This window comes from Amphiura filiformis, chromosome 17, assembly GCF_039555335.1.
Source record: "Amphiura filiformis chromosome 17, Afil_fr2py, whole genome shotgun sequence".
Classification (NCBI taxonomy): domain Eukaryota; kingdom Metazoa; phylum Echinodermata; class Ophiuroidea; order Amphilepidida; family Amphiuridae; genus Amphiura; species Amphiura filiformis.
Window position 1 is genome coordinate 7,316,938 of NC_092644.1, and position 996,210 is coordinate 8,313,147.

At 36.2% G+C, this 996,210-nt stretch overlaps 12 protein-coding genes, 2 long non-coding RNA genes and 1 other non-coding gene across 24 annotated transcripts in view; 7 read left to right on the forward strand and 8 right to left on the reverse strand.

The window, feature by feature from the left end:
• Nucleotides 1-174,804: 174,804 nt before the first annotated feature.
• LOC140136874 (high affinity copper uptake protein 1-like) lies at nt 174,805-195,896 on the forward strand. 2 transcript variants are annotated; one of them, XM_072158478.1, is made up of 5 exons: nt 174,805-174,823; nt 185,751-185,861; nt 190,247-190,351; nt 190,950-191,118; nt 194,214-195,896. In XM_072158478.1, the coding sequence occupies exons 3-5, from the start codon at nt 190,270-190,272 to the stop codon at nt 194,410-194,412; spliced, it is 450 nt and encodes a 149-aa protein (XP_072014579.1). In that variant the 5' UTR covers nt 174,805-174,823; nt 185,751-185,861; nt 190,247-190,269; the 3' UTR covers nt 194,413-195,896. The 2 variants fall into 2 exon arrangements, with proteins under 2 accessions (XP_072014579.1, XP_072014578.1); XM_072158477.1 differs by lacking the exon at nt 174,805-174,823 and having other exon boundaries at nt 185,628-185,861.
• Nucleotides 195,897-209,999: 14,103 nt separating this feature from the next.
• On the forward strand, nt 210,000-223,985 carry LOC140136875 (uncharacterized). The gene is made up of 2 exons (XM_072158479.1): nt 210,000-210,091; nt 220,991-223,985. The coding sequence occupies exon 2, from the start codon at nt 221,049-221,051 to the stop codon at nt 221,658-221,660; it is 612 nt and encodes a 203-aa protein (XP_072014580.1). The 5' UTR covers nt 210,000-210,091; nt 220,991-221,048; the 3' UTR covers nt 221,661-223,985.
• A 23,861-nt stretch (nt 223,986-247,846) lies between these two features.
• On the reverse strand, nt 247,847-253,926 carry LOC140138178 (uncharacterized). Its single transcript, XR_011856958.1, has 3 exons — nt 253,543-253,926; nt 248,362-248,467; nt 247,847-247,961 (listed from the first exon to the last, which is right to left on the reverse strand). It is a non-coding gene; the product is annotated as an uncharacterized lncRNA (long non-coding RNA).
• A 74,615-nt stretch (nt 253,927-328,541) lies between these two features.
• On the reverse strand, nt 328,542-755,324 carry LOC140136885 (uncharacterized). Of its 6 annotated transcripts, none has more exons than XM_072158502.1 (4): nt 754,588-755,324; nt 339,049-339,106; nt 335,029-335,061; nt 328,542-329,281 (listed from the first exon to the last, which is right to left on the reverse strand). In XM_072158502.1, exons 1-4 carry the CDS (start codon nt 754,617-754,619, stop codon nt 328,793-328,795), a joined length of 612 nt encoding a protein of 203 aa, XP_072014603.1. In that variant the 5' UTR covers nt 754,620-755,324; the 3' UTR covers nt 328,542-328,792. The 6 variants fall into 6 exon arrangements, with proteins under 6 accessions (XP_072014603.1, XP_072014602.1, XP_072014606.1 ...); XM_072158501.1 differs by lacking the exon at nt 754,588-755,324 and adding an exon at nt 488,504-488,728; XM_072158505.1 differs by lacking the exon at nt 754,588-755,324 and adding an exon at nt 488,177-488,728.
• Nucleotides 755,325-755,458: 134 nt separating this feature from the next.
• Nucleotides 755,459-783,800, forward strand: LOC140136881 (L-proline trans-4-hydroxylase-like). Of its 4 annotated transcripts, none has more exons than XM_072158494.1 (9): nt 755,459-755,579; nt 771,265-771,343; nt 772,614-772,806; nt 773,035-773,126; nt 775,371-775,461; nt 776,655-776,806; nt 778,033-778,162; nt 779,871-780,082; nt 781,516-781,630. In XM_072158494.1, exons 2-8 carry the CDS (start codon nt 771,303-771,305, stop codon nt 780,033-780,035), a joined length of 864 nt encoding a protein of 287 aa, XP_072014595.1. In that variant the 5' UTR covers nt 755,459-755,579; nt 771,265-771,302; the 3' UTR covers nt 780,036-780,082; nt 781,516-781,630. The 4 variants fall into 4 exon arrangements, with proteins under 4 accessions (XP_072014595.1, XP_072014596.1, XP_072014594.1 ...); XM_072158495.1 differs by lacking the exon at nt 755,459-755,579 and adding an exon at nt 761,303-761,334; XM_072158492.1 differs by lacking the exon at nt 755,459-755,579 and adding an exon at nt 769,182-769,349.
• Nucleotides 783,801-787,676: 3,876 nt separating this feature from the next.
• Nucleotides 787,677-906,424, reverse strand: LOC140138358 (uncharacterized). Its single transcript, XM_072160261.1, is given in 70 exon segments — nt 787,677-790,435; nt 791,512-791,678; nt 794,649-794,854; nt 795,350-795,491; nt 796,540-796,704; nt 798,755-798,916; nt 799,344-799,508; nt 801,003-801,212; nt 802,145-802,376; nt 802,733-802,878; nt 803,655-803,864; nt 804,307-804,488; nt 806,149-806,290; nt 807,267-807,467; nt 809,847-810,034; nt 810,536-810,677; nt 817,917-818,120; nt 818,446-818,636; nt 819,656-819,797; nt 820,952-821,149; nt 822,868-823,058; nt 824,021-824,162; nt 824,543-824,686; nt 825,834-826,021; nt 827,860-828,004; nt 830,269-830,466; nt 831,727-831,914; nt 832,982-833,123; nt 833,779-833,973; nt 834,657-834,841; nt 835,216-835,338; nt 835,550-835,583; nt 836,330-836,530; nt 837,490-837,689; nt 839,140-839,281; nt 840,620-840,814; nt 841,792-841,979; nt 842,794-842,935; nt 843,234-843,440; nt 844,958-845,136; nt 845,904-846,072; nt 847,762-847,946; nt 848,529-848,676; nt 849,410-849,607; nt 850,576-850,974; nt 852,160-852,370; nt 853,056-853,210; nt 856,018-856,231; nt 856,863-857,008; nt 857,096-857,117; nt 857,831-857,973; nt 858,510-858,698; nt 859,295-859,477; nt 860,366-860,554; nt 864,602-864,793; nt 865,491-865,704; nt 868,244-868,399; nt 868,961-869,031; nt 870,496-870,603; nt 871,534-871,693; nt 875,752-875,886; nt 876,751-876,900; nt 878,305-878,402; nt 879,044-879,127; nt 879,574-879,728; nt 882,951-883,095; nt 884,926-885,080; nt 885,083-885,196; nt 892,445-892,502; nt 906,250-906,424. Coding segments are annotated over 69 exon segments (11,361 nt in total). The 5' UTR covers nt 906,346-906,424; the 3' UTR covers nt 787,677-790,435; nt 791,512-791,516.
• An 11,697-nt stretch (nt 906,425-918,121) lies between these two features.
• On the reverse strand, nt 918,122-918,193 carry Trnad-guc (transfer RNA aspartic acid (anticodon GUC)). The gene has a single exon. It is a non-coding gene; the product is annotated as a tRNA-Asp (tRNA).
• Nucleotides 918,194-918,402: 209 nt separating this feature from the next.
• On the reverse strand, nt 918,403-926,279 carry LOC140136888 (peroxisomal sarcosine oxidase-like). Its single transcript, XM_072158509.1, has 5 exons — nt 926,145-926,279; nt 925,715-925,850; nt 922,260-922,841; nt 921,732-921,869; nt 918,403-921,017 (listed from the first exon to the last, which is right to left on the reverse strand). The coding sequence occupies exons 1-5, from the start codon at nt 926,277-926,279 to the stop codon at nt 920,728-920,730; spliced, it is 1,281 nt and encodes a 426-aa protein (XP_072014610.1). The 3' UTR covers nt 918,403-920,727.
• Nucleotides 926,280-928,589: 2,310 nt separating this feature from the next.
• Nucleotides 928,590-933,553, forward strand: LOC140138359 (monomeric sarcosine oxidase-like). The gene is made up of 5 exons (XM_072160262.1): nt 928,590-928,721; nt 929,231-929,366; nt 930,126-930,707; nt 931,339-931,476; nt 933,215-933,553. Exons 1-5 carry the CDS (start codon nt 928,590-928,592, stop codon nt 933,463-933,465), a joined length of 1,239 nt encoding a protein of 412 aa, XP_072016363.1. The 3' UTR covers nt 933,466-933,553.
• Nucleotides 933,554-939,617: 6,064 nt separating this feature from the next.
• On the forward strand, nt 939,618-943,105 carry LOC140136889 (monomeric sarcosine oxidase-like). The gene is made up of 3 exons (XM_072158510.1): nt 939,618-940,170; nt 941,319-941,456; nt 942,304-943,105. The coding sequence occupies exons 1-3, from the start codon at nt 939,633-939,635 to the stop codon at nt 942,552-942,554; spliced, it is 927 nt and encodes a 308-aa protein (XP_072014611.1). The 5' UTR covers nt 939,618-939,632; the 3' UTR covers nt 942,555-943,105.
• A 66-nt stretch (nt 943,106-943,171) lies between these two features.
• Nucleotides 943,172-949,780, reverse strand: LOC140136890 (uncharacterized). Its single transcript, XM_072158511.1, has 3 exons — nt 949,707-949,780; nt 946,300-946,453; nt 943,172-945,309 (listed from the first exon to the last, which is right to left on the reverse strand). Exons 2-3 carry the CDS (start codon nt 946,404-946,406, stop codon nt 944,166-944,168), a joined length of 1,251 nt encoding a protein of 416 aa, XP_072014612.1. The 5' UTR covers nt 946,407-946,453; nt 949,707-949,780; the 3' UTR covers nt 943,172-944,165.
• A 5,543-nt stretch (nt 949,781-955,323) lies between these two features.
• On the reverse strand, nt 955,324-962,857 carry LOC140136891 (uncharacterized). Its single transcript, XM_072158512.1, has 3 exons — nt 962,770-962,857; nt 959,728-959,864; nt 955,324-958,174 (listed from the first exon to the last, which is right to left on the reverse strand). The coding sequence occupies exons 2-3, from the start codon at nt 959,838-959,840 to the stop codon at nt 957,013-957,015; spliced, it is 1,275 nt and encodes a 424-aa protein (XP_072014613.1). The 5' UTR covers nt 959,841-959,864; nt 962,770-962,857; the 3' UTR covers nt 955,324-957,012.
• Nucleotides 962,858-966,147: 3,290 nt separating this feature from the next.
• On the reverse strand, nt 966,148-968,161 carry LOC140138179 (uncharacterized). Its single transcript, XM_072160105.1, has 2 exons — nt 968,030-968,161; nt 966,148-967,308 (listed from the first exon to the last, which is right to left on the reverse strand). The coding sequence occupies exons 1-2, from the start codon at nt 968,140-968,142 to the stop codon at nt 966,606-966,608; spliced, it is 816 nt and encodes a 271-aa protein (XP_072016206.1). The 5' UTR covers nt 968,143-968,161; the 3' UTR covers nt 966,148-966,605.
• A 24,081-nt stretch (nt 968,162-992,242) lies between these two features.
• LOC140138180 (uncharacterized) lies at nt 992,243-994,400 on the forward strand. Its single transcript, XR_011856959.1, has 3 exons — nt 992,243-992,429; nt 993,347-993,459; nt 994,263-994,400. It is a non-coding gene; the product is annotated as an uncharacterized lncRNA (long non-coding RNA).
• Nucleotides 994,401-995,172: 772 nt separating this feature from the next.
• The window catches only part of LOC140136894 (uncharacterized), a 5,814-nt gene continuing 4,776 nt past the window's right edge, over nt 995,173-996,210 (forward strand). The window contains exon 1 of the mRNA XM_072158514.1: nt 995,173-995,285. Within this exon, the coding sequence (XP_072014615.1) occupies nt 995,192-995,285 (94 nt within the window). The 5' untranslated portion in view covers nt 995,173-995,191. The remainder of the gene's footprint in view (nt 995,286-996,210) is intronic.

Genomic DNA, 996,210 nt, shown 5'->3' on the forward strand with positions numbered 1-996,210 from the left:
CATTACATATCGCACAATACGGATTTTTGTAAATCTGCGTGTTTCCACGTCCACATAGTTTGAGTACATATGATTTACATCCTGCGGACATTGATAAATTTGAAGATGTTGGACAATCATCATCGAAACACAAACGAATGTGTTTCCCGACTTTGAACGCAATCTGTGAGTTCGCTTGTGGTGTACGCCTACTCCTAAGTAATGTTCCTCCGGTATCGAGAGCTGATTTGATGCACTCATCAGAGTCTGCCGGTAACTCATTCCAAGGATGAATTTTCCTAAGCTCACGATAATGGCAGATGGCGCAGAATATATTGAGAAAGTTGTAGCCAAATTCGTCATAAACAGGCATTCCATTATCAAGTCGACCGCATTCCGATTTGATAAAGTTTTCTTTCCATGAATATGGACATGAAGCTACCAGTTGGACTTGTACAGATTCCTGTATTGTCATGATTGTATAACACGCATGTGACTTTGGGTCTACCCAATATGTCGATGTACTATTACTGTCAGGTATCGTTAAGGCACAAGAAGACTTGTAATCTATGCAACAGTCTCCAAACTGTAGGCATTCTACGTCACATCGACACGTGGTATAATCTTTATGATTGCATCGCCCTTCACAACTCTCTGTGAGGGAAATAGATATGTTCATCTCTAAGTCAGCCAGTTGTAAAGCTGAAAAATAAATCATTGTAAATCAGTATCCCTCACAAATTATTAACAAAGAATTTTTAATGTATTTAAGACATTTACACACTTTTAAGTCACGGTTTATGTGTGCTAATCATACCCACCCCACCCCACCCCACACTGTGGAATGCTATATTTTTCATACCACTAATTATCTATTACACGTTTTAAAAATTTTGGGGAAAATGGTTAATTTCAGGCGGAATTTTCTCATATTCAGAACTCTCACAGTTCACCAATATAAGGTGAAATTAGATGATTTAGATGACAACTGATAAAAAACCTCAACATAAGTTGACCTGAGACTTTCCTTGTTTGAACGCACTGAACCGTAAACACCTTGAGATGGCAGTGCGCCCTGGAAGCTGAAAGGTACGGTAGGGCGAATATTTACTAAAAACCGATGGCGTGTGGATGAATTTTGCTAATATTACATCAAAAATGAGTGACAATATACCATTTCGAAGCATCAAAACCTAAAATGCATATTTTTCTAAATATAGCTTAAATTTTTTCAGATGCCACACAAACAAATAGTTCAACGTCGTAATTCCATTCATCGCCTAGGCTTATTACTGGTATTTAACGTACTGGATACTTCATACCTTTTCTGCAATAGTGATGACTTTGAACCAATCCATAAGTGGCGCAGGTGCCGCTTACAAAACCGATCTGCGGGTTCGTATAGGAAGCATCAAGTAAAATTGCAACTTTCGTCGTATTCGATGAAGATTGAATAGTATGCTTTCTCGTTGTCTCGCACGTAATTTGATGCCGATGAGAAGATTTGAAGGGATGGGCCTCTTTCGAACATAACTTGTACCATTCCGTGATGTTCGGTAGACTACGGACATAAATGGTGAATAGATTGGTAGTGAATTCATTCACTGGTACTAGACTGTCATTCCATGCTGTTACAAGTACGGTGTCCGTGTCTGAAATTGTATTTAAACGTGAAAGTGATTGTAGCAATTAGTGTTAATAATTATATATAATGATGACGGCGGCAACGATGGCATTTGTTACACTGGCTGACGCAGTGATTTCTGCAGGAGCCTTCTTCCCAGTTTTATAGCACTCGGACTTAAAGGGGCATTTCGTGATCCACAGCCTCATCCCCCACTTTTCTCAAAAAAAGTTGAGATTTTTATATCACTGGAAACCTCTGGCTACATAATGTTTATGTACAAAATATTTCTTGCAGATTAATTCGTTTTGCAAAGATATCGTGAAATTTGAATTTCGTTCTGGTGCACCAGACGAAATTACAACGCATTGTCTATGGAGCAGTGTAATACACATAATCATGCATAACTCGCAAACGCAAAATCGGAATCAACTGAAATTTTAAGAATAGGCTTTTTTCGTGGATATGTACTGAAAATGTCATAAAAAGAGGATGCTGGGATCACGAAACACTCCTTTAATAGTATGCACATACTTATTTTTTTCATCGAGGAGACCACGAAAGAAAAAAATGTCACCAGGATTTGGACCCTTGTGCATCTCAGACCAGTGCTCTTACCTCTGATAAGTCGAATGTTCCAAATTATATATCTCTCGCTTCTCGCGACAAGAATCAATGATCAAGCTTATAAGAAGAAATAATATTTGATCAATCCTGGTAAAGGATAAATAAAAATGTACCGGCAAAAGGATGAATTACAATGAGTAACATCAGATTTTCTTACGTCATTTGGATTCTACATATTGTATTTTTTATGGTCTTTACGTTGTTACATACATTTGAAATAAGATGAAATAAATTCCAAACATTGTTACATTAATTTGAAATAAGATTGTCTTCTTTGGCCTCATCGAAGGAAAGAATAAATTATGTGGATCCCATTAACCTATTGTATTAAATTGATGATGCTATGAATGTTCATCGATAATGATAACTGATGATGATGATGATGATGATGATGATGATGATGATGATGAAGATGATGACGATGACGATGATGATGATGATGATGATGATGATGATGATGATGATGATGATGATAAATGATCATCTATAGAATGATATTAAAGTTTTCTTAATTCCTACTACATATTACTCCTGCGTTATCATTCCTGCATTCACAATTAGCTGTTATCTCGCCCTTCAGGCACGAATTAAAGTTCCATTTACATCCAAAAGATCTAAGTGCCCCGAATACCTCCTTAGGTTTGTTTTCTGACCCATTATTTGGAATAGTAAGCGTAGCTAAGGCCCCATTGTATCCAAACTGACGACACAAAATATGGGCACGGTGGAGGTCCCAATTGTCGGTACAGATCCTACCCCATGATATACCATTGGAGACCTCCACAATAGCCGTTTTAGTTGGATTTCCTATAAGTCGAAGAGGTATGGTATCATCTACAAAAGAAACATAATTCAGAAAACATAACGTAAAGGTATAACCACATTGACAAAACAATGAAGGAAGTATAAGGTCTAACCCAATGCTACTGTGTCTTAACCCCATGAGAACTACCTGCCGATTGGTCAAAAATAAGTTTTCATTATCAATTAGACCAATCAGCTACATTGTTTGAATAATTTCGCCACACAAAAAAATTGGGGTTAATTATTTGCAAAGCTCCATTCTGATTGGTGTTTAAAGTGAAGATATCATGCAATTGACCAATCAGAGGCAATGTTACATCGGCAGGTAGTGCCCAAGGGGTTAAAACACAGATATCATACTTTTAAGTATTAAAATGAAGTAATCTTTTCATTCATTCATCTTTATTTCATTCAAATATAAAATATAACAGCACAACAATTCTCGCTATTCGCAATAAGGGCGCCGCCAGCGGTTTGCGATGTAATCGTGATGTATCATGGGAAAATCGTGATGTATCATGGGAAAAGGTCGACATCCAAGTCCGCGCAATACGAATATTACCATGCTATTACATAGGAACACGTGACAATATTTTTTAGTTTGTCAATATAACGGTATTACACGCAAAGCGATAGAGAAAAATTAATTGTGCACATTTCAAATCACATTATTAAGTATTATTGAGTATCGATTCGCGTGTAACACCTTTATTTTGACAAACTAAAAAATATTGTCACGTGTTCCTATGTAATAGCATGGTAATATTCGTATTGCGCGGACTTGGATGTCGACCTTTTCCCATGATACATCACGATTACATCGCAAAACCGCTGGCGGCGCCCTTATTGCGAATAGCGAGAATTAAACACATACATTGAATGAGGAGGTTCTCGGAAGGCCGGATGGCCTGTATTAAGAACCCCCTGTCCTGACAACAACAAAAGTTTCAAAATAACAACAACAGCAAAATATACCGCAAATTGTCAAAACACCCCCCCCCCCTCATTTACCCTAACAAAAACCAAAAGAGCCTGTTTTGTCTTTCTCCCGCCCTTTTTTTTTTTTTTTCAGACGATCAATAATTCAAACAAGTTCCAACTGCAATCGGAGGTTCCGGGTCCAACCATCTCTAAATTCCACCAACTGATTGCTCTTTCATACTCTCATCGGGTCGTTACTTAACCCATGAACAAGACAAATCAGTTAAGGGGGTACTACACCCCTGTGGTAAATTTGGGACTATTTTTGATTTTTTCTCAAAAATAATAACACACTGGTAACAAAAGTTATGTATATTATTGGGGCAAGGAATCCAATTACTACACTGAAATTTCAGTGACTCAAGACAAGCGGTCCAGTATAATATGATAGGAAATGAGGTACATCCTAGCGGTACCTTATTTCTTATCATAAATAACGAACTGCTTGTCTTGGGTCACTGAAATTCCAGTGTAGTAATTGGATTCCTTGCCCCTATAATATACATAACTTTTTGTTACCACTGTGTTATTAGTTTTTGAGAAAATGCAAAAAATATACACAAATTTATCGAGGGGTGTAGTACCCCCTTAAAGCAATAATGTGTGATTTGCATAAAGAATAGATTCCTATTTAAATGTTTGTTTTCACTGATGACATTATCCCCTTTGAGCCAAACAAATGAGGTATAACGAAGAAAATTGCGATTTCATTCCAGCGCCTACAATGCGTGTACTACGCTCGCCAACCGTATTACATGTAATACTGCACGGAGCATCGCGCTCGACGTGTGTACACATAAGCTGACATCCACGGGACATGTTAGCAAGCACTCGATCCGTGAACACTGAATAAAACCGAGTTTCCCCGGTTTTAATATAAAAAGTTAAATTTTACTGTTATTAAAGCACTTCAGGCTTAGTCTTTTTATTATAATTATGCAAAAAGTGGAAATCCGAGTAAAATTGAGAGCGTCGCTGTGAAGCAAATCACACATTATGGCTTTAATAGAAGTGGTTAAATGTTTTTATGCCACCGACTCGAAAACTTCTCGCCATCTCTTACATCATCTGTATATTTGCAGTTGTGTATCCATTGTCTCGAAAAGTGACTACGTCGCGAACAAAGAGTGGATTTTATCTTCAAAATTAAATATTTTAAGGCATCATGATGTTTTGGCCGAGGAAACTTGGAGGAAAACTTTGTCAAGGAAAAGAAATGTTAAAAACTGTTTTAATGTATGACAACATCCAAAATACAGGTTAAAAACGGCAAAGCGACCTACGTTTCGGGAGCCTAAAACATCCTTTTCAGAAGGTAAAAATAACAAGTGTAAGCAAGCACTAGTGTTACTAACTGTCTAATGAAGAAGACCAAAGAAAGATTTAACGATGACGGATCCAATGCATGGATACGTTGGTAGGCTACATCATGAGTGTCCCAACCTAGGCGAGCTGTACAGTTTCGGCAGATGTTAGGCCTTTGGCTTTTCAAATTTTCCATTCCTTTATATTTTCTGTTTTGTTTTCTTTGGACTAGAATGGCTGACTATAGATTTATATTTGCCCTTTTGGGATATCGAGGGCTTAGAGCCAGAACTAGCTATGTCCATTTGTTTTCTCAATTACATGTTACTCATTTCGGTAACAAATGAACGGTTAATTCTGCCCTCCATAAGAAAATGTAAATGACTTTGGGGTATATGTATGGCCACTTGCGTCTAACTAACTGTTCAAGTGACCATGCATATACCCCAAAGTCACTTGCATTTATTATGGAGGGCATAATTATTTTGTTGCCGAAATGAGTAACATGTAATTGAGAAAACAGATGGACATAGCTAGTTATGGCTCTAAGCCCTCGATATTTGGCTTTTTACACTTGCTCGGGATTATTTTTTTTCACGTAAATAATTTTTCACTTGTATGCCTTAAAAAAATACTTGTTGTTTTTCAAAGTAGCTCGGACTCCGCACTTGCTGTCACGAGGTTCTTCTTCTTGACTCTGCCAAAAGGCTTAAAATACTGATTAAATGCTTAAAATACTGAAGAAATAATGAAACCTTACTCGGTGAGCATCGAATGTTCAAAATACGATCGTACGAATTAATTTTTACATGTGCACCAATGTTATATAGGAGCTCCTCATCAGGTTTGGTACCGGTACGTGTGTATCCCAAAACTGACGAAAACCCGAGGCCCATACAAATATGATGCAAGTAGTCAATGACTTTATTTTCAACATGATCAGAATCCAGATATGTAGCTCTCCATTCATCGTTGTCATCAAATCTGTATTCAAGGCGCCCGTCGTACGGAGTGGTGCCATTCACAAGACGCCATCTGCCAATGGTTTGATTTCCTGTGATATAATGTAAAACAATAATATTATGATAAAGGGAGATAGAATAGCGCCAAGCTAGCCGCTTACGTACCGTTGCTTGCTTGCTTGCCAGCGGCGGCGGAACTATTTTGAAAGTATGGGGCCAGTCAGTCAGGCCATAGCGTCGCAGGAGGGTGTATGAGGAGAATGAGCCCCCCTGAGAAGTGAAAAAGTTTGCAAAATGAAGGCCCAATTGAAGTCATTTGGTGGATCATTTTAGTATTATTATTGTGTACAATTTTAGTTTGAAAAAGCCGAAATGGATAAAATGAAGGCCGAATTAACGCCATTCGTATAAAGGCATTGTATATTAAGTGTTGCTTGTCCAAAGCAGAAACGAAAAGGATAACTTGTTTATGCATACGCTGGATGTGTCTGAGGGGGCATACCCCTTGAGAAGTGAGAAACCTTGTAAACTGAAGGCCCAACTGCAGCCATTTAGCGGGCCATTTTGGTACTATTACGAGTATTTTGTACAATTTTAATTATTGCTTTAAACATATAGTGTTGGGTGTCCAAAAGCGAATAGAGGTATTTATTTATGCATACATGGGGTTGGAAAATTTTGCAAAATGAAGGTGCAGTTGAAGCCATTTGATGCATCATATTTTCACTTTCGTTCCGGGTCTAGAATAGAGAATCGATATCTATGTTCAGACAGTTATGTGACACACATGACATTATGGGTTTGATTAAAGTGGGGGCCCCGGTCGATAGAGTGGAGGAAGTGGGTCAATTGCCCCTTCCCCCTCCCACGTCCCTTCCCCCCGATTTGGCCGCCAATATTGCTTGCCCGCACACTTGTAACTCTAGCAGCGAACCCAAAGCAATTACAAGAAAGACGAGCAAAGAATCACATGGTCAGTATGGGTGATCAAAAGATGGGAGAGAGATATTCAAGCCCCGGGATTCAAGCTTACCTGGATCGCAGGCGATGTGAACAACGCGATTGTTAACACAACGCACATTTTTCCAGCTAAGAGAGAAATCGGGTAAATGTAATTCATTCCAGATAGCTGCGCTTGGACTGTTATCTCCCCACATATATATTATCGGATTATTCGATTTATACCCAAGGGAAGTGCAAATGGAACGCACGTCATATTCTAGGCCATTACGAAGACAGACAGATCCCCACGACTCAGTATTTCTACGTATTTCAAGTCTTCCTTTATAAGAGGGTTCAGAATATTCATTCACGATTCTCCACTGAAAAGTATCTTCCTCTGTGAAGAAAAAACAAAGAAACAAATCAAAACGACAGGAAAGGTAAAAAAGTAGTCGCCCAGATAAGTTGTTGATCATGATGGACTGAAGACGTCAAACAACGACGATGACATCCATGATGATAATGATGATGATGATAATGATGATGATGATGATGATGATGATGATGATTATGATGATGATGATGTTGCAAGTCATTCTCTAGCTAGATGTTACAAATCGTGAACACGTAATTTTGTTTATATGATACATTTTAAGGCATGCGCTATAGAAAGATTAAAATGTAAATATATTACATTTTAAGAAAAACCTGACTTCTGCGCATTTCACTGAAGTGATGATGGTGCTTATTTTGTATATTTAGCACGGCAGTAATTAGCGCCCTCTGTGTTACATTAGGGTTGCTGTTGGGCAAATTTATACATTAAGGTTACTGTTGGTCAATGTTACATTAAGGTTAGGGTTAGGATTAGTGGGTTAGGGTTAGGGTTAGTGGGTTAGGGTTAGTGGGTTAGGGTTAGGGTTAGGGTTAGTGGGTTAGGGTTAGGGTTAGTGGGTTAGGGTTAGGGTTAGGGTTAGTGGGTTAGGGTTAGGGTTAGTGGGTTAGGGTTAGTGGGTTAGGGTTAGGGTTAGGGTTAGGGTTAGGTTTAGGGTTAGTAGGTTAGGGTTAGGGTTAGTGGGTTAGGGTCCCAGTATCAACAAAAACATCAATACAGCAGGGCCGGTATGCCTGAGGATTAGGGTTAGGGATAGCGTAACCTTAAGGGTGACTGGTATTCTGTTATCGACGGCCCGTCCATACTTAGAGACAGCCCGTCACCCATTTCATATTTTCAACTTTTTTTTACTTTTTACCCCATAATTTCCCTCATTCTTCAGGCCCTGCCCTCTATCGGTGGCTAATTTACAGTTTAAGCTTGTTTGCTATTGTATTGGGAGCAACATTGTTTCTTTGTAGGCCTGCGGCGCATCCTTGAACAATATTGGCTTTGAGCTAACGCTTTGATCTACAGAGGGCGCTATTTACTGCCGTATAATTTGATGATGATGATGAAGATGATCCTTGACTACTGCGCATCCATTCTTGCGCATGGTCTAATTTGTATCATACATTTTAACTTCTTTGACCATTTGTATTATATGTACAGAATGAGAATGGGTTGGATGATGATAATGATGATGATGATGATGATGATGATGATGATGATGATGATGATGATGATAATTTTAATGATATGATGATAATGATGATGATGATGATGATGATGATGATAACCCTAGCAGAAATTCTATACAGCAAGAAGTGTATCAAAAGTGTATCAAAGTGTATTAAAACTGTATCAAACAGCAAGTTGATACAGTTTTGATATACAAAGGGTGTATTGAAAATGTATCAACTGAAAATATAGGGTATCAAAACTGTATCAAATACCACCTAACTGTATCAAAAATGTATCAAAAGTGTATCGAATTTGAACTTGGTTAATTTTGGCCATGTTTGTGGTGTATCAAAAGTGTATCAAATTGGACTTTGCAGTTTTTAGTGTATGTAAAGTGTATCAAAATGAACTTTTTGGTGCTAGATGAATATCAAAAGTGTATCAAATTGGACTTAGTCAAATTCTGGCTGCATACAGTGTATCAAAAGCTGAGACCATAATACCTATAGGTATTATGGTCTCAGATCAAAAGTGTATTAAATTGGACTTTGCCTGTTTTTTAGTGTATGTAAAGTGTATCAAATTGGACTTAGTCAAATTCTGGCTGCCTACAGTGTATCAAAAGCGTATTAAATTGGACTTGGTTTATTTTGGGTGGCTAGAGGTATATCAAAAGTGTATCAAATTGGGCTTTCATAAACTGACCTTTTTGTAGTGTATCAAAACTGTATCAATAACTGATCACATGACTAGATAATGACTCATCATTTTCAAATTTGCCCATGTGGCATGCATGCAGTTAACTCCAGGATTTGCATTTGGAAATGTACTGTATTTTAGAGCAAATTATGGTGTTTTATTTATCATGATGAAGATACAAACATGCTTGTAGACTGCACATTAGGTTACAATGTAGTTGTAATCAGGGACTGTGATTAAAGAGGATATTTTATTGACTTTGTTCTGATAAGGTAAGCTTACTATATATTATATATAGGGCCTCTATGTATATGTATTAAGCATGAATATAGCACATGCCTGTATAGTAAAAAAACCCTGCTGAATCTTTTTGTTATTGGTAGCCTTTTTGTCTCTTTATTGAGGGTAACAACTTCAGTGACAAGCACTGCTTTCCAAGCAGGCCCTCTGATGTATGTATGTTCCATTTTTTGGTTGCTTCTTTTTTGCAATACTTTCTCACACATTTGTCCTATTGCGTTGTAATTTAGAATGTTGATAGGGGAAAGTGCATTGAGCTGCTCCGTGATGGGGGAAAGTGCTAGAGGTCAGCATTGGCAGTAGAGGGCAGTGTTGAATTTGAGCTTGATTAGACTAATTTCAAAATTCTTGTTGAATTTGAGCTTGATTGGACCAATTTTGAAATTTGAAAAACTGTATCAAAAGTGTATAAAAAACTGTATCAAAAGTGTATAAAAACTGTATCAAAAGTGTATAAAAACTGTATCAAGTGTATCAAAACTGTATCAAAAGTGTATAAAAAACTGTATCGAAAGTGTATCAAAACAACTATCAAAAGTGTATCAAAAAACTATGAAAAGTGTATCAAAAAACTGTATCAAAAAACTATACCAAAAGTGTATCAAATGGCATGTATCAAAATAGGGCGGTCCTGCTGGCCAGCATTAGAATTGGAACGCTGATTTGATACAGTGACATATTTGATACACTTTTGATATAATTATGTATAAAATGTGTATAAAATGAAAGGATAAGAATTTCAATGCTAATTTGATACAGTTTAAATTGGAACGCTGATTTCATACAGTGACATATTTGATACACTTTTGATATTATGTATGAAATGTGTATGAAATGAAAGGATAAAAATTTCAACGCTAATTTGATACAGTTTAAATTGGAACCCTGATTTGATACAGTTACATATTTCATACACTTTCGATATAATTATGTATGAAATGTGTATGAAATGAAAGGATAAAATTTGAATGCTAATTTGATACAGTTTAAATTGGAACCCTGATTTGATACAGTTACATATTTCATACACTTTTGATATAATTATGTATGAAATGAAAGGATAAAAATTTCAATGCTAATTTGATACAATTTAAATTTGAATGCTGATTTGATACAGTAACATATTCGATACACTTTTGATATAAATTATGTATGAAATGTGTATGAAATGAAAGGATAAAAATTTCAATGCTAATTTAATACAGTTTAAATTGGAACCGATTTGATACAGTTACATATTTCATACACTTTTGATATAATTATGTATGAAATGTGTATGAAATGAAAGGATAAAATTTGAACGTCAATTTGATACAGTTTAAATTGGAACCCTGATTTGATACAGTTACATATTTCATACACTTTTGATATAATTATGTATGAAATGTGTATGAAATGAAAGGATAAAATTTCAATGCTAATTTGATACAGTTTAAATTGGAACCCTGATTTGATACAGTTACATATTTCATACACTTTTGATATAATTATGTATGAAATATGTATGAAATAAAAGGATAAAAATTTCAATGCTAATTTGATACAAGTTAAATTTGAATGCTGATTTGATACAGTAACATATTCGATACACTTTTAATATAAATTATGTATGAAATGTGTATGAAATGAAAGGATACAAATTTCAATGCTAATTTAATACAGTTTAAATTGGAACCCTGATTTGATACAGTTACATATTTCATACACTTTTTATATAATTATGTATGAAATGTGTATGAAATGAAAGGATACAATTTGAACGTCAATTTGATACAGTTTAAATTGGAACCCTGATTTGATACATATACATATTTCATACACTTTTGATATAATTATGTATGAAATATGTATGAAATGAAAGGATAAAAATTTCAATGCTAATTTGATACAATTTAAATTGGAACGTTGATTTGATACAGTAACATATTCGATACACTTTTGATATAAATTATGTATGAAATGTGTATGAAATGAAAGGATAAAAATTTTAACACTAATTTGATACAGTTTAAATTGGAACCCTGATTTGATACAGTTACATATTTGATACACTTTTGATATAATTATGTATCAAATATGTATGAAATGAAAGGATACATTTCATTTGATACTTTTTGATACATTATCTTGGCATTTGATACACTTTTGATATGTATAAAATGTGTATGCAATGTTAATTTGATACAGTTTTGATACATAAAAGTGTATGAAATGAGGGTTCCAATTCAAATACTTTTTATTTCATACATTTTTCATACGTATCAAAAGTGGTGTATCAAAAGTGTATCAAATTTCAGCCAGGGAATGATGCTGCTGCTGCTGCTGCTGCTGCTGATGATGATGATAAGGTTGCATGATAATGATGATGATGATGATGATGATGATTATGATGATGATGATGATGTCAGATGATGATGATACATTGAACTGAATAAATAAATTCAATAACTACCGGTGTAGCAAGAAAGATACAAATTATTTGATGAACCACACGACGGCTGTGACCAATTACTAACACCGAAGTCATAGAGTGATGTATAAGGCCACCTATAGACATGGGATGCCAATTCTAATTGGACTTCAGATAGAGAATCATTTTGAGATGTGGTTGTGTTCAAATGATTACTGTAGGAGAGAACACCTCTGTACCCGAGAAATAGGCACAAATCATGCATCGTTCGAAGTAGGTCTGTATCATCATAAGTGACTATTCCTGGCTCGGCATCACATAAGTTAGAGCAGCAAACTGTTCCCCAATCACCATGTTGTCGACGTACTTCCAGTCTGCTAAGATTTTGCTGGTTTGTCGATTCCGCTAATCGTACTTCAAGATATGATTCTACATGTACATTCAATAAATAAGGTAACAGTTTATAAATCATACACTCTTAAACGATCTACTCATTTTTGAATAGAAACTTGTCAAATTTGACAAGAGAAACTATTCATATGGGAACATAACACATTTCTCTTCAAAATGAATCGGATATCTCTTCAAAATGAATCGGATATCTCTTCAAAATGAATCGGATATCTCTTCAAAATGAATCGGATATCTCTTCAAAATGAATCGGATATCTCTTCAAAATGAATCGGATATCTCTTCAAAATGAATCGGATATCTCTTCAAAATGAATCGGATATCTCTTCAAAATGAATCGGATATCTCTTCAAAATGAATCGGATATCTCTTCAAAATGAATCGGATATCTCTTCAAAATGAATCGGATATCTCTTCAAAATGAATCGGATATCTCTTCAAAATGAATCGGATATCTCTTCAAAATGAATCGGATATCTCTTCAAAATGAATCGGATATCTCTTCAAAATGAATCGGATAACATGGAAAAACAGTGGCACGACGGGAAATAAATAAAATAAACATAGTTTTGAAACCAGGTTCGCATTCACAAAGAATAAAGGAGACAAGTATAAAAGTGATCCTGCCAGGGAATCGAACTTAGAGCCTCAAGTTTACCATGTTTACGAGACCTGTACTTCAACCACTCGGCCGCGCACAGTGTCATCGCCCCGATATCTTCACGGCAGAAATCGCCATGGTAGGTTGAATCCACCGCCACGCATGGCCATTTTGTTCCGACCTGTTTAATAGTTTTAAGACGCATAATGGGCCGAAGGACATTTGACTAAGGCTACTGACAATAGCCCGGTGACTGTCCCGGTGACTGACCTCGCTGTGTGTAAGCGAGCGTGGTATCAGAGAGTTGATATTCTTGAGAGGGCACTCTATTCACGTGGTTTCTTTTCCAACGCTAAAAGATCACGAAGTTTGGTGGTTTGCAAATGAAAAGTGTCCGCACTATCGATTGATTACGTAACTGTTATGAATAATTTATTAGGTTTTTCAATGCAATCGCCTCGACCCATTAATACATATTATCTGTATTATCAAAGTACTTGGAATAGCAATCCGGTGAGTTCACTGAACTACGCCCTAATACTGATGGAGTTTTAATGGCGCTAATCCTCTCCATACACAGATGAACAAATACAATAGTATTCAATTCAAGTATGATAGTATAGGCCTAATAATACGCATCTTTTTTAAACACCCCCTAAAACGAGTTTTACCCTACCAGCAAATTTAGGATCAATAAGCTAACTTAATACAGCAGAGGAAGTTTTGGATGAGAAAACGGACATTTTGATGAGAAACAGCCAAAATGGTGAGAATTTAAATTTTCTCATTCTTTTGGATGAGAAACTTCCTGGTGTGTGTGTCAATCATTATTGTCTTATTAAAACTGGTGAGAATTGCTAATCCCCGCTGAGCTCAAAATAAACATTATTATTTTGTCATCCAAAAGAATGAGAAAATTAAATTCTTATCATTTTGGCCGTTTCTCATCAAAATGTCCCTTTTCTCATCCAAAACTTCCTCTAGTGATAGGCCTAGAATTTACCCCCTAAAGAGTTTTTGCCTAGTAAAAATGCAACAAATGTTAATGACGCAAAGACAGTTGTGGTAACACCATGGTCGCAGACCTGCAAAAAAGCTCAAAAACAGATAGTAATGAAACCAGTTTTTATTTTCCTTGCTCTAGCGAGTTCACAGAGAAGGTATTTCTAGTACAATGCAGCGTCGGACTCTAGCTGAAAGCGTAGCCTAAGTCCAAACGGACTCCAAGAAGGGCTCTCCATACACAAATGAACAAACACAAAGGAAGGTAGTCTCCTCCGTGACCAGCTTGATTTCGATGGAGCGAAACCAAATTGGCTGCAGAGGAGACGGGTAATTTTGCCATGCAAATGAGGTGAGTGTCATCCCCCTGGTGGTATACGCCATAGTTCATCTGCCTACACTGCACTATAGTTCGGCACATATAAAATCAGAATTTTTGTCACGTTTTTGAGTCAAGACGCAAGCTTCTTTCTCAAGACGCTAGCTAACGACTATCATATCGGTTGAACATATATATTCAAGTGCAAGGAACCAAATCTGGTTTCTTTTAGACGAAATGATTTACGGGAGATATTCATCATTTTCTACCCCGGTATCCAAAGATTTTCGTCTAAATATCAAATCGTGCATAGCACATTCACGTGTATCGATCCCGGGTATTGATTTTAGTATCTCTGCAGTAATTATTAGCCAGGCGATGTCGGTGTGCCACGGGAGCTTCATGATTAGGCTGGTTGAAACCAAAAATGAAATGGGCAATCTAATCAAATAATGAGTAATTTGTTAAAATAAAACAGAAACTATTCATTTTGATAAGATTGTCGATTCAAAGTGATTATACCCAATCAAAAGAGTGGTTTCCGAGCGATTTTCAAGCCAGATTTTTAAAAAAATCCCCAGGAATAGCCGATCATCACTGAATGACACTCATACCGACACACGTGATGTCTACCCAAGCATAGGCCTTCAAGCATCATATTCCGAGGAGCGGAAAGACACCAAATTGGTGTTTTATGACCTTTGACATTCTTTTATGGCGAGTGACATGGTCTTTCAATACGCCGCAGAAGTGACGTCATAATCGGATTAACTACCATAGCAATAGATTAATACAATTTTTGAATATATAGCCCTTCACTACAAGCAGGTTGCACTAATCACCTGTGTATGTCAGCAACAGCAAACATAGATTGAATACAATACCGCTCTTTTCAAAGATACTTATCTTACAGGTGCGAGTGATCAGCCTTTCATTGACATCTATGGTTCAATGCATCGGTACCGCGTGAACGTTGTAGTGCAGGGCGGTATAGTCAAAATTGTATTCATCTATTACTATGGTAGTTAATCCGATTAACTACGTCACTTCTACGGCCTCACTGCATGACCATGATGTGTGGTTTAGGAGTGACACTCAACCACGGGGGTGACACTAAATTCACGGTTATTCTATTACGCACGCAAACCTATGACAAATCCCGCTGGTTTGCTTGGTAGAAAATGAGTCCAGTTATCGATCGGTTATGGATATTAGCATGTTCGACCCCTTGATTATGTTAATTACGGTTGACAAATAAAGCCGCCATTCAGTTTGCGAACTTTGTCTGTTCAATGCGAGTACCAAGCTTGAAAGTGCGCCCCCTCTGAGAGCTGAGACCACTGACCTCCACTGACCTCGTTTGTTTTTGGGCGAAAAATGCAAAGCATTTTTCGTCCTTATTGCGATGGGTTTTGGCATACTTATTTCCTCACAGCGTTGCAGAATAAAAATAAAATAATCGTGCTGTCTATGTAATCAGGAAACTACAGAGGCGATAGTGTACATTTAAATTTGTCATTACTACTTCATGTTGATATTCAAACAGTGCTATAAAGTTGTCTTACCAAGGAATGTGTTTGTATTAAAAAAAATAATTGTTTTACAACTTGGATGAACTAGAATTACTTTTATGCAAATCCGAAAATTGCAACAGATATTTTTCATTGCTTTAAGATTTAGCGGTATTGCCAGATTGTACGTACAGTTGGGCTACATTAATAGCCTCATTATAGTTTTATTGATACTGGCAAAATACTTGCCTGTATGTGCTTGTTGTTCTGCTTTTAATGATACTTTAAGCACACAGTCAATTAATTTATGTCAACATGACCTTTTTCATGAGGCTGTGTTTATATAACTGAATTCATTTATACAAACACAACCTTGAGTAAATTAAAGAGAGTACTTAAGGGATTTGGAATGGGCGTTTCGATAGTATTTTTTGTGGGACATGAGAGCACATCAGACATTATGGAATTGCATTCCTAATACGAAAAATGTCTTTCTGATATCAAATAATTTTAATTTTTTGAAAATCACGATGTAATAGGCCTACAAATTTTATGACAAATTATTAAAATTTGATATTTTTGATATATAACAGTCTTCGAAGTAAATTTTATAAATCTAATGACATATTCTTAAAGTGTATGTAGCTGCGAGGAAAAGCCGATCAATTGACAAATTTTGACCTTTCATATTGAAAATATGGACTTTTTCCCCAAAATTACCTAATTTTTTTTGTGTTTTGGGAAAAAGATCCATATCTTCAATACGAAAGGTCAAAATTTTCAATTGATCGTCGGCTTTTTCATCCCACCTACATACACTTTAAGTAAAAATCATCATTTGCGAATTTCAAAAAATCAAAATTATTTTATATCAAAAGGAAATTCTTCGTATTCAGAATGCAATTCAACATGTCTGATGTGCTCTAATGTCCCACAATAAATACTGTCCGAACGTTCATACCCCATCCCTTAAATGGGGAAACTTAGGCAGGCGATAAAGAGAAAATATATTTACTTTACCACTTATGGATCCTGTCAATTGAGACTTAATGTCTGTTAAGTGAGGGCTGTTATTTGAACAGTTATGGGATTACTTACGTTTATGAACATAGAGGATGTTACGCTTATGAACATGATTTTCAACATTAGTTAGGTACTACACCCTGTCAATTTGTGCCTATTTTTGCATTTTTCTCAAAATTGTAGCACATTGGTAACAAGTAAGATATGTATATTATAGGGGCAAGGACTACAACTACTGTACTGAAAATTCAGCAACTCAAAGCAAGTAGTTATTGATTTATTGATCAAATATTGGTTTCTCCACAACTGTTGTCTGTGCTGAAATAAAATTTCCAGTGCAGTAGTTGTAGTCATTGCCCCTATAATATACATATCTTACTTGTCCCCAATGCGCTATCATTTTTGAGAAAAATGCAAAAATGGGCACAAAATTGGGCAGGGGTGTAGTACCCCCTTAACAATATTGCTAGTATGTCAACAAATGAAAGTTCTGTAATTTGTTGAAATTCTTTAATACTAAATTATTTTGAATGTCATCAAATTGTAAATCTCTAGTCACATTTTCGATGTATTAACAACTAGCTATGTAGCAAAGACGTTAACTTCATGTACAAAACATTAACGCTCTTATTTTGTAAACATTGTATACCCATAGCTACATTAATCAACAATAAATGTTCTGTATTATTGTTCCTTATTCGTTTGTAAACACTTTATTTCATAAACATAGGATACCCAAAGCTACTTATTATGCTAACAATGAACGTTCATTGACTGTTAGGCTAAGTAAACGTTACAGGATAATATGTATTCAAATTCTGCCTCAAGGTTCCTGCTTAAATTGTGTTCAAGAATCAACTAAGATTTATTTGGCCCACCTTTTGCCAGTAAATAGGCTGTCATGAATTATCCAGTGTATTTTTATTATACGTGCCCGGTCTTATCACTTGGTACACAATAGCTCACCAATCTGAAAGCCTGTTTTAATCACAATGGTCAGAATTAAATAGCCAAAATGATTAGACAAATAGGCTACACTGTCCATACACTGAGTACAGTCTCTAGGCAAAATCATAGGCTAAGTACCGTAGTCCTTGTCATTTGAGGTACGTAAAAACATATTCATTATGATCGATGCGAATTATAGAAACAGTTCAAACAATAAAATAACTACACCTTTATCTTGACACTTCCTCATTTGTTCGCCCTGTTCCTTTTTAAAGGAATTTTTATTGTTTCCTCGTGTGATGAAAATATCATTCAATCTATAGTTATCGGACGTACACGTTGTATTACCGCCCTAAGCAGTTTGTTTTTAAAAACAAGTAAATAATCATTACTCGCCGTTCTATTTGATCTTGTGCATTTCCCAAATCACGTAATAAATTGAAACGCCCTCAATTCAGTATCGAAGTTACGTAATGTTACTATGTCAACGGGATCACGCGCTAGAGTAATGAACCACGATCGAAATGATCACCACATAAAGTATATGGCACTCGAAGGCATACCAAAATAGCGTGATCCGGTAACCAAGAGAATTACGTAACCACTTTGATGCTGAATTGAGCTGAGGCCACTGATTATGTAATCACCCGAGTGTTTTGAATTTTGATTTATACACTACAGCGTGTGAGCCGGTTAGTAATATTAATGAAGTGACACACTGATGCACGGCGTTTATAGCACTTGTACATGTCACTTGCTCAATACGTATAGGCCTACTCATAGTATTTAAAATCTATGGCCTACTAGAAGAGTTTAGGTCTATCAAAAGAATGATTGAATGATTTTGGAGATTATCCCCGGAGATTATCAAGGGCTGTGTAATAATTCTGAGCCGGGGGTGGAAGGGTTTTTTTGCACATATGCCCTATTCATGGTAGGCCTACGCCTATTAAATAAAATGCTCTAAAAAGGCTTAGGATAACAGTGCGTTACCGGGGGTAAAATTTCCCCCTCTCGGTCCGCCAAAAATCTTAGCCCCCCCTCTTGCACATGGCAATGATTTGCGGGTATCATGCGGTATGGCTTATTATGTTGCGAGCGCGGCGAGCAGGAAAATTTGCATATTAAAGCGTTTCCGTACTGTATTTCGAAGCCTTTTTAGAGCGTTTTATTTAAAACGCACCCATGGATGTGTGCCAAAAATCGCTTTCCCCCCTCTCAGATAGCCAAAAATTGCTTGTCCCCCCTTGCGGCTCGCCAAAAATTCTTGCCCCCCAATTTTACCCTCCCCAGGGATCATAACTATTGCACAGCCCCTAATGATTTCAAAAGAGAAATAGGCCTACAGCAATTTTATGAAAACAAAACAAATATACAGATAGATAGCCGTAAACGAAATGGGACATCTATTGCATTGATTTTTCTTGCATAACTTTTATTAATTCATCTAATAATTAATTAGTTAATTAATGAATGAATGTATGAATTAATTACTTAATAAATTAATAAATTAATAAATTAATTAATAAATTAATAAATTTATAAATTTATAAATAAATAAAATAAAAAAATAAATTAATTAATTAATTAATTAATTAATTAATTAATTAATTAATTTTATTAATTTATTAATTTATTAATTTATTAATTAATTAATTTATTTATTTATTTATTCATTTATTCATTTATTCATTTATTCATTTATTCATTTATTTATTTATTTATTTGCTTGTTTATTTATTTATTTAATTTAGGCCTATTGAAGTAACTCAGCTCTTAAACATTTCACGTACTCACTTGCAACGGCTCAACGAATTAATTGATACATCAATTCTTCAAGTTATCAATCAATCAAACAATAACAATATTAATAATTATATAATAGTCAATTTCGATCAATAGACTTATCAAACCATCAAACAATGAAACAATGAACTGATCGACCAATCAAGTTGTCGATCAATTTTAATTTTATGACTTGTGATGACGTGAGACTAAATGACTGACAGATTGACTGATTGATATGTTGATGTATGGGTTGATTGATTGATGAATTGATTGATTGATTGATTGATTGATGATTGATTGTTGGAATAAAGTGTGAAGGTATAACAGGTAAATGAATGAATGCAAGAGTAATTGAGAGGAGGGAGTTGATTGGTTGATTGATTTACTGACCATATATTATTTCACACAATATTATTTTGTAAGATGGATGATTACTGAATCTGTCATTATGGTAAAATAGACAGTGGTGACGGTAGATTTCTTGGCATTGGTGGATGAATTAATTTTTCTGAAATAAATGCGAGCAATAAATTGCCATTTTGAAATTAAAGTGAGACAGGTGTCAAGAGAAATCAAAAATCATCATTATATCAATGTGTTTTTCATTATTAGACACATTAACATAATGCACTTTTGATAATACATTAAACAAACTTTCAAAAGTTATGCAAATCGGATAAAAACATTTAAAAACAACGTTTTTTTAAATTTTCAAACGCGTTTTTTACACATTTCATTTTTTTCACCATATTTCGACCTGAAATAAAATGTAGCTCCAAAAGTATACCCACCATAAAAGGCCTTAAACTTTGCATATATTGTCTTTAGACTATTTTCTACTGCATGCACCTACAATCAAATTAATCTTTCTGGGACAATTATAAAAATATTTGGTCAAATTTACAAAATTTTAATAATTTAAATAATATTGTTCATGATATAATTAATTGGGTTGTTTTGTCATCAGAATGAGATTAATTTTAAGTGAGTGAGTGATGAAGTGAGTATAAATGTTAGTGATTATTACTGATTAATAATAAATAAATAAATAAATTAATTAATTAATTAATTAAGTAAGTAAGTAAGTAATTAATAATAATATAAATAATAAATTATAGTACACACAAGTTATTGTAATATATTTTTTTCCAATAGAGGCATAACATTCTGTTTCAAAATATTTATTTAAATTTATTTGATTATTTTCTAACTTAAATATTTTCTTTAGAGCAAAGACAAATATTTTCCCTTTTCTCTAGTAGAGCTGTCTCCAATTTGAGCCCAAAATAAAACTCTGCTTCTTTTATTATTGATTTAATTTCACGATTTATTCCATTGAGCAATATCAAGGATTAAAATCACACGTCTCACAGCAGATAGTTACTTGGCGTAGTGGTCGTACGCTGTGCCTTTCAACCGAGAGGTACCGAGATCGATTACCGCCTCCGCCTACTATTTTGTTCAAGACTGGAAAGAATGAAGCTTATTTGACTTTACAACACTAAATTATTCATGGCTTACCCTACCTGGTGGTGTAAAGTGCTACTGGTAAACATGAATATGAATTTATAACACAATGGCTAATTTAAATAAGAATGCGGCCTCATGCTAATTAGGGAGTGCCTCTTCCTATCAATTATTCCATGACTCAACGCTCTGCAGGGTCTATTGTTCTATTGTTTCCGATTAGAGCGCTGACATATTGGAAAATGTTGCCAATCAATATTCATGAGAGTGTACATTCAACGTCCAGTTTTCGAAATTGGGTGACTTGTGTTTGGCAGGTGTGAAATACAACTGACTGGGCGTTTTAATTACGTAACGAATAAAGGCATTGACATCATCGAATGGCTGCCCAGTGCTGTTATGTGTTTAGTTATTATATAGACCTAATAATTATTATTAAATGTATTCATCATTCCTTTCTTTTCCCTTCTCTATACTTATTCTTTCCTAGGCCTACACTTTATCACTCCCTCGCTCTCCTTGTCCCCGCTCACCCTCCCTCTCTCATTCCCATCATTTTCCTTTATATTTCTATTTATCTACTTGTCTTTATTATATCTTTTCATTTCTCCCTTCCTCCAGCCCTCTCATATCCCTCCTCCCCGCCCTACTCCTCCCTCCTCCCTCCCAAGACTTCTCACAGGGGTGAATCTACCCCCTTCCCAACCACCATCCCCTCTTTGGGTACGGCACTATTTCTATACCAATCTCCTTCTTAAAATAAAATTAAATGGAAATTTCTTATAGGCCTATACTTATACTTACATGTATACGTATAGCGATTACCATTATAGTGTAATATAAATATGTGGAAATGGCAGCCTTCATACATTCTAATGTGTAATCGATCAGCAAGAGCATTCAATTTATTTAAATGAAGCGCCTAAATTAAGGTGGGTGGTAAAGATGATTGCATCGACAGCTAAAGCCTCCTTTATAGACTTCAGACCCACACAAGCACACATTTGGGATACGTGGGAACAATGGTACCACTTTACACATGACTGCCCTTACACATGACTGTATTGTGGTCACTTATTGATACTCGCCTGTTGTGTAGAGCGTTAATATGATGCCGGATCAGTGACCAATTTAATGGCGGAACCCCTTTGTTCAAAACAAGGGTACCACTTTTATGAATAGCCTGTCGCAACTTCTAATCGGCATCAAACGAACAAAGCATTATATAATCTATTGCGACTCTATTTCTATTAAAAGCTCTTTGGTGACACTAGTCAAGGGGGGAGGGGTTTAAATACCAGTAATTGGGCCCGTAATTGGGGTAGATTTAGTGGCTTTGGTTTCTTTTGGTAGAGCAACTGGACAGTTAGTAGTCCTAGCAATATAATTAATACATTCAGAAAATAAAGATTGGATTGAGTAATCAGTCTTTTTGATTATAATGTGTTTGTAACTATCAGTAAAGTATACATTGCGAATAAATATATTTTTTAATAAAATGCCATGCTTTTAAGGGATTACAGGAGCCATGCCATATTATTTCAGTTTTTGCTATTTAATTAAAAAACTGTTGTGTTCTAAATATTGGTCCATGTTAAGACAGAAAAGGCAAAAAGACATAAGTTTGGAGTATGAATGAGAGAGTTGACAGGAGGTTGAAGGAGTTAGATTATTATAGTGTGATGTGCCCTGAGTAATTTAATTTGATTATTTATCTTTGTTTACAAAATTAGAGTTATTTCATGAGTGATGACATGTCTGGGAATTCCCCTCTGCATCAACTTGATCAAAAACAAATTGAATCATATCTAACTTTGGATCATATGGGAATCCCCTCAGGAAATGATGTCATGTGAAAGGTTAATGTTATGATTGGGACTTGGGAATTTCCCAGATTACATCCTTGTGTGAAGGTAGCAATCGGCTATTAATAGAATGAGTTTTTTTCTATGCTTGGTATATAGGAAAATGTCAAACATAATTCTTCACAGTTGAATGTTGTTCTGGGCTAACTAATGTGCTTACAGTCCAATTCCTTTAAAGAAAGGAAATTGCGAACCAGAAGTATTTTATGTAGTCAATGTACTACTACCTGCCAGTCATACTGCAGTTACTGTCCGTTTTCCTATACACAATACACAGTGCTCTCACCATTGACGCGCGACCTTTACAAATAGCGCATGTTAGAAGTATATGCATTTGCCTAGTTAACATCACTGTGTGAAAAATAACCGGCCAATATTTAAAGTATTCTCCAAACTTCTAGCAAATATATTTCTTTAACATGACCTAAAATTACAGCTAGGTTAGATGTTCAGAAATAGTCGCACTTTTGTAAAATATGAGTGAGGGCAAGGCATGATCTAGCCAACTCCCCATGTTAATTGAATGGAGATTTGACCGAAAATATTGGTAACGGACCGCTCACTTCTGAAGGATGCTACAAAAAAAACGGTACAGGCTACATTTAAAGTATTCTCTGAAATTCTAGAAAATATAGTTTTGTAACATGTCCTAACTTTTTAGCTAATTTAGGTGTTTGGAAGTATTCGTACTTTTGTGTTTTAGGAAGGATATGTAAACGACAGATAACACCAAAAAATATGAAGAAATTATTTCCAAACCGTGTTAAGGGGGTATAATACCCTGATTTTTATCAGTACCCATCTTCTTTTTTTTGTTGCAAATTTATTAAGTATATAAATATGTTCATCACCTCGTATCCTGAACTTATAAAATATCTCTACATACAAAGTGCTTTTAAACCATTTTAGAAAATCATTTTAGCCCTATATATTTTTTGTTTACTGTATCCTAGTAACTCAGATGTGTGTTTCATAACAAACCATAATTTATTCTATTCAACATGTCCAAGTAGAATACATGAATAGAATACATAATAAATCCTTTGTTATACTATCTATAGAAATGTACTCACTGATTATAACACTGAATAAATTAAATAGGCCTAATCTCTTCCACATAGACAATTTAATACTACACCATATATGTATCTTCTATTATGTGTTGTTAGGAAAAGAGATTAAAAAAGGCTATAAGGTCATCAAAGGTCAGGTTATAGGTCAATTGGTTCAGGTCAAATTCTGGCATCAATTTTTAATACATGTGATAGTCTGTGATATCATACATGTCATAATGAGGCATCAATTTTGATATTTTGTCTGTTACGGATATATAATGGAAATGTGTGAGGTGGATATACTAAAATACCTTGGGATGTAAATGGTGAGTACAATTTAGATTGCCTAGTTGAGATGGTTTGGGCAAATAAATATAAAATAGTTACCAAAATCACAAAAATGAAGCTTACTGAAAACTACCTAATATGGTGGTATAGGTGACAAGAAATACAATCATTTTCAACATTGCTGTAGTGTGGTTGTGGTAACCTGTTACCTATGGCTTAATTAAGTTTCAGTGAAATAATGTCGCAAGTTCAAAATACAAAATATAGCTCAACATTGAAAATAGAAGCATTTTAACCGGTTCGTTTTTTGATAGTTGTGGAGCACCAAGTTCATGAAGTCATAAAAGAAATCAGGAACCACTTATTCCCATTTTACATATCAACCGAGGTGAATTGAGTATAGATTTTCATAATTTGGTGTCAAAATTGTTAAAGGTCGTTATTTTGAGGTCGACTAAGGCCAAATAAAGTTTGTTTCCCGAAGCGCGCGCATTTCATTTTTGACGACTTATTTGCGCATTAGAATTTTTTTTTCATTCTTTCAAAGAAAAAAACAAGAAAAACCGGGAAAATCACCAAAAATAATGTAAAACACCACAGGGTAAACATTAAATGTTACACATTACAACAAACGAGCGTTGTGAAAAACAAAACGGATGGTGTTGCTTATGTATATGCAAGCCCAAACCCATGTGTGTGAATTGTGCATCATTTGTGTCAGTACTGCATTGAACTGAATTCCTCTGCCGGCTGAAAAACCCCTGTAAAAACATGCATCGGCGCTGTGCTCGCGGGCTTCGTGGGTAATTTTGTTGCGGTAGTGGCCGGTGTATGTAAAATAGTATAGCAACACAGCAAGAAATATGGCGAAGTTTTAATGTTAAAAACACACACAAATTCTCAAATTCAGGCGCGTAGCAAGCGGGGGGACAGGGTGGACGAAGTCCATGGGCCCCGAGGGGTCAGGGGGCCCCGAGCACAAAAGCGAAAAAGGGCTGACAATGGAGAGCAGGGCCGGATTTACCATTGGGCCAGATGGTACCGGGTCCAGGGCCACCAAAATTTTGGGCCCCCAAAATTGCCCTATGCATCTTTCTTTTAATCCCAATAACAGCATGTTTTTTGGCCAAAATAGGGCAAAATTGTAAAATTTTCCGCGCTTCGCGCGCATTCAAGTAGCAAAGTTCATGTTGATCTGAGGCTAAAAATAGTCTAAAATTGAATTTTTTCGCGTGCTTTGCGCGCAAATATCCTGGAAACATCGGAGCAAAATATGTTAGTCCCCCTCTATAATACGTAAACCAAAACTTGACCACTGACTTGAGTGCACATGACTTCCTCGGCACGTGAGTTCGGGGCCTCCAAATTTTGGCCTGGCCCAGGGCCCGCAAAAGGTAAATCCCGCCCTGGTTAAAAGGGCCCGTACTGCTCCTTGTCCATTGGCCCCTGATGCTCTTGCTACGCCCCTGCTCAAATTTATTGATATGTATTTTTATTTGCAAAACCGCATCTCGCATTTGACTTTTTAGACCTGCTACAGGAAACAAACATTTTTTTTTGTTACTGTTTAAAATATCACTGTTGTTAAACAATAACATGTTTAATAACCCTTATAAGTATGAATAAAATGTAGACCTATTTAGCACATATTTTTCATTTAATGACGTTCAATTGTTTTACTGTTTTAAACAGTAACATGTTTAATAACCCTTAGTAACGTAAGTAAAACACATGGGCATTATTGAAATTGATGTAAAAATAAAAGTTCACAAGATATGATCGTCATATTTTCAAGAATGAAACTTAGAAGGACTGCCTTTGATTTATGAATAAAAAGGAGTGATACTTTAATTTAGCCGATTTGTCAATTCCAAGTACTGCCGATTTATCGGTTTTGACCCATTATAGCCTTCGATGGCCCAAGGTGATCACTCGATATGAGCTTCAGGCAGACTGCTCTTCGGTTTTAACCTGTGATTATGTGCGAATTGAAATCTACTTCTGTCAACTTCCTTAAAATCAACCAATCTGTATCTTGAGTGTAGAAGTCAAATTCTTTATTAACAGAGTTAGCCATTACAAGAGCATGAAGCACCATCAAAGTGTCTGCTTCTTCTTGCGTGCTTACCCCTGCAATACATTCAAGATCTGGTTTCGAAGAGTTTTATTGTATGTTGTTAAACTCAAAAGATGTATCTGCTATGAGTGAAATTTCCTCTGTGCAGTGGACGTCGAACTAATATGCGGTACCATCCCTTTCTTGTTAGTATTTATAATAGCTTACCAGTAGCGTGGCGGGGGGGGAGGTGGATCTCCCCTGAAAAAAATTACAGAAAAAGTGCCCTCCGACAAAAAAAATAAAAGAGAACAAATATGGAGAGCAAAGAAAAGAAAAAGGGCAAGGAGCCCCATTTCCACCAAAATTCACCCCGATCATGAGCCAAAATAGTGTAAAATGCAATTTTGTTTGCGCGCTACACATGCGACACTCGCACATCGTCCAAATAAAGCCTTTTTGGAAGCCCGAAGCCATGTACAGTCTCTCTCAAAAACGAACGAAACAGGTATATGTATTGTATGATGTAACTGCATTTTGTTTTTCGTCTGTGCCACAAAAATTTTATTTTGCCCCACCAAGAAAGCTGGCCAAGCCCCTGTGTAGCTTACCTTCTGGATTCCTTTGGGCTGCACTCAATTGCAAACGATGCCACCAAAGAATTAAAAACATCAACATCTGCGACACGCAGGTTATAGTTGTCATCTTTGACAATCCGTGCTTCTGATTGATAGTATTAGTGTCTCTATGACGATTGAAGCATTAAATAGCAAATTGAGTTTACATTGCAATGCATTTGTATCTGCCACGCATTGAAAATAATCTGTAAGTTTCTGTGCAGTAAAACTAAAAACCTATCCGAAGATGACTATTTTGTTTTGTAAATGGCAACATGGCATAACAATACAACATAAGTATCCTCAAGATATATTGAATTTATTTTTTTCTTCAACGGCGACTTTTTTTTTTATATCGAATTCACTAGGATCCACAACATGCTCATCTATCAGGGGCACAGTTTTTTTAAACCCAATACATTTGCACATTCATTGAATGAACTTTGACAATTTGGGTACAAAAAACTCATACTCAGTAACTTGAGGTCAAATTTTGCACTATGATTGTTTAATTGAGGTTATTGGACTATGCCATAGGTATGAGGCCATAGTGGTCCATAGTGATTAACACTATCTCAAACATACTCATCTGTCAGGCCGCAGTTCTCTAAGCCATATGTAGGGACATTCGTAACAACGACTTTAGAATGAATAATTGGGTACATAATGCTCGCTCTCCACAACTTTAGTAATGCCTGCAACACTAAGATGGTAAAAGCTTTTTTCTCTTTTGGTTTAATTGAAGAGTAAATGTTTTAAAATCTCAGTATATAAATATTGTGAATACGCCTAATACTCAAGAACTCAGTGACAGCACAACGGAATTGAAAATGTCAGTATAAAGTTGTAAATACGTGTGATTGCTGATCAAGACATAGTGATAGCTAGTCTACTGTAGTAGACCATTTAAATTTATCATCACTCTAACAATAGAAAATCCACCAATCATCTTCTGATCCAACAGCTAGCTATCCATGAGAAAAATGTAGTCTACTGTAGTAGACCATTTATCAGCCCTCTAACCATAGAAAATCCACCAGTCCTGTTCTGATCCATGAGAAAAATGTGTTCTCTGGGTCTCTGGGCGAGGCAGTCACTGGGGATATGTTTTGTTTTATGCATGGAATGGTATGAATTGTTTAGAAAAGGAATGCAAAGCAGCCTAAGTGACAGCACTCTATGTAACAACAACGCAGGGTACTTGGACAGATCTACCACTTCGTTGCAAACGGAATTTAAAATGGCAGTATTATTGTAAATACGCGTGATTTCTGATGAAGTGACAGCACTCACAACAACGCCAGGGTACTTAAAAAGATCCACCATTTCATTGCAAACGGAATTGGAAATGTCAGTATTTTATTTGTTAATACGTGTGGGTTAAGGTGCGTGATTGTAACTATCCAAATTATCCTGAGAAATATCTAATTAGCTTTATATATTAAGCTATTTAGGATATTTGGATATTATTAAAGAACACTGAATTCTTTCATATTGGATGTAATTATATCCACTTTTTTTTTAACTTTAAAGAATTTCACTTTGTGTGGCAAATATGATTTTGAATTTCCAAATCATTATCCAAATAGATACAATGTTTTAGGACAGACTTGTTGCAGTCTAAAAAGTTTTTTTTATTGTTGTTATCAGTATTATAACATGGTAGACTTGGAACAAATCTTTACTTAGCATACGGGTGTATTACACCAAACCAAATTAATTTCTATTGTCAGAAAAACTCTTTTACACCTAAAATAAGCATTAAAATGAGCAGAAATTTGCATTATTATGGCTAAATTTGGATTGGTCATGATTAGTAATATTACATCCTGCAAGTGTACCACAGATGGGAGAGATCAAGAAGTTTTTAATGATTTTAAGCAGCATTTTCTATAGAGAAACTGGCATCCTTTTCAAAGATGAAGAGCTAATTTGGTGATCTGCGCCCAGGTGGTATGCGCCGTGCATTCTCTAAATTCAGTCAATTTTCATCGTCAACCGTGTAATTGAATGGGATCGATTATTTTGACATTTTAAAACGCTTGAAATATCACAAACAAAAATACCTATGTTAATAAATAATATAAATACAAGCTAAAACCGTTGGGGTTCGATAATGAACCCCACAAAACTAACCGAGTATATGGAAAATGCCATACGGCCGAGCGGTTTTGCCGGCTCTCTCCGACCATCATTCCACTCGCCGCCTGCTGCGCCCTTATGTTTGCTCATGCATGAATGTCGAATTCAGCACCGCCGTGGAAGAGCTGGCGTTTGAACTTGAAAAATCAAGGTACTATGAAAGCCGGTTAAATTTCATGATAGAATTTGAATGTCTGTGATACTAGTGATGTGAGTAATTATGATTGTAAGGGTATCTGCATAGGCATGTATGTTCAGTAGTTAAGCTTATAGATTTCATGCACGTGAAAATGAAGGCTGTTGATAATGCACTTGTCAATTGAAACCCTGACTCACTCCAGCCTCTGCCTGCAGAGTACCCGGAAAAAAATAGTCGGGCAGTTCATAACAGACGGGCATTGACACAAATCTTGTCCCTGTAGGGCCGGCCACGTGTCGAACCCCGTCGGTCGGGGACTTGGCCGGGAGTTTTAACATTTTCAAAATTTAGCCCTGGTATAAGTCCCAGCCACCCTCCCCTGGTACCCTGGCCATGAGGAGGGGGGGCTGGAAATTGACAGCTGCATATAGCCATATCTTTGATAACATGGACAAGTATAGTGATAGTGTACATTATAGCTGCATGATGAATTTATCTTCTAAATAGGCACAATTTCACGGCTTTATCAGACGCGTAATGGTGCGAGTCAATTAAACGTCATTTTGTGCGTAGGAAGTTAAAAAGTTAAAAAACAGCGATAATTGAAAATGACTGCAATTTTGCAATGAAAAGCAAATCCACCAAAAATTTATCATATGTAGATCTATAATACATTGGTAAGCATATAGCCTGTGGCATTGAGCCAATTTGTCCTTGTACTATATACACCACACTCTGCATCATATGCCATATTAACATGTACCTGTACAGACACACACACACACCAATGATAACAATTTTTGTTAAAAAAAACAACTGTATTTTATCCGAGGTAATTGCAGACCCCAGTCCTCCCATACGGTACCCTATAATTATTATTATTATTTATTATAACCATAAACCCTAAACCTGGGCCATAACACTAACCGTAATTCTAACCCTAATCCTAACCTAACCATAATCCCAACCCTAACCCTAACATACCCTTAACAGGCAAACCATAATCCTAACCTTAGACCAAACCCTAATCATATAGCCTAAGGGGGTGCTCCTTTTGAATGGATAATGATTTGGACATTCAAAATCATATTTGCCACACAAGGTGAATTTACTTTCAAGTTGGACTTAATAAAATCCAAAATGAAAATACACTCTGTTAAAGGATAATTTGGATAATAGCTGCAAATTTAAGATTCATTTCATTTCATTCGGCTGCGAAGCAGGCGACTACAAAGTTTTTCCATGTACTACGATTTGAAGCCAAGGTGGCAATGGCATCTGGCAGTAAAACGTTGTCGAAATCCCAGAACAGTTTTTGCACATAAGACAAGTAGGATGTTCTTTGCGTTCCAGGTCTTCTTTCACCATGTAATGGGGTGTAGAGAACATATCATTTGCATGGTTCATCTTCCTACATCCTCAGGATGTGTCCCAGGAATCGTAGTTATCGTGATCTGACAGAGTTGATAAGAGGCATATGCATATTTAAGATATTTGGTTATTTAAGGCATCTGGGATGAGCGTTTTGCGCGTTTCGACATTATTTTTTGTGGGACATGAGAGCACATATCGAATTGCATTCTGAATACGAAGAATGTCTTTCTGATATCAAATAATTTTCATTTTTGAAATTCACGATATAATACAAATTTTATGACAAATTATTAAAATTTGATATTTTTCACATTTTGATATAACAGTCCTCGAAGTAAATTTTACAAATCTAATGATATATTCTTAAAGTGTATGTAGCTGGGAGGAAAAGCCGACGATCAATTGAACATTTTGACCTTTTAAATTGAAGATATGAATTTTTTTGGTGTTCTGGTTTTGGTGAAAAATTCCATATCTTCAATACGAAAGGTCAAATTTTTCAATTGACCGTCGGCTTTTCATCCCACATCAGATTTATAAATTTTACTTCGAGTACTGTTAAATATCAAAAATATCAATTTTACTCATTTGCCATAAAATGTGTATTACATTGCGATATTTGATATCATCAGGACATTCTTCGTATTCAGAATGCAATTCGATATGTCTGATGTGCTCTAATGTCCCACAATAAATACTGTCCAAACGCTCGTACCCCATCCCTTAAGATAATTTGGATATTATCAAGGCTATGATGGATATTTATATATTTCAGATATTCGGATATTTTAGATATCATTGTGGCTAATCAGGATCATTTGGATATTTTAGATAATTTGGATATTAATATTATTAGAAAAGTTAACCGAGTTAACTATTAATTTCAACTATTCAACTAAGTTAACTATTATTTCAATCAACTATAATCTATCACAATATCATAGTATATATATGCAGTGTTTTCATTTTTTTTCAATGAACTATCATAGCACTGAAGTTGTAAAAAATGAGTATCCAAATGTCGTTAGTGCCTAATTGCTTCTTCGTCAAAATATCAATGAGTTTCACATCACTTTGTGTCATTTACATTGTATAACACTCGCTGGCGTTTAAAGTTACGAATGCGCAATCAAGAACCGGGTTATTCTTCAAGACCACATACTACAGTCATTTTTGTATCAATTGCAGTTTTCAATCATATTAAGAACAGGTTTATTGTTTTGGAGTAGTGCTCAGTTGAATTTAATTGAAAGATACAAATGTCATTTGATGTTTACATCACACGGTTTGTCAATTAAGCAAAGAATTACCTGAGGAAGCGCATTACAATGGAAGGATCACAGAATTGCAACACTTTTTGGCGGATTCTTTGTGTCACAAAATGAGATTAAAGACACTAGCAAACTTAATTGTTTAAACAAAACTTAAACTCTCACTGTAACATGTTTAAATAAGTCTCTTGCTTGAGAAAACACAACTCTATATTAGGTGTGTCCACCCCTTGCCAGCTCAAGGTCACATAGGCGACGTGGCATTCCCTCGACCAGGTTTTCCGAGATTCCTTGTGGAATATCTCGCCAGTAAGCAATGAGGGTGTGTCTAAGTTCCGACAGGGCGATTGGTTGGTTGTCCATGTTACCTAACCTGCGGGATACTTCTGCCCATAAGTTCTCTATAGGGTTCATATCCTGCCTCAAAGCCGACCAGTCCAGGTGTTCTAAATTCTCATTTTCAAGGAATTCCTTCGCGCGTCGGACTCTGTGAACCGTGGTGTTGTCATCTTAGATCACGAAATTGTTCCACGAAGTCCCTTCTTGCAAACGGCTGAAGCATAATTGCATCAAGAACATGCAGGTATTGGTCCTGGTTCCTGTGCCCTTCTAGCATGTAGAGGTGTGATATTGACTTACCGTGAAATACTCCCCATTATGTGATTTCACAACCATCTCCCTGAACTCTAGGCAGAACACAATCGGGGGCCTAGTCATTGAAGATCACATTAAGCCAGTGGCCTACTGTCAAATTCCTTTATCTCTGTGACCAACGCAAGCGCGCATGCCGATGTCTTTGCAGAAGTATCGGCTTTCTTATTGGTCGTTTTGCGCGAAAACCTGCACTAACCAGTATATTGTTCACAAGTTTCCTGGTAACAGGCGAGTTTATCATGTTTATGGACCTCAGCCATTCTGTTCGTAGCCGTGATGCCGTGGGGACATTCCAGCAAAGTCTCAGGAGAGCTCGGTCTTCCCTGGCGGTTGTCTGTCGGGCCGACCTGACCTTGGTCTAAATGACACAGTTCCGGTCTCTCGACGTCTCTTCAAAATTTTAGAAACTGTACCGTGTATAATTCATAAAGCGGCCCTTCTGTTTGTAGCCGCGATTTCGTAAGTCAATCTCGCGGTCGTATAAATCTGCGCTCAACTCGTCACCCCATGATCAGAAATATCGTATACAACAGACAGATGCAACAAATTAAAGCTGATTTCTTCACACGGTAATACAAAAGCCAATGTAACCTTATGTATCATATCGCTAAAATAACTGCAAAAAGGATGCGAGATGGTGCATTGGTCAGGCATAAGAAGCCATTGTCCTACATTACGTAATATGTTATATGGAATGGTACCCAACATCTTGATAGACACCCGTGATCCATTTTGCATGGCTGACGGGTCATTGATGGTAAGAAATCTGCACTTAAAAACAGGGCTATGCTAAAAAATAAAAATATTCCAAACTTTTGTCCATGACTGTATGTTGATGTGATCTACTGGGGGACTCCAACATGTACTTTGCATACTAAATCATATGTACAAGATTGGCGCAGGAACAACGCCCAACTGTGAATGTGGTAAAATTTAGCTACTTTTGGCTCTAAGCCCTTGCAATACTTCAAAATGCTTCTCCTCCTACATGTTACACCCTTAATGTATCCACTATATCCAGTGCCCATAGATTCTAAACAGAATTGGGGTCAAAGGTCAAAAGTAACATCCACTTTTAATTTTTGAACATGATTGCCCTTTTTTATTTCTTTTTAGCTTTTTATTATATTAAGTGCCATTCTCGGGTCGTGTGGTTTGGGTCCATGCCCAGATCACGTGTCCCGAGTAGCGGCACGTCTCCCAGTACTACGCCAACTTTTTTTACAAATTTACAATTGCTTGCCAGTGTGTGAATCAGTTTTAAATTGTTCTACATTATTATGTGCCATTCTTTGTCAAGCTTTATTTTCACTCAAAATATAGCATCCGTCGAAAGCATTTCACTATATAGTCATAAGGCAAATTATATCGAATTACATAATACATAGCCTATACTTTAAAATTACGATACGCCTACAATTGCAATTTACAATATACAAGTCTAAATCATCCTAGTTTTAAAAGTGCGCTGAATCGAATATTATTCATGCATGGTTACCTGGAATTTCTCCTAATTTGAAGTACTGTATCTTAATAGTTGATCCGTACATATATTGGAGATAACTATAATCTTAGGCTCTAACAGGTTTAGCGTGTGTGAACTATGAACTGCAGGCTTTTTTCCAAAGTATTCTTAAGTGAGAACAATAATTATTTGTCTACTATTGCTAAACAAGATTTACATATAGTTACTAGTTAGACCACATTCTAGAAGATATCTAAAGCTTTCGTTGCGTTTCGTCTATGAGTTTTTCCACATCTGACGAGCCTTTTTATTCAATCCAAACGAGAAGAATACGTGGACACCCTGAAGAGACGAAATCACGATAGCAATCCACCATATTACATCCACATCAGCAGCGCTGGCTAACAATATCAGAATCCAACACAGACCCAGATCAGAGGAAACCTAGGCAATAAAAATAATGAAAATGATGATTAGTGAAAATTATGATAAAGTATATAGTTTATATGGCAAAAGGTTTCTATGCAAAGGGTTTTTTTTTATACCCATTGGCACCATCCCTGTGAATTTAAAGCTTTCCTAATCATCCCGTTGGACGATTCGTAGATGCTCCCTCTCACGTGATCGTGGCGATTGGTCGGCCTTGGCCAAGGTTAGATCTTGATAGTCACCACCACAAAAGCCAATTTCTTTTATGTTCAAATGAGCGTAACATTTACGATGGTTTCGTTGTAGACATAAGTGGTTTCATTCTTGAGTCATTAGCAAGACACGAGGAAAGGCAAGAACTGCAACAACCCATCCCTCTCCCTTTGCAGGCAGACGTAAGCTTACCTTGGCAAACAGAATACATTCTTTCCATCCATTTTCATTGCGAGATTTTTGCTGCAGCGTGTTTGATCGGTATCTTGCCTTTCGTAGCTTAATAAGCGTCACAGTGACAAGGATGATGTTAATAATAAGACAAAGGGCTACGGGCATCCCAAATGCAAACAGGGCCGTAGGTCCAGAGCGAAGCCAACATGAGTTTGCGTCATATACAGGGATCAAACTTGAATGAAGACACTCGCATAAATGCAGGGACACGGTTGTGAGGACAATTGGCAAAGGTAACCCCCAACCCACAAGTTGTAGCAAGAAGTTAATCTTAAAACTGTCATTAAATTTCTGCGTCACTTGCCATGCAAATCTATAGAAGAGAATGCCCGCCAAAATAGATGTCCACGTGAACATAGCCAGCCAATAGTAATGAGATATAATGGAAAAAATAATGCATGGTGTTTCTGAAAGTGGGACCACGTTGGACAAAATTGTAAACAACTGAGCGGAAAAGAGCGAAATTGAAAGTGAGATGATTCCGTTGCCATAGATATTGCGAAGCTTTTTAAATTTAATGTACGTAGTAAGTGTTCCAAGCGATCCAATGAGAGAGAAAGAGGATGTTACAATACTGACAATATCACTGGGGTTGAGAAAACCAGAATTTGATGTTTCTTCTTCGTTATTTCCGAATAACGAATTAATGCAAACCTGCGCCTTGCCGTCAAATAAAAGTACGAAGTCATTGTTCTCAATTTCCAGACCTTTGTAGATCAGAATCGTTTCATTTATATTGGTAGTATACGCATTGGCGTTTAAAGTTACGAATGCGCATTCCAGATTCGGGTTATCAACTTTATGACCACATACTAGTACTGTCACGGTACGTTGACCGGATACATCGGGGGAATCCAACATGCGCTTTTCATAGTAAACCATATATTTCGTGGTTATATAGATATTATCGGTTACGTAAAACACCATATTCTCCTGTAGGAGAGACGGAACATGCAGAAATTCAAATGGGCTTCCAGAGTACCAGGTTTCCTTACAAAGGGTATTCATTGATTTGTTCCGTGATCTCTGTTCGCATGACATGAAGGCGTCAATGTTAGTTACACCACAGAGATACTGATTATGTCTGTCCAACTGTGCTTTATTTTCAATCATCCGAAATAGTTCAAACCCGTACTCCGGACCAAATTCAAAAGCTGTCCACTCCTTTTGATGATCTTTCATCATCATTATTTGGCTATAATCATGTTCATTTATTTTTCCATTCCATGGTTTGCCCAGTGTTTCTTTCAGACATTGAGTTGTTTCGAACTGCGATGATCCACTTCCCACATGCCCAAAGAAAAACATACTTTTTTTCTGAGTACAATTCCAATTGTTAATAACATGTAAATGTGACTGGTTATTTATAACACAATGACCAGAAAGTGAAACGGAATATCCAGGTCTACAAGTAATCTTGCGGCATAATTTTGTCACCGGATCAAGAATTTCTCCAGATGAGCATTGAACTTCAGTTGGGGCAGTTGTCTCTGCTCTGCGGAACTCCCACATATTTCGATACAATTTTGGTGAGATATAACATGCTAAATTTGGTTTAAAAGTCATGTGAGGTATGATATCATTACATGTCGCACAGTGCGGGTTTTTGTACACCAACTGTGTGCTGGGGTCACATCGTTTGAGTACATACGATTTACAAGCTGCGGATATTGATGAATTTGAAGATGTTGGACAATCATCGATAAAACACAGACGAATGCGTTTTCCGACTTTGAAATCCTTGTGATACATTAATGTACTAAGAAATGTTTCCTCGGTATCAAGAGCTGATTTGATGCACTCAGCAGAATCTGCAGGATGCACATTCCAAGGATGAACTTTCCTAAGCTCACGATAATGACAAATGGCGCAGAATATATTACGAAAGTTGTAGCCAAAATCGTCAAAAACAGGCATTCCATTATTTAAAAGACTACTGCATTCTGATTTGATAAAACTTTCTTTCCAGGAATATGGACATGAAGCTACCAGTTGGACTTGTACAGATTCCCGTATTGTATGACACACATGTGACTTTGGATCTACCCGATACCTCCATGTAATATTGTCGGTTATCGTTAAGTCACAAGCAGATTTGTAATCTATGCAACAGTCTCCAAACTGTAGGCATTCTACGTCACATCGACAGGTGGTATGATCGTTATGATTGCATCGCCCTTCGCAACTCTCGTCATGGGAAATAGATGTGTTCATCTCTAAGTCAGCAAGTTGTAAGACTGAAAAATAAATCGTTGTAAATCAGTACAATTTTACATCTTTTTAATATCGCTCACAGTCTCAGAGTACAAAGAATCCTTCTTTACATCTAACACACCATATCACACTCACACACATACCCCGAGCAATGCTAGTGGACACTTCGTACCTTTTTTACAGTAGTGATAACTTTGAACCAATCCATAAGTGGCGCAGGTGCCGCTTACAAAACCGATTTGCGGGTTCGTATAACTTCCAAGTAAAATTGCAACTTGTGTCGAATTCGATGAATATTGACTAGTGGGGTTTCTCGTTGTCTCGCACGTAATTTGATGAAAACCAATTTCGAAGGGATGGGCGTCTTTCGAGCATAACTTGTACCATTCCGTAATGTTCGGTAGACTTTGCACATCAATCGTGAATAGATTTGTGGTGAAATCGTTCACTGGTACCAGACTGACATTCCATGCTGTTACAGTTACGATATTTGCGTCTGAAATTTAATTAAACGTGAACTGAAAGTGATGGTGACAACTAGTGGTGTGGTGACTACATAAGCCGAAGGTTCCTAATTATATTTCTTCCGCTTCTCTAGCAACAAGCATCAAACTTGATATAATATTCAATCCTGATCAAGCTATTGGCTACTATTATAGATATGCATCGATAAAAATGCTGATGATGATGATGACAAATGAAGCCTATAGACGAGTTGACCTCAACGTTTATCACAAAGGCAAGGGACCGATATGTCGATATGCTTGAGTGAACCCTATGCAACCATTACACTGTTTAATAGCCTTATTGTGATGTGGCGGGAGTTTTAAAAACACGAGCCCTGAACAAAATATGATGCCGGCGCATGCTGCCAGGCAAAATACAATGGAAACTGTGTTGATGCGTGCGCATACTGCCAGGCATTGACGTCAGAAGTCAACTCATCTATAGAATGGTACGTTTTCCTACTACATATTACTCCTGCGTTATCATTCCTGCATTCACAATTAGCTGTTATCTCGCCCTTCAGACACCAATCAAAGTTCCATTTACATCCAAAAGATCTAATTGTCCCGAATATCTCCTTTGGTTCATTTTCTGACCCATTATTTGGAATAGTAAGCGCAGCTAAGGCCCCATTGTATCCAAACTGACGACATAAAATGTGAGCACTATGAAGGTTCCAATTGTCGGTACAGATCCTACCCCATGATATGCCATTGGAGATTTCCAAAATAGCCGTTTTAGTTGGATTCCCGATAAGTCGAAGAGGTGTGGTATCACTAAAAGAAGAAATATAATTCAGTTTCCATTTTGGATAAGACTTCTAATTTGTAAACAAGAGCTAACCCAATGCTACTTAAAGTACAGATATCATATTCATTGAATGAAGTAATCTACCCTTTCTCCCGCCCTTTCTGCATATGATCCTGTGTCATATACTGGGGTACCCAAAAAGGTGGTTTTGTTACCATTTGATGTGCAGCTTGGACTTCAAAACAGTGTCGCTTGAGTATTCCTTCACTTAGAAGATTCAATTAGGTCTTAAATTGAGGCTAATTTATTCTATATTACTCATGTTTTTATCCTGTTTTAAAATAATTTTTAATTATTTTCTTATGACGTTTGGCATGAAATGTGCCAAGGGTGGTTGAGGATTAGGAGGAGGAGGAGGATTAGGAGGAGGTATTCGTATCGTAAATTTGATCTAAAACCCCCATTAAAAATTTGAATCTAGTAAAAAAATGTCTAAATGAACTCCCAGACATCTAAACCAAGTAATACAGAAGGTCATTTAAAATACTAATACTTGCTCAGAATGATTGTAAATGTGGAAAAAAGAGGTGGGGTTAAATCCCACCTACTTTGTGATTGTTTTTGCCCGCACTCTCTCATTTTTTAACCGATTTCCATAAAAAAAAGGGTGTCAAAATGCTCAGAAGGATGAACCACTTCAAATGAGACGTGAAGGTAAAATGGTTGAAACATTTCATTTTTTACTATGTAACACAAAGGTACCCCAGGTTGTGACACAGGACCATATACGATCAATTCAAAAACTTCCAACTGCAATCGGAGGTTCAACCATGTATAAATTCACCAACTGATTGCTCCTTCAAACTCTTATAACCATATTTTGTTCAAAAATTAATAGGAAGGGACTGTTTTCAGCTAAAATGTTGGTTATCAGCAGATGCTTAATGATACCGGGAAGTGTTGCAGAAAGGTAAGCGTACTCTTTATTTATTCAAAATATCACATATCAATGAATTTAAATTGGAATCCAAAAAGGAAATGTCAGGTCAAAATTCTCACCTTAGAATTATTGTGAAATAAAATCAAACCAAATTTAGGCTCCGCAAACAACTTCCAATTATTCCCATTGGTGTTTGCTACACGTGCATATAATAAATTATGATTTGGGGCTAATTTGAGAAGAGTTAATGTCTCGAGTTTCAAAATACACCGAGTGATGTTTTTTGATCAAAAACATCGACAATTCAAGACTCTGTAAAAACAAATCAAGAATTTTCTGGGATAATTGCAACTAAGTATAATGAAAGTTATGATCTAAGCTACCAGATGCATCATTAATTTCCTGACCATGATATTTAGTTGTGGGAAAAGATTACTTTAATGTTTTGGCGGGATTATTTCCCGCGAAAAATTTCAACCAAAAAGAGTATGTAGCCTTAATTCTTTCTTTGGTCAGTTATTCTGATAATGCCTTATTGTTTTGCTTTTATCATTCGCCTTTGTGCAATTTCGGACCACCTTGGCATTTCTGGCACCTCGCTGTATGGCCAGGGAGGCGGAGCCAAAGCATGAATACGTTGGTACGTCATGGGTCACAGTGACATCGCCCCGATATCTTCATAGTAGAAATCGCCATGGTAGGTTGAATCCACAGCCACCCATGACCATTTTATTCGGACCTTATGAGATGCATATTATTAGCGAAGTGACCTGACTAAGGCTACTAACATAGACGGGGTAATTGATTTCTCGCTCTGTGAGCAAGCTTGTATACGACATTGCGGTCAATGGTTATACTCTCTCCACTTGAGTGAGTGCCGCTATAGCCTGCTGCGCGCTGTAGTCCATACAAGACAACGCAATATAAAATTGAGAGTCTTGGTCAAATTTGGAGTTCAAAGCGCACGGCCAATTTTCAAAGCGCACGCTAACGACTATAATATCTGTTCAACACGTATTTTCAAGTGTATGAGACCACATCTGGTTTCTTGAGAAAAATTCATTTACGGGAGATATTCATCATTTTCTAACTCAGTATCCGAAGATTTTCGTCTGATATCAAAATCGTGCATAGCAATTCACGTGTATCGATCCCGTGTATTCATTTTAATGTCACTGCTGCACCAAATAATTATTAGCCAGGCGATGTCGGTGTGTGGGTGTCCCCACCTAGGCGGGCTGTACAGTTTCGGCGGATGTCTGGGGGCACTATTAACAGTGGTCCATCGTTTTTTGTTAAATTTATTTCTCCTTCCTGATATATTTTATTTTTGTTCATCTTTTGACCAGAATGGCTGACTATAATTATATTTGCCCTTTTTGGTCTATTTCTGCTATTTGACCTTTTTTATACTTGCGCATGACTATTTTTCTCACCCAATAGATTTTCCCCTGTATGCTTAGATCATGAAAAATGCAGTCCTATAATTGAAGACCGAATTAAAAAAGACTAGTTTGCGTATGACGTCCTGTCAACCAGACCAAAAATGTCGTACTGCGCAGGTCAGCAACCAATCACGACGCGGCTTTGCCTTGACGTCAGACGCAAACTAGTCTTTTTAATTCGGTCTTCAATTATAGTGCTTGTTTAACCTTGTTGTTTTAGAAAAACATAAAATACTGAAGAAATATCGAAAGCTTACTCGGTGAACATCGAATGTTCAAAATTCGATCTTGACTGTACGAATTCATTTTTTTATAGGCACCAAGTTTATATACGAGTTCCTCATCAGGGTTGATACTGGTACGTGTGTAATATCCCAAAAGTGACGGAAACCCGAGGCCTATACAAATACGATGTAAGTAGTCAATGACGGTATTTTCAGCCTGATCAGGTTCCAGATATGTACCGCTCCATTCATCGTTTTCATCAAATCTGTATTCAAGGCGTCCGTCGTACGGAGTGGTGCCATTCACAAGACGCCATCTGCCAATGGTTTGATTTCCTGGGATATAACGTAATAAAAAAAACCCTTTTAAAGAGTTAAGCAGCGCCAAGGATTTATCATTTAAATATTGGTCCAATGCACTTAAAACCCACCCATAATCATATACCAAAATCGATGAAAAGGTACGGTACCCTAAAAAACCGTGCCACATCCCCGTATACCTCCAATCACCCCCCCCCCCACGAATATTTTGTATCGTGTATGATCAGAAGAATAATTGAATATTTCCGATAACTTTGCTTTTCCTTGTGTATAACACTTTTTAATCAAAGTTTTTACTCCCGTCCTCTATCAAAGTATAATCATGACATGACATTAACTGGCGGCACGATAAAATAACATTTTCAACCTAGTTTTTGACCCCATCGTCTCCATCAAACTACAATCATGAGACCCGTCATGCGCACCACTATACATCAATCATCCGAAGATTGAAGAATGTTTTGCCAATCGATTTGGCGCTCAATCGCTAACATGCATGACCACATTATTGCATGATGCACTTATGGTCCATGGCAAGCCCGATTCGACCTTTGTGGCATTAAACCCAGTTAACAGGATATTAATCCAGTAAATCGATTCAGTAAAGCAAATAAGCTCATGCATTCGATCACTAACGACAACCAGCTTCGGTCGATTACCCCAGCTGCAGCGTGTGTAAACTCTAATTTGCATAGAGGCTGTACGTGAAATTATTGATTGGCTCCAAACAAAGGATTTGAACCGGTGCACCGTAATCATGTCGCAGTGCAGTCCATTCAATCAAATGTTGTCATCAACCTATTTGATCGCAGTGCATTGTTATGTGTGTGAGACGAACTGTCGCGGTTGATTGCACTTTGTTCCGTGATTAAAATCGTGATGTTTTATTTAATCACTCTCGAAAAAAGTATTTCTTTTGTAGGCCTATTACTTTGTTTTGTGATGAAAATCGTGATGTTTTATTTCATCACGCTCTAAAACAAACGATTTCTTATGTATTACTTTGTTTCGTGATGAAAACCGTGATGTTTTATTTCATCATCACGCTCTAAAACAAACGATTTCTTATGCATTATATTTGTTTTGTGATGAAAATCGTGATGTTTTATTTCACCACGCTCTAAACAATAATTATAGTTAAATGCATTTTAAGAAAAAATCTTATTAAAACAGTATGTTGTTTAGAAAAATGTAGAAAGTGATGATGATGATGATGATGATGATGATGATGATGATGATGATGATGATGTCTGCAAAAGTGTCCCGGTTTTTTTTGCCCTAAATCGTGCGTATCTATTAATAAGGCACTTCAATAATCAATAATCAGTCCCGTGACGGCCTCCACTAACTAGCTACTAACTTGGGTTATGGGCGCTGAATTTCATGTTCACTGTCACTTACTCATCAGCGAAGTACGACCCTTTGTCAACCACCTACAGTACCCAATTTCGGCATACTATGTAAGAAACTCATCATGATGATCGAACAGAGAGTACTTTAAATGTAGCTTGTACCGTTTTCGTGTGGCATTCTTCAGAAGTGAGCGGTCCGTTTACCAAAATTTTCGGTCAAATCTCCATTCAATTAACACTGGACGTTGGCTAGCTATGTCTTGCCCTCACTCACTATTTTACCAAAGTACGAATATTTCTGAGCATCTAACCTAGCTGTAATTTTAGGTCATGTTAGAGGAATATATTTGCTAGAAGTTTTTGAGAGTACTTTTAATATTGGCCGGTTATTTTCACACATTGACGTTAACTAGACAAATGCCTATTCTTCTAACATGGCACGTACAGGTCACAGCTCAATGGTGAGAGCACTGTGTATTGTGTATAGGAAAACGGACAGTAACTGCAGTATGGTCGACTTGATTCGTTCATTCCACTGAATACTGTGTGAACTACATCTATAGGCCTATACTCACACGCAAAGTACTGTTTATATCAACTAACCATGCTGACGACTAACATTAAAATGATGACGTAACAGATGTTGTTCAGTCGCTAGTATGCTTGACTCGCAATGCATTATGGGGGTTTCACTCTCATGTAATTTCTTTCTCAGTCAGTTACTAACATATGTAAAACAAACCCATGACAAATGACTGTTAAAAAGACCAATATGTTTGATCTCTTTCTCAGTCATGTACTGCCATACAAAACAAACTCATAGCAAATACAGAATGTGCATGCGCTTAACCTACAATTTTCGATCTCATTTGAGCTCGATTATCGTATGTATTTTGAATGGTGCATCAACAGAAGTTGAGGCATATCACCTATCGTATGCAAGTCATTTCGGTGAAATTAAATAGGGAAGCATCGCCTGCGGGCGCTGCTTCAAAAAGCCGAATAATTAGTATTATAAAGGGGGAGAGAATAACGCGTGTTATTGTTAAAGGGGGAGAATTATAAAATAATGAAGAAAAATTGTGAATGTGAATTTTTTTTGCTCTTCACTTTTTCAAACCATGCAAATAAATTTTGGGTCAACAAATCACAACTTCCGTCGGCAAAAAATATTTCCGTCGGTACATTTACAAGTTGTGCCCCCTCGGTTCCATAATCCTGGCTACGCCACTGCAAGAGCTATATCTCAAGAACCAATAAACCAATACTAGGCTTGTTTGTACTACTTTTCATTCATTTTTCATGCTGATTCCAAATATGGTCATGAAAATTTACATTTCTGTAACTTTTGAATTTTTAAAACAAATGTTGAAACTAATTATCGTTTATCGACACCCGCATGGAGAGAGTTGAACTTACCTGGATCGCAGGCGATGTGAACAACGCGATTGTTGACACAACGAGCATTTTTCCAGGAAACCGTAAAACTGGGTAAATATAATTGATTCCAGATAGCTGAGGTCGGACTGTTACCTTCCCAAATATATATTATCGGATTATTTGATGCATAACCAAGGGAAGTGCAAATGCGGCGCACTTCACCTTCCAAGCTAATATGAACACAGACAGATCCCCACGGTTCAGTATTTCTACGTATTTCAAGTCTTCCTTTATAAAAGGGTTCAGAATATTCATTTACGATTCTCCACTGAAAAGTATCTTCCTCTGCGAAGAAAAAACAAGGAAACTAATCAAAACGACAGGAAAGTAAAGATAACTGTTATTATGAAGGACTAAAGACGTCAACAACGACGACGACGATGATGATGATGATGATAATGATGACGATGACGACGACGACGATGATGATGATGATGATGATGATGATGATGATGATGATGATGATGATGATGATGATGATGATGATTATCATAAAGGGGTTAAAACAAGTCAATAATTACCGGTGAGGCAAGAAAGATACAAATTATTTGATGAACCACACGACGGCTGTGACCAATTACTAACACCGAAATCATAGAGTGATGACTTATTCCATCCATTAACATTGTGTGTCAATTCTAAGTGGACTTCAGAAAGAGAATCATTTTGAGATCTGGTTGCGCCCAAACGATTACTGTATGAGAGAACACTTTTGTACCCGAGAAGATTGCACAAATGACGCATCGTTAAAGGTAGGCATAGGTCTGTATCATAAGTGACTATTTCCGGGTAGACGTCACAGAATTGTAAGCAGCAAACTGTTCCCCAATCACCATGTTGTCGACGCACTTCCAGTCTGCTAAGATTTTGCTGGTTTGTCGATTCCGCTAATCGTACTTCAAGATGTGATTCTACATACAGTCAATGAATAAGGTGGCAGCTTATGAATCATTCCTTAGAGTAAAAATGAGGGTATATTAAGGTGACCGTAATGTGCACAAGGATGTTTTCTTTAATTTGAGATATCAGTGACGGCCAAAATAAGCAGTGCATCATGGGAAATATCGACATCCAAAGCCGGCGTTATACGAATACAACACAGCTCATAGTCCGGCTGTCAAACACAAGTTTGCCACAAAAGCTTGTTTTGGTATCTATTGTTTGTTTTTTGATGGATATTGCTTCTCAAGACCACCAAATTCAAAAATAAGTTTACTGGCCCTCTGTCAGCGTTGAGCATTTTGAGGTACGACGGCTCAAAGTTCATAACGAGGTCAAAATTCAAACTGCTCAAAATTAATGCTGTAGACGAGTTCCCAAAATTATATATAGAGCCATTCCATGTCAACTCCAGGGATGTGCACCGCAGCACCTCTTCAATTTTTTCCTTTTTCTGTGTGGTGGTAGATATTGATGAGAACTTGAGAGAGCAAAAAGTGGGGTTCTGGGCCAAATTTTGACAAGCCATATCTCCAAAACCGCTTGGAGTTGAGCATTCATTTTTGTCCATGTGTTCATTATGCTCATAGAGGTATGCTAGAAATGATTTTCAGCAAAATTTGAGGGGATGACCACTGACCAACCAACCCATTTTGTTGATGTGGTTGGAATGACATATATGTTAGTAGGCAAACCTAACTGATGTTTTTAAAGCAAAGTCATCGAGTCCCAAAGCCAATATCTCTCAGAAATGTTGTCCAAGAACATATTTTCAACACAGAAGTTGATGGTGGGGCAAAATGTCTGACATTGGTTTTCAGGGGGGTCAAAATGTACAAAAAATGTACAATTGGAGTTTTGCATGGGTAATATCTCAGCTAAAAGTATTCTAATAGGCTGAATATGTGATAAGAGTAATGTCCTACCAAAGGGCTCTGACTGGCAAAAAAATGGACAATAAAATTATATTTACTTATGGAGTTCTGACCCCCCGAAATTGGTCCTGGATGGACGAAGTTGCATTTTGAGGGCCCTATATCTTAGTAAAGAAGTTTTTAAAGAACTTTTTCTGATGCCAGATTTGAATTCTACACAAAAAAGTACGCCAGGATACATACTTTTCAAAGTTGTTGGGGGTTCCCTTTATACATTTATGGACCTCCAAACATCGTCTTTCGCGTTGCGACACATTTTTACGCTGACCCCTAAATTTCAAATTGATGCCACGGGAAAACGAAATGGAGTATGAAGCTCAAATTTTCAGGATTTTACTTTCTCATCAATATCTACCACCACACTGAAAAAGAAATAAATTGAAGAGGTGCTGCGGTGCACATCCCAGGAGTTGACATGGAATGGCTCTATAATAATAATAAAAAAAAAAAAATAAAAATAATAATAATAATAATAATAATAATAATAATAATAATAATAATAATAATAATAACACTAATAATAACCCAACTAATAATAAAAGACGTTATTAATTTCAAGGTATCTTTTCTTTGCTTTTTACGTGACCCGCTCAAGGTCTGTCTTAATGATTTACGGGCCCATTAAGGTATGTTTTCTTTAGTTTTTACGGGCCCCATGCCCCCAGGCCCGGGTGTAACCCAACCCCTTAACCCCCTTGTCGGCGGCACTGGTCATTATGATCTAGCGCGGTATGTTGTGTACCTGCCTGCACAACAAACACATTTTGCGACGAATTTTTTACAGTAACATTCAAATTAATATTCATTCATTCATTCATATTCATTCATATTTTATTTTGCCAATCACCAATCAATAATACAATGTACAAATGTAATTCAATAATGATAAGCAGAAGCAATAATAGTGATAATGATAATAAAATCATGGTGATAAATAACTAATATAATAACAATAGTAACATTGAATCAACCTGAAAAAATAGGGTTAATTCAGGTGATTGACGAGGACCCTGCTAAACGCGGAGCGTGGGGGTGCAGGGCCCTCTTAAATAGTTACCAAACAGACAGATACACAGACAGACAGACAAACACAAAACAGATGATCCGATTTAACACGAGGATGATTGTTAAGATAGAAGGAATGAAGTTGAAGTAAAAATATTAATAGTAGTCGTTCGTACCATAAGCGGCGAATGCAGGTGCCTAAATTTTTGCAAGAGGGACGTCCTCTAAAAATCGCAACAAAAGAAAACATGTAGCAATAATTCTTTTGGGCCCAAATAGGGTAAAATTGCAAAATAGGGTAAAATTTATTGTAAAATTGGCGCACTAGCGCAAAATAAAATAAAATCCCAGATAAACTGTAACAAAGTGTGCTCGTCCCCGACCCCTCCTAAATTATAATGCTTCCGCCGCCACGCCACTGTTTCGTATACTACAAGTAGTAGCTTACCACAGCAGCATTCGCTAAGTGTTTTTAAAATGTATTAAAAAACAACTTGATTTTAATGCTAATTTATTGCACATTTCAAGGAAGTCTGATTACCTTTTTGAAATAGCCGAGTGGGCGAGTTTTCGATGAAATATCCTATGTAAAACTACTCTATGAATATTAACTGCACAACAAATATAACGATTCGTGATACCCAATTGTGGTACAGTTGATGTCGTTTAGGAGGCAGAGATTTTATTTCAAATTTATATACGCCAAAATGTGGGGTTTTTTTATTTGGTGAAAATTCAGACTGAAAAGATTGTGAAAAATTTATGTTAAAAATTACATAGAACCCCGATAAAGACTACTGTTTCGTTTTATGGTAATCTAATCTTCCATTTTCTTAAAATAGGTATATACAAGAAATATGGCAGGCTCCCTATACTAATTGCTCTGACCACCGGTACCATTCAAAATCGATATAGACGAATCCATCGAGCCAAGTGATGGTCAGAATTCACTGGGTCCCGTCTGCACTATACTGGTGTTGTTATTGCCCAATTAGAATTAGGTGGATTAAATTCGCTTAAAAATTGTCTACGCGTAACACGGGTGATAGAATGCAGTATGATATCCCCGCCAAGGCCACATCATTTCACATTTTAGGTGGGATAGACCTAAGGGGGGCCTAGCTATGGCTGCCATTGAGGTGTAGGAATGCGTATATTGTCGTATTTCTATTCTATACCCGATATGTCATAAGTCATGTGGTCCAATGAATTGGCGCGCTGGGCTGCAGTATACCATGTACCACGAATCCAACGAGCCAAGTCATGGTCAGGATTTGGTCGGCCATTGTTGGGTCCCCGCAGCACCTAACTGGTGTTGTGACTGCCCAATTGGGTGGATTAAAGCCGCTTAAAAATCGATATTAGGTTCTTTTGTGTTGTAAACTGTCATCTTTCTTTTGTCTGACGTGTAACACAGTTGATAGAGTGCAGTTTAAAATACCCTCCAAGGCCGCATCATTTCACATTTTAGCCGACGGGGACCCAGCTAATGGCTGCCATTGAGGTGTAGGAATGCGTGAAATTGGATTAGTCTACAGCGGCTAGTTGCGGCGTGGGTTCGAGGCCCACCTCCGCCGAACTAAAATTCCCTTTTTTTTTATTCATATTAATTTTATATGGTAGCTTACCTTCTGTATTACTTTGTGCTGCACTCAGTTGCCAACAAACAATTAACAGCGTCAACACCTGCGACACACAAGTTATAGTTGTCATCTTGAACATCCCTTTTTCTGATTTCGCGATTGAAGATTAAGAAGATCAATAACATTGAGGTTTTACATTGTACTGCATTTGTGGTCGTGATGTATCGATAGTTATCATCTAAAACAAGCGCGTTTTCTTGTGTAATAAAAAAATCCCAACTTATCCTTAGTTGAACCTTGGATAAATGTGAATTTAGCAAAACTATGCAAAATAATTGACATCCAAAAGACAATATAACAGCAATTATTTCGATATCATCAATATAGCCTAATAGAGACAAGTAAAATTATTATGGTAGATAGACATGATGGGCTGTTGATGCGTGTCGCGTGTAAAATAGCTTTTAACATGTGCAACGCCGAAAGCAACTTGCAACTAAAAACAATCTTTTCTAGCCTGATGTTGCCGTGAGGTTTTTTGTCGGTTCGAGTAATTAAAGGATGTCTCCGGCAATCACAACATTATGCCTTATATGATAGAAAAATTTTATTATCAAGCACGAATCACGTGGTTTAATTTGAAACTCATATTGACCATAAAAACGAATTAATACAGCCGTCTCTCAACACGCGATATTCAAAATTCCCGGGCGCCGAAATTGTCCAGTGCAATGACGTCCTAGTAATACAATGAAGGCTGACAACAATTGAGCACAAATAACCATGACATCATCACAATTATTTCGGCGCCGGGAATTTTGAATATCGCGTGTTGAGAGCCAGCTGTTTTTATTAGTTTTTATGGTCAATAGGAGTTTGTTTCAAATAAAACCACGTGATTCGTGTTTGATAATTGTTTTTCTAACATAATGACATACTGTTGTGATTGCCGGAGTCATCCTTTAACACGTGTAACACCGAAAGCATACCATCATTTACTTTTCACCTTCTCTTTCTTGCTGTGTCAATCATAGTGTTTAGTGTAGAACTTTGGATACATATGTTTTTCAATAACATCATTCAGGGGGCGCTGCTGAGACCCCAGTATAACAGCAAGAGCTGACTTCAAGACCTCCCCTTTTTCAACTCGGAGCTCATCCAGCCTCAGAGGATGATTTAAGGAAGCCCCATCATGCACTGTAAAAGTGTTATCACTAGAGTTTCAACTGCCACTTTATTTTTCAAATCCCATTGAACTCTGTGCAAAAGATGTTGTTTTAGAACTGCCCGTGTGTCATTATTACTTGGTAGATTTCAGATCTAAAGTGATGTATGCATGAAGGATAATTCACACCTTCTGTAGATAACATAAAATGTGAAATCGACCAACTTTTTGAAGGTGTTTTTATTGTAAATATATCTGTCCAAATTCAAATTTAACCATGCACGTGTGTATGCAGTGGGCGGGCAGTGGTGTCATGTTCACTCACACAGCTGTGCTAACCGCTAATCATCCTCTGATCCAGCCTCTACCATTTCACCTCGCCAGTGCGGTACACACCGACATCGCCCGGTTAATAATTACATTATACAGCCAGAGACACTGAAATGAATACCCGGGATCGATCCACGTAAATGTGCTATGCACGATTGATAGTCAGACGATAAATCTTTGGATACCGGGGTAGAAAATGATTAATATCTCCCGTAAATGATTTCGTATAAAGAAACCAGATCTGGTTCCTTGCACTTGAACATATATGTTCAACGGATATGATAGTCGTTAGCTTGCGTCTTGAGAAAGAAGCGTGCGTCTTGAACTCATAAACTGACAAAAATATTCTGATTTTCTGATGTGAGCACTCACTCACATGGCGTATACATGTTCACTCACACACAGCGTAGTGTGAGCACTCACTCACATGGCGTATACAAGCTCACTTACACACTAGAGAAGTCAATTACCGAGGTATTGACAGTAGCCTTAGTCGGGGTGTCCCTCGGCTCATTATGCGTCTTAAAGGTCGGAACAAAATGGTCATGCGTGGCTGTGGATTCAACCTACCATGGCGATTTCTGCCATGAAGATATCGGGGCGATGACACTGTACTAGGCAGAAGAAAGGGAGCCTTTGTTGCAGAGCAATGTCGAAGAAGCAGATAATGACCTTTGCCCGCACAGACAACCTTGTTTGTGGAGATGCAGTGTAATCGTGCTGTATATCTTGTGCTGGTTTTCCCATAGGGTGCTTCTTTACAACTTCCTTTAAGGGCTGACATCCTTATTTATGCATAGTTTGTCGCTAAACGATTATAAGGATAAGCCTCGAAACGGAACGGATTCAACGACGCCGAATTCTGGAAACGTCCAACGACAACAATTAAGGAATGTGAATTTATGGCTGTTAAACAGAGGTCTAAGATCAAGGATCCACCTCACTCCACCTTCTTCAAAGCCAGATCTAATCATGAAACTTTACAGCTCTGTGCCAGGCTAGATGACAGCTCACATAAATGGCTTTCATTTAAATCAAACACGAAAGCACTGTACAAATGTTCAGGGTAAGATAAAAAGTTCCATCGGCGAGGCTCGGTACCTCTTCGGGCACCGATAGCGCTATAGGACCAAAAATCCAGACAAAGTGTATATTTAATGGCTATTCTCACATGCGTAGAACAGGCGTGATGACAGTGGTTGGGCACGTTGTCTTATCTATTACAAAAAAATGACTTTCCTATAGTGAGAGTGTGATGTGCCCTGAGTAATTTGATTTAATTTAATTATTTAACTTTGTTTACAAGCTGAAAGTATTCCATGAGATGGGAAACCCCCTTGTACGTGTAAGATAATGGTGTGGAAAGTCATTTTGGAATTCCCCCAAATTATTGTAAACAAAGTCAGATCTATGTTTGGAACTTGGAAATCCCCAGTTCAGTATTTTGCACCATAGTCAGAAAAAAAAACCAGGAAGTGATGTAATGTGAAAGGTGAATGTGTATAATTAATCTTGGGAAATCCCAAGATTGCAGCAATGTTGTGAAAGTGTGATTGAAGTAATGGTTTATTAATAGATGATGGGTTTTTTGCATGAGTACTGATATAAAAAGCTGGATGCTTTTGTGGGACTTTACAGAATGCCATGGGAGATTGAGATACTCCACATGTGTGTGATGGTCTTCGTGCTTCAAAAAAGAAGTACATTTTAACCAGTTTATATAGCGAATAATTGAGCTAATTTTAATACAGCAACGAAGGAGATAGCGAGCAAACAAATGTGCTCTTCCTCATCGAAGGATTAAAGTTCTTCTGTCGAATTGCTGGAATTTGCTGGTATTTTGAAGACAACGCATCTGTCAAAAACAGCGGAGCTGTGTTAAAGAAACCTGTTCCCTGGAGAAAGAGAGAATGGTGAAAGAAACACCATTTTTGGAGAAAGCAGCGCAAGGAGATATATTTGTGGAGAAAGCAGCGCAAGGAGATATATTTGTGGAGAAAGCAGCGCAAAGGAGATTGGAGAAAGCATCATCATTTTTGTGTGAGGATTTCATACACAAGGATAATTATAACCGCAAGTGTACACTGGACTTCGCTGGTTTTCGCAGGACAAGTGAATAAGGATATATTACATCAGTTGTCCAGAACATTGCAAGAACTCTAGAATCACCAACAAGAAGACCGCTGGTTAAGTACCGATAGAATAAAATGATTGTGTGATTTTAGTGTATATTGTTGTTATATGTACCAAGCATACTTTGTTTTCAATTAAAGACTTCGATTGTGTTAGCTTAATCAAACAGTGTATTTGTGTTGTGCATTCGTGTGAGTTCGGGTAAAAGGTGATTTTGGCCTTGAGTCAAGTACGACTCGTAATCACAAGGTGCACTAGAAAGGTTCCACCAAACATTGAAAAACATGATCAGGACATATTGTTTGGAATTTCAGAGGGACTGGGATGAGGGAGTACACTTGTTGTTGTTTGCTGCTAGGGAAGCTGTTCAGGAAACTGTAGGATTTAGTCCTTTTGAGTTAGTGTTTGGACACACAGTGCGCGGGCCCTTAAAGTTGTTGAAAGAAAAGTGGCTCAATGAGAAATCAGATATCAATTTGTTGGATTATGTCTCCAATTTTAAGCATAGGCTTAACAGAGTAACTGATATTGCCAAAGAAAACTTGAAACAGGGTCAGGCCAAAATGAAGCAATGGTATGATAAATATGCCAAAGAGAGAGTGTTCAAAGCAGGTGACAAAGTTCTAGTACTGTTTCCAATTCCAGGACACCCATTACAAGCCAGATATCATGGCCCATGTGAGGTAGAGTCAAAAGTGGGTGAAGTAAATTATATTATCAAGACTCCTGGTAGACGCAAGAGCAGGCAGTTATGCCACATAAATATGCTCAAAGAGTATGTTGAAAGAAGTGACAATGGCATTCCAAAACCTGTGTGTACAGTAAAACATGCTGATAATGTAGACAAACATGCCGATGTAGACAAAATCGCCAATGTAGACAAGAGTAAAGATGATAATTCTGATGTCACATTTGACCAGGATAAAGAGCTGGAGCACAAAGAGTATAATGTAAAATTGAACAATTCTGATGTGCTCACTAATTTGGACTCAAAGTTAGGTCATCTTTCTCAAGATCAACAAAGTCAAATTGCAAATTTGATTCACAAATTTGACAATATATTTCCTGATACGCCAAGTAGAACAAATGCTGCATTTCATGATGTAGATGTTGGTGATACAAAACCAATCAAGCAGCATCCTTACAGAGTCAATCCATTGAAAATGGAACATCTCAAAAATGAGATCAATTATATGCTAGACAATGATATCATAGAACCAAGTAGTAGTGAATGGAGTTCACCGTGTATACTTGTTCCCAAGCCTGATCCCAGTGGGCACAGGTTAGGATTTCGACGTTGTATCAACGTTGATACAACGTTGAAATCTTAACCTGATTTCAACCCGATTTCAACCTAGAGATTGGTTGAAATCAGGTTGAAATTTCAACGTCGATACAACGTTGAAATTTCAACCTGATTTCAACCATGTTTCAACCAACTTTCAATGCAAAAATTAAGGAGGTTGAAATCAGGTTGAAATTTCAACGTTGATATAACGTTGAAATTTCAACCTGATTTCAACCAATGCTTCAATGCACAACTTAATGACCTTACATAAAATATTATTAGGACGAAATATGCATATGCTTAGTATAATACATGTTTAAAGGTCGATAGCATTGAAATTTTACCCAAGTTTTTCTATATATCCAGGCCGCATGATCTAACGATTTAAACCGAACTTCCGTTCCCTTCTTCAAGTGGCGCGCGCGGCGTGCACTACCTCAAATACTTACGCGAAAACACCGGGTGGTATGGGGTATGCTATACGGCCCCGTCGCCGCTCAATTGGCGGGCTGATGTTGATATGGGAATTCCTACAACATGGTGAAGTTGGTGCAAGAGACGTTCACAAACACTTGTTAGGGGGGCTGATGCAAAAAAAGGGGCTTTAGTTTTGACCCTCCTAGGGGTAGAGGAGGGGCCTTGAAAAAATGACCCAAAATTTTCCCAGGAAAACTTTCGCGATGATTTTTTGCATCAGCCCCCCTAACAAGTGTTTGTGATCGGTCCCTAATATGCCTATTCGCATATCTTCTAACTATTTTACTAACCCGATCATATCGCCCGGGTATTGCCCGAGTATCGCCGCGGCGGCATAGCCGGCGTCAGTAGCTACCCCAGACAAACAAGAACCTAGACCTATGACTTTGGTTCGCGTAGTGAAGTCAACACTGCTTAGCAACAACTTTGACAAGGACGCATACCCGGACGCAAGCAAGCAGATATATTCGCGTCTACGGAACATGTCGCATTTGACGCGGGCGATAACGGCGCAGCAATCACGCAAACGAACGCGTCAGACATGTATGCGATATTCTCCGCGCCTAGTAACCCCGTCAATCCGTCAATATCACCTTGGATACGGGGCTTCACCTCCCGCTGTGGTAAGGGATGGGCAGTAATAGGTCTAGGTGGTATGTCTATGGTAGCTACGAGGTCGGCAGATCGAGGTCGGCACCCATACGCGAGACGCAACCGGGTGCGGGAGTGAATGGGCCGGTCGCATCATAGGCCTATGTTGTCGATCATAGTCGGAGAAAGCAGGCCGGAGAGTTAGGGGGGGGGGGGCACGCCCTCTCTAATTTTTTTCATGGGGGATGGCAAGTGTTTATAGGTAGATATTGTGGGTGGGTAGGCCTACGTACACGCGTGCACAATTGTGTTAACAAGCGTTCGCAAATGTTTGCGAGTACGCACTCATGTTTACAAGTATTCATGGGTACGCTTGCGTACATTGCCGGTACGCACACACGTTCGCAAGTGTTTGCGAATACGCATGCGTGTGCGCAATTGTGTATGGGTACCCATGCACATGTTCAAGTCTTTATAGGTACGCACATGCGTTTGCAAGTTATTGCGGGTACGCACGCGCGTTCGCAAGTGTTTGCAAATATACGTTCCCAAGTGTTTGGGAGTATACGCACGCACGTTCGCAAGTGTTTGCGTGAATACACTCGTTCTCAAATGTGTTTGCGTACGCATGCACGTTCGCAAGTGTTTGCAAGTACGCAAGCGTATGCGCAAGTGCTTATGGGTACGCACACGCATGCGCAAGTGTTTATGGGTACGCACTTGTGTTCGAAAGTTATTGCGGGTACGCACTCGCGTACGTTACGCAATCGAGTTTGCATGTGTTTTCGAGTACGCATGCCCGTTCGCAAGTGTTTATGCGTACGCGAAAGTTATTACGGGTACGCATGCGAGTTCGCAAGTGTTTGCAAGTGCACACTCGCGTTCACAAGTGTTTATAGGTACGCACGCACATTTGCAAATTATTGAAGGTATACGTACGCGCGTGCACAAGTGTTTGTGAGTACGCACACGTGTTTATGGGTAGGCCTACACACACGCGAGTGCAAAACTAATGCCACTGCCACGAGCGCGAGCGGGATGGCGCATCAATCAATGACATAATGCCTTGGATGTGTCCGTTTGTTTGAACTTGATGTAGGATCTGGATTTGGATCTGGATAGGCAAGCAGTGAATTCTGCATCACGCTAGGCTAGTCGGCCTAGGCCTATATCTGAAACATGTTGAAAAACAATTTCAAATTTTTGGATATTCGTTAGTTCTGGTCGCATTTTGACCTATAAACATGTTTCTAATCTTAGATCACCTTGTTTGGACATTCAAAAGTTAAAAACATTTTGGATTAAAATTGTAGTAGTATCGCTTTCGCCCAACACTTTTCCAGAACGGATATTGCCCAATGTACATCAGTAAGCAAAAGGAGTTGTACGCGTACGTGTGACGAACATGAACTTGAGGCCTAAATTTGCAAATAAAACAGGTTAGTAAACATTTAAATTTTCTTTAAAGGTCTACTTGACTTTTGGACACATTGCTGGATGTATATTTCAACTTGGTTTTCCATTTTGTATCATCAGGATATGTTAAAATAGTTAAGCTTACTGAGCAGTTAAATTACATGCCTGCTGCACATGACATGCATGCTGTACAATCATGAATGCACCATTCGACAGACACGAAACAGTGCCTTGAAGTTGACATGCTTAACGACTTGTATTTGTACAAGACCCAGTCATGCCAGTTTGGAATATTTGCTGGGGGCAATCAGGCCCGTAGTCACTCTGGATTAATTGGGGGGGGGGTATTGATTTTGAAAAAGTGGACTTTTTTCAAAATTTGGAACTTTTTGGACTGGGCGGATTTGGACATTTTTGGACGGACCAAGATTACAGAAGGCATAAAAAACCTCTATTTTCGCTCGCTGCGCTCGCAAATGGGACTTTTGGGGTTTAAAAAAAGGGGGGAACTTTTGGGCCTTTGCATTGGGGGGGGTGCTGGCTACGGGCCTAGGGGAAATGCAAATGTGTATTGTATAATTAAGAAACTAGGCCCCTAGGCCTAGCCCTAGTCATATCGTGCAGCAATGCAGCAATTTTCAATTTGCGATTGTACTGTTTTTGGTCAGTTCTTCTTTACACAGCCGTGACGTTAGTCACGGCTGTGTCTTTTTTCTTACAGGATCTTCTTACACAGCCGTGACGTTAGTCACGGCTGTGTCTTTTTTCTTACAGGTTCTTTCTTTCTTTCTTCTTTCTTCTTTACACAGCCGTGACGTTAGTCACGGCTGTGTCTTTTTTCTTACAGGTTCTTCTTACACAGCCGTGACGTTAGTCACGGCTGTGTCTTTTTTCTTACAGGTTCTTCTTTCTTTCTTTCTTTCTTCTTTCTTCTTTCTTCTTTCTGTCAACCATTACATTTGCTCTAGCACTCACATGCTTACATCGATTTTGACCTAACTTGGTCACAATGATCATTGACCGTGCCCCTACATGTCACATGAAACTTGTGGGGTCAAAGGTCACGCAGGGTCATAGGGGTCAAAAACGTGATTTCGACTCAAAATGCATCTTCTCCTACAAATTACGTAGAACAGTGACGCCACTTGCACACATGCATTGTAATTACCCAGTGTCTATAAGGTGTACACAGATTTGGGGTCAAAGGTCATTAAGGGGTCACTTCCGGTATAAAACGGAATACCTTCAATTTTTTTTATTATCTAAGGAAAACATAGGACAATAACGGTATGTTCACATATGAGTTACAGTTATCCAATGTATATGTGGTATTTTTTTATTTGGGGTCAAAGGTCATTAAGGGGTCACTTCTGGTATAAAACGAAATACCTTTAAAATGCATCTTCTCCCACAAATTACGTAGGACAGTGACACCACTTGCACACATGCATTGTTATTACCCAGTGTCAATATGGTGTACACAGATTTGGGGTCAAAGGTCATTAAGGGGTCACTTCCGGTATAAATCGAAATATTTTCAAAAAAATTTATTAGCTAAGAAAAACATAGGAGAGTGATGGTATGTTCACACATGAATTGTGCTTACCCAATGTATTTATGGTATTTTTTTATTTGGGGTCATAGGTCATTAAGGGTCATTTCGGTTTGACACAAAAACTTTCAAAATGCCCTTCTGCCACAAATAACATGGCAAAGTGATGCCACGTACACACATACATTGACATTAGCCAATGTCTATGGGGTTTTCATATATTTTGTGGTCAAAGGTCCTTAAGGGGTAACAACACGGCTGTGTTCGTGGTCTTAGACCACAGCTAAGTCTAGTTTCTTTCTTTCTTCTTTCTTCTTTCTTCTTTCTTCTTTCTGTCAACCATTACATTTGCTCTAGCACTCACATGCTTACATCGATTTTGACCTAACTTGGTCACAATGATCATTGACCGTGCCCCTACATGTCACATGAAACTTGTGGGGTCAAAGGTCACGCAGGGTCATAGGGGTCAAAAACGTGATTTCGACTCAAAATGCATCTTCTCCTACAAATTACGTAGAACAGTGACGCCACTAGCACACATGCATTGTAATTACCCAGTGTCTATAAGGTGTACACAGATTTGGGGTCAAAGGTCATTAAGGGGTCACTTCCGGTATAAAACGGAATACCTTCAAATTGTTTTATTATCTAAGGAAAACATAGGACAATAACGGTATGTTCACATATGAGTTATAGTTATCCAATGTATATGTGGTATTTTTTTATTTGGGGTCAAAGGTCATTAAGGGGTCACTTTCGGTATAAAACGAAATACCTTTAAAATGCATCTTCTCCCACAAATTACGTAGGACAGTGACACCACTTGCACACATGCATTGTTATTACCCAGTGTCAATGTGGTGTACACAGATTTGGGGTCAAAGGTCATTAAGGGGTCACTTCCGGTATAAATCGAAATATTTTCAAAACATTTTATTAGCTAAGAAAAACATAGGAGAGTGATGGTATGTTCACACATGAATTGTGTTTTTCCAAATTATGGTATTTTTTTATTTGGGGTCATAGTTCATTAAGGGGTCATTTCCGGTTTGACACAAAAAACTTTCAAAATGCCCCTTCTGCCACAAATAACATGGCAAAGTGATGCCACGTACACACATACATTGACATTAGCCAATGTCTATGGGGTTTTCATATATTTTGTGGTCAAAGGTCATTAAGGGGTAACAACACGGCTGTGTTCGTGGTCTTAGACCACAGCTAAGTCTAGTTCTTCTTTCTTTCTTCTGTCAACCATTACATTTGCTCTAGCACTCACATGCTTACATCGATTTTAACCTAACTTGGTCACAATGATCATTGACCATGCCCCTACATGTCACATGAAACTCGCGGGGTCAAAGGTCACGCAGGGGTCACAGGGGTCAAAAACGTGATTTCAACTAAAATGCATCTTCTCCCACAGCTTACGTAGGACAGCAACCCCACTTGCACACATATATTGCTATTACCCAGTGTCTATGTGGTGTACACAGATTTGGGGTCAAAGGTCATTAAGGGGTCACTTCCGGTATAAAACGAAAAACCTTCAAAAATTTTTATTAGCTAAATAAAACATAGCACAGTAACGGTATGTTCACATATGATCTGCAGTCACCCAATGTATATGTGGTATTTTTTTATTTGGGGTCAAAGCTCATTAAGGGGTCACTTCCGGTATAAAAAGAAATACCTTTAAAATGCATCTTCTTCCACAAATTATGTGGGACAGAGACGCCACTTGCACACATGCATTGTTATTACCCAGTGTCTATAAGTTGTACACAGATTTGGGGTCAAAGGTCATTAAGGGGTCACTTCCGGTATAAAACGAAATACCTTCAAAAATTTTTATTAGCTAAGTAAAACATGGGACAGTAACGGTATGTTCACACATGATCTGCAGTCACCCAATGTATATGTGGTATTTTTTTTATTTGGGGTCAAATCTCATTAAGGGGTCACTTCCGGTATAAAACGAAATACCTTTAAAATGCATCTTCTTCCACAGATTCTGTAGGACAGAGACGCCACTTGCACACATGCATTGTTATTACCCAGTGTCTATGGGGTGTACACAGATTTGGGGTCAAAGGTCATTAAGGGGTCACTTCCGGTATAAAACGAAAACCTTCAAAATGCCCTTCTGCCACAAAAGCATAGCAAAGTGATGCCAAGTGGACACGTGCATTGACATTAGCCAATGTCTATGGGGTTTTCATATATTTTAGGGTCAAAGGTGATTAAGGGGTCACCACACGGCTGTGTTCGTGGTCTTAGACCACAGCTAATTCTTTCTTCTTTCTGTCAACCATTACATTTGCTCTAGCACTCACATGCTCACATCAATTTTGACCTAACTTGGTCACAATGATCATTGACCAAGCCCCTATATGTCACATGAAACTTGCGGGGTCAAAGGTCACGCAGGGGTCACAGGGGCCAAAAACGTGATTTCAACTAAAAATGCATCTTCTCCCACAACTTGCGTAGGACAGCAACCCCACTTGCACACATGTATTGCTATTACCTGGTGTCTATGTGGTGTACACATATTTGGGGTCAAAGGTCATTAAGGGGTCACTTCCGGTATAAAACGAAAAACCTTCAAAAAATTGTATTAGCTAAATAAAACATAGCACAGTAACGGTATGTTCACATATGATCTGTAGTCACCAAATGTATATGTGGTATTTTTTTATTTGGGGTCAAAGCTCATTAAGGGGTCACTTCCGGTATAAAAAGAAATACCTTTAAAATGCATCTTCTTCCACAAATTATGTGGGACAGAGACGCCACTTGCACACATGCATTGTTATTACCCAGTGTCTATGGGGTGTACACAGATTTGGGGTCAAAGGTCATTAAGGGGTCACTTCCGGTATAAAACGAAATACCTTCAAAAAATTTTATTAGATAAGTAAAACATGGGACAGTAACATTATGTTCACACATGGTCTGCAGTCACCCAATGTATATGTGGTATTTTTTTATTTCGGGTCAAATCTCATTAAGGGGTCACTTCCGGTATAAAACGAAATACCTTTAAAATGTATCTTCTTCCACAGATTCTGTAGGACAGAGACGCCACTTGCACACATGCATTGTCATTATCCAGTGTCTACAGGGTGTACACAGATTTGGGGTCAAAGGTCATTAAGGGGTCACTTCCGGTATAAAACGAAAAACCTTCAAAAATTTTTATTTGCTAAGAAAAAAACATAGGACAGTAACGGTATGTTCACACATGAATTATGGTTACCCAGTTTATATGTGGTATTATTTTATTTGGGGTCAAAGGTCATTAAGGGGTCACTTCCGGTATAAAACGAAAAACCTTTAAAATGCTTCTTCTTCCACAAATTACGTAGGACAGTGACGCCACTTGCACACATGCATTGTTATAACACAGTGTCTATATGGTGTACACACATTTGGGGTCAATGGTCAGTAAGGGGTCACTTCCGGTATAAAACGATATACCTTCAAAATGCCCCTTCTGCCACAAAAAGCATAGCAAAGTGATGCCACGTGGACACGTGCATTGACATTAGCCAATGTCTATGGGGTTTTCATATATTTTGGGGTCAAAGGTGATTAAGGGGTCACCACACGGCTGTGTTCGTGGTCTTAGACCACAGCTGTCTAGTTACACAGCCGTGTCACGGCTGTGTCTTTTTCTTACAGGTTCTTCTTTCTTCTTTCTTTCTTCTTTCTGTCAACCTTTACATTTGCTCTAGCACTCACATGCTTACATCGATTTTGACCTAACTTGGTCACAATGATCATTGACCATGCCCCTACATGTCACATGAAACTCGTGGGGTCAAAGGTCACGCAGGGGTCACAGGGGTCAAAAACGTGATTTCAACTAAAATGCATCTTCTCCCACAATTAACGTAGGACAAAGGACCCCACTTGCACACATGCATTGTCATTACCCAGTGTCTATGTGGTGTATACAGATTTGGGGTTAAAGGTCATTAAGGGGTCACTTCCGGTATAAAATGAAAACCTTCAAAAATTGTATTAGCTAAGTAAAACATAGCACAGTAACGGTATGTTCATATATGATCTGCAGTCCCCAATGTATATGTGGTATTTTTTTTATTTGGGGTCAAATCTCATTAAGGGGTCACTTCCGGTATAAAATGAAATACCTTTAAAATGCATCTTCTTCCACAGATTCTGTAGGACAGTGACGCCACTTGCACACATGCATTGTTATTACCCAGTGTCTATGGGGTGTACACAGATTTGGGGTCAAAGTTCATTAAGGGGTCACTTCCGGTATAAAACGATATACCTTCAAAATGCCCTTCTGCCACAAAAAGCATAGCAAAGTGATGCCACGTGGACACGTGCATTGACATTAGCCAATGTCTATGGGGTTTTCATATATTTTGGGGTCAAAGGTGATTAAGGGGTGAAAACACGGCTGTGTTTGTGGTCTTAGACCACAGCTAAGTCTAGTTACACAGCCGTGACGTTAGTCACGGCTGTGTCTTTTTTCTTACAGGTTCTTTCTTTCTTTCTTCTTTCTTCTTCTTTCTTCTGTCAACCATTACATTTGCTCTAGCACTCACATGCTTACATCGATTTTGACCTAACTTTGTCACAATGATCATTGACCGTGTCCCTACATGTCACATGAAACTTGTGGGGTCAAAGGTCACGCAGGGGTCACAGGGGTCAAAAACGTGATTTCAACTCAAAATGCATCTTCTCCTACAAATTACGTAGGACAGTGACGCCACTTGCACACATGCATTGTAATTATCCAGTGTCTATGTTGTGTACACAGATTTGGGGTCAAAGGTCATTAAGGGGTCACTTCCGGTATAAAACGAAAAACCTTCAAAAATTTTATTAGCTAAGTAAAACATAGCACAGTAACTGTATGTTCACATATGATCTGCAGTCACCCAATGTATATGTGGTATTTTTTTTATTTGGGGTCAAAGCTCATTAAGGGGTCACTTCCGGTATAAAACAAAATACCTTTAAAATGCATCTTCTTCCACAGATTCTGTAGGACAGTGACGCCACTTGCACACATGTATTGTCATTACCCAGTGTCTATGGGGTGTACACAGATTTGGGGTCAAAGGTCATTAAGGGGTCACTTCCGGTATAAAATGAAAAACCTTCAAAAAATTTTATTTGCTAAGAAAAACATAGGACAGTAACCGTATGTTCACACATGAATTGTGGTTACCCAGTTTATATGTAGTATTATTTTATTTGGGGTCAAAGGTCATTAAGGGTCACTTCCGGTATAAAACGAAATACCTTTAAAATGCTTCTTCTTCCACAAATTACGTAGGACATTGACGCCACTTGCACACATGCATTGTTATAACACAGTGTCTATATGGTGTACACACATTTGGGGTCAAAGGTCAGTAAGGGGTCACTTCCGGTATAAAAACGATATACCTTCAAAATGCCCCTTCTGCCACAAAAAGCATAGCAAAGTGATGCCATTAGCAAATGTCTATGGGGTTTTCATATATTTTGGGGTCAAAGGTGATTAAAGGGTCATAACACGGCTGTGTTCGTGGTCTTAGACCACAGCTAAGTCTAGTTACACAGCCGTGACGTTACCAGCCGTGACGTTAGTCACGGCTGTGTCTTTTTTCTTACAGGTTCTTTCTTTCTTCTTTCTTCTTCTGTCAACCATTACATTTGCTCTAGCACTCACATGCTTACATCGATTTTAACCTAACTTGGTCACAATGGTCATTGACCATGCCCCTACATGTCACATGGGACTCGCGAGGTCAAAGGTCACGCAGGGGTCACGGGGGTCAAAAACGTGATTTCAACTAAAAATGCATCTTCTCCCACAACTTACGTAGGACACCAACCCCACTTGCACACATGTATTGCTATTACCCAGTGTCTATGTGGTGTACACAGATTTGGGGTCAAAGGTCATTAAAGGGTCACTTCCGGTATAAAACGAAAAACCTTCAAAAATTTTTATTAGCTAAATAAAACATAGCACAGTAACGGTATGTTCACATATGATCTGCAGTTACCCAATGTATATGTGGTATTTTTCTTATTTGGGGTCAAAGCTCATTAAGGGGTCACTTCCGGTATAAAAAGAAATACCTTTAAAATGCATCTTCTTCCACAAATTTGGTGGGACAGAGACGCCACTTGCACACATGCATTGTTATTACCCAGTGTCTATGGGGTGTACACAGATTTGGGGTCAAAGGTCATTAAGGGGTCACTTCCGGTATAAAACGAAATACCTTCAAAACATTTTATTAGCTAAGTAAAACATGGGACAGTAACGGTATGTTCACACATGATCTGCAGTCACCCAATGTATATGTGGTATTTTTTTATTTGGGGTCAAATCTCATTAAGAGGTCACTTCCGGTATAAAACGAAAAAACCTTCAAAATTTTTTATTTGCTAAGAAAAACATAGGACAGTAACGGTATGTTCACACATGAATTGTGGTTACCCAGTTTATATGTGGTATTATTTTATTTGGGGTCAAAGGTCATTAAGTGGTCACTTCCGGTATAAAACGAAATACCTTTAAAATGCTTTTTCTTCCACAAATTACGTAGGACAGTAACGCCACTTGCACACATGCATTGTTATAACACAGTGTCTATATGGTGTACACACATTTGGGGTCAATGGTCAGTAAGGGGTCACTTCCGGTATAAAACGATATACCTTCAAAATGCCCCTTCTGCCACAAAAAGCATAGCAAAGTGATGCCATGTGGACACGTGCATTGACATTAGCCAATGTCTATGGGGTTTTCATATAGTTTGGGGTCAAAGGTGGTTAAGGGGTCACCACACGGCTGTGTTCGTGGTCTTAGACCACAGCTTAGTCTAGTTCTTCTTCTTTCTTCTGTCAACCATTACATTTGCTCTAGCACTCACATGCTTACATCGATTTTGACCTAACTTGGTCACAATGATCATTGACCGTGCCCCTACATGTCACATGAAACTTGTGGGGTCAAAGGTCACGCAGGGGTCACAGGGGTCAAAAACGTGATTTCAACTCAAAATGCATCTTCTCCTACAAATTACGTAGGACAGTGACGCCACTTGCACACATGCATTGTAATTATCCAGTGTCTATGTTGTGTACACAGATTTGGAGTCAAAGGTCATTAAGGGGTCACTTCCGGTTTAAAACGAAAAACCTTCAAAATTTTTTATTAGCTAAATAAAACATAGCACAGTAACGGTATGTTCACATATGATCTGCAGTCACCCAATGTATATGTGGTATTTTTTTTATTTGTGGTCAAAGCTCATTAAGGGGTCACTTCCGGTATAAAACAAAATACCTTTAAAATGCATCTTCTTCCACAGATTCTGTAGGACAGTGACGCCACTTGCACACATGCATTGTCATTACCCAGTGTCTATGGGGTGTACACAGATTTGGGGTCAAAGGTCATTAAGGGGTCACTTCCGGTATAAAATGAAAAACCTTCAAACATTTTTATTTGCTAAGAAAAACATAGGACAGTAACCGTATGTTCACACATGAATTGTGGTTACCCAGTTTATATGTAGTATTATTTTATTTGGGGTCAAAGGTCATTAAGGGTCACTTCCGGTATAAAACGAAATACCTTTAAAATGCTTCTTCTTCCACAAATTACGTAGGACAGTGACGCCACTTGCACACATGCATTGTTATAACACAGTGTCTATATGGTGTACACACATTTGGGGTCAAAGGTCAGTAAGGGGTCACTTCCGGTATAAAACGATATACCTTCAAAATGCCCTTCTGTCACAAAAAGCATAGCAAAGTGATGCCACATGGACACGTGCATTGACATTAGCAAATGTCTATGGGGTTTTCATATATTTTGGGGTCAAAGGTGATTAAAGGGTCATAACACGGCTGTGTTCGTGGTCTTAGACCACAGCTAAGTCTAGTTCTTTCTGTCAACCATTACATTTGCTCTAGCACTCACATGCTTACATCGATTTTGACCTAACTTGGTCACAATGATCAATGACCATGCCCCTACATGTCACATGAAACTCGCGGGGTCAAAGGTCACGCAGGGGTCAAAAAACTAAAAATGCATCTTCTCCTACAACTTACGTAGGACAGCGACCCCACTTGCACACATGCATTGTTATTACCCAGTGTCTATGTGGTGTACACATATTTGTGGTCAAAGGTCATTAAGGGGTCACTTCCGGTATAAAACGAAAAACCTTCAAAATGTTTTATTAGCTAAGTAAAACATAGCACAGTAACGGTATGTTCACATATGATCTGCAGTTACCCAATGTATATGTGGTATTTTTTTTTATTTGGGGTCAAAGCTCATTAAGGGGTCACTTCCGGTATAACAAGAAAACCCTTCAAAATGCAACATCTGCCACAAATCATGTGGGACAGAGACGCCACTTGCACACATGCATTGTTATTACCCAGTGTATATGGGGTGTACACAGATTTGGGGTCAAAGGTCATTAAGGGGTCACTTCCGGTATAAAACGAAAAACCTTCAAAAATTTTTATTTGCTAAGAAAAACATAGGACAGTAACGGTATGTTCACACATGAATTATGGTTACCCAGTTTATATGTGGTATTATTTTATTTGGGGTCAAAGGTCATTAAGGGGTCACTTCCGGTATAAAACGAAAAACCTTTAAAATGCTTCTTCTTCCACAAATTACGTAGGACAGTGACGCCACTTGCACACATGCATTGTTATAACACAGTGTCTATATGGTGTACACACATTTGGGGTCAATGGTCAGTAAGGGGTCACTTCCGGTATAAAACGATATACCTTCAAAATGCCCCTTCTGCCACAAAAAGCATAGCAAAGTGATGCCACGTGGACACGTGCATTGACATTAGCCAATGTCTATGGGGTTTTCATATATTTTGGGGTCAAAGGTGATTAAGGGGTCACCACACGGCTGTGTTCGTGGTCTTAGACCACAGCTAAGTCTAGTTACACAGCCGTGTCACGGCTGTGTCTTTTTTCTTACAGGTTCTTCTTTCTTCTTTCTTTCTTCTTTCTGTCAACCTTTACATTTGCTCTAGCACTCACATGCTTACATCGATTTTGACCTAACTTGGTCACAATGATCATTGACCATGCCCCTACATGTCACATGAAACTCGTGGGGTCAAAGGTCACGCAGGGGTCACAGGGGTCAAAAACGTGATTTCAACTAAAAATGCATCTTCTCCCACAATTAACGTAGGACAGCGACCCCACTTGCACACATGCATTGTCATTACCCAGTGTCTATGTGGTGTATACAGATTTGGGGTTAAAGGTCATTAAGGGGTCACTTCCGGTATAAAATGAAAAACCTTCAAAAAATTGTATTAGCTAAGTAAAACATAGCACAGTAACGGTATGTTCATATATGATCTGCAGTCCCCAATGTATATGTGGTATTTTTTTTTATTTGGGGTCAAATCTCATTAAGGGTCACTTCCGGTAAAAAATGAAATACCTTTAAAATGCATCTTCTTCCACAGATTCTGTAGGACAGTGACGCCACTTGCACACATGCATTGTTATTACCCAGTGTCTATGGGGTGTACACAGATTTGGGGTCAAAGTTCATTAAGGGGTCACTTCCGGTATAAAACGATATACCTTCAAAATGCCCCTTCTGCCACAAAAAGCATAGCAAAGTGATGCCACGTGGACACGTGCATTGACATTAGCCAATGTCTATGGGGTTTTCATATATTTTGGGGTCAAAGGTGATTAAGGGGTGAAAACACGGCTGTGTTTGTGGTCTTAGACCACAGCTAAGTCTAGTTACACAGCCGTGACGTTAGTCACGGCTGTGTCTTTTTTCTTACAGGTTCTTTCTTCTTCTGTCAACCATTACATTTGCTCTAGCACTCACATGCTTACATCGATTTTGACCTAACTTGGTCACAATGATCATTGACCATGCCCTACATGTCATATGAAACTCGCGGGGTCAAAGGTCACGCAGGGGTCACAAACGTGATTTCAACTAAAATGCATCTTCTCCTACAACTTACGTAGGACAGCGACCCCACTTGCACACATGCATTGTTATTACCCAGTGTCTATGTGGTGTACACAGATTTGGGGTCAAAGGTCATTAAGGGGTCACTTCCGGTATAAAACGAAAAACCTTCAAAATTTTTATTAGCTAAATAAAACATAGCACAGTAACGGTATGTTCACATATGATCTGCAGTCACCCAATGTATATGTGGTATTTTTTTATTTGGGGTCAAAGCTCATTAAGGGGTCACTTCCGGTATAAAAAGAAATACCTTTAAAATGCATCTTCTTCCACAAATTATGTGGGACAGAGACGCCACTTGCACACATGCATTGTTATTACCCAGTGTCTATGGGGTGTACACAGATTTGGGGTCAAAGGTCATTAAGGGGTCACTTCCGGTATAAAACGAAATACCTTCAAACATTTTTATTAGCTAAGTAAAACATGGGACAGTAACGGTATGTTCACACATGATCTGCAGTTACCCAATGTATATGTGGTATTTTTTATTTGGGGTCAAATCTCATTAAGGGGTCACTTCCGGTATAAAACGAAATACCTTTAAAATGCATCTTCTTCCACAGATTCTGTAGGACAGAGACGCCACTTGCACACATGCATTGTTATTACCCAGTGTCTATGGGGTGTACACAGATTTGGGGTCAAAGGTCATTAAGGGGTCACTTCCGGTATAAAACGAAAAACCTTAAAAAATTTTATTTGCTAAGAAAAACATAGGACTGTAACGGTATGTTCACACATGAATTGTGGTTACCCAGTTTATATGTGGTATTATTTTATTTGGGGTCAAAGGTCATTAAGGGGTCACTTCCGGTATAAAACGAAATACCTTTAAAATGCTTCTTCCACAAATTACGTAGGACAGTGACGCCACTTGCACACATGCATTGTTATAACACAGTGTCTATATGGTGTACACACATTTGGGGTCAATGGTCAGTAAGGGGTCACTTCCGGTATAAAACGATATACCTTCAAAATGCCCCTTCTGCCACAAAAAGCATAGCAAAGTGATGCCACGTGGACACGTGTATTGACATTAGCCAATGTATATGGGGTTTTCATATATTTTGGGGTCAAAGGTGATTAAGGGGTCACCACACGGCTGTGTTCGTGGTCTTAGACCACAGCTAAGTCTAGTTCTTCTTCTTTCTTCTGTCAACCATTACATTTGCTCTAGCACTCACATGCTTACATCGATTTTGACCTAACTTGGTCACAATGATCATTGACCGTGCCCTACATGTCACATGAAACTTGTGGGGTCAAAGGTCACGCAGGGGTCACAGGGGTCAAAAACGTGATTTCAACTCAAAATGCATCTTCTCCTACAAATTACGTAGGACAGTGACGCCACTTGCACACATGCATTGTAATTATCCAGTGTCTATGTTGTGTACACAGATTTGGAGTCAAAGGTCATTAAGGGGTCACTTCCGGTTTAAAACGAAAAAACCTTCAAAATTTTTTATTAGCTAAATAAAACATAGCACAGTAACGGTATGTTCACATATGATCTGCAGTCACCCAATGTATATGTGGTATTTTTTTATTTGGGGTCAAAGCTCATTAAGGGGTCACTTCCGGTATAAAACAAAATACCTTTGAAATGCATCTTCTTCCACAGATTCTGTAGGACAGTGACGCCACTTGCACACATGCATTGTCATTACCCAGTGTCTATGGGGTGTACACAGATTTGGGGTCAAAGGTCATTAAGGGGTCACTTCCGGTATAAAATGAAAAACCTTCAAACATTTTTATTTGCTAAGAAAAACATAGGACAGTAACCGTATGTTCACACATGAATTGTGGTTACCCAGTTTATATGTAGTATTATTTTATTTGGGGTCAAAGGTCATTAAGGGTCACTTCCGGTATAAAACGAAATACCTTTAAAATGCTTCTTCTTCCACAAATTACGTAGGACAGTGACGCCACTTGCACACATGCATTGTTATAACACAGTGTCTATATGGTGTACACACATTTGGGGTCAAAGGTCAGTAAGGGGTCACTTCCGGTATAAAACGATATACCTTCAAAATGCCCCTTCTGCCACAAAAAGCATAGCAAAGTGATGCCACATGGACACGTGCATTGACATTAGCAAATGTCTATGGGGTTTTCATATATTTTGGGGTCAAAGGTGATTAAAGGGTCATAACACGGCTGTGTTCGTGGTCTTAGACCACAGCTAAGTCTAGTTCTTTCTGTCAACCATTACATTTGCTCTAGCACTCACATGCTTACATCGATTTTGACCTAACTTGGTCACAATGATCAATGACCATGCCCCTACATGTCACATGAAACTCATGGGTCAAAGGTCACGCAGGGGTCAAAAAACAAAAAATGCATCTTCTCCTACAACTTACGTAGGACAGCGACCCCACTTGCACACATGCATTGTTATTACCCAGTGTCTATGTGGTGTACACATATTTGTGGTCAAAGGTCATTAAGGGGTCACTTCCGGTATAAAACGAAAAACCTTCAAAATGTTTTATTAGCTAAGTAAAACATAGCACAGTAACGGTATGTTCACATATGATCTGCAGTTACCCAATGTATATGTGGTATTTTTTTTATTTGGGGTCAAAGCTCATTAAGGGGTCACTTCCGGTATAAAAAGAAATACCTTTAAAATGCATCTTCTTCCACAAATTATGTGGGACAGAGACGCCACTTGCACACATGCATTGTTATTACCCAGTGTATATGGGGTGTACACAGATTTGGGGTCAAAGGTCATTAAGGGGTCACTTCCGGTATAAAACGAAATACCTTCAAAATTTTTTATTAGCTAAGTAAAACATTGGACAGTAACGGTATGTTCACACATGATCTGCAGTCACCCAAAGTATATGTGGTATTTTTTTATTTGGGGTCAAATCTCATTAAGGGGTCACTTCCGGTATAAAACGAAATACTTTTAAAATGCATCTTCTTCCATAGATTATGTAGGACAGTGACGCCACTCGCACACATGCATTGTTATTACCCAGTGTCTATGGGGTGTACACAGATTTGGGGTCAAAGGTCATTAAGGGTCACTTTCGGTATAAAACGAAAAACCTTCAAAATTTTTTATTTGCTAAGAAAAACATAGGACAGTAACGGTATGTTCACACATGAATTGTGGTTACCCAGTTTATATGTGGTATTATTTTATTTGGGGTCAAAGGTCATTAAGGGGTCACTTCCGGTATAAAACGAAATACCTTTAAAATGCTTCTTCCACAAATTACGTAGGACAGTGACGCTACTTGCACACATGCATTGTTATAACACAGTGTCTACATGGTGTGCACACATTTGGGGTCAAAGGTCAGTAAGGGGTCACTTCCGGTATAAAACGATATACCTTCAAAATGCACCTTCTGCCACAAAAGCATAGCAAAGTGATGCCACGTGGACACGTGCATTGACATTAGCCAATGTCTATGGGGTTTTCATATATTTTGAGGTCAAAGGTGATTAAGGGGTCACAACACGGCTGTGTTTGTGGTCTTAGACCACAGCTAAGTCTAGTCTTTCTTTCTTTCTTCTGTCAAACCTATAACGAGCCATCGTAGCCATATGCCATATCGTAGGCCAGTGTCCAACTCGGGGGGTCAAAGGTCATAGGTCATTTATGGCCAAAATGTGATTTTCACTAAAAATGCTTCATCTTCCACAAATTACATAATACAATGACGTCACTTGCATACCTGCATCGCCTTAGCCAGTGTCTAAAAGTTGTACAAAGAATTTGGGTCAAAGGTCATTAAGGGGGTAAAATCTCACAATTGCATCTCAACATCCGTAATGGGTATGGGGCTCAAACTCGGTGACAACAAATCTCATGACCAGGGGAACATTTTACAGGGGTCAGGTCAAAGGTCAAATTTTAGAAATGCATTTCTGTACATCTGTAAGGGGTACGGGACTCAAACTCTGTGACAACAAACTTAATGACCAGGGGAATATATTGAACACTTTGCAGGTGTCAGGTCAAAGGTTATCTTGGGTCAAATCTTATAATTTCTTCTGGACTCAAACTCAGTGACAGCAAATCTCATGACCAGGGGAAAATTTTGCAGGGGTCAGTGAGTTCAAAGGTCATGCAGAGGTCAAATTTTTTGGACATCTGTTAGGGGTACGAGGCTCAAACTCGGTGACAACAAAATTAATGACCTGGGGGGATATGTTGGAACACTTTGCAGGGGTCAGGTCAAAGGTTAACTGGGGTCAAATCTTATACCGTAATTGCATTTTCTGTAATGGATATGGGGGCTCAATTTCGGTGACAACAAATCTCGTGACCCGGGAAACATTAAGGTCAAAGGTCAGGTCAAATGGTCATTAAAGAGTTACATGCCTTGCGATTGTCTGCGTTCTGTGAGCGCAAATCATTATCTCTAGTGTATTTTTTTTAGACATTAAGTTACTGGTAGGGTAGACTAGATGTGTCTTTGATGATTTGACATGAATTTCAATGTCAAAATGACAATTATTTAAAAAAATAATATACTGAGTGATAGTGATACCAAGTTTGTGGAAGTCCACATCCCACTGACAAAATGATATTTTAATAAGCGCAGAATTATGAAGAATACAGGCCCCAGGAGCCTATAAATATGGCTAGACGTAAATAGTAGTACCAGTAATATTTAGTTAGTAATCTTAGGACTAGGCTAGTGGAATTTGTGGAATAAAGTTCTTTTCAAAGAGATAGATAGCAACGTTTTTACGTATTGGGCTATTCCAGATAAAACATGCACCCCCCCTATAGAGGGCAACGGAAATCCAGATTTTTTGGTGGTCTTTGGGGCTCGGAATTCCAGCCTATTCTACTTATGCTGTTCCAAATTCCAGCCTATTTTGCCTATGCTTGGCGCAAAATTTCCAGATTTTTCCACCGTTTTGTTAGTCTGAAGGCATAGAGGGTGTTGGAATTCCAGGTTTATTGTGTTTATCCTTGGTTGGATTTCCAGACTTTTTGCCTCTGGTCAACAAAATTTCCAGATTTTTCCACCATTTTGTTAGTCTGAAGGCATAGAGGGTTTTGGAATTCCAGGTTTATTGTGTTTATCCTTGGTTGGATTTCCAGACTTTTTTGGGTTGCTCCTTCATGTAATTATACACGAAATCTATACACACACACCCTATACATAACACATAAGACCCATACAAATTCGACTATACACGAAATGTACGCACACGAATTTTATATATACAATTAGACTATACACGAAATGTACGTACACGAATTTTATATATATAATTAGACTATACACGAAATGTACGTACAAAAGTAATATACATTAATCAACATTATTCTCAAACTTGTTCCAATGTTCCACGTTCCAAAAGTCCAATAGATCTTTACACACATGATACAACATATATATAGACCATTACTTGTAAACTTGTTCCAATGTTCCACGTTCCAAAATTCCAATAATACTTTATATACATGAAACAACATATATAGACCATTACTCTCAAACTTGTTCCAACGTTCCACGTTCCAAAAGTTCAAGAGATCTTTATACACATGATACAACATATATACCATTACTCTCAAACCTGTTCCAAAGTTCCACGTTCCAAAAGTCCAATAGATCTTTATACACATGATACAACATATATAGACCATTACTTTTAAACTTGTTCCAATGTTCCACGTTCCAAAAGTCCAATAGATCTTTATACACATGATACAACATATATAGACCATTACTTTTAAACTTGTTCCAATGTTCCACGTTCCAAAATTCAAATAATACTTTATACACATGATACAACATATATAGACCATTACTTTTAAACTTGTTCCAATGTTCCACGTTCCAAAAGTTCAAGAGATCTTTACATACATGATACAACATATATACCATTACTCTCAAACTTGTTCCAATGTTCCACGTTCCAAAATTCAAATAATACTTTATACACATTATACAACATATATAGACCATTACTTTTAAACTTGTTCCAATGTTCCACGTTCCAAAATTTCAATAGATCTTTATATACATGAAACAACATCTATAGACCATTACTCTCAAACTTGTTCCAATGTTCCACGTTCCAAAAGTCCAATAGATCTTTACACACATGATACAACATATATAGACCATTACTTGTAAACTTGTTCCAATGTTCCACGTTCCAAAATTCCAATAATACTTTATACACATGAAACAACACATATAGACCATTACTCTCAAACTTGTTCCAATGTTCCACGTTCCAAAAGTCCAATAGATCTTTACACACATGATACAACATATATATAGACCATTACTTTTAAACTTGTTCCAATGTTCCACGTTCCAAAAGTTCAAGAGATCTTTACACACATGATACAACATATATACCATTACTCTCAAACCTGTTCCAAAGTTCCACGTTCCAAAAGTCCAATAGATCTTTATACACATGATACAACATATATAGACCATTACTTTTAAACTTGTTCCAATGTTCCACGTTCCAAAATTCAAATAATACTTTATACACATGATACAACATATATAGACCATTACTTTTAAACTTGTTCCAATGTTCCACGTTCCAAAAGTTCAAGAGATCTTTACATACATGATACAACATATATACCATTACTCTCAAACTTGTTCCAATGTTCCACGTTCCAAAATTCAAATAATACTTTATACACATTATACAACATATATAGACCATTACTTTTAAACTTGTTCCAATGTTCCACGTTCCAAAATTTCAATAGATCTTTATATACATGAAACAACATCTATAGACCATTACTCTCAAACTTGTTCCAATGTTCCACGTTCCAAAAGTCCAATAGATCTTTACACACATGATACAACATATATAGACCATTACTTGTAAACTTGTTCCAATGTTCCACGTTCCAAAATTCCAATAATACTTTATACACATGAAACAACACAATAGACCATTACTCTCAAACTTGTTCCAATGTTCCACGTTCCAAAAGTCCAATAGATCTTTACACACATGATACAACATATATATAGACCATTACTTTTAAACTTGTTCCAATGTTCTACGTTCCAAAATTCCAATAATACTTTATATACATGAAACAACATATATAGACCATTACTCTCAAACTTGTTCCAACGTTCCACGTTCCAAAAGTTCAAGAGATCTTTATACACACGATACAACATATATACCATTACTCTCAAACCTGTTCCAAAGTTCCACGTTCCAAAAGTCCAATAGATCTTTATACACATGATACAACATATATAGACCATTACTTTTAAACTTGTTCCAATGTTCCACGTTCCAAAATTCAAATAATACTTTATACACATGATACAACATATATAGACCATTACTTTTAAACTTGTTCCAATGTTCCACGTTCCAAAAGTTCAAGAGATCTTTACATACATGATACAACATATATACCATTACTCTCAAACTTGTTCCAATGTTCCACGTTCCAAAATTCAAATAATACTTTATACACATTATACAACATATATAGACCATTACTTTTAAACTTGTTCCAATGTTCCACGTTCCAAAATTTCAATAGATCTTTATATACATGAAACAACATCTATAGACCATTACTCTCAAACTTGTTCCAATGTTCCACGTTCCAAAAGTCCAATAGATCTTTACACACATGATACAACATATATAGACCATTACTTGTAAACTTGTTCCAATGTTCCACGTTCCAAAATTCCAATAATACTTTATACACATGAAACAACACATATAGACCATTACTCTCAAACTTGTTCCAATGTTCCACGTTCCAAAAGTCCAATAGATCTTTACACACATGATACAACATATATATAGACCATTACTTTTAAACTTGTTCCAATGTTCCACGTTCCAAAAGTTCAAGAGATCTTTACACACATGATACAACATATATACCATTACTCTCAAACCTGTTCCAAAGTTCCACGTTCCAAAAGTCCAATAGATCTTTATACACATGATACAACATATATAGACCATTACTTTTAAACTTGTTCCAATGTTCCACGTTCCAAAATTCAAATAATACTTTATACACATGATACAACATATATAGACCATTACTTTTAAACTTGTTCCAATGTTCCACGTTCCAAAAGTTCAAGAGATCTTAACATACATGATACAACATATATACCATTACTCTCAAACTTGTTCCAATGTTCCACGTTCCAAAATTCAAATAATACTTTATACACATTATACAACATATATAGACCATTACTTTTAAACTTGTTCCAATGTTCCACGTTCCAAAATTTCAATAGATCTTTATATACATGAAACAACATCTATAGACCATTACTCTCAAACTTGTTCCAATGTTCCACGTTCCAAAAGTCCAATAGATCTTTACACACATGATACAACATAATTATATAGACCATTACTTGTAAACTTGTTCCAATGTTCCACGTTCCAAAATTCCAATAATACTTTATACACATGAAACAACACAATAGACCATTACTCTCAAACTTGTTCCAATGTTCCACGTTCCAAAAGTCCAATAGATCTTTACACACATGATACAACATATATATAGACCATTACTTTTAAACTTGTTCCAATGTTCCACGTTCCAAAATTCCAATAATACTTTATATACATGAAACAACATATATAGACCATTACTCTCAAACTTGTTCCAACGTTCCACGTTCCAAAAGTTCAAGAGATCTTTATACACACGATACAACATATATACCATTACTCTCAAACCTGTTCCAAAGTTCCACGTTCCAAAAGTCCAATAGATCTTTATACACATGATACAACATATATAGACCATTACTTTTAAACTTGTTCCAATGTTCCACGTTCCAAAATTCAAATAATACTTTATACACATGATACAACATATATAGACCATTACTTTTAAACTTGTTCCAATGTTCCACGTTCCAAAAGTTCAAGAGATCTTTACACACATGATACAACATATATACCATTACTCTCAAACTTGTTCCAATGTTCCACGTTCCAAAATTCAAATAATACTTTATACACATTATACAACATATATAGACCATTACTTTTAAACTTGTTCCAATGTTCCACGTTCCAAAATTTCAATATTACTTTATATATAAGAAACAACATAATATAGACCATTACTCTCAAACTTGTTCCAATGTTCCACGTTCCAAAAGTCCAATAGATCTTTACACACATGATACAACATATATATAGACCATTACTTGTAAACTTGTTCCAATGTTCCACGTTCCAAAATTCCAATAATACTTTATATACATGAAACAACATATATAGACCATTACTCTCAAACTTGTTCCAACGTTCCACGTTCCAAAAGTTCAAGAGATCTTTATACACATGATACAACATATATACCATTACTCTCAAACCTGTTCCAAAGTTCCACGTTCCAAAAGTCCAATAGATCTTTATACACATGATACAACATAGACCATTACTTTTAAACTTGTTCCAATGTTCCACGTTCCAAAATTCAAATAATACTTTATACACATGATACAACATATATAGACCATTACTTTTAAACTTGTTCCAATGTTCCACGTTCCAAAATTCCAATAATACTTTATATACATGAAACAACATATATAGACCATTACTCTCAAACTTGTTCCAACGTTCCACGTTCCAAAAGTTCAAGAGATCTTTATACACACGATACAACATATATACCATTACTCTCAAACCTGTTCCAAAGTTCCACGTTCCAAAAGTCCAATAGATCTTTATACACATGATACAACATATATAGACCATTACTTTTAAACTTGTTCCAATGTTCCACGTTCCAAAATTCAAATAATACTTTATACACATGATACAACATATATAGACCATTACTTTTAAACTTGTTCCAATGTTCCACGTTCCAAAAGTTCAAGAGATCTTTACACACATGATACAACATATATACCATTACTCTCAAACTTGTTCCAATGTTCCACGTTCCAAAATTCAAATAATACTTTATACACATTATACAACATATATAGACCATTACTTTTAAACTTGTTCCAATGTTCCACGTTCCAAAATTTCAATATTACTTTATATATAAGAAACAACATAATATAGACCATTACTCTCAAACTTGTTCCAATGTTCCACGTTTCAAAAGTCCAATAGATCTTTACACACATGATACAACATATATAGACCATTACTTGTAAACTTGTTCCAATGTTCCACGTTCCAAAATTCCAATAATACTTTATTCACTTGAAACAACATATATAGACCATTACTCTCAAACTTGTTCCAATGTTCCAAGTTCCAAAATTCAAATAATACTTTATACACATGATACAACATATATAGACCATTACTTTTAAACTTGTTCCAATGTTCCACGTTCCAAAAGTTCAAGAGATCTTTACACACATGATACAACATATATACCATTACTCTAAAACTTGTTCCAATGTTCCACGTTCCAAAATTCAAATAATACTTTATACACATTATACAACATATATAGACCATTACTTTTAAACTTGTTCCAATGTTCCACGTTCCAAAATTTCAATATTACTTTATATATAAGAAACAACATAATATAGACCATTACTCTCAAACTTGTTCCAATGTTCCACGTTCCAAAAGTCCAATAGATCTTTACACACATGATACAACATATATACCATTACTCTCAAACCTGTTCCAAAGTTCCACGTTCCAAAAGTCCAATAGATCTTTATACACATGATACAACATATATAGACCATTACTTTTAAACTTGTTCCAATGTTCCACGTTCCAAAATTCAAATAATACTTTATACACATGATACAACATATATAGACCATTACTTTTAAACTTGTTCCAATGTTCCACGTTCCAAAAGTTCAAGAGATCTTTACATACATGATACAACATATATACCATTACTCTCAAACTTGTTCCAATGTTCCACGTTCCAAAATTCAAATAATACTTTATACACATTATACAACATATATAGACCATTACTTTTAAACTTGTTCCAATGTTCCACGTTCCAAAATTCCAATAATACTTTATATACATGAAACAACATATATAGACCATTACTCTCAAACTTGTTCCAACGTTCCACGTTCCAAAAGTTCAAGAGATCTTTATACACACGATACAACATATATACCATTACTCTCAAACCTGTTCCAAAGTTCCACGTTCCAAAAGTCCAATAGATCTTTATACACATGATACAACATATATAGACCATTACTTTTAAACTTGTTCCAATGTTCCACGTTCCAAAATTCAAATAATACTTTATACACATGATACAACATATATAGACCATTACTTTTAAACTTGTTCCAATGTTCCACGTTCCAAAAGTTCAAGAGATCTTTACACACATGATACAACATATATACCATTACTCTCAAACTTGTTCCAATGTTCCACGTTCCAAAATTCAAATAATACTTTATACACATTATACAACATATATAGACCATTACTTTTAAACTTGTTCCAATGTTCCACGTTCCAAAATTTCAATATTACTTTATATATAAGAAACAACATAATATAGACCATTACTCTCAAACTTGTTCCAATGTTCCACGTTCCAAAAGTCCAATAGATCTTTACACATGATACAACATATATATAGACCATTACTTGTAAACTTGTTCCAATGTTCCACGTTCCAAAATTCCAATAATACTTTATATACATGAAACAACATAGACCATTACTCTCAAACTTGTTCCAACGTTCCACGTTCCAAAAGTTCAAGAGATCTTTATACACATGATACAACATATATACCATTACTCTCAAACCTGTTCCAAAGTTCCACGTTCCAAAAGTCCAATAGATCTTTATACACATGATACAACATAGACCATTACTTTTAAACTTGTTCCAATGTTCCACGTTCCAAAATTCAAATAATACTTTATACACATGATACAACATATATAGACCATTACTTTTAAACTTGTTCCAATGTTCCACGTTCCAAAAGTTCAAGAGATCTTTACATACATGATACAACATATATACCATTACTCTCAAACTTGTTCCAATGTTCCACGTTCCAAAATTCAAATAATACTTTATACACATTATACAACATATATAGACCATTACTTTTAAACTTGTTCCAATGTTCCACGTTCCAAAATTCCAATAATACTTTATATACATGAAACAACATATATAGACCATTACTCTCAAACTTGTTCCAACGTTCCACGTTCCAAAAGTTCAAGAGATCTTTATACACACGATACAACATATATACCATTACTCTCAAACCTGTTCCAAAGTTCCACGTTCCAAAAGTCCAATAGATCTTTATACACATGATACAACATATATAGACCATTACTTTTAAACTTGTTCCAATGTTCCACGTTCCAAAATTCAAATAATACTTTATACACATGATACAACATATATAGACCATTACTTTTAAACTTGTTCCAATGTTCCACGTTCCAAAAGTTCAAGAGATCTTTACACACATGATACAACATATATACCATTACTCTCAAACTTGTTCCAATGTTCCACGTTCCAAAATTCAAATAATACTTTATACACATTATACAACATATATAGACCATTACTTTTAAACTTGTTCCAATGTTCCACGTTCCAAAATTTCAATATTACTTTATATATAAGAAACAACATAATATAGACCATTACTCTCAAACTTGTTCCAATGTTCCACGTTCCAAAAGTCCAATAGATCTTTACACACATGATACAACATATATAGACCATTACTTTTAAACTTGTTCCAATGTTCCACGTTCCAAAAGTTCAAGAGATCTTTACACACATGATACAACATATATACCATTACTCTCAAACTTGTTCCAATGTTCCACGTTCCAAAATTCAAATAATACTTTATACACATTAAACAACATATATAGACCATTACTTTTAAACTTGTTCCAATGTTCCACGTTCCAAAATTTCAATATTACTTTATATATAAGAAACAACATAATATAGACCATTACTCTCAAACTTGTTCCAATGTTCCACGTTCCAAAAGTCCAATAGATCTTTACACACATGATACAACATATATATAGACCATTACTTGTAAACTTGTTCCAATGTTCCACGTTCCAAAATTCCAATAATACTTTATATACATGAAACAACATATATAGACCATTACTCTCAAACTTGTTCCAACGTTCCACGTTCCAAAAGTTCAAGAGATCTTTATACACATGATACAACATATATACCATTACTCTCAAACCTGTTCCAAAGTTCCACGTTCCAAAAGTCCAATAGATCTTTATACACATGATACAACATAGACCATTACTTTTAAACTTGTTCCAATGTTCCACGTTCCAAAATTCAAATAATACTTTATACACATGATACAACATATATAGACCATTACTTTTAAACTTGTTCCAATGTTCCACGTTCCAAAATTTCAATATTACTTTATATACATGAAACAACATATAGACCATTACTCTCAAACTTGTTCCAATGTTCCACGTTCCAAAATTTCAATATTACTTTATATAGTTATATGAAACAACATATATAGACCATTACTCTCAAACCTGTTCCAATGTTCCACATTCCAAAATTTCAATATTACTTTATACACATGATATAACATACATAGACCATTACTTTTAAACCTGTTCCAATGTTCCAGGTTCCAAAATTTCAATATTACTTTATATGCATGATATAACATACATAGACCATTGCTTTTAAACTTGTCTCAATGTTCCAGGTTCCAAAAGTCCAATAGATCTTAATACACATGATACAACATATATAGACCATTACTTTTAAACTTGTTCCAATGTTCCACGTTCCAAAATTTCAATATTACTTTACATATACATGAAACAACATATATAGACCATTACTCTCAAACTTGTTCCAATGTTCCAAGTTCCAAAAGTCCAATAGATCTTTATACACATGATACAACATTATATAGACCATTACTTTTAAACTTGTTCCAATGTTCCACGTTCCAAAATTTCAATATTACTTTATAAACATGAAGCAACACATATAGACCATTACTCTCAAACTTGTTCCAATGTTCCACGTTCCAAAATTTCAATATTACTTTATATATGAAACAACATATATAGACCATTACTCTCAAACTTGTTCCAATGTTCCACGTTCCAAAAGTCCAATAGATCTTTATACACATGATACAACATTATATAGACCATTACTTTTAAACTTGTTGCAATGTTCCACGTTCCAAAATTTCAATATTACTTTATATACATAAAACAACACATATAGACCATTACCCTCAAACTTGTTCCAATGTTCCACGTTCCAAAATTTCAATAGATCTTTATATACATGAACCAACATATATGGACCATTACTCTCAAACTTGTTCCAATGTTCCACGTTCCAAAATTTCAATATTACTTTATATATATGAAACAACATATATAGACCATTACTCTCAAACCTGTTCCAATGTTCCACGTTCCAAAAGTCCAATAGATCTTTATACACATGATACAACATATATAGACCATTACTTTTAAACTTGTTCCAACGTTCCACGTTCCAAAATTTCACGAGATCTTTATACACATGATACAACATATATACCATTGCTCTCAAACCTGTTCCAAAGTTCCACGTTCCAAAATTTCAATATTACTTTATATACATGAAACAACACATATAGACCATTACTCCCAAACTTGTTCCAATGTTCCACGTTCCAAAATTTCAATATTACTTTATATGAAACAACATATATAGACCATTACTCTCAAACCTGTTCCAATGTTCCACGTTCCAAAGGTCTAATAGATCTTTATACACATGATACAACATATATAGACCATTACTTTTAAACTTGTTCCAATGTTCCACGTTCCAAAATTCCAATAATACTTTATATACATGAAACAACATATGGGCAATTCCAAGCAAAAGTGGACATGACTCAAAAAATGAAATTGCCAATATATATTTCTTTTAACTTTTATATTATTCCAAACAGATGTAAGGTTCAAGTTATAAACTTTTTTCAGCATTTTTCTAACATTTTGGTGGTTTTTTTAAAGTTTCTTTGGAGAGTGTATTTTAAGTGAAAACTCCTGTTCAACTTAGATATTTTCCAAGTGGGCCTATTTTATTAAACATGGGCACTTTTCTTTTAAATTTGATACATTTTACTAATTTTTTTCTTTCATTGCGTTTTCATAGCACTAAATATGGCGTAGCACGAGTTACCGAAAGATGCATTTTTTATATATTTTCAAAATGTTGGCAATTTAATTGATGCCACTTATTATTTTCCTTCTACTAGTAGTGCCTTGAGTAAAAATAAGAAATTAATATACAAAACACTATCCATCACATAATAATGATCCCATTTAAAACTGTAGCACGAGTTACCAGTAGAACAAGTTACCGATGTAGTACGAGTTACCATAGCCCACTTCCCCCTGTACCAGCAAAGGTCATGCAAATAGAGGATCTCCCAACTTCATGAATATGCATTTATATGTGACCATGATATTGGTAACAGCTTTCTAGCAGCAGTGTAGCCAGTGTGGGGGGGAAGGGGGCAGCCTGCCCCATGACAAACTAGAATTATGCAGTTCGTAATTAAGGTGCCCATACACACACACACAAAAGTGTGTAAATAACAAAGGTTTGTAAATAAAAATAATATGCAATATGCAAATAAGCTCATTAATATTCATAAATATGCAAATAACATGACACAAAATTATACAGCACATCAGGCCACCATATCCAACCAAACCAAGTTTGAAGTTGATTGGTTATTGTGTTTATAATGCTGCAAAGTGGATTAATGAAAATGTAGGCAAAATTTGTAAATAAGCTCATTAATATTCATAAATATGCAAATAACATAACACAAAACTACACAGCACATCAAGCCACCATTATTCTATCACCATACCGGTACCAAGTTTGTAGTTATTGTGTTGGAGCTGTACAGTGGATTAATGAATTTGCTTCCGCCCGGACAGCCACACAAAGAAAGAAACAAACAAACAACAGGCAACCACACATGTGTGGGGGGCAAAAATTAAAGAGAAAAGTGACCTCCTGTCGCAGGAAAATTAAAGTAAAAATATGGAAGGCAAAGATAGAGATAAGATTCAAGGAGCCAGTTTCCACCCCGATCATGTGCCAAAATAGTGTAAATTTATTTATACCAAATGTTTGCACACACCAATAAAGTCCTTTTTTTTAAAAAGCTCAAAGACTTTACATTGTACAGTCTCTCTAAAAAAACATGCTGTTTAGCATATATCCCACTATCAATACCTGGTCAAAATGATGCAACCAAAATTTTTATTTTTTTTTCCCCTAGGATCTAGCCTAAGAACCAATCAATTAATATGGGCCTCATGGAAGAACAGAGGATACCTTAAAACATCCACTGAATGAGTAACCGAGGCAAAAGAAGAAATAAAACAAACAAAAATAGATACTGGAAATCCTGAGATTAACAGCCACAGTGACATTGTTGATACTGAGATTTGTATAGTTCTGAGATTTGTTTTGGAAATTGGTTTGTTACTTTATATATATGAAACAACATATATAGACCTTTACTCTCAAACCTGTTCCAATGTTCCACGTTCCAAAGGTCCAATAGATCTTTATACACATGATACAACATTATATGGACCATTACTTTTAAACTTGTTCCAATGTTCCACGTTCCAAAATTTCAATATTACTATATCTACATGAAACAACACATATAGACCATTACTCTCAAACTTGTTCCAATGTTCCACGTTCCAAAATTTCAATATTACTTTATATACATGAAACAACATATATAGACCATTACTCTCAAACTTGTTCCAATGTTCCACGTTCCAAAATTTCAATATTACTTTATATATGAAACAACATATATAGACCATTACTCTCAAACCTGTTCCAATGTTCCACGTTCCAAAAGTCCAATAGATCTTTATACACATGATACAACATTATATAGACCATTACTTTTAAACTTGTTCCAATGTTCCACGTTCCAAAATTTCAATATTACTTTATATACATGAAACAACACATATAGACCATTACTCTCAAACTTGTTCCACGTTCCAAAATTCCAATAATACTTTATATACATGAAACAACATATATAGACCATTACTCTCAAACTTGTTCCAATGTTCCACGTTCCAAAAGTGCAATATTACTTTATATATATGAAACAACATATATAGACCATTACTCTCAAGCCTGTTCCAATGTTCCACGTTCCAAAAGTCCAATAGATCTTTATACACATGATACAACAGTATATAGACCATTACTTTTAAACTTGTTCCAATGTTCCACGTTCCAATATTTCAATATTACTTTATATACATGAAACCAACACATATAGACCATTACTCTCAAACTTGTTCCAATGTTCCACGTTCCAAAATTTCAATATTACTTTATATAGTTATATGAAACAACATAATATAGACCATTACTCTCAAACCTGTTCCAATGTTCCACATTCCAAAATTTCAATATTACTTTATATACATGATATAACATACATAGACCATTACTTTTAAACCTGTTCCAATGTTCCAGGTTCCAAAATTTCAATATTACTTTATACACATGATATAACATACAAAGACCATTGCTTTTAAACTTGTTCCAATGTTCCAGGTTCCAAAAGACCAATAGATCTTAATACACATGATACAACATATATAGACCATTACTTTTAAACTTGTTCCAATGTTCCACGTTCCAAAATTTCAATATTACTTTATATACATGAAACAACATATAAAGACCATTACTCTCAAACTTGTTCCAATGTTCCACGTTCCAAAATTTCAATATTACTTTATATATATGAAACAACATATATAGACCATTACTCTCAAACCTGTTCCAATGTTCCACGTTCCAAAAGTCCAATAGATCTTTATACACATGATACAACATTATATAGACCATTACTTTTAAACTTGTTCCAATGTTCCACGTACCAAAATTTCAATATTACTTTATATACATGAAACAACACATATAGACCATTACTCTCAAACTTGTTCCAATGTTCCACGTTCCAAAATTCCAATAATACTTTATATACATGAAACAACATATATAGACCATTACTCTCAAACTTGTTCCAATGTTCCACGTTCCAAAAGTGCAATATTACTTTATATATATGAAACAACATATATAGACCATTACACTCAAACCTGTTCCAATGTTCCAGGTTCCAAAAGTCCAATAGATCTTTATACACATGATACAACAGTATATAGACCATTACTTTTAAACTTGTTCCAATGTTCCACGTTCCAAAATTTCAATATTACTTTATATACATGAAACAACACATATAGACCATTACTCTCAAACTTGTTCCAATGTTCCACGTTCCAAAATTTCAATATTACTTTATATAGTTATATGAAACAACATATATAGACCATTACTCTCAAACCTGTTCCAATGTTCCACATTCCAAAATTTCAATATTACTTTATACACATGATATAACATACATAGACCATTACTTTTAAACCTGTTCGAATGTTCCAGGTTCCAAAATTTCAATATTACTTTATACACATGATATAACATACATAGACCATTGCTTTTAAACTTGTTCCAATGTTCCAGGTTCCAAAAGTCCAATAGATCTTAATACACATGATACAACATATATAGACCATTACTTTTAAACTTGTTCCAATGTTCCACGTTCCAAAATTTCAATATTACTTTATATACATGAAACAACATATAAAGACCATTACTCTCAAACTTGTTCCAATGTTCCACGTTCCAAAATTTCAATATTACTTTATATATATGAAACAACATATATAGACCATTACTCTCAAACCTGTTCCAATGTTCCACGTTCCAAAAGTCCAATAGATCTTTATACACATGATACAACATTATATAGACCATTACTTTTAAACTTGTTCCAATGTTCCACGTTCCAAAATTTCAATATTACTTTATATACATGAAACAACACATATAAACCATTACTCTCAAACTTGTTCCAATGTTCCACGTTCCAAAATTTCAATATTACTTTATATACATAAAACAACACATATAGACCATTACCCTCAAACTTGTTCCAATGTTCCACGTTCCAAAATTTCAATATTACTTTAGATACATGAAACAACATATATAGACCATTACTCTCAAACTTGTTCCAATGTTCCATGTTCCAAAATTTCAATATTACTTTATATACATGAAACAACACATATAGACCATTACTCTCAAACTTGTTCCAATGTTCCACGTTCCAAAATTGCAATATTACTTTATATATATGAAACAACATATATAGACCATTACTGTCAAACCTGTTCCAATGTTCCACGTTCCAAAAGTCCAATATTACTTTATATACATGAAACAACATATGAAGAGCTTTGTTGCAAAACCCCTTACATCCACTTTTGACTTTTTGAGAAAAACAGCTTTTTTTAATTGTGCAAGTATTACTTGTTCGATTTGATTCAATTTGGGATTGGATAAAGTGTTGATGAATAGAAACTAAAAGAATAGGTTTGGGACAATTTTCAAGGCTTCCTATTTATTTTATTATTTATTTCATATCGCACCTTTTGTGGATGTAAGGGGTTTTGCAACATAATAAATTTACCCCTTTTCTAGAAACCACCTTTGCAATCAAATTTGAGCCCATTTGTTTGGACTACATTATGTAACTTGACTAATGCTTTGAAAATCAAAAAGAAAAATTTAAATATCTCATTTACTTTTTTAATTATGAATTTTTTATTAAATTCGGGAAAATGGCATTTTTTTGGTATTTCCGAAGCTACACCTTTTTTTAATTAAAATGATTTTTTTTCAAACATAGTGACCCAAAAACAGTTCCTTTTGGTTTTAATAGGTAAAGAACATTCCAGGCTACCATTATACATCAAAAAATTTAAAACAAAACAATTCTATATTCATTTTAAGTTCAGATTTCCGGAAATTCCTAAGATTTCCCAAACGGAAATATGCGATAACTCCTGAAGGGAAGGTAGTATGAAGGTCAAACAACTACCAAAATGTGTATTTTTACCCACACTATAATATTATGCCAATAACTCAATTTGGCCAAAAGTGGATGTATGGGGTTTTGAAACAAAGCTCTTCATATATGGTCGAATCCAACCAAAAGTGTTCACGGGCCAAAATAAAAGTCCGAAATAAAAATGTCTCCACAATTTTTTCCTTTTGCCCATTGATTGATGACATATTGGCCTTATAGGAACCAAAAGTGCCATTACTAATCTTGAAAAATAAATCCAGGACGTGTGATAGTAAATGTGATATCAAAACCCAATGTTACCTACGAATACCACTAGGATGCTTTCACTATCGCAATACTAATCAACCTAAAACAAATGGAATATTCCCATTAACGCTTTTTTCGTGTAATGTAGACCACAGGGTGTCAGGAAAATGCTAGCTCAACCAGAAAATATTTGTTTTATTTTTATAACGCGATCAATATGATCTTAGTCAATTTATGCTAGTTTATTTTTGAAAATGAAGTTTAGGTCAGTTTCTGTATTTTATTTATCAAATGAGTATGAATCAATTTACACATTGTATAAGAACGAGTATGATATATGTTTTCAAGAATATTAGGAATTATACGCATACACCTAACGCTTTATACAATGAAAAGGTGAAGAAACCCGGGTATTCGTAGGTAACATGAGCGATTTAACAATATCTATATTGAGTTTATAGGTTTAAATTTTGCTATTATGGTAATGAATTAATAAAATGGTAGTCTTTAGATCTCTTTTAGATGGTACGTCCAAATGAATAAATGCTATTACCTTAGATCAAAAAAATTTTGATGCTTTTAGCAAGATTTTGACCACTTCATTTTGATATACAAGTAGTTAATCAGCAATTTTACATAATAAATAATTGTTGAATGAATCCGTATATGGGTAATAATAGTGTCCTGGGGTACCGCTTAAAGTTTTTGGCAATTAATTTCCATTGGTAGGGACACTTCATTACACATGTCATATATTATGCTGTATTCGTAAGTAACATTTTAGTATTTGTAGGTAAGAATTAGACTTTTGGTGGATATCGCAATCAAAACTTCATTTTATAAAGCACTTTGAATGCATTATTTTCTTTATGTGCGTTTATTGGTACTGTAGACCCTATCATGTATTAATAATGTCGGTTCACAGCGGTTGAAAAAGGATTGAAGTAAGAAACAAAGGCACTAAAGTGACTTTAATTTGCTTAATTGCACACAAATCGCTTAAAGCCGTTATTGCAGACTTGTGAAGTCCATCTTGGAGTCAGTTACGTCTTGTGGCCTTTCGTTTGAGGACAACTACAATTAGCTTTATACCAGGGTCCATCAATGTGTTGTCTAGATCATTAGACAATGAGAACAGTCGTTTTTTCCATGGTATTCGTAGGTAACCTTAGCGAAAACGTCAAAAGTTACCTTCGAATAAATCAATTTGGACACAAATTACTCAGAAACCAGAAGGTCGGTAAACATTTAAAATGAAGCACACATGACAGCTGACAAATCCAAGTATTTATCCCCTTCTAATCTTCTTTGAATCTGATTTTTCTTTCAAATGAGCAGACCGTCGTCTATTTCAGTACATATTTTTCACCAATTAAGCCGTATTCAGTTTTGCATGGTGGGCATGTATGTGAATTCGCAACTTTCATTGACATATGATTTGATAGCAAACATACAGGCCTTCGTTATGTACCAATATGGGCATTGGCATGAATGGCGGTGTTTCACAATACTGTCATGATGTCCAGTGTATTCGTAGGTAACATTCGGTTACCGAAATTTACCTACGAATACTTGCTTTTATTGTTGACATCTCAGAAATATTTAAACGCAGGTTATTGAAACTTGGTAGAAATAAAGAGTGTATTACCCTGCACCTATTGCTTAACTATTGTTTACTATTCTCTCACTTTGTGAAAATGGCACAGCTTTTAACATGTATTCGGAGGCAATGCATATTTTTTACCAAACCTACCTTTGTGCCATTTAGAATTTCTGGCAGCTAAACACAATCATAAAGATGTCCGAATGCAATGCATTTCAGTATTGGACATATCAAAGCTTGTATCAATTGCGCATTTATTAGTGATTTCCATTTTTAAAGATATATCTAGTGCTATGAAAAATTGTATTCGTAGGTAATGTAAAAAAATACCACTCAAAAATTATCACAAAAATTCATAATTATGTACAAATATGTGAAAAATTGAACAGGCAATCTTTGAATACACACCTTTCAGGAAATCAATTTAGATTCAATCCAATGACTTCTTTTCATAACTGATTTAGATGTTTTTAAAATACTTTAAGAAATATTTTGAAAAAATGGGTAAAAATATAGCATGTTTTGGGGTCTCTGTGTCTAAGTTTTTCACAGAAGGTGGTCTTATTATATATGGCGCGAAGCGTATGATCAAGGCGAATAAACACAATACAAAAACGAATGCCAATTGATTAATACTTTTAAGTTATGGGCCTGAACATGCCGTGTACACTTTTCGTTGGATTCGACCATATAGACCATTACTCTCAAACTTGTTCCAATGTTCCACGTTCCAAAATTTCAATATTACTTTATATACATGAAACAACACATATAGACCATTACTCTCAAACTTGTTCCAATGTTCCACGTTCCAAAATTTCAATAGATCTTTATACACATGATACAACATATATAGACCATTACTCTCAAACTTGTTCCAATGTTCCACGTTCCAAAATTTCAATATTCCTTTATATACATGAAACAACACATATAGACCATTACTCTCAAACTTGTTCCAATGTTCCACGTTCCAAAATTTCAATATTCCTTTATATACATGAAACAACACAAATAGACCATTACTCTCAAACTTGTTCCAATGTTCCACGTTCCAAAATTTCAATATTACTTTATATATATGAAACAACATATATAGACCATTACTCTCAAACCTGTTATAATGTTCCACGTTCCAAAAGTCCAATAGATCTTTATACATATGTTACAACATAATATAGACAATTACTTTTAAACTTGTTCCAACGTTCCACGTTCCAAAAGTTCACGAGATCTTTATACACATGATACAACATATATACCATTACTCTCAAACCTGTTCCAAAGTTCCACGTTCCAAAAGTCCAATAGATCTTTATACACATGATACAACATATATAGACCATTACTCTCAAACTTGTTCCAATGTTCCACGTTCCAAAATTTCAATATTACTTTATATACATGAAACAACATATATAGACCATTACTCTCAAACTTGTTCCAATGTTCCATGTTCCAAAATTTCAATATTACTTTATATACATGAAACAACACATATAGACCATTACTCTCAAACTTGTTCCAATGTTCCACGTTCCAAAATTGCAATATTACTTTATATATATGAAACAACATATATAGACCATTACTCTCAAACCTGTTCCAATGTTCCACGTTCCAAAAGTCCAATATTACTTTATATACATGAAACAACATTATATAGACCATTACTCTCAAACTTGTTCCAATGTTCCACGTTCCAAAATTTCAATATTACTTTATATACATGAAACAACACAGACCATTACTCTCAAACTTGTTCCAATGTTCCACGTTCCAAAATTTCAATATTACTTTATACATATGAAACAACATATATAAACCATTACTCTCAAACCTGTTCCAATGTTCCACGTTCCAAAAGTCCAATAGATCTTTATACACATGATACAACATAATAGACCATTACTTTTAAACTTGTTTTAATGTTCCACGTTCCAAAAGTTCACGAGATCTTTATACACATGATACAACATATATACCATTACTCTCAAACCTGTTCCAAAGTTCCACGTTCCAAAATTTCAATATTGCTTTATATACATGAAACAACACATATAGACCATTACTCCCAAACTTGTTCCAATGTTCCACGTTCCAAAATTTCAATATTACTTCATATATATATGAAACAACATATATAGACCATTACTCTCAAACCTGTTCCAATGTTCCACGTTCCAAATGTCTAATAGATCTTTATAGACCATTACTTTTAAACTTGTTCCAATGTTCCACGTTCCAAAATTCCAATAATACTTTATATACATGAAACAACATATATAGACTATTACTCTCAAACTTGTTCCAATGTTCCACGTTCCAAAATTTCAATATTACTTTATATACATGAAACAACGCATATAGACCATTACTCTCAAACTTGTTCCAATGTTCCACGTTCCAAAATTTCAATATTACTTTATATATATGAAACAACATATATAGACCATTACTCTCAAACCTGTTCCAATGTTCCACGTTCCAAAAGTCCAATAGATCTTTATACACATGATACAACATTATATGGACCATTACTTTTAAACTTGTTCCAATGTTCCACGTTCCAAAATTTCAATATTACTATATATACATGAAACAACACATATAGACCATTACTCTCAAACTTGTTCCAATGTTCCACGTTCCAACATTTCAATATTACTTTATATACATGAAACAACATAATTATATAGACCATTACTCTCAAACTTGTTCCAATGTTCCACGTTCCAAAATGTCAATAGATCTTTATATACATGAAACAACATATATAGACCATTACTCTCAAATCTGTTCCAATGTTCCACGTTCCAAAATTTCAATAGATCTTTATACACATGATACAACATATATATAGACCATTACTCTCAAACCTGTTCCACGGTTCCACGTTCCAAAATTTCAATAGATCTTTATATACATGAAACAATATTATTATATAGACCATTACTTCAAACTGGTTCCAATGTTCCACGTTCCAAAATGTCAATAGATCTGTGTACACGTGATACAACATACAGACTTGACATTTAATATGGAATATTTTTTCGCAAAATTCCAGGACTGGTCTGGTAGAGGTCTGCATAAACAGCACGGGCTAAATATTAATTGGGGTGTGTCGGGAGCTGGTGTAAAATAATTGTTTGACAGATAACGTGCTTTCCATTAGTTTACATTATGGCGCTCATAATGTAGTGAATTAGCCTGAAATGGCGGATTTAAGGAGATTGAATTTGAATTTTGTGGGGGCAAAATTTTTGAATTTAAGCAACATTATTCTGACATTATCAAATTTATTGAGGTTTGAGGCAATTTTAATCAACCTAAATACCAATAAGTGTTCGTCAGAACTGAAATGCACCTGTGATCTACCAGTTTTGAAAGTGGGAGGAGCTTTAAAAAATATGGCTCTATAAAGTGGTATGCACTCGGAAAATTTGAATGGTCCCCTGGGGCCTAATGTTATAAACTTACTGTACACAAAGAAACAGTGTGAGGTCATTGGACAACCAGGAATCAGCTTAGTTGTTTTTGTACCGTAAGTTTATAACATTTGACCCCAGGGGGCCATTCAAACTTTCTGAGTGTGTACAGCTTTTAAGAACCCTATTTTTAAGCTCCTCCCCTGTTCAAAAACTTGATACATCGTAAGTGTATTTCAGTTGTAATGAATGCCAGTTGCTGACGAGGTCTAAGAAATATCACCTCAAACCCCTATAAATTTGATAATAACAGAACCACGTTGCATAATGTCCGAAATTGTGTCCCCCGCAAAGCTCACATTCAGCCTCCCTAAATCCGCCATTTTAGGCAAATTCGCTACATTATGAGCACCATAATGTAAACATATCGAAAGCCCATTTTCTATCAAACAATTATTTTACACCATCTCCCGACACACCCCAATTAATATTTAGCCCGTGCAGTCTATGCAGACTCCGTCCAGACCAGTCTCGGAACTTTGCGAAAAATATTCCATATTAAATGTCAAGTCTGTATATAGACCATTACTCTCAAACCTGTTCCAATGTTCCACGTTCCAAAATTTCAATAGATCTTTTTATACATAAAACATCATTATTATATAGACCATTACTTTCAAACTGGTTCCACGTTCCTAAATTTCAATAGATCTTTATATACATGAAACAACATTATATAGATCATTACTTTCAAACCTGTTTCAATGTTCCATGTTCCAAAATTTCAATAGATCTTTATAGACATGATACAACGTATATGGTCAATTCCAGCCAAACCGGGACAAAATTCTCTCTGGGGCCATTTTGAAAATGTTTTCCTTTTCAATTCTAGACTTATCAAATGAGACGATCATATCTAGTGAATCATCAGGTGGAAGTGCCATCGGATTGAAAAATAACTTTTCTTGCCAGACCAAATAAAATGTTAAATGCGCATATGCATGTTACCCACGAATTCAAGCCTTTTTCACCTGTTGTACGCCATAAAATTTCACTTTCTTTAATATCTTTCAATGTTTCATGTGTGGCTCATATACACTAGAAATCGGTGAAGACTTTGAAGGTAAAATAGAATTTTATTACATATATCTACAAAGAAATATTTTGGTTATTACAAATTTTAAGAAAGAACCAGGTGTACAGTTAAGATTGTGTCAATTCTTCGAACTCTTTCCAAAGTGGCTGTCATTTAACATTACTGTATTATTTCGAAAGATTAGAATGAATGCTTCATATAAATATAAAGTTAGATTTTGTATCTCGTCGCAGGATGAGGATCTCGGATGGATTCGTGGGTAACAGCGTCTGGAAAATAGCAATTCCTATTAATTTTTTTAAATAAAAATAAAAAATACTTTTCCGTATGTTAATAATTCAGGCTGCAATGGCACTAAAATGAATTTTAATCAAAATACAAACTACATGGAATATTTAGAATGGATCATAATGGCATTTTGGGTATAAAAATTTTGAGAATAATGAAGTTGCCAAATTCAAATAGACAGAGCAAACAGTTTTATATTATTATTTTAGTAAAATAATTCCATATTTTCATGCAGCAATATTCTATTAACTCGTGTTTGACAGTTCCTATGAACTAAAACACTATCAATACATTGTTAACTATAATTTAAGTAGGGATTCGTTGGTAACCAAAATGTTCGTGGGTAACACATATTTGAAGGTATGTATTGGTAACCCAGCAAACACAAAAACGTTTTAAATACGTTATATTTTGGCTTTTGGTTTAGGTAAAAACGTTTTAAAAACATTAAAATGTTGGGTTATATAAAGGTCATGATAACGTTTTAAAACGTTTTGTATGAAAACACACTACAACAATATTTTTAAATGTTTTCAAAAAATGTTATTGTAAACTATTTTTGCAAACATATTTGCCAAATATTGTGTCAATACTTAAATAACATTATGTTCAAATATTTGAACCCAGCAAACACAGAAATGTTCTTAAAATGTTCTTTTCAAAACCTTTTAATAACATTTAAATGTCGGGTTATATAAAGGTCATGAAAACGTTTCTAAAACGTTATTGAAAATATTTTGGGCAAACATTGTTCGCAAAATATTTTTTCAACCCCAAAATAACATTCTGTTTAGAATGTTTTGTATCAAGTTTTCAAGAATGTTTAGCGCAATAATAGTTTTATAATAATTGCAATATTTAGTTCTAAATCGTGCTAATTTCAAAATGTGGTTAAGGGATCTGGAATGAGCGTCTTGAGCGCTTCTACAGTATTTTTTGTGGGAGATGAGAGCACATCAGACATATCGAATTGCATTCTGAATACGAAGAATGTCCTTCTGATATCAAATAATTTTGATTTTTTGAAATTCACAATATAATACAAATTTTATGACAAATTATTAAAATATGATGTGCTCTAATGTCCCACAATAAATACTGTCCAAATGTTCAATAAATTGCGCTAATTTCAACAAGTTACTATCATAATTGTGCTATTTTCATTGAGCATTTTGAATGTTTCATAATTGCAATGTATTGTTCATAATTGTGCTAATTTCAAATTGTGTTTGATAATTGCGCTAATTTCAACAAGTTATTATCATAATATTGTGCTATTTTCATTGAGCACTTTGAAAGTTTCATAATTGCAACATTTAGTTTTGCACATATTTCCAAGCCTAACATTGATAATTGCAGATTAGCAGTCAGTGTTGCTATTCTTATGGCTATTGTCAGTTCCATCGCCTTTATGGCATTTTCCATCATTTTTTCTCTCTTCCCTTTTGGTATGTCGAGTGCTACTGGGCATTTTGGCAGGGGTGTATTATTGAAGGCACATCTTTATATTTCAATTGAGAAGTATTGAATGGTCAAAGAGCAGATCTCACATTTAGCTACAAGTACTATTGTGCAGCTACAAGTACTACTATGCTGAAAATATTAGTAAAAGCTGAACATGTTTCATCCAAGCATTAAATTTTCAAAAAATCTTCAGTAATATAAAAACTATTCATACATATTGAAATCAGTAAGAGCAACATCAAAATGATAGTCATTCAACTGACATTATATAGGTACACTTTAATCTTTGCCATAAAAAGACATGTATGTATTGTAAATTCATATGATATTAAGAGTTGCTAAATTAGGTGGTATGTGTAGATTTGTGGAAAATTTGGCTGGTTTTGATAGTCAATTTTGCCGGTTTTAGTCTCATTGTTGCACATAGCAGCATTACAAAAAATAAATAAGATATGACTATTTGACAGCAATGTCCTCACCGTACATGTATGTCAGCAGATCATGTGCCCTAGAAAATAATCCAAATCTGTTATCATGTGACTGTTTATTTTCTGGTCAGGTCAGCGCTATCTTATTACCATATCTAATTTACTTTTTTTTTGGTACTGATATATCTCTGCAATAAGGCGTGATAAGATGGAAAATGTGGCATTAATCTCCACAATGCTACCCATACCCCTTACACAGCTGTCTGTTGCATTTTTTGAACCCAGTAATGGCTACTTATTTGAGACAATTGACTACTATGTAGTACCTGATGATGTTGTAGATCAAACTATGAACAATGTGGCTCTGAACGATAATATTTGGGTAATTTCATTTCACCAGGTTGGGGTACAGTGTGTTAATCAGTGTTAATGATATCATTAAAAGTATCATTACATTTGAATCCATTGTTTAATATAGCATTCATCTAAGGATGTGCAAGTGTTTGAGAACGTTTGAAATTATGCAAGTTATAATTTAACAAAAATATATATGATCAAAAATGTCTCATTTTGACATGACATTGACACGATGCCAATGTTACACCTGCATTTCTCTTTTTTACATTTAGATAAATAAATATGCAAATTAATAATGTGTACTAAATTGCAATACCCACAGTGCAACTAGAAAAACCTTTATAATGGTAGTCAGTGCCCAAATTACAGCAGAAATAGCAAGAAAATAGACGTAACATTGACATCACGACCACACTCCCGTTTTTAATTTTGGATGTTTCTGCTGTATTTTGAGACTGACTACCACATTTTAAGCATTTCTTGTTGCAGTGTGTATGTTGTGCATTGTAACACCATGTCAATATTAAATATTACGTCAGACTTCCTTACTTTGCAGCACTTAAATAAGTAATTAATGTGAAATAACTATATGTACTATGACAACACAAAAAAAAATAATTGTTACGGTAGTCGGTATTCAAATACAGCAGAAACAGCAATAATAGAAAAGTGAATGCAGACATACCATTGACACAGTGTCAATGTTACATCTGCACTCACACTTTTCTATTTCTTGATGTTTCTGTTGTATTTAAGCAATGACTGTAATTGTAATGGTGTTTCTAGTTGCATTGTGTGTATTGCAATTAAGTGCACATCATTAATTTGCATATATTTATAGATGTAAGTGTTGGAATAATGTAAAAAAGTGAACTGCAGACGTACATGTAACATTGACACCGTGTCAATGTTACGGCAAAATGAGACATTTTTGATCATATTTTTGGTAAATTATGACTTTGGTAAATTTAAAATCTTCTAAAAAACTTGTACACACTCAAAATAATGTTACATTTTACAATTGATTCAATTGTAATGATAGGCCTACTTTTAATGATATGGTCCATGTAACACACTGTGTCCCAACCTGGTGGAATGAGCCATTTACAATGTTGCTCTTACTGATTTCTCTATGTAGTGTTATAAGCATAGTAATAATGAACTTTGGATTTTGTCAGAATTTAGATGTAAGAGAAACATGCATGATCAAAACCTACTGATATTTCAGCACAATAGTATTTTGTACCTCAGTTAACTTCTCAAATTCCAAGTCAATTAGAGAAAAAAGAAGCCAAGACATGTTTATGTTGTATGCCTTATGACGAAAAGCATATAAAATGCATATTTTAAGATCAAAGATCGTTAAGGGCTTATTCAGTGATCCCAGCACAAGTGTAAAATAATTAAAATTGTTTATAAATTGCTTAAAAGTGAAAGATCAGTCATTCAAATTGTCATTTGGTATTTTCGAAATAAAACAATTTGGCCAATAACAAAGAAAACAGTAGTATTGACGAAGTTGAAGCCCCATTCAAATACATGTAGCTAAATTACAGATTCATGTAAAAGCCTTATTTTGTCTATACTGAACCACTAATAGGTTATGTTAGCACATCTATGGCAATAACAAAAGAACCCAAATCTGAATTTTGATGATTTTTACGATCGACTGGATGAGCAAATCACTGAATACACCTTAAAGGAAATTTTTTATACTATGCATAATTTTGTACCGGTTAGGATGGGTGATTGATAAGTTTGTAGCCTTATTGAATGATAACACAAAAAGTGTCAAGTTGTATCTTTTCTTGTTTTTGTGTTATAGATAATTGAATCTTGTAACTCTCAGGTTTCTATAGATGTGTTGAGAATCAGCCATTGGAAATTGAAAAAATAATAATAAAAAATCAGCTATTGTGTGGTAATCGACTGGTACAAACGGGCAACTTCCCAAGTGTTTTCATCATGTTCTCAAAAAATGGGTATGTTTGAATGATTCCATAACTACGAAGGTCTGGTGCCCAAACCAAAAACCCAAAAAGTAGCGTCCGCACAATGTTTTTTTCTTGTTTCTATATCACCAAGACCTACTGATTCAGAAACTGACTGATGCCACCTCAGCACCCTTGGGCATTTTGAGATATCCAAGATGGCCGCCAAAATGGCTGCCATCACATTTAAATAGCCATATATCAGCTATATAAACAGGTATGGTGATGATTTTAGGGTCTTTGAATGGGTTTTAGAGGTCAACGAATTCATATTAGTCCTTATCTAAACCACAGAAGTCTTTATTCACGCTGAAATCCAATATGGCCGCCAAAATGACCGTCGCCACATATAAATAGCCATATATCAGCTGTATAAACAGGTATGGTGAGGATTTTAGTGTCATGAAATGGGTTTTAGGGGTCAACCAATTCATATTTGGCCTTATCAAAGCCACATAAGTTTTTATTCACACCGAAATCCAATATGGCCGCCAAAATGACCGCTGCCATATATAAATAGCTATATATCAGCTATCTAAGCAGGTATGGTTATGATGTTAGTGTCTTGAAATGGGTTATTCATTCACATTGAAATCCAATATGGCCGCCAAAATGGCCACCATCACATAAAAATGGCTTATATGTACAGCTATGGTGATGATGTTAGTGTCATTAAATAGGATTTAGGGGTCAACGAATTTCATATTTGAATTGTTACATCTGAGTGCTGAATGTGCTTTGCTATAGCAGTGATATAAAGAGCTTTGATTACATTGAAGGGGATTATGCGGTCACTTATTCAACAGGTACAACTACATTATCTGGTAATGTCACAGGTGTCAGAGGCTTGTTTTCCTCTTTCAGCCACCCCAACTGACATGTATCCAGATCAGGTGGATGATCGGGGGGAAAGAAAATGCTCGCTTCCATGCAAATGAGCTCGTTTTACATTTTCAACAAAAGCCTCAGTTGTTTGTGGCAAGTTATTCAACTTTGGTGTGGTTGACAGTCACTTTTCGTTTGCAACTTTTGACAACTAAATGCTGTACCGAACCTCTGACTTTGTCCCAGTTGGCTGGAACAAATTTGGTAGCCTCTGCAATTGTGTCATCCACTGCTTGCTCTATATCACCCAACTTATCTAGCTGTGGTCCTTTAGAAACACTAGCTTTGATAACAATTGTCTTACCAATTCTTCAAAGATATGCCATAGTGTCACAACCAGAGAGGGCATGAGGAGCCAGAAGTCGTGGTACAATATATACATGCTTCTTTGTGGTTGCAGAAATATTTATTATTGTATGCTTGGAAATACCTTCCCATCCATAGAAAGGTTACAGGTAAGATTGCTATGATGTATCATGTAGCTATATGTGAGCAACAGGAACGCATTCATGTCATCACATATCTTCATAATATCCATTGGCTGGCAATGAAGACAAATTGCTGGTACATAATAACATCAGCTTCGCATGATTTATTTTCATATCAGTCCGCTGGATCACAATACCCAAATTGACTTCTTGTGGGACAGAATAAGATCTTGCACAACAAGTCGATGTGTTACAGTGTTTGTTTTTCACACTATAAAAAAACCCATTGTGTGGATTAAGACGATATTTTGGGTTTCGGCACTATTTATGAGAAAGAATTTTTACAAATCAGTGTACACAAGCCGAGATGTTGATGCATATAATACTACATTGCAGTGGCAAGCATTTTGTGAGCATTCAGCAAAAGTGCTGGAAAACAAGCCAGTATTCAACATCAGCTTGGCCTTAATAGCTCCCTGCTACAGAAGCAAGTCACACTTAATGGCATTAAGAACAATGTTCAGATCATCGACATCATTTGTCAACAGCTCTGGAATCGTGTGAAAGATCTGGGTATTTGGGTATTATAATCCAGAAGACTGTTTATATGAAAACGAACCATGCGAACCTAATGTTACTATGACCCAACAGGTTGTCTTTTTTGCCAACCAAGGGATTGAGAATATCAAAGTCATGAGTGATGACACATGTTGCCTACATATTACTACCTGTAACCTTTCTATGGAAGGCATATTACTATCTGTAACCTTTTTATGGAAGGTACAAACATTAAAGTATTGCATCAAACGCAAAGAAGCATGTAGATATTGTACCACAACTTCTGGTTGCTCATATCCTCCCTGGCTGTGACATTGTGGCATATTGTTGGGAAAATGGAAAGGCAACTGTTATCAAAGTGCTTCTAAAAGGCCATTGTTAGAAGTTGGGTGATATGGAGCAAGCCGTGGATGACATAATTGCAGAGGCTGCAGCATGATGCAGCATACGATGCAAGCAGTCAACTGGAACAACGTTAGCATCTAGAGCCAGTTTTAAACCAGGATCCACCTGATCCATGTCAGTTGGGTTGGCTGAAAGATGAACCAAACAAGTGACATTGCCCAATATTGTGCAACCAACACCTTCAAAAAATATTCAGAATGACATGCGGTGGTTGTCAGATAGAAACTGTCATGAGCAAAGTGATCATGTGGATGATGCTGACGAATCTGATGAATAAGTGACTACATCTTCCCATTAAACATAATCAAAGCTGTTTATATCATTGTTATACCTCTTAAGCACACACAGATGTAGCCATTCATGTAAGATGGTGGCCTCCTTGGATTTCAATGTGAATAAAGACTTCAATGTTTTAAATAAGGACAAACCCTATGACCTATTTAAACGCATTAACATCAGCACCGTACCTGCTTAGATAGCTGATTATAGCTATTCATATGTAGGTGTGACGGTCATTATGGCAGCCATATTGGATTTCAATGTGAATGAAGAATTCAGTGGTTTATATATGGACATATATGAATGCATTGACCCCTAAAACCTATTGAAAGGTGCCAAAATCATCACCGTACCTGCTGATATATGGCTATTTATATGTGACAATAGCCATATTGGCGGCCATCTTGGATATCTCGAAATGCCCAAGGGTGCTGAGGTGGCATCAGTCAGTTTCTGAATCACTAGGTCTTGACGACATAGAAACAACGAAAAAAAACCATTGTGCGGACGCTACTTTTGAGTTAAGACGATATTTTGGGTTTCGGCACCAGACAGAGTTTCAATAGTGAATTGCCATCTGACACACATTAAAGGGTGAATCAACATGATTCCAGATAAGATATCTTACACTTATCATTGCATGCCTCCATTTCAATTTTCTGTACTGTTTTGGTACCCAGTGCACAAGGGTCGAAAGTAACCAAAGGTACCTCAATGATCAGAGCACATCCAGATCTGTACAAAAGAGCTATATACCCAAGTTTAGCCAATCTATTCTCAACTCAAACTATGCAGAAATTGGTTCAGCAAACATATCCAAAATTAAATGTTTCTGCTGTTTGCTTGTTTTACCTACACAACCTGGTGAATATGAGTTGATAGTATACAAATATTGACTGTCTATGAGTGTAATGGTCGAAATATAATCACAAGGTGAAAGATGGATTGTTCCATTCCACAAGCCGGAACGGCGAGTGGAATGGAACAATCCATCTTTCACCTCGTGATTATATTTCGACCATCACACTCATAGACAGTTAATATTTGTTTTATATCACTCATACATAAATTCTATTACTATTTTTAAAGATAGGGAATACGTTTTTTCAACAACATATTACAATGTTTCGCCCCGGGTTTTGCCATGACATTCACAAATGGCTGTCCACCCCATAACTAAATTGGCGAGTCTGAGAGTCAGCGCACGGCCTGGCGCAGGCGCACTACGGTGCAGCACTATGATAGTATACAAATATTAACTGTCTATGAGTGTGATAGTCGAAATATAATCACCGGAACGGCAAGTGGAATGGAACAATACATCTTTCACCGAGTGATTATATTTCGACCATTACACAAATTTAAGACAGTTATTATATGTTTTATATCAATTATGCATAAATTCTATTACTAAAATACTATTTAAGGTAGGAAATTTTTTTTTAATATAACACCATGTTTTGCCTTGATATACTCCTAGGATATACTTCACAATTTGGGGTCCACCCCATGGCTTGGCGCAGGCGCACTACGGCAGAGCACTATGATGGTAAAGACTATCACACGGAGAGGGCGATGGTAAAAAATGATAATGGTAATCAACCAATGAACTGTCTAGAATTTATGTATGAGTGATATAATAACGACTATCCAATTGTTGATTTCTTTTATTTGTTTTTAAATTATTTTAGATTTTAACTTTATGCATTTCTTTCACAAAAGTTGAGCATCACTCCCACACTCTTTGATGTTTGAGTTACTTTAAGGTGGTACTACACCCCTTGATAAATTTGTGACTATTTTTGCATTTTTCTGAAAAGTAATAACACAATGGTAAAAAAATTATGTATATTATAGGGGCAAGGAATCCATTCACTACACTGGAATTTCAGTGACTCAAGACAAGCAGTACGTTATTTATGATAAGAAAAGAGGTACCGCTAGTATGTACCTCATTTCTTTACATAATGCAAAGAACAACTTGTCTTGAATCACGGAAATTTTAGTGAAGTAATTGGATTCCTTGCCCCTATACGCCGTAGAAGTGACGTAGTTAATCGGATTAACTACCATAGCAAAAGATGAATACAATTCATACTATACCACCCTGCACAACAACTTTAACGCGGTACCGATGCATTGAACCATAGATATCAAAGAAAGACTGATCGCTTGCACCCGTAAGATTAGTATCTTTAAAAAGAGCGGTATTGTATTCAATCTATGTGTGCTGACCTACATAGGTGATTAGTGCAATCTGCTTGTAGTGCAGGGTGATCTATTCAAAAATTGTATTCATCTATTGCTATGGTAGTTAATCCGATTATGACGTCACTTCTACGGCGTATAATATACATAACTTTTGTTACCGGTGTGTAGTTATTTTGTGAGAAAAATGCAAAATTAATCACAAAATATATCAGGGGGTGTAGTACCGCGTCAATGGTCAAGACAAGCATGATTGTAAAATTATCACTATAGCTTAGGCAAAATATCTAATTCCCAATCATGAAGGACTATACTTCCTTTGTACTGTTACTTCAGCGCTACCAGATTTGAAGATCTTGATTGGTCTGGTCAATTCTCAAAAGCTGTACTTGCTCCATGAACGTGTGGTATTTGCGAAGTACACTCAATGCAAATATCTTTGCATACCCATGTTGGCTGTAATGATCGAGAATTGGATATTTTGCGTAAAATTAGATGTATTTGTATCAATATATAAAGTGACTTCTGCAGACAGACTGTTTTTGAGGTTGATCTCACAACTATGATGGGTGCTCTACTGTTTGAAATAATTCCCATTAGATGTCACATAATTAACAATTCACATAAATAAAAAGACATAAAGGGTTTATTTCTTTTATATGAGATGCAAAGTTCATTACTATATTATGGTAGGTCTTGGCAATACAGCATAAATTTTTTTTCTATGTAATAGAATTCATCATGCATGAAGTAAACATGCAGTAATGGTAAGGATAAGGTCCTGGATCATAATTCTATAGAATATTCATATCACACTAGTGATCACTCGAACCTGTAAGATTAGTATCTTTGAAAAGAGTACACTAGATTCAATCTGTGATTGCAGGCAATCACTGCAGTGCAGGGTGACAATTTGAAAGTTGTATTCATCTCTTGTTATGATAGTTAATCCTGCTACATCGTGATTTCTATATCGAATTGTAATGCCTGGCAAGAATATTATTAGGTAGATGTTCTTCAATAGGAATGTAGGCAAGTGTGATTTTGTCATCCACATGTTGGTAAGCATAATGAATAAATAGTGCAGTATTTTGTATGACTTGTTTTGACTATTATTAATTAACTAACACATATCATTGCTGTCTGATATGTATATCTTAAAAAGATGTTAATGTTGCACCCACTACCGCCTCATTAGCCATCAATTGCTGACGTCAGCTTGACTTGCCCACGTTTGATCACATTTTTCAAACTTTAGTTATGCCAAACCTAGAGCTTTGAAATTTTACCTCAATCAATATTAGTTTAATTTGTTGAAAACCGAACAATGTTTTTCCTGGTTTTTGGCAGGTACTAGTAATTACATCGAAAGTGAACAATTTTTGCATGAAAAATTCTTTAAACTATTTAGTTCTTAATTTGGATTCAATAATTTAAATATATTTTGAATTGAAAAATAAAAAAACTGAAAATATTGATGAAACAAGTCCTGATTTGATGTGTCAAATTTTACCTTAAAGCTTGGTAACTCTTGCCAGGTTTGCCATCTCTAAATCCATTGATTTCTCATGTCAATATTTTTCCCAAGTACCAATTTGGTCATAACTTGAGTATTCAAAATAAAAACTGTGTTCAGTTGTTTTGAGCAGTCTGATAATATCAATTTTGCATTTGTGGACCACTTTCTTTGAAATGGCCAATCAGTTTATTGTCTGTAAAAGTAAATCAGTAACCTTTAGCAATGGAAGTACATTTTTGTACTTTTGAGACTTGGCAAAACAACACGGTAATTAGTTATTATGGATAATCAGTAGCTTAAGTCTCATTTTCCTCCTTATTTTTGCTCTATGCTTGTTTGTACCTATCTATACAGTTAGAAGTAACATTTCATGACCTGTTAGCCTTGTCATCAATGGATTTTATTTATCCTATTTTATTTTGATATTGTCAAAATTTTGCAGGCAAATTTAATTAAAAAAACTATTTGCCATGACAATGATAAGCATGTATTTAATTTTTATAAAATTGTTGAAATTGTCACTGATCAGATGTATGTGTATCAGTTTATCCTGTATGCCAAATACAGTACATGTCCTAAAAGTCCTAAACTAGTACCGTAATACAAAGATCCTAAAGATATATTTTTCTCGGGATTAGTGTAATTTTTCTTTTTCTCACCAATTGGTGTCTCAATTTGTTTGATTTGTTAATATTTTTTTTTCATAATAAAATGGGATCTTCTTTTAGTTAAAATAAATCTTTGTGTATAGTACTAATTTTTAAACATCTTGATTTCATATTCTTAAAAGGACTCGTTAGCTATCCCACATTTTATTGCCAGACTCACTCAGAAGGTGAAAACTGTATCATAAAGATTTATACCGGTACATGGAATGTGAAAAAACGTTTTAATATGTTAGGAAAAAATCCAAAACAACAGATTTGTCACAAGGAGGTAAGTGCATAAATTGTAACATTCAGTATTTTGACATGAAATGTAAAATACGTTTTAAGGCTATGGGCCGCTGAGATAATAAATGTTTAATATGATATTGAAAAGCATTCTTTTGTGTGAATTCCTTCTTGTGTGTCGTCTACAAGATAGACACAGGAATTACTTTGTGTGTGTGTGTGTGGTAAAAATGTTTACCCTTTTCATAACTTGTGAAGTTGTCACAGTATCCATATCCATGATCTATTTCCACTGAACTTGATCATGATGGTCACATGGTAGAGTGGACAAGTGTGGTATCAAATGTTGTTTTGGGGCCATTACATGTCATTAGCCCAAAATGGTCAAAATTGTTAAAATTGGTCACTCTATCCAAATACCTTCCTTGAGACTTAGATGTGGTCCTCAGGTAAGGGCACCCATGCGACCCCTACAGTACAGATATGGGTCATAGTTCATGCAGAGGTCATTAGAGTTCAATGACATAAACTTGTAAAAAATATAAAATTGGTCAGATTAGTCACTAGGCCTACTGATATTAGCAATTTAAGCAAAAATGCAAGTTTTATATGTTAATATGATCTGGTATAAATCTACAGCAAAAGTTCTCACGGAAGTGATTTTGCATGCTTTTCTTAACGTCAGAGACTTGTTTTTTTGGATAAATAAATAAAAATATGCCTAAAATTTATCACAAAATCATTTAGAGCATTTGCCAATGAAATAAAATGATTTATTAAAACTTCCGCGCTTATTCTATGTCTTTTTTGTATAGGAGCGCGTACATAGTAAGACACCTTTAAAGCCTCTTATTATAGAGCGCACCACCATTGAACGAGCCATACACAGAAAAAAGGTGCAAATTCAACCCTAAAAAATAACTCAATTTTCGAAACCGGACGTTGTTCAAAGAATACATCGGGATATAAAGTAATATTGAAATTTTGGAACGTGGAACATTGGAACAAGTTTGAGAGTAATGGTCTATATATGTTGTTTCATGTATAGGCCTATACAGGTAACACAACTTCTAAGTTCCCCCTAATACTTTTGAAAATAAGTCAAAAAATATTTTACGAAATGTAAAAATGTAAAAAGATATGTATAGCCCTGTTTGTTTTACCCAAAGAGCTTTTAATAGAAATAGAGTCGCAATAGATTATATAATCTTTTGTTCGTTTGATGCCGATTAGAAGTTGCGACAGGCTATTCATAAAAGTGGTACCATTGTTTCGAATAAAGGGTTCCGCCATTAAATTGGTCACTGATCCGGTATCATATTAACGCTCTACACAACAGGCGAGTATCAATAAGTGACCACACTACAGTCATGTGTAAGGGCAGTCATGTGTAAAGTGGTACCATTGTACTCATGTATCCCAAATGTGTGCTTGTGTGGGTCTGAAGACTATAAGGAGGCTTTAGCTGTCGATGCATTCATCTTTACCACCCACCTGACTATAGGCGTTTCATTTAAATAAATTGGTGATCGATTACACATTAAAATGTATGAAGGCTGCCATGTCCAGTCCATATATCTATATTACACTATAATGGTAATCGTTATACGTAGGCCTATACATGTAAGTATAAGTATAGGCCTATAAAGGTTGTTTTTAAGAAATTTCCATTTAATTTTATTTTAAGAAGGAGATTGGTATAGAAATAGTGGCGTACCCAAAGAGGGGGGCAGATTCACCTCTGTGAGAAGTCTTGGGAGGGGAGGAGGGAGGAAGAGGGGAGGAGAGGATATGGAGAATGAGAGAGGGCTGGAGGAAGGGAGAAATAAAAAGATATAATAAAGACAAGTAGATAAGGAAAATGATGGGAATGAGAGAGGGAGGGTGAGAGAGGACAATGAGAGCGAGGGAGTGATTAAGTGTAGGCCTAGGAAAGAATAAGTACAGAGAAGGGAAAAGAAAGGAATGATGAATACATTTAATAATAATTATTAGGCCTATATAATAACTAAACACATAACAGCACTGGGCAGCCATTCGACGATGTCAATGCCTTTATTCGTTACGTAATTAAAACGCCCAGTCAGATGTATTTCACACCTACCAAACACAACTCACCCAATTTCGAAAACTGGACGTTGAATGTACACTCTCATGAATATAGATTGGCAACATTTTCAAATATGTCAGTGCTCTAATCGGAAACAATAGAACAAAAGACCCTGCAGAGCGTTGGTTTTACCCCTGTGGACCAATTTATAGCGTCACACATCATTGCGTTCAGTCACAATGGTCAATTATGTAAGAAAAGAGGCCGTTTTAAAAGTTGCACCTGAGCCCATAGCAGTCAGGTTTTCTGTATTTAGGGATTCAATCATGTGTCTCCGTTGTTCATCACCGATTAACAACGGTGCGTCTGCGTCGTTTGCGTGGTTTACTTCGCGAGGGCAGCTTGAGCTTTAGCTGCCCTCGCGAAATAAACCACGCAGACTACGCAGACGCATCGTTGTTACTCGATGATGAACAACGGCGAAACATGATCGAACCCCTTTCAACAACGAAAACAAGCTAACGGTCGTCTAATTCAGACGATTATTTCATGAGGAATGACCAGTTTAGTCATTGTCACTAAACACAAGAAGATCGATGCTTTCCTGATGATAGCAGCAAAAGAACTACAGAATAAAAGAGCAGTATTTAGCCGCTTCCTCCAAAATAATGAAAACATCATGTAGCGCACACAAGTTCCAAGTATGGCAAATTTCTGACGCGTATCGCGTATACGCGCTTCCAATAACTTGCGTTCGCGTATACGCTACTGGCAAATTGTGGATTCATCACGGATTAACAACGATTGGCGCCTGTAAAAAGGTATAGGAAAAATTGTTGAACAAACACATGAATAGGCCTGGCCTGCTGAATTGTTTGAGAGTTGACTCCTATGGACTCAAATGCAACTTTTAACACAGTTTAAAACGGTCTCTTTTTTACATAATGAACCATTGTGACTGAACGCAATGACGTGTGACGCTATAATTGGTTCCATAGGTGTAAAACAAATAACGCTACACATGCCTTTTACAAGTTTGCATTTTGGTAAATGTTTTTCGATTTATTTAAAAACGTATTTAGGGGGAACTTACAACTTGTGCTATGTGCTCAGGTGCAACTTTTAAAACGGCCTCATTTCTTACATAATTAACCATTGTGACTGAACGCAATGATGTGTGACGCTATAAATTGGTCCACATGGGTAAAACAAACAGGGCTATACATATCTTTTTAACATTTTACATTTTATAAAATATTTTTCGACTTATTATAAAAAGTATTAGGGGGAAATTAGAAGTTGTGTTACCTGTATAGTAATATTGACATTTTGGAACGTGTAACATTGGAACAAGTTTGAGAGTAATGGTCTATATTTAGGGATTCAATCATGTTTCACCGTTGTTCATCACCGTTTAACAACGATGCGGCCGCGTCGTCTGCATGGTTTACTTCGCGAGGGCAGCTTTGGCTGCCCGAGCTAAGTAAACCACGCAGACGCGCCGGACGCGAGTTGATAAACGGTGATGAACAACGGCGAAACATGATTGAATCCCTTTCAACAACGAAAAGAACATAATCATTGACACTCATCTCTACAAACTGACTTCGATGATTTCTCTGTTGATATCAGCAATTCTTAAACACTTGAGAACGTTCTTGCAATCTTATTGGTTCTTACCCGTGTGATATGACACGATATCACACGGGTCATCGCGTGTGCATCAACGCAATACGCGTACTCGCTATTTGAACCAATCGGAGGCGCATAGCAACAACGGGACTGATCGATTTTAAGCTCTAGGTAGTTCCTTGTTAAATGTAGGATTTTATTTGATTAAAATTTGCAATATTTATGATATTTCTATTTGAATTGAAGTGTTTAAGAATGAGAATAAAGGTATTGTTTTTTTAGCCGCTGTCGTGCATCTATCGTCTCATATAACACGGGCGACATCATTATTTTGGGCGTAAAACAACTCGGCTTCGCCTCGTTGTTTTACTTAAAATAATGATGTCGCCCGTGTTATATGAGAGGATAGATGCACTCCAGTGGCTAAAACCAATACCTTTATTCTCTAATAAAACTATGGCCTACAGAATAAAACGGCCCGTAAAACGGCAATGTTTCGGATTTCAACCAGGGATTCAACTTGCAAGCTTCCACACGCACAAAAGTTCCAGACATGACGAATTTTACGCGCTCTCGCGTAACGCGTAGTCTCGCTCGCGTTCGCGTATACGCTACAGTAAAAGTGTGGATTCATCATGGATTAACAACGGTTGGCTCCTGTACAAAGGTATAGGAGTTGTTGAAATGTTGTTTCATGTATATAAAGTAATATTGAAATTTTGGAACGTAGAACATTGGAACAAGTTTGAGAGTAATGGTCTATATTATGTTGTTTCATGTGTATAAAGTAATATTGCAATTTTGGAACGTGGAACATTGGAACAAGTTTGAGAGTAATGGTCTATATATAGGCCTATATGTTGTTTCATCAGTTTATAAAGATCTATTGAAGTTTTGGAACGTGGAACATTGGAACAAGTTTGAGAGTAATGGTCTATATATGTTGTTTCATGTATATCAAGTAATATTGAAATTTTGGAACGTGGAACAATGGAACAAGTTTGAGAGTAATGGTCTATATATGTTGTTTCATATATATATAAAGTAATATTGAAATTTTGGAACGTGGAACATTGGAACAAGTTTGAGAGTAATGGGCTATATATGTTGTTTCATGTATATAAAGTAATATTGAAATTTTGGAACGTGGAACATTGGAACAAGTTTGAGAGTAATGGCCTATATATGTAGTTTCTTGTATATAAAGTAATATTGCAATTTTGGAACGTGGAACATTGGAACAAGTTTGAGAATAATGGTCTATATATGTTGTTTCAACAGTATATAAAGATTTATTGAAATTTTGGAACGTGGAAGATTGGAACAAGTTTGAGAGTAATGGTCTATATGTGTTGTTTCATGTATATCAAGTAATATAGAAATTTTGGAATGTGGAACATTGGAACAAGTTTGAGAGCAATGGTCTATAGATGTTGTTTCATGTATATAAAGATCTATTGAAATTTCGGAACGTGGAACATTGGAACAGATTTGAAAGTAATGGTCTATATAATGTTGTTTCGTGTATACATAGTAATACTGAAATTTTGGAACGTGGAACATTGGAACAGATTTGAGAGCAATGGTCTATATATATGTTGTTTCATGTATATATAGTAATACTGAAATTTTGGAACGTGGAACATTGGAACAAATTTGAGAGTAATGGTCTATATATATGTTGTTTCATGTATATATAGTAATACTGAAATTTTGGAACGTGGAACATTGGAACAAATTTGAGAGTAATGGTCTATATATATGTTGTTTCATGTATATATAGTAATACTGAAATTTTGGAACGTGGAACATTGGAACAGGTTTGAGAGTAATGGTCTATATAATTATGTTGCTTCATGTATATAAAGTATTATTGGAATTTTGGAACGTGGAACATTGGAACAGGTTTGAGAGTAATGGTCTATATATGTTGTTTCATGTGTATAAAGATCTATTGAAATTTTGGAACGTGGAACATTGGAACAGATTTGAAAGTAATGGTCTATATAATGTTGTTTCGTGTATATATAGTAATACTGAAATTTTGGAACGTGGAACATTGGAACAGATTTGAGAGCAATGGTCTATATATATGTTGTTTTATGTATATATAGTAATACTGAAATTTTGGAACGTGGAACATTGGAACAAATTTGAGAGTAATGGTCTATATATATGTTGTTTCATGTATATATAGTAATATTGAAATTTTGGAACGTGGAACATTGGAACAAATTTGAGAGTAATGGTCTATATATGTTGTTTCATGTATATAAAGTAATATTGAAATTTTGGAACGTGGAACATTTGAACTAGTTTTAGAGTAATGGTCTATATATGTTGTTTCATGTATATAAAGTAATATTGACATTTTGGAACGTGGAACATTGGAACTAGTTTCAGAGTAATGGTCTATATATGTTGTTTCATGTATATAAAGTAATATTGAAATTTTGGAACGTGGAACATTGGAACTAGTTTCAGAGTAATGGTCTATTATTATGTTGTTTCATGTATATAAAGTAATATTGAAATTTTGGAACGTGGAACATTGGAACTAGTTTCAGAGTAATGGTCTATATATGTTGTTTCATGTATTTAAAGTAATACTGAAATTTTGGAACGTGGAACATTGGAACAGATTTGAGAGCAATGGTCTATATATATGTTGTTTCATGTATATATAGTAATACTGAAATTTTGGAACGTGGAACATTGGAACAAATTTGAGAGTAATGGTCTATATATACGTTGTTTCATGTATATATAGTAATACTGAAATTTTGGAACGTGGAACATTGGAACAAATTTGAGAGTAATGGTCTATATATATGTTGTTTCATGTATATATAGTAATACTGAAATTTTGGAACGTGGAACATTGGAACAGGTTTGAGAGTAATGGTCTATATATGTTGCTTCATGTATATAAAGTATTATTGGAATTTTGGAACGTGGAACATTGGAACAGGTTTGAGAGTAATGGTCTATATATGTTGTTTCATGTGTATAAAGATCTATTGAAATTTTGGAACGTGGAACATTGGAACAGATTTGAAAGTAATGGTCTATATATGTAGTTTAATGTATATATAGTAATACTGAAATTTTGGAACGTGGAACATTGGAACAAATTTGAGAGTAATGGTCTATACATATGTTGTTTCATGTATATATAGTAATATTGAAATTTTGGAACGTGGAACATTGGAACAAGTTTGAGAGTAATGGTCTATATATGTTGTTTCATGTATATAAAGTAATATTGAAATTTTGGAACGTGGAACATTGGAACAGGTTTGAAAGTAATGGTCTATATATGTTGTTTCATGTATATAAAGATCTATTAAAATTTTGGAACGTGGAACATTGGAACAGATTTGAGAGCAATGGTCTATATATGTTGTTTCATGTATATATAGTAATACTGAAATTTTGGAACGTGGAACATTGGAACAAATTTGAGAGTAATGGTCTATACATATGTTGTTTCATGTATATAAAGTAATATTGAAATTTTGGAACGTGAAACATTGGAACTAGTTTCAGAGTAATGGTCTATATATGTTGTTTCATGTATATAAAATAATATTGAAATTTTGGAACGTGGAACATTGGAACTAGTTTCAGAGTAATGGTCTATATATGTTGTTTCATGTATATAAAGTAATATTGAAATTTTGGAACGTGGAACATTGGAACTAGTTTCAGAGTAATGGTCTATATATGTTGTTTCATGTAGTTAAAGTAATATTGAAATTTTGGAACGTGGAACATTGGAACAAGTTTGAGAGTAATGGTCTATAGATGTTGTTTCATGTATATAAAGATCTATTGAAATTTTGGAACGTGGAACATTGGAACAGATTTGAAAGTAATGGTCTATATAATGTTGTTTCGTGTATATATAGTAATACTGAAATTTTGGAACGTGGAACATTGGAACAGATTTGAGAGCAATGGTCTATATATATGTTGTTTCATGTATATATAGTAATACTGAAATTTTGGAACGTGGAACATTGGAACAAATTTGAGAGTAATGGTCTATATATGTTGTTTCATGTATATAAAGTAATATTGAAATTTTGGAACGTGGAACATTGGAACAAGTTTGAGAGTAATGGTCTATATGTGTTGTTTCATGTATATCAAGTAATATAGAAATTTTGGAACGTGGAACATTGGAACAAGTTTGAGAGCAATGGTCTATAGATGTTGTTTCATGTATATAAAGATCTATTGAAATTTTGGAACGTGGAACATTGGAACAGATTTGAAAGTAATGGTCTATATAATGTTGTTTCGTGTATACATAGTAATACTGAAATTTTGGAACGTGGAACATTGGAACAGATTTGAGAGCAATGGTCTATATATATGTTGTTTCATGTATATATAGTAATACTGAAATTTTGGAACGTGGAACATTGGAACAGGTTTGAGAGTAATGGTCTATATATGTTGCTTCATGTATATAAAGTATTATTGGAATTTTGGAACGTGGAACATTGGAACAGGTTTGAGAGTAATGGTCTATATATGTTGTTTCATGTGTATAAAGATCTATTGAAATTTTGGAACGTGGAACATTGGAACAGATTTGAAAGTAATGGTCTATATAATGTTGTTTCGTGTATATATAGTAATACTGAAATTTTGGAACGTGGAACATTGGAACAGATTTGAGAGCAATGGTCTATATATATGTTGTTTTATGTATATATAGTAATACTGAAATTTTGGAACGTGGAACATTGGAACAAATTTGAGAGTAATGGTCTATATATATGTTGTTTCATGTATATAGAGTAATATTGAAATTTTGGAACGTGGAACATTGGAACAAGTTTGAGAGTAATGGTCTATATATGTTGTTTCATGTATATAAAGATCTATTGAAATTTTGGAACGTGGAACATTGGAACAGGTTTGAAAGTAATGGTCTATATATGTTGTTTCATGTATATAAAGATCTATTAAAAATTTTTGGAACGTGGAACATTGGAACAGATTTGAGAGCAATGGTCTATATATGTAGTTTAATGTATATATAGTAATACTGAAATTTTGGAACGTGGAACATTGGAACAAATTTGAGAGTAATGGTCTATACATATGTTGTTTCATGTATATATAGTAATATTGAAATTTTGGAACGTGGAACATTGGAACAAGTTTGAGAGTAATGGTCTATATATGTTGTTTCATGTATATAAAGTAATATTGAAATTTTGGAACGTGGAACATTGGAACAGGTTTGAAAGTAATGGTCTATATATGTTGTTTCATGTATATAAAGATCTATTAAAATTTTGGAACGTGGAACATTGGAACAGATTTGAGAGCAATGGTCTATATATGTTGTTTAATGTATATATAGTAATACTGAAATTTTGGAACGTGGAACATTGGAACAAATTTGAGAGTAATGGTCTATACATATGTTGTTTCATGTATATAAAGTAATATTGAAATTTTGGAACGTGGAACATTGGAACTAGTTTCAGAGTAATGGTCTATATATATGTTGTTTCATGTATATAAAATAATATTGAAATTTTGGAACGTGGAACATTGGAACTAGTTTCAGAGTAATGGTCTATATATGTTGTTTCATATATATAAAGTAATATTGAAATTTTGGAACGTGGAACATTGGAACTAGTTTCAGAGTAATGGTCTATATATGTTGTTTCATGTAGTTAAAGTAATATTGAAATTTTGGAACGTGGAACATTGGAACAAGTTTGAGAGTAATGGTCTATAGATGTTGTTTCATGTATATAAAGATCTATTGAAATTTTGGAACGTGGAACATTGGAACAGATTTGAAAGTAATGGTCTATATAATGTTGTTTCGTGTATATATAGTAATACTGAAATTTTGGAACGTGGAACATTGGAACAGATTTGAGAGCAATGGTCTATATATATGTTGTTTCATGTATATATAGTAATACTGAAATTTTGGAACGTGGAACATTGGAACAGGTTTGAGAGTAATGGTCTATATATGTTGCTTCATGTATATAAAGTATTATTGGAATTTTGGAACGTGGAACATTGGAACAGGTTTGAGAGTAATGGTCTATATATGTTGTTTCATGTGTATAAAGATCTATTGAAATTTTGGAACGTGGAACATTGGAACAGATTTGAAAGTAATGGTCTATATAATGTTGTTTCGTGTATATATAGTAATACTGAAATTTTGGAACGTGGAACATTGGAACAAATTTGAGAGTAATGGTCTATATATATGTTGTTTCATGTATAAAGAGTAATATTGAAATTTTGGAACGTGGAACATTGGAACAAGTTTGAGAGTAATGGTCTATATATGTTGTTTCATGTATATAAAGTAATATTGAAATTTTGGAACGTGGAACATTGGAACAGGTTTGAAAGTAATGGTCTATATATGTTGTTTCATGTATATAAAGATCTATTAAAATTTTGGAACGTGGAACATTGGAACAGATTTGAGAGCAATGGTCTATATATGTTGTTTAATATATATATAGTAATACTGAAATTTTGGAACGTGGAACATTGGAACAAATTTGAGAGTAATGGTCTATACATATGTTGTTTCATGTATATAAAGTAATATTGAAATTTTGGAACGTGGAACATTGGAACTAGTTTCAGAGTAATGGTCTATATATGTTGTTTCATGTATATAAAGTAATATTGAAATTTTGGAACGTGGAACATTGGAACTAGTTTCAGAGTAATGGTCTATATATGTTGTTTCATGTATATAAAGTAATATTGAAATTTTGGAACGTGGAACATTGGAACTAGTTTCAGAGTAATGGTCTATATATGTTGTTTCATGTAGTTAAAGTAATATTGAAATTTTTAAACGTGGAACATTGGAACAGATTTGAGAGCAATGGTCTATATATATGTTGTTTCATGAGTATATAGTAATACTGAAATTTTGGAACGTCGAACATTGGAACAAAATTTGAGAGTAATGGTCTATATATGTTGTTTCATGTATATAAAGTAATATTGAAATTTTGGAACGTGGAACATTGGAACTAGTTTTAGAGTAATGGTCTATATATGTTGTTTCATGTATATAAAGTAATATTGAAATTTTGGAACGTGGAACATTGGAACAAGTTTGAGAGTTATGGTCTATATGTGTTGTTTCATGTATATCAAGTAATATAGAAATTTTGGAACGTGGAACATTGGAACAAGTTTGAGAGCAATGGTCTATAGATGTTGTTTCATGTATATAAAGATCTATTGAAATTTTGGAACGTGGAACATTGGAACAGATTTGAAAGTAATGGTCTATATAATGTTGTTTCGTGTATATATAGTAATACTGAAATTTTGGAACGTGGAACATTGGAACAGATTTGAGAGCAATGGTCTATATATATGTTGTTTCATGTATATATAGTAATACTGAAATTTTGGAACGTGGAACATTGGAACAGGTTTGAGAGTAATGGTCTATATATGTTGCTTCATGTATATAAAGTATTATTGGAATTTTCGAACGTGGAACATTGGAACAGGTTTGAGAGTAATGGTCTATATATGTTGTTTCGTGTATGTTTGAACGTGGAACATTGGAACAAATTTGAGAGTAATGGTCTATATATATGTTGTTTCATGTATATATAGTAATATTGAAATTTTGGAACGTGGAACATTGGAACAAGTTTGAGAGTAATGGTCTATATATGTTGTTTCATGTATATAAAGATCTATTGAAATTTTGGAACGTGGAACATTGGAACAGGTTTGAAAGTAATGGTCTATATATGTTGTTTCATGTGTATAAAGATCTATTGAAATTTTGGAACGTGGAACATTGGAACAGATTTGAAAGTAATGGTCTGTATAATGTTGTTTCGTGTATATATAGTAATACTGAAATTTTGGAACGTGGAACATTGGAACAGATTTGAGAGCAATGGTCTATATATATGTTGTTTTATGTATATATAGTAATACTGAAATTTTGGAACGTGGAACATTGGAACAAATTTGAGAGTAATGGTCTATATATATGTTGTTTCATGTATATATAGTAATATTGAAATTTTGGAACGTGGAACATTGGAACAAGTTTGAGAGTAATGGTCTATATATGTTGTTTCATGTATATAAAGATCTATTGAAATTTTGGAACGTGGAACATTGGAACAGGTTTGAAAGTAATGGTCTATATATGTTGTTTCATGTATATAAAGATCTATTAAAATTTTGGAACGTGGAACATTGGAACAGATTTGAGAGCAATGGTCTATATATGTTGTTTAATGTATATATAGTAATACTGAAATTTTGGAACGTGGAACATTGGAACAAATTTGAGAGTAATGGTCTATATATATGTTGTTTCATGTATATAGAGTAATATTGAAATTTTGGAACGTGGAACATTGGAACAAGTTTGAGAGTAATGGTCTATATATGTTGTTTCATGTATATAAAGATCTATTGAAATTTTGGAACGTGGAACATTGGAACAGGTTTGAAAGTAATGGTCTATATATGTTGTTTCATGTATATAAAGATCTATTAAAATTTTGGAACGTGGAACATTGGAACAGATTTGAGAGCAATGGTCTATATATGTTGTTTAATGTATATATAGTAATACTGAAATTTTGGAACGTGGAACATTGGAACAAATTTGAGAGTAATGGTCTATACATATGTTGTTTCATGTATATATAGTAATATTGAAATTTTGGAACGTGGAACATTGGAACAAGTTTGAGAGTAATGGTCTATATATGTTGTTTCATGTATATAAAGTAATATTGAAATTTTGGAACGTGGAACATTGGAACAGGTTTGAAAGTAATGGTCTATATATGTTGTTTCATGTATATAAAGATCTATTAAAATTTTGGAACGTGGAACATTGGAACAGATTTGAGAGCAATGGTCTATATATGTTGTTTAATGTATATATAGTAATACTGAAATTTTGGAACGTGGAACATTGGAACAAATTTGAGAGTAATGGTCTATACATATGTTGTTTCATGTATATAAAGTAATATTGAAATTTTGGAACGTGGAACATTGGAACTAGTTTCAGAGTAATGGTCTATATATGTTGTTTCATGTATATAAAGTAATATTGAAATTTTGGAACGTGGAACATTGGAACTAGTTTCAGAGTAATGGTCTATATATGTTGAAACAAATTCATCAGGTTTGGTAATGAACGAATAAATAGAGTTTTTCTTTTGTCAAAACCAATTTGAAGAAAACTTACTAGTTTTTCTTGCTGACAGTTTCGTCAGTTAGCAACTGACTTTATCAAAGCTTGGTGTTGTTGTGATGATCCAACAGCTGACGACTGGCGGGAAGTTATGTCACTTCCGGTGTTAGTCTTGCTGGCAGTCTTCAGAAGTGGATCATACACGTGACTAAGATTGTAGACCCCCTCGTCTCTGTTCATAACTTCCCGCCAGTGACATAACTTCCCGCCAGTCGTCAGCTGTTGGATCATCACAACAACACCAAGCTTTGATAAAGTCAGTTGCTAACTGACGAAACTGTCAGCAAGAAAAACTAGTAAGTTTTCTTCAAATTGGTTTTGACAAAAGAAAAACTCTATTTATTCGTCTATATATGTTGTTTCATGTAGTTAAAGTAATATTGAAATTTTGGAACGTGGAACATTGGAACAAGTTTGAGAGTAATGGTCTATAGATGTTGTTTCATGTATATAAAGATCTATTGAAATTTTGGAACGTGGAACATTGGAACAGATTTGAAAGTAATGGTCTATATAATGTTGTTTCGTGTATATATAGTAATACTGAAATTTTGGAACGTGGAACATTGGAACAGATTTGAGAGCAATGGTCTATATATATGTTGTTTCATGTATATATAGTAATACTGAAATTTTGGAACGTGGAACATTGGAACAAATTTGAGAGTAATGGTCTATATATGTTGTTTCATGTATATAAAGTAATATTGAAATTTTGGAACGTGGAACATTGGAACTAGTTTTAGAGTAATGGTCTATATATGTTGTTTCATGTATATAAAGTAATATTGAAATTTTGGAACGTGGAACATTGGAACAAGTTTGAGAGTAATGGTCTATATGTGTTGTTTCATGTATATCAAGTAATATAGAAATTTTGGAACGTGGAACATTGGAACAAGTTTGAGAGCAATGGTCTATAGATGTTGTTTCATGTATATAAAGATCTATTGAAATTTTGGAACGTGGAACATTGGAACAGATTTGAGAGCAATGGTCTATATATGTTGTTTAATGTATATATAGTAATACTGAAATTTTGGAACGTGGAACATTGGAACAAATTTGAGAGTAATGGTCTATACATATGTTGTTTCATGTATATATAGTAATATTGAAATTTTGGAACGTGGAACATTGGAACAAGTTTGAGAGTAATGGTCTATATATGTTGTTTCATGTATATAAAGTAATATTGAAATTTTGGAACGTGGAACATTGGAACAGGTTTGAAAGTAATGGTCTATATATGTTGTTTCATGTATATAAAGATCTATTAAAATTTTGGAACGTGGAACATTGGAACAGATTTGAGAGCAATGGTCTATATATGTTGTTTAATGTATATATAGTAATACTGAAATTTTGGAACGTGGAACATTGGAACAAATTTGAGAGTAATGGTCTATACATATGTTGTTTCATGTATATAAAGTAATATTGAAATTTTGGAACGTGGAACATTGGAACTAGTTTCAGAGTAATGGTCTATATATGTTGTTTCATGTATATAAAGTAATATTGAAATTTTGGAACGTGGAACATTGGAACTAGTTTCAGAGTAATGGTCTATATATGTTGAAACAAATTCATCAGGTTTGGTAATGAACGAATAAATAGAGTTTTCTTTTGTCAAAACCAATTTGAAGAAAACTTACTAGTTTTCTTGCTGACAGTTTCGTCAGTTAGCAACTGACTTTATCAAAGCTTGGTGTTGTTGTGATGATCCAACAGCTGACGACTGGCGGGAAGTTATGTCACTTCCGGTGTTAGTCTTGCTGGCAGTCTTCAGAAGTGGATCATACACGTGACTAAGATTGTAGACCCCCTCGTCTCTGTTCATAACTTCCCGCCAGTGACATAACTTCCCGCCAGTCGTCAGCTGTTGGATCATCACAACAACACCAAGCTTTGATAAAGTCAGTTGCTAACTGACGAAACTGTCAGCAAGAAAAACTAGTAAGTTTTCTTCAAATTGGTTTTGACAAAAGAAAAACTCTATTTATTCGTCTATATATGTTGTTTCATGTAGTTAAAGTAATATTGAAATTTTGGAACGTGGAACATTGGAACAAGTTTGAGAGTAATGGTCTATAGATGTTGTTTCATGTATATAAAGATCTATTGAAATTTTGGAACGTGGAACATTGGAACAGATTTGAAAGTAATGGTCTATATAATGTTGTTTCGTGTATATATAGTAATACTGAAATTTTGGAACGTGGAACATTGGAACAGATTTGAGAGCAATGGTCTATATATATGTTGTTTCATGTATATATAGTAATACTGAAATTTTGGAACGTGGAACATTGGAACAAATTTGAGAGTAATGGTCTATATATGTTGTTTCATGTATATAAAGTAATATTGAAATTTTGGAACGTGGAACATTGGAACTAGTTTTAGAGTAATGGTCTATATATGTTGTTTCATGTATATAAAGTAATATTGAAATTTTGGAACGTGGAACATTGGAACAAGTTTGAGAGTAATGGTCTATATGTGTTGTTTCATGTATATCAAGTAATATAGAAATTTTGGAACGTGGAACATTGGAACAAGTTTGAGAGCAATGGTCTATAGATGTTGTTTCATGTATATAAAGATCTATTGAAATTTTGGAACGTGGAACATTGGAACAGATTTGAAAGTAATGGTCTATATAATGTTGTTTCGTGTATACATAGTAATACTGACATTTTGGAACGTGGAACATTGGAACAGATTTGAGAGCAATGGTCTATATATATGTTGTTTCATGTATATATAGTAATACTGAAATTTTGGAACGTGGAACATTGGAACAAGTTTGAGAGTAATGGTCTATAGATGTTGTTTCATGTATATAAAGATCTATTGAAATTTTGGAACGTGGAACATTGGAACAGATTTGAAAGTAATGGTCTATATAATGTTGTTTCGTGTATATATAGTAATACTGAAATTTTGGAACGTGGAACATTGGAACAGATTTGAGAGCAATGGTCTATATATATGTTGTTTCATGTATATATAGTAATACTGAAATTTTGGAACGTGGAACATTGGAACAGGTTTGAGAGTAATGGTCTATATATGTTGCTTCATGTATATAAAGTATTATTGGAATTTTCGAACGTGGAACATTGGAACAGGTTTGAGAGTAATGGTCTATATATGTTGTTTCGTGTATATATAGTAATACTGAAATTTTGGAACGTGGAACATTGGAACAGATTTGAGAGCAATGGTCTATATATATGTTGTTTTATGTATATATAGTAATACTGAAATTTTGGAACGTGGAACATTGGAACAAATTTGAGAGTAATGGTCTATATATATGTTGTTTCATGTATATATAGTAATATTGAAATTTTGGAACGTGGAACATTGGAACAAGTTTGAGAGTAATGGTCTATATATGTTGTTTCATGTATATAAAGATCTATTGAAATTTTGGAACGTGGAACATTGGAACAGGTTTGAAAGTAATGGTCTATATATGTTGTTTCATGTGTATAAAGATCTATTGAAATTTTGGAACGTGGAACATTGGAACAGATTTGAAAGTAATGGTCTGTATAATGTTGTTTCGTGTATATATAGTAATACTGAAATTTTGGAACGTGGAACATTGGAACAGATTTGAGAGCAATGGTCTATATATATGTTGTTTTATGTATATATAGTAATACTGAAATTTTGGAACGTGGAACATTGGAACAAATTTGAGAGTAATGGTCTATATATATGTTGTTTCATGTATATATAGTAATATTGAAATTTTGGAACGTGGAACATTGGAACAAGTTTGAGAGTAATGGTCTATATATGTTGTTTCATGTATATAAAGATCTATTGAAATTTTGGAACGTGGAACATTGGAACAGGTTTGAAAGTAATGGTCTATATTATGTTGTTTCATGTATATAAAGATCTATTAAAATTTTGGAACGTGGAACATTGGAACAGATTTGAGAGCAATGGTCTATATATATGTTGTTTTATGTATATATAGTAATACTGAAATTTTGGAACGTGGAACATTGGAACAAATTTGAGAGTAATGGTCTATATATATGTTGTTTCATGTATATAGAGTAATATTGAAATTTTGGAACGTGGAACATTGGAACAAGTTTGAGAGTAATGGTCTATATATGTTGTTTCATGTATATAAAGATCTATTGAAATTTTGGAACGTGGAACATTGGAACAGGTTTGAAAGTAATGGTCTATATATGTTGTTTCATGTATATAAAGATCTATTAAAATTTTGGAACGTGGAACATTGGAACAGATTTGAGAGCAATGGTCTATATATGTTGTTTAATGTATATATAGTAATACTGAAATTTTGGAACGTGGAACATTGGAACAAATTTGAGAGTAATGGTCTATACATATGTTGTTTCATGTATATATAGTAATATTGAAATTTTGGAACGTGGAACATTGGAACAAGTTTGAGAGTAATGGTCTATATATCTTGTTTCATGTATATAAAGTAATATTGAAATTTTGGAACGTGGAACATTGGAACAGGTTTGAAAGTAATGGTCTATATATGTTGTTTCATGTATATAAAGATCTATTAAAATTTTGGAACGTGGAACATTGGAACAGATTTGAGAGCAATGGTCTATATATGTTGTTTAATGTATATATAGTAATACTGAAATTTTGGAACGTGGAACATTGGAACAAATTTGAGAGTAATGGTCTATACATATGTTGTTTCATGTATATAAAGTAATATTGAAATTTTGGAACGTGGAACATTGGAACTAGTTTCAGAGTAATGGTCTATATATGTTGTTTCATGTATATAAAGTAATATTGAAATTTTGGAACGTGGAACATTGGAACTAGTTTCAGAGTAATGGTCTATATATGTTGTTTCATGTATATAAAGTAATATTGAAATTTTGGAACGTGGAACATTGGAACTAGTTTCAGAGTAATGGTCTATATATGTTGAAACAAATTCATCAGGTTTGGTAATGAACGAATAAATAGAGTTTTCTTTGTCAAAACCAATTTGAAGAAAACTTACTAGTTTTTCTTGTTGACAGTTTCGTCAGTTAGCAACTGACTTTATCAAAGCTTGGTGTTGTTGTGATGATCCAACAGCTGACGACTGGCGGGAAGTTATGTCACTTCCGGTGTTAGTCTTGCTGGCAGTCTTCAGAAGTGGATCATACACGTGACTAAGATTGTAGACCCCCTCGTCTCTGTTCATAACTTCCCGCCAGTGACATAACTTCCCGCCAGTCGTCAGCTGTTGGATCATCACAACAACACCAAGCTTTGATAAAGTCAGTTGCTAACTGACGAAACTGTCAGCAAGAAAAACAAGTAAGTTTTCTTCAAATTGGTTTTGACAAAAGAAAAACTCTATTTATTCGTCTATATATGTTGTTTCATGTAGTTAAAGTAATATTGAAATTTTGGAACGTGGAACATTGGAACAAGTTTGAGAGTAATGGTCTATAGATGTTGTTTCATGTATATAAAGATCTATTGAAATTTTGGAACGTGGAACATTGGAACAGATTTGAAAGTAATGGTCTATATAATGTTGTTTCGTGTATATATAGTAATACTGAAATTTTGGAACGTGGAACATTGGAACAGATTTGAGAGCAATGGTCTATATATATGTTGTTTCATGTATATATAGTAATACTGAAAATTTGGAACGTGGAACATTGGAACAAATTTGAGAGTAATGGTCTATATATGTTGTTTCATGTATATAAAGTAATATTGAAATTTTGGAACGTGGAACATTGGAACTAGTTTTAGAGTAATGGTCTATATATGTTGTTTCATGTATATAAAGTAATATTGAAATTTTGGAACGTGGAACATTGGAACAAGTTTGAGAGTAATGGTCTATATGTGTTGTTTCATGTATATCAAGTAATATAGAAATTTTGGAACGTGGACCATTGGAACAAGTTTGAGAGCAATGGTCTATAGATGTTGTTTCATGTATATAAAGATCTATTGAAATTTTGGAACGTGGAACATTGGAACAGATTTGAAAGTAATGGTCTATATAATGTTGTTTCGTGTATACATAGTAATACTGACATTTTGGAACGTGGAACATTGGAACAGATTTGAGAGCAATGGTCTATATATATGTTGTTTCATGTATATATAGTAATACTGAAATTTTGGAACGTGGAACATTGGAACAGGTTTGAGAGTAATGGTCTATATATGTTGCTTCATGTATATAAAGTATTATTGGAATTTTGGAACGTGGAACATTGGAACAGGTTTGAGAGTAATGGTCTATGTATGTTGTTTCGTGTATATATAGTAATACTGAAATTTTGGAACGTGGAACATTGGAACAGATTTGAGAGCAATGGTCTATATATATGTTGTTTTATATGCTGTTGTAACCTATGCATGGATGAAAAACTGGAAATAATAAAAATAATCAATCTCAAGAGCTTCATAAATAAAAGATCAGAATTGATTAGTAAGTGCAGGCACGGGTCAAAACCATCAAACCGTGCCAAGAAAAAGAAATAGCTTTGTGTGTGCATCTCAGCAATCAGTTGCCTGATGATCGCTGTAATGCGTGAAACACAGTGTAGCAGCTCCAGCAAATAAGTGTATAGTAATCAATTTGTATATGTTGTTTTATGTATATATAGTAATACTGAAATTTTGGAACGTGGAACATTGGAACAAATTTGAGAGTAATGGTCTATATATATGTTGTTTCATGTATATATAGTAATATTGAAATTTTGGAACGTGGAACATTGGAACAAGTTTGAGAGTAATGGTCTATATATGTTGTTTCATGTATATAAAGATCTATTGAAATTTTGGAACGTGGAACATTGGAACAGGTTTGAAAGTAATGGTCTATATATGTTGTTTCATGTGTATAAAGATCTATTGAAATTTTGGAACGTGGAACATTGGAACAGATTTGAAAGTAATGGTCTATATAATGTTGTTTCGTGTATATATAGTAATACTGAAATTTTGGAACGTGGAACATTGGAACAGATTTGAGAGCAATGGTCTATATATATGTTGTTTTATGTATATATAGTAATACTGAAATTTTGGAACGTGGAACATTGGAACAAATTTGAGAGTAATGGTCTATATATATGTTGTTTCATGTATATATAGTAATATTGAAATTTTGGAACGTGGAACATTGGAACAAGTTTGAGAGTAATGGTCTATATATGTTGTTTCATGTATATAAAGATCTATTGAAATTTTGGAACGTGGAACATTGGAACAGGTTTGAAAGTAATGGTCTATATATGTTGTTTCATGTATATAAAGATCTATTAAAATTTTTGAACGTGGAACATTGGAACAGATTTGAGAGCAATGGTCTATATATATGTTGTTTCATGTATATATAGTAATACTGAAATTTTGGAACGTGGAACATGGAACAAATTTGAGAGTAATGGTCTATATATATGTTGTTTCATGTATATATAGTAATACTGAAATTTTGGAACGTGGAACATTGGAACTAGTTTCAGAGTAATGGTCTATATATGTTGTTTCATGTATATAAAGTAATATTGAAATTTTGGAACGTGGAACATTGGAACTAGTTTCAGAGTAATGGTTTATATGTTGTTTCATGTATATAAAGTAAAATTTAAATTTTGGAACGTGGAACATTGGAACAAGTTTGAGAGTAATGGTCTATATATGTTGTTTCATGTATATAAAGATCTATTGAAATTTTGGAACGTGGAACATTGGAACAGATTTGAAAGTAATGGTCTATATATATGTTGTTTCATGTAATAAAGTAATTTTGAAATTTTGGAACGTGGAACATTGGAACAAGTTTCAGAGTAATGGTCTATATATGTTGTTTTATGTATATAAAGTAATATTGAAATTTTGGAACGTGGAACATTGGAACAAGTTTGAGAGTAATGGTCTATATATGTTGTTTCATGTATATACAGATCTATTGAAATTTTGGAACGTGGAACATTGGAACAGATTTGAAAGTAATGGTCTATATAATGTTGTTTCGTGTATATATAGTAATACTGAAATTTTGGAACGTGGAACATTGGAACAGATTTGAGAGCAATGGTCTATATATATGTTGTTTCATGTATAATATATATAGTAATACTGAAATTTTGGAACGTGGAACATTGGAACTAGTTTCAGAGTAATGGTCTATATATGTTGTTTCATGTATATAAGGTAATATTGAAATTTTGGAACGTGGAACATTGGAACTAGTTTCAGAGTAATGGTCTATATATGTTGTTTTATGTATATTGAGTAGTATTGAAATTTTGGAACGTGGAACATTGGAACAGGTTTGAGAGTAATGGTCTATATATGTTGTTTTATATATATAGAGTAATATTGAAATTTTGGAACGTGGAACATTGGAACAGATTTGAAAGCAATGGTCTATATATGTTGTTTCATGTATATAAGTAATACTGAAATTTTGGAACGTGGAACATTGGAACTAGTTTCAGAGTAATGGTCTATATGTGTTGTTTTATGCATGTAGAGTAATATTGAAATTTTGGAACGTGGAACATTGGAACAGATTTGAAAGCAATGGTCTATATATGTTGTTTCATGTATATATAGTAATATTGAAATTTTGGAACGTGGAACATTGGAACAGATTTGAGAGTAATGGTCTATATATATGTTGTTTCATGTATATATAGTAATACTGAAATTTTGGAACGTGGAACATTGGAACAAATTTGAGAGTAATGGTCTATATATATGTTGTTTCATGTATATAAAGATCTATTAAAATTTTGGAACGTGGAACATTGGAACAGGTTTGAAAGTAATGGTCTATATATGTTGTTTCATGTATATAAAGATCTATTAAAATTTTGGAACGTGGAACATTGGAACAGATTTGAAAGCAATGGTCTATATATGTTGTTGTTTCATGTATATAGTAATACTGAAATTTTGGAACTTGGAACATTGGAACTAGTTTCAGAGTAATTGTTTATATATGTTGTTTCATGTATTTAAAGTAATATTGAAATTTTGGAACGTGGAACATTGGAACTAGTTTCAGAGTAATGGTCTATATATGTTGTTTTATGTATATAGAGTAGTATTGAAATGTTGGAACGTGGAACATTGGAACAGGTTTGAGAGTAATGGTCTATATATGTTGTTTTATGTATATAGAGTAATATTGAAATTTTGGAACGTGGAACATTGGAACAGATTTGAAAGCAATGGTCTATATATGTTGTTTCATGTATATATAGTAATACTGAAATTTTGGAACGTGGAACATTGGAACAAATTTGAGAGTAATGGTCTATATATATGTTGTTTCATGTATATATAGTAATACTGAAATTTTGGAACGTGGAACATTGGAACAAATTTGAGAGTAATAGTCTATATATGTTGTTTCATGTATATAAAGTAATATTGAAATTTTGGAACGTGGAACATTGGAACAAGTTTGAGAGTAATGGTCTATATATGTTGTTTCATGTATATAAAGTAATATTGAAATTTTGGAACGTGGAACATTGGAACAAGTTTCAGAGTAATGGTCTATATATGTTGTTTTTTGTATATAGAGTAATATTGAAATTTTGGAACGTGGAACATTGGAACAGGATTGAGAATAATGGTCTATATATGTTGTTTCATGTAAAAAAGATCAATTGAAATTTTGGAACGTGGAACATTGGAACAGGTTTGAAAGTAATGGTCTATATACGTTGTTTCATGTATATAAAGATCTATTAAAATTTTGGAACGTGGAGCATTGGAACAGATTTGAAAGCAATGGTCTATATATGTTGTTGTTTCATGTATATAGTAATACTGAAATTTTGGAACTTGGAACATTGGAACTAGTTTCAGAGTAATGGTCTATATATGTTGTTTCATGTATATAAAGTAATATTGAAATTTTGGAACGTGGAACATTGGAACTAGTTTCAGAGTAATGGTCTATATATGTTGTTTTATGTATATAGAGTAATATTGAAATTTTGGAACGTGGAACATTGGAACAGGATTGAGAATAATGGTCTATATATATTGTTTCATGTATATAAAGATCAATTGAAATTTTGGAACGTGGAACATTGGAACAGGTTTGAAAGTAATGGTCTATATATGTTGTTTCATGTATATAAAGATCTATTGAAATTTTGGAACGTGGAACATTGGAACAGATTTGAAAGTAATGGTCTATATAATGTTGTTTCGTGTATATATAGTAATACTGAAATTTTGGAACGTGGAACATTGGAACAGATTTGAGAGCAATGGTCTATATATGTTGTTTCATGTATATAAAGATCTATTGAAATTTTGGAACGTGGAACATTGGAACAGATTTGAAAGTAATGGTCTATATAATGTTGTTTCGTGTATATATAGCAATACTGAAATTTTGGAACGTGGAACATTGGAACAGATTTGAGAGCAATGGTCTATATATATGTTGTTTCATGTTATAAAGTAATATTGAAATTTTGGAACGTGGAACATTGGAACAAGTTTCAGAGTAATGGTCTATATAATTATGTTGTTTCATGTATATAAAGTAATATTGAAATTTTGGAACGTGGAACATTGGAACAGATTTGAAAGTAATGGTCTATATAATGTTGTTTCGTGTATATATAGTAATACTGAAATTTTGGAACGTGGAACATTGGAACAGATTTGAGAGCAATGGTCTATATATATGTTGTTTCATGTATATATAGTAATACTGAAATTTTGGAACGTGGAACATTGGAACAAATTTGAGAGTAATGGTCTATATATATGTTGTTTCATGAATATATAGTAATACTGACATTTTGGAACGTGGAACATTGGAACTAGTTTCAGAGTAATGGTCTATATATGTTGTTTCATGTATATAAGGTAATATTGAAATTTTGGAACGTGGAACATTGGAACTAGTTTCAGAGTAATGGTCTATATAATGTTGTTTTATGTATATAGAGTAGTATTGAAATTTTGGAACGTGGAACATTGGAACAGGTTTGAGAGTAATGGTCTATATATGTTGTTTTATGTATATAGAGTAATATTGAAATTTTGGAACGTGGAACATTGGAACAGATTTGAAAGCAATGGTCTATATATGTTGTTTCATGTATATATAGTAATACTGAAATTTTGGAACGTGGAACATTGGAACTAGTTTCAGAGTAATGGTCTATATGTGTTGTTTTATGCATGTAGAGTAATATTGGAATTTTGGAACGTGGAACATTGGAACAGGTTTGAGTGTAATGGTCTATATATGTTGTTTTATGTATATAGAGTAATATTGAAATTTTGGAACGTGGAACATTGGAACAGATTTGAAAGCAATGGTCTATATATGTTGTTTCATGTATATATAGTAATATTGAAATTTTGGAACGTGGAACATTGGTACAGATTTGAGAGTAATGGTCTATATATATGTTGTTTCATGTATATATAGTAATACTGACATTTTGGAACGTGGAACATTGGAACAAATTTGAGAGTAATGGTCTATATATATGTTGTTTCATGTATATAAAGATCTATTAAAATTTTGGAACGTGGAACATTGGAACAGGTTTGAAAGTAATGGTCTATATATGTTGTTTCATGTATATAAAGATCTATTAAAATTTTGGAACGTGGAACATTGGAACAGATTTGAAAGCAATGGTCTATATATGTTGTTGTTTCATGTATATAGTAATACTGAAATTTTGGAACTTGGAACATTGGAACTAGTTTCAGAGTAATGGTCTATATATGTTGTTTCATGTATTTAAAGTAATATTGAAATTTTGGAACGTGGAACATTGGAACTAGTTTCAGAGTAATGGTCTATATATGGTGTTTTATGTTTATAGAGTAGTATTGAAATTTTGGAACGTGGAACATTGGAACAGGTTTGAAAGTAATGGTCTATATATGTTGTTTCATGTATATAAAGATCTATTAAAATTTTGGAACGTGGAACATTGGAACAGATTTGAAAGCAATGGTCTATATATGTTGTTGTTTCATGTATATAGTAATACTGAAATTTTGGAACTTGGAACATTGGAACTAGTTTCAGAGTAATGGTCTATATATGTTGTTTCATGTATATAAAGTAATATTGAAATTTTGGAACGTGGAACATTGGAACTAGTTTTAGAGTAATGGTCTATATATGTTGTTTTATGTATATAGAGTAATATTGAAATTTTGGAACGTGGAACATTGGAACAGGATTGAGAATAATGGTCTATATATGTTGTTTCATGTATATAAAGATCAATTGAAATTTTGGAACGTGGAACATTGGAACAGGTTTGAAAGTAATGGTCTATATATGTTGTTTCATGTATATAAAGATCTATTGAAATTTTGGAACGTGGAACATTGGAACAGATTTGAAAGTAATGGTCTATATAATGTTGTTTCGTGTATATATAGTAATACTGAAATTTTGGAACGTGGAACATTGGAACAGATTTGAGAGCAATGGTCTATATATGTTGTTTCATGTATATAAAGATCTATTGAAATTTTGGAACGTGGAACATTGGAACAGATTTGAAAGTAATGGTCTATATAATGTTGTTTCGTGTATATATAGCAATACTGAAATTTTGGAACGTGGAACATTGGAACAGATTTGAGAGCAATGGTCTATATATATGTTGTTTCATGTTATAAAGTAATATTGAAATTTTGGAACGTGGAACATTGGAACAAGTTTCAGAGTAATGGTCTATATAATTATGTTGTTTCATGTATATAAAGTAATATTGAAATTTTGGAACGTGGAACATTGGAACAAGTTTGAGAGTAATGGTCTATATATATGTTGTTTCATGTATATAAAGATCTATTGAAATTTTGGAACGTGGAACATTGGAACAGATTTGAAAGTAATGGTCTATATAATGTTGTTTCGTGTATATATAGTAATACTGAAATTTTGGAACGTGGAACATTGGAACAGATTTGAGAGCAATGGTCTATATATATGTTGTTTCATGTATATATAGTATTTATGCAATTTTGGTACGTGGAGCTTTTGAAAAATTTGAGAGTAATGGTCTATATATATGTTGCTTCATGAATATATAGTAATACTGAAATTTTGGAACGTGGAACATTGGAACTAGTTTCAGAGTAATGGTCTATATATGTTGTTTCATGTATATAAGGTAATATTGAAATTTTGGAACGTGGAACATTGGAACTAGTTTCAGAGTAATGGTCTATATAATGTTGTTTTATGTATATAGAGTAGTATTGAAATTTTGGAACGTGGAACATTGGAACAGATTTGAAAGCAATGGTCTATATATGTTGTTTCATGTATATATAGTAATACTGAAATTTTGGAACGTGGAACATTGGAACTAGTTTCAGAGTAATGGTCTATATGTGTTGTTTTATGCATGTAGAGCAATATTGAAATTTTGGAACCTGGAACATTGGAACAGGTTTGAGTGTAATGGTCTATATATGTTGTTTTATGTATATAGAGTAATATTGAAATTTTGGAACGTGGAACATCGGAACAGATTTGAAAGCAATGGTCTATATATGTTGTTTCATGTATATATAGTAATATTGAAATTTTGGAACGTGGAACATTGGAACAGATTTGAGAGTAATGGTCTATATATATGTTGTTTCATGTATATATAGTAATACTGACATTTTGGAACGTGGAACATTGGAACAAATTTGAGAGTAATGGTCTATATATATGTTGTTTCATGTATATAAAGATCTATTAAAATTTTGGAACGTGGAACATTGGAACAGGTTTGAAAGTAATGGTCTATATATGTTGTTTCATGTATATAAAGATCTATTAAAATTTTGGAACGTGGAACATTGGAACAGATTTGAAAGCAATGGTCTATATATGTTGTTGTTTCATGTATATAGTAATACTGAAATTTTGGAACTTGGAACATTGGAACTAGTTTCAGAGTAATGGTCTATATATGTTGTTTCATGTATTTAAAGTAATATTGAAATTTTGGAACGTGGAACATTGGAACTAGTTTCAGAGTAATGGTCTATATATGGTGTTTTATGTTTATAGAGTAGTATTGAAATTTTGGAACGTGGAACATTGGAACAGGTTTGAAAGTAATGGTCTATATATGTTGTTTCATGTATATAGTAATACTGAAATTTTGGAACTTGGAACATTGGAACTAGTTTCAGAGTAATGGCCTATATATGTTGTTTCATGTATATAAAGTAATATTGAAATTTTGGAACGTGGAACATTGGAACTAGTTTCAGAGTAATGGTCTATATATGTTGTTTTGTGTATATAGAGTAATATTGAAATTTTGGAACGTGGAACATTGGAACAGGATTGAGAATAATGGTCTATATATGTTGTTTCATGTATATAAAGATCAATTGAAATTTTGGAACGTGGAACATTGGAACAGGTTTGAAAGTAATGGTCTATATATGTTGTTTCATTTATATAAAGATCTATTGAAATTTTGGAACGTGGAACATTGAAACAGATTTGAAAGTAATGGTCTATATAATGTTGTTTCGTGTATATATAGTAATACTGAAATTTTGGAACGTGGAACATTGGAACAGATTTGAGAGCAATGGTCTATATATGTTGTTTCATGTATATAAAGATCTATTGAAATTTTGGAACGTGGAACATTGGAACAGATTTGAAAGTAATGGTCTATATAATGTTGTTTCGTGTATATATAGTAATACTGAAATTTTGGAACGTGGAACATTGGAACAGATTTGAGAGCAATGGTCTATATATATGTTGTTTCATGTAATAAAGTAATATTGAAATTTTGGAACGTGGAACATTGGAACAAGTTTCAGAGTAATGGTCTATATATGTTGTTTTATGAATATAAAGTAATATTGAAATTTTGGAACGTGGAACATTGGAACAAGTTTGAGAGTAATGGTCTATATATGTTGTTTCATTTATATAAAGATCTATTGAAATTTTGGAACGTGGAACATTGGAACAGATTTGAAAGTAATGGTCTATATAATGTTGTTTCGTGTATATATAGTAATACTGAAATTTTGGAACGTGGAACATTGGAACAGATTTGAGAGCAATGGTCTATATATATGTTGTATATATAGTAATACTGAAATTTTGGAACGTGGAACATTGGAACAAATTTGAGAGTAATGGTCTATATATATGTTGTTTCATGTATATAGAGTAATACTGAAATTTTGGAACGTGGAACATTGGAACTAGTTTCAGAGTAATGGTCTATATATGTTGTTTCATGTATATAAGGTAATATTGAAATTTTGGAACGTGGAACATTGGAACTAGTTTCAGAGTAATGGTCTATATATGTTGTTTTATGTATATTGAGTAGTATTGAAATTTTGGAACGTGGAACATTGGAACAGGTTTGAGAGTAATGGTCTATATATGTTGTTTTATGTATATAGAGCAATATTGAAATTTTGGAACGTGGAACATTGGAACAGATTTGAAAGCAATGGTCTATATATGTTGTTTCATGTATATATAGTAATACTGAAATTTTGGAACGTGGAACATTGGAACTAGTTTCAGAGTAATGGTCTATATGTGTTGTTTTATGCATGTAGAGTAATATTGAAATTTTGGAACGTGGAACATTGGAACAGGTTTGAGTGTAATGGTCTATATATGTTGTTTTATGTATATAGATTAATATTGAAATTTTGGAACGTGGAACATTGGAACAGATTTGAGAGTAATGGTCTATATATATGTTGTTTCATGTATATATAGTAATACTGAAATTTTGGAACGTGGAACATTGGAACAAATGTGAGAGTAATGGTCTATATATATGTTGTTTCATGTATATAAAGATCTATTAAAATTTTGGAACGTGGAACATTGGAACAGGTTTGAAAGTAATGGTCTATATATGTTGTTTCATGTATATAAAGATCTATTAAAATTTTGGAACGTGGAACATTGGAACAGATTTGAAAGCAATGGTCTATATATGTTGTTGTTTCATGTATATAGTAATACTGAAATTTTGGAACTTGGAACATTGGAACTAGTTCCAGAGTAATGGTCTATATATGTTGTTTTATGTATATAGAGTAGTATTGAAATTTTGGAACGTGGAACATTGGAACAGGTTTGAGAGTAATGGTCTATATATGTTGTTTTATGTATATAGAGTAATATTGAAATTTTGGAACGTGGAACATTGGAACAGATTTGAAAGCAATGGTCTATATATGTTGTTTCATGTATATATAGTAATACTGAAATTTTGGAACGTGGAACATTGGAACAAATTTGAGAGTAATGGTCTATATATATATTGTTTCATGTATATATAGTAATATTGAAATTTTGGAACGTGGAACATTGGAACAAATTTGAGAGTAATGGTCTATATATGTTGTTTCATGTATATAAAGTAATATTGAAATTTTGGAACGTGGAACATTGGAACAAGTTTGAGAGTAATGGTCTATTATGTTGTTTCATGTATATAAAGTAATATTGAAATTTTGGAACGTGGAACATTGGAACAAGTTTCAGAGTAATGGTCTATATATGTTGTTTTTGTATATAGAGTAATATTGAAATTTTGGAACGTGGAACATTGGAACAGGATTGAGAATAATGGTGTATATATGTTGTTTCATGTATATAAAGATCTATTGAAATTTTGGAACGTGGAACATTGGAACAAGTTTGAAAGTAATGGTCTATATATGTTGTTTCATGTATATAGAGTAATACTGAAATTTTGGAACGTGGAACATTGGAACTAGTTTCAGAGTAATGGTCTATATATGTTGTTTCATGTATATAAGGTAATATTGAAATTTTGGAACGTGGAACATTGGAACTAGTTTCAGAGTAATGGTCTATATATGTTGTTTTATGTATATTGAGTAGTATTGAAATTTTGGAACGTGGAACATTGGAACAGGTTTGAGAGTAATGGTCTATATATGTTGTTTTATGTATATAGAGCAATATTGAAATTTTGGAACGTGGAACATTGGAACAGATTTGAAAGCAATGGTCTATATATGTTGTTTCATGTATATATAGTAATACTGAAATTTTGGAACGTGGAACATTGGAACTAGTTTCAGAGTAATGGTCTATATGTGTTGTTTTATGCATGTAGAGTAATATTGAAATTTTGGAACGTGGAACATTGGAACAGGTTTGAGTGTAATGGTCTATATATGTTGTTTTATGTATATAGATTAATATTGAAATTTTGGAACGTGGAACATTGGAACAGATTTGAGAGTAATGGTCTATATATATGTTGTTTCATGTATATATAGTAATACTGAAATTTTGGAACGTGGAACATTGGAACAAATGTGAGAGTAATGGTCTATATATATGTTGTTTCATGTATATAAAGATCTATTAAAATTTTGGAACGTGGAACATTGGAACAGGTTTGAAAGTAATGGTCTATATATGTTGTTTCATGTATATAAAGATCTATTAAAATTTTGGAACGTGGAACATTGGAACAGATTTGAAAGCAATGGTCTATATATGTTGTTGTTTCATGTATATAGTAATACTGAAATTTTGGAACTTGGAACATTGGAACTACAATCCCCGAAATATGTCTTGAAACATTAAAGCGTCTTTAGGGGAAAATTAGTCCCCCCCCCCCACTCCCCCGTGCAATGTTGAAACGTGCAAATGTGTTCAGCGTGTCTCCAAAGTGTCGCAACATTGAATGATGGGGGGGGGAAGGAAAAGTGTTAATTGATGGCCCAGCTTTCTTCTAATTCCAAATATTGAACATTTTATCCACATTAAATATACACTTTGGATTTCATTCAAGATGCCTAAAGCGTTTCAACGACATTTTTCGGGGATTGTCTGAGGCAAACGCTAAAATTAACATCTGATTTTAATCTTTTGGCTATAACTTTAAAACTACTTGATAGAATCACTCCAAATTTTCAATGAATATTAGTTAGTGCATAAGCTATGATGTGGGTATAAAATAAAGCAACTAATTGTATCAATTTTGACTATATCGCCCTGCACTACAAGCAGCTTGCACCCATCACCTGTGTATGTCTACAATCATAGATTGAATACAATAGCGCTCTTTTCAAACATACTAATCTTACAGATGTGAGTGATCAGCATGATATAGTTCAATGCATAGGTACCGCGTGAAAAATTTTCCATGACTATTCATTAATAGATAGGCTATGATGTGGGCACAAAATAAAACAACTCATCTTTTATTTAGGTAGTGGTCAAATAATTCTTTTGTACTCCATCCATTTGCATATCTTCTGGAGCGTGCCTATAGAGGAGATGATTTGAACTAATGACCTTATGTGCAAGCACTCTATAAGTAAAATACTTATGAAACGTATGAAATTTGAACGGGGTGGGGTGGGTGGGGGTGTGTGTGTGGGGGGTATCTTATAATTGCTATAGTGCCCATATTCATGACCTTTAAAGATGTCCGGATCTATGTTTGTCTTTATTACAATTTAAAACAAAAACAATCAATTATCATGCCATAGATAAATTAGGGTTTTAAAACTTATTTTCGTGTTTCATAATGTCAATTGTCATGAATACAGAAGAATAGTTTATCTTACAATTGCTATAGTGCCCATATTCATAACCTTTAAAGATGTCCGGATCTATTTGTGTCTTTATTACAATTAAAATAAAATCAATTATCATGGCATAGATAAATTAGGGCTTTAAAACTTATTTTCGTGTTTCACAATGTCAATTGTCATGAATACAGAAGAATAGTTTACTGGTTTGAATAAGTCACACACAAAAAAGGAAAAAAAGGTGAAACTGTTGAGGCTCGAACCACTAGCCTTCCGTTTCACCGTCTGAAGTACTGTCCATTACACCACGCTGTCATGTTGAAATAATTACGGGATTCCGTGATATATGGGTGCGCATTGCATTCTCGTGATTATGAAAATGGTAAATCTCGACAGACGATTTACATTTGCTAAAAATCAGTAAAATGTAAATAATGTTAGAGCTAACAAAACGTAAAATAGTAAAATTAGATGTAGTTTTTAACAAGCTTTCAAACAAAACACTTTACAAATAAAAGTTGACACCAAATCGGCCTAAATTATGAATTTTGTCAACGGTTTACCATTTCTAAATTAAAGAAACTCCTTGTATTAATATTCAGTATTAGGCTAGGGTAAACCGTCAAATCACTATGTGATTCAATGGGACGATTTACAATCGCACTTTACCATTTCACGCAAATAAAATATCAATTTTAAAGATATCTCTGCATGAGTAGGCCTACTTCATAAGCGTACTAATGCGATTTTGTTATTGGTTCGTTTTTTGTTTTTTGCTCGGGGGGCGTTGGTCTGAAAAAGGTGAAAAGGTCGTTTTTGACTATATTGCCCTGCACTGCAGCGTTCACGCGATACCTATGCATTGAACTATATCATGCTGATCACTCACATCTGTAAGATTAGTATGTTTGAAAAGAGCGTTATTGTATTCAATCTATGATTGTAGACATACACAGGTGGGGTGCAACCTGCTTGTAGTGCAGGGCGATATAGTCAAAATTGATACAATTAGTTGTTTTATTTTATACCCATATCATAGCTTATGCACTAACTAATATTCATTGAAAATTTGGAGTGATTCTATCAAGTAGTTTTAAAGTTATAGCCAAAAGATTAAAATCAGATGTTAATTTTAGCGTTTGCCTCATACAATCCCCGAAATATGTCTTGAAACATTAAAGCGTCTTTAATAGGGAAAATTAGTCCCCCCACTCCCCCGTGCAATGTTGAAACGTGCAAATGTGTTCAGCGTGTCTCCAAAGTGTCGCAACATTGAATGATGGGGGGTGGGGAAGGGAAAAGTGTTAATTGATGGCCCAGCTTTCTTCTAATTCCAAATATTGAACATTTTATCCACATTAAATATACACTTTGGATTTCATTCAAGATGCCTAAAGCGTTTCAACGACATTTTTCGGGGATTGTCTGAGGCAAACGCTAAAATTAACATCTGATTTTAATCTTTTGGCTATAACTTTAAAACTACTTGATAGAATCACTCCAAATTTTCAATGAATATTAGTTAGTGCATAAGCTATGATGTGGGTATAAAATAAAGCAACTAATTGTATCAATTTTGACTATATCGCCCTGCACTACAAGCAGCTTGCACCCATCACCTGTGTATGTCTACAATCATAGATTGAATACAATAGCGCTCTTTTCAAACATACTAATCTTACAGATGTGAGTGATCAGCATGATATAGTTCAATGCATAGGTACCGCGTGAAAAATTTTCCATGACTATTCATTAATAGATAGGCTATGATGTGGGCACAAAATAAAACAACTCATCTTTTATTTAGGTAGTGGTCAAATAATTCTTTTGTACTCCATCCATTTGCATATCTTCTGGAGCGTGCCTATAGAGGAGATGATTTGAACTAATGACCTTATGTGCAAGCACTCTATAAGTAAAATACTTATGAAACGTATGAAATTTGAACGGGTGGGGTGGGTGGGGGTGTGTGTGGGGGGTATCTTATAATTGCTATAGTGCCCATATTCATGACCTTTAAAGATGTCCGGATCTATGTTTGTCTTTATTACAATTTAAAACAAAACAATCAATTATCATGCCATAGATAAATTAGGGTTTTAAAACTTATTTTCGTGTTTCATAATGTCAATTGTCATGAATACAGAAGAATAGTTTATCTTACAATTGCTATAGTGCCCATATTCATAACCTTTAAAGATGTCCGGATCTATTTGTGTCTTTATTACAATTAAAATAAAATCAATTATCATGGCATAGATAAATTAGGGCTTTAAAACTTATTTTCGTGTTTCACAATGTCAATTGTCATGAATACAGAAGAATAGTTTACTGGTTTGAATAAGTCACACACAAAAAAAGGAAAAAAAAAAAGTGAAACTGTTGAGGCTCGAACCACTAGCCTTCCGTTTCACCGTCTGAAGTACTGTCCATTACACCACGCTGTCATGTTGAAATAATTACGGGATTCCGTGATATATGGGTGCGCATTGCATTCTCGTGATTATGAAAATGGTAAATCTCGACAGACGATTTACATTTGCTAAAATCAGTAAAATGTAAATAATGTTAGAGCTAACAAAACGTAAAAATAGTAAAATTAGATGTAGTTTTTAACAAGCTTTCAAACAAAACACTTTACAAATAAAAGTTGACACCAAATCGGCCTAAATTATGAATTTTGTCAACGGTTTACCATTTCTAAATTAAAGAAACTCCTTGTATTAATATTCAGTATTAGGCTAGGGTAAACCGTCAAATCACTATGTGATTCAATGGGACGATTTACAATCGCACTTTACCATTTCACGCAAATAAAATATCAATTTTAAAGATATCTCTGCATGAGTAGGCCTACTTCATAAGCGTACTAATGCGATTTTGTTATTGGTTCGTTTTTTTTTTTTTGCTCGGGGGGCGTTGGTCTGAAAAAGGTGAAAAGGTCGTTTTTGACTATATTGCCCTGCACTGCAGCGTTCACGCGATACCTATGCATTGAACTATATCATGCTGATCACTCACATCTGTAAGATTAGTATGTTTGAAAAGAGCGTTATTGTATTCAATCTATGATTGTAGACATACACAGGTGGGGTGCAACCTGCTTGTAGTGCAGGGCGATATAGTCAAAATTGATACAATTAGTTGTTTTATTTTATACCCATATCATAGCTTATGCACTAACTAATATTCATTGAAAATTTGGAGTGATTCTATCAAGTAGTTTTAAAGTTATAGCCAAAAGATTAAAATCAGATGTTAATTTTAGCGTTTGCCTCATACAATCCCCGAAATATGTCTTGAAACATTAAAGCGTCTTTAGGGGAAAATTAGTCCCCCCACTCCCCCGTGCAATGTTGAAACGTGCAAATGTGTTCAGCGTGTCTCCAAAGTGTCGCAACATTGAATGATGGGGGTGGGGAAGGAAAAGTGTTAATTGATGGCCCAGCTTTCTTCTAATTCCAAATATTGAACATTTTATCCACATTAAATATACACTTTGGATTTCATTCAAGATGCCTAAACCGTTTCAACGACATTTTTCGGGGATTGTCTGAGGCAAACGCTAAAATTAACATCTGATTTTAATCTTTTGGCTATAACTTTAAAACTACTTGATAGAATCACTCCAAATTTTCAATGAATATTAGTTAGTGCATAAGCTATGATGTGGGTATAAAATAAAGCAACTAATTGTATCAATTTTGACTATATCGCCCTGCACTACAAGCAGCTTGCACCCATCACCTGTGTATGTCTACAATCATAGATTGAATACAATAGCGCTCTTTTCAAACATACTAATCTTACAGATGTGAGTGATCAGCATGATATAGTTCAATGCATAGGTACCGCGTGAAAAATTTTCCATGACTATTCATTAATAGATAGGCTATGATGTGGGCACAAAATAAAACAACTCATCTTTTATTTAGGTAGTGGTCAAATAATTCTTTTGTACTCCATCCATTTGCATATCTTCTGGAGCGTGCCTATAGAGGAGATGATTTGAACTAATGACCTTATGTGCAAGCACTCTATAAGTAAAATACTTATGAAACGTATGAAATTTGAACGGGGTGGGGTGGGTGGGGGTGTGTGTGGGGGGGGGTATCTTATAATTGCTATAGTGCCCATATTCATGACCTTTAAAGATGTCCGGATCTATGTTTGTCTTTATTACAATTTAAAACAAAAACAATCAATTATCATGCCATAGATAAATTAGGGTTTTAAAACTTATTTTCGTGTTTCATAATGTCAATTGTCATGAATACAGAAGAATAGTTTATCTTACAATTGCTATAGTGCCCATATTCATAACCTTTAAAGATGTCCGGATCTATTTGTGTCTTTATTACAATTAAAATAAAATCAATTATCATGGCATAGATAAATTAGGGCTTTAAAACTTATTTTCGTGTTTCACAATGTCAATTGTCATGAATACAGAAGAATAGTTTACTGGTTTGAATAAGTCACACACAAAAAAGGAAAAAAAAAGGTGAAACTGTTGAGGCTCGAACCACTAGCCTTCCGTTTCACCGTCTGAAGTACTGTCCATTACACCACGCTGTCATGTTGAAATAATTACGGGATTCCGTGATATATGGGTGCGCATTGCATTCTCGTGATTATGAAAATGGTAAATCTCGACAGACGATTTACATTTGCTAAAATCAGTAAAATGTAAATAATGTTAGAGCTAACAAAACGTAAAAATAGTAAAATTAGATGTAGTTTTTAACAAGCTTTCAAACAAAACACTTTACAAATAAAAGTTGACACCAAATCGGCCTAAATTATGAATTTTGTCAACGGTTTACCATTTCTAAATTAAAGAAACTCCTTGTATTAATATTCAGTATTAGGCTAGGGTAAACCGTCAAATCACTATGTGATTCAATGGGACGATTTACAATCGCACTTTACCATTTCACGCAAATAAAATATCAATTTTAAAGATATCTCTGCATGAGTAGGCCTACTTCATAAGCGTACTAATGCGATTTTGTTATTGGTTCGTTTTTTGTTTTTTGCTCGGGGGGGCGTTGGTCTGAAAAAGGTGAAAAGGTCGTTTTTGACTATATTGCCCTGCACTGCAGCGTTCACGCGATACCTATGCATTGAACTATATCATGCTGATCACTCACATCTGTAAGATTAGTATGTTTGAAAAGAGCGTTATTGTATTCAATCTATGATTGTAGACATACACAGGTGGGGGTGCAACCTGCTTGTAGTGCAGGGCGATATAGTCAAAATTGATACAATTAGTTGTTTTATTTTATACCCATATCATAGCTTATGCACTAACTAATATTCATTGAAAATTTGGAGTGATTCTATCAAGTAGTTTTAAAGTTATAGCCAAAAGATTAAAATCAGATGTTAATTTTAGCGTTTGCCTCATACAATCCCCGAAATATGTCTTGAAACATTAAAGCGTCTTTAGGGGAAAATTAGTCCCCCCACTCCCCCGTGCAATGTTGAAACGTGCAAATGTGTTCAGCGTGTCTCCAAAGTGTCGCAACATTGAATGATGGGGGTGGGGAAGGAAAAGTGTTAATTGATGGCCCAGCTTTCTTCTAATTCCAAATATTGAACATTTTATCCACATTAAATATACACTTTGGATTTCATTCAAGATGCCTAAAGCGTTTCAACGACATTTTTCGGGGATTGTCTGAGGCAAACGCTAAAATTAACATCTGATTTTAATCTTTTGGCTATAACTTTAAAACTACTTGATAGAATCACTCCAAATTTTCAATGAATATTAGTTAGTGCATAAGCTATGATGTGGGTATAAAATAAAGCAACTAATTGTATCAATTTTGACTATATCGCCCTGCACTACAAGCAGCTTGCACCCATCACCTGTGTATGTCTACAATCATAGATTGAATACAATAGCGCTCTTTTCAAACATACTAATCTTACAGATGTGAGTGATCAGCATGATATAGTTCAATGCATAGGTACTGCGTGAAAAATTTTCCATGACTATTCATTAATAGATAGGCTATGATGTGGGCACAAAATAAAACAACTCATCTTTTATTTAGGTAGTGGTCAAATAATTCTTTTGTACTCCATCCATTTGCATATCTTCTGGAGCGTGCCTATAGAGGAGATGATTTGAACTAATGACCTTATGTGCAAGCACTCTATAAGTAAAATACTTATGAAACGTATGAAATTTGAACGGGGTGGGGTGGGTGGGGTGTGTGTGGGGGGGGTATCTTATAATTGCTATAGTGCCCATATTCATGACCTTTAAAGATGTCCGGATCTATGTTTGTCTTTATTACAATTTAAAACAAAAACAATCAATTATCATGCCATAGATAAATTAGGGTTTTAAAACTTATTTTCGTGTTTCATAATGTCAATTGTCATGAATACAGAAGAATAGTTTATCTTACAATTGCTATAGTGCCCATATTCATAACCTTTAAAGATGTCCGGATCTATTTGTGTCTTTATTACAATTAAAATAAAATCAATTATCATGGCATAGATAAATTAGGGCTTTAAAACTTATTTTCGTGTTTCACAATGTCAATTGTCATGAATACAGAAGAATAGTTTACTGGTTTGAATAAGTCACACACAAAAAAAGGAAAAAAAAAAGGTGAAACTGTCGAGGCTCGAACCACTAGCCTTCCGTTTCACCGTCTGAAGTACTGTCCATTACACCACGCTGTCATGTTGAAATAATTACGGGATTCCGTGATATATGGGTGCGCATTGCATTCTCGTGATTATGAAAATGGTAAATCTCGACAGACGATTTACATTTGCTAAAATCAGTAAAATGTAAATAATGTTAGAGCTAACAAAACGTAAAATAGTAAAATTAGATGTAGTTTTTAACAAGCTTTCAAACAAAACACTTTACAAATAAAAGTTGACACCAAATCGGCCTAAATTATGAATTTTGTCAACGGTTTACCATTTCTAAATTAAAGAAACTCCTTGTATTAATATTCAGTATTAGGCTAGGGTAAACCGTCAAATCACTATGTGATTCAATGGGACGATTTACAATCGCACTTTACCATTTCACGCAAATAAAATATCAATTTTAAAGATATCTCTGCATGAGTAGGCCTACTTCATAAGCGTACTAATGCGATTTTGTTATTGGTTCGTTTTTTGTTTTTTGCTCGGGGGGCGTTGGTCTGAAAAAGGTGAAAAGGTCGTTTTTGACTATATTGCCCTGCACTGCAGCGTTCACGCGATACCTATGCATTGAACTATATCATGCTGATCACTCACATCTGTAAGATTAGTATGTTTGAAAAGAGCGTTATTGTATTCAATCTATGATTGTAGACATACACAGGTGGGGGTGCAACCTGCTTGTAGTGCAGGGCGATATAGTCAAAATTGATACAATTAGTTGTTTTATTTTATACCCATATCATAGCTTATGCACTAACTAATATTCATTGAAAATTTGGAGTGATTCTATCAAGTAGTTTTAAAGTTATAGCCAAAAGATTAAAATCAGATGTTAATTTTAGCGTTTGCCTCATACAATCCCCGAAATATGTCTTGAAACATTAAAGCGTCTTTAGGGGAAAATTAGTCCCCCCCCTCCCCCGTGCAATGTTGAAACGTGCAAATGTGTTCAGCGTGTCTCCAAAGTGTCGCAACATTGAATGATGGGGGGTGGGGAAGGGAAAAGTGTTAATTGATGGCCCAGCTTTCTTCTAATTCCAAATATTGAACATTTTATCCACATTAAATATACACTTTGGATTTCATTCAAGATGCCTAAAGCGTTTCAACGACATTTTTCGGGGATTGTCTGAGGCAAACGCTAAAATTAACATCTGATTTTAATCTTTTGGCTATAACTTTAAAACTACTTGATAGAATCACTCCAAATTTTCAATGAATATTAGTTAGTGCATAAGCTATGATGTGGGTATAAAATAAAGCAACTAATTGTATCAATTTTGACTATATCGCCCTGCACTACAAGCAGCTTGCACCCATCACCTGTGTATGTCTACAATCATAGATTGAATACAATAGCGCTCTTTTCAAACATACTAATCTTACAGATGTGAGTGATCAGCATGATATAGTTCAATGCATAGGTACCGCGTGAAAAATTTTCCATGACTATTCATTAATAGATAGGCTATGATGTGGGCACAAAATAAAACAACTCATCTTTTATTTAGGTAGTGGTCAAATAATTCTTTTGTACTCCATCCATTTGCATATCTTCTGGAGCGTGCCTATAGAGGAGATGATTTGAACTAATGACCTTATGTGCAAGCACTCTATAAGTAAAATACTTATGAAACGTATGAAATTTGAACGGGGTGGGGTGGGTGGGGGTGTGTGTGTGTGTGGGGGTATCTTATAATTGCTATAGTGCCCATATTCATGACCTTTAAAGATGTCCGGATCTATGTTTGTCTTTATTACAATTTAAAACAAAAACAATCAATTATCATGCCATAGATAAATTAGGGTTTTAAAACTTATTTTCGTGTTTCATAATGTCAATTGTCATGAATACAGAAGAATAGTTTATCTTACAATTGCTATAGTGCCCATATTCATAACCTTTAAAGATGTCCGGATCTATTTGTGTCTTTATTACAATTAAAATAAAATCAATTATCATGGCATAGATAAATTAGGGCTTTAAAACTTATTTTCGTGTTTCACAATGTCAATTGTCATGAATACAGAAGAATAGTTTACTGGTTTGAATAAGTCACACACAAAAAAGGAAAAAAAAGGTGAAACTGTTGAGGCTCGAACCACTAGCCTTCCGTTTCACCGTCTGAAGTACTGTCCATTACACCACGCTGTCATGTTGAAATAATTACGGGATTCCGTGATATATGGGTGCGCATTGCATTCTCGTGATTATGAAAATGGTAAATCTCGACAGACGATTTACATTTGCTAAAATCAGTAAAATGTAAATAATGTTAGAGCTAACAAAACGTAAAAAATAGTAAAATTAGATGTAGTTTTTAACAAGCTTTCAAACAAAACACTTTACAAATAAAAGTTGACACCAAATCGGCCTAAATTATGAATTTTGTCAACGGTTTACCATTTCTAAATTAAAGAAACTCCTTGTATTAATATTCAGTATTAGGCTAGGGTAAACCGTCAAATCACTATGTGATTCAATGGGACGATTTACAATCGCACTTTACCATTTCACGCAAATAAAATATCAATTTTAAAGATATCTCTGCATGAGTAGGCCTACTTCATAAGCGTACTAATGCGATTTTGTTATTGGTTCGTTTTTTGTTTTTTGCTCGGGGGGGGCGTTGGTCTGAAAAAGGTGAAAAGGTCGTTTTTTGACTATATTGCCCTGCACTGCAGCGTTCACGCGATACCTATGCATTGAACTATATCATGCTGATCACTCACATCTGTAAGATTAGTATGTTTGAAAAGAGCGTTATTGTATTCAATCTATGATTGTAGACATACACAGGTGGGGTGCAACCTGCTTGTAGTGCAGGGCGATATAGTCAAAATTGATACAATTAGTTGTTTTATTTTATACCCATATCATAGCTTATGCACTAACTAATATTCATTGAAAATTTGGAGTGATTCTATCAAGTAGTTTTAAAGTTATAGCCAAAAGATTAAAATCAGATGTTAATTTTAGCGTTTGCCTCATACAATCCCCGAAATATGTCTTGAAACATTAAAGCGTCTTTAGGGGAAAATTAGTCCCCCCACTCCCCCGTGCAATGTTGAAACGTGCAAATGTGTTCAGCGTGTCTCCAAAGTGTCGCAACATTGAATGATGGGGGTGGGGAAGGAAAAGTGTTAATTGATGGCCCAGCTTTCTTCTAATTCCAAATATTGAACATTTTATCCACATTAAATATACACTTTGGATTTCATTCAAGATGCCTAAAGCGTTTCAACGACATTTTTCGGGGATTGTCTGAGGCAAACGCTAAAATTAACATCTGATTTTAATCTTTTGGCTATAACTTTAAAACTACTTGATAGAATCACTCCAAATTTTCAATGAATATTAGTTAGTGCATAAGCTATGATGTGGGTATAAAATAAAGCAACTAATTGTATCAATTTTGACTATATCGCCCTGCACTACAAGCAGCTTGCACCCATCACCTGTGTATGTCTACAATCATAGATTGAATACAATAGCGCTCTTTTCAAACATACTAATCTTACAGATGTGAGTGATCAGCATGATATAGTTCAATGCATAGGTACCGCGTGAAAAATTTTCCATGACTATTCATTAATAGATAGGCTATGATGTGGGCACAAAATAAAACAACTCATCTTTTATTTAGGTAGTGGTCAAATAATTCTTTTGTACTCCATCCATTTGCATATCTTCTGGAGCGTGCCTATAGAGGAGATGATTTGAACTAATGACCTTATGTGCAAGCACTCTATAAGTAAAATACTTATGAAACGTATGAAATTTGAACGGGGTGGGGTGGGTGGGGGTGTGTGTGGGGGGGTATCTTATAATTGCTATAGTGCCCATATTCATGACCTTTAAAGATGTCCGGATCTATGTTTGTCTTTATTACAATTTAAAACAAAAACAATCAATTATCATGCCATAGATAAATTAGGGTTTTAAAACTTATTTTCGTGTTTCATAATGTCAATTGTCATGAATACAGAAGAATAGTTTATCTTACAATTGCTATAGTGCCCATATTCATAACCTTTAAAGATGTCCGGATCTATTTGTGTCTTTATTACAATTAAAATAAAATCAATTATCATGGCATAGATAAATTAGGGCTTTAAAACTTATTTTCGTGTTTCACAATGTCAATTGTCATGAATACAGAAGAATAGTTTACTGGTTTGAATAAGTCACACACAAAAAAAGGAAAAAAAAAGGTGAAACTGTCGAGGCTCGAACCACTAGCCTTCCGTTTCACCGTCTGAAGTACTGTCCATTACACCACGCTGTCATGTTGAAATAATTACGGGATTCCGTGATATATGGGTGCGCATTGCATTCTCGTGATTATGAAAATGGTAAATCTCGACAGACGATTTACATTTGCTAAAATCAGTAAAATGTAAATAATGTTAGAGCTAACAAAACGTAAAAATAGTAAAATTAGATGTAGTTTTAACAAGCTTTCAAACAAAACACTTTACAAATAAAAGTTGACACCAAATCGGCCTAAATTATGAATTTTGTCAACGGTTTACCATTTCTAAATTAAAGAAACTCCTTGTATTAATATTCAGTATTAGGCTAGGGTAAACCGTCAAATCACTATGTGATTCAATGGGACGATTTACAATCGCACTTTACCATTTCACGCAAATAAAATATCAATTTTAAAGATATCTCTGCATGAGTAGGCCTACTTCATAAGCGTACTAATGCGATTTTGTTATTGGTTCGTTTTTTTTTTTTTTTGGCTCGGGGGGGGGGGGCGTTGGTCTGAAAAAGGTGAAAAGGTCGTTTTTTGACTATATTGCCCTGCACTGCAGCGTTCACGCGATACCTATGCATTGAACTATATCATGCTGATCACTCACATCTGTAAGATTAGTATGTTTGAAAAGAGCGTTATTGTATTCAATCTATGATTGTAGACATACACAGGTGGGGGTGCAACCTGCTTGTAGTGCAGGGCGATATAGTCAAAATTGATACAATTAGTTGTTTTATTTTATACCCATATCATAGCTTATGCACTAACTAATATTCATTGAAAATTTGGAGTGATTCTATCAAGTAGTTTTAAAGTTATAGCCAAAAGATTAAAATCAGATGTTAATTTTAGCGTTTGCCTCATACAATCCCCGAAATATGTCTTGAAACATTAAAGCGTCTTTAGGGGAAAATTAGTCCCCCACTCCCCGTGCAATGTTGAAACGTGCAAATGTGTTCAGCGTGTCTCCAAAGTGTCGCAACATTGAATGATGGGGGGTGGGGAAGGAAAAGTGTTAATTGATGGCCCAGCTTTCTTCTAATTCCAAATATTGAACATTTTATCCACATTAAATATACACTTTGGATTTCATTCAAGATGCCTAAAGCGTTTCAACGACATTTTTCGGGGATTGTAGTTCCAGAGTAATGGTCTATATATGTTGTTTTATGTATATAGAGTAGTATTGAAATTTTGGAACGTGGAACATTGGAACAGGTTTGAGAGTAATGGTCTATATATGTTGTTTTATGTATATAGAGTAATATTGAAATTTTGGAACGTGGAACATTGGAACAGATTTGAAAGCAATGGTCTATATATGTTGTTTCATGTATATATAGTAATACTGAAATTTTGGAACGTGGAACATTGGAACAAATTTGAGAGTAATGGTCTATATATATGTTGTTTCATGTATATATAGTAATATTGAAATTTTGGAACGTGGAACATTGGAACAAATTTGAGAGTAATGGTCTATATATGTTGTTTCATGTATATAAAGTAATATTGAAATTTTGGAACGTGGAACATTGGAACAAGTTTGAGAGTAATGGTCTATATATGTTGTTTCATGTATATAAAGTAATATTGAAATTTTGGAACGTGGAACATTGGAACAAGTTTCAGAGTAATGGTCTATATATGTTGTTTTTGTATATAGAGTAATATTGAAATTTTGGAACGTGGAACATTGGAACAGGATTGAGAATAATGGTGTATATATGTTGTTTCATGTATATAAAGATCATATTGAAATTTTGGAACGTGGAACATTGGAACAAGTTTGAAAGTAATGGTCTATATATGTTGTTTCATGTATATAAAGATCTATTAAAATTTTGGAACGTGGAACATTGGAACAGATTTGAAAGCAATGGTCTATATATGTTGTTGTTTCATGTATATAGTAATACTGAAATTTTGGAACTTGGAACATTGGAACTAGTTTCAGAGTAATGGTCTATATATGTTGTTTCATGTATTTAAAGTAATATTGAAATTTTGGAACGTGGAACATTGGAACTAGTTTCAGAGTAATGGTCTATATATGTTGTTTTATGTATATAGAGTAGTATTGAAATTTTGGAACGTGGAACATTGGAACAGGTTTGAGAGTAATGGTCTATATATGTTGTTTTATGTGTATAGAGTAATATTGAAATTTTGGAACGTGGAACATTGGAACAGATTTGAAAGCAATGGTCTATATATGTTGTTTCATGTATATATAGTAATACTGAAATTTTGGAACGTGGAACATTGGAACTAGTTTCAGAGTAATGGTCTATATGTGTTGTTTTATGTATGAAGAGTAATATTGAAATTTTGGAACGTGGAACATTGGAACAGATTTGAGAGCAATGGTCTATATATATGTTGTTTCATGTATATAAAGTATTATTGGAATTTTGGAACGTGGAACATTGGAACAAGTTTGAGAGTAATGGTCTATATGTGTTGTTTCATGTATATCAAGTAATATAGAAATTTTGGAACGTGGAACATTGGAACAAGTTTGAGAGCAATGGTCTATATGTATGTTGGTTCATATATATAAAGTAATATTGAAATTTTGGAACGTGGAACATTGGAACAAGTTTGAGAGTAATGGTCTATATATATTGTTTCATATATATAAAGTAATATTGAAATTTTGGAACGTGGAACATTGGAACAAGTTTGAGAGTAATGGTCTATATGTGTTGTTTCATGTATATCAAGTAATATAGAAATTTTGGAACGTGGAACATTGGAACAAGTTTGAGAGCAATGGTCTATATGTATGTTGGTTCATATATATAAAGTAATATTGAAATTTTGGAACGTGGAACATTGGAACAAGTTTGAGAGTACTGGTCTATATATGTTGTTTCATATATATAAAGTAATATTGAAATTTTGGAACGTGGAACATTGGAACAAGTTTGAATGTAATGGTCTATATGTGTTGTGTCTGGTATATAAAGTATTATTGGAATTTTGGAACGTGGAACATTGGAACAAGTTTGAGAGTAATGGTCTATATATATGTTGTTTCATGTATATATAGTAATACTGAAATTTTGGAACGTGGAACATTGGAACCAATTTGAGAGTAATGGTCTATATATATATGTTGTTTTATGTATATAGAGTAGTATTGAAATTTTGGAACGTGGAACATTGGAACAGGTTTGAGAGTAATGGTCTATATATGTTGTTTTATGTATATAGAGTAATATTGAAATTTTGGAACGTGGAACATTGGAACAGATTTGAAAGCAATGGTCTATATATGTTGTTTCATGTATATATAGTAATACTGAAATTTTGGAACGTGGAACATTGGAACAAATTTGAGAGTAATGGTCTATATATATGTTGTTTCATGTATATATAGTAATATTGAAATTTTGGAACGTGGAACATTGGAACAAATTTGAGAGTAATGGTCTATATATGTTGTTTCATGTATATAAAGTAATATTGAAATTTTGGAACGTGGAACATTGGAACAAGTTTGAGAGTAATGATCTATATATGTTGTTTCATGTATATAAAGTAATATTGAAATTTTGGAACGTGGAACATTGGAACAAGTTTCAGAGTAATGGTCTATATATGTTGTTTTTGTATATAGAGTAATATTGAAATTTTGGAACGTGGAACATTGGAACAGGATTGAGAATAATGGTCTATATATGTTGTTTCATGTATATAAAGATCAATTGAAATTTTGGAACGTGGAACATTGGAACAGGTTTGAAAGTAATGGTCTATATATGTTGTTTCATGTATATAAAGATCTATTAAAATTTTGGAACGTGGAACATTGGAACAGATTTGAAAGCAATGGTCTATATATGTTGTTGTTTCATGTATATAGTAATACTGAAATTTTGGAACTTGGAACATTGGAACTAGTTTCAGAGTAATGGTCTATATATGTTGTTTCATGTATATAAAGTAATATTGAAATTTTGGAACGTGGAACATTGGAACTAGTTTCAGAGTAATGGTCTATATATGTTGTTTTATGTATATAGAGTAGTATTGAAATTTTGGAACGTGGAACATTGGAACAGGTTTGAGAGTAATGGTCTATATATCTTGTTTTATGTGTATAGAGTAATATTGAAATTTTGGAACGTGGAACATTGGAACAGATTTGAAAGCAATGGTCTATATATGTTGTTTCATGTATATATAGTAATACTGAAATTTTGGAACGTGGAACATTGGAACTAGTTTCAGAGTAATGGTCTATATGTGTTGTTTTATGTATGAAGAGTAATATTGAAATTTTGGAACGTGGAACATTGGAACAGATTTGAGAGCAATGGTCTATATATATGTTGTTTCATGTATATAAAGTATTATTGGAATTTTGGAACGTGGAACATTGGAACAAGTTTGAGAGTAATGGTCTATATGTGTTGTTTCATGTATATCAAGTAATATAGAAATTTTGGAACGTGGAACATTGGAACAAGTTTGAGAGCAATGGTCTATATGTATGTTGGTTCATATATATAAAGTAATATTGAAATTTTGGAACGTGGAACATTGGAACAAGTTTGAGAGTAATGGTCTATATATGTTGTTTCATATATATAAAGTAATATTGAAATTTTGGAACGTGGAACATTGGAACAAGTTTGAGAGTAATGGTCTATATGTGTTGTTTCATGTATATCAAGTAATATAGAAATTTTGGAACGTGGAACATTGGAACAAGTTTGAGAGCAATGGTCTATATGTATGTTGGTTCATATATATAAAGTAATATTGAAATTTTGGAACGTGGAACATTGGAACAAGTTTGAGAGTAATGGTCTATATATGTTGTTTCATATATATAAAGTAATATTGAAATTTTGGAACGTGGAACATTGGAACAAGTTTGAGAGTAATGGTCTATATGTGTTGTTTCATGTATATCAAGTAATATAGAAATTTTGGAACGTGGAACATTGGAACAAGTTTGAGAGCAATGGTCTATATGTATGTTGGTTCATATATATAAAGTAATATTGAAATTTTGGAACGTGGAACATTGGAACAAGTTTGAGAGTACTGGTCTATATATGTTGTTTCATATATATAAAGTAATATTGAAATTTTGGAACGTGGAACATTGGAACAAGTTTGAATGTAATGGTCTATATGTGTTGTGTCTGGTATATAAAGTATTATTGGAATTTTGGAACGTGGAACATTGGAACAAGTTTGAGAGTAATGGTCTATATATATGTTGTTTCATGTATATATAGTAATACTGAAATTTTGGAACGTGGAACATTGGAACCAATTTGAGAGTAATGGTCTATATATATGTTGTTTCATGTATATAAAGTAATACTGAAATTTTGGAACGTGGAACATTGGAACAAATTTGAGAGTAATGGTCTATATATATGTTGTTTCATGTATATAATAGTAATACTGAAATTTTGGAACGTGGAACATTGGAACTAGTTTCAGAGTAATGGTCTATATATGTTGTTTTATGTATATAGAGTAGTATTGAAATTTTGGAACGTGGAACATTGGAACAGGTTTGAGAGTAATGGTCTATATATGTTGTTTTATGTATATAGAGTAATATAGAAATTTTGGAACGTGGAACATTGGAACAGATTTGAAAGCAATGGTCTATATATGTTGTTTCATGTATATATAGTAATACTGAAATTTTGGAACGTGGAACATTGGAACAAATTTGAGAGTCATGGTCTATATATATGTTGTTTCATGTATATATAGTAATACTGAAATTTTGGAACGTGGAACATTGGAACAAATTTGAGAGTAATGGTCTATATATATCTTGTTTCATGTATATATAGTAATACTGAAATTTTGGAACGTGGAACATTGGAACAAATTTGAGAGTAATGGTCTATATATATGTTTTTTCATGTATATATAGTAATACTGAAATTTTGGAACGTGGAACATTGGAACAAATTTGAGAGTAATGGTCTATATATATGTTGTTTCATGTATATATAGTAATATTGAAATTTTGGAACGTGGAACATTGGAACAGGTTTGAGAGTAATGGTCTATATATGTTGTTTTATGTATATAGAGTAATATAGAAATTTTGGAACGTGGAACATTGGAACAGATTTGAAAGCAATGGTCTATATATGTTGTTTCATGTATATATAGTAATACTGAAATTTTGGAACGTGGAACATTGGAACAAATTTGAGAGTCATGGTCTATATATATGTTGTTTCATGTATATATAGTAATACTGAAATTTTGGAACGTGGAACATTGGAACAAATTTGAGAGTAATGGTCTATATATATGTTGTTTCATGTATATATAGTAATACTGAAATTTTGGAACGTGGAACATTGGAACAAATTTGAGAGTAATGGTCTATATATATGTTGTTTCATGTATATATAGTAATACTGAAATTTTGGAACGTGGAACATTGGAACAAATTTGAGAGTAATGGTCTATATATATGTTGTTTCATGTATATATAGTAATACTGAAATTTTGGAACGTGGAACATTGGAACAAATTTGAGAGTAATGGTCTATATATATGTTGTTTCATGTATATATAGTAATACTGAAATTTTGGAACGTGGAACATTGGAACTAGTTTCAGAGTAATGGTCTATATGTGTTGTTTTATGTATGTAGAGTAATATTGAAATTTTGGAACGTGGAACATTGGAACAGGTTTGAGAATAATGGTCTATATATATTGTTTCATGTATATAAAGATATTTTGACATTTTGGAACGTGGAACATTGGAACAGGTTTGAGAGTATTGGTCTATATATGTTGTTTCATGTATATAAAGATATTTTGAAATTTTGGAACGTGGAACATTGGAACAGGTTTGAGAGTAATGGTCTATATATATATATATGTTGTTTCATAAATATCTATTACAATACACCCCCCCCCCCCATACACACATATTGGAAAACAGGTTTGAGAATAATGGTCTATATAATGTTGTTTCGTATATATCTATTAAAATACACCCCCCACACACACACACCTATGTATCTATATATATTTATATACATATATATACACATAAGCCTATCCATAATGAATATTACTGTTATATATATGTGTAACATTTCGTGTATAATTACATGAAGGATACACCCTTTTTTGCCTCTGGTCAACAAAATAATCCACATTTTTGTCCATTGAGGTCGTTTTATTAATAATTTGTCGGATTTCCAGCCTTTTGTGCAATCAGGAATTCCATTCTCTTCCAGTTCAATGCAATTTGTCATTATGTATACGCATATGTATGTTGGGGGGGGTGGTTCTCCCATCCCCCACAAGTTGGTAGTGGGTACTAGTTATAATCATCATGATTGACAGCCCAAGTGATGACCATGACAACCAACTTTCTTGTTGAGTAAGCCCTAATTATTAATAGGAAAGAAAAAGAGCAAGGTACATCAACTTGACGGGAAACAAGTCGCAGGGTGGCGAATCAGACCCCTCCCCGGGCCCCTCCCCTGCTCAGTTGACAGATATGTTGTGACAAAATTTACAATTTGCATCTCCCTTTTGGTCTATTTTAGACCAAAATTAACCCTACTTTGGCCCATTTAGTATTAAAATGCCAAATTGCCGCGCTTTGCGCGCAACTCGATAATTCCAGATTTTTTTTGTTAAGTCAATTGAAAATTCCAACTTTTTTTTTAATAATAAATAAAAACCCTCTATACCCCTCCATGGAATTCCAGACTTTTTTGCTAGTCAATTGAAAAATTCGAACTTTTTATTTGAGTATTTTTAGAAACCCTCTATAGAGGGCGATGGAATTCAGATTTTTTTGGTAAGTCAATTGAAAATTCCAACTTTTTTGACAATTTTAAAAACCCTCTATACCTCCATGGATTTCCAGATTTTACATACACTAAACAGGGCCGGAAATCCAGTTTTTTTCCTCAAGTATGCTTTGGAATTCCAGACATTTTAGAAAAAAAAAATTTTGCCCTCTATAGGGGGGGTGCATGTTTTATCTGGAATAGCCCATTGTGTGTGGGACCTGAGAGCACATCAGACACATCTAATTGCATTTTGATTTGAATACGAGGAATGTCCTTCTAGTACGGTATCAAATAATTTTGATTTTTGAAATTCGAGATTAAAATTGATATTTTGAAACAGTCCTCGAAGTAAAATCTAATGATATACTTAAAGTGTATGTAGCTGGGACGAGCGGCTGTCAATCATATGAAAATTTTGACCTTTCCTATTGAAGATATATATTGTTCCCCAACAAAATTTAGGTCTTTTGGGGAAAAATCTATATATGAAAGGTCAAAATTGTCAATTGATAGTTGGCTTTTCATCCCAGCTACATACACTTCAAGTAGATATCATTCGATTTATTAAGTTTACTTTGAGAACTGTTAAATGTCAAAAATTGCCATTTTAATAATTTGCCCCAAATTTTTATTGCATCGCGAATTTCAAAAAATTTAAATTATTAAATATATCAGAAGGACATCCCCCTATTCAAATTAATCATGTTAATGTTCGCTTGTGCTTCCTTGGTAGGCCTAGTTGCAACCGTTTAGTAAACATAACGGGTAGGCCTATATCTAATCTTTTCTGAGAGACTTAAGGTTAAATTACAAAGATATACATCATGACCTTAATATTAATAATCTACTTATTTTCGTTTTTAATAGGCTAAATGAATTATGAACTTTATTCAGTATTTGTATTCACGAGATTTAGGCCCTTAAAGCTATAGGCCTATACCTTCCAAGTTATTAAAGGTCGTAAAGATCTTCCTCAAATAGATTCAACATTAAGGTGCAATCTGCAGTTCTCTAGAAAGAAAGTGAGGCTATTTTAAATTTTTCATTAAACTTATCACTGCTCTATGTCAAAAATATCATGTTCTCTGAGTATGCCTACTTTAAACATGTGCAAGCATGAGCCAATTAGTGTTGAACACTTTTTAGGCATATGTTTTAGGTAGAAGATTTCACATCCCCAAATAATGTCTCTAGTCTAAAGCATGTGTCTAAAGGAGCAAAAATAAGTTATACTTTCCCTCTTTTTGGTCCCAGGAATGGCCCTAAGAAGTGTTCAGCAGAATGACCCTAAACAGTCAGGAGTAACAGGTCTACCTTCAGTAGGCCTATGCCTATTTTACATTAAGCATATTAATCGTACTGCAAGTCTATGTCAAATATAATGTTTTTGTATGTGTAAATTATGGAAATAATTGTATTTTTAAATCCCTAAATTGTTATTTTTGTCGTTACAGCTGACGTGTTGTTGTGCCACGTGACAATGGAATCAAAACAAGATTGGCCATGCAATAGACAGACTATAGTCCAAGAAAATTGACTTAACTTAGAAAGTTTAGATGCAGCCAAAGATTTCGGATGAACTGACAAATTGAGAGAGCCATAATTTTAATACAAGAGCATGGTCAAATCAAAGATGGAGTAAACTGGCACGGCATGGCATGGACCAACTCCTACACTGAATAACGTCCATCGTTGAGCAGTTGCTGCCACATACTACTCATCCGTTCAAGATCTAACTTAAAGCCATATTATAACATTTGCTGAGGAGGACGCCCTCACTGAATTTTTTTAATTCATTTTTTTACACGATTAAATTGTACTTTATTAAACCAATATAGCCTGCAAAAATCAAGACTCTAGGTGCTGTAGTTTTGTCAAAATCAGAGATTTTGAATAAAAGGCTGATTCAGCCCTTTATTATTACGATGGAATTGTTAGTCGAACGCATACACGATGTTCATAACACACAGTATTACGCGGCGTGCGCGACGGTGATATACACAACAAAGGGTCGTACCACAACATGACCGAAGGAGTGGTACGTATTGGCGACATGTGCGCTGGTAGTAAATTCAATTTTCTTTGCTTTGAAGTAGTTGTTCGGCTCAAAAATAAAAGGGATATATCTGACAGTAAAAGCTAACATTTTATGGCAAAAGAAATGCTAATCTATTTTGCTTGAAAATGTTATAATATTGCTTTAAGTTGTTAGTCATCATTCATTCCATATAGCCCGCAGATGGAATGAACTCACGCCTCACATTCCAGGAACTGTGAAATGGACCAGCTTCAAAAAGTGTTTTGGTCAAAAATGTGATTTTTGGTCAAAAATGTGCAAACCCATCAGCTTAATGATAACAGCTGTTATTGCCTTGATATGTGTCTTGACATAGAAAGAACTAAGCAAGCAAATACAGATTCTGGTCTAGATTTTCTTAATATTGGTATTGATGACATCATCAATGCGATATAAGCCTACTGATAGGGTTGACATTTTCGATGCTTATCTCCTTCAGCTAAAACTGAGCACGACAAGGATCCTTTGAATACGTTGAAGGGTGGATTGCAAACGCAGAACACTTCCAAAGCTATTGATCACACTATCTGTATATGATCTGATCATCAGTCTAAGAAAGTTCTGTGAAGTTCTTCGATGAGAAAAATAGAAGTATTCAGTTGTATAATCTGTCAACAATTTCCAGTTTAGTTATACGTGTAAAGGTCAGGACTTAGAAACCATAATTATGTTAAAGATATCTTACATGGTATCAGAAGTTTTAAATAAGTTGTAACGTGAAAAGAAGAAAAAAGATTTTTACGCAAGCCAGGGGAAACCCTATAACATTAAGTATAATGGGCACATTGCATCCAGTACATTCTTAAAAGGTTCCAAAAGGGTCAAGTTCTAAAGTGTCCTCCTAGTACATATCTAGGCCTATGGATAACCCTCGCACTTTAACACAAACAGCTTTCTGAAAATTCACGAGTTCTTTTGAGAACCATCACAAATCTAATGTATTTAGGCTCTAAATGTCCAGCTCTAACACTTTTTAAACAAATACACACGTTTTAAAGGAAGGCTCCGCCTATCACAACATTATGCCCTATTATATGTAAGAAAAATAATTATCAAGCACGAATCACGTGGTTTTATCTAAAACAAACTCATGGCGACCATGATTGCCGGAGACTCCTTTTAAAAAGTGCCTAGGAATAAAAGAAAATATTGTTTTCCACATTTTCTCGAAACGATAGGCATTTTTACCATCTTGAATTTTGTGGCTATACCATCTTGAAAAAAATAATGAATTACCTCATATCCAAAATTGTTCTGCAGCTACAGCACTATAATATTCCTGGTTGATTTTATACCAATAATAGGTGAAAGAAGTGTCCTGTATGTACATATGTTTGTTGTTGTTGTTTTCAGCTAAGGCAGCGGCCATTTGAATATGGCGACCCATCTTGAAAAAATAAACCAGAATTGTTTAGTATTGCTGTATTACTATTACTTGCATTATAAAGGTACACAAAATGCTTTGTCAACTCTATAATAACATGTTAAAATATCGTGCATCTATTTTTCAAAAGTGTTTTCAGAACGTTATTAAAACGTTTTTATACCCTTAATATAAACCAACAATAAAACGTTATCTGTAAAATGTTTTGTGTTTGCTGGGCAACTCAACTTGCAGGTTCTACGACGACGTTGAAAAATTGATATGAAGTTTAAGGTAACTCGACTTCTGGCCTAAAACGCGACGCTTACTTTGCACGTAAAATCTATGGAAAGCTATTTAGGATTTGAAGGTTAAAAATAGGTCAAATCATCAAATTGAGGCTTTTACGATAAACTGATATAAAAGGTGAGAAATTAGCAAAATCGAATACTAAGAAGATTGCCCAAAGTTGCATGTTTACTCAGTGGTGGCCATCTTGAAAAAAAATGTGATTTTGGGGCAAAAATTTGATTTTGACAAAATGTGTTTTTGGTAAAAATGTTATTTTTGGTCATAAATGTGATTTTTGGTCAAAAATATGGGTTTTTTTTCAAAACATGTGATTTTTGGCCAGGGGTCAAAAATGTGATTTATGATCAAAAATGTGATTCATGGTCAAAATGTGATTTTTGGTCAAAAATGTACTCTTGGTCAAAAATGTGATTTTTGGTCTAAAATGTGATATTTGGTCAAAAATGTAATTTTTGGTCAACTAGAGCGGTTCTCGGCTTTCGCGGTTGGCTTTCGCAGTTCTCGGCACCTGTGTATGTGGTAGGGGAACCATGTGTGATCCTGGTTGGTGTGTTTTGATTGATTGGTTTAGGTATTTTTGGTGTCTTGGCCTGTATGTGATGTTTCTGTTCAGAACCTCATGTGAGGCAAATGTGTAATTTTTGTCGTCGTTGTATTGTAGCGTATGTGTTGCTTGTTTGTCTGTGCCATTGGAATAACCAATGCAAGAAATATCATAAAGTTTGATTTTGAGGTTTCTTTAGCATATAATGAATTTTAAAGCTTCATACCTTTTTGTAGAATGTAATTTGAGCGTCGATCTCAATGCCTCCACGTTGATGCACGTTGTTGTAAAAAAAGATGTGTAAGTTTTTTGTTTTGTTTTTGAAAATTTGAAAAGAAACATTATCCATTCACGAGATATGGTTGGACGGAGGCCTAAATCAAATATTAACAACCCAGTATATACTGACGTAAAAAGCAGTTCTTTTATTTTTTTTTCCATAAGACCAATATGTCCACTTGGAAAACAATCCTTAAGAATTAAATATACAAACCTATATTCTGAATAAAACAATTCTGCTGTAACCCCCTCCCCACCCCAACATGATTTCCTAACAATATAGTAACCGAAATGGTAAACCTGATCTTTATTCTTTATTTGAAAACAATCCTCTTACATCCCATGCAGTACGATTTTACACTGTAATACTAGTATATAGATATGCTTTACATTTCGTAATCTTTCTTTGCTTACTATATATGTTAATGTTACATTATTGTTTTAAAGAAAAATGTACCCAAACGGTTACATATCAGCACATCACATCAAAGGTCCCATTGGGCGCATGCTCTCTTATGTTTGGTTTTTTCGCATGTCCCTCTAATCATTTTTGACAAGCTACATGTAGCTGATGCTGTTTATTTATTTCGTCCCTATATTATTTCTTTACTTTTTTCAAGTGTATTTCATGATAGCGCACTTTATGTACCTCATAAGTTATGTTTTTATATCAACCGTGTTGTATTTTTAAAGGCAGTTCTTGTTTCACCTCCTGATCGCAACGCAATGTCAACATTAGAAATACGCAGAGGTACTGTACACATTGATCGGGACTATTCGCTGTGACGTATGATGTATGGGGTCGTTATGCAAATATTTGAAACTAGCGGGAGACACGCGCTTCGCGCGGGTCCCCGCTAGTTGAGTAAACGGGAGCGGTTAGTAAACGGGAGTGGTTGGTAAACATGGTAAACGGTGATGATGATAATCATGGTGTCTTGGTGTAGATTATTCATCCAGTATAGCATGTATAGTAATGACCATGTTATATTGTTAGCTTGATAATCATATGTTAGCTCCTGTCATATTAAAGAAGCTGAATAACTTTAAGTGAATATCCAGACCTGTGATAATGTTGTTACTCACTCAATCCCCCAGATTTCTTTTGAAACAGCTCGTGACAAAATGGTTGATTTTAACTTTATCCCAACAAACATAAAACATTAATGTTAAAGAGGTTGCTAGAAAACGTTTCGGGTTATAATGGTATAAAACATGTAAGCATCATGTTTAAAAGTTGCAGCAAAACATTTTAGCGAGCCCGTGTTAAAAGCTAGGCCTACATTATAGCCAAGATTTATTTGCGGGGTTCGCAGAATTTCCAAAATGTGGACTTTCAAGTTCCACTAAAGTGGGCTCACCCACCCCGTATCATTTAATCTTTTGGGGCTATACACACCCAGACACCCAGACAAACATACGTAGGCCTACGCGCGGTAAGCCAACATTAAATGCGTCCATACCATGCGCCGCAATGCGCGTGAAACCATGTGCCGTGTACGCGCAGGTGCGCGACTCGCCACTTACCGCGCGTGTTGGACACCGCTTGCATTTTGACGCGTTTGCTGTCATGACCTGACCCATAAGGTTATTGACCTCAACGGCCTAGCAACCGAACATTTCTTTTTGTTATTTCCATAGTGACTGAATAGTTTTGCAAAAATGAACGTCAGATGGTTTAATGGCAATATGTACCCGATCAATGTACGAATAAATCAGAGCTGAAAGTGAAAGCATCTCGGAGACTGCTTCTGGACAAGATTTAGCGACTTCCTTTTATCTATACTATTAAAGAGGAACTTGCCGATAATCGATACTTTGAAGAGGAACTGATCGATTCATCGGTATCATCTCGGAGATTATAGATAAATTATAAATTAATAAATAGATAAATAAATAAGTTCTAGCATTTCCAGATGAATGGTAAATGCATATATAGATAGATAAATTAATAAATACAAATAATTATTTGGATTTATTCGGTAGATCAACCAATGGTGGCCCGCTTATTTACGGTCCGTTGCTGCGTTGCTATACGCGGATTACGCACAGGTCGTGGCAACTTCCCGACGCGCTAATGGTAACAAAACTTCCAGTTTCATCTAAGACGGAAAATATCACATCTCTTAGACGGAACTAACAAATTAATGGCTGAGACAAAGGTGGTTTTAAGTTACGTATTTTGAAAATAAATGGTCCAAGTGATCTAATAATTTTGAAAGTGATATTAGTTTATCCGTTCGTGGTGACTTTCGACGGAGAGTGGGCATTATGCGGCATGGTAACCGCAACGGCTATAATAATAAATCAACTGCATTCGTTTATGCAAATTATGACTTTCGAAACCTCTTTTGTGATGACTTTCCGAAGATTTTAAATTCAAGGTAGGCCTAGGCATATATACGGTATTGGAAAGTAATTTGAGTTTATTCGTTTGTCATGTTGTGATGAATTTAGATGGGGAGTGTGGGACATTATTAGCAGATTATAGCATGGTATAAAACCGCAACCGCTACATATCCGCGGCGTAGATTTCTTTTTGACATTATGGTAACCGCAACGGCTATAATAATAAATCAACTGCATTCGTTTATGCAAATTATGACTTTCGGAAACTTCTTTTGTGATGACTTTCCGAAGATTTTAAATTCAAGGTAGGCCTAGGCATATATACGGTATTGGAAAGTAATTTGAGTTTATTCGTTTGTCATGTTGTGATGAATTTAGATGGGGAGTGTGGGACATTATTAGCAGATTATAGCATGGTATAAAACCGCAACCGCTAAATATCCGTGGCGTAGATTTCTTTTTGACATTAGGGGAGGGATGAAAACATTTCTTGAAGTAGGCATAGGCCTATTAATAGTGAATCCGGCATCTTTTGGCAACATTAACAATGGCGTAGATTTCTCTTGACATGGCATGGGGGATGGGTCCGTTTAAATCAATTTCTTGCAATAGGCCTACAGTGAAGCCAGCATCTTGGCGACAGAATAATTTATGGCAAGCTAATTAGGCCTACTGGTGAATTATATTGTGCAAAAGTGGAACAAATTCGCACGAAGGCCGCAAAAATTGGCACTTTTTAGTTTGGCCAAAAATGAGGTTAATTTTGTCAGAAACCAACATCTATTATACATGTGTGAACTTGGGGTGATTGTACGGACCATTGACCTTATCAAAACATGGGGGGGGGGGGGTTATACCCACCCCAACACCGGAATTTACGCTATGTAACTCAACCTTCTTGAAACCCAATGCATGTTGCTATAGGCCTACTTGATGAAACAGAAACACATATAAAAAAGAACGAACGAAAGAAATAAAGGAAGCCACATACATGCGTCAACATGGAGGTGATTCAGTAGATCATGCCCCTTATCGAAATATTGAGGAATTTATTACTCATCCCGGGATTTATGCCTATGTAAAGAAAGAAGAAAAAAAAAAAAAAAAAAGGAAGGAAAGAGGGAAGGAAAGAGGGAAAGAAAGAGGGAAAGAACGAAAGAAAGAAAGAAAGAAAGAAAGAAAGAAAGAAAGAAAGAAAGAAAAAGAACAACGGGAATGCAAGAAAGAGAAAGGGAGAGAGAAACGAAAACAAAGAAGAAATAGACAGACAGAAAGAAAGAAAGAAAGAAGAGAGAGAGAGAGAGAAAGAAAGTGAACAAGCAAGAAACAGAAAGAGAAATGGAACGCAGGAAAGAGAGAAACTGAAAGAAAAAAGGGAAAGACAAAGAAAAAAAAAGGAAAAAGAGGAAGAAAGAAAGAAAGAAAGAAAGAAAGAAAGAAAGAAAGAGGGAAAGAAAGAAAGAAAGAAAGAGAAAGAAAGAAAGAAAGAGGGAAAGAAAGAAAGAAAGAGGGAAAGAAAGAAAGAAAGAAAGAAAGAAAGAGGGAAAGAAAGAAAGAAAGAGGGAAAGAAAGAAAGAAAGAAAGAAAGAAAGAAAGAAAGAAAGAAAAAGAAAGAAAGAAAGAAAGAAAGAAAGAAAGAAAGAAAGAAAGAAAGAAAGAAAGAAAGAAAGAAAGAAAGGGAAAGCAAGAAAGAAAGTGAGGGAAAGCAAGAAAGAAAGGGAGGGAAAGCAAGAAAGAAAGGGAGGGAAAGCAAGAAAGAAAGGGAGGGAAAGCAAGAAAGAAAGGGAGGGAAAGCAAGAAAGAAAGGGAGGGAAAGCAAGAGAGAAAGAACGGGAAAGCAAGAAGAAAGAAGAACGGGAAAGCAAGAAAGAAAGAACGGGAAAGCAAGAAAGAAAGAACGGGAAAGCAAGAAAGAAAGAACGGGAAAGTAAGAAAGAAAGAACGTCGTTTGCAAAGTAGAGGCAACAAATGGTAGGCCTATACCACATCACTAACCGCGTAATAATTGAGCTGTTAAAAGCGATACCAATTGACATGATTACCATTTCCATCGTTTATACTAACCGATCCCGTTTACTAACCGCTCCCATTTACTCATCTAGCGGGGGCCCGCGCGAAGCGCGGGTACCCGCTAGTTTATATAGATAATGTGTTTGTATAATCATCTTATCCACGCTGCGTGTCCGTCGCTTATTGGTTGGATTTGTCAAATGGACAGTAACTGTGTGATGACTCATTTGCAATGTTACGTAATCATGGACGCATGTCTGTGATATGGTTGCCAAATCCGCGATTTAATATCCCAATAGGGCGCCAACATGTTGATTCTGTGTGTATTATTAAAGCATTGTGTGCCGTTTAGGTCAGTTTGCCGAACCTCTCTTTGATCGTGAATTTCTCTGAATTTAGATACCCGTTCAAGTTCAAAATAAACTGGTGTCTAGATGTAGTCTCAGTTGACGCACCAGGAAAATTGTAGAACATATATCTACCTAAGGAAGGCTGTATATTGCGAACAGACCCCTTGCTGCCGCTAAAGTAATATATGAGTGCCTTGCCTCACATAAAAATAGGATTTTCGGTCAAAAATGTGATATTTGTTCATATTTGTTCAAAAATTTGATTTTTGGTAAAAAATGTGATTTTTGGTCAAAAACATGACCGCCGCGCACGGGCCCACCAACTCCACACCCGTTTGCCTCCCGCGTTGCGGTGCCGACTGCACCGGCCCTCCGACTCCGACGCATGCTCCACTGCACGCGGCCAACCGACACCACACCCGGTAGACTCCCGCGTATGGATGCCGACTGCACCGTCCCTCTGCACCGACCACTGCGCGCGGCTCACCACGACTCCACACCCGGTTGCATCCCGCGTATGGGTGCCGACTGCACCGGCCCTCTGCACCGACAACGACGGCGATACCAGTTACCCAGGGGCGATACCAAGCCTAGCCTATAATCATGAATTCATGATTATTCTCCCAGACGGACCACAGCGGTGAGGTTCTACACGTGGGTACGTATAAATTTATTACTATATAATAATTATATTTAAATAAATATCAGGTTAAAATCGGATTGAATTCAGGTTGAAATTAGGTTGAAATTTCGACGTTAATACAACGTGAAATTCAGGTTGAAATTAGGTTGAAATTTCGACGTTGAATCAACGTTGAAATCGGGTTGAAATCAGGTTATAGTCGATTTGCAAATACAACGTGATTTCAACGTCGAAACGTCAACCTGATTTCAACGTGATTTCAACGTCGGGTGTGCCCACTGGGGATGGTTCATACCAATTGGTCGCAGACATGAGAGCTGCAAATGTTCATTCAAAGACAGACTCGTACCCAATTCCAAGAATTGATGATTGCATAGACAAAATTGGGAATGCAAAATTTGTTAGCAAATTTGATCTTTTGAAAGGGTACTGGCAGGTTCCACTCACAGACCGTGCCAAAGAGATTTCTGCTTTTTGTACACCATTTGGTCTTTACCAGTACAAAGTTATGCCATTCGGTTTGAAAAACGCCCCAGCAACATTTCAGAGAATGGTGAACCAAATTGTGGCAGACATAGAGGGATGTGAAGCGTATGTAGATGATTTGATTGTTTACACTCAAACTTGGGAACAACACATGGAACAACTCCATCAATTGTTTAAGAAGCTGTCTGAAGTACAGTTGACAGTCAATCTGGTAAAAAGTGAGTTTTGCCATGCCACAGTCACATACTTAGGATATGTTGTAGGTCAAGGTCAGGTGAAACCTATCAAAGCCAAAGTTGAAGCAATTGAGCAATACCCACACCTGTAAACAAGAAGGCACTCATGAGATTTCTAGGAATGGTTGGCTATTATAGAAAGTTCTGTCCAAACTTTTCAGAGATAGCAAGTCCTTTGACTGATTTGTTGAAGAAAGATGCAAAATTCATTTGGTCAGAACAGTGTGAAAATGCTTTTCACAAAGTCAAATCAATACTCATGAGTTCACCAGTACTTACTGCACCTGATTTTCAACTATTTTCAGAAGCAGTTCAAGTTGACTGTTGATGCCAGTGACATAGGCTGTGGAGGTGTTGTGATGCAAGAGGGTGAAGATCAAATAGATCACCCCATTTGTTACTTTTCAAGGAAATTCAACAAGCACCAGATAAATTACTCCACAATTGAGAAGGAGTGTCTAGCATTGCTATTGGCATTGCTACACTTTGATGTGTATTTGGGTACCACAGTATACCCTGTGCTTGTTTTCACAGATCACAATCCCCTCACCTTCATCAACAGGATGAAGAACAAAAACCAACGACTGGTGAGGTGGAGTTTGACCTTGCAAGAGTACAATCTGGACATCAAACATATTAAGGGAAAAGACAATGTGAAGGCTGATGCCCTGTCCAGAATTGCATAAAAACTGATAAACAAAAAATTCCTTTAAAAGGGAAGTTGTGTGTGACAAGTAGTCACTGTGTATGATGAGTTAAATACTCAAAGTTGATAATATGTTGAAGTTGATGTAAAAGAAGAAAACATTTAAGAAAGTTTTCATTACATTCGAACTTTCTTCTTTTAAGGGGGAGGGTGTGATGTGCCCTGAGTAATTTGATTTAATTTAATTATTTAACTTTGTTTACAAGCTGAAAGTATTCCATGAGATGGGAAACCCCCTTGTACGTGTAAGATAATGGTGTGGAAAGTCATTTTGGAATTCCCCCAAATTATTGTAAACAAAGTCAGATCTATGTTTGGAACTTGGAAATTCCCAGTTCAGTATATTGCACCATAGTCAGAAAAAAAAACCCAGCAAGTGACGTAATGTGAAAGGTGAATGTGTATAATTAATCTTGGGAAATCCCAAGATTGCAGCAATGTTGTGAAAATGTGATTGAAGTAATGGTTTATTAATAGATGATGGTTTTTTTGCATGAGTACTGATATAAAAAGCTGGATGCTTTTGTGGGACTTAACAGAATGCCATGGGAGATTGAGATACTCCACATGTGTGTGATGGTCTTCGAGCATAAAAAAAGAAGTACATTTTAACCAGTTTATATAGCCAATAATTGAGCTAATTTTAATACAGCAACGAAGGAGATAGCGAGCAAACAAATGTGCTCTTCCTCATCGAAGGATTAAAGTTCTTCTGTCGAATTGCTGGAATTTGCTGGTATTTTAAAGGCAACGCATCTGTCAAAAACAGCGGAGCTGTGTTAAAGAAACCTGTTCCCTGGAGAAAGAGAGAATGGTGAAAGAAACACCATTTTTGGAGAAAGCAGCGCAAGGAGATATATTTGTGGAGAAAGCAGCGCAAGGAGATATATTTGTGGAGAAAGCAGCGCAAAGGAGATTGGAGAAAGCATCATCATTTTTGTGTGAGGATTTCATACACAAGGATAATTATAACCGCAAGTGTACATTGGACTTCGCTGGTTTTCGCAGGACAAGTGAATAAGGATATATTACATCAGTCGTCCAGAACATTGCAAGAACTCTAGAATCACCAACAAGAAGACCGCTGGTTAAGTACCGATAGAATAAAAATGATTGTGTGATTTTAGTGTATATTGTTGTTATATGTACCAAGCATACTTTGTTTTCAATTAAAGACTTAGATTGTGTTAGCTTAATCAAACAGTGTATTTGTGTTGTGCATTCGTGTGAGTTCGGGTAAAAGCTGATTTTGGCCTTGAGTCAAGTACGACTCGTAACAAGAGAAACCAACTTAGAATCAAAGCTACACGAGCTGATTGTGTTCTCCATACAATCCGAAAGTGGAACTTTGCTACTTACCTTGGTATACTGCCCTCAAAATAAAATAAAAGGAGCACTTGCATGGTATGAAAGAAACCTAGACCGCCTGCTATCCCGAACGAAGGCCAACATCTGCATCCAAGCTGGTGATTTTAACTGTCACCATCTGTAATGGCTTGGCAGTTGATCTCCAACTGCTGAAGAAGGTATGATTGCACTGAACCTGTGTACTTCTCATAGACCGACTGAAATTGTCAATGGACCAACCCACTAACTGGGAAGTCGTCTTGGCCTTATCATGACCGATGCACCAATCCTATTCACACCAACTGAGATCGAGTGCAACATGGGAACTTCAGACCACTTCCTTGTCAAAACTGCCTTAGAGGTTTCACCTCTCTCTGGACCATCCCCTGCAAGACATGTATGGATGTACAAAAAGGTTGATTGGAACAACTTAAGAAACGACCTGGCTGCCTTCCCGTGGAATGAGCTTTAGACAAAAGACGACCCGGAGACAACTTGCTCTAACATCACAAATGCCACCCAAACAGTGATGCACAGCAACATCCCAAGAAAGACTGTCCGTCCTTTTGAAAACCATCATGAGTGGTGGAATGAGGAGTGTCATGAGGCTTCGAAGAGGAAACCTAGCAAATGGAGAAGATGGAAGGCGCTTCAAACACTTGAGTCTCGCCTTGAGTATAATCAGGCACGAAACACCTACACCTCTATTTCCCGAAAGGCTATATCCTCCCATAAAATACGGGTGCGAGAGAAGATGACCACTGAACTGACAACAGGGTCAAAGAGCTGGTGGTGAACAGCACGTAGACTAGCTGGGAAGGGTGGAAAGTCTGAAATACCAGTACTGAAGGTCAATGGAATTACACACATCTCTTCAGAAGACAAGGCAGAATGTTTATCAGCTCTTTTCTGTGAAAAATATATCATTCCTGGAGAAGACAACAACAAAAGTGTCCCAGAGTTGCACACTAGGACTTCTTCCAGCTGTCGTGAAGGTCGTGCTCTGGCCCAGCAATGTTCAGAAAGAGTTGGTGAAGCTAGATATCAACAAGGCTTCTGGCCCAGATGATGTCCCTGCTCTTGTCCTGAAGAAGGGTCCTGAACTTGCTACTCCATTTGCTCGCCTCTCTCAGTTATGTTTTGACAAAGGTTACATGCCAGCCCAGTGAAAATGTGCGCATGTCATCCCATGCTACATGAAGGATGATAAACACACACCTGAAAACCACAGGTCCATCTCTCTGCTGTGTATTATGTCAAAAGTGATGGAGAAGCTTGTCAGCAAGTAAATGTAGAAACACCTGGATCAACATCATCTGATCTCCCCTCGGCAGTTTGGTTCAGGGCTGGGCACTCTACATCAGATGCTTTGACATAATGTCTCTCAATGTCTTGTCAACTCACTCAACTCAGAGCAGAAGCACGGGTCTTCTGCCTTGACATCAGAGCTTTTGACAGTGTGTGGTACCCTGGTCTGCTTGAGAAACTCTCTGCACTAGGGTTTTCAGGTACTCTTCATGCTTGGCTGACGAACTATCTCAAAGATAGATCACTGAAGGTCGTCCTGAGTGGGAGAGAGTCTGGATTGAAAAGAATCAATGCTGGGGTACCTCAAGGCTCCATACTAGACCCCCTCCTGTTTATCATCTTCATTGAGACATCTCACAAGATCTGAAGAACCTGTCCATCTTGTATGCAGATTATGCCACTAGTATGTCCTTTGTCATCTGCGGATCCAAAGAGCTGCTTTGTCGGTAAAGAAACCGGGAATTCCATCGCGCTTTCTTGTTTGAACCAAGGATGGTTCTTTATCCCTGGAAAAAATAGCGCGGCATAGGGCCTACATGATAATTGGCTTGGTGTAGGCCAATATAACACATCAAACAATGATTGACTGTAGGTTGAACCTTTGATAAATTTGAATTTAGCAAAACAATGCAAAATAGTTGACAGGCAAAAACAATAAGTTACATGAGCGTAGCGTGTAAAACACACCAAAAGCTTTTAACGTATGTAACGCCGCGCCGAAAGCAACATTTCAACTAAAAATAATCTTTTCTAGCCTGATATTGCCGGGAGTGTATTTTGTCGGTTCGAGGAACTTTCTGGGCAAAATTGTGCATGAAATTCTTATGGATGTTCATGATATAGACGAATCCAACGAGCCAAGTCATGGTCAGGATTTGGTCGGCCATATTTGGGTACCCGTATGCACCAAACAGGTGTTGTGAGTACCCAATTGGGTGGATTAAACCCGCTTAAAATTCGATGTTATGTTCTTTTGTGTTGTAAACTGTCATCATTCTTTTGTCTACGTGTAACACGGGTGATAGAATGCAGTTTATAATACCCTTCAAGGCCGCATCATCCCACATTTTAGGTGGGATAGTTGGGTACCCGTCGTGGCTAATGGATGCCATTCAGGAGCAGGAATGATATAAAATTGGATTGTTTGAACCCAATACACAAATTTATTGGTCGAGCTATGAGTTTTAAAATATTGGACGGGACGAAGTCGAGTGCAATATTTTTAAACTCATAGCGAGACCAATAAATTTTGTATTGGGTGAAAAACCATCCAATTTTATCATTATTATGTTTTCATAATCTTTTCTTGGTCAAAACATGACTTTTGGTAAAAAATATGATCACAAAATGTGATCACAAAAATGTGATCACAAAAATGTGATTTTTTGGTGAAAATGTGATTATTGGTCAAAAATTTGATTTTTGGTCAAAAATGAGCAAGTCAAAAATGAGTTTTGGTCAAAAAATTGTAGAAAACAAAGTTTTTTGGGGAAAAGGTGAGCCTATCCAACACAGTTCAAGTTTTGAGTCCAAGTGTTGATTATATTGGACTCTTCAACTCTGTACAAAGTATAGGAAGGAAGATTCTGAGAACATAATAATGCGTGAAATTGGATTCGTCTATAGCAGCAACACTAAAACTGGACCTGGTAACACAACAACTGGATAATCAAAACAAAAGCAACTTATTGGGATGTGGTAAACACTAGATCTATATACACAATAAGTACTAGTACTCCAGACAAAGCGTATACCGTATTTAATCTATCATAAATAAATGTATCAGATTTATATCATTTTTAACGTTTCATAGCGACATTATGCTAGGAATGTTTGTACTTATTTTGGTATCACTGGAAAGAGGAGATTCATAGCTATACATTAGTACCAAATATAACGGTATATGACGTTTATAGTTGAAAATTAACAAACCCCCTCTTCGTAGTTTGTGTTACAAAATATGGCTCAGTAGTTTTAGGGTTAAGATGTATTGCAAATCTTCCAAATTAGTACACCTTACCAGGGGATCGAACCCGGAACCTTCAGATATCAAGCATACTGCAGTTACTGTCCGTTTTCCTATACACAATACACGGTGCTCTTACCATTGACGCGTTACCTCTACAAATATCGTATGTTAGAAGTATGGGTAATTGCCTAGTTAACGTCGCTGTGTGAAAAATAACCGGCCAATATTAAAAGTACTCTTCTAAAATTCTAGAAAATATAGTTTTGTAACATGTCCTAAATTTTTAGCTAATTTAGATGTTTGGAAATATTCGTACTTTGGTGTTTTAGTGTATGTTATAGGTAATAGTACATTGCCTAGTTAACGTCGCTGTGTGAAAAATAACCGGCCAATATTAAAAGTACTCTTCTGAAATTCTAGAAAATATAGTTTTGTAACATGTCCTAAATTTTTAGCTAATTTAGATGTTTGGAAATATTCGTACTTTGGTGTTTTAGGAAGGATATGTAAACGACCGATAACACCAAAAAATATGAAGAAATTATTTCCAAACCGTGTTAAGGTTACACGAAGAAACGTATAAAAAACGTATAAAAGACGTATAAAGTTGTTCTCTAAAACAGAGTTTTCTCAGTAATCAAATATCGCAGCAAGTGAAATGTTGGTGCTTTTCATGTAGCTTAACATTTTTCTTGTGTGTTTATACAAATTTTTAGAATAAATTTGAAAATCCTTCGTTTAAAGCCGTTTTACGCACCATGTTCACAAGATCAAAAACACGTTCCATGACGGTTTTTTTCAAATGTGCGCTCCGTATAAAACCACGCCGAGTGATTGTTTTCTTCCTTTTTGTATTGTACTAAAAATCGATTAAAGAAATAATGTTGCCATGGGGAAGAACCAAATACAGTACCGATTAAATTTTAAAAGCCCGTTTTGGGGGAACATTTTCGAGAATCTTGCCTAGGAAATAACTGTTTTGTGAAATTATCGATATCTTGATTACGGGACGTTAATTTAGACATCTGAATACCTACATTATTTCTCAACATTCTGCCAATTGCTATCCCATTTGAGTTTCACTGCAAATTGAAGCTAGTATTCAAAAAAACGAGGTTTTTCCTCCGTCAGTTCGTTCAAAATTTCAGCGCCGACATGCGTGTTTATTCTAAGAGCCATTGTGCGGACGCGATTGTAATCACGTAATTGCATCAAATTATAGTTATATTTCCGCTTCGAGAACAAGCAATTGCGTAAGCTGATGTACGGCCGAGTGGATAGAGCGCTGGACTGGGAATCTTTTATGAAACATTTTTTGTGGGTTCGAGTCCCCGTGTGGCTGAATTTTCTTTCTTTTTTTTCTCTTTTCTCATTTATACTTCCTTCCTTTCCTCTTTTCTTTCTCCTTTTATTTTTTTTTCATTTCTTTCTTTCTTTCTTTCTTTCTTTTTCGTTCTTTTTCTTTCTCTCTTTCGCTTTTTCACTATTTCTTTATTCTTTCTTGCTCCTTTCTTTTTAGTTTTATTTGATTGATTCGCTGACTGCAGTGAATCGTGATTTTTCACTTTATATAATTCAGAAATTTGTAGGCCTGCTAAGTCTGTCTTGTCGAATATTCTTTCCAAATTCGATTTGCAAATAATTGCTTTTTGATATTGTTGTTGATATTATTGTTGTACCCTATTACATTGTAATCAGTGGAATAGCAGCATTGATTTATTTCATCAAAGATTCACGAGCTCCGGGCACGAGCTAAGCCAAGTTTCATGTCTTGACCGTGGATCGATATTCTATTGTAAGTAGGCCTACGTCCCGGTACGCTTGTTCATTTTCTGCATGGCTGTTTCTGTTATGAACTTGCGCCCCTCTGGAATCAAGCGCATGAAAAACTCTCGGCTAACCTTAAGTCTGCAAACCACCATGTTCTCATTTTCAAGAACGCTGGTTAACAATAAGCAGAGTATTGTCTCATTTCGTAAACAAAAGCCCACACAGAATTGTTCTCTAGCGTTCGCTTTATAATCGTTCACCCAACTGAAACTATAATACCAGCTCATTGCTCCATTGTACATGTAAAGCAGAAACATATGTTGTGTGGATTTAACCAGAGAAGATATGATTGGTTTAATAGCTTTTAATGGGGTTTAAGTCCTGCAAAGGTCGTGGTGAATTCTACTGTAGACATGACTGCATCATGGACGGATAACTGAGGAGTGAAATGTTCAAGTATTACGATAGTCTGAAAATACTTTGCATTGATATAGACCTATTAGTACTATGAAGTGTCATACTATTACCGCCGACAGACAGTGGATTCTCAAACATCCATGCAATAATTTCCCGGGATAGATTTAATATAGGCACTACACAGTTTTTACTCCAATGTGAATTATTGTGCTGTCGTGTATTCAATAATAAACTTGTCCTACCAGGTGTTATATGGAATAATAATATTCATGAATATATACCAGCAAAATACTAACTTATAGCTTCGATATCTATACTGGTAGTGAACTTGAGTAAGGTTTGCTGATATGTATATTGGTTGCTTTTAATATTCATAACATACACTGCAGCGTCAAAAAACACGTTTTTAGGACCAAATAATGGGCGTTAGAAGCAGCGTGAATATTTCATCCTTATAGGTAAGTTGATTAATTAATACGAAAAATTACTAACATATCAAAGTAATTTATAACTAATTACTGATTCAAATAATATAATATTCAGCTTTAAGTATTGTAAACAACTAATATATTTTTCGTTATATTTTTTTTCGAATTCCAAGATATCGTTAATTCTATAACATGTTATGTTGGGCTAAAGTCGTATGAAACACTATTTTGAAGATATACTATTTGAAAATACTAGACCAAAATATACCAGTCTGTACACTTTCTCATTTTATATTGCTATAGTCACCTAGTATTTCAATTTTTACACTATTATTTAAACACTTCTATATTGCTACATGTATACGTTTAGCAACATTTACAGTTGAGGACTGTATTGGTAATTGCGGGTTAGTTTACTGTTAACCGCCCGCGTCCAAAATTGAAAATTGCAAATTATTTAATTATTTAATTTTTATTTTGGATTTTCTCCTTTAAAATAACTTTCAATGACTTTTACTTGATACTTTCTAACCATGCTAACATGAATCATATCAACAATAATGATGAATAAACGAACAGCATAACTGCACCTTATACTATGTGTAAAAGTAAGCATACCCAGCAAACACAAAACGTTTTCGACATCATTCGCAAACGGTTATAAAAGGTTGTCAGAAAACGTTTAAATGTCGGGTTATATAAAGGGTATATTAAGGGTATAAAACGTTTTCATAACATTGAAAAACATTTTTTGATAATCTACTGCCCAGCAAACACAAAATGTTATACAGAAAATGTTTATATGTCGGGTCATGTAAAGGGCATAAAAACGTTTTAAAAACATTCCAAAACATTTTTGAAAACTTGATACCAAACTTTCTAAACAGAATGTTATTTTGGGGTTGAAAAAATATTTTGCGAAAACTGTTTGCCCAAAATATTTGCAATAACGTTTTAAAAACGTTTTCATGACCTTTATATAACCCGACATTTAAATGTTATTAAAAGGTTTTGAACAAAACATTTTAAGAACATTTCTGTGTTTGCTGGGTGCAAATATTTTAACATAATGTTATTTAAGTGTTGCCAAAATAATTGGCAAACAATGTTTGCACAAATAGTTTACAATACCATTTTGAAAACATTTTAAAAATATTGTTATATTGTGTTTTCATACAAAACGTTTTAAAACGTTTTCATGACCTTTATATAACCCGACATTTTAATGTTATTAAAACGTTTTTACCTAAACCAAAAGCCAAAATATAACTTACTTAAAACGTTTTTAAAACGTTTTTGTGTTTGCTGGGTAGTAAGAAAATAATTAATGCCGACTCCCGTCAAAACGGGTTGATAATTGGTTGTGATAACTAATACTAAATAAAGAAAATAATAGATTAAAAGTCACCTCGTCCTATTTTAAAAATCTTGAACAGTAAACTCGGAATCAATTGTGAAGGGCCTTATCTGTTGCAGAAATATCCAACAAACACAAAATAATTAACAAAAAAACAAACACGTTTATGTCGGGTTATGAAGGGTATATAAAGGTTATAAAACGTTTAAAAACATTCAAAAACATTTTTGAAAACTTTACAGCAAAACATCCTACATATTGTTAATTAACTATATACTGAACAAATATTTAGCAAAAACGTTTGCCAGAAATATTTTTACAATAACATTTTGACAACATTTTTTAAAATGTTGTTGTACAGTACTTTTTCATATAAAACGGTTATGACCTTTATAGCCTATAACCCGCCATTAGGGCAAAAATTTATATCTTCAATGCGAAAGGTCAACATTTTCAATTGATCGTCGGCTTTTCATCCCAGCTACATACACTTTAAGTACATATCATTAGATTTAGAAAGTTTACTTCGAGGACTGTTAAATATCAAAATTTAAAATATATAAAATTTTAATAATTTGTCATAAAATTTGTATTATATCTCGAATTTCAAAAATCTAAATTATTTGATATTAGAATTCTTCGTATTCAAAATGCAATTCAAAATGTATGATGTGCTCACATGTCCCACAAAAATATTGCCGAAACGTTCATACAAAAGCCCTTAAGATTAAGATATTTGGTTGATTTGACAACCTCTTTATTCTTCAAACACTCATCATATATAATGCCATATTTAATACAGGACATGTGGCTTTTAAGCTTAATATTGAAAAATCATACAGGCCTATAAAAATTCCATATAGCTGATGTCACATGAATAATGGATAGACATCAGCGGTCATAATAATTTAATTTCATATGTAGAATGTGTGTAGCAATACGGTACCATTATGTAAATTTAAACAAAGCTCTTTATTCATTCATTAAGATAATAATGCTTGTGTCATTGATAGGAATTGATTATAAAATACTGTATAGGCCTAAATATCGTATGAATAATAATTAATATTGATAAATTTCAGATAGCTGTCTTATTCAGCGGTTAGCTCGGGGCAGGAGAGAGATCGCTACTACCTAGGGACCCGCCTATATATAGTACATGATGGATTATATAGGGCCTATCATGTGCCTGTCAGTGTAGACCCACATTTTCTTTAAATCCGAGCCAATGATCCATGTTTTACGTTTAGCTATACCAATGAATCCGCTTTCTCTTTACATGACCAACATTTTCCAGGAAAATCTGAAGTGATATTATTTTCAAAAATCAGTTCAAAACTGTCAAATTCTCTTATTTTCAAAAAATCGTAATGTAAATTTAGGAAAATTGGAAACAAAACGTGAAATTTATCGCACAGTGGTTAATTTGTTTAATTTGCTTCTACCAAATTTCTACTCAATAAGCATGCATGCATGCATCTGGATGATCTGCTATAGGCAGTGTCCCTTCTTCTTACATATTTCCACCAAATGCCCCCCTTTTCTCACGACATTTACCAAAATGCTGAGAGCCCCCACCATATACTTTATCTACTTGTAATATATGCCTATTAATATTACTTTGCGTGCCATGATTTAAATAAAACTCGACATCAGGAAAGTTATATGTTATCGTACACTTCACAAATACCCTGGAAAATGGGGAAACGTGTGCAGGAAATATGTCGCACAGAAAACACTCAAATGTTTAAAAATCGGAATTGACAATAAATAGGTGAGGGGAAGGGGCGGTCCCCTAGTCTGAATCAGAACGATCAGAGCGTAAAGAGTAATTTTCTAATGAATTTTAAAAGTGCTGTGTGAAGCGTGCATATATTTTAAAAGAATGCACTTAAAGAAGGCAAACTATTATCAATATTAAATTAATAATAATTATGTTTATACGGGATACGGAAAACAGTTGTAGTGTTTTTTTTTGGTTGCTTCGACCAACAATACCTTGTCTACCCTTAAGTTGTTTAAACCCTGCTAACCATATACATGTTCACAAGTAACACATCTTTAAGCCTTGACGCAAATTATGTTTAGAAAGATTTATTTTATAATAAACATGTAAAAGGTCGGTGTTATTATTAAAATGAAGAGTGACAATGACACAAAACGCTAGTTTGATTGGATCAAACTAAATCCAAACTGAGTACGGTCCAAAACCTCAGGAAATTAACTCAAATTCACTGCGGAAGGATATATAGTGGGGATATCACTCGACACAAAGAGAACTTAAAAGAAATCGCTATGGGAACGGAACTTATAAGCTTATATTGACTGTTGATAACTAAATTAAGTTTGATGTTCAAGTTTGTGTATAAGGGCAGTTCAAGCTATCGTGTATCTAAAAATAATGTATTCTCGACAAAATTTCTTTCTTTCTGTCTCTTTTTTTTTTGTCATTCGTTTTCTTTTTCTTTTGTTCTATTTTCTTTCGTTCTTTCTTTCTAAAAATGTTAATCATAGCAGCCAGCAAACCCCCACACTGTGGCAAGAGGTGGATGAAAGATTCTCGCAGGGTAGCTCCCCTTTCCCCTTGTAAGCAACATATCAGGCCTAAAAAAGAGGTTTGTTTGCCCTTTCCAGACCGACCCAAAAATTCCAAAATCCCTTTTTCTTTAGGTAGAATGATTTAAAAAAAACCGTATGTGTGAAATAATTCTTACCTGAAATCGTCAGATAAGTAACAATCTAGGCCTACCATAATATAAACGTTAAGTTAAAATGTGACCAGATCTGGTCCAATCAGGCTAAAGTCGGCAATAATGAAACTGAGATATAGGTAAAAAGAGAGGAGAAAAAACATTAAAAAAACATAAGAAAATGGACATATAAAAGGTTCATAACTTTATAACAAAGTATTCAAGAGACCTGGGGATTCAACCTCAGTAAGTGTAGAGCAAGTTAGTAATGGTTGGTACTCAATTTGTCGACTTCGGCCTGAGTGGACCAGAAAGATTAGAAAGCAGTGTCAGCAGTCATCGGCCTCATCCAAGACTGGATCAACCCATTCTCAGAGAAGCAGGATCCACAAGCATCTCTACAACAAAAAAAGCCTCCAGAGAATTGCCTCTGATCTGTTGAGGGCGTATAAAATTGGAGAGTAAAGCCATTCTTCCTTCAAGGATGAGAGATTAGCGAAAGATCCACCAGCAAAGAAATTCCATCAGCTGAAGACTTTCAGCAATATGATTAAGAAGAAAGTTTTCAATCACGTGGGAAGGAGATCAGCTTGAAACAGATAGGTCTCAGTTCGGGCCGCATCATAGTGATAGCACAACGGCGCAGTTTGCAAATGGAAGAAATTCTCTCTCTATGGGGCCATTGTCCCTGTCAATACCAGATAGACTACTCAGGAAGACAAACAAAGCTGCCTTACTCACAAATTTTGCAGAAGAATGAAACAGTGCTTGACCAATTTCCAGAACACTCTGCTTCTCTGGTCGATGGAATGAACATAGTTCAAAGAGTATAGGGTGAGTGTTGGAGATAATTATCCAGTACAACTATGTCACTGATTGAAGGAAGTCAGAGTAGATTCTGTGTCTGATACATTACATATCGAAAGAACTCTGTCAAGAACCCGGGGGGGTACTCAAGTTTGGTTTTGGTAGGGACGTGCCGCTGAGATTTTGGAAGTAGACCCATAAATATACCAATTTTTCAAGAAATTTGGACCCATTGATATACCAAAAGTCACAATTTTTGGCCGAATTTACCCAAAATTGTCTTAGTTTTTACAAATTTTCCCAAAATTTTGGGAAAATTTTGAAAATTTTGGCTAGATTAAGGACAAATTGGGCAGTTTTCCGAAAAAATTGAGAAAATTTTGAAAAAGGACCCATTCATATACCAAAATAGGCTTTGAAAAAGGGGTCATTGATATACCAGAAGGCTGAAAATGCTACCCATGTTTGCGGCACGTCCCCGTATGGTCATTTAGTACTGAGTACCCCCCGGTCAAGAACAGTGAAAGATTTGCATGAGGTGGAGAGGAGGGTACAAGTTGTAGAGTATCTCAATAGTTACTCTAAGATGATACTCAATCCAATGCAGTTAGTGCATTTGAAGTTTGAAGTTTCTCTGCTCTTGCTGGGCTGGGGTAAATCAATATCACCGATGTAAAAATAATTGCCTGCGCGAGCATTTGGGTACAATAAGGCTTCATTTCCATGTCCATGGTAGTATTCATATTAGTTTACTGAATAGAAGCGCCATGTTACAGTTGTACATGGCAATTGACCATTTCGAGCTATGAGATATATCATGTATATTGGTAATTCCCGAAAATATATGCGAACACAAAATACGTCATCCTAAAAAGACCGCTCTTTGCGAAACAAGGGATCAATCCAAACTCGACCGCCGGTTGAGGCAAAAAACAACTGACTTTCTAGGAAGCGCATATTGACACGTCATCTGCGACAAAGAAAGTTTCACATTGCTCTAACCCTAACGGCCTATGGCTTTTTGGCGACGGGAAGGGAAAGAAGGAAAACAAAGAAAGAAGTTTGCTCTGGGTGGGAATCGAACCCGAGACCCGGCGACACTTTGCCACGGGTCTTGGGCTTCGCTGGCCAGCGAAACCGTGCCTATATCACTTAGGGCGATTGCGTCAGCACACCACGTGGGATGATATATCAAGTAGTATTTTGTAGTACCTGGTGCTGTTAGGGCAGGTAAGGTTAAACAATGTTTATCCTAACTTTTAATCCGTTTTGTGACCCGAAAGTGCAAAACTATAACTGCCAGGCACGCAGTTTATCACTGCCGGCATTCGCCTGAGAAAAAACGATCGTAAACAGATGTTTTAAATCATTATCTCTAGTGTTTTCAAGATTAATTACACAGTGTGACATGAATATTACTATATGATCCGTGTATTCAGTACAACATGATCGCAAACACCGCATGGTGATGATCAGTTGCACACGATCTACGAGTTTAATGTCATACCCTGGAAAAGTGCAATGAATAACATTCAAAGTACTTTAACAAAACATATGTCATGATTTCTGCATACTTCGGAGAAGTACTTTGTGTTTAATTCAACAATTATTTGCTTCATATTTGTGCGCTAATTTCTATATCATACCTTAACGAGACTCCAACACAAAACGTTTTCGACATCATTCGCAAAAGGTTATAAAAAGTTGTCAGAAAACGTTTAAATGTCGGGTTATATAAAGGGTACATTAATGGTATAAAACGTTTTCAAAACATTAAATAACATTTGTTGGTAATTTACTGCACAGCAAACACAAATGTTTTACAGAAAACATTTAAATGTCGGGTTATATATAGACTATGCCATAGTCGAATTTTATTAAAAATATGTTATAATTAGTCATGATGAACCCATTTCGTTGAACTCAAAATTATACTGATGTTTATTAAAATTAAAGTATTCAATAGTAAAATGGTCATAAAGAGTTAAAAATATCAGACGATTAGTGACAATAAAAGTAATTGAATGCAACATTATCTTGCATAATTATAACGGCTCACTCAATACTGAACAATTCTGATTTTGGAATTTACCAGTTTATTGATAGCGAACCCCGAAATTTCAAGGGGAGTAGGGTGACTGATCAGATGTGAAAATCTATCAATTGTGCACACATTAATTAAATCAGAGTTTTAAGCTTAAATACAATATCCAGAGTATGCACAATGGGCAAGTGGGCTACAGGGTAGTCTAGGTTATATAAAGGGTATAAAAACGTTTTAATAACATTCCAAAACATTTTTAAAAACTTGGTACAAATCATTCTAAACATAATGTTATTTTGGGGTTGAAAAAATATTTTGCAAAAAATGTTTGCCCAAAATATTTACAATAACGTTTTTAAAATGTTTTCACGACCTTTATATAACCCGACATTTAAATGTTATTAAAACGTTTTGTAAAAACATTTTAAGAACATTTCTGTGTTTGCTGGGTGCAATTATTTTAACATAATGTTATTTAAGTGTTGACAAAATATTTGGCCAAAAATGTTTGCAAAAATAGTTTACAATGACATTTCGAAAACATTTTAAAAATATTGCTGTAGTGTGTTTTCATACAAAACGATTTCATGACCTTTATATAACCCGACATTTTAATGTTATTAAAACGTTTTTACCTAAACCAAAACCCAAAATATAACTTATTTAAAACGTTTTAAAAACGTTTTTGTGTTTGCTGGGTCGTTTGTCTTTTAATATATTGATCATTCCATATGTATTGTTTTTCATTTATGTTAAGAACATGTGTTGACATTTGGAACTAAAATCATATTAACCTCTAATTGTACTTTTTCAATTATTTTCCTCAAAATACGCAAGACAAAATTCTCTATCTATCGACTACTTTATCTTGTAGTTTAAATTTAGTGTGTTTAAGAAATGGATTTTGTGTTCAGATACTGATTCGAGGGCGCTTTATTATATAAAATGAACTTATTTGAAAGAGCTTTATTTAAAATGAGAGATAGCGGGTCTCAATTAAAATTCGAGATAGCTGGCCTAAAATCTATAATAAATTACTGAAATTGGGGAATTGGTAAGGCTAAAAACTTTTATGGTTTACATTATTTCGGAAAACGGACTTTTGCAATGCATAGAACAAAGTCGTGCGCACCCCAATAAAACATCGAATTTGGTTTTTCTTTACGTTAAGGGGGTACTACACCCATTCATTTTTTTTTTTTGCATTTTTTGCATTTTGTGAAGAAATTACAAAAAAAAATTGGACAAAGTGGTATGCAAAATGAAGGGGCAAATCTTCTCGTTTTATTGGTGGCATCGATATCAATGTAGCTTACATGCTTTTAAAGGTAGAAGCCAAAAGGTGGTACATCACTGATGATTTAAATTCTCTTCATTTTGGAAAGCTTACTATCAACGGATTTCGTTAAAATTTTGGATATGTGTTGCTAACACATTAGAGAAATAAAGTTGATATGTAAAATGGGAATAAGTGGTTCCTGATTTCTTTTATGACTTCATGAACTTGGTGCTCCACAACTATCAAAAAAGGAACTGGTTAAAATGCTTCTATTTTCAATGTTGAGCTATATTTTGTATTTTTAACTTGCGACATTATTTCACTGAAACTTAATTAAGCCATAGGTATTAGGTTACCACAACCATACTTCAGCAATGTTGAAAAAAATTGTATTTCTTGTCACCTATACCACCATATTGGGTAGTTTTCCGTAAGCTTAACTTTTGTGATTTTGGTAACTATTTTATATTTATTTGTGAAATCCATCTCAACTAGGCATTCTAAATTGTACTCACCATTTACATCCCAATGTATATTAGCATATCCACCTTGCACTTCTCGATATATATCCAGTTAAAGACAGAATATCAAAATTATGCCTCATTATGATATCACAGACTCTCACATGTGTATTCAAAATTGATGCTTAAATTTGACCTGAACCAATTGACCTATAACCTGACATACGGTGACCTAATAGCCTTTTCTTCTCCTAACAACACATTATAGTATTAAATTGACTAATGACTATGCATCCATTGTATAAGTGTTTATTTAATTTATTCAGTGTTATATTTTGCACGCACCACTAGATTTTCTATAGAGAGTATAACAAAGGATTTTTAAAATGTATTCTATTCATGTACACTACTTGAACATGTTGAATAGAATAAATTATGGTTTATGAAACACACATCTGAGTTACTAGGATACAGGAAACAAACATATATAGGGCTAAAATGACTTACTAACATGGTTTAAAAGCACTTTGTATGTAGATATATTTTATAAGTTCAGGACATGAGGTAATGAACATATTTATGTACTTCATAAATTTGCAAGAAAAAAAGAAGAAGGGGTACTGATGAAAATCAGGGTATTATCCCCCCTTAAGGGGGTCAAATTAAGTTAATTAGTTCCAAAAGCACTGAAAGGGCCTTTCGGACTAAATAACAATGCAATATTTTTCACTCGCAACTAGTTTTTTTTGTCTCATACTCCGGTCCCGGCATCAACTATTACATCGCACAGTAGAAACTCATTGACATGTATTGTTTATTCAACTAATTTGTCAACATTAGCATGTATTCAGTGTAACTGTTTTTTATGGAGAACCTATTGTCAACAGTAGAGTGTTTGTTTATCGAATTAGTTCAAGTGTTTGATGCTTTTGTGTTGAAGCCAGGTTTCAGCCTTCTTTACAACATAACTCAAGAACCACAGGACCTGCAAAAGTATATCTGTGATATTTGAATTCTTCTACACACTCGCTAAGAATTGATCAATGCAATTTTTGGCAAAGCAAGATGCTGTGAACTACCCGGCAAAACAGTTAAATTAAAACAGTATTATATCATGGCTATGAAAAAGGCCTATGACCGAAAGCTCGCCCAATTTTATATACTTCACGGTAGTTTCCTACTTTTTACTTTCGTATTCATCATCACACTGCCGACGCAGCTTTTTACTGAAATTAAAACAGTTGCTAACCTTAAACTTCAAGCCACCACTTAACCAAAAAAATGTCAACTTTTCAGGGTGAAATTTAGTTCGAAAACAAGTAAGTCGAAATCCCACACCAACCACCAGCAAAAGCAAGTCGAGGCTAGACACAGCAATTAACTTTTATAAATTAATGTTGCTGTCTAACCTAATCTAGAGACAAATTTCTGTCCCAAATTACAGGTTAAGACCTACATTTAGGCCTACAAACTGAATTTACTACTGTACAAAAATGTTTACTTCAAATACTTACTGGACCTTTCACACATGAAAATACCATAATATACATGTACAATAATCTTTAATGCGACCAGATTTCCTTAAAAGTAGAAAATGAAGGTCAAAAATTACCCCCTCCCCCTTTTTTTGTATGTCGTTTTTGGCCGGACCAACTCATTTTTCAACCGATTTTTTAAATTTTTAAGGTAAAATACTCAGGAGGGTGAACTGCTTCCAATAAGCCCCTCCCCATAGCTATCTGATTCCAATAAGCCCCTCCCCTAAGCTATCTGAAACATCAATGTTTTATAGCCTATCACTGTTATACATGTATAATGACAACTTGAAAACAATGCTTAATAAACTAAAGGCTCCAAGTAAGTAACTATGCATTTTTTCACGGCACAGGTATCATTATTAAGCCTCATATCACTTATTTATTGTCGAATAAGTGCAGAGTAGGTTAGATATGAATATTAAATACCAAAGTAGCTCGAAGTATAGGCATATACACCTGATCCGTGAACTTGTCTTTTTAAAGACAAATTCTTGGTTATTTTTCATAGGCATAAAAAGCTGGTGGTCACGCCACAATGATTAATTCAAGGATCGGTTTAGTAAGCTCATGCATGCATATTATTTTTCAGATTTTCTTTTATTATTATTAAAGACCTATAGATTTTCACTCAAGCGTCACGGGGATCACTATGCATACAGGGTCAAATGACGGTCGTATACCATGCATATAAATGTGTATCTCTGCGTGCAAAAAAACATTACAGGCCTAATCAGTCATGATTTTTTAACGATCATCTTATATTTTTGTGCATCTTTATCAGCTTTTTTTATCCATAGATGTTTGCTGAAAACATGCTATAGTGTTGATGTTTGCTGAAAACATGCTATAGTGTTGTGAAAACAATCGGAACATAGTGGTCTGCAAAATACAGGTGAGTGACCGGTACATTTGCATTCAGTTTTCTCATATCATGCATGTAGAGGCCTACCAATGTGTTTCCAAAGTTTACTTCCGGAAGTAAACACTTTTTAACATGTTCTTATACGCACCGTCTAAACGAAACATATGTTAGGCCTAAAATTTCACTAGGGTTATGAGAAAAATATGAACTTTCACCTGAGACCAAAATTTTTTTTTTTTTTGGCTGCTTCGACCAACAATACCTCGTCTACCCTTAAAGGTGTATTGTTGGTCGAAGCAGCCAAATAAAAATCGATTTTCATTATCCTAATCAATATTTATTATTGAAAAATAACACTTTGATGTTTTGCAAAAGTTTATTCTACAAATTATATTCTTTAAAAACTTGCTTGATTTATTGCTGTTAATGAGAGACGTACGTTTTACAAAAGTGTTGTTGTTTCAGCCAGGTTTCAGCCTTCTTTACAACATAACTCAAGAACCACAGGACCTACAAAAGTACATCTGTGATATTTGAATTCTTCTACTTACTGTCTAACCTAATCTGGAGACAAATTTCTGTCCCAAATTACAGGTTAAGACCTACATTTAGGCCTACAAACTGAATTTATTACTGTACAAAAGTGTTTATTACAAATATTCATAGACCTACACCATGTACAGTGAATCCATGTGTTAGGCTTACACATTTTAAACACATTATTTCTAAACTGATTCATCCGGGAAAGTATAGGGAATTTGCATACAATGATACAAACTTGACATGTTAGATTGAATAAACAGAAAAATCAAAACGTATTTTAAAGGAGTATTTCGTGATCCTAGCACCCTCTATTTATGTAATTTTTCATTAGGTATCCACGAAAAAACCTATTCCCAAAATTTCAGTTGATTCCGATTTTGCGTTCGCGAGTTATGCATGATTATGTGTATTACACTGCTCCATAGACAATGCGTTGTAATTTCGTTCTGGTGCACCAGAACGAAATTCAAATTTCACGATATCTTTGCTAAACGAATTAATCTGCAAGAAATATTTTGTACATAAACATTATGTAGCCAGATGTTTCCAGTGATATAAAAATCTCAACTTTTTTTGAGAAAAGTGGGGGGATGAGGCTGTGGATCACGAAATGCCCTTTTAATAGACTCTAAACAGGGTGTTTAATTCTTGAAATAAAGACATGTTGACATACAAAATTCGCGTTATCAGTGTGTTTATGTTCACGATATTCGCACTTGGTATTCGCAATTTAGAGTGTATGTAGGATATAGGCCTAATTGTCATCGAGTTTACAGTTGTTTATGCATACATGCACAAAGAAACACTTAATAACTTCACAATAATTCAGTGGAAATGGCTATTACTATTAGGTCGCCCGAAACGTGTTTATTTTAATGTACATGTATGAAATTTCTCACATGGTGGTATTTTTTTAAAAACGAAAATGAACATAAAATCTAGCTCATGCACTTGATGTGAAACTATAAATGTGTTTGTGAAATAATATTAAAGGTAGATTATTTTAATAAGTAGATAGGATTAACACATTTTAATCTCAAAACAAGAGAATTTGGGGAATTAATTATTTCTTTTGACCCCTGAATAGAATAACAATTTTTAGAAATGTTTATTTTTTGGATATACCATATATGGAGTGTGAAAAATGTAGAGGACTGTGCAGTAATTATGTGTATCCCAGGGGTGGTGATTCTCAAAATTGTCCGAGTCTGCCAAGATCGCTTGCCCCCTTTGGCCTTGCCAAAAATCCCTCGCCCAGTCTTCGACGTCTGAAATAATCTTTTCCCTCGGTCCCCTTATACTTACACATGTCATATTTTGGAGAACCAAAATTTTAACCTTTAAATAATTGTTTATCATGTGATGTGAGCGCCGAGGGAGCAGGACATTTTGCACACTTGAACGTTTTCCTAACATTTTCTCCTCCTTCTTTGGGCGTAATATCGAAACGGTACCCAAACTATCGATCTGTGCCAAAAATCAACCACCCTTCCCATATTGCCAAAAATGCTTGCCCTCTCCCTGGCTTGCCATTCTTTGCGCCCCATAATTATTGCTGATATTCAGTAAAAACATTTTTATGACATTTATTTTATTATGTAAAATAATATGAGATAACCTATGACCATGTAAGAATTCGTATAAAAACCTCTTTTATACGACTGATATTTAAAGCAATAATGTGTGATTTGCATAAAGAATAGATTCCTATTTAAATGTTTGTTTTCACTGATCACATTATCCCCTTTTAATTTCGAGCCAAACAAATGAGGTATAACGAAGAAAATTGCGATTTTAGCAATGTTAGCAAGCAGTCGATCGATGAACTCTGAATAAAACCGGTCGACCCGGTTTTAATATAAAAATTAAATTTTACTGTTATTAAAGCACTTCAGGCTTAGTCTTTTACGTGGTATTTTAGTACTCCACTGGGCATTATAATTATGCAAAAAGTAGAAATCCGAGTAAAATTTAGGGCGTCGCTGTGAAGCAAATCACACATTATGGCTTTAATTGTGATATATTTTCAGTTATTTCGTGAAATAAATACGCGAATTATATCTACCCGTACCCCCACCCCCGCCGGGGTTAGGATTGTTCCCAAAAATATGGGGTCATTTAGTGTGCAACCTTTACAAAAGTGTTGTTTTTTATTTGGTGTGGACTGCTAAATATTGGGCCCATTGGATGATATATAGTGAAAAGGGATTCATTAATTAGTATCGTAAGGCATGGGGGTACGGTGTAAACTTTTTTTTTTTTTAAAGGGGACCATTGGGTGGCAGATTTACAGTAAAAAGTGAGGTCTATTTGAAGCTATTTGACAGGCACACGACGCATTGCAATGCGAGTGCCCCCGGGCTTCCCCTTTCAGCGCCACTGACCCCTGGCCCCTCGGTAAAAATTACTTTGGGAAGATGATATTCTCGTAAGCTTTTCAGCCATGGACATGGTCTCAGCGTTTTTGTCCTAGACTTTCGTGTAATTTTTGAAATCAGACATGGGTCTTTAAATATAAATATGTTAACCTTTTAATTCAATTTCTTGGTTCAACTATTAATGTTGATGTTTCCGGCCGTGTTCACATGCAGGTATCCTGTTTTGTTTCAGTAAAGTAAATTAGATTGATCGAAATTTCCACAACTCGTGTAGAGATTTCTTTCCTGTATATAAATCATAAAGCTGAATACATCGCTGAGCGACAGCGATTGGTTTTTAGCCAATGAGGTAGGGCACTTTTTGTTGCGTTGGGAAATGCGCGCTACCTTATTGGTCAAATATACCAATCGCTCGTCACTCTACGATGGAGTATAAATCAGCTTAATGCGGGCTTCAAACATGATTTCATACAGCGTGTCCCAACAAAAATGTCCGTTTTGCGTGTAGGCAAAATTTAAAAATTCAAAACATCATCCGTGATTTATTCACAGAATTCAAAAGCACATTTACTCTGTTACCTTACTGTATATTTACATCAGATTCGGATCACTGGTTTTGAAAACAATGATTATGCAACATATCGACAGGTTTGGCTACAAAACTATTCTCTAGCTTATAAACGCATCTATGCACAGTAACCACCTCGATACACCTGAGTACACAAATTTGCCCAAGCAAAGTTAGCCTAGAAATGCCTTGTCTCAGGCGGTATAGGACACGCGACACGTGACGTCTGGCGAATATACAAGGCTGACAGCCCCATTCAAAATAGACGGTTAGCAGTTATAAAATGATAAACAACATATACTTACAGTGGGGTACTTTGTCGTACCCCAACGGTTTTAGAGTAAGATAATTTTGCTTTGACATCACATAACAAATTTAGAATTGTTTGTGAAGATTTCATGATTATGTGTTAATCCAATGGCGACGTCCAAAATGGCGATATCGAATCCGCCACTACCCGCCTTGTCTGTGTTTACACTACACGGTTGAGTGCGTAGCATCATAAGAGCTGCGTGAGCTTCTAGCTGGTGACTAGTGGAAAATACGGCATCTGTGATTTTTGTTTGTTTTTATATCGAAAGAAAGCTTACGTCAACAGATGACGCAATTCAATGTTTATAGCAAGGCGATGTGGTAAATCTGTTGAAAACGGCCTATTCACGCACACTTTTTGACCAAGATGTAGGTTTTAAAAGTCAAAACCGCAGTTGATCCTTACAATATCTCGCAAATTTTATGTCATTAAACGAAAGAGCACACTTATATTTTCCATAAACTAGATTCATTGCAATGAGCAACGACCAATTCTCTTTAAATTGGAAATCGTGTGCAAAAAGTTACTATTTTCGCCTATTTTGTCATACGGTTATATTAGTCAATGAGCAATGCTTCACTTCTATCGATATTATTTTGTTTTTCTGGTGCAGGCCGTGCAGTAATAACAGACAACATGGACAATATGGATCCATTTTTCAACACGGCTTCAGATTTCTACGTTTTATTCAACAAATGGCACGTCAAATATGCAGGAGGTATTTATATAATACATGTATTTATAAGTTTGATCAGCTCGTAAATCGGCGGGCCTTGTGACATCGCGGATTAATATCAATATATTTTATTTCGAGAATTGTCTTGTAACATCTTTCCTATAATTTTGTCTACTTTCTTTAACACGCAAAATGTAGACAGACAGGTCAACATTTCAGTTTTAATGTGGGTCTACTTTTTGACGTGGTGGTAAAAGCCTAACAATTCCCGCAGATTATATATGCCTAGTTCTGAGATAAATCAGCGATCTTATAGGGCCCGCCGATTACGAGCTGATCAAAGATTAGCACCCCCAATTGGTATGTTAAGTTTTTAGCGGGTTCGCCGTCGGACAACTTGGTTTAGAACTGTCAAGCTTTCGTCAGGAGTACCTCTGACTTCTTCAGGACAAAGTACCTAGGAATGAGACATGTAGGTCGCCCCTTCACTGAAGACTGTCTCATGTCAACAGAGAACAAGTAGATCTCGCCTATCTGCGAAAAGGTTTGGTGGCTCTGAAAAGAGCCGCTCGCCCCCTTTTGTGCACGCCACTGATGATCTAACAGACTGATTCTGCTTCGTACTCTCATTATCATACAGGTATTATAGGATCATGTTGTGCAGTGTTTATCTTAGCCGTATTCTTTGAAGCAGTCAAAGTTGCTCGTCACCATCTGTTGAAAGCATCCGTCAACAAAGTCCGACATCGAATCGTAGAAACCCAGACCGATGAAAGGTCGCTCATACTGGAGCAGCAATCAGAGGGCGAGTAAGTAACAACGTGGATATTATTTATCCCTCCCCATACACAGGTGACCACGGTACCACGTAACTGATCGCCTGTCTAATAGGTATGCATGGTAGGAAAACTTCGTATCGTCCGGGACATGAACCATTCTGGCATGTTTGACTAACAGCAAAACTATGATTGGCCGACAGCATTAAAAACGCCCAAGATTATAAGCCTAACCATCTTGGACGCCATGCAATCTTGGAAGTCATGCAATCTTGGGGTCCAAGAATTTTGCGGTAGACTTAAATCGATGAATCACATGGCCAGATATCACAAACAGCCAATCATCTTAAGCGTATTCAATTATTAAACAATGACATTTTAGATGCCTAAGATTTTAGACGCCTAAGATTTCTTGGACGCTTAAGATTTCTTGGACGTCCAAGATTGACTTAAGATTTCTTGGACGTCCAAGATTGACTATATGAGTTGACTTAACGTCATTGCCAGGCAGTTTGTCGGCAACTCCCATTGTTCCTTGCCCGGCAGTATGATATGAGCGCGCATCATATTTTGTTCAGGACATGTACTTTTAAAACTCCCGCTACATCACAATATTAAGGCTATTGAACACTGTAGTGGTTGAACAAATTTGAATCTTTCCCAGAGCAGTCATCGCACACTGAAAAAACCAGTGCCTCTGGCCGGATTCGAACATGCGACCTAAATCTCCCGCTCCTCTCCAGTGTGCCTCTGTGGCTCAGTTGGTTAGAGCGTCGTGTTAGTATTTTTGGCTGCTCTGGGTAAAGATTAAAATTTGTTCATTCTAGTCGTGTTCACACGTTCGGACATAATCACTTATTACCGGTCACACAATTGGACATAAGTCACCGGTAATAAGTCACTTATTATCTGTAATAAGTGACTTATATCATAGACCATAAATGGTCTATGCTTATATCCGACCGTGTGAACACGACCCAGAGAACTATAAAGTATATTAATTCTCACTGTAGTCGTTTGTATGCCTTTTCACTCAAGCATATCGATATGCCAGTCCTTTGTCTTTGTTGATAAACATTGAGGTCAACTCATCTATACAACTATATGAGGTTGCAAGTGGAACTTATCCAATATCAGCGATGTCATGTCATGAATATGCTTAGTTGTTGATATTCATTTTTTCTGCAAGCCTTTAAGGGATCTGGAATGAGCGTTTTGAGCGTTTCGACAGTATTTTTTGTGGGACATGAGAGCACATCAGACATATCGAATTGCATTCTGAATACGAAGAGTGTCTTTCTGATATCAAATAATTTTCATTTTATGAAATTCACGATATAATACAAATTTTATGACAAATTATTAAAATTTGATATTTTTCACATTTTTGAGATATAACAGTCCTCGGAGTAAATTTTATAAATTTAATGATACATTTTTAAAGTGTATGTAGCTGGGAGGAAAAGCCGATGATCAATTGAAAATTTTGACCTTTCATATTGAAGATATGGATTTTTTTCCCCAAAAAGACCTAATCTTCAATACGAAAGGTCAAAATTTTCAATTGATCGTCGGCTTTTCATCCCACCTACATACACTTCAAATATTAATCATCAGATTTATAAAGTTTACTTCGAGTACTGTTAAATATCAAAAATATCAATTTTTAATGATTTGCCATAAAATGTGTATTACATTGCGAATTTCAAAAATTCTAAATTATTTGATATCAGAAGGACATTCTTCGTATTCAGAATGCAATTCGATATGTCTGATGTGCTCTAATGTCCCACAAATACTGTCCAAACGTTCATACCCCACCCCTTAATATAGTCGTGAAAATACATTAGGCCAAAAAAAATATTGTTGTGTTGCCCTCAAGTGGAAAAATGGGAAATTAGGGTAGGACGGTCGGATTATTATTATTATTATTATTATTATTATTATTTTTTTTTTTAAACCTTCAGTTTTTAAAAATCCCCTCAAATATTAAATAATGCTTGTTCAATTAGGGGACATTTGTAAATTTTGACTTCTGGATACCTGTTAGACAACAATTAAAGACTAGTCTTACGATAAAATATTAATTTTAAGTGAAAAACATTGAGTTTTTTGAACAAATCTGTAAAAATCATCATTCAAAAAAATAAAAAATAAATAAATTGCGACCCTGATTTTTCAGGATTTAGGGTAGGACGGTTGAGGGCAACACAACAATATTTTTTTTTTTTTTAGGCTGATAATTGTTTATGAAACACATTGCTGCAGCTGGTGATCATAAAACCAATTGCATAGTGCATCCACTTTTGGATGAAATTGAGTTATTGACATGACATAAGAGTGTGGTTAAAAATACACATTTTGATGGTTGTTTGACCTTCATACCACTTTCCCTTCCGGAGATATCGTATATTTCCCGTTTGGGAAATGTTAGGGAATTTTCGGAAATGAATATGAAATTTTAGGAAAATAATTTTTGATGTATAATGGTAGCCTTGAATGTTCTTTAACTATTAAAACCAACAGGAACTGTTTTGGGGTCACTATGATCATGATGATTGAAAAAAAATCATTGTAATTAACGAAAGCTGTAGCTTCGGAAATGCTCAAAAATGTCATTTTGCCGGATTTAATAAAATAATTCATCATTAAAAAAATAAATGAAATATTCCAATTTTTCTTTTTGATTTTGAAAGCATTAGCCAAGTTACATAAAGTAGTGCAAACAAATGGGCTCAAATTTGATTGCAACTGAGGTAGTTTCTAGAAAAGGGGTATTTATTTTGTCAGTGCAAAAGCCCTAACATCCACAAAAGGCGCAATATAAAATAAATAATAAAATAAATACGAAGGCTTAAAAATTGTACCAAACATATTATATTCTTTTAGTTTCTATTCATCAACACTTTATCCAAATTGAATCAAATCGAACAAGTAATACTTGCACAATTAAAAAAGGCTGTTTTTCTCAAAAAGTCAAAAAGTGGATGTAAGGGCTTTTGCAACAAAGCTCTTTAATTATTTGTAGATAGGCCTACTTCTTTTTTTTTATAGCGATGTTAGAATACTGTTATCTGTGAACCAAAAATACAAATGCTAATTTATATCTGTCTTTCGTTTCTTTGCAGATTATCCTTCCTCAGTCGTGGACATTTATTACAGACATTTCTTCATTTCATCCAAATAGTCATATCGTATAGTCTAATGCTGATTGTCATGACATACAACGTATACCTGTGCTTATCCGTCTTCCTGGGTGCTACGTTTGGATATTTCATTTTTGCCTGGACAAAAACCATTGATGTGGCTCAAAAAGATGCTGTGTGACAGTGGATTAGAATTGCACTGCATTTTATTCGATATCTTAACAATTGGGAAATGTGCCTTACATATAATAGTTTTCTATGCATTTTTTCGATATCTTAACAATTGGGAAATGTACCTTACATATAATAATTTTCTATCAAATTATTATTGTGTTATTTTTTAAAACGTGTACATTTTTCTTTCAAATTATTATGTGGTGACATGTATGCGATCCATAAAATGAATATGCAAATAGCATCAGTAACCCTACCCTTCCCCTTGTAAATATTATTTCATAGCGCCGCGCCTTAGTACAATTTCTTTTTGGTTTTTGGCACTCTATAAATGTCAGTGATTGATTGATTGATTGATTGATTTCTTCATTTCATCCAAGTAGTCATATCGTATAGTCTAATGCTGATTATCATGACATACAACGTATACCTGTGCTTATCCGTCTTCCTGTGTGCTACATTTGGATATTTCATTTTTGCCTGGACAAAAACCATTGATGTGGCTCAAAAAGATGCTGTATGACAGTGGATTAGAATTCCGCTGCATTTTATTCGATATCTTAACAATTGGGAAATGTGCCTTACATATAATAGTTTTCTATCAAATTATTTTTTAAAACGTGTACATTTTTATTTCAAATTGAGATATGTGGTGATATGTACGCGAATAACGCGATCCATAAAATGAATATGCAAATCAGCATCAGTAACTCTACCCTTCCCCTTGTAAATATTATTATTTCATATCGCCTTAGTGCAATTATTTTTGGTTTTGGCGCTCTATAAATGTCAGTGATTGATTGATTGATTGATTGATTGATTGATTGATTGATTAACGATAATGGTAAACAAATAAAACGGCTCCCCGGAAACGGCTTTCTGGCAGAACGACACTGCAAACAGTGTAACAATTCATTTGAGAGTGCGTCCCCTATTGTTGATATTTATTTTTTTAAATCAGTCACCGGATGATATGTCCGGTTACGCGCAGAAAATTAGAAAAAACACGTTTGCGTTCGAATGGTTAAAGCCATAATGTGTGATTTGCTTCACAGCGACGCCCTCAATTTTACTCGGATTTCTACTTTTTGCATAATTATAATGCCCAATGGTATACTAAAATACCACGTAAAAAGACTAAGCCTGAAGTGCTTTAATAACAATAAAATATAACTTTTTGTATTAAAACCGGGTCGACCCGGTTTTTATTCAGAGTTCAACGATCAAGTACTTGCTAATATGTACCGTGGATATCAGCTTGTATGTACACACGTCGAGCGCGATGCTCCGTGCAGTTACATGCAATATGATCGGCGAGCGTAGTACACGCATTCATGGCATTGCAGGCGTTGGAATGAATCGCAATTTTCTTCGTTATACCTCATTTGTTTGGCTCGAAATTAAAAGGGGATAGGGCCTAATATGATCAGTGAAAACAAACATTTAAATAAGAATCTATTCTTTATGCAAATCACACATTATTGCTACTACAGAGTCATCCTTGGAGACCACATTCTTGTGCAGGCATTTTAATATTCACAAATTGAAAATAAAAGCTGTATTATATATTAATTTATGCAGATGTATGTAGATTTTAACTTGATTATTTTAAGTAGCATAATAAATATGAATTGGAATCATAAAACAAATCAACTGGGCGTACTTTTATTTTGAGAGGTCACAGTATCGCACAGGTGCATCTTCAGGCCGGATAATCTGGCGAGTGGCGACAAAAGGTCGACCTGTGACAAGGTGGTGTTGCTAGAGGTCATTGATCGCGAGTCAAACTTCTTAGTTCTTGATGACAGAACTTGACGAGAAGAATATAACCATGAAGCAATTCCTGGAGAGGGCAATCCCTCATTTGCATGTGACGCTTTCTTATTTAAATTAGCCATTGTGTTATTGCTTAATATTCATATGTTATGGGGAGCACTTTACACCACCAGGTTGGGCAAGTCATGAATAATTTAGCGTTGTGAAGCCAAATAAACTTCTTATTTCCCAGGCTTGAAAAAAAATTACAGGCAGAGGTGGGAATCGATCTCGGTACCTCCCGGTTAAAAAGCACAGTGCAAGACCGCTAAGCCAGCTAAATGTTGTGAGACGTGTAACATTAAATCAGTAATAAAAGACGTAGATTCTTATTTTGGGCTCAAATTGTAGAAAAGGGGAAATATTTGTCTCTGCTCTAAAGAAAATAAAAATTGAGATCTTCAAAACAAAATGTTACGGCCCTATTGAAAAAAAAAAGATTGATATCAAAATAACTTTAAATTCATTTCACGAGGCGGCATTGTCACAGACGAACACTGTATAGGCTAAAACTAGGTCCTCACCACTAGACGACGTCGTAGCACAGTGGTAGAGCATCAGACTGGTGATGCAAAGGTTGTTGGTTCGAGTCCTCCTGTCAGCAATGTTTGTTTTTGTGAATGCAATGCTACGATACCATTTGTTCAAATTTTTCTTATTTATTTATTTCTTTTTTTATTTATTAATTTATTTATTTGTTTATTTATGTAAATAATTATGCTTGTATTTATTTTGTTTAATCACTCACTCACACTCTTTAGAAAAAAGGGCTCTTGGTCGATCAGTTCATTTATTCATTGTTTGATGGTTTGATATGATATGTCTATTGATTGAAATTGAATATCATATAATTTATTCATATTCATTGTTTGTGAATTGATTGATTAATTAACTGATTGATTGATTTGTTGAGCCGGTGCAAGTGAGTGCGTGAAATGTTAGAGGTGAGTTACTTGAACAAGCCTTAATAATTATAATAAATAAATAAATAAATAAATAAATAAATAAATAAATAAATAAATAAATAAATAAATAAATAAATAAATCGCTTTCCCCTCTCAGCCTGCAAAAATATTGTGACCACCCCTGTTGCACATTCAAATTATTGGGATCGCAAATAATGATTAAACACACCAGATTTGTAGATGTAGGCCTACAGTACAAAAAACTTTTTTTTAAAAACTAAACCGATATTTTACTCATTATTGACCATGGTAGGCGAAACCGTCAATAGTGATTAAAGAATTTTTGTTCAAAATAAAATTTCCATATCATAAGCGTTTCCGGACCTTTACTATTATCCTCCCCCTCCCCAGGGGGGGGAATACTCACGTATAAGGTTTTCCACGAAAAATCCATAGACATGGGTCTCCCTTTTAGATTTTCGGTGCTATGTGTGAAAAACATGCCGGAAAACATGTTGCTTTTACTATTTTCAAGCTCAAATCCTTTAGATATGGGTCCTTACTTTCCTGACAATCCTTAGATATGGGTAGGGGGCCTACCTATTTTCGGTAAAATCGTGACCCTTAGAAATGGTTATGGGTTCGGAAGCTCGGGCCGCACATCTCCGTCGAAAAATAATCCAAGTACCCGCCCCACACCGACACCGCCTGGCTAATAATTATTTGGTGCAGAAGGGACACTAAAATGAATACACGGGATCGATACACGTGAATTGCTATGCACGATTTTGATATCAGACGAAAATCTTCTGATACCGGGTTAGAAAATGATGAATATCTCCCGTCATGATTTTTTTCTCAAGAAACCAGATTTGGTCTCATAAACTTGGAAATACGTGTTGAACAGATATGATAGTCGCTAGAATGCGCTTTGAAAATTGACCGTGCGCTTTGAACTCAAAATTTGACCATTTTATATTGCGTTGGTCCTGTTATGGACTACAGCGTGCAGATGACCATTGACCTCAATGGGGTATACAAGCTTAATCACGCACAACCAAGATCGATTACCCGGCTATTGTGAGTAGCCTTAGTTATGTCCCTCGACTAATTATTAGTTTAAAAGAGCTTTAAAGGTTTGAACCAAATGGCTAATCGTGGCTGTGGATTTAACCTACCATGGCGATTCCTGCCATGAAGATATAGGGTCGAAGACACTGTGCGCCCCCCTGGTTATCCTAAGCCTTTTAAAGCGTTTTAAGGCCAAAATCGCACCCCTCACCCCAATTTTACCCTCCCCAGGACTCATAATTATTCACAGCCCCTAATAATCTCCTAAATTATTCATTATTGTTTTTTCGATGGACCTAAGCTCCTGTAATATGCATGCACACAGCAAGCTACATATACATGCACGATGCAAGTGCTATTCCAGAAACGCTGCACATCAGTGACATCACTTAATTAATATTACTACCGGTAGTGAATAGCAAGCTTCGAAGGTTGAAAGTGCGCCCGCTTTACTACCTGAGAGCTATCCGGTAGTGGCGTTTCAATTTATTACGTGTTGGGAAATCCACAAGATCAAATAGAACGGTGAGTGATGATTATTTACTTATTTTTAAAACCAAACTTCTTAGGCCAGTTATAAACTACGTTCACGGCCGACAACTATAGTTTGAATGATATTTATTATCACACGAGGAAATAAAAACAAACGAATATGGCGCCTCACGTGCTTCAGGTCAGGTCAGTGGTCAAAGGTTTTTTATCGCTAAATCGCTGGCTGAATATCGTATCAAATTCAAGTGATACACTACCGTCGTATTATTGACACCAATTCCTAATTTCGACATTACTATTGCGAAAGGTTATTCCATTATCAAATTAGTAGACTTTCTGTAAAAAACAAATCACTGGTGCCTGATGGGAAATACTAGTGCGCCATCACCGGATTGCTCCCTGCTCTGCTAGCTGGCGCACTTTCAAGCTTGGTACTCGCATTGAACAGGCAGAGTTCGCAAAACTAACGGCGTCGTTATTTGCCAACCCTAAAAGGGATCGAAATTAATTATTCATAACCGATCGATAACTGGCCTCATTTTCTAAATAGCAAACCAGCGGGATTTGTCATAGGTTTGCGTTGATAATAGAACAACCGTGAAGTTAGTGTCACCCCCTTGATATAACTTTGTATGATGTGTCGGCACAGTTTACATGTGTACCACCTAAGGAAGCGTTAGACGTCGTACGCGATTGCTTAGCGTATGATAGCATCTGGAAGGATAGAACGGAACCCGGGAACAGAACTTAGTGCATCGCAAGTGTGCGGACTCTTAGAACTGTGTTTGAACATCACATATTTCATCTATAATGGCAATAATAGACAACGTCATGGTTGTTCGATGAGATCACTTGTGTTACCGATCGTGGTTAATTTGTTCATGGAAAAGTGTGAACGCACAGCTCTAGATTCGTTTACTGGTACGCTCCCAACGCACTGGTTTCGTTACGTCGACGATACCTGGGTGAAGCTAAGGAAAGATCAGCTGACCTCCTTCTTTGAACATATCAATCGAGTGAATGAGCAGATCAAGTTCACCCAAGAACCTATAAAAGAAGGAAAACTTGCCTTGCTGGACTGTTCGGTTCAAGTTCGAAAAAACGGCGCCAAAATTGAAACATCAGTGTACCGGAAGGCCACACATACAGGTCAGTACTAACTGTTCGACGTACTCGCACCACCCCTTAGTACACAACCTAGGAGTTATTCGCACACTGTTTTATAGAGCGGATACCATCTCGTTGAATGACACCATGAGACAAGAGGATCTCAATTCAGCGGGTATCTCAACAAAGCTCTTCCAAAGCCGTGTACACGCATTTGGATACAAGGTGTATCAAAATGATTGGTACCCATCAATTTTGATTGAAAGGCAGAATAAGAAATGTCCAGAAATTAATCTTATGTTGAATTCTGATGTGTTGGACTCATCCAAAAGGTATCAATCATTTTGATACAGCTTGTAGCACAAATCAAGCCTTTGACAACAAAGATTTTGTGATTTTGGACAGAGAACGCAGATGGTAAGAAAGGGGTGTCAAAGAAACAATCTACGTAAAGAAAGAACAACCTTCACTAAACAGGGGAGACGGTCTGCGCCACAACTTGGCGCAGCCTACAATTCTGTCATCAAGATCATTCCTAAGAAGTTTGACTCGAGATCAACGACCTCTGGCAACACAACCTTATGACCTTTTGCCACCAGATCATCAGACGGCCTGAAGATCCACATACTGTAGCCTCTCAAAATTCTGATTCTAGAAAAGCCTATTGATATTCATACATTATGATAATAATAATTATACGCGTGCCCTGGGTTCATTTGCAGAGTGCAATATTATCCAAAATAGCATGCGCGTATTTTTTTTGGGGGGGCTTTGCGGGCGCCAGCCCCCGGGTCAAAGTAGGGGGCGGCAAAAACGAAGGGGCGGCGGAAGAAGAAGGGGCGGCAAAAACAGGGGCGGCAAAAACGAAGGGGCGGTAAAACGAATTAGCAAAGAAAAAAGGGCGCCAAAAATTGACAAATCATAAAAAATTGTGAAAAAAGGTTGATTTTGGGACGCTAGCGCCTAAAACCCTTTTTTTTTTTTTTTGCTCTTCACTTTTTCAAACGCCCGGGGGGCACTTCAATTTGAAATGGATATATGTGTAGGGCTGGCGCTTTCGCACTAAGGGGCATTCGGTGAGAGCAACATGTAAAAAATATGGGGTCATTGGGTGAGAGCATGATTTTTGGCATTCGGTGAGAGCAAAATGTAAACAATATGGGGTCATCGGGTGAGAACATGACCTTTTTTTAAATGGAATCTGTGGGTGAGAACCAAAACAGCGCCACAAAAACCTCGAAAATCGAATTTCTAGTTCTAAATGGCTTCAAATTTCTTTATTTTGTCAAAATAAGTAACAAAATCAGTGATAAATGAAAGTTGCTGTTCAAATTGAACTTGTAAAGGTCTTTGGGTGACAGATCAAATGGAAAAATAGGGGGTCTTCGGGTGATAGAGCGCGGAGCGAGCATGGGTTCGTAAAAAATATGGGGTCTTTGGGTGACAGCGATGCTGAAAAAGGGGGTCTTAACAGCCCTATAGTACGCGTCACCTCCAAAGTTGGAGTGCCCCCCCGGGTTCAAACGACCGTGAAAAAAATTGGGTCAACCTTTTCGGGCTGTTAAGGAAGGGGCGGCAAAATTGTTTCTTCTTCAGCCCCCCGGGGTTGGGGCGGCCACGGTACGCCATATACATTAAGTTTGTGTACATGTATTTTATATACGTAAATCATATATCAGTTTCATATATGCCAAGTCAGATTAGCCCTACTAGTATAGGGCCTTTTGACTGTGGTGATCCCATCATAAAACCTGGCTATATCTAGACTATGCCATAGTCTATTTTTGATAAATAAAAGCATGTTAATCATGATGAAAGCATTCAGTTGAACTCGAAATTATACTGATATTTAATACATCAAAATACTAGTATAAAATTGTTATGAAAAAGTTAATATAATTATATTAGTGACAGTAAAAGTAAAGTGGCTTATATTATTGAATGCAACATATCATAATGTCATAATTGTATTGGCACTTCAGTACTGAACAATTCTGATTTTAGAATCTGCCAGTTTATTAATCGCGAAATTCCAGGTTAAAAATAATTTGGAAGCTAACAAACACAGGGAGTAGGGTGACTGAAAAGATCAGATGTGAAAATCTATCAATTGTGCACACATTAATTAAATCAGAGTTTTAAGCTTAAATACAATATCCAGAGTATGCACAATGGGCAAGTGGACTACGGGGTAGTCTAGGCTATATCCAGAGAACTGCTAAACCTAGTGATTGCAAATTCCCCCCCCCCAAAAAAAAAGGTGGAGCGGTTAGTGGCTTTTAGCGGTTCTCGGATAATAAAAGGCCCTATAGTAGGGCTAAGTCAGATTTTGGATTCGTTAAAAGATTGTAAATAAAGATTGTAAATTCGCTATCAAAACACTTTTTGTTTCAGTAACATAATTTTGTACAAGATCTTACGTAAGACCCCAAGTCACATGGAAAACGCAGTAAATCGCACATTATTTTTGCAGAATCTCTGCTCAGTTATCTCCATTTTGTAGATTTTAAGCTTTCTAAGCAGATTTTTTGGCGATTTTAGCCGATTGTTCAAAATTTGAAACAATTTTGTAAAATATACCTCACCCCTCAATCTGCTGTGATTTATCAAAATTTGACACGAATCGTAGTGATCGGTCACAATTTAGCAAAATTTACTGTAATGTACTGTAATTTCCAGCAATTGTCGATTTTCATGATTTTGGGCGATTTAGCGCGTTTTTCCAATGAAAGTTAATGAAGAGAAGGAGAAGATGATGAGGCTGAAGTTGAGAAAATGAAAAGAAGTTAAAGACATATTATAACATTTGCTGAGGAGGACGCCCTCAATATTTCTCAAAATTCTGTTTTTTACACGATTATATTGTACTTTATTAAACCAACATACCCTGCAAAAATCAAGGTGCTGTAGTTTTGTCAAAATCTGAGAGTTTGAATGAAACGCAGGAACCGTCGTTTTATTATTACGATGAAAATATTAGTCGACCGCATACGCGATGTTCATAACACAGTACGTACATGGCGTGCGGGACGGTGATCTACAAAGCTACACAACAAAGGGCCGTACCGTAACACGACCGAAGGAGTGATACGTATTGGCGACATCGGCGCTGGTAGTAAATTATCTATGCCCGTGTAACGGGGCATAGATATTGTATTTGTTGTGTTTAGTCTTCGGCTTCTCCTTCTCCTCCTTCTCCTTCTCCTTCTTCTCAAGATCAGTCCTTTGCACCCCTCTAGCTCAGGAACTAAAGTAGCCCCTGGGCCCATACTTGGTACAATGATGGCCCATGACCCCTAGATACATCCTAGGGTACCCCCCGACCCCAAAGGTCAAAGGTCATGGGCTACAGGGGGCAATATGTGTAAAATTTCAAACAGCTCTAGCTCAACTACTATAGCGCCCTCAGGGTTCATACTTGGTACAATGATGGCCTATGACCCTAGAAGTATGCTATGCTAGCCGCAATCCCAGAGGTCAAAGTTCATATGCTTTAAAAAGCAAAATAGGTACGACCGGTTAACACAGTGTATCGCAATAGGTAGCATTTTGGTAGCTACCTGTATTTGCAATGATGAAGGCTTCAAATATACGTCAAGACGTACAATGGGGTTAAGAGGTTAACCGCTTAAAGGGACACAATGTTTTGGGATTAAAGGGGTATTCTCCAGTCTGGTGGTGTTTCAGAGAGAGTGAGGGTCTGATGGAGTATAAGAGAGAGTGATGGCTTGGGGTATTAGAGAGAGTTTGGGCCAGCCTGGTGGTGTTTTAGAGCGAGTGAGTGTCTGGTGGATTATAAGAGAGAGTGAGGGTCTGGTGAGGTATTAGAGAGAGTGTGCGCCAATCTGGGGGTGTTTTAGAGCTAGTGAGTGTCTGGTGGAGTATAAGAGAGAGTGATGGCTGGGTGGGGTATTAGAGAGAGTTGGGGTCAGCCTGGTGGTGTTTTAGAGCGAGTGAGTGTCTGGTGGAGTATAAGAGAGAGTGAAGGCTTGGTGGGGTATTAGAGAGAGTATGGGTCAGCCTGTTGGTGTTTTAGAGCGAGTGAGTGTCTGGTGGAGTATAAGAGAGAGATGATGGCTGGGTGGGGTATTAGAGAGAGTTTGGGTCAGCCTGGTGGTGTTTTAGAGCGAGTGAGTGTCTGGTGGCGTATAAGAGAGAATGAGGGTCTGGTGGGGTATTAGAAAGAGTGTGTGCCAGTCTGGTGGTGTTTCAGAGAGAGTGAGGGTCTGATGGAGTATAAGAGAGAGTGATGGCTTGGGGTATTAGAGAGAGTTTGGGCCAGCCTGGTGGTGTTTTAGAGCGAGTGAGTGTCTGGTGGATTATAAGAGAGAGTGAGGGTCTGGTGAGGTATTAGAGAGAGTGTGCGCCAATCTGGGGGTGTTTTAGAGCTGGTGAGTGTCTGGTGGAGTATAAGAGAGAGTGATGGCTGGGTGGGGTATTAGAGAGAGTTGGGGTCAGCCTGGTGGTGTTTTAGAGCGAGTGAGTGTCTGGTGGAGTATAAGAGAGAGTGAAGGCTTGGTGGGGTATTAGAGAGAGTATGGGTCAGCCTGTTGGTGTTTTAGAGCGAGTGAGTGTCTGGTGGAGTATAAGAGAGAGTGAAGGCTTGGTGGGGTATTAGAGAGAGTATGGGTCAGCCTGTTGGTGTTTTAGAGCGAGTGAGTGTCTGGTGGAGTATAAGAGAGAGTGATGGCTGGGTGGGGTATAAGAGAGAGTGAAGGCTTGGTAGGGTATTGGAGAGAGTATGGGTCAGTCTGGTGGTGTTTTAGAGAGAGTGAGTGTATAGTGGAGTATAAGAGAGAGTGAAGGCTTAGTGGGGTATTAGAGAGAGTATGGGTCAGCCTGTTGGTGTTTTAGAGCGTGTGAGTGTCTGGTGGAGTATAAGAGAGAGTGGGGGTCTGGTGGGGCATTAGAGAGAGTATGGGTCAGGCTGATGGTGTTTTAGAGCGAGTGAGTGTCTGGTGGAGTATAAGAGAGAGTGAGGGTCTGGTGGGGTATTAGAGAGAGTGTGGTCCAGTCTGGTGGTGTTTTTAGAGCGAGTGAGTGTCTGGTGGAGTATAAGAGAGTGATGGTCTGGTGGGGTGTTAGAGAGAGTGTGGGCCACGGGCATAGATATTCGTGTTTGGTCAAACACAACTGTGGTTTCTAGTTCCAATTCTCTTTGCTTTGCCTTAGTTGTTCGGCTCAAAATTAAAAGGGGATATATCTGAGAGTAAAAGCTAACATTTTATGGCAAAGAAATACTGATCTATTTTGTATGAAAAAAAAAAGTTATAATATGGCTTTTAACGATGAAGATGAAAATGATGAGATAATGATGATGATGGGGATGAAGATGTGGATGTAGATCATGCATGATGAACGCATTCAGTTGATTCGAAATTATATCGCATGTAGTAAAGTATTCAATAAATGGACATAAAAACGTTTATATAATTAGGGATGGAAAAAATACAGTTATCGAATAAAACACTATCTTGACATAATTATAACAGTTACCATAGGGTTTTAAATAAGGCACTAAATTTAACGCCCACGTGACCCATGGGCGCCGCCATACCAAGACCACCAAGTGATCAGTATGTGTGCTACAATGCTAAGAGATAGGAATTTTTCAGTGGTGGAGCTGGCACTCATCCAAGACAGTGAGGCGTATTCCACCACACTGCGATCTTGAGCCTTGTAAACGGTTGCTCTACCTCTGACATCAAGTTTATTAATTTTGCAACTATCCTAAGAGCGCCCAGCTTCTGTCCTGCTCTAGATGAGACGTTAGAAATGTGCTTTGTTCGGGTCAGCTTGCTCTCGACTGTGACTCCCAGGATCTCCAGCTCCTTTTTCTCAGCCTGTTTATTCATTCTTGCCACCCCTTCTGCCCCGCCCTTTTTCTTTAGTAATTCTTCTTGTCGCCCCTTCTTCTAACACAGCCCCTTCTTTTTTGGCCGCCCCTTACATAAACCCCGGGGGCTGGCGTCACCAAAGCCCCACCCGCTCCAAAAAAAATTACCCGCATGTTACCAATATAAACATTTTAACAAGAATTTCTCACAAGCAAGTCACAAGACTGCACATGAAAGAACTCACACCAAAGAGAAACCTTACCAATGTAAATTTAAATTTTGCACCCAGTGTTTCTCACAGGCAAGTCAGAATACTCCACATGAAATGATTCACACCAAAGAGAAACCTTTCCAGTGCAAGTTTTGTAACAAGATTTTCTCACACCCAGTTTCTTACAGCCAGGTAACAAGACTTTACATGAAATGCCAAAGATAAACCTTTCCAGTGTAAGTTTTGCAACAGGAGTTTCTCCTGGAAACGTAGTAAAACTGTGCGTCAAAGGTGTCACACCATACAAAAAAGTCTTACCAATGTAAATATTGCAACAAAAGTTTCACGGATCCATGCTGCAAGGCTAAACAGAAACATTTCCTATGCAAGTTTTAAAGCAACAAGAGTTTCTCACTGTCACATAATAACACTATACCATGGACTATGTATGCCAAAAAGAAACCTTATACCAATGTAATATAAATTTTGCTTCAAGAGTTTCTCACAGTTAAATCACAAGACTGAAATGACTCACACCAAAGAGTAACCTTTTCAATGTAAGTTTTGCAAGAAGAGTATTTCACGGGTGATAAGACTGTGCATGAACGTAGAGTCACGCCAAAACGAAACCTTACTAATATAAATAATGTGACAGGACGTTCTGGCGGTCGTATGGTAAGACAGTAAGACGACTGTATATGAATCATGAGAAGCCTTACCAATGTAAATATTGCCCCAAGAGTTTCTCAAGTGCAGGTAGTATGACTACAATCCAGGACAAAATGTGTTGGATCACTCAGGTGCTTTTGAATCTTCAAATGACCTCACTCACAGTCACCATTGAAGTCATTTGTAATGTAGAACTTAAACGAATACCTATCGCCATCCCTCCCCTTTTCCCCAGTCAATGTTGTGGGTACTTGAACAACATCAGAAACGAAATTCAAGGAGTCAACATTGATAGGGGAAAGGGGTGATCAATTGAAAACACCGAATGACCCCTTTTTCTGAAAATTTCTACACTGATAGACAGCAAATGCGAACCCAGCAAACACAAAAACGTTTTTAAAATGTTTTTTACAAAACGTTTCAAGAATATTTAAATGTCGGGTTATATAAAGGTCATGAAAACGTTATTGCAAATATTTTGGGCAAACATTTTTCGCAAAATATTTTTTCAACCCAAAAATAACATTCTGTACAAAACATTCGTTTTGTATCAAGTTTAAAAAAATGTTTTTGGAATGTTATTAAAACGTTTTTATACCCTCTATATAACCCGACATTTAAACGTGGCTTTAAAGCATTTTGTGTGTGCTGGGCAGTAGATTATCAGAAAATGTTTTTTAATGTTATGAAAACGTTTTATACCCATAACCTGTATATAATCCAACATTTAAACGTTTTCTGACAACCTTTTTATAACCTTTTGCGAATAATGTCGAAAACGTTTTGTGTTTGCTGGGTAGTTAATCGTACGCTGGTATGGTGGCCACAGGTACGTCACACACCGACATCGCCTGGCTAATAATTATTTGGTGCAGCAGAGATACTAAAATAAATACCCGGGATCGATACACGTGAATTGCTATGCACGATTTTGATATCAGACGAAAATATTCGGATACCGGGGTGGAAAATGATAAATGATTTCGTCTCAAGAAACCAGATCTGGTCTCATACACTTGAGAAAAGGCCGTGCGTCTTGAACTCATAATCTGACCAAAATTCTAATTTTATATTACGTTGGTCCAGTATGGACTACAGCGCGCAGGCTATAGCTGCACTCACTACTCCAGTGGAGGCAGTATGACCATTGACCGCAATGTCGTATACAAGCTTACTCCCCGGGCTTACTCACACAGCGAGAAATCAATTACCCCGGCTATTGTCAGTAGCCTTAGTCAGGTCACTTGGCTACTACGTCTCATATTAAAGGTCGAAATAAAACGGCCATGCGTGGCTGTGGATTCAACCTACCATGGCGATTTCTACCATGAAGATATCGGACACTGTGCGTCACTTTCATATTCGAGTGCCCGCCAGGCAGTACCGGATCCAGAGCAGTCAGAGAGGGGACCAATTTTCGGGAAAAAATGTAAGTAAGCTTGTGCAACGCAGGGGGGAGGGTGTCTGAGGGGGATGTGCCCCCCCTCCGACGTTAGAAACTTTTGGAAAATGAAGACCCAATTGAAGCCATTTGGTTGACCATTTTGTCACTATTATTGTGTAAAATTTTAGTTTGAAAAAGCCTAAAATTAATTTGCGAAAAGACAGCCCAATTATTGAAGCCATTTGTGGAAAAGTATTGACTTTTATCGCAAAGAAGAGAAAAAGTTATTGCACGTAATGAGTGTATGCCCATCACTGCCCATGCCTACAAAAACCTAATCATTGAAGCCATTTGGTGGACTATTTTTGCACTATTATTGTGTAAAATTTTAAGTTTGAAAAGGTCGAAAATTTGTGAAATGACGGCCCAATTGAAGCCATTCGTGGACAAGTTTTGACCTTTATAAATTACCCGGTATTGCTTTACATGTAAACATAACGTTACGCACGCAGGGGGTGTCTGAGGGGGGATGTGCCCCCCAGAAGCGAGAACCCTGGCGCGGCTGCCACCAGACATGAAGCTACATGAGAATTTCCGCAGTTTTAAAACTGAATTCAGGTTTCTTTAATAAAAATTTTCGCAATGTTTTTGGTACGGTAAAATGGGTAACTTTGGGCACTTTTCAGAGTTTTTAAACCACTGCTTCCAAACAAAAACAATTATATGTCTAATTATCACTTTTTTATGACATTAGGGTTCCCTTCAACACCTTGAAGTTGAAAAAGATTTTTAATTATTTTGTACGGGTGCCCTAGGGGTTAAAAATAGCCTGATCAAAGTTACCACGCATTTGGGGAAACTTCAAATGGTCAGAGTATTACATTCCAAGAAGGAAAAAATAAATCAAAAAAATTGATTATCGCTGTATTTGGGCAAGTTGTTGTTTTTTATGACATTTGACCCCTTGTAAAGTTAATCAAGCACACATCCTTGCTCACAAATATCGATTTTTATTTTTTCTGAAAAAAATGTAAAAATGCTTATTTTTACATTTTTTTACATCCCAATTTTTCGTAACTTGATGAAATTGGACATGAGCAACTATTTAATTTCTTCCAAATATATTTCTTAACAAATTGACACCTAATATGACTAAAAATAATTTTGCTGTACGAAAATATGACCATTTAATAAATATATTTGACCGACCAAAGTTACCCCGCTGATCGAAGTTACCCCATTTTACGGTAGGACTTTTTGCCAATTTCACACGCATTTTCAGTTTTTTTCAGGAAAGCGCAGTCTCATGCCTGATCTTATTTTTTTACTTTATATCTTAACCAAATAGCATTTGGCTAATTTTTTTCTCTTTCATTTGACACCATGCACCACTCGGTTGGCATTTCGAGATATGAAAAGGACCCATATAAATATTGACCCGTGTCTTGTGATAAGTGTCACCCCCGGGCAGTAGGCCTATATTAAAGTATATTTATAAATACCGTATTTCATATCATCTAATTTAAGTATTAATTTAATAGCAGAATTATTACACATGGGGGGATTCTGAATTTGTAATAAAAATGTTATCAAGAACAACATTTTGAAAGTATTTGCCGACTGAAAAAAAAAATTTACTAAAAAAGTGTTTGCAATATATAACCGTAAATTTAACAAAGACATTTTTGCTGCACATTGCTGCAAATAAATGTATAGGAAGACCACCCACTATGTAGAAGGTCACTTCGAGACATACTGTCTATAAGCAGTGATAAGCTGTCTGCTGATGGCATGCAGAGCGGAGGTGGTCACGTGCGTATATATAAATACGTATTTATAAATATAGTCGAAGCATACTGCCCGGGGGTAACACTTATCATAAGACCCGGTCGATCTGCATTGAAATTTGTATTTAAATTACATGGATTCAAAATCAGACTTCCTGGGCAAAAGTGCTATTTTGTTTAGTTCAACCCCCAGCGCAACAAAGCTCTGCAAACCTTCCATCGAGTTTGAAATTATTACAGTTCATCAAATATATTGCCGCCGGGAGATATGGTGTTGTGCGCCCTTGATTAATTGACCCCAAAATTATAGAAAGGTCAAGAACAGAAACGACAGTGCAGCAAGCACAACGAACGGGTGCTGTTTTTCTTTACGTGTCCGTCCGTTTATGTATGAAACCATACCACAAGGTAAAAAAACAATTTTACAGTCGAATATACAATACGCTAAAGAACCATGCCATCGATCATTTATAAAGAGCTATAGCTAGAGTGTGCTATGGCGGTGTGACAAACAATCATTGTGTCTGGCGTGTCTAGCCCTAGAACTCTGGCCATAGTATCCGTTTTTACTTCCACTAGGGCCAGAGGCACTTACATTGAAAAATTTGTTGGAGATGCTTGAACGATCCAGTACAAAAAATCAATGCTTGATCAAACCAATACAAATGTGTGTCAGGTCACTAATTAACATGATAAAACCCACTTGAGAACACACAATCGCCAGTCATTTCTAAAGACGATTTATACTCAATCGCTTTTGCAGAAATCTGAATCGCACGCATGATCAGTGTACTAAATCGCCGTCGTGTTTGCCTGCTGAGCATGCGCATGAAGCGCTGTGTTTCAAAAGCGACACGTAGGCCTATATTGACACCCTCTGTCGGTCAAGGATTCAGTCTGATGATGAGCAACCCATGGGTATAAACACAGCTTTACACAATGACTAATTTACATAGGCACAAAAGACCGTGTTCATGTACCGTTACTCAGCCAAACATGGCAGAGTAGGTCCCGGATGACGGTACATGTTCCTATCTCCTCAACGTTATACCTTTCCAACAAGGAAAGAGATACGAAAAGCGAACGTCTAGGCGTGTCTGGACTGTCTGTCCTGTACCAGTTGTAGTATTCATGGTATTATAAACTACAAATTTCGAACGTTTGAGGACTTGTTCTCAAGTTGTAGAAGGTGCCATGGGGTGGCTGAGTGTTAATTATTTTCATTATAAATGTCGCAAAATAATTAATAACCTGTTTCACCTCCATATATTCATACATTGCTCACCTGTGTTTTCATATCATATTTTGTGGTGAAAAATGATTACAAATGTGTAATTTGCAATCATTTTTGGAGCAACGATTTCTTCGAACCGACGGCTAAGTGTATGTGAATGCACATTAAACACATACAAACACATACACAGCACCTGTTGGAACTCCCGGTCGGAGCTGGTCCTGTACCTGATATTTTGATTTTTTTTTTAGGGCCAATTGATGCAGCGTAATTCGCGTAATGACTAACGTTGGTAGTATCGTAGAATCATGAGAATGTGAATATACATACCCGGGTATACATACGGACAGTTTCGGCGGCACTTTCTACCTTGTAGTGTTTTTCTTGTAGCCCCTAGCCCCATGCCATGATGACTTAAGTGACGCGTCCTCGATGGCTAGTTTATGGCTATCATTTCTATACACCATGTCCAGTGAAGTGAGAGAGAATTGAATACATGCGTGTTTGTCACAACAGAAATTAACACAATAGAAATTAGCATGTCATGAATGCGCAACAGGGCTGTCAACTCTCACACATTGGGTCATTTTCTCACGGTCTCATGCCAAGGTACGGTAGTATAATCTCATGTCTTGAGGTAATAAATCTCACGCAAAAAGCTGAAAAATGAGTAAAATCTCACGCATGGTCATGAATAATTTGTTGTTCCTAACCCCCACCGCCACCCCCCACCCACCCACATTCTCGAGCGACGTGGCTTAAATAATCATGGGTCAAAATGAACATTGGGGTCGGCAAATCCCGGTTCGCCTGTCCCTGCGCCTGTCTCACGCCAAGCAATTCAAAAAAGTTGACAGCCCTGATGCGCAACCAATCTTTAGACTAAGAAAAACCCACTTTTAGACAGGATTGGCTCGTGTCTGGACAGCACTGGTCTTGATAGGAAAAGCATTCCCTTGAAGGAGTGTGTGCCTTAATATCCCACATAGAGGGACTAGGAATACTGAGCAAGTTTTAAAAAAGCCAATGTCAGGGTAATCCATACCACCATATTTATAAAGGGCTGTGCAATAATTATGAGCCCCCCCCCACCCCGAGTGGGGTTAAATTTCGAACGGCCCGCCAAAATTGCTTGCCACGGCTCCCGACCTGCCAAAATTTGCTTGGCCCCCCCACTCTCGGCCTGCTAAAAAACCTTTGGGATCCCAATTTGCAAACCTTTTTTTAACTTAGTCTCTATTAGGCCTGGCATTTTCGGGTAATTTTGTGCACAGGTACCCAGCGCATTTTTCAGGCGGGTAGCCGGATACCCGAAATTGAAAAAAAAAATCAAATTTTTTAAAAAAGTTTTTTCGGTTTTGTAGTGTCCCTGGACCTAGACCTAAATGCTAGGATCATTCATGGTTGACCTAAAAAAAATGTTTTGTGTTTTTAATATAAAAATTGATACTTTTGAATACATTGAATTTGAATTTGAATGCATTTTGATATCATTAATAGAGTATGACATAAAGTATCAATTTTCATATTAAAAACACAAAACATTTTTTTTTTTTTTTTTTTTTTTTTATTTTCCTATCATTTTTGTCTTTTTCTTTGTGACACTACAAAACCGAAAAGAAAAAATAACCAAAAAAAAAATTTTTTTAAATTTTATTTCGGGCACCCAGGCAGGGTATTTCCTGCCCGGGTAATGTAATCTCGGGCGGGTACCCGCAAGCCCGCCCGAAAATGCCAGCCTTAGTCTATAGGTTACGGCGAGCGTGCTGGAAAATTTGCATACCGTTTCCGTACTGGCCTTTTTAGAGCGTTTTATTTAAAAGGCGTCCCATGAATGTGTGCCAAAAAGCGCTAGCCCGCCCCCAGCTGGCTAAAAAATCTTCCCCCCCCCCCTTTCGGCTGGCCCCCTATTTTACCCTCCCCAGGGCTCATAATTACTGCACAGCCCCTGATTTCTTGACAATGTTGTTAAGGCTCGTTAGTAAGAGGTGGGGTAGAATGTGGTGGGGTAAGGGTGGTAGGGTAGTAGGTGGGTAGGGTAGTGGGATGGTAGGGTAGGGTAGTGGGATCAGGGTGTGGTGGGGTATAAGAAGGGTATCATGGTGGTAGGGGGTAGTGGATAGGGCCCTGGGGCAGTGTTGGAATCAAGCATTTTTTTATGTGTAGCAAAATTTGCTTTCATTACTTTTCTCTTGGTACATTCACATACTTCAGTGTGTAAGTCTATGGCATAAAAATGCTACTCAACTCCAACATTGTGTAGCAAATTGATAAAATTGTGTAGCATTTTGCTACGCGACACCAGCTATTTCCAACGCTGCCCTAGGGATAGGGTGGTCGAATAGTGGATAGGGGGGTGGGGTAGGCAGGGTGGGGTAGGATGGTGGAGTGCTGGGGTAGGGTGTGGCCTGGGTAGTAGGGCCAGGCAGTGGCATGGTAGGATGGGGTAGGGTAGTAGAGGTGGATGAGGGTAGCCTGGGTGGTAGATAGGGGTAGGGTGGTGGGGTAGGGTGGTGGGGATAGTAGGTTTAGTAAGGCTAGTGGGTTCAGGGTGTAGGGTGATTTAAGGGTGGTGGGGTACTCCATGGTAGGGTTAGGGTGTGGGGACAGGGTGGTGAGGGTAGCGCCAATAAAAGGATTAGGGATTAATCTAATGTGATAATCACAACCAGGCACATGTAGCTTCCACGAGTGCAGAGACAGAGAGGGAGAGCCCATCCAGGCTCAGTGCACCTTAAGGGCACACAACAATGAATCAACTGGCGTAACTACCTCTTTCTCTCTTTTTGTTTTTTTTAAAAAAAAAAAAGATCACTTTCCTCACAAGGAAGTGAGGATAACACTACTAAACAACTACTACTAACACCTGACTTGCAGAAACCAATCTAACAGCTTATGTAAATGAAGACACTGCTGGTTAGAACACTCAAAATAGGCAATGTGCCAACAGTCAATAACATCAACAGTTTAAGAGTCTTTTTGTCTGCAATGACAAACTGACATTCAACATGAATGTAAAATGGTTCAAAGTTCAAAGAAGTAAACGTCAGTTCCAGAGTTTTCTTTTAGAATTCCAAATGACATACGTAAATCAGTTCAAAGTTCAATGAAGTGACCATATAGGAGGACACCGATGATGGATTAATGTCATAGTACACAGTGACCTGTCCATTTAGTTTAACACATAGTCTTTCAGGTGCTCAGGAAGTTTGTGAGGGCGCTGAACGCCTTTGTGTGAGCAATGGTGGCATGATCTCAGGGCCAACCATACTAGCTTGGGGAAACTTTCACTAACCTCACTGCTGTTACCGGTACATGGATTAGACTGTGCAACCAAACCGGAGGTATTGCTGGAGCTATGACCGCTATCGCGCAAGGGATCGCGAGGATCTGACTCAGAACTGGGGTGCGAGTGATTAGCATTCCTGGGCAGGGGGTCACAAGTAGCAGGTGTGGACAACTTGCCAGGTATGAAAGGAGGCTCTGGAGGAGTACATTCAGGGACCACTTCAACAAACTCGGAATCCTCGGTGGGTGGAGACGACTTGGGAAAGGGACGAGAATCCAGGTCAGGATAATACTGGACCTTAAAGCACTCAGATTTCTTGATACGATAAGAAGTATTCGAAGCTGAGAACCCACAAATTTGCGGATGTTGCACCATGGGCCTTCGATAGTAGTGACTAAGTAGCGATCTCTAGCATGAGATTTCTTGCGATCTGAGTAGAGGTAGACAAGATCACCAACCTCCAACTCTGCTGCTGGGGAGGCAGAGGCTAATGGGGCCTTTGAATGAGCACTGTGTGGGTGGTTGGCTTTTCGCAAGGCATGCTGGGCCTGAATCATTTGACAATCAGTGAAAGGAACCTGCTCATTGGTAAACTGGTCTCGCTGAAACCACATCTCACGGGCTGAAAGACCTCGGGATCTGATGCGAGTATTAAGGGCTGCAGTAGCAATGGCAAGTGATAATGCTGTAGCCTGACCACCTGTAGAATCTTGTCTGAGCAACTCATCTTCAAGCTCACGAATGGCTTTCTCAGCAACAGGATTCTTGTTATTATTTTTAATACGACCGATCTCAACCGATAGATGGTAACGTGTGAGAAGTTTGTCATTGGCGAGTCGAACAAACCCTGGTGCTGGGTCAGTACGAATGACTGCAGGGGGGCCATCAAGTGGACGAAGTTCAATGCACAATTGAATCAGGGCATCACGCATAGCGTGCCATGTTGTTCATTCTCGACAATGCAAGAAGCTGTGTAGGGGCGTTGAGGTTTCGCGCAGCACAAGGACTAGCTGGCGGCTACGCTTCAGGATATCAGCTGCAAAAGAAATGCCAACTGCATCGGGAGGGTCACTTGAGGACTGCTCGATCAATGTCTTAGGGGCATTGGACAGAGAAGCACACTGGTGACAAGTTGATGTCACTTGATCAATAGCCTTGTCCATATCAAGAGCATAAAAGTAACGCTGGGTCACCAAACTGAGCTGATGTTTGGAGGGATGGTCAAGTTGGATGTGCAGGGCAGTGAGAAGACCATTTAAGACCTGTCTGGGAACAACAATACAATCGCGAGTTGGGGACAATGGTTGATCACGACGAACAACAAGTAGGCCATCTCTAGCGATAGATGCAACCTGCAAATAGCGCTTCACATCTTTGACAGAAGTAGCTTTCTTTGAAGGGCGAGTGCCCTGAACTAGATGAGCATGTGTTAAATGCCGAGATCCGGGCATTCCTGCTGAATAGCATGCCAGGCTGCTTTGCTGGCAAAGGGGAGCTTAGCTTTCCCGGACAGAATGTCATGTGCGGAAACACGAAGGACAGTTGCTTCCTCTTCATGTTTGATAAAGGAGCATATTTGACAAGTGGGCTCAGTGCAGTCAGGGGCATTACGACTAGCAAAGTCTGAGGGGGTGTTAGCTGATCCTGCAAGATGATGAACAGATGCTTGGAAACGACTGACAGTGGAGAGGAATGTGGACATGCGAGGACTGGCTGAAAACTCACCCGGCAGAGCTTTTCATATGCCTGAACACAAGGTTTGCTGTCAGTGAGGATACATGTCTTGTGTTTGGACTGAATAACATAGGGACTGAAGTGCTTGGTGGAGGCAGAAATAGACAGCGCCTCAATTTACTTGGGGTAACCATGTTGGCTGTCGATCACGCAATTTAGCACTGAAGAACCCGGCGAGGAAGAGTTTGTCATTGCGGAAATATACAATGTCGACCCAATGCTATGTTTCTTCACGGATCCATCAGTAATGATCCAAAGCTGATCATTGGGATGGGGAAGTGTGACTGCCCTAGCGGAAGACAGTGCTGCTTGAGCCTTGTGAAAAGCAGTATGCAGACTATCAGACCATGTAAGCTCTTCAGTTGATTGGTGCCCTGCAATAGCATCATCTAATGGGGCTACCAGACTGGCACAATTCTGAATGACACGGGCCAGAACCTTGTATGCACCGATGAAGGACCGCATGCCACCAACTTTGCTTGGAGGCGAGCAGCTGGAAAGTGTGGCGATGCTATGGGGGCTAGCACAAAGGGTTCCATTTGACCAAATCCAACCCAGAATTACTGTCTTTTGGGGGCAAATGACTGTTTTGGAAGCAGAAAGACGTAACCCAGACTTAGACAAAGCTTGCAAAACTTGACGCCAATTCTCAACAAGTTCATCCACAGTATTACCACCACAGTACAAGTCATCAGTGAGTTTTGCTACGACACCTTTCTCTAAGAGGTCACCAAGGACACGACACATCAGTTCCTCAAGGGCTGTTTCAGAACCTGGCATACCCATGGCATACCGTGTATACACACGCACCCCACGAAAGGGAGTTGCAACACCACAGTATTTCATGGACTCATGGGATAAAGGGATTTGGTAGAAAGCACTAGTCAAGTCAGTGGCAATCAAATACTTCCATTTGGCAATTGAACGCAATGTTGAGTCCACATTGGGCATTAGAGAGGGTTGTGGCTTGCTATATCTACCGACATCAGCAAATGCAGTAACCAGACGAAAGCCTCCCTTAGGCTTCTTGACAAGAAAGGACGGGTTAAGGTATTCGACACACACACCGACATCTTCAGGTCTAGCAAAGACGCCTGCTTTTTCAAGCTGATCAAACTTTGATTGCAACTCTTGGAGTTTATCCTGTGCATACAATGGGAGACGACCTTTGCGTTGGGGGGTTGGACCGGTCCCATATTAACCACAGATTTGAAAGGGCCGACAGCACCATTGTAACCTGGGAAACTAGGGTCAAAAACCTCATCGTACTCATCGAGAAGACTGCGGAAGTTGGATTGCTCACAAGTGCCAAGTATACCATCTGGGTCAAGGGCAACAGCAGCTGAGTAGTTAACCGGTGAACTGGGCTTTGGGACACTGACTGATGCTGCTGCAGCAGTGTGTGATGGCTTAGAAGTTAGTGATGGTGAAAAAAACAGTGTGTATCTGGCCAAGATGTTCATGCTTTCTGATGACCCACGCCGGTAGGTTCCTACCGCCCAAACAACCCTGCCTGCAATACTTGTGATTACATCAGGCTTGGGCCAGGCTTGTTTGGGCGGTAGGAACCTACCGAAAGGGGAGTATCAACACGGGCTCAATGGCAAAAGTAGCATCTGATTCAACGATGTCTGCAGGGAGATTTACCTCAACGTATGAGCCTGGCCATATGGTAGTGTTTTGAGAAGGTCCACGAAGTATATGGGCACGACGAACAGTGTGCTGGGATTTGGGGCTCTTGTTGGCGCCATAAGTGATAATTGTACCATCTGTCAAGATGATTTGGTTCTTAGCAGGGCGAATTGCAACATCATTGCATTTCATGAAGGGAATACCTGCAAGGATTTCTTCGTCAAGGTCTCTAACAACTAGACCTTTAAAGACAAAGGAGTGTCTGTCACGAGTAAAGGTGGGGTTGTTTCCCCAACTACCTTAAGAGGGGATGACCCATCAGCTTGACGGGCAGACTGCGAACTCTGATGAATGGGGCATCCTAATCGTTGGACAGTGTTTTCGCGAATGAGATTACCAGTGGATCCACTGTCAATGGTGATGTGGACCGCATGGTGCTTGTGGAATGCATCTACATAAGGAGACTGATCAACATGAATTCGCAGCGCTGTCTGAACATTGGGCTGCGCACTAAGGTCAGATTGGTCAACAAAGGCGCATGCTAAATCTGAGTCGCTGTCACAATCATCAAGGATGTTAAGCTGACGAGCCTGGGCCAGGTATTTTCTGTCCTTTTCAGGGAGGTACGAGCACTCGCTTAAGAAATGCGCATGGTCATGCCGACCAGCTTGCTCACACAGAGGGCAGGATTTACCAAATGATTTCTTAGCTGTCAATTGAGGCATCGGTCTACGCTGACTATTAGTGCGCATGCTGCGAGCAGCATCGCTTTGAGCTCAGCTCATCCAGGAGCGAATCCAGAGCTTGAGAAATTTCGGCTTTGATAGAAGCCAAGGTGCGGATCTTAGCTCTGTACCGCATGCAGCTGCTTTACTAATCGGGGCAGATCAGGGTTTATAAGAGCGCAACCACGTTAACACTACAAAGTTTTCGAGTGTAGGCGTAATCTCCTCATCTTCATCGATGACTTGGTCATGGTGACTGATGCCGCCTCCTTCACGCATGAGGTTGTCTTCGTGAATGCTACTAGACGCTGGTACAAGTCCTCTGGCCGTTCATCAGGGCCAAGGGTAATATTGTTGAACTCTAGGAAGTGGCCACCTGTTGTTTGGAAGCCAAAATGGAGACGGATGGCTTGCCATATCGTTTTCAGGCTGGTGCAGTTTTTGAGTATTGTATTTCGTGAGATAATTGGACAATAGTTGGCTATTTGTCCAAGCATAAGCTCAATGCAGCATTTTTCTGGACTGCTGTTTTCCTTTGGGCTTCCTGTATGTCCTCACCGTCGTTAGTGAGACCTCGAAGAGGGGAAGTTTTTGACTTTTTGCCCCATACCGCTCCTTCAACCAAGTAGGGAGAAAAGCTTGGGTCTAATGACAGTGTATACTGGAGGTTATGTTTCCAGCTTTCAAATGAGTTTATTGTTTCGTTCTTTGTTAGAGGCCATTGCTTTGGCGCACGATGTGTTGTGGCCATTGCTGATTGTTTTTACACTCGTGTATGTGAACCAGAATAAAAGCTAATATGCAGCCTTGCAGGCTTAAGCTTACTGTTTTAAGCTTACTGGTCGCTCACAGTCTTGTGTTTTGACCACCCTATTTTTCAGGGCTTTTTTTAGATTTTATTTAATAATAATAATAATAATACTTTATTTTTATGTAGCGTAATACATCAAGCGATCACAAAGCGCTTTACAGCAATAAAACACAGATATAAATGTACAAGATTTTTAGGATTAAAAGACATAATAACAATATTTTAGAAATATATAAAAATACTTTATGATCCCCTTTCAACCTGTAGATTAAAAATGGTATTTAAAAAAATGTGTGATATTTTCTTCATCAGTAGTTTTTCACTACTCTAATTTGTTGTGTGATGTGTAAATGTTTACTCCAGCAGTATATTATTTTTTGCAATTTTTTCCGGTTTTGAGTTTTTTTCTTTGTAAGTAAAAAAAAAAAAGTAATGCGCAAAATAAGCCATCAAAATTAGTTACCGTAATAATTATATCTGGTCAACCAAAAAAACTCACTTTTGGTTAGATGGAAGACGTTTCGGCCAAACATTTGGCCTTCAGCTGGGTGCATGACCCAAATCATCCACCCAGCTGAAGGCCAAAGGTTTTGGCCGTAAACGCCTTCCATCTAACCAAAAGTGAGTTTTTCTGATTGACCAGATTTAATTATTAAAACTAATTGATAAAATCCCAGATGACTGAAAGTATACACAGTGTTAAGCTGTCAAAATTCTAATGCGCGCTACAGGAAACAAACTTGTTTTTTTTTTTTGCCTTACAGATTCATTTAAAATGTCTCAATTTGTCTGTTTAAAATACACAGCTTTCAGCTTAACCAATAGCACTGTATCAGGCTATTTTAGCCATTCTGTGGTGTACGAGGGTCAGGCAGTATAAAATGGAAGGTGACCTTTGACCCCTTATATTGAATATTTAGATGGAATTTCTTGATGATCACATGTAGAATGTACCACATTTATGTACAAATTATAGATGATGTGACTTCTGACGTCAATGCCTGACAGTATCCGCACGCATCATCACAATTTCCATTGTTTTTTGCCTGGCAGTTTTGCGCGAGCATCATATTTTGTTCAGGTCTCGTGTTTTTAAAACTCCCGCCACATCACAATAAGACTATTAAACAGTGTAGTCGTTGCATGGGGTTCATTCAAGCATAAAGATGATACCAGTCCCTTGCCTTTGTTGATAAACATTGAGGTCACCTCATCTATACCATGTAGGCCTACTTGATTACGTAACAGTATTAGCATAAAATCAATAGACTAGGGAGGTGGGACACTGCCAAATCACGCAAAAAGGCGAGTCTTTTAAAGCAATAATGTGTGATTTGCAATTTTGCATAAAGAATAGATTCCTATTTAATATGTTTGTTTTCACTGATCACATTATCCCCTTTTAATTTTGAGCCAAACAAACGAGGTATAACGAAGAAAATTGTGATTTCATTCCAGCGCCTACAATGCGTGTACTACGCTCGGCGATCGTAACATGTAATACTACACGGAGCATCGCGCTCGACGTGTGTACACATACATGTAAGCTGACATCCACGGGAGATGTTAGCAAGCAGTCGATAGATGAATGCTGAATAAAACCGGGTCAACCCGGTTTTAATATAAAAAGTTAACTTTTACTGTTATTAAAGCACTTCAGGCTTAGTCTTTTACGTGGTATTTTAGTACACCACTGGGCATTATAATTATGCAAAAAGTAGAAATTCTAGTAAAATTGAGGGCGTCGCTGTGAAGCAAATCACACATTATGGCTTTAAATTACAGCAAAGACACATGTTTATAACGTTCAAGAACAGCAAAAGTACATTTCACTTGCAATTATTCATTCATGAATTTTATTGTTTGTATCTTTTTTGAACAGGTTGCAATAAGGATAGCAATTCATCAATTTCAGAGTAAGAAAGCGCCAACCACACGAGATGAAGTCTTCCAGCCAGTTAAAACCATTTTGTAGCCATTCTGGTATTTTTTCAGCAAACTTTGATGACTTCAGAAGAAGTCGGAGAAGACTCAAGAGTAAGACTCATCCCCAAAGACAAAGGTATACTTATCACAAGTCTGTGCACACTCGCTTACATGACAGCATCATCCTACGAACGCTATTAGAGGGTAAAGGAAAGACGTATGAGCGAAAGAGGGTGGTTAATCCAAGTAACAATGCCGCTGTGCTTGGTATGCAACGTACAGTGTTGAGTAAAGGAAAGGCGCGTAAGCAAAAGCAGGAGCAGCCGGTTGATCCAAGTAATTATGCAGATGTGCTTGGTATGCAACGTACAGTGTTGAGTAAAGGAAAGGCACATAAGCAAAAGCAGGAGCAGCCGGTTGATCCAAGTAATTATGCAGATGTGCTTGGTATGCAACGTACAGTGTTGAGTAAAGGAAAGGCGCATAAGCAAAAAGAGGAGCAGCCGGTTGATCCAAATAATGATGTAGATGTGCAAAGTATGCAGCGTACAGTGTTGATGGATCACACCTATGCTGAGATCTTGACAGAAGAACAGACAATAGTAAAATGTACATATTATGTATAGAATTACTGGTCGAGGATCTGCGAGAGCACATGAAAGCCAATCACAATGCGCAATCAACCAAATGCTTTATCTGTCGTAAGGAGTACTTCTTCGCCGAGAGTCTGGTCCAGCATATCAAAGTGATGCACCGACTCGATTTTAGCGATAGTGTCAATTCTGATCTTGCTGCTTACGCTGTGGTAAAGAAGCAATTTGTGGTGAAAGACTTGGGTAAAGTGGATAAACATGAGGAAGTTTCACCTGCATGCACTTTAAAGAAAGAGACATCAGGTGGTTCCGTCGAAAGCCCTGTGAAGTTTTATAGTTTGTCGAAGTTGGAAGTATCCGAGTCTCGATCTGACGGAACCAGAATCGCACTTGTAGTAAATGAATGTAGAATATGCAAGAGAAAAATACCAGGTGAGGAATACTATAAAGAGCATCTTCTGACTCACCCTAAATGTTTCATTTGTCAGGATCATTTTGACGGAACTAAACTGCTTGAGCACATACAAACTCATAGGACGTACACCATACATTCCCCCTCCAGTGGGAAGAGTTATTTCATGCACAGAAACCCAGAAACAAGTAAGACGAATTCAGAAGGAGATGTAGCATGTTATGTTTGCAAGAAGAAATTTAGGGTACAGACAAACTGTTAGAACATTTGAAAAGTGAGCCACCCTATACCTTTAAGTCTCCCACATCTGGTCAGTTGTATTACTTGCATAGAACTAACACCAAATCAAGCGAAAAAGGCGAGGATAACAAACAGGTTGATAAGAAGCAATCCAATCTTGAAATAAACCCACTCGATGCCAATATTGCGACTGTACTTGAACTAAGCACGATGGGTGATTTGGCGTTAGATGTGAGCAATAAGGAAGATTTGATGCCGACGTGTGAGATGATGAGTGTGAAGTTACAGGTAACGGGTAACAAAGATGCTACGTTAAGTTCTAATCCTAAACGTACGTGCATAAAGCCTCAAGCAGAGAGAGTCGAGTATAAGTGCGAGATATGTCACAAAGTTTTCAAGCATATCAAATTACACTTGTTACATCAGGCAAATGCTCATAAGCAGGGTGAGGAAACGCCAACTGGGGTCATGTGTTCGTTTTGTGGAAATTATGTGCCAAACAGGACCGAACTGTTCAAACATTACGAAAGTGATCACAGCGATGAGGCTCTTAAATGCAGCGCGTGCAATTACAGGTGCTACAACAACGGAAATCTTAAACAGCATATGAAGAAGCACCATCCGGATATTGCCAAAGATATGCCAAAATATAGCTGTGAGAAATGCAATCAAATCATGTCGAATTTTGAAGAAGTGAAGCAGCATAAGATAAAAGTGCATCCAGAAATGGTGCACAAGTGTGACCAATGCGACAAGGTGTTTCTGCATTTGACTAAATTTGAGAGACACAAGAAGATTCATAAGTTGAATCTGCTCGCTACCGCTTGCTTTCGGCTTATGGGGAATCGTTCACCGATTCCCATACTATAGATTACATCGCCTAAAATTTCATCCCGAATTGTGTCACCCGTGTCCAGTTTGCGGTAAGCTATTTCTGGCAAATGCGCAACTTCAAAAGCACTTGGAATCGCACCTCCCGAAACAGAAAAAAGAAGGACCGCGCCAATATAAGTGTCTAAAATGCAAAGAAGTATTTTCGGATCCAAAAGTAGCCGCAAAACATAGAATATCAGTCCACAGAGTAACGGGAACGGCAGCATGCGAGATATGCGGTAAGGAAATTGTGCTTCACCGGATGAGTGTACATGAAGCATCACATGGTGGGACCTAAACCAAAACCGGTACAAGACCACCAATGTGAAAAATGCGGACTTCGGTTCAAGAACACGTCATACCTCAAAAGTCACCAATTTCGCGTGCACGACGACGGAACACGGAAGCTGTTTGTGTGCGATATATGCGGTAAGGAGTACAAAGATAAAAACAATTTCACAGTACATCTATCGAAACATAACGGTACTTTTCGACCGGATGATCGATGGAAGTGTGAGTACTGCGGCAAGATCCTATCTAGCTCGCCTGCGCTAAGAGATCATATTTATTTACATACTGGGGAGAAACCACATAAGTGTGGTATTTGTGGGAAAGCGTTTGCCAAGAAGTGTAATATGCGAGACCATGAGCGAGTTCACTCGGGTACGCAGAGGAAAAGACGGCCGCAGCAAAAGAAGGATGATATAGTCTCTATACCTTTCTCGAGTCAGTAATTTAGATTTGTTTTAGATTTAGTTTTTGTTGTACATTGTACAGATGTAATATTGAGGAGTATACATTTTCAGAAAGAAAATGACGCAAGGAATCCAACTAGCATATAACCCCTGCAAAAATTTTTTTGATAAATCTCAATATTTGATTTTACTTTACTGACTCGAGGTAAGTATATAGACTATAGATACATGTAGTGGAACATCAAGTGCTTAGCAGCAGGGTAATGAAAGTCTGATGTCAGTTTCATGTCCGTATTGTATTTATTTTAAATTAGTATTTTTAAGCTTTCTTTTAGGCAGGGTAGCAGGGACTGTCTTCTGGAATTGGAATTGCAGGAGAGCATTTCTCTTCTGAATCCTTCAAGGAGAGCTGTATAGTGCTTTTACAATAGAATGTATATTGTAAGGAGAGAATAGTCAACCATGGAAATAGTAGTAGGAGAGCTAAAATCACTCTCCTATATCAGATTTAAGGAGAGCAGTAAGAGCGATTGCTCTCGCCACCTCAAAAGGCGGTCCCTGGGGTAGCCCCTTCAATGTCAAAGCACTGATTAACAATGGGGTTGTGTAAATGGGGCATTCCCGTTGAATTTATACACCCCCTATGGAAGAAATGACCTTAATGTTCCACATAGGGGGTGTTGTTTTCAAATGCAGTCACACATTTAGGTAACTCCATTTGAATTTTTTATATTATTATAAATGGTTTATTAAAACAATGTACTCGCAGCAAATAGCTGAATTACAACATCATTTACACATCAAAATATTAACACAAAAATATCACAACAATGGCAAGAAAAAATATATACAACAATTAAATGAGACTACAAAATGAGCAACAATGACAAATCAAACTGAAGCCGAAACTAAAACCAACCTCAGTACAAACAGCAGAGAGAACTGCAAAAACAACGCAGCACAGAGAATGCAAAATGGCCAAAACTATTTCAACTGTTCATTCCACTTTTTGACCATGTACGGGATAGCACTGTTGGCGTATCTCTGCGTCGCACTTTCGGCAGCGCCATCATGTTGCTATTGCGGAGAGGAACCTTGACTACTTCGGATCTCAACTTAGGTAGCCAGCTGCGAAATTGTTGAGAGTCATATATTTTGGTAGCAAAATCTAAGCAGATCTTGTCACGTCCTGCTTCTGAGATCAGACATTTTACATGTGACGAGGCGTCTTGGTAAGAAATATAGTTACCACCCAAGATGATTCTGCACGCCTCTTCTGAATACGCTCCAAAGCCAGGTGTTGTTTCTCAGTAAGCCCCGGATGCCAAACGGGCACCGCGTATTCAAGAAGGGGCGCACAAAACCAACGTAGATGGTAACCAAATCCTCAACACTCAGACCAAATCTTTTGAGCCTGGTCAGCATAAACAGCCGCCACTAGCACGCCCTAGAACGCTCCAATATGAATGTCCCAACTGAGGTCTTTGGCGATCTTAATGCCCAAAATTTTGATCACATCGGCACTTTTAAGATTTTGATTACATAACCGCAGAGGGGGTAATACCTCGGGATCTTTCATGAAGGAAACGTCCATGTACATGCATTTGGACGGGTTTAACTTCATGTTGTTGTACAGAGCCCAATCGTCAAAATTGTCTAAATCAGTTTGAATAGTACTACCATTTCTGGTATTGATATTTTCAATTACAGTTAAATCGTCAACATATTTCAAAGCGAGTTTATTTGGATCGTTCATGCTGGCAGCGTCATTTGCAAGAACCATAAAAATAATAGGCCCATTTAAGGTGCCTTGTGGAACCCCGCCTGAGAGATTTTGCCAGTCAGACAGGACATTTTGGTATCTCACACATTGGGATCTGTATGACAAAAAAACACAAATCCATGGTATTGCAGCAGGCCTTGTACCCATTTCAATTAATTTTGGAATAGCGATATTATGGTCGACGCAGTCGAATGCTTTACTAAAATCAGTCACGGTGATACGTGACATACTTTTAAATTGCTCAAGGTGTTTAAGGATGAAGTCGACTAACTTAACCAAATAATGGGTCGTGGATCTTTCTTTTCTGCTGCCAAATTGCCCATGATCGATTTGTGGTTCTATGTCATCCACCACCCAATCTGTAACAAAGGACTCGGCCACCTTAGAAAAGTGATCAGTCAACGAGACCGGTCTAAGCTGAAACTCACACTCCCTGTGTTGAAGAATAAGGTCACATGGTTTTCCATAAGGGGGCATATGGATTTGAACTGGCATAGCCCAATAAATAGATAAGAAAAAGAACTTGTAACAGATCATTTCTGCCCAGCGACGCATTATGATTTCTACATACTGATTTTCAGATTGCTATAAATTGTTCTGCAAAGTGCCGAAACACGATTCTCATGGATGTACATGAGTGTGGGCAAAGTCAAGTGTAAAGCTGTCATCACCGTCGCTCATGTACATGTACATACATGTAACCCGCGAAGCATTAAAAACAATTCTCTGAATGCAGGCAACGATAATATTAGCATAAATGGCTTTCCATTGCAAAATATAGATACAAATAGTCTTGTTTATAGTGAATGGGATTTGTCAGTATATGCAGTGATCGCAAAGATAGGTAGTTGAAGTAAACGCCTACCAAAAAGTAATTACCCCTATTACGTTATAAAAGTAACTCAAAATCTATGCATCATATTTAAAAACTGAAATAGCAAAAACAAACCCAAGTTAATTCTGCAAATTTTGATACCTCATTTGTCTGGATGGCTCAAAGTTTGTAGCTATGATGACTCTTTGAATGAAAAAGATGCATTTTCAAAAGTTGCACTAAAAAGCTACTCAAGTCAACTGTTCCATTACATTCTCTACATGACCGGTCAATGATGAGGTGCAACTTTTGAATGCGAGTCTTTTATTCAATGGGTCACCAACTCACCATGGCAACAAATTTTGGGCTATTAAGACAAATGAGGCATCAAAATTTGCAAAACAAAACTGGGTTTCCTTTTGGTATTTCAATTTTCAATTTTGAGGCATAGAATTTGAGTTATTATCTCATAAAAAGGGGTTATTACTTTTTGATAGATGTTTACTTACTCCCGGTGTCTAAGTTGTTGTTTGGTTGTTTTTTCAAATATTATTCTGTATTGCTAGATGAAATGACTAAATCCTCAATTCCTCATCCTTTAGTTCAGTGATGTGTTGGTATTTGTCACCTGCTCCCACAAAATGAGCATAAAGTCGCGAGTTGGGAGACGTTTCGAGACATTCCTTGTTGTGTTGATGTTCTTTGCTTGAAGACACCTGTATTAGCAGTGGTGTGTCCTTTGTAAATGGCAACATAATTGAATGCAGCAGCATGTTATGTCCCAATTCACAAAAGACATGTACCACTAACTATACAGGTGTCTTCAAACAAAGAACAGTAAATTGACAATTGGAAGGTCTCAGAACCACAAACTTCCAACTTTTCGCTCATTTTGTGAGAACATGTCACATATGTATGTGTTCATGTACAGGCACATTTTAGGTATTTAAAATGCATCAATCCAGCCAAGATTTTGTGAGTTTGTGTCTTCCACAGAAAGTGTACATGTTATTACTTTTAAGGCACACAAAGAGCATGAGCAATAGGAAAACCTGTATTGTCCGTTAATTTTTCTCCAATTTGTAGAACATATACTAATAATTATAATATCTGATTAATTATGGTGTCAAATGTGTGCGACAATACGTATGCATGACGTTGAAACAATCATGATTAAAAAAAACACCAATGATTTTAAATACAGTCATCGCCAATGACTCAGTAAATCGTATTTCTTTGATTTATATCGTGAAGCTGATATTTCACCCCCTGTCGTTAATTACTCTACATAGCGCCCTCTGTTGTTGATTAATCGCCAAATTCCAGCCTCGGAGTTTTGAGACCAGAATCTTGATGCCGATGAAATCAAGGAATAATTACGATGACGTCATCAATTTCTATCGAGGTTTACTGCTAAATACGAATGGGTGTGCAACGGCACAGATTTTTATCTGCTAATTCTGTCACACGTTGCTATGCCAATTTTGCGTTGCTATGTCAGGCAGCTTCAGGCCTGACGTCAGCAAAATCTTGCTGATCAGAAAGCTGATCGGCGTGACGGTACTGCAGTAAAGATGGAGGCAAGGAAAAGAAAATGTAGTAGTCCTGCGAGTGAAAGGTGGGTATAATTCTTTCTTTGGAAGTATTTTGTAAACATTTTCCTTTCGTTGCGGAGTAATATTACATCTGTAGATAACAATTCAAAATTTTAATAGCGAGAATTTTGAAAGTAAAAGAAAATTCTGGTAGTATTTGAGAGAGGTAATCGGTCCCTTTCTCAATTCTATGGTGTTAAAACGTCAATGTCACGAATTTGCATCACTCGAATTGCTTGACCTGTCATCGGTCATGTCGATCCTTTTATTATTTTATTTCAGTTTGACCTTGTTTGTTAGCAATCTTGTCAAATTGTGTCGAATGCACGATCGAGGCGAAAAAAAATTGACTATTTGAAGGTATTTGGTGACGATAATGCAGCGAATACGAGACAAATAGCTGGTAACAGTTGTGGAAATAATGGATGGCAATTGTGAGCAAATGATCGCTGCAAAAAGTTCCAGTCCTGGGCTCCATGCAGTTCAATGTGAATGTGATCTGTGAAACGTGGATGCATGACAAGGCAAACGTCAACTGTTTCATGGTTTTTTTACATTCATGACATTCTGAATGATGTGAATAGTCATGATAGTGATCATGGATACTGTGCATTTTGACAGTCTCACTGAACACTGTGTAAGTCACATCAGCCTGCAAATAATCAAACTTGCATTTGCATGTCATGCAAGTTCATGAAATTATTTGAAAGTAAGCTTAAAGCGTAACAAACATGACAAAACAGTGTACGTACTAAGTACAAGTCTACATGTACTATTATAGCCAAAATATTAAATTCTCGATCATGAGAGCCAACTTGGGTACGCACAGTTATTTGCGCTCAAGCGTACTACTGAAAAAGACCGGCGCTGTAAAAAATGGCGCAAGCACAGATTTTGAGAATTTTAACCTCAAGGACGGTCATGCAGGTCGCGCTATCGTGTAATTCTAGTATGAAAAGTACGCTGACGCAGAAGGTACATCCTCTCGTGATCAAGAATTTGTTATTTTGGCTATTATAGCTAGAGTTTTAGACAGAGAAAAGACTCAGAACGCTGTCACTACGCTTAGTTGTGCATTGGCATTGCATAATTCGTAACTCAGACTAGCGCGCATGTGAATTTACGCGAGCGCGAGTTGGGCCTATAGGCTTTATTGACATGCGCAGGAAGTAACAAAAGCCAAATAATTTCCGCCTTAAATAAGCCGAACAAACTTAACGTTATAGGTAAATTAAGTAATCGGTACAGAAGAAAGAGTCGAGTCTTGTATTGCGTGACGGTACGCTACATACATGCACGCATACGCATGTTCCAGCTTGGCCAATAATTACTTATTTTGCCTGTCGTATTTAGTGGTATTATAGCTAAAATAATAATTTCTCGATCATGTGAGTATGAATACATGTACTGCTAGCACTGCGTAATGTTGCAAGTTTATTGGGATAGCACGGTCGATTGTGCACACACAGGAAATGCAGCACTATCAAAAGTGTGTGTGGTAGGCGTTGTACGACGACACAATTGTCATTGCGTGCCTATTGAGCTCTCATGATCAAGAAACTACTATTTTAGCTATAGTTTATCATTTTGCAGTGCACTAACGAATTGGAGATTGTTGGAAATTGCTATAGGCCTACTGCCAATTTTGAGCAGTTTATGGCTAATTGAATCACATCAACATCACATCGGCACCTCATTCGCTCGTCAAGCTGTGTAGCAACGCGTGACCTAGTTCATTTTATGCGATAATCAAACAGAGCAGACGAACACCGCTGAAGTAATTTGCTGAATGGGTTAACATCCTCCCATTTTTTTTTTTTGCATGCGTGACATCTCGTCATCAGTGCTCATTTTATTGAAGACTGATTAAAAAAAACCCAGTTTGCGTATGACGTCCTATCAGCAACCAATCACGCCACACCTGTTTGCGTATGACATCCTATCAACCAGACTAAAATTGCTGTACTGCGCAGGTTAGCAACCAATCATGCCACACCTTTGACTTCACGTCAAATGCAAATTACAGATAAATTAAGTAATTTTTGCCCAAGCTCGAAAACGCGCCTTAGACAGTCTAAAAAAACACAACATAAACATAAAAAAATTTTGGGTAGGTCGGACGGCATTAAAAAAAAATTTTTACACACATTTTAAACTGTAAATTGCATATAAAAAATTGAAACTTTTTTAATTTCAATTTTTTACATTTTGTTGCAAAAATATAAGAAAAAAAGTTTAGTGTCGGGCCTATATTTAGGGTCGGTCTGGTTACACCAATCAAACATATTTTTAGGCCTTACATTGTGTACATGCCTAGTACGCTACATAGACCAGCATGGTACATACCCGGTACATGTAGACCAGCTTGGGCAAGAATTAGGCCTACTTAATGCAGCCTCAAATTGCTAGTGTTTACTCACAACGCTTGCGTACATACACAGATGCTAACCCGGTATGCCTATGCGCGAGCGAAACAGCTGCCTCAACGCGTTGTCAGGGGCAACCGTCACTCAGAAGACCCTTTACTCAGAATGCCCACTTTTCTGAAAACCTGTCATAGAGGACTTGTTTTCATTTAAAATGAACCACTAACCAGGAGACTTGCTAATCAGAAAACCCGTTAATCAGAAGGCCCGCTACTCATAAAATATTTTCTGAGTAGCGGGTAATTTTCTGAGTAGCGGGCCAACTGAATAATGGGCCCTTTGCACACCCTCTATTCAGACAACCCCCCATTCAGAAAACCCAGTTCTCAGAAGTTAGGGGTTAGGGTTAGGGTTAAAAACAGCCCACTAGCCAGAAAAAACGCTATTCAGAAGGCCCGCTATTCAGAAAATGCTGAGTAGCAGGATTTTTACATAAAATTTGACAAAAGCCCACTTTTCAGAAAGTCTGTTATTCAGAAGGCCCGTTAGTCAGAAAATTCTGACTAGAGGGCTTTTTTTTGTTGTAAATTTTGAGTAAGATTTTTATATTTTGTGAAGTGAAGAGATGAAAGTGACCGTGGTAGGCACTATGAAAAATCTAAACATTTTACTTTGGATTTCAGAATACTAGTATCCATAGGTTTCAAATGTAAAATGTAGAATTTTCACAGTGGGCCCTCTAAATAAAAGATGTGCAGTTAAATTTAACCTCTAATTATCCAAGGCAATCGCAAATAACAACAACTTTAAAAAAAAACTTCATCAATATCTGATCGATTATTTGCTAGCATGCTGTAGTGTCCAGTTGATTAACCTGATGACAACTTTTGTTACTATATCCCTAGTAGCGCTGCAGCGGATTAGTTAATGTTGGCAGTGATTGTGAAAATGCACCCACATTTGAATCGCACACTGCACTGCGGCTGCGATTGCTGGCATAATATGCTCTATGGCGATAATTATTCTGCTTTTGGTACTGCACGCATCTATAAAGTCCTAACTTAAATAAGTTAACATAAACACGAATCACCTATATTATGCAATGCGCAGCTATGCTATTTTTCACCCTGATGTGGCAGTGACATCAGTGCGCATTTATTTCATTATTGGCACATCTTCAAATTGCTAGTGTTCACTCAAAGCGCTGGAGAACACACACAAGAGCTTTTAGATGCTGCATAGATGTGTGAATGAAACAGTTGTCTCAACGTATCACTACCACATCAGGGTGAAAACGGTATAGCGTCAGGTGCTGCACGCAAGTGAGTCTCATTTTTTCGCCAATTATAAGCTGGACAAATTTTGGGGTTTAGGATTAGGAGGTGGCTGTTTGTTCATTTATGTATTTATCATTTTGTTATTTATTCATGAGTTACCTTTTTATTTTTTTATTAATCCAATTATTTTTTTTATATTTTTTTATTCATTTATTTTGTTATTTACTACTTTTTTTTATTATTATTTATTATTGCAGCATTATTTTTTTAATGTCAAAACATATCAAGGCATTTTACGTTTCGATATAGCTGACAGGTTGGCCCCTACATGGCTGTTTACCTCCTTTTTGAAACTCCTCCCTTTCACAATTACTGGAATGTGTGGCAGGAGTGCATTCCATGTACATGTGCAGGCTATAGATGGAATGAAAGACCGCTTATAATCGCTTTAGACTAGCAAGGTTACATCTTGGAATTTGAACTGCCAGGTCCTGTGATCTAACTGATAACTGTGAGAAGTAGTTGACATAGTAACTCAAAAGCATTCTCCTAGATCATTCGATGGAACAAAGTAGAGCAGAGGCACCAACTGCTCTACTGTGGGCCAAAGGCAGTTTTTTTTCATTAATTTATTATTATTTATTGCAGCAGTACATGTATGACAGATGCTAGTTCTATCAAGAGCCACGTTTTGGAACTTCAAAACTTTTCATGTACAGTTTAATCAAAATGATTTTTTAATATTTTAAAATTAAGTTCTAATTATGACCAATTTAAAATTGTTTTATGGGCTTACAAGTTGCAACCTTTCAATTGAGCAAACTGTCGAATTAGTCTTGACTGTATACCACTTTGAGACTAATGTGACAGTTGTTTGGTGATAGTTCTCATATACAGTATTTGATCTCCTAATCTATGTTAATCAAAATGAGGTGGGTTTTTTCTCTCCAGATTAAATTATGACTGATTTGAAACACCTATTTATATCTTATTTGCATTTTATAATTTAGTTTCATACACTCCTAGATAGTGAGAACCAATCAGAGCAAGAGTTAGTTAATTAGTAGCCGTGCATAAATATTGTATAATTGCACAGGCGCGCACTCCGCGTAGTACGAGCAGTGCTTTCGGACGCGTTCATTTTTCTTGCGGGTGGATGCACTTATATTTGTTTGCATTTTCCAACATTTTTAGTGACCATTTTGTTATGAAAATTGCAAAAATCACAGGAATTTTTAATCGTGTATGAAATAGGTTTAATAAATGTGTAGCAATTATTGCTCGAGAAATTGTACAAAATAAATGCACTTGTACTCCCCTTGGGCTCGAGCATTAGACGCATCAACATCTCAGTATGTGTGCATTCAGCGCTTTATTAACCTATAATTAAATTATGACTGCTTTCATTGTTTCATATTTGATCTTTTCTGACTTTGTTGAAGTACATGTTCATGATTTTACTTCATTCATCATTTCACATGAATTCCTCGCTTTCGTATTCCACAAAGCTGCGCAGTAAAACATTTGCTTTTCGTCACTTATTTTGCCCAAACTGCTTTTTTAAAACATTTGCTTTTGTTCACCTATTTTGGCCAAACGGTACTTTTTGTTTTATTAATGAATTTTTCTTTTCTTTTATTTGATGCACTTGAATTTTTTTTTTCGAAGCGTATTAATAACCAGACTTAGGATTTGTATATGGGCAATTCCACGGTAACTCGTGCTACACTTTATGGCGTCCTTTTACATACTTTGTGCTCCAGCTTTTAAATTGATTTGATTGGAATCTGTATTTTTTGTATTTTAATACCCAACATTCAAGGCTAGATCCTCATACTATTGCTAATTCAGGATATCAACTTTTGTATGTATGGGACAGCTGTAAAATCGGTAACTTCGTACTTTCGAGCAGAGGACATGCTTAAAAATCACTCATTTTTATTTTGATGGTGTGCTAAAACAAAAAACACTGAAGCCTTATTGATTATATGATAAGTAATTGCTATGATAAGGTTTGTTTTGGTATACCTTAAAAAGTTGTGCCCATCATAGTTTTACATTGACTGGCAAAAAACATGGTAACTCGTGCTACGGTAACTCGTGCTACAGTTTGTCCGCCATATATAAAATGGTATTGTTCATCTAAATGTCAATTTTTTTTGATAACAATTCCTCAACAACTGGTGTAATGATCAAATAACTCAATCTATGTACAAATAACCCCCTAAATAACCCATCTATGTACAAATAACACTATTCAGTGTATGTACCCGCATACAATGTACCACACACATTACATAAAAACATCCCAGCCTTACATACGCCTTGCTTGATCCTGTTTGGATATTTTATTCTAGGGCTTAAATTTAAACAGTTAAATTGAACAGTCAACAATTGATAAAACTTTTACTTCCATGTTATTTGACTCTAAATTCCCTCACAAAACTTGTAATGTTCATGGTTATTTGCTCTGTAAGTTTTTTAAAAATTGCTTTCTGAGTTATAGAATGTTTGGTCATCTTTTGGTTGAGACCATTTCCTGCTTGGTGCAAATACTCTAGTTTGCCCGATTTCAATCACTTCACCAAGCTGGAAAATGAGCCTCCTTACACTCAACAACAAACCAATTTCCAATACAAATCTCAGAACTATACAAATCTCAGTATCAACAATGTCACTGTGGCTGTTAATCTCAGGATTTCCAGTATCTATTTTGTTTGTTTTATTTCTTCTTTTGCCTGGGTTTCTCATTCAGTAGATGTTTTAAGGTATCCTCTGTTCTTCCATGAGGCCCATATTAATTGATTGTTTCTTAGGCTAGCTCCTAGGGGGTGGAGGGTTTGACCAGGTATTGATAGTGGGATATATGCTAAATAGCATGTTTTTTAGACAGACTGTACAATGTAAAGTCTTTGAGCTTAAAAAAAAGGACTTTATTGGTGTGTGCAAAAATTTGGTATAAATAAATTTACACTATTTTGGCACATGATCGGGGTGGAAACTGGCTCCTTGAATCTTATCTCTATCTTTGCCTTCCATATTTTTACTTTAATTTTCCTGCGACAGTAGGTCACTTTTCTCTTTAATTTTTGGCCCCCACACATGTGTGGTTGCCTGGTTGTTTGTTTGTTTCTTTCTTTGTTTGGCTGTCCGGGCGGAAGCAAATTCATTAATCCACTGTACAGCTCCAACACAATAACTACAAACTTGGTACCGGTATGATGATAGAATAATGGTGGCTTGATGTGCTGTGTAGTTTTGTGTTATGTTATTTGCATATTTATGAATATTAATGAGCTTATTTACAAATTTTGCCTACATTTTAATTAATCCACTTTGCAGCATTATAAACACAATAACCAATCAACTTCAAACTTGGTTTGGTTGGATATGGTGGCCTGATGTGCTGTATAATTTTGTGTCATGTTATTTGCATATTTATGAATATTAATGAGCTTATTTGCATATTGCATATTATTTTTTATTTACAAACCTTTGTTATTTACACTTTTGTGTGTGTGTGTATGGGCACCTTAATTACGAACTGCAGAATTATAGTTTGTCATGGGGCAGGCTGCCCTCCCCCACACACACACACTGGCTACACTGCTGCTAGAAAGCTGTTACCAATATCATGGTCACATATTATGCATATTCATGTAGTTGGGAGATCCTCTATTGCTGCCAAGTGGTAGATTTTGCATTACCTTTGCTGGCACAGGGGGAAGTGGGCTATGGTAACTCGTGCTACATCGGTAACTCGTGCTACTGGTAACTCGTGCTACAGTTTTAAATGGGTCATTATTATGTGATGGATAGTGTTTTGTATATTAATTTCTTATTTTTACTCAAGGCACTACTAGTAGAAGGAAAAAAATAAGTGGCATCAATTAAATTGCCAACATTTTGAAAATATATAAAAAATGCATCTTTCGGTAACTCGTGCTACGCCATATTTAGTGCTATGAAAACGCAATAAAAAAAAAAAAAATAGTTACCAATACCATGGTCACATATAAATGCATATTCATGTAGTTGGGAGATCCTCTATTGCTGCCAAGTGGTAGATTTTGCATTACCTTTGCTGGTACAGGGGAAAGTGGGCTATGGTAACTCGTGCTACATCGGTAACTCGTGCTACTGGTAACTCGTGCTACAGTTTTTAATAGGTCATTATTATGTGATGGATAGTGTTTTGTATATTAATTTCTTATTTTTACTCAAGGCACTACTAGTAGAAGGAAAATAATAAGTGGCATCAATTACATTGCCAACATTTTGAAAATACATAAAAAAAATGCATCTTTCGGTAACTCGTGCTACGCCATATTTAGTGCTATGAAAACGCAATGAAAGAAAAAAAAATTAGTGGGGGATTATTTAAAATGTGTTGGATGTTTCTTGAAGACCATATTTCAGAGATATAAAATGTATCAAATTTAAAAGAAAAGTGCCCATGTTTAATAAAATAGGCCCACTTGGAAAATATCTAAGTTGAACAGGAGTTTTTCACTTAAAATACACTCTCCAAAGAAACTTTAAAAAAACCACCAAAATGTTAGAAAAATGCCGAAAAAAGTTTATAACTTGAACCTTACATCTGTTTGGAATAATATAAAAGTTAAAAGAAATATATATTGGCAATTTCATTTTTTTGAGTCATGTCCACTTTTGCTTGGAATTGCCCATATATATTCTATGGTGTTTTGTGTGTGTTTCATTTCGTATCATGTAACGTTTAGTTAGGACAAAAAGTTTAATTTGGTGACCACTTTTATTTTATTTTATTTGATGCACTTGAATTTTTTTTTTTCGAAGTGTATTAATAACCAGACTTAGGATTTGTATATATATTCTATGGTGTTTTGTGTGTGTTTCATTTCATATCATGTAACGTTTAGTTGGTTGGGACAAAAAGTTTAATTTGGTGACCACTCTCTGACTAGTAAGGTTTGACGATTGATTCGACTTCTTTTATTTAGAAAAAAAATAGCCACCACGTCCCTCGCGAAAATTCCGGCATTTTTCGCTAGAGGCCAAAATCCACAAAGACACTTTTTTGGATATGTCGAGTACAAGGATTCCGATTCTGACATTAGTTTGACATTACGGCATCATTTTCACCTAGAAATCCAAGATGGTGGCCGGCACCATCTTGAAAAATTAGTTTTGAACAAGAGGACCTAAAATCGTGTACAAAGACACTTTTTGGATAAGTCGACCACAAGGATTTCAAATTTGACATTACGAACTCATATTTACCCAGAAATCCAAGATGGTGGCCGCCGGCGCCATCTTGAAAAAAAGAAGTTTTGAACCAGATTACCTAAAATCGTGTAGGAGGGCCTACAAAGACACTTTTCCCGGTAAGTCGACCCCAAGAAATCCGAATCTGACATTAATTTGACGTTATATCATAATTTTTGCCCAGAAATCCAAGATGGCCCCTATTTGGTAGAGCGTAAATGTGATTTTTGAATGAGAGCAGAAGCACAAGTGTGTCATTTCCGCCTAATCTGGGGTCAATGTCCCTTGGGGTTTAAACTGCCTTATCTTAGGTTTACATCCGTTATCTAAGGATAAGGCGCCTTACCTGTGGTTTAGACGGCCTTATCCTGGGTTTACCGGTGGCTTAGATGCCTTAACCTTAGCATATCGCAGTCTAAACCCAGATAAGGCATCTAAACCCCAGATAATGCGCCGTAACCCCAGATAAGGGACGTAGACCGCCGATAAAGCAGCCCAAACCCCAAATAAGGCGCTTTAACCCTAAATGAGGAACATAAACCTAAGATAAGGCATCTAAACCCCACATAAGGTGCTTTAACTCTAGATAAGGGTCGTTAACCCCAGATAAGGGTCGTAAACCTCAGATAAGACATCTAAACCCAAGATATAAGGCGCCTTAACCCTAAATAAGGAACATAAACCTAAGATAAGAGAAGTAAACCCCAGACGGCGCCTTATCTTTTGGCAGTATTATGTTGGGATGAATCCAAGTGTGCGAAAATATTGGATCCAAAACATACCGTACGATATAAGGCTAATGGAAGTCGATTCTTAGTTTCACGTTACCCTACTCCGCTCAAAACAATTTGCTGGCAAAATATTTCATCATTTTAAATAAAATTTTGATTTTAAGTTTAAGCATCCAATTAAATATTTAAATAATTTTGGCCTGGCCCAGGGCGCCCATATAGGTCAATCCGGACCTGATCCCCGGGGATTTATCACATGTGTACATGGGTAGTTAATCTAGTTTATATTGTTTTAGTGGCACATCTTCTATAGGTAGCGATTTTTTTTTTTTTTTAATTTTTTTTTAGAACCATGCTTTTTAAATGTATACATATTCTATGGTGTTGAATTTTCAACCATCCCGAATCTAAATTATGTTTTGCCCGCGACACTTTCAGTTTTATTGTTTCACGTTTAATCATTGCATTTTTTTTTTATACATGTATATCATATTATTTATTTTAGCGAGAATTGATTTTGGTACTTGAAGGTCATACAACCTATATGTTGCAAGATATTTCAATTTGCAGAAAAGAATAAAAAAACAGTTGATCTTTTAATCAGTTCAAGTTTTTACAATTTCGGCCGCGGCTTTCAGCTTTATTCACCAAACCGGTGAATAAATAATCAAATCACTACCGGAGTGCCCTTTTTGCAACACATAGGCCAATACGCTGGCGAAGTTACGTAATAATCGGATTAACTACCATAGCAATAGGTACAAACAATTTTTGATTATATCGCGCTGCACTACTACGTTCATGCGGTACCTCTGCATTGAACCATAGATGTCAAAGAAATGCTAAACACTTGCACCTGTAAGATTAATCTTTTTGAAAAGAGCGGCATTGTATTCAATCTATTATATGATTGAAGACAGGTGATGAGTGAAACCTGCTTTTAGTGCAGCGCGGTATATTCAAAATTGTTTGTACCTATTGCTATGGTAGTAAATCCGATTAATTACGTAACTTCGCCAGCGTATACAATAAGCTACAGTATAGAGGCCTTGCATGTGACGTATCATCCCGTAAATATGGCGGACTACTCAAATGCATTCAACAAAAGCATGATTGCAGTCTACCGGGACAGTTCGTCTCACACACATAACCCTACACTACGATCAAATGGGTTGAAGACAACATTTGATTGAATGGACTGCACTCCGCCATAACTACGGTGAAGGACACCGGTTCAAATCCTTTGTTTGGAGACAATCGATAAACTGATGCAGGGCCTCTATACACAAATTCATTAGAAATTGTAAAAATATGTTAACAACATATTAAAAATACGATGAAAATAAAGAACACATAAAAAAGAAATAAAAAACAACATTGAACCTCACTTTTCATATCTCGAAATGCCAAAAAGGTATGTCCCACTGAGTGGTGTCAAATGAAAGCCAAGAAAGTAAAGAATATAATTAAAATAATTTTCAATCGGGGGTGACACTCCTCAAAAGACCTGGGTCAATTTTCATAATTGTGGGTCCTTTTCGTATCTTGAAATGCTGAGAAAGTATGGCCCTCTGAGTGGTGTCAAATGAAAGAGAAAAAAGTACAGAATATATAAGAAAAATAATTTCGCCACGGGGTGACACTCCTTGTAACTTAGATCATTATTCCTATTTTAGGCCCTTCCTAATATTCAAAGAAGGTATGAACCCCCCGGGTAACAATGTTTACCACAACATACATTACTGCCTAAGCCCCATGGTTCAGCTTTGGTGCGGTAACCGCTTTGGTTATCTTTTTTTTTTTTTTAAGGAGCAGATAAATTGAGTATATTAATGTACAAATATAAAATCCGTGGTGTCAAATGATGAAATCACGTAGAAGAATCAAAATGCTTTACTTAATGTAATACACTATTTTAAAGTGTTGCGATTTGGTAGTTCACAACATCTTGCGAATGATAGTGAGCTTCGGCAAAAATTGCATTGCTCATATCCTTGTGAGTATGTATAGAATTCAAATATCACAGAACTGCTTTTATATGTCCTGTGGTTCTTGAGTTATGTTCAAAAGAGGACTGAAACAACAACACTTGTAAAATGTACATAACTCATTAACAACTATAAATTAAGCAAGTTTTCAAAGTTTATAATTTGTAGAATGAACTTTTGCAAAACATCAAAGTGTTATTTTTAATAATATATTGATTTAGACAATAAAATTTTATTTTTGCTGCTTCGACCAACAATTCAGCAACTACCCTTAAGTAAAAGTCGATTGTTTAATTTATCGTAAATCGCCCGCATAAACTTTTCAATTATTTTCATAAAAATGTCAACTATATGAAATTTGAGATGGAAATAATCTATTTAAGTTCAATTGGAAGATTTTTTGACATCAAACAACATGCTGTAATCAGGGTTCGCTGGTGGATAAACCCGCGGTTTTAGCCACGGCAAAATATGACAAAAACTAAAAATGTGATGAATAGTTCACTTTTTCCATCTCAAAACAAGTTATAAAAAATAATTTCTTTAGTATAACAAGACCAGATATGGTAATTATAAGTAACATTATTTCTATTAAGGAATTAAAGGCATGTGTTTTCATTGCTCTGTAGCATATCAAATTCAAACCTTTCCATTTTAGAGTCATAATGTATTGATGTAATGTCATAATGTATTAATAATATTGTCAGGAAGGGTTTCTGCCATTGTGAGTTAATATATAACAAGGTAACTTTAGGTCATTTGGCCTATGAGGACATGAAGTCATAATTTATTTCTCTGTTGACCCACAAACACAACAAATTTGGCTGATTGCATTAGGTGTAAGTTGGGACATATTCAAACATTACAAATATGCCATAAAAAACAGTTTTTAAAAATTAATCAACATCATGTTAAGATAGTAGGCCTACATTATGGTTAAGCTATACGAGACAAAAATATGTTGAATGACTGATCAATAGTTGTGTATTATTGTTTGTAATCTTTCCCGGTTTAAACCAGGCAAAAACAGTTTTTTACAATGGGTCTATTGCCCTTTAGTACTCATGTATCACTTTGATTAGAAGGCGACTTTTTAATGTCCATGTGTCTGAAATCAAAAGTTCAGGTGGCACTGCCACTACTTTTATATTACAGTGGGATTTGAACATAGGCCTACTTCCAAATGATATCAAAAACATCCCCAATTTAGGGTGCAATATTATGAATACGGAATCAGAATGGCGAATATCCAGTGTTATCTGTATGTTGTATGCTGTTTAGGCCTACTCTCTGCCTTTCTGCCAAAATTATTGTTTATTAAGAACCCCATTGGAAATAAGACTGAAACATTGGCTTTTATCATGGGTTATCCAGGTTGCTGGTGTATTTTTATCATCACTTTGTATATATATTTATTTCTTTTTATTTTTCTATAGTGTCATAATGTATTTTAAACATCATGTAATATTATATTTACGAGGGGGTATCCAAAAGTTTTTGACATCACCCAGAAGTGAAAGAGCCTATGAAATTTTGTCAGTGTAATCACTGGTCCTTATGTACATTATGGTCCAAATATGGTCTCATAAGTTTGTTTACTTTCTTCACAGGTGGCGCGAGATGGGAAGTAGGCGCATAACCTTTTCATGATAAGATCCTCCACTTTCTTGAGTTTTTTCACTGTGGCCGCATCATCTGTAAGTGATGGACGCCCACTTCTTGGCTCACATGTGGCCAGTTTGGAAATTCCTTTTTCAAAAAGCAATAGTGCCATATGATGGGCAATCATCACCGTAGATTGCTTCATTTCATCATAGCCGGGTTTTCTGAGCATGTAGGCCTAACCCTTCAAATACATACAGGAACTTAATCACGCTGCGTGCCTCAATTTTCACCATCTTGCAGGTTATGCGCCTACTGTCCATTTTAATAGCGCCACCTGTAAAGAAAGTAAACATTTTTGGACCATAATGTATACATAGGACCAGTGATTACACTGACAAAATTTCATCGGTATAGCTCTTTCACTTCTGGGTGATGTCAAAAACTTTTGGATACCCCCTCGTGTGTATTTCCTATTATTATCATGTTATGTTTTGTATGGAAACAAAATGAAATCAATCAATCAATCAACAAATCATAATCACCAGTTTTTCTTAGTTATAGGGTAGTCTATATCGTTTAAGGTTACCTCATAATGTTTCTCGTGATTACAAAATTGCTAATTTCTTTTCAAAATAAATTCTATTTTTCTCACTTTGTTACATATCTGTAAAGATGCATATAGGCTAAGCATTATACTGAACGAATGACCGTATAGAAGTAACATATCGTTGTTTCGAGTCCCCTCTGAAGCCGTGGAAACTTTTTTCTTTAAATAATGCATGATTGCATTCATGCCTCGATATTATGAAGCGTTATTATGAATGTTTATGCAGGATAATTGCTCCGAAGGTTCATTACTCCATCGTTACTCAGAATTTACAGCAATGGTTGTTCGGAAGAGCCAATGCTCCAAATTTAGAGCAAGCTTTAATAGGCTCGTTATTACTTCGAAGGGTCATTTATACTCATAATTTTGGAATGACCCTTCATCAGAAAAAGCAAATAGCCTATCGAGCTTTCGGAATGTGACCCTTCGGAATAATGAAACTCAATGTAAATTTGGAGAAATGGAACCGTCCTTCAGAATAGAGTAGCTTAGAGTACTGTTCTCCACATTATTTTTCGTTGAAATGAAAGCATTATTAAATATAATAAATTTCAAACTTTCTCTTCTTGCTCATTAAATGTGTATGATGTTACTTGTCATGTCCAGTGTTAATATGGGTTTATGGTATGGTTCATCCACGAAAAAAAACCAAGTGTGCATCATTTTGGTCCCATAATGTTACTCATGCATGAAGCAGGTATGAGAATGAACATCAATGAAAAAAACCTGAAAGTGTTTGAAAAAACTTGAAAAAGTGCGTGCAAATGGGCTGCTAACAATGCCAAATGGGCTGAAATTATAAAGGAAAGTGCGGACATTTGAACAATAAGAAACCCAGGTTTAAAACTGAACATTCTCATGCCTAGTTACTACCCCCCGCCCCCCATAAACACACCTCATACACTCACAAATTAATAAAGATCCCGTAGTATGAGCTGTTAGGTCCAAAGATGGGCTGATTTTGCCAAAAATATTCGGGTGTGGGGGTGCCCAGAAAACACAAAGCATTTTCGGCACCATTCGCAAAAGGTTGAGAGAACGTTAAATTCAGGTTATAAAGGGTAAGATAGGTAAAGGGTATAAATCATTATCAAAACTGTCAAAAACGTCTTGTGGTAACTCATTGCAGAAGTTCCTACACCCCCGCGCAGGAACATATTCAGCTATATTCTGGGCACCGTTGCCCAACATAATAATATTCAGCAATTAAAAACGATTTGTGTTTGCTATGAGGCACCCCCTAAACACCACCTGTAAGCCCTAGTGGTTTAAGCTAAATTTATTACCCACCATTCCTCCCGTGTGATAAATACGGGCCACTTTTGTTGGAATCGACATCGACTGGTTCTATTTAGGAAAAAGCGTGTTCTAATTTATTAATTATAATTATTATCTCTCACTGATGACACCAGTTTAGGCTAATGAAATGAAATTATTAGTTTCCTGTCACCCACCCTATTAACTTTTTTCAATTTGACCAAAACTTTCATTATTTTCATATAAAAGTCAATTATCTGAAATTGAGATGGAAATAATCAAAATTGAAACTCTCAAAATGTCTGACATTCCCTGTTGATCACAATCAGAAGTTTTTCTTAGTTGTCGTAGAGGATGTGGTAGGGCCTAAATAATGTAAATTTAAGGATTACCTCGTCATGTTTCTAGTGATTAAAAGTTGCACATTTCTTTTCATTTTAATTAAAACAAATTCAAATCATTTCTCAATCAGGCTGTTGCAAAATGTCTGCAATGATGATCTGAGCATTAATACCCGTTTTGAGATGGTCTATTAACAACAATATAGGTAATAGCCGTGTAAATGGAAGTTTTGACAATAATTTAATTTTCCAAAAATAATGAATAATGAAATTATGACCTCATATACCACTGAAAGAAATGTGTCAGGAAACTAATCATTTCATTTCATTAGCCTTATCAACTTTCATATCTTGACCCAAAATTTTTACCAGTCTCACTGAATTACCCCTCCCCCCCCCCTTTTTTGGCAAGATTTTCCCCATTCTGAATGGCAGTCTCGCGGAAAGACCACCCTTTAGCCTTCTCACTGAAAGACACCCCACCTCCTTTCGGTGTCTACCTTCTTTTTTTTTTTATAGATCATCAATCGATATTTGAATCCGTGGAAAGGCTTGTTATTAATGAGAGTTTCGAAAAATTCCTATATTTCAAGAACGCTGTGGTCCATTGTCAAAATTCAAAAAGTAGGCCTATGTGATAGCTGATTAGTTCCTCAACTACAAGTATTTAGTTATTTTTAGTTGTGGCGTTAAAATGCCCAATCAATTATATGATTCCGACGATACAGTTCTTTCAGGGACACCCTGTATACGAGTATAAAGTAACGCAGGTGTTATAAATACACCTATAGCGTTAGAACTAATCATTATGTTCACAATATTTAAACATGGAGTAAAAGATGATTTATTTACGCGCATTTTGATACCCCATTTGTCCAATTTCGTTCAATATTAACAACTCTATTATGTGATACCAAAACCTCATCAACAATGAAAAAATCGGGGGATGATGCTGTCGATCGGGTTACGGACCTTTAATTTTCCCGATCCACCACACAAATGTCTGACAACACCCAAAGCGTAAATCTCAATAAATTGTGTCCTTTTTTTTTTATAAATATCTTCACCATTTACAGTGCAACCTCCCTGAGATACAAAAAGATTGTCTATTTTTTGTCACAGACTCTCAAAATCAAATCTAGCATCAAATTTTAGAGATCTGAAGACCAATCGAAGAATAATTTTTAGATTCCATGGTGTTAATTATTATAATGCACAAATCACGTAATTAAAGGAGTATTTCGTGATCCTAGCATCCTCAATTTATGTCATTTTCATTAGGTATCCACGAAAAAACCTATTCCCAAAATTTCAGTTGATTCCGATTTTGCGTTCGCGAGTTATGCATGATTATGTGTATTACACTGCTCCATAGACAATGCGTTGTAATTTCGTTCTGGTGCACCAGAACGAAATTCAAATTTCACGATATCTTTGCTAAACGAATTAATCTGCAAAAATAGTTTGTACATAAACTATAGCCAGGGGTTTCCAGTGATATAAAAATCTCAACTTTTTTTGGAAAAAATTGGGGGATGAGGCTGTGGATCACGAAATGCCCTTTTAATTGTGTTATAAACATATCAAAAAAAGTAACTACCCCCCTAAAATAATGACCATTAATCAAAAAGGGGCTATTGTATTACAAATTTTTAAAATGCGTTTGAAGCAGAATTTGTTTCTGCGCATTTTGACACCTCATTTGATACTATGGCCCAGATTTGAAAGTTGCACAAATTTTTACAATACAAAAACACTCGGATGTCATTACACAGATTTCTTTCTATTACACTGAATACAAAATACTGCAACTTTCAAATCTTGGTTTTCATTGATTTAAATGTACGCTGTGACGTCAATATTTAGTTAATTGCTACAAATGAGTTGTCAAAATGTGCAGAAATAAATTCTGCTTCCAACGCATTTCACATATTTGTAATACAATCACCCGTTTTTGAATAATGGTCATTATTATTCATTACTTTTTTTGAGATGTTTAGTATTATTGGGTAGTTATGGGTACTATAAATACTGTCTTGAAACGATCAACTATTTCGAGACAAAATAGATTTCTCTTCAGAGAGAATCAGAAATTCTATTCAAAATGGCAAGAAACACTATGAATATGATAAAATTGCCTTTTTATTTAAAACAAATGATTATATTATTTACCAAATTATTGGGGGGGGGGGTGGCCTAATGGTACTTTTTTCCATAGCCACCAAATTTGTTGAGGGGTGACAGGGTCGGATTAATTTCTACCTGCTTGCGTCGACGCCTTCAGGCATAGGGGTAGCCTATTTTTAATGTCAATCTTCGAGGGGGGGGGAGCACTCACTAAAATGGGTGACGGGGATGTGCGGCCACAATGACCCCCATTATTCAACACCCTCTCACCATTGACCGCCTTTTTTGTTTTACTGAACTCCCAATGACCCTCTTTCTTTGTTTTCCAGTCACCAAAAGACCCCCTTTTTCAAACATTTTGGGAACTGCTGTCTGCTCATCCCAGTCACTTCCAAAGTCGAGTGCCCCCTCCCCCGCTACAAACTAATTCAACACAAAGCTATTTCATCCCAAACAACGTCAAAGACTAGACTCAATAACCACCATAGAAAGCTATAGAAGACATTAAGCAATATTCAAAACAGCCGTCACAAACAACCTCATCTCAACCAATGCTAAATTACCCAAAATGGTGTTAATTTTAGGTCTAAAATACCAAAAGGAAGATGCAAATCATAAATTTTGTCACAATATTTCTGTTGACTGAGCTGGGGAGGGGATCCTGCTACTAGTACCCCAGGGTGATACTCCATTGGTACGTGCTGAGGAAGGGTGCGCCGCAGAGGGATGATCAGAGACGCACATATTTTTGTCAATCTTGCAAATTAATTTTTAGTAGTCTACTTCGTTATAAAGAAAACGTATGCACATGTCATGTATCACATCAACACTATGTCCCCCTGACCATCATCATTGTAGGCCCAGTCAGTAGAGATTTAAAATTGTTCTGCTGACCTGCAAACGCAATTGGCCAATTCCATTTAGATGAACCACGTTTGAAAAACATATCATTTTAATAGCTCACACAAATGATATTGGAGAAATGGAATATATTTTCATCCAACATTAAATTCAATTTTGCAAAATGAAATATTGCAATTGAATATAATTACCATTGTTTCAATGTAGAGCAATTTACAAGATATGTATTTAATGAACCTTATAGTTATTACATGTACAGAATATATTTTCATTTATAAAACAGACTAAACATAAAGAAATGAAACAAATTTCCGTACACATTCAATACAGCATCAAATTTATTACTTTATTTTCATATTAAAGTAACACCTGAAGATCGAGAGTCACTGTCACACTCTTTACAACAAAATGTACCATAATTATAAGGCCAAACAAAACAATAAACATGCTTCATGTCCCCTCCTACTTCCTTTTTTTCTGTTTATTCAACAATGTTTTATTTTTTGAAATTCAGTTGTAACTTTTCAAAAAATATCTCTAGGAAGTTGAGATGCTTTTTATAGACTTGCTAATATACATGGAACACTTTTGGAAGGTTTTAAGGTCACTAGAAGGGGCCTACCTCTCAGGCCCACGAAATAAAAGAGGCATCGTCCTCTTTCCAGACAACATTGTATAGGTACGTAAAAACCTTTTACACTGACTTTGCAATAAAAAATAAAAAGCCCCTCTATCTCCTTCATTAAAGAAAAATTGGGACATGATTTTTTTATATTTTACTTGGCCTTGGCTATAACATACAACATAAATGAGGATGTTAATCGGTGCAACTCTACCAATTTTCCTCTCCTGCATCTGCTGTGATAATACATACAGCCTACAGGCAACCTTCATGTGATGAGTTGCAAAGGCCAATATTGGGAATAGTTGTATGGATTTCTTGCAATAGGGTTTACAAAATTTGAGTAGACCATACGATGACAACTCTCCGGCCTTGTGGAAACAAAGTTCTTGCATGTGTGTGGGGGGTGCAATGAGTGATATTGAGGGAATTTGTCAGGTTGTCTTGCTTAATTTAGATGATTTTGTTGTGCACTAACCCTAACCGCCTAGGGGCTTTTTTGGCGACGGAAGGAAAGAATAAAGAGAGAAAAGAAGGAAAGAAGTTGTTTGCTCTGGGTGGATTCGAACCCGAGACCCTCGCATGCCAAGCACTCGGTCGGCGACACTTTGCCACGGGTCTTGGGCTTCGCTGGTCAGCGAAACCGTGCCTATATATCACTTAGGGCGATTGCGTCATCACACCACGTGGGATGCATGCACGAACAGCGCATATATATCAAGTAGTATTTTGTAGTATTCAGGAGCGTTAGGGTTAATATACACTGGAAGTCTCTCATCTTAAATTCTCCTACTCCTGATGACTCTTCGTCTTGTTTCTGTTAGCCACGACTCAGTACGAAAATATTAAAAAAATCGCCAATCTTCCTGCTTCTCTAGCTCACCAGGGTAAATCTACAGAATAAAAAAAGATACAAAAACACTTCATGATAATTTTAAGGAGTCATTTTGATTTTGTACTTTTGATAAAGATAGCTACTAAGTTCTCATTTTTTTCCTCTTTATTATAGAAATGTTTCTGGTTCTCTCTCTCTCGGGTCTATATATGTTTCTGGTTTCTCTCTTTTGGTTCGCTGATAAATAGTTATTGATTGCAATATTCATCTATTGAAAATAAGCGTAACCTATTAACTGTGCCAGAAAAGTTCCTGTAAATATGGTTCAGTGTCTTTGAGGTTTTGTTCACTATTTATTTTGTTGTTTTTAAATTGAGTGCTTTTGGTCTGCTTCTGCTTTAGTAACCACTTTTGATGTTTCAGTATGTGGAAATGAAAGTTGAAATCTTAAATCTTACGATGAGTTTGTCGTAGCCTCTTTCTGAGTAGTACTCCTGCCTTCTCCAATTCCCCACAGGATGCGTAGTACTTGTACCACCAATCAATCTCCTCCTCTAGAATATCCTATTTAAAAACAATTACGAACAAAGTGAATTAAAATGGATTCTAATGCAGGATTAAGTGTTAATTAAGATTAATTTGTTGTAAAATGCTGATATTTTTACTATCCGCAAATGTGATAAATGCATTGGTTTATGTTATATGGCATGTGGACCTGGGAGTCGACTGTGTGCTCGTTCTTGCCTTGGGATGTTGGCTCCTGGGACGCATGCTGGGGCTGCTGGCTCACGGGTGGTGGATTTGGATCCGTGGGGGTGCTCCGGTGGATGGAGTGGGCGGTGGTGGTGGTCAGGGCTTCATCCAGGTCTTTACACTGGTTTAGGTAGCTGGGGTGCTGTTGGAGTGTTGTTCGGGCTGACCCCAGTGTTTGCCTGCTGGTAGCATGTCTTGGGCGCAGGGATGTTCTTTTCCATTCAGTTATGTCCCTGCGCTTCTGTTTCTTGTTCTTGGATAGCACTGTGTTTTCATGGAATGTTACAATGACTTTAGGTCTTCAAATTAAATACTAAAACTAAATGGGGAACAGGTAGATTCTTTGCGTATAGCTTTTTCACACAGGTCTGAGCCAATGCCTAATTGATATGGTCACATGTCACAAATAGGTCACCCAAAAATGGAGGAGCCGTAACATGAAAATGCTTTCTTCACACTTCAAGTTTGGTTTATTCTAAAAGTATAGTACCTATTGTGGAAAGTTTGGTGTCATTTTGTAGATAATTATGTTCTTTATCAAATACAAAAAACCCCAAGTCAATTGGACAACTACTTTGAGATTTATACTTCAATATGTAAGATTTGTCAATGGGGAGCCGGGGCGGGGGAGCGGGGGAGCCCATAGAGTTGTACACAAAATTGTGAAAATATGGCAAACTTCAAACCTTTGTATCTTAAAAAGTACAACTAGCATGGACCACAAATTGCACATATATCATCCTGGATTGTAGATCTACCTCATAGTAGATCAACTTTAACAAAAGATGTAACTAATTAATTGCCTAATTAAATGCTAATTAAGACAGTTTTTCCTATATGTTACTGTACAAAGTGTACACGTAATGCTCTGACATTTCTAAATGGCCTATCTTTGGCCCGAATCATCCTGCTTATTCAAAAGTACACATATTTTTAAGGAAATTTGATGAGGAATTCAATTATGCTATTAGTTTTAGTGCCAGAAATGGAGGAAAAAAGTTTTGATTGATAATGTCATAAAAATTGTAAAATTATTTTACAATTTTTGACCACCCTGTATGTTTAACACAAGGGATACCAAACTCTTTCTTCCTAATTTGTTTGATGGGCCCATGAAATGTCTTTCTGAATCCATATTCATTTTGAGCTACATAGCTTTCAGAAAAGAAAAATATGGGGTTCACTGTGACAAGAAAGATACTAATTTTGTTGATGTTCCACCCTGTATATTTCTTACCCACCCTGTATTATGATGTTATATTTTGTTGATTTGGCATCCTTGTAATATAAGCTTTCCAGAAATATATACTTATAATGGTCTAAAATGTATTTATTAAAAGTTGTGTTGAAGTGAATCACAATTGGTGATATTTTCCTCATTTTACATTATGTTACACAAAAGATGACCAATTCATGACATGCGACCATATAGGTTTATGAACGCTTTTTTTATATTAGACGCATCAACATCAGCGCAAGTGCATTATTTTGTCTAATTTCTCTCCCAATAAGTAATACAAGTTTAAATCTATTTCATACACGAGAAGAAAAAAAACATGTGATTTTTACTTTTTAATATAACAAAATATCAATTAAAATGTTGGAATACAGAATCAAATATAAATGCATCAACCTGCCCGAAAAATGAATCAATCCTACGTGACGCGAACGAAACACTGCGCGTGTCCACGTGATATGCTGAGTGCACAATATACACAATCAATGCCTGTTTCGTACTTTTGTAACAGCTTTTCTGATTGGCTGCTTTGATATTCGCTGGAATAGTGTGATGTCATAATACAGACTGTATGCCTACTTTGGTTCAAGAACATGTTCCCAGTCATGCATGGTTCCTATTGACTTTGTGTTGATCAAAAGAAGTTTACATCCACCACCTAAATGGCATTATGGCTCAAAAACTAGACCGTTTTAAGAGCTAAAAATTTGTCCAGTTATAGTAATTAGTAAAATAAATCATAATATCCTGCTTACAGAAGATGTGAAGTTTTGTCAGAAATTATCATATTCTTTTTACCAACTGGTTGGTTTCCAAAAATCCAATTGGTCATACTGTGTTCAAACATGGTACACAGGGGAATATCCTTGAGAGGTGCTTGAACCAAAACACTTCAAATTGTATGCATGGCTGTCTTTATCCAAGGTGATGATGTAATGACTATTCCAGCGAATAGGAGTGTATGAAATTATGAATATAAGTTCATACATACTCACGATATAACGATGTTTCTGATTGGATTTGGGGCCTTTGTTGCTGGTCATAAATTCCGTTTATGACCAGTACGCAGGGCATAAACAAGCTGCGTCATGCAGCGTTGGAACCCAATTAATACGATCCACGATTTGCTAGTGTTGCGTACACGCGCATGTCACCGCGCCCATCTCACGCGGAGCACAAAAGATGACGCGTATCACGCGTTGACTCCCGGCCGTTGACATCATGAGCCGAGCTGCTTCCTGCAAGTAGGCCTACTCATTTTCTTCCAATTTATGAATGAAAACGGTATGGAAATGTTTTTTAATTTAAACTTGTAAACCCAATTATTTTCATCTGTATTGAATTGCTAAGAATGTTGGGTATGTATGAACGGGGTTCATTCATAGGATTTCGGGCATGATCGCTGTTTATGCCCTCAATCCTATGAATGAACCCCTAATTACAAAACAGGAAGTAGGAGTGACAACATCTAGGCTGTAGTGTCTAGGCATCTAGGCCTACTGCTCGTACATAGCTATAGAGCCCAGCATCAACATGAACTGCGCTTTGCGTATTGCTCAAATGATGCACACTTTTTCAGGTCTTTCATTAATTTTAATAAGCAAACCTGTGGGAAGTTGGGACTTTATTGGATTGTGCAGTAACAAAAAAAATTCTTGCCTGTGTCATGTGAATATACGAGCTGATCATAGCATATGGCCGTGCGTTTTGAACTGGGTACACCAATAGGGTGGAGCAGTACTTTTGTGCGAGATTTTTTGTGCTAATTCTTAGTATTTTTGAGTCAACTCAAGGGTGTCACCTACCTAGACAAATTACCTATCAAATTATCGACCAAAAGAAGCTGCATGCCATAGCATAGGCTAGCATCACATGGAACAGGCATGACCTACAAGTAAATAAAGTAATTCTTGGCCAAGCTCGAGCGTAATGCGTACCTATAATTGCTGCCATGTAGCGTATTAAGCGTGTACACCAAGTAAAGGTTCGTTCATACTACGCCGCAATTGCGTTGCGATGCGGTGCGATGCCGCATCGCATTGTACTGAAAATACTGCATTGCGATATCGCAATAAAGTTAAATACATTTTAACTTGAAATTGCGACGAGTTGCGTCGAGTTGCGGCAAAAAGTAATCGATATATCGGCATCGCAAAGCAACGCATCGCAAATGCGGTGGAAGTATGAACGGACCTTAAGTAAGGCATGTGCATGCTTTCTTCTGTACTGCACTATGTGCGCATGTTTTGCATGTAGCCAAGTGGTCGAGCATGGCCAAGAATTACCTTAATTTTACCGGTCTAGTTATTTTTACACGATGATCAGAGTAAGTTAGGGAGCGATTGTTATTTACCACAGGGGGTGAATGGGCATTTTTGGGGGTCTTGAGGGGGAACGCAAAATTTTTGAACCAAAACGGGGTGAAATTTGAGAAAACAAGGCCAGGGCAGGGGAATCCGAACATTTTGAGTGGACGCAAAGGGGAAACACAAATTTTTTGGTCGATATTTTTTTTAAAATGCCCATTACCCCCCTGCCGTAAATAACGATCAGTGCGTAAAATCTGGACTTAGCAAAATACGGTACTATACTCTATAGTCTATAGTTTGCAATAAAATTTGTGACTGACTACTACTACTAGCCATTGGCATTGCTTTAAAGTTATGTTATTTAACATTTTCATACAAAATAGATTAGTATTTCTTTTCCACATGTTAGCTTTTACTGTCAGATATGTCCCCTTTTAATTTTAAGCTGAACAACTGAGGTAAAGCAAAGAAAATTGGATTTTACTACCAGCCATGTTGTCGACTATACCGGTACCGTACTTCACTTGACTTGACCCAATTTTTTTTTTTTTTGTGATGAGACAATCGCACATGGAATTTTAGAGGGATTGTGATTTGTGATAGCAGTTCCACATAGAAAAGCTGCACTAACGATCATGAGACTATGGATGCTGGTTTTTTTTTAATTGATGCATTAAAATTAAATGTTGGCTGAATATTTTTGATGAAATTCAAATTTTGACAAATGTAACTTTGCTCATGTGCTATGGAAAGTGCTATGACAAAACGGTTTTCAGTTTTGGTTTTTTTACTCAAGGCCGGCCTTGTCAAGGGCTTTAATTTCCAATATAAAATGATGCGGTTTGATGGCAAATTTGAATTTACTTTTATTATTACCATGATTACATAGCCTGGTCATGTGGTGCTGCCGTCACATTTGTTGACAAAATTAATAACGTCCTTGAAGGGGAGTCCAAACCACTTCCCTAAATGTACCAGCAAAATCCGCCCGAGCGTAACCTCAAAATTAATACAGCACAGTTCTCAATGCACACCATGAATCATGATGCACCCCTGCATATGCACGACACACGCACATTCATGACATTGAACATGATGAACAATGTGAAGCATGAAGTACCATCATGAGATTCATGACCATGGTACGGTAATTCATGACATGATCATGATGATGAAGTAAGCTTATAACCATTCAACATGCCAATGCCATCATGACTTGTGCGCCGAAAAGCCATCAAAATCAACTTTACCGATGCCCAAATTTCATGCAAATTACATCTGCACCCTCTTTAGATTTTACTAAAATAATAATAACATTGAATAAAACCAACAGTACTCACCAATCCTTTAGTTTTGCACAGCGCTGACAAACATGCATGCATGTATCACATCCGTCGTGTTTTGTGTAATTGTGTTTACATCCGCTGTCTGGATGACCTTGAAATTTGCGGTTTTTTTCACAAAGACGCGCGCGAAAAAAAGGTCAAGGAATGTGACAAAACTGTCAGAAATTGATCCTTTAAAATTATGTATTTCACGAAATATGATTGGTCAAAGTGGGTCACGTGATACATCGTTGCCTACCCCTTCGTATTATAGTATGGTAAGTAAGATGCTGCTGACGTCACTGTAACTCTTGTGTAACTCTTAGTCGTGAAAAATCGCTTAGCAAATTTGGCATGGAAGAGTGTCATACATTCAAATTATAACATCTCAGCCGTGATCTGCAGATGTGTTGCTTTTGAGTCGCCAACAGAGGGCAGTATTTAATTCTCATTAATAGAATGATACTGCCCTCTGTTTATCGTTTTAGCGATCGATAGAGGGGGAAATAGGCAATTTCTAATGACAGTGGGGTATAACAGTAATTTATACATTAAAAATACACATTTGACACCATTATTTTTATTTTTATTAGAATTTTAATGAGTTTTGTTCAACATAATTCGGAGAAATTGATGGATAATACAGGTTTACCTAAAGCTCTTGGTTCTACATGTAGATAGGGGGAACAGCCTGTATGTCGGAAGGGTCATTAGCCTGTAAAGGGTTAAAGTTATGGTTTACATGTAGGGCATATTAGATCAGGGTTAGCATTAGGGATAGGGTCAGAGTTAGTTTAGGATTAGAGAGCATAGTCAGGGTTATGTTTAGGAATAGGATTAGGGTTTTATTAAGGGCTTAGGTGGCTTAGGTTAAGGTATAATTTAGGGTTAGGGTAAGAATTAGAATCTATAAAGACTTGTTGGTTTTGCGGACTATCGACCCTTCAGACTCAACCTGTCTGTTCTAGGGAATTTACATATATAACTAAATAGTTAAGTACTACCGTAAACGTTTGCCTAATGGCGCTATGGGCTCCCTTGACATAAGTGGAATTTTAGGCACAACCTAAAAGTGTCCTCCCGTAAAATTCCCACCAGCAAATAAGGGCATGGAACTTTAATTCTTGTTGGGATTTCAGAGGAGGGAGCTCTCTATTTGCACATGAAATTTGCCCCAATGCAAAGGAGCCAAGGTGCACCATTAGGCGAAAAATGGTATATTAGATTACTTCAATGAGAATTTTGTATTCTTCAATATCAGTGCCTCAATGACACCTGTTAGATTCACTACAAGCTCTTTGTCTCATACAGTGCACATTTTTGAAAAATCTGCTCATCTTAGTATAAATTCTTAAAAATTTGCACATGATATAATTTGTCAATGTGTAGTTAGTATAGATGAGGTGACCTCAATGTTTATCAACAAAGGCAAGGGACTGGTATCGATATGCTTGAGTGAACTCCATTTAAACCACTACACTGTTCAATAGCCTTATTGTTATGTGGCGGGAGTTTTAAAAACATGATCCCTGAGCATAATATGATGTGCACGCATACTGCCAGGCAAAAAACAATGGAAATTATGATGATGTGTGCACATACTGCCAGGCATTAACATCAGAAGTCAACTCATCTATACATCTACATATACATACAGCCTGCGGTAGTGGACATGTACATGTTTGTGTATCACGATCAATAGTTAATAACTAAATCAGGGTCCTTTTGTTTTAGTGCCCTTTCAGTATTAAAGAAAGGTGATATATGAAACTCTTTATATTATAATATTTATGTAAAGCTTATGATGAAATAGTATATTTTCGTATTTTTAGACTGTATATAGTTTTTGCCTAGTATTGTGAAGAATTAGCAGCATGTCACAAAGATGGTGTACCCAATTTTAGTACTGCACAGTGGCCAAACTAATGTTGTACCTTATACAACAGTCATCTTAGGCTATTTAAATAAAGGCATTTACAAATGTAATTGTGGTGACCAGATGGATGCTGACATTATACATGTAGCTTGTAGTCAGGAAGTCTGGAAAAGTGGAAATGCGGCCACAGATTATGGAAGGAATCTGTTATGCGGCATGCATAATGCATTTTCTAGTAAATTTGTCATTTTTTTGCAACTTGTTGTAAGAGTTTCTGTCGATAACTTCTTTTTCCGCCGATAAAACCTTTCAAAATTTAGTTCTTGAAAACATATGATAAAAGCAGAATCTCCCAATGTGTAATAAATTAGCCCATTTTCTAGCAAATTTGTCAGTTTTTTGTAACTTTGTTGTATTGTTGTAAGAGTTTCTGTCGATAACTTTTTTACCTGCCGGTATTAAAAACTTCCAAAATTTAGTTCTTGAAAACATGACAAAAGCAGAATCTCCCAATGTGTAATGAATTAGCCCATTACATTTTTTAGTAATTTCGATGATATTTTCTGAAAAGTTCCTATCCGTTAGCATTATAGCACATCTACTACTTGCTGGTATTTTGAAACAGATTCATCAGGATCGTTCATAGTTCAATACAGTATATATATTGACTGCTATGAGGGGCATGGTTAAAATTATAGGCCCAAGGCAGGGGCGTAGCCAGCTTTCTTGGTCAGGGGGGGCAAAATAAAATTTTGGGGGCACAGACGAAAAAAATTGCAGTTGCATCATACAATACATAGAGAGTGTTTGTCTTCGAGCTTCCCGAAAAGGGCCTTATTGGGATGATGTGCTATGATACACTATTTTCGCCCATTATCCGGCTAAAAATGGCTTTATTGTTACAATGTGCGCGTGTAGCGCGGAAAAATTTTGTATTTTACACTATTTTGGCCCTGAATTTTGCTAGAAAAGGGGCTCCTTGCCCTTTTTCTTTTCCTTTGCCCTCCTGATTTTCTCTTTCATTTTTTGTCAGAGGGGCACTTTTTCTTTCATTTTTTTGTCAGGTTGGGCTCTCTGCCCCACTTGATCACTCTGTTATGGTGTTTCTAGATGTTTGATACTTGCTGGTCTTGTTATGGCAGCGCCCATGGGTCATGTAGGCATTAAATTTAAACTAAATGCCTTTTAATTGAATAGCCTAAAGATGACTGTACAATGAGTAGTGTAGGGGGCGGAGGGAACAGCAGGTGATGAAAGCCATATATGATATAACTTTTTTTAATGCATTTGGTTTTTGTTTTTTAATTTGGTCATTTTTGGCATATTTGTACAGAGTAAATTACACATACATACATGTATAATTATAATATAAAAATTAGGTACTATTTATTGCAACCATTGGTTTCACGCACATTTGCACGGCGATCATCAGGCAAAAATGACCTGTTTATATTGCACGGAAAAAAGTGGAATTACTTTGCGCGGTCGCGATGCTCAATATTGCGAGCGTAACTGCGAGAGTCGCAACAACGGTGGAAAAATATGCGCGTAGTCCAGTTCAGCCGGTGTAGGACCGTGCGGAACTGGTGCTGCCGGAAAAAAAACTATTTATTTTTCTTATTTTGGTCCGTCGATTTTGTTATGCCGGCACTTTGAGATAAGTTCGGACCTACGATTGATTATATTGTCCTTACGCTCGAAAATATTGAGCGTCGCGACCGCGCAAAGTAATTCCACTTTTTTCCGTGCAATATAAACAGGTCATTTTTGCCTGATGATCGCCGTGCAAACGTGCGTGAAACCAATGGTTGCAATAAATACCTAATTTTTATATTATTATAAGCTCTGCAATAATGCATCGAGCACTTTTTGCTGCAACTGATATAACTCTTGTGTTATTACATGTATAATTATGTATGTCCCAACCAACACCTAATTGGAATCAGCCAAATGTGCTGTGCTTGTAAGAAGACAGACTCAGTTTTGAATTCTGTTCAAATTCAGACAATAATTCCTCCACAGGGCTCAATGCTAAAAGACCAAGACTTGCATGTTATGTAGTCTGTGGATATTTACATTGTGAAAGTTATTACTATTGTCATCATTTATTGTTTAAAAAAAATGAATTTCACACCTTATGGACAGTCACACACAGGGCAGGTCGAGCCATCATATTTTTATTTTTGTTTTTAGTGTTAGGAACTAGCTTTAGTGTCTTCAAAACACTCATTTGTAAAAGCTCATGTATACCACATGTACACAACATGATTCTTCTTGCTGTTGCCCCCAGAGGTACAATGCCACGCAGCTACTTCATTTGTACTCTGGTACTGCATGTACTGGTACTCTAGAGTAGCCACAAAGTAGTTTGGGGCGGCAGCAAGAAGAATCTGTTAGGGTAGTTTTATGTTCTTGATTTTTTTTGATATGTTATTTTACAAACTAGTAAGTTGTAAATATGTAGGTGAGGAGACAAAAAATGAAACCCTGTTCTACAGGCCCGACCAACCCAGATTGTGCAAGAATTGGGAAATAATTTTTTCTGTACAAATAAAGAACAATTGACATATGAAAGTACGAGGCTCACACAAAATCCCGACCGACCCAGATTATGCAAGAATTGGGAAATAAATTTTTCTGTACAAATAAAGAACAATTGACATCTGAAAGTACGAGGCTCACACAAAATGTGCTAAGGGAGTGTTCATAAATACTTTGGTGGGGGGGGGGGGGTTGGAAAAGTTGGAACCCCCACCCTTCATGTCCTAAAAAAGAAACCAAAAATATGTGTTATTAACTCATTAGCTAAAAATGACCATTTGGAGTTATTACTCATTGGAGTTATATATAGTTACATCCAAATTGTAAAGTACGCAAATTTTGTTTTGTTGAAGTTTGAGAGTAAACAATCGAATACCGTACTTAACATTCATGCACACGGAGGAAATATGCATGCCTTGTCGTATATTTTACCCCATACTTTTACCCTCAATTTTTTTTTATCCGACCTATTAAGGATTGAAATGTTTTTTTGATCCCCTTTTAGAACCCATTTTTTTGACCCCTATATTTTCCAACCCCCCATTTACATGTATTTATGAACACTCCCTAATATTACACTTGGTATATATGTTATAAGAAAAACCTGTCAGCTGTCTACATAAGGTATTGTTGTCAAAGTTGTTCAAGTTAAACTTTAATTTAAACCAAGTGTGTGTTTTTGTTTAGCATAACGTTGGTTGTGTGACATAAACAAGCAATTAAAACGTGAAGTCCGCTGGGTACATGGTGAACCAATTCAGTGATCGTAAACTATTTAATCGCCCCTCTTATAGTGACGCATAAGCAAGGTGGAATTGGAGTTCTCTTGGATGTTTTAATGGTGCTATCCTCAGTAGCAGTGGTGGTGCCAGGATTTTTTTTTTTGGGGGGGGGGGGCAGGGGGCCAAAGTGAATTTCAGGGGGGGCAAAATCAACAAACTTTGTGCAAAATTGCCACAAAAAGTGGACATTTTTGTAATTTTGGGTTTTTACTGGGGGCAGTAGGGAGGCCAGAGTTCCCCCTTCCCCCTGCTCAGTAGTAGCACCAGGAGGGCATGGGGGCATTTTTGCTCCCCACCACTAGTTAAAATATCTAAGTGCATATATCCACTTTTGGAAAAAAAATACTTCTTTGCTCACCAGTAATTCACTTTGCCACACCTTCCAACCCCCCAACCCCAAAAAAAAGATTTATGGTAAGTTCTGCCACTGTTTATTGATCATGTTTTAATATACTTCTCATGAAAAAAAAATCTATGTGTGCTGTAAAAACATGACAATGTATATAACTATAGATAACAATCTTTAACTGTGTAGTAAATACAATGTACATGAATCTTTACATGAACAGTCAAATAATCATGCTATTAGGCTTTAAAGAAAACAAGTTTTTTTTCCTGTAGGCTGCATGCATGCATTTTGTTTGGGGGAGCAATTTTTTTTATTCGTTATATTTGAGAAATTCGAAAAAAAAAAAGAAAAAAAAGCAATGGTGACACTTTTTGTAAAGATTTTTACTCATGCATTTTGTTTACAAAACTTCATGTGCAAATAGAGAGCTTCCTCTGAAATCCAAACAAGAATTAAGGTCCGGTGTCCTTATGTTGCTGGTGAGAATTTTACAGGAGGGCACTTTTAGGTTGTGCCTAAAATTCTACTTATGTCAAGTTAGCCCATAGCGCCATTAGGCGAATCTTTACGGTATTGTAAAATCACTAAATAGCCTATGAAAATCCATCTATAATTTTCCTAAAACTATGAATTTTCATATTTGTGATGCGATCAAGCAAAATCAGTCGGAACTCGGAAATATTGATTTTGAGATATAGCCAAACAAAGGAACCATTTCCTTTTGTTTCCTTTTGTTTTGGAAAGTCTTTAATTGCTCATATCTTTGGAACTGGTTGTTCAATTTCAATGGGGTTTTCTGCAAAATCCAGCTTTGTAAATGCTTTTTACTATCATACAAGAAACTGAAAATTTAATATCTCCGAGTTCCGACTGATTTTGCTTGATCGCATCACATTTAACCTACTCTGTATTAATTTGAAAATCTGAGCAATTTCAGTAAGTTACCCCACCCCAAAAAAATGCATTTCCCATTTAGGATTTCAGGCCACTTACTGGATAAAACTTATTGTGTTTGTTTTTAGATGAACTTGATTTGATTTGAGGTATTTTTACATATCACTTCAAATTGGAGTGATGGCAGTGAACAGTACATGTACATTGTACATGCATACCAAGAATAAAATGGACAGAATATACATGTACCTTCTTTGATTTGTTTCTTTTCTCATTCAGTAATAACATTCAGTACTGCTTTCATCGTATTATTTATTGATGTTTTTACTTGGCTGTTTGTTTGTTTGTTTGTTTGTTTAAACGGTCACTCCATACATACTTACAAGCTCTTACAGAGGGGTCCTGATAAGAACAGGCTAAAGCTAAAAAGTGTGCAAGCATCTTGGCCGATGGAAAGAAAGAAAGAGACATAACTGCCCCGCGCGGCATAATTGTAAACAGGAAGGAGAAAAAGACCACGCCCTGACTCCCAGCAAATGTTAACAGTTTAATTGTTCGCCTTTAGGTCAAGAGAGAGTTTACCACAGATAACCTTCTTTGAGTTTGTCAAAAAAAGTATTCAGAAAAGTTAAAATGTTTTTAACGGGTTGTATTTTGTATTTTTGGTTTTGGTAAAAATGTTTTAATAACATTAAATGTTGGGTTATATAAAGGTCACGAAAACGTTTTAAAATGTTTTTTTATGAAAACACTACTATTTTAAAATGTTTTCAAAATGTTATTGTAAAAATATTTTTTGCAAACATTTTTGCCAAATATTTTGTCCACACTTAAATAACATTGTTAGAATATATTTGCAGTAGGTTTTCAACTAATGTTTTTGAATGTTATGAAAACGTTTTGTACCCTTCACATAACCCGACATTGAAACAAATTTTGGCAAACTTTTCAAACATTTTGCGAATGATGTCGAATTTTTTGTTTGTTTGCTGGAATTCCAACTATGACGATGTGGTTTTATCAACATTCCTAATGAACTTGTTCTAAGTATTCAGAAAAGTATTTTTTACGATTCAGTAAAACATTTTGTCTGAAAAACATGGTTTGGAAGTTGATCAGAAAAAAAGGTTTAGGCATACAACGTATTCAGAAAAAGATAGTACATAGAAAAATTTATTTTAATAAAAAACAGTTTTCCAGAAGAAAAAATGTCGCTTGATAACCCGATCAAAGTTCTTTCAATTTTTCAACTCAGTTACTCAAATTATATATTTGTTATTCATCTGAAATACATTTTAATCAATTTATCAGGAAAGCATAGTTCATCAGAAAAACCTAGTGTACCAGAAAACCAAAGTTTCTATTTCTCAAAAAAAAAAATCGATGATAAACCCAGTTTAAGTAATCATTTGGAAAAGCAAAGTTTTCTCGTTGTATTTGTCATGTTTGTTTTTGTTGTTTTTATGAAGAAGAAACTTTGATTTTCATTCCCTGGATAAAGTAAGTTTTTCAAACTGGTATAGTTTTTCACTTGAAAGTGATTATTCTGTGAAAAGCTAAGTTTTCCTTATTTACTGATCGGGTTAAATAATGTTACGGCTAAGTAGCCAACCAGCGCATGACAAACTAAGGGACCGTTCACAAACACTTTTGAGATCTCACAAATTTCAGGCCCCCCCCCTCCCTTTTTGACATAAAAATTATCGGTCAACCCCATAGAAAAGCATATACACTCAATTTTCCCAGGATAATTTGTCATTTTTTCAGGGCCCCCTTAGGAGGGTCAAAACTTTAAGGCCCCCCTTTTTGCATCAGCCCCCCCTAACAAGTGTTTGTGAACGGTCCCTAAACATGCTAAATGGCATCAGTCATTCAATCACTGATTCATTCATTGGTTTATATTGATTTATGTCAAATTAATCGAAATTATAACAATTTTGCTTAGGTCATCGATGACAAGCTACAAAATATTTTATTGTTATAAATTGATTTACATATTTGTAAGTCATGTAATTGACAAGTATTGACAAGTATGCGTTTTATTAGAGTAATCATTATTATGAAACAAGTTACCACTTTATTGACTACGTCACTGTATAGTGAAGATCATGTGATACTATTTTTGTTGATCAACAACGGGATGAAACATTGACGCCTTCATATTTTGTCAGTGCGGACATCTGAATAATATACGGCAATCATTACTTAATCTAGAATGTTTCTAAGAGCTTCATACAATGACGAAATCTGTAAGAAGCACATACATACGTGTATTGTATTGGACATGATGAAGTCCGGGGAAGTTGGCAGAATAACATTGTGATTGCATGCACTTGACTGTTCAAGCAACTGTATCGAAAGAGCAAAAACAGATTTGAAAACGATACATCAAGGTATTTTGTGCTGCTGTTTGAAACACAGAACTACGAAACTGCAATTTCAACAAAATGTTAATGGCTATAAGTAGAAATGGTGCTCAAATTCGTAACTAACTTTACGGAAATCAGTGAAGCACAAAGTGTAAAACTTGCTCCGGCTTGCCTGAAAAAATCTTGTTCCCGACATCGAAGCAATAATTAGTCTTCAGACGAAATGGATGATTGTAACCATGGAAATCCAATACCCATACCTAGACTGGAACTCGAAGGACTTTCGTTACATGATTTGCATTCGCCACCTTCATCAGCTAGGAAACCATCTAAATCTAGCACAGAAAGAGTAAAAACACCAACCAGAACACTTAGTAGATCCTTGTCTCCCAGACTACCAACTCCGATACCACAGTCCATGAAGACATCATTATCATCTGATAATCTTTGTTCCAAAGCAAACGTTGTATGGACTGAGAAGTCATCGGTAAAGTCGGGCACAACACTTAACCCCCGACTTAGCCCCTCGCCTCCACGAACGCCTAGAGATCGGTCTAGAAGTCCATCCCGTTACTACAGAACTGGATCTGCGGATCTGAGCACTCGGCCATTTCAAAGTAATCACACACTACCTCGTCGGAATACCGCACCCACTAGTCCCACTCAAAGTCGCGTAATAACAAATGAACTCCAGTATTACACCCTAAGTATTCGGAAATCATTGGCCGTCAAAGACTCTGCTTCATCAGGTGAATGCGACACGGCCTTGCCTCTTCTAAAAAATGATCGTCCTGGGCTTCCTGAATCAAGTGATATCTTCAAAGAAGCTCTTGGCGCCATGCACAAACATAGTCAGGCTTCTTCCGCAGGATCTTGTCCTTCCGACTTTGATCCAGGAGACCTTCATGTAAGTCGATCAGCAGTTGTGATTTCTCAAATATCCAATGTTGCAGGTAACATTCTTGATACATCTGATGATCTCGAGATAAGTGAGGATGGTAATAAAAGTGACGATTTAAACAAAATTGAACGACTTCGCCATGCATGGATGAAGGCTATTAAAAGCATACTTGAAGAGAAAAGGGAAAGGGAAATTTCGGCTCCCGCGAAAGTGTTTAATAAAAATCTCAACACCGGACACAGCTTGGACACTAGCATGACTACATGTAGTAGTGCTTCAACGCCTAATCGGAAACTTCTCACTGAACCCCAACGTCAAAAACTAGGCAGATCTAAATCATCATGTGGTGAACGTGGGAACCAAAAAGCACCCCGAGAAGAGCGGCCTAGTAGCTCCTCGGTGTTAAGTCTGAAAAATGCTTACAAACTTACCAAGTCTATCACCAACGCGTGCGCTTCAAGGGAAGTCGGTGGAAAAACGAATAGGGCACAGAATCTGCTCTCCAAAGGGGTAACCGGATACCCGACATATAACAACGGACGTTTATTGCAGAGGCAAAGGCAGCGGCGCGACTCTCTCCGACTTGTGCAGTACATGGTTGAAGAAGAATCCGAATTGGGCGACAAAACAGAAGTCGTTAATTTTGACGAACTCAGAAAATGCCGATATCTAAGAATATATCAATCTCGGCGGCGAGGCGGGCGGCGAAGGAGCAGTGTGAAGGGTTGTAATGAAGTTTAAGGTTATTAATTATTTTAAACTGTTGTGATTTGGTAGTTCACAACATCTTACGAATGGTAGTGAGCTTTGGCAAGAACTGCATTGCTCAATTCATAGCGAGTGTGTAGAAGAATTAAAATATCACAGATATACTTTTATAGGTGCTGCGGTTCTTGAGTTTCGTTGTAAAGAGGGCTGAAACAACAACACTTTTGTAAAACGTACATAACTCATTAACAACAATAAATTAAGCAAGTTTGCAAAGTATACGATTTGTAGAATGAACTTTTGCAAAACAGCAAGGTGTTATTTTTCAATAATATATTGATCTAAATAATGAAAATCGATTTTTAGGTTGCTTCGACCAACAATACCTCGTCTACCCTTAATGCAATCATGAATACCGTAAAGATTCGCTTAAGGCTGGTCTTAACCCTGGAATTATGGAAACTTTCGGGCTTCATAACTGCTAAATTATTGGTCTAAAGAATATAAAAGTATACATTTTTAGAATGGAAATGACTTGATGAATTCATCTGTGAGGTCCAATTTGGGCCAAAATGCTCATTTTGGAGAAAATCACAAAAACTACGTAACAAAAAAAAATTGTTTGGCCAAAAAAAAAATTTTTATTAATTTTTAAAAACTAGATAAAAATATCTAGGGACTTTGAGAAATTTGCACCAAAAATGGTCAAAAAATGCAAAATTTTCATAAAAATCATAAAAAAACGCCTGATTTTCGCCCAAATTTCAAATATTTTTGGTGAAGTTGGTCAAAATTTTTAAAAAAATGAAAAAACGGTCCCTAGATTTTTTTATCTAGTTTTTAAAATTAATATAAAAAAAAATTTTGGCCAAACAATTTTTTTGTTACGTTGCGCGAAAAAATTTGGGCCAAAAAACCTGTTTTTTGTGATTTTCTCCAAAAATGAGCGTTTTATCCCAAATTGGACCTCACAGATGAATTTATCAAGTCATTTCCATTCTAAAAATGTATACTTTTATATTCTTTAGACTAATAATTTAGCAATTATGAGGCCCGAAATTTCTATAATTCCAGGGTTAAGACCACCCTTAATATCGCACACAGACTCCTTTGTCTTGGGGGTAAATTTCATGTAGATAGCCCCCTCTGAAAATTCCAAGAAGAATTAAGGGTCCGTGCCCTTATTATTTTGCCGGTGGGTTTTTTTTTTTATTAGGAGGGCCCGTTTAGTTTGTGCCTTAACTTCCAGTTATGCCAATGGAGCCCAGGTGAGTCATTAGGCGGATCTTTACAGCATGTGCTCATTATGTGATGGTTTGTGATTTGTTTGTTATAATCGAAGCATATTACCTCGGGACAACTACAAAGTGGGTGACTATCATAACGATTCATCATGCTCTTACACAACTTGATGTGTTTGATCAAATTTTTCGTCGTTGGCCTGCATGCTTAATTTTTGAAAATGTTGAACAAGGGCAGCATACAATAACAACATTGATAAAAAGGCGCTGGCATTCCAGCAAACACAAAAACGTAATTACACATAAAACTTTTTATTTTTTTTTATTTTCAAAAGGTTATTATATTTAATTGACATAAAATATTAAGTCTAAGAAAGATTAAGAAATATCAAAAAATGTGTTAAAACAACGTAAATTTAATGTTATTTTAAAACATTTTCTGCCACACATCAATAAAAACGTTTTGCCAACTTCCAAATAACATTATTAACGCCGGATCTCGTATATTATAAACGCCGTTTCTAAAATTTTTGTGATCAATTGAGAGATTGCGATTTCCAAACGTTGCATCGAACGTACGTGGAATCTAATCAAAATCCCGTCACAGGAGAGTGGTTTTGAATAGATTCCATGTACGTTCGATACGTACGTTTGGAAATCGCAATCTCTCTATCATGTCTATTGTCAGTTTTGAAACGTTTTATAAGGACTACAACTACTGCACTGGAAATTTTATTTCAGCACAGACAACAGTTGTGGAGTTACAGTCAAAAATGAGGGAAAACCAATATTTGATCAATAAATCAATAATTACTTTCTTTGAGTTGCTGAATTTTCAGTACAGTAGTTGTAGTCCTTGCCCCTATAATATACATATCTTACTTGTCACCGATGTGCTATAATTTTTGAGAAAAAATGCAAAAATAGGCACAAAATTGGCCAGGGGTGTAGTACCCCCTTAAAGCCTTAATGTACGATGTCCTTACAATTTTAAATTTTTTATTCTATATTCAAAATGCTGAAATAATACTAGTAATAATTGTCGGGAAGGGTTTGTCCATTTTGAGCTGAAATAACACAGTAAAGTGAAAGAAACCCTAGTGGTTATTTTGGCCGTTTAACATGCAGTTCTATCGGAGGACATAAAGTCATAATTTCTTGAATTATGACTTTATGTCGAACTTTGCTCTGTTGACCTACAAACACAACAAATTTGGCTGATTCCATTTAGGTGCAAGTTGGGACATGTATAAACATTACAAATATGCCAAAAAATCAGGTTTGAAAAAAATTAACCAATTTCATATTATAAGATCGTACATTATGGCTTTAACTAAAGTCGACATTTTAACTATAACCCTCGTGAGCCCTTTGAAAACGTTACGAAAAATGGAAAAGATTTTTTGCTGGGATTGTAAGGGGTACTACCGGGTTAACATTGTCAAAACATATTTTAATATGTTTTAAAACTCTAACACTGAACACTTTGTTTTTGCTATCCGAAGTTGAAGAAACGAAAAAGAAGAGAAGATGAACAAAGAAGTCACTTGGTACCTCGTTATCGGTACCACATTATTTTTGCAGAATCTCTGCTCATTTCCCGCCATTCTGTGGATTTTAAGCTTTCTTGGTAGTTTTCTTGGCGATTTTCGTCGATTTTAGCCGATTAATCAAAATTTGAAACAATTTTGTATTTAAAATTTACTTCAATTTGCTGTGATTTATCAAAACTTAGCACGATTCCTAGTGATTTGTCACAAATTAGCATAAAATGACGTTGTCATGACGTCATAAGTTGTAGCAACGCTGCTATTACAACTTATGACGTCAGGACAACGCTGTGTGTTATTAGGGTTATGTTGTAGGTTCATTTTTGTACCCAATTTCACTGTTTGATCGAGATACTAATGAAGGGTAATGACGATTAATAAGATCAAATAATTTTATATATAATAAATGATCCTTCGTGATTACCACATACGGACGAATAAAACACAACTATAAACCGTCACCGTTCGCATCCCTGTGAATTAGGATGACCACTGTAACATCCAGGTCGACGAGAAGCACCTTATCGAAACGACTGACCATCTTCGCACTCGTTATCCTGAAATGGGGTTCTGTATTTCTGGTGATTTCAACCGAATGAACATAAATGCTATAACTCGTGGTAATAATCTTAATCAGATAATCACATTTCCTACTCGAGGCCAGGCAACCCTGGATCTCATTCTAACTAATATCCAAACCCATTATTTACCACCATCTGCTCTCTCATCAATTGGTAAAAGTGATCATGCATGTGTTCTATGGAAGCCTAAAAACACCACTGCTAAGAACACAGTTAAGTCCAGGATTACACGGCCTTTTCGTGATGATAATATCAGAGCATTTGGTAGATGGATTCAGGATCAGAGTTGGAGTGAGGTCCACGAATGCAATGGTACTCAAAATAAAACGGATGCTCTGTATTCTGTGTTAAACAAGGGTATGGAACTTTACTTTCCTACTAAATTACTCAAAATTCATCAGACTGATAAACCGTGGATCACTCCACGTATAAAGAAACTCATATCAAAACGTCAAGCAGCATTTGAAGCTCATGAAACCTCAAAATGGCGCCAGTTGCGTAATGAGGTGAAAAGAGAAATTGAAAAAGCTAAAGTGAATTATAATGCGGACAGAGTGAGAAAGTTGCAAAAGACTGAACCTCGTAAATGGTATCAACAAATCAAGTGTATGCTTAATTCCAGCAATTCTGATCTTGACATGCACGTCCCAGGAGTGGATAGGGCTAAACACAAGGCAATGGCTAATGCCATTAATTCCAAGTTTGTGAGCGTATCCTCCCATGTTAAGGTTAGCCGAGAGTTTTTCATGCGCTTGATTTCAGAGGGGCGTAAGTTCATAACAGAAACAGCCATGCAGAAAATGAACAAACGTACCGGGACGTAGGCCTACTTACAATAAGATATCGATCCACGGTCAAGACATGAAAAGGCTATGAAACTTGGCTTAGTGCCCGGAGCTCGGATGCCGGGGGGTGGCACAAGCCGTTTTCGGCAATTTTCACAAGGATTTTAAATTTTCAAATTGATTGGGGCACTTCGTCAAGCTACGCCCTGGAAAATGTGTTGATTTTGAATTTATAGCCTAGCTATCTTTGATGAAATCAATGCTGCTATTCCCCTGATTTAGGGTAGGCAACAACAACAATATCAAAAAGCAATTATTTGTAAATCGAATTTGGATGAAAATCAACAAGACAGACTTAGCAGGCCTACAAATTTCTGAATTATATAAAGTGAAAAACAATCAATCACGATTCACTGCACTCAGCGAATCAATCAAATAAAACTAAAAAGAAAGGAGCAAGAAAGAATAAAGAAATAGTGAAAAAGAGAAAGAAAGAGAGAGAAAGAAAATGATCGAAAAGAAAGAAAGAAAGAAAGAAAGAAATGAAAAGAAAAAGAAATGAAAAAAGAAAGGAGAAAGAAAAGAGGAAAGAAAGGAAGTAAAAATGAGAAAAGAGAAAAAAGAAAAGAAAATTCAGCCACACGGGAGACTCGAACCCACAAAAATAGTTCATATTAGATTCCCAGTCCAACGCTCTATCCACTTGGCCATTGATCAGCTTACGCAATTGACTGTTCTCAAAGCGGATGATATAACTATAATTGGATGCAATTACATATGATTACAATCGCGTCCGCATTATGGCTCTTAGAATAAACACGCATGTCGGCGCTGAAATTTTGAACGAACTGATGGAGGAAAACCTCGTTTTTGCAAAACTAGCTTCAATTTGGAGTGAAAATCAAATGGAATAGCAATTGGCAGAATGTTGAGAAATAATGTAGGTATTCAGATGTCTAAATTAACGACTCGTAATCAAGATATCGATAATTTCACAAACCAGCTTTTTCTCAAGCAAATTCTCCAAAATTTTCCCCCAAAACGGGCTTTTAAAATTTAATCGGTACTGTATTTGGTTCTTCCCTATGGCAACATTATTTCTTTGATCGATTTGTAATACAATACAAAAAAGAAGAAAACAATCACTCGGTGTGGATTTATACGGGGCACACATTTGAAAAAAAACTCATGGAACGTGTTTTTGATCTTGTGAACATGGTGGGTAAAAATGCTTTAAACGAAGGATTTTCAAATTTATTCTAATAATTTGTATATAACACACACAAAAATGTTAAGCTACATCCAATGCACCAACATTTCACTCGCTGCGATATTTGATTACTGAGAAAACTCTGTTTTAGAGAACAACTTTATACGTCTTTTATACGTTTTTTATACGTCTCTTTGTGTAACCTTAATCCCTTGGATCATTCTGAGCTTCCAACCTTTTTGCCCGCTGTGAAACCTGCCCCCGTTCTAAGAGAGTTAAAACTTCAAAATCAAGTGGCCCGGATGGAATTCCTCCCAAAATCATAAAGGAATTTGCTTATGAACTGAGTGGCCCTTTAACAGATGTGTTGAATTGTTCTTTTGATGAGGGAATTGTGCCACACCAGTGGAAATCTGCCATTGTTGTCCCCATTCCAAAGCAACGCCCACCCAGCATTGATAAAATGAGGCCTATATCACTTACTGATATTTTTGCTAAGGTTGCCGAAGGGTTTGTGGCAAAATGGATTGTGTATGACATTGAACCATACATATATATTAATCAATTTGGGAATGTCAGTGGTATATCAACATCTCATTACCTAATCAATCTTGTGCACACACTTTTCCAAGGTTCAGACAAACGCAACAATGTAGGAACGGTAGTCCTCACGGACTTCTCCAAGGCATTTGACCTGGTAAATCACAATATAGCTGTTGAAAAGTTGATTGATTTGGTGGTCCGGGGGGCTATCGTTCCTTGGGTTTGCAGTTTCCTCAATAATCGCACTCAGTGTGTGAGATATAACCAAACCATGTCTGATTATGCCCTCTTGTGTGCTGGTGTCCCGCAAGGTACCAAACTTGGTCCCATCATTTTCCAGGCTGTCATCAACGACGCTGCTCAAGGTTGCAGTTCTCACTACTGGAAATATGTCGACGATCTCACATTCGTTGAGAACCGTGCGTGTAGTGAGAAAGGCAACCTTCAGTCTGATCTTGATGACTTCCTGGACTGGTCTGTAAGTAACCACCTGAAACTCAACCCTGACAAATGTCAAGCCATACAAATCTGTTTCATGAGAAACCCACCTTCTCATCCCATTCTGAAGATAGGCCATTCATTGCTTTCTTTTGTTTCATCTGCCAAAGTCCTGGGCATCTTCATACAGCAAGATCTTAAATGGGATGCCCAGGTGGATCACATGTGCAAGTGTGCTAACAAACGCCTCATCATGCTCCGTTCTCTGAAACGTTTTGGTTTCAACGTTTTGGAGCTGACCACAGTTTATGTTGGTTACATACGTCCCCTTTTGGAATACTTTGATGCCATTTGGCATTCATCGCTCACAGTTAAACAATCAAGTACACTTGAGCGAGTCCAAAAAAGGGCATGCAGAATCATTTTGGGTGCTAATTATATTTCGTATGATAATGCAGTTAATGTATGTAAGCTAGACTCTCTCTCTCTCTGCCAGGAGGAACAACACTCGCTTAAGTTCGCGCAATCGCTTGCTAAATCAGAGCGTACCAACATGCTGCTCCCTCCCAGTAGAAGTGAAGTCCATGGAAGACAGCTGAGAAATGCAGCCCATACCTCCAAATTGCGTGCACGCACAAGCAGATTTGCTGAAAGCCCCATTCCCTACTACATTAATCTGTTGAATAAGCAGTAGCTTGCGTTCTGGTGGCTTCCCATTGTGCCCTTTTGCATCTCTCTGCTGTTTTCCATGCCAAGTTGCCTTTTTCTTTTTTTGCTTTATAATTATGTGTAATTGATTTCTTTCATAATATTTGTTTCTTGTTTCTTGTTTCTTGTATAATGCAATTCGGCCGTTTGGCCGCGATGTTGTGCAGGTTAATAAAATCATATCATATCATATCATATCACGTTGTCGATTTTTACAGTGCAAAGCCGTGTTTGCATTGGTAGCTACGCGATCGGCGAATTACGTAAGGCAATGAATTATATGAGTACGGTTTATAGTAATTTGTGATTTGTCCGTATGCGGTGTTCAGTTCAATTATATGCATCTCAGGTGTTCATGATCATAATTATGATAATGTTATATCTTTTCTGATGCAAGGTTTAATCGTGGGCACCAGAAAATATCTTGACAATCTGTGTAGCGATTCGGTTTTTTAAAGCCATTTTAATGTATCAACTTTCTGGAATTTGAGAAAAATGTTATAAATAAATTGCATATTCTATATACCAGCAAACACGCAACGTTTTACAGAAAAAGTTTACATGTCGGATTATATAAAAGCTATAAAAACGTTTTAATAACATTCATAAAACATTTTGATGCAAAACATTCTAAAAGAATTCTAACTGTCGAAAAAAAAATTTGAAACAGAAATGTTTGCCCAAAATATTTTACAATAACGCTTTAAAAACGTATTCATAATCTTTATATAATCCGACATTTAAATCTAAACATTTTGTGTTTGCTGGGTTATTATACAAATGATCACTAAGTGTGACTACTCTTTTGACATTCTAGCATATATACATGATAACATGGTACAGTTGAATTCAGTAAACATCAAATGTCTGGAACAAATTACATATATATATATAGCTCTATAATTATAAGTATTTTGGCCTATATGTTTTGTTTTAAAAATATTAAAGACCACAAATTCTTAATATTTGCTCATTTGTCTGCGTTTTTGCGATTACTTAGATAAACTTTCGGTGTTTCTATCTTCAATTCTGTATTTCGACCATTTTGTAATCGACAATTTGTGTCGACAAGTTTGGTAGTTGTCAACGACATCGACTCTTGTTGTGTAAGTTGCTTGTTGCTTCTTTGTTTCGATGAAGTTATCATTCTGTTTGATACGAACGCAGCCAAAGTATACAGGAATGGATTCACGGAGGAATTGATAGGCAGTACAAATGTCGCTATCCAGGCATAGGCAACTGGATTGACCTCTACCACTCCAGCCTGAACCAGGATCGACAACACTCCAATTGGCACCCAGCAACAAAAGTCCGTGAAGACAATCAAAGACATTTTCATTGCCATTCTGATCTCTTTATTGATATGGACAGAGCGGCCAGAATTCTTTGTCGTTTGTCTTGCATAGATGAAGATAGCCATGTAACAGTAAGCAACAACAAAGAAGCACAACATATTTAGACCTGTGAATATAGCAACTGAAAAGAACATGGCCGCCTCGCTGCCTGTTTCTACAAAAACAGCCACAGTTGCTGTATCGGTGAACGATGATGATAGAAGTACTTCTGATCTATTTGTATCGTGGAAATATCTTCTTGATATGGGGAGTCCTACACAAATCTCGGATACGTCATAGATACCAGAACCAGTGTGCGACAACACAAAAGACGTGACGCTGATACTTAGCGCAACCAGCCACAGCAAGGCGACGACAATACGGGCAGATTTGGTACCCATTCGGTACTTGCTAAATGTGTACCTCACTCCCTGAAACCGGTCAATGGTGATCAGTGTTATGAAAAATGTTGAAGCCTCGCTTGATAAGACAGAAAGGGAACCAGCTATCTTGCACAGCGAACTGGCTCTCCAGGAATCAGAATGAGATGGAAAATAATCTGTATAATACAAATCTGATATGAGTAAAATGATCAAATATATGCCCATACATAAATCAGATATCGATAGGTTTGTGATCAGGAAAAACTGTATTTTGTTTTTGTTTTGTTTGTATTTAAGTCGAGTATAAATGACAATGGCGTTCCCAAGAATGGCAAGAGTACTCACGAACCATATGGCAATCCGTAGAAGATCGTAGGGTAATAAACGCTTGCATGTGAGAAATTGAGATGGCCGTGTGTCACAAGTACAACGAGCCGATGTGAAGCAACAAGTAGAAAAATCTGTCGCGATTAGATTGGTTGTTCTATTTAACCTATCCAATGCATTTGGTTCTATCCATACAAGTGGGTTTTCTTGTATATCAAGCGTTTCTAATCGAACGAAATGAAGGAACAGCCTCGTAGGAATACGATTTATAGAGTTGTATGTAAGATTCAAATAGCGCAAATACCGCGTGGTTTGAAAGAGTCCTTTTGGAAGGAATTGCAGTTGGTTTTGTTGAAGTTCTAAAAAATCAAGTTGAGTTTGATTTTGGAATGTTCTCTCGTGTAAACTGGTGAGTTTATTGTTCGACAAAAACAAGGCGGTTAAATTATTCAGTGCCCCGAACACATTAGAAGGCAACAGAGAGAGATTGTTGAAGTGTAGATGAAGAATCCGTAGATTTGTCAGATTGGCAAATATCTCGGGCTGTAGGTGGGTGAGTTGGTTGTTTGATAGCCACAAGAGGGTTAAATTACCAAGTGATCCAAAGACATCGGATGGCAACATAGATAGATTATTGTAGCGTAGGAATAATTTTTCCAAGCTTATAAGATCAGCAAATGCACTAGATGGTAGTTCAGTTAGTTTATTCCTATCCATGTTCAACTTTCTCAAATTCAATAGATTTACAAAGGTGTCCGGATGGAAACTGAAGAGTTTATTGTTTGACAACTTCAACACAGTTAAATTCTGCAATGTTCCAAACACACCTGGTAACAGTTGGGTGAGATTGTTATTTTCAAGCTCCAAGATCCGTAAGCTTATTAAATCTGCAAACACATTAGGTTCTAAAATACGTATATTGTTGCTCTTTAAACCCACATATGTTAGGTTCTTCAATGCACCAAGTACACCAACACGTATTTCACATAAGGTATTAATATTATTCAGATACAAGCCTGTTAATGTACTGCTAAACCTATTGAATGCCGCTGGTTCGATCCCATGTAATGTACTGCCAGCCCAACTTAGATATCTAACATTAGCTGCATATGGAACAGTAGCCTCAGATATGTTTCCATTGGTGCAGTTACTGATTACTTTGATGCTATCCAAGGTGCATAAACACTCATTAGAACACTCCATGTGACATCTGGTACCAATGTCAGATACTCGTTGCTTACGCCATTTTTTAATATTTTCCTGTTTGCAGTTGATAATATTACCATCTTCCTGACCGTGACTGTCACCTAGAATTTGATGATCAACTCCTACCAACAATATGAATAGTATAAACGCCAACATCGTATGTAGTAGGAACAGAATCAACTGAAGACTCAATGCTGTGGGATTATTGTCAAAGTCTTAAACGTCGCTGTTTGTAGATAGTTCAAAATACCGGCAACGAAAAGTTGGTTGTTTTGATGACGAGAAACTGGTAATATCAGTGTATGTCAGTTACTGGAAATCCAGTTGGAAACAATTGTTACAAGCTGAAGATGTATTATTAAACCTTGAACATACTCAGTCAGCTAGCTTTTGATCAGGTGTACGTGCACTTTAACCACGACGATTCTGTGTCCTGTTTGACTGATCTTGCCTGATCAGTGTCAGCAAAATGTTGAACTCATTTTCACCTGATACTGCAACTAATGATATTAACGGGTTTTTTTTGTTGAACTGTTGAACGTCCTCATGCTGCACAGAGTTTAATTATTTGAAAGGTTTTAGTCATTTGAGAGGGTCATTATCTTTTTTGTTTATCTTAAAAAGTAGGTATCTGTCACTGTCTGATTAATGGCATATCTATTAATCGAATTGTTGCTTATATTATGAGTGCTTTTAACATACGTGTGGAGTCGCTTGGAGTAATGCTAGTTGAAAATCGTGTGAACTATTATCTTGGGTAGCCGGCCATGCCAACTTGGTTCAATTCGTAACCTTAATACAACACACACATACATTTTGGTATTAAGATTCACCATATAACTTTACTATACACTCTAAATTCGTACTATTAGGTATAGCATGTGACATCTTGTACCAATGTCTATTTGTGACCGTACAGCACGAATGAGCCGTAAATGTCCTCAATTGTATTCTGAGTTACAGTGTAAAATGGGCATGAAGGTCGTATTCATAGGTACCTCAATTTGGTGCTACGTGTACCTCATTTAATGAGATACACGTCGCACCAAATTGAAATACCCATGAATATGACCTTCATGCCCATTTTACACTGTAACTCAGAATACAATTGAGGACATTTACGGCTCATTCGTGCTGTACGGTCACATTTGGTCCGCTATGTCATTATGTGTATTAAAGATATTGATGTTTCAAGGATAAGATATTATTATTATTTTATTAAAGTTGTGTTTGATAAACTTAAGGGATCTGGAATGAGCGTTTTGAGCATTTCGACAGTATTTTTTGTGGGACATGAGAGCACATCAGACATATCGAATTGCATTCTGAATTCGAAGGAAGTCTTTCTGATATAAAATAATTTTCATTTTTTGAAATTCACGATATAATACAAATTTTATGACAAATTGTTAAAATTTGATATTTTTCACATTTTTGATATATAACAGTCCTCGAAGTAAATTTTATAAATCTTGTATGACATATTCTTAAAGTGTATGTAGCTAGGAGGAAATGCCGACGATCAATTGAAAATTTGGACCTTTCATATTGAAGATATGGATTTTTTCCCAAAAGACCTTTTTTTTTTTTGGTGTTTTGGGAAAAAAATCCATATCTTCAATACGAAAGGTCAAAATTTTCAATTGGTCGTCGGCTTTTCATCCCACCTACACACACTTTAAGTATAAATCAACAGATTTATAAAGTTTACTTCGAGTACTGTTAAATATCAAAAATATCAATTTTTAATCATTTGCTATAAAATCTGTATTACATTGCGAATTTCAAAAATCAAAATTATTTGATATCAGAAGGACATTCTTCGTATTCAGAATGCAATTCGATATGTCTGATGTGCTCTAATGTCCCACAATAAATACTGTCCAAACGTTCATACCCCACCCCTTAAATGACCATGTGTACAATGGGCACTGTCCATGTATGTTTTGTTCAGCATAACGTTTGTTTCACTAACGTAATACGTCAATAGTGATATCAGCAGAAGATAGCTACTTCATCAAAACCTTTATCAGCAGTAGATAGCTATTTTATCAGTATACTTATCAGCAGTAGATGACTACTTCATCAGTACTGATATCAGCAGTAGATAGTCACTTCATCAATACTCTTATTAGCCATAGATAACTACGTCATCAGTACTGATCTCAGGCTATATTGTATTCTCTACAATAGAATACAATCCACCGAGGATTCCGAGAAACTCCAAGAAGATCTTGATGCTTTAGTCAAGTGGGAGAGAGACTGGCAGATGTCTTTAAATTCTTCCAAGTGCTTCAGTATGAGAGTCACTCACAAGAGGAATCCAGTTACCAAGAATTACAAGATGGGTCACCACATCCTCGAGGAGGTGAATCATCACCCATACCTCGGCGTTGAACTTAGCAATGATTTGAAATGGTCTACTCACATGAATCAAACTGTTACCAAGGCTAATAAAATGCTGGGTTTGTTGAAGAGAAATATATACTACTGCAATAACAGCACTAAGTCTATTGCCTACAAGTCCTTGATAAGACCCAAGCCGGGATCTGGGATCCACAGCACAAATCAGATGGGGATAAGTTAGAAAGAATCCAAAAAAGAGCTGCCAGGTTTACTGTTGGCGATTACAGCAGGGAGTCCAGTATCACTAAAATTCTTGCTGATTTAGAGTGGGAACCTCTTCAGGACCGTAGGACCAAATTACGCTTGACGACCATCTACAAAGAAACTCACGGGTATATACCAAGTAACATCAAATGTCATCTTCGAGATACAAATTCATCCAGTCAACCCAGGACCAGGCAATCGGGGGCCTTATCTTACAACATAATCACCACAAACAAAGACTGTTACAGGCACTCGCTATATCCAAAGACTATTCGCGAATGGAACCAACTCGACCAGAACCTACGTACCGCACCCGACGTCAAGACCTTCAAGACCAATCTAGAAACCATCAACATCAAGACGCTGACTTCAAAGGCCCACTTCAATATTTAACCGCGACTTTGCACATGACCCCCCCCCCAACGTATGCGACAACCAGAGATGGTGATTGTACGTGACAAGACAGATACAGATACAGATATATCCGCAGTGATAGCTACTTCTTTAATACCCTTATCATGAGCAGTAGATAACCACTTCTTCCATACCCTTATCAGCCGCAGTAGATAACTACTTCTCCAATACTGGTGTAAGGAGTAGATTAGTTACTTCACTGATCAATACTGATACCAGCAGTAAGTCGCTACTTCATCAATACATGTATCAGCGGTAGGTAAAACTACTTAGTCTATACCCTTATCAGTAGTAGATAGATACTTCATCAAAAATACATTGATGTAAAAAAAAATTCATACTTTTACTTTACTTTATTTTACTTTTTTGAACTTAACTTTTACTTTTACTCTCACTTTTACTTATACCTGTACTTTATTTAATTTTATTTGACTTTACTTATTTGACTTTGACTTTATTTGACTTTATTTCACTTGCTTGATTTTATTATATTTTATTTCATTTTATTTTATTATTTATTTTATTATTTATTTATTTATTTATTTATTTATTTGTTTATTTATTATTTGCTTTTGGTTTTTTTATCATGTGTTTTTTTTTTCCTTTTGGTCTATCGATGTAATCAATCAAGTGTAGACCTATTCGCTACTTTTCACGGTTCCGCCATTATGCACTATGTGCGGGGAGAGCCTCGAACTGGCAGCATACATGAATGGGAATTGAACTAGTCATAACGTTCTGTGTAAGGTTACATAATTCTTCCTTTCATGTATGCTGCCAGTTCGAGGCTCTCCCGCACATAGTGCATAATGGCGGAACCGTGCAAGTAGCGAATTCTTGCAGGTTTCCATTTTTCAGCATTGGGTCTCGATCATTGTCCGAAATAGGGAACAAGTATTATTGATCTCTTTATAACTGCGCAATAGTAGTACTGCATAAGTATAGTGTCAATGAGCCCCTCAAGTGATAATCACCTGTATAAAAAAATCCAAGTTACTCAAATGTATTATGGAATAGAAACACCCACTTAAGGTCAAAGGTCATTGCGCGAAATTCATTAACAAAAAAATCAAGCTTGGAGACAGACGTTGTTCCGAGACTGTCATATTTCTTCGATTCTTTCGCAAATTCCAGAATCAAAATTGGTAAGTAATCATCTTATTTATCATCATCATACGTGTATTACCCTTGATTCCAAAAAAATCGGTGCCACAATGCGAAATAAATGGCACTAAACGATAGCAGTAAAATGACTAATGAATAAACCAAACGGAAATAAATCACCATCATCACAATTTGTCATCTTCATCGTCATTTTATGATCATCATCATCTAATCTATCATCACCATTATTAACAACATCATCATTGAAATGACAAAGTTAAGTATAACATAGGCTTAGGAACCAGGGGCTCAGCCCCTCAATAATTTTGGTGCGGGCTGGAATACCTTTCAGCCCCCCCCAATAATCCTAAGTGAAGTTAAAAATTGTGATAAAATAGAGGAAAAATGGGTCTTTGTGACCCATATTGTGCAAAATTTTCAATGTGGCCACAATTTTGTCCAACGTTCAGCCCCCCAAATGTCGAAAATCTTCCTAAACCAATGCATAATAATTTTGACGTTCATGGTCAATTTGGACGTTCTAATGAGCCTGCATTTCATTTTATATTCCAGATGAACATCATGGTTACTTGCGTGCTGTACAAAGCAAGTTTGGGGCTGCTTTATGAAGACTGAACTCTTACATAACTACAGTACACGTACACCATGCTGATGAAAGTTAAGTATAGACCTACACATAGATTTAAACAGGAATTGAAAGATTCCCTTTGCTTTTTGAGCCGATGTAAAGTAGCAAAATAAAAACAAAAAACTAGTATTGTGCCCGGATTGTGTGGCTGGATAATTTGATTGCACTCATTAGAGTAGAATATCATCACAACAACTTGAAATTAAATTTGAGAACTGTGGCCTATTATTACCTCGGAATACCGATTCTTTATTCAAAATCTTGAGTTTGTCATAATTACAGCTCATAGCTTTAGTTCTGTGAATGTATTTCACGCAATTAGCATCGCGCTTTTGTTGGCAATTCGAAAAAATTAAGCCTATCAATGGTTATAGTGCAATCAATCCCAATTGTCTACAGTCTACTCTGTATTAGTCTTTGCTGAGACTAATGTTTTGAACATGAACATTTTATAACTTCCCCAATCAGCTCTCTATTTATCTACGTAGAAAACCACTAGGATTCCGAACTTGATGTTCATCACATCTAAATGATAATAATAAAATAAAACCATTTGATATTTATACGATCTATTGAAAATAAGAAGGTTGTAAGTCATTTCGCAGAGGGCATTTCGTGACACTGAAGTACTTTATCAGTTCGGTGCATGTATCAGGCAATTAAAATCGCAGGGTTATTTGGCGATTCGAAAAAGAAATAGACCCAGACATATTTCTCATGTAGAAATGTTAGGCCTACTTTTCATCTCTGTAATCTTAGTGGTTTTCAACATCTTCTGGTGAATTATGTTTGGTGTATGTAACGTTTGTAGCTGTAAAAAATAAATATCATATTTAAGCATCACCTTGTGATATCGTGCGCATCTATCATGTCTATACGCTGGCGAAGTTACGTAATTAATCGGATTAACTACCATAGCAATAGGTGAAAACAATTTTGAACATATCGCGCTGCACTACAATCAGGTTAAACTCATCACCTGTGTATGTGTGCAATCATAGATTGAATACAATACTGGTCTTTTCAATGATACTAATCTTACAGGTGCAGGTGATTAGCATGATATGGTTCAATGCAGAGGTACCGCGTGAACGTATCAGTGCAGCGTGGTATATTCAAAAATTGTTTTCACCTATTGCTATGGTAGTTAATCTAGACTCGCTTGCCAGTCCTATATACGCCGTACCTATGTATATTGAGGACTGGCTTACGCCATTTTGGATGTCAATGGGAAATACACACTTAACGATTTGCGCCGGTTAGAAACTTGAAAAAAATCTTTAAAATTTCATCAATGTATATAAAAGTGGTACCAACCGTATTGTGCTTGCTAATTTAAGACTCGGTTGAAACAAAATTAAGGATCGAAAGCATTTTAGTGTCCAAAAAGGCAAAATTATCGTCAAAGTTCTGCCGAAATCGGCACCCTTGCGAAGGGTTCAGAATTCGAATCGGGAACGAAAATATCCGATCTTTGCGATCAAAAACACAAAATTACAACTTTAAACATACTATTGGCAAAAGACATTATTACCAAACAATACAGAATAGAAAATTTGACATCATTTTCTCAAAATATTGAAAAAATTTGCTCACTAGACATCGAAAAAGTACGCAATCCAATTCCCGTTCAAACGCGTGGGAAACTGAAAGTGCGATAATCGTGACTAAGTTAATCCGATTATTACGTAACTTCGCCAGCGTATTCGCCAGCGAAGTGTTACGTGTAATCCGATTATCACCATGTCAACTGGATCACGCTTTTGAGTTCTGCACCACGATCGAAATGATCGCAACATGAGTCTATGGCATGTACTAACAATTCCAAAAGGTGCGTGGTCCAGTTACCAGGGAGTTGTGTAACCACTTCGCTGGCGAATAGGCCTATATCAAATATAAAATTTCTGGCACTATGGGCATGATGAAATCGACATAAAACGTGTTTAGGTATAAATAAAGATAGATTATAACTTTACTTCAGTTTTAAAGAGCTAGTCTGTCTGTCCTTGTATTTGCTGCAATTAATTACCTCGCACAAAAATACATAACATAACACCTACCCTGAACTGAGGTGGAAACCCTGAATACATGCTTGTTGAGTCGTTCGCGTTCTCGGTTACACGAGAAAGCATAACGTGATGAGCGACGCGGAGAGCATTAAAAGTGCAAGACCGCTTGTGATTATAGCTCGATTTGTGCATTTTAGGTACTTGTACGCCTTTTTCATGTGTTGTCACAAAGCGGTGGGTTCGTGCCTCTCTAAACGTGAAAGAGTGATATTTCACTATTTTATGGTTTTTATCTCAACCACGACTAACTTAATCTTAAGCCAAAAAAAGTTATGTAACACTAACAGAGCTTGCGAAAATCTTATAATCCAACGCGGTTGTTAATCCCTTTTTCCGACTCAAACTTGATCAAAATAAGCTTGAGACTGATGCTCGAAACTTTCCAAACTTATTCTTATACACATAATGAAATTTGTCACTAATTTAAAGTGTTATTCACATAATTCTTCCAAGAAAATAATGCTTTATAAATATTATACATTTCTACCGAATTTTTTAAGCAAATGATGGGACGAACGCGCGGACAGCTCTGTGATCTAAAACACACACTTTTTTTGCCTTTTCTAATGCAATCTAACTCAACATAACCTGATCTTGCCTTAGTCCCAGTAACTGAGACCTGACGACATTGACATTTGGTATTATCTGCTAATTATAACGTCCAAATGATTATGATAGGGTTCGAAATTCCTAGTTACTACTGTCTGTTCAATTAGCTTAGATTCTTGTATTTTTAAGATATTTGACAAAATAACAAATTTTGGTCAAAGTCATCAAAGAAAAGTGTTAGCACAACCTTAGACCCAATGTGATTTTAACTTATCAAATTCCAAAGTTCAATTTAAAACCCCATTTATTTTCAATTTTGCCTCATTTTAGGCAGTTACTTGGGTCCACCAAAAGGGTTCGCGACCTTTCACATTTTGAGTGGGACGGTCCATTCTCAACTTAGGGCATAGACCCTATCCAATTCAGCAAAACAATCTGTCCACCAATCTGTCCTGCCATTTCAATTGTTATACGATTCCGGTTATTGAATAGGGTCTATAGGTGATGATGGGCCACCGGTTTTTGTTACACGAAATTATATGGCGCGATTACGTTTTATGCATAACATTATGCTGAGCATTATCTTTTTCCCAAACAATGACATTAAAATTATGGATTTCGTTCCTATTTTAACAAGTTTACTATGTAAATTGAGTTTTGTTTAATACCACCATTTCTTTCCGAGAATATATATACTTCATCACTGGTACATATAAAATTATTGCACATCAAAATACTTATTGATGCGGATGGTCGAATACTATCTCAGCGCATCTAATTATTATGACATTCGTCCCCATTGCACTAAATGGATTGATTCAAAAAAGTTTATGGTACCCGACGTTCTACGGCTTTTTATAAAAATATCGCGGGAAAAGACCAAAATTGAAAAAAAATGGGGTTTCAAATTGAACTTTGGAATTTAAAAAGTATAAATCACGTTGGGTCTACGGCTGTGCTAACAGTTTTCTTTGATGACTTTGACCACAGTGTTTTATTTTTTCAAATATCTTAAAAATACAAGAATCTAAGCTAATTGAACAGACAGTAGGGCTAGATCTTGCCTAACATAACCCAACATATCCTTAACCTTAACGTAACCTTACTAATAACCCTATGTAACATTACAAACCGAACACAATCTTATCCGCTATAACACAACCTAACCTAATATAACATAACAATCTTATCCGCTGTAACTTAACCTAACCTAATATAAACTAACATAACCGTAATAACCCTAACATAATATTATCCGTTATAACACAACCTAAACCAACGAACACAAGAATGTTCTTAAAACGTCACTTTTATTTAACATTTAAATGTCGAGTTATATATATGAATACGTTTTTAAAATGTTATTGTAAAACATTTTGGGCAAACATGCTTGCACAATATTTGTCAACAGATAAATATCATTATGTTAGAATGTTTTACATCACCTTTTCAAAAAAAATTTATGAATGTTAGGCCTATATATATAACCCGACATTTAAACATTTTCTGTAAAATGATGTGTGCTTGCTAAGAACCTAACCCAACCTAATCTAAAAGGCCTATACCTAAGTTACCTAACCCAACACACTAGTTAAAATTTCCTAGTAGATCCGAAATGGCTTGTCTGGTAAGAGCCGTCAGTTGTTAGAAAACCGCTTTGTGATAAAACATGAAAAATATGAACATATAGCCGAACTAAAACAAAAACACACCTCAAGCTATAATCACAACCGTTCTTGTACTTTTCATGCTTTTTGCGTTGCTCATCACGTTATGTTTTCTCGTGTAACCGAGAACACGAATGGCTCAACAAACATGTATTCAGGGTTTCCACCTCGGATCAGGGTAGGTGTTATGTCTTGTATTTTTGTGAGGTAATTAATTGCAGCAATACACTGGCAGACAGGTTAGCTCTCTAAAATTCGGTTAAAATTATAACCTATCTTTATTTTACATAAATGCGTTTGTTGTCGATTCATCACCCCATGCCGTAAATATTACTTTTTGTATAAGCCTAGACACACACGAGATCACAAGGTGAGGTCTACATTATAACAGCTAGTTTTTGCAGCTACATACATCACATAAACTAAACATAATTCACCAGAAGATGTTTGAAATGTTCAAAACCACTAAGATTACAGAAACGACTGGTATGGTATGCCTAATATTTCTGCATGAAAAATATATCTAGGTCTATTTTTTCGAATCGCCAAATAACCTTGCGATATTAATTCCTATACATGTACCGAATCGAAAAGAACTTCAGACTCATGAAATTACCTTCAACCTACTTATTTCTCACAAGATTATAAATGTCAAATGGTTTGATTTTATTATCATTTACTTGACATGCGATGAACGTCAAGTTCGGAATCCACGTGGTCTTCTACGTAAACAAAATTAATAGAGAACTCAGTGAAAAGCATTACCCTAATAAACAAAAAATAGCTCATATGGAGGCCTTCGTGTTTTCTAAAAATTATGATTTTCACACTAAAATAAAATGCCATGTGGAATGGAAGTAAACGTTGGATGAATATGACAAAATAAATAAATTTTCGGGATCTCGAGGTATAAACACAGCCTACCGTTCCAATGCCGAATCATTGTAAAAGCGTTTTAATAAGCGGTTTTTAAAAATTATTTTAAAAGAGCAAAGAGAATCTTTCTGTTAGTGAAAACGAATGCAATTTTATCTGTTGTGAGACGAAAAATTCAAAATTGGTCATAAACCAAGCTCCTCCCTATGGTGCACTCATTAAGTGCGGGGTGAGTGGTTGCCTTTTTGGAGTGCATGTTTATTCTTTAGCCATTTTGACCCTCGAAACCAGAAAAATGTTTAACTTTGCCATAGAAACTCAAGTGGATTGGTATCCCTGATAGGCACTTTTTCAAAACCAACAGACACATAACATGCCCACCGTCCCAAAATGTATGACTCTAGCGTGCCACTAGCTCACCGCGTCGTTATTGTTCATTTTACGAAGCGATTCAAAAAATGAAATTTGACTATAACCAACGAAGTTTGCTGTGCGGAGACCAGCGAGTTGTAGGCCAAAGACATGAAAGAGGACTGTACCCGGGAATATATAAGTTTATAATATAGTGCAAGACATATCGTCAGCCTGCTACGCTTTTTGCCTAAGTCATTTTTTGTAATTTTGAGAACAAAGTACAAAATATGGTTAAGGCATGCATTTAAACATTAACCAATCTTTGCACAAGAATAAATGATAATGATACAAATGAAAGGGAACAATCCGAAATAATTTGGGTAATTACCTAACTGTTGCATGCTTAAACCACATTTTATTCTTTGTTCTCAAAATTACAAAAAAATGACTTAGGCAATTAGCGTAGCAGGCTGACGATTATGGTAAGCCAAGGGGCCCAAAAGCGTGGAACTGCTACGCGTAGCTTCTTTCTCGTTACGAGCAGCTGTTTGACCAATCAAAATAGTCAAATTTAATCACGTGGTTGGGTCGTTAGCTGCGCGTAGTATAGTGCTAGGTATCCTCTTTCACAATTATTATCTTGTAATTAATTTACAGAATTAGCATAGATAACGAGCGGGTAAGGAGGCCAAATCACAGCACGTGTCAAGAGAACATGTTGCTAATGCCTGGCTAAAATGACACAAAGCATATTTTATTTAGTATTTCCAAGTTTACACCGTGTTCTGTATTAGCCGTGCAGGGGATATGAAGGTCAAACAACAACTACTACTGATGTAAAGCGCTGTGTAAAGATATTGCAGGGAAAGCGATATCACATGCCACTGTGTAAATATGGAGAGAGTAATGGGTCATCATTTTCTTCGGGGGGGGGGCCTAATTTTACAAAAAGTCGGCGTCAATAAAATTGCGGCCCTAACTATTTTGGCATCAAAATGTTATGACCCCGGCTCCCACCACCGATACACCTTACCCCCTAGACAGGCTAAAATTGTATTGAAATCAGTCTTTTTATAATACAATAAACACATCTTATGACTCCCTACATTTTGTTATTATCAATTTATGACCCCTCCCCCGTATTTTTCTTTCAAAAAAAGTATGACCCCCTATATTAGGTATCCCCTTCCGAAGAAAATGATAGCGCCCTAAATATAGAACAATCATGTTCAGATATTACTTTTATAGCACCTATACCATTTTTTGCTGATATACTACAGATATTTTCATTTACAAAAATGAACAACGTAATATTTGTGAGAGAGGATGTTTACATCAGCTCCACGTGTTTAAAACCGCGAATCTGATTGGTTAATAAGCTGCACGTAACGAGAAAGAAGCTGCGCGTAGCTAGTCCTACGTTCTGAGCCGCTTAGCTTGCCATAGACGATATGGAATAGTGCACGACAAGAAATGAATTTGACTAACCAATAACAATACATGATACATCTTTCTATATCCAGTGGCGTAACTCCTATGGGCTCTGGGGGGCCGCGCCCCCGGGCACCCGGGCTAAGGGGCACCCTGGCCAAGCCTGGATACACATGCATTTCGACACGATAATACTTTGTTATAGGAACGAAGTGGACACCAAGTTTACCGACCATGGAGAGAATTAATCTTCATTTGGGTGCCCCCCTCAACACAAAATTATTGCGCGCTTCGCGCGCAGTGCACCTTAACTTGTCATTTGAAAGACCGAAATTCAACTTGATTATACCAAATTAGTGGTATTTAAGCCTGACATTTCGCGCGCCCGCGCGCAATTGTTTTAGGAAGAAGGGGTATTTTGTACTCTTGCTCCCGGGCGCCACAACCTCTAGCTACGTCACTGCAGCTAGTGATAAATCTTGAAAAGTAAAGCCATTGGAGAAGATGAAAACATTGTTAACATGAAGTTCATTGAAAGATGAAATTAATTTGATCGGAAACACTATTTAAAAAAAAAGTTATTCGGTATAGGTATATATGGCTTTCAATCAAGGGCATAGCAAGCTTTCTTGGTCGGGGCGGGGGGTAATATTTGAGGGCAAAACGAAAGCAATTTTGCTCTTGCATAATTTTGAGCCGGTATTTTCAGAGGGAATTATACATATACCGGTGTTTTTAGAGAGAGTATGTACATTTAAGTCTTTGATCTTCCCAAAAAGGCTTTATTGAGACAATGTGCGGGCGTAGAGAGCAAAATGTTTGTATATTACGCTATTTGGGCCCATGATCTGGGTTTAAAGGGCTTATACTTTGATCAGCTCCTAATCGGCGGGCCTTATAACATCGCGGATTAATATCAAAATATTTTACTTTGAGAATTGTTTTGTCACCTCTCCAGAAGCATCACAAATTACTAATGCAAGTCCTATACTTTGTCTACTTTCTTTAACACACAAAATATAGGCCGGACAGGTCAAATAATGGCTCTCTTAACGTGGGTCTACCGTTGGCGTAGTGGTAAAAGCCTAACAAGTCCCGCCTATTACGAGCAAATCTTTTGTATTTTGCACTATTTTGGCCCATGATCGGGATGAATTTTGGTGGAAAACGGGCTTCTTGTCCCTTTTCTTTTCCTTTGCGTTCCCGATTTTCTCTTTCAATTTTTGTCGGAAGAGCACTTTTCTCTTTCATTTTTTTGTCCGGGTTAGGGGGGCTTTGCACCATGCACACCATTGGTTAGGGGCACCCGATCTACTTTCGCCCCCGGGCACCCTGAACCAAAGTTACGCCACTGTCTATATCAATTTACATTTTCCAGTGACGAAGTTTGCTGTGCGGAGATCTGTGAGTTGCCCGGCGAGTTGTAAGCCCAAGAATACTGTACCCGGGAATACACAGGGAATAGTGCAAGACAAGTCTACAATTTTGCCAAACGCTATTGCCGTATTCAAGTACATCCTAGAAAAGTTCATACGAAGCTTAGTGGAGTTGGGAAGGCCATGTAGCAAGAAATAGTAAGCCTATACAAAATCACTGAATGGCAATCAAGAACTGGGAAGTGGAGAAGAGGAAGGCAAAACAGGATGCACAATACAGACAGAAATGGAACATTACTGAAGGCTTTACACAACAGGAGATGAAACGATCTAGGCGAGGCGAAGTGAAGACTAAGAGCTGTACCAACATGATCAATGCATGTTGCATTTATTGAAGGTAAGTTAGAAAATATTTTTGCACAAAATATATAGTAAGTTTTAAGTTGAAATATAATGTCAATGTGTCAACGCGTCGTTAAAGATAACTTATTTTGCATACTTGATTTTGCAAGCAAACATCTCAAAAAAGGTAACTAACCGTCCTTATATAATGGCAATTATTCAAAAACGGGCGATTTTATTACAAATCTGTAAAATGCGTTGGAAGTAGAATAAATGTCTGCGCATTTTGACAGTAATTGTCTAAATACCTTATTAATCATGTAATGTCTCAGCGTACATTTAAATCAATGTAAGTTACATTGTAACCCAAGATTTAAAAGTTGCAGTAAATTGTATTGATTTGTATTCAGTATAATCGAAAGAAATCTGTGTAATGATATCTGAGTGTTTTTTGTATTGTGCAACTTTCAAATCTGGACCTCGCTACATTAAATTGACCGGTGTTTTTATTGTTTCCTGGACTATCGTAACAAATGAGGTGTCAAAATGCACAGAAATGAATTCTGCTTCCAACGCATCTTACAGATTTGTTTTTGAATAAGGGCAATTATTTAAGGGGGGGGTAGTTACTTTTTTCAACAGACGAGGTACAAAACACACCATCGATCAAAGGTTGATATAAGATACCTAGAATATATAAAAAATAGAAGGTCGCATGGGTACAATTTCCATTACATGGTCAAAAATGACAAAAAATGTATTTTGGATATGTTGTATATATTGACAACATCTAATAATTAACACCATTTTTAACCTTATCACATGCTTAATTTTTGAGATAATGCTTAATTACTAATTAATTAATACACAGGTGTCTATGTAAATCTCAATTTTCAAATGCGTTTTTCTCAAATCGGACCTCAATTACAAAAATGACTGTAAAATTTTTATTTTATGCAAGAATGTCATCCGATTTGGAGGATATGGTCTCAATACATTAATGCTTCAAATGAACTATTTAAAATAATTGTACGTATGTTAATTACATTGTGAAGGTCAATGACCTTTATACGAGTAATTAGCGAGACGGTTATTCTATTATTAAGGAAATGAATATCAAGAAAAGAAATGTACATTAGCATGTTGCTAAAAATACTGAAATTCAACTAGGATTTCATTAAAAATTTAAAAAAATGGAACATTATAACCATTTAAGGTGGTACGACACCCCTTGATGAATTTGTGACTATTTTTGCATTTCTCTCATTCTCTCAAAAAATAATAACACTTTGGTAACAAAAGTTATGTAAATTATAGGAGTATTAGGAATCAAGTTACTACACTGGAATTTCAGTGAATTGAGATAAGCGGTATACTTTATTTATGATAAAAAAGGTACCACTAGAATGTACCTCATTTTTTAACTTATATAATGAACCCCTTTGTCTTGAATCACTGAAATTTCGGTGAAGTATATTGGATTCCTTGCCCCAATAATATACATAACTTTTGTTACCAATGTGTACACAAAATGTAGTAATTTTGTAGTTACTTTTTGAGAAAAATGCAAAATTAGTCACAAAATATATCAGGGGTGTAGTACCACCTTAAGTAGTCAGTAATTGTTTTAGTTGTATAAATTCAACATTCAAAGCTGTCAATACATCAAACCCTCACTAGATTTGAAAAAATAACCAGTAGTTATGACATGCTGACATGTGAAATTTCACATAGGCCCTATTGCACACTCCCGCATCCGCCTGCTCCACATCCGCCTGCTCCTCCACCCCTGGCATTTTTCATTTCAACTGATGTGATTTTTTACTGAATAATGTATAATTATATGCTTCAGTAGATTGAAAGAGTATAAAATTAGGCTTAAAATGAGGTATCAACCACTGCTGTAGGATATGGGGTTACGGAAAACCAATCAAATTTCTATCACAATTTTCAGAAAAGTGTAATCCCTCCACCCTTTTTGCATACCTAACTTATTACATGCGACTTGATGTAGGGAACAAGACAGACAAAGATTAATGCAGCAGTTATTTGTATTTTCTTACAACTGGTCCACAGATTTCCACTTGGACTGGTTTTAAGAAATTACAAATAACAGTTTATCATGAACAGTCCTGATGAATATCTGCAAGAAAACAGTAATGTAAGGTGTACACTGACACTACGCTAGTAAATAATAGGCTATCCAACTTCAGGGATACACCTTTGTTTCCAATGGACATTTTATTGTGAAATGTCATTGTACAAGGAATACATAAAAACAATTTCCACATAGCCCCCGAATGAAAAGTATTTAATTATCTTTGTAATCACTCAAAGAGCATTTGGTGTGAATTTTACATCCGAACTAGAGGCTATTAATTTTTTACGAGCCTTTTTATTTTACATGTAAAGCCTATGGGGTGACGATTAGAAATGGACGGCAATATTGAAAACCCCTCATTTTGGGCCATTTTAGACACTAAAATGCCCATAAAAAAGAATAGCCTCTAGTCATGCTAGTTCGGATGTAAAATTCACACACAATGCTACCTGAGTGAGTACAAACATAATTAAATACATTTCATTCGGGGTGCTATATCAAAAACAAAAAATGTTTATGGAACAAAGGTGGATAGTAGACAGAAGTAAATAAAAATACAACCGACGTTTTGAGCAGATAAACTGCCCTTCCTATATTATGGCCTTATTTCTGTTATTTTTAACGTAATCAATGTTGGGTGCCACTAGGCGCGTGTGACCAAAAGGGTAGGATTCAACATTGATCGGATGGAGTGGGGGGGCTTATTTACATTACCCTATCAAAACCGTCCCAACACTTATGGCCAGCATTGTAGCTCTCTTCCTGCAGAGACATACATAAGATATATTATTTGCTGTAATTTGACCATGGTTTTACATACTGCATAATTTTTTTTTATCTTTGTCTTTGTCTTGTTCCCTATACATCATCAAGTTGGTATACCTGGCTCGAATCTTTCTGTTTCCCCATTTGGAAGTTACGTTTTTTCCGGTCAGTTAATGTAAAAAAATAAACATGATGCAGAAGTGAAATGTTGTTTACTAGTAGGCCCTACTCTCCTTATTCATACTTCCCTATTGTTTGTTTCTTCATGGACAAATAAAAGTTCCTCTCTGGAGTAGTAGAAGGAGGCCTTGTCGGATCTGGATAGCCTTCCAACACATGCCATAGCTATATTCATAAAATGTTAAAACATTTGATTCAACTTCAAATATATAAATGAAAGTCAATGCAATATGTTCATTGAGCCCAGAGTATTGATACATTTTTTTAGTTTTAAACATTTTGCACAAACTTAGTTTACATGGAGAAACTACATAGACATATGAAAAAAGTAAGTTTCAGGAACTCTATTTTGGCATATCACATGGGTCATATCAAAATTGTAATTTTACGTTTTATTTAGTTTTGAACTATTTAATTTAATTCAGGCATCAGATGTCAGAGCTGGTGAAAAATTATTCGATCATGTAATTTTGTGATCCATTTTGTTACAATTAATAACAATGTTCTTACTTTCAATACAACAGCATGAAATCCAAATACGGATTCAGCTGACCATCATCACGTCACAATCTCAACAAAATCTGTGATTCTTGATATGATACGTGTATATCTTGTAAAATCACTTTCATCCATATTTTGTTAAGTTCATCTTATACCATATTTTTTATTTAAAACTTAGACAAAGGGGTTTAGTTTGATTGAAATTGCATTACTATTAAAATATTAAAGAAACTTTTTTACATAATTATTTGGACCAAACATGTTTTCACATTTTAGGTCATAATAATTGTGGAGTTTGTTTGTTGAAAATTGACCATAATTTAAGAGATTTTGATATACTCCTATAATGTATTCATATAATTAAATAATAATGGTAGGAAACCTGTAAGATTCGGGGATATGAAAGAGTTTTCTTTCATAACTTCAAAAAGTCTTCAAATAAACATATCAATTAAATTTTAAATTTTGACACATTTTGTTTTTTCGCTCTCAGAAATGTCCACTTTTATATTTGAGCCGGACAAATGAGATAAAGATTATAGTTCCAATGCATATCTCGGCAATGCGTGTCACTCCGTCGGTCGTGGCTGAGACCGGTTGATGTGTTATGACCATCCCAAACGCCTACAATGTTATAGAGCATCGCGTATGCGTTAGGCTAATATTTTGATCGTGTGAATAAACCGACGGGATGGAGACGTCGTTTCAGATTGTATCACAATTAAAACACAGCACCTTCATTTTTTCAGCCTATGTTATTTTTCAAGTACATTACAATCGTGTAAAATCAAGTACATTAATACAATTTTGTAAAATCAGAAATTTGAAAAACATTGAAGGCATACTCATCAGCAAATGTTACAATAGACATTTCAGACAGTGACTCTTACTCCATTCTTTGTGCTGTTTTATTAAAGGAACTGGTATACCGACGAGATTCGCTGCTGACCACAGTCTAATTCTTGAGGCTATACAACGGCACGACGCACCCCTACAGGCCTATTGGATCGACTGCTATATCTTCAAATTTGCGAAGCCAGATAGTGCCGAATGTTGAGACTTTGCTATCAATTCATGTCTTTCATCAAATGACACCAACAGGAGTTTAGACATATCGTTATGAACGTTTTTGGGCAATTTCTTTAATTTTATTTCTTTTGGTTTCTCTTGCTTCACATAAACAGTTTCCATTTGCGCAACTTTAAAAACTACGTGGTCATTTTTGCATCAACTAAAAGAAATTGGGACCACAAAAAATGTGCTTAATTTGACGGCGACTTGGCGTCAAAAATGACCACGTAGCTTATAAACATTTTCTTCAGCTCAATTTGGTGCAATTTTTTTCAACACCCAATGTAGATTTGAACTTTTGAAGTGTATAACATTCCATCCAGAATTGAATGAACAAAAACGTTTGACATGCCTGAAAAACGAAATCGATAATTAAGCATGTATTTACTACTTGAGTATTAATTGTGTGAAAACGGATTTCATAACGCTGCGTGATCGTTTTGTGGAAACCCTACCTATCATGACCCCATTTTGTTATTAAGACTAACCCTGGGACTAACAAAACCTGTCTTGACAAAAACGGTTAGCTAACACTATAACATTAACCCTAATTTTAATACCAACCCCCCTAACTCGAATCATTCAACACTAAACCTTAACAACTTATACAGGCTGTATCAAAATGATTAGTACCCATCAGTTTTCATGTTCATGTTTATTGGCAAGCCTCAAAATGCAATTGGAAAATCTTGGAAAATTGTTATCCTCTCACATTTATCTACATTTTAGGAGGTGGATGAGTACCGATCATTATGATACAACCTGTAGGCATATAATACTCCCAATATAATATTACTACTATAACCAGTAACGCCACAAAACGATCACGTGACCAAATTACATGGGCCAAAGTATTAAACAGGTCAATTTCAAATAATGGTAATGTTTACCACCGCGAGCTTATTATTATGTGAAATTTGAAATTCACATTTTAAATTTTAAAATATATGGTTTCAGCAGCAGCACTTTCAAACGTTTTTTTCGCTCTTACGACTTGTGCGTTACGTGAATACATTGAAGCGAGATGATCTTAAGTGTAAATGTGTTCTAGAATATTTAATTAAAAAGATTAGTTTGCGTCTGACGTCAGGGCAAAGGCGCGGCGTGATTGGTTGCTGACCTGCGCAATACGACATTGACATGACATCATACGCAAACTAGTCTTTTTAATTCGGTCTTGATTAAAGATTCATTAAACCACGCAATTCAACCATAACTTTGGAGATCAATTCGATACTTGGTTGCGTGATTGACAGTGACCCGAGTCTGTTATTATTGTGTCCAAGTTTGCTTATTAATGAATATTTAACTTTAATGAATAATTCCATGTTTTAAGAATATTCGAATTTCATGAATGTTAAAAATTTATTTTTGAATGAACATTATATTCAAAATTAAATTGCATGAATTTTCTATTTTGAATAATGAATATTTTTTTGAATATGAACAATCTGTGAATATTAAATTCACATTAAATGAATATTACAATTTTATGAATGGATTTAATGATATTTAATATTAAATGATATTTTAAATTTAATTTAATTTAATTTGATTTGAATATTCAAATTTAAATTCATAATCTATACAATTTTAAAATATTCATTTTTTCAAAATTCACTACTAATGTTTGAATATTCATTAAATTTGAATATTCACGAATTTTGAATGTTCAAATTAATTTTCATTATAAAATTTGAATATATTGAATATTCGTAAAATGAATATTTTATAATTTAAAAAAACCCATAAAATTCGATGCAAATAAATAATTTTATGAATATTCAAATTTGAATATTCAAATTTTATGAATATTTAAATTTTATGAATATTCAAATTTTATGAATATGAATAATCTAAATTTTATAAATATTCAAATATAATGAATATTCAAATATTATTTATAAATATTCAAATTTTATAAATATTCAAATATGAAATTTCAAATTTTATGAATATTCAAATATGAATATTCAAATTTTACGAATATTCAAATTTTACGAATATTTAAATTTTATGAATATTCAAATATTATGAATATTCAAATTGTAAGAATATTTAAATTTAAATTTTATGAATATTTAAATTTTATGAATATTTAAATTTTATGAATATTTAAATTTTATGAATATTCAAAATTTATGAATATTCAAAATTTATGAATATTCAAAATTTATAAATATTCTAATATGAAATTTCACATTTTATGAATATTCAAATTTTATGAATATTCAAAGTTTATGAATATTCAAATTTTATGATTATTCAAATTTTATGAATATTCAAATTTTACGAATATTCAAATTTTATGAATATTCAAATTTTACGAATATTCAAATTTTATGAATATTCAAATTTTATGCATATTCAAATTTTATGAATATTTAAATTTTATGAATATGAATATTCAAATTTTATAAATATTCAAATTTTATAAATATTCAAATATGAAAATTTAAATTTTATAAATATTCAAATTTTATGAATATTCAAATTTTATGAATATTCAAATATTATGAATATTCAAATATGAATATTCAAAATTTATAAATATTCAAATTGAATGAATATTCAAATTTTATGAATATTCAAATTTTACGAATATTCAAATATTACGAATATTCAAATTTTACGAATATTCAAATTTTACGAATATTCAAATTTTATGAATATTCAAATTTTATGAATATTCAAATATTACGAATATTCAAATTTTATGAATATTCAAATTTTACGAAAATTCAAATTTTATGAATATTCAATTTTATGAATATTCAAATTTTATGCATATTCAAATTTTATGAATATTCAAATATTATGAATATTCAAATATTATGAATATGAATATTCAAATTTTATAAATATTCAAATTTTATAAATATTCAAATATGAAAATTTAAATTTTATAAATATTCAAATTTTATGAATATTCAAATTTTATGAATATTCAAATTTTATGAATATTCAATTTTATGAATATTCAAATTTTAAGAATATTCAAATATTATGAATATTCAAATATTATGAATATGAAAATTCAAAATTTATAAATATTCAAATTTTATGAATATTCAAATTTTATGACTATTCAAATTTTATGAATATTCAAATATTATGAATATTCAAATATTATGAATATGAATATTCAAATTTTATAAATATTCAAATATTATGAAAATTTAAATTTTATGAATATTCAAATTTTATGACTATTCAAATTTTATGAATATTCAAATATTATGAATATTCAAATTTTACGAATATTTAAATTTTACGAATATTCAAATTTTATGAATATTTAAATTGTATGAATATTCAAATTGTATGAATATTCAAATATTATGAATATTCAAATATTATGAATATTCAAATATTATGAATATTCAAATATTATGAATATTCAAATATTATGAATATTCAAATATGAATATTCAAAATTTATAAATATTCAAATTTTATAAATATTCTAATATGAAATTTCAAATTTTATGAATTTTCACATTTTATGAATATTCAAAGTTTATGAATATTTAAATTTTATGATTATTTAAATTTTATGATTATTCAAATATTATGAATATTCAAATATTATGAATATCAAATATGAATATTCAAATATTATGAATATTCAAAATTTATAAATATTCAAATTTTATAAATATTCTAATATGAAATTTCAAATTTTATTAATATTCAAATTTTATGAATATTCAAAGTTTATGAATATTTAAATTTTATGATTATTTAAATTTTATGAATATTCAAATTTATGAATATTCAAATATTATGAATATTCACATATTATGAATATTCATAATTGTATGAATATTTAAATGGTATGAATTTTAAATTTAAATTGAATGAATTTTACAATTTTATCAATATTCAAATTTTATGAATATTCAATATTCAAATGGATGAATATTCAAATTTTACGAAAATTTATATTTTATGAATATTCAAATTCCAATTTTTTTTTAAATATTTGATTCGTAGAAGTTAATATATTCATTTGAGATTTGAATTTGTATGAATTTTCTAAATTCAAATATTCATGAAATTATTTATCAAATTAACATATCCATCGAATTTTAATAAAATTAAGATCAAATTTTATGAATATTCAAATAAAAGAAAATATTCAAAATAACATTTTTGATACATTCAAAATAATGAATATCAATTTTGAAAAAATAGAAATAGATGAATAGAAATGGAAAATTCATGCAATTCGAAATGGAACAAAATTCACGATATTCGAATAGTCTTAAAATTATACAATTATATTATTCGTAAAAGTTGAATATTCATTAAATATTAAATATTAGCAATCTTGGACACAATAATAACAGACTCGAGTCACTATCAACAATGCAGCCAAGTATCGAATTGAGTCTCCAAAGCTCAGTTAAGGTTGAATTGCGTGGTTAATGTATTTTTAATTTATAATCAAAATCGAATTAAAAAAGACTAGTTAGCGTATGACGTCATGTCATGTCAATGTCGTATTGCGCAGGTCAGCAACCAATCACGCGCCTTTGCCCTGACGTCAGATGCAAACTAGTATTTTTAATTAAATATTCTAGAATACATTACACTTATGACCTTATTCATTAATCCGTATGGCCTACATTACGTACTTTAAATTCATCGCACAAGAAAAAACGTTTGAAACCAAAAGTGCTGCTGCTAAAAACATTACCAATTTGAAATTGACCCGTTTGATACTTTGGCCCATGTAATTTAGTCACGTGATCGTTTTATGGTGTTAGTTATATTGGGAATATACAGACTGTATCAAAATGATCGGTACCCAATCCACCTAATTTGTAGGTAATGGGTACCAATCATTTTGATACAGTCTGTATAAGTTGTGCTAATTAAAGTTTAGTGTTGAATGATTAGAGTTTGGTATTAAGATTAGGGTTAAATGTTATATAGTGTTAGCTAACCGTTTTTGTCAAGACAGGTTTTGTTAGTCCCAGGGTTAGTGTTAATAACAAAATGGGGTCATATAGGTAGGGTTTCCACAAAACGATCAAGCGGCGCTAGTACATGTAGTTCCGTTATGAAATCCGTTTTCACACATGTACATGCTTCTGTAAAACATCAATTGTGTTTTTTAGGCATGTCAAACGTTTTTGTTCATTCTGGATGGAATGTTATATATTTCAAAAGTTATTGTTTTGTCCATTGGGTGTTGAAAACAATTGAATACATGAATACAAAACCCACCCAAGTCCATGGGAAGTGATTTTGAGAGAAAAACATGCGTATCATTTTAATTCCTTCAGTTAGATTTACCTGGTCAATATGGTAAGTTTTACGTGCAAATGAGTGGATTAACCTGTATTAGGTGTGACGATTAGCATTTCAGGGACTTCGTGGGGTTCATTTTTAAATTTTGGACTTGGGTGGTTTTTGAATCATATACAAAGACAACAATGTTAGAATGAGATTACCACTAGTAAGATAATACAAAATAAAGCACACAGGTATGTATAATGTTGATAAGCATTCTGCCATGTAATATAAACCACACACTTTCCTTTATTAAACCCATTTTTTTTTCAAAAGTCACTCTCTAGCAATGAATGTGTTACAAGTGGGACTTTTATACATACTGGATTTCAATCAATGTGTTACAAGACTCAAATCATGGAATTGGGTGGTTCTTTCATACATGCTATTTTTCACATGCTCAATAGACACAGAGGATGAATTTGGGTTGTTCTTTCATACATGCTATTTTTCACATGCTCAATAGACACAGAGGATGAATTTGGGTTGTTCTTTCATACATATGAAAGGCCTATGTATAGCAACAATTTCCCATGCTTAACTCAATTTAGCCAACGTATGGACTTGGGTGGGTTTTGTATTCATATATTCAATTGCACCCAATTGAGCTGAGATAGACATCATTCTCTGTAGAAAATATTTATAAGCTACGTGGTGATTTTTGACACCAAGTCACTGACAAATTATGCACATTTTTTGTGGTCACAATTTCAAACCCGTCTTTAGTTGTTGCAAAAAATGACCACGTAGTTTTTAAACATGCGCAAATGGAAACTATACAACTGTTTATGTGAAGCAAAAACATAAACCGAAATAAATAAAATTGCCCAAAACAGTTCATAAAGATAGTGTCTAAACTCCTGTTGGCGTCATTTGATGAAAGGCATGTATCAAATATTTGATAGCAAAGTCGCACCATTCGGCACAATCTAGAGGCCCTTTGTCACATGGGAAAACGCGGTAAATCGCACATTTTTTTAACTAAATTTATCGCCATAGATTTTTAGCTTTCTTGACAAATGTTTTGGCGATTTTAGCCGATTAGTCAAGATTTGAAACAATTTTGTAAAAATTTACATCAAAATTTAGCACAATTTACCAAGATTTTATGGTGGATTTTAGCCGTTTGACCAAAATTTGTAAAATTTACCTCAATTTTATTTGCTGTGATTTGTCAAAATTTAACGCGATTCGTAGTGATCGGTCACAATTTAGCATAATTTCCGGCAATTTACAGTAATTTCCAGCAATTGTCGTTTTTGTGCGATTTACCGCGTTTTCTCATGTGACATGGGTTTATCTGGCTCCACAAGACTGAAGATATAGCAGTCGATCCAATCACAGATAGCCTGTAGGGGTGCGTCGTTTCGTTGTATAGCCTCAAGAATTAGACTGTGATCAGCAGTGAATCTCGTCGGTAAAACCAGTTCCTTTAATAAAACAGTATAAAGAAGGGAGTAAGAGTCACTGTCTGAAATGTTTTAACTTACAGCCATATTGTAACATTTACGGATGAGTATGCCGTCAATGTTTTTCAAATTTCTGATTTTACAAGATTGTATTAATGTACTTGATTTTACACGATTGTAATGTACTTGGAAAAATAACATAGGCTGAAAAAATCAAGGTGCTGTATTTTAATTGTGATACAATCTGTGATGTTAAATGAACCACTTCTCCCGTCGGTTTATTCACACGATCAAAATATTAGCCGAACGCATACGCGATGCTCATAACACTGTATGCGTTTGGGATGGTCATAACACATCAACCGGAATCAGTCACGACCGACGGAGTGGTACGCATTGGCGAGATATGCGCTGGAACTAAAATTTAGTTAAAGGTAATTAATAGCGATTTTCTTTGTTTTATCTCATTTGTCCGGCTCAAATATAAAAGAGGACATTTCTGAGAGCGAAAACTTAACACTTTGTGGGAACAAAATACAAATCTATTTTTCTTTTGTTACATTATGGCTCTAAGTGTCAAATCTGAAAGTTTGAATTGACGTGGATTTGAAACCTAACGTGATCCCTTTTAAAGTTACGAAAGGAAACTCTTTCATATCCATTATTATTCTAAATAGGAATACATTATAGGACTTCATCAAAATCTCCTAAATTTTGGTCAATTTTCAACAAACAAATAAAAGCACCACAATTATTATGGCCTGAAATATGAAAATGTGAAATCACATAAATATCCAAATATGTAAAAATGTTTCTTTCATGATATATTAATAGTAATGCAATTTCAATAAAACAACTAAAACCTTTTGTCTAAGTTAATAAAAAGATGGTATAAGATGAACTTATTAAATATGGATGAAAATGATTTACAAATATGTATCAAGAATTAACCTAAAAAACATTGAAAGCACATCACAGATTTTGTTGGGATGGTGACGTGGTCAGCTGAATCCGTATTTGGATTTCATGCTGGTGTACATTCTTACACAGAATACCAAATGAAAGTAAGAACACCAAATGAAAGTAAGATCAACATTGTTATTGTAACAAAATGGCAAATGGAAATTACATGATCTGATAATTTTTCACCAGCCCTGACACCATACTACTCAAAACATATGTTGCTCTGTGATTTGGCTATTTTAAAGGAATACTATGTTGTTACAAGCTAATTCTGATGCCTAAATTAAAAAGTTCAAAACCAAGTAAAACGTAAAATTACAATTTTGATATGACCCATGTGATATGCCAAAATGGAGTTCCTCTTACTTTTTTTCATATGTAGTTTCTTCATGTAAACTAAGTTCTTCATGTAAAATGTTTAAATCGCAAAAAATGTCTCAATACTCTGGGGCTCAATGCACACATTGCATTGACTTTCATTTATATTTATATTTAAAATACATAAAACAGCGTAATTATGTTATAACAGCATGATTTTTTACTCGGAGTTTCACGCCTAACACGGCGATCATCAGATAAATATCGAGCCAGGTATACCAACTTGATGTAGGGAACAAGAAAGATAAAAAAAAATAATAATGCAGTTTGTAAACCATGGTTAAATTACAGCAAATAATATATATAGCTTCAAGCAAAATAGTAACAACAGAACAAAAAATGTAGCATCTCTACAGAAAAAGAGTTAATTCAATCACTTGTTTGTTCCTGAGTCGAGGAAGGACAGTTTATCTGTTCGAAACGTCGGTTGTATTTTAGTCTACTATCCCTGTGGTTTTGGATATTAACTAGCGCAGTGTACACCTCCATCCATGGTTTACATACGGCATCATAGCTTTTTCTTGCAGATATTCATCAGGACTGCTCATGATAAACTGTTATTTGTAATTTCTTACAACTAGTCCAAGTGTAAATCTTTGCACTAGTTGTAAGAAATTACAAATAACTGCATTATAAAGCCCAAAAAAAGGGTTTGTTTCGAAGCTTGCGCGCACATTTCTAAAATCGCGTGATTTTTTTTAAATAGTTTTTCCGGAAAATTCGGCGAAAATCATAAAAATACAAAGTCGGGAATAAAGAAATCGCATTTCGCATTTGTTTTCAAACCACTCGTGACAGAGTGGTATTGCATTCAATCAATGATTGCAGACAGACACATGTGATGAGTGCAACCTGCTTGTAGTGCTGGGGGATATATTCAAAAATTGTATTAATCCATTTCTATGGTAGATTATGTCACTTCTACGGCGGATACTAGAACAATCAAATCGTATCGGCCCGATTCATTGGTCATCTGATCGAAGATCGGTAGTTTTATCAGCTCATCACTAGGTGGGACAACATCAAATAATCAAGAATGCAAAATAAGTTATTTTCAACGACGCGCTGACACATTATATTTCAACTTAAAACTTAGAAAATATTTTTGCACAAAATAAATACTAATTATTTACCTTCAATAAATGCAACATGCATTGGTGCATCTCTAGTCTTCACTTCACCTCGCCTAGTCGTTTCATCTAAGCCTTCAGTAATGTTCCATTTCGGTCTGTATCGTGCATCCTGTTTTTGCCTTCCTCTTCTGCACCTCCCAGTTCTTGATTGCCATTCAGTGATTTTGTATATGCCTACTATTTCTTGCCACATGGCTTTCCCAACTCCATCTAGCTTCGTATGAACTTTTCTAGGATGTACTTGATTTCGCGGCAATAGCGTTTAGCAAAATATTGTAAACATGTCTTGCACTATTCCCAGTGTATTCCCAGGTACAGTCCTCTTGGGCCTACAACTCGCTGGTCTCCGCACAGCAAACTTCGTCTCTGGAAAATGTAAATTGAAATTACAGAAAGATGCATTTTTATTGGTTAGTCAAATTCATTTTTTGAATCGCTTCGTAAAAATAATGAACAATAACGATGCGGTGAGCCAGTGGACATTTTGGACGGTGGGCATGTTATGTGTCTAAAGTGCATATCAGGGATACCAATCTAATTGAGTTTCTATGGCAAAGTCTAACATTTTTCTGGTTTCGACGGTCAAAATGGCTAAAGAATAAACATGCACTCCAAAAAGGCAACCACTCACCCCACACCATCATATAGGGAGGAGCTTGGTTTATGACCAATTTCGAATTTTTCGTCTCACAACAGATAAAATTGCATTCGTTTTCACTAACAAGATTCTCTTTGCTCTTTACAAGTAAAATCATTTTTAAAAATCCACTTATTAAGACGCTTTTATAATGATTCGGCATTGGAACGGTAGGCTGTTATTTTACCTCGCGATCCCGAAATTTTATTTTAAAATATTGGATTTTGTCACATTTATCCAACATTAACTTTCATTTCACATGGCATTTTATTTTAGTATGTATAAAACCTACATAGCAATCGTGTGAAATCATAATTTGTTTTCGTTTATTAGGCTAATACTTTTGACTAAACTCTCTATTTGTTTACGTAGAAGACCACGTAGATTCCGAACCTGACGTTCATCGCATGTAAATGATAATAAAATCAAACCATTTGACATTTATAATCTTGTAAGAAATAAGTATAGGTTGAAGGTAATTTGATGAGACTGAAGTTCTTTATCGATTCGGTACACGTTTTAGGCAATTATCGCAAGGTTATTTGGCGATTCGAAAAAAATAGACCTAGATAAATTTCTCATGCAGAAATGTTAGGCCTACCAGTCTTTTCTGTAATCTTAGTGGTTTTGAACATTACAAACATCTTCTGGTGAATTATGTTTGGTTTATGTAATGTATGTAGCTGCAAAAACGAGATGTTATATGTAGGCCTCACCTTGTGATATCGTGCGTGTCTAGGCTTACACAAAAAGTAATATTTATGGCATGGGATGATGAATCGACATAAAACGTTTATGTAAAATAAAGATAGGTTATAATTTTAGCCGACTTTTAGAGAGCCGCCTGTCTGCCAGTGTATTGCTGCAATTAATTACCTCGCACAAAAATACAAGACATAACACCTACCCTGATCTGAGGTGGAAACCCCGAATACATGCTTGTTGAGTCATTCGTGTTCTTGGTTACACGAGAAAACATAACGTGATGAGCAATGCGAAAAGCATGAAAAGTACAAAAGCGGTTGTGATTATAGCGCGAGGTGTGTTTTTGTTTTACTTAGGATATAGGTTGGGATTTTTCATGTTTTATCACAAAGCGGTCTTCTAACAACCGAAGGCTCTTACCAGACAAGCCAATTTATGCTATACTCATTTATACTTTACTCATTTTAACTCTCTTCACGCGGGTGTCGACTGCTGACAGCAGACGACATGTTTCAAAAAAATTTTAAAAATTCAAAAAATTCAGAAATGTAAATTTTCATGACCATATTTGGAATCAGCATGAAAAATGCATTAAAATGAGTACAAACAAGCCTAGTATTGATTAAGTAGTTGTTAAGATAGCTCTTGATATTTTGAGAAAATATTTCTAAACTTTAGGTATAGGCCCCTTAGGTCTCCAGATCCAGACGAAGCCACGACAAGCAATTCGAAGTGCAACACCACGCCTCCACACCCTACATCCAGTCTTTTTTCCCGAAGCCATTTCCCTTTGGAACGCCCTTCCTCAATCTTCAGTTGACATGCCCACATACGCCACCTTCAAGACTTCCATCCAAGACCAAGACCACCAACTTCACAGCCCCCGTTAGACCACCGGACCACTCTCGTCAACTTCCAGTATAGTCCCTGGTGGACTCTTCGGGAGTGATTTCTACAAGGTACAAGGTTAGATTGGGTTAGTTTCTTAGCAAGCACACAACGTTTTACAGAAAATGTTTACATGTCGGGTTATATAAAGGATATAAAAACGTTTTAACAACGTTAACAAACCATTTTTGAAAAGGTGATGAAAAAATTTCTAACAGTTATTTAACTGTTGACAAAACATGTTTGCCCAAAATATTTTACAATAACGTTTTAAAAACGTATTCATGATTTTTATATAACTCGATATTTAAATGTTATTTTAATAACATTTAAATATCAAACGTTTTGAATAAACGTTTTAAGAACATTTTTGTGTATGCTGGGTTAGGTTGTATTATAACGGATAATATTATGTTAGGTTTGATGTTAGATACGGTTATGTTATATTCTTATTCAATGAGTGCGTCTTGTAAAGAATTCACGTAATTTGATTGGTTTTCTGGTGTATAATATCTCACAATAGTTGATAGTGATATTAGTCAGGGCGCGCGCCGCCACGCAAAGGCGGCACGCTTGTTGCTCCTCAATAATCGCGCGATTTTGCGTTCGCGTAATACACGTGCGAGAACTAAGAACGCGATTCGGCGGCTTAGATGTTCGTGATGGTTTCGTTCATTTAAAACAACGGGGATGTTCTCACAGAAGTAAATTTATTTTTTTCTGAAAAAAGTCAGTTTTTCTCGCAAAAATTACATTAAAACTGAATAAGAATGAGAATAAATGATAGGATTTTGTCTTTTGCCTATCAATATCGTGTCATAATGGATGGGCTGGCCAATATTTTTATCGTAGTGGATACCGGCTGCGCCGGCATCCACTACTCAAAATATTGGCCAGCCCATCCATTATGACACGATATTGATAGGCAAAAAGACAAAATCCTATCATTATTCTCTAATTAGGTTATGTTAGTAAGGTTATGTTATATTAGGTTAGGTTGTGTTATAGCCAGGAGAGAAGATAAGATTGTGTTCGGTTTGTAATGTCACATAGAGTACACAGTGTACAAGTGGATTTCTGCTTTTTTGTCACAACGCTTACAACGTGTTGTAGTAGCGGGCGAGCACTCCCAGTGGGCGAAAGTCCAGTCTGGGGTACCCCAGGGTACAGTGCTCGGCCCGCTGCTATTTTTCGTCTATATAAATGACCTGCCGGAGAACATTACGTCCTCCGTCAGGTTATTTGCGGACGATTGTGTGTTATATAGAACCATCAAAAATAACAATGATGCTAAATCACTTCAGGATGATCTTGACAGGTTATCTGAATGGGAAAGCAAGTGGCTTATGAATTTTAATGCCCAGAAATGCTTCCTCCTTAGAATTACTGGCTCTAGGTCACCCATCATGACAAAATATAGTTTGGGAAATTCAGTACTTGAAGAAACAACTTCTCACTCATATCTTGGAGTGGAAATTTCCCAAGATCTCAAATGGGACACTCACATATCTAAAATTACTGCATCTGCAAACAAAACACTGGGTTTCATAAAAAGAAACCTGAGTTCCTGTAATAAGGAAACTAAAGCAACTGCATATACTGCACTTGTCAGACCAACTGTGGAATATTGCGCTAGTGTGTGGGACCCTTTTACAAACGAACACATACATGAGATTGGCAAAATCCAGAGGAGAGCGGCCCGCATGGTTTGCAATGACTATCAGCAAACCACTAGTGCATCTGGTCTGATAAGAGATCTTGGCTGGGACATGTTAAGCACACGGGGGAAGATCGCTAGGGTCAACGTACTACATAAAGCCATAGGGGGTCACCTGGCCCTACCAGTGTCGGACTACCTGCGCCCGGCCAGCCGCTACACAAGAAGATCTACTACCAACACTTATATACCATACCACGCCAGAACCAATTGTTTCAAGAACTCTTTTGTGCCTCGCACCGTCGTGGATTGGAACTCACTTCCACCTGATTTCCATTCAATTGAAGAACCCAACCAATTCAAACAAAGCACTTCAGAATACTTCAAGAACCAAGACACAAACAATAATATCAGAGACTAATTAGCAGCACAGCATTGCGCACTCACACCCTCTTCGTGTGATTCCTTGTGGAATGTTGGAGAGTAACCAGAAAGAAGAAGAAGAAGAAGAAGTTATGTTAATAATATTATGTTAGGATGAGGATATGTTGGGTTATGTTAGGCAATATCTAGCCCTAGTAACTAGGAATTTCGAACCCTATCACAATCATTTGGACATTATAATTAGCAGATAATACCCAATGTAAATGATAATGTCGTCAGATTTCAGTTACTGGGACTAAGGCTGTGTGGGACCAGGTTGTGCTGAGTATTGAGTTAGATTGTAATATAATAGAAAACACCAAAAAAGTGTATGTTTGAGATCACAAAACTGTCCGCGCGTTCGTCCCTAGTCATTTGTTTAAAAAATTTGGGTATAGAAATACATAATGTTTATACAGCATTATATTTTGTTGAATGCATTATGTAAATAAAATAACACTTTAAATTGGTGACAATTTCATATGTGTATAAGAATAAGTTTTGAAAGATTCGAGCACTTCAAGCTTATTTTGACCAAATTTGAGTCAGAAAAAGGAATTGACCGCATTGAAATTTAAGATTTTCGCAAGTTCTGGTACATACCTTTTTTGGCTTAAGATTAAGTTAGTTAAGGTTAGGATAAGTACTGTTGTCATTTTCTTTGGAAGGGGGTCCCATTATATCAAAGTTTGATTCTGAGTCGAGTCGAGACGCTAATAACACGGCAGTGTGTTGACGACGAAGCTTCCGTTTTCACATAGAGTTGAAAATGTGTTCATTAAAATGAGTGTATAAATAGCAGCTCTCATCATGCCATCATCATGATCAAGCGGGTCACACAAATGATCAATCTCAGAGATATAGTGGTTTCAAAATGACTGGCCACTGATACCGGGAACCCCTTCCAAAAGAAATTTCTTTTGTGGGTGGGTGTGGGGTGTGTGTGGGGTGGGGGTGTGTATGTGTGTGATTTTTTAACACAAGAGGTACTAAACGCCTATTAAGATTAAGTTAGTTTTTAAAAGTTAAGTTAATTTGATCATATATTGTGCTATCATTATTTTTTTTCTGCAGCCTGCATTCTAAATGTAAAGAGGTGAAAAAAGAGTGAACGATTAAAAAATTCCCTAATGAAGAGTGAAATAACAACAGTGAAAATTGAGTAAAATTTCAGTATTCCTATACCAAAATAAAATACACTCACTCTGCAATGAGCGAACAAAGGGTGCAGTGCAATTCACTCTCAAAAGAGTGAAATTTCACTCCAATGGCAATCCATAAAATAACAATCCAGAAAATAGTGAAATGTCACTCTTTTATTTTGTTTTGTTTCTTCTTTAACCTGGGACACTCAATCAGTTGAAAACACAATTAATCATCTGTTCTTCCTTGAGGCCTCTCTTTCACGTTTAGAGATGCACAAAACCATTGCTTTGTGATAAAACATGAAAAAAAGAGAAATATACCTAAAAAGCACACCTCGAGCTGTAAGGACAAGCGTTCTTGCACTTTTAATGCTCTTCGCGTCGCTCATCACGTTATGCTTTCTCGTGAAACCGAGAACACGAACGACTCAACAACCATGTATTCAGGTTTTCCACCTCAGATCAGGGTAGGTGTTAGGTCTTGTATTTTTGTGCAAGATAATAAATTGCAGCAAAAACAAGGACAGACAGGCTAGAATTTAGATTTTTCAAATTCAAGTAAAAGTATAAATATATGTATTAAACCAAAACGCGTTTTATGTCGATTTCATCATGCCGTGCCATAAATGTTACTTTTAAATAGGCCTAGATACGCACGATATCGCGAGATGAGGCCCAAATATAACAGCTAGTTTTTGCAGCTACATACATTACATACACCAAACATAATTCACCAGAAGATGTTTAAAATGTTCAAAACCACTAAGATTACAGAAAAGACTGGTAGGCCTAACATTTCTGCATGAGAAATATATCTAGGTCTATTTTTTCGAATCGCCAAATAACCTTGCGATGTTAATTGCCTGATATACATGTACCGAATTGATAAAGAACTTCAGTGTTACGAAATGACTTTCAGTCTTCTTATTTTCACAAGATCGTGTCAAATGATTTTATTCGTTATTATCATTTAGATGTGATGAACATCAAGTTCGGAATCCTAGTGGTTTTCTACGTAAATAAATAGAGAGCTGAATGGGGAATTTAACATAATACACATGTATACATGTTCACCATTATAAAATTTTCATGTTCAAAATATTAGTCTCAGCAAAGACTATAGACTGTAGACAATTGGGATTGATTGCACTATAACCATGATAGGCTTAATTCTTCGAATTGCCAACAAAAGCGATGCTTATTGCGTGAAATACATTCACAGAATTGAAGCTAATGAGTTGTAAATTGTGACAAACTCCCAAGATTTTGAATAAAGAATCGGTATCCCGAGGCAAACAATCCAACCGACACAATCCGGGCACAATACTGTGTTTCGTTTTGCTGCTTTATATCGGCTAAAAAAGCAAAGGGAATCTTTCAATTTCTGTTAAAATCTATGTGTATAGGTCTACTTAACTTTCACCAGCATATTGTACGTGTACTGCAGCTATGTATCTGAAAAGAGTTCAGTCTTCCGATTCACCGTGTCTTCAATAAACACTTCATCATAATTCATAAAGCATCTCCACGTCATCATCTTTCTGAAACATAAAATGAAACGTAGGCTCATTAGAACGACCAAATTGACCATTTTAATGATGATGATGATGATAATGATGATGATGATAAAAATGACGATGAAACAGTAAAAGAGAAAATCAGAAGGGCAAAAGAAAAGAGGCAAGGGGCCCTTTTCTACCGAAATTCAGTCCGATCATGGGCCAAAATAGTGCAAAATGCGCACATTGTAAAGATAACTGATAATGGACAAAAATAGTGTAAAATACCAAATTTTTGCGAGCTACGCGCGCAAATCGTCCATATATTGTATGATGCAACTGTAATTTTTCGTCTGTGTCCCCGAAATTTTATTTTGCCCCCCCGACCAAAAAAGCTGGCTACGCCACTGCGATGAAGATGTCAATGGTGCACACCGACACCGCCTGGCTAATAATTATTTGGTGCAGAAGGGACACTAAAATGAATACACGGGATCGATACACGTGAATTGCTATGCACGATTTTGATATCAGACGAAAATCTTCTGATACCGGGTTAGAAAATGATGAATATCTCCCGTCATGATTTTTTTCTCAAGAAACCAGATTTGGTCTCATAAACTTGGAAATACGTGTTGAACAGATATGATAGTCGCTAGAATGCGCTTTGAAAATTGGCCGTGCGCTTTGAACTCAAAATTTGACCATTTTATATTGCGTTGGTCCTGTAACTCCTGTTATGGACTACAGCGTGCAGCGTGTAGTACAGCTGCACTCACTGTAGGCAGTATAAAAGTCGATGACCATTGACCTCAATGGGGTATACAAGCTTAATCACGCACAACCAAGATCGATTACCCGGCTATTGTGAGTAGCCTTAGTTATGTCCCTCGACTAATTATTAGTTTAAAAGAGCTTTAAAGGTTTGAACCAAATGGCTAATCGTGGCTGTGGATTTAACTTACCATGGCGATTCCTGCCATGAAGATATAGGGTCGAAGACACTGTGTGGTGATGATGATTTATTCCGTTTCGTTTATTCATTAGTTTTACTGCTATTGTTTATTCGTGTCATTTATTTCGCATTGTGACACCGATTTATTGGACTCGTTACTAAGAGTAATATAATGATGATGAATATATGGATGATGATAAGATAATAACTTACCAATTTAATTCTGGAATTTGCGAAAGAATCGAAGAAATATGACAGTCTCGGAACAACGCCCAACTCCTTGCTTGATTTTTTTTTGTTAATGAATTTTCGCGCCTTGGGTCCTTCTATTCCATAATACATTTTGAGTAACTTGTATTTTTTATACAGGTGATTATCACTTGAGGGGCTCATTGACTCTACACTTATGCAGTACTACTATTGCACTGTTATAAAGAGATCAATAATACTTTTTCCCTATTTTGGACAATGGTCGAGGCCCAATGCGCTAAAGCTGAAAAACGGAAACCAGCAAAAATAGGCCTACACTTGCTTGATTACATGGATCGACCAAAAGGGACAAAAATGCATAAGATCAAAAAAGATACGAAAATAGATACAGAAAATTAAATATAGTAAATAAATAAATAAATAAATAAATAAATAAAAATAATAAAAATAATAATAATAACAAAATAAAATAAAATCAAGCAAGTGAAATAAAGTATAGTAAAATAAATTTAAGTAAAAGTAACATAATTAAAACCAATAAAAATAAGTGAAGTACAGGTATAAGTAAAAGTGAAAGTAATAAAAGTAAAAGTAAAGTATAAAGTAAACTTTAAATAAAGTAAAAGTAAGATTTTTTACAAGGGTATTTTGATTAAGTATCTATCTATAACTGATAAGAGTATAGACTAAGTTGCTTTACCTACTGCTGATACAATGTACTGATGAAGTGATTATCTACTACTGATACCAGTATTGGAGAAGTAGTTATTTACTGCGGATGATAAGGGTGTAGATGAAGTAGCTATCTACTACTGATAAGGGTATTGACGAAGTAGGTATCTACTGCTGATAAGGGTATTGATGAAGTAGCTATCTACTACTGATAAGCGTATTGACGAAGTAGGTATCTACTGCTGATAAGGGTATTGGTGACGTAGCTATCTACTACTGATAAGCGTATTGACGAAGTAGGTATCTACTGCTGATAAGGGTATTGACGAAGTAGCTATCTACTAGGCCTACTGATAAGGGTATTGATGAAGTAGCTATCTACTACTGATAAGGGTATCGATGAAGTAGCTATCTACTGCTGATAAGGGTATTGATGAAGTAGCTATCTACTACTGATAAGCGTATTGACGAAGTAGGTATCTACTGCTGATAAGGGTATTGACGAAGTAGCTATCTACTACTGATAAGGGTATTGATGAAGTAGCTATCTACTACTGATAAGGGTATCGATGAAGTAGCTATTTACTGCTGATAAGGGTATTGATGAAGTAGCTATCTACTACTGATAAGGGTATTGATGAAGTAGCTATCTACTACTGATAAGGATATTGATGAAGTAGCTATTTACTACTGATAAGGGTATTGATGAAGTAGCTATCTACTACTGATAAGGGTATTGATGAAGTAGCTATCTACTACTGATAAGGGTATTGATGAAGTAGCTATCTACTACTGATAAGGGTATTGATGAAGTAGCTATCTACTACTGATAAGGGTATTGATGAAGTAGCTATCTACTACTGATAAGGGTATTGATGAAGTAGATATCTACTACTGATAAGGGTATTGATGAAGTAGCTATCTACTACTGATAAGGGTATTGATGAAGTAGCTATCTACTACTGATAAGGGTATTGATAAAGTAGCTATCTACTACTGATAAGGGTATTGATGAAGTAGCTATCTACTACTGATAAGGGTATTGATAAAGTAGCTATCTACTACTGATAAGGGTATTGATGAAGTAGCTATCTACTACTGATAAGGGTATTGATGAAGTAGCTATCTACTACTGATAAGGGTATTGATTAAGTAGCTATCTACTACTGATAAGGGTATTGAAGAAGTAGCTATCTACTACTGATAAGCGTATTGATGAAGTAGGTATCTACTGCTGATAAGGGTATTGATGAAGTAGCTATCTACTACTGATAAGGGTATTGATGAAGTAGCTATCTACTACTGATAAGCGTATTGACGAAGTAGGTATCTACTGCTGATAAGGGTATTGACGAAGTAGCTATCTACTACTGATAAGGGTATTGATGAAGTAGCTATCTACTACTGATAAGGGTATCGATGAAGTAGCTATCTACTGCTGATAAGGGTATTGATGAAGTAGCTATCTACTACTGATAAGGGTATTGATGAAGTAGCTATCTACTACTGATAAGGGTATTGGTGAAGTAGCTATCTACTACTGATAAGGGTATTGGTGAAGTAGCTATCTACTACTGATAAGGGTATTGATGAAATAGCTATCTACTACTGATAAGGGTATTGATGAAGTAGCTATCTACTACTGATAAGGGTATTGATGAAGTAGATATCTACTACTGATAAGGGTATTGGTGACGTAGCTATCTACTAATGGTATTGATGAAGTAGCTATCTACTACTGATAAGGGTATTGATGAAGTAGCTATCTACTACTGATAAGGGTATTGACGAAGGAGCTATTTACTGTAAGTATTGATGAAATAGCTATTATGCTGCTGATATCAGTAGTATTAATAAAGTAGCTATCTACTGCTGATGAAGTGTTGCTGCTGATATCAGTATTGACGAAGTATTTGTTTTTGAAATTTGCAATATAGGGGCCTAATACACATTTTATGGCAAATGATTAAAAATTGATATTTTTTTAATTTAAGTCCTTGAAGTTATTGTACATATCTAATGATTATGTGTATAATTTGTACATATTTAATGATTATCTACTTAGTGTATGTAGTTGGGATCAAAAGCCATCCATCATAATGAACATTATGACCTTTTGTTTTGAAGATATAGATTTTCCCCCCTAAAACACCAAAAAAATGTAGGTCTTTTCGGGAAAAAATGTATATCTTCAATATGAAAGGTCAAAATTTTCAATTGATGGTCGGCTTTTTATCCCAGCTACATACACTTTAAGAACATATCATTAGATTTATAAAGTTTACTTTAAAGACTGTTAAATATCAAAAATATAAAATTTTTATAATTTGCCATAAAATTTGTATTATATCGCAAATTTCAAAATTATTTGATATTGGAAAGACATTCCTCATATTCAGAATGCAATTTGATATGTTCTTAGGTCCCATAAAAAATACTGTGCAAACATTGCTATCCGATTCCTTAAATGAGTTTCTAAAAGAACTTTTGAAGGGCGTCTCTGGCAATCATAACATTATGCCTTTTATGTTAGAAAAATAATTATCAAGCACAAATCACATGGTTTTATCTAAAACAAACTCATATTGACCATATAAACGAATAAAAACAGTCGGCTCTCAACACGCAATATTCAAAATTCCCGCACCGAAATTGTCTAAGTGCAATGACGTAATAGTTATTTGTACTCAATTGACACCAGCCTTCATTGTGTTACTGGGACGTCATTGCACTTGATAATTTCGGCACCCGGGAATTTTGAATATCGCGTGTTGAGAGATGGATGATTTTACTTGTTTTTATGGTCACTATGAGTTTTTTTAATATAAAACCACGTGATTTATACTTGATAATTATTTTTCTTACATAAACTCCTCAACAAAAGTTTGGAAAGTTTTGTGTTTGAGAGCCCACTACATTCACAAGACGTGCACTCAACTGTGAAAAAGGTGACTGTGTCAAATGTGGTGTCATTGTAAAGGGAAATAATGTAGCTATCTATTGATATGAAACACGATATGAACATGTCACAAGTAATCTGAGATATAGATGCTTGAAAAAACTTTCTAAACTTTTGTTGAGGAGTTTCTAAGGCATAATGTTGCCGGAGACATCCTTTAAACTGTATTAGAGACGTACTTGATTTAACTTGAGTTATATATAGGGTATCCAAAGACGTGGTGAAGCAATTGAAAAAGCCCTATTGGTTACATTCCCAGCAAACACAAAAACGTTTTTAAAACGTTTTAAATAAGTTATATTTTGGGTTTTGGTTTAGGTAAAAACGTTTTAATAACATTAAAATGTCGGGTTATATAAAGGTCATGAAATCGTTTTGTATGAAAACACACTACAACAATATTTTTATAATGTTTTCGAAATGTCATTGTTAACTATTTTTGCAAACATTTTTGGCCAAATATTTTGTCTACAATTAAATAACATTATGTTAAAATATTAGCACCCAGCAAACACAGAAATGTTCTTAAAACGTTTTTTACAAACGTTTTAATAACATTTAAATGTCGGGTTATACAAAGCTCGTAAAAACATTTTAAAAACATTGTTGTAAATATTTTGGGCAAACAATTTTTGCAAAATATTTTTTCAACCCCAAAATAACATCCTGTTTAGAATGATTTGTACCAAGTTTTCAAAAATGTTTTTGGAATGTTATTAAAACGTTTTTATACCATTTATATAACCCGACATTTAAATGTTTTCTGTAAAACATTTGTGTTTGCTGTGCAGTAAATTACCAACAAATGTTTTTTAATGTTATGAAAACGTTTTATACCATTAATGTACCCTTTATATAACCCGACATTTAAACGTTTTCTGACAACCTTTTATAACCTTTTGCGAATGATGTCGAAAACGTTTTGTGTTTGCTGGGTTTTCTCCAACTATTGGTTAAATATAACCAACTATTGGTTAAATTTTCAAGCAACCTTGGTTATATTTAACCAACGTTTGTTAAAACTTTACCAATGTTGGGTAATATAATGTTTTTACCAATGATTTTTAAGCAGCATTTTGAGAGTGTAAAATTCAACAATTGCAAACACAATAAATAAAACGAACGCAATATTGGAATGATACAAATATCTTTATTTATTAATATATTTCATCTGTAGACACCTCATGATAATAATAATATTCTACACAGTTCCCATTTTATAACCAAAGAAAATTATCATACAATACTACGTTTATTTGGTCTTTGTTTTCATCAGGTATTAAAAATCATAAATCAGATATTCTGGCTAATTGTTGAACACCCTTCTCACCTTTGAGATGTTTAAGGGGTCGGATAGCAACGTTTGCACAGTATTTTTTTGGCAAATTATTATAAATGTATATTTTTTATATTTAACAGTCCTCGAACTAAAACTTAATAAATCTAATGATATGTACTTCATGTTTATGTACCTGGGATGAAAAGCCGTCCATCATTTGAAAATTTTGGCCATCTGTGTTGAAGATATTCATTATTTTTCCCAAAAAGGTTTTCCTCCTATCTACATACAATTTAAGTACATATCATTAAACTTATGAAGTTTACTTTCAGAACTGTTAAATCTCAAAAATATAAATTTTAATAATTTGCAATAAAACTTGTGTATTATATCACGAATTCCGAAAAATTAAAACTATTTGATATCATCAGGACATTCTTCGTATTCAGAATGCAATTTAATGTATCTGATATGTTCTCATGTCCCACAAAAAATACTGTGCAAATGTTGCTATCTGACCCCTTAATATTTTATATGAATGATCTATGATCATGATGCTTGAAATAAAATCACAAGCTTTAATATTGTTCCACTTCACTGGCAGACCAGCTAATTAGATATTCTAGTTGAAAACCATACACCCCCTATATAGAAGACACAACCTTAATCTTCCACACAGGGAGTGAATTCAAATGGGAATCACCCATTCAGGTATCTCAATATGAATACATACAGTCTGTGTGGGAGATTAAGCTCATGCCTTGCATATGGGGTGTGTGGATTTCAACTGGAATAGCCCAATTAGGCTACATGTCCCTTACAGTTATTCAGCAATTCTTCTTGACAATTTTAGCTCCCAAAGGAATTCCATACATGTTCTTGAGATGTTCCTGAATTTCTCTGGAATCAGGAGCAGTTTACTTATTTGTCATACAGCCAAGGGGAATATCGAATATGTGACAAGATGAGGATCAGCTACATCAGATCACATTGTCCAGCTTTCCAGGAAGTAACCTTTTACCTAGGGCAATTGGTTGTTAAATGTTGACAGTTGGTAAAAGGTGTCATGTGGGAAGCATAGTATGTCTCAATAGAGGCCGCCAGCCTTTCGCCATCTTGTGGGTACAAATGATACGCGTGTTCATGCGCCAGACACTACGCGCAGAGCACAGCTTGCCACGCAGCTGTTTCCACGCATCGACGCAGTGATTTTGCTGTTCACGCATGGAGATCGAACGACCATCGCAGCGTGTACCCACAAGATGGCGGCATATGACGTCACGCTGACGGCCTCTATAGTATGTTTGCATGAGTAACTTACTGTTCAGTCCAGCTTTCCAGAAAGTAACCTTTTACCTGGGGCAATTGGTTGTCAAATGTTGACAGTTGGTAAAAGGTGTCATGTGGGAAGCATAGTATGTCTCAATAGTATGTTTGCATGAGTAACTTACTGTAAACTTGTTCAGTCCAGCTTTCCAGGAAGTAACCTTTTACCTGGGGCAATTGGTTGTCAAATGTTGACAGTTGGTAAAAGGTGTCATGTGGGAAGCATAGTATGTCTCAATCATATGTTTGCATGAGTAACTTACTGTAAACTTGTTCAGTCCAGCTTTCCAGAAAGTGACCTTTTACCTGAGGTAATTGGTTGTTAAATGTTGACAGTTGGTAACAGGTGTCATACAGGAAGCATAGTATGGTTGAATAAGTTATTACTGCCTTTTTCAGCTAAAAACGTTTGGTAAATCAGGGTCGGACACCAGACCAGCCTGATGTGTTCATGCATGCCGCAGTAAATACAGCTGTTGTTCGTAAGACACATATTACGAAGAGCGGAAAACACCGAATTGGTGTTTTATGACCTTTAACATTCTTTTGTGGAGAGGGATAAGTCTTTCAATTCGCACATGTGTCTTTGACTATGCTTCAGTGGTCATAAGGAGTCAAAAGATAACCACTGCCCCAATATAATCCCAACTATTGTCTGAAACTGCTCCCTGGAGAATGTATCATAGTCATATAATGAATGATAGATAAATGACTGCCTATCATTAAAGACTGCGTTCTGCAGTCTAGGTAAAATAAGACTGATTTGTTTAAGGTAGCCTGTAGCCTGAGTGAAATGGAACATCTTTCACAGAGTGAAACTATGTATTCGGTAAATAAAAACATTAGTGTAGCATCAAAATACATCACAACACTGATTACAAGTGTAGGAATGTATAAATAACTGAGGTCTCATAAAAGAATCTTTCACAGAAAGACTTAAAACATGGCCATATATCAAGGACTCACTCATAAACTTGAGGTGCAATATCGTTGTTGGGCAGGAAAACCTCCTTTGTGTCATTGGCCCCTGAACATGTTTAAAGCAAAACCTCCTATATAACCTGTTGGCATTTTTGTTTTAAACATGTTCAGGGGCCACAAGGTTTTTCCTGCCCAGCGACTATATGCAATATACGCATAGCTGCCTTGGGCGGGTTATTTTTTATCAATGTTATTATGATATATTTTAATTTATATATTTCTCTTTTGAAGGACACAATTTTAAATGGTATTCATCCTAATTAGTGCCTTTTCCTAATAAATGATTGCCAAAAAAGTTGCCCATTGAGTAAAATAATGATAGCATTAATATTTTTTAGAAATGCACATGGCAGCTATTGAGTATATCTCATTTTACATCTGTACTCTTCATTATCGTTATGAATTTGGCAGACAGCCAAATCCGGATTCGGCTTTTGGTAAATCCATGTTACGCATGCATGCATTATTTTTGAATTAGAGAACAAGAGATCAATGCTTTACCTATAGAGGGCAGCATATCAAGTTATCATCATTGACCATGCCGCTCTCTTTTGAATATTACGCTGTTATTATCTTATCTCCATTGAAAAAATTGATATGCTGCCCTCTATTATGTACAGCATTGATCCCTTGTTCTCTAATCCAAAAATAATGCATGCATAAAATGAATTTACCAAAGGCGGAATCTGGATTCGGCCATCTGCAGAATTCATAACGATATGTGTCCCGAGTATGAAAATGATTGCCACTGCCAATATTCAATATTATATAGCTAATAGAAAATGTGCTTTTAACAAATCTTACAACGTATAATCTAATCATGTTGATTGAATAATAGCAATTATTTCAGTTGTATTTTAAGATGTTTAACATACCCTCTAACTGTAAAGGAGTATAAAACATTCAATTAAGAGCAAGTGACCTATCCTTTTGGAGCAAAAATTCACTCTAAATAGAGTTGAAAGTTACTTTTTTTGGAGTGGAGATCCATTCTTATCTAATGGAACTTTTTTCAGAGTAAAATATCCATTAAAAAATAATTAGTCACCCATATGACTCTTTCAGAGTGATTTTTACTCTTTTACATTCAGAGAGTAAATCTTTCAAAGAGTGCAACCAATTCTATATTGTTAGGACATTATTGTGTCTGCTTATAATATTCACAAAGAAAATGTCAAACTTCCTACTTTGTACTGTGAACAAAAGATAAACCCGGCAAATACAAAAAAGTACAAAACAATAACCACAAACACCCATACAAGAAAGCAACAAAGTAGTAATTTGCCAGAGAAGTTTTACATGTAATCCGATTATCACTATGTTAACTGGATCACACTTTTGAGTCTGGCCTGAACCATGATCAAAATGATCGCCACACTCAGTCTATACCACATGTACCATCAATCCAAAAAGTGCAGAATCCAGTTAGGAGTTACGTAACCACTTCGCTGGTGAATTGATAATTGAAATGCATATTTTCAACACTCACTCAGTCTGTAAACCAGCACATGTTGTTCATTAACATTATTGGATTCGAAAGTAATAAGACAATATTTTATCAAAAATTGAATCTTGTTTTTACCCACAATTGTTTAGGAAAAATGACTTCTTTAGAATATCTTTCCCCACTGCATGATACTAAGATTAGGAAATTGTGATGTTGGGATTAGCATCAAAATTAGGTTAGGATAAGATTTCTTTTATCATCTTGGTTAGGGTAATAGTTTTAGGATTGAATACTATACTAAAATGCAGTAAACCTTTGACGAGCGCGTATTGTAAGGATACGTCGCGTATTTACTGCGTTGCACGCACTTGTCTCTGATTGGCTGCTGAGGCAATCTGTTGTTGCCGAGTGGAAATTTATGAATGAACTGTGCGCCGTACGCGTTGTTAGCGCCGACTTTGCAACATCACGGTAGTCGCGCTCGTCAAAGGTTTGCTGCATTTGACTATACACTCTTTTGCTGGGTCTTATTTCCCGTAAATCGGATTTCCAAGGCAAGTGCTAGTTTGACCAAATCATACATATCAAAATGAGGAACACATGCTGGTAGACTAGGGCTAAGGAGTTTTGAAATTTTTTTTTTCAATTTTGCTAGAAAGGCAGTGAGGGAAAAGTGTCCTGAATAAATTATGTTCTTGTGAAGTCATTATACAACTAATAATTAATAACTCTATAACCAAATATTTCACAAACACTAAATGCCTAGCTTGATGTATAAAGATTCAATAGTCTTATTCACACAGTGGTCAATATTCTTCAGCCCAACTTTGGCATTAGCTTTCTTGGTCCTAAATCTATAACCAAAGTTTTGTCTTACTGAGTATGATACCTGTAATACCATTGTTATGATTTATCGGAGACATGTTGAAGTATAATTATGACTGTTTAAATTTGAAAATGTTTACAAAACAAGTCAAGAGAGCCCCTCCCAGATCCTTCCAGAAAGCTAAAATCAAGAAGCGTCTGGAGGCTCCACCCCCTGGGCTTTGCCCCTGGACCCCACCAGGGGCATTAAGCTGGTCCCTAATACACGCTGCGCTCATTAGCACCGGATAATGGCACTTCAGGTTCAGTTCATATTTCAGACAAAATATCCTTTTGAGAATGCCTGCTTTAGAGAATGAAGCCACAAGTACTCTCATTCAATACTGTTCCTCACTGCCTGAAGGTAAGCTTCCCTTCATTTATTTTTTGATACAAATAGTTTAATATAGTGTAATTTTCACTATCAATAATGGCTGAACCCAGATAAAAGTTTAATCCCAGTGCCTAGATTGTGGTATATCAATCGAATCTGATTAATCTTGGGATTCCAAGACTTTATCGCAGATTTTGTCCCAAATACTGTAAAATATATTGGTATACTTGTATCTCAGGCTGTATATCACCTGTGTACAAAGAAAGTCAAAAGGATCTTTTTCAGGAATTATAACATTGCTTTCAATTGAAAGGTTATTTCTCTGTCAGCAACAGTGGGTATTAGTACCTAGTAGTTGTATCTAGTATAGTTGCATTTAAATCAACAATAAACTCAACATCAATATCAACAGCTTTGTAAACTAAAAAAAGTTTATAACAAACATTTACAATACATTAACGAAAAAGTTGCACCTGTTAGTGCCCCAGTATACCAGTATATATAACCTGTCCATTAATTATATACAACCCCTATACTATCTATACACACATTATAATACAGTAACACTATATAATATACCAAACCAGAGTTTAATAAGTATCAAAATATACATCACACAAGTGAAATAGAGTTGTTGACTTTATTAAATCCACTAATTGGCAGGATTTCTTTTCAAACCTCTCTTTGTCTCTTTACTATAGTTTTCACTTTAGCATATTTGTGGAAAGAGAAACTTGCAAACACCTTTTTACTTGACTGACTCGGGGAGTACTCATGTTTGGTTTTGGTAGGGACGTGCCGCTGAGATTTTGGAAGTGGACCCATAAATATACAAATTTTTCAAGAAATTTGGACCCATTGATATACCAAAAGTCAAAATTTTCGGCCGAATTTAACCAAAATTTCGATTTTCCTAAAAAAATTGAGAAAATTTTGAAAAAAGGACCCATTCATATACCAAAATAGGCTTTGACTACAGGCTGAATCCAAATTATTGGTACCCATTGGTTTTGGTGTTTTTAAAAAGCCTGTTTCTTTCAAATGCAACATTGGATCCTCTTGAAATGGCCAGAATTTATAGTTTATAGCCTTTCATCACATTAATCTAACAAAAATTGGTGGATCTTAGTGTTGCATATTGATGAGGCGGTCTTGTCCATAATCACTAAAAAACCGATGGGTACCAATCATTTTGATACAGCCTGTATCCCATTGTATCTCCCATCTTCAATAACATAACAAAATACACAGATACCAGAATGAGGCCAAAAAAAAAGGTGTTTGTTTGTCCTCCACCGCCCGCTCCTCAGATGAAGGCCTGACCAATTTGTTTTTTTTTTCAATTTTTTTTTTTATAAGAATAAGTAAAATTCAATTTTTTTTTTCCAGATTTGGAGTATCTCTGGACCTAGCTAGAGCTAAATGCTAAGATCTTTCATGGTTGAAAATAAAAAAAAGCCCACCAAATCATTAAAAGACTATGACATGAACACAAATTATAACTTTAACTGCATATTAAAGAAACAAAATGTTGGTTTTTTAAGTCACCATGAATGATTGTAGCATTTAGCTCTAGCAAGGTCCAGAAATACGCCAAATCCGAAAAAAAAAATCCGCCCGCCCGCCCTCTTTCAAAGCTGTGGAGGACAAACAAACAATTTTTTTTTGGCCTGATGAGAGTACCAACTGGGCTATTCCAGTTGAAGTCCATACACCCCTTATAAGATACACCCTTAATCTCCCACACTGGTATGAATTTCAAATGGGGTTACCTGAATGAGTGACTCCATTTGAAATCTACACCCCCTGTGTGGAAGATTAAAACTGATTAAGATCATGTCTTCCATAGGAGGTGTAAGGATTTCAAAAGGAATAACCAATTTCTACAAAAGAAATGCTCTTTAAAGGGGTGTGACCTGATTGAAAACCTCGTCCCCCGTTTTCTTCATCAAAACTGAGATTTTGGTATCTACAGAAAGCGTATTATGGATATGGGTGTGGTATGTCAGCCCAGATTTCATTCACAAAATTCCTACATTGCTCAAAGTTCAATAATCATTGGGCATAGTGTCCAGACATTTCCCGAGTTGGGAAAATAAGACACAAAAATATGGTTTCAGCCTTGAATATAATCATTATGGCAAGATAGTGGCTTTTTAGAATTGGCTTTTCCAGAAATTATTGGCACCTCACAAAGAACTTAGAAGACTTGTACATTTTTTACCATACATTTTGGGGGATTCCTACACTATCATTTTATCCCCAAAACATGGAAATTCCCATTTTGAAAAAAAAAAAAAAAAAAAATGCTTAAAAATATTGAGGAATTCCCAGTGTCCCTAAAGAAGACAGCCACATTTCTAATTCCTAAAACGGAGTCTTTTTCTTGGGAATTCCCATGTCTTCTTTAGGGCTTTAAGAAAAGCAAAAAATGGTAAAACGTTTTGGGAATCCCATGTCTTCTTTAGTGCCTTTAATATCTGGAATGGCCCAATGTTGAATGTCATATGATTTTGGTATTTGTCACAAATTGATGGAGATATTTTTTTATTTAACTCTAGGCCTACACCTTGAGCACCAGAAATCATTTGGAAATGATTGTTTTATTTATTGTACGACTATAGTTAGTCCTATAAATCCATCTCTTACATTTTTAAAACATTCCCATGCATATTTATGATAACCTAAATAAATGGAAGCAACTTTAAGATGTGTGCCTCCACATTAGGAGACACAAATCAGCCATGAAAGATTCCATTTTAAAGTATAACATTGATTTCCCATTATTATAAATACAATTATTACTTAGGCACTACATTAAATATGGTCCTATTCAGGCCCGTACGCAGGATTTTTTAGGGGGGGTGCTGATTTTGAAAAAGTGGACTTTTTTTTTACAAGGGAGGGTGATTTTGTGAAAAGTGGACTTTCTTCCCCAAATTTGGACCTTTTTTGACCAAAAAAACGTAAAAAACCTGATTTTTTTGCTCGCTACGCTCGCTCGCAAATTCTGACATTTTAGGACTTTTTGTATACTTTTGCAAATTTGGGGAGGTGCGGTTGCACCCCCCGCTCGTACGGGCCTGGTCCTATTGCAATATTGGTGCCTGGTTAGGTACAGATACCGATGACTCTTTATCATAGGCCTACCCTTGCATAATAATTAACATGGGCACAGTGTTATTGTTTTTCCAAATAACGAAAGTGCTGTGTATATAAAGGTCTGTGGTCCATTGGTACCTATCAGGGCACTGATAGTGCTATATAGGACTAGCTCTAGTATAGAGCCTCTCTGCCATTGCCCAATAGCACAAGTAATTTATATGAGGTCTGACTATAACTACCATACCACAAGCAATCCGAGTGCTACGCACCTCGATGTCGGCGCTACGCGCCTCTTCACGTTTCGGCGCTACGCACCTCGATGTCAGCGCTACGCGCCTCTTCACGTCTCGGCGTTACGCACCTCGATGTCGGCGCTACGCACCTCTACTGTTTGGACATCGCGATCCGAGGGAACTGACCAAGTTCTATATAGGACCAAATTGAATGTTGTGCCTTACTATAAATATGTCCTTCTTTAATCAATCCCTAGTATAAATACAATATCTGCCATTTACTTGTAGACAGTGTTTACTTACAGGAATATAATTGTTATTATGTATTCCACTTCATAATATTTCAAGATGTGAATGCAAGAAAGTTTATTTAATCTAACTTTGTACCACTCTTTCATAAGATGCCAAGTCCTTTTTGGCTTCTTATGCAACTATTCCTATTTTTTCTTGCATTCATATTTTTCATTCTGAATATACATTTACATCTGTACAACTCTATTTCAGCCTGATATCATAAAGCATAATTGGTGAAAGAGAGGCACTAAAAATATGATGTTCAATACACATCCCACAATGCAATTCAGTAGTACTAGAAACAATATCCCACAATGCAATTCAGTAGTACTAAAAACAATTTCTTTAAAATGACACTATTGTAGTGCTGTAATCGATAAGCTTTCTGGGTATCGATATGTCGGGAGGCAAACATCCGACATGTCGATACTATTATCGATACTCACGCAGTTTGAAACACGGATTTGAGTTTACCAATTTTATTATCAGTAAGTTCCAGAAACAAGTTAACAACAAGTGTATTGAAGCCTAACAGCTAAAACTACATGGATCATGCATCAAACAAACGAAAGTGGTATTGCAAATCCGCAATTTGAGATAATCTAAGCATGTGTGCCATGTCGTTTGTGTATCGATACTGACATTGAGTGTTTCGACATGTCGGAAGTCTATGTATTTTCCGACTATCGATACTTACGTTACGACAATCGATTACAGCACTACACTATTGTACACAGTAGCAGTACTGATCAAAGTGCTATCAGGGTCTTAACTAGGATTTGACCAGTGCCTATCATTTTCACCCTAAACTGCTTGTCCAGAATTTGAACCTGAAAACATATGAACCAGACCTCTGCACCAGTGGAGTCTGTGTGAAGTTTTGTGTTATGTCCCTCGCATTTGCACCGGATCATATGTTAGACACCATCGTTTTCCATTTTCTTAAAGGCAAATTCCGTTTTATGAATTGCAATAATAATAATAATAAACAAGCCAGTTTCCAACAGTTTTCAAATTGCAAAATTGCACCCTCAACATAGACAAACCATTATTGTTAGCATGAATATGGAGTGTTTAAGGCAAAGCAAAGCTTAAAATAACATTAGTCTGTCAAAGTCTTCTCCAAGAAGTTATGACATGCACTGGTTTACCACCAAAACACTGAATTCTGTTTTTATACCGGTGATACGGAAAACTTTGGTCTTTAGCTGTCTTTATCATATGTCTTAACTGTGGAGGCCCGGGGTGGAGGCATGCAAATAAACACGTAGGATAGCGAGGCGTTCGCCTCATAGGGCCTGCATGTTTTGGGTATTGATGGGTGTCAATTCTGCCTCTTGCGCCATGAGGAAAGTCAAAGACCTTTGATCAGTACTGTATATAGTCAGGGGCGTAGTTAGCTTTCTTGGACGGGGGGGGGGCAAAATAAAATTTTTGGAGCACAGACGAAAATAATTGCAGTTGCATCATACAATACATAGAGACTGTATGTCTTCAAGCTTCCCGCGAAAAGGGCCTTTATTTTACACTATTTTCGCCCATTATCCGGCTAAAAAAGGCTTTATTGTTACAATGTGCGCGTGTAGCGCGGAAACATTTTGTATTTTACACTATTTTGGCCCTGAATTTTGCTAGAAAAGGGGCTCCTTGCCCTTTTCCTTTGCCCTCCTGATTTTCTCTTTCATTTTTTGTCAGAGGGCACTTTTTCTTTCATTTTTTTTGTCAGGGGGCACTCTGCCCCGCTGGCTATGCTACTGATATGGTACGTATCCTGATGTACAAGGATATTCCACTATGGATCACTATAACCTCTACATCAGGAGTAACCATGGTAACTAAGGAGGTAGACGGTACGAAATACCAGATAAATTAAATTGATACTTGTGAGTAAGAAAAGTTTCTAGTTTCTCTTGTGTATCTCATAGTCTTCTTTTCTCCATACCGTAAAACCTTGTCTACAAACATATAGAGTGTTTTTGATGAAAGCTAAATTTATACGAAACAGCTGTAAATTGCCAATACATTAGATTGGTCTTACAATACCGTAAAACCTCGTCTACAAGCATATATAGTGTTTTTGATGAAAACTAAATTAATACGATACATGCATAAATATGCCAATACAATAGATTGGTCTTACAATAATACTTCTTTGAATATGCTTGGATCTGTAATTTATTTGCTCAAATTCCATAATAGCGCCTGGATTAATTTAGCTTTCATCGGAAGCACTCTATATGCTTGTAGACGAGGTTTCACGGTAGTACTGTGATATGCTTGTATCGGTAATGTATGTGCCCAAACTCCATAATATTATAATTTTGTCAATGGATGGCGCCTGGATTAATTTAGCTTTCATCAAAAGCACTATATATGCTTGTAGACGAAGTTTTACGGTAGTATGTAAATTTGATTGATCTCATGATGTATATACACTTAAGGGATCTAAAATGAGCGTTTATTGCGTTTCGACAGTATTTTTTGTGAGACATGAGAGCACCTCGGACCTATCGAATTGCATTCTGAATACGAAGCATGTCTTTCTGATATCAAATAATTTTCATTTTTGAAAATCACAATATAATACAAATTTTATGACAAATTATAAAAATTTGATATTTTTCAAATTTTGATATATAACAGTCCTCGAAGTAAATTATATAAATCTAATGATATATTCTTAAAGTGTATGTAGCAGGAGGAAAAGCCGACGGTCAATTGAAAATTTTGACCTTTCATATTGAAGATATGGATTTTTTTCCCAAAAAGACATAATTTTATTTGGTGTTTTGGGAAAAAATCCATATCTTCAATACTGAAAGGTCAAAATTTTATTGATCGTCGGCTTTTCATCCCACCTACATACACTTTAAGTTTAAATCATCAGATTTATAAAGTTTACTTCAAGAACTGTTAAATATCAAAATATCAATTTTAATGATTTGCCATAAAATGTGTATTAAATTGCAATTTCAAAAATCAAAATTATTTGATATCAGAATGACATTCTTCAGATTTAGAATGCAATTCGATATGTCTGATGTGCTCTAATGTCCCAAAATAAATACTGTCCAAACGTTCATACCCCAGCCCTTAAAGGAAGCTTGCAAACTTTCCAATTTATCACCATTAGAAAATTTGCAATGCTGCCCTCTATTGGATGTTTATCAAATTTACGCTTGCCTTGCAAAAGCATACTATTCGGAGAGGTGCACGACATGATTCTAAACCAATATGCTTCGAATTTTGAAGGATGTGTAGCATAGACTTTTTACATTATGTTGACACATTTTAAATTATGTTAACCCCCTGAACACTACTGGTTATCTAACAGCATTTCTGATTGGTTGATAACTTGAAAATGCTCATTTCAATAGCCAATTATGACTAGGCTTTAAACTATTTATGGTCAAACTTGCATTTTGCAGATGATCTTATTAATACCTTCCTTGATTGGTTCAAAATTGGACATAATATTCATTTTGGCCAATCGCCAGGTAGTTCTCATGGGGTTAAGTTCTTTTATCTCTGAATGGGAGGGGAATGAGAAAGAAAAGAGAAGTATCAAATTATAAATTTATCTAGTCAGGTTTATACTGACTAATGGGCTATTCCATTTAAAATCCACACTACCCCTGTGGAAGATTAGCCTAAGTCTAAGCCACAGAAGGAGTATCAATTTTGAATAGAATAGACAATTGGGTAACTTCCATTTGAAATACTCACTCCAGTTGTAGAAGATATAGGTAAAGGCATAATACAGGGGGAGTATGAGTTTCAAAATGATTAACTCTGACCAATTACATTTGAAAAACATACTCCCCCTGTGGAAGGTATTTCCAAACTCTTCCACAGGGGTAGTGTGGATTTCAACTAGAATAGCCCAATATATCGTATGTATTCATTTTCCTATTCATTTTTATCAAGCACCCAATATTATGAAAGAACAATACAATAATAACATACCACAACTATAGACAATCTTTATAAAGACAAATGGCTAAAAAAGAAAACAATGTGTTTTCAAGATTGACAAAGGCATCGATAAATTCAATGATGGTCCCAAAATTCTTTTTGGTGGTCCCACATCCTCTTTACATTTAGATGAATAATACAAACAGCAGTGAACATGAGCATAAAATTTCATTTGATGGAATTGATAAGTGTAACAATAATGACATCTATACCATTTTTCACCCTCATGTGGCAGTGATGTCAGTGTGCATATCAATGGGCGCAGCTTCAAATCGCTAGTGTTTGCGCTTACGCACGCCGCTTAGATGTGCGCAAAACAGCTGCCTTGGCACGTTGACGTCATTACCACATCAGGGTGGCCTTTAGCAATATTGCAAAAGCAAAAACAACGGATTGGGTGTTGTACATGGCTTGAGATGAGATGGCCAATAGGTAAAAATTACAAGAACATCAAATTGCAAATTAAATGATTATTTACCTCTGTTAAGGGATCTAAAATGAGCGTTTATTGCGTTTCGACAGTATTTTTTTGTGGGACATGAGAGCACATCAGACATATCGAATTGCATTCTGAATACGAAGAATGTCTTTCTGATATCAAATAATTTTCATTTTTTGAAAATCACAATATAATACAAATTTTATGACAAATTATAAAAATGTGATATTTTTCAAATTTTTGATATATAACAGTCCTCGAAGTAAATTATATAAATCTAATGATATATTTTAAAGTGTATGTAGCAGGGAGGAAAAAAGCCGACGGTCAATTGAAAATTTTGACCTTTCATATTGAAGATATAGATTTTTTTCCCAAAAAGACCTAATTTTTTTTTTTTTTTTGGTAACAAAATCCATATTTTCAATACTAAAGGTCAAAATTTTTAATTGATCGTCGGCATTTCATCCCACCTACATACACTTTAAGTATAAATCATCAGATTTATAAAGTTTACTTCGAGTACTGTTAAATATCAAAAATATCAATTTTAATGATTTGCCATAAAATGTGTATTAAATTGCAATTCCAAAAACAAAATTATTTGATATCAGAATGACATTCTTCCGATTCAGAATGCAATCGATATGTCTGATGTGCTCTAATGTCCCAAAATAAATACTGTCCAAACGCTCATACTCCAGCCCTTAATGAAGTACATTATATTAATACCTTTATGCAAATGACATTTTATTCAATTTTCATAACATAGTTGTAAACTGCATTGTGGGACTTAGAATATAAGCTAAATAAGGTTCATAACCAAAATATCAAAACCCTCTGATCACAGTAATTAATGTCCGGAAATGTAATATCACTTGCCGACTTCTTTATATTGCCACTTTTTTTGGACAGAATTTCACTAAAAATATCTGAAACAAAGGACTTGCCCCTTGTTATATTTTTCGGAATTGCATTAAATACAAATAAGAATATTGATCTAAATTTTTGTTGTAAATTTAAGAGTTATGCATATAACCACTGTGATAAGAGTAGTGTTTAGATATCAATGTTTTACCACCATTCTTCATCCTCCAGCCAGAGTTCCAGTGATACACATATCTGAAGCCCATGACCTGAAGAACCATTCATTTCTGGGCACTCTTACTAGTACCCAAAATATTCTAAATGCAAGGTTCCATTACTTGCGCATTATTAAGACCACTGAACTCTGACCTGAGTTATGAGAATACAAAAGTTCACATATCTTTAGTCGTCCGCATCTTGTACTGCGTGGACCTCAGCCACGGCCATATGAACTCCTGAAGTTGCTTTTAGACTCCTCTCAGTTTGAATGGAAGTGGAAGGCAATGTGTGCCTACTTTCTACAGGTGCAGCTGGAGCCGAGGCAAGGCGCGCTCGCTGCTGTTCCGCCGTCTGCTGTTGTCTTTTCGTCGATAGTGCCTCTTTCATCTGAACAAGAGTCTCACTGGCACTTTTTGTGCATTCGTCCTCTATCTCCTCATCCGACTTACCAGGTTGATTCATCTTCCCTTCTGCTTCCATGCGTTTCATTAGTTCCTCTTGCATTTTGAGGAGGGTGTCCGAAGTCTCATACGTGGCACCGGTATCGGTGCGAGCTTCGGATAAGTTCTGCCGGATCTTCTGCAGCAGCTGGCGTTGCCGCTGCACGCGCAATTGTTCCGGTGTTTGGCAGGCTGCCTTGACAGCCGATCGTCCGATTCTTGACATTGTTTCCTGTTGATCCACACAAGGCGTAGTAACACAAGATGGAAAGCAATAAGAGGGGAAAAGAAATGAAAAATATGCATTAGAATTGCAAGTAAACTGGAGTATAATGCAATATAGCAAATCTAATTTTTTTCACTGAGGAGGCTTGAACGCAAGAAGACCGTAAGTCACTTGGCCCCTCAACATGTATCCACTAAAGTTGCGCATAGTTTTATATAGTTTGGTATGTTTTATACATGTTCAGGGGTCAAAACAAATCTTTCATAGCCTTCCATGTTTTCACCCTGGAACATGTATTAAACATTACCCTAAGAAACTATACGCAACTTTAGTGAATACATGTTAAGGGGCCAAGTGGACTCATGGTCTTCTTGCGCTTAGGTCTTTATTGTGCTTTTGAATCAGTCTGTTCCTGTAATAAAAACGAAGTATCTTATCTACTAATAAATAAAAAAGCAGATACTGTGGGGTCAGTGGCATTGCCAGGGGAAACTTTCCCCTGTGATAACTTTTGCCTCCATGTGGAATGGCTGGCCAGTGGCCACCCTAATATTTAAGATTTTAGGCCTTTTTTGTACTTTTTTTGCCCATTTTTGGAAAAAATGTCCCCCTTGAAAGTTGCCTAATTGCCCACCCCCTCTGAAAAAGTCCTGGCTATGCCACTGTGTGGGAAACAGAGGGATATGTCTTAATGTTTTCAATCAGTCTGCCTTACAATGAGTTTTTTTTTTATACGAACTACACAAACTTTATTCAAAGTTTTAAAACTTTAAAGTACAATATTTCAGTAAAATAAGTTGCAGTGCATTCACACTGGTTGATTTAATGTAATAGTCAACATTGCATTTCATTCATTCATTCATTCATTCATTCAAATCATCATGGGATAAGTTTACAATGGGCCATTCCATTTGAAATCTACACTACCCTGTGAAAGATTTTGGAAATATCTTCCACAGGGAGTATGAATTTCAAATGGAATGAACATTTGGTAGCTCCATTTGAATTTCATACACCCTATGAGAAAGATTCAACCTGAATCTTCCACAGAGGGAGGGTGAGTTTCAAATGGAGGTGCCTATGTGTTCATTCCATTTGAAATTCATACTCTCTCTGGAAGACATTTCCAAAATCTTCCACAGGGGTATAGTGTGGATTTTAAATGGAATAGCCTATTTATTAATTTCAATCATCATGGGATAGGTTTACAATGCAGGAAAAGGATGTGTGACATCAAAGAGCAAATTTTTTCAAACAGCATTTCTTAATTTTGCCTTCAAATATGCATTTTTAATTTATTATGATATTTGTTCATTCATCAGAAGGAGAAGGATACTCATTTCAGGAGGGGAGGAAATTCATTTGTCTTGTAAGGGTTAAAGGTCATGCAAGTTGTAATTGCAGCTCACAGAATGGCAAAAATTTAATGTTGAAAATCAAATTTTGTCATTGTCAAATTATCTGATAAGCCTTACTTGTGATGCATTAACAAACAACATACTTAACTATATGTGACGTGTCACGTCAAAAGCAGACACTTTTGGGCAGGATCGTAAATGGAGAAAAAGCCAAAAATCTGCCCGGGGTGATTTTTTTACAATTTGGGTTTGTTGCGAATTTGTGATGTTATTAATGTTAAAGATATTGTCTGATAGTTTCAGACCGGTATATAACTGGCATCTTGTATTTTTGGAGACATTTTTCAAGGTAATTACTACTCTTAACATTGTTAACAAAATTTTTAAAGGCCGATATCTCAATTTCCAATTTTATAATACCATAACTTACGAACTCAATATCTTCGCTTAGGAATGTCCGGTTTCATTGGGGAAAATGGCGTTGTGGAGCAAAATATCTCTATATTTAAGATATGTAAAAACCTCAAAATTTGATAACCTGCCCAAAAGTGTCTGTTTTTGACATGACACGTCAAATATAGAGGATTTGTAAAATCTGCATTAACAGCTTTCATTTGCATTCATTCATTTGCATTTTAAAATCCAGCCAAAACTGGATAAAATGAAATACAGCATGTTTGGATCAAAGGGAAATAAATGAAGAACACGAATATGATCTAATGGTATTCAACTTTGTCCTTGATTAATTTGTTTATCTTTAGAAGAAATATACTTAATAAATGGCATGCCTTGCTGATCATCATCATTATGTTTATCTTTAGAAGAAATAAACTTAATAAATAGCTTGCCTCGCTGATCATCATTATTGCATCGGTAAAAAAGCAATTCCAAAACACCTGATTGATTGGTATATTAATGTAGCATGACAATCTTATATGATATTTCATAATTGCTCAATCAGTCAAAAAATTTATGAACTTGTTTCAATGAACTTTTACCGCCAGAAGGTCAGTAGGGCTGATGATGCGTTCTGGATCGAACATGAAAATTTTCCACTCAAAAACATAAGTCAAGTTGCCTAGATTGTATAGTCAAATATTATTATTGTTTAAATCAATACATTATGATCAGCATGTCTCTCAGTTGAAACCCTGAAATATATTTTGTATGTCAAAGGGTAATTCAAATGCCTTGACTTCTTTACCCCTGACATAATTTCCTTTCAACTTATTTAACCAGTATCAAACTTGCCTAACGAGTAACATGCATGCCTGTTTTGATCATTATAATTATGAGTAAGAAAAACAGCAGGAAAAATATAGGGAAACATACCATGGTCAGGGATGGTAGTTTCAGGCTTTTTCATAACACTTTACTGTGAGGCAACATGGCCTGGGGTTGGACCAGGGGAGAGATACAGAATGATTATGCTATTGACTTTGTAAGATGCAGGATTTTAAAATGATTTGCAATTTCCACCTTACACTTGTCAAATTAACAAACAGCCAATAGCCTATAGATAAATGATGTACACTTTAATCTAAGATTGAATTACATTTGATGTCAGGGCAAAGGCATGGCATGGTTGGTTGTACACAAACTAGTTTTTTTAATTCGGTCTCAAATTATAAGATTGGATCAAGAAGATTATTTAAAATCTTGGGTTCTTTTAATTATTCTGATGTACAATATGCTTTTTGATAATTTTGTTACTCAGGTAATACATAAAACGTAACGCAAAAAAACATCCAGTAGAACTGATAATGGGTCTGTGGTGAGATCTTTTGAATATAATTTGCTGTCTACTGAAGATAGCAAAAAACATCCATTAGATTTGATAATGGGTCTGTGGTGAGATCTTTTTAACATAATTTGCTGTCTACTGAAGATAGCAAAGAACATCCAGTAGAACTGATAATGGGTGTGTGGTGAGATCTTTTGAACATAATTTGCTGTCTACTGAAGACAGCCAAGAACAACCATTAGATTTGATAATGGGTGTGTGGTAAGATCTTTTTAACATAATTTGCTGTCTATCAAGAAAATAGCCAAGAAAATCCATTAGATTTGATAATGGGTCTGTGGTGAGATCTTTTGAATATAACTTGCTGTCTACTGAAGATAGCCAAGAAAATTCATTAGATTTGACAATGGGTCTGTGGTAAGATCTTTTTAACATAATTTGCTGTCTACTGAAGATAACCAAGAAAATCCATTAGATTTGATAATGGGTCTGTGGTCAGATCTTTTGAATATAACTTGCTGTCTACTGAAGATAGCAAAGTACCGCTTGTTACTGAAGCCATTTTGGACTTATGTTATTACAAGCATAATTCAGATTTATGAAGTGCAATAGGTTCTTTTTCATGCCCTTACTGTCTACTGAAGATTCCATTCGATCATCTCACATACATGCACAATGATTCAAGAGTTTCAATCTGTTGGTTGCATTTATTTCACCCTAATTGTGAAGGAGTTAGGGTTATCACAATGCCAAGGTTTTTAAGGATAGTGGGCAACTTTTGCATAACATTCCTTACAAGCTGTTTAAAAGTACACTTTTCTGCAACTCCGATATTAATTTGCCAGTTTTTAAGGGTTATCAAACAACAAAGAGATGTACGAGTGGATATTCATACAGTTATAGCGGTAAATAGATTGATTAAAGAGATTAAACTTCAACACAACATATTTTCGTAAGCTTGACTAGCGTCTTCAGCAGATGGTGATGCTGGGACCTGGTGATAGTCTCTTCTATGACTTCCTTCATCATTGTCAGAAAGGAATGTCCCGATTGTAGATGATAGTTTCACAGCATCACCATCTGCTGAAGATGCTTGTCAAACTAGCAAAAACATTCTGGGTGAGCAAACAGTTAGTAGTATTGAAGTTAAACTCTTTAATCAACAAAGAGATGGATTAGGGGTACATAACCTGTTTAAATGACAAATCATGATAACTAACTTTCAACATCTTAAGTCAACATTAATCAAATTACGCATACCAATTAGTTACATGAGTAGAGAAAGATGAGTTCATTTCGAGAATTATTGTAATGTAGTAATATTAACTAATCTATAATTGTAGTTGCATTTACTTGACCACTTACGTGTATATCAATATTTTAAAAAAACATACAAATGACTGACAAAGATAGGTTTAGAAAGTGCTAGAAAAGTTTTAGTTCTACATTCTGTTAACATTATTCTTGATTTTAAAAACAGTTCATTAACATTTTTAATCATGCACATGCCAATTATGTTTGCAATAACCATATTAGATAATAGTCTATTATCTACTTTTTTATAGTGCTTTAACAGTCTTTTATCTTTTTCTGTTACCGATGACTGAAAAGATGACCCAAAAGGCACTTACAGCATAAAACATTGTTTAGACTAAAGTGGTAGGTCATCCAGTGGGAGAGGGATGAGGACTCCAAGCATAATTGCTAATTTTCAGATAATTATTCGTGCTCCTATATGAGAAAATCCAAGCAAACACAAAACGTTTTCGACATCATTCGCCAGCGGTTAGAAAAGGTTGCCAGAAAATGTTTAAATGTCGGGTTATACAAAAGGTATACAAAGGATATAAACTGTTTTCATAACATTCAAAAACATTTTTGATAACCTACTGCAAATATTCTAACATAGAGTGTAATTTATGTGTTGACAAAATATTTGGCAAAAGTATTTGCAAAATATATTTTACAATAACATTTTGAAAACATTTTATTCAAGATGTTTCCATGACCTTTATGTAACCTGACATTTAATGTTGTTTTAAAAAACATTTTTACATAAGCCAAACCCCAAAATATAACTTGTTCAAAATGTTTCAGAAACGTTTGTGTGTTTGCTGGGATACCACTCTGCAAGAAAGTTACAATTCCTTAACAGTTAGTGGTTCCCACTACAATCTTACAAGCTGCTTTAAATCTAGATCCAGAAGTGAAACGATTAAAATCCTTGTTCCATTCTTAATCTAGAAGTTCATTCAATTTAAATGCATACAATCATTACTTTATAACTTTCAAACCATTATATAATATCATAAAAAGTTTAATTTGTGTGTTTTTGGTTTTGATCTTTTGTCTTCCAAATTAAGGAGCGTAATTACTTCCATTCATTTATTTGAATTATAAGAAAAGTTAGTATAAACTACTGTAATAGTTACAGGTAATCTATATGAGAGAGCTAGATAAAGAGATAATATTAAAAATATAAATTCAATTCTTAATCCACCAAAATATCTGCATGCAGATCAAAAATCTTGCTCACATCCCCTTGCATGCATTAATGAATAATGCAAATAAAAAATTTTCAGCCAATGCAGTTGCAGCATGTCATGATGCAAATGAATATTCATAAGCACGGTGCAGTGTAAAAGTGTTACCTTATTTCCAGCCATAGGTGTACTGTTCATTGGCTAAAAGTGTGGTATAAAGTGGCATTGGATATATATATATAGTGAGCAACAAAATATATTGGAAAACAAACTATAGTGATATATACATAACTAGTGAGTATATTCTATACTTAGCACACAAGAATTTCTGATACTATCACTCCACCCAGGTGAAATGAGAAGCTTGTGAGCAGTTCTGTATTCCTTATTTATAAATGCAAATTTATAAATTCACAATGGGGTTCATGGGGGCAGCCATTACACAACATTGTATCAGCAACAAGTACCTAGATAAACATTCACTTCATACAAATGAATAGGAAAACAAAAAGTCGGTAATCATGAATTTTCACAAAAATGACTGCTGCAAAAAAATCTGAAGATTGGGGGATCCTGTAACTTACGTATGTTATGACAAACTAATTTGAGAGAAAAGTTATTGAGCACCATTCATTTTATAATGGTTTTTATTCAGTAAAACAACATCAAATTTTGAGCGACAAGTTGCTAAAGTCAACTGCCTTACCATTGAAAAGTACAGGAAGATCACTCACTGTGCTAGACATACTGGCACCCAGCCATAATGGCAACCACCAGTTTTCTCTATCAAGAATTTATAAATAATTATTTATAAATAAGGAATACAGGACTGGTGAACATTTATTGCGCTGCTACATGTAGTCTTGTGTGCAAAGTAGTTCTATCATTTACATCTGCTTCTTTATTACATATACATAAGTACATTTGGTACTTCATATTTTTTTATAAACAATGTTGTTTATGTTTTTAGGATACAAAATATATAAGGTTAAAATTACTCATCTATATTGTGCATTAATTGCTTGCCATATTAGCTTAGCTACCTGCATATTAATTTAAATGTCAGATATTATTCCAAAAATGGCTAAATTGTGAATTTTAATTAATGTAGCAAAGCATTGAAAGCAAATTTAGCTTAAAGCAGATTTTTGTCAAATTTCAATTTCCAAATTTGCTGCTTCTTGGAAAGAAATAAAGAAATAAACTATTTTATAATGAAGAATGGAGGTGGCCTATATGCTTCAGCCTGGCAAGTTGTAAGACAATCCCATACAAAATTAATATATGCGAGGATTGGAAAAAAATAATGCAAGTGCAAGAAATTATGATTTAAATGACTTTATGAAGCTTTGGCAAACTGACATATAATAAATTGAGAGAGCAGAAAAATCAGGACTCAGCAGGGTTTGAACCAGTCTCCAGTTTTGCCACTGGACTACGCAAGCTATTTTGTTCAAAAATATATCTTCATATTTCATAATTGCCTATGTTCATCATTAATAATCATGTGATAATGTGATAAAGAAGCAAGTGTAATGTGTATAGACTAAATATAATTGAACTGTGGAAGACAAAAGATACATAAAATAGAACAACAGAACATTAGTTATCAAGGATTTAGGGTACATTTATCCTAATATGATCAGTTTGCTCATTGACGATGACCACTCCCTAAATCTTGATGATTAATGCTCTTAATACAAAGCATGCACAATTTCAGTTTATATATCCAATATATTGGAGGTGAAATTGAGGGAGTAGCTTCAAAACACAACTGACTGTTTGGCAACCACCCATTGCATCAACACCTGGTGGTTGAGCCACTACTATAATGTCATCATCATGATGAAAAATGACCTTAAAGTTGACATCACTTTTCTCAATTCTGCCTATTTGCAACACTCATTTTTAGTTAAGTTAATTTTTGCATCATTTGGAATGAAAATAACTTTGTAAATCTAACAAATTAAAGCAAAATTATGGTCATACAATATTTTGACATAAAAATGTTGGCATTTATACCATGTGTTTTGTTTTTTGAATTCAGTTGTATCCTAAAGCTAGTGTTGATGTAATAATACAATAAGCCAAAAAAGAAACTTATAATTTTTCACAAGGTCATATCTTAAAATTCTGTGCATCAAAATGAACCAAAATTACACACAGGATTACTTCAATACTCTACTCTAAACACATGTCAGTAACCAAGCAGTTGTCCAACTGACACAACAGCAAAATGCACTGTGCTATTTGCCCATTATTGGGCTGTGAATATTGTCCAGGAAGCTGTTCAATGTCAGTACATTTTACTGTTGTGTCAGTTGCACAATTGCTTGGTTACTGACATGTGTTTAAAGTAGAGTATTGGAGTAATCCTGTGTGTAATTTTGGTTTATTTTGATGCTCAGGATTTTAAGATATGATCTTCTGAAAAATTGTAAGTTTCTTTTTTGGCTTATTGTATATACATGGGCAGACATAATTATATAGATATTTAGATATATATATATATATAAATTTATATGTGTGTGTGGGCAGCTATATCTCTTGTGAATTTATAATAGCAGGTGTGTAAATAAAAAGCACTAAAATCTACTTTGTAAAGAAGCTGTGATATGAGAAGCCTAAATACACGTATAATATCTGTAAATTATACACATTTAAGGGGGTACTAAACCCCTCGATAAATTTGTGTCTATTTTTACATTTTTCTCAAAAACTTATCGCACACTGGTAACAAAAGTTATGTTTGTTATTGGGGCAAGGAATTCAATTACTACACTGAATTTCAGTGACCCAAGGCAAGCGGTTTGTTTTTTATGATACGAAATAAGGTACCGCTAGGATGTACCTCATTCCCTATCATATATAAGGAACCGCTTATCTTGAGTCACTGAAATTTCAGTGTAGTAATTGGATTCCTTGCCCCAATAATATACATAACTTTTGTTACCAGTGTGTTATTATTTTTGAGAAAAATGCAAAAAATAGTCACAAATTTATCACAGGGTGTAGTACCCCTTAAAGCTAAATGGCATGAAATTTTATTGAAGATGAAATTAAGGAAAGTGAGTACAGTGAATACAGAAAAATCACATATGGGTGATTTAAAATAGTTACAGAAATATAAATTTTGAAATGATCTTCAAGTTAGTTAAATTTTACATTTCATTCTGGTATAAACCTCATAAATTAGTTGTGTGATCCTGATGACATCTTTTTACCTAAGTTAAATTTTAAGAAACTTGGGGTAACATTACATTTCATTCTGGTATAAACCTCATAAATTAATTAGTAAACATTTAATTTGATTAAGGAGTCAATCACATTTTAGACATACCATTTGTGCTTAAACAGCATATAAGCATCAGAAAATCATCTTTGCCTCAAATTCTTAATTTTTCTTCAATAAACCTCAAACCAAAGAGAACAGATAATAATAGATGCATTTGAAGGATTATAGATAAAATAATTCAAACATTTTTTGCTTGACAAATCCCTTGAAAAAGTACCCACGACTTCAAGATTTTATCCTCTATGCTGACGTTTTGATCACAAGTGAGTTGGTCCACTGCTTTTCTTGTTGACATTTCCAGGCAGCGACAATGTTTTTGTTTTCAGCATGATGAATGTCTTGTTTCTCTCAATTTTATGATCCACTGCTGAAAACAAAAATGTACTTCACTTCCGGGAATTTTCAACAAGAAGAAGTTTGTTTCGAGGGAGAAGCAGTGGACCAAGCCAGTTTTGATCAAGCCATCAGCACAGACAGCAAAAGTGTAAGTCATGAGTACTTTTTCAATGGATTTGTCAAGCAAAAAACATTTGAATAACACATAATAATATATAGTATAAAAGCATGCAAGCTATATACATATTGTGTTCATTTCTATAACAGAATACCACCAGATGATATGTAGATCATGATGTTATTCACTTATATATAGATAACTGCTTTAGGACATCTCTATTGACTTGTCTCACTGAAACAGGGATGCTACGTTTCCAAAACATTACATAATATGAAATTATTTTTTAGATCTGCTGAGATAGCATTGAAAAATCAATAGTAGCAATCACGGATAAAATCTGAGTATGAAATGTTTTCTATCTATAATAAAAAGGTTGCTTTTATCAAGAAAAGGGGAATCCCTAAATGGGAAATTCCCTGCAAGCAATAAACATTACCTTATACTCTCGCCTTCTACTCATTATGTTCTCCTCTGGCATAGTATTTGCCCGTGCCCTGTAATGTAAGAAACATAAAAGGGAATATTAAAACAAAATATATATAGTTCATATCAATGCCTTTATGAGAGACAACAAATGACTTCTTCAATGGGCTATTCCATTTAAAATCCACACTACCCCTGTGGAAGATTTAGCTAAAGTCGTCCACAGAGGGAGTATGAGTTTTGAATAGAATAGACAGTTGGGGAACTTCCATTTGAAATACTCGCCCAGTTTTGGAGGATATAAGTAAAGCTATAATACAGATGGAGTATGGGTTTCAAAATGATTAACTCTGACCAATTACATTTGAAAATTGATATTCCTGTGGAAGATATTTCCAAAATCTTCCACAGGGGTAATGTGGGTTTCAACTGGAACAGCCCAATTTATACTATGCAGTCAAGCCTATTGTAAAATTAATTATATTGTTTTCCATGATAATTTATGATTCTAAAATTAGTAGACATTTCTATATTATTTTATTGTCTGTTGGTGTGGCATAGAAAAGTGATTTTGGACTAATATTGTACTCAACCAGACGCCGCAATATTGATGTTGTTTCACAAGCATAAATCCGTCCTCAACCAGAATATTGTTTCCCTGTGTAAGTACCACTCTGAAGTACAAATTTTCCAAACTTATGACACCAAACATAATAGCTTATAATGGGGGTAATGTAAACTTGAAAATTGTCAAACTATATCCCATATCCTTTTATGTGTTCCAATCGAAGTGTTTCTCTTACACTTTTGAAGTGCAAACCTATACCTACATACAAATTCCACATGGCACTATGGTCAACAATTGGGCACAGACTGTGGATTTTGAAACATTACCCGGAACACACACCGCCACCCTGACCTTATATTACACATCAAACTGATTGGGCCACATGCAAGTGAACCTATAATCAATGCCTTCATCAGCGTATAATATGCAAGCAAACCTATGATTCAAGTTTAGTTGCATTGTTTTCCATCACACTTTGTTTAGTCATTTGCTTATTTGTTGTCAGAATCTTTGTCAAAATGATTTTCAAGTATATTCAAAGAACTGCCACTAATTCTAGGCACAAGTGTTGACAAATTATTCACTTGTGCACTTTACAAATTTTGCCTGGAAAAATAATAAAAAGTTAAAATGAAAACAACACAGCAGATGTTATTATTACAAAATGTTAACACCCTGGACACTACTGGTCATCTAACAGCATTTCTGATTGGTTGATAACTAAAAATGCTCATTTCAATTGCCAATTATGACTAGGCTTTAAACTATTTATGGTCAAAATTTGCAGATGATCTTGTTAATATACCCTCCTTGATTGGTTCAAAATTGGACACAATATTCATTTCGGCCAATCAGCAGGTAGTTCTCATGGGGACATAGTAACATAGCAGATACTGTGGGAAAAGTGTTGTTTCCTCTGAGAGTGTATCTCACAAGTGCAAATTTTCACAAAATCCACCCGATACTCATAAAAATTGTAGTTTTATCTAGATATTGGAAAATGTGTCCATCATCAGAACTGGGTCCTATATCCCATATGCTTTCTCATCGAAGTGTTTCTCCTACACTTTTGAAGTGCAAACCTATACCTTCATACAAATTCCGCTTGCCACTATGGTCAACAATTGGGCACTGATTGTGGATTTAGAAACATTACCCGGAACACACACCGCCACCCAGACTTTTATATATTACAATGCAAACTGATTGAGCTGCACCAAGGGAACCCAGAATCAATAGATGGTACTAGCAAAGTTACATAGACCATCATGTGGTTGAACTAAGGTAAAATTTACAGATCTAAAAATGGAGATGTAAAGTCAATGCATTCATGATGGTAGAAATTAGGCAATTTGATACTGGAATCCATTTGATGAAGTTTCATTAATTCATTTCAGTTCAATTTATTTCCATAATCAACATTAAGTAAAATAAATATAACAAATTATATTGCTCATAAGAAAATAGCAAATGTCAACTTAAAATGGGCTGTTCTATTTAAAGTCCACACTACCCCTGTGGAAGATTTAGCTAAAGTCTTTCACAGAGGGAGTAGCAACTTTGAATAGAATAGCAAGTTGGGTAACTTCTATTTAAAATACTCACTCTAGTTGTGGAAGATATAGGTAAAGCCATAATACAGAGGGAGTATGGGTTTCAAAGTGATTAACCCTGACCAATTACATTAAAAAAACATCCCCCCCCCCCGTGGCAGATATTTCCAAAATCTTCCACAGGGGTAGTGTGCATTTCAACTGGAATACCCCAATGGAATGGTTATATGGAACAAAATGGTCAATTAATAAGGGCCACCATTAACTAACTTACCATCTTTTATCATAAGCGCAGTGAAGCGCAGTGATTTATAGTGCGCTGCGCACAGGCACAATGCCTAGACGTTGATCCACAAGCCTCAGCACACTTTACTTCACATAAGACAACAAATAATGCAAATTAATCACACAACAAGACTTGGTAAGCCAACTTATCATGTTACAATAGAACACTCCAGAAATGCTGTATAAATTTAGCATCATTCGGGGACGAATGCAGATCTGTACACACCCAGAACCATAATCAAGCTATATTTTTCAGCTTTGCTGTCAACCAAAGGCCCCATATTGGTGTATAAACCCATGCTTTGTCCTCCGAAGACCCCTTATTTTTTCTCGGATCTGCCACCCAAAGACTAACCTTTTTCAACTAGAATGGCAACTTCCATTCAGCATTGCTTTTATTAAAATATATACTCCTTTCTTTATACCCTATATAATTTCTTTCATGTGCACCACCTAATAGGAGAGGCTAGAAATCAATTAGGTCTTACATTACCAGTATGCATGCCTGATGTCTATGCAAGTGGGTAGATTCAGGATGTCATCCAATAGTAATATGAGATAACACCCTTATTGGAATTCAAACAAGCAAAGACTGCAGGGTGGTGGAGGCAACTTAAAACCTGATAATATTTCCCAACATTCACGCTGAACACTGCCTTATAGAAGAACAAAGGATAGCCCACTCTATGAATAATTATGCAACACCAATAAGGCTGTTAAGTTTGGAGAAGGGGTCTTAAAAATGTTGTACTTGTGCATAACCAATAAGACTAAATCGCTATAACTACTACGACCATAAAATATATTTATTTATTTTATACAACTTTCTGAACATGCTGAATGACATTTTGATCAAACCATACTGATTCTAGATTCTGTTATTTTTATTGTGGCAAGTTATCTTTTGAATAATAACTTGCATAATTCTTTGACTTCATTTACAAGAGATTTTTTCATACTCTAAATACAACATTGATTTCTGATGGTTTGAAGCAGTTTTGGAATTCATTATGCAGGATTCGAGTTGCACATTTTGTTTATTCACAAATGTTGCCATTCAAAATTCAAGTAAAAATATAACATAATTCATTAGAGTCATATATTCAACATACACTCTTTAAATTGTCCCTACTGGCTAGTCATAATCAGGGCAAACAACTTCCAAGTGTCTTAAAAACAAATTTTACAAATGTAAATATCCGTTAAACCATCCTCATCAATGAGGTTAAAACAGCTCCTTAGGTAAAAATTGACGGCAAAATGACCTACATACACCATGCTAAGTATCTGTTATGCCTTGTTATAATAGTACTTCACCAGGTTGCCGGCTAATACATTTCTGTTTGGTCTGGTTTACGGCTCTGGGCTAACACCAATTGAATTTAACGCCGGGCAATGATCAATGTACAAAGCTACGGTGTCAGTCGAGAATCAAAGCAACGGTAGTTATTCTTGTGACAGGTTTTTTGCATTACTGTGATTTCCTGGTCTACGGGAATATAAATGGGATACCTGCAGGTTATAAACTACTAGAGTGTATGCTTGACTATCTTAGAATAATACTTGCTTGCTGAGGGATTTATGAATATTCAGAAAATATTAAATCATGGCAGGGCAAACAAGGCAAGCTCCTTCAAATCCCGTTTCATTTTGGTTTGAATAGTATCTTTGAGGACAGCAGTATATAGGGAACACATCCAGGCCCGTACACAGGATTTCATTTGGGGGGGGGTGCTGGTTTTGAAAAAGTGGACCTTTTTCCAGGGGGGGCGATTCTGTGAATTTTTTGTATACTTTTCCATAATTGTGGGGGGCACCCCCTGCGTACGGGCCTGAACACATCAAAAATACAATAAACCTACATAAATTATTTTGTTACAAAGTGGAATGTCTCCCACATGAATATGGGTCAAAATAATATAAATGTTTTTTAAGATTAGTGTAAACAAGAAATCTTAAGTGATATTTTATATCCACTCTCCCTAACTCAACTAAAAAAAGCACAGTGATTTATAGTGCGCTACGCACACAACGCCTAGATATTGATCCACAAGCATTAAGCCTCAGCACACTTTACAGGTTGTCACTTACCACTGCAGCCCCACATCATTCCATAAATCATTTAACAACAACTCAGGGACTTTGCAGCTTCAAGAACGCACACCCTAGACAAGCTGACTCAACTTTTCCACGAGAGCATACTAAGCCACCGCCAGGGTTAGAACCCGTAACCTCTCTCACCATAGTCGAATCCCTTATCGATTGAGCTAACTTGACTGCATTTGCACAACTAGGGCTTCATTGGGCTTCACACAATCTCTTAGTTGTAGGGTCTCTTTAATAGCTGTTTGATGTTAAGATGTTGAAATCATTTTTAAAGTGCTTTCAAAATTGCCAGACAATTCCAAGCCCCACCCCAGGGAGATCGCACCCAATGGGGTGAATGCCACTGTGTTTATGTCATTTGCTATCTACTTTTGTGTCAATCGCCCCCGACTTGTGAAATCTTGTGCTTTCTTTACACCCTATATAATTTCTTTAATGTACACCACCTAATGGGAGAGACTAGAAATCAATTAGGTCTTACATCACCAGTATGCATGCCTGATGTCTATGCAGATGGGTAGATTCAGGATGTCATCCAATAGTAATATGAGATAACACCCTTAATGGAATTCAAACAAGCAAAGACTGCAGGGTGGTGGAGGCAACTTAAAACCTGATAATATTTCCCAACATTCACGCTGAACACAGCCTTATGGAAGAACAGAGGATAACCCACTCTATGAATAATTATGCAACACCAATAAGGCTGTTAAGTTTGGGGAAGGGGTCTTAAAAATGTTGTACTTGTGCATAACCAATAAGACTAAATCGCTGCAACTGCTACGACCATAAAATATATTTATTTATTTTATACAACTTTCGGAATGACATTTTGATCAAACCATGCTGATTTTAGATTCTGTTATTTTTATTGTGGCAAGTTATCTTTTGAATAAAATAAATTTGCATAATTCTTTGACTTCAATTCCAAGAGATTTTTCATACTCTAAATACTACATTGATTTCTGATGGTTTGAACCAGTTTTGGAATTCATTATGCAGGAGACGACTGGCACATTTTGTTTATTCACAAATGTTGCCATTCAAAATTCAGGATAATAAAAATATAACATATTCTAGAGTCATATAGTCAACACTCTTTAAATTGTCCCTACTGGCTAGTCATAATCAGGGCAAACAACTTCCAAGTGTCTTAAAAACAAATTTACAAATGTAAATATCCGTTGAGCCATCCTCATCAATGAGGTTAAAACAGCTCCTTAGGTAAAAATTTACGGCAAAATGACCTACATACACCATGCTAAGTATCTGTTATGCCTTGTTATAATAGCACTTCACCAGGTTGCCGGCTAATACGTTGCTGTTTGGTCTGGTTTACTGCTCTGGGCTAACACCAATTGAATTTAACGCCGGGCAATGATCAATGTACAAAGCTACGGTGTCAGTCGAGAATCAAAGCAACGGTACTGAGTTATTCTTGTGACAGGTTTTTGCATTACTGTGATTTCCTGGTCTACGGGAATATAAATGGGATACCTGCAGGTTATAAACTACTAGAGTGTATGCTTGACTATCTTAGAATAATACTTGCTTGCTGAGGGATTTATGAATATTCAGAAAATATTAAATCATGGCAGGGCAAACAAGGCAAGCTCCTTCAAATCCCGTTTCATTTTGGTTTGAATAGTATCTTTGAGGACAGCAGTATATAGGGAACACATCCAGGCCCGTATGCAGGATTTCATTTGGGGGGGGTGCTGGTTTTGAAAAAGTGGACCTTTTTCCAGGGGGGGGGGGGGCGATTCTGTGAATTTTTTGTATACTTTTCCATAATTGGGGGTGGGGTGGGTGTCGCACCCGCACCCCCCCCCTGCGTCTTGAGCCTGAACACATCAAAAATACAATGAACCTAAATAAAATCGTCGTCCGTATTCCATAGTGGCGTATAGTGGGGCGCCGCGAATAAACAACTTTTCGAGAAAATCGGGTTTGAAGAAATGCCAATTTAAAATCGAGTTGTGTATATCAGACATTCATTATATTTTGTAAATGATGTGAAATTTCTGTAGTAAACTAAATAGATTTTATTGTTATATATTTTTCAAAAGAAATAAATACATACTATTGCTGGCAAACTGACAATAAAACTATACGTCACTATGGACAATGAACAAAACGCAATACCCTAACCTTACGTTAACCATACGCCACCTCGGTCGCCGTGTAATCCCTATGGCGTTACTTTTTGTCGTTCAGTATTCCATAGTGGCGTATAGGTCCGATCGCCAGACGCCACTATGACATACGATGTTTTGCATTTTTGCCGATATTTCATAATTATAAAATGTGTATAAAAAGTGGCGTATGGTCGATACGCCACTATGGAATACAAAAAATGTCACTTTGTAACTATACGCCACATTTAATTAATTAATTACTAATTAATTAGCTAATTATGACTGATGAGACTTAGAAAAAATGAAAGAGAACATCATTAAAAACATATGTGCCAATTTGCAAAAAAATGACCAAAAATCACTATACGCCACTATGGAATACAGCCGACGAAATATTCTGTTACAAAGTGGAATGTCTCCCACATGAATATGGGTCAAAATAAAATAAATGTTTTTTAAGATTAGTGTAAACAAGAAATTTTAGGTGATATTTTATATCGACTCTTCCTAACAGAACTAGGGTTTCATTGTGCTTCACACAATCTCTTAGTTTAGTTGTAGGGTCTCTTAGCTGTTTGATGATTAGATGTTGAAATCATTTTTAAAGTGCTTTCAAAATTGCCAAACAATTCCAAGCCCCTCCCCAGTGAAATCGCACCCAATGGGGTGAATTCCATTGTGTTTATGTCATTTGCTATCTACTTTTGTGTCAATCGCCCCCGACTTGTGAAATCATGTGCTTTCTTTACACCCTATATAATTTCTTTAATGTACATCACCTAATGGGAGCAACTAGAAATCAATTAGGTCTTACATTACCAGTATGTATGCCTGATGTCTATGCAGATGGGTAGATTCAGGATGTCATCCAATAGTAATACGAGATAACACCCTTATTGGAATTCAAACAAGATATGACTAAAAGGTGATGGAGGAAACTTAAAACCTGATATTTTACATTTTACAACATTCACAGTGAAGCCTCTTAGATTGGAGATAGGTTAGGTTTAGGGGTTAGGGTTACGATTATGATTATGATCATAGGGTTATGACTATGGTAGGAGGTAGTAACATGACAACTCTGAAGTTATGAAAGATATTTAAAAAAAAAAGTTACCCAAGTCTGTGTGTCATGTATTCAGAATCTATTTTCCAGGAGATACGATGTGTTCCAAGGTCATTCTTGTTTTCAAATTTGAGGTCTTTGCAGCTCAAAACCATTATAGACATCTGTCAAAGTTGCAGCTTCTAAAATCAGGTACAATGTACCTTGCTTTCCCAGGACATTTGTCATGATACTCTCTAAACTATAATAAAAGGGTGAAAGCTACTTTTTCAAGGAGTCATATATAGGACTATGCTCTTACTCTTTTTGGGAGTATCAGGCTCAGACCCTCATTGTATTCTCTGCATTATATCATCAGAGTCTGCATGGTGGGCAAGGCAAGTTTCATTAACTTTGGGTATTAAGTGAGGATAACAATATACTCATATTATACAAACTTCACTATCTTGTGATCTGAAGGTCCCAGGTTCAAATCCTGGATGGCCAGTGAAATTTTTTCACTGTATATCACAAACCTCAACATAACCAGAATATAAGTATAACATACCAAATTCTATCTATTCTATTCCTCGATCTATACAAATTGCTATATAATTTTGGCAATGACTTATTTGGTGCTGCAATTTGGCCAACAATAAATACATGCATGGTCCCATCAGAATGTGAATGGGCTATTCCATTTAAAATCCACACTACCCCTGTGGAAGATTTTAGAAATATCTTCCACAGGGGGAGCATGAATTTCAAATGGAATGAACACATTAGCAAGTCCATTTGAATTTCATACATTCTCTGAGAAAGATTCAACATGAATCTTCACCTGAGGGAGATGTGAGTTTCAAATGGAGCTGCTAATAATATGTTAATTCCATTTGAAATTCATACTTCCCCTGTGGAAGATACTTCCAAAATCTTCCACAGGGGTAGTGTGGATTTTAAATGGAATAACCCAATATGTTTTAGGATGTAATGGCCTTTCCAATAAGTATACTAGGAAAGTGTGTTGTCAGCCTGCTACGCTAATTGCCTAAGTCATTTTTTTGTATTTTGAGAACAAAGTACAAATTTGTGTATTTTGAGAACAAAGTACAAAATATGGTTTAAACATATTTATTCACCAATCTTTGCACAAGAACAACTGATAATGATACAAATGAAAGGGAATAATCCGAAATAATTAGGGTGATTACGTAACTGATGCATGCTTGAACAAATTTTGTTCCTTGTTTTCAAAATTGCCAAAAATGACTTAAGCAATTAGTGTAGCAGGCTGACGATATGTGCACCCACACACTTTTTGTTTTTTATTTTACCAGAAGGGTGAAAGAGATATGCATTGCATGGATGATATGATATACTTTAACATGAATCTTTCCACATTATTACATTAACAAAGCGCATGTATGGTATAGTCTTTCCGACCTCTGGCACTTCTTGTCTGTGAATACACAAAATGAAGAGTATGTATATGCTCTACTCACTCTGACATTATATGACGATAAATTTGGTCAAACACTCTCTAACAAATCCCTGGTATTCCTTACGTGTTAGCTTACACAAAATGTGCCTGCAGGATTTTCTCAAGATGATTTGATGAATTACGCAAGATTTGATTATTAATCTCGAAATGAATACGGCAGACCGATTCCATTTTGATTCTCATATTCATATATATTTTATAACAGAATGGTAGCATCAGGCGGGAGGGGAGCGACTCAACGAGGTAGAAGTGAAATTTTACTGTGAATAAAGAAATTAGTGAACACAATTCCACTTATTTTGGTCCTGATTCCGACTTGAATCAAAAGAAAGAACCCCGTCTGTTTCAACTTGGCAAGAACTCACCCAATCCAGCCTAACCTGATGAGATATGCCCCAATCCATAAATGATGACAAAATTTCAATCCAATCCGCTTTCATTTTGAGTCGGTCTGGATCGGTCCAAGGTATTTTGGATTTTTGGGTTGCCCCGCAGTGTGTTAGTTTTTATGTTACTCATGGATGGCAAAAACTGTACCTCCTAATAATTTTGCTATGCATCCAGTATCCAAAGGGCATTGTACTATTTGGGTATAATCTTTGTTGGTTGAAGATTATCCTATATATTGCAATTACTATATCCTACTCCCCCTCCCCTCTTTGGTGGCAACATACTGAATGTTAATCACAGATTGAATGGTTTGATTCTTCAGCTAACTGAAAGGAAAGAAATAAGTGGGATTTGTAACCAAGACTTGATTATTAGTATTAAAAAGAGAATACTATAACTACTTTTGATGTTTATCAATTGCTTCTTGCAATTATTCAATTACTATATTAGGCTATTTCAGTTAAAATCCACACTACCCCTGTGGAAGATTTTGGAAATATCTTCCACAGGGGGAGTATGTTTTTTGAATAGTTAATCATTTTGAAACCCATACTCCCTTTGTATTATGGCTTTAGCTATATCTTCTACAGCTTGAGTGAGTACCAAATTGTCTATTCTATTTGAAACATATACTCCCTCTGTGGAAGACTTTAGCTAAATCTTCCACAGGGGGAGTGTGGATTTTAAATGGAATTGCCCATTTACAAAACACAAATAAACTTCCACAAGATTACTAGATGCCGCAAAACAAAGAGACTTGGTTTCATGCAAATGCTACTTCTGATGTTGGTGCTCCACTTATTCACATGATATTCTTGACATTATTACCCAGGGTGTATATATACATACACATATTAGACTGAATAATGTAATTAGAAATAGATATTATAACATATCTTGTTTAGTATCAAAAAGAAGGCACATTATTGAATTCCTCTTTCACTCCACATAGACCACCATACATATTAGTGCAGCCCCTGAAGTTACTTGTATTGCTAGTCACTGTACCATTACAATTCCAATGTAAAGTTACATAGTATTGGATGAACTGTAGTACATCAAATATACAAAATTATAGCAGATATCTGGGAGCATATTTGATAATTGTTTCTTTGATTCTTCCATTAGGATTCTCTTCATGTGAAGAGTTCAAGCAGAATAGGTGATATAAGTCATGTACTGCTTCGTATTATTTTGTAAATATTTGTTCAATGATAGCATTTTCTTTTTTGAATGGACAACAGCGCGTGTGCATCGACGCGATATGCGTACTCGATATTTGAACCAATCGGAGGTGCATAGCAACAACGGGACTGATCGATTTTAAGCCCTAGGTAAAATTCCTTGCAAAATGTAGGATTTAATTTGATTAAAATTTGTAATACTTATGATATTTTTATTTGAATTGAAGTGTTTAAGAATGAGAATAAAGGTATTGTTTTTAGCGCTGTCGTGCATCTATCGTCTCATATAACACGGGCGACATCATTATTTTTTGGCGTAAAACAACTCGGCGATAATGATGTCGCCCGTATTATATGAGACGATAGATGCACTCCAACGGTTAAAAACAATACCTTTATTCTCTAAATGTAGTTAGTGTTCCTTCCTATTAATTTGCCATTATAAATGTATTTCTTCACATTTTAATGCCCGCGTGCAGAGAGTTCAAATTCTCGACTGCAGACGACAAATTTTGATTTTTTTTTTTAAATAAAAAAATTCAGAATTGTAAATTTTAATGACCCAATTTGGAATCAGCATGCAAAACGCATTAAATTGAGTACTAGTATTGGTTCAGAAGCTCTTGTGATAGCTCTTGATATATCTCAAAACTTGGATATTTTATGTTGAAGCCTATTGCTAGCATGCATTGCATTAATTTGACAATTTCCTGAAAAAAACATGTTCAGTGATGAGGTTTAATAAACAAACTCTTAGGCCACTGGCCCATGGCGAAAAACACAAATTATACAGTGTTGTCCTTGGAGGACTTTATTACAAAATGCAATATACAAGAATTTGGCTACATTAGCAGACATTTTTACATTTGTGAAAAGCGAGTAGAATTTATTGCGGTTTGGAATTTGCTAGAAGTGTGATGGCAAGAGGGTTTCTCTTTGAGCCTAATGGGCAGGATAAACAAGACAAAAATGAAATTTATTCTCAACATCGTTTAAATCACACATCTGGCAAAGTTCATTTAATTGGTCTTTACATCTTTTGTTAAAATTCAAATTATGAGAGGATGTCCTTAAGAGTGTAATACACCGCCTGTGTTTGAAAACAGTTGCATCCAGTTTTAATTAAAAGCGGCAGTGCATTAAGTAACAACTTAATGCAAAAGTACACAAGGAAGCTTTTGGGAATATTGCATCTAAACTCTTCACGTAAAAGGCGGCAGTATCTGTAATGCAAATTGAGTCTCTAATAATGCTGATAATTTTTTATTATTATCATCATATCCTTATAGAAACAGAAAAACATTCATTTTTTGTCCTTAAGCACTCCAAATATCTAGTGTTATTTTTCCAACCCCTGGTGCTCCTTACTCACATACTATATGAGAGAGTGAGTTGTGGTGGTACATGAAATAATATTTTAGTAGATACCAGGGCATATCCTAGCTTAAGGAACAGAAAGAAAGAAAAACATTCACTTTCTACTTGCGATCATTCTGTGTATAATTTCTTTATTTTTTAATATTGCTGGTGCTACGTATACATGAACCCACAACACTACTATTCTGATAAGTAAGCTGCAACCCTAAGAAATTGTTCTTTCTATGTCTTCACATTAGAAAATATATATAATGACTTTGTGTTAGAGTATAGCATTAGAGCTGAAATTTAGAGTTGCAATATGTTTAACTTTTCAATTTCTCACAAACTTGAAATTGCTTACCGAGAGGAAGCTTTCATCCAGTTATTCTCTTGGACATCTTCAGCCCCAATATTTGGCACGTAGAGTTGCAATATGTTTAGCGTTTGAATTGAATATACAAATTACCATTTGTTTGTTCTTCCAGCTGGCACTACTTTGATGTATACCAAACTACTTCTTAAAATTAAGTGTTTAGATTTATGGATTGTAATAATTATACAATACAAGGGTATGTGTTTGAAAAGTGCAATGTGTGTAATCAAGATAAGGGTACGTACTATGTACTTCCCCTTTCAATTGCCTACAGGTACACACAATGTATTAATTACTATTCCATTAACCAGATCCTACTACCAATATTCATGTGACAACTTGTGTGATCGAGGTACGACAATTATACCGCCAGGCCGGACAACCCTTTGATGAAACACATTGGACATGGGCACAAAGACAACAACATTACATTTATCTTTGAAGGCCAGTCACCTCTGGCTATAGAGGTTGATTTCAAGCATTCCCAATATGCTGCAACAATGCTTTAATATCAAAAGGATATGTTACCCAGAATGCATTGCAATTATCTAAGGATTAGGAATCACAATAGGAGTCAATTTCAATAAATTGATCTTGGGACTAATTCTTACCAAAATTCTCTTAGAATAGATTTTTGAGAAACAAGTTTATTCTTAACTCGTTTTAGCATTATACATGTTGACAAAATAGGAGCACTTTGCTTTGAAAGAACCAGATTGAATTAATTAGTTCAAATGCTAACCTATTCTAATAATGAACAAAAATGTTTTCACATCATGGACCAACAATCTCTGATCAGTAACAAGCATTATGCACCTGTCCATTATTCGAGTGAAAAAGGAATAGTGTTACATACTGAAAGCTCTCAAGTGAGCAGATTTTCACACTTTGTTTAATCTTCATCACCACAAATGTTTTCTGTTTCAGAAAAAAGACACAATCCCAGGAACACAAGCTAATGTTTACCTGAGAAAACAAAAATTCGTAAAGGCATATGTGATATTTAATGCATTTTTGCACCTATGGCCATTTATAACGACCAATTTTATCCAGGATGCCCTCAATTCAAGACTTACTGATCTTACATAAGCAGTACCTATCTACAATCTACATACAATAACACGTAACCTACATTCATAGATTTTGCACTTACTACGCACTCATTCATAAAAATAAATCTCTGGGATAAAAATTGATAGATACAGCTTATATAGATGAGTTGACTTCTGACATCAATGCCTGGCAGTATGTGCACGCATCATCACAATTTCCTTTGTTTTTTGCCTGGCAGTATGCGCACGCATCATATTTTGTTTAGGGCTTGTGTTTTTAAAACTCACGCCACATCACAATGAGGCTATTGAACAGTGCAGTGGTTGCATGGGGTTCACTCAAGCATATCGGTATACCAGTCCCTTGCCTTTGTTGATAAACATTGAGGTCAACTCATCTATACAATCAGTAAGCCTTAAATTGAGGGTGCCCTAGATAAAAGTGGTTGTCACACATAGGGAGTAAATGGCCGTGCACCAACTATGTGCAACAAGACAGCTTGAAATGCAACCTATTGAGTCTTATTATATATTTAATCCATACCATTAACCCTCTAAATGCATTGAATGATGGGATACCGTTAACTCCTCCTCTGACCCATAGCTACACATCCGTTCTTCATTTGTCTTGTAGCTGATAGGCACAAAACCCAATTAATGTGCTACAACCCAACCAATCTCTCTACTCTTGCCGCAAAGTTTACAAATCAATGGCACTCCTCCACTATATCCTGTGGATCAACATTGGGCTATTCCATTTAAAATCCACACTACCCCTGTGGAAGATTTTGGAAATATCTTCCACAGAGGAGTATGAATTTCAAATGGAATGAACACATTAGGCAGCTCTATTTAAAACTCACCTCCCTCAGTGGAAGATTCAGGTTGAATCTTTCTCAGAGGGTGTATGAAATTCAAATGGAGCTGTTAATATGTTAATTCCATTTGAAATTCATACTCCCACTGTGGAAGATATTTCCAAAATCTTCCACAAGGGTAATGTGGTTTTTAAATGGAACAGCCCATTTCTGGAAATAAAAGCTGACAGTTATGTTAGAAAGACTTGATGTGTTCAATCAGTGCACTCCCTATCATAACTTTAAATGCCGCGTTGCTACCGCTAGCCCCTGCGTAAAGATACAATAATGGGAATATGGAACAACGAACATGCCGGCTGCAGAGTTTCCGCTACGTAAACAACCCACAGCTTATTGCTATAGCTTGGAGAACACATTCATTAAATAAGCTCAGGATAAGTCAAGAGGACAACATAAACATAGACATCATAAGGCCCAATATACTCAGCAATTTATAATCAAGGTGAGATATGAAAGCTATGAGGATGTCCCATGGCAGATAGGGGAAAGAAGTTGCGAAGTAACAGAGCAATCACTCACTTTCTGTTATTCTAGATTTTGTGGATTGGAAGCCAGTGATACCATTAGATGTGACCCAATTTATTAGACCATTTAAGGTGAAGATGCTATGAAGTATATTTCGTTGTGATTCAACCAAATATTATTCTAGACTCTGATAGGAAACCACTGGCAGCATTAAATGTGACCAGTTTAATAAACTATTTAAAATCAAGGTGATCTATGAAGTATGAGTAGGAAGTAGGGGAAAGAGCTTGCCAAGTATTAAAGCAATCACTCACTTACTAAATATTTTAAATCGGGTCGATCTGTGAAGTATGAGGATCCTGTGAGGATGTCCCATGGTAGATAGGTGAAAGAGCTTGCAAAGTAACAAAGCAATCACTCACATTCTCTGTGATTCAACTAAAAGATCATTCTAGACTTTGCGGATGGGAAACCTGTGACACCATAAGACTATTTAAGATGAAGTTGCTATGAAGTATGAGGATGTCCCATGGCAGATGGGAGAAGAACTTGCAAAGTATCAAAGCAATCACTCACATTATCTGTGATGCAACTGTACATCATTCTAGACTTTGATCGGAAACCACTGGCACCATTAATGGGACCAATACTAAACTATTTTTAAATAGTTTAGTAAAAATATCAGGTCGATATATGAAGTATGACGATGTCCTTGGCAGATAAGGGAAAAGAGGTTGCCAAGTATAATGCAATTACTCACATTCTCTGTGATTCAACTTTACATCATTCTAGACTTTGATAGGAAACCAGTGGCACCATTAAATGGGACCAGTTTACTAAACTATTTAAAATCAAGGTGATCTATGAAGTATGAGGGTGTCCCATGGCAGATGGGAGAAAGACCTTGCCAAGTAACAAAGTAATCACTCACATTCTCTGTGATTCAACTTTACATCATTCTAGACTTTGATAGGAAACCAGTGGCACCATTAAATGGGACCAGTTTACTAAACTATTTAAAATCAAGGTGATCTATGAAGTATGAGGGTGTCCCATGGCAGAAGGGAGGAAGAGATTGCCAAGTATAATGCAACATTGAAAATTATTAATTTAAACTTCAACACTACTTGTTTATTTCGCTTACCGGGAGCGCTTTCGAGGAACTTCCTCGTCATCAGCCGATGTTGTTAGCTCTGATGTTTTCTTGGAAACGGCTAAGGACCAACCTGATCAGGTGACATCACACTTAATGACGTCACCGATGAAGTTCCTCGAAAGCGCTCCCGGTAAGTGAAATAAACAAGTAGTGTTGAAGTTTAAATTAATAATTTTCATTGTTATTACCACTACGTATGAATCTGCAATTCTATATAATGCAACATGATTCAACTAAAACATCATTCTAAACTTCCGAAACCTGTGACACCATTAGATATGGCCCAATTTAATGAGACAATTTAAGATGAAGTTGGTATGAAGTATGAGGATTCCCTGGCAGATAGGGAAAAAGAGCTTGCCTTATTCCAAACCAATCAGTCACTTTCTCTGCAATTCAACTGAAGCATCATTCTAGACTTTTTAACTTTGAAACAGTGACACTACATTAGATGTGACCCAATTTAACAGACTAAGGTGATAGTGAAGTAATATGAAGATGGCCAAGGGACAAAGGAAAGAATTTGCTAAGAATTGAAACAATAAATCACATTGCTTGTAGTTCAAATGGAATATAATCTCAGATTTAAGATGGGAACTCAATTATAGTATTACGCTATTAGATTTGGCCCAATTTTCTACCACATCTATAATGGAAGTGATGAGGACATGCCAAGGGTGAATGAAAAAGCTTGCTTCAGGTTATCAATCACAGCCCCTGTTATTTAAATGAGGTATTGTATTCAGTTTTTTAAATTAAATTTTTTTTATGCCATTCGATATGACCAAACCATTTTGAAACAAGTTGATAGAGGATGTGCCAAGAAAGAAAGAGAAAAGGTTTTAGGTTTATCAAGAATCTATGCAATTGGTCATACCTCCTCTCTGTGGTAATCTTTTATTTGGAACATTATTTAAGTTGATTTTTGGGATGGAAAAGTAGTTGTTATGCTGTTAGAAATAATCCAACTAGGTTGTTTAAATATCAAAGCAATTGATTGAAAAACATAAATTTAGGAATTTCTCTCATTAGGTCTCACTCAATGACAGGTTTTTTTGTGCACTTGTGGTCAAATGTATGGTTCTCTTTGAATAGCCTCTTTGATCAAGTCAGGTGGAAAGCCTCAAGGCCCTTGCTAACTAAAGACTTCCATTCAATAAGAAGATTTTGCCATTAGGTTTCATTGCCTGAACAGAATTGATCACGTCTCACCTCCTTTTTCAACCAAATTGATGGTAATAACTCTTGTTCCTTTCTAGGGTCTATGCTTAGAGTGGGGGATCAACTTTTAACCACAAATTGCCTCAGGTAAAACTCACTTCTTGGGAACTAAATACCACACGAGGTCATTTTTATATAACTCATTAACCCTTGTGTATTATATACTGCCTCTAGCTATATAATGACACCCTGGTAATCTGGTCAACTCATTGACAGATATCATATATGTTTGATCAATTCTCTTCAAACAGATCCACAAACAATTACAAGAACTCCATATGAAAAATCAAGATCAAAATTTACATGACTTTGAACATGCCAAATCCCCAAAACAAAAACTATTGGTCAGTCAGGGCCTGTAAAACGGGTGTTTTTTTTTTCTCATTCCCTAACTATAAAATCCAAAGGTCATTCAGGGTCTCTGAAACAATACATAATGGTGATCATTGTTGTCATATGTTGTATCTGTAAATTCTGTGTGGAATATATTGTGTATTAGCAACAATATGCAACTTATAGTGGAATTAATATGCTGACAATACCATAATATTTCCAATATTAATTTATGACATTACTTTTGGATATGATATTACTTTCTATCTCTGGATTCATCTTACGAGAATTTTGATATTACAATATACCGGGGACAATACACATGCAACTTATAGTGGAATTAATACGTTGACAATAGCATAATATTTCAGGTATTAAATTATGACATTACTTTTGGATATGATATAACTGTCTATCTCTGGATTGATGGTAAGAATATGCAGTTTATCAGGATTGGACTGAAATTCCCAACCGACGCTAAGCTAAAGCCACGCAGCAAATAATGTGAACAATAAAGAGACGGAATAATGTCACGCAACAAAAGGATTGTAATAAATACTTCAAAAAACAGTTCTCTTATACGCATGAAAAAATAAATAAATATCACAATGGCAATAACGGTTAAATATATTATGACTAGTCAGTTAGATGAAACTAAAATAATGAGTATACTCAATTTAATCATTCACGATAAAAAAATATACCAAGTGCACTTGGAAAGGATACGTTTTAAACGTCGTTACATGACTAGAGTTCCATCACAACGCTGGCAGTTATACAGTGCGTTGAATCCATTCCCAATTATGCCACAACATGTAGCCACGCCTAGTTCAACCAACATGGAATGCAGAATGTCGACGAAAACAACAGTTCCCAACGTCCCAGTCCAAGAGTAGAGTATACACACCCATGTACGGCTGTATAAATACAATTAATGAATCCGTGACTAGGATTTGTTTTCAAGTTCATATGATAAACTTCACACAATATTCTATCTGGAAGACTTTCATATTTCCAAATGAGCCACAGAATTTCCTACTGACTTCTTTCTTTGATTAATGAAAGATATGGAACTTCTTTACAACATTCACACATGGCTCGTTCCACAAGATATGTTTTAAATTCCTGAAGTTTATGTCTCTACAGCAGGATGATTTAAATTGTCAATCTCGACACAAAATTACCTGATATGTTCAGCACCAATTTAATTATGTTCAATATGGAACTTTATGCTGAATACAAAATTTATCACACTATGAAAATCTAAATTTGATTTTCCCGCCAAAACAATAATTTAACTATCACAAGCAAAGCTTTCTTTAAATAACTAATTCATCATTAATTCCACTTTATAATTTACAAACAATATTATTTTACTTACACGAACAATGTCTTAAACCAGCATGGTTCTCACAAAGTTGGAAAAGTTAAAGTGTCAGCTTCAACCACGACGACCATTTTAAACTTCGCCAAACCCGACTCAAACACACGGCACAAATTAGCTTCTATTGCTGATTCTAGCTTCCATAAGACCTGGTATATCTTTCTGTATGAAGCATCGCAAACTGGTAAAGCCTTTTTAGCCATACGATGTTAGTATAGAGAAATATCCATCATGCTGAATAAAACAACATTTCACTTCCTCAGTGAAATGGGCAGCAGATCTTATCTCAATCGGATGTTAAAATTGAATGCCCAGATTTCCTGTGAACATGCATCCACCAAGCCAAAGACTAATTTACATGACACACAAAAAATCTGAATATTGACAATACCTCAAGAATTGTCCACAAAAGAAATGGGCTGACCTAGGATCCAGGTCTGACCACTACATACAATACACACACCACATCTAGATTACAAGCTTCAGTGCACATACCTGCAACTAGATTTAAGGGATCATGACATTAAGGTGAAATACCCAGAAAACAATCCACTTTTATTTTAAGGGATCAACTCCAATTATGACACAGTTCCTTTGGTTATCAATATTATTAGCTTAAGTCATTCCAAGTATCGGGAAAGTAGCAACTTAAGACATGGAAAATCTTACCCTCCAAGGCAAGGAAAAAAGGTGGGGGAATTTAAGGGGGTACTATACACCCCTGCCCAATTTTGTGCCTATTTTTCCATTTTTCTCAAAAATTAAGATATGTATATTATAGGAGCAAGGACTACAATTACTGCACTGGAAATTTTATTTCAGCAGAGACAACAGATGTGGAGTTACAGTAAAAAATGAGGGAAAACCAATATTTGATCAATAAATCAATAACTACTTGCCTTGAGTTGCTGAACTTTCAGGGTAGTAGTTGTAGGCCTTGCCCCTATAATATACATATCTTACTTGTCACCAATGCACTATAATTTTTTGAGCAAAATGCAAAACAGGCAGAAAATTGGCCAGGGGTGTAGTACCCCCGTATGTAAGAGAGAATTTGTCTAAAAGTTGGTAATTTTTGCCCCAAATAGTGTAATTTTCAGTGATATTTTGTTTTGTTTGTGTGGGAAATGCCCTCATAACACCTCACCATGGCGCTGCCACTGTACATCACCAACCAGTCCTCAACTAAAGGAATTATTTATCAAAATAATACACACAGTTGATATTATTATTTTAAAGGCTCAAATAGGAAAACCTCATTTCCCAGGGAAAGATCAGACATTAACATGAGTAGGTTTATTTCACCTTGAAGGCATGGATAGTCTTGCAAGTATGGGCTAACTTTCCCTGGGCCATAGAGGTACGTGCCATGAATTGGTAGGACTACAACTGGTATCTATTGCATGGTCAGCATACTCTCACATCTGTTGTTTTGTAGCTGTGGCTTTCGGTTGAACAGCAAGGCGAATGGCAAAGCACTGAACAAAATTACATTCTGGTGCACATTTATATTTTGTCATATTTGTGGCAGGCTCATCTCAAGTCAGCCAGTTAATTAATTCTGATTTTACCATAGGTGACAGTACTTTTCTCATCAATGTGTTCCACATAATTGACCCACTACTAAATAATGAGAATGAAGACATATCAGGAAATACAGCCTCCTGTATGCTAGTCAGTCATAATGTTTCATAGTTAGTGTATATGCACATTTTAATGCTCTGCGTGCTAGCCATGCGCTTCAATGGAAAAAGTTCTCAAGTTTTGAAATATTTTCTCAAAATATCAAGAGCTATCTTAAGAACTACTGAATCAATACTAGGCTTGTTTGTACTCATTTTAATGCATTTTTCATGCTGATTCCAAATATGGTCATGAAAATTTACATTTTGAAATTTTTGAATTTCTAAATTTTTTTTTTTATTTGTCGTCTGCAGTCAACACCCGCGTGACGAGAGTTAATGTGCTATTCCAGTTGAAATCCATTATCCACTATGGAAGACATGACTTTCATCTTCCATGCAGGGAGTGTGAATTCAAATCGGGTTACCTGAATGGGTGAATCTATTTGACAAACAAGCCTAGTATTGGTTCAGTGGTTTTTGAGATACCTCTTGATATTTTGAGAAAATATTATCTCAAAACTTGGACTTCTTATGTTGAAGCCTATGGCTAGCATGCAGAGCATTAAAGACAATACCAGAAATGAAGCCACTTGACTGCCTGGTTCATCTCCATCTTTATTATGCCCTAATGTACTACATAATTCACTCCCTCTAGATTTCATCTACAAGTCAAGGCAAGCTTATTACTGCACCAAGGAATAGTAGTTAAATTTGAGACCCTTAACTCATTTTATGAGCTACTTTACAGAAAGAAAGACGCTTTTATCATGCTTGGCAATTTGATCTAGATTTAAGGATTACAGTGAGAACAGTTATATGTGACATAATTATTTAAATTATTTTATGAGCCATTTAAGAGATCAACACCATTTTAACAAGCTTTCGGGTAATTTTAATGCAGTTAAAAGGAATCTAAATTTGCCACATGAATATCCTTTTGAAAGATTGAAATCCTCTACAGGCCAAAAAAAAAAGGTTTGTCTCAAAGCTCGTGCAATTTGAAAAAAAAAAAAAAGAAATGCAGATTTTTTTTTTTTATTTCGATTTTTTTTATTTCATATTTTGCAGAAAAAATTCGGTGAAAATCAGATTTTTTTCTCTCAAGATACCACAAAAATACCAAGTCGGGAATAATAATAATAATAATTTTAAAATATTTGAAATATCTTCCACAGGGGGGTATATTTTTTAAATGTAATTAGTCAGGGTTAATAATTTTGAAACCCATACTCCCCCTGTATTATGGCTTACCTATATCTTCCACAAATGGAGTGGGTATTTACCCAACTGTCTATTCTACTCATACTCCCTCTGTGGAAGATATTTCCAAAATCTTCCACAGAGGTAGTGTGGATTTTAAATAGAATAGCCCATTGATGATGCATGAGGCATTCTCATTGACATAGATATCTATACAAGGTTTGTCATATGATCCGAGAAATTGGAGTCAAATTTCTAGAGATGAATAGCTACTCAAATCAACGGGATCAAAATATAAGAAATTTTATGGTTTAGGATTTGAGTAAAGTACTGAAAAAGGGGGAAATTTTATACTGCATTAATTTTCCTGCTTATTGCTTAAGAGATGGGGTATGAACGTTTGGACAGTATTTATTGTGGGACATTAGAACACATCAGACATATCGAATTGCATTCTGAATACGAAGAATGTCCTCCTGATATCAAATAATTTTGATTTTTTGAAATTCGCAATGTAATACACATTTTATGGCAAATGATTAAAAATTGATATTTTTGATATTTAAAAGTACTTGAAGTAAACTTTATAAATCTGATGATTTATACTTAAAGTGTATGTAGGTGGGATGAAAAGCCGACGATCAATTGAAAATTTAGACCTTTTGTATTGAAGATATGGATTTTTTTTCCAAAAACACCAAAAAAATATCTTCAATATGAAAGGTCAGAATTTTCAATTGATCGTCGGCTTTTCCTCCCAGCTACATACACTTCAAGAATATATCATTAGATTTATAAAATTTACTTCGAGGACTGTTATATATAAAAAATGTGAAAAATATCAAATTTTAATAATTTGTCATAAAATTTGTATTATATCGCGAATGTCAAAAAATGAAAATTATTTGATATCAGAAAGACATTCTTCGTATTCAGAATGCAATTCGATATGTCTGATGTGCTCTCATGTCCCACAAAAAATACTGTCGAAACGCTCATTCCAGATCCCTTAACTTGTACAAAATTACATATGAAAACAAAATAATAATATTTATTGAGCAAGTCAAAGGTAGAAAATTTGAAAATAGTGAAAATAAAAACTAGCCAAAATGTTTCAAATTTATTGAATGGTCAAAAACAAATCTCGCAAAATGGATCACTTTCATAGGACTTTACCTCAGTATCAGATAGCATGGTGATGGAGACAAGAGTACAAGTTAACGACTCACTAGGATCCACTTCATGCTCATCTATCAGGGCACAGTTCTTCAACCCTAATACATTTGTACATTCATTGAATGACCTTTGAAAATTTAGGAACTAAAACTCATACTCTGCAACTTGAGGTCAAATTTTGCACCATGATTGTTTAATTGAGGTTATTGAACTATGCCCTTGGGATGAGGCCATTTACTTCGAAAGTTCGAATGCTATTGTACTTACCTTTTTAGACCATTGTCAAAGTAAAGATCTTGTGTTTCAATGGGCTATTCCATATAAAATCCACACTCCCCTGTGGAAGATTTTGGAAATATCTTCCACAGGGGGAGTATGAATTTCAAATGGAATGAGCACATTAGGTAGCTCCATTTGAATTTCATACACTCTCTACGAAAGATTCAACCTGAATCTTCCACAGAGGGTGAGTTTCAAATGGAGGAGCCCCCGTAGGGAGATATTTCCAAAATCTTCCACAGGAGTAGTGTGGATTTTAAATTGAATAGCCCAATCAAAATCAAGAAAACCATAAAAACTGAAATCTACCACCTTTTTGATACAGAACTGAAAAAACCTGATCGTCAATATGAATTTTAATAATAGTCTTCAAATTCCATGTGCCTGTAGGCCCCGCTATCGGCACAGGTATGTCACCTGTACTAACGCAAGTGCAATCCTCTTCCTGATGAAGGATAGCATAACATTTTAGCTTTTATTAATAACAAAACAACAACAAAGAAAGGGAGGGGGGCACAAAATATGTGTTGAGTATTTGTTTTTAGTGACCAGTCCCTTGTTTCAGATGCTGATTTGTCAAATCCCAAATCAAATTCATTATTTTAACTCATTTCTACAAGTTGTGTGGCAAAAACAACACAAAAAACAAGTCTATGGTTGTGAGTTCAACCTCTGCATACACTTGGTTAAATTTTGATGTATAATGATCAACTTGGCCCATTTTTTCTCACATTTCGACAGATCTGCTTCTATAATGCATAATTGTATAAAGCCTACGAACAGAAAATGTGTTATGTAATCACTTATCTATATACCTGTCACTCCAATGGTGTAATTGTGTTTCAGTTTGCATTCAAGTTGGCCTATTTTCTGCATTATTTTTTATAGATGTGAATTTGAAAGTGAGACAGGAAAACACTTTTAAAAATGAATATGGAATACGCACTTGTGATAATGCTATTAAGGCAAGAAGCGGGTACAAATTTTGCAAATTTAATGGTTAAATTGACCCAAAATAAGATAGTTTGAGCTGGCCGGGAGTGGGCAACTTCCCCCCTTCCTCTGGCCCAGTTAATTAGATGAATATGGAATACGCACTTGTGATATGCTTCTTAGGCAAGAAGGTTAAAAATTGGCAAATTAAATGGTTACATTGATAGTTTGAGCTGGCCCAGTTAATTACCCACTGTGTGTTTCCCAGTGCTTGTTTGCAAAAATTGATTTCAAAATGGACCTTTCCAATTGAAATCCTTATTTCAACTGGAATAGTATGCTTGATATTGTTCTGATTAAAATATTATCTATACGCTTTTGAAAAAAACACCAGCACTTGACATATATAAACGGCAAGATCAAGACTATAATCATAAACAAATGTGAAGCAGAATGTTCTCACCAAATTGATACAAGTAATTTTATAAGTAAGGTTTTAATTTTTTGTTTGAATCCTAAGTATAAACTTTGATACAAAGAACCACTACAAATCTGTCCAATACAAGTGATCACTTTCACATGAGAAAATGCAATTTGTAATATTTTGTTGCAAATGTTATAAACATATAAAAATCAATTTTTTGGCAGACGATTGACTTACGCATCTAGAAAATTAATGCTCTGCGTGCTGGCCATAGGCTTCAACATAAAAAGTACAAATTTTGAGATATTTTCTCAAAATATTAAAGAGCAATCTCAAGAACCACTGAACCAATACTAGGCTTGTTTGTACTCATTTTAATGCATTTTTCATGCTGATTCCAAATATGGTCATGAAAATTTACAATTCTGAAATTTTTGAATTAAAAAAAAGTGAAACTTTTCGTCTGCAGTTGACACCCGCATTGAAGAGAATTAAGAATTTACCCAATGTGTTAAAGTGCTACTGATATGGAATCCTATTGTGATAGTTATCAGGTTAACCTATTTTCACCCCATGAATGTTTTATTTTTGCCCTGAGAACTGAAATACGTTAGCACACATACTTGGCGCTGTAATTTCCCGACAGTTAACCATGATCTCATTTTCACCAAAAGCATCTTAAGCTTATTTCTATGTTTTGGTGGAAAAATTGCCTGAAAGATGCTCTAATTGCCATACAAGCTTTTTACAGCTGTAATTGGGTTATCAATGCTCTTGTTTTTGAGCGATTTTATCATGTTCTTCATGTAAGCTACAAGACAAAACACGTAACAATGTGACTAGTGTTGCAAAATAAGCAGCCTTTTTTCTAAGATTAAAAACATTTGTGATATACATCTGAAATTAATAAATTGCTAATGTGTCAGACTAAATTTCAAAGACAAACATTCTGGATGATTTAATTCAAAAATTAATATCAATTTGCTACAACAATTGTTCAGTGTGCAGTGTATTTCCGTTTGATGGAAATTTATGTTATTTTTTATGTGTTAGGCGACAAAAAAAACCCCACCCTGTTCTACGGGTCGATAGGGTTGGTTGGTCAGACAGGCTTTTTTTTTGCAAATGAACTCAATATCACCAAAATCTTTAAATATTTAGCAATTTAGGGAAATAAAAAAAAAAAACCTTTTTGGTCCCAAAATTTTTGAAATTTGGGTCGGCATTTATTTGTACAGAAAAATCAGGCACGTAGAACAAGGGTTTTCTTTTTTCGTCACCTTATGGAAAATTGTAAAAGTTTAAGTTATGGATAAAAGTTTCAGTTGAATTTGCATATGCTAAACAGTTCTTCAACTGTTCAATCAATAACCCAATTTCTTGTTGGTGTGATTACTTATTTAAGGGGGTACTACACCCCTCGATAAATTTATGTCTATTTTTGCATTTTTTTCAAAAACTAATAACACAGTGGTAACAAAAGTTATGTATATTATAGGGGCAAGAAATCCAATTACTACACTGTAATTTCAGTGACCCAAGACAAGCGGTTTGTTATTTATGATAAGAAATAAGGTACCGCTGGGATGTACCTCATTTCCTATCATATATACTGAACTGCTTGTCTTGAGTCACTGAAATTTCAGTGTAGTAATTGGATTCCTTGCCCCAATAATATACATAACTTTTGTTCCCCCTATTATATCTTTCAGTACAATACTCTTATCTTTCAGTGCATATATATTTTTATCTGTATTCAATGTTTTATACACTACACTACATTCAGTAGATATATTTAAAGTAAGCTGACCACTTTAATGATTTTATGCTATCTTCAGTAGATAGCAGCATTCAGCAGATATGCTATCTTCAGTAGATAGCAGTAATGAGCTATTCTAGTTGAAATCCATACACCCTATGGAAGACATGACCTTCATCTCCCACACAGGGGGTGTATATTTCAAATGGAGTCACACATATAGGTATATCCCATTTGAATTAAGGTCATGTCTTCCATAGGGGATGCATGGATTTCCAGTGGACTAGCCCATTTAATCCTACTATAATTCACCAGAATCTGTTTGTTTGTGTGTTTGTGTCTTTGTGTGTCTGTTTGTCTGTCCGCCTCTTTTCTCGGAGACTGGGGGTCGCACGTTCCTCAAACTTGGTGGGTGGGTGTATCTTGACCCCAGGCAGAACGAGTTTGTATTGGTTGGTGGGTCAAGGTCACCCGAGGTCATCCAGGGGTCAAATTAGTAAAAACTGTTTTTCTCAGAGACTGGGGGTCGCACGTTCCTCAAACTTTACGGGTGGGTGCGTCTTGACCTGGGACAGAACAAGTTTGTATTGGTTAGTGGGTCAAGGTCACCAGAGGTCATCTAGGGGTCAAATTAGTAAAAACTGTCATATGGGCATGCAACTTGGTGGGTAGGTGCATCTTGATCTAAGACGGAACAAGTTTGTATTGGTTAGTGGGTCAAGGTCACCAAGGGGTCATCTGAGGTCAAATTAGTAAAAACTGTTTTCCGCCTATTTTCTCAGAGACTAAGGGGTCGCACGTTCCTCAAACTTGGTGGGTGGGTGCATCTGGACCTCAGACAGAACAAGTTTGTTTCAGTAAGTGGGCCAAGATCACCCGAGGTCATCCGAGGTCAAATTAGTAAAAACTGTCGTATGGGAATGAAACTTGGTGGGTACAGTCAACTTTTAGAGTCAAATTTTTGGACGGTCATTTTGGGGTCATCCGGGGTCATCTGAGGTCAAAATAGTAAAAAATGTTGTATGGACATGAAACTTGGAGGGTACAGTCAACTTTAAAGAGTCAAATTTTTTGACGGTCATTTTGGGGTCATCCAAGGTCAAATTACTCCAAACTGTTGTATGAGCATGAAACGTGGTGGGTACAGTTAACATTTAGAGCCAAATTTTGGAAGGTCATTTCGAGGTCACAAAGGGTCATCTGAGGTCAAATTAGTAAAAACTGTCCTATGGGCATAAAACTTGGTGGGCAGTCACCATCAGCCACGTAATCGCGACAGCTGAGAACCGCCAAATACGGGTAACCGCCTAGTATGTTTAATTCAAACAATATCACACTTTGTTAAGTCTCTGCTGAGATATGATCATTTTCAACTTGCAGGAACAATAAAACATTTAACACTTCTGCTATACCTAAAAATCAAATTGGGCAAAAATTAATACCGTTAGTTCCGGAATCTGGTCATATCCTTTTGGGACACCCTATATTCATCCCAAGTACCTGAAGTAGGCTATTTAAATATGTCATCACTTTAATAGGATCATGCAGGTCTCTACATCTCAATCCCACAAAGATTAGATCTGACAAAAGTAGATTGCCCTAAGTGACCCACCTACACCCTCACATCCTAAAAGGATTAATTGACATATATTTAAAGTGCACGTAATGTTGACGACACATTTTTTTCAGGTAGTGTTGCCTATTTCATGCTTTAGCAGCTGAATTGGGCTACTATGGACCAGGCTGTCATGGTCATAACGACAAATCAACTGCTCAGTGCCAGAAGTGGGTAAGTGCAATAGCTGCTCTGTGGACACTGGTAATTGTATTACACTCAACTACTTGGCAGCAGCCACACATGGCAGCTATTGCACCTACCCACTTCTGGCACAGAGCTTGTCCATATACTGCTTTCTTAGATGGGTTGGTCGGTCAGTCAGTAAAAGTATTTTTCTTCTTTTTTTCCCTCCAAAGGTGTCCAACATGTCAACATTTATACACTCTCACTTGCTGAGGACCAGGGACACGATCTGACACTTCAATTCTTGTCAACAACACTTTTGTTTGTACAAACCCCTTTCTCAAATACATAGTTCAAATACATTGAAGTGTACTGTGAATTGAAAAGAGGTAATGTGAGCCTAAAACTTGAGGTTTTCAAAATCCCCCCAGCCCACTTCTTCAAAATCAGCCCCTCCCAAATAAATCCTGGTTACGGGCCTGAGCAAGACTCAAATCATACATTTTGTATCTGTAATTTATACTCTATAGCATTATTAGCACAATATGTACAACATTACAAAAAAACTGGGTCCCTATCAGTTATAAATCAATAATCTAAAATGAAATTTAAAAAAAAAAGGAAAATTTTAAATTAAAGAAAACATTCCGCATTAGATTTTGAACATCAGAGGAGATTTGAGACCAACTATCAAATTAATGAGGCCTTATTTGGAGGAAATTGAGATAGTGTAAATGCAGCTTTATTGCCTTAAGGTTATTAATTATTTTAAACTGTTGTGATTTGGTAGTTCACAGCATCTTACGAATGGTAGTGAGCTTTGGTAAAAACTGCATTGCTCAATTCATAGCGAGCGTGTAGAAGAATTAAAATATCACAGATATATATAATAAAATGAATATTAAATCTGTTCATCATATTCACAAATTTATCACAGATATACTTTTATAGGTGCTGCGGTTCTTGAGTTACGTTGTAAAGAGGTCTGAAACAACAACACTTTTGTCAAACGTACATAACTCATTAACAACAATAAATTAAGCAAGTTTGCAAAGTATACGATTTGTAGAATGAACTTTTGCAAAGCATCAAGGTGTTAATTTTCAATAATATATTGATCTAGATAATGAAAATCGATTTTTAGGTTGCTTCACCAACAATACCTCGTCTACCCTTAAAATGCACTTTTTTACCCTTTAAAGAGCAATCAATATAGAGTTGCTATTAAATTTTTGGAATTTGAAAATTAGGCACATTGAGCGGTTTTATATTTTGAGCTACCCAGCAGCTCTTTGCTAAATTGCTGGGCATTGGTACTGCAAATAATTTGGCAACATTGCACATATTGTTATTTGATTAATGATACAGGTTGGTTGACTATAAGCTTGGTTTTAGGTTAAATATGTGATGAAAAAAATTGGATAACCTAAAAATGATTCAAAAGTAAGTCACTGTAAAATGTATCATATTCAAATAAGATTTAGAATAGCTTATAATGTGCTTTCCTCTCACACTAAGTGGTTAAACCCTTGAGGAACCTCACTGTGGATCGATTTTTTGATGCTTTTAAACCATAAATGACCTAATTTAAAAGTTATGGGAACTTGAAACTTGCACAAACTTTTCTGTTTTACCTCAAAACTGGGACATTTTCAGCTTTTCTCTCCTGTGAAATGTTGAGAGATTGACATGTCTTGATGTGCTAGCTTCAGTAGATAGCTAAGTGTATTATAATGTGCTTGTTGTGCTTTTAAACCATAAATGACATAATTCGAAAGTTATGGGGACTCAAAACTTGCACAAACTTTTCTGTTTTACCTCAAAACTGCGACATTTTCAGCTTTTCTCTCCTGTGAAATGTTGAGAGATATGACATATTTTGATGTGCTATCTTCAGTAGATAGCTAAGTGTATTGTAATGTGCTTGTTGTGCTTTTAAACCATAAATGACCTAATTTAAAAGTTATGGGAACTCAAAACTTGCACAAACTTTTTCTGTTTAACCTCAAAACTGGGACATTTTCAGCTTTTCTCTCCTGTGAAATGTTGGGAACATACTTGCTCCCTATTAAACATTGGCCAGTCACCTAGTATAGGGAGATAGACATGTCATGATGTGATATCTTCAGTAGATAGCTAAGTGTATTATAATGTGCTTGCAGTGGTGACATATCATGAAGTGCTATCTTCAGTAGATAGTCAAGTTTATTGTAACATTTTCAAAATGTCGTCAACATACTATTAAAAACAACATTCTGTCAACACTAAAATAACATTGTATTAAAATATTTTGCAGCAACTCGTAACTTAGACATTATTAAAACCTTTTATACCCTTTACATAGCTGGACATTCAAACATTTTCTTGGAGCTCTTTCTAAGCTTTTTTGCACAAAGAAATTCATTTCTGACAGCAAAATATTGTACTTAATGATAACCTTTATTCTTATAATATATTGGGCCATTCACCCCCTATGGAAGACATAACCGTAATCTCCCACACATGGGAAGTAGATTTCAAATGGGCCACCCAGCTACCCACTCCCTGTGTGAGAGATTAAAGTCATGTCTACCATAGGGGATGTAAGGACTTCATTTGGCAAAGCCCTATCAACCATATGCTACCAGAATATCTAAGCATTACCTAACCATTGGTGAAATAGCATGTTGCATTTAACTCAATTCCTATCTGCAAAATATTTATAGCCCAGGTTGAGCTCCAACACTGTGCATAAATACCCCAGTTTATTTTTAGACTCTTGGTCTCTGGAAGGAAGCTTGTATATATAGGTGACGCATATACACTAACGCAATCTATTTCTGACCATGCATGCTTATGCTATTACAAGTTTTACTTAAATTCCCAAACCCTGGAGCAAATTACTTCAAAAGCATTGCTGCATGTCCGAGGAATAACATATTTTCTTACCCTTGGCAGAAATACATTAGCTTCATTGACAGAATGTGCTATGTGAATAGAGGAGCTGCTCTCAGGTTGTTTTTCTCGAGAAACAGATTTTAAGTACTTTTCAACATATGTAGAAAACGTCGCTAACATCACCTAGCATATATAAGTATGTATGTTCTCTGTAATGCTAACTTGATTTAGTTTATTTATTTATCTGTTACTTCTTATTCAACCTGCGTGAATTGTTGTGTGTTCAGACATAGACCTTGCATATTGCCCTGTGAAACAAAAAGTTAGACATTACCCTGATTGGGAACTGGCTGTGAGATCTTTGTTATCATCTCACAGCAATCCAAAGTTCAAATTCAGCTATGGAGTGAGCAGTGATTATGACATTTGTTATTCAACCTGGGTGAATCATTCTGTGTTCAGACATAGGCCTAGCATCATGCCCAGTACAACAGTCAAGACATCGCCCTAATTAGGAACTGGGTATGAGATCTTTGTCATTCGCTGCAGCAAACCACAGTTCAAATTCAGTTATGGAGCGAGTAGTGATTATGACATTTGTTACTTCTTATTCAACCTGGGTGAATTGTTGTGTGTTCAGACATCGACCTCGTACATTGCCCAGTACAACAAACAGTTAGACATTACCCTGATTGGGAACTGGATATGAGATCTTTGTCATTCGCTGCAGCAACCCACAGTTTAAATTCAATTATGGAGCAAGCAGTGATTGTGACATTTGCCTCAAAGCTATAAACATCGTACATAAAATGAAATTGAAACCTGAATTTTGATTTTTCCTTCACAAAAAAATTCATTCTGCTGGATCACACCACATAATTATATTCAAGTGAAATATCCAAGTTTTAACATAAATGAGGACAAAATATCAGATAATGATAAATCAAAAGTGAAAGGTAAGCATTATAGTAGCATATAACTGTATACCAAATTTATATTTATTCTCACTTTCAAAGCAACTTCAACTATTGAAATAAGAGAATTAGATAAAAAAATGACAAATGTTGTACCTCTGAATATAAGCCAGACAATAATCTGTCATCATTGCACCAATCAATGACAGACTAGTGTGTTAATGCTACGTACAGACAAACATTAGACAAACAAACATGAGCCAGATTATTGTGACTTGTTCTAATGTATGCTACTTTAATTTAAGCTCAATGATAATGAACTTCATTTTGTGACATTCACCATGATTTGTAATCCGAGGGAGAAATACAATAATAAAAGTACAATGACTTTTAAATGCTCCATATGGTAGATGAGTTGTAAGTACTAAAAAGGACAGTGACTTGATTTGCAGTAATGAATACCTTCAATTTTATAAATATTGGATTTGTGTGTATAAAAATGACAATTTAGTTATTGTGTTTTGACATTAAATGATTACCAAAAATTTCTATCTTTGATTTTAATAATGTTTTGCTGATGAAATTTATTTCCATCATTACATAATTGATGACTTCAATAGTATTATTAACTTGCAAAATGCTATGGCATTATTATAAATCATAATATATGTTTGATTCATGTACTACATTAGTTTGTCATGAACTCCATCTGTGCTGTGCACAAAAAGTATCTCTATACTTAATATAAAAGCAACCAGAGCAATTCTTCTGGGGTGAACTAAACCTGCTTGGTTATCAAATTAATCAGTGACAAGGTTATCTCTGAATTTGACAGGTGCTAATTGATGTTTTTAATGTTATTATATCAATTAGCACCTGTCAAATACAGAGAAAGCCTTGTCACTGATTAATTTGATAACCAGACAGCTTTGGTTCACCCCAGAAGAACTCCTCTAGATGCCAAACCTAAATTACCAAATGAAGTAGTCAATAGACGAATAATTTTGTTCTCTGTATTTTGAAACCACATTCAGCACAGTGTGACTTTATTGTCCTAACTAATACTAATTTGAATGAAAAAAGAGAGCATTTCAAAAGTGACAAAGATTTACATAGACTTTTCTCTTGAAACATGCCAATTATGAGTACAGTGAGTGAGTTTTGATCTGTCATGCTGTAATGAACCCATTACAAAAGCCGGTGGGAATCTTCTTCTTCCTTATAAGTGCCTCCCTCATATGTATGAGTATTGTCGCACTGCGTACAGACAAGCTGTACTTATTTTTTACTCTGGAACCTAGAGTAGATAAGTGTATTTTGAAGTACAGTCAACATGACCGGGATGATCCCCTGCTCTTTTCGAATAGCCTGTGACGTTCTTTAACGTGCACACTACATTAATGTGAGAAAATATGCATCACCCTGAAGGAAGAAATATGTCAAATGTACCACTTTTGAAATGCTATATTTTTCCATTCAAATTGGTATACATTGGGCTATTCCAGAAGTTAAAGGCACCCGCCCCTAAAAAAGACATGGGATTCCCAAAAATTGTCACCATTTTTGGCTCTGGGAATTCCCCAGAAAAAATTGGTCATTATTTCCACAACCCTAAAGAAGACATGGGAATTTCCAAGAAAAAGACACCTTTTTATTTTAGGCTTGGGAATTCCCAAAAAGTTTGGCTAAAATGTGCTTGTCTTCTTCAGCCTGAAGGGGGGGGGGGGGGCAAGACTTCTCACGGGGCGGCCCCCCCCCCTTTCCTATACCATTGTAACTGCTAGTAATTAGTAAAGCATATGCTGCATTGTAACTCGGAAGGGCAGATACCTCACGCATTGTTGAAAGCATTGGATTTATAGCTACTGATTAAATTGCAAGGGACAGAATATTAATGCATTTAGTAATAATTTAACACGATTTATGTTTTAGTAGCATTCTATTAGCAATTGTATTTGATAGATTGAAAACGGAATGGCCAAGGTATGTAGGGCAGAATAAATGACATATATGCCAAATTCAAGTGTGCTCTATTTATATTATGAATATTATGAAGAAAGTGGTTTGGAATTGAATTTAGCAGCAGAGTCAAGTTTTTTAACAGTGGCGCAGATTTCCTTTTGACATTGGGGGATGGGGTTGGAAAATATTTCTTGAAATATAGTGAATCCGGCACCTTTTGGCAACAGAATAAGTTTATGGTACAAATGCGTGTGGAGTGCGCGAAAACTTTTGCCATTTTGAAGCTAATGAAATAGTGTGCAAAAGTGGAATAAATTCGCATGGGCTTTGGGGGCCAAAATGGCAAAATATGAGGTCAGAAACCCACATACAGGCATCAACATTGGGGGGATGATTGTATGGAACATCCACCCTGGCAAAATATTGGGGGGATTTATTTTGATGGAAATATTAATCAGAAGTCCACCTTTGAGCCTGCCGCACACCCCAAAAGAAATCCTAGCTACGGGCCTGTATGTGTGGACACTATTGTTTCAAGGAAGCCAAACAGACTATAGTAACTATGAACCATGTGACTTCATCCTGGCAATGGCATAGTTTAATAACCTTACCTAGGCGAAATGTCAACCGTGCTAGCATGGTCAACCATGGTCAACCATGGTCAAAACATGGTTGACCATGGTTAACTATGGTCAGCGATGATCAGCCATGGTGGCTTGACCATGGTCAACCATGGTTGCCATGGTCACCATGGTATACCATGGTCGACCATGCTTTAGCATGGCCGAGCATGGTCAGCCATGGTCTTCACCTCACTTGACCATGGTTGACCATGGTCACTTTTAAATATACCATGGTCAACCATGCTTTATCATGGGTGAGCATGGTCAGCCATGTTCATCACCTCACTTGACCATGGTCACTTCAAGTATACCATGGTCAATCATGCTTTAGCATGGGTGAGCATGGTCAGCCATGGTCATCACCTCACCTGACCATGGTCACTATAAGTATACCATGGTCAACCATGCTTTAGCATGTGTGAGCATGGTCAGCCATGGTCATCACCTCACCTGACCATGGTTGACCATGGTTACTTCAAGTATACCATGGTCAACCGTGCTTTAGCATGGCTGAGCATGGTCAGCCATGGTCATCACCTCACCTGACCATGGTTGACCATGGTCACTTTTAAGTATACCATGGTCGACCATGCTTTAGCATGGCTGAGCATTGTCAGCCATGGTCATCACCTCACCTGACTATGGTTGACTCTGGGTAGTGAATGAGAAAAAGCGCCCTCTGTTGTTATTAATCGTATTTAATGCGTATTTACAACGTTGTGAATAAATATTTGACACCATAGAATATAAAAACTAGTAATTTGATAAGTTAAAATAAGATTTTAACAGAATAAATCTAAATAATATGATTATGCAGTTTATTCTGTTAAATATTTACCCCATAATTTCCCTCATTCTTCAGGCCCTGCCCTCTATCGGGTGCTAATTTAAAGTTTAATCTTGATTGCTATTGTTTCTTTCTATTGTTTCTTCCTTGATTGCTATTGTTTCTTAACCATGGTCAAACATGCAAATTTTTGACCATGGTTGACCATGGTCACTTTAGATAGACCATGGTTGACCATGGTCTCTGGCCGTGGTGCCATTTTTCAAAAACATGGTTGACCATGGTCAAAAACAAGGTTGACCATGGGCAAAAACCCTGGTTGTTGAACTATGGTTGACAATGGTTCAACCATGGTCAAACATGCTAAGTTTTAACCATGGTTGACCATGGTCACTTTAGATAGACCATGGTCAAAAGGTTAACCATGGTTGACCATGGTCTCTGGCCGTGGTGCCATTTTTCAAAAGCATGGTTGACCATGGTTTGACCATGGTCAAAACCCATGGTTGAACCATGGTTAACCATAGTTCAACCATGCCTTTTTCGCATAGGTAATCAAGCAATCATAGTGCAAAATCTAACCTCAAGTTGCAGAGTATGAGTTTTTGTACCCAAATTTTCATAGGTCATTCAATGAATGTACAAATGTATTGGGGTTAAATAACTGTGCCCTGATAGATGAGCATGTTGTGGAACCTAGTGAGTACCATATCGCATGAACAGAATATATCATGGCCTCAACTAAGTCTGTAATACAACTCCTCAGTTTCTTCCCATGAACACTGATCATGCTGTAAGCAAAGACACAGCGGAATATTCTTGATGCTCACTATGTAATTACTACTTCCTTTTCTGACTGAGTACCAGCCACAAGACACTCTTGTTGTATTGGTTAATGCATGTTTATTGGTTCTCTGTTTCTACTGGGCTCAATTTGGTGATTGGATACAGTGGCGGTGCCAGGGGGGAATGCCCCCAGTAAAAACACCAAATTATGAAAATTTCCACTTTTTGCAGCAATTTTGCGCAAAATTTGTTAATTTTGTCCCTCTGAAATTCACTTTGAGCATCTCTCGAAGGATACCGGCACTTTATTAAAGGGGCATTTCGTGATCCACAGCCTCATCCCCCCACTTTTCCCAAAAAAGTTTAGATTTTTACACCACTGGATACCTCTGGCTACATAATGTTTATGTACCAAATATTTCTTGCAGATTAATTCGTTTAGCAAAAATATCACCAAATTGGAGCAGTGTAATACACATAATCATGCATAACTCATAAACGCAAAATCGGAATCAACTGAAATTTTGGAAATAAGCTTTTTCATGGATATCTACTGAAAATGTCATAAAAAGAGGATGCTAGGATCACGAAATCCTCTTTAAATTTATTATTATTAACTTTTTAGGTGTTGACAATTCAAGTAAACAGTAATGTATGGCCAAATGAGAGTGAAAGTAAGCTATAGACAAAATTGATACCTATTGTTTTCTTCACTGAAAGTTTATATCCGATGTCTGGTACACCATCCACAAGAGCCATATATATCAACATCAAATATATTTGATTCTCTTTTCTGCAAACCTCAACTGGATATATTAGCCACAAATCGACATGTCAACATTGAATATTTGGTTCTCCATGTCTACTGAGCTCAATTGTGATCATAATGAAGCCTCTTATATGCAAGGTATAAACAGTACCAAACACCACTGAGATTGCCATGTTGAAACTTGCAGGCAAAATAACTCCCTGGATACTCTTACACAATATCAAATCATATTTGTAAATGGTAATACAATATATTTACCGACAATGAATCCGGGAATCCGGGCCCAAGTTATCTTTCATTTATGAATCAAGTGTGCACTCAAAACATAAGTGGAACATGCATGCTTGTTTTACATCATGCATGTATAGGGGAGAGCGGGGAGTGTTCGCCCTAGGGGCAGGTTCGCCCACCCCTTGTTTCTCAGCACTACGGCTATCGGGGAATTTGGTGATGGCAAAATTAGGTGACATAGGTCATTATAAACTTCTCATATTAACTACGCGACATATAGGGACATGTTTATCGAACTGCAGCCAAAACAAAAAAAAATTACACCAAAACGTAATTTTTCTTGCATTAATAATGTTGTATTATCATTGATACATAAATACAGATGGTTTTAATGGAAATCTGTATTGGGAACATATGGGATTTGTCAAAGATTTAATGCAGTTATAAACTCCTTATTCGATTTGTATTTTGCATACCCTGAAGAAAAAACAAAATGTGCACAAGGGGCAGGTTCGCCCTTTCGAGGATGGGGCATGTTCGCCCTATATCGTCCCCGGGCGGCCTTACCCCGAACTGGAGGGCGGACCTGCCCCATCAGCGTATTATGCAAAATATTTATAATTATACCATTAAACAAGGTAAAACTACTGAAAAGCATGTTTTTTAAAGATATGTGGTATTAGTATTACTCATACCACCGTTATGTCCTAATCCATAATCTCCCGAAGTTGTAAACATGATACGTTTAAGCTCACTTTGAGCCCCTACATTTTACTCTGACCCGACCCCCTGCAACAAATTTAGTGACTCCCCAGAAGAGAATTAATGCCCTGTATACTCTTGCTAAATGTTTACATTTTATATTTTATTGTTATGCAATGTTTAAACCTTTTTTTTTTTTTATTTTGAACTTACCCCACTATATGGGCGAACCTGCCCCAATATGGGGCAAGTTCGCCACTTTGAAAAACTTGTTTGTTTGCTCTATCCTGTTGCTATTGTAAGGCCTATAGTTCTGGGATTGTGGCTATATATAGCTAAGACATAGGGCTTTCACATGGGCTAATCAGGTCATCCCTAACCTTAAAATTGACATCGCTAGGCTGGTCAGAAAAATATAGGGCGAACACTCCCCGCTCTCCCCTACAGCACTATAGAGTTTTGTAACTTAAACTTCAAAGTGATGAAACAGAACACACAATGCCTGTGAGATCGAGAGGCATTCTAAATGTGTTCAAAAATGGTATAACTCCCTGAGCACTACTGGTCAATTACATGATATCTTCATTTTAATCACCAATCAGAATAGAGCTTTGCAAATAATTCACCCCATTTTTTGCATGTTTATTCTAACAATGTTGCTGATTGGTCCAATTGATAAGGAAAACTTCTTTTTGACCAATAGGTAGATAGTTCTCATGGGGTTAACTAATGCAATGGGCTGTTCCAGTTGAAATCTATACACCCCTATGCAAGACATGACCTTCATCTTCCAAACAGGGAGTGTGAATTTCAAATGGAGTTTGGCAGATACTCAGTGGTGTAAACATATACTTTCATATTAATTTTAAAGGTTCAGTTTTGACTTTTTAAACTTCGGTTCTTCTACTTTCTTCCCCCTGGATCCTGACTGGTAGGACACATGCCCTCATAACATATCTCCCCAACCTCTCCATTGGGTGGGAGTCACCGCACCCACAAGTGCTTCCCACCCGCATCAGTGATGCAGCCTCAATGGCATAACACTCATATGCAATTTTGCATCCCCAAATGGCGTAACACATATAACATATATAAAACTAAAATAACTTGGGTTGTAAATATAGAATATGCAAATAAGGTCATTAATATCCATTATGTGAATGACACACATTATACAGCAGAAGAGATGATCATACTCTATCACCATACCAAGTTAGATACATTCAAATTAGTACAAACATGCCAAATCATTTCAATAATTCCTGAGATATGCCTTGTTTCTAATTTAGAAAAGATCATGTACGATAACAATCTGAACACATCAAGACCCTGCTAAAGCAGGAGTAGAATGTCTTAATAATTGTGACATGTCTTCCTTAACATCCCCAATCATAACACACATGGGAAGTAAAGTGTCACATTTATTCCAAATTGGATAATATAGCTTTAGAGTTGGACGTGTCTACGCACATTCTACTGACTATTTTGACAATCTTTAGAGGTGTGTTTACTGGCAGATTTGTAACAAGAAAAGATGTTAAAGGATGTGATTTGCCAGAACATATAAAAACTTTAAAAATTATGATTTTCGCATTTTTGTGCTGTTAAAGCAAGCAAATGGTATGTACATTACAGCTACAACAGTCAGAATTAACGGCTTGCGGGCCAGTCCAAAAATCCGGAATACCCCGGATTGATCCAGACTGAAAGCAAATTGGATTAAAAATTTTTCAAAATTTACGGGATTGGGGCATATATCATGGGGTTAGGCCGGATCGGGGAGAGTTCCGTCTTTTAGTTCGAGTCAGAATCAGGAAAAAAATAAGCAGTGATGTGTTCCCTAATTTCTTTATTCACAGTAAAATTTCCCTACATGTGAGTGCAATTGCACAAGGTATTATATGGGTGATTGCATATACTTGTAGGTCATTCTTAGTTTTCATTTAACATTGATTGGATCCCATTTGAAACTTCACATCGGATTTGGAAAAGCTATAAAAGATCGGGATAAGGTTAACAGAATTTCGGATTGGCCAATCCAGTGTGCCAAAAAAAGAAATGAATCAGTCCGAATCGGGTGGGTTTGTACCCAATTTTTTCGCATATCGTTGGTATTATTCGGAGAATGCCAGGATCAGGGTGGAAAAAAACCTTACCCCGCATGGCATTAGCCAGAATGGATGAACACAGCATATATTTTGTGACATGGAACTGAATCCAACTCTCTCCTGATTGGTTTGTATTTCCAACTGGGCTATTCCATTTATAATCAACACTCCCTCTGTGGAAGATTTTGGAAGTATCTTCCAAACAGGGAGTATGAATACCAAATGGAATCAACACATTAGGCAGCTCCATTTGAATTTCACACACCCTCTGAGAAAGATTCAACCTGAATCTTCTGCTGAGGGAGGGAGAGTTTCAAATGGAACTGCTAATGTGTTCATTCCATTCGAAATTCATACTCCCCCTGTGGAAGATATTTCCAGAATCTTCCACAGAGTGAGTGTGGATTTTAAGTGGAATAGCTCATTACACACAATTATAAAATGCTGACAATAGAAACAGTACATGATGTAATAAAGGATAAATAAGTTTCCAGGCTCTTTTCCTCTTTTAGTTATAAGCTAACTGCAACATATATTACACCAAATAACTCAAAACCGACATTTATTAACGCAATATGTTATTAAGTCAGCAATCAATCATTTTGACACTGTTTACGCCAATATTGAGTGTGATATTTGGTCGCTATACAGTCAAAGTCTGACACTGATAAATCACCCTTTACTGGTAATTATAATTGTACCCTTTTATTACTGTTACCGGATAGATCAATCAATATTATAGAATCAAATTAGAAACTAAATTTGATGATGCCTAGCTATGCTTATAAACTGAAGTGTAGCTCATATTCTAGACTGGCCCCCAGTCTCGGTTCGGTTCCATCTCTGGATAATGTAACAATAAATAATTACATAATGCCCTATGAAAAAAAATGCCAAAGTCCTCAGTACCCCCCTTATTTTCTTCAATGCCAAAAACCCATTCCTCTTCATCCACAAATCGACGCCACTAATTACACCCACCACAGTCAACCATGCAGCAATATAGAAATATACTCAGTATTATAAGTGAACGCGAAAGTCCATTGAGCGCTTCCCCCAGTCTCGGTTCGGTTCCATCTCTGGATAATGTAACAATAAATAATTACATAATGCCCTATGAAAAAAAATGCCAAAGTCCTCTACCCCCCCTTATTTTCTTCAATGCCAAAAACCCATTCCTCTTCATCCACAAATCGACGCCACTAATTACACCCACCACAGTCAACCATGCAGCAATATAGAAATATACTCGTATTATAAGTGAAAGCGAAAGTCCATTGAGCGCTGATTCCTCGACTGGTCCAATCTGTTAGAGATCTCACTTCCAAATATTCGTTCAACGAAGCACGGTGATTCCGATGTCAATTACGATAGCCCCGCCCCAGTTTCAATTCAAATATGGTAGCACAAAGCTATGCCGCGGGATGTGACGCAAGATCGGATGGGACACTTGTCAACAACTGAGAGGTATTGAGCTCAACTGGCATGCGCCTGACAGACCCATGGTACGCAGCGCAATAATAAAAGGCAACCACTGACTCGGACTTAGGCCTATTGTCCATATTATGTATATTATCGCGTGCGGTTTGCAAATGTTTGCACATTATTTAGCTAGGGAAGCCTTTTCAAATATCCCCGCGCTGCCAAGCTGCGTTGATTGGTCGGATACAATATCGTTGTTTGGTCGCTTACACAAACGTTAATGTAGTGAAAACATGGACGTGGTATATAGAAAGATTGCGTGACTCCAAATCCGTAAAAGTGAACTCCCAGCATTTTGTGGGAACTGGAAGTCAAATTGCTTACAGACTGGGAGGGTCCATGTATTGGGTTGATTTTTAATGCTATGTAATCTACATTACCAGTCGTTCTCCATGGACCCGAGGGAGGGTCTACTCATATTCAAGATTCATTATACCTGTGAAACTTATACCTAAGTCAATTTACTTTGCAATCTCAGTTTTAACCCCCTGAGCACTACCTGCCGATCTAACATTGCCTCTGATTGGACAATTACATGATATTTTCACTTTAATCACCAATCAGAATGGAACTTTGCAAATAATTCATCACAATTTTTTTGTGTGGTGAAATTTTTCAAACAATGTTGCTGATTGGGCCAATTGATAATGAAAACTTCTTTTTGGCCAATCGGCAGGTAGCTCTCATGGGGGTTAAGAATATTTACATTATAGCATCTGTGCCTGGCTATTTGTCGTAGAGGTGATGATGTAACAGGATTAACTACCACAGCAATAGATGAATACAATTTTTGAATATATCGCCCTGCACTACAACATTCACACGGTACCTATGGATTGAACCATAGATGTCAAAGAACAGGGATAAAAATCTGGATCGTAATTCTATAGAATATTTATATCATGCTGATCACTCTGTAAGATTAGTATATTTGAAAAGAGTGGTATTGTATTCAATCTATGATTACAAACATACACAGGTGACGAGCAACCTGTTTGTAGTGCAGGGCGATATATCCAAAAATAGTATTCATCTATTGCTGTGGTAGTTAATCCTATTACATATCACTTCTACGGCGAATCATCCAACAATAGTACAATTATAGGACCACAAAATTACAAAAATGTATGCATCTAATCAATGCAGTGGCGTAGCCAGCACGTTTACAGAGGATGTCCAAAGGGAGGCAAGACAACTTTTAAGGGGTGCAAACTTTGATGAAAATTGTCAAAAATGGGTAAAAAACACACAAAAAAAAACCCTAAAAATCTTAATATATTTTGTATACTTCACTATGAACTTGCCCAACATGGGCTATTCCAGTTGAAATCCATACACCCCATATGGAAGACATGATCTTAATCTCCCACAAAAAGAGTGTGAATTTCAAGTGGGTTTATCTGAATGGATGACTCCATTTGTATTGTATCTTGTATTTTTTCAAATTGCTATCTTCAGGAAAAAGCATCTTGTTTATCTACTAAAAATACTATCTTCAGTAGAAAGCACCTTGTATATTGACTAAAATTGCTATCTTCAGTAGATAGTACTTTCAATGTCACCCACAAATACCATTAATCAATGCTATCTTCAGTAGAAAGCATCTTGTATATTGCCTATAACTGCCATCGTTGGTAGATAAGGATGTTGAATGTTACCACAGATACCATTAGCAAATGCTATCTGCAGTAGAAAGCATTGTGTCTAGTAATTAATAAATGCTATCTTCAGTAGAAAGCATCTTGTATATGGACTGAAACTGCCATCTTGGTAGATAACACTTTCAATGTTACTCAAAAATACCATTAGCAAATACTTTCTTCAGTAGAAAGCATCTTGTATATCAACTAAAATTGATATCTTCAGTAGATAGTACTTTCAATGTCACCCACAAATACCATAAATCAAATGCTATCTTCGGTAGAAAGCATCTTGTATATTGCCTATAACTGCCATCGTTGGTTGATAGTACTTTCAATGTCACCCACAAATACCATAAATCAAATGCTATCTTCGGTAGAAAGCATCTTGTATATTGCCTATAACTGCCATCGTTGGTTGATAGTACTTTCAATGTCACCCACAAATACCATAAATCAAATGCTATCTTCGGTAGAAAGCATCTTGTATATTGCCTATAACTGCCATCGTTGGTTGATAGTACTCTCAATGTCACCCATAAATAACATTAAAGTCATAATGTACGATCTTATAATATGAATTTGGTTAATTTTTTCAAACCTGATTTTTTGGCATATTTGTAATGTTTACACATGTCACAACTTGCACCTAAATGGAATCAGCCAAATTTGTTGTGTTTGTAGGTAAACAGAGCAAAGTTAGACATAAAGTCATAATTCAAGAAATTATGACTTTATGTCCGCCCATAGAACTGCGTGTTAAACGGCCAAAATAACAAGCAGTGTTTCTTTCACGTTACCTAGTTAGCTCAAAATGGACATAAACCATTCCCGATCATTATTATTAGTATTATTTCAGCATTTTGAGTATATAATGACAAATTTACAATTTGAAGGAAATTGTACATTAAGCCTTTAATAAATACAGTTATCTTCAGTGGCCTAGCGGAACGGGCACTGACTCATAATCAGAAGGTTGCAGGGTTCGAGCCCCGGCGACGCCATCGTGTTGTGCCCTTGAGTAAGGCACTTTATCTCGATTACTCCACTCCACCCAGGTGTTTAAATAGGTACCGGCATTCTTAAATGCTGGGAAGGTAACAGACTCGCTGTAGAGGAGGTGTAGCGATCCCCCTATAGCAACATTACATGGAGGAGTCTGGCCCAATCGCCAATGAAAGAGAGATGGGCACTCCGATCACTGTTTATACAGGATCGTCTCCTTTACCTTTTTATCTTCAGTAGAAAGCATCTTGTATATTGACTAAAACTGCCATCGATAAGGCCAAAAAAAGGAAAGTATGTCTCAGACACCCGCGCACATTGCTATGTGATAAATTAAATAAAAATATTTTTTGCAGTTTAGTTGTTGTATTTTGTACACATTTTGCCATGATTGTAAAAGAGACAAACAAAACTATTCATTGTGTATGTATATTACTATGTTTCTGTATTTGAATATCAAAAAGTACATAAATATTGTGCCTTAACTGTAAAAAAAATATCGCATAGCTCATTTTCTTAAAAAAATAAAAACATGCATATCACTTGGCTTTTTTACGAAATGTGTCTGAGACATGCTTTCTTTTTTTGCCTAAATATTATCTTCAGTAGAAAGCATTGTATCTAGTACCTAAAATTGCTATATTCAGTAGAAAGCATCCTGTATATTGACTAAAATGCTATCTTCAGTAGATAGCAATTTGAGTGTAATTACCTGTAAATGCCATCTTGATAATGTATTTGCCCTCTTTGATCATCCCAGCTAGCTGTTTGTATTGTCATTGACTTAAAATAACCAAATTGAAAAAGTAAAATCAGTCTACTCACACTTAAACCGAAAACCATATTCCGAATTCCATCGCAGTCAGTATTACATCACACTCATCTCATGCACTATATACCAATACTTAGCATCAGCATCCTTCCAATAACAAATCACCTCCAACACTGTGGAGAATCACATTACACCGATGAGACCTGTTTACCATTCATACCATCTAAATACTTAATGCATCATCGGCATTATTCTTCCTGTTAACCTTGACATGATGTAAAACTTGACACCACCTATGAACTTAATCATGCCGATGGAAAAATCCACTCATAGTTGAGTGAGAATATTTAACGAGACTTTCAAAATGTTCACACTTTATACAAATTCCAACTAAGGCCACAAAGCTTTAAGGGAATCATTATAGTATTATGATTAGTATTGTTGCACCACATCTATTTTAGCACATTGTTTTTTCTGTTTCTTGTACATTGAAAATAGTGGCAGTGCTTCTTCACAGAAATAGCAGAAAGGGGGCTTGTCAAAATAATGTTAAGAAAAAAGTGTTCAAAATGAAAAGTTTGACAAAATACGAGTATATTGTAAATTAAGCATTTCTGATTTTATAAAAGACCAAAAAACCTTTTTTCTTGCCAGTTTACTTTTTCGATGCAGTTAAACGTTGCATTTTATTTGGAAGGTAAACTTTTTTTTCCAAAACTCATCAGCTTTTTTAGCTGATGGGTTCTTAATGACTTTCCTGCAGCAACTTAATTTGACTAAAACATGTCAAATTTCACTGGTTCATGTGGAATAAATTAAATTTTTGGAATCTCTATTGCACATGAGGCAACCATTGCAGAATTGGGCCTATTCACCCATTGCATGCACGGTTCCGCCATATGCGAGGAGAGCCTCGATCTGGCAGCATGCATGAATGGGAATTGAACCAGTCATATAACATTGCGTAAAGTTACGTAATACTTCCTTTCATGTATATTGCCAGTTCGAGGCTCTCCTCGCATATGGTGGAACCGTGCAATAGGCGAATTGCACGTATATAGTGAGGAACACCCCACCGTCGCTCTTTTATTATTGGGTGGGGAATCAAGACATATATTCCCACGATAGCGAGTGCCGGTCCACACAAACTCAATGGACGGTGTCAAACAAACTGGCGCACAAAATATATCAACGGATTCAATACAATATGTCATAATGTATGAGTATACACGTACCTAAGAACTTTAATGCTGACAAAACAAAGTTGGACGTGGGCAAGTACATGTATATAAACTTGAGGATTATGCTCCAATCCCATTTAGATGAGGTCTTTGATGTCAAGAATGTTTTCAATCATTGTGCGTAAACCATGCATGCTTGTATAACAACGCATGGTGAAGATTTTGGTGAAATATGACTATCTCTTGGCTATCAACTTATTTATCACAAGAAGATTCATGGAAGGAATGGGCTATTCGATTTAAAATCCACTACCCCTGTGGAAGATTTGGGAAATATCTTCCATAGGGGGAGTATGAAGTTCAAATGGAATGAACATATGAGGCAGCTCCATTTCAATTTCATACACCCTCTAAGAAAGATTCAACCTGAATCTTCCACTAAGGGAGGGCGAGTTTCAAATGGATCTGCCTAATGTGTACATTTCATGTGAAATTCATACTCCCCCTGTGGAAGATATTTCCCAAATCTTCCACAGGGGTAGTGTGGATTTTAAATGGAATAGCCCAATGTTATCATATCTTTTAAGAAATTCAACTTGAAGATGTAATAAAATTCTAAAGCCGACTAGGAGTTACAGTTTCTACTGAAATTGAAGCTTTATTTTACAAGGAGGCAGTGTACTTATCTTGTATCTTTCATCACAGATTATAGAAGTGTGCTTTCATATTTTAGTATTCCATCACATAAAAAGTTATGTTTTTTTCAACATTTTATTGTATTCTTCACAAGCTTGAATTCTGTCACTTTTTTTAAAAACATATAGCCTAGAGTCTTACATAAATCTCCAACCCCTTCTCCAATGTGCTATTCCAGTTGAAATCCATACACCCTGATGGAAGAGATGACCTTAATCTTCCACACAGGGGGTGTGAATTTCAAATGGAGTCACCCATTCAGTATCGTCTGCTCCAAAATGGATTATTCCAGTTGAAATCCATACAACCCTATGGAAGACATGACCTTAATCTTCCACTCGTGAAATGGGGTTACCTGAATGGATAGCTCCATTTGAAATTCATACACTCTTAGATAGCGCGAACCAATCAGAGCAATCGTTAGAAAAATCCAAACCATGCATTGATTGTGTCTAATTGCACTCCAGCGTTACTACGCGCAGTGTTTCGTCTTTCGCGACTCATAGGCTTGATTCATTTTTCGGGCGGGTTGATGCATTTATATTTGGTTCTATTTTCCAATATTTTTAGGGATAATTTTGTTATAAAAACAGCAAATATCACATGTTTTTTCTTCTCGTGTATGAAATAGGTTAATGAACTTGTATTACTTGTTGCTCGAGAAATTAGACAAAATAATGCACTTGCGCTGATGTTGATGCGTCTAATGCACTCTCCCCTTCGGGGCTCGTGCATTAGTCGCATCAACATCAGCGCGCGTGCATTATTTTGTCTAATTTCTCGTCCAACAAGTAATACACGTTCATTAACCTATAATCGACACCCCCATGAGTGGGAGAATAAGGTCATGTCTTCTACAAGGGGTGTATAATTTAATTTCAACCGGAATAGCTAAGTATTTCCTTTCCTCTCCCATCATGTTGTTTACGACTAGGTGTGCATAAACAAGAAAACAGGATTCAACATTTATCAGTGGAAGATGGTTTTTCCATTCCATTTTTGATGTACTGAACTATTTACAGAACTATTCAAAGGAGACATGAGATTGCTGGATTTAAAAATGGTCCTACTGGAAGTAGAAAGAAACAAAAAATTCAATCAAAACATAATCTGAATGGACTCATAAACAAATTTTGCTTGATTTTGTCAACATTTTGATCTGCTTAAAAGGGCATTTGTGATCCACAGCCTCCCCCCCCACTTTTCTCAAAAAAAGTTGAGATTTTTATACAACTGGAAACCTCTGGCTACATAATGTTTATGTACAAAAAAATTCTTGCAGAAATTTGTTTAGCAAAAATATCATCAAATTAGAATCATGTTCTGGATATCTATTCAAAAATGTCATAAAAAGAGTATGCTAGGATCACAAAATACTCCTTTAGTTTAATATCTTTGTATTCAAATGATTCTCAAGGAAAGTCACTGATTAATTATGTTTGCTTCCGGTCAAATTGTCAAAAAATTGCTTACAAGTAGCTTTAAGCCAGCAAATTCAAATACCTGTGCCATTTATCATAATCTGAGAAATGACCCTTTTGAACCAAATTATTCATTACTCATCCTAACTGAATGAAGGCAGGTGATTTTGTTGATAACCCCTTCCTCTTCAATTATATATGCATGTATATGCCTTGACCCATTGCAGGATTGAGACGAGACCCATGATCCTTTGCAGTACTGAATTTATGCCCATGTCACTCTAAACAATTTGTTTCTGCATCAAATAGTGTTATCTGTGATCATAGGGTATGTATGTATGATGCAATGGTATTTCATTCACTAATCAAGGTTCAGCTCAGATGAACAGAAATACAATCATTGAAATTTATGTCATCAGAAATGCATCCTGGGATTAGTTAAATCACACAATGCATGCTGGGATAGCTTCTGTCATCCATTGGTCTTAGCCATAAATCAGGGGGCCGGCCAAGATTGGCTCAATTTTGACGTTGTCATTGGTTTTACACGTGAACACAAAAATGTCTCAAATTATTCCAAAACTGTACGTATGTTATTAAGCACTATTTTATCAGTCTAAATCCGTTGAGGTTCGCCAGTGAACCTCATTGTAAGTACTGTTTTTTAATTTTTTTGTATGAATAACGCATACGATATGTTACGATATAGACTATACTGAAAATTTCCCCACGTGTATCAATGAGTTTACGTGGTGTAGTGGTTACGGATCTCGCCGCCCACGCAAAGGTCCCGAGATCGATTCCCATCCCCGGCGATGAGTAAAATTTTTTCTTCTTCTTTTTCTTTGAATTTAAAATTATTTATTTTCATGTGAAAATGTATTATTGCACTGGGAAATATATTTTGTGCATTTTTTTCTGTAATGGGGCCACTCGGCCAATAGAGCTAAAAACGGATATTGGCTCCGGGAAAAAATAATTGCGTCCATCGTGCAGGCAGTGTTGCCGTCATATTGTCTGTTTTGTTTACGCTTTTGGCTGTTGCCACATTGAATAATGTAGTCCACCGTCGTCTGGCCATAAATGACCCACCTGAATGGAAAGCCATCATCAATCATCAAGTATTTCACTCATCAGAAATGCATGCTGGGATTGGTAGAATCACATAATGCATGCTGGGATAGCTTCTGTCATCCATTGGTCTTAGCCATAAATGACCCACCTGAATGGAAAACCATCATCAATCATCAAGTATTTCACTCATCAGAAATGCATGCTGGGATTGGTAGAATCACATAATGCATGCTGGGATAGCTTCTGTCATCCATTGGTCTTAGCCATAAATGACCCACCTGAATGGAAAGCCATCATCAATCATCAAGTATTTCACTCATCAGAAATGCATGCTGGGATTGGTAGAATCACATAATGCATGCTGGGATAGCTTCTGCCATCCATTGGTCTTAGCCATAAATGACCCACCTGAATGGAAAGCCATCATCAATCATCAAGTATTTCACTCAAGCAAATCTTGATGCATGGTGAAGACGATGAATGTGGTTCTGCACCGGCTCTCTCTGCCACACTTGGCCTGTCCCATATCCATACTCCATAACTCCCAATCACTCACTAGATTACTTGATAACTTTTGCAGTGCCTGCTATATTAAACCTTCTATATAGGGTTATTTATGAGGGGAAATTATTTTCTGGGTAAATCTGACTCTTAGTTCTGATTTTTTGTAGTGTATGACAATGATACAGTTTTGCTTTGATTAAAATTGCTATCTTCAGTAGATAGCATTTGCTAATGGTATTTGTTGGTAACACTCACTATGCTTAATGTTGTATAGTGCAAACACAACAACAACATAATACCAGCAGAAAATAAAATATATAGATGAGTTGACCTCAATGTATCAACAAAGGCAAGGGACTGGTATATCGATATGCTTGAGTGAACCCCATGCAATCACTACACTGTTCAATTGCCTTTCTGTGATGTGAGTTTTAAAAACACGAGCCCTGAACAAAATATGAAGCGCACGCATACTGTCAGGCAAAAAAACAATGGAAATTGTGATGACGCATGCGCATACTGCCAGGCATTGACGTCAGAAGTCAACTCATCTATACATACCATATAAAATTAGTCCATAGATAAAAGGTAATGAAATGAGCTAGTTGATTATCAAGATCAGGATCAAGATGACATAACCTCTCATGCTCAGAAAAGCGAGCACAATTTTGGATTTGTCTGTCAAAATTAATCATTAGGAAGACTTATCAAGATGTTGGTTTTTTTAAACAAATTTATCTGTTCTACTAATTGATTAAATTCCACTTCCATTTCCTAATTTGCATCTTGTCCACAGCCCGGTCTGTGCTACAAACCATCCATGTACCTATATTATCCATAGGGAGAGAAACTACTGGGTACCAAGTTCTTCACATCTCAATGCTGCAGCTTCCCTGCTCTGTCACGCTTTCGGTGCTCCGCTCGTGGCTTTGCCACTCGTCCCCCTCAATTGCGAGTAGTCTTTGACAAAGACTAGCCCACAGCATTCATTCCAAATGACCTTTCTCAATTACCAATCAATGAAGAGCCCTTGTCGGTACCATTTTGGGTGCCATATAGTCGTGAATATTTTGACACAATCCTCACTATTGCTTATTTCAAGTGTTATATTGACATTTGAATAGCCCGACAGCAAGTACAACTTGTAGTCGACAAAACTGCTTTGAAAACAGTCAAATCTCTTATAAGATGTAATTATATGATATTTGTAGGTCATTTGAATTGGCCTGCAGTGTGAGCCTGAACTTGAAGAGCTCTGAGTGGAAAACGCTATGTGCTGCCGTGTGTTTATTTTGAACAATACTGCGCTATTCCAGTTGAAATCCATACACCCCCTATGGAAGATATGAACTTCATCTCCCACACAGGGGTGTAGATTTCAAATGAAGTCACCCATTCTGATAACTCCATTTGAAATTCACACTCCCTGTGTGGATTTCAACTGGAATTGCCCATTGTTATTGCTATAATACGTTTACGGGACCTTTGGACGTCCAACCGATCGATTTGAACGTACCATTGGCCTGGAGAGGAGGCATCTCTGTAGACGATAAATCAATATGACCTTCATCAAGTGAGGATCAGCCAAGCACGATTCTTGTTTAACGTAACTAGTATATTATATTATAAGTATTTTTACCGTAGGCCTATAATCACAATACAGTCCTGCCTCAAGTGTAATGTGCGAGAAAATAATTTCTTTGATATTCTTCTTGATTTGATTAATATTATACCTTTTTTCGTCCTTTTAATACCTTTACATCATATGCCTATAACTTGTATTAGTGAAAACATAGTATAAAACAAAATGGGATTTCCCTCCACCTTTTCTTTTTCAAAGAAAGTTTTCAAGCTGGAAATAATGTCACAGATATTTTTGTTGCCATGTTTAAAAATACGAAATACCTGTGTGATGGTTGATGAAGGCTGACTCTGATATCGATTATAATGGCATAGGAAATATATCCATTGTGTGAAGAATACTTTGTGGGAACAAGTTAAATTTAATGTACTAGGCCTATATGATTCGGATTTACAAAGTATTGGTTAGAATTTTTGTGATTTTTCCAATTGGCGTTAAACATGTTTAATGCACGCCTGCATTTATAATGCTTGTTGGGGAGTAAACAAAATATTATGTTGGTGTGGCCTGAACTAAAGGTCTGTAGTGCAAATCTGTCTATTTATCCAGCGTTTAGAGAATGTGTACTCAACCGTTGCGGTCAAATTAAAGACCTTTGATTCTGACTTCTCGGACCTAAAGATCATAAGTGATTATACACTTGGATGATATTGTATTCATAATTGCATCTATCAACATCTACTGCAAAGTCGCCCGAAGCTAGCCTTTCGAATATGCCTCTCGTGTGGCGTGTGTAAATAAACGAATTAGTATGAAGCATGCACGCAAGGTTAACATCGTCACACATCTGCGCATGTCCGTGGGTGCTAGACCAAGTATAAACTTTCATTTAATATTCTAACCAAGCACATGCACCTCAAATCTAACCTTCTACCTCTCTTCCGGCAAACATAGTCCAAGGGTCCCTTAAATGTACTATAATTTTGTTTTATATTTTAGTGTGATATTACTTGATAATGATAGCAAACATAGAAATTTGAAGGAAAATAGTTTTTAAATTATTGTTTTTAAATGAAACTTAAAAATGAATTGTAGAAACTTGTGTTGATGACTGCTTGAAAAAGATGACATATTTGAAAACTTTATGCAATTCTTAAATTCTTTGAAAAAGTTAACACACATTAGCGAACATTTTTAATATACATTAAAACAGGTGCAACTACAAAATGATAACAGGAACATAAATAATTTGATCCATGATATGCCCATGCAGATGTCACCAAATTGTCTATTTTTCTACTGCAATCAAACCCATATAAACAAAACAAAGACAAACCTCTTCCACAATTCTGAGCTATCTATTTTGTTATCATTTCATGTTTTAAGGGCTGGGGTATGAACGTTTGGACAGTATTTATTTTGGGACATCAGAGCACATCAGCCATATCGAATTGCATTCTGAATACGAAGAATGTCATTCTGATATCAAATAATTTTGATTTTTTGAAATTCGCAATTTAATGCACATTTTATGGCAAATCATTCAAAATTGATATTTAACAGTACTTGAAGTAAACTTTATAAATCTGATGATTTATACTTAAAGTGTATGTAGGTGGGATGAAAAGCCGACGATCAATTGAAAATTTTGACCTTTCATATTGAAGATATGGATTTTTTTTCCAAAACACCAAAAAAATAGGTCTTTTTGGGAAAAAAGTCCATATCTTCAATATGAAAGGTCAAAATTTTCAATTGACCGTCGGCTTTTCCTCCCTGCTACATACACTTTAAGAATATATCATTAGATTTATATAATTTACTTTCGAGGACTGTTATATATCAAAATTCAAAAATATCAAATTTTTATAATTTGTCATAAAATTTGTATTATATTGTGATTTTCAAAAATGAAAATTATTTGATATCAGAAAGACATGCTTCAGATTCAGAATGCAATCCGATAGGTCTGAGGTGCTCTCATGTCCTACAAAAAATACTGTCGAAACGCAATAAACGCTCATTTTAGATCCCTTAAAGAACACAGTCGCATCTTGATCATTCATTTACTTGAGTAAGTCACATATTATTTACAAGTTCCTATATTTATATTTGATTAATATTGTATGAAGTGGACGCTTAGACAAGTCCGTACCTGGTACAACCCGAGACAGCTCCATCAAATTGATGTTATTGTTGGATAGCTAAAATACTGTATAAATAAAAGGATGATCACAAGAGATGAATACTTGATAGTTTTGTCTGTCAAGATAAATAAGAATATAGGGACAGATGGGCACAAATAATTTAATCAAAAAGAAATAACGTTTATTTGTGGATGCGTCAGCAAATCTGACAGAATGGGTATATCCCTATCCATTCCCATCATTATTTCATGATGGGAATACTTAACAAACTTAGAGTTTTAAACGAGTAAATTGTTGATTGGCTTAAAACTGTTTAGCTAACAGAAGATATTGCTGAAATAGCAGAAAATGTGATGAAAATGTTTTCTGATCAAACATTTTTTTGTAGTTACATTGATTCACCTTTTTATATTCATGTACAAAGTCTACAAAATAATATGTAAGATGTATTAGTTTAAGACAAGTATGCAATCCAATCAAGCAATGTGCCATTCCATTTGAAATCCATTCATTTCTCTGTATTTTTTGTTCTCCATTTGTTAATGTTTCCTCCTTTTGGTCAATGTTATATTTCCACCTTTTGATCAGCTGGTATAGTTGGTACAGTGCTTTGAGATTTATTTCTCAGGTGCTTTATAAAAATCTCTTTTAGGTGACGAAAAAAGAAAACCCTGACCGACCCAGATTTTGAACAAATTGGGAAAAAATTTCCTGTACAAATGAATGCCAACCCAAATTTCAGGAACAAAATTTTTTTTTTTTGTATTTTCTCAGATTTCAGATCGATCGACCCTAGTTGAAAGGTCCGTCCGCCCGTAGAACAGGATCTCTTTTTTTCATCGCCTTAGCATTATTATTATTCTATTATTCAATAATTGCAAAAAGCCACATTTGCCAAGCATAAGCACATGACAAAGTCGCTCCCACAACCCTGCCTGGCACCAACCTTTCATTTAGTCACGCAATCCTACTTAACCCATCTTTCCAAACATCTTTATTTATCAAATTTCTTTCATCACATTCCACTGTTCCAATTTAAAAGATAATAAATCAATCTTTCACGCGTAACCTTTACAGCATCCTTTTACTCTTTTTATTATGATGTTTTCAATCACTGCCACAGATGCAGACTAACACAATGTATTTTTGTAGAAGTCTGTGTCACTATCTTCTGATATCATTTCCATCATTTGTTATCGTTGATATTCACAAAAATAAGCTTCAATGATGCCTCTTGAATTGTTACAATTCCAGTTGAAATGCATACACCCCCTATGGAAGGCCTTCCACACAGGGAGTGTGAATTTCAAATGGGGGTTACCTGAATGGGTAATGGTGAAATCTGCCCCCCCCCCCCTGTGCAGGTCATATCTTCCACAGGGGGTATATGAATTTCTTCTGGAATAGCCTCATTTATAGTGCTCCATTCATTACAACTAGGCAAAAGCAGCAATTGTCAAAGAGAGATACAGAACAAATTGAGAATAAAAATGATCAGAATGCATAAGGCCCCCAACATTTTTGTTATTTCCCCAAAATCCCTATCCCTAGTTTGAAGAAAGTGTTTGCAATATGTTTATAAATGATAACCAAGAACTTGTTAAATGTTAAATGTATGATTCCATTTGTAATTTACATTCCCTGTGTGGAAGATTAAGGTCATATCTTCCATATGGGGTGTAAGGATTTCAACTGTAAGAGCCAATCCTGTAAAATTGCATACACAGATTCCTGTACAACTTGTAGATGTATTCAAAAAGCGATCCATACTCAAGTATTCTCATCATGTGATGTCAGTCACACAAACATGAGTTTAATTATGATGACTTCACATCACACCAGTACGTAGGTTATGCCTCGTGATCGACCCTACTATAACAGTCTCTCTCCAGCTCCAGTGGCTTGTTAAAACTGGCGCCAACCTTAGATGAGACACTCTGATGATTGTGACATTAATGTATTAAGAAGTCATTCTCGTCATACTTAGATACTATTTTGTTAGGATGCTACCTCAATCAATGTTAGTATTCACCTTTTGGTAATCAATCAATGGTATTTATTCATTTTTTTGATAATGCCATCATGTTTTTGTCATGATTAGCCCTGTGTATCCTTTTGCACTGTTTGAAATTTTAAGAGAAATTCCTTTTCAAAAACAACCACATTGCAGACTCTTTTTTACCAGTTACCAAACTGTTGCAAGTTCCTGACGGTTATATTTGGTTGAGAGTTTTAGCCCTCTGACAAAATTGACACTAAATTATTGTGATTTGCATCCTCTTAGACCAAAAAGTTAACCTCCTTTCGGACCATTTTAGCATAAAATTTTGCAAATTTGTGTATACTTTTATGTTAATAGCTCAATTAGTAAACATGTAAACTTAAAATAAAAACATTTGACGAGTTTTAAGGCAAAAATGGGCATCATGAGGATAGTGTTGTCAACTTGTAAATTTACATCTGGAATAATTAATAGTGAGTGAGGCAACAACATTAGGTTGCCTTTCCTTCCTCTTCTTGTAACTAATTAGGTTATATAGCTGATGGGTTATTGAGCTATTCCGGTTAACTTCCTTACGCCCCATGTAGAAGACATGACCTTAATCTCCCACACAGAGGGTGTACATTTCAAATGTTGTCACCCATTCAGGTAATCCCATTTGAAATTCACACTCCCTGTGTGGAAGATTAAGGGTATTCTTTCATAGGGGGTGTATGGCTTTCAACAGGAATAGCCCATTTTTGCACACTTAGCGCTACTTCCTCCTTTCAATCAATCAGCCTCCGGAGAATGTGGGCACGAATAATATTTGTTTGTTGATTGTACTTTATAAAAATCGTTTTGAGTTAATGAATTAGTGTGATTTAAAGATGGTATATGGTTGGATGGTAGTTAACTGGGGTTACAAATTGGTTTTATTGTGGTAAGGGTGGTCAGGGCCGTAGCAAGCGGGGCGGTGGGGATGCCATGGCTGCCCCACTTTTTGAGAAATTTGTTATGTTTTTCTTTATATCAATTTGGGCATATATTTGTAATTTGGCCGCCCCATATTTGTGATGGCCGCCCCACATTTTTCAACCTTGCTACGGCCCTGAGGGTGGTGGTCAAGGTGGTCAATGGTTGTTGGGATAATTGATAACTGGAATGATAGGTTGTGGGTGTTGGAAGTCCATTGGTTGGAATTCATGGGATTTTTACTTTACAAATATTAATTGTCTATGAGCAGGCCCGTAGCCCCTTACACAGGAGGTGGGGGGTGCAGCTGGTTTTTTAACACTCTTTTGGTCAAAAAAGGTCCAAATTTTGGGAAAAAAGTCCTCTTTTCACAAAATTGCCCCCCCCCCCAACACCCAGAAAAAAAGTCCACTTTTTCAAAATCAGCACACCCCTCCTAAAAAGGTTGGAAGTAGTGACAGAAAATTCCCCCCAGTCAGAACTCTTGCCCCCCCCCCTGTTTCCCCAGTAAAAACCCATAAGTGATTTTGCCCCCCACCCCAAAAAAAATCACTTCATGCCCCCTCAATGCACCCCCGGAAAAAAATTCCTGGCACCACCACTGGCAACATCCTATCAGTGCGAAGTATAGGCCTACATCCATTTATGATTGAGATAAACTTATTGAAGGAAAAATTTCTAGTTCAGTATTCCCTAAAGGAAAAAACATTTAAATCAGGAGAATTTCAACTATTCCCTAAGGGAAAAAACATTCAAGTCTTAATACTTATTGTTAGAAGGAAGAATTTCTAGCTATTCCCTAAAGGAAAAAACATTCATATCTTAATTAAAGTTTTGACATTTAAGCTTTTCCTTACACATTAAAGAATATAATGAATCAGATACTTGTGCATTAGCTTGGAGGCTATATCTAGTATATAGACACAGGTTTCGCTAAGTTTCCTGAAAAGTTGTTTATCCTCGAGGTCTAGACTCAAATCAATGAATTATTAATATAAGTTCTTGCAACCAATTCTGATGTGTTCAAGTTAATGGGCTATTCCAACTGAAATGCACACCTGGCCCCTATGGAAGACATGACCTTAATGGTCCACACAGGAGGAGCAGATTTCAAATGGATCATGTCACCCATTTAGGTAACCCTATTTGAAATTCACACCCCCTGTTTGGGAGATTAAGGTCATGTCTTCCACAGGGGGTGTATTGGTTTCAGCTGCAACAGCCCAATTGAGTTGTCTGTTGCATGATATCAATTTTCATTTTTGTCTCATTAAAGGGCATTTTGTGATCCAAAGCCTCATCCCTCAAAGTACTTCAAAAAAGTTTGACAAAGATATATTTGCCAATTTGTATTTTCAGACTATCCTCACCTCGATATTACAACACAGTAGCATATAGGGTCCATAATTTATAAGTTCCCCCTTAATACTTTAAAATAAATCGAAAAATATTTGACAAAATGCAAACGTGTAAAAAGGTATTGGTAGCCTTATTTGTTTTACACATATGGACCAAATTATAGCATCACACGTCATTGCGTTCAGTCACAATGGCTCATTATGTTAAAAAAGAGACCGTTTTAAACAGTGTTAAAAGTTGCATCTGAGTCCATACGAATCAGCTCTCAAACAATACAGTAGGCCAGGTCTATTCATGTGTTTGTTAAAGAAAACCTGACTGCTATGGACTCAGGTGCAACTATTAAAATGGCCTCTTTTCTTACACATTTAGCCGTTGTGACTGAAAGGAATGATGTGCGACGCTATAAATTGGTCCACATGTGTAAAACAAATAGGGCTATACATACCTTTTTACATTTCGTAAAATATTTTTGGACTTATTTTAAAAAGTATTAGGGGGGAACTTATAAGTTGTGGACCCTTTATAATAGGGTGCTTAAATACATGTAATGATGCATAACTTGCCAATTCAATGTCTGAACTGAACTTATTGGAAACAAGTTAAAAATGGAAATATGTTTTTTGTGGAACCATATCCTAAAATGAGGATGCTAAAATCACAAAATACACCTTTAATATTCTAGCCTATTTCTTGACAGCTTACATTTTGTCAAAAACTACACCTAATTTGGTTTACAGCCTCTGAGATGCAAACATTTTTGCTGCAGACAATGGTAAAATACATCATAAGTTAACTTTCTCCATGTGGGTGTTGAGTGCAGATGACAAGTTGCAACAAAATTTTAAAAATTCAAAACATTTCAGAATTTTATATTTCCATGATCATATTTGGAATCAGCATAAAAAATGCATTAAAATGAGTACAAACAAGCCTAGTATTGGTTCAGTGGTTCTTATGATAGCTCTTGATATTTTGAGAAAATATCTCAAAACTTGGGACTCTTATGTTGATGCCTATGGCTAGCACCCAGAGCATTAACTGTGGTACAAAGTAAACTAAAGGCAGCTATGAGTGAAATCTTGCATTCCCATGCATGACAACTTATTATTACATCACATAAGTTAGTCTACCTTCATGCAAATTGGAGCGGAAATTATACACCAAATAAGTCATGCATGATCCTAAAACCAAATTATACAATTTTGTTGTCAAAACCGCCGCAGGACTCATATTTTCTAGATCATTCTACCACTTCCACAACACCTCGGAGAAACAACCTGAGACGATGTGTATGGGGATAGAATAGTTTCCTACCAGTGGATGAGTGGGAGGGAGGTCTGGCAAATGTTTTCTGCATTAATGCTGATAGGTCGCTATGGGCATAGGAGTCAAGCATTATTACCTCTAATATGGCTACATTTGCCTATGCAACCATGAAATATTGGCCAAGATTTGGCAAAGATGATGACGACGATAATGTTCGGTTTGATAAATCAATATAGGACTTCATTAAAGTTGGTACATCTGTATTTGACGTTTTTTGAATACAAATATCTATAGGAATGATACACAGATCAGCTGCACTTTTTACTGGAACAAAATACAGGCTTTGAGTTTAAAGAAATTGAGGAGTGTGATCAATAGCACTCCTCAAACTTGTGAGGAGTGCTATTTTGTGAATGTAAATAGCGCCCTCAGTTTTCACACAAATGTACAGTTTATAGAATAAAAATTACCATAAAAAAGAGAAAAAAATGAATAATTTGATATAGAAATGAAAATCTCTCATAGCTTTAAAATATATGTGTATTATTAGTGTTGGCTCAAGAATTGAACATTTTATGATGTTTTTGTTAGAAAAAATAATAAATGATCACATCAAACAACTGTGTTGAGTGATAGTTGTTTTGCCCTCACCAGTCATCAATCAAACATCATCTTTTACCTCCCCCTCAGACTATTGGGGTTCTATTAATTACTCTTGGATTTTCTAGCAATTGTTACTAAAAACATATTATAAACTTTTACATTGAATTGAACACTGACACCATTATAGACCCTATCGAATAAACCAACCAGATGGCAGCCATGTTTGTTGACATTTCTAGGTGTCAGAGGGACAGGTATCTTGTTCCATTCCACAACCATTAATACCTATCACCTGTTTTATTGTGTTATCATCCAAATTACCATGGAGGCTTCCTGGTGCACAGAATTTATTTAAATGAGGATGAGTGACATTGTATTGAATATCTATTCTCAATTTTACACATATCAAATGAAAAGGTCAATATCCTATAACCAACACAAAGAATTTCTCTACCAAAATGAGGTATTAATCCTAAAATGACTAAAACAGACTTGAAACGTAATTTGCCATCATAGTAAATACCTCATGCCATAAGAGTGTTTATAGTGGCTGTGTATGGATAGAGTATACTGCAATAACAATTGATTTTGCAGTTATATGCTAACCGGATAATCTGGCTCACTATAAACACACTCTTAGTTACTGGTTCACGCTTGGTGTACACACCTATAAGCAAACCATTAAGTTTGTATTCTGATCATTTTCAGCGTGGTTCAGAACACAGTTAGCATGAGCCAGTTAACTTGACAACCATCAATTTTGATGTCACATTACTATAGACCACTTGGCATGTGACGTCATTGCCCGGCAGTATGCGCGCGCATTATGGCTATTTCCATTGTTCTTTGCCCTGCAGTGTGCGTGACGCATCGTAGTCTGCTAAGGGCATGTGCATTTTAAATCGCCCGCCACATTTCATATAGTACAGGAAAGCCATTGAACAGTGTAGCGGCTCGTTCGAGCATATCGATAGACAAGTCGCCTTTGTTGATAAACAGTGATGTCAAGTGGTCTATACAACAAAATTAGGTATTATTTATTCCCTTTACAGCTGTAAGGGAGTACTGCACCCCTTGACAAATTTGTGACTATTTTTGCATTTTTCTCAAAAAATAATAACACACTGGTAACAAAAGTTTTGTATATTATAGGGGCAAGGAATCCAGTTACTACACTGCGGGAATTTCATTGACTCAAAACAAGCGGTACGTTATTTTTGATAAGAAAAGAGGTCAGTACTGATAGAATGTATCTCATTTCTTAACATATATAATGAACCACTTGTCTTGAATCACTGAAATTTCAGTAAAGTAATTGGATTCCTTGCCTCTATAATATACATAACTTTTGTTACCAGTGTGTAGTTAGTTTTTGAGAAAAATGCAAAATTAGTCACAAAATTTATTAAGGGTGTAGTACCACCTTAAATCACTCAAGCTTGTTAGTGTATATTGGTTTAATAAATTTCTGCTTGGATTTATCCAATGGTGTGATGTAAATGGAGCACACACAATTGTAACATAAAAACATTCTCCATTTTCTATAATGTGACCTTGAGCATAAAATTTAATTAAACCATGTGATATTTACAGGTATAAATACACACTTAGGTGACCAAAAAAACAACACTTTTACTGCAGATTGACTTTTCAAGTAGGGTTGGCCAGTCAAGATTTTTTTTCTGTAGGCTAAAATGACCCTTAAATATCATTAAAAGTTTGAATTTAGCAAAAATTTGATTTTTTGCAAACATTTTTTAAAATGTTCGGAATTTTTTTCACAAATTTTCAGTCAAAATCAATAAATTTTTTGCCTTAAAAAGTAAACAAGAAAATTCTCCCAAAATGAAAAATCAGGGTTGGTCTGGCCCGCAGGTTTTCTTTTTCTGTGGTCTTTTTTGCAAGTGCATTTTTTTTAACTTTCTTTGGGCTGCTTGGGCATGCATTTTCTTTACTTGCATTAATACAATAAATATTTTGCAAGCTTGCCATTGAAGATTATCTTAACAATGTAAACAAAATATGTTCATTGATTCCTAAACGGTTATAGTCAAAACTGAAAACCATACTTGCAAAATTCATTTACTTTTTACTCCATATACTAGCTGTGTCCATATTTCTGGCTATATTAAATTTGTAATGAATAATGGAAATAATATGCAATAGCTTAATGATATTATCTGTTTATAAATTTCCCTTTATTATCTCATTTGTAACGGGTCAATTCATTCATAAAATACCAACTAAATTGTTCTGTTACATTAATTAACAATTTACCATTAAATGTAGGTAGTACTATGCAAAAATATGCCAATTTTTTTAAGTCCCTCATAATCATCAAAACTTATCTCATGAACCGCTGAACCAATACTAGGCTTGTTTGTACTCATTCTAATGCATTTTTCAGGTTGAATTTGAATTTTGCTGTAAGCACTCAAAAATTTGACATTTTTGAATTTAAAAAAATTTTGTTGAAAATTTGTGTATAAAGAGTTAGCGTCTAATAGCCTGTGCAGTCCACCATGTATTTATGCTCTATTAAACCAGCTAAGTGCTGTGTCACCTACATTCAGAAGTATTGTTATGTTTTATCCTCATTAAAAATGGATAAGATAAGATTTCATTTTGGTTATTGCAATGAGAATTTGATTTAGAATCTTTCAACTGGAAATTGTACCTTGTATTTTATCGTTATTAAAAATTAATAGATAGCAATTGAATGCTGTTACCTGAGAATCTCTCAATGCAAAATTAATAAGTTTTTATCTGTAGACAATTGAATTATGTTAAAAGGGCATTTCGTGATCCACAGCCTCATCCCCCCACTTTTCTCAAAAAAAGTTGAGATTTTTATAACACTGGAAACCTCTGGCTACATAATGTTTATGTACCAAAAATTTCTGGCAGATTGATTCGTTTAGCAAAAATATCATCATATTTGAATTTTGTTCTGTATACCAGGACGAAATTACAACAGTGGCCTATGGAGCAGTGTAATACACATAATCATGCATAACTCGCAAACGCAAAATCGGAATCAACTGAAATTGTGGAAATAAGCTTTTTTCGTGGATATCTACTGAAAAATGTCATAAAAGAGGATACTAGGATCACGAAATACTCCTTTAACTAAGACTCTATCTATGCAAAATTAATAAGTTTTTATATCATAGAAAATATATAAACCAGTAAACCTGTTTCATAACCAAGGCCAATATAACTTTATATTAAGGCCACTACTAGAGATTCCCTGGGAAAATGCTAAAATATTTTAAATTGGTAAGAATCGCTTAAAATGAAGGGAAGTATTTATATTAAATGTTTGATAATTTAAAATGAGACAATTTATTGTAAGTTTTGAACGGCTGAATAATCCTCATATTCATTAGTATCATAGTTCCGCTTGGTACAGGATTGCTTGATATAAATCACATGATTTTTTCAAAAAAAATACTGATTTAAATTCACTTTTTTCATTTTGTAACATTTTTGATAAATATTTTTTTATTTTTTTCTTGCTTTACGTTTTCTTCATTCCTAATGCTCATCTACAACTTTTGGATATAATTAAAATACCTCTATGTCATTTTATCTATTGCTAAAAATTCATTTTCAACAGTCACCATAGGCCATGTGACCCATGGGCTCCGCCAAGACCACCAAGTGATCAGTAGATGTGCTGCAATGCTAAGAGATAGGAATTTTTCAGACAAATATGATCAAAATTGCTGAAAATTTAAAAGGCAACTTAATTACATATTGGGGGATTCTACTTTTTTAGTATTTTTCAAGAACCAAATTTTGGAAGTTTTTACCGATGGAAATAAAAGTTATCAATGGAAACTCTTACTACGAAGTTGCCAAAAAATGACAAATTTGCTAGAAAATTTGGACATGCATCCCGCCTTTCCAATTGAAATACACAAGAAGGCCACCCGCTGTGCCAAAGGTCACTTTTCCAGACATCATGTCAAGAAGCTGTAATGTCAGCGCCCATCTGGTCATATGGGTATCAAATTAAGTGCCTTTAGGCCCTTCACAATTAATTGTTAGTTTCCTGTTTCAAGTTTGAAAATAAAGGACGAGGCGACTTTTAATTATTAATTATTAATTATCTATTACTTTCTTTATTTTGAAAATGTGGTCATGACTATTATCAACAGTCCATTTGGTCATTTTGACTAAGACTACGGATTTAATTATTTTACCTTTATAATTGATTTTTTACATTAATATTAGTAGGGGACCCTACAATGTTCTTGTTTTATATTCATATTTCAAAGTTGAGATGATCAAAAACAGATATTAGCAAATAAAAGTAATTACAAAGTCAATTAAAAGATGAATATACCTAAATAAAAATAAAATAATTAAATATTTTGCCATTCTTGATTTTGGATGCGCGAGGGAAACAGGAAACTAAGGATCAATTGTAATTGGCCTTATTTAAATACCCTAAGACGACTGTTCAAGGTGTTGAATTCAACAGTTTTCCTCATGATTTTACTAAATTTTTTCTTTGAAATCTGATTTTTTTATAGATTCAGCAACTCTGGTTTGAGATTATTTCAGAAAGTTGAACTTAAATTGCACTGTAAATTTCACTTACCTAATAATTCCAAGCATCCATAGTGTACATGTAAAGAGACAAAAAGAAACAAAATCAAAGTGGTTAGAAAATCTTCTCTCAATTAAACAAGAAAAGGAACATATATTTGAGACGTGTTGCAATTAACAGAATGGTTATTTTTCCCTGTATGTTCGATGTGGTTTTGTTAATACAATCCTAGTACCTGGTAGCAGTGGCAGCAACAGGACTTTTTCCGGGGGACAAAGTGAATTTCGGGGGGCCAAAATCAACCAATTTTGCTCAAAATTGCTGCAAAAAGTGGAAATTTACATAATTGTTGGGGTTTTGCCTCAAAAGTGTCTGGGGGTGGCAAGCAAAACATTACTGCTTGGTAGAAACACATTCCAAAAAAATAAGCTGAACACAATGGTTAATGGTTGAAAAGTTGTTGAGATAGAAATAATGAGCGGTAACTAGTCTTACGGGCACGAATAACACATGTAAGGTTTATGAGGAGGTATTTGGTTATATGAACCCTTAATCTTTATTTTATCTCTGTCACAACCTCACTCTTTCTTTCTTCTCCATCTTGTAATCTTTCTTTTCTATTTCTTTACCTTCATTCCATCTCTGTCACAACCTCTCATCAGTGGCGGCGCTACAGGGGGGAAGGGGGCATTTCCCCCTAAATATTTTTCTTGCCACACAGTATGCACCCCCACTTTCAAGGAAAAAACCCAAATTTACGTAAATTTCCACTTTTTGTGGCAATTTTATCAATTCCCCGCCCAGAAATTCACCCCCCCTCGAAAAAATTCCTGGTGCCGCCACTGCCTCTCATTCTCTCAATCTTTCTACTCCATGCTTTCTTCTCTATTCCTTCATCTATTAATTAATTCCATCTTTGTCACAACCTCTCATTCTTTTCTTTTCTATCATGAAATCTTTCTTTCCTATTCCAATCTTTTCTGTTTTTCCAATCCATTATGTTTTAATTATTGAATTGTCTGACCTTAACAGCAATCTTCAATTAACCCCAATTATCTTTCAAATCAACAGTGCACATCTTGTTGAAGGGAGGTTTTCGATTTACGGTAATTTCTGTAATGTGATATTGGGAAGTCTTTAAAACCATTCTATCTATCATTGATGGGCCTAACCAGATCAATCCAATCACTTCTCCATGGTTACGGTTCTTAGGGCGATGATTACCATCATTAACACTTCACATACTATCAAATACATTCTATGCAGATATCGATCAAATTCCTTGAATTACTCAAATCTATAACACTTTTGATTCCAAATTCATCCAATTTTAGAATCGCTTAATAGCATTGTATTTAAAGAATCTAATCGGAAACTTGAAATTTGATACTTTTTGCAAAATTTAGCTCAAAAGTTTGCATATTTATTAATCGTCTGCTTATTGTTTCAGGTGTGTTCCGCATCCGGTATGGTAATCTAAACATCTAAGCGGGAAGTCAAGTGACTTTGCAGATGACTACGATATTATGTGTTTTTGTACACATGCTTTGGTTTATGTACACATGAAGGGAGAAATTATGCCTTGGTTTGGAATGATGTCAATGCATTAACACTGTTAAGGGTAGACGAGGTATTGTTGGTCGAAGCAACCTAAAAATCGATTTCCATTATCTAGATCAATATATTATTGAAAATTAACACCTTGATGTTTTGCAAAAGTTCATTCTACAAATCATATACTTTGCAAACTTGCTTAATTTATTGTTGTTAATGAGTTATGTACGTTTGACAAAAGTGTTGTTGTTTCAGCCCTCTTTACAACGTAACTCAAGAACCACAGCACCTATAAAAATACATCTGTGATATTTTAATTCTTCTACACGCTCGCTATGAATTGAGCAATGCCGTTTTTGCCAAAGCTCACTACCATTCATAAGATGCTGTGAACTACCAAATCACAACAGTTTAAAATAATTAATAACCTTAATTTATTGCTTAACATTTTTCAACCATCTGTACTATATACACCTGCTGTTGAATCTTAGCAATAAGCCAAGGTTTGGTTCGGGGGGCACTCAGAATTATACTTGTAAGCATCCGCGTGAAAGAAAACACAGATTTAGGGTGGTTTTGAAAAGCAAAATGAGGATCCGCACGGATCCGTGATTAGGGTCTCAAAACACTCATTTTACTAGAAGAAGGGTTTTTATTTTAAAGAATGATCCTATAGTTCTAAAAATTACACAATTAACGGCTATAAGTGGTAACATTAGACATTAAAAGAAGATTGGAGAGCTGCGAGATGTGGTTCCTTAGAAGAATGATGAAGATCCCGTGGACTGATAAAGTGTCTAATGACGATGTCCTAAGTAGAGCAAATGTGAACAGGAAGCTGTTACGTGAAATCAGAGTTAAGCAGCTCAAATTCCTTGGTCATATCCTCAGAAAGGATGGTTTCGAGAACCTAGTATTGACAGGAAGAATAGAAGGAACAAGGAGCAGAGGCAGGAACAGAGTGATGTGGTTATCAAATCTGAAAGACTGGCTAAAAGAAAGGGGAGCTGAACATAAAGCGACAGAGCTTCTGGAGATGGCTTATAACAGAGAATTGTGGCATGACATGATCGCCAACGTCTTAGGATATGGCACCTAGAGAGAGAGAGAGAGTGGTAACATATTTATCAAGTTATTTGGCACAAAAGAGTGTTTTGGAGCAATTTTACAAAGCAGATTTAAAAAAAAAGTCCCCCATTCACAACGGACATACCACTGACTATTCCCTGTAGATGTGACAATGTAACAGGATTAACTACCATAGCAATAGGTTGAAACAATTTTTGAATATATTGCCATGCACTACAAGTAGGTAGCACTTATAGATTGAATATAATACAAATATTGAATATAAAGATACTAATTTTGCAGGTGCAAGTGATGAGCATGATATGAATATTCTACAGAATTTTATCCCTGTTCTTTGACATCTATGGTTCAATGCAGAGGTATAACGCATGAACGTACTAGTGCAGTGTGATATATTCAATTGTTTTAACCTATTGTTATGATAGTTTACTCCTGTTACATTATCACTTGTACCACGAATACAGGTGTCTTCAAACAAAGAACAGCAACTTAATAATTGAAAGGTCTTGAAACCACCAACTTGTATGTGACTTCACGCTCATTTCGCGGGAGCATGTCAGAAATAACAATATTAATACAAAAAGACACAAGGCAGCCCCTGGCTTTACCGCATGTAGCATTTTGTCGCTGTTATGTCAAAACCCTGTAACTCCTATAGCTGCTAGGTGTTAAATATGTACAATATAATATATTGTATTGTATACATAGAAAGCAAAATTATACTTCTACGCTACTCTAATTTGGTACACTCACCGGAGCGCTTTCACCGGGTCAACCGGTGTCTTCAGCGGATGTTACATATTGTACATATTTAACATATAACAGCTATTGGAGTTACGAGGTTTGCATGTACATATTTAACACGGTTGCACCTAGCAGGTATTGGAGTTATGAGGCTTTGACAGAACAGTGACAATTTGAACTTTTCAATTGTAAAATAGACAGTTGATCTAAACTAAAACCCAGTGGTATTCTCATATAAATTGAAGTAATGAATAAATGAATAGTATCAGAGATAAACCTTACACCTGTTTAGCGTATTGCCTGAAGGTATCCTACATAATGTTTCATTAGCCTATTGATAAATTGCTGTACTAATTACCCTCTAGTTTCAATTCATTTTTAGACATTTGATGTCATAATATGACAAGAAATAGGTCAAGTGATGAATGATAAGTACGCTTCTGTAAGATTTTGGAGCATGAATAATCTGGAGTAATATTCTGAGTCCAACATGCTCCAGGAGCATGTTTTGAATGCACACTGCTCCTGGAGCTATTCCATTTTAAGTCTACACTCCCCCTGTGGAAGATTTAGCTCAAGTCTTCCACAGAGGGAGTATACGTTTCGAATAGAATAGACAATTGGGTAACTTCCATTTGAAATACTCACTCCAATTGTGAGGGATATAAGCTGATATACATGTAGGTAAAGCCATAATACAGGGGGAGTATGGGTTTCAAAATGATTAACTCTGACCAGTTACATTTGAAAAACATACTCCCCCTGTGGGAGATATTTTCAAAATCTTCCGTAGTGTGGATTTTAAATGGGATAGCCCAATGTGTGATTACAATTTCAGTAGTGGATAGACAAATAGCAACTTTATCAACATAAAGTATAGCCTGTAAAGTAAAGGGACTCACAATTCATCATCGGTGTCTTCTGCTGAAGCTAGGATCGCTTCTGCTTCTGCCATGAGTGTTTCAGTACTTATATCACAGTCTATGCAGAGAGCTACTTCATTCTCAAATGTATCAGCCACTTCATTCTCAAATGTATCAGCCATGTCAGATGTGGATAGTTACTTCATCCGAAGCAAAATTATCAGCAGAAAGTGTCCTCTATTAAATCTGTATCAGTGGATACTTCACAAATACCAATTCGGCAGTAGACAGCTAATTCATCAATGCATGTATCAGCAGTAGATTTCTATTTCATTAACACCAATGTCAACAGTAAATGGCTATTTCACCAAAATCTATAGCTGCAGAAGATAGCTACTTCATCAATGCCCTTATCAGCAGTAGATAGCTACTTCATCAATGCCCATATCAGCAGTAGATAGCAACTTCATCAACACCCATATCTGCAGTAGATAGCTACTTCATCAATGCCCATAATCAGCAGTAGATAGCTACTTCATCAATACCTATATCACAGTAGATAGCTATTTCATCAATGCCATATTAGCAGTAGATGGCTACTTCATCAATACCCATATCAGCAGTAGATAGTTACTTCATCAATACCAATATCAGCGGTAGATAGTTACTTCATCAATACCAATATCAGCAGTAGATATACTTCATCAATACCAATATCAGCAGTAGATATACTTCATCAATACCAATATCAGCGGTAGATAGCCATTTTACTTCAATGCTGTTTTAGCAGTTTACAGTTATTTCATTTCATCAAAACCTATTGGTAGTAGCGTAGCTATTTTCTGAACACAAATATCTGCAGTAAATAAGGTACTTCATCCACACTTATAGCAGTGGTAAATAGCTACTTCAACACCAACATCAGCTGTAGATTATGTCATCGACATACTATCTACTTTATACCAAAACACAGCAGTCAGTAGTTCCTTTATTTTACACAAAAATCAGTAGTAGAGAGCTACTTCATCCACACCAGTATCAGCCATAGATAGCTACTTCACCAATATCAAATCCACAAAATGGCAACGTCATAATAATAACCTTTATAATCGATAACTTACCCTATATTATACAACTATTTGTCTATAAATCTATGGTCCAAGGTTGTATTCTGCAGTCAATCATGTCTGCGTACTAGCCATAGGCTTCAACATTATAAAGTTCCAAGTTCTGGGATATTTTTCCAAAATATCAAGAGCTATCTTAAGAACCACTGAACCAATACTAGGCTTGTTTGTACTCATTTTAATGCATTTTTCATGCTTTTCCCAAATATGGTCATGAAAATGTACAATTCTAAAATTTTTGTGTTTGAAATTGAAACTTGTCGTCTGCAGTCGACACCCTTATGGAGAGAGTTAATCCAAACCAAGGTTATGATAACTTCTTCTAGAATAAGCAAATACTTCTGATGTTATGTCTTCGATTTGTGCATGATGAAACATTCCTACTGGAGCTAGGCTACTTATGTAACATTGGATTATTCCATTTAAATCCATACATCCAGATATGACCTTATATAATCTTCCACACAAGGTGTGTAGATTTCAAATGGAGTCCCACACTCAGGTAGCCCCATTTGAAATTCACACTCCCTATGTGGGAGATTAAGGTAATGTCTTAGGCTTAATCCAGTTTGAATCCATATTAATATGGATCCATTCACATGTAAGAGCAGAACTGGATCAGAAATAGACTAGCAGAGATTACTTTTTAAAGAGACCACCATATTTTGTATGTTGCTCATGCAAGGCAAAATATTGCACCGCCTGTTATTACACAATGCGCCTGGTAAACTTTTATTTAAAATGTGTGCTTCTTTGCATTCTGCATATGCATTGGGTGATATCTACTGACATGGAAAATAAGATCAACGCTTTTGGAACATCATGTTGCAGGATAATGCTGAACATTAAAGTGCACTGACTATGTTAGTAATGAAAGGATTTACACCATCACCAACACTGTGCCTCTTATCAACTCTGTCAAATTACGACAACTACGATTCCTGGGACATATCCTAAGGATGCAGGAAGAAGAACTATGCAGAAGATATGCTCTCTACACCCCATTGCATGGTAAAAGAAGACCCGGAAGGTAAGAAAGAAGCTTACAGACACCAAATATCATTCAATTTTGGGCTTTTGCTGATTTAGTAACCATGCATAACAACCCAATATAGTGGATTCAGCACAGTGGTTTGCACAGGGCTAACCTGAGCCTGGATTCTTGGATGCTCTGCGTGCTAATGATAGGCTTCAACATAAAAAGTCCAAGTTTTGTGATATTTTCTCAAAATATCATGAGCTATCTTAAGAAGCACTGAACCGATACTAGGCTTATTTGTACTCATTTTAGTGCATTTTTCAAGTTGATTCCAAGTATTGTCATCAGAATTTATAATTTTGAAAGTTTTGAATTTTTTTAAACAATTTAAATATAGAAACACTGCACCTCATTAAAGTATCACACACACTTACACATTTACTGCGGACTTAGAGCAGCTAGGTTTTAATAGATTTCAAACAACTGTGTAGCTAACCGAGTGTCTGTTTGTCTAGACGATCTAATCTATAACCTACGATTTATGCCACCGAGTGATGCTGGAATGTGGTAGTAAACAGGAATTATGGTCTGTCAGATAGTCTTAGAAATTAATCATTGTAACACATAGTGAAATGTAGAGACTGTCGTTAAGGTAGTGGTTGTTTCTATAATATAGCAGTAACTAGCTGCAACTGAAACACACATATAAACACACTTGCAAAGTGCTGTAATGCCAACTGATGTAAGAAGATTTAAAGCCTTGTTTCAAAATATGAAATACATAAAATGTTGTTGCCTCCTCCTTACTCTCCACATTTCAATTAGTGCCCGGCGCATAAAGGAAGTAAACGGCAATCACAACATTATGTCTAATATGTTAGAAAAATAATTTCAAGCACGAATCACATGGTTTTATTTAAAACAAACTCATATCAACCATAGAAACTAATAAAAACAGCCGTCTCTCAACACACGATATTCAAAATTCCTGTGCCAAAATTGTCTGGACCAATGACGTCCTAATAATTCAATGAAGCCTGACGACAAATGAGCACAAATAACCATGACGTCATTGCTCCAGAAGATTTTGGCGCGGGAATTTTGAATATCGCGTGTTAAGATATAGGAACTTTTTGGGAGGGAAGAGAATTTTCACCTAAGGCAAGCCCAAGGCTCGAACCTCAAGAGCTTATATTATTAGGTTATGTGTGTGCATGCATGTATATGTTATTTTCTTGATCTATACATATAGGGCCACCTTAATTAAATAGTTTGACTGAAAATTCTTCAGAAATTAAAACCTAATACGCAATGCTTTTTTTTTTCCTTAAGTTTGACAGAAAATTGAGAAAAATAATCTGTTGAAAATGTATAGTGTCACAAAACATAGCTACAAAGAAATTGACCCTCACAATGTTTTTTTTTTTGAAAACAGGAAATGTGAATTGGCTTACAATGTTTTTCTTTTCAATAAACTAATCATGATGCATGCAAAAAATAGCCTAAGCATAAAATGATATCCGTCTTATTTCATCTTCTTTTTAATAAAATAAAATATCACCAGCAGCACTACACTAACATAATTCATCAATACTATATTTCCTTCCCGTCTCAGACTGCATGATCACATTTCAACCATTATACTTTATAATTGATGCTTCAACTTTATGTGCCCCCATTCTTTCCCTCTTGAAAGATGAAAACTGACACCATTCTGACTGGTGCACTAAACAAATTGCTGCAAAGCCAGATCTTCTATAAATCTGTTGCATTTTCATAAAGTTTTCAAGTAAAGATTTTAACTTGGTATCTATTAAAGTGCATAGTCATTGATGTCAATTACAATATTGCAATTAGTTTCAATAGATCAGTTCTTTCTCTCCGAGTTCTCTCTATTTTTTACAGTGGCATAGTTTGGTGCACATGCCTCCCCCAATTGATATGAAAATGTATAAAATCTCATAGCATTGCCAAAAATGGCTTGTACCCCTCCCAATCAGGCTCCTAATCATGGTGGGTGCCCCCCCCCCCCATAGGATGACTCACACTACACCACTGCTCTTTTACCATTCATTCCCTCTGTCACACATTCACAAAGTCACACTGCTATCTTCAGGTGAACCTTTGAGATTATCTGAAAAGCTCCTTAGTTGCTTCAAGAAAACAAACTTAAGAACCACTGCCCTCAACTTTACATTTTTGTATTGTTGTGTAATCAATGCATTCTTTTGATTTCACGAAGGAACTCTTGATAAAATTGATGCTATCATTTAATATTTACATGTCACTACAGCCCTATTCCCTAGTAAAAGTGGCACAAATGTGATTTTACCCTTTCGTTGTTAACTAAACATATCTCGAGATTAAAACAAGCAAATTGAACAGAACAAACAGCATTTGCAGCTAAGACTTTGTCCTTGACTTTGATGTAAACATCATGTCACAACAGTATTTTCTAATTGCCAAAGAGGGCGCTTTTTACTTGCACAATTTTTTTTGAGACAGGCTGTATTTCATTGACTTCATTAATTACTGAAATCAATGAAATAAAAAATAACCATATCTTAAGAACTACAGGGTGTCCCAGAAAAAATTACCGAGTGAATAAAATGGAACGTAAGTCGAGAAATAGACATCAGAATAAAAAAATTCAAAATGTAGCGCATAGTCTATTTTGTTGTGCAACACATACGAAACTTTTATTTGATTCAGTTGACTGGTTTCGAAGAAATGAACGATTGCCTAATGCGTCCATCAATGCAGATCATTCCAAGTTTGATCAACAGTCGCTTTTTTTCATACTCACTCACCGCTTCCTAAAGTTCGTGTATCTCATTAAATTTAGTCCACAGTATCTATTAAAATCCGACTGTGTTATGTCATTCATGCTTTCACTGAAGATGAATAAACAGTTTGTCCGAGAAATTCTACAATTGGAAGCTCTCCAACTTTAATTCTTTAGGCTGTGCAAATATACTTTACAAAGAACATTTGAGCCAAGAATGACAATGATCAAGTGCTTACAGCTTTACGTGTGGTTTTTGATACCACGCAACATTAATGTTGAAGTTTTAAAAGATTAAAACTTTGCAATACAGTTTCTTGGAAATATTCCGAAAACATTAATGTGTGTGAAAATTTTTTGAGCCAGCTGGAATTCTTTATGTAGTATTCTTCACGCAACATTTATTTCAACATTAACGAAAAAAGATATTTACAAATACCGAGCATCATCTCACATGCAAGCTTTCATTTTCAATATCGTGCAGGTTTTCAAATTTGAACAAAACCTAAGTAAATGTTTTGCAAGAAACAGGTTGTTTAAAAAGAACAAAAAAGGATTTCAAATATGAAACCCATTGACAGTTTTTAAACTACTCGTGCGCATTGTGTTGAATGATCTTTCTTTCAAACTTGGAATGAAGTGAATTGACACATGCGTTATGTAATCGCTCCTTTCTTCGCGATCAGTCAACCGATTCCAGTAAAATTGGCGTATAAGATGCAGAATAAGATGGGCTACACGCTGATGTTTAGATTTTTGGATTTTTATGTCTATTTTTCGACTTACGTCCAAATTTATTTTCCCGGTAATTTTTTCTGGGACACCCTGTATATCCTCACATGAAAAAATGAAAGTTAATTTTAGAGAACGAGTGACTCACTTCACTTTGCCTGACACCGTTACATTAGAACCTGAAGCATTGTTTAGATAGCTAGTCAGCCTGATAGTCTGTTGTCTCTATTAACGACCTAGCAGATAGCAAAATGGGCTGTTCCACTTGAAATCCACACTACCCCTATGGAAGATCTGGGAAATATCTATTACAGGGGGAGTATGTTTTTCAAATGTAATTGGTCTGAGCTTATCATTTTGAAACCCATACTCCCCCTGTATTATGCTTAACCTGTATCTTCCACAACTGGAGTGAGTATTTCAAATGGAAGTAAACCAATTGTCTATTCTATTTAAAACTTATACTCCCTCTGTGGAAGGTTTTAAATAAATCTTCCACAGGGGGAGTGTGGATTTTAAATGGAATAGCCCAATACTTGCAAAAGAAAACAAGCAGACGTGCGATACACACAGCATCACAAGATAAATTAATTGAAGTATATCAGCCTTTTGACTCCATCCCTTTAATATCATGCTTTAGCTGCCTTTGGCTGTGTATTTGCATTAATGTAGGGCTACATGGTATGTTCTTATTGTCAAAATGGGTTATTCCAGTTGAAAATCCAAACAGTGGCATAGCATAGCCCCCCCATCGATTGCAAAATTTAGAAAATCTCATAGAAAAATTGCCAAAAACAGCTTGTGCCCACCCTATCACACCAGGTGCCCCCAATCATGGTTGGTGCCCCCACCCATATGATGACCCACGCTATGCCACTGAATCCATACACCCCCTACGGAAAATATTACCTTAAATTACGAGATGTGGAATCGGCTATTAACTATAATAGCATAAGTAGTTAACCACATGAGAACTACCTGCCGATTGGCCAAAATGAATAGGCCTGTTGTGTCCAATTTTGAACCAATCAAGGAGGGTATTAATAATATCATCTGCAAATGCAAGTTTGACCTAATATAGTTTAAAGAGCCTAGACATAATAATGGCAATTGAAATGAGCATTTTAAGTTATCAACCAATCAGAAATGCTGTTAGATGGCCAGTAGTGTCCAGGGGGTTAAAACAGTCATACCCATGCATATATTAAGGGCAACAGAACTTCTTTTTTTAGACCTGGTAGTGTTTTTTTGTAATTTCTCACAAAAAGATTGAGCTGTCAAAACATTAACTGACACAAAGACCAACACAGCACTTGTTCATTGGTATTTCAGTAAAGATTTTAGATAACTAATATTGATTTGAAAGTAGAAAATGACATTTTAGAAAGCCTAAGAAAGCCATCAGCTGATGACACCTATTATGAACAATACACCTGTCACCTATAGTGCAGAATTCTACTTATACCCTATTCACATTCCCCAATTAATGCAGTTTCCATGTTTTAAAAGCAAGTCTTCCAAAGATTATACTTACACTGCACACCTAAACAGGCAACCTTTACATGTTACACATCTGATTCAATAGGACATGGGAGCTATTTCATACATCTTTATTGAGCCTCGTAGCATATCACCATTTAACTCTCTCCACACGGGTGTCGACTGCAGACGACAAGTTTCAATATTTTTTCAACAATTCAAAAATGTCAGAATTTTAAATTTTCATGACCATATTTGTAATCAGCATGAAAAATGCATAAAAATGAGTAAACAAGCAGTGGTTCGTAAGATAGGTCTTGATATTTTAGAAAAAAATCTCATAAATTACACTTTTTATGTTGAAGCCTATGGCTAGCACACAGAGCATTTAAATGATGTACTTTGGCTTTGTTTTCTCAGGAGTGTGAGATAAGGTCAGGCCAACCAAATTCCACCTGGCTGATAAAGTAACTCCCTGTAAAATGTCGCTGCCATTATTGTCTTTGTTAAACCAATGTGCAAAAGGCAAAGTTTATTACAAAATCTTGTCTTCATTTTTTGCTTGAAAATGTGTTTTTGCTGCTTTCTTGATTTCTCAAAAAAAAAATGAAATGTGTGATGAACTTGCTCCCAAAAATGAAATGTGTGAGGCCTATAAGCAGTCAAATTAGCTCAATTGATAAGGTGTTCGACTATGGTGCAAGAGATTGTGGGTTCAATCCTTCAAATGTAAAAATTTAATTAGCTTGAAATTCCCCTGGACCAGGAACTTACTGCTAATTTGTTTCATTGTAGCCTGCTCAAAACTTGAGAGCTGATCCTGGCTATGAAGGTCAATTGTGGCATGTCTAGGGTGTGCGCTACTTAGCTGCAGGTCCCTGTTAATGGTTTATGGAATAATATGAGGCTGTAGTGGTCAGCGAGAACCTGTGAAGTGTGCTGAGGTTTGTGGATCAATGTGCGTAGAGCACTATAAATCACTGCATTTTTTTTATTATTATGGAACAAACTTTTTTCGCCTTATACCAAACCTATTTTGTCACATGAACAAACAAACTGAGTTGGATATTGGTAAGTTTGATTTTGAAGTAAACAATTATCTTACAATTTATTTCTCTATATTTTTCAGAAAACTGGAAAAAATTATTACAAGGGAACAACAAATTCATTTTGATGGTTATTTTTTATCATTTATCAACTGTTCAACAACTCCTCCTATACCTTTGTACAGGAGCCAACCGTTGTTAATTCGTGATGAATCCACACTTTTACGGTAACGTATACGCGAACGCGAGCGAGACTACGCGTTACGCGAGAGCGCGTAAAATTCGTCATGCCTGGAACCTTTGTGCGTATGCAAGCTTACAAGTTGAATTCAGTATTTTCAGATAGCGGCTAAATTGTGCCGTTTTATTCTGTAGTTTTATTGATGATATTAAGAGAGAAATCATCGAAGTTTTTGTAAGGCTTAGTGACAATGAGTAACTGACATTTCCTCGTGAAATAATCGTGAATTATACGATTTTTAGCTTCTTTTCGTTGTTGAAAGGGATTCAATCATGTTTTACCGTTGTTCATCACCGTTTAACAACTCGCGTCCGGCAGCGTCTGCGCGTGGTTTACTTAAGCTCGGGCAGCTAAAGCTGCCCTCGCTAGTAAACCACGCAGACGACAACTGCCGCATCGTTGTTAAACGGTGATGAACAACGGTGAAACATGATTGAATCCCTAATTACATAGTATTAAGAGAAAAACAAAAATTGATTTCCCCAACTAGAAACTCATTTTGACTGACTGTTTTACATATTATTGTTTCTTGAGTAGATTAAGAAAATAGATCATGAAATGAGACAATTGCAATGAGCTATTCCTGTTGAAATGCATACACCCCCTGTGGAAGACATAACCTTAATCTCCCACACCGGGAGGGTGAATTTCAAATGGGGAGTTACCTGAATGGGTGATATCTACACCCCCTGTGTGGAAAATTATTAAATTAAGGTCATGTCTTTCATCTAGGGTGTATGGATTTCAACTGGAATAACACAATTCTCCTGTCAGATTGATCTTGCAACCTAATAAAAACACTTAAAAAATGTTTATTTTTAGTGAATGATTTTTCCCAAGAGATTTTGATGTCTTATTTGATTTGAAATCCATTATTGAAGATGTTCATGATAATAGCTTTATGTTACTTTAATGCTCTGCGTGCTAGCCATAGGCTTCAACATAAAAAGTACAGGTTTTGAGATATTTTCTCAAAATATCAAGAGCTATCTGAAGAACTGCTGAACCAATACTAGGCTTGTTTGTACTCATTTTAAAGCATTTTTCATGCTGATTCCAAATATGGTCATAAAAATTTAAAATTATGAATTGTTTGAATTTTTAAATTTTTTTTGAAACTTGCCGTCTGCAGTCGACACCCGTGTGGAGAGAGTTAAACATATTATGTAGTATATCAACATCATCCATGAATCATTCTTATTTTAACCAAATATACCCATTTTCCAATTTGGGTAAAACTAGTTTATTTTACAAACTGCAAAGCCAGTAAAATGTCAGGATGCATACAGAGTGATTACCATTGCATTCTATAAATAGTATAATCTATGAAAATTTGCTTCCCTAATAAATTTTAGGTGAAAAATAAAAGCCGGTTGATTCCTTTAATCCGAAACATACGGAAGTAATCAGTTGTTCTAGAAGCATTCTCCTAGGTCGTAGTAAGAAATCACTTCATTTATTGCACACTACTTGTTTTATTTCATATCACTGATCCATGCAAATGGGCCAAAATTATATGGCAGTACAATTTTCACCACTTTACTATTCTACTATGCAATCTTAAGGGGTGGGGTATGAACGTTTGGACAGTATTTATTGTGGGACATTAGAGCACATCAGACATATCGAATTGCATTCTGAATATAAAGAATATCCTTCTGATATCAAATAATTTTGATTTTTTGAAATTCGCAATGTAATACACATTTTATGGCAAATCATTAAAAATTGATATTTTTATATTTAACAGTACTCGAAGTCAACTTTATAAATCTGATGACTTATACTTAAAGTGTATGTAGGTGGGATGAAAAGCCGATGATCAATTGAAAATTTTGACCTTTCGTATTGAAGATATGGATTTTTTTCCCAAAACACCAAAATAAAATTAGGTCTTTTTGGGAAAAAAATCCATATCTTTAATATGAAAGGTCCAAATTTTCAATTGATCGTCGGCTTTTCCTCCCAGCTACATACACTTTAAGAATATGTCATTAGATTTATAAAATTTACTTCGAGGACTGTAATATATCAAAAATGTGAAAAATATCAAATGTTAATAATTTGTCATAAAATTTGTCATATATCGTGAATTTCAAAAAATGAAAATTATTTGATATCAGAAAGACATTCTTCGTATTCAGAATGCAATTCGATGTCTGATGTGCTCTCCATGTCCCACAAAAAATACTGTCGAAACGCTCAAAATGCTCATTCCAGATCCCTTAATGACTGAAACTAAATCAATTTGATTTTTATACCTAATAATAACCAGATTATTAAAAGGTTTCAAATGACAAGTTGTTACTAATATATACAGGTAATTTCATTTTTAAATCTGTGAAAAATGACTGCCATAAAATACTCTGTTTTATAATAATTACATTCATATGCTGTACTCATATACATTCATGGCTCAGTAATACTGATGTTTAATGATTGGAACCCTTTTTCTTCTGTTTTTTCCTTCTCAATAATTGAATGATTTTATGAGATTCAAATGCGCATCATGTTAGAAATGAGCCTTGAAACTAGGGCACCCACTATACACTATATATATACTCTTTGTGTGTTATATGGATTCTACCATTGGATTTTTGTAGATTTCACATCACCAAATTCAGCCTTTATGTTTGTTTGTTTGCGTGCATTACCAAATTAACTTCATGTCTCAGACATTATAAGGCCTACAGATTGGGATCAACATTGTCAAAATAAATTGATTTTAATTTGTTCCATTACATGTGCTATCTACAGTAGATAGCAAATTATTTGAATTTGGCGCCAAGTTGAATTTGGCCCCAAAAATGTCAACTTGTGATCGGTCACTCAAAGTGAAGTTATATAATGTTAATTAGTATTAAAACTCTTAGGAAATTATAAAATCCAACATCTTGAGGTCCGTGAAGATTTCACATCACCAAATAATGTCTCTTGTGGGATTCCGTCTGCGGTGTTTTTACCTATAAATCAATATTAAAAACCAAAAAAATTGTGCAAATTTTGGGAAAAATTTGTGCCAGGTAATAAATGTAGGCTTGAATCTAAGCATCTGCCAAGATTGGAAAAGATTCTGCGCTTTTATTCAGATTTTTCATGTATTTCTCAAACCGGCTGCTTCTAGGTAAAATCACAAGTGCTTCTATTTTGAAAATTGGGTGAAAAAAGTGTATTGCATTCGTGGTCCGGTAGCTCGAAAATTCAATGGTCACCAATATATTTAATTTAGTTTGTTTACTTGCTTGTTTGTTTGTCAGGAAAACATCACTTTGAAAAATTGAGTTGCTTCGTAAGGTAGGTAGAGCCATTTGAATAGAGGCCATTTTGTACACAAAGTATAGGGAAATTTATTACTATTGTGCACCGTGGTATACTCTAAGTATGACCTATTACATCAAATTTTGATATTAATTATGTGTATTATTAATTATTATGCAATTTTTGTTATTTATTATGTTAAAAAAAAGTGTGCAATATGTTTTGAGTAATATTTTGTCTACACCTCGTATAACTCAAGTTATTTTCTTGGTTTGCTCTTGTGATGTGTCTTGCTCTTTTCATATGAGTATTATACCTGGTGTAGATGTTTTTGCTTCGCCACTTTGGTATTGTTTGTGTTAAAAGTATGCATGTTTGGAATTTTATATTTAATTTGATACTGTGTTTTTGTCTTATTTGATATTGTATTGATTTATTGATCATGTGTTTAATTTGGCCGTCACTTTGAACATTTCACTTATTTGGAAAAGTATACAAAAAGTCCCAAAATTTTTTTTAACCTTTTTTTGGACAAAAAAGGTCCAAATTTTGGGAAAAAAGTCCACTTTTCACAAAATTGCCCCTTTCCCCTTGGAAAAAAGTCCACTTTTTCAAAATCAGCACCCCCAAATGAAATCTTGCATACGGGCCTGGTTTTCCATGCAATCCCTTTTGTGCAATTTTTAATATTCCTTATTGATGTATATATTTTTATTTATTTATTCAGGAAATTCCATCAATACAAATGTACTGGTCTCCCTGGAAGACCTGATATATACATGTATACATGATAATATGAAAACAATAGTAGATATAATTATACAAAATGTAGGAACCAAACATGATACAAAACAGAATGCAATAATGATGAGTTCAAATATAATGATACTTATAGACCAATTGCATTTTTAAATTCATCCAAGCTCATAGATTTAAAATTGATACGAAGGTTGGAAGGAAGTTTGTTCCATGCAACTGACGATCTATAAAGGAAAGTTTTCTTTCCAGAAGAAGTCTTCCATATTGGAACAACCAAACTGTTTTGAGATTGACCCCTAGTGCATTTAGAATGGGTAGAATGAGTGAAAATAAAATTTGAAGAAAGATAATCAGGAGCAACGTGTGTAAGACATTTGAAAGTTAACAGAAGTAACTGATGCTCCCATTGACAGCTCAGTTTAACCCAGTCCAGGTCTTTCATCATATTGTCTACTGGAGTTCTGATGTCTGCAGAGAGCAAAATACGAGCGAGCCTATTATGCAAAATTTGGAGCTCATTATTATGATAGGCACTGAAATTGGACCAAACAGAACTACAGTAGTCAAAATGAGGAAAGACAAGGGCTTCATGAAAGCATTTAACAGTTTTCCATGGAAGGTATTGCTTAACTCTACGAATAACTCCTATGCGCTTAGATATGTTAGAAGATAAATAATTAACATGATCATTCCATGACACATGTGAATCAAGGGTAACTCCTAAATATTTATACATGTTAACTCTTTCAATTGTGTCTTTGCCATAGACTAGTGAAACATTATTAAACTTACAAAGAGCTTGCCTTGTCCCAAACAACATTAGCTTAGTTTTCTTTATGTTAAGTGTTAAATTGTTAGCCTGGAACCAATCGGCAATGTTATTCACACTGTAAATACAGTGCTTAGGATTTAAACACTTGCAAGTAAACTAAACACGTTTAAAGTCTAAACACAAGTATTTTTTGTGTTTAAATCTGTGATACATCTTTCCTCTACATGTATAGATTGCAAACATTTGAAGTTCTAAACAGTTGGTAAATATTTACGTGTTTCAAGTTTGACACTTCCAGTTACATGTTTAGGATTTAAATGCATCGTGAATACATGAAAAAAATGTAAACACAAAATAGCTAAACGTTTAGTAGAAACATGTTTACAGTTTTGACGCCTATTCAAAAGATGCTCGTCGAACTGTATAGACACCCGCTTCGAAGAGTAACACTTCCAGTTACATGTTTAGGATTTAAACACGTCCATGATTTAAATAGCGTGCTTTGTCCCACGTGACATAAAAGAATAATTTTGATTGGTTAATCAGACCCCGAATCAGACACAGCTCGCAGACGATTTTGACAAAATTTGATCTTTTGTGCTGTAGCCGAGAAGGAAGCAATACGCATTTTGTATCTTCAGTCAAAATGGAAAATCCTTTCATTAATTTGCTCGGAAAAGAATGGTTATCTATGGAAGAGGTATGGAGAGAGACAAGCAGAGTATTTGGGGAAGATGTTGGAGAGGTATTGAAAAGTAAGACGGCTTTATTTATTGTTATTTTCATGATTTCATATGAGGGCACACATACCCGTGAGGCGTTAAGCTTACTTTGCATAGCAATTAAGCATGTTGTTAGCCCATATTTTTGGGTGCTTTTGGACAATGTAGGAATGGTGACATCCCGCTATCTCTAAGGTCCGCTATCTCTAAGGTTCGCTATCTCTAAGGTTCGCTATCTCTAAGGTTCGCTATCTCTAAGGTTCGCTATCTCTAAGGTTCGCTATCACTAACGTGTAAAGTCTATGGAGATCAGAATCCGCTATCTCTAATAGAGAAAAGGGTTCGCTATACCTAAAAAAGGTCCGCTACTTCTAAGGTTCGATATCACTAATTTAGAATAAGGTTCGCTAGTTCTAAGGTTCGATATCACTAATTATAAATAAGGTTCGCTATCACTAATTTAAAATAAGGTTCGCTATCACTAATTTTGAATAAGGTCCGCTATCACTAATTTATTGAAGGTTCGCTAACTCTAAGGTTCGTTATCACTAATTCCAATAAAGGTCCGCTATACCTAAGGTTCGCTATCACTAATTTTGTTTCAGGTTAGCTATCCCTAATTAATTAAGGTTCGCTATCTCTAAGGTTCTTTATCACTAATTTCGATTAAGGTTCGCTATACCTAAGGTTCGTTATCACTAATCTTAAATAAGGTCCACTATCTCTAATTTTAAATAAGGTCCGCTATCTCTAATTTCAAATAAGGTCCGCTATCTCTAATTTTAAATAAGGGCCGCTATAGCTTAACCTTATTTGAAATTAGAGATAGCTTAACCTTATTTAAAATTAGAGATAGCGAACCTTATTTAAAATTAGAGATAGCGAACCTTATTTAAAATTAGAGATAGCTAACCTTATTTGAAATTAGTGATAGCGAACCTTAGAGATAGCGAACCTTAGAGATAGCGAACCTTATAGATAGCGGACCTTATTTAAAATTAGAGATAGCGAACCTTAGGGATACCGGGATTGTTAAAATTAGAGATAGCGGACCTTATTTTAAATTAGTGATAGCGAACCTTAGAGATAGCGAACCTTCAATAAATTAGTGATAGCGGACCTTATTTAAAATTAGAGATAGCGAACCTTATTTAAAATTAGTGATATCGAACCTTAGAAATACCGAACCTTTTTCAAAATTAGTGATATCGAACCTTAGGTATAGCGAACCTTTTTCGTAATTAGTGATAACGAACCTTAGAGATAGCGAACCTTAGAGATAGCGAACCGTAACCGTAGGAATTACGTCAGTATTGTGTGATGATTTAATTCTCGGACAGGCTGAACGCAACAGCAAAGATTAAGATGATTGTTATTTGTTAAGCTTAATCATCATGATCATAATCATGTAATGGCGAGTGAGTACCGGGTACGTGTGCGTTCATATGAAATCATGAAAATAACAATAAATAAGCCCTCTTACCTTTCAATACCTCTCCAACATCTTCCCCAAATACTCTGCTTGTCTCACTGCATACCATTTCCATAGATGACCATTCTTTTCCGAGCAAATTAATGAAAGGATTTTCCATTTTGACTGAAGATACAAAATGCACAGTATTGAAACATGTTTAAATCCAAAAACACAAATCAATCTAAACACATCATAAGGCTAAACACATTTACTGTTTCAATCCTAAATGCTTGTCAATCTAAACAGGTTTAAACTCTAAACAGGAGTGCCCTAAACATAAAATTGACCTAAACGTTACAAAATGGGGACAAGGTCGGTGTTTAGATTTCGTGTTTAAGGTCTAAACACTGTATTTACAGTGCAGGTTAGCACTAAGTTCATTTTGCAGAATATTGGGATCAGATGAACTGAGTAAAAGAGATGTATCATCTGCGTACATCACGCACTTACAATTAGAATTTACAGACTCAGGCAGAGAGTTAACAAATACAATAAATAATAACGGCCCCAAGATTGACCCTTGAGGGACACCAATACCAATTTCCTTAAAGTCTGAAAGGGTAGAGTTTATATTTACTGCCTGATAGTTCAATTGGCATTTTGTTTTTATGTACTCATGTTTTTAATTGTAAAGTGCCTTGTGGTCTTTGATGTAATGTGCAATATAAAGGATAAATTCTTATTATTATTACTATTATTATTATTACTAGCGGGACACCCGCGCTACGCGCGGGTCCCCGCTAGATGAGTAAATGGGAGCGTTCACTAAAACAGGAGGAATTACTGAACAGGTAGAATCATTGAAAAGGTAAATTTTATTTATCTGAACCTGACCCTCTTTAAGCCTACGTTTCCATTTTAACTTCTTTCTTTGTTTTTAGTTTTTTCTACATGGACCAATTTTGCTCCATTTAAAAAAAAATTCTGCTGCTAAGCTTCCGATTTTCCGTTACCATGTTTTTTTATTTATTCAACCCCGTTCCCGTTATAATTTTATTTTTCTAAATCTGTCCTTTCTTACATTTACATTTTAGCTTCTATTTTATTTGCTGCATAGCTTGTGATTTCCGTTTTCATGTTATTTATTTAATTCTGTCCTCAGTTTAATAGCTTTTTTATTTAAACTTCCTGATTTTATTATAGCTTTTTTTCCCTTACATTTCCTGAAGAGTTTCTTTCTTTCCTTCTTTAGCCTATTTTATTCCCGGTTTCATTTTGTGACTAAGTATAACCCACATACTCGTACAGCCTGTTTGTCCTCATTTTGTTTTCTTTTTTATTTATAGTAGGCCTACCTCTTCATGTTGTTTGTACTTTTTAACACACATCTGTTTCCTGTATTTATTACGCTACGGCCGTTCACCCGTAATATCATTCATTTACGCGTGCCATGGCGTAGTGCTGCGTTACCAGCTGGTATCGCTGCTTCGTGAGCGTGACTTGGCATTAGAGATGCCGTGCGACGCCATGCAGGCCTTGCTTAGTAACTGACTCATTTTTTTGTTTACCTTGGATAGCAACGGACCACATTTTCACTGTTTTTGGAGCCAATTCTTGACCGTTTTCAACCAAATAAAGTTTAAACACGTTCCCGTATATTCCTCGATCTCCCGTATGAATTTGGCGACATTTGGATCGAAACTGACTGAGCCTTTATAGCGATACATACATACATAGATACAACATTCCCCTATTTATAGTAAGATACTCTTGAACATTCAAACTGCATGCTTGTTTTTTATGTTTTACATATTGCATAGAATTATCCCATTTGTTGGCATACTTCTGATGGCAACCACATACTTCATATCAATATTAAACAGTCATCTTAAGACACTTAATTTACTACCCATGTGACCAATGGGTGCCACCATAACAAGACTACCAAGTAATCAGTAGATGTACACAACATATATTTTGACACTGACACTATGTTGAAAGGGTGCCAACCCCTACTATAATGTTTAAATATAAATTCCCACTGTTACAAGATGTGCCTTCTCAGGACTAATCAAACTACGATAAATTTAAAAACTTCACTGCGTATAGTACTCATGCAACATTCCCACCCTGTATACTCTGTTTACAACCCCCAATGCAAACTATAGAACAAAATCTATAACCATCGATTGTTGCACTGTAACCGCAACCCTTCGTGATACATACATGGTTTGATCAGGTTCTAGAGTTTAAATTTGTAGATCTATAGCATTGATTTTATGCTCTGCGTTCTAATCATAGCCGTCAACATAGAAAGTCTAAGTTTTGAAATATTTTCTCAAAATATCAAGAGCTACCTCTGAACCAATACTAGTCTTCTTTGTACTCATTTTAATGCATACTGATTCCAAATATGGTCATGATATATACAATTATGAAATTTTTGAATAAAAAAAATTGCAACTTGTCGTCTGCATTCGACACCCGCATGGTGAGAGTTAACAAACACATTTACATAATGTGTCTTCATAGATACAAAACGGAAAGATAAACCACACCAGTGTCTCTAATATACGTAACCATATATGACCTTAAGTGGTGACACAATATTGGGAAATCGATGAGCAATATTTTAAACTTCGAGTTGAAAGTACGGGTAAAGTGCCGGTAGATTTACTTTACAAAAGATTGCAGGTAGAAATGTCTTGCAGGTAGAAATGTTAACTTTACAGTATCGGTTGTTCTTTTAACGCCAGGAGGTATGTGTGTCCTTCACTTTGTAATCAATACATGCATGTGAAATGGAACCTATGGCATTTGGGGATGTATGACAGCATATTTGGGATATGTTTTGAGTGTGTTTGAGTATCGTGTGACAGGTTTGATGTTGCTCTCCTTATTTTGTACTTTTATCTTGTGTGCTTGATTATGTGTGCCAATGGCATTTTGTGTCATTTTGTTTCTGTGTTTTTATTTCTTGATCTGATAGAAATGAAAAAAATATGCCACTAAGTATTAAGTTCCTCCTTTTTTGCTCTAGATATATGTTATCATTTAACTGTAGGGTGAACAAGTTGATGAAGTACTGTGCTATCAGCAGTAGATAGTTGATGAAGTAGTGTTTTATCAGCAGTAGATAGCTGATGAAGTAGACTGCTATCAGTAGTAGATAGTTGAAGAAGTAGTGCTATCACCAGTAGATAGCCGATGAAGTAGAGTGCTATCAGCAGTAGATAGCTGATGAAGTAGTGTTATCAGCAGTAGATAGTTGATAAAGTAGTGTTTTATCAGCAGTAGATAGCTGATGAAGTAGACTGCTATCAGTAGTAGATAGTTGAAGAAGTAGTGCTATCACCAGTAGATAGCCGATGAAGTAGAGTGCTATCAGCAGTAGATAGCTGATGAAGTAGTGTTATCAGCAGTAGATAGTTGATGAAGTAGTGTGCTATCAGCAGTAGATAGCTGATGAAGTTTACTGCTGTCAGCAATAGATAGTTGATGAAGTAGTGTTCTATCAGCAGTCAATAGCTGATGAAGTAGAGTGCTATCAGCAGTAGATAGCTGATAAAGTAGTGTGCTATCAGCAGTAGATAGTTGATGAAGTAATGTGCTATCAGCAGTAGATAGCTGATAAAGTAGTGTGCTATCATCAGCAGTAGATAGTCAATGAAGTAATATAGTGTATCAGCAATAGATAGCTGATGAAGTAGAAATCAATGTGCTATCAGCAGTGCATATCTGATAAAGTAGTTGCCTGCCCTCAGCAGTGCGGTAGATAGTTATGACAACATATGTTATGTTATTAAAAAACGAATCAAGTCAATTTGTTTACTGTTGGTAGAAATTTAAAAAATGGGTAGGAAAATTGCAACAATTTATCATTTCCTTTCCAATACTAGTACATAACCTCGGAAATGACATTGGTATAAATCATCATCAATATAAGGTTTTATTAAGGTTGACATTTGGCATTGAGATACGATTTAGCTCACCCGGCTTATCACATGAGACAAATGCTCTCATCCCGAATGACATAGTTCAACAAATCCCATTTAACAAGCATTGCTCAACATTTGACCTCAAGTTGTGAGGTATGATGTTTTGTACCCATAACATTCTCAAAGGTCATTCTAAATACACACAAATATTGGGTGGCTGAACTCTGCCTACATAAATGAGCATGTTTGAGCTTCTAGCATACTATTTTCCATATTTTACTATTATGCATTGCTGATGTAAAGAACATAGGTTACAAGGCCAATAACACAAGTTTTGCCAACCAATTACTACAATATGGTAGTGGCGTCACCTTCATTAAAAACAAATTTCTTGTACTAATCAAAGAGGTAGGGCAATGTTTGTTCTCTTTATACTTGTTCAGAATAAACCAAAGAAAAACTTTAACACTATTCGCACCCTATGCCTTACATTACTTTTTAAATATTTGTTAATGTTTGTTTGTGTTAGAAAGGCTACACAATATACAGAATTTTGGTTTTGTTGCATTTTTGACCCACTTTTTTTACAAATAAAGTAAAACCTCCAAAATGTTTTTGATAAATGCCAATTTGAGGTATAGGTTTGTTACTGCTTGCTTGAAGAGGTTGCTGTTGTTGATACTGGTGACGTGTTGAGGTAGTGGGTTCCAGTCTCTTGCCATTAGTGGAATAAATGAGTTCAGGACACAGTCTTTTTTTGGCTTGTAGTGGTATGTAGATGTTGTAATGCAGCAGCAATTCTGTTAAAACTACTTAAAAAGTAAAACTTTGGAAAAAATTATGTCTCCTACACCCCTTCTTTTTTATTTTTTAGCCTCCTGGTAAAAAACATTTGGGTAAACAATGCGCAATTTCAGTTGGGAATATTTCTGTTAAAAAATTTGAGCAGTCCGGCGGGGGCGGGGAGCAGGCAATCAAGACTTGCGGACCCACTTTTGAAAACCTGTGCACACCACTACAAAATACATCCTATTCCTAAGTACTAACAGCCAATATGTATAGTCCATAAGTACCCTGATAAGTTTAGCTTTTTCAAATCCTGGCTTTAACATTGACATTTAACCACAGACAACAAAGATCATGTCCAAACACACATACCATTGCCAAATACATTAAAAAGTAAGGTACCCACTTTTCAATCTAATCATTTCTGTACGACTTTCTAATAAATCTATTTCATCTGTCTACCTATCACAGGAAGTATGACATATGTGTTTTTACCTTGAACTTTTCCTGATAAAGATACACCATTGATTGTATATTTGACGTCATCAAGTAAAATCAGTCACATGTCGAACAAATTTATTTTGAGTTACAGCCCTGCAGACGACTCAAATTCTTTTGTATTATGTTGTTTTCAGTAATGTAAAAAACAGTCCTATCTTAGGAATACTAGCTCCAATTTTGATATAAGATTCAGCATAGTGTATCCTAACATGTGGATAATAATTCTAAATGAAAAAAATTAAAATTGTTTTTGCTCAACAAATGACATATTTGGCTTGATCACATCACATATTAAAAGACGCTGTTACCGTACTGCAGGCTTGGTAATACAGACTTTCCTATTCATCGAGTCTCCCATTCATTTCCTATCCCTTATAGGTCAATTACTTTCAATAGGGGAATCTTATTGTGCCTTCAATAAGTTAAGATATAAGTGTTTATAGGATGTTTTCTTGGATGTTGACCAAATTTTGTAAGTTGGGGTATCTGGAAGTATGAAAGAAGTAGGTGAGTGTCAGAATACTGTTAGCTGGAATGGTGATTAATCAAATCACCTCACCACCCCCCCCCCCCCTAAATCTGCAAAACATCAGTTTTGTATGTAAAAAAAATAGTAAAATTGGGCCAAAAATGTCAAAAAATTTGATAAATATACCCCAAATCATAAACTTTCTGTGAAGTTTGTTATAAAATAGGATCCAAAAATCAATTAAAGAGATAAAGGTCTACTTTTGGCCAGAATGAAGATTTCTCTTGAAAAGGTCTGCATTTATTCTTGTCAAAAAGCTCGTCAAAAAAAGGCATTCCACATTAGGTTTTTGAGACAAACTATTAAATTAAGATGGCCTAATGTATATACCTGGCAAAATTACCTGAACAAAGTCTGACCCTTTTCTCCTTATTATAAAGAATTGTTGCTCAGAAAAGTTCTGATAATCTCTCTCCCAATGAATCTAATGCAGATTGTTATCATTTTTTTTTTCAATTTGAACAACTCAAGCAAAATTGTACCATTTGCAGTTGCAATTGGGTTTATAACTGAAATACAGATGTATCAATAAACCTAGATGGACATTGTTGTGCCATCTCCCACCACGGGTGAGGGGGTTACACCCCTGGGTCACACCATTAGAAAGGTAATGTTGTCTGTATTCTATATAAAGCAAGATGTAGCTGTATGAAAGCAGTATTAGGCGACGAAAAAAAGAAACCCTGTTCTACGGGCGGACGGACCTTTCAAGTAGGGTCGGTTGGTCTGCCTTTTTTTTAATTACTTAAAAAATCACTAAAATCTGTAAATAATTTGCAATTTGAGAAAATACAAACAAAAATGTTCCTAAAATTTCTGAAATTTGGGTTGGCATTCATTTGTACAGGAAAAATGTTTTTCCCAATTTGTTCAAAATCTGGGTCGGTCAGGCCCGTAGAATAGGGTTTTCTTTTTTTGTTGCCTTATGGTGAAATGTTCTCAATTTTTTGATTTACATAGGTTTGAAAGATCTACACATTAACCTTATGGTTAAGAATATAATTTGCTGTCTTTTAAAATTTGCTGGCTTTAAAAAAAAAATGAAATCATTTTTTTTTAATGTTACGCCAATCAAATATTTATTTGTAGGCCTAACCATGAAAATAAAAACCAGATGAAATATTTGAGCTCTCCATGCAGCCAGGCAGGCAAGCAATTATTGGGACATGTATTCAGTGCTTGTCTATTTCCTATGACCACTCTTATTGTTGATTTGCTTCATCATATGCTGCAATAAATGCATATTAAAGGCACTACCGATGATTTGCTAAAATAATCAGTCCTACATAGGTATATGCTAAAATACTGTCCTTACAAGTGTTAAACCTGACAGCAACTTAATATAAGGACACAATTTGTTAATTCTGTAAAATTGAAATCAAGTGCATTTTCTGTCAGCACTGATTTTTTTCATACATTTTGTCAATTAATCAACAATAAAAAGCACAAAACAGGCTCAAAATGACCAAAAATTTGTTTGATCAGTATTCAGTAGTTTATAGCAAATTTGGTTTATAGCAAAGAACTTGCTAGAAATCATTTCATAGGTATATATAGGGGGCATTCTTAATATTTTTTGCACATTTGCAATGTTTACATAGTGTTCCAGCTTAAGAATCAGCCAAATTTGTTGTTTGTAGAGCACCAGAGCAATTTTGAATTAATATCATGATTACAATATTAAATCCACAATAGAGCTCCACTGTTAAGCAGCCAGTAAATGGTTTTCTTTCATTTTACCTCGCTAATTTCATTTAACGGAAAACCTTCCTGACAGTATTAAATGGTTACTAACAGTGTTCGAATTTGGGAAAAATAAATGGTTGTCCCAAGTACAACTAGATTACAATTTCTGGTTGTCCGTCTAAGTTTTTGGTTGTCCATAGGCCTACAAATGTGACTTTTGGCTAGATTTATGGTTGTCCGGCGGACAACCGAATCAGTATTTTTGGTTGTCCGGCGACTTTTTTAGTTGTCCCGGGCAACCGGACAACCAAAATTTCGAACGCTGGTTACTAATATTGTTTCATCACTTTTTGCAAAGAAAAACTATATTAAATATGACCAAAATCATTTTGATGGTGTTAAATATGGGATATTCCAGGGGTGTGAGAGGCCCCAGACAAAAAAAAGAGGAAAATTACTACAGAAACTGAAAACATTGTAAAATCAGGGTAAAACTGCCAAATATGGGCTGAAAATAAAAGAAAACACATAAATTTTGGCAATAAAAAAACAAAGCTGAACTCTCACACCCACTTTCATAGTCAATTTTCGGAATCCCAGATATCCCCACTCACTCACTCACACAAATCAATATAAACACAAGATATGAGGTGTGTATTTAACCCATTTCATTTTATAGGTACATCATGCATCCACAATGACCTGTTTGCACTAATAATATCCTCAGCCCAGAAACGATCTTACCTGCCCGCTAGCCAACGATATTTGAAAAACCATCGGCCAATTTACCTCTTGTGAAATAATGCTGAGAAATAGGCCCTACGGGTGAGCGTTCTACCAACTGGCTACTAGTAATAAATGATGCATTGATAAGTAGAGAAAACATTGTGCTGGAAATTTATTGAATGAAATGAGAATGACTTTGATATAGACCAACTAACTGGATGGGTAAAAAATTTTTGTATTTTAATCATTATACTTGAAATAAGGGTCCATTTTTTGGTTTTTAACTTGTGCAGACTGTAGTGCTAACTATGTACACAATTGGAATATCAATGCTTTTTTATATAATACACGTCAATTTTGTAAAAAATAAATTGGTGCAATTCCGGATGGCAAATATATCCAGTGTCTTTGGGGATATGGACAGCTTACTGAGTCAAGGTCAAATCAGCAATAGCTCAAGACTGATGTAGCTGGAGGAAACTTGTAGTTGCCTGCTCCGCAGCCGAAGGATGATGATTATGATGGAATTTCATATGCCTCCCAGAAAAATATGTATCAATACGTGTAGCAAATTTGAGACAGACAATTCTTTTTTCGGACAGTAAACCTCAAACCAGAGAAGATGAGAATCGATGAGAATCTTTCTCATCTCTCCTGCTCAAACACACAGAGAATTCGCTGTCGTAGTGCAAGTTAGTAACCACTGGTTACTGCTCCAAGCCTGGGCTCATACACCTGTTCCGAATTTTGATATGCCATAGGCTTTGTGTTGTGATCATTTCAATCAGTGGTTCGTAACAAAGAAAGAGTGATCCAGTTGACCAAGCAATGGTCATATTCTAACTTGCACTACGACAGCGAATTTGTTAACCAGCCATGAAAGGGTTAAGTGGGACCTTTTTATTTATGTCATGTTGCTAACGGGGTCTTGGATGACAACAGCTGTAGAATGCTGATCAGTCAAAAGCAGGTAGTAGCATGCCTGTCTGCTTCAGCAGGATAACAACATACTTCATCACATTCATTTTCTTACTTCAATTCCTCATGACAAAAGCAGCAGACTGGGATGACCATAGCGATGCCACATGGTGCCTTACTCGCACAAATGGGTTACTTTAAGGTTGGTCTGAACCCTGGAATTATGGAAACTTTCGGGCCTCATAACTGCTAAATTGTTGGTCTAAAGTATATAAAAGTATACATATTTAGAATGGCAGTTTTTCAAATCATTTTTAAATTGCAATCTTATAACATTTGCAATCTTATAATCATTTGCAATCTTATAACACTTCAGAGAAGCAAATTAAAACTTAAAAGTTTTAATTTGCCTGTCTCAAGTGTTATAAGATTGCAAATGTTTTTTCTTCTCAGACTAGAAAATGTGTGGGCTACTTGATACACCATCCGTCGCCGCCTTTGAGGGGTGGTTGCCGCATCATTGGGCTGTAAAAATTGTAGCAACCCTTGGTAATCTGGGATGACCATGGCTCTAAATAACCTATTCCATTAAAAGCTGGCCATTTGCAATGTACACTGATGATTGCACGTGCCAGACAGGGTCAAATGGGGTGCACATGAGCTAATAGGGATCTCCTAAGGTCATATTTCAATGGATGCTATTCTTGATCAAGGAAACAAGATACAAGTGGTACATCTTTATTAGTGTCTACAACCACGAGCTTTGCTTAAGGCTCATGAAAGGGCTCACAACTCAAAATTTTCATAAATTTGGAAAAAATTAATAAAGCCTGATTTCATTATACTTGTTACACTTAAACATTACCTCCCTCCCTCCCCGATTGAACATTATTGATAACAACACAAATCAGTGGTATGCACAAGGGGGAGGGGGAGGATTGAGGTGGCCATGGCCTCCCCAGTCAGAGATATCGCAGTTGGTCCGGGGAATCTGATATTTTCCACTTCATTTTCTATCCAGAGTATTAGTTTGAGGTATTAGGCAGGGTATGGGGGATGTACTCATTGACTATGTCAACAAAAATTTTAAAAAAGTGCCACAAGCAAAAAATATTTAATTAACAAATCCTCAATTGTACCTCTTCCTTCATTCCCTATTAGAGACCAAATCTTCAGTTCCAATTAAGCTCAGATAGTGTCACTTTCTTCATTAATGTTAACCCTCTGAGCACTACCTGCTAATCTAACATTGCCTCTGATTGGTCAATTACATGATATCTTCATTTTAATCACCAATCAGAATGGGTCTTTGCAAATAATTCAGCCCAATTTTTTTGTGTGGTGAAATTATTGTAACAATGTTGCTGATTGGTCCAATTGATAATAAAAACTTCTTTTTGACCAATAGGCAGGTAGTTCTCATGGGGTTAAAGGACTTCCTTCCCTCTCCTCATCTCCCCATATCATTATTTAGGGATAAAATTGTTGTTGACAACATGGACAATTACAATGCACATTTACTTTTCAAATCAGAAGAGCGGTCATTGTCGTCATTAAACCCCCAGTTTGCAAGTTGAAACCAAGGTCATTCATTGTAGTTGAAACAAAATATTTTAAAAATCTTCCTTTTTTATAGGGAGGGCTCAGTCACCCACCTTTGCACAGTATTTCTTATAAAAGACCTAAAAAATTGGGGTCTTTTGGAAAACTTCATGTATATCTTCAAAGTCAAACTTTTCATATAATGGTTGGCTTTTCCTCCCAGCTACATACACTTTTTAAAGTACATATATAAAGTTTACTTTGAGGACTATTTAATATCAAAAATATAAATTTTTAATAATTTGCCACAAAATTTGTATTATATCGCAAATTTCAAAAATCAAAATTATTTGATATCAGAAGGACATTTCTTCATATTCAGAATGCAGTTTGGTGTGTCTGTTCTGCTCTCAGGTCCCACAAAAAATACTGTGTAAAGGTGGATGGCCACTTGAAAAATCTGATCAAAATCCTCTTATAAAGCAGCAAGTATCCCTTATAAGGAAAGGAGTATCCCTTATAAGGCAGTGAGTATCCCTGATAAATTGATCTGAGAGTTAGAAATTAAGTTTGGTGATAAAGAAGTGAAGTACTTCTAAAACAAGTACTGAAAAACAATGTATTAATTGAAAGACAAGTTTATGAACCAGATTAAATTATTTGAATCAAATCCATAATTAAAACTAAAGTATTCTAAGTATTTAATAATATGGTTAAAATTGCTACAATAAATTGTGAATGATTTCCCTCACAGAATTGGATTGCAATTATAATGTCACTCAAGACGGCAATGTGCTATTCCAGTTATAACCCATACACCCCTATGGAAGACATGCCCTTAATCACTCACACAGGGGGTGTACGCTGCAACTGGATTCAACCATTCAGGTAACTCCATTTGAAATTCACATCCTATGCGTGGGAGCTTAAGATCATGTCTTCCATGGGGTGCATGGCTTTCAACTGAAATTGCCCAATTCAAGACATGCATTCAAACATTTCTCCAGCAAGCGAGGGATGTAAGTCAATTGATATTATTTTGGTATCAAGTGACAGTGTCAGTTATTGAGCTGTTACAAGACCATTAATGAAATAACTTGACACTTTACAAAAATTGAATACCTCATCTGAATCAAATTCAATTAAGATGCTGCCAATGAACTATAAAGGAAGTCACATTTATTTTGAGTCAATCAAGTGTAATAAAATGACCTCAAATGATAGTTAATTGAGGCTTTCCAATACCATGAAACTTTCAAAAAGAAGCATTAAAACACAAACATTTTGACCCTTTTCTGGTAAAAAAAAAGCTGATCAATTAATATTTAGGAAATTAATGAATTATTTATTAACATGATTCTAGTGAAGAAGCATGATAATTTGAAGTTGAAGTAGTTTGCTATCAGTAGTATAGTCAATGAACTGCTATCAGTAGTACACTAGATTTCGCGGTTCTCGGGTTGGGCGGTTCTCGTGATAGGCCTATCTATAATTACCCAACACCCGTTACCCATAATACTTGTCCTAACCTTTCAAACTACTACGATATACGCCGCTCAATGATTAATCAACTCTGTTTTGTAGCTGTGACGCTTACTTGGTACCCATAATCTGAAAACCCATCGCTCACCTCTTTCAAACCCTGCCCTGCTACCACATTGAGGACCCCAAAATACCCCGAAATTCAACGCAAACGGGTTATACCATAACTGATGATTTTTTGTTAATCCTGTCTTGTAAATAGTATTGGTCCGATGAGATGCACCTGTTAGTCACACTGTGATGCTTTTCCGATGCTCGCACTGTACTCGCCAAGACACTGCCGTTGATACTCCGCGATAGCGCACCGCGAAAGCACGCGATAGTGCATCAGCGTGAACGCCAAACGCTGCTGGACTCGAACGCGATAGCGCCATGGGACAGAGGACGGACACGCCGTAATTAGTATTAAGATGTATAGCTGACGAAGTAGTGTGCTATCAGTAGTAGATAGTCAATGAAGAAGTGTGCTATCAGTAGTAGCTAGTCAATGAAGTAGTCTGCTAGACCAGTAGATAGTCAATGAAGTTGTTTGCTGACAGCAGTAGATAGTATTATGTAGTAGTCTGCTATCAGCAGTAGATAGTGAATGAAGTAGTCTGATGTCAGCAGTAGATAATTGATAAAGTAGTTTGTTACCAGCAGTAGATAGTCAATGAAGTAATGTGCTATCAGCAGTAGATAGTTGATGAAGTAGTGTGCTATCAGCAGTAGATAGTCGATGAAGTAGTTTGCTATCAGCAGTAGATAGCTGATGAAGTAGTTTGCTATCAGCAGTAGATAGTTGATGAAGTAGTGTGCTATCAGCAGTAGATAGTCGATGAAGTTGTTTGCTATCAGCAGAAGATATATAGTCAATGTAGCAGTTTGCTATAAGCAGTAGATAGTCGATGAAGTAATGTGCTATCAGCAGTAGATAGTCGATGAAGTAGTATGCTATCAGCAGTTTGCTATCAGCAAGCAGTATAGATAGTTGATGAAGTAATCTGCTATTAGCCTTAGCTAATGATGTAATGTGTTATCAGCAGTAGATAGTCGATGAAGTAGTATGTTATCAGTAGTAGATAGTTGGTGAAGTAGTGTGCTATCAGCAGTAGATAGTTGATGAAGTAGTGTGCTATCAGCAGTAGATAGTCAATGAAGTAGTGTGCTTAATTAGCAGTAGATAGTTGATGAAATAGTGTGCTATCAGCAGTAGATAGTCAATGAAGTAGTGTGCTTAATTAGCAGTAGATAGTTGATGAAATAGTGTGCTATCAGCAGTAGATAGTCAATGAAGTAGCATGCTATCAGCAGTCAGCAGAAAATAGTTGATGAAGTAATCTGCTATTAGCCTTAGGCTTTTTAGTTGTTGAAGAAGTGTGTTATCAGCAGCAGATAGTCGATGGAGTAGTATGCTATCAGCAGCAGATGGTTGATGAAGTAGTCTGCTATCAGCAGTAAATAGTTGATGAAGTAGTGTGTTATCAGCAGTAGATATATAGCTGATGATAGATTGTGTTATCAGCAGTAGATAGCTGATGAAGTAGTGTGTTATCAGCAGTAGATAGCTGATGAAGTAGTGTGTTATCAGCAGTAGATAGCTGATGAAGTAGTGTGTTATCAGCAGTAGATAGCTGATGAAGTAGTGTGTTATCAGCAGTAGATAGCTGATGAAGTAGTGTGTTATCAGCAGTAGATAGCAGATGAAGTAGTGTTTTAGATAGATGAAGTGGTTGGCTATCAGCAGTAGATACTATGGTTGATGAAAGAGTGTGCTATCAATAGTAGAAGATAGCTGATAAAGTAATATGCTATCAGCATCGAATAGCTGATTAAGAAACATACTAAAGCTGACACAGTAGTGTTTAGAGAGTTTCAGTAGCATGGTATATATCAGTAGCAGATAGATATATTGAAGTGGCATTTTAAATACAGCAGTTGACTGTTAGAAACTATTTATTTATTTTATTTAAACTTTCTTTACCCAGGGTAGCTCCTTCAATGTCAAACACTGATTTCCAAGGAGGCCCTGCATTTACATTGTGAACAAGAAGCATAATATTTATATACAGTAATAAATCAGAAAATACATTATAAATGGCACATGAAATTGAAAACAATTGAGAAAACATGAAAATTCAGATTAAAAGACATATTACACTGGTTTTATCAAAAACAACTGCTTAAATTGAGTAATACTCATTGACTTATAATTACATCTACTATCATTTGGAAGGCTATTCCACAATTTAGTAGCACGTGAATGAAATGTTCTTTTACCTGCAATAATATTATATGGTGGTTCAAAAAGAGCAAAGTTGGTTTGACTCCTGGTTCCTTTAGAGTGCATATCATGCATAAAAGTGAACTGAGAGGAAAGGTAACCAGGAGCCATTCCTTTCAAGCATTTGAAGGTAAGTGATGCCATATAGTTGAACCACCTATCGTTTAGTTTATTCCAATGAAGAGTACTCATCATGTCATCAATTGGTGTTCTGATATCAGCGGAAAGAATAATACGAGCAAGCCTATTGTGAAGAATTTGGAGGGAGTTGGAGAGCTCAACAGAACAGTTAGACCAAACAGTATTACAATAATCAAAATTAGGCATAACAATTGCATTGGCAAGCATGATGAGGGTATCTTTTGGAATATAAGGTTTGACACGCTTAATTATACCACATCGCTTAGAAATACAGGAAGACATTGCATTAATATGATCAGACCAAGCCATGGTAGGATCAAATGTAACACCAAGGTACTTAAATACATCAACACGCTCAATAGTATCATTATTGTAATATAAACTAACATCTGTAAAGTTTTTTAACACCCTGCTAGTGCCGAACACCATGAACTTAGTTTTCTGAATGTTTAATGTAAGATTATTATTCTTGAACCAGTCAACAATTTTGGATAAATTACATTGAAGCTTTGATTGAAGAGTAGAAGAGTCATTAGCAGTACATAGTAATGTGGTGTCATCGGCATACATAGTACATTTACAATCAACACTATTAGAAAGACTATTAACAAATATTATAAAAAGAAGCGGGCCTAAAATAGAGCCTTGAGGAATGCCAATATTAATGTTTTTAAAATCAGATGTGGCATTAATGTTAACAGCTTGAGCTCTATTACCAAGATAAGATTCAAACCACTCAAGTGTTGTACCTTTTATACCATAGTTGCTAAGTTTTTCAATTAAAAGAGAATGGTTAACACAATCAAAAGCCTTTTTGAGATCAAGAAATATTGCACCGGTGGCTTGTCCATTATCCATGTTTTTAAAATGAAATCTTGAACATCATTCAGGGTAGTTGCTGTTGAGTGATTGCTACGAAACCAGATTGGTTCTCTGACAGAATACCCATAGAAGTTAAATAAGAATATAATTGATTATGAACAGCTCTTTCAATAATTTTGGAAATGAGAGGCAGGACAGAAATAGGCCTGTAATTTCCAACATCCAATTTATCACCTGCCTTAAAAATTGGGGTGACTTTAGCCAACTTCCAGTCTGTTGGATAAACAGATGTATTTAAAGAAAGATTACAAATATATGCTATAGAATGACAAATGTATGGTGCAGCTAGCTTCAACAACTTGACACTAAAATCATCCATACCAGGTGACTTATTGTTTGGAATATCGCAAATATGTTTATATACTAACTCTGTGGTAATATAACTAAACTTAAAAGTACTAGTACATGTATTAAAACTGTTGCTATTAATATTTACATCATCAAAATCTTTAGCAAGTGTAGCCCCTATTGAGGTAAAATAATCATTGAATACATTGGCAGTTTCTTTAAGAGAAGATGTCAACCCGCTATCAGTATCACTCTTCACAGTTGTGATTACAAAAAAAAAACCTAACAAAATAGCATGTTACTATGCTCCAATATGTCAATGTGAACAAAACATATACAATACTAACAACACAAGTAAGCATGATTGATCTCAAATGTGCATAAATTACTGATTATTTTATGTTCCATGACTAAAATGTTGTCATAAATATATACCCGTGTAGCCCTTTTAGCACTGAACTTGAAATGCAGCTTTTAATAAAAATGAATACTAAAGAGCTGACTGTAAGAAAATCACAATTTTGTATAACATTTGTAAAAGGTATTTGACGAAATCTCAGAATTTATTACATAGTAATGCCTCACGCAATAATTCTGTGTCAGCAAACACTGCTTACTAAACAAAAGCAAGGAACTCTGAACAATTGTATGCCCCGAGTCCCAGTCTCTTTTATATTCTTGTTGTCCACAATTTTCTATGAAATATACTTAAATTATGTGGAATCAGATTGCATAATAGCCTCCTGCGTGATTCGGTGTGTAATTGGTACACCAAGACATTATTCATTTGAAGCAGACAGCTATGTATGATTTCGGAAGAATAACACTAGGATAAATTATTCTTGATAAAAAGGATATTTTGAACGGGTAAATATATGCCATCAGGAATGCTAAACAGTGGCGGCGCTACGGGGGACAAGAGCCACTTGCCCCCACCCCCAATATTTTTCTTGCCCCCCTTTTGAGGCAAAACCCCAAAAGTACGTGAATTTCCACTGTTTATGCGGCAATTTTGCACTAAATTTGTCGGTTTTGCCTCCGAAATTCACTTTGCCCCCTTGAATTTTTGATTAAGTTGAAAAGAGATTGATTAAAAAATTGAGTATGAATTTATATATCCATCACAGCAAAAGAGATATAATACCATATTAAAGGAATTCATGTGATGCAATCACTAAAATGAGATGATTGTTTAAAAAAAAAATCAATTTTCAGTTTATCATCTAATATCACTGTCAATTTACAAATTACAATCAAGTGAATCCTCATTAAAATTAAACCTGTGATTACCAAGATATGATCAGCTATCTGCTACCAAAAACAATAAAATGCAAAAAGAACTGGAACACTATGATCGACCGTACCTTTAAAATCAATTTGACTACCAACCGACTCATTTTACCTGATCAGATTGCGTTGAGTCCCTCCAGGTTTGCCCTCTGCAATGCAATACTCATGACACTGCAAGATATGCACTTTTTACCTATTACTAAGTAAGTTCATATCATCAACAGGGATTGTATGAACATGTTTATAATCATGCTATAAAATGGGACATTTCAGCACAAAATGAGATAATTTTGTTAAATCTGACAAGTCCCGAATGCTTTGCACAATACAAATCCCTGTAAGCAATGCTTCAAACTGTGTTAGGTGGTCTTAAAAAAGAGCATCTTTCTCATTGATGAGAGCACGAAAAGATTTCACTTAACTAGGCTGTGTTGCGACACATTTTGTAATCTCCAGACGCCTTTCTGTGCACACCCCTGAGGCATAGCCTAGAAATGCAAATCTTGTTTTTGAGAAGGAAAAAAAACACACCAATCTAATAAATTTGGCATAAGATTCTACAAATTCACACAAATTTCTGATGTTTTGGCAAATCCCAAAATACCACGTTCGATATGCTTATACATATTACTCCATTTTCTCAAAGACATTACTTCCGTTCATGAAAAAAACATGAAAAATCTGATCAAATCAGTATAATCATTCATAATTCCACATACATTTCAATAATTATTATTTGGCGTGGGTTTGTGCTACAAAACGTCTTCCCAGATGTTCAATTGTTCATTACATTGTAACTCCTCAAAATCTTCACATTTCTGTAAAACCCTACAGCACATCCTCCTCTCGGTGCAATATTTCCATTTTCTATCAAAAATCATTTCCCCGTTGGTTTTTGCTCTTGGTAATTACATACATAGTACGAAAATCACATTTTGTTCATTTCCGTAGCACAAGAGATATGGACTGTAAATTAACTTCATTTGAAGGATCCCTCACAAATGAGCTCTGATACCACTTTATATAATATGAAATAAATACAAGGTGTTTAAAAGTGCATTCATTTTGAGAAAAAGTTGCTTTAATGAAATAAATGCTCATTTCAATAGAAAACTATTTTTCAAAAACCTAAAACTTACATCATAACTTCTGTTTGAAAATTGCATTGTCATGAAATTTTGAGCTACATAACAAATTATTGCTTTGCAGTATTCTTGGAATTACACACAATTGTATAATAAATAAGTAATATCTGGATGCATAAATTATAAACAATATTACAGATTTCAGCTATGCTACGATATTCAAATTTTGTCGCTACATGATCATGATGATAACAAATGGAAAAAAAAGATAAAATAATGCACAATTAATGGCACAGGTCTTTTGAAACCTAGGATTTGAGTCATTGTGACGGATATGGCATTCATTCGACTTCATTAAGAAAATATGATTTATAAGATCATAACAGAAGTATAACACAATCCATGATAGAATTATGAAACATGTAATTAAAAGTGTCATCTTAATGGCAAAGACAACATTTTATATTTCTGGAATTATTCAATCTCTTCTAAACTTCTAAACTATAGTACATTTTGTGATTTGAAGCCACTGTAATTATGCACATTATCAATATTTATTATTATTATGGTATAAATCTTGTTATCAGTGGTGGCAGCACCACGGTGTGGAGGGGGAGGGGCAAATGCCCCACCAGTCAGAACTCTTGTCCCCAGTAAAAACTCAAAATTACGAAAATTGCCACTTTTTTGCAGCAATTTTGTGTGAAATTTGTTGATTTTGCCCCCTGGAAATTCACTTTGCACCCCATGCCCCCCACAAAAAAATCCTGGCGCAGCCACTGCTTGTTTATAAATGTATCAAAACCAACTGAATGAGATAGGCAAGTGTCCTTTTTTGAACTCATTGTCAGACTGCTGTGACTTAAGAACATTTCTCTTTTATGTAAGATTTGTCACAAACAACAATATTGGATCCACTGAAAATAACTAGGATTTGTACTTGTTTTACTTAAAATAATGATGTCACGTGTGTTATATGAGATGATAGATCCACTCCAGCGACTAAAAACATCACCTTAATATTCTCTAATTGCAGCATCTTGTATTATGAAACAAAGCCATGCAGAGTATTAATATATCTCTCCAAGCAAATCCCCCTTCCTCAATACAACACTCTTCCTTCCTCATTCACACACAAAAGATTAAAATCTATCCCACCTGGGGCACTGAACCAATTATCTCGGCAGGCACCACGGACCCTTCCCCCTCCTGTCTTCATGGATTGAATGTGACGTAGATACCAGTATTCTTGAACTGGTTCAGGTATAATTGTTAATATGTTCTTTTGATGGGTTAAGAATGGTTTTGTGTTATGGAGATAGGAGTCAAACTGTTTACCGATGCATCTCCATGATTGTGCCCTAAAGGAAGTACATGCAGTGCACAAAGATAGGTATGGGTCGGATGAATATGAGGAAAATACAGAATGGAATGAGAGACTGTGTTCCATATCCGGCTTCCATATGGCATTTGTTCCTTGTCAAATGATAATCCAGTGTGTGTGGTGGTGGGGGGGGGACTCAAGTTTGGTTTGTTTAGGAGGTACCTCCAAGGATCTGATTCCAAAACGGAATGCGAGGTTGGGTTCCACATCAGACATCTATATGGCATTTATTCCTCTTAATTCATCAAATGATAGCCCAGTGTGTGCATGTGGGAGTGGGGGGGGGGGGGAAGGTACTCAAGTTTGTTTTGTTTAGGGTACTTCCAAGGATCTGATTCCAAAACGGAATGAGAGATTGTATTTCATATCCGGCTTCCATGTCATTTGTAAATCATCAAATGATAGCCCTGTGTATGTGGGGGAGGGGGTACTCAAGTTTGGTTTGTGTAGGGGGTACTTTCATGGATCTGATGTGGACAAATCATTATAGCAATTTGGGGCCACCAGAATTGTAGCAGGATAGCACAAATTTGCAAATATCCCAGAATGTCAATTTGGGCACAATGATGCAATATTGGGCTATTTTTCTGAAAACTTTTTATATATCTTTTATATATCAAAAAGAATTATGGTGTACTTACTTGTAGCAAGCTGTACATTCAGAAATACTTTTGACAGACTGATATGTAATTATTTGGAGTATTGAAATGCATGTCTTTATGAGATTGACCACATATTCAAGTATGCAAAATCATTTTATGCAAATTGTTTTCCTAGTATTCCGATAAGACATTCTATAACTGGTACTTTGCTTACAAATTTTATACTCTAAATCTGTATAATCACTGATTTGAGATATTTTTTCACTGAATGCAATCTGTTTTTGTATTATTTTTGTAATCTTTCCTGCAGCATTGCAAGTTCAATGCCATAAAATAAATTGCATATATCATTCTGAAATATAGTAGAGCCAAATGATCAATGGTGTTGTTACCTACATTCTATTTTTAACAAACTGATTTATATATTAAAGGGGCATTTCGTGATCCACAGCCTCATCCCCCACTTTTCCCAAAAAAGTTGAGATTTTTACACCACTGGACACCTCTGGCTACATAATGTTTATGTACCAAATATTTCTTGCAGATTAATTCGTTTAGCAAAAATATCGCCAAATTTGAATTTCGTTCTGGTGCACCAGAACGAAATTACAACACATTGTCTATGGAACAGTGTAATACACATAATCATGCATAACTCGCAAACGCAAAATCGGAATGAACTGAAAGTTTGGAAATAAGCTTTTTTCGTGGATATCTACTGAAAAATGTCATAAAAAGAGGATGCTAGGATCATGAAATCCTCCTTTAAGTCTAACCATGTCTGGATGAGTTCATTAACATTGAATATGAAACAAGACGATTTGAGATTTAATGAGACTCCAGTATCTTTTGATAAATATATATGCTTTAGGCAATGAATGGGCTATTCCATTTAAAATCCATACTCCCCCTGTGGATGATTTTGGAAATATCTGCCACAGGGGGAGTATGAATTTCAAATGGAATGAGCACATTTGGCAGCTCCATTTAAATTCTATAAACCCTCTAAAGATTCAACCCGAATCTTCCACAGAGGGTGAGTGAGTTTCAAATGGAACTGCCTAAATGTGTTCATTCCATTTAAAATCTCCCAGTGTGGAAGATATTTCCAAAAAACAGGGGTAGTGTGGATTATTAATGGAATAGCCCAATGCATAATGAATATATTTGAATATTTGAATTGTTAAAAAGGCGCCAGATTTTAAGGTTGCATATTATAATGTCTATGTTTTTGCCAGTGCCTGATTCTGATTATATTTTAAAACAATTCTTAATGTTTCGAAGCCTCTCCTTAGAATCACTGTCCCATCCCCAGTAGTAGCGGAGCTAGGATTTTTGGTGTGAGGGGGCAAAGCCAAATTTTTGTCCCATTTTAAGGACACTATACTCTTTGCCGTCCCCATTTAATCCCTGAAAATTTTCGGGAGGGGGGGGGCATTTTTAAATGCATGATTTTCATTACTATATAAGAGCTAAACAAAGTGAATAAGCCCAATCGCCATTCTAACTTCCGGTTTTTGAGAGCAGTTTTAGGACACTTTGACCTCTGACATATCGGGAAAATTGATGTAATTATTATTAATTTCCTTATTATTGTCATAATTTTGATCATTAAAAATACCAAATAATTAATTTATAAAATACTAATATTTTTTTTATTTTTTTTAAATATTGTAAAACATTTTAGATTATATTTTGTAAGTACAAAAGCCCAATATTTCTGAATTTTTTGAAAGGTCAAAGGACAAAGTGTCCCAAAACTGCAAAAACTGTCCTACAATGCATTGCAAACTTCCAATGCCGATTGGGCTTATTACATATGTGACCCGTTACAGCGAAAGGTACCTTATGTCGGCTGCTACAAGTGTCTCTTTTTCCCCAATGTTGGCAGAAAATATCAAACAATAATGACAATCTGAAGTGGCGGTCATTTCAAATCATCTACAAGTCAACGAGGTTCAGGAATGTCCTCTCATTGTTAGTGGGTGGCTACATACCTATACAAATACAATACAATGCTTTTGTAACCCACCACTCACGCCACTTGAACAGGGATTAGCCATATCAAATAAAGACTAGAGCTGTATAACAAACAGTTCTATAGACAGGTACAAGCTTATTATCCTCTACAACAATAGGATTAATGATTGGTTTAGAATGCATTTGTTACTAGCAAAATAAGGCATATGTAGCTCCCGACTTAAGGTACCTTTTGCTGTAACGGGTCACATATTGTTTCCAACATAATGTGATTTGTACAACACAAATCTTATTAACTTCAAAACCCCTCAACTATAATTTTGTAGGACTTGGCATCTGATATGCCATGAGACTCAATCATCAATATACACATCAGGGTATGGTCAAATCATCTTAGTATGGTTACGTTCATATGAGTGTCGAAATCTTAAAAGTTTGGAATACTTCAAGGGATATTCATACATTTTCTGTAAAAATATTTATAACTTTAGGGCATGAAGCAAGTAATACTAATAATATACGTAATAACATGCATGTTAGAGAGATATTAATGTTTATGCCTGATTAACATGCTGAAGTACTAACCACATGCTCTGCCTTCAGAAAAATACACAGATTAACTCATTCAAGTGTTATAAAGTGTTTTTTGTTCATTGCATAAATGTTTTGCGTTTTTTTTGTCTGTCTTGTTTTCTTTCACATTTCAAAGTATATTCTTGAAACTCGTGAAAAAAAATTCAGCATGAACTAAAAACTAAAAAACAATCCTATGCCAAATTATCTACATTATTTTCGCTGGTTGCATGTTGCCCATAGAATCCAAATCAAGACTCTCACTGATTCAAACCCACAATGCCTTTTCATTTTTCTGTTCCGGGCTATATCTCATCCCTACTTTCAGAGTCACAGGACTTCTGATGTCCCACGTCCCAGGAAATTGACTAGTGACCTGCTAAGTTCTCACCCCCCCCCCACCTTCGGAAAGAACTAATATCCATGTAGAACCAGTGGCGTAGCCAGGATTTTGGAACCGGAGGGGCACAACTTGTAAATGTACCGACGGAAATATTTTTTGCCGACGGAAGTTGTGATTTGTTGACCCCAATTTTTTTTGCATGGTTTGAAAAAGTGAAGAGCAAAAAAAAAAAAAAAAGGATAATTGCCGGTAGCAACATAAAAACACAAAATATTTTTTTGTATAATTCCCAATTTTTCATCATTATTTTACAATTCTCCCCTTTCTTCGGGCACCCTGGGTAAATATTAGTCTATTGTTAACCCATTTTTTTTAAACGTCTTCCGTCTACCAACGGCCTTACATGAACCGGCGGCCATGACGAGGGGGGGGCACCAGCCCCTGGCTATGCCACTGTCCAGAACATGAGCACCATCACCACCTTCAGACATCTCACCTTTATATACCCAAGATTGTAGTTTTCTCTCTTGCAAAGTTTTTTTCTCTCTTTCCTTCTGTAAATGCACCTTTGGCTCTTTGTAAATATGTGCTTTATAAATCCATATTACCAAAAAATACTGGACAGTTCATGAAACTTTGATCATAAAAACTATGGTGGATATAGAACAAAGGGGGTTAAAAACTGCCAGACATATATAATCATCTTGAGATATTGTACCAAGAGAACAAAAGCTGTTTTATAAATCCCACTGCTATGTTTCTGGTTAATGTGGTCACTGTCCTTATTACCAAAAAATAATGGACAGTTCATCAAACTTTGATTGAAAGAAATATGGAACAAAAGGGGCTATAAGCTGCTAGACATATACCTATCTTGAGATAACGTACCCATGAGAACATGACATACGACTCAATCCATCCAACCGACCTGGCCACGCATCCATTCATGATGCGATCAACACAAAAGATTACGCAAACCCCAATTACACGCTGCTGCTTTTCATCTGATCTCAACAGATTAGAACACCATTTCATATTGTCTGTTATTCAACCATGTGAATAAACAAGGCGAGTTTAATTTGACGGGGAATTTTTTCTTTCCGTGTTATTGCCCCGTTGCTAGGGCATTAATCAGATGATCGTTGGCATCTCAACTTTCATCATCGACTGGAGTAATGGCATCGTCTCTCTATCTCTAAATCTGAATCACTGCATCAAGGGTTAAGCCATTGGCATTGAATATCTTCCCAAAATAATAAACATTATTTTTTAATATGAATAATTTAATGCAAGGTTCTTGAACTACTTGCTATCGTTACAAGTGAGCAAATTCATGAAAAATAAAGGTATACCTTTGAGGATATATAAGGGGGAACTTTTCTAAAACCTATTTTTGTGTAAAGTACTAGAGGCAAATTGTATAAGTTTTGGGGACATTTTTGACGAGGTACAGAGATGATTTTCAGAGTACACTCTTATGGGGAATCTTAGCTTTGGAGGCAATTATAGAAAATTGTGCTATTCTAGTTGAAATTCATATGCCCTCTATCAAAGACATGACCTTAATCAGGTTACACAGGGAGTGTGGATTTCAAATGGGGTAAATATACACCCCCATGTGGCAGATTGGGGTGTATGGATTTCAACTGGAATAGCCCAATATATGCAAATATGTATTTTGTCCTTTGCCACAAGTCAATTTTAGAAAGATAAGCAGGATATGACATTGAAATATTTCTTCCTGCTCCCCCATATAAGACTAAGTATAATTATAGTGGGATATTTTCGCTGGGTTATTTTTTCGTGTGATTTTGTCAATTCCGGATAGTTTTAGAGGGTTTTTGATTAGAATTTCCATATATATTCTCATTAAGTACTATGTGTAATAAATATTTATGCGGGGGTGCAAATTTTATTCGCTGTTACCTGTTTAACCGCAAAACCATGAAAATTAAAACCCCGTGAAAATTTCCTGCTAAAGAGTATACTCTGTCGTAGTGCATGTTAGAATATGACTGTTGCTAGGTCAACTGGCTCACGCTTTCATTGTTACAAACTACTGATCAAAATGATCACAACACAAAGCCTATGGCATATCATAATTTGGAATATGCGTCTAGGCTTGAACCAGTCACCAATGGAATAACATGCACTACGTCAGTAAATGCTCCATGTTTGCCATAAACAACAGCATGCTCTACTTTGATTCCCCCCCCCTTTTCTTTTTTCAAATGTTGGTAAATTTTGAGCCTGTGGCGTGCCAAATCATATTATATATAAAAAGCCAAGACAATGTCTCTAGCCTACAAAAATCTAATTGCTATATACATGGGCATGTAAAAGCAGCCATCTTTTTGGCAAAAGTGAATGATTTTGACTAAATAAAATGAGAGCAAATCGAGCAACAAAAATTTGCAAGTTTTAACAGATTTTAGGGTCATTTGAAAAACTGACATTAAAAAAGAAACCTGCACGACCAACCAACCCTACTTTCAGTCCGTCTGCCCATAGAATATGTTTTTCAACTGTCCCTTTACTGGTCATATCTAAAACTACCCTTCCCCTAATCATCAATATTCTAGTCATGAAGGCACACTCATTTACCAATTCCATCTGGATGAGAGAACACATTAGAACTAATTGCCAAGCATAACAACCCCAGGATGAAGTAACTGGACATTTTGTGAATGAGATTTCTTCATCATCCCATTCATGCCATGAATGTGCTGTTCCAGTTGAAATCCACACTACCCCTGTGGAAGATTTTGGAAATACCTTCCACAGAGGGAGTATTAATTTTGAATAGAATAGAGAAATGGGTAACTTCCATTTGCATTACTTACTCCAGTTGTGGAAGATATTGGTAAAGCCATAATACAAGGGGAATATTGGTTTCAAAATGACTTACTCTGACTAATTACATTTGAAAAACATACTCCCCCTGTTGAAGATATTTCCAAAATCTTCCACAGGGGTAGTGTGGATTTTAAATGGAATAGCCCAATGCACTCCCTTGCTAATTTCATGTGGACATTGAACTAGTAGCACATTAGCTAATAGCTGAATAGCCATATTAAGATAATGTGCTATTCCAGTTGAAATCCATACACCCCCTGTGGAAGACATGATTTTAATCTTCTACGCAAGCAGTGTGAATTTCAAATGGGGTTACTTAAATGGGGTTTCTTATCCTCCCAAGGACAAGTGTCTGGCGACAGCTAAGCTTATTTATGAAGTATAAATTTCAAGACTCAAGACTCCATTTGTAATCTTCACCCCACGAGGCCGACCAATAATAAATTAGAATGAGATTTCAAGTTTTTTTGCTCATTTCATTATAACAATAACAATTCGGTCAGAGACCCAATAACAATTCGGTCAGAGACCAGGGGAGAACCCAATGCACTAAATTAATGGGTGGCCTAAATACACCAAACACAAACTAAAAGGGACCGATAATAAAATGGAGAAACCAAATGGATGAGAAAATTAAATACAGACAAAACAAATGAGGTGGAGAAGGAGATGGCTAGAACACATGGTCACTAAATAACAGATTTGAAGGCAGCCAGGGACTATTCAACTATTCCGACTTATAAATTTCATTAACGGTGCACGAGGTATTGTTGGTCGAAGCTGCAAAAAAAAAAATCAATTTTCATTATCTAAATCAATATATTATTGAAAAATTACACTTTGATGTTTTGCAACAGTTCATTCTACAAATCATATACTTTGAAGACTTGATTGATTTATTGTTGATGAGTTATGTACATTGTTTTTTCAGCCCTCTTTACAACATAACTCAAGAACCACAGGACCTATAAAAGTATATCTGTGATATTTGAATTCTTCTACACACTCGTTATGAAATGATCAATGCAATTTTTGCCAAAGCTCACCAGCATTTGCAAGATGCTGTGATCTACCAAATTGCAACAGTTTAAAATAGTTGCAAACCTTAATGAATACTTTCCAATACTTTAGCACTGTAAAATTGATGAACAAAGTTTTTTTGTTTTGTTATGGTAATAACATTATGATCCAAAAAATTGGCTCTGTCTTGAGTTGGGAATGACAATCATTTGAACATGCCAAGTTATCCATCCAGCTCCTAGAACAACATTAATACTGAAATTAATGTGCAAGAATTATGTGAAAATTTGCCATGGGGCCAATTTCATTCTGACTGAAAATGGCCAGAAGAAAATTAACAATTGCAATGTTTGGTCAATTATATCCCAGGAATTTTGAGCATACCTCTCTCCTCCCAGCCAGCAGGACACTGCCTGTGGCCTATTAGAATCTAAAAATCAGCATTTTTATCGGGTACACCCGTCAGTCCGAAACCCCGTCAGTCCGAACCACCGCTAGTCCAAATTTTAAGCTTACCTAATGCTAACCCTAAGCCTAACCCTTATCCTAACCCTAAAAATTGGGACTACATGTAGCAGTGGTTCCGATTGACGACAGTCAGAATTAATAGGTAAATTTTCACGGGAAAATTTTCTGGACATGTGACACCCATGGGCACAGCGGGTGGTCTGCCAATGTATTTGAATACGAAGAATTCCTCCTTTGATGCAAAATAAGTAACTTGTCGCAAGTTAATAATATTATGGTAAGAGTTTCCGTAGATAAATATTTTTTCCCGTAGGTAGATATTTTTGAAATTACGTTTTGATGATATTGTGAAGAAATTAAGATTACATGATATTCAATAAATTTACAATACACCAATACTATTCCAATTCAAAATTACTAAGACTTGAATAGCGAGGTCACCGCCGGGGGTCAGAGATCAATCTCGAGGTCATACTCACATTGATACGCATTGATCACATGTCCAGAAAATTTTCCCGTGAAAATATACCCATTAATGTTGACTGGATGAGGAGACCCCTTTTTATCAACTGAGCAAAATAAAGGAAGCTTCTCAGATATTTTGAAGAACATCAACCTATGAAATCATTGAAATCATTAACAACAACAGCCAAGTTTTAGGACAGTGACTTTTATTTCTTGGTATTTCCCTCTTTATCCACCATTTTTTGCACAACAACATTCACAAATTCTTCAAAACACTTTAAAAATCCTTTAATCTATACATAAACAACATCAGTCAGGACAGTGCCCTTTCCTCAATCATGTATGAATGCAATTTTCCAATATCTCGTTCTCATTTCATCACATGAACGACTTGTTCCAATGCTCACATACGCTAACATACTCTAATGGGCTCTGACCTCTCATGCACATTTTCTCCTCATTCGTCCAAGAATGGGCTACTCCATTTAAAATCCACACTACCCCTGTGGAAGATTTTAAAAATATCTTCCACTGGGGGAGTATGAATTTCAAGTGGAATGAACACATTAGGCAGCTTCATTTGAATTTCATACACCCTCTGAGAAAGATTCTATACCTGAATCTTCCATTCTCCCTGAGAGTGTGTTTCAAATGGAGCTGCTAATGTGTTAATTCCATTTGAAATTCATACTCCCTCTCACGGTTGTTTGATGGGATCATTTATTAGTTTTTCAAACAAAACATCATGTATAACCAAATTTTAGGCTTAAACAGCTAAAAGTGATATCGTGCTAATGTATACAGATGCTTTTGAGTCGTTCTCAACTTCAATTTCCCCCTCTTTTACAAAATTATTCACTTTTATAGTATTTTTTAAAGCTTTTTTCGGATATAAAATGTATCTATTAATGGCAAAATTGGTGGCGCTATTTAGTTACTGGAAATTACCCTTTCAATCAAGCTTTTAATACAAATAATTCCTTTTATTGTTTGATCAAATATGTTTATAAAATATCCTTGTTGCTTGTTTCACCTATTCCAGCGGTATTAATTACATAACCCTTGCAAACAAAAAAATATGATTTAGGATAAATAGCGCCATCTATAGTTTGCATTTAGTTAATAATGAAGCCAATTCTATATACATCAAACAGCCGTGCTCTGTGGAAGATATTTCAAAATTCTTACACAGGGGTAGTGTGAATTATAAATGGAATAGCCCAACAAAATCATCCTTGACCAGCCTTTACCATTGTATTACCTAGGATTTGACAAGTGCCTGTCATTTTCACCAAACCTGCCTGTCCAAAATGTGACCCTGAAAGCATAAACTATAGTAGGAATTTTAATTGAATGAACCCAGCTTTTAACAGCTGTACTCAATGCAACCGAGACCGTATATTTCAAACTACAATGTGAACGCAAGACATTGGATACAATACTAACCATTCACGAGTGCGTTGGCATGGTTGGATTTGCTTCCGCGTTACTCACGCACAGTCGCTTTGCACGCTGGCGTGCATCGTGCAGTGTACTCAAAAATTGTCACTATGTCAGGCTGCGCTCATTCAATTGAAATGTCCACTACAGTCAGCCCCTTCTGGGGGTTCAGTCAGTCCAAATGGATATTGCTATATAGCCTTAATTTACTTGTCTGGTCTTGTTTTGAGTTCACAGAACTTAATCCAGCATTGTTTTAAGAATTTAGCATTTTTCACAAGCATAGAAGAAGCAAACTGCCTGTCCAAAATGACGGGTAAACAGGTGACTGGCTATCACCCTGCTTTGAACCTGGGACCTTTTGGGCCTTAAGATCAGCAAACTTACCTGCTGAGCAATCAATGCAACTACAGGTATCAGATTGATTTATTTGTGCCTTGCTACCCATGGTTGCACTAAATCGTTAATTTTCTGAACATTTTGAAGATATTTTGATCAGCTCATGAAATCATTAACAACAACAACGACAGCAAAGTTCGACTTTTATTTCTCAGTATTTTGCATGACACTCTTAAAACCTCTAGTCGATTTGACTAGATTTCTCGTGAGATATGGACCACAATGGCCTCATCCCAATGACATAGTTCAATAACCTCAATTAAACACTCATAGTGCAAAATTTGACCTGAAGTTGCAGAGTATGAATTTTTGTACCCATATTTTCTAAGGTCATTCAATGAATGTACAAATGTATTGGGGTTAAAGAACTGTGCCCTGATAGATGAACATGTTGTGGATCCTAATGTAAAGATCTATGGATCTAGACACGATTTTGGGTCAATCTTGAAACTGAAAATCTTGTGAGATCTTATTGGGCTATTCCACTTAAATTCCACACTACCCCTTTGGAAGATTTTGGAAATATCTTCCACAGGGGGAGTATGAATTTCAAATGGAATTAACATATTAGCAGCTCCGTTTGGAACTCATTCTCCCTCATGGGAAGATTCAGGTTGAATCTTTCTTAGATTGTGTATGAAATTCAAATGGAGCTGCCTAATGTGCTCATTCCATTTGAAATTCATACTCCCCCTGTGGCAGATATTTCCAAAATCTTCCACAGGGGTAGTGTGGATTTTAAATGGAATTTTCACTAGAAATCTAGTCAAATCGACTAGATAATGTTATGAGTGTGCAAAAGCACTAATTCCTCTAGACACTGTGAATATCCTTAAGGGGGTACTACACCCCTGTGGTAAATTTGTTACTATTTTTGTATTTTTCTCAGAAAATAATAACACACTGGTAACAAAAGTTATGTATATTATTGGGGCAAGGAATCCAATTACTACACTGAAATTTCAGTGATTCAAGACAAGCGGTTCGTTATTTATGATAAGAAATGAGGTACATCCTATCGGTACCTTATTTCTTATCAAGGGGTGTAGTACCCCTTAAATGTAGTAAAGAACATCAACCAGGACAGTGCCCTTTCTATGGTCACCTTTGAATGTAATTTCCCAATATCTCGTTCTCATTTCATCGACACATTCACCACACATTCCAACACTCACATAGGCTAACATACCCTAATGGGTTTTGACCTCTCACATATTCTAGCCATTCATCCGCAATCATCATATAAATGAATGTTCTAGTAACGACCCAGATGTTTTCATGATAAATGCTCTGTGGTTTCCTGCTCACGAATCCTATCTGATACAACTGTCACGTATATGCAGCTGCCGTGTCACGTAACATAGAATGTTAGACACAAATACATCAGCGCACATCAACGATATCGTATTTACAGCAAAGGAGTGTAATTTTCTACACTTTGTCAATTTCATGCTTCTATTTGTCAAATTTGATGTTTGGAATGATAGATTTCTCAGCAAAAAAGATAATATTAAAAAGGTGTTTCTCAAATTAAAGGTGACTGACCTGATTGGCAGCTTCATGTCTCACTTTACCCCATCAAATAACTGCAGTGAAAAATGTTAGACCTGAAATATGTTTCATTTACTTGTATAAATAAAAATATGTTCATAACATGTGAAAAATGTTAAGACATGAAATATGTTTCATTTAGCTGGTATAAACAAAAACATTTTTGTTTGGTAGTGGTGGTACACCACTCCACTGCGATACACAATTTCACTTTTTTGTGTGCAAAATCGACTAGATAATGTTACGAGTGTGCAAAAGCACTAATTCTTCTCAACACTGTGAATATCATTAAATGTAGTAAACAACATCAACCAGGACAGTGCCCTTTCTATGGTCACCTTTGATTGCAATTTCCCAATATCTCATTCTCATTTCATTGACACATTCACCACACATTCCAACGCTCACATAGGCTAACATACCCTAATGGGTTTTGACCTCTCACATATTCCCACCATTCATCCGCAATCATCATATAAATGAATGTTCTGTAATGACCCAGATGTTTTCATGATAAATGCCGTGTAGTTTCCTGCTCACGAATACTATATGATACAACTGTCACGTATATGCAGCTGCCGTGACATGTAACATAGAATGTTAGACACAAATACATCAGCGCACATCAACGATATCGTATTTACAGCAAAGGAGTGTCATTTTCTACACTTTGTCAATGTCATGCTTCTATTTGTCAAATTTGATGTTTATTTATAAGTATGGAGTGATAGATTTCTAAGGTGTTTCTCAAATTAAAGGTGGATGACCAGATTGGCAGCTTCATCCCTCACTTTACTCCCATCAAATGTAGATTTTGGTATGAGGTATAACACATTTTTTGCATAATTCCAGTGAAAAATGTTAGACCTGAAATATGTTTCATTTAGCTGGTATAAACAAAAACATTTTTGTTTGGTAGTGGTGGTACACCACTCTACTGCGATACACAATTTCACTTTTTTTCTTCAATTTTGTAATTTCATTCAAAACTTCATTAACAGGTGATCTCATCCTGGAAATGATAAAACTAAGCAACCCTGGGAAACTGTTTCACAATGACCGATTCAAACCTGCCTCCGTCATATTGAATAATCTGTACTCCTAGATATGGGACAAGTTGCATCAGTAATATACACTCACAGATCTCAAACATGTCCTGCAACTTTAGTTCTCTCCACGCGGGTGTCGCTTGCAGACGACAAATTTCATTTTTTTTTAAATTTAAATATTTCAGAATTGTAAATTTTCATGACCATATTTGGAATCAGCATGAAACGTGCATTAAAATGTATACAAACAAGCCTAGTATTGGTTCAGTGGTTCTTGAGATAGCTCTTGATATTTTGAGAAAATATCTCAAAACTTGGACTTTTTATGTTGAAGCCTATGTCTAGCATGCACAGCATTAAAATTCTAGACCTACATCCAAGTGTGTGGATGTTTGCAAATGACATGTTTGTTTGACATGCATGTTTCTTTTAATGTTCGCTTCTTACAGCATACAGCATTGTGTTTCTGTGTATCTTTCATTTGCTAGTGTCCACATATGCATGGCACAGTTTAAGGCTTATTCCACTCTTTTGATCGCACAGTAGGAACCGTCTAAACTGTATGACATCCTCAAAGTAAGAAGTTCAAATACAATGTAAAGCCAACTGAGAGAGAGACAGAGTAAACAAGTTCATAAGCTTCCAGAATCTTTCCAATATTTAGTTAGTATATGTTGTATAAAGGTGTGTGTTTACTTGCATTTTGACCTTTAAAAAAAAATCATGTTATGAGAACCTTAGCAAATGTAGAAAGATGGACATTTTAATGCAGTGCAGTTACTCACACACCCAGATCCCTTCACACATACACCCACCCGACACAGTATTAAGCAATTGAATTGGGCATCTCCAGGATGGTGGGCACACTTTACCTGGGGATCTTTGGGGAATCCCAAGCCAACCTCTTGGGCTTGCCATTGAGCAAGAAATAAATATGGAGCATTTTACTCATATTTACACAGTGGTGTAGCCAAAGGGTGCCGCTGTTCTCGGATGCTGACCGCCCCGATATGCAAGATTTGTAGACCTTTTTAGCCCATTTCTGACCATTTTCGTCAAATTCCCCCCTCCCTGAAAGTTGCCTTGCCCCCTCCAAAAAAAGTCCTAACTAATCCACTGTATTTACATCAACAATTCTATAAAATGGAAAAAGTGAAGTCAACTAGTCCACGCTAATAGTGTTTATTCCTACGTTTAACACCTAATGCATATATGAATGCATGCACCAAGCATCACTGCACATGATTAAAGTACCACAATCCGACTCTCTTCCAATTGAGCCGACTTGGGTTGTTTATACCACAGACTGACGTCAACAGTGGTGTCAAAGATGACACAATATAACTATCTGACATCTGCCATTGTTTAGACATTGAATATGTGTGTGTTTATAATACATGTAATAGCCTAATGGCACCGATATCATTGATTTCAAAATGAAACGAGGACAGGTTCAATTTGCTTGTTGATTACAAAAAAAGCGCAGCACTTTATTTTCTATGGCAGGTGGTAACAGGTGACTACTGTCATTTGAATTATTTTCATAAGGTCAAAAAAACCTGTTTTGTCTCAAAGCGCCTGCGCGCATTTGTTGTTCTTAACGGAAAATTAATTTTTTATAAAACCTTTTTTTTTTTAATTTGCCGTACAATCATGAAATTCTGAGACAAATTTGGAAGAAAAGTTACTTGATTTGATACTCGCATTGTTTAGGTACATGTATAACAATTGACATTACTTCAATTGTGTAAATCACTTTGACACAATTTTATGCTGTGTTCTTTTGAACACTTGAAAATGACATCTTAATTCAAAATTTAGTTTTAAAAAAATCTTTAAAAAACCTCATTCTGCATTCGTTTTGAAACTGCCATGGGCTTTGAGACATAACAATTTTCTTTTTAGCCTAATGACTAGATTTTCTCCTGATTACTCTCTCTTTAACCAATTTAAATCAAATAAACAAACTCATTACACTCTTTTTTGTATTTAAGTTTGCTATCTTCAGTAGATAGCACAAAAGATTATGCTATCTTAGTACACCATGTAAAATGATTGTGTTGCTATCTTCAGTAGATAGCACAAAAGATTATGCTATCTTAGTACACCATGTAAAATGATTGTGTTGCTATCTTCAGTAGATAGCACAAAAGATTATGCCATCTTAGTACACCATGTAAAATGATTGTGTTGCTATCTTCAGTAGATAGCACAAAAGATTATGCTATCTTAGTACACCATGTAAAATGATTGTGTTGCTATCTTCAGTAGATAGCACAAAAGATTATGCTATCTTAGTACACCATTTAAAATGATTGTGTTGCTATCTTCAGTAGATAGCACAAAAGATTATGCTATCTTAGTACACCATGTAAAATGATTGTGTTGCTATCTTCAGTAGATAGCGTGGGTGTTGTAACTGTTGCCCTACTTTTGTAATTATATATTGGGCTATTCCAGTTAAAATCCATACACCCCATATGGAAGATATGATCTTAATCTTCCGCATAGGGAGTGTAGATATCAAATAGAGTCCCCATTCAGGTACCCCCATTTGAAATTTACCCTCCCTGTGTGGACAATTAAGGTCATGTCTTCCACAGGGGGTGTATGGATTTCGACTGGAACAGCCAATTGTAAGTGTAGCCTTGTATAGCAATATCCAGCAGGTAGCTTGGATTTGTGCTACTTTTGACAATATATATTTTGGTAGTATTTTTGGTGCTATCTTCTGTAGATGGACGTTGTATTTCTATGTTCCAGTTGAATGTTTTGCTAACTAGCATAACTTACATAACAGAATTGAGTCTTGTTGTGCTTTTTTCCAGTATAAATTGTAGGATAAAACAGTCTTGCTATCTTCAGCAGATAGCGCATGGAAGTTGCATTGCTTTCTTCCAGTAGTTTAAAGAATACTATGCTATCTTAGCAGATCATGTGAAATGATAGTCTTGCTATCTTCAGTAGATAGCACATGGACTTTGTTTTGACTATCTTCCAGTAGCCAAAACAATTTTATGCTTTCTAAACAAATTTGAGTGTTTCATTAATTTCTTAAGGTGGTAATATATTGCAACATAATAACCCCACCTACCCTGTCATTAGTACTGATACAAACATAAACTGCAACAGCATGGAAGCCTATTTACAACACATGTATCTTCAAAAACAACACCATATTATTGCATACTGTATAACAGCGAGACATTTTTAATTTTAATGCTTTTAGCAGGAAATTCTAGAACCGCACATCTGAAAAATATTTTTGACACATTGGGTTAAAATGTGTAGGTTTTTGAAACTGCAAATAAATTGCAAAACTGAAAACTGCAAATGTTGCAAAATGTTATTACTGCTAAAATATCTCATTAGGCAGTATTTTTTTCATATCTTCTTTCTTACTTATCTTTCATAATTGCAAAGTAGTTATTTAATAGATACAGAATCAGCGGCGTAGCATCATAGGGGCACCCGGGGGCACGTGCCCTTCAATCAATCTGAAATTTTAAAAATCCCATTGGAAAATTGCTAAAAAATGGCGTGTGCTCCCCAATCAGACCTGGTGGCCCCCCCAATCATGGTCGGTGCCCCCCCATGTGATGATCCACACTACGTCACTGTACAGAATCAACCCTTATTTTTAGTTGTTCATACAGAATTTTATAAATTTATGAAAATAAATTGATATTAAAAACTGTACTGAAGAAGATGTAATAATAAATGTGGTCTAAATACTGCAAGGGGATTTTACATGATATCACAATACATCTGGGTCATGTTTAATTACACCTGAATATATATGGAAGGTTGTTGAACTATGCCTCTGGGTTGAGGATGTGACTTCCTTTGGGGCTTTGTGTGGCCAATAAGTGCTGATGAAATTATTAGATGCCCTAATATATGGGTTATTTGAGATCATCTTCAACAAAGTCCATTGCACTAGCCAGCAATCTACACACGTTTTGGATGGACAGTTGTGTAATTATAAGGCAAAAAATCCAGAGTTCTTTCAGCTTTATTCTCAAAATATTGTACAAATGTATCTTTGCAATTAAAAAAAACATTCAATTTAAAATGTGCGGGATAGGAAAATAAGAATTTATGACTACCCAGCAAATACAAAAATGTTTTTAAAACATTCTAAACACATTTTGGTTTTAATCAAAGTGTTTTAATAACATATATGTTGGGTTATATAAAGGATTATGAAAATATTTTATAAGAAAAAAAAACACTACTACAACATTTCAAATATTTTGTCAACACACATTATGCTAGAATGTTTTGCAGCAAGTTTTCAAAAATATTTTTGAATCTTATTAAAATATTTTTGAATCTTATTAAAATATTTTTGAATCTTATTAAAATATTTTATACCCATTACATCCCATTTATATAACCCAATATTTTAATAAAAGATGTTTGTAAAACATTTTGTGTATGCTGGATATTGAGTCAAGTATAATACAAATTTTACATTTTGTAAACTCAACTTTGACATAATGTTATTTACCCCAATGGAAAACTTCTTAATATAAACTTTAGCTACAATTTTTATTAGAGGTGCAAAGGGTATATCACGTGAAACTATTAAGGGATCTGGAATGAGCGTTTTGAGCGTTTCGACAGTATTTTTTGTGGGACATGAGAGCACATCAAACATATCAAATTGCATTCTGAATACGAAGAATGTCTTTCTGATAGCAAATAATTTTCATTTTATGAAATTTACGATATAATACAAATTTTATGACAAATTAATAAAATTTGATATTTTTCACATTTTTGAGATATAACAGTCCTCGAAGTAAATTTTATAAATTTAATGATATATTCTTAAAGTGTATGTAGCTGGGAGGAAAAGCCGACGATCAATTGAAAATTTTGACCTTTCATATTGAAGATATGGATTTTCCCCAAAAGACGTTTTTTAATTTGGTGTTTTGGGAAAAAAAATCCATATCTTCAATACGAAAGGTCAAAATTTTCAATTGATCGTCAGCTTTTCATCCCACCTACATACACTTCAAATATAAATCATCAGATTTATAAAGTTTACTTCAAGTACTGTTAAATATCAAAAATATCAATTTTTAATGATTTGCCATAAAATGTGTATTACATTGCGAATTTCAAAAATCAAAATTATTTGATATCAGAAGGACATTCTTCGTATTCAGAATGCAATTCGATATGTCTGATGTGCTCTAATGTGCCACAATAAATACTGCCCAAACGTTCATACCCCTTCCCTTAATTTCAACCATCATAGCAGTCGCTAAGCACCAAGTTGCTCCTATGAAGAAAAATTATGTTTTCCAGAGGCAAGTTTTGTACACACCTTTATGAAACTAAGCATTTACTATGGTGAAACTAAGCTTGCAGTACTTACCCCAGTAAAACACAGTGTGATGTGGGTTACCCTGCTTTTCAATTTCTCATTGAAAATATGCTGAGCAATTTAGAATAAATCTCAAATTCCTGGGAAATGGTTTGCAAGAAACACAGAATCATACAAAGTCCTCATTATATAACCCAGCACTGTATACTAGGCAAGGTGCTATCTACTGTAGACAGCATGGAGTCATTGTATTTGACCTCGATATTACAAAACACCTGTTATTATGTGATGTATTGATTTTTAATTAATAATCCCTGGATATTTGTGATCAGTATGTTTGATATAATAATGAGATGGGCAATATAGATACAGGTATACTATTTGTATAATTAGTAAAGAGAGATGAAAAATTTGGGAATACAAATATTGCAAACCTTTGATATAATGTAGGCTATATATAACTTTATATTGAACTAGCTGACTTGAAGTGTAAAGATGTTTGGGTCTGCCAAACTGCAGAAAATCAGGAGGTCCAGCCAGTGGCGATGCCTGGAATTTTTTTTGGGTGGTGGGGGAAAAGTGAATTGGGGGGGGGGGGATCAACAAATTTTGTGCAAACTTGTCAACAAAAGGTGCAAATATTTGTCATTTTGTGTTTTTACTGGAGGCAAGAGTTCTGTCTGGGGAGGCAGCCTACAAGAGCAAACTGCTGAACCCAAAGGTCCAGCCTACAAGTGTGAATGTTATTTACTTGCTCACTTACTGTTTTGATCTTTAAGGGGCACTACATCACTTTTTTTTGCCTTAAAGGGGTATAAAGGTTCTGGTATCTGGCCAGTCTAGGCCCAGACTGGCCCAGTTCACGCCATGGTATTGTCCAATCAGCAGCTAAAGGTGAAACAACATGAACATCTCTGGACACCTCTAGAAGCCCAAGGGTCCAGCCTGGTGGTTTGGAAGCCACCATTGTTAGAAAAAAAACATGTGGTCTTTCAAAGGTAACTACATGAAAGTCATTTACTCCTCATGATAAACCCAACATTTTGCTCTACAACATTACATTGCTAAAATAACAACGAAAGTAGATACCTGCATTAGCTATATCGCAAAAACAAATTTTACTAGCAGCCAGCTAACATTTTCTTTCTTGATTACATAACATATATGATACAATAAATCCAATGGGGTCACTTGTTGACCAAAATTCAATTTCCATTTTTCAATCGTATATTCTAGTCCACTGGACAAGCTACAATTTGATAAAAGTTCCACTAGAATTAAGTCTACCGTTCTTGAAATATGATGATATTTCTGTTGCTGAAAACATTAAAATACAAAAGAAATCAAGTGATTTGATCTGCCATATCTCAAAATTAATTTTAAGCGACAAGTGACTTGAATTCCATGATTATGCCACATTGTTATGATATGGATAGGGTTTTCAAGGTATACAGTTACATAATTGTAATGAAATCCTCGAGTCTAGGTCGGTAAGTAAGAGTTTTTGCAATCGATACTGTTATTCAGTCACATAGATGAGAACAATGTTTTTCTTAACGTTTACATCTGCCAGATATTAAAATATAATATGATATCTATAAAATATTTCTATGAACAGCGTATTTCCAATGGTAGTATAGAAGTTATTGCTTACAGCGGTTGAGGAATCCAGATCATGAATGTATCGGATAAAATCTGTTCCTTCATACAAATATCTAAGAGTATCAGTTTAGCATGGAAAGGATGACATCTGTCAAATCAGCTGGAAGATTCATTTCATGTGAATTACACATATATTTAGAAAATGATCAGTGTTAATTTAGAACAAAATGATAATGATACAAATGAAAGGGAATAATCCAAAATTATTAGAGTGATTAAGCACATTTTGTTCTTTGTTCTTAAAATTACAAAAAATGACTTTGGCAATTAGCGTAGCACGCAGGCTGACGATATGGTACTGAAGTTTACCAACTACCACCAAATCACATTGCTTTTTATTATCCTATTTTCTATTTGAAGCAAACATGGACAGATGTTCCTTCTTATATAAACATATTTATAGGAAACTTAATAATGGAAAAGAAGGCCACTCATTGCTCTGATACTAGTTACTATATAATTACCATGTTTTCATAATTTGAAAGTTGAAACATTTGTTCAGCTGGTTTACACAAAGCTTCACTATTTTCTGTTTTTTAAGATAAAGTTTTATACTAGTTCTCAATCCCACTTTTCATTGCAACATGTGTCACAAGTATGTCATACACCACATTAAACTGACTTTGAAAAACATCTGGTTTTAGAATAGAACTATATCCTAATATCGTAACGAGAAATCCTCTAAATATATACACCCCATGACTTGTTCAATGGGCTATTCCAATTGATATTCACACTACCCCTGTGGAATATTTTGGAAATATCTTCCACAGAGGGTGTATGTTTTTCAAATGTAATTGGTCAGGGGTAAATAATTTTGAAACCCATACTCCGCATGACTATTATGGCTTTACTTATATGTTCCACAACTGGAGTGAGTATTTCAAATGGAAGTTACCCAATTGTCTATTCTATTCAAACTCATACTCCCTCTGTGGAAGACTTGAGCTAAATCTTCCACAGGGGTAGTTTGGATTTTAAATGGAATAACCCAATATAGCTTTATCAAGCACGCTGCTATACCCACCCACCACCATAAGCTTCCATGAATACCAAACACACATGATAATTCACACACTGCTTTTGCCATTGGGGTACTGAAATGAGCTAAAAATAACAAAGAGGGAATAGATAAAGAGATAGATGTGGGACTCAAACGCCAAATTTAATATACAGTATGGTCTCCTTAACACAGTATTTACCGGTGAACTTCAACCGAGATATGTCAGTGAAGCTGTGAAAGGCTTTTGATATGTGACGGTGCTTTAACGTGAATGAATGGTGTAGTTTCATTGTATCGATATTTGAGTTGAGAGTGGGAAATAAACTGAAAAGAAAGTACTAGAAATAGTATCTGGAGCATTTTCTAAAAGTAGAGTGGTGGCTTTAACATTAAATGACACCACTTTTTAAAGCAACACTTTCAAAGTGATTTGTTTCTTTGTATAAGGCTGAGGTGTAAGTACCACATTTCCACTAAAAATCGTCGGCCGTATCACATAGTGACGTATTTGAAAAATGCGTATTTCAAGAAAAGAGGCATTGAAGTTTTTGAGCAATTTATTGTTTCAGTACTCTTAAAATATACCATCTAGTTGACCAAAAACCATTTCAGTCTAAAGAGGACATTTACCAAGTTTTTTATGCAAAAATACAAATACGACGGCAAATACGTCGTAGTTTGAAACAGTGATTTTTCCGAATGGCCGGGCAAATGGCAAGATACGTCACTATGAAAACATGTGTAAATGAACGGCTTTTAGAAAATACGCGCTATGTGAAATGGACAATTTAAAATAAAGCAAATATGACCATTTAATTAACTAATCATCTCACTAATGAAGCAGAATAGTCAGGATTTTGTAATTTTGAAGAGTGTTTTCTACTTACTTACTCTGCCAAAATTCATGAAAATGTTGAATTTTGTGATACGGCCGACAAAATATTATTGATTATCATATCAACCGGAATAATCGATTCAGTGGCTGAAGAAGACCTGTAGATGCAGGTCGCAAGCTACTACAGCTCTGCAAATGCTAAGGGACAAAATCAAAACTTGACCGGCGGTCAACCGCCGGTTCCGTCTGGTTGTTATTGTTCTAGACAATGGAAACCGGACATGACCACCCGGAACCGGTGGTTGAGTTTTGTTTTCATCCCCAAGTCTTGTGACTGAAGTACTATTGATTTGTGGTTTTTTCCTTCTTTCTTCAGTTAAAGAGCTGTAAAACAGCTTAATACAGTGAATGCAACCCACCCCATCGCACATCGCAAAACCTGGAACATGGCAATGTTACTTTTTGAGATTTTAATTCAGATGAAAAGATGCAAATGATCCAATATATTAAGCTTGTAAATAACGCCACCATTAAAATTTTTGTTTTTTAAACATTTGTATCATGCATGCTTTTATAGATATGATGTCAAGGCTTTTGAAGATATAGTTAATTAGCATCAATGCAATTATGAGAAATGAATTTCTGCAATTACACAGCACTGAATGGGACCAACAAAAGTTTAAAACTAATCCCCCCCCCACACACAAAATAAGCCGGGTTCTTTTCCAACATCATCTGCTGCTTACACTGGCTGCCATCTTTTTCATTTTGTCAACCATAGACCCATTTTGAAGGTCTATATTGTTTCAACACAGTTTTTTTAAACCACCTTGCATGCACATCAAGTTTAATTAAATTTTCCAGCGCCTATATCCCATACATTTCACTCCCTGCTAAAATGAAAACAAAGTATCCACCTGCCTGTTACAAATTAGCTTAATTATTCCAGGAAATATTTCATTCCATTTTATTGTTGATTAATAAATAAGACCAAATAATATGTTGTAAACAAGCTCTCTTTTGTTGTTCAAATTATCAAGGACACTGGGTATTTGAACCTCGGGCAATACCTGAAATATACAATTTAGTTATTATTTAAGAACTCATTACCAACCAAATCATTTGTGTATATTTCATAATATAACGTTTAATTCTGATCTAGTCCGAAATTTCACATCAAAATACAGTACAATATTATCACTAACACAAGTGGAATTCGATACAATAAGAGGTGTCAAATTTCAAAAGCAACAAAAAATTTGACAGAATCCAAGTGTGGCAACTACGCGTACACACACATTCATTTGGGCCAATTTAATTATAGCGTTCACTCAATCTTGCAAATAGGGCAGTCAGTGGTATACGCCGATGACAGCCAGCGATAATACCGTGCATGGGTTAAATTGTTCCTTTTAAAGAAATTGATTCTTAGAAATATGGAAATCAATAATTCATCTGTATGGTTTCAATAAAATTGGGTCAGCTATGCCTAAATAATATTTGTTTTATTCTTAGAAGAAAAGTCGTTTGGGCTTTATAATCTGTATCTATCTGATAACATCGTATAGGGCGAATTTAATAACTTGGAAATGTACGTGCATACACATAGCACAACAACGCAGGCAGGTGTAGGTATGGGAGGGTTTTGTGACCCTAAGCTATATCAAGAATGTATGGGTTATGCAATGCTATAAATACATATCATATTCTAGGATGAAAGCGAGATATATGGTGCACTGGTTAGGGAACAAACCAAGAAAGATCAATGAAACCTTATGAACAAAAATAGTTTTGTAATGGATGGTGGGGTTAAAATTTTACTTGCATTTCTCATATCTGTGTTATTTATATGACAACCTATTTTGTCATAGATGGATAAATGGTGGGGGGGGGGGGGTCAGTTTGTCATGAAATCACATATCTCATCCAGGCCCGTAACCAGGATTTTTTGGGGGGCTGATTTTGAAAAGGTGGACCTTTTACAAAATTTGGACCTTTTGGCTGGGGCAGATTTTGATAAAGTGGACTTTTTTCCCCAAATTTGGACCTTTTTTGACTAATAAAAAACCCCAATTTTTTCGCTCGCTAAACTCGCAAATGGGACTTTTTAGGTCCAAAAAGGGGACTTTGGGGGCATTATGAAATGGGGGGGGGGGGGGAGCCGCCCCAGCCTCCCTGGTTTACGGGCCTGGTCTCATCAATCATTTGGTTTGTTCCCTGGACTGTATTCTGGTGTCTGATGCTGGTCTGTAGTGCAATCCCTTGTGTAGTCCCTAGTGAAAAGGTTCGAAGCTGAAACATAGCAATCTACCACTACTATGCTCTCCTGAACTGAGAAATATTTGAAATCGTTTACAGTCTGTTATGTCAAAAAAGGGTTGCTATATATATGTTGAAAGTTTGCTATTAAGTCGAAGATAAGGTTTGCTATATTGAATATTATGAAATAAGGTTTGCTATGTTGGATCTAATCCTTAACCCTAGTCCTAACCTTAGCTAACCTTGTTCTTGACATAGTAAACATTCGGCATGGCCGGGGGGGCACTGGTCATTGACAAAGGGCACTGGTCATTGACAAGGGGGTATCATGCGTGGCCATGAAGTCCCAAATAGCACCCTAAACAAGTATTTACGAGGTCTGAAAATGTACCCCTAAACAAGTATGACAAGTGCAATTTTATACCCTAAATAAGTCTTGACACTATTTTTGCCCCCATTAGAAACAAGTACCCGGTAAATCAGTCATTTTTTGACTCTAAAACCCTTCATAACAACTGGGAAAACACAAATTCAAAAGTTCATAACTTTAACCTTTATTCCATGCTACATTTGTTTCATAGGACCCCAAACACTGTGATTTTTGTACAAGGTATACCCTTCTTCTTAAATTTCCTTGTTTTAGATACCCTATTCACGATACATAAGTACAGTGCCTTTTACTTGAATCTTTGGCCACGCATGATACCCCCTGGTCAATGACCAGTGGCCCCCCCTGGATGGCATGGTGAGTAGGCACCTTTAAAATCAAGCTAGGTAACTATCTCCTAAATTCATTAAAGTATTTCTGGCTCTATCTCTCCTGCCTGGCCCTGTTTAGATATTCACAATCTAAATACAGACTTGACCTGCACCAAATGTCCCTGTCCCAGAGGGAGTGAACTGGTTCTAACAGACATGATAAATAGTTCTATCAATATCTGTGGTTCTACTTTGTAACTTTGGGAGAAAAGTGCCTTTGTGCAATAGCTGCCGTGTGTCATACTCATAGGGCAGCTATTGCAGATTCGATATAGACGCAAAGGATATATGTGACATGATTAGACTGCTACCCTCAGTCGTCAACCGTCTGGATTGACGACTGAGAAAACTACGATGGAAAAAAAGTGGCGGATTTTGCAACAGGATTCCTGTGGCATAGAGAATGCGCAGCTGTGTCCAAATTGACCTTTTGACCGAGTTTGTTGTTTTTAGAAGTTCAGAGCGCGATCTTGTCACAGCGGCGCGGTACAGCGACACGGTACGTGAGCGCCGCTAGTCAGTCGCGCTACGGCGCACAACTGAAGTCGCATTGAATAGTTTTCAGAAGTCCGTCATGATATTGGCTGTAAGATAATCAGTCGTCACTACGAAGCATACACAGTACATGCGAAGTGTAGACGGCTGATTGGAATTAGTCTATGACATGATCAGGGGGAATGAGTCACATGTCGGCCCTGGTTGAAAATAAGTTTTACACATGTTTCTAAAGAAGAGATTTAGAGCTTTTAGAAACTGAAAACCCGATGTTGATACGACTTTTCTTTGTGAAGGTACGTCAATTTATCAATCGCTGAAAACAATATAAAACAAAAGAATTTTAACACTTTCTTTGCAAATATCTCAAAATTAATATTAGCGACATCCGACTCATTTCCCTTGATCGTGTCACATATATGGCAGTAGAATAAGTTGTTGAAATATGCTGGTGACCCACACATTTCATTTACATTTATAGGATTAATCTTAATTTTGCTCTAAATTATTCATAAAAGTATTCAATATCAATGATGTCATTTTTGTGTGCTTTCCACAGCAACAGGCGCAAATCCAAAAAGCACAATGAAAATTTGGTGAAAATTTGCAGGTGTCATTAAAATTGTGGCTATTTTACATAAGCATGCAACTACCAATATCACCTTCAATCATGCATGCCGAATAGTAGTATGAATTTCCATTCTAAAATTACAATAAACTTGCCCTATATCTTAGGTATGCATAATTGATACCCACCTTTTGCTGTACAAAATTACCCAAATTGCTATCTACTCAAGATAGTTCGCCCAAGGCCCATCCCAATTTCTTGTAAGAAGTGCATACACACGTATACAATGCATAACCTATGCACCTAAGTGCTATCAACTAGATATCGTTGGAGATTAAAACCGGTGATAAAATGGACTACCTTCTGTCCTTGGTCTTAGTCTAATGAGTGAGACCATTTAGTTATTTTTCTTATTTGTGATATTAAAGAGCATTTAACCCTATGGAGCCTGGCAATTTTGGCAGATTAATTAATTTTGTCAACTCTCTGACCAACAAATATTCATATTTTCCTCTTTAAGTCATAATGTACGATCTTATAATATAAATTTGGTTAATTTTTTCAAACCTGATTTTTTGGCATATTTGTAATGTTTACACATGTCACAACTTGCACCTAAATGGAATCAGCCAAATTTGTTGTGTTTGTAGGTAAACAGAGCAAAGTTAGACATAAAGTCATAATTCAAGAAATTATGACTTTATGTCCGCCCATAGAACTGTGTGTTAAACGGCCAAAATAACAAGCAGTGTTTCTTTCACGTTACCTCGTTATTTCAGCTCAAAATGGACAGAAACCATTCCCGATCATTGTGTGACCCTTAAGGGTATCCGTAGGGAGAACACTTTGTTTTACGGCCAGGTCTGGCCAGGTGCATGTTTGTTCGCAGTCTACAGGTGTAACTAGGTTGTTGTATATTCTATAATTTTCCTGGTGTGTTAACTGTGATTACATCTAGACACCAGTTTTTTTTTATTTGAACGGACCCTAATTTAATGAGAAAAACGCCGAAAAGAGAGGCCCGGCAAAAGCCGATTTGCAGACAATTTTGTAGCTACAGACAGCTCAGTATTCCATATAACAACTACGGAAACCAATCAGTGCCAGAAGTGTTGATTTATATTTCATCCACTTAGGTTTGGCTTAACCCACTAAAAGGTAAAACTTTAAGGCTGATCATTTTAATTATAAATGTAGTGTGTGTGTAAAAGTATATTTCTCAAAATGGAGGAGAGCGCCTATGACTATTGTCCGTTCTGTCTACATGGTCTATGATAATTATTTTCTTACGAAATATATTCATTAACACAGACCACGGTTGCCAAACAAATGAGGGCAAACCGCGGGTCAAATCATTGAAAAGTCGCCCAATATTTTTTTTATCAACCGTTGGTTTCTATGAGATAAAAAACTACCAGAAGTCGCGTAAGCCAATGTTGAGAAGTCATGCAATATTTTTCTTAACCATCAATTGGTGTCTATAGGACAGGAAATTGTCGCGAGCTGGAATGAGCGTTTTGAGCGTTTCGACAGTATTTTTTGTGGGAAATGAGAGCACATCAGACATATCGAATTGCATTCTGAATACGAAGAATGTGTTTCTCATATCAAATAATTTTCATTTTTTGAAATTCACGATATAATGCAAATTTTATGACAAATTATTAAAATTTGATATTTTTCAACTTTTTGATATATAACAGTCCTTGAAGTAAATTTTATAAATCTAATGACATATTCTTAAAGTGTATGTAGCTGGGAGGAAAAGCCGACGATCAATTGAAAATTTTGACCTTTCATATTGAAGATATGGATTTTATTTCCCAAAAAGACCTATTTTTTGGGGGGGGGGGGGAATCCATGTCTTCAATACGAAAGGTAAAAATTTTCAATTGATCGTCGGCCTTCCCTCCCAGCTACATATACTTAAAGAATGTATCATTAAATTTATAAAATTTACTGAGGACTGTTATATATCAAAAATATCAATTTTAATGATTTGTCATAAAATGTGTATTACATTGCGAATTTCAAAAAATCAAAATTATTTGATATCAGGACATTCTTAGTATTCAGAATGCAATTCGATATGTCTGATGTGCTCTAATGTCCCACAATAAATACTGTCCAAACGTTCATACCCCAGCCCTTAACATAAAACAAAATAAAACGGTCATGATAATATGACATTAAGGGCGAACACCACTAATGAAGCGTCTTGGTTGAAATGCACGTGAAAATTAATGTCTTTCTTTGCTCAATTTGAGGCCTTTTTGGCTCTCATAGTTGCCTGATGTACCCGTTACATTTTATTAAGAAACAAGGTAGTATAGTTTCTCTCCATTGATTTTGCAATAGCGTCTCCAGGAGGGGGGCTCAGAGGGCTTTCAGATTTATGCGGTGGGGGGGGCTTAAATCGCCAAAACCGCCTGATTTTACATATCCCTCTAGCGTTGGTTGTCAGTAGATTGCAGTCACTCCTCATCAAGTGTTGACAAAGACAACAGTGGTTGTTGAAACGCATACACAGTAAGTGCATTTTCTTGGATCAGATACTACGAACTCTGGTTTACTAGTTTACTCTACCGATCCTGATGAATTTGTTCAATCAATAACGATATCTGGGGACCAATCACAAGCCAGATTCATTTAAAGATGCATTACATCATGACCAATTTTAGTTAGGCCAGAAATTGGCCTAACTCTCCATAGAATCCCGTGTTAAAAAGTTATCCATAATCCAAAGTCAGTAGTCCACTTGGGAAGCTAACAAACAGAGGGCGTACGTTGACTGAAAAGATTAAATGTGAAAATCTATCAATTGTGCACAAATAATAATCAGAGTTTTAAGCTTAAATGCAATAGCCAGAAGCACAATTGGCAAGTGGAGTACGGAGAAGTCTAGCTACACCCTGGAAGGAAAAAAAACAGTATTTGAAACGAGGAAATGTGCAATATGACTTAATGTAATACATTAGAAAAGGCTTAAAAGGCAACTATTAGGCCCTGATTCATATTTAATCATCATTTAGGCCTGTAAATTAGATTGTCTGTGTAAATTTAGCAGGATCCGACTTTTTATGACGACTTTCAAAATGTGTTACATTTCAGAAACACCAAGCTGTTTGTGAGGTGGCGTTAGCTGTATGGGTTATAGGTTGAACTTTTTACAATATTTCTGGAAAAAAAATCCTGAAATCCATATATTAATTTTTACAATGGATGTTGTCATCTGACCTTCTGCTTGCAGAAAGGGAAGTTTTGAAGAACTGAGTTGTTTTCCGGCCCCTGTCTGTACAGAAAGTCAGTGGGGTTATTTACTGGTGTGCACCCTAAAAGGCCCTTGTCATAACCAATGGTGGCGGCATGATTTTTCCCTTGCATGTGGGTTTAGGGAAAATTAAATTATATGTCTAAACTTGAGGTTGCATGTGTAAAACATGGTCTTTTTTTAACGCATGTTTGGGGTATTGAAATGATATTTTTTGGCTTGCACAATCATGGTAAAGATCCATGTCATACATAAGAGATTATAGGACATACAATACTTGGTAGGCCTAATGATAATGCGTAAACTTTGTACCTGTTAGGGAACTGAAATCAGACTGAAAACACAAACGTCATTCGAGGCTCTGTCTCACCAGTTGCATTTACAAGGCCCTTGTTATAACCAGTGGTGGCGGATGATTTTTTCTGGGGGAAGGGTCACACAAGGTTCTGAACAGAAACGTCACATACGGACCAACCCACACTACCGAGAACCGCGAATGCCGAGAACCGCGAAAGCCGAGAACCGCTCTAGTTATTACTAGTATTATTTCAGCATTTTGAGTATATAATGACAAATTTAAAATTTGAAGGAAATCGTACATTAAGCCTTTAAATTAACATAAATGCATTTCCACAAGCTTTTCAAAAACTTGTATTCCAACTTTTTAAATTTTTAATGCCAGGTATTTTCTTTTTAACATTACCTTCAAACTATGCACTGCACAATTTCTAAGTACAATTGTTCAAAATAAACCAAAATCTAAATTGGGATAACTTTGAGAATGGAGCCACATTCTTCAAAAAATCTTTGAAAAGTGTAATTTTTTTTTGGTCAAGTCTAAGGTTCTTTTTTTTTGTAAAAGATTTATTATAGGGGCGAATGACCTCATTCATTTTAAATATGATGCCCCTACATACCCATCTCACCAACATTGCTATCTACTGAAGATAGCCTGAAGCTCAACCACACACATTTCATTAGAAAAGCAAGAAACACACAAAATTACAACTCTGGGGTTACAACATATTGAAGATAAAGTTGATAAACCTCAACAACTTTGATGTAATTCTAGAATCCATATTTTGTCAAAAAAGACTTTGTTGATATATAGGCATAATTGCTATCTACTGAAAAAAGCATAATTGCTATCTCCTGAAGAAAGCATAATTGCTATCTCCTGAAGAAAGCATAATTGCTATCTCCTGAAGAAAGCATAATTGCTATCTACTGAAGAAAGCATAATTGCTATCTACTGAAGAAAGCATAATTGCTATCTACTGAAGAAAGCATAATTGCTATCTACTGAAGAAAGCATAATTGCTATCTACTGAAGAAAGCATAATTGCTATCTACTGAAGAAGGCATAATTGCTATCTACTGAAGAAAGCATAATTGCTATCTACTGAAGAAAGCATAATTGCTATCTACTGAAGAAAGCATAATTGCTATCTACTGAAGAAAGCATAATTGCTATCTACTGAAGAAAGCATAATTGCTATCTACTGAAGAAAGCATAATTGCTATCTACTGAAGAAAGCATAATTGCTATCTACTGAAGAAAGCATAATTGCTATCTACTGAAGAAAGCATTATTGCTATCTACTGAAGAAAGCATAATTGCTATCTACTGAAGAAAGCATAATTGCTATCTACTGAAGAAAGCATAATTGCTATCTACTGAAGAAAGCATAATTGCTATCTACTGAAGAAAGCATAATTGCTATCTACTGAAGAAAGCATAATTGCTATCTACTGAAGAAAGCATAATTGCTATCTACTGAAGAAAGCATAATTGCTATCTACTGAAGAAAGCATAATTGCTATCTACTGAAGAAAGCATAATTGCTATCTACTGAAGAAAGCATAATTGCTATCTACTGAAGAAAGCATAATTGCTATCGACTGAAGAAAGCATAATTGCTATCTACTGAAGAAAGCATAATTGCTATCGACTGAAGAAAGCTTTAAGCTCAATTCCACAAATTTCATTTAAAAGTGTGACAGAATAACACCCCAAAGTCACTATGTGTTGAATATAAACCTCAACACTTAAAATTATTATTTTGTCAAAAGGGACTCGCAATTATTTTGATGACATTACACCCAGTATTCACGACTCATCACAAATTGCTATCTTCTGAAGATAGCTTGAAGTTCAACCACATAAATTTCATTAATAAGTGTGAAAGTAACACACCAAGGTTACTACATACTGAATATAAATCTCAATGCTCTGCAATGCTCATATGCTTCATTCAACATAAAAAGTCCAGAGTTTTGAGATATTTTTTTTTTAAATATCAAGAGCTATCTCAAGAACCACTGAACCAATATAAAATTGTTTGTACTCATTTTAATGCATTGGGCTATTCCATTTAAATTCCACATTCCCCCTGTGGAAGATTTAGCTAAAATCTTCCACAGAGGGAGTAGAAGTTTTGAATAGAATAGACAATTGGGCAACTTCCATTTGAAATACTCACTCCAGTTGTGGAAGATATAGGTAAAGCCATAATGCAGAGGGAGTATGTGTTGCAAAATGGTTAACTCTGATCAATTACATTTAAAAAACATACTCCCCCTGTGGAAGATATTTCCAAAATCTTCCACAGGGGTAGTGTGGATTTTAAATGGAATAGCCCATTTTCATGCTGATTTGAAATATGGTCATGACAATTTACAATTCTGAAATTTTTTAATTAAAAAAAAAAAACCTTCTCATCTGCAGTTGACACCCGCATATGGAGAGAGTTAATTAATCTTAGAATCACTATTTTGTCAAAAGTGATTCACAATTATTTTGTTGATATTTACACCCCATAGTCACAACCTTCCAAAATTGTGATCCCTTGATCATACCAGTACTGAAAAAAGCTTTAAGCTAAATCTCATAAATTTAATTAAAAAGTGTGACAGTATTAACGCACCTCAACACCATTTAACTAATCTTAGAATCACTATTTTGTCAAAAGTGACTCACAATTATTTTGTTGATATGTACACCCATATTCACAACCCTCCAAAATTGTTATCCCTTGAACATACCGGTACTGAAAAAAAAGCTTTAATCTCATTCTCATAAATTTCATTAAAAAGTGTGACAGTAGCGCACCAAAATCGCCGAAGATAAACCTCAACACCATTTCTCCCAAAAAGTGTTTAATAACACATCTTAAATTATCGTCGCTTACTCAACAATATTTTTTCCCATCATATTTTCATCGTATGTAAACAAAGCCGCATGTTTCCACACACCACCACGTGCGGTTGATTCAGACGTGTTAAAATATTGCTCTAAGCATATGTCGTCCCGCTGTAACCTTGAAAAAAATATTCCACAACAATCTCCCGGTATCAATCATTTGATATCGTCTGCTTTACTGTTACGCTATTGCATCAACGATCAAAATATCATATCTATTGGGTAGTTTCATTTGAAATCCATACACCCCCTGTGGATGACATGACCATAATCTTCCACACAGGGAGGGTGAACTTCATATGGAGTTCCCTGAATGGATATCGTCTGCTTTACTGTGACGCTATTGCATCAACGATCAAAATATCATATCTATTGGGCAGTTCCATTTGAAAGCCACACACCCCCTGTGGAAGACTTGACTTTTATCTTCCACACAGGGAGTGTGAACTTCACCTGGAGTTACCTAAATGGATATCGTCTGCTTAACTGTGACGCTATTGCATCAACGATCAAAATATCATATCTATTGGGCAGTTTGGGGTTACCTGAATTATGGGACTCCATTTAAAATTCCAACCCCCTGTGTGGGAGATTAAGGTCATGTCTTCCATACGGGGTGTAAGGATTTCAACTGGAATAGCACATTTTCACAGCAGACATGTTTAATTATAGATCTGGTAAAACCACCACCAGGACCTAACAATTTCTGCAGCTAAAAATCCCACACAAAATATGATCAATGTGTCCTTTATGCTGAATTTTTTGAAATTCAGTTTTGCTAAACATTTAAAACATTTTTTATTCCAATTCCAAGCAAAACAGTATTTTCACAAAATATCTGCAGATTTTCACACACAATATGCTACAAATGTTCTTATTTTTGCACCAAATTGTTTTGCTATTTTGCCGGCGTAAATCATCAGAGCCTGATGAAAGCATCACAAGATTGTACAGTCCAATTACTTAGCAGGAAAACAAGACAGTCAGTCCAATTTTCTTTTTTCTCACTAGCTGCTTTGATGTCGTTAACCTTTCAGAGGAAGGCGATATTACGCATTTGATATTACGCGGTTGTTGACCAGGATGAAGGGAAACTGTATCCTACGCATAACGCATCATCAATCGTAATATTACGCTTGTTATTCTGTGTCGCATGTGCATGCTTTGGTGTTGCACAACTGTGCAATATTACGACGTCCGTACGAGATTTCTTGGTAAAATTTAGTCGCATATATTCAACACCTATATATTTTACTTAGGATATTGATTTCAATATGCTGACACATCCAATGGGCCAAGTGTCGCTTGTACTTAGGTACATTGTGTGGTGAAAATGGTTTGGAAGCCTTTCTATATACCTATTGCTACCTACAAGGAGTATTGCTACCAACAATAAGGAAGCTATACTGTGGTTAAGGTACTATACATACATGTAGTAGCATATAGCCAGGGCCTTTCAGATGGGGGGGGGGGCAAAAAGGGGGAAGTCATCTATCCCCTCAAGGTGTACAAAATATGATGAAAATGGGTTGGAAGTGTAAAAAAGGCCTAAAAATCTGAAATATCACAGGGGGCAAGACTTCTCACAAAGGGGCAGCTTCCCCCTTGTCTCCCTGGCTACACCACTTTTGTATGCATAGTTGTATACTGGTTGTGACTCCAAAATGGGGGTTGGAGCCAGTCTAGGGTGATGTGCATGATCATCTGTAGCCATAATGTACAATATTTTTCAATGCATTTCGTTATTCTTTTCAGGACTTATCTTTTGGCATAGCCTATTTGTATAAGAAATTTTTTTTATTACTGCGCATGGAGGCTAGAACTTATACCATCATGCGCCAGAGTCTAGTCCCTGATCAACTGAGCTAACTGGACTGCTGAAACAATAAAAACACAAGTTCTTTACTCAGCAAGTGACTTTAATGCAACATAAATGTGAACGCATAGATCTAGATCTCGGTGAAATCTAGTTTAACAGGACTTTGATACTTCCGTTTCAGACTCGAGTTCCCTTTACTTAATGCAATCTTACAGAACAAGTTTCAGACATCAGTATTGAATTTGGCATTAAAGCTATCCATTTTTAAAGATTGTTCCATAAATTTTCTTGACAATCGGCATTTTACCCCAGCATTTTCCACAATAGTCTAGCAAGGACAAATAAAAAAAAGTGAGGCGGAAAGTACAAAAAAGTACAAAAGAAAGAAAGGAAATTGAACACACACAGTGGATCCTATTATATTGCCTCGACTGGGGGACCTATACACCAATTTCTGTATGTAAAGCCCTATAGATCTTGTGACCATGGTGTTTGCATGTCTATGTTTTATGAGCTTATATTCAATGTCTATGTTTTATGAGCTTATATTCATACTAAACGTCTAAGATTGCCCTTAAAAGTACCCCTTTTCCAAAAAACGATGTTGACGCCAGCATGTCAAAATTCAACTCTTTTTCGCCGTTTTTTGTGATGAGCATGAGTACCAAATTATATTCCAAATGAACCCCTCGGTAAAAGCAACTTAATAACATAGAGAGGCTTGGCGCTTGAGATAGATAATCTGATCATACAACCAATCATGTTGATTGTAGGTCAATATGAAACAACATAGCTTCGCAATCTTATTTTCTTACAAATATTTTTTCTATTTATGACTAATTTACCAATAATCTATAATGAGAGAATTTGATTTGATTTGTTCGGGTTTTGACAACCCTGGATAACCCAAGAAAGCCTCTATCGAAGCTTATTTCCATTGGGGTCCATTTGAACACCGGGACGGGTTGGGAACAGTCAGGGGTTAACACCTCTTTCCGAAACTGGCTGCGAGATACATGTACAGATATGGATCTCTGCACACAGGACCGACGGCTTAACGTCCCCACCGAAGGACCGAGTACTTTCATGATTCATTTACCCAATTCTAAATGAACCATGGGGAGAACAGAAGTCTGAATTTAATCTACAGATGTTGCCAATTAATTTCAGACTTTTTTTGCCAAGTCAATATCCCAGCAAATCGCCACCGCCGGTAATTGAACCCGGGACCTCATGCACTAAAGGCAAGTACCCAGCAAACACAAAAACGTTTTTAAAACGTTTTAAATAAGTTATATTTTGGCTTTTGGTTTAGGTAAAACGTTTTAATAACATTAAAATGTCGGGTTATATAAAGGTCATGATAACGTTTTAAAACATTTAGTATGAAAACACACTACAACAATATTTTTTAATGTTTTCAAAAAATGTTATTGTAAACTATTTTTGCAAACATTTTTGCCAAATATTGTGTCAATACTTAAATAACATTATGTTAAAATGTTTGAACCCAGCAAACACAGAAATGTTCTTAAAATGTTTTTTCAAAACCTTTTAATAACATTTAAATGTCGGGTTATATAAAGGTCATGAAAACGTTTTTAAAACGTTATTGAAAATATTTTGGGCAAACATTTTTCATAAAATATTTTTTCAACCCCAAAATAACATTCTGTTTAGAATGTTTTGTATTAAGTTTTCAAGAATGTTTTTGGAATGCTATTAAAACGTTTTTATACCCTTTATATAACCCGACATTTAAACGTTTTCTGTAAAACATTTTTGTTTGCTGAGCAGTAGATTATCAAAAATGTTTTTAAGGTTATGAAAACGTTTTATACTCTTAATATACCCTTTATATAACCCGACATTTAAACGCTTTTCTGACAACCTTTTATAACCTTTTGCGAATGATGTCGAACACGTTTTGTGTTTGCTGGGTACCCTAACCATTGCGCCACGGTCTCCCAACCATTAATAACTAAACATTATTTTTAGGCCGAATATACTCATAGAGATACAAACTATTAACATTGGGCTATTCCAGTTGAAATCCATGCCCCTGTGAAAGATTTTGGAAATATCTTACACACAGGGAGTATGTTTTTTAAGTGTAACTGGTCAGGGTTAATCATTTTGAAATGCATACTCCCGCTGTATTATGGCTTTACCTATATCTTCCACAATTGGAGTGAGTATTTTAAATGGAAGTTACCCAATTTTCTATTCTATTCGAAACTCATACTCCCTCTGTGGAAAACTGAAGCTAAATCTTCCACAGGGGTAGTGTGGATTTCAAATGGAATAGCCCATTTTCAATCATTTGCTTCTGGGGTTTGAAGGAAGTTAGGGTCAAGTGAACCCAATGCTTAACTGTACGTTACAACACCTGCTATAAAACACGTCATATGCTGTTGTTGATTGCGGACGATGAACGCATTCTTGCACAAAATGGATTTTTTTTTAAATCACAATGATAAATTTTTGGTACTATTTTTGACGAGAATGCTATGTGAATTAAAATGAGTACAAACTTTCCTAGTATTGGATCAGTGGTTAATTATTATGAAGTTACGTAAAAAATTACTTGTTCTAAATATTGTTTAAGTCTATAGCAGGCAGAGTGAATAGCATGGGGTAATGCACACTACATATAGAATGCATATCAGATCCCGACTCATACACAATTTGTGTTATTTGTAATGCTTTCACATGCACTGGTGAGTGGAGTAGTATGGGAAGAATTTCTAGAGGTGCAAAAAGCCTGCAAAATTGCACCTTGCACGGGACCTTGCAACTTGTCCTGCCGGCGTCAAGGGAGGGGGTGGGCGGATGTGGGGTGTACTGGGATACTGCAAATGTAGGCTACCTGTAACTCCCAAATTGTTGGAACAAATAGGGTTCTTTATTCAGGGTTCAAAAATTTGCAAGTTCAGGTGTGTGCCCATACCCAGGGGTGGATGACTTAGAGGGCTTGAGCCCCATGGGTTTTATGCAAAAATTAAGCTATTTGAGCATATTTTAACAACTCAGTCCCCCAATTTCAAAGATTCTTGGACACACCCCTTAATTCGGCCCATATTTAAAGTGTTTTAGGCATAAGCGCCAATCCAGCTTGAAATGTGGAGGGGGCAACCAGCCTAAATTGAGCCCATGGTTTTAGACCTTAAATGGGCCAAAGGGTCACATTTTCTTCTGTTCTAAATATGGATTCAGTTGATTCAGATTGTTCTAAAGAATGACTATGTGGATATCGCTATAGTCTACATAGTAAGAGGGTTCTTCATATTTTCTTCTGTTCTAAATATGGATTCAGTTGATTCAGATTGTTCTAAAGAATGACTATGTGGATATCGCTATAGTCTACATAGTAAGAGGGTTCTTCATCTGTCCCTTATGGGCTGTTGACATCGTGTCACACAGACTATACACTGTAAACACGGTTATTGGATAATGTTCATTACTAAATGTGCCGACATTGATATGACATGTTTTAACCCCATGAGAACTACCTGCCGATTGGCCAAAAAGAAGTTTTCATTATCAATTGGACCAATCAGCAACATTGTTAGAATAATTTCACCATGCAAAAAAATTAGGGTGAATTATTTGCAAAGCTCCATTCTGATTGGTGATTAAAATGAAGATATCATGTAATTGCCCAATCAGAGGCAATGTTAGATCGGTAGTGCTCAGGGGGTTAAAAGCACCGTTTGATTAATTTGGTATATATTTGTAGGAAGATTAAGGGGGTCCTGCACATGGCCAATTTTGTGCCTATTTTTGCATTATTAACAAAAATTATAGCGCATTGGTGACAAGTAAGATATGTATATTATTGGGACAAGGACTACAACTACTGTACTGAAAATTCAGCAACTCAAGGCAAGTAGTTATTGATTTATTGATCAAAATTGGGTTTCCCTCATTTTTGACTGTAACTCCACAACTGTTGCCTGTGCTGAAATAAAATTTTCAGTGCAGTAGTTGTAGTCCTTGCCCCTATTATATACATATCTAATGTCACCAATGCGCTATAATTTTTGAGAAAATGCAAAATTAGGCACAAAATTGGGCAGGGGTGTAGTACCCCCTTAAATAAAAAGTATGGCTGCCTGCAAGCTTATTGGGCAAAATACATCACTTGATCCAGGAATTATGCCTGTATAAAGGTAAACGATTGCCTTTCTGAACTCCGTAGCTTAGAGTGATAGAGTATAGCTTTATATGCAGTACAATTAGGGCATACAGTTGAATAATTTGATTATAGATGAAATTAATCACAAGATAAATTCTACTGTGAGTGTGCAGTTGAGAAGTCAATTGGAGGTAGCTATAGTAAAAATATATTTGTGTAATAAATTGTATCTTTTTGTTGAGACAAATATGTTTACATTCAAGTACACCGTTTTGTAGCGTTATAGGGCTATTCCAGTTGAAATCCACACTACCCCTGTGGAAGATTTTGGAAATATCTTCCACAGGGGAGTATGATTATCGGATGTAATTGGTCAGGGTTAATCATTTTGAAACCTGTACTCCGCCTGTGTTATGGCTTTACCTATATATTACGCAACTGGAGTGAGCATTTCAAATGGAAGTTACCTAATTATCTACTGTGTTCAAAACCCTTTCCTAATCTTTTAATAAACCAACATTTAAAGCTAATTAAACACTTCATAACTTTTTTTATCAAATTTTTAAAAGTTATTTAGACCGTCCCAATCCGAATGAGCCGTAAATTCCTCCCCGGTCAATTTTGTTTTATTTCGTGTTTAAAAAGTTATGGTTTGTTAAACTTTGCTCCTTCAACAAAATTATAGCTTTTTTTCGTTTCTACGTGTGTCTCTTTTTCCACATTGCTGGCAATAAATATCAAACAGTCATAATTGGCGGTCATTTCAAATCATCCCCAAGTCAACGAGGTTTAAGAAGGTTCTCTCATTGTTAATTGTTGGTTATGCATACCTATACAAAATACAATGCCTGGTAACCCACCACTTGAAAAGGATTTAGCAAAAGCAAACAAAGACCAGAGCTATTAAAAGTTCTATAGCCATCTAAGGTAGAAGCTTATTATCCACTTCAATAATAGGATTATTGAACATGTTGTGACTATCAAAATAAGACAGATGTCGCGCCAGCTTTAAAAGTGACCGATGAATACGACCTTCGTGCACATTTTACATCGTAACTCAGAATACAATTTAGGGAATTTACGGCTCGTTTGTGCTGCCGCGTCACATTTTGTGTTTGCTGGGAATGTATTAAAGTATTTATTTATTAACCCAGTGTATTGGGGCTATTGCATTTAAAATCCACACTCCCCCTGTGGAAGATTTTGTAAATATCTTCCACAGGGGGAGTATGAATTTCAAATGGAATTAACAATTAGCAGCTCCATTAAAAAACTCATTCTCCCTCTGTAGAAGATTCAGTTTGAATATTTTGCAGAGGGTGTATGACATTCAAATAGAGCTGCCCAATGTGTTCGTTTCATTTGAAATTCATACTCCCCCTGTGGCGGATATTTGCAAAATCTTCCACAGGGGTAGTGTGGATTATAAATGGAATCGCCCAATTTACGCGTAAAATAGGGTGGTGTTGCTAATTCGATCTGGTCGGACGGCACGTAGCACTCGTGTCTAGCTCACGGTTCATTCATCACCAATATGACTGAAGGGTGTTGACTACTATAATGAAAGACAAAGATAAAAAGACTAGTTTGCTTCTGACGTCACTGTCAATAAAATTCTATACGATCCTTGATTGGCTAATACCGCGTATAAGGAAGGTCGACTCATCTGACTGGTGCCGATCGGAGAAAAGGAATAGCAGTGAATGGCGAAAAATTCGAAAAAATTACGTACTCTTACAAGGCAAAAAGCAACTTTTCTAGGCATTGTTGACATGGTGCCTTCACCAAAGAAAGTTTCCTAGTATAAAGACCTAACTTTTGAGATGGTTTGTATGTTTAACGGTGCAAAATTAACAATAAGGCGCCCGCTTTACGACACTTGTAAACAAACCGTGCTCGGAGTTTGATTGACAGATGACATCAGACGCAAACTAGTCTTTTTATCTTTGTCTTTCATTATACTCATTTGCATGACAAAACTGAAGGTGCGTTGATCTATATTACATTTACTTCATAAATTTGACCCAATTTTAATAACATGTTTGCCAGTTATGTATGTGTATGTTTCCAAAATGCACATTTTCTTCAATGATCCTTTCAACATGTTCAAAATAACCTGCAAGCTGTTTCAGATTACATACATGTAACTTTGAAGAGGGCAAATTATTGGCAATTTCTGCTGGATTTTTATTCTGACCTGAGGGGGGAAACAGGGGAGAAAAAAACCCCACTGTGCCACTAACATCCTAAATGCATAACATAATATGCTTAAAGGAGGATTTCGTGATCCTAGCATCCTCAGTAGATATCCACAAAAAAAGCTTATTTTCAAAATTTCAGTTGATTCCGATTTTGCGTTTGAGTTATGCATGAGTATGTGTATTACACTGCTCCATAGACAATGTGTTGTAATTTTGTTCTGGTGCACCAGAACGAAATTCAAATTTGACGATATTTTTGCTAAACGAATTAATCTGCAAGAAATATTTGGTACATAAACATTATGTAGCCAGAGGTATCCAGTGGTGTAAAAATCTCAACTTTTTTTGGGAAAAGTGGGAGGATGAGGCTGTGGATCACGAAATGCCCCTTTAAAACCAGTGGCCTGTTAACTTGGTTGGAACTTTTTAATATAAACATGAGTAGTCTATACTGGGGATGATGGCTTGCACAGCAAATTATTTGCAATGTGTTGTGACAAAATATAAAGAATGAGCTTCATGACAAAAATTGAGCGTTTTGATCAAATGATGGAGCAGTTAGCCACACTATTTTGTATTAAAAATAAATAAAAAGTGTATTTTCAATTTTTCTTCATTCATTCAAATTAATCTAAAGGCATTGAAAGGAACCTCTGTAGAATTCAAGTTAAATCACTGGGAAAAATGATGAATCACATGACAGCCATTACGGCTGTAAATATCGATCGAAATGCCTGCACAAAACTTGCAGGTCCATGAACTTCTACATAATACTTATTTTCCTCTTTCCAGAGTAATGGAGCATATAGAAATTAAGTAGAATTGCCCAGGTTCGTTTACCTGAAGATTAGCTAGGCTGCATAATTTGATGCAATTACTCGGTGCTTGGAAAAAAAATAGTTTTACAGATTCAGATGTGAAAATACGCTTGTTTTTGATGGAATTTTTAAACCGTTTCTTGAGGTGTGAGTGACGAAATGCTCCACTGTTCATCGGAGCATGAGTGCTATCAAGTAGATCAGTTCAGTTACCTCTAGATCTACTGGGCTGTGTGATTTAATGTATCGGCAGAGTGCAACACTATCGTAAGTGCAGTAGAATGCAATAGCTGCCATTTGCAACATTTCAATAAATGTACTATAGTTTTTCCAATAACACTAGAAAAAAATACCCAACTACATGTAAAGGTGATATCTTGGGATTAGCTTTGTGGCCATCAGGAAAGTATACAGAACATCAAAACTTTACAATGAGCATGCCATGATGAGGGAATTGTGCAGCAAACAATGGGCGATTTACAAAAGGCAGCTATTACATTCTACTGCACTTACGATAGTGTTGCACTCTGCCGACGCTATACAACTTGACACAAGCGAAAATGTATGAATAATGAAACCAACATGCAACATATGCCAAAATAGCCTCATCTTTACCGCCATCGTACGACCTCCATTCAAATATCATAGCTTCACAGTTGACCTCTAATGGTAGAGTATGAGTTACAGTACTTAGTATTCAAACTTTAGTTAGTAAAGCTGACATTTCACGTATTAATCCTATCTCAGGCGCATTCAAGGCCAACATCGATATAACATAAAGTGCCAAATAACGGAAAACCTTATGGCATTGCTATTCTACATAATCTTGAGGCTTTTATCCATATTCTTTACATCTTACTAACCACGCATAGAATCCCAATAAAGGTCCAATGGATATATCTTTTAAAAAGCCATATTCGTTGCATATTATAACCATGCATAGAATTCCAATAACGGTCCAATAGATATATATCTTGCTCTTTTAAAAAGCGCATTCAATGAGCTCTATATGAGAAATCAAATATTTTTGTTGAAGGAATTGCTTTGAAACAGGCAATGACCAAGGCAAGATCTACATTATTACTAAATGTGTGCACTTGTGTGTATGAAAATAACAAATGACTCTAACAAATTTAGTAAGATTATGCTTACAAAAATCTAAAATTGAACTGGCATGTTGCATTTGTGACAGATTTAAAGCAGTCGCTTTTTTTTTTCTTGCACCCCAACTTTTGAGGCAAACCCCGAAATTATGTAAATGTACACTTTTTGCACCAATTTTGCACAAAATTTGATTTTGCCCTCCCCCTGAAATTCGCATTGCCCCCAAAACCCCCCAGTGCTGCCATTGGATAAAAGGTCAAAACATGATTATGAACATGTGTTCAAAACATTATTGAAAAATATCTTGGGCAAATATTTTTGCAAAATATTTTGTCAACACTTAAATAGCATTCTGTTTAGAATATTTTGCATCACATTTTCCAAAATGTTATTAAAAATGTTTTTATACCCTTTAAACATTTTCTGTGAAACGTTTTGTGTTTGCTGGTTTTTTTTCCCCACTTTAAGTCATTTTAAGGACACATTACTCTTTGTTGTCCCCATTTTTGGAGGGGGTTAAACCTGAATCTTCCCCTGAGGGATAGTGACTTTCAAACAGAGCTGCTAATATGTTTATAATTCCATTTGAAATTCATACTCCCCTGTGGAAGTTATCTCCAAAATCGTCCACAAGCGTACATTGTGGATTTTAAATGGAACACCTCAATGTCGTGGGAGTACATCTGAGTCTAATAAATAGTATCGGTATGTTGTTTTTCTATTCGAATGCAAGGTCATTACAGATGTAGTATTCATCATCAAGAGCTTTAAATAATCATAAGCACGTCATTAGGTTTTATTTCTTTCGACAAGTAATTCCATTTTCCATGTAGCACATTTTATCTTACTTCATTATTGACTGCTTCGCTGAGTGGAATTCTAAATGGGCTATTCCATTTGCAATCCACACTACCCCTGTGGAAGATTTTGGAAATATCTTCCACAAGGGGAGTATGTTTTTCAAATGTAATTGGTCAGGGTTAATCATTTTGAAACCTATACTCCCCCTGTATCATGCCTTTACCTGTATCTTGCGACTGGAGTGAGTATTTCAAATTGAAGTTACCCAAATGTCAATTCTATTCAAAACTCATACCTCCTCTGTGGAAGACTTTAGCTAAATCTTCCACAGGGGTAGTGTGGATTTTGAATGGAATAGCCCAATTATAAATGACTCTATAATAAACAGGAATTTGTGATTGTAAGTTATTAACAGCACTAGTCTAGAATCACAATTGTTATTGAAATAAATGGTGTTAAACGTTTAAAGGTGCAATGTACAATTATTTCCATCAAATTTGAATTTTCTTCATTTTTCATAGCTAGAAATGCTGGTCAATTTACATCAAAGTTATAAGCTATGTATGTTTGAAGCAGAATTCTTGGAGATGACTAACTTTCTACAAAATACCAATAGACATTAGGCTGAGGCACCCTATTTAGCATTAGATTTTTCACCTGACTTACCTGGGTGAAAAATCAATAAAATGTCCAAAGCTAATGTTAAATACGGCGCCTCCGTCTAATGAATTGTGCAAGAGTATTTAGGTTTTGACCGCCCACACTCAGATCCATCAAAGCATAAGCTAGTACACTATCTGCACAACTAACATTGGAAGCATCCTATATCAAAACATGACTTCCATGAAACTATGTGTTATAGAATCAACATTTAATAATCACAAGTGCATTGAGGCTAAATAATATTCCCTGAAATACACAACCATCAACACAGGTGTTTTTAATGTTGATGTGTTTACATTATGTGGTCGTCATTTCGTCACATTCGGCATTGTTCAATTCACCCAGTTAACAGTTGCTTAAACTTTTAAACAGCTGTTATAACATTTTTCCCTCAGTGATACTTTGTAGTGTTATAACATGTTTCCTTCTGTTAATTCACTGTGTTAAAATGATAACCTATGCTGTAGGTCTACGGGAAGTTAACATTTAGCGTGTTTATACTGAGCACCTTGCATTGCCGCGCTTTTACCTTCACCTGTATTTTTAACCTTCTCACCGTCATCGGGTCATTGACTCATTACTCACATATTCAGTGGAGAGAGAATATATTTTTGTGACCTTGACTGCTCATGCTGTATTGTACGTAGTAGGCTACTTCCGGTGTTGCACATCATTAGCCAAACTGTTTCTACTGCGAACATTACCGCATATTCCTCACATCAAAAGGTGGTTGCTAGTGAGGTTCACTCGCAATCAACCCACATTCACCTTATGTTTCTACTGGGGCTGTTATACCAATCCTCGCATCACCCTGAATTAACTCAATATCACCGGTAAATGTTTGCTAAGTAGAAACACGCAGAATGAATAACTGTTATTTTAATGATTTAGGAAAGATAAATTCCATCTTTTTAACACAGATGATTAACAACCACTTTCAATGGTTTAAACCGCAAAGTCTTTTAAGTGATACTATTGTCCTCAACCATGTGAAATGAAATTAATGAAGTGAAATAAAGAGTGAGAAAATGTCAACGCACAAGACAAAGTTTATGTGCTAGACCTTTTGATACCAATTGGGATTTATAAAACAGTAATCAATCCGAAAAAAAACTGTAAATTATCTTCTGAAGATAGCAATTTGTAGTTAGGAAATTTATATTGCAGATAGCATTACAAAAGTGTCCAAAGTTGCAGATAAGCAAATTATAGTAATGCTATCTACTGAAGATAGCAAAATGTTGTAACTAAAAAGCATGATTATTTGTCTTGTCTTCAGAGTGAACTTGTCCAAAACTGCAGATATCAAATTATAGTAAGGCTATCTACTGAAGATAGCTAAATGTTGTAACTGAAAAAGCATGGTTATCTGTCATGCCTCCAGAATAAAATATTCTTTTTGTAAAGAATGTAAAACTCTTTAAAAAAAATTAATAATAATAATAGATGTTATTACTCCATTAGGCCTACTGCAGATCATTGCATTGTCCACTTCTACAAAGTTCTGAAATCTATCTGGTCAACATATATTCAAAAACTGGTCAACTTTGTATTCAAAAACTGGTCAACTTTGTATTCAAAAACTGGTCAACTTTGTATTCAAAACCTAAATTAATTCATAATATCATCCTCCCACTGAATTGGATATCTTACATACCAAGTAAAGCTAATTTACAGGATAAAAATCAGGTCACACATATGATAAAAAAATTAAAATGTACATAATCATATCATTTGACGGTGGTGTTAAATCTATAAAGCAGAATAGTTGTAAAGGTCAGGTGTTTATTATAAAGGATCCGCATGGTTTACAGTGCCTGGTACCTAGTTCACATGTTATCGGTAAGGTGTTGACAACACCGCTTTAAGTTCAGTCGGTCGGCAACGCAACGATTTCATATTAATCACTGCGTAGTATGATCTGGAACCAAATGGTGATAGTCGTAATAAATAACGCAGCCGGTAAATACATGATATACAATGTGGCAATACAGCATTTATATTAATCACTGCGTGGTATGAACAGAGATGAACTGGCACCAAACATAATAGTCGTAGTAAGTAACCCAGCCAGCAGAGCACATGATACAATTTCAATATATATGCCCGGTGGTGTTACCTTCTGTGGTATCTACACCACACAGTTATAGAACTAAGCATGCATGCACACATGTGTAATATACCGATATATTGCAACATACCTATATGTGTGTAAACAAATTATGAATTATATAGGTATAATAATAACAACTCACCGGGGTACTTGCGGTACGGGAGCAGATAACTAGCGTAGCCATGGTGTAGTAAGTACTGACAATCAATCAATCAAAACAAAGTTCCACTGGTTGACAGCAGCAGGATAGCTAGACAAGCAGGACAACACAGCTACCAATTCATATGATTCGGTACTTTTTGGTAAAGTCAGTTGCCACCAAATCATTCATTCATTCATTCACAAATAAGCAAAGCAGAGGATGTGTGTATACAATAATGCTTGGTGCTACGATTTTTTGGTTAAATTTTTTTTCTATAGCCGTGCAGTATGATCTACGCACAAGCAACCATGCTAAGCACTTACGTACCAGTCACCCACAACAAGCGGTATAAGTAAACTTGCTACGACAGCTGGTGTACGCATCAATCACAAGATGATGACGACACAGGATTAGTCCGATTTGGAGGATCGCAGTAGGCTACTTCTGGGACTACGCTGCTCATTTAACTTGTCAATACAAACTATCTCCAAGGGCGCAATGTGACATTCCTCATTTACTCTGCGCTGACACTTTATGCACTCTAGTCACTGACACTTTATGCACTCTAGTCACTGACACTTTATGCACTCTAGTCACTGACACTTTATGCACTCTAGTCACTGACACGTTCATCTCGTTCACTCTTGCAGTGGTCTACCCACGGTGGCTCACTGCAAGTTTTTTTCTCATGACAGATTCTGCTAAGTCTTGTTGCTATCCACGCACACAGCTGTGTTTGAATGTCACACACTGGATGCTAAGCTTGTATTTCATTGGCTAGATTTGGTTGATCACCTGTGATGTTTACCCTTTCATATTATGATGATGGAATTTGCAATAAATTTGGAGAAAGATGAACATCAGGAACCACTCACTATGTACTTCTACTGTATGTTGCAATACATACAAACAACTGTTTCTTTTAGATAAATTGGATTAAATAAATATTGAATTAAACTCTGTATTGCACCAATACCATGGTCAAATTACAAATTTACAAGCCCACTCATTCCACCAATCAAATGAAACCAGAGAATACCACTGAGTTCCTGGCGGCAACAGCATCCGTGCCTCGACGAGAATATTGATTTGTTTGCCGGACATATCACACATTTTACAATAGAACTGATGAGCACAAGTGTCAGGCACTAGGATCCACAACATGCTCATCTATCAGGGCACAGTTCTTTAACCCCTATACATTTGTACATTCATTGAATGACATTTGAAAATTTGAGTACAAAAACTCATACTCTGCCACTTGAGGTCAAATTTTGCACTATATGGTTGTTTAATTGAGGTTATTGGGCTATGGCACTAGAATGAGGTCATTGTGGTCCATAGTGAGGGTGGGCCTGCCAATAGCAATATTGGATAGAGTGTGTGTCAATGCAGGTAGATATATTGGGCTATTCTGGTTAATATCCATACACCCCATGGAAGCCATAACCTTATGGAGGGGGAGGGGGGTGTCAAATTTTATATGGATTACAACCTGAACTTCGGGTGACTCCATTTGAAATCTGCACCCATTGTGCAGTGTCCAAACTGTCACTGGGTTCAAATCCCTTCTGAAAACCTACCTTTTCTCATGATGTTGCTTTTGTTTGTTTTGTTTTGTTTTCTGTGTTTCTGCGCTTTGTATCCTCTGGCATTAGGCGCATTATAAATGCCGTGTTACTTACTTACTTACTTACTTGTGTGGACGATTAAAGTCATGTCTTCCATAGGGGGTGTATGGAGTTCAACTGGAATAGCCAATCTCATAGATATGAAACACATGACTTGTGGGTGACCTGAATAAAATAAAGTCTTACACAGAAAACACCTGCTTTACAGATTTACTGATTTTATCATAACTATGCAATAGTAAACTACTTATTTTGCTTTTTATTAAATGCTATATTACTTTCTAATGCTAACAATTTTGAACTTGCTACCTATTAAATATAGCAAATAATCACATTGCTATCTACTGAAGATAGCAACTATTTTTTTCTGAAAACAGTTTTTTGTTACAATGTTATCTATTTAAGATATCATATTTTTTTGTAAATTTATATGTGATGAAAATGGCAAATTATTATAATGGCTACCGGATAGCTATCTACTGAAGATAGCAAAATGATGAGCTATGTTTAGTGAAGATAATAAAGTTGTATAGACAGTGCATGATCTGATGTTACTTTTCCAAACCCAGGCTACTTTTTGAACATCATGCATACAGCTCGTATGACCCTCTACAATACTGTACTGTACAGAATAAAGCATAGTATCAACATATCTGCCAATAGCCTCAGATTGAGCATGTTATAAACACACTTGCAGTGTCTATTTAAAATAGAATTCTTTCTTGTAATACCCTCCACAAGTAATCTTTAAACAAGAGACTTTTCTTCACACATTTGATATCAATTCATTATTGGTTGAAATAATAACATTATCTGTTTCTAGATATGTGCATTGTGCAAGTTAAATCAAATTGAAATCAAACTCTAATAAATAATAATGCCTCATTCTGTGCATGCAAAGACATGTATCCTTAACTCACTATCATCTAAAGATCAATTAACCATTCTTAATCTCTAAGATTAAGGCTATACCTATATTAGAAGTTTATTCATTGTATCCTTATTGAACTCTGGAAGCTCTAAATACAACTCATTGAATCTATGATTAATCGACATAGCCTATTTCTATACATGTAGCAACATAGCACTTAATTCTTGAGGAACAGTTTGTTAGTGTACTGCAAAAAGGTCATAAGTGCATCATAATATCAAAAGCACTTACAGCCTTCTTGCATTCAACTGATACAATGTACATTGAGTACAAGAAGGTCATAAGTGCATAGTAATAACAAAGCACTTACAACCTTCTTGTATTCAACTGATACAATATACATTGAATGCAAGAAGGTCATAAGTGCATAGTAATAACAAAGCACTTACAACCTTGTATTCAACTGATACAATGTACATTGAATACAAAAAGGTCATAAGTGCATAGTAATACCAAAGCACTTACATCCTTTTTACATTCAACCAAGAAGTCATCCCTATGATAAGTCATCAATTTCCTTTCTAATCCTAAAAGAATTAAGCTTATTAAAAAAACCTAAGTAGAATCAAGCTATAGTTTGCAACTGATAGATTTTCCATACAACTCTTAACTACCTTGTAACAACAAAAACATTGCCGACAAATTCAAGGTACCCACATAAGGCATAGATATTGATAGATAAAACAAGGTATGTTGTAGGTATTGATAGCATGATTGATAGATTTGCCGTACAACTCTAAGTACTTATAACAACAAAGCCTTACCGACAGATTGCAGGGACCCAAATAATAAAGTGTATAGCTTTGCAGATCCTTGCTATCTACCAAAGATAGTCAGGAAACACAGCACTAGATTTACCATTATACAAACACAACATTGCTTTTGCATGCGGTTACCCAGCATTATTGACAGTCAAAACAGGATATATACATCATAGACATTTTTAGAGGGTGACATTTTTATAATCCAGACATTATGTAAGTATTGAAACATAGCTCAGTTATGATTGTATACAAACAGAATTGAAACTTTTTCACCAAAATTTAACAAAATCTCAAAATTGAAACTTGTTCATTTCATTTTTTTTAAATGGGCATATAAAAATGATTCATAATCTTACCATCATGTGGATGGTAAGATGAACCTTGTGGTAGGGGTAGGTTTAAGAGATTCAACTACTTTAAAAAGTTGATGTTCTATGGCAACTCTCTGATCCAAAAGTTCCCTAGTCCAAAGGTTCACTAGTCCGAACACGTAATTTACCATTCGCTAGTCCGAATTCTGAAGAAGATTAGCTAGTCTGAATATCAGGTTCTCTAGTCCGAGGGTTCACTAGTCCGAATAATAAAAAAGGTTCTCTAGTCCGAATATAGAATAAGGCTCAATAACCCTAACCCTAAAACTAACCCTTATTCTATATTCGGACTAGAGAACCTTCGGGTTAGCGAACTTAACTTCAGATTAGTGAACTAGAGAGAAGTCACACAGCAAATCAACCCCCACAGCCTCATGTCTCACCACACTTAATCCCCTCAGCACTACCTGCCAATTTAACACTACCTCTGATTGGTCAATTACATGATATCTTTACTTTAATCACCAATCAGAATGGATCTTTGCAAATAATTCACCCCAATTTTTTTGTGTGGTGAAATTATTTTAACAATGTTGCTTGCCAATTGACAATGAAAACTTCTGTTTGACCAATATTGAAGTCACATTCATGTAACAAGTTTTTGAAACTGTTTGATTAACCCTAACAAAAAAAACCCACTTGGGGGTTCTGTTGGAGGTGCAGCGTTGCAACTTGCCCACCCCCATCCTGCTGAAGGGGATACACCAGGCCTGTGATATCTTGTAGTATTTAGTAGGTTTAGGGTTAAGAGATTAAACTGCTTTATGACACAGCAAACCAACCCCTCACAGCCTCACCACACTTAACAAGATTGTTATTTGAAGTCACCATGTATGTGAAAGGTGCCAATAATTTTAAAACAACATGCCATTAAGTGCAACAGTCTCTATAAATCCAAGCTTAACAGGTTACAATAACCATGGATGCAATTATGTACTCTATTATAGCTGCCTTATGACTTATGTCAAAATTATTACTTTTCCTTTAATGCTCTGCGTGCTAGCCATGCGCTTCAATGGAAAAAGTTCAAGTTTTGAAATATTTTCTCAAAATATCAAGAGCTATCTTAAGAACTACTGAACAATCAGGCTTGTTTGTACTCATTTTAATGCATTTTCCATGCTGATTCCAAATATGGTCATGAAAATTTACATTTCTACAATTTTTGAATTTTGAATTTTTTTTTAAACATGTCGTCTGCAGTCGACACCCACATGAAGAGAATTAATATATAATTTGGTTCACCTCAAGTTCGGTTGTGACGAATGTGCATATTTCGCTCGCCGCAGTATCAAATCGCACACATAAAGTAAAACGCGCTGAGTATACATGCATGCATACATGTAGATGGGCCGTTTATCGGCATGCTTGTGGTGCAACCGCGAAAAAGCATTGACGTCACTAATAAACTTGACGTCACTAATATACTTTTGATCTATTTTTCCATTCCTCCCTTGGAGTTTATTTTATACTCCTTTGAATTTGAAAGAGTGGTCTAAACCAGGTTCTAACCTCTTGACCTTTGACCTGATCATAGATTTACCTCAAAGAGGTTTCAACATAGATTTTAAAATAACACATAAAATGGAATGTTCCATGCATGCACCCTCAAAGGGTACTTGAATTCAACTGACACTGGTACAGCGTCTGTCGACATTGCTCATCTGAGCGTACACAGAACGCTGAACTTGTCAGTGCTTACGCGTAAACTTCCGTGGCATACATTTGTGCTATTTTGGCATTCACTAACGCACCCCTCGTTTATCGTAGGCAACATGATTACCTTCCGCAGTATGGGTTTCAACCAGATGTATCCAGAAAAGCATTGGCTTCCTAAATGCGCTATTCCATTTAAAATCCACACTACTCCTGTGGAAGATTTAGCTAAAGTCTTCCACAGAGGGAGTAAAAGTTGCGAATAGAATAGACAATTGGGTAACTTCCATTTGAAATACTCACTCCAGTTGTGGAAGATATAGGTAAAGCTATAATACAGAGGGAGTATGGGTTTCAAAATGACCAATTACATTTGAAAAACATACTCCCTCTGTGGAAGATATTTCCAAAATCTTCCACAGGGGTAGTGTGGATTTTAAATGGAATAGCCCAATACCCTGGTGGAGAGGCTCAACCATGCAGGGACATGCGCATATTTTTGGGAGGCTTTGGGGGCAGGATCCCCTGGGGTAAAAGCAGGGGGCGGCCAAAACGAAGGGGCGGCAGAAGAAGAAGGGCGACAAAAAGAAGTAGTAAAGACAAAAAGGGCGGAAAAAATTTAAAAAGTAGGGCCTATGACAAATTGTGAAAAAATGGTATTATACAAAAAATTGGGTCAACCTTTTCGGGCTGTTGAGGAAGGGGCGGCAAAATTGAATTTGGTGGTACGCCACTGAGGGAAGATGGGCAATTGACCCACTTGCCTTCAATGTCACATGAGGCAGCTTTGATGATATTGCTAGATAGCAAGACTCCGATGCAAAAACCAAACACTTGCTTGCATCACATTGTTTATGTAGGAGACTCTGGTGATGACAACACAGCAAACAAGTTTCATGTTGAAGCTAACAGACTTATAAGCTTATTACAATCTTCAGTGGCGGATCCTGGATTTGGAAATAGGTCACAGTTACAGGAGGCCGAAGTGGTTGCTATTGGGTATAAGATATACTCTAACATGTTGAATTCAAAATGTCCAAGTACCGTATTTCGTCAAATAGTCGCCCCCCCCTCAAATAAACGCCCCACCACTTTTTTCAACCAAGATGTTTCAAAAATGCCAATATTTCCATGCTATCTTGTGTATAACGATTACCAAGTTGCACACATGGTCGATAATAGCGTCACTTTTTGGCAAAAATTTGGATTAGAAACCCGGAGGTGAACTAGAAGTCAGTGTTTCTAGTTCATAGTTCGTCATTTTAGCGTGAGTTTTAAGTTTACCTAATGATTTTAACGGGAATTATCGTTCTAAAATTGACCTTGAATAAATGCGCCCCCCCCCATTTGGGAAAATGTAACGCCCCAGGGCGTTTATTTGACCAAATACGGTATATGTGATCTGCCACCAGGAAATGAGTGTATAGTTGCAAGTTGGTAGTTTTGTAATGCCCTGCGTTTTTTTTTTTTTCTGCAACCATAACGGGACACAAAATTTTATTAAATCCTAACCCTAACACAACCTAAATTTTTGCGTCCCGTTATGGTTGCAGAAAAAAATCCCACACACCATGTACGTACTGTGTTATGAACATTGTGTACAAGTTTGACTATTCACTAATATATTTCCATGATAATAATGTGTTATGAACATTGTGTACAAGTTTGACTATTCACTAATATATTTCCATGATAATAATTTTAAACGACGGTTCCTACGCGTTATACAAAATCTGGGATTTTGACAAAACTACAACATCTAAAGTCTTGAATTTTGCAGGGGCTGTTAGTTTAATAAAAGAACATTACAACCGTGTAAAAAACAGAATTTTGAAAAATATTGATGGTGTCCTCCGCAGCAAATGTTACAATATGACTTTAAAGGACTGTGTCCTCCCAGATGTGTATACCCAGCAAACACAAAAACCATAAAAAACATAATTAAAGAGTTTAACTTCAACTTCATAAAAACATTTTTGATAATCTACTGCTCAGCAAACAAAAATGTTTTACAGAAAACGCTTAAATGTCGGGTTATATAAAGGGTATAAAAACGTTTTAATAACATTCCAAAAACATTCTTGAAAACTTGATACAAAACATTCTAAACAGAATGTTATTTTGGGAGTTGAAAAAATATTTTGCGAAAAATGTTTGCCCAAAATATTTTCAATAACGTTTTAAAAACGTTTTCATGACCTTTATATAACCCGACATTTAAATGTTATTAAAAGGTTTTGAAAAAAACATTTTAAGAACATTTCTGTGTTTCCTGGGTTCAAATATTTTAACATAATGTTATTTAAGTATTGACACAATATTTGGCAAAAATGTTTGCAAAAATAGTTTACAATAACATTTTGAACACATTTAAAAAAAATTGTTGTGGTGTGTTTTCATACAAAACTTTTAAAACGTTTTCATGACTTTTTTATAACCCAACATTCTAATGTTATTGAAACGTTTTTACCTAACCCAAAAACCAAAATATACATTATTTAAAATGTTTTTAAAACGTTTTTGTGTTTGCTGGGTACTTACAGATCCTGGTAATATCACTTACATCATACATCAATTAAGTGTTGTGGTCTAATCAAGCACATAAGCTGATTGACCATGTCATGGATTTATACCAAGATTTATCATCTTCATTAATTCATACCGGTCTTTTACTTGATGTGATATAAAAAGTGCACTTGATAATTAACTGTCAAATTCAGTAGAAATGCTGAATTAAAAATTCAACTTTCCTTAATTGACTGAGTGCTCATGGCTAGTTCAATCAAATAAATTGCTTAAAGATCAATTGGTATTACAAAGAAAGATTAATTTTTGTTATGTCCATACCAAATGGTTTTGAAAATAAAAGATTAGCCAAGGTAGGAACACTTCACTGATAACCCAACAAATAAATGTGATGGACAGTTCCATCAACTCAATAATTGAAAAATACTACCACAGAGTAAAAGTAAATGATGTCCCACAGTAGCCTTATTTTGGTGAAGTGGCTATTAAAGCTGTGGTAAACAATAATTTTTAAAACCTTTACTAGCCCAATTTGATGGCTAAACTGCAGCCGTAGCAATTATTGTCTAGCTATTCTCAATATTTACATATTTTGTTTGTATCTCAACAGTAAATAGTTGCTGAAGTAGAGTGTGCTATCAGCAGGAGATAGTTGGAAGTAATGTGCTATCAACGGTAGATAGTTGATGAAGTAGTGTACTCTCAGCAAGAGATAGTTGCAATAGTGTGCTATCAGGAATAGTTGATGAAGTAGTGTGCTATCAACAGGAGATACTTCGTGAAATCAGCAGTAGATAGTTCATGAAGTACCAGTACTGCATTCTATCAGCAGTTGATAGTTGATTATGTAGTGTGCTATCAGCAGTAGATAGTTCATGAAGTAGTTTGCTATCAGCAGTAGATAGTTCATGAAGTAGTTTGCTATCACAAGTAGATAGTTGATGAAGTAGTTTGCTATCAGCAGTAGATAGCTGATGAAGTAGTGTGCTATCAGCAGGAGATAGCTGATGAAGTAGTGTGTTATCAGCAGTAGATACAAGGAACAATAACCATTGAAAGTGAACCCTGATAAATTGTCTTAAATACTTCAACTTAACTTCTGAGGTGTGTTTATACAAGTATTATGTGAATGGCTCAAATCACTTCAACATAAACCATTAACAGAGAAGTCTCTGTTAATGTATGTGTCATTTCTATTTTTATCACTTCCAACCCAATAAGAAACTTGAAGAATTTCTAAATTGTGAAATATAACCAATACAAAAATAATCTTTTACACATTATGCGCCTGTCACACTACACCGAATAGGTCTTCCGTACAAGAAACGGATGGTATTTTAGTAAATCCGTTGTTGTTCGTCAATGATCGTTTTATGTTCTTTTTATGTCCTGCTATCATCCGCCAAATGCGTTTCGTGTTCTAAAGGTGATGTTCGTTAAGTCCATCGGCAAGTTTTGTGCATGCACAAAACTTGAAACGGAGTGTACCGAATACACATGTTTGGTATTTATCCGATGTGTGTTCGTATGGTGCTGCATATTGCGGAGTTTGTTCGCTCTTCTTTTCGTTCATGTTCGTTCTTTGTTCGTTGCACTTTCGGCCCGTGTTCGCTGCAAATACGTTCCTGTGAGGCCTTCACCACGGATAGCATATTTTTGCATTCAGTGATGTACGTTGACACAAACCGTCTTAGTGTCACACTACACCGGATCGGTCTTCCGTATAAGAAACGGATGGTATTTTAGCAAATCCGTTAGTGTTCGCCAATGTTCGTTTTATGTTCTTCATATGTCCTGCTATTATCCGCCGAATGCGTTTCGTGTTAGGTGATGTTTGTTTAGTCCGTCGACAATACGTTTCAAGTTTTGTGCATGCACAAAACTTGAACGGAATCTACCGAATACACATGTTCGGAAGTTGTCCGATGTGTGTTCGTACTGTTCTGTATATATACCCTGGGTTTGTTCGTTATTCTTTCGTTTATATACCGCAGGTGTTTGCAAGGTTTCGCAGGCGCTTGTGCGGATGTAGGCCTATGGCGAACATGTGCATCGATCATCCTTTCTGAAGGGTGTGTGGCGCAATATCATATTCCCCAGTACTTTAGTGACTGACAAGTAGAAAAAAGGGGGGAAAGGAGAGAAAAAAGAAAAGAAAGTGAGAAAAATTGAGAGAAGAGAAGAGAAAAAGTTAAATTGCACGTAATTTAGTAGGCCTATGCATGTAAGTAGTAATGAGGGAGGGGCACTTTCTGAAGGGCAGAGGACGCAATATCAAATTCCTACCAGTTTTAGTGATTGACAAGAAAGAAAAAAGAAGAGAAAACACGGAAAAGGTTAAATTATGCGTTATTGAGTAGGCCCAGGATAGTAGTAAGCCTAAGTATAGGCCTGTGATTATTATAGGCAGTGCTTAAATGTGGTTCCTTGGCCCAAAAGCCTGTGAAAATTACTGCCGGCCCGTCGATATGTAGGGCCCGTGACATTTTGTCACCAAAGTCAGTATTTAAGACGGACTTAGGTCTATTACTGACTTAAACATATCAATCCATGCATGCTTTACCTGAAAAGTGTCAGTGGATCAGTGTAACATTTTAAATTTTGCAAATTCAGTTCGGGCCTTCTTTGTTTTTTGTTTAAGGCAATAATAGTGTAAAATGATGCACCAAAACAATTTTCCAAATTTTTTATTTTTAAAACTAAATTTTTACACAATAGGCCTAGGCCTAATAATGTAAATAGGCCCTAAAGTCCCCATGCAAATGGCTTCAATTGGACCTTCATTTTGAAAAATGGACAAGTCTTCCTTTTTGCTTCTGCTATGGACATCCACGTGTTATTTTTAAAACAATTGTTTATATTATACAATAATGGTGAAAACTTTTCAATGGCTTCAATTAGGCTTTCTTTCACCAATTTGCGGCTGTTTGAAACTAAAATAGTACCCAATAACTAGAAGGCTATATATTTGTACACAAATACGGCTATACCCGCATGTTATCGGTGTACCCAAACTTACAGTCCTTATTTGCTGAGGACTTAAAATAAAGAAATTGTATGTGTAAAAAGTGAAGGTCCAAGTCACAAGCTTTAATTGAATGTAGGTTGCACTGTCGTAGCACTTAAAATAAAGAAATTGTAAAAAGTCCCCTCCCAGGGGAATCGTCTCTCTTACTCTCCATAGGTTGCTGTTGTCAGTCTCTCTTATTCACAGTGAGGCTATGCATTGCAATATGCAATATGATTAGGGGAAAACTATTCCAGAGGGAGTATGTAAATTAAATGGAACAGCAATTTCAGAGGGAGTATGTAAATTAAATGGAACAGCCTATTTTTGGGCCATTTCAGAGGGAGTATGTAAATTAAATGGAACAGCCAATGGGTATGTAATTTAACTGGAATAGCCTTAACGTTGATGTCATCTATATTATAATTCTCTGTGGATCTGTTTAGTCCTACGTGTATGGGAAGGGTGCAATCTGTGTACAAACTCTGAGCCCTGAAGTTGCTTAATTTGATGAGAAACGACCGGCCCTTTGTTTTAACATTTGGGGCCCTGGGGCCCATAGTATTTGACTTATGAGGCTCATAAACATATATTGAAGTATAATTCTCTAGTGCTCTCAGTAGACTCAAGCTGGGCACTGTAGCTGCAAGCTGGGCACTGTAGCTGCTTTATTTACTGAGTAACGGCCGGCCCTATGTTTTAGCGTTTGGGGCCCTGGGGCCCATATTATATGACATATGGGGCTCACATGTACATATAACAATGTAATTCTCAGGTGCAATCTGTGTACAAACTCTGAGCCCTGAAGCTGCTTTATTTGATGAGAAACGGCCGGCCCTTTGTTTTAACATTTGGGGCCCTGGGGCCCATAATATTTGACTTATGGGGCTCATTTACATATGTTATAAGTATAATTCTCAAGTGTTATCAGTACACTTAAGCTGGGCATTGTAGCTGCTTTATTTACTGAGTAACGGCCGGCCCTATGTTTTAGGGTTTGGGGCCCTGGGGCCCATATTATGTGCCATATGGGAGTTATATATACATATGACAATATAATACTAAAGACCTATCTGTGTACCAAATCTGAACCCTGTAGCTACTTTATTTGCTGAGAAACGGCCGGCCCTTTGTTTTAACATTTGGGCCCCTGAGGCCCATAGCCTTGTACATCCGAGGCCAAAATGGGCAAAAGGCACATCTACAACTTAGGGCCCATACATATGCCACATATGAGCCCTAGTGATCTTGTACTTTTAGAGCTAGGCTTGTCAATCTGTTGCACTATATTTTAACATTTGGGCCCCTGGAGCCCATAATATATAACATATGGGGCTCTTGTATATTTGAAAATATAGAGTAGCCCTAGGGCTATCAGTGTACCAACTCAGGGCCCTGAGGCTGCTTCATTTGATTAGAAATGGCGTGCTTTGTATTTTCACATTTGGGCCCCTGGGGCCCGTGACCTTTGACCTCTGGGGCCAAGATGGTCAAAAGGCACTTCTACGGGGTAGGGCCCATAAGTGTACCACATATGGGCCCCAGGGCCTTTGTAGTTTTAGCGCTAGCCTTGACAGAATGATGTGTTTGATGGACGGAGGAGAAGGAGGAGGAGGAGAACTAGAAGGCTATATATTTGTACACAAATACGGCTATACCCGCATGTTATCGGTCTACCCAAACTTACAGTCCTTATTTGCTGAGGACTTAAAATAAAGAAATTGTAAAAAAGTCGCCCAATTGGGCAGAAAATGTGTAAAAAGTGAAAGTCCAAGTCACAAGCTTTAATTGAATGTAGGTTGCACTATCGTAGCACTTAAAATAAAGAAATTGTAAAAGTCCCTTTTCCAGAGGGAGTAAATTAGATGGAACAGCCATTTCAGAGGGAGTATGTAACTTAAACGGAACAGCCTTTTTTGGGGACATTTCAGAGGGAGTATGTAAATTAAATGGAACAGCCAATTGGTAATAGTCTCTCTTACTCACAGTGAGGCTATGCAATATGATTCAGGGGAAACTATTCCAGAGGGAGTATGTAAATTAAATGGAACAGCCATTTCAGAGGGAGTATGTAAATTATAATGGAACAGCCTTTTGGGGGCCATTTCAGAGGGAGTATGTAAATTAAATGGAACAGCCAATGGGTATGTAATTTAACTGGAACAGCCTTAACGCTTCACGCTGGTATTTCCAATTATGATAATACTGATCTGTCTGTTTAGTCCAACGTGTGTGGGGTGGATGGGTGTGTGGGTGTTAGTAACAATATACTTCTCAGGTGCTATCTGTGTACATATTCTGAGCACGGAAGCTGCTTTCTTTGATGAGAAACGGCCGGCCCTTTGTTTTAACATTTGGGGCCCTGGGGCCCAATATATATGACTTATGGGGCTCATGTACATATGTTAAAGTATGATTCTCAAGTGCTATCAGTAGACTCAAGCTGGGCATTGTAGCTGCTTTATTTACTGAGTAACGGCCGGCCCTATGTTTTAGCCTTTGGGGCCCTGGGGCCCATATTATGTGACATATGGGGATTATATATACATATGACAATATAATACTAAAGACCTATCTGTGTACCAAATCTGAACCATGTAGCTGCTTTATTTACTGAGTAATGGCTGGCCCTATGTTTTAGCATTTGGGGCCCTGGGGCCCATATTATGTGGTATATGGGGCTCATATGTACATATAACAATGTAATTCTCAGGTGCAATCTGTGTACAAACTCTGAGCCCTAAAGCTGCTTTAATTGATGAGAAACGGCCGGCCCTTTGTTTTAACATGTGGGGCCCTGGGGCCCATATTTTTTTACTTATGAGGCTCATGTACATAATGTTGAAGTATAATTCTCAAGTGCATTCAGTAAACTCAAGCTGGGCATTGTAGCTGCTTTATTTACTGAGTAACGGCCGGCCATATGTTTTAGCGTTTGGGGCCTTGGGGCCCATATTATGTGACGTATGGGGTTATACATACATTTGACAATATAATACTAAAGACCTACCTGTGTACCAAATCTGAACCCTGTAGCTACTTTATTTGCTGAGAAACGGCCGGCCCTTTGTTTTAACATTTTGGCCCCTGGGGCCCCTAGCCTTGTAAATCTGGGGCCAAAACGGGCAAAAGGCACATCTACAACTTAGGGCCCATACATATGCCATGTATGAGCCCTAGTGATCTTGTACTTTTAGAGCTAGGCTTGTCAATCTGTTGCACCATATTGTAACATTTGGGCCCCTGGGGCCCATAATATATAACATATGGGGCTCTTGTATATTTGTAAATATAGAGTGCCCCTAGGGCTATCAGTGTACCAACTGAGGGCCCTGAGGCTGCTTCATTTGATGAGAAACGGTGTGCTTTGTATTTTCACATTTGGGCCCCTGGGGCCCGTTACCTTTGACCCCTGGGGCCAAGATGGGCAAAAAGCACTTCTGATGGGTAGGGCCCATAAGTGTACCACATATGGGCCCCAGGGCCTTTGTAGTTTTAGCGCTAGCCTTGACAGAATGATGTGTTTGATGGAGGAGAAGAAGGAGAAGAAACCAAAGGATAACAATATACCCGTTCATGCTTCGCATGCGGGTATAACTAGATGGCACTGTTGTGTTTGAGCAAACACGAATATATATGCCTGTGATTCTCACCCTAACCTCCAATGACCTTGACATGACCTTGACCATTATTGGCACTCGATGGTGATATCATCCATCAAGTTTGGTGGCAATTCAACAATCTATGCTCAGATGACCTTGACATGACCTTGACCATTTTTGGCATTCCATTATGATCCCATGCACCAAGTTTGATGGCAATCCAACAATCTTTACTCTGATGACCTTGACATGACCTTGACCATTTTTGGCATTCGATGGTGATCTCATCAACCAAGTTTGATGATAATCCAACAAACTATACTCGGATGACCTTGACATGACCTTTTTCGGCATTCGATTGTGATCACATCCACCAAATATGATGACAATCCAACAATATATACTTAGACGACCTTGACATGACCTTGACCCCTAAAAGGCACATCTTTGGGGTGGGGGCATTAAGTGTGCCAAGTATGAGCCCTGGGGCCCTTGTAGTTTTGGAGCTAACCCTGTTAATATGAAGCGTGAGGAGGAGAAGGAGAAGAAGAAGGAGAAGACTAGATGGCACTGTTGTGTTTGATCAAACACGAATATCTATGCCTGTGATTTCCACCTAACCCCTTCCCCCATGCCCCACCCACCCACCACAACACTCTTAACTCACCCTGACACCACGTAATATGTTTAATGCTGAAGCGGCTATCAGTATACCAACCTAGAGTATTGTAGCTGCTTTATTTACTGAGTAACGGCCGGCCCTATGTTTTTAGCATTTGGGGCCCTGGGCCCATATTATGTGTCATATGGGGCTCGTATATTCATATAACAATATAATGCTCAAGATCTATTATTGTGCCAAATCTGCGCCCTGTAGCCACTTTATTTGCTGAGATACGGCCGGCCCTTTGTTTTAACATTTGGGCCTCTGGGGCCCCTAGCCTTAAAATTCTGGGGCCAAAATGGGCAAAATGCATATCTACAAGTTTGGACCCATACATGTGCCACACATGAGCCCTAGTGCCCATGTAGTTTTACAGCTAACCTTGTCAATCTGTTGCCCCTTATGTTGACATTTGGGGCCCTGGGGCCCATAATGTATAACATATGGGGCTCTTGTATACCTGTAAATATAGAGTACCCCTGGGGCTATCAGTGCACCAACTCAGGGCCATGAGCCTGCTTTACTTGATGAGAAACTGTGTGCTTTGTATTTTTACATTTGGGCCCCTGGGGCCCATGACCTTTGACCTATGGGGCCAAAATGGGCAAAAGGCACATCTACGGGGTAGGGCCATTATGTGTGCCAAATATGAGCCCCTGAGCCCTTGTAGTTTCGGAGATAGCCCTGTCAATATGAAGCGTGAGGAGGAGGAAAAGGAGAAGAAGGAAACGGAGAAGACTAAAGAGCATAAGCAGAATATCTATGCCCTGTTGCACAGGCATAGATAACTAAAGAGCATAAGGAGAATATATATGCCCTGTTACACAGGCATATATAAGAAACCACAGGATGGCAATATACCCGTCCATGCTTCGCATGCGGGTATAATACTAGTGCTAAAATTGATACAAAAAATGACAAATGGCTTCAATTGGGCCTTCATTGTCCAAAGGTTTCTCACCTCTATTGCCCCCGGACGCTGGTTGCCCTGATATATCAGATTTGTAGCCCTTTTGTACTTATTAGTCAATATTTGACCATTTTCGTCAAAGTTTTCCCCCTTAAAAGTTGTCTTTCCCCACTTTGTTCACCCTCTGAAAAAGTGCTTGCTACGTCATTGCCTCTAAGGGGTCAAAAACCCTCTCAAACACCCTCTCCTCCCCACTTTTCTGATTGGGTGGGCGTCCCTGTTGGTGCCACATGCGGCGGATTCGCCGGTCATTTGTCGGACGTTGAACGATTGAATATAAAACGCCTGCAGGATTATTACCGCCACAACGCATAGAGAGACGAACGGAATCGGACCCCAAATCCGGTCATTTGTCGGACGTTGACTCCCAAATCCGGTCATTTGTCGGACGTTGAACGATCGAATATAAGACGCCTGCAGGATTATTAGCGCCACAACGCATAGAGAAACGAACGGAATCGGACCCCAAATCCGGTCATTTGTCGGACGTTGAACGATCGGATATAAGACGCCTGCAGGATTATTAGCGGCCACAGCGCATAGAGAGACTAACGGGAATCGGACCGAAAATCCCACACAAACTTCTGCCGGACTGGTGATTTTTCACCGAATAAAATATTTTTGTATTCGGTGATGTACGTTGATCCAGTCCGTCATAGTGTGACAGACCTATTAATATAATACATCATGGATGCACATGTTTGATATCTATAGTCCAGTTTGGGTAAACAAGTATTGAGGGTGTCCTCCGCAGCAACTATTACAATATGACTTTAAAGGACTGTGTCCTCCCAGATGTGTATACCCCGCAAACACAAAACGTTTTCAACATCATTCGCAAAAGGTTATAAAAGGTTGTCTTAAATACTTCAATTTAACATCTGAGGTGTGTTTATTACAAGTATTATGTGAATGGCCCTATTCCCAAACATTTCATTTGATTCCGATTTTGTGTTTGCGTGTTCTGCATGAATATGTGTATTACGCTGCTCCATAGGCCAGTGTTGTAATTTCATTCTGGTATACCAGAACAAAATTCAAATTAGACGATATTTTTGCTAAACCTTCGCCAGTATATGCATAGCATTCAGGTCAGAGTCAAACTCAAGACCTGTCAAATTCAATTTAGCCTTTTCATCCCTCTATTACCTTGGGCTTTACAGCACTTGACTTTTAGACAATGTTTTGTAAACCATGCAACTCATTTTACCTTTGATCAAAGCAAACTTACATTTCTATATCCGTCCCCTCCAACAAAATTCTACAACCAATCAATTCCCAGTCCTCAGGTGCGATTATGCAAATTTGCTGGTGTAAAACTACTCTAATTAAAGCATCGAATGGGAGATAAATTGAGAACGGAAGCTAAACTGGGGCAGTATTTAACCTTTACAAGTTACCCTGCCAACCCACATTTGCCTGTGGCACTCACTCACACTGTGTTGCAACTTCAAACTGAATTTTAAAGGGGCATTTCGTGATCCACAGCCTCATCCCCCCACTTTTCCCAAAAAAAGTTGAGATTTTTACACCACCGGGATACCTCTGGCTACATAATGTTTATGTACCAAATATTTCTTGCAGATTAATTCCTTTAGCAAAAATATCGCTAAATTTGAATTTCGTTCTGGTGCACCAGAACGAAATTACAACACATTGTCTATGGAGCAGTGTAATACACATAATCATGCATAACTCGCAAACGCAAAATCGGAATCAACTGAAATTTTGGAAATAAGCTTTTTTCGTGGATATCTACTGAAAAATGTCATAAAAAGAGGATGCTAGGATCACGAAATACTCCTTTAAATCAAGCTTTTAAAACTAAATTCTTATTTAAGATGTGTAAGTATTTGTAGCATGAGAGTGCATATTTGAACTGATCTGATTCTACTTCCAATGAACCAAACTGAGGACTTTCCTGTTTCGATATTTAAAGAAGGTTGAATTGAAGCAATGTTCTTCTTATTACAACATAATTCCCAAAATCAACAGAACCTTAATTAAATTGTAACTACCATGTGTATTATTACAACAGAAGTACTAATTGCCAAGAAGTACTCGATTACAGTGTAAACATTATTCTGTTTCTTTAATTTCTAACCAATTATTTTGCTAGATGAGACAGTTTGGTTATTTTTTGTCGAATCTCACTGAAATCCTACTTTATACATTTACTACTGTACCGTACTATTCTACGGTTCACCTAAAGTTTGGTAGTGATGTCAATGTTTTTATGGGGGTTGCGCTGCAAGAGTGTTGATAAATTGCCCTTGTACGCTCTGCTCAATTAACAAACCAAAGATAAAACTATGATAATGTTGACTTTGCAATTTTTATAGATTTGAAAATATAAAATTAACTTGAATATTATACCAAAATCATGTTTAAGTCAAGATTATACTTTTTATAATATGAAGACTAGAAACACAATACACAATGTGTATACCCAATTTTATGAGCATCAGTTTTGGCATCATTAATTTAAAAAGTTTCTGCTTCTTTTGAATTTGCCATCTTCAGTAGATAGCATGATTACAATTTATCAGCATGACTACAATTTATCTGCCTTCCATATCTTCAGTTGAATTTTTGTTATCTTCAGTAGAATATCTTATTGAATTTGTTATTTTCAGTAGATAGCATGATTACAATAGATCTGACTTTGATATCTTCAGTTAAATTAGCTATCTTCAGTAGAATATCTTATTAAATAACTTTGCTGTCTTCAGTAGATAGCATGACTACAATTTATCTGCCTTCCATATCTTCAGTTGAATTTTTTTAAATCTTCAGTAGAATATCTTAATTGAATTTGTTATTTTCAGTAGATAGCATGATTACAATAGATCTGCCTTTTTATCTTCAGTAGAATATGCTATCTTCAGTAGATAGCATAATTGCAATAGATCTGCCTTTTTATCTTCAGTAGAATATGCTATCTTCAGTAGATAGCATAATTGCAATAGATCTGCCTTTTTATCTTCAGTAGAATATGCTATCTTCAGTAGATAGCATAATTGCAATAGATCTGCCTTTAATATCATCAGTTGAATTTGCTATCTTCAGTAGATAGCATTAAAGCAATAGATCTGCCTTTGATATCTTCATTTGAATATGCCAACTTCAGTAAATAGAATTATTATGATAGATCTGCCTGTTGAGTGTTGAGTTTCCTTTCTCCACAAATGTATCTAATTATTTAGCAATACCCCATGCTCCTGTGAAACTATTTCCCTTGCTTGTACCCTCTCCTTCACTTGGTTTAATTCAATGTTACAGCTGGCCTCATTTTATACCGATATATTATACTAGTTCCAAGTACTATTATTCAACAATTTAATTAGTACTATACTGTTTAGTCAAACATTTGAATGAACTACTGCCACTAGTAGTCTAAACAATAACAAATTACCTAGTACAGGAAATTAACAAGCCGATTGAGCAGGGCCCAAGTTAGTAGGGTATTAGGTATGGGTAGAGTCTGAAGTTTACCGTTTTCTAAAATCCATTTTCCGTGTTGTAATCCGTGTTGTAAAATTTGTAAATCCTTGTCATGAATAAAGCTTATAAAATGTATAAACAATGATGTTAATGTCACAATAAAGTGTTCAATATCGAGATCAATATGCTCTGATTGGAACATTCTCACGATAATAGGCCGAATATTACGATGTTTGGAAGAATATAGGGGGTTCATGCCTTGGTAATATACCTTTATTTCGGTATTATTAAACAGTATTTTTATCATAAAAATTAACGCACACAACTCATGATTGTTTTTAACATTTATTTCTCTTAAGTCTAATCTTTTAACAATTTTTGTCACATCATACACAAATTTCAAATTTCATTTTCCGTGTTGTACCTCCGATTCCGTGATTTTCTTCCATTTTCCGTAAAAACAGAAAACTTCGGACTCTAGGTATGGGGCTCACAAGGTTGTATCATGTTACCAAAATACAAAAAATCCAAGGCATTTGATGGCAGTGGACAATATTGAGATACTTATGTAAAAATGGTAGCCATGAATTAGGAAACAATAATAATACTCAGACTTTTCAGTGAGGAATATCTTGATTGTAGACAAGATATCATCACAGCATCATCATCTGCAAAAGACGGTAGTCGAACTAGTGAAAATGTTCCAGGTGAGCAAGAAATAGTGTAGTGTTGAAGTTAAACTCTTTAATCATTTTCAATTGTTGTGTATCTTTCTAAAAATGCATGATTAAAATTTGAATAATCCTAATGCACATTTTCTTGCACAAAAGGTATGTTCTTATGTGTAAGGAAGACAAATACATATTCCCTAAACACTCTCAGCAACAAAGTTACCCAGCAAACACAAAACGTTTTCGACATCATTCGCAAAAGGTTATAAAAGGTTGTCAGAAACGTTTAAATGTCAGGTATATTAAGAGTATAAAACGTTTTCATAACCTTAAAAAACGTTTTTGATAATCTCCCAGCAAACACAAAACGTTTTCGACATCATTCGCAAAAAGGTTATAAAAGGTTGTCAGAAAACGTTTAAATGTCGGGTTATATAAAGGGTATATTAAGAGTATAAAACGTTTTCATAACCTTAAAAACATTTTTGATAATCTACTGCTCAGCAAACAAAAATGTTTCACAGAAAACGTTTAAATGTCGGGTTATATAAAGGGTATAAAAACGGTTTAATAACATTCCAAAAACATTCTTGAAAACTTGATACAAAACATTCTAAACAGAATGTTATTTTGTGGTTGAAAAAATATTTTCCGAAAAATGTTTGCCCAAAATATTCTCAATAACGTTTTAAAAACGTTTTTATGCATAACCTTTATATAACCCGACATTTAAATGTTATTAAAATGTTTTGAAAAAAACAACATTTTAAAACATTTCTGTGTTTGCTGGGTTCAAACATTTTTACATAATGTTATTTAAGTATTGACACAATATTTGGCAAAAATGTTTGCAAAAATAGTTTACAATAACATTTTTTGAAAACATTTAAAAATATTGTTGTAGTGTGTTTTCATACAAAACGTTTTAAAACGTTATCATGACCTTTATATAACCCGACATTTTAATGTTTTAACTAGGGCACTACTCAATTGGCTTGTTTATAATTTTCCATACTCAGTAATTTGTTATTGTTTAGACTACTGGTGGCAGTAGCTTATTCAGATGTCTGACTAAACAGCGTAGTACTAATTAAATTGTTGGATAATAATTCTCGGAACTAGTATATAGGTGTGAGAGAGAGGCTAGCTGGGACATTGATTTGATCCACAGGACAGATATAGAACAAACAAGCGAAATAGCTACAAGGGAGTGTATGGTATTAAGAAATAATTAGATAAATTTGTGGCTGAAGAAAACAAATTCAACAGGCAGACCTAATGTTTGTTTTGTTTCTTCTTTTGCCTGGTTTACTCATTCAGTGATTGATTTAAGGTATCCTTTGTTCTTCCATGTAATATTACTATCTACTGAAGATAGCGAACACAATTTAATATTACTATCTACTGAAGATAGCGAACACAATTTAATATTACTATCTACTGAAGATAGCGAACACAATTTAATATTACTATCGACTGAAGATAGCGAACACAATTTAATATTACTATCTACTGAAGATAGCGAACACAATTTAATATTACTATCAACTGAAGATAGCGAACACAATTTAATATTACTATCTACTGAAGATAGCGAACACAATTTAATATTACTATCTACTGAAGATAGTGAACACAATTTAATATTACTATCTACTGAAGATAGCGAACACAATTTACTATTACTATCTACTGAAGATAGTGAACACAATTTAATATTACTATCTACTGAAGATAGCGAACACAATTTACTATTACTATCTACTGAAGATAGCAAACACAATTTAATATTACTATCTACTGAAGATAGCTAACACAATTTAAAATGCAGATAATATGTTTTATTTAGCAGGTGGGTGTGTAAAGAATGTAATTTGTGTCTAATAATGGAAGTATAATATGAGACAATATTAGACAGCAGGCATATCGTCAAGGAACATGCTTGTTAAAATGTGATGATCATAGAACATTGTAGGTATGGAAGTGCAAAATACACGTACATGGGATGAGCAAAAATTATAATCAAGTTTGTGATGCTTTGCTCGTTTAAAACCATATTATAACATTTGCTGAGGAGAACGCCCTCAAAAAAAGTTTAAATGCTGGTTTTTGCACGATTGTAATGCTCTTTAATCAATAAAAATACTCTGCAAAAATCAAGACTTTAGGTGCAGTAGTTTTGCCAGAACCCGAGATTTTGAATAAAACGATGGAACTGGCGTTTTATTATTACGATGGAAATATTAGTCGAACATGTATGCACAGTACGTACACAACGTGCAGGATACACATACACACACACCCCGAGGATCGTACCGCGGGAGTAACATGCATGGGCGCTGGTAGTAAATTCCAATTGTCTATGCTTTACCTCATTTGTTCAGCTCAAAATTAAAAGGGGACATATCTGACAGTAAATGCTAACATTTTATAATCTATTTTTACAGAAATGTTATGATATGGCTTTAAGATTGCAAAGAAGTTCTTTTAACTGTAACTTTGTTTCAACTTGAGTTATCAAAAGCAGATCTATTGTAGGAAAACCATCTACTGAAGACAGCAAAGATATTATAGTAGACAGCAAACCCAACTTAAGATATCATTCAAAGGGATGCATAATGTAAATAATGCTATCTGCTAGAGGTAGCACATTTAAGGGAGTAATGTTATACCTATTGGAGATAACAAATTTAATTAAAGATATAAAAGGTAGATAGATTATAGTGTAGTAATGTTATCTACCAAAGATAGCAAATTCAACTTGAGATATCAAAGACAGATCTATTGTAGTATTACTATCTACTTACTTAATGCTCTGCGTGCTAGTCATAAGCTTCAACATAAAAAGACCCAAGTTTTGAGAAATTTTCTCAAAGTATCAAGAGATATCTTAAGAACCACTGAAACAATACTAGGCTTGTTTGTACTCATTTTAATGCATTTTCCATGCTGATTTAAAATATGGTCATGAAAATTTACAATTCTGAAAATTTTGAAAAATTCAAATAAAAAAATTTGAAACTTGTCGTCTGCAGTCGACACCCGCGTGGAAAGAGTTAAAAAACAGCAAATTCAATGTGAAGCTTGAAAACATTGAAACAAAAATATATGACTACTCTGATTGTATTGAAATTCAGTGAAGGCTTCAACTACAGTCTGCATCGATTGTATGCATTAATATTTGCTAAAAGGGCTCAAAACTAATAAAACAAAAAAGTAGATTTCCTATATTCTTTTCTATAGCCTGTAACAGGTTGCATAGATTCCTGCTAAATGAGGCTTTCTTGTAGGTCACACTTAGCCCTACAACTATGTACATCTGTTGGCCAGAGGAACAAATCTATTTAGCTGCATTCAGCAGCAGAGAGTACAAGTCACTCAGCAGTGACAATGGGGAAATAGCATGCACTTCACACCATCTGGGTAAGCTTCCAGTGATCTCAAAGAGTTGACCATTCCTTAACTTTGAAATTTCCAGAAATATTGGCTAACTTTATGTAGGATTTTAACTAAATACTCACAATTGCTTTTTTTGGCTTAGATAGATCTAATTGGGATATTCCAGTTGAAATCCACACTACCCCTGTGGAAAATTTTGGAATTATCTTCCACAGAGGGAGTTTGTTTTTCAAATGTAATTGGTCAGGGTTAATCATTTTGAAACCCATACTCCCACTGTATTATGGCTTTACATATATCTTCCACAACTGGAGTGAGTATTTCAAATGGAAGTTACCCAACTGTCTATTCTATTTGAAACTTATACTCCCACTGTGGATGACTTACGCTAAATCTTCCACAGGGGTAGTGTGGATTTTAAATGGAATAGCCCATTGTGTGACATTTTATAAATGCTTACTTCCAATTTTCAAATCTATACATGTTGAAAGTCAACTTATTTATAACTTCATCAAACCAGGTCAATAGTAAGACCCACATTCGTGATGTTTAATGAGATTCAACAAAAAATACCAAACAATGTCTCATCTAGCAAAATAATTGGTTACAAAACACAGGAATTGAATAATGTTTACACTGTAAAAAAAAAAGAAAAGCGCAGTGATTTATAGTGTGCTACGCACAGGCACAATGCCTAGACGTTGATCCACAAGACTCAGCACACTTTACAGGTTGTCGCTGACCACTACAGCCCCACATCATTCCATAAACCATTTAACAACAAATCAGGGACTTTGCTGCTTCAAGAGCGCACACCCTAGACATTCCACAAATAACCATCGCAACCAGGATCAGCTCCCAGAGTTTCGTACGGGTTCCTTGTAAGTTCCTTGTCCAGGGGAATTTCAAGCTGACTCAATTTTCCACGAGAGCATATTATAGGCACCGCCAGGGTTTGAACCCGCAACCTCTCGCACCATAGTCAAACGCCTTAACAATTGAGCTAACTTGACTGCTCAACGATTGAGCTTAACTTGAGCTAACTTGACTGTAATCGAGTGCTTCTTGGTGATTTGTACTTCTGTTGTAATAATACACATGGTAGTTACAATTTAATTAAGTTTCTGTTGATTTTGTGAATTATGTTGTAACAAGAAGAATGTTGCTTCAATCCAAGCTTCTTTTATCGAAACGGGAAAGTCCTAAGCTTAAGTAATTTGAAGTAGAATCAGTTCAAATGTGTACCTTTTCTTATTGCTCCCACACTACAAATACCTACACATCTTAAAAAAGAATTCATGTTTTAAAGCTTGAGTTAAAATTCAGTTTGAAGTTGCAACACAGTTAAGTGAGTGCCACAGGCAAATGTGGGTTGGCAGGGTAACTTGTAAAGGTTAAATACTGCCCCAGTTTAGCTTCCGTTCTCAATTTGTTTCCCATCCTATGCTTTTAATTAGCGTAGTTTCACACCAGAAAATTTACATAATAGCACCGTAGGATTGGGAATTGATTAGTTGTGGAATTTTGTTGGAGGGGACGGATATAGAAATGTAAGTTTGCTTTGATCAAAGGTAAAATGAGTTGCATGGTTTACAAAACATTGTTTAAAAGTCAAGTGCTGCAAAGCCCAAGGTAATAGGGGGATGAAAAGGCTAAATTGAATTTGACAGGTCTTGACTCTGCCTGCCCTGAATACTATGGATGGAGAGGCTTTCAATGACTTCCAAAATACAGCATCTGCATGGTTTAATCACAAGAAGTTACTGCATTTTAGTTTGGGAGTACACTGAGCAAACAAATTCAAATGCATTCAAAGACCACCCTGCCTCCCAACCCAAAACACTGTATCCCAGCAAACACATAATGTTGTACAGCAAACGTTAAATGTTGGGTTACATGAAAGGTATAAAACATCTTACAAACACTCAATAAACATTTTTGAAAACCTGATGCAAAACATTTTAACATATTGTTATTCAAGTGTTGACAAAATATTTTCCAAATACATTTTCCCAAAATATATTTTACAATAACATTCTCACAACCTTTATATAATCCGACATTAAAACGATTTGAATAAAACCAAAAACTAGTTGTGCTGCCCAAGTGTATCATTTTTAAGGATAATTTTTATTTTAAACTGCTAAATTTGGCTTGTTTAGGACACATGTACAAATTCATGGTGTTGTCTGAGGAGTTGAATGAATGAATCTTTATTTCCATAATAAAAAAACAAAAAAATACAAAGAAATTCAACATCAAAAATAAAATAAAGCAAGACAATTATGGAGGAGATGATCGAAAGGCCAATAAGGCCAGCATTGACCATCCCCTTAAAGAACTAAATTAATACAACAACAAACAAACATAGTATATTAAGGTTGGTCTGAACCCTGGAAATATGGAAACTTTCGGGCCTCATAACTTCTAAATTGTTGGTCCAAAGTATATAAAAGTATACATATTTAGAATGGCAAAGACTTGATAAGTTCATCTGTGAGGTCAAATTTGGGCCAAAATGGCACTTTTGGCCCAAAATCCTAAAATAACGATTTTGGCCCACTTGTTTTTAGTGCATCGTAACAAAAAAATTCTTGGGCCAACAATTTTTATTATTAATTTTAAAAACTAGATCAAAATATCTAGGACCCGTTTTTTCATTTTTTTGAATTTCGACCAACTTTGAGAAATTTGCGCCAAAAAATGCATATTTTTCCAAAAAATCATAAAAAAGCCCGATTTTGGCCAAAATTTCAAATATTTTTGGTGAAATTGGTCAAAATTCAAAAAAATGAGAAAACTGGTCCTAGATATTTTGATCTAGTTTTTAAAAATTAAGAAAAAAAAAATTTGGCCCAAGAATTTTTTTGTTACGATGCACGAAAAAGAAGTGGACCAAAAACCATTATTTTTGAGATTTTGGGCCAAAAGTGCCATTTTGGCCCAAATTTGACCACACAGATGAACTTATCAAGTCTTTGCCATTCTAAATATGTATACTTTTATATACTTTCACCAACAATTTAGAAGTTATGAGGCCCAAATTTTCCATAATTCCAGGGTTCAGACCAACCTAAGCTTATCACACAAGAACAAAAACGGGGCTCCAAGAACTAGTTATAAAAAGAGATTAGAGATTAGTTGCTGTAAAACCCTACACTATATCTAGAGATTTGTTGTGAAAAACAGGCTCAATTGGGAGGCATATTCCATATGAACATGGAATATGGCTCTCATATTGTCTTAAAATGCTGTCTGCTAAATAAGACCGTAACCTACCAGGGTTTCTGGAGATTTGAGTTGGTCGAACGAAAACCACATTACACCATGATCATCATTACTAACTATATACATTATTTCTGTTATAGAATATTTTTAATATGATCAAATTCTTTTCAACTTTTGTGACATTGCAGTAAAATTGTTAAAATAATTTTATCACTTCTAATTATATTCATATGACTAAAATAGATTACCCTTAATAAATATTTTAGAACCTTTTCACCTTTTTTTTTTTTTGCTAATTTTTAAAATTCCTAACAGCAAATATTCCATATCTGAGAGTAGACTGAACAACAGTAAAAGAGTCTTGATTTTCTGTCCATAGACACCATTAGCAACAACATGTTCTGGCCTCAACTGTTATGAGAGAAAACACAACCACGATGCTGAAATGAAAAGTTACCGCCTAAAATTACTGCAAGAAATTATCAATATGCATACAATGTAATAGAGTGAAATGTAATGACATCCAAAATTCACTTGTTTACCCAAACTGGACTATAGATATCAAACGTGTGCATCCACAATGTATTATATTAATGTGTAAAAGATAATTTTTTTACACTAGTATATATATTTCACAATTTAAAATTTCTTCAACGTTTCTGCTAGGTTGGAAGTGATTAGCGCTAAAATTGAAATGCCCGGTTGAAATGGTATATAAATTTGATTGTTAATGGTTATGTTGAAATGCTTTGTGAAAATAACACAATCTGAATAAATGCACGTCAGATGTTGAATTGAAGTATTTAAGGCAATTTATCAGGGTTCAATTTCGATGTTTTTGAACCCTGTACTTAACCAGTTTTGATGTTTTATGACTTCATCAAATGAACACACTTTAAAAGAACTTGCTTCATACTGCCATTATGCACTGCTTACCAGATACAGTATTGAAAAAAATGACTGACTTTGTTTGTATGTGTTTCTATAATTGGTAAATATTGTAATCATTGATTTTATAGATGTGAAAAGGGCCGGTGGCCTATATTTACAATGTAATAAAACTCTCCTTTTGGGGAGGCTGAAACTGAAAACAGTAGCTACATGCACTGTAAAGTGCCGTATCCTCCTTGCCAGTTTTATAATTGTATGCATAACCCAAGGCCTCTTTCCCTGCATTCTTTATTCCTCACTGTGAACAAAGTTAACAAGTCACTCAAGGTATCTACCTTTAAAGGTATTGCCGGTATACCAAATGCAGCCTAATGTTCTACTCACTAAGTATTCTTGTTTTATATCCAAATTCAACTAAAAATGCCACTTACGAGCAATTTAATCTATTACCATTTGCATTGTCAGTATCTTTCTGATAATAATGTAGCTAGCCCTAACCAGTCACCTTAAGCCCCATCAGCTTAACCTAGCCCAATCCTTAACCTTAAACATCTATGAGCCAAACAGGTGGTATGTCATCATTATTCCCCGCTGCTATTGACACTCTCTTACAACCTTCACTTAACACTTACACAGAATTTCCAAGTTCATTAACGGTTCCTCTACCTCCTGTCACTTCTCAAGCATTTATACTACCCACTTCCCCACCCATGATATAAGTTTGATCTATTACAGTAGACAGGTACATATTAGCTCTCTCCACGTGGGTGTCGACTGCATGCAGATGACAAGTTTCCCTTTTTTTTCTTTCAAAATTCAAAAATTTCAGGTTCGTAAATTTTCATGACCACATTAGGAATCAGCATGAAAAATGCATTAAAATGAGTACCAACAAGCCTAGTATTGGCTCAAGGGTTCTTAAGATAGCTCTTAATATTTTGAGATAATATCTCAAAACTTGGACTTTTTATGTGAAGCATGCGGGGTATTAAACTCGCCATGAAGTCTGGCTGATGTTGATATTAAGTATCTCTTGACATTGCATTTTATGCTACTATAATTCCTTTCTAGAGCATTATAAAGTGTCTGTTTGTTTCTGTAAGGGCTTAAAGATTTCAGGTTGCGTAAGTGAGCAAATCGTTTGGCCTTCAGGCATGGGAAAACGATTCGCAATTTGTTAGAGAAGGTGTGATTGAGTCGTGATCATGGCATGTGCACAATGAGGTCTACTGAGGGTATTTATTGACTAACATATGGATGCTGGATATAATGGTTACTTGCAAAATGATGGTATAGTTATTAAACAGTGGACATATCTTTAAAATGGGTTGAATTTAAGTACCATATGCTTTCAGAATATCACAATACAATTAATGATATGCATATAATATATTTGTTCTTAGCTCAGATAAGCACCTTTTCATTTCATATTTTTATCAGTTATATGCTGGTGATAGAATGCTTTATCATTATCCATTGCTGAAAACTTCACCTATCTACTGCTGATAGCATACCATTTGTCTTGCCATCAACTGCTGAAAAACCACTACTTCATTATGTATTTACTAGTGATAGCATACAACTTCTCATTAACTATCTACTGCTAATGGAAGAGTACATTACTTCATCAACTAATTACTGCTGATAGCACACTACTTCATCAACTACCTACTGCTAATAAAAGAGTACATTACTTCATCAACTATCTTCAGCTGATAGCAAACTACTTCAACTATGCTCTGCTGATGATAGCTGACTACTTCATCAACTATCTACCGCTGATAACGAACTACTTCATCAACTATGCTCTGCTGGTGATAGCACACTACTTTATCAACTTTCTACTGCTAATAGCAAACTACTTCATCAACTATGCTCTGCTGGTGATAGCACACTACTTTATCAACTATCTACTGCTGATAGCAAACTACTTCAACTATGCTCTGCTGATGATAGCACACTACTACATCAACTATCTACTGCTGATAGCACACTACCTCATCCACTGATAGCACACTACTTTGTATCTAGTACTGCTGATAGCACACTACTTACAGCAGATAGCAAAATTCATCAACAGTACTATCTACTGCTGATAGCAAACTACTTCATCAACTATGCTCTGCTGGTGGATAGCACACTACTTATTCAACTATCTACTGCTGATAGCAAACTACTTTGTTATCTACTGCTGATAGCACACTACTTCATCAACTACTGCTGATAGCAAACTAGTTCAACTATTCTTTGCTGGTGATAGCACACTATACTTCATCAACTATGTATTGCTAATGAAAGAGCACATTACTCATCAACTATCTACTGCTGAGTGATAGCAAACTACTTCAACTATGGTCTGCTGATGATAGCACACTACTTCATTAGCTATCCACTGCTGATAGCACACTACTTTGTTATCTACTACAGATAGCAAACTACTTCATCAACTTTATACTACCGATAGCCCACTACTTTGTATCTACTAATGATAGCCATACTTCATCAATTTTCTACAACTCTTTACTACTGATAGATCTACTGCTGATAACATATTCCCAACCACCCACTGTGGTTAGAACACTACTTCATCCACTATCTACTGCTGATAGCAAACTACTTCGTATTTACTGCATGTAACACACTACTTCATCAACTTTCTACTACTGATAGCAGTCATATTTTATTTCAAAACTATCTACTGCTGATAACATAGTATTTTCCCGGCCACACACTGTGATTAGAACACAACTTCATCATCTATTCCACTCATGTCACATTTTCAGAACTTCAATATAATATTCAAACCATGTCTGAATTTCCCAAGATATCACTCATCGAAATACAAGAGGGAATTACATCTAATGTGATTTTGTATACTTTCAATCTTGATATTTATTTATGCGTTGAAGTATATAGCTTAGAGACGGATATTTAAACTAAAGTGTTTTTTGAAGAATCCGCTAACCATATTAGCAATTTTTAAATTGCTAATATGTGCTAATGTGTATTTAAAAATACACATCTTGTATTTTGACAAGTAAAGCATTAACCCTAATGTGCTGTTTTACAAATCAAGTGAATTCATTTAAGTATGCACTTCGTGTTTTTTACAAGTAAACATTCAATATTTTGACAGAGATTTTAACTTTATATTCCTTAATAGCATTTCGACTAAACCTTGACATTTTAACAAACCAGGCAATCAGCAATTTAACTCTCTTCATGCGGGTGTCGCCTGCAGACGACATGTTTAAAAAAAAAATTCAAAAATTCAAAAATTTCAGAAATGTAAATTTTCATGACCATACTTGGAATCAGCATGAAAAATGCATTAAAATGAGTACAAACAAGCCTAGTATTGGTTCAATAGTTCTTAATATAGCTCTTGATATTTTGAGAAAATATTTCAAAACTTGAAACTTTTTCCATTGAAGCGCATGGCTAGCACGCAGAGCATTAAGCATGCCTCTTTTATTCAAACAACCACACAGTCAATATCTTTCAATCAATTCAAAGCCTATGTTTTGTAAACGCATCAAGACATGCATTTTACACCCTAAAGAACAATTATTAGCAATTTGAATGATTTGTGTGTTTCCACAAGTAAACATGATCATCATCAAATTAATTCAAAGTTTGTTCTATGTAGCTTTCAGACATATCATTCAATTAGCGCACCTGCCACTAACACAACAGAGGATGAGTAGGCACTCAGTGTTGCCAATGTTTCAATTAACCACACAATTGGGCTTCTTGAAGATTCACTTTCAGCATCTTAGAAAACATGCACTTACAAACCTGAATTTTTGTAATTCTTGTAAATGTAGGGCTTGGCAAAATTTATGCAATATTGTTCGACACAACTGGGTGATTTTTCATCTGGATTCAGTAAGCTAACCCACATCTTGGATTTTGGGTGCTTTTAAGGACCTGTTAAAGGCTATAGGGTACTCAGTAAAAATGACCATATGGAGAAATGGGTCGCATGAATTTTCAGCCATTTGGAGACCCTTTTGCTGGTCCAATTTTAGTACATGGATGGGTCATCTTTCAAAACATTTGTAATTTTGCAACAAATTGATAAATTTTGTACTCTGAATTCTGAAAAAAAAATGGGGAAAGTTGTTAAAACTCTGACTTAAATTTTAACTTTTGGTACAGCAATGGGTCTAAATTTGTTGGTATATAGTGATGGGTGCACTCATATTCTCAATGCCACCGTCCTACACAAACCAAACTTGAGTTACCTCCCAAGCTTAAAAAGCATGGCTACAGGAGAGCAATTGGGCTATTCCAATTAAAATCCACACTACCCCTGTGGAAAATTTTGGAAATATCTTCCGCAGGGGGAATATGTTTTTAAAATGTAAATGGTCAGGGTTAATCATTTTGAAACCCATACTCCCCATGTATTATGGTTTTTATCTTCCACAACTGGAGTAAGTATTTTAAATGGAAGATACCCAATTGCCTATTCTATTTGACTATCATACTCCCTCTGTGAAAGTGTGGATTTTAAATGGAATATCCCATTTGTTGTTGCAGCTTGGGTCAGTTTGCTGCATTCTGACAAATTCTGGCAACACTGACCTAAGCTAGCTGTAATATTGGTATTTCCTTGTTTTATTTTTATAGCTGTTAACATGTATTCATCTCGATTAATTCTTGTAGAACAATTTAAATAATCGTACAATTATATTTACACTTTGTCTACAGGAAACTTGGTCGGATACATACTTGGCTACACAGGTTATTACACTCTTTTTAATATTTTTTTTATTTTAAAATCTAAACCTATATTACATAACATATTAGCAAACACAAATGTGACCCGTTCTGACAAACCAGGAACAAGTTGCATTTTTGACATTTCATGATTTGAATCAAAATGTAAGCGCCTGACAATAAGCTTTAAAATGATACCAAAATTTTATACATAGCATCAATACTTTTCAAGATATGGATAATTTTGTTAATGATACCTTGATATTTTTGCCAACTGGCTATTCTGAGTAATGGGCTAATTTAGTTTCCTGCTTTACATCGGATTGAATAGGGATTATCATAGTTCAACTGTCAATTATTGATTAAATAAATCTCTTTTTAACTAGTACTTTCAAGGATTTGAAAGTCCACTTAGCCCCAAGGTCAAATACCATGAAATTAAGAATTCCAAAATTTGATTTTTTTTTTATGGGAATGTCATCTTTAAAGGCCTATAACTCAAAAGCATGCCTGGCGACTTGTTCCGGGTTTTGTTGGAGCTGGTCACAATTCTATTTACACATTGTCTGCAGGAAACTTGGTCGGATAGATACTTGGCTACACAGGTTATTACACTCTTTTTAATATTTTTTATTTTAAAATCTAAACCTATATTAAAATACATATGAGCAAACACAAATATGAAGCGATCAAGCAAAAAAGAGTCGGATGTCTGGAATATTGATTTTGAGATATGTGACCCGGCAGCACAAATGAGCCGTAAATTCCCTAAATTGTATTCTGAGTTACGGTGTAAAATGTGTACGAAGGTCATATTCATCGGTAACTTAAGCTGGCCCAAAGATCTTTTAGTAAAGCTAGATGAGAATAAGTATATGTGTTCACGTAACCTCCTTCAACTCATTTGCATAGAATTGGATACCAAGATCGTATTCTGATTCGTCGAACTTGAATTAGCATACTTTTGGATACCTCCATATTTGGGTTTACCTAATTAATTATTAATGACGATTACGTTGTTTACATCATGACGTCATTAGAGCTTGTCACTAAATCCGATTCAAACACGAAAAGCATTTGCACTTTTCTTCCCATTAATGTTATATCATGAAATACCATATAGCGGAGGTGTTAGTTTTTTATATAAGGAAAATATTCAAACCGATGACCCCATGTTGACAATGGCTAAATATGCTGTATTAGTTCTGGAAAGGGTGCGGCGACGGTCCGCCATTTTTTTCTTCAGATTTTGATGTCATTTAGTAGACTTGCTTACCAGTCGTTTTCATTATCCTAACTACAGTTTGCACATTGAAAAATGAACTTGACGTGCACGTGATGCTGAAAAATTCTTGCCGTACCTTTTTGATTCATTTTTCAGCCGGGACGGTTACGTTTGCGGCCACGCATCGATATAGGGATGACCAGTTCTTGTGCATATAGAATTCTGTGAGCTGGCCCGACATCCGTCCCATTTCGATAGTCAAAAACTAATCAATAATCCTATTGTTGAAGTGGATAATAAGCTTCTACCTTAGATGGCTATAGAACTTTTAATAGCTCTGGTCTTTGTTTGCTTATATTGCTAAATCCTGTTCAAGTGGTGGGTTACCAGGCATTGTATTTTGTACAGGTATGCATAACCAACAATTAACAATGAGAGAACTTTCTTATACCTCGTTGACTTGGGGATGATTTGAAATGACCGCCAATTATGACTGTTTGATATTTATTGCCAACAATGTGGAAAAAGAGACACATGTAAAAAGCGTAATAAGCTATAATTTTGTTGAAGGAGCAAAGTTTAACAAACCATAACCCCGCTTCTGGATATCGTTTGAAGTCAAATGATATACCATTTTTAAGTTTATGATGTTTATTTTTAAACATGAAATAAAACAAAATTGACCGGGGGAGGAATTTACGGCTCATTCGCTGTGGACGGTCACATATAGGCAATAATAGTATTCAACTTCCTTTGTATTTTATTGTTCTGAGCAACACTAAAATGGCCATATCTCTGGAACCGTAAATCAAATTATGATAGGAATGCCAGCAAAATAAAGTTCTGAGAATGGCTCATGCAATAAAATTGAAGTTTGATTTTGATCGACATCAGACTCATTTAGCTTGATTGCATCACTAATATATATTTTTAATGTTTTACAAGCGCTTATTTGTTTTGGTCAAAAGTTTAAATATTATGAAATGTCATAAAAAGTTTTTAAAACATTTTATATGCAAAAATGCAACAACAACATTTTATCAATGTTGTCAAAATATTATTGTAAAATATTTTTGGTGAAAAGTTTTGCAAAAATATGTTGAAAATTAAATAACATTATGTAAAAATGTTTTGCAGTAAGTTTACAAAAACGCTTGTGCAATGTATAAATGCTACCAGCATTGGTCACTAGCAATTATTTTTGAAGTGCACGCTGCAACTGGTAGTATGATATGGGCCATAGGCATCAATTCTGGGCAGATATTCTGATATGGGGGATGGCCAATGGACCGACTTAAAGCAATAATGTGTGATTTGCATAAATAATAGATTCCTATTTAAATGTTTGTTTTCACTGATCACATTATCCCCTTTTAATTTCGAGCCAAACAAATGAGATATAACGAAGAAAATTGCGATTTCATTCCAGCGCCTACAATGCGTGTACTATGCTCGCCGATACTACACGGAGCATCGCGCTCGACGTGTGTACACATAAGCTGGCATCCACGGGAGATGTTAGCGAGCAGTCGATCGATGAACTCTGAATAAAACCGGGTCGACCCGGTTTTAATATAAAAAGTTAAATTTTACTGTTATTGAAGCACTTCAGGCTTAGTCTTTTACGTGGTATTTTAGTACACCACTGGGCATTATAATTATGCAAAAAGTAGAAATCCAAATAAAATTGAGGGCATCGCTGTGAAGCAAATCACACATTATGGCTTTAACCTCATATTTGGCCATTTTAGTCTAAAAAGTGCCATACGCTCTTTGTGCAAATTTGTTCCACTTTTGCACCATATTTCACCACTTTAGCTTCAATCTACAAAAGAATTGTGTGCATTTGTACCAAAAGATGCTGGATTCACTATACTTCAATATTTTTTCTAACCCCACCCCACCCATGTCAAAAAGAAATCTACTCCACTGGGCTTAACTCCATGCTTTTCTTCTTCTCATTTTGTATCATATTCTTTTTGATTTGATTTGATTGTTCAGGTTTTGACAACCCTGGATAACCCAAGAAAGCCTCTATTGAAGCTTATTTCCACTGGGTCCATTTGAACACCGGGACGGGTTGGGAACAGTCTCTCCTCACTTCACCATCTATATCCCACTTGTCCTCTCTTCTTTTTCATCTCCCTCCATTCCTACATCAAATTTCCTGCCATTCTTCACAGTTGGTAGTTGAGATCTTACTTTATATGCACCAACCCCATCAGTTCATAGCACCTTTTCCCCCATCTCAAGTTGTACAAAACACATGCCTCAAATTCTGAGACATCTCTTTTAATTTCATGAAAATAAATTTCTTGATTACGTACTGCTTCAAAGAACATCATCTTGTCTGTAATATAACTAAAAAAATGATGGAACTTTTAAACATTCTGTTTTTTATGAATGCCTAAATCTAATATTATATGACATTCTCCGGAGGCTTTTTCCCTTAAATGTACCAAACTTTAAAAAGCATATCTATGAGTGCTTAAAGATGCATGCAAGCCATGCGCTTCAACAGAAAAAGTTCAAGTTTTGAAATATTTTCTCAAAATATCAAGAGCTATCTTAAGAACTAATGAACCAATACTAGGCTTGTTTCATGCTGATTCCAAATATGGTCATGAAAATTTACATTTCTGAAATTTTTGAATTAAAAAAAAAAATTGAAACATGTCGTCTGCAGTCGACACCCGCGTGAAGAGAGTTAAAGATGCATGCAAGCATCGTAGAATGATAATCTAAATTTTCTTATTATCTATAAGAATTATTGCACAGAATATTATTAAATTAAGAATTTCTGTCAGGAAGCCCACAGACATGGGGGCAAATAGATCTAAAAGTAGTTTCTATATAAAATCATTATGGATCATAAAAGTTCAATTTAATACAGAGGAGGTTATGCACTATTTGCTAAAAATATCTTTGGCATACAAAATCATGAGCTAGATTCTAGCAAATGATAAACCTTTCTGTTCTTTTATAAATCTATTCCATTTTTTAAAGTTGCAAATCTTTTAAAAACTAGATTGTCTCAGCAGCAGGGGACATTAGGCTGTCATGTGCATCTAGGTGTAGAGGCTTATCCTCTTATTCCCACTTGAGCATTCTCAAGTACACATAAAGTTTTTTGGTCTCCTGGTCAATTCAGTTTTTAATTTAGGGGTTGTTGTTATGTTGTTATAGCAACAAGCTCAGTTTTTCTGTCCAGTCAGCTGTCACTTTAGTGGTGTGCAGCCATTCAGGTCTCCCGTCTTATTTTTTCATTCCTTTGTTATGTCCATAGTTCTCCTAGTGATGCACTTGCAATTGTTCCTTCGATCTTGATGGACCAAAAAATCCCACCCACCCTCCCAAAAGCTGGAAGGGTGAATCAGTTAACTAAATATGGTTAAAGATACTCCAATAAAATGGTATGTCCAATTATGCTGCTTTATGCTTAAAAATAGAGGCTTTGTATGGAATTTCTTCAAATCTAGAAGAATATCATTAGTAGATTGTCTCCACTTTCTACTGCGTTTTATAGAAGGGGAATGAATGCTTTGTATGGAGTTTCTTCAAAACCTGAAGAATCTCGTCAGTAGATTGTCTCCACTTTCTACTGCGTTTTTATAGAGGGTGGTGGAGTTTCTTCAAAACCTGAAGAATCTCGTCAGTAGATTGTCTCCACTTTCTACTGCGTTTTTATAGAGGGTGGTGGAGTTTCTTCAAAACCTGAAGAATCTCGTCGGTAGATTGTCTCCACTTTCTACTTCGTTTTATAGAGGGTGGTGGAGTTTCTTCGAAACCTGAAGAATCTCGTCAGTAGATTGTCTCCACTTTCTACTTCGTTTTATAGTGGGCTTTTGGTTGCCTTCATGCTTTCCTCCCTATCTACTGCGTTTTTAAGGGTTTTAAATGCTTTGTTGCTTATTTGGAGTATCTTTATTTACTTGGTTGTAAATACCAGTGGATTTAATAATATATTATATATCAGTAAATGGTTTAAGTATTGATGCCGGATCTTGCTGAATACAAAATGTTCGTTTGCTAGTGTTGGCATTGTTTATTCTTTTGGAGATTTCTAATTATTTAATTGCGGTTAAAAATGCTGTTTTCCAATCCAATCCTCTGTTTGATCCAAAGATGTATCTGTTTAAGATATGCTTAAGATTTGCTTAAGATGAAATTTGGTTAAATGTGATTCAGAAGTCAACTTTTGTTTGTCCAGCCTGTATGGTTGGCTTGTACACATTTTTCCAATAATTTGTGTATTTATTGATTTATATGAAGATAATAAATAATTCCAAATGCTTGCTGCAATTGATTATCTCAATGTATATAATTTGTTTAATTGATATGAAATCTGTTATTATCTCAATATAGTCTTAATTTCTATGAGATTGTGAAATTATTATAAATAAGCTTATGTGTATTATATGGTCCTCATGATCGTGGGGGCAATGCGGAGTCTATTCTTTGCGTTGTTGTGCTTTCCTGCTGTCTCGAGACAATCATTTTATAATAAAATGATAAGAAGTATATCAATCAATAAAAAAAAACAAAAAAACAGACAAACAAAACAAAAGAAAAAACTACCAAAGTAATGCTCAAAATTTGTTTGAATGTTTGGATTAAGCACAGCACCAGCATTTCAATTTGCACCCCTATAGTTAGGGGTGCCGAGCGTGTAATCTCTACCCCACCCCCCTTCATCAAAAGGTTTTTTGGTAAACAGATATTAAAATATACGTAGAAGGTCCTCCTAATTTGGAAGAAAAATTCACATAAGGTCCACTTTTTTGTTAAGATGTTTTTTAAAAAAGACCCAAAAAGGCCACATTTCGATACAAGTGACTTTTTCCCAGAAAAGGTCCACATTTGGTACTTCCACCACCCACCTAACCCCCAATATCCTGGCTACAGGCCTCCCTCCATGTAACCCCATCATAAGTAGAATAAAAAATAAAATTTGTAAATTGTAGTTGTAGCAGGTATCTCATTTCTCATAAATGGTCTATTCCAGTTGAAATCCACACACCCCTGTGGAAGATTTTGGAAATATCTTCCACAGGGGGGGGGGGTATGTTTTTCAAATGTAATTGGTCAGGGTAAATCATTTTGAAACCCATACTCCCAATGTATTATGACTTTACCTATATCTTCCACAACTGGTGTGAGTATTTCAAATGGAAGTTACCCAATTGTCTATTCTATTCAAAATTCATACTCCCTCTGTGGAACACTTTAGCTAAATCTTCCACAGGGGTAGTGTGGATTTTGAATGGAATAGCCCAATACACCCTTCTTGTAATAGTATGACACTTTTCCATCTACTTAGGTACCAGCTCGAGATGTCTGGGGAGAAACGGTACATTGCTATGGTAAAATATTCACTAGTCTGAGTGGAGTATAGCCGATAATAGCTTAAGTGCAATAGAGTTTCTATCTATTTTTAACATCAATGAGACTAATAGGTTCTAGATCAGGGCTCCGAAATAGCATGCACGCTTGCGCCACATGTGGCGCCGTGGCTCACGAGTGGCCATGGCCCGCTTAGATTAAAAAAAATAAATAAACAATGCGATTCCCATGTTATCCTTGTAAAGACAGGCTAAAATAGTACAAAAAGTTGCACCAAATGGCGTCATTTGCACCTCAAATTTTAAAAATCGATAGCTTCAGAGGGGGACCCCTCTTGAGGCCATTGAGTGGCGCTTTGCAGTTTTTTTTATTTCATGTGGCGCTTCAACAAATCTATTTGAGGATACCTGTTCTATATGTTACTTCAGAATGAATAACAAATCTGAAAAAAGTTTCCTTGCTTTTGTTATTTTAACTTCATTTCTATTTATTTGATATTGACACATGATTTTGATCAGACTTGTGTTGTGTGGAGCTTATGTTATCATCCAAATGGTTGCTTGGCTGGCTGGCTGCCTGGCTGTACGGGCAGAAGCAAATTCATTAATCCACTGTGCAGCTCAAATGCAAGAATTGATCAACTTCAAAGTTGGTATGGTGATAGGATATGGTGGCCTGATGTGCTCTCTAGTTTTGTGTCATGTTATTTGCATATTTATGAATATTGATGAGCTTATTTGCATATTTTGCCTACATTTTCATTAATCAACTCTGCAGCTTAAACACAATAACCGATCAACTTCTAATTTGGTATGGTGATTGGATATGGTGGTATGATGTGCTGTATAGTATACATGTTATTTGCATATGAATATTAATCAGCTTATTTGTATATTACATATTATTTGTATTTACAAACCTTTCGCTAATTACACACCTTTGTGTGGGGACCACCTTAATTACGAACCATGTAATTCTAGTTTTATTACAAAATCAGATTCCATTTGTTGAGGGAACAATTCTGTCGCATAATGTACAACTCAAGCTGGTTTTAATTTTTAAAAGTTTTTAAGACTCATTTAATTTATGTATTCCAACTTTTAAAGTTTTGAGAAGAAACTGTGATCCTTTGATTAATCGGTTGACAAGTTCTGGTCACAATTTTCATGATTTTAGTATAAACTAAGTTACAAAAATCTACAATAATCTACATCAATTTAGTTTCATACCATCATTTGGATCCCCTAATTGAAATAAATAAATGCATCACAACACAAGCATTCGTGATGCTTTTAACAACTAAATAATGTACTTTATCAAGTCTGAGGTAGCTCTCAGACAGAATGTTATCTTTTTTGAGTGAATAAAGCTCTTAGATGTGTTCCAGTGATTACAAGCTTTTAAGAACACATCAGTGAAATACATTGGGTTAATAAATAAATATTTTAATCCATTCCCAGCAAATACAAAATATCTTTCAAAATAATTTGAAAAAAAAAGTTATAAAATGTTTAACTATAGCTTTAATGTTGGATTATCAAAAGATTAGGAAAGCGTTTTAATCTGAGAAATATGAGATAATCTAAATTTTGATCTTATAAAGTAGGGGGTGTGCCTGTCAGTCAGGTCACCCACCTTTGAAGTAAGAATTCAAGACAAGTTAGCAAAAATCTTGAAAATGGTTGAGTTACCAAACAAACAAACAAAAGAACAAACAAAGTATTTTACTTACCTGTGGTTGTTTCAAGCAAGCCAAACCCAATGTGCAATATAAAAAAGAAAGAGAGGAAAATGAATTATGTTAGAAAAGATGATTTGTATTCATTTATGACAATATATTATTTTAAAGACATCAGTTAGCATAGCAAATTCATCAGTGCAATAAAGTAGTTTTCCAGCCAGTTATAACTTCCAGCCAGCTTTTGCCTATGATTTTCATCAAAAGTTCCGATCTAATTCCAAAGTTACATCACAATTAAGGGTGTATAACAAATTTAGGAGAAAAAATCCACACTTATGGGTAAAAATGGAATTTTGCTGAAAGCATGGAACCCAGAATATATCTAAAAATTGACACATAGATTTTGTCACATACAGTACCTTAAAGGAGTATTTTCTGATCCTAGCATCCTCTTTTTTTTTCAGTAGGTATCCACAAAAAAGCTTATTCCCAAAATTTCAATTAATTCCGTTTGCAACTTATGCATGATTATGTGTATTTCACTGCTCCATAGACAATGTGTTGTAATTTTGTTGCAGCAATTTTGCCGCCCCCTGAAATTCACTTTGACCCCCACCCCGAAAAAAAAATTCGGTGTCGCCACTGGGGAATATAAGTTGAACTCATATTTGTAATATCAAGACATGTTACTACCCACGCCTATCTATGTGAATATCTTTAGTTACAGGGTATATCGACATGTACTTTTATTCTTTCTTGGAAAAATATTGGGATTAATTTTAATTTAACATACCCTCTAATTATCAAATCTGGATGGTCATGGGGAACCATCATCAGAAGACCTAAGGTGAGTGATTTTGAAGGGCGTCACACTCTATTTCAACTATAGGCCTACAGGCTAAATCAAAATGATTGGTACTCTTAAGTTTCCACCAATCATATGAAAAGGTTTGACTACAAAATGATTCTATTGATATGCATCTACACAGTTTCCACCTCGATACACCGGAGTCCAAAAAAAATCCAGAACAGCGAGAATGAGCGAGTCTAGTCTCCACACAGTCTGTGCTATACTACACGGTCGAGTGCATGGCATCATATGTAGAGAGCTGTGTGAGATCTAGCTGGAAAATATGCCTCTGTGATTGGTTTTTCTCAAAAACTCAAGTGTTCTCTTCATCCAAACATAATTTTTTTATATCGAACAAAAGCTAACACTTCCCCCTAAAAACACTTTTTGTCATTAGGTCAACAGATGACGCAAATCAATGTTTATACTAGCAAGGCAAATGTGGTAAATCTGTTGAAATTTTTGACCAAGATGTCGGTTTTAAAAGTCAAAACCCCTGTTGTTGATCCTTACAATATTTTGCAAATTTTATATCATTAAATGAAAGAGCCCACTTAATGAAAGAGCTCACTTAATGAAAGAGCTCACTTAATGAAAGAGCTCACTTAATGAAAGAGCTCACTTAATGAAAGAGCTCACTTAATGAAAGAGCTCATTTAATGAAAGAGCTCACTTAAAGGAGTATTTCGTGATCCTAGCATCCTCTTTTTATAACATTTTTCAGTACATATCCACGAAAAAAAATTTACTCTTAGCCCTTACTTGGTGAGAAAGGAAACTGGAATTCCAATCTCAGGCCCCGATGCAAAGGCTGACTCTCTTGGTATCCAAATGTGCTCTTCCAGTTGAAATCCAAACATCCCTTATGGAAGCCTACATGCTTTCTTACTTAAAGTCCCATTCAGTGATCCCAGCGCAAGTGTAAACAAAAAATAAATATTGTTCATAAATTACTTAAAGGTGAAGGATAAGTCATTCATATTGTCATTTGGTATTTTTGAAATAAAATATTTGGCAAAAAATAAGAAAACAGCAGTACCGACGAAGTTGAAGCCCCATTCAAATACATGTAGCTAATTTATATACTGTCAGTATCTAAATTACAGATTCATCAGGTAAATGTCTTACTTTGTCTGTAATACACGGCTTAATCACTAGCAGGCTATTGAGGCTATGTTACCACATGACAAAGGTACCAAAATCTTAATTTTGATGATTTTTATGATCGTTCGGATGAGCAAATCACTGGGTCTTTAAAACCATATTGTAACATTTCCGTAAAAATAGGTTAGTATTTCTTTCCCATCAAATGTTAGATTTTACTGTCAGATATTTCCTGTTTTAATTTTGAACCGAACCGAGTTCAAGCAAAGAAAATTGAAAACTTACTACCAGCACCAATGCATGTTACTCCATCAGTTGTGTACATACTGAACATCACATACGCGTTCGACTAATATTTCCATCGTAATAATAAACTGTCTTGTTCAGACAGTTTATTCAAAATCTTGTATTTGGACAAAACTACAGTACCTAAAATCTTGATTTTTGCAGGGTATCTTAGTTTACTAAAAGTACATTACAATCATATAAAAACAGTATTAAAAAAATATTGAGAAAATGTTACAATATGGCTTTGAAATTCAAATTGGCATGGAAAATCAAATTTGGCACTTTTCTCAAACACCGCTAATTTTTGCAGAAATCTACCATGCTAGTTGGATTGTTTGCACCATTTCCTTTCTGAAAATGTAGGCCTATACTTTTATGTACTTATTATCATCATTACATTTAAAGATACAATACAAAACAGTGTCTAAAATTTCCAGGTATTTGAAAGAAGCCAGAATTGGGCTATTCCATTTAAAATCCACACTACCCCTGTGGAAGATTTTGGAAATATCTTTCACAGGGGGAGTATGAATTTCAAATGGAATGAACACATCAGGCAGCTCCATTTGTAACTCACCCTCCCTCAGTGGAAGATTCAGGTTGAATCTTTTTCAGAGGGTATGTGAAATAAAATGGACTGCCTAATGTGCTAATTCCATTTAAAATTCATACTCCCCCTTTGGAAAATATTTCCAAAATCTTCCACAGGGGTAGTGTGAATTTCAAGTGGAATAGCCCATTTCAGCAAACATCTGGGTACTGCTGGGTACCAATCACTTCAATACAGCCTGGGCCCTGTATACATCAAGTTGTTTAATAAATAAACAAATGCCACAGCACAAAATATCTGGGATATGCTCCAATTGATCTTATCAACTGAATTCATCACCTTAGGACCTAAACTTCAACTTGAATTAATATTTTATCATAAGAATTATTGCCAATGGCAAATTTGATAGATGAGGATAGCTATATGGTTTATATTAATTATACCACACAGGCGTGACTTTCATGTATCATGTTCCCGATAAAGTTACTAGCACGATATACATTTGATCATATATGACATGACCTGATCCATGCAGGCCAAAGATGGGAATTTTGAAAGTTGCAGTTATTGAGTTATTGTCATCCACTTTTCAATAACCAAGCCTACTATTGATGCAATTCTTACTTGGTTGTGAAGTTGCGATCTTTTAATTCTCTTGACTGCAGATGATAGGGTTTAATGGGGTTTTTTCGCAGTCAACTTAGCTCAATCGATAAGGCGTTCGACTATGGTGCAAGAGGTTGCGGGTTCGAACCCTGGCGGTGCCTACGCTCTTGTGGAAAACTTGAGTTAGCTTGAAATTCCCCTGGACAAGGAACTTACTGCTAATTGTCTCGTTGCCCGTCTCGTTGTAACCCGTATGAAACTCAGGGAGCTGATCCTGATTGCGAAGGTTATTTGTGGTATGTCTAGGGTGTGCGCTCTTGAAGCAGCAAAGTCCCTGGATTGTTGTTAAATGGTTTATGGAATGATGTGAGGCCGTAGTGGTCAGCGACAACCTGTAAAGTGTGCTGAGGCTTGTGGATCAACGTCTAGGCGTTGTGCCTGTGAGTAGTGCACTATAAATCACTGGGGTTTTTTTAATGTTTTTTTGAAAATTCAAAAATGTCAGAATTGTACATTTTCATGACCATATTGTGACCAGCTCCAACAAAACCCGGAACAAGTTGCCAGGCGTGTTTTTGAGTTATAGGTTTATATCAAAAAGAGTACAAACAAGCCTAGTATTGGTTCAGTGGTTCTTGAGATAGCTCTGGATATTTTGAGAAAATATCTCAAAACTTGAAACTTTTTATGTTGAAACTGTATCTCAATTTCACAATAGCCACCTTCGGTCTGGCTGAATAGACCATGCTTATGCATGAGCAAATGAGGACGATGTCAACCTGCCATCTTTGTTATTGCTTTCTTTATTGATGTCCTGTAACCATAGCAACAGGACCCTCCAACCGGTGCATCTGCTCACACTACTTTGTAAAAGGTCCACACAGTGGCAGCACCAGGAATTTTTTTTCGGGGGAGAAGGGGCAAAATCGACAAATTTTGCGCAAAATTGCCGCAAAAAGCGGAAATTTACGTAATTTGGGGTTTTGCCTCAAAACTGGGGGGGGCAAGAAAAAATGCCCCCCGTAGCGCCCGCCACTGGGTCCACAGGAAATTGCATCAAAATGTGGCTTTTTCTACCAGATATTCAACCACTACAGGAAAATAAAAAATTGTTTTCAATAACAATTACTTCACACAGAATTAAAACACTTTGATTATCTAGATCTGCTTTCAAATAATTATATTTTACATTCATATAAGTTTGTGAAAAGGTAGCACTTTTTACCTAAAAGTTTAATATTTTTTCAAAAATAGTGATTTTCAATGGGAAGTTTTCTGTGTGTTCTGTTATCTTTCCCACAAGATCTAAGTTTTTTTACTGTCCAATCCCTTTAGAGCATGCAAGTTCAATGGTAGGAGGAGAGTAGGACTGTTAGCCTAGTGACCATGCATGTACAAGAGCACAGCGCCTTAAGGCCAGAGTAATGGAAGACACATTCGTCCACGACCGAATTTGAGATTTTTTGCTATTTATCAACACTAAGATGTATTCTTTCACTTGAAACTGATAAAATACAACTTGCTAATATTTATTCGTATTTTTGTTTGATTTATATCACTCTTTTCAACTCTAAAAAGAAAAGTCACATGGCTCAAGACAGCTTAGTAAATTGGCGGAAATAATGAGTCAGAAATGCTTGTGAATGCGAAATATTGTGATTACTGCCACAGCGATTCGCGTCAGCGTGACGCCAAGGCGCAACTCTGCGCGTATGTCCAACGCAGTCAAAGGCGCATTCGGTATTTTGTTAACGCCAGCAAATGTGGTGTAAACAAAACAAAAATTTGCAGTCAAAATGCCACTTAGATTTTTTAATTATTTTAAATTTTGGCGCACTGAAAGCAGAGATTATAGATTCATTGGTGCAAAAAGATGCATATTTAGACCATGCACCAGATAACAGCTTTTACAAGTGTGAAAGTCTTACCGTTTTAAAATTTAAGGGCGTTTTGTGCATAATTTTGACATTTTTTACTAAAACGTCGATTTCTCATAGTTCACTTTTGACAATATTATGCGATTTTTGTGACAAGATAACTTTCGAAAAATATGCAAGCAAAGGGTAAACTTTTTGCACTATCCTTTAGAGTACATCAAAGTCTAGGGAAGGTTTTTTCATTTTTTCATAATATTTGTTTTAAACAAAAATATACACCATTATGTGCAATTTTTAGCTGAATAGAGTGAGAAAATGGCTTTTTTCATATGTTTTTTTCAATATTTCGAAAAAAGAGACGAATTTCAAAAAAATAAAAAAACCTTCCCTAAGTTCATGTCTCTTCTTCATGAAAAGCTAATTGAATTTTTTTTATTCCGAACGGATTTTTTTTTAAGTTGACACAAAAAAATTGGGGTAAAAAAGTGAATTTTTTTGATTTTTCAAAAACTTGAGATTTTTGAACAAATCTGACGTCACCATGGGATTCCTTGATTCATTTCCTTTCCAAAAATGTATAGTTTTATATACTTTGGACATACCATTCAGAAATAATGAAGCTCGAAAAGGTCCGTGTTCTCTCCCATTACTCTGCCCTTAAGAAGAGCGAGTCAAGTTGTAACCCCTTTGCCCAGCTTGAAATTATTGGGACAAAATTTTGTCAATTTTTTGATTTTTAACTTTCTCTTGTCCTGTTTCAGTCCAAAAACGAGCCCGATTTTAAGAAAATTTCTGTGCCCTTTGCACAAATTCATCCCGGTAATGCAATTATGGGAATGAGGCAGGGGATGCCATTTTGTTACACTTGGAAATGTTGCCTGATATCCCACTGCTCCTTCAAATTCAGCACCCAAAAGCCACTCTCATCTATTCCTAATTAACCTTTGCTCAACCCCCTCATGAATACACCTACCTTATATCATACAAATGTCATATAAATGCAATTAACTTAATTTAAATCCCAAAATGCTTTAAACCTACTCATGCACTCTCACATTATCGTACAGTCCTCTTTTGCGATGGCGTAACTTCATGCGCATCATGTTCAAGGTAGACGCTCCCCTTATTAACTTCAAAATTCAATTTCACACATGTGTACGTCCCTAGCAATTAATTCTACCACACTACCTCCTTTAGTTCTAACATACCGATAATTTTGTGCTTCTGTTTGCACCATATATCATTGGAAAATTGAAATATGTGATCTGTGCACTCATTAAAGGTCCTTGCTCTTAATTTATGCTTCAGCACATAACCTTATCATAGCATTATTAGGCCAAAAAAAAAAAAACAAATGCGGAAATTTTTTTTATTTAAAAAAAAAAAACCTTTTTTTAGTTTTTTCCAGAAAAAATCGGCGAAAATCAGACTTTTTTCTCAAAATACCATGAAAAAAAGTCGGAATAAAAGTAAATAAATAAAAATCGCATTTCGCATTTATTTTCTAAATATCTCGTGAGCTTTGAGACAAACCTTTTTTTTTTTTCTTTCCAGGTTAAAAACTATGTCTGATCTGGAAATTGGGAATTTGTTCATGGAATGTGGCATTTGTCATCAAAAGTGGACCAATTTGACGGAAGTACGAATTTGACTTTTGCCATTTTGTGCACACCTTATTTTGACCTCATTTATCTGAAAAGTGAGTCTACACAGCAAAAACACTGTTTAAAATGTCGCTGTTTAAAACGATGTTGTTCAAACTTTGAACAACATTGTTTAAAAGATACTGAGTCCTTGAATTTTAAAAAGGGTGTGTTTAATTCATGAATAATACCAAAAAAGGAACTTTTAAACAATGTTGTTTAAAAAAGATCGAATTTTGCAAAAGAGGGGTTTCCTTCCTTGAAATCAGGGTCAGATTCATCATCATGGCGGATGGCTATGTGATTGACTTGCTCCAAAAGTGGGAAATGCCAGACCTAATTGATACATTCAGAGGGAAGTGTTTGGTTTAAATATTGTTTGATGTGATAGAGTATTATATGAACACACAGTTGTGTGTTGTACATGCTAAATGATGCAAGCTGTGCAGTAGTATGCAGCCGTGATAAGTACATTGTACAGTGTGAGTGTAAGCTTAACCACATCAAACAATATTTAAACCAAACACTTACCTCAGAATGTATTACATTCACACTGCTCATATATGCACAGATGCATGGGGCTGATGTGCATGTCAGTTCTTCTTGCCCATTCTCCCAAGTAAATTGATTTCAACAAACAAAAATGATTAAAACTTTTAAACAACAAGTTTAAACAACTATGTATGTTTTAAACAATTGTTTTAAACAACAGCCATAAACAGCTTTAAACAACTGTTTGTTTTAAACATTTGTTGTTTAAAATACTTTAAACAACTGTGTACATTTAAACAACTAAAGTTAAACAACCCTGATGTTTAAAAACTGTTGTTAAAATTTTTTTTTAAATTTTTTTAAACAATTGGATGTTTAAAGTTTAAACAACCCAAGGTTGTTTAAACTTTGAACAGAAGTTGTTAGAGTGACCGGCGTAAACAGTGTTGTTTAAAAATTTTAAACAGTTGTTTAAAATATTTTTTACTGTGTAGAATGTTTTATAGTTGTAATCACCACCTATGGTAACGTCCATGCTCTACATCAAATAAAAAGCAATGTTGTTGTGTGGATTGTATACAGTGGCGGCACCCGGGCGGCACAATGGGGGGGAGAGTGCCCAAGTCAACACTCTTATCCCCTCAGTTTCCCCAAAGTAAACCCCCAACATTACAAAATGTCCACTTTTTGCAGCAATTTTGGGCAAAATTAGTTGATTTCCCCCCTCCCCCTTCACTCCCCCCCCCCCAAAAAAAATTGCTGGTGCCGCCACTGGTTGTATATGTGACATGAACAAAGGGAATGAGTCACATGTTGACCCTATGAGTTTTACAGTTGTTTCTAAAGAAGATATTTAGAGCTTTTAAAAACTGAAAACCCCATGTTGATACGACTTTTTTTTCGAAGTTACATCACTTGATCAATCGATGAAAACAAATTTTAACACTTTCTTTGCCAATATCTCAAAATCAATATTAGTGACATCCGACTCATTTCCCTTGATTGTGAGAAGTTATGATACTGTGAAGATAATGCCCATTGTGTAAGTGCAAGTTGTTTGAACAATTTTGGTCATTTTATAGAAGTATATTTGTGTTTTAACTTTGCTTTTAAGACTTGTCAAATATCTTACTAATTTAAATGTTCCAAATCCACCAAAAAATAAATGTTCCAAATCCACCAAAAAAGGCACATACTTATGGTCCTTACTTCACTCACCCAACAAATTACATTCATATTATATATATTTGCTGTTCCAATTTAACTTTTTTACATGTCCTGCCTATAATGCAGTCAATCTCCACCCAACTACCCACTGATATGAACCTTCACATTTATCGCAAGCTGTACTCTGGTACTGCAATGGTTTTAAAACAATAATTCAACAAAGTTTGCATTGTTACACAACAAAAATCATGAAAGATATTGAGTTATTGGTTTTCTTTTCTTTGTGAAATATAGACAAGCTGATACAGGTACAACACGGTATATAAACATTCAAATTTTAAACTTACCACAGTGAAAATCAGCAAAGCTGAAACTGAATTGTCAGAAGAGTGAATCAACACAATCAATTCCCCTCTTTTAGCAGTTTGTTGATAACTGAAGAACAACTTCAAACCATAAAGAAATTTCCAAACCTCAAATCACTCACTGTTATTCATTCCATATTCTCAAGCCAACGAGAAAGCCGATTGAAAGCAGAATATAAACCTGTAGCCATCACTACAATGTGTGATGATGGATGCTCGTATAGTTGCTCCCAAAATGCATCAAGGAAGGTAATCAATTGCTCGAAATCTTATGTTCTGCAGACCATTGTAACTTTATAACACAATAATAGATATCAACATTGAAGAAAAGTGACTATAGAAGATCCTCATCTAGTTAAAGTTTGTTCGAGTTGTGCGCACAACTTTTCCATTCAATAACTGGTTATGTTACACTGTAAAGTTCATATGTTCCTCCAGTATGTCTTGACAAAAAAGCTAGAAGTGGTTTGTCCGATGAACAGCAGAGCTGGTGACAAATGAGGATAATATCTTTCTACAAAACTAGAGCCAGTATATAGTTTTAAAGTTGTGTGTGCATTTTTCCGCTGGTGCATGTATGATTCCTGCATTGGGCTGTTCCACTTAAATTCCACACTACCCCTGTGGAAGATTTTGGAAAAACCTGCCACAGGGGGAGTATGAATTTCAAATGGAATGAACACATTAGCAGATCCATTTGAAACTCACCCTCCCTCAGTGGAAGATTCAGGTTGAATCTTTCTCTGAGGGTGTATGAAATTCAAATGGAACTGCCTAATGTGTTCGTTCCATTTGGAAAACATACTCCCCCTTTGGCAGATATTTTCAAAATCTTTCACAGGGGTAGTGCAGATTTTAAATGGAATGGCCCGTTAAGAATCTAGGATGCATTTACACACACTAGCAGAAATATGCACACAACATGCCAAACTATATTCTGGCCCTACCTGGAGGACTTACGCTTAGCCAACCTGCTCCTATCAACCTGTGATGAAAGCTTAAAAGACCTTCCTGATGTTGACACGAAAACAGGTAATCTGCTTGCTGCACAGACTCATTAGCTGCAAGAAGTTCAGACCACTATCTTAGTCTTTTAATGCTCTGCGTGCTAGCCATGCGCTTCAACGGAAAAAGTTCAAGTTTTGAAAAATTTTCTCAAAATATCAAGAGCTATCTTAAGAACTACCTAACCAATACTAAGCTTGTTTGTACTCATTTTGATGCATTTTGCATGCTGATTCCAAATATGGTCATGAAAGTTTACATTTCTGAAATTTTTGAATTTAAACAAAATTTTGAAACATGTTGTCTGCAGTTGACACCTACGTAAAGAGAGTTAATAATTTTGTTGCTGCTCATCCTGATTTGATTTACATAATCATAATCCAGCTGGTCAAATAGATATCTCATCTTTATTCATAGTGTTAACCTCGGATTAAATGAAAAAAAATCTCGGAACCAACTTTGTGTAAAGCTGTAAGCTTATTTACCTTCAAGTCTGCACAGTTGCCGTAAATAATAACTCCCCATTCCAGAAAAATACAGCACTAATTCTTCTTCTTCCTTATTAGTGCTTCCCTCATATGCAGTGGCGTGTCCAGGGGGGGAGCTTTGGGTGCTGAAGCCCCCCGCACTTTGTTAAAAATCATGTAAAATCAGCCGTTTTTTGGCGATTTTAGCCATCAAGCCCCCACATAAATCTGAAAGAGGGGCTGAGCCCCCCCCGCAGGAAAAGATCCTGGACCCGCCGGTGATATGTATGAGTATTATCACATTGCGTACAGACAAGCTGTACTTATTTTTTTACTCTGGAACCTAGATAGAGTAGATTAGTGTATTTTTGAAGTACAGTCAACAGTACCGTGATGATCCCCTGCTCTTTTCGAATAGCCGGTGACGTTCTTTTATGTGCACACTGCATTAATGTCAGAAATACATGGACATGGGACCGACGGCTTAAAGTGCCCTCCGAAGCACTAAGCAAGTAGAGTGAAGTGCCTTGCTCAAGGACACAAAGAGCCAGCCGAGCTTAGGTGGACCTGGGATTCGAACCCTCGACCCTTGGATTCACAGTCCAACACATTAACACTAGGCCACGCTCCCCTCTAATTTTTGGGATCATAAACTATTATCAAGTTCTGCCAAATGAAACATAGCTCTATCCTAATAATTTGAGACCATTTTGGTTAAAATCCTGGCATTTTTTTTTTATAGGTTTTGATCCTAGAGCCCAAAATGACCTTTGTCATTTTTGCTTATAAACTCAAGAACCATATGTTGCAGATAAACTAAACTATACTTTTTTCTGAATCGTTTTGAAAGAAGGAAAAATTTGGTGTAGTTTTGAACAAAATCTTACCAATTTTGAAATATGACCCCTATACTGACCTTTTATAGGGCCATAACTCTGACGCAAGGTGCATTTTTGCCACCAAAGTTTTTCTGGTATAAGTCTTTCTGGAGCAAGGTGCATTTTTGTCACCAAAGTTTTTCTGGTATAGGCCTAACTCTCTTTGGAGCAAGGTGCATTTTTTCTGGTATATATAACTCTCTCTGGAGCAAGGTGCATTTTTGCCACCAAAGTTTTTCTGGTATAACTCTCTCTGGAGCAAGGTGCATTTTTGCCACCAAAGTTTTTCTGGTATAACTCTCTCTGGAGCAAGGTGCATTTTTGCCACCAACGTTTTCTGGTATAACTCTCTCTGGAGCAAGGTACATTTTCCCACCAAAGTTTTTCTGATATTTTAAGATTTTCAGCAGAGTTAAAACTTGGTTCCAAACCTTATAATCACAAAACCTGCATGATATGAAAACCATACACTTTGCAACTGGACTATAAGTAACAAGCTTTTGAAAAGCTTGATGGTTTCCAGGAATTTCAAATGTTGTACACATACTTATAGATGAAACAAAACTAGCTACTGAACATCTGTTTATGAATATCTATATCTCAATACAACAGAGTCAATCAATTCATAATTGAGAATAACTTAACACAGTTTGTCCACAAATCTTATGTAAAACATGTTTGGGCAAGATAAATGGAACATTAACCATGTTTTTGCCGTATAATACCACTAAAGGAAAGCTGTCAATTATTCTAGAATATCATACATCATAATTCCAATGGGCTATTCCAGTTGAAATCCATACACCCCCTATGGAAGACATGACCTTAATCTCCCAAACGTGGAGTGTGAATTTCAAATGGAGTCAGTGGCGTAACCAGTGGGGTGGCGGAGACAAGCTGCCCCCAGACACAAAAAAACTGGGAAGAAGAGCAAAAAATTGGGAAGGGAAAAGGGGAAGGAGAAAAAGAGGAAGAAAAAGGGAAGGAGAAGAGAAAAAAGGGAAAAAGAGGAAAGAAGAAAAAAGGGAAAGAAGAAAAAAAAAAAAAGGGGAAAAAGGGGAGGGAAAAGAGAAAAAGGGAAGGGAGAAGAGAAAAGGGAAAGAAAGAGGGAATTTGAAATTTGTACTCTGAAACACTGATTTTTTAGCTTCTAATATGCCAAAAACCAGGAGCTTCAGGGGGCTCCGCCCCCTTGACCCCCGCCGGGGCTTTGCCCCTGCACCCCACCAGGGCCCATAAGGCGGGCCCCTGGACCCCACCCGTTTAACGCTTCGCGGCAAGCCGCTCGCGACTTTTGGTCAAGAATTGGGAAATTTTTCAATCTTGCCCCCCCGGAAGGTCAGGTCTGGTTACGCCCCTGAATGGAGTCACCCATTCAGGTAACCCCATTTGAAATTCACTCTCCCTGTGTGGAAGATTAAGGTCATGTTTTCCATAGGGGGCATATGGATTTCAACTGGAATAGCCCAATAAGCTTACATCCTGGGCAGCTGAAAAGATTAGTGTGTTTTTCGGAAGACATCCTGTAAGGAAATGTCTAGCAGATACTTGTCTGGCCTAGAAACAGACAAAAAATACCCTACCCATACTGTAAAAACTTGATAGTTAGCATATGTGCTTACTATCAAGCACTTTTGAAAACATAAAATTATACCAAAGTCTGCGGGGGCTTTACCACCAACTGAGCTAATGGGGTTGAGACATACATTTAGAAGTGATGGGGATGTGCAGACAGCAGTTCAAAACTAGAGGTCTTTTGGTGAGAATCTAGACCCCGAAAAAGGGGGGCTTTCAGTGAGAAGGCCCAAAAAATGGAGTCTTTTCGTGAGACTGGGGAAAATCTTACCAAAAAAAAGGTTGTCATTCAGTCAAAATTTAAAAGTTGATACAAAATTTTCAAAAATTTTGAAAAACTTGAAGTAAATAATAATGAAAAAACAGGGTCATTCAGAGAGAGATTATCAGACATTTTTCCTAAAATTTTTTGAAGAAAGGGGATCTTTCAAACAATAAAGGGGTTGTTGGGCAAGAGGGATTTCAGTAAAACAAAAAAGCGGGTAATTGGGTGAGAGGGAGTTGAAAAACGGGGATCAATGTGGCCGCACATCCCCGTCACCCAGTAAAAATTCTTGCTTTCTTGTACCAAATCAAGATGAACAATCGGGTGCTGCAGCAGACTTTCTGCCTAGATTAAAATCCACGGCGACACCGTACCACAACAACAACACAGTTTGTTTTCCGTCTCACTATTGCAAATCAAATGGGACTCCTCAGTAGCTTATTTCTTTAAATAAATCAGTAAATAACCTGTGGCTACGGTTTTCAACTTGCCGACCAACTTGTGAGATTTGAGACCATCATCTTGTTTCTAATCTGCTGGCCAGCCAAACAGTCACCTAAAAGGTGTTAACTGAAACCTGCCTGTAAATCTTGTTTACTATGTCCATAGACCAAAACATTCACCAACAGGCAAAGTCCCTGTGCTTTGTATGCACAGAATTTTTGCATATTCATTCGAATGCCTGTGTCTAACAAAGCATGCATATGCAATTTGTCATGGAGCTGTATTAAGGGGTCGAGCTGTATTGTCTCAAATATCTCCGAAATGGGAGAAAACTGCAATGTTTGCTGTGAAATTTTGCCTAGCAATATCTATCTCAGGTGCAAAATTTATGATGCACATGAAAGATTGAAGTCTTTAGATTAATATTTTAGCAATCTTAATATTATTAGTTGATAGGAAATTCTTCAAATATGCCTGTACATATAACGACGCATAACAGCCCACGCAGTTTTTTATAGGTGAACTCTTTTCGAGCAGTCCGTGTTGGACGATGACCCTATCTTTTGCTGAGGTATTTACAGGACCTTGAAATAAGAATTATGATAGATATTTGTGACTTCGAATGCGACGAAGGCATGTTCAAGCTCGTCAACATACAAACTTCTACCTGATTTTACAGTCTAAATGGACCACTGTCTGGCGCATGTTATTTTGTTACTCTAAATTCAACAAAATTCCATTTTTTTAGGCAAAAAGACTTCTGGAGATACCATCCTGCATGTCCGTGTTCGATTTATGGTAATACAATTAACCAATTTTGAAATATCAATATTTTCAGATTCACGGAAGCCATATTTTGTACATTTTCGACAGTAACGAGTTAACGCCAATTTTGGTAGGGGCCTACAAGTTTGTCAGTTTTGCGAAGTTATTTATCCGGTTAACTAACGAATATCAAGGTTCATAGGCGAGCTAATAGCGCTATGTTATTATATTACTTTTACTTACGATCTTCATAATGATTCCATTTGAGAACGAATATAACTCCTTATAGGTCTTCAACTTTGTCTTCACACGACTAGCCATATTTTATGGAGTGTTGCCAGGCAAGTCAAAAGCAAATTGGGACAAATCGGCACTAAATATGGCCCGTAACTACATCAACATATCACCCAAATGTCCATGTTATTTAGGGTACAATGTTAATGTAAATACATTGTAATATACAATTTTAAAACATTGTTGAAAATGTTCTAACATGCGTATGCGCGCTTCTTTCTCCCGTTTGAGTTTTAATGTATACCTAGTATAAGATATTGACAGTCAATTCATAAGAAGCCCAAAGTTAATACTAACACTGCAGCGCTTGCAATACGACCAATTCTGTATAACGATATGACAAGAATCGTTCCGCTTGATTTATCAGGTCTATAAAGGTGACAAAGGAACAGGTCTCTAGTTTGATTCCACAACCATTCAAACCCATCTCATGTTTTATTGTATTATCATGTATTAAAATGAGGATGGCTATGTCATAAATGGACGGAACAATATAACCGTATACTACCACCTGTGTTGAAGGACAGTTCTGAGATACAGGGTGTTCCAGAATGATCTATACCGTATTTGAAAAATTAATCAACAGTGTATTTAATTTTAGTACCGGTACATGGAATACAATAGAGAGCTTGCGAAATGACGTTACTTTAACTTTAACTTTAACGTCTAGAGGATTACAGAGGATTATGTATTCAAAACCACCTTGGTTTTGAATACATAATCCTCTATAATCCTCTAGACGTTAAAGTTAAAGTTAAAGTAACGCATTCATCGCTAAGCTTCTAATGACATAAATGTCACCTACTTATTGTGTTACTTTCATTTCAAAAACTTGATTCGTTTTTGGCGTGATATTGATATTCTTAAAACTGGACAAAATTGCACGTGTGTAACTTACAGCACAGGCTTCATAAGCACCAGACATTGACCTGCTTTATCACTATCGCCCAGACGTAGAGCGTATTTTGCAATATAGTGTAGAAATCATTCAGTTGTCAAAGGAGATACACCAAATTTGGCACAAATGTAGAGCTTGAAACACTGAATAATTCTTAATATTGATTTAAGTGACCTTTTTCATGTGTTTTCAATATTAGTCCCGATATTTGTGCTGAATTTAAAAAAAAAAATTTTACAATCAATTTTACGCCAAAAATGTAATTCTTATAGAGGGTATAACTTGTTTAAGAAAAACTTGCTGCAAATGTAATCTTCACCTTTTCCTAGTTGTGTGTTTGCCAATAGGGACATAAATACATGCTGTGGCACAAGGACGAATCTTCTCTATAATATTTTTATAATAGGCCCCTAAATCAATCTCTGCCGGCATTTCAAATGATGAAACTCATACACCGCAATCATTATTTTCAAACTGCCGCCAAAGACTGACACATGCAGTATTAGGTCAATCAAGCTTAACAAATCCTTTATACCATGCATGCTAGTAATCGATAGATCATAACAAAATTAGCTGCAAAACTTTTTCCAAATAACTTTGTGCTGAACGCGTTAGTTCATTATTTTCATAATAGATTGTATTGTCAAAACTTAAACTTCACCATTATACGCAATATTCTGTAATTTATTTTAGAAACATTCGATCTTTAAAATCTTAAATTACCAAGAAAGCTAAATATATGTAATATTTAGAACTCAAAACAATACGACTGATAACAATGCTACCTACAAAATTCAACTTTCCCGGTATGGATCTTTCTGGGACACCCATGCAGCTTAAGATGACAGCGAGACAGGTTTCTCTAGATCGATTACACGACCATTCATACCTATTACCTGTTTTAGGAACAAACCAAAAATCGATAATCGTCTTATAAACGAAACCAGTTTCGCGTTTAAGGGGTAGGGGTAAAAATACTCGATTACGTTTGTACAAAAACATCGGTCTGAAGAATGTGTCATTATTATTATTATGTCAAAATTCCAACATTTCATTATTACGTTTCTGGCATGGAGGGAGGGGGTCAGCTGAGAAACGAAACTAGTTACGTTTATTGGACGTCATCGATCTTTTGGTTTGTTCCCTTATTGTAACCTTATAGAAGCCATACTTTTCACGCCGTACTGATTACCCTCTGTACGGAATGTTACATCACAATCTTGATCGACTTGACAACAGGCACACCCCGGTACAAATAATTGTAAATGGTGGAAAGTCGTATTTATGACAAAATGATTAAAAATTGATACTTTTAGGTATTATTCTGTTAGTTTCTGTTTGGCAAATCATAAATACTCACGTGTTTTGGTCAAAATGGCAATAATCTTTTTTCTACCCCTACCCACCTGAAATAGCAAAACACAACCCTTAAAATGTCTGATTAAAAATATCACTTATATGTCTTATTTCACCCATCCCCCATTTCTCGGGCTCTAGTATTTGGATGCATGCACCTGTCTGGTCCTATTCACTGGCAAAGTGACATAATAAATCGGATTAACTACCACAGCAATAGGTGAAAACAATTTTAAATGTATCGTGCTGCCCTACAAGCAGGTTGCACTCATCACCTGTGTATGTCTGTAATCATAGAATTTAATACAATACCGCTCTTTTCAAAGATACTAATCTTACAGGTGCGAGTGATCAGCATGATATGATTCAATGCAGAGGTACCGTGTGAACGTACTAGTGCAGTGCGGTATAATAATAAATTGTTTTCACCTATTGCTAATCTGATTATTACGCCACTTCGCTGGCGAATAGGGCTATTCCAGTAATGTTGAATCCATACACCACCATAGAAGACATAGGCCTAACTGTTATCTTCACACAGGGAGTGTGAATTCCAAAGCGGGCTACCTGAAAGGGTGACTCCATCTAAAATCTATACCCCCTGTGTGGCAGATCAAGGTCATGTCTCCAATAGGGGGTGTATAGATTTTAAATGGAACACTCCATGGCAAATCTAGGTCTGATCTCAGATGGCAGAATGTTTATCTTTACAATTTCTCCTTTATTCTACATTCAACCTACTTCTTCATTTGTTATGACCTTTGACCCTTATATTGTCCTACATGAATATGCTTCAGTGTAATTTTATCTTTGTATTGAAAAGGAGACATTAATTTCTGAAAACTTGAGAACATTTGAAGTAATTAACAGCTTGGCTTACTCAAATTTGCACAGAAATTTTGAATGCCCAATAACCATGGTAACAATAACCATCACCAATACACTGTTAAAAATGTCCGTAACTTAACGGTATTCAGTAAACTGGAGTCCACAATGACTAGGCTTGCATTTTGATCATTGCATTTTGATCACGACTTGGTTAAAAAAATAGGCCTAAAATTAAAATGCTCAAAATAAACACAACTAATTTCAAATCCAGTAGTATCATTGTTTCACTGTTTTTTATGGTAACTGGAGTCCGTAATTTCATTTCAGTTTTAACTCTCTCCATGCAGTTGTCGACTGCAGACAACAACTTTCAATTTTTTTAATTCAAAAATGTCAGAATTGTAGATATTCATGACCATTTGGAATCAGCAAGAAAAATGCATTAAAATGAGTACAAACAAGCCTAGTATTGGTTCGGTGATTCTTAAGATAGTTCTTGATATTGAGAAAATATCTCATAACTTGAACGTTTTTATGTTGAAGCCTATGGCTAGCATGCAGAGCATTAACAGTGCACATACCATCTCATGGCAAAAGGAGACCAGGGGTTCATTTCACTAAACTTTATAAGTCAAAATTTGAGAAATTGTGCTTACTGGAGGCATTTCGTGTTAAAAGTGGTTAAACAAGCTTTTTAAGATAATTCGAGGGTGCTGAATTTGAAAATGCTGTTTAACCAGTTCAGTTTTGGAGTCTTAGCCCTCAACATTCAAAAAACAAAATGGCCGCCATTTTCAACATATTTTTGATAATAACTTGAATTTTAAACAGCATAGGAGGTTAAAAATGGTGGCAATATTCATGTTTATGATGCAGAGGAACCCAAATTGATTGTTACTGAAGTTTCAAGTGGTATGGTTTTGCCGCCATGTTAAATTCCAAAATGGCCGCCATTTTCATCAAGTTTATGCATTTCCTGCTATAACTTGATAGTAGGCAGCATAGAAGTTTAAAAATGATGGCAGTACCCATGTTTTTAATACCAAGGATTCCAAATTATCTGTTACCTACTATCTGTTGTAACTAGTCACGGTTGCCACCATCTAGAATTCCAAGATGGCCGCCATTTTCATCAAGTTTCTGCATTTCATGTTATAACTTGGATAGTAGGCAACATAGAAGTTTAAAAATGATGGCAGTACCCATCATTTTGATACCATGGATTACAAACTATCAGCTACCTACTACCTGCTGTAGCTAGTTAGGGTTGCCACCATTTAGAATTCCAAGATGGCTGCCATTCATTTGGCAATTTCTGGGTGTATTTCAAAACACAAAATCATCGTTTTCATATAAAGGGTACATTACGTTCTGTGGCTAAATGCACTTTTAATTTTAATTTAATATTAAATTAGTTTTCCAAGTGCATTTAAAAGGTTAAAGATTTCCAAATTACCTATTACACTTTACACCGTACAACTCATGAAACTGTCAACATTGGCACTTAATGTTACTTACGGCTAATTGTTCCCGTTAGGATCTTGTAACTATTTGATTCTTTCTATTTGACCTTTCACTTTGTAGTTCAGTGATTCCTAACTTTTATTGATGCCTTTTAAGGCAAGAGTGCAGAAACAGAAGAGACTTGAAAGTCTCTTCTGTTTCTGCACTCTTGTTGGCTGTTAAATGAACACGTATGCACAACCATCTGTGCATGTTAGCTTAGCTTTCATGCAGCTGCAATTGTTTATACATCCATTGGTACATTTGCATGTTGGTGGTAGATTCTCCTGTGGACAACCCTTTGAGAATAGTATCACACGTGCCTTATCATCTGGCATGCACCTTGCAAATGAATTGTGCTAAGAGCTGTCAACAATTGCTTGAAACACCTCTGTCTTTTTGCCGTAGCCAGCAAGCTGTGACACACTGTCACAGCCAGTTATGAAATAGAAGCGCTTCCACTTGGCAAGGCAGCAGTTCCTGATGGATTTTGTGGATTGGGATGTATTTGGGCTTCTTACAAATCCTGCCTTCATCCACAGCTGAGTGCATAGCATCTTGTCAAAATAAGCAGCCAGCAAGACAAGTATGTCAGTGTCACGTGCTGAAACCACTACAGCTTCAGCATTTGTGTTAATGCAATGAAGTACAAAGTGAGTATCCGCCTCCTCATGGCCTCTAGGGCTGTTGTGTCCATCCCTGAATCTGAAGATCTAACTTCTGTTATATGTGCAAATCCTCCAGCCACTACAAGTGTTGTGGGTGCAATTGATACAGCATTTGATATAAGCTGTTGAGATAGGAGCGGCATGATTTGCTTTATTCACTCCAAGTGAGAGAAAGTTAGTCCAGTTATTCGGTAGAGAACGTTGTGGTTTTCTATTACCCGGCATACTGGTCGATAGCCCGGGTTCGTTTTGTTCTGGTTCCAGTCTTGATGGAATCATGCTGGTATCTGTCAAAGGTTACCTCAATCCTCTGAAACTCAGCCGCCACTGCTTATATGCAGACTCCCATTCATGGCAGCAAGTGAAATTTGAAGAGGCATAAGTTCATGCTGCAGAATCTGGTCCAAGTTGTACGTCCTGCCTAGAGGCTGTCACAAATCGCTGTAGAATGTTTTTATCTGCCTTAAGGGCCGTATTAGTGGTGTTGTTTATGGTGTCAAGTGCGCTGAAGATCAGGAGTGCCGAGCACTTTACATTGGATAACCGACCAATCCCTGCAGAGTCGCATATATCCCAACTTAGACGCGCTAGTTCAAGTGGAAACGATTCAGCAGTCTACAAACATCTTGAGGGCAGCGGTCACAGCTTTGACATTGACAAAGTTGTCATTTTGGACCGTGAACTATGTTGGTTCGAGCAGGGAGTCATAGAAGTGTGGGTACAAGCCGAACAACCGTCCCTCAACAAGAGCGGGGGCTTTAGAATGAATCTGTCACATGGTTGGGATCAGGTCATCAAGCAACTTCCTCATCGATTGACCTGGGATGACCCTAACTCATCCATGGGGGATAGGGGGATAAATTCCCCCAATATTTTGCCAGGGGGTTGTCCATACAATCATCCCCCTCCCAATGTTGACGCCTGTATATGTGTGTTTCCAACCAAATTAAATTAACATGATATTTGGCCATTTTAGCCTAAAACTGTAAAAAGTGCACATTTTTTGCGTGCATTTGTACCATCATCTTATTCTGTTGCCAAAAGGTGCTGGATTCACTATACTTCAAGAAATTTTTCGACCCCCCCCTGTCGTCAAAAAGAAATCTATGCCACTAGCACTGGCCAAATCTTTGGTTGCAATATTCTACAGTACAGGAGATGGTACCCCCTTGTTGAAAACATTGAATCATCCGAAAGCTGAGACGACTTCTCCTCATCGAGGTTGTCACGCTGGATGGTGTAATCTCGTTGTACACATACTAACTTTCCAATTGGGAGTGTTCCATCATCAGCACTTGCCTAATTTACTTGATGCAAGTTCTCATGTTATATAAGAGAGTACCCATCTGCCTAATGCAGTGATACTTCTTGTGATACCTACAATCCCACTGCTCCTCTTCCCAGTACCATTCAACCATTCTTGGCTATAATCAGGGGATACTTGGTTGAATTTCCGCCCGGACTCCTTTACAACAAAATTTCCTGCCTGGAATTCAAGGAGGACTTTTGGTAGACATGGTGGAAGGTAGCTCATTTCTGCCATATAAGTGGTACCCCATTTGGCATAGTGGTATGATCATACCTAAAAAAGAAAATTAGCATTCTACTGAAGGCATACAAGTGGAGATACCAGACACCATCACGGTGTGCTCTGATGAAAGCAAGAGAATGCTCACCATGTCCATATATTGCCAGATGATGTGGACAGATGCGATAAGGCACAGGTGATACTATTTTCAAGGGTTGTCCACAGGAGAATCTACCACCAAAGTTAATCTCTCATCAAACATCTAGCGCGTCTTGTACTATACCATGCTTAGTACTTGTGGTTAATGGACTGATAAGCAAGTATGCTTGACTGTGTGTTTTTAGAGAGCAAAGTCCCGGGGTAAAGTTCTGCTTAAAATTCAAAGTCCACAGTCGGATTTTCGGGTTCGCTATCAATAAACTGGTAGATTCCAAAATCAGAATTGTTCAGTATTAAAGTGAGCCATTATAATTATGCAAGATAATGTTGCATTCAGTTACTTTTATTGTCACTAATTATCTGATATTTTTAACTCTTTATGACAATTTTACTATTGAATACTTTAATTTTAATAAACATCAGTATAATTTTGAGTTCAACGAAATGGGTTCATCATGACTAATAATAACATATTTTTAATAAAATTCGACTATGGCATAGTCTAGTTTCATGCATGTATAAATGGCAATTGCAGTTGCAAAAAGGCGAAGCACATTTAACAGCCAACAAGAGTGCAAAAACAGAAGAGGCTAAAGCCATTAATCAGAGTTTGGAATCACTGTACTACGAAGTGAAAGGTCAAATAGAAAGAATCAAATAGTTGCAAGATCCTAACGGGAACAATTAGCCGTAAGTAAAATCAAGTGCCAATGTTACCAGTTTTATGAGTTGTACGGTGTAAAGTATAGGCCTAGTAGCTAAAAAGCGGCCATTTTGAAATCTTTAACCTTTTAAAATGCACTTGGAAAAGTAATTCAATATCACTGTATTTGTTCTAAAGAAATTAAAAGTGCATTTAGCCAGAGAAAGTAACCTACCCTTATGAAAACGATGACAATTTTGTTTTTCTGAAACACACCCCAGAAATTACCTAATGAATGGCGGCCATCTTGGAATTCTAGATGGTGGCAACCCTAACTAGTTATAACAGATAGTAGGTAACAGATAATTTGGAATCCTTAGTATTAAAAACATGGGTACTGCCGTCATTTATAAACTTCTACGTTGCCTACAATCCAAGTTATAGCAGAAAATGCAGAAACTTGATGAAAATGGCGGCCATTTTGGAATTCAACATGGCAGCAAAACCATACAAGTTAAAACTTCAGTAACAATCAATTTGGGTTCCTGTATCATAAACATGGAAATTGCCACCATTTTTAACCTCCTATGTTGTTTAAAATTCAAGTTATTATCAAAAATATGTTGAAAATGGCGGCCATTTTGTTTTTTGAATTTTGAGGGTTAAGACTCCAAAACTGAACCGGTTAAACAGCATTTTCGTATTCAGCACCCTCAAATTATCTTAAAAAGCTTGTTTAACCACTTTTAACACGAAATGCCTCCAACCTTTTAATAAAGCACAAATTCTCAAATTTTGACCTGTCTAAGTCTCCAAATCATTCGTAACTTGCAACGAGTCGTAAGTTCCATTTCACTAAACTTACTTACGAAAAGTACCCTTTGTAAGTAATTGATATTCAGATTATCATGTATTTTTGTGAAATAAATGTTTCCTGAATTGAAACGGGAATTGAATTGAAAAAATAGGGATTTACTACAAAGACTCTTCGTAAAGTTACGTCTAGTATTTGCATATTCGTAACTTTATGAATGGTTACTAAGTTACAAAGGGTTAAAATGGACCTGTGGATGTCCATACACTCAGTCAATATGTAGATATGATGAAGGACTCACAGAACATATAGCCACACTTGCCAAATGAAATGGTAAAATAAACCATGACTGGCAATTATGGACTCCAGTTATGTACGTAAAATTACGGACATTTCTAACAGTGTAGCTCTCTTCTTGCATTCTAAGCTTGGTTCTGCACGTAGAAGCCTGACTGAACATTAATGCAAAAGAATTTCTGAAGCACATATTCCTAAATTTAATAAGCTTTTAAATATAATCTGAGAGATTTGGTTTCATTATAGAATATAAATCATAGCTGTCTATCTCTCTCTCCCCTTTTCCATCTAGTTATTAAGTTATCATCTTTCCTGTGCACTAAAATGCTTAACCTAATAATTTAACAAAAGCATTTTATTGTTTGGGTTTCTCTTAGGAAATAACAAGGCCCATGTAAGGTCAATGGACAGCATGTGATGGTCTCTGGACATACACCTGATACCAGCAGAAATACTCACATAAAAGTGCTTTTAAGGTTAGCAACTATATTAAACTGCATGTTGCAATTTGGTAGTTCACATCATCTTGCAAATGGTAGTGAGCTTTGGAAAAAATTGCATTGATCATTTCATAGCAAGTGTGTCGAAGAATTCAAATATCACAGATATACTTTTGTAGGTCCTGTGGTTCTTGAGTTATGTTGTAAAGAGAGCTGAAACAACAACACTTTTGTAAAATGTACATAACTCATTAACAACAATAAATCAAGCAAGTTTTCGAAAATATATGATTTGTAGAATGAACTTTTGCAAAATATCAAAGTGTTATTTTTCAATAATATATTGATTTAGACAATGAAAATCTATATTTTGGGCTGCTTCGACCAACAATGCCTAGTCTATACCATTAAAGTGAAAGCCCCACTTTTGGTTAAGTTCCTTGGGGAATTAGTCAAGGTTCAAATGTATCCATTTAAATTCTGTTCTGTCTGTCATCAAAATAACAGTCAGTTCTTCTGTGGAGAACTGGCCAAGCGGGACTTCCTGTTTAAGCAGAGATGTCCCTTCTTGATGTTTTCATGAGCACCTCTTGGCACTGTCACAACAATGAGATCATTCTCTTTAGTAAAATGAACATATCCAATTATATATCCAATTGAAATATCTAGACAATACCATTGGACCACTAAGTGAACTAGATTCACATATAAAGCAATATTATTAATCACATAAATAATATAGACCCAAGTGTATTCACATGACTAAAGCCAAGAACAGAATAAGTTCTAATGACAATGCTGCAGAGTATAGTGTGCTCGCTTACATGCAACTGCATCTCATTTTGATTTATGTGGACCAAATAGATTTGTCTTTAGTAGAGCAGATCAATCCAGATTTGAGAGTATCATCTGGATGGCCCCATTGCGACACAGACAAGAGATCAAGTTCTTGTTGAGTTACGGATATGCTACAGAGTATAGTGTGCTAGCTTACATGAAACTGCATCTCATACGGATCTATGTGGACCAAATATATCTGTCTTTAGTAGAGCAGATCAATCCAGATTTGATAGTATCATGTGGATGGCCCATTGCGACACAGACAAGAGATCAAGTTCTTGTTGAGTTACGGATATGCCTTCTAGCGGAGCTTATTGTCTTCTGTAGTTTGACAATTAAAGCTGTGTCATCTCATTGTATGCTATTGTCTAATGCATAAAACCTAAGATTTACTGAGTACAAATATGTTGCATCAGCTAGTTGGTTGGGTGAACCGCTTGCTCTATATTCTGTAAGTTTTAATTTGGAGTCAAATTTGAGGTGATTTTGTATCTGTTTGAAAGAATTCATCTTGTCTTGGTATTTTAAAATCTTTAGTAGGTAACTCTACTATCTTCAGTAGATAGTAGAAAGTTTGCATTATGGTTAGTGATGTTAGTGAGTTGTCCAAGTAGCTCAAAGAATCTATAGGCAAAGGTACTATCATCAGTAGATAGCAATATTAGGAAAAGTTTGCATTATGCTTAGTAAATGTTAGTGAGTTGTCCCAAGTAGCTAAAACAATTTAGGTAAAACTACTATCATCAGTAGATAGCAATATTAGGAGGAAAAGTTTGCAATATGCTTAGTAATGTTTTTGCATTATGCTTAACAGTCAACATTAATAGGTAAATTTTCACGGGAAAATTTTCTGGACACGTGACCAATGCATATCAATGTGAGTGTAACCTCGAGCCTGATATCTGACCCCCGGCGGTGACCTCGCTATTCAAGTCTTAGTACTTTTAAATTGGAATAGTATTTTTGACCGCAATTTTGATAGATATTTGTGCATTGCAAATTTATTAAATATTATGTTATCTTAATTTCTTCACAATATCATCAAAACATAATTTTTAAAAAATCTATCTACGGAAAAAATATTTATCTACGGAAACTCTTACCATAATATTTTTAACTTGCGACAAGTTACTTATTTTGCATCAAAGGAGGAATTCTTCCTATTCAAATACATTGGAAGAACACCCGCTGTGCTCGGGGTCACATTCCATAATGCTAATATGTCTGCGCCCATGGGCAGCGTTCGAAATAGGGCCGGTCAGCCGGCCATTGGCCTGTAACTTTTTGGCCTGGCCAGTAACTTTTCTGACTGGCATCTAGTACCCGACCCGGCTGGCCGGTAACTTTTTAAGGTCAAGCCTGGCTGGCCTGTAACTTTTTGAGGCATATTTCGAACACTGCCCATGGGTGTCACATGTCCAGAAAATTTTCCCGTGAAAATTTACCTATTAATTATGACCGCTTAAAAAGGGCATTTGCCAAATCGCACTATATAAGAGTTGCTGAATGAGCACAAGTACAATGTAGGCCAGCTTATATATTAATCAAAACAGCCCCTGATAGGAAATATGTAATCTATAAAATGATAAAAGGTATATGCATTCTCTTCAGAGTCAAATTACATTATTACAGGTCCAGCAATTGTGGCCAACAAAGTCAGTCAGCCAGACATCTTTGAGTAGCTCCCCTCACTTTTACTGGATATGTGCCCGATTTATTACAAATTTGATATCTTTAAATTATCGAACGAATTTAACAAAAATCCCCTACCATGTGTCAAATATATACCGTGTTTCGTCAAATAGTCGCCCCCCCCTCAAATAAATGCCCCCACCACTTATTTCAACCAAGATGTTTCAAAAATGCAGATATTTCCATGCTATCTTGTGTAGTAAGCTTACCAAGTTGCCCACATGGTCGATAATAGCGTCACCTTTCGGCGAAAATCTGGATTCGAAACCTGGAAGTGAACCAGAAGTCAGTGTTTCTAGTTCATAGTTCGTCATTTTAGCGTGAGTTTTAAGTTTACCTAATGATTTTAACGGGAATTATCGTTCTAAAATTGACCTTGAATAAATGCCCCCCCTGGGAAAATGTAATACAGTATGTGACATGATCAAGCACATTGTCTATTCCAGTTGAAATCCATTAAGCCCTTATGGAAAACATGACATTAATATCCCACACAGGAAGTGCAGACTTCAAATGGAGTCACCCATTCAGGTAACCCCATTTGAAATTCACATTCCCTGTGTGGATGATTAAGGTCATATCTTCCATATATATGGAAGGGGGTGTATGTGCCCCCCCCCCCCATCGATCTGAAATTTTAAAAAATCCCATAGGAAAATTGCCAAAAAACAGCTTATACCCCCAATCATGGTTGGTGCCCCCCCCCATGTGTTGATCCATGCTGCGCTACTGCTCCCCTCCCCTCAATTTCACTGGATCTGTGCCTGACTTATGGAGTCATGCATTCAGGTAACCCCATTTGAAATTCACATTCCCTGTGTTAAGATTAAGGTCATGTCTTCCATAGGGGGGGGGGGGTGTGGATTTAAACTGGAACATCCCAATGAGCATAAGTAGGTCAACTTAATCAAAACAGCCCCTTATATGAAAGATGTAATCTTTAAAATGATAAACGGTATTATATTCATTCTCTTCAGAGTATAATTCTTACAGTGGCTCGGCCACCAATTTTTTTCATTAATCTGCAAGAAATATTTGGTACATAAACATTATGTAGCCAGAGGTTTCCAGTGGTATAAAAATCTCAACTTTTTTTGAGAAAAGTGGGGTGATGAGGCTTTGGGGAACGAAATGCCCTTTTAAATTAGGCGCCCGTTCATATCTTTGTAGCTCCTGTCCATGCGCATTCAATTAAAACGATTTAAGAACAATGTCATCGTACCTCACATCATACTTTGTAGCTCTTCGTCATCTAAAAAATACATACATGTAATTAGGGCATCATTCCTAATAGAGATGTTACATATTCCCACTGTATACAGCAGACCTACTTAAAAAAATCAGTTTCATCAATTTTCAGATACAAAACGCCTAGGGATATTTTTTTCTTTGGTGCATATTGAAATCCTCAATCAGCTTTACTGGTTATAATATGAGCCACTATTCCCCATTCTAGAAAAATACAGCACTAAATTTTTTGGATGAAAAAAATATTATCAAGTTCTGCCAAATGAAACATAGATCATTCCTAATTATTCATTCAGTAGACAATAGAAAAAGTTCAATATTTTACTAATTTCTTAGAAAAAGAGCCAAAAACATGCATTTTTGAGATGTTTTCTGACAATCGAGTCATAAAAATCAAAGACTTAGAACAAGTCTAAGCATTCAAAATCTTGAGTATATGTCACAATTTTGCTCTAATTTTCTTGTTTTTTGTTTGTGTGTTACTTTAATTAAATAATTGGTTATAAGAATGGAGCATACCTTTTCCAAAAATTAGAATGCATAAATTGAAATTAGACTTTGTTCAAGTCTTTAGACTTTAGAGCATGCAAAAAACACCATGTTTTTGGCCCATAAAAAGTACATGTTTTTGGCCCATAATTCCTAAATTTGGCCAAATAGTAAAATATAATTGTTATTGCCAGTTAGAACTAATTGAATAATTAGGATTGAGCTGATTTTCATTTGACACAAGTTGATAATATTTTTTTAATCTCAAAAAATTAGTCCTGTATTTTTCTGGAATGGGAGTAGACAACTTTTTTTCTATATCCGTTAGCAGGTTAGATCAAAATGTATGTGAACTACAATATTATAAAGTGAAAATTTAACGCAAATAATTTTTGCGTTTAACCAATTTTGAACTGTTTCAGTTGTTTTTAACTTTGTGATTTTTATGTTTCCTTACAAAGACAAGCACACAAAGAGAATATTATTTTCATTTTGTTATGGTCGCTTTTCGCTGATGCTCTGCGTAGTCTGAAAATTTCTGAAATAAATGTGGCATAAAAATTTTGACTTTTACAGTTCATGAGAAATGTTACGTGACCTAATTTGATCCAAATCAAAATAATATAATGTTCCAATCTGTGCATTAAAGGCCTGTGGTCTGATCAACAACCTCATCCCCACATCGACCCCCAGATTTCCGATCTGTGCATTAAAGGCCTGTGATCTGATCAACAGCCTCATCCCCCGGGGGGGCCACTATAGTGTCAAGAGGGGGTATCAGGCGCGTCCGAGGACTCTCAAAAAGCACCCTAAACAAGTATTTCCGAGACTGAAATTTTCCCCCCTAAACAAGTAGGCCTATAAGTTGCACGATTTGCTACCCTAAACAAGTAGTTGTCTTTTCCCCAACCCTAAACAAGTATAATTGATGCAATTATTACCCCTAAACAAGTAAACACACAGAACCCAGGCGGCGAGTGGCATGATAGGGCTAGCAATTTGTGAATTTTGAGCCATACAAGTTTACGTAGTGCTAAAGCTTACCTCAAAGTTCATGCAGTATGTCCAATATTTTCAAGATTTTTGGGCCAATAATTTCCCTTTTTGGATCACAGGTCTAACCCTTTTATTGAAATATTGTAGAATTTATTCTTTGGGATTGGGATGTACCAATTTCTCCACATATCCAAGAGAATTTTGAACTGCAAGTCCAACGCAAATTACGACCATGGCGATTGCAAACCACACATTGAAGTTGGAAGAAGACGGCAAACACGGCCAGTTTAGCTTGGTTTATTTCCTAATTTCGTCTCGATTTAAACATCCTAGAGCATTAATTATCATACTGGATTTAGTGGTAAACCCAACTAAAATCCTGAAACTCATTGATTTATATTTTAAGAAAGCCAAAATAGTTCCACATTCTTCAATCGTTGTGTTTGTAAATACCCCGGTAAAAAATTTCACACATGTCAAAAGTTCATTGACACAGCTTGTTTACAAACCTAGAAGTTCGTGGTTGCTTTGTTGCTCCTTTAGACCATGTTCCGATCAACCAAATTTTCTGGGCTGGAAGCCACCAAGACTATGAATATTAATGAGTTTAAAGAGGTTCGGCCAATCGAAAATCCTCTTATATTTTTCCTCATAATTTATTTACTCCACAGTTAAGAAAAAGCATGCTGATTGGTTGTATATTCTGAACAAGTTGTGACCTCGTCCGGGGACCTCGTGTTTGCTAGCTGGGCCAGTATAGGGATCTGTCATCTCATGATCTCTGACAGCTAAAAGATGGCTTTTACTGCTTTTGGGGTGTAGGAAGAAGACACTGTCCTTTCACTTTCCATGAATGAAGGAGAAAGCACAAAATCCCAAACTTGGCAAAACTACCCTAAGCAATGCGTAAGAGCTCCAAAAACATACCCATTTACACCAATTTTACATGAATTTGATACCCTATTCACGTTACGCACGTAACGCACCTAGTCTGAAAAAAATACCCTTTTACGTGAATTTACGGACGTGCCTGATACCCCCCTTCACCATTACAGTGGCCCCCCGGGCCTCATCCCCACATCGACCCCCAGATTTCCAATCTGTGCATTAAAGGCATGTGGTCTGATCAACAGCCTCATCCCACATCGACCCCTAGATTTTGTCAAAATGTTGGTATAAAAAGCTATATTTCATTGACACTGTGAAATATTAGGGCTAATATGTGTTAAGTATGAATTTTAAGGAAATGGAGCTCAGACAAACTGGATGTATAATAAAGGAGAGAAAAAATCAGAACCGTTTGGATTCGAACCAGCGTGAACCCACGATTACCAGTACATGTCTTTGAGTTCACCACCACATGCCACAACAGCTCATGGCGGATCTGCCGGTGAATTGAACATGTAATGATTTTATTCTCAAGAAAACTTTGAATTTTGTCAGACAAAATTTGTTTAGCAAATATATCGTCAAATTTGAATTTCGTTCTGGTATACCAGAACGAAATTACAACAGTGGCCAATAATGGAGCAGTGTAATACACATGCATAACTCACAAATGCAAAATCGGAATCCACTGAAAATTTGGGAATAAGCTTTATTAGTGGATATCTACTGAAAAATGCCATAAAAAGAGGATGCTAGGATCACAAAATCCTCTTAAGTGGTTAAAGCATATTTATTGTTTTACATACATATTATTTTATTGCTTCTTGTATCAAGTTAAATGGAATTAGGATACCAGCATGACCCTTCATAGATGAGGAGTGAGGATCAAGGCTGGTCAATCAAGGTAAAAACTTGATGTGATGAAATCGGATCCTACTCCTTTAAGATGCTGGAAAAAATATTTGGACGAGAGAAAACACAAGGTATGTGAAAAGAAAAAATGAAATTATAGCATGAACATCACCTAAACCAGAGATCCCTTGGGTAGCTTGTCAAATGCAGTTACTATGTCTATGTGGTTTGTGCTACAGTCTGGGTTTGCTGTGCTCCCAGCTTGGTACTAAAAACAAAAGAAATGTCTAAATAAATACTTGAATGTTTACTTGGTTGACACATTTTCCAAGCTAAACACCATAACCTGATTGGGACGATTGATACACTGCAGGCTATTTACAAAATAACTTCTTTTTGTATTTTGTTTACCCCTTATTCTAGTTGTGTTCACATTGTCGGACGTATGCCCGGCGGAACTTGGTCGGCGTAAGTTGCTAGGAGTAGCAGTGTGAACGATGGTCAGCGTAAGTTACACCAGGCGTACGTCCGACGATTTACTCCTGACAAAAGTCAGCAGGATCAGGAGCAAGCTGGGTGTAACCTCCGCCAGGCGTAAGTTGCAATGTGAACGCTGCTACTCCTGGCACCCGGTGTAAGTTTGACCTTTTGTTGGTCAGAACTAAGACATTACATATTGCGTGGTCGAAAAAGATCACACAAACACCGGAAGTGGTAGCCGATGTAGGCTAGGTGTGGACACGCGGTAGGAGTAGCGAAATATATTTGTGGAATTTTTATCAATGTTAGCGTAACTTTACGCTGGGTGTAACTCAAAATGTGAACACGACTTAAAAGAAATAACTTGAAAGACAGTGCCAGAAAGTGTCTGAGCACATTTTTCCTGAAACCCTAAGCACTTATATGCGCATTTATTGCGCAATGTGTTTTTATTGCATATATTTACCTTTTTTGACAATTTACAGAAATATTTCTGTATTTTTTGTGACCACAAACGCCTAAAGTGTAGAGAACATGAAAAAAAGAAAAAAGTAACAGAACATAAATTTTAAAGCACTATGTGCCAAGGACATTGAAACAAGTTTTAACAATTTTCTGGGCTTTTATAAGGAGAGCCTCACAGAAAGCTTTTCTTTGGCGATATTCCGCTCATTTTGGGAGAGCAGTATCATGTACATGTATACTTGGGTAATATTTTGTTTGTGTGTGTTGCATGCATTGACTGGACACATTAGACCCAGTTTTAACCACTGTAGAGCTGGTAGCCTAATGGATAGATCATGTCTAGAGATCGGAAGGGTTGTGGGTTCGAATCCCATGCCGGTACATTCCCTTGCTTTTTTTTCAAATTGGGTTGTGTGCCAGTCGTGATTTATGTTTATTTGTTGTCTTGTTTAATTGTAACCCTTTGGGTTGGTAAACTGTTCTTTCTTTCTTCTTTCACACATATGTTCAGAGGACAAGACAAATATTATTGTTACAAACATTTATTTTTTAGGTTCAATTCATTATTTTATTGTTTTCAATACCATAAAAGTTCTCAACATCCAATTTTTGAAAATATTGGGACTTAAAAAATGAGAATGGATTTTGCTTGCTAAATAAAATTTTAAAAAATAGTAAAAATGAGTTCACTTCTTGTGTTTGATCAGGTCTCATGTGTTAAAAGTAATACACAGATGAAAATCATTTCTTATAGACAGGGACAAGTGATTTGCGCGGAACTTTTTTTTCCGCGCAATTGGGTATTTTTTCCTATGGGCAGGGAATATACATGATTTGCAATGAAAAAAAGTTCCGCGCAATTGGCTATTTTTTTTTTCGCGCAAATCACTTGTCCCTGCTTATAGATATGATTTACAGAAGAAACTATCATTAAAATTGTTGCAAAGTATTTCCCTAGGTATAAGCACAGACTAAAACGATGATAAGCGGAGATAAATCATGCATAAATAACGCTCGCAAAGAGCGGGAAATTCAATACAGCAGTAGTAATAACAGAACCTGAAGCAATTTTGTGCTCCCTACCTACATTTACTGATGTACACTTAAAGCAACATTCATGTTATGTTGAAATAAAGTATTTTACTTCAAACAGTTGGTTTATCAGTGGTTAAGTACTTAGCTGATATAGCCCCTCCAGATGTACATCGTCAAGTGCCCAGCATGCAAGAGCGTGAGCGTCAGACCGCTGTTATGAAGCACCCCATGTTCAACCAGATTGCTGCACCCAAACGCCTTACATCCAGGGGAAGCTTCCTAAGCAAAGTTCATCCTCTTGGGACAGTCTCCAAGGAAGCGGAAAGACTCACCCTGTGGAAAAAGAGATCTCCCAATTCACCAGCTATGGGACTGCAACCCAGTGAGCAGCTACCACCTGGAGCTGATTCCACATGGCCTGAGTGGCTACCTACCAGAAGGACAAAACACTACCTGTGAGTGTGGAAAGGTTCCACAGACTATGGAACACCTGTTGGTCTGTCCACAGATGGGGCAACACTGCACACATGAGGACCTAGCTGAATTCAATGATTCTGCTTGTCACTGCGTCAGCTATTGGCTCGGGCGTATTTGACCCTGCGCTTGGACACGCTAAGAAGAAGAGTACTTGCACAGAAGTTATATAACAATCTACATGATAAGTGTGTTCATGGGCATCAATGGGGGGGGGGGCGCACACAGGGATGTGTCCCATCCACTTTGGGGCAAGAGGACCCATTTCTGGTGGGTTTTTTCAGCCACTATATATATATTTGACCTACTTTTTTACTCAAAACCAAGAAATAACGGTCTATTTGAAATAGAGCATTAAATTGTGGGATACCACGTTGCCTGCCCAGGCAATGTGCTGCCTGGTCCGGCAATGTTTCCTGGGCAGGTAGTCGGACCGGACTGTTTGAAGAAGAAACTCAGTTTCACAACCTCAAATGGAGTCGCACCCCACTCGCTGAGATATCTTGTGCTAACATCTTTAACTTTGTTAAATAAACCATTGAAGTTGTTTTGTCTTGCTACCTTTAAACCCAATGGCAACTATGGATATCAGTTGTCATGGCAAACTAGTCTTTTTTATGGTAGTTAGAGTAGAGTCAAGTAGGGTTTCCTGGTGCAGCCTCTAGCTCTCTGCTGATGTATTTTTCAGTCCTATTGATACTGGAGATACATGACAACTTAACATATAAGATGGGCAGATGACAGGGAGAATAAGAGTAAGCAATGTCTTAAAGGAGGTAAAAATATAAAAAAGATTTTAAACTTGTCATTAATTCATGCTCATTTTGTTTAAAAGTTATTATGCAGTCACATATTAAAAAGATCAACAATATGCAAATATACATGCAGTAGTATAGACAGGGTCCATGCATATTGAGTACTGGTACAACACCCATTTTGTATTAGTGACAAAAACATCATTAGGTTTCACTCCCTGAACAGCATTGACCATGTCTCCAAGTTCCAATTTCTTTTTTTTACTTCACAAATTTCAGAATTGCAAATTTTCATGACCGTATTTGGAATCAGCCTGAAAAATGCAATAAAATGAGTACAAACAAGCCTAGTATTGCTTAAAAGATATAGCCCTTGAGATTTTGAGAAAATACTTTGGAAAAACTTTTTATGTTGAAGCCTATGGCCAGCATGCAGAGCACTAAGCCCTAAATATAGGATATGCTCCTCAATGTATCACATGGAGTTCTTACTCTCATTGCATATCCTTACTAAACTAAGGAGGGAAATTTCTTACTATAATAGGCCCTGCATGTGACTTTCCAAACTGGAGTTTTTCAGACATATTTTTAGGCTGCTACCATTTCCAACAGTGGCGTAGTGTGGGTCATCACATTAGGGGGGCACCGACCATGATGGGGGAGCACCGAGATGTTCTCATTTTTGCATTCGATTGGCATGCCCCCTGTGTCCCTTTGACGCTACGCCATTGATTTCCAAGGACTTTCTGCATATGCCATTAGAACCAAGCTATGATGACAAATTTTCGCTTGCATGTTACCTCATTGTTAACCCCCTGAACACTATCTGCTGATCTAACATTGCCTCTGATTGGTCAATTACATGATATCTTCACTCTAATCACCAATCAGAATGGAGCTTTGCAAACAATTCATCCCAATTTTTTTGTGTGGTGAAATTATTCTAACAATATTCCTGATTGGACCAATTGATAATGAAAACTTCTTTTGGCCAATTGGCAGGTAGATCGCATGGGGTTAAAAAGTAATCTGTAAATTTCCCATTTACTCGGCACTATTTTGTACTACGAGACTAACACTTCAATTCCAGTTTAGAGCTACTATCGGTTCAATGTAATGCATAAGATAAAAGGTCACAAGCCTAAAAGGCTCAAAAGTGTCCTCTCCATTTTAACTCTATGAATATGTTTACAAGTAGACAGACTCATGGAAGTCCTTTTGGCTGCAGTTTTATGAGGAATTTTCTTTGAGAACTCTATCATGCCTATGTACATGATGTATATAGAAAATATTGTGACGTGGTATATCAAAAAGAGACACTTTTGGGCAGGTTATCAATTTTGAGTGTTTTACATATCTTATATATAGAGATATTTTGCTACACAATGCCGTTTTGCCCAATAAAATCTGACATTCCTAAGAGAAGATTATTGAGTTCGTAAGTTATGGTATTATAAAATTGAAAATTGAGATATCGGTCTTTAAAAATATTATTGACCGTGTTGAGAGTAGGAATTACCATGAAAAATGTTTAAAAAAATACAAGATGCCAGTTATATTTCGGTCTGAAACTATCAGACAATATCTTAAACATTATTAACATCACAAAATTGCAGCAAACCCCAGATTTTTAGCTATTATCCATTTACGATCAAAAGTGTCTTCTTTCGATATGCCACATCACATTTGTAGTTAAATATGTATTGACAACATAATATAGCACATAATAACTCTGCCTAAAAAAATACTCTAATAGTCCAGTCAAAGTGGGTTTTGACTCACCACTAATTGCAACAGAATTTTTTTCACTGCTATGAATGTCAGAGATGTCCCCTGAACAGCATACAAAAAGTATACTAAAATATATCAAAATTGCTCCAATCATTTTAAAAACTATACCAAATTATTCCTCTAGTCATAAGGATTCAGAAAAAATATAGTTTGCCATATCTGTGATGTACGGTTCTTGAGTTATAACCGAAAAGGTCAAAGGTCAAATGTTGGGTTCAACAGAGGTCAAAAAACTAAAAATTGTCTGATTTTAACCAAAATGGTCTCAAATTGTTCGGCTTGCAAACATAATTCATTTAAAGAATATTTGCACTGTTTAGATTGTTTAATTACATGCGTAACATCGAAAACTAGGTCGGGTCAATAGAGTTCAATGGTCAATGACCTCTTTTATCCTGCTACCTAGGTAACGAAACATCCAAGATACGGCAAACTATTCTTATTTTGGAGTGTTTTTAAAGTACGAACACATTGAGACCATTTTTAAGGAGATCGGAGCATTTTTTCGAAGTTGACCCATGTGGAGCCCAAAATTTGACCTTTGACCTTTTTGCTTATAACTTGAGAATGGTACATCACAGATATGACAAACTATACTTTTTCTGAATCCTTAAGACTAGAGGAATGCTTTGGTATAGTTTTTAAAAAGATTAAAGCAATTTTTAAATTTGACCCCTGTATGACCTTTTCCCGCCAAAAACTACCTTTCCACCAAGTATATTTTAGTATATTTTTGGTATGATGTTCAGGGACATCTCTTAAATGTATAAAAGTGAAAAAATTCTGTTGCAATTAGTGGTGGGTGACACCACTAATTTGTTTAGATTGACTGGACTATAACCCAGAGTGGCAAGTTTTCCTTTTCGCCAGCCCATCGGGCTGGTACCTGTTTCTGGATGGGGTCAGTTTGCTCAAGAGATTAATTTTTATTGGTATTGGAATGACTTTTTGTTAAAACTTTTGTGGTTGAATTTTTTTTAATATTTTAATTGATGTGTAAGGAAAAGTAAGTATGTTTTGAAATGAAAACGAGTGAGTATTACCAAAGTTATGTTTGAATTAATATGACTTTAAAAGTTTTAGGTATAGGCTTAAAATGTAACAATAATAGTTAATATACAGCATCATATGGTCAGCAGAAGAAAAGTATGTCATTTCAGTGTCTTTGACCTGGGGTCCTTGACCACTGAACAGTGTGATATCATGTTGATAACAGATCTAAGAATCAAAATCTTCATCATATGGACCATATTGATGTCAAAGTAATTATCTATCCTATCCTGTGTCGTTTTATGGATAAAAATGACTCAAAATGCTATTGATGAAATAGTTGCTATCATGAACATCAGTTTTGCCTTTTCAACGGGAAAAATCCGATGCAAAATAAAGTTTTTAGGGCCTAGCTATATAATATGGGCATAATTTATGCATGTAGGCCTATAGTATTGAACAATGTACCCATTTGACATGCACTAAGTTATAGATAAATAAATTGTCTTACTTTATTAATTTAATAACTTCTATGTTATAAATAAAATGACACATAACGTAAGTGAAGCTACTTTCTATCTTTTTTATTTGATTCATAAACTTACAGTCAAAACACACAAGAGTGAAGATTGCAGTGAGTAATCAGTCCTTTATAAATGTTCTTGCCACCATCTATCATATAGTAAACTATACATCCTATACATCGTGATCCTAGCATCCTCTTTTTATGACATTTTTCAGTAGATATCCACAAAAAAAAAGCTTATTCTAAAAAATGTCAGTTGATTCCGATTTTGCCTTTACGAGTTATGCATGGTTATGTGTACACAATGTGTTGCAATTTTGTTCTGGTATACCAGAACGAAATTCAAATTTCACGATTACTTTGCTAACGAATTAATCTGCAAGAAATATTTTGTACATAAACATTATGTAGCCAGAGGTTTCCAGTGATATAAATATCTCAACTTTTTTTGAGAAAAGTTAGGGGATGATGCTGTGGATCACGAAATGCCCTTTTAACTAAAACCTGCAGTCAGTGCAGTGTAGTATTTGTGACGTGGTATATCGAAAGCAGACTCTTTTGGGCAGGATCGTAAATGGAGAAATAGCCAAAATTCTACCCGGGGTGATTTTTTCACGATTTGGGTTTATGATGTTATTAATGTTTAAAATATTGTCTGATCGTTTCAGACCGGAATATAACTGGCATGTTGTATTTTTGAGACATTTTTCAAGGTAATTCCTACTCTCAACATAGTCAATAATATTTTTAAAGGCAGCTTATCTATTATTAATATTAAAGGCCCATTCAGTGATTTGCTCATCCGGACGATCATAAAAATCATCAAAATTTTTGTACCGTACCTTTGTTATTACATAGATGTGCTAAGTCTGCGAATGGTTCAGCCAAAAGCCGTGTAGGCCTATTTAAGACAAAATAAGACATTTTACACGAATCTGTATTTTTAGATACTGACAGTATCTAAAATTAGCTACAAGTATTTGAATGGCGGGCTTGAACTTCGTCAGTACTGCTGTTTTCTTCATTTTTGCCAAATTTGGCATTTCAAAAATACCAAATGACAATTTGAATGACTTAGGCCTATCCTTCTCTTTTAAGCAATTTATAAACAATTTTAATTTTTTACTCTTGCACTGGGATCACTGAATGGGTCTTTAAGAAATGTGGCGTATCGTGTCAAAAACAGACATCTTTTGGACAGCTTATAAATTTGGAGGCTTTCACATAAAGAGCTATTTTGCTCCACAACGCCGCTTTTCCCCAATAAAATCGGACATTCCTAAGCGAAGAAATTGAGTTCGTAAGTTATGGTATTAAAAATTGGAAATTGAAATATCGTGGGTAAAAAGCTGAAAAGACAAATAAAACCAGAACAGAACAATTTAGAGAACAATAATGAATTAATAATAATGAACAATAATGAATTAAAGAGTTGACAGGAGATTAGGAGTTAATGTTTTCTGCAGTTTCAGTGTACATCTTCTCACCGTTGATGGTTTGGTGGACTGTCATGTAACATGGATGTAGTAAGCCGTGATCCTAAAAAATGCCTTTCACATTGACCAAAACTAATTACAAGACCTCTTCTACATTGAGGCTGGCTTTCCCTTTTAAAGGAATTTTTATTTAAATGCCAAATTGTGTGGTTTTTATTTTATTTTCTAAAACTTGAAGATTCTAGAGAAATCGGACCATTAGATTTAGGTTCTAGAAACACCCAATATGGAAAATATTTCCTGTAAAATTAACAGCAAAACTGGTTTAAAAAAAATATTAATAATACCATAGATTTTAACAACAAATTCATTCTTTTTATCATAAAATACCTGGCAGCTGTTGGCAACATTTTACAAGAAATTATCAAAATAATTATAACAAGTCATTTGCTCAAATCATACCAGTGACTTGAATTTAATCTGCCGATAAAATTCTGCAACATCATCTCTCATAACTTACTGTAAACCCTGATTAACCTCAAGATGGGAAATGCCAGCTTTATTAATACTAGACTTGTTAATATCGATGAAGTCACGTCTTCAGTAGATAACAACATATTTCGTAACAAGTAGTTTTCACATCAAATCAGGTTATGCCCTGTCACACAACCAATTAAGTCCTTTCTCATACCTATGTAGTGCACATTTATTTGGTGTTAAATTAAAAGTAATGATTTATAACTCTGGTGTGTAATTAATACTGTAAACTGCAGGTGACATTAACTTGACAACTAATATGATTATGACATCGTATTGCATGCAAGTTTGACATGCAATATTCATATGCTTAATATTCTTCAATACTATTTTGCCAAGTTTACACGGTACAAATAAAAAGGTGGGGGTTTGACCCTCTGACAATCAGTAAAAATTGTGTATGTTATCTTCAGTAGACAGGGTGTGAGTGACCTCTATTGAAAAAAGGTGAACTTTGTTCAAAAAAGAGGGAAAAGAGGAAAAACACTAAAATATGCTCAAAATGGGCTGAAAATGAAAGAAAAAGCTAAAATTTTGCCTCAAAGAAATTTCCAAAAAAAGATTAATTCAGCTTTAAAAAGAGGAGATTTCACACCCCTGAGTAGATAGCCCATTGTGTGAAAAGTGTATGCTACATATCGTCATCATCCCTATATCTTCGTGTCAAAAATTGCTGTGATAGTACAGCGAATCCTCTCGTTTTTCCAACAGCTACGCATGGCGATTTTGTTCGAGATAGGCCGAGCGACTCAGGCTAAGCATACCATGACTATCATATGAGATACCAAAGAGTTTCTATATTCTACACATTATTACGATTTGTGCATGCTCTAGTACCCCATATGATGTTTCTATTACAAGAAAAATCGTTTGTTTTCAGGTAAAACCAGGGTTTTGTTTCCAGTACACTAACTCGAAAAGCAATACACTAATTAGCGGGGCCTTGCAGCTTGCTGTGGATATCTTTTACTGCATTTTATAAGTAAAGATTTTGAAATCCAAAGTAAAAATTGTGATATATTAATTTTGAGAATTACAATTATACTTTATAGGTATAAAGGAACACGTTTAGCCCATTCAGTTAAGTTCCAGGTGCAAGTCCTATAACACAATGCATATGTAAACTTTCTTTATCTGTGTCAATAATAGAATATTGATTTCAACAGAGTATTGAGCTGTATGGAAAAAATATTTATAATACAGGGTGTTGACACTGTATGCTATCTTTAGTAGATAGTCCATTGTGTGAAAATAGTGTTATTTTCAGTAGATGTACCCCATTTTGTGAAAATAATATACAAATATTACCAGTACATGATTTGAAGGGAAATAGGGGAAACTATTTTTCCCGAGGTAGAGGTACTGGCTACAGGCCTCACCCTGAAGGGTGAGGGGTGCTAGGCCTGTAGCCAGTACCGAGGGGAAAATAGTGACCCTATTTTCCTGAAAATACCATGAGAAAATGACACCAATTCATAACATTTTAATAAGAAAATAGGCACTAGCCTCCCCCCCCCCCCAGCTAGGCAAAGTTGCAGTCTTTATCAAGTTCATGCTTAGCCTACCTTGAAGTTAAGCTCTGGATTCAAGAGATCCTCTAGGCTCTGCGCACGCAATTCCCTTCTCCTCTCAATACGTCTTAAACAGCTCCACGGCTTTATGAATCATAAATTGGGTGTTTAGTGCATCCTTTTTGCAGAAATAGTTTGGCAATATCTGCTTCGGACATCAAAGACTTCTTTCTATGGACAATCAAATCTGCCACTGCGAAATCCAACATGGCGTTACTCTCAACTTGAGACGAGACAGACTATATATAGCATTTCTTCTCTCCGTTTCACAAGCAAGAGTCACATCATACAAGCATCCTTCAGTAAGGGTATCACTGGTGTTAGTTACATCAGACTATCACTACAATTATTGCCACTTATGGTAATGAAGCATTCACACTCAAAAATTGGCATGACTGTTCAGGGGATCTGCTTCCATGAGAGGAACTGCATCTAGTGATTACTACATCCACTGTATATTTTCATCTTATATTTGTGACTTAAGGTTAGACTAGGTATTGTTGGTCGAAGCTCACTACCATTCACAAGATGCTGTGAACTATCAAATCGCAACAGTTTAAAATAGTTGCTAACCCTATATGGACCATTCCAGTTGAAATCCATACACCCAAAATGGAAGACATGATATCAATTTTCCACGCAGGGAGTGTGAATTTCAAATGGGGTTTCTGAATGGGTTACTTAATTTGTAATCTACACCTCCTATGTGGAAGATAAAGGTCATGTCTTTTATTGGGGGTGTATGGATTTCATCTGGAATTGCCCAATGACATAAAATGAGAATGATGTTACCAAAGTTGTTTTTAAATTACAAGCTGATTATTAATTTAAATGCTCATGTTCTTAATTGTTTCAATACACAATGTTTCATCGATAACTTTGGCTTTCTTTAACATCACTAAACCTGATTGAAAGTTCATGATGCAAAATCTGTAAGTGGATTTTTCACTACATTAGTCCTAATATGTTGCTTTATCAGGTGAAATTTGTTGTTACTCCAATGTTATCTAATATATCTAACTTAACTATAATACTTGTTGATGGCAACTTGCATTGTCCAGTTTGGTCATTTTACAATTTCAGTTCAATAGAGGCTGTCAGCCTTTTGCCATCTTGTGGGTACTTAATGATACGTGTGTTCATGCGTTGGACACTACGCGCAGGGCACAGCTTGCCACGCAGCTGTAATATCACGCATCAACACAGCGATTTTGCTGTTCACGCATCGAGATCAAACGGCCATCGCAGCGTGTACTCACAAGATGGCGGCATAAAATGTCACGCTGACGGCCTCTATTCACCATTTTCTCTATTTTCCACAAAAAGACCACTCGCTATGTCTTCAAATTATATTTAAATCAGAGTTTATGAAAAATTGAGTGACACCTGTCTCGGCCAATTTCACGTCAGGAGTCCCTTAAAAGCTGTCCCTTAATAATGGGCACTTCAAACAAGAGTTCAGAACTGCATCTATGTGTACTATCAAAAGGAGTGCATCCTAACAGCTACCAAGAACTACAAGTCAATAAAGATGTCTTGCTTGTACTTTTCTACAACAAAAAAATGACTGGAATTCACTACCAGCACACTTAACTCAGCTACAAGCTACAAGGGGGGGGGGGGGCCAAGTGAATTTCAGTGAAGATTTTTTTTCTTAATTTTTGGTTTTTCAGGGGGGAGGAAAAAAACGGGCAAGAGTTCTGACATGCCCCCCCCCCCCCTCGTGGCGACCCATATTGGTAATATTCTGTGTGGCATGCAAGGGGTCCGAGGGTTGAATCCCGGGTGTATCAAGTATAACTTCTTTTTTCATCTTCTTTCCTTTTTCATTTCTTCTTTCCCTTCTCGTGGCAAAAAAAAAAAAAACATGGGTTCGGTTAGGGTTAATCTGGATTTAGGTAGACCATATTAATGTGGATTACCACTCCAATGTGGACTGCCCTAATATGGCAAGAAGTAGGTTTTAAATTTCAACCTGCTACTTCAATATTTGAGAATAGTAACAGTCCTAGTTTATTATCCATACTAACTTATTTATGACATGGTTTAGGAATTATTCATTATTTGAGATTGTCTCTTCAAAGTAGGACTCAATGAAGTAGGACATTCAAGCTCTGAGTTGTTAACTTTTATAAAAGTAGTCCTGAATATTTTGTTTCCACTTGAAGAAAATACAGACATTTTGATCAGTTCTGGTAAGATTGCCCCAATAAAAACTTGATTTGCATGCACTTTAGAGTACCACCACAATGGTAAATTCTCACAATTCACAATCTGGAAGTTTAGTCAGTTCAAATCGCTCAAACCATCTGTGCCCAAGATCCAAAATTCAGAAGTCATTGTTGTCAAAAATGGTGTCCACCACTGGCTTTCCAAATGTAAGAAATCAGGCGAGTCATTTCCGCTTGAGCTGGTCATTTGCATCACAACCCAGTTGAACGTTTCAGTCGCAACGCTAGTTCGTCCATCAAAAAATAAGTATATCTGGCTGCCCAGATCTAAACCAAATCTTAATTTCAACATACACAGATGAATGAGAGTCTACACAATTTAAACCAAAACCTATACCTGGATAGAGAGGGGTAATAGATGAGAAGAGCTTTGCCTACAGTCTGTCCACTTAGAAGTACAAAGTAAATAGACCTCGGAAATTGGAGGTATGAGAATAATTATTTCAGCGCAATGCTTCTTTGGCGCGCTAACTGCTGCACGATTTGTACTTGCCGAGTGCACCACGCTCTTTACGCGCCGCGTCACGGTCGCGTGTGATGCAAAGCATCAACCCCCGATGCCACAAATTTGGTTTGTACTTCTATGTGGACAGACTATAGGAAAGTGCTGGGTTTAGAACCAGCAACCTAGTGATTATGAGATCATACTGCTGAATGAATAAACATACGAGGGCATAATTATAAGGGCAAGTTTTCTGCAAGCCCAGTATTTTGGTGAATTTTCATTGTAGGAACATGAGCTTTAAAATGTTCTTAGCACTGTCAAATACATGAACTGCATGCACTCAATGCAATTTTTGATTGTTATTTTGGGAAGTGCAATTTTGGATCCACACAATTTCTTTCCGGCTTGACTGTTTTACAATATTCCTATTTTCATTACTGGCAGGTGATAAAATAGGTTAATTTTCTCTGTTTGCAATATCTTGATTTTTATATGTCATTTCAAAATCTGGGGCAAAAGCACTTATGGTAAGTTTATAATATTTGTATTGCAGCATATAAAAGGAAATTAAACATGGTAAACCTTTACTTTGGGGCAACCTGTTGCCAGAAGTCCACAAATTTTAAATCTGGAAGCCTGGGCTCATACACCTGTTCCGAATTTTGATATGCCATAGGTTTTGTGTTGTGATCATTTCATCAGTGGTTCGTAACAAAGAAAGCGTGATCCAGTTGACCTGGCAACGGCCATATTGTAACATGCACTACGACAGCGAATAATGGTCTATGGTAATTAATCCTGTTAAATCACTATTTCTACGGCAAATAGCTGGAATATGCATAATAGATTTCTTCCATATTCACCACAGCCACATTCATGCCACTCTTTTTTCCTGGAACACTCAGAATATTTTAATTATAGCATGTGGCGTTGTCACTCACTTCATCCATCTTTTATACTCAAACAAAACATTATCTACAGAACAGCTGCATAGTCTTGGTATTAAAGCAATAATGTGTGATTTGCATAAAGAATAGATTCCTATTTAAATGTTTGTTTTCACTGATCATAATTATCCACTTTTAATTTCTAGCCAAACAAATGAGGTATAACGAAGAAAATTACGATTTCAATCCAGCGCCTTTTAATGCGTATACTACGCTCGCCGATCGTAACATGTAATACTACATGGAGCATTGCGCTCGACGTGTGTACACATAAGCGGACATCCACAGGAGATGTTAGCAAGCAGTCGATCGATGAACTCTGAATAAAACCGGGTCGACCCGGTTTTAATATAAACATTTAAATTTTACTGTTATTAAAGCACTTCAGGCTTAGTCTTTTATGTGGTATACCACTGGGCATTATAATTGTGCAAAAAGTAGAAATCCGAGTAAAATTGAGGGCGTCGCTGTGAATCAAATCACACATTATGGCTTCAATAGGACACTGAAAGGGAGTTCAGGGTGTAACAAGTTTCCAGATCAAAAGAAGGAAATCATTCATTAACAGGCATAAATGGGCTATTCCATTTAAAATCCACACGCCCCCTGTGGAAGATTTTGGAAATATCGTTCACAGGGGGAGTATAAATTTCAAATGGAATTTGAAATTACCTTACCCATAATGCACCATCTTATTTATCCTCTCAATTTACTTATATGCAATCTCTTCATACTCATGGTACCAGAAGCCAAACTTTCAATTCTCTTGCCATTCCAAAATGGAACATAAATGCTGGCAAGAGAACTTTTCACTACAGATCATGTTATACTTGGAATGAACTCCCTCAAGACATCCATAGAAACTTTTCTTCCATGACCCTTAATACTTTTCAGGTTGAATCTTTCTCAGAGGGTGTATGAAATTCAAATGGAGCTGCCTAATGCACCCATTCCATTTGAAATTCATACTCCCCCTGTGGTAGATATATCCAAAATCTTCCACAGCGGTGGTGTGGATTTTAAATGGAATAGCCCAATTACCTACTTATGTCAGTAGTATTGTTGAACAAGAATGACATCTACATGTAAACACAGAACAGCTATCTACTGAAGATAGCACTGGAGAGGCTTAGATCATATCTTGGTCACCAAGGACTTTTGACCAGTTGGCTATTGCTGCATTGTCAGCGCAACTATCATATTCACTTGAACACAAAACAGCTATCTACTGAAGATAGCACTGGAGAGGCTTAGATCATATCTTGGTCACCAAGGACTTTTGACCAGTTGGCTATTGCTGCATTGTCAGCGCAACTATCATATTCACTTGAACACAAAACAGCTATCTACTGAAGATAGCACTGGAGAGGCTTAGATCATATCTTGGTCACCAAGGACTTTAGACCAGTTGGCTATTGTTGCATTATCAGCAACTATCATATTCACTTGAACACAAAACAGCTATCTACTGAAGATAGCACTGGAGAGGCTTAGATCATATCTTGGTCACCAAGGACTTTTGACCAGTTGGCTATTGCTGCATTGTCAGCGCAACTATCATATTCACTTGAACACAAAACAGCTATCTACTGAAGATAGCACTGGAGAGGCTTAGATCATATCTTGGTCACCAAGGACTTTTGACCAGTTGGCTATTGTTGCATTATCAGCGCAACTATCATATTCACTTGAACACAAAACAGCTATCTACTGAAGATAGCACTGGAGAGGCTTAGATCATATCTTGGTCACCAAGGACTTTTGACCAGTTGGCTATTGCTGCATTGTCAGCGCAACTATCATATTCACTTGAACACAAAACAGCTATCTACTGAAGATAGCACTGGAGAGGCTTAGATCATATCTTGGTCACCAAGGACTTTTGACCAGTTGGCTATTGCTGCATTGTCAGCGCAACTATCATATTCACTTGAACACAAAACAGCTATCTACTGAAGATAGCACTGGAGAGGCTTAGATCATATCTTGGTCACCAAGGACTTTTGACCAGTTGGCTATTGCTGCATTGTCAACGCAACTATCATATTCACTTGAACACAAAACAGCTATCTACTGAAGATAGCACTGGAGAGGCTTAGATCATATCTTGGTCACCAAGGACTTTTGACCAGTTGGCTATTGCTGCATTGTCAACGCAACTATCATATTCACTTGAACACAAAACAGCTATCTACTGAAGATAGCACTGGAGAGGCTTAGATCATATCTTGGTCACCAAGGACTTTTGACCAGTTGGCTATTGCTGCATTGTCAACGCAACTATCATATTCACTTGAACACAAAACAGCTATCTACTGAAGATAGCACTGGAGAGGCTTAGATCATATCTTGGTCACCAAGGACTTTTGACCAGTTGGCTATTGCTGCATTGTCAACGCAACTATCATATTCACTTGAACACAAAACAGCTATCTACTGAAGATAGCACTGGAGAGGCTTAGATCATATCTTGGTCACCAAGGACTTTTGACCAGTTGGCTATTGCTGCATTGTCAGCGCAACTATCATATTCACTTGAACACAAAACAGCTATCTACTGAAGATAGCACTGGAGAGGCTTAGATCATATCTTGGTCACCAAGGACTTTTGACCAGTTGGCTATTGCTGCATTGTCAACGCAACTATCATATTCACTTGAACACAAAACAGCTATCTACTGAAGATAGCACTGGAGAGGCTTAGATCATATCTTCGTCACCAAGGACTTTTGACCAGTTGGCTATTGCTGCATTGTCAGCGCAACTATCATATTCACTTGAACACAAAACAGCTATCTACTGAAGATAGCACTGGAGAGGCTTAGATCATAATCTTGGTCACCAAGGACTTTCTACCAGTTGGCCATTGCTGCATTGTCAGCGCAACTATCATATTCACTTGAACACAAAACAGCTATCTACTGAAGATAGCACTGGAGAGGCTTAGATCATAATCTTGGTCACCAAGGACTTTCTACCAGTTGGCCATTGCTGCATTGTCAGCGCAACTATCATATTCACTTGTACACAAAACAGCTATCTACTGAAGATAGCACTGGAGAGGCTTAGATCATATCTTGGTCACCAAGGACTTTTGACCAGTTGGCTATTGCTGCATTATCAGCGCAACTATCATATTCACTTGAACACAAAACAGCTATCTACTGAAGATAGCACTGGAGAGGCTTAGATCATATCTTGGTCACCAAGGACTTTTGACCAGTTGGCTATTGCTGCATTGTCAGCGCAACTATCATATTCACTTGAACACAAAACAGCTATCTACTGAAGATAGCACTGGAGAGGCTTAGATCATATCTTGGTCACCAAGGACTTTCTACCAGTTGGCCATTGCTGCATTGTCAGCGCAACTATCATATTCACTTAAACACAAAACAGCTATCTACTGAAGATAGCACTGGAGAGGCTTAGATCATATCTTGGTCACCAAGGACTTTCGACCAGTTGGCTATTGCTGCATTGTCAGCGCAACTATCATATTCACTTAAACACAAAACAGCTATCTACTGAAGATAGCACTGGAGAGGCTTAGATCATATCTTGGTCACCAAGGACTTTCGACCAGTTGGCCATTGCTGCATTGTCAACGCAACTATCATATTCACTTAAACACAAAACAGCTATCTACTGAAGATAGCACTGGAGAGGCTTAGATCATATCTTGGTCACCAAGGACTTTTGACCAGTTGGCTATTGCTGCATTGTCAGCGCAACTATCATATTCACTTGAACACAAAACAGCTATCTACTGAAGATAGCACTGGAGAGGCTTAGATCATATCTTGGTCACCAAGGACTTTCGACCAGTTGGCCATTGCTGCATTGTCAGCGCAACTATCATATTCACTTGAACACAAAACAGCTATCTACTGAAGATAGCACTGGAGAGGCTTAGATCATATCTTGGTCACCAAGGACTTTCGACCAGTTGGCCATTGCTGCATTGTCAGCGCAACTATCATTTTCAAAATGGTTGTGTTCTTGGAAAATTTGGACAGAAAATGTAAAAAAAGATTGAGAATAACGCGCACGATTTTATTAATGCACGCGGGAGCTTTGAGACAATTAATTTAATTAATATAGCCTGATAGTGATAGGTGTTGATTATTTGCATTTTTCAAGATCCCAGTACAGTGAAAAGTAAGTATATAGCTCAAATGTATGCATCATTATCAAGTTTTTTACTTTGTTTGTTGTATCCTCATTACAGTCAAGATTAAATTTTCACAGGAAAATTATCTGGACACATGACACTTATGAGCGCAAACATATTAGCATTATGGAATGTGACCCCAAGCATGGTGGGTTGTCTTCCAATGTATTTGAATAGGAAAAGTTTCTCATTGGATGCAAAATAAGTTACTTGTCGGAAGTTAATAATGTTATAACAAGAGTTTCCGTAGATAGATATTTTTTCTGTAGGTAAATATTTTTGAAATTACGATTTGATGATATTGAGAAGAAATTCAGATTGCATTATTTTCAATAATTTTGCAATGCACGAATTTCTATAGAAACTGCGGACCAAAAATACAATTCCAATAATCAAAATAACTAAGACTCAAATAGCGAGGTCACCGCTGGGGGTCAGGGATCAGGCTCGAGGTTACACTCACATTGATTCGCATTAGTCAAGTGTCCAGAAAATTTCCCGTGAAAATTTACCTATTAATGTTGACTGCATTAGCGGACATAATTGGGATGGCAAAGAGCAAGATGTCCTTAAAATTTGGCTTTGCCCCCTCACACCAAAATCCTGGTTACGCCACTGCCATCAATCCAGCACATAATTAAACACCAATACACTGGCGAAGTTACGTAATAATCGGATTAACTACCATAGCAATAGGTGAAAACAATTTTTGAATATACCGCGCTGCACCGATACGTTCACGCGGTACCTCTGCATTGAACCATATCATGATGATCACTTACACCTGTAAGATTAGTATCTTTGAAAAGACCAGTATTGTATTTAATCTATGACTGCAGACATACACAGGTGATGAGTGTAACCTGCTTGTAGTGCAGCGCGGTATGTTCAAAATTGTTTTCACCTATTGCTATGGTAATCCGATTAATTACGTAACTTCGCCAGCGTATAGAGACCATGTTACTGCTTCTAATGGTATTTTAAATGATTCAGAAGCTGGCAGCTGATAACTAGGGAAATAAAATTGATGGCTTTTTAAAAACCTTCATGAATTAAACACTTTTTGAGTTAGACAGGCAGAATTCAATAAAACATGGATTGAACATGACCTGTAATATCACCAAAATGTCAAGCTGTCTATAGTGTGTCCCAAAAAGACTTACAGACTTAAAGCCATATTATAACATTTGCTGAGGAGATCGCCCTCACTGATTTTTTTAAATTCATTTTTTATACGATTATATTGTACTTTATTAAACCAATATACCCTGCAAAAATCAAGACTCTAGGTGCCGTAGTTTTGTCAAAATCCGAGATTTCGAATTTTATTATTACGATGGAATTATTTGTCGAACGCATACGATGTTCATAACACACAGTGCATTACACGGCATGCGGACGGTGATCTACACAACAAAGGGTCGTACCATAACATGACCCGAAGGAGTGGTATGTATTGGCGACATATGCGCTGGTAGTAAATTCCAATTTTGTTTGCTTTGCCATAATAAAAGGGGATATATCTGACAGTAAAAACTAACATTTTATGGCAAAGAAATGCTAATCTATTTTGTATGACAATGTTATATAATATGGCTTTAAGTAAAATCGTGACAAAACCAACAGTTTCTACCATCTTGGGCGATGGCCATCTTCAGAGTGATGTCTTTTTATCCAACTTCTGTACACCAACAGAGACGAGGGGGCCCATTTCTTTAGGCATGTGTACGATCCACTTACAGGCACTGTTACGAAGAGAGCATCGAACACAGGGGCGTAGCCAGCTTTCTTGGTCAGGGGGGGCAAAATAAAAATTTTGGGGCACAGACGAAAAAAATTGCAGTTGTATCATACAATACATAGAGACTGTATGTCTTTGAGCTTCCCAAAATGGGCCTTATTGGAATTGATGTTCGCGCGTAGCGCGGAAAAAATGGTATTTTACACTATTTTCGCCCATTATCCGGCTAAAAAAGGGATTTATAATTACAATGTGCGCGCGTAGCGTGAAAATTTTTTGTATTTTACACTATTTTGGCCCTGAATTTTGCTAGAAAAGCGGCTCCTTGCCCTTTTTCTTTTCCTTTGCCCTCCTGATTTTCTCTTTCATTTTTTGTCAGAGGGGCACTTTTTCTTTCATTTTTTTGGGGCACTCTGCCCCCCCCTCCTGGCTACGCTACTGATCGAACATCATGAACAGAGACCTAGGGGCCCATTACCTTTAGTCACATGTATGATCTGTTGGTGTACAGAAGTTGGATCAAAAAACATCACTCTGAAGATGGCCGAAACTGTCAGGTCAGTAAAACAAATTGGTTTTGTCAAGATGAAATATTTTACTTGAGTTTCTACAAACCTAATGAACCTCTTCAAGAACTTACAGACTTGTAACAATTGTGCTGATTTTTGTTGTTGATAACTGTGAAGTTCTGCTTTTTAAAAATATAAATATTGAATATACACGAATGTGACCCCTCACATAATAGATAGGGCATTTGTTGGAAGCCTTAAAGGAACAGTGTGCATTTTGGTGTTTGCTGGGTACCCAGCAAACACAAAACGTTTTCGACATCATTCGCAAAAGGTTATAAAAGGTTGTCAGAAAACGTTTAAATGTCGGGTTATATAAAGGGTACATTAATGGTATAAAACGTTTTCACAACATTAAATAACATTTGTTGGTAATTTACTGCACAGCAAACACAAATGTTTTACAGAAAACATTTAAATGTCGGGTTATATAAAGGGCATAAAAACGTTTTAATAACATTCCAAAAACATTTTTGAAAACTTGGTACAAATCATTCTAAACAGAATGCTATTTTGGGGTTGAAAAAATATTTTGCAAAAAACGTTTGCCCAAAATATTTACAATAACGTTTTTAAAATGTTTTCACGACCTTTATATAACCCGACATTTAAATGTTATTAAAACGTTTTGTAAAAAACATTTTAAGAACGTTTCTGTGTTTGCTGGGTGCAAATATTTTAACATAATGTTATTTAAGTGTTGACAAAATATTTGGCCAAAAATGTTTGCAAAAATAGTTTACAATGACATTTCGAAAACATTTTAAAAATATTGTTGCAGTGTGTTTTCATACAAAACGTTTTAAAACGATTTCATGACCTTTATATAACCCGACATTTTAATGTAATTAAGACATTTTTACCTAAACCAAAACCCAACATATAACTTATTTAAAACGTTTTAAAAACGTTTTTGTGTTTGCTGGGTAGTCCTTGATTAAAAGTGACATTTTAGACACCATTTTGCATAATTTGCAAGTGCTACATTTTCTGAGAAGGAAAAATTAATTTGAAATTGATTAAATAGACATTTCATTTCAATATCAAAAGTATACATCTAGTGACCCGCTCTGGCAAAACCAGGAACAAGTCACATTTTTTACATTTCATGATTTGAATACAAATGTAAGCACTAGACAATAAGCTATAGAATGATACCAAAATTATATAAATAGCATCAATACTTTTCAAGATATGGATAATTTTGTAAATGATATTTGATATTTTTGCCAAATTGCTATTCCGAGTAATGGGCTAATTAGTTTCCTGCCTTACACAGGATTGAATAGGGATTATCATAGTTAAGCAGTTCAGTATTGATTAAATAAACCTCTTTTTAATACTTTCAAGGATTTCAAAGTCCATTGTGTCCCACAGTCAAATACTATGAAATTAAGAATTCCAAAATTAGATTTTTTATGGGAATGTCATCTTTAAACTCAAAAACATATCTGGCGACTTGTTCTGGGTTTTGTTGGAGCTGGTCACATATTTGAAAATCTCTCATATGTTGTAACTTGATGACATCATTCGTTAATAAAACGTCCTTCAACCTGTGCCCCAGATAGCAAGAAATTACTTATCCTTTTCTGTACCATACGAATGTGCTACGAACTAATATCATAATTTTTTTTAAATTTCAGTTCTATTTTGGAGCGTAATTGAAATCAGCATGAAAAATACATGAGTACAAACATGCCTAGTATTGTCAGTGATTTCAGACCTTACAATTTTTGAGAATATGTGGAATATGTCATGATGAGAGCCGGTTGGTTGTGCAGAATTTAACACCGCTGTAGTTAGGGGGAAAAGTTCACTTTGGTGACCACTCTCTGGCTAGTAAGGTTTGACGTTTGATTCGACTTCTATGGACCATTTAGAGAAAAATAGCCACCATGTCCCTCGCGAAAATCCGCATTTTTTGCTAGAGGCCAAAATCCAAAATGGCCGCCGCCACCATTTTGAAAATTTAAGTTTTGAACCAGAGCACCTATAATCATGCACAAAGACACTTTTTCCGATATGTGGACTACAAGGATTGCGATTCTGACATTAGTTTGACATTACGGCATCATTTTCACCCAGAAATCCAAGATGGTGGCCGGCACCATCTTGAAAAATTTAGTTTTGAACAAGAGGACCTTAAATCGTGTACAAAGACACTTTTTTGGATAAGTCGACCACAAGGATTTCAAATTTGACACTTTGACATTACGAACTCATATTTACCCAAAAATCCAAGATGGTGGCCGCCGGCGCAATCTTGAAAAAAATAAGTTTTGAACCAGATTACCTAAAATGGTGTACAAAGACACTTTTTCGATAAGTCGACCCCAAGAAATCCGAATCTGACATTAATTTGACGTTACAAAATAATTTTTGTTCTTTAATCCAAGATGGCCCCATTTGGTAGAGAGTAAATGTGATTTTTGAATGAGAGCAGAAGCATAAGTGTGTCATTTCCGCCTTATCTGGGGTTCATGTCTCTTATATGGGGTTTCAACTGCCTTATCTTGGGTTTACATCCCTTATCTAGGGATAAGGCGCCTTATCTGTGGTTTAGACGGCCTTATCCTGGGTTTACGTTCCTTACCTGTGGCTAAGATGCCTTAACCTTAGCATATCGCAGTCTAAACCCAGATAAGGCATATAAACCCCAGATAATGCGCCGTAACCCCAGATAAGCGACGTAGTCCCCAGATAAAGCAGTCTAAACCCCAAATAAGGCGCCTTAACCCTAAATAAGGAACATAAACCCCAGAAAAGGCATCTAAACCCCAGAAAAGGCATCTAAACCCCACATAAGGTGCCTTAACTCTAGATAAGGGTTGTTAACCCCAGATAAGGGTCGTAAACCTCAGATAAGGCATCTAAACCCAAGATAAGGCGCCTTAACCCCAGATAAGAGACGTAACCTCAGATATGGCAGTCTAAACCCCAGATAAGGCGCCGTCTGGTTTTTACTTCTCTTATATTAGGTTTATGTTCCTTATTTATGATTAAGGCGCCTTATTTGGGGTTGGGACTGGTTTATCTGAGGTGTACGTCCCTTATCTGGGGTTACGGTGCTTATCGGGGGTTTAAACTGTCATATCTGAGTTTACGTCTCTTATCTGGGGTTAAGGCGTCTTATCTTGGGTTTAGATGTCTTATCTGAGGTTTACGACCCTTATCTGGGGTTAACGACCCGTATCTAGAGTTTGGGCACCTTATGTGGGGCTTAGATGCCTTATCTTAGGTTTATGTTCCTCATTTAGGGTTAAAGCGCCTTATTTGGGGTTTAGACTGCTTTATCGGTTGTCTACGTCCCTTATCTGGGGTTACGGCGCATTATCTGGGGTTTAGATGCCTTATCTGGGTTTAGACTGCGATATGCTAAGGTTAAGGCATCTTAGCCACAGGTAAGGAACGTAAACCCAGGATAAGGCCGTCTAAACCACAGGTAAGGCGCCTTATCCCTAGGTAAGGGATGTAAACTCACGATAAGACAGTTTAATCCCCATATAATGGACATGAACCCCAGATAAGGAGGAAATGACACACTTATGCTTCTGCTCCCATTCAAAAATCACATTTACGCTCTACCAAATGGGGGCCATCTTGGATTTCTGGGCAAAAATTATTTTGTAACGTCAAATTAATGTCAGATTAGGATTTCTTGGGGTCGACTTACCAGAAAAAGTGTCTTTGTACACGATTTTAGGTAATTTGGTTCAAAACTTATTTTTTTCAAGATAGCGCCAGCAGCCACCATCTTGGATTTCTGGGTAAATATGAGTTCAGTAATGTCAAAGTAATGTCAAATTTGAAATCCTTGTGGTCGACTTATCCAAAAAGTGTCTTTGTACACCATTTAAGCTCCTCTTGTTCAAAACTAAATTTTTCATGATGGTGCCGGCCACCATCTTGGATTTCTGGGTGAAAATGATGCCGTAATGTCAAACTAATGTCAGAATCGCAATCCTTGTACTCGACATATCCGAAAAAGTGTCTTTGTGCATGATTATAGGTGCTCTGGTTCAAAACTTAAATTTTCAAAATGGTGGCGGCGGCCATTTTGGATTTTGGCCTCTAGCGAAAAATGCCGGGATTTTCGCGAGGGACATGGTGGCTATTTTTTTTTCTAAATGGTCCATAGAAGTCGAATCAATCGTCAAACCTTACTAGCCAGAGAGTGGTCACCAAAGTGAACTTTTTCCCCTAACTACTGGTATGTCATCACTGTGCACTTGAACACGTAATCACTTTAACATTTGATCAATAAACCAGAGTTGTCCCATTATATCCATCATATAATGCAATGACCCCTGCTTCCAGGCAAGCTGGAAATCAACTTGTTTAAATTATATAGATTAGGTCATAATGGTGATGAAATGGCCTTAAAAATAATAGATGCAATTCCTGCAACAGTGTCTAAAATGCATTAGTAGTAAAAGGTACATACACAAACAAACAAGAATCAGAGAGCAAAATTTGCGACCATTTCATGGTATGATAAGTCTTTTTCATCAGTGGCATAGCTGAAATTGGGCAGCTGGGGAGTGAGCTCAGTACAAACTAGAGCCGCTGTGGCTCTCGAGCCACATATATCGTAGGTTTTTTCTGTGATGGCTGTTGTAACTCTGGATGGGGGCGGGGATGAGGTGGGGTTGGGGCTTGGTTGTTAGGATGTTGGTGGTTAGTTGTGCCTAATGCCCTACCAAAGGCTGATATCCTTCCCAAAACCTTTCCTATTGCACCACCAACTGCAAATTAGGTGTGTTTAGACGGTAGCCCACTTACAAGCAAGCCGGCAATTAAATTATGCCAGGGAAGTGAGACTAGGCTGCAAGGGAGTGTGTGTCCACACGGGACTTACTTGTAAGCCAACATGGTCTATGAGCCAACTCAAAAGTAAGAGTGACCTTCACTGGTAAATTATGCCATGATTATGCACAATCAGAATAGAATTGGGTCATCAAGGTCATGCTTACATGCGAGTTTACAAGCAAGTCTTGTTCACACTGGCCTTAGGGACGCACCATTAGATTCTCAGGGGGGGCATGGGAGTTTGGGTCTGGCAGAATTTTTTTTTTTTTCGCCAAAAAGGCGGCGGAATTTTTTTTTGTTCGCCTCCAAGAGCACCAAATTTTTTTTTTTTTCAATTTTAATGTAAATTTGTATACAAATTTTTTTTTTTTTTTTTACTCATCAGTGAGGCAAAATTTTTTTTTTCGTCTCACTAGTGGGCAAAGTTTTTTTTTTTTCCTCACTAGTGGGCAAAGTTTTTTTTTTTTCAAAAAACTCCCATGCCCCCCTGAAATCTAATGGTGCGCCTTACATTCGAATGTACTTCGCTACCCGGGGGCACTTCAATATGAAATGGATATAGGTGTAGGGCTGGCACTTTCGCAGTAAGGGCCATTCGGTGAGAGCAAAATGTAAACAATATGGGGTCATTGGGTGAGAACATGACTTTTGGAACCTTTGGGTGAGAGCCGAAACAGTGTCAAAAAACCTCAAAAATCAAATTTTTAGTTCAAAAAGGCTTCAAATTTCTTTGTTTTGTCAAATAATAGGTAACAAAATCAGTGATAAATGAAAATTGCTGTTCAAATTGAAAAATAAGGGTCTTTGGGTGACAGATCAAATGGAAAAATAAGGGGCCTTCGGGTGACAGAACATGTGTTCGTAAAAAATATGGGTTTTTTGGGTAGAGCGACGCTGAAAAAGGGGGTCTTAACAGCCCTACATACACGTGACCTCCAAAGTGGGAGTGCCCCCCGGGCTCGCTACATGTAAGATATCTTACATGTAAAATCGTCACTTGTAACTTGCATGTAGCTACATGCGAGTGCGTTTTAGACGGGCACTACATGCAAGTTTACATTTGAATGTAGTTACAAGCGACTTTACAAGCGATCGTCTGAACAAGCATATAGATGGGCAGTCGAGTGCCACAATAGCTTTGTTATTATATGGTTTACTTGGGGACCAGAAACCAATCACTCCAGTGATGACCTATTATTAACTTGTTGCTTGTTTATAAATACCATTTTTTTTTTTGTTTTTTTCCCAAACCTGAGATATTTTCCCCAATATTCAGAACTTATGACTCTTATGAGTTCGTTTCTGTCAATAAGAACTAGCGATCTTGATTGTACTTATCATTTCCCCATTTCATTCTGATCAATAGGCCTACTGCTGAAAATTCTGATCAATTGACAATTTTAGAATGATTCCCTCAATTCATACTACATGTTCCATTGGCATTCATCAGTTCAAACTTGGTTCAGAAGCTTACCTTTTCCACCAACACAACTCAAAATACACATCACAATAGCAAAAATTACAAACACAAATCACCCAACAAATCTGTCCAAATCCATCAAAATATTATCCAGTTCGGATGTGAAGACATATTAACATTGTTGCAATACCTCTTTATCTCAAACAAAGGTTAAGTTGTTACATCAACTTACATCATAAAACTGGTTTCAAAAAGACTTTTGACTGTTTGATACAATCAAGACTAGAGCTAATTTGCGCATACACATATACGCGACCTTAGCAATAGCTAATTAACTAGGCCTATAGCTAATTAGCCCAGCTATCTAGCATGCATGCATGTATTAAGGCATATAAACAGCCAGCAGTAGTATAATATGCTGATTTTACTGAGAGGTCTTTTTTGAAATGCACTGTAATTTGAAATTGACCATAGGGACAATGGGAGCAAGGTTAATTTGTTAGCTCACCTATAGCATATGTGAGTTCAAAAGGTCCAGCAGTTTGGTGTAATTCATTGGAATATACATGTATAACTATAACAGAAGTTTGTAGTATCATATAATTAGGCCAAGTAAAATAAAAAACATGTTTCAAGTCCGGATTTTTGAAAAAAAGGAGGAAGAGGGGCCTTTTTATTTTATATTTTCATGACAAAATCGGTGTGAATACCCATAATTTGAGCTGTTTTAGCATACACAATAATGCCTGGAAAAAGGAGGAGGCATCTTTTTATTTTTGTTCTGAGGATATAGGCCAGCCCCTCTAATTTCCATAAAACCTTCCAAAAGTGTTTCTTGTATATAAGCAAGGCTATAGAAATATTTCTGCTTCCTGGATGTATTTTTTGAAAAGTTATAACTGAATTAATATATAATTGAAGAAACCTCAAAAAAGGAAGCGGAGGGTATGCGTGAAACATGTTTATTTTTTATTTGGCCTTATAATTATTAATTATATTACATAATTATTTTCCATAGTTGTGAAATCATTTTGTTGACCAAAAATTATTCAATATTCATGTAAATATTTCTGTGCAACTTTGGTCATGCGCTATTAGAGTGCGACTTCCTAAGGTATTTTGCTACATACCGGAAATAATATCTGCATGACCTTTGACCCCAATGACCTTTAACCCCAATGGATGAATACAAGTAATGTCATCATGCTATATTATAATTTGTGGAATGACGTAGCATTTTTAGTAACAGAACAGAAAATCAAATCAGCCATAATGACCTTCGCATGACCTTTGACCTCAAGGCTAATGCATGTGTCAAGTGACATCATCTTGCTGTGTAATTCGTGTAAGGAGTAGCAGTTTTAGTAAAAATAACAGGAAATAACATTTTCGGCCATAATGACCTTTCCATAACCTTTGACCTTAAGTTGGTCACGTGACATTTGTGCCACCAGCTATTGGTCCTGATGACCAAGTAACATTGTTGTACCATATATATTTGCGACAGCAGCAGCATTTTAGGGTATTTGGTCATATACCGAAGTATCCCCTTAATGACCTTTGACCCCAATTCTGGACAATAACTTTTAGACACTGGGTATAGCTGATGCATGTACCCAAGTGCCATCATCGTGCTGTATAATTTGTGGAAGAAGTAGCATTTTTAGTGGAATCACGTTTTTGGCCATTGACCGGAAGTGGATGACCTTTGACCTGAAGTTGATCATGTTTCATTTGTCCCCCCACCCAATGGTCCTAATGACCAACTATGGTCAACATGGCTCAAAGGATATGGCTACGGTGGCTCATTATAAGATTGACAGAAAGAAAGAAAGAAAGAAAGAAAGAACTAGATCTGGTTACAGATCTGGACCTAGCCGGAGCCGGAAATGCCAGTCTTAAAGTTTATGGACATCTCATACCATTAATGGTGCATCACTGTAGCATGTAGGGGCTTTATCCGTCTTCCATAGGCTGAGATACAGCTACTTTTCCGTAGTTTTAAACATTTTTTTGCAAATTTGACGTTTTGACCTCCTTAATGACCTTTGACCCCAATACAAAAAAACCTCATATACACCACGAATATGTTTTGTTACAGTTTATATAAAAAAATCTACTATGCTTAGTTATGGAGATAAAAATTCTTGAACTTATTTAGCTTAAAACCGGAAATGACGTCTAAATGACCTTTGACCAAAAAAAATAAAAATACCGTGCACACATCAGGTAACACTAATGCATATATGAAGTTAATGCAACTCTGGTCTGGTTATGTTTTGAGATAAAAAAAAAATTAACATATTTGATGATTTGTGGTTTTTGACCGGAAGCGACCCCTTAATGACCTTTGACCCCAAAACTGTAGACACCCCAAAGACCCTGGTTGGTAACAATGCATGTGTGCTAAAGACAACACTCTGCTATGTAATTTGTAAAAACAGTGATTTTTGAATATTTTTAGCTTTCAGACCGGAATGACCCCCTTAATGACCTTTGACCCAAATTCTGTGAATAATTTATAGGCACTGGATATAGCCAATGCATATGTGCAAGTGACGTCATTGTAGGATGTAACATGTAGGAGAAGAAGCATTTTGAAGATATTTGGTTTTATACCGAAATGACCCTTAATGACCTTTGACCCCAAATTTGTGAACATCCTATAGACACTGGATATAGCCGATGCATATGTGCAAATGACGTCATTGTAGGATGTAACATGTAGGAGAAGAAGCATTTTGAATTTGTTGCCAGAAGAAGAAAGAAAGATCCGATAGCATCACAAGACCTAGCCGGTGTCCCGGCTAGGTAAAGAAACAAAGAACTTGACAGAAACAGACCTTAGCAATTTTGCAAATTGCTAAGGAATAATTGCACTATGATCATTTTGTTCAGATATCTCCCCTTTCGCACTGAAACAATACCATAATATGTTTTGACAGAGAAAGTCACTGACCTGGTCAAGTTCATATTCATAAATACCACAGTCCCTATAATCTGTGGGTATGTACAGTGACACCATCTCCGTAAAGGCTATCGTTCACCAGCATAATACCAATCATTGCTCAAATTTGACCTCATCTTTTGGAATATGAGTTTTGTACCTAGCACATTCAAAGGTCATTCAATTTTAGTACAGAAATATTGGGCAAAAGAACTGGTGCGATGGGGATTGATGTTAGTGTTACTACTGAATATTAAACAGACTCTCCCAATGGTCACCCATTCTTACAGGGCCTTCTCCTCTAAGGTTTACTATCTCCCGGGTACTATCTATACCCTGATGAGGCAAGCAAATGGTTAGCGACATATTCCTCAAGTACTAGTAATATCTGTCTTTAAAGCTCTTAAACAAACGTTTTGTAATGAGTCAATGGGGTAAGCCTACAGTACCACACGCTTACAACAACTGGGCACTTTACTCGAGGTATAAATACCCAGTTTACTCGAGTTAAATACCCCCTCTCGCAATACAGCTAGTGTGAAAGTACCTTCGCATACTTACAACTGAACACCCCTTAGCTAGTGTGAACACCACTCCCTTCATTACAAAACAGCCACACCAATCCTGCCACTAATATAACAGCTCCTTTAAAACAAACGTCCCATATTACGCACAATTAAGAATAACACAAACAGCACCCACTCACCTTACAGCAGCTATCACACAAGTCATCTACAAAACTTTCTGAGTTCAAAGTAACTAAATTATTTGGTTACAACTTCCTACAACCTTGAACTTGGTTCAAGTCCATTCAATCAATATCACATTACTTACTGCACTTACAACTCCTAAAATCCCTACTGGTATTTCACTTCTAGTAAACACCTTTCACTACTCCCTAGGGATCATTGTGCATTCACAACCTTATCAATCCATACACTTCTAGTGCCCGTTTCTATTCATCGTTATGTATTCTTCTCCCGTGCATTATTTTCGCGAACTACCCTTCACAGCCCAAATTATATAAACCTGCACGCTAAACAATGCATTATCTAAAACCTGCACGCTAAACAATAGATTCTAGATAATACGTACGCTCAAATACTAGAAATACTACTTTCACATAACCATAAAGTAGAGTTAGGTGGCGCTTTAGACACAGAGATCACATAACTATATAATTGTCTGTTCGATATATATAAAAAAAAAAAAGTACGAATATACATTCTGTGGTGTTAAAATGGTATAGTTACAAACGGTGTTCTATAATAGTGTACAATTACCGAATAAGGTGCAACTCACTAGACTTGAGTCCAGTCCTCGTTTACGGAGTTTAGGATTAGGGTTTAGGGTTGGGATAGGGCAGTCTTGTAATAAGACTAGTAGAGTTGCACCCTTGCAAATATCATTGTCATAAATTATGATTAATGACCTCAAATAAATCAAACATCAAATGAGAATAATCGAGCTTCTATTAATTAAAAGGGCCAAAAACAGGTGGATCATAATTATACAAGATGACACCATTGCAAAATATTCAGCATTTTACAAATGAAATACATGTAGGCCTATATCTAAAATAACATAGCCGGGCACGGGAAACACACACTAGCGCATAATATCATGATCATGCTTTATAATACCATAGGCCTTCAAACACATGTGTTTGAAGGCCTATGATAATATTGAACAAATTGTTAAATCCCAATGTCGTGTGTTTTAATATAAGTAGTTCAAATTATAGAGCTATAAAGTCCAGTTGATATTCACCGTAGTACTAGTCTGACATCTAAATCGATCGTTTCCAACTGGTTCAGTGCTCTCTGTGTTCAAACCACGATATTAAATGATCACAACATAAAGTCAAGTCAATTAAACCATGCGTGAATAAGTTACCTAAGTATGACGTGTATGGCGAAATCGATACCATTGATTACAGGGATTGATTTTCTTTACCAGTTAAATGCTACGTAGCTGGTCAATGTCCTGACGGTGTTTTTAAAATGTAAGATATTTTCCCTAATATTAAAACTAATATAATGAATGCAGCAATTAATATTGCCTATTGTTTTAATAGGCCTACACTCAAAGTGTATGACGGATAATGTACTGTGCAAATGCATTTGTCAAGATAATTGCACTTGCCATGGAGTTATTGCATTTAGCTTTCGAGCCTATCGGCTCTCAAGCTAAATGCAATAACTCCATGGCAAGTGCAATTATCTTGACAAATGCATTGCACTCAGTTCATTATCCTTATCATATGTTAATACTCTCTCCATTAATCTCCATCAACTGAAAACAAACAATTTGGCCAAGTTCAACTAAACAAACTTACCAATTCCCACTGCAAATTCCAATTAATATTAACCCTTGAAACTCCACAAAAACCAGTCCACACATTCATTAACACCACATTCATTAAATCATCAACTCCTCCCAAAACACATTTTTCTACCCTGTCACGCTCCACTACACAAATCGCAATTGAAAAAACAATTCAATATCCATTAATTACTACACCACAATTTATCGAAACCTAATACCATGTACCCAAGCACTCACACTATTTCACTGAAAATGAAGTAAGCTCGTGGCCACGTACAAATTCAAGTATCGTAGGAGGATAGCCTCCCTACAATAAATGACTATACAGGGATGTACCACAAACATGGGTAGCATTTTCAGCCACAAACATGGGTAGCATTTTCAGCCTTTTGGTATATCAATGACCCCCTTTACTAGCCAATTTTGGTATATGGATAGGTCCTTTTTCGGAAAATAGCCCAATTATCCCTCGCTGTAGCCATATTATTGGAAATGTCTCCACAATTTCAGGGAAAATTTGTAAAAACTGATATAATTTGTGTTATTGTTTGGCTGAAAATTTTGACTTTTGGGTGAATTGGGTGAACAAAATATTTTCATGAGCCCGGCACGATACAAGCAGCAAGTTTTTCAGTTGCCAGTACAAGCACGACACAAATACATGCGCAGTCACTAGGATCCAAAATATGCTCAACTATCAGGGGTACAGTTCTTTAACCCCAATACATTTGCACACATTCATCGAATGACCTTTGAAAATTTGGGTACAAAAACTCATACTCTGCATCCTGAGGTCAAATTTTGCACTGTGATTGTTTAATTGAAGTTATTGAACTATGCCATAGGGATGAGGCCATAGTGGTCCATAGTGAGTGTAGGCAATAAATGATTTAGTCAAAGCTTTCCTAGTTCCTCTGGGCGGATACCATCTTATACCAAATGTTAAGATGAGATAAAGTGGCTGTCTATCCCGGTCAAGAATTCAAACTTTTCAGCATTAATTACCATGAGGGCAGAAAAGCATGAATCTAATGAATATCGTCATCTCAAATTATTTCCTCCAGATTCTGAAGTAGTTGTCAGAAACGTGTTACGTTGAAATCGTGACATATGGCAGGGAAGAGTGCAAGGACATATTTGACTTGGTCGGACAAATCTAAGGACAATGTCATAAAAAGTAAATTTCAGATTTTTTGTATCATGATAAAGAGCCGTTTATCAGCTTTATTTTGATGTGAATGTTATCAAATTGTGACGTAAGAAAGCCACATCACAGTTGAAAATATTGAATATTTAAACAATAAAAAAAATAAGAATTTAAAATGCAATTAAGCTCGTAACTCAAAAACATCTTTGACGACATAATCCTTATTCTGTTTTATTGGGTCATATATATATGAACTTTGCATAGGTCAAGTATAATCAGCTGCCTCCCCTACTGGCAAGGCTAGTTTTGTAATAAGAAGAAACAAGACCCCAAATTTTAAATGGTTGCCTGCCCGGAAATTAGTAACACTTGCTAAATAAACCATGGTGATCTCTTGCTTGGGGTTACACTCCGGTTGATATAATATTACATCATGGTTATGATCATCATCACTGAATAAGATCAAGGCATAACCCAAGGGGTCACTCATCATCCTGAAATGAGGTCAGGGCATAACCCGAGGGGTCACTCAAAAGTGACTTGTGACGCACAAATTATCATTTCGGCAACTTGGTCCACTTAATTTTCATTTCGGCAACTTGGTCCATTTTATTATCATTTTGGCAACTTGGTCCACTTTATGTTCATTTTAGGAACTCGGTCCACTTTATTTTCATTTCAGCAACTTGGTCCATTTTATTATCATTTCGGCAACTTGGTCCACTTTATTTTCATTTCGGCAACTTGGTCCACTTTATTGTCATTTTGGCAACTTGGTCCACTTTATTGTCATTTTGGCAACTTGGTCCACTTTATTGTCATTTTAGCAACTTGGTCCACTTTATTTTCATTTCAGCAACTTGGTCCATTTTATTATCATTTCGGCAACTTGGTCCACTTTATTTACATTTCGGCAACTTGGTCCACTTTATTTTCATTTCGGCAACTTGGTCCACTTTATTGTCATTTTGGCAACTTGGTCCACTTTATTGTCATTTTGGCAACTTGGTCCACTTTATTGTCATTTTGGCAACTTGGTCCACTTTATTTTCATTTCAGCAACTTGGTCCATTTTATTGTCATTTTGGCAACTTGGTCCACTTTATTGTCATTTTGGCAACTTGGTCCACTTTATTTTCATTTCAGCAACTTGGTCCATTTTATTATCATTTTGGCAACTTGGTCCACTTTATTTTCATTTTGGCAACTTGGTCCACTTTATTGTCATTTTGGCAACTTCCCAGCAAACACAAAACGTTTTCGACATCATTCGCAAAAGGTTATAAAAGGTTGTCATAAAACGTTTAAATGTCGGGTTATATAAAGGGTATATTAAGAGTATAAAAGCGTGTTCATAACTTTAAAAAACATTTTTGATAATCTACTGCTCAGCAAACAAAATGTTTTACAGAAAACGTTTAAATGTCGGGTTATATAAATGGTATAAAAACGTTTTAATAACATTCCAAAAACATTCTTGAAAACTTGATACAAAACTTTCTAAACAGAATGTTATTTAGGGGTTGAAAAAATATTTTGCAAAAAATGTTTGCCAAAAATATTTTCAATAACGTTTTAAAAGCGTTTTCATGACCTTTATATAACCCGACATTTAAATGTTATTAAAAGGTTTTGAAAAAACATTTTAAGAACATTTCTGTGTTTGCTGGGTTCAAACATTTTAACATAATGTTATTTAAATATTGACACAATATTTGGCAAAAATGTTTGTAAAAATAGTTTACAATAACATTTAAAAAACATTTAAAAATATTGTTGTAGTGTGTTTTCATACAAAACGTTTTAAAACGTTATCATGATCTTTATATAACCCGACATTTTAATGTTATTAAAACGTTTTTACCTAAACCAAAAGCCGAAATATAACTTATTTAAAACGTTTTTAAAACGTTTTTGTGTTTGCTGGGTTGGTCCACTTTATTGTCATTTTGGCAACTTGGTCCACTTTATTGTCATTTCAGCAACTTGGTCCACTTTATTATCATTTCGGCAACTTGGTCCACTTTATTTTCATTTTGGCAACTTGGTCCACTTTATTATCATTTCAGCAACTTGGTCCACTTTATTATCATTTCGGCAACTTTGTCCACTTTATTGTCATTTCGGCAACTTGGTCCACTTTATTATCATTTCGACAACTTGGTCCATTTTATTTTCATTTCGGCAATTTGGTCCACTTAATTGTCATTTCAACAACTTGGTCCACTTTATTATCATTTCAGCAATTTGGTATACTTTATTATCATTTCGACAACTTCCCAGCAAACACAAAAACGTTTTAAAAACGTTTTAAATAAGTTATATTGGCTTTTGGTTTAGGTAAAAACGTTTTAATAACATTAAAATGTCGGGTTATATAAAGGTCATGATAACGCTTTTAAAACGTTTTGTATGAAAACACACTACAACAATATTTTTAAATGTTTTCAAAAAATGTTATTGTAAACTATTTTGCAAACATTTTTGCCAAATATTTTGTCAATACTTAAATAACATTATGTTAAAATATTTGAACCCAGCAAACACATAAATGTTCTTAAAATGTTTTTTTCAAAACATTTTAATAACATTTAAATGTCGGGTTATTTAAAGGTCATGAAAACATTTTTAAAACGTTATTGCAAACATTTTGGGCAAACATTTTTCGCAAAATATTTTATCAACCCCAAAATAACATTCTGTTTAGAATGTTTTGTATCAAGTTTTCAAGAATGTTTTTGGAATGTTATCAAAACGTTTTTATACCGTTTATATAACCCGACATTTAAACGTTTTCTGTAAAACATTTTTGTTTGCTGAGCAGTAGATTATCAAAAAATGTTTTTAAGGTTATCAAACTGTTTTATACTCTTAATATACCCTTTATATAACCCGACATTTAAACGTTTTCTGACAACCTTTTATAACCTTTTGCGAATGATGTCGAAAACATTTTGGGGTGTATGAAAAGCGTATCTAGAAGAGTTATAGCGGCTTTGTTGGTAAAATGGTTTAGCTTCACCAGTCAGGGCATAATACCAAGTGGTGTATCCAAGGGAGGGGCGAAGGTAGCCCCCTATTTGCAGAATTCTGTCATAATCTAATCCTGTTATTTGTGCTAGACCTCTGCAGAGGGAAAATTTGATTTTAAAACTCATTTTGGGATTTCTTTTGGGAGCATTATATGCAAACCCAAGTTTTTGAAACCCGTAAACTAGGCACCAGAGTTTCGCGCGCTCGCGCAAAAAATCACGATTTTGGGGGTCCATCGCGATTTTGGTGGTCCATCGTGAATTTTGAGAATTTTGCCAAACACACTACTTTTCAATGTAAATTCACCAATATTTACTGTTTACGTGAGTCCAGACCAGCACAATATCCTCCCCGGAAGCATTTCCGTGATATGCAAATGTCCGATTTTTTAATTCTTTACATCGATCGTATGTATGAGTGACGTCATTAATCATATGCATAATTGATTGAACAAAGAAGGGTAGGATATAAGTCACAGAACGCACGCGAGATACGAATCAGTTTGTGACAAAAACAACATTTGGACGCCAAAAAAGTGCAGTTATGCATTAAAATGTTTATTGTACAGTACAGTAGTAGCTTTTCACATAAAATTTGCATTGTTCACATCATGTATCAACTTCATGGAGAGAAAAACATCGGAGTAGCACGTGCGAAATATGTGCAGAATTCGGCATACTTGATTTACTTCGAATTGCGTGTGACTTCATCAATGGATACAAAAAGTGGTGGAAAATGCATTTTCGCGCTTTTTTACTTGAATTTTCGCGCATTTTCGCGCTTTATAAAAAACCGGCCGCGCATTTTGCCGTTTTAAATCGCGCGAAACTCCGGTGCCTACCGTAAACCTTTATGGCTGATCTATTTGATACAATCAACTTTGACCCCTCTCAGTGACAAAATGCAAAATTGGTACTATTTGTAAGAGGTTACCAAACCTTATTCATCAGAAAAAAAGTATAATTGCAGTACATATATGGCAGCTATAACACAGATTCTATTCATTTACTTCCTTTTCACACACTATCAGAAAGATACACATAAGAGCCTTTGCAAAGCTTTTGCTAGCATAGCCACACATACACTACAAGATTCCTGGCGACGGTGTACCTCTGCTGCACTGGTACTTTGTAGGTACTACTGCTGCTACTACCGAGTACCCCATCCCGTGGTAGCCGTCGTTGGTACTACACCAAAGTACCAGCGTCGGCCACCATACTGTAGATACTCCCGTAGTTGAGTACCTATGTCGGTACTCCACCATGCGTCACCTCCGAGTCAACTGCGGTGTGCCGAGTAGGTGACTTATAGGCACACCATAGTGTGGGTACTTCTAATAGTCCTTCCATGGAAGTACCTGCACAGTAGCCGCACCTACTGTGTACCCATGTGTCACCTACTGTTTACCTCATGTGTCACCTACTGTGTACCCCATGTGTGAAGTAGCAATGAAGGTACTCTTGTCATGTTTTTGCATTCCTAATCGAATCGCCCAGCGATCACCGTGATCTGCGTACTCACTCATATTTGGCCGTGTGACGACGAGTTACTGAAGAAACATCATCATTTTCTCAGTTTTTAAACCAAAAAAGTCAAAATTTCCTGATGTTTATGTCTTCAAATGTTGTGCATGTAAAGATTTGCTGACTTAGATCATATTGGGCACACAGTAACTCTTGAATTGTAAAAGATTTTGGAAAGAAAGGTTCGCCAAATCACCATAGATAACACACGCAATTTTCCTATTGGACTGTACGTGATGTGGGTTGCATACTCCGTGATTTTCCGTTGGTGTTTTTGGCATTTTTCGTCACAGTATAACCACTTCAGTTGTCTCGAATGTTCGGTAAGTAACTGAAGCCGATAACTTAAGTAAGCTTTATTCTCAATTCATCACCAGTTTGATATTAAAAACGTGCTAATTAATATTATTTATAATACCATGAATACGTGGTGCTTTGTTACTGTTAAACTGTATGTTGACAGATGTAAAATGCACATTATTGCCAGGCTAGCCTAGCCTATAAACATGATAAAAAACTTTAAAAGCATACTCATACTGTCACTGTGATTCGAGTCATCCCGGGAGTATTCTCTGTTCAGTGACAGTTTAAATGTGTATTAGGCGTAATTAAATATCTGGACATGCTAGACTAAATTAAATAATAAAAAATGAGAGAGAGGCCTATCTATGCCCGATTTGTCGCCCTAAAAAAAGGGGACACGCCTGTGTTAATTAACATTAGCATGTGTTCCTCACGGACCAACCTGGGTAAACAAACAAACAAACAGGCCGGAGTGCCCATCTCTCTTTCAAGGACAAGGTGATTGGGGCAGACTCCTTCCTTCATGTAATGTTGCTGGGGAGGGTCAAAGTTTTAGGCCACTGTCACGTGTGCCACCTTGTCCGTGCCCCTCACTACAGTGCCACCGTGGCCTAGCAGGGCGTATTAAAGACAATGCGAGACACAAATGATATATGTGTGCGGATTGGACATATACGATGCAAGCATAAGAAATTGTGCAAAAAAATGAATATGATCGGGGCAAACTGAGAGGCCGTTCATGCGTTATTAAATCTACTAAAACTTCAGTTCAGAATATAAATAAACACGTCATAGTCTGGCAAACAGGTGATACAGTATAAACATAGCCTACGATCTGTGCCTAACTTAGGCTAGGACTAGTCTAAAAGGGTCACCTTTTTGTATGATTTCTAGGCTATTACAGCAATTTTGGTTCACAATAGGCCTGTCAGTGACAATCAATGTATATGTGTGTGTAGTCTGGATCAAAGAAGAACACCTTGTGTAGAGGGCACATGCCTAGGGCAGCTAGGCTTGCACAGATTAGGCTGCGAATAGGAAGTTGAGGCCGGGCTTACTATTTTAGTCAAATGACATGTCATTAAAAGATTGAAGGGTAAAAAACACTGAGGCCTAGGCTAATTGATAAATAATAGGGCGGGCTATTATATAAGGCTTAGGCCTATCTTAAATTTTTTTTTTTATTCAGGTCACGGGTCAGGTCAGTATTAAATTCTGAAAAGTTAGGCCTACTATCGGCTTGGCTAATAAAATAACAACATACCGGTACAAATCATGTTTCTTGTACTTTCCTCATTCAATTAGGTCGGTGCCTTGAAGTGAACTGTTGCAGCAACTTAGCCACATGATAGTTGTGAGGAGAATGTGTCGATGCAACTAACGCTCTCGTCTACAGAGTTTAGTCCAGAAACGAACAGATTGTGTTCCATATAAAAGACCTGGTATGTGTAAGTTTTTTTGATTTTAAGGCACATGCTAATATTTTGAGTTCATGATGTGGTAGTGGTACAATCATGATTTCACTATTAAAAAGACAATGGTCCCTGCCATGTGACAAGGCACTAAACGATAATGTTCCACGTGACATGCCGAAATGACTTTTCCACTACTTTTGATGTGTGTATGTAGGGTCGCCATAAAACTAAATTTGTATTTACAATAAAACTCAAAATCTCTTGAATGTCCCTTTAATAATAATAACAAACAAGTGCCCTTGGAATGCACAATTTACTAAAAGATGATTATGATCTCATGTGACTATATGAAAACGATCTTTCCTGAAAATCTTTAGAATCATAAAACTCAGAATCTCTGAATGTCCCATTAATGAAATAGTAATACAAATACTGAATCAAACAAACATCTTTAAACAGTCTTTGTGCACTTTCCATTTTAGACTTGTTTTAGTTTTTAGTATTAAAATGTCTTGTCTAAACTTGTCTTTAATTATGTTCCTTTTTTCAGATGAAAATTTGCACATTGCACAGGAAGGAACTTGCCTAGATACAGCAACAAGCTAAAGACCAGAGAATAGGATGGATGATCGTCCCTACATGAAATATCTTCATTTGGCAATTGGATATTGTACCACAGTGAAACTGACCTATAGGGCACAGTTGCACAATATCAAGACATCAAGAACCCAACCCATCAGCTTTAATATCATACCTCAAAGAATAAGAAAAACTTTGGTGACAACAATGCATCTTGGTCAGAAAAGAATTAAAGGTTAAACAGGCGTCAAATTTCATATCTTGTTAAAAACCACACCAAAGTATTCCTCTGATCATAATGAATCTGAAAAAGTATTGTTTGATCTATAAAAGCACTATGTTCTCTATTTTAATATAAACAAAAATTTCAAGGGTCACATGGGGATAAAATTTCAAACACTCTTTAAGATTTTCCTAAACAGTTACTCTAATTGTATGGTTTTGATACCAATTCAAATAATGAATAGTTTGCACCATCTAAGATGTTTCGATACATGATGACATGATGAATACTTTGTAGGGCTTTTAACTTTTTTCTGAGTAAGGTGTATTTTTTCTACCAAAGTTTTTCTGATCCCTTAAAGTCTTAAAGAACTAAATTGCAAGCTCCAACGACAAATATCGCACAATGTTTGAAATTCATGCATCATTTATCTACAAATGTTGGAGGGAAAACCATGACTGATAAAAATTTAATTTAATGAAAAGAGTCATTGAAATATAAAGATGAATATTCAGACCAGGGTCTTACTTAAATGGTGGTGTTCCTCAAGGCAATGTCATTGGTCCTGATTCATTCCACTGATGCCTCGGATAAGTATGTGGTTGATTTGACTGTTGGTGAGAACAGAGCCTATGATGGCACCAGCACAATACAAGCCCCAGTCTATGATGTTATGTACACTTTGACTGATAAAAACAAATGGAGGCTGTCAGGTGTTGTTCAAGTCGTAGTTTCCAATCTATAGGCTTTGATTTGTTTGGGCTCCCCATATTAGTATTTATCTGACATTCCCATTTGAGAATAATTTCTTATTATCTTGTTTTATCTTTATATGTTAAAATGTTTGTACATATTTCTAGTGTGCAATTAAACATGTTTTTCAGTATTGCAATTAGTGTAAAAATCATGTAGGCTAATTCAGCCACTCGGCTGCAATATGAACCAATACATAATATTGAAATTATTATACTTAGTTCTCTGGGTTGATGAGATGTACACATTTTAATCTTTACCCAGAGCAGCCAGTGCACAGAGCAGCGGCGCACATCGTTGAAAAAAACCCACCTATAGCAAACAACTATAATCTGTATACCTTCCTCGAGTCAGTAATTTAGGTATTGCTTTTTATTGTATCTCTAAAGGTAATGATGAGAAGTATACAAAAGTATAAATTTTCAGAAAGGAAATGATGCAAGGAATCCAACTAGCATAACAGATTCCTGAAAAAATTAATAGTTTTGAGAAATTCTCAAAATTTTATTTCACTTTACTGACTCGAGGAAGGTATATGGACTATAGTACATCTGGTCGTGTTCGAACCGGCAACCTTCGTAATACTAGCATGATGCCTAACCAACTGAGCCACAGAGGCATGTTGCAGAATGGTTAGAGCGTCACGCGTCATTATAGTATTATGAAGGTCGCCGGTTCGAACCAAACCAAATGCACTATTTTTTCAACGTTTATGTGTGCTGCCTGCTCTGAGTAAGGCTAAGGGCCTGTGCAATAATCATGAGCCCTGGGGAGCAAGAATTTTAGTTGGGAAGCTAAAAAGGGGCAAGTAATTTTTGGCAGAAAGGGTCCCGGACAAACAATTTTAGTTTAGACACACATTCATGAGGAGCGCACTAAAAGGCTTAGGAAAACAGTGCAGCGATGCGGAAACGTTATAAAAGATTTCTTTTGAAACTTTTGCACTATTGATGCGATCAAGCAAAGTCAGTCGGAAGTCTGCAACATTAAATTTTCAGTTTTGTATACGATAGTAAAAAGCATTCTATACAAAGCTGAATTTTGCAGAACACCCCATTGAAATTGAACATGCAGTTCCAAAGATATGACCAATTTAAGAGTTTCCAAAACAATAGAAAACAAAAGGAAATAGTTGCTTTGTTTGGCTATATCTCAAAATCAATATTGCCGACTTCCGACTGATTTTGCTTGATCCAAGTTGATCGCATCACAAATGGTTTCGCCTGTCATGGTCGGTAGGCATCATCAGAATGATGTTTGTTGATCCTTCTGATGTTGTCTACAACCATGATAGGCAAAAGCGATCAATAATGAGTAAATGTTTTGGTTTTGTTCAAAAGAAATCTTTTATGTTTAACAACAAATCTGATGAATCTACTTAGTGACGTCACGGAAATATTTTTCTGTTCACCGCGCTCGCATTATGTATCTAGACCATAAAATTTTAAGGTTTGCAAATCGGGATTCCCAAAATTTGGCATATATGCTGCGGGGGGGCAAATATATTTTGGCTGGTCAATGGAAGGGGGAGCAATTTTGTACGCCCATTTTACCTCCGGGGCTCAATTACATGACAAAATGAGCCAAAATCATGGAAATTTCTGGTCATTTTAATATTTAATTCATGTGTATATCCTTTGTTAAGTAATACTGTGGGGCTGGAGAATCTGGCACTTACCCGTCAAAATAATGACTGACCCCTTTATAGGCGATGATAAAAACCCATGTTCTACGGGCGGAAGGCCGTTGCAAACATATTCTAAAAATATTCAGCCAAAATGAGTAAAATTTAGCCCCAAAAAGGCTGATTTTACATGCTTTTAGCCAAATTTAAAAAAAAAATTCTCCAAAACGCAAATTCTGGGTCGGTCGCCCGGGCCCGTAGAACGGGTTCTTTTTTCGTTTTCGTACGGAAGATTGAACAAAAAAAATCAACATCCAGGAAAACTTATAAGGACCCCCTCTCCCACTGACTGTCGGTCTGTAAAATGTATAGTAGGCATAGACCCCATTAGGCCTACACCAAATTAATTAATAATTAATATAGAGGCCGAGATGCCACTTTTCAGGTTTTAGCCAGGTTTTTGTGAGTCCAAATTCCCGCTTTTTTATTTATTTTCAGCCCGTTTGGGGCTTTGTGGCCTGCATTCACATGCTTTTTCAGGTTTTTCTCACCAGTTTCAGGTTTTTTGAGTGAAACTGAGTGGCATCTCTGTAGAGGTCAAAGATAAACAAATATTCCGTGGAGTATAATTCTGGCCCGGTTTTTAATACTCGAACAATTGTGAGAATATTTTCAATGTTACACTAGCCACAAATCAAGGTGAAACTTTGTGTTTACTTGGCCAATTTGCAGTTTTACAATATTTTAAAGCCCCCAAATCAATGTGTTTGTTTATACTAGGCTAAAAAGGAAAAAAATAAGATTCACAGCAATTCTGGTGATACTGAATATACCCGGCGGAGTGCAAATTTACAAGGGCCCATATTGAAAAATGATCCATCCCCATCAGTCATCCAAAATGATGTTTGCCATATTGAACTGTCTTTCTGGTAACAAACCAGTAAATATACACCCAGAGACACCTAAAGACACTTGCAAGAGTGTTGCAAGTCCGTCACGTCATAGGCTGTCAAAAAACATTTTTGAATGCCTATGGGCGTCGTGAGAATTCTAAATTTTAGAAAGTGAAATTGCATCTTTATTTGTAAACTTGACGTCGAATGTTCTATTTAGTATTTGTTGAGTGGTTGTTTCTTTTGCCTCTGCCGATATAGCTGTATTCCGTGTTTTGGATTGAAAAAAAGATTTTTTTTTTAAATTTCTGTCTTGAAATCAAATGTAAACACAATGTCAGAGCGCACATGGATGTCAAAGGTCAAGCTTATATGCGGGGTTTCTGTGCCCTTGAATCTTTTTCAGTGTTCTTTTTCAGCTCCAATGTTATATTTAAAAATGTTGTTAAACCCCATTCACTGATTGAAAAATAAAAATAAATCTATCTATTTTTATAACTGTAATAATTCGGTACATTATAATAAGTTTTTCTATATAAACTAATGTGTATTAAATACGAAATTCAAAAGCAATAAATTATTAAATATCACGCTACTGATAAATATCCGAGTTTGAACTCTTCATTATCATAGTGAAAGACTAAGTTCCATATATCCACATATAAAAAGGAATTTTACTTCTACGATGAGGTTAAAAGGTTGCCCGAACTCATGGGTGACGTCATTGTTTACGGCTGGAGTACCGGCGTCGGTACTCAGCTGTGGAGTACCTGGCAGGTGAGTACCAGTGTCGGTACTCGGAGTACCTTCAACGTACCTACGCCACGAGGTATTCGCGAGTTGCAGCCCGGCTTGCTGGGCCACAAGGGTCTGGTGGCCGACGTGGGTACTCGAGAGTAGCAGCACTGCTACTCTCATGAGAATCCCGTAGTGTATGTGTGAACTTTACAAAAGGGTCTCATATGACACATATATCTACAGCTCATGTGAAACTCTAGTGTTGAATTGCCTCGTCATTAAGAGAACGGACTATTCCAGTTGAAATCCCTATTTCAAATGGAGTCACCCATTCAGGTAACCCCATTTGAAATTCACACTCCCTGTGTGGAAGATTAAGGTCATGTTTTCCATAGGGGTTGTATGGATTTCGACTGGAATAGCCCATTCCAAAAAGGGTGTAAGTGATATTAGAAATCACAGCCACCTACCACCTTCTTGTGTCTGGCCTGCCGACAAGGCAGGTGTTTGTTTTTGCCGTTCAAATTATCGCGGAAACCGGTGCTATGTAGAGTCCAATTTGATCATCGCTTGGGATAAAATAGGCCAAATCAATGAATGGCTCATTGTAAGTGTGTGTGTATTTTGCGATGACCATTTTTATTAGCGGGAAATTAAACTACTCTGAGGAAATTTGTTGGTGTGAAAAAATGATGTATGGAGATATATGGTGATGGCGGTGTGATTCAAGTGGGGGGTGGGTGTGGAATTATTCTCAGAATTTTGAATGGAAAATTTTATTAAGTTTCATCTCTTTGGAAGTGATGCTTTTTCTATATCAAAAGTAAAACCTCTAACATGTTTATCCTTACTTCTCAGTAACCCAGGACCAATAAAAACGTTTTACAGAAAACATTTTAATGTTAGGTTATATAAAGGGTTTTTAATAACATTAAAAACATTTTTGAAAACTGGAGTGAGTATTTCAAATGGAAGATATCCATTTCTTGATTCTATTCATAATTAATACTCCCTCTGTGGAAGACTTTAACTAAATTTTCCACAGGGGTAGTGTGGATTTTAAATGGAACAATCCAATGCAACTAGTGATCAATCCTGAAGCCACAAACACTCTTGGTGGCTTAAAAAAAAATATTTGCACACCCTGTATAATTTTACCAATTCTCTATATCACAACATGCTCTATATCTGCTCAGTTCTATTGCGTGTTTTTTTCCGTCAACAGCCGGTATATATACACACTCCTAATCCCATGGTCACAGAATAATTGGATTTACCTCTCTGGATAAGATTATTAAATATGTCAACATATACGTAACCGGTACATGGCATATGTTTGACATACATATTGTGATACCATTGACTTACATAAGATCGTATCAGATCAAACCCCATCACAACTAGACTGTCTACGTGTGCACTTGGGACATCTAAGTGACTTAAAGTGCTTCGGTTTTAGCGCTATCTGATCAATATGATTAAGCCAGATACTGTTGTATTGAGTTTAAGTCAAGTGATGGTTATCAAGAAGTGAATTAAAGTAATGAGTAAGGTTCAATTTCTTATCCCAAATGTAAATAAAAATACACAAATAACTTCAATGAAACAACTTCATCGATATAGAGAATTAAGAAAAAATGCCCTGTGCTGTGGGCAGACAAAATTCCAGTTAAGATCGGACAGTCAGGATTTTTTTCTTCTTCTGGAGGCTAAATGACCCTACGAAATTTCTAAAAGGTAGAACAAATCTGAAACAAATCTTGTCATTTTTTTTTTTTTTTTTATTTTGAAAATTTTTGTGAATAAATTTGCCAACTCTCTGCATCACAACATGCTCTATATCTGCTCAGTTCTATTGCATGTTTTTTCGTCAACAGCCGGTATATATACGCACTCCTAATCCCATGGTCACAGAATAATTGGATTTACCTCTCTGGATAAGATTATTAAATATGTCAACATATACGTAACCGGTACATGACATATGTTTGACATACATATTGTGATACCATTGACTTACATAAGATCCTATCAGATCAAACCCCATCACAACTAGACTGTCTACGTGTGCACTTGGGACATCTAAGTGACTTAAAGTGCTTCGGCTTTAGCGCTATCTGATCAATATGATTAAGCCAGATACTGTTGTATTGAGTTTAAGTCAAGTGATGGTTATCAAAAAGTGAATTAAAGTAATGAGTAAGGTTCAATTTCTTATCCTAACTGTAAATGAAAATACACAAATAACTTCAATGAAACAACTTCATCGATATAGAGAATTAAGAAAAAATGCCCTGGGCTACGGGCAGACAAAATTTCAGTTAAGATCGGCCAGTCAGGATTTTTTTCTTCTTCTGGAGGCTAAATGACCCTATGAAATTTCTAAAAGGTAGAAAAAATCTGAAACAAATCTTGTCATTTTTTTTGCAAACATATTTTGAAAATTTTTGTGAACAAAATAAATTTGCCAACTCTCTACATCACAACATGCTCTATATCTGCTCAGTTCTATTGCGTGGTTTTTTTTTTTGTCAACAGCCGGTATATATACACACTCCTAATCCCTTGGTCACAGAATAATTGGATTTACCTCTCTGGATAAGATTATTAAATATGTCAACATATACATAACCGGTACATGACATATGTTTGACATACATATTGTGATACCATTGACTTACATAAGATCCTATCAGATCAAACCCCATCACAACTAGACTGTCTACGTGTGCACTTGGGACATCTAAGTGACTTAAAGTGCTTCGGCTTTAGCGCTATCTGATCAATATGATTAAGCCAGATACTGTTGTATTGAGTTTAAGTCAAGTGATGGTTATCAAGAAGTGAATTAAAGTAATGAGTATGGTTCAATTTCTTATCCTAACTGTAAATAAAAATACACAAATAACTTCAATGAAACAACTTCATCGATATAGAGAATTAAGAAAAAACACCCTGTGCTATGGGCAGACAAAATTCCAGTTAAGATCGGACAGTCAGGATTTTTTTCTGCTTCTGGAGGCTAAATGACCCTAAGAAATTTCCAAAAGCTAAAAAAAAAGCTGAAACAAATCTTTTTTTTTTCCCCAAACATATTTTGAAAAATTTTGAATTTTGTTGAACAAAAATAAATCTGCTTTGGCCAAAAAATGGCTATTTTTACTTTAATATAGCTATAAAAACATTTGGATGGATTAAAATATTAAATAAATTACTTGCTATCTAATGAAGATAGTAAATTATTTGGTGCATCTATTTGCTATCTCTGAACACTCCACAGGTTGAATGGTCACATGAAATGACTTGCTACCTGTTCAAAATAACAGACAATAAAATGCAACCAGCTCCAACAAAACCTGGAATTTTGGAATTCTTTATTAAATGGTATTTGACTATGGGACCATATCTTCAATACGAAAGGTCAACATTTTCATATGATGATCGGGTTTCATTCCAACTACATACACTCCAAGTAGATATTATTAGATGTATACAGTTTGCAACAAAGTCAATGTTTTTAAACATTGTTAAAATAATTAAAAATTATTAAAATAATTTGCCCTAACAGTTTTATTGTATCGCGAATTTCAAAAAATCTAAATTATTTGACAAAACATACTGGGGAAAGATGGGTGACCAAGCCCTTAAAATAAAAATTCATAATAAAATCTGCTACCTACTGAAGACAGCAAAATTACTAACTGTTATTCTACTATCTACTTCCCAGCAAACACAAAACGTTTTCGACATCATTCGCAAAAGGTTATAAAATGTTGTTAGAAAACGTTTAAATGTCGGGTTATATAAAGGGTATATTAAGGGTATAAAACGTTTTCATAACATTGAAAAACATTTTTTGATAATCTAGTCCCCAGCAAACACAAAATGTTTTACGGAAAACGTTTAAATGTCGGGTTATATAATGGGTATAAAAACGTTTTAATAACATTCCAAAAACATTTTTGAAAACCTGATACAAAACATTCTAAACAGAATGTTATTTTTGGGTTGAAAAAATATTTTGCGAAAAATGTTTGCCCAAAATATTTGTAATAACGTTTTAAATACGTTTTATGACCTTTATATAACCCGACATTTAAATGTTATTAAAACGTTTTGAAGAAAACATTTTAAGAACATTTCTGAGTTTGCTGGGGGCAAATATTTTAACATAATGTTATAAAAGTGTTGACAAAATATTTGGCAAAAAATGTCTCATGAAAATAGTTTACAATAACATTTATAAAAACATTTTAGAAATATTGTTGTAGTGTGTTTTCATACAAAACGCGTTTTAAAACGCGTTTTCATGACCTTTATATAACCCGACATTTTAATGTTATTAAAACGTTTTTACCTAAACCAAAAGCCAAAATATAACTTATTTAAAACGTTTTAAAAACGTTTTTGTGTTTGCTGGGTTACGACAGAAGATAACAACTTGCTATCTACTGAAGATAGCAGCTGTAACTTTATCTGCTACAGAATGTGACAGGTCTCATTAAAAATAAAATCTCTAATGAAAATATAATGACCATAAGAAATTACTTCCTGTGTTAAAAGCATGGCATATAAAAATAACAAAAATGCTATCTACTGAAGACAACAGATTGAAAATGTTACACTAGTTAACTTCTTTACATCACATATTTTCAAAGAAGTCAATTTATGCCTTTTTCAAAACAAGATTTTGAGTTGCATGACATCTCTGTAGAGTATTAAAGCAAATTCATTACATGTATAGATAATGCAAGTACCAAACACATCGGCACCCCTAAAGGAAATCCACTACCCACACAATGAATAAAAGCTAATAAATTGTTACACTTTTGATCAAATGATGCCAACAAAACCTAATGGTAATCGGGCATAATTATGTTGATCATAGAATAAATAGGTGGCGCTTTACATATCTATAAAGTAGCCAAATCCTGTTCAAAGTTAAATCCTCACAATGCTGCTCTACAATCTATACAGTGAATTTCATTACTGCCCTCTACCAATCTTTAACATCTAACTTTATCACATAGGGGGCTTGCTCTTGCAGGTTTATTAGGTACCAGTACCCCTGTTTTCTACTTCTAAAACTGGTGCTTTCTTCCCTGTGTATACAGATAGGACAAATCTGATTATGATTATGCAGAATGATGTAGATTTCTTTTTGACATTGGGGGAAGTGAATTGAATTCAGCACCTTTTCATTCTTTTCCCTTGAAGCTAAAATGGTGAAATGTGGTGCAAAAGTGGAACAAATTTGTGTGAAGAAGAAAAGATTGCACCTTTTAGGCCAAAATGTCCAAATGAGGCTAATTTGGTCAGAAACCAACATATACCGTAAGCATCACCGTTGGGGGATCTACACCTATGCTCTTTTGTCTGCAGGCATGTGTTTTTTGTCACAATATACTCATTTACTCAATCACATACATTGGAACTTTGGAAATGTGCTGTTAACACAAATCAGAGATTCATGAACTCCTACTCTCTTCGGAATTGTTGATGTTATATAAGTAATATTATAATTTTCATCCAATTTTTTTGAAAGCTTACAAATCCTTACTTTACCATCCCTCCTGCACATCCCAAGAACTACATGATACACTGCCACCATTCATACTGCATTGAGCAGTGCAAGCTTCGAGATAGATGGCGTGAGTAGTCCCACATTGGCTCACATAAATGCTACCATAGGGATACTGTCTAAATGCGATAGCTAACCTGTGGTTTGCTGAAGAAAATATTATTGTGGTATACTTAAATGGCCTATAAACTATAGAGTTCAAGGTTTTGCACATTAATGTTGGGCAATTACACCAGCACAATTCATGCTGAAAACATTTCTCAATTGAAACACATTTGTTGTGCATCGTTCACCTTCACCAACATTTCCAGATGAGAGCTGACCCAGGTCCAGGCACTATGGACCACAATGGCCTCATTCCAATTGCATAGTTCAAAAACCTCAATTAAACAATCATAGTGCAAAATTTGACCTCAAGTTGCAGGGTATGAGTTTTTGTACCCAAATTTTCAAGGTCATTCAATGACTGTGCAAATGTATTGGGGTTAAAGAACTGTGCCCTGCACACTTAAAACTACGGGGTCAAAAAATGACCCAAACGGGGTCATTTTTGACCCCAGCATAGTTATCAACTAAACACCATACCACTAACGGGGTCATTATGACCCCATTGGTCGGGTCATTGCAATGACTACGTATTTGGGTCAAATAGTAACCCCATTGGGGTCAAAATATTACCACATTTCGGGGTCAAATGAAATGACCCTTCAAAAGGGTTGCCTTATTGGGTTACTTAATGACCTCATTTCGGGGTCAAATGAAATGACCCATTTGAAAGGGTTGTTTTATAGGGTTACTCAATAACCACATTTAGGGGTTGTTTGGATTTTTAGTAGGCCTATGGTCATGCTGGTCCCACCAGGACATAAGTGTGTTTCTGCACAGAGAAAGCATTACATAAACAGCAAACTGCAAAATGCATCTGTGTATCACACTCACACACAGTCAGTCATCGCCTATGACAGTTCACGTATTATAAGCTTACATGATATAAGCTTAACAACTGCAGCCAAGACACCAGCCACGACAGCATGAAATTGGATGATGAATCTGCGTGCATAGACAAGGGTCTATGCATCCTTGCAGTCTCACTTTTCAACTAACTTTTCATATTCCATCATGCAGACAAGCACACACGACAATCCGCTGAGCTGCACAATCAGAACAAATATGGCGCTGATGTGACCACGTGAGCCGATGCACACCGTGTGTGCAAATAGTTCAAATGCAAGTCATTATAAAGTTGACAAATTGGGTAACTTCGGTCAAAAAATGAGTTTTATTTATTAATCAACAAACATTAATTGCAGCTCATGTTTAAACTCATTTATGAATTGAGATTTTCAAAGCGGAAGATTGAAACTGATATCAATGCGCGACGGTATCGGCAAAATGACCACTAAGTTTTTGACCATGTTCGTCGTGGCTAAAATGACCTCATGAATGTGGTCAAATTAAAACAGTACAACCCCCTTGAAGGGTCAAAACAACCCCAAACGTGGTCAATTCAAAATGACCACGGAAAATATAACCCCGTAGTTTTTAGTGTGTGATAGATGAGCATGTGGTGGTTCCTATTGAGCCCAGGGGGGGGGGGGCACTCCCATTGTGGCCTGTACACCATCCGCGATAGTGAAAACGCGTAAAAAGGGTAGTTTTTCGTGGGTAAGCACGATACGCGCGTAACAGGATTCCTGTGGCATAGAGCGTGCGCAGTTGTGTCCAAATTGACCTTTTGACCGAGTTTGTTGTTTTTAGAAGTTCAGAGCGTGATCTTGTCACAGCGGCGCGGTACACGGGCGCCGCTAGTCAGTCGCGCTACGGCGCATAACCAAAGTCGCATTGAATAGTTTTCAGAAGTCCGTCATGATTTGGGCTGTAAGATAATCAGTCGTCACTACGAAGCATGACAGTACAATGCGAAGTGTAGACCGCTGATTGGAATTAGTCTACTCATAAAGGTACTTAAAATATATATAGTCATGGGCAGTATGGTACACTCTTAGAAAAAAGGGCTCAAGAGGTTTATATATATACAAGACAACTAGGGTTTTAGGAACTTGTCTTCATTACTTGTGTTCAACATGTTTATTTCTGTCCTTTATAAACCTTTTTATGTCTAAAATGGTTCTTTTTGGCCTTTGCAGAACCTTTTTAGTTCTTTGTAGAACTATTTAAGGTTCTACATACATGACATAGAGGTTCTACTTTCTCAACTGCGCCATTAGTAATGAGACATGATAGCTCATGAGCCAACATGTCTGATAATTGTAAGTTAAAGCAATAATGTGTGATTTGCATAAAGAATAGATTCCTATTTTAATGTTAGTTTTCACTGATAGCTACTGATTATGTCTCCTTTTAATTTCGAGCCAAACAAATGAGGTAAAACGATGAAAATTGCTATTTCATTCCAGCGCCTACAATGCGTGTATTAGCTTGCTGATCGTATTATTATCATGATTATTGGTATGGCGGAGCTACTGAAGTGATGTACAAACAAGAACTCCGGTTTTCTTATAAATGTCTGTAATTAAAGCACTTCAGACTTAGTCTTTCACATGGCATTTATGTACACCAATGGCCATTACAATGAGCAAATCACACATTATGGCTTTGACTATTCCATGGCAAGGCAAGCATTCTACCCAGCTACATCTCAGATTATTACTTCCATCATTTCCAATAATCCGTTAATTTGATCGCATTTCTTGGCTAGATTCCATCCTCTGCACATCATTAAAATCAAATTTAACATTGATGAGTAGTTGGTTATCACTCAATACTTTGTATTGCAGTGAAATACATTGGCTGTGACAGTTTAATTACATCGCTAGCTCTCTTCCTATTCTATATTGAAAAGTAGTATCACATTATTAAATATCTGGTCATTCATTTTGAAAATTTACGGTACTTAGAATTCAATATTACCTCGGCAAGGAGATGATCAAAAAGGATATAAAGATCAGAAGATGAGTACATTATTTCAATTATTTGCAAAAATATAGTAATGTTTCTGTTGTTACTTCCCAGCAAACACAAAACGTTTTCAAAATCATTCGCAAAAGGTTAGAAAAGGTTGCCAGAAAACGTTTAAATGTCAGGTTATAAAAAGGATATATACAGGATATAAAACGTTTTCATAACATTCAAAATTCAGTGCAAATATTCTAACATAATATTATTTAAGTGTTGACAAAATATTTGGCAAAAAATGTTTGCAAAAATATTTTGCAATAACAATTTTAAAACATTTTACAAATATTTTTGTATATTTTTGAAGTGTGTTTTCATATTATATAACCCGACATTTAATGCTTTTACAACATTTTTACCAAAACCTTTTACCAAAAACCAAAAATATACCCTGTATAAAACGTTTTTACTGAGCCAAAATAAGCGAGTAGAAAATTGAGTTACTATTATCAGGGGCAGATCCAGGAATTTTCAATACGGGGTGCCGAGCCACCGCCGCTGCCGCGGTGGCTCGGCGCCCACACAAAGTCAGGTGCCGCTCTGCAAAAATACAAAGTCAGGCGCCGCTCTGCAAAAATTAGAGGGGGTGCCCCCCTAAATCTGCCCCTGAACTTGCCCAGGAACCAATAATTTTGTGCTAGTGCTAAAATCTGTAAATTTATGGGCTTTATGTAATGAGTAAAACCGAAAGTTTTCTGTGATACGAAAAACTGACAAATTTCACGGAATCAGAGGTAGAAAATGGAAAACAGGATTTCAAGTATAATTGGAAAAATAAAATTGAAAACAAGTGAATAGAATACAAATGAAATTTTTTTTTAAATGTGTGTCTGTTGTCGTTTTCAATAAACATGTAAAAAGTGCAGTAAAGTTTGTAATATATCTTTATTAAACTTCTTGTAAAATGGACAAAACATAGTAAAACAGACAAAACATGAAAAGCCACAAGAAAACAGAAAAAACCAGGAAAGTGACATAATTGATAAAAACAGAATTTCAAAAGTAGAACACAGAAAATTGTGGCTATAATAACGGTTGTATAGTGGGTAACATTTTAATAACATTCAAACATTTTTAAACCAGCTGCAAATAATTATTCTAACAATGTTATTTAAAGGGGCATTACATGATCCACTGCCTAATCTCCCTCCTTTCCTCCAAATAAATTGAGCCTTTTAATACCATTAGAAACATCTGGCTACATAATTGTTATGGTGTGTGCACAACCTTTCTTTCTTGTAGATTCAGTCATTTGGCAAAATATCATCAAATTTGTATTTATGTTCTGTTATGGAATCTGATAGCAATGTTTGAACAGTATTTTTTGTGGGACATGAGAGCATATCAGACATATCAAAATGCATTCTGAATACAATTCCTTCTGATATCAAATAATTTTGTTTGATTTTTTGAAATTTGCAATATAATACACATTTTATGACAAATTATTAAAAATTTGTATTTTTTATATTTTTGCTATTTAACAGTCCTCAAAATAAATTCATAAAACCTTTATAAATCTAAAAGTGTTAGAGAGGGAGTCACTGAGTCTTTAATTGGAAGTAATCTATATTAGAACTAAAAGACCCAGACTGAACCGTGACAAAGGGTTAGACCTTCACAAAAACTGCACTTTTCAACCCAAATATCTCAGCTCGCATTACTTTTCAGAAATGCCACTGGGTTAAACAGAAAGATGAGACTCTAATGATTCGTTGTAATTCAGCTGGCACCTTTGTCTAAATCTTAACATAGAGCAGACAGACCGATATGGCCTCTCTACTATACATGATTCTGCCAAAAAAAAACACCATTCTTTCACATATGGTTAATGCATCCCATGCACACAAAATGGGTTTTTCCACTTAAAATCCACACTACCCTTTGGAAGATTTTGGAAATATTGTCCACAGGGGAGTATGATTTTCAAATGGAATGAACATATTAGGCAGCTCCATTTGAATTTCATACACCCTCTGAAAAGATTCAACCTGAATCCTACACTGAAAGCTACTGAAGGAGGGTGAGTTTAGAGCTGCTAATGTGTTCATTCCATTTGATATTCATTCTCCCCATGTGGAAGATATTTCCAAAATCTTCCACAGGGGTAGTGTGGATTTTAAATGAAATAGCGCAATGCTTGCCCCTGCTTATCCGACCTACATCTATATACTCCAACAACTTTTCATCAAAATATCTTTTTTCATCAAAAAATCATCAAATATATGATGAGAACTGACACACAAATTGGTCATTCTCCTGAACATCAAATCAAAATATATTGCCTTTTTTACAATATTAACATTGGAATACAATGTTTCCAATAGCAGTTGGCTGATTCTGTGATTAATCGTTAGCGAGCCATTAAATTGGAATAGGAAGCCATATATCCGCTGAGTGTCAGGTTGAAATTCACTATGGCAGATGAAATTTATAAGAGAAGAAGATAATGCAAACAGGCGGAACTATTAAAATACAATAGAATTGTGTTGACTTTTCAGAGCCTCAGATTCGACGAGAATCACTGAATCGATTCTCGTAACATTTGTTGCGAGAATCAATTTCTTTCATTGAATCATGCAGTAAGTGAAGCGACTCATATGGTTTTTGATTCCCGCAAACTGGCACGAAACCTAGGCCCTGCTTTTGGCTGACATGTTACTATATCTCAAAATTAATATCATGGTGATAAATGTCATGGTGATACAGGCACATGCCGGGGGCTTTGGAGACTGCAGCCCCGGTCTTTAAAAAGAGGAGAGAGAGAAAGAGAAGTGAGAAGGAAGAGAGGGAAAGTGAGTGAGAGTGGCATAGCCAGTGGGGGCATGGTGCCCTCTAAAAAATTGAAAGGGGAGGAAAAAGGAAAAAAGCACCTCAAAAGTGGCTCCATTTTTCACAAACTTTAAAGTGAATTGAACTCATTTTATACCCAAAGGCCAACTTTTTTGGTCAATTTTCTGAGAATGAAAAAACATTCCTATAAATTGGCCTATGCTCTGAAAATAACCAATAATAATGTAAAATTTTTGTTCTTTCTGACCATTCCAGAACCCTTTTCAGGTCTGAAATGGTTCTTTCTCTTCTTTGTATAGAACCATTTTTAAATATTTATCTTAAAAAGGTTCCACATACAGGACAGCTCAAGCACCCTTTTAGGCTCTAATTCGAACCATTTTTCTAAATGTGTACAGAAAAGGTTTTTAGGTTGACAACAAAGAAAGTTGCATTTTGGCTTGTCAAAATTGAAATTATAGGGCTAAGAGACAGTGACAAGTTTTCCAAAGATACCTCTATACTCTTGTCTGCCATCATAGCCAAAGGCCTGTTTATGCCAATAACATTTTCTCCACAAACCACAAAAGATCAAACTCCTCCAGCATATCTTAGCCAATGGATGCTGTGAGATGCTGTAAAATCCTGCGTTCATATTTCAACTTTTATCAAATCAATATTTACCTATCATATCTGACTGGTATCGGCATATAAATGGTTAAGGAAATGCGGAGTGTGTCTATGTTTCTTATTATTAAAGTCTAGTATATGTATATTCAACGAGAGAGAGAGAGAAAGATAGGTCACAGTATGAACTCTATTGAGGGAATTGCATCTTTGACTTAACTAAGGCACATGTTTCTCATGAGAATATGGACAAATATTGGTAAAATATACAACATGGGAGATAAACGAGGCAATCGGAGGCATACATTTGATCTGAAGGGAATGAGATTCATGTTCGCTCAATGTAATGCTTGTGACTTGGGTATATATCTAAACATATTGATCTGTTATGTCAGTTAGCCTGTGATATTACTTTTGTTTTCCTAGATATCACTTCAGATAGACCTATAAAATTCAGTTGGGAAAGTTATTTTGTAATAAATAACATAAATATGACTTACTTTGTCGATCAGAAGTTTGATGTTGTCAGGGGAGGACCATACACATGCATTTAATATTGCTATTTTTTGATGGAATTACATCCCTTCAAAAATGAATATTAATAAAGCGCATAGTAGAAAAATTAAGGATACATATCTTCAATGAATGATCTTAATGAAGTGTCCCAACTTTAAAGCCGACCTGGTTTGTGTGGAAACTGTGCTAGATAGATATAAAGACTTATAACATTGGGCTATGCCATTTAAAGTCCACACTACCCCTGTGGAATATTTTTGAAATATCTTCCACTGGGGGAGTATGAATTTCAAATGGAATGAACATATTAAGCAGATCCATTTGAATTTCATACACCCTTTGAAAAAGATTCAACTTGAATTTCCACTGAGGGAGGGTGAGTTTCAAACGGAGCTGCTAATGTGCTCATTCCGTTTCAAATTCATACTCCCCCTGTGGAAGGGTGGGGAGGGTGGATAGCAACTGGAATAGTCCATCTGAGAACACGACCAGATATGTGCCAGCACCAAACTAACAAATCCATATTCAAAGACATTACCAAAACTGTGCTTTTATGCATGCAGTTATGCATTGTAGAACTCTAGACATGAATCTCGGTGGGAAGAATGCCCTTACATCAAAATATAGCTTGTTCCTCTCGCAGGGTTTCCACAATGCATTCATTTATTGTATTTTCATATGCCATGTTTGTTGTGTATATTATATTTTGCTATTTTGATGTTGTCTTGTCAAGCCCTGCCTGAGTTGGCTTTTCCAGCTTGTGACCTGGTTTGATACTGTAAAAATTTGATAATAAGCATGTGTGCCTAATAACGAGCTGCTCGGACAAGAACAAATTTCTAGGGTAGTTGGGTAAATTTTTTTCATTTTATAACTATCTGTGTTATAGATATTAGCAAATTAAAAAGAAACGCAATGAACAAGTATAACAAACTACCCTAAAAATGTGTGTTTTCCTAGCAACTCATTAACCAACACCCGTGGCAAAGTGTTGCCGACCCAGTACTTGGCATGCGAGGGGTCTCTGGTTCGAATCCCACCCAGAGCAAACAACTTCTTTCTTTGTTTTCTCTCTTTATTCCTTCCTTCCCTTCCCTTCGCCAAGAAGGTTAGGGTTATTAGGCACATATAAGCTTATTATCGAATTTTTACAGTATGTTCCTTCTTTGCTTGTTTTTAAAACTATGGCACATCCCCATACACCTTCAACCTAGACTGTCCCACAGTCTCGGTTACATCTCTGGGTAAATAATTATTATTTTAATTATTTATTATTATTTATTATTAATTAGAGCTAAAACCACCTTCTCCTTCACTCCAAAGATTAAAACCAACACACCACTAAGCCCTAACTAATGGCAACAAAGTTATAGTGCTCGTTGACGAAAACTCAATTAATCTACAAACCAACTTGTTTATTTTTTTATAATAGCTCTCCTAATCCGAGACTGTTCCGCTTTGATAGTAAACTGATTTCCAAATAATTATCAAGCTATGTAACGTGACTGTGGCGTCAATTATGATAGCCCCGCCCCATTGTTAATTCAAATATGGTAGGCACATAACATGCATGACCCAGTTCTATTGTCATTTTGCGCGCGCGTTGGTTATCAACAGACCATCAATGAAAACTCATTTCAAATATCGCCTTGCTTGCTGAGCTCTACATTGATTGGTCAGGCTGAGTAGCCGCTTAAACAAGTCTTACACAAACGGCAAGACAGTGAGACCACGGACGTGATATATATAGAAAACTCGTCTGACCCAGGATGTAAAAGTGAATTCCCACAAAATGCTGGGAACTGGAAGTCAATTTGCCTACAGATTGAAGGGGTCCTTGTATCGGGTTTATTTAATGTTATATAATCTACATTACCAGTCGTTCTCCATGGACTCGAGGGAGGGTCTACTTCAACCAGAGAGAACCCCCTCCCGGTTCAGTCCATCCCCTCCCCTAACAAGGATATTGCAAACCAAGTAAGAAGAAGGAGGAATAGTGTGGCACTTACATAAGTTCATATTAAGTTCATGGATATGATGATATGTACTCTTCTCTGCCTCTTTATTGCCACACAATATACATGCCTCGTCCTGTTTGCTCTGCGTGCGTGAAATGCAATTATACACCCGTAATTCATTTTGATAAGATTTTTTTTGTGGAATACGATTTCTACTGAAGCACAAAATGTGGGGCATTTGTAATCATGGGCTATTTACATGACATATCTGGATCTGAATTAATATGGTTTATAAGTTAACTTTTAATATGTCTGCATGGGTGATACTGTGTGCTAATTTCCTCTTTCTGATACTGAAGGAGCAATCAAGTTAGCTCAATCGATAAGGCATTAGACCATGGTGCGAGAGGTTGTGGGTTCGAACCCTGGTGGTGGTTTAGTACGCTCACATTGAAAAATTAAGTTAGATTGAATTTTCCCTGGACAAGGAACTTGCTGCTAATTGTCTTTTTGTAACCCGTACAAAACTAAGGCAGCTGATCCTGGTTGCGATGGTCATGGAATGTCTCGGGTGTGCTTTCTTGAAGCTGCAACTTCCCTGTGTTGTTGTTAAATGGTTTATGGAATGATATGGGCCGTAGTAGTCAGCGACAACCTATAAAGTGTGCTGAGGCTTGTGGATCAATGTTTAGGCATTGTGCCTGTGCATAGCACACTATATAAATCATTGCGGTTTTTTTGGGTGGGGGATTGTGGATCTAAATTAGGAGAGCTCTATAAGGCTACATTGTCTATGGCCACAATCTATATTAGTGTAGAATGTATGAGTATGTACAAATCCCACATTATTGTATACTCAGATCCATATTTGGATCGATTATGTGAATATATGTGTACAGCTACTTGTCTGGGATTTGAATGCAGGATTTTACTTCATTCCATAAAAAGATCCAAATTTATCAAAATGTTATCCTGTCAGTAGGATTTGCTGCCTTCAGTGCCTACAGCTTTGTTCAAACTCTATAGGGAGCTTATAACGTTTGCCAAAACTGATACTATACAGGCTGTATCAAAATGTTTGGTACCCATCATTTTTGATGTTTATTGGAAGTGTTTTCTTTAATATGCAACATTGGGTCCTCTTGAAATGCCAAAGATTTATAGTTTGATGACCTTTCATAACATTTACTTATAAATAAGGTAGTTGCAATGTTGCATTTTGTTGTGGTAGTCTTGTCCATAATAACTGGAAACTGATGGGTACCAATCATTTTGATACACCCTGTACACCGAAGTTTAGCCACAACCCCTAGAGTGTTCACTCTAAAATTTAGTGTTGCCAATGATTCGTCAAATTCTTTGTTTAAAATGTTAAACGACAACAAAAAAATATAGCTTTTTCAAAATCTTTCACTTACCTGAATGTGTGAACCATACACAGAAGTTGCATGAAAATAAAAGAGACAGAAAGAAAAACCATTATTAGTAAGTTTTCATTTTCATCTTTATAGACAATCAGAAATGTACTTATCACAACTATGAATGAAAATACTAAATAAAGTGACAAATAAACTGATAAATGAATGAATGAATAAACAAATGAACAAATTAATGAATTGATTATGAGATTTGCAAAATAATTTATGTAAATTGCAACAAAATGCCAAAATCTGAAATCTGATATTTTGTTCATCTATAGACAATCACAACTAATGAATGAAAACACTAAATAAATAAACTGATTAATAAATATGGTACATATATATAAATGAATGAATGAATAAACAAATAAACAAATGAATTAATTAAATATACAAGTTTCTGGAAAACAATATTATGTATTACACAAAAATGCCCAAATCTAAAATTTGATAATTTTTTAGCGTGCTTGTTTTGCAAATCATTGCAAGTATTTTTTTTTGGTATGAGCACTCATAAGTGTAATTTGCCCTGTGGATCTAATAAAGTATTACTTGACTTAATTTGACTATACAAGGGTGAATATAATTGGTGCCTTAATTCGTTTGCTGTCTGTATTATATTAAGTAGAATAAGTAAAATAGGAACATTACGTTTTGTTACCTGGAGAGATTTGATCATGTCTCTCCTCCTTTTTAACCAAATCGATGGTAATTACTCTTGTAGTGAGGGATCAACATATAACCACAAATTGCCTCAGGCAAAACTCACTTCCTGGTAACTAAATACCACACAAGGTCATTTTTATGTAACTAATTGACCCATTTATGTTATATACTGCCTCTAGCTATAATAACATCCTTGTGATCTGGTCAACTCATTGACAGATACCAACCTCAGGAGGGAATTCGATTTTTGATCAATTCTCTCCAGGTAGTGAAACGTAATGAACATATTCTTATCACATGACGTACAACTGTACCAGTTATGTCTTCTGTTATGGATCACGGCACTTTGAGCCAAACTGCTACTAGTGATTTGCAGATGTTGCAATCACTAGTAAGATATCAATAATATCATGACTTAAGGGTAGACGAGGTATTGTTGGTCGAAGCAACCTAAAAATCGATTTTCATTATATATATCAATATATTATTGAAAATTAACGCCTTGATGTTTTTCAAAAGATCATTCTACAAATCATATACTTTGCAAACTTGCTTAATTGTCTCAAGACATCAGGAAAACACAACAAAACAATGATTTAGACTCAGCATTTCCCCCACGATCATGAGGACCATTTAATAATAGCTTATTAACCATTCAATAATTTCATAGACATAAATATGATTAAGATCAATAATGATACAATTTCATAGAAATTAAGACATAAGCACAAATTGAGATATTTAACGACAGCAAGCATTTTCAACTTATTTATCTTTCAACAAATTATTGAAATACTGAGAATTATTGGAAAAATGTGTACAAGCCAACCAACCATATAGGCTAGACACACAAAAGTTGACTTCTGTATCACATTTAACCAAAATAATTTATGTTAAGCCAAAACAGATCTTTGGATCAACCCGAGAGGATTGGATTGGAAAACCACATTTAAAATGCAATTAAATTTAATTAATTAAATAATTAGGCATCTCCAAAAGAAGGAATAATGCCAGCCCAAATAATGAACATTTAGTATAATTAAGGTATCAATAAGGCAAAATAATCCCTGCCAAATACATCAAATCAAATACATTAAATCAAATACTCCAAACTATGAATCAATTGACCATTTCGGTAAATCCCATAAGCCTTTGCGAGTACACCTGAGATTTGACGTCATGCCGATCAGTTCTGGTGCGCACATCGTTTAGCGAACATCGTTACTGCACAATGCAAGTCGACGTAATGTCAAATGACGATATCTTGGGTACTCGCAAAGGCTTATGGGATTTACCGAAAAGATCAATTCTATTAATGCTGATTTTGGATTTTGTTGCATATACAGTGGTGGCACTGGGGGCATGGGAAGAACTCTTGCCCCTCCAGTAAAAACTCCAAATTTCGATTTTGATCTGATGCTCTGCACCAAGTGTTATTAACAATTGATTGAAATTAACCTTTTTATTGTCAATCTAAAGACATTCAATAATTTGTTACCATGGTTACAAAGTTACTGGTTCCTCTTTTAATTGTTTTAAATTATAATTGCAATACACAATCCTGAGGTAAGTTGTCTTAGTTCTCATGCATTTTATATCAAATTGAGTGCATGACTGGAATACATGAAAAAAATTGCAAAACATAAGAAATCACATATTTTTGTCAAAGGCACCAAACACCATACATTTAGTAACACACGTATTCAAGTCATTATTTTTGGTATATCAGCCCTTCACAGGTTTTTGTTATTTGTTATTTTAAAGAATGATCTAGACACTTCCATGAGATAGAAACGTAATCTATAATAAAATAGACTGGCACGTAGGGCAAATCTTTTAAATTCACATCATAGCAGTTGCCATGGGAACTATTCTGTTTTCATTTTCCATCCTGGTGATTTCTTCGATCCATTGGGCTATTCCAGTTGAAATCCATACACCCCCTGTGGAAGACAATCTCCTACACAGGGTGTGTACATTTCAAATGGAGTCACCAATTCATGTAACCCCATTTGACATTCACACTCCATGAGTAGAAGTTTAAGATCATGTCTTCCATAGGGGGTGTGGCTTTTAACTGGAACAGCCAATTTTTATAACATTGCTTCATGCTCCAATTCAAGTCAAGTGGTTCATGTTTTCATGTCATGTTTTGCAATTTGTGATGCGAGCAAACTCAATGGGTTGTTTGTTGTTCAAATTGATTTTTAATGATTTGATGGAAAGTTGTTTTTCATCATCTTCTTGCGTGCAACATGCGAAATATTGATAATTATGTTAGGAATTGGAAATGCAATTTTAGTGGTATTTGAAGCACGTTGTATAGTCTGTTTTAGGGGTATTGGATGAAAAAAAGAAATTAATTTTGCATGACATGACTCAATGTTCTAGCTTGTGTCGTGTTTGATTTAATTTGTAATGTAAGTCAATTTGGACATCAACTTCAATGCAGACATCAACACCACATTGATTGTATCATAGATATATACACCCTGGAACATAATATATATAATTGCATGCTCTACTTCATACATTATATTGTGCAGCTAAATATCTGAAATGGCTGCCGTGTGATCATTTGGGTGGCAAGGTCAAAATGATATTCTAATTATTATTTTGAAAGCTCAAATGCTCAACCCAGGAACGTAGGACATCAGAGGTAACATGGTCTATACACACTTTGAGTAATATTTTTACCAGTTCACTGATGGCAACCTGATGTAGTTTACAATTACATCTCAGTTGCAATCTTTAATATGTGCTCAACTCAAAATTGTGCCATGCCATTACCTGGAATAGCTGCCTTATGCTCAACACTAAGGGACCGACCAATATTTACGCTCTTCCCCTGATGTCTCAAGTTTCTTCATTTAAATTGTGTGCAACCCACTTTCTATCTGCAAAAATATCCTTCCCCTCCCATAGCTATAGAAGGCATTCAAAGTATCCACTAGCAAGTGGTTACATAGCTAACATAAATGTTGACCAGTCCCTTATAGCAAGTGCAAAATGAGATGACACAACCCCAACAGGCCTATACTTAGAAGAAGTAACCGTAAGTAGTTTGTTTACACAACAAAAACTAATGAATAAGCCTTAAATAAAAACAATAATGCTAATTAAATAATACCCTCTACGTTGTCTGTTCACCAATTATAGCTTCACCCATCTCTGTTGCCTAACAACAAATTGTACATATGTGACACGATCTGGTCCATGGGGGCCAAAGGCGGCAAATTTGAAACTGAGATAAAGGTAAACATGTGGAGTAAAAAACAATAAAATACATAAGAAAATAGACATCATAAAACTTCATAACTTTAGAACCAAGTATGCTAGACCTTTGGTGTTTTCAGTAAATGATAGCCTATTGTATGTATAATGTAATAATTGCAGTAATTCAATTTTCAAAAATGCCTCCTTTGGCCCCCGTGGACCAGATCGTGTCACATATATGTGTACATTACCCATTTTCGGTTATTTTTACAAGTGCATGGTATGGTGTAGTCAACAGTGTGATGGAATTTGGAGCTCTGGGATATATTTATCCATGGCATTGCATAAATAAAGAATGGAAGTTTTAAAAATCAAATTTAAGGGGTCGGTCACCCACCTTTGCACAGTATTTTTTGTAGGGCCTGAGAGCACATCAGATATATCAAATTGCATTCTGAATACGAAGAATGTCCTTTTTGATATTTTGAAATTTGCAATATAATACAAATTTTATGGCAAATTATTAAAAATTGATATTCTTCTATATTTGAAATCTACACCCCTGTGTGGAAGACTAAGGTAATAATTTCTATAGGGGTGTATGGATTTCAACTGGAATATCACATTTATTATCTGACCCCGGAATCTGACCCCATTTTGATAAAATGATTGGTTAATTAAACACAGACTACAGTCTATGATTATAATGCTGGTTTCATACTTTCCTGCCGCTGGCCGCGCTTTGAAGATGATTTTACTTCACTGCGCAATCTCACTAAAAAACGCTAGCGGTGACCAGCGGCAAGCCGATATATCGATTACTCCACCGCTTTGCGCGGCGGCAGCACCGCTGGGAGTTGAATTCAAGTCAACTCGGAGCGGTGCCGCTCTGACGATGAGAACAAAATACGATTTTGGAGCGGTGCTGAGCGGCAAGAGTAGCTTTCAGAGTCATGCCGCTGCCGCTTAGCGGTGTGCCGCTCCGCTTGCAGAAAAGTACAAGCGGCATGATGAAGCGTCATGCCGCTCAGCGGCAAGCGGCAGAAAGTATGAAACCAGCTTAAGATCCAGCTCTTCTATATTTTATTACAATTTAAAATGCTTATTACTTTTATGGTTTAGCGATCCAATAATAACCTCTCCTCTTTTCAGGCACTATTTACATCTTAAACTAATTTAAATTCAAAAGACTCCACCGATTTTCCATTGCATTAGCAACAATTCTAGCGTATATTGATCTAATTATTGTCATTCCGGACCACTTAACCACTGACCTTATGAACTTGACTAGCATGCTATCAGTTTTATTAATAAAAACAATTAGGGGGGCCTACATTACATATTTGCTCATAATTACAGCGGTATAATGATGAACTTCGTACACCAAAACACAGGTACACAAGATGTGGATGCATAACCAAACCATATTTTGGCTTATAATGTCAAATATTCATTAAAGAATGTTAATAAAAATCTAACATTCTGTAATATTATTTGAAATTGTCATTATGTAATCCCCAAAGGCGTGGACTTATTAATGTAACCTCAGTATAAACACAATTACAATCAGTGCTGCCACTTTTGATCATGTCACTGTGCAGCAACCAGTTGAAGATGTAGCCCAATTTAGGGTTTCAACATCATATTATAGATCTTCCCAGGAGATCTTCCCATCATTTATGTTGATAAATCAACATCACTGCAGGGCTATTCCATTTAAAATCCACACTACCCCTGTGGAAGATTAAGGAAATATCTTCCACAGGGGGAGTATGAATTTCAAATGGAATGAATACATTAGACAGCTCCATTTGAATTTCATACACCCTCTGAGAAAGAATCTTCCACTGAGGGAGGGAGTGTCTCAAATGGAGCTGCTAATGTGTTCATTCCATTTGAAATACATACTCCCAATACATACATCCTGGATTTTAAATAGAATAGCCCATACCCCCCCTCCCAAACTGATATCTCTTGAATTTGACAACTTTTCCTACTTAAAATAACATATTTCCAAAGCAGGTACAGCAGGAATTGATTCTTGGAGCTCATCAGCAAATGTCATAACACTAAACCAGCCAGAGATAAGCTGCCGGAGTTGCAATTTTAATCACATATGTAAGCTTTACATAATAAAGCAATATTATTATATTAGGAATAAAAGTCTTGGAGCACTCAAGCATATTTTATATTCATAACACCATTTTTTTAGTTCATTGCTTTTCTTCATGCAATTTTAATATTGAAAGTGTTCCTGCACAGTATGTTCATCTATGTAATCCCAGCTGGCCTGGGTATTTAAAGGCTCATTCAGTGATCTACTCATCCGGATGATCGTAAAAAATTATCAAAATTCAGATTTTGGACCTTTGTAATTGTCATAGGTGTGCTAACTTAGCCTGCTAGGGGTTCAGCCAAAAGCTGTGTATTTAAGACAAAATAAGGTATTTACATGAATTTGTAATTTATATACTGACAGTATATAAATTAGCTATGTATTTGAACGGGGCTTCAACTTCGTCAATACTGCTATTTTCTTCGTTTTTTGTCAAATTTTTCACTGCAAAAATACCAAATGACAATTTGAATGATTTTTCATTCACTTTTAAAAAATGTATACACAATTTTATTTTTTTAACACTTGCGCTGGGATCACTGAATGAGACTTTAATTACAGAAACCCGAAATTGTTTGCAAAGTGCAGCAAAGTGACAAAATATTGTTGTTCTAAATTTCTAGCCTTAGGCCAAAAAAAAAAATTTTTGGTTGCCCTCAGCAACCAACCAAAATTTTTAAAAATCTTTGATCAAGGGTTTGTTTTTTCAATCACTTTTTTAGAAGAAACCTTAAATTTGGACAGTATCAAGGACATTTTATATTTGTTTTTCACTTATTTTATTTATTAAAAGCATATTTGATTTAAATCAAGCAGTATTTTGATTTAAATTCATTCCAAAAACGCACATATTTTTACCGTAACATGACCAAGCATTTGTCAATACTAGCCTTTTCAAAATGGAAGGGCATCCAAACCTTTTTTTTTGGCCTTATCACCCAATTGGGCACATATATAACATCTTGTGGCAATCCTAGTTCAAGTTTAGTGCAGTAGAAAAATAAAGAGACATATCCATGAAGATGAACTGTTTACTTTTGAAGGGAAACTGAATCGATTATTACATTGTCCTTGACCGTACAGTGAATTCATGTAGACATAAACAAATATTATGTGATGATGCAATGAAGATGATATAAATTTGTAATCTGTCTCTAGAGAGATGTCTTGGCAGTGGTAAAAATCTCTATGGCTTTCTAGTTATCAGAAAGCTGTTCTTTAAAGGGAAATCAAAATGTGCAGGACTTTTTTTTACAAAATTGTGTCCTGTTTGGAGGAGAAACAGGTGATCATAGTGATATAATGGGCTATTCCATTTAAACTCCCCCTGTGGAAGATTTTGGAAATATCTGCCACAGAGGGAGTATTATTTTGAATAGAATAGACAAATGGGTAACTTCCATTTGAAATACTCATTCCAGTTGTGGAAGATATAGGTAAAGCCATAATACAGGGGGAGTATATGTTTCAAAATGATTAACCCTGACTAATTACATTTGAAAAACATACTAGATATTTCCAAAATCTTCCACAGGATATGAACTGCAATAGCCCAATGCTCTGTGTACTGGTCATAGACTTCAACATAAAATATCCCAAGTTCTGAGAAAATAACAATAGCTATCTCAAGAACCACTGAACCAATACTAGGCTTGTTTGTATTCATTTTAATGCATTTTTCATGCTGATTTCAAATATGGCCATGAACATGTATAATTCTGAAATTTTCTGAATTTTGAAAGAAAATTTGAAACTTGTCGTCTACAGTCGACACCCGCGTGAAGAGGGTTAACATTACTTAGTTTCACCCAATTTCATCTGAAAATACTTTTGTAGTCTGTACCATCACCTGATTTTCTAAGAGATTTTTGTTTGAATCAGTAGCATAAATAGGTTAATTTGATTGTAATAATATCATGCTTAATCATAAAACATTACATATATAACTTGTTTTGGAGATATTGATGGCTACCCCAGTGTCAAACACTTGTGATCATATTTTCCAAATTTGAAAAAATTATTTGCACAATAATCAAATTATATACATTTTTATCCTATCTTTACATAAATGTCCCAGATTTTGTCCTTTTAGATTGATTTCATGTTTGCTTGTTGCACAGTTCATCAGCACATAATTATGCTTGTTCCGAAACTGCCAACATCTGAACTTGTGATTAATTTTAGGGTATTCTGGCTCACCAAATCACTGAATATAACAACAGTAAGTTACCTACAACAGAACTATACTCGCAATTTAATTTCCTGTGTTGACACAGTTTTAATAAATTTGGCAAATAAGAATGTGTATGAAATTGTATCATTCCATTTGTATCATTAAATTTATACTATTTTTTTACATTCAGTTAAATATACTAGTAGATTGTCACAGATTAACTTGAATTTGTATATATTTTTCTTAAAGTTAATTTTGCCCTTACGAAACATATTTTGCAGATTCCCAATAAGTATGTTCTAAAATGATTACGGTACCTAAGCTACATTTTCATATATTTATTTAAAAACATTTTGAAAGCTAAATCAGTATGTAACAGCATTTCCATGCATGCGCTATCTTCAGTAGATTTCGCTTGTTTTTTCTTTAATGCCTGCTAACCTCAGACTAAACAGAGTAATATGCTAATGAAATTATCTTGAATATTGTATATTTTACATGTGTGTGCTATCTTCAGTAGGTAGCTGGGTTGAAAATTGACACCAGTGTTCCAAATAAGTGGATTCATGTAACACCAGACAACCAAAAGAGCGGTGGACAACCAAATATTCTATTGAAGTTGTCTTACACGTATATTGTATAATGTATATTTTACATATTATTGTGTGCTATCTTCAGTAGATAGCTGTGTTCAAGATTGACACCAGTGTTAAAAATAAGTGGATTCATGTTCACACCAGACAACTAAAAGAGCAATGAACAAACAAATATACTATTGAAGTTGTCTTACATGTATATTTTATATTTTAATGTACATGTGCTATCTTCAGTAGATAGCCGAGTTGACACAAGTATTCACAAATAATTCGCCACTAAGTGGATGCATGTTCATCTGAGACGACCAAAAGAATGGACACATGAAGAGGGAAAAAAATGCTTTTGTGCATAGAACCACAGATATAAACATTATTTGATACTTAGAAACAACAAATAAGCTTACTAACAGGCCTTCTAATTGCTGACCAAAAAACCTTAGTGGTTTATAGTTTACTTCCTAGCAAACACACAACATTTTACAGAAAAGGTTTAAGTGCCGGGTTATATAAAGGGTATAAAAACATTTTAATAACAATCACAAAACATTTTTGAAAACATAATGTTACTTAACTGTTGACAATATATTTTGCAAAAATGTTTGCCCAAAATATTTTACAATTTATAACGTTTTAAAAACATATTCATGATCTTTATATAACCTGACAGTTAAACGTCACTAAAACATTTTGAATAAATGTTTTAAGAACATTTTTGTGTTTGCTGGGTAAGTCAACCCCACAAGATACAGATACAAAGTAGCAACAATCAACAGGTTTATTTCGATTTTAATTGATAAATCAGCCAGAAATTTGTAGAAAAATATGACACATATCTCTTGCACCTGCGTTATTTACATATATTATTTTTTCATAACTCTACAAACCATATGCTGCAGAACAAAAAATGTTTGTCCCAGTAGTAAGTTAAAAAATACTAATCTACTCTCTGCTGAAGATAATTATGTGCTATCTTCAGTAGATAGCACTATTCCAAAGATTTTAAAAGGAGAAAGCCAATTCCTTCATATTAGGCCACAAAAAAAAGGTTTGTCTCAAAGCTCACGAGAAATTTAAAAACAAATGGCGAAATGCGATTTTTTATATTTTTTTATTCCCGACTTTTTTCATGGTATTTTGAGAAAAAAGTCTGATTTTCGCCGATTTTGTCTGGAAAAAACTATAAAAAAAACTAAAAAAAATTTTTCCGCCTTATGTAAAGCATAGCAATGGAAAGTCTGCCATATTGGATTTTTTACCAGCTGTCATCAGGTATCCACCTTTATTTTTCATTCAACAGAACAAGTTATTTTTTCATTGAAAAAGAAGAAAACATATAAAATTGAGGCAACCAGCAGTGTTTTGTAAACAAAGAACAAACAAGGAGAAATGGAGCAGAGGAAAACACTGCTAATTGATATTCCACAAAATTATTTAAGAATGATTAACACCCGGGGATACTCAAGTTTGGTTTTGGTAGGGACGTGCCGCTGAGAATTTGAAAGTGGACCCATAAATATACCAATTTTTCAAGAAATTTTGACCCATTGATATACCAAAAGTCAAAATTTTTGGCCAAATTTAACCCAAATTGTCTTAGTTTTTACAAATTTTGGGAAAATTTTGGGAAAATTTTGAAAATGTTGGCTAGATTAAGGAAAAATTGGGCTATTTTCCGAAAAAATTGAGAAAATTTTGAAAAAGGGACCCATTCATATACCAAAATATGCTTTGAAAAAGGGGTCATTGATATACCAAGAGGCTGAAAATGCTACCAATATTTGCGGCACGTCCCGTATGGTCATTTGTACTGAGTACCCCGGATTAACAAAAGAACAGACAATACAGACTCAAAGTATTGTGTACCTCAAGCAATTTTGGTAAGGGCTAAAACTAAACAATACTTGGTGTGTTACAAAACATGCTCATTAAAGCTTACAAAGTGTTTGCTAACTTATAGCGTGTTTATACTGAGCACCTCGCATTACCGCAAATTCACCTTCACCCGCATTTTAATCCTCTCACCTTCACCAGGTTATTTCTACTGGGCTGCAAATGCAACAGTGGAGTCGGTGCTGCTTTATGGATGCGAAGCATGGACCATCACCCCTAAACTTGCAAAGGGACTGGATGGCTGTTACACCCGCATGCTAAGAACTGTTCTGAATGTGCATTGGAAGGAACATATGTCAAATGCAGACCTATATAGAGATCTTCCCAAAACAAGTCACAAGATCAGGGAAAGAAGAACCCGGTTTGCAGGCCACTGTTCCAGAAGTGAGGAGCCTGTATCTAAAATGGTTCATTGGATACCCAAGCATGGGAGGCGGAAACCTGGAAGACCTGCTCTGACCTACATTGACATTCTGGAAGGTGACACTGAACTGGAGGCAGGAGACTTCAAGACAGCAATGGAGGACAGGAGGTTGTGGAAAGCCATCACAGTTCGAGGACACCACTCGAATTAAGCAAGTAAGTAAGCAAGCAAGCAAATGCAGTGTAACAATTCACTACTCGTGTATTTTGTGGGGAAGGCGGAAGTCCAGAAAATAATTTTCATGACCTTCAAGGTCAGACTTAAATGCTTATGCTGGATTGTAGTATGCTAACTTCCTCTGTCACCCACCAAATCTTCACTCAAGATGTTTGTACTGAGAATGTTACAGCAAATTCACCACTATTAACCACCTGAAAAGGTGGTTGATGGGTTCACTCGCATCACCCTGCATTCACCTTCACCTGTTTCTACTGGAGCCGTTATCACATATTCCTTGCATCACCCTGCATTCACTCGAATTCACCCGCAACCGATTGCTCAGTATAGAAACACGCTGTTAGTGCATTGCTCAGGTGTGGTAAAATTGCAGTCAGCCTTATGACCCCTGGAACAAGTGCCAAAGTTGCATTTTCCTAGAACCCTAATAGGTCATTGTCCCTAGACCCAACATAATATGGACTCCCGGCCCCCACCCATTTGTTGTTCCACTCTCACACACAGCGCAACTGGTTATACAATTTGTCACCATGCCTCGAAAAAGGTTGCCAACCCCTGTATCAGAGCTTATCAGACCAAGAAGACAAACAAGCAACGGAGATACTTAATTCCTTGTAATATTCACAAATCTTCCATTTCTACTGTTTATGTATAATATAATACGTATGCAGGTGGCTGAAAAAATATCACTTTACCAAGTTACAAGGAATATGATGATACAGAGATGAATATTCTGTTCAAGCTCTTATATAGTCAATCATAAATCTGAACTATCACATCAGCATGTACTGGTGTTGGGTCACATGTAACCATAGTTTTTGGTATTAAATTAAAACTGTCATTAGTTAAACACCACTTTAGCAAAAGGAGGTGACAATAGAGTCTAAAACCATTTAGTCCAATAACCATTTGGTCTTATACCACTGACATTACACACAGAGCCTCTATGCTTCTGTTCTTCATATTCAGACTGAGCACCTAAGTGTTGCTTAAATAGCAACAGTGGAATTCACACTTCAACAGTATGTGACCTTAAGGGTAGATGCGGTATTGTTGGTCGAAGCAGCCAAAAAAAATCAATTTTCATTGTGTAAATCAATATATTATTGAAAAATAACACTTTGATGTTTTGCAAAACTTCATTCTACAAATCATATACTTTGAAAACTTGCTTGATTTATTGTTGTTAATGAGTTAGGAATGTTTTACACAGGTGTTGTTGTTTCAGCCCTCTTTACAACATAACTCAAGAACCATATGACCTACAAAAGCACATCTTGTTGAATTCTTCTACACACTCGCTATGAAATGATCAATGCAGTTTTTGCCAAAGCTCACTGCCATTTGCAAGATGCTGTGAACTACCAAATCGCAACCGTTTAAAATAGTTGCTAACCTTAACTCTCTTCACGCGGGTGTCGACTGCAGACGACAAGTTTCAGAAATGTAAATTTTCATGACCATATATGGAATCAGCATGAAAAATGCATTAAAATGAGTACAAACAAGCCTAGTATTGATTCAGTAGTTCTTAAGATAGCTCTTGATATTTTGAGAAAATATTTCAACACTTGAACTTTTTCCGTTGAAGCGCATGGCTATACACGCACAGCATTAAAACTAACATCGCTTCTACCTCAACAAGATAATCCATCACTCTGTTCTTACCAATTTGTACTCAATCTATCCACATGTCCTTTCAAGTGATTTGTAAACATACACAATACTCTACCTGTTAAACATGTCCAAGAATAACCATCTGCTCAATTTATACTTCAGTTGATAGCAATGAGCGACTGAGATTTGACCAATGAGCTGGCTTGTTACTGATGGCTTTGGATAAAATAATACACTTCATTGGTCAATAATTACCATAATGCTTATTCTAGCAACTGGTGTATACTTCATCTTTGATTTCGTTACTAAACTTATTGGCTATTTGTTTCTAGTAGATGTACACTGTTTTCAGATGTGTGAGGCAATAAAATGGCCTATTCCGGTTGAAATCCATACCCCCTATGGAAGACATGAACTTAATCTCCCACACAGCAGGTGTAAATTTCAAAAGTAGTAACGCCATTTGAAATTCACGCTCCCTGTGTGTTTGTGTGTGGAAGATTAAGGCCCGGATTAAGGTTTATATCTTTAATAGGGGGTGTATGGATTGCAATGGGAATAGCCCAATAAATATTCACAGGCAAATACAAAGAAGCAGGAAAACCCGCCCATCTTTTCAATTGTGAGTGTGTTAGTCTATATGCTAACTTTGAAACATTTGTTTTTGGTAAGAGTTCAATGCGAATTTTAGAGTATGTGACCTGCATAAAACTCATAACATGACATCAACAGCAGACCTACTGTTAAGATAAAGACCTTAAAAATTCATGCCATAATGATTTGTCAAATATCTGAAATTGAAAGTGCTTTTGGATGTGATATCCTCAATCAGCAGCACGTTTGGGTTTTGGAAAGAACCTTCTGTTAAATCATGCATGACTCAATTACAAATCTCCACATCCCTTTCTTCTTGTCTATTGATATTTTGAATAGTGTTTATCTTTCCCTAATAGATAGCGCCCTGATCGATTCTTCCTGCATATCAATATGCTTCATTTACATTACATTACAGAGATCGGACACTAAAGCGCTCCACAGACTCCGAGTATTGTACGTACAATATTGTATGCAACATATCTACGTTATTTAATCTATTGCCATTCTATTTCCAGTAATGTTTAAGTTCTAACAAATGTTTGATGACGAAAAATCGATAATATGTTACATGTAATATCTAGTAGAAATATATTATCGATTTTACGTCATCAAACATTTGTTAGAACTTAAACATTACTGGAAATAGAATGGCAATAGATTAAACAACGTAGACATGTTGCATACAATATTGTACGTACAATAAAAAGTCTGAATACTGCTTAATCCCTACCATAACAAACCATGTAAAGGTGATATATCAGGTCTATTACAGGATTAGATTAGTAAACTATGATCTATTTGCAAGTATTATAATATATTGATTGAGCAGCGGCGTCAGGTATACATAGATTTTTTTTTTTTATGATGATGACATGTATGATGCAAACTCATAGGTGTTGTGAGTTTGGCAATTTGGGAGGGGTGGGGGTTCAAAATGACCCCATAGGATTATAAAATCAAAATTTCAAATTGCTCAAATACCTCTTTCAAATATATCAAATTATTTACATAAATAAACAAAAATAAATAAATAAATAAATAAATAAATAAATAAATAAATAAATAAATAAATAAATAAATAAATAAATAAATAAATAAATAAATAAATAAATAAATGAAAAAAATTGAACAAATTGTAGCGTAGCATTAAAATCATAAATATAACCATTGCTGGCAGGAGGACTCGAACCAACGATATTGACATTAGTAGTCTGATGCTCTACCATTTAGCTATGACAGCATCTAGTGATGAGGGTCGAGTTTTTAGCTTATACAGTGTTTGTCAGTGTTTGTCCGCCTCGTGAAAGAAATAAATAATTTTCAATTTTTAATTTACATTTATTTGATAATTTTCTAACCTATATTTTCTTTAGAGCAGGGACAAATATTTCCCCTTTTATCCAATTTGACCGCTAAAAAAGAATCTATATACTTCTTTTATTACTAATTTAATTCCGCGATTTGTTCCATTAAGCAATATCAAATGTCAAGCATCTCACAACAGATATTTAGTTGGCTTAGTGGTCTTGCACTGTGCTTTTTAACCGGGAGGTACCGAGATCGATTCCCACCTCTGCCTGCAAATTTTTTAAAGACTGGGAAATAATAACCTGACATTCGTACTGCAGAAGCGGAGTTATAACTTGTTAAACTTTGCTCCTTCCGTAAAAGGGTACATTATTTTGGCACTACATTATTTCTTTTTTTTTCCACATTGCTGGTATTAAATATCAAATGGTCATAAGTGGCGGTCACTTCAAATCATCCCCAACTGAACGAGGTTCAGGAATGTCCTCTCATTGTTAATTGTTGGTTAGCCCACCACTTAAACAGGATTTAGCCAAAGCAAACAAAGACTTTTGCTTTTTACTAATGCTATACATAAGTATAAGCTTATTATCCTCTTCAACAATAGGATTAAAGATTGGTGCTTGACTGGAATTACATGCTAGTGTCATTGGTTATTGTTTAAAGGCAATAAGGTGTGTAATTGCAATATTTCCTCTGAATAGGAAAGACTCTCTACATCGAACCATGGATGCTGAAGGTTCGCAATACTGTTATTAGCTGTTATTTAGGGGAAAAAATTTTCAAATGAGTGCTGCTTATTTGAAAATGTTCATTAGTTATACCTCAGAATTGGATTTACACTAACGCCTTACTGAACCACCTGCATAAGTAATAAGTTAAGCTTGTTTTTATTCTTAACAAATATTTATCAGAATCTTGAATTATAAAATGCTGACAGGTTCTGGTTTGTGGAAATGGGTTACATATATAGTAATGAAATGGGCTATTCCATTTAAAATCCACACTACCCCTGTGGAAGATTTTGGAAATATCTTCCACATGGGGAGTATGTTTTTCAAATGTAATTGATCAGGGTTAATCATTGTAAAACCTATTCTCCCCATGTATCATGCCTTTATCTGCATCTTCCACATGGAGTGAGTATTTCAAATGGAAGTTACCCATTTCTCTATTCTATTCAAAATTAATACTCCCTCTGCAGAAGACTTTTACTAAATCTTCCACAGGGGCAGTGTGGATTTTAAATGGAATAGCCCAATAAATCAGCTATTGATCAAACTTGATATACCATAGGCCTAATTCTTATGTTTTACAACAATCACAAGATGAATTGACATTTTGATATTAAAATATTTTACTCCATTTCTGATATTCTTACACTTTTCAATACAATGCATGCACCAATCTTGCGTTTATAGTTGTACAGTACTCAATCTTACTGACCATGAAACATTTTGCCCCACATTTCGTCTGCTCAGTGCCAGAAGTGGGTAAGTGCAATAGCTGCCCTGTGAACATTTGACAATTTACACACAATATATTGTACTCATCTACACATGGGAGCTATTGCACTTACCCCACTTATGGTACTGAGCAGTCGATTTTCACTCTCACTTTAGTAAATGGTACATACGAAGTGTTGAACATCTAGGCGGTCATCCTTTGATATTTTATTTTCTTTGGGCAATTAAAGTGCAAGAGTCCAGCTCTTCCACCTGCTTAATTGAGCATCGCTTGAGCAGTCAGAGAGACTAGAGTAGTATGATAACCCAGTGTATGCTAATCACAAAGACACCATGTATATCACAAACACACCAATATGCATAAAAGTTTCATAAAGAATTTTTGAAAAAATGTAAAAAATATCACTTTTATAGCTGTTTAATTAAAATCAGCATGTAAAATGCATTCGAATGAGTACAAACATTCTCAGTATTGGTTCAGTGGCTTTTGAAGAAGTTTGAGTGTTTTGGAACATTTCATGTTCAGGTAGATATATAAAAGTGTGATTCTATATCAAGCTGTATAGTAAGTAAAAGCAGCAAATTATGCACTAGGTTCATTTGACTGGAACAAGCGAAAGCTGAAAGCCGGGAGAAACATGCTTCTTTTATTATCTTAAGACCCAAATTTATTGGCATATAGTCATTGGATATTATTAGTGTACAATTTTAAAATCGATGACAATTTTGAAGAAATTTTCAGACCATAATTTGGCAGTAAGTGACTGAACTTTTACAGTGGGAATGTACATGTGTGATTTTGGTTAATCAACGAAATTTATCGCATAGTAATTGTAATTCTTTGTATCTGGTGGTTCTAGCGGTAACAGTACACATTCATTTCATATTTTGGCCAACATTGCACTCTCTGCAAATCCAAAAGTGTCTTTAGAATGAATTCATGACCAGAAAGAAAGAGAGATATCTGAAAATCAGAAAATTAAATTAGTATTCACTTTGCATAAGGCAAAAAAAAAAGTTTGTTTCCTGTAGTGCGCGCATTTTGTTTTTGACGGCTTATTGTACGCATTTGATTTTTTTTTCACTTACAAAGAAAAAAACCTGGAAAAATCGCAAAAAAATAGTATAAAACACTACTGGAGTAAACATTTACACATTACACAACAAACGAGCATAGTGAAAAACTACTGCAGGTTGAAAGGGGGTCATAAATATTCTTGAATATGAAGAAATGTGATTTGTTTTGTGTGTGTCGAAGAAACCCACTGTAAATTCCCATTCCAATTTGCAGTGAAAAGGGTATTTTCTTTTCTATTTCAAGACATGAATTTTAAAAAAATAAACATGTTTTTTTTGGGCCTAATAAAAAGTTTTTTGCCTATTTTCCAAACTAAGTCATAATGGGCTATTCTATTTACAATCCACATTCCCACTGTAGAAGATTTGGGGAATATTTGCCCACAGGGGGAGTATGCATTTCAAATGGAATGAACACATTAGGCAGCTCCATTTGGATGTCATACACCCTCTAAGAAAGATTCAACCTGGATCTTCTACAGAGGGAAGGTGAGTTTTAAATAGATGTGGTTAATCTGCTAATTCCATTTAAAATTCATACTCCCCCTGTGGAAGTTATTACCAAATTCTTCCACAGGGGTAGTGTGGATTTTAAATGGAATATCACAAATAGAGGAACTAGGACACAACCTGTATCTTTTCTCATCACCTTTATCTAACAAGCTTGAAGATGATATGTGCAGGTGTCCAATTTGACTACGGGCAACATCTCTACATTAAATATGCACCGCTTTTGTTTATCATTTTAAGAATTGAACACAGCTTTTTTGATCAGAAAATGCATCTAGCTGACAAGGTACAGTGTATAGTTGGACATTTTGTGTGCATTTTTCAATTTTTTGTTTTAAGTCTTCTGCTGGAATTTAAAGCCCAGGTACTCAATGAACTGTTGGTAGGTAAAGGCAGGCTCGTAGGGGGCAAGGGGACAGACCATCGGATCCTCCCCTCCCCAATCGCCCAAAAAGTCCCATTTGCGAGCATAGTGAGTGAAAAAATAGAGGTTTTATAGCTCTTTGTGGTCAAAAAAGGACCAAATTTTGAAGGAAAAAAATCCACTTTTTCAAAATCTGACTCCCAAGTCCACTTTTTCAAAATCAGCCCCCCCCCCAATAAATCCTGGTTATGGGCCTGGGTAAAGGCTACACAGATTTCAAAACAGCATGCTCTGAAATGGATTTTAACTGAAGGACATTAAATGAGGTCTCTGGAATTGCACTCAGACCATGTTTTGCCCTTTTTCTCAGAAATAAGTTCTTGGAGCTCAAATTTGAAGCAAATTTTTTTAGCCACAATTTTCTGTAAACTTCACATCAAATATTTATTTGAATTTTTCCCAGACAATGTAAAAACGATGAAAATCACCAAGACTACATTGATATAAGATTAACCTATATCTGTTAGTCATCTCAGGAGATGGTCATCGTTTTGATTTTAACTCACCATAGTGAGTTACGGCCAAACTGGCCAGCGGTCATACATGATTTCTGTACTAGAGCTTTTAAATTCAGTTGTATGCGAATTGTCAACACATCATTCACACTAGACTTTAGCGAAGTCACCTTACTTTAAAAGCACACTGATAATGTAATTGACATTATTTTTACATGGAAAAAAATTCACAACAGCGTAATTTGTGATCTGGTCCACCAGGCCAAAGGCTGGAATTGTGCATTGAAATTGAAATACTGATAAAAATGGACTATTCCATTTAAAATCCACACTACCCCTGTGGAAGATTTTGGAAATATTTGCCACAGGGGGAGTATGAATTTCAAATGGAATTAACATATTAGGCAGCTCATATATAATCCCTCTGCAGGAGATTCAGGTTGACTCTGTCTCAAAGGGTGTATGACATTCAAACGGAGCTGCCTAATGTGTCCATTCCATTTGAAATTCATACTCCCCCTGTGAAAAATATTTCCAAAATCCTCCACATGGGTAGTGTGGATTTTAAATGGAATAGCCCAATTGTGCAGTGACATTGTGATGAGACAAAAATAAGGAGCAAAAAAATAAGAATAAGCTATTCCAGTTGAAATCCATAGCTATCCATACAACACATTATGTAAGATATGACCTTAATCTTCCACACAGGGTGTGTATAGATTTCAAAGGGAGTCACCATTCAGGTAACCCCATTTAAAATTCACACTCCCTGTGTGGGAGATTAGGGTCATGTCTTCCATGTCCGGGTGTATGGATTTCAAATGGAAATAACCTGATACGGATTTTAGCAACAGCACACTTGTAATGTACATGTATACAAGCTGATGATGATATTGATAATGATAATTTTCTAAACTGCCTTCTTTCTGGTGGCAGATTTTATGTGCTAGCAATTTTGAAATCTTGATATTTAAAAACAAATTCAACAGCACATGTTATCTTATCCCATATAGGCATACATGTATATTTCATAATCAAGACAATATAATTATGAGCTTGTTTGTTCACAGATATTGGATGTGTGTTCCAATATCTGTGGTTTGTTGATCCAATTTGATTTCGATTGAAGCACAGTGAAAATAATCTGAGTAAAAAAATGCAAGCTTAGAGTATTAACTAACGAAATAAGAGCAGCTTTTTCCGTTAACAATTGCTTGGGGCAAATAGTGTGCTTTATGACCAGCCTGATGGACAGATCTACGGCCCAGCCAGTCATCAGTTAGAAATCCTATACCTTCGGGGTTATCGAGTTTGTTGTGACCGTGCGGGGTACTAATACGAATCCCTTATGAGTGGTTCAGTTATAAAAGATTACTGACTTTGAAGGCTGACATGTAAGTGCATTTCTCTTTGAACACTTTGAAATCAGAGGCGGATTTAGGGTGGGGGCGCACCCAGCAAACAGCCCCTAAATTTTGCAGAGCTGTGCCAACCCCCATAATTTATGCAGAGCGGCACCTGACATTGTGTGGGCACCGAGCTGCAGCGGTGGTGGCTCAGCGCCTCACCCCCTTGAAAATTCCTGGAAATGGTAGCTTTAAAAGCATTTGGATATCAAAATTATGCTACTTGAGAAGCAAGTTAGTGTAGTGGTTCTATCCTCATTTTGTCTTTGGTTCGAGCCCCGTCTGTGCATCTTCAAACATACAAATCATCTCAAAAGTTAGGTTTTAGTAATAGGAAACATTCTTTCCTGAAGGTATAATTTACCTTTTTGGGGGCCCTGGGCCAGGCCAAAATTTGGGGGCCCCAAACGTATCGTGAAGAAGGCATGTCCTCTCAAGTTGCCAAGTGTTTAGATTTTACTAGGATAATTGCGCGCGAAGCACGCAAAAAATTTCAATTAGACTAATTTACCCAAAATTGAAGCTGAAATTAGCTATATAATCAGTGATAATGGGCAAGTGCGCACGAAGCGCGCAAAATTTTGCATTTTTTGTACCCTATTTTGGTCAAAAAAATGGTGTTTTTTGGCTGAAATGGAAGATGCACACTGCACAGGGCAAATTTGGTGGCCCTGGGCCCGGGCCCATCTGGCCCTATGGTAAATCCGCCCTGGGTATAGAAAAGTTGCTTTATAAAAGAACCGTTATTTTTTGCCATTTTCTGAGATTCCTTTCCGGATTCCTTTTTCCCCAATGATGGCACCAGATGTATTAACCTTCCTTCAGACGTGAAACAAGGTCTTTATTTTCAAAAAAGAGGGAAAAGGCTGAAAATGCTCAAAAACACTGAAAAACAGGGTAAAATGGCTCAAATTGGGCTGAAAATAAAAGAAAATGTGTGAATTTCAGGAATAAAAAAAGAGGAAATCAGCTGAAAAGAGGACAAGTTTCAGGTCTGTTCCTTTATGCACTTCTAACAATCACAGGCTGTGGGGAGTCAGATGCAAACTAGTATTTTTATTTCTGGCTCCGATACGGATTAAATGACCCCAAGATGTTGACTGCGAGTTTGAATGTCCCCAACCTCTGTGGTGCATTTTAGGTATTTTGATTGTATTTTCAGTTTTAAACTGCAGCATGTAATATGGATATTGCCTTGAAGAGAGGATTGTCGAGCAAAGATAGAAAAACAAGGCAGATCAATAGTTAATCAGGAAGAAATCTGTATTTTTCTAGCTCTGAATGGTCAAGGTCATGTAACACTGGACAATTTGTTTTCTCAGAATTCAGTGTAATGAAAGTATGCCTCCTTGTAGCTTATGAACATGATGAATAAATTGGCATTTTTCTTGATGAAGAAGTAGGCCAAAAGTGTAACTGGTGCATTAACTCAGGGACCGTGTATGAAGGGACTGAAAACAGGATTATTGATAGCTATTGTCAAGCCATTGTTATCAGATTATCTTTCACGACCTTCGATTGTATGCGAGTTGCCGAGGGCGCGATGTTTGAATTTTATTATTTACTCATGTTGCTCTACAAAATATCAAAACCACATCAAAGTATTCCAATATCTTTTTAAGTTATGACAAATTGTGTAAAATGTCTATCCTTTGTCAAAAATAATTTCTGTGTAGCATCGAGAATCATTTACATAGGATTTTGGAGACAAAATGTGATAATTTTGTGGAGATACAGAATGCTAGAACAAAATTATATTTTTTCTGGAATGTGTACACCGTCGCTTGGTATTCCTACTGATTTCGATACTGAAATAATTCTTAAGATGATGTTCTTTAAAGATTTATGTTGGCATTTCTAGAGTCTGTCATTATACTAGCAAACATGTAGGCTCATTTCACATGAATGTACAAGACAAGCCAAGCGCAGTGTTGTAACTGCATGTGCTTGGATTCGTACTAAGGTCTATTGATCAACGTATTATTCATGCTTGCTCAACTGAGGATAATTTGTAAACCAGCAACTCGCATGGTACAATGGATGGAAGGCGTTTCCAGTCCCTCCATACAAGGTCCCTGAAATTCACAACTATAATACTAGAAGGCGGCTTTTTAATTTCCATGTGCCTAAAATCAAAAGTTCAGCTGGCACTACTTTTTATTACAGTGCAATACGGGATTGGAACATGCTTCCAAATGACATCAAAAATATCCCCAATCTTAATCATTTCAAGAGTGCAATCAGTAAACTTTTCAGTAATGGCTAATTTCCAGTGGGGTCTGTTGTCCATTGTGTGCTTTCTTTCTTCTTTTGTTTATACTCTTGCCTTTTTTGCCAAAATCTTTCTTTCAAGGACCCCATTGGAAATAAGCCTGAAACATTGGCTTTATGGGTTATCCCGGTTCCTAGTGTATTTTTATCTTCACATTGTATATCTTTTAATGTATTTTAATCTGTGCAATATAATATTTTTATGTATTTTGTATTATGGAACCAAATAAAATCAATCAATCAATCAATGATTAACTCTATCCATGCGGGTGTCGACTGTAGACAACAAGTTTCAAATTTTTTTTAACAATTTCAAAAATTTCAGAATTGTAAATTTTCATGACCATATTTAGAATGAGCATGTAAAATGCATTGCAATGAGTACAAACAAGGCTAGTATTGGTTCAGTGGTTCTTGAGATAGCTATTGATATTTTGAGAAAATATCTCAAAAATTGGAACTTTTTTTTATGTCAAAGCCTGTGGCTAGCACGCAGAGCATTAATCTCTACACTTTTGACTTACGGAAATATTAATCTAAATTGTTGGTTTCCTAGAAAATATTCATATCGAAAAACGAGATCTATATTGTGATTTGTAAGAGTTTTAAACATGTTTTTGTTCCATGTGTTAAGAGAAATGAAATTCTGTGAAAGAATTCTCTCAAAATTGAATTCATCCATCATGCAGAGAGGTATCTAAAATCAAGTGCTTACCCAAACTGGTCAACAAGTAATATTTGATTGTCTAACAAAACTGTGGAAGATTGACACCAACCCTTTGGCTGGTACAGGGGTCTTAAGGGAGGTGTAGTTTTGTTTTAAAATCATGCCCAACTATTAAAAATGATGACTTCCAACAACATATTTAAAATTAAAAAGAATTATTTTTAAAAATGCATTCAAATAAGTACAAAAATGCCTAGCATTGGGTCAGTGGCTCTTAAGATATAGGTATTGAAAAGCTATAATTTAAGAGCCATCAAACATCTGTATAGTAAAAGCTACAGTGAATGTTGTGAACTTCGTATTTGGATGTTCCTTCGCTCTGTTTGACAAAATGTAGGATAGCGAAGAAGAGTTCTACCTTTACCAAAATTGTCATTTTGAGTATCAAGTGTCTTAGATTGCAATTTAATGCACAGCCGGCTCCAAGGCGTGGGGAGGATTGGGTTCCATTTTATTACGGAATTCTGATGGTGCTGTTAAGGGCTGGGGTATGAGCGTTTGGACAGTATTTATTTTGGGACATTAGAGCACATCAGACATATCGAATTGCATTCTGAATACGAAGAATGTCATTCTGATATCAAATAATTTTGATTTTTGAAATTACAATTTAATACACATTTTATGGCAAATCATTAAAATTGATATTTTTGATATCTAACAGTACTTGAAGTAAACTTTATAAATCTGATGATTTATACTTAAAGTGTATGTAGGTGGGATGAAAAGCCGACGATCAATTGAAAATTTGACTTTTCAGATGAAGATATGGATTTTTTCCCAAAACACCAAAAAAAATTAGGTCTCTTTGGAAAAAAATCCATATCTTCAATATGAAAGGTCAAAATTTTCAATTGACCGTCGGCTTTTCCTCCCTGCTACATACACTTTAAGAATATATCATTAGATTTATATAATTTACTTCGAGGACTGTTATATATCAAAAATTTGAAAAATATCAATTTTTATAATTTGTCATAAAATTTGTATTATATTGTGATTTTTAAAAATGGAAATTATTTGATATCAGAAAGACATGCTTCAGATTCAGAATGCAATTCGATAGGTCTGAGGTGCTCTCATGTCCCACAAAAAATACTGTCGAAACGCAATAAACGCCATTTTAGATCCCTTAAGATTACAAAAAAATAGAGGTGGTTGTGGAATTGGGTTATTTCATTTAAAATCCACACTACCCCTGTGGAAGATTTTGGAAATATCTTCCACAGTGGGAGTATGAATTTCAAATGGAATAACACATTAGTCAGCTCCATTTAAATTTCATGCACCCTATGAAAAAGATTCAACCTGAATCTTCCACTGAGGGAGGGTGAGTTTCAAATGGAGCTGCTAATGTGATATATTCCATTTGAAATTCATACTCCCCCTGTGGTAGATATTTCCAAAATCTTCCACAGGGGTAGTGTGGGTTTTAAATGGAATAGCCCAATGCATGTGAATAAATTCAAAATATCAGTGCTATGTATAAATTCTGTTGTGTTGTTTTGTAATTAAACCTTATAGCATTATGTCATGAGCTGTAGAAGGATTGGGTTACAATAGAGGTTATCCGTGTTCTATAAGTTGCGTATCCTATCAACGACTGCTATACCTTGTTTAGGACTTTCAAAAGAAGTACCTGCATGTGCAACCATGACTGCTTCAAAATAGCCCGCCAAGAGTCATGCAGGTATTTCCGAGGTCATGCATTGAATTGTTTTGAATAAGGAATACTACGGGAATCAGCGCCTTTTGTTAGAAGTCACACATGAGTAAAGTGGATAACCTCTATTCTTGGTAGATTTGTTTATTTAGTTTTGCTATCAATGTTACAAAGGACACAACGATGCTTAAAATAGTGGGGTTCTCAGGGGCGGATCCAGGAATTTTCAAAACGGGGGCGCAGAGCCACCGCCGCTGCGGCTCGGCGCCCACACAAATTCAGCCGCCGCTCTGCAAAAATACACAGAGTCAGGCGCCGCTCTGCAAAAATTAGAGGGGGCGCTCACCGGGTGCGCCCCCCTCTAGCTCTAAATCCGCCCCTGGTTCTTTTGTATAATAATATTTTCTACAACAATAGATAGCAAATGTAATTGTAATCAGTGGTAGATATCAAATAATTCATTGCAATCAGTGGTAGCAAATATTTAAATGCTATCAGCAGTAGATAGCACAGTATTGATATCAGCAGTAGATAGCACAGTATTGCTATCACTAGTATCAGCAGTAGATAGCAAGAGAAAATTCAATTGCTATCAGCAGTAGATATAAATTGCTATTAGGCGATGAAAAAAAGAAACCCTGTTCTACGAGTGGACAGACCTTTCAAGTAGGGTCGGACAGTCGTTTTTTTTTTTTTTTTTTTTTTTTTTTTTTTAATGACCCAAAAAATCACCAAAATCTGTAAATAATTTGCAATTTGAAAAAATAAAAAAAAAAAATTGTTCCTGAAATTTCCGAAATTTGGGCCTGTAGAACAGGGTTTTCTTTTTCCGTCGCCTTAGCAGTGAAAATATATAGCACAAAATAAAGTGTTATCAACAGTAGACAGAAATAATTTCTTTCAGTAGTAGATAGCACAAAATCAACTATCCATAGCATGCTATCAACAGTAGACAGCAAGAAATGAAGTACTACCATTGTTAGTTAACAAGAATAAATTGCTATATCAGAGGCAGATAGAAAGAAATAGACTAGCCTTAAGCAAAAGTAAGGAACTGATTGTTTTAACTTAAGAATTTCAATCATTTTGAAATTTTTTATAGGACATATGTAATGTGTTTAAATATTATAGTTTAAATCCACACATTTTAACGCAATTAAACCATAACGGTTCCCCTGAATCTTATACATGTCTATTTTTGCTCTACATTTCATGACATTTCCAACCAACCCACTTTTTATACCTTCAAAGAATCCCAAACAGATATTCTTCAAATAAGCACAATACAGATGCAAATATCCGCATTGAAAAAATTAAAGCTGCCTTAAAGTAATATTATAACATTTGCTGAGGAGGACCCCTCCATGCATGTTTTTCAAAACTAACATACCCTGCCAAATTCAAGGCTTAAAGTGCTGTAGTTGTGTAAATATCTGAAATTTTGAATTAAACAATGGAATACATTTGATTATTACCGTTGAAATATTAGTCAAACATGTACGCAATGCTCATAATAGACTGGCCCCCAGTCTCGGTTCGGTTCCATCTCTGGATAATGTAACAATAAATAATTACGTAATGCCCTATGAAAAAAATGCCAACTCCCCCCTTATTTTCTTCAATGCCAAAACCCATTCCTCTTCATCCACAAATCGACGCCACTAATTACACCCACCACAGTCAACCATGCAGCAATATAGAAATATACTCAGATTATAAGTGAACGCGAAAGTCCATTGAGCGCTGATTCCGAGACTGGTCCAATCTGTTAGAGATCTCACTTCCAAATATTCGTTCCACGATGCACGGTGATTCCGAAGTCAATTACGAAAGCCCCGCCCCAGTTTCAATTCAAATATGGTAGCACAAAGCTATGCCGCGGGATGTGACGCCTTAAGATCGGATGGGACACTTGTCAACAACTGAGAGGTATTGAGCTCAAGTGGCACGCGCCTGATAGACCCATGGTACGCAGCAAATAATAAAAGGCAACCACTGACTCGGACTTAGGCCTATTGTCCATATTATGTACATTATCGCGCGTGCGGTTTGCAAATGTTTGCACATTATTTAGCTAGGGAAGCCTTTTCAAATATCCCCGCTGCCAAGCTGCGTTGATTGGTCGGATACAATATCGTTGTTTAGTCGCTACACAAACGTTAATGTAGTGAAAACATGGACGTGGTATATAGAAAGATTGCGTGACTCCAAATCCGTAAAAGTGAACTTCCAGCAGTTTGTGGGAGCTGGAAGTCAAATTGCCTACAGACTGGGAGGGTCCGTGTATTGGGTTGATTTTTAATGCTATGTAATCTACATTACCAGTCGTTCTCCACGGACCCGAGGGAGGGTCTATGCTCATAACAACCAAAACCAAAACAGCATTTTTACCCAAATTTGACCTCACAGATGAATTTATCTAGTCTTTGCCATTCTAAATATGTATACTTTTATATACTTTAGACCAACAATTTAGCACTTATAAGGCCCAAAAATGTCCACAATTCCAGGGTTTAGACTAAAGCCAAGAATTTTCTGCTTTACAAATGCTAAATTCCGCTTTTCTCCGCTTTGTAATTTTAGCACATTTCTGACATAATAAAATTTCACAAGAATCTTACGTTCAAAAGGTCGGGAAAGCCCCAAGAGCTATTTTTAGTCGGGCGCGCAAAGGATTGTGGGATACTCAAGCTGCAATGGGAGGTAGGACAGGCGTTGTACGGTAAATCTATGACGGATTTTACTTTATTTTGATGAATTTTGAAGACCCATTTCATTTAGTATTTTATTTATTTCTTTTCAATTGTATTTTGTTTTCTTTTTCTAGGTCATTTATGCTTATCTTTTTTATATTTTTCTCATAAATGCGTTTTCCGCTTTACCTCCGAATTCCGTGATTTTCGCGGAATTTCCGCAACGCGGAGAATTCTTGGCTTTAGTTTAGACCAACCTTATATTGATTAAAGATCTTATTTTGACATTTTTGGAGCAAGCATCAATGTGCTAATAAAACTGTACAAATGGCAAATGTGAAGGGAATCTAATAAAAACCAAATCTGACATTCAACATGAAGGTAGGAGGTTAATCCCCTGACACCTACTGGTCATCTAACAGCATTTCTGATTGGTTGATAACTTGAAATGCTCATTTCAATTGCCAATTATGACTAGGCTTTAAACTATTTATGGTCAAACTTGCATTTACAGATGATCTTGATTGGTACAAAATCAGACACAATATTCATTTTGGCCAATCGGCAGGTAGTTCTCATGGGGTTTATTAAGTAACGGAGGCTTTCAAATGTGGAAACTATGCATGGTTCAGACATGGATTCAGGTTTCTGAAAGGCGTCCCACTCTTCTTTTTTTTTCTTTAGTATTGTCGCAGTTTACCTATATGCACTTCCTGGATCTAGGATTGATTGCAGATATCAGAAATTAGGAATGGTCCACCTTCTTTTGAATAGCTCCGACACTTAGCGTGCACAGAGTTCTTTCAAAGAGAGACTCTTTCTGTACACAGGACCAACAGCTTTACGTGACTTCCGAACCACAAGATGTTGCACATGCACTACGGTACCTATATCTGCACATGCTAAGGGGTGAGAAGGCATTCTACAATTATATTCTGTAGAGTAACTGAACACAATTGCAGGATTTTTGACCTTATAGGTACATTTTGGGAGAGGAAGAGAATTCTCACCTAAGGCAAGCCCAAAGCTTGAACCCTCATCGATCAAATTCTACTGGCCAACAGGACAATGCCTTAACTGCTCCCCCATCTCACACTGACGAAAATGCCAATGGATGGGTGAGGGATGGAAGTATCCCACCTCCAGTACTACATATAAATATTTTCATTATCCAAGAACAGTTTTCCCTTCCTCTCTCTCCTTGATCCTCTGGCACAGTCAACACAAGTGGTCAATACTATAGGGTATCCATTATTATATTATTATTAGGGTTACCCTAGAGTCCGAAGTTTACCATTTTCTAAAATCCATTTTCCATGTTGTAATCCGTGTTGTAAAATTTGTAAATCAGTGTTTCATGCATAAAGCTTAAAATGTATAAACAATGATATTAATGTCACAATGAAGTGTTTAATATCACGATCAATATGCTGATGGAATAATCTCACGATAATATCCCGACTGTTATGATGTTTGGATGACTATAATAGGGGGTTCATGCCTTGATAATAATACCTTTATTCCGTATTATTGAGCAGTATTTTTATCATTAAAATTGACACACACAACTCACGATTGTTTTTAACATTTATTTCTCTTATCTTTTAACAATTTTTGTCACATCATACAAAAATGTCATTTTCTGTGTTGTACCTCAGATTCCGTGATTTTTTTCCTGTTTTCCGCAAAACAGAAAACTTCGGACTCTAGGTTACCCCAGCGTGTTTTGGAGTTGACAACAGATTGTTTGTCGAAACAACATACATGGGAGCTATTGCATTCCGTGATATATATAATATATCTGTCTTACACTCATAACATAAGATTGGATGTCTTTGGCATCACAGCTATCATATTTACTGTCTGCTTGTAAGCTTTCATATCTGTCACATCATATGCTTTAGGGTAAGCATACTGTGAACACTTATTGATGAAGACATCATCAGACATCATGACCTTGGGTTTTTGCCCACAGGAAGGTTTGCATAAAGTGAGCTTACTCAATTGAACTTGCTCTTTTGGCAGTGATAATTTCACGGATTATATTTTTAAAGATTTCAAGTTAACATCAAGGGCAAGGATGCATGTGTTTAATGCGGCCAATTTCTTTACTTTTTAAAAGAATATTTTATCTACATTATATGACATCATAAACATTTCAGCACTAGTTGAACAACTATTAGTTGAAACTAAGAAATTTTGTGTAAAAAGGGAAGGCACTCTTTATACATCTACAGCTGATAGCAATAAAATCTACTGCTGATAGCAATTTTAGCTATACTGTTGATAGCAGTTTTTGCTATCTACTGCTGATAGCAATTTATCTACAGCTGTATCAAATTTAGCTATCTACGGCTGATAGCAATTTTAGCTATCTATACTGCTGCATGCTGATAGCAAATTAGTTATCTACTGCTGATACTGATAGCAAATTTTAGCAATCAACTTCTGATAGCAATTTTAGCTATCTACTGCTGATAGCAAATTTAACTATCAACTTCTTATAGCAATTTTAGCTATCTAATGCTGATAGCATTTATAGCTATCTACTGCTGATAGCTTTATATAACACAATAATAAAAACCATATGGAATATTCTATCATGTGATCCTGTCCAATATTCTGACAAAAAAAAACTCTGATTTTTACCAACTGTTCTTAAATGTGAAAATCAAAGGCACAAAAATATCATATCATTAAGTTCATTGACATGTTTAATCACATAGCTTATATAAAGATATCAATAAATTTGTTAATAGCGTAACTTGATTCATTTTAAACATTCTCATTATTCTGCGGTGGGGCTTTTTATGGGCGTATTCACATAGTCAATGTACATTGCAAGGGTAATATCCGGTTGGCAATTGACATGGAATGTATTAATGATATTGAGTGATTTAAACGCATTTATATAAAAAAAAGTTAAGTGGAAAAAAGGATATGCAATCCAACATTTGTACATGAGGTTCTTGTCACAAATTACAGCTCTGATATCTGAATGTGATAGGTATTCTCCAGGGACTGTCTTTTGGAATTTGCAGTTGAGTATTAAATAGCTCTTCTGGAGCCTTCAAGGGGAGCAGTTTAGAGCATTTACAATGTAAGGAGAGAATGGTTAACTAAGGAGAACAAAAAATCACTCTCCTATCAGATTTAAGGAGAGCAGTAGAGAGAAATTGCTCTCACACTCCTCAAAAGGCAATCCCTGATTCTCAACTCTTCTGTTTTAAAGCCAACTACAAAAAATGGATGATGTGTGTGATGTTCATAATAGCAACATTTCAGCAATCCTTTTCCAAACTTGAAAAACTGTTAATTGAAATGTGTAATTTTGTGTGAAATATAGGAAGGAACCATGATTGCTGAAAAGTTATGAAGATTGGTGCAATTCATGATGTGTTTTAACAAGTAATGATGCAACCAATTCTATTAACAAAGGGGTTTTAGCTATCTACTGCTGATAGCAACTGTTTTGATTTTGTGAACATACATTTTAATAAGCGTAACTCAAAAAATAATAAAATTTAAAAAATTTCAGAATTGTAATTTTTCATTACCATATTTGGAATCAGCCTGAAAAATGCAAGAAAATGAGTACAAACAAGCCTAGTATTGGTTCAGTGGTTCTTTAGGTAGCTCTTGATATTTTGAGAAAATATCTCAAAACTTGGATTTTTTATGTTGAAGGCTATGGCTAGCACGCTGGGCATTAAAATAGCAACTCATTTACTTACTATTCATTCTACTCTCTTTATAAAAGTTTTTTGTTCATATCTTACATATAGGCCTATTCTGACAAAAAAAGCTACACTCGGTTTAAGAGAAGAATGGCAATCCCTTGCTCAGATTGAAGCGAGTGCCCTGTTAATGAGCAACACACGCTGAGCTTTGCTTGCGCCGACCAACATTTTGACGCTTATGATTGTCAGACGATTGATGCGTATGATTATCAAACGATTGAATCAGTCAATCAGAACCCCACTTCAGTGTTTACGCTGTGCACACTCTCAAAATGTAAGTGCCGTACGTTCTTCTTTGGCAGAAACTGTAATATGTGATGCAATCAAGCAAAATCAGTCGGAACTCGGAAATATTAAATTTTGATTTTCTTATATGATAGTAAAAAGAATTTACAAAACTGCATTGTGCAGAAAACCCCATTGAAATTAAGCAACCAGTTCCAAAGATATATATGAGCAATTAAAGAGTTTCCAAAACAGGAAACAAAAGGAAATATTGCCTTTGTTTGGCTATATCTCAAAATCAATATTTCCGAGTTCCGACTGATTTTGTTTGATCGCATCACATATGTAACGAGCATTCAAATGTGAAAATAAACGATAGCACAAAAATATTTTCTCATTAAGGGCTGGGGTATGAACGTTTGGACAGTATTTATTTTGGGACATTAGAGCACATCAGACATATCGAATTGCATTCTGAATATGAAGAATGTCATTCTGATATCAAATAATTTTGATTTTTTGAAATTCGCAATTTAATACACATTTTATGGCAAATCATTAAAAATTGATATTTTTGATATTTAACAGTACTTGAAGTAAACTTTGTAAATCTGATGATTTATACTTAAAGTGTATGTAGGTGGGATGAAAAGCCGACGATCAATTGAAAATTTTGACCTTTAGTATTGAAGATATGGATTTTTTCCCAAAACACCCAAAAAAATTAGGTCTTTTGGGAAAAAATCCATATCTTTAATACTGAAAGGTCAAAATTTTCAATTGACCGTCGGCTTTTCCTCCCTGCTACATACACTTTAAGAATATATCATTAGATTTATATAATTTACTTCGAGGACTGTTATATATCAAAATTTGAAAAATATCAAATTTTTATAATTTGTCATAAAATTTGTATTATATTGTGATTTTCAAAAATGAAAATTATTTGATATCAGAAAGACATGCTTCAGATTCAGAATGCAATTCGATAGGTCTGAGGTGCTCTCATGTCCCACAAAAATACTGTCGAAACGCAATAAACGCTCATTTTAGATCCCTTAATTCAGAGTGGATGTGCATTTTAAGGGTAATATCCGTTAAAAATTGACATGAAATGTATTACAGGGGTGGGATTCAAAGCTTGTGAAATATCCTGAAAGTAGGCTAAAATACCTATAAACGAGGTAAAATCAATACAATTGCGTAAGTTTTGGCTACAAAAAATTCTGAAATCAGAAAAAATTCTGAATAATCACACCACTGGTATTAGCAATGTGATATTATTGGGCAATTCAAGTCACCCATTCAGGTAACTTGCAGAGGGTAACTTGTGAAAGAGTAAGGTCATGATTTCCAATTAGGGGGTGTATGCATTTCAACTGGAACAGCCCAGTGAATCTTTGTAAGACACAGTTAGGCACTTCTATAGAGGTTGTGCATATGACGTATCATCCCATAAATATGGCGGACTACTCAAATGCATTCAACAAAAGCATGATTGCAATCTACCGTGACAGTTCTTCTCACACACATAACAAATGCACTATGATCAAATAACAACATTTGATTGAATGGACTGCACTACGCCATGATTACGGTGAAGGATACCCGATTAAATCCTTTGTTTGGAGCCAATCAATAATTTCACATATAACTCTTATTTTATAGAAAGCCTGGATGTTCCAAGGAACATGAAGCTGTTCAGGTGGAAAAATGTCTTCTTCACAGGTACATGTACTCTCTAAATGTAAAAGAGTGAAAAACTCACTCCCCAAAAGAGTGATTCCTTGGAGTGATTCACTTATAAGATCACTCCAAAAGGAGCGAAATGTGTTTTTTAACTTTAAAACCACTCAAAAAGAGTGAAAACCACTCTGAAAGAGTGAACTCTTGTAAGGAGTTAAATAGTTTTCACTCTTTTTTGAGTGGTTTAAAAGTTAAAAAGCACATTTCACTCTTTTTTGAGTGGTTTTATAAGTAAATCACTCTTTTAAGGGAGTCAGATCATTCTTTTACATTTAGAGAGTAGTTTGATCAAATAGGGCTCAATTAACGAGAATTTTCGTACTTTTTTCCTTATATTTTTCACAAACTTAGCTTACTTAGATTTATAATGTACCTTTCTTTTTGATTTTCAAAGGCACAGAAAAGGCAAAAATGATTAAATACAGTAAACAAAGGTTACAATATTACAGAAAAGCTATGTTTTCTCATAAATATGTTTGACACACTTATTTTGTCCTTTCCCCCATGGTTGCCCTTGGATATGCAATATAAAATAAAACTACACGCTGTCAAACAGAATAAAAATTAAATTAATAACTCCCGCATAATTTATCCAACCCAGTTATGAACAGCCACCACCTGTTAGCCTATAGCAATAATAAATATAAAACGCATAAAGAAATTATAAAAACTCTCTGAAAAAACCTAATTGGTATTATCTCTTCATTAGGGTTGCACATTTCAGCCTGTTCAGTAGCTGACTATTCAACACCAAACAGTAGCAATTGTTATGACTATTTTGAGGTCAAAATTTGATTAAGCTCAATTGAGGTAACTTACATCAGAAAGAAAAAAAAGTTTACCAACCCAAAGTGTTACAATTAAACAAGACAACAAATAAACACAAAGTCTTTACTATGACTAACTCTAAACCTAACCTATTTCTGGCTATATCTCGGTTTTGGTATTTGCCGACATTAACCTGAGTGAACTAAATCGGGTCATATTTATTTTGTCAAAGAAAAAACTGGGGATGATGTTAAACTGCAACGCATCATCACAACTGAGCATAATTTATCCAACCCTATTTCATAAAGTAAACTATTCAATGGCCACATTGCACTGTTCTATTTAAAATCCACACTCCCCCTGTGGATAAGTTTGGAAATATCTTCCACAGGGGAGTACGATTTCAAATGGAATGAACACAGTAGCAGCTTTGAAACACACCATCCCTTAGTAGAAAATTCAGGCTGAATCTTTCTCAGAGGGAGTATGAAATTCAAATGGAGCTGCCTAATGTGCTCATTCAATTTTGAAATTTTAACAACCCCCCAGGCAGATATTTCCAAAATCTTCCACAGGGGTAATGTGGATTTTAAATGGAATAGCCCAATGCAGGTGAAATGAATTTCCCTGAAAATCTTGACCACGCTCATTGAGCAAATTGTCTTCATATCAAATTATCCATCCAGGGTCGTGCTGCAGTAGAAAGGGAATTGTTGGATGTATGACTACAAGAAAACTGTATGTGACATAGCTATCTGCCTTCCTGCACTCAAATTTATTCTTTATTGGAGTAATTTTGTTCCAAAATAACTACTACGGTACTTAAGAATAGATGGTTTAACCTCTACTTTTAATGCTGTTTGGAACAACTTTAGCAGAAATAAAAATCTGGGGGGAAAAGACAAAAAAATACCGGTTGCATCATTTTGACCCGGCCTACATACATCTTTTTGGAGAGATTGTATAATTTATGTAAAATCTTTGTGCTTTCAAACAAATAGACTTTATTGGTACAATGTATTTTGGCCCATAACCGGGGTGAATTTTTGCCTTCCCGATTTTCTCTTTATTTTTATCAGAGGCGCACTTTTCTCTTTCATTTATGTCAGGGGGGCGGTACTCTGCCCTCCTCCGCTGGCTACGCTACTGAACTTTAGAATAGAGATCTAATAATCCTAACTCTAGTTTTAATCTATACCCTAATGCTAACCATAAAACCAGGGGGGGCGGCCAAGATTGGCTCAATTTTGACGTCGTCATTGGTTTTACACATAAACACAAAAATGTCTCAAATTATTCCAAAACTGTACGTATGTTATTAAGCACTATTTTATCAGTCTAAATCCGTTGAGGTTCGCCAGTGAACCTCATTGTAAGTACTGTTTTTTTAATTTTTTTTGTATGAATAACGCACAATATGTTACAATATATACTGAAAATTTCCCCTATGTGTACTAATGAGTTTACGTGGTGTAGTGGTTACGGATCTCGCCTCCCACGCAAAGGGTCCCGAGATCGAATTCCATCCCCGGCGATGATTAAAAAAATTTCTTCTTCTTTTTTCTTTGAATTTAAAATTATTTATTTTCATGTGAAAATGTATATATTGCACTGGGAAATATATTTTGTGCATTTTTTTTCTGTAATGGGGCCACCCGCCAATAGAGCTAGCAAACGGATCTTGGCTCCGGGAAAAATAATTATGCGTCCATCGTGCAGGCAGTGTTGCCGTCATATTGTCTGTTTTGTTTACGCTTTTGGCTGTTGCCACATTGAATAATGTAGTCCACCGTCGTCTGCATAAAACCTAGGCTATATCCCCTGGTTTGGCAGCAGTTATTGTCGTATAATATACTTCATATATTAGTAGCTAGTTTTATTTCCCTGCTAGCAAAAGATCGATAATAATTATATTACACACCATATTTGGGCAACGGTCATGGTCTTATGCCCTCTAACCTCTTCTCAAAACTCTGCGATCAATCGGAATCTATTCTAATTTGGTTGAAGTTGAGTTGAAAGACTATAGTCATGTCAGCCAGTAAACCATCAAGGTAAAGCTATACATCTGTTTAGTTCTCAGAATATGACAACCAAATTATATTATAAGGTCTGAATGCCTTCAGCATGTATCATTGCGTACTTTACCAAAGTAACAAATACTGTCAGACAGATAACATCAAAGATTACATACAGGTAATACAAGTTTCATTAAAGATGACACTGGTTTATCTTATTGTAATTCATGATTTTCATGTCCGCAATTTTGCTTACAGAATTAATATCGCTACTGCACAAGTGCACATGGTTTTTCAAACTTTTCCAATCTTGATTTGAAATGGTCTATAGTATTAACAGGCAATAATCATCCTTTTCTGAAAAATTTATGTCTTTTGACAAATAATATTTGTATTCACATCAAAAGACATTCAAATCTCAATTTCAGAAATGTTACCATTTTAATGGTTATATTATAACCTTTTTTATTTATGTGTGGGCAGTGTTCGAATTTAGGAAAAATAAATGGTTGTCCCACGGACAACCAGATTACAATTTCTGGTTGTCCGTCTAAGTTTCTGGTTGTCCGTAGGGCTACAAATGTGACTTTTGGCTAGATTTATGGTTGTCCGGCGGACAACCGAATCAGTATTTTTGGTTGTCCGGCGACTTTTTTAGTTGTCCTGGGCAACCGGACAACCAAAATTTCGAACGCTGTGTGTGGGTCTTCTGCCTGAAATGCAATCAAAAATTTGGCATAAATAGGCAAGATAAATTTGCTTGTAGGAGCAATATCTCTTGCATCCTTGCAGCATTCTTAACAGCACATCTACTTGTCCAGTGTAAATACCTTGGTTCATCAACAAAGGATCAACCTGACTTGGAAAATCACCTGAATATAGCCATAGCCATGCATAATGGCCATCGTATGGTATCAAAGGATATAACCAGCCCACTAGCTATTACATGAAGGGCAAGGACAGAACGTGATATTGTTATGTGAACTTCACTTCTGTATTGGGCTCTTCTAGTTGAAATCCGCTCTCTCCCCGTGGAAGATATTGGAACTATATTCCACAGAGGGGTATGAATTTCAAATGGAATTAGCACATCAACCAACTCAACTTGAAATTTGCCCTCCCTCTTTTCTCAGAAGGTGTATGAAATTCAAATGGAGCTGCATAAAGTACTCATCCATTTGAAAATCATACTTCTAGCTACGTGTACTAGGGAAGAAAATCTTAGGGTAGTGTGGATTATAAATGGAATAGCCCATTATTGTACAGCTTTGATTATCCAAAGCCTTTGTGCTTGACATAAAGATATGACATTACTATACTTGTGTATCATAGCCTGAACTGCTAATGATTATAGTAATATCATCTACCGTACTGATGACAGCAATATTCCACATTTGCTATCTACTGAAGATAGCAATAATCCATTTTGTGGTATACAGTGGCGATGATGCCAGGAATGTTCTTTTCGGGGGAATGGGGGGGGGGGGGGCAAAATCAACAAATTAATGCAGAAGTGAAAATTTTTGAAATTTTGGGTTTCGGAAGGGATGGAGTTCTTAATGGGGGCATTTTCACCCTCCTTGGTGCTGCCACTGCCCTAGTAAAAAAAAATTCCGAAACACTAGCATATTTTGTGAGAAACTTGCAAAATTTTGTATAAACTTGACTTTGTTATAAAAAGTATGCAAGTATGTTGTCAAGTTTCTTGCAACAGCAAATGCAAGTACAGTCAAGTGCTTAAAGTTAATGAGTGTTTGCATAAATGGTTTTGCTCCACCCACAAAACAGTGTTGTTCCACCCACTTTATTTGCTATCCCTATCTACTACCACCATTGTAATTCTATGTTTACATTTGTTATGGGTGAAATATAACAGTTAACACAGGTATATGCAAATAAAGCTCTTGACAGTGAGTCAAAGCAATCCCAGTCACTGTCAAGTAAATTTAATGCATCCATGCTGTATAACCACACAATTATTTTGTGCATGAGCTATCATATCTGCCGAAAATGTGACAATAGTGTGATATCTTCTGAAGATAGGACCATGTAAATAGTAAGATCTACTATTTCCATGATCGGACACATATACGTGTATAGTCTTTTATCCCGAAGATGGGATTGGCGATTTGCAATACCTGTTTTGCAGATAATTGCAGGTATAAAAAATGTACTGCATTGAGGTTTGGTGTAGCCTATGCTAGATAGTTCTCAGTAAAATTTTTTGAAATTTATGAAATTCATATTATATGGATCACCGTTTAATATATGCCTGGGTTATCCTCAATGGCAAGATGCATGTGGGGACCTAACACAAAGTATAGGCCTATATATTATAGGTCTTCAAACAAGTGTCACAATTTTGAAATGAAATGATAATAAACAAATTATAATATAATTTTGTAAACATGAGTGTACATATAAGGTGGTGAAATTATCCACTTATTCGTAATTACTTTTTCTTTTAGAGGAAAATATAACAACTATTAGAAAGAATGAATGCATTATACATAATAATTTGAATCAAGAAGACATGATATTTTTTGCTAGTATGTAATTATATAAAGCAGATTCAAATGCACCTCTTTGGTTTGTAAGCATTAATTTGTTAGAAACTCTAGTCTTTGCAAGATACTTGCGTTTCAGTCAAGTTTCTTGCCCGGGTTTCTTGTGACATATATAGGCCTACTTGTGCATTTGAATCTGTTTATAAACATGACAATTTTACTGCAGATGACACAGATGGTACTGCTATCTATACTGAAGATAGCACATGCAATCCTTTGACTGATCCATTGTTCAATTTCGAATATTGGACAGGGAATTAGTAGTATCCGCTCGGTGACTATAGACACTATTCGACACATACTTGCATGAGAATACCATCATGCTTGCCAGCAAATGCCAGCACACTGCAAGTAACGTGCAAGGAACTTGCATGACATGCCAGTTTCTGGCAAGAGACACTTGACAACTTTCAGCAAATTAGAATGTGTGGCTTTTGAGAACAGGGTGATGAAAAAAGTTGATATGTGAAAGTAAAGACACTGTTTTTTTTGTAGAAACAAATGTGGGTGTTTTCGGAGAGAGAAAAATATAAAACATCACTTAACCCACACCCCCATGCTCATATATCCCTATTATCATTAATTAAATATTTTGAGCTCAGAATGTAGAAATATACACTTTGAGCTCATCTTTTATCCAGTCCGCACAAAACAAGATACTTGCGTTTCAGTCAAGTTTCTTGCCCGGGTTTCTTGTGACATTTATAGGCCTACTTGTGCATTTGAATCTGTTTATAAACATGACAATTTTACTGCAGATGACACAGATGGTACTGCTATCTATACTGAAGATAGCACATGCAATCCTTTGACTGATCCATTGTTCCATTTCGAATATTGGACAGGGAATTAGTAGTATCCGCTCGGTGACTATAGACACTATTCGACACATACTTGCATGAGAATACCATCATGCTTGCCAGCAAATGCCAGCACACTACAAGTAACGTGCAAGAAACTTGCATGACATGCCAGTTTCTGGCAAGAGACACTTGACAATTTTCAGCAAATTAGAATGTGTGGCTTTTGAGAACAGGGTGATGAAAAAAGTTGATATGTGAAAGTAAAGACACTGTTTTTTTGTAGAAACAAATGTGGGTGTTTTCGGAGAGAGAAAAATATAAAACATCACTTAACCCACACCCCCATGCTCATATATCCCTATTATCATTAATTAAATATTTTGAGCTCAGAATGTAGAAATATACACTTTGAGCTCATCTTTTATCCAGTCCGCACAAAACAAGATACTTGCGTTTCAGTCAAGTTTCTTGCCCGGGTTTCTTGTGACATATATAGGCCTACTTGTGCATTTGAATCTGTTTATAAACATGACAATTTTACTGCAGATGACACAGATGGTACTGCTATCTATACTGAAGATAGCACATGCAATCCTTTGACTGATCCATTGTTCCATTTCGAATATTGGACAGGGAATTAGTAGTATCCGCTCGGTGACTATAGACACTATTCGACACATACTTGCATGAGAATACCATCATGCTTGCCAGCAAATGCCAGCACACTGCAAGTAACGTGCAAGAAACTTGCATGACATGCCAGTTTCTGGCAAGAGACACTTGACAATTTTCAGCAAATTAGAATGTGTGGCTTTTGAGAACAGGGTGATGAAAAAAGTTGATATGTGAAAGTAAAGACACTGTTTTTTTGTAGAAACAAATGTGGGTGTTTTCGGAGAGAGAAAAATATAAAACATCACTTAACCCACACCCCCATGCTCATATATCCCTATTATCATTAATTAAATATTTTGAGCTCAGAATGTAGAAATATACACTTTGAGCTCATCTTTTATCCAGTCCACACAAAACATGTTGTAGCAGTTGTGTTGAACCAAGGGGGGGGGGGGGGCATTTGTCTATGCCGGGACACCTGGTATAAAAACATCACATAACCCACACACCCACGCTCATATATCCCTATTATCATTAATTAAATATTTTGAAAAAAGCTGATATGTGAAAGTAAAGACACTATTTTTTATGTAGAAACAAATGTGGGTGTTTTCGGAGAGAGAAAATATAAAAACATCACTTAACCCACACCCCCATGCTCATATATCCCTATTATCATTAATTAAATATTTTGAGCTCAGAATGTAGAAATATACACTTTGAGCAAAAAACATGTTGTAGCAGTTGTGTTGAAGCAAGGGGGGGCATTTTTCCCCTCTGAGCTATCTATGCCAAGATATTTGCGTCAGGGCTTTCGCTGCTAAATGTGGCTTAGTGCGCAATCGCATCGAGTGGGATTTGTTTATGACCTGATGGCTTTGTGCTTTGATGGGTTTCTGACTTTCCGAGGGTTGGAGGGTGCGGTTAGAGTCAAAAGCGCATACAGACAAAATATGAAAAAAAAACCAACCCACACACCCATACCCCCGCTCATATATCCCTATTATCATTGACTAAATAATTGATACTATGCTGCATGCTATCTACTGAAGATAGCAGCAGATGCATTTAAATGGTGATCAAAGAGCGTTTGTCAAATGTTTGTAGAGTAGCAATCTGCTTGTGGCTTCTATTCTAGACATAATGCTTTCATTGCAATCCTTGTACTTGATCGAGCTGATGCAAGCAAGATGCCAGTACTATGCATGATACTTGAATGACACTTGCGTTTCAGTCAAGTGACACTGGAGTGTTACTAGCATAGTGCTTGCAAACCGAATCAGCTTTTTATACTAGCAAGTAAAAAATCATGTCTTTTTAATTCAATTTTACTCCCATGCACATGCAGTGCATTTATTCTTTTGAATTAGTTGTTGTTATATTTGCCTTACAAAGAAAAAAGTAATTAGTATTATGTTGATAATGTTTGAGAAAAATATAAAACATCACTCAACCCACACCCCCACGCTCATATATCCCTATTATCATTAATTAAATATTTTGAGCTCAGAATGTAGAAATATACACTTTGAGCTCATCTTTTATCCAGTCCGCACAAAACATGTTGTAGCAGTTGTGTTGAACCAAGGGGGGGGGGCATTTGTCCCCTCACCAGAAAAAAGTAATTAGTATTATGTTGATAATGTTTGAGAAAAATATAAAACATCACTTAACCCACACCCCCACGCTCATATATCCCTATTATCATTAATTAAATATTTTGAGCTCAGAATGAAGAAAAATATACACTTTGAGCTCATCTTTTATCCAGTCCGCACAAAACATGTTGTAGCAGTTGTGTTGAACCAAGGGGGGGGGGCTTTCCCCCCGTGGCGTCACCACTGAGCTATCTATGCCAAGATACTTGTGTCAGGGCTTTCGCTGCTAAATGTGGCTTAGTGCGCAATTGCATTGAGTGGGATTTGTTTATGACCTGATGGCTTTGTGCTTTGATGGGTTTCTGACTTTCCGAGGGTTGGAGGGTGCGGTTAGAGTCAAAAACGCATACAGTCAAAATATAAAAAAACACCCAACCCACACACCCATACCCCCCCCACTCATATATCCCTATTATCATTGACTAAATATTTGATACTATGCTGCATGCTATCTACTGAAGATAGCAGCAGATGCATTAAATGGTGATCAAAGAGCGTTTGTCAAATGTTTGTAGAGTAGCAATCTGCTTGTGGCTTCTATTCTAGACATAATGCTTTCATTGCAATCCTTGTACTTGATCGAGCTGATGCAAGCAAGATGCCAGTACTATGCATGATACTTGAATGACACTTGCGTTTCAGTCAAGTGACACTGGAGTGTTACTAGCATAGTGCTTGCAAACCGAATCAGCTTTTTATACTAGCAAGTAAAAAATCATGTCTTTTTAATGCAATTTTACTCCCATGCAGTGCATTCATTCTTTTGAATTAGTTGTTGTTATATTTGCCTTTTAAAGAAAAAAGTAATTAGTATTATGTTGATAATGTTTGAGAAAAATATAAAACATCACTTAACCCACACCCCCACGCTCATATATCCCTATTATCATTAATTAAATATTTTGAGCTCAGAATGAAGAAAAATATACACTTTGAGCTCATCTTTTATCCAGTCCGCACAAAACATGTTGTAGCAGTTGTGTTGAACCAAGGGGGGGGGACATTTGTCCCTCACCAGAAAAAAGTAATTAGTATTATGTTGATGTTTGAGAAAAATATAAAACATCACTTAACCCACACCCCACGCTCATATATCCCTATTATCATTAATTAAATATTTTGAGCTCAGAATGAAGAAAAATATACACTTTGAGCTCATCTTTTATCCAGTCCGCACAAAACATGTTGTAGCAGTTGTGTTGAACCAAGGGGGGGGGGGGCATTTGTCCCCTCACCGTCGTCCCCCCCCCCCCTGTGGCGTCACCACTGAGCTATCTATGCCAAGATACTTGTGTCAGGGCTTTCGCTGCTAAATGTGGCTTAGTGCACAATCGCATCGAGTGGGATTTGTTTATGACCTGATGGCTTTGTGCTTTGATGGGTTTATGACTTTCCGAGGGTTGGATGGTGCGGTTAGAGTCAAAACGCATACAGTCAAAATATAAAAAACACCCAACCCACACACCCATACCCCCCACTCATATATCCCTATTATCATTGACTAAATATTTGATACTATGCTGCATGCTATCTACTGAAGATAGCAGCAGATGCATTAAATGGTGATCAAAGCCGTTTGTCAAATGTTTGTAGAGTAGCAATCTGCTTGTGGCTTCTATTCTAGACATAATGCTTTCATTGCAATCCTTGTACTTGATCGAGCTGATGCAAGCAAGATGCCAGTACTATGCATGATACTTGAATGACACTTGCGTTTCAGTCAAGTGACACTGGAGTGTTACTAGCATAGTGCTTGCAAACCGAATCAGCTTTTTATACTAGCAAGTAAAAAATCATGTCTTTTTAATGCAATTTTACTCCCATGCAGTGCATTCATTCTTTTGAATTAGTTGTTGTTATATTTGCCTTTTAAAGAAAAAAGTAATTAGTATTATGTTGATAATGTTTGAGAAAAATATAAAACATCACTTAACCCACACCCCCACGCTCATATATCCCTATTATCATTAATTAAATATTTTGAGCTCAGAATGAAGAAAAATATACACTTTGAGCTCATCTTTTATCCAGTCCGCACAAAACATGTTGTAGCAGTTGTGTTGAACCAAGGGGCATTTGTCCCCTCACCGTCGTCCCCCGTGGCGTCACCACTGAGCTATCTATGCCAAGATACTTGTGTCAGGGCTTTCGCTGCTAAATGTGGCTTAGTGCACAATCGCATCGAGTGGGATTTGTTTATGACCTGATGGCTTTGTGCTTTGATGGGTTTATGACTTTCCGAGGGTTGGATGGTGCGGTTAGAGTCAAAAACGCATACAGTCAAAATATAAAAAAACACCCAACCCACACACCCATACCCCCCCACTCATATATCCCTATTATCATTGACTAAATATTTGATACTATGCTGCATGCTATCTACTGAAGATAGCAGCAGATGCATTTAAATGGTGATCAAAGAGCGTTTGTCAAATGTTTGTAGAGTAGCAATCTTCTTGTGGCTTCTATTCTAGACATAATGCTTTCATTGCAATCCTTGTACTTGATCGAGCTGATGCAAGCAAGATGCCAGTACTATGCATGATACTTGAATGACACTTGCGTTTCAGTCAAGTGACACTGGAGTGTTACTAGCATAGTGCTTGCAAACCGAATCAGCTTTTTATACTAGCAAGTAAAAAATCATGTCTTTTTAATGCAATTTTACTCCCATGCAGTGCATTCATTATTTTGAATTAGTTGTTGTTATATTTGCCTTTTAAAGAAAAAAGTAATTAGTATTATGTTGATAATGTTTGAGAAAAATATAAAACATCACTTAACCCACACCCCCACGCTCATATATCCCTATTATCATTAATTAAATATTTTGAGCTCAGAATGAAGAAAAATATACACTTTGAGCTCATCTTTTATCCAGTCTGCACAAAACATGTTGTAGCAGTTGTGTTGAACCAAGGGGGGCATTTGTCCCTCACCGTCCCCCCCCGATGGCGTCACCACTGAGCTATCTATGCCAAGATACTTGTGTCAGGGCTTTAAGCTGCTAAATGTGGCTTAGTGCACAATCGCATCGAGTGGGATTTGTTTATGACCTGATGGCTTTGTGCTTTGATGGGTTTATGACTTTCCGAGGGTTGGATGGTGCGGTTAGAGTCAAAAAGCGCATACAGTCAAAATATAAAAAAACACCCAACCCCCACACCCATACCCCCCCCCCCACTCATATATCCCTATTATCATTGACTTAATATTTGATACTATGCTGCATGCTATCTACTGAAGATAGCAGCAGATGCATTTAAATGGTGATCAAAGAGCGTTTGTCAAATGTTTGTAGAGTAGCAATCTGCTTGTGGCTTCTATTCTAGACATAATGCTTTCATTGCAATCCTTGTACTTGATCGAGCTGATGCAAGCAAGATGCCAGTACTATGCATGATACTTGAATGACACTTGCGTTTCAGTCAAGTGACACTGGAGTGTTACTAGCATAGTGCTTGCAAACCGAATCAGCTTTTTATGCCTCCACCGCGAGGCATACTGTTTTTGCACTGTCCGTCCTTCCGTGCTTCCGTCCTTCCGGATGCTGTATCTCGGGCATGGATGTTCGGATTGACTTCAGATTTTCAGGATAGGTGGGTCATGGTCTAAAACTATGGATACTTTTTTTTGGGTGAGGTTCAAGGTCATATACTGAGGTCAAAGGTCATTTGACGGGCAAACAAGGTAAACTTGTAAATTGGGTCTCATATGAACAGTTCAAATCCTATTGCAACCAAACTTGAGTCATAGCTGCACTTTGTGAACCCTCATATATTGGTGGTGATATAAGGTCATATACTGAGGTCAAAGGTCATTTGAGGTCAACTTGTAAAATACCATTATTTTGAGACTTTTGGTTAAAATTTGGTCTCATATGGGCGCACACCACCAATTCAGCGTCCCATTGAAACACACGTGAAAACACGTCTTTTCTTTGCGCGATTTTAGGCCTTTTCGGCAACAAAATGACTACAAAAGTACTACCTATCGATTGCAAATCGATGAAAATTTAATATATGTTTCAATGTACGGGTAGTCTTGTGATTAATTTTTGAGATATGGGAGCTCAAACAGCACCATGACCTTTTTCGACCCCTTCTATACCCTGAAAACCCGTTTCTGGCCATTTTTCAATCCGCGGGCCTACTTTATTCAAAAATTGTGTTTTGTAACTTTTTGGGCGATCCAAGTTTATGTATAGGTCTCAATCTTTTATTTAAGCTATAACATGCTTCTCTTTTTGATTACAAATCCACAGAGAGGCCCAAACTACCTCAAAAATGATTCTGTTTTTACCGGAACTCATTAGGGTTACACAAATGGCGCATTGATTTGGTGGTGTGCGCCCATATGAACAGTTTAAATCCTAATCCAACCAATCTTGGGTCATAGCTACACTATGGAAACCCTCGTTATTTATCAGGGGAACCTTTTTATACTTTGTTGCATGTTGTCCTACAGGGGGGCCCATTTTCCTTATTTACCTCTTTTCTCAGAGACTAGGGGTTGAATGTTCCTCAAACTTGATGGGTGGGTGCATCTTGGCCCCATGCAGAACAAGTTTGTATTGGTTAGTGGGTCAAGGTCACATTAGGTCATCCAGGGGTCATCTGAGGTCAAATTAGCAAAAACTGTCGTATGGGCATGAAACTTGGTAGGTACATTCAACATTTAGAACCAAATTTTTTGAAGGTAATTTTGGGGTCATCCGGGGTCACCCAGGGGTCATCTGAGGTCAAATTAGTAATAACTGTGGTATGGGCATGAAACTTGGTGGGTACGATCAACATTTAGAGACAAATTTTTGGAAGGTCATTTTGGGGTCATCTGGGGTCAACTGAGGTCAAATTAGTAATAACTGTGGTATGGGCATTACACTTGGTGGGTACAGTCAACATTTAGAGCCAAATTTTTGGAAGGTAATTTCTGGGTCATCAGAGGTCATCCACGGATCATCTGAGGTCAAATTAGGACAAACTGTCGTATGGGCAGGAAACTTGGTGGGAACAGTCAATATATAGAGCCAAATTTTTGGAAGATTTTTGGAAGGTCATTTTGGGGTCATCTGGGGTCAACTGAGGTCAAATTAGTAATAACTGTGGTATGGGCATTACACTTGGTGGGTACAGTCAACATGTAGAGCCAAATTTTTGGAAGGTCATTTCAGGGTCATCAGAGGTCATCCACGGATCATCTGAGGTCAAATTAGTACAAACTGTCGTATGGGCAGGAAACTTGGTGGGAACAGTCAATATATAGAGCCAAATTTTTGGAAGGTGTTTTTGGGGTCACCAGGGGTCATCTGAGGTCAAATTAGTAAAAACTGTTGTATGGGCATAAAACTTGGTGGGTAGAGTCACCATCAGCCAGGTAATCGTGACAGCCGAGTCATCCAGGTGTCATCTGTTAAATTCAGTCTGCCCTTGAGGCTTGAAACTTTGTATCAAATTTTGAGTGCCACATTGCTCCCTTTGGTGGAGGCATCACGGTCGACGCTGTGCGTCGAAAACCGCGACATCCGAGAACCGCGGTCCATCTAGTTATACTAGCAAGTAAAAATCATGTCTTTTTAATTCAATTTTACTCCCATGCAGTGCATTCATTCTTTTGAATTAGTTGTTGTTATATTTGCCTTTTAAAGAAAAAAGTAATTAGTATTATGTTGATAATGTTTGAGAAAAATATAAAACATCACTTAACCCACACCCCCACGCTCATATATCCCTATTATCATTAATTAAATATTTTGAGCTCAGAATGTAGAAATATACACTTTGAGCTCATCTTTTATCCAGTCTGCACAAAACATGTTGTAGCAGTTGTGTTGAACCAAGGGGGGGCATTTGTCCCTCACCCCTATCTATGCCAAGATATTTGTGTCAGGGCTTTCGCTTCTAAATGTTGCTTAGTGCGCAATCGCATCGAGTGGGATTTGTTTATGACCTGATGGCTTTGTGCTTTGATGGGTTTCTGACTTTCCGAGGGTTGGAGGGTGCGGTTAGAGTCAAAAAAGCATACAGACAAAATATTTAAAAAAACCAACCCACACACCCATACCCCCCCACTCATATATCCCTATTATCATTGACTAAATATTTGATACTATGCTGCATGCTATCTACTGAAGATAGCAGCGGATGCATTTAAATGGTGATCAAAGAGCGTTTGTCAAATGTTTGTAGAGTAGCAATCTGCTTGTGGCTTCTATTCTAGACATAATACTTTCATTGCAATCCTTGTACTTGATCGAGCTGATGCAAGCAAGATGCCAGTACTATGCATGATACTTGACTGACATTTGCGTTTCAGTCAAGTGACACTGGAGTGTTACTAGCATAGTGCTTGCAGACCGAATCTGCTTTTTATACTTGCAAGTAACAAATCATGTCTTTTTAATTCAATTTTACTCCCATGCAGAGCATTCATTCTTTTGAATTAGTTGTTGTTATATTTGCCTTTCAAAGAAAAAAGTAATTAGGCCTCGAAATTATACTTGCTATTATATACTACATTCGTCCAATGCACTCATGTCTATTTGTAACAAATAAACTCTTTCAAAGAAATATTGTATGGATACCATACAAAATGCTTATTTATTATTATTATTATTTTGTAAATTAAATTTTTATTTTGGGTGGAGGGGGGGCAAATGACCACTTGCCCCCCATAGCGTCGCCACTGACCAGGATGCAAATCATTATCTTGTATTACGACTCCACAGTGGCGGAGCGTCATAGCCACTAATCGAATGCAAAATTGAGAAAATCCCATAGGAAAACTGCCGAAAAATGGCTTGTTCCCCCACCCCCAATCACAATCAGACCGGTTCCCCCATCATGGTCAGTACCCCCGCATGTGATGACCCACGCTATACCACTAGCGCCCAAACCGATACTAGGCTGCATGCTATCTACTGAAGATAGCAGCGGATGCATTTAAATGGTGATCAAAGAGCGTTTGTCCAATGTTTGAAGAGTAGCAATCTGCTTGAGGCTTATATTCTAAACATAATAAACATCTCAAAAAAAGTAACTAACTCCCCTTAAATAATGGCCATTATTCAAATAGGGGCTATTGTATTACAAATCTGTAAAATGCGTTGGAAGCAGAATTTATTGCTGCGTATTTTGACACCTCATTTGATACGATAGTCCAGAAAACAATAAAACACCGGTCAATTTAATGTAGTGAGGTCCAGATTTGAAAGTTGCACTAACATACAAATTTTTACAATATAAAAACACTCAGATATCATTACGCAGATTTCCTTCCATTACACTGAATACAAAATCAATACAATTTACTGCAACTTTGAAATTGGGTTACATTGATTTAAATGTATGCTGTGACATCAATATTTAGTCAATTGCTGCAAATGAGGTGTCAAAATGTGCAGACATAAATTCTGCTTCCAACACATTTTACAGATTTGTAATACAAACACCTGTTTTTGAATAATTGTCATTATTTAACGGGGGTTAGTTACTTTTTTTGAGATGTTTACTTTCATTGCAATCCTGATCGAGCAAATGCAAGCAAGATGCCAGTACTATGCATGATACTTGAATGACACTTGCGTTTCAGTCAAGTGACACTGGAGTGTTACTAGCATAGTGCTTGCAAACCGAATCAACTTTTTATACTAGCAAGTAAAAAATCATGTCTTTTTAATTCAATTTTACTCCCATGCAGTGCATTCATTCTTTTGAATTAGTTGTTGTTATATTTGCCTTTCAAAGAAAAAAGTAATTAGTATTATGTTGATAATGTTTGATATTAGAATGTGTGGCTTTTGAGAACAGGGTGAAGAAAAAAGTTGATGTGTGAAAGTAAAGACACTATTTTTTTTTGTAGAAACAAATGTGGGTGTTTTCGGAGAGAGAAAAATATAAAACATCACTAAACCCACACCCCACACGCTCATATATCTCTATTATCATTAATTAAATATTTTGAGCTCAGAATGTAGAAATATACACTTTGAGCCCATCTTTTATCCAGTCCGCACAAAACATGTTGTAGCAGTTGTGTTGAATCAGGGGGGCATTTGTCCCTCATGTCCCCGTGGCGCCGCCACTTGAGCTATCTATGCCAAGATATTTGTATCAGGGCTTTACGCTGCTAAATGTGGCTTAGTGCTTAATCGCATCAAGTGGGATTTGGTTATGACCTGATGGCTTTGTGCTTGATGGGTTTCTGACTTTCCGAGGGCTGGAGGGTGCGGTTAGAGTCAAAAACGCATATAGACAAAAAAAAAAATTTTAAACCCAACCCACACACACCATTCCCCCCGCTATATATCCCTATTATCATTGACTAAATATTTGATACTATGCTGCATGCTATCTACTGAAGATAGCAGCGGATGCATTTAAATGGTGATCAAAGAGCATTTGTCAAATGTTTGTAGAGTAACAATCTGCTTGTGGCTTCTATTCTAGACATATTACTTTCATTGCAATCCTTGTACTTGATCGAGCTGATGCAAGCAAGATGCCAGTACTATGCATGATACTTGACTGACACTTGCGTTTCAGTCAAGTGACACTGGAGTGTTACTAGCATAGTGCTTGCAGACCGAATCTGCTTTTTATACTTGCAAGTAACAAATCATGTCTTTTTAATTCAATTTTACTCCCATGCAGAGCATTCATTCTTTTGAATTAGTTGTTGTTATATTTGCTTTTCAAAGAAAAAAGTAATTAGGCCTAGAAATTATACTTCCTATTATATACTACATTCGTCCAATGCACTCATGTCTATTTGTAACAAATAAACTCTTTCAAAGAAATATTGTATGGATACCATACAAAATGCTTATTTATTATTATTATTATTATTATTATTAGAAAGTCTGTACCGGGTGCAGTAGCGGCACCAGGAAATTTGTTTTCGGGGAAATTAAATTTTATTTTTGGGTGGGGGGCAAAATTGCATAAAAAGTAGAAATTTACACAAAATTATGGGTTTAGCCTGTGGGAAATGTGAGACCGGGGGGCACTCAACACAAATGACCATACTGGGTATGCTCCCCGGAAAGACCCCCCTTTTTGGGTTTCGCAGCTCCGAAAGACCCCTATATTTGACCAAAATAAAGCTCCGAAAGACCCTTGATTTTGATAATTTCAGCTCTAAAAGACCCAAAATTCCTCATATTCTTGTTTTTTCAAGCGATTTTCAACCAAAAAGCCAAGAAATAAACTTGATTTTGACTTTTCGCAGCTCCAAAAGACCCCATTTTACTTGTTCACAGCCCGGTTCGCAGCTCCGAAAGACCCCTTTTTACCGGTACACCGTCAGCTCTCAAAGACCCACCACCTCAAAATTCCGGGGGAGCATACCCACCAAAAATTTTTGATGTGCCCCCCAGGCTGTGAGACCCTCCACCACAAGCTTAACCATTGCATAACTTCCATTGAACAAGGTTGGTTCACATGGAGACACAGCAACATTCTCAATTGTATTGTCAAAACCATTAAATTGGGCTTTATTAAAATTTGGTCCGACTTGGTAACCAGAGCAACTAACATTCCTTCCCCAACAACAATTCCCTTTGAATGTTCAACTACAAACCTGGTTCCTGACATTTGTCTTTTTTGGAAAAACATTAAAAAATTAGTCATCATTGAGCTCCGGCCAAAAAAGTGTTTGTTTGCCCAGACAGGGGTAGAAAGGAGTGGGTCGGTAGGTCAATTTCCTTTTTTTTTTTCTTTCTTTCTAGATCTGCACATGTTGCAGCAAGTTGGGTAAGAGAAAATATACAATATTCAGCCTTACATTTTGTACTTGTGTCAAACTTTAATGTTTTTCAACCTTACATATATATCTCTTTAGCAACAAAATCTTGATAAAGATTCAGTATAAATAATTGAACAGAATAAATCCACACAAAATCTCAGACCATACTTCTCATGTTTGGTTCTCTATATTGTCTTTGATGTTGCTTGATGGTAAAATATTGTTGAGGATGCCTAAATGGGAAAAATGAAAGCTGTTCAGATTGCCAAGAATATTAACTTTCAAGTGTCATTTGGCATATTTATAGGGAAAAAACATCATTTTGTATCAAAAAAAAAAAAAAAAAAAAAAAAAGTGTTTGATGTTTTTAGAATTTTTGGGTCGGTCGTGTCTGGGCAAACAAATACTTTTTTTTGGCCTCACTGTCCCTTTTGAATTAAATATTGCTAAAGCTCATGTTTGAAAGTGCAATAAATATGCCCCCCTGGTCGCTGACATTGAAGACTCTGGTTACGAAGTTAGTCTTATTTGTTTAGAAGTAGGTTAAAAAAGAGGATACATTACACCAGACAATATTCATTGTTTAAAGCCATAACATTTTCAAACAAAATAGATTAGCATTTCTTTGCCATAAAATGTTAGCTTTTACTGTCAGATATATCCCGTTTATTTTGAGCGAACAACTACGGCAAAGCAAAGAAAATTGGAATTTACTACCAGCGCACATGTCGCCAATCGTTACCACTCCTTGTGTATCACCGTCCGCTTCGCCGTGTGCGTACTGTGCATGTGTGTTATGAACATCGTGTATGCGTTCGACTAATAATTCCATCGTAATAATAAAGCGCCGGTTCCGGCATTTTATTCAAAATCTTGGATTTTGACAAGAACTACAGCACCTAGAGTCTTGATTTTTGCAGGGTTTATTGGTTTAATAAAGTACAATTTAATCGTGTAAAAAAGGAATTTCAAAAATTCAGTGAGGGCGTCTTCCTCAGCAAATGTTATAATATGGCTTTAAAAGAAATCCCCGGGAAGAAATCTTGAAACTGCAATAACCCGACATCCTTCAAAATATTTAGGGATAATCTTTCAAAACTGGCAATTGTTTCATCTTTCAGTATTTTTCATTCAAAACAAGAGCCTTCCTGGATTTGTCCACCGTTTTTAGAAATCTAATATTTTTATATTGTTAATCTGGGTGTCTGGTCTGTTTTTAGGCTGCTCTTTTTACTCTTCTGATTGTAATTTTATATTATATGCCTTTTTATATAACATGTCTTGTAACTTGCAACTGCATTGCTGAAAAGTCACCCAATTTTTTCTTAACCATCTGTTTCTGTCAAAAGTCACATGAAAATCTTCAAAAGTCACCCATTTGGGCTACCAAACCACATGTTTGGCAACCCTGATTAATTTGTCCTTCAAAACAAAAGTGTCCAACACTTGAACTAATTCAATAAACAAACAAATATGTTCTCCATAAAAACAGTCTAATGTTGACTAATTAGTTGAATAAACAATACATGTTAATTGCTTCTCTTGTGTAATGGTATGAGTAATATAAAAGTTTTTAGCCTCACCAATTCACCAGTTTCAGTAATTTATTATAGATTAGAAAGTCTGTACCGGGTGCAGTAGCGGCACCTAAAAATTTGTTTTCTGGGGGGGGGGGGTTGTCAAATGTTTGTAGAGTAGCAATCTCAAATTTAATAATTATGAAAATATAAATATTTTTATGTTGATATGTTGAGAAAACTACATAGAATCATGCAATAGCCCTTTTTTTCAAACATTCAGTACATAACTCATTAACAACAATAAATTAAACAAGTTATATCATTTTTAGAATTAACTTTTGCAAAACACCAAAGTTTTATTTTTCAATAATATATTGATTCAGACAATGAAAATCAATTTTTTTTGGCTGCTTTGACCAACAATACCTTGTATACCCTTAAATCAACCAAAGAGCTTTTGTCAAATGCTTGGAGAGTAGATATCTGCTTGTGGCTTCTATTCCAGACTTAATGCTTTCATTGCATTCCTTGTACTTGATGGAGTAGATGCAAGCAAAATGCCAGTACTATGCATGAAACTTGACTGAAACTTGCATTTCAGTCAAGTGATATTTGAGAGTTACTAGCATACCGTAAAACCCCGTCTGCAAGCATATAGTGTGCTTCTGATGAAAGCTACATTCATCCAGTCGCCATTATGGAGTTTGAGTAAATAAATAGGGATCCAAGCATATACAAACAAGTATTATTTTAAGACCGATCTATTGTATTGGTATATTAACGCTTGCTTCGAATTAATTAAGCTTTTATAAAAAACACTATATATGCTTGTAGATGGGGTTTGACGGTATTGCTTGCAAACCGTCAGGGGCACATTTGAATCTGCTTTTTATACTACATGTAGCAAGTAAAAAAATCATGTCTTTTTAATTCCAATTTACTCCCACACAGTGCATTCATTCTTTTGAATACTTTTGTTATATTTTCCTTTAAAAGGAAAAGGTAATTAGGCCTCGAAAATAATACTTACTATTATGTACTACAGCTGGCAAGAATAAGTACAATATTTTTCCAATTTCACCACCAATTGCACTCGTGTCTATAGATTTGTAACAATCTTTCAAAGAAATATTGTATGAATACCATACAGATGCAAGCAAGATGCTAGTACCCTGCATGATACTTGACTGACACTTGAGTTTCAGTCAAGTGACACTGGAGTGTTACTAGCATAGTGCTTGCAAACCATCAGGGGCCATTTGAATCTGCTTTTTATACTAGCAAATCATTATCTTGGTATTATTATGACTCCAGCCTAACGCCCAAACCACTACTATGCTGGATGCTATGATGCTATCTCTACTGAAGATAGCAGCGGATGCATTAACTGGTGATCAAAGAAGCGTTTGTCAAATGTTTGTAGGGTAGCAATCTGCTTGTGGCTTCTATTCTAGACATTATACTTTCACTGCAATCCTTGTACTTGATCGAGCAGATGCAAGCAAGATGCGAGTACTATGCATGAAACTTGACTGAAACTTGCGTTTTAGTCAAGTGACACTGGAGTGTTACTAGCATTTGCTTGCAAACCATCAAGGGTACATTTGAATAGGCTTTTTATACTAGCAAGTAAAAAATCATGTCTTTTTAATTCAATTTTACTCTCATGCAGTGCATTCATTCTTTTGAATAGTTGTTGTTATGTCTTTTTGATTCAATTAGTTGTTATACCAGGTGTCCCAAAAAGGTTACATGTAGATTTTTGAAAATAATCTAAGTTAATGTTACCAAATATAAATATCCTTTTCATGAGATAATCTATGTACAAATTGAAAAATCCAAACAAGGCCTAATTGAAAAAAAAAGATTGTTATTCATTTCACAGCATGTATAGAACTGTTTTCACTATAAACATGTTCTTTTCTAATGACCATCTTCCTTTATTTGTTACCACCAAGAGTCAAAAGCTCTAAAACTGATTTATTTTCAGTGTACAATATTTAATTTTTCAATATGTTTCTTTTGTGCAATAAATTCAACAATGAAAAATGAGAGAAACATAAAAAGTAATAAAGAAAAATCTGAAAACAAAGGTGTGCGTGTGTTCAACATTCGTTGTGCGATATTTTGATGGTTAGCCACTCTTGACACCCCTGTCATCTTGAGCTCATAAATTAAGTTGCTTTTTAGATACGAAATTCAAACTTAGCAAACAGTTACAAGAAGGATCAATTAAAATAATATCTGAAAAAATAATGTTGTTTTGTTATACCATCACAAAATGTGGTTCATTTTCTACATGTAACCTTTTTATGGAACACCTTGTATTTTCCTTTCAAAGGAAAAGGTAATTAGGCCTCGAAATTACCACTTACCGTTATGTACTACAGCTGGCAAAAAATAAGTATGATATTCTTCCAGTGTCACAACCCAATGCACTCATATATTAAGTATTTTAGGCAATATGCATCTGATAGTATTCACGATTTAATATCATTATGCATGTTTATTATTCACTATGATAGGTAAATAATTTTTTTTTTTAATTTAAAAAAAAAATTCCTACATGTGCTCCTATCAAAAAAATATTGCAAGCATCCTGAACTGGAAAAATCCCACACTCTAATGCTAATTTAAAATTACATTGCAAATAACTATGATGGCAGCTTTAATATAAATTCTTTATAATTTACTTAAAATAATGGTATAAAGGAGGCCCTCTATATTTTGATTGATAATCTGTCCAAGTTACCCAAGCATAGGCTAAACAGCTGGGTTGAACACTGGCAGGTGACCACATTAACAAATTTGCATATAACAGAGCAAGGAAAGAAATAGACAGGTGTCAATCATTAAAATCTTGCATATATTTACATAAACAAAGTCAAGTAAAATGCAAGTGTGGATAACTCAGCTTGGTCGTGTTTACTCAAGAAAACTCAAGAAACTTGCATATTTTAGAAAAGAAGTCCGAAACACTAGCATTTGAGAGTCAAGTGCAGTAAAACAATGCAAGTTTCCCAATCCAAAACTTGCAAGTTTAAGAAACTTGCATTTTGATTTTTACTAGGGTGGTGGTATATATTGATAGCATCCATATTACATAATTATTATGATACCTACTTATAATACTAGCTTTATCTGCTGGCGACAGCAACCTAACATTTATTTGCTATCTACTGAAGATAGCAATAATGTATTGTTCTATCATAATTACATAATGTGCTACCTACTTATCTACTGATAAAAGCAACATAATAAATTTGCTATTTATTGATCTGCTAATGATAAAACCTTTACAAATCATGTCATTTATGGATGATGTCAATTTACATATTGCACTATTGGGCTATTCCATTTAAAATCCACACTACCCCTGTGGAAGATTTTGGAAATATCTGCCACAGAGGGAGTATGAATTTCAAATGGAATGAGCACATTTGGCAGCTCCATGTGAATGTCATACACTCTCTGAGAAAGATTCAACCTAAATCTTCCCTTGAGGGAGGGTGAGATTCAAATGGAGCTGCTAATTTGATACTTCCATTTGAAATTCATACTCCCTCCGTGGAAGATATTTTCCAAATCTTCCACAGGGGTAGTGTGGATTTTAAATGGAATAGCCCATTAGGAGTAGCTTATAGTTGTCAGCAACATTCATTAAATCAATCAATTCTTCTACAAACTAGGTGGGTATGTAATAAGTTATAATGAAAAATATACAATAATAGCTTCAATTCTCAAAACCATTACATTTAAAAGCCACACCTAATTAGCGATTACCAATATTGGTAAATTACTTAATTACTATACTGAGCTCAATTTTTAAAAGCCTCGACTATTATTAAAAGCTAAGTGCTTTATAGACAGCCAGAATACTATTGTACTAAATATGGCCTATAATATTAATTGAGTATTAATTACAATCCAATCAATTACTATATTACATGTATTACCAAGTAAAATGTCCTTAAGCTTGTTAAGGGCAGACTAGGTACTTGGTCGAAGCAGCCAAAAAAAAAAAATCAATTTTCATTATCTAGATCAATATATTATTTAAAAATAACACTTTGATGTTTTACAAAAGTTCATTCTACAAATCATATACTTTAAAAACTTGCTTGATTTATTTTTGTTAATGAGTTATGTACGTTTTACAAAAGTGTTGTTTGTTCAGCCTTCTTTACAGTACAACATAACTCAAGAACCACAGGACCTACAAAAGTATATCTGTGATATTTGAATTCTTCTACACACTGGCTATGAAATGATCAATGCAATTTTTGCCAAAGCTCACTACCATTCGCAAGATGCTGTGAACTACCAAATTGCAACAGTTTAAAATAGTTGCTAACCTTAAACTTGCTGTCATCATGGGAGTGTGATATACTTCCAATGCTCAAAGATTGGTCAGGCAGGAAGTATTTTATATGTGTCCTTGCCATAGACTCAGCATAAGAAGTCCAAGTTTTTAAGATATTTTCTCAAAATATCAAGAGTTCAACCACTGAACCAATACTAAGCTTGTTTGTACTCATTTTAATGCATTTTTCATGCCGATTCCAAATATGGTCATGAAAATTTACAATTCTGAAATTTTTCAATTTAAAAAATAAAAGGCTACAAAATGTAAAGACCAAAGACACATAAGGCATTAAAAACGATTAATTGCCACTGCTTGGTAGTAATCTACGTAAACAATTATATGAGATACCTGTACAGCATTAACTGTGGAAAGTGACTTGAGTTACAACCATCATCAGCCACATTGATTCCTTAAACACATAGCAGTAGGTCAGGGCTCAAAGAATAAGGGAGCAATGATGCAATCCCCCCTGTATTTTCTAAACTTGGCCTAACAAATGAGCAATAATATACTCAACGGACAGGGAAGATTCTCAAAGATATCAGACCTGATAATTTTGCATGACAACTTAGACTTATTCTCTTCAAATGCATCACAGTTGGTGGCAAAACAATTTTATACACCAACTGCACAGGATTCGAACCTAGGACCTTACCTTTCAGGATCATTGAGCTCATTTACATCCTTATCTCCCACCTTATCTTCATACTCCAAACTTTTAAGTACTTTATTCTCCTCCATTTTAAAACAAATTTTAAGAGTTTCAACGTCCGGTGACAAATCAAAACAACTGTATGCACAGATCCAATTCAACAAAAAGGTGACAGAGGCAGGCTTATCTCTCTATAGGCTATAAACTGTAGTAAAATCCATTGCATAAAGTTCTCCCTGAAGACGACAATTTCCATATGACATTTGAACTTTGATTCCGAAAATCTCCTCAAAACGTTCAAAAGTTCCTCAAACTAGTTTGATTTTGTTGACTTTACTCCATATGGAAGCTGCAGATGGAAGCACATTTTGTCTCGTAAACAGTCTGGAGTCGACTTTGCGCGTAGAAACAGCTAATAGTTTTTTCCACAGCTACTTAAAGAGCAAAATCCCATCTGTTTCTTGACTTGAATCATATATAGATGAAGACTTACATCATCATCACAGTATGGCAGGATAATAAATCGGATGATAAGAGCCGCGAGTACAATATCTTTCTTCAACATTAATGACCTATTCCTTCAGAGTCTGGACTATTTGATGAACAGAGACGTGATTCTTCAGGCGTTGAACAAGAAAAAACCGATGAATTGATGACATTAACAAAAACAAGTTGGCGCTTTATAAATCCCTAGCTGATGTAAAGGTTGGTGCTATTAAAACATTTAGTAAACAGTTGACTTTACTCATTTCAATAGCTTTCAATAAACCAAGCACCGCGCCAAATCTTCTTGTAAGCCCCTCGGGACTTAAGATTATGGTATAAAGATGCGTCTTGTATGTGTCAGAGGGAATAAGATGCACGTCTGTGATTTGTGATTTGCAAATGTGTCCTTCAAGATGGCCTTCTATTCCCATTAGGGAAACCTACAAAAGTCGATGGTTTCCAAACAATGCATAAGCTTAAAGGAGCATTGCTGAGGGATTATTCTTTCAATTTTGGTTTACGGAAAAATTTTCAATTTACCGTCATAGATTATTGTTTACCCAATCTTCCCTATATTCCCAGGAGCACAAAATCCCATCAAAATGTACTTTCTAACTAAATTAAATCATAGTCAATGTTTCATAATTCTATAATTCCACTTTTATTATAAATAAACATAGACATGTAATCTTGCAGACTGTGCTATGCATACATGATGGAAATAAAGCACCGCCTTAACCGGCACAATACTATAGTTGAAAATCGACAAGAGCGTCTCTAAATTCTATCCAATTTCTTTCAATCATTACCTGATGACCCACACTGATATGTTTATATTGAACTGAAACAAATTGATGATGATTTTATATTAAATTTATTCCTGGTTTTTAAGCAGTATATTGGACAGGTGTACTGGTTAAATAAGCAATTACAGAATATCTTGTGGAAGAGAGAGGATAATTTGATTGGCATAAATGCAGTACTAAAATGATTATGTGCTTGATAGTACAATATAAATACTGATGCACCAATGGAGTCTGTTTATATGCATTTAAGTGCAACCACTGCACACCCACAGAATATAATACACACAAAGAAACACATTACCAAGGACCTTTAAATTGGACCTAATAATTAAAAGGAGGACTTTTTACACCTTAAACTTTGCCAAATCATGGACCCATTTGAATTTCTATACCATCCAACCAAGATCAGACCCTACACCGACACATGAGATGACAGTCTTAACTGCATTTTTATGTGGCTTGCAATATGCTAGTGGGGAAAGAAGCCGAGGAAGTCTACAGTTAGTGTGTGTCCACATCTATTCAGGTGTGTGGACTGGTTTGATGGCAATAACAAATGCACCACGCTTTCATTATGTGTCAACCAGGGACTGGGGACACACAATGGGGAGTTTACTTTTTCCCCCAAACCGGGAACATTTCCCATTATCTTTCTGCCAACATCGTATCTTTCTACCCAGTGGTCCACATTTGGTGACTTGAAAAGTCCCAGATTGCTGGGATCAACATTTTGCATGCACATCCCTTGGGTGTTCTTGCTGGGAAAGGGGCCCAAAATTTGGTGTTACCTTAAGATACTCCCGCAAATGTGCTAAATTTGTGTGTGACAGCTCTGTGCATGTCTCTGTAAGTTGTGAAACAAGAAAGTTATATGTTGCAAATCTGCTTCTGGGCTTTTAATATTTTAAGAGCTTGTCGTGTTTTCTATAAATATTTAGTATAATGTGACACGATCTGGTCCATGAGGGCCAAAGGAGGCATTTTTAAAAATTGAGTTACTGTGATTATAACATTATACATACAATATGCTATCATTTACTGAAAACACCAAAGGTCCAGCATACTTGGTTCTAAAGTTATGAAGTTTTTTAATGTCTATTTTCTTATGTATTTTATTGTTTTTTTACTCTATATTTCTACCTTTATCCCAGTTTCAAATTTGCCGCCTTTGGCCCCCATGGACCAGATCGTGTCACATATATTAAATTCTGTGCAATATTGTAATTTTTATTTTTGTATTACTAAAAATCACTCATTCAAACAGAACTCATTTTACATTCCTTTATAATGAACTCATTTGGAATTACAGCTATAGTGGCACATTGTCGCACAGAGGAAAGGGAAGGGGGCAGGTAACCCCCCCTTGGCTTATTATATATATCCTAGGACAAAATAATGCAAAAATTGTTATGTATGACTTTCTTTAGTTGTCCCTCCTCAATACCACCTTGGAAAATTTACTCAGTAATACATTATGACACTGATCTGAAGACCCTTATTTGATCATTCACACAAATGAAGAAAACAGAAAAGAATTACCCTATACTAACTTGGGCAAACTAAATATACCCCATTTTTCGCAAATCAATACGTACAAAACTATTAACACATGACTTTGTCATATAAGACTTGTGCAAAGTAGGTTATCTGCCATCAAAGGTCACAGCGAATCTACGATGCTTGTAAAAGATGCTTCAAAATCCCCCGTAGCCATGGTAAATCACTCTTGAACTAGGAAAAATGGAAGGAGCTAGACGTTATTGTAGGATATTAAGCTATTAATTTGAGTTCCGTACACGTATACAAACTGTGTTCTGCGACTGTAGATTAAGAGCCTGATAAGTAGTGAAGGAGGATGTACAGTACTTAAAACTTGACTTGTAAAATTGAGCAGTTATATGCCCATTTGTCTGAGAACTGTGAATGAGGGTTTATTAGTCAATTCTTTTCAGAAGGCGTTCTGAAAAGTTTGACATTTAATGGAATCAATTTAGCCACTAAATTGGGCTATTCCATATAAAATCCACACTACCCCTGATGTGGAAGATTTTGGAAATATCCGCCACAGGGGGAGTATATTTTTCAAATATAATTAGTCAGGGTGAATCATTTTGAAACCCATACTCCCCTTTACCTATATCTTCCACAACTGGAGTGAGTATTTCAAATGGAAGTTACTCAATTGTCTATTCCATTTGAAATTCATACTCCCTCTGTGGAAGATCTTTCCAAAATCTTCCACATCAGGGGTAGTGTGGATTTTAAATGGAATAGCCCAATGGGTACCAAAAACAGAAAAGTCACAATATCAGCTGAAATATTATTCTAAATAGGAATAAATGTTGTTTAACATAAACATTTTCAGATCAAATTGCATTAACAAAAATGCATTACTACCAAAATGATAAATAAAACAAAATCAAAAGTTCGACAGCCAGGGATTGATCACCTTGCTCACATAATCAGTAAAAAAGTTGAATTTGTAATAAACATTACACATTTTATGAAATTTGGAATTTAATCAAAATACTGGAATTACTATTTTTAGCAATGCTACAGTATTTTGATTTATTTCCAAATTTCATGTTACTACAACTGGATGACTGAGAACATTCATCAATTTATTACACATTTTACATAGATGTAAGTTTTATTTGCATATGTGTAAGTGTGTGCATTGCAATTCTCATAATAACAACTTAGAAGAAGTGGATGGCTAAAGGTATGATTTTATGAAAATTTTCAGATTTTTCATTGATTATTCTAGTAATTTTGAGTGTATGTGCGTTTGTAAATGCCTCCAAACGAGGACCTACATATGGATACACACCTCCAAACGAGGACACACCTCCAAACGAGGACGTCCTCGGTTTGAAACTATGACCAGGATGACGTAAATGATGCAAATATGCATATAAGATAGGATATAAGATAGGTCCCCCATAGGAGGTATAGGACGGGTCTCAGTTGGATAGTAAGTTGTCTGGTGTGTTTGTGTGAGGTCCACGGTGTGTCGATTAAAAACGGGTGTGTAAGTCCTCGGTTAGATCCTCCTAAAGTCGAGGTCCTCGTTTGAACGCATTTACAAACAGGGGTGTGTGTGTTTTGTGTGATTTAACATGTTTAAAAGTAATATACCACTTAATGCGCCCCAGATTTGAAATTTGACTTCCAAGAAAAGGTTATTTTTATATCAATTTAATAAATTAATGAATTCCAATAAACATTACTGCAAAGAAAGATAATAAGGTGCTGATTGAATACGAGTACTCCATAAGAGATGCAATTTTACCCTTTCCTAGTTCTTTCATTGTGTTGTGTAATTCTTGTATGTTCAGTTCTGAGTGTACCCTATTCAGTCAATACGTATCGCTGTAGTAGCACGTACAGTTGCAAAAACATCCAACATTTGCGTGTTTAGACAGCTGTTTGTGCAAGACTAGTAGTATAGCTGGTTGAATCACTCATAAGATCATTGCCACCGGTAGGTAACCTACATTTAAGTTCATGCCGTTGCCCTTGGAAATTTCCCTATTGGAATGGCGAAGCATTTATAGTCTATATGATTTCACAGTGGCAGATTTGAATCGTGTGTACTAACCTAATCCCGCGGTGCGTATACGCACGTGTATAAGGGCAATTTGTCTGTATGCTGATGACGCAACCACGTAAACACACTTATCAGCAACTGCAAAATTCAACATGGCGTTACTCTCAACTTGAGACAAGACAGACTATGCTATCTTCAGTAGATAGCAAATAGTATTACAACCTCTTTTATGATGGGACTAATAATGAACCAAATTAGTGAAAAACCCAGATAAGTTGCTATAGTGAGTAGCCATTGAATTTTCAAATTGTTGAATTTGGCTATTCCTTTTAAAATCCTCACTACCTCTGTGGAAGATTTTGGAAATATCATTTATGGGGGTAGTAAATTTATTCAAATGTAATTGGTCAGAGTAAATCATTTATTATGACTTTACCTATATTGTCCACAACTGGAGTGAGCATTTCAAATGAAGTAACCCTATTCAAAACTTATACTCCCTCTGCGGAAGGTTTTAAATAAATCGTGATGTATCATGGGAAAAGGTCGACATCAAGTCCGCATAATACGAATATTACCATGCTATTACATAGGAACACGTGACAATATTTTTTAGTTTGTCAAAATAAAGGTGTTACACGCGAATCGATACTCAATAATACTTAATAATGTGATTTGAAATGTGCACAATTAATTTTTTCTCTATCGATTTGCGTGTAATACCATTATATTGACAAACTAAAAAATATTGTCACGTGTTCCTATGTAATAGCATGGTAATATTCGTATTGCACGGACTTGGATGTCGACCTTTTCCCATGATACATCACGATTTTCCCATGATACATCACGATTACATCGCAAACCGCTGGCGGCGCCCTTATTGCGAATAGCGAGAATTCTTTCAGAACATGAGATGTCATGCTATGTCTTCCTTTCAAGATCATTTGGCTGGATAAAAGAGAGGTCCATTATCAAATAGGTCCAGATATAGGGAGGTTGGATTGTACTATCTTCAGTAGATAGCAAAGTAACATTATCCAAATACTACATGTTTAGAGGAATAATATGCCATATCCTTTTCCCCAAGGTACTCGCTACTGATCTATCACCCATAAACCCGGAGGCAGCCAGAACCGAGGGGAAAATAGTTGCCCTATTTCCCAAATATAAACCATGTAGTATTTATTTTGTTTTATTACAGTTTACACCAAACTTTGACTATGGTGATGATGAGGTTATCATGTAGATATAGGAAAACCTATTTCACAAGGAAATAAGCTTTGCCATTTGCGAATGACCAAATTATTTATTAGGTGTAATAAATACTATCTTCAGTAGATAGCAAAGTAACAAATAACAATTGACATAACTGCAATCTTCAGTACATTGCAAAGTAACATAATTACTATCTTCAGTATAAATGTCAAAATAGCATTACTTTAAGCTTCAGTAGATTACTGCAATCTTCAATATAAAGCAAAGTAATATTGCTATCTTTAGTAGATAACACACAATTAGCATTAATACTATCTTCAGTAAAGATAGCAACATAACAAAAATACTGTATTTTTAAACTATTTGTATAATTATAATGCTCCTTCCCGGCCCCCAACTCAACATAAAAGTTGACAACCATTAGAGTTACCAAATTGCGCGGAAAAGGGGTAATTTTTTACCAGTAGCAAGGACCGCGAAATTGGCAAAATAGGGGGTATTTGATTTGCACTGTCCGTGAAATTTGACTGTGCAATCAGCAAAATAGGGGTATTTAATTTGCACTGTCCGGGAAATTTGGATAAAAGGGGTTCTTGAGAAAATCAGAAAATTTTATGTCAATATTTAGTGTCATTATAAGGGGTGTTTGAAATTCTTGTCATTGAAAACCAAATTGGCCAAATTTTGTCCTTGATTTTGCATGAAAAAGGTGGGTTAATTTGATGAAAAATCATTGCAAAAGGGGACCTTTGAAAGATTTGGTAACTCTCATGGTTGTCAAATTTTGTGTTGAGTTGGGGGCCAGGTGCTCCTTCTTTTTAAATCAATGCTATCTACTGAAATAAGCTACACTGAATACGATAGACCTATTTAACACTGAATATGGTGTAGTTGACTAGAGGAGAGTAAACTTGAGTATACTATTAAAATAATACAAGAAATAAACAATCAAAACAAAGTTAACTGTATATCGGGAATAATCAAGATGCCCATCCCTACAAGATAATACGGATCAGATATCGCCCAAGATGTTGCCCTTGACCTACTCCTCAGAGCTGGACTCTATGCCACTGCTGGTAAGTCCCATCTAAATACATAATATTGGCGACATAATAAGCACAATGAAATGAAATGATGATGAAATGAAATGGATGGTATGAAATGATTCAAAATGGAATGAAAATGATAATAATGTGAAATAATTGAACTAAACTGAAACAAAACAGAGGAAAATGAAATCAGGATCCTGTTTTCCATATATTGGCATCTCCCTTTGCTTACCTACCCTCAACTATATCCCACAAGAAGTGTGATAAGTTAGTGTTGAATATCTTCAGTACATAGCAACAAAACTTGCAAATTAACAGCATAATGCCACAAGGGCAAGATCCAATGTTACACCTAACTGCTTATAATGATGTAACTTAACCACACAGGAAATGTAATTATGTGCATATTATAGTTCTGTCATCTTACATTGTGAATAGAGATGTCACAAGAAGATATCTGTTCCTATATTTCTGGAAATCATCATTAATATTTAACTTTATTAGATTATTATGTTATATTTAAGTAAAGTCTTGGGAATCTGGATAACGTCATCCAATGTGCTAATAATACTTCATGGTACAATCATTAAATTCCTTATTATTTGGTAGGATGTAGTGCAATAAATAGAATGCGAGTGATGACATTTTACAGGATTTAGTAGTCTAATTTGATCAAATGAAAGGCAGAAAACTGTGACTCCCGGTAATGAATAATATATCTGTTGAAGGGATAATTTGTGATGTAATATCATCCAAACAGGAAGCAAATTAAGATACAGGCAAAAAATATTGCGGAAAGGAAAACAGTTTGATTTTGTAAGATTTTATCAAAACCCAAGGGAGTGGTCAGCCCCAGCATTAATATCTTCAATAGACAGCAAGTAGTAACATATAATACTGTATTTCATTCCAATTTTGTAATAATCAGTGCCTGCTAACCTTTGAGTGAAGATACCCTGAATAACATAGAATTATAGTAGAATAGACTAGAGTAGAGTAGAGTAGGGAACAGTACAATAGTACAGACAGATACGACGTATAACATAACTTAAGTTTAAGTAAGATGAATATAAAATATTTTGGTTATACATTCTTATAGATACCATCTATAGACAAATCCAACAAGCCAAGTCATGGTCAGGATTTGGTCAGACATCTTTGAGTAGCGCTAGCACCAACCTGGTGTTTTGAGCGTCTAATTGTGCAAATAAAAGCCGCCTAACACCTACAGAAGATGCAAGGACGAGGAGGGTTAATAGAATAATATATATAATAGAGATAATTCCGCAGGTAATCCCATCGCATCTATTCATACATAGTCCTTTTGTTCGCAAGTACATCAATGCATAGATACCGTGTGTAGTTAATCCGATTATTATGTATTAAGGTGTAAAACGGGTGATGGAATGCAGTTTAAAATTTCCGCCAAGGCCGAATCATTTCACATTTTGAGTGCATTGTAGCCGATGGCTACCCAACTAAAGGCTACTAGTCAGGTGTAGGAATGCGTGAATTTAGATTCGACGAAGATAAGTTAATCTTGATTAACTAATTAAGCATGCGTACACATTATGCTGAACGAAGACCGAAAGAAGACATTGCACTGTACACATTTAATGAAAATTAACGAAGCTCGAACGAAGCTATTAATGCCCGGCTATAGTAAAACCGGCGAAGGTCACTTGTCACATGTTCACTTTCCTTCGTCGAACGAAGCGAGCATACACATTACAAAATTAGCTTCGTCGAACGAAGTATTTCTTTGTTGAAACAACCTTATTAGCTTCGTTGAAGGAAGCAATTTTAATCTTCGTCGAAGGAAGAAAAGTGCATACACATTAGGAAAAAACGATTTTTAACCTTCGTTCGAGGTTCGTCGAAAGAAGAAAATTCCCTAATGTGAACAGGGTCAATGAGTTACATAAAAATTACCTTGTGTGGTATTTGGTTCCCAGGAAGCGAGTTTTGCCTGAGGCAATTTGTGGTTAAATCTTGATCCTTCACTACAAGAGTTATTACTGTCGATTTGGTTGAATAAGAAGGTGAGATATGATCAATTCTGTTCAGGCAGTGAAACCTAATGAATTTGATCAAATGTGAAAAAAAACCATGATTCCTGGTAATGAATAATAAATCTGTTGAAGTGATAATTTGTGATGGAATGAAAATTGTTACTATCTACTGCAAAATGAAGGGCAGTATATAAATAGAATATGAGTGATGACATTTTACAGGATTTAGTAGTATAATTCGATCAAATGAATTCTGGTGGAAGAAAACCGGTGATTCCCGGTAATGAATAATAAATCTGTTGAAGTGATAATTTAAGATGCAATTTGATACAACCAATTAGCAACCATGAAATAATACAAGGACATAATGAAGGGCAGTAAATAGAATATGAGTGATGACATTTTGAAGGATTTAGTCTAGTTTGATTATTTGTGACCTGTGGTGGAAGAAAACCGGTGATTCCTGGTAATGAATAATAAATCTGTTGAAGTGATAATTTGTGATACATTCTATTCTAATACAATGCAGGCGGAAATCATGATATTAAGATACAGGCAGAAATGCCGGCAAAACATTTTGCATTTCAAAATGTCCAACTTTGGTCTGAGTGGATATAAAGATATATCACTTATTTGCACTGGATTTCACAGCACGTTTTGATACATAAACAGTGCATTAGGAGCAAGAAATATCCTCTAAACTGAACATAACCATGAAATATGACGACCAAATTACAGCGGTTTTTGGTAATATTTACAGTAAAAACAAATCCTTGGGCAAAATATGCTCTCTGCTTTCCTGAATGACAGTATTTTGTTATCATATTAGCATCGGGTATCAGAGGTTAGGAGTTATTTTTCAGTAAGTTTATATGTGACTTGTTCCTGCGAAACCAGAAGCATGTCAAAATGCTATTTTTTGACATTTTGATATGGCTGTAAAGATAATCTTTAAAATGACATCAATTTAGTATCACAAATACTCCTCTTGGAGATATGGTACAGTTGGTAATGGGTTCTTCATAACATTAAAAATTTAATGCAATTCTAAAAAATACAGCAATTATTTTTTTCTTCTAAATATTCATCAGAGGATGAGGATTATCAAAAGTCTGCAGCCAATTCATGATTAAATATTCAGTTGCAGGTCAATAGTCCATAGAGTCATTAATCCTAGAATCCAATCTTACTCTCTAAAATGTAAAAGAGTGAAAAACCACTCAAAAAGAGTGATATTTTCAATCTCTATGGAGCCCAGGAAGGGACAGCTCTTCTGAGAGTGAAATTCACTCATACAAGAGAGTGATTTATTTCACTCTTCAAAAAGAGTGAAATAAATCAGTCTTTCTGAAAGCGATTTTCACTCAAAAGGAGCTGTCCCTCCCTGAGCTCCTAATGGGATGGAGAAAGAGTGACCAGAGTGGAAACTATAGGAGCTAACTTTCACTCTACAAAGAGTGACTTTTGCTGAAGACAGGACAAATATTAAAATAAAGCACAATGATTCTTTTTCTAGATAACTTTGTTGTTTAAATCGTATAGTTTATTTTTAATGTACTTGTTTCCCCCTTATTTTGAATATGCTTAAAAATACTTGATTCACCCTAACAGTGCCCATCACACTGTGTTATTCCAGTTAAAATCCATTCACCCCTATGTAAGACATGACCTTAATCTTCCACAGAGTGAGGGTGAATTTCAAATGGGGTTACCTGAATGGGTGATTCCATTTGAAATCTATATCCCTTGTGTGGAAGATTAAGGTCAGGTCTTGCACAGGGGGTGTATGGATTAAAAGTAGAGCAATATTTGCAACACCCGTACGCTATCTACTGAAGATAGCAATACAAACATTTGACATAGTGAAATCTACATATGGACAGGTTTGGCTACAAAACGATTCTCTTATAAACGTATCTATGCACAGTTTCCACCTCGATACACCTGAGCACACAATTTCGTCCAAGAGATTCCAAGCAAGTAGTGAATTGTCTCTACAGAGTCTTTGTTTACACTACACGGTTTGAGTGTATAGTATCTTAAGAGCTGTGTGATCTTCTAGCTGGTAACTAGTGGAAAATAAGCATCTGTGATTTGTTTCTGTCAAACCTCAAGTGTTCCCTTCATCCAATTAGAAAATGTTGAATGAAAAATATCGAACGATAAAACCTAAAGACTTGGTTTTTTTTCATTACGCCAACAGATAACGGAATTCAATGTTTATAATAGCAAGGCGAATGTAGTAAATTTGTCGAAAACGACCTATTCAAGCACAATTTTTGACCAAAATGTAAGTTTTAAAAGTCAAAACCTCAAGTGATCCTTACATATTTTATGTCATTAAAATGAAAGAGCACACTTATATTGTCCATATACTACTAGCTTCATTTCAATGAGCAATTAATGACCAATTCTCTTTAAATTGCAACTCTTGGGCGAAAAGTTACTAGTTTTGCCTGTTTTGTTATACGGTTGTACATTCAATGAACTAAAGCTTTGCTTAAATAATAATAATAATAATAGCGACAAGGCACATATCCACTCAATTAAGAGCGCTCAAGGCACTAAAACAAAAAACAAAAACTAACAAGACAAAGAAAACTGAAACTAAATTAAGAAACATAACTTAAGAATTACAGACTGTCTCCAGAGGATGTTTAAAGACATTCCCACAACCCAATGGGGTTTCTGACCTTGTATGTCTGGCTTTTGTACACATGTGGTACAGTTGATCATACCTTGCATTGGGATTGTTGAAAATATCTGTGTTTTCATCCTATTATTTAACATTCAAAACATCGAGACTTAGGAATAAAATTAATGCAGTGGGACAATATGAATGTTTCCTGTAAGAAAATCAAATATCAGTCCTAAGTTTCAACTATTAGCTCGTTGGCTGCAGTTTTAAAATTACCATTTTGTGTGTGTGGCAATGGGGACTTTGCCTTTAAAATTAGGTTATATTGATCAAATTTCCCAATCATAGTGCATTGTAGGAATGCCTTTAAGCCTCCTCTGGACTGTCTCTGAGTTTTTAACAACTTTTTAAACACAGTTACATTTTTAGCAGTTCTAATATAAATAGGCAGTTCATTCCATAGACGTGGAGCTGCGATTGCAAATGATCTGTCACCCCATGTGCGGTTGGATTTTCTTTCTTGAAGAAGTTGCATGTTTCCAGATCGAAGTGTACTTAAAGAGCGCTTACAAAATTCATATGTACCCCTTGTGTCATGTCTTCCATGGGGGTGTACATGCGTATCAATTGGAACACCCAATATGAACCTGATGTGATTGAACCATTTTCATTACTATCATGATCATTTTCTACTTCAAAATAATTAGTTTTAGTGCTGCCTGTTTATGTAGTGTCTGGTAACCATGGTTGACATGGAAACAAGATGTATGTTGCAATTACGGGCAACCTTGGATAGATGGTGAAAATTGGCAACACTGACAATACTGAACTGCTTGATATTAATTGCCATTAACATTTTGTCAGTTTGTCAAAGATTTTATTTTCCTCAATTCATAACCATCAGCAGGAGTGTGTCAAGTCATAATACTAATAACAGCATCAGGATTTTTTCCAAGGGGGGCGGATAAGGGGGCAAAGTGAATTTCAGGGGGAAAATGGCTTCGAAAATGGTAAATTTTGAATTTTTTTATGGAATGAGGGGCAACATCTCTGACGGGGGAATTTCTCCCTCCCCTGTGGCACCCCCAATGGGGAGGGGGTCCACTTGATGGTTCTTGGTTGGTTTCCATGTTATTAATGCTTGTACATAAAGGAGCAAAAAAAATGTGGGAATATTGAGTTATCAACTTGATGTGACATGCCCAGAAAAAGGTGTCAAAATCCTTGCTGTTATCTTTTGGCCATGCATATATGATGTGACACAATCTGGTCCATGGAGGCCAAAGGTGGCAAATTTGAAAATGAAACCACTCAGACGACGCGGACGCAACATGATTGAATCCCTACATTACCGATCAAGTGTGGATCGTAGTAAGCTTATTTACACAAGATAGCATGGAAATGTTAGGATATTTTTTGAACATTTTGGTTGAAAAAAAATGAGGAGGGACATTTATTAGTGGGGGTGTATTAGAGAATATAATACAGTAGTGGTATTTTCACTACTTCTTGTTCCTGATCAAGGTCAGTTTGTTAGAGTAGCTTAGAGTACAGTGGCGGCACCAGAAATTGTTTTTTTTGGGGGGGGAGGAGGGGTTCTGATCCCGGTTCTGATAAGGTTATGAATTAGTAAATCCCCCCCCCCATGGGATTGTGAAGGCAGGCGATATTGCATAATTGACCCAAAATTTCCATCTCTTCATTTGAACCAACAAACCATCATATAGGTAGCGTGACCCATTAAAGAAGCCAACTCGATGCAAGAAGAATGACGAAAACATTGGAACTACCCATTCAAGAAGCCAACGTGATGCAATAATAATGACGAGAACATTCGATTAACCTGAATCTAGTCAGCCATGAAATACATTGAGGTTGTGAAAGTCATTTTTATTGCCAGACACCATTTTACTAATTCATAGCCTTATCAATTGTTAACTTGCAAGGTGCATTACTTGCATGAGACAACATGTGGAAAGGTAGCGAACTACAGAAAGCATATTAAGTGTGATTTCTAGCATCTGATTAAAGGATGAATGTCACTAAATAAAATTGCGCTTAAATCCATGTTGTAACATTTCCATAAAAATAGATCAGTATTTCCATAAAATGTTAGCTTTTTACTGTCAGGTATGTGCCCTTTTAATTTTGAGCTGAACGACTGAGGTAAAGCAAAGAAAATTGGAATTTACTACCAGCGCCAATGCGTGTTACTCCATCGGTCGTGCTATGGCACGGTCCTTTGATGTGTTTGTATGACCGTTCCGCACGCCATGACATACTGTGTTATAAACATCGCATATGTGTTTGACTAATATTTCCATCGTAATGATAAACCATCTTGTCAAGACGATTTATTAGAAATCTCTGATTCTGACAAAACTACAGCCTTGAATTTTGCAGGGTATCTTATAAAGTACATTACTATCGTATAAAAAAACAGAATTCAAAAAAAATATTGTGGGCGATTAGGTGTCCTCCTCAGCAAATGTTACAATATTGTTTTAATAAGGTTGTCTTTTCTTGAATCCAGCATCTTTTGGCTACTGAATAAGTTTATGGTACTTTTGCCATATTGAAGCAAACATGGTGAAATATGGTGGAAAATTGGAACAAATTTTCATGAAGAGCACAAAAATAGCTAAAATGGCCAAATATGAGGTTTATTTGGTCAGACACCCGCATACAGGCATCAACATGGGTGTGGGGGTAGGGGGTAGGGGGTGATTGTACAGACCATCCCCCTTATCAAAATATTGGAGGGGATTCATCTCTCCATCCCGGGATCTACGCCTATGACCATGTGCTAATCGGGGTGCTAATTATGATCGGCATATATTTATGGGAATTGTGTTGTCAAGGTCATAATGGTGTGAAAAAATCTAATGATGCATGACAACATTTGGGAATCCATAATTATCATACAATGTAACATAATTAATGTCTACTATTGTTTAGACTCAAACACACTCAATCTTGTAGCGCCGATGGGGGAACATTGTATTGACATTAATTAAATGAAGATTGATTGCAAACACACTGCAAAAACTGTGTTCAGAAATACAACACTTTTCTCGATGAAATTTTGTCATTATATTGCCATCCTGTGCATGGTGCAGACAGGACATGTTTAGAGATCAGAGGAGGGCAAAGGGTGGCAAGGCAATGGGCTAAAAATACAAAAAAGGCATAAAAATCTTAAATATCAGGGTAACCAGCATCCCACAAGAGGGACAAGAGGAGGGGCAAGACTTCTCACAGAGAAGCTGCCCTCTTACACCACTGCACTGCTGCCATCACATTCACATCCAATAAGTCTTAAAAACAATCTCTGGTTGATTTGAATAGATTTCTTGTGAAATAAAATCTTTCTAGATTTTCAAAGTCAAATTTAACTGTATCTAGAATCAGATCTAGAAGCGAGATTTTATTTTACTTAGAAATCAAGTCAAATTGGCTAGATTGTTTATCGAGTGAAGCATGATGTTTATACATCTACAAGTATACTAATGTTAAATAATTTTAATTATTTGAAAACATTTGAAATTTTTTAGACATTTTTACAAATGGCAAAAATGTGTTAATATTAATTAAAGCACACTTTTTACAGTGCAATTTGTCTTCAAGGGCAATTCTGATGATCCCTTACGAAAATGCAGGCAAAAAAAACTGTGTGCCGAAGCGTGCTGCACGCTTGGATAAGTGTGCAAAAGTGTGCAGAAGCGAGCAAGAGCGTGTTCATGTGTGCGAACTAGCCATGTGCGTGCAGGCAATGCACGCAAGTATCAATTGCACACATATTTGCACACATAATAAACTGTGCGCTGCACGCAACTTGCACATTTTTCCCTGCACGCATTTTTTAAGTGTGCAGTGCACGCATTTGCACACCTAATATTCTCTGCACACAAACTTGAAGCGTGCAGCGCACGCATTGACCGCTTGCACGCATAATTGCAGGAAGCAGCAGTGCAGTATGGGATATCAGAGGTCACCAACTGCCAAGGATCAGAGAAGTGCTAGCTCCTCAGAAGCTCCCAATAACTTTGAAAATTTATAAGTTTGAAGTGTATTTTAGGGGTTTTCATCATTGTCTTGTTGATGTTGAGCATATCAAGAATTGTCTCTGCAAGAAAAATCAAATTGCGTAAGTTTCAAAAGTGTTTTTTGCGATTCTTTTCCCCCAGGAAACCATAGTCTATGAGGTTAGTGTTGAATTCAGCAGACATGCATGAAGTGTATAAATACCTGTATATTATCATCAGATCCTGCACGCGTGCAGCTCCTGCAAGCGGCAAGCTCCTGCATGCGTGCAGCTCCTGCACGCGTGTAGCTCCTGCATGCTATAAGCGTGCAGACTGTGCATGCATGCGCATGCGTTTTTTGGAAAAAAACATGCATGCAGGAGCTGCACGCTTGCAGCTTCTGCACGCGTGCATGCAGCTCCTGCAAGCGTGCAGCTTCTGCACGCGTGCATGCAGCTCCTGCATGCGTGCAGACCGTGCAGCACGTGCATGCATGTGCATGCGTGTTTTTTCCAAAACACGCATCGCACACTTCATATGCACATGTACGTGCGACATGTGTGCGCATTCATGCTGCACGCTTGCAAAAAAAGCGTGCCATTTTCGTAAGGGATAACTACTATTCATGTCTCGAGTAACATAGATTTGCAAAATTTTCATTTTCTTTTTCCAATGTAGGCTTTCAAGAAAATATATCAATTTTGCAAAATTACATGCCACAAAAATGATGGGTTTTTTCAGAATCCAACAAATTCCTGTCACAAAAATAATGTCCTTTACAGTAATCATACAAGCAAATTGAGGTACTTAAGAAATTAAATCAATTTTATTTTCCAAAAGATTCCTGCCTAAATCTATGTCATAAAATGCTCAAAATTCAATCAAAATTAGATTTGTATAGTTCCAGTAATATAATTACTCTCATTTCCCTGAAAATTAAATTCAGAAAATTGCAGAAAAACATACAAAAGACTGGAAAAATCACTTAATTTTATCAGCACTGAATTTTAATGATGCACAAATTGAGAGTAAAGGTAATTTGAGTGTAATTTGAGCTGATGAAGCTACTGCCTTGATATGCTTGATGACATTTTAGGCACATTATGGTGGTTCTAATAGGCATCCTTAATGCTCTGTGTGCTAGCCATAGGCTTCGACATAAAAAGTCATTTCGAGATATTTTCTCAAAATATTAAGGCCCTTGTTTGTACTCATTTTAATGCATTTTTCATTTCATTTTGAGAAAAAAATGAAATTTTTTTCAAAATTTTAAGAAAAATATTGGAAAAAATGGGGTCATTCAGTCAGAAATTCCCCCAAAATTTTTGAAAAAGGGGTCTTTTGGAAAGGAAAACAAAAAAGGGGGTCATTGGGTGAGAGGAATTTCAATAAAACAAAAAGGGGGTCATTATGTTATATTTCTTCAGATGCCTAAGGTTCCATTTTGATGGGGTAAAACTGGTTAAGCGAGGGAAAGAGGAAGCATGAATCAGATCATACATGTATTTTCCGATTGGATATTCAATCAAAAGATTGATTTTCAATCTTTTGCTGTCTGCAATTAAGGACAAATCGTTTTCGACTGAATATTCAGTCAAAATGATTTGAATTTTCAATCTTTTTATCAATAAAAAGGAGTGATTCTCAATCTTTTAGCAATTAAAGTTAGGGACAAAACTTTCATGATTAAACTTTCATTGTTTGTTAATCTTCTGAAGACTGAAATTAGGGACCGGACAAAAATGTCAGACTATAATTGGGCAGGAAAAATATGTGTCATTGGCCCCTGAACATGTTTAAAGCAAAACCTCCTATGTAACCTGTTTGCAGATTTGTTTTAAATATGTTCAGGGGCCACAAACACATTTTTTCTGCCCAATGACGTTATACTGATCTTATAATACGTAAAAAGTAATCAAAAATAATTCCATGATTTCAAGAAACCATTCTAACTTCATTGTCTCTTTTCTACTCACATGACATTATAAAGTATAGTGTTACATCATCAATCTCAATATTACCACTTACTAATTAAATTTGCCATTCTTTTTCTTTCCTTTTGTTTCCTTTTTATGTGACAAGAGCCAATATATCGGGCTATTCCTGTTGAAATGCATACACCCTATGGAAGCAGCATGTTAATCTCCCACACAGAGGGTGTAGATTTCAAATGGGCTTACCTGAATGGGTGATTGCATTTGAAATCTACACCCCTGTGTGGGAGATAAGGACATGTCTTCCATAGGGAGGGGGGGTGTTGATTTCAACAGGAACAGCCCATTGAAATAGAATCTTTTGTTAGATTGATAATATTTTCAATAATATGTAGGCGAGTGCAATTAAATTTGCAGACTGGTATATTTTTGTGGTGGTTGAATGTAAACAGACGTGTGTAACAAGAGAAATGGTAAATATGAAAATCTCAGCCTCGGTTTGATTGAGATTATGCAATTCAGATTATGGTATTACCTAAGAAAATAAGAAGAAACTCAATTCTAATCAAATTTCCAACAAATGTAACTTAATGCTCTGCATGCTAGCCATAGGCTTCAACATAAGAAGTCCCAAGTTTTGAGATATTTTCTCAAATTATCAAGAGCTATCTCAAGAACCACTTAACCAATACTAGGCTTGTTTGTACTCATTTTAATGCATTTTTTATGCTGATTCTAAATATGTTCTTGAAAATTCACATTTCTGAAATTTTTGACTTTTTAAATTTTTTTTTATAACTTGTCGTCTGCAGTCGACAACCACGTGAAGAGAGTCAATTCCCATCAACTATTGCAATTGCCATATGAAATTTGAATATGAAAATACTATATAGTTAAGAAAACAAAATAGTGATATTTTAGGAACTATGCCAGTAGTTTTTTAATCTGGAACATTATTTCACTACAATCTGATACTTTACCTACAACTTTTCACTGCAAAAACCATAAAAAAAAGTTAAAGGACATCTCCCATTCACCTGTGTGTGGTGAATTGACTACGTAATAATCACACACTCAAAGGTATAGGCCAATTGCACGTATCCACTCCTTTTGAAAGCCGTATCTTGCTTAAGAAATGTATTTAGGTAGTGAATGTGGATAACGGCGTGCTGCCATTCATACTACAGTTCATTCATAAAAATATCAAACTCGCTCGATAGTATTGACCATAAGGCATATTCTAGCCAAATTTGGACACCATCCGGCTATTTTTCCCTATAGTATAGGTACCTTGCAATATTCATAAATATTGGTCATAATGCCCATATTTGGCATTTGGCAAATATGCAAATATTATACACAGAAATACATACGCTAGAAATTCCCACACACGGAAAACAGCCAGCTCCTCTTTTGATGTTTACTGAGGTATGGCAAGTGTGGCCTTCATACACGTAAAATTGGGAAAGCTATTTAGCATAACAAAAGGTTACACTGGTATGCAGCAAGGAAAGTGCGTAATAGTTGGTAACAAACTAGAAAAACCAAGTGTCGCATATAATAGGTTATTATATGTGACCGTACACCACGAATGAGCCGTAAAGTTGGCCCCTCATGGCCTTTTGCTAGTTCCAAGAAATCCTCACCCAAAACAACGTTGCTGCCACGCACAGCAGCTCTGCTCATCAACATATTCGCCACACGCCCACTAGTTATGCTGGATCATGACTGGCTCGTGATTTAGAGTCTTACATGAACCGACAGCCTTACATGAACCGGCCACGGCCATGACGAAGCGGGGGGGCACCGCCCCCTGCCCCACTGGCATGATATGCATAATAGCCGGTATGCACGTGTATAGCGTTACTGCCCAGCCCCATTCATTTGACACGGTACTACAAGAAAAGATTTCTGATATGCCTCTAGAAGATCAAGTTTAACTCAACCATTTGTCCTCATCATGGTATCAAAGTATTCCTAACAATATTACTGAGTATGTCTATCGGGCAGGAAATTATGAACTTACTTCTTTACTGCCATATTTGTGTGGAAACACAACCTCTTTTGTGACATTTCCCATACATGTACCATAAACAGTTTTGTAGCCAACGGTTAATGGGAGGGGTTTGGCCACAAATCTTCCGATTTACGTACATCATCAAAGGCCAAACTATCATCCTGTAAACTTTCAGCAGATGTGATTGGTTAAATTCTGAATGATCGGCATACTCAAAGACCTGATTAACCAATAAAGGGACTCATAGTAAAATATGATCGCAACAAGCTGTTCACGCTCATTTGCATACATTTGATTGACGTCAGCAAAATGTCTGTGTTATTTCTCAGACAGAGGCGGCGCTCTACATTGAAGAGCTTAAGCTGAGTTGGCGATATAATTTTTTTCGAAAGGCCATGATTGAAGAGCTTATGCGCCTGTCACACTACACCGAATAGATCTTCCGTACAAGAAACGGATGGTATTTTAGTAAATCCGTTGTTGTTCGTCAATGATCGTGTTATGTTCTTTTTATGTCCTGCTATCATCCGCCAAATGCGTTTCGTGTTAGGTGATGTTCGTGAAGTCCGTCGGCATGTACAAAACTTGAAACGGAGTGTACCGAATACACATGTTCGGTATTTATCCGATGTGTGTTCGTATGGCGCTGCATATTGCCGGAGTTTGTTCGCTCTCCTTTCGCTCATGTTCGTTCTTTGTTCGCTGCACTCGGCCCATGTTTGTTGCAAATACGTTCCTGTGAGGCCTTCACCACCGGATAGCATATTTTTGCATTCGGTGATGTACGTTGACCCATACCGTGTTAGTGTCACACTACACCGGATCGGTCTTCCGTATAAGAAACGGATGGTATTTTAGCAAATCCGTTAGTGTTCATCAATGTTCGTTTTATGTTCTTCATATGTCCTGCTATTATCCGCCAAATGCGTTTCGCGTTAGGTGATGTTTGTTTTGTCCGTCGACAATACGTTTCAAGTTTTGTGCATGCACAAAACTTGAACGAGTGTGCCGAATACACATGTTCGGAAGTTGTCCGATGTGTGTTCGTGCTGTTCTGTATATATATACCCTGGGTTTGTTCGTTATTCTTTCGTTTATATACATGCAGGTGTTTGCAAGGTTTCGCAGGCGAGTGCCGGATGTAGGCCTATGGCGAACATGTGCATCGATCATGGGGGGGGGGGGACTTTCTGAAGGGTGTGTGACGCAATATCATATTTCCCCCCAGTACTTTAGTGACTGACAAGTAGAAAAAAGGGGGAAAGGAGAGAAAAAAGAAAAGAAAGTGAGAAAAATTGAAGAGAGAAGAGAAGAGAAAAAGTTAAATTGCACGTAATTTAGTACGCCTATGCATGTAAGTAGTATTGAGGGAGGGGCACTTTCGGAAGGGTAGAGGACGCAATATCAAATTCCTACCAGTTGTAGTGATTGACAAGAAAGAAAAAGAAGAGAAAACATGGAGAAGGTTAAATTGTGCACGCTATTGAGTAGGCCCAGGATAGTATATAGTAAGCCTAAGTATAGGCCTGTGATTATTATAGGCAGTGCTTAAAGGTGGGTCCTTGGCCCAAAAGCCTGTGAAAATTACTGCCGCCCGTCGATATGTAGGGCCCGTGACATTTTGTCACCAAAGTCAGTATTTAAGACGGACTTAGGTCTATTACTGACTTTAACATATCAATCCATGCATGCTTTACCTGAAATTACGAGTCTGAAGTCTTATATCTCAATGGACCAGTGTAACATTTTAAATTTTGCAAATTCAGTTCGGGCCTTCTTTTTTCTTTTTTTTTTAAGGCAATAATAGTGTAAAAATGATGCGCCAAAAACAATTTTCCAAATTTTCCATTTTTAAAACTAAATTTTTACACAATAGGCCGAGGCCTAATAATGTAAATAGGCCCTACAGTCCCCATGCAAATGGCTTCAATTGGACCTTCATTTTTGCTTCTGCTATGGACATCCACGTGTTATTTTTAAAGCAATTGTTTATATTATACAATAATGGTGAAAACATTTCAATGGCTTCAATTAGGCTTTCGTTTCACCAATTTACGACTGTTTCAAACTAAAATAGTACCCAATAATAGTGCTAAAATTGATCCAAAAAAAAAAATGACAAATGGCTTCAATTGGGCCTTCATTGTCCAAAGGTTTCTAGCCTCTATTGCCCCGGACGCTGGTTGCCCTGATATATAAGATTTGTAGCCCTTTTGTACTTATAAGCCAATATTTGGCCATTTTCGTCAAAGTTTTCCCCCTTAAAAGTTGTCTTTCCTCACTTTGTTCACCCTCTGAAAAAGTGCTTGCTACGTCACTGCCTCTAAGGGGTCAAAACCCTCTCAAACACCCTCTCCTCCCCACTTTTCTGATAGGGTGGGCGTCCCTGTTGGGGCCACATGCGACGGATTCGCCGGTCATTTGTCGGACGTTGAACGATTGAATATAAGACGCCTGCAGGATTATTAGCGGCCACAACGCATAGAGAGACGAACGGAATCGGACCCCTAAATCCGTCGTTTGTCAGACGTTGACCCCAAATCCGGTCATTTGTCGGACATTGAACGATCAAATATAAGACGCCTGCAGGATTATTAGCGCCACAACGCATAGAAAGCGAACGGAATCGGACGCCCAAATCCGGTCATTTGTCGGACGTTGAACGATCGGATATAAGACGCCTGCAGGATTATTAAGCGCCACAACGCATAGAGAGACGAACGGGAATCGGACCCAAAATCCACGAATCTTCTGCGGACTGGTGATTTTTCCACGAATAAAATATTTTGTATTCGGTGATGTACGCTGATCCAGTCCGTCGTAGTGTGACAGATCTATTAAGCTGAGTTGGCGATATAATTTTTTTCGAAAGGCCATGCCCTGTCAATTTTGTTTAATTTTGTGTTTATATATCACAAGCTTTAAAATGGAATATCATTTGACTTCAAACGTTAGAAGCGGGATTATGGTTTGTTGAACTTTGCTCCTTCAACAAAATGGTATCTTTTTGCAGTTCTACATGTGTCTCTTTTTCCACATTGCTGGTAATAAATATCAAACAGTCATAATTGGCAGTCATTTCAAATCATCCCCAAGTCAAGGTTCAGGAATGCCCTTTCATTGTTAATTGTTGGTTATACATGCCTAGACAAAATACAATGCTTTGTAACCCACCACTTGAACAGTATTTAGCCAAAGCAAACAAAGACTAGGGCTATTTAAGAATTCTATAGACATAGGTAGAAGCTTATATTATCCACTTCTACAATACGACTATTGGTTGGTTTAAAAGGTGTTTGTCTGGTGCTATCAAAATGAGATACATGTAGCACCAAATTGAGGTACCTATGAATACGACCTTCATGCACATTTTACACTGTAACTCAGAATACAATTTCCTGACTTTACGGCTCATTCGTGGTGTACGGTCACATATGATTTAATGCCCTCAGTTTTTAAAAGTTGCTTGGCCTGACATCAAACCACACAATCTTCAATCAAAACTTACATTTCTCACAGAGTTACACAACAAACTAGTATCTGAATACCGGTATATCAGACTGATTGATGATAGGACATGCCAGAATGACAAAAGACCTCTCACTGTGATCACTTCCCAACATCCGTATTTAACTGATCGTATCTGTGTTAATACTGACAACTAATTCATCAACTTAATGCTACATCATGTATGAAACTTCATAGTCTATGCTCATTTCCAAGTTTAATTGTCGACAGAAATAAATCATAACATTCATATTGCCAGTTTTATCTAAAGAAGCACTGGATTAATACCTAATACGTAGTCCGACGAGTAGGACCTGTTTTTTTCTTAGTTTACCAACTATACTCTAACTCTGATCGCTCAAGAAAGATTAACCACAAAAGTCCACTATCCTCCCGAAAAAATATTTATTTGGGGGCGCGGTCACTGGACTTTCGCGATTAGTCTTTCTTGCGCCATGTGAGATAGTGATCATAGTGTGAAAAGTGTATAGTCTGGTAACTTAGAAATAAAAGGTCCTACTAAATCAAGCTTCTATGATCACTTTCATGATTAAGTCTTTCTTGCGCCATGTGAGATAGTGATCATAGTGTGAAAAGTGTATAGTCTGGTAACTTAGAAATAAAAGGTCCTACTCGTCGGACTACTAATACATGTGTTTGTACCCATGTCAATGAATTTGTTGCAAGAATAATTCAAAACTGCTCAGACTTGCCACAAAACAATAATTATGAACACAACAAATTGATGATAAAAAATCTCAGAAAGAAACAAGACCTATGATTACTTCTCTATACATCCGTTTTTACTGATCTTATCTGGGTTAATAATTGACAACTAATTCATCAACTTAATGCCACATCATGTATGAAACTTCAGACTGCGCTCATTTCTAATTTTATCCAATAGCATAGTCAGGTTTTCAGAACCAGAAGGGGGCACAACTTGTAAATGTACTGATGGAAATATTTTTTGCTGACGGAACTTGGCCCAGTGCCTCCTCAAGAATCTATAAAGTGGGGGTGAGCCAGGGACGTAGCCAGCTTTCTTGGTGGGGGGGGGACATTTTGGAAATATCTACCACAGGGGGAGTATGAATTTCAAATGGAATGAACACATTAGGTAGTTTCATTTGAATTCCATACACCCTCTGAGAACGATTTAACCTGAATCTTCCACTGAGGGGGGGTTTGTTTCAAATGGAGCTGCTAATGTGTTCATTCCATTTGAAATTCACACTCCCCTGTGAAAGAAATTTCCAAAAAACTTCCACAGGAGGAGTGTGGATTTTAAATGGAATGGCCCAATAACTCAAAGCTGCTCGGACTTGCCACAAAACAATATGAACACAGCTGATAAAAAAATGGTATAAAGAGACAAGACCTGTGATCACTTCTCTACATCCGTTTTCACTGATCTTATCTGAGTTAATAATTGACAACTAATTCATCAAGTTAATGCTACATCATGTATGAAACTTCATAGTCTATGCTCATTTCCAAGTTTAAAATGTCTAGAAATAAATCATAACATTCATATTGTCAGTTTTATCTAAAGAAGCACTGGATTACCTAATACGTGTGTTTGTACCCATGTCAATGAATTTGTTGCAAGAATAACTCAAAACTGCTCAGACTTGCCACAAAACAATATATGACACGATCAAGGGAAATGAGTCAGATGTCGCCAATATTGATTCTGAGATATTGGCAAAGAAAGTAATAAAATTCTTTTTGTTTTATATTGTTATCAACAATTGATAAATTGACATAACTTTGCAAAGAAAAGTTGTATCAACAAGGGGTTTTCAGTTTCTGAAAGCTCTAAATATCCCCTTTAGAAACATATGTAAAACTCATTTTCGACCAGGGTCGACATGTGACTCATTCCCCTTGATCATGTCACATATGAACACAATGGATTGATGATAAAAAATGGCATAAAGAAACAAGACCTACGATCACTTCTCTACATCTGTTTTCACTGATCTTATCTGGGTTAATATTGACAACTAATTCATCAACTTAATGCCACATCATGTATGAAACTTCAGACTGCGCTCATTTCTAATTTTATCCAGTGGCGTAGTCAGGTTTTTGGAACCGGGAGGCGGGGGCACAACTTGTAAATGTACCGATGGAAATAATTTTTTCCAATGGAAGTTGTGAATTGTTGACCCAAATTTTTTCAGCCCAGTGCGCTTCTCAAGAATCTAAAAAGTGGAGGGTGAGCCAGGGGCATAGCCAGCTTCATGGTCAGGGGGTATAATAAAAAAATTGGGGGTCACTGACAACAATTTCCCGGTTGTATTATTTTGACCTGGTGAGATAAATAATACTTATACCGGTTTTTTTAGAGAAACTGTACATGTAAAGTCTTTGAGCTTCCAAAGATGCTTCATTGAGACAATGTGTGTGCGTGTAGCATGCAAAAATATTGTATTTTACTGTCCCACAATTTTTGCCTGTGATCGGGATGAAAAGGGTTCTATTGTGACATTTGATATTTTACACTATTACACTACTGGGATGAGCAAAATGTTCAAAACTTTTTTCAAAGCATGTTACATCTTTCCACATAAATAGTGCCATCACCTCAAAAGTAGGTCTGTCACAGTGTCTGGGCTTTGTGGGATCCAGTCATGTTATAAGATTTAAGGTTTAAAGTTACCAGATGTATATGAAGATATTAATTCTCTCCACGCGGATGACAAGTTTTTACAAAAATTCAAAATTTCAAAAATTTCAGAATTGTAAATTTTCATTACCATATTTGGAATCAACATGAAAAATGCAATAAAATGAGTACAAACAAGCCTAGTATTGGTTCAGTGGTTCTTTAGATAGCTCTTGATATTTTGCGAGAATATCTCAAAACTTGAACTTTTTATGTTGAAGCTTATGGCTAGCACGCAGAGCATTAAGTGCCTTATACTTGTACTTTGCACTTAAGACTTATTTGGGCTGATGATGCAAAGATTAATTCCACAATTGGATGTCAGATCACGAATGTCAGATGCAATGTCAGATCTATTATGTAGGACATGAATTCTTTCACATATCAAGATAAGAGCTAACTAAAATGCTACTTCCTATCCAGAAAAAACCTCTTGAATATAGTCTTAAATTAATGCTTTAAAGAAGAGAGAACATTTATGTGCATGCATTGGGGCCTTGATATGAGCAATAGAGTTTTGAAGAAGTCTTAAGAAAGTGCAAGTTGGAAATAATGTTACCAAATCATTGCTAAGAGGCTGTCCTGTATGTAGAACCCTCAGGAGAAAAGGGTTCTTGAAAACTGAAAACAAGACTAATAAAAAAAAGTTCACAGTATTGTGTGTGAAGTTTGCATACAAAAAGGCTGCCATCTTCAGCATTTGCAACCTGAGAAAGAGTAACCATAGAATTCTATCTGCAATAAGTATACCGTAAAACCTTGTCTACATGCATATAGACTGCTTCTGATGAAAGCTTAGTTAATCCAGACGCCATTATGGAGTTTGAGCAAATAAATTACAGATCCAATCATATGCAAACAAGTATTATTATATTGTATTGGCATATACGCTTGTGTCGCATTTATTAGCTTTCATCAAAAATACTGTATAATGCTTGTAGACAAGGTTTTACGGTATAATAGATTGGTCTTACAATAATACATGTTTGTACAACTGGGTGTATCAGTAATATAGTTGCTCAAATTACAAATAATGTTGCTGTGGTGGGTGTGCCCTTGGTCGCTTTCATCAACAACAACAACAACAAAAACCCTCATTTAGATTAGAGACATAAATGCTTGTAGGTGGACTTCTGTGGTATACTGTCTACCTGGGAATTTATAGGCAAAATACACCCAACTTCCTGACTAAGGTAAAACATTATTATGACTAAAATATGTTAAATGTACTGTTTATTACTACAAAATGCCAGAAGGACTTGATTTACAATATATTGGTTTCAATCTTTTTCAAAGGATTCATGTCCAAAGAACCATTAACTTAATGGAAATGTATTTGTTCATCTATTCTTATCTCGGCAAGAACTTTAATGAGAAAAAAGACAAATAAAAAATATTGACTTTGTTGCCAAATGACTCACACAGATATTTCTGATTAAGTTAAGGCGTGGGGTATGAGCGACCTTGAAATACAGGTATCTGGAGAAGGGAAGCAACGAGTTACCCCAAATCACAGCGACAGGTAGTGACTTGGCCGCCGAGTGTTAATACATATTTATTTTGGAAGGTTCGTGTTTGTTTTAAATTTTGGGGCGTTTTTCCAAAATTTGATATTTTTGGTGATATTTCAAAAAAGCGACATGCCAAAGACAAATCTTTTTGCACATACTTTGTTATTGCTAATACAACTCTTTTCAGCATACCTATGTTACAATTCGTTTTGATGATTTAGTAATATTTTAAATTTTGTGACTGCATTTTGGCGTTTTCGATGCGATTTTAGGCTTACCGTGATTTAACTTTGATATCTGGTCTTGCTCCTTTTATAATTTCACTTTGATCGTCGGCTTTTGTAAATAACAGAATGTAGATTGGCTCTGAATAAGTCGCGTAGTCCTCTTGGTGGGTTTTTTCATGATATATTTAGTTTGTATTTGCATGTAACAACCCAAAACCGACGTCTGATTTCAGGGTTGAAGGCTGTTTTTGGAATGCCCGTGGACTCAAACAAGTGCACGAGTGGCGACTATGGTTTTATACTTCCCGCATTGATGATTGCGTCTACGCAAAAAAAGAGTGCCTTTTGATGATATTTGGTCTTTGTCTCATTTGAATTGAAAGTCCTCCAAATAAATGCCCTGTGTAAATTATAAATATCTATCTGCTGCCCAACTTCTCTGGATCCCAAAATCCAAAGAGATCCACTTTTTGCTATTTTTTTTACAATAAACAGGTCAAAAAGAAGTAAAAAAATTGATAAAGATTCACATTTTGGTGAAAAGGTGTTCCAAAAGTTCCAAATTGCAATTTTAGGGGGTTTAGGCCCACTATTTACAAAATATCTCTGCAAGCACACTTTTCATTCAAAAAGGTTCACTTTTGTGGAAGTCCCACACCCCCAAAATAAGTCCTGCATATGAGCCTGCCTCACATATGTTATGGATAAGCTGACTTTATATTTAAATCCATATTCAAGCAACTGCTCCAATGGGGTGGACTGTTCTATCCTAAGCAACAAGAAACAAACCATATCATTGGTCAGATTGTTAGCCCGGATTATTAGCAATAATTAAAGTACAATTCCAGCTCAAATTCTTGACTGAAAGCAAGAAAATAGCCTTGGTAGTACCATTAACGTATCTTGCAATCATCATAATGGGTTTCTTTCTTGTTTTTCAAATATATTACATTGACATTAAATTGACAAAATGCACATAACGATTGAAAGAACTTGTATTTTTCAAGGTTTGTAAATGTAGTTAGGAAGATTAATGCATATGTTTCTGATTTATCTCTAATGGACAATTACTATAGGCCTACACCTTTACTCTTATCCTGTTTTCCATTATAAACAATTACATTGGAGTCCGAGTAGATTGGACCCACAGAACCAATATTAGAATGACTTGGATTCATTTTAATGCAATTCTGTGTGGACTTTTATCATCATTTGAAAAAGACAAAATGTTATATTTCTTGCAATTTGAATGAAAAGGTTGAACAAATTAAAAGGAAACCATTTTCATTTAAAATCAGGGACTGTCTTTGGGAATTTGCAGGAGAGCATTAAATAGCTCTTCTGGAGCCTTCAAGGAGAGCTGTTTAGAGCATTTACAATAGAATGTAAGGAGAGAATGGTCAATGAAGGAGAGCTAAAAATCACTCTCCTATATCAGATTTAAGGAGAGCAATAGAGAGCGATTGCTCTCGCTCTCCTCAAAAGGCAGCACCTGTAAAATAATTCCAAGCCTACTGAAAACAGCAAAGAATACCGACTTGATGAGGGTAAAACAAGTAAAATACAAACTAGATGGTATGCAGAGGTGGACAAAAATATGTATGCACAGAAGCAAAGTTTGATAGCAAAAAACTACCAATTCTAAGGTCCACAGATGTGTTAGATCTGCATAAACTACTGGGATGAACGTGAATACAAAACTTTATGCAAGCCATATTGTATGATGACAACATCCACATGGCAATGTTTGGTCTAGATTGTTCTGTAACAATCCAGAACTGGGTTTCACTTGTGCATTCACATGGGTAAGCAATTTAACTGGGCTCCACTTCTTTTGAATCTTGCTGGTCTAACTGTGTGTATGAGGCTGGTCTGGTTGAGTGCAGATTCGTCCGGACACAATTTTCAATACGGAATAAACGCTAACCTCATTGTGACATCATGCAAGCAGCAAAATTCATTTCCCATTAAAAACGTGTTATCCGACGGATCTGCAGTTGACCATTCTGGTATTGTGTAAAGCCAATGCAGATCATAGAATCACTCCGAATACACCAAGCACAATTTCTACTCAAATTTATGAAAGCAAAGTCCATTTTTTCAGACACCCTTTGTGTGGTTCCATTGACAACCAGTACTTTGTAGTTATACAAGACAGTCTATACTAGCCAAGGCAGGGGTTAAATTTCCCTTGCAATTATACCATGCTTTGTGGAATCCAAATTGATTTTCAATTTTTTTTTAAAGTAAGATGACGAGTGTCCCAATTTTAACCAATACATAACATGCAGGTGCGTGTAATATTAAGAGCAAAATTGATTCTCTATTTCAAGAATCGATTCAGCAATTTTAACAAAATATGAACCCTTTCAAGTTACAGGAAACCTTCACAAAGTCATGAAGAGACATAAACACAGCCTGGTAATATAGGTGAATTCTACAAATTGTCCAACAATTAAGGCCATGATGATATAAATGATGTTTTTTCATTGCATAGGGTATTTCTCAAATGGCATGAAAATTCAAGATCCCACATCTTATTCCAAATGCATTTTTATCCAGCAGGTTTTGCTTTCTTCAAGAAAATATTTTGAATTTATTTAGAAATTTTTTATTGTTCTTCAATTTAACTCTTATGGCTAGTATAAAGTCTACAAATTGCCCAACAATTAAGGCCATATTGGTAGAGTTTAAACCGTTACACACAACTAAATTAAGGCCATGATGATATAAATGATGTTTTTTCATTGCATAGGGTATTTCTCAAATGGCATGAAAATTCAAGATCCCACAACTTTCCAAATGCATGTTTTTCCAGTAGGTTTTGCTGTCTTAAAGAAAATATGTTGAAATTATTTAGCAATTATTGATTGTTCTTCAATTTAACTCTTATGGCCAGTATAAAGTCTGACATTTTTGTGTGCATTTTTTTCATTTCATTTTCAGCTCTGCAAACGTTAAATCATATACTAACTTTCAACACTTGCAGATTAGTCTGTGTTGCAGACCATGTATCTACATCACCCATGTAGAGAGATAAACCACTGGGTACCTATGGAAACCATAGCGGTTACTGTCTGTCGTACCAAAGATGCGCATCCCCATCGATTTTGATTAGTCTTTGACAAAGCCTATAGGCAGATTAGAATAATATTGTTTGATCAGCTCTTAATAGGCCGGAAATGTTAGGTTTTTACCACTATGCCGAAAAGTAGACCCACGTTAAAGTAGTATAAAATGCAGACTCTGAGTATTAGACGTACAATATTGTATGTAACATATCTACATAATTTAATCTAGTCCCATTCTATTTCTAGTAATGTTTAAGTTCTAACGAATGTTTGATGACGTAAAATCGATAATATGTTACGTATAATATCTGGTAGAAATATATTATCGATTTTACGTCATCAAACATTAAATTAGAACTTAAACATTACTGGAAATAGAATGGCAATAGATTAAATAACGTAGATATGTTACATACAATATTGTACGTCTAATAAAAAGGCAATCATCAAAATTAAATATTTTGATATTAATCCATGATGTTATAAATATAAGGTCCGTCGATTACGAGCTAATGAAAAGTATAGTACCTCACTGCAACAACTTTGAGCAAGTTTTGCACCTAACCAGATTCCATCTTTATCCAGACCAATATCCAATATGGACAACCCGTACCCAAGTCAGACAGACACTATACCATTAAGATATATATTTCAGGTTGATAGGTGCCCAAGTAAGTTTCCTGACACTAATAGGTATCATTAGACAGTTAATAATACTCATCATCGGTAGATCACATCAATCACTATCTATGGATCTGTCTAACTCGCTTTCATTTTACTAAAAGGATTGGTATAGACTCTCTGTAATCATCAGAGACTACTGACTACATCATGTTACTACGGAAACCTAACAGACATCTTCATTCTATCACAATAATATTTCTAATTAATTACTATCTTAAGTAAAAGCACCTATAGATATGGCCCCCGGTAGTAAAGCTCAAAGCAGTGAAGACTTTAATACCCAACACAGAATATTTTTCCTTTGCTTCAAACTCGGTCATATCAGCTTGAGATGTTCTAAACTTTAAAAACTTACATTGTTTTACTCATAATGAAATATTGTCACTAATTTCAAGTGCTACTTCAACTATCTACCACTGATAGCACCACACTACTTCATCAACTACTAGTATCTACTGCTGATAGCACACTACTTCATCAACTATCTACCACTGATAGCACACTACTTCATCAACTACTAGTATCTACTGCTGATAGCACACTTCTTCATCAACTACTAGTATCTACTGCTGATAGCACACTACTTCATCAACTATCTAGGCCTACCGCTGATAGCACCACACTACTTCATCAACTATCTACCGCTGATAGCACACTACTTCATCAACTACCCAGCAAACACAAAACGTTTTCGACATCATTCGCAAGTTCCAAAAGGTTGTCAGAAAATGTTTAAATGTCGGGTTATATAAAGGGTACATTAATGGTAGAAAATGTTGTCATTATATTAAATAACATTTGTTGGTAATTTACTGCACAGCAAATACAAATGTTTTACAGAAAACATTTTTAATGTTGGGTTATATTTATAAAGGGTATAAAAACGTTTTAATAACATTCCAAAAACATTTTTGAAAACTTGGTACAAATCATTCTGAACAGAATATTATTTTTGGGTTGAAAAAATATTTTGCAAAAAATGTTTGCCCAAAATATTTACAATAACGTTTTTAAAATGTTTTCATGACCTTTATATAACCCGACATTTAAATGTTATTAAAACGTTTTGTAAAAACGTTTTAATAACATTTCTGTGTTTGCTGGGTGCAAGTATTTTAACATAATGTTATTTAAGTCTTGACAAAATATTTGGCCAAAAATGTTTGCAAAAATAGTTTACAATGACATTTCGAAAACATTTTAAAAATATTGTTGCAGTGTGTTTTCATACAAAATGTTTTAAAACAATTTCATGACCTTTATATAACCCAACATTTTAATGTTATTAAAACGTTTTCACCTAAACCAAAACCCAAAATATAACTTATTTAAAACGTTCTAAAAACGTTTTTGTGTTTGCTGGGTACCTACTTCATTAACTATCTACTGCTGATAGCACACTACTTCATCAACTATCTACCACTGATAGCACACAAATTAATCAACTATCTACCGCTGATAGCACACTACTTAATATATCTACCACTGATAGCACACGACTTCATCAAATATCTACTGCTGATAGCACACTACTTCATCCACTATCTACCACTGATAGCACACTACTTCATCAACTATCTACCACTGATAGCACACTACTTCATCCACTATCTACTGCTGATAGCACACTACTTCATCAACTATCTACCACTGATAGCACACTACTTCATCAACTATCTACTGCTGATAGCACACTATTTCATCAACTACCTACCACTGAGAGCACACTATTTCATCAACTACCCATGATAGCATACTACTTCATCAACTATCTACTGCTGATAGCATACAGATGACCATATTACCAAGGAATGTTTTTGTATAATCAATCCCCCTTTTTTTTGAAAAAATGTACATTAAAATAAAAACTGCTTCAAACACCCGCCCATTAGAGTATCAGAGGAGAGCTTAAATTGCCTTTGCCACTTATCAAAAGTTGCCAACATTGAATTGATATTCATCTACCATCATATAAGTACTCTGAAATTCAATCATGCTTTACTTTCTGATGATAAAATGTCTTGCAAAACAGTATTCCTTACATTAACCAACAACGAAACAAAACACTTCAATTTTGAACCCCAGGCATTTGCTATTATTTTTTATAAATTAAAAAAGACTTAAGGGATCCAAAATGAGCGTTTATTAACGTTTCGACAGTATTTTTTGTGGGACATGAGAGCACCTCAGACCTATCGAATTGCATTCTGAATACGAAGCATGTCTTTCTGATATCAAATAATTTTCATTTTTTTTAAATCACAATATAATACAAATTTTATGACAAATTATAAAATTTTGATATTTTTCAAATTTTGATATATAACAGTCCTCGAAGTAAATTATATAAATCTAATGATATATTCTTAAAGTGTATGTAGCAGGAGGAAAAGCCGACGATCAATTGAAAATTTTGACCTTTCATATTGAAGATATGAATTTTTTATCCCAAAAGACCTAATTTTTTTTTGGTGTTTGGGGGAAAAAATCCATATCTTCAATACAAAAGGTCAAAATTTTCAATTGATCGTCGGCTTTTCATCCCACCTACATACACTTTAATTATAAATCATCAGATTTATAAAGTTTACTTCAAGTACTGTTAAATATCAAAAATATCAATTTTAATGATTTGCCATAAAATGTGTATTAAATTGCGAATTTCAAAAAATCAAAATTATTTGATATCAGAATGACATTCTTCGTATTCAGAATGTAATTCGATATGTCTGATGTGCTCTAATGTCCCAAAATAAACGTTCATACCCCAGCCCTTAATGTAACAACACTGGAATATCTCAATATCAATCCATATTGCAAATATCAGAATCAACTACTTGAATTTTAAAATATCTCTTTGTTGGTAAGAGATATACCAATATTGTAAAAAATGTAACATGATCATTTGAAACTTTTTAAAGAAAAAAAAAGTTTATCCTTGTAAAAGCAGCTTTTACAGAAACGAACAAAGACTGTGATGAAGTCATACTGTGATGAAGTTCATTGCGGAGGGAGGTTAAAAATTTTGATTGCATAATGTTCTTAAAAAATGTATTTTGACCCAAAGAATATATCTTGCACTTCCCAAAATGCATTTCTTCTCTGTACTAATTTGCTATTCAGCACAATATGAGTTTATAGTGACAAACAAAAAATCTCAATAAATATAGCTCGTCCAGGTCTTGCAATTGAGGTATTTCTTGTCAGTATCGACTCATGTTGCACTGAATAGCAAATTAGTACAAAGAAGAAATGCATTGTGAGAAGTGTAAGATCATCTTCTCTGGGTCAAAATTACATTTTTAAAAACATTATGTACGGTAATCAAAATTTAACCTCCCTCCGTAATGAAATAAGTAGTAGTAGGACTTCGTCACTCTTTTGGTTTATTTCTATAAGCACTTTTAAACCCTTTTTGTCACTATTGATCCATGTTGCACTGAATAGCAAATTAGTACAGATTAGAAATGCACTGTGAGAAGTGTACGATCATCTTCTCTGATTTTGACCCACATTAAGTTTTGTTACAGGTGGGAGGGAGGGGTGTTAGCTCCGCGATAAAACTACCAGAGTTATGTTGATAGAGCTTCATCCATCTTTTAGTTTGTTCCCCAAATGCTTTTAGCCATATTTTAACATTTGCAGAGAAAATCTAATTTTTACATGTATGTTGATGAACTAAAATAACCTGCAAAAATCATGCCTTTAGGTGCTGTATTTGTGACAAAATCCAAGATTTTTAATCAAACAATATGTCTCATTGTTTTATTCACACAATCTAAATATTGTTGATACAACCGTACAATGGCACATGAGATGGTCATAACACATCAAAGGACCAACCTCAGCACAATTCACGGAGTGACATGCATTGGGAGACATCGGCACTAGAATTAAATTGCAATTTTCTCTGCTCTACCTTAGTTGTTGGGCTCACAAATTAAATAAACATTTTGTGGAAAAGAATACAAATATATTTTATGGTAATGTTACAATATGGCTTTAATGCCTTTTCCCCATACAATGGTTTGTTTTGTGTATGCATGGTTCCAAAACAAACCTTTCCAACGAAAGCCTTGAATTGTATCGCCTTACCTCTCCGACACACTTAAGGTGGAAATTTAAGATGTAAAAGGTATAATGGAATTTTTACTATGTTCAACAATTATCAACACATATACTACAATCTCAGAGAGACACAGCACTTGTTGACCTACATTTTAAAATACTATGTCCACATTGAACAGATAAATTTCCAAATCAAGTAAAATTCTATTTCCAAAACCTGTATTTGCAATAGGTTTCAAAATGGGATCTACTGAAGTGAGGACATTAATCACGGTACTTGTGCAGATACTTGGCAGCCGTGGCAGAATCAGGGCACGGATTAAGAATTCCCAATTTCTTATTTCTCAACCCAAAGGCTAAGAGCAAATGATTGATTTGTTGGGAGTGGCCTTTTGTTTCCTTGCTCTTTTTCCTCAATCAACATGTACGTCTTTCTTTCTTCTCTTTATATAGATGAGTTGACTTCTGATGTCAATGTCTGACAGTATACGCACGCATCATCACAATTTTCATTGTTTTTTGCCTGTCAGTATGTACATGCATCATATTTTGTTCAAGGCCCATGTATTTTAAACTCCCGCCATGTCACAATAAGGCTATTGAACAGTGTAGTGGTTGCATGCAGTTCACTCAAGCATATCAATATACCTAGACTACCCCGTAGTCCACTTGCCCATTGTGCATACTCTGGATATTGTATTTAAGCTTAAAACTCTGATTTAATTAATGTGTGCACAATTGATAGATTTTCACATCTGATCTTTTCAGTCACCCTACTCCCTCTCTTTGTTAGCTTCCCAAGTAAGACTACTGACTCTGCCTCGCGGTTAAGATTTTTAACACGGGGCTCTATGGAGAGTTAGGCCAATTTCTGGCCTAACTAAAATTTGCCATGATGTAATGCATCTTTAAATGGATCTGCCTTGTGATTGGTCGCCCATATCTCGCTATGGTTTAAATCTTCTGGGCCCGCGCCATTACCATTAACTACACCGTACACAACTGTCTGAGGTATTTGCAGCGCTTTTGTGTTGACGCGAAAGTTAATCTCTCATCAAATATCTAGCGCGGATAGCGCGGCGTCATGCTTAGTACTTGTGGTTAATGGACTGATAAACAAGTATGCTTGACAGTGTGTTTTAGAGAGCAAAGTCCAGGGGTAAAGTTCTGCTTACAATTCAAAGTCCATAGTCGAATTTTCGGGTTCGCTATCAATAAACTGGTAGATTCCAAAATCAGAATTGTTCAGTATTAAAATGAGCCATTATAATTATGCAAGATAATGTTGCATTCAATTACTTTTATTGTCACTAATCATCTGATATTTTTAACTCTTTATAACCATTTTACTATTGAATACTTTAATTTTAATAAACATCAGTATAATTTTGAGTTCAACGAAATGGGTTCATCATGACTAATAATAACATATTCTTAATAAAATTCGACTATGGCATAGTCTACAATATACCAGTCCCTTGCCTTTGTTGATACACATTGAGGTCAACTCATCTATAGACGAATCCAACGAGCCAAGTCATGGTCAGGATTTGGTCGGACATCTTTGGGTAGCCGCTAGCACCAACCTGGTGTTTTGAGCGTCGAATTGTGCAAATAAAAGCCGCCTAACACCTAGAGAAGATGCAAGGACGAGGAGGGTAAATACAATAATGGCTAATAATATATATAATGGAGATAATTCCATGAGGTAATCCCGTCGCATCTATTCATACATAGTCCTTTTGTTCGCAAGTACATCAATGCATAGATACCGCGTGTAGTTAATCCGATTATTATGTCACTTCAACAGAGAATATACCATGTAGAAACTGTGTGTTCGCGGAAGGTGTAAAACGGGTGATGGAATGCAGTTTAAAATTTCGGCCAAGGCCGAATCATTTCACATTTTGAGTGCATTGTAGCCAACGGCTACCCAACTAAAGGCTGCTAGTCAGGTGTAGGAATGCGTGAATTTGGATTCCTCTATAGGCCAGCCTGCTTATATAAGCCTTTAAGACTTGGCCCATCAGGACCCAAGACTCCATAGTGTGTGTCCGCCCGGACTGCCGGTAACACAAACAAAAAAAACCCTTTTGTAGCCCTACTATAGGGCCTTTTGACAATGCAATCCCCAAAAGCGGTGCTTTATCCAGAAAACTGCTAAACCTAGTGGAGCAATCACTGGGTTTTAGCAGTTCTTGCAATATAGCATGTTAAAAAGGCCCTGTGGTAGGGCTACCTTTTTGTGGCCAGATCTCTAATTTGTTGTCCTTTCGCTTAAAATGGGGAAAGAGATTTTGTTATAATTACATGGCTGTAATTCAAGAACACTTTTTACTTTGCGATATTCCAGTTGAAATCCATACACCCTATGGAAGACATAACTTAATCGCTCACACAGGGGTTTAGATTTTAATTAAGTCACCCATTCAGGTAACCCCCCCACATGAACACTCCCTGTGTGGAAGATTATATAAAGGTCATGTCTTCCAGGGGGTGTAAGGATTTCAACTGTAATAGCCCATTTGGTATATATGGCTAATGCTTATTAACCAGTTTTTCGTCATTACTGTTGTTACGGGCTATTGTATTACATTGCAAAAGTGCTGGGGATACGAAACCTGATAAGCACGCAGCATCAGATTACGGATTGTTTTTCAGTGTGTATCGGTCTATATTGTACAAAATTCTCTGGAATCTAATGCTTGGTATAGTTCTGTGATTTTCAAAAATAATTATAAACTGATACCCCAGCAAACAGACAAAAATATTTTTAAAAACATAAACATATTATTATAAACAATTTTATTGACATTTAAATGTCCGGTTATATATGTCATTAAAACATTTTGTATGGATATGGAAAAACATTGTTGTAAAATATTTTTGGATAAACATTTTTGCACAATATTTTGTCAACACTTAAATAATGTTATGTATAATGTTTTGCAGCAAGTTCTTAAAAATATTTTATGTTTATTGAAACATTTTTATACCCTTTATACAACCAAAAGTTAAATATATTCTATGAAACGTTTTGTGTTTGCTAGGTTACCGGCAAACACATAATGCTTTACAGAAAACGTTTAAGGCAGCTGTGTACTCTCAGACATGCATGTAGTAAAAATGCAATAACTTTGTAATTATTAGCGCAAGACATATAAAAGTATACATTTTTATAAGGGCAAGACATCAATAAATCTTAATATAAATACAGATTTGGGGTAAAAACAACAATTATGGAGAAAATTACAAAAAAGTGAGTTTTTGGCAAAATTTGTTAGGTACATCATAACAAAAAAACACTCTTTCCAAAATATTTTATTTTGTTTTTATCTCAATCTTGAGGCTCCATTCAAAAAAGGTTTTTTTTATTTTTTTGATATCGGCCTTAGTTTTTGAGATATTGACCATATAAGGCATCAAATTGAACTTTTTGAAATTCACAAACGCCTATTTGCACAAAATGATGCCTAAAATCGGAAATAGACCAAAATATAAAAAATGAGAAAACCGTTTCTTGAGTCGATCATGCTTTTTACGATGATCATGTTTGCTTACATAGATGCTGAATTTATTGAGTTATCGTGTACCTAAATCGTCATTTTACTGAGAAAATGAACATTGAAATAATGGCCGTTGAAGTTTAAAGTGATCATATTTTGCACTTTCATCGAATCTCACAGGAGAATGCGACAGTTTTGTTTTTCTACCTTATATCACGGGAACATCGGGTTAATCCACAGCCCCTTGAGAAGTTTGAGCGAAATCCATTCATAACTTGATATTTAAATGGGGGAAAGAACCTGAAAAAACCCACATTTTATCAGCTAAAAGGAGCCATTTGACCACTAGGTTTTTGTGAAATCAGTGCTTCCGTGGTGTTTCCATAAGATGCGCTATGTATGCAGATAAGCGTTGCGTGTCGTAAGCGTATTTGTGCGTTAACAAATTTCGCGATACGCAACGCGATGCGTTGTTGCGCGTGTGTACCCTGCTGGTACAACAAAGATTTTCTTTCCTTTTCAATTTCAAACACGAGTGGAATAGGGAAATAAAATCCTTAAAATATTACAGTTGGAGTTTACAAATCTGGATTTTTATTCCTTGTATTTATAAAAAACATAACAAAGTACAAACATATCAAAAAAACTCAATTTTGCGAAAGAAATAATGTCTAGAGTACACAGCCGCGTTAAATGTGGGGGGGATAAACATTTTAATAACATTTTCTAAACTTAATGCAAAACATTCAAAAAGTATTGACAAAATATTTTATTTTCTAAACATGTTTGCCCAAAAATATTTTACACCAACATTTTCACAATATTTGTAAAATGTTGTTCTAGTGCTTTATCATACAAAACATTTTTTTTTTCATGACCTTTATATAACACGACAGATAAATGTTATTATAAACCTTTTGAATAAAACCAAAACACATTTATAACATGTCATGAACATTTTGGTGTGCGAAGGAACTGATTTTTTTTAAATATCATAAATGATTAACATTTTCGTGTGCAAAATGGCCAAGAAGAAAGATGAAAAAAAAAAAAAAAGTAATGTGAAAGTTAATCGTCTAGAGATTTATTTTGCTCCATTGCATTGCAATTACCGCTAACACCCACAAGATGCCTAAAAGGTGAAGGTGAAATATATCAGTAATGAAGCAATAGCTTTGAAAATACATATAGCATAAAAAATAACTACCCAGCAAACACAAAAATGTTTTATGCTATAAACACGTTTTGGGTTTATTTAAATGTTGTAATAACATTTAAATGTCAGGTTATATAAAGGTCATGAAAATGTTTTTAAAAAGTTTTATATGAAAGAACAGATCGAACAGAAAGATAATAACAGATTTTCTGGCCCTTGATCGCTGTCATTTTTTGCTCAATTTTCGCAAATAAGGTGTCAAATTAAACAAAACATATTCGATAACAAATTGTATATTACAGAATTTTGTTTTATTGAATGACCCATCAGTGGTGTAGTGTCTTATAGGGGCACATGCCCACCCAATGGACTTGGAAAATTCAAAAATCACACAGGAAAATTGCAGAAATATGGCCCGTGCCCGTATCAGGTCTGGTAGCACCTATCACACACTAAAAAGATTGGTTAAATTTAATACCGAAAATAAGTCTACAGGGGGATCACCAATTATTGGTCAAAATGTCACAGAAAGAATGGTCAAAGTAAATGACATCAAAAATGGTCAAGAAATAACCAAAATCTCTGTCAAACTGACCAATTTCTATGTTAAAATTAACAAGAAAGGTAGTCAAATTCCACTGACCCATTAAAAGGATTGTGGATATTCTTACAATTATATCAAATTCAAGCAATTTCCATATCAGACAATTAGCAGGGGAATTTCAAGCTAACTCATTTTTACACGAGTGTACTAACCACCGCCGGGTTCGAACCCACAACTTCTTGCACTATAGTTGAACGCGACGCCTTTCGATTGAGCTAACTTGACCTATAGATGAATCCAAGGAGCCAAGTCATGGTCAGGATTTGGTCGGCCATTACTGGGTCCCCGGCGCACCAAGCTGGTGTTGTGACTGCCCAATTGGTTAAAGCCGCTTAAAAGATCGATGTTATGTTGTATTGTGTTGTAAACTGTCATCGTTCTTTTATCTATGTGTAACACAGGTGATGGAATGCAGTTTAAAATTCCTGCCATGGACGCATCATTTCACATTTCAGGTGAGATATACACAGTGGGGACCCAGTCATGGCTCAGCCACCGAGGTGTAGGTATGCGTGAAATTGGATTCGTCTATAGAGGAGTTCGGATATCTAGACAATGATGTGGGGCCGTATACAGTAAAAACAGATGGTTTATGACATGAGAAAATGTGTATATTTTTCATTCATTTAAAATAGACTTGGTGATTTATTAAAGCATTATTTACAATATTGTTTCATGCAAGCCAGCCGAAGCCGACCTACACTCGTCAGAATATGCTGATCACTGGAAACTGATTTCTATATCTAGCGCGAATGCTCACGCCCATGAAGTGGCGACGGCGGCGCGCGAGCGATCACCGAGCGTAAAAGCGCGCGAGCTAGTGCTAGATCTTTAGACAGTTTAATTGGCATACATTTACGGTCAAAAATGGTTACATAACATAATATAAGCAGTTCAAGTTCATGAAGACAGTCAATACTTGATATATTGATCAGTTGTAGTTGATCAAGAGATGCTTCTTCCTGTGTCTACAAGTGTTTATTAGCTCATTCCTTTTGTTCAGTGAGGAGAGATGAGGCTTAAATATGATGAAGTATTTTTCCTCTAGACAAAGTCTGCATAGTATTCCAGCTCCCTTCTTGGTTGAGCACTTTACTGTGGATGATTTACCTTACTTGGATTTATATATTTTTCATTCATTTGTTTACCTTATAATATAAAATCTATGCACGTATACTTACATCCTGAGGGCAATATATTCTGCGAAAACATTCCATTGCAAATGAGGGGAGCGTTGATCCACTGACACAGAAACTTTGTTAAAGTTCCTTAACCCCGCTCTGTGATGTCCAATGGATTCACTTCTATCGGACTTATTGCCGACGCGAATGACCGATTAAATGATTATTTATGACAAAAATGTGTTAGAAATAAATGACACAGAAAATTTGACCGATATTTTTTCAGTGTGCAGGTCTGGTTCTCCCCAATCATGGTTGGTGCCCCATAGGATGACTAATGCTACACCACTGTGAGTTACGAATAATGGCGACTTAGTTGGTGCAGTACTCACTTTTTGTGTGAGGTGTATAAGACAACATTTAATCACAGATCTGCTGGATTCATCAGGTGAAATGTATAATGTCAAATTACATACCATGTGAAATATCCATACAAAATAGATTATTGCAAAATAGACAGATCAACAGATTTGGAAAGGATAGTCCTTATAAACAAATTCAATACTTTGTATGCATGGTCATATATCTTCATCATGTAATCAATATCTGTCATTATGAAATCATTTAGCACACAGGACAGATTTCGCAATCAATATCCCAACATACACTTCTAGTGCCCGTTTCTATTCATCGTTATGTATTCTTCTCCCGTGCATTATTTTCGCGAACTACCCTTCACAGCCCAAATTATATAAACCTGCACGCTAAACAATGCATTATCTAAAACCTGCACGCTAAACAATAGATTCTAGATAATACGTGCACGCTCAAATACTAGAAATACTACTTTCACATAACCATAAAGTAGAGTTAGGTGGCGCGTTAGACACAGAGATCACATAACTATATAATTGTCTGTTCGATATATATACCAACAAAAAAGTACGAATATACATTCTGTGGTGTTAAAATGGTATAGTTACAAACGGTGTACTATAATAGGGTACAATTACCGAATAAGGTGCAACTTCGCTAGACTTGAGTCCAGTCCTCGTTTACGGAGTTTAGGATTAGGGTTTAGGGTTGGGATAGGGCAGTCTTGTAATAAGACTAGTAGAGTTGCACCCTTGCAAATATCATTGTCATAAATTATGATTAATGACCTCAAATAAATCAAACATCAAATGAGAATAATCGAGCTTCTATTAATTAAAAAGGGCCAAAAACAGGTGGATCATAATTATACAAGATGACACCATTGCAAAATATTCAGCATTTTACAAATGAAATACATGTAGGCCTATATCTAAAATAACATAGCCGGGCCCGGGAAACACACACTAGCGCATAATATCATGATCATGCTTTATAATACCATAGGCCTTCAAACACATGTGTTTGAAGGTCTATGATAATACTGAACAAATTGTTAAATCCCAATGTCGTGTGTTTTAATATAAGTAGTTCAAATTATAGAGCTATAAAGTCCAGTTGATATTCACCGTAGTACTAGTCTGACATCTAAATCGATCGTTTCCAACTGGTTCAGTGCTCTCTGTGTTCGAAACCACGATATTAAATGATCACAACATAAAGTCAAGTCAATTAAACCATGCGTGAATAAGTTACCTAAGTATGACGTATGGCGAAATCGATACCATTGATTACAGGGATTGATTTTCTTTACCAGTTAAATGCTACGTAGCTGGTCAATGTCCTGACGGTGTTTTTAAAATGTAAGATATTTTCCCTAATATTAAAACTAATATAATGAATGCAGCAATTAATATTGCCTATTGTTTTAATAGGCCTACACTCAAAGTGTATGACGGATAATGTACTCGTGCAAATGCATTCGTCAAGATAATTGCACTTGCCATGGAGTTATTGCATTTAGCTTTCGAGCCTATCGGCTCTCAAGCTAAATGCAATAACTCCACGGCAAGCGTGCGATTATCTTGACGAATGCATTGCACTCAGTTCATTATCCTTATCGTAAGTTGCCAACGCAAGGATTTTCCAAATAAATCTTAAAGGAATAACATGTGCTTTCAATAAAGAATAGGTTCTTATTTGTTTTTCACAAAACATTAGCTTTCACTGACCACAATATGTCCCCTTTTAATTATGAGGCAAAAATTGAGGTAAAACAAAGATAATTGCTATTACATTCCATGGCCTATGATTATCATCAAGTTGTATTAGTGCAGCAATAGTTATTGAGCTTCACACCGCTGGGACAAATAAGATGTAAGACAAATAGCAATATACACAGAGTTTATATGTCACTGATTCACATGATACACATGCACAAGGCGCGTCAGCCATCATGTGATTGGGGCAGTGGGGTGCGCAGCACATTGAAAGTGGGGGGGGCCAGGTTGTTCAGTTCCCGAATGGAGTCTGATTAGGAGCAAATTTTGATGTTTTTAACGTTTTTCCCCCCGAATGACCAACAAAAAGTGGGGGGCCATGGCCCCCCTGCCCCTCCCCTGTGCACGCCACTGGATTGGGGAACTCGGGGGGAGCACGGGGGCAGGGTGGCGCAGCGGTACAGGCTCTACCTCGCAATCGGAAGGTTGCGAGTTCGAGCCCCGGTGCACAGTGGGCCAGGTCAAAGTCAAAGTGTGCCAAAACCCTACTTTAGTGACTTTCAATGTTCAAATTTTTTTTATGTGATTTGGAAGATAATGAACCTAAGAATATTTTCTGAAAATATTTCACCACTGGTTTATTCTTAAAGGTGGTATTTTTTATAATAAACACGCGAAATCACCACAATCTGCTTCTTATTAGAAAAATCATGATTTGGGGGTAAAATTCTATAATTTTGTTTTGACATTTCTGATTCATTTGCGCTTTCACAGCTATTTCAGAAACTATTTGTAGAATATAACAATAGGATATGAAGAATGTGAAAACCTTCAGGGAATTAAATATTTTGGCTTAAACGTCCTCGAAACTAAGGAAAAATTACATTTTAACAAATTTGATCTCGAAAGATTAGATTCCCGTCGATTCCCGCCTTAAAACTTATACAGGCACATTCAGAAAAGTTTCATCTTTGTGATGGTACCAAATTCAGTTGCAGCTTTTTGCAGTCTTCTGCAGTGGAGTCAGTTTTATGAGGCCCTGTGCCAGTAAAAGTGACCACTAAATCGTAAATTCAGGTGAAAACAGATGTACCGCGCTGCAGCGTGTACAAACATCTGGAGATGCACAGTGTTCTATTAATAGCTTGATGGGAGATAAAACTCCATACAACCTCCGTATAGAGATGGATAAAGTTTAACAAACTTTTAAATATACTAGTAGGCCTAAAATTTAATTCACAAATTTAACATTGAATTGACCGATTTAATATTGAATCTGCGAATTAAATATTAAATCTGCGAATTTCAAATTTATAATTAATTAATTCACAGATTTAATATTAAATTGGCAGATTTAAAATGTATTTTGCAAATGTTATATTTAATTCGAAATTTTCATATTTAATTCTTGAATTTAATATTTAATTCGGAGATTTAATATTTAATTCTCAGATTTAATATTTAATTCGCAGATTTAATATTTAATTTGCAGATCTAATATTTAATTGGCAGATTTAATATCATCGTATATTTTGATATTATATTTGCATTTGAATTCGCAGATTTAATATTTAATTCGCTGATTGAATATTCAATTTGCAAATATTAAATTTGCAGATGTAATATATAATTATTAAATTTGCAGATGTAATATATAATTCGCAGATTTAATACCAAATCTGCGAATTTAATATTAAATTCAAGAATTAAATATAAAATTTGTAAATTAAATATCAAATCTCATGAATTAAATATAAAATCCATGAATTTAATATAAATTTCGCTAATTAAATTTCAAATCTCACGAAATCAATGTTATATCTGTGAACTAATATTAAATAAATTAAATATTAAATCTACGAATTTAATATTAAATCTGCGAATTGTACCGGTATATTATATTAGATACGTTAATTAAATATTAAATTCGTGAATTAAATTAATAAATTGTAACATCCGGGGTGGGGTCTCCCATTGCCATGGTATACGTATATGACTTGCCTTTTGGGGTGCTTTTCGCCCATTTTTGTAAAGCGATGGGTGGGTTTTCACCACAGACGAAAGCACCCAGTAGGTCTAGGCCTATATTCTGTATTTTTAGAAACCTGTTGGTAAAAGTACCCAATTTGGGCAAAATTGGTTGCTTTTTCAAGGAAATTGGTATATAGTGATGGGTTGAAAATTAAGGCCAAAATTACGTTTAAGATAATGGCGGCGTTTTGGAGTCCGACAGGAGAATCACGCATAAATTTTGGAAGAGAAACCACCCCAACATCTAGTCTGGCTGGTTGTTTGTTTGCTTGCTTATATTAGACAATTAAAATGTCAGCATTTTATTGATGTCATACAAATATGCTATTTGCTAATACTTTTCCAATCGGACATTTGAATTACTGTTGTAAGAATAATTAGCCAATCACGGTTCGGTATTTTAATGACGTCATATGCCTTGGAAAATGGCTCTATTGGATTCCACAGTCCTTAAAACCCCCGACTTGAAAGTTTTTATAATAATTCTTACACAGGCATTTGAATAACTGTAGGAGGAATAATTGACCAATCACATATAAGCATATCAATGACGTCATACGCTTTCCAAAATGTCATCACTGAATTTCGTACCCCTTTGGAACCCCTATTTTGCTTTTTCAATTAAAATTTTTTACATATGTCATTTGAAATACTGTTGTAAAAATAATCGACCAATCACCGTTCAGCATTTTAATGACGTCATACATTTTTGAAAATGCCTCCATTGAATTCTGCAGCCTCAAAAACCCCTAATATAGTCATTTTACCGTGTTTTTATGCGTTTGATTGTCCGTTTATAATTTTGGCACACTTTGAGGCGATTCTGGCCCACTGTGCGGCGGTGCCATCGTGTTGTGCACTTGGGCAAGGCACTTTACCTCACTTGCCTCTCTCTACCCAGGGGTGAAATGGGGAGCTGTTAGGGATATTGTCCATTGAGCGCCACCCAAAGGTATGAGCATGCCTTGGGCATTGTATGGCAGCTGACATATTCTAACGACAGCGGAATAAATGTAAAGCACTTTGATACATGTGATGAAAAGCGCTATATAAATGTCAACATTTACTTATTTAAAAGTCAACATTTATAACTCGGAATAAAACTAGAGATCTCCAGATTTATCATAAAAACTTAAATTTGACTGCATGCACTTCAGGCTTAGTCTTCCACATGGCATTTTAGTACACCATTGGGCATTACAATCATGTATAAAGTAGAAATTCAAGAAAAATTATTTCAACATTTTCTTAGAATGTTTGCATCACATTTTGTTTTTTGAATGTTATTTTAACATTTTATAGTATACCCTTGAACCCGACATTTAAACGTTTTCTGTCAAACGTGTTAAACATTTTGTGTTTGCTGGGACATGCACATGAAACATACCAGCAAAGTACATGATATACATTGCACTTGTAACCCAAAGCTTCAACAACAACAAAATGTATAAAACCAAAACCAGTGAAATACACATGTATTGTCACGTAGAAGATGTCTTATCAACAATCAAAACAGTGGAAAAGCATGAGAAATCACCAATTACAATTAAGGATGCCATCATCCAAGATAGCAATAATCTGAATAGACAAAATTTGATTAAGAAGCGGACCTGTCACAAGCTTTTATTTATTGCACTCTTGTTATTTGAATTAGCAAAAATTCTTTTGGCAGGTGTGAAACAGCATTGGGCTATTCCATTTAAAATCCACACTACCCCTGTGGAAGATTTAGTTAGTCTTCCACAGAGGGAGTAGTAATTTTGAATAGAATAGACAATTGGGTAAATTCATTTGAAATACTCACCCCAGTTGTGGAAGATACATGATACATGGAGAGTATAGGTTTCAAAATGATTAACCCTGACCAATTACATTTAAAAAACATACTCCCTCTGTGGAATATATTTCCAAATTCTTTCACAGGGGTAGTGTGGATTTCAACTGGAATAGCCCAATTCTTCAGACAGGTGTAAAACAGCATTGACATTTTAACACACTAATTCACCTATACGTTTGATCTTGTCGCCAATGTCAAATTCACCATATTGGTCTATTCCAATTGAAATCCATACACCCCCTAGATAGAAGACACAACCTTAACGCTCATTCTACAAAATCCGGTGCCAATAGCCTTTTTTCCATTCTTTGGTCCACAAACACTTCGTGGAGCATTTAGGGCATCAAATATGTTGTTTTTCTGGTAGAACTCACCGAGATCTACACGGACATATATAGTTTTTTATACTTTAAATGCTTTCTTCAGCCTGATTAACCCTTGCAAAGGCTCAAAAATCGCTAAAAATGCGTTTCCACTGCTCAAGTGTCACATCTAACCCTGAATATTTTCTTTGAATAAATGTGATTTCTTTACACATTTGTTGTTTTTTAATTATGATAACGCACCATCATATTGTTTATCAACATTATTTTTTAGTGATTTAAACGTCTTTGTGTAATTCTAAAATAAATTGCACTTTCCACCAAAACGCTGTGAGCTACGTTACCCTTTTTAACACACGTTCTTGGAAAGAAGTAAAACAGAGGTATCAATGTAATTTGCGGTTTTTGAAAGGAAACACTCATAGGTTTTTAAAAATCACAGTAAAAATCGTGATGCTGTAGCATTTTGGCATAGAAATATTGTAAACATTGAAATTTCGACCGACCATGTTAAGATTGGTGAGCTACGTTACCAGGATTCTATAGTATGCACTTGTATTACATGTACTTCCTAATAATATGTGAAAGCTACTAGTGGTCGAACCGCCTTTATATTAGAATTGACCGACATAACGTTCTAACGTTCGCAAATCACATTAAAAACCAGTGAACTACGTTACTGTGAGCTACGTTACACACTCATTTACGCATCTTCAAAACTTCTATGAAATGGTGAAATCTGCTTTACATTTCACTCAAGTGATCTTTAGTTTGCTGTTTATGACCTTGGATTGAGTAAAACCAGCCCATTTTGTAGTCGGTACCGTAGCTCACATTACATTGAGTTTTAGTGTTAAAAAACATCATGACTTCCTGAAAGAAAAATATGCAAGTGGTGTTGGCAATTTTTTACATCTGAAAGTAGTGATACATTTACTCTTAAAAAACACAAAAAGCAGGTCTTTTTGAACAACTTTTATTTTTTCAATGGATTGGCACCGGATTTTGTAGAATGAGCGTTAATCTTCCACACAAGGAGTGTGAATTTCAAACGGGGTTACCTGAATGGGTGACTCCATTTAAAATCTACACCCCCTGTGTTCGGAAGATTAAGGCCATGTCTTCCATTGGAGGTGCAATGATTTTAACTGGAATAAAGTAAAACTGAAGTTTTTATATTAAATCCTGAGATTTCCGCGGTTTTATTCCAAGTTCACCGATTGAGTGATGGCTAACACGTCACGTGTATGTGTATCATTGAATCTGCTGTGCATTGAATGAGTGACGTATAAACTGTGTGCACATTGCTATTTGTCTTATGTCTTATTTATATGTCCCAGCTGCATGAAGCTCCTCTCAATAATAACTGGCAAGCTAATGCATGCATTTTAGGCGCTGGAATGAAATAGCAACCTTCTTTATTTTACCTCATTTGTTTGAGCTTGTTTGGTTCGAAATTTTTTGTGCATAAACATTATGTAGTCAAAGGTTTCCAGTGGTATAATAATCTTTTTTTTTGTAGAAAGTGGGGGGATGAGGCTGTGGATCACACAATGCTCCTTTAAAGGGATTATCAGTGATTTGCTGTACCAGAAGACCCCAAAATTGATTAAAATTCAGAAAATTGCATTAATCTTATTGCATTAGATGGGAATGTCTCAATATTGCATCAATAATAATAATACTAATCGGCAAGCTAATACACGCATTGTAGGCGCGCGGCGCTGGAATGAAATATATAGCAACTTTTTTCATTTTACCTCATTTGTTTTGCTCGAAATTTAAAGGGGACAATGTGATCAGTGAAAACTGACATTTTATTAATGTGCAAATCACATTATTGCTTTAAAGGGGTACTACACCCCTCAATAAATTTGTGACTATTTTTGCATTTTTCTCAAAAACTAAATACACACTGGTAACAAAAGTTATGTATATTATAGGGGCAAGGAATCCAATTACTACACTGGAATTTCAGTGACCCAAGACATGAAGTTCGATACTTGAACCGCTTGTCTTAAGTCACTGAAATTTCAGTATAGTAATTGGATTCCTTGCCCCAATAATATACATAACTTTTGTTACCAGTGTGTTATTATTTTTGAGAAAATGTAAAATAGTCACAATTTACCACAGGGTGTAGTACCCCTTAAAGGATTATTTCATGATCCCAGCATACTCTTTTTATGACATTTTTCAGTAGATATCCACAAAAAATGTGTATTCCCAAAAGTTGAGTCGATTCTGATTTTGCATTTGCAATTTATGCATGATTATGTGTATTTACACTGCTCCATACACACTAAAAACTACGGGGTTATATTTTCCGTGGTCATTTTGAATTGACCACGTTTGGGGTTGTTTTGACCCTTCAAGGGGGTTGTACTGTTTTAATTTGACCACATTCACGAGGTCATTTTAGCCACTGACGAACGTGGTCAAAAACTTAGTGGTCATTTTGCCGATACCGTCGGCGCATTGATATCAGTTTCAATCTTCCGCTTTGAAAATCTCAATTCATAAATGAGTTTAAACATGAGCTGCAATTAATGTTTGTTGATTAATAAATAAAACTAATTTTTTGACCGAAGTTACCCAATTTGTCAACTTTATAATGACTTGCATTTGAACTATTTGCACACACGGTGTGCATCGGCTCACGTGGTCACATCAGCGCCATATTTGTTCTGATTGTGCAGCTCAGCGGATTGTCGTGTGTGCTTGTCTGCATGATGGAATATGAAAAGTTAGTTGAAAAGTGAGACTGCAAGGATGCATAGACCCTTGTCTATGCACGCAGATTCATTCAATTTCATGCTGTCGTGGCTGGTGTCTTGGCTGCAGTTGTTATAAGCTTATATCATGTAAGCTTATAATACGTGAACTGTCATAGGCGATGACTGACTGTGTGTGAGTGTGATACACAGACGCATTTTGCAGTTTGCTGTTTATGTAATGCTTTCTCTGTGCAGAAACACACTTATGTCCTGGTGGGACCAGCATGACCATAGGCCTACTAAAAAAATCCAAACAACCCCTAAATGTGGTTATTGAGTAACCTTATAAAACAATCCTTTCAAATGGGTCATTTCATTTGACCCCGAAATGAGGTCATTAAGTAACCCAATAAGGCAACCCTTTTGAAGGGGTCATTTCATTTGACCCCGAAATGTGGTAATATTTTGACCCCAATGGGGTTACTATTTGACCCAAATACGTAGTCATTGCAATGACCCCGACCAATGGGGTCAAAATGACCCCGTTAGTGGTATGGTGTTTAGTTGATAACTATGCTGGGGTCAAAAATGACCCCGTTTGGGTCATTTTTAAGTAGTTTTAAGTGTGTAGGCCACTGTGTTGTGTGTACCAGAACAAAATACACATTTGACAATATTTTTGCTAAAAGAATTAATCTGCAAGAATTTTTTTGTGCGTGAAGTCAGAGGTTTCCAGTAATAGTCTCAACTTTTTTTGTGGAAAGTGTGGGGGGATGAGGCTGTGGATCACAAAATAGCCCTTTAAGGGATTATAAGTGATTGCTGAACCAGCATACCCGAAAATTTATCAAAATTCAGAAAATTGTATTTCATCTAATCAAATTCCACAGATGGGAATGTAGCAATATTGCAATAATCATACTCACATGAAGATAAACACGAAATGACTTTTAAGTTATTAAACTGATGTTGAAGACCTTGAAATCAAAATGCCAAATTCCTTTTAGGCGTAGCGCTCGTGTAGTACGTGCGGGACATGGGTGTTTATCATCTGGCCTTGTTCAAAATAATATTTGCACGGGTGCTAAGTAGCATGTGAAGTTTTGAAAAGGAACTTTGCGTTATTGCATTTTATTTACCTAGAATTCCATGAGAATACAATGATTTCATAAGAACAAAGATAAAATAAATAGCATATATATTGTGTGGACTTTCTCAAAATTTGTTACAAATTTACTATTCCTTTCTGTGTAAAATTGCAATTGCAAAGGCTTTAATATTTTGGTTATTTCACCAAAGCCCACCCCTAACCATAGACAGTAGAGAGACTGTCTATGCCCTAACTTGAAGAAAGTGTTTGCAATGTGTTTATAAATGATAACCAAGAACTTCTTAATATGTATTTTCATTACAACAATTTAAGGGAACAAATAAGAAAAATAACAAAATATTTGAAAACCTCCAAAAAATTGGTGAGGGCAGGTTATTTATTTTACTTGGCCTAAAGATAAACCTCACACAAATTAGAAATGAATCACAAAATATCTTGAAAATAATATTATTTGTTTATAATCAATCATGTACTTTATGCACCTCTATATACGCTGGCGAAGTTACGTAATAATTGGATTAACTACCATAGCAATAGGTGAAAACAATTTTTGAATATACCGCGCTGCACTGATACATTCACGCGGTACCTCTTCATTGAACCATATCATGCTGATTACTTGCACCTGTAAGATTAGTATCTTTGAAAAGACCAGTATTGTATTCAATATATGATTGCAGACATACACAGTTGATGAGTGTAACCTGCTTGTAGTGCAGCGCGATATGTTCAAAATTTTTTTCACCTAATGCTATGGTAATTAATCCGATTAATTACGTAACTTCGCCAGCGTATGCTACCACTAATAAACAACAAGTAAATGCTACAGTATCACAAATAAGCAACAAGTAATCTTCTTAGCAATAAATGAACAATATTAATATCAAGAGACAGAATAAAATGAGCAATATTATCATCAGTAGACAGCAAATGAAATGTCACTGTAATAATTAGCAGCAAATGAAATGTCACTGTAATAATTAGCAGTGCCAGTATGCAATTAACTATTCTGCCGTCAGCAACTTACAATATTAGCAACGTTAGTTAAACTTAAAGCAATTATGATTCTCTACTCCACAGATTTAAAATTTACAAAATTAAAATTTCAAGAATGTGCATAATTCTAGATCCAATTTGCATTACTCATAAGTCTACATCTAGATTTGTCAAGTTATAAATATTGATATTTTCATTTACAATGCACTCTAACAGATTATCAAGCAAGTCATTAACATGAGTATCTTAGAGCAAAAACCTGTCTGTCAACCCCTCTATAGCTGCAAGGGTGTTGTCGTCTTTGGGCTGTTCCAGTTGAATTCCATACACCCCCTATGAAAGACACATATCAATTTGTAAGCGCTCTTTAACAAAGTCATAGTTCATTGAATTTATAACCGTATGACAAAACAGGTGAAAATAGAAATTTTTTGCACAAGATTTGCAATTTAAAGAAAATTGGCCATTGCTTATTGAAATGAAGCTAGAATATGGACAATATAAGTGTGCTCTTTCATTTATTGAGATAAAATTTGAAAAATATTGCAAGGAACACTTGAGTTTTTGACTTTTAAAACCTACATCTTGGTCAAAAATTGTGCTTGAATAGGTCATTTTCAACAGATTTTTCACATTCACGTTTCTATAAACATGAATTGCGTCATCTGTTTACAGAATAAGAAAAAGTGTTTTTAGCAGGAAGTGTTAGTTTTCGTTTGATATAAAAAAACTTTTCTGATTGGATGCAGGGAACATTCAAGGTTTTGACCAAAACCAATCACAGATGCCTTGTTTTCCACTAGTCACCCGCTAGATCTCACACAGCTCTTATGATGCTATGCACTCAACCGTGTAGTATAAACACAGACTGTGTAGAGGCTAGACTCGATGTGCTTGGAATAATCTGTTTACTCGGGTGTATGGAGGTGGAAACTGCGTAGATGCATTTATAAGAGAATCATTTTGTAGTCAAACCTTTTCATACGTGACCTTAATTTTTCACACAGGGAGTGTGAATTTTATATAGGGTTACCTAAATGGGTGACTCCAAATCTACACCCCCTGTGTGGGAGATTTTAATTCCTGTGTGGTAGGCATGAGCTTTCATGCCTTCCACTTGAAAACTCATGTCTTCCATAGGGGCTGTATGAATTTCAACTGGAACAGCCCATTTTATCTAACGTTTGATACAAAAAAATAGGTCTTTATCACCTTTAAAATGTAATGTGAGTGAACTTTTTTGTCAAATTCAGCAATTCAGCAGACAGCAATGTACTTTATATAAACACAATCATATAGCCCAATGCAAACAGGTCCTGGGGATATTGAGGGTACTATCAGCATTGCAGAGTTCAATTCATATTGATCTGCACCACTGAGAGATTTGTACCAAACATGATGTATCTATGAACAGATTACGCTGACACATGATGTATGGAAGTACATCAGAATAAAATGCATATGTAAGGCATCACAGGTTCTTAAAAATATAAAATTATAAAAAAATACAGATAGACAATTGGTATTTTTGTTTGACAAACCAAGTGAATTTTTACTCACTAGAATATTTTGTCCTTTACATCAAAGGACTTTATCAGGTACGACTAATGGTCATCTGATCCAAGGAACTAGTTTTTGGTGTTGCTTAGTCTGTCCACCAGTCTTAATGCTATGTGTGCTAGCCATAAGCTTCAACATAAAAAGTCCAAGTTTTGAGATATTTTCTCAAAATATCAAGAGCTATCTAAAGAACTAATGAACCAATACTAAGCTTGTTTGTACTCATTTTCTTGCATTTTTCATGTTGATTCCAAATATGGTAATAAAAATTTACAATTCTGAAATTTTTGAAATTTTTAATTTTTTTAAAAACTTGTTGTCTGCAGTCGACATGTGGAGAGAGTTAAAAGCAGATTGTGGCTTAAGAAATATGTGCCCTCCTCTCTGTTCAATTTCTTGCTTGCCCTTCTTAAATACTGATAGTGTAATTGCCTAAGCTCATTGCATTACATTTGAAACATACTTTATGTATAGGTGCTGCTCAAGATACATCATTTAACCATTTAGCAACATTTGGGAGCACAGCTCTATGCAGGAATAGTATGGCAACAACCTATACTGCAGAATCGGCTCCCCAAGTTTTATTCAGTTGTTTTTCTTTCATTTTCCCCTTACAGATGAATTAAGACAATCAGCAGTAAATATTTCTTCCAACTTCTCACTGAATGATTCGCAATGAGATAATTTATACGACTGTGAAAGCTTGAACAGAAGCAATTACTACCTCTTACAGCTTGCTATGTCAAAGGTACGCTCTCCAGGATTTGTTATATCAAAAGTATAGGTTTGTATGTCAAATATGAAACAAAGGTTGTTATGTCAAATCTATCAGTAGATAGCACACAGTGCTACCAGCAGTAGATATCACACACAATGCTATCAGCAGTGAACAAGGTTTGCTATACAATATGTCAAATCTAAACATAACCCAGAAGATAGCACACAATGCTATGAAACAAGATTTGATAGTGATATGTCAAATTTAAACCTAACCCAGTAGATAGCACACAATGCTATGAAACAAGGTTTGCTATGTCAATTCTAAACCTAACCCATTAGACTGCACACAATGCTGTCAACAGTAGATAGCACACACAATGCTATCAGCAGTAGATAGCACACACAATGCTATCAGCAGTAGATAGCACACAATGCTATCAGCAGTAGATAGCACACAATGATATCAGCAGTAGATAGCACACAATGCTATCAGCAGTAGATAGCACACAATGCTATCAGCAGTAGATAGCACACAATGCTATCAGCAGTAGATAGGACACACAATGCTATCAGTAGATAACACAAAATGCTATCAGCAGTAGATAACACACAATGCTATCAGCAGTAGATAGCACACAATGCTATCAGCAGTAGATAGCACACAATGATATCAGCAGTAGATAGCACACAATGCTATCAGCAGTAGATAGCACACAATGCTATCAGCAGTAGATAGCACACAATGCTATCAGCAGTAGATAGCACACAATGCTATCAGCAGTAGATAGGACACACAATGCTATCAGTAGATAACACAAAATGCTATCAGCAGTAGATAACACACAATGCTATCAGCAGTAGATATCACACAATGCTATCAGCAGTAGATAGCACACAATGCTATCAGCAGTAAATAGCACACAATGCTATCAGCAGTAGATAGCACACAATGCTATCAGCAGTAGATAGCACACACAATGCTATCAGCAGTAGATAGCACACAATGCTATCAGCAGTAGATAGGACACACAATGCTATCAGTAGATAACACAAAATGCTATCAGCAGTAGATAACACACAATGCTATCAGCAGTAGATAGCACACAATGCTATCAGCAGTAGATAGCACACAATGCTATCAGCAGTAGATAGCACACAATGCTATCAGCAGTAGATAGGACACACAATGCTATCAGTAGATAACACAAAATGCTATCAGCAGTAGATAACACACAATGCTATCAGCAGTAGATAGGACACACAATGCTATCAGCAGTAGATAGCACACAATGCTATCAGCAGTAGATAGCACATACAATACTATCAGCAGTAGATAGCACACAATGCTATGAAACAAAGTTTGCCAACTATAACCTTAACCATATCTATTACCCTAACCAACCTTATTTCATATCCCACATAGCAAACCTTATTTCATACTAGTATTCGACATAGCATTAGCAAAAAAATTATTTTTGACATGGTGTCCCTTTCACATAGCGAGAGGTCACCATAGCCACCTATGACAATGGAATCACAAAAGTGGACAACTATAAACTTTCACTGTATACTAAATCCAGACCCAATTAGCTCAAAACAACCTGCATCAAATTATACAGTGTGAATATCACCATTGTATTGTAGCATTTCTTTATATGTCCCCTTTTATCATAACCCCCAGTATTAATTTAAACATGGACACAGGTGCAAGTATCAGTTATTCACTCAAAATAAGCACCCAGAAATACAAATTTAGGTACTTTCCACTCTATCATTACAGTCTGTATTGGAATATTGATTCCACTGGCTGGAAACTCTGCGCTTTGGGTTGACAAAACCGCTAGTGGTTATTCCAAAAACTAATTAAACCTTTGCTGATGTAATGACTGTGAAAGTACAAGGTCAGTTTAAAAAGTTCACTTTCCTCCTTTGACATTTTGATACACTTAGCCTCTTGGGAATGTTGTTAATGTGCATTGATATCATGAATCATCATTATAGATGGTGGTTGATTTTATTAAAGCCCCATGTTGAAAATCATTGTTTCCCAGGAAAACAGCAGACAGCTAGACCAGACCATGGCCAGATAGTAACATAAGTGTAGGTTTATTTCACCTTGAAGGCATGGATAGTCGTGCATATGGGCTAATCTTCCCCTAGGCCTAGGCCATATACCATGGATTAGTAGAACTACAACTGGTATCTACTGTGGTCAGTTTATACTCTTCATTTCCATATCTGTTTTTTTTTTCAAAGCGTGGGTTTTAATGAATCAACAAGAACTGATGCTTGCCTATATGAGTTAAAGGGTCGTTGTATCAGTACCTGTGACATTTGGTATCCAATGCATGTCACTGATACAGAAATGAGGTTTTGGTATCAGAAATATATCCATATTATACCATGGAGTAAAATGATACCTGTCACATCTATAGAGCAGTTACAAAATGGGGCTATTCCATTTGAAATCCACACTACCCCTGTGAAAGATTTTGTAAATATTTTCCATAGGGGGAGTATGAATTTTAAATGGAATTAGCACATTAGGCAGCTCCATTTGAATTTCATACACCCTCTGAGAAAGATTCAACCTGAATCTTCCACAGAGGGTGAGTTTCAACTGGAGCTGCCTAATGTGTTAATTCCATTTGAAATTCATACTCCCTCTGTGGAAGATATTTCCAAAATCTTCCACAGGGGTAGTGTGGATTTCAATGGAATTTGTAAGTTCATTTTTTAAAGCAGCTGTAGGCCTACCGCACTTTGATTCTTTTTTATTTGAAAATCCAGCAAGTCCTAATTTTTTTTATGAAGAACAGTATTTCAAAATAAAATAGAATTATTGTTTCTTAAAGGTGAACCTCATTGAAAATAAAGTTATATATCAATGGAAAGCTTATGATGTCAGGATATTAAAAATTATTTTTCCGCTTTTTTTGATTGCTAATAAAGCTGAAAAATTAAAAAATGATTGAATTTTTGGTCTTTTTAAGGCGCCCAAAAAGCACCCAAATCAATCGTCTATGACCTTGGGAATGCTCGTGACGTAAGCTCAGGGTTCGCAGTCACGTGATCCTACTCGGAAACATGTAAACAAGACTTGCTTCCTGTACTTTGCAAGCTGCCCGATTTTCACAATAAAGCTTGAAATTAGAGGAATCTTCAAATTGCTGGTTCCTTCTATATATATTAGAAATAATAGAATTATTGTCAACACATAAATTTTCCTTACATTTTGACAAAATCAGTCATAACTGGCTGGGTATAACTGGGTAATTGAGTTTGAATTTCGGCGCTGGGATCAATCCCATGCGCAAATGCTGCTCCCGTTCATGTCATGGACTGAATAAACATGATCGAATAACAAATTAAATAGTTGTTTGTGACATTCCCTATATATTCTTGATTCATTTTAAAATGTCTAATTTAAAAAAATATCGTCTTGCAGTAATTAAAAAAATAAAAAAAAACCGCCGATTTCATCAAATCCGGCCCATAAAAGGTTTTCATATTTAGCGTATTGCGGTAATACATTCTTTCCACACAATCACGATTGAAAGAAACAGATACTCGGGCAGATACTTTATTATAAAATAAATACAATTTAGGCTTAGTATGCCGTTATTTGATGGAATTCTGAAATCTGAATAAAATTAAAATATTGTCACTTGTGTCATGATTCTTTAATGATAGTACAATCAGTGTACGGTACTGAAAAAGTGAAACATTCATGTTTTATGGATTACCGAACACGATGCGTAAATTGCTGCTGAATTGCAGGGGCGGATATGCACAAACACAGCGACTCGCTTCGGGCTTCGTCCACCGTGTTTCATGGGGTGTTTCAGCAGATTTGATCAATCGTTCCCTTATATTTGGAACATTTACAGGAATAAATTTTGCTGATGAAGTAGCAATAAGTTGGAAATATCAGAATGTGAATATCAAATCGGTCATTTTGTCTGCAAGTTCAGTACAGTCGCGGATACTAAACACTCGGCGTAGTGAGACTCAGTCAGTCACTGACCTCATCCCGTAGGCCTATGTGTGGTATGTATCTATACGAGTTCGCCTATCATACATGACCGGCCATGACTGGTTGTAAAGCTAAGAAATAATTAAAAAATCTTGTACATGTACCTTATTCTATTCCTTCATTTTCTCATTGTGATAAGTTCATCTCAACTTGGTGTGACGATCTGTACTGGTAGCACTAGCAGTTATTTTTTGTAATCTGTTTTCATTCCGGTTCTTGGCTAATCTTACGCTCTTCGTGCTTTACTGTAATATTCCCTATGCATATCGTGGATGGCTTGGCCTATCCCAAATCACCCCGACCAGCACTTTTCCCATTTTTAAATCCACACACTTTATTCAGGAACTTCATTCTTAATTTGATCATGATATTTCCTTCATGTTATTCTTATTTTATTGAAGATATTTTTCATGTAAAGTAAGTTGACAATGACTGAATTCTTGCATTGGCCCGATGCATGCCACAGTAATACACGGACATTGTGTTTACAATCAAACCCGGAAGTAACTGTGTGTCCCTGGGCTGACGTCATCAACGAAAGCGCCCAATTTGAACGATTTCGTTTTGTATTTTAGGGGGGGTGCCAATATCCAATCTTTGCATGGAGATTATGTCTAGCCTGGTACGCTATGCAAATAAAAAATATTCTTTTCTGATTCCTGACATCATAAGCTTTCCATTGATATATAACTTTATTTTCAATGAGGTTCACCTTTAAACGTGATCATCAATATCCTAGCAATGTCGCACCCCTCCACAACCCCATCGACCATAGCGACAGCCCTGTGCCCAATGAATACGGGTTGGAATTTACGATATTTGATACTTACGTTAGAGGGGAGGGGGGAGGGGGTTAGCCTTCTAACGAAAGAACTTTTGTTTATAGGGCTTCATCGAACTTTTGGGTTGTTCCCTAACTAAAAATACACTTGATTTCATTCAATATCCTTGTGACCTTGTCCTCTCCTAACAAAAATACATGTTGTGTACACGGAAGTCACAAAATTTCCCATCTAAATATAGCTCTAAATAGGTTGAAAATACAATGTATCTTACTGTGCTTACTTGCGCTAACAGAAACTAATATCAAAAGCACTAGAAACCAATATCAGAGACAATCACAAAAATTTGAAATCAATGCAGACTATGCAGTATAATACAAGCTTTTTGTACACAAAGCATGTAATGAACAGTGAATGTATTGTATGTATCAATGCCCTTGAAGAACAAGTGCTGCAAGCCGCTCTTGGAATAAAATCTAGTAATTGTGAAGGTATTCTCCTCATTCCACAAAATTACACAGCAACTTTTTATATAAGAAATCTTTCATTGTGTTTTTAATGTATTTCTCTCATTTTTATCTTGCCAAAATGCTGTTTCACTTTATGTGAAGCCCCTCTCCTACAATCTTGATCTAAATCTGTTTCTCCATCTGCCATAAATCTGGCCATATACTTGAGTGTTTGGGCTATAATCATAGCTTCCCAGCAAACACAAAAACGTTTTAAAAACGTTTTAAATAAGTTATATTTGGGCTTTTGGTTTAGGTAAAAACGTTTTAATAACATTAAAATGTCGGGTTATATAAAGGTCATGATAACGTTTTAAAACGTTTTGTATGAAGACACACTACAACAATATTTTTAAATGTTTTCAAAAAATGTTATTGTAAACTATTTTTGCAAACATTTTTGCCAAATATTGTGTCAATAATTATATAACATTATGTTAAAATATTTGAACCCAGCAAACACAGAAATGTTCTTAAAATGTTTTTTTTCAAAACCTTTCAATAACATTTAAATGTCGGGTTATATAAAGGTCATGAAAACGTTTTAAAACGTTATTGAAAATATTTTGGGCAAACATTTTTCGCAAAATATTTTTTCAACTCCAAAATAACATTCTGTTTAGAATGTTTTGTACCAAGTTTTCAAGAATGTTTTTGGAATTTTATTAAAACGTTTTTATACCCTTTATATAACCCGACATTTAAACGTTTTCTGTAAAACATTTTTGTTTGCTGAGCAGTAGATTATCAAAAAATGTTTTTAAGGTTATGAAAACGTTTTATACTCTTAATATACCCTTTATATAACCCGACATTTAAACGTTTTCTGACAACCTTTTATAACCTTTTTGCGAATGATTTCAAAATGTTTTGTGTTTGCTGGGTTATCATATGGTTAGGGATGGGTTATTAGATTAGGGTTAGGACTAGAGTAGGGTTATGGTATACCAAACAGTTAGGGTTATGACATGTCAGCTAACTTAGTGAAAACCAAAAATGCTTTATCACTAAGTCAAAGATGTGTTTTAATACTAATAGCTATCTACTGAAGATAACAGTTCTTGCTTGACACATGGGTAACTCCTGCTTTTTAAATCAAGATTATTAAAATAATCCATTTTCATTAATGAACATTCTATACCAGTACATAATCCTTGGTGATGTCAAAAGACCTTGGTAGGTGATATAAATTGTCTGCATTTTGAGTTGTAAGTGATTAAATAGTGTGCTGTAATCCTTGACATTTCAATAATGATTAGAAAACCTTGCAAATACTGTAAGCAAGAATCGTTCTAGTTCAAAAACAATTGTGCCATTTCTAAATGCAGGGATGAAAACAAGCAGTCATAATTTCCTGAAACTGCTTTTTAAAGGTTTTATCCGAGAGACTCAGATGGTAGGTGGAAGATGGGGGTCAGCAAATTTTGTTCATATTTTGTCAATCAAACATGTGTCCATGAGTATTTACAGTGGAGGTATTAAAAATTTTGAGGACCCCCACTGGGAGATACTGGACCCCCCTCAAATTGACCCCCATGATTGTCTTCTCAGACACAAAAACTTTGAAATGTGCACTAACTTTTGATTAGAGCCACGTAATAATGCGCATCTGCAGACATTTTATTTATACTTCACAGTAATAATACACATTTTGTCTCGACATAACAATTAAAAATTCTTTGTACAACATTTGGGTTGTTCCATTTTCAGAGAGGGGTGTAATGGCCTTTTCAGCAATTGTGTAAATGTGAAAAATCTTAACTTTGAAGCAAAATTTGCAAGATGATTGTGAGAGTTCCTCAATATTTTTGTCAAAGTTATTTACTTGTTGGATAAAGTAGATATAGGTTGATCAATTGAGCAAATAAAAATCGTGGAGACTTTTTCCGTTTTAAAATGAGCACATCTTACTTTATGCTCTTTTTCAGAAAAGTGCAAAATACTAATTTTGAAGCAAAGTTTGCAAGATGATTGTGAGAGTTCCTCAATATTTTTGTCAAAGTTATTTACTTGTTGGATAAAGTAGATATAGGTTGAACAATTGAGCAAATAAAAATCATGGAGACTTTTTCCGTTTTAAAATGAGCACATCTTACTTTATGCTCTTTTTCAGAAAAGTGCAAAATTGCGATATTTTCATGCTAAACTCAGGTACGGTGATTTTTCTAAGTTTAAAAATGAAATTTGATGAAAAGGGAGCCTATCAGAAGTAAACAACATCAACAAAACTATTACATAATATAGGGGCCTAAATTGTGTTGGATAAATGCTTATAGAACAGGACTATTCTATAAAGGGGTTCAGTACCCCGGGTCAGTACTAAAATTCTGTCTGTGCTGATTTAAAACCTTTTTGCATCATGCTTTATGCACCCTCAAATGAATATTACCTTTTTCTTCCAAGGAACGCAGATGAGATAGGGCCTACAATAATTATTTTCTATCACTATGTAGTTAACAACAAAGACAATAATATATTGGAACACTACATTGATCAAGTAGGGGTGTTATTGTGTTAAACATAAAAATGCTTATGTATCTATGATTCTCGATTTTTGAAATACCAAAAATGCTGACACATTATATGGATTTTGGGGTTTGTATTGAGGATCCTTTGATGGTCAATATACTAGTAAACTGCTCTCTTTCATCTGAGTGACCTCTGTCTATTAAGGGGGCGCAGACCACCAAATAAACTCTCCATCATAGTGAAAAGCATGTAAAAATCAACATTTTTAAGCGGCAATTCTACCACGCATGACAATAGTTTTCTTTATTTTTAGCTGTATTAAATAAAGCCTAAATTTTCACTTAAGCTCCAATTTTAACAAAGGTTAGAAAGTGATGCTGCTATTTCAACGTCGAAATTAGTACTAAAACGGGCTCTGTTAGCAGTTATCCGGAGAGGGCCTATACTTTTCTTGTGAAATCGAATTTGCTTAATGTTACTGGGGAAATTCGCTTAAATATTAGTATAAATGGCCATTGCCATGACAACTGCCTTCTCTTTGAAATCTCCAATACATGTAGCTTAAAATTAAAGAATCCATGTATATCAATAGTATACTTATAAAGTGTAATACAAACTTTTTTAATGCAACAAATTGCTCAAAATGAAGAAAATGGGTCAATTTGGGGTCAAACTGCCCAAAATTCAAAGATCATAGATTACTGGGGAAATTCGCTTAAATATTAGTATAAATGGCCATTGCCATGGCAATTGCCTTCCTTTGAAATCTCCTAATACATGTAACTTAAAATTAAAGAATCCATATATCAATAATATACTCATTAAGTGTAATACAAACTTTTTAATGCAACAAATTGCTCAAAATTTGGGGTCAAACTGCCCAAAATTCAAAGGTCATAGGTCACAGAAAAATGTTGTTGCTGTCATCTGGGATGAGGGAGGCAACAAAAGTTGGTATATTGGGTTTTACCTTGATGATAATTGGGATGAAACGCTGGGGACAAAACCTTCGAGTGGATCACCTGATGCTGCGTTGGTACTGATACCGGAGATGAAAGTTAGCAGCGACCACATGGCACTGATGATGATATCTAGGACACTATCATGCAGCAGTTTGAGATTGTGCCTGTGACACTTATCAGTTTCCGTAGCAACATAACAAGTAGCCATTTATATTATGTTTTTTTTTGTAAATTTTACCTCATATTGTGGAGATGTCCTTAAAAATTTTACTCCCAAATAGCCAGTATTGGGGATAACAAATTTTCTTCCCCTCATCTTATTTTAACATACCACTGTCACCGTAGAAGGTCAAGGGTCAATACACATGGGTTAGTTGGAGCTCTCCCATACTGACAGTGTAAAAAAAGAGATCAGGAAAAGAGAATTTATTATCCCTGATACTGGCTATTCGGTAAAATGTTTAGGTCATGTTCACATGATGAGGGAATTTGTCAAATGTTACTGGGGAAATTTGCTTTAAAATTAGAATATATGGCGTTGCCATGGAAACTACATTCTCTCTTTGAATTGTCCTAGCTCACAATTAAAGAAGCCTCATATAATCAGTAATATAAAGTGTAATACAAACTTGTGTAATGCAAGAAATTGCTAAAAATGTAAATACAATAAAATCCATTAAACTATCAAAATTGTATAAAAGTCTGCAGTGCAAAAATCTACATTTTTTACTTGATGTAACGTATGTTGTGTGTCTATTTCGTTTTTCCATTTTATAGTGTTATGTAAGTTTTTACCTGTTGTCTAGCTTTTTCTGTAATTTAAATATGAGGTCTATGGGCCTGGTTCAAAATTTGGGTAAAAAAGGTGCATTGGGTCAGAAATGGTCGTAACTCAACACATGAAGATTTGAGACTACTTCTAACTGCATAAATAGATTGATTGACCAAAAAAAAAACATAGACTAGACACCAGAACCTGGTAAAAAGACAAAAAATGACAAAGTTATGGCTAAAAATGTGATTTTCAGGGAAAAATGTGGCCATTTTGGATTTTTGCTGTGCACATTCTTTTTTGAAACCCAGGCTTAACATTTTGTAATTTCATGTTGAGATAGGCCTAGGTTAAATAGAACATACAAAAAACCTTATCCCGAAGCAAAACAAAACAAGTCTCATTTATAGCCCACCCTAGCATTAAGTTCCACCCCAGGTTATTAGGATTTAGTACTTTGGGGTATGGGGCCCTACTAGGCCTAGTTCCTATAGCTTAAGTACTGATGCATGTGAAATAATTAAGAATCAGAATAGGAGCTTGTGATTTTCATAATAATCATAATACCACTAACATGTATGAATACTGAGCTTGTGACATGACAGGGGCTCATATTCAAGGAGCATTATCTACTGGCGATTTTACCAATATGCTGTAAAAGAGAAACACCTACCCCTGTACTTGATTTGCATTCCTAAATGTGGTTCTTAACTCCTCAATGACTATTGGCTCAAGAAAAGGGACTGCTACAGTGAAATGATCGTACATTTGATGTTGGTGTTATATACAGCATCATTATACCAATGTCACATATTGGGAAAATCCATGTTTGTGTTCTATGAAAAGTAAAAAGTCTCCATGATTTTTATTGCATTATATAAATGACCCATGTACAGAGGTTCTCTCCTGTAATGAACAATTTGAGAAAGATTGAGGAACTCCTACAATGACGTCACAAAGTAGAGGGATATTTCACTTTTTTCAAAAGTTGTAAAATGTGAAATATGGGCCCCCACCCTGTTCATAAATGGACATCCCAATATAAACATTTGTTGTTTTATATTTTTTGATAAAGACAAAGGATGAAAGAAGATGTGTAGAAAAATTTACTTTCATAGATGCTTGTCTTAGGTGCCAAAAATGTGTTCAAAAATGGCATAAAACGGCATTTTACAAGTCAGGGAAATACGTGTTAGGGGCATATTTTAGGGGCCCATATTTCCCAGGAGGGGGCATAGCAGATTTTTTTATACTGATTATTATGAACACTTATCCAAACTTATTAAATTGCCAAAATATGGTTGAAATTTGCTGACCCCCATCTTCCACCTTTTTCCTATGGCATCAGTATTTCTCAGAAAATCTCTCTTAACATTTCCTGAAATTGTGTATTTCCCTATACTTTGTACAGGGCAGATCCAAGCAAAATTTCCCCGGGAAAATGTCCTTAAATCAGACAATTTCCTGAAGATTTACATACCTGTATTTGAAAAGCAGATCATCAAATATGACAAATAAAACAGTTAGTATATTGTACAATTTGCTGACAAAAATACCCTCTTCTTTTCTAAAATGTTTGATATTTTCACACAATAATATTGTGCATCATATCCAAATATACCTTCTTAACAATAAAGCCTGCAATGCTCTAATTGCAACAAAATCAAATGTTTTTGTATTTCTTGTAAATTCACGAATTGTCAAACATGCATAGTGAGCTATTGTTGCATCTCTCTAACAGTTACTACTACAAGTGTATAACACCATTTCATGAAAAATCAACTGAAGCTATCAGCAATCTTACAACCGCTTCGCGCGGGTCCCTGCTAGTTGAGTAAACGGGAGCGGTTAGTAAACGGGGGTGGTTAGTAAACATGGTCAACGGTGATGATAATCATGGTGTCTTGGAGATTATTCATCCAGTATAGTAATGATCATGTAAGCTTGATAACCATATGTTGGCTACTGTCATATTAAAGAAGCTATGACTAAAATGATTATCCAGACCTGTGATAATGTTGTTACTGACTCAATCTCTCAGATTTCTTTTAAAACAGCTCGTGACAAAATGGTTGATTTTAACTTTATCCCAACAAACATAAAACATTAATGTTAGAAGAGGTTGCTAGAAAAAGTTTCATTTTTGAATTCAAGGTCTTTGCTTTGACCAAGTTTCCAATTCTGAGGCGACACAGCCGGCTGCACGGCGCTGCCAGCGACACAATGGTGCTTCATTGGCCATTCAAAAGGTGGCGACAAAAAACTTCCGAGTGTGCCCCCCCCCCCTTCCCAAATTCCTGGATCTGCCCATAGGGCCTGCACTTTGGCTCGACATTTGAAAGGGGCGTGAATTCATTTTTGGATACGCCCCTATTATAATTAGGTAATACTCGACTCACACATTCCCTATATGTATATACATGTACCACATGTAGGCCTAGTAAATCTGCCTGCTTTATCTGTATTGTGCCGTTCTTAAGCAAATACGGTAGTTAAACACGATTTCATCAAACATTATAACAATAGCTCTTTTACAGTGTGCAATCATCCCGGAAATAATTGGGCAATAATAGAGGATGTGCGTGAAATTATTGATTGGCTCCATACAAAGGAATTGAACCGGTGTCCTTCACGTAATCATGGCGCAATGCAGTGCATTCAATCAAACGTTGTCGTCAACCTATTTGATCGTATAGTGCATTTGTTATGTGTGTGAGACGAGCTGTCGCGGTAGATTGCAATAGCATGTAATCATGCTTTTGTTGAATGAATTTGAGTACTCCGCCATATTTACGGTATGATACGTCATAATCTAGGTGATTATTTGCATTGGATGTCTTGAATACGCTGGCGAGATTGTGTAATAATCGGATTAATGCTATAACAGTAGGTGAATACAAGTTTTGAATATATCGCGTTGCAAAGCCCCATTCAGTGATCCCAGCGAAAGTGAAAAAAAAAAAATCAAATTGTTACTTTTATAAAAATTTTTTAATGAAAACAATTGGCAAAAAACCAAGAAAACGGCAGTATTGACGAAGTTGAAGCCCCATTCAAATACATGTAGCTAATTTATATATACTGTCAGTATATAAATTACAGATTCAACGTAAATGCATTATTTTTGTCTTAAATAGGCCTACACGGCTTAGGGCTGAACCACTAGCAGAAGACACCAAGTTGATGTTTTATGACCTTTGACATTCTTTTGTGGCGAGTGACATGGTCAGTTCAATTCACGCCGAGTGTCCTTGACAGGTTTAACTCTGCTTCAGTGGTCATGAAAGAATTCAAAAGATAACCTCTGCCCCAACAATCCCAAGCAATTGTCTGAAACTGCTCTTCGGATGATGTATCATAAGAACTCAGTCGTCAAATGTGATGCGATCAAGCAAAATCAGTCGGAACTCGGCAATAATAAATTTTCAGTTTCTTACAGGATAGTAAAACACATTTACAAAGCTTGATTTTGCAGAAAACCCCATTGAAATTAAACAACCAGTTCCAAAATTATGAGCAATTAAAGAGTTTCCAAAACAAGAGGAAACAAAAGGAAATATTTCCTTTATTCGGCTATATCTCAAAATCAATATTTCCGAGTTCCGACTGATTTTGCTTGATCGCATCACAAATGATGATAGTCATATAATGACCAAAAGATTATTACTGACTATATCATTGAAGACTGAGTTCCGCAGTCTTGTACAAAATCTGAATTTTGATGATTTTTACGATCGTCGGGATGAAAAAAAAAATCACTGAATGGGCCGTTAGTTCCAACAACTCTTACACTGGCAATATGAATCAAAAAAATAAAGAAAAAAATAAAGAAAACAAGAAAAAAAAAAAAGACAAAGAAAAGAAACAATAAAAGAAAAACAAATATGAAAAGTTCGAACAATATTTGGTTTATAAAATTAATGTGACCGTGATGAGGCTCGAACTCACCACCTTCCGATTTAAAGTTCGAGCGCTAGTGTACCAAATTCTGATGCCTTACCAAGTGAGCTGTGCTCCTGAGGTACGAAAAAAAAAATACACTGTATACCTGCTTGTGTCGGTAATTGATTTACTCAAATTCCATAATGGTACAGTGCAACAGAGCAAAAATGCCCAAAATTTAAAAGCTATATAATTTATGACCACTATACACTACACATAAAATACTAATACAAGGGAATTTCAACGTAAGAATCCAAACAATTAAGTACCAACATGCACAGCATTGTCCTTATATCACATTTGGGTTTTTAACAAAATGTTATCAAACCTCTACTGTGATTGGCAGCTGCACAAGGCATCTCTTTGATAGTTGATAATGGCCATCCATTCAGCAAGTGGCTACTAACTGACCTTGACAGGCTTGAATGAGCACTGTCATCTGCTACAAAACCATCACGCTCTAGGACCTGGTCACTAACTAAAGTACTAAATGCATTCTGCAAAATGCGCTCTGACCAATTTATAAAGCATTTCATTAGCTTTAATTTGACATATTGTTTGACATAGGCCTATTTGGAATTAAGGTAAATCATTAAATAAAATATTTATTAATTAATCAATTATGTCAATTAATTAAAAATTTAATGCAAATATGCATATTTTTCTGACAGAATTGTAGGATTTGACAAGAGCCATCTTTCTTGTAAGTTTGATTCTTATAACATACCGGGTATCAGTATTGCGTCCCGTTATAGTTGCAGAAAAAAAAACGCGTGCAGGACACCCCCCGAGGATCGTCGTTTTACAATCATTATAACATTCATTGGCGCTAGTAGTAGTAAATTCCAATTTTCTTTGCTTTACCTCACTTGTTCTGCTCAAAATTAAAGGGACATATCTGACAGTAAAAGCTTACATTTTATGGAAATTATGTTTAACTATTTGCTTAAACAGCACAAAACAGATAAATCAGACAAATTTACTATACATAGGCCTATACATGTATGGTATGCCAAGGACTGTTTAATACTTCGAGGACTGTTATATATCAAAAATGTGAAAAATATCAAATTTTAATAATTTGTCATAAAATTTGTATTATATCGTGAATTTCAAACAATGAAATTTATTTGATATCAGAAAGACATTCTTCAGTATTCAAAATGCAATTCGATATGTCTGATGTGCTCTCATGTCCCACAAAAATACTATCGAAACGCTCAAAACGCTCATTCCAGATCCCTTAATTTGGTTAATATTCTTTGTCTTTTTTTTTCTTTTCTTGTTTTATTTATTTTTTCTTTATTTTCTTTGATTTATATTGCCAGGGTAAGGAGAGGAGTGAACTATAGGCCCATTCAGTGATTTTTTGATTTTTTTTTCATCCCGGCGATCGTAAAAATCATCAAAATTCAGATTTTGGATACTAGACTGCGGACTCAGTCTTCAATGATAGTCAGTAATTTTTATATTTTGGACATTATTATGACTATCATTTGAGGACTGATGATCCGAGGAGCAGTTTCAGACAATTGCTTGGGATTATTGGGGCAGAGGTTATCTTTTGAATTCTTTCATGACCACTGAAGCATAGTCAAACCTGTCAAGGACACTCGGCGTGAATTGAAATACCATGTCACTCGCCACAAAAGAATGTCAAAGGTCATAAAACACCACTTTGGTGTCTTCTGCTATCTAAAGGCCTATGGCTGATTTTGTACCTTTCGTCATTGTCATAGATGTGCTAACATAGCTTGCTAGTGCAGTGGTTCAGCCGAAAGCCGTGTGTCTAAGACAAAAATAATGCATTTACGTGAGTCTGTAATTTATATACCGGTATACTGACAGTATATAAATTAGCTACATGTATTTGAATGGGGCTTCAACTTCGTCAATACTGTCGCTTTTCCTGTTTTGTTTTTTTTTGCCATTTGTTTTCATTAAAAAATTTATAAACGTAACAATTTGATTTTTTTTTCACTTTCGCTGGGATCACTGAATGGGACTTTATAGCGCGGATTATTCAAAACTTGTTTTTACCTTCTGCTATATAGTATTAATCCGATTATTACATAACTTTGCCAGCGTATTCAAGACATAGGTTATGTAGGGATAAACTGTACATGGGTATAGAGGCCCTGCATGCTTTTATCGATTGGCTCCAAACAAAGGATTTGAACCGGTGTCCTTCACCGTAATCACGGCGCAGTCCATTCAATCAAATGTTGTCAGTGTGCGAGACGAACGATGTATAAATCTGGAGGTCACATTATCACTTATCATGCTTATTGTAAAAAGTTTGTCCAATGCATATACTGTGTGTATTGTTCCCGGGTATTGTCAATGCAGTCAAGCAAACAGATATTATATTTTGAAAAGGCCGCTATAGTATATTCACAGGGGTGTCTTGAATGGCCAATCATATGGGACATAATCAAATTGCAGTGACTGCTTCCTTTGTTACCACATGTCAGTCATCTTGTGATTATTGGACCATGTAAACCTGCAAAAAACGAGCCAAAGTGCAGGCCCTATGCACTGTCTCAGAGAAGCAGTCAATCACGTACACGTACGTACGTAGGCCTACTCGCGTAAGTCAACATTAAGGTGGCTGTGTACTCTCAGACATGCATGTAGTAAAAGTGCAATAACTCTGTAATTATTCGCGCAAAACATATAAAAGTTACATTTTTATGAAGGCAAGACATCAATAAATCTTACTATAAATACAGATTTGGGGGTAAAAACAACAATATTGAAGAAAATCACAAAAAAGTGAGTTTTTGGCAATATTTGTTAGGTACATCATAACAAAAAAACACTCTTTCCAAAATATTTTATTTTGTTTTTAGCTCAATCTTGAGGCTCCATTCCAAAAACGTTTTTTTTTATTTTTTTGATATTGGCCTTATTTTTGAGATATTGACCATATAAGGCATCAAAATGAACTTTTTAAAATTCAAAACGCCTATTTGCACAAAATGATGCCCAAAATCGGAAATAGACCAAAATATAAAAAAATGAGAAAACCGTTTCTTGAGTCGATCATGCTTTTTACGATGATCATATTTGCTTACCTATAGATGCTGTATTTATTGAGTTATCGTGTACCTAAATCGTCATTTTACCGAGAAAATGAACATTGAAATAATGGCCGTTGAAGTTTAAAGTGGTCACATTTTGCACTTTCATCGAATCTCACAGGAGAATCGACAGTTTTCGTTTTATAACTTATATTACGTGAACATCGGGTAAATCCACAGCCCCTTGAGAAGTTTGAGCGAAATCCATTCATAACTTGATATTTAAATCGGGGAAAGAACTTGAAAAAACCCACATTTTATCAGCTAAAACGGAGCCATTTGACCACTAGGTTTTTGTGAAATCAGTGCTTCCGTGGTGTTTCCATAAGATGCGCCACAGATGCAGATAAGCGTCAAGCGTATCGTCAGCGTGATTTGTCGTTAACAAATTGCGCGATCGCATAACGCGATGAGTTGTTGCTTGTGCGTGTACCTTGCTGGTACAACAAAGATTTTCTTTCCTTTTCAATTTCAAACACGAGTGGAATAGTGAAATAAAATCCTTAAAATATTGCAGTTTGAGTTTACAAATCTTGATTTTCATTCCTTGTATTTATAAAAAACATAACAAGGTACAAACATATCATAAAAACTCAATTTTGAGAAAGAAAGAATGTCTAGAGTACACAGCCGCGTTAAGTGCGTCCATACCATGCGCAGCAATGCGCGCTGAAACCATGTACGCCAGCGCAGGTGCGTGACTCGCCACTTACCGCGCGTGTTGGACATCGCTTGCATTTGACGCGTTTGCTGTCATGACCTGACCCATAAGGTTATTGACCTCAACGGCCTAGCAACCGACCATTTTTTTTGTTATTTCCATAGTGATTGAATAGTTTTGCAAAAATGAGCGTCAGATGGTTTAATGGCAATATGTAGGCCTACCCGATCAATGTACGAATAAATCAGAGCTGAAAGTCAAATCATCTCGGAGACTGCTTCTGGACAAGATTTAGCGACTCCTTTGGGATAAAACATAAAACATTAATGTTAGAAGAGGTTGCTAGAAAAAGTTTCATTTTCGAATTCAAGGTCCTTGCTTTGACCAAGTTTCCAATTCTGAGGCGACACAGCCGGCTGCACGGCGCGCGACACAATGGTGCTTCGTGGCCATTCAAAAAGGTGGCGACAAAAAACTTCCGAGTGTGCCCTCCCCCCCCTTCCCAAATTCCTGGATCCGCCACTGTCTCAGAGAAGCAGTCAATCACGTACACGTACGTAGGCCTAATCGCGATAAGCCAACATTAAGTGCGTCCATACCATGCGCAGCAATGCGCGTGAAACCATGTACGCGCAGGTGCGTGACTCGCCACTTACCGCGCGTGTTGGATATCACTTGCATTTGACGCGTTTGCTGTCATGACCTGACCCATAAGGTTATTGACCTCAACGGCCTAGCAACCGACCATTTTTTTTGTTATTTCCATAGTGATTGAATAGTTTTGCAAAAATGAACATCAGATGGTTTAATGGCAATATGTACCCAATCAATGTACGAATAAATCAGAGCTGAAAGTCAAATCATCTCAGAGACTGCTTCTGGACAAGATTTAGCGACTTCCTTTTATTTATATAGATAAACAAGCCTGAGTCCCAGTTAGTAACACTCTGGTAACTTACGCAAGCAGGGATTATATAGCACCTGTAATAGCGATAATTGTAAACCAGTCCGCAAGTCTATCTACTGATGGGGAGATCAACAAGTAAGCACCTACATGTAAATTATATATACAGCATATCAAATGTTCGTGAAATCAAAATCTAAACCAATGCTTCTAGATATCGCAAATGGCCTGGGAGACCTGGCATTAAAAGGTCTTCCCCTGCGCCTTGCACGTCATCAACCGATCAAATGCCTGAGGAAGTCCGGTAATAACAGATGCAACATTGCCAGTGAGTTGCCAATTTTGATTTCCAGTATTAGATTTAACCCCCTGAGCACTACCTGCAGATCTAACATTGCCTCTGATTGGTCATTTACATAATATTTTCAGTTTAATCACCAATCAGAATGGAGCTTTGCAAATAATTCATCCCAATTTCTTTGCATGGTGAAATTATTCTAACAATGTTGCTGATTGGTCCAATTGATAATGAAAACTTCTTTTTGACCAATCGGCAGGTAGTTCTCATGGGGTTAATGTCAAAAGTAAAGATCAACACATTTTCAAGGCTACATCAATAGTGTCTGACTTCAAGTTACATTCTGAAGTCACAGAAAGTAGTTTATCGACCAGTATATCTACTGAAGATAGCAAAAATTGCATTGGCGTTGACTGGTTGGCGGGAATGTAAGAATGTCATTGATCATAAGTTAACCCCATGGGCAATACTGCCTTTCTTACAGTGCCCCTGTTTGGTTACTCAGATGATTATATTATGTAATTAACCAATCAAAATAAAGCTGTTATATCTCTTAGCAACTTTAAGCTTAAACCCCATTTGCAATAATTTATGAGCTGCAAAGATCAAATGTCGTACATCTACCATCACAGTAGTGTGATAAGCTGTAATAGTGGTGTATGGCTTATTAGACAAATTTAAATAATTAATTTGATTGAGGATTTACATCCAGGGATAGTGTTCTGTTATTTATTATGCTAATTTGAGATGATGTGCTTTTTTGTGTTGTATCAGTTGAATGAAAGTTTTGAGTATTTCCTTAGGTTAAGGGTGGTCTTAACCTTGGAAGTATGGAAATTTTTGGGCCTCATAACTGCTAAAAATAAACATTTTGCCCAAATCTGACCTCACAGATGAATTGATCAAGTCTTTGCCATACTAAATATGTATACCTTTATACACTTTAGACCAACTATTTAGCAGTTCAAATTCGCTGTAGAAGTGATGTACTCTACTCTTTAGCACTGTAGAACCATTGCAGGATTTGTAAAAGAAAGTCTGTAATGTGGGTTATTCCTTCATGTAATTTTACACGAAATTAGGGTTAGGGTTAGGGTTAAGGTTAGGGTTAGGATTAGGGTTATGATTAGGATTAGGCTTAGGGTTAGGATTAGGGTTAGAGTTAGGATTTTATTACATGAAATAATTACATGAAGGATCGACCGTAATGTGCTAATGCCAAGCTCTATTATCTGTTATTTTTCATACAGCATGTTTGATTCTAAAATCCAAAGTCAATTGCAATCATGTAAACAACAAAATTCTATTATATCCTCCTGTCTTTTTTAATGATTATCAAGATATAGGTCAAATGTAAAGTACCTACATTATATAAGCCAGCATGCGAGTAAATGTAAATATTGGCAAATATACATCCCATATTATGTTCACTGATGATTATACCTAGTAACTATGATAAATGAAATGATGCACATATGAACAAATCAATAATTGGATGAACATAAATTGACAATGGTAGCAGTCATTAAAAATGGCCTGTGGCTAATATAATATCACATCATGAACATATTAATTGCGTCCCTGGAATTGCATTCCTAAACCATTTTGATGAATAGTATATCATGATTGTTCAGGGTAATTATCAGAAAAAATACACATATTGTAACCAAACTAAATGGAAAAATGATTTTTTTTACACTGTGGTGAGACAAGAGAAAGCAGCTTATTTTTTTTAAGCGAAATTATTATATATTTTGCATATATTTTGCATATTTTTAATATATTCTGCTTTTTAAAGCGGAGTACTCTAAAAGTCATAAAAAAATCAGATTTTGGCCCTTTTTGAATGAGCATAAATATGCTAATAATGTATATAGCAAATGTACACTACAAGATTCCCATTGCTACCGACACCAGGGGTCCACTGCTACTCGGCTACTTTGTGGCTACTCTAAGAGTACCAGTGCAGTACCAATCCTGTACACATGTATTGTACATGTACAAGTGATTCTGTTAAGTGTACTCTAAAGTACTCACACAGGTACTTTTGAGTACCAATACTCTCAAGTACCAATGAGGTAGCTGGGCAGCAGTGTACCTCTGGGGCAGCATCAATAGGAATCTGGTAGTGTATCTTTAATAATTACAGCATTTGACATTTAACATAAGCATTTAACATGGGAGTATTAAATTAAAAAGGCTATTAACAATAACCAGGCCGGGTAAATACCAGTACAGACAAATAAAGCAATTATTTTAATAAATGATGGAAAAATATTCTTAATCATTTTGGTGAGCTCATGATATTTGTAATGATACTAAATGACCGAATGTTGTAAAAGCAATAACAAATAAACTCAGTCACAGTTGAGATTGGGTTAAGAATTTCTTTTCTCTTGACCCAGAGGACAGTAACATTGTTCAACTGATTTGTTGAGAGTTGCTTTCTTTTCAAATCTGTTCCTCTCTTTCCTTTCCACATACATGCGTATTTTTTGGGGAGGGGGCTTTTGGGCGCCAGCCCCGGAAAAAAAATAGGGCGGCAAAAACGAAGGGCGGAAAAAGAAGGCGGCAAAAACAGGGGGAAAAGTGAAGGGGCGGCAAAACAATTAGCAAAGAAAAAAAGGCGCAATAAATTGAAAAAGCATAAAAATTTGAAAAAGGTTGCTTTAAGGGCGCTATCGCCTAAAATCCTTTTTTTTTTTTTCTTTTTTTTTTTTTGCTCTTCACTTTTCAAACGACCGTGAAAAAAAATTGGGTCAACCTTTTCGGGCTGTTAAGGAAGGCGGCAAAATTGTTTCTTCTTCAGCCCCGGGGTTGGGCGGCCACGATGCGCCACTGACATAGGTCGACATCTCGGCTTTCCAGCCTGTCTTGAGCTTTCCAGCCTGTCTTGAGCATTTGCATGATTCCACCAGGACTTTAGAAAAGGGCCGTAGCAACAGCCTCGGGCCTCATGGACAATGAGAAGTGTGGGCTCTTTTAACATCTCCTTTATCAGCCCTAATTTCATTTTTGTGTTTACTTGGGGCCCCTGAACCCTCAGGCCCGTGGACTTCATCCATCCTGTCCACCCACTTGCTAAGCCCCTGCCTTAAAAGCGACTCATCCGATGTGTCTTCACACAAATGACACAAACAAACAAAATAATGAAAAATTATATAGGCAATCCTCAGTTTTAATTTTTTATCATTAATTAGCATAGGCATGGATCAAAAGAATGGGGAATTAGGAAGCTCATTCTCATGAAATGCTGGTGTTTAGAGGGAAACTCTGGTGTTTGGAGGGAAATTGTGTCTTTTTTGTGTATAAAAACATGCTATAAATGGGAAAGTCCGGGGGGAAAGTTAGCTTACTTCCCGTGAAATTAGCATTTTTTTCAGGCTCTAGTTATAGGGCTAGTGTTAGGCATCAGAATTAGGGTTAGGATCATAGGGTTAGGTTTGGGGTTAGGGTCAGCTGTTGGGCAAAATAATCTAAAAAACCCCCAAAAAAAACAACCAAGGACTGCCAAATAATATAACAATTTGAATTTATCAGAACACAAATAGCACTTGGATTTTGATATTGCTTTATCATATTATTACTTACTTTAGCTTCGGTGGAACTCGCCTACTACTCATTTTGACTTTGTACAATGTTGCTGAGCTGTGGTATAAAAATGAATCCAATCCGGACAGATGAAAGCAAACTCGCGATTGAATACACAGTATAAATGAAGGTTTATATTCCTGGGTTTTTTGATATCCAAACTCGTAATAGAAAATGCAGTGACTTAGATCGATGGTAGAGTTGGATTTCGACAGCTCAGACACACGGTCACGGTGTGTTCTGTGGTGTAAAAGTAAAACTGTTGAGTCTAATAAAAGTTTGCAAATTATAGCGTTTGGTTATCCTGTTGATGAGATTAGTCCGTCCACGGGCAAATTGGTAATGAAATCCTCCTTCCTGAAATTCTTCAATGTCATGTGTTTATATCCGTATTGCGTAGGTTAAATCCACGAGGCGTGTCAATCATAAGCTTACCGGAATTCATCACAACACAGTCACAAAGTCATAAAACGAACGTAGCTCATCAATTCCGTCTTTTGTCTAGCTTTTTAGCCAAAGTAACACAGTGGACATGACAGTAATGAGACCTTTCCACTATTGTTGAAACTTTATAATTCAAGCATTGTGATTGGTGCTGACACTATTCCCGCCTTTTTCACGAGTCTTTCTTGATAATTGGAAGCTGATTGGTCACTATGCTGTCGTCTGCTCAACCACGTGTGTTTACTCGCACATTGATATTTCCCTCACACATTCCATTCCAATTAGGTATGCATAACACATGATTTAGGTGACATTGTTTTCCCGACTTCACGGTATCAAACATTAAATTTGATCATCATTCATCATCAATCAAAGATAGATGAAAGTAATCGGACTCCATTTTAAAATAGTCAGTCAGCGGCGCGGTGTTTATGTAAATTCAACACTGTTGTACGTACTGATATATCACTATTGACACTGCCAGCTACAGAGTGAACGTAGTTTATCAATGCACGATCAGCAGTAGATAGCAGCAGCATTCCCTGCGTGTAAGTTGATATCTGTTAATCTGTGTTTTGAAATTCCCCGGCAGTTAATTTTATCATCATCAATTTTATATATCGTTTGCAATATCGTAGATATTATTTCCTCAAGAAAATCAATAATTCAGAATGAATGTCGCATTCCATGGCGGAGTTCGTCACCTGTGTAATCATCATCGCGATAGCAAGAAACTGTCGCTGCATCAAGGCACTTTTTGGTGGTTTTAATAACCCTGTGCACCGTGCGTAATGTCATTCCAAAAGGCATAGTATGTATAGTGTTGAGTTTCTTTCTAAGTGTTTTCATTGAGCACATTTGTAGTGTGACATGACGTTTTTTTTAAACTTCTGTTGACTGCTCAATTACTTGCCGTATAGGTAGGGCCTGTAGCCCAGATTTTAAAGACACATTTTTGATGCAGCTGATCTTATTTATCTGCTATCATGATTTCTACAAACAAACTATAGTAGGCCTACATCTCTTAATCGTAGGGACTTGCATTTTTCAAAGTAAAAAGACCAGGGTAAAAACATTTGCAGTATTATGATGTCATTGATATCATGACCAGTAGCGTATTTAGCCCTTTTTGAACGGGCGCGCGCCCCCCGGGTACAAAAAAAAAAAAAAAAGGAGAGAGGGGGAAGGAGGGAGGGAGGAGAGAGAGAGAGAGAGAAGAGAGGAGAGATCGAACTAGGGGAACGAGACATTATTTTGCAGCTTTTTGCAGGCTTCAAAATAGAAGTCAATTTGGGCCTTAGGGCCCTATACGACTATAGATAGCCCAATAGGCCTACTAGCCTATATTTTGTGATATGGGGCTTTACTTTCCGAGCACGCTGGCAATTTTGTTTAGGGTTTGAGAGCACACTTGTAGGCCTATGCCTATGGCATAAATTGTTTGGGCCAGGGGGCGGGCAAGTAGGCCTATAATATTTTGAGCAGAAAAATTGCACGTATAAGTAGGCCCATGCCTAAACCGCAATCGGGTCAATCTAAATTTATATATAATAAGTATAGGCTTATACATAAAGTTGTGTTTCTTCTTTCATTAAAAAGAGTGCTGGATCATGTGAAGGAGAGCGTGTACATAACATTAAAAGAAACAAATTTATTCCATGTTCACTACGGTCCGTTTCGCCCGAAGGCTATATAGGCTTATATAGGTCTGTGATTATTTTAGGCATTGCTTGAAGGCGGGTCCTCTGCCAAGAAGCATGTGAAAATTACAGCGGGCCCGCCGATAGGGCCCGTCACATTTTGTCACCAAAGTCAGTAGGCCTAAGGCGGACTCCACGCTGACTTCAATTCAACATCGATCCATGCATGCTTTAATTGCGAATCTCAAGTCTTAGGCCTAAAATGTAACATTTAAAATTTTACAATTTGAGTTCGGGCCCTTTTTCGTTTTTGATAAAAGTGTAAAAATGATGGACCAAATGGTTTCAATTGGACCTTCATTTTCCAAATTTCAAAACTTCAGGGGGAACATCCCCTCAAGACATCCCCTGCGTATATAAACAACTGCCCGTTTTCGCTTCTGTATTTAATACTCAGCACTTGATGTTTAAACCAAATACAATAACATAAAAAAGTGGCTTCAATTGGCCTGTTATTTCGCAAATTTGATATTTTCGGCTTTTTCGAACTAAAAATTTTACACAATAATATTGCCAAAATGGTCCACCAAATGGCATCAATTAGGTCTTCATTTTGCAAAAGTTTCTCTCTTCTGAACCCCCCCTGCGTGCGCAACTTTATGTTTACATGTATAAATACCGGGTAATTTATACAATAAAGGTCCAAACTTGTCCACGAATGGCTTCAATTGGGCCGTCATTTGGCAAATTTTCAGCCTTTTCAAATTTAAATTTTACACAATAATAGTGCAAAAATAGTCCACCGAATTGCTTCAATTAGGTCTTCATTTTGCAAAATTTTCTCACCTTTCAGGGGGAACTCCCCTCAGACACCCCCCTGCATGCGCAACTTCATGGGTACATAATTATAAACCAATAATTCATATACAATTTGTAAAAGTCAAAACTTGTCCACAAATGGCTTCAATTGGGCCGTCTTTTCGCAAATTTTAGGCTTTTTCAAACTAAAATTTTACACAATAATAGTGACAAAATGGTCCACCAAATGGCATCAATTGGGTATTTATTTTCCAAAAGTTTCTTTCTCAAACTTTTTTACCCCGGAATTGTTTTACACAATAGGCCTAATAGTGCAAAAATAGTCCACCGAATGGCTTCAATTAGGTCTTCATTTTGCAAAATTTTCTCACTTCTGAGGGGGCACATCCCCCTCAGACACCCCCTGCATGCGCAACTTCATGGGTACATAATTATAAAGCAATAATTCATACAATAAAAGTCCAAACTTGTCCACAAATGGTTTCAATTGGGCCGTCTTTTCGCAAATTTTTGGCTTTTTCAAACTCAAATTTTACACAATAATGACAAAAATGGTCCACCAAATGGCTTCAATTAGGTCTTCATTTTGTAAAAGTTTCTCACTTCTGAGGGGGCACATCCCCCTCAGACACCCCCTGCGTCGCGCAAGCGCTCCGGGATGTCCGCTCGCGGCCATATTGTATTTTACTAAGATCTATTTTGCGCCCCCGGTCTACAAATTCCTGGATACGCGCCTGATGACCGTGACTGTGAGACTATACACTCTTAGAAAAAAAGGTTCAACTTAGAACTTCTTTTGTCCAGTACACAGCACAGCAATGCTAAGGTTCTATAAAGAACCTTAAATTCATTTATTCAGGGACTTGCCACAAAGTTAAGAAAAGTGAAAAGGAGTGTTAAAGGAGTGTTTTGTGATCCTAGCATACTCTTTTTATGACATTTTTCAGTACAAAAAAAAAAAAAAGCCTATTCCCAAAATTTCAGTTGATTCCGATTTTGCGTTTGCGAGTTATGCATGATTATGTGTAGGCCTATTACACTGCTTCATAGACAATGCGTTGTAATTTCGTTCTGGTGCACCAGAACGAAATTCAAATTTCACGATATCTTTGCAAAACGAATTAATCTGCAAGAAATATTTTGTACATAAACATTATGTAGCCAGAGGTTTCCAGTGATATAAAAATCTCAACTTTTTTTGAGAAAAGTGGGGGATGAGGCTGTGGATCACGAAATGCCCCTTTAACCCTTTTGGGTTCTATCTAAAAAATTGGGTGTTTTTTTTGGCTAAAGAACCATTTTTGTCTGTTCTACTAGGGTTCTTTATCAAGGGTTCCTTAAAGGTTCTCCAATAAAGGCTTAGCCAAGAAAATGGTTTTGTAGAACCAAAAACGTTCACACTACTTTTCTGCAATTATACCCGCATGCGAAGCATGGACGGGTATATTGCCATCCTGTGGTTTCTTCTTCTCCTCTTCCTCCTCCTCCTTTTTCATCAAACACATCATTCTGTCAAGGCTAGCGCTAAAACTACAAGGGCCCCAGGTCCCATATGTGGTACACTTATGGGCCCTACCCCGTAGAAGTGCCTTTTGCCCATCTTGGCCCCAGAGGTCAAGGTCATGGGCCCCATGGGCCCAAATGTGAAAATACAAAGCACGCCGTTTCTCGTCAAATAAAGAAGCCTCGGGGCCCTGAGTTGGTACACTGATAGCCCTAGGGGTACTCTATATTTACAAATATACAAGAGCCCCATATGTTATATATTGTGGGCCCCAAGGGCCCAAATGTTAAAATATGGTGCAACAGATTGACAAGCCTAGCTCTAAAAGTACAAGATCACTAGGGCTCATAAGTGGCATATGTATGGGCCCTAAGTTGTAGATGTGCCTTTTGCCCATTTTGGCCCCAGATGTACAAGGCTATGGGCCCCAGGGTCCCAAATGTTAAAACAAAGGGCCGGCCGTTTCTCAGCAAATAAAGTAGCTACAGGGTTCAGATTTGGTACACAGATAGGTCTTTTAGTATTATATTGTCATATGTATATATAACCCCCATATGTCACATAATATGGGCCCCAGGGCCCCAAACACTAAAACATAGGGCCGGCCGTTACTCTGTAAATAAAGCAGCTACAATGCCCAGCTTGAGTCTACTGATAGCACTTGAGAATCATACTTCAACATATGTACATGAGCCCCATAAGTCATATATATTGGGCCCCAGGGCCCCAAATGTTAAAACAAAGGGCCGGCTGTTTCTCATCATATAAAAGCAGCTTTATGGCTCAGAGTTTGTACACAGATTGCACCTGAGAACTACATTGTTATATGTACATATGAGCCCCACATATCACATAATATTGGCCCCAGGGCCCCAAACGCTAAAACATAGGGCCGGCCGTTACTCAGTAAATAAAGCAGCTACAATGCCCAGCTTGAGTCTACTGATAGCACTTGAGAATCATACTTCAACATAATTATGTACATGGGCCTCATAAGTCAAATATTATGGGCCTCAGGGCCCCAAATGTTAAAACAAAAGGCCGGCCGTTTCTCATCAAAGAAAGCAGCTTCCGGGCTCAGAATTTGTACACAGATAGCACCTGAGAATTATATTGTTACTAACACCCACACACCCATCCACCCCACACACGTAGGACTAAACAGACAGATCGTATTATATCATAATTGGAAATACCAGCGTGAAGCGTTAAGGCTGTTCAGTTAAATTACATACCCATTGGCTGTTCCATTTAATTTACATACTCCCTCTGAAATGGCCCCAAAATGGCTGTTCCATTTAATTTACATACTCCCTCTGGAATAGTTTCCCTGAATCATATTGCATAGCCTCACTGTGAGTAAGAGAGACTGACAACAGCAACCTATGGAGAGTAAGAGTAAGAGAGACGACTCCCCTGGGAGGGGACTTTTTACAATTTCTTTATTTTAAGTGCTACGACAGTGCAACCTACATTCAATAAAAGCTTGTGACTTGGACTTTTACTTTTTACACATTTTCTGCCCAATTGGGCAACTTTTTACAATTTCTTTTTTTTAAGTCCTCAGCAAATAAGGACTGTAAGTTTGGGTACACCGATAACATGCGGGTATAGCCGTATTTGTGTACAAATATATAGCCTTCTAGTTCTTTTCTACAATTCTGCAATGAGTCCTTGAATTAATAAATTAGGAAGTTCCTAGGCCTATTTAAATCTCTAAGGGTCTTTATATATAGAACATTTTAAGGTTCTTTAACATTGCTCAGGGTGCTGTGTAGGGGGACAAAAACTGTTTTAAAGGGGCATTTCGTGATCCACAGCCTCATCCCCCCACTTTTCTCCAAAAAAGTTGAGATTTTTATATCACTGGAAACCTCCGGCTGCATAATGTTTATGTACAAAATATTTCTTGCAGATTAATTTGTTTTGCAAAGATTTTTGTGAAATTTGAATTTCGTTCTGGTGCACCAGAACGAAATTACAACGCATTGTCTATGGAGCAGTGTAATACACATAATCATGCATAACTCGCAAACGCAAAATCGGAATCAACTGAAATTTTGGGAATAGGCTTTTTCGTGGATATGTACTGAAAAATGTCATAAAAAGAGGATGCTAGGATCACGAAATCCTCCTTTAAGTTGCAGCTTTTTTTTTATAAGAGTGTATCTGAAGGCACATTTATCACTTTCTACAAATCCATAAATGTACTCTTGCCCCAAGGGTATACTTTCCACAACATCATATCTATATGACACTACGTACATAACACATTTGAGCTCATTTTCTTTCACAGACGAAAACAAGTTGCAAGGTGAAGGCAACACCGCAAGAATCTAGGTAAATGTCTTAAGGGTGCATATATTAAAAAGAATCATTTATAAATAAATTACAAGTCTTTTGTCACGATGCAATGGAGTCTGTTTAAACATGTTTAATGCGGTCAACTTCAATGTAGTGTAAGACATAGCCTGAAGGCGAATGCCATGCTCTATCCCCGGCTACATCATATATAAGCTTCTTTAAAGAGTATCAAGAAAAAAATACCATGAAAGATAACATTAATCACAACACAAGGCAAATATTTGTCATAAAAAGTGACCAGTTTTGACTCCAATAATATAAAATTTAAATGTCGTGAAAATTGACCAATGGCTCAAATAGGACAAAGATTTGGCCTAAATTTGTCATGGAAAGTGACATATTTCAGCACAAACAAAAATGTGTTTAAATGCTATAAAGGTGTTATAAACATGTTTTGGTTTTGGTTCAAATGTGTTTACAATACTAAAAATATTGACTGAATGTTATTGTAAAAGATGTTTTTGTATATAAAATACGTTTTGGCAAATATTTTGTCAAATATGTCTCAGATATGAAACAGATCAAGCTTTAAAGACTGTGGAAATGACTGAACGATAGGATGAAAGCAATTAAAAGTGTCATGAAATAGGGCTAAGGTTACAATGTGTCATGAAAAGTAACTTATTGTAACGCAATGACTAAAATAGGACAAAGGCTAAAATGTGTCATGAAAAGTAACTCATTGTAACACAATGACTAAAATAGGACAAAGGCTAAAATGTGTCAAGAAAAGTGACCCATTGTAACACAATGACTAAAATAGGACAAAGGCTAAAATGTGTCATGAAAAGTAACTTATTGTAACGCAATGACTAAAATAGGACAAAGGCTAAAATGTGTCAAGAAAAATGACCCATTGTAACACAATGACTAAAATAGGACAAAGGCTAAAATGTGTTATGAAAAGTGACCAATTGAAACGCAATGACTAAAATAGGACAAAGGATAAAATGTGTCATTGTAACGCAATGACTAAAATAGGACAAAGGCTAAAATGTGTCATGCAAAGTGACCCATTGTAACACAATGACTAAAATAGGACAATGGCTAAAATGTGTCATGAAAAGTTACCCATTGTAACGCAATGACTAAAATAGGACAAAGGCTAAAATGTGTCATGAAAAGTGACCCATTTTAACGCAATGACTAAAATAGGACAATAGCTAAAATGTGTCATGAAAAGTGACCCATTGTAATGCAATGACTAATATAGGACAAAGGATAAAATGTTACATTAAAAGTGACCCACTGAACACAATGACTTAAATAGGACAATGGGTAAAATGTGTCATGCAAAGTGCTAGTGACCCATTGTAACGCGATGACTAAAATAGGACAAAGGCTAAAATGTGTCATGCAAAGTGACCCATTGTAACACCATGACTAAAATAGGACAAAGGCTAAAATGTGTCATGAAAAGTGACCCATTGTAATGCAATGACTATTCTTAGTCAGTAGGAGTGGTCTAGTTCGTAGACACATTTCTGATTGGATAATCGCATGATTTCGGGTGCCGTCTATCAGGCCGTAGACGACCCCACGTCATCATGCGTCTTGATAATCGTAACACTCTTGTAGAGGTGGGCGTATGTATCGCGCTGTATGCGCAGACAAGTGCGGAATACGCGAACGCGCTAGCAGTACGCGCAACAGAATATGTGAAGTTGTAAACAAGTTTCGTTCATTTGATAAAAATTCCTATCGTTTATTCTCTAAATATAGGACAAAGGATAAAATGTTACATTAAAAGTGACCCACTGAACACAATGACTTAAATAGGACAATGGGTAAAATGTGTCATGCAAAGTGCTAGTGACCCATTGTAACGCGATGACTAAACTAGGACAAAGGCTAAAATGTGTCATGCAAAGTGACCCATTGTAACGCAATGACTAAAATAGGACAATGGCTAAAATGTGTCATGAAAAGTGACCCATTGTAACGCAATGACTAAAATAGGACAAAGGCTAAAATGTGTCATGCAAAGTGACCCATTGTAACGCAATGACTAAAATAGGACAAAGGCTAAAATGTGTCATGAAAAGTGACCCATTGTAACGCAATTACTAAAATAGGACAAAGGCTAAAATGTGTCATGCAAAGTGACCCATTGTAACACAATGACTAAAATAGGACAATGGCTAAAATGTGTCATGAAAAGTGACCCATTGTAACGCAATTACTAAAATAGGACAATGGCTAAAATGTGTCATGAAAAGTGACCCATTGTAACGCAATTACTAAAATAGGACAAAGGCTAAAATGTGTCATGAAAAGTAACTCATTGTAACGCAATTACTAAAATAGGACAATGGCTAAAATGTGTCATGAAAAGTGACCCATTGTAACGCAATTACTAAAATAGGACAAAGGCTAAAATGTGTCATGCAAAGTGACCCATTGTAATGCAATGACTAAAATAGGACAAAGGATAAAATGTGTCATTGTAACACAATGACTAAAATAGGACAAAGGCTAAAATGTGTCATGAAAAGTGACTCATTGTAACGCAATGACTAAAATAGGACAATGGCTAAAATGTGTCATGAAAAGTGACCCATTGTAACGCAATTACTAAAATAGGACAATGGCTAAAATGTGTCATGAAAAGTAACTCATTGTAATAAGTGACCCCATGTAACTCCAATTACTACATAATTTTTGGGAGAAGTATAATTTTGCAGGTATTTCATTTTATACAGCAAGTGATTGCTTAATGACCCTTTCTTAGATAATAAAAATTTTGAAGGTATTTGGTTTTACACCAGAAGTGACCCCCAAAGTAACCTCTTAATGACCTTTGACTCCAAATCTGTATATGATTTACAGACACTGGGTGATACAAATGCATGTGTGCATTGCACAAGTGGAGTTACTGTCCTACATAATTTGTGGAAGAAGTAGCATTTTGAGTTGAAATCACATTTTTGACCCCTATGTGTCCTTTGGCCCCCATCACTCAGTTTCATGCATGTGACATGCATGAGCATGGTCAGTGATGGTGATTAATGTCACGGCTGTGTAAAGAAGAAGAAGAAGATCTTGTATATGTAAGAAAAAAAGATTTGAGCTCCCCAGTTTTTTTTTTCAAAACCTTGGGTCTGCACCTAAATTATACAGTAGGCCTACACCACTGTAAATCATAGGAATAAAGACCAATCGAACATATTCTTGTTTATGCCATAATATTGTAGTCTTTTAACCCTTTCATAACTTCAGCTGTGTAACTTAAGAAAATTCCCGCTAAAAAGTGGTTCTTTTAATTTTTGAAAATCTGGATTTTTCGTACTGATCATACTATAATGATCACCAGACAATAATGTTCTAATCACACTATAGACTGTGTTGACATGAGATGTCAATTGCTAGGCAATTTCGGTCATATGCCCACGGATATGTTATGTTCAGTACGGTGTACCATGAGGAACATGCTAACTTAAAATAATTTTTGCAAACTTTGATAATTGTTTACAAACTCAAATGATTTTTTACAACCTCGAATAATTATTACAAACTTTTATTTTTGTTGTTGCAAACTTTAATATAATTTATTGTGCATGTAGAGGCCCATTTATTGTCGGATTTCTGTATTTAGATCACGCAGGGGACGCACCATTAGATTCTCAGGGGTGCATGGGAGTTTGGGTCAGGCAGAATTTTTTTTGTATTTTCTTATCGCCTCCAAAGGGAGGATTTATTTTCACCGCCTTTTTTTATTTATTTATTTATTTTTCAATTATAATGTATACCTTTATACAAAGTTGGGTGGGAGAAATTTGTTTTACTCACCAGTGAGGCAAAAAAATATCCATCTCACTAGTGGGCGAAGTTGTTTTTTCGTCTCACTAGTGGGCGAAGTTTTTTTTCAAAAAACTCCCATGCCCCTTGGAAATCAAATGGTGCGCCTCTTAACGCGGCTGTGTACTCTAGACATTGTTTCTTTCGCAAAATTGAGGTTTTTTTTGATGTTTGCACTTTGTTATGTTTTTTATAAATAAAAGGAATGAAAATCCAGATTTGTAAACTCCAACTGCAATATTTTAAGGATTTTATTTCACTATTCCACTCGTGTTTGAAATTGAAAAGGAAAGAAAATCTTTGTTGAACCAGCAGGGTACACGCGCCCAACAACGCATCGCGTTGCGTATCGCGCAATTTGTTAACGCACAAATACGCTAAGCATACGCGACGCTTATCTGCATGCGCGGCGCAATATGGAAACACCACGGAAGCACTGATTTCACAAAAACCTAGTGGTCAAATGGCTCCGTTTTAGCTGATAAAATGTGGGTTTTTTCAAGTTCTTTCCCCGATTTAAATATCAAGTTATGAATGGATTTCGCTCAAACTTCTCAAGGGGCTGTGGATTTACCCGATGTTCACGTAATATAAGGTACAAAAACGAAAACTGCCCTATTCCCCTGTGAAATTCGATAAAAGTGCAAAATGTGACCACTTTAAACTTCAACGGCCATTATTTCAATGTTCATTTTCTCGGTAAAATGACGATTTAGGTACACGATAACTCAATAAATACAGCATCTATAGGTAAGCCAATATGATCATCGTAAAAAGCACGATTGACTCAAGAAACGGTTTTCTCATTTTTTATATTTTGGTCTATTTCCGATTTTAGGCATCATTTTGTGCAAATAGGCGTTTGTGAATTTTAAAAGTTCAATTTGATGTCTTATATGGTCAATATCTCAAAATATAAGGCCAATTGATATAAAAAAATATTTAAAAACCGCTTTTGGAATGGAGCCTCAAGTTGAGCTAAAAACAAAATAAAATATTTTGGAAAGAGTGTTTTTTGTTATGATGTACCTAACAAATATTGCCAAAACTCACTTTTTTGTGATTTTCTTCAGAATTGTTGTTTTTACCCCAAATCTGTATTTATATTAAGATTTATTGATGTCTTGCCTTCATACAAATGTATACTTTTATATGTCTTGTGCAAATAATTACAAAGTTATTGCACTTTTACTACATGCATGTCTGAGAGTACACAGCCTCCTTAACAACAATTGGGCGCTATTAATACACATTAATGTTTTTAAGCAAATAAAATTCCAAAATATGGTACGTTTTCTGCCTTTGCTTGCCACGTGGTAAGCCTATGTTGAGGTTGCGATTATATGTAAAAAAAATTCAAGATGGATACCAACAAGTCGTGTGGCCGAGCGGTCTAAGACCCTTCTTTTTTAAAAAAATCATATCGCATCGCGCATAGACTCAATCTCGATAGCCTGAGTCTCGCTGGGAGTCTTGCTCTCTCGTGAAAGTCGAAAGTTTGCAAAACAATATTTCAAGTTTGTAAAAAAAATATTTGAGTTTGTAGAAAATCATTTCAGTTTGCAAAAAAATATTTGAGTTTGTGAAAAATTATTTTAAGTTTGCATGTCCCTCATGGTACACCGTAGTTCAGGGACTGTGCTTTTAAAAAACCCGCCAGATCGCAATCAGGCCATTGACCTGTGTAGTGGTCATACGTTGCTCGCTCAACCATAACATCATGACTGTCCCTAATAGCTACTCTTTAATAATGCGTTGCGTCAGGTCATGGACTCTATTCAATAATTTTAATCCTTTCTTTAAGGTCAATAGATGAAAGGGAGACCTTGAAAAACAGATGCGTGTTTCTAGATAATATTTTATCATCCAAGCTGGTGATCTAAGATATTTCTAGGAGGCGACACTTATTAATTCATACCGCTCACATCTTTCTTCATCCAATGGACTTTGGGGAACTGCTGAGATAATAAGTGGATGTTACAATCTAATCGGCTACAATCGGCATAGTTGATGATATCTGATTCTGATAATTCACTAGTAGCAGCGAAATTACAGCGCTTTGTATCCTCTGGTGCACTATATAAATCTTATATGGATTCATGTTATTTATTTATTTTATAAATATTTCTTGTAAACACAATCTAATGTGGTGCTCACTACATGTAGAAGGCCTGGTCTGCAAATGTTCAGTGCATAAATCTAGTAAAGATAAAGCTTCATATGTTTAGTGTAATCAAATGAAATACCAAAGCTGGATATTATACAATCGTGATGCATTCCTTCTTGTTATGGACGACAAGTATTAACTTTGATATTATTATGGCAATATCCATTCCCTTCTCAATTGATTATGCTTTCTTTTCGAAAAATAAACCATGAGGCCTAGAGGCCATGATATAAACCTATATTCGGTATGCGGAAACCTTCCACGGTTAGGGCAGCGCTTGCACTCGCATATTCGCTAAACTGCCGCCTCCTTCATTTGCCAACCTTTATCGAGGGGCGTGTTTGAGGTTTTATAGTCATACATGTAGGCCTACCATTTTTCACCCTGATGTGGCAGTCAACGTCAATGCGTTGAAGCAGCTGTTTCGCTCGCGCATCTATGTGGCGTATTAAGCGTGTGCATGTGTACACCAGCGCTTTGACCGAACGCTAGTAATTATTTGGCTGTGCCCAATTAAATGCTCACTGCATGTACTGACATCACTACCACATCAGGATGAAAAATCGCATATCGCAAACCAGCCAAATTTGTCATAGGTTTGAATTGTAATAGGAAAACCGTGAATATATGGTCTCAAACTCTGAAACATCTGAGCAGAAACGTGTCCTTTTTACTGGTTTAAAGTGAGTCTGTAGCTGTCGCCATCTTTGGAATATAATACAACATTCTCTGGCCAAACATCGGGTTAAATGTAAGTAAATAGTTCAAATCGTCTAAATTCAATAATATCAAACAGTCACGGACATTAAGTCAAGGCTACATGAGAAGTTTGGGGTAGGTCACACATTTCCTTGGTATAAAAAACAGCCAAAAGGATGTCCAAAATTCCCTCTTTTTATCACAACGCGATTTATTACGAAACAGCATTTTCATAGGGCATACGCTGGTTCTTTCAATTTCAATTCAATGCAGTCTGATTTGGTATCTATGTTTTCATCAAAGTCTTGGGAACTAATGTGGACAGTAGTTTCGTTTAAAAAACGGATACTGTTTAAAATATCAGTATTTACGCGAGCGACATTTTGAGTGTGTAAATTGCATTGAAAATTGTCGGCTAAAGAATGCATAAATTAAAATCGCGAACAGTAATAGCAACAATAACTATCTACATTCCAAGCGGAAACGCTTTTCATAAGCATACCACCTATTTTTGGGCAATCGCTGCAACCGAAATATGAAATTCCAGGCCATCTGTAAAAAAGAGCGTGAGCATATTTTACTATGAACTTGGGACATCAAAACACATGTTTTAATTGGTGTCAGACCTATTTTAATGATACGATAATTATGCCCCAATAATGGCTTTCATTTGAACTATTATTTGTTAAACTGCTATTTTTACTTTTTGAGAAATTAATGAATTTATCGAAAAACTCGACGGAGAGTGTCACATTAACAGCTACAGGCCTTAAAGTAGTTGATCAAAATTGAACAGAATAGCTTTCATATGTCTTCATGGTCCATGGGTTTAATTGGCTTGGTAATGGTTGGGCTAATTGTAATTGAGTTAATGAATATAATATTATGCCTATAGCTATGTGCAGGGACAGGCGATTTTTCAGACTCTTTTTCCACGCAGTTCCGCGCAATTGGCTTTTTTTTTCCTATGGGCAGGGATACATGATTTGCAATGGAAAAAAAAGTTCTGCGTAATTTGCTATTTTTTTCTGCGCAAATTGCCTGTCCCTGGCTATGTGATAACAATTAACACAATATTGGCATTGCATGAGTTCAAGGTTGATGTGCACACTTTGAGCTACTTTAGGCTGACCTGGGAATCTTGCTATCTATATTGGTGCTGATTTTGTTTTGATTTAGATAAACCAGGTGCAATGGTCATAGTATCAAACTAAATTATTTTCAATGTATTATAGGCCTAGTATAATTTGGTTTATAACTGCCTGCACCTGGTTTACTGAATGACACTATAATAGGCCTCAGTACAGACACAACATGGCGAACAGAGGTAAGTTATATTGCTGAATGTTCGTAGGAACATACCTGCCTATTTGAGGCCTATGCTAGGAATGTCTTGATACACAAAGCAATATAGCAATATTTATTAGGTAGGCCTAATAGGCATTGATGTGTTCTTAATGTGGCTTTGACAGTATATTAGGGCCTACATTTCTGCCATAGATATGGGGACGTTCATGTAATCATCTCTCCTATATTTTCATAATTAGTCAATCATTCATTTTGCATGAAAATTAACAGTGTCTCTGCTTGTCAAACAGTGGCGTAGCGTGGGTCATCACATGGGGGCACCAACCATGATTGGGGCACCGGGTCTGATGGGGGGCACAAGCCGTTTTTCGGCAATTTTCCTATGGGTTTTTTAAAATTTCAGCGATGGGGGGAAGGGGCATGTGCCCCTATGATCGCTATAGTCTTTGACAAAGAATAATCCTCAATCTTTCCATTCTTTATAATAGCTCCTTCAAGAAAAAAGACATTATAAATTTATATGATTACATTTCAAATTTTTACCACAATGTTTTTATTTGTTTTTTGCCATTATGATCTGCATGTACAGGCAAACTTTCAATTTCAACCATATCTCATCTTTTGTTATTTGTAAAAAACCTAAAAAACAAAATCAGTATTCCTTTAGGAGGTATTAGGCCCCCCCCCCCAAAAAAAAAAAAGGTTTGTCTTAAAGCTTGCACGTGCATCAGAATTGTGGAAAAAATTTTATTCTAAATGAGATTTTTTTTTTTTTTTTTTTAGTTGCCGACTTGGTATTTTTCCCTCAAAATACCATAAAAATACCAAGTCGGGAATAAAAAAAAAAGTCACATTTTGCATTTGTTTTCAAACCACTCGTGAGCTTTGAGACAAACCTTTATTTTTTTTGGCCTTAATTGTTGTCAAGATCGAGACAGTTAAATATCAGAGTTTAGGCCTTACGTCATTGCCTGTATCACTTACCAAGATGTTCTAAGCCAAGCATATCATATTTTAAACTCATGGTTTGAAACATTAGTAACAAAAACCAGGTGGACTGCTGTAGAAATGTGATGAAAAATAATTCAATGATTCAATGAAAATTAAACTCAAATTTTGGAGGTAAGAAAGCTGCCAAGTAATCTTCTTTTAAGGGGGTACTACACCCCTCGCTAAATTTGTGTCTAATTTTGCATTTTCCTCAAAAACTGATAAAACAGTGGTAACAAAAGTTATGTATATTATAGGGGCAAGGAATCCAATTACTACACTGGAATTTCAGTGACCGAGACAAACGGTTTGTTATTTATGATAAGAAATAAGGTACCACTAGGATGTACCTTGTTTTCTATCATATATACTGAACCGCTTGTCTTGAGTCACTGAAATTTCAGTGTAGTAATTGGATTCCTTGCCCCAATAATATACATAACTTTTATTACCAGTGTGTTATTATTTTTTGAGAAAAATGCAAAAATATTCAAAAATTTAGCAGGAGTGTAGTACCCCCTTAAAGAGAATCCTGCTGCTGAAAAATCACCATGGTAACTGGGAATAGATGAGTCTAATATTGTAGCAAAACTGTCAATAGATCCGGCCGGCCGGGGTGTAGACATTACAATCCCTGAGTACATTCATGGGATATTTAGTCTGCGCTACTGGTGTCTTCAGTGGGGAGTAGAGGGGGCAGCCTTTCCCCCCCCCCCCCCCAATTTTCAGTAATGAGAATGGAGACGGTGCCCGGTGAAGTGTTATTAAAATGACTACAAATTGGTCAAAAAATTGAAACTCGAATTGATTTATTTGTATTGATAAATTCTGCGTGATACACTGTTACTACTGCAAACTGAATAAACAAGGAGTTTTGCAATTGATTTTTAATAAGAAATCTTTTCAATTAATGTGTTTTTGTTGTTGTATTTTTTCAATGTCAGATTTCCAGTACCATGATGACTTCACCGTGACAGATGAGATGAAAGCTGCATGGAATGATGATGGATACATACTTGTCAGGTAAAATGACAGGGATCATAGATTAAAAAATATAGAGACCATTCATTAACAGGCAAAGTCCAGCAGCATCTGTTAATGAGGGCAATCGTTCCATGAAGCTTGTACAAAAATGTTACACCAATTCTGCTCATGTTAAGGGACCGTTCACAAACACTTGTTGGGGGGCCTGATGCAAAAAGGGGGAGCATCAGGCCTCCCAACAAGTGTTTGTGAACAGTCCCTAATGCATATATTTTTTCAAAGCACAGTCTTAAGGGGATACTACACCCTTAGCCAATTTTGTGCATATTTTTGCATTTTTCTCAAAACTTATAGCACATTGTTGACAAGTAAGATATGTATATTATAGGGGCAAGGACTACAATGACTACACTGAAAATTCAGCGACTCAAGGCCAGTAGTTATTGATTTATTGATCAAATATTGGTTTTCCCTCATTTTTTACTGTAACTCCACAACTGTTGTCTGTGCTGAAATAAAATTTCCAGTGCAGTAGTTGTAGTCCTTGCCCCTATGATATACATATCTTACTTGTCACCAATGCACTATAATTTTTGAGAAAAATGCAAAAATAGGCACAAAATTGGGCAGGGGTGTAGTACCCCTTAACATCTTTTGCTTAAATGCAAATAGGCACCATAGCTGAAAATCAGAGGATGTTTAAAGACATTCCCACAACCCAATGGGGTTTCTGACCTTGTATGTCTGGCTTTTGTACACATGTGGTACAGTTGATCATGCCTTGCATTGGAATTGTGTGCAAATATCTGGTGTTTTCATCCTATTATTTAACATTCATAACATCGAGACTTAGGAATAAAATTAATGCAGTGGGACAATATGAATGTTTCCTGTAAGAAAATCAAATATCAGTCCTAAGTCTCAATTATTAGCTCGTTGGCTGCAGTTTTAAAATTACCATTTTGTGTGTGTGGCAATGGGGACTTTGCCTTTAAAATTAGGTTATATTGATCAAATTTCCCAATCATAGTGCATTGTAGGAATGCCTTTAAGCCTCCTCTGGCTGAAAATAAATCCTAATACAGCTCCATGATGATAGCTGCACAAACAGTGTGCATGATTTTGTTAAACACCGGCATTCAAACAATTGCTCCTCATGTAAATATTTGACACTAAAGAAAACAGCATGCAAAAAATGAAATTAGGCCTAAATATGGGTTCCCAGACCATGCAAGTTTTCCATAAATGTTGCAACCTCCACAAAAGATGAGATTATTCCCATTTTATTCTCCTTTTATCATTCATCCAGATCCATCTTAAGCCCCAAAGAGATATCCATTCTAGGACCAGCTTTAGAGAGTGATGATGGCGTACGTCAGCATGCCTTTGGACTTGATGATGGTGAAGGATCGCTTAGTAAAATGTGCCTCTGGAACCACCCGGGCAATGACATCACTGGCATGCTATTCAGGTCACGGAAGATGGTTGATACAGCAGAACAGGTGGGTGGAAAAGGAAGGGGTTGAGGTAGCCCAGTGGCGGCGCTAAAGGGGTTCCCCCCCAATATTTTTCTTGGCCTTCCCCAATACCCCCCCCCCCCACTTTTGAGGCAAAACCACCAAAATTATGTAAATGCCCACTTTTTGCGGCAATTGGGTAAGTCAGTCCAGTGCAAACCTGAAGGAGTGCAACTTACAACTCCATCTCACCTCTTCTTATTTGTCATATAGCTCCTAGGTGGAGAGGTATACCATTATCACACCAAATTAATGATGAAGGAAGCACATACTGGTGGCAAACATATCTGGCATCAAGATTATGGGTGAGTTTTTAACAGGGACTAAGAAAATATACAGAAAGAGTCAAAAACCTGTTTCTACTGCACGGTTGTTTGATGGCATATAAAACTGAGTCATCTTAAAGAAAAGTTGAACAATGATGGCGCTATTTATCTAAAACCTTGTTTGTCTCTTTACAAGAGGAAGACACTTGTAAAATGGAATTAGAACATCCGCAAACAGACTAACAAATGTTTATAGAATTAAATTTACCATAAAAAAGCAGAAAAAGATAAATAATTTGACATACAAACAAAAATCTACGTTAAAAATTGTTGCAAAATATATGTGCATATACAATTTATCAATGTGATAGCTTTTAGTATTATTCAGGTCTAGAATTAAACATTATAATAATGCTTTATTAAACAAATTAATAAATGATCACATCAAAAGCAAAGGGTTGATGCGAGCTAATAGGCCTATACGGTAATGACCCAAACCTAACCATCACAACCTTTTGAGGTGGTTTTTAGTGGGGGATGAAAGGACATGCCCAATGGAAAGATTAAAGGTGATGATTGGGCTATTCCATTTAAAATCCACACTACCCCTGTAGAAGATTTTGGAAATATCTTCCACAGAGGGAGTATGCATTTCAAATGGAATTAACACATTAGCAGCACAGCTCCAAACTCACTCTCCCTCAGGGGAAGGTTGAGGTTGAATCTTTCTCAGAGGGTGTATGAAATTCAAACAGAGCTGCCTAATGTGCTCATTCCATTTGAAATTCATACTCCCCCTGTGAAAGATATTTCCAAAATCTTCCAAAGGTGTAGTGTGGATTTTAAATGGAATAGCCAATTAGTGGGTTACAAACTGTCAAGTCAAGATAAAGTTTTTCTGGACTTCCACCCTCCGTACTAAATACATGGGTAGTGAATTATTATTCTGCATTCTTAGTCAGTGGGAGTGGTCTAGTTCGTAGACACATTTCTGATTGGACAATCGCATGATTTCGGGTACTGTCTATCAGGCCGTAGACGACCCCACATCATCATGCGTCATGATAATGCGTAACACGCGTGTAGAGGTTCGCATATGTATCGCGCTGGATGCGTAGACTAGTGCGGAATACGCAAACGCGCTAGCAGTATGCTAACAGAATACGTGAAGTTGTAAACAAGTTTCGTTCATTTTATAATGAGGGGTTTTTATGACCGTAACTTAGTTTTTGCTTAAAAAATTGTTTACAGTTATTAAAAAAATATTTAACTGACTAAGAATGAGAATAAACGATAGGAATTTTTATTTTGCCTATCCTCTACCTATGATAGACGACAGGCAGGTCCAATATTTTTATTGTAGTGTGCGCCGGCATCCACTGCTCAAAATATTGGACCTGCCTGTCGTCTATCACACGGTAGAGGATAGGCAAAATAAAAATTCCTATCGTTTATTCTCTAATTTGCGGTGCAGGATAAATGAGAGGATTAAAAATGTCAAGGGACAGACACAGAAAGAGGGACTAGAGTCTGTAAATGAGAGAGCTTAGGTTGAGATTGAAAACATACAACAGACGAATGAGAGAGAGGAAGAGAAGCTAAGAGCGAAACGTGGTACCAAGATGCAAGGAGTGAGATAGCCTCATACCGTGGAAACTTGGCATGTTGCCCATGGGGATCGATGCTAAGTCAGGTACCGCATGAGCAAACTCAACAATAGCGCAAATAGCGCGAGCGTACACCAAAGAAACTTTGCGCGATGTCGCCAGGTCTGCACGCTTTACCGGCGTCAGCTGAATTTGAGTACGCTTAGAGGGCACAGGCATGGAAAATTCCAATCTGTTTACTTATTAATCTGAGGATAGCCTCCTTGTCTTAGAAATTGGGTTCATCCAAACCATTACTGCCTCTTGTAAATAAAAATTCCTTTAAAAAAGGAATGGCGCGCCAAATGGGAGCTATGATATGATGTGCTGAAATCCGGACGTGATGCGTATGTAGGGCTATTAAGACCCCCTTTTTAACCATTGTCGTCACCCAAAGACCCCATTACCAGCACATGCTCTGTCACTATTTTTCCTTTAGATCTGTCACCCATAGACCTAGACCCTAATATTTCCATTTGAACAGCAACGAGTCGTCTATCACCAAATTTCAAGGCTTCTTTTGGCTCTCACTCAAAGACCCCATTAAAAAAAAAAGTCATATTCTCACCCAATGCCCCCTAATTTAGATCCAACTAGCACATGATCACTCCCGAAATCCGATATGTTTCCATTCCAGATATTGGTACCAGAATGGTTGTTTATTCCCCGATATGATGTCAGTGTTTGTTGCGATTGATAAATGTGATATCGGCAATGGTTGCCTACAGGTGAGCTTGGAGGGAGAAGGCAAGATTGCTGCCACAAAACTTTTGCTGATTAGGCTACGAAAAAAACCCTGGTCTACGGGCCTTACCACTGTTTTTGCGTTTTGGAGAATTCAATCATGTAAAATCAGCCGTTTTGGGGCCAAAATTTATCAACATTTTTGGACAGATATCTTTGCAAAAATCTTCAGATTTTGGTGAAATTTTAGGGTCATTTTAGCCCCCAGGAAAAAAAATCCCTGATCGACCGCCCCTACTTGAAAGATCTGCTCGCCCGTAGAACAGGGTTTGTTTGTTTGATTTTTCGTCACTTTATTGGTGCAAAATAAGAAGAATGTACTAAAACAATCTGATACCACAATTTATTGTCAGATTTATCAAGCAACTATGCAGTTCTTGATTGAAAGGGCATTTCTTGATCCACAGCCTCATCCCCCCACTTTTCTCAAAAAAAGTTGAGATTTTTATATCACTGGAAACCTCTGGCTACATAATGTTTATGTACAAAATATTTCTTGCAGATTAATTAGTTTAGCAAAGATATCGTGAAATTTGAATTTCGTTACGCACCAGAACAAAATTACAATGCATTGTCTATGGAGCAGTGTAATACACATAATCATTTTGGGAATAGGTTTTTTTCGTGGATATCTAATGAAAAATGACATAAATAGAGGATGCTAAGATCACGAAATACTCCTTTAAGGTACCCCCCACAACAAACATTTGTAAATACAAAAAATATGCAAATAAGGTCATTAATATTTATAAAGGTGCAAACGTGACACGCTGTACAGTTTGATCATGCTTATCACCCTAGAGATCCTACTAAGTCAGAACTTCATTGGTTATTGCATGTAAGCTGTAGAATGGATTAATGGAATTTCAGCAAAAATATGCAAATAAGCTCATTAATTGTGATAAATATGCAAATATTCCAAATTCCAAGTTAATTGGGTATTTTGTGTGAGCTGCAAAGTAGTTTAATGGAATTTCAGAAAGATAATTCATAAATATTCAAATAATCTGACTAAACTTGGAGAAAATTAGCATTAGCACAAGAAGTGTATAGGGCATGACAAAAAAAAATCAAGGGAAGATATTGATTATTTACATCTATCACAAATTATTTCAAAATATTTGCATCTGTCTAACATTTGTCCAATTGCCTTGCATTTTTCCTTTTTGCTTCACAGGTACTGAAGGGCTCTCACAAGCTAGGACGTATTGAGCATGGAGCTGTGGGTGGTCAGACAGGTGCCAATCTGGAGAGAGTCAACCAAGCAGCCAAAGAACTACCATTGGTTCATGTGGAAATGCAGCCAGGTGATGCTCTCTTTTTCCACTGGTAAGATCACTATTATTATTTTTTTAAACAGACCAAATTAAGGTTTATTTAGAGTGTCTTGATTTTTGGCGGGGATTTTTGTTTGCTTATAAGAACTCCCGTTGGTTCACATGGAAATGGAGCCTGGTGATTGAAACGCCAAAAAATTTTTGGTCTTTTGGGGAAAAATGTATATCTTCAATATTAAAGGTCAAAATTGTCAATTCTTAGTCAACGGGAGTGGTCTAGTTCGTAGACACATTTCTGATTGGACAATGGCATGATTTCGGGTGCCATCTATCAGGCCGTAGACGACCCCACGTCATCATGCGTCTTGATAATGTGTAACACGCGTGTAGGGGTGCGCGTATGTATCGCGCTGGATGCGTAGACTAGTGCGGAATACGCTAACACGCTAGCAATAATATAATGAGGGGAGTTTTTATGACGGTAACTTAGTTTTTGCTTAAAAAATTTGTTTGAATAAACGATAGTAATTTTTATTTTGCCTATCCTCTACCTATATGATAGACGACAGGCAGGTCCAACGCTAGCAATAATATAATGAGGGGAGTTTTTATGACGGTAACTTAGTTTTTGCTTAAAAAATTTGTTTGAATAAACGATAGTAATTTTTATTTTGCCTATCCTCTACCTATATGATAGACGACAGGCAGGTCCAATATTTTTACCGTAGTGGATGCCGGCTGCGCCGGCATCCACTACTCAAAATATTGGACCTGCCTGTCATCTATCACACGGTAGAGGATAGGCAAAATAAAAATTTGTATCGTTATTCTCTAATTGATCATCGATCGGCTTTTCATCCCAGCTGCATACACTTTTCATTAGATTTATAAAGTTAACTTCGAGGACTGTTATATATCAAAAAAATTTTAAATATGAATTTTTAATAATTTGTCATATCGCAAATTTCAAAAAAGCTAAACTATTTAATATCAGAAGGACATGATATGTCTGATGCGCTCTCATGTCCCACAAAAAATACTGTCCAAACGCTCATACCAGAACCCTTAAGTCTTGATTTTTGCACGGTATGTTAGTTTATTATACATTACAATCATGTAAAAAAACAGAATTTTTAAAAATATTGAGGGCAACCTTCTCAGCAAATGTTACTTTAACCAAGAATCTTGAAGTCTGGAAAGGATAGCACACTGCTCAGTGATCAAGAATTGCATGACCCTTTTGTTTATAATAATGACATTGGTATTATTGTTTTACAGCAATGTTTTGCACAAGAGTGAACAGAATAAGAGTGACAGAAGACGATGGGTGTTTATTGCAGCCTACAACAGAGCTACAAATAACCCAGTCAAAGATCATCACCACCCAAAGTACACACCACTAGTAAAGGTAAGCAAGTGGTGTAGTGTGGGCCAGCATATTTGGGGGGGGGGCATGATTGGGGTGCACCGACCATGATTGGGGGGGGGGCACAAGCCATTTTTTTTAGCAATTTTCGTATGCGATTTTCTAAATTTTGCAATCAATTGGGGGTATGTGCTGCCCCCACCCTACCATGTGCCCCTAGGCTATGACACTACACCACTGAGGTAAGCTGCATGCCAGTCTACACATTACATTACCCCTGTGAAAGATTTAGCTGAAATTTTCCACAGAGGGAGTATGAGTTTCAAATACAATAGACAATTAGGTAACTTTCATTTGAAATACTCACTCCAGTTGTGGAAGATATAGCTAAAGCCATAATACAAAGGGAGCATAGGTTTCAAAATGATTAACCCTGACTAATTACATTTTAAAAACTTACTCCCCCTTTGAAAGATATTTCCAAAATCTTCCACAGGGGTAGTGTGATTTTCAACTGGAATAGCCCAATAATTTATTCATTCTATTAAAGCCCTTGCAGTGGCATACCCATCAGGCCGCTCCTACCCAGGGGGCTGGAGAAAAGGTGAATTTTGCCGCTCTCTTTATCAGCCCAATTACTTTTTGTATGGTATTTGTTTCACTTTTTTTTTTTAATTTTTGATAATTTTTTGTCACCCCTTCCATTTTGCCACCCCTGCTATTAGCGGAAGTCTCACACCCCAAAGGCCCCCAAAGTGAACTTGCAGTTATTTACAGACAAACACAGTGACCATCTGAATTTAGGTTAATGGATGCGTACTGCTTGTTGCTTGAGAAATTAGACAAAATAATACACACATGCTGATGTTGATGTTTCTAATCACGAGCCCGAAGGGGGGAGTGCATTAGACGCATCAACATACATCAGCAGAGGATGATTTAAGGAAGCCCCATCATGCACTGTAAAAGTGTTATCACTAGAGTTTCAACTGCCACTTTACTTTTCAAATCCCATTGAACTCTGTGCAAAAGATGTTGTCTTAGAATTGCCCGTGTGTCGTCATTACTTGGTCGATTTCAGATCTAAAGTGATGTATGCTTGAAGAATAATTCACACCTTCTGTAGATAACATAAAATGTGAAATCGACCAACTTTTTGAAGGTGTTTTTGTTGTAAATATATCTGTCCAAAGTCAAATTTAACCATGCACGTGTGTATGCAGTGGGCGGGCAGTGGTGTCATGTTCACTCACACAGCTGCGCTAACCGCAAGACTTGCTGGGAAGTGCTTAAATCATCCTCTGATACATCAGCACAAGTGCATTATTTTGTCTAATTTCTCGAGCAACAAGTAATACGCATTCATTAACCTATTTCATACATGAGAAGAAAAAAAACATGTGATTTTTGCTGTTTTTATAATGAAATGTTGGAAAATAGAACCAAATATAATTTATGCATCAACCCGCCGAAAAATGAATTAAGCGAAAGCACTGTGCGTAGTGCGCAGAGTGCACATTAGACACAATCAGTGCATGGTTTGGATTTTTCTAACGCTTGGTCTGATTGGTTCTCGCTATCTAAGAGTGTATGAATTCATAATAATTCACCAAATGCATGAAAATAGTGAAATCAAAGAGTGTTTTTGCTCATCACCTCAGTGGCGTAGCCAAGGGGCACAGCACGGGAAATTACTTGATGTATGCCAATTTTGTGATGTCATTTTAATTTACGTTTTTCTTATCAATAGGTTCCAAATTCAGCTATACTGACATGTGGAAGCAAAACAGATATGACTGGGAAAGATTTTATGGATCCCACAAAAGCGGAGGGCATCCAGAATGCAAAGAGACTCATGCCTGGGAAAGATTTTCCGGATCCTACAAAAGCTCCAAAGAGACTCAAAACGAAATAGAGAAAACATCCCAGCAAACACAAAACGTTTTCAAAAGTCAGCAAAAGGTTAGAAAAGGTTGCCAGAAAATGCTGAAATGTTGAGTTATAAAAAAAGGGTATAAAACATTTTAATAACGTTCAATAACACTTGTTGCAAAATATTGTAACATATTTTAAGCCATAATGTATGATCTTATAATATGAAATTCGTTTTGTTTTTTGTTTTTCCAATTTTTCGGCATATTATTTGTAATGTTTGCACATATCCCAACTTACACCTAAATGGAATCAAACAAATTTGTTGTTCAGGTCAAATCGTATTCAGACATTAAGTCCTCCACAGAACTCCATGTTAAATGACCAAAATAACCAGTAGAGTTTCTTTCACTTTACCTTCTTATTTTTGGTTTAAAATGGACAGAAACCTTTCCTGACAGTTATAACTAAGGCCTAAAAAAATTGTTTGATTGGTGTAACCAGACCGACACTAAAAGTAGGCCTGACTTTCGACGTTTTTTTGTGGCAAAAAATAAAATAAAAATAAATAAATAAATAAAAAATTTAAAAAGATGAACAAAAAGTTTCCAAGGCCTTTATCAAACACAATTTACAGCTTTAAAAGTAAAAAAAAATCCCGACTTACCTACCCGAATTCTTTTTTTTTTTTGTGTGTTATGCCAATCAAACAATTTTTTTAGGCCTAATATCATTCCAGCATTTTGAACAAAGAGTAAAAAGATTAAAATTTGATGGAAATTGTACATTATGACTTTCAGTGTTGACAAAATTACATAAATATTTGCAACAGAATATTTTACAATAACATTTTGACAACATTTTTAAAAATGTTGTTGTACTGTTTCTTTTCCTACGAGACATTTTAAAACATTTCCATGACCTTTATATATCCCAACATTTAATGTATTTAAAATGTTTTGACCAAAATTGTTTAAAATATTTTTGTGTTTGCTGGGATGTTAGGCCTACCTAAACTTTGATCAGCTCTTAACAGGCCGGACTAGTAACATCGTAGATTGATATTCACTGTCATAGTGCATGTTACAATATGACCGTTGCTAGGCCAACTGGATCACGCTTTCTTTGTTATGAACCACTGATCGAAATGATCACAACACAAAGCCTATGGCATATCAAAATTGAACAGGTGTATGAGCCCAGGCTTGGAGCAGTAGCCAAATGGTTACTGACATGCACTACGACAGCGAATAGAATAGTGTACCCACAGCTGGGTGCAGCACATTTATATACGCGATCTGCTCTTTGCATATTGCATGAGTGACTCACGCTTTTGTGAATTTACGCGAGTTGGGACTTTAGTGATTCGTGCAGTAACAAAACCAAATAATTCTCGCCTATTATGAGCTGATCATAGCTAGCGTTGCGAGTGTGTTGTGCATAACCAATTTATCCAGATTTACCAAACTGTTACTTTTCCTTTTGTGATATTATTATTTAATTTTTTTCTTTAATATCTATAGGTTCCAAACAAGGCTATACTGACTTGCGGAAACAAAACAGATATGACTGGGAAAGATTTTATGGATCCTAAAAAAGATTTGACAGTGCATCAAGCAAAGAGACTGAAAACAAAATAGAGAAAACAGTATTCTGTGAGATTTTATTTAATTGCTTCAAAGCTGTGCTTCTTCATTGGGCTATTCCATTTAAAATCCACACTACCCCTGTGGAAGATTTTGCTAAAGTCTTCCACAGAGGGAGTATGAGTTTTGAATTGAATAGACAATTGGGTAACTTCCATTTGAAATACTCACTCCAGTTGTGGCATATATTGGTAGTTATAATACAGGGGGAGTATGGGTTTCAAAATGATTAACCCCGACCAGTTACATTTGAAAAACATACTCCTCTGTGGCAGATATTTCCAAAATCTTCCACAGGGGTAGTGTGAATTTCAAGTGGAATAGCCCATTCCTACTATATTTATAGTGGTCATTTTCGTGAGGGTTTTATTTTTGCGAATTATGCGAATAGCAGTTTAATTTAAAAACATGCAAATATGAAATTTTGTTATTTGATTAACATTGCTAAGGCATGAATTTCACGAAAATCTCAACACACACATAAGTCATTTTTGTTGTCCCGAAAATATCTACGCAAAAATAATCACTTATACAGTGTGTTATTCCCTGGGGTTATTCCAAAACTGTAAAGTATAGATCATAAATCTTTGGAAATTAGTTCAGCAAGATGTCACATGCGTAAACAAATTACCGCAACTGATTACACACTGGTTACTGGTAACAACGATGCATCCGCGACGTCTGTGTGGTTTATTTCACCCGAGCAAAGTAAACCACGCAGACGTGAGTTGTTAAAAGGTGATGAATAACGGTGAAACATGATTGAATCCCTTTCAACAACAAAAACAAGCTAAAGATCGTCTAATTCACATGATTATTTCATGAGGAATGTCAGTCATTGCCACTCAACTTTAGGCCTACAAGATCAGTGATTTCTCTGTTGATATCAGTATTATCACTGAGCTATGAAACTACAATTTAAAACAGCAATGTTTAGCCGCTATCTCTCAACATGTAAACCATGTTACAGGCATGATGAATTTTATGCCTGCTTTCGTTAACTTGCGTTTGTGTCACATGTGACTGGAAAAGTGTGGATTCGTCTGGCTCCTGTACAAAGGTATAGGAAGAGTTGTTGAAAGTGTGTTTAATGAGTGTGTGGTGTATACTCAAATGCAGTAAACCTTTGACGAGCGCGTATTGTAAGTATATATCGCGTATTTACGGCGTTGGACGCACTCGTCTCTAAGGCGATCTGCTGTTGCCAAATGGAAATTTATGAATGAACTGTGCGCCGTACGCGTTGTTAGCGCCGAATTTGCAACATCACGGTAGTCGCGCTCGTCAAAGGTTTGCTGCATTTTAGTATAGTGGTATGATTGCTATAACACCAATGTACAACATTGATCTTTACAGCTTTATGCTGAATGCAGTATCCACTGTGTGGTTTAATACATGTTCCAATCACCAGAAATTGAATGTTTTGATGGTCGTGTATGATCTGTATTATTTTCAGATCAAACCAAAGAGTACTGACTCCACATTCATAACCTCATTAATAAACGCGATGCTTGCGATCCAATTACATTTAGTTATTTGTGAAAACGCGAACGCAAATCGAGGTCATTAATATCTCACAAATGACCGCATCTGACAAACTGCGCGCGCCCTGGCTGCCGTAATTGGATTGCACGCTACCATATTTGCACAGATTGTGATACGCACTTTTTGTTATTGGTCGTCCTGTTTTAGCCTGATCGATTTTTGGAAAGGGAACATGTTAAAATCATCTATTTTTATAAACTATTGAGCACAATTTTGTGTTATTTTGTAAGGTGAAGAGATTAAAGTAGCGGTTATGAATGAGGTTAATAACTTTCGAGCGGAAATATGTGGGCATTGTGAAAAATCTAAACATTTTGCTTTGGACCTTGGGAATATTCCTTGGTTCCAAAGACAAAATGATTTTTCACAATGCCCTCCAAATAACCGATGCGCAGTTATTAACCTCTAAATATTTACATGTTGCTAGAAGTGGCACCATAAGTGTACCTCCTAATTATTTTGCTATGCCCCTAGCTCTACCTTTGATTCAAAGTGTTGTTTACATTGTGCAAGTGATACATGCCAAGTGTTGTAACAATCAAGCTTAAACATGCCAGCTATGTTCCATTTAAGGGCTGGGGTATGAACGTTTGGACAGTATTTTTGGGGGGACATTAGAGCACATCAGACATAATTTTTTTGGTGTTTTGGGGAAAAATCCATATCTTCAATACGAAAGGTCAAAATTTTCAATTGATCGTCGGCTTTTCCTCCCAGCTACATACACTTTAAGAATATATCATTAGATTTATAAAATTTATTTCGAGGACTGTTATATATCAAAAATTTGAAAAATATCAAATTTTAATAATTTGTCATAAAATTTGTATTATATCGTGAATTTCAAAAATGAAAATTATTTGATATCAGGAAGACATGCTTCGTATTCAGAATACAATTCGATAGGTCTGAGGTGCTCTCATGTGCCACAAAAAATACTATCGAAACGCAATAAACGCTCATTTTAGATCCCTTAAGGGCTGGGGTATGAACGTTCGGACAGTATTTATTTTGGGACATTAGAGCACATCAGATATATCAATTGCATTCTGAATACGAAGAATGTCATTCTGATATCAAATAATTTTGATTTTTTGAAATTACAATTAATACACATTTTATGGCAAATCATTCAAAATTGATATTTTTGATATTTAATAGTACTTGAAGTAAACTTTATAAATCTGATGATTTATACTAAAGTGTATGTAAGTGAGATAACTTTCGATCAATTGAAAATTTGACCTTTCGTATTGAAGATATGGATTTTTTTCCAAAAACAAAAAAAAAATTAGGTCTTTTTGGGAAAAAAATCCATATCTTCAATATGAAAGGTCAAAATTTTCAATTGACCGTCGGCTTTTCCTCCCTGCTACATATACTTTAAGAATATATCATTAGATTTATATAATTTACTTCGAGGACTGTTATATTATATCAAAAATTTGAAAAATATCAAATTTTTATAATTTGTCATAAAATTTGTATTATATTGTGATTTTCAAAAAATGTAAATTATTTGATATCAGAAAGACATGCTTCAGTATTCAGAATGCAATTCGATAGGTCTGAGGTGCTCTCATGTCCCACAAAAATACTGTCGAAACGCATAATAAACGCTCATTTTAGATCCCTTAAGGCTTTGGCAATTAATACAAAGTTGTATAGTTAAGAATCTCACAGCAGCCAAATCCGGGGGTACTCAAGTTTGGTTTTGGTAGGGGTGTGCCGCTGAGAATTTCAAAGTGGATCCATAAATATATCAACTTATCAAGAAATTTGGACCCATTGATATACCAAAAGGCCAAATTGTCTTAGCTTTTACAAGTTTTCCCCAAAATTTAAAACATTTGGCTAGATTTGGCAAAATTGGGCCATTTTCCAAAAATTTTGAAAAAAAGACCCATTCATATACCAAATTTGGCTTAGAAAAAGGGGTCATTGATGTGCCAAAAGGTCGAAAATGCTACCCATTTTTGCAGCACATCGCTGTATGGTCATTTGTACTAAGGTCATTTGTACAGGTAATTTAATTATAATTAAAATGCCAAAAAAATATTTGAAGAGCTCGTGTACAAAAAACAAAATCTTCATTTTTCTCAATTTGAGATATACTACAGGATAGCCCTGGAAGATCTGTATCATCAGAATCTGAATTTTTTTACTTTAACGCATGAATCTAATCCTGCACATTATGACACCACATTGAATCCAATGTGACCTCAAGAAAATAAAGTTACAAGCAATTGAATAGACGAAGGTCCAGTTTTAAAAGTGACAAACTGGCCTATACAAGGCACAAAAAGATTCCAACAAGCGAAACAAAGAGAAAACACAGTTTCTTCAATGAAGCGTTATTTAAGCAGTTTTTATTTCAGTTTTTGCTTCTCTGTACTTTTCATAACTTTCATTTTATTTGTCAGTTCTTTTGTTTCTGTTTTCTTTTGTTCCTTTTGTTTTAAATTAAAGCCAAACGACTAAATAAGCCATTCACCACTCTCAAACCAGATGTCTACTCTGTGGAGTTTTGAATAGGCCAGTTTGTCACTTTTAAAACTGGACCTTCGTCTAATCAAATGCAAACTTTGCTTCTTGAAGTCACATTGGATTCATTGTGGTGTCATAATGTGCAGGATTAGATAGTGCATCTATTAAAAAAACAAATTTACCCCAATATTGTTCAGTTTGGAAATTGTGATTATTTTTCCAAATGTAAGGATACTTTATTGGCGCAGTATAACTAAACAACCGATGTGGTTGAAGAAATTATATATCAGCTATCACATACTTTTGAATTTTGACAAATGACCACTCCGTTTTTGAAATACAAGAATTTCGCGAAACTACCTTAATTTCAATCTGTTCCTCAGAATCAAATATCTTTATGTATACGGTAACTTCTTGTCATTCGATTGGCCAACTATTATTGATTATTTCTGCTATTTTTAGCGGCCAGCTGTATACGGACTATTGCACTCCGCCTCGACTCGCCTCGCCAATTATAGTGCGGGTATAACTTCTTGTCATTTGATTGGCCAACTACTATTGATTATTTCTGCTACATATGGAAAAGTTGAGTGCATTTGCTCAGCTATTGTCATGCACGCCGCTTAACCAAGGGAAATCACAGGTGAATTCCCTCTCTGCTGTTTTATCTACCCGCACGCTGCTCATGTGTTGATAAAATTTACACGAACACGCCCGCAATTAGCATGTTAAAAGTATCTGTATCAATAAAAACCTCACTTCAAAAATTTCTGATGATGAGAACAGGGTGTCTTATTATTAAAACTTATTTAAAACTTATTATTTTGCTCAAAATTCTGTGCCGTCAATGGAAAATGTGCCAATTTTTCACTTTTTTCAGGGCCTGCTCGTGTTAAATGTAACAGCCAATTAAAGTGACGGGACTTTTTCTAAGAACACGGCTGGTTTATTGACCTACTTGAGCTAAGAATTCTTGTGATATAAAACTTGTTTTGATTGGATAAGGGGAACAGGGTGACATTTTGCCCTAAAATACGTTGACGAATCAGCCGATAGCTACTATCGAGCATGGCGAACCCGGATGTCTATTGACCGAGGTCATAGATTGTCAATAAACTGCCTATGCATGATGTGTGTGCATGCATGCATGATGATAGGTCATTATTGTGCATGCTCATAGCACAGCTGACTGGTCAAATCTTTTCTGCACAAAAGCGGCCTAACTTTTCCATATGTTTTAGCGGCCAGCTGTATACGGACTATTGCACTCCGCCTCGACTCGCCACGCCAATTATAGGTGCGGGTATTACTTCTAAAATAAATATGCATAGTGAGTTTACTTTTCGTTTTGTTTCAATAAAATCTTTTATAATGTCTATCAACAAACCTGATGAATTTATTTGTGAGGTAAATAAATAGCATGGCACATGGTGTGCTTGTTGATTTGCATAGGCTAAATGCAATTATTTGGTCTTGTGTATTATGTGATGTAAGGACAGTTGGGGTTAACCTTAAGCCATGATTTTTCCATGTTACAAAATTTAAATTCCGTATTACAAATTGGGCGATTCCGTGATTGTCCGTTTTACATTATAAAGCACTGAAAAGTGCATACATTTCCATACAAGCATGTTTTTAAAAGTGAAATTTGTCTTATATAACATCCCCATTAAAATTAAGCATCAGCAATTGTCTTGTGTGTACCTTCCGATAGCTGTATCGGACAGAATCTTGCATCGTAGGCCTTGCATAAATGCTAGAATGGATTGTTTAATGGTTGATTACTGCTAAATTATCACTTTTCTTTGTTGTTTTTTTCCAAATCAATACAAAAGTTAGACATTTTACACAGATTTTCACTACTTTGTGGCATTTTCAAATTTCCGTCAGCAAACCCCGAATTCCGTCAATTTTTTGTTTTTCCGTATCACAGAGAAATCATGGCTTTAGGTTAACCAAAGAATCATTAGAAATTCCTGAACAAATCAAATAATTAAAACCGAATATTCCCCTTTAAAAGTGTTTTATTGATTTCATCCAAAATACAAGATTTGATACATGTATGATAGAATGGAAGAATTCACCGATACAAACAGACAATTCTATCATCAAAATGAGTCACAAATAATGTAGTCTTAGAACCCTCATGTGCTACATTCATACATCGAGATTATTTGCAAGCTCACAATCACAAGGTAGCTACTTAAATATATTATATGGTTAGATTAACTTAAGTTTACAAGCTGATATTCATCGTTGTAGGGCGACATAAAAATTGATCATTGCTGTGGTGGACACATGTTATGCTTTGTCCATGGTCTGTATAAAACTTGACTCAAATAAAGTATAATTTAAAAAAAATCCATATTGCTTACAAAAAAAGCAAAGAAATGTATAAGGGGAGAGATGATTATATACATTCAAACTTTTTCTAGATTAGACAAATATAAAATAACAGAAATCATTGACAAGTGCCACATTAATTGGTTCTTTTACCCGACTTTTCCATTTGGTTAGACAACCGCTAGAAAATGCACACTTGTAAGAGCATATGTCATCAAATTACAGTATTAATGGGCTATTCCATTTAAAATCCGCACTACCCCTGTGGAAGATTTTAGAAATATCTTCCACAGAGGGAGTATGATTTCAAATGGAATGAACACATTAGGCAGCTCCATTAGAATTTCATACACCTTCTGAGAAAGATTCAACCTGAATCTTCCACAGAGGGAGGGTGAGTTTCAAATGGAACTGCTAATGTGTTCATTCCATCTGAAATTCATACTCCCCCTCTGGAAGACATTTCTAAAATCTTCCACACAGGTAGTGTGGATTTTAAATGGAATAGCCCACTACCAAATAATATTTGATAACACATACTCTGGTCCTGACGCACTTGATAAATTCCATTTCTTTACAAATATTAATCATTTACAATAAAGAAATGAAGAAAATATAAATGGGTCGTATGCCATTTAAGTAAAATTTATTGACTTTTTCACAAATTTTGATAATTGGTCTATCAAAATGTTATAGAATAATTCTCTTTAAAAAAACTTTTTTGTTTACATACAAATAGTACAAACAAATAGCATGCAAGTCTTGAACAGGAAACTAGAATCCAGTCAATGTGGCACTGGTTTGGCTATAAATTAGTCAAAATAATTTTTTTTGTTTAACAATAAAATTAAACACAAAGCAAATGGTAACATAAATCCAAACAATGATTTCATGTGTATTAATCCACAACTCATGTAAGTATATATAATTTCCTACCTCTTTTTCATTAAATAAGAAAGAAAAAATTTAAAGATGACTTAACAAAAAAAACAACACCTTGATCACCAAAATTCTTCCCAACCACTTTATACATCTGAATTGAAAATCAAGTTTAAAGTCATCTTTGATCGGTATTCAAAATATCTGCTTTAAAATGCCCTACAGTTGTAGTTGATAGCATTCAGAAATAACATCAATATCATGTTTTATTTTCAGTAAAAGGTTTATAACTGGCTACTTTGAACTGAATGTCAAATAAAAAAATTAATTGATAATCCAGATTTGACAGATATTTTGAACACAGGCCAAGAGCAAAATTAGTAAATAACAAAATATAACTTATAAATACTACTATTTACCACACTTTTTTATACTTATTACTAACCAACTAAATATCTTAATGTTTACAGTATTAAATGAATAACAATATTTAAATATATTTGTAATGCATAGGTTATATTTTGTAATGCATAGATTGAGGTACTTTGAACACTAACCACAAGACAATGCAACAAAGTACATTTATCATGAATGAATATACCTTTTTTTTATAATTATTTTTTTCTGTATTTATTCAAAAACACTACCAAAAATATACTGTTCATTTACATTCACTTTACAGTTTCATAAAAGATGTACAACTTCTTTTCGGTAAGTGGCTATTTTCAAATTGTACTTTTCTTGTTTGTTTATTTTAAGAATCTATAGGCAACATACAGACATATATAACATGGGCCAATTCTCCAGAAAACAAAGGGAACCTGTTAAACTACAATTTGAGAACAACCACTTACGGAAAATAGCATTTCAACATACTCGTCCAAATATTGAACAGTCAGAATATGCACTCTGGAAGAAAGATGAGCTCTGGACAAATACCAGTTGTCTGATCAACATTTGGAATACCTGTAACTGCATAATGAATCCACTTTCTTACAACATTTTAAAATAAGTTACAGAACCTTGTAATTGTTTGATCCGTGAACCAATTGTTCTCATTCATAAATACTTTTTAATCGAATATCCCACAACCAAATTTTTCATTGTATAAAATACTATCAGTCTAAATATACAAAAGGATGATATTCTAAGTATATACAAATGCTTTTAATTAGAGACTTGTTAAATCCAGAAAAGTATACCAATGCTACACTAATAACAAACTAGTGAATATATTTTTTTTTGCATTTTGAGTTATTTTAAAGACCAGATATATATAGACTATCTCTAATTTTGGTATGTTTTTTGTGTGTATAATTTCATACTGCTCATACATTAATCATACATAAATGTTAAATTACTTACAATATTAATATTTACAAAATGGTGTTAGTTTTAAATTATTGTTACAAAAAAATAACAAACGCTTAATTTGCTATCTAGCACCTTATATAGGTGGTATATCATTTGATGTCACAAATCAGTTCATGGCCAGTTTGTTATTTTTTGTTGTCTAGTTCTTCGTCCACTATATATATCAGCCCTGAAAGAACAAAGCAAATGCATAAATGGTAACGATGGTTTATTGTGGGATGTCTAGGTTGTGCGTTTCTTAGCTGCAAATCCCTGAATGTTGATATGGTCTGTCTCGTCTCAAGTTGAGAGTAACTCCATGTTGTATTTTGCAGTGGCAGGTTTGAATCACACACCTTAAGTCCCTAACCTAATCATGCATAGCTTATACACACACGTAGAAGGATGATTTGCCCGTACGCAGGTGACGCAAGGGTGTTAACGCACTAATTAGAATCTGCCGCTGCGAAATCGAACATGGCGTTACTCTGAACTTGAGACGCGACACACTATATATGGTTTGTCTTTGGCCACAGCAAATTCCTGTTAAGTGTGCTGAGGCATATTGGTTTATATCACTTTTTTTTCACATGCGGATTATTTGAAACAATGGTTCAAAGTGCATAACCAAATAGTCGAGAGGTACATTATTTTGCCTTCTATGTACTCTAGGGGTCAAATATCTTAAGTTGCTCCACTCTCAGCACAGATTTTCAGCATATCTGTAAGTTGCTTGTAAATGTTAAACTGTACAAAAATTGACAATCTTGCTATGTTTTATAGTTATGACCAGGGACAGGCGATTTGCGCGGAAAAAATAGCAAATTGCGCTGAACTTTTTTTTCAGTGCAAATCATGTATCCCTGCCCATAGGAAAAAAAATAGCCAATTGCGCGGAAAGAAAGTTCCGCACAAATCGCCTGTCCCTGGTTATGACTACCTAGAGCACGGTGGCCTAGCGGAACGGGCACTGACTCATAATCGGAAGGTTTCGGGTTCGAGCCCCGGCGATGCCATCGTGTTGTGCCCTTGAGTAAGGCACTTTATCTCGATTACTCCTCTCTACCCAGGTGTTTAAATGGGTACCGGCGTTCTTAAATGCTGGGAAGGTAACAGACTCGCTGTAGAGGAGGTGTAGCGATCCCCTTATAGCAACATTACATGGAGGAGTCTGGCCCAATCGCCAATGAAAGAGAAATTGGCACTCCGATCACTGTTTATATACAGGATCATCTCCTTTACCCTTACTGAGTTGGATATACATACCGATTTTAACCCGAGGTGTCAAACGCATTGAACGATATCATCACACCGGTGCCCACATTGCCATCGTTATTGGAGATGAAGCTAAAGGTGCTGTCTTCTTGGGCGTTGAAGGTCCCAACTGCCGCGGCATCTGAGCACACTATAGTAGTTGTAGCTCCACTGACCCACTGAAAAGATGGGTGAAAAACAATGGATTTGTACCAGGGTTGTTGATTTTTAAAATTTTATTTAAATTTTTTTTTTTTTAATCGGATTTTTTTTATTTGAATCAATTTTTTTGATTCCAAGAACTGCTATACCCCATGATAAAGTCAAAAGAGTACCAGTGGAATGCTAGTCATATGCACAATCCTACCAGGTATTTACAAAACAATCAAAACATGTTTTTACATGTGAAAAAATTTGGTAAAATCATGGGACAAAACCATTTTTTAGAAATAGATAAAGGGACATCATAAAGGTATTTTAATTGTATCCAAAAGTTGTAGAAACATTAAGAATGAAGTAAAACAGTCAATTTAAGAAAGAAATTAACTTATATTGATCAAAACTGGTATAAAATGAAAAAGTTGATTTAAATCTGTAATTTTTTTTAAAACATTAAGTGATTTAATTCAGTGATTTAAAGATTTAAATTGGCATGATTTAAATCAAACAATCCTGATTTGTACATACCAAGAGAAACAGGTGTCATGATTATGGGTTTTTTTTCCAATAATAATTGATTCCAATTGAATACCTGAGTGGAAGAAGGGCCCAACTCCAATTTTTTACAAAAATGAGTTAGACCCAGCATTTTATTGCCAGCAGACTGTTCTTCCTTGTGTGAAAAAGATGAGCCAAAATTCACTCTCTAAATAGTCTTCCACGTACACTTAATCATGGTTTCATGGAAGAAAGGCCCAACTCCATGGAGTTGGGCCCTTCTTCCAAAATATAGGGTTAAAGAGGAATTTTGTTCATCCATGAAATCGGCTTTTCACAACAATAAACTTTCTTGCTAACATATTACATGAGTTCTACTTGTGCAATAAATGGTGATTACCTAATTTCTGTAGCTATTTATAACATGGAACTGGCACTTGCAGTATATGAGTGGAAGAAGGGCCCAACTCCAGCTAAGTATTAAGACCTGTACCGTTGCCATGGAATCATCATATATAATTTCAAATGTTTGTACTATTGTATGTTCATGTATTAAATGTCCCTGAAGATGAAAACATTCTGTCTATAAAACTTTTCCAAATATTAAGTTTTTTCTTAATATCTCAAAAACAGTTTTGATGGAGTTGGGCCCTTCTTCCACTCAGGTATTCAATTGAAAAGTTTCATCAAATGGATCGCCACCATTGCCCCAAAATAGGGAACATAAGTGGGTACACAGGGTCACTATAGGTCCGTTCATACGCCGCAATTGCTTTACGGTGCGTTGTGTTGCCGCACTGCATCCTACTGCAAAATACTGCATTGCGGTATCGCAATAAAAACTTGGAAATGCGTCGAGTTGCGGCAAAAAGCAATTGATATATCGGCAACGCACCACACTGCAAAGCGATTGCGGCGTAGTATGAATGGGATAGTTTAGACAATGTTTTGAATTGAATACCTGAGTGGAAGAAGGGCCCAACTCCATCAAAACTGTTTTTGAGATATTAAGAAAAAACTTAATATTCGGAAAAGTTTTATAGGCAGAATGTTTTCATCTTCAGGGGACCTTTAATACATGAACATACAATATTAAATACATTCGAAATTATAGATGATGTTTCCATAGCAACGGTACAGGTCTTATTACGAGCTGGAGTTGGGCCCTTCTTCCACTAATATACTGCAAGTGCCAGTTCTGATGTAAGCAGATGTGTTATAAATAGCTACAGAAATTTGGTAATTGTCCATTAATTGCACAAGTAGAAGCATGTATTATGTTAGCAAGACAGTTTATTGTAGTAAAAAGCAGATTTCATAGATGAACAAAATTCCTCTTTAACCCAATATTTGTGGAAGAAGGGCCCAACTCCATGGAGTTCTTCCCTGAAAACCATGATTAAGTGTACGTGGAAGTCTATTTAGAGAGTGGATTTTGGCTCATCTTTCACACACAAGGAAGAACAATCTGCTGGCAATAAAATGCTGGGTATAACTTGTTTTTGTAAAAAATTGGAGTTGGGCCCTTCTTCCACTCAGGTATTCAATTGTATCTTTAAGCAAGGATGATAAGTACATAAAATTATACAGTTTCAGAAAGGATATGATGCAAGGAATTCAACTAACACAGCAGATTTCTGAATAAATGAAGCGAGCTGAAAACTTGAGCAGTTGGGGAATCAAGACCCCCACATTCCAAAACCGGCACATGACACTGGCTATTCCTACATATTTTAATTAATTTATATTTGTTTTTGAAAATAGTGCCAAGCCTGGTTTTAAAAAAATACACACAAAAAAATTATTTGCTTGGCCTCCACCGACCGACCCAAAATTGGCAAAAATCAGGGTATAATTTAGTTTATAATTTTAATGAATTTTTATTACTTTTTCTGTGTCTAAATTTCATTTCAAAGCTAAATTGATCAAGAAAATTTTCTTAAGAAAATCGTTACTGTAAACAATTATAACTATCCATTCATGCATCAATGTTTCCAATAAACTTATGCCTGTAAGAATGCAGTTGTTCTAATTGAATCATTTTCTATGGTGTATCTTGTGTATTGAAGGTCTGAAGTGAAGTATTGATGTATCATTGACCAATGTTCATTGCCAACAGGGTTAGTGAGTCTTTCAAAATAATTTTCCGACTGACCGACCCACCCCAAAAATCCCACTGGAGGGCAAGCAAACATTTTTTCTTGGCGTTATGAACCACTGTACTGTTATGAACCCACTCTTCACAAATTTTACAAGAAGACCCGAGTGTAAGAAGACTAAGTCCACTTGGCCCCTCAACATGTATATACTAAAATTGCGTATAGTTTGGTAATATTTTATACATATTCTGGGGCCAAAACAAATCTTTCACAACCTTTCATGATGTTTTCACCCTGGAACATGTATTAAACATTATAAAACCAGAAGAAACTATATGTAACTTGAGTGTATACATGTTCAGGGGCCAAGTGGACTTACGATCTTTAACTTACCTCTATGTAGTCTCCAAGAGTGCAGTCTGCAGGATTGGCCGAGAATGACACGTTTACAGAATCATAGCTGAATTGAGCCAAGAAATTGGTTGCAACAAGAAACGATATTGTGCAGTTTTCGCCTTCGCTGTAATCACCAGTGAATGGATACGGAACGGTGAAATTACCGGTGGTCTGCACAGATGTGTCTACCATATCGCCACAGACTGTACGGAGAGAAAGGATTGGCATCAACATCAAAATCTACAATTATATAACTCTAATGAAGTCCCGATTCAAATATTTGATAAATTGGGATTCCAAAGGATCTTGGAGGCTTGAGAAAACTAGAATTACGCGGTTAGTAATTAAAGGTGGCCCCCACACAAGGTGTAAAAACAAAGGTTTGTAAATACAAATATCCAAATACATGACACCATAAACCATACAAAGTTGATTGGTTATTGTGTTTAAGCTGCAGAGTGGATTAATGAAAAATGTAGGCAAATAAGCTCATTAATATTCATAAATATACAAATAACATGACAAAAAGCTACACATCACATCAGGTCACCATATCCTATCACCATACCAAGTTTGGTTGTGTTTTAGCTGTAGAGCGGATTAATGAAAATGTACGCAAATAAGCTCATTAATATTCATACATATGCAAATAATGTGACACAAATCTATAACTTAGTAACGAAAAATGATTGACTTACGGATATTGCAGGTACGGTTATTGCATTCCTGCGACTCAATCGGTTTGGCGTCGGTGCAAGCTCCATCAGCAAAAGTTGTTACATCATTCATACAGGTTACGTTTCGTGTCTGGAAATTATTCTGTCCGCACGTAGCTGGACACTGTAGGAGAGAAAGAACATCATAAACAAAATGTTCAGAGTCAGAAATATACTCCCGATTAGTTCCCGGGAACAGGAATACCCATAGTTTAAAATTTAGACAAATAAGAGTTATCAGGAATTCAAATAACGGTCTATCAGGAATTCAAATTAAGGACCAAGAGATATGGGGAAAGCCCGTCCCATTCCTGTGCAGCCTTCTAAATAAGCAGCATTAAATGTCTCTAAATAGATTCATCAGGTTTGTAGATATACAGTAAAATAATTTTCTTTTGCACAAAACTAAAATATTTTACTCACTTGACGGTTTCGCCTATCATGGTCGATAGGCATCATCAGAATGATGTTGGATGATCCTTACTTTCTTAGCTAGGAGTGTGATGCAAATGCCAGATATGTCAAAGAATCAATATGGATCAGGAGACGAGGACCCAATGTCATGAATAGAGACGAGGGGGCCCACTACCTTAGTCACGTGTATGATCCTCTCCTGGCTGTAAATACACCCTCTACAGTCGGGATACGTCCTACGAAGTAAGGATCATCCAACATCATTCTGATGATGCCTATCGACCATGATAGGCGAAACCGTCAAGTGAGTAAAATATTTTGGTTTTGTGCAAAAGAAAATTATTTTACAGCATTAAATGTGTTTGTCTGCTTTCAGTTTATCAGAATTTTCTGCTGCCTATGTACCATATGTGTTGCATATGGGGTGATGTTAGTTTGGTTTTATTAATTTTTTCAGCATCTAAGTATTAATAATATGTTGCTTCACTGCTCAAGGATGGCATCAATGTGCAATATTTTAATTTTTTCCAAGTTTAACCCACATATCTGATTTACTTTTTAACATTTTTGGTGAATATTTCTCAACTTTTTTTTAAAACATTTTATCCAAAAACTGAGCATTTTTACCAAAATTTGAAGATGGCATTCATTCATCAAGCGTTTGCCATTCTACATATGTAAACTTTCACAACAATTTAGCAGTTATAAGGCAGTTCATAATTCCAGGGTTAAGAATAAAAACTAGAGATGACTCTTACCTCAGTCCATGCTGTTGTCACAAATGCAGGACATTGTTGTACATTACAACTCTGTGTAGTGTTGTAATTTGAGGCCTCAGCACATCGAGATATGTCCACCTCCACTCCATTTTCTGTGCAATTTAGTACACGTGTCTCTGTACCTTCACCACAAGTTGTAGAGCACTGTAAACAAACAAACAAGGGATTACAAAATACATTATTTGACATTGACATCACCTAGTTGTAATGTTGTAACATTAGCCATCTTTATCTGTTATATAAATGTGACCATCCACCACGAAGTGGTAGTAAAGTCGGCTCTAGATCATTTTCTGTTTATTGCAGATCTTGAAAGAATGTACTTTCAGCATTAAAATGACATCTCAACCAGCTTCATCGGACATCTGGAAGTGAAGTTATGGTTCATCAAAGGTCAAATTCCTAATATATTTTACATAGAAATCCAATACTGTTTTTGATTGTATCTCAAAATGGAAAATGCCGACTTTACGACCAGTTTGTGGTGGATGGGCACAAATAAGATAAAAGCCAAAGACACTTTACACAGTAAGCTCTGATTTTTTGCTGTAAACCTTTTTGATGAGCACATACTACCGTGATGTTGCAAAGACGGAGCTAAGAACGCAAATTTCGATTCGGGGAACAGCAGATTGCCTCAGCAGCCAATTTGAGACAAGTACTTTTCAACGTGGTAAATATGTGATGTATGCTTAAAATACGCTCTAGTCAAAGGTTTACAGAAAAAAGACTGTAGTGCTTGAGTTTGAAATAAGGAAACTGGTTATTGTTTTTGGTTTTCGATTGCCTGGAATGTTCAACTCATAATTTTGTCCATACTGGTATTCTTTCCGTAATTTTTCATTAACAATTTTTTTTTTTTTTTTTTGGGGGCTTCTTTTGGTTGGAGATTCTAGATTTGGCAACATTGTTTTGTAGACTAAGTGTAGGATTGTTATTGTCATTATTACAATGATGCAATTTTTTGGTTGTCCACCAGACAACTATTCCATCTTGATTTGGTTGTCTTGAGCAAACAGGCAACTTTAGTTGGGGCCAAAAACGAGTCAATGCTATATTTTTGGTGCTATAACTACAATCAAATCAAAATAACTGATATAATATTCCAGACATGTTGCCTTGTAAAATTTCTAATCATTTTGTCATTGTTTGGACTAAAATATCACTAAAGATATACACACTGTGTCCCTGTAGCATAGGTAATTAAAGTTAACATAATAGTAATGGCCATTAAGGGATCTAAAATGAAGCGTTTATTGCGTTTCGACAGTATTTTTTGGGACATGAGAGCACCTCAGACCTATCGAATTGCATTCTGAATCTGAAGCATATCTTTCTGATATCAAATAATTTTCATTTTTGAAAATCACAATATAATACAAATTTTATGACAAATTATAAAAATTGATATTTTTCAAATTTTTGATATATAACAGTCCTCGAAGTAAATTATATAAATCTAATGATATATTCTTAAAGTGTATGTGGCAGGGAGGAAAAGCCGACGGTCAATTGAAAATTCTGACCTTTCATATTGAAGATATGGATTTTTTACCCAAAAAGACCTAATTTTTTTTTTGGTGTTTTGGGAAAAAAATCCATATCTTCATTACGAAGGTCAAAATTTTCAATCGATCGTCGGCTTTTCATCCCACCTACATACACGTTAAGTATAAATCATCAGATTTATAAATTTTACTTCAAGTACTGTTAAATATCAAAAATATCAATTTTAATGATTTGCCATAAAATGTGTATTAAATTGCAATTTCAAAAATCAAAATTATTGATATCAGAATGACATTCTTCGTATTCAGAATGAGATTCGATATGTCTGATGTGCTCTAATGTCCCAAAATAAATACTGTCCAAACGTTCATACCCCAGCCCTTAACGCAGTGAATGCAAAACTAGTTTTATTTCAATATTTTGTTAAACAAACGGTACAGATCTACAATCCCTGTCATAAATAGTTCAAACACTTGTGTCAAAGTTGGATGTCTCTAGGGGTGCATGACCAACAAAAAAAAAACTACCAACATTGATCGGGGGAATGGGAGGCATAAAGTGAAGTATCATGTTAAAGTGTTCAAACAATTATGACCGGGATGCTACACTATGGTACCCCTGAAGCATAGGTGTTTCTGTACCATAAGTATATCCTGGTCAACATCAATTATATCACTTTTCTTACCTCGGACCAATTACCAACAGTCAGCAATGCACATGGATCTGTATTACATGTTTCCACCTCGGCTGGTTTGGCGTCTGTGCACTCGGAATCATCAACAATCTCGCCGGCTGCTTGGCATGTGACACTACGTGTACGGTTGCCGCCATCGCATTCAGCGGTGCACTGAAAAGATTAACAGTTGGAGCATGGTTGTTATAAGATTTTGTGGTGTTGTCATAGAGATTGTGAGGTTTTGTACTAAAGGATATTATTATTTTATTTCTTAGTTTAATATTTATATCACTGATGACTTCTTGTTATCTCAAGCACTTATCAGGTATCAGCTTTTTGTTCCACGTTATGTTTCATTTTCTATTAGCTTTTTTATAGACTTATTTCAACAACTGATCTCATTGACACAGAGATCTATTTCTGATTTAAAAACAAGCAACCAAACTACAAAAGAATACAATATTTAACAAATCTATTAAAAGTACAAAAATCATAACATTCAAATTCATTCTGAGCTATTTTCATAAAGATCAAATTTGAACCAAAACAAATCTTGATCAGAGCTCACCGAATAGACCTTGCATTAAACTAAACTTACATTAGACCATTCGCCAACGACAAATACAGCACATGGTTCCCAGTTACATTCTTGCGACACTGGCGGCTGCGCTCCGGCGCAATTGTTGTCGGATACCACTACATTATTTACGTTACGGCAAGTAACGGTACGTACTTGAGTTCCACCACCACAAGTCACAGAGCACTACAAAATAAAAACAGGATATTGTAATGATTTACTCAGGGTGTGGTATATGGATGATGCGTGATTTCCTGATAAATAACTCGGAGAACTGAAAACATGGAGCAAAACAACAATGGAAGTACAATCACAAAATAACACGATTTATTAATAAAACATGAATCCTAACCATACAGAGACTGCCGCTTATATTGAAAGTCATGTCTCTAAACAAGTGGTCAAGCCGTCTTTGCACAGAAACAAATGTACGTGTTAACTCAACAAGCTCCAAATCATAAGTGAAGGTGCATCGGATGACTGGCCCACGCGCACGCTCATGACACGCTCCTCTCACATGCCAGTCGACCCAGCAACAGCACCAACCAATCAGGGCACGGCGACGTAAAAGAGTGCGACGCAAAAGTGCGTCGACATAGTCGCCGCATCTCTCCGTCCCCATTGCAGAAATGCGTCTACCTTCCGCTGCATAATGCATACCACAAATGCAGACGCATCCACAATGACGAGGAAGAGAAGTAATGGGACAATTAGTAAGCAATTAGCGTCAATTAATTAACAAAAGGAATAATTTGGGTTTCATTTATGAAAGTCCGAAAATACGCAAACAATCAGGAATGTGCGCCTTGTGCAAATACAACAAGTAAACAAGTCAACAAACTCTCCTGGGTCAATGTCCGTTCGTCAGTCGATGGCGATGCAAAATTGCATCGCCCAAGTCATTACATTTGAAAGTTTCATACACAAGAAAAAGGTAAAGCCTGAAAAAGATAGGGAGACACCCGTAGGCTCAGGGCATTTCAATATTATGCCAATCAATGATACATTAACATCATGAGAACTACCTGCTGATTGGCCAAAAATTAGTTTTCATTATCAATTGGACCAATCAGCAACATTGTTAGAATAATTTCACCACACAAACAAATTGGGTTGAATTGAAAGCTCCATTCTAATTGGCGATTAAAATTAAGATATCATGTAATTGACCAATCAGAGGCAATGTTAGATTGGCAGGTCATGCTCAGAGGGTTAAAGATATTTTCTATACCAACATGGAAATTTGGGGCCAGCATTTGTGACTTAAGAAAACACTTCTATTGATTTTTGGGGACATTTGAATATCACATAATGTAATTTTTTGCATTCTCCTGAAGAACTAAATCTTGAAGACAGTGGAAGCAGCAGTGGTGCATGGGAGATAGTTGCCCCCCCCCCTGTAAAAAATACAAATTGGGGATATTCCAACTTTGAGGCAAAAAGTGCAGGCATTTTGTCCAATGTTTTGGAATACCCCAGCCTCCAAATGTGACCATTTCTGCTCTGAAATTGACTTTTCCCCCTCCTGTCAGTAAAAACAAATCATGAAAATGTCTACTTGTGTTGTGGAATAACCCCCCCATGTGACCCCTTCCCCACTTAAAATTAACTTTTCTCCTGCCCCTTGCAAAATAACTGCTTCTACCAATGCTTGGAGAACTGCCAGTTATATCAACTTACTTCATTCCATGATCCTGCAACATAATCACCAGTTGGGCATGATGATGGGGTGGGGGTGAAGGTAAAGAAGATGTTGAAGCCTTCGTCTGTTACACTGCCATCACTGACAAATTGCACACGCGTAAGAGAACTCTTGGATCTCCATGATCCATTAGGAACGTCATTGCCGCAATAGCGTTGTGTGTATTCGGGGTAATTGGCATCGGATATCTGCAAAGCAATAACACACAAACAGTGTTCTTATTGGACTATTTCAGGTGAAAGCATACACGCCTAGTGCCATAAACGGGGAAGCCGGGAAAAGTTGCCCCCCCACAAAAAAAAAATGGGGCGACAAAGTTTTATTAAAATGGCTAAAATAGGACCAAGAAATTAATAATTGTGCACGAAAATTGGGTCAATAGTGACGAAATGTACCTCGAATGGAGCACATCCAGATATTGTTTCTCAACAATCAACTCATGTTTAGCCAGTCTATTCTCAAAAAAGGGAACTGTACAAATGTAAGGCAAGTTGCTATATGATGACATGAGGTGATGTATCATGTTGCAAAGGATTCTGGGAAGATTAAGATATTGTCTCTGAGTGTTTCCCATTCTATATATCAACTTCATGCTCATTGGTTAGAATTCATGATTCTGTTGCACAAGGTCCTGGGATTCCCAGTGGTAGAAAAATTGCCGACATATTGGACCAGGAAAAATTCTCAAAATCTGTAGTTTATATTAAGATTTACGCTCTTCCCATGGTGCATTTAGAGTTTGGTATATGAACGATGAGAGAATTTTGTCCTTCAGAGAGGTAACATTAAGCCGTTGTTCATGTGTACAGAAGAGCCATACCTATATATGTAGTTCAGTCAGTTTCAAGAAAAGTAAGGGGTTAACCCCTGACTTTTCCCGTCTCAATGTTCAATATGGACCCAATGGAAATAAGTTTCATAAGAGGGATTCTTGGGTTATCAAAATCACACAAATCACCCAATTGGATTTATATGGATGGGAGATCAAATTACTGTAAATCATCAAAGCCAATGCTGAAAACCTGAATATTTTTTTCTTAACTATTAACTGATATCATGGGGAAAAAATCCCCCAATGGGCTGGCATATCATGGGTTTGGTAGCCATGGGTACAACATACCTCTACATAATCTGTATCGCAAACAATTGGTGTACTGCCTTCTTGTATGTTGAGATCCAGGAAGGTAAACACTATGCAGCCACCTACATGCAGCACCGTGTTGGTACAGTCTTCGTCGTTGCCATATCCATAGCCATACCCGGGTGAATTCAAGGTGGTGTCGCCGCTTGCAGAGTCAAAGACCAATCCACATTCTATGAATGAACAGAGACGAATGGATGTATAAGTTGAGCTAATTTTGTATTTGTTGTATTATAACTTATCTCAGGATAAGCACAAAAAAGAGACTACTGAAAACACACTGTCTACTTTGGAAATGGTGACGCTTAACAGATTTCTTCATACTGTTGTTATATTTAATTCTCGGACAAATGTGTTTGTGTCTTTTGGCGTTTGCGTAGTGACAGCGTAATTCGCAGAAGCTCCGACCTGAGCAACCCAGCTGCTTAATAACAACATTGTGTGGCACATTTGGTCAATTGTTGTGTGTGAGTAGTTTACAAGTGTCATACATTTGGTGGACGCACTCGGCGCTTTCAAATCTATATGTAGTGTCTGAGAATTAAATGTAGCAACTAAGTGACGTACCAATTGGACAATCTCCGGTGTTGCATTCTTGGGTAGCGGAAGTTGTGGTAGACTAGCGAGAAAGCTGGATTGACTGCCGTGTTTGTATCTATATTCTTGCATTCCACAACTCTGGTCTGCGTACCTCCCTCACAGGATGCCGAACACTAACAAACAAAGAGTAAATCAAATTAGAAATAGCAGCGTGGATACTGAAATACATAAATAATTCAACGTTTCAATACACAGGAAAAGATATCAAAAAAGATAGCATACCTGCCAACCCTAAAACCTCACAAATAGGGACAAAAAATCTGAAAATAAGGACATTCTTGCATTTCCTATACATTACTATAGTCATATTTTTGCAAAAATGGGGACATATGGTAAAATCACTCTTTTATGCTTTTTGTTTCAGTAAAAATAGGGACAGTCCCTATTAAATAGGGACATTTGGCAGGTATGAGAAAATTATTGTTTGTAAATACTTTTTATTGCTACCGACTCCACTAGCTATGGCCATAATCCCATGGTTCATAAGAAGAGTATATTTTCATCATCTATTATGATCACTACCAGATGAAAATATCAGGGTTTTACTATATCATCTATCATCTTATCAAATTTTGTACGCATTTCACTTTGCATTTGAAGGGGGTACGTAAAGTGTATGATATGCATGATTTGTACATTAAAGTAAACCCTGGTAGTACTATAATAAAAATATTGGCCAGCCCATCCATTATGACACGATATCGGATACGCAAAAGACGAAATCCTATCGCTGTCTTATATACCTGAAAACCAAATTGTATAGATTACAGGACATATCAAATGAATAAGAATAATAAATTAATTAGTACCACTATAAGGCTATTCAATTTCTTACGGTCAGGACCACAAATAGTGGTAAAAACCTCTTTTAGTTTTATAAAAAGCTCACCATTTGCCATGGGCCAGCAATATAAGCATAATTGGGACAGGGTACAAAGGTAGGGAAGACTTCCCAGCCCATGTCGCCAGTTTGGTTGGCCGTAGGACCGGTCTCAAAGATGATGTTGACCACATTGGAAGCCGATATCCAGCCTGGTGGCAGGGGTGACGGGTTGCCACATAGGGTGGTTGATAGAGCTGGGTTGTTGCCATCCTCGAACTGCAAACAAAAATCATATCAAATCATATCAAATCATAGTTAAAGATAAGACAACAACAACAACAAAAAATAAAAATTTACAGGCCCGACTGATGCAAATTTTTAAAATTTTGCTAAAATCATGTCAAATCAGCCATTTTTTGTCAAAAATGTAAAGGAGTTTTTTGGCCAACATTAATTAATCTTAACTGAAAAAAATTCAGACATTTTTTTTTGTTTACAAAAAAAGAGCAAATTTTTATAAAAAAAAAAATCCTAGCCTTGAAAAGTCAGTTGTCCCGTTAAACAGGTTTTTTTTAACCTTGCCTGACGGTGTTTAGTTGGTACACCCTTGATTGGTTCAAAATTGGACAATATTTCATTTTGGCCAATCGGCAGGTAGTTCTCATGGGTTTAAAAGCTATAGAAACCAAAACTTTAATCAAGCAAACTATGAACTTACTGTCAGTGATGTTACGTCGCAGGTATCATTTGCATTTTCTTCATCCAATTCCAATCGTAACACGATGAGTGTGATACATTGGTCCGGGTTGGGATTGGTGACATCATACACGCATCTTCTGTTTGGACCGTATGGATCAAGTGAACTTACAACTGTCGAGATTGTGAAACTTTCATCACACGCTGTACAAAAAAATCGGTAAAACAATAAAAATTATGCATTTTTCCATTTTCCTTGACTAAACCAAGTTAATCTTTTACTACAATATTTCATACTTCATATAAGAGGACTTCATCAGGTATAAGTGATATCAATATGTGACATGATCAAGGGGAATGGGTCACATGTCGGCACTGGTCGAAAATAAGTTTTATACATTTAGAGCTTTCAGAAACTGAAAACCCCATGTTACTTTTCTTTGCAAAGTTACATCAATTTATCAATCACTGAAAACATTATAAAACAAAAGAATTTTAACACTTTCTTTGCCAATACCTCAAAATCAATATTAGCGACATCCGACTCATTTCCTTTGATCGTGTCACATATGTGACACGATCTGGTCCATGGGGGCCAAAGGAGGCATTTTTGAAAATTGAGTTACTATAATTATTACCTTATACAAACATTAGGCTATCATACACTGAAAACACCAAAGGTCTAGCATACTTGGTTCTAAAGTTATGAAGTTTCTTGATATCTATTTTCATATGGATTTTATTGTTTTTTACTCCATATTTTTACTTTATCTCAGTTTCAAATTTGCCGTCTTTGGCCCCCATGGACCAGATCATGTCACATATGATCATCTGATCCACTTTGCATATTTGCATATTTAATCAACAAATCTAATTCGACAAAATAAAAACAATGCCAAGATTAACATCTGTCTTTAAGGACTTACTTTCACTGGTACTGGCTTGTGTTCTTGTAGTGGGAGGGGGGGGTACTTGGATTCTGACCAGGTACTCATGCGTGATCCAAAAAAAGTTGCCACTAGAGCTAGTTTCGAGACTACCAATAAGGGTATCAAATCTGAAAAATGACTCACACAAGGGATATCATATTCCGAAAGCGTCTTTAAGTCCCGCTAAAATTCATATGGCAGGGATAGCATTTAAGTAGAGTTTAATCTTAACCCTAAGTCACGGTTTCGCTGGCCAGCGTAGCCCAAGACCCGTGGCATAGGTGTCGCCGACCCAGTGCTTGGCATGCGAGGGGTCTCAGGTTCGAATCCCACCCAGAGCAAACAACTTCTTTCTTTCTTTTCTCTCTTTATTCCTTCCTTCTTTCCCTTCCCGTCGCGAAAAAGCCCGGTGGGGGTTAGGGTTAGGTTACCACTATCGAAACTCAGTATAGGTTCAATTAACCCTAACAGGACCAAGTACTACAAAATACTACTTGATATATGCGCTGTTCATGCGTGCATCCCACGTGGTGTGATGACGCAATCGCCCTAAGTGATATATAGGTGTCGCCGACCCAGTGCTTGGCATGCGAGGGGTCTCAGGTTCGAATCCCACCCAGAGCAAACAACTTCTTTCTTTTTCTCTTTATTCCTTCCTTCTTTCCCTTCCCATCGCGAAAAAGCCTGGTGGGGTTAGGGTTAAGTAGCTAACAAACAGTTGGGGTCCGTCAAAGAGGACCAACCTTAGTCTAGAAAAATCCAAGAAAGTCCAGGAATTGTATTTCAAATTCCAAAACAGTGAAGATAATTTAATTGAGTCTTGCCCAGTTTCTAGGGGATCTTTTGTCTGGGAAAGTTAAAATCACAGCCCAAAAAATAACAAAACTGGATGTTGTGATGAGCGTAACCTTTGACCTTGACGTAATTATACTCACATGGACATGAGACATCTTGACAGATTTCTGTCGTGGGTGGTTTCATATCAGGACACATAGATTCATCTACAACTGCATTGGTCATCAGATTCTGACATTCGACAGTTCGGGTGAAAACGCCAATACCGCAAGTCTGGCTACACTGTAAGTGAAAAAAATATGATATGTTTTTTAGTATGTTCCAGTATGTAAGCCAAATCCAGTAAAAAATTTACTCCTGAATCTTGGCTTTTGCCATCTTGCCTGATAACAGATGATGTTGTCCACTACTTTTTGTCGGCTGTCATACCCCTGTTTCCTGAAAGCGAGACAACAGTAAGCTCCACCCAGGTGACAGCATATGTACATAGATACAAAACAGATTTCCATTAAGCACGCTACTATAATACTTGGCTCATAAAAATGATTCTGTATTGGTTTTATGTTTACAGACATATTTGGTTATACCTGTAGAGTAATCATGCATTTGTAGACATTATTGTTTGGTTAGATGTGACATGTCATGGTTTGAATAAAGATATACGCACTAGACAATAAGCTTCAAAATGATACCAAAATTATATACCTATCATCAATACTTTTGAAGATGTGGATAATTTTGTACATGGTATTTGAAATTTTTACCAAATAGGGATTATCATAGTTCAACTGTTAATTATTGATAATTAACAGTATTAATAATATTTATTAATTATTAATAATAAACCTCTTTTTTATTAAGTACTTTCAACTTAAGGATTTGAAAGTCCACTTAGTCCCACCGTCAAATACCATGAAATAAAGAATTTCTTTATGGGAATTTTATCTTTAAAGGCACTTAACTCAAAAACATGTCTGGCGACTTGTTTTGGGTTTTGTTGTAGCTGGTCATAAACATTGAAATCTTGCATGGTGGTCACATTATAATTGCATATTACAGCTACATTCATTGGTTCATTTCATTTGAAATCCATACTCCCCTGTAAAAGATGTAGCTAAAGAATTCCAAAGAGGGAGTATGGGTTTCAAATAGAATACACAACTTTGTTTGAAATGATTGCTCCAGTTGTGAAAGATATAGGTAGAGCCAATTCTGTTTGAAAAACATACTCCCTCTGGAAATAGCTCATTATACTTACAGCTCCAAATTCACCAGCCACCCATCCAGTGGTTGGGCAGTCATCAAAGTCCACATAAACTTGGAAGTTGGAATTGGGAGGCGGATTGGCACCTGTTTGCAGGGTGATTTCTACATCTCCAGTACGAGAATTCCAGTTGAACAGATTCTCAATTGGACCACACAGCGTCTGATTCAGATAATCTATGCCAAGATCAGCAACCTATAAAAAGAGACAGATGTATTCAGTTAGAGAGGATAGAGGACATTGGTTCGCAAGGGGGTAACACTAAGTATCTAGACTCTTTCAGGACAAGGATCCCAAACATTCAAATCTGTAAATACACAATTCATTAACCTTACTGTGTTTGAATGTATTGGGTACCTTTGAAATAAGGTTATTGAATTTTGGCACTGCAATGCGGTCATTTTTGATCATAACACAATGAATGGATATAGATAAGTTGACCTCAATGTTAAGCAACAAAGACAAGGGACTGGTATATCGATATGCTTGAGTGAACTCCATGCAACCACTACACTGTTCAATAGCCTTATTAATAAGCCTTCAACAGATCATTATTGACGCATACTAATGCTGTTTCTGTGCTATGGAAATTCCGATAAGCAGACTGGTTCTTTGAGTACAGGGAGTTGTTATTCAGGTAGGTTTGCAATTGGTTGATGGCAACGCGTTCAATTACTTTTCCTAGAAACGGTAGGTTGGAGACAGGGCGGAAGTTTTTAAGTTCCTCTGCATCCAGACTAGCTTTCTTAAGTAATGGACAAACAAGCGCCGGTTTCAAGCAATCAGGGAACAAGGCGGATTGTAGGGACGCGTTCACAATTGAGGTGATAGATGGAATCAGATCTTCAAGGCACTGTTTAGTTCGCGAAGCAGGTAGAGGGTCCACCTGACAAGTCTTTATAGCCGAGCGCTTGATGATCTTTTCGATTTCTTCTGATGACAAGGCATCAAATTGCGAGAAGCGGCTCTTACACTCACGCTTGACATCAGCTGATAAATCAGACTGTGCAGTGGCAGACACATCCAAAGCTAAGCGGATTTTGCGAATTTTCTCGTCGAAAAACTGACTAAAGCGATTGGCTAAGTCCTTTTTGACTCGTGAGAAGGAAGCACTTTGGATGGTTTATACACAGGCGGAAAAGTTGGCGCGAATCACACTCAGCTACCTGAGAACGATGATATTCAGTTTTGGCATCATCAAGTGCCTTCTTATAGTTGTTACACTCCTCGAGTTGCTCTTTATCTCTGATAAGTTGAGATTTTTGCCATCTGCGCTCAAGGCGTCGCTTGTTGCGTTTTGAGTCACGGTTTAATCCAGTATAACACAGGGCTTTCACGAGCTGTTTCAGGTGCGTGCTCATCCAAGATTGTACACAAAGTTTTGTTGTAGTGTTCGGCCATGGAATCAACTGACTTTTTGTCAGCCAATCCACCTGACCTGATTACGAATCCAGTTCAAAACAAATGAATCAAAATCACGAAAACGCGAAAAGTTTTACAATTTCATTTAGTCACAGCATGTTCTTCAAGTACTCACATACACGTTGATCATATAATTTTCCAATAAAAAGTCCAAAGAACAGATGAAAATGATACAAATATACGGAGCGATGTAGAGGTGCAGCCATAGATCAGAGGGCGCAATATATTTGTGATGTGATTTGTTATTGTGATGTGGCAGGAGTTTTAAAACATGAGCCCTAAAAAAGATATGTGCGCTTACTGTCAGGCAAAAAATAATGGAAATTGTGATGAAGCGTGCACATACTGCCAGGCATTGACATCAGAAGTCAACTCATCTATAGTGTGGACTAAATGAGCCCCTCTATAGCAATAATATAACCAGTCTGACTGAATGGGTAAACGTCATCAATGACACTTTCCTGTTGCATTCTGGGATATCAATATCTGGGTGGGGACATTTTGCCGAGAATAGCTCTTTGATTATTGATCCTGTGCCATATACTGGGGTACACAAAAAGGTGGCTTTGTTACATTTTGATGTGCAGTTTGGATTTCAAAACACTGTCTCTTGAGTATTCCTTCACTTAGAAGATTCAATTAGGTCTTAAATTGAGGCTAATTTATTCTATATTACTCATGTTTTTATCCTGTTTTCAAATATTTTTCAATTATTTTCTTATGACGTTTGGCATGAAATGTGCCAAGGGTGGCTGAGGATTAGGGGAGGAGGATTAGGGGAGGGATTCATATTGTAAATTTGATTTAAAACCCGCTTTAAAAATTTGAATCTAGTAAAAAATGTCTAAATGAACTCCCAGACATCTAAACCAAGTGAATAAATACAAAAGTTCATTTAAAAGACCAATACTTGCTCAGAATGATTGTAAATGTGGAAAAAAGAGGTGGGGTTACATCCTCCCTACTTTGTGATTGTTTTTGCCCTCACTCTCTCATTTTGTAACCGATTTCCATAAAAAAGGTGTCAAAATGCTCAGAAGGATGAACCACTTCAAATGAGATGTGTAGGTAAAATGTATGAACCATTTCATTTTTTTACTATGTAACACAAAGGTACCCCAGGTTGTGACACAGGACCTATTATAGTATTACCTTGACAAAATCTGTGGTACACATATTTTCATCAGGACCCTGTGGTACATTGAAGTTAAGGAAGGTCAAACGGACACAATCTGAAGGGTTGTTGATAGTGTAAGTACAGGTCCTCTCTGCATCGTACGTCGCTGGGTAGTTGGGACTCTGAATCAATGTAGCGGTCTGTGTCACCTCCATGTCACATGCTGAAAAGGAACATAGAGAAAAGGTTATTGTTGTCATATAATACAGTGCACAAAAGAATAAAGGTACCAGTTATGTTCACCCCTGTATGTCATTATGACACACCCGTCTGTGTTAGGACTCATAATTGGAACCAGCAGCCAACAGTTTGGATTTAAGACTTCATTTGTTGAAATCGTTCAAGAAATAAAGCCACAGTGATCCAAAAACCCAAGGAATATGCAAAATCATAAGTTGCAGTTTGCTCTCTATTGTTTTGTACACATGTACACAAAACATGCTCAAACAAGAGATCAAGTGTCGTCAGGCATTAGCTCAACCAATCACACACACCCTTAGATAATGTGTAAGTATGAATAAGAGTTCATTAATAAAATTGAAGTATAATCACTTGGTCATGCCTGAGACGCACATCTATCGATACATTACGACTGTTATTCATCAAATACAATATATTAACATCTTTTAAAGATCAGTATATTTTATTAGACAACTCAACTTACATGGACATGGATCTGTGTTGCATGCTTGTGTTGAAGCCGGCCTCTGATCAATGCAAGTGGAATCGCTTACAACCATTCCATTTGAGAAGAGAACACACTGTACAGTACGAGTCTGCTCACCACCGCCACATACACGATCACACTATATCATGAAACAATTCAAATAAGTAGACTAGTTACATAGGTGGCAATCAATTGACGATCCGAGCTGGTGATGAAATCCTCAAGACAAAACCTGTATATGTGTCAGTATGCTTTCTCAATTTGAATTTTGACCCCAGTGGCTACCTGTCAGTGATCTTGTGCTTGGTACCTGAGGGGTCCAAGGCTTGAATCCCTGGGGTGCCAAGTGACATTTTTGTCCACTCTTCTTGTCAGTATGTATACTTGAAATAAATTTTAACTTCTTCACATTTGGACCAGTATGTCCTCATTGAAAACAACTAGTTATAAAAGAAAAGATTTTAAGCGATCTTAAGAAATTGGACATGTGTGGTTTATAGTTTTAGTGATGCTGATAGAGCTTAGGACTCATAATGAGGAGATCATGGATTAGGGGTCCTGGTGGGTCTATACATTTTGTGTTATAAAGCTAGTCAGTTAACCTTTATTTGCTTCACCCCACCCAAGTGTATAAATGGGTACCGACTTATGCTGGGAAGGTAGACTCATGAGGAGATCATGGGTTTAGCCTCCTGGTGGATCTGTACGTGTTGCACTATTAAGCAAGCCAGTTAACCTCTATTTGCTTCACCCCACCCAAGTGTATAAATGGGTACCGACTTATGCTGGGAAGGTAGACTCATGAGGAGATCATGGGTTTAGCCTCCTGGTGGATCTGTACGTGTTGCACTATTAAGCAAGCCAGTTAACCTCTATATGCTTCACCCCACCCAAGTGTATAAATGGGTACCGACTTATGCTGGGAAGGTAGACTCATGAGGAGATCATGGGTTTAGCCTCCTGGTGGATCTGTACGTGTTGCACTATTAAGCAAGGCAGTTAACCTGTATTTGCTTCACCCCACCCAAGTGTATAAATGGGTACCGACTTATGGTGGGAAGGTAGACTCATGAGGAGATAATGGGTTTAGCCTCCTGGTGGATCTGTACGTGTTGCACTATTAAGCAAGGCAGTTAACCTCTATATGCTTCACCCCACCCAAGTGTATAAATGGGTACCGACTTATGCTGGGAAGGTAGACTCATGAGGAGATCATGGGTTTAGCCTCCTGGTGAATCTGTACGTGTTGCACTATTAAGCAAGCCAGTTAACCTCTATTTGCTTCACCCCACCCAAGTGTATAAATGGGTACCGACTTATGCTGGGAAGGTAGACTCATGAGGAGATCATGGGTTTAGCCTCCTGGTGGATCTGTATGTGTTGCACTATTAAGCAAGCCAGTTAACCTCTATATGCTTCACCCCACCCAAGTGTATAAATGGGTACCGACTTATGCTGGGAAGGTAGACTCATGAGGAGATCATGGGTTTAGCCTCCTGGTGGATCTGTATGTGTTGCACTATTAAGCAAGGCAGTTAACCTCTATATGCTTCACCCCACCCAAGTGTATAAATGGGTACCGACTTATGCTGGGAAGGTAGACTCATGAGGAGATCATGGGTTTAGCCTCCTGGTGAATCTGTACATGTTGCACTATTAAGCAAGCCAGTTAACCTCTATTTGCTTCACCCCACCCAAGTGTATAAATGGGTACCGACTTATGCTGGGAAGGTAGACTCATGAGGAGATCATGGGTTTAGCCTCCTGGTGAATCTGTACATGTTGCACTATTAAGCAAGCCAGTTAACCTCTATTTGCTTCACCCCACCCAAGTGTATAAATGGGTACCGACTTATGCTGGGAAGGTAGACTCATGAGGAGATCATGGGTTTAGCCTCCTGGTGGATCTGTACGTGTTGCACTATTAAGCAAGCCAGTTAACCTCTATTTGCTTCACCCCACCCAAGTGTATAAATGGGTACCGACTTATGGTGGGAAGGTAGACTCATGAGGATATCATGGGTTTAGCCTCCTGGTGGATCTGTACGTGTTGCACTATTAAGCAAGCCAGTTAACCTCTATATGCTTCACCCCACCCAAGTGTATAAGTGGGTACCGACTTATGCTGGGAAGGTAGACTCATGAGGAGATCATGGGTTTAGTCTCCTGGTGGATCTGTACGTGTTGCACTATTAAGCAAGCCAGTTAACCTCTATATGCTTCACCCCACCCAAGTGTATAAATGGGTACCGACTTATGCTGGGAAGGTAGACTCATGAGGAGATCATGGGTTTAGCCTCCTGGTGGATCTGTACGTGTTGCACTATTAAGCAAGCCAGTTAACCTCTATTTGCTTCACCCCACCCAAGTGTATAAATGGGTACCGACTTATGCTGGGAAGGTAGACTCATGAGGAGATCATGGGTTTAGCCTCCTGGTGGATCTGTACATGTTGCACTATTAAGCAAGCCAGTTAACCTCTATATGCTTCACCCCACCCAAGTGTATAAATGGGTACCGACTTATGCTGGGAAGGTAGACTCATGAGGAGATCATGGGTTTAGCCTCCTGGTGGATCTGTACGTGTTGCACTATTAAGCAAGCCAGTTAACCTCTATATGCTTCACCCCACCCAAGTGTATAAATGGGTACCGACTTATGCTGGGAAGGTAGACTCATGAGGATATCATGGGTTTAGCCTCCTGGTGGATCTGTACGTGTTGCACTATTAAGCAAGCCAGTTAACCTCTATATGCTTCACCCCACCCAAGTGTATAAATGGGTACCGACTTATGCTGGGAAGGTAGACTCATGAGGAGATCATGGGTTTAGCCTCCTGGTGGATCTGTACGTGTTGCACTATTAAGCAAGGCAGTTAACCTCTATTTGCTTCACCCCACCCAAGTGTATAAATGGGTACCGACTTATGCTGGGAAGGTAGACTCATGAGGAGATCATGGGTTTAGCCTCCTGGTGGATCTGTACGTGTTGCACTATTAAGCAAGGCAGTTAACCTCTATTTGCTTCACCTCACCCAAGTGTATAAGTGGGTACCGACTTATGCTGGGAAGGTAGACTCATGAGGAGATAATGGGTTTAGCCTCCTGGTGGATCTGTACGTGTTGCACTATTAAGCAAGGCAGTTAACCTCTATTTGCTTCACCCCACCCAAGTGTATAAATGGGTACCGACTTATGCTGGGAAGGTAGACTCATGAGGAGATCATGGGTTTAGCTTCCTGGTGGATCTGTACGTGTTGCACTATTAAGCAAGGCAGTTAACCTCTATTTGCTTCACCCCACCCAAGTGTATAAATGGGTACCGACTTATGCTGGGAAGGTAGACTCATGAGGAGATCATGGGTTTAGCTTCCTGGTGGATCTGTACGTGTTGCACTATTAAGCAAGGCAGTTAACCTCTATTTGCTTCACCCCACCCAAGTGTATAAATGGGTACTGACTTATGCTGGGAAGGTAGACTCATGAGGAGATCATGGGTTTAGCTTCCTGGTGGATCTGTACGTGTTGCACTATTAAGCAAGGCAGTTAACCTCTATTTGCTTCACCCCACCCAAGTGTATAAATGGGTACCGACTTATGCTGGGAAGGTAGACTCATGAGGAGATCATGGGTTTAGCCTCCTGGTGGATCTGTACGTGTTGCACTATTAAGCAAGGCAGTTAACCTCTATTTGCTTCACCCCACCCAAGTGTATAAATGGGTACCGACTTATGCTGGGAAGGTAGACTCATGAGGAGATCATGGGTTTAGCCTCCTGGTGGATCTGTAACGTGTTGCACTATTAAGCAAGGCAGTTAACCTCTATTTGCTTCACCCCACCCAAGTGTATAAATGGGTACCGACTTATGCTGGGAAGGTAGACTCATGAGGAGATCATGGGTTTAGCCTCCTGGTGGATCTGTATGTGTTGCACTATTAAGCAAGGCAGTTAACCTCTATTTGCTTCACCCCACCCAAGTGTATAAATGGGTACCGACTTATGCTGGGAAGGTAGACTCATGAGGAGATCATGGGTTTAGCCTCCTGGTGAATCTGTATGTGTTGCACTATTAAGCAAGGCAGTTAACCTCTATTTGCTTCACCCCACCTAAGTGTATAAATGGGTACCGACTTATGCTGGGAAGGTAGACTCATGAGGAGATCATGGGTTTAGCCTCCTGGTGGATCTGTAACGTGTTGCACTATTAAGCAAGGCAGTTAACCTCTATTTGCTTCACCCCACCCAAGTGTATAAATGGGTACCGACTTATGCTGGGAAGGTAGACTCATGAGGAGATCATGGGTTTAGCCTCCTGGTGGATCTGTACGTGTTGCACTATTAAGCAAGTCAGTTAACCTCTATTTGCTTCACCCCACCCAAGTGTATAAATGGGTACCGACTTATGCTGGGAAGGTAGACTCATGAGGAGATAATGGGTTTAGCCTCCTGGTGGATCTGTAACGTGTTGCACTATTAAGCAAGGCAGTTAACCTCTATTTGCTTCACCCCACCCAAGTGTATAAATGGGTACCGACTTATGCTGGGAAGGTAGACTCATGAGGAGATAATGGGTTTAGCCTCCTGGTGGATCTGTATGTGTTGCACTATTAAGCAAGGCAGTTAACCTCTATTTGCTTCACCCCACCCAAGTGTATAAATGGGTACCGACTTATGCTGGGAAGGTAGACTCATGAGGAGATCATGGGTTTAGCTTCCTGGTGGATCTGTACGTGTTGCACTATTAAGCAAGGCAGTTAACCTCTATATGCTTCACCCCACCCAAGTGTATAAATGGGTACCGACTTATGGTGGGAAGGTAGACTCATGAGGAGATCATGGGTTTAGCCTCCTGGTGAATCTGTACGTGTTGCACTATTAAGCAAGGCAGTTAACCTCTATTTGCTTCACCCCACCCAAGTGTATAAATGGGTACCGACTTATGCTGGGAAGGTAGACTCATGAGGAGATCATGGGTTTAGCCTCCTGGTGAATCTGTACGTGTTGCACTATTAAGCAAGGCAGTTAACCTCTATATGCTTCACCCCACCCAAGTGTATAAATGGGTACCGACTTATGGTGGGAAGGTAGACTCATGAGGAGATCATGGGTTTAGCCTCCTGGTGAATCTGTACGTGTTGCACTATTAAGCAAGGCAGTTAACCTCTATATGCTTCACCCCACCCAAGTGTATAAATGGGTACCGACTTATGCTGGGAAGGTAGACTCATGAGGAGATCATGGGTTTAGCCTCCTGGGTGGATCTGTAACGTGTTGCACTATTAAGCAAGGCAGTTAACCTCTATTTGCTTCACCCCACCCAAGTGTATAAATGGGTACCGACTTATGCTGGGAAGGTAGACTCATGAGGAGATCATGGGTTTAGCCTCCTGGTGAATCTGTATGTGTTGCACTATTAAGCAAGTCAGTTAACCTCTATATGCTTCACCCCACCCAAGTGTATAAATGGGTACCGACTTATGCTGGGAAGGTAGACTCATGAGGAGATCATGGGTTTAGCCTCCTGGTGGATCTGTACGTGTTGCACTATTAAGCAAGTCAGTTAACCTCTATATGCTTCACCCCACCCAAGTGTATAAATGGGTACCGACTTATGCTGGGAAGGTAGACTCATGAGGAGATCATGGGTTTAGCTTCCTGGTGGATCTGTACGTGTTGCACTATTAAGCAAGGCAGTTAACCTCTATTTGCTTCACCCCACCCAAGTGTATAAATGGGTACTGACTTATGCTGGGAAGGTAGACTCATGAGGAGATAATGGGTTTAGCCTCCTGGTGAATCTGTACGTGTTGCACTATTAAGCAAGTCAGTTAACCTCTATATGCTTCACCCCACCCAAGTGTATAAATGGGTACCGACTTATGCTGGGAAGGTAGACTCATGAGGAGATCATGGGTTTAGCCTCCTGGTGAATCTGTACGTGTTGCACTATTAAGCAAGTCAGTTAACCTCTATATGCTTCACCCCACCCAAGTGTATAAATGGGTACCGACTTATGCTGGGAAGGTAGACTCATGAGGAGATCATGGGTTTAGCTTCCTGGTGGATCTGTACGTGTTGCACTATTAAGCAAGGCAGTTAACCTCTATTTGCTTCACCCCACCCAAGTGTATAAATGGGTACCGACTTATGCTGGGAAGGTAGACTCATGAGGAGATAATGGGTTTAGCTTCCTGGTGGATCTGTACGTGTTGCACTATTAAGCAAGCCAGTTAACCTCTATTTGCTTCACCTCACCCAAGTGTATAAGTGGGTACCGACTTATGCTGGGAAGGTAGACTCATGAGGAGATCATGGGTTTAGCTTCCTGGTGGATCTGTAACGTGTTGCACTATTAAGCAAGGCAGTTAACCTCTATATGCTTCACCCCACCCAAGTGTATAAATGGGTACCGACTTATGCTGGGAAGGTAGACTCATGAGGAGATCATGGGTTTAGCCTCCTGGTGGATCTGTAACGTGTTGCACTATTAAGCAAGGCAGTTAACCTCTATTTGCTTCACCCCACCCAAGTGTATAAATGGGTACCGACTTATGCTGGGAAGGTAGACTCATGAGGAGATCATGGGTTTAGCCTCCTGGTGAATCTGTACGTGTTGCACTATTAAGCAAGGCAGTTAACCTCTATATGCTTCACCCCACCCAAGTGTATAAATGGGTACCGACTTATGCTGGGAAGGTAGACTCATGAGGAGATCATGGGTTTAGCTTCCTGGTGGATCTGTAACGTGTTGCACTATTAAGCAAGGCAGTTAACCTCTATATGCTTCACCCCACCCAAGTGTATAAATGGGTACCGACTTATGCTGGGAAGGTAGACTCATGAGGAGATCATGGGTTTAGCCTCCTGGTGGATCTGTAACGTGTTGCACTATTAAGCAAGGCAGTTAACCTCTATTTGCTTCACCCCACCCAAGTGTATAAATGGGTACCGACTTTTGCTGGGAAGGTAGACTCATGAGGAGATCATGGGTTTAGCCTCCTGGTGGATCTGTATGTGTTGCACTATTAAGCAAGGCAGTTAACCTCTATTTGCTTCACCCCACCCAAGTGTATAAATGGGTACCGACTTATGCTGGGAAGGTAGACTCATGAGGATATCATGGGTTTAGCCTCCTGGTGGATCTGTACGTGTTGCACTATTAAGCAAGCCAGTTAACCTCTATTTGCTTCACCCCACCCAAGTGTATAAATGGGTACCGACTTATGGTGGGGAGGTAGATTCATTGTTGGTACCATTGATGGACACAGTAGGTTGCACTGAAAATTGTGGCCACCTTTTGGTTCTTTCTGCTGAACTATCAACAACGCAAAAACAAAAGTTATGTTTCTCGATATGGATAACAAATATGTAAACTTACTTCTCCGAATTCACCAACAGTAAAACCGAACAGAGGACAAGTTGTAAAAGTACTGTAGATGGTGAATCCATCGTATGGCATGTCTCCGTCCATGTTGTCGCTGTGGAAAGTGACGCGGGCTACGTTGCTTCTTGTAAGGAACTGTGGTGGTGCTTCATTTCCACAGTATGTGAAGGATACGGGATTGGCAGAAAGATCCTCAACCTAAAAGGAAAACAACAAATGATCAAAGTTTTGTCTTCTGCCATAGTTTCATAAACAGCTGTATGGTTTTTTTGTTTTGTTTTTTTTTGTTTTTTTTTTAATTTATTTATATATGTGATAGATCCTTATCATATTAATTTTGGTATCCCTGTGTGACTTTTCTTTCAAGTAATATCAAATATGAAGATTGAATAAAACCGTGATTTGTTATGCCATTTTATTTTCATCTGGTATTATTGGGCATAAAAAATGTTTAGCGTTCAGATACAAAAAACGAATATTCTGGCTATACCACTGGTGTCACAGAATGAAGCCCTGGACTTACCAATAGATAATCCTGGTCACATATGCCAAACTCATTAGCTGGTGGGAGATCAACGTTGAGGAAGAAGAGTACCATACAAGCTCCGTTTGGATTGGTGTATGTGTATCTGCAGTCATAATTTCTACCGTACGGAGCGGGAGAATCTGGGCTCATCAGAGTATACTTGTCCGAGTCGATTTGGGCATCACATGCTAAACAAAAAATCAAAACAGTCAAGTTGGTTAGGAGTACTTGTACTTTATGTCATGCCAATCCAGCCTACCATCCTAGTTGGCTATTCCCAGGGTTGCCAAACCCGCGATTTGGTAGCCCAATTAGGCGACTTTTGAAGATTTTCCCATGCGACTTTTGACAATTTCCTGTCCCATAGAAACCAATGGTTAAGAAAAAATTGGGCGACTTTTCAACATTGGCTCCTGCGACTTCCGATAGTTTCCTGTCCCATAGAAACCAATGGTAAAGAGAAAAATTGGGCGACTTTTCGATTATTTGACCCGCGATTCGGGCTGAAATCTTTTGGCAACCCTGGCTATTCCAGTTGAAATACATATTCCCCCTATGGAAGACGTAATCTTAATCCTCCCACACATTGGGTGTCGATTTCAAATGGAGTAACACCATTTGAAATTCACACTCCCTATGTGGGAGCTTTAAGTTATGTTTTCCTTATGGAATAGCTCAGGGCAAACAAACATGTGTGATGTGCATATAGTGATGTGCGCCCTTATTTCACACCTCTGGTAAAAAGAACACCCGTTTTCTAATTTATGCAGCAGGTATTCTAACATTGCAGATTTAGTAGTGCTACATGCACGTTCACCAATCAGATTATCCAATCAGATTGTTTTCTAACTTGCGCGATAGAAAATAAACAATTTTGTCGCACGTTTTGAAATCACTTCTTCCGATGCTAGCAATAAGGAAAATCCATCAGATGATACCCCAATGTAAATATCTGCAAAAATTTGATGGCTGTCAGTGACAACCTGTAAAGTGTGCCTATGCGTATGGATCAACGTCTAGGCGTTGTGCCTGTGCCGGTGCGTAGTGCACTAAATCACTTCGCTTTTCCATTTTTTCCAGCAGGCAACAAGCAAATTATGGTAAAGTTTGGACTCTTAGACCAGGTCTAAAGTTAGACCTGGTCCAACTTGCTTTGTGCATACAAACCTTGTCTCTAGAGTAGACATTAAGTATGCAAGAAACTTACATGGACATTCTTCTTCATTGCATGCTTGTTCAACTGGTGGTTTCGTATCACTGCACACATCATCGGCAAAAACATCCCCAGTTTCCAGACGCATGCACGTTACGGTACGAGTTTGCGTACCACCACCGCATCCAACGTCACACTGTCAAAAAAATGCAAAGAATGACATGTCACGAATAAGGATTAAGGGAGCTAACAACCTGTGCAAAAGTTATGATTGATATATTATTCCAGTTGAAATCCATACACCCGGCATGAGAATATCTTTTTTTTGAAAACTGCCGGACAACCTGTAAAGTGTGCCGATGCTTATGGATCGTGCAAAACATACTAGAAAAATAAAATTATGTAATTGTGGACAATAAAAGTGCCTGAATTCGGGCAAAAGCCTGCAAAATTTTTCAACTTTAAAATGTTTTGTTTTTTTGTGTCAAAATTGCAACAAATTCAAAATTACAAATGAATTTGATAAACTGGCAATAACAATAAATCTCACAAGCTTTGTATCAGTGAATGGGATAAGAATTTCTGTTTCTAATCTCTCCACCCAAGGGTTAAGAGTACAATTATTGTTTTGATTATTGGGAATGGCCTTCTTGTTTCTTGCTATATTTTCTATCACAGGAATTGATCAATTTCTGGGAGAGTGCCAATTAGGTTTTTCTGATCTGTATTATATGGAAGAGCAAAACCAAGTTTTTAGACTAGTCACAGATAATATATTACCGATTTAAAATTAACATGAATTTTGGCATAATTCTGATTGACCCAGCACACCGCCTGTAGGCCTATTAGATAAGAGTCATGGTTCAGGTTAGCAGACTCGGAAATCTGACGCAAATTTTTGAATTGATTCGCCCAAAGATTCTCGTAAAACTTCAACCAGCGCAATCCATTGATAGTTTACAGAAGGAAGTTGTGAAGTTTGACTCACTTTTTAAGCAACTGAACCCCCAAAATGGCAAATTATGGTAATAATTTACTTCAATCATTAATACATTGTACGGTAATACTGATTTGAGGGGCATTTTAACAGCAAAATTAACCATTTGCTTGCGTGGAAAGATGTGAATCTTGCAATCACCATCTTGGATTTTTGGTGACTGACTGAATAAGACCAATAGATGGCAGTATTTTTTCAATCACTGCTTATCAACGATTCTCGCAAAATTCTCTTGCAAGTACCCATATGGATTCACTGTCGCAGATTTCCAGGCCTGGTTAGGATTATGACAGTATAGGGCTGTACGTGAGGTATTCCAAAATTACTCCTGGAATCTGTTTTACCGGACTTACCTCTGACCACTCGGTGGCTACATAGCCAAATATCGGGCAATCCACAAATGATGCGTATATATTGAATCCGTTGAATACCACATCGTTGTTGGTACTGAATGTCAGGAGAGCAGTGCTGCTTCGCGACTTCCATTCTGGCAAGCCGGTTTGGATGCCGCAATGCACACGGGTTATGCTGTCAATTTCTGCATCTTCAATCTGAAAAAAAAAAACAACAGAAATTGTTACTTTTTATTTATTATTATTTTATTTATTTATTATTTATTTCTTATTTAACCTGGGGTGACCAATCAATGCACTGGCACTGTTCTCCCTTGGTTCCCAGGTAATGTTTTTAATGTAAAACAAATTGTATTAAAAAAGTACAAAATGTGTACAGACCACTTGACAGCATTGTTTATCAACAAAGGTGAGGGACTGGTCTATCGATATGCTTGAACGAACCGCTACACTGTTCAATGGCTTTATTGTGGTATAGTCTGTATACCTTTCTCAAGTCAGTGATTCAGATATTGTTTTTTATTGTATCTCAAAATGTAATGATGAGAAATACATAAAAGTATACATTTTTAGAAAGGAAATGATGCAAGGAATTCTCTCTATTCGCAATAAGGGCGCCGCCAGCGGTTTGCGATGTAATCGTGATGTATCATGGGAAAATCGTGATGTATCATGGGAAAAGGTCGACATCCAAGTCCGCGCATTACGAATATTACCATGCTATTACATAGGAACACGTGACAATTATTTTTTAGTTTGTCAAAATAAAGGTGTTAATATTTTTTTTTGTCATCGATAAAGGCGTTAATACTGCTATATTGACAAACTCAATAATATTGTCATGTGATTCCTAATGTAATAGCATGGTAATATTCTCTATGCGATTTGATGTCTCACCTTTTTGACATGATACATCACAATTTTCCCATGATACATCACGATTACATCGCAAACCGCTGGCGGCGCCCTTATTGCGAATAGCGAGAATTCAACTAGCATGTCATATCCCTGTGAAAATTAACAGTTTTTGAGAAAATATCAAAATTTGATTTTATTTTACTGACTCGAGGAAGGCATATGGACTAAACGTGAAATGCGGTGGACGATTTAAAATGCACATGCCCTGAGCAAACTACGATGCGTACGCACACCGCAGGGCAAAGAACAATGGAAATTGACATAATTTGTGTGCATACTGCCGGGCAATGACGTCACATGTCAAGTATTCTATATCTACATACATTGCCCACCCTGTAATTTTAATGGCTTCAAAAACCCAACTGTCATTCATCTGATTTATGGTTTTGTAGAGAGCTCGGGAATGGTTACATCTTGAGTTGGAACGTGAATGAGGTGTAAATACATTAGGAGCAGACAAAATTTTGAACACATGGTGCACCGTGAAGGAGTCGCGACGGACCTCAAGAGAGGGGAGGTTAGTTTGGGAAAGGAGGCCCTCATGATCCAGGTCCCGAGATTATATGACCTGGCAGGCAAACCTCTGAACAGATTACAATCATGTAAAAATCAGAATTTCGACAAAACTTGAGGATGTCCTCTTCAGCAAACATTTTACGGCAGCCTTTGGATATATCCGCATTGGGCTATTCCTTTTAAAATTTACACTCCCCATGCGGAAGATTTAATTAAAGTCTTCCACTGAGGGAGTATGAGTTTTGAACAGAATAGACAGTCAGGTATCTTCTTTGAAATACTACACTCACTCTAGTTGTGGAAGATATAGGTAAAGACATAATACAGGGGGAGTATGGGTTTCAAAATGAATACCCTGACCAATTACATTTAGAAAATATACTCCTGTGGCAGATATTTTCAAATCTTCCACAGGGTAGTGTGGATTTCAACTCGTAAGAGCCTATTTTGCATATTTTCCTCAACTGTCTCCTCACACTTACCGTAAGGGAATCTGTGTCGCAAACATTGCTAGTGGTTCCTGGTTCCAGCTCAAAACTGAGAAAGATGAGATTGATGCAATTGCCTTCTGGGTTAGTGATGTTGTAGACACAATTCTGATTGTTCTCATAAGGTAGTGGGTTGTTGGGACTGGCCGCAAATGTCATATCTGTGGTGATGGTTTGATCACAGCCTACAAGGACAGAAAAATAAACAATTGCATAAATTAGGATATCAACATAGCAATTTCTAACATAATGTCACAACTCCGACATTATGTCACTCTATAGAACAGCTGCCAAAATAATCAGGATTTTGTCAATCTTATTTTGGCTCAAAATGGACAGAACCCCCTTTCTGACATTATTATTTCAGTATTTTGGGTAAAGAATAAACTACAATTTGATGGAAACCATACATTATGGTTTTAATGTCACATGTCGACATTCTGTAAGACCTACAGTACGTCCATTGAGATCAATATAAAGATTTGGCTACTCTTAATTTCCAGTAATGTCACACCCCAAGTTATAGAATTTTTATTTTCTAAAATAAATTTTGCCTTCCGATTGGTTTATTAGCTATTCTAAAATTAAAGAATAAAAATGCATGTTTTCTCCAAATAATTTTAAGAGCATACTGTAGTTTAAAAAAAAAATTCAGTCTTATTACAAATATGCCAAAAATTCAGGTTGGAAAAAAATCAACCAATTTCCTATTATAAGATCGTTAAGGGGGTACTACACACCTACCTAATTTTGTGCCTATTTTTGCAGTTTTCTCCAAAATTATAGCGCATTGGGGACAATTAAGATATGTATATTATAGGGGCAAGGACTACAACTACTGCACTGGAAATTTTATTTCAGCACAGACAACAGTTGTGGAGTCAAAAATGAGGGAAAACCAATATTTGATCAATAAATCAATAACTACTCGCTTTGAGTTGCTGAATTTTCAGTACAGTCCTTGCCCCTATAATATACATATCTAACTTGCCACAAATGTGTTATAATTTTTTAGAAAAATGCAAAAATATGCTCAAAATTTGCCAGGGGTGTAGTACCCCCTTAATGTTGGGACATTTATGCTGTGGTGCACAGTACAATCGATTATTGTTTCACCTTTCTACAAAAACTTGTTTTGTTAGCTTACTTGGGCACGGATCCTCAGAGCATATACGCTGAGTTGGTGGTGGTGGTTGTACGCACAAGCTGACGGGTACTTCTGTTGTTGTGTCTCGTTGCAAGCATGTCACAGTCCTGGTCTGCATGCCTTCGCCACATGTCACATCACACTGAGATTTAAATTGTACAAATTAAACAAATTTTAATCATCAATATGCAACATGATTTAATATAATAATCCACTCAGACCAAAGTCAGAAATTTTGAGTTAAATCCACACTCCTCCTGTGGTAGCTTCTTAAAATATCGGCCACAGGGGCAGTATGAATTCCAAATGGAATGAGCACATTTAGGCAGCTCCATTTGAACTTCATACACCATCTGAGAAAGATTCAACCCGAATCTTCCCCTGAGGGAGAGCGAGTTTCAAATGGAGTTGCTAATATGTTCATTCCATTTGAAATTCATACTCCCCCTGTGAAAGGTATTTCCAACATCTTCCACAGGGAGAGTGTGGATTTGCAATGAAATAGACCAATGTAACACGTACCTCTCCATACTCGCCCAGTTCATAGACAAACGGTGGTGGATCTGGGCATTCTTGGAATGTAGTTAGGATGGTGAACCCACCATTAGTACCAGTGGCATCACTAACAAAGTTCAACATCACGTTATTGGATTGTGATTCCCCATATCATCGGAGTTTCTTTCCCGCAGAATTCCAATGGTTCTGGATCGTTATCATTGACGTCATCGACCTATAAAACAGTGAACATAACAGACATGCAATTGTGAATGACAGAATTGAAATGCAGAATGAATTTATAAATTCAGGGATATATAGACATTGAAAAACAAATCTTGACAAAGGTACGTTGAAGCAAGCGCCCCGAGAGCTGGCTCAAGCACAATGACAATCCTTTAAGCAAATGTGAGGGATCCAAATTTGTTTGCTCTTTTTAAGTGACGGTATGAGCGTTTGGACAGTATTTATTGTGGGACATTAGAGCACATCAGACATATCGAATTGCATTCTGAATACTGAAGAATGTCCTTCATTTTTTGAAATTAGCAATGTAATACACATTTTATGGCAAATGATTGAAAATTGATATTTTTGATATTTAACAGTACTCGAAGTAAACTTTATAAATCTGATGATTTGTACTTAAAGTGTATGTAGGTGGGATGAAAAGCCGACGATCAATTGAAAATTTTGACCTTTCGTATTGAAGATATGGATTTTTTCCCCAAAACACCAAAAAAAAATTATTTTAATAATTTGTCATAAAATTTGTATTATATCGTGAATTTCAAAAAATGAAATTTATTTGATATCAGAAAGACATTCTTCGTACTCAGAATGCAATTCGATATGTCTGATGTGCTCTCGTGTCCCACAAAAAATACTGTCGAAACGCTCAAAACGCTCATTCCAAATCCCTTAATCCAATTCCAGATTTGGAATCAAAAACCATTACATCCCTGAATAAGCCAACACAAAATGTATTATCTAATTTTATTTTCACATTTAATTCTGTGTTCCGTAAAGTGTAAATCTTGTTTAGTTTCAAGCAAATCATGATGGATATTTTAGCAGTATAAACATGTTTATTCTACTTAATTTCAATAACCTACATATTAAACCTAATGGGTTAAAAACATATTCACAGTCCTTCAAAATCCATGGTTCTAAAGACCAATCTCCTTCAACTACACAGCCATAAGCCATGCATAAACTTGGCTACCCCAATTTCCCTAAAATGAAGTTTAAAATTTTTTTTTTTGCATGGCGTACAGTGGTGTATCTTTAACAGCTCACAACTGTTGTGCAGACTTACCGTAAGGTAATCATTGCAGGCTCCACCTACACGGTTTGTAAGTTCAAAATACAGGAAGTTAAGTTGGATGCACCCATCTGGCGCATTATTGATGATATCGTATCTACAGTTCTGGTTGGGGAGATAATCATTGGGGAATCCAGGAGATGTGATTAACTCATTGCTCATGTCAATCGTAACCAAACACACTGAAATGAAAGAAAATACCATTTATTAAATTTTGCTGTTGATTAATCTTACCATCTATGTAAGGACATATCTTTCGCATGGCATTTCCATTGAGGGAGTCTGAAATGTTTAATGCTATTTTCTTTATTATAAGGGAAAACTTTATTTCAATGTTTCAAAAGTTAATAATATTGTCAATTGTTTAGATTTGCTTCTGTCCAATAAGCATTTCAATTTAGAGGCTCTGTTTTAATCATCCTCTCAGAGAACCATCAAATAACAAGAGCCTCAATCCTATCATCCTCCTCTACAAGTTACGCAACTAATAATGTCCGGGAATAATACATAGGCCTAAATCCATTTGCATTGTAAAAAATAATAAATGATAAATAAAAAGGCCCACCACTTCCTCTTTTTGATAACATGTGGACAATCAACTGGTATTTTGTTTTTACTTGACCTTTAAATAATTATATAAGTGGTTGTATTATCATGATTATTGCATCTGATATTTAGATCGCGATCGCTGTTGTCAAATTATCCCGGCAAAAATGTCCACGCAACTCTAAACGCGTAACCACAATGACGTCATTCGGAAAGCGCCCAATTTTCTACTTTTGATAAATGACGCGCGATGCAGCGTCGGAAGGGGGTAAATCGAGTATGTTGTTTTTATTGTATTTTTATTTCTAAAATAGTTAGTTCTTCAATTGTTTTAGATATTGATTCTATATTTTATGGGCTTTATTTTGATACCAAATAATATTTTCTTTCAATGGTCCCTAAGGTGGTACGAAAGGCAAAATCAAGTTGCTCTGATTGAGATTAAAATAGACTTGTTGCAGAGAGATATTCAAAATAATCTTAATTCTAAAATTTGAGCCAAATCGGACAAACGGTTTTTGAGATATTGCTGTTGAAAGATTCTTTGTATTCTATTGTTTTTGCCAATATATTGATGACATGTGATTTTCCCGCAAATCTAATTTGCATATTTGCATAATTAATTAGCCTTAAGAATAATGCTAATTAATTATGCAAATATGCAAATTAGATAATGGAAAATCACATGGTAATGTTTTAGGCCATAGAAACACATTGGCAAAGTTTCATGTCAAAATCATATAAAATAAAAGTAGTATGAAGGTTTATTCATAAGATATTGGTATAATATTGGCAAACATGAATATTCATGAGCACATTTTGCCAATTTTCCTCATTAACTTCATCAATATATTGGTAAAAACAATAGAATACAAAGAAACTAAAAACATGCATATCTTGACAACCATATGTCCGATTTCCTTCAAACAAAAACTATTTTGCTCAGTGTATTTAGCTTAACTTATTCAATCTATTCAAATGGTTCTAAATTCAGTTTCTGTTTTCCAGAAACATCGTTTCGAACCCCCTTAATATTGCGAATGATTTCGCATTTTTTACAAATATTTTAGAGATTTTTTTTGTAATTATGAAAACATTTTAAAAGGTCACAGTCTCATAGTCAAGTAGAAAGTCTGTTTATGGTCCATTGTAGCCTGTGAAGAAAATTAAATGGCGTCGATGTGGATGGTGTTGTCAGGCTACCGCTGACAACACTCGCGCATGCGCTGTGGCAATTGGAAGCTCGCTGGCTAGTATATTGATCGTATCGATCGAGTAATTGGCTGGGCAATAAGTGTGCACAGTGCCTATGCAGACCAGCCCTCGTGACAGGGGGCAAGGGGGACCCTATACCCTGTCCCTCAAATATCTCAACAGATTTACATTGATCTGAGTGGGGCCAGAATTTGACCCCAAATCCACATAAAATCTCATCCCTGCTAATACAGTTTATCATCATATTTCACTTCCTTACATGGGCATTCTGGTCCAAAACAGCTCCTTTCCGTCTCGAGCGCATCCAAACCGCTACAGAATGCTGCGGACACTTCCACTTGGTTTTCTGTATCATAGCAGATGACGTTACGTGTTTGTGTTCCTTCTCCGCAGGTTACAGAGCACTGTATAAAACAAATGAGCGTAGAAAAGTGACTTAATTTTGATTTGATTGACTGGGCTATTCTACTTAAAATCCACACATGTGTGGAAGATTTTAGAAATATCTTCCACAGGGGGAGTATGAATTTCAAATGGAATTAACACATTAACCAAGTCTATTTTAAACTCACCTTCCTCTGTGGAAGATTCATGTTGAATCTTTCTCAGGGGTAAATGAAATTCAAACAGAACCACCGGATGTGTTCATTCCATTTGAAATTCATCCTCCCCCTGTAGAAGATATTTCCAAAATCTTCCACAGGGGTAGTATGGATTTTAAATGGAATAGCCCACTTATATTACAATATGAGTTCATGAGCATGCTCTGCGTACTGGCAATTTGGCTTCAAAATAAAGAGTCTTAAGCATTGATATATTTCCTCAAAATATCAAGTGCTATCTCATGAACTACTGAACCAATACTGGGCTTGATTGTACTCAGACATAAGGAAAGGCAAACAAACAATTAGACCCAGGATCCATCTTTTTATTAAGATTTGACTAAGCTTTCAAAATGTGTTGTATTTCAGAAACACCAAGATATTTTTAAGCTGGCGTAAGCTGTATGGCCTATAGGGTGATCTAGTCTGCAGTTAGGCCAAAAAAAAGGACTGTTTGCTTGTTCTCCACAACTTTTTTTCAGAATTGGGTCGGTCGGTCAGGATTTTTTAAAAAATCTGTAAGGGATGAATTTGTATTTTTTGTGGGACATGAGAGCACATCAGACATACACCAGGCACAAAAATAAACTTGTCAGTTATATTCATCCTTGCTGTTCAATAACTTGATAATTTTGATTATTCTGAAATATACATTTTGTTAATTGGACTTTTCTTTCTCCTTTGACACCCTGTTCGTGAACATTGAGCAAGAATTGACCAAGATATGCGCCTCCAAACTCTCAAACCCCAAAATGAAAAGTTGCAATTTCAACGATTCAATTGTGCCTGTTACACTGTGTGCTTTATTGATTGGCCCGTGGTGCTTGTGTGCAATACAACGATGCGTTCCCATTGAAAATCGTTGAAAATGCAACTTTAGATTTTGGGGTTTGAGGCTTTGGAGGCGCATATCTTGGTCAATTCTTGTTCGCTTTTCACGAACAGGGTGTCAAATGAGAAAGCAAAGTCCAATTAACAAAATGTATATTTCAGAATAATCCAAAATTATCAAGTTATTGAACATCAAGGATGAATATAACTGATGAGTTTCTTTTTGTGCCTGGTGTATATCGAATTGCATTCTGAATACGAAGAATGTCTTTATGATATCAAATAATTTTCAGTTTTTGAAATTCACGATATAATGCAAATTTGATGACAAATTATTAAAATTTGATATTTTTCACATTTTTGATATATAACAGTCCTCGAAGTAAATTTTATAAATCTAATGATATAATCTTAAAGTGTATGTAGCTGGGAGGAAAAGCCGACAATCAATTGAAAATTTTGACCTTTCATATTGAGGATATGGATTTTTTTCCCAAAAAGACCTATTTTTTTTTTGTGTTGTTTTGGGAAAAAAAATCCATATCTTCAACACGAAAGGTCCAAATTTTCAATTGATCGTCGGCTTTTCATCCCACCTACATACACTTGAAGTACATATTATCAGATTTATAAAGTTTACTTCGAGTACTGTTAAATATCAAAATATCATTTTTAATGATTTGCCATAAAATGTGTATTACATTGCGAATTTCAAAAAAATCAAAATTATTTGATATCAGAAGGACATTTTTCGTATTCAGAATGCAATTCGATATGTCTCCAACGTCCCACAATAAATACTGTCCAAAGGTTCATACCCCACCCCTTAAGTCATAGCCAATACATAACTGTATGCCTTTAATTAGCTTAATAAATAGCAAATAGTTTTGAATTGGGATATTTCTCTACTGTATACCACTTCATTCATGTTTTTAAAACAGTGTAAAAGTGTAGAAACTGTAAAAAACTTTTCAGGATATCAATAATGTTGAAAGAAAAAAAAAAACTTTCTGAATTTCCAAAATTAGGGTCAGTGTTCATTTGTACAGCAAAAACAACTTTTTTCCAGTTTTTCCAGATTAGGGTCTGTCGGTGGAAAAGACAAGCAAACAATTTTTTTTTTTTCCTTTTTTGCAACAAGTCACTGAACGCTGTGTGTTTTCTCTGCACTGGCTGTCTTCATCCGACCTCATGCACCAAAGGCAAGCACCCTTTTAAGCATCTTCACAACTTACCTCATTCCATTCAGTTGCAATAAACCCGTAATCGGGACAATTCTGGAAAGATGTGTACATCTGAAAGCCAGTAGTGGTGACGTTACTATCAGACACAAGGGTCACGGTAACTTGATCCGACAGAGCTTCATATGGGAAAGGTGTACGGCTTCCGCACAACGAAACATCGCGTGTGAAACCTGGGATAACATCTTCAATCTGTTATAGATACAATGTATAACTGATACGAATTAGAAAAAAATGGAAACAAGTTCTCAAAGGGGATGCGACGCCAGCAAACTATTCCAGTTGAAATATGTGACCATCCTCCACAACTGAGCCCAGATGTCGCCAGTGCCACTATTGAGATATGCTCCATTGAACTTAACAATAAACAATAGGAAACAAAGGATTTATTGACTGTTTTATTGATTTTCACTACTTAAATGTCAAGTACTATAGACATGATATACATCATTTTAAAGCTAATTTCAAGCAGAATATTTTGGTTTAATATCTCAAAATGATGATTGGCGACTTCAGGGCTCAGTTGTGCTGAGGGGTCACATATGTAAGAAATGACCTTTATCTTCCCCACAGGGAGTGTGAATTTTAATTGGTTATTTGAAAGCTACACTATGTGGGGGCGCTTTGAAAATAATATTTTTAGCCCACTTTTTATTCTTTTGTCGCTACATGGCTTTTTTTTTTTTTTTCAAATAACTAAAAAAGATTCTTTTATTTGTGGCCTGAGATTGTAACAAAATGTGCTTTAACTCAGGGACGGATTTAGCGGTGGCCCGGCGCCTGTGGATTTTAAGTCCGGGCCAGTAAACTTCTAACAATTCTGGCCAGCGGGCCACTAGATTTTTTGAGCCTGATATAACACTTAAATACAAGACAAGATATAATCAGTGCCATGGACATATTTACACAGTTTCTGCTCCGCCTGTCACCTGTAATTTATATCTTTATTCAATGATTTTTCGTGTATTCTTGTGTTGCTAGCAAGTTGGAAATATACAGCTGCTTTTTACGGCGGAATAGTAGGCCTATGTACTACTTCCAGTAGAACATATTGAAAAAGCTGGGCCAGTAAATTTATTGCAGGGCCACTAGATTTGCCATTTCAATGGCCTGGAGGGCCAGTAGAAAACTGAAACCTAAGTCTGTCCCTGCTTTAACTGTTGAAAACATGTTTGCATAAGGTATTTTACATTCAACATTTTGACAACATTGAAGTCAAAATGGGCTGTTGCAGTTTAAATCCATACACCCCCTATGGAAGACATGACAGTAATCTCCCACACTAGGATGGTAGTTATCAGATGAAACCAATTATTCAGGTAATCCAATTTGAAATTCACACTCCCTGTGTGGGAGATTAAGATCATGTCTTCCATAGAGGGTGTAAGGATTTCAACTGGAACAGCCATATGGTATTCAAGATTGTAAACAAAACAAATCAAACATACGTACCAAGACATAGTCATGGCATACATCATCTACAGGCTCAGGAAGGTCGAACACGATGAAGTACAGACGCACACATTGTGCTGTATTTGGGCTTTCAATACTGTACACACATTGTTGGTTGTTTTCATAGGGCAATGGATGGTTGGGGCTATCAACGACTGTGCCGGTCTGATTAACAGTTTGATCGCAGCCTGAAAATAAAGAGATATCCATCAATGTTTAATAATATTGTTAAGATTATCATTCATCCACATAGTAATAACTTTTGCCGTCAGAACATCAGTTGTCTTGACAATGGATCCGGGATAGAATTTGCTACTCATAAGTCAAGTTAAGGTTGGTCTGAACCCTGGAATTATGGAAACTTTCAGGCCTCATAACTTCTAAATTGTTGGTCTAAAGTATATAAAAGTATACATATTTAGAATGGCAAAGACTTGATAAGTTCATCTGTGAGGTCAAATTTGGGCCAAAATGCCGTTTTGGCAGAAACTTTCTTTCAAAAAAATTCTTTGGCCAAATTTTTTTTTTTTTATTAATTTTTAAAAAATAGATCAAAATATCTAGGACCCATTTTTTAATTTTTTTTAATTTTGACCAATTTCACCAAAAACATTTGAAATTTGGGCCCAAATCAGGCTTTTTTATGATATTTTTGAAAAATCAGCGTTTTTTGACCATTTTTGGTGCAAATATCACAAATTTGGTCGAAACCTTAATCTTGAATTCAAAGGCCAATATGAGATATTCTATTACCTTTAACTGGGCAAACACATCATAGGATGCATTGGGCTATTCTATTTAAAATTCACACTCCCCTTGTGGCAGATTTTTGAAATATCTTCCACAGTGGGAGTATGAATTTCAAATGGAATAAACACATTAGGCAGTTCCATTAGAATTTCATACACCCTCTGAGAAAGATTCAACCTGAATCTTCCACTCCACTGAGGGAGGGTGAGTTTCAAATGGAGCTGCCTAATGTGTTCATTCCATTTGAAATCCATACTCCCACTGTGAAAGATATTTCCAAAATCTTCCACAGGGGTAGTATCAATTTCAAAATGGAATGGCCTATTTTTTGCAATATTTTATTCTAAATTGCACCCAAAATGCAGTAGAGCATGACACATACACAGCATGTAACACACAGATAATTTGTCAATGCCAAGGCTTGCGAGTTTCATGTCAGTGCATAGCACACTATAAATCACTGCATTTTTATGTTATGTTATGTTATCTGTTTTAAATGTCTTACTTGGACATGCTTCCAGGTAGCAAGGTTCCATTGTGGTAGGTTTGGTATCAGTGCACTGCTCGTCCAATACAACCATTTCAGTAGCGAGATTAATACAGTTGACTTGACGAAGACGCACACCTTCACCGCATGTAACCGAGCACTGAAAGAAAACAAACATATATTGATGTTCCATGTTGTAGGAGTTAATTTGTACAAAAAAAAATTGGCATATGTTTTTATATAATGGTATTGAACCCATACCTTTCCTATGAGTGTGGGTTTCATTTTCTCCATAATTATTTGAGCACAAACCCCGCTAGCTCAGGCACAGCTTCTTTAACCCTAACCATCCCAAACATCAAAAAACCTCAATTCAGAAAGCGTAGGCACAAGCAGGTATCCCACGTGATGCTATTGCGTCATCATGCGAACAGTCATTTGGCAACAGAAAGCTTGGCCGGGCAACTACTCCCCTGTGGCAAGGTAGGCCAGTGCACGGGCGTAGCACCCGAAGGGTCGGGGGTTCAAAACCGCACCTGAGAAAAAAAGTTTTCTCTTCTTCTTTCTTTCCTTCTTCTTTCCTTCCCCCTCGCCAAAAAGCAACTCGGACGTTAGGGCTAAATCTCCAATTTACATAAAGAACAATAAAGCAAAATGGACACTACAATGATGATTATAAGATGACTAGTAGTTTACAAATTTTAGCTATTCCAGTTGAGATCTACACTTGCTATGTGGGACATTAAGGTAATGTCTACCACAGGGGGTATATTGATGTCAACTAGAATAGCCGATTTGTGACTGAGTCAACTTACCTCGCCATAGCTTTGTGTCACGTAGCCAAAGCTTGGGCAGGTCACATATTGTTGGTACATGCTAAAACCTTGGTCTTGGACTTCTCCATTGGTGAAGAAACGTACGGAGACAACGCCACTTCGTGAACGCCAGACGGTTGGGAGTGTATCCCCACAGTATTTTGTAGTAAGAATATCTGTGCTGTTATCAGAGATCTGTAGAGGAAGGAATACAAGTATGTCAATCAATTATCAATTTTTCTCATATTTCTAGTAGTGGGTAGTAGAAGTGCAGTATGGGATTAGAAACCATACATTAATTAGTTTGTGATATTTTGAAGCTTTACTGCGACGAGAATCACTTTTATAAATTTGGCGCATAATTATACTGTGCTGCCAATTGGCTCATAATATCAGCAGATTAGCTAGAAAATTTTTAGTGCCGGGAGGTATTTGAGGAAATTTTTCGTGAAATTGATAATTTGATTGAAAATTGCCCAAATTTGGCCAAATTCTATGCGATTATGCAATTTATCAGTGGTGGGCTGTTAATCCGAGTGCCAGGCTCTGCTGCCCGTCACCTGAATATTGCATCCTATACCTTTGTACATAACCTAGCTGTCCAAGTAATTCACCACATGGACAGTAGTTGCATTTGCATATTTCTGAAAAATTTGATGCATTTTTCTCACGGTACATGAATTTTCAAATATCTCGCTTCGCTTTGTCTCGCACCATATTTGATCCAATGTGCTGCATTATCCAATTTTATATCATCACTACTTCCGATACATTTCCTGTCCCATAGTAACTAATGGTTAAGAGGAAAGTAGGAAAATTATTGGACCAGTGAATTGGGCTTATTTTTTTAGCAACCCTGGAGAAAGTGCAGCACTTACCTCAACAAAATCACGGCATTCACTAGTGAGTGGATCAGGATCTTCCAGTTTGAGCTCAAGGAACAGCAAGCTAACACAGGTATTGGGGCTAGTTATAGTATAAGTGCAGTCTTGGAAAGGAGCATATGGCATTGGGTAGTTGGGACTGCTGAAGATTTCTTGATTGCCTACAGTGAAATCACATGCTGTGGAGAGAAAATATTCACAAATACTAAGTAAAGAGGTACAGGATAATATCTACTTTATTAAAAACTCTCTGCAGTTGCAGCATCAGCAGATGGGCGAAGTCTGCTTTTCCTCTGTTGACAAGGGGCAGTCTTCAGTGAACGGCTCTTTTCAGAGCCACCAAAAAATTTCCATTAGCAGATAGGCGAGGTCTGCTTGTTCATAAGGGGCAGTCTTCAGCAATAGGCCCTTTTCAGAGCCATCAGTAGGTAAGGAGCAGATTATTACATCACTTTGGCGGCGAATAAACCAAGCATGCTTCTTTAATCAAGGTTGAGGCAGTAAGAGAAAAAAATTTAAGGGAACCAGCAAAATGTAACAGTAGCATACTTACAAGGGCATTCTTCTTCACCACATGATTCGGTATCATGAGGTCTTGGATCAGCGCATAACTCATCGGTCACGACATTGCCAAGTGCCAGAGTGGCGCGGTTTACTTCACGGGTACGCAGTTCCGCTCCCACACGTCACGTCGCACTGAAATCAAAGTTGGCATATCATAAGGTAATTATTGATATATTTTATGAGTTACATTAGCCAGTGTTCCCTCAATTTACTTAATTTACTTTACTTTACTTAAGAGTATCAGCCCACTAATACTCTTAAGTAGCCCAGTTCAAAGAGCACCCAAAGATGGGCAGTTAATGTGGATTTAGCACAGCAATCACCCAACTGGTTGGAAGACTTGATCACTTTCTTTACCTAGTGTCCAATCAACGAAAAATCGAAAAAAATCACATATATATCACCACAGCCAAAAAGTTAGTAGCCCAATTTTTGGAAAGTTGCAACACTTATTTAAACCATGGTTTTTCATGAAGCCTAACTCATCGGCTAAACCATGGTGTTGAAATCACTGCTAATGGTATGGTGTGTCATGGAACTTGGAGACAAATAAAAAATAATTAAGAGAGAGTCGCTGTAGAGCTGTATAGAGAGGACCCCAAGAACTGGTCGTGGGGTAGTGATGTCTTAAAATTCTTCCGGTGAGCATGCTTTGTTTCCCCAAGTTTCATTACCATACACCTTACCAGTTGCGAGTTATGCAAATGAGCTACCTATTTAGCATATTTTGCGACAAATGAATAAAATAAAGAGAGCTGCCATCCTCCACTAAGTCACATGACTATACACCTTACCAGTTCCAAGAAATCATGCTTGGACGGACTGACACATGGACAACCAGTAAACATAAATGGGCTGGTACAGTTTAAAACATGCTCCCACAGAAGGGTGTAGATTTCAAACACAGTCCCCCATTTAGGTAACCCATTTGAAATTCATACTCCCTGTGCGGCAGATTAATGCCATGTCTTCCATAGAGTGTATGGAATTCAACTGCAATAGCCGGATGACTCCAGAGTCGCCATAAAAAATAAAATGACATTTATTGCAAGCAGCTGCACTGAGTCAATTATCATTATCATTACAACAAAAACCATAATTACCTCTCCAAACTCTCCAGCAACAAAACCAAACGGTGAGCATGTCGTAAATGTGGTATACACATAGAATCCTGAGCCAGTACCTTCTTCATTGGTGTGGAACCGAAGCTGCACATTACGGCTACGAGATAGCCACTCCGGTGGGTTACCGTCGACTTTACCACAGAAACGAGTGGTGAGCTGCTCGTTGTTCAAGTCTATAGCCTGGGAAAATAAAATGGTAATGTAAAATTAGGAAAAATCATCTTAAAATCTAGTTTTATTCAAGGTTTTGCACCTTCCAAATTTGAATTCGAATGCAAGTTCATACATGCTGGTAATAAACAATTTTTAAAAGCACAACAAAATTAATTTTAAAAAATGCTGCCAATAAAAGAAATAATCAGGAAACAATGCTCTTTCTTTAAAACAATGGGCTATTCCATTTAAAATCCACACTACCCCTGTGGAATATTTTGAAAATATCTTCCACAGGGGGAGTATGAATTTCAAATGGAATGAACACATTAACAGGTCCATTTGAAACTCTCCATCCCCCAATGGAAGATTCAGGTTGAATCTTTCTCTGAGGGCATATGGAATTCAAATAAATAAATAAATAAATAAATGTAGATATTTATATAGCGCTTTATGCCGTAAACAGCCTCAAAGCGCTTTACATTTATTCCGCCGTTATTAGAATATGTCGGAACCACGCTTTGCTGCCTACAAATGGCGCAGGGTTCATCAGTACAACGACTGTGACTACCCCTAACAGCTTCCCATTGCACCTGGGTGGGGTGAGGCAAGCGTGACAAAGCGCCTTGCCCAAGGGCGCAACACGGTGGCCGGGGACTCGAACCCACACACGTCAAGCAAGCTCTCAGATTATGAGTCCAAGGCCGTAACCACTGAGCCACCGTGCCCTCAAATGGAACTGGCTAATATGTTCATTCCATTTGAAATTCATAATCCCACTGTAGAAGATATTTCCAAAATCTTCAACAGTGGTAGTGTGGATAAAAACGAAATAATCAATATATATTGCCCACAATTAAAATTTTATAACTTCATATCCAAAATCACATCCACACATGTAGCTGATATTACAACAATAAAACTTTGTTTTGAAAATAGTACTATCATGAATAGAGACGAAGGGTTTTACAACTTTTTGTACCTACCTCCAAATAGTCATCTTCACATTCGCCATCCTCATTTGGTGGATCCAAATCAATTTCTAAGAATCGCAACAGAATGCAAGTCTCCGATCCGGCATCGGTGTTGTTGAATGTATATACACAATCCAAATTGGTGCTGTAGTTTCCTGGGTAGTCCTCGCTCAACACAAGCTGGCCATCGGTGTCATAAAATTGATCACAAGCTGGAAAATTAATAAACCAAGAAAGAGATTATTAAATGATTACTCTGATCAAGTGGTGATGGTGCAGGTTGTGAGGGGTGAAAACAAAAAATCAGAAAATGTGGTTAATTTTCCATTGTTGTATGATGGGGACCAATCAGGATTTCAACTGGGACAGCCCAATATTGTAAACCGGTAACAAAAACATTTCATTTTACTTGGCTAATTTATTATGCCCAAATTTCAATTAAATATTTCAATTAAATGTTTAATAATAACTCCAGGTATTGAACTAAACCAGGGCTGTCTCACATTCAGCATGAGAATTGAGCATTCTGACACTTCTCACACTTTCCTGCCAAGGTAGTAAAATCTCATGCCAATAGAGGCCCTGCATGCTTCTATCGATTAGCTTCAAACAAAGGATTTGAACCGATGTCCTACACCGTAATCATGGTGCAGTGCAGTCCATTCTATCAAATGTAGTCATCAACCTATTTGATCGTAGTGCATTTGTTATGTTTGTGAGACAAACTGTCTCGGTAGATTGCAATCATGCTCTTGTTGAATGCATTTGAGTAGTCTGCCATATTTACGGTAGGATACGTCATATGCACAACCCCTATCAGGTAGTAAAATCTTAAGTGTCTTGGCTCAAATAATAAAATAAGCAATTGTAGTTGGCAAACAATAATTACAACCCGGCAGGCCACTGTCCGACAGTATTTCACGCCAAGCAATTACACAGATGTGGACAGCCCTGACTAAACTATGAACATGAACACTGAACTGAACCCAAGCTTTGTGATTACCAGACAAATTTGGTTTAACCCCATGAGAACTACCTGCCGATTGGCCAAAAGGAAGTTTCTATTATCAATTGGACCAATCAGCAACATTGTTAGAATAATTTCACCACACAAAAAAATTGGGGTGAATTATTTGCAGAGCTCCATTCTGATTGGTGATTAAAGTGAAGATATCCACATAAACTGACTAGACAATGTTAGATCGGCAGGTAGTGCTCAGTGGGTTAATCAATACCTGCTTATAACCCATAAATAGGATCATGGCCGCCATGGCATGAGTAGCCATTTTGTATGTTAAATATAAAATAAAATTTGTTTGGTAATGTCAAGGACTTTGGTTCAGTTCAGTGTTCATAACAGTTCGACTCCAATATCTCAAAGTTTACCAAAACGGGAATTGCTTATTGTTATTGTGCAAAACGTTCAAAACAAAGAACCAATTAAGTACACTACATGATTCCTGTTGCAGTTGACTGCATGGGTACACCGTCGCGCCAAGGTACCTACACAGTACTCATACTGCACAGGACCCGCTAGCAGTGGTACTGTACTAATACTGGTACTCCCCTGTACAGGCAGCCTCAATGGAAATTTGGTAGTGATAATTAGTACACACAGTGGAGAGCAAGACCGTTCTCTTTGACATCAAACAAATCACTTACATGGGCAGGCTTCCAGCTCACAGGCCTCAGTTACTGGAGGTTTAGTTTCGGTACAAAAGCTATCTGCAACAACGTTGCCAGTTGCAATAGCAATACATGGTACTTCCCTGCTTCGCATTCCAACACCACATGTGGCATCACACTGTGGAAAAAGGAAAAATAAAGAAAATTGATTTTCATGCTGTGCATGCTGGCCATTATAGGTTTCAAAATAAAAAAAAGTATCAAGAGCTATCTCAAGAACCACTGAACCAATACTAGGCTTGTCTGTACTTATTTTAATCCATTTTTCATGCCAATTCCAAATATGGTCATGATTGACAATTTTGAAAACTTGTCGTCTGCAGTCGAGAGAGCGTTAATAACACATACAATTAGAGAATAGATGTTGTTTTCAGTCTTTGTTGTGTATCATGGGAGATACAGTTATGTTAAGCACAACAAGGCTGGAGGCGGAATGCAACAATACTGAACTTTTATCTGTACCTCAATCCACATTAGACACCACAGAATTAGAGAAAGGCGGAGGAGAACTGGGACTCGACCACCATCTTGATACAGTCATGGAGCAGAAATTGGGGCAATTCAATTTCCGTCGGAATGCGCTCGAGGCAATCTTTGTCATGCAAGAGCAACATGGATGATGGGCGCATTTGAGAACCCGTCAGCACTATCCATAGATTATTGCTGTTAATGCCTTGCTAGCCTTGACATAAACACATAAAAAGTAGTATACAGGCATAAATAAGAGGTTTTTTTAAATAATCATTGATGATATTCTGTGCTTATTAAAGAAATAGGTATTTTTGGTCGACAGAACTCTTTATTATCCCAAGTCTGCTGAGAGCTATATTATTCACAATGTTTCTACCACAAAATTGGAGAAAGAGAACCGGGACTCCATATACCGCCACGTACAATTGCCCCATCAGCTATGGGGAGAAAATTGGGGGCATTTTGGTCCTTACTGACGGTGCGCGGAAACTTATACTCCATCTGTGGAATACTTTAGTTTAATCTTCCACAGGGGTAGTGTGGATTTTAATTGGAATAGCCCACAGAGAACCCGGACTCCCTATACCTGCACATACAATAGCGTCGTCCCCTATGGAGAGAAAATTGGGAGTATTCGAGTCCTTGCTGATGGTGCACGGAGACGAACAAAAACGATTCTGCATCTTATCTTTAGCATCGCATCCAGGCCGCATCAAGCACAGAGATAACTAGCTGAAAAGGGGAGAAATGATCTCTTGTGGTCGACCAAATTAGCTTAGGTAACTTTTATACAGCAGGTCATGTGATCTGACAAAGTATGATCCTTCTCATTTATTGATTGATTACAGTTACAATCCATACACCCCTCCCCTCCCATAGCTGGGTGTATGGATCTTAACTGGATATAAGAGTAAATATCTGGAGGTATCTAAAGTTACTGTAAATAACTGAAACTTTGCTCACTTCCTTTAAATAAAATGCTTACCTCACTCCAGTTTCCAGGGATGAATGCATAGCTTGGGCAAGCATTAAAGTTGGGATACACGCTGTATCCTTCAGCAGTCACTATGTTATCAGAATGGAAGCGAAGTTCTACTGTACCAGAAATCGACTGGAAGTTGGATGGACGGGTAGTACCACAGACACGGAAAGACAGGGCCGCATTGCCGGTATCTACAACCTTAACAGAGAAGAAATGGTTCGACAATTAGATGTGTGTGGAATATTGTTAACTTGCCATGTTCATGCACACCTGCTAGTCTGCTACATACACACCCCCACGCACATATATCCCACCTGCTGCTACATAAAGTAAAAGTAAAGGAGACGATCCTGTATAAACAGTGATCGGAGTGCCCATCTCTTTCATTGGCGATTGGGCCAGACTCCTCCATGTAATGTTGCTATAGGATCGCTACACCTCCACAGGTGGAGAGGTGGAGAGGAGGTATCAAGATAAAGTGCCTTACTCAAGGGCAAAACACAATGGCATCACAGGGGCTCGAACCAACAACCTTCCGATTATGAGTCAGAGCCTGTTCCGCGGCCACTGTGCTGCTACATACACCCCATACATAAGCTTATCCCCCATAGGCTTAACCCCCATTGCCTGACGCATATATCCCGGGACCTCAAAAATGACAAAACAAGTCCCAATTGTCCTCTGCTTGTCGATGTCTTATCATACCAAGTCTCCACGAAATCAGTAATACAGAAAGAGGTTCTCATTGGGAATGATGCCATACCATAGTGGGGGTATAGGACATCCACAAAAAGATATACACCCTACCCACATGTACAAACAACCCAAGGGATACTCGAGTTTGGTTTGGGTAGGGCTGTGCTACCGAGAAGTTGAAAGTTGAACCATCAAAATACCAATTTTTATAAGAAATGTGGACCCATCGATATACCAAAGTCAAAACTTTTGGCCAAATTTAACACAAATTGTTTTAGTTTTCCCCAAAACATTTGTTGAAATTTCAAACAGTTTGGCTACAGTTAGACAAAATTGTGCTATTTTCCCAAAACATTAACATTTTGAAAAAAGGACCCATTGATATACAAAAAGGTCGAAAATGCTACCCTTGTTTGCGACATGTCCCCATATGGTCATTTGTACCGAGTACCCCCCAAACACAAACACACACGACATACCTCCAAATAATCTCTATCACAAATTCCAGGAGAAGAACCTGGTTGGATATCAACATCAAGGAATATAAGAGAGATGCAGCCAGCATCGTTAATAAATGTTGTCACACAGTCCTCATTGTTGCCATAGTTGAGTCCTACGCCTGGATAGTCCAGGACAACCCCAGATGTTGTCACTGTTTGATCACAACCTGATTAGAAAAATACGAAAAAAAGGGTAAATAAAGTTGCAAGTTTAAAACTAACAAGTAGATGGGGCGTAAAATGTGTCATAGCCAAACAGGTCATTCTCCAAAAGTGCGGCTTGAAGTGGCTTTCGCAGCTTGTTAACAAAAAAGAAGCCCATAAAATTGAGGAAAACACACCCCGGAATAGAGGCTGTTGCGTTTCTTAAAAAACAAAATAAAAACCACATTTGTAAAATGACCTCAAATGACCCTAGATGACCTTTCAAAAAACTGCTTCAGCAGGATTAGCTTGGAATTCTAGTTGACCAAACTATTGTGAAATATTCATGCAGAACAGTTTTTGCCATCATAGTGCGACCTTAAAATCAATCACTGCAAGGTCAACTGGTTCATGCTATTTTTCGGAACAGCTATCAAAATGGTTTGCTAACAGGTGTGCAAATCATGGGTGAACAAGGTATGACATATTCACTACAACAGCAAATGGTGGCCCTGAAAAGAGCAGTTGGGGCATTCTACATTTTTAAATCTCTACTTTGGATTAAGGCCACCATTGGTGATACTCTAAATCAGAAAATCTAAAAAAACTCATCGAAATTCTGGTTTGTAACGAGTTTAGGTGTGCTAGGATACCCTAAAAGTGGTAAGACCAAACATGACCTAAAAAGACTCAAAAAATAGCATTTTTTTCTTGTTGTTGAAGTCTGTCCATATGGAGACTTGTTACGCAACTGAATGGAGCTTAATTCCTACAATCACTATTTAGCGTCCTTAATTCTTAGAAATATTCAATGAACACAATAAAGATAGCACATACTTGGGCATTCCTCCAGCTCGCATGGCCTGCTGATCTCTGGTTTTTCTTCAGGACACAGGGCCTCATCAGCAATTACATTGGTAGTTGCATGACGACACACTACAGAACGAGTTTCCAGACCTTCTCCGCAAGATACGGAACACTGTCAAACAAATAGAATAGAAAGATGTCAATAAAAATGAGAGAGTGTCACTATCTTTTTGCTAGAAGATATTAAATATCATACACGGAACTATAAAGTAGCTAAATATAGATTCAGAAACATAAAAAAGTTCTGCCTTCAAATATGAACACATGTAATTTCAAGGGAGAAAAAAATAAAATCAATTTTGCACAAAATTAGAGCAAACGTGGACATTTTGTAATTTAGGGTTTTAATTGGGGGTAGGTGAGTTCTGAATGTTCTCCCATGCTATGATTATACTAATGACATAACTTACTACGCTCCATTCACCGATGACCCATGTTCCTACATAGCAATCATCAAAACCAACGTTGGCAATAAAACCACGGTTCACATCGGCCCCGTTGCTTGCAAAGGTCACACGCACAAAGTTGGATGCAGAGTACCAAACCCGGCTTAGGACGTCTTCTTCATCACCGCCACAGATTAATCGATCAACAACGACACTGTTCTGATCATCCACCTAAAAAAAACCACAAACAGATAAAAAATTTGTTCAAGATTTGGAATAATTTTTTTCTCAAAACCGAAACAGAGAGCCAATCTGCTACCATTCTTATCTACCCACTCTATTTTGAAAATGCTCTTTTTGTTTTAGTTTTTAAGAAAGCAATGAATTATAATTTGCAATAATATCATCATGTGATGGTAACTGCATAATTTATCAGCCAAATTGAGTTTGTGCCGACTCCAAACTATCACGTGCATCCATCTTGCATCATTTACCAATCACATATTATAATCAGATTCAATACATTTCAGGTACATATCCTTAAAACTTTTGAAGGCATGTTTCTTCCAGCTTTTTCAGCTGTGACAGCAATGCCATGGGCATGAAAGTTAGTCTTAAAAACACACTGGTCAACCTGTAATAACAAGCTGGACTTCAGGTCACCATACTATATGCCTTCTGGCAATTCCAGCGCTGGGACTACTTTCAACCACTAATTTTATCAATGGTATTATGTCATGCCACTGCCCTGCCCAACTGACCTCCAGACCACCGGGAATGTGTTGACATGCGAAAGGACAGAGCTGTCGAGGTATATGAGATAAAATTATGATATCCAATTTCGGAAAATGAAACCAGCGGAACAAAATCAATTACATTCACTTTTCTCTGAACGAGGGTATCTTTGCTCAAGTTCTTTAAGGGATGCGGTATGAGCGTTTGGACAGTATTTATTTTGGGACATTAGAGCACATCAGACATATCGAATTGCATTCTGAATACGAAGAATGTCATTCTGATATCAAATAATTTTGATTTTTTGAAATTCGCAATTTAATACACATTTTATGGCAAATCATTAAAATTGATATTTTTGATATTTAACAGTACTTGAAGTAAACTTTATAAATCTGATGATTAATACTTAAAGTGTATGCAGGTGGGATGAAAAGCCGACGATCAATTGAAAATTTTGACCTTTCAGTATTGAAGATATGGATTTTTTCCCCAAAACACAAAAAAAATTAGGTCTTTTTGGGAAAAAAATCCATATCTTCAATATGAAAGGTCAACATTTTCATTTGACCGTCGGCTTTTCCTCCCTGCTACATACACTTTAAGAATATATCATTAGATTTATATAATTTACTTCGGACTTTATATATCAAAAATTTGAAAAATATCAAATTTTTATAATTTGTCATAAAATTTGTATTATATTGTGATTTAAAAAAATGAAAATTATTTGATATCAGAAAGACATGCTTCAGTATTCAGAATGCAATTCGATAGGTCTGAGATGCTCTCATGTCCCACAAAAAATACTGTCGAAACGCAATAAACGCTCATTTTGGATCCCTTAAAGATATGTTGACAAAATGACAAATTCATAGCCAAATGATGGTGAATAAAACTATTTATTTGATCAATAATTAACTGATAATTTTGCATTCTTTTTAACCCATCAAAATAGTTCATAGTAGTCGATAATACAGCTGGTACATAGTTCCACGGAGTCTATTACTTACATCAATATAGTCACCGCATCCTTCATCTTCTAAATCAACATCCAAGAACGTCAACTCCACACAGCCACTGCCGCTTATGATGGTCACCTGACATGATTCATCGTTGCTATAGTTACCGGGAAAGCCGGGTGAATAGATTGGTTGGTTGTTAGATTGGATGATTCCTCCGCAAAGATCCGCTGTGTCATAAAAAAAGTTGATTAATTGATTGATTGATTGATTAACTGACTGACTGATTGACTCACTCACTTGAAATGGAAGGGATACCTAACTAAAGAGTCGACAAATTCTAGGTATTACAATCTTTTATTCTGAAAATTGCATATCATTTTTGTTGAAAACAGTACCTGCTTTGCCTTGCAATCGGTGGATTGTGAGTATCGTGTTGAGTACTTGGATAAGGCCTTTTACCTTACTTGCCTCTCTCTACCCAGGAGTGAAATGGGGAGCTGTTATGAATATTGTCCATTGAGCGCTGCTCAAAAGTATGAGCATGCCGTGGGCATTGTATGGCAGCTGACATATTCTAATAACAGCAGAATAAATGTAAAGTGCTTTGATACACGCAAAAAGGAGCTGCATAAATGCCAACATTTATTTTCATTATAAACTCATTTCTCACTATCAACTATCCTCATTCATAGGTAGATCCAGGAAGATAAAAAAGTTTTGGGTCATGCCTGTTATATTCCTCTGTAAGGCCAAAAAAAAAGAAGGTTTGTCTCAAAGCTCACGAGAAATTTAAAAACAAATGCGAAATGTGATTTTTTTTTTTTTATTCCCGACTTTTTCATGGTATTTTGAGAAAAAGTCTGATTTTCGCCAATTTTTTCTAAAAATTTTGAAATAAAAAAAATTTCCGCATTTCTTTTTTGTCAAATCGTGCGATTTTACAAACGCGCGCGCAAGCTTTGAGACAAACCTTTTTTTTTTGGCCTAAGCTTACTTGTTGGATCCACAAAACTGTACGACACACTGTAACCACTGTCTACAACATCAAGATCAGTTGCGAAAGTAACTCTCACTTCATTAGTGAGAGAGGTGAACAAGGTTGTTGCTGTAGATTGAGTACCGCAGAAACGTTCTGGTATAGTAGCTGTGTTCACATCATCAATCTATAATATAAACAAACATATAATAAGTTAGACATACACACAGACATTCACAACTTCATGATCCAATCCTAGCATATTATTTACACTTTCCACAAGGAGTCACAGGTCATTTAACATCAATTGCAAATTGATTAATTGCAAATCAAATCAGTAGTCTATGTTGTTACATTGTATATCCATGGCAGTGGCGTGCGCAATATTTTTAACCGGGATCCATAGCAGTGGCGTGCGTAGGATGTTTTTCTGTTCCCCCGAATGACTGCACCCAAAGATTTAAGGTACTAGCGTCCAAAATCTACAAAATTTTGAGGAAAGTTCAATTGGTTTCACAATTTTTTTAAACCTCCCAGGGGGTAGAGCCCCCTGAAGCTCAGTGACTACTCCAGTTCCCCTGTATGACCATTTCCCCGACTGATAGGTCAAACTCCCCTTCTGCGCGCCACTGATCAATGGAGCAAATTTCTAAAATGCCTATAACAATTGACAATTTCAATGCAAAACTACATATGTGACGTGTCATGTCAAAAGCAGACACTTTTGGGCAGGTTATCAATTTTGCCTTTGCTCCACAACGCTGTTTTCCCCAATGAAATCGGACATTCCTAAGCGAAGATATTGAGTTTGTAAGTTATGGTATTATAAAATGGGAAATTGAGATATCGGCCTTTAGAAATATTATTGACAATGTTGAGAGTAGGAATTACCTTGAAAAATGTCTCAAAAAAATACAAGATGCCAGTTATATTCTGGTCTGAAACTATCAGACAATATTTTTAACATTAATAACATCACAAATTTGCAACAAACCCAAATTGTAAAAAAATCACCCGTGGGCAAATTTTTGGCTATTTCTCCATTGACGATCCTGCCCAAAAGTGTCTGCTTTTGACATGACATGTCACATATTATAATTCCCCTTATCCGGATTTTTCACTTATTTCGGTCAATGCTTGGTCCATCATGGCTGGATAAGAGAGGAATAGTGCCTAACACTGATTTACTAAAGGAATGCACTCCTGGGAAAATTTATATAGGTTGTCCGTGTGACGCCAGTGTGAGGTCATTTTCAGCCATCTTGTGGTGGGTAAATCAATAAAATTAAATCAATAAAATTTAAAAAAATCATGTGATAACCTGGAGACGAGTACAGGGATTCGCACTCATGATAATAACAGGAAATGCAACCGTATCGATCTACCAGCTTTTACCCACAAGATGGCGTAAGGTTGACAGCCTTTATTGCATCTTTGGAGCGCCTCGTTATCCTAAGGGGCTGTGCAATAATTATGAGCCCTGGGGGAGGGTAAAATTGGGGGGGCAAGAAATTTTGGCGAGCTGAAAGGGGGGGCAAGCAATTTTTGTCAGTCGAGAGGGGGGCAAGTGATTTTTGGCACATATTCATATTTTAAATAAAATGCTCTAAAAAGGCTTAGGAAAACAGTACGGAATCACTTTAATATGCAAATTTTCCTGCTCGCTGCGCTCGCAACATATATCTAGACCATTTAAAGTTTGCAAATTTGGCCTGTGTAAGGGGGGGCAAAGGTTTTTAGCGGGCCGAGAGGGGGGGCAAGTGATTTTGGCGGGCCAAGAGGGGGGGTGCGATTTTTTGGCGGGCCGTTCGAATTTTTTATTATATATAAATAATTATTGCACAACCCCTAAGACAAAACACCAAGTATAACTTACGATTAATGCATCTGCTGAGCAATCGGTGGAGTCCTGAAGCTGGAAGTATAAGACAACGATCTGGATGACTTTACCGAGAGGAGCCCTGATGACGTTGACGCAGGTGGCATTGTTGGTGTAATTGGATGGGAAGTTTGGTGAGGTGAGGGTACCTTCGTCTGTACGGACTACTTCTGCTAAGCAGGCTGAAATAGGAAATGAGTCAAAATGGGCTATTATAGTAGAAATCCACACTGCCCCTGTGAAGATTTTGGAAATATCTTCCACAGAGGGAGCATGTTTTTCAAATGTAATTGGTCAGGTAATCATTTTGAAACCCATACTCCCCCCATGTATTATGTATGGCTTTACCTATATCTTGTGAGTATTTCAAAAAATGCTAAAAAAATAGTTGCCTCAAAAATGATACATTGAAACTAGTAAAAAAAAAAAACCCAGATGTTTATTTTTCAGGGGTAAATACAATTTTATGCCACTCTGGATTAAGTATGTGTGTGCAATTCAATTCTGCCACTGTGAAATCCAACATGGCATTACTCGTGAACTTCCGACAAAACACTACAGAATGGGGTCGTTTTTCATCACTTTAAGTTAGGACTATTTGGAACATCTTGTTTTTGTAACACACAAGCACAAAACTTGACATTAGTTATCGCGCCACATATTGGCAAGTATGAAAAAGTCTGTGACAGCACTTTTTAAAGACGGCACTTTTTGGCGGCAAATTTATGCAGCTACAATTATCACTTGCAACAGATTGCACTTACCATCTTCGCCAGGACACTCTTCCTCCCTACAACTTTGACTTGAGGCTGGTCTGTCCAATGATGCGCATTCAGTGTCATCCACCACCTGGTCATTGTCGTAACATGTTACATCACGATACTGAACACCGCCACCACAGGTAACAGAGCACTGGAGGCAAAACGATCAAAAGTATGCTAAAGTTGTTAATATTCGACGTATGCACAATCTAACATTACCTCTGATTGGTCAATTACATAATATTTTCACTTTCATCACCAATCTGAATGGAGCTTTCCAAATAATTCACCCCAACTTTTTTGTGTGGTAAAATTATTCTAACAATGTTGCTGATTGGGCCAATTGTTAATGAAAACCTCTTTTTGACCAATAGGCAGGTAGTTCTCATGGTGTTAAGAAGCAGTTACAGAATGTGTTACAGTTATGAGAAATTAATAAGTTTCATTGTACAACTCAATTCTCAGCTTTTCTTGCAATTAAAGGACACTAAGTAATTGGGTTAATCCATTTAAAGGCCATACTCCCCCTGTGGAAGATGCGGAAGATTTTGAAACGGTCTTCCACAGGGAATTAGCACATCAATCATCTCTATATAAAACTCACCCTCCCTCTATAGAAGATTCAGGTTGAATCCTTTTTAGATGGTGTATGAAATGGAGATGCCTTATGAAATTTATACTCCCTCTGTGGAAGATATTCCCAAAATCATCCACAGGGGTAGTTTGGACTTTAAATGTAATAGCCCATTTATCGGATCATTCTCTTGCTAACCTATGTCAATTGAGGTCAAATAGATGAGGTACCAGCCCGGGTACCAGCAAATAACCTGGAAATTATTTTGGTTTCAGTTCCCAAAATTCATTCAGCGAAACAGTAAGCTTACCTCTCCAAATTCTCCAGTAACGTAATAGACTCCTTCATTTGGTACAATCTCGTATGTAGCATCGAAACCACGTAAGTTGTTGGTCGAGTCCGATACAAAAATAACCTGGACTTCTGGTCCTTCGGATCTGTACACGTATGGCAGAGGCTCCAGTGTACCGCACAGTTTGACAGAGTTAGATCCTTGTACATCGATGATCTGTAGATTGTACGAAAAAGAAATAAAATAGTATTACTGCATAGTTTAAATATCGTAAAGAATAATAGAATCTATCTGGATATGAAAGAAAGCTCCAGAAATCATGAACAGAGACGAGGGACCCATTTACTTAGCTACGTCTTGACCTTATCATCTACAGGCCAGAGTTCATCAGGAAAGATGTTGGGTCAAAGCTCAGTACTCTGAGGAAGAATGTCGACCGTAGCATTCAAAACAGAGGTTAGTTGGAATTATAACTATATAGGCCTACTTTGGTTTTGAAAAATGAACATTGTAAACTGCAAACCTGATGAATCTATTTACTGGGTCTATTTACGGACTGGTTTGAAAATATTGGGCTACTTGAGTGCTGTCCGTCGCCACTTTAACTCTTGCCTTTCAGTTGTGGCAAACCATAACATCTCTTCACAATAAATCTATGAATGAGCACAGCCTGGTAAAGAGGCTTTAATACTGTAGGTAAAATTGTATACCTTCAGATGGAATGGTGCATGACCTAGCAGTGTTTGAACTCAAATAACAAATTGATATGCTGCCCTCTATAGCTAACGTGTTGATCCCTTGTTCTCTAATTCAAAATAATTCATGAGTAACATGAAGTTAAGATGAAACTGGCCGGATTCAGCCATCTGCCAAACTCAATCGACATTTTTTACAGGACGGAGTGCCCATCTCTTTCGTTAGCAATTAGACCAGACTCCACCATGAAATGTCGCGGGCGGGGGGTAGGGGGGGTACCTCCTCCACAGCGAGTGTGTTACCTTCCCAGCATTTAAGAATGCTGATATTTATACACCTGGGTGGAGAGGAGTAGTCGAGATAAAGTGCCTTACTCAAGGGCACAACACGATGGTGTCGCTGGGGCTTGAACCTGCAACCTTCCGATTACGAGTTGGGGCCTGTTCTGCTCAGCCGACTTACTCTTTAATCCCATTTAAGCAGCTTACCTCCACATAATCAAATACACAGTTAGGACTGGCTTCTACTTCAAAATCAGTGAAAGTAATCTCCACATGATACGCCTGTTCTGTCATCGCCTGCCTCCTTCGTCGTCTTCCTCCTCCGATGGTGATTGCAGCCACATAGTCCCGCTCACACGTTAAATCAGAGGGATAGTTATTTGGGTAGTTAGGACTACGAAGTTGATACGTGGTACCGGTATCGGCGTCGTAGGACTGGTCGCAACCGTATGCAGAAGGGCATTCTGCAACATAACAACCTTCAGTATCGGACGGACGATCAGTTTCGATGCATTCAGTGTCGTTGACTCTGATGCCGGATCCTTTGAAAGTGTAGCAACCGACGACTCTTGTGCGGGTGCCACCGCAGCCACAAGATAAAGAACACTGAAGGAAATAAAATGGAATAAAACAACTGACAAACTGATCTGTTCCTTACAATATGTAGTATATTCAACGCTGATTCGGCTAATCCATTTAACGTTCACACTCCCCCTGTGGAATTTTTTTCAATACCTTCCACAGGGGGAGTATGAATTTCAAATGGAATTAGCAAATCAACCAAGTCTTATTAATGGAGCTGTACAATGTGTTCATTCTATTTGAAATCCATACTCCCCCTGTGGAAGATTATTTCCAAAATCTTCCAGTGTGGATTTCAAACGGAATGGCCAATGGAGTGATTTAATAGCCATGTTGATTAATGGCCCATAATAAAGCTAATGAAAACTTGTCTAACAGCGAACCCGCTAAAAATTTACTCATTTTAATGAACTCCCGTCATAAAAGCCTATCCCACAATTTATCTAAAAATGTATACTGCGAATTTATACTGTATATTACTCCAATCGAAGTGAAAAGGGAGAAATCCTATTGACCAAAAATGGCAGACGTCTCCTCAATCCGACTCTGTGCTCCCAACCAAATGACTCACCCTATGAATTGGATGTTTAAAAATTAACCATGTTTATTTTAGTTGTTACTTTTACTGTCGCCGTTGTATACTGTCAATTTGTGTCGCTCTTATTTTGTGTTTTAGCAGGTAGACATTAAAATAGGTGTACTTGGATCTCTAGCTCTTGCCTTCACCTAAATACCAACAGTCCAACACCACCTTTAAAATCAAAATAAAATACTATAGGCAAAATATCTAATTGTCTATCGTGAGAGCCAACTTGGGTACGCACAGATATGTGTACCAGTTTTTGAATACAGTTGTCGCTAGACAAGGTCAAGGTTCGGTCATGTAGGTTGTGCAATCCTGTTATTCCATGAAAAGTTGCATCATCTCATGATTGAGAATTGGATATTTTGCCAATAGCCTGTTGTAATCCTACATGTTGCTTTTATGAGAGTAAAAGCAATTTTTACTGAAATTGTGTTATTCCAGTTGAAATCCATACACCTCTATGGAAGACATGACCTTAATCGCCCACACAGGGGGTGTAGATTTCAAATGGGGTTACCTGAAGGGGCAACTCCATTTAAAATCTACACCCCCTGTGTGGGAGATTAAGGTCATGTCTTCCATAGGGTATGTATGGATGTCAACCCACTGGCTTTCATTCTTACCGCAGACCACTCAGTGGTTTGCCATGCCCCATTGCAAGGTGGTCCTGAGCATTCCTGCACTGCAGGTGGTTCTTCCCCGGCTGGGCAAAAGGACGCATCAACTTCAGTGACAAGCGAATTGGCAAGACTATAACAAGTAACCGAGCGCATCTGTACGCCTTCCCCACAGGTGACGCTGCAGCCGCTCCAGTCGCTGAACAGCCAAATGTACCTATGGTGGTGATTATTACAATAAGATATTAATTAGGAATTTAGAATGATAAACAAACATATCAATTCATGAGACGTGTACACAAGTGAAAATACAGAATGCAGTGCTGCCATATGAAACTTTTTGCAATTAAACCTAAAACGCACCATTAAGGATATTTACATGTTAAGGGCTGTATGAATTTAATTTCCAAATGCATGGCATGCCAAATATTGCTTGTCCACCCTCTCACCCTGCCAAAAATTGCTTGCTTCCCCCATTTTCAGGCAGCAAAATAACTTTGCCCCCCCCTCACATGCCAAATGTTTGGGTTCCCAACTTTTAATGGTAACACGACAGTAGTTAAGCAGGAAATTTGGCATATTTTAAATATTTCTGTAATTTTTCTAGACTGTTACATGTTATTTAAAAGGTGCCTCTTAAATGTGTGCCAAAAATTGCTCCCCCTCCTATCGACCTGTCAAAAATTGCTCCCCACCCCTTTGGCTTTCCCCAAAAAATTAATAATTATTGCACAGCACCTTGAACATCACCCTAAAAAAGTAGCCAGACTTTCTGACCATGACCCACCTTATCCATTCACGAGATACAGCATCCCGAGGGACGGAAGCACGGAAGGATGGAAGGACAGACATGGCAAAAACAGTATGCCTTGTGGTGGAGGCATAAAAATCAGATTACTTACTGATTTGGACATTCCACTTCAGTGTCACATGGCTGTGTTGCTGCAGGTTTGAGGTCTGGTACACAGAGCCCGTCATCAACAATGACTTGTGAATCGGGAGCTTCCACACAGAAGACGAGACGTGTTTGTACGCCAAGTCCACAGGTCACAGAACACTGTTAAGTCGAGAATAGAAGTTAGTAATCATTGTGGTATTAGCAATTTATTTTCCGTATCAACAAATGATAAAATATTACAAAAGTGAGCTATTCCAGATCGAATCAATACATCTCCCATGGAAAACATGACCTTAAGGGATCCAAAATGAGCATTTATTGCGTTTCGACAGTATTTTTTGTGGGACATGAGAGCACCTCAGACCTATCGAATTGCATTCTGAATACGAAGCATGTCTTTTCTGATACCAAATAGTTTTCATTTTTGAAAATCAATATAATACAAATTTTATGACAAATTATAAAAATTTGATATTTTTCAAATTTTTGATATATAACAGTCCTCAAAGTAAATTATATAAATCTAATGACATATTCTTAAAGTGTATGTAGCAGGGAGGAAAAGCCGACGGTCAATTGAAAATTTTGACCTTTCATATTGAAGATATGGATTTTTTCCCAAAAAGACCAAATTTTTTTTTGTTTTGAGAAAAAAATCCATATCTTCAATACGAAAGGTCAAAATTTTCAATTGATCGTCGGCTTTTTATCCCACCTACATACACTTTAAGTATAAATCATCAGATATATAAAGTTTACTTCAAGTACTGTTAAATATCAAAAATATCAATTTTAATGATTTGCCGTAAAATGTGTATTAAATTGCGAATTTCAAAAAATCTAAATTATTTGATATCAGAATGACATTCTTCGTATTCAGAATGCAATTCGATATGTCTGATGTGCTCTAATGTCCCACAATAAATACTGTCCAACGTTCATACCCCAGCCCTTAATCAACACAGGGAGTGTAAATTTCAAATACAATTTCCTGAATGGCGACTCCTTTTGAAATCTACACTCCCTGTGTATAGGAGATTAAGGTCATATCTTCCATATAGGGTGTACATATTTTACTTGCAATAGCCATTACAAACACGATGGAGGAAATACAGTGGAAAGCAGGACCTAAACTATTAAAAACACAGACAAAAAAACCTTGTTTGGATTTTTAACACCACTTTTGAAAATGGCATTTCAGAGCTATTCAAGTGCAAGTGTGTTTTGGTGCAAGTTGGGACTTCACTGACTTGTGCATTAAAGTATTTTGATCCAAGTTGGGAACTTCACTGACTTGTGAATTAACAGATGTGTTTTGGTGCAAGTTGGGACTTCACTGATTTGTGCATTAACAAATGTGTTTTGGTACAAGTTGGGACTTTATTGATTTGTGCATTAACAAATGTGTTTTGGTCCAAGTTGGGACTTCACTGACTTGTGCATTAACAAATGTGTTTTGGTGCAAGTTGGGACTTCACTGACTTGTGAATTAACAGATGTGTTTTGGTGCAAGTTGGGACTTCACTGACTTGTGCATTAACAAATGTGTTTTGATCCAAGTTGGGAACTTCACTGACTTGTGAATTAACAGATGTGTTTTGGTGCAAGTTGGGACTTCATTGATTTGTGCATTAACAAATGTGTTTTGGTCCAAGTTGGGACTTCACTGACTTGTGCATTAACAAATGTGTTTTGGTGCAAGTTGGGACTTCACTGACTTGTGCTTTAACAAATGTGTTTTGGTGCAAGTTGGGAACTTCACTGACTTGTGAATTAACAGATGTGTTTTGGTGCAAGTTGGGACTTCATTGATTTGTGCATTAATGAAAGTGTTTTGGTGCAAGTTGGGACTTCACTGACTTGTGCATTAATAAAAGTGTTTTGGTCCAAGTTGGGACTTCACTGACTTGGGCATTAACAAATGTGTTTTGGTGCAAGTTGGGACTTCACTGACTTGGGCATTAACAAATGTGTTTTGGTGCAAGTTGGGACTTCACTGACTTGTGCATTAACAAATGTGTTTTGGTGCAAGTTGGGACTTCATTGACTTGTGAATTAACAGATGTGTTTTGGTGCAAGTTGGGACTTCACTGACTTGTGCATTAACAAATGTGTTTTGATCCAAGTTGGGACTTCACTGACTTGTGAATTAACAGATGTGTTTTGGTGCAAGTTGGGACTTCATTGATTTGTGCATTAACAAATGTGTTTTGGTCCAAGTTGGGACTTCACTGACTTGTGCATTAACAAATGTGTTTTGGTGCAAGTTGGGACTTCACTGACTTGTGCTTTAACAAATGTGTTTTGGTGCAAGTTGGGAACTTCACTGACTTGTGAATTAACAGATGTGTTTTGGTGCAAGTTGGGACTTCATTGACTTGTGCATTAATGAAAGTGTTTTGGTCCAAGTTGGGACTTCACTGACTTGTGCATTAATAAAAGTGTTTTGGTCCAAGTTGGGACTTCACTGACTTGGGCATTAACAAATGTGTTTTGGTGCAAGTTGGGACTTCACTGACTTGTGCATTAACAAATGTGTTTTGGTGCAAGTTGGGACTTCATTGACTTGTGCATTAATGAAAGTCTTTTGGTCCAAGTTGGGACTTCACTGACTTGTGCATTAATGAAAGTGTTTTGGTCCAAGTTGGGACTTCACTGACTTGTGCATTAACAAATGTGTTTTGGTGCAAGTTGGGACTTCACTGACTTGTGCATTAACGGATGTGTTTTGGTGCAAGTTAGGACTTCATTGACTTGTGCATTAACGAATGTGTTTTGGTGCAAGTTGGGACTTCATTGACTTGTGCATTATTGAAAGTGTTTTGGTCCAAGTTGGGACTTTATTAACTTGTGCATTAAAAAAGTGTTTTGGTATAGAACTTTTTTTTTTTAAGTATATAAAATAATATCCTGATTAATGTATTTCCATTCATAAGTAGGAGTCTATAATTCAATAGCAAACTTACTTCACCAAACTCAGTGGTGGACCATGTGGGTCCATCACAGCTAGGTGGAGGATCACAAGCTTGGGTTGCAGAAGGTCTGGTCAAGCCAGCACCAACACACTCGGAATCATCTGCTCTGTCTAGACTGGTGCCGCTTCTTTCTACACAAAGAACGACTCTAGTCTGTACGCCATCACAGCTACAGGTGCCGAAAGGTCCAACAACATACTCGAATCTGTAACAAAGGTTTAGAGATAAGGACAGGTAAATCAGAAAGTGAAGAGCAAGAAATCGTCGTTGGGCAGGAAAAACCTTGTATTAAACTTGCTTAAAACAAAACTGCGAAGAGGTTACAAATGGAAGAAAAAAACTACCCTTTTCAAAAGTCACAAATTCAAATAAAGTCTACAGTTTAGTAGGCCCATGCTTGTTAACTGCAAGGTGTGCTAGGACAAGGAATGGGACTAGCCACCTTACAACTCACTGTGCTGAGCTTTGAACCAAGAAGGGGATTTGCATGACTGAATGATCATAAATGTTCATTTGGTGGTATTTTAAACTGCACTCAACCACATGTGCTTTTCCAATTTTCCATCAGTAACAAGCCATGAATCAGTTTTTGCTTTCCATTTGTCACACAACACTCATATAGTAAACAGTCATATAATTATTTCCAAATTGGTTTTATTGGCACAAAATTGTACGATAATGACAGATGTCGAGAGGGGGACTTAATTCTTGTGATGTGTTTATTATATGGCCTTAAAAACCCCGAAATATAATCCAAATCCAAACTCCAAAAGCTACCCCTACTGCATTGCACACAATTTCATTCACTTTATTAAGCCAATGATTATCATACTTACACCGCATCACAAGCATTTGTAGCACATGGCTGTAAACTACTGGGTTTCTCTTGCAAGCAGTTGACTTCCTCAACAGCAGCACCTGTGTCGTCATTTCTACATTCTACGATGCGCACCTGGATTCCGCCGCCGCATGTTACGGGACACTGTCATTGGACAAAACAGAAAGGTTAAAGAAATCTTGTATAATCTGTAATTTGGTTCATATTCTACATCTGTTTGAGTAAACTTACTTTTGATGGTAGTAAGATCCCACTTTACCCCAAACAGATAATAAAGGCTTAAGTATATTTTTTAATACTTCTGTGGTCCCCATACACGCTGGTGATTATCGATCGCATACAATCACTGATGCGCTTGATGACAAATGTGTCAAAGGTCTGGTTGTCAAGACCATTGATCAGCCTATTATAATAAATTCATTTTAACTTGACAGTCACGGGGGCGTTTAGAATGTTCCAATGAGTCCGATAGGGCCCCAACTTACGTTAGAGTGAACATGATAATACGATTAATTTTCTTACATGTAAAAATACGGCCAATTTATTGTTTATTGTATAGGGCCTACTATACACAATTACTTTTTTGTTAGCCGCTGATGTTTTTCACTGACATAGGCCTGTGCATTATAGATATGTTCCCATGTTGAAAGTTGACAAGCTACTTCCTACTTGCTTTAAAGAGAAACCTATCCATTATTTAGACCTTACTTAAATATGAGCATAAGCCTGGTGATCTGAAGGTCCCGGGTTCAATTCCTGGATGATCATTAAATCTTTTACTGCCTCTCATGTGTTAAAACCTTTCTCATACTTAAATATGTTTATTTGTGCATTAGGGGCACTATAATACTGTAAGCCTTTAGTTGGATTGTCTGTAATTAGTAATCGTAGTTGTTGTAGTCAAGCAATGACTGTACTTACAGGTCCAAATTCTCCCACAAAAAACGAGTATGTAGTACAGTCCGCTAGGAAACAAAAGGTATCGTCAAGGTGTCGTCAGGACGCATAAGCCCTGCGTTGACACAGTTGGCCTCATCCACAGTAACACCATTGCTATCCTGGCAGAAAACCTCACGAGTTTGAGTTCCGTCACCACAAGTCACTGAGCACTGAAAGGTAAACAGAGATGCGATTCCAATGGGCTATTCCATTTAATATCCACACTACCCCTGTGTATGATTTAGCTCAAGGTCTTCCACAGAGGGAGTATCAATTTTGAATAAAATAGACAATTGGGTAACTTCCATTTGAAATACTCACTCCAGTTGTGGAAGATATAGGTAAAGCCATAATACAGGGGGTGTATGGTTTCACAATGATTAACTACATTTGAAAAACATACTCCCTCTGTAGAACATATTTCCAAAATCTTCCACAGGGGTAGTGTGAATTTCAACTGGAATAGCCCAATTCAGAATAACTATGATCGGGAAATAGCTGTACATGTAGTTATGGGTATAAATATTACAGAAATTCATTTTCAAATTTAAAAAATCCTACAAATCCTAAATTATAGGGTCATTTTGTACAATAAACACCTTTTTGCCAATTTGAGTCGGTCAGAAGACAACAAAAAAATTTTTTTGCCTAAACATTTTCACCTACAAATTATTGAAATATACTCCAACACTTGAATAAAACTTACCTCAGTGAAATCAGTAAAGGCATAGTTGTAGACTACATCGCCAGGACATGGTCCTAAATTACATGGAATGGTGGTATCGGGTACCACAAGCCCCGCCTCCAAACACAGCGCAAATCCAACAGACACACTTTCTTCATTGATACAGAAAACACTTCTTGTCTGTATACCAGCTCCACAGGTAGTTGAGCACTAATGAAAACACAGATATCATAGTGACATTTTACTGAGATTGTCGTCTTATTTTGGTATCAATAAACTAAATCCCACAGCTATACCTTGGTCAAATACCAATTGTTCGGCGCTCAACCAACAGAGTATAAATTCAGCTTATTTTGTAAACGTTGACGGTGATAGACTACAAACCATGTGATTCGCTGCAGGGTGTATTTCTATTGCTTACATTCTGCCTGTGCATTGTTCATCTGCCCCGCCCACCTTTACCAGATGAGCAATGGGGAGAGCGGATCTGAACCTGGCACCTCTAGCACTAAAAGCAAAGATCATAACCAGTGTGCCATGCTGCTCCCTGTTCTGTTTTGACCTCCAATCCTTCCCCAACCCCCTCTTTGTTATCCTTCCCTTTCAGCTCCATATCCTTAAGTAACAAGCTGAAATTTATTTGCCAAGGAGAGAGTTTGCTTGATCATAAAAGTGTTGATCACCATCTACTCATCTACTTGTTCTGTTCGACCTCCCATCCCCCTTTTCCCTCCCCTCTCTCCCCTCTTCCATGTCCTGAAGTAACAGCTTCCCCTTCCTGCCCCCTCCTTTCTCCCTCAACTTACAGCTCCATATCCTCCAGTGACAAACTGGAATGTAGAGGAACAGGCAGCGAGTGCACAAGGTTGTGTGGTGCTTGGCTTGGCTAGTCCCAAGTTGGTACAGGATTGGTCTGGCACTGTTATATCATTCGCATTTACACATGTCACAGATCGCGTTTGTATGCCTGTTCCACAAGTTACAGAACACTGAAATATAACATAACATGATAAGCAATATGAGCATCTCATCTCAAAATATTTAATAGGTATTATAATCGGTTTCAGCTTTGATGGCACCTCTGTCACGAGACTTGTTTAATTCTAAAATCACTACAGCCTTGATTTGCTTAAGATTTATTTGCTTCATTGCATTCACCCCACCAGACCATGCCAAAGTCAAATTTTGATAACAATGTTAATATTAATCATGATGAATGCATTCATTCTGTTGAACTCAAAATTATAGGCCTACTGATGTTTATTAAAATTAAAGTGGTCGGTAGTAAAATGGGCATAAAGAGTTTATATAATTAGATGATTAGTGACAATAAAAGTTATTGAATGCAACTTATCCTTGCATAATTATAATTGCTCACTTCAATACTGAACAATTCAGATTTTGGAATCTACCAGTTTATTGATCGTGAAAGCCCAAGTAAAAATTTAGACTATGTACTTCAGCTTTTAAGCAGAACTTTACCACAGAACTAAAACACACCGTCATTCATACTTGTTTATCAATCCAATTTAACCACTAGTACTAAGCATGGTAGTAGAAGACGTGCTAAATGTATAAATGTATGTCCATGCGCCAGTATAAACGTGCAGCAAATTCCATAGATTATTGTGTACGATGTAGTTTATGGTAATGACCCGTGCCCAGAGGATTTAAACCATAGCGAGATCTGGGCGACCAATCACAAGCCAGATCCATTTAAAGATGCATTACATCATGGCCAATTTTAGTTAGGCCTCTCCATAGAGTTCCGTGTTAAGAACCCAAAGTAAGTAATCCACTTGGGAAGCTAACAAACAGAGGGAGTGCGGTGACTGAAAATATCAGATGTGAAAATCTTATCAATTGCATAAACTTACCTCTCCAAAGCTTCCAGTGATATAGCGGAAGTTGGTTACAGTTTCGCATGCTGAAAGTGTGCACACGATGGTCTCCGATGGTCGCACCAAGTTTTGGTTAACACAGAATGATTCCGCGACGATCGCATTATTCTGGTTCATGCACATTACTGTACGTGTCTGTACGCCAGTTCCACATGTAACTGAGCACTGTGGAAAAAGTTACATATAAAAAGGATTAATATCATAACATTATGTAGCATGGAACATCAGTTGCTGGATGTACAAGTTCATGTGAGCAAGGTGGATTTTACAGTTACATGCATAAGCAAGATGTCTGGAGGTAAAGTCCCTGTGCAGGCAGGTATGTCCGGAGTTTTTTCTCTGGTCTCTCTGCCTATCCATGTCATGTTTCTATTGTAATTTCCTGTTTAATTGTGCTATAGTGCGATGTATGATTCTTCTTTCCCCTGTATATCTTTAAAGTAAGACTAGGATGAATAAATAAAAATACACTGACTATTGTAAATGTTTAAGTGCAAGTGGTATCATTGAGCTATGTTAATATATTGTGCATTTGGAAGGCAATGGCTCCTTATCCACCTTTGACCCCAAATTCGTGTACACCTCAAAGGTAAGTAAAATTACTGCATATTTATGTGCAAGTACCATCACTGTGCTATGTAATGTGCGGGAGAGGAAGCATGTTGAGCAGAAAGTACATTTTTGACTCCTATGGTCGGTCTCTGACATGGCAGTCATTGAAATCTTACTTTATAGAGTAAACTTGTAAACTCTTGACGAGAGCATATTTTAGTAAGCATATTGTGTATTCAGTGTTAAACTTGTCTTGGATCTGCTGATGTGATCTGCTATTGTCGAGTTACTGAACTACGGATCGTACATGTTGTTAGTTTGTCGCCTTGTCAACATTGTGTTAGTACACTCCTGTCAAAATTTTATAGCAATTTACCATAATATTACTATAAATGTTATGAAAGCTTAATTGACTAATTAGAAAAAAAAGTAAGTAAAAATGTCACACTTCAAAATCATCTTCAAAGCACACATGAGGAATACAAACAAACCTTGACACATCAAACTTGTGATGCAATCAAACAAAAGTTGCTGATTAGGCCTACTATAACAATAGACCCCATCAAATAAACATGGCAGCCATGTTGGTAGATAGTTTTAAGTGTCATAAGGACAGCTCTCTAGTATGATTCTACAACCATTCATACCTATCACCTCTTATTGTATTAGCATGCAAATTGCCCAGTGGAGACTCGTCCAGTTAAAATCCATACACCCTGTATGTAAGTCGATCATGACCATAATCTTGTACACATGAGGTGTAGGTATCAAATTAAGGTCATGACTTATATACAGGGTGTATGGATTTTAACTAGAAGAGCCAAATCATGTTTTAAAGATACCATGCCAATGAAGGTCCAACATTGATTGATTACTTTTATCAAAATCAATTCACATATGTGATGCGATCAAGCAAAATGAGTCTGATGTCGAAATTCAGATTTCAATTTTATCAAATGAGCCATTCTCAGAGCTTTATTTTGATCGAAACCCCATCATAACAATAAAATACAAAGGAAGTTTGTACTATTATTCCCGACATGCGATCAAGCAAAACTGTAACTTGGAAATATTGATTTTGAGATATAGCCAAAAAAAGGTAATATTTTCTTTTCTTTCCTGCTGTTTTGGAAACTCTTTAATTGCTCATATTTTTGGAATTGGTTGTTCAATTTCGATGGGGTAAAATGCAGCTTTGCAAATGCTTTTTGCTATCCTATAAGAAATTGAAAACTTAATATTTCCGAGTTCCGATTGATTTTGCTTGATCGCATCACATATGTTGTAAAAATAAGATGACAACATGCAGAGGAATACTGGACGTAATAATGGCGACTGACCACTTATTCTACTACCTATTCCAGCAAAATAAAGTACTAATTTTTTGGATTATCCCATTTTGCCATATCAATAAATTCTGAAAATCCTACCTCTTATTTCAGACGTACCACTGCTCAGCAGTGTAAATCTCCCAGTAAATCTATCTATATCACCATTTCACAACATTACTATTAACACAATTAATCTACTACCATCACTGTGAGTGTACACACAATCAGAGGGACAATAGGCCAAAAGCATTTTTGCATGTTTTCTTACAATTCATGTTGTCACATGCATTCAAAATTTTGAGTATAGGCTATCAGTCAGTTCGGAATTTTAATATTTACGTTATTTTTATTTTTGATAATTGGTTATAAAAATGATTTCACATAATGCATAACACAAAATTAGACTTTGGGCTTGATTGTCACAGCATATGAAAAATGCCCTACAAATGCATATTAAAATTTGACTAAAAATTTAAAATTTGAATTAAGAACTAAATAAAGGATTAGGATTTAGCTATGTTTCATTTGGCAAAACAGGAAAACAAATAGTGCTGTATTTTTCTGTTAAATGGCATTAAGGCCCGCTAGCCCTTAGGTTCTCTTGTCCAAAAATACAAAGGGTTTGCTAGTCCACAAGTTAGGGCTAGTGCTATGGTTAGGTTTAGGGCAATATTACATTCACTGTGGTTAGAGTGCTAGTGACCCTTATTACTAAACTGGCCTCAAAAAGAAAATTTTTCACAGGGTCATATCTTAAAATCCTCTCCATAAAAATGAACAAAAATTGCACACAGGATTACTTCACTACTCTGCTCTAAACACATGTCAGTAACCAAGCAGTTGTCCAACTGACACCACAGTAAAATGCACTGACATGGAACACCTTCCTGGACCAAAATTCACATCCCAACAGATTTCTTTTGTTGGGTTCCAATTATTCGCCTGTGAATGTGGTCCCAAAAGCTGTTCCGTGTCAGTGCATTTTACTGTTGTGTCAGTTGGACAACTGCTTGGTTACTGACATGTGTTTAGAGTAGAGTTTCTTTTTGAGGCCAGTTTAGTAAGTGGACGCAGACCAAAACAATTACCTCCTGTATATCATCATGTATGTAGCAAAGGATAAATGGAAGCAAAATGGTTAAACAATTAAATATTGCCGAGCAGGACAGTTTATGCGTTTTGTGGTTTGGAGGAAAACATTTTACATTTTGTGTAGGTATAAGGAATTCAAATACCGTATTTCCTCAAATAGTCGCCCCCCCTCAAAATAAACGCCTCCACCACTTTTTTCAACCAAGATGTTTCAAAAATTCTGATAGTCGCCCCCCTCAAAATAAACGCCTCTACCACTTTTTTCAACCAAGATGTTTCAAAAATGCCGATATTTCCATGCTATCTTGTGTAGTAAGCTTACCAAGCGGGCCCACATCGTCGATAACAGCGTCAATATAATCGGAAGTGAACTAGAATTCAGTTTTTTTAGTTCATAGTTTGTCATTTCAACATGAGTTTTAAGTTTACCTAATGATTTTAACAAGAATTATCTTTCTAAAAATGACTTTAATTAAACGCCCCCATGCATTAACGTGTAGCAAAAAATCGCAAAATCAAGAAACTGCAAAATGGAAAATGAATATACCGCTACAATATCACGCAATACATGTGACCTGCTCTCACAAAACCAGACACTAATAATAAGTCGCTAATTTTGAAAATTGATCTTTTGATGTCATCATTTAGTTCAGGTCTTCAGCTTTCATTTGATACAAAAATTATGTTTCTGGGACATGTGGTCCTCATTCTACAGTCTTTCAACTGGAAGTGGGAAGCAACACATAAAGAAAAGACAAATGCAAGAAAACTGGCTTTAAAGATGTAAAATGACCGGTTAAGAACCTCGTTTTAGCTCAGAAAATGCTAGATTTGGGTGCTTTAGACGTAAAAGAATATTTTGTTTTCAATGGTAGGTTAAAGTAAACATATTAAGGATTCAAAAAATAATAAAAACTGAAAAACAAAATCTGGAAGGTTTTTCACCCCTTTCCCAATGTATCTCGAAATGGCTGAGTGCGACTTATGGCGGGTTTCGTCAGAGCGGGTCACATTTGACCAAATCTGATCCAATCAGGCTAAAGTTAGCAATAATGAAAAGGGAGGTAAAAAACATAACAAAATGGACAACCAAGTATTCAAGAGACCTTGAGATTCAACATAAGTGTAAGTACTGAGCAAGTTAGTACTGGTATTAAGTCAACTATCAAACTGAGTGGATCACATTGGGTCACATATTATTATACCAATTGTTTCTTTCCTCCCGATCTATACTTACCGAGCTTAGTGGTCCTGTTACATAACGATAGGTATTTGCAACTGGACATGTTACACCAGTATTACACGTTTGTGTGGTAGACACGGTACCTAATCCGGCGCTGACACAGTTGGCAGTTGCAACCACGACTGAGTTAGCATTAAGACAGGACACTGTGCGACTTTGGATGCCGGTTCCACATGTTACAGAACACTGGTGGGGAGAAAAACAGGAAATGTTTTAGCTCATGTCCAATTCAGCATCGAAGTGGTTATGTAATTCTCTTGGTTACCAGATCACGCTTTTTTGGTATGCCTTCAAGTGCTATATACTTTGTGGTGATTATTTCGATTGTGGTTCATTACTCAAGCGTGTGATTCCGTTGACATAGTAACATTACGTAACCATTTATTATTTACGTAATTACGTACTTATTTATTTAATCTACCTTTATTGAGGGTAAAACTGCATTTACTAGTCAGATTTGATGTGATGGGTTGCCAGACTGATAAAGCCAAAAGTGTAGTGGTGCAAGATCACTAAAATAACCACAGTTGAAAAGACATTTATTTTGGAGGATGGTACGTATATTTGTCCAAATAGTCTCATTTTCATCAAAATTACAATATTTTTTATCAAAAGTAGCATGTACATCTTAGAAATATTGGGCTATTCCAGTTGAAATCCATACACCCCCTATGGAAGACACAACCTTAATCTCTCACACAAGGAGTGTGAATTTCAAGTGGTGTTACCCGACTGGGCGGATCCATTCCAAATCTACACCCCCTGTGTGGGAGATTAAGGTAATGTCTTCCATGTGATGGGGATGTGTGGATTTCAGCCAGAACAGCCCACTGTTAGGTCACTCCCGTTTGCTACCAGCCTGATATACCCAATAAGGACTTACCGCTCCAAAGCTGCCAATAACGTAAGAGAAAGATGTTACAATGGTGCATGCTTGTATGAAGCACGGTTGTGTGGCTGCCGGTCTCACGCCGGTACACATGGCATCGGATACGGTGGTTTCAGTATTTGTGTCTTGGCATACGATTGTGCGTGTCTCTACACCATCTCCGCAGGTCACCGAGCATGATCCAAATGGTCCAGCGACAAATTGAAATCTGTGACATTGAACAACATATTTTAGAATTGGCTATGTACATAATCAAATGGCTGTTTTTATTTTCTATATATGACAATCAAGGCAAAGATATATTTTTTTACCAAAATATATGCCTATTAATATTTTAGACCAAACTGAACCTTAGTTTGAGCCATTTTGGCATAAAAATGGCAAATTTATGATTTGTGCTGGTTGGGCAAAGCAGGACCACTTGACATGAATGCAGCAAAATCGAAAAGTGAACAAATGTTCATCTAAGAGCTATATATATATATGCACGAATGGAAATACCCATCCGATCGTCTACCCAGGGTAACCTTACCCTGGGTAGACAATGTGATTGGGACTTTAAAGGGGGGTAACCCTATTGGTTTTGGATATGGATTGTCTTTAAAATTACATAATAATATCAAATATCTCCCCCTTTATGCTGCTTTGTGAAAAAACGAGAGCATTTTCAGCGTAAATGTGAATAAATAGCCAAATTTGCAATCCAATACCTTGTATACGTGAATTGCATTCTGGGTAGGCATGCAACAACAACAATTCCCGTTCGTATGACGAATGCTGACATGCTGCAATGCCCGGCCCCATATTGAACGGAAAATATTTTTTTGTTTTTTGTTTTTTCGTAAAAAAAAAAAAAAAAAGGAAACAAAATATATTTCCCTTGCAATATGTACATTTCAAATTAATATAAAAAGTTTGGGTTAAAATGGAGAGGAAAAAACCTTCCGATACGGGTTTTGAACCGGTACCTCTTGGGTAAAAGAACGGTAGCGCTAGCCAATTGAGCTATTTCACCAACTGAAATAATCAAGGAATTGTTTTAATTATATACGGCGGACCGCTCCTCAGCACTTAGCGTGGTTCGCTTTTTTCTCTTCCCATGATCCAAGTAATTTTATTGTTTACAAACTGGTATACCTGTAAAACCGCTGTGATTCATGATTTCTCCGAAATACATCGACTTGGAGCGTCAAATTTCAGGATAGTAATGAGAAAAATAGTATCTATTATGTGATACCAAAACCTCATCAACAATGAAAAAAAAATCGGGGATGATGCTGTCGATCGGGTCACGGACCTTTAATATAGAGTTACGATGTATGCACACCATACGGTTGTTCTTATACAGCTCTATAGAGCATTCTAACTTGTGTGATCACAAAATACGCCGCCTATTGGATGTAACAAAACGAAAATCATAGTGTCAACCCAGGGTGACCGTGGAAGACATTTTGTCAACTTCAGGTTGTTACTTCAGTGTGCATGTCAACCTGGGGTAGTCGGGATGTATACTTAAATACACATGTAAGATGAACAGTTGAACATGTAAGATGAATATAGTTCAGTGAAGTGATGCTTATTGGGAAAGTTCTATACATGTAAATTAAGCGCTCAATAATGTAATATTGTCACCAAATGTATATTGTCAACAACCAGATATTTATGTCTTTTCCTTGATTGAAACAAAACCAAAATCGCAGTGTCAACCCGCGGTTATCGTTAAGGACCTTTTATTAACTTCTGATTGTTATTTTACATCTACATGGCCATGCTATTTGGATTAAACAATAAGAAATGAACTTCGAATCTTGCAGCAGTTGCATTCAACCATTCGCGAATCACATAAACACGCATGCGCTGTTGTATTTACAGTGTTCCTTCCTTCGATAATTCTGATGCAATGTAATAGCAGTGGATTCATTTCACTGTGCACATAGCGTTAAACGTACAAAAGATGTATAATGTTCATAGGCGAATAATTTTCATAGACATTACACGTTGGAAAGAAGTCATACGTCATATACCTTGTCTGTTATAGTAACAGCACACGGATATATATCCAGATTTTACCAAAGTAATATAGAGTCTACCCAGGGTAAGGTTACCCTGGGTAACCTTACCCTAGGTAGACGATCAGATGGGTATTTCCATTCGTGCATATATATATATATGACATACCAACTAGGTGGAGACGGGAGAGGATAATTCCTAAATGTATAGACGAATCTAAATTCACGCATTCCTGAACCTGACTAGCAGCCTTTAGTTGGGTAGCCGTCGGCTACAATGCACTCAAAATGTGAAATGATTCGGCCTTGGCGGAAATCTTAAACTGCATTCCATCACCCGTTATACACCTTAATCGGATTAACTACATGCGGTATCTATGCATTGATGTACTTGCGAACAAAAGGACTATGTATGAATAGATGCGATGGGATTACCTGCGGAATTATCTCTATTTATATATATTATTCTATTAACCCTCCTCGTCCTTGCATCTTCTCGGTGTTAGGCGGCTTTTATTTGCACAATTGGACGCTCAAAACACCAGGTTGGTGCTAGCGGCTAATCCTGACCATGACTTGGCTCGTTGGATTCGTCTATACCGGTACAAAATTTACCAAAATTTGTTAAGTATTTTGAGGCCATAATTGTCTTCATTTGGCCCATTTGGTGCTTTTACTATTTTGCTTGGTGCATCACTGTTCATGAGCAGAAAACAAATATCCCAAACTATATCTTACTGTTCAGCAGCGCAACAATCTCTGCTGGTCGCAGGCTTATCTGCAGGGCAGGTATCTTCAGACCGAAGACGAGTTGTTGAATCGACTATTTCTACACAAAGAACTGTCCTCTGTTGTACACAGTTAATACATGTCTCCCATGCACCTTCCAACCACCTGAAAATCAATTGAGGATCGAGAAATATTATAACCGTTCAATTTTATTTCCACACATATCTTTGTATTTTGGTTTTTTGAAAGACTTTTGAAAGACTTTTTACTTTTTCAGACGAACAATTATAACTGTTAATTGAACATTTAAAGATTGGAAATGTCATACTGGTAACATTTTTATGTCCAGTCATGTGATGGAAATCATACATTATAGGCTTAAACAGTAACTGTTAGGCCTAAAAAAAAATTTGTTTGATTGGTGTAACATGAAAAAAAAAATTCGGTAGGTCGGTCGGCAATTTTTTTTTATAAATTTTTTTTTAACACACATTTTAAGCTGAAAATCACAATTTTTTTTAATTTTTTTAAATTTTAATCTTTTTTTATTTTTTTATTCATTTTTTGCAAAAAAATAAGAAAAAAAGTCTAGTGTCGGGCCTATTTTTATGGTCGGTCGGGTTACGCCAATCAAACATTTTTTTTTAGGCCTTATTATATTGTTACAACTCGAGCACTTTCTGTGAAATTAACAAGATAATTAAAAAACCCAAATAATACACTTACTGGGAGGTACATTCATCATCAACACAATCGTAAGTACTGTAAACTTTCATGCAAGATCCACGCATACAAACCTAAAAAAAAAACACAAGACGACAAGTCATTCATTATATCCTATATGTGACCATCCACCACGAAGTGGTAGTAAAGTCAGTCCTAGGTCATTTTCTGTTTATTGCAGATTTTGAACGAGTGCACATGCTGTGACATGCAGCTTTAAAACGACACCTCAACCAGCTTCATCGGACATCTGGAAGTGAATTTATGGTTCATCAAAGGTCAAATTCCTTATATATTTTACATAGAAATCCATACTGTCTCAAAATGGAAAATGCCGACTTTACGACCAGTTTGTGGTGGATAGGCACATATATGCAGGATGCATAGCCCATTACTTAACTTGTATACAAAGGGGAGACAATTACTAGTAGGCATCAGTAATGATCTTTTGTACTTGTGTGTCATATTTATTTGTATGTATTGTATGAGAGTATGCAATAAACAACCGAACTGTATAACAATTGAAATGGCATCCATGTTGGGGGACAGTTTTAAGGTGACAGAGGGACAGGTCTCTAGTTCGATTCCACAACCATTCATACCTATACCCGTTTCATAATATAATCATGCAAATTGCCTGTGGTACAGAGGGCCAGAATTTTATTTAAATGAGGATGACTATCATGAGAGATGTCGTATTGCATACACTAAACCTCCTTGACTGCCTACATTAGTACCCAGTTTCGACTGCCTACATTAGTACCCAGTTTCAACCAACGTGTATCAGTGGGAGCTGGTGGCCTAATGGTAAGAGCATCCATCTAGTGATCAGAAGGTCATGAGTTCAAATCCTATTCCCTACTATATAGTCACTTTTTTCCCATCAATAGAATTTAATATATGGGCACTATCCGTGATTTGGTGAATCAAAAAATCAATAAAATCGCCAGTTTGCCTTTATCACAGTACCTTATTGGTTCATTACATGATATAATCATCTGCGTAACCAATCAAAATAGCGCTTTTATATATCTTAGTACTTTAAGCTTAATTCCCTTTGCCTCCCTTACTGACTTTTCTTACCATATCTCTGATTGGCTCAATATATGATATAGCTCTCTTTATAACCAATCAGAATAGTTCTTAGATACTGATAATTAGAGATCACTGATAACACTTTTACCGTTGTCTGCTTTCTCTAAAATGCAGACTACCATTAAAAGAACAAGATGTTAAAATATGTTGCCATAAATCTTGAAAGAAAAGAAAAAAATATAGTTAAATTACATGCAGTGGTGGCCCCCCAATCAGAACTCTTACCGCCCTGTTGCCTCCCCCCCCCCAGTAAAAACCCAAAATTATGCAAATTTAACCTTTTTATGGTAATTTTATGCAAAATTTTTGATTTTGCCCCCTGATATTCACTTTGCCCCCTCAATGCCCCCCGAAAAAAAATTCCCGGCACTGCCACTGATTACATGTTGAAGTGATCGACAAAAATTGATAGAAAAAGAACAAATGTTTCATATTTCGCTTACCTCCCGACGTGAAGTGCCACAACTGGTACCATCAAGTGGAGGGACGTTATTGGTTATTCCTTCCAAGTTCGCATCAAGAAGGTCACATCTTAGAGCTGTACACATTTCCTGCAAACATAGGAGGAGTAACAAAACTATTTAATATGAACTGACGCTGAAATACCACTTTGAAAGTTTCCAACATTTTTTACTAATTATGCTAGCATTTGTGTTCAAAAAGGACTAGCTAAATGGCATACATGTAGTACGTATGAGGAGCTTATGTTCAAAACCAAGTCTAAGGCCTAAAAAAAAATTGTTTGATTGGCGTATCTCGACCTACCCTAAAATAAGGCCCGACCCTAACTTTTCCCCCTTTTTTTTGCAAAAAAAATAATAAAATTTAAAAAAATAAATTTAAATAAATAAATTTAAAAAAAAAAAGAAACCTTTATCAAACAAAATTTACAGCTTAAAAAAGTTAAAAAAAAAAAAAAAGAATCCCGACATACCTACCCTAAATTTTTTTTTTATGTTACGCCATTCAAACAATTTTTTTAGGCCTAACTCTGCTGCAGGTCATGTCTGTACTTAAGATTTTGAATATCAGAGCTGGGACAAATTAGGAGAACCAGGGCTTCACACCCTACTCTTTTCAAAACTGACTGCAAGCTACATGTGCCGGCGTAGCTTAGCATCTACTCCATTGGTAACACTCAATTTCTAGTCATTACGTTTTGATACCTGTAGAGATTTGATCATGTCTCGTCTCCTTTTTCAACCAAATCGACGGTAAATAACTCTTGTAGCGAGGGATCAACATTTGACGACAAAATTGCCACAGGCAAAACTCACTTCCTGGTAACTAAATACCACACAAGGTCATTTTTATGTAACTCATTGACCCACTTGTGTTATATACTGCCTCTAGCTATGACATTCTTGTGATCTAGTCAACTCATTGACAGATACGAACCTCATTTCAATTTTTGATCAATTCTCTCCAGGTAGTGAAACGTAATGTTTCAACTGAAGAAGTAACTTTGAAAAACTACAAACCTTTGTGTCTGCGTATGCTACTGCAGCTGAGGCATAAGGGCCAAAGGTCATCTGACATTGTCTGGTAGCATTGATGTAATACCCGGCCATAGGGGCACTGTCGATGCTATATTCAGGCAGGCTCAGAGGTGCATTATCTAAGCAACTCGACTCCGGTGAACTATTAGAGAAAAATATTTAAATAATTTTGAAAAGAAAACGGTGTCATTGTCTGCATGTATACTTTAAGAATTAGGATAATGTTAATTTCCTAAGGGCGAATTTCTCGACGGGTGGCTTAGCAGTTGGCTAGTCTAGCCGCAAGGCTTAAGAGGTCGTAAGACCAGGCTTAACTGAAAACACGTTCCCCGAAGCACGGCTACCACAGCCTCGAGGCTTCGTTAGCCTGTGGGCCAGGCTTGTAGGATTAGCCCCAGGCTTCGCAAAATTTACATTTCTCAAATCAGTCTTCTGTAGCCGTAGTCTCACGCAAGCCTGTTAGGCCAGGCTTAAAGCGGCTTTTCTTGGCCCTGCCTCTGAGCAGGTCTTAGGTCGTAACACGCGGACTATTTGAATTGACAAATTGCTTAAATTGTAATGCAAAGTTTTTCTTCCATATTTTTGAGAAATCGAGACAGTTGCTATAGTTGGCCTAAGTAATAATTATTGTTCGATTTTATAGTTGAACATTTCACCATTTTATTTTCGTGTTCATTCGAGTCAGTTAAACCTGCTGTTAGTTGAACATTTCACCATTTTATTCAGAGTCTGTTAAACCTGCTGTTGCTCTAAGGCCTACTAATTTGAATGATGAACTTTCTTTTGGAGCAACGGTGCCAAAGGGGTGCAATTAAAGCGAGACGCCATCTTCGGCGTCAACTTGCTGTCGTGAGCGTCTTCAGGAGAGGAAGGATCCTTCTCTGAAGTACGAATATACCAAATTTAAATCGCGCTGCCGATGCAGTAAAGGCAATGTTGTAAGGCTTAGGGGCCTACTGATCTACTTGAACCTAACTTGTAACGGTCAACAACGGTCAAGGAGCAACCCTCTCCTTCCTGTTCAACTTCTACAAGAAGTGCCCCCCCCATATTTGACATGTCCAAAAACCTTGACGTTCCACATTAACTTGCTACCATGCTTTCCTCTTTTTTGCCTAGATTTATTATCGGACGCCTTGCTTTCAAATTTGGCTGCAAAATATGCAGTAATTCAATTCTGTATACATTTGTATACATCTATATACATCATCATCATCATCATCATCATCATCATCATCATCATCATCATCATCATCATCATCATCATCATCATCATCATCATCATCATCATCATCATCATCATCATCATCATCATCATCATCATCATCATCATCATCATCATCATCATCATCATCATCATCATCATCATCATCATCATCATCATCATCATCATCATCATCATCATCATCATCATCATCATCATCATCATCATCATCATCATCCAACATCATCATCATCATCATCATCATCATCATCATCATCCAACATCATCATCATCATCATATTAAACTATGCACTCCTGCTAAATTCGCAAATAGAACATGAAAATATCAGCAGTAGATAGCACGCACGATGGTTGTCAAATGGTTGGTTATGTTTTTGTTTTTGCACCAAAATGATCCTTAATATTGTTTTACTTTTGACAAACATGCGTATGATTTGTGTGAAGTGTGAAACAATTTTTGCTTTAGGCCTACTTTTAGGGGAATCAAAGTTTCCTTTCCTGTAGGCTTGCAGTTTTACCCTTTTTGAAATGCAAAAAAAAAAAAAAAATAATGCGTCGAGTACAAAGTATAGAAGTATCTTTCATGCAAGCAGGACTCATAATATAAAGTAAAGTTGAAATAAAATAATACATAAAAGACACAAAAACAGAAAAATACTAGTCTTGCATCAAGTTGTGTACGGTGTAAGCCCAAGCACAAGACCGCCGGTCTAGGCTAGTCTTTGCGCTGGTAACCTTATTAGTACGGTAAACCGTGAAGGACAACAGCTTATGCACATCTACCTCCAACTGCCTATACAATTAAGTCGCTGGTAGAAAGGGACGAGGTTGTCAAGCGTTAAGCCTGCAAGGCCACTAAGACCAGCTTGAATTTGCGTTCAAGAAATCCGGCTACAGTTAAGACTCGGGCTTCGAGAGCGGGCTAGGCTTAGTAGCCTCAAGGCCACCTTAAGCCTAAGGCTTACTAAGACGTCTATCGAGAAATTCGCCCTAAGGGTCTTGTGATTTGGGAAAGAAAATAGGGTTTATAAATAATAAAGATGCCATGATTTTCACAAATCAAGAAAATGATTCATTAGGTTGTATTCGACAAAGACCTAAAATATGTCACCTAAAATAAATACATCCTTAAATTATCTCAGACTAGTACTTGTTTCAGATTTTATTAGGCTGTGCAAATTTTATTCACAAAGCTCATCCCCATGTAAAAATGTAAAATTCCTTGCATAACTGTCGAAATAATCGCCTCTGGATTGGCCATTAACTTTTTTAAGCATGTGTGGTCAACAGTAAATACTACATGCATTGCGATTCAAATTAGTACCAGTAGGATGATATTTAAATACCAGAAACAGGACCACAAATGCCTATACTGCTTTCACAATGAATTCAGGGCAATGATGTAACCGGCATTTTTTGATGACATAAGACCGATTCATGATGCAACAGGTTCAATTATACAAATAATTATGCTGATATCGGACAAAAAAAATATTGCAACATAAAAAAATGTGTGTCAAAAAGAAATGACGACACTAAATGACAGCTAGTTACAAAATTAAAAATTTCATAAATTTAAAATTTTTAAACCACATAATATGGTCAAACTTACTTTTGTTCCTAATAGTAGCACATGCTCATAACAAAGTTACCACAAAAGTATGTGCTGTTCTACAGAGTCTTAGCCAGAAATCAGAAACCACCCGTCCAATTTATACCAAAATTTGACCCTCAAATATAAAACAACTTGTATACCCATGGAAGGGTCACTGGGTTAAAATATGTCCCGATTTGGCCTTAACATGTCACTTTGAATTAGTCCCAATCATCTGTTTTAGAGCTATCACATCTCTAAAATCCATTAAATCTACCCGTCTAAAATTGGATTAGCCTGTCTTAAGGACGGGCAGACGTATGGCTGGCTAAGACCTTGCTGTTCTATGTGCTATTATTACATACTTTTTTACAAACTCTCTAATATTTATGAGCAATTTAGCTCAAAATTTGGAATCAAGATTATTTGATGTTAGCACCTTGGATTAAGATATTTTCTAGATAAATGGCACTCTATTTCTATTTCTATGAAGATAGAAAATGCTATTTGAAGCTACCAATTTGGGGGTTCGTTAGTCTAACGCAAAGCGCCGACCACAATACTTCACCTTGATGTGTATTGTAAAAAATAAGAGAAGTAAAAACAGTATATAGTCGAGCCGAAAATAAATACTGCAATATATTTATGACAAGCATCTTTGAGCTCTTGCAAGCTAGTAGTACACCCCGTTGTAAAAAAAGTGCAATGATTTATAGTGCGCTACGCAAAGACAAAATGCCTATAGTTGATCCACAAGCCTCAGCACAATTTACAGGTTGTCGCTGACCACTACGGCCCATATCATTCCACAAACCATTAAACAACAGTGATTTGAGCTAAGAAGCACACACCCTAGACATTCCACAATTGATCTTTGCAGCCATGATCAGCTCCCCGGGTTTCGTACGGGTTACGAGACATTCAGTAGTAAGTTCCTTGTCCAGGGGAATTTCAAGCTTACTCAATTTTACACAAGAGCATACTAGCCACCGCCAAGGTTTGAACCCAAACCTCTCGCACCATAGTTGAATACCTTATCGATTGAGCTAACTTGACTGCTTGTAATGTACATCGGATCACCAGCATTGGGCTATTCCAGTTGAAATTCACACTACCCCTGTGGAAGATTTTGGAAATATCTTCCACAGAGGGAGTGTGTTTTTCTAATGTAATTGGTCAGAGTTAATCATTTTAAAACCCATACTCTCCCTGTATTATTGCTTTACCTATATCTTCCACAACTGGAGTGAGTATTTCAAATTGAAGTTACCCAATTGTGTATTCTATTCAAAATTTATACTCCCTCTGTGGCAGACTTTAGCTAAATCTTCCACAGGGGAAGTGTGAAATTTAAATAGAATAGCCCATTGTGAATACTTACCTCAAGAAGTTGTTCAAGTCTGTATTGCTGCACTGTGACCAATGGAATGCATCTGAGCCTCCCGAGTTGAGAGATGCCATAATGTTTTTCCTATTGGGACAGTCTGAGAAACCGCCATCATGATACATTCCAATACTGAAAGTAAACATATTTATAGAAATGTGTTTCAGATAACAATTTTTTTTCACTGAAAATGCAAGTTCAGTCGTTGGAAGAATGAGAGCAGAGAGATTCCTGTGCCACACGTTAGATCACCCCAACTCTACAAATTTTAAGTTAACCCAATGAGAACTACCTGCCGATTGGCCCAAAAGAAGTTTTCATTAGCAATTGGACCAATCAGGAACATTGTTAGAATAATAATTATTTCACCATGCAAAAAAGTTAGGGTGAATTATTTGCAGAGCTCCATTCTGATTGGTGATTAAAATTAAGATATGTAATTGACCAATTAGAGGCAATGTTAGATCGTCAGGTAGTAGAGGGTTAAGATCAATTCTAAATGCTTAGATCCTCTTCATTCCAAAGGAAATTTAACATGCATCATTAAGCATCAACGCAATGTTACATGCACTGTACATTATGTGCATGCGGCAACTTGTGTGATGCTTATACTCTTCTGTAGTGCCCGTATCACAGCTTCATGGTATAAGCTAGAGTGGCAATGGAAATAATGCAATTTTGCGATACGGTATTGGTTATTTTGACAGGCCCAAGCAAACCCCATATTTTACAAGAATCTTCAATTCTTGAGGCCCAATGAAATCAACTTATTTAGGCTCTCTGATATGCAGAGTTGCCGACGCATCTCCCAAGGCGCCATCAAACTTGTTGATGGTTATGTTTAAAATGTATATACATGTTAGTAAATTTGCAGGTACTGGTACAGAAAATGTTGCCGACATTTTGTTTCAAATTCATAATACTGATTTAAATTTGCTTCTTAGCCTAATCTAGCCTCTTTTGTTGTTAACTGTGCTAATAAAAAATCAAACCTACCTGTGGCCAATTTCATGAGCCACAGTGAATACAAGTCCACTTGGTCCATGATCCTCTGTGATGATGCAACGCTTGTCTGGATTACAAGCACCTCCAACATCAGCTGCTTTGCCGGTTACCTCTTTATTCCCTGCTGTTGCCAAGTCTCTCCTATTCAAAGAATTGCATACAATTACAAAGTTATTGTCACAGTAATTTTTTTAATCATATCTTTATTCCCAGTGGGCACAGGTTAGGATTTCGACATTGAATCAACGTTGATACAACGTCGAAGTTTCACTTCAACCAAACCCGATTTCAACCTAGAGGTTAGTTGAAATCAGGTTGAAATTTCAACGTTGATACAACATTGAAATTTCAACCTGATTTCAAGTAATTTCTAGGTTGAAATCAGGTTGAAGTCCATCAGGTTGAAGTCCATATGCAAATACAACATGATTTCAACCTGATTTCAACATCGAAATTGATTTCGATGTCAAAATTTCAACCTGATTTCAATGTGATTTCAACGTCAGGGATGCCCACTGGGATTATAGGTTTTTAAATATCTTTGCTTCAAGTGATGGCAGTTATAATTTCCAATGGTTTTCTTTAGCTTTTATATTCAGGGTCACCACACGGTAACAATAATTTTGGCATTCCACAAATCGGATCTTGCAACTTTTTTTAGAATCTTGCAAAATGATTTGCGAAAATCAAAGTTGTTGAAGTTATACTTTTCTTTGTGAATAGCACAGAGTCTGACACTTAAATAATATTTTGCAGTAAACCTTTGACGAGAGCGTATTTTAAGCGTAAGTTGCAAATAATTTACTGCATTGTTGAAACGCACTTGTCTCTGATTGGCTGCTGAGGTACGTGACCTGCTGTTGCAGAGTGGAAATTTTTGAATGAACGTTGCGCCGTACGCATAATTGTTGGCACTGACTTCGCAACATCACGGTAGTATGCACTAGTCAAAGGGTGTGCTGCAAAATATTATAACATGCATAGGCATGCACGCGCACAATCATGCAATGGTAGGGTTTCAGAGCTGAGTTCGAGTGCAGTCAGACAGTGGCACACCCATGTCAAAATGTAAATTTGAGGCAAGAGAGCAGTTGAGTTGTCATGGTTGTACAAGAAAATGAACTGAGACCATTTGAGGCATTCCGGGCCCGGGAAGGCATAGATGTGCTGAACGTGGCCGTGTGTTAAAAAACAAGCTTTTTATAGTGGGAATTCTAATTGAATGAACGCAGCTTTTAATAGTGTGACGAATTTGTGCGTACACTGCGTGATGTACGCCAGCGTGTGCGACTGTGCGTGAGTAACGCGAAAGTGAATCCAACCATGCCCGGGCAACCATGCCAACGCACTCATGATTGGTTAGCATTGCCATTGTATCCAAGGTCGTGCGTTCGCGTTGTTGTTTGAAATACGCGATATACGATCGCGGTTGGATCGAGTGCAGCTGTTGAAAGCTGCGTTCATTCAATTGGAATTCTTACTATAGTCAGGGATGGGAAGTATGCAGAATTCGACATATCATTTCAATTAATTAGAACTACTTACCCTGTAATGAGAACCGAAACGTCTGAATTGTCACCCTTCTGCCAATCACAGAAATTGTTCAATGAATGCTCCAATTCATCCGATAAATCAAGCTTTTTCTGAAGGGTAAAATTGCAAAAATCGTCAATATAAAAAGAAAAACGCGAAACGGTAAGCTTAAATTTCGATTCTCTGAAGCAGACGAAAGAAGTGTTTCTAGTTTGTTTTTCCTTTGTTTTTTGTTTTTTATATTTCTTTTTTCTTGAAAAAGGATATTTTTAGAGTAATTGGTCACAACAACCCATTCAATTCGTTTAAATACGTTTCAAATTAATGTATCTACAGAATTCAAGCGAAAAACCTAGGTAACAAATAAAAATATAAAACTATGTTGTGATTGGTTGAAAGTTTTTGGCGTAACAGGTCAGTACACGTACTGGTGTACACGATGTACATGTAGATTAGATGCAGCAATCAGCATGCAGAAGAGTGAACCTACAAATTACATTCTGGTATTAAAATATTCTTGCTAGCATTCTGCATTAATGTTTTAGCTGTCGTTAAACATATTTATCTTATTTAGCTGTAATCAAACATATTTTAGCTGGTATGGTATCAAGCATATTTTACTTGGAATTAAATGTATTTTAGCCAGTATTATTTTATAAACATCTTTATTATTTTAGCTGGTATAAGTAAACGCATAGGGTGATAATTTAAGGTGTTAGTTTTTATAAAAGCATGTTTTTGAATAGGATACCTGTGGCTCTTCAATAATGGTGATTTTGTTGATGTTTAGAACTATATCAGCATCCAAACTGCTATCCTTCATCAGACCTGATACCTGCAATGGGGGAAAATATGTAAAAGTAATGTTATGTTTTTCATTGGAATAAATACAACTTGAAATTAATATTTAAGTAAAATAAAAAATATAGAATAATTTAATTGATGTGAGTTGCCTGATGAAGTGTGAAGGTATCACACGCAACGCAGGGTCAGTAGTAAGCGGGCGGCCGGGATGCCATGGCCGCCCCACTTTTTAGAAATTTGTTATGTTTTTCTATATATCTTTATTTCAATTTGGGCATTTATTTGTAATTTGGCCGCCCCACATTTGTGATGGCCGCCCCACATTTTTCAACCTTGCTACGGCCCTGTCGCAACGTATCGTTGCTAAAAATAGTAAGTCCAGTATTTTGATTTAATTCCAAACTTCAATTTAATTGATGATTATGAACAGTATTTTACAGAATTATTTTTCTTTTCTTAAAATGTTATGACTGTTACCTGGTTAAGAATGCTCAGAACGTAGTTTTCGACTGACTCTCCATAGGTAGCATACATTTGATCATCAACAACAACTGAAGCCTCGATATGTTTGGGTTCATCAGACACATCTCTTCTCCTTCTTTCACTTATTTTGTCCTCTGTTGGTCTGTCTACTACACTCGGCAGAATAAAAGAAAATATTACAATGTAATAAATGTTTTTATGTTGTCTAAAGAAATCGTCTTCATTTGAAAGAAAACAATAATTGATATTACACATTTAATTGGTTTTTTGCTCATTTAAAAGTTCTAGAAAGAACCTGAACGATTTAAACAGGCCTTTCTAATTAATTAATTAAGGGAACATCACAAAGTGAAAAGTAGTTTTAACCCTTTTTTTTTTTTTGGTTAAAGAACTTTTTTTTCTGTTCTTCAAGCTTAAGGTTAGCCGAGAGTTTTTCATGCGCTTGATTTCAGAGGGGCGTAAGTTCATAACAGAAACAGCCATGCAGAAAATGAACAAGCGTACCGGGACGTAGGCCTACTTCTACAATAGAATATCGATCCACGGTCAAGACATGAAAAGGCTATGAAACTTGGCTTAGCTCGTGCCCGGAGCTCGGATGCCGGGGGGTGCCACAAGCCGTTTTCGGCAATTTTCACAAGGATTTTATAAATTTTAAAATTGATTGGGGGCACTTCGTCAAGCTACGCGCTGGAAAATGTGTTGATTTTGAATTTATAGCCTTGATATCTTTGATGAAATCAATGCTGCTATTCCCCTGATTACAGTGTAAGGGAATTATTTGTAAATCGAATTTGGGATGAAAATCAACAAGACAGACTTAGCAGGCCTACAAATTTCTGAATTATATAAAGTGAAAAACAATCAATCCCGATTCACTGCACTCAGCGAATCAATCAAATAAAACTAAAAAGAAAGGAGCAAGAAAGAATAAAGAAATAGTGAAAAGAGAAAGAAAGAGAGAGAAAGAAAATGAACGAAAAAGAAAGAAAGAAATGAAAAAAGAAATGAAAAAAGGAAGGGAGAAAGAAAAGAGGAAAGAAAGGAAGTAAAAATGAGAAAAGAGAAAAAAAAAAGAAAATTCAGCCACACGGAGACTCGAACCCACAAAAATAGTTCATACTAGATTCCCAGTCCAACGCTCTATCCACTCAGCCATATATCAGCTTACGCAATTGACTGTTCTCAAAGCGGATGATAACTATAATTGGATGCAATAATTTACATGATTACAATCGCGTCCGCATTATGGCTCTTAGAATAAACACGCATGTCGGCGCTGAAATTTTGAACGAACTGATGGAGGAAAACCTCGTTTTTTTGCAAATCTAGCTTCAATTTGGAGTGAAAATCAAATGGAATAGCAATTGGCAGAATGTTGAGAAATAATGTAGGTATTCAGATGTCTAAATTAACGTCTCGTAATCAAGATATCGATAATTTCACAAACCAGCTTTTTCTCAAGCAAATTCTCCAAAATTTCCCCCCAAAACGGGGTTTTAAAATTTAATCGGTACTGTATTTGGTTCTTCCCCATGGCAACATTATTTCTTTGATCGATTTGTAATACAATACGAAAAAGAAGAAAACAATCGCTCGGTGTGGATTTATACGGAGCGCACATTTGAAAAAAACCTCATGGAACCCCGGCATGGAACGTGTTTTTGATCTTGTGAACATGGTGGGTAAAAATGCTTTAAACGAAGGATTTTCAAATTTATTCTAATAATTTGTATATAACACACACAAAAATGTTAAGCTACATCCAATGCACCAACATTTCACTCGCTGCGATATTTGATTACTGAGAAAACTCTGTTTTAGAGAACAACTTTATACGTCTTTTATACGTTTTTTATACGTCTCTTTGTGTAACCTTAAGGTCCTGGTTTAGTTCTTTAAGTTCTTTAGGCAAGGAAATGTTTATTTTTAAAACCTTAAGCTTTAAGGAACCATTCAGAAAGAGCCGTAAAAAGCGTTCTACACCGTTAGAACACTGTTTAAAATTTTGCTGTTTAAAAGAATGTTGTTCAAAATCAACAAAAACAAAAAATTGGAGCTTGATTGTTTTAAACAACAACAAATGAAAAGGCAAAATAATCAATTTAAACAGAGTTGTTTAAAAATGCTAATTTACCGCCAAATCGGCATTTTAAACATCGAGTTGTTTAATATTATTTGCATAATCCAAGATGGCCGTTTTGACAAGCATGCATGTGTGGAGAGAAGCGAAGGAATTTTATTGAACTTTATACAGCAAGTGTACAAGTTTTAGGCCTGTATCGCTCTCTATTTATGTAAATGTTTGCTGTGCACAAACTGGAAGCAATTTTGTGATCCACATGTGGTTAAAAAATTGATACTATGCCTGTAAGCTTACTGTGTTGTAAGATACAGTATGCTTGTACAGGTAAGCTTATAGTTAACATCAGCAATATTATGCTCAGTTTTTTTACCACACAGATCACAAAATCACATTCAGTTTTAGCAGCAGCATGTATACATAGAATAGCGAACGATTTCAATGTAAAACGTGTACACATACAAGTAAATTGTATCGCTCTCTATTTATGTAAATGTTTGCTGTGCACAAACTGGAAGCAATTTTGTGATCCACATGTGGTTAAAAAAATTGATACTATGCCTGTAAGCTTACTGTGTTGTAAGATACAGTATGCTTGTACAGGTAAGCTTATAGTTAACATCAGCAATATTATGCTCAGTTTTTTACCACACAGATCACAAAATCACATTCAGTTTTAGCAGCAGCATGTATACATAGAATAGCGAACGATTTCAATGTAAAACGTGTACACATACAAGTAAAATGTTTGATAAAACGTAAACAACATTCAGTGAATAAAAACATATTTTTAAACAACCTTCTTTAAACAACTGTTTACAATTTAAACACTGTTGTTTAATCTAGGCTTACACAACTAAGTTGTTTAATTATACCACTAAACAACAGTTGTTTAAATCTTGGTCAACATTTTAAACAACAAACTGTTTAATAATTAAACAATTTTGAGTTGTTTAATTTTTAAACAACTATTGAGCGATTCACCTGGTAACTTGTGGTTGTTTAAAATTTTAAACAACTTGTTTAATTTTATTTTAACAGTGTAAGAAGAACAGAAAAAAAGGTTCTTTAGCCAAGGAAATGATTTTTTAGAACCAAAAAGGGTTAATACTCCTTTTCACTTTTCTCAACTTTGTCTTTATAGAACAATAGGGTGCAAAAGCAGGTTCTAAGTTGCACCTTTTTTTTTAAATAAGAGTATTCAAGATATAATGCAGCTTTCTAATTCCCTTTCAAAAGCTAAGGTTATGAAAGTTTGAAAAAATGAAAAATGTCTCCTATGGCTTACCGTTATTAGTACAGGTTGAGCTGGTTGTAATGTCGGGTTTCTTGTATATAATATGGTTGGGTGCAGCATCGTTTTCTTGATCTATATGTTCTTCTTTCAATGGTTGAATTACATATTCAGCTGAATCTATTACTATTGTACCATGCTGTGAAAAAGAAAGTATATCTATTTAATATTGTATTTATTTAAAACTTTAATCGTGTTTTAGATATTTACAAGAGAAATTAATTATTACAGGGAACCCTACTTTCGGGGGTACTACACCCCTGGCCAATTTTGTGCCTATTTTTGCATTTTTCTCGAAAATGATAGCGCATTGGTTACAGATAAGATATGTATATTATAGGGGCAAAGACTACAACTACTGCACTGAAAATTCAACAACTCAAGGCAAGTAGTTATTGATTTATTGATCAAATATTGGTTTTCCCTCATTTTTGACTGTAACTCCACAACTGTTATCTGTGCTGAAATAAAATTTCCAGTGCAGTAGTTGTAGTCCTTGCCCCTATAATATACATATCTTACTTGTCACCAATGCGCTATAATTTTTGAGAAAAATGCAAAAATAGGCACAAAATTGGGAAATGTGGTACCCCTTTTAACATCAATTATAAATAAACAGGGGCGTAGCCAGGGAGTAATCCCCCAGAAAATTTCAGGGATAAAATGGGGACGGCAAGGAGTAACGTGTCATTAAAATGACAAAAAAAATGGGACAAAAAATAAAAATGGGGATGAAAATTTGGTCCCCCACTAAAATCTTGGTTACGCAACTGTAATTAAGTATCCGGGGGTATCGCCGCCTCGTCCTGCAGATACCAAGCCACGCGTTCTGCACTTTACTTGCACTTTTTGAATTAACGATGGTTCTGGTTATAGGGATTATTTTAGATTTCATTCAAGTACCAAAATCCAGCAAGAATGCATATAACGCTTAACTATTCAGCATTTTAATATATCATGGCACATTTCATTGTGTGCGTTAGGAATAATGATTGATGTTCTTTAATTTGAAGAAAAAAAACTATGAAAAACTCTGGTTATAAGTTGTTCATACAGCATAAAAAAGTTACTCACGGTGACTTGCTAAGGCAAATTACTACATGAGCCTAATATGGATTTCAGTGGTGTATTTAATAAAATAATAACATAAGCTCCCTTTTGTCATGGAGAATGTAATTTGCTTTACAAAATTTGATGTCTTCTAACAAAAAGGGATAAAGAATGAAAAAGAGTAAAAAGAAAAACAAAACAAAAAAGAAAGAATAAAAGAAAGAAAAGGCACAAAATAAATAAAGAAAGAAAGAATTAGAAAGAAAGAATTGGAAAGAAAGAAAGAATTAGAAAGAAAGAAAGAAAGAAAGAAAGAAAGAAAGAAAGAAAGAAAGAAAGAAAGAAAGAAAGAAAGAAAGAAAGAAAGAAAGAAAGTAGTAAGGAAAGCCGGGAAGGAAAGAAAGGAAAGAAAGAAAGGAGGAAAGAAAAAAGAAGAAAAAAAAAAAAAAAAAAAAGAAATGAAAGAGAAAGTAAGAAAGAAAGAAAGAAAAAGAAAGAAAGAAAGAATTAGAAAGAAAGAAAGGAAGAAGGAAAGCCGGGAAGGAAAGAAAGAAAGGAGGAAAGAAAATAAGAAAAAAGAAAGAAAGAAAAAAGAAAGAAAGAAAAATGAAAGAGAAACTAAGAAAAAAAGAAAAATGAAAGAGAAAGAAAGAAAGAAAGAATTAGAAATAAAGAAAGAAAGAAGGAAAGCCGGGAAGGAAAGAAAGAAAGGAGGAAAGAAAAGAAGAAAAAAGAAAGAAAGAAAGAAAGAAAAAAAAAGAAAGAAAGAAAAAAAAGAAAGAAAGAACAATAAAAGAGAAAGGAACAAAATGAAAGAGAAAGAAAGAAAGAAACTAAAAAAAAATGTTTGAGAAATGTTCAAAATGAAATTTTACTTTGTAAAACTACTACTAGTATTCAATGAAAGGATTTTACTTACCAATCCATTACATGTGCTAAGTAAAACTTTGGAGTTTTTGTGATTTTGTGATACTCCAGTAAAATAACAATGTCTCTCAGGTGAGGATATTCTTGGCACTCCTGAAGCGCCTATCCTATGAACTAGAGTTCCAGCATTGAATAGATTTTTGTTTGCTGTAGCACTAAATCAAAATTTTCTTCAAATGCTTCTAATGAATATTTTAGCGTTGTGGAGTCTGTCGACCGCCTCTGCCTTAAGTGATTGCTATTTAATAATCTATATTCTGGAACTGAAAAAGAAAAAGAACGATATTAATGTTTTGGTTTAATATTGTTTGGATATTCTTTTTCTACAAAATAACAAAATTATAATACAATTTCAGGACGAAATGTAATGAACTTTTATCGCAGAAATCTATTGAAGATAACAATTGATGTTCATTAATTCTGACATTTCAAAATGAGTATAGACATTAATGATATAATGCACTTTTTGCTACACAAAACAGGGAGAGACGCGCACTTTTCCCATAAAAAAAACCTTGTGAGGGTTCTCCAGTAAGAGAATTTCATAAATTTTGTTGAGGATACAGTAGGCGTGTTTCTATTGGGACCGTTTACCGGTAAAAAGACGGTAAAGGGATTATTTCTGCTCAATATAAACTGACCTTCCCGCTATTTACCGGTAAACAGGGGCGAGTTTTTACCGGTAACGTTTTCCTTCTTGAGGAAGGAAAATAGCGGGGACGCTTACCGGTAAACGTCAATAGAAACTCACTCCGTTCCGATTGAATGCGCATACAGGGAAGAAAACGGAAGTTGAGTCGCGAAATTGACCTCTGCGTCATCAATGAGCTATATAACTTGTTTATGTACCATGATCGGGACCATATGATTATGCCATTCCGTTCGCAAAAATTCTTAGGCCTAATCACATACAAATATTTGACTCACTTGCTATAAATAAAGTAAATATTCATAATGCATTATCCCTGCATTATACATATTATGCTAAATATTCAACATGAGTTATGATTTATGACCCTAGTAAAAGCCATGAAATAAAACAACAACAACATCAGCGGATGAATCCAGATGTGCATGCGAAAAAAAAATAGAAATCAACTCGGATCCGCGGCGGCGGTGTGTGCTTCAGAGGAGTGGAAATATTTCATGATTTTAATATTGTGTTGTTGATGTTAAATTACTATTCGCTAAAAAGAATTAACTGAAATTAAACTGTGAAAGATTAAAGGAGTATTTCGTGATCCTAGCATCCTCTTTTTATGACATTTTTCAGTACATATCCACGAAAAAAGCATATTCCCAAAATTTCAGTTGATTCCGATATTGCGTTTGCGAGTTATGCATGATTATGTATATTACACTGCTCCATAGACAATACGTTGTAATTTCGTTCTGGTGCACCAGAACGAAATTCAAATTTCACGATATCTTTGCTAAACGAATTAATCTGCAAGAAATATTTTGTACATAAACATAATGTAGCCAGAGGTTTCCAGTGGTATAAAAATCTTAACTTTTTTTGAGAAAAGTGGGGGGATGAGGCTGTGGATCACGAAATGCCCCTTTAAATTCTAAGACCTATTTTTTTTGCGCGCAACAATACTGAGTACTCACGTCGATATCACTGAGGGGGATTTCCCAATGGCGTAATTGATGTACGAGAACGAATGAAAACGCTAATAAAAAAACATTATTCTTCAGTCTTCTTTTCTCATGTTTGCTACCTTATTTTTAGCCAAACAATTAAGAAAATACTACAATATTAAAATCCACAATGCTTTGCGATTGACCCGGGGATTGACCCCAGTGCACGACCTTTCGCCGGCAAACTTTAAAGGTGTGTCAATTGACGCTGTTCATCGAGTGTTTACCGGTAAACAACGTGCAATGGAAACTGACCGTTATCCGTTATCCGCCTTTCGCCGCTATTTGACGGCGAACAGTTTTACCGGTAAAATGCAGGGGACTCAATAGAAACACGCTAAGTGTTTATTTTATTACATGTTTCATGTTGTACAAACGTATATCCACGGGATAGTGCATGAGAATTATTGATTTTCTGTACACACTAGAAGTGCATTATAACGGGGTCATCATGTCACCGTATTGAGGACGCGCAGCACCATATAATTGATCAAAGTTCGTGGAAACACGTCAATAAACTCCGTATCGGAAGGGCGTGGTCGGCTTTAACTCTAAAAGGGCCGAGCACTGGAATCTTACAATGTTTTGGAAGCAATTCCACAATCTTGAGTTCGTTACATTAGAAAGACTTACACGTACAAGGCACGATACTTCTTTTAGTGTATACAAAACACACAGGATTACTCATGTTGTGTAAATAAAAAGAATAATAGTCAGTCACACATAATTCATGAGAAAATATTGACCCTGTAACATGTTTGAGGTCTTTTTTTCTATATTATTTGATTTATAGTCACACTGACTCACTCAAAAATTTGCAGGGGCACTTGACCGTTGAAACTTGATTGTGAATGCGAATATGAAGGCACTCAACTTATCATAATTATGTTTGTAGGCTATCATTGAAAATACTTGCTGACATGCGACATGTATTAGGGAGCGGCAGGTTCACTTTGCATACTGGCATACGGCATATTTCTAGAGTTTCTTATTGGTGAGTTAATAAACTCCTGTATTAGCATGCGGCGACCAGTATTAGAGTGAACATGTTTCTGGGTGGTTTTTTTTTCAGTTTTGGTTTGTTTATTGTTGGTGTTTTTGAATGACCTAAAATACACTCATTAATCTTTTACCTAAGAAACAAAACGCAAGTCCAAATACCCCGCCATCCATGACCCCACTCCCACACACACCCCCACCCACATGCATATGACCACCCCGGATGACCACAACCATTTTGACATCAACAGGTGATACCACACCACGCCGAACTCAAAGTAGCTTATAACTCGCCACTACGTAACTACTCTATAGAAATATGCAGTATAAATTATGCAAGTATGCAAAACGAACTTGCCGCTCATGGGGGCCAGTGGCGTAGCCATGGGTGCAGGAGGAAGCTTCCCCTCTGTGAGAAGTATTGCTCCCTCTTGATGTCTTGATGTCGACATTTAAGATTGAGGTATTGTTTGGTACTTTTAAGCCCATTTTACCATTTTCGTCATTGAAGTTTGCCCCCACCCGCCCCCACTTGAAATTTGCCTTGCCCTCCACCGCTACCCCACCCCGTCCAAGTCCTGGCTATGCTACTGATGGCGGCAAGTTGTCAGGGGCAAATTGTCAAGCAGAGCAACTAACTCAACCTGGGTCAACGGACAGGTCTTCCATGTTACCGTTAATACATGTATGGAACGCTAAACGCAAAAAGGTAACACCTAGCAAAGAAACATGGCGACCAAAATCAGAATGTGTGAGAAATAAATTGCCTAATAATAAAAGTTATACCATGCTTATCATACGATCATCTCCTTGACTGTAAAAAAAAGTCGACATTTCAATTGTGTGCGACACATAAGAAACGCTCCGTTGCAGAAAGAGGCTGACTTTACACAGAAGCTCAAAAATCTATTTCAATTCAAATGGATTGTAAGAAACCATTGAAGACATTCCGAAGCGTAATAGATTATTTTGAAAATAGAATGAATAGCCACATTATTGTATTACAATAGGCGAAAAATCTTTTCAGTGATTAGGTGGCCTCGATTTATAGGGTCGTCGGAACTATCTTCTTAACCTCAATTTTTTTTGCTGGGTTTGGTCATGTTTCGTCCAGTTTTTCAGATCATGGCAGCATGACAATCATGATTCATAAAACTTTCAACCCAAATTGAATTCTAGACTATAGTCCTGACCCGAAAATCACATTTCAAACCATGAAACGCCGACGAGGATGCAAGCCATTTGGGAAATGCGCCATGATTCATGTTGGTAAATTATGTGACTTACATTAGCCGAATAGTCTTTTCCGGGGAAATATTCACGACGAATATACCCAAAATGGCAACTTTGGCCCAAACTTTGGCAAGTCAACATAATTAATATGCATCCACTTCTGATGGTTAGTCCACAAAATTCTTACTTTAAACATGTCAAAGACGAAAAACTCGATCTAATAAATTTGGTTATCAATAATCAATTGACACAATATGCCGATAAATAATTAAACAGATGAACTGACTATTGATTGTCTCGACACCAAGCTCTCTTCTTCAGATTTCTTAAAGGCCCAAATTGGAAAATCTCATTTCCCAGGAAAAGATCAGACAGCAAGCCAGACTATGGCAATTTCACCTTGGTTTCTATAGGTTATTTCACCTTGAAGGCATTGATACCAGTCTTGCAAATAGGGTTAACTTCCCCAGGGCCATCCAATGTACCATGCAACTGGTCCATATCTGTTGTTCCTTTCGTGGCCGTCAACATTTTATTTTTATTATATATAACGATTATCGTATATCATTATCACTAATTATTATGTTGTAGGCCTAATGTTGTAATGTTGTAATTATTATGTTGTAATGTAACATTTGCCTATTTTTATCCAATTTTACTCATTGAAATTATTATCTATGCTGTTGACAGCTTAGAAGAATCCGTGTAGGTTTGTATTGTCTTATTCTTTTGACTTTCTCGAAAAATATCTTATTGCCAAAAGAACAGGTAAAATCACATTTTCTTGATTTAAGGTGGTACTACACCCCCCTGATTTTTTTGACTAATTTTGCACTTTTCTCAAAACCTAACTACACACTGGTAACCAAAGTTCTATAAAATTATATTATAGGGGCAAGGAATCCAATTACTTCACTGAAATTTCAGTGATTCAAGACAAGTGGTTCATTATATATGTTAAGAAATGAGGTACATTCTAGCGGTACCTCTTTTCTTATCATAAATAACGTACTGCTTTTCTTGAGTCACTGAAATTCCAGTGTAGTAACTTGATTCCATGCCATAACTTTTGTTACCAGTGTGTTTAATATTATTTTTTTGAGCAAAATGCAAAAATAGTCACACATTTTATCAGGGGGTGTAGTACAACCTTAATGCAATAAAAAATGACCAAAAATATATATATTCCTGATCCTATTAGCATTTTTAAACCCGATAAATCATGAATAGAGCCTCTTGTTGTAATGTAAGCGTTCATTGTCACGGCTATTATTAGGTATATCACCTCAAAAATAATCGCAGCAGAAACGCGTTATTTAATGTTCCTACATTATTAGGCTTTATTAAAGCATCAAAAATAAAAAAACAGAATTGAAATCGGTCAATGCATTGTGATGTAATGTCAATTTAAAGATGCTCGTAGATGGAATGAAATCCTGCCACAAATGGCTGTAATGACAAAATTGGCACATTTCGAGATTTTGAAGGTTTATTTGGACGCTTGCTTGGAAAAACAGCGTTAATTTAAATAGCACATGTTAAATGCCTATCTTTCCTGACTTCGTTACAGAAAACAAAATTAAAAATCCATCATTGAATAATTATAATAAATTAATCAAATATACTATTTTAGCCATTTCGGCCAATCTGCAGACAAATTAAATCTCAAAAAATGACTAAGTTCAGCTTATTAATATGCAAAATTGATGCCAATAGAAAACCGTACATGATATAAAGGTGCGGTTTTTTTTGCAAACATATGTATACAAAGTTCTTTCAATTGATGACAAAAAATACACAAAAAGTAATTAATTATGCAAATTAGGTAATTACAGCTAATTATGTATTTATGATATTATTATGCAAATTAGGCATGAGTAATTTTGTTGTTTTTTTTCAATATTTAATGAACGTCTGTTCATTCATCATAAATCTTTAAGTATGATCCTGTTATGAGGTTGAATAAATGAACTGCAGTTAATTATTTAAAAACAATACAAAAAAATTAAAAGTTTGACATTTTGACGGTGTCTGGAATATAATTTTCATTTTTACTGTAAACATGGTATGTGTCACCATTACTCAAAGCCAAGTCCGAAAAGTAAAAATTTAAATTCACTTGCAATGAGACTTTAAATTAACATTTTGTCATCTGGATTAACATGGGAGGATAATCGGTAAAATGAACAGCAATTTTACTGAACCGCGTATACAAAAATAGTATGGCCTTGGACACACACAATGGCTTAGAGCTATTGTGGTTTGGAAAATTACTCCCTAAAAAACACATTGATTAATGTTTTGCTTCAACTGGTTTTAGGGAAGTGTTTCATTTGTTGTCGACGGAATTAATTTACATGCTAAGAAAGATTAGTATTTCAGCTAAATGGTGGTAGTTCCTTTACTTCAGTAGGCCTATATTTACTGATTTATGAGCGATCTTCAAAAATCCATAAAAACAGGCAGTAGTTCTTAAACAAAACAATTTTTAATTTGGGGGACCTGATGGTAGCCTCGGAAGGCTTCACACACCATATATTAAAAATTCAAACAATTTGGATAAATGAAGCATATGAAGAAATTCATTTATCGACATGGATGTTTTCTAAAATTGGCCAAATTTGAAGCGCGCCCTTTTCAATTCACTGTTATGCTTGCATGCACAGTGTAGCAGAATTATTGTGCAGCCACTGTGACATACCTACTATTATGTAGGCCTACAGTACAACCATTTGCAACGATTTGGCTTGATATATTTATGATCGTGATCGCAACAACTTGAACAAATCTATATACTGCATGCATGCACAAGTGACATCCTGGTTCCGGAAAGCGCACTTTATAACCGACCGTGTGAACGCGATTATTCAATGCAACACGTTACCGGGCGGTCTTGTATAAATTATAAACATCCTTTTGAGAGTGAAGTGTTTACCTATGTAAAATGTTTAATAGGGCTTATTTTACTGATGCATAAGTTCGAATTGTGCATACGATCGTGGAGCTACACTTTTCATCTTCATATTAAAATAAATATAGTACTGCATCGAGTTACGTGTTGATTTTGACACGCTTTACCCGTTCTGCTTTTTTTCTGGGTTCTATTTCGTACAATCTCCACTGTAACTATTAAAAAAGGAGCTATTCAAGTAATAGATCATGGTATTTTCACGTAAGATCCTTTATAGGCCTATATACATTGCGAATCTGTTCGATTAGCGATAAGCATTATAATTCACTATACTTGCACGGTTCCGCCATCATGCACTATGTGCAAGGAGAGCCTCGAACTGATGATCACATGAAAGGAATACCGTAAAAACTCGATAGTTAGCATATGTGCTTACTATCGAGTGCTTTTAAAACATGTAAACATGAAGAGCCCCATCCACAAAAGTGTAAAGGGTTTTGAGCAAATCATCAATAGTTATATACGAACAAGTAAACCTGCAAATGTGTGTCTCAATCCCATTATAGCTCAGTTGGTAAAGCGCCGGACTTTTGTACAATTTCATGTTTTCAAAAGCGCTCGATAGTAAGCACATATGGTAACTATCGAGTTTTTACGGTAATTACATATCGTTAATCATCTGTTTAATACTACAGATATTTTTTCTTCCAAAATTTCCACTCACCTCCACTGTTACGACCAAAATAATATTGCAACTCTTGTGATGATAAGCTTGATAAATCCTGAAAAAGAAAAGAACAAGAAAACTAAATTATTCAAGAGAAAATTGCTCGTAGATAACCTATTTGACCTCGAAAAATCCAATTTTTAAACGTAACATTTTTGAGATTTCAACCAATTGTGATTAAGGTGAAAAGGCAACTAGGCCTATTATACTTATTTCTTTTCACTAGAAAAGATCTCGGACAAACAAATGGCATGGTTACTAAATTTGTCGTAAACCAGGTATTGTTGGCATGCTTTTACCAGAGATATGAAACAACCACAGAGGTCCGAGTGACATACAAATATATTTGCCTATAGACATAAAACCGACCTTCAGAATTCATACATCCTATAATAAGAAACTCGCTACTAAATATTCAACTTAGGCCTACATTGAATTCTAGACTAGTAGGACCTAATACCTCTAAAACGGTGACTTGTAAAATAATTTAAAACATTAGTTTCGAAATGTATAGGTCTATATATTCCTCACTTGCAAATACTGCTACCCAGTTTACGCTTAAAATCGCAAGTTACAGGGCCGTATATACAGCACTGTTTTGGAATAAGTCTTATTTCATAAAAAGTTAGGTTTTGTGCCTGCAATTGGGGTCATTGTGTTAAGCAGGCCAATACGCATGCCACAGGGGGGTATACGGATTTTGAAGAAGCGCACCTTTTTCCAAGGAGAGATTTTGTGAAAAGCGGACCTTCTCAAAATTTGAACCTCTTGACCAAAACAGCATAAAAACCTGATTTTTTTTGATCGCCACGCTCGCAAATTCAGATATTTTTGAACTTTTTGAATATTTTTGTACATTGAGGGGGGGGGGGGGTCCGGCCCATTACGTACGTGTCGAAGAGAAAGCAAGCCATTTGGAAAAATGATACTCCTCCCATATCAAGAAAACGAGTAGTTGCACACGGGTATTATTATAGCCTTCTGGAAATTACTCTTTTTATCTATACTATTTCCATGAACGCATTCTTTTTTTAAATAATCACAGAAGCTCAAACGCCACACATGACAGTTTCTTTCTTATTCTCTACTTTGACATCCATATAACTGTAAAAATAGAAAAAGGATTTAAGATCATTAAGATTGGTTGACTGCAGCCGCTTAAAATGGGATTTGAATTCCTGAAAATGAGGAATGTATGGCCACCAGAATAGAATAGCGTCCCGTTGTATTCATCCAGATTGTAAAGCTGACACAATCATAAATTCACTTCTTTTAAAACCTTTTGAGCCAAGCAATGGAGCTTAATGGAGTTATAGTGACTTTCTAGTATTTCTAGACAATGACTACGGTACACTGGAAAACTGGTTGCTTGTGTGTACAATAGAACCCTCATAGAAATGGTTCTTTATGAACCAATGGTTCTTTCTGGCCTTCCCATGACCATTTTCAGACCGGGTTTTCAGATCTAAAATGGTTCTTTCTATAGCACCCTAAGTTCCACATACATGATAGCTCAAGAACCATTTTTAGATTCTACATCAGTGAGTAATCTGAAAGGGAATTTCTATATTATGTGCAATTTGCATATGCAAAAGGAGGCGTCCAATGAGGGGACGTTATATTCTTAAGAAGCTTTGAGGCATAAATTAAATATATTGCTAACAATTTGCAAAGCTCGACAAACTCAATTAGTAAATTTAAACAAGCCGTGAATTAGATCCGTCATAATGTCCAATCCGTAACGACAACAATGGACAAAAGAACAGTCTTCCAAAGACAACTGTAAGGCGTATTTGAAATCCATGCCGCATGAGAAAACATAACTTGCATTGTATATTCCGCTCTTAATGTACTTGTGTAAAGTTTTTAAAAGGCACTTCGTTTGATGTAAGGTATAAAACTATGATGTATAGGTTTAGAAATGTGTATTTTCGAACGCCATTATTATGCAGCGTACTTCACATGTATAGGGTAAAATGGTCAATTTATCAATTGTTAAGTTTGAAGATACTCCGAGTAAGATAAAGAAATACACTTCAATAAGATTTCGATGAATATTTACTGTCTTGTTATGCAGAAAGATTGTTTATTATTGGGGTAATTTATGAGCTAAAGTCCGTGAAAGAAAATTTGACAATTGAAGTAATTTTCGTCCTAACAGTACTGTATTGTCTAAGTTCTTAGTTCAATTTACAACCATTCATTCTGTATAAGAACACTGTGTGTGTCTTATGAATCCAAAAGGAAGTAGCAAAATGCCATTTGAATTCAATGGAACACACGGATCTGCACATGTTGTCATGGACGCGAACATTCCAGAAAAATCCAGCACTCATTATTTTAGATTAAAAAAATATTATCCTGTTTTGCCAAATGAAACATACATGAATCTTAACCCTTTAGTTCTGACTGGCAATAAAAGTCAAATTTGAATAGTTTTGAAATTTTAGGTGAAACGGCCCAAAACCACGCAAATTTGCATGATCATTTTCTAACAATTTTAGTCACGAAATTCAAAGACTTGGCACAAGTCTAAGCATTCAAATTTTGTAGTATAGGCTCTAAGTTTGGTAATAAATTTAATATTTTATGTTATTTTTGATAATTGGTTTATAAAAGATATATAAAAAGAATATTTTCCAAATATAAGAATGCATTACCTGAAATTATAGTACAAATCTTTGGGCTTGATTGTCGCAGCATGTACTAAAACACTCTAAAAGCACATCTTTTTGTCCAAATATTACAATTTGACTTTTATTGCCAGTTAGAACTAACTGAAGGATTTAGCTATGTTTCATTTGTGGCAAAACAGCTATTTTTTTAATCCCAAAAAATTAGTGCTGTATTTTTCAGAAATGGGGAGCAGGCCCTAATGATTAGGCCAATACGTACAGTGTGTACATTGTAAGGGGGCATCACTATCCCATAATTATACACTGTTGTTGAAAATTTTATACAACCGCTGTTTACCAGGTGCATCGATCAACCTTGTTTAAAAATTCAACAACTTGTTTAAAAATTCAACAACTTGTTTAAAAATTCAACAACTTGTTTAAAAATTCAACAACTTGTTTAAAAATTCAACAACTTGTTTAAAAATTCAACAACTTGTTTAAAAATTCAACAACTTGTTTAAAAATTCAACAACTTGTTTAAAAATTCAACAACTTGTTTAAAAATTCAACAACTTGTTTAAAAATTCAACAACTTGTTTAAAAATTCAACAACGTGTTTAAAAATTCAACAACTTGTTTAAAAATCCAAACAAATGTTACTTGAACTTTTAAACAAGTTGTTTAATTTTACTTATAAACAAGGCCGAGCGATGCATCCGGTATAAACAGCGGTTGTTTAAAATCTTGACCACGGATGACCTAACAAACGCAAACCTGAGCTTCCTTGGCCAAAGTTACACCCATCCGCAAAGTTTGAGCTCCATTATATGAGCAATTTGAATTTTTTACGTTTTTTGACCTATGACCTCTTAACAGTAGGTCTGACAAAAAGGTCACCGTGGAAACTTTTGTTTGTTAGTCCAAGGTAAACCCACTCACCCACCCACCAAGTTTGAGCTCCATAGAGGCAATTTGAAATTTCTACCTTTTTTGACCTATGACCTCTTAACCGTAGGTCGGTCTGACGCAAAGGTCACCGTGGAAACTTTTATTTGTTAGTCCAAGGTCAACACACCCACCAAGTTTGAGCTCCATAGGAGCAATTAAGACTTCAATTGGACTTTACCCGGTCCTTGACCTTTGACCTTTAAAATATAAACTCGTTCTTCCTCATATCAAGCTGCACCCACCCACCAAGTTTGAGGAACGTGCGACCCATAGTCTCCGAGAAAAGATGCGGACAGACATACAGACAGATTCCGGTGAATTAGTAAGAGAATTATAGTAAGAACTTAGAAGATATGCGTATGATGAACATCTGTGTAATTATTATGGTAGTTTTAATCGCAGCTTATCATATAATAGGGCGCTACAGAGAAAACTGTTCTCATGCAAATTTCGATCATATTTTAAAACTTGTGCATGCCATCTTCCGTGGTTCCACATGAAAAATGTCCATTACAAAATGGTATATAGTCTATCAGACACAAGGCACCACCCAAAATAAGTGATCTGAGTTAAATATTATCAGGCAAAAAGGATATCTTATTAAATTTCGAAATTGGGAATATTGCATACAGTATGGAGGCTGAAGTAATGATATTATTAACCAAGTTGATGTTCCAAATATGAAGAGCGGGATAAAACCAACATCAAGAATTTTGCTAGTACGTCGTTTAATAATTACGATTCAAATATTAGTCGAACGCGTATTTAAGCGATGTCATAACACTGTACATGGCGTGCGGGAAGGTTATAACACATCAGCAGAAGGATCGACCTCATCACGACCGACAGAGTGGCACGCATTGGGGACATACGCGCTGCTATTAAGTCTAACAAGCCACGAGTACAGCCGTCAGGCACATCATGTCTGTACATTCTTAGAAAAAGTTCAAAGTAGAACCTAAAAAGGTTCTAAGCTGTCCTGTATGTAGATCTGCAAAAGCCAGAAAGAACCAATGGGTTCTCGCAATAATCCTATATAATAGCTGTCGTGTATGTAGAACCTATAATAGAACCCAGCCAGGGACTAAAATACACCCTACTCTTTTCGAAACTGACGGACGCGATACACGTATGAGATATGGCTCTCTGTATATCTGACGGCTTTACGTCCCATTTCTTGAGCTTTTTTTTGGCCGAGTGTTAAAGTATCATGATCAAAAAATTCGATTAGAAAAGCACATAGTCCACGAGAATGCTCAATAATCCGACGCCTTTGGCCTACCCCAGCGACACGATTCGATTGCACCCCGTCATTGAATCTGACAGCTCAAAACCTAAAAGAAATATTTATTGAACATCGTTATTTTAAGATCAAGATCGACGTGTATATCGTGGCAATAAGCTGCAAAGCCTGCAATGGAGTTTAGTGTGCACATAACGTGAATCTTTGTATGTTTGCTTCCGAAGAAAATGTAGTTTGCATTTTAAGGCATAAAGCTTGAAGTACTTCCAAAGCATCAACAATAAAAGGTTTGAATCGATTAAAAGGAACGGTCCTGTTGACTTATGAAACCAGACTTGTATTGGGTTTGTGTGTTATTAAGATTTTATCCAAACGATGACCAGTCTAATAGGCTAATAGCTGCCTTGGAATATACTTTTACTTCTTTGCTGCGTACATGTAGAAATATTATTAAAATAAGATTTTCCCTTTAAAGACGAAAACTCGAATGGCTGCCTTATGAGTTTTTTTTAAGAGCTTAATTGAATTTAAAAGAGCAGTAAATGTTGTCCTTGGATAGAATGTTACGATATAATATAATATATAAAAAAAGAGTAAAATACAGAACTTCAAAATCGTCCCTGATTCTTTTTGGCCTTATACCATGCTTACCATGCTTACATGTAGGATTATAATGTGGAAGTCTGGGTTATATAAATGATAGTAATAATACTAATAAAAATAAAATAATAATTAATAACAATAGGGGCCCTAAGTAATATGACCATGTAATAATATTAATAATATACGATCTATGATATTGTCGGCCAGGCTCTGGCCGTCTGACAATGCCAACGAAAAGATGCCCACAAAATATCACGACACCGAAATAATTCAAAAGTGAAAAAAATGAGATGAGTGAACAGATATAAACAGGGAACTGATTTTGAAACGTGGAACTGGTTCGGTTACACGGATAGAAGGGTCCTCGAATAGTGAGCGCGAAGCGCGAAGCGCGAGAGCAGAGGGAACCGAGAAAGTCCAAGGTTATTAAAAAGTAACGTTAATTTTCTAAAAACTCACAAAAAAAGGCTTGGATATGGCTTTTCAAGTTGCTAACCACTTTTGGCCCAGGCCAAGACACATCTTATAAAACATTTAGCATCATTCGTAGGACGCAGTTCTAAATACATGCGCAGAACCGTGATCAGCCTACAAAGAGTAACCATCACAGCCAGGATCAGCTCCCCGAGTTGAGTATAAAATTATAAATTTTACTTATTGTAAAATATTATATCTGTTATATATCACAAATTCAAAAATATCAAATTTTAATAATTTGTCATAAAATTTGTATCGCGAACTAAAAATCAAAATTAGTTGATATCAGAAGGACATTCTTCGTATTCAGAGTGTAATTCCATATGTCTGATGTGCTCGCATGTCCCACAAAAAATACTGTCCAAACGCTCATACCCCAGTCCTTAAATTCAATACCAATAGACTAGCCCAGAGACCATGGTCATATTTACAATCAAAAAGGATTGACTGCTACGCGATATCGATTATTGGTTATCAATTGACGGCAACATGGGAAATAAGGTCACGACCCAACCCATCCTATTACTTATAGCATGACCTTAAAAATTTCTCAGGTCAGAACTTTCTTATCCGCAAGGCACACCGACACCGCCTGGCTAATAATTATTTGGTGCAGAAGGGACTATAGGGACACTAAAATGAATACACGGGATCGATACACGTGAATTGCTATGCACGATTTTGATATCAGACGAAAATCTTCTGATACCGGGTTAGAAAATGATGAATATCTCCCGTCATGATTTTTTTTTTAATAAACCAGATTTGGTCTCATAAACTTGGAAATACGTGTTGAACAGATATGATAGTCGCTAGAATGCGCTTTGAAAATTGGCCGTGCGCTTTGAACTCAAAATTTGACCATTTTATATTGCGTTGGTCCTGTTATGGACTACAGCGTGCAGCGTGTAGTACAGCTGCACTCACTGTAGGCAGTATAAAAGTCGATGACCATTGACCTCAATGGGGTATACAAGCTTAATCACGCACAACCAAGATCGATTACCCGGCTATTGTGAGTAGCCTTAGTTATGTCCCTCGACTAATTATTAGTTTAAAAGAGCTTTAAAGGTTTGAACCAAATGGCTAATCGTGGCTGTGGATTTAACCTACCATGGCGATTCCTGCCATGAAGATATAGGGTCGAAGACACTGTGCAAGGGTGTATTGTTTTTTGATGCGAGTCATCTTTTTCTCAAAATACTGATTCGGGTTTAAAAATTAATGTCACGTCCTGAAACATGACATTGCAAATTGTGGTCACACAAGTTTGTAAATAATTATAATAATAACATCATTGAAGATATAATCGGCCTACAACTTTTTAAATCATGTCTAATGAGCCTGATGGGGTCTAAAATAGGATGACACGCCTCGAATTCTAAGCAATTTTCATTGATCATATTGACCTTATTTCTGTTCTTACAAAAATAGTATTGTAATAGGCTTAATGAATACAAAAGGCGTTTATTTTTAGTGGAAAAAAAAACTTGAAACTTACAAAAGTAGTACTAGAACATGTAACAATACAATAAATGTTATGATAATGCATGTCATGCATGGTATCATTTGCAAGTTTTTGGTGACACCATTTGATTTTCAAGGGACATGGAGTTTGGGTCGGGCATTTTTCACACCACTCTTCGCCATACATACATTCTCCCAGCCACATTTCCCTAACATAATATGAAATTTAAAAAAGAAGGAAATTTAATTTACAGGCAGAGGCGGGGCTCGAACCCACGCCGCATTGCGCCGCTATCACGTTATACCATATGACCAGCGCCTTAGACCGCTCGACCACGAAGGACTTGATAGTGTCATCATGAAAATTTAAACATATAATATTAATAAATCCCAACTTCATTACTACATCATATTTTGGAATTTTATCTGCTTAAAACATTAATGTGTATTATAATAAAGCTACCATTATTTATATTGTTGAATTCTCAAGCGCATAGAGACAATTAATACGAGGGCTATATATACATACACAATACATAAAATCGATTTTGATATCGGCCACGTGCTCTGCTGTGCATGTGGTTTCCCGCAGTGGCGGAAGTTGTATTACGAAGTGCATCCGAACTCCATTTTGAAGCAAATGTTTTGACAAGGCATTGGATTGTTCCAGTTTGCATCCTAAATCCACATTAGACCCCTAATTTTATTTACGAAATCAAAAGATTAGATTATCATAACAACAAAACGGTAATCTTTTGTCGGGTCTAATGTGAAAATTACATGAAATAATTACAGTTTTTACAGAATTAATTTTCACTTAATTCCAAAAATAAAATGGCGAATATAAGATTGAAATAAATTCTCTACCTTCTATACTAGATCAATTGTGACGCAAGTTGTTATCAAACATTTTTGTGATAGATGTACAGTTAATATTCATATATTCCATTACCTATCTGATGGTACAGTTTTTACACAGAAAATATTTATTTGAAAAACCGGCCACTCGGCTTTTTCCGGAAAGGTCACAGGGTCGTGGTGACCTGTGCAATAATTACAATTAAAATTTTTCTTATTCTAACAGCAAGCGTTTCTAAAATGCATTATGGCGAAATGTGGTGTAGGCATTTTTTAATATTTTTTTTTGACAGCTGAAAGCAGCCAATATTTTTTTCATAATTCGTTCATTTTCAATTTTAATGTATACTTTTATACAGAGTTGGGTGGGGGAAAATTGGTTTTTTACTCATCAGTGGGGAGATTTTTTTCGTCGCATGTCGATGTTTTTTTCTTTAAAAAACTCCCATGCCACCTGGAAATCAAATGGTGCGTCCCGAATTTATGTTGAAAAGTCGCCCTTAAGTTTTCCGCGGACGAATTTCGAAAAACGTAAAACAGGATTTCATGCAGTTGAATAAAATAAAATTGAAACAATTGAGTAAAATACAAAGAATTTTTTTTAAAAATGTGTGTGTTGTTGTTTTCAATAAAATAAACGTGTTAAGGTGGTACTACACCCTCTGATAAATTTTGTGACTCATTTTGCATTTTTCTCCAAAAATAACTACACAATGGTAACAACAGTTATGTATATTATAGGGGCAAGGAATCCAATTACTTCACTGAAATTTCAGTGATTCAAGATTAGTGGTTCATTATATATATTAAGAAATGAGGTACATTCTAGCGGTACCTCTTTTCTTACCATAAATAACTTACCGCTTGTCTTGAGTTACTGAAATTCCAGTGTAGTAACTGGATTCCTTGCACCTATATATGTAACGTTTGCTACCAGTGTGTTATTATTTTTTGAGAAAAATGCAAAAATAGTCACAAATTTTTCAAGGGGTGTAGTACTACCTTAAAAGTGCGGTACAGTTTGTAATATATATTTATTAAACTACTTGTAAAACGGACGAAACAAGGTAAAACGGACGAAACCAGGTAAAACGGACAAAACAGGCACAAGAAACCGATAAAAACACGGAAAGTGACATATTGACAAAACGGGATTTCAAAAGTAGAAAACGGAATATGGCTCTATTTAGACATTGATTTTTAACTGTCCACATTGAACGGTGAACAACATTCTTAAAATGTTTCGATTTCCAAAAAGTTAAGTATCAATTTGACAAAAAACCTTTTTAGATAGCCTATCGAGACTGTCACTCAAGCAGTGCCTTGCCAAATTATCTTCTCTTGATACTATTGGCATTACAATGAATGTTAATGATTCAAAATGTTGTTTTTCTATATGTAGATTTAATGTTATTGTCCCGGGTACTTCAGTCTTCAGGAAGTGGCTCCATATAAATTTATATGAGAGTGCGTAAATTGGACTAGTCCCTGTGGAAAATTGTGGAAATATCTTCCACAGTGGGAGTATGAATTTCGAATGGAATGAACATATTAGGCAGTTCCATTTTAATTTCATACACGCTCTGAGAAAGATTCAACCTGAATATTCCACTGAGGGAGAGAGAGTTTCAAATGGAGCTGCTAATGTGTTAATTCCATTTGAAATTCATATTACCCCTGTGGAAGATATTTCCAAAATTTACCTGAGAAATGAGAAATTATTACGACAAAACGGTTCAATAGTGAACTCTTCTCAAAGAGATCTACAATCAGTGAAAATAATGTTGGTACACTCTGACATACTAAATTTTAATTCAATTTTAATTTTAATTGCGCCCCCAACAGTGTTGGTGAAAGCGCTTTTGACAGTAATAGGCTCTCCAGTCACCCCAACATTGATTTAATAGTCATGATAGTGGGAAGGGGAATTCCGTCGACACTGAATAGACCCAAAAAAGGGGTGCATCCTTAATAAATAAAAAAGGTATTTGTGATTGAAATCTTCTTCACTGGCCAAGTACTATTCAACTGACTTTGTAAGTACTTTGCAATATGCGGTATTACTTCCAAATGATTTGATAAATTTATTGTTCGGCATGCTTTCCTACCATGCGGATCTAATCCAAAACAGAATTTGTTTAAATTAGCAGTAAAAAAAATGCTGAGCTTGGAAAAAAGTTCTGCATGGAATTTGCATCACCATGCAAAAAAATTGCACTTTGGTTTTGAACCGCGTTTCCCACGACTTGTTGTTACCATGAAGGTACATTTTGTACCTGCTATACAAAATACATTGTGTATAAATTTACATGTTAATAATAGACCTACTTGAGTTTATTATAATTATTACCTATTTTAACCTAAAATAGTCAATTGAAAAAGCAAACCCAGTCATCCATGAATTTTTGCCGCACAAACGTCGGCTCATATAACGGGATTGACAATTATGTGTGAATCGGATCAAAGTCTAATTTACTGTGATTTTACATGTTATTTCAATGAAGAAAGAGTCATAATAAGATTTGAATATTCTTCCATATTAATTGAAAGCTCGAAATAAATTTACAATGATAATAGAACGTTTCTCACTATGGGGAGAAAAGGGCACCCTTTTGTTACTTAAAATTAACGAGGGCAAAAAAAAATCTAGAACGCACCACAAATGTCATGCCCGAATGGAATATATAGCTGATAATACTATACGTAAAAATATTGAGGGGACTCATCGAAAATTCAAAATGTTGGTATCAAATAATATTCATAAAATTAGCAACCGAGTATAGCCTACTAAAATAATTACTCTTTCAAGCAAATTTTATTTTTAATGCCAAAAAAATAATAATACGAGCCACAAAATTCAGAAAAAAAAACAAATATGAAAGAGGACATAAGGAGGTATGGGTTATTTTAAAGAAATTATGTAAAATATAATAGAAAACAATGAAACAATGATCGTCAAATTAATTGACTTTTATAAGCACGCGTATAGAGATTTCAGAGCCTGAGGTATTACAATTTATGCATGATAAATGAACCATTTACATGTCGAATTATTTTGCTCTGTTGAATTTTTTAAATAATGGGTTCTTCGTGCTAGAGTAGGCCCATTTATAGGGTAAATCAACCGTTTGACATGATTGAAACGCCCCTGGCTACCCTGGATGAGCATCATCCTTTAGACCAGTTTCTCTTTTCTAAGGACATTGCGAAAGCCGGTTTAGCATTAATGTGCGGCTACATTAACCCCATTTTCAACTCCCTCTCACCCAATGACCCCCGTTTGTGTTTTCTGCTACCAAAAAGACCAATTTTCAAGAATTTCTAACAAATTTCTAAATATTCTGTCATCGGATGACCCCGTTTCTCTAAAATCACAAATTGTTGAAAAAATATTCAATTTTGACAATTCTGTACAATGTATCATCATTTTTAAAACTTTATGACCTTTTTGGTAAAATTGTCCCCAGTCTCACGGAAAGACCTTTTTTGGGCTTCCTCTCCCAATGATCCCCTTTTTTTGGTGTCAAATCTTTCCCAGAAAGACCCCAGAAGGGGGAATTTCCCCCACCCCAATATTTTCTTTCCCCCAGTCCACCCCACCCACTTATGAGGCAAAACCACCAAAATTACATAAATTTCATCTTTTTGCGGCAATTTGTGCAAAATTTGTCGATTTTACCCTCCCTCCGAAATTCACTTCCCCCCCAAAAAAAAAAATCCTGGTTCCGCCTCTGAGATTTTCTCAAGCAAGAAATCAAATTAGCACACCTTCAAAATCACATTTGCTATTATCTAACCTTCTACGACCAGATATAATGTATAAGTCAGATTATTTAATAAATCCATGCATATCTGTCAGACAATGAACCAATGTCACTTCCTGGATTTTCATTAATTTTACATTTCTACACAATTAAGCGATTATCATGCTTTGTACTTCTTATATTATGCATAATGAGAGGTCGTGTTCTTAAATCAAGATTAATGTAATGATAGCATAGCATTGTTACTCTTTCACACTTTTCAATAGCACGAAGTCCTGAAAGTATTGACTTCAGGTATACATTTAAGGGGGTACTACACCCCTGGCCAATTTTTGGCCAATTTTTGCATATTTCTCAAAATTATAGCACATTGGTGACAAGTAAGATATGTATATTATAGGGGCAAGGACTACAACTACTGCACTGAAAATTCAGCAACTCAAGGCAAGTAGTTATTGATTTATTGATCAAATATTGGTTTTCCTCATTTTGACTGTAACCCCACAACTGTTGTCTGTGCTGAAATAAAATTTCCAGTGCAGTAGTTCTTACTTGTCCCCAATGCGCTATAATTTTAAAGAAAAATGCAAAAATAGGTACAAATTTGGGCAGGGGGTGTAGTACCCCCTTAAAATCTGTATGATATAATTTCTGTTCTACATGTTGCTATACATACAGGGCTAACATTATGTATTTGATCTTCAAAGTCAAACTATAATAATCTGCGCAATGTTATTTTTATTTTTTCAGAATGATCGAGGGGGCATTTCCCCCCTCCCCCCACTTTTGAGGCAAACCCCCAAAATTACGTAAATTTCCACTTTTTGCGCTAAATTTGTCGATTTTGCTCCCCCTGAAATTCACTTTGCTCCCCCATCCCCCACATCAAAAAATCCTGGTGCCGCCACTGATCACCAAAAACATTGTTCCAATGTATTTTTGTATCTGGAAGTCCAACATAAATAGCATCAAATACTTGTGACTTGTGCCTTCTTTACCAAAAATTAACCCACTGCTGGTTTCAAATAATTTACAAAGTGCTCAAAGCGGCTTAAACCATTTCTTCCATGCTTAAACTAAGAGCTTAAACCAACGTTAGTGAAAGTATTTGACTATATTATTCCTCTTTGGTGGTCTCTCAACTTTTGAATCACAATTGACATTGAAAGTTAAAGAAGTTAAATAAATATAGGGAATACATTAACAGTCACGAACCGCGATGCTCATCGATTTTTTTAAACCGAATCGCAAAATCCTGATGAAATCCCCTATTTTAAAATGATCAGGCATATATATCATGTATATGTACACAAAACGCACTTTTGAGGATTTAAACAATAACATTGTTCCAGACATATCGATGGCACGACAAATCTTTACACATTGAAGTTATTTTTACTCCAAAGTAATTATTGTGACCTATTCAAGTTTTTGTAAAGAAAGTGCAAACAAACTTTTTTTGCAAGAGAGAGCAACGTAAGCACCGAGTAGGTGGGTGGGGCACGCCATGTAAGCATTAGATAATCGTTATACCACCATGCGTCGGTTCGATGAGCAAGTTTCACAACTTTCACTTTTACCCAAATATTATAAGTTAATTATTGCTGATACATGAAATCAATGATGATGACGATGATGTAAACAAACTATATGATCTCCATGCAAACACGATTGTAAAATCTTAAAAATCATCGCTATTTGGGAAAAAACGTGCACATTACATCCGATCGCGATCTTGTGCATTGCATGCCGGTTTAGTAACCTGAATGAGCTTGTACTGATCAGATTTAAAATTCAAAAGTAGTAAAAAATTCAAGAACTCACAGCTTGTAAAGGTTTGGCGTCGATTCTGGCGGCAATTGTGTATAAGAAAACCGTCAAAACGGCTAAAAACCTCCACCTGCTCCACACGACTTCCATGCTGATTTGAGACGGGATGTTGATTCCAGCTCAACCCGTTATTCTCCAGGACCGAAGTGGTGCCAAAATTAGGACACCGAACTTAACTACCCCAACCACTCAGGTAATAGGTGAAAGGAGAGTTTGAATGGACGCCAATCCCATGTTATGTAATAATCAATTCATAGTAAAATGATCGATATGACTAATTCAGTTAACCATGAAGAAATAACATTTCAATAGAGGGTGGAGGTCGTTGCGCCGGATATGTTTCTAATGTTTGTTCTATTTTACTTTGATCAAAAAATAAATACAAACGTACTGTTAAATAATAGGACTTCATATTCATATTTGTGTCATACTAACATGTTAACATTAATTAAGACTAACGACTTTTGCACTGGAAAAGTTCAGATGAGAAATGCACACATAATTTCTTAGATGATATACCCTTTTTTGGAATGGTAGAATCCCTCTTTTGTTTAGGAGATGATGCGGAAATTAAATAAGGATTTTTTTCCAGGCCTCCCTTGGAGTCTCTCATTGCAGACGACGTTTGTGCCCGCGAATCATTTCTGTCGAATCGCCCAGCATAAAAAATCTAACTCAGCCTAGGCCTCGGATACAGTTTTGGCAAAACTTGATGTCAGAACGTTTGTCCCCACTGTCTGGAGAAAAAGGAACAATAATAACCAAAATGGAACACGTTTTGTCTGGTAGATCTGATTCTTCTGATGAAATGACCAAATATCATTTTAATTGACATGTATAAATGTTTTTAATAGTTTATGAAAAAGGTCAAGTCAGGGGTCAACCCAGTCAAGCCAAACGTATTTCCCGAAGTTGAATGTTAGAAGTCTTCAATGTAACTTTACGATTTTAGATGCTGTAGATTCAAGTTCTAAAAGTTTATTTCAAAAAATGCTTACATGTCACAACATAAACATATCTAGCGAAACGACCTCCACCATCTACTGAAATGTTGCAATTGTTTCTTCACTATTTGCTGACAACCTGAGACGAACATTTTTCGTCTCAGCTGACAACGACCAATTGATTATATTTTTAATGGATACTACACCCTGGCCAATTTTGTGCCTATTTTTTGCATTTTTCTCAAAAATTATAGCGCATTGGTGACAAGTAAGATATGAATATTATAGGGGCAAGAACTACAACTACTGCACTGAAAATTCGGCAACTTAAGGCAAGTAGTTATTGATTTATTGATCAAATATTGGTTTTCCCTCATTTTTGACTGTAACTCCACAACTGTTGTCTGTGATGAAATAAAATTTCCAGTGCAGTAGTTGTAGTCCTCGCCCCCTTGAGAAAAATGCATAAATAGGCACAAAATTGGGCATGGGTGTATTACCCCCTTAAGGTTTCAATATAGCTTTATGAGTAAAAGTAAGTTAACGTTAAAATGTTAAAGCTGAATGTATTAGTGAATGAATGATCAGTGCTGAAATTTGCAAAAACAAATTATATTATTTCAAGGGAAATCTTAGAAAACTGCATCAGTCAGCGATAATGTTATTGTATATGGACTTTATTTACAAAAGATGTCCATTTTACAATATTTATATATGCAATGTGTAACGTTTTGCAACCCCTTTCGTAACATCATGTCGTAATCAAAGATGGACGAAGGTCATATTACGCTGTCACCCAAATTCGCTAGTTCAATTCAATTTCAATTCGATTCGATTTCATTAAAAATAAGTAGCCTAAAAACCTAATTGTGTATTTTTATTACACGTTAGAAAATACGGTATGTATATGTAATAACAGCCCAGCTATACATGTATGAAAGTGCGCTTTTCCGTCAGCGTTGCCAAAATTGTTTGCCAATTTTTACCATGATTGCTTGTACCCATTTGATGTGAAAAGTCCTTCTTACCATCTTTCCTCTATGCCAAATTTTGAGCTCGAGCGTGACGAGCAAGAAATGTATGGTGTGTGCCAAAATTGCTTTCCTCCTTTGACATTTTGATTTGGACCCTTTAAGATATTGCTCTCCCGCACTTTTGACCTGTCAAAAATCGGTTACTCCTTCATGTAATTTTACACGGAATTAGGGATAGGATTAGGGTAAGGATTAGGCTTAGGATCCACAGGCTTATGGTTAGGGTTGTGATTACCTTTATGGTTTAGCTTCAGTGACGTGTGCAAAGGGAGGACCGGGCCCGTGCCCCCTCACTTTTGTTAGTGTCTCGGGGGAATGCACTCCACGTGGAATTGTGGAATTATAATTTTTGAGGGAGAATCGAGACCCATGTCCACGCATAGTACGTCCCACAGTGTCATCGACCCTATATCTTCATGGCAGGAATCGCCATGGTAGGTTGAATCCACAACCACGATTAGCCATTTGGTTCAAACCTTTAAAGCTCTTTAGAACTAATAATTAGTCGAGGGACATAACTAAGGCTACTCACAATAGCCGGGTAATTGATCTTGGTTGTGCGTGAATAAGCTTGTATACCCCATTGAGGTCAATGGTCATCGACTTTTATACTGCCTACAGTGAGTGCAGCTGTACTACACGCTGTAGTCCACACAGGGTATTACAGGACCAACGCAATATAAAATGGTCAGATTTTGACTTCAAAGCGCACGGCCAATTTTCAAAGCGCATTCTAGCGACTATCATATCTGTTCAACACGTATTTTCGTGTGTATGAGACCACATCTGGTTTCTTGAGAAAAATTCATTTGCGGGAGATATTCATCAATTTCTAACCCAGTATTCGAAGATTTTCGTCTGATATCAAAATCGTGCATAGCAATTCACGTGTATCGATCCCGTGTATTCATTTTAGTGTCCCTGCTCCACCAAATAATTATTAGCCAGGCGGTGTCGGTGTGCGTCCCGTTCCTGAATTGAATTTGAAAATTCCAACGTGCCTATAATACCATCACGTCAGTGGGGCCGCAACACTCTGAATGTGCATGTGACGCGGCAGTCAATGCTCACTTGTGGTCAAACTTTTTTTGACCATGACTTCATACTGTCGCCACATTTTTAATTTAAATTCTTTTTCATTTATATTTTCACCAAATACTCTCAGAAAGATGATCATTTAAAATATGCAATGACAACTTGACACCGGGCTTGACACATGCTTTCCAACTTTGAGAAATTAACCTTTGAAATTTGGTAAATTTGTTTTTGGGTCACCCTGTACATGCACTTTCATAATGACTCTTATTTCCAGAAAAATATAAAGCAGATAATATTAATAAATCATTCTTATTGTAGTACGTTCAATCCGACACAACATTCATTTTAAGGTGCATTATAGGAACAGTAATTTTATATCGCAATACAATATTTATAAAAGTTTTACAGATTAGGTCAAATTCATCTAAACGAGACAATTTTAACGCAGGTGGAATATAAAAATTAATTGCACGACGTAACAATTGACTCCTGAATAATGTGTATATCAAATTTGCATGTACATTGACTGATTTCAGTTTATATAAAATGCTTTATATTAAGGTAAGCTGGGTGGCTAGAGCCATATTTTTCAAGTTTTAAACTGCATAACGTTCTTAATATAATGAGCTATTTTATTGAAAATCCGCATTCCCCTGTGGAAGATTTTGGAAATATCCGCCACAGGATGAATTTCAAATGGAATGAGCACATTAGGCAGCGCCATACACCCTCTGAGAAAGATTCAACCTGAATCGTCCTGGAGCTGCTAATGTGTTAATTCCATTTGAAATTCATACTGCCCCTGTGGAAGATTTCCAAAATCTTCCACAAGGGTAGTGTGGATTTTAAATGGAATAGCCCAAATACTCTTATAGGAAATTAGTCTAGTCTGGGAAGCCACTAATCGCACTTATATTTCCATAGGTCTTGCGGTTCTTAAAGCCAATCTATACGTCAAGACGTACGTTTTCGGCTTGTCCACCTCCCGAGTCCCGAAGATGATGTATGTACATGGGACGGAAATGACACCCATATATCAAGCCTTGGTATCCCTTTTTATTGAACCCATATTGTGTGTCAGCTTTATTTGTCTCAATATTTGAACCGTTGAATAAAAACACGGTTATAGGTTATGCACCCCACCGATCCGCCTTCAACTATATATAAAAGTGAACTATATTAGCTCAAAGAAACACTAATCTCTTCTCTTCATTTTTTCACCGATTATTTCCAATTCATATTTTAGGAGATAATAATTCATTAAAAGAGTGCGGAATGTGGTATCTTACAATGTCTTGAAATTGAATAAAAGTCATCTTCTTTTGTCCTCAAATAAAGGGAAATGAATTGAAGCGTATTGCTTGGAATGATTTCGAATAGGCAAGCTTTTGTCATTGGCTTTTTTCTAAAATCTAAAATCCCAAATTGAGCAAAGAATATAACGATGATCATTAAAGCGACTGTCTGCTGCAGGCCTGCACTCTTTACTTGACCATTTATGTCAAAGTGCATCTGGTCTTATAGTCTTACTTGCAAGGACAATATTTTTCTTACTTGTAATTTGCCTTGTGTAGATCTAGATTTATTTGAAAATACGCTTTAGTAACATGGTAACAGCGACACAAAGATGGAAACAGGGGTGTGTTCATTGAACATATTAATAAAAGTAATGGTAAATTACAATTAAATACAGCAGGTAAAAAAGTATCAATAAGGGACCGTTCACAAACACTTGTAAGGGGGGGCTGATGCAAAAAAAATTTATCGCCAACATTTTTCGGGGCCCCCTTACAGACCTCAAAAATTTCAGGGCCCCCTTTTGACATGAAAATTATGGGTCAACCCCATAGAAAAGCATATAAACTCAATTTTTCCAGGAAAATTTGTGGTCATTTTTTCAGGGCCCCCCTCTTAGGAGGGTTAAAACTTTCAGGCCCCCCCTTTTTTGCATCAGGCCCCCTTACAAGTGTTTGTGAACGGTCCCCAAACAAAGATTTGAAAAAGGTGTACTAAAAACACACCACTGCCCGCACACCGACACACCAGAAAGGATTTTTCTCAATTTTCCACCCCCACATAATCTTGTCAAATTATGTAAAAGGTGAAAAAACCTTGAAACTACTGATATGAGCTCAGGTAGTCAAACCCTCACACCACTTCACACTCCCTGCACACCCCCCCACCAGAAAGGTTCTCAATTTTCCTGTACCCCCCCCACATCCATGCATCGCAAGATTGAAGAGAAAACACACAAGGCACTAGGCAGACTGTTATAGAATGGAGTATGTAAGATGCCATGTCCATAGCTTCGCAGGAGTTTCCGACTAGCAATCAACATGATCAGCACATTCAGAAAAATACAGTTTAAGAGTGAAGATTGTAGTGAGTAACCAGTCCTTTATAAATGTGCTGGCCACTATCTATTATAATATAGTAGGCTTAAACTATACATTGCGAATTAATTAAGTTATTTTAAAATAAAATGTACATGTAAGTTAACTCAAACCGGCAGTGTATATATCGAAAGCAGTGAAATCGGACATTCCTAAGCGAAGATATTGAGTTCGTAAGTTCTGGTATTACAAAATTGGAAATTGAGATATCGTGGGTAAAAAGCTGAAAAGACAAAAAAACCAACGACAACAACAACAACAACAACAACAACAAAACAAACAGACCAGAACAATTTGGAGTACATGTAATGAATTAAAAGAGTTGACATGAGATTAGGAATTAATGTTTTCTGCTGTTTCAGTGTGCATGTTCTCATCGTTGATGGTTTGGTGGACTGTCATGTAGATGTAAGCGTGATCCTAAAATGCCTTTCACATTGACCAAAACTAATTACAAGACCTCTTCTACATTGAGGCTGGCTTTCCCTTTTAAAGGAATTTTTATTTCAGCTATGGCCCTGGTCACTCTATGACCAAGCCCCGCGGTTCTTAAACAATGATGTCCTCCCTCCCCTTAAACATGCTAAAAAGAACTAGCATACTAACATGCTAAAAAGAACTAGCATACTAATATAGGTCTACACCAAAGTAGGCCTACTATAAAGTATTCTAGCCACTGAACTCTCACTTCCCTGTCTCATGTTGTAGGCCTATAATACCCTAGAGCCCCAGTCCCTTGTCAAAATAATCTTTACTAATTAATCTAATCCCAATTGGTGTGATATTTTAAAAGTCCTCCCTCCCTCCTGTTGGCTGTTTAATAGTGACATGCCTTCAGGGAGTTCTTGCTGTTGTCTGTTTGTGCAAAGTAGAAAGAAGCAGGATTTGACACTTTCTTGATATCTCTAAACATGTGGTATTATAGTAGAAGTCAAATGAAGATAAATACCACCACAAATATTGATGCCACTATCCTAAAATGCACTACGGCTTGGATCAAGGCTATAGTAACATGGTAACAGCGACACAAAGATGGAAACAGGGGTGTGTTCATTGAACATATTAATCAAAGTAATGGTAAATTACAATTAAATACAGCAGGTAAAAATGTATCAATAAGGGACCGTTCACAAACACTTGTAAGGGGGGCTGATGCAAAAAAATTTTATCGCAAAAATTTTTCAGGGCCCCCCTTTACAGACCTCAAAAATTTCAGGGCCCCCCTTTTTGACATGAAAATTATGGGTCAACCCCATAGACAAGCATATAAACTCAATTTTTCCAGGAAAATTTGTGGTCATTTTTTCAGGGCCCCCCTCTTAGGAGGGTCAAAAATTTTCAGGCCCCCCTTTTTGCATCAGGCCCCCCTTACAAGTGTTTGTGAACGGTCCCCAAACAAAGATTTGAAAAAGGTGTACTAAAAACACACCACTGCCCGCACACCGACACACCAGAAAGGATTTATCTCAATTTTCCACCCCCACATAATCTTGTCAAATTATGTAAAAGGTGAAAAAAAACCTTGAAACTACTGATATGAGCTCAGGTAGTCAAACCCTCACACCACTTCACACTCCCAGCACACCCCCCCCCACCCGAAAGGTTCTCAATTTTCCTGTACCCCCCCCCCACATCCATGCATCGCAAGAAGTCCCATACAAACTGAGACCATAATACCTAAAAAGACTTTATAGCAATGTTTCTGTTTTAGGGACCGTTCACAAACACTTGTAAGGGGGGGCCTGATGCAAACAAATTTCATCGTGAAAATTTTTCGGGGCCCCCTTTACAGACCTCAAAAATTTCAGGGCTCCCCCTTTTTGACATGAAAATTATGGGTCAACCCCATAGAAAAGCATATAAACTCAATTTTACCAGGGAAAATTGTGGTCATTTTTTTCAGGGCCCCCCTCAGGACGGTCAAAAATTTTCAGCACCCCCCTTTTTTTGCATCAGGCCCCTACAAGTGTTTGTAAACGGTCCCTTATTAGATAGGATTAAAGGTCAGCGTACTTCAAAGATCCCAAGATTGTTGAAAGGGCCGAAAAACTTGATGGGCCCCTAGGTAAATCGACTGTCTGCTTCATACATTTCTATATCATTCTTTGAGTGCATAATACTTGCAAGGCCATCGTTTTTCTTACATGCCTAATTTGTTATCGTTAGCACTGCTTTTAAAGGCCCAAATTGGAAAACCTTATTTCCCAGGGAAATATCAGACAGCAGGGCAGACCTTGACCAGACGGTAACATGAGTAGGTTCACCTTGAAGGCATGGTAGTCTTGCAAATATGGACTAACTTTCCCCAGGGCCATCCAATGTGCCATTAATTGAGGACTACAACTGGTATCCTGGTTTATCTGCCCACAGATCTGTGATAGGCCCTACTCACTCTCATTTCCACATCTGTCTAGGCCTTCAAGAATGACTCTCGGCTGACAGAACTTTAAAACTGAATATAGCGAGGCTCGGCATTCGGCCTAGAACTTGGTCAGTTCCCTCGGATCGCGATGTCCAAACAGTAGAGGCGCGTAGCGCCGACATCGAGGCGCGTAGCTCCTGCCCAGTCAGAACTCGGATTGCTTGTGGTAATGTGGTATGGTAGTAGTCAGACCTCATATAAATTACTTGTGCTATTGGGGTGATGGCAGAGAGGCTCTATACTAGAGCTACATTCGGCCTCGTTGTTCGATAGCCCCCCCATAGCCGAGGTAATTCTTGAAGGACTACATCTGTCATGTTTCTAGCTGTGGTTTTAAGGTGATCGTACTCCGAGATTCCAAGATTGTTCAACGAGCCCTCAAAATTCGATGGGTACCCCTTAACCGGTACAATAACTGGAGTAGGCCTATAATTATCATAATGGTAATACTGTCTGATACCGTTCTGATTAATGGCAAATGAAGTCATGAAATTGTGTCTTGCGGCCAGACACGTGACGTCCTGAAGAAAAAAATAGCATTATCAGGAGGGAGAGGGGGGTATTTTGTGGGGGGACATTTACAACCATTTAATATTGATCTGCTTACATTTATTTTACCCCTTATTGATAAACCAAATTATTTGGCCACAAAGACATCGTCGCATATCAATAATATCTTCTGTAATGTATTAAATCGTAAAATAACTCCAGGTAGCATATTTAACGATATTATTGATCACTTCCCAATATTCCAAATAATATATAAAGATATAAATAAATCTAATCGTTATTGTCTTCATAGACGAATCCAACGAGCCAAGTCATGGTTAGGATTTGGTCGGCCATTACTGGGTCCCCGCAGTACCAAACTGGTGTTGTGACTGCCCATTTGGGTGGATTAAAGTCGCTTAAAATTCGATGTTAGATTCTTTTGTGTTGTAAACTGTCGCCATTCTTTTGTCTACGTGTAACACAGGTGATAGAATGCAGTTTATAATACCCTCCAAGGCCGCATTATTTCACATTGTAGGTGAGATGGAGCCGACGGGGACCCAGTTATGGCTGCCATTGAGGTATAGGAATGCGTGATATTGGATTCGTCTATAAGACAAAATTCATTAGTTCTGACCTAAATCAAACTGGCCAATTGGGGGCGATGTCTATTACCCATTCACTGACTAATCTTACAATATCTTCAGAAAAAGATTTAAAAAAAAAGCTTCAGTAAAATCACTGCGGGACGCGGGAATAATAAAATCATTTAAAACTAGGAACAAACTGTATAAAACGCACCCTAATGAAATAAACAATCCTTTCGCCTTAAAGGGATCTGGAATGAGCGTTTTTTAACGCTTAAAAGCGTTTCAACAGTATTTTTTGTGGGACATGAGAGCACACCAGATATATCGAATTGCCGTTTTAAATACGCAGAATGTCTTTCTGATATCAAATAATTTTCATTTTTTGAAATTCACGAAAATACAAATTTTATGACAAATTATTAAAATTTGATATTTTTCACATTTTTGATGTATAACAGTCCTCGAAGTACATTTTTTATAAATCTAATGATATATTCTTAAAGTGTATGTAGCTGGGAGGAAAAGCCGACGATCAATTGAAAATTTTGACCTTTCATAACGAAGATATGGATTTTTTCCCCCAAAAGACCTATTTTTTTTGGTGTTTTGGGAAAAAAATACATATCTTCAATACAAAAGACCAAAATTTTCAATTGATCGTCGGCTTTTCTTCAAGTATAAATCATCAAATTTATAAAGTTTACTTTGAGTACCGTTAAATAGCAAAAATATTATTTTTTAATGATTTGCCATAAAATTTCAAATTTCAAAAAATCAAAATTATTTGATATCAGAAGGACATTCTTCGTATTCAGAATGCAATTCGATATGTCTGATGTACTCTAATGTCCCACAATAAATACTGTCCAAACGTTCATACCCCACCCCTTAAGGATTCAGAAAAAGTATGGTTTGACCTTTTTCCGACGTACATTTCTTGAGTTACAGGGGGAAAGGTCAAATATCAAAATGTGGATTCTACAGGGGAACAAAAAATAAAAAATTCTCCGCGATTTTGATTTTAAAAAATGGTCTCATATTGTTCCACGTACTTGCAAACAGATTTAATAAAAAGAATAGTTTGCCATATCTCACGGTGATGTTACCTATACAACAAAACATCCAATGCAATGCACTTTTATCATATTGATTTATTTCTGCCAAAGGTACAATTTGAGACCAGGCGGCGGATGACATGATCGAGCCGGCAACTTGTGAAACCGCCCGGCCGTATGGCATTTTCCAATATAGTCGGTTAGTTTTGTGGGGTTCATTATCGAACCCCAACGGTTTTAGCTTGTATTTATATTATTTATCAACATATGCCTATTTGTTTGTGATATTTCAAGCGGTTTAAAATTTCAAAATAATTCCATTCAATTACACGGTTGAATGATGAAAATTTACTGAATTTAGAGAATGCAATGCGGCCACCACCTGTTTGAGACCAGCTGGATTAAAATTGGAGCATATTTAAATTGTAAACCCCCACGGGCCCCAATATTTGACCTATGACCTTTTTGCCTATAACTCAAGAACTATTATGTAGGAGACTGCAAACCATACTTTTTCTGAATCCTTATGAGGAGAGCAAGACATTGGTATGGTTGTTAACAAGATTGGACCAACTTTGAAATTTCACCCCTGCATAAGCGGCCATTTTGGATTTATGCAAATTAGGCATACTTTTTCTGAATCCTTATGATGAGAGCAAGGCATTGGTATGGTTCAAGATTTGACCAACTTTGAAATCTCCCCCCTGCATAAGAGTCCATTTTGGAATTATGCAAATTAGACACTAGTGCACTACTTGGACTTTTGGGGACTTTTGATATGTTCTTTAATATACTTTTCTGAAATTAATGGTGATTAGGACTGAATGGTTTCTGTTGCAATTAGTGGTGGGTTAACTGATTTTTCTTAATTTGATTGACTTAAATTCACATTAATGGCACTATGATCTGCTGAAAGCGACAGAGACGCAATCTGGCGACTTAAATTATGCACTGGCATGGTCACGATTTGCCCGGGTATTTGTCTCAATATTTGAGTCAGTGAGTCATGAGTGCAAACACCACTGGTTCATACTCCCCTCTGAGGGCCGCCTTTTAGTCATGACAACAATAGAACCAGGGAGCACGAGAGGGCGCAATACCATTCGCATATCTTATGTGCTTTTAAAATAACATGTTTCTTTCTAACGGCGATAGGGTATTGCGCCCCCTTGAAACCATACGTTACCATTATCATGATTATTAAAAGTTATCTGCAAACCGGGTCTGCAAAATATAACTTCTAAGACTGAATTAATAAAAATCCCTTTACAAAAGGAACGGGCGCCCAAATGGGAGCTTTGATGTGATGTGCTGAAATCGGAGGGGGGGGGGGGACTTCCAATTTGGAGGTGACGCGTAAGTCAGGGCTGTTAAGATTTTATCCATATGTGTAAAAACCATTGAATTTATGATACTTGATTCAGAGTTTTTTTCTGAGAACAACAACAGTATACGTTCTGTGCATTGAGAGCGTTTACATGCCCTCCTCTCAAACCAGGCACATCTCATTTCATGACGTCAACTTTTTTGTAGGTCAAATCTGTCTCGTTCGAAGGAACTCATCGCTGAAGTTGTTTTTTGCGGAATATCAATTTTAAATGTCTTATTTTCTCAAAAAAGGAGTAATTTTCATTGTCCTCGTAATATTAGCTTGCCAATGATATGATGTTGTCCGAGCAATATATATGACTTTTAAAACAACGTTTTGTACCGATAGGCCCCTACTTCGTAGAAAATTTGAAGTAGTCCATTTTGTAATGCTACGATATTTGGGGTTTTATTGCCAAGAATAAATGCACAAATGTTTAAAAAAAATGCAAAGTGAGTTTTAAATGTGCGCGTGGGAATTATTGTTACGTGAATAATTCTTTTGTGGTGATCAGGAAAAAATAATTCGTCTCCCCGACGGGGAATTGAACCCCGGTCTCCCGCGTGACAGGCGGGGATACTCACCACTATACTATCGAGGATTTGCGTGATTTCCCAATGCTATGCAACAACTGATATCCATGACTAGCGTTCTACATAACCAGTTAATCGTTTTTAGCTCCTGTGCAACAGAACATTGTTACGAGTCGTACTTGACTCAAGGCCAACATCACCTTTTACCCGAACTCACACGAATGCACAACACAAATACACTGTTTGATTAAGCTAACAAAATCTAAGTCTTTAATTGAAAGCACGTTATTATTCATACAATATATGACAACAAATGCACATACACAATAATCAAACATAATCACTCTTTAACTATTTAGTACTTAGCCAGCATTCTTCTTCTTGGTGATCATAAAGTTCTTGCAATGTTATGGACGACTGATGTAATATATCCTTATTCACTTGTCCTGCGAAAATCAGCGAAGTCCAGTGTACACTTGAGTTTATAAATATCCTTGTGTATGAAATCCTCACACAAAAATGGTGTTGCTTTCTCCTTGCCGTTATCTCCTTGCGCTGCTTTCTCTAAACTTAACTCCTTGCGCTGTTTTCTCCAAACTTGGTGCTGCTATTTCCACCTTTCACACAATATCTTCAGGAAGCAGGACTGCGATGCAGTTGTCCCCACTTATTTTGACAGTTGCGTTGAATCAAAACACCAGACTTCAGCAAGTCGACCGAAGAATATATATTCCTTTCTTGGAAAAAGTACGTTCTTTGACGTATTCTAGATCTTCTCCGACAACACTGGCAAATAGTAGTACTTTGACTACATAAAATATTTCTGGTTTGCAATTTCCTTTCTTTGAAGGAATTGGACTGTAAGCATATTAGCTAGCTAGCCCAGATCAACACTATCAACTGTGACATTATTGTGTTTACATTTTCTTATTATATCAAGCAATGGGAAATCCCAAGTATTAATAGCCAAATGTGATCTTGGGAATTCACAAGCCTTATTTATAACATTAACCTTTCTCATTACATCACTTCCTTAGGGGAATTCCATTACATCATTTTCTGAGGGGAATCCTGTGACATCATCTTCACTTTACAATCTCTAGGGGTATTCCCATATGATCCAAAATTAGAAATGATTCAATTTGTTTTGCTCAATTTGAGAGGGGAATTCCCCCAAAATGTCATCACTCATATAACTTTGTAAACAAAGATAAATCATCAAATTAAATATTACTGAGGGCACATCACAACATGTATGAATCAGAATATTTTAGTCTGTCAAGAAGGACTGACGGCGTGGATAAAGTCCTTCTAGACGGACTAGAATATTGAGGTACTGCAGTTCTTAAAATCGTATGGTTCTGGAGTTATAATTCCATGAAATGCTTCAATGGTTCTTTTAATGTCTAAGGTGTTATTAATTAAAAGGGTTAAAAATAAAGCATCTTTCTACATAACAGTCGAGTCTCAAATAATATAGACAACGTCCTAACCTTTTTCCAAGCCAGTCCTGGGGCGTAGCAAGAAGGTAGACCGTGAGGGTGAATGAGGTCAGGGGCCAGAGCAAAAGCCAAAATGAAATAAGGGGCTGATCACAGGAGATGTTGAAAAATACATACTTGACATGACTTTTACATTTTGATAATTTGGGCGAGCTTGCTTGGAATTGCCCATTACAGGCCTACCTCGGGCCTTTATGCTTCTTTACATCATTTGTCTTTTTTGATTGAGCTCAATATATAAAATTATCATTAATATTATCGTGGATCGTTATTTATTTATTTATTTATTTATTTAATTAATTAATTCAAAGCTGCCGCAAGAAATGAGTTTAAAACTAAAATACTGCGATGCGTTTTATTCCGGGCAGAGAAGATGTAAAGAACATCTTCTCTGATTTCGGTGTTTTATTTGATAAAGATGTTTTAAGGCTATAGTTAAAGCCATAATGTGTGATTTGCTCCACAGTAACGCCCTCAAATTTGGTTGAATTTCTACTTGTTGGACGATTGTAAGGCCCAATGGCATGTGAACGACTGAAGTGCTTTAATTACAGTAAAATTTAAGTTTTTATATTAAAATCGGAGATCTCCGATTTTATTCAGAGTTCACCGATCGAGTGGTGGCTAAACACATTGCGTGGATACCTGGATGTGTATTATTGAATCAGTGATGTATAAACTGTGTGCATATCGCTGTTCGTCGTACGTCTTGACGTATAAACTGTGTGAAAATAGCTTTTCGTCCTACGTCTTGTTTTGTTCGTCCTAGCTATGTGAAGCGATGTCAATATTCATGATAATAATACAATCGGCGAGCTAATACATTCATTATAGGCTCTGTGAATAAAATAGGGGCAACGTAATTAGTGAAAACTAACATTTAAATTGGAATCTATTCTTTACGCAAATAACACATTATGGCTTTAGAAGCACCTTGTATTTACTAATATATACCCTTAGCCTAAAATGATTGTTGGAAAATTATATAATTAATTAGTATATAATAATATAAAGCGTGCAAAACGTTTCGCCTTTACATCTTAATATTCTTGACGGTGAATGGTCCCACGAGTAGAATGATCTTTGGACATGTTACACTGTTAAAGTTTACTTTGATTTTGAACTTTAAAATTCTCCGCTGACATATCATTATCCTTCCTGGTCCGAGCTAATTGAACCTTAAAGTATTCCTTAGGAAGATCATAATCCCACTGTCCTTTAGTCATCATCTTAGCTGCTATTTTGCCCACTTCATACGACCACCTTGCACCGACACCATTCCCACCGACAGCGATTCCAATTTCTGGCGTAATCATGTCGATGTATGGTAACCCGCTTGGAGTTCCTGACAGAACACATGTGTCTATCTGTGTTGAAAGTGGTTGCAGTCCTGCGTGAATAGAAGATTATAAAAGTTTAATATCTGACTACTTTTTTCAAGTATAATCAGGGCATTAACAGCAGTTATCTATTCCTGGGTAGTGCTGACGGGGTAGCGCCAAGATAGCAGTTTACCTCCAGCTTGAAACTTGACTACTCCCCAAACCAGAAAAATACACCACTAATTTTTTGGGATTTAAAAATATCAGCAAGTTCTGCAAAGTGAAACATAGCTCAATCCTAATAATTCATTTAGTACTAACTGAAGATAGAAGAAAAGGTTCACTATTTTACCAATTTCTTGAAAAAAGAGCCAAAAAGCTTAATTCATAAATTTGGCCAAATAGTGAAATTCAACTTTTGTTGCCAGTTAGAACTAAATGAATGATTAGGATTGAGCTATCATCCATATTCGTGGTTTGTGGTTCTTTGTAGCCCTGCGGGGCAAACCAGTTGGATATTCAAATTTAGCGGTTAGTGGTTCTTGTTGTAATTTCCCTCATTCTTCAAGCCCTGCTTTCTATCGGGGGCTAATTTGTAGTTTAAGCTTGTTGGATGTATCCATATTTCGTGGTTAGTGGTTCTTTGTAGCCCTGCGGGGCAAACTCGTTGGATATCCAAATTAAGCGGTTAGTGGTTCTTGTTGTAAATGGGACAAATTAATAAAATTACAGCAGTGCAAGCAAGAATAATTCCCATTCTTTATTTGATATTTAGGCCCTACCTGGAATATATCGGTTTAACATCTCGTTCATCTTTTCTGTAATTATTGGGTCACCTTTACTTCGATACCATTCAGCAATCGCATCATTCCGCTCAAAATGCTTTCGACGGCCATGACCTATCTTCAAATAGGTTCTTCCTGAAAATAATAATTAAAATATACGAGTGGATATTCATACGTAGTGGTAGACAAAGGTCTAGAAATAGTCCCCATCTGGGATAACTTTCTGATGCCCGGGGGGGCGGCGCTACATCGTAACATCCTATGACGTCATCCTGTCAATCATATGACGTCATCAGTGAGAGATATCCCGATTGTAGACACGATATCATCACAGCATCACCATCTGCTGAAGACGCTAGTCGAATTAGTGAAAACGTTCCAGGTGAGCGAAAAATAGTGTAGTGTTGAAGTTAAACTCTTTAATCAATAATTAAAATATTTGTGTTTGGTATTTTACTCGCTCTGTATAACTACAATGTGCAAAAGGTGGACCACATTTGATTCAAAACAACCTAAAAAGCTTACCATCTGGATAAGTCACGGGCGGGCACATATAACAATCCTCAATATTATTTCCTCCTACAATAGAGGATATCATCGGCATCTCGCGTAAAGTCTTCGTGTCTTCTGCACTAAGCTCAATCCGTAGTGTCTGCGTCGGCGCGAGTCTAAGGTCTGGTAAGAGGTGTGGCGGAAGAAGCGGTTTCGAAAGCGTAAATCCTCCGGTACAAATAAGTACTCGACGTGATTGGATCATATGACCGTCTTCTGTAACCACCTCGAGAATCGTATCTCTATTCACTTGATCATACTTTTCGTTGATTTGGTTCACAATGGAAGTCACAATATCGCATCCTTGAGAGCTTGCCGCCAGTTTCTGAGCAGATACTAGTCGTCTTGGGTTGACCATACCACAATTTGAAAGTTGCAGCAGACATTCGTTACCATCTCCAAGTGTCAGATACGGGAACATTCGGCTTAGTTCATCATTTGATAATAGAAGGTGTTCCAATCCGAGGAATTCTGATGTTTTTTTGGAACTTATTACGTACGGACTTTTGGCTTTGCCAAATAGAATGTGGCTGCAATCATTGTAAAATGAAACCCCTATAAATTAATATAAGAAATAAAAGCACATTATGAGCAAATAAGTAGCAACGTAGACATGGTAGATCAGGATAATTACTGGTCTATACATCTTCAATATCATTCATACAAAAAATAGCGTACTTATTATTAGAACCACAAACCAGGAAAGGATTTTCTATTGTTCCCTATTATATGGAAGAAACTCTACATGCAGACATATCCTGGCATACTACCAAAAACAATTATGTCATGGAACTGATGGCTTTGCTCTTAATGTAACAACGTAATTCTATACTCCGCTTGTATACTATACACTCTTATCGCTGATATTAAGAAAACGCTGTTTAAGAGAGAATTGTTTAACATTTTTGCCCTGATTACGATTTTTTGCGTTAAACAACATATTTTACTCGTATTTCTTAGGGTTAATTAGGGGCTATATTGTTTAAACATTAGCGAAGTAAATGCTTTAATCAGCATGTTTGATTAAAGAAATAACATCTATGTTAAAAGAGGAGTCGCACATCAAACAAGCACTCGCAACGTGCGGATACCCAGCATGGACCATCAACAAGGTGAAAGAAGAAAAAGAGAATCCAAAACCAAAGAGAAAGCCTTCCAATGACAGTAAAGAAAAGAACAAGTTTTGTGGTCATTCCCTATGTTGAGGGATTGTCAGAACGTGTTTCCAGGGTTTTCAAGAAACACGGATTTTCCACTTGTTTCAAACCCCACCGCACACTACGAAACCTACTTGTACACCCTAAGGACAAACGCGACCCATTGCAGACAGCAGAGGCTATTTACGAAATACCGTGCCAAAACTGTCCCAAAACATATATTGGTGAAACTAGTCGCTTGTTCGGTACAAGACTTTCAGAACATAAAACAGAAACTGAGAAAGTGAGTGCAAAAAGCTTTACTAGGGCACAAAGAAAAGTCTCAACATCAGAAATTCATAAATCAGCAATAGCAGAACATGTAGCAGCAAAAATCACGTAATTGGGTGGGAGGAGGCACAGATCATTGACCAAGAAGCAGACAAAACAACACGCTGGCTGAAGGAGGCAATCTGGATAAGAAGTAGGGGCATAACACCATGAACAAAGACGAGGGGGCTTACAAACTAGACAAGATCTACGATCAACTCATCAACAAACGGCAACCAGGAAGTTTGGAAACGTCATCAAGACCAAACAGTGTTGCCGTTTCATCAAACATCTAGAAACACCACAACAGAGTGATCAAGATTCCTGATAGGAATTGAAATATTTCTGAGTAAGTACCAGAATAATTGGATCTGAAAAAGAACCTTTTCTACTTTAATTGAACTATGAACGATCCTGATGAATCTGTTTCAAGAACATCTGCGTGACTAAGCAACATCTGTTTTACTTCGTCAATAAAGTTCGCGCAACCCTTATTTTAATCGAAGATTGATTAAAGAGTACAATGATCATAAAATTTGCCGGAATATATACTTCAATTTCCATCTACATTATTCCGATGTGTAGCCAGGAAGCCCAGGATAATACTGAATTACCATGAGAGGCGATATAGACGAATCCAATTTCACGCATTCCTGCACCTCAATGGCGGCCATAGCCGCGACGGGGACCCAACGATCTCACCTAAAATGTGAAATGATGCGGCCTTGAAGGGTATTTTAAACTGCATTCTATCACCCGTGTTACACGTAGACAAAAGAATGATGACAGTTAACAACACAAAAGAATCTCACATCGAATGTTAAGCGGGTTAAATCCACCCAATTGGGCACTCACAACACCTGTTTGGTGCATGCGGGGACCATAATATGGCCGACCAAATCCTGCTTGGCTCGTTGGATTCGTCTATGGAGTGGTTTTGGAAGTTTTAAAGATCGAACTTGATTCGAATCTGTCAGCTCCGTAGCTCTCCGTGCAGTGTAAATTCATACACGTCGGTACACGGCATTCGATACGGGATCGATGCACTGCGAATGCATGCATGCATGTGTGTAGTGTGTTGTGGAAGCATAACCTATGTGCAACGAATACAGAGAAATTTCTATGCATGGATACTCGTGGATATATGGGACGGTATCTGTCTGTTTTTGTTTGTTTGTTTGTTTTGGTCTGATCCAAAATAAGTAAACGATAGCTGAATAAATATATATATATATATAAACAATATTGTGCTTAATTTTTGTAAACAACTCAGTTGTTTAGACGTTTTAACTCGGGATGATTAACGCCGAATTTGGCTGTTTAATATGTCAAAAGTTACAAATATAACCAACCATTGATTAGGTTTCTTAAACGGTGAAGAGAGTTACACTTTTTTAACCAATAAACCGCGCGCGCCATGTAGTGAACACGTTGCTTACGATTGCATAAGGTTGTTTAAGGATTTCGTATGTGGCAAAATAAGAGTGTATTGTTAATGTTAATAAGGGACCGTTCACAAACACTTGTGGGGGGCCTGAAGCAAAAACATTTCATCGCAAAAAGTTTTCAGGGCCCCTTTTTCACAGACCACAAAATTTCAGTCCCCCCCTTAGGAGGGTCAAAACTTGTAAGGCCCCTTTTTTGCACCAGGCCCCCTAAAAGTGTTTGTGAACGGTCCCTAAGTTGTTTACCAATTTACGAAGTTTATAGTCTTTCTTAATAGTTTTCTAAAGCTGAATATATTCTCAACACATTAATTATCAGATACAATATGTAAGGCTCGCCCTGCGGGGCTATTTTTTATCTAGTCGTTTTCTGTAGAAACAGATCACATAATAATATGGATAGGGAATACAAGATGAAACGGGTGTTGATGGGGTTAGTCCGTCTAGAAGAACCATACGTCGTAGATATAGTCCGTCAAGGAAGGACTAGTTGGGGGTTTGTTGAGTAGGGGCCTACCTGTTTTGCTTTCCAATACACCAAATCCGTCATGAGACCGCCGTGCTATTTCTGCGTCAGTCATATTGCCTACATTTTGTCGTGTAATCCTGGCTTCGTCATAATGGGCACCAAATACCGTTCTTTCAGTAAATTCCTATTAAAGGTAGCATTAAACATGATGACGAAAAAATGTCAGTGTCAAAACGGTCTGATATTGGATATATTTTGCAGAATTTTTATTATTATTACATGATAATAAAATAATTGAATGTACAAAACCGGAATTTACGCGATGTTGTTTCATACCATTTCTGGCAACACCATAGAGATAGAAATTTAGTATACTAGACAATGCTAGAGTATGGTTATCAACCAATGGGTACTACTTTGTACATAAATAAATTATAATGCAAATGAAGGAATAACATTTTGCTAACGATGCATATACCTGTTTTGTTGTCGGTTCATCAGGTCCAATTAAACAAACTTTTGTTTCAGGATCCATAGACGCATGATAAGCAGCCGCTGAACCCCACAAACCAGCACCAACCACACATATATCGTAAACAACGCAGTCAGCCATATCGATATTACCATTTGTTATTAAAGTTGGCACCTGTATCTGTGTTACCCAACAACATGCCACTGTTAAAATGTCTAAGGGACCGATCACTATTTATGCCGGGGGAATGGAGGATTTCAAAATTCCCATTCCCCCTTCGCTTCCGTTCAAAAAATCCGCATTCCCCTTTATTTTATGAAATTTCTCCATTCAAAACTTAACATTCCCCCCTCTTTCCTGACAAAAAAAGTCGCATTTCACATTCGCCCCTCCGGTGAAAATAATGACCGCTCCCTAAGGTCCAGGGTTAAATGTTACATATCGTTATCAACTGAATATATTATCAGATATTGTCTTATTTTGATAAGCCTATCATAACATTACATAGACAACTCCAGACAAAGTAAACTTCAAGGTAGAAGGATCGCAGCAAATTTTTTATTTTAACATTTTAATTTCATGGTTGATATAAAAATATATAATAAAGGATAATAGGCGGTACCAACATAAAAACACCAAAAATTTTTATGTATAATTCACAATTTTTCATCATTTTTTAACAATTTTTTTTCTGTCACCATGAGTAAAAATAGTCTATTGTTAACCCTTTTTTTCACCAACGCCTTCCGTCTACCGACGGCCTTACATGTACCGGCCCCTTCCCCCACTGGCTTCGCCACTGGCTGAAAATATAGAACATTTGTTGCTTCACCGACGTGTTAAAGTCTATTTTTTTGCTCCACCGAGGTGCTAGAAAAATTGTCACTACGACCCCAACTACCGAGCCCCTTTGATATCTAATGGTACGTCCCTTAAAGGGGCATTGAGAGATATCGCGCACAGAACGCCCTCAATTTCGGTCAAATTAGCTCAGTACAAAGTCTGGTTTTTTACATGTACGCAATGGTTATAGGTACAAATCATCATCTGAAATAGTTCGGCGTCTTTCAGGTAACCGTAAAATTTCATGATTTTCGAATAAATTCCCGTTGATTTTAGGTTAATGCGTGCATTGCATCATGGGATTGAGCCATATACATTTACGTTACGTTGTTGTTGGCAGATGATGGGCCGGTGGTGCGATACACCCAGGCACGGTAGGTATATGGTTCAAATACACACTTTAATGACAACGTATCAGGTTAGCATTTAGGTGATTGATATCTGGTACACACCATCGCCCGGTTAATAATTACATTATACAGCAGAGACACTGAAATGAACACGTGAATGTGCTATGCACGATTTGATATTCAGACGATAAATCTTTGGATACCGGGGTAGAAAATGATGAATATCTCCCGTAATTGATTTCGTCTAAAGAAACCAGATTTTGTTCCTTGCACTTGAATATATATGTTCAACGGATATGATAGTTGTTAGCTAGCGTTTTGAGAAAGAAGCGTGCGTCTTGAACTCAAAAATATTCTGATTTTCTGATGTGAGCACTCACTCACATGGCGTATACATGCTTACACTCACACACACACTGACAGGTCACACACAGCGTAGTGTGAGCACACCCCCACATATGGCGTATACATGCTCACTCACACACAGAGAGATCAATTATCGGCTCATTATGCGTCTCAAATGTCGGAACAAAATGGCCATGCGTGGCTGTGGATTCAACCTACCATGGCGATTTCTGCCATGAAGATATCGGGGCGATGACACTGTTTGGAAGGCGTAGCGATATGCAAAATTATATGATAGGACAATTTAAGGTTTAAATTCGGGTTCCCCAAAATCTTAGTGCGTAAAGGGGGCGCGGGCAAAGAGTTTTTTGCACGTCAAAAGGGGAGCAGGCAAAGGTTTTTTGGCACGTCAAAAAAAAGGGGGGGGCAAAGATTTTTTGGCACGGCCAAAGGGGGGGGGGGCAAGCGATTTTGGCAGACCACTTTGAGAATTCACCATACCGGGGGTACACTTAATTATTGAACAGCCCCTAATTTATATGCATAATGAACAACGCCAATTTTGGCTATTTTATTATTTCAAAATATAAGCCTCTGTAAATACAATTCTATGTCCATGTTTAGCTGGAATACAGTCTATATCTAGTGTACAATTTCGGAGTTGCGGTGCGAACAGATCTATATACAAAATTGTATAAATCAAACTCGCGCGGGGAACATGAGACAAAACTGTTATTTTTTTGGCCCAATACTTCCTCTAAACACTGTTTGTTTAACCAGTCGGTCCGAGTGGGTCGACACACACTTGGGTCCTGATGGGACCAGGCTCAAGCAAAATGCTCAAGCCAAGCTTAAAGGTTGATATTAATTTGAGTCGATTTTGTTTTACAATTTTTTACCAACGGCGGATAGCATGACGACTGATTGTGTTTACGATATTTGTGTGGTTGGTGCTGGTCTGTGGGGTTCAGCGGCTGCTTATCATGCGTCGTTAAATCCTGAATCAAAAGTTTGTTTAATTGGACCTGATGAGCCAAAATCTAAGGTATTTAATTTTTGCGGTAATGTTTTGTTTTTGTGGGTGAAATGTGGAAGAGTAATAGAGAGCTTTTCTAAACTTGGGTATCATACGCCAGTGCAGTGCATCTATTCAAAATCCCGTCACATGAGAGTGATTTTGATACTGAGATGCACCGTCATGCACGGGTGTATGATACCCACATTTGGAAATCGCAAGCTCTAATATCTAGTGTTGTGCGCCCTTACCATCATGCGCACGGTATTTTATGCATCAGCGATACTTTAAACATACCGTGTGCTTGATGTTAGATTCAAGGGTGCACAACACTGGATATTACATGAAAAATACTTTAAAATTAAGCACAACCTGTAGAATTGGAAATGTTATAATAATAAATAATCATTATATCTAACAAAAGGCAAACTTAGATGAATAAGCAAGATGCATATAGTTTGCACCCCCACCCCTTTTAGTGTTTCAAGTAGCCTTTTCTGGACATTTTGGGTGCTTGTATTTCCGTCACAATCATACAGAAATGTACCGGACGGACGGTCTTTGGTGCTTACTATGACGAAGCACGAATTACGAGACAAAATGTCGGTAATGATACGGACGCAGAATTAGCAAGAAGGTCTCATCAAAGTTTTGGAATTCTGGAAAGTGAAACAGGTATGACATGCACACGTTTTAGGAACTAGATAATTATTGTAGCTTAAAAACCATTCATTGACATAGGGCCTAACTTACTCGACTAGAGCCATAATGTAACAAAGCAAAATCTTTTCTTGTCGGCTATATCTGAAATTGTAATATCTTTTGGCGACCCAATTCATTGCGTCGCCAAAAATATTCCTAAACATGTTTTTTTAAATGTGGTGTAATATTATAGTGCTTAGAAAAGTGTTTAAAGTCTATATAGTATAAGTACTGTTTTTACAATCAATTTGTTGAAATCAATATGTGAATTTCTTAGAAAAAAATTATCATTCAAAACTAATCACTTTTCGTCTGTTTTTAAGATTAGAAGACGTGCATTTCTTTCATATTCATGTTTGGCAAAGAATAACAACTTTTTAATAATATCTTATGGCTTTAACACTTAGGTCCATATGCACAAAAGAGTTAGACCAGGATCTAAAGTTAGACCGGGTCTAAAGTTAGACCGGGTCTAAGTGGAATTTAGTTTCATCAGGAATGATCCTTTACTCTTATTTCCTTTGATAGCAAATTCCAAATTTAAATGCAAAATTCAAAAATAATACAAAATAACTTAAGCAAATGCAAAGGAAAATGTCCTTTCTCCTGGGATTAAATTCCACTTAGCATGCTTAGACCAGGTCTAACCTTAGACCTGGTCTAACTCGTTTGTGCATACGGACCCTACTGTTTTATTCTGATTCTATAATTCCCGGTATCTTATTTTTTTAGGCATGCCGTTTTATACTCCATGTCGCAATCTAAACTTCGGCAAAATTGGAAGTCAGTATGTATTGAATTCAAAAAGAACTTCAGAACGTTTGAGACTGGAGCACCGTGTGTTGTCATGTAGCCACCTGAAGCGGTGGTGGCCTTACCTGTGTATTGGCAACAGTAACGAAGGAGTAGTTCAGCTGTCAAATTGTGGTATGGTCAACCCAAGACAACTTGTATCTGCTCAGAAGCAAGCTGCAAGCTCCCAAGGGTGCGATATTGTTACCTCTATTGTGGACCAAATCAACAAGAAGTATGATCTCGAGAATAGACACACGATTCTCGAGGTGGTTACAGAAGACGGTCATATCATCAAATCACATAAAGTACTTCTTTGTACCGGAGGATTTACCTTTTCCAAACCGCTTCTTCCGCCACACCTCATGCCAGATATAAGACTTGCGCTAACGCAGACACTGAGGCTTGAGCTTAGTGTAAAGGACGTGGAGAAGTTACGCGGGATGCCGACAATAAGTGCTATGTCGAGAGAAGACAACCTTGCAGATTGCTACATGTGTCCACCTGTTAGATATCCAGATGGTAAATACCAACCACTATTATTGAAGACCGAATTAAAAAGACTAGTTTGCGTATGACATCCTGACAACCAGATATAATTCCCGGTATCATGCCGTACTGCACAGGTCAGCAACCAATCACACCGCGCCTTTGCCCTGACGTGAGACGCAAACTAGATTTTTTCAATTCTATCTTCAATTCCATATTCTATGAGACAAATCAAACTCTTTATAAGCTTTGTTAAAAAGAGAACAGCAAATTCATTAATATTGGGTAAATTATTATGTTCATTTCTCGTGGTATTCTATTTTATACTTAAAATTACACTCTTGTCTTGAACATAGATAAACAGATAAAGGGGAGTGTACATGGCGTATATTGCACAAATACATCAGCGTTAGCATTTTCAAATGGTCTTCACAATACAAATGTTAGGGTCAAAAATGATTCGCCCCGACTAAAGAAAGGCTGTTGATCATGTTGATTCAAAAGATTGATATCACTTGTCCTACCTCGATAAACATAATTATCGGGAACTTTTTTTAAAATATATATATAGAAGAGCATCCATCGCTGCAAGTTCTTAATATGTAAATACTAAATATGTATTTTTTTTTTCAAATTTAATTTGATGATGTGTTTTGATTTCCAGGTAAGACCTATCTTAAGATTGGCCATGGACGTCTCGGATATTTTGGGAAAAGGGAAGAGGTTGCTGACTGGTATCGTGGTGATGGAGAACCACAAGTTACCGACAGACTGAAGAAGATGATACAAATGTACATACCAGGTAAAGGACACTAACTTCATTGTTTAATTCTTGCACACTTTATCATAGATCCGCAAATAAGTAAATCAGGATTGTCAATGAAATAAATATAGCAAAATTCTTCGTAGCAAACCCAGAATTAGATGTTACATACCTCGATCAATGACAGTTTCGTGCTAACACTTAGCACTTTCTCAAATTGAATGACCAATTCCTGCACCTCGACGGCTGCTTCCTGGTGGAGCTGACGTTGGTGGCGCTGTTTGTTTTAGGACTTGGTCATAAATATGCGGAAGAAAGTAGTTCCCTTGGTCTCTGTTGAGTGTTTTGGCCCCCTTCTTTCTTATCCAGATGGCTTCCTTGATATATCTCTTATTTCTGTTCTGTTCTCTGTCCTTTATTTCCGACTGTTCCCATCCAATAACATGGTTTTCCTCAGAAACATGATCAGTTTAATATTGCCGATTTGTTATCCCTGTAATGGAGGCCTGTCTCTGAGATCTAGTGAAGGCTTTCTTTGAAGCCTTTTCTGCTTCAGTTTTATGTTCTTTCAGTCTGGTGCCAAATAGTCTAGATGTTTCGCCTATGTAGGACTTGTCACAGTTGAGACACGGTATTTCGTATACACAGTCTGAAGTTTGGTTTACATCTCGTTTATCTTTTGGATGGACCAACATTTCTAAGTGTCTGATGTGGTTTATACTGCAGCCATCCTATATAAGCCACATGCATGCCCTTACCAGTATCTACAATAATATAGGATTAGGCATATTGTCACGGAGGTATAAGTGCGTTAAGGTCCGTTCATACTACCACCGCATTTGCGATGCGTTGCTTTGCGATGCGGTGCGTTGTCGCACTGCATCACACTGCAAGTACTGCATTGCGATATCGCAATAAAGTTAAATACATTTTAACTGGGAAATGCGACGAGTTGCGTTGAGTTGCGGCAAAAGTAATCGATATATCGGCATCGCAAAGCAACGCATCGCAAATGCGGTGGTAGTATGAACGAACCTTTAGTGTTATAGACCTGACGGGGAAGTCCTCTTTTGGTCTATACACTAGCGCGCTCGCCTCTTATTCCCAGGGTCGTGGGTTCGTGTCCCGGCAGGACCGGAAGTGGCTCGAGAAGGCGCAGAATACTTCCGTGAGCGGTTTGTGACAAAAATGGTGGCAGCGGTGGTCCCTGGTGTTTCTTAACACCAGGCGGATCCACCCATCGGTAAGGGTTAGGCGTTCATACAGTGGCTGGCAGTGAGTCCAGGAAGTAAAAGGCGCGGGGATGCGCCTTACGGGGAGGGGGAGCATTGTCACGGAGGTATAAGTGCGTTAGTGTTTAGTGTGTTAGCTTGCGTACACACTTGCGTACACACTTGCGTCCGTTCATACTACCACCGCATTTGCGATGCGTTGTTTGCGATGCGATGCGTTGTCGCACTGCATCGTACTGCGAACTACTGCATTGCGATATCGCAATAAAGTTAAATACATTTTAACTTGCAAATGCGATGAGTTGCGTTGAGTTGCGGCAAAAGTAATCGATATATCGGCATCGCAAAGCAACGCATCGCAAATGCGGTGGTAGTATAAACGGACCTTTAGTGTGCGGGGAAGTCCTCTTTTGGTCTATACACACAAAATGTGGCCAAAAAGGTTTCTTCGACATATTTGAATTTGAGCTCTATTCGTATATTGCCGAATAACGGACGATTACAAACCGTCCATATCTTGTATTTTACTCTCATTTTATTTTAAGGTCTTCACCCGCTCTCCGATCACGTCGATACATGCGTTGTTACAGCTACTCGAAGTGGTTTACCATACATTGACATGATTACGCCACAAATTGGAATTGCTGTCGGTGGGAATGGTGTCGGTGCAAGGTGGTCGTATGAAGTGGGCAAAATAGCAGCTAAGATGATAACTAAAGGACAGTGGGATTATGATCTTCCTGAGGAATATTTTAAAGTTGAATTCAAAAAGGAAAATATATCTAGCAGACTTTAGATGGAAAGATAAATACAAAGTATATAGGCCATGAGTATACTACTGAGAGCTATGGCGCGGCGATGGTGTGCTGAGTTGAGGCCTTGAAGGGGGGGGGGCTTCATGAGAGCAGTGCACTATTATACATTATCGAATTAAAACAAAATTCAAGTCAAAAACAGGCAAGTTCAAATAGAACTAAGTAGCAAACAAGACGAAAACGTCTGAAAGCAAGTTCACTATAAGCTAATATACCAACAAGTTTTTAAACTAGCTTAAACTACAGCATGTAGTTTTTGCTTTGTGATTTAATATTTTGTTGTCTGTCCCTTAAGAAGAGCAATTTATCTGCTCCAAAAGTCGGTTTCTGTCTTATCACTTCCAGTGTACTTTTGTATAATACTGTTTTCCTGACTGGGCTTTGTAATTGACAATTTTTGGCCATTGAACATTGCCTGTTTTTTGTGCCTACATTGGTTGTTTGGTTTATCGTGTCTGCTTATGTGCCGAGTGATTTTCATCTTTTGTTCTAGTGTACTTTTGTATTCCCATTGATACCTGTTGTTTTTGCAGGTTGCAGGCTGTGGGTCTCTGGAACTGGTAATTCATCGAACAATACCTACTTATAAAGCCATTTGCTGTTTTTATCCCCCTCTACGTTCTGTCTAGTCTGTATTTTACCTGTTTCCCCCACGTCAAGTTGGTGTACCTTGTTGTTTTTTCTTTACATGATCATTAGATTTATACAATTTACTTCGAGGACTGTTAAATGTCAAAAATATCATTTTTTAAAAATAATTTGCCATACAATTTGTATTATATCGCGAATTTCCAAAATTGATATCAGAAGGGCACGCCTCGTATTGTGGTAGAGTGCCTGATGTGTTCTCGGCTCTCACAAAAATACGCGAAAACGTCGCTAACCGAGCACTTAATGGATTGAATTAAATTTGTGCGATGAATTTGTACCAATCATGGAAAATGATCGTTTTTGGCAATATGAAACAAAACTTAGATTTGTTGTGTGAATTACTACATTTTCCGCGAAGGAAAGCATGTTTCAAAATTTAGATAATACAAATTTTCATAACTTTGGGTCAAATAAATCAAAAAGATACTTTACAACTATAAAAGAATTGGAAATATTTTATATATGGTACAATTATTACTTTTGGGACACCCTGTAACTTTATTTATTATTTATTTATTTATTTATTTATTTATTTATTTATTTATTTATTTATTTATTTATTTATTTATTTATTTATTTATTTATTTATTTATTTATTTATTTATTTATTTATTTATTTATTTATTTATTTATTTATTTATTTATTTATTTATTTATTTATTTATTTATTTATTTATTTACATACATACATACATAACTGGCTAAAATACATCAAAAATACACATATACAAATAGCATATCATAAAATAAAAATTACATAAAAGATTGTCCCGATAGGCTAGCCAGGAGCCAGGAGCGCGAACACTATCGCCCGAGGGGTGTAAACCCTAATCAGTATTTTACAGAAGATACCTCACTGCTTTTGGTATTCAACACAAATTACGATAGTTTTAAAATTGTGATGAAAGTGCTTTTATTTTAAGGGGTCATTATTAATTTGTTTTTCCTTCTTCTTTTTTTAATTAGTGTCAAGGATTGTCCTATGGGGGTCTCAACTTTGGTTCGGATGGGGATGTGCGGTTAGAATTTTAAAAACAGACCCGACTTTAAACCACATTTGACGAAAAAGAGACCCGAAATTATACCATTAATTTTCTGTTGAAGGATTTTTTTTTGGAAATTTTGCTAAAAACATACTAATTGGCAGTTATAAGAAGAGAAATGTTGGATTAATTTGGAAAACATCCGTCTTTAAACCATATTTTCATAAAATTGAGGGTCATCAATAAGCCTAAACCAAACAAACTAAATGGCTGAAAATACACCCCGAATATTATAGTGCCGCACATTCGGCCCGTACCCCCGCCCGTAACTTTCCATTAAGAACCCCTCCCTACGCCGCCGTGTAGACCTACTTTTTAAATTTAGTGCTTTCCTATTTTGGTTAAATATTGACTGGTCCCTAAAGTAAAGTCTGTGCAAAACGCACAAAACAACTCCATTATCCATTATCCATATCTCATACCATACCATAATTTACTACAGCATTTTAGTGCTGTAGGTCATGTTGCAACTTATGACTGAACAGACTTTAGTATGCACAATGCGCATATCATTTATAGTCTTCACTTAGACCATGAACATGATGAACCGGAATCAAAACAATAAGTCTATATTAAATGTTCAATAGGGCAATAACTACAACGTGAACGTGAACGTTGAGTCTATGGTTGGCTAAGCAGTTCATAACGTGTACTAATACGTGTATTCGAAATTTCGAATACGCGTAATGGAATAAACCAATCAGCGTTTAGATTCGAGAACGTGGGTTACAATTTCGACCTCGTGAGACTGCCCGCATGTGATATCAACGCAATTGGCACTTGTCCTCGTGCACTAATAACAAACTTAACTTAATAATCAAAAGGCTTATAATTATTATAAGAATAAGAAGCGGGAGAAGAATGTGAATGAAGATTATTTTGAAACGGACCCGATATAGCATTCATTTCTACATACTTACAAAGTATGATGCTTTGCATAACTTTTATTTTGCATAAAGAAACACCGCGCTATGTGTGTTGTAAGGGTGCATACTACCAAATTACTGCCCCTCATCATTTATTAGACATTAGGATAATCATCCCTAAAAACAGAAACATACAGTCATACAGCGTAAACTTAACATGTGTTTGAACCTGAGGTAGGTGTCAGGTTTGAACATGAACACTAACTTATGCAGGATACACCCCATGCATGCAGCCTATACGGTAGCAAACACGGAGAGGCTGAAGGTCACTCTGTATATTTATCTTCTACCTGACCAGCATGCAAATCCCTCAGAATTTGGACAACCGCAGGTCAAGGCTGTGTATGTGTTGTTGTTCGGTATCGGCCGCTTTAGGGGCAGGATACGGTCACTGTTCTAATATCCTCTACTTTCAAAGAATAATTCATATTATATGTAGCCTAACAAATTCATTTGTTACATACACTATCCGCTGTTTAAAATGTTTTTATTCCAGGACGGAATAAATGTATTCCACATAGAATAAAGTTGGTATTAGGAGTGGAGTGTACCCTATCTATTTTTTGCTACATCAGAAAATATTTCAAAATCGGAATAAATGCATTCTTGAATTCCCCCAAAGGAATTTTTGAAAAAGCATTTTATATAAAGGAAGCCGATAGGCCTACCTTTAACCCTTCTCCCCTTAAAAGGTATGAAAATACCAAAAACGACTTTATTCTCTGATCTTTTAGCATGTTCTGTTCATTCCCGTCATATAAAACAAAAAACGGCGTGATGTAGCACGGTGAGGATTAAAATTATCTCTGAATTTTTATCTGCAGTGAACGAGGTTGTTTACGTGCCTCGATTTAAATACACGGGCTTTAAAATTTCCTCCCACGTTCTCGAAACTCAACGCTGATTGGTCTGTTCCATTGCGCGTATTCGAAATTTCGAATACACGTATTAATGAACGTTATGAACTGTTTGGCCAACCATATGAGTCCACACTGCACGGTACATGTACATGCAAAGCATTAAACATGGCTGACTGTGTTTACGATATATGTGTGGTTGGTGCTGGTTTGTGGGGTTCAGCGGCTGCTTATCATGCATCTATGGATCCTGAAACAAAAGTTTGTTTAATTGGACCTGATGAGCCTAAAACAATTAAGGTAATTAAAATATACATGTAGGCCTATTAAATTCGATATATAGGTAAGGGATCTGGAATGAGCGTTTCGACAGTATTTTTGTGGGACATGAGAGCACATCAGACACATCGAATTACATTCTGAATACGAAGAATGTCTTTCTGATATCAAATAATTTTCTTTTTTGAAATTCACAATATAATACACATTTTATGACGAATTATTAAAATTTGATATTTTTCACATTTTTGATATATAACACTAACAGTACTCGATGTAAATTTTATAAATCTAATGATATATTCTTAAAGTGTATGTAGCTGGGAGGGAAAGCCGACGATCAATTGACAATTTTGACCTTTCACATTGAAGATATGGATTTTCCCCAAAAGACTTTATTTTTTTTTTGGTGTTTTGGGGAAAAAATCCATATCTTCAATACGAAAGGTCAAAATTTTGATCGTCGGCTTTTCATCCCACCTACATACACTTTAAGTATAAATCATCAGAGTTATAAAGTTTACTTCAAGTACTGTTAAATATCAAAAATATCAATTTTTAATCATTTGCCATAAAATGTGTATTACATTGCGAATTTCAAAAAATCAAAATTATTTGATATCAGAATTCAGAAGGACATTCTTCGTATTCAGAATGCAATTCGATATGTCTGATGTGCTCTAATGTCCCACAATAAATACTGTCCAAACGTTCATACCTCATCCCTTAAGTTTAGGTTATGTTTATGTAAATTTTAGTATACGTCTAGGGCTCAACATATTTGATATCAGAAGGACATTAGAACTTGACGAAAATCTTTTCCCCCTTTTTTGGTTCCCCCAATAATCCATCCCGGGGTACACATTATTGACACAAATATCAGGTTTGAAAATAAAACACAACAACTTCATTTTGCCATGTTGTATCCTCGTTTTCTAGAATTGCACCAACAGGACGGTATTTGGTGCATACTATGATCAAGCACGTATAGTTGCTGTACCTTGGAAATAATAAAGTGGATTATACAGATGCTGTGCTGGCACTAAGGGCTCATAAAGGATTTGATATCTTGGAAAGAAAAACAGGTGAGAGTATATTTATATGATCACAGCCACATCTCTAGTTTTGCATAATCAATTTCGGTTAGGAAAGGCCTCAAACATTGTGAAATGAGAATTTAGAGAATTTCTTTATTTAAATATTATACATTTTGAATGATTATGAGTTCAATGGTAAGAATGTTTTCATGAGGTGATATATGGAATGTTCCATTCAACGAGGCTTTAGTTATTTACTTGTATGTGAGCTTAACATGATTAAGTGTAAGTGCAACACATTAACTCTCTTCACGCGGGTGTCGACTGCAGACGACAGTTTCAAAATTTTTTTAAAATTTCAGAAATTTCAGAAATGTAAATTTTCATGACCATATTTGGAATCAGCATGAAAAATGCATTAAAATGAGTACAAACAAGCCTAGTATTGGTTCAGTAGTTCTTAAGATAGCTCTTGATATTTTGAGAAAATATTTCAAAACTTGAACTTTTTCCGTTGAAGCGCATGGCTAGCACGCAGAGCATTAAGTATTAATTATAAAATTTGAAAGACTAAAAAACTAAAAGAGAATGTACATGTAGTAAAATTATTATTTCACCAAATTAATGTTTGACCCTGGCTGGCACTATCCTCTGGTATTGATTCCTGCCCTCTATCAGTTAGGTAATCTGATCCCCTATTTTGATCTTTTGGCCTTGGTCAACCCACATGTTTGATGCTTGCCATGTGGCACCCCTGGCAGTGTTTTTACTTTAGGCCCTAACTTTACGCCACCATTTTCTTTAGTAGACTTTTATTTGTTTGTCAACTTTATTTATTATTTATTGCAAATTGTTCATTCCATTATTACACATCACTTCCTTCCCAGATCTCTCATGATCTCATAAAAAGGGATCTTGATAATATTATGTGTAGATTTAGAAACATCTCAAATAACTCTCTCTCTCTAGTCTTATGCTGATCTGATATACCATCAATACATTCTGAAACTGGCTCTCAGTAATTATCATGAATTATTGTGTTTTGTGATTTCTTTTGCTGGATTTCGACCAAGGGGATCTTCCATCGGTCCCCCGGACCCATGATCATCGACGAGGCCTCACTTTTTATTACATACATGTACATAGTAAAAGACACCGTAATTTTTGCCCAAGTTGCCCACGTGAGACAAGACATGATTCTTTTTGTGACAAATAACTGAAATTGCTGAAATAATTGATAACAATTAAATTTACGATGTATTGATACTGTTGCTCTACATGTTCACCATTGATATCTGTTCTTGTTTTAAGGGATTTCGTTTTACACTGAATGCCCTTTTCTTAAAAACAAAAAAATGGGAAGCGACCATATACATGACTGTCAAACATCACTAAAACTTCTGGAAGCTGAACATCACTTACTATCACATAAGCAACTCATGGAACGGTATCCGTTTATGACATTTGAAGATGGTCACGAAGGTGTGGTAGAACTATCAACATGTGGGCTTGTCAACCCAAGAAAACTTGTCAAGGCTCAAAGAACTGCTGCTCATTTGCAAGGATGCGACATTATGACCACCATCGTAGATCAGATTTATGAAAACTGTGATGAACCTTTGGGCAGCAAGATTCTTAGTGTGGTAACAGCAAATGGACAAATCGTTCGATCACGAAAGGTTCTACTTTGTACAGGTGCTTTCACGGTTACCAAACCGCTTCTTCCGCCACACCTTCTTCCAGATATAAGATTGGCGCCATCGCAGGCGTTAAAACTTGAGGTCAGCGCAGACGATTTAGAGAATCTTCGTGGGATACCGATGATGGAATTCTGGAGGAGTAAAGATGACCGTGAAAATGGTTACTTGTGTCCGCCTGTTACTTATCCAAATGGTAGGTATAACCATGTATAACGCTACGAAATAATAGGCTTAATACCACAGGGCCAGAGCCTGGGTCAGAGTGCGACACCCGTCCAATTTGAAAGGGATGAGGGCACTTGCACCGCTGCGCACAGCAGGCGTGTATCACATTCATATGCCATAATGTTCATAATTCATTGCGGCAACACCGCGTCGTGAAAAATTCGGAACACTACATTTCAACAAATTCATAACTCACAAACTGTCCACAACGCGTTGCGAAAATTCCAATAGACGTTGTGGAAATCGACAACGCGTTGTGGTAAGGTTGTGTGTTTGAGTTTCCAGAAATGCAGTTCTGATTGGGTGATATCACAACACGTGAAATTTTCGCAACGCGTTGTAATTTTTTCGCAACGCGTTTCCGCAATGCGTAATGAACCTTGTGACTTGACATGGTTAGTTATTACGGAAAATGTGCAGCGCCGACCGGGGGCAGGAGGGATGAGGGAAGGCACGTTGCCCCTGCCTTGGCCCGAGATACCGGGAAAAATCTACAATGTCACCCATCACCTGTTTCAGGCCAATATTAACCAAATGGGATCACATTTTGAGCATCAATATTGTAAAATTTCGCGCGCTCTTTGAGTACTTGTCCCGGTATATACATTCTGAAGTTTTGGCCGGTACATGGCACTGAACGGTTTGAGGGGGTATGGGGAGATCAGGCTAGGCATAAGAACAATAGTCGGTGATATAACCGGTGATATCATGTTTCGTCGGTACATTCACAAGTGCAAAGTTCCCCACATCTCGTTCCGAAAATATGGCTACGCCACTGCACTGACGCTCTGATATGCTACCGAGTGATAACGCATAGTTCACTACCCGATTCCTATTGCTATCGCCCTAGAGGTACACTCGACTACGTCATTGGTACTCTGTGGGTACTCATAGAGTACACACATCGGAATCAAATGTACAAAAAACATGCTAGTACTGGATTGGTACTACTCTATACAGTAGTCACAAAGGTATAGTGGCTACTCTATAGCCACAGCAGTGTACCTCTGGGGTCGGCAGGAATCTATATAAAGTAGTGTAGATAACGTGTACTCAGAAAATGACGAGATACAAAATTGTTACTAGTCAGGACATTTTCAATTAATTTAATTCTAGGTAAAACCTACCTAAAGATTGGCCATGAACGTCTTGGATATTTTGAGAGATACACGGATGTTGCTGAATGGTACCGTGGTGATGGAGACCAAGAGGTTACTGAAAAGTTGAAGAAATCGATTCATGCCTTCCTACCAGGTACGTACGCTCATTATGTCAGCATTGAGAAGTTTTGATTTCTTCCGCCTTGGTGCTTACGCCCGTCTGACTCTTCGAAATCAGTTAGATGCAGCACGAAGGCGCAAGAAATCATACACCGTACATTGTCTGCCTTTGTCTCTTTTGTCAAAAACCCAACACCACTCATTCAGAGGCATGTATGAGTGTAGATGGAAATCTACGGTATTCTTCTGCCTGACGTCTGTATTTTTTCGACCGATAACCCTGAAACCCGATAGTTTATCACAAATCATCAAGAAACGATCCAACTCATTGGTCAGATTTCAATCGTTTATTCCTGGCGACTAAAGTATTAAAGGAAGTCTTCGGCAATCACACATTATGCTTTATATGTTAGGTAAATAAATTAAATATGCTCATTGACCATAAAAACGAATAAAAACAGCCGCGTGTCTCAACACACGATATTCAAGATTTGCGGGCGCCGAAAATGTCTGGTGCAATGACGTTGCCCCAGACAGTTTCGACGCGGGAATTTTGAATATCGCGTGTTAAGAGCCGACTGTTTGTATTTGTTTTTTATGGTCAAATTGAGTTTGTTTGAAATAAAACCACATGATTCGTGCTTGATAATTATTTTTCTAACATATAAGGCATAATGTCGTGATTCACGGAGACTTCATTTGATTATGACGCAATCAAGGAAAATTAGTCATTTTGTTAATCCATAAAAATTGGAACTTGTGTTTATTAATCATGTTCATATTACTGCAAATTTCATGTGGCTATATTCCAAAATCAAGTTAATCAAAATAAGTTGTTTAAACTGAATAATATTCTTCTTTCGTCATTTTCTTTATGCCAGGTTTCGAACCGTTGTCATTTGATGTACATCCCTGTGTTTTGACAGCAACTAAAAACAACTTGCCGTACATAGACATGATCACTCCACAAATTGGAATCGCTGTCGGTGGGAATGGCGAAGGTGCAAGGTGGTCGTATGAAGTGGGCAAAATAGCAGCTAACATGATAACTAAAGGACAGTGGGATTATGATCTTCCTAAGGACAATTTTAAAGTTCAATTTCAAGATCAAATCGTGGCTTCTAAACTTTAAAAAAAATGTATCAAACTTTCAGTCACCCAAAAAAACCTCACTTGCTTAATTACCACACTGAATAAACTATGATTAAGTTAACTATAGCCTACATGTTACTGTTAAGGGATCAGATAGCAATGTTTGCACACAGAGGAGGCTTAAAGGCATTCCTACAGTGCACTATGATTGGGAAATTTGATCAATATAACCTAATCTTAAAGGCAAAGTCCCCATTACTACACACACAAAATGGTAATTTTAAAATTGCAGCCAACGAGCTAATAGTTGAGACTTAAAGTCAAATTAAATTGGATTTTCTTATAGAAAAGATTCTTAATGTCCCACTGCATTAATTTTATTCATAAGTATCAATGTTTTGAATGTTAAATAAAAGGATGAAAACAGCAGATATTTGCACACAATCCCAATGCAAGGTATGGTCAACTGTGCCACATGTGTACAAAAGCCAGATATACCAAGGTCAGAAACCCCATTGGGTTATGGGAATGTCTTTATACATCCTCTGGTTTGCACAGTATTATTCCAATTTAAAGTGTATGTATAGCTGGGGGGAAGCCGACCATCATTTGAAAATATAATAATTTGATAATAATTTAATAATAATTTGCCATAAAATAGTTTTTAAAAAATCACAATTATTTTATAATCATTTTATATCAGGACATTCCTCGTATTTAGAATGCAATTTGGTGGGTCTGGTCTGCTCTCAGGACCCACCAAAATACTGTGCAAACATTGCTATCCGAGCCCTTAACAAAGTACTTGATATGCTACTCTTTGTCCTCTGCCAGTTAGATAAATTAAGGGACCTCGTCTTTTCACAGACAATTAAAACATATATTTCATCTTAATCGGTATTGTATCAACATCATATCGGAATGTAATTTAGTCAGCAGATTCATATTCCAAAGGTTCGATATTTCGTCGAAGGCACGTTTTACATAGGTTTGATACTGTATAGTCCGAAAATAAATCAAGATTTGAATAGTCCGAATTGAGCATGTAGAAGAATTGTAGAAAAAAAACCCCGAAATAACGAGCCCTGACCAAATATGACATGCTACCATGAAATGAGCGTAAAGTCGCAAGTTGATAGTTTCGAAACGACCTGGCTACTGCGTTGGTGTTCTCCGGGGGTGTTCTTTGTTTCACACACAAGCCAGAAGTATTTCTGTATTTACTTTGTGAATGGGGGCACTATGTGCCATTCACGGAAGACATACTACTGGTTTGTACAGGTGCGCGGCAAACAAAGAACATCAACTCGGCCAGGATGTCTCGAAACTACAAACTTGCGACTTTATACTCATTTTGATTGTAGCAGGTCACATAACATTTCGGACTCTCCAGAATGTCGAACATTCATTAAAGCTCTTTAAAATTGCAGTATTGTAGAGTAAAATATGCTGAATAAATTTAGGATGGAACCATGCTAGATTTTGCCATTTTAGCTGCCATCTTTAATTTCAAAATGCCGCCATATTTACCATAGTAACATGTGAAGGAAATCTATGGGTTTGTTTTGAAGGTACATGTCATAGGAAACTTAACATATCCAATATTGATATTTAAGTGGTTGGTAGTGGTTGATAGTTAATAAAAAAAAGTCTAGTGTATCAATGTGAAATAACTGAAGCCAGCCTGAGAGATGTTTTTCACTTCTATCTGGACATTCGTTGATACCTCGGGTATTTTCACATGCATTTTTGAGCGGTAAAATTCTTTCAGCTCATATCCCGTCAGCTTAACGTAGACAATCGTAGGAAGAGAAAGAATAACATCATACACATCCAAAAGCCACTCCAGCGTATGCTGATGTCCGCGCTTCAACAGATACAATCTTTCGATAGAGGGATGACCGCACAGAACCCTAATACCAAGTGGGGTATAGTCTCCATCTAAAAGCTTCAGAGTCTTAAGTTTCTTTAAATGTTTAGCGATGAGGGCAATGTTTCCATCCGTAATAGTCTTGCCCTGGAGTTCCAACACTTGTAACTGTGTCCATAAGGAGGTTACCAGAGCAAAGGTTTGGCTTGAGAGTGCGTCTATTTGAGCTAATCCCAGACATTTCAACCCCTGCCATTTGTCAACAATGCCAAACAAAAACTGGTCGATATCAACGTTGAAACTACACAAGTTTGAAAATTTAAAAGTCTTTAAGTTGGTCAACTTGCCAAGTGGCAACATCGCTGACAGGGTTTGCACATCAGTTACATACATATTGAGAACGCTGAGTTCTGTTAGTTGGGAAAGCGCAACACATACCTCTGCTGACACTACCAATCCGTGAATGGTCAAACGTCGCAGATTTTTACACTGCGCAAGGCGATGTAACACTTGCCACTGATTACTATTAACTTTAAACGATAATGAACAAACTTTGAGAGTTTTAGGCATGGGCATTATTTCATGAAGGGGGATATATTCGTGCCAATTTATAGCTGTCATGTTTGGAGCATCTCTTGCAGAAAGGAAGGAAACAATTTCCAGATTGCCACAATTTGTCTTTAGATGTTTCAGGATATCCTTGTTTACAAACTTAAGATAAATAGATTTCAATGAGCCACTGGTGTACTTCTTCAGGAAATCCAGAACAGATTCTATGGTGGCTAAAAACATCCAAGTCTTGCCGTATATTCTAGGTCTGAACATCTGCAATTGCTTCTCTGTCAGCTGTTGCTCTTGCCAGAAATCAACATGTGTCCACACTTGTGGGTTAGACAGGATCCTGTGGTATCTCTTAGACACAGCTCTGTTAACAAAGAAATAATCAGTCGAAAGTACGATATTTAAACAACAGTAACATCGTCATCGTCATCATCATCATCATCATCATCATCGTCATCATCATCGTTACCGTCGTCATCATCGTCACCGTCATCATCATCATCATCATCATCATCATCGTCGTCGTCATCATCATCGTCATTATCATCATCGTCATCATCGTCATCGTCATTATCATCCTCGTCGTCGTCATCATCGCCATCATCATCATCGTAATCGTCGTCATTATCATCGTCATCATCATCATCGTCATCATCATCATCATCATCGTCATCATCATCGTTACCGTCGTCATCATCATAATCATTATCATCATCGTCATCATCATCGTCATCGTCAACATCATCATCGTCGTCGTCATCGTCATCGTCGTCATCATCATCATCATATTCATCATCATTATCCTCATCGTCATCATCACCATCATCGCCGTCGTCATCGTCGTCATCAACATTATCATCATCGTCATCGTCGTCATCATCATCGTCGCCATTATCATCATCGTCATCGTCATCAGCGTCGTCATCATCATCGTCATTATCATCATCATCATCGTCGTCGTCGTCGTCGTCGTCGTCGTCGTCGTCATCATCATCGTCATCATCATCGTCATCGTCGTCATCATCATTATCATCATCACCGTCATCGTCGTCATCATCATCGTCATCGTCGTCATTATCATCGAAATCATTATCGTCTTCATCATCATCATCGTCATCGTCGTCGTCGTCGTCGTCGTCGTCGCCGTCGTCATCGTCATTGTCATAATCATCGTCGTCTTCGTCGTCGTCGTCGTCGTCGTCGTCGTCGTCGTCGTCGTCGTCATCATCGTCGTCATCATCGTCGTCGTCATTATCATCGTCATCATTATCGTCGTCATCGTTGTCGTTGTCGTCGTAGTCGTCGTCATCATCATCATCATCATCATTATCAAATAATGACGTAGTATACTAACCGCATAACCAGAAGTCGTTCATAAAGAGTCAGAAATGAGAAGATGATTATGAGAACATCATCTGGAAGAAAGTCAAAATGGTATCCAGAAGACGTCGCTTGATCCATCTTCGTATTAGCTTTGGATTACAAGGAAAACTACCACACAGAATCTCCTAAACATATAAAAGTATAAGTGGTTTTATAGTTAATCCGCAGTGGCGTAGCTAGGGGATAGGGCAATGATTTCTATCACCAAAATGGTAAATTATTACAATTATTGTCCGTTGTGTTCATATTGGGGTCCTTAGCTAGTGTTCAAATTTGGCCCTCAAGTTCAAGATAGCATCAAATTTAGGTACACCCTGTAACTCCAATACAACATTAAATCCAATGCGTTCCAACTTTTGAGCCCCTTGCCCAAAATTAATGTGTGGTATATCATTTTAAGGTTTTTTGGTACAAGGAATTCATTTTGGAGGTTGTTGTTCTCCTCAAAGGGTGGGATCAGCTCAAATCCAAGATGGCTGCCATCAGCCATCTTAAAAATATAACTTTTGAACCCCTTGGCCAAAACTGATGTACAATATATCATTTCAAGGGTTTTCTGGTATGAGGAATCCATTTCTGGGTTGCTTTTCTCCTTAATGGTCGCGATCAAATCCAAGATGTCTGCCATCCGCCATCTTGAAAATGAAATGAAAGCAATGCGAGCTTTTCGAAGTGTATCAGTAGCACTCTTGACACGGAGATGCGCACACTTAATGCTGAGGACATAGTTGACCTCGTTTGCCGACACCATAATGGATACTGGAATGCTGTCTCTGCTGATCAGTTTGGAGAACCAAATATGAAGATTGGTTAAGGAGCTCTTAAATGCATGACGTTATCTCCAGAATTAGTCTTGGAATGGATAGATGCCTTTTCTATTACTGTCCATGTTTCAGAGAGGGTAGGCACAATTTATTCTGATACTACAACAGCCCATCCTGCTCAGAAGCACAAAGAAGAGTTGGATCACCGACAATGCCAAAGATCGAGCTCGCATAGTTGCAGAAGTAGGAAAGTACCCTCATCCACTAGAAGACACTCGTCCTCATCTGTATAATCCTGTCAGTGGACAAATTGCATCTACTGATGTGAATGTAGCAGATTCTCTCACAATTGGAGAACAGATGGAAGCGGAATTCATCAGTAGCCAGATCAAAACCATGCGCAAACTCAAAAAGAAATGCAAGAATGCAAGAAGAAACATGATCAAGCCCATGAACTTAAAGACAATTTTCCTCCGGTCAATAATGGTTAGTCACCGGCGTCAGGTGCATCTTAGGTCTATGTTCAACTATGAGCTCTGTTCTGTGCCTTCATCTCTAATTGATGAATTCGGATATTGTCAAACGTCTTTGTGTGATCGAGATCTCGCCCAAAAATGACGTCGACACTGTCATCGTGGATGTTTCACAGCTGTTGTACCATGTCATGTGGCCTTATGATGGAATTCCCTCAGATCTGATTGTCTCCATGCAAGCTCGCATAGATCGCTATCCAGAGAGAGCAAAGAAAATCTTTGTCTTCGACAAATACCAGGGCATCTCTGCCAAATATGAGAGGTTGCGTAGGGCTGGCAAGACTGTCATAGAGTATAGTAATCTACCAAAGAGAGAAGTTGTAGTGAAGAGCACAAACAACAAGAAGAAGTTGGAAAGTGTGTTACCTAGGGAGAGAATGTGATAATAGAGAGTCCCGATGATGGAGAATATGAGCATGACGAGGCAGACATTACCATTGTGTCCTATGTTTTTGATGCTGCCAACTCTGGACAGAACACAATAAGGATCCTCTGTGATAATACAGCTGTATTTGTCCTACTGGTTTACTAGGTGTATTGGGCAAAGCTACAATGCAAGGTGCAAATGAAACGATGGTATGGAACAATCCTGCATATCAATGCCACATGTGCCACCCTGTGACCCAAGTCTCTCCAGCTGCTTGGAATGCATGCTCTTAGTGGTTTTGACACAACTTCATAGCCATTCTACAAAGGCAAGACAAGTGCGCTGTATAATTTACTTGCCGGAGACTTCCCAGGTTTGGCGAATGCGCTTGGTGAAGTTAGCTCCACCACAGAAGAGGTCGTAGAGGCCGCCAAACCATACTACTTGGCATGGTATGGTCAACCACAAGGGACATCCGTGGAACATGTTCGCTTCACGCTCTTTACCAAGAAGAAGACAACACCCAAAATTATGGCACTACCGCCGATACCTGCAAATTTTGCACTTCATGTACTTCGTGCTCATCTACAGGTGATGCTGTGGAAGTCTGCAAATCAGCAAGCCCCTCCTGAGGAGTCAGCAGATATCACAAAGTTTGTCTGACTCTGACAGATCAAGGACGACACCCCTATGCCTGTCATTGCTCAAGTGGACCCAGCACCACCTGAACTGATGGACGTCATCCGTTGTCACTGTAAAGCACTAGAGAGAAAGTGCGGGACCGAGGCGTGCATAAACATATCATAAGCTTTAAAATGGTATATCATTTGACTTCAAATGATATCCAGAAGCGGGGTTATGGTTTGTTGAACTCTGCTCCTTCAACAAAATGGTACTTTTTCGGTTCTACATGTGTCTCTTTTTCCACATTGCTGGTAATAAAGTCATATTTGGCAGTCATTTCAAATCATCCCCAAGTCAATGAGGTTCAGGAATGTCGTCTCATTGTTAATTGTTGGTTATACATACCTAGACAAAATACAATGCAAACCCACCACAAATCAAGAAAAAAACTTCATATAGTACCAACTATTGCAAGGTTGGTGTACAGGGCCTATGGGAGTGTCAACTGGACTTAAGTGGACCACTTACCCAACGGACCACTATCCCCTCATCATATTAACAACACGGAAGTGCGTTATTGAAAAATATGTTCAAGACCCCTTTTGAACATTGATTGACTCCCACTTTTGTACTAATTTCATCAAATCACCTCCCACTTTTTTCTCAAAAATCTGTCACCGATTGACCCTACTTTGATTTGAAGTCTTGGCTGATCGTCCCTGTCACTCCTACCAAGTACCCTCCCCTCCTCTGTATATAATGATGCAAACGAGGTAATTAAATGAAGGGCTTCAAAATCAAGATTTACTACTGAAACTGAATAAAATAGTGCTTATAGTTGGTGCCCCTTTAACGGTAACCATATTAACAACACGGAAGTACGTTATTGAAAATGTGTGTGTCTGATACATACAAATGCACAATATGTATGTATGTATGTATGTATGCATATATACCAGCAATAATATCTACACATTTGGTTTCATTTTCACCGATTATTACAAGCACATTCTTTGGCTTCCAAATTAGTTTATAGCAAGCACGATAAAAAATATCTTATACTGCGACCCCGGGACTACCGTCGACTTACCTGCTCGATCAACTGCATGGTTAAGATATATTGAAAATCATGACCCGAACCAATGACCTATAGAGGTCAGTGACTAAAGGGCTCATTACACCAAATCACTGCGCGAAAGGTGCAAGGGCGATGAGTTCCGGTTAAAAGTATACATGGCTACTGAAGACAATAGAGACTTTGCGGAATGAAGTTACTGGAACTTTAACGGCAACTTCAAAAATATCGATTCGATTTCTTGCTCAAATTCACTTCAACGCGATTGGTTTCTGCACCAACAGCGTACGTTTAGACTAGGGGAAGTGTATCAATGGGTGATCAAAAGAAGGGTATGTAAAAGCGACTGCAACAAATTTCTCCCCTTTGTTTGCTGAAGTGGTTTGTTGCTAACACTTATTACAATAGGCGCTTAGTTTGAATAAACATGGATTACATCTCTAGGCGATGACCAATGCAATGGGAATTAGGCCTATGTTATGAGCTATACGCTAATATTATACTTCTAAACATGTTTCAATTAACTATTCTTGTGATATGCCTATATTATTGTCCCGGATTATTATAATAAAAGCTCAATTATTATTCCAGTAAACGTTAGCTTTGTCAATTTTATATTTCCATCAGGACACAAGCCCATTTTATCTGTTTGCTCTCCCTAGCCACCCCCACCACCTCTCCATATCCTCCCCTCCCTACATCTATTCATCTATCCTCACTTCCCCACTCCCCAGTGGCGTTGCCAGGAGTTTTCTTTTAGGAGGGCAAGGACTCCTCTTTGCATTCTGATCGAATTAAATATATCTTCCCGAATGATCCTCATTTTGTTCTTTAAAAACTCCCAGAATTTTGAATTTCAACCAACATACATGTATTTCTGGATGCTCCTTTTCTGACATTCTTATTTTTTGTAACAAATAGGCCTCCTCTTTTAATAATGAATAATGGCGCTATAATGATATAAAGCAAAAAACAAAAATAAACAAACATATAAGGGGCGAAATAAATAAGAAAACATGACCATATATTGCCAAGCATGGTACGAGGAATATGGAAAAAAATATGAGAGCACCTCCTCCCATTAGAAAAATTAGTTCATACTGCAGTTACTGTCCGTTTTCCTATATTCGCGACCTTTACAAATAGTGTATGTTAGAAGTATATTGCATTTGCCTAGTTAACATCACTGTGTGAAAAATAACCGGCCAATATTTAAACTATTCTCCAAACTTCTAGCAAATATATTTCTCTAACATGACCTAAAATTACAGCTAGGTTAGATGTTCAGAAATAGTCGCACTTTCGTAGAATATGAGTGAGGGCAAAGCATAGCTAGCTCATAGCTAGCCAACTCCCCGTGTTAATTGAATGGAGATTTGACCGAAAATATTGAGCTATATTGGTAACGGACCGCTCCGTTCTGAAGGATGCCACAAAAAAACGGTACAAGCTACATTTAAACTATTCTATGAAATTCTAGAAAATATAGTTTTGTAACATGTCCTAAATTTTTAGCTAATTTAGGTGTTTGGAAATAGTCGCACTTTTGTGTTTTAGGAAGGATATGTAAACGACAGATAACACCAAAAATATGAAGAAATTATTTCCAAACCGTGTTAAGTCAACAATCATTATGTTGCTCATTTTCAAGAATGCTGGTTAACAAAAAGCAGGCCATTGTCTCATTTCGTGAACAAAGGTCCACATACCATTGTTTCCTTGCGTTTCCTTTATAATCAGTTACCCAACTGAAGCTGTATTATAGCACCTCATAGCGATACCGCACATATAAAACAGACACATGTGCACAACCAGAGAAGATCCGATTTAATCAGTTGAGCTGTTTCAATGAGTGTTATCTTGGTTTAATAGCTTTTAATGGGGTTTAAGTCCTGCAAAGGTCGAGATGAATTCTACTGTAGACATGACTGCATCATGTTAAAATAAAACAAAGAAAAAAAATATGAAAATGTGCATGATATATGCAAATACCTAAAAGTAAAGAAATAATCAAGCGAAATAAATACATCATGAGCTATCTTGTCAAGAATGATAATGGGCGCAGTGATATGTAATGTTATTTAAGATTAATTAGTATAAATGACAGACTGTCATGGTATAAAAGTGTACAGAGGCGAGCTGGTTGTCAGTGCCACGGCGAAACACTTCCTGTTTCCATCGGGACATGGACTTTGGTCTCGGTCGTTGTATCGGGATGCCTGACCAGAATTAAATGTAATTCACGCGTATCAACGTATTGGCTTGCAAATTATTCACATTTACGCTGAAACTGTTTCCTTTTTTCTCACATAGATGCATAAAGGGGACATTATTTGACATTGTATGTAAGTTTGAAGAGAATCCATATCCTAAACCGACAGGGTTACCCCTTTTACAAAATAACGGTTACAACGATGAAAGCCATGGATAATTACTGTATCATTGTAATGGGCCTGACATTTGTTTTGTGGTGACCTAAATTCATAGCCATTTTGGCTCACGCTCTTTTGTTTTTGGCGCCCTCTACGGAGGCGCCAAAATATAGGCATGACTTTGTGATTCTTTGTGAAAAGCTTCTAATTTCACTCTTGCTAGATTGACTTCGCAATTGTTTTGCTAAAATTATGCCCAGCTCAGAAATAAAACCACAATTTGCTTGGATTTTATTTTATTATTGTTTTCTGATATGCACAGGATAAAATGGTGAGCGTATATTCTTTGTTTAAAATACAAAATTAGGATTTATAAAACACCAAATAAATCCTGACCTTTGTATGGGTTCAACCAGTTTACCGTGTGCCTTAGAAACCCGATAGACGGTGACATTTGACCATACACTAGGATCCACAACATGCTCATCTATCATGGGAACAGTTCTTAAGCCCTAATACATTTGTAGGCCTACTTTCATCCTTTGAAAATTTGGGTACACAAACTCATACTCTGCAACTTGAGGTCAAATTTTGCACTATGATTATGTAATTGAGGTTATTGGACTATGCCATTGGGATGAGACTATTGTGGTCCATAGTGATAAAATCAATTAACGAGGACTCTACTGATGGCTTTTGTTTGCTAATTACCATAGAATCTATATAGCGGTTATTGCCAAAGTTACAATATGGTGGCACAATTGGGCGGAAAACTGTATGCAAACAACACGGCATATTAATTATACATGTTCTACATTGTTGTATTTTAAAACACTGAAGACCAAAATTGACGTTATTGCCATGATTGGATCATGGAGGTAGTAAGCCTACTACAACTCTGGCGGAAATTCGTTGCCACACCAGGGCCACACCAGCACGTTCTGGTGTTAAAAGCACGCAATCGAAGCTAAATATGGGATAGTTCCGTACTATTTTGTATAATAGTTGCAAATGCACATTCAGATTACACTTGCCCTTCCCCACCCCCCACCCCCCATTTTCCAATGTTGGGAGACTGTAATGTAGAAATGATGACGATTTTGTCCAAATCAACATTGCAATAGGGGAGCGGGGAAGGATGTTGGCCAATTAACGCTCAGGTGTGGCAACATTTTTCGCCAAGGTTGTAGCTATACTACCTCCATGATTGGATTAAGTAAATAACTAAATCCTGTTATCTACCCAGCAATGTTTGCTTATCATAATAATTGTAACAAACTGTAGACAGAAAAGGCAAACAGACAGAAATTTAGAGTTTTAAATTAGAGAGTTGACAGGAAGTTGTAAGAGTTAAATTGTTATGGATATGATTGGTGTAAGAACGAAAAAGTTGAATGTCAGATCAAAGTCATCCGAGGTGAATTAAGTAATGTCAATCACAAATTGTTACAGGTCATTTGAGGTGGACTAAGTTTATATTTGGATTGTCAGAACACCTTCCCCATTCAGACACATTTCTCTTGTTTGGCTTGACTTTGCAAAGAGCGTCTAATTTCGGTCTTGCTAGATTTACTTCGCAACTGTTTTGCTTAAAAGTATGCCCAGCTTAGAAATAAAACCACAATTTGCTTGGATTTTATTTTATTATTGTTTTCTGATATGTTCGGGATAAAATGTTGTGCGTATATTCTTTGTTTAAAATACAAAATTAATGGACTTCTTTCTATGCTAATATTACATTATTGTTTTAAAGAGAAAAAAAAGTATCCAAACAGTTGGGCGCCCATTCCTTTTTTAAAGGAATTTTTATTCCAGATGGCTTCGATTTGAAAAAATACGTTCGGGTGTATTCAGTACCTCGAGAAAAATAATTTGCCCTATAATATAATAAAGGTGTTTGGGTGTGAGTTTGGTCTACAGCCGCGTGATTTATGCCATGAACTCTTTTTCATGACCATTTGTGATTTGATCAATCAAAAGTCAGAAATATTGATTTTGAGATATAGGCAAACAAAGGAAGAAATTAATTTTGTTTCCTTTTGTTTAGGAAACTCTTTGAATACCAGGAAACTGGTTGTCCAAATTCAAGGGGATTTTCTGCAAAATGTAGCTTTGAAATTGTTGTTTACAATCCTATAAGCAGTGGCGTAGCCAGGATTTTTGAACCGAGGGGCACAACTTGTAAATGTACCGAAGGAAATATTTTTTTGCCGACGGAAGTTGTGATTTGTTGACACAATTTTTTTGCATGGTTTGAAAAAGTGAAGAGCAAAAAAAAAAGAAAAAAATAATTATAGGTGGGGTACCAACATAAAAACACAACATTTTTTTGTAAAATTCAATTTCAATCACACTTTTTCATAATTTTTCATCAATTCTCCCCCTTTTTCTGTCACCCTGGGTAAAAAATGGTCTATTGTTAACCCAATTTTTTTCCACCAACGCCTTCAGTCTACCGACGGCTTTAAATGAACCGACGGCCATGACGAGCGGGGCGGGGGCCAGCCCCTTGCCTCTCACTGGCTACGCCACTGCGTATAAGAAATTGAAAATTGAATATGTCCGACTTCAGTTTGATTTTGCTTGATCACACCACATTTGTTGTAGTTGATTTACATGCGGTTTTGCGGTTTAGTCCAAAATATAAGCTGTGGATGGTAAAATATATAGATGCAATATTTTCCACCTTTGACCTTGATATTCCTCACAAACTACAAGGTTCAAAGGTTTATTGGTGCTGAATCAGTGATAACAAAAAAATAATGTAAATAATATCTCTATTTAATAGTGATAATATGTGAATAGTGTGATATAAATTGATATACATCTATAGTAATACTATTAATATTTAACCTGGGTAATCATGTAAGTGGGACATTCCCTTGAGATTTCCCATGTCTTGTTGACAGCACAGCCTTATATAAAAGGGAATGTCCCTTGTTGTAATGACATCAGATAAGTCTATTCCTGTTCTGGGGGAAAACAATAAAAAATGTAACAATAGCGAAACTCCCTATAAAAGATATCAAATATATAATTATGTAGGTTTGCAGAGGAAAAATAATGATCATATCAATTCCTTTTGGCCCGAAAGTAAACCATGTATAGTTCTTACTACCTGCATGCGCGTATTTGGGGGGGGGCCTTTGGGGGCGCCAGCCCCCCCCGGGGTCAAAGTAGGGGGCGGCAAAAATGAAGGGCGGTGGAAGAAGAAGGGCGGCAAAAACGAAGGGGCGGCAAAAGAATTAGTAAATAAAAAGGGCGGAAAAATTTGATAAAGCATCAAAAATTGTGAAAAAATGGTACTATACATCACAATTGGCTGCTTTTAGGCCGCTAGCGCCTAAAACCCTTTTTTTGTTTGTTTGTTTTTTGTTTTTGTTTTTGCTCTTCAACCTTTTCGGGCTGTTGAGGAAGGGGCGGCAAAATTGAATTTTCTTCAGCCCCCCGGGATTGGGGCGGCCACGGTACGCCACTGATGTCCTGGTTGCACAAAGGTCGCTTGCGCTATTAACGGAAATTTGGGTGTGAAATAGCCTTGTCTTGCCCACCCCGACATATAAATACATCAATCCACCAACCCCACACACCCTTCAAACACAACACACAATGCCAATTTATGTTCCGACTCGCCCCACACATACTGACTCACCCCAACACACCCCACCCCTTCAGACACCCCGACCTATACATACACAAACCCACCCCCCTCACACACCCTTCAAACACAACACACAGAAACCAAGTGTGCTATTACTGAAATTCCTATATCCCTATTAAAATTCTTGGCTTTTACAATGCAAGTTTTTGTACCGACTCACCCCACACATTCTGACTCGACCCACACACTCACCCCTTCACACACCCCGACATATAAATACACAAACCCACCAACCCCACACCCCTCACACACCCTTCAAACACAACACAGAACCCAAGTGTGCTGTTACTGAAATTCTTATTTCCCTATATAGCATTCTTGGCTGCAAAGTTACAGCTTTTACAATGCAAATTTCTGTACCGACTCGGCCCACACATACGGACACACCCCAACACACCACACCCCTTCAGACACCCCGACCTATACATACACAAAGCCACACCCTCACACACCCTTCAAACACACCCCACGTGCACAGAAACCAAGTGTGCTATTACTGAAATTCCTACATCCCTATAAACATTCTTGGCTGCAAAGTTACGAGCTTTTACAATGCAAATTTCTGTTCCGACCCATCCACACACATACTGACCAACCCCAACACACCCCCTTCAGACACCCCGACCTATACATACACCCCCACATCCCTTCACATCCCCTCACACACACACCTTCAAAAACATCACACATAATGTTAAAATTCCTATATTCCTCTGTGGCATTCTTGGCTGCAAAGTTAGGCGCTTTTACAAGGCAAATATTCTTATAATTTAAATATTCTAAGCTCCCTATAATCTTGTCTGTATTTCAATTTCACATTTTCCTACTGTGGCCTGAATCAAATCTCGAGTCACATGTGATCATAAACACAACATAAAAAGAAAGCATGCACTTATGTAACCCGTCCTACACCAAACCCTGATCTTGTTATGACAGTGTGATTGATAAGGTCGTGTGCAGAATCTTGTTAGTTTAGATCAATCTTTGCTAATTTAGAGTGTTTGGTAGCAAATTTGGTATCAAATTGGAGCTAATTAGAATCTGCACAAGACCTTATCAAATTGTCATAACAAGATCAGGTTGTGGCGTAGGACGGATTACATAAGTGCGGACTTTTTGTGTTATGTATATTATGGATTGCGCCTTTACTAGATTTGTATAATTAATAATTTAGAAATGTTTGAACAAAACAAATCGAATCAAAATACAGTTATGCTCCGAACAAATTAGGTTATTCATATGTTCTCTGTTCCCACTATTATTCGTCCCAATTTGGTTACAATGCAGTCTAATCCAGATTACAGTGTCGCCTGTCACTCCACCACTCTTCTTCAAAGCGAATTTCAGAGTTTTCAACTTCTATCTGAACATCCGTAGTCATCTTTGGTATCTTCTCCTTTGCGTGTAGTGCTACCAACCTGTTCCCAATCAGTTTAACGTAGGTTATTTTAGGAAGAGAAAGTATTACATCATACACGGCCAAAAGCCACCTTGGTGAGGGCTGTACTTGATGGTTTTGCAACAGATAAAGCTCTCCGATGGAAGGGTGACCACCCAGCACCCTGATACCAATTGGTGTATAGATTCCATCTGTAAGCTTTAGAGTTGTAAGCTTCTTCAAGTGTTTGGCAATGAGGCTGATGTTCTCATCTGTAATCGTGTTGCCGTAGAGTTCCAATATTTGCAGTTGTCTCAATGCCGAGGTCATCAGAGCAAAGGTTTCATATGACAGTGCTTGTATTCCAATCAGTGATAGACACCTCAACACCTGCCATTTATCGGAGATACCACGCAAAAACTTGTCAAGGTTGACCCATGTTTGGGTGTTTTCCGGAGCATCGGTTGAAAATATGAAGGATTTTATTTTGGTCAAATTGTGGAGTGGCATCAACGCTGTATTATCCGGTCCTCCAGTGACCTGCGTGTTGAGAAAGCTTAGGTCAGTCACTTTTGAATCAGATAGTGCCATGCAACCCTGTGGGGTCAATCTCACTCCATCAAGTTTCAGACGCCAAAGATTGGTACAATTTGAAAAGCAAATCATCAGGTTTTCCCATTGCTTTTGATTCCAGGTCACAAACGAAAATTCACATATCTTGACGGTTTTAGGCAAAGGCATCATTTCAGGTAATGTGTCTAAACTATCTGCCGATTCTGGTGGATCATTCGTAGATAGCAAGGAAATAGTTTCTAGATTGCCACAATGTTTCTTCAAATGGGTTAGGATATCCTTGTTCACAACCCTAAGATAAATAGATTTCAATGAGCCACTGGTGTACTTCTTCAGGAAATCGAGGACAGCTTCTTCGTCGGCGGGAAACATCCAAGTCTTATTGTTTCTGCTAGCTCTCAATTTCTTCCTTGGCATTGTCATTTGTTGTTGTTGCCAGAAATCAACATGTGTCCAGACTTGAGGGCTAGACAGTATTCTATGACATCTCTTAGAAACTCTGTGAAATAAAAGACAATACAAAGGAAAATATAATATTCCAATAAGAAATTATGTTGCACAAAATTGACAACTCGTTAATATGAAGGTTGGTTAAGTACGAAACATATTTTGTGACACCCTTTTATTACCTCGATATGGGACTTTCTCTTAAGCATTGTTAAGGGAAGGGGTATGAACGTTTGGACAGCATTTATTGTGGGACATTAGAGCACATCAGACATATCGAATTGCATTCTGAATACGAAGAATGTCCTGATGATATCAAATAATTTAAGATTTTTGAAATTCGCAATGTAATACGCATTTTATGGCAAATCATTAAAAATTGATATTATTGATATTTAGTAGTACTCGAAGTAAACTTTATAAATCTGATGATTTATACTTAAAGTGTATGTAGGTGGGATGAAAAGCCGACGATCAATTGAAAATTTTGACCTTTCGTATTGAAGATATGGATTTTTTCCCAAAACACCAAAAAAAATTATGGTCTTTTTGGGAAAAAAATCCATATCTTCAATATGAAAGGTCAACATTTTTAATTGATCGTCGGCTTTTCCTCCCAGCTACATAAACTTTAAGAATATATCATTAAATTTATAAAATTTACTTCGAGGACTGTTATATTTCAAAAATGTGAAAAATATCATATTTTAATAATTTGTCATAAAATTTGTATTATATCGTGAATTTCAAAAATGAAAATTATTTGATATCAGAAAGACATTCTTCGTATTCAGAATGCAATTCGATATGTCTGATGTGCTCTCATGTTCCACAAAAAATACTGTCGAAATGCCCAAAACGTTCATTCCAGATCCCTTAATTTTGCTCTACATGTTTTTGTTTTTGAGATTTGTTTTGATTCACAAAAGATTGCTATAGTATAGTGACCGAATTTCACTGAATCGACCCATTGAGACACAACGTAAGTTATTTAACATCAAACACGAGAAATGTATATATTTTCTTTTCCAGGGATGCGTTAGTGGTTTTGGTTATGTACCACGGCACACTCTAGTTTACACCAAGGGCGTAGCCAGCTTTCTTGATGGCGGGGGAGGGGGAGGGGCAAATAAACATTTTTGAAGCACTAACAAAAATACCCGGTTGCATTATTTTGACCCGGTATTATGTGTGGGATATATAATGCATATACTGGGTTTTTTTTAGAGAAACTGTACATGTTTTAAAAGTCCTTGATACTTTATTTGGATAATGTGCACGCGTAGCGCCCATCAATTTTGTATTTTACACAATTGTTGCCCATGATTGGGGTAAAAAGCGCTTTTTGTGAAAATGTGCGCGAAGGGCGCAAAAATGTGGTATTTTACACTATTTGGGCTCATGATGGGGGTGAGTTTTGGTGGAAATGGGCTCCTTGCCCTTTTCTGTTCCTTTGCCTTCCCGATTTTCTCTTTGATTTTTTACTTTTCTCTTTGAATTTTTGTCATGGGGTACTCTACCCCCTGTCCCCACCCCACCCCTAGCTACGCTACTGGTTTACACCCAGCCACGTACACCCCTCTTAGCCTGCTACTAGGTACATACCTCATGACCATAAGACGTTCATATAGAGTGAGGAATGAAAAGATGATAATGAGAGCATCATCAGTGAGGGTGTCAATATGAAATTCAGACGATGAAGTCACCACTTGACCCATTTTCCAAACGCCGTCTATTCCAATCTGATGGAAAATATTTGAAGATAATACAAATAAGTTTACAAAACCTCTCCTTGTATCCGATGATAGAATATGGAATGTTTACTTTTGAAACACTTTTCTTGTTTATTCTTAGGTGCATGTTGGGTGGGGTTACAAACCAAATTGTTAATTTGCCAAAAAGCACCATTGTTTGTTAGTAAAAACGGCAAATTTTGGGCTAAGACCAAATGGTGGAATTATATTTCCTTTGTTGTTGTTTCATTACACTTGTTAAAAAATACCATTTCATTTTTAATTTCAGTTCCACCCAGTTGCTCAGAACTCGTTTTGAATAAATTTATCAAGGAGTTGAGAGAAATTGGATACGCCGTTAATATCAAGAAAGAGGAATACAATGTTTTTATTTTGTTTAATCTTACCACTACCCAGCAAACACAAAACGTTTTCGACATCATTCGCAAAAGGTTATAAAAGGTTGCCAGAAAACTTTTAAATGTCGGGTTATATAAAGGGTATATTAAGAGTATAAAACGTTTTCATAACCTTAAAAAACATTTTTGATAATCTACTGCTTAGCAAACAAAAATGTTTTACCGAAAACGTTTAAATGTCGGGTTATATAAAGGGTATAAAAACGTTTTAATAACATTCCAAAAATATTCTTGAAAACTTGATACAAAACATTCTAAACAGAATGTTATTTTGAGGTTGAAAAAATATTTTGCGAAAAATGTTTGCCCAAAATATTTTCAATATCGTTTTAAAAACGTTTTATGACCTTTATATAACCCGACATTTAAATGTTATTAAAAGGTTTTGAAAAAACATTTTAAGAACATTTCTGTGTTTGCTGGGTTCAAATATTTTAACATAATGTTATTTAAGTATTGGCACAATATTTGGCTAAAAGGTTTGCAAAAATAGTTTACAATAACATTTTTTGAAAACATTTAAAAATATTGTTGTGGTGTGTTTTCATACAAAACGTTTTAAAACGTTATCATGACCTTTATTTAACTCGACATTTTAATGTTATTAAAACGTTTTTATCTAAACCAAAAGCCAAAATATAACTTATTTAAAACGTTTTTAAAACGTTTTTGTGTTTGCTGGGTAGTTCAATAAAATTAATGAGGACAATTGCTAAAAAGTGGTAATGACTGTACAATTGCTAAAAAGTGGTAATGACTGTTAATTTTCTCCAAAATGTATTTCATGAATAAACCTTTATAGCAAGTTTATAAGTTTGGTCTGAAACCTTAGTCAAAGGGTTCCAAATGACCTCTAGTAAACTTCTAGTGTACTTTTGAATTGTCTAGCAACCCAAATAATTAGTAATTATGCAAACTATCTGATTAAGATTGCAGCTAGGGTCATTAGAATTCTGTCAAATTAAAGAACTATAAACATGTATGCACAATATTGACAAAGAAATACATATTCACGACTACTTTCAGTCATGTTATCTAATTAATTCCATTAGTTATTGATATAAACAGTAAAATGCATAGAATAAATCTTATTATGAAACGGTATGTTCAAACAAAAGGCATATTGTACTTTGCTCCACTCCATTAATATATTAAGATTGTACTTATTTCCTTTTTTCAAGAAAAAGCCTATCCAGCTGGAAAACATATGAGCTGGAAAGAATATAAAAGAGAGCTTAGACCATGGCTTCAATAATTACAAATCATATTCTGATGCACTAAATACATTGTGGGCTTAATTCATCCATGGTAGAAACTCGAAAAATTTCTCAGTTAGCTTCAAGAACAAATCGTTTTCAGTAAAGCCATGTTCTGAATCTTTTGAATGCTAACTAGCAGGCACTTTTTATCTGGCTGCTTTAACTAAATTGCTCCTGATACCTTGACTTTTAAATAATATTGGTTTTATATAAAATGTATCCCTTTAAGTTGGTTTGCTAGAACAAAAATATTTTCTTGTATATAATGTGCACTTCTAAATGTTTGACATGTTTTAAAGTGCAATATATATTCAGGTGCTAGGCGTGGAGGGTGGGATGTGGGTGGATGCTGTGAGCAGTGCATGGAATGTATCTGTGCATGAGTAAGCTGTGAGTATTTTAGGGGTGATTTGTTTGTGACTGCTTACTGCATCATGTATGTTTGTGTGGGTAATTATGCATGGTACTCATTTGATTGTGGGTAAAGCATTAAGGGGCTACTATTTTCTTCGGAAAAAGGGGTCCCCAATATACGGGGGGTCGTAAATTGTTGGAAAAAAATGGGGGGGGGGTCATAAAATGTTTGATGACCAAAATTGTAGGGAGTCATAAGATGACCACAGATATGCAGATAGTGTGTTTATTTTATTCAAAAAATAAGGGGATCGCAATTTTATTGACGCCGACTTTTTGTAACCCCCCTTCCGAAGAAAATGATAGCCCCCTAAGTGCTTGAATTATATAACAAAGTGACTGAGGATTTCTAATTTGGGGTGTGATTAATTTTAAATGGGGTTGGTGTGTTGTGGCAATTATAGTGCTTGAATCTTGTGCAATGTGTTTTATTTATTTTATTAATAAGTGTTTTTCTATTCCTGTTGTAATTTGATTATACATGTAGGCCTATTGATTTTGTAAAAAATCAATTTGGCCTTTTGGTCACGAGTTTATATTTCAATAAAATTGAATTGAATTGAATCCCGTTCGTTAATATCAAAATCCTGGTCAATACGAAACGCGGAAGTAAATCTACACTGCGTGATGATTATCAGGAATAGCTCTCCGAAAAAAACACACATGATAATGGCGCATGCATGCGCGCCACTGCTTGCACTGTTTTTTACTATTTCAGCTTATTTCACTGTATCTGGCTAACGGCATATCGCGGTATTAGATATGATAACCACGTTTACGCGATTAAATCAATTTTATATGTAATTGCAATGATGAACTTACCCTGTAAGATCAAGAAGTGAGTAAAATGTGTTCATGTCCATGTACAATGCTTCATACCCCGCAATCATTGGAAAGGCTTCACTGGCCGTGACCATGAGTCATAACAATTCAGGGCGCAGACCACCAAATAACTTCTCCTTTGAAAAGCACGTAAAAATCAACATTTTACACGGCGTTTTATACCCCGCGTGACAATATTTTTTTCACTCTTTTACGTCATCCCTGTACTCAATGATTCGTTTGTTTGATATTGCTTTTGTTGTATTCTTGTGTGACTTGTTGTGAATTATGGAAAATAAAATTATCTTGTATTTTGTATATATCTACTGTAGAAAGTTCATTGAAAGTTTTATAGCCAATACATTTATATCGTTATAATGTTGGGAGTGGCCTTCTATATTACATTCATCAGTACCGATCAGCTTTTAAAAACATTGTAAAGAATTTGTTTTAAAAGGATAAAAAATTCTTTGGACTTGGTATAATAGATAGACAAAGGTCGCCGCAAACCAGGTTTTAAGATACAAGATGCTATCTACCGTAGATATAGTTCAGTGAAAGTTGAAATTTTATTTACCACATGATGCTATCTACTGTAGATAGTTAAAGTGAAACCTACGCCTTTGTATTGACCTGTTGATTACCAGATCCTAATCTGTAGACATTTCATTGAGTGTGTGATGTCATATCAATTTGTAAGCGCTCTTTTTTTTTTTCATAGTTTATTGTTACAACCGTATGACAAAACAGGCGAAAATAGTAACTTTTTGCACAAGATTTGCAATTTAAAGAGAATTAACCATTGCTCATTCTAGTGACTCTAGTATATGGACAATATATAAACTTTAAAAAATATTGTAAGGAACACTTGAGGTTTTGACTTTTAAAACCTACATTTTGGTCAAAAATGTGCTTGGATAGGTAGTTTTCAACAGAATTTCCACATTCGCCTTGCTATAACATCTGTTGACCTAGTGACTAAAAGTGATTTTAGGGGGAAGCTTTCGTTTGATATATAAAACAAATTCTGATTGGATGAAGGGAACACTTGAGGTTTCGACAAAAACCAATCAAAGAGGCCCATTTTTAGCTAGAAGCTTCACAGCTCCTACATTGCCATGCTCTCAACCGTGTAGTGTAATCAAATACTGTGGTGGAGACATTCGTTGCTTGTTGTTCTCTGCTTGGAAGCTCTTGGGACGAAAATGTGCGCTCATGTGTATCGAGGTGGAAACTGTGCGCATGATGGTTTATACGAGAATCGTTTTTGTATAGAAACCTTTCCATATGGCCCGAGTAATTTAATTTGATTATTTATCTTTGTTTACAAAATTACATGAGCGATGATATTTTGGGGGGAAATCCTCTCAAATTGAGCAAAATATATTGAAATATATCTAATATGGAATATTTGGAAAACCCTGAGATTGTAAAGTGAAGATGATATCATATGGGATTCCCCCATGCCCAGGGAACCTTTGAGCAACCAACGTTGCGGCCAGTACCACTCATTGTATGATTCCCAGATGATTGAGAGTATTCACAATGATTCTTCACAGTCTATAGTGTTGATCTGGTCTAGCTAGCTAATGCGCTTAGAGTCCAATGCCTTCAAAGAAAGGAAATTGCGAACCAGAAATATTTTATGTAGTCAATGTACTACTGCCTGCCAGTGTTGTCGGAGAAGATCTAGAATACGTCAAAGAACGTACTTCTTCCAAGAAAGAAATACATATTCTTCTGTCGACTTGCTGAATCTGGTTTATGATACAACACATCTCTGTCAATATAAGTGGGGACAACTGCATCGCAGTCCTGCTTCCTGAAGATATTGTGTGAAATGTGGAAGTAGCACCATTCTTGGAGAAAGCAGCGCAAGGGGATAAGGAGAGCAGCGCAAGGAGATAAGTGTTTGGAGAAAGCAACGCCGTTTTTTGTGTGAAGATTTTATTCGCAAGGATATTTATCAATGCAAGTGTACAATGGACTTCACTGAAGTGAATAAGGATATATACATCAGCCGTCTAGAACATTGCAAGAACTCTTGGTTACCATCAAGAAGAAGAAGAATGCTTCAATTCTAGCAATTCCTTGCTGTAAAGCTTTTACGATGCAAATTTCCTATGTATTTAAATATGCTTGCCTGTATCTCAATTTTGCCGCATTTGGCCTGGTTAAATCAAATCTCCAGTCGTATATTATAGGCCAGTCAAATTAAAAGATCACTTTTGCAACAGAATCCATTTTGCATGCGTCTATCTCCCTAAAACGCACACAAAAACATATCAAAAGTCTCCCAAAATTCAAACAGTGGAAGACTGCCTAATTTGCATAAATCCAAAATGGCCGCTTATGCATTTGGTGAAATTTTAAATTTGGTCATATCTTGATGATATTATTTAATATGCTTTTCTAAAATGAATGGTAACTTAATGGATTCTATTGCAATTAGTTTTGTTTGGGTTAACCCCTTATTTTCTGGCCTATTACTATGGTGGTCATTGTTGTGCGCCTTAACTGGATTTCTACACCAGGAGGTAGGGACTATTGGTTTCTTACTAAGATTAATCTGTATAATACTTACGGTCAATTAGAATATTCATTCTCAGCGCCAGCCAAGAAAGATTATATTTAGGCCGAATTAAAGTTTGTTTGTTTTTTAACATAACCAAATGTGTAAATTAGAAATGTTTGTATCCTGAATGAACCAAGAAAATAAATTTTATTAATTTTTCTTTTATTTTTAATTATTCGTCTCTATTTTAATTCCCCAGCAAACATAAATCGTTTTACAAAAAAAAGTTTAATGTCAGGTTATATGAAGGGTATAAAACGTTACAAAGACATTTGTGAAAACTGGATGCAAAACATTTTAACACCATATTATTTAAGAGTTGACACTGTGACATTTTGACAACAGTTTCACGTAGCTTAAAGGCCCATATAAAAATAACAGATGTGGAAATAGGAGTATAAACTGACCAGTAGATACCGGTTGTAGTCCTACTAATTCATGGCATATTAGATGGCCATGGGGAAAGTTGGCCCATATTTGCAAGACTATCCTTGCCTTCAAGGTGAAACAAACCTACTCATGTTACCCTCTGGCCATGAGCTGGCCTGGTGTCAGATCTTACCCAGGGAAAGATGACATTCCAATATTGGCCTTTAACATATGTTGTTGTAGTGTATTTCATATAAAACGTTTTAAAAACATTTTCAGGACCTTTATAGAAGCCGACATTTAAATGTTATTAACACGTTTTAAATAAAACCAAAACGGTTTTATAACACGATTATAACGTTTTACGATTCTGTTTGCTGGGTCCTCAACATCAATCAATGCAGTCTAGTCCATTCTACACTGTAGAATCTACAGTGTCGCATGTCCATCCCCCACAATTCATCAAAGTGAACTTCAGAGTTCTCCACTTGTATCTCGACATCTCTAGTCATCTTTGGTATCTTCTCCTTAGCATGTAGTGCTATTATCCTGTTTCCTATCAGTTTCACGTAGTTTATCTTAGGAAGGGAAATAATGACATCATACGCTGCCAAAAGCCACTCTGGAGATTGCTGGAGCTGTTGGTTCTGCAATAGATGAAGCTTTTCGATAGAAGGGTGACCGCCCAACACCCTGATACCAATTGGTGTATAGATTCCATCTGTAAGCTTAAGAATTGTAAGCTTCTTCAGGTGTTTGGCAATGAGGATAATAGTCTCATCTGTAATCGTGTTGCCGTTGAGTTCCAATATTTGCAGTTGTGTCAATGCCGAGGTCATTAGAGCGAAGCTTTGACATGAGAGCGCCTGTATTCCAATCAGAGATAGACACCTCAACTCCTGCCATTGGTCAGAGATACCACGCACAAACTTGTCCAGGTTGACCCATATTTGGGCTTTTCTGGAGCAATAGTTGAAAATCTGAAGGATTTCATTTTGGTCAACTTGTGGAGTGGCATCAACGCTGTATTTATTTGATTATCGGGTCCTCCAACAACCTGCGTAAAGCTTAGGTCAGTCACCTTTGAATCAGATAGTGCCACGCAAGCCTCTGGGGTCAATATCATTCCATCAAGTTTCAGACGCCAAAGATTGGTACATTTTGCAAAGCATATGATTAGGTTTTCCCATTGCTTTTCATTCCAAGGCAAAAACTGAAAAAATTCATATATCTTGACGGTTTTAGGCAAGGGCATGATTTCAAGTAGAGCGTTGTCTAAACTATCTAAAGCATCTGCCGTGCCTGGTGGATCAGTCGCAGAGAAGGAAACAGTTTCTAGATTGCCACAATGCTTCTGAAGATGCGTTAGGATATCATTGCTTACTACCTTAAGATAAATAGATTTCAATGAGCCACCGGTGTACTTCTTCAGGAAATCCAGAACAGATTCTTTGTTATTGGGAAACATCCAGGTCTTACTGTTTCTGCTAGCTCTCAATTTCTTCCTTGGCTTTGTCATCTGTTGTTGTTGCCAGAAATCAACGTGTGTCCAGACTTGAGGGTTAGACAGTATACTATGACATCTCTTAGAAACTCTGTGAAATGAAAGGCAATACAAAGGAAAATATAATATTCCAATAAGAAATTATGTTCTGCAAAATTGACAACTCGTTATGAAGGTTGGTCAAGTACGAAACATATTTTGTGATTTTCTTTCGTTGCCTCCATAATCATGATAATATTATGGGACTTTCTCTTAATTTTGCGCTAGGTGTTTTTGTATTTGAGATTTGTCTTAACTCACAAAATATTACTATAGTGACCGTATTTCATTAGATGGACCCATTGAGAAACAACGTAAGTTATAAACATCAAACACGAGCAATTTATTTTCTTTTTCAGGGACCACGGCACACCCTATTTTACACTATTTGGGCCCATGATCAGGGTAAATTTTTCCTCTTTTCCTCTGCCTTCCCAATTATCTCTTTCATTTGTTTTGTCACAGGGACAATTTTCCGTTTTCACTCTACCCCCTACTCCCCACCCCACCCTTCTTAGCCCACTACTACTAGCTACATTACATGATTGCATTACATTACAGGCATTTTTTATAGCGCATCTATATACATGTACATCAAGAACCATGCGCTAATTGGAAACACAAGAAACAACAGGAACAATGAAATAAAAAGACAATTAATGCATAAATAACTGAGTTTTGACAGACCTCTTAAAAGTGGATATGGAATCAGAGTTTCTGACAGACTTTGGGAGATCATTCCATGTTTTGGGAGCAGTATGAGAGCTACATACCTCATGACCATAAGACGTTCATATAGGGTGAGGAACGAGAAGATGATAATGAGAGCATCATCAGTGAGGGCGTCAATATGACATTCAGACGATGACGTCACCACTTGACCCATTTTCCAAACGCCGTCTTTTCCAATCTGATGGAAAATATTAAAAAAATATAACTGAATTTACAAAACTTCTCCTCACATCCAATGACAAAATATTACATATGTTTCAAACGACTTTTCTTGTGTATTCTTTGGTGGTGTATGTTGGGGTGGGGCTACAAACCAAAAAACACTATATTTGTGGATAAAAACACCAAATTTTGGGTTATCAGCCCAGTCCAATCCGACTGCCTGGCCAGGAAACACTTCTTGACCAGGCAGCATCTTGCCTGGGGAGGCAACATGGTATCCCACAATGCAACGCTCTAGTAGGCCCTACCTAGCCTGAATCCTTCTGGCCTCTAATGGCGGCGCCTTTTTTACCCACAATCCGTCACGTTGCCTCAATACAGCACAGCGGAGCGGCCGTGCGTGAGTATTAGAGGACTGGAGGATCGAGTCTAGGCCCTACCCTTAACGGGTTATGTCAATATAAATCGACTTTCGAAAAGTTTTTTGATACATTCATTGATTTCTCAAAAAGTAAAAATCGCAGTTTAACAAATAACGGTTCAAATGAAAGCCATTATTGGGGGCTAATTGTTGTATCACTATGATAGGCCTGACACCAATATAAACACTTGTTTCGGTGACCCAAGTTCATGGTCATTTTCTGCTCACGCACTTTTTACAGATGGCCTGGAATTTCATATTTCGGTTTCAGCGATTGCCCGAAAAAGGTGGTATGTTTTTGAAAAGCGTTTCCGCTTGGAATGTAGATAGTTATTGTTGCTATTACTCTTCGCGATTTTAATTTATGCCCTCTTTAGCCGACAATTTTCAATGCATTTTACACAATAGATACGTCGCTTGCATAAATACCGCTATTTTTAACAGTATCGTTTTTGTTAACCAACATAACATCAAAAAGAGTTCTCAAGACTTTGATGAGACCATAGATACCAAATCGGACTACATGTGATGAACAGATTTTACACTAGAATCAAAAGAACCAGCGTAGGCCCTCTCAAAATGTACTTTTTTAAAATATCGCGTTGTGATAAAAATGACTGCCTTTTCCTTGTTTTTTATAACAAGGAAAAGCTTTACTTACCTCAAACTTCAAACGTAGTGCTGTCTCAGTGTCCGTTACTGGTTAGTATTATTCCGATTAAGCGATTTTCATGATTTAGGCCTACTTAGCCTACATTTGAGCAACTATTTGCCCACACCGTGTACGAATATATTCCAAATATGGCGCTGCATTCAGTATCACACTAAACGACAAGGTTATACTAAGATGTGTAAGACTTTCTGACACTATATTCACGGTTGTTCTAATGGCTATTCAAACTTATGACAAATTTGGCTGGTTTGCGTTGTTCAATACCATTTCACTTAGTCTTGGTACCAGCCGGTTTGTGCTCCTCCGTCACTAACGGTGACGGAGGAGCACAAACCGGCTGGTACCGAGACTACATTTCACCCTGATGTGACAGTGACGTCACATCCGGGGTCACGTCAGTATAAAGCTGGTTTCCACAGAGGAGTAAGATATCTTACCCCGTGCCCCTGGGCTGGTTTCATACTACCATGCCGGTTGCAATGAGCGGCGTGGCGCACGCGCATTGCAGACAAACGGACACAATCAAGACTTGTCATTGGTTGAAACGCTCTGCCGCTTGCCGGGTGTTCGTGATCGCGCGCCATTATCGTGATGATCGGGGATTCCTTTTTTGTGATGAAGGCACCAGCCGAAATGTCCGTTTTCCAGAATGCAATGAACATAACTTAACTTAAGGTTGGCAATTGAAGCAGGCCTCAGTTTAGCGAACTTTGTCTAGTTTAATGCGATGCGAGTGCAAGCGCCGCTCAGACTGTGAAGGTTTCTGGATACCGAATATGGGTTTAGATTAGGCCTATATCATGTCCTCTAGGCCATATAATTTATTTTTGGAAAGGAAAGTCTAATCTCGGAGCCTATTCAATTGAGAAGGGACTGGATTTTGTCATAATAATATAAAAATAATACTTAATGCCTCGCGATTTTTTGATATCCAGCCATAGTATTTTAATTGATTAAACTGAACATAAAGCTATATCTTTACTAGCTTCATGCACTAATTTGCAGACCCGCCCGGCCTTCTACATGTAGTGAGTACCACATTAGATTGTGTTTACAAGAAATAATAAGCGCTGCCTCCTCGAAATTCCTTATGCCATCAGCTTTGATGATTAAATATTATTTACAACTCGGCACCTGTGTTCAAGGCCTTTCTTTTATCTATTGACCTCAAAAGAAAGGATTATAATGATCAGAATGCCGTCCCTGACCCCATTCCACACATTAATAATGAGTCGGTAAGGGAACGTGCTACCGTTATACTTCAATGAGTACGTTTGGCTACTACGCAGTTCAGTGGCCTTATTGTGATCTGGCGGGAGTTTTAAAAGCACGGTCCCTGACTGCGTGGGCATATTTCCGGACAAGGAACAATAGAGACCAATTGCCTGGCAATGACGTCACATGTAATCCCAGTCTATAGTGTGATTAGAACATTATAGGTGGTGGTCACTTATAGTACGATCAGTACGAAAAGTCCAATGCGATTATTAATGTATTTTCTAAAATTAAAAGAACCACTTTTTAGCGGGAATTTTTGTAAGTTACACAGCTGAAGTTGTGAAAGGGTTGAAAGACTACAATATTACGGCTTAAACAAGAATTTCTTTGTTTGGTCGTTATTCCTATAGACTCATCCCTTAAAATGATGGCGACTGAAAATCATTAGAAACATTCTGATTCGGTTTGAAGAAAGAATTCTGCCAAATTAAAGTACAATGAACATGTTTACATTATTTTAGCACAATATTTGCAAAGAAATGCATATTCATGCCTACTTTCAGTCAGGCAATCTAATTAATTCCATTAGTTATTGATGTAAACAATAAAGTACATGGACCAAATCTTCGTTTTATGAAAACGGTAGGTCTGATTTGCTTCAAACAAAAGGCATTTCGAAACGTGTACTTGTACGCCCAACTCCATTAATCTATTTAAGTCACACTTCATGAAAATGCCTGTCGACCCCTTTTATCAAATCCCACGTCAACACAAAATACGACACGCAACTTAATCTATGCTAATCAGAAATACTCTAAATATAAATAATACATAATAATGGCGCATGTATGGCACTTGATTATCCAGAAAATACATACGCACTTTTTCCTACTATTTCAATGTATCTGGCTAACGGTATTAGACATGATAACCACGTTTACACAATTTTATATGTAATTACAATAATGAACTTACCCTGTAAGATCAAGCAGTGAGTATCATTAATTTTTTTGTTCAATAGTCCATGTACAATGCATACCTCGCAATTGAAATCATTGGAAATGCTTCACTGGCTGTGACTATGAGTCTAAAGTTCATTATCGGTATTCATCATCAATTGTGATGCGATCAAGCAAAATCAGTCGGAACTCGGATATATTAAATTTTCAGTTTCTTATGGGATAGAAAAAAGCATTTACAAATCTGGATTTGTCAGAAAACGCCATTGAAATTGAACAACCAGTTCCAAAGATATGAACAATTATAGAGTTTCCAAAACAAACGGAAACAAAAGGAAATATTTCCTTTGTATGGCTCGCACTCAAAATCAATATTTCCGAGAGCTTCCGAGTTCCGACTGAATTTGCTTGATTTTTCTAACGTAGATACAGTTCAGTGAAAGTTGAAATTTTATTTACCGAATGAAGCTATCTGATGTAGTTAAATTAGTTCAGTGAAACTGACTTTGTATTCACAAGATTCTAGTTACTGTAGACATTTCATTGAGTGCTGTTGCAACAAGATGCTATCTGCTGTAGAAAAAAAAATGTGCAAGTGAAAAGCACACTCTTTAGCAATTAGAAAATACCTTTGTGACATGATGCTTACATCAACGTCAAGGGCGTAATCTTAGCTCTCCAATGCCGTTTGTTCTGTTCAATTTGCTTGTTTCAATCTCGAGATATGTTTAGTTAACAACGAAATGGTAAAATCACAATTAACATGATTTTTTCTCGAAGTGGACCAGAAAAAGTTCATTTTTTAAGTTAAAAGTTTAAAAAAAATAAATAAAAAAAATAGGAATCAGTGCACACATGCTATATGCATGGGTGCTGTATAATATTATACCATGGATCAGTGCACTACATCACAGTATATGCTGTATTGCTGTATAATATTATACCAGCATCAGTGCATGCACACATGCTATGCATGGCAGAGAAAATAAAGGTAGAGAAGCGACACTCCGTACAATTAACGTGCAGACGGCCTATACCGATGTGAGGACAGAAAATGTGACTCTCCTGCTAGTCTCGGGCGCGGGCCAGACTGTATGCGGTATGAACAAAAACATAATTAACTGGTTGTGTAGGAGACTAGCAGGAGAGTCACATTTTTCTGTCCTCTGCTGTTCTCCGGAGTATCGCGGTCCTGTGCATGGGTGCTGTATAATATTTGTGTTGGGGTTCGGACATAGAGTTAGAGTTTATCGACGACGACGATGTCGTCGTCTACCGACGCGCGCACGGCGGCGCGGAAGCGGAACGATGGGAGTTATACGCGTTTCGTGATTTTTGCTGGACGCGTCTCTGTCGTCTCGCTTTCGACGTTATTCTAGACGTACGCTTTTGTCATTTCGCGACGTCGGGCGTCGACTTCAAAATTAGGTTAGGGTTTAGAATTAGGGACGGCTATACGTTAGAAGTACATATAGGATTTAGGATTATTGCGATGGTTAGATTAGGGTATGATTGTGGGTGTAATTTTAGGGCACCCCCCATTTATAAAACATTCTTCCATTTAGACAACATGGGATATTTTTAGCATGCAATAACAAGATCCATTGTGCAAAATCACAGGTCCATTTCAATGCAAACAGACAATGTAAACAGCTAGCCCTCATTTCATATTCATAACCTTGGATTAAGGGTGTAAATTACAAAAGGTGTTACATAACAAGCATCTATATGGCCATGCAGAATCATAGGTTATGTGTGTACTGTAGTACATTGTAGCATTGGGAAATTTGCCTACTGAATAGAATGCTAAAATGCACAAAAATTAAATGAATTAACATCTGGGAAAAGTTAAATTATATTTTTTTTAAATTCAATGCAGGCTTTTTGCTAATCAATGGTTCGTTGGATGTGTTCGCCATCTCACGATGCGTCGCAAATTACAAATAATTGACGCGTCATTTCAAACGGCATGCGTATTTAGCCGATAAAATTCGGTATGCATAAAATTTCATTTTAAAAAGGCTTAATCTTGTATATGTTGTTGCTACCCTATGGCGATTACAGATATGGCAATGGCATGCATGCGCTCAGCTACATGCAGTTTCGGTCAAAGAAGAACGGCACTTGTTTACATTTTGAGAGCGTGCACAGTGTAAACACGGACGTGTGTTTCTGATCGGTGATTCAATCGTCTGACAATCATAACAACATACGCGGTAATCTGATTGGCCGATTAAGCGTCAAAATGTCGCTCATTAACAGGGCGCTTGCGTCAATCTGAGTAAGGGACTGCCGTTCTTCTCTGAAACTGAGTGCGGTTCAACATGCATGCACGTACATGTATGTCATGTATGTATGTGTACTGTGTAATTAAGTAAGCTTAAACAAATTTTTGTGTACTTACTTCATCAAAATTGAATTCACTATAAATCCATTATAACTTGACTTCGACGAAAACATGTAATTGAATCAGGATATATAGACCTAGCCTTTCAAGCACATGACACTGTTCACTTTCAAGTTTCAACTCTTATTATTGATAAAACCGCCACTTCGCAATAGATAGGATGTCGCCATTCTTATTTGATTTGTTTTTCTTGTTGCACACCACTATACATGCAAAAATCCTCATTGAACGACATGTTCATATTGATGATTTTGTCAATGCTGATGGGAACTACAAATGAAATTTGGTATCAAAATAAAGCTATTCATAAGTGATAATGTTATTATATTATCTGTATACCATGCTAATCATCAACTTCTTTTAACCATCAACCTTACAACCCCCTCCCCACCCCACCCCCCATTTTTTTTCCGGTGGGTCAAGCTGGTGTGGTTCTCAGAATAAAACACTGAGTTTGGAGTTTGATTCGAACCCGATTTGGTGGTGTGTAAAATCAAGATTTGTTCAAGTCTACTCACCACATACTCACAACAAGTATGCATTTCTCAATGGGCTAACTTTTTAGCCTGATTACAAGTCTGTCCTTTTTAAGCAACAATTTCTCATTCAATTAAAGCATCAAAATAAATTGCAAATTTTTTTTAATTTTTTTTTTTTATGAAACAATATGGACTTTTCATAGTCCGTTTCGAAAAAAAATCCTCTTAATTGTGCCACTTTTACTTTTACTTGGAAAGAGGGCTGTACATGTAAATCAATGATAGCAACAAGTTTATCAAGAGTTCATTCGTGAAAGAATGCATCAATTAGTTTTTACTGTTTTATCATGATACAGGTATAATGATTCTCTTTTCCCACTTAAACAGATTAAAAGATAAATAAATATTTCACATTCTGCTGTAAAATTAAGTACATGTGCATGTCAATGATTTATCAAGGTAAATACTGCATACTGCAGTTACTGTCCGTTTTCCTATACACAATACACAGTGCTCTCACCATTGACGCGTGACCCTACAAATGATGTATGTTGGGAGAATGGACACTTGCCTAGTTAACATCACTGTGTGAAAAATAACCAGCCAATATTTTATTTATTCTCCAAAACTTCTAGCAAATATATTTCTCTAACATGACCTAAAATTACAGCTAGGTTAGATGTTCAGAAATGGTCGTACTTTTGTAAAATATGAGTGAGGGCAAGGCATAGCTAGCCAACTCCCCGTGTTATTTGAATGGAGATTTGACCGAAAATATTGGTATCGGACCGCTCACTTCTGAAGGATGCAACAAAAAAACCGGTAAAAGCTACATTTAAATTATTCTAAATAGGTTCTAGAAAATAAAGTTTTGTAACATGTCCTAAATTTTTAGCTAATTTAGGTGTTTGGAGAGGGTCGTACTTTTGTGTTTTAGGAAGGACATGTAAACGACAGATAACACCAAAAATATGAAGAAATTATTTCTAAACCGTGTTAAGTCAAAAATCATTATGTTGCTCATTTTCAAGAATGCTGGTTTACAAAAAGCACGACATTGTCTGATTTCGTGAACAAAGCCACACATAACATTGTTTCCTTTCGTTTCCTTTATAATCGGTTACCCAACTGAAGCTATGAATACCAGCTTTATTGCGATATCGCACATGAAAACAGTCACTTGTGCACAACCAGAGAAGATCCGATTTAATCAGTTGAGCTGTTTCAATGAGTGTTATCTTGGTTTAATAGCTTTTAATGGGGTTAAGTCCTGCAAAGGTCGAGATGAATTCTACTGTAGACATGACTGCATCATGGTTCTCTTTTTCACTCGAAGACAATCTTAAAAGACAAACAAATATTGCACACTTTAGGTTAATGAACGCGTATTACTTGTTGGGAGAGAAATTAGACAAAATATTGCACGCACATTGATGTTGATGCGTCTAATGGGCGCATCCAGATATTTTTGGCCCACCCCCTAAAGAAGACATGGGAAAATCTTAATCTTTTTTAAGATCTGACCTCGTAAACAATGAGGTCAGATCATATAGCCAGCAGTAGTGCATAGAGTATCATGCCTACGGATTTCATCACAGTTCTTACCTTAGCACGCTGGTAAGCAGCGTTTGAGATGGTGTTAATCGATAGTCGATAACCGATAATCAATGATCAATCAGCTATGAATATTTAATTGGATTCTAAAAATAATGATCACGGACTCTCATGTTCAAATGCGTGTGTGTGGGTTTGGGGGGGGGGTGTATACCCCCCTCGCATGTTGATGCTCGCAATTGCTGAGGACGGCTTTTTTACCCCTAAAGAAGACATGGGAAAACGCAAACTTATTGGTAATCCCATGTCTTCTTTAGGGTAGGTGCCGTTAATTTCTGGAATAGCCCACGGTCTGCCCCCCCCCAACTTCATAAGCAGAAGCTTTTCCCACCACGCTAGTAGATGCCACTGTAAAGTAGTGCTAGAGTTGGTGCGGTGGGGAGAATATATAATTACAGATAGTCGATAACCGATAATCAATGATCAATCAGTTATAAACGTTCAGTAAACCCAAACACGCAAATGATGATCAAGGAATCGCTAAGGATGATTTGTTTCTGGGTAGTGGGGGGGGGGTGGGTGGGTGAGGCGGAATCGATAGTCGATAATTGATTATTGACTATCGATTATCGATGATTAATTATCCATAATCAATCATTAGTTTATCCATATTCATTGTTGGAAAATGTATAGGCCTCCGCAACCGACAAAACTAGGAATCGCTAAGGATGATCTCCTTCTGGGCATGGGGGGGGAGGGGAATTGATAATCGATAATTGATTATTGATTATCGATTATCGATAATCAATTATCATTTATCGATAATCAATCATTAATTTATCCATATTCATTGTTGAAAATGTATAGGCCTCCGCAACCGACAAAACTAGGAATTGCTAAGGCTGATCTCCAGGGGGGGGGTGGGGAAGTGATAATCGATAATTGATTATTGATTATCGATTATTGATAACCAATTATCATTTATCGATAATCAATCATTAATTTATCCATATTCATTGTTGAAAAATGTATAGGCCTCCGCAACCGACAAAACTAGGAATTGCTAAGGATGATCTCCTGGGGGGGGTTGGGTGAGGGAATTGATAATCGATAATTGATTATTGATTATCGATTATCGATAATCAATTATCGATTATTGATAATCAATAATTAGTTTATCCATATTCAATGTTTGAAAATGTATAGGCCTACACAAACGCCAAAACGGGATATCTGCATTAATTTGAAAAATGATTTTCTCCAAAGTGCTATAAAAGCACACTCTTTGATCATTTCTATGCACATCGTATCTCTTGCAACCTGAAGGAACGAAATTTGTTTCCGTTTTGAATTTCAACAACTTAAAAATGAGGCTCAAATATTTTGTTCTGAATTGGAAAATCTCTCTTGGTATAAAATGAAAACTATTACGGATTTTGATGGTAAATTTCAAACTTTTTTATATCAATCATCATATCCGTGGGCACGTGGTACTGTATTTTGAAAGCCATCCGAGTTTCCATTTTGACAAACGGATAACAGCAAAAATAGTTTTAACATTGTCATCTATGGAAGAAAAATCACAAAACTGCCTTTTTCTCAAGAAAAAATTGGGACTCGAAAATAAATTTTCTTCAAAATCGTTTTATAAGATCTTTATATATGCTTAATAACTTAAAAAAAATAAAAAAACAAAAAAAACGAAAACAAATTCTAAGCTGATACATCATGTAAATGATGTCCCCGAAACCAAACCCTAACCCTAATGCTACTCATAACCCTAATCCTAACCCTGACCCTAATTTCGTGTACAAGTAGGCCTACATGATAAAGAAATAAACAAACTATATTGGAATATTGGACACTAAGACAATAATAGCCTCATACACCCAACTCCGCCTGCTGCTTTCACTTCACTCTTTAATCCCTGTTATGGAACTGTGACAGAAGATTGATATACAGCCTCTCAGAGCGTCCGAACTTTTGTGTCACGTGACCCTGCCTTATATGGGCGCATCCAGATATTTTTGGCCCACCCCTATGGTTGGCTAAGCAGGTCATTACGTATACTAATACGTGTATTCGAAATTTCGAATACGCGTAATGGAATAAACCAATCAGCGTTTAGATTCGAGAACGTGGGTTACAATTTCGACCTCGTGAGACTGCCCGCATGTGATATCAACGCAATTGGCACTTGTCCTCGTGCACTAATAATACAAACTTCACTTAATAATCAAAAGGCTTATAATTATTATAAGAATAAACTATAAGAAGCGGCAGAAGAATATGAATGAAGATTATTTTGAAACGGACCCGATATAGCATTCATTTCTACATACTTAGGGGCTGTGCAATAATTATGAGCCCTGGGGGAGGGTAAAATTGGGGGGGGCAAGAAATTTCTGGCAAGCAATTTTTGGCAAGCCGAGAGGGGGGAAGCGATTTTTGGCACGCATTCACGGGGCACCTTTTTAATAAAATGCTTTAAAAAGGCTTAGGAAAATGGTACGGAAACGCTTAAATATGCAAATTTTCCTGCTCGCTGCGCTCGCAACATACATCTAGACCATTTAAAGTTTGGAATTTGGGATCCCAAAATTTGGCATGTTCAAGGGGGGGCAAAGAATTTTGGCGGGCCGAGAGGGGGGCAAGCGATTTTGGCGGGCCAAGAGGGGGGGGGCAAGCGATTTTTGGCGAGCCGTTCGGAAATTTTACCCCCCCGGGGGGCTGATAATTATTGCACAGCCCCTTACAAAGTATGATGTTTGGCATAACTTTTATTTTGCATTACTGTCCCTCATCATTTATTAAAAATTAGGATAATCATCCCTGAAAACAGAAATAAACAGTCATGCAGCGTACACGTAAGTGTGAAACATGTGTTTGAACATGAGGTATACTAGTCTCAGGTTTGAACAAGAACACTTATGCAGGATACACCCCATGCAGCCTACGATTATACGGTAGGTCTGACCAAACACGAGAAGTTGAAGGTCACTCTGTATATTTATCTTCTACCTGACCAGCATGCAAATCCCTCAAAATTGAGACAACCGCAGGTCAAGGCTGTGTATGTGCTGTTCGGTCGGCCGCTTTAGGGGCAGGATACGGTCACTGTTCTAATATTCTCTACTTTCAAAGAATAAATTATTCATATTATAATTTATGTGTAGCCTAGCCTAATACTTTAGGATTCAGTGTGGAGACAGATATATACAGATATTGCTCATTAATTTGTTACATACACTATCCGCTGTTTAAAATGTTTTTATTCCAGGACGGAATAAATGTATTCCACATAGAATAAAGTTGGTACTAAGAGTGGAGTGTATCCTATCTATTTTTGCTACATCAGAAAATACTTCAACACGGAATAAATGCATTTTAATTCCCCCAAGATAATTTTTGAAAAAGCATTTTGTATAAAGGAAGCCGATAGGCCTACCTTTAACCCTTCTCCCCTAAGAAGGTATGAAAATACCAAAAACGACTTTATTCTCTGATCTTTTAGCATGTTCTGTTCATTCCCGTCATTTCTTACAAAAAAACGGCGTGATGTAGCACGGTAGGATTAAAATTATCTCCGAATTTTTATCTGCAGTGAACGAGGTTGTTTACGTGCCTCGATTTAAATACACGGGCTTTAAAATTTCCCTCCCACGTTCTCGAAACTCAACGCTGATTGGCCTATTCTATTACGCGTATTCGAAATTTCGAATACACGTAATAATACACGTAATGACCCGAATAGCCAACCATACACCCCCTAAAGAAGACATGGGAAAATCTTAATCTTTTTTAAGATCTGACCTCGTAAACAATGAGGTCAGATCATATAGCCAGCAGTAGTGCATAGAGTATCATGCCTACGGATTTCATCACAGTCTTACCTTAGCACGCTGGTAAGCAGCGTTTGAGATGGTGTTAATCGATAGTCGATAACCGATAATCAATGATCAATCAGCTATGAATATTTAATTGGATTCTAAAAATAATGATCACGGACTCTCATGTTCAAATGCGTGTGTGTGGGTTTGGGGGGGTGTATACCCCCCCCCTCGCATGTTGATGCTCGCAATTGCTGAGGACGGCTTTTTACCCTAAAGAAGACATGGGAAAACGCAAACTTATTGGGAATCCCATGTCTTCTTTAGGGTAGGTGCCGTTAATTTCTGGAATAGCCCAATGCACGAGCCCCGAAGGGGGGAGTGCATCAGACGAATCAACCTCAGCTGTGGCACAATTGTGATTTTACCCTTTCGTTGTTAACTAAACATATCTCGAGATTAAAATAAGCAAATTGAACAGAACAAACGGCGTTTGAGAGCTAAGACTGCGCCCTTGACGTTGATGTAAGTATCATGTCACAACGGTATTTTTCTAATTGCCATAGAGGGCGCTTTTCACTTGCACAATTTTGTTTGAGACAGGGTGTATCTACAGCACTTTAAAAAGTGAAACATATGCCTTTGTATTGACTACAAGATCCTAATCTGTAGAGATTTCATTGAGTGCTAACAAGATGGTATCTACTTTAGATTCAATTAGGTGAAGTTCGTGTTTGTTTGCTGCTTTATACTGCAGCTAGATCACAGACAAAAACCTGCTAGTTTGAAAGTCACATGTTCGAAGTGGCTTTCTTTTCCTTGATTTTTATCTTAAAATATATCTGAAGACCGAATTGAAAACTAGTTTGCGTATGACGTCCTGTTAACTAGAACAAAAATGCTGTACTGCGCAGGTCAGCAACCAACCTTTGCCCTGACGTCAGACACAAACTAGTCTTTTTTTAGTTGATCTTTTCGGTAAACCTCATAAGCCTTTGCGAGTACACCTGAGATGTCGTCATTTGACGTCACGCTGACTTGCAATGTGCAGTAACGATGTTCGCTAAACGATGTTCGCATCGGCGCAAATCGGCGTGACGTCAAATAACGACATCTCACGTGTACTCGCAAAGGCTCATGGGATTTATCGAAAAGGTCAATACGGTCTTCAATAAATTATACTTTTCATGTAACCTCTTTCATTTCACTTCATTTACATTATAAGTATGCTGATCTGTTGAATCTCCTAATTAAAATACTTTTAGTTACATCCATATTTAGTTGTACTTAATTAATTATTAATTACCGTACGTCATTATAAATTGTCGTCAGGTCTGAATTATTTTGCCGAACAATGACGATTATTTGCGTGCGTGAAGGTCGTATTTATAGGTGTCTCAATTAGGCGCGACATGTTTCTCATTTGATAGCGTTTAAACCAATCAATAATCCTATTGCTGAAGAGGATAATAATCGTCTACATATAGAATCATTAAATAGCTCTAGTCTTTGTTTGCTTTGGCTAAATCCTGTTCAAGTGGTGGGTTACAATTGCATTGTATTTTGTCTAGGTACGTATAACCAACAATAACAATGAGAGGACATTCCTGAACCTCGTTGACTTGGGTATGATTTGAAATGACCGCCAATTATGACTTTATTACCAGCAATGTGGAAAAAGAGACACATGTAGAACCGAAAAAGGTTGAAGGAGCAGAGTTCAACAAACCCTAACCCCGGACCACAACCCCGCTTCTGGATATCCTTTGAAGTCAAATGATATACTATTTTAAAGCTTATGATATATATTTTCTAAACACGAAATAAAACAAAATTGACCGGGGCCGACTTTACGGCTGATTCGTAAGTGTCCAGTCACATGTATGTTAGGAAAATATATCTGTGATGATTCCATGTTGACATTGGCTAAATCAGCTGTATGTTTCGCTCGAAATGTGTAGCTTCTTGTCCACCATTATTATTTTCTCAGACGACTTGGGTACGTGTAATAATGTTTCTGTAGAAGCTGTTAAGGGCTGTAAAGGTTAGGAACAGTTGTAAGGTTTCTATTGTACAGCTTCAGCCCCAGAAAAATATGAAGGGTCATTCAAAGTGTATTCGTGTCTGTTTCCAAAACGGATTTTCGCATAATTCCAGGTGAAGCCCCCGATGATATGGTAAAAGTAATGTTAGTTGTGTTGCTAATCGCGCTGATCCGCTTATCTTCATTTCTCACATCTTGAAGTTCTTTAGGAGTTCTTTTAGGATCGTCAGAAGTTGTTTTACAGACACATCGCTCTCCACAAAAAGCTTTCATCATGGCGTTTCGGTAAATGTTGCAGCTTAAAACGTACAAAAATGGATTAATGATCGAATTAAGAAAAAGAAATGCCCTTCCTACTAACAAAACCAGTGCTTCGCTATAATGTGATCTTAATAAACCCACACCCCCTACGTTATCGAATACGTCATCTAAAGAAAAGATTCTCTGAGGAACCTGACAAATGAAGAATATGATGCCGTTTGCGACAAGTGTGCGTGTGACCTGTTTGCTTATATTTTGAGATTGCGAGGATCGTTTAGACAAACTTCGTACAGCTATGATGATCTTGACAAAGAGCACACAATTAAGCATCATGCTAACCACCAGTGTCACTATGTGAAATAGATTGACGTAGATATCAGCCGCGCTACTTTCAGGATCACAGTCATTGAATGTTATTGGTAAATGGTCGAATTCTTCCGATTCTGGCCATAAGATACAATGATACACGAATCGTGAAAACTGTGGTACGCCCGTTAAAGTGAAAAGCAAAGATATTGCCCAGACTGCAATGACTATTTTCAATGTTACATACTTTCTGCCGAAATTACGATGTTGCACTGGTCGGCAGATAGCCAAATACCGCTCTACGGTAATCAGTGTAATAAAACCAAGCGACCCCAAGTGCCACCAATGCGTTGAAATCTGCCATATTGAGCATCCGAATGAGGAACTCACAGGAAACGAACCATTCACAGGACTGGTCATATAGGTAGCAACATACCAAGCAGTAGCAAATATCAATAACAATATATCACATACGGCAAGATTTGCAAGATATGTTGTCACTGTAGCATTGCGAAGTTCTTTGATACGAATTATCGTAAATAGAAAGGCACTATTACCAAGAATTCCTATCAATGATATTACAGGTATAATGAATGTGATGAGGAGGATATCAAAGGTGCTGTATAAGAAGTGGTAGGCATTGTCAGGTCCAGTAAGGTTGTAGATAACCTCTGCCTCCTGGCAAATCTCCGTTATGGTCATATCCATCACATCCATCAAAGGTAAGTTTAAGAAATCTTCGAGGAGTTAGCAAGGACATTACCGGTATTAGAGCTTGCAAGTTATGTTCTGGAATCAGACCCGTGTAATTCGAATACTTTCTCGGTCAAATTTGAACTTGAAGCGTTTTAGCATGCATTCAATACCATTATCTTGTTTTTCCTTATCCGCATGAATAATACGTTCATTAAGTCATTGTAGTGTAATTAACGTCCAAAACAATAATTGCAATTGACGTTTTGTTGTCAATTACGTTGTTGACGTCACAAACGTCGTTTTACCAATTATTCATGAAAATGAAGCGTTGGAAATCCTGTAAAATATAACTATAGTCATAATTAGGTTCCAGTTACTTACTGATTAGGAATGGACTGAAATGAAAATGAAATTAATGTGTGTCATATATACTCATGGCTAAAACAAATACAAAGACAATGTATTGTTTCAAGTTAATTGTTTTAGTTTAGGGTTTAGTTACGTGGCTAATTGTAAACTTGAAGAAAGTGCTTTCAGTTGTAACTTTACTGATTAGGAATGGAATGAAATGAAAATGAAATTAATGTGTGTCATATATACTCATGGCTAAAACAAATACAAAGACAATGTATTGTTTCAAGTTAATTGTTTTAGTTTAGGGTTTAGTTACGTGGCTAATTGTAAACTTGAAGAAAGTGCTTTCAGTTGTAACTTTACTGATTAGGAATGGAATGAAATGAAAATGAAATTAATGTGTGTCATATATACTAATGGCTAAAACAAATACAACGACTATGTATTGTTTCAAGTTAATTGTTTTAGTTTAGGGTTTAGTTACGTGGCTAATTGTAAACTTGAAGAAAGTGCTTTCAGTTGTAACTTTACTGATTAGGAATGGAATGAAATGAAAATGAAATTAATGTGTGTCATATATACTAATGGCTAAAACAAATACAAAGACAATTATGTATTCAATTGTATTGTTTCAAGTTAATTGTTTTATATAGTTTAAGGTCTGGTTACGTGGTTTCTCATTGTGACTAATTGTAAACCTGAAGAAAGTGCTTTTAGTTTTACTTTTAGTCTGACCACTGATCAAAGTAGACTAAGAGTAGAAAATAGAGGTGTCTTAATTTTGCTGTCTTATGCACTAATAAAGTACTTCCCTATAGGAAAGAAGAAAACAAGATACACCAACTTGATGTGGCAAACAAGTAAAATGCAGACTAGACAGTACGTAGGGGGACAAAAACATCAAATGTAGGCATAAGAAGTAGACAAAGTTCGATAGCCAATAATTACCAGTTCCAAGGCCCACAGAAGTGCTGAACTTCGAAGCATGATGCAGTCATGTCTACAGTAGAATTCAATTCGACCTTTGCAGGACTTAAACCCCATTAAAAGCTATTAAACCAAGCTAACACTTATTGAAAACAGCTCAACTGATTAAATCATATCTTCTCTGGTTAAATACACACATCATATGTTTCTGCTTTTACATGTACAATGGAGCAATGCGCTGGGATTATCCTTTCAGTTGGGTGAACGATTATAAAGCGAGCGCTAGAGAACAATTGTGTGTGGTCTTTGTTTACGAAATGAGACAATACGTGCTTATTGTTAACCAGCGTTCTTGAAAATGAGAAACATGGTGGTTTGCAGAGTTAAGGCGGATCGGAAGAAGGTCGTGCAGGGTTAGAGTGGAGATCTCGGGGGTACCCGTACCTCCTAAAACACCAAAGTGCGAATATTTCCAAACATCTAAATTAGCTAAAAATTTAGGACATGTTACAAAACTATATTGTCTAGAATTTTAGAAGAGTACTTTTAATATTGGCCGGTTATTTTTCACACAGCGACGTTAACTAGGCAATGTACTATTACCTATAACATTAACTAAAACACCAAAGTGCGAATATTTCCAAACATCTAAATTAGCTAAAAATTTAGGACATGTTACAAAACTATATTTTTCTAGAACTTTAGAAGAGTACTTTTAATATTGGCCGGTTATTTTTCACACAGCGACGTTAACTAGGCATATCCCCATACTTTTTACGTAGGCTATTTGTAGAGGTCACGCGTCAATGGGAAAGAGCACTGTGTATTATGTATAGGAAAACGGACAGTAACTGCAGTATGGCTGGTTGAAGACAAGACGGATTTGGGGATGTAGACAAGAGACAAACGAGAGGAGTCCTAGGTCGGGAACCATGACGGCTGCAGGGGATCACCAGCAAAATCAGAAAAAGTGGGTAATGGTGAATCCAACGGACGAGGACACAAAACACATCAAGGATCAATAAATGATACAAGAGGATACCTTGAATAAGAAAAAAAAAAAAAAAAAAAGCAAGGTACACCAACTTGATGTGGGGCAACAAGTAAAATCAGCTAGACAGTACCACTTCTGGGGCCTTGGAACAGGTTAATTTTTGGCTATCGAACTTTGCCTACTTCTTATGCCTACATTTGCTGTTTTTGTCCCCCTACGTACTGTCTAGTCTGCATTTTACTTGTTTCCCCACATCAAGTTGGTGTACCTTGCTTTTATATCTACTCATCGCAAGTTTTAGCATGATTATGGTGGGACAAAAAACCCTTTTTTTCCTGATCGACTTGGACGTATTTGCTATTTCACACTGTACATGCTGTATAACTCGATAATACCTGGGGAAAGTTCAGATGACATCATATCAATTTCAATTTTGCCGACCCCCCCCCCCCAAAAAAAAACCCCACCTCCCTCTCTCCCTTCTCACTTCCAAATAATTGGAATTTTTAACATTATGCGGCATTTATAGTGAATTTTACTATCTGCTCGTTTTCCCATATTTTAACTGTCTTTAACTTTCATCAATCTGATTTTCTCACATGGCTTTTTCCCAACCATTGATAGGCCTACCCGTGTTACCGAAACTTCTGCAACGATCATCGATAACATCATCACTAATGATCCTTCGGTCGCATTGATTCTGGCGTGCTAGTTACCGACATCTCAGACCATTTTCCAATCTTTTCATTAAAAAATCGCAATATTAATTCTAGTAACGCAACACGGCCCAGCCCAGATTTCCAAACAAGGCAAACGCGTCAATTAAAACCCAATAACATCAAGGGATTCCTCCACGGTCTGTCGCTTACAAAATGGGATTGTGTCTACAAGGATGACAATCCGAAACCGCCTTTAATGAATTCCACGACAGGTTATCTCAATTATATAACATCCACTGCCCTATCAAATCAATAAAGCAATCTAAACGTAAAACACCTAAGAAACCCTGGATAACCATAGGACTAATTAATTCAATAATCACTAAAGATAAACTTTTCAGGAAATACCGATCAAATCCCAGCCACGACAATAAACTTAAATATACTAAATACCGTAACACACTAAATCATCTCCTTAGAGTCGCAAAGAAAAATCATATCACTGCTGAGCTCGACGCCCACAAAAACAACATGAAGAAGACGTGGCAAACCCTTAATCACATTCTTGGCAGGAATAAATCCTCTAAGCCACCTTCTCATTTCATTGATAGTGATGGTTCAGAAATCAAAGACCCTGTCCAAATTGCGAATAAACTCAATGACTTCTTCACCAACATTGGTCCGTCACTTGCTGCGAAAATACCTCCGCCCAACAACACCAAATTCAGCAATCCAAATTCACTTAATCATAGTACCTTCCTATCTCCCACCACGGAAGAGGAAGTGCTAGATATTTCTTCATCTCTCAAATCAAGCAACAGTTGTGGCGTCGACGGTATAAGTTCAAGCCTCCTCAAACAAATCATGCCTAAAATTGTCGGTCCTATTGTTCATATTTTCAATAACTCCATGTCCACTGGCATTGTTCCATCAATTTTTAAAACTGCCAAAGTAATCCCTATTTTTAAATCCGGCGACAAATATTTATTTAATAACTATAGGCCAATCTCCATTCTACCTGCGTTGTCAAAAATTCTTGAGAAATTGATTTACAAAAGGATCATTAACTTTGTCGAGAAACATGACATTCTTACCAGTGACCAATTTGGTTTTAGACCAAAACTTTCAACTTATATGGCCATTAATAAATTATACGATAAAATTGTCAAATAAAAAACAAAAAGCTTTGCACGGTAGGAATTTTCTTAGACTTAAGTAAAGCATTCGACACGTTAAATCACCAAATTCTCATTAACAAGCTTGATAATTATGGTATTAGGGGCATTGCCAATCTTTGGATTCAAAATTACCTCAATGATAGGAAGCAGTTTGTCGTTTTTAATCAACATCGCTCTTCCACCTTACCAATTGAGTGCGGGGTTCCCCAAGGTTCGATCTTAGGCCCCCTACTCTTTTTTATTGTATATAAATGACCTCCCTAAATGCGCCCCTAATCTCCTTTTTATCATGTTTGCAGATGATACTAATATAATTTATTCGGATAAAGACCAAAAATCACTGGAGTCAAAGTTGAACAAAGAACTTAATGTTATATCTGACTGGTTTAAACTAAACAAACTTTCTCTAAATATCAAAAAAACCAATTTCATGTTATTTAAAAATAAACATACCCCCTTTCCCCCGTCAACTATTAAAATTTGCATTGACGATAAGCTAATTGAACAAGTTAATGTAACTAAATTTCTTGGCATTCTAATATACGACGACCTGTCGTGGAAATCACACACATCCCATGTTACAAAAATTGTCTCGAAATACAATGGTATCATTAGGAAGGTTAGACCATTTCTCCCCTCTGATTCATTGATCACTCTTTATAATACCCTTGTTTTCCCCTATCTTAATTACTGTGCCATGATCTGGGCTGACAAAAACAATTCCCATCTCCATACACTTTTCTTAATGCAGAAGAAAATTATCAGAACATGTACCTATTCCCTTTGGCTCGCCCACACCGACCCCTTATTCAGGTCTATCCGGACGCTAAAAATCCATGACCTTTACATTTTCCAAACTGCCCAATTTATGTTCAACTACCTTCATGACCTACTACTGACACAGACTATTTTATAACCAACAAAGACATCCACACCCATGACACCCGTTTCTCGAATGACCTTCACGTAACCCTTACCAATACCAGGCTGGCTGAAAATATCCTTCGGATCCAGGGTGCCCTGCTCTGGAACTCCCTTGATCAATCATTGAAACAGTCTCCAACATTGGCTATTTTCAAACATAGACTTAAAGATTATTTAATCGATTCTTATACCACAACTGATTAAACTTCCGTTTTAGGGTATTTTCAAACTGCCCGTCTTACTTGGGTCTGTCCTGTCCTGTCCTGTCCTGTCTTGTCTTGTACCGTTCAGCCTGTCCATGCCCCATTAATTTATTTGGCACAATGTTTGATTCCGATCTTGTCCTAATTATCTTTCAAGTGAGGGAATCATACGCTTCTCGTTTCATTCAGCCTTGTGTCAAAATATGTTATTTATTATATTTTTTTATTGTTGTACTTTCAAGTATTATTATCTGATTTATTGATTCCGTTCAATTAATTTTCATTTATTCTTATTTCGGCCACATGATACATTCGTTGTACATATTAATGTTGTAGCGTAAGTTAAATTTCCATCTTGTTCAGATTGGGTGCCACAAGTTTCACGCTCTGCGTTTTTGCGGCATCTACATCTCTTCACTTTTCATGTTCTTACTGTGGTTCTATAAGTTATATCATTATGTTTTCCTTATCTTTAATTTCCATTTGTATAATTTTATTGTGAATTGAGATGAAAACAAATAAACTTGAACTTGAACTTGAACTTGAACCTGCTTGTAGTGCTTGTAGTGCTTGTACCAGAATATCTTGATTATCAGGCTTCAGGAAACCACCGAAAATACAGAAAAAAAAAAAAAGATCAATAATCATCACTTCTCTGAAAAAATGCTAACAATCATAAACTTATAGGCCTATATTTACACAATTTTTTGGGGGGGGTCTTTAATACTTTCCAAGAAATTGTCAATAGAAACATTGGAAATATTTCCAATTCCAGTGTGCAAATTGATCAACCATGGCGGTCTCATACACCATATCAAACGCTACAAATGGATGTACTTGCGAACAAAAGGACTATATATGAATAGATGCGACAAAAGGACTATGTATGAATAGACGAATCCAAATCCACGTATTCCTACACCTGACTAGCAGCCTTTAGTTGGGTACCCGTCGGCTACAATGTACCCAAAATGTGAAATGATTCGGCCTTGGCGGAAATTTTAAACTGCATTCCATCACCCGTTTTACACCTTCCGCGAAAACACAGGTAGACAAAAGAATGATTAAAGTTTACAACACAATAGGCCCTACAGTTCCCTTCGGCAAAACACACAGCTTCTACATGGTCTATTCGCTGTTGAAGTGACATAATAATCGGATTAACTACACACGGTATCAAACGCTACAAATGGATGTACTTGCGAACAAAAGGACTATGTATGAATAGATGCGACGGGATTACCTGCGGAATTATCTCTATTGTATTATTCTATTAACCCTCCTCGTTCTTGCATCTTCTCTAGGTGTTAGGCGGCTTTTATTTGCACAATTGGGGGCTCAAAACACCAGGTTGGTGCTAGCGGCTACCCAAAGATGGCCGACCAAATCCTGACCATGACTTGGCTCATTGGATTCGTCTATAGCAAAAAGACATTCGCTTATCAAATTAGAAGGCTTTATTGGACAAATAAATCACTGCTGCCTGATGGGATCTTGACCCCACTTCCGCCCGGTCTGGTCGACTATGCCATAGTCGAATTTTGATTTAAAAAAATGTTATTATTAATAATGATGAACGCATTCCGTTGAACTCAAAATTATACTGATGTTTATTAGAATTAAAGTGTTCAATAGTAAAATGGTCATAAATAGTTTATATAATTAGATGATTAGTGACAATAAAAGTTATATTGAATGCAACTTGCATAATTATAATTGCTCACTTAATATTGAGCAATTCTGATTTTGGGATCTACCAGTTTATTGATCGCGAAAGCCCGCACTTGGAAAGCTAACAAACAGAGGGAGTACGGTGACTGAAAATATCAGATGTGAAAATCTATCTATTGCACACAAATTAATACAAATCAGCGTTTATGCTTAAATGTAATAGCCATTGATTTCAATAGAATTGAATACATTTTAAGTTTGTACTTTACCACTGAGCGATCTAGCGATCGATTTCTAGCCAATCAGATAGGACTCCTTTTCTTGCGTTCGGTGAAATACCAATCGCCCGTCGCTCACCAACGGAGTATGGAAAACTATTTATAAATACAGGGTGTTGACACTGTGCCTCAATCACATGGGCCGAGTAAGAGTTGATGTGAATTATTCATAACCGATTGTTAAGAGCAAGCCAACAAAATTCGTCATAGGTTTGCGTTGCTAATACAAAAACTGTGAATTTAGTGTCACTCCCTGCTTGTATCGTCAAACGTGTAGGCTATAATACATTTATGGGACCTTTGGACGTCCAACCGATCGATTTGAACGTACCATTGGCCTGGAGAGGAGGCATCTCTGTAGACGATAAATCAATATGACCTTCATTAAGTGAGGATCAGCCAAGCACGAAAAGTTTCTTGTTTAGCGCAAGCAGCATATTATCTTCAAGTATATTTTACCGTAGGCCTATAGGCCTAATCATAATACATGCCTGCCTCAAGTTTATGCGAGTAGGATGATTTGTTTGATATTCTTCTTGATTTGATTATTTTATTATACATATTTCTTTTCTTTTAATACCTTTACATTTATATAGGCTTTGATTACCATTTTCCACATACGCCTACGCTTTCCAGTTTGCAAAAGGCGTATAGAAAATGACGAATAAGTTTAATATACATTTGTTCTCAATGTCACAAAATAATGTTCTCTTTGTCCCAATACGATTGCACTATATCAATTAAGGGTGGTCTTAACCCTGGAATTATGGAAACTTTCGGGCTTCATAACTGCTAAATTATTAGTCTAAAGAATATAAAAGTATACATTTTAGACTGGAAATGACTTGCTGAATTCATCTGTGAGGTCAATTTGGGCCAAAATGCTCATTTTGGAGAAAATCCCAAAAACTGGGTTTTTGACCCAAATTTTTCGTGCAACGTAACAACAAAATTGTTTGGCCAAAATTTTTTTTTCATTAATTTTTAAAAACTAGATAAAAATATCTAGGGACCGTTTTTTTATTTTTTTGAATTTTGACCAACTTTAAGAAATTTGCACCAAAAATGGTAAAAAAATGCAAAATTTTCAAAAAACCCATAAAAAAGCCCGATTTTCGCCCAAATTTCAAATATTTTTGGTGAAGTTGGTCAAAATTCAAAAAAATGAAAAAACGGTCCCTAGATATTTTTATCTAGTTTTTAAAAATTAATAAAAAAATTTTGTTGGCCAAACAATTTCTTTGTTACGTTGCACGAAAAATTTGGGCCAAAAACCTGTTTTTTGGATTTTCTCCAAAATGAGCATTTTGGCCCAAATTGGACTTCACAGATGAATTCAGCAAGTCATTTCCATTCTAAAAATGTATACTTTTATATTCTTTAGACTAATAATTTAGCAGTTATGAGGCCCGAAAGTTTTCATAATTCCAGGGTTCAGACCAACCTTAACTGATGGCATGAGAAATACATCAGTTGTGTGAAGAATACTTTGTGGGAACAAGTTAAATTTAATGCAGTATAAAAATGATTCTGATTTTTCCAATTGGCGTTAAACATGTTTAATACGCGCCTGCATTTGAATGCTTGTTGGGGAGTAAACAAAATATTCTGTGTGCGTGGCCTGAACCAAAGGTCTGTAGTGCAAATCTGTCTATTTATCCAGCGTTTAGAGAATGTGTACTCAACCGTTGCTGTCAAAAGAACTTTGATTCTGGATTCTAGTCCTAGTATTTAATAACATTGTACCATATACGCCTACTGCGGATGCGGTGGCATACCATAATTCTCCACTGATGTATATAGAACATCATTAACAAACTTTAATACTTCTCGGACCTAAAGATTATCGGGAAGATTATAAGGGATTATACACTTGGATGATGTTGTATTCATACTTGCATCTACCAACATCTACTGCGACGTCGCCCGGAGTTAGCCTTTCGATTATGCTTCTCGTGTGACGCGTGTAATTAAACGAATTAGGTATGAAGCATGCACGCAAGGTTAACATCGTCACACGTCTGCGCATGTCCGCATGTACTAAACCTAGTATGAACTTTCATTTAACATTCTAACCAAGCACATGCACCTCAAATGTAACCTGTTACCTCTCTTCCGGCAAACATAGTCCAAGGGTCCCTTAAACGTACTATAGTCCTCTACACCGGGCCTCTACAACAGATTTTACTTTGATTTATCGTTTATATCACATGGAAAATTTGTCCACATCACCCGCAATGGTGGTAAGTAAAATTAATTTAAATTCTGCAGAAATACACCATAGACCACAACAATTTTGACGGTGTGGGTGTGTATACGTGTGTATAGAATACAGTGTTAATGTATGCTTCATTTGATAAAGAATTACCATTGTACAGTTTGTATGCATAGTCAATATTTACCAAGTATATTTTTAGTGCATGTTGATTTGCACACGATGTAGGTTAGGCCGTATAAAACTACTGTTTTGGATATCGTCCCTTCCCTCCTCAATTTCTGGGAATTGTCAGATTAAAATTTTTTTTAAGACTTTAGAATGATTTATGATTTATACATCATGTACATGTAAATAAGTTTAGAGAAAGAAAAATGGCATCATCCTTTACTTGAGCACTGTTAGAAAAAAACCGAAAACTACTGGCAATGCTCATTAAAAAGAAAACTCCTTCCCTCATCAATTCAATTCATGAAAAACCTCTGGACGAGAACCAAAACTTGTTTAGCGTTGACATTTTTGCAGTGCTAACTAAATACTGTAGACAGTAGCTGGTAGCCCTATATATTATTTTTCCAAAAGAAAAATTCAGTTCATTTCAAAAGTTATTACAAGCCTATAAATTCGAGTAGGCCTATAAACATTTTGAAATACATTAATAAAAATTCCTTTAAAAAAGGAATAGGGCGCCCAATGGGAGCTTTGATGTGAAACAATCTGAAGAAATGTTATTTAGCAGTTTAGTGATTTAAAAAAATCAATGCTGAAAGAGATATGAATATTAACAGTTATAGATAACAATGCTTTATAGGAGACATACCAGTCCAAGATAAGACCACTTAACGTGTTATAGAAATAGATCATAAGAGTTATAAATTGTTACTAAGGTGATTTATAAATATTGAAGTTATTTTTCACAAAACGTTTTATTATTTGTCTTGTTAGGAGTTCGGGAGAACTTTATTGCGACGTGAGTTTTGTTTCGATGAAAGCTCGACTCAAGTGAATCATGGCTCCTATGGGGCGGTACCGAGAAAGGTTTTGGACTGTCAATTGAGGTGAGTTTTGTGCACATTTCTTTACCTTGGTTTTGATATCGTAACGTAACACGTGAGAAAGGTCCTGTAATCTTATTGGTTCTTAGCCGTGTGATATGACACGATATGACACGGTTCAACGCGTGCGATACTCGTACACGCTATTTGAACCAATTGGAGATGCAGCATGGCAAATAACTGGACTGATCGATTCTATAAAGCCCTAGGTAATTCGTTGTAAAATGTAGGATTTAATTTTGATTAAGATTGGGAATACTTATTATTAATATTTTCATTTGAATGAGAATAAAGATATTGTTTTTAGCCGCTGTCGTGCATCTTTCGTCTCATATAACACAGACGACATCATTATGTCATGTCGCCCATATCTTTATTCTCTAAATATTTCCGTGAATGACGTTACAAATACGTATCTCTTATTCCATCCGCACAGTATTTAATGTCAATTTTGACATTTTTAAACCGTGATTTTTTGTGTCACATGCTGCCTGCTCAATAGAGCAGATCAAAGACTCTCTGAAATAGAGACCTACATAAATTTGAAAAACAGACGGATCATTGAGCTTTTGCGCGCCACCTTGCGATAGCGACAACTTTTGACAATTTTGTAACATGATTTGATAACGTGGTACTAAATTTTGCACAAGACAGACTTCATTCAGTCCATTTTTTTCCTCAAAAGAAAAGAAAATGCTCTAAAAAGAATGTGACACAAAAAATCACGGTTTAAAAATGTCAAAATTTGACATTAAATGCTGTGCTGATGGAACAAGTGATGAATTATTACATATGTTGTTTAATAGTATGATGGAGGAGCGAGAGAGAAATCCGGAGCATTGGTATCGTTACCTCGATAATGACCGCTACATCAATGCTGCAGCCAAGGTTGCTGAATTCATAGGGTGTTGTAAAGAGAACTTAGTATTGGTTGAAAACACTACCTCAGGCAAGTTCCTTTCCATTACCGTATTCTTTTTTTATTTATTTGGTTTTTTTTAAAGAAAATTAGAATTGAAATGAATTATAAGTGAAATAAATGAAGATATATAAAACTTTGTTGTCCGGGTCCTTAAATTATGTAGCATTCGGTTGGCTCTTCATCCCGGGAGAGGGAGGACTTCCTCATTAAAGATGAGAAGTATGTTCAAAAAATGCTCCACCCCCCCCCCCAAAAAACCCCAGAAAAACCCTTAAAAACACGATGACACTGCTTTTAATGGGTGAACTTGAATTTCCGGTAAGGGCATTTAATGTGGGACATCGAGTAAGACAAAACTTACACGTATATACCAAGTGCTGCAAATTGAATTGAAATATCTTTGCATGCAGTATTAACATCGAAATCCACACTACCCCTGTGGAAGATTTTGGAAATATCTTCCACAGGGGAGCATAAATTTCAAATGGAATTAGCAAATTAACCAAGTCTATTTAAAACTCACCTCTGTGGAACCGGGCTGTGGAATATTCAGATTGAATCTTTCTCATGGGGTGTATGAAATTCAAATAGAACTGCCTAAAGTGTTTTAACACTTTCCCGTTAGAAATGCATACTCATCCAGTGGAAGATATTTTTTCAAAATCTTCCACAGGGGGGTGTGGATTTTAAATGGAACAGCAACGTACTGCAACGTCCATACAACAATTAAGCAATACCTGAAGGTAATTGTTTTGATTAATTCATAATATTGTTCTGCTTTACATAATAGGAATAAATGCCGTCGTCAAATCAATGTCTTGGAACAAAGGTGATGGTATTTTATGTACTGACCACACGTACGAGTCTATGAGCAAATTAGTTCAATATGTAGCCAAAGAAAACGAAGGTATTTATGGGTAACGAATTTCTTTCGTATAAATTTATAGCCACAACTAAACAAATAAGCAAGATAATGAGTAAAACGGGAACAGCCTGATAGTCCGAAGGGTAAAAAAAGAAAAAAGAAAAGGGTTAACTTTAGGGTATTTTAGGGTAGGATTAGAGTTAGGGTTAAATTTTGGGTTAGAGTTTGGGTTATGATGATAGGTAGGGTCAATGTTAGGGATATGGTCATGTTAGGGTTAGCGTTGTGTAGGAATATTGCTACTGTTGGGTTTAGGGTTAGGTTTAGGACCAATGACCCTTCAAATTAGCGACCTGTAGCCTTAAAAAATTGCAGTTGAAATGTTTACTCTTTAGCTTTGGGACGTTTCAAGAGCTATAGTATAGGGTAGGCCCTTTGTTAGCAGCCCTTCGTACATGTTGTACGGATACATAACTTTATGTATTTAAATCATAAGTCGTGTTCACACAGTCGGATATAAGTGAGTTATTACTAGTAATAAGCGACTTATAACCGGTATTAGTGACTTATCACCGGTATTAAGTGACTTAAATCCGACTGTGTGAACATAACTATACTCATTATCTGGTATTATCTCCAAAAGATATCAAACAATAATAGTTAACCCTTGATCTATAATGGTCGGACGTAGATAATCTTCTACCATGTCTACTAACATTTGAATAAATATAAGAACTGATTAAATTTAGTTTTAAACAAGAATTTGTCTTTAAAAAAGACAAAGTTCACGGATCAGGTGTATAGTGCTTTGAGCTACTTTGGTCTAACTTTAAATATTCATATCTAACATACTCTGCACTTATTCGACAATAAATAAGTGATATGAGGCATAATAATGATACCTGCGTCTTGACTCTGGAAAACAATTTGGTTAAAACCTCATTTTGCATTTAAGGTTTTTAAGCCA

Coding starts and splice junctions, on each gene's coding strand:
- LOC140136874 (XM_072158478.1), top strand. CDS start 190,270: ATGGACAATATGGATCCATTTTTCAACACGGCTTCAGATTTCTACGTT. Junction 190,352..190,949: donor GCACGTCAAATATGCAGGAG/GTATTTATATAA, acceptor ATTATCATACAG/GTATTATAGGATCATGTTGT. Junction 191,119..194,213: donor GAGCAGCAATCAGAGGGCGA/GTAAGTAACAAC, acceptor GTTTCTTTGCAG/ATTATCCTTCCTCAGTCGTG.
- LOC140136875 (XM_072158479.1), top strand. CDS start 221,049: ATGAAGTCTTCCAGCCAGTTAAAACCATTTTGTAGCCATTCTGGTATT.
- LOC140136885 (XM_072158501.1), bottom strand. CDS start 488,559: ATGCGTACACCAGCTGTCGTAGCAAGTTTACTTATACCGCTTGTTGTG. Junction 335,062..339,048: donor GTAGAAGGCGAGAGTATAAG/GTAATGTTTATT, acceptor CCACACTTTTAG/CCAATGAACAGTACACCTAT. Junction 329,282..335,028: donor CACCTATGGCTGGAAATAAG/GTAACACTTTTA, acceptor GTGGATCAACAG/GAAACAATGTCAAGAATCGG.
- LOC140136881 (XM_072158492.1), top strand. Junction 772,807..773,034: donor TGGTTGATACAGCAGAACAG/GTGGGTGGAAAA, acceptor TTTGTCATATAG/CTCCTAGGTGGAGAGGTATA. Junction 775,462..776,654: donor TCGGCAATGGTTGCCTACAG/GTGAGCTTGGAG, acceptor TTTGCTTCACAG/GTACTGAAGGGCTCTCACAA.
- LOC140136888 (XM_072158509.1), bottom strand. CDS start 926,279: ATGGCTGACTGCGTTGTTTACGATATATGTGTGGTTGGTGCTGGTTTG. Junction 925,851..926,144: donor ATGAACCGACAACAAAACAG/GTATATGCATCG, acceptor TACCTTTAATAG/GAATTTACTGAAAGAACGGT. Junction 921,870..922,259: donor GCCCGTGACTTATCCAGATG/GTAAGCTTTTTA, acceptor TATTATTTTCAG/GAAGAACCTATTTGAAGATA.
- LOC140138359 (XM_072160262.1), top strand. CDS start 928,590: ATGACGACTGATTGTGTTTACGATATTTGTGTGGTTGGTGCTGGTCTG. Junction 930,708..931,338: donor ACCTGTTAGATATCCAGATG/GTAAATACCAAC, acceptor TTTGATTTCCAG/GTAAGACCTATCTTAAGATT. Junction 931,477..933,214: donor GATACAAATGTACATACCAG/GTAAAGGACACT, acceptor TTTTATTTTAAG/GTCTTCACCCGCTCTCCGAT.
- LOC140136889 (XM_072158510.1), top strand. CDS start 939,633: ATGGGAAGCGACCATATACATGACTGTCAAACATCACTAAAACTTCTG. Junction 940,171..941,318: donor GCCTGTTACTTATCCAAATG/GTAGGTATAACC, acceptor ATTTAATTCTAG/GTAAAACCTACCTAAAGATT. Junction 941,457..942,303: donor GATTCATGCCTTCCTACCAG/GTACGTACGCTC, acceptor TCTTTATGCCAG/GTTTCGAACCGTTGTCATTT.
- LOC140136890 (XM_072158511.1), bottom strand. CDS start 946,406: ATGGATCAAGCGACGTCTTCTGGATACCATTTTGACTTTCTTCCAGAT. Junction 945,310..946,299: donor GAACGACTTCTGGTTATGCG/GTTAGTATACTA, acceptor CTTTGTTAACAG/AGCTGTGTCTAAGAGATACC.
- LOC140136891 (XM_072158512.1), bottom strand. CDS start 959,840: ATGGGTCAAGTGGTGACTTCATCGTCTGAATTTCATATTGACACCCTC. Junction 958,175..959,727: donor GAACGTCTTATGGTCATGAG/GTATGTACCTAG, acceptor TTTATTTCACAG/AGTTTCTAAGAGATGTCATA.
- LOC140138179 (XM_072160105.1), bottom strand. CDS start 968,142: ATGGGTCAAGTGGTGACGTCATCGTCTGAATGTCATATTGACGCCCTC. Junction 967,309..968,029: donor GAACGTCTTATGGTCATGAG/GTATGTAGCTCT, acceptor TTCATTTCACAG/AGTTTCTAAGAGATGTCATA.